General features: G+C 42.6%; 12 protein-coding genes, 1 long non-coding RNA gene and 1 pseudogene across 60 annotated transcripts in view; 5 read left to right on the forward strand and 9 right to left on the reverse strand.

Moving 5' to 3' along the window:
* The window catches only part of RAB33A (RAB33A, member RAS oncogene family), a 10,466-nt gene extending 1,652 nt beyond the window's left edge, over nucleotides 1-8,814 (forward strand). The window contains exon 2 of the mRNA XM_072626644.1: nucleotides 8,237-8,814. Coding sequence (XP_072482745.1) covers nucleotides 8,237-8,692 — 456 coding nt within the window. The 3' untranslated portion in view covers nucleotides 8,693-8,814. The remainder of the gene's footprint in view (nucleotides 1-8,236) is intronic.
* Nucleotides 8,815-25,796: 16,982 nt separating this feature from the next.
* On the reverse strand, nucleotides 25,797-29,900 carry LOC140516321 (transcriptional enhancer factor TEF-3-like; annotated as a pseudogene).
* On the forward strand, nucleotides 29,515-54,642 carry SLC25A14 (solute carrier family 25 member 14). 3 transcript variants are annotated; one of them, XM_072626984.1, is made up of 10 exons: nucleotides 29,515-29,865; nucleotides 37,881-37,971; nucleotides 41,518-41,665; nucleotides 45,306-45,400; nucleotides 46,442-46,527; nucleotides 47,732-47,827; nucleotides 49,212-49,336; nucleotides 50,056-50,191; nucleotides 52,314-52,394; nucleotides 54,164-54,642. In XM_072626984.1, the coding sequence occupies exons 2-10, from the start codon at nucleotides 37,908-37,910 to the stop codon at nucleotides 54,203-54,205; spliced, it is 873 nt and encodes a 290-aa protein (XP_072483085.1). In that variant the 5' UTR covers nucleotides 29,515-29,865; nucleotides 37,881-37,907; the 3' UTR covers nucleotides 54,206-54,642. The 3 variants fall into 3 exon arrangements, with proteins under 3 accessions (XP_072483085.1, XP_072483086.1, XP_072483084.1); XM_072626985.1 differs by lacking the exon at nucleotides 29,515-29,865 and adding an exon at nucleotides 35,709-35,897; XM_072626983.1 differs by lacking the exon at nucleotides 29,515-29,865 and having other exon boundaries at nucleotides 37,764-37,971.
* Nucleotides 54,643-67,223: 12,581 nt separating this feature from the next.
* GPR119 (G protein-coupled receptor 119) lies at nucleotides 67,224-69,257 on the reverse strand. The gene has a single exon (XM_072625837.1). It carries the CDS (start codon nucleotides 68,993-68,995, stop codon nucleotides 67,994-67,996), a length of 1,002 nt encoding a protein of 333 aa, XP_072481938.1. The 5' UTR covers nucleotides 68,996-69,257; the 3' UTR covers nucleotides 67,224-67,993.
* Nucleotides 69,258-93,377: 24,120 nt separating this feature from the next.
* RBMX2 (RNA binding motif protein X-linked 2) lies at nucleotides 93,378-117,534 on the forward strand. Of its 2 annotated transcripts, XM_072626236.1 has the most exons (7): nucleotides 93,390-93,489; nucleotides 93,705-93,820; nucleotides 98,598-98,649; nucleotides 106,207-106,336; nucleotides 109,065-109,193; nucleotides 111,902-112,079; nucleotides 115,671-117,534. In XM_072626236.1, the coding sequence occupies exons 1-7, from the start codon at nucleotides 93,485-93,487 to the stop codon at nucleotides 116,174-116,176; spliced, it is 1,116 nt and encodes a 371-aa protein (XP_072482337.1). In that variant the 5' UTR covers nucleotides 93,390-93,484; the 3' UTR covers nucleotides 116,177-117,534. The 2 variants fall into 2 exon arrangements, with proteins under 2 accessions (XP_072482338.1, XP_072482337.1); XM_072626237.1 differs by lacking the exon at nucleotides 109,065-109,193 and having other exon boundaries at nucleotides 93,378-93,489.
* Nucleotides 117,535-120,734: 3,200 nt separating this feature from the next.
* LOC140515485 (fibrous sheath-interacting protein 2-like) lies at nucleotides 120,735-220,781 on the reverse strand. Of its 8 annotated transcripts, XM_072626213.1 has the most exons (23): nucleotides 220,412-220,781; nucleotides 210,910-211,035; nucleotides 205,662-205,823; nucleotides 202,868-202,957; nucleotides 201,225-201,364; nucleotides 200,737-200,878; nucleotides 198,802-198,912; nucleotides 196,824-196,968; nucleotides 192,369-192,446; nucleotides 188,821-188,939; nucleotides 187,724-187,769; nucleotides 184,145-184,263; nucleotides 181,620-181,695; nucleotides 176,289-176,334; nucleotides 168,987-169,023; nucleotides 155,454-164,859; nucleotides 140,070-150,004; nucleotides 137,260-137,835; nucleotides 136,173-136,270; nucleotides 128,659-128,693; nucleotides 126,396-126,442; nucleotides 125,032-125,095; nucleotides 120,735-120,925 (listed from the first exon to the last, which is right to left on the reverse strand). In XM_072626213.1, exons 1-23 carry the CDS (start codon nucleotides 220,508-220,510, stop codon nucleotides 120,786-120,788), a joined length of 21,837 nt encoding a protein of 7,278 aa, XP_072482314.1. In that variant the 5' UTR covers nucleotides 220,511-220,781; the 3' UTR covers nucleotides 120,735-120,785. The 8 variants fall into 8 exon arrangements, with proteins under 8 accessions (XP_072482314.1, XP_072482315.1, XP_072482316.1 ...); XM_072626214.1 differs by lacking the exon at nucleotides 192,369-192,446; XM_072626215.1 differs by lacking the exon at nucleotides 205,662-205,823 and having other exon boundaries at nucleotides 220,412-220,779.
* On the forward strand, nucleotides 132,918-137,865 carry LOC140515492 (uncharacterized). Its single transcript, XR_011971054.1, has 2 exons — nucleotides 132,918-135,969; nucleotides 136,664-137,865. It is a non-coding gene; the product is annotated as an uncharacterized lncRNA (long non-coding RNA).
* LOC140515491 (uncharacterized) lies at nucleotides 168,637-666,057 on the forward strand. 11 transcript variants are annotated; one of them, XR_011971045.1, is made up of 26 exons: nucleotides 168,638-170,557; nucleotides 172,766-172,869; nucleotides 174,288-176,178; nucleotides 177,400-178,412; nucleotides 206,186-206,272; nucleotides 283,884-283,980; nucleotides 286,189-286,292; nucleotides 287,711-289,601; nucleotides 290,823-291,835; nucleotides 319,681-319,767; nucleotides 397,948-398,044; nucleotides 400,253-400,356; nucleotides 401,775-403,665; nucleotides 404,887-405,899; nucleotides 433,742-433,828; nucleotides 511,913-512,009; nucleotides 514,218-514,321; nucleotides 515,740-517,630; nucleotides 518,852-519,864; nucleotides 547,612-547,698; nucleotides 625,914-626,010; nucleotides 628,219-628,322; nucleotides 629,741-631,631; nucleotides 632,853-633,865; nucleotides 661,621-661,707; nucleotides 663,294-666,057. XR_011971045.1 is itself a non-coding variant. In XM_072626239.1 (2 exons), the coding sequence occupies exon 2, from the start codon at nucleotides 662,040-662,042 to the stop codon at nucleotides 663,060-663,062; it is 1,023 nt and encodes a 340-aa protein (XP_072482340.1). In that variant the 5' UTR covers nucleotides 628,243-628,322; nucleotides 661,621-662,039; the 3' UTR covers nucleotides 663,063-663,264. The 11 variants fall into 11 exon arrangements, 2 of the variants coding, with proteins under 2 accessions (XP_072482340.1, XP_072482339.1); XR_011971047.1 differs by lacking the exons at nucleotides 661,621-661,707; nucleotides 663,294-666,057 and adding an exon at nucleotides 634,705-647,474 and having other exon boundaries at nucleotides 168,637-170,557; XR_011971046.1 differs by lacking the exons at nucleotides 661,621-661,707; nucleotides 663,294-666,057 and adding an exon at nucleotides 654,874-655,519 and having other exon boundaries at nucleotides 170,435-170,557.
* On the reverse strand, nucleotides 233,934-334,874 carry LOC140515484 (fibrous sheath-interacting protein 2-like). Of its 7 annotated transcripts, XM_072626205.1 has the most exons (23): nucleotides 334,507-334,874; nucleotides 324,401-324,526; nucleotides 319,157-319,318; nucleotides 316,270-316,359; nucleotides 314,627-314,766; nucleotides 314,139-314,280; nucleotides 312,204-312,314; nucleotides 310,226-310,370; nucleotides 305,791-305,868; nucleotides 302,246-302,364; nucleotides 301,149-301,194; nucleotides 297,571-297,689; nucleotides 295,043-295,118; nucleotides 289,712-289,757; nucleotides 282,409-282,445; nucleotides 268,870-278,281; nucleotides 253,472-263,406; nucleotides 250,662-251,237; nucleotides 249,549-249,646; nucleotides 241,783-241,817; nucleotides 239,527-239,573; nucleotides 238,202-238,265; nucleotides 233,934-234,127 (listed from the first exon to the last, which is right to left on the reverse strand). In XM_072626205.1, exons 1-23 carry the CDS (start codon nucleotides 334,603-334,605, stop codon nucleotides 233,988-233,990), a joined length of 21,843 nt encoding a protein of 7,280 aa, XP_072482306.1. In that variant the 5' UTR covers nucleotides 334,606-334,874; the 3' UTR covers nucleotides 233,934-233,987. The 7 variants fall into 7 exon arrangements, with proteins under 7 accessions (XP_072482306.1, XP_072482307.1, XP_072482309.1 ...); XM_072626206.1 differs by lacking the exon at nucleotides 305,791-305,868; XM_072626208.1 differs by lacking the exon at nucleotides 319,157-319,318 and having other exon boundaries at nucleotides 334,507-334,695.
* Nucleotides 347,996-448,827, reverse strand: LOC140515482 (fibrous sheath-interacting protein 2-like). 7 transcript variants are annotated; one of them, XM_072626198.1, is made up of 23 exons: nucleotides 448,458-448,827; nucleotides 438,466-438,591; nucleotides 433,218-433,379; nucleotides 430,317-430,406; nucleotides 428,674-428,813; nucleotides 428,186-428,327; nucleotides 426,251-426,361; nucleotides 424,273-424,417; nucleotides 419,854-419,931; nucleotides 416,310-416,428; nucleotides 415,213-415,258; nucleotides 411,635-411,753; nucleotides 409,107-409,182; nucleotides 403,776-403,821; nucleotides 396,472-396,508; nucleotides 382,933-392,344; nucleotides 367,535-377,469; nucleotides 364,725-365,300; nucleotides 363,612-363,709; nucleotides 355,846-355,880; nucleotides 353,590-353,636; nucleotides 352,265-352,328; nucleotides 347,996-348,189 (listed from the first exon to the last, which is right to left on the reverse strand). In XM_072626198.1, exons 1-23 carry the CDS (start codon nucleotides 448,554-448,556, stop codon nucleotides 348,050-348,052), a joined length of 21,843 nt encoding a protein of 7,280 aa, XP_072482299.1. In that variant the 5' UTR covers nucleotides 448,557-448,827; the 3' UTR covers nucleotides 347,996-348,049. The 7 variants fall into 7 exon arrangements, with proteins under 7 accessions (XP_072482299.1, XP_072482300.1, XP_072482301.1 ...); XM_072626199.1 differs by lacking the exon at nucleotides 419,854-419,931; XM_072626200.1 differs by lacking the exon at nucleotides 433,218-433,379 and having other exon boundaries at nucleotides 448,458-448,825.
* LOC140515486 (fibrous sheath-interacting protein 2-like) lies at nucleotides 461,955-510,744 on the reverse strand. Its single transcript, XM_072626222.1, has 9 exons — nucleotides 510,437-510,744; nucleotides 496,904-506,309; nucleotides 481,518-491,452; nucleotides 478,732-479,307; nucleotides 477,619-477,716; nucleotides 469,851-469,885; nucleotides 467,585-467,631; nucleotides 466,222-466,285; nucleotides 461,955-462,148 (listed from the first exon to the last, which is right to left on the reverse strand). The coding sequence occupies exons 2-9, from the start codon at nucleotides 506,268-506,270 to the stop codon at nucleotides 462,009-462,011; spliced, it is 20,262 nt and encodes a 6,753-aa protein (XP_072482323.1). The 5' UTR covers nucleotides 506,271-506,309; nucleotides 510,437-510,744; the 3' UTR covers nucleotides 461,955-462,008.
* Nucleotides 517,627-562,808, reverse strand: LOC140515488 (fibrous sheath-interacting protein 2-like). Of its 2 annotated transcripts, XM_072626235.1 has the most exons (14): nucleotides 562,441-562,808; nucleotides 552,331-552,456; nucleotides 547,088-547,249; nucleotides 544,275-544,364; nucleotides 542,632-542,771; nucleotides 542,144-542,285; nucleotides 540,209-540,319; nucleotides 538,231-538,375; nucleotides 533,812-533,889; nucleotides 530,269-530,387; nucleotides 529,172-529,217; nucleotides 525,594-525,712; nucleotides 523,063-523,138; nucleotides 517,627-517,786 (listed from the first exon to the last, which is right to left on the reverse strand). In XM_072626235.1, exons 1-14 carry the CDS (start codon nucleotides 562,537-562,539, stop codon nucleotides 517,737-517,739), a joined length of 1,503 nt encoding a protein of 500 aa, XP_072482336.1. In that variant the 5' UTR covers nucleotides 562,540-562,808; the 3' UTR covers nucleotides 517,627-517,736. The 2 variants fall into 2 exon arrangements, with proteins under 2 accessions (XP_072482336.1, XP_072482335.1); XM_072626234.1 differs by lacking the exon at nucleotides 517,627-517,786 and having other exon boundaries at nucleotides 519,745-523,138.
* LOC140515481 (fibrous sheath-interacting protein 2-like) lies at nucleotides 575,938-676,513 on the reverse strand. Of its 6 annotated transcripts, XM_072626191.1 has the most exons (23): nucleotides 676,120-676,502; nucleotides 666,343-666,468; nucleotides 661,097-661,258; nucleotides 658,286-658,375; nucleotides 656,643-656,782; nucleotides 656,155-656,296; nucleotides 654,220-654,330; nucleotides 652,242-652,386; nucleotides 647,815-647,892; nucleotides 644,269-644,387; nucleotides 643,172-643,217; nucleotides 639,594-639,712; nucleotides 637,069-637,144; nucleotides 631,742-631,787; nucleotides 624,440-624,476; nucleotides 610,901-620,312; nucleotides 595,503-605,437; nucleotides 592,716-593,291; nucleotides 591,603-591,700; nucleotides 583,835-583,869; nucleotides 581,569-581,615; nucleotides 580,206-580,269; nucleotides 575,938-576,131 (listed from the first exon to the last, which is right to left on the reverse strand). In XM_072626191.1, the coding sequence occupies exons 1-23, from the start codon at nucleotides 676,216-676,218 to the stop codon at nucleotides 575,992-575,994; spliced, it is 21,843 nt and encodes a 7,280-aa protein (XP_072482292.1). In that variant the 5' UTR covers nucleotides 676,219-676,502; the 3' UTR covers nucleotides 575,938-575,991. The 6 variants fall into 6 exon arrangements, with proteins under 6 accessions (XP_072482292.1, XP_072482295.1, XP_072482294.1 ...); XM_072626194.1 differs by lacking the exon at nucleotides 661,097-661,258; XM_072626193.1 differs by lacking the exon at nucleotides 647,815-647,892.
* A 66,084-nt stretch (nucleotides 676,514-742,597) lies between these two features.
* Nucleotides 742,598-891,199, reverse strand: part of ENOX2 (ecto-NOX disulfide-thiol exchanger 2) — a 364,798-nt gene continuing 216,196 nt past the window's right edge. For 4 of the 10 annotated variants that reach the window (XM_072626223.1, XM_072626233.1, XM_072626231.1 and 1 more), the window contains 13 exons: nucleotides 878,059-878,205; nucleotides 811,738-811,872; nucleotides 802,734-802,889; nucleotides 791,935-792,141; nucleotides 789,408-789,641; nucleotides 785,614-785,826; nucleotides 783,188-783,294; nucleotides 770,738-770,852; nucleotides 760,439-760,620; nucleotides 758,625-758,732; nucleotides 755,949-756,054; nucleotides 748,383-748,468; nucleotides 742,598-744,220 (listed from right to left, as the gene is read on the reverse strand). In XM_072626223.1, coding sequence (XP_072482324.1) covers nucleotides 744,089-744,220; nucleotides 748,383-748,468; nucleotides 755,949-756,054; nucleotides 758,625-758,732; nucleotides 760,439-760,620; nucleotides 770,738-770,852; nucleotides 783,188-783,294; nucleotides 785,614-785,826; nucleotides 789,408-789,641; nucleotides 791,935-792,141; nucleotides 802,734-802,889; nucleotides 811,738-811,872; nucleotides 878,059-878,205 — 1,928 coding nt within the window. In that variant the 3' untranslated portion in view covers nucleotides 742,598-744,088. Of the gene's footprint in view, nucleotides 744,221-748,382; nucleotides 748,469-755,948; nucleotides 756,055-758,624; nucleotides 758,733-760,438; nucleotides 760,621-770,737; nucleotides 770,853-783,187; nucleotides 783,295-785,613; nucleotides 785,827-789,407; nucleotides 789,642-791,934; nucleotides 792,142-802,733; nucleotides 802,890-811,737; nucleotides 811,873-878,058; nucleotides 878,206-885,848; nucleotides 891,193-891,199 lie in introns of those variants that run through there. The other 6 variants (XM_072626224.1, XM_072626232.1, XM_072626230.1 and 3 more) reach the window with 4 other exon arrangements.

Genomic DNA, 891,199 nt, shown 5'->3' on the forward strand with positions numbered 1-891,199 from the left:
TGCCTCTTGGGGAACTGCAGGGGGCCCTCTAAAAGGCCAATACCGATGAGTGAAGGTGGCAGAGAACAGACCAGCTACAGTACTCTGAGGTTTGGAAAAGAGATTCCCTTGGTCATCCCTCCCCCTACCCCCCCTACTCTCCTTCTACCTTGGAGCTTCTCAAGGAGTAAGTGCCAAAACCACCCAACTAGGTGGTAACTGCCAAAGGCTTCCCCCTTTCTGAGAGAGATACTACTGGCTGCTTCTCAGGCCATGCTGATGTAGTCCTAGAAGAAAGACCAGATGCAGGGGTGGGGAATCTTTGGCCTCCAGGCCACATGTGGCCCCCTAGGTCCTCAAGTGCAGCTCTTTGACTGAATCAAAGTATAAGACCAGAGTATATGGCCCTGTTTACTATAGCTGGAGTCTCAATATTAAGAAATCATAGGAATGCTGAGGATCCAGGTCCAGGGCATCGTAGAAGAGATGAACCCAGCTCTGAGGATCATGGCCAGTGTGGCTAGAGGCCAGGGAACTCACAGAACAGAGGATGGAGGTGGAGGGGCACAGGAGAACTAGATGAGGACATCTGGGACCTCAGGAGAGAAGTTCAGAACATCATGGGAGAGCTAGTGAGAAATCTAGGATATCATGAGAAAACTGGGTAAGGGTGCTGCACATGCTAGTTTCCACTGTGGCCCAGAGCAGGTTGTATGGCCTCTCTTCTGCTGTTTTCCAGAATAACATGTACGTCATCCCTTTGGAGGGATCTGGGCTGATTTGAGGAGACATGGCCCTTCTCTGGGCTTTAAGGTTTGCAAAGCACCTTTATCAACAACACCCCTGGGAGATTATCCTCTCATTGCTGCTAAGGAACCTGAAGCAGGAAGTGAGGCAAGTGTCCAGGGTTACACAAACCACTTTTCTTTTTTTGTTTAATTGATGCTCTTTAAAAAAATAAAACCAGCCCCCTAAATGTCACTTCCCATGACACTCCTCCCCCCATGTACAAACAAGGACAGGCAGGTTGGCCATGTTTGACAATGTACACCTCATCCTGCACCTGTAGCCCTCCACCTCTCCAACAGAGATTAGAGCCCAGAGATGTCTGCTGAAGTCAAGATTGGCCACAGTGTTGGTCAGAGTTCTGATGTCTTTCAGCACTGCTTTCCTTTGTAGCAGCGTGGTTATTGTAGAAATTGTTTTCTTAGGCTTCCCCACCCCCTTAGTTCTGCTGGTGTTTCTCTTGGAGTGGGTGGAGCCCTACCCCTGACTGACAGCCATGGGGGTGGGGGGCTGCAGAACCAAGAAGAAGGTCCCTCCCCCTTCCAGAGCTTGGACCCGGCATCTGTGTGCCCTTGGCAAAGTTTGAAAATTATGCATACACTATCCCCTCCACATTTGAAAATGATGCTCTCTGAGTGTTACTGTTCCCTGGAGGGTTTGAAAAACACACATGATTTATTAAAAAATAAATCCCAGTGGACCATAGAGAGCAGGATTTTCCAGGCATTTCCAGAAAACCACGTGAAGAAGTATCTTTTGTCTTTAACTCTGTCTCTGTGTGGTGTAGCCTCTCTGCCTCTGCCGACCCCTGCCTGTTCCAGTGTTTTCAGCCAGGAGAAACCTGGATAAAATGACTCCTGTCCTGGCTCTTATTAACCAGATGATCTTGGGCCAATCCCATCCCTTCTCTGGACCTCAATTTCCTCTTCTATAAAACTGAGGAAGCCATACGCTAGAAAGGTCCTTAACCTGAGGGTCCTGAACTTTTTTTAAAGTATATTAATCACTGTATTTCAACAAAATTGATTTCCTTTGTAATCCTCTGTATTTTATTTTATGCATTTAAAAACATGATTGTGAGAAGGGGACCATGGGCTTCCACAGCTGCTGCCCAGAGGGAGAGTGAAGAAGCCTTGGCCTAGTTAGTCATCTTGAAAGAAACCTGACCCAGGAATCCCTGGGACAGTCTGAAAGAGGGGGCTATTAAGGAGGAGGAGGGGTCTCAAAAGGGCCAGGGGTGGGGGGGAGAGGGGTGCATGCTCTCGGGATAGTTGCTAGGCAACCAGAAGCCCCATTGTCTCCCCTCCATCAAGCTAATGTCCGTCTTTTTTAGTGCCTCATGTCAGGCTCCCCTTTCCCCTCTTTCCTGCAGCTCCAGCCACCTGGCTGGGGCCTTGTCTCCCAGATCTTGGGGACTTGGAGGAGGAGTGCGCCTGTTGCTCACTCCTAAGAGAGAATGCCTCCAGAAGCTGGGAGCTGAGAGCTCATCTATTCTCCCGTGACTGCCTGAGGTCTTTAGAATAGTCCAGGAGAAGGGTGTTAAGGACTTTCAATTCTTTGGGTAGCCAGAGTTGAAAAGGGAGTGTGAAGGGAGGCTAGTGCAGTGGGAAGAAGCAATGGGCCTGGGTCTGAATGTCGGATCGCCTCTGTTTGGCAGGTAAGACACTTCCTTTCACCAAGTCTCAGTTTTCTCATGTAAAATGAAGAATTTGATGCTTCCAACCCAGAATTCTACCTCTGATGTGGGTACCTAGACAAAGACTGGGGGAGCACAGGGATGTCCTTCTTTGAGTGTAATCATGGGATTTAGAGTTGGGGAGAGCTCTCCACCTTTACAGATGAGCAAACTAAGGCCCAGAATACTCAAATGACTTGCTCACATCACCCAGCTAATAATAAATCTCAAGTGCCCCAAATACTTTCATTTCCAATAATAACCCATTGTGGGTCAGCCATCCATGGGTTTTGTAGCATTCAGCCAGTAAGACTTCTCGGGGCAACCAACCAGTTCCATCAGTTTTTCCATTGAGAAATAGGGCTGCTCCTGAAATTCTTAAAAAACAACATCATTAGTATTTTAAGAAGGTGGGCCCAGCCCTAACATTTTCCCAGCCGCATCCTTAGACATACTCTGGCCAGGTTTACAGATGGAATTCCAAGGCCATCACAGCAGTTCTTTGAAGGTTCTGGGGAGTTTTGAGGAACTTGGTAGGCATTATACCTTGTTTCATAGATTCCTGATTCCTCCCCCCCCCCATTTGCCCTTTACAATAAATAATACAAACACTTCATTCTCTCCACAGTACAAGTAGTCCCCAGCTTATCCATGTTCCAGAAAATATTATCGCAAATCAGTTTTTTGGAATTTGGAACCATTTTTAAATGAAAACATTGTAATGGGACTGATTTGATTATCATCAGGTCAGCCCCCAGCTATCTACTTAGTCCACAATGTAGCTGAAATGGAGGACTCATTGTACTGTACTCAGGGTATGGAAAGATAAAGAAGGAGGAGGAGGAAGAGGAAGAAGACACAGTTCCCATTTCTGTGCTAATGCTCAAGTTTAGCCCTGGGCAAAATTTGGTACTAGGTGACGTTAGCATTTGGCTACTTTCCTTTTCTCCCTCCCCTTTCTAAGGCCGAATTGAACCTCCCAGTAACCTCATGCTGCCCACTGGAGTACCCTCCCACCCAGGCCTGCCTTAGTTCTCATGCCTCTATTAGTGGAAAGTGAACTGGATTTGGCTTTCGAAGGTTTAGGTTTGACTTTCCCAGCTGGGTAACCCTGGATAAGTCTCTTCTTTCCAAGGCTTTAGTTTCCTTTGAAGGAGAAGCCAATACTGCCCATACTCCTGGTCTAGATCTTCTAGGGTTCTTGGAGCAATTGTCTCCCTCCCCCCCCCCCAACCCCCAATTAAAACTGCTGTTATCTGAGGGAAAACAGATCTCAGCAGAGTTTAGGAGGAAATGGGCCTGATTTATACTTAGGTAAGTATGACTGATAGTCCTATAATCCTCCAGAAATTATCTGTATTTTTGAAAGAAAAGACTTAACCCCAGTGAATCTAATACATTTCACATTTCCTACAGCCTGGACAAAGTGAAGAATGAAGACAAACAATTGCCAGCAGCAGCAGGAAGAGAGAGAGATTTGGGGGCTGATGATGGTCACTTTGATTCAACAAACATCTACTAAATGTCTGATTTTGTGGCAGGCCCTGTGCTAGACGCTGTGGATGTGAAGATACAAAAAGCAAAACAGTCCCTAGCTCTAGAGTTGGAAGGGACCTTAGAAGTCACCTAGTCCACCGAACTCATTTTACATATGGGGAAGCTGAGGACCAGAGAGGTTCTGTGCCTTGCCCCAAGTTGTACAGGTAGTGACAGAGCTAGGATTCAAACCCAGGACCTTTGACTTAGAATCTAGCACACTTTACACTGCCCCTCCCCTCTCATGTAACATTAGGCCTTCTAGTTGATGTGTATGTGTCTTCATCCCTTGCTAGACTGTGAGGACAAGGACTGGATCTTCACCTAAATTTGTGTAGTCCTCAGCGCCCAGCACAGGGTTCTAATAAGTGTTTGTTGAAAAGTGATGGAAAGAAAGGGGCATTTTATCCTGCCTGGAAGTTAGCTTCTGAGAACTGAACCAAGCCCCCGTAGGATACCACGATATTATCTGAAGGCTCCCCCCCAAGGGAGAAATCCACAAAGCAAAAGTCTCCTGTTGGTTTTTTCCAAGAAGAGAAGGGAAGCCCAGCCTTCAGGGGGGACCGGTCCAGTTGGCTCAGGAAAAGCTTTCTAATCCTGGGTAAAGGGAGAGCCAGGAGCCCTGGAGCTGCCCTCCTCAAATGTTGGAAGTGTGTGTGTGTGTGTGTGTGTGTGTGTGTGTGTGTGTGTGTGTGTGTGTGTGTGTGTGTGTGTGTGTGTGTGTGTCTCTCTGTGTCTGTGTGTGTGGGTGTGTGTCTGTGTGTGATTGTGATTGTGACTTTGGTAGCAGCTGTGTGAAAGGTTTACTGGGAAGGGGAGAGACCGGATGATACTGTTTCATATGGCTTTCAATCACATGATCAGTGCTCAGCACACAGTTGGCACTCAATGCTTGTTCCCTCCCACTTTCAAATGTGGAGAGAAATGTAATACTCTTTTATGCCCTTGGCTGCTTGCCTCCTGGTCAGGTGCATTTGTATATATGTCTGCTTTATAGAGCAGGATGTTACAAGAAACTGGGGGTCAGGTCAGGGTCTAAGTTGGAATTCTGGACTTACAAACAACAACAACTTACATATCAGTAACACGTTGAACCTGGAAAGCAGTTTCCGTGCCACAACCCTGTGAGGTAGGTAGTACAAATAGTGTTATATTCATTTTTCAGATGAGGAAACTGAGGCATAGAGAGGTAAGATCACTTGGCATCCAGTCCAATGGACATTATCCATTTTACAAAGCAAGAAACTGAGGCCCAAAAGGGACATTGCTTGGTCTTTAATCATGGCTAGTCAGTATAAGAAGTGAGACCAGAACTCAGGTCTGGTGAATCCTAAGCTAGGCTCTCTGTTTACCACCCCAAGAGGGGTCCAGCCATTTTGGAAATAGGAAAGGAGGCTTCCAGAAAGGGGGGGGGGGTGGCACCCTCTTGTCTTGACATAATTAGAGTATCACAATGAGGAAGCCAAATACTTCTCCCACTCTCTTTCCACACCACCCCCCTTATCATTCTTGCCAGATATTTTTAGAGCCTTGGTGTTAATGCATCTGTTTTATGTCTTCAGGCTTTTGGGAATTCAGCTTCCTGGAGTATAAAAAGTAACAGGGCCACAGATTTCTACTTGAGAATTGTACCTGCTAACTTCCTCCTGCTCCCTAGCCTGATTTGGGCTTTCCTTGGCCTTTCCCACTTTGGAGGGGGTGAATGGGGTTTAAGCAAATCAACTACAGAGGCTGAATGACCTCACCTGGGGAATATCTGCACTGGACTCAGTGCCATTAACCACTTGTTTGCTAAGCACCCATTGGGTGCTGGGTGCTAGGTGATCTCTAAAGGTCACAGAATATTCAAGCAGAAGCCTTCAAGGATGCTAGAGAGGAAAAGTGTTTCTGCACCAGATATGAGATCATACTTGGATCATAGGGTTGACTCAGAGGTAGAGAGGCCCCTAATCCAAACCCTGTATTTTACAGATGGAGAGACTCCAGTCCAGAGAAGAAAGGTGACTTTTCTTAGGTTCTACAGGAAGTAAATAGCAAAGCCAGGGTCCAAAGGCAGGTCTTCTGATTCTGAATCTTAAATTCTTTCCACTCCATTACCTATTTAGCAGGGAAGCTGGGAATTTAACAATCCTTTTGGAAAGTAAATGATCATCACCTAATTTAGGTGCTTACTAAATACTGATTTTCATATGGCAGATTTGCTTTAAGTGGATAACATTTATATATTCCCAGCAACACATCATCTATGTGTATAAATGTCAAAAAGCATTTATTTAAACACTTAATATGTGCCAGGTGAACTTAAGCCCATTTAGTGGAATGATTTCTAGATCCTGGGTAGGGCCACTGGTTAGTCAGTTTCCTGGAGTTTTTTTCCTCTCTTGTTTTCCCCTCCTTTGAGCCCACACTATTTTCTGGCTCATGCTTGCTTGTCTAGTGCACATTCAGAGGAATTCGGTTGATCCACACTTCCTTCACCACCACTCCCAAGGGCACTTTTAGACAAATATACTCTTATTTATTCATCCTTTTACATAAGGGGGTTCTTCCTTTTGGCCCCAGGAGGGAGGGACCTAATTTTCAGAGATCATTGCTACGGAATAAAATCCTTCTGAGGCTATATCCACTCAATCACAATTTCTTCGTAGAGTAGAGCTCAGATTAACCAGTGCTCTCAATGTACCTGTCCCAAAGTTCTCAGTTTTTAAGAGAAAAAGGCAAAAGGAAAAAACAAACTTAAGTCAGAAAGTCAAGAAAAAGAAAAAAAATATTTCTGAGGGGTATCTTAAGAACTTAGGGTCCATCTGTCCAACTAATTGGTATTTATCCCAATCATAGGCTTCTAGGAAGTAGAAATGGCAGAGCAGAAAGGAACAAAGATCATTGAGTCCAGCCTTCTCATTTTATAAAAGAAGAAACTGAGGCCCAGACAGGGGAAGGGACTTGGTTCCTGCCCTCCTGGAGCTCACACTCTAGAGTAAATACCCATGTACCTTCAGTTATTTCCTGCATCTTGTTTTTCCCTTATCTACTTTAAGGTGATTTTAAAGTAAAATAGAGGGAAACTTTGGTGAACTGATCTCCCCAGGGAATAGGTGGCATGTGGGAAGAAGGGAGGGAATTCTAGGGTATCATTTTCTAGTTAACGAACAGTAAGTTGACAATCATTTTTTGAAAATAAATTTATTGATATCTTGTTTTCACATCACCTAAATTTGTCCCCTTCCATAGAATCTTATAACAAATAATTTTTAAAAAGAATCCAGCAAAACCAATCAATACTTTTTTTTTAAAACTCTGCCATTCTATGTACCCTCCACCCTACAAAGGAAGGAGGGAGGTGTCTCCTCATACCTCTTCTTTGGAGCCTAGCTTGTTTATTCAACAAACATTTATTAAGTGATTACTGTGTATTAGGCACTTTGCCAAGTATTGGGGATACAAAGAAAAGCAAAAAATAACCCTCCCCCAAGGAGCTTACATTCTAATGGAGGAGACAATATAGAAACTGGTAGATAGAACTATGGAGGGCATTCTGAGAGGGGAAGCCAATATCAACTGGGGGTTGGGGGCAGGCTTCCTAGAATAGATGGGATTTGAGCTGAGTCTTGAAGGAAGAGTTCCCTGCCAACTGATGAGAATCTTGTTGCTAATGTCAAAATCTACTTCCCCGTCTTAGTAAGTAGAGGCAGTATAGGGAAGTAGAAAGAATCCTGGATTTGGAGTCAGGCACTAGGTTTGAATCCTGGCTCCTGCCACTTACTAGCTTTGTGACACTGGGCAGGTCACCTAACCACTCTCTCTGGGCAGAGGATTAGAGAGGCAGAGATGAATCATTTCAAAGGAAGAAATGACATGGGGGGGGGGAGATATTCTGTCATATGAGCATGTACAGTTAGATTTATTAAACTGGGGGAGAGGGAGAGACAGGAATCAATAGAAACATCTAGGGGAATTAAGCTTTACTTAGCCATTAAATGAACCTAAAGCACTTTCACAGAGCTTTTAAAAAGTGGAGAATTATTTTATTGATTTCATTTAACTTGGTAAAACTGCTTTTAAGTGAATTTTGTCAAGTCCCAAATTAAGCTTTCGTCTATACTTTGGCAAACCACTTCTGATCTGAAAGCAGGTCACTTTCTGCAAGGTGTCAGTAACTGTCTAGCTTCTTCTCTCTTCTCGATGTCCACTGGCTGTGGCCTCTCTTCTGTCTGTGTCTTCCCCCTTCTGAGTCGAGATCCCGATTCTCCTATCTTGCAGGTGCAGGTCTGGGATACTGCAGGCCAAGAACGGTTCCGCAAGAGCATGGTAGAACATTACTACCGAAATGTGCACGCTGTGGTCTTTGTCTATGATGTCACCAAAATGACTTCCTTTATCAACCTGAAGATGTGGATCCAGGAATGCAATGGGCACTCTGTCTCCCCACTTGTTCCCAGGGTGCTTGTGGGCAACAAGTGTGACTTGAGGGGACAGATCCAGGTGCCCTCCAGCCTGGCTTTGAAATTTGCCGATGCTCACAACATGCTCTTGTTTGAAACATCAGCCAAGGACCCCAAAGAGAGCCAAAATGTGGAGTCGATTTTCATGTCCTTGGCCTGCCGTTTGAAGGCTCAGAAATCACTGCTGTACCGAGATCTGGAGAAGCAGCCAGGAAAGGTGCAGAAACTGGAGTTCCCACAGGATCCAAATAACAAAACTTCCTGTCCCTGTTGAAGCCAAATGGTTTCAGATGAGCTATTGTTATAATTTCTCCTCTTTTCCTGTGACTCCACCAAAATGATGAACACAGCTTGTTTCTGTACAAGTTGATATTAAAATATGATTTGTATAGATTATCACTTGGATTCCTTTTTTTTTCTTTTTGGTGGGCAATTGGGCTTTCTAGATTCAGGAATAACATTACATGATAAGAATAACGCTCTTTCTCATAATGCTTTGATTTTGACAGAGCATTTTCCTCGAAATGATTATGTGAGGCAGAGAGTGATAAGAACAAAGGGGGAGCAACTAGGAATTGTTTTCACTAGGATTGGGATATGGCAATGATGGGATGGAAGGGAGCTCACTTGAGGTGGTCCCAGCATGGTAAAGAAGTAGTTCTCAGAATGGGTTGCTGTTTCTCTGCCACTGAATTGTATTTTTCCATGCCAGGAAGATAGGGGAATGATATAAGGACTAGGGTCCAGGAGGGAGTCCAAGTGCCTTTCCTTATCACTTAGAGTAGAACCAGGTGAGGTGGAGCTGCTGGGGGAAAGGGAAGGGAGGGAGGAAATCTTGGGATGATGCAGTCTGTACCCTCAAAATTCCAGAGCCAAGGAGTAAAGCTATTGCTGTCCTGTCTTAGTTATGATTCTGATAAGAGGTCATATCTTTGTGGCACTTCACAGACATACTCTCATTTGTCCTCACAATCAATCTCCCTTTAAATAGTAAACTCTTTGACATCACAGACTACCATTCTTCAACTCACTTCCCCAGGATCCTGAAGATAGTAGATCTTTAATCAATGTTTGTTGAATGAATGAGGTAGGTATGTTATGAATGAGGTAGGAAGTTTTAAGAAGAGAAAACCTGCTCAAATTAACATAGCTAGTGAATTGTGGATTTGGGGTTTGAATCCAGTAGTTCTAGCTCCAAATCGTCTTTCTGTTAGACAAAATTTGTCTTATCTCACAGTTTTAAGTAGGGCCTCCTCTCATTAGATTGATTTTAGATTAGCCCATGCCTCAATTACCCAAGCATGTCTTTGTAAGACAATATGGCAAATATTTTGTTCACCAGAGTGTGTTTTTATGGGTAGAAGTAGAAATAGAATTTTGCTTCCTCATTGCGGCAGGAAGGAGACGCTATGACCTCCACAAAGTGGGCCAAAGAAATCCCCATGATTCTACTGGGCAGAACTTCCAAAAACTTGGGCAGAACTTCCAAAAACTTAGCCTCAACCTCAGGTAAAGCACGCTTGAAAAAGTCCCAAGAAATTTGGAAGAGATCTTGATCACACTAATCACAAAAATTAGAACTGGAAGGAAGCCTAAAGATCATCCTGTATAGCTTCCTCATTGTACAGAACTTGGACAGAAGAAGGGAGTCATGGTGTTACCTATCAATACTTCCTACTTCTAGAAGTTACCCTTGGCCATTATCTAAGTAGAAAGTGGCCTAGGAGCCTTGTATCTTCCCCTATGCCTCCCAAAGGAGCACCTGGGAGAACTGATTACTTTATATTCACCATGCAACTACTTCCTCCTCATGTAAAATTCAAGTGTGGATTACTTTAAAGGGTACTGAGATCTGCTCCCCATTCTTCTAGCTAGTATCTTAGGACAATGAATCTTTTCTGTATTGTCTGAGTTGGATCCCTCTTCCTCTAAGTCACAGATGCAGGTACTAGAAGCATTTGTAGATCTCTCCCCATCTCTCTCTCTTTTGGAGATCTTTGTAAAAACACTTTGGGGTTCATTTGAATGGTTTGGAGCCAAACAGGAATATGGTATAGAAGAAAGAGAAAGACAAACAGAAAGGATGTTTGAGTTCATGCCCTTAACCACTCCTCTACTTCATCAACACTCAGAGGGAAATAATGACTAAGCAGGTTGAACACTGCTTACACATTTGAGGAGGGAAGAGATAAATGGAACAAAAGCACCCTAACCCACCAAGAAGGGAAAACCAGTAACTTTGGTTGTGTAGAGGAGGTTTCCACAATTGGTTGGTTGTCCTTTGTGCTTGAAGAGGACCAAAATGACATCATTATGGTAAGGTGAAGGTAAAGTGTGTCTAATTGTGGCTTAAAAGACCAGTACAAGCTCAGTAGGCTCTACCACAGATTGGGCACAAATGGTCTATATGAACATTTGAAGTGGAAATGTCTTTAAATTTGCACATCTCACATTTTATTTGAGCTGCTGCAATTCTGCTTTGCTCATAGAGCACATGTGGTCACACCATGCTAGGTGGTCCTGGGCTGGTGTCTCCCACGTCTCCCAATCAATTCCAAAGTTCTTTCATTTAAAAATTTTCTGGAGAGGCAGAGTCAAGATGGCAGAGTAACAGCTGGGACTTTCTAGTGTGCTCCTGCCAAGCCCAGACAAATACCTGTAAAAAATGACTCTAAACAAATTGTGGAACTGCAGAATCCATAGAATGACAAAGTGAAGCAAACTGCCCAAGACAGTCTGGAAGGTTGCAGGGAAGTGTCTATTATGCCACGCTGGGAGCAGAGCTCAGTCCAGTGTGGACCATGTGTGCACAGAGGGGACCTGAGCAGGACTTCGGGGGACTGAATCTCTCACACCTGTGGTGGTTTCCGGACTTCATGACCCCAAAACACTGAGGATAAATTGGAAGGTCAGTGGGAAAATCCTGTGGGACCAGTGCAGGAGAGTAGAGTGGTTTGGCCCCAGCCCCAGGGCAGCAGAGGGGGAAGGAGTGGAAGAGCCTGCAGCAGCCATACCATCAGCAGGGGCAGCTGCAGCCATGTTTCTGGAGCTGTAGGCCCACAGATTGAGGGGGGGGGGGAATCGAGTGACTGATAGTACACCCCCCACTCCCACTGGAAGCAGAGAACAATCTTGACAAAGAGCTTAAAAGTCAAGTAAATGGCTGGGGAAATGAACAAAAACAAGAAAAAGAATCAGACTGTAGAATCTTACTCTGGTGACAAGGAAGACCAAAGCATGCAAACAGAAGAAAACAAAGTCAAAGCTCCTCCATCCAAAGCCTCCAATAAAAATATGAATTGGTCTCAGGCCATGGAAGAGCTCAAAAAGGATTTTGAAAATCAAGTAAGAGAAGTAGAGCAAAAATTGGGAAGAGAAATGAGAGTGATGCAAGAAAATCATGAGACACGAGTCAACTGCTTGCTAAAGGAGACCCAAAAATGCTGAAGAAAATAGCACTTTAAAAAATAGACTAACCCAAATGACAAAAGAGATCCAAAAAGACAAAGAATGAGGAGAAGAAAAACAGAACTGACCAAATGAAAGAGGAGGTCCAAAAGCTCACTGAAGAAAATAATTCCTTAAAGATTAGAATTGAACAGATGGAAGCTAATGACTTTATGAAAAGTCAAGAAATTATAAAACAAAACCAAAGGGATGAAAAAATAGCAGACAGTGTGAAAGATCTCATTGGAAAAATAACTGACTGGGAAAATAGATCCAGGAGAGACAATTTAAAAATAATGCAACTACCTGAAAGCCATGATCAAAAAAGAGCTTAGACATCATCTTTCATGAAATTATTGAGGAAAACTGCCCTGGTATTCTAGAAACAGAGGGTAAAATAAATATTGAAAGAATCCACTGATCACCTCCTGAAAGAGATCCCAAAAGGAAAATTCCTAGGAATATTGTAGACAAATTTCAGAGTTCCCAGGTCAAGGGGAAAATATTGCAAGCAGCCAGAAAGAAACAATTCAAATATTATGGAAATACAGTCAGGATAACACAAGATCTGGCAGCTTCCACATTAAGGGATCAAAGGGCTTGGAATATGATATTCCAGAAGTCAAAGGAGCTAGGATTGAAACCAACAATCACCTACCCAGCAAAACTGATTGTAATACTTCAGGGGGGAAAATGGTCATTCAATGAAATAGAGGACTTTCAAACATTCTTGATGAAAAGACTAGAGCTGAATAGAAAATTTGACTTTCAAACACAAGAATCAAGAGAAACATGAAAAGGTAAGCAGGAAAGAGAAATCATAAGGGTCTTACTAAAGTTGAACTGTTTACATTCATACATGGAAAGATAATATTTGTAACTCTTGAGACTTTTCTCAATATTTGAGTAGTTGGAGGGATTGTATACATATATATAGATAGAGGGCACAGGGTGAGTTGAATGGAAGGGATGATATCTAAAAAAATAAAATTAAGAGATGAGAGAGGAATATATTGGGAGGAGAAAGGGAGAAATGGAATGGGGCAAATTATCTCTCATAAAAGAGGCAAGAAAAAGCTTTTTCAATGGAGGGGGAAAGGAGGGAGGTGAGAGGGAAAAAGTGAAGCTTACTCTCACCAAGTTTAGCTTAAGGAGGGAATAACATGCCCACTCAATTTGGTATGAAAATCTATCTTACACTACAGGAAACTAGAGGAGAAGGGGATAAATGAGGTGATGGGGAGATGATAGAAGGGAGGGCAAATGGGAGGAGGGGGTAATTAGAAGTTAGACACTTTAGGGGAAGGACAAGATCAAAAGAGAGAATAGAATAAATGGGGGCAGGATAGGATGGAGGGAAATATAGTCTTTCCCAACATGACTTTTATGGAAGTCTTTTGCATAACTATACATGTGTAACCTATATTTAATTGCTTGCCTTCTCAGTGGGGATGGGTGAGGAGGGAGGAAGGGAGAGAAGTTGGAACTCAAAGTTTTAAAAACGAATGTTAAAAATTGTTTTTACATGCAGCTGGGAAATAAGAAATACAGGTAATAGGGTATAGAAATCTATCTTGCCCTACATGAAAATAGAGGAGATGGGGATAAGGGAAGGGGGAGGTGTGCTATAAGGGAGGGCAGATTGAGAGAAAGGGTAATCAGAATGCATGGTGTCTTGGGGTGGGAGGAGGGGAGAGATGGGGAGAAAATTTGGAACTCAAAATCTTGTGGAAATGAATGTTGAAAACTAAAAATAAATAAATACATTTTAAAAAATTTTCCTTTCCCATCCTTCTATCTTTTTCTCTCATGAAGAGCTGGCTCCCCCTGGTAATACATCCTCTTTGGAAAACCTTTCCAATACCAGTTGCACTTTCACTCATTCCCCCAACTTACTAGTTGAGGTAAGGGAGTTGGATTTCTTTTCTTCTTTAAAATACTGTTTGCTACATGAGATGGCTTTCTGGGAGAGGGAGGGATATTTAAGATGATTATGGTGATGTGAGAAATAGAAAATATCAATAAAAACTTATTTTTTAAAAAGAGAACTTGTAAGGAAACATTGGATTTGCACTAGCAAGTGAGGAGGAAGGGGAGGTAGAAGAGGAAGGAATTTTAGGAGCAGAGAACAATGTAACCAAAGACATAGTGATCAGAATAAGCCGGATGATGGACAGGCTAATGGGTCATGTGAGGGCACAATGGGAGATAAAGTTGAAACAGTGTGCTGGAACAAGATAATGAATGCCTTGAATGCCAGGCTGAAGAGTTTCAACTTGTTCTGTTAGACAATGGTGAACCAGTCATTATAAGTTCTTCGGGAGGTATTTCTTAGTATATGTGGCTATGATTTTTCAGGTTCTAATCAGGTTCTAATGTCCAGAAATAGTAAAAGAAAGAGTTATGATCCTTGTCACTCTCATTATATAAAGGATCCAGGTCTTCTTTGGGGCATATTCTTATTCTCTTGGCTCAATCCCTCTCAGGAAAACCAGCAAAACATATGCATGATACCCTTTGGTATACTGAGACCAACTCCCCACTTGCATTTGTAAGAATAAAATTCATAATGATAGCAAATAGGCTTTTATTAATAGAAGGAAAACAAAACATAAATCCTAGAATGAGTAGCCCTGCAACCTTCTAGGCTGTCTTGGGCTGGAGATTTGCTTCACTACATCATTCTATGGATTCTGCTGCTCCAGAATTTGTTTAGAGCCATTTTTTATAGGTATTTGGCTGGGCTTGGGGGCAGCACTTTAGAAAGTGTGTACTGTTACTCCACCATCTTGGCTCTGCCTCAAAGGATTTGTAAACTCAAGTAAGCGAGGTAGAGGAAAAAATGGGAAAAGAAAAGAGAGTAATGTAAGAAAATCATGAAACAACTTAATAGCTTGGTAAAGGAAGCACAAAAAATACTGAAAAACCGGGGGGCGGAGCCAAGATGGCGAAGTAGAAAGACGCACATACACATAGCTCTGAACCCACAAACCACAGAACGGCAGAGGGGACTAACTCAGGGCGAATTCTGCACCCAGAGACCACAGAATATTGGAGCGAGGGAGATTTCTGTTCCAGAGAGACCTGCAAACCTCTCGCGGGGGGACCTTCGCGCCGGGGACTGGGCGCTGGGGCGGGAAGAGGAGAGCAGCCCTGCCTCGGCAGCAACACCGTGGGAAAGAGATCCAGTGGCCACGCGGGTCCCCCCACCCACAGAGGGACCTGCAAACCTCTCGCAAAAGGTCCGTTGCGCTGCAGACACGGTGCCCAGCCCGGACCTGTGGCGGCGACGGCGGCTGCGGCTCCGAGAGACAAAGTTCTGAGAGGGATCCGGAGGCGGGATCTTCAGCAGCTGCACGGGCCCCCCACCAACAGGTGACTGACGGGGGTAGGTGAGAGAGTCTCTTTGGCGGGTTGAGAGGGGAGCGAGGTGCCCCCATAGCTCGGGCCCCCCCGGGAGGTGGGGGCTGAGAGGCGGCTGCGGACGGGGGCTCCCCAAACGAGCGGGAGCCTGGATCCATTGTGGAAGGTCTGTGCATAAACCCCCTGAGGGAATTGAGCCAGAGAGGCGGCCCTGCCCCTGATCTCAGCACCTGAGCCTAATTTAACACTGAATAACAGCCCTGCTCCCGCCAAAAATCCTAAGGCGGGAAGCAGCATTTGAATCTCAGTCCCCAAACGCTGGCTGGGAGGACCAGGAGGAGAGGTGGGTGTGAGGAGAACATTCAGAGGTCAGGCCACTAGGGGGAGACAATGCCAAGAAAAGGGAAAAGAAATAAAACTATTGAAGGGTACTTTATTGGAGAAAAATCACTTCCTCCCTTCCTTTCTGATGGGGAGGAACAAGGCTTGCCATCAGGCAAAGACACAGAAATCGAGGACTCTGTGCCCCAGCCCACCCAGTGGGCTTGGGCCATGGAAGAGCTCAAGAGGAATTTTGAAAATCAAGTTAGAGAGGTGGAGGAAAGACTGGGAAGGGAAATGAGAGGGATAAGGGAGAAGCATGAAAAACAGATCAGCTCCCTGCTAAAGGAGAACCAAAAAAATCTTGAAGAAATTGGCACCTTGAGAACTAGCCTAACTCAGCTGGCAAGGGAGGTGCAAGGGGCCAATGAGGAGAAGAATGCTTTCAAAAGCAGAATCAACCAAATGGAAAAGGAGATTCAAAAGCTTACTGAAGAAAATAGATCTCTCAAATCTGGAATGGTACAGATGGAAGCTTTGGACTTTTTGAGAAAGACAGATATCTCAGAACATACCGCGCAGATTCGAAAAATGGAAGATAATGTGAAATATCTTATTGGAAAAACAACTGACCTGGAAAATAGAATCAGGAGAGACAATGTAAAAATTCTGGGACTGCCTGAAAACCATGATCAAAAGAAGAGCCTAGACATCATCCTCCACGAAATTATCAAGGAAAACTGCCCTGAGATTCTAGAACCAGAAGGCAAAATAAATATTCAAGGAATCCGCAGAACACCGCATGAAAGAGATCCAAAAAGAGAAACTCCTAGGAGCATTGTGGCCAAATTCCAGAATTCCCAGGTGAAGGAGAAAATATTGCAAGCAGCTAGAAAGAAACAATTCAAGTATTGTGGAAATACAATCAGGATAGTACAAGATCTGGCACCTTCTACATTGAGGGATAGAAGGGAATGGAATAGGATATTCCAGAAGTCAAAGGAACTAGGACTGAAGCCAAGAATCACCTACCCAGCAAAACTGAGTATAATACTTCAGGAGAAAAAATGGTCTTTCAATGAAATAGAAGACTTTCAAATTTTCCTGATGAAAAGACCAGAGCTGGAAAGAAAATTTGACTTTCTAACACAAGAATGAAGAGAACCATGAAAAGGCGAACAGCAAAGAGAAATCATAAGGGACTTACTAAAGTTGAACTGTTTACATTCCTACATGGAAAGACAATATTTATAACTCTTGAAACATTTCAGTATCTGAGCACTGGGTGGGAGTACACACACACACACACACACATGCACACACGCACACATACATAGAGACAGAGTGAATTGAAGAGGATGGGATCATATACTAAAAAAAAAAAATGAAATCAAGCAGTGAGAGAGAAATATTGGGAGGAGAAAGGGAGAAGTTATATGGGGCAAATTATCTCTCATAAAAGAGGCAAGCAAAAGACTTATTAGTGGTTGGATAAAGAGGCGAGGCAAGAGAAAAACATGAGATCTACTCTCATCACATTCCACTAAAGGAAAGAATATAATGCACACTCATTCTGATAGGAAAACCTATCTCATAATACAGGAGAGTGGGGGACAGGGGCACAAGCAGGAAGGGGAGGAGGATAGAGGGGAGGGCATGGGGAGGAGAATGCAATACGAGGTCGACACTCATGGGGAGGGAAAGGACCATAAGAAAATAGAAGTAATGGGGGACAGGACAGGATGGAGGGAAATATAGTTAGTCTTATACAACACAACTAGTATGGAAATCATTTGCAAAACTAAACAGATATGGCCTATATTGAACTGCCTGTCTTCCAAGGGGAAGGGGTAGAGAGGAAGGGAGCTAAAGAAGTTGGAACTCAAAGTGTTAGGACCAAATGTAATGTTCTTACCACTGGGTAACAAGAAACACAGGTTAAGGGGTCAAGAAAGCTATCCGGCCCTACAGGACAAAAGAGAAGACGGAGACAAGGGCAGGGAGGGAGGATAGAGGAGAGAGCAGATAGGTCACAGGGGCAATTAGAAAACTTGGGTCTGGGGGGGGGAGGGGGAAAAAAGGGGAGAAAATTTGTAACCCAAAATTAAAAGTTTAATAAAAAAAAATACTGAAAAACCATAAAATTTTAAAAAACAGAGTAGGTCTCTTTTATATGAAATAATTAGCCCCATTCTACTTTCCCATTTCCCCTTCCCCCAGTACATCCCTCTTTCTCATCCCTTAGTTTTATTTTTTTGGATATCATCCCATCATAGTCAATTCACACCCATACATTTGTTTATGTATACCCCTTCTAACTGCTCTAATATTGCTAAAGATTTTAGGAGTTACAAGGATCTGGAAGTGGCGTGGAGAGTGTGTTCACTTACTTCTCCTCCTGGTCTAATGTGTCAGGGAACATGGGAGAAGTTGCCTGCAATAATGGAGGGTAGTCAGGGAGATAGTGTCTTCTGATGTATGTGTATGGGAGAGGGATGCCAGGTCATCATGAGTGCCAGAGGATGGAAGGCATATAGGAAGAAAGGGTCTAGTTTGTTCACAATAGAATAGGAGCATCTGAGGGAGGGCATAATGGAAGGGGAGGCATGGCTGAGGGGTTGGGAGAGCAAAAGTGGACTGACACTTGGGAGGGTGAGGAATGGTAGCAGGGGAATTGTTTTTTTAATTTTTTGCTTAGGCAGCCAGCTATAGCTCTATATTCCCAGGAGTGGGTGAGGAGGAAGTGTCCCATTGCATTCTTCTCCCATTGATTTCTATGATGCTCAGAGGTGTCCTTCCTCCCCTAGCCCTCTTCAAATGTCACTCAGTCATCCCTCTGAAATCTCTTTCCTTAGTTTCTGTTGACCCTCATTCTGCTTTCATTACTGAGCATCAGGGTGGCCTCTGCCCCTGTCTCTGGACAAAAATTAAGCTTCTTGCCCATACTTTTATGTTTGGGTCTAGGTCCGGCTGTGCTTTTTGGCAGAGTAGCCATAATTCTTCCTCATTTTCTCCTCCTCCCCTTGTTAATCTAAGCCAGATAACCAGTCCTCAGTGCTCACAATGTAGCCACACCTCTGAATAATCAAGGTTTAGGGAAGGAACAGAATAGCTCTCTTGGCTTCCCTTAAGCTACCAGGTGCATTATTACACGTTATGTCCTTGGACCCAAACCATTTCTGGTCCAGATTGCTCCAGCCCTCAGTTAGTTTAACTCCTGGGTTTCCATAACAATCCAGGATGTATATGATCAGCAAAGAACTTGGGCTGTTCATGTTGTGAGAGGAAGAAATTAAAGAGAATTATTCTGGTATCCAGAGAATGTTTGGTTTAAATACACACATACAGATATATGTGTGTGTGTGTTTGTGCATGTGTATATATTGTATATAGCACACACATACGTATATATATATATGTATATATATATATAAATTTTAACTATCATTGATGAGCAATGAGATTCAAATATATAAAACAAGAGCTTGAGAAAAGAAAAGGCAGTGTGGTATAATGGATAAAGTCAGTTAGATGTGGGTTCAAATCCTGCTTCTGATACTTACTACCTATGTAATCATGGGTAAGTCACTTCTTCTCTGGGCCTCAGTTTCCCTATATATAAAATGAATAGGTTGGACTATATGGCCTGTGAGGTTCCTTCTTATGAATTTTTGATCTGCCACTTACCAGCTCTATGAACCTAGGATGGAAATCTCTGATCCTCCCTAAGATATCTCATTTCTCTTAGCCTCAGGAAACTCCTCTGGATTTATTTGCCAAGTCATAGGCCAGTTGGGATCTGCATTGGTGGAAGGATTTTCCACATGAAAGATTTTCCTACCCTGACAGAATCGTAGCTCTTTCTAGCATCTTCATGTATAAGAGAATAAGAAAAAGGAGCAGATAAGATGAAGTCAAGACCAAGAGATTGTATTCAGGTCTCTAAACTTGTTGCCCACTCATCAGCATGGTACTGTGGAGTCAGAGAGCCCCACTTCAAGTCCTGTTGCCTCCTCTTCTTACTTGTAAGAGTTTGGGCAAGTGACCAGACTTCTGTGAGACCCAGTTCCCTCTGCAAGTGGCCTTTGAAGTCCCTCCCACCTTCAAGTCTATGATTCTATGAACCTCATCCCCAAACATACACAGATATTCATTCTCCTTTGTCACCATCTTTCCTGTATCTGTAACATGGTTTTGTTGCCATTGTTTTGTTGTAGTTAGTATGTGTATGTTGTTTTTCTGCCTCTGCTTTCCTTACTCTACACTACATCATGTCTTCAATATTTCTTTGAGTTGTCCAAATTTATATTGTCTTGTAGTTGGTCGATGAGTGTTTGTTAAGCATCTTCTCTGTGCCAGGCATTGTGCTATGTGTTTGGGATACATAGGAAGACAAAAACAGTTCCGGTCCTTCAGAAGCTCCCAGTCAATGGGGCAGACAACATGCAAACAATTATGTCCAAATGAGATAGAGATAGAGGATAAATAGGAGGTAATTAACAGAAAGAAAGCACTGGCATTAAGGGAGATGGGAAAAAGTTTCCTGCAGAAGATGGAATTTTAGCTGAGGCTTAAAGCAAGTCAGGGTAGCCAGGAGGAGTAGCAGGCACAAATGCATGGAGATGGGGGATGGAGTGTTCAAAGAACTGCAACTAGGCCAATGTAGCTAATTCAGACTGTATTTGTTGTTCACTTGTTTCAGTCATGTCTAACTCTTAGTGACCCCGTTTGAGGTTTTCTTGGCAAAGATACTGGCAAGTGGTTTGCCATTCATTCCTTCTCCAGTTCATTTTACAGATGAGGAAACTGAGGCAAACAGGGCAAAGTGACTTGCACAGGGTCACACAGCTAGTAAGTGTCTGAGGCCAGATTTGAACTCAGGCAGATGAGTCTTCCCAATTCCCTGTCTAGTGCTCTATCTACTGTGCCACCAGATAGAGTGTATGAAGGAAAGAGAGTAAAGAAGCCGAGAAAGGTAGAAAGGAGTCAGGTTATTAAGAGCTTTGAATGCCAAACAGTGGATTTTATATTTGATCTAGGAGATAATAGGGAACCACTGTAGTTTATCGAATAGGGAGGTGACATGATCAGACCTGTGATTTAGGATGATCATTTTGGCAGCTTAGTGGAAGATAGATTGCAGTGAAGGAGAGAAAGCCATTGTAATAGTGAGGAGTGCTTGTACTAGGGTAGGAGCGGTGTTAGAGGAGAGAAGGAGGTTTGGAAGGCAGGATTAACTGGGCTTGGCAACAGATTGGATATGAGGTGTAAAAGTGACAAGATGAGGATGGCACCTAAATTATGTGCTAAAATTGTATCTTGTTCTGGTCCCCCTGACCTCCCCGCCTTCTAGTCATTATAATAAGTTAATAAGTAGCAATAGCAGCAAATGAGATTGCAAAGGGGAATCTAGAAGTCAGGTACAAACTGTCCCAAAGATCAAAGGGACATAATTTACAGATCGTATCATATGTTAACCAAAAATCACATCCTGGTAATATGTGCTGAATTAGGGGAAGCCATCTATCAGGAGTTTTCAGTCCTATGGGAGCTATCTATCTATCTGTCTGTCTATCTATCTATTATCTACTATATATCCTGCCTTTCTATCTGTCTGTCTATCTATCCATCCATCTATCTATCTATCTATCTATCTATCTATCTATCTATCTATCTATCTATCTATCTATCTATCTATCTATCTATCTATTTATCTATCTAATCTAGCATCTATCCTGTCTGTCTGTCTATCCATCCATCCATCAGTCTTTCTGTTTTTCAACAAGTTTTAGACAGTAAGACAAGCAAAACATCAAATGATACTGATAACTCTAAGATGATGTGAACATGTTAACTTTAAAGTTTTACCAACAATGTTGAGATGATTCGGATATGTTAATGAACTAGCCCTAAGGAGGTACAGATAAGAGTTAGTCTGTTCCTCCCAAAACCCCTATAAAAATGAGACTTCAAACTCCCTCCCTGAGCCCTCTTCTCTCTCTGGAGGGTCCATTCTGTCAAGTGCTCCTAACTCCAATTCATGATTACTTGAGTGATTCATTTGTACCTCTCCTCCTCTTCATCCTCTTTCCACACTGTCCTCCTTCACCATCCCATCTCCTGTTCCCACCCATTCTGCCTCTGTACCTCCTATCACTGTTTGTCTCTGGACTTTCCGTGCTGTTTGCCCTTGTACTCTCTGTGCCTTATTAAAGTCTGATTGCAGTCTTGCTTCTGGCTGACATTGTGGTCTTTCCTGGCAAGTACCCAAAGAATTGTTTGTGCCTGCCCAATTTCATAATTTCATAAATCAATTACAAATTCAGATTGTGAGCCTTGGTGACTGGGAAGATGGTGGTGCCCTGGAAAAAACAATAACACTCTATAATGTGCAGTCATTCACCAAACAGTGGGTACCTAGCTATTTCCCAAGTTTTTGCTATTATAAGTTGTGCTGCCAAGAGTATTATTGTACAGATACATCCTTTTACCTCTCTCAATGATTTTCTTGGTGATACAGTCCTAGGACCAATGGATTGAAGGGTATATACATCTTTGTAATTCTTATTGAATGATTATTCCATATTGTTTCCCAAAAAGCTTGGATCAATTCAAAACTCCATCAGCATCATGATAGTGTGTCTATCTTTACCATAGTCTTGGAGGGAAATATTTTTTCATCTTTCATTTTACCATTATCAATGTGACAAGGATTAGGTATGATCTCAGAATTGTTTCAATTTGCATTTCTCTGATTTTCTATCAAACAACAAGCTCCTGCTGTGTGCTAGACATTGTTTTGGGTATTAAGATACAGATTCAAAGAATGAAACAATCTGTACTTCAAGGAACTTATATTCTAATGGGAGAGACAAGTACATATATGACAATAGATAGAACAAATATACAGAGAGTAAATGCAAGGTAGTTTGAGAAGGATAAAGGAGAGCACTAGCTAATAAGGCAGGCTTCATTTAGAAGATGGGGCTTGGACTTTATGTTGAAGAAAGAGAAGGATTCTTTGAAGTCTAGGTGAAGAGGAAATGCATTCCAGGTATAGCTAATAGCCAGGGTAAAGGTTGGTGATGGGAGATGGAGTTCTCTGTGTACGGAACAGAGAAAATTCTAATTTAGCTTGGTTGCAGAGTTTAGGAGCAGGAGTAATGTAAACGATAGGCCAGTTTTGAAGGTTTTAAAAGCTAAACAGAAGAGTTTAGATCTTATAAGAGGCAACAGGGAGCTACTTGAAGTTGCTAACTAGGAGAATGAAGTAGTCAGATCAGAAATGATATAGTTATTAGATTTTTTTTGTTGAAATTCTTTCTTTTTTGGTATTGATATCTTTTAAAAAAATATTTATTTATTTTAAGTTTTCAACATTCATTTTCACAGAATTTTCTGTTCCAAATTTTCTCCCCATCTCTCCCCTCCCCCACCCCAAATGCCTTGCATTCTGATTGCCCCTTCCATCAATGTGCCCACCCTTCTAACACCCCTCCCTTTCCTTATCCCTATCTTCTCTCTTGTCCTATAGGGTAAGATAATTCTATACCCCTTTACTTGTATTTCTTATTTCCCAGTTGCATGCAAAAACAATTCTCAACATTTGTTCCTAAAACTTTGAGTTCCAACTTCTCTCCTTTCCTCCCTCCCCACCCATCCTCACTGAGAAGGCAAGCAATTCAATATAGTCTATATATGTGTAGTTTTGCCAATGACTTCCATAACAGTCGTATTGTGTAAGACTAACTATATTTCCCTCCATCCTATCCTGCCCCCCATTGCTTCTATTCTCTCTTTTGACCTTGTCCCTCCCCAAGAGTGTTTACTTCTAATTGCTCCCTCCTCCCATTGCCCTTCCTTCCATCATCTCCTCCACCCTGCTTATCCCCTTCTCCCCTACTTTCCTGTAGAGTAAGATAGGTTTTCATACCAAATTGGGTGTGCATGTTGTTCCTTCCTTGAGCCAAATGTGATGAGAGTAAGCTTCACTTTTTCACTCTCATCTTCCCCCTTTTCCCCTTCATTGGAAAAGCTTTTTCTTGTCTCTTCTATGAGAGATAATTTGCCCCATTACATATACATTTCTCCCTTTCTCCTCCCAACCTACTCTTGTCTCACTCCTTAATTTTATTTTTTTTAGATATGATCCCTTTCTATTCAACTCACCCTGTGCTCTCTGTCTCTCTGTCTCTCTGTCTCTCTCTCTCTGTCTATATATACGTATGTATGTGTGTGTGTATAATTCCTCCAACTCCCCAGAGACTGACAAAAGTTTCAACAGTTACAAATATTATCTTTCCATGTAGGTATGTAAACAGTTCAGCTTTAGTAAGCCCTTTGTGATTTCTCTTTCCTGTTTCCATGCTTCTCTTGATTCTTGTGTTTGGAAGTCATATTTTCTTTTCAGCTCTGGTCTTTTCATCAAGAATGCTTGAAAGTCCTCTATTTCATTGAATGACCATTTTTTCCCCTGATGTAGTATACTCAGTTTTGCTGGGTAGGTGATTCTTGGTTTTAATATTAGTTCCTTTGATTTCTGAAATATCACATTCCAGGCCTTTCGATCCCTTAGTGAAGAAGCTGCTAGATCTTGTATTATCCTAATTGTATTTCCACAACACTTGAATTGTTTCTTTCTAGCTGCTTGCAATATTTTCTCCTTGACCTGGGAACTCTGAAATTTGGCTACAATATTCCGAGGAGTTTCTCTTTTTGGATCTCTTTCAGGAGGTGATTAGTGTATTTTTTCAATATTTATTTTGCCTTCTGGTTCTAGAACATCAGGGCAGTTTTTCTTGATAATTTCATGAAAGATGATGTCTAGGCTCTTTTTTTTGATCATGGCTTTCAGGTAGTTGCATTATTTTTAAATTGTCTCCCCTGAATCTATTTTCCAGGTCAGTTGTTTTTCCAAGGAGATATTTCACATTGTCTGCTATTTTTTTCATTCCTTTGGTCCTCCTCCCAGTGCTGTACTGCCAAGGCTGGGCTGGGTTCCGCTCTGTGTCCTGGTGCAACAGACCTTTCCCATCAGCCTTCCAGGTTACCCTGGGCTGGAAATCTCCCCCACTCCATCGTTCTGTGGCTTCTGTTGCTCTAGAATTTGTTGAGAGTCTTTCTTTACAGGTTTTTTAATGGGCTGTGGGGGAAGAGCTTGAATATGTGAGTCTTTCTACTCTGCCATCTTGGCTCCGCCCCCCAGTTATTAGATATTTTGAAAATTTTTGTGTGTTTGGTGACAATTTTTTCTTCTGAGAAGCATCTGCTTATATCATCTGTCTTCTTATGTAGGAAAGTCTTTTACACAAAGTCTTACACATTTGTGTCAGTTTCTCATAAATTTTTGGATGTCCAACTTCTCAAAGTTATTCAATGCAAAGGTTTTCCTCTCTAATTTATTTTTTTTTGTGATGTGTGATGCTGGCCTTCTTCTATTTTTGATCCAACTGCTATCCAGTTTTCCCAATAATTTTTGTTGAATAATGAATACTTTCTCAGTGTTTTGTGATCCTGTATTTATCAAGACTAGACTATTATATGCATGTGGTTTTGGCTTGTTAAAAGGATCTCCTGTAATACCTTTCTGACCAGTTGTCTAACGCTCTTTCCGTCTCTGGGCTGAGAGTTCCTGAAGCTACTGCTGCTGAATGCACTCCTGGATGGCCCTTAGCCCAGTGTCATAGACCTTTCCTGCTGACTTTCTAAGTTGTCTTAAGCTGGAAAAACATGTTACTCTAATCTTTTGTTGACTCTGCCACTCTGAGATGTGATTTGAGGTGTTACTTTAAAGCTGTTTGGAGGAGAATATTGAGAAAAGTCATCTGGGTTGCTGCTTCTATTCTACCATCTTGGTTCTGCCCTCAAGCTTCCCTTTTAAAAAATACACATCATAGTTTGGGTTTATTTGGGGTTGGGGCATTATGCTTTTTTTCCTGGGAGAGAAAGTTCTCCATTTTAAACTGCAGGCATGGCCCAAATCTCCCTACTTTCCTCGTCCATACAGTCTGGTTCTTTGTTCCCATCCCCAAATCTCTTCTTTTTTTTTAACCCCTGGTAGATATGATGTGAGTCCCATGTTCATTCTTGGATACATTAATCACATATGCCATACACAGTAAGGTTTCTGGAGTGTCTCTGTTGGTTACCACCTAGTGAAGTTCTCCAGTCCACTATTCATTATGGATTTCTTTGGTGAGGTCTTTAGCTTATAGATGAAATTGATCATATCTTCTCAGAAAGGGGATCTAGGAATAATGGACACTCTCAGAGCAGGCATACTCTCTGTTTTCTCTACTACCTATTTGTTTACTGCTTTGAAGTAGAGAGTCAACAAAAGTGGGGCTGGATTAATCAATGTGAACAAAGAGGTGCTTGTATGTGTTTGGGTCTTTCTGCTGCTCAAAGAAAGCAGAAAACTACAATGTCCAGAGCTTGGAGCTGGCCACACTTTGGCTCTGTCATGGAAGGGTTTATAGAGACAAACTGGGCCCAGAAAGAGATTCAAACTCTGGCAGAGGGAGAAAAGGCAGAACAGCCTAGGCTTGTTGCAAGTTTTCACATTGTGTGAAGCTCTGGCTTGGCCTGACATAGTTCCTTGACAAAACCCTGAGATGCTGGGTAGGACAGTTCTGGGTAAAGAGCATTTTATTGTGGAAAATTGATCTGAGCAGATGACCTGAGAGCCATAATCTGCAGGGCTTTGTCTTTGTTTCTCATCTACCTGCTCTTTTAACTTGGTTTGGATCTCCTGGGTTTTGCAATGGGCCAGCACCTGGATGTGGCTAGATATCTGCTTCCTGACTTGCATTTTTTCCATTCTGGAGCTTAGTGGAATGAGCAATCAACTGATCCTGGTTATATATCTTGTCCTCATTGGATAAGATGATCTTGAGCCTACAACAGTGTGAGTAGATATTAAGGGCCTCTTGGAAGCCTTTGTTCAATATCAGGGGTCCACCTGTCTGCTCCATCATTGTCAAAGGGTTTGTCCAAATTTTTATTACCCTCAGGAAGATGGGAGAGCTCCACTTATTGGAAGTAATTGTGCCAGCTAGGCCTTTCAAAAGTCTGCCCAGAGGACTTTCAGATCTATTTCAGCACTGGGGGGAGAGGGAAGGGAGTGGTGAATTAAGTTGATTCTGGGGACATTCTCAGATGCACCAAGTCTGTTCCAGCTCTCCAGAAAGGCTGTAGAGAATAGACAAGGGAAATCACATTGAGATGCCAGAAATGCTGGATCTCCACTTTTGATGCAATGCTCTGTGCTGCAGGGAGTCTTGGGCTTGGGAAAAGTAGGCTGGGGGCAGTAAAGCCTGTCTCCTAAGAGTATAGTGATGAGGAGACTGGATTTTCAGAATATAGCTCACAATTTGCCATGCACATGGGCCCCAGTTTGGCGGTGGGAGAAAAATGCGGGAGGCTGGAAGGGAGAGAGGAAAGAATTTCCCCATGACCAAACTGACATGAAAACACAAGAGTCCTATTCTTAGAGGGGTAAGTCAATTGGAAAAGAGGAAGGGAAACTGGGAAATGAAAGAAGAAGAAAAGAGGGTTCAAGGAATAGAAATGGAAAGAAGAAAGGGGAAAGAGAAGAAAGAAGGAAAGTATAAAATAAGGAAAAGGAAAATACAGAGTGAAGTAGAGAAAGGAAAGAAAAAATGTAAAGAAAGGGTAAAGAAGGGAAAGAGGAGAAAAAGGGGAAGATGGCATCAGGAAGGGAAAGAGAGAAAAAGAGAAAAGATCAAGAAAGGAAGAGTGGAAAGGAGGATAAAAGGGAAAAGAGGAGAAGAAAAAGGAAGAAAAGAGAAAAAAGAAGAAGAAAAAAAAGAAGTGAAGGGTGAGGAATAAGAAGAGGAAAAGAGTTAGAAGGAGCTAAGGAGGGTGAAGAACCAAAGGAGAGGCAAAAGAGAGGGGAGAAGGAGGGAGAAACAGGGAGGAGGAAGAGGGTGAAAGGAAGTTCATTCTCGTTTCTTTTTCATAATTTCCCCTGATAGTCTTGACCTTTTGTACTTCCATATTAATATTATTGCAATTTAATACAATATATTGATTTTTTTTTCTGACCTGAGGAAAACAGTTGACTGCTTTAATTTATTAAAAAAAAACTATTTTGGGTTAATTTTGAGTTCTAAACAGTGTCCCTCCCTTCCCACCCCACATTAGGGAAGGCCATCATTTGACACGGATAAACACACACACATATGTGTATATATATTTATATATACATATATATGTAAAACTATATATGCATACTTCTGTTTATCAGTTGTTTCTGTGGAGGTGGATAGCATTTTCCTTCATGGGTCCTTTGTAGTTGATTTGAATATTTATAATACTCAGAATAACTTAGTTGTTCAGTTATTCTTTGAACAATATTGTTGTTACTGTATACAGCATTTTCTTGGTTGTGCTCATTTCACCCTTCATTATTTCATACAAGTCTTTCTATGTTTTTCTAAAATCAACCTGCTCATCATTTCTTACAGCACAGTTGTATTCCATCACAATCATAGACCACAACTTGTTTAGCAATTCCCCAACTGATGGGCATCCCTTGAATTTCCAGTTCTTTGCCAAAAAGTATGCTGGTAGCTATCTGATGATAGTTTCTAGAGATGGAAGGGACCATAGAGATTGTCTAGTTCAACCTCTCTGTTTTTTTAAATGATGCAAGTCAGGTTCAGACTGGATCTTGTCACCATGCTATAGTGTTTCTGTTACATTATTGGTTTTGTTGGCATATAATTGTATATATTATTTTCCAACTATTTCCTTTGTTCCTTTATTATTCATTGTGATTTTCCCTTTCCCATTTCTGATTTTAGTAATTTTGTTTTCTTTTCTCTCCTTTTTGATTGTTTGCTAATGGTTTATTCATTTTATTGCTCATTTGGAAAAAAGGTGCATAGAAATGAAAAGATGGAGAGAAGGGGCCACTGGAACTATTTGTGGGCTCCTCGTTTATTTATCCGCTGAACTAAGCCAATGTTCTCAGTGATGAAGGAGATACAAAGATAAAATCATGGTTTCTTTTCCTCAAGAAACTCACAATCTAATAAGGGTGGAAGAAGACCTACAGATAACCCTAATTTTTTAAAAGGGTACATAATTGCACTAGAGAAGAACAAATAAATTCTTAGGACAGTTCTGAGGAAGGTGAGACAGGGAATTATTAATTGTGCCCAGAGACTGCAGGGCCATCATTTGTTCTCATACTGTTTTTGAAAAAATGGGGCTTAAGGATGAATCTGGGTCTCTTTTAATGTCTTTTCCTCTTTACCCCTCAACTTTTCAATCCCCTAATCCCTTGTGTCTACCTAGAAAGGAAATTCCCAGAGAACAAAACTTGGAATGTGAGGTGGGGGGTTTGTGTGTATAACGGTACCTACTAAGATAACAGGAGTTGCCAGGACATTTTGCAAATGAGGAAACTGAAGCTAAGTGAGGTGAGATGACAGAATTACAGGATAAACAGATCTAGAGTTGGGAAAAGGACCTGACATGCCGTCCAGTCCAGTCTCCTCATTTTACAGAGGAGGAAGCTGAGGCCCAGAGAGGGTAAATGACATATCCAAGGGTAACCGAGAGGTGGTAGTAGTAGGCAGGATTTGAACTCAAGTCTTTGGATGCTACTTCTCAGTTCCCACAATATCCAGGGCTGTTGTATCACCTGGGCTAAATACTCTCCCCCTTTTGGGCCCCAGTTTTCTCCTTTGCAAAATAGGGATGACCATGTTTGTCCCCTGTCTTCAAGTGGTTGTGACGAATCGGTAAACCTCCGAGGAAGCCAGAAATAGGAATGAGTTTTATGAATTCATTCTGCTTGGAACCAGTCCACTGAGGCTTCCCTGGCAGGTGCACAAGCTTCACCTGGGTTCTTTCCCGCACCCCTCCCTCAAATGCCCCTTTCCTTTTCTGACCCCCTTCCCTGCCGACTCGAGGTCAGTAATCCCCGGGGGCGGCAGACACACAGGGACGTGACGTCAAATAACGTAACATGATTTGACGTGACGTTGCCCCCTTCCTCGCGGAATGAACCCCTCCCTCCGTAGAAGCCAGCCTCTGTCCCGCCTTTCCTTGCTCGGCTTCGGCTCACGGGATTTCGGGTGAACCAGTCACTGATTAGGGGGGGGACCCCCCCCCTCCAAACTTCCCCCCCTCGGGTCACTGTTGCCTTGGCAACAGCTTGGCCACTTCCGTCGGGTGCTCCACTCCGCTTCCGGGTCGGCGTTGCGGTGTCTTCGCCCGTAAGAATCTACCGTGCAGTCTCCCGCCTCGTCTCCGGTCCCGTCGTGGACTGATGAACCCGAGCCGGTGAGTGGCCGTCCCCTGCGGGCCCGTCCGTGCATCCGTCCGCCCTGGGCTCGGTCCGACTTCTGCTCCCACCTGCCCGTCACTCCCCAGGGCCTGGCGGCCAACGGGGCGCCTCCCCTCGTCTTCCCTCCCGGTCCCTCCCCCTCCCTGCCGGCCTCTCGGGCCCTAGCACGTGTTCACGGAGCTGGCCAGCACGGCTGCTCCTGCTGCCCGAACTGGGGGTTAGCGTCCTTTCTCCCCAGGCCCAGCTCACGTGCCAGCCTTCGCTGACACGGGGCCGAGAACTGAGCGAGCGAGCAGGCGCCTGCCTAGTGGGGAGGCGGCTGGGAAGAGCTCGCATTTCACCTCCTCCTTCCTTGAGACCACCCTTCGAGGAAGGCCGTGCAGGGATTATTCTTCCAGTTTGGTAGGGGAAACTGAGAGGAAGTGAAAGTGCCCAAGGTCACATAAAGCTAGTCCACGGTATAGCCACGACTAGAACTCAGGTCTTTTGCCTTCTACTTCAGTGCTCTTCACTGGCGTGATATGAGGGGTGCTGTTCAAAGCTTTCCCCAGCCCCCAAATCTCGATTTACTCTGTTACCAATATTAAAATCCCCACATTAGCCATTCTTTTGGATTAATGCATTCAGCAATCCCATTACTATGAACATGTTACCCAAAGGGGTAATATATTCTAAGAAACACTTCTTTAAGATGATTCTGCTCTTCTCCAACAGAACCCTCCTTTGTAGCAAAGAAAGAGGGGAAGGAAACAAGCATTTTTAAAGCTCATACTGTGTGCCAAGCCCTTAATAAATATTTCATTTGATCCTCACAATAACCTTGTGAAGGAGGTGCTATTAGGATACCCATTTTACAGTTGGGAATACAAGACTGGGACAAGGTAAGTGACTTGCCCAGGGTCACAGAGATTGTGTCTGAGGCTGGATTTGAACTCAGGTCTTGCTGACTTCAGGCCCAGTACTCTATCCACTATGCCACCTACCTTCCTAATGCAGTTAAGATGATACTCACCTCCTGATGGAGAGATAATGGATTCAGATTGCAGATTGAGATCTAATTTTTTTTTTGGACATGGCCAATGTGGGAGTTTGCTCAACCAAATATGTCTGTAACAAGGGTTTTATTTTTCTTACTTTCTCAGTTGAGGGAGGGTGAGAGATAGAAGGCAGATTTCTGTTAATTTAATAAAAAAAAATTCAGTTAAGCAAAACAATTTAATTAACATTGGCTGTATCTAATAATAGTTTCTGTAGGGCCCACTATATTCCAGGCACTGTGCTAAACACTTTAGAATCATCTCATTTGATCCTCATAACAATTGTGGGAGGTGCTATTATTATCCTCATTTTACAGTTAAGAAAATTGAGACACACTGGTTAAAGTGACTTGCCCAAGATCACACAGGAACTAGTAAGTACCTGAGGTCAAATTCCACTGCATCACCTAGTTGCCAGCATATGCCTCATACTGTTCCAACAGCCCATTTCCTCTCTCTCAGGAAGGCATGGTTCACCTCTAAAATCATGAGAGGTCATTGCATTGATCAGAGTTCTCACATCTTTTGATGTTGTCCTTCATGTTATTGTGGTCATTGTGTAAATTGTTCTCCTGGATCAGATTACCACTCTGTATCATTTTCATAAAAGTTGTGCCAAATTTCCATGAATTTTTCATATTTGTCACTTTTTACAGCACAGAGATCCTCTACAGTCACACATTGTTTAGCCATTCACCAATTAACAGGCATCCATTTTGCTCTCAGTTCTTAGCTACCGCTGAAAGTCCTACAATGCTTATTGGGAGGAAACCTTTCTTCTCTTTGATCCCCTTGGAGTATATTCCTCATAGTAATAAGCTTATTCTTTTTGACAATACTTTATCAGGTTAGGTAACAATTGAAATGTGACCATAAGTACCCTTTTCTGTTAGTGGCACCCTTGCCACTAGGATTATAGATTTTTCATCCTAGGATTATAGATTTCAAGGTGGCAGGAACCTTGGAAATCTTCTAATCCATTCACTTCACTTTACTTAGAAACTCAGGCCTAGGGAAGTTGTGACTTGCCCAAGGTCACATAGGTGACCACAGGTCACACAGGAGGCAGAACCAGAACCTCCATGGTTAGGTATTAGGTCCTGAAGTAGAGGAAGGATATTGATAAGAATGGTTTTCTAACAAATTTTCTTAAGCACGTGCTTAAGGCCATGGTTTTGGCCACTGTTAACTACAGGTAGCCTGAAAGTCATAGTACAATTTTAAGCTTTAATAACTTTTAAGAAACCTTGTATTTATAGCATATACATACATATATATGTGTATATATATGTGTGTTTTTCAAGGATATTCCTCCATCACTGTCCCTTGATAAACTCTTCAAAAAGAATAAAGATAGATATTACTTTGGCTTGAGTTTAGATTTTCATTTGCGTGAAAGACAAAGGCAATTTAATTTGGTTAGCCAAGTTTTGCCTGCTGTTCAGTCCAGACTTACCATCTTCCTCCATCCACTGTTACCATTAGCATGCTCCCAATCTGGGAGACTTTTTGAGCCTGATGCTTTAGGAGCCTTAGTAACCTTCAGGCTTAGGCCTTCAGGGTTAGGCCTTCACAATTCTGAATTTCTTAAGGAGTTCAAAGATTAGGCTATATAGGATCTGGGATCTTCTATTCTACAAGGTTAGTCAACCCAAGGGGAAGTCTTGAGGACGAAATCATAATAGCCAAAAAGATACTCCATTGAGGAAGAATGTAGGGAGTTGTCTGAAAGAGACCAGTATAGATATGGGGAAAATATTTTGACTTACTTGGATAAATAGAAGATGAATACAAAAGGATAGAATTCTTCCAAAAGAGTACTGTCAGGAATGCCACAGCTCAGGAGTGGTCCAGTCAGTGGGATAAGCACTGAATTTAGTCAGGATCTCCATTGGATTCCTGTTGTTGTCACCTGGATAACCTTTCTCTCCGTGTCAGTTTCTTTGCCTATAAAATGAAAGGGTTGGAATACATTATCTCTAAAGTTCTTTTCAACTCCAAATCTATGGACACAGGTCTTCTGACCCCAAATCTATCTTTTCCCATGAACATATTACTTCCTTTCCTGCACTCTAGAAATATTCCCAGGACTCCCCCATCCTTAGAAAATCTTCACTTGATTCTGACATCTCCTCAAGCTATCTTGCCACATATCTTCTCTCTTTGACAGCCAGATTTCTAGGAAAGATGATATATGCCAGGGAACCTGTGACCTCGAGGCCACATGTGGCCCTCTAGGTCCTCAAGTGTGGCCCTTTGACTGAATCCAAACTTCACAGAACAAGTGAGGGCCATATGTGGCCTTGAGGCCGCAGATTCCCCACCCCTGAGTCTATGTTCTTCACATCCCACTTTCTTTGAAATCCTTCACAGTGTCTTCCAACCCCACTATTTGCTAATTCTCTTCAAGGTTAACAATGTCTCTCTTACCTGCTGAATTTAAAGGTCTTCTCAGTCTTCATGTTTCCTTCCCATACTCTCCCCAGTGGTACTATCCTCTCTTGACCTGGGCTTGGGTGGCACCACTTTCTCTTGGTTGTCTTCCTACCTGTCTTATTGTTCCTTCACAGTCTCCTTTGCTTGATCATCATTTATCTTTTGTTCACTAAGTGTATGTATTCCCCAATGTTCTCTTTTGGGCCCGATTCTTGTTTCTCTACATTTTCTTTTCTTGGTTTCATCAGTTCCCGTGAGATCAATGAACATTTCTATGCAGGTGAATCCCACATTTACATATCTAGCTTTTATTTCTCTTCTGAACCCCAGTCTTGTGTCAATAATTGCCTGTCAGACATTTCCACCTAGATATTCTATCAGTACCTCAAACTCAGCATGTCCAGAACACAACTCATCCCCCTTTAAACTTGCCTTCCTTTCACACTATTCTCTAGAAGGTACCAATATCCTTGTCACTCAGGTCTTGAATCTTGGAATCATCCTTGACTCTTCCTTCTTTCTCACCTCTTTCCTCCCCCATATCCATTTGTTTGCCAGGTCATATCAATTCTACCTCCACAGCATTTCCTACATTAGTATCCTGTCTGTTCCCATAATCACTACTCAAATTCAGATTCTCATTGCATCTTGCCTGGATTACTGCTTCTTAATTGGTATCTTTGCTTCTAGCCTTTCCCCTTTCTAATCCACCCTCCTCAAAGCTGCCAAATTATTATTCCTAAAACAGACCTGACTGTGTTATTCCCCTGCTCAGAAATTTTTAGTGGCTTCCTCTTGCCTCTGGGATAAAATATATCCTCCTCTGCTTTATACTTAAAAGCCTTTTGCAATCTGGCTCCCACCTACCTTTCCAAACCTATTTTCTGTACTTTCTTTTGTTCTTTGTAAATGTGTTGTTGATGGTCTTTTTCAGAAACAAAAAAAAATGCTGCCTGATGATTCGTCTTGCCTTATGACAGTTGAGCAAAACACATCAATTAATTAGTCATGTCTAAAGATGTATACCTCATTCGGGACTCATTGTTCCCCATCTCTCAACTAAGAGGTGAGAGGCTTGCTTTACTGGAAGTTTTCTGAAGTCCTGATTGGTCTTTGCATTGGTCACTGTGCTGACATCTTTTGTTGTTCTTTCTTCATTTTATTACACATTATTGTAGTCATTGTGTAAGTGCTTCTCCTGATCCATTGTACTTCACTTCTCAGCCAAACTGGCCTACTAGCTATTCCCCAAACAATTCCATAGCCTGGGCTGTACTTGATGCCTGAAATATACTTCCTCCTTGCTACCATCTTTTAAAGTCCCTATCTTCCTTCAAGGCTCAGCTTAAGTGCTACCTCCTAACCATTCCTCTCCATATGTAGTGACTCTTTCCCTCATTAAATTATCTTTTATTTACTTGGTTGTGTACATGTTATATTCCCCCAAATAGGAGACAACACCCCCTCAGCTGAGTCATTGTAGGGAGTGTACAAGGTCTTTTCTTGCTCCCACAATGTGTAGATCACAGAACATTAGGGCAAGATAAGACTCACCTGCTAAAGAAATGAAGACATAGGAAGGCCATGTTGACAGATAATATGTAGCAGAGCTGGGCACTCTGCCTCCCACTGCAGTATTTGTTCTTCTGTATTAGGCTGTTCTATCTGGTACTATTATTTGTATTACAAAACATTACTAATGGCATTTTCATCAGTGTGGGAATGTAGATGAAGAGATTATCATGTACAGAAACCTCCTTGCCCTTCCTGTTGCTACTGTGTCTTTTAGACTTAGCTTTTACAGCATCCTTGTACCCCAAAGGCTGATCTGCACCAAGTAGACCCATAGCTGTGCTGCATATTTTTTTAAAAGAAGCCTTCATACTAGTATAATGTAGGCCTCTTTCTTGGTCTTTAGCCAGTTGTCACCTGCCTGTGAGGAAGATTTCTCTGCCTTGCTTGGTTGCAGACAGTTCTCTGTGTAAAAACCCAGTCTCTCTCTGGAGAGACTAGGAAATGTAGGGATCAGCTCCAGATTTGAAGTCATTGGGGAGTGTCAGTGTTTAAGAAAGCATCAACCGTTTTTATGAGATAGTTTTTAAAAATGAAAGATCCCTTCTTTCCTCCCCCAAAAAGAAAGAAAATTGAAACAGAAAGAATGAGCAAAGGACAAAGGAAGCAACAGAGAATCAAATGTAGAATATCAAAAGGGAGGAGTCGTGAATAAAGTAAAGAAATAGGAGAAACAGACCAAAAAAGAGAAGAGAATGTCCTGGGGTGTGTTAGTACAGATAAAAGAAAAAGGACATCTCTTATGTTACAAACCAAAGAGAACATAACATTATTTTTCCTCCCTGTTTTTGCTCATTCCTCCTGGAAAAGAATGGTGGGAGGAGGATGTGAAAAGATAATAGTTTCATCCCACAATTGGAGGGTAGAAATAAGAAGGACCAGGCAGAAGGACTGTAATCCCATAGCTCAGAGCCTGCTGGAGAGGGTAGACAACGGGAAGGAAGGACCTCTTTTATTCCTTGAAAGCCCTTCACAACTGTGGTGTAAGTTAATGCTTTCAACCTGAATGCAGTTGATGGAATAACCAGAATGGTGCTTGTCAGTTACTACAGCTGTAGGGTTTAGCTTTTAAGTCTGTCATATTACAGTCAAGTTTAGGTTAGACATCTATGTGTCTGCAGCAGGTGAGAAAGGAGGAGGGTACTGCTAATGAAGCCAGAGAGGTTGGGGAGGGGGGATCAGTGAGGAAAGTTGGGCTTTATCAAAATGAAATTATTTATTGAAAACTTCATATTGACTCTCAACATGAATAACTAAATGTGTTTATATACTATTAGATTAATTTGAATGCATAAAATAAGTCTGCAGACACTTTTTCTAATATGGATATAATATAGATGCTTTTCTACTTTTTCTTGTTTTAAATTTGCATTATATTTCATAAAGGTATTTCTAGATTTCTTTATTTTTCTCAAAAATGTATTATAGCATTCTGTAGTATTAATGTGCTGTAATTTATTTAACCATGACCCAATTCTTTGATGTTTGGATTATTTCTGGCTTTTTTTGCAATTACATAAAATGCTACTATGAAAATCATGAGTCTTTGAATAGAGTTGTTTTTTTCTCCCCAAAATACCTTCAGGATGTCTTTCCAGCATTACCATATATTTAAACTACAAGTTTGCTTTCTCCTCGAAATTCTACAGATGTTTAATACTACCAGCACCGGATGCAGGTACCTGCTTCTCTCCAATGTTCTCCTGGCTCCTTCCCAGCATTATTTTGTTGCTTAATTATTTTTTCCAACTTAATTGGTGTGAGATGGTATCTCAAAGTTGGTTTAATTTGCTTTTCATTATTAGTGAAGTCGAGCATTTTTTCAAGTGGTTGTTACCAATTTATGATTCCTCTTTAAAATTGTCTCTTTATAGATTTTGATCATGGACTGGGAGTTACCTTTGTGAATTTTTAACAGTTCCTAATGTATTTTAGATGTTGTTTTCTTTGACGTGTTTGCTGTAATTTTTTAAAATAATCTGTTTTTTTCTCTTATTTAATTTTTTTTGGTGTGAAGGACTTTTAAGACATTTTAACAGCCAAACACATTTACCTTGTTCTTAATTTCTTCTGTTGTTGAATAGAAAAAAATCACCTTCCTGACACAATTGGGAAAAATACATAATTGAACTTTTTCTAATATCCTTTTTATGTTTGTCTCTCCAGCTGGAATTCACGGAGGCATATGGTAGAAGATAAGGGTTGGGGCTTAGTTTTTAATGGCAGAGATCTTCTCTTTTCTTCTTGGATGCTTGCAGATGAAGACTATCCAAGACTATCCAGTGGTTGAGATGCTGCCTGGTGACCCATTTCATGTCATTTCTGGTTTATTTTTTTTCCAATTACATGTAGCATTCATTTTAAAAAAGTTTTTGAGTTCCAAATTCTCTCCTTCCTTTCCTCCCCTCCTGCCTTCTGAGATGGTAAGCCATTTGATACAGGTTATACATGTGTAATCATGCGAACATATTTGCATATTAGTCATGTTGTGAAAGAAGACACAACAAAAAAAATACATTAAAAATAAAGAAGGTGAAAAATAGTATGCTTTGATCTCCATTCAGACTTCATCAGTTCTTTTTCTGGATATGGATTTCATCATGAGTTCTTTGGGATGGTCTTGGATCATTGTATTGCGAGAATAGTTAAATTATTCACAATGGATCATTGTACAATATTGCTATTATTGTATACAATGTTCTCCTGGGTCCACTCACTTTGCTTTGCATCAGTTCGTGTAAGTCCAGATTTTTCTGAAGTCATTTTGCTTGTCATTTCTTATACATTACTGGTTTATTTTGGTGCTAGTTTTACCTGGACCTGTTTCATTGAGTAGTTCTGAAAAATTTTGATGAGCAAATGTTTAACTTGGTTTTTTTCATATACCACTGTTATTTCTCAGTGTACTATCTGCTCTCTCTCCTGTCCCCCCTCTCCTTTGCCTTCTTATGTTTGTTTCTTTACAGCAACCAGAGACCACTCTAGGTCATGAGATGTCTGGGCTGAATTGGAAACCCTTTGTCTATGGCGGCCTTGCTTCTATTGTCGCAGAGTTTGGTAAGGATCTTGTGAAAGTTTTGGAATCTGTTTTCCTGGTAGCAATTGGTTGGTTCTAAGCTTTTGTTGTAAACTTAGGCCAAAGGAAACACCTATAGTAGCTCATTTGTATCAGAAATGGTTGCCTTAAAACATGTTCTTTAATATTTCCAGGATTGTTTCAGTGTGAACATTCCTTCTATCCAAGCAGATTCTAACACCTTTCTAACCTTAAACATATTTTTCAAAAGTAGCTGAGGTCAAAAAAATATATCCCCCTTCAGCCAACTTGTCGATGAGCCTCGATGAACTTTGGTGGGTTGGTCTCAGATGTTTAACTGACTGTATAGACCTTCTCCACCTTTGGCTGCAAAGTACATATCAATCTGATTTTGCTATTGATCATCTGGTGATGAACATATGTAGAGTCATCTTTTGGGTTGTTGAAAAAGAGTGTTTTATATGGCCATTGAGTTATCTTGACAAAACTCTGTCAGTCTCTGCCCTGCTTCATTTTGTACACCCAGATCAAATTTGCCTGTTACACCAATTATATTTTGATTTCCTGTCTTAGCATTCCAAGTCCCTATGATGAGTGTGACATCTTATTTTGGTGTCATTTTTAGAAGATGATGTAAGTCTTCATAGAACTGATCAACTTTGGCCTCTTTGGAATCAGTGGTTGGAAGTATAGACTTGTATTACTGTGATGTTGAATAGTTTGCCTTAGATTTGAACAGAGATTATGTGGTCATTTTTGAAATTATACCTCAGTACTGCTTTTCTCCCTCTTTTACTGATTATGAAGGCTACTTCATTTCTTCTTCTTTCTACTACCGCAAATACTATGATTAAAGGTCATCCTCAGGCTTTGTATAAGTAAACTTTGAGGGAGAAAAGTGTGACAGATCATGACAGTAGATAGTCTTCTTAGGCACCCATAGGAATGGGAGGTAAATAAAGTAACAGTAACACATCATCAACACCACCATCGCAATCCCTCATCTATTGGTGCTTTTTGTCATATAAATATACTTTAGTTGGTGTTCATACCAATAGAGAGGTAGCAAGGGGTGATGGAGATTTGACTTCAGAGCCAGGGAAACCTTCAAAATAAGGTTCAAGTTCTGCCTCAGACACATCCCAGCTGTTTGTGCGCAACACCCTGGGCAAGTCACAACCTCTCTGTGCCCCAGACAACTCTCTATAACTCTCAGTTACAGATCTAAATTGGTAGAGGGAGTCTTTTCAACTGGAGTTCCTGCATGGATAAAATCCTGGGCTCTTGTGAGAGGTATGAGGGCAAGTGCTATTATCTCCACTTGACTGAGGAAGAAAGGAGGCCTAGAGAGATAAGGTCACATATCAACTAAATATCAGAGAGGAGACTTAAAATCCTGAGCTTCTTATTCAAAATCTCAGTCTCTTTCCAGTATACCATGTTGCCTCTCTTAAGCCGTACGTTAATAGAACTTATGCTTAGTTGTAGGCAGATGAAGCTCTGAAAAACCAGATTTAATGGAGCCGTTTCTGATATTTGAGCTTTCTGGCAATAAATTGGAATAGTCATCCAGACAAAGTGATAGAAATGAAAATGGAGAGCTGGATAAGATAGATTCTGTGGGATTCCATATAAATTCGATTAGGTTTTAGGTTTCTAGATTGAGTAGAGTGGTGCATTTTCTCATCTCTTCTCTTGTGCTTCTTATCATATAGTGTTTTGGGTTTTGGGTTTTTTGTTTTGGTACTTGGACCACCAAAGACCATCATCTTGGGAACTTAGAATTGTTGAAATAATACTTGCTTCAAGTTAACCCATTTAATTTACAATAACCCCTTCTGTGATTTTACAACAATGAAAGAGGGATGTAACTAACCACTATTTGCCAAGTCCAGTGGAGCCAAACAGAGCTTTCTTTCAGCCTTTTCAACTTTGTCCCCTACTGCCTCATGTTCTATAGTCTAGCCAAACTGGACCACTTGATGTTATGCCAACATAGCCATGCTTTTTTACCTTGACGTGGAAATGATTTCTTATCCTTGCAATGCCTCTCTCCCTTATTGACATCCTACCCACCCTTCAGGAAACAGATCAAATGCTACCTTTTTAGCTCTTTCTTTCTTGATTTGGTGATGTGTCCCTCCTTTTTTCTCTCCCCACCTCCCAAGCTGGAAATGATTTCTCTCGAATTTGATCCCTTAAAGCCTTAATCTCCTTTCATACATTTCTATTCTAATTTGTGTTAATTATTTTCTTTTTTTCTGTATTAGATTATAAACTCTTTTATGGACTTTGTCTTGCTTATTATCTTTGTAGCTTCCCTTAGAATTTTCAAAACAATCTAAAAGGAAATAATCTCTAAGGTCCACTCTAGCTCTAAATTCTGTGGAATAGATAGATTATATTGGTATCTTTTTTTTGGTTTTTGGATCACTAACAACTTCCCTGTGTCTTTTCCTTTCCCCCTCCTGGAGGAATAAGAGAAAAAAAATTTAGTAAAACAATCATCATATTAAAAAACCCCTGAGATTATATGCATTGCTCTATATCCTGGGGACCTCCATTTCTGCAAAGGAGCAGGAGTTGGTAATTGACTTGTTCTTAACTGAAAAGCTGGTCGAACTGTTCATCTGAGAATAGTGGAAAGTAATTGCCTGGCAATCTATACTTCTTCTATAAGTTTGCAATAATGCAAAAAGTTTGAGTTTAACCAAACAGATAATTTCCAGACCTCTCTTTGTATTCAATCTGTACTTATTTGTGGGACTTTTGGAGCATTTTGTGGTACAAAAACTCAGTCCTAATAGCATACTATGAAAACTCATCCAGAAAGCATTTTGGTTGTTGATTAAATTTCATAGAATTAGCAATGAATTAAAAACTTGCCATAAGATATCTTGCTATAACATGAGTTCAGTAGTATTAATACTAGAAGTCATCTGGCAATATGGTAATTTGTGATTATAATAATGTAATAGCTTACATTCCAATAAAGTACTTCGCATATATTATCTCATGAAAGTACTTTTCACTTTAACACAAAAAAGTGTGGTCCTCTGACAGCTTTCTATTGCAATTGTTGTTGTGTTCATCCTTTGTTGCCGAAGAAGACCACGCCATCAGAGAAATGATGACATGACTTGCACTTGACTTAGTTGTGAGTAAGGGAGGGCTGTGCAAGGTCACCAGCCTCACTTCTCCTCCAGAGCCATCTGAATCCAGTGACCAGATATTCATCAGGATGACTGGAGATAACCCAATTGCAGTATAGAATCATAGAACCATAGGGCTGGAAGGAAAAGACCATCTTGTCTAACTCTTGCATTTTATAGATGGAGAAGCTGAGGCCCTGAGAAGAGCAGTCATTTGCCCAAGGTCACACAGCTCATTAGCATTTGAGTGACAACTACAATCTACTGATTCCTAGTTCACTTTTGTACTATTGGTTATGAGAATTATTTCTAATCTTTTTTTTTAATTGTCATATATTTAGACTCAATTCTTGTGTTCAGATCTGCCCTTGGTACTCTTTGTAAGTATCTCTGAATGGCTGTTTTCCTCCTCAGGAACCTTTCCAGTGGATCTTACCAAAACACGCCTTCAGGTTCAAGGCCAAACCATCGATGCTCGCTTTAAAGAGATAAAATATAAAGGAATGTTCCATGCCTTATTCCGGATCTATAAAGAAGAAGGTATTCTAGCCCTGTATTCTGGGTAAGACTATGTTTCTCCTTCTTATGATAGGTAGAATTTTCAAAGAAGCCACAGAATTCTAAATATGTGGTTTTGTATTCTTCATATTAACCAATATGTCATGCAGTTCATACTTTATCTATTTGCCAAGCCTTGAGTCTGGTATTCTATGCTATGTTGTCTAGAACTGATATATTTTCAAATAGATGATGTGACATCCTAGAACTGGATTTTTCACGTCATCATAAAGGTTAGTTATAGCCATCATAAGTAGTCATAATTAACCATCCATCAGGGTATGTGATTCTGGAATATTTACTTCCTTCCTTCCTGGATTGAAAGATTTGGAATTCCCCTTTAAAGAAAGAGTATTCTAGCTGTTGACCTATGAAATGGAAAGCACAAAAAGTGAGAATGATGTGGAAAGAGTGTTGAATTGGGAGGCAAAAACCTGGCTCTGTCACTTACTGCCTCCTTCACCTTGAGCAAATCACCCTCTGGGACTTGGTACCCTCCTCTGTAAAAATGAGGACATTGCACTAGGTGATCTCTAAGGTCTCTTCCAGCTCTGGTATTCTGATGCATTGGATAATTTGAAGGTAGGCTTCCAGAAAGTCTGATTATCTGAGACCTCTCCTAAAGTATTTATACTATGGTATTGTATATTTGAGCTGTCTGTATTTCTGTTTTATTCCTTCTTTAAAATGAGTTCCATGATGGCAGGAACTAAGTTTTATCCATAAACTTTGTATCTTTCCTATTGGTAGTATGGTGCTTTCCATATAGTAGGTGCCTAATTACTGTCTATTGTATTGAATGGAATGGAAAATAACCTTATCAATCTTAGTCAAACTTTATTTGGACAGAAAAAATCAAATATAATGCATTCTGAAGAACTGGTAATGAATGATTCACCAGTGACCCATGTCATCTTGTTCCTTATGACCAACATGGACAATCAAAACATTTCTTACTTTTGTCAGCTTCTGCAGTCTAATTCCACAAACACTGTTTCATTGCCTCGTCTATAGACTGTGCTTAGTACTAGGAGACAAAGACCCAAACCAAAGATCCACCATCCCTAGAGAGCCTCCACTTTGCTGAGAGGCTACATCAGGTACATCGATAAATGAAAAGAACCTAGGTGAAGGAGGGAGCAGCTATGTTTACTCTTTCTTGAGGGGTAGGCTATAGGGGCATCAAGAAAGGCTTCATGTAGGGGCCTAGGAGCTGTGCTGAGCCAGGAAGGAGATAGAGATTCTGAGAGGAGCAGCTGAGGAAGGAGTACATTCAAGGCATGGGGGATGGCTTACATGAATTCACAGAGGAAGGACATTGATTGTCAAGGGTGAAGAAGAGCTAATAAGCCAATTTGTTTAGAAATTAAAGTACATGATGGGGAAATAAGTAAGGTTAAAGAGGTAAGTTGGGACCAGATGAAGGCCAGACTTAAATTTCATGCTGAGGAGTTTTTTGTTTTGTTTTTTTAGAAACAATGGGGAACCACTGATAGCTTTTGAACAGAGGAATAACTTGATCAAACCTGTGTCTTTGGAAGAGTATTTTGGCAGTTTCATGGAGGATGGATTGGAGAGGAGAGAAACTGGAAGCCATGATCCTAATTAGGAGCTTGAACTAGCACATTGGCTGTGGGAGGGAAAAGGAGGGTCAAATGTGAGCAGTATCATGGTGGTTCATAGTGTGAGACTTGGCAACTGGTGGTAGAGTAGGGAGGAGGGTAGGGTAGGGAGAGGAAAAAGGCAATGATGACGCTGAGGTTAAGAATCAAGGGGACTCTGAAGTCCCCAAGATCATGGTGTCCTTGGCAGAAAGAGGGGGCCACATTTTGTGTGTTAGGTGTGCTGATGGAGCATCAGCCTAGACCTGTCTATCAGCCCCTGGTAATGGAGGAATTGGATTTTAGGTGAAAGATTCAGGATGGATTTGGGAGTTATCTACTTAGAGATAATCTCATGGGAGCTGCTGAGGTTACCAAGGGAGAGAGTGTAGCCAGAGAAGGGAGACCAGGGAAGGGAGAGCATTGGGGGACACATACACTTAGGGGATAGGAGATAGATAAAAGAACTAAGAGGGAAGACTAAAGGAGAGTAGTCAGATAGGTCGGCAGATAGTGTCATAGGAGCCAAGAGAAAGGGGAGTATTTAGAATAAGATAATCAGCAGTGTTAGAAATCATAGGGAAGTCAGAGAAGATGAGGCCTGAAAAAATAACTGTTAGATTTAGTAGTTATGAGATAGTTGATAACTCTTGAGAGCCACTTTGAGCAGCGAGGTCAGAAGCTAAATTTCCAGGGGTTGAGAATCGGTCTTGGTAGCAAATAGCGGCAGCAAATACAGATAATTCTTTCTAAGTTTGGCAGTTCAAGCGAGGAAAGGCACAGGGTGATAGCTAGAGGGGGTGAGTGAGTCAAGTGAAGCTTTAAGAATAGAGAAGACCTGTATATGTTTGTGGCCAGTGGAGAACTGAGCTACAGTTCTCCTTTTGAAGAAATCTTCAGAGACAGATAAGTTGAAATTCCCTGGGTTCCTGAGCAGACTTTTAAAGGGGTAGGATCTTTTATAGGGGTGGGAAACTTGTAGCCTCGAGGCCACATGTGACCCTCTAGGTCCTCAAGTGTGGTCCTTTGAATCCAAACTTCACAGAGCAAATCCCCTTAATAAAAGGATTTGTTCTGTAAAACTTGGATTCAGTCAAAAGGTCGCACCTGAGGACCTAGAATGCCACATGTGGCCTCGAGGCCAAAGGTTCTCCACCCCTCTTTTAAGAACTTAGGTCTAGAACAAAGGTTCTTAACCTTCTTTGTGTCATGGACCCCTTTGAGAGTCTGCCTGGTTAAGCTCTTCTTAGAATGCATACAATAAAATACATAGAATTACAAAGGAATCCAGTTAGACTGGGAAAAACAGTTATCAGAGTATTAAAAAACCATTCACAGACCCCAGGTTAAGAGCCCCTGCTCTAATATCTCTTGAAGGTTTATTCTCTACTGTTTATGAAGGAGAATTTTTAAAAGTCATTCTAATTCTTTTACATCCACATCACTGCTTTTCAAAAGCCCTCTTGGTATCCCCATTACATACTAAATGAAAAATGAGCTCTTTAGACTGGCATTCAAAATTTGACCCAGCTTTCCAGCCTTATCCTGCTCTTCTCCATCACATACTCAATGCTAAACAAGACTTCTTGCTGTCCCCTGAGTATGTCCCATGCTCCCCAGCTCTTTGCCTCTGATCCTGTTCCCTCTGCCTGGAATACCCTCCTTCCTCACTTCTATTGACATCTTAGCTATCCCTGACTACAATACTACCTTCCCAACCAAATCTTTATCGATTTCCCCTCCCAGCTGGCAGTGATTTCTCCATCCTCTGATTTCATAGTGCTTTAGATTCCAATTTTATAGTGATTTTCTAATTTGTGTTATATTTATTTGAACACACCTCTTCTGTTCCCACTAGATTGTAAGCTTCTCTAGGGCAAGGGCCATGTCTGTCTGTCCCCCAGCAGCAGGCACAGGGCTGTTCATATGTACTTGATAAGTGTAGATTGAATGAAGTACCTGAGATCTAAAGAAAAGCTGTGTGATGTTAGACAGCTCATTTGCAAAATGCTTACCCTTGGCCCTGCCTCTTCTCTTTTACAGAATTGCTCCTGCTTTACTAAGACAAGCATCCTATGGCACCATCAAGATTGGCATCTATCAAAGCTTGAAGCGTTTGTTTGTAGATCGTTTAGAAGGTCAGTGTGGGTAGTTTGCTTGGAGGTGTTATTTGAACGGGTTATTGGAGCCCCGCCCCCATTCCCAAGAGCTGATGGCAGGCCACAGCATGATAGATGATAGCTCAACTTGTGTGCTTGGAGGGGAAGTGTTCTCACTTAGGCCTACTGTCCCTGGGGAGCTGACTTCTGCACACTGTGGCATCACCCTTCAGGTTCACCCTTGCTGGAGGGCCTGTGGTAGAATCCTGTTGCTCAGCAAATGAATAAGATGATCTCCTCCGAGGAGGCCAGTTGCCTCTTTTGTTCTCTCCTCTGTTGTAGAATGATTTCAGGAGATTCTTTTTCTCAGTTTAGAAGTCCTCCAGACCTGCCCCTTCTGCCTTCCCAGTCTTCTTACATCTTTATTACCTCATCACATACTCTTTGATCCCGTGGCAGTGGCCTCTTGACTGATCCATGAACAAGACACTCTGTGTCTCAGCTCTAGATATTATCTCTGGCTGTCCGCCACACTTGACATGTTTCCCCTCCCTGAATTCCTTTAAGTACTAACTAAAATCCCACCTTCTATGGGAAGCCTCTCCCAGCCCCTCTTAATTCTTTCTTAGTTATTTCCTACTTACCCTGGATTTGACTTGTTTACACATTTTTTGTTTGTTATCTCCCCCATCAGAATGTGAGTTCCTTGAGGTAGGGACTGTCTTTTGCCTCTTTTTGTGTGCTCAGTGCTTAGTGCAGTGCCAGGCATATTGAAGGCGCTTAATAAATGTTTAGTGGTTAACTGATTGATAATTCCCTACCTCTGCGAAGAACAGGAGGGAAGTACATTTTTTCATTTCTTCTTTGGGGTCAAGCTTGTGACTTTGAAGAACTTAAAGATTCTTGGACCTAATATGGCATCTTCAGTCTCTGGATTTCTTTGGCAAAAGATCAGCAGTTCTACTTTAAAGCAATCTCTGCTGATCCCATGGCTTTCTTTTGCCACTGTGCCAGCATTATGTTCTGGGATTCTGGTATAAACTCACAGTGAGTGATCTTCCATCTTCCTTTTCTTTCCAGATGAAACCCTTCTAATTAACATGATCTGTGGGGTGGTGTCTGGAGTGATATCATCCACTATAGCCAACCCTACAGATGTGTTAAAGGTAAGTGCATGGCATCTTGGGCTGATTGGAACATGTGGTTTTATGCTTGAATTGGGGCCTGGTGAAAACCCGAGGTAGTTGGCCCCATTGGGGAAGGAAGAAGTCTTCCTTCAGGTTTGTCAAGTCCAACAAGCAGCAGAGTGTAACTCTGGACAAGTCACTTCCCCTCCTCTTTGCCCCAGGAGTCTCTCAAAAACTTGAAGTTGCAGAGTAGGTACCAGCCTTCCTTGGTGGATGGAGTTTCCACACCCTGGAGTTCCCTATACCAGTGACATCATTGTCTACCCCTCTCCCCACTCCCTGATTAATATTTAGGTAGACTTCCTACCATTGATGGGAAATTGAAATAGATAAATAACTTGAACTTATGGGAAGGTGAAATGGAATTTCCTTCTTGAAACCTTTCCTGGCCTCTCTCCTGCTTCTCCCCACCCCCAAGTTGAAAATGATGTTTCTTCCTTTGTACTTTGTGGGCCAAAATGTATTTTTTTAGTTCCTGGAGTTCTCGGGCCCATGAGCATATATTATTCCTGAGCACCATCTCTGGGTCTGTGAATACTCTGTCTGGATCCAGATTCACCCCTACTTTCTTGTTCTGGGAGCATCTCAACTGCAGCTGTCAATATGGTTTCCACTGAGGAGAGCTGCCTGGGGGCAAATTGGAGGCCCTCCTCCAGCCGATTGGGTCTTGGAACTCTTAAAAAAATAGTGGAAAAAAAAATAGTGATAACAATTTGAGCATAATTGAGTTCCTTTGTAAATACTGTGGAATGTATTTTATACATTAAAAATCATTCTTCTGAGAAGGGGGCCACAGGCATCCTCTGACTGCCAGTGGAATCCAGGATGCAGCCCTCTGGGTATCACCAGAGCACCTCAGTCCCTCTCTGTCACTTTTGAGCAGTACATCTCCTTTTGGAGATTTAAGTGTGTTCTTTTCATTTCCTCACTGAACTCTCTAACCCCAGGTCCCTCAGAATTATTTTCCTCCTCCAGTAATGGCAAAATTTGCTTGTAAGGAATACGAGGCAGGAAAATCCAACCTTCCTCACCCTTTCCTCCTGCCCCTTCATGAAATCTGATGTGTTCATTTCATCACAGTGGTTACTGATTTTCATTCAAGACCCATTTTATTTTCTTAACCACAGCGTTCCTTTTAATCTGTCTCTGATCAGAGTGAGACATTTGCCTTTTCTTGTCTTAGATTCGGATGCAAGCTCAAGGAAGCTTGTTCCAAGGGGGCATGATTGGCAGCTTCATCGATATATACCAGCAAGAAGGCACTAGGGGCCTGTGGAGGGTGAGCACTGGTCTTCTGGGCCTTATTCTATGTCAATGGCAGTGGAAATTGATTTTTAGAAATAGATCCTACTGTTGCTAAGCAGTTATAATTTCTTGAGCGATTCAAGAAATTCAGTAATAAGCCCCTTACCTTTACAGTGTCAAATTGTTTATGAAAGGACAACACTTTGCAAGTAGTCTTAAGGTTAATTTTTATTGGAAGTTTATTACATCTAGTTTCACTCATAGACTTAAAGAACTCTTGAACAAGAGTTCATAGAGATGGTCTAGTTTAGGAGTGGGGAATCTGTGGCCTCAAGACCACATGTGGCCCTCTAGGTTCTCAAGTGTGGCCCTCTAGGTTCTCGAGTGTGGCCCTTTGACTGAATTTAAACTTCACAGAACAAATCCCCTTTTTAATAAAAAGATTTGTTCTGTAAAATTTGGATTCAGTCAAAAGGCTGCCTGACCTCAAGGCTGCAGGTTCCCTACCCCTGGTCTAGTTTAACCTTCTTATCTGACAGAGAAGGAAACAGGCCCAGAGAGAGGAAGTGACTTACCTAAGGTCATATGGTAGGTCTGACTTATGGTACAGTGGGCTGCCTCTCTCATTTAATTTTGATCCATTATACTAGTATATGACTATGGATTTAGTTCTTTGATCACTCTTTTCCATGCTATTGAAAAACAGTTTATGGCCAAGAACTAGGGGACCCTTGTAAATAAATACAAATAAGACTCATGTTCACAAGCCTGCTGTGCAGAGAGAGAGAGAGAGAGAGAAAGAGAGAGAGAGAGAGAGAGAGAGAAAGTGGAAATCCTTTGGAAATCCTTCTACAAAGTTTTACATTAAAAAATGGCCTTGTCACTTAATGACAGCCAGTGACTGGCCTGGCTCGCCTGACTGGAGCATCAAAAGAAACCCCACAAAGCAAGAGTGAGACAAAGAGCAGAGGAGTAGTGGGAGGTATGAAATTCGGAGGTGCTTAAGCTCCTGCCCTGCCATTAGTTGGGGGCCCAGGGAGACTGTGGTGGTGCTGGCCCCAGGAGGGAAGCCTGGCTCTCTGGCAGAGCTCCAGGGCGGGGCTTGACTACCCATCTACTTTCTTCCTCCTTCCTTTGCTGCCTTTCTAGCATGCATCCTTCCTGACCTTCCTAGGCTTGGATGGAAAGAACCTCAGGATGAGCTTTTTTCCTTGTTGGCTAGTCTTGCTGCATATATGTTGTTTTGCTTTGTTCTAGCAGAAGACTGAAGTCAGAATTCAGATATCCTAGTGTTAGAGCCCTCATTCTGGGAGAGCCATTTCTGGCTTTTCAGATGGGGTTGTTTTGGCCCTTCTCAGCTCTGCTTCATCCCAGTAGCTGTGCTTTCCTCTGTGTTCACTGATGCTTGTGTTTGGCAGGGTGTGGTCCCAACTGCTCAGCGTGCTGCTATCGTTGTGGGAGTGGAGCTGCCGGTCTATGATATTACCAAAAAGCACTTAATAATGTCAGGGCTGCTGGGAGACACAATCTTTACCCACTTTGTGTAAGTATACCACATGTCTCCTACTCTTTGTACTCTGGATCTCAAATGCATCTGAGGCTTCATTCATTGCATTCCTGCCACAAAATCAGTTATTGGCGCTTGTGGCCAACATTGAGGTAGACCTTTGTCTCTCCCATTACCCAGGCCTTCTGAGAAATGTTCCCCTCGGGGATTCCAGAGAGTGTGGGCAGCAAACCAGGTGCCTAGAGGCTTGACACCTGTTTGCACAGAGCCCCCTAGTGAAGCCCCACAGCTGGAAACTGCTTTGGCCTAACTCATTTAAAAAGTAAACTTTGCTTGGCAGGAGTCAGGAAGAAGCTGAAATTCAGTAGACTACATGGTTCAGAATCATAGATCCTGGCTGAGCACTGGGGAGTTTTTCCTTCTCTCTTGGATTTTCTTGCCTATTCCTGTAATCATATAGGCTTCTATCCAAGTGCATTGTGCTTCTGAAGCTATGTTTTGAATAGCCTTGATAACTAATGGATGGTGTGTGACCCCCTTGCTCAAGTAGCTTATCTCACCTCGTAACCTGCCTTCCCAAGCAGCAGGCTCAGTCTGTGTTCATAACTTACAAGGGCCCATCTTTATGCCTCCTTAAATAGGTAGAAAGGAGAAAGCATCCTATTCTTCCCAAATAGTTGGCCTTTTTAGGAGTAGGGAGCCATGCGGTAGGCTGGGGCCTACTGAGCTCTTCTCTGAATGGTTTGTGTCTTCAGTTCCAGCTTTTCCTGTGGCTTGGCTGGAGCTCTTGCTTCTAACCCAGTTGATGTGGTGCGCACCCGCATGATGAACCAGCGGGCCATTGTGGGCAATGTGGAACTGTACAAGGGCACTTTGGATGGCCTGCTGAAGGTACGGAGCATTCCGATGGGACAACAGAGCTTCTAAATGCCATCTTAAAAGACAAATTCCGAAGACCTTATTTAGCTTACTGAAATACTGCTTCCCAGCCTTATAGTTTTGCCAGGGGTGAGGTGTGATTGGGTTAGAAAGTAGCTATGATTGTTAGCACAACCCCTGAAGACAAAGTCAGCTTGAAGGATGTGTTTGTTTCTCTGTTGCTATCTGACCCTGGGTTTGAGAAAGGTCTACCTCCCTTATCTGTTTGGGTGGTGAGAGCTCCAGAGCCTGGTTTGGTTTATTTCTTGCTTTGGGAAATCTTGCTTTGACTAATCTATTTAGAGAAGGTGGGAGAGTATGTGTATGTGTGTGTGTGGGGGGGAGAAGTTCTCTGAAATTTGGCACCTCTTTCCACATTACTTTACTCTCTTCTCTCCATCCTTATTTTTTTGTTAACTTTGTTTTCTTTCTGGTTTTATCTTAGTGAGTCTTAAAATATGTAGGGACACCAACCTTGGGACAAGTTCTGAAGCATAAATGTCTTTAGATAACAATCTCCCCCAAGTATATTAAAAACAAAAAGATCTGACATGCAAAAATGTCACTACATACTTTTAAGGAACACATATAATAAATAAATTCAGGGATGCTTTTGTATATACAAAGTTGAAATTTATTTTCCTAACACATTACCCCTGGGTCTCACTTTTTTTTTAACTCTAAACTTCCCTTTCCACCAATATATGCTGCCAGCCTGGGCAACAGTTGCCTACCAGCAAAGAGGTATTGGTCACTGACATTTAACAGCTGTCACATCATAGCTCTCCTTCTTGAACTTCTTGAGATCTTGGACCCACCTTCTCTGTTCCTCTGGCACTGGCTTCTGGCTGCCCAGGCCTACCCTGACCCAGTTTTATCTCTCGCTAGAAGGGAATGCTGCAGACGTACTCACCCATCAACCCACTCGGACCCTCCCAGAGGTTTATTAGGTATTCATTTCTAAGGACCTGACAAAACCATCAGCTGTTTCTAAAATCATTATTTTCTCTTCCCTCGTAATGAAAAACAAAGGGAAATGTGCAGAGTAAATTTGCTTTGAATCATCACTGTTCCCCCTAACATGTCTTCAGTAAAGTCAATTTTCAGTTACCAGCATGGTTTTTGAAATTACAAAAGGTTTTAAAATGTGTCCTTTTTTTGCTGTACTTCCAGAATTTATAATGTGCTCAACAGATAGTAAACTTAAAAGATATACCCAGCAGGTCTCTGTGAATTTGATGCCTTGTATCTGAAGTAAGGCCAGACCCTGTTCATTTGTGGTGTTCATTACCTGTTGAGTACCATGGACTGACTTGTAGAATGCAAGAAAATATATAAGGCTTCCTTGCCCTGAGCCATGAATGTTCTTGCCTTTATTCTGTCTCAGACAAGGGCATCAAGGTTATTTTGGGAGCAATGGTGGTAGTGGGCTTCCAGGAAGTTGACGCTTGATCAATCAGTTGGTCTGTCCCATCGTTCTTGGTGCCTTTTACTTCTGTCTGCTTAATTCACCTGGGTTTCATTTGGGCTGCCTTTCATCCTTTCCTGGCACCATTCTCAAAAGAATGACCTGGGTGCTATAACTGTCACCTGGTAAACAAGTTCTCAATGCTTTGGGTAAGGGAGTGTACACAGCACTCAGAGACTATCTTTCTCTAGGCAGTTCCCAAATAGCCACTAGGTGGAGCTCATTCCAGCTGTGTTCCCAGAAATTACTTCCCAAAGTTACTTCCTGCATCAAGTTTCATCTGCATGGGCTCAGAGAATTGGTTGGGAAGGGTATTTTTTTCCAGTGCTTCCAGTGTCTTTTGAAGAATAGAGTGGGACATATTTAATATACACATGAACATGCAGGGTCATCCTTAAAAAAAATCCAACTATTAATAAGTTTTAGGTAAAAAGTCAGAAATGATCATTGTTCAGGACAGACTGTTCAGAGAGGCTGTTTATAAGCAGGTCATTCTATAGCAATACTGAGGATGTAAGCTACTTTGGGTAGGTAACCAGAATCCCTGTGGAGAGTAGGGTGGAATTGTCTGAAATGAAGGCCCAGGCAAAATAAATACACTCTGCTTTTTGTTTTCTGTCTCCTCAGACTTGGAAGAGTGAAGGCTTCTTTGCCCTCTATAAGGGATTTTGGCCAAACTGGCTCCGCCTGGGCCCTTGGAACATTATTGTATCCTTTGGAACTTGAGAAGGGAAGCAGGTGCTAGAAACTACCAGGTAATTCAGACAGAGGGCAGAAATTCATGATTGTTGGGAGATTTGGGTGATAAGAAACTCAGGGGCACAAATGGTAGTAGAAATGAATGAAAGATTAAAACAAAGCTCCGGTCCTGAGTGGGACATAGTCAGATATTGAAACAGTTTATCAGATGAGACTGGGCTTGGAAGCCACAGACCTCTCTCTCTCTCTCTCTCTCTCTGGAGGCTGAGGCAAACCAAAGGGTTTGGAATAGATGGGTAAAAGGTGGTTGGTTTGGATTTGTTTCTATTTTTTAAAATTTATTTGTTTTCAGTTTTCTACAATCACTTCCATAAATCTTAGATTTTTTCCCTCTCCCTCCCTCCCCAAGATGGCATGCAATCATATATGGGTTCTGCACATACATTCATTCTTATTATACACATTTTCTTATTAGTCATGTTGCATAGAAGAATTAAAATGAATGGGAGAAACCATGAGGAAAAACCCAAACAAAACACAAGAGAAAATATTCTGCTTCATTCTGCATTCCAGTTCCATATTCTTTCTCTGGATGTGGTTGGCATTTTGCCTCAAGAGTCCTTTGGGAATATTCCAGGTCCTTGCATTGCTGTGAAGGGCTAAGTCTACCAGAAAAATTCCTTGCACACTGTGGTTGTTACTGTGTACAGTGATCTCCTGGTTCTGCTCCTTTCCCTCAGCATCAGTTCATATAAGTCCTTCCAGACCTCTCTCTAAAGGCTTCCTGTTTGTCATTTCTTATAGCACAATAGTATTCCATTACATTCATATGGTTTGTTTCTATTTTAAAAACTATTCTTGACTTGTACATGACAATGACATGGCTCCTGAGCCACAGGGTTTCAAAAAAGCTTTTGGGGAAGTGCCCAGAGGATGTAGCACACTGGGGTGGTTTTGATCTTATCCTTCTCCCCAATACAAAGTAGGACCAAAATACCTGGGGATGAAGGGGACCTCAGGAAGATGCCCCATGGAGTAGGTATCTAGAGCAGAGTAGCATCAGCATGGAGGACTGTCTATGATAATCAACATTTAAAGAGCATTGGATGTGCTCATGGGAAGGTTACCAGATTGCACATTCTCTGCTTGTTTGGAGCCTAGCTCTAATTGCGGGGGGGTAGGGGGAAGGTGGGGGGAATCTTTTTCTTCTCACAACTCCTATACCACATAGTCTAACACTCTCACATGCACATTTTGGATGTATTTTGTTTTGACACAGTAGACATTTCCCAACTGACGCTCCCTGCCCCCCAAGCTGAGTACATTTCCCCCAGACAGTCCAGCTAACCCTATGAGAGTGTGATTGCCAAACCATTTCTCCTGCATTTATGTTCATCTCTGCCATTGCATGTAGCTAAATATTATTTTTTCCAGCAAAGTTTTAAACTCACTAAAGGCAACAGCTATGGCTTATATTCACAGTATCCATAGTTTTTGAATCAAAAACCAGGACACTGGTCCAACAATGAATATTCCTTCTGTGAAGACTTGTTAAGTGTCCTTTTTTATAAAAAAAAAATCTAGCCTCTGTAGTCACCATATCTGTCCTCCCTTTGTGCCTAGCCAGGCACATGGTTGGGCAATGGGTATATTTTCAAGGCCCTTTTGAATGAGTGTAGCTTAGAATAGTGGTCACTGAGTACCCTAGGGCTAAGGGGACTTGTTTGACTGTGATAGAGTGACCCAATCTTGTGTCTCTTCCATGACTCGGTCTTCAGTTTTTTATTACCTATGAGCAGCTAAAGAGGCTTACCTTCTAAAGGCAAGTGATGCTGTTCATAGTAGCTCAGATGTGTGTCAGCCCAGCGCTGCCAACCCCACCACCATTTTCTCCTGCTCCCTGTGTCTTGGCGCACTTTTGACAAGAACCTTTGTATCTGCTGAGCACCTGGTTCCCGAGAGCATCCTGGATGAAGAGGACCTAGATGGTGCAAAGGATTTGGAGTTGTGTTATGTGTTTGTGTTTTCATGTGGTTGGCTTTTCCATGAAGTGAAGTATCAAAAGTGAGACTCTCTGGCCCCAGACGGGTATCTTCTGTGAAGATGGATGCTAACAAAATTGACCTTCCTCCTGAGTTGGGTCCAAATGCAGTTAGGGAGCCCCTGCCATGGGGCAGAGCAGAAGGCAGAGGCCAGGGCAGTTCCTGCTGTTGTCGTTTTCAGACCTTGTTTCTCATTAAAGTATTTATTGACAGGATTGCTTTGGTCTTGTCATTATTTCTTCTTTGGCCCTCGAATAGCACATACCCAAGAAAGGAGGGAGGTGCCAGTGGGGAAGGGAGGGCAGGAGGAGAGGAAGCTCTTCCTAATTCTCTTAAAATAGTCATGTTTAAGGTTAGACCTTGAATATTGTGCTTTCTAGGTACCTTTCACTGATGACAAAATTCTCAGTTTGTATGGAAGTTGTAGTATTTCCTATTACTAGGTGGAAGGATTTGTTTGCAGGGATCACCACTGTGATCAATCAGTGGCCCACAAGTCATTTGACCTCCATTCACTGGAAGATGGGGTTAATCCCTGCCCTATCTGCCTTCCAAAGGGATCCTGAGGTTCCCATGAGAGTAGATGGCAAAACATTTTCTGAACTGTAAAGAACACAATTGTATCTTGTGGTTCTTGTAGTTCTCCCTTCAAATCCTGGCTTCCTTCCTGCCTTAATGCAGAGGCAGGGAGTTGAGGGGGTGGGAGAAAGAAAAGAGATTGGAGTTAGAGTCAGGAGACTCCTGACATCTCACTTGAGCTATCTGTCCTGATTTATTATCTCCTCAAATGGGGTCTTCTGAGTTCGTCCATGGCAATTCTGGCTCTGCTATTGGCTCCCCACTATCACCTTTGCCCTTCTTTGGGCCTCATTTTCCTTGAACTTGGCATTCTCCAAGGGCCCTTTTAGTCCTAGCCCTCAGCCCTTGGTCCCTGCCTTTTGATCCTATTTTCCTCATCCCCTGGGTGATTTAGTGGTAGTAGTGTCCTTTCTCTTCCATCTAGTAATCACTCACAAATTACTCATTAAACAAATGCAGAAGACTTAGGAAGTAAAAGCACATTGTGAACTGATATATAAAGACTAGTAATAGTTAACTTTTATACCTGTACTGTACACACAGTGTGTAAGGTCCATTCCTAAACATCTATGTCATGCATGTTTTATAATTAGAAAACACTTTCCTCTGTGGTGTTTCATTTGATGCTCACAACAGCCTCCAAGGGAGCCATTGTGTACATATGAGGAGATGGCAGCCTTAGAGAGGTGAAGTGATCTGTCCAGAGGCCCACAGCTAGTGAGTTGTCAGGGTTTCTACTCAAATTCAAGTCTTGTGGACCGCCCCCTCTGAAGACCATTACTGTCTCCATTGTATCACACTTCTCCCTACACAAGTACACAGCACTGGTTCAGTGGTGTGGGGATTTTCAGAGTTGTCCAATCTGCAAGAAAAACCACTGAGACAGAGCTTGGAGCGAATGACACTTTATCAAAGAATCCATGGTCTCCTCTACTGAAGTGGGCCTCAGATCTTCCTCATGATCTAAGGTGATCTGTGTCTTGGTGTGGACACTTGATATAAATGTGAGAGATAAGGCTTGACTAGAACTGGATTTATTGTAAGAAATGGAAACATGACCCAATATTGGGATGGGAAATCCCAATTTTGGGATCAACCAGGTTACCTAGCCCTGGAAACAGCCTCCAGGACCTCTGCATGGTCATCCAAACCGAACATGCTGAAAACCTCTTTCCTCCTGAACTTGTTTATCCTTCTGACTTTACCATTTCTGCGTGGCCATTTACCAGTTCTTCTATTTTCATAACTTTGAGATTATCTTTGATTTTTTTTCCTTCTCCTTTATCTTTGGTATTTCACATTCAGCCTCTCCTCTATTTCTACTGCCACCACCTTGGTAGGGGCTCTCATAACCATCCACCTAGACTGTTGTTATCGCCTCCTATTAGGTCTTCCCACCTCCATTGTCTATGCCTTCTAATTGATTTGCCAGAAAAATCTCTTACTTATTAATGCATAGATCTGACCATATCACTCCTGCTCAAAAATCTTCACTAGCGCCATATTGTCACTAGTGATCCACATGATAGGGACATGATCTGTGACTTCATTGATCTAGGGAGCTCCTGGATGAAGATACTTCCCTCTCTCAATTCTGAGTGACATCATCTCTGCAACAGTCTTAGAGTATCCCCAGGGCATTGAGAGATTAGCCTGCCTGTCTAGGCTCAAATAGGACACGTCAGAAGGATGACTTAAGCTCGGATCTTACTAACTACAGGCCTAGCTTTCTATCCACTAGGCCATACTGCTTACCTACTGAACAAAGTAAGACCTTCTGAAATCCTGGCTTTCCAGTCTTATCTTCCTTCCATCATTCTTTTCTCCTGAGCTCTATGGGCCTCCCTGCACCCCTCCCCCCTCCCCCTGCCTCCCATGCTGCATTTCTCCACTTCTTGTCTTTGCTGTTGCCATTCCCCATGCCTGGAAACCTCTTCTCCTTTTTGCCTGCTGAATTTCTACTCGTCATTTAAAAAAAAATATTCTATTTTCCCCCCAATTACATGTCTACTTATCTTGTAAAGCCCAATTAAAATGTCACCTTCTCAGACTAGCTCCCTTGATGGATAACTTTCTTACCAGAGACCTCACATAGCACATTGCACCTCCATAATGCATTTATCATGTGATATCTTATGGTAGAATTTTCAATGTCTCTGGGGCTCAGTCACTTTATTTTTAACATGAAAGGGGTGGACTAGATTCCTTCTAAAGTCCCTTTCAGTTCAAAATCCATATATGTGTTTGTATCTTAGCCCCTATGAGTTTTCTGAAACCTATATGAATTTGAACTATGTGGCCTTGGGCAAGTCCCTTCCCCTCTCTGGGTCTCAGTTTCCTCCACTGTAATATGAGGAGTTGCACTAGATGGCCTCTGAGGTCCTTTTCATCCATATATCTTTGAGCCTCTGACACAGATTGGTGAAGGCTGCTCCCTTGTCTTTGCTAAACTTTGTATTTCTTGCAGTATACAGTGGAAGCACACAATATTTGAAAAAAATACTTGACTGCATTTCAGCAAGGAGAAGGAGCTTGCCTGAGTTCCTGTGTGTAGTAAGTAGGAGAGCCTGGATTCAAACTTGTGTGATATCTTGGACATGTACCCTCTCTGGACCTCCACTACTGTGTGCTGTAAGCCTGTCTATAGATTTTTTAAAAAGAAACAGGAACAATTTCATGCATGTAAGGCAGAAATTAAAGACACCTAGCAGCTGCTTGGGACATTTCCAAGACTCCTAATGAGAGGGCTCTTCTAGCCTGATGGCTGATCTTGGTCCCAACAGCTTGTAAATCCCTGGAACATATGGCCAGATAGTAGCATGTTAAACTCATGTGCAGTTTACACTGTGGCATTCGATCCATTAGGTGAAGTGAGTTTTTCCCCTTCAGCAAGGAGGTGAGACTGTGGTTTCCTGACTAGCTGACAGCTAGACCTGCTGTCAGGCTCTCTGCAAAGGTACTTTCAGATAGCCTGGGCTGTCTTACGAATGGTGAAGGTTCCCCAGCCAAAGGAGCTTAGCAGGGAGACTGTGGAAATGAACATTGGACCTGAAGTCAGAAGACCTGGGCTCAAATCCTGACTCTGGACAAGTCTGGACAAGGCTTTTCTGTGCCTCAACTTCCCCATTGTAAAATGAACTAGACTGTCTCCAAGGTCTCTGCCATTTCTGATTCTCTGGCTGATTAAGCACAACTTTGGTAACTAGGGGGCCTAGAGTTAAGACCTGCTACTGTAGGAAACTATAAGAGAATATTTAGGTCTGGAGGGAAATCTTATGGACCCCTCTTCAGAATCATGGTTTTAAATGCTGAAGACACATTAGATTACAAAGAAAACCAGAGGTGAGTGAAAATAAAGATTTTTTCCTCATACAAGTTCAGAGATACCCTGGAATATTACCCCCCACGCCCAGGTTAAGAACCCTCTAACCCCTTCCTTGTATAGATAAGGTCGCGAAGAGGAAAGGAATTTGCTCAAGGTCACAAAGCTAGTAAATAGAGAAGAAAAACTTGAATCCAGGTCTTCTGGCTCCAAATTAATATTCTTTTAATTTCAATCTAGTGCCATGACCCTAAGTGCAGCTTTTTCTCTCTGGGCTTATTTCCCAATTTGGGCCTTAGTTTTGACCTTGTAAAATGAGGGCATTGAACCAGAATGCAGTGAAGCACACTGGAAGGAAGGAAGAAAACTAGCATTTATTAAGGACCTACTATGTGCCAGGCTCTGTGCTAATAAGCATTTTACAAATATGATTCCATTCGATCCTCACAACAACCCTGGGAGACAGGTGCCATTATGATCCCCATTTTACAGTTGAGGAAACTGAGGGAGACAGGGGTGAAGTGACTTGCCCAAGTTCCTGCAGCTAGTGAGTATCTGAGGGTAGATATGAACTCTAGGCTCCACACTGTTCCACTCTTAAACAATATTTTTTTTTTAAAAAGCAGGGGTCTGTGGTTTAGATCTGTTAGTGAGCAGGGAGCTGCAAAGTGATTGATGTTGCCAGGATGACTCCATAGGAGATGAAGGTAGTTCATCTGAGCCCTTGACCCCTAGAACCCAGAACAGAAAGGCAAGGCTTCTTTTCCTCTGCAGATGAAACTGTGGCTCCCCTCACCAGCACACACACACACGCACACACACACATGCTCATATGCACATGCATATGCACATGCATACACATGCATGTATGTACACACATACACAGACTCCCTCCACATCCATGTATGGTGGTCTTGGGATGAACCTTGTTGCTCTTGACCTATTCTTGGAGGGGAGAGAACAACAGATGATTGATTGGAGCTTTTCTGTCATCTTTCAGAAGCACAGGCCAGGGTACAGTATCCTTGGCTTGGCTTGACAACTGCCATCATTCTCTTGTTCTCTCCAGCAGCTGTGGCCTTGGCCCAGTTCCCCATTTGGATGGGCTGCTAATGTTCTGACCATTCTGTGATAAAAGTCTTTTCCTTTGGTTAAAAAATCGAACCCTCCAACTTTCTAGTTGATGGCTACCGTCAGGTGTAAGCCAGGATAGAAGCTTATAAATAGTTGCAAGAATTAAGGAGGAGGGACAGCTAGGTGGCACAGTGGGTAGAGCACTGATTCTGGAGTCAGGAGGATCTGATTTCAAATCTAGCCTCAGACACTTGATACTTACTAGCTGTGTGACCCTGGGCAAGTCGCTTAACCCTGATGGCCTTGTGGGGGCAGGGGGGAATCATGGAGGAACAGTAAGATTTAACATAGTTCTAGCAGGTGCATTGCTGACAGTAGCCCCCATTATCTACCTTCCATAGAGCTCTCTCGTCTAGTAAATCTCAAAGACTGAGTGAGATACAGGCTAAAATCAAAGTTATGTCATTTACCATATACATATTTGCTGTGATGGGTGAAAGCATCCAGTTCCCAAGAGCGTACCCTATGGTAAGTATAGGCATTATGGTATCTCTCAGCTGAAGTTTGCCAGTTATAGGTAGAGAGCATGCTGGACACCACTCTGGGCTCCTAAGAGTCTACAAATTCATTCATTTTGTTGACTCATTCCATAAAGCTATTAGTGGAAACCCTGGCACTCAGAGGATCACCAAACCAGTGTACAAACACAGATTGATGTGCAGGCTTATGTATGTTCTCAGGAGAAGCCAGAGCCTTAGGAAGGGTTACAATTTCCATCCTGTTGTTGGTGGATCTTGTCATGCTGCTAGGAAAAGGCACAGTACCCTCCAACTGCATCATTATTGCTATTGTTTAATTGTTTCAGTTGAGTCTGACTCTTCATGACTCCATTTGGGGTTTTCTTGGCAAAGATACTGCAGTGGTTGGCCATTTCCTTCTCTAATCATTACCACTAAGACATATTAATTTGTAAACTTACTGTTTAATAAAAGACATTTAGGACAGTGAAAAAAAATGTGCCTCTATGCACTGGCCCTCATGTTCATTTCTCACCTCTGCCTTGTGTTTAGGATGAGAGTGTGATGGGCATGACCTTAAAGTGTCATTCCTATTTTACTGGATTCTAGACTAAGCAGGAAGCTTGCCTCCACTTCTGTCCATACATCAGACCATCCCCTGTTGGTGCTGTCAGTGTTGATAATTCCCTCACTTGGAAACCAGTAGTACTGAACTATTGTAAAATCCTAGGACCTGCAACTAGAAGGGACTTTAGAGATTATCTGACTCAGTCCCTTCATTTTACTGAGGGTGAAACTAAGGCCCAGGTATTTGTCCCAGTATTTGGGCAGTTAGGTGGTGTAGTGGCCTGGAGTCAGGAAGACTCATTTTCCTGAGTTCAAATCCAGCCTCAGACACTTACTAGCTATGTGACCCTGGGCAAGTCACTTGACCCCGTTAGCCACAGTTTCCTCATCTGTAAAATGAGCTGGAGAAGGAAATGGAAAACTGTTCCACTATCTTTGCCAACAAGACCCCAAACGGGGTCAGAGCAAGTCAGACAGGACTGAAGCAACTAAGCAACAAAAAAATTTATCTCACTCTGGTTCATACCTTTTAAGCTCTTAAAAGTTTCAAGAAGTTTCACTCCTGAGGAAGCAACCTAAATCTTGTATCCCCCAGATACTTAGAAATAGCAACTTCATCATTCTACTGAAACTGTTCTCTCCAATGGTACCAGTGATCTCCCAACTGCCGAATTCAATGGCCTTATCTCCGTCCTCATCCCTCTTGACCTTTCTGCAGTCTTTGACAGTCTCTCCTGATTGTCCCACCTCTCCTGTTGTCCTTTCTAGTCACCTTTGCTGTATCCTCATCCAGGTCATGCACACTAATTGTGTGTGTCCCATGAGGCTCTGTCCTGGGCCCTTTTCTCCCTCTGTACTACTTGGTAATCTCATTATTTCCCATGGATATAATTGTCATTTCCATGCTGATGATTTTCCAGCCTTAGTCTTTCTGTTGACCTCTAGTCTTCCATCTCCAACTGCCTTTTGGACATCTCAGTCTGGGTGTATTGTATGCATCTTAAACCCAACATGTCCATAACTGAGCCAACTATCTTTTCCCCTAAACCCTACCTTCTTCCAAACTTTCCTAATATTGGGAAGGGCACCAACCATCTTCCCAGTCCCCCAGGCTCACAACTCAAGTGTCATTCTTGGCTCTTCACTGTCTCGCTCCTCATCTTCATCTATTGGCTCCCCTGGCTTCCTTCAAGTCACAACTAAAATTTCATCTTCTAACTCCTCTTAAATCTGGCACCTTCCCTATTTTAATTATTTCCTATTTATCTTGTATATAGTTTGTTTGTACATATTTGTTTGCTTGTCTTCCCCATTAGATTTTGAATTCCTTAAGGGCAGGGACTGTTTTTTGCCTCTTTTTGGATCCTCAACATTTAGCACAGTGTTTTGTACATAGTAGGCATGTAATAAGTGTTTATTAACGGACTACCTGATTTATCATAAGAAGGCTTGTTGTTTTTGCTGTTCAGTCATTTTTCAGTCACATCTGACTCTTCATGACCCCATGTGGAGTTTTCTGGGCAAAGACACTGCAGCAGTTTGCCATTTCCTTCTCCAGCTCATTTGACAGATGAGGAAACTGAGGCAAACAGGGTGAAGGGACTTGCCCAGGGTTACACAGCTAGTAAGTGTCTGAGGCCATATTTGAACTCAGGAAGAAGACTCTTCCTGACTTCAGACCCAGTGTTCTATCTATTGTAGTGCCACCTAGCTGCCCCAAGAAGGCTAATATTTTGCCGTTATTTGACTAGCCCACAGAATCTTACAGTTGGATGGGATCTCAGAAGGCCTTCCTTCTAGTTTAAACTAGACCCAGCTAGACCAATCCTCTCTAAACCATATTGAAAGCTACATATCTATCTTTTCCTTGAATAAACAATTATTAATATAAACAAATATTTGGTAAATATATTAAATGTTAAATATAAAGCAAATATAAAAATACATAAATATATAAATAACTAGTGAGGGGGGAAGGAGCCCATTGCCCACTGAGGTAGCCCATTCTTCTTTTAGCCAACTCCTTAGGGAGTTTTCCCTTTTTTGTCAAGCCTCTGTGCCTCTTCTCCAACCCTCTGACTTTCTCATGCTCTTCCTTGTTCTGTCCTCTGACACTAAGCAGAACCAGTCCCTTCTTTTACATAGCAGCCATTCAAATACTTGAAGACAGCTATTGTGTTTTCCTTAAGGCTTCTCCAGGCTAAACATTATCAGTTCCTTTAACTCAGGTCTGCACAACATACTGCCTGCGGGCCACTTGGGGCCACCAAAGGATTTTAGGAGATTGGCGAAAAAATGCAGAGGATGTAACAAGTGCTTAACCCACCTTCCACTAGTCACTATTGTGCTCATCATGTAGTTTGGTGGGTGGGTTGCCACTGCACACTCTCCACTGTTTGTCATGTTATCCAAGGCAACCAACCATCATCAGTCTGTCTCTCGTCTGAGAGGAGCCAGAGTCCTTCTTTTCACTGTTTTCGGTTGTTACTAAATGTAAACGGTAAGAAAACCTGGAAAACGTATTAAAACTTGTACCACTGAGCAAAGTAATTTTTTTAACATTAATGTAATTTCATGATAAAAATTTTAAGTAATTAGTGTAATTAATTGATATTAATTGAAATTTCCCTTTTAAAAAAAAATATGGTTTATTTGCACAATAGTTTAAGCATTAATTATACCTTTACTTGGAAAGGGAGTCACTAAAAACTTATCTGTGGCCCAAAGAAGTTCAGCCTGTTTTAATTTTGGCCTCTACCTACTGCCAAGTTGTGCAGGGCTACTTACCTGATCTTCATGATGTGACTTGAAAACCTTTGGCTGTTGTGGGTACCTTCACCTGAATTTTTTGCAGCTTCTCAGTGTCTTTACTAAAATATGGTGATAAGTCTTTAATTTCGTCCTCTACTTTTATTATCTGATCAAAATAGAGGAGAGTGGAACAATCATCTTCCTCATTTTGGACACTTACTTCTCTCCATTCAGCTTGGGATCATACTTACCCTTTGGGCTACCATAACATACAGTTGATTCATATTGAGTTTGTTGCACTAAAGTCCCTAGTCCTTTTTCAGACCAAGGTTTTTTTCTGGCTAGCCATGCCTATCTTCATCTTGTACTTGGGAGGTGGATTTTTGGAAGCCTATGCCTTTATCTCTTTTCAATTATATCTTACCAGATTTGGCCCAGGGTTCTAGCCTGTTGAGATCTTTTTGGACCATCATGGAAAGTATTAGCTGTCTACCTCTTTCACTTTTCCTATCTACACATTTGAAGAGCATGTTCAGGAGACTGAAGATTGATATTCCTTCAAAGTTGCTTCCTTCTTGTTTTTGAGGCGATGTGAATTGTGGAAAGAGTTCTGGTTTGGGAGTCTGTAGACCATTCTAGCCCTGGTAATTCTACTTATCAGCTTTGTAACCTTGGACATGTAACTTCACTTTATCCTTTTGGGACTCAGCTCCTCTGGAAAATGAGCATAGTAATCCTGGCTTGACCTGCTTCCTAGACAGGATGCTAGGATAACCTTGTAAACAGGAATGCGTTTTGTTACCATAAGGCATTTAAATTGTTACTAAACCTCATCCTGTTATTTGTTGGTGATAACTTATATAAACTTCATTGTTTAATAATAATAGTTAGCATCAATAGAATATTTTAAGGTTTACAAAGTACTGATCATATGTTATTTCATTTGATCCTTGAAATAACTCTGTGAGGTAGGTACTATTATTATTTCCATTTCACCGAGGAAGAGATTAAGGCTGAGAATGGTTGGGCAGGATTCAAACTCAGACCTTGGCTCCAAGACTAGCAATCTATCCATCATGACCCCTAGCTACCTTTTTAGATACAGAAGAGGCAGCAGAGTGTAGTGGATAGAGCAGGGGTGGGGAACCTGTAGCCTCCAGGCCACATGTGGCCCTCCAGGTCCTCTGGTGCGGCCTTTTGACTGAGTCCAAGTTTTATAGAACAAATCCTTTTATTAAGGGATTTGTTCTGTGAAGTTAGGATTCTGTCAAAGAGCCACACTTGAGGACCTGGAGGGCCACATGGGACCTAGAGGCCAAAGGTTCCCCACCCCTGAGATAGAGTATTAGACTTGGTATTAGGAAAAGACAGGTTTAGATCCCACCTCAGACACTTCTGAGTTGTGTGACCTTGGACAAGACCATTAACCTCTCGGGGTCTCACTTCCCTTTTCTATAAAAAGAGGGGTGCCTATGTCAGAGGGTTATGGGATATGAAATGCCATGAAAACCTTGTGGGGCTCTGTAAATGTCAGCTATTATTGTTATTATTAATATTGTTATTACTGTAGCAGACTCATGTTGACCTACAAGGTCATAGACTATTTTTAAAGGCATTTTGAATTGACTTCTTTTTTTGAAGTGTGACTTCTTCATAAATTCTTTTGATGACTGCACATTGAGTGCCTGATAAAAATCTAAATGTTCACCCTTCAGTGCCTTCCCTTCATCTGGGAAAGAGTCTTTGTCAAAGAAAGGCATTAGATCTCTCTGGCATAATCTGTACCTCTGTTCTTAGTGCTTTATTAAACACAATGTTCCTAATGATGGTGTCTTCAGGCCAGGTGTACAATAATAGCCTCACCCTGAACCCCCACCTCCAATGTAGTTTTCCAGCCACCCTTTGTGTTCCAAGGGCCACTTGTTTTTAACATCCAGAGCATGGGGGGCATGGAGATCCAGGCTTTCAAGTAGAATTTTCCAGTTTGTCCTGATGGCCCCTAATATTTAAATTTATAGGACCACAGAATTTAGAGCTGAAAGAGGGTCTTAGAGATGGTCAAGTCTGCCCCTCCCCACCCCCTGATTTTATAGATGTTCATGAAACTGAAGCCCAGAGAGAGGAAGTCATTTGCCCAAGGTCACATTTGAATCCAGGTCTCCTGATTACAAAGCCTATGCCCTTTCCACTGCAGCGCTCCCTCAATTTGGGCACCTGATTGTTTTATTCTGGAAGATGTAAAGCAGGGAAGTTGTGGGGTATTATTTGATCTCCCCAGCTACCATAAACACCGTTCTGTAGATATCTTCTGGCAGGCCCAGCATGTACTTTTATGGCTGCCAAACACACTGCTTTTCCCCTGTGATGGTCAAAGATGGTTGTTTACCAGTTGTGGGAATGCATAGGGTATGGTGTAGTGCCTTTCTTCAAGAAAATCTCAAGGATTTTCTTCTTCTAAAAGTTGTTGTATTAAGGAAAACACACAGTTCTAGAAGGTTCTGTCAAAGGGAATTATTTGATCCATTTTGGGTCAGTAAGGCACAAAGTCTCTGGGGAAGGAGAGTTTGACATTTTGGTTTGTTTGTTTATTTTTAGCAGTAGGAATATAACTGAAAACAAGTGGGTCATCCTGGGAGGGCCAGAATGAAAGGGGTCTGATCAAAGTCTTGGAGAACCAGGAAACAGAGCGTGAGCCTCCAGGGCAGGTTATAGGTCTGGTTTGGGGGGTAATTAAATCCTGATTAAGAGCAGAATGAGAGACAAGGAGGCATATGTATGTATGTGCCTACGTGCACACACAGGTACATGTGTTCTTGTAATGTCATAGAATTATAGGAATCATCCAGATGCATATCTGATCTTTGAGATTTAAAGCTTTGAGAATATCTAGATCAACTCTCCATTTGAAAAATGAGGAAACCGAGACCTTGATCTCGGAGTTAGTAAGTAGCAGAGCTGGCATTTATCTGGGTGGTGAGCTTCTTTTGAGATGTGGTTGTCACTTCAGCCCAGAGCCCTCTGGTACCTTGCTGATTTAGTCCTCAGATCAGGTGTGGTGTGCCCTTATCAAAGGAGATTTGACTCCAAAGCCTGATTCAACAAAAAGGGATTACTCTTCACTGTGGTAAAATGCCTCTAAAGCTTGCTTTCTCTTGCCCTCTGTCTTGCTTGTTTGCTCAGCTGCCTTGCTGGGAGACAGCTCAGTGTAAGGACTTGGGGTGTATTGGTTTGGATCCCACTAGAGGAGAATTCTACAGTGAAATATAAACTCCTGCTGGTGATTGCTGACTCTGACAATTCCATCCTTTAGGAATTTGTTATAGGAGAAGACTGGGGTGGGGGTGGGGGGCAGAGAGTGAGAGGTCTATCTTAAAGATTTTGGGCTAGGGGGTGAGTTGAATTCATGGGTCACCCCTGCTTTAGTCCTTCCCTACCCCAACCCCCATAGATCCACATTTCCTCACTGACTAGTCTTTGAATCTCCTCCAGGCTGTTTGTGTACCTGTGCAAAATGATTAGCTTTGGGGCTGATGGAAGGGCGTTCTAGGGTCAGGCAGTGGGACAGGGGTGGGGAGTCAAATTTTACCCTTCTTGCATTTCTGTATACCAGAGAAACTCAGGTTTAATGTAAAATTCTCAAGTGCCAAGTGTTTTTGTATTTCCAGGCAGCAGGGTACCTCCCACCCTCACTCTATTCTCCAGAGGGTACCTCAAGTCAGCAGAAGTGGTTGGAGGAGATGTGCCTTGGAAGTGCCAGAGGAGCCCGATCTAGCTTCAGAGGGAGGCAACTGCTGGAGAAGAGGCTGGGGTGAACACAGATGTCAGGCTCTGGGGAGGCCCAGTTAGGTGGTACCATGTGGTTCTAAGGTGTAGATTGCAGTGGTGATGCTATTGTGGTGAAGCCCCTTAACCTCCCCTCTCCTTTCTCTTCCCCCAAACTTCCAGTACCCTGGGCTTTGAGTCTTAAGGCTCCTAGAGGCATCACTGCATTGAAGGCAACAAGCATTTATTGAGGATCCACCAGCTACATATCACTGACGTGGGTCAGCAGCAGGCAGAAAACATTTCAGGGACTCACTCCTTAGTCACAGAAGAAAAAGGGGAAAAGGGAAAAATGCTTTGGGGAAGGATACCACGAGGTTGGCCACAGTGTTTGGGAGAAAACTGGGGATAGGTTGCTGGTACAAATACTCTTATACAAATACAAAATACACAATATGAAATTCTCAACTGACAAGATAAACCCAGGGTGATCCTTGTTCTATGCAAGGATCCTTTAAAGAAAAATTTGATTTGCACCCAACTTTCCAGGGGCACAGAGTGAATAGCCAGTCTCCCTAGACAGGAGAAACTGGCTCATCCCAACTGATGGCTTAGGGGACAGGGGGCTCTTTTCCAAGTGGGGGGGATTTGGAGGGGCAGAGGTCAGGGACCCTGCCTCAGGGAGACTGAAGATACTGACATTGGGGTTTATTCTTGAGGCTCGAATGGAATCCAGGGAAGAAGGGAAGGGAGTGTTTTACAGAATCAAAGGAGGTTAGACCTGGAGAGGGACCTTAGGACATACAGGAAATCATAGAATGTCAAATGTAGAAGGAACCCAAGAAACCATCTGCCATGTTCTCATTTTGCTAAGGTGTAGCAAGGGGAGGGGGGGGAAGAGGACCTGCTTGAGGGCATATAATGGGGAAGTAGCAGAGCCTGAACTTGCCCTCAGGGATACATGCAAGCTTCTCTGCCCTTACCGTCTCAGCCCTATAGGTTGGCATGGGAGATGGTGATGATATGGCAGGAACTTTCCCTGGGTTCCCCTGGGCCAGGATCCTGGGGGAAGATGAAAAAGAAGAGCACAACGAATTTCTTTTTCGTTCCCATGGCCATCTGGTAGAGCTGTGTCCTCACGTCCTTCTGCCAGTAGGCATAGATGAGGGGGTTGAGCAGAGAGTTGCCCACACCAAGCAGCCACAGGTACCTCTCGAGCACTTGGTAGAGCTGGCATTCCTGACAGGCAGCCTGCACGATTCCGGTGATGAGGAATGGGGCCCATGACAGAGTGAAGCTCCCAATGAGTATTGCCACAGTTCGGAGGGCCTTGAGGTCCCCAATAGCCCTGGGAGAAGAACAGTGGCCTCCTGGGGCTCCTGCATGCTCCATCTTGCGGATCTGCTTGCTGTGCAGGGAGGCGATCTTGAACATGTCACAGTAGAAGAAGACAAAGAGCAGCAGGGCTGGGAAGAAACCCCCACAAGACAGAGTCAGGATAAAATAGGGGTGGAACACGGCAAAGAAGCTGCAGGGGCCTTGGTATGTGGCCTGCTGGAAGAAGGGCAACCACAGTGGGAGGAAGCCAATGATGTAGGACACCAACCACAGGCCAGCCACACAGGTCCCAGCCAGTGGCCCATTCATGATCCGAAAGTAGCGGAAGGGCTTCTTAATGGCCAGGTACCTGTCAAAGGCAATCAGCATGACGGTGAGGACAGAGGCAGCCGAGGAAGAGGTGACAAAGGCCATGCGGAGGCTACACAGGGTCCTCTGTGTCGAATGGGATGGATTGGAGAGCTGGTCGTCGATGAGGCCGGAGATGGCTACGCCAATGAGGGTGTCAGCCACGGCCAGGTTCAAGGTGAAGCAAAGGCTTATGCTGTCAGTCTTCTGGATCAGCAGGAACACTGCCACCGCCACTAGTGCATTCATTATGATGATGAGGCAAGCCAGGGTAGCAAGAATCACCCCAAAAGAAAAGGTGGAATCCATGGCTTCTGGTCACGAAGGTGGGCTCACTCTCTGGTCTGTTGTCTTAGGATGCAGCGAGGGAAGGCCCCATGCCCTTGTGAGCCAACAGATTAGGAGAACTCCTCAGAGCCACAGAGCTGCAGGGCTGGCCACCGCGTCCTGCTCTCTGCTACTCATTAAAGATCTCACTGAGTTTTTCTTTTTCTACAGGGCTGTGCGAGTCAGCTGGGTCACTGGCAGTTTCAGTCCTCGGACTCCCGCCTCCCCCGCTCTCTGAGGGCAACAATCCCAGTGCAGACTGGTCCTCCTCCCCCTACTCCCGCCCCCCACCTGGGCAAGTCCCTCCCCCTCCCATAACCAAGTTACTAGACAACTCTGAAGTACCTGGCACACACTGTCTCACTCCAACTCCCTCTCATCATTGCTGCTTCAAGGGATGGGGCCGTTTGTCAAGTCTTGTGTCTGTTTGAAGATACGATTGACTAATCAGGCTCATCCCTCCTCCAGAACACAAACGAAATTTCCACTTCTTTTCTTCCCAAACCTCAAGTATTAACAAAATAATTCTTCTTGGTTGCTATTATTAGCACCTTTCATCTAGCAATCAGGCGAGATGATCAGAAACAGCTGTATGGAGAAAAAGCTGTAGGCACATATGAGCTGCTTTCAGGGTCCAAGGTAATTTTCACAAGTACAAAAGTTCAGTGGGGAGCTTAGGTGACTTAAGTCACCCAGGAGAAAAGGACTAGATTCAAATCCTAGTTTCACCATTTCTTAGCTTTGTTGCTCACACCCAGTGGGTTTGAAACTCTCACTTTCCCTCCTTTCTCCAGCCTCATTTTCCTAATCTGTATTCGGGGTGGGGGATGGGGAATGATCCTTGAACGACACACAAAACAGGATTATTGTGAGCAGCAAATGAGATCCTAGCTATGCAATGTGTTCTAATAGGACATGATAGTACTATGGATGGACTTATGGTCACACTGCATGGCTGTTCCCATTGTTACTCTCTGTACTGGTACCACGGCTTTTAATCCTATGTGATTCTTGTCCATTTCTTTTAGTAATTCCTCCGAGGATGATCTTCTCAGTGCACTGGAAGCCTTTCTTTGGCTATTTTGTGGCTACCAGAGCAGTATTTGGGCTAGTCACCTCTTATTCCTCCTTCTCACTACATGACAAGCCCATCTCCTCATTTGGTCACCCATATGCCTGTGTCCACTGAGATCTTTTATACCGTATACTATTAAGTGCTCTAGAAATACAGGCTTTGCTACCTACTAGCTGTATGACCTTGGTCAAGTCACTTTAGTTCTCTTAGTCATAATCTCCTCCTTTGTAAAACCAAGGGTTTGGACTAGATTGTCCCTAAAGTTCCTAATAGCTTTGGCCATTTATGCCCTATATTGGAAAGTCCCTCTCAGCTCTGAATTTTGCCTGTAAGGCAGGCAGTAGTGTCAAACTGAAGTAGAAATGGAGACCATTAAATGATACATAAGGATTTCTGAATGCCTCATATTGGCTCCTATAGAAAACCACACATTTATATATTCATTTGTTTTTGTTAACACAGCAACACATTAAAATTAGATAGGAACTACTACATTTTAATCTGGTTCCGCCACACTCAAGAGCATTGTGGCCAATGGGCTATGTGTTTGATGCCTCTGCTTTAAGGAATGGTGGGGATGACCATGAAGATGATGATGATGATGCTTTTACTTAGCATCTATCTTCCTGTTTCCCTTTTTCTTATGTTGTGGAACTTGGGCTCATTCTCTCCCCCCAAGCCTCTCTCTAACCATCTGTGAAGAAATGTTGCTATACCAGATCTGCTAGGTCTGTGAATTAAGACAGAAGAGAGAAAGTGGATTCTTTTCTAATGCTTAGACCAGGAAGCTTTTCAGAGATGGAAGCTTAGCTAATCAGCATCACTGAGAAAAGTGAAATGGGTTTGGAGAAAAACACATGCTAATCATAATTTCCATTTCTCTAATGCTCTGTGGTTACAAAGCACTTTACAACCACAGTCATGTGAGGATCCATTTCATATTTGCCCCATTTTACAAATAAGAAAACTGAGGCCCAGAGGGGAGGTGTGACTTGCTCAAGGCTGCACAGCTCAACATGTGGATTTCATGCTATTTTAAAGTCACAGACCCATTTGCACAGATCCATTAGAATTAACCTTTCACCTGCTACTCTCTTTCTTCTTAGATACCAAGAAGGGAGGCAGAGGAAGAGCTGTTAGAAGCTTGTTTGCACAGTCTGAGGGGAAGCACAAACAGGATAGGGGATTAAGTGAGGAAGTAGAGAGTCAGGGGCAGAGACATTTTCTGGTCTGTTTGGACAGTCTGTTGACGTACGGCAAAATAGCAAGAAGGTTCTTTCATCTGTCTACGTTTCAGAGTGGCAATTTTGAGAAGAACTCATATTCTTTCAGGTGACTGTTAGCCACTCTGGATTGGTAGGATTACACTCAGTCTGATTTCACACTTATGGTATGAGACAACTGCAACATAGTGGACAGAACTTGGGCAAGTCACTTCTTGCCTTGGAGTCTCCATTTTCTTGTCTGTAAAATGGGAATATACTTGCACTATCTTAGAGGGCTATTAAGGGGAAAGTGACCTGAAATGTGCTCCTCCCTCCTCAATTCATTGAATCCTTTCCCTTCTTCAAGTTCCATCTCTGGTGCTACCCCCCTCCATGAAGCCTTCTCTCATAATGCTTTGCTCCCAAGGTCCCTCAAAGAGCCAGAGAGGCTGGACCACTGTCACCTTTGATGGGCTTGTATCTGCGAATAAACCCGTTAAGATATAGGACAACACAAGGCAGGATCTAGAGTAAAGTGTGTGGTTTGGAAACTAGGACATACAGGTACCTGTTTTTGGAGCTCAGATTGCGCCTTAGTCTATAAGAGAGAAGAAGATGAGAACTATCCAGGTATAGGAAGGACTGCCATGTTGTAGATGTGAATTACAGTAGAAGAAGCACTGGTTTGGAATCAGAAGGTCTGGGTTTGAGTCCTGGTTTTGCCAGTTCGTAGCTCTATGACCTTAGAGGCAAAATCATCAAATCCCAGTTGGAAAGGGTTCAGAGGTATTTGGTCCAACCTGTGTCTGAAAAGGAATGACTTCTTCCGTCCTTCTAGTGAGGACCCCACTGTATCCCAAGGCACATCATACCACTTTGGGGCAGCTTTAGCTGCTGGAAAATTTTTCTTTGCATTAAGCTGAAATCTGACTGCCACAAACCTTTCATCTACTGCTTTTGGCTCTGCTCTCTGGAGCATATGAAGGAAATGCTATGAGATGTATGGGCAGACAGATTAGAGTCAGGGTGCAAAGAACTTTGAATGCCAGGAGTAGGAGATTGTACTTTATCTAGAGCAGGGTGGGGAACCTGCTAAGTCCTCAAGTGTAGCCCACGTGGCCTCGAGGTCACAGGTTTCCCACCCCTGCCCTAGAGCTTCCATTCAATTTCACAAAATCATAGAACTTAGAGCTAGAAAATAGAATGTCCAAGCTGGAAGGGACTTTGGTAACTACTCTTTTTATTTTATTTTATTTTATTTTATTTATTTTTGATGAAGTTTAAAAATTTCTTTTCTTCTGAATTTAAACACGAAAAAGGGAGCATTTCCATGTATGTAGCAGAACATAAAAAGAAGATGATCTATGGAAACCCCTTTTATGATTGATTGATTGTAACCATGAATCCCCATTTCATATTGCTTACTTAAAAAAAAAAACTGTACCTAACAAGTATCACCTTTAAAACTACCGGGCTTATCTTGCTTCCTTCCGAAATTCCTTCTTCTTTCTTTTGTGCATTTTGAAAAAAATGTTTCAATAGGTCTTTTTTTCTTTGGCATCTATATTGTTAACCTTTCTGTCCCTCACTCCTCCACCCCAACCAAGAGAAAGAAAGAAGAACAAAAAACTCCTTGTAACAAATAAGCATGATTAAACAAAGATGAATCCACAAAATGTCCATGTCCCAAACCATCTATCTCTGTGGATGCCTTGTACCCATCCCCTCTTGGTTGGCAGGGGGGTCATGTGTATCATTATAGGTCCATGATTCCCTTCTTCAGGATCAGGAATTTTGTTTTGCTTGCAGCTTTCACTTCTCTGATATTACTGTCTTTTTAAATGCCCTTCTCCCTATCCCCACTTGTTTCCTTATTGAGTTTGATCTATTTCTATACCAAATTGTGTGTCTCTGGGAATATATTCAACCCTCCTTTGTACATTTCAGACAAAAGTGAGGTTCATCTGTTGCCTGTTCCCTCCATCCTTTTTTTCATGTTTCTATGCTGTTCTCATGAACCCCAGTTATGAAAAATAGCAGATTCCATCCCATTCTTCTTTCTTCCATCATTAGTGTATGCCTTTTTTCTTCCTTCTTTCTCTCTTCCCTCTTCAAATACTCAGAACAGAATCAATCCACCCCCAGAACCTCTGTCTTTAAGTCTCTAAAGATTCTCTCCCTATTAGAATGCTATCAGTAAATCATCATGCAAATCCTTCCAATTGTTCAAATAAATTTACCTTTCTAGGTTTCTCTTAACTTTTGTGTTTCCATTTCAAAGTTCCTACTCTGCTGTAGTCTTTTCATAAAAAATACTTGAAAGTGCTCTATTCCATTAAAGATCTACCTTTCCCTCAAACCTGACTTCATCCATCTCTGGTCACATTGGTGCTAGCCTTGCTACAAGGTCCTCCTTTTCTATTTTCCCTGGACTTCTGGATGATTGTTAATAGTTATGGAGTGGAAGAAATAACTTCCTATATAATTTCTCGTTGGATTTATTGACCATCATTTGATCTGATGTGAATTTCACAGCTTTTTTGGAATAAATGTGAGAGAATTTGCCTCTAGTTCATGCAGCCATCTTGACCCAAAGTCCTAACTCCTCCATTTTAGAGTGGAGAACACAGACCTAGAGAATGGAAGGGAATTGTACAAGACCACTAAGCTAGCCTACCTTAATAACCCATATTAGTAACCCTAGTCCTCTGCCTCCAAGTTCAGTTCTCTTTCCAAACCTTCCTCTCCAGCTGACTCTGCTTCCCTATTTCCTCAGGCTTTTCTTTCCCTTTACCGAAACAATAGGGGAATTTGACAATGTCTCTATTTTACAGAGCTTCCTATTGTTAGTGTGGGTTGTGGAAGGAAGGGAGCAGACCTAGGGGCTCTTTCATGACCTCCTAAGGTCCTTTGAAACAATTCAAGAATAGGACAGTCTATAATCGAGTGTGCCCAGTACTGGGGTGGTGGCAGGGGAGAAGATACAAAATAAACAGAAGTTAGTATGATCTTGGTGGGAGGACATCTGAGCTCAAATCTCAGCTCTGCTACTTCCTACCTGTGTGACCATGGGTAGTCAGTTTCCTCAGCTGTAAAATGAGAGGGGTGGATGAGATGACCTTTAAAGTCCTTTCTAGCTCCAAATCTATGAATTGACGGTTTCAACTGTGTGTGTAATCTGATTGGACAAAGCTATTTCCTCTTCTGGCAACCCTATTCACTCTCCACTTTCATTCTTTGGAACATACTTCTTTTGGTAGTAACCTTTTGGGCATCTCCTAAAATCCATATGACCCTAGACAAATCAGGATACTGCTTTGGCCTTGGCCTTGACTTTGACAAAAGCATGAATGGATACATAATCAGTTCAGAAGATTCTTAATCTTTAGAGCAAAGCTTCTGTGCCTTTCCCCCCCAAAAGTTTTATTGTGTCTTTTGTTTTTGACACAATAGTCATTTCCCTTAACTTCCCCTGGCCCCCACTGACTTCTTTCTCCTAAGGAAGAAAAACGCTGAAACCAAGCTGAGGGATAGCAGGCAATGTATACAGCCTGTATACTCTCCCTCTCTACTAAGTGGAGGAAGATATGTTTCCTTATGGATCATCTTGTACTAAGATCAGTCATTAGAACCAGTCAGGAGTTCCACCACCCTGGGAGAGGGGTGGCCCCAGGGGAGATTGTGGTCATTTCCATTATTGGCTCACTCTGCTCCTTTCTGTCCCTACTTCTAAGGAGCTGAACCTAACCTGTGATCCCGCTCCATATTCTCCCTTCCACCCAAGGAACACAGTGAAACTTTCCATACAGATACCATCTTTGCTCTTGAGCAAACAGCTGTGTCAAGCTAGAATTCAATCTAGCTACATCTTTGCCTCTGATCCCTTATTAGCATTAGACCCACATCACTCACCCTGATTCTGCAACCAAGGGCTAAGAGGAGGTTGATAAATAGAGTCCACTTTGAATTTTCTGGGTATGCAACAACAGTTACCAGGCTTTTTGCCTAATTAAGTAGAGTAAGTGTTCAAATTCCAAATGAACTCAAGTGCTGACATCTTGTTTACTTTTATATCCCTAGGCTTACAGGAGTTCAGCATCTTTTTAATCCTATTGCTTCACTCACTCACTTAATCAGCAAGCATTTATCAAGCCCTACTATGTGCCCCAGAGAGGCTGCTTGTTGGAGAGTGTAGAGAGAGCTGGGAAGATCTGACACATTCTCACTGTGTGACCCTTGGTAAATTATCTAACCTTTCAGTTCCCTAGGCAAGGTCTTAAGACTGTAAGTTGTAGAGAAGGTGTCCATCTTCATTGGTAGAGGGAAATTTGGTAGAGGTCTCTCTACCAATGAAACCACAGTCCTGTCCCTATCTCTCTCAATGTGCCAGGTGTCGTAGTACCACTGAGTCAACTAAGTCCCAGACTGGGCATGTATATTGTATCAGGCAGCCTGGCCTCTGGGAAGAAGCAGCACGGTGCCCTGGAAAGAGCCCTAGACTTGGAGGCACCAGGTTTACTTACTAGCCATGGGGTTGTGGATATGTCACTTAACACTGTAGAGACTCATATTTCTGTAGGGTTTTTGCTGTTCTTGTTGTTGAGTTGTTTCAGTCACAACTCTTTGTAATCCTATTTGGGGTTTTCTTCACAGAGATACTGGAGGGGCTTGCCATTTCCTTCTCCAGCTCATTTGACAGTTAAGGAAACTGAGATAAACAGGGTGAAGTGACTTGCCCAGGGTCATACAGCTAGTAAGTGTCTGAGACCAGATTTGAACTCAGGAACAGGGGTCTTCCTGATTCCAGGCCTGGCAAAGCCCTCTCTTCAAAAGTCCTTGGTTTTATCTGTATAATAAAAGTGGGAACAGAGGGTGGCCTCTAAGTTTTCTCGCAACTATAAGTCCTTTGAATCTATGAATCCTAGAAGGTAGTTAGGACAAGTATTATCTCCACTTTGCAGGGGAGGAAACTGAGACTCAGAGAGGGAAAGTAGCTTGTCAACAGTCATACATACAGCTTAAGAGGTTAGCAGAGCCTGGATCCATACCCTATCATGTCACTTCTTTCGGAGCCTTACTTTCATCCTTTGTGGGGCAGCTAGGTGGTGTAGTGGATACAGCACCAGTGCAGGAGTCAGGAGGACCTGAGTTCAAATGTCACCTCAGACACTTGACACTCACTAGCTGTGTGACCTTGGGCAAGTCACTTAACCCTAATTGCTTCATCCTGGGTCATCTCCAGTCATCCTGATGAATATCTAGTCACTGGATTCAGATGACTCTGGAGGAAAAGTGAGGCTGGTGACCTGCACAGCCCTCCCTCACTCAAAACGGTCAAGCGCAAGTCATGTCATTATTTCTCTGATGGCATGGTCTTCTTTGGCAATGAAGGACGAACACACACACTTCATCCTTTGCAAAATGGGAAGATCATCCTCATGCTACCTACCTCATCTGATCACTGTGAGGTTCTGATGAGATTTTACAGACTCTGCAACATGATGTGTGTATATGAAGGGCTTTAAAAATGTCATTTGTTACTCTGTGGCTTTGAGACCTACTGTGGCTGAAAATGCTGTCACCTTGAGGCTGACCAGCTGATGAGTCTCTTCAGCTCAGCTGGATTAGTGATCAAACAACAGACACACTGTACCTTGGCACAAGTTGCAGAGCTTATGTATCACTGATATAGCTTTTGAGAACACAGGGTCCCCTTCATGTCACAATGAGGTATTAGAATAGGGTGATAGAAACTAACTTGTCTTATAGCAGGACAGTGGAAACAGTGTCTAATTTGGAGTGGGAAGAAAGCTCTGGGTTTAAGCCTGCTTACTACCTGGATGACCTTGGGTAAGTCCCTTTCTATCCCTGGGCCTCACTTTCCTCCTCTGTAAAATGATGGGAATGGACTAGATGGCTTCTGAGGGCCTTTCTGCCTCTAGATCTAGGAGCCTATGGGTGACCTTGGACAAGTCCCTTCCCACTTCTTGGCCTCAGTTTCACTCTTTGTTAAATGAGGGAGTTGGATTAGATGGCCTCTGATGGCCCTTCTAACTCTAGTTTGAGGATCCCTCTGGTGCACTCTATATCTCAGCAAGCCCTTCTACAACATTATTGACAAGTGGTCATTCAGCATCTATTTTGCATCTTGTCCTACTTGTAGGTAGCTCTGATTGTTAGCAAGTTTGACCTTATAGCAAACCCAAATTGCTTTTGCCACTCTCACCCACTGGCTTCCTAGCTCTGCCCTCCAGAGCCCCCTCCCCAGGCAGCCTCTCAGATCCTTGAAGAGAACTCTACTGTTCCTCCTATTTCACACTGAATTTCTCTCCAGGGGCCCTCCATCAGCCTCCTTTCCCACATTCTAGTTTCCACCTCCCCCCATTCTAGTTGCTCTCTTTTGGTGTTCTTCAGCTCATTTACGGCCTCCCAGAGCTCCAGAGGTGGCCAGACCAGAATGGGGAGAGTAGGACTAGGTCTCCTTGGCATCTATATACCCACATGTAGCCCAGGGTAATGTTCAGTTGTTCTGGCTGCCATGTTACACTGCTGATTCATGTTGTGTGTGCAGTTTGCTGAAATCCCCAGATCTCTTTTTAAAAACAAAAACCAAAACTGTTCCACACTTATGGAAAGTTATTTTCAGACACATTTTGTTTTTTATACCATTCATTTCTCTATATCCCGCCCCCCCCCCACATATATACACACATTCCCTTGTAAGGAAGAAAAACTAAGAAACTTCATCCCTTTTCATATGCAGCATTCTTGAGAGGAACAGAAGTTAATGTGTTTCATCATGTGTTCTCTAAGACCAAGTTTGGCAGTTGCAATTAATATTCTTAATTCAGCCATCTTCTAGTGTTGTTTTCATGTACATTATTGTAGTCATTTTGCATATTGTTTTCCTGGTCTACTCATTTAACTCTGTATCAGTTCATACATGTTTTCCCATGTTTCTCTGAAATATTCATCCTCCCTTATAGAACCCAGATACCTTCCCCCTTCCTCTGTCTCTTTTTCTTTCTTTCCTTTCTCTCTCCCTTCCTATTTTTTCTATTTAATTTTTTGATTACATATAAAATTTTTTTTAACATGTTTTTAAAAATTTTGAGTTTCAAATTATCTTCCTCCCTCCTTCCCTTTACTGCTCATTGAGAAAGCAAGCAATTTGATATAGGTTATACATGTGCAGTCATGCAAAACATATTTCCATATTAGTCATGTTGTGAAAGAAAACACAAGACCTGCCCCGCCCAACCCCCCCCAAAAACCCAAACAAACAAACGAGAAAACTAAAGTTTAAGAAGTGTGCTTCAATCTGCATCCAGATTCCATCAGTTCTTTCTCTGGATAGCATTTTTCAACATGAGTCCTTTGGAATTGTTTTAGATCATTGTATTGCTAAGTCATTCACAGTTGATCATTGTACAATATTGCTGTTATTATGTACGATGTTCTGATTCTTCTCACTTCATTTTGCATCAGTTCATCTAAATCTTTCCAGCTTTTTCTGAAAGCATCCTGCTTGTCATTAAGAAATGTCATTAAGAAATAGCACAATAGTTAGTATTCCACCACAATCATAAACCACAATTTGTTCAGCCATTCCCCAATTAATGGGGAATTTCTACCACAAAAAGAGCTGCTATAAGTATTTTTTGTACGTAAAGATCCATTCCCCTTTTTAAAAATCTCTTTGGGATACAGATCTAGTAGTGGTACTGCTGAGCCAAAGGGTATGCACAGATTTATAGCCCTTTGGGCATAGTTCCAAATTGCTCTCCAAAATGGTTGGATTAGTTCACAACTCCATCAATAATACTTTACTGTCCCAATTTTCTCATATCTCCCCCCAGCATTTGTCATTTTCCTTTTCTATCATATTAGCCAAACTGATAGGTGTGAAGTGGTACCTAATTTGTACTTCTCCAATAAATAGTGATTTAGGGCATTTTTTCATATGACTATAGATAGTTTGATTTCTTCTTTTGAAAATTGCCGTTCATATCCTTTGACCATTTATCAATCGGGGAATGACTTTTTTCTTATAAATTTGATTCAATTCTCTATATATTTGAGAAATAAGGCCTTTATCAGAGAAGTGTGCTGTAAAATTCCCCTATACCTAATTTTCTGCTTTCCTTTTAATCTCGGCTACATTGGTTTTGTGTATTTAAAACCTTTTACATTTAATGTAATGAAAATTATCCATTTTGTATCCTGTAATGAGCTCTCTTTTGTTTGGCCACAAATTCTTCTCTTATCCATAGATCTGACAGGTAAACTATTCCATGCTCCCTTAGTTTGCTTATGATATCACCCTTTATGTCTAAATTATGTACCCATTTTGACCTTATTTTGATATACGATGTAAGATATATTAAGAAATATATAAGAAAATTTTCTGCCAGACTTGTTTCCAGTTTTCCCAGCAGTTTTTGTCAAACAGTAAGTTCTTGTCCCCAAAATGAGTATCTTTGAATTTATCAAATACTAGATTACTATGATCATTTGCTGCTATTATATATCTAATCTATTCCACTGAGCCATCATTCTATTTCTTAGTCAGTACCAGATTGTTTTGATGATTGCCATTTTGTAATACAATTTGGTATCTGGTATGGCTAAGCTACCTTCCTTTGCATCTTTTTTTCACTGATACTCTCAGTATTCTTAGACTTTTGTTCCAGATGAATTTTGTTATTATTTTTTCCAGCTCTATAAAATAATTTTTGGTAGTTTGATTGGTATGGCATTGAATGAGTGAATTAAGTTAGGTAGAATTATCATTTTTCTTATGTTGACTCAGTCTTACCCATGAGTGTGTAATTTTTTTCCCAGCTGTTTAGATCTGACTTTATTTGTATGAAAAGTATTTTGTAATTTTGTTCATATAGTTCCTGGTTTGTCTTGGCAGGTTTACTCCCAAGTATTTTATATTGTCTACAATTATTTTAAATAGAACATCTCTTTCTATCTCTTGCTGTTGGACTTTGTTGGTAACATGTTGATGATTTATGTGGATTTATTTTACATTCTGCAACTTTGCTAAAGTTGTTAATTAGTTCAACTACTTTTTTAGTTGATTCTCTAGAATTGTGCAAACAATACCATCTACAAAAAGTGATAGTTTTATTTCTTCTTTGCCTATTTGAATTCCTTCAACTTCTTTTTCTCTTATTGTTATAACTAGCATTTCTAGTACAATATTGAATAACAGTGGTGATAATGGGCATCCTTGCTACTATTGTTTTTTTTAAATTATATTTTATCAGTGCCTTTTGTTTTCACATAATTTTCACACATAATTGCCACAGTCCCAACATAGCACTGAAATTTCCCTTGCAACCAAGAAAAACAGTTCAACAAAAACAATTGATAAGGTAGCCTCCATCTGACAGTGTAGAGCCCCAGTCTCTGTGCCAAGAGGAAGGAAGTCTTTTTCATTATCTTTTCTCTGGGAATGTCTAAGGTTTTGCTTTAGTGTTCTTTTTATTTACATTCTTACTGGCATTATGTATACCATTTGCCTGCTTCTGCTTATTTCATATACATCAGTTCATTAAAGTCTTTCCATGTTTCTCTGAAATCCTCGTATTCATCATTTTTACTGCCCCACGATATTCTATTACATTCCCACATGAGAGGTAGTGAATCATAGTGGATAGTGAGCCCACCAGGAAGATCTGCGTTCAAGTCCTGCCTTGATACATCCTGGTTGTGTGGTCTTAGGTAAGTCACTTCACCTCTCAGTGCCCTAGGCAACTATCTCAGACTAGAAGTTCTAGAGGAATTGCTGATCTGCATTTGTTGGGGGGAGTTTCCTCACTTGGGAGTTCTCTCTATCAATTAAATCATGGATCCAGTTCCAGGCCCTCTCCCTTCATTCAGGTACCACAGTATGTTCAGCCTTTTCCCAAACAATAGGGACCTATTTCTTTTACAATACTATTTGTTATGAATATTTTTGTATATTTAAAACCTTTCTTTCTGCTTTTGACTTCCTAGGAGGCATATGTTTCAAGTTGAAATTGCTGGGTCAAAGGGTATTCCCTCAGATCTCTTTCACATCAATTATTGTCCAGGTACCCTTCTTTCCACTCATTATGCCATCTCCTTAGTTCAGGTCCTCATCACCTTTCACCCACTGTGATAGCCTCTCCCAATTGGTCTTTTAGTTCCAGTCTCTCCCCTTTCTAATAGACAATATTCCATTCCATACTGTGGCCCAAAGTATTGTTGTTCAGTCATGTCCAACTCTTTGTGATTTTGTTGAATTGAATTCATGTGTGTGAATTGAATTTATTTGATTTTTGATTGGTTGACTTGAATCTGTTCTGTCTTTCCATGAAAGCAAGGACTTCTTCCTTAAGAAATTTTTGTTGTTAATGACCATGGTAATTTACTGTTTGATAAACCCCAAAACTCCAGCTTCTGGGATAAGTACTCACTATTTGACAAAAACTGCTGGGAAAACTGGAAAAATAGTATGGCAGAAACTATGCATAGACCAACATCTCACACTGTATACCAAGATAAGGTCAAAATAGGTACGTGATTTAGGCATGAATGGTGATATCATAAGCAAATTAGGAGAGTTACCTACCACATCTATGGAGAAGGGAAGAATTTATGACCAAACAAGAGACAGAGAACATTATGAAATGCAAAACATATAATTTTGACGACATTAAATTAAAAAGGCTTTGCACAAACAAAACAAATGCAGCCAAGATTAAAAGGAAAACAGAAAATCGGGAAACAATTTTTACACTCAGTGTCTCTTATAAAGGCCTCATTTCTAAAATATATAGAGAATTGGGTCAAATTTATAAGAATACAAATCATCCCCCAATTGATAAATGGTCAAAGGATATGAACAGATAGTTTTCAGATGAAGAAATTAAAGCTATCTATAGTCATATAAAAATGCTCTAAATCACTATTGATTAGAAAAATGCAAATTAAAACAACTCTGAGGTACCATATCACACCTATCAGATTAGCTAATAGTGCAAAAAAGAAAAATGAGAAATATTGGAGAAGACATGGGAAAATTGAGACACTAATGCATTGCTGGCGGAATTGTGAACTAATCCAAGCATTATGGAGAACAATTTGGAACTCTGCCCAAAGGGCTATAAAACTGTGCATATCTTTTGATCCAACACCACTAGGTCTGTATCCCAAAGAGATTATAAAAAAGGGAAAAGCACCCACATGTACAAAAAATAGTTATAGCAGCTCTTTTTGTGGTGGCAAAGAATTGGAAATCGAAGGGATGCCCATCACTTGAGGAATGGCTGAATAAGTTGTAGCATATGAATGTAATCAATACTATTGTGCTATAAGAAATGATGAGAAGATGAATTTCAAAAAAACCTGGACTTACATGAACTGATGCTGAATGAAGTGAGCAGAGCCAGGAGAACATTACACACAGTAACAGTGTGCAATGACTGACTGATAGACTTAGCTCTTTTTAGCAATACAATGATCCGAGACAATTCCAAAAGACTTCTAATGGAAAATGCTATCCACACCCAGTGAAAGAACTATGGAGTTTGAATGCAGATCAAGGCATACTGTTTTCACAGCTTTTTGTTTTTTTCTTTCTCATGGTTTTTCCCTTTTGTTCTGATTCTTCCTTCACAAGATGGCTAATGGAGAAATATGTTTAACATGATTATACATATATAACCTACATCAAATTTCTTGTCATCCTGGGGAGGTGGGAAGGGAGAGCAGGAGGGAAAAAATTTGCAACTGAAAATCTTATAAAAATGAATGTTGAAATCTATCTTTACATGTAATTAGGAAAAAAACAAAATACTATTAAATGGGGGAACAATTTTTGTTGAATTGAATTAAATTGAATTATTTTGTGTTTCCCTACAATTGTTGCTAGTACAGGGCTTTGCATACAGTGGAAGTTCAGGAAATGTTATCTGAGATTAACAAGAAATTTATATTCAGCATGTTTATTGGTTCCCAACCCTATACAGACCATTCTTTCCATGGGCCATCAGAGTTCTCAGTCACAAATTCTCTCCAAAAACTTCTCCATGGAGAATCTTTCTGGCTTTTCTTTCTCCTTTAGGCATTTTTAACTCTTAGAAAATTGCAGCCTAACCCACCGAATGGACACCAACAAGTTTTTACATTATCCTCATTCCAAATTGTTTCTCTCTCCGTCCCCTCCCTAAATTAATAGCTTATATTTTTATATAACACTTTTCCCCACAAAAACCTTGCGAGATGAATATTCTAAGTATTAGCCTCACCTGACAGATGACTTGCTCATGGTCACACTATTATTACATCTTGGAACTGCACCATAAACTTGCCTTGAAATTTAGCCCTTTTTCTTCTATACCACATTGACTCTTCCATGTCAGCTAAGGCTGTCTCTCTCTTTCCTTTTGAATTAATTCTTCCTTCTCCATAAATCTGATGATTAAATGTTCGGCAAGGTTATGTGCAGCCCTGAACCTCAGAACTCTATACCTCTTGGGAAGTAACCACCTCAAATTTCACAGCCATTTGGAGAAGCCCACTGAATAAAGCTCTGGGATATTTTTACCACTCTGCATGGCTACTTCTGCCCTGACAACTAAGCAACCTGAGATCTCTAGAGACAGATAAACCACATGCAATCTGTCCCTGTTTAGCTTTCCCTGCAGAGATAAATCTAGGAAGTTAATAAGTAGCTGGGGGGAGGGGGGAAAGGGAAAGTATTGGGATAGATGGACAGAGAATGAATGGAAGAGCACACAAAGTTCCTATTGATCATCAGTCTTGAGCTTCTCCAGGGCAGATAGTGTGAATACTTAGTCAGCTGGGGCAATATCTTTTCATCAGAAAAAAGAGGTTTCTAATGAATCTAACTGCATGTGACTCTGCTGTGCCAGATCTCTGCAAAACAAATATATAGATGTAATCTCCCCTCTTTGAAGGCTTTTATTCTATTAAACACCTCTTCTTGTTAGATACTCTCTCTCCTCTCTGAATTTTCTTGATTCTGCTTTGTTGTGGTTTTCTTCTAACTTGTCAGATGAATTGTTCTTGAACTCTTCTGTAGAACTGTCATTCATGTCCCATCTTACAGCTTTGTCCTAGTCTTCTCTTCTTTCTATTTCTGGCAATCTCAGGAGTTCCCATGAGTTCAACTCTTATATTATATTCAACTCTTATATTTCAACATAGAAATGTAGATGACTCTGAAGCCTATAGATAGCCCTCATCTCTCTCGAAAGTTCTCATCTTATTCTTCAACTACCTGTTTGACATTTCCACATAGATGTCTTATAGGCACCTCAAGCTCAGCATGTCTAAAAATATGTCTATTTCTCCCAAAATACACCTTTTGTCTTAACTTCCCTGTTTCTGTTGAGTGCATCACCATTCTTCTAGTTACCCATGTTGGCAGTCTCAGAATCACTCATACTTGACTTTTCCCTCTCCCTTAATCACTGCATACTACCAACTGGGTTGTATGGAGTGTTCAAGGAGGGCTAGCACCTCTGGTGTGAGGGCTTTCTCAGGTTGTTCATACACCTTCGGTATCCATCTGCCACCCAACTCTTGCCTCTGGCTCCAAGAAGCTCTAGCACTTGCAGCAGTAAGACCCCAGTAAACCATATAGGCAGATGAGGTAAACCAGGTTGAGGGTAACCTACAAGCCTCAAGCTAGTCATTGAGTTAGGAGGATGTCAGTCCCAAATATGTGAAGATGTTATTCTGTCCCAAATATGTGAAGATGTTATTCCTGGTGAAATGGGTGGATGAGAACAATTTGTTCCAATGGACATGAAGGTAGCTGAAGCAGGTGCTATGGAGTGCTTAGTGTTTGGTCAAACATCAAGGATGCCAAGGTCATCCACTGTATCTTAGGTCATCACTAGTCATCGTGACTTTTGTCTTGCCACTGGACTTTAATTGCTCTGGGAGAGAGAGTGTGAGGCTAATGACTGTGTAACTCTGCTTCACTTCAATCCAATTCATAAGCAAGTCAAGACATTACCTTATGATATCACTGGCCCTCTTCGGAAACAAAGGATGAACAATAACAACAATACTATCAATTGCCAAGTCTTATTGATATCCATTCTCGTCTTTCCACTCATAGTACAACCTCCATCCCTCACTGCATCCTGGGCCATCTCCAGTCATCCTGATCTATATCTGGTCACTGGACCCAGATGGCTCAGAAGAAGAAAGTGAGATGGATGACCTTGCATAGCCCTCCCTCATCCATATCAAAGTCATCTGCAAGTCATGTCATCATCTTGATGTCATGGTCCTTTTTGAGAATGAAAGACAAACACAACGACAACCTCCATAGTTGAGGCCCTCAAGCCTTCTTTCACCTGCACTAATTCAATAGACCTAATTGGGCTTTCTGAATTTTGTCTGACTTCTCTCCGATTCTTCCTTTGTAAAACTGCAAAATTGGAAATCCTTAAGCACAGGCTTGATCATGTCACCCTCTTGCTTAAGAAACCTCAGTGGCTCCCCATCACCTCTAGGGTAAAATACTAACTCCTCTGTTTGGCATTTAAAGTCCTTCACATTCTAGCTCTAACCTGTCTTTTCAGGCTGACTCTGCATTACTCCAACTTAATGTCCCAGCAAAACTGGCTTATTTAATGTTCCTTGTAAATGACACTCACTCTTCTGCCTCAATGCTTTTTCACAGACTGTCCCTGCCTTTTGGAACCTGTAGTTCTTTTCAAGGCTCAGATCAAAGTGCTACCTCCTTCAAGATGTCTTTTCTGATTTCCCTACCTTGGCCCAATCACTTTGAATTAATTTTTAGATCATGTGTTTACTTACTTGCAAACCTGCAAGGCACAGAGGGCACAGACTATCTTGTTTTTGTATTTGAATCTCCAGAGCCTATCACAGTACCTAGTCCTAGGACATAGAGGTGCTTGATAAATGCTTTTCAATTAATCGGACACCTTGAGTTTGATAGGACAGCCGGCTATGCAGGGAGAGATGTTCAACCAGTGTTTGGAAATGATGTGTTTTGAGGAGACAAGTGGTTATAGGTTTGTGTATGTTAGGAAGATTAATGGGTAATGTGTTGATGATTGGAGATGAGAGAAATTTGAGAAAGATAAGCAGCTCACTTTTGGACATGTTGAATTTCAGATGTTGGTAGAATATACAGGTGGAGATGTCTAGCAGGCAATTGGTGATGTTGAACTGAAGCTCTTGAGAGGTTGGGCCTGGAGACTTAGGTCTGGGAGCCATTTTCATAGAGTATAGATGATCTTGGCAATGCTTTGGGAGAGTTATAATCCATAATCTCCCACAGAGAGTACAGAGAGGTAAGAGATGAAGGCTCAGCATAGAACTTTGGGAAAACACTCATGTAGGAGTGAGGAATAAGACAGATCCAGTGAGGGAGACAGATGAATGATTAGAACAGAATTAGGTGGCTGGTTGTCATGTAAGTCAAGGTCAAGGAGGATTAGAACTGAGAAAAGCCACTTCATTCTTTAATTGGGAAGTCATTGGCAACCTGTGAGAGTAGCTTCAGTAGAGAGGTTAAATTGGAAGCCAGAATGCAGGGAGTGGTAAGGAAAATAATGAAGGCAATAGATTATCTTTCTAGTTCAATTCAATGAGCATCTATTAAGAACCTGTGTGCAAGGTACTGAACTGTGGGCTGGGAATATAAAGTCAGAAATAAGTATGTCTCTTTCCTAAGAAGCTAACATCCTGCTTGGTGATACAAACAAGTAACATGAGAATCTGAAGGAAAAAAAGGAGGGATCTCTAACACCAGGGGGAACCAAGAAAGACTTCTCCTAGAAGATTACATGAGAGCTGAACTTTAAAGGAAGCTAAGGATTCTACAAAATTCTAGATATCAAGATTTTGGGCATTTTTGCAAGGATAAATGGAGGCCGTGTGATGTGTTAGAAAAAGCACTGTACTAGGTGGGCCTTAGGGGACCTGGGTTCTAATCCTGATTTTGCTTGCCGCTAACTTGCAAGTCCCTTCCCCTCTCTGGGCCTCAGTTACCTCCTCACTACGATGAGTGGGTGGGACTCCAGACATTCTCTGGCCAGTTTATTTTAGGAAGGGAACAATTGAGTATGTTTGTAGGCAGAGGAGATGCAGCCAGTCGGAAGGGCAGAAGAGAAAGGGAGAGGGGGAGGGAAGGAGGGGGACAGAGAGAATGAGAATGAGGGTGAATGAGAATAAAGGTACAAGTTGAGTCATTAAAAATGTGAATTTCTAATGTTACAGATTTGGAAATGTGAAGGGATATTTTTATCTTCAGCTCAGTAAATAAACAAGCATTTATTATGTGCCTACTATGTGCCAGGCACAGTGCTAGGTTCTGGGGATACAGACAAAAGTATTTGTCTTCTTGAACTTAAAGAGCTTATATTCTTTTAAAAAGTAGATTTTTATTATTATCTTTTAACTTTACATCACTTGGGTCTCTTCCTGCATTCTTTCCCCACCCTTTCTCAGAGGACCATCCCATGTAAACAAAGAATTTTTTTAAAAAATAAAAAGACTAAGAGAAAGAAAAATCAACAAAACTGATCAACACACAAAAATAATGTTCTGTTCAGTGTTCCATACTCACAGATCCCTCCCTCTGTATAGGAATGTGTCGACATGCTTTTTCATATCTCATCTTTGGGGCCTAGTGTGCTCTTTGTAATTTGAAAATGTTCAGTTGCTATTTTTTTGTGGTGTGGTGGGTGTTTTCTCAGGTTACATTGTTACTGTCATTATAGATACTGTTTTTTCTGACTTGGTTTATTTAATTTCTCATCAGTGTGTATTTTTTCATATTTCTTTGTATTCATTATGTTTGTGATTTCTTACAACTCAGTAATATTCCATTAAATTCATGCCATTCCCTAATCTATGGGCATCTATTTTGTTTCTACGTCTTTGGTACAACCAAAAAAAGTGCTGTTATAAATATTTTGGCATATAGAATCTTCCTTCCTTTCTTCCTCCCTTTCCTCCTTCCTTCCCTTCTTTCTTCCTTCCTTCCTTCCCTCCCTCCCTCCCCTCCCTCCCTCTCTCTTTCTTTCACTATGATTTCCTTTGGGTGCAGAATCTTTGAACCAAAGGGTGCATACATTTTGGTCACCTTATTTTGCAATCCCAAGTATCTTTCCAGAATAATTGTACTGGTTTAGAGTTCCACTAATAAGGTATAAATGTGCCCGTCTTTCCATAATCTCTCCATCATCGACCATTTCCCTCTTTCGTCACCTTTGCTAATTTGCTGAGTGTAAAGTGAACCCTTCAGATTGATTTGTATTACTCTTATTATTTGTGACTGAGAGCATTGTTTCATATGTTTGTTCATAGTTTCTAATTCTTCTTGTGAAGATTGCTCATATCCTTTGACCCCTTCTATATTAGGGATTGATTGTAGTCTTATATATCCTTTTAGATGTCTGGATATATTAGATGTCAAACATTGAGCAGAGATATTTGATGCATAAATTTTTTTCCTAGTCTAAGACTTCCCTTCTATGTTCTAATCTTGTTTGTGCAAAAGCTTTTCAATTTTATGGGAAAGGGTCAGGCATCAGTTAGAGAATTACTTCTACTCTACTTAAAGATGGGATCCATTTATCAGATGAGAACACACTTCATTGTTACTACACATGAACAAGGCCTGGGCATCTCCCTAAGTCTGATAGTATTGGTCATGGTCCTATATAAGACCAGTAGCTAGTTCAAAACCTAACAAGGATTACTGGAGATGGGGAGGGCAGAGGGCAGGAGGATCCTCTCCCTAGAGCTCTCTTGTTTTCACCTTGTTTAAATCTCCTGAATTCTGAACTTCTTTTAACATTTTTTATAAGCCTCCTAGAATGACCAAGTATGTCATCCAATTAGAACAACTTCCTCTTGCACCTAGGAAAGCATCCAGGCCTTGCTTACTCTAAGTGAGCAAATGAGATGATTTCTCAACTGATAAATATAGCAGGCCATAGCATCTTATTATTTACTTTAAGTGAGGCAGGATTATTGTCTAGGTTGATCCACGGCCTTATGTATGTCAAGTCAGTATATGTTGTTTGTTCTCAGAGAGGACCAATGACATCAGGAGGATGATGTCTTAACTTGCAAGTGAACCGGATTTAAGTGAGTCAGGGCTGTGTAAAGTCACCAGCCTCACTATCCTCCTCCAGAGTCCAGTGGCAAGACATAAGTCAGGACAACTGGCAATGGCCTAGGATGCAGTGGGAGACCTTGGTCTTTTTAAGCTAAAGTCTTTCCCAGGTCTCAGTATGTCTGAGGCAATACCCATTCAGTAGTTAAAAGGTGAGATAAGAGTTGAGGTAAAAGATGTTCTACTTTGTCTTCACAAAACAATCCCAGACAAAGGAACTATGTTTTTTACAAAATGTGATAAGTGATAAGCAAGAAAAGGAGATTTAGGTATACTCATACCTTGCCAATAGTCACAAACAAGTAAGGAAGTAGGATTTGAACTCAGCTCACTATGTTTCCAAATTCAGCATACCTTTCGTCAAATACCAAAGTAGCAATGTTAGGAATTTTATACCATAATTAGGTAACATCATCTTTGGTGATGATGGTGGTGATAGTATGAATAAAAATCAGTTACATTATACTTTATTGCTTAAAATTTGACTAACAAACTTACTAGTCTCTTTGGAATTAGATGGTGATTATTTTTATTAGGGCTGCTAGGTGGCGAAGTGGATAGAGTGCTGGGCGTGGAATCAGGAAGACTCATCTTTCTGTGTTCAGATCTGGCCTCTAGCTATGTGATCCTGGGCAAGTAACTTAAGCCTGTTTGCCTTAGTTTCCTCATCTATAAAATAAGATGGAAAAGGAAATGGCAAATCACTCTAGTATGAATCGCTGCCAAGAAAACCGCAAAAGGGAGTCACAAAAAGTCAGACACAATTGAAAAATGACTAAACAACAAAAAAATTATTGTCATAGTTAAAAACAACAACAGTGATAATAAAATAATAGATTACGTTGATATGTTGTGGTTTATAAAATGCTTTTTTCACAACCAATGGTAAAAACTTTCTTTCACATACTGAGAAACTGAGACTGTGTGTGTTGGAGCCCTGGTAGGACTTGAACTCAGACCTTATGATTCTAAGTCACAAGATCATGGGATTTTAGCATTAGAAAAGTACTTACATCATTTAATTCAGCTCCCTCACTTTAAAGATGAAGAAGACAAGGTCCAGAGAGTTTAAATGACTTTGCTCAATTCACAAAGGCAGGAAATGTCAGATATGGAATCGGAACCCTGGTTTTCAGATTCCAAATCCAGTATACCAGACTGCTTCTCTATGTAAATAGTGATAGCATGCTTTGTGACTTAAATGTTTCTTTTACTGTTAAAAAATTTGATTTGGAGGAAAATTTTGGAAGAGTCACAGTTTCTTTATGGTTGCTAATGGCCCTAGGGGGTCCTTGCGCATAAGGGGTCCCTGGGTCTGTTTTCACAAAGACGGTGGTTTAGACCTGGGAGAGTTCAAACCATTCCGACTTTTCTTGCTTTCTCTGGCTAGTTATGCCATGTTGCCTGCCCCACCCTCTATCTCAGGGAAAATCTAAATAAAATTTAGGCATGACTTATTTTTAGGGTCTCCTCAAAAGGAGGACCCTAAATAGGACCTCAAATAGGGTCCCTCTAGAAAAATTACTCCGTACCAGACCAAACAATATTCAAGAAATATAAAGAAAATCTTCTGTAATTACCTTTATCCAGCCCAAGACAACAAGCCAGAAACTAGAAAGGGGTCCACTGGAAAAACCGGCATGAGGGCAGGCAAATGACAAAAATGGCCAATGAAGATCAGAGACATTAACTCTTCCATCACTGTGCCTGGAAACAGGAGGCTCCCAAAACACCACTATTCACAGAAGACCAACTCACTGGGCAAGTCAGTCCATAAACATTTCTTAAATGCCTACTATATACCAGGCACTATGCTAAGCCCTGTGGATACAAAGAAAGGCTACAGACAATCCCTCTTTTGAAGGAGCTCACAGTCCAGTAGGGGAGACAACATACAAACAACCATGTATGAACAAGCTATATACAGGATAAATTGTAAATAATCATCAGATGGAAGGCACTTGACTTAAGGGGCATTAGAAAGGCTTCCTGTAGAAGGTAGGATTTTCACTGGGACTTGAAGCCAGGAAAGCCAGGAGGTAGAGATGAGGGGGGAGAGCATTGCAGGCATAGGGGACAGCCAGTGAAAATGTCTGGATGGAGGAGATATTGATTTTATCTTTTGTAATTACCTCTATCCCTTGTTTGATTAAGAATTCATTCCATACCCATAGCTGTGAAAGGCTTTTGATCTGCTTCTTTTCTAGTTGTTTCATGCTATAATTTTTAATATTTATGTCATATATCCATTTTGAATATATTTTGGAATATGGTATATGATGGGGATTATTATTTTTGCCCATGTAGATTATGTATATTCCTGTGGATCTGTTTAGATGTGGCTCATAGGGAAGAAAGAACAGACGTATCTAGCCTCTTCCCCCTCCACCTTCTGCTTGGGTATCTTTAATTCCTTCCAGGAAGTAGGGGGCTGAGGCCATAGGCCAGCCACTCTGCTCTCCTCTGGGAGTGGGAGTACTGGGCTAGAATTACATCTATCTGCTCTCTTAAATATTGTTAATCTAGGGGAAGCAATTTTTAGGTTTAAGCTAAACTTCTAAATGCTGTTCCTTAATGGGGAAGAAGGGTTTCAAGCTTTATATTCAAGGGCTTGACTCCCTTCCCACCAGATGATAGTTCTAAATTGAACACACAGCAAATAGCAAGTAAACCAATTTGTGTAAGAAGATAGCAAAACAGAAATTAGAGAAAGTATTTATAGGAAAAATATAGCCGACAATAGAGATTAAATGAGTTCTCCTTTTGGGAGTGAGATAATTCAGTTCAACCAGGAGAGGGAGTCCCAGATCTCATTCAAGGGTAAGTTCCCCAAATTCTGTAGAGTAGCAAGCCTGGATAGGAACATGACAGGGATGGCCATCTTATCTATATACCACTTCCTCCCAGTCTTCCTTTCTCTTTCCCTGAAAAAAGGTTGAAATTGTTTCTTCTCTGTCAAAGCTGGAAGCCAGAAGTCCTTTGAGCCAAGGGATTACAGGTATAAAATACTGGTCTAAGCCTAATTTCTGCCAAATGGTTTTCCAGCTGTCATAGTTCTTACCAAATAGGGAGGTTTTTTTTCCTAGAGAATTTACGTTTATAGGTTAGTTAGTAGCTTGCATTCTAACAGGGTAGACAATATGTATATTCAAGGTGACGGGAATGAGGGAGACAAGGGGGATCAGAAAAGGCTTCATGTAGAAGATGACTGAGTGGTGCTCAGGGACAGGAAGGGAGGAAAAAGGAAAGGAATTGAGGGCATGGTCACATAACAACTGCCTTGGGAAAGTACTTTGTATCCATTATCTACTTTGAGTATTTCAATAGCCTTGGGAGGCAGGTACTACTATCGCACTATTTTACTGATGGGGAAACAGGTTCAGGAAGGTTTTATCACGGACTCACACAGTGAGTGTCAACTTGAACCCATGTCTTCCATGCTCCAGGTACACGTCCAGCTCCCTAGGGCACGTTGCCTGGGAGAGGCTTGGGGCTCAGGGGATGCCAGGGCTGCAGAGCAGCCTTTGGTACCACTTCTGACTTGTGTTTTACCTTCTTAAATTTGATACCAGTCAGTTTCTCATTCATCAATAATCATCAGTTTAGGGCCATTCATATTCCAATTCTTTTATTTCACAGATGAGGAGACTGAGGTCCAAGGAAGGGAATGTATTTGCCCAAAAGTCACAAAGGTAATCAGTGGAAGAATCGGGATTGGAACCCAGGTCCTCGAACTCCAAAGCCAGAGCTTATTTCTTTCTTCTCTCCCTCCCTTCTTTCCTTTTTCTTTCCTCCCTTCTCTCTTTCCTTCCACAGCTGCACCGCAGCCCCGAGACCCTCTAGCTGCGGTCGACCGCGTTTTCAACATTCCATTAGACCTCACGCGAGAGGTGGTACAGGCCACGCCCCTCCTCATTGCTTAACCTTCCATGGCGCATGCGTAGACTTGGCTTCCTTGTTTGCGCAGGCGCCGTGCCCTAGGCAACCCGGAAAGACGACGTTTGGATAGTATCTCAAAGATGAAGTACGAAACCTATAGTTTTATGGGATTAGTGTCCCTAAGGGAGACGGAGGGGGGGAGGCGGGCGGGGTTGGGGCTGGTTAACTACCCCGTGCCGGGAGAGCGAACCAGGGCGTGTGTGGCGGGGTGGAGAAGGGCTAAGGTCTTGGTGCTGGCGTTGGGCAGCGCGCCGTTCCGGCCTTCCCCTCATCTCCGCCCTCCTCTTCTCGCCTCCGTAGTGCCCTGACGAAGGTGAAGCTAATCACTGAGCTCAACGAGCGCGAGGTGGAGCTCGGGGTGGCCGAGAAGGTATCCTGGCACGCCGAGTACAAGGACAGCGCTTGGATCTTTCTGGGTGAGGCCTCTGCGTTCCCTTCTCCTTCCCTCCTACCCAAGCTCTGAGCCTCCTCCCCCGCTTCCTCCACCCCCCCCACCCCCCATCCTCGGGTAGACGCCTATCTGTAGGGCCACCCTCCAATTTTATTAAACATTTATTGAGTTAATGTTTAAATAAATGTTTAATAAGAGCCTACTATGTGCCAGGCAATGTACTCTTCCAACCCCCTCTCAGGGCAGTAGCCTTGACTGGCCCTCGTGCCATTGGGACCTCAGTACGCCCCACTCTAGATAGATGCGTTATCTTCTACAAGTAATGTCAAGCTCAGCATTTTCTTTTACGGAAAAGGAAGGTATAGTAGGTAGGGTAAAGCGCAAGTTCTACTATGACTCCGACCACAAGCTCTATTAACCTTGGGGACTTTATCTCCACCTCCCTGCGCCTCAGGTAGCTTTCTAAGATTTATGTTTTAAGTTAAATATGGTGAAAGTCTAACCATATCACCCCCGTACCCAAGTTTCAGTGGCTCCTTTTTTTTTTTTTTCATTTTTTTTTTATTTAGCTTTTAACATTCATTTTCACAAAATTTTGGGTTACAAATTTTCTCCCCTTTTCTCCCCTCCCCCCCCAAACGTATGACCAATCTGCTCTCTCTTCTATCCTCCCTCTCTGCCCTTGTCTCTGTCTTCTCTTTTGTCCTGTAGGGCCAGATAGCTTTCTATACCCCTTTACCTGTATTTCTTATTTCCTAGTGGTAAGAACATTACAGTTGATCCTAACACTTTGAGTTCCAACTTCTTTAGCTCCCTCCCTCTCCACCCCTTCCCTTTGGAAGGCAAGCAATTCAATATAGGCTAAATCTGTGTAGTTTTGCAAATGACTTCCATAATAGTTGTGTTGTATAGGACTAACTATATTTCCCTCCATCCTATCCTGTCCCCCTTTACTTCTATTCTCTTTTGATCCTATCCCTCCCCATGAGTGTTGACCTCAAATTGCACTCTCCTCCCCATGCCCTCCCTTCTATCATCCCCCCCCACTCTGCTTATCCCCTTATCCTCCACTTTCCTGTATTGTAAGATAGGTTTTCATACCAAAATGAGTAGGCATTTTATTCTTTCCTTTAGTGGAATGTGATGAGAGTAGACTTCATGTTTTTCTCTCACCTCCCCTCTTTATCCCTCCACTAATGAGTCTTTTGCTTGCCTCTTTTATGAGAGATAATTTGCCCCATTCAATTCTCCCTTTCTCCTCCCAATATCTTTCTCTCTCACTGCTTGATTTCATTTTTTTTTAAGATATGATCCCATCCTCTTCAATTCACTCTGTGCACTCTGTCTCTATGTGTGTGTGCGTATGTGCATGTGTGTGTGTGTAATCCCACCCAGTACCCAGATATTGAAATGTTTCAAGAGTTACAAATATTGTCTTTCCATGTAGGAATGCAAACAGTTCAACTTTAGTAAGTCCCTTATGACTTCTCTTTGCTGTTCACCTTTTCATGGTTCTCTTCATTCTTGTGTTTGGAAGTCAAATTTTCTTTTCAGCTCTGGTCTTTTCATCAAGAATGCTTGAAAATCCTCTATTTCATTGAAAGACCAATTTTTCCCCTGAAGTATTATACTCAGTTTTGCTGGGTAGGTGATTCTTGGTTTTAGTCCTAGTTCCTTTGACTTCTGGAATATCCTATTCCATGCCCTTCGATCCCTTAATGTAGAAGCTGCTAGATCTTGTGTTATCCTGATTGTATTTCCACAATACTAGCTGCTTGCAATATTTTCTCTTTCACCTGGGAGTTCTGGAATTTGGCCACAATGTTCCTAGGAGTTTCTCTTTTTGGATCTCTTTCATGCGGTGTTCTGTGGATTCCTTGAATATTTATTTTGCCCTCTGGTTCTAGAATCTCAGGGCAGTTTTCATTGATAATTTCATGAAAGATGATGTCTAGGCTCTTCTTTTGATCATGGCTTTCAGGTAGTCCCATAATTTTTAAATTGTCTCTCCTGGATCTATTTTCAAGGTCAGTTGTTTTTCCAATGAGATATTTCACATTATCTTCCATTTTTCCATTCCTCTGGCTTTGTTCTGTGATTTCTTGCTTTCTCGCAAAGTCCTTAGCCTCCATCTGTGCCATTCTAATTTTGAAAGAACTATTTTCTTCAGTGAGCTTTTGAATCTCCTTTTCCATTTGGCTAATTCTGCTTTTGAAAGCATTCTTCTCCTCATTGGCTTTTTGAACCTCTTTTGCCAATTGAGTTAGGCTAGTTTTCAAAGTGTTATTTTCTTCAACATTTTTTTGGGTCTCCTTTAGCAGGGAGCTGATTTGCTGTTCATGCTTTGACTTCATGTCTCTCATTTCTCTTCCCAGCTTTTCCTCCACCTCCCTAACTTGATTTTCAAAATTCTTTTTAAGCTCTTCCATGGCCTGAGCCCATTGAGTGGGCTGGGACACAGAAGCCTTGATTTTTGTGTCTTTGCCTGATGGTAAGCATTGTTCTTCCTCATCAGAAAGGAAGGGAGGAAATGCCTGTTCACCAAGAAAGTAACCTTCTATAGTCTTATTTCTTTTCCCTTTTCTGGGCATTTTCCCAGCCAGTGACTTGACCTCTGAATATTTCCCTCACACCCACCTCACCTCCTGATCCTCCCAGCCAGTGTTTGGGGTCTGAGATTCAAAATCCAGTGGCTCCTTTTTACTTCCAGGGTCCAATATAACTTCCACTGTCTGACTTTCAAAACCTTTTCTAACTTGGCCCCCCTCTTACATTTCCAGTCTTATACTTTACTCACCCCGATATTCTGTGCAATCTAATGACTTTTCTTTCTTCCTCTCCCTCTTTTCTTCCCTTTCCTTGTGTCCACATAGGGAATCATACCCTTTACCTTTGGGTGCTCTGCCCAAAGGAATATACATTTTGATCACCAAACCTTGCAAGATATCTTAGGATTTGCAGGTTAGATTTCTTTCTTTTCTCTTTTCCACGTATCTATTCTATCATTAAAAAAAAATGGGACAATTAACTCTTTTGCCCCCATGTAGTTTCATTTACGATTTCTTGAAATACAGCGTTGGAAACCTAGGCTTTGAAAAGGCCTATTGGAATTCAAATAGAGTCACTTGACCATGCCTTAAACCCAAATCACTCTGGCTCTCACCGATTGGCCCACAGTAGGTCCCAGCCCAAGCCTCACTTGGTTATTGTTTAGTTTCTGATGGCTCCAGTGACTATAAATAGCTGTTGTTTTCTGTTTTGGCCAGAACCCTGAGGGTCTCCATCTCCCAGATGGATTTTTTTTTCACTAGGTAAAAGAGGTCATTTTGGGCCTCATTTCTTACCTAACCTTAATTACTGAATGGACATTGCCTCAGATAAGCTGAGACCTGAGAAAGACCATAGCTTAAAAAGGCCAAGGCCTCTCACCGCAGTCAGGGCCATCTCCATTCATTCTGATCTGTATCTTGCCACTGGCCCCTGATGGCTTGGGAGGAGAGAGTGAGATTTGGTGATTTTGCACAGCCTTGCCTTACTTAAATCCAATTCAGACATCATTCTCGTGGTCATACAGCAATGACAATCTAGTGACGCTGACCTTGCTTTTCTTCACACAAGACACTCCATCTCCCAACATTTCCACTGACTATCCCCTGTAGCTGGAATTCTTGCCTTCCTCATCTCCACTTCCTAGCTTCTCTGGCCTCTTTCAACTTGCAGCTAAAATTTCACCTTCTATAAGAAGTCTTTCCCAATCGCCATGAATGCTTCTGCAGTTTTACCAGTATGCCACTTGTTTGTATATGGTTATTTGCTTGTTGTCTTCCCATTAGATAGTGAACTCCTTGAGAGCAGGGACCATCTTTGGCCTTTCTTTATATGCCTCATGCTTACACATAGTAGGCATTTAATAAGTGCTTATAGACTGACTTCAGTCTTCTGACTCCAAACCTACCATACATAACTGTTCTTTTACCTTTTATACCTTCTGTCAGTTATCAGTTTAATTTGTGTATTCAGAAGCAAAAAATTCATTTTTTAAGAAGCTTTCATAATGTTGCCTAAGAGTTCCCTAAGGACTTGTCAGATGTGTGTGTGTGTGTGTGTGTGTGTGTGTGTGTGTGTGTGTGAAGTTTTTCTATAGGGGCTGGTGCCATGAACAAAAATAAAATAATTACAAATAATAGAGTAGAGAGGCAATGTGGTATAGTACATAGTGCTGGGTTTGGAGTCAAAAAGATCTAGTCCTACATTTGGTATTTAGTAGCTGTTTGATCCTGAGCAGATCACATCACTTCCATGTATCTCAGTCAACTTTCTAGGACTTAGCTACCAAGTCATTTGTTGCTATGATCTGCATTGTTGGAAGAAGCTCCTGTACTGGAAATTCCCTATGCTAACAAAATCATAGATCCTTTGGATATTTATATATAGTATAATGAAAAGAACACTGAGTTTGAAATTAGAAGACTTGAATTCAAATCCCAGATCTGTCACTTAATAACTCTGTGACACTAAGCAAGTCAGTTTTACCTTCTGTCTCTCAATTTCCTCATTCATAATATCAGCATCATAGGATTTGTTTTGCTGACTGCTGAGGGTTGTTGTGGAGAAAATACTTTGTGATCTGGAAAGTGCTATATAAATTAGAATGAACAGTTAATATACTCTAGACATGACTTAAAAATCTATAGGTATATGTACAATGAATCCAGGATAGGCATATTCATAACAGTGAATATACATTCATCTTACTGGAGTGCTGAGTGGTGACTAATGATCCCTGTTATCTTTTTTCCTAGGAGGCCTCCCATATGAATTGACTGAAGGCGATATCATCTGTGTGTTTTCTCAGTAAGTTACATTCCAATTGATTTCTGTATTTTGGATCTCCAGAGCTCTGGGAGGAATGGGTTGTGGGGGATGCCCTGGGGTTGAGCTCTATTTCAATTCCAGACACATCCTATCCTGCCACTACTTTCCTGTAGTGATCTTTTGCATTTATAGAATGCTGCCTCCTTCACATTGTCTGCTACCTGGATCCTGAATCTCCATGGCATTGGAAGAAGGGAGAGGGGACTAGGATGTGGGGTTAGGTTTTGTTGCAAGCCTGTGTGTTGGGTCCTTGGGTTGGTTAATACAGTCTTGCTGCTAGTAGTTTGTGTGTGTGTAGGCAATTTAGTCTTCAAGAGTTGCCTGGGGCACTGGGTGGCCAAATGACTTGGATATATGTGAGGTCACAGCCATATGTGTATGGTGAACTCATGGCATCCTGAGCCTCAAGTCAGCTCCATGTTCTCTCTGCCAGTCTGTTCCACAAAGACTTAGCCATACTCTGTTAGCTTGAGTTTGAATTAGAGTCCGAGCTGGAAGGGTCCTTGTCTGGTCCCTGCTTGATGAATGCATCACAGGTGCATGCAAAGTCATGACTTAGACCTTTAGGGCTTTGGAATTTTTTAGTTTGTATGTTCACTCTTCATACTTGCTACAGTTCCCCTTCTCCTTACTGATATAATTCACTAGCTCTTGGAGGTTTACAGAGTCTCAAGGGTGCTCCATGTGTCATTGTTGTCCCTGGTTTACAGTGGCCTGTCTTTGAATTACTCTCACTCAGCTCCCCTCTTCCCCCAGCAGTCAGGTTGATGAGGACTTGTATACTCAGAATGACTTCAAATAGACAGCAGATACATCATCTGCCCTTGGGCCCTTCTCAAAGTCTTTCTAGAAACTGTGTTCTGCCAGGATAGCCTTCAAGAAACCCATTTAGCACAGTGAAGTATCAGAGGGGGTCTTCCTTGGAAGTAAAGACAGCTCACTTCATAATATTCATAAATCAATAAATGTTTATTAAGTGCCTACAAGATGCCAGGCACTGTGCTAAGTGCTAGGGATGTGAAAAGAGGCAAAATACAGTTTTGACTTTTAACAGCTTACACAGTAAAGGGAGAGACAATGTACAAATATGTACAAACAGGGTAAACAGGAAATGATTAACAGAGGGAAGACACTAGAATTAAGAGGAATTGGGAAATGCTTCTTGTAAAAAATGACATTTTAGTTGGGACTTAAAGGAAGCCAGGGAAGTCACTGGGCAAGGGAGAGCATTCCAGGCCTGGGGGAGAGCCAGAAAGAATGTTTGGAGCAGAGAGATGGAGCATCTTGGACATGGAATATCCAGGAAGCTAGTGTAATGAGATCAAGGAGTACCTGGGGAGCGAGGTGTAAAGAGATTGGAAAGGTAGGAAGGGGCTAGGTTCTGAGGAGCTTTGAATGCCAAACCAAGCATTTTGTATTTGATCCTGGAGCCACTGGAATTTCTTGAGTTAGGGGAGTGATATGGTTGGATTTGTACTTTAGGAGAATCACTTTGGCAGCTGAAATATACAGAAATATACTGTGATTCAGACTGCTCCCGTTGCTTCAGGTTTTACTATATCCGTTAATTATTAGATATTTTATTGACATTCTTTTCCATTGCTGTCACTTACCCATTCACCCCTAGTATAACCCACCCTTGAAACACAGTACTGCTAAGCAAAGTAAATGAGCACATTGGCCATGTCTGCCAAAGGTTATATGCCTTATTGTATTCATCTTAGAATAGCTTACCTTCTGTCTGAGTTGGTATGAACAAGATCCATTTATTTGAATGTTGGACTATTTCCTGGGTAGGGATGAGAGCTGGAACTTGAAAGGTCCTCAGACACCATCCCTTCCAGTATCCTCATTTTGTAGTTGATGAAGCTGATGTCCAGGGCATGTAAGGGACCTCTGCAAGATCACACAGGCAGTAAGCATCAGATGTGGCATTTGAACACAGGTTTTCTGACCCTAGAGCCAGTGCTCTGGGTGTTGGCATTGCTAATGAGCAAGCCCGTTCTCTTCCTCCGTGGACCACAGGCCCTCATTGGGGAGAATGATCAAGTGAGTTAGCCAGCATCCTGGGCCAAGAGCCCTAGGTTTGAGTCTGGGCTTTTCATAGTGGTAACCTTGGGCAAGTACCTTCACTTCTCTGGCTCTTATCTGTAAAATGGGGATACTCTCAAACTGCCTCCTTCACCCTGGGACTATGAGGAAAGCACTTGGTAAACTCTCAAGAGTTAGTGAAATTCCAATCACTGCAGCAGCAGTAATTTGAGAAGCCCCATGGGCAAGTGTTTTTTTTTTTTAATTTAACTTTTAACATTTATTTTCACAACATTTTGGGTTACAAATTTTCTCCCCTTTTATCCCCTCCCCCCCCAAACCCAAGCATTCTAATTGCCCCTGTGACCAATCTGCTCTCTCTTCTATCCTCCCTCTCTGCCCTTGTCTCCGTCTTCTCTTTTGTCCTGTAGGGCCAGATAGCTTTCCTGACCCCTTAACCTGTATTTCTTATTTCCCAGTGGTAAGAACATTACATTTGATCCTAACACTTTGAGTTCCAACTTCTTTAGCTCCCTCCCTCCCCACCCCTTCCCTTTGGAAGGCAAGCAATTCAATATAGGCCAAATCTGTGTAGTTTTGCAAAAGATTTCCATACTAGTTGTGTTGTATAGGACTAATTATATTTCCCTCCATCCTATCCTGACCCCCATTACTTCTATTCTCTTATGATCCTTTCCCTCCCCATGAGTGTCGACCTCGGATTGCATTCTCCTCCCCATGCCCTCCCCTCCATCCTCCCCCCCACCCTGCTTGTGCCCCTGTCCCCAACTCTCCTGTATTATGAGATAGGTTTTCCTATCAAAATGAGTGTGCATTTTATTCTTTCCTTTAGTGGAATGTGATGAGAGTAGACCTCATGTTTTTCTCTTGCCTCCCCTCTTTATCCCTCCACTAATAAGTCTTTTGCTTGCCTCTTTTATGAGAGATAATTTGCCCCATTCAACTTCTCCCTTTCTCCTCCCAATATTTCTCTCTCACTGCTTGATTTCATTTTTTTTTTAAGATATGATCCCATCCTCTTCAATTCACTCTGTGCACTCTGTCTCTATGTGTGTGTGCGTGTGTGCATGTGTGTGTGTGTAATCCCACCCAGTACCCAGATATTGAAATGTTTCAAGAGTTACAAATATTGTCTTTCCATGTAGGAATGCAAACAGTTCAACTTTAGTAAGTCCCTTATGACTTCTCTTTGCTGTTCACCTTTTCATGGTTCTCTTCATTCCTGTGTTAGAAAGTCAAATTTTCTTTTCAGCTCTGGTCTTTTCATCAAGAAAATTTGAAAGTCTTCTATTTCATTGAAAGACCATTTTTTTCTCCTGAAGTATTATACTCAGTTTTGCTGGGTAGGTGATTCTTGGTTTTAGTCCTAGTTCCTTTGACTTCTGGAATATCCTATTCCATTCCCTTCGATCCCTTAATGTAGAGGGAGCTAGATCTTGTGTTATCCTGATTGTATTTCCACAATACTTGAATTGTTTCTTTCTAGCTGCTTGCAATATTTTCTCTTTCACCTGGGAGTTCTGGAATTTGGCCACAATGTTCCTAGGAGTTTCTCTTTTTGGATCTCTTTCATGCGGTGTTCTGTGGATTCCTTGAATATTTATTTTGCCCTCTGGTTCTAGAATCTCAGGGCAGTTTTCCTTGATAATTTCATGGAAGATGATGTCTAGGCTCTTCTCTTGATCATGGTTTTCAGGTAGTCCCAGAATTTTTACATTGTCTCTCCTGATTCTATTTTCCAGGTCAGTTGCTTTTCCAATAAGATATTTCACATTATCTTCCATTTTTCGAATCTTCACGCTATGTTCTGTGATATCTGTCTTTCTCATAAAGTCCTTAGCGTCCATCTGTACCATTCCAGTTTTGAAAGATCTATTTTCTTCAGTGAGCTTTTGAATCTCCTTTTCCATTTGGCTAATTCTGCTTTTGAAAGCATTCTTCTCCTCATTGGCCTTTTGAACCTCTTTTGCCAGTTGAGTTAGGCTAGTTTTCAAGGTGTTAATTTCTTCAACATTTTTTTGGTTCTCCTTTAGCAGGGAGCTGATCTGCTTTTTATGCTTCTCTTTCATCCCTCTCATTTCTCTTCCCAGTTTTTCCTCCACCTCTCCAACTTGACTTTCAAAATTCTTTTTGAGTTCTTCCATGGCCTGAGCCCATTGGGTGGGCTGGGACACAGAATCCTTGATTTCTGTGTCTTTGCCTGATGGTAAGCATTGTTCTTCCTCATCAGAAAGGAAGGGAGGAGGTGTCTTTTCTCCGAGAAAGTACCCTTCAATAGTTTTATTTCTTTTCCCTTTTCTGGGCATTCTCCCCAGCCAGTGGCTTGACCTCTGAATATTCTCCTCACACCCACCTCGCCTCCTGGTCTTCCCAGCCAGCGTTTGGGGACTGAGATTCAAATGCTGCTTCCTGCCTTAGGGCTTTTGGCGGGGGCAGGGCTGCTATTCAGTGTGAGAATTAAGTTCAGATGGTCAGGTCGGGGCAGGGCTGCCTCTCAGGCCCAGTTCCCTCAGGGGGTTTATGCACAGACCTTCCACAATGGATCCAGGCTCCTGCCCGCTTGGGGAGCCCCTGTCTGCAGCCGCCTCTCAGCTTCTATCTGGGGGGGGGGGGCCGAGCCATGGGGGCACCCCACTCTCCTCTCGACCCGCCAAAGAGACTCTCTCACCCACCCTTGTCACCTGTGTGGGGGGGGCCTGTGCTGCCACTGGAAATCCCGTCCCTAAAGCCTGCTTGGATCTGTACCTCTTGGAGCCGCTGCCGCCGCAGGTCCAGGCTGGGCTCCGCGTCTGCAGCGTGATGGACCTTTTGCGAGAGGTTTGCAGGTCCCTGTGTGGGTGGAGGGACCCTTGTGGCCGCAGGATATCTCGTCCCCGTAGCCCGCTCGGATCTTTTCCTCACGGTGTCGTGGCCACTGCAGGGCTGCACTCAGCTTCCAGTCCCGGCGCCCAGTCCGCAGGCGAAGGACCCCCCGCGAGAGGTTTGCAGGTCTCTCCGGAACAGAAATCTCCCTCGCTCCAATATTCCGTGGCGTCTGGGTGCAGAATTCACCGTGGGTTGGTCCCCTCTAGCCGTTCTGTGGGTTGTGGGTTCGGAGCTATGTGTATGTGCGTCTTTCTACTCCGCCATCTTGGCTCCGCCCCCAGGTGTTTTTCTTAGTCTCTGAGCTTTAGGAATTCACAGTGCAGGAAGGACTTCCCACTTCAGCCTCTTGGGAGCATCTCTCCCATCCATACTGTTGAGTGGTAATCACAAGATTGTGTATGTGGTGAAAGTTTCTGTCCAATGCACGCACAGATTGATTGCTTAAAAAGAGATAAGCTTCGGTTTTCTAGGAAATTCACTTACGTGAAGTACTTCACTTCCTTAGGATGGTGGAGAAATGAGGTATTACTCTGTGTGTATTTTTGCATCTGTCTATATGAGTTTTTACATACATGAATAAATACAATATTGACCTTTAAAGAGGGTGATATTTCTTTACTTGGGACCACCATGACAAAGGAGTTCTATAGTATTAAAGTTTTTTTTTTCCTCCAGGCCTTTCTAGTGATCCAATTCTTAAAAAGGCCCAGTTACAGAACTGTAGCTAGAGGGCTAGCCTTGTAGTCAGGAAGCTGTAGGTTCTAGTCCTGCCTCTGACACAGACCTGTGTCACATTACCCTATGTGCTTTAGGCTCAGTCTTCTGGGCATTTGCTAAATAAATTGGTAAATTACAGAGAAGGTGTGGAGAAAGTTCCCTCACTAGGAAATAGCAACATTGAGGAAATCACACATCTGCTCCCCTTCCCCCTCCCATCCTCTGCCAATAAAAGAGCCAGGGGATGGCACCAGAGGATGACTAGGGTAGCCATTCAAGGAGTGCTAGAGTGAGATGGTGGGGTCAAATCTCATCTGTTCTGCTTGCTGCCTCCATGATCTGGAGCATGTTGCTCAAAGCCTCTGGGACCTACCTGGCTTTCTTCATCTGGAAAATAAGTGAGCTGGGCTACTAGATGGCCTCGAAGAGTCCCTTCTAACTCAAGATTGGCTAGTCCGTGATTGCTTTAGTTATCATTATTGCCATGGTGATCAACATGCATTTATTTCTTCTTACTTAAATGTTTCCAGGATCCATGATTTCCTTGGTGGGTTTGGTCCCTTCACTGACATGTCCAGTAGACATCTTAAACTCATTATGTCTGAAACAGAATTTATTATCTTTCCCCCAACCCCTCCTCTCTTCCTGTTGAGAACATCGTCATTCTCCCAGCCCCCTCAGCTCACAACTTAGTAATCATTTTCAACTCCTTACTACTCTTACCCCTTCCCCCCATATTCAAGCTGTTTCCAAGGCCTGTCAACATCTCTCAGATGTGCCCCCTTCTCTCCTCTGACGCTGCCACCACTCTAGTTCAAGCTCTCATGACCTTATGCTTGGACGATTGCAATACTACTAGGGGGTTCGTCTGCCTCGAGTCTCTCTCCACTTCAATCCATCTTCCATTCGGTCACTAAAGTGATTTTCCTAAAGCACAGGTCAGATCATGTGATTACCCCCCTCTCTCCCATTCAGTAAACTCCAGTAATTCCTTGTTACCTCCAGGAACAAATAAAATGCTCGGTCTGGCATACAAAGCCCTTCATAACTTAGCCTCCTCCTACCTTTCCAGTCTTCTTCCACCTTACTCCCCAACATGCATTCTTCAGTCCAGTGACTCTAGCTTCTTAGCTGGCCAACAAACAAGACACTATTTCTTGACTCTGGGCATTTTCTCTGTCTGTCCCCCATACCTGAAATGTGCCCCTTGCCCAACTCTGCCTCCTGACTTCTCTGGCTTTGTTTAAGTCCCAACCAAAGTGCAATCATTTACAGAAGCCTTTCCGAACCTCTCTTAATTCTGGGGCCTTTCCCCTGTTAATTATTTCCCATTTATCCTGTATCGAACTTGCTTTGTACGTATTTGTTTTTGTCTGTTGTTTCCATGGTACCATCTAGCCATCTCATCCTCAGCAATTCCCTTTTCCTTTTGCCTTCAGTCTTACACACCTTACCTCACCCTAAGTGAATACCTGAATAGACCTGAGGCTAAAGAGGCCAAGGTCTCCTATTGCATCCTGGGCCATCTCCACTCATCCTGATGAATATCTGGTCACTGAATCCACATGGCTCAGGGGGAGAAAGTGAGGCTGGTGACCTTGCACAGCGCTCCCTCACACAAAACAAAGTCAAGTGCAAGTCATGTCATCATTTCTCTGATATCATGGTCTTCTTTGACAACAAAGGACAAAACACAAGGCAAGCTGTTTAAGAGCAGAGACTGTTTTTTGCCTCTTTTGGTAGCACAATGCCTGGCACCTAGTAGTTACTTAATAAATATTTATTGATTGACACAGATCTCAGAGAGACATTCATCTTGTGTTACTCTGTGTGGACAAATGCTTTTCCTAGTGGCCTAACCTCTGAAGCTAACCCATTTTTTAATCTTTTTAAAATCAATAGATATGGTGAAATTGTTAACATCAATCTCGTACGAGATAAGAAGACTGGAAAATCTAAAGGATTCTGTTTTCTTTGCTATGAGGATCAGAGAAGCACAATTTTGGCCGTTGACAATTTTAATGGGATCAAGGTGAGTGGTTTGGCTTCATTTTGCTTCTTCCCATAGGTTCTAAAGATACTTGCTTATTGAACACAGCCCTTACCAGTCAATGCCTTAACTAGAGCATGATGTTGAGGAGATGCTGTGCTGAGGGGAGTGGGAGAAGATAGGCTGAAGCCAGCCTCTGCAGGCCCTGAGTCCTGCCACCTTTCTGGCCCTTGGATGTAGAGGCATACAAATTCAGAGTGTGAGGAGACCTTAGAGCTTAGCTAATAATAATGCCACCTCCATTTTGTTAGCTCTGCAAAGTTTACAGAATGCTTTCTGCACAACAGGGTAGGTAGATGGGTATCTTCATCTCATTTATTGGTGAGGAAATAGGCCCAGAAGGTGGGAAGTAGCCTTGCCCAAGGTTACATGGCCAGTAAGTGTTAGAGCCAGAATGTGAATTTAGGTGTGTCCTGAGACCAGCTCCAGCACTCTGTGCTGCATATGTTCAACCCCCTGATTTTACAGATGAAAAAACTGAGGCTTGAGAGGGCTTGAGGGACTTATTGCTTCTTCCCTGGCTGTCTTCCACATACTTTCTCTTCTCAAGCCGTCTCCTCCCCATCATCCCCTTCCAACTCCAACTTGCTCCCTCCCTGATATGTCTGGTGTGTTGGGCAAAGAAGGGGTTGGCAAACACACAGCATGGTGAAGGAGGAGTGGCTCTGGCCTGGGAGTCAGGAGGCCCTGATTCTCATCTCCTCTTAGAAATGTACTGGCTCTGTGGCTTCAGGCAAATTACTTCCTGGAGGTGAACCCCAGTTTTTTTCCTATGGAAAATACAGGTAGCGATGGTTGCGTTCCCCGCCTTACAAGGGCATTGTGAGGAAATCATTTTATCAGTCCTCATGGTAAACATGTTTTAAACTAGGAGTTCAACAACAAAATCATTTAAATTAAGCACCCATAGTATACAAGAGGCAGCTGACAGTACAGTGTCATTAGAGCACTGCGCCTGGAGTCAGAGAATTCAGTTCAAACCCAGCCTCAGACACTTACCAGTTGTACAAACTTGGGCAAGTCACTTAACCACTGCCACAGTTTCCTTATCTGTAAAATGGGGCTCATAATAGCACCTACTTCCCAGGGTAAATGTTGTGAGGATCAAATGAGTTAAGATTTGTAAACCTTAGAGTGCTCTACAAATATCAGCTTTATTGTCATATAATATTGTTAATTATGTGTTATATACATATTATATAATATTGTTACATTATTAAACCTCAAAGTGCTGGAGACATGGGAGCTATGACTATTCTTATGAAACTTTGTCTTTGGATTTTCTCCGGGCTTCTTTGTGGTATATGCAAAATTTGCATCTGCATGCAATTTGCATATTCCTTCATAGGATTCTAGATTTAGAGCTGGAAGGGGTCTTGAAGATCATCTACTACAAACCCCTCACTTTTCAGATGAGGAAACTGAGGCCCAGAGAGGTGAAGTGACTCAAGCCCAAGCCTGTACAGGAAGTAAGTGGTGTAGCTGGGATTTGAACCCAAGTATTCTTGACTTTAAATTGAGCCAAACCACCCGTTCTGAACTTCCTTTTGTTGAGGGCACATCATGTTTCCCTTCATCCGAGTTTTGCAACCTGGGAGTCATTCTCGACTCCTCACTCTTCTTCACCCCATATATCCAACTTATGGCTCAGTGTTTTCTGATCTATGTCAGCAGCACCCCTGGCATTTGTTTCCTCTCTGTTCTCATGGTCCCCACCTGAGTTTGGGCTCTTGTCACCTTTTGCTTGGATTACTATTACCTTGGATTCCTAATTGGTGTCTCTTTCTTGTTTTATCTGTCCTCTCCTTGGCTGTCACAGCTATAGGTGTGACTATGTCACTCCCTACCTCAGTAAACCTCAGTGGCTGTCTCCTACCTCTAGGGTCAAATATATGCTCTCTTTGACATTTAAAGCCCTTCCTCGTATGGCTCCCTAACCCTACCTTTTCAGTCATATTAGATGTTACTTCTCTTCATTTACCCTTGAGTCTTCTTGCCATTCCTCACCCATGGCATTCTCTTGCCTTCTTCCTCATCTTTGTTTCTTAAAATCCCTGGTTTCCTATAAAACTCAACTCAAACACCTACTTTGAAACACCCTCCCACCCGTTTGGGTGCTTGTGTCCTTCCTGCCTAAATAACTTCGTATTTATTGCGTATCTACTTATGTGTATTCATGTTGTCTCCACCTATAGAATGGCAGCTCTTTGTGTGCAGGGCCTGGTTCATTTTTGAAAGTCTTCAAAGTAAAAATTTTTTAAATGACCAGTTCAACAATAAATTTAATTAAGCACCTGTAATGCACAAGTATCTGTGCCAAGGTGTGGGGGCACAAAGATGAGAAGCAATGTAGTTATTGTTCTCAGACAGCTTGTTCTATGGTGGTATGGTGGGTTTACAAAACATTCAAAGCCCAGTTTGCTGGAGGTGCGGAGGCTGTGAACTGGGGAGAATGAAAGAAGCTGGGAATGTGGGTTTGAGCCACATCAATAACAGAAACCCTTAACTGCTGGCTCATCATAATGGCCGACATTTATATAAGGTTTTAAAGTTTGCAGAACACTTTATAGACTTGAACTCATTAGAGCCTTGTAAGAAGACCCTGGCAGATATTCTTATACCAGTTTTACCAATGACTTGACCTCACTTGCACAGCTGGAAACTGTTAGAGGTAATATTTAAACCCATGTCTTTTCTTTTTGAATCCTAGTCCCATACTCTATCCACTTCTAGAAGATACTGCAATTTCTCTGAGCCAGTGGGACAACATAGACCTGTTTGTGCCTTGGCTTACTTTGACAGCTATGAGAATGATGGATTGAAGAAGGAGAGGCTGGAGGTCAGGCACCCAGTTAGGAGGCTGTTATAGTACTTGAGACAAGAGGTGAGGGGGGTTGTATAATAGGGTGGTGAAAGTGAGTGTGAGCAATAAAGAAGATTGGATTGATTCATTTCAATAAGCCTACTATGTGCAAGGCTAGGTGTTGGATGCTGGGAATTTTGGAGTTTGAATGGCAGCTTGGTGGTTGGGGTTGAGGGAGAAGGGCAAGTCAAAGGTGATTCTGAGGGTTAAGCCTGGGTGACTAAGAGGATAATACTGTTAATGAACAGAGGGCAGTTGAAGCCAAGAAGTAGGTTTAGTGGTGGGCTTGGCATTGAATTTCATTTTGGATATGGTAAGCTTGAGATTCTGGTAGAAATCTCAGTGGAGCCGTTTGCTTAGCACTGTGAGTGGGCATGGAGCTTAGTGAAGAGATGGGGGCTGCTTATATAGACTTGGAAGTCATGGAGACAGGGGCAGTAATAGGACTCTTCAGAGAGGAAGAGATCACTGAGAGACAGAGAGTCAGAGCCAGAGAGGCCTTACTTAGGACAGAGCTTTGGGGGACACCCACACCAGGAGGGAGACAGAGTGCTGAACCAGTGGAGACAGGAGAAGAACGAGTGTCATGAAAGCCAAAGGGAGTAGAGTGCCCAAGAGGAGGGCTTGGGCAAGAGTGCAGAATGCTACAGAAAAGTCACAAATGGTGACAGCAACCACATTTAGAATTAAGAGGTCATTAGTGACCCATGAGTCCTATCTCCCTGGGAGCAACTGAGATAATGTATGGAAAACATGTTGTAAACCTTTAAGTGCTATAGAAATGAATTATTAATATGGTGAGCTCAGAAGCCAGATGACAAGCAGTTAAGTTGGGAATGGATGGTAAGAAAGTAGAAGCAGTAAGTTTAGTTTTTTTTTTTTTGGTAGGAATATAGTAGTAAAAAGGATGGTATTTTGAGGAGGAGGAAGGGATAAGGAAAATAGTTTTTTTGGGATTTTTTTGAGGATATTGGAGACCTGAGCATGTTTGTAGGAAATGAGCCAGTAGAATACTCTTGAAGTTATCAGTTCTTGATTTTTCTCTGCTCTATTGCTGCTCATCCACTCATTCTGGGCCTCACTTTCCTCTACAGAATGGGGGGTGGTAGGAGTGGATTAAATGAACTTTTTCCAAAGTTTCTTGCAGCTCTAGGTCATTCTAGATTCCTAGTCTTTTCTACTAGAAGGGCACAGAGCACATCAGAGAAAAACCCAGCCAGCAGGAAGACAAGAGTGTTTATGAGTGGCCTCTGGGCCCTCCTTATGCATAGTTATCCTCTAGCAGGAGTTCTTAACCTCTTTTGTGTACTGGACCCCTCTGGCACTCCAGTGAAGCCCATGGATCCCTTCTCAGAACATAAATGCATAAAAGAAAATATGTAGAATTACAAGGGAATCCAGTTACACTGAAATAAAAATGTGATATTTTCCCCCTTATTCAAGTTCATAGACCTCTTGAAATCTCTCTAGCCTCCTTGGGGATCCTTGGGGATCCTTGGAGCCAGGTTAAGGACCCCTGGCTTGTAATAAGGCTTGCCTTGTTATCATGATGGGCATGGTTCTTGCTGTAACAAGATCTTTGAATACAGGAAAGTCGTGACATTGGCAGAAACTGTAGGGGACAAGTGTGTGTGGGGGAGCATTGTGATAGGAGAGGTTTTAAAAACTTGGAAATTAAGCCAGGAGCCTCAAAGATCAGGCCAAACTCTGGGGGTGCTAGTGACCACAGGGATACAGGCAGATGTGCAAGGGACCTGTTGTCTGTGTTAGGGCTGGAGCCTCTTTTCCTTTTGTTGTCCATTAAAGCAGTAGGTTAATTGAGCATTTGGAAGACTGGCCCAAGAGTCAGAGCAGGATGGTAGTATAGGAAAAGGGAGGGTCAGGTTTTCCTCTGGTTTTCATTCTAACATTCTAACATTTCTTATCTCACATCTGTCTCCTTTGAAGACCACACTTGAGCCAGATTGGGCTACTTGGTCTCTTGTACCTCCTCTCCATGCTTTCCCACTTCTGGGCTTTTGAACTGTTTGCTGTGTTTGGAATGCCTGCTGAATCTTGGATTGCCAGCACCAAGTAGAGCATTCTGCATGTAGTAGGTGCTCATGGGATTGGATTGGGTTAGATTAAATTCCTACCCATCCTTTAGAGCCTAGATCAGGCGATGCCTCTGCTTTCTGACTGGCAGCTGATTTCCCCAAGACCTCACTCAGCACTTAGTTTGTACCTCCCTAATGTACTTACTACGTAATGTTCTATTTTAGAGGTATTAGTGTTTGTGTGTGATCTCTCTACTAGACTGTAATCTGCATGGCAATGATGTCTGTTTTATCTAAGCATAACTCTTCAGAGCAGTTCCTGTATTTCATCAGTGTTTACTAAATGTTTGGTCTGTGTTTACAAAATGTTTGGTCAGTGTTTACTAAATGTTTGAATCCTAAAAGCCAGCTGTCACCTGGCCTGGTCTCTGCACTTAGTTTTAGTGGAAGATCTCTTCCTTGCTGGTTGAGGTTAAAGGCTGAAGTATAGTTCATTACTTGTGTGTCTAAATCCTTGTTATTTTCCCTGGTACCATTTATTGCCTTATCAGTTGACCCCAACAGTGGATGTGGTCAGAGGGCTTTTTGGTAGTTGTTTGAGTATCATGCGTTAACTGATAATTGATAATACCAATACTCTTGCTCTAGATAAGAGGAAGAACTATCCGAGTGGATCATGTGGCTAATTATAGGCCCCCCAAGGATTCCAGGAATCTGGATGATGTGACCAGAACACTCCGGGAGAAGGGCTGTGGGGTTAAAACCCCACCTTGTGGTTCATCTGAATCCTGTGAAGATGAGATACCTTTGAAAAAGCACAAAAAAGGTGAAGTTTGTGATGTGAAAACATATCCCTTTGATTGTTGGTTGCTTTGCTAGTTAATTTTGATCACATATGCTGCCCTGATGACTTCAGGGTTACCAAATGTTTTCAGGGGGAAGGAGTCACTGAGTCTTTGGTATTTTCTGCAGTACCTGGCATTACCTGGTCTGTGGGAACTCTCCATTTGGAGGTGGTAGAGACTCCATGGGCAGAAAATAGCAGAGTTGGTATTCAAACTCAGCTCCTCTGACTCCAAATCCAGTGCTTTTGGACCTCAGATCACTTCACTTGCCTTAGTCTCAGTTTCCTTATTTGTGTAAAATGGGCATAATAACAGCTTCTACTTCACAGGATTGTTTGTGAGGATTTAAAGACATTTAAAGCACTATCTAAATGCACTATCTAACTACGTTGTTGTTATCTTTGTACGGAGATAAAGAGTCTGGTCCCTGGGGAATTCCTCAATGAGGAAACTCCCTCTGCTAATGCCAGTTTGCAACTTCTAACCTTAGAGAGTTGCCTGAGGCACTGAGGAGTGAAGTAACTTGTCCAGGGCCACACAACCATTCCTTTCTATCCTACACATGGCTGCCAAAGGAATTTTCCTTAAGTGCAGATCTGGCCGTGGTCCTACTCAGTCAACTTCAGTGGATTCTTGCCTTTAGAATCAAATAGAAACTGCTCTGTTTGACTTTGAAAGTTGGGCTTTTCAGCTTCAGTGGCCGTTACTGTCCCTCCTGCGTTCTCTGAGCCAGGCCTGCCAGCCTTCTTTCTAGTCCTCATGCCTTCCAGTCTGTCTTTGCCTATTCTGGGAATGCATTCTGTCTTCACTTTTACTTTAAGATGCAGCTTTAGACACCATCTCCTGCACAAGCCTTTGCTGATTTCCCCAGATGCTAGGACCCTCCCTCTCAAGCTGCCTTGTGCTCTGTTACTTTGGATTCATTTGTAATTATTGACTGTATTTATACTGTATGTATTCCACATGTTCCTTTTGTTTTCCCCATTAAAATGTCACCCTTTTGTGAGTTCTGTTTAATTCTTTGTACTTTTGTCTCTAGGACCTCACTTGGTGCCTGGCACATAGTATATACTTGCTGATTGTATTATCAACTTAATATTCGATGTCAGTATAACTCCACTTAATAATTCCATTTCAGTTTTAATGCATTAAATGTTATGACTTCTCAGTCATTCTCTCAGAATTCTTGTCCATTTATCCTCATCCACTTTTCCTTATGTAAAATTAGAGTTATCGTTTACTCTGCACTTCTGCCTCATCATTTTTCACTTTGTATTTTTTCATAAAGATCTTTCTAGATTTTGCATCCTCATTTATTAGTCTTCGTTGTATTGGTGCATTCTATTGCAATGATAATGTCTTGTGGTTTATTTAATTCATCTCCTATTGTGGGACACTTAGTTTGCTTCTAGTTTTTTGTAATTACATATGTTGCTGTGAAAATCTTGGAACACATAGCTCCTTTTTTTTTTGTCTTTAATTGTACTTTCAGAGTATCTTTGCAACAATGGAATTGTTGTGACAAAGGATATGGTTGTTTTTCTAGTTTTCACGGTGTACTTCTAGGAGTTCTCCAAAATGTTTTTGATTCTACTACATCAGCAAAATAGTGTACAGACAGTTCTTGTTTTATGTGAATTTGCCTGCTGTGGGGACCACATGAGGGAGGGGACTGGCACATGGCTCAAGGACACATGAAGGCTGGGGACAGAGAAGCAAGAGCAGGAGGATGAATACTTGGGAATCAGGACCAGTCATGTGGGAGCCTGACACAGACAGAAGATAGGTGACATGTGAGGGTAATGGGACAGGTACCTGAGGGACAGGGACATGGTATCTGAGTGTGGGGCAGAGAGAAGACAGACACACTGAGGTAGAACACACAGGTGGATTGGAGTGGGGCAAAGGTCTGATGGCATGGGGTGCTGAGCAGAGAGAGGGAAAGAGAGAACACTGCACAGTACTGGAAAGTTATGCAAATTTCTTTCAAAAATCTTAATGTAAAGTTGTATTTGCATAATGTGAATTTACAAAAAGCAACAGCTGTTTGTATGTTTCTCTCCATAATCTCTTCAGCATTGTGTTTCGTTGCTTTTATTTTTCCAAATTGGAATTTGAATATTTGGAATTTTAAGTATTTTGAATATTCTTGATTATTTGTAAGGTGGGACTTTTTTTCATGTAAGTTTTTACTGATGTCTTATGTTTCTTACATCATCATAGTTATTCTCAATATTTCTCCCTCCCCCTCCCAGAGAGCCATCCCATATAACAAATAGTAATTTTTTGAAGAAAAAAAATCAGAACTGATCAGTACATTGAAAAAGCATGTAGATGCTTCCACCTTGATGAAGGAATGGATTGAAGCTGTCTCCTCACACCTCTTTGATACTTGCTTGATCTTTATAATTTTGTTGTATTAACTTTTGATTTTCTGATGTGATTCTTTCCATTCACATTGTTGTAGGTACTGTATGTGTTGTTTTCTTGCATCTGTTTACTTCAGTCTGCATCATTTCATGTAAATCTTTCCATGCTTCTCTGTGTTCATCACATGCATAATTTCTTATAGCATGGTACTATTCCATTGCATTCACGTGTCACGGTTTCCTTAACCATTCCCCAATCAATGGGCATCTATTTTGTTTCCAGTTCTTAACTATCGCAAAGAGTACCACTATAAATATTTTGTAGTATATGAGTATTTTCTTCTCATATCAGTAGCTCCCTTGTAGCATAAACTCCAGTAATGGAGTCTGGTTCAAAGGGTGGGGACATCTTAGCCATTTTATTTGCATAATTCTAAATTGCTTTCCAAAGTAGTTGTGCCATTTCATAGCTTAGATGTGTAACACTTTTTTCAAGTGACTATTAACTTCCCTATTTTAACCATTGTGGACCAAGTATAGATACTACTGTGATTTTTTCAAAAGACATGCACATGTATATTTGTACATATGTATGTGTGTATGTGTGTATATGTATATATTTTTTGATATCAAGATTTATATGTTGTATTTACCATAGTTTCCCAATCTTTTTTTATCCAATTTTTTTGTTGTTGTTGTAAGAATTTTTATTTTAACGTGATTAAACATCCATCTTGTCTCTAATGATTCTTTCTATTTGTCAAATAGGAGAAAATTCATCTCATTGCATTTTCTTTTGTAGTTTAAAAAATAGTTCATTATTGTCAATTCTTCATCATTCACTGAGGTGTGTGATGTGAGATTTTGGTCTGAATTCATTTCTCATCAGTGTTCCCAAGTAAGTTTGTTAAGTAATTCATCCTTTCCCTGAGTTTTATTTTCTAGAGGTTTATCAGACTAATGTTTTGTATATATTTAGTTTGTCTATCATTTTAACATAAATAAGATTAGAAATATTAATTTTCCTACCCCTGGAGCTCCTTGAAGATATTTAGTTTAATGAGGCTATTTATTTGCTACTTGGTGTTGGTGCCAGGACACTTCAGAATATTCTTGTTCATGAGCTGTGATATCTGTGTTTGCTATGTATGGAGAGAAGATAGAACAACTGCCTCTTCATCATTGATATAATTATTCTTTCAGACAAAAAAGAGAAAAAAAGGAAGAAAAAAGACAAAGATGTTAGAATGAGTATGGAAAAGCAGGAAATGGCTGCATCATCCTCCATAGCATCCCGACCCAAGACCAGAAAGGAAGAGGAAAGTGTTGGGTTTGAGAAGTCTGCCACTGTAAGTCTTGAGAAGGGTTCCTGTCCAGAGCGGCGAGAAGGCCACAAGTACTTAAGTGGCTCACCTGTGCTCCCACGAGGTCAGCATGGGAAAGCAGAGACCTCAAGGAAGGATTCAAAGAAGGATAAGCTGTGGCATAAGAAATCCTCAAGCAGCTCCAGCAGGAAGGATAGAAGAAGGAAGGAAAAGAGCAAGCATCGGGACAGAAGCCGAAGCTCTGAAAAGCGCTCTCACCACCGTGATGAGTATTCTGAAAGCAGGTCTAGGAAGAGGCACAAACACAAGGCCCGAAGCTTCGAGAAAGACTGCCATTCCAGGGATCAGAAAGCGTCTTACTCAAGTCGACACAGGTCCAGTTGAATGTGTGGCTTGTTACGATTTTGCTCAACCTAGAAATGAAGATTCATTAAAAAAAAAAAATCTCACCTTAGCTAAGCTGTTATTGTTTCTGTAAATAAAATCTCTGCTCCTAAAGTCCCTTTCTTTCTTGAGTATTGTAATCAGAAGACTATAGATCTTCCAAATCTAAGTCAACTATAGGAGTTCTTAACCCAGGGATCATGAACTTAAAAACAAATACTTTAATAGCTGTAGTTCAATATAATTGTTTCCCTTAGCAGTCCTATGTATTTTATGCATTTCAAAATATTATTCTGAGAAGGGGGTCATCTGTAGCCTTTTTTTTTACACTGCCAAAAGAGTGCAGGACACACAAAAAAGGTTTAGAACATGGTGGTGATGTGGAAAGAGCCAGGCAGCCCAAATTTAAGTTTTAGTTCTTTTACTTACTAGCTGCATGACACTGATCAGTCATTACCCTTCTCAGATCTTTGGTTTCCTCCTTCAAGTAAGAGAATTGGACTATCTAAGCTCCATTTTCACTTGGACTTTCTGTTTCTCTCCTGTTTGGCAAGGTTCGGGAATTCTATAAAAGCTAAAACTTTGCGGATAGGAGTGACTGGCCATAGACCTCTCCTGACCTAATCTGTCCTACATGGGGATCTGGATGTGACCCATAACAATATGTCATGAAAGTCCAGATAGAACCTTAACCTCTGGAAGATAGGGACAGGAAGAAGGACTGGACCTGGGATTCTGTTCCTAAAGGGAACTCCTGACCTGGGAAACTTACTTTACGCATGCAGGTCAGCATCTTCTCTTCAGTTTAATCTTCAGAAGCTGCCTGGGATGAAGTGACTTGTCTAGATTCACAGGGCCAGAATGGCTCAGAGGCTGGACTTGAACTCAGGGCCTGCCCCTTTTGAGGCCTACTTTCTTACCTACTATTACATGCTGCCTCTACTCTGTAATTCATTTGAAATGGTTAAATATTATGTATATTATTATAACAATTGTTCTCTTCAGATCTGGCTTGTATCAAAATAGAATGTGGCCTATAATCGTTACTTTTCAATGTCTACCTATATAATTTGTTTCTTTCAATATTTTCTCATTTTAGGGTTGCAGCCTCTATTCCAGCGTTATGGTAGTAAAGGTGTCCTGAGTTGTAGGATCGTAGGCTCTGGAACTGGAAGGAACATCAGAAACCATCAAGTTGAACCCCCCTTGCTGTGTCCCGCACAGCAGAGTTTGAACAGGGGTCACCTGTAAGGGGGCAAGAGCGCGTGCTCGGATCTGGGGCCAAGTATATAGGCTTGAATTATATTTTAGAGGAGTTGTACAATATTGTGATACATTAAAATTACAAGGTAAGGACAGCTGTTCTTGTATAGTTTCTACCTCTTTTCCAAGCCAGAATATAGCCTCTTTTAGACTTACCTTATTCGTCATGATAGGTGGCATCCAGGCTGTCTTGGGTCAAGTGAAATCGTGACCCAGGAGATCTGTGTTTTCTTTACCATTAACATGCCATAACATAGTACATATCCACAAAATATTAAGATATGGAAAAAGCCACATTATTCAAGATAGTGTTTCGGGTTAAGGGTCTCATAAAGTATGCTAAGTCAGCCCCATCTGGCCTTGTTGACATAAGAATAGGTATTCTCTAAGTTTATTTCAGAGAACAAAGAAACTGTTAGGTCCAAGCTCTTCTGATTAATTCAAGTTCTGGCCCTTATTAACGTTCAGAAATGATATTAAATATCATCATTTCCTCATTTTGGTCAAAGCTAAGCCTAAGGCTTCACTGTAGACCAAGAAAGGTATGGAAAAACCTCTAATTAACCAGTTCTGGGTATGCAAGAGGCTCAGGTAGGTAGGGAGGGAGCTGTTCTTCATGTGGGCCTGGTCCAGACTCTTGGGAAAGCTGTCCACATCTGATGTCTTTTTCAGGCCCTTTGGAAATTGGAGGGTAAGGTCTCTTATGGGCTCAGATGTCCACTCAGGAGCAAGGGCAATGGATGTGACATATGGATCCCAGAGTCTATACAGAAAGACCTGGCAGGGGCTCCCAGAAGACGTGATTTGATAATTGAGAGGAAACAGTACAACATAGCTAAAGGTACATAGAAACAGTTCAGTTTCCCAGCCACGCAGGGCTAGGTTCAAACAACACAATAAGGTTTTTCTCAAAATTCACAAAATTGCATAATTACATTAAATCAGGTACAGATTAAACTTAGATGGGTCACAATAGACTAGTTTTGAGAAGGGAGATTTACACGTCACCAAGATGAACAAGAAAACTTAAACATGAACCATACAGATCAATGCTAACTAACCAATTACCAATGTTAACTAACATTAAGTTCCAATTACCAATTACCAATGTTAACTAACATTAAGTTCCTGGTATCCCAGTAATCCATTATTAATATCCGTTTAAACATCACTTTTTGAATCACAGATGTCTCATGTAGTTATCTGATACCTAGATATCCTTTCTTTGACAACAGCTTTTATTCTTGGGACAGTTCAAAAAGGAAATTCTGCTTCTCTGGTTCAGATCTAGAAATTCCAGATAATTCTGGCAATGTAAATTAGTAAAATTTCTTAAAATTGGTTCTCCCCTTTTTTGGAAACTTCATAGAATTTCAGTTTGTATATCATTTACTGTTCTGTCCTTATCTAAATCCTGTACCTGGTATAAGAATCTTTTAAAATGTGAGGGTCTAACCATAAAATGAACTCATCTGCCCTTTAAAATTACTAGACGGGTACTTTAACAAAGAAGAAGTAATTTCACTTGCTTTTATCACTATCTTATACAATTCTTGTGCAAAAATCCAAATTTGAGATCTTATTATGAAAAACATAATAAATTCTAGAAGCCAGTCATACACATCTGTATATAATTCTTAGAGGAATCAGTCTGATCCTGTTGCTTTTCCTCAAAATTTGCTGTTCTATTTAATTAGACATGTATCACCTTACATGTTTGTGTTATTACTTGATCTAATCATTTCCTCCTTTGGAGGATGTTATCCCTATATTATATTTATTTATTTGACTGAATATAGGTTAAAGTGGTAAGCTTTATAGAGAATAGAGAAGTGAAGTTTACCAAGAGCAGATAAGCTGGTATCCCAGTGGTGATGATTCTTGTAGGCAGACCTTAGTGAATGTTCGCCACAGGCCTGATCCATCCACCTCTCTCTTCTTCCATAGCTGCAGAATTTACTAAGGCTGAGGTGGTTTGCAGGTGCTGGGACAGGGTGGGCAGAATGAATAGGACCTAGGTGACATTTCCAAGCTTTACCTAGAAAGGTGGGCTGCAAGGTTGCCCAAGGGCACAGGACTGTTAGAGTCACTGCCAGTCTGTGAATTGCTGTCCCTACACTTCTACGTTCTCCTCTCTATAATTAGATCTGGGATGAGAGTGGTTAACATGTACTCTTGTAGGTGTTAAAAATCCCGGATCTGAGATACTCTTCTTAAATCTGAGAGGGAGTGGGGAATGCTAAGTGATCAGGATTGAGAGGGGGTGTTTTAGCAAGGTGAGTTCCTGGAGCTACCCATAATCTTAGGATGTTTTTTCCCAGTAATTTCAAATGTTAGGTCCAGGCTTTCCTTAATTCAAGCTCTGGCCCTTATTAAAGTCCAAAAATGATATTAAATATTATCAGTAACTATTGTGAAAAGTGGGGGCTTACCTGTAATTCTTTTACTAAATTTATTAACTTCTCTATTGCACAAAGGCCCAACTTGAGTTCTTCATGAAGCTCTTCTAGTCCACATTGACCTGTCTTTGTCTGATTTCCTATAGCACCTAGCATTTAATGATTTCTTTTTGGTTTACTCTTGAGCTGTAAGTTCGTTAGCTTGAGAAATTCTTTGGGTATGGATTCTCTCCACCTTTGCAGATGGGCAACTCATCTTAGTTGCCTGAGGATACAGCCAGTACGTGTCAGGTAGGATTTGAACTCATCTTGACAGTGTCTTGGCTTTTTTCTGTGCTAATATACTGTCTCATATTGTTCTCTAATTTTACAATGTTAGAGCAGGAAGGGACTTTAGATCCCTCTTTTTACAGATGAGGCAGTTTTGAGGTCCAGAGAGAACAAAACGACAAGGTCACTCAACTAGTGAGTAGAGCCAGAACTGAAGCCTAGGGGCTTGTCCTCTTTCCATTTCCATTCCAGGTTAGTTTTGTCCCCTCAATAGTCTCTAGTATAAGCTTTGGGTGGGGCGGGTGGGGGAGGGCTTCTGCTTTTTTGTAAATTGTGTACTCGAGCTAGTGTTGTGCATCTTTGTATACAGCTAGACATGTCAACAAATTGTTTTTAAATACAAAGCTCTTTGTCATGACCTATCCTTGTATTACCTTACCCTTAGGGAATTCTGAAATGCTTAGGACAGAAAGCTCCCCTCCTTCAAGAGTGTACTTTTCTCAGAACCCTTTGAGAGGAGTTAGCTCCTTTTACAGATAAGGAAACAAAGGCTCCCTCCCCCTTAAACAGTGCAAGCAGGCTTCTGCTTCTATAGTTTATCATTCCATTCCTTGGACACACCCTGATTGTTTTTAAATATATTTAATTTTCTTTGACATTAAGTATGTAGAATATTTTCAAGGCTTGTCCTCCTGGTTAGGTGGTATTGATGCAATGTCAGTAGCAGTGCTTGATCGAGAAAACAACCTTGACAGAGCTGAAGACATCTTTTCAAGCACTTTGGAAGATTGTCTGGAGACTTGAGCCCTAGGAGTTCCTGTAGACAGACATCATGGGAAGTGTAAAGAGCTAGGTTAGAGCTGTTGGACTCTTTTTAACTCCTCTATGAGCAAGGTGAGGCCTTGGGCTTATGTGGATGGAAGGCTTCTCCTACTCTTAGCCCCCTCCTCTCTTACTTTGTCATCTCTTTTCTCTAGGGCTTCATGTTTTACAAAGCATGTTCAGAGGTTTTCTTAGGTGAGCTTTAAGATAAGCCTTGTAGGAGGTAGTTTAAGGATTAGCATTCCACAATCTTTTGTCAGTTTACTTCTGTGGTCTTATTTTCCATGTGTCCCTTCATACATTCTAATACCAGGCCAAACTCTAGAGTCCTACTCTCATGACTTGCCTTCTCTCACCCCTCAGACTCCAAGTGTCCAAAAAGGACATCTCTACCCAAACCTGCTCTTTGGTTCAGCTTCCCACCTTGTGTTAGTCACGTAGGCTTGAAACCAGGGAGTCATGCTAGATTATCCCCTCGTCCCCAACAATTCAGTTGCCATGTTACCTTCACAATATTTGTCCCATCCATCCCTTCCTCTTCATTCCCACTACCACAAACCCAGTCTAGGTCCTTCTATAACTGCTCTTTTTGACCCCAGTGTTCTCACTCCAATCCAGCCTTCACACAGTGGCCCAAGTAATCTGTCTAAACTGTAGGTCTGGCCATGTTACTCCTCTGTTCAACAACTTGTGGGAAGCAAGAAAGTTGTTTTCCACAGTCCTAGGTGATAAGGGTTGTGACCTAGCATGGACAGGTTAGAGGTCAGAGACTAATGAGCAGGCTCAAGGAGCTGTATGAGGAAAAGCCTATCAGAGAAGAGAACATAGAATCACATGGCCAGGGTATGGTATCCCAGGAGATCCAAAGTTAGGAAAACAGTATAAGAAGCCCCATCTTTCTCCATGTTGTAGTCATCCTGTAACCTTACTGGGGAAGCTTTGAGGCTACACATCCATTCAGGGGGAATGGATTAATAAAAGCTTTCCTGATTTCACAAGTATTGTCCTTTGTTTAAGGTGAGCATGTTTCTCACTGTTGGGGGCTTATTAGATGAACTTGTTTGCTTCATCTGGTATGATTACAGATTCCTGAACTTGGTATTCCAGTTTTATTTTGTGCATCTCCCCTTCACAAAGTTTCCTCTGTTTTTCTCAAACTGTACTAATTAAACTCTTCCCCAGTTTGGATATGCCACCTCTTGCCTCCATATATTCTTGTAGACCTAGGATACACTCCTGCCTCATCACCTACAGGTCTCAATTCCTTCATGGTCCCATTTTGAACAAATTATCTTTCCTCCCAAACTTCCCCTCTTCTGGACTACCCTATTTCTGGTGCAAGTCCCAGTTCACAGGTTTCTCAGGTTTATGGCCTTTGTATGATCCTTAGCTTCTCACTCTCTCACCCCACCCCATATCTGTATATTTATGCCATCTCTCCGTTGGCCCTCATCACCTCTCACCTAGAGTATTGCAACAGCCTCCATGTTGGTCTCCCTGCCTCATATCTCTCCTCACTTAAGTCCAAGCCCAGATCTAACCGTGTGACTTTTTTACTCAGCCAATTTCAGGGGGTCCCTGTTGCCTCTGGGAGAAAATATAAACTCCTCTGCCTAGCTTTCTGGCCAAACTGTTGTCCTCTTTGTTCCTCACCTCCATGCCTGGAATGCACCTTGTCCTTTCCACCGCACTCAAGTTCCTTTCTGCCATTTAGATGCAGCTCAGGCACCATCTTGTGCATGACGCCTTTCCTAATCTGTCTCTCCATCCCCACCCCCTTCTTGTCTTTAACTGCTTTACTTATTTGTATTTTCTGTACATTGATGCTGGGTATACTTAGTTATCTTCTTATTTGCCTGTGAGGTTGGAAGCTCCTTGGGAATAAGGATTGTTGTTGTCTTTGCCAGATTGATGAAACCGATGAGTTTTTCTCCCTTTTCCCAGCACCCTTTGCTTAGAAATCTACTTTGTCACACTCTTATCACACACACTGTACACCTATGGCTCCCTCCACCCAAGGCAAGGGCCAAAGGACCACCATTCTTCCCCTCTAGGCTGCCCGAGCTTCCTGCCTCTGTTTTTCTGTGTATACTGCCTGGGGATCAGAATGCCTCTGTGCCTTTGTTAGAGCTGGGCTTTCTTCTGCCTCTTAGAGCAAGTGCATTAAAGACCCAACTTCCCAGTTGCAACAAGGATGCCTCCCATCAGGCTAGCGGCTCCTGATATCTCAAATGGGAAGGGATTTGAGACAGGGATTAGGTAGTAGAGGCAGTCTTCAAACCCAGCTCCTCAGGCTGCAAGTCCGGTGCTCTATTCCTCTACACCAGTATTGTGATATAGCTTCACAGAGACACTGGTTCTTGAGAAGGTCCTCAATAGGTAGGATCCCAATAGCTCAGAACAATAATTGTGTTTCCCTTGACCAATGAGTGATCTGAGTTAGCAGTACTCATGCAGGCTTCCAAGAGCCTGCTAAAGCTGAGTGAGTAGGCCTGGTACCCAGATGCCTTTTTGCTATGTGCCAGGATGCCATCCCTCCCCCTGGCCTGAGCCCTATCTGCTCTGAGCAGTGGGGTATGATGAGAAGTAGAGGATTTGGAGCCAAAGGGAGTTGGAATAAAGCCTGGCTCTGTCTGCTGTTGACCATCATGGTATTTTTGGCTAAGTTTTCCTCTCTGGGTCTTGATGGCCTCTCTAAGATGAGGGGGTCTACACTACTTTAAGGTCTCTTATCTTTAATCCTTTAAGCCCATGTGAAAATGCAAGGTTATAAGAGCATCTGTTTTTCTAAACTTGATTCTACTAAAAATTAAGTTGACTTTCAAAACAAAACCATCATGAAAAATGAAATAGTGGGGCTATTCCAACAACTCTAATCTCCCTTCCCCACTACACGTAAGTATTCTCTCTCCTCTCTCCCTTTCCACTCCCCTCCATCCTCTCTCCTCTCTTAAGCCAAAGCCTTTCCTCTCACTTACAAATGGCCATCATCAGTCATTATGGTGTGGTGGCAGTGGAGATGGTCACAGATCCCAGAGGGAGGCCTTTTTTAGGTCACAACAAAGACTGTGCCTCTGACTTGTCCACAGTCAACCAGCTGGTAAATATCAAAGGTGAAATTTGAACCCGGGTTTTCCTAAGTACAGGGCTAGCACTATCTACTGTACCACACTGCCCTTCTAAGAGGCAAATGACAGAGGAGAGTAGACAACATGAGAGAGATTTATTACATGGAAGCATACATATATTTGTATATATGTATATATACACATACATACATCTGAAGGGGAATGAATGAAAACATGAAAGAAAGAAGAGACAAGCACTGTGTCTCACGTCAAAATCTTCAGTGCCCGAGTTGTATCTAGTTTCTTTGAATAGACTGTAATACCGACGGTATCTGGTAAAATCAGTCTAATTTCTGGGCAGTGGGCCTGCTTTATTGGTCTGAGATGTCTTGGGCATCTTAATTGTACTAGATGGTAGGTGATTTATAATGTAGTTACAGCAATACTGGCTTAGAACAAAACTTACTCAAGAATTCGTTTGACAATTTTAACCTCTCTCCAGGCAGTGTGGTACAGTTGATAAGAGAGCCTTGGACACAAAACCTCAACCCTGGCTACACAGCTAATCTTCTGTAATATCAAGTAAAACCATTCAAAGAAGAAGTGGCATCCAGTGCCCTGGATTTTGAGACTGATGACCTGGGTTCCAATCTCATCTTTGCTAAGTATTAGCTGTGTGACCTTGGGTAAGTCACTTCTCTTTTCTGGGCTTCAGTTTCTTCTTCTGTAAAATGAGGAATTTAAACTAGATGAGCTCAAAGGTTTAAATCCCATGATACATTTTGGAATAGGAGAAGGAAAGCCCTGTCTGAATTAGTAAAAAACCTAAATCACAGAGAGACTGTGGCAGTTTAGTTATGTGGTGGGACACACAATGACAAAATGGAAGGCTTCTGCCAGTTTGGGGACCACTTGCTATTTCTGCTTCTTGGGCCTGGTGGCAGAAATGAGGGAAGAGAAATGATCACAAATCTTCAATTCACAGGGACCAAAGTGGGAACTTAAGCTAATATTTGAAGAACATGTTACATACTTCTTGTGCCCTCCTTGGAGGCCTGATTGGAGGTTGATGTAGTGCCTTCGTAGATGGTGATAAACTGCACCAAGATAAGAGAGAAAAAGAAAACATCAATATCCTCTCTAGTACAGGATGGTAAAGTCCTATGACCTCTAGCATGGGTCTTCTGTAGAAACCAGGGAAGGGCTCAGGAGTTGCTGAGGTCACAGCAACCACTGCTCTTGTGACCCAATGTCATCAGTGCCTTAAGACCTCCAGAAGTTTGCAGTACAACCCACACCCCAACATGCACAGCAGAAAAGAAACCAGGCCACCCAGTAACCAGACTGCTAGTGCCAGACTGCTTGTGCCATGGTTGTACAAATCGTTCTCTTCAGTTTTCCTATTCAATACCCTTGCTTTAGCGTGTTCATGAGGCCAGTTAAAGCACCCAGTGCTCTCCCCTCTCAGGAAAGGAACTACTATCATTGACTCCTTCCTACAAATGAGAGGAAGGTATTGCTTCTCCCAAAGGAATTTCCATTTATACTGTATTTATAGTTGGGGAATAAAAGGTTTTATCCTCTTAAGAAAGGAGTATCAAGCATCACATACATCATCCTTTCCCGAGAGGGGCACTGAATAGGAAAACTGACAATTTGTAGAACAGTGTAAGGACAGACTACTTTGGAAGCTTTAATAACTTGGAGTAGAGCAGTGAAAGAGCAACCATGATTCCAGAGGACTTATGGTGAAGCAGGCTGCCCACCTCCTGACAGAAAGTCTCATCCTGCACCCTGGGTCCATCCTGACAGAGTGGGGATGGACCCAGGGTGCAGGATGAGACTTTTTGGACATGACCACTATGGGGAATTTGTTTTGCTTGACTTGGCAAATCTGTCACAAGAGTTTTGTTTTTCCTTTTTTTTTCCAGTGAGGGGAGGGAGAGAAAATAAAACCTTGTCAGTTGAAAAAAAATTAAATGTTTTGAATACCAAAATTAAAGGAAGCTGGCAAGGGCAGTCCTTGTGGCAAAAGTAATCAGGTCACATTGGCACGCACAAGAGGAAAGAAGCAAGGCCCATTATATCTGGGGGCCAAATTCCAATGTCAGCAATGACTACCATCAGGTTTTTTCCCTTAGTTTGTTTCTTCAACTATATAACTGGAATCTTAAGACTTGCCCAGTGCTGCTGTGAGGACCGTGGCTGGAGAAACGGGAGTTCTTATTATGGGGCTGGCTCTCCTTTGGAATTCATGGACTTTTAGGCCATGGGGAAGCCAGAAAGGGCCAGAGGACCTCCAAGTCATCTTGGATGTGGTCACTTCAGGCCAACTCTGCTGTTTTGTTGGGGTCTCAGCTCACCCTCCACTCTTAGGTGTAACTTTGAAATACATACCTGAAGGCTACTTGTTTCATCTAGGGTCTTGGCCTCTTCCAGATACACTGTGAGTAAAACACAGAGTTGTGAAAGTCTAAGATCTCTGTCTGAAAAATGATCATTTCTAAAGGAGGTCAGATTTCTATCACACTTGTTCTCCATAACTCACCCAATATACCATAACCAGAATTAGTGGGTGTTTAAGTCAGTTAAATTGGAATCTTTCCAGAGTAAACTGAAACCTAAGGAGGTGTGGTCCTTGATAGTGTTGGGGGCTGGCTCTGGCTCCCTTGGGAGAGTATAAAAAGATGGAGCATGGTATAGCATTAAAGTCCAATAGATTAGATGCAGGGCTGGCCCTGCCAGGAATTCTGCAGGACCTTGGGCAGTTATTTCCCTTCTCTGGTCCACCTGTAAAATGGACGGGGTAGGATTGGCCTTTGCTTTAACTCTAGGATGCAGGGAACACATATGTGATACTTCATGTTCTCCTCAGATTGCAGGCTGTTATTTATGGTGAAGGGTTGGCAGTGAGACATGGAGATGGACAGTCTTCCTTGGGCACTGGTGGCTCAACTTTTGCAAGTAGTTTAAATGGGTCACAAGACTGGAAAGTGTCCGGCTAAACTCAAGTACTGTGGCTTGAACCTTACATCCCCCTCAGGGGTTTTCATTCTACTCCTAAGCTTATACTAGTACACTCATTTGCTCTCTACTTCCTCCCTCCCCCACCCTCCTTTTTCTCCCTCTCTCCCTCCCCTCTCCCACATATAGAACAAACTTCTCAGAAATTTAAACTAGGAAAATGTGACAGTATTTTAAAGTTATACATTCTTTTACAAGAATTGGATATCAAAGATAAACCTGAACCTCCTCTTTTGTCCCAGGTGTGGGATAGGGAAATCCATGAGAGCCTACCTAACCTGTGACTGCCACTGAGAAACCCTGTACCCCCAGATTCTAGATTCACTCCTGTGCTTTAGGGTTTTCTAAGTGCTTTGCTCACAACATGTTTTATCATATCCACTTTTGTAGATGAGGAAACTGAAGCACTGAAATCTGGGTTATCAGTTACAGTCTGACTGTATAGGGTAGAGTTATTGAGAAGAAGAGAGGTCAGTTGTCTTGCTTTATCTCCTGCCTCCTCAATTACTGATTTTTGGCTACTCTAGCTGCTTCACACTGCAAATACTTTTCCTTGGCCTATACCCACGTCTTTCCTTCTCCCTTGCCTCCAAGTCCACACCACCTGTCTTGGCCAAACTATGTGTGACAAACTCTTCTGCCTTGAATGTTTGATTCTCTGCTTTTTCAATGGATCTGTGCTCTTATCAACAGATGTGTTCCCTCCATTGATGCAGATCTTAATTTAGCCTCACCTTCACAACCTGGGCCATTTTTGTCCACGTCCTCCCATAGCTCATCCCCAGAGACCTTCCTAACTCTAGGGTTTTTTACATTTTGGGGGGGAACCAATACAACCCTCAAGCCAACATTGATACTTCCAGTATTTCCATTCAAGAATTGGAATAGGCAAGTATTTGCCATGAGAGCATAGTTGTTTTAAAGTCAGACTATGGCATCATTTAGCATATCTTAATAATGATTCAGACAGACAAGCCATTGCTGCGTTGACTGTGAGTTGCATGTGTAAGTTATTCACTTCTGGAAAGGCAAACAAACTGGTGGCCTAATCCTGAGGATTTCCACTCTGGCAGCCTTAAGAAGTAAGTAGAGTAGAAGGTTCAAAAGCTCCCCTACTAGACTTGGCTCCAACACTTCCTTCCTACCTGAGTGACCTTGGACAAGTCCCTTCCCTTATCTGGGGCTTTGTTTCCTCATCTCCAAGATGGGAATCATGAATATGCCACCTTCCTTTTAAGGTGCTTGGTTATAGACATTCTAGTGCTATATAAATATGAGTTCCTACAAGTATTCCTCTACTGAAGTCTTCCCTTGCTGCCTTAGCATGAAAATGATACTAGACTTTTGGGCCTAGTAACAACTTCTGACCTCCAAGGCCTACCCTAGGTAGGGTATGAGAAACTTTCTCCTTAGAAACTTGACCTTGGAGTAATAAATGTTTTCAGTCATAACAAATCATGAAGACAGTATACTAAGGCATGGAGGGAGGATTAATAAGGATGAAATCATGTATATTTTAAAATATTTTATGTATATTATTAGTATTATTTAATAACTTCAAATTTAAAAGGTATCAAAGCAGTGACCAGTGTTTCTTAAATAAGCTCTAATGCAAATTAAAAATAAGTAATCAAACCGTCAGTTGATTTCTTGCCTGATCCTTTACTGTCACTGTTGGAAAAAAAAGAGAATGTTTCATTTTTTGTTTAGTCAGTAAAGGAAGAAATTACATGTTAATTAAAAGAGCAACTTGTCAAGTATTGATATAGTCAGATAATGACAAAAATGATCCCTTCTAGGTTCCAAGTCAAGCAGAATGTTGTAGAACCAAAATACAGTGATACCTGAATTGACCTTGGTTTAGATTTATCTGCATCCTCTCTCACCTCTGTTGCTGCCAATTCCAGACTCTTATTACTAGTCCTAACTGCTAACTATTGGGGTGGCTTAGCATTTAGCACTGTGGGAAAATTTGGGGTGGGGCTCACCTGGGGTACAGCACCAAGTGAAAGGGAGAAAGTAAACCTCATGGGCTGCATTCCTGTATCAAATGGAGGGTGGGACCTGGCAAGGGAGGAGCTGGTGAGTGAAGCATGCTTGCTCTCTCCCTCCTAGAAAGTGCTGGAGGTGCTCTTAGGGCTTGCTACTGAATGAAATCAGATTAAGTGAAGACCCCTCAGACATGAATTACCTAAGAATGCCCACCCTTCCTGCCAAAACTTAAACAACTAAGTACCCTCCTTAGGCAAATAAAATGCTCCGAGATGGAGGCAAACCACCAAAGTTATGGTCACATCACATTAGCATTCTTCCCTTAAGTTCCATATTTGGTAACAAAAACCCTCATTGGTGAACAACGATCCTTTCTGTGTTCTTTGTCTCTGGGGTAGATTCCCGTGCTTAGACTATATGTGTGGATTCCCAGCCAATGGGAAGAGAGGCTACAGGGCTTCTGTTTTAGGACCATACATTGCTGTACTCTACTCCACTCAGGTGCACTCCCTTGCTGTCCCCACCCATGGTCTCGAGGGAAGTGCCCCTTCTCATGAGATTGTAATAAATTCCTTTTTGCATTCTACCTTGAGAAGCCTCTGAGTTTAATTTGAGTAAGGGTCACTGTATCCCACACACTAATGCTATCCCTGACAGGAAGGAATGATTTGGAAGCTGGGGCATAACAGGAAAGGAAACCACAGTGGGGAGAAAGATTTTAGATAGCCAAGGTGTACCACAATGGCCATGGTTGCCTGGTGCTTGAGGGGACAGAGTATGAAATTTTGTCTACTTTATAGCATTGTTGAGGACATAAAAATTTGATCAGAGCATCTACAGTTTGAAGGAGCTTTTGAGATCATCTAGTTCTCTCCCTCCATTTTACACAAGGAGGAAAAAAACCCAGAGAGTGAAGCAAAGTTGTCCAGTGCCACCCAGTAAATAGCAGAGGCATGAATCAAATCCAATTCCTTTCTCTCCAAGGTCTGTGGTTTTCCCACTAAACAATTCTTCTTTTGACTTAGTTTCTTACTTAAATACTAGTATAATTGAAAGTTTCTGCCTTTTCAACAGATGGTATTTAAAAGCCCAGGTCCCTAGTAACCTCCAGAAGAATAGAGGCAGAAATATCAAAAAATGTCTGAAAGGTGAGGGAGAAGAGGTAGGAAGAAAGGATAATCAAAGATTCTGAAAAGATAATAACCCTGGGGCAGAGCCAAGATGGTGGAGTAGAAAGATGCACATATGCTAGTTTCTTCTTCCACAGCCCATAAAATAGCTGCAAAGAAAGACTCTCAATAAATTCTAGAGCAGCAGAAGCCACAGAAAGATGGAGTGGAGGAGATTTCTCTTCCAGGGTGACCTGAAAGGCTGATGGGAAAGGTCTGTCGCAGTGGATGGCGGAGTGCAGCCCCGCCTTGGCCTTGTGGTGCTGGGAAGAGCAGGACTGGAGCAGGCCTCCGGGGGTGGAATCCCCAGAAGCCACAGCAGCAGTTTGCAGATCCCTCAACCCACAGGTGCCAAAGGCAGCTTCAAAGGTCAGTGAGAGAGCTTTTTCACCTCTGGAACATGGGATCAGGGTCCTCCCCTAGCCCTGGCCCCAGGTTGCAGTGGCTATGGTGGCCAGGCAGGCAGCAGTCAGCATCCATTCTTGGATAAAGCCCCTGGGTGAATTGAGCAGCTGATCTGAACCTCAGCCCTGACTGGGAGCTCTACCCCTCCCCCCCTCTGCCCAAAGCCCCTGGAGGAACTGAGCAACTTATCTGAAGTTGTGAGCCTGGCCAGGGAGTAAATTCCTCTCCCTTGATTGTGCCACCTTGGAGGAACTGAGATCTTACAGGTCTCCAGAGTATACCCTAATCTTGACAAAAGACCCTAAAGTCAAGTAACTGGTTGGGAAAATGCCCAAGAAAAGGGAAACATAATAAGACTATAGAAGGTTACTTTTTTGGTGAACAGGTATTCTCTCTCATACTTTCAGATGAGGAAGAACAATGTTTACCATCGGGGAAGACATAAAAGTCAAGGATTCTGTATCCAAAACTTCCAAAATAAATATGCAATGGTCCCAGGCCATGGAAGAGCTCAAAAAGGATGTTGAAAATCAAGTAAGACAGGTGGAAGAAAAATTGGGAAGAGAAATGAGAGCAATGCAAGAAAATCATGAAAAGTGAGTCAACAGCTTTCTAAAGGAGACTTAAAAAATGCTGAAGAAAATAACACCTTTAAAAATAGGCTAACTCAATTGGCAAAAGAAGTCCTAAAAGCCAATGAAGAGAAAAATGTTTTAAAAAGCAGAATTAGCCAAATGGAAAAGGAGGCTCAAAAGCTCACTGAAGAAAATAGTTCTTTAAAAATTAGAATAGAACAGATTGGAAGCTAATGATTTTATGAGAATCCAAGAAATTACAAAACAGAACCAAAAGAGTGAAAAAACAGAAGATGATGTGAGGTATTTCATTGGAAAGGCAGCTGACCTGGAGGATGGATCCAGGAGGGACAGTTTAGGAACTGTGGGACTACCTGAAGGCCATGATCAGGGAGGGAGCTTGGACATCATCTTTCATGAGGTTATCAGGGAAGATTGTCCTGATGTTCTGGAAGCAGAGGGCAAAAGGAATGTTGAGGGAATCTGCTGATCACTTCTCGAAGGACATCCAAGGAGAGAGACTCCTAGGAATGTTGTAGCCAAATTCCTGAGTTTCCAGGTCAAGGAGAGAATGTTACAAGCAGCTAGAGAGAAGTGGTTCGAGTGCTGTGGAAATACAATCAGGATGGCACAGAATCTAGCAGCTTCTACACTGAAGGATCGAGGGGCATGGAATGTGATATTCCAGAAGTCAAAGGAACCAGGACTAAAACCAAGAATCACCTACCCAGAAAAACTGAGTATAATATTTCAGGAGAAAAAAATGGTCATTCAATGAAATAGAGGACTTTCAGGCATTCTTGATGAAAAGACCAGAGCTGAAAAGAAAATTTGACTTCCAAACACAAGAATCAAGAAAAGCATGAAAAGGTGAACAGTAAAGAGAAATCACAAGGGACTTACTAAAATTGAACTGTTTACATTCCTACATGGAAAGATAATATTTGTAACTCTTGAAACTTTTCTCAGTATCTGGGTAGTTGGAGGGATTATATACAATATAGATAGAGGGCACAGAGTGAATTGAATAGGAAAGGATGATATCTAAAAATATAAAATTAAGGGGAGAGAGAGGAATATATTGGGAGGAGAAAGGGAGAAATGGAATGGGGCAAATTATCTCTCATAAAAGAGGGAAAAAAATCTTTTCCAATGGAGGGAAAAGGGGGGAGATGAGAGGGAAAAAGTGAAACTTACTCTCATCACATTCGGCTCAAGGAAGGAATAACATGCACACTCAATTTGGTATGAATATCTATCTTACACTACAGGAAAGTAGGGGAGAATGGGATAAGCAGGGTGGGGGGGAAGATGGAAGGGAGGGCAAATGGGAGAAGGGAGCAATTGGAAGTAAACACTCTTGTGGAGGGACAACAAGGTCAAAAGAGAGAATAGAAGAAATGGGGGGCAGGATAGGATGGAGGGAAATATAGTTAGTCTTATACAACATGACTATTAAAGAAGTCTTTAGCAAAACTATGCATTTATAACCTATATTGAATTACTTGCCTTCTCAGTGGGGATGGGTAGGGAGGGAGGAAGGAAGAGAAGTTGGAACTCAAAGTTTTAGGAACAAATATTGAGAATTATTTTTGTGTACAACTGGGAAATAAGAAATACAGGTAATGGGGTATAGAAATTTATCTTGCCCTACAGGACAAGAGAGAAGATGGGGATAAGGGAAGGGAGGGTTGTTAGAAGGGAGGGCACATTGATGGAAGGGGCAATCAGAATGCATAGCATTTTGGGGGGGAGGGGAGAGATGGGGAGAAAATTTGGAACTCAAAATTTTGTGGAAATGAATGTTGAAAACAAATTAATTAATTAAAAAAATTTAAAAAAAGATAATAGCCTCTCAGAAAGGGAAAAGGAATGGTTAAGGAAATGAGCAAGCAGGAAAATAACACTGGAAACATGATGAATGTATTTTCTGCATTGAAAAAATTCAAAGAAAAGATACCAGAAGAAAAAAGGACTAGTACCAACAGTGATCCAAAAAATGAATCCAGAAGTTTCACAAGACTCATCAGATTTAATAATAAAACACTTAAAGGAAAATAAGGAAGTGGTGAGACCTGCCATTAGGCATTCACCCCCTCCTTCCCCTCCCCCCTCCCCCAAAAAGGAACAAGATAGAATGATAAGAAAATTAATGTTGAGAGTGCTGTGGAAAACTGAGAGAAAAATCAGGAGTTAATGAGAAATCGAATTGTTCTATTGAAAGACCAAAAGGCTGCAAAATGTGATGGAAAGTCACCTGCAGGGAGGCTTCAGGATGTAAAGAGTAAAGAAGATGGAACAATGCAACAGGCTGTGGAGAGGTGAACCATCACGCATTCTCAAGAATGTGAAGAAAGGAAGAGTCTGGACACCATATTTCAGGAAATCATTTCTCACCTGGCTGCCCTACTATGCCTCTTCGTGGAGTACTTTCCCTGGCTCCCCTCTGCACCTTGCTTTTTGGCTTATTTTGTGTGTTGCCTTCCTCCATTAGACTGTAAGCCCCTTGAAGGGATTGTCTTTTTTTTTTAATCCCTTGTGCTTAGTGCAGTGTCTGGCACATAGTACACACTTAATAAATGTTTCACTGACTACTGGCAGTCTGAAATAATACAAGAAAAAATTTCCAGAATTATGGGAAGATCAAAGGACAGGCTATGAAATAGGCAATGCAACAGACACCAACAGGAAAGAATGCCAGATTCAACTCACCCAAACACAATGATGTCAAACACTAAAGATACCCTGACAAGGAGATTTTACAAGTAGATAAGATGGAAAACATTGCTTATCAAAGAACACCAATTATTCATCTAATATTAAAAAATTACTGGCAAAAGTAAGCCACAGTGAGGCCTTTGATATGTAAATCAACCAAGAACTTCTCCTGGTAAAGGAGGCCAGGCTTAGCTAGGACCTTTGATATGCAAATCAATTATGAACTTCTGCCTGGACTGGCTAAAAATGGGGTTTAGATTTAAACATTTCACAGGGTGAGCAAAACACAAAGGGTAGGGAGTGGTGTGATCCATAGTTGTCTCTGGGTAGAAGGGGACAAACTTGGGAAAGGCACTAGAATGATAGATAGTAAAATTGAATATTCTTCCACTTTCATCAGTATTGAGGCAACAGTGGCTTTGACTCTGAACCAATAGCAAGGTAGCAGCCAGGTTGTCCGAACTGACAATTAAAGGCCACAAACAGGCTGAGGGTGGGGAGGGAGAAAGAGTAGATGAAACGTATATATAGGTATATGAGAAAGTGTGTATGGGTAGATGGATAGATACATTCACATATACATGTGGAAATATGCATATATACATACCTGTATGTTAACGTATGTATACATATATAAAACACATATATTACAACAGAATTCCCAACAAGAGCAAAGTAAAAGACAAGGAGGAATGAGAAGATAGAATTCTTTTATTGCAGGTGTTACAAAAAATGGATAATTGAAGGAGAAGGAAGAACAGATAATCCCAAAGTAGCACTTCCATTTAGGAAAGGAGGGAAAGAAAGGGGGAAGATTGAAACCACTGAAAAACTTTGAGAGGAAAGAGTAGGAATTTAGGATCCATCTTTGGTGATGAATGTATGTTCTCCCATGCATATGTGTAAGACAGGTTTGGACTAATTCTAGTGAATGAAGGTAGAATACATTCCTTAATGATAAAAACGTAATTTAGCAGAGTATGACAGAACCATATTTAACTATAAATAGATTGACTTCTATTATTAAACAGAATAGGGTTATCGAACTGATTAAAAAAAAATCCAAGACAACCATATGTAGCATTAAACACCCAAAGGCAGATTTAAAATGAAAAATTGGAATAAGATTTACACTGCTTCAGGTAAATCCTGTCTTTGACACATACGAGCAATGTGACCCTGGAAGAGTGGTCCCTAATCTCTCAGGGCCCCCAAACAACCCTCTGAAATTATAAATGGTAGAGCAGTTGCTCCTTTACATTTCCCTAGCTGCCATTAGCCCTTCAGCATTGGTTGGAGAAGTCACAGGTCTGGCCCAGAAAATCAGAACCTGTAGCCATGATAGTCAGGCAAGGCTGAATTCAAATTACAAAGTATTTATGAGATGGGGACGACATCATGCTTAAATGCACCATTCATAAGGAAAGTATACCAATATTATTTGCCTAACAGCACAGCAACTATATTTTAAAAGAAGGGAACTGATAAATAGGAAAGGAACTATAGACATCAATGGAATCTTGGAAAAATTAGTTTGTTGCATTTAGATAAATTAATTCACTTCTTCAAACCTTCATGGAACATTTTCAAAAAGCAGTCCACATTTGGATATTAAAAAACTTATAAATTGAGAAAACAAATTCTGCTACCTTTATAGAAACCCAATTAAAAACAGGAAACTACTAAAATGTAATCAAAATAGAGAGTCCTAGATGGAAGAGTGATAGGTACAATGGTCGAATTATAGAAAGTAAAAGTTTCTGAATTGTAACGAAAGCAGTCTTCCCATGCTCAAAGAGGCCCAGCTCAAAGGCCTTCAATGATTCCCTCTAGCCTCTAGAATAAAATACAAAGCCTGCCATTTAAAGACTTTTATAATCTAGCTTCAACATATTTACAAGTCTCATTTCATATTTCTTTCACATAGAAAGGTATAAAGTGATGCCAACTGGACAACCAAAGAACATACACAGTGACTACAACTACGTAATTAGAGATGATAACGGCAACAAATTCATATGAGAGAAATGACATTCAAAAGGGATCACGGAAACAAGATGCTTTGATCACTACAGGGCTAAAGGCAAGGTGAGCTTAATAAAGGCCAAAGAATAGAAGGTGAGGGACATGAGGATGATCATTTACAATCTCTTCTGGGAGTTTCCTTATGCTTGCTCTTCTAATATCTTTTTCTTATGCTGTTGTTTACATATCGGAAGACTTGGGCTTATCACAGGAAGTCAAAATAAACTTATTGCTAAAAAGCCCCCCAAAAAACAACCAAACCATACCCTTCGGAAAGCATCTCTTGGTTGTATGAGCATGAGCTCATAGTTCTGTGTATCAGATAACGTGGAGGCTCCGAAACAATGTTTCTCAACTCTTCTTGCTGAAAAAAGTAGAAGAAAAACATCAAAGCACAGGTTTAAGCAAGGGGAATAAAAATCTATCATAGAAATGCCCTTAACTGCCCACATAACTCTAGCACTTCTGAGCACATCTAATGTTATTGGGTCATGTGAGAGGGTGGGGGGGGACAGCGTAGAAAAGGTAAAAGCATGAGCCATCAAAATAAACCCTGTATGAGGAGGGCAAGAAAATGAAGAAAAAGAATAATCTGGGGCATCAGATTGGGGGTGGGTCCCATTCCTGTCCAGAAAACTCTCAGAACTCTACAGCATCCAGAGTGGAGACCAAATGTGTTGAGAGGCCCTCCTGGAGATGATTTCTTTTACACTTGACTCAGGGCAACCTCATTTTCTATTTTTCTAATGCTTCTTAGGATCATCACAGGACTACAGTTTTAGAGGAGGAAATGGAGGCCCAGAGAAGTGAAGTCTGCAAGACAGGATTTAAACCCAGGTCTTCCTAACTCCAAGTCTGGTGCTCTATTCACTACATCCTCCTGCCTTTTCTCAAGACCATCAGTGTTGCTTCATCTTTTATGCATCTACAGCTTACTTCACCACTTCAAGGATATAGGATTCAGTTGGGGGTAAGGGGCTTCTTTGGCAGACATAAATTTCAATCTCTGGGAGATGCTTTGGCTAAAACTTCATCCCTCTGTGGCCAACCTGACTCTGAGTCTGTAGGAATTATCTGGGCACTCCCTATCTGTCACTGGACTTACACTTCCATGTCCCAATGAAGCATCAGAGGAGGATTTACTGAAGGAACTATTTACAGTATGATAATATAATTGGCACTGTGGTGACACTGTGAAATCACTGAATTTCAGACATGGAAGGAACCCTGGAGATCATAAATCAGGGGAAGACTGACCAGCAACATATTCACTTTTTCTGCCATTCTCCACAATCAAAGAACTGACCAATATTATAAGAGAACCAAAGTAACATAGTCACATTTGTCACTTACGGAGGAAGGTGACTTTTCTTCCAAGTCAAAAGACTTGATCTTTGTCAGGGATGCTACCTGGGTAAGCACTTTGCTTTCTGCAACAGCTATTGGCACTTGTGGGATTTCTGGCACTTCTGGCTCATCTGGTTCTTCTGGCTCATCTGATATTTCTAGCACTTCTTGGGCTCTTGGTTCCTTGATTTGACTTAGAGAGGTTTGAATACTTTCTGATGTGCTAGTAGGAATAGTTTGACAACACTTGCTTATGGAGAATAGTTTCTTCAGGCTACTGGAGCTCAGTGAAACCTTGGGTAAACTGACTTTACTTTCTTGCACTGGCTCCTCTTCCTCATCCTTTATAGTCATATGCATTAGATCAAGAGCACACTCTTCCTTTAAAACAACTTCTCGCAAACCATATTCATCCTCGTCAGAGATTAAGCCATCATCCCTTCTGTTCTCTGTCTCTTCTTCATCAATATCGTGGGCAACCAGACGAATAATAAGGTCCTTTTTGCTCCGGACATCTTTTAAGAGTTCCACCTTGGTGATATCAGGCTTTCTTATATTCTGAAATGAGTTCCTGCAAACAGCCTGAAAATAAAGAGATTATGAGTATTTCAAGTAACTGTCTCAGGGTATTTTTTTCCCTCAGGCTTTTATTGCAATATAGTGATTTGCACATGATTTCTAGTTTTAGTAAAATGATGTACTATCAAATCATGTTTACTAGTACACTGTAGTTTTCTAAGAAACATGAAATGTATAAAGAATGTTTGGTGTTCCTACACTCTTCTCATATTTGTGATCATGCTGATTTATGACAATTTGTTTGATACACAGAAAAAAAGGGACTAACATGAATTCTGGCTTTTTCTCCTAATTTCTATTGCTTGAGCTTTATCTTTTCCATAACCAAGATATGCACTATGCATAAGAGTTTAGAGGCACCTTAGAGATTACCAAGTTCAAGTTTTGCACTTCTAAATCTTATTAGCTTGAGGTGAACTTCTAGCGTGGATATTCCTATCACCAGTGCAGATCTGGCAAGATTTACTGTCAGACAATTCTGCAGAACCTATGATGAATAATGCCATCCAGCGCCAGAGAAAAAACGGATGGAGTCTGAATGTAGTTCAGAGCATACTGGTTTCCTACTTTCTTTTTCTTTTCTTTTTTCGGGGGGAGGGGGTGTCTGTGTTTTCTTTCACAACATGACCAATGTGGAAATATGTTTTGCCTGACTGCACATGTATAACCTTTATCAGATTGCTTGCCTTTTCACTGAGGGGGGGAGGGAGTGAGAGTGGGAAAGAATTTGGAACTCAAAATTGTAAAAAATGGAGGTTATACATTGTTTTTACATGTAATTGGGAAAAATAAATATTAAAACCAAAAAAGAAAAAAAAAACAGATTTACTGTCAGAGAATAACCTGAAGCACTTATGGGGTAAGATTATTGACCACAGTCACATAGTACCTTCAGGGGTAGGCTATGAATTGAAGTCTTCCTTATTGTCTCTCTACTACTTCATGCTATCATCTCCCCTCTCATTTTACAAGGGAGGAAACTGAGGCCCAGAAAGTTTAAGCAATTTATAATTGCACAGGTACTAAGTGGTAGAGCTGGGATTCTAATTCAGGCTAACCCCAAAATCATCAGCTATACCCACTGTGTTTCCTGAAGTGTATATACTTTGTTCCTTGAAGTTTTTCCATCACCTACCCTGGCAGTCTTATGATTTCACAAACCAACCCACAGATAGTTCAAAATGCAGATATTTTCCTGAAGGAGGACAAATCTTTTAATAAGGTTCCTCTTCTCCCTGCCCCACCTGGCACTATGGACATTATGGTTTTAAATTGCTTTAATACATTATTGTATTTGATCCTCATAACAACCTGTGAGTTAAGTACTGTTGGTATTCTCTCCCATTTTATAGATGAAGAAACTCACATTCAGAGAGGTTAACTGGCTTGCCCAGGATCACACAGTGTTTGAAATAGGACTTGAACTCAGTTTTTTTCTGACACCAAGCCATTTTTCTGACTCTCACCGTTATTTTATAAACCAAAGTGCCATCATAGCTTCTGCAGAAATTAAGACATAGTCAAATCTCAGTTACCTGTGACATTCAGAAAATCCACAATGGTAGAGAATGGCCAAATTATTTCTATTTCACTTTGAATGTGTTTCTGTATTTGTATTTGGACATTCATGCTTCAGTCATTCTGGGAACTTGCACCACTTCCAAAGAGATAGTGTTCAAATTCTCTAGCTCGCCCAGCTCCCTCCTATTTTTCCCCTTTTCTATGTGAGGGATGGTCCATCTATACTTTTCTGGGAATGTGATCATTGATATTCATAAAAAGGAGTCTGAAACAGAGAGGTGTGACTAGTGTAAGTAGGATAGGCACATCTTGGGGGTGGGAGACCCAATGAGGTACTCATTTTAATCTGACTTTTTAGAAATGCCAGAAAATTCCATCCTCCATGATGTATAGGGATTTTTAAAAATGTGTGTGACCAGTTAAGTCATATGGATTGGTGTGTGGACTTGGAAGTCTCTGGTAGAAAACAGTATTTTCATTCTTTGAAAACTGGAAGGCTACACTGTACATGGTTTAATGCTAAAGTAATAAGGTCGAGCCTCATGACAGGTTTCTGGAAGCCAAGTTTGTTACTTCAGCATCACACTTAGCTGTAGCAATTTTGGGTTAAGCAGATATTATCTGACCATGCCAAGATACATAGTTGACTGTAATTTACAGACAAAAGCAGTGCCTGCTCATTAATTTTTTGGGGGGGCCATTGCTTTTTTGCTTACCTCAAAGGGCTTTGCATCCAACCGTCCTGTTTTATCTAAGGAGATTCGTCTTTCCTTTTTTCTTGATTCTCTGTCCACTATTTCCGAGGAGTAGCTCTTCCCACTTATTGAAGCTCTTCTTAGCTCTGCTAGACTGTGTCCAGTTCTTGACAAACACTGCTTCTTCAGTTTCTCTAGTGGTTGAGTTTTGAGTGAAAGCACTGCCAAGTGTTGAGAAACAATGTCTGGATCTATTCTCATTGGCTTATTTCCAAGGTGAGGGACAATTTTAACTTGCAGGTCATCCCCCTCAATATCATCTTCTTTAAAGAGCACAGAGCCCATTTTTGTGGCATGCTCACTGGCTTTTTCAACAATTCGGTCAACATCCAGATCACTGATGACATCAGTGGATGAACTATGGGAGCTAACAGATTCTGGGGGATGATGAGAAATCTCACTAATTATGAGGCTAGCTACTTTTTGGGGGAAAAATCTGTTCATACCTTTTATATCATGAAAGAATTCCTCTTGGGTTCCAGATTGTCGCAAAACGTTATTATAAACAGAATCAACAACCTGAGAAATCATTTCAATATTTTCTGGGTTCAAAAAGTACACTTCAGGGTCAGAAGCCACTAGACTAATGTTACTTTTGGAAATTTCAGCAGCCACTGATTTTGTCAGTTGAGATGCAATTTTATTCAGTTCAGGTTTGGATAAGCTTTTTGCCTCTTTGGTTACAACACAGGGCAACTTGACTATTTTTGCTAGGAATAATGCCAGTGTTTCCTCCAAAAAGGAGGCATCCAGTACTGGAGTTTTGGGGGCTGAAGGTTTCTCCTGTGACTTAATGTCATCAAGAATTTTAAGGACTTTTTCCATAATTTTGACAGCTTCCAGTGCCAGTTGCGGACCTGATGCCTCTTCCTCACAAGGGAATTTTTCCTCATGGGAGATTCTTTTTTCACTAGTGATTCTTTCCTCCTGAGCGAATTTTTCCTCAGAAGGGAATCTTTCCTCACGAGAAAAGATTCTTTCTTTTGGAGGGAATCTTTCCTCATAAGCAATTCTTTCCTCATGAGAGAATTTTTCCCTACAAGGGACTCTTTCCTCACGGGAAAATTTTTCCTCACGAGGGATTCTTTCCTCAGAAGCAGATTTTTCCTCACGAGCAAGTTTTTTCTCCCAAGACAATTTTTCCTCATGGGGGATTTTTTCTTCCCAAGAGAATTTTTCTTCACGGGGGATTCTTTCTTTCCAAGAAAATTTTTCTTCACGGGGGATTCTTTCTTCCCAAGAAAATTTTTCTTCACGTGGGATTCTTTCTTCCCAAGAAAATTTTTCTTCACGGGGGATTCTTTCCCCCAGAGAGCGTTTTTCCTCCTGAGGGGTTCTTTCCATATGAGGCCGAAATTCAGGTTTGGAAATTTCCTTGACCATTAAGAAGGCTATTATATCAGCTAGAACATTGCTCTTTCCTATTAGATCTTTATACACAGAAGTGTGAGAGCCAGAGTGTTTTAAAACGCTGTCATAGACATTATCGACTACTTTTTCAATAGCCTGGTTATCTTCTTTAGGCAATGTGGGAGGTTCATTGGGCTGCTGTACAATTTTAATTGAACTTTTTGATATAAACTCTTTCAGTGATGTTATTATTTTGTTGGTAATTTTTTCCAATTCAGCCTCCAAAGCCTTGGTTCTTTCCCTCTCTATCATAGGGAACACAGACAAAAGTCGGGATAAAAACTGTACTGCAATTTCTTCTAGGATATTCAAAGATAATTTTTGATCAGAGGTTTGTTTGGTTGGAAGACCTGCTGAGCTCTGGGAGATATCTTTAAGAATACTTTCAACAACATTGTCAACCTCAGCACATTGATGGGGTGTTAACTCTCCAGAAAAGTATGTCTGCAGCTGATTTCCAGCAACCTCTCTTATAACTAGGTCAGCTATGCTTTCAGAAAGCATTCTGCATCCGCTTGTTGCACAGTTCTGTATAACCTCTTGAGAGCCAAACTGTGGCAAAAGATTACTATAAACAGACTGTACCACTACCTGAATTACTTCATCATCGTTGGGGTGTAAGCACTCAACATACTGTATTACCATATCTTCGTCTTTTGTTATCTCTGTCATAACCCTGCTGACTAATTTCATTTGAATGAAGTTCATTTCAGTAAAAAGACTGTCACCTACTTCTGAATCTAGATTTTTTTCTGATCCTGATGGAAAAATTTTGGCTAGAAGAGATGAAATCATTTCTTCCAAAAATCCGTGAGGCAGCATGATGGTATATGGTGAGGAAGTTTGACATTCTCTGGTGTGTTTTTTGGCCACTTGTTGTACTTTTGTAACAACATCCTTAGATTCCAGAGGTATGCACACTTCAGTGGGCAATTCATCCTGTAGTAGTAGGCTGAGCTGATGCTGAAAGATTTCTTCTATTACAGCACCAGCTAATCTTTTGGCTAACTTATCACTATCATTGATGTCTTTGCAAATTGAGTCTTGAGATCTGTATTCGTGTAGAACATTACAGAGAGAGGAGTGCACAACCTTATTGACCAATATTTTATCCACTGGTGGCATATCAATGTAATGTTGTATATCTGTACATGATCCCCTATCAACCAAGGTTTTGGGGGGCACAGGTGGCATTTTAGGCGGTGAGGGTGTTCTCTGGAGAGTTGGTGCTTCCTGTGTAACAGAACTGTGCTTGTCTGGTACTTTCTCCTCAATCAGTACTTTAGGTTCCTGGGGCAAAGGTTGCTTTTCTTCAGTGGGCCTAAACACCCTAATTCGGGCGTCAGAAAACTCTTTTAACAAGGAATCAATCAGTTTCATTGCTGTTTCATAGAGCTCAGTCTGATTTGCATCATCCTGAATTTTTTTACACTCTTCACAAGTTTCTGGTGAAGAAGAAAAGACCAGTTTGTTTACAATCTCAGTGACAACATCTTCTAAAAATCTTGCTGAAAAAATACCCGATCTCATTTCAGGTGAATAGCATGATATTTTGGCATCAGCAGGAGGGTGTTTCTTCACCTCTTTGCCTTTGTCAGGAACACCCTTGTGAACCAGGTGCAATGAAGCCCCTGATGAAGGTTGGCCAAGATTCTCAGCATGTGCTTTTTGGGTAGGAATAACATTTGTATAACGGGTATCATCTAGAGATGTCTGAGTAGATATATCTAAAACATTACTATAAATATTCTCAATCACATTTTCATAATACACTATTGGTTCATCTTCAATATCTGTTTGAACACAGATCTCTCTCTTGCTTTTAAAGGTTGATTTTATATTTGGACTTTTCTCCGTAGTGACTGCAGGAGTGAGACTAAACGCCCCTTCTTCATCATCTGTCCCAACTGAAATGTCTTTTTTCTTTTCTTCAAACTTCTTACTACTTGATAATTTCAAAACTGGTTCTGGTGTTTTTTTACTTTTTACTGGAGAAATGCGTCGTATTGGTTCTTCTTCATTGCTTTCAGCAGCCAATTGGTGTTCTTTCTTTATACTACTCTTCTTAGGTGTTCTCTTAAAATCTGGTTCCGGGATCCCCTTACTGCTTTTCATAACTGCAAAGACTTTTATTGACTCTTCCTCGCACTCATGTGCCTCATCTTTGGCTGAAAACTCATCACTCTTTTGATCTGATGTTTTCCAAGCATGGTCCTGGTGACTTTTTATATTATTTTTAATACTGGTGGCTACAGAAGTGAATTTTATTGAATCCTTGTCTTCATCTTTTCTGGTTGGGCTCTCACTTGTCTTTTTCTCACTTTCCCTTTTGTCAGTTAGATCCCAATCTGCAGATTCCAGGGCACACATTTTAGTTTTCATAGTACTAGCTAGAGAAATGAACATTGAATCCTGGTTATCGTTTGTAGGTATAGTCTCAACCTTTTCTTCACTCTTCTTTTCACCTATTGTGCCCAGATCTGTTTCATCTTTTATATTTCTAGTTAGATTTACAACCGCAAGGGAATCTTTCAGTGAAGAATCTTTGATAGGAGCACCTCTTATGTCTTTATCAAATGAGATCTTTTGTGGCAGATATTGGACTCTTTGGGTGATGTTATCTGGTTCTAGAAATGAAAAGAATGGGGAAAACCAGTCTCCAGAAAAAAGTGGCTTAACCTTGAAACCTGAGATTGCATTCTTTGCTAAGTTGGTTATCATTTCAATACAAATATTGCTCTCTTCCTCATCATGATGAGTACCCTCAGATCTGTATTTTTTAACAACCTCTTCATACACAGAGTCAGACACTTTATTAATAGTTTCTTTATCTACTGGTGGAAAAGAAAACAATTCTTCAGCATTGGGGAGAACCTTAATATCACTTTTTCGAAATTCACCTATTAGAGAATTTACTAATTTGATAGCCATGCTCACAAGGCTGGTCTCTGTCATACTTTCACCTTCATCGTGCTCAGGAGTTTTTGGGACAGGGTACAATTTCCTAACAAGATCAAAAATAACATCTTCTAAAAATGTTGCTGAGTAGAGGGAAGGCTGGGGTGTGCATGGTGGTTCTTTTTCTTGCTCAGGAACATCAACAACAGACTCTTTATCAGAAGTTCCACCAGAATCAGAGTCATCCTCGTGTAAGAATGGCTGGAGATGATGATCTACAATTTCCTTCATAATGAAGCCAGCTATTTTGGTGAGGAATGTGCCTCCCTTCTCACTCTCCTCTTTCTGGACTTCAGCTTGCACTTCAGCTTGGAATTCAGCTTTCTTCAAAATATTTTTGCAAATTGAGTCAACTATGCTTTCAATAGTTTCCAGATTCATATGTGAGGCATTCTCCTCTGCAGCGGTCAGTCTAATTTCATGTTCAGAAATTTCAGCTATAATAGCATCAGTCAGTCTTGAAGCTGCTGACATAAATTCATCATCTGGTGGTGCCTCTTGTTCTTTAATTTGAACGCTGGCTTCAGATGAAGGAAAAATATGACCTAAAAGTTTGGAAACCATATCTTCCAAAAGAGAGCGAGGTAACACAGTAATGAAAGATGACAAATAATGGCTTTCTTTACCAATAACATTTAGTACACTTCGAATAATGTTCTCAGCTCTAAGTGAAGAACAGGCAGACAAAGATAATGTTCCAGAAATTAATCCCTGTAATTGATAATCATAAATTTCTCCCAAAAGTAAATTATATATTTTGCTTCCAAAATTTTTAGTGTCATGTTCTATGTCTGTGTAAACGAGATCCAGAGATTTATAATCACTTGTTATTTTTTCATAAATTAAGTTGACTATCTTACTAACCATTTCTTTATACCCTTCAGAAAAACACAGATTTTCATCAAAATTTTCAGCAACAAAAATTTGAGATGCTGCAAACTCAAGCACAATTGATCGGACTAATTTTGTAACAATGTTAGCAACTTTGGCTTTAGACTTTGGATCCTCAGATGAGATGAAATTACGTGAAAATGCATAAAGGAGTTTGCATAAAAGCTCAGAAATTACTTCCTCCAAAAATATAGCTGAGTTAACAATGAGAGACAATTCTTTTGGGTCAATTTCTACACCTTTGTAAGTCTGTTTCCTAGTTAAGTCAGTTGTAGATTGAGATAGGATTTGCTCTTGAGATAAAAATGACTGAAGGTGATGGTTAAAAATTTCTTTGATTATGAAACTTGCTATTTTGGAAACAGGTATATTATTTATGTCTTTTTTATCTTTTGTAAGAGACTGGTAGAGATTTGAATGTGAAATGTCAGCATAAATGGATTCCACCATATTCTCAATATCTGTTTCTGAAATCATACTTTCTTTTTCATTTCCATGCTTTGTAATCCAGATAGCATGTTTGGAAATGATGGCCATGATTTCATTGATTAATTTCACAACAGCTTTACTGAAATCAGGCTTTGAAGTAACTGAGTCTTCCACTCTGGAGTCTGAGGACATCTGTGATAAAAGCTGGGTGACTATCTTTTCCAGATGAGTATGTGATAACATAGTTGTATATATTGTCGAAGTCTGTCTCTGAGGTTTTGGTTTGTTAATTTCACACTGAACTTTCTTAAGCAAAACATTAGCATTGAGATTTGACAGAGCTTTGAATGGTAGCCTTGCGACTAAATCTGGTTGGAGTTGAAAATCAAAGATTTCTGCCAGAATGATTTTGGTTATCCTTTCGGCCAAAGTCTTTGTATCATTGAAAAAATCTTTATCAAGTGTTAGGTCTAAATCGTATTCTTGCAAAACTTTGTTGTAAGCTGTGTCAATTATCTTAATGATGACATCCCTATCTACTTGTGGCAAACCTAATTCCTCTTCAGCATTTTCTAGAATGCTTACTTCTGCTTTTTCAAACTCGTCTGATACTGAATTTATGAGTCTAACAGCTGTCTCCTCCAGTTTACTTTCAGGTTCTCTTATTATTCTGGCAAATGCAACACCCACTACCCTGTAAAAGATTTTGGATAAAACTCCGGAGACTACTTCTTCCAAAAACGTTGAGGAATAAACACCAGCATAAAACTGTAACTGCCTTCGCCCACCAGCGTGGTACATTGGGGGTGGAGGAAATCTCTTTCCGGACACAAATGGCTGAAGGTGTTGCTGACAAATATTTCTAATGATAAAACCAGCTACTCGATCAATGAAAGCATTGTTACTGCTCATTATTTCTTGTTCCATTGCTTCTTGTGAGCCAGAGTTTTGCAAGATGTTTTTGAAAACAGAGTCAACAAGATTTTGGACATCATCTTCTGAATAAATATATTGTGGTTCTTCTGTATCTTTGGAAAGTCGAATTTCGTGTTTTGAAATTTTCTTCCGGATATCGCTGATTAGCTTTGAAGCAACTTCATTGAAATTAACTCCAGATGTATCTTTTAGATCTTCTTGATATGGAACCACCCCAGAAGTTGAAGGAAAGATTCGAGATAGGAGCACTGTTATCATGTCTTCTAAGAAAGTATAAGGCAGTAAGGTATTATATGGAGTCAGGCTCTGGCTTTGTTTGCTAGTTTTGCTGATTCCACTTAGGACTTCTTGCACAATGTTCTCTGCTGTCAAAGAAGAATAGGAAGAAGCAGAGAGCTCTCCAGAGAAAAGGGGATGAAGAAGATAATCAGAAATTGCTGCTACAATTAAACTGGTAAGATTTTCAACAAAAATGTCCGTCCTCATTAGTTCTTCTTGCTCACCTGTAGGATCTAGTCCATGCTGTTTCAGGACACTACAGTAGACAGAGTCTACCAATTCATCCACAATATCGATATTCAGAGGCGGGAAAGGCTGTGCCTCATCATGACGTACCACTCGGACTTTGGCTCGGTCAAAGTGAGCATTTATGGAATCTACAATTTTGTGTGTCACATTGTTTAGTTCTGCCCCAGTTTTCACTTTGGGGCTGAAGATCTTTGATAAGAGTCTAGCGACAATTTCTTCCACAAATTCAGCAGGGTAAACCCCCATGCTTAGAGAGGACGCTGTACGGGGTCTTTGCAGCCCTGTCACTTCATTGAGAACATTCTTAACCATGGTGGACACTTCATCAGTGGCAGCTGTTGATTGAGAGGCACTATCCCCAAACAAAAAGGGCTGAAGGTGACTTTCAGTAATCTCTTGAATAATAAAACTGGCTATTCTGTCAACAATGATGGGACTTCGACTTGTTATACTTTTCTGTATTGATGAGTGACCACCTGAGATTTGCAAAATATTATTGTAAACTGAGTCAACCATTGTTTGTAGATTTCTCTCTGAATATAAATATTGATGATCATATTTGGTGAGCCAAATTTTGTGTTTAGAAATGGCTGACATAACTTTGTTTATTATGCAGGCAGACATTTCATTAAAGTCTGAACTCATTAAATATTTCTTTTCCATAGACCAAACATCACTAGATGATGGAGGGATGATCTGTGATAACAGCTTTCTAATGACATCCTCTAAAAATGAATGAGGCAACATGGTAGTATATCCTGCTGAAGGCTGAACTTGGGAACTGAACTCCCTCAGGTTTTCTTGAAGTTTCTGAAGGACATTTTCAACTTTTAGGGGGTAGTATGACTCAGGAGTGAGTCTTTCCACAAAACATGATGGCAGTTGGTAGTCTAAAATCTCATCCAGCACAGCATTGGTTGTCCGCTCAGCTAATAAGTTGAGGTCATCAGCTGCATCATTCTCATTTACATAAGTCATTTTTGATTCGTATTCCTGCAAAACTTCATTATAAACGGAGTCAACAATTTTGGTCACAGCTTCTTTCTGTACAGGTGGAAAACACAACCTTTCTTCAGCATTCCGGAGCACAGTGACTTGAGCTTTATTAAATGCATTCACCACGGAATTGATAATTAATGTATTCATCTCATTGAGCTGCTCCTCTGTGACATTTTCATCTCGGTCATACAATGAAGTATAAATAGAAGAAAACAGGTCAGAAATAATGTCCTCCAAAAATGTGGCTGAGTAAACACCTGTACTGAGTGGGTCTGATTGCAGCATTCTGGGAACTGTTTTAATTTTTAGATCTTTCCTCCTCAGTTTTTTCATAGAGGAAGCAGAAAACTGCTTAAAGGGTGGTCTGATTTTGGAGCCAATTATTCGGAGATGATTGAGGGTCTCTGATGTGAGTTTGTCCCTGGGCCGCATGTGGTCTTTTGCTGATTGTACTCCTTGGGCATTGGACAGTTTTTCCCTTGCACTGTATTTTAAAAGTTTATTGGCATATGGAGGTTTTGGGGGGGCTGCCTGTATGCTGTTTGACAGCTTTTCCATCAGAGATTTTACCAAGCCATGGGAAATTACACTGAGCATTGATTCTGAGGAAAGCAACTCATGCTCACTTTCAGCCAGCTGTTCCAACACAAATTCTGATACATAGTCCTCTGCTTGAAATGGCTCAGTTTGCACTGGGCTCACTTTTCCTTCTCCATAACCAAATTCTTCCTCCTTGACACTTTGGATTACATTAAAAAGCTGCCGTTCTGCAGCAGACAATTCCTCAGAAACAGGGCTGCCTGTCAGCATGTCTGTGGTTGTACATTTTTCCAAAAGTGTCCTTATAAGTTTCTCACATACAACATTGAGGAGGAATACGGATTTGGGAGATAAGCCCAGGTTACTAGGCTGCTTCTCTGGAGAGTCAAAAAAATGTCTTGTTGATGCTTTGACAGAGTCCAAAGCCCCACTTTGGCATTCATCTGGCAAAAATAAATCTAAGACAATATTAAAAATTTTATTCACCATTTCTTTAGATTCATGACTTTTTAGGCTCCCTAGTAGACTGTCTAATTTAGATGCCACAGAATTGTTTTTATTTTTCTGGACAAGTTGATCTGTTCTATGAGTAAGTGATGGGTCCCAGCTTCGTTGGCTTACGTCTCTTTCTATGGGTCTAGTTTTTTGGCAAATAGGAATACTCTGACTTTGAAATCTGGGAGTTGGTTTCCCTTTAGTATTACACTGATTATTAATTCCTATTTCTTTTGTCAGCACATGAATCACTCCTGATAGGAGATCTTGAAAGAGATCATCAATGTCTATGGTAGCCATATCTGGAGAATAAATGTATTTTGTTTCCAGGGAAACAGCATGCTCAGTAACATCTGCCTTTAAAATGTTACTATTAGACAGGATTTGAATAATAATTTCAAAAATGCTGAAAGCAATGTCGCCAATAAGAATTGATCTACTCTTGGATCCTTGGGCTCCCAACATCTCAGAATTAATTGAAATGAATTTCTCAGATGCTGAAATTTTATTTCCAGCGTATTTCAGTTTTGCTCTGCCATCTTCAGTACCATCTGAAACACTTGAAATTATATGGAAAATAACAGCATCAGTGAGATGTTCACAAAACTCATTTAAAGATGATTCAGTTTGCTCACTTCTCAGAGGCCTCTTTGGATCTAGTTTTTTTCTTGATAGCAAAGAAGCAACAGGTACCTTTTCATCACAGGAACCTTAAAACAGAAAGCATTGTGATTTTTAGCATGTAGTGAGGAAATTGTATAACATCCAAAATATTTTTTCAAACATATGAACATTTTACTATGTATTATTTTTTTTTAAACCCAAATGTTAGCAAAAGAGATGAATGGGTTTTCTCCCACTTTCCATTTTCCTTCCTACCTCTTTCTTCCTCCTCTATTATTGTAACTTTTTATCTTTTAGCTGTCACCATTCTTAGAATGAAAAGGGAAGGAGAAAAATAAATACGGTAGGGGTGGAAAGGGAAAAGAAAGTTATGGACATATATTAGGGACATAATATGTGCAAGTAGAAGCCATACAAACAAGGAAAAGGGGGTGGGGAGAGCAGCTGGCACTTGAAATAGGAGGGAAAGAGGAGAAGAGAGAATTAGAGGGAAGGTAGATTAAGGGATAAGGGCAGTTAGGTGGTACAATGGGTAGAATACTGGGCCTGGAGTCAGGAAGACCTGAGTTCAAATCTAGCCTCAGACATGTACTAGTTGTGTGACCCTGGACAAGTCACTTAACCCTGTTTGCCTCAGGTTCCCCATCTGTAAAATGAGCAGGAGAAAGAAATGGCAAACCACTCCAGTATCTTTGCACAAGAAAACTCCCAATCAGAATGCATGGTATTTTGGGGTGGAGGGAGGGGAGAGATGGGGAGAAAATCTTGTGGAAATGAATGTTGAAAACTAAAAATAAATAAATTTTAAAAAAAAGAAAGAAAAAAGAAAACCCCCAAAAGGGGTCATGAAGAATCAGACATGATGAAAATGAGTAAACAACAAAAGTTGAAGAGATGAGATCATTCCTAAGCAAAACAAACTTTAAATATGAATGTACAAAAATGTTCATAGCTCTTTTTGAAGTGGCAAAGAATTGGAAACTGAAGAGTACCCATCCATTGGGGAATAGCTGAACAACTTACAGTATAAAATTTGATGCGATAACATTGTGTTGTAAAGAATAATGTACGGGACGGTTTCAGAGAAACCTTGGAAGACTTGTAAGTCTGATGCAAAGTGAAATAAGCAGACCCAGGAGAACAGTTTAAGCAATAACAGCAATAGTGTAAGTGCAAACAACTTTAAAACAAGTAGGAACTTATGAATGTAATGATCAACCATGACTTCAGAGAACTTGGATAAAACATGCCACTCACTTTCCTTTAGGGAAGCTAAAGATTCAGAATGCAAAATGAGACAATTTTTCATTTTAGACATGGTTAATGTAGAAATTTGTTTTTGCGTATTTGTTAACAGTTTTTTTCTTTCTTTTTAAATGGGGGGGTGTGTGGATGGGAGAGACAGAAGGTAGATTTTTGTTGTGGGAATTTTTTTTTAAAGAAGACAAGATAAAAATAAATTTGAGGACCTTGAGATGGACCAGAGTAATGGGAAGAAAGTGAGAAGAATCTGTGGGAAAAGATTAGAATCAATTTACTCTAAGCAAAACTAATCTCAAGGCTTAATTGTGAACTTAAAAGAGGTAGAAAAAGGGTGGGTAGAATCAGTGTAAAAGAATTAAATGGCAGAAAACAAAAACCTACCAATAACAAACTTAAATGTAAGTGGTTTAAGCTTCATAGTAAAAATGAAAGAAAATGAAACTCGACAATTTGCTGCATATAAGAAACACATTAAAAGGCAGAGTAAAATTGAAGGACTAAAACAAAAAAGGAGCAGTTTTTTGGAAAAAATACAACAAGTAGCACAGTATATAAGTACCTAAAGGAAAAGCTGACTGAATGGCAACAAAAAAGTAACATGACTGTCAGATAGTGTTCCTCTTTCAGAGCTGGATATTAGTTATCAGGAAGGAAAACAAAAAGAAAACAGCTGAACAGACTTGTTAGAAAAGAGATTTGAAAGACTTTTGTTGTCCTTTGAATGGGAATATTAAATAATATGCTATTTCACATCATCATTTAGTATGCTTACAACTGATTATATACAAGGAAATTATAAATCAATATGAAAAGGTAGAAATAGAAATACATTCTTTATAGATCACAACAATAAAATAGTAATTGATATGGGGTATAAGCAAAAGATAAGGTCTAAGTGGAGATTAAGTACCAACATTCTGAATCATAAGTAGGTTATAACATCACATGAACAAGAAATAACCACTGAAAAAGATTCCAACAATGAGACAACACATAAAATTTTTTTTTGGATGCAGCTAAAGCAGTCCTCAAAAGAAAAATTATATCATTAATCACATACAACCCATCAACAAGCAGTTATTCAAAATTTCTATGTGCCAAACCTTGTGCTAAGTGCTGGGGATACAGAGAAAAAGGAAAAATAGTCTCTTCCCTCAAAGATCTTACATTCTAATGAAGGTGAAAATATAATAGATAAATTGGTATACAGGAGATAAATGTAGAACACATGAAAGGTAGTCTTAGAGGGAAAGCATGGCTAGAGGGACCAGGAGAGTCCTCCTGGAGGAGGTGGCACTTGAGCTGAGTCTTAAAGGAGGCAGGGATTCTAAGAGGTGGTGATAAGGAGGGAAAGCATTCCAGGCAAGGGGAACAGCCAGTACAAAAGGTACAGGGCCAGGAGGTGGAGGAATAGCAAATGGGCCAGTAAGGATAGACTATAGTGGACGTGGAGAGTGTAATATACAAGAACATTGGAACAGGGTTCTACTGGACTAGATTGTAAAGAGTTTTAAATGCCAAACAAAAGATTTTGTATTTGGTCCTAGAGGGGGCCAACAGAGTTTGTTGAGTAGGGGAGTGTTATGTCTGACCTGTGCTTTAGGAAAATAACTTTGGCAACTGTGTGGAAGATAGAGTGGGGAGAGACTTGAGGCAGGAAGACCAACCAGTAGGCTATTGCACTATTTCTGGTGAGAGGTCATTAGGGTGGTGTCTGTGTGAATGGAGTGAAAGGGATGCATGTGACAGAAAAAAATCTTCAAAACACAACAAATATAGGTATGGAAGGGCCATTTAAAAATATGGCCAAAAGCATATATCTCAAACCATGGACTAGTTACTTGCAATGAAGAAGCACTTCCAGCTTTCTTAATAAATACAGGTTTGTCAAGTCAAGGTTGCCCTGTCTCCTTATTGGTTTTGGCGTTGTTCTAGAAATGCTAGCTACGGTAATGTGACAAGAGGGAGAAAATAAAAGTATAAATGTCAGCAAAGTGGAGGCAAAATTAGTCTTATTTGCAGATGACACATCTACTTAGAAAATCCCAGAGAATCAGGGGAAAAACTAATCAAAATGATTAACAGCCTCAGTGAAGTAGGTTACAAAATCTGTAAAAATCATTAGCATTTCTACATGGTACTAACAAAAATTGGGAGAATAAGCTAGGAAAAATCCATTGAAAATATCTACAAAATGCATACGCTAGCCGAGTGCTTGCTTACGAAGATATTTAGGATTCATGTAAATACAACTATAAAACACTTGTTAAAGAAATAAAGGAAGATAAATGGAGAGACATTAGATTTTCATGTTTGCATACTATGATAAAAATATGACAATTTAAAAACGACACTACTTGAATTATTTTACAGATTTAGCACTAAACTAACCAAATTACTGATTTTATCATAGACAAAGTGACAGTAAAATTCATTGGAAGAAAAAGTCTAGAATCTCAAGGGAAGTAATGAAGAAAAATGGGCATAGGTCACCAAATCTCAACCTCTTAAACTCAAGCAGTAATCATCAAAATTAGTTTGTATTGGTTAAAAACAGAAAAATACACAGCAGGTTGGACAAAATAAGCAACACCAATCCAGGCCATTACAATAAGTATCTCCTGGGCACCAATTACATGCAAAGGCATTGTGCTAGATAATGGGAATACAAAGACAAAATGCAAAATAATCTCTGGACACGAGGAATTTATGGCTAGTGGAGAGTGGAAAGGAGAACACAACTTTTAAACAAATACGTATACATAGTAATCTGAGGAGTAAGGAGGGAATACTAATAATAAGGGAATCGAGAAAAGCTTCCAGTAAGAGGTGGCATATGATCTGAACCCTAAAGCAAGGTAGAAATTGATTCTAAGAGATGGAGGTGATAAGGGACGGTAGAGAGCCTACGTAAGAGTCTAGAGATGAGAAATGAAGTTCTGAGTTTGGGAAATAGCAGGCACGTCTATTAGGCTAGATTGTAGACTGTGAAAGGGAGGTAACATTAAGCTTCAAAAGATACCCTAGATCCATCCACTTCCATGTTCGTGAATCCTGATCATAATCCTTTATCATTCCATCTTTCCTGTGCCTCAGAGTCCCTAATCTTGTTTTGTCCTCATCATGACATCCAATCCCTCCACCCTTTAGTTCTTTCCCAGGCTATTACCCCTACACTGGCTACATTCTCCTCCCTTTCCTACCCTAACCCATCAGTGGACCAATTCAACTCTACGCTATTCTCTACTTTGAATCTCCTATGGCTAATCACGCCTCACCAAACCCTAAGCCCAAACCCAAATTCTTTTTACCATCTATCTCCTTCATTGATATTTATGTGCTGCTAAATGGAGCTGGAAGAAATCATGAAACTATGCTGATTACACAAAATTCATATTATCTAATTATATCTATTATTTGCTACAAATTTATGTTATCTAATTTCAAGTAGGCCCTTACTACAGCAAGGCAGTCCTTTTTCTCCCCAGTTCACCATTTTACTTTCCATAGTAGCTGTTCTAAAACTTCTCATTTCTCCTCAAGTCTCCCAGTGGTACCCCTTCCCTACCATCTCAGCTGAGGACCTCACCTTATACTTAAGTGAAAAATTAGGCCATTCATTGAGAGCTCTAGCTTTTCTCCTCTTTATTTCACATCACTTAGCCATAATTCCCTCTATCTCCTTCATTCCAGTCTTGGATGTAGAGATGGCAGTTCACTTTGACAAGACTAACTGCTCTACAAAGACCCTTGATCTCATTCCCTCACATCTTTTCCAACAGATTGCCTCTGCTCTCACATTCCCACTGTCCATTACCAGCTGTACTGGCCTTACTTGCTGTTCCTCACACATAACATTCCTTCTTCAGTTTCTGTATCTTTGAGGTATCCTTCTCATGCCTGGAATATTCTTCTAATCTAGGGAGGAATACACCTACATTTTTTAGTTTCCCTGTCTTCCTTTGAGACTCAGCTAAAATCCCACTTTTTACAAGAGGCCTTTCCCAGTCCTACCAGCTGCTTGTACCTTCCTCTCTTAAGATTATCTTCCCTCTCCTCTATACCTAGTTATACATGTATGTACCTGGCTAATTACATATTAAAATGTGACCTCCTTGGGGGCAGGAGTTGCTTTTGCCTTTGGGGGGGGGGGGTATCTCCAGCATTTAGCACAATGCCTAGGACATACTAAGTACTTAAATAAGTAATTTTAAAAAAATTGATGGTTAACTATTTTTTTCCTAATGTGGTCATGATTCTTTAGTCACTTACTTTGGAGATTCTTGAAATGTGTGACCACAGACGTGGTGATATGTCTTGCTATCTGGTTGATTTCAGATGGACCTAGTTCATAATCAGCAAAAGTAATGACTTCAAATGTTTTCAAAGTTTCTATTTTATCTGCCCTTGGAAATGTTTTGTTTTCCCACTTTTCAAGTAAAGTATAATCTTTAATTCCATGAGATATTGCCTTTCCAAGGCCTTTTAATACTTTTTCTTTGGCAGATTGGAGTCTTTTTTCCCATGTTCTAAGCAGATTACTTCTCTCGTCCTGATATACAGATTGTGAGGAAAGAGTGGATAACGATTGTGACTTTGATAAGAAAAATGGTTTGATTGTCTCTACGTTGCTCCCCATTTCACGTGCCTGAGTCCCCAGGCCAGAACAAGCCAGAACAGTATTGACAATATTTTCAGCAGCAAGACATATTTTTAGTGGACTAACAGTTGTATGTCTCAATATCTTTGACTCAATATCTGGTTTTAGTTGCTCACAGTGAAATGTTCTTGGTTCCTCCTCATTCTCTACCTGGCCCACAAATGGCATAATTTCTTTCAATACCACATTATCAGGTTCACTGTTTTTCTTGAACAATTTTTGTAAGACACTCCCTTCTGGAAGAGAACTCTTTTGTTGCATGGGATCTTGTTCAAAATAGTTAAAATCGCATCTTCTTGAGGGTTTATTTTGCCCTTCTCTTCTACTTGAACTTGGTCCTGGTTCCGATTCAGGTGTGCCCACTGTGCTTGAAGTTCTAGAAGTGTCTCCTGCAGAGTATCTGGCATATGAGGTAAGATTAGATGAATTCCTATTATATTTTCCTAGTTCTTCCTCTGAAAAAATCACCATACCAGGCACTTGAAAAGGTGGAATGCTTTCCCGAATAGTGACTTCTTTTAACTTGCTATTGGACATTTTCATGCTAGCTGCCACTTCAACTCGGTGAACAGTATAAGTATTTTCAGCTCCTCTAACTGGGCTTTCCTTAGGTATATTTTCAAGCACAGAATCACTGAAATGAACACACTGATCTATTAAGTTACTAATGATTTCACTTGCTATCATGTTTTCTTCTAAGATGTTAATTGGAGATTGGTCCACTTGGTTGATTTCTTTGTCTAGCTTGCACTTAATTATACTTAGCATGTCATTAACAGTTTTAATTGCATAAGCACGCAGTTGTGAATGGAACGAATGAACCTGGAAAAGTGTTTTCTGTATGTTTTCCTTTGTGATAATACTACTTAACTTTGATTCATCAGGAATATCATTCAATGGTTGTAATTTTGGCAATATTCTCCTATTAAGTGGTCTCTGTTGGGCAGGATAAAAATTTTCAATAGGTATTTTCAAAATTTCAGAAAATTCATATTTAGAGATATGTTTAAATTGCAAATCTACAAATGCTTCCAAGGTATGTAACACATTCTCAACAATCTCTCTAGCAATTCTGCTATTAGAACTCAGAGAGGTCTGATCCTTCAGTTTTGTACTGTAGAAAGGTACATTGCTTAAGAGCTGTCCAGTTGGGGAAAAATATTTAGTCCTAGAATTAATCTGCTCTTTTTTTCTTGCTAGAATTTCCTTGTTATCAGAAATTGGCATCTCAGTCAAAAAACATAACTGTAATTTTTCAAACAGAATTTCAACAATTTCTCTGCCAAACAAATTAATTTGTGCGTTGGCATCATCAACACTAGCAGGTGTTCTTTTAAAATTATTACAGAAAATGCTTTCACAAGCCTCAATAGGGGGCATCTTCAGGAGGGAAACGGAACATTCTAACTCTTTCACTTTTATTAAGATTTCACTCAACACATTTTCGGCAACCATTAGTAGCTTATATTTTCCATTTTCCATGTCATTTGAATCTGTTTGCCATCTATCAAACATTTTCTTAAAAATACCTTCTTTAGGAAAAATTTGTTCTAGCTGTGAAGAAACATTCTCTAAGAAAACACAGGCTTGAGGTTTGGAAAAAGACTCTGTACCTATCTTCCTTTCTGGAAATTTGACATCTTCCAAGTGTGCAGGTTTAATCTGATAAGTGGAGTTATTTGAATCAGAGGAATACAATCCTTGCAAAACTGTATTAACCAGTTCACTTGCTGCTGTGATTTGGTCAGAATTTGGTAAACTTCCTATGTTGATCATCATTTTACTGCATTTCACCTGTTGGAATTCATTTACAATGGTTCCTAGGATGTTACTCACTATATCTTTAGCATAGTTTTTTAGTTCACATATAGGCAACTTTGCTTGCATAGGGGAGGTTTTGGCATCTCCTGTCGATAAGACATGTGAAAGGCTAAGGAAAGACTTGGAACGACTTCCTCTCAATGCCATTTTTTCTGCTATGGGTATTCTGGCCTTCCCTTTTCCCTTAGAATTGCCAGATATTGCCTGGGATTTTGCCTTACATTTATGCACTGAGCTGAGTTTCAAGCTTGTTTTAAAACTGCTCCTAAGACCTGTCTTGGGGCTGGCTTTAGCCACATGTTGCCCGGAAGATGGGACACCATCACATGGGATATCAGAGGGAGAGTACTCCGCTAGGTTCAAGGAAGCAAAAGATATGATCTTATTAAGAACCATTTGCACCAGATCTTCGCCCACTCTCAATGGAGAGCAGTGCAATAAAGTGTCTTCCAACAACATATTTTTAATACTTGAATGACGATAAGTTTGAGGCATTAAGGCCTGAGAAGGTCTCCTTTTTTCTGACAGTTTAGACACACTGAAACATGGTGTTTCTGCCACCAATATATTTTTACTGCCAGTTGCAGCCACTTCTCTCTCTGTTTCACCATTCTCATATATGGATGTGGCGATAATAGAGTACATTTTGCCAAGTACACTATCAACTATGTCATTTGCAACAATACTAATATTGGACTGAAAAGATTTTTTGGGAGCCCCATTTGGTGTCTTCATTTTTGATTCAGATGTAAGGTGAGAGAGTTCATTAAAAGGAGGTAAATGGCTAATGGTTTCCGTTATTCGTTGATTCACCTTATTTAAAACATCTTCAACCGTGCTGAATACTGGGGCAGTTTCTTCCTGTCTGGACTCACCATTCCTCATAAATATTTCTTCCAAAACTGTTCTCTGACTTTCACTTTCAGAACTCAGTGAGCTTTGTTTCAGGGGATGTTTTGAAAGAAGAGATATTTCAGTGCTTTTATCCTGTCTTTCTTCCAATAGCATTTCATTTTGCATAGCTACTTGTAACTTTGAGAAAGACGACCCTTCTTTTGAAGATCTTTTATCACCAAACATCTTTAATAGGTTGTTTACAATTTCACTCGCTATGATATTTTCTCGAAATAAAGCATTATTTGAATAAGAATACATCTTTTGCATCTCTATGTCTAAATCATGTTTTATAATTTTTAATACAGTACTAGCAATTATGTCAGCATACTCCCTAAGATTGGTTTGTGACAGCTGACTTGTAGATATAGTATTTTCTTTGTAACTAGCTAATGAAGTATCTCTGATATTCTGGCCAAGAAAAGCTTTGGTTGTAGGTAATTTCAAGGTCTTCATATTTGACTGGACTTGGCCTGGTGCAAGAAAGTGACCTTCATCCTGTAGATGACTAGAAAGTTCAGTGACAACAAAGGATTTTTCTTTAGTCTGTGAATCATTGCTGATTAAGGAATCTACTCGTTCTGTGGCAAAAGATTCTAATCTATTCAGAATGTTTTTAGTAATATAGTCACATGGATCAAAAAGAGATTCACTGGCATCGTCTGCCTTTGCCACTGGCATTTGCTCATCATCATCATGAGGAGATTTCACCCTTACAACCTTGGTCTTTTTCTTTCCTACATCAGAAAGACCACTTCCTATTTTTTCTTCTGTTATATCCCTAAGAGTGGGAGGCTCACCTTCTGTTTTTGGAATTGCATCACAAAGGGACTTCAGTGGTAAATGTGCCGAAATGGGCTCCTTTATATTTCTGCCAACTATAACAGCAGAACTGAGGTTCTGAAGCACTATGTTCACCATATCACTAGCAATCATGATAACATCTGATTTAGGAATTGAAAATTTGGGGCTACTGTCATTTGTATATTCAATTGCCATCTCAGGGCTTGCTGTTAGATGTTTAGCATCCACATTATCTTGATGAAGAGTGATTGGGGAAAGTGGGACATGATTCAGATCCAATTTTCTTTCACAAATGTCACTTAAAATATTTTCAACAATACCTTGTATTTGAAATTGAAGTTCTTTTCGATATTCTGTTTTATTAAATAGTTTTTCTACAATGCCTTCTTGAAGATCTGAACTATTATCTTTCTCCAGTTTGTTTTTATCAGATTTGCCTTTGGTAGATACAATATCTAAAACAGTATTAACAACCTGACTTGCAATATTTTCAGACATGACAATGTTATGAGTTACCACGTGACTTTCTGATCCTTTGTCTAGCTCTTGTTTGATTCCTTGCAATATTTTCCTGGCCACTTCTGTTGCATATTTATTTAGTTTAGAAACAGACAGTTGACATGCTGAGGTCATATTTTCTGGTCTGCTACGATCCACTGAAGGATAGGAAATTTCCTCAGTGGGAGAATGGACTTCTTTTGTAGGTAATAACTCTTTGCTTAATGAAGTAGGTTGTTGAGGTGTAGGTAAAGCCCTTGAGATGGTAAGGCTAACTGGAGGATAAAAGAGGGATTTGACTTTAGAAGTAGCAAAAGATTCCAAATTGCTTATGACTGTTTGTACAATATCTTCAACTACTTTGACCTTAGTCAGTCTCTCAACATTGGAGGAGGAATGTAGCTGATGTGATTCTCTATTCAGTGCTGTCGGATACACAGATGTCTTTCTTTGATTACTTTGTTCATGAAAAGGAGCATTGGCTGAAAATGTGATGGTTTTATACCTACTTTTGTTTGCATTTCTTTCTGCCCTGGCGGCAGAGTAAAGCTTTTGAAATACAGTCTTAACAATGTCATCTGCAACAATAGTTACATCTGCTTCAGACACCAAAGTGCCCATAGTTTTATCCATGAATTGAATGAATGTTTTAGTGACAGGTTGCTCTGCAGAGTGAGAAATACCACACAAAGGGGAATGGGAGAAAGGAAGTACATTGAGTTGGTTAACTAAAGCATTCTGGAAAATTTCATTTAAAACATTTCGTATGATTGGCATTACGGGTGACTTGTGTGGTTCTTTCAGTTCCACCTCAATCTTTTTAAAGGTTTTTTCTAAAATGCGTTGTTTAACAGTATCCTTCTTATCCTCATCACCTGATGGCTCTCCCTGTTCCTCTGCTTGTTCAGAGTCTTCCAAAAATGCATCTGATTCAGCACCTCCAGGAAGAAAATTGCCATAGACTGGCTTATATCGGTAATATTCAATATCTCTCTCTTCAGACTCAGGTTGTTGAAATATTCCTGGAGATACAGCATCTAAAATTAAATTGACCAGATTTTTGATCACCACTTTTTCTTGAGTTGGATTACTTACTTTTGTCTCAGAATCCAATGGGTTTCCATTTAGTTCTACCTGAATAGCCTTCAAAATGGCACTTGATACCTTTTTGGCATTTATCTGTAGAGTGGATTGCAGATGATCATCATGAGTTTCCACTTTGGTTGATGTACTGGCTTGTGGTGACAATTCGCCATGGTTTTCACTACTACCTCTAGAACACAAATTTAAATTGGCAAAGCCCTCTAATTTATTAAAAACAGTTTGAAGAATGTCTGAAGCCACCATTTTTAGATTAGTTCTGTGGAATCCTGGAACACTCGCTCTCTGAGAAGGATCAGCATCTTTCATCTTATGGCTAGACTCCTCATTACTGTCTTCCTGGATACTATCAGGTACCATATAAGACATTACATCTGTGCACTTCGCCACTTCCTCCACCACTACAGTAGGATATAGGCTGTCCTCATCTAGATCATCTGAGATTTTCCTACTTTCAGAATTGGGGGGTTTGTGATCCATCTCAGAACATAATTTTTCAAGGATGTCTTCAAGAATGACATTAGAAACTACTTGAATATTAGAATGCAATGCTGGAGTTGCTCTCAAACTCTCATCGGCACATTCTTCATGAACAGATAAATGACTCAAACTAGGGAGCAGAGGTTCTCCCATCATTTTGTTCAACATTTCAAATAATGTATTACCAATTCTTTCTAACACTTGAGATCTGGCTGCCTCGTTGACATTCTTCCCACTAAATACACTATGTAGAACACAAGGGATAACTGGACATTTTTGAGATTGAAAAGGAACCTTCACTTGAACATTAGAGGATTGACAGGAAATTGGCTTTTTATATTGCCCACTTGTTGATCTTCTTTGTACATCAATATAATCAGTTTCAACAAAAGTACCAGGCATTGACATGTGTGATGGGAAGACAGGATCGTTTTTATCAGTACTTCTACCAGATAACATCTCACAAATGCATGTTACCAATGAACTTGCCATAACTTCATCATTGAGATTTGATACAACAGATTCCAGTTCTTTATCAGAAAGAGGAAAATCATCTTCCTCTACAAAGGTTATTGGGGGCTTAGGCTCCCTGGCATTTTTTTTCTTCTTATAGACTTCCAATTGACTGCGAATAGCACCTAAAACAATATTCACAACTTTGGTTGTATAAGCACTAAGTTGTGATCGAAGTTTTGAGGGTGAAGACAGTTTTGAGCGTGAAGGGGCAAGTGTTTGGTCTTTGCTTGAAGGTCTCCGGAAAATTGAAGTTGTTTCATAGCACCGTGGCCTAAAGCACTTTTGCAATTTTGGAAAAACAAATAATTTCAGCTTTTTAAAGATTGTGCGGATGATCTCGTCACTAACATTATCAGCTTCGGGTGCCTCTTCACTTGCTGGAGATTCAAGCCAGGGAGGTTGTGCTTGCTCTATATTGAACAGAGATTTCATCTTCTTTTCACTCTCAAACCATATTTTCAATGGCTCTTTGGGCACCAATGGGGCAAGCTGATGAATTTGATATATATCTTTGATCTCAGGGGGAGTATCTGGAGCATCTATGGAGGACCGATAAAGTAAGGTAGTACTGGAATCTTTTTTAGCATCTGAAATTTGACATGATGAAGCTGTATGAAGTATTTTTAACACTGCATCTGTCATGTCATTAGCCACTACATTGATTTCTGATGTTGAGAACATCTCATTCCTAACTTGGTCCATCCATTCTTCAGGGGACAATCCATGAGGCATTTCAGAGTCAAAAGATGAAGTTTCATTAACATCTGTAAAGCTCATCTGACTAGGGGTCATGGTTATCATTTCTCTGAGCATGTCAGTTAAAATGTCTGTAACAATATTCTCTGATGCTTTCTTTATTTGATATTTTTCATCCTGGCTAAAACCTAACATTTGTTTTTTTGGCTTTACTTCTTCTGAAAGCTTGTCTTCACTTGAAGAAGTTTGTAATTCAGATGGCACTCCCCACTCATGAAATGCTCCTCTGCTATGGGAAGCAGGCTTTGTTGGTGATTTGACTTTTCTTTTGCGTCTAAGACCAGTCACTTCCCTCTTAAACTGTTCTTTCATATCCTGTTCTCGCAATAGTGCTTTCTGATCTTTGAAAGATGATGAAAGGACACTTTCCACCATTTTGTCTATTTCTTCATTATCATCTTCTGAATAAAAGACCATGCCAGGAACATTAACAGGTGGAAGTGGTTTTCCAAACCTAGGACAAACCTTTGTTGTGCCTGTGAGCCTGTATTCTTCCTTAAGAAGACTAGGGCTTTTCAGTCTGGGATGTTTACTTTGACAAATATCTACTTGCACTTCTTTTTCTACTTCCTCTTCTTCTTCCTCTTCTTCTTCTTCTTCTTCTTCTTCTTCTTCTTCCTCATTCATTTCAGTGAAGATATCATCAAGTAGCTGCAAGACTATTACGGTTTCCTCAGATGCAATTAGTCTTTCATTGTCAAGTTCAGTTTGTATATAACCCAGTATGGTGCCGATTGCTTCTTCAACATAACCAACCACAGAAGACTGTGAAAAAATGTTTGACACTAAGTTATGGATTTCTTCTTTTACGATTACGCAAGCAACATCAGATTCAGTACTATGAACAGGCAAAGGCCTAGGCCTAGGCCTAGGCCTAGGCATAGGCATGGGCACAGGCATGGGCATGGGCATAGGCATGGGCTTGGGCATAGGTGTAGCCATAGGTGTAGGTGTAGGCGTAGGCGTAGGTGTTGGCGTAGGCATAGACATGGGCATGGGCATAGGAAAGGGCATAGGCATGGTCACTGTGCTAGTACTGACTTGGGTAGATGCTTCATTATAGTTTTTGGGTGATTTTTCAACATGTTGTTTCTCAACAGTAACTTCTGTTGCTTTTGTTTCTTTTTTCTGAGACAAATCACTTTTCTTGGAAGCTGCAAATGTCATCAACTTTTCTAAAATAACATGCACCATGTCCTCTGCAATGTCGCACATTGGTTCCAGAGAACCAGAGACCATTGCTTGATCTGCTTTGCTAACAAAATGTTCCTTACTGGGAGATAAACCTGGCTTGAAGGTGACTGACAGGTCTTCTTGTGAAAAGATTTCAATGCATTTTTTTTCAACTGCAGACTGCAGCTTATCAAGCATATTTTCAACTATATCTGCCGCTGCTGAGCCGACATCCACTGTGGAGAGCACACTCTCCTTGCCAGTTTCAAGATGGTCAACAAAAACTTCAGCAGTAACGGCAGAGAGAGAGGGAATGGCTTGAGCTAAATCAGATAGTATTTCTTGAAAAATGTTTTCCAAAATCAGTTCCGTTTCTTCTTTTAGGTGACATTTAAAATTAACAAAAACATTTTTTAACTCCTTCATCTCAGTCATAGGTTTTTCTTTTTCTTCTGGGGAATCAGCAGGTAATTCTTCTGTTTCTGTAGTAGCATCCTTCTTCTCACTTGCTTCAACTGGAGATAAAAGTTGACTGTCAGACTTACAGATCTTTGTCTTGGGGGCATCATAGCTCATTCCCATCTGGTTATAATTAAACTGAGTTACAGTTTGTGCCTTACTGTTATATGTTCCTTTCAAGATGGTGGTTTCAATTTGGGTAGGTCTTGATATTTTTGTTACCACAGGCTGCCCTTCTGGCACGGTAGGCAATTGTACTGTCTTTGAGGTGACATCTGTATAACTGATCTTTTTAGCTGCGGCTGCAGAATAAGCTCTATATGCAAACTCGTCACTGCAAGTACTACAGAAACTTGAGCTACCCGAAGAGAGAACCGAATCATCAGATAACGGGTATATATTTGTACGCAACCTTTCTTCATACATTGTGATGGCTGGATACAAAATACTGGTCACTGTAGCTACAACCCAGGTCATTACATTTTGAAGTATGGTATTTAATTCTTCAGCAGATATCTGCAAAGAAAGCAGATAGGGATGGACAGAGAATTAAAACATTCATGGGCTTCATGTGTACAAAGTGACTTACCTTGCACACTCCTCATCACACAAGGTACGCTAGAGGAAGCTAGAATAAATTCACAGTTTAGAAAAGGATTCAGTGTGAAGAGAATCATGGGAGAGGAACTCTGGAGCCTGGACTTAAGTTAGCTCTACTTCCATTTTCTAAAATGAATCTCTCTTATATAATCTATGATTTCTATTCAGTGGCATAGTGGAAAGACTACTGAACTTGAGAGTCTGATAACCTGGGTCTGAGTTCTGGCTCTGCCTTCTACTAGTTGGGTAACTTCACTGAACCTTAGTTTCCTTATTTTCAAGATGGGGATGATAATACTTGAGCCATCCACTTTGCAGGGTTGTTGTAGGGCTCAAAATAAATGACATGCAAAAACACTTTGTAAACTTAGAGGTGCCATATAAATATGATCATTAGCTAAAATGTCTCCACCAAAGTCTTCCTTCTTGGTTCAGAGGTAACCCTGGGTCCTCCAAGACCATAACAGCAGATAGGGCCTACTGAGCTGGAAGGTTTCAAGTACTGGCTAGCGATGGACTGCATGGCTGCTGCCCATGGACCAGGCTGACCAAGTTCAGAGACCCTCATCACCAAGAGATCAACTACTCAATGATATATTTGGGCTACAAGCAACTCAGGAAACCATCTACTGAAGTGTGAGAAAGCTGTAAAGTGTATGAGTGAAGGGAGTACTCAAACAGGTGAAATTACTGAACACTATTATTAGCCAAGTAAACATAATGTTTACCGAATCATACTTTTGCATTATAATGTTGTTGGTGGCACAGCAGATAAAGCATTAGACCTGGAGTCAGGAAGACCTGAGTTCAAGTATGGCCTCACTTATTCATTAGTATGGTCATGGGCAAATCATTTGACCTCTATCTGCCTCAGTGTGGTCATTTTTAAGATGAGAATAATAGCAGCACCTATCAGATCTGTTGTGAGGAAAAATGAGATAATATTTGTTGTGTTTTGTAAACCTTAAAATGCTATATAAATGCTAACTATTATTAGAACTGTTATTATACATGGTGTCCCAAAAGTCTTAGTGCAGTTTTAAACTTTTAAATCTTAAAGCTTAAAACTCTACTACAACCTTTGGGATACTGTGTATAAGAAGAAATAAAGCTCTTCCATCTCCAGACCTATAAGAAATCTGAGTTTTTTCACTCTTCTGGGTAAAAGACTTGATTTTTTTTTTGACTCAGTCATTTTAAAGGCAAAAGAATAGGGTTTCTAATGAATTTGGTTTCTCTGCTGTGGTTTAACAAAAAGGGCTTGGCAAGAAAGCAGGGCAAAGAAGCCTGGGCAATGCCTCTTAAAGCTACAATCCAAACTTCCCTTGAAAGTATGAATAAGGAGGACATTTCTTTTCAACTTATATATTCTAGCATATTGAGGAGGCTTCCTGCCATCATGGAGAGGTCCCATGTGGTCAGGTGACTTGTAGTTAAGAGCCTGTCTGGCTGAGGTAAGACAGGAGGGCCTAGATGTGTGACTCTGTGGCCTCTGCAGTCAGGTGCCTGGCATCCTTCTGCTTGCCTGTACCAAGTCGTTCAGCACACATCCACTCATATGTATCTGTATATGTAGAATTATATATATTTGCTTAAATACACATGTACTTATACATGTATACCCTATACGTCCACATCTGTATCTAGATCTCTAGTCCTATGCACCTGTAGATGGATCTGAACAAGCCTGGATGCCTCTGGGTCAAACAACAGATCAAAAAGGCAGCCTAAGTTTTCCAAATAAAAGGTAGTTCGTGAGAATAGAAAATTAGGTTGGTAGAAGTTGGGGACTAGGACCCTTCCTGGTCCTCTTCTGTTCATTTAGTCTGGGCTGCAGTTGGGAGAACATGCTTGCTCAGTGGCCAGGGGGACTCAGCTCACTGTGGCCCAGCTATAGAAGTGGGGGCAGAATAAAAATAAAATATAGACTGCTTGATTATTAAGGCAAAGAAAGTTCCAGTCTGGATTTGGGTAGTTGAACAGGGGCACCTAGAACCAAGGAATTCCAAGAGAAAATAAATTTCTCAGCTGGATGACACCAAATTCTTTCTCTGCTCTACAGACCTATACTCACCTACCTGCATATATTTTTGATTTTCATAAGTCCTGATGCTGAAAAGCCCATTTTGGGGGAGTGTTTTTAAGGCTCCCAAATCTTCCAGGCATTTTGTAGTTATTTGGAATGCAACTTTCCTTTCTATTATTTCCTCCCGGATTTTGTTATTACATAGAAATATCGTTGGGTTTTGCAGGCTTATTTTGTAGCTGGCAACTTTGCTGAAGCTATTAATTGCCTCAACCAGTTTCTTTACTGATTTCCTAGGATTTTTAAGTATCATGTCATCATCAAAGAGGAATCATTTTGTCTCCTCTTCGCCTAACATTAAGCCTTTGATTTCCTTCTTTTACCTTATTGCTTTTGCTAGCATTCCTGGTCAAATAACAGTGGGGAGAGTGGGTGCCTGAGAGAGTCTTGTTGTACATGGCTTACTTTGACTATGGATGATAGCAGAGAGATAAACTTCAGGAAAGAATCTAAAGCCCATGCATGGAGTTCACCTCCCCAGGCCCCAATTTCTTCACCTGTAAAGTGTGGATAACAGTATTTATGATATAGACTTCACAGGGTGTTTTTAAAGACCAAATGAGCTAATGGATGGAAGCATCATGTAAATCTTAAATTGGCACATAGCAGTTATTATTAGTAGCCTACAATAGGGTCATGTGATTTGGCTCTGAACCAAAAGCTCCCAGGATATTTTATCATCTGCTGTGCTGCTGGATGTTATTGTGTATGGAAGAACTGTGTGGGCCAATGTACTTGTCTTGTATGACTATACTCTAAAAGGAACATTCCTAGAGGTAAATCTGCAAAGTGCATGGAGAAAGCCAGATGGTTATAGGAATCTCCCCTTACCAGACCTGGGGAATTAAAGATAATCTTGTTTTCTAAATTCCAGAGGCAACAGAGGGCAGACCTACACTGAGGTTCTCAGACTGGCTATACAGAAAGCAATATGAAACAGACATATTCCTAAAAAGTTGTGGGTGAAGTGAAATTTGAAAAATAAGAATTCTCTTTTCCCACTGACTGCCATTATGAAATATGATGGCTTTGTATTTCCTTAAAGATAAAAACTAAGCTTTTGGCACCAGCATCTGTCATTGTGTAAGGATGTCTTGTGTGTTTATATCAGGTGTGTGTGGGTGGGGCGTGGGATGGGTCTGTAAAGATGTCAGAATGGATGCTGCTCCCTTGTCTCTCTTTCTCTTTCCTGACTCAGGATTTAGGGCTCATAACATGAGGCTACTTGGCATTTCCTGATCCCAGTCCCAACTTCAAGCAACAATAGCTTACATTTATAGAGAGTGTTAAAGTTTACAAAATTATTTCCTCCCAACAGTGTTGGGTGATGGGTAATAGAAGTATCATGATTCCTAAATTTCAGACTGAGGCTTCAAGAGTCTAGGTTAACAGCCTACCTAGTGACATAACACAGACATGGCGGAGATGGGCCTGGAACCCAGATCTTGTGGCTCCAAATCTAACATTATCTTTCCACTATTAGATGTTGCCTTTTCTGGACAATCTTGCCCATATCCCTCTGAAACTTGAGATCGGAGTAGACCCAGGCATTGTGGCCTATTTGTCAGGGAATTCTCCAGGATAGGCTGAGCATCAGATACCAAGGAGCTGTTATAGTCTGCAAAGATGTTAGCTTCCTGGCATGAGGTCAGGGTGTGCTTTGGACATCTGATGGCTGTCAGGTCCCTTAAACCTTCCTAGAGTCCCCATGGCTTCTCTTAAGAAGTGGCATATCTCTTTCCTAACATGATATTGGTCCTCTGCAAACAAACTTCATCTCTTTCCAGCAGCAAGAGTTGTTCTGAACAGAGGGAGAGAAACTTGAGTAACATCTGGATAGAGGGGAGACTAAATGACTGTCATGAATGAGGTGATCTGCTGCTTCACTTTTTACAGTATAACCCAACAGAAAATCAAATTGCCACCTTGTTTTCTCCAAACATTTTTTCATACATACCTTTTCTTGTAGCCTGTTTTGCAGGAGCTGATGTTGCCTGAAAAGCAAAGGATCATTGTTGAGTTTTTTGCTTCAGTGACCAAAAAGCTAGACATCTTCCTTCCAAAGTCCTCATTATTGAATCTAAGGCTTGTCTTTATATTTGGGAGAGTGTTAGATGTTCACAAAGAAGAGAAAAAACTTCTTTCTCAAGGTCCCTCTTGCCCTGTCAAGTAGATTTGGGTCTCTGTGGTAGACAATTGCTGTTCAGGCCACTGTGTAGGCGATATGGGGAATCCAGCCACTCTGCCAATGCCATACCCTGAACCCTGCCCCCCCCCCCCAACTAGGTCTGGCTCCTCCTAACGAAGAACACACAGAAATGGTTTGCCATAGGGATGAGATATTCCCTTAAATTCCACGGGGCTCTGATGGGGTGCTTGGTTGCAGGTACTTGGGCCCCAATTCTAAAATCACATTTCTCCCTAGCCTCAAAATACTATCTCAGGCAGTTTCTCCCCAGCCCAAGGATACAGGCTGCCCTAGCAACAGCTGTTATCTCCCTTCCTGCTGTAGTAGCCAGATGCACCTATAGAACTCATTAGTTTGAACCAGTTGTGTACTGGCTTAACAGGCTGTGCACTAGGTCATAACATAGGACATTTACTACTCACTGACCAATCATGTATCCTAGGCTTGGACATACCTATACTCCCTTACATTTATCTTGTCTAACAAGACATTGATGAGAACAACCTGGTTTTTCTGAGCCAGCCCTGACCCCTGGTTGACTTAGAGACATTTCAGACCTAAAACCACACCTCCCTTGGGCTATTTCCTGATGAATTCTGGGTAAAATATCTGTGCAGTAGATACCAAAAGTGCATGTTCCTTTAAGAATTGACCACTCCTTAACTACTCCCTAATCCCACCCCAAAACACCCAGGTAGCATATTTGGCACAAGTGATACTATAGAATATCCTATATAAACTTTCCCTGTACCCTTTAAGGTTGCAGGTTCCCTAAGAACTCTTAGCCATTGAAAAGTGTAATAAATCTTTACCTTGACTTCAACAATGCTTGAGTCCGTGAATTCTTCTGCAGATGACCTGCCCCCGGTACCCTGGTCTTTGTGGGGGTCTCAAACCCCCCCTTCCAGCCCTCATCAGTTCCACCATAGCATTTGATGAATGCAACAACTTTTACCTTGTATTTGAGTGATATCCTGTTTCACATCTGGAAAAGTCTACCTGCTTGCTCTCCCTTGTCCCAACTCTTGAAATTCATTCATCCCACTCCCAACTCAAAAAGTTTCTAACCTTTCCTCCAATTAGAAATCTCATTTCTTATATCCTGTTAATTGTTTTCTTTTAATGCCTAAAAATCTCTCTCTCCCTGTATTCAGGGTCCCGGTTTGTTATGTCATTGGCATGCATTGTTTTAATAAACTGATATGCTCTTAAGCTCAAACTTTTGTTTCCTCATTTATTTCAGATTTCACCATGACAGTTTTTGGTGAAGCCAGCCAAACTGAGAAAGAACTCCAACCCCCAGGATTGCATATTCATTTTTATGGAAGACTGCCCTGGAGGTAGGACCCCCCTCTCGATTTCAATTCTTTTGAGCCAAGGTAAAGTTTACCCCCACACTGCTGCGGAAGACATATTCTGTTTAAGGGGACAATGAGTTTTGGTAATAGTAAAATACCAAAGGATTCCTCCTTGGAGAAATTTCTTTTGTCATGAAACCAGGGGACGAGCTCATTGTTAAATTGACACCCCCACCTTAGAGAAATTCTCATTGACCTCGAAACAAGTATAGATTCCCATACAAGAGTGAAAGAGGCAGCTAAAAGATAGAGCTCTCATATTATGCTAAAATATATAAAATCCAAATGGGTCCCAAAATTTACACGACAGGATCTTTAATCACTGCAAATTTTGGAAAATTGTGCACACTGTTTTCTGTCTTATCATTTTGTCTGTTTTTATGTCTTTGTAAAATGCTCAGAAAATAATCTTTGTTGTGTGTCATGTTTGGTGTTTGTAGATTCTGCTACCTTGAAAACATTTCTTAGGGGAAAATGCAGCCAGCCAGGAAAACTGCTGAAAAGTTGCAGCCAAAGAGTTTAGTATACTGGGAAAGATGAATAAAGTTTCATTCACTCATTCAGCAGTTTCCCCAAACTTCTGTAATCTGATGCTAACCTCTGTCCCAGTAATCAGGACTTAACTCCTACTTTAGGTTTTCAACAAAAGATTAGGTTACAAAGGAAAAAAGACCTTCAATATTCTTTCTCTGTTATTTCAGCCCTGGTCACCATGGAGTTACAGAGATAAAATCAAAGAAAAGATAACTTTTTCCTAGTTTGTAGGAATTTGTGGCATTATATATGAATGAAGACTGCAAATTATAGTAACTGCTAAAAATATCTTAGTAGATGTTGGAAGTTTGGAGATTAAGGAGATTGGAAATTAATCATTAAGGAATTTGGAGATTAATCATTTTAAGATTTCAGGGGAGAACTACTGGGATTTAGGGTAATTCCAAGAACTCATTCGTTTCTCTTTATCCAATCGGATAAGTCACTTAGCAGATGCCAAACACATCTTAGTGAGTTTTGGGGTATCACTCTGTAGAATTTGTTTTAAGGAAAAATAAGAATTATGTAAAAATTTTAGGAGTAAACAGCACTTAGATTCCTTTTTCTCTGACGATGATAAATGAAGGAAGGCAGCTAGCCAGTTTGAAAGTAATCCCAGAGGGAAGAAAATAATTGGTATGAAGTTCACATTTTAAATTTATCTACAACTTAATAGGCATGTCTTATGAACCTTTTCTTGACCATGTTTAAATTAGGGAGCAACTTAAAAATGAGAAAAATTTAATTAAGAAATGGAAAGGGTGATTTAAACTGAAGAGGGATCTGTGTGAAGCGACCACTCACTCCTCTTCCACCATTGCCTGGACCTAGACCTTGGATTCATGGTGATGGGAAATAGGGAAAGTGACCATGAATTGGAAATATCTTTCGGGAACACTAAAGTAGAACTTTCAAAGCATTACACAACAGAACTGTTTAGGTAAACTAGAAGCAAAATCACCAAAGAAAATTAGAAAAAAACCATTAGGTTTCTCTCAGGAACCTAAAAGGGTAACACTACTGCAATTAATTAGGACTGTGCAAAATTTTGTGCTGAATTGCACAATAAAATAAAGATTAGTTATTTAAATAATTTGGGATATGGTTAGGAAATATAGCACTCTGCTCCTCAAAGATTATTCTGGGGGTATATTCACCAGTCTTTGGAATCTCATGAGCTCCAAAGCAAGGGGATGGGAATACAAGGCTGCCACTTGGAATAGTTTAGGATTAAAACTGAAAAGCCTCAGGGAGAGGGAGGATGAGGCCAGGTTACGAACATGAAAGGAACTGATTTGACTCTTTGGGTGATTTTTGAAAGAAAATAAATTAAAAGTTTATGGAAAGATCAAAGTGCTACCATGAACCTTTGTAAATGAGCTGTTAACTCTGAGCTCTAAATTTGAAAGCACAAGTGACTAATAGCCCTGGGAAATTGAGATTTTGATATTGTGGTTGTAAATCCAGATTTCATTTGGTTGAAATTTATCCTGTAACTAAATTATGGTGTGGTGAAATGTGATCTCATATTAATTGTGGCATTAAATGCAAAAAAAAATGCTGGAAAAATGCAAGGAAGCCTGAGTTACATTCCTGTCTCAGAAATTTATTAGCTGTGTGATCTTAAGAAAGTTATTTTATCTCTGTTTATCTCAGTTTGCTGACCCATAAAGAGGAACATAATGGAACCCAGCTCCCACCGTTGTTATAAGGATCAAATGATATGATTGTGAAATACTCAATTTGGTGCCTGGCTTATGGTAAGTACTATATAAAGTTGACTATTTCATTGGATGTAATTGTTCCATACTTGATAACTTTATACCAGGTTTTTGATGTGATTAATACGAATTGCCAAAGGTAATAAGGTCAATGATTTTCTGTGCAAGATATTTTAGGAAATACATTTGGTTGAATCGATGCCTTCTGACTGGTAAAAATTTTTGTTTCATGTTTTAAATACATGATATTATGTCAGAAATGCTGCTAGACAAATACCTCCTCTTTTAATCTGGATGCCCTTAAATTACAAACTGAGCTATTAATATAATGTGATAAAAACAGATATATGAGAACTGTTAAATGCTTAATGGGTCACATTTTGTTTTAAAACAGAGAATCATAATTGACTGTTTGGGAAAAAGTTGCACAGACTCTTTAAGATATTCTTATCTGTGAGGTCCCTTGAGACTTTGTATTCAGGAAAGAGTCATAAGATCTTATCAGCCCTACTGACTGAATGTTGCAAAATCGAAATGACTAAAGTCTGAGAACCTAGAACTGAGAAAATAGGATCCCCTCTCCCACTCTTTGTCAAAGTGGAGAATTCACAAGTTTACTATAGGACAAAATGAGTTTTCATTGTTAGCTATCACTTATAAAAATTATGAAATGTACAGTGCGGTTTAAAGCTGTGACTTCAATACATTATGTCAACTATCATGTATTTGCTGTGTATCTGAAACTCCAGAATGTGGTTAGTTTTAATTTATCAGTAATGGATAATTGAAAAGTAATGACATGTAAGTGTTAGGGAAACATGAGAAAACTAATAATATTCAAGCCTGTTAGAAGTGAGCCCATCTAACAAGCCCCAGCAGTGAGAAACATGCTCACCTTAAACAAAGAACAATCCCTGTTGTGAAATCAGGAAAGCTTTTATTCATTTTTACGTCCATTCCCCCTGAATGGACGGGTAGCCTCCCCAGGAAGGTTACAGGATGACTACAACACATTTAGAAAAAGGGGGCTTCTTATATTATTTTTTGAACTTTGGCTCTCCCTCTATACTGTCCCCTGGCCATGTGACTTTACGTTCTCCTCTCTAATAGGCCCTTCATTAGTTTCTGACCTCCAATCTGTCCATGCTAGGTCCCAACCCTTCTCACCTAGGAATGTGGCCAACAGAACTTTCTTGTTTACCACACAGCCTATACTCTGATTAGTATAATTTTGTAATTTGAGGTAAAAACTCTTGGGGATATAATTTGATTACAGGGATGGCTGAAGTGCCCATTAAATCAACAGTTCAGCAGTAAAGCAGAAAATGGCATGTAGTGCAGTCCATTGCAGGTAGATGTCTGTCCCTGGGAAAAGCTGAGGGGGGTGACCTTGGTATGGTTTAAGGTAATATCCTCCTGACTCCGTTTCTCCATTGTGCTATTTCTTTTCTGAACAGAAAATTTTACTACCTGGCTAATTCTGAACGTATGGTACCCTGTGAAAAATATGGACATATGGATTGCCTGTCAGATATGACTTGTGCCTAGAATCAAACAAAACGAAGGGAGTTTTTCCTCTGTTATGGTAGACGTCAAGTCATTCTGTGCCCTTGAAAGGATGAGTCTTGACATTGTTGCAAAAACTTGGGAGTCTCCTTTTCCTTTCGTAGCAAATTTCCAAAAATCAGGTCAGGCGAGCAGTGGAGGTTTTGTAAGTACAATACTAAATCCATTAATTAATAGATTAATACTGGAATATTTTTGAGCTACTACAATAAAATGCAGGTATGAAAAATCTTATAATTTTCATCTATATTTTTGGCCAAATTATAATATAGTGATGATATCCTCCCAAGACAAATTAGACAAAATAATAAAACAAGGATGTAATAATATATAAGTTTTCTAATTAAATGGAATAGTAAAATTTGAGGAACAGGAATAGACTTTTCTTTAAGAACTACATACACATGCATATGATTGACTTCTAAATGTTTCTAATTGGAAATTCAGGCTTTATGTTTTAGTAGTAAGTTCTCAAAACTGGATTGAGGATTTAATATATAAAGTTGTATTGATAATTGTAAAGTGAAATAATTTTCCCATTTGAAAGTATGTCTAATAATTTTAAAAGACAGAAGGTTCTGACCTTCATGATTGTTTTTAGATTCTTATATCAAGGAGGGGATTGAGGTAAAGATAAAAACAGCAAGGGGTATATAGAAATTCTCTAAAGTCTCAGGTGAATTATGGGTTCTAACTTGATGTTCTTATAGCTCTGTTGTTAGTAGGATCAACTCTATAAGGCTTGAACTGGTTTTCACCAAATGAACTAGTTACTGGAAAACAAAATTTAGGAGTTGTACTAAGTTTTATTAAGTCTTGTTATTGGCAGATTTTAGCAGAATTATTTAGGAATTTCTGTAAATGACTTGAAACCGAAGAAGCATAGCCCCTTCAGAGCTGTCCTGAGACAGCTATTGGTCTATTCCCAAATGCCCAAGATATGTCCAGGGACTAGAGGACTACATGGGGCATCTGGGACTGAATACAACATGTGATGATTAAATGGACATTGGGAGTGAGGTTACTAGGTTACAAGGAGACTTGATGTTATTTGAAACTGATGATCACCATTGTATTGCTTTGGCTTTTCTTTGTTTCATTGTGTTTATGTTTGTTGAGTTTTCTTGGTTACTTTGGTGACATGTAAATCTCCCCTCTCAAAATTAGTCCATTTAGCGTACCTGTACAGGCTATTTAACAAGATTTGTATATCATCGTAATTGTTCTTAAATTCTGTGTTAGCTGTTGTACTAAACTATGTAAGAAGATGCTTCCCAGTGGTCTTTTCTTGGTATATAATGTTGATGGTAAGCATGAGCACATTAAAAATCTTATAAATTTGGCTTATAAATAAGTGATCTGTTGGGGGAGTGGACTAGCCTCCTCAGCAATGAATCAAAGAGGGAAATTAAAAGAATGATGGGACTTGTGTAAACCAAAGTGACTTCATCTTGTAAAACTGACTTCATTTTGAGACCTAAATAACATTTTCCTGTAAATTCCACCTGCTTGCTAATCATGGGATTGAGTGACATTCTGTTTCACATCTGGAAATATCTGCCTGCTTACTCTCCCCTGTCTCAACTCTTGAAACTCATTTATCCCCCTCTCAACTCAGAAAGCCCTTAATTTTTCCTCCACTTAGAAATCAGATTACTTAATCTTGTATCCTGATTTATATCCTGTTAATTGTTTTCTTTTAATGTATAAAAAATATCTCCCCCTGCATTCAGGGTCCAGTGCCAAGCTGAAGAATCCTGGTCCCGATTTGCTACGCAACTGGTATGCCTTGCTTAAGAAATCAATATGCTCAGAAGTTCAAACCTTTGTCTTCTCAGTTATTTCAGATTTTACCCATAACAAAAGTCACACTAATTTTGTTCTTTACTTACGTATTTGAGAGAACATGAGAAAGGAAGGCTCTTTGGGATGGTTGCCCTAAAAAAAAGATTCATTATTTACTTGTAACATTCAGAGAGAGAAAAAGAGAGAGAGAGACAGGGAATAAGTATTTCTTGGTCCCAGGCCATTTGAAAATATAAGAGCAACTCCAAAAGTGGGTATTTATACTTCTTCTGGGAGGCAATGTGAATGTGTTAATTATTAATTCATCTACTTGCTCAAAGTTTGGGTAGTTCTCCATGTGTTTCCTTTCTGTCTTCCCACTCAAATATTGTCTAGCTTAATTATAAGTTCCCAGAAGGCAGGAAGTGGCTTCTGTCAATTTGCTTAGGATATTAGTTTGCAAAACTCTACAGGTAGACAGGGGCTGAATAAATAGTTTGGGATAATGGTGGTGATAATATAAGCCTCTACAAAGAACATGTATGCAGCCATACAGTGATGATGGGTACAACATTCTGTCCATACTTATGATATTCCTGCTGAAATACAATAAAAAATAGAATTCTATTAGAAGGATCTATTTTAAGGGCTCTTATCCCTTTTTTGTTTCATGGATCCCTTGGGCAGACTGGTGAAGCCTGTGGACCCCTTCTCAGAGTGTTTAACATAAAATACATAGGAGTCCAAAGGAAACCAATTATATGGAAATACAATTATCAAAATATTTTTTAAAGCAAGCTCACAAATCCCTGGTTAAGAAACTCTAGTCTACTTTAAGTTAGCTCATGCTTAGAGAGTTATTCCCCTTTGAGCTTGGTATTTATAGAATCAGAGATTGAGGTCTAGGAGAGACATCAGAGGCCATTGAGTCTACTTCCACCTCCACTTTTCCCACAAGGAAATTGAGGCACAAAGAGTGACTTGCGTAAGGGCCCAAAATTAGTAATGTCTGAGGATGAATTTAAGCCTAGGGCCTATGACTCCAAGTCCAGTGTCCCTGTGCTGCCCCCTTTTTGAGTTAATTCAAAGTGGAAGGCACGTTCAGAGTAAAGGCTAACTGGTAACTCTTTTATTTCTCTCAGTACTTCAGGGAGCTATGATTTCCTTGGTGATGGTGCTCCCTGTTCTGACACAGATTGCCATTTGCTTCCAACCTAGGTAGACCATCTTTATGAATTGCTGTGGCCCAAAGAATTCATCATCTGATAGACAACCACCCTGCAATGAGCCTTGTCAAATTCAGTTCAGCTTGTGCCTGGATGCCAGACCAGGGGTCCATACTGGAAGTCTTTCCAGCTTGGGAGGATTGGCCAGCTCAGCTTCCCTCCATTGTCTCAATCTTCCAGAATCCAGGGCTCAGCTTTCAATTCTCTGTGAGGTGTCTGAGGTATGATTTGAAGAAAGCTGGTTCTTTTTCAACCAAGATAAATGACTAAGAAAAACTCACTGATTCTAAGAGTCTGTGCAAAGAGAGACTTTCTTCAATCCTTTGTGCTGCATTGGGATTTGCAGGCTTGTTGAGAATGCACTTATGCTCCATTTGGGAGGAAAGGGAAACTGGAAATGTGGAAATGTACAAGGGTACTGAAGAGTGAGCCTGATGGAATGGCTGTTTAAAAACCTGCTTCTTCAGGTCAGATGAAAATATGTTTGCACATAGGACTATCTGAACTCCATGACCAAAAAAGCCTCAAGGGCCTAGACATTACATTTCAAGAAGCCTTAAAAGGAAACTGTCCATATCTCTTAGAATCAGAGGGCAAAATGCAAATAGAAGGAATCTGCTTGTCATATCCAGAAAGAAACCTCAAAATGAAAACTTCCAGGAACATTATGGTCAAAATGCAGAGCATTCAGTTCAAGGAAAAAACACTGTAAGCATCCAGAAAGAAAGAATTCATGTACCAAGGAGTCATGGTCAGGATCACATAGGATTTAGTAGCCCACCACTGTAAAGGAGCAGAGACTTGGATCTGGGATATCACATCCCAGAAGGCAAAGGATATGGGCTTATAGCCAAGAATAACAAGCAACAAAATTGAGTGTAATGCTACAGGGGAAAATACGGACCTTTAATGAAATAGAGGACTTACAAACATTCACGATGAAGAGATCAGAGCTGTGGAGAAACTCTGAAATTCAAACACAGAAGTGAAGAGAAACATAAAAAGGTAAGCATCTTTTTCCACCTTGCAGCACTCCTCTGAATTTCCCCATCAAGCCCCAGTAGTGTCTGCCTCCTGCAAGATCACATACCTCCTCAGTATGCTCTAATTAAAGGGCAGAGGGCTCCTCCTGGAACCTCCATTCAAGGAGGGGGCCTCATGCTGCCCATCTCTTCATTTCCTAGGAGGCTACTCTTGGGGGTATGCAATACCCAAACACACTTGTTCCAGTCTAACTGTATTTGCTTCTTTGGATTTTATTGTTTTATTCTCTATCAGTCTCTTACCCAAGTTACAAACTTGAAGGGCTTTCTTTGCTTTGGCTAAATGGTACCTTGAAAGAATGTCACATGTGTTTCTTCTGGCGTCCCATCATCATACTATATTGCTCTACTGGTCTCTGTAAGCATGTTGCCATGTAACTGCAGGCCTTGAAGTTTTTAGACTCTACATAATTCTAAAAGCTGTACCCCTGATACTTCTAGCAGTCTGTCTCTTTTTCCCTGCTTCAGATGCCTGCTGGTGCTTTGGTTATACTTCTGACCCATATATCCCATGTGTTTTTTCTCCAGGAGACATGGTTCCTTTCCTGATAAAGTCCAGTTTTAGTCCTGGGATTCCACTGTGATATCACATTATATGCTTTGGGTATAGAAGTCTGGTGGCATCTGTAGCTGCTCCTGGTACTAGATAGGTCTTTCTCATAAAGTTAATCCAGATAATCTATCTCTAGATACTCCCTGATGAACAGTCTTATTTTGGTGTAGAATCTTCTCTTCTTTGAGAGGTCACATAACAATTTCCTGGGGATTTATTTTTATAATTGAATTTTATTTTATTTTCAGTTCCAAATTCTCTCCCTCCTCCATCCATTGAAAAGACAAGAAAAACAAAAGAAAAAAGAAGAAGAAGAAAATGTCTCTCTCTATACTCTGAGTCCATCAGTTCTCTGACTGTAAATAGCATATTTCATCCTAAGCTCTTTGGAACTTTGTTTGGTCACTGTGCTGATCAGAGTTCCTAAGTCTTTCACAGTTTACTATCATTACAATATTGCTATACTGTGTAGATTGTTCTCCTGGTTTTGCTTACTTCACTTTGCATCTGTTCGTACAAGTCTTCACAGGGTCTTCTAAAACCTTCCCCTTCATCATTTCTTGTCACACAGTAGTACTGTCACATTCACGCACCACACCTCATTTGGCAATTCTCCAATTGACGGGCATTGCTTCAGTTTCCCATGTGCCACCACAGAAAAGAGCAGCTATAAATATTTTATGGGTAGCTACATGGCACAGTGAGTAGAGTGCTGGGTCTGTATTCAGGAAGGCTCAAGAAGACCCGAGTTCAACTCTGACCTCAGGTACTTACTAGCTGTATGAACTGAGGCAAGTCACTTAACCTCTGCCTGCCTCAGTTTCCACATCTGTAAAATGAGCCAGAAAAAGAAATGGCAAACTCCTCCAGTATCTTTGTCAAGACAGCCTCAAATGGAGTCACAAATAGTCATACCTAATTACAATGACATGACAAAAATAAACATTTTTCTTTCTTCTTTTTTTGATCTCTTTGGGGCTCAGTGGAATCACTGGGTCAAAGGATATACACAGTTGAATAGCTTTTGGGGAATTTTAGAAAAATCTACATCCTCAGAGAATTTAGAAAAACCAGTGTAGCTTCTTCATATAAGTTAGTAATTACTTTAAGTGTCCCCAAAGTTTCAACAGCATCTTGCAAAATGTTCTCTGTATCCCTGCCTCTATCCCTAGGTGTCCTCTGTATAGCTTTAGCTACACTGCTCCATGCCAGTCCTCTAGCAATGCAATATCCACATCATCCCTACCAGCCTCCATCTGAAAGCTTTCCATGGCCTTTACTTTTCAATGGCTTTGTCTTTTAGCCCCTGCATATCTCTAGTGCTCTCTAACATTATAATCTCATTTTAAGCCTAGGACCATGGCCTTTAAGGTCCTTTGGTGACTTATGGACATTTATTCTAGACAAGAAGTAAGCAGTACAATTACAATTAGCCCTTCATTTAGGAAAATTCCTAACATTTTGGCTGATTTGGCTCTCTGCCTTAATTTACCTCTATCTCTAGTTAACATCTGGCCTCTATGTGGGTAGGGCAAAGTTCAGGTAACCAGAAACATTTGGGTAAAGAACCAGCAGGTTATATTGTGATTCAGTGTTTATAGACAGACAGGAACCATTAGGGGAAACTGAGGAAAAAAAGCAGACCTTTGTCTTGAAACTTCCCTTAGCTTTGAGTAGAGGGTACCACTTGCCTCTTATGCTCCGTCATGCCTTTCTTGATATCTTCCTTGTTTGCTGCAGCTCAGTCCTATCTCATCATTCTTCATTTGCTACTTGCTCCAGCTCCTCCAGTTCTTTCTGGCTGAGCTCTAACTGACTCCACTCCTCAGAATTTCCATTTAGATCTGAGATATGGAGCCCCATTTTGAAAAAGAATAAGGTCGGGGATATCTTTGCTGTGCTGAGCTATCACTCTAAGCAGATCACAGTCAGAATGTTGTATTCAGTTCTGGATGATATATTTAGGAAGCACATTACAGTACAGTCTGTCCATTACAATACAAACTTAATATTTTGACTTGAAGCCCCATCACTTAAGGTAACCAGATTCTGAACTTCGAGCCTTCTAGGATTTAGCCCTGAGACTCTAAATGGAAGCTAATTCAGCTTCTGCAATGCCATAGGGCATTTGCTTTTTTTTGGAGGGGGTTGTCTATAATTTGGTATACTCACCATCCTCTGAATGTGCCATCCACAACCCCTCCTCATCTTTGCTTACTCCGTTCCCATCACCTGCATTACCTTTAGTCATCTTCTCTGCTCTTTCTTTGAAGGTCTCACCGCATCTTCAAATCCCACCCTCCTCTGGGAAGCCCTCTCAGGAAAGGCTGGAACAATAACAGCTCACAGTGCTGGGGGCTTTATAGTTTACAAAGTACTTTGCACATGATATTCCATCTGATCTACTTGTTTGTAGTTGTTGATTATCATAATATGTCCAGCCTGCCTCCCTAACTCTAATATTAATGATAATAACAATAACTAGGTATGGTGCTTTACAAAGATTCTCTCATTTGATCTACTAGACTCTAACCCCTGGAGCGGTTTGCTTTGGCAGCCCTTGTTTCTGTGGTACCTGGCACGCTAGGCACCCAGTGAGTGACAATAACAATTTACCTAAGTCAAAGGCACAGCTTGCTCTCCTGTTCGTTGGTCTCTCATACAGGTTTGGGGGGAGCTCTCTCTGCTGTACCTAGCACGTGCAAAAAAAAAAAGAGAGAAAAAGGCTCTTAAAATGTGAACATCTTGCTTAAGCTTGGTTTGTTTTGTCATTTTTCACAATGAAGAGAAACAGAAATTGAAAGGATTCAAGATCTTATTTTGAAAGTAAACAAAATTTCTCTTGTCATAAGAAATGTACAAGCAGAATTTATTAGAAGGAAACAAAAATTCTTCATAGTATTCATAGTGCCCCCAGTGTAACTAAGTAAAGTCAGCCCAGAGGAACAGAAAGTTTTCTCCATGCAGGCAAATTTGGGGAAAGATTTGAAGGGGCAAAGTAGATGCTCAGAGCCATATCTGGCTTTTTGGTCAATGTTCTTTGGGGCGTAAGCTCTGTTTAGGGAGTAGAGCTGTCTGGTTTACTGTTGTTCATTCATTTCAGTTGAGTCTGATTCCGTGTGACCCCATTTGGGGTTTTCTTGGCAAAGATACTGGAGTGGTTTGCCATTGCCTTCTCCAGCTTATTTTACAGCTGAGGAAACTGAGGCAAACTGGGGTAAGTGACTTGCCCAGGGTCACATAGCTAGTAAGAGTCTGAGGTTGGGTTTGAACTCAGGATGATGAGTCTCCTCACTGCAGTGTTACTGTATACAGACATTCCAATCCTGTAGGCCCCAAGGAAGTCCATGACTTCATTTTGGTCTCTAGGCTCAACGACTGACCACCACCACCACCACCACCACCACCACCACCACCACCATCATCATCATCATCATCATCATCATTATCATCACTAGCATAATAGTGTACAGTGTTTTAAGGTTTGCAAAGAGCTTTACAAAGATTTTCTCACAAACCTGGGAAGGAGGACTCTCTTCATTCCCACTTTACTAATGAGGAAACTGAGGCAAAAACAAGTAAAGTGTCTTTCCCAGAGTCACTCAGCAAATAAGGGTCTGAGGCTGGATTTGAACTCAGGTCTTCCTGACTTCAAGCCCTGCACTTTATCCACCATCTAGCTGCCTTCAGGAACAAATCTGGGGCCTATGGATTTTCCTTATTGGCTTTCTTATAGGATAGGAAAAAACAGGCAGAAGCTCTAGTGTGAGAGCCCTTTAATAAAAAGGGTTCTGTACTCTGCTCATAGTAGTTACTTAGTCCACTTTTGTTCAATATAGAATGAAGTGAGTTAACAGGACACTTGGTTTTCTTTTTCCTTGGCCAAAGTGTATCTTCCAGCTTGTTCCCCATATTGTTCCTCAGGGGACTTGCCTTTTGCTTTCTCATGGGAGAAGTAGGTCATTGAGGACAGAGTGCTAGACTAGAGGGTCTGTATTCAGATCTTGCCTTTGAATCAGCTAGGTGGTGCAAGGCAAGTCACTTCATTGTGTCCTCCATAAAATGAGAAGTTAAATAACTTATCCAAGGTCATAAAGTGAGTTAGTGACTGATCTGGAACTAGATATCACTTATTTCCATAGCAAGTGATAGGGCTAACGGTAATTTTTCCCCTTAATGGTATAGAATTTCTTTCAAATAATGTGGATCACATAGCTCAGAAGATTAGAGTTCATAGGGGGCCTAAGTTGTTTTTCAAAGGCTGTAAAGATCTGTAAATGCCATGGGAAGGAAAGGTCCTCTCTGGTCTCTTGGGAATTACTTGCCAATGGTCACCAGGGGATGAGGTGATACAGTACAAAGGGCCCGGCACAGTCATCTACTATTAGAAAAAGAATTCAAAAGCAATTTCTCTGTTTGATAACTATTAAGTATCTCTCCTTGGTTTGAGTCAGGTAAGGTAAGGGAGGATGTGGGCACCTGGAATTTTCAATCTGTGACCTCATTTAATACTTCATTGCCTTGAATGGAGCCTTTACAAACCAAATCTGTGATTTTGTTGGTGGGAGTATCCTCTCTACCAACACAGATTGTAGCCCTTATATACCCAAATAGATAGCTTTCATGAGTTGCTGTGGCTGAAAAAAAAATAATACTCCAGTGAACAAGCTTCAGAAAAGGAGCCTCTCTCCCTTAACTAAGCTGGTCTTTGGAGGACAGATATACCAATTTGTTGCTGGCCTCAACCTTGAAGCCTTTCTCACCTGTCATAGCTTGGATTCTCCTGAAACAGTCTTTGAGAACCCACCATCCCTCCTGTGCCACAATGGAAGCTTGGGAGAACTCCAGTGAACCACTGATAACCTAAGGCTCATCTAATATATTTTTTAAAAAAACTTGCACCATTTTTTGCAAGCCTGCAAACTTTCCATTGATCCCGTGTAACACACTCAACTTTGATGGCAATGAGCAATGACTTTCAGGATTAACACTCTGAGATGACTATAAATTTCAAAGTATCTTCCTATGGCCTGACTGCACTTAGGGAATAGGTTGAGCTGTTTGGCTCAATAATGAATCAAGTAGAGGGCAGCCTATATTAATGCCATGTCAATTTTATACAAAAACCAATAACTTCTTACCTTGGGTGGTCTGTTGAGTTCTGGGGCAAAAGTAATATTATAATTACATATGTCTTCTTTTGGAGGATCTGGTGCTACAGATGGTGAAGGTTTGATATTCTTAGTGGGTGAATTTTGACCTGGAAGAAATGAAAATTGTTGATTTAGCATTCTCAAGAGGACAAATACCTCTAAATAGGAATGGTTTGTTAGAGTTGGAATGGATGCTTATTACACAAGTGGGACCTTATGAGGAAGCAGCCACTGAAAGTCCTTTACAAATATCTGCCCAATGGCTATCACAGGGCCTGGTGTTCCAAGAGTCCCCGCTGAAAGTGGCAACTACTCACAGAGATAGGAAACATTAAGGTGTTATCAGTCATTCACAAGACGAAATAGCTAAAAAATCTTGAGAGGGATGAAAACTATTTGGGTATACATTATTAATATCAATAACCTGGGAATATAATATATTAAAAGAATATCCCTCTTGGGAAGGAATACTAAAAAAAATCTTATAAAGATGGGAAATAACAAAGAAAACACTGAAATCAGCCACAAGCATTTCTATAGCACTTTAAGACTTGCAAAATGCTTAACACATATCTCTTGTGGTCATGATGACTCTGGAGAGGGAGGGGCAGATGCTATTATTTCCATTTTCCTTTGAGGAAACGAGAGAGGAGAGAGATTAAGTGACTTGTCCATGCCTAAGGTCATACAGCTAGTTAAGTGTGTGAGGTAGCATTTGAATCCAGGTCTTCCTGACTCCTAAGTCCAAAACTCTGTCCACTGCATCACTTAGTGACCCTGGGCAGAATGAATGTAGCAGAGGAAAAGACAGAAGATAATGCAGTCAAAGTAGAAGAAGGAACACAGAAAACAACTGAAGTGGAAAAATTGAATTTGGGTGTAATGCAAGAAAATGTTGGGATTTGAGGGCTGATCTCCCTGAATCACAAAGTTGGAAGGGACGTGAGCAGCTCCTAGTCGAACAAGCACCCCCAAGGAATGGCATAGATCTAGAGTAGGGAGAGGACCATTGAAAATTTGAAGGTCCAAAAACAGCTGTGAGGTGCTTCCCAAAGAAGACCAAGGAACTGAATGCTCTGAGCACAAAGCAGCTGCTTGTCCTCCAAGAAAGGAGCAAGTAATGCACAGGGCCTGGCACAGGGAAGAAGCCCTCCCAGATGGAGGAGGTTGGGGACTGCCTGCACAACACTACTGACATGGGGCGTCTGATACATGGTAACAGCAGAGAGGTCTGATGTTTTCTCATGTAAGGCATGACAGAGAACCTTCCAAGATTGGTCCATAATGCATTGTTGGTTCCTAGGCTCCCAGATCTAGAGCAGAAAGGGACTTTGAAGGTTTTCTAACCAGTGGTGTCAAACTCAAATAGAAATGGATCCCTGTGGGTCGCATATTGACCTAGAAATTCTATCATAAATTAACATGATCTATGTTGTATTGGATTTTTATTTATCTTTTTATACATTTCCCAATTATATTTTAATCTGGTTTTGGCTGCACTTGGGAGTTTGGCTAGCCAGGAGTTTGACATCCCGGTTCTAGTTCAATGCTCTTATTTTATAGATGAGGAAACTGAGGCCCAGGGATGAGAGATGACTTGGTCAAGATCACATAGACTCCCTAATATCCATTTCTGATGATTCTCATGGACACAAAAAAGACACTAAAAATTAGAAAGTCTTTGGCAATAAACTGAATACCTTTGGCAAAGAATTGGAAACTGCAGGGACTGAGGGGAACTGAGCCCCCATCAGCTGGGGAATGGCTAAACAAGTTGTGATGTATGATTATAATAGAATACTACCGTGCTGTAAGAAATGATGAGGCAGGTTGATTTTAGAAAAACATGGAAAGACTTTCACGAAATAATGCATAGCAAAGTGAGCATAACCAAGAGAACACTGTATACGGTAACAGCAATATTGTTCAAAGAATAACTGGGAATAACAACTAAATTATTCTGAATATTACAAATACTCAAATCAAGTATAAAGGATGTATGAAGATGCTATCCACCTCCAGATAAAGAACTGATAAACAGAAGCATTCATAGTATGGTTTTACATATATATGTATATATACGCAACATATGATGTGTGTGTGTATAAATCTGTGATAAATGGCGGCCTTCCTCAGTGTAGTGTGAGGAGGGAAGGAAGGAGACAGCTTGGAACTTTAAAAATAACCAAAAAAATTAAATTAAAAAGCTGAAAACCCTAGGGACTATAGGCATAGTGGTTCCAGAGTCAGGAGACTTGGATTTTAGTCTGCGTCTGCTCTGTATGACCTTGGGCAAGTCATTCACCAGCTCTTTTTGAGCCTCAGCTTACCTGTTCATAAAACAAAGGTACTAACCTAAATGGTCGCCAAGGCCCTTTCTGATCCTAGGATTTTACAATTCCACAGTGCTTAAGTACAGGGATATTATATTAAAGCGATTAATCCACTTGGGTTGCAGCAACTGTAGATTTATGCCTCCTGGTGAACTGGCTAGGAGCTTGCAGAGGCCCTGGATCTTAAGAGTGCATGCACATTCTCACGCACCATATTTCCAAAATTTGCATGGGAAATACTTGGCTTCTTTAAAGGTCTGGCCCAGGGGTGGGAAATCTGCAGCCTCGAGGCCACATGTGGCCCTCTAGATCCTGAAGTGTGGCCCTTTGACTGAATCCAAACTTCACGGAACAAATCCCCTTAATAAGAGGATTTGTTCTGTAAAACTTGGACCCACGCAAAAGGCTGCACCCAAGGACCTAGAAGGCCACATGTGACCTCGAGGCCAAAGTTTCCCCACCCCTGGCCTGGCCCTTTAGATCCAGGAGTGCAGGGATTAGGGCCAACTCTAGGAAATATCTGAAAGTTTGTCTTGAGTGTTAGCAGCCTTCCGATTCTGTGGCCCTCCCATCCCTTCAAGTTCCTAATATCCTCAGAGCTCCTTCTCCCAATTTCCATTAAAACTTGCTGTCATGAAAAGTATATGGCATTCATTTATATTTGCTTATAAATGGCTGACAACAGCTCAAAATGTTGCCTCCCCCTATGTGTTTTTAATATGGATCAAAGCTAAAGATACTATGACAGTATTAGACAAAAGGTACTGAAGTTTTGATTGGGGCAGGGGGCCTTCACAGTCTATTGGAACTCATGGTTTATTGAGATGCCTACTATGCCTGGGTATAATGTCAATCCTGCTTTATACTTTGTAAATTCCATAAGAGTATGAGCTTACAGCTGAGAAATTTTATACACACACACACACACACACACACACATAGATGTAACATATATATTACATATGAAAATAATATATTATATACATATATAATAAGAATAGCTCTGGAGAGTGGAAAGTACAATGGACTCAAGAGTCAGAAGACCTGGGTGTGAGTCCCAGAAGCATGACTTCTTGGCCAAATTTTTTTCTTTTATAAGACAAGGCCTATTAGCTTTACCCTACTCTCCTCACAGCTACTACAAAATGCTAACCAAATGGGGATTATTATTGTCATTAATTTAAATAATAGGACAGTTGATAAGCCCAGATTTGAGAGGGTAGGTCTGTCTTACCTCCAGTTTCTATTCCACTCAGCTTTTTAGTCACATCTCCATCAGGCTGTATGAAAGAGCAAGATGATTTATTAGTAATTCAAATCCTGATAAAGACTTTTGCCTTTCATAGGCCAATCAACTAGACGCAGAATTTCTGCTAAGTACCATAGCTTTGGTTTAGGGGCTACCCTAGGTGGGAACTCAATCCCTTCCTGGTCTTTTCAGCTATACTTCAAGTTCCCCAGGGGGTTGGACTAGGCAGCCTCTAAGGTCCCTGCCAGCTCTACCTCCTGTGACATCCCAACAGCTCACAGGGCTGTTGGGGAAAAGTGTGATTTGTAAAACCATAAAACATTTCTGAGTTTGCCACTTATTAGCTATGTGACTTTATCTCAGTTTCCTTATCTGTAAAATGGGGATAAAAATAGTATACCCTCTAAGCCTCTAAATTTCAGAGCAGTTACTGATCTGAACTAATAGAAAGAGGTCCCTCCCACATGGGAGCTCCCTATACACTAATTAAGTCATAAGATGTAGAATATAATATTATATATATATATTATATACACACATATACATATATACATATATATGTATATTACTGTAGGGCTCTACATAGACACGTCAGTATCTCTATATAGCTCATTAGCTATCTCACAGGTTGGTTCCAACATTTATTTAATGCAACAAGCATTTATTAAGCACCAGTTCGTAAGCATTGCAAAGTGGGATAGAAGGGTAGAGAAAACAAAACAAAATTGTCCCTATTCCCATTTAAGGGGCAGTGAACAGGGGACAGGAGAGACAATACAACACCAACAAAGACAACTGTGCACAATAATACATGATAATTTGAAGACAGAGTATTAGCAACTGGGGAGGCATTAGGAAAAGAAAGGAAGTTCAGGGTTCTGGGAGATAGAACCAAGGAAAGGGGAGCTTGGTGGGGTTGAGTTGGAGAGGCAGGCTGGAGGCAGATTGTAGGGGCCTTGAATACCAAAATCAGGAGCTGATAATAATAGCTGGAAAATAGTAAGGGGTCTTTGAAAAGCAAAATGACATGATGAGAGCAATGTCTTAGTGACCAACATATATTAACCTGACAAAGTTCTTACCCTGACGTCAGTAACATCATCCTTATTAATGTCAGCCTGTGAATTCACGGACGTGGCTGACTTCTTGTTCCCAGTCTTTGTACTGCTATGAGAAGGTTGAACAGAGACTGTTGCAAGCTCTGAAGATACCAAAAAGAAATCCCATAAAATTTTAACAATTAGAATATGGAGAGAAAGCCAAGCAGGAAGTCAATCCTATTATTTTTCTAGCTGTCTGAAAGACCTTTATAAGCATCCATCAGATTGACCAGAGGAGCAGAGGTTACAAGGAGTACCAATGGAAGGAATTCCTGCCCACATGACATCATCAACTCAGAGCATTTTTTTTTTTTTGCAACTTCTCCACTATCTGCTGTTTGGGTCATGATGTACAGACTGAACATATTCTAGCAATGTCATTGTATTGTTAAAAGGCATGATGTTGGGATGTTTGAAATAAGACCATAATATAGGAGATAGGGAGAGGGATGGATTTGGGATTTCACTGGTCTAGGGAATTCCCTCTATTAATACAAGTTGGCATCTTCGAGTCTTAGAGAGTTGCTTAGAGCAGCACTTCTTAAATTGTGGGTTGTGACCCCACATGGGGTTACACCCACAGTATAAGAAGTGCTGAAGGGGTTGTGAGTGACCTAGAGCACTGAGAGATTGCCACCCAGACCATGTGACAAGCATGGCTTACATTGAGGTCTTCTTGGCTATAAGAACTGGCTATTTACGTGCCATACTACTTCTCACATTGACTCCAACTAACATGTGAAGATGGGAAAGTAACCATTCCTTTATATTCAGGAGGATTTGAAGTCTGATTATAAAAATTGGTTCAATTGTGGTCTAAGAGAGATTTGATAAAAACAGGCTACTACCAAAAGGCAAAATACTCAAATGTGTTCTGTTTCTGTTATTTAGTCTAAGAATAAAAGGAATGAGGGAGAAGATCAGGTTGGCTATTTCCCTCTATGATCAGGTTCCTTCCCAAATTCTTCCCTGGGTATGGTACAGTGTCCTCATGTGTCCACTGAGAGTACACTTTGGTTATGTGACTCTCCTGGGCTCAAGGTGCTAGAAACACTAGCAGACACATAAAGCTTTGATGTTTACAATTTATTTTATGTATCTTATCTCACTGGATTGTCATAATAACCCTGTGAAACAGGATCATTCAGTGCTAGGTTTGGAGGGGGTTTTAGAGATCTGGAGTCTAACCCCCTCATTTGACAGAGGAGGAAACTGAAGGCCAGAGGAGGTGTGGGATTTGCCCAAGATCACACAGGTAACAAGTGGCAGAGGCAAGCCCTGAACTCAGGTCTTCTGGTTCTCAATCCACTATTCTTTCTTGTAGGCCATGATTCTTTCATCTTCCATTTTACAGAAAAGGTAACTGAGCAAGGTAGCTCAAGAAGTATCTTATTTTTCCAGAAGAAGAAACTTGGGCCCAGTGAGGGAGAACAACTTGGCCAAGATGACTGAGCTGAGATTTGGTCCTGGGTCTCTGACTCTTTGCTCGGTGCTCTGCTCTATATTGATCTGTCTTAAGACAGGCTCAGAACTCAGCAGCTATGTTTTGGTGATGAGAGCTGAAAGGAGAAGAGCCAAGGGAAAGGAGAGTTCAACAAGAGGAGAAAGTAGGTGGTGATAAGGTGACTTTTGTATGGGATCTTTTCTCCCAGCCCCAATCTGAGAACAGAGAATGGTGAGGTGGGAAAGGATGACAGCTAAGGAGAGAACACAGAAATGGTGCATTTCTTTCAGAACCATTTACGATGATAAACTCAAAGACTTTAGACCTACAAGAGACCTTAGAGATCATTTGGTCTACTTGCCTTCTCCCACCCCGAAAGTTTAACAGATAAGAAAACTGTGGTCAAGAGACTAAGTGATTTGTCTAAAGTCCCATGTCTGGTAAATGGTAGCCAGGATTTGAAGCCATGCCCTCTGACTAAATCCAGCAACCTTTCCATCACACAGTTTTCCACTACATCATTTATAGGGAGCCTAACCCAGATGGAGTAAGAAAGTAATTGTAGCAGTACAGGGAGCAAAAGGACAATTCTGGATAGAAAGTACTAGAGAGTCAAAATAAAATTCTGTCTTGATTATGGAGTTTGTCAACAGGAATTACCACTTAGTGTGCTAGAGAAAGCATGGTGTTGGTAGAGAACCTGGGCTCTGCTTCCTACCAGGGATAGATACTGCCTGGCTGTGTGACTTTGGGCAAATCACTGCCCCTCCCTGGGCTCAGTGTCTGCCTCTGTAAAATGAGGGAGTTGGATTAGATGATTTCCAGTGTCCCTTCCATCTCTAACATCATTTGATTTGGGGATCTGAGGAGAGGAAAAGAAGGGAATGATGTTAAACTAAAACACAGGCAAGAAAATCTGGCTGACTAGAGCACAGAGAATAGAAGGAAATAAACTGGATGGCCTGGGTCAGCTAGAATGGCAGAGAGGGCCAATCAAAAGTAAGATGTCCTTTTTCTCCTAATTGAGCATTTAAAAGTCCATTGGGTTTGGAGTCATGCTAGACCTTGGTTAAGATTTTGGCTTGAATGTTTATTTCCCCTCTATGTCCTTGGACAGATCCAAAGGTTTCACTTCCCTCTTCTGTAACATGAGGGGGGAGGCCTAGATGAAAGGCTTCTAAGGTCTTCTCCAGATCTAACATTCTATGATTCTAATGAAACCACTTGCAAAAAGGACCACTTTGGGAGACAGTGTTTTGTTGATTCTGTAAATATGGTAGGATTCTACGTGTACTTCCCTTTACGTCTGTGAATCATTCAGTGAAAACATCCACATGAAATCCTCATGAAGTCAGTGAGGATATAAAATTCATTTCAAAACATGGATGAAAGATTTTTACCCACCTAGGAAAGTAATCTCTTTACAATTTAATTGAGGATTTTCTTTTAATCATTTGGCAAGTTACATATCTTTTTCATAAATGCAAACAAAACCTTTCCCTCAAAAGTAGGAAAGGAAGGATAGCTGAGGCATTAAAAAGGGGCATTCATTTGGGGAACAGGCTTGGAATCCCAACTCAGGTACTTTATTAACTGTGTGACCTTGAGCAAATCACTGTCCCTTTGAGCCATGGTATCATCATTTGTGAAATGGACATGATATTTGCACTACCTGCCTCTTGGGGAAGGCAGCTGGAAAAATTCAGTGAGATAAGTGGTGGATATGAAACCACTTTGTAAACTCTAAAGCACTGTATGCAATGGAATACTGTACTAGTTTTATGTATTATATATATATATATTTTATAATATATATCATCATATGTCAGTGTCTATAACCATTATGTAGTGTATATTATAGTGTATGTGTGTTTATCCTCCATGTATACTAGACATGTTAGGTCCCAAACTTTGAATACATAGCAGGAAGCAGTCAGGAGGGGTGTAACTGAGGTGGAGGCCTGGCCCTCACAGGCTCTATAGTGGCCACCAGAGAATACCAGGGAAAACAGGATTTATGTCCTCAGCTTTTGCTCAAACTATTTCACAATCATTTTAGTATTTCTTTTTCAAGATATTTCATTACTTTTAAATCCTCGAGACGTTTTCTGTTCAGATGTTTTGGTGTTTTCATTCTTTTTCTTTTTCTTCTTTGGTGAAGTATCTTGTAGAAAGATAATGAGAAAAGTTCTTTTACAATGGTGAAGGCCAAATAATCTATTCTCTAGTCTCCTTTTATACCCAAGTGAACACTGATTATATCTACCTGCCCTGGCAGGGGGTAGGATGGGGAAGGAGGGAGAAGGAGAAAGAGGTTTGGAGGTGGAGAGAGAGAAAAACAGTGCCAGAGCCAGATAGCAAATGAGAGAGAAGGAAAAGAGCCAGAGAGAGAAGGAGAGAGCATGAGACAAAGAGAGAAAGAGAGAGAGAGAGAGAGAGAGAGAGAGAGAGAGAGAGAGAGAGAGAGAGAGAGAGAGAGAGAGAGAGAGAGAGAGAGAGAGAGCATGAGAAAGATAATGGGGAAGAGAGACTGAAAGAGAGAGAACAAGAGAAACACAGATCATGAGAGACAGAATGAGATAGAGAATGAAAGAATGAGACATGAGAGGCAGGAAATGAAAGAATGAGAGAGGTAAAGAGTCTGAGGCAGAAAGATTGAAAGAGAACAAAAGAGAGAATTAGAGACAGAATGAGAAAGAATGCAAGAGAGACAGAAGGAGAAACACTTGGTGAGAGAGAGTGAGAGAACAAAAGAAAAACAGAGTGTGAGACTGTGAGAGACAAAGTAAAAGAGAGAATGGGGGAGAGAGGGAATGAGAGATAGAGAAGGAGGGAGAGATGGGAAGTTTGAGAAACAGAGAGGAAAAGATAGAGTAATAGAGAGAGAGAACAAGGGAGCAAGACAAAGAATGAGAGACAGGATGAGGGAGAGTCAGAGACAGAAAATCAGAGAGGAAAGTGGGAAAGAGAGAAGAGACAGAATGAGAAAGAAAATGAGAGAGAATAAGAGACAGAACAAACAGAAGAGAGAAAGAATAAGAGAGGAGAGAAAGAGAATGAGAGACAGAACAAGGGAGAGAGATGGAAACACAGAAAAGGGACATAATGAGAGCAACAGAGAATTAGAAAGTAGACGTAGAATGAGAGAGAGGAGAGAGAATGAGAATACAGGAGTGAACAAGAAAGAAAAGGAGAGGGGGTGGAGCCAAGGTGGCAGAGTAGAAAGACAATCTGCTCTAGCTCTCCTCTCATAACCCATAAAATACCTGTAAAAAATGACTCTAAACAAATTCTAGGGCAGCAGAAACCACAAAATGACAGAGTGAAACAGGTTTCCAGCCCAAGAGAGCCTGGAAGGCCGACAGAAAAGGTCTATCACACCAGGCTCAGAGCAGAGCACAGCCCAGCCTTGGCCACGGAGCCCAGCACAGACAGGACTGGAGCAGGTTTCAGGGTGTGGAATTCCAGGCAGTAGCTGTGGTTCCCAGATTTCTCAACCAAAAAATGCCAAAGACAACTTCAAAGATCAGTGAGAAAGCTGTTTTACCTGGGTGAGAGGGGAGCAAGGTCGGGCCATGGCCCCAGGGCAGTAGCAGCCACTGATGCACAGCATCCACTTTTGGAGCCCTCAGCCTAAAAACCCTGTGGGAATCAAGCCACTGATCTGGGTCTCAGCCCTGAGTGGTGGTCTTGGAGTGAGGAGGAGCACTGGCACCGGTGTGGCAGAGCTGGCAGAGACTCTGGAGAGGGAATCCTACTCTCAGATCCTGGACAGAAAAGAGTACTTGTGGTTGCTCCCAGACCAGATCACAGGCCAGGAGAGGAGTAAACTCCTCTCCCTTGATTGTGCCACCTTGGAGGAACTGAGAACTTACAGGTCCCTAGAGTATGCCCTCCACTTGACAAAGGACTCAAAAGTCAAGTAACTGGCTGGGAAAATGCCCAAAGAAGGAAAAAAAAGACTATATATAGAAGGTTACTTTCTTGGTGAACAGGTATTTTCTTCCATCTTTTTCGATGAGGAAGAACAAAGCATACCATCAGAGGAAGACCTAAAAGTCAAGGCTTCTACATCCAAAACCTCCAAAATAAATATGCAGTGGTCTCAGGCCATGGAAGAGCTCAAAAAGGATTTTGAAAATCCAGTAATAGATGTAGCAGGAAAATTGGGAAGAAAAATGAGAGTCATGCAAGAAAATCATGAAAAGTGAGTCAACAGCTTGCTAAAGGAGACTCAAAAAAATGCTGAAGAAAATAATACCTTTAAAAACAGACTAACCCAAATGGCAAGAGGTCCAAAAAGCCAATGAGGAGAAGAATGCTGTAAATAGCAGAATGGGCCAAATGAAAACGGAGGTTCAAAAGCTCACTGAAGAAAATAGTCCTTTAAAAATTAGAATGGAGCAGATGGAAGCTAATGACTTTGTTAGAAACTAAGAAATTATAAAACAAAACCAAAAGAATGAAGAAAAAAAAGAAGACAATGTGAAATATGTCAATGGAAAAGCAACTGACCTGGAAAATTGATCCAGGAGAGATAATTTAAAAATTATTGGTCTACCTGAAAACCACAATCCAAAAAAGTGCCCTTCCAAGAAATTATCAAGGAAAACTCCCCTGATATTCTAGACCCAGAGGGTAAAATAGAAATACAAAGAATTCACTGATCACCTCCTGAAAGAGATCCCAAAAGGAAAACTCCTAGGAATACTGTAGCCAAATTCCAGAGTTCCCAGGTCAAGGAGAGAATGTTGCAAGCAGCTCGAGAGAAGTGGTTCAAGTGTTGTGGAAATACAATCAGGATAACACAGGATTTAGCAGCTTCTACACTAAGGGATCGAAGGAATATGATATTCCAGAGGTGAAAGGAGAAAGGATTAAAACCGAGAATCATCTACCTAGCAAAACTGAGTATAATACTTCAGGGGAAAAAAATGGAATTTCAGTGAAATAGAGGACTTCCAAGCATTCTTGTTGAAAAGACCAGAGCTGAATAGAAAATTTGACTTTCAAATACCAGAATCAAGAGAAACATGAAAAGGTAAACAGGAAAGAGAAGCCTTAAGGAACTTATTAAAGTTGAACTGTTTACATTCCTACCTGGAAAGATGTTATTTGTAACTCATGAGACCTTTTTCAGTATTAGGATAGAGGGAATATATACAAATATCTATATATATGTAGTGTATATATATATGAATATACATATATGTAGGTGTGTATGGGTATGTATGTGTATATATGTGTAGGAATGTATATGTACATGTGTGTATGTGTATATGTGCACGTGTGCATGTGTGTGTGTGTGTATGTATGTATATCTATATTGACAGAGGGCACAGGGTGAGCTGAATATGAAGGGAGGATACCTAAAAAAATAAAATTTACTGTTGAAAGGAATGTACTAGGAGTAAGAGAAAGGGAGAGGTAGAATGTAGCAGATCATCTTACATACAAGAGGGAAGAAAGGGCTTCTACAATGGATGGGAAGGGCAGGGGAGATGAAAGGAAATTGAGCCTTACTCTCATGGGATTTGGCTTATGGAGGGAATAACACACACTCCATTGGATAAGGAAATCTATTTTACCCTACAGGAAGGCAAGGGGGAAGGGCATAAGAGAGGGAAGATAGTAGAAGGGACAGGGAATTGGGGAATTGGGGAAAAAGATAATCAGAAGCAAACACTATTGTGAGAGGATAGGTCAAGGGAGAGAATGGAATAAATGAAGGGCAGGATAGGACGGAGGGAAATGTGGTTAGTCTTTTACAACATAACTATTATGAAAGTGCTTTGCATTGTTACACATGTGTGACCTATATTGAATTGCTTGTTTTCTCAATGAGAGTGGGTGAGGAGGGAGGGAAGAAATATGGAACTCAAAGCTTTAAGAAGCAATGTTAAAAATGGTTTTAGCATGCAACTGGAAATTAAGCTATACAGGCAATGGTGTATAGAAATCTATTTTGCCCTCCAGGAAAATAGAGGGGAAGGGGGATGGAAGAAGGGTGGGTAATAAAAGGGAGGACAGGCTGGAAGAAGGGGTGGAAGGGATGTCCTGGGGTTGAGGGTAGGGAAAGATGGGGAGAAAATTTTGAATTCAAATTCTTGTGGAAGTGAATGTTAAGAACTGAAAAAATAAATTATATATTAAAAGGGAAAAAAAAGAAAGAAAAGGAGAATAAGAGAAAAGTGAGAGAGAACTAGAAAAAGGAGAGAGAGAGAATACAAGAGAGATACAGGAAGCAAAAGAGATGGAGTGAGAGGAGGATGTTTGGAGAGGGAAAGAGGGAGGAAGAGAGAGAAGGGGAGAAAAACGGAGAAGAAAGGGGAAAAGCAAGGGAGAGAGAAAAGAAAGGAGGAAAGAGGGGAGAGAAAGAGAAAGAAAGATGAAACGAGGGAGAAAGAAGGGATGGAGATCAAGTGAGGGACAGAGCAATCAAGAGACAGTGAGAGCAAGAGAGACCCCAAAGCGAGACTGAGCCTCAGAGCCTGGAACAGATCCAGAGGAATAAACTGATCAGTGGCTTGCACCCAGCTACCTTGTCTTCTAATCTCATCGCTTTCAAACAATGTCTCTTCTGTTTTATATTCCGATGGTATTTTCTCTGTTTCTTCTTTTTTAAAGCCATTCCCTTGCATTTTCTGCAAGTGATACGCCATTTTTTTCTCAAGAAGTGCTTGTTTCTAAAACGTTTAAGAAAATACATTTTTAGCGTCAACTTTCCATTTTCTAATGCAAAATTCCTTTTGTCAAAAAGTGGTATTTGTTCACTATGCTTTTGCTCCCAAATTTCCTAAGCTCCACCTAGGGCAAGGCTGAGAGCAGCATGCTGGCTATGTAGGGAAGCACCGCACCTTTTGCTTCAACAAGGATAAAATATAAGTAGCAGTCAGATGGACTTAAGTAACTGGACCAAGGCCATCCAGGTCTTTGGAATTTGAGACCTGGGATTTGAACTCAGGTCCTTTAATCCAAACCCAGTGCTCTTTCCTAGTGGAAAAGCCATGCTCTCTTGTTGTCTGCCCTGGTCCATCATGTAAAGCATCCATTGAAAGTTATGCTAAGACGAGGCCCCTGTGATCTAAGCAAAGTTTAGGGCCAAGTCATACTTGTAGGGTCCCACCAGAATGGAGCACATTCTGTAGGGCTGCTCTGGGACACAGACTGGGAAGAGATTGCCTTTGGGAGGTGGCAATGGCAAGACGAGCATGTCAAGTTGTCTTCCCCTTTTCTTTCCTCCTTTGCTCTGAAAATGATTTAAACCAGGGGTTCTTAAGCCAGGTCTGTAAGCTTTTGTTTTTCCAATGACTTTCAATAACTTTATTTCAACAAAATCAGTCTCCTTTGTACCCTTGCACGTTCTCCTTTATGCATTTATAAACATGATTCCAAAAAGGGCCTATAGGTTTCATTAGGCTGCCAAAGGAAACCACAACATCACAAAGGTTAAAAGTCCCCAATTTAAACAAATGCCAACTGCTGCTTGTAGCTGTCACCCTCCTCTGTTTTTTCTTTTTCTTTGTATCCTCAGTTCTTAGCCCAGCGTTTGAAATATTTTATAGCAGCATACTACTAATTGCTGTTTGTCCTTCATTCTGGAAGAGGACCAATGACATTGGCAGGGTGACGTCTTGACTTGCAAGCAAATTGGATTTAAGTGAGGCAGGGCTGTGTAAAGTCTTCAGCCTCACTTTCTCCTGCAGGGTCATCTGAGTCCAGAGGACAGACACAGGTCAGAACTGGAGATGACTCCCTACTACTAATCAAGGTTTATTGAATGCCATCTATTGACTCAGAAGTCATATATTACTTGCAGGCAACATAGCATAACGCAAAGAATCCTGGATTTGGACTCAGGAGCCCCAAGTTTAAATCTTGGCTCTGATGGTTAGTAACTGATCATATGATCTGGTTGCTTCCCTTCAAGAGGCCTCAGTTTTATATCTGTAAAATGGGGATTATAATGTTTTTACTACCAACTTCACAGGGTTGTTAGGTGTCAAGTACTTTGAAAACCTTAGAGTACTCCAAAAATGAGAATTATTATTTAGGTGAGAATTTATGGACAAAGAAAGAGTATCTGAAATTTTAGCCTAATATTAGTACCAAAGGAAACATTTGGGAGGAAAATACTGAGAACATTTCTCTCTAAAACCTCTGGGCCTAAGAAAAGCAGCTGTGTTATTTTCTCTCTAGACTTTTCAGATTTTGGTGATTGTACACATAATTCATTTACATATGGGAAAGTCAAAAGCGATCCTCTTACAATGGGTATTGATGTGGGGGCGTGGGGAAGAGAGGGAGATGGAGAGAGACAGTAGTCAGAATGAGACAACCAGACAGAGAGCGAGTGCTAGTGCGTCTCACCCATATGGTTGTAAACTTTGGCAACTGCCTGTCTTTGGGGATAACAGACCCTAGTCAAGTCCATACGATCAAAGGATGTGATGGCTTGTGACAAAGAACAGAGTATTCTCTGTAGTGAGTCACAGTTATAGGCAACATCCCCTCTGTACCTTCCTGTCACTCTCCTCTCGACTTCTCCTGCGTTGTTCCTCGACCCGAGCTTCTCTTTTAACTTCTTCTCCAATTCTGGTCAAAAGTAACATCTCCTTTGCTTTCCATTCCTAGAGAGTAGGGTTTATTGTATACAACATGGCCTTTTAGTTTTCACTACAACTGTGTTTTTGCAATATGATACCCACTTGCCCACCCCACCCTCCACTGGACAAAGTAGCAGGCATTCACAGACTGGACCTAAAGGATATCAGTGAGGGCAGAGCAGCTCACCCAGTGAATGTGAAAGAGAGACTGTCTCCCACACTTCTGCGCACTGGCAACCTTCCAATGGCCCAGCTGTGGATGGATGCATTTGAAGGGGCTTAGGGCCAAAGCAGCTCTTTCATCACTGGCAGCTCAGGCTGTCAACAGTACAAAGTTCAGGCCCAAGTAAGGCTGAATCATGAAACCTAATAAGGGGCTGGAGGGAACGGTTTTGCTCTTCCTCATCCAAGAGAGCCTGTGGTCAATGTTCTTTCAATGAGTTGCACAATGCTTTGCACCTACTAAGTGCTTCTTGAGTGCTTTTGTGTTCATTCATTTCATATGTACACTTTAGGAGAAGGGAGGAAAAGTTTCACTTAAAAAAATAACATTGCTCTGCGTTTCAGGGGAGTTGGGAAGATGAGCAGAGCAGAACGACCGTTCTAACCTCAGAAAGCCCCCCGAGGTACATCCATAAAGTACAGACTTGTGCTCAGCCTGAGCTCATTCCTGGACTCCAGTCTTCTCACATGGTAATAAAAGGGCGAAGAGGGAAGAGACAGATGGAGCAATCATGAAGGAACTCCAAAGAGGAGGTCATGAAGCTAAGGGTGCTTGAAAATTCATTCAATCCTGACATTTAATAAATGCCTTCAACGTGCAATAGATTGTGTTAGGCACAGAGGGGAGATACACGGGCAAAGGCGGCATCGTCTCTGCCCTGTAGTCTAGGAGGGAGATAATCCATGTACAAGAATACAAAATTGAAGGTTACAGGAGGTGATCAGAAGGAAAACAATGGCAAGTATCTTCACTTGTATCTGGTCCTATTCCCAGCATCTCTTGCATCTGCCCCATCTCTCTAGGTGCGCTGCCTTTGCCACGGGTGCCTTCAATATCATTTGCTTGGATTAGTGCTTAGTCTCTCTTCCCCCCTTCCAAACCATCCTCCATATTCTTATGCATCCATCTGGCTGTCATTCTGCTTCAAACCCTTCTGGGACTCCTTATGTGCCTGCCAGGCAAAGTTTCAACTTCCAATCCCATCCATCAAGACTCCTCCCCCCACCTTGGCCGTCATCTGGTACCACCCTTTCCTTTTCAGTCTTATCTCACTTGGGACTCCAGACAAAGTGTCCTCTTCACCTTCCCAAGAGCAGGCCTTGTGTTCCCCTGCCTCCAGGCCTGCTCACATTGTCCATTCTAGATGGAGTGCCTTTCCTTGACTGGTTAGCCTTTAAGCCTAACTCCACTGTCGTTTCCTCTGCAAAGTCATTAGTGAGTGATCTTTCCCCTCAGATCTCACATTTATCATGTATTTATATTGTAGTTATCTGTCTCATTCTCCTACTAGATTATAAGCTCCGTAGAGATGGGACAGATTTGACAGGATCATACAGGAACAGGAATATCATAGGATGAGGGCATCTCAGATTCTGTCTAGTCTCTCTCTTTCATTTTACAGGGGAACAAACTGAGGCCCAGGGAGGGGAAATGATTTGCCCAAGTCACACAGGTGGTGAGTAGCAGAAGTATGACTGTATCTAGGTCCTCTGCCTCCAAGAGCCAGTGCTCTTTCCACTGTGACCCACTGCCTTCTTACTTCCTCTTTTCACTCCCTAGGACCTATCACAGTACTCTTATGTGCAGCGTTTGTTGCCTGCCCCATTTTCAGTGTCTCTTCTCACCTCTTCGATCTTCCTCCGAAGACTTAGTTTTCTTCTTGTCTGCTCCCTCTGTCTTTTCTCTTCCTCATTCATCCGGATGAGATGTCGTTCCTCAGCAGAGCGCTCAAGCTTCTCCAGTTCCTTGCTGATCATATCTAAATATCTTTGGGCACAAATACAAATGAGCAAGTAAAGGTCAGCTGGGCACCTAACAGGGCAGCATTTCAGAGTCAACAGTGCTAGCCCTAACCATCTTGTTAATTGACTTCTCTTCCCTAAATGAACAGAAATGTACAAGTAACTCTTACACGGTCCTCTTTCTTGTCCTTTTTTTATATATTCTCATGTTTGAATTTATTGATGATTAATTTCACAATAAAATTTTTTTAAAGAAATGAATATAGAGCAGGTTTCATGACTTTGCTAATACCTTACCAAAACCTGTTTGGCTTTTGTTGTTGATGCTGTCCACAGCATGGATCTGAAACACAAGCCAAGGGGAGGCCTACCTGTGCCTTATTAAGCGCTCTTGGTCCTGAACAGACCGTGTGCCGTCTTGTAAGAGCCATTCTCTGAACTGTGCGGCATCTCTGCTGTCTGGGATTTGATTGTGTTCCTGGAGTCTGGTGACTTGTTTTTCAAGCATTTTCTAAAAGGAAATTGAATGATGGGTTAAGAATTTCATGTGTAACATTTATATGTGCCATTTGGGTTGGAGAGAGAAAACTGTACCCCATCTATGGTTAAGAAGTCAATCATACTACATTCTGACTCAAATGACCCAAAAGGATGTACTGTCGGGACACCAAAGCCAAATGTCTCTATCCAAGCAGGTGGCAGAGAAAGACAGGAGAAAGGATAAAAGATTAGGACATTCCCCCACTCTGGGGACACTGCTGTTTATGACCAGCTTCCACACTATGGGGCAGCCCCTTTCATTTTCACCCAGCTTCATTGACCCTAGAAAGGTGACAAGGTGTATGTATGTATGTGTGTATGTGTATGTATGTATATGTGTATATAATATACACATACATGCATACACAGATGCATACACACATATACAAATACAAACAGAAACACATGTACACATACATATATACACAAATACACATATGTACACAAATATACGTATACATACAATATAACAACTAGTCTGGTATGGCTGGAAAGCTAGAAAGGGAGGGCAGTACCAGACCACAGAGGGCTCTCAAGAAGACCTTTAGCGGGGAGCAAGCATGGAACTGCTGAAGGGTTTGAAGCAGAGGAGTGCCATGGTCAGATCTCAGCAAAAAAAGCCATCTTGAAGTAGTGTGAAGGATGGTTCAAAGTGGGGATGGAGTGAAGATGGGAAAACCTGTCAGGAGGCTATTGCAGTGGTACATGTAGGTGCCAATACGGGTTAATACCAGGGTGGTAGCAGTGGAACTAAAATAAAAGATAGATGTGAGAGGTTAACAAAAGGAAAAAGTCAAAAGTTACCCTAAGTTTTCAAATCTAGGAGACTGTGTTAATTGTAGAACAAAGATGAAAGGAAAAGCAGGTTGTAAGAGAAACAAAATCCAAACTCCACGTGGAAGGTGGCAGAATTAGTTGGTGTTTGTCTAACTCAGAGCTTCTTAACCTTTTCCTGGGATCCCTTTGCCAGTCAGCCTGGTAAAAGCTATGGACCCCCTCATAGAATTGCATTTTTTTAAATTCATAAAATACATAGGAGTACAAAGGAGCCAATTTTATTGAAAAATGGTTAGGTAACTGTCTTCAACTGTACTGGAATCCAGTTACAGAATGTGGGGATTTCTAGGAGGAGAGACAAGAAGGCACCTGGAGAGAAAGTTCTGGGACTAAAAAAAGTCAGGGCTGGAGAGACTGGGGAGTGTGCTACAGAGAGGTGATACCTGAAGCCATAAGGGAGAGAGTGTGTGGAGAGAAAAGAGTCAAAGAAAGAGCCTTGGGGAAAACAATGATAACATCACAAAGAGATTGGGCAGAGGAGCAGAGAAGGGATTCCTTGACTACAACCAGGAGAATGAGATACAGAAGTAAACTTCAGCAGCTGAGGCAGATAACTCAAATCCTTTTTCCCCCCAAACTCTCCCAAGTGGAATTTCTTAAAGACACGAGAGAAAATTAATTTAGATCTTTTACTTACTTGTTCTCTTATATAGTTTCTTTCAAAGTCTAATTTGAGGCTTGTTAGATACTGTCGGTATTTATTGAACTCTCTCAAAGTGCATATAACCTAAAGAAGAAAATACAGAAATTGAAAGGTATTATTTCTATAATAGACACTTCCCCCCAAATATAACAGTAACACACTTCAGGGTCAATGGTGAAGGTAACAGTTTTAGACAGCTGTCTATATTGACAAGCAATTCCTATCCCCACAATAGATGAGTGAATGCCCTTAGCTAATAAGGAACATCTGGTGATGATAACAACCACCACAAACACACACACACACACACACACACACACACACACACACTCTCTCTCTCTCTCTCTCTCTCTCTCTCTCTTTCTCTCTCTCTCTCTCTCTCTCTCTCGATGAGTAGATTTGTAAAAATGAAACAAAATACCAATGAGAAACTAAACTCAATGCAAATATACTCTACCAGGTTACATTCTGTTCTGGGAACCTTTTCCTTCTAGATTTTTAAAAGAATCCAGAGACGATTCCTCTGAATAGTGCCAATAATGCTCACATCTATAATCGTGGGAAAGCCCTGCAGTGCAGTTGAAAGAAGATATCCTTGGAGTAACTCATCATTTTGAAATGGACCAAAGAGATCATCTAATCCAACTTCCACCTGAGTGGAAGTCAGAGAACTGGAAGGAGACCTGTGCGCTGCAATAAGAAAAGTAGAAAAGAAACCTGCCGCTAATTAGATCGAATTAGATCAGATCTTGCTTGTAATTGAATTCCTGCTTGAGACCTTCACCAGAAAGCTGCCCAGAGCAGTTTCTGTTTGCTCACCAATCTCAGATGCTGATCAAAGGCACCTGGAGGAGATACGGCATTATTCTATTGGAAGAAAAGGCAAAAAGAAAGCAAGCTTTGTTCAGTGGCTGAGCCTCTAACAGCAAAAAGGCATGTCCTGTTGGCAGTAGGTGAGCCATAAAGGACTGAGGACCCAGCTTCAAATCCTGTGGGCAGCAAGGAGAACTGGGAAGTATTCTGTGGAGAGCATGCTATGGTTGTATTTCTGCTAGTAGCAAATAACAGCTGGTCTCTGTCCTAGAACAGATGAACAGACTTAAGGAATAAAGCTCTACACTTTAGGTTTGCAGAGAATGAAATCTCTTTTGAAAAGGGAGGGATAGCCTCAAGGAGGAATTGGAGAAAAATACGTGAAAGAGGCAGTAGGAAATCCCAACCTGAGTGAGGAAGGTGGTGGAAAAATGTGATCCAGAGAAAGAAATAAAGAAGGATCTTTGAATGTTTGGAGCTAAGTAAATAGGGATGGGATTCTTTCCATGGAAGAGAAGACTGGCCCCTGGCTCCTACATGGCCAGGAGGAAGCCACTTCCTGAGTTCTAAGGTTTAATGATGCTCCTCAGGGGCCACGAGGAGAGAGGCATCCAGTAGTGGTCAGAAGGAGCAACAAATGATGCTTGATGCTGCATCTGGCCTTCTGTTGAGAAGTACTGAGGTGCCTACCTGTTGAGCTGACAGGAATCCTAGGCATGGATCCTGGATGGAACAGGGTTGTCTGGAGAGCTGTCCAAAGTAACTGCTCCCTGTCATCCCTGGTGAGTCTCTGTGGACTGATGGAAGAGTCACCAGGAAGACTATGAAAGACTGGCCAAGAAACTGGATCTTGGGGACCCAGCTGGACTTTTCATCATTGCTATTGACTGAAAGTAGGGATTTCAGAAGAGAAAGGTGGATCTGGGGAGTGAACATCCCACTAAGAAGATGTCAGAGAACAGGGTGTGAATTTTTAGGCCACAATTTAAAATATACCTTACTTAGAAGGAACAAAACGGATAAAAGCAGCGGGCAAGTCATAATGCATATGAAAGAGCTCTATCCAGGTGAAGAACACGAGGAGGAAAGCATGGTAGAACACATTTGGTTTGGGCTCAGTGAAGGGAAAAACAAGTGATGTGTTGTTGTGGTTGTAGCATAAATAAAGGTCATTTAGATCAAAATGGGGAGGGGGTGTTGGTTAGAAGAAAACCCTTGGGAAACCTGGCCCAGAAAGAGTGATTGAAGGGAGGTTTCCAAGCACAGACTGTAAAACCTCTGGTCGGTAATGCTGTAGAAGAATTTTTTGTCAGGTACAAGCTGGACTAGATGGCCTACGAGATCCCATGTGACTTTGAATTCACTGAATTTAGTTCAACAAAATATTGAATAAAATCAAATTGAATCTAACCGCCCCTCAGAATCATGAATCATCTAGCCTCAGCCTGAGTACCTCTGGTGAGGAGAATGAAATGCCTCACAAAGCAGCCCAGTCTGTTTATTCTAGAATGGTTTGAGTTGTTGAGAAAGTGTTTTTTTTTTAAATCAAGCTAACCTCTGTCTTTGGCACTTCTATTGCACTGCTTGGTCTCAATAAAGCTCTCAGGGGCCAAGAAGAATAAGTCTAATTACTCTTTTTGGTAATAGCCCTTCAAATATTTGAAGATGGTGAGTTTTTCCTTTGGTGCTATCTCCCTCCATTACGTGTACTCTTTTCTAGCTTTAAATTGACTGAGATTACAGAAAGACTAATGCCCAAAGAGAAAAGGTAATGTATGAAGTAATCTCAGAGACAATAGGTCAGGATTTGTCTGGTTTCTCTTGACCCAAACATTGGGGCGGGGAGGGGTAATATGTGTAGTCACTCACTAGGTACTTACTACCCAACTGAATAACAGATGAGTGAGCCCTGAGCATCAAGTGTCAACCATGTCAATAAAACATTTATGTGACTAAAAAAAAAGTGACAACCCACTTTGTTATTGCTGGTGATGTGGCCTCCTTTCCTTAATTTCTTCAAGATATCTTTACGCTTGTAGTAGCCACTTAAATGAGGGTCATGTAGGTTTTTGTATCTGGTTTCTAGTAGCCGACCATAAGGATCATTTAGGTTAAAACCATAAGAGGGCTGAAAAAGCTGGAAACAGAGTTAAAAATATTAGTGACAGAAGATTGGTAAAATGGCACTTTGAATTAACAGCATTACTGAAATGACATGCACTGAGAATAAAACATGCAACTGAAAGAACTCGGATCAATGCAGTGAACCAATCATAACTGATGGTAATGCCCATCTTCCACCTCTCAGAAGTGGTGGACTGCAAGTGCAGAAAAAGGCATTCATTTCTGACATCACCATTGTGATTTGTTCTGCATGACTACTTATTTGTTTACAAAGAAGGGATCTACTGGGGGTAAGGGAGAGACAGTGATATTAAAAAAGAAAGAAATGGTTTGAGTAAGAACCCTCTGCTTCTTTTCCCTTCTTTCTCCCCACAGAGCTTCTTTCTCCCGTGTAATCACCATCACCATACACTGAGCACTGACCAAAGAGGGAAATGAGAGAAGGGAGAGAGAACAGGACAGGTAGGTAGCTGTTGCCCTCTTCTTTCCCGTCCTCCACTCTGCCTCACCACTGTGGGAAATGATGAAGGGATACCATTGCTACACCTTCATAATCTGAAAATGAACAAGAACCTAGAGTCCACTGTGGTTCAAGAATACAGCGTCCATGAAAACAGAAAGAATAAAAGCCAAATGCCATTGTTAGGAATCAGAGAGTTACCCTGGAATCTCATCCAGAGCAGGAACCTTCATCCCTTCCTTCAGACCTGCTGCCAGGACATGGGCCAAAGAGTTCACACCAGTACGCAGTGGCCTTCCATGTACTGAAGGACCACTTGTCAACAGTATTTTACATGAATAAAATGCGTGCTGCTTTCTTTTTCTCTCTCTCTCTCCTTCTCTGTCTCTCTCTCCTCTTTTCTGTCTCTTTTCTGCTCTGTTTCTCTGTCTCTCTCCTTCTGTTTCACTCCTCTGTTTCTCTCTCCTTTGTCTCTGTCTCCTCTCTCTCTGTCTCTCTCCCCTTCTATCTCTCACCATATCTGTCTCTGTCTTTTCTCTCCTCTCCTCTTTCCTTCTATGTCTCTTTCCCTTTTCTCTGTCTCCATGTTTGTCTGCTCTCCTTATCTCTCCTCTCTCCTTCCCTCTCTTTCTCTGTCTCCTTCTCTGTTTCTGTCTCTTCTTCCCTCTCTCTGTCTCTTCATCACTGTCTCCTCTGTCTCTCTCTGGTCTCTCCCCTTGTCTCTCTCTGCCTCTCTTTTTCTCTATCCTCTGTCTCTGCCTTTCTTTCCTTTTCTTTCTCCTGTCTCTCCTTCTCTGTCTCCTCCTCTCTGTCCTCTGTCTCCTTCTCTCTCTCATCACTCACCTTTTCTGTCTCTTATATCTGTGTCTCTCATTCTCTCTTTTTCTATCTGTCTCTCTCCTCTGTCTCTCCCTCTCTTTTCCTCTCCTCTCTTTCTCCTGTATCTCCTCTTTCTCCTTCCATCTCTCCTTCTCTCTCTCACATTCTCTGCCTCTCCCTCTCTCTCTTTCCTGCTCTCTGCCTCTCCTCCTGTCTCTCTCCTTCTTTGACTCTGCCTCTCTCCTTCTGTCTCTTCCCTCTCTCCTTCTCTGTCTTTCCATGTCTGTTTGTCTCTTCCTCTCTCTCTCCTCTCTTTCTCCTTCTCTGTCTGTCTCTCCTCTGCCTCTTTCTCTCTTCTTCTCTATCTCTTTCCTTTTCTCTCCCTATCTCTGTCTCCTCTCTCTGTCTCCTTGTCTCTATCTTCTTCTCTATCTCTCTCCTTCTGTCTCTCTTTGTCTCTCTCTCGGTCTCTCTGTGTCTCTATCTCTGTCTCTCTCTCTCACGCACATACCCCTCTAAGGATCAAATCTTCAAGTGAATGCTACCCACATCTGCAGTAAGAACCACAATGTAAATGCCACCATCATTCTGTTCACTTGCTAGGAAAGCTGTGATTCATTTTCTGGCCCCACTTGTAAATCAGCCTATTACCAAATGATGTGGGGTTTTTTCACTAGCAGGATGGTGGTGGCGGTGGGTCACAGAGGGTCCTTGGTGGGGGAAAGACAGAAGGAATGAGGTTTCAGGCTCTTCTCCCTTGCTTGCCCAGCAGCAGCAGCAGCAGCAGCAGCAGTCAGACTGTGGAAGATACAGTAAAGGGGCAGTCCTTGCCTGCCTATCCCACTTTCTGGACACCCTGAAGCTTAGGACCCAGCGATGGCAAGTGCAGAAGCAGCTACCCAGTATCCAAGATAAAAGGAAGGGGGTGGGATAAAATTGAAATTTTTTTAAGCACTTGGCTTTGGTTTTAGATTTCCTTAGTTGGGTTTTTAGTCCCCTGGTCGGCAACAGCCCCCAATTCACTACCAAACTTTCAGTGAAAATAAAAGAGGGGACATAATTGAGGACTATAGTCCAATTCACAAGTAAGAACTGATATAAATTGCAAGTCACTCTGGGAAGGATAACAATAATAAATGCAGCAATTTGCTGACAGATCTCTCCTTTACTTAGTTCAAAACACTGGTTGTGACAAGGCTATATTTTGTCTTAAGACTAATGACAGACATATTTAGTGAACTAATGTCCTGTCAATATGGTGCAGCTATTGCCAGATCCATCAGATTAGGATCACAGGCTATATGGCAGTTGTCAACTGAAATAATTTGTTTCCTTGAACTGAGTGAGGTCTCCTTACTTTATTACTGTCATTATTGCCTGACACTCCTGGCTTTCAATTCTAATAACTCACATTTCTTTTTTTTTTAATTTTATTTTAGACTCCAACACCAGAACACAAATACAGAATACAGAAAGATCCAAAAATATATTATAAGCTTAAATATAACTCACATTTCTAAAGCACTTTAAAGTTTACAAAGCACTTTTCCCACAGTAATCCTGTACAACAGGTACTGCATTATTATCTTCTTGTATTATACTGTAATATCATTCCATTACTGTATTACTCTTACTGCATTACTATCATTTTACAGATGTAGGTAATGAGACTCAGGATAACTGGCTTACTCAGGGTTATATAGAAAATATCTGAACTGGAATTTGAACCCAGGTCTTTGGACATCAAGTTTAGTACACTTTCCCATTAGCCAAGCTACTTCTTAAATCCTCGTCAGCCACATGCTAGTTTGAGGCAACTGAGGACTCTTCATGTTTTGTTCAATTGTAAGTTTCATTGTAATAGATCTTAAATCGAGACCTCTTGTCATGCTGCCATTTTCCTACCATCATGAACAGCCAATGTCGGATCCTTTTTTGTTCCCTGACAGTAATTATGAAGATCAAATGAGATAATATACGCATAAAGTGTTCTATCTGCTAAATACCCTGGGAAGACCCTAGGCAAATCATGATCTAAATGTAAATTAAGGGCCACAGTGTAGGCCAGTGGGAAGAACTTTGGCTGAACATCAGAGTCCTTTGTTCCTAATTTGAGTTCTTTCACTATGACCTCAGGACTCATTAAGAGCCAGAAAGCATAGTGGAAAGAATGTTGGATTTGGGGGTCAAATGTAGGTTCAGGTCCTAGTTCAGATGCCTACTAACTGTGATACCAAGAAAGTTACCTCATTCCCTGAGCCTGAAAAACTGAGATAATAATCCTTGAACTCTTTACCTTACAAGTTTATTGGGGAAAAAGTGCTTTGTAAACTCTAAAATGCTAGAGAAACGATGGTTACTATTTAGTCCAATCCCTTCCTTTTATAGGCAAGGAAATTGAGGCTCAGAGAAGTTAAATGATTTGTCTGAGGTCACAGAGTTAGCAAGTAGGAAGTCTGGACAGAAAAACTAGTATTTCTCTGATAAATAATAGCTAACAAAGATGCAAGGGCTCACAAAGCACTAGATGAACATTCTCTTGGTTGATCCTTACACCATTCCTATGAAGCAGATGCTGGGGGGGGGGGGCAGTACCCTTTAGTCCTCAGTGACTAAAGTGAGCAGCTTGCAACTGTCTACTGACAGGCAGCCTTTGCAGTTAGGAAGCTGGGAAAGGCTGCTCTTGACTAAGTGGTTCTGTTGATGCAGATGGAGGCTGGTTGCCTGGAGACCATCAGAACTTTGAGGCTGAGTTCTGGGCACTGGGCAGTTAACCTCATAGAAAGGATATGGGTGCTGAGCATTAGGTGGGATGGGAGAGCTCTGCTCGGTCACGTGACCACAACTTGTGGATTAAGAGTCTTTTTTTGACTGGGAGGAAGGTGGTCTTGCTCACTTTATTACAGTCATCATTGCCTGACGCTCTTGACTTTCAATTCTAATAACTCATATTTCTTTTTTTAAATTTTATTTTAGACTCCAACACCAGAACACAAATACAGAATATAGAAAAGAACCAAAAATGTATTATAAACTTAAATATAACTCACATTTCTAAAGCACTTTAAAGTTTACAAAGCACTTTCCCCACAGTAATTGCACTATTACCTTATTGCATTATATCGTCATATTATTCTTTTCTACTCTAACTTTAGGATGGGCCTGAGGAAGATAAGATCAGGGTGTCGGGATGCCCTGGGGCTGAGAGGTGAAGGACAGAGGTTTTGTATGAACATTCTAAGTCTGCCTAGGGTATTTAGCAGTGTTAGATAGTTGTGTGCCTGCCTACTTGCTCTGTTTATTAAGGGTTACAAAGTGCTTTATCTCATTTGAATCTCAGGACATTCCTGAGGAGGAATGCTATCACTCCCTCTGTTTTACAGACAGAGAAACTGAAGTTCAGAGAGTAACTTGTCCAAGGTCACAAAATTATTAAGTATTTGAGGTAGGACTCAAATTCTGGTCTTTCTTACCTGAAAGAAGAAAAGATTTTCTCGTAATACCTAAATTAAATAATCAGATCTGAAGAAATAAAGCATCAATTGTATCTGATTCTTTGAATTACATGAGTTTACCGGAGGCTTTACTGGAAATAGAGTTTAAGTAGTTTTCCTAAAATTCCAAAGAAACCAAGGAGGGTTGACAACCTACACTTCCTATCCCATGGTTTGATATTTCCCCCAACTACCACACCTGATTTTACTTTACGGCTCATGCTAGGTGGCACAGTCAGTAAGCGGGGATCTCATGACTGGCACATCATCTCTGGACTGGGTTTGGGAAAGTGCCTGTTTGCCATTATTTATAGAAATGATTTTACCTTTTCATTTAAATTTGTCGTGTAGAATAAAGTATTACTTCCTGGGATCAGAGGCAGCTTGACGCCAAGAGGCAGATCCAGCAGTTGAGCAGCTCCTACTCCTTGAAACTGCATTTTGTGGGGGACCTGTCAGAAAAGAATAGTCTTAGTGGATGGTTTGTAGAAGAAATGAAACATTTGGCACTTCAGTGAGCTCCCAGTTCTGAATGCATCATGGTATCAGGGGGCATACGTACAATCAAGTCTTAGGAAGCGAGCAGAAAGGGCATCGAGTACAACCTCCATTCCGTGTAGGAATCCCTTTTACTGTGTGTAGGGGGGGGAGTACAGCCTGTGCTCGTTAGAGGACATCCAGGCCAACCTCCCACCAAGAACAGCAACACCTCATATAGCATTAGTGGGGTGGGAGGGATCATCTGGCTTTCATTTGGTTACTCTCTGGACCTGTCCCCTGGTGAGGGGCTTCCCTTCACAGCATCCTTGATGGGTATATGTCATCCCCACCATTTCTCCAACACCAGGAGGTTCACTACTTATGGGAGGCAGCCCATTCTAACTGCTCATCTTAAGTTTTCAAAAGAGAGTATCAGATGCAGCTGGCCTGGCTGGGGCAAGGGGAGCAGCCTCTCAAACCAAGGCCCTGGAAGTGCTCATGGTATGAGCAGGGGAGTCCTAGCCTCAGACTGCAGCTACATCTTCTGTCCCTTCTACACTCATTACAGGCCTCTACAGTCAAACAGTACTAGAATGCTGCCAAATAACTAGAAATGGTCGTTTTAACTTAGTTATATTAGCAGGAGATTGGGTGCTAAGGGAGGTGTCATTTTCTCTGGTCTACTTCAATATATTTCGGTAGGGTCTGATTACTGCCTAGGATGAAAAATCTCCTAACTACACTTCTGGTCACATCCCTAATTGAACATGTTCAGTCTTGTTCTGTGGGCCATACTGGCCATGGGGTTTTCTTGGAGTGGTTCACCATTTCCTTCTCCAGTGGATTAAGACAAGCAGGTTAAGTGATTTTCCCCAGATCACACAGCTAATAAGTGTCTGAGGGTGGATCTGCACTCAGGTTTTCCTGACTTCACTGAGCCACCTAGCTGCCTCCTGTAGAACATGACACTTTTCTATAAAGGGAAGGGGCAATGAGACATATAGCTCACACAAAGAATTATAATCTAAGATTGAAAGACTGAGGCTTTGCTGGTTTTCCCTTTGGTGGCTATAATTTTATTTCCCCTTTCTTTGTGGGTGTGAACATGTTAGTCCATCTGTCAGCATCCCCCACTCAAGTGGGACTGCCTGGGCAGGCTGGGCCAGGCTACTTGTGGACAGTCCAACTTGTTCAGAAGTTTGGGCTTACAATGAGTTGGAATCTGACTCTGCCACTTTTACCCATTTTCCCCAGTTCTGTCCTCTAGGGTCAAGTTGGCAGCCCTGCAGACATCTGAGGATAGGAATCATTTGTTCCACTTAAAACTGTTTCCTTTCTCTAGGCTAAACACCCCCAGCTCCTTCAACCTAGCTTTGTCTGCCAGGGTTTCCAGCCTAGTTTAAGCTATACTTATAGGATGGGTATCCTCTACCAGATTCCTGAAAATCTCCAGTAATGTGGGGACCTACTATTTCATTTTTAGACAGTTCTGATTGTGCGCTACATGCCTCTTTCACAGTAGGGGTTCCACATTATGGGAATGTAGGAATTAGAACTGGAAAGGATCTCACAGATCACCTAGTTTATACCCTTCATTTTATAGATGAAGAGACAATTTAGAGGTATGGGGAGAGACTGAGGGCAGACCTTGGACCAATGGGCAGAAGATATCAACTCAGTGTATGGGAAAATTCCTTAACTATGAGAGCGGTCCAATACTGGGCCGCACGGGGAGGGGAGGTCCTCTGGCCGAGGCAGAATGACAACTTGGACTGCTTGAGAGAGAATTCTTGCTCACTTATGGATTGGGCTAAATGGGCCATGAAGAGCCTTCCAGTTCTAAGATACTTGGTCTCAAAATAATGAAGTGACTTGGGAGCTTAGTAGGACTTAGAACTTGAAAGTACCTCAGAGAGACAAATTGAGGCCTAAGTCCCTGCAGAGATCAACAGTCCCAGAGAGGTTAAAAGGGACATCAGAAGCAATCAAGTTCAATCCCCTGATTTTACAGGTAAAGAAACTGAGTCCCAGGGAGGGAAAATAACCCACCCATGATTACACAGCTACTAACTGGGCAGATCTGAACTCAGGACCTCTGACTCCAACTCCAAATCTCTATAGATGCTGTAGCACCACCAGAATGGGGGGGAGGGGGTGATCCTGACCTTCCCTCAGTCTCCTCACCTCTTCCCTTCAGGCCATTCCTGCCACTCCTTTTTACTGGCCCACTCACACCACTAAAATGGCTATGGAGCCCAGGGGACCACGAGTGGGGCCCAAGGCAGTTCAGAGTGAGGTTAGACAGTGGCTAAGGCCCTGAGCATATGGCTCCCTGGGTTTGGGTAAGCCTTTGGACCAGGGCTGGGGACTTTCAGGATTTGGGTGGGAGCCTTCCAGGTTAGGAGGGGTGCTTTGGAGGTTTGGGGGCAAGGCCTTCAAGGTTTGGGGACCCCTCATGCTTTGGGGCAGGACCTTAAAGCTTGAGGCAAGGTCCTGGGGCCCAAGGCAGGACCTTAGAGATTTGGGGTGGGGCCGTGGAGTTTGGGACAGGGCCTGGAGGAGGGCCCTTGGGATTGGGGGAATCCCTGGGGCTTTAGGGCATGGTCCTAGGGCCACAGGTGTGACTCCAGGTGTTTTGAATAGTGCCTTCAAGGTTTGGGGAGCAGGGTACTTGGAGTTTGGGGGGGCATAGGTTTTGGGGAAGATCTTCAGCATTTGGGGGTGGACTCTCATATTGGAGACCTCAGTTTGGGCTTTGGGGCAGAGCTTCAAGGTTTGGGGCAGATCTTCAGGGTTTGGGGGTGGCCCCTCAGACTGAGCTTTGAGGCAGAGCTTTGAGTTGTGGGGAGGGCCCATGAGGTTTTGGGGCAGCCCCTCAGTTTTGGGGGACCTCAGTTTGGGCTATGGGGCATAGCTTTGAGTTTTGGAGAGGGCCTGCGCAGTTTGGGAGGGCCTGTGGGACTTGGGGGCAGCCCCTCAAGTTTAGGGGCCTCAGGTTGGGCTTTGGGGCAGAGTTTTGAGATTTTGAGTGGGCCCATGAGGTTTGGGGGAAGCCCCTCAGGTTGGGGGGGATCTCAGTTTGGGCTTTGGGCAGAGCTTTGAGGTTTGGGGAGAACCCATGGGGTTTGGGGGCAGCCCCTCAGGTTGGGGAGCTCTCAGGTTGAGCTTTGGGGTAGAGCCTCGAGGTCTGGAGAGGGCCTGTGGAGTTTGGGGGGTACCCACTCTGGTTGGGGGGCCTCATGTTGGGCTTTGGGGCAGAGCTTTGAGATTTGGGGTGGGCTTGTGGAGTTTGGGGGAAGCCCTTCTGGTTCGGGGGGGCCTCAGGTTGGGCTTTGGGGCAGAGCTTTGAGTTTTGAGGAGAGCCCATGGAGTTTGGCGGTGGTCCCTCAGATTAGGGGGACCTCAGATTGGGCATTGGGACAGAGGTTTGAGGAGGGCCTGTGGGGTATGAGGGTGGCCCCTCAGGTTGGGGAAGTCTCAGGTTGGGCTTTGGGGCAGAACTTTGAGGGTTGGGGAAGGCCCATGGTGTTTGGGGGGCCTCTCTGGTTGAGGGGGTCTCAGGTTGGACTCTGGGGTAGAACTTTGAAGCTTGAGGAGGGCCTGTGGGGTTTGGGGGCAGCCCCTCAGGTTAGAGGGGATCTCATTTTGGGCTTTGGGCAGAGCTTTGAGTTTTGTGAGAACCCATGGGGTTTGGGGGTGGCCCCTCAGGTTGAGCTTTGGGGCAGATCTCTGGGGTTTGGGGAGGGCCTGTGGAGTTTGGGGGCAGCCCCTCAGGTTCAGGGGCCTCTGGCTAGGTTTTGGGGTGGAGCCTCAAGGTTTGGAGAGAGCCCATGAGGTTTGGGGGACACCCCTCAGAGTGGGCTTGGGGCAGAGTTTTGAGATTTAGAGCGGGCCTGTGGTGTTTGGGAGCAGCCCCTCTGGTTGGGGGGGGGGGGCCTCAGGTTGGACTTTGGGATAGAACTTTGAGGTTTGGGGAGGGCCTATGGGATATGGGGGTGGCCCCACCAGTTTGGGGGAGCCTCAGGTTGGACTTTGGGGAAGAGCCTCGAGATTTGGGGCAGACTTTTGGGATCTGGGGGTGACCCCTCAGGTTGGGGGACCTTAGGTTGAGCTTTGGGGCAGAGCTTTGAGTTTGGGGGAGGGCCTGTGAGATTTGAGGGTGGCCTCTCTGGTTGGGTTTGAGGAGGGGCCTGGAGGGTTGGGGAGGGCCCACGGGGTTGGGGGCAGCCCTTCAGGTTGGGGGGACCTCAGATTGGGGATTGGGGCAGAGATTTGAGTTTTGGGGAGGGCTCATGGAGTTTGAGGGTGGCCATTCAAGTTGGAGGCCTCAGGTTGAGCTTTGGGGCAGAGCTTTGAGGTTTCAATAGGGCCTGTGGGTTTTGGGGGCAGCCGCTCTAGTTGCGGGGGCCTCAGGCTGGGCTTTGGGGCAGAGCCTTGAGGTTTGGGGAGGGTCTGTAGGGTTTGGGGGCAGTCCCCTCAGGTTGGGCTTTGGGCCAGATCTTTGAGGTTTGAGGAGGGCCCATGGAGTTTGGGGGCAGCCCCTCAGGTTGAGCTTTGGGGCAGAACTTTGAGATTTGGGGTGGGCCTGTGGTGTATGGGGGTGGCCCCTCAGGTTCTGGAGGGCCTCAGTTTGGACTCTGGGGAAGAGCCTCGCAATTTGGGGCAGACCTTTGAGGGTTGGGGGTGGCCCCTAAGGTTGGGCTTTGGGACAGAGCCTCAAAGTTTGGGGAAGGCCTGTGGAGTTTGAGGGTAGCCCCTCTGTTTGGGGGACTCAGGCTGAGCTTTGAGGCAGACCTTTGAGGTTTGGGGTGGGCATATGGAGTTTGGGGAAGCCTCTCTGGGGGTATCTCAGGTTGGGCCTTGGGGCACAGCTTTGAGGTTAGGGGTGGGCCTGTGGAATTTGGGGGCAGCCCTTCATTTTGGGGGTTCAGTTTTGGCTTTGGGGAAGAGCCTTGAGATTTCAGGAGGGCCTGTGGAATTTGGGGGTGGCTCCACAGGTCGAGGAACTCAAGTTGGGCTTTGCAGCAGAGACTTAAGATTTGGGGGGTGTGGCATTTGGGGGAGGCCACTCAGGTTGGGGGACCTCTGGTTGGGCTTTGGGGCAGAGCCTCAAGGTTTGGGGAGGACCTATGGGCTTTGGGGGCAGCCTCTATGGTTTAGTGGGCCTCAGGTTGGGCTTTAGGGCACAGCTTCGTGGTTTGAGGAGGGCCCATGGGGTTTGTGGAGGGCCTGTGAGGTTTGAGGGCAGTCTCTCAGGTTGAGGGGGCCTCAGCTTGGGGTTTAGGGCAGAGATTTGAGATTTGGGGTAGGCCTGTGGAGTTTGGGGGCAGCCCCTCTGGTTGGAGTGGCCTCAGGTTGGGTTTTGGGGTGGAGCCTCATGGTTTGGTGAGGGTCCATGGGGTTTGGGGGAAGTCCCTCAGGTTGGGGGCGGTTCTGAGTTAGGGCTTTGGGCAGAGCTTTCAGGTTTGGGGAGGGCCTCTAGGGTTTGGGGGCAGCCCCTCAGGTTGGAGGGATCTCAGTTGGGCTTTGGGGCAGAGTTTTGCGTTTTGAGGAGGGCCTGTGGGTTTTCGGGGGGGCCCCTCAGTTTGGGCACTTGAGCAGCGCTTTCAGGTTTAGGGAGGGCCTATGGGGTATATGGGTGGCCCCTCTGGTTAGGGGGGGTCTCAGGTTGGGCTTTGGGGCAGAGTCTTGAGATTTAGGGCAGACCTCTGTGGTTTGAGGGCCTCAGGTTGGGCTTTGAGATGCAGCCTCAAGGTTTGGGGAGGGTCCATGGGGTTTCAGGGAAGCCCCTCACATTGGAGGGATCTCAGGTTGGGCTTTGGGACAGAGCTTAGATGTTTGGGGAGGGTCTGTGGGGTATGGGAGTGGCCCCACCAGTTGGGGGGCCTCAGGTTTGGCTTTGTAGCAGAGCTTTCAGGTTTAGGGAGTATATTTGGGGTTTGGAGGCAGGGCGTGAGGTTGGGCTTCGAGGTCTGGGGAGGTCCCGTGGGGTTTGGGAGCAGCCCTTCAGGTTGGGGGAGTCTCAGGTTGGGCTTTGGGGCAGAACCTTGATCTTAGGGGAGGGTTTGTATGGTTTGAGGGCAGACCATTAGGTTGGGGGGGCATCAGGTTGGACTTTGTGGCAGAGCTTTGAGTTTTGTGGAGGGCCTGTGGGGTTTCAGAGTGGCCTCTCAGGTTGGGCTTAGAGGAGGGGCCTCAAGGTTTGTGGAGGGCCTGTGAGATTTGGGGGCAGCCCATCAGGTTGGGCTTTAGGGCAGAGCTTTGAGATTTGGGGTGGGCCTGTGCAGTTGGGCGCAGCACCTCTGGTTGGAGGGGCCTCAGGCTGGGCTTTGGGGTAGAGCCTCAAGGTTTGGAGAGGGCCCATGGGGTCTGGGGGAAGCCCCTCAGGTTTGGGGTAGTGTCAGATTGGGCTTTGGGCAGAGCTTTGAAGTTTGGGGAGGGCCTATAGGGTTTGGCGGCAGCCCCTCAGGTTGAGGGGACCTCTGATTGAGCATTAGGGCAGAGCTTTGAGGTTGGGGGAGGGCCTGTGGGGTATGGGGGTGGCCTCTCAGGTTGGGGGGGATTTTAGGTTATACTTTGTGGCAGAGTTTTGAGGTTTGGGGATCGCCCATGGTGTTTGGGGGCAGCCCTTCATTTTGGGGGGCTCAGGTTGGGCTTTGGGGAAGAGCCTCAAGATTTCAGGAGGGTCTGTGGGGTTTGGGGGCAGCCCCACGGTTTGGGGACCTCAAGTTGGGCTTTGCAGCAGAGCCTTAAGATTTGGGGGGGAGTTGGGTTTATGGGTGGCCTCTCAGGTTGGGGGACCTCCAGTTGGGCTTTGGGGCAGACCTTCAAGGTTTGGGGGGAACCATGCGTTTTGGGGGCAGCCTCTAGGGTTGGGTGGGCCTCAGGCTGGGCTCTGAGTCAGAGCTTTGACATTTGGGGCAGATCTTCAGGGGTCTGGGGGGTGGCCCCTCAGGTTGAGGGGCCTTAGGTTGGGCTTTGGGCAGAGCTTTGAAGTTTGCATAGGGCCTATACGGTTTAGGGGCAGTCCCTCAGGTTAGGGGGACCTCTGGTTGGGCATTAGGGCAGAGCTTTGAGTTTGGGGAAGGGACTGTGGGGTATGAGGGTGGTTGCTCAGGTTGGGGGAGTCTTAGGTTGCGCTTTGTGGCAGAGCTTTGAGGTTTGGGGACAGCCCTTCAGGTTGTGGGGTCTCAGGTTGGGCTCTGGGGCAGAGCCTTGATGTTAGGGGAGGGTTCATATGATTTGAGGGCAGCCCCTTAGGTTGGGGGAGCATCAGTTTGGGCTTTGGGGCAGAGCTTTTAGGTTTGGGGAGAGCCTGTAAGGTCTAGGGGCAGCCCCTCAGGTTGGGGGGGCCTCAGGTTGGACTTTGTGGCAGAGCTTTGAGTTTTGGGAAGGGTCTGTGGGGTTTGGGGAGGGCCTGTAGGGTTTGGGGGCAGCTCTCAGGTTGGGGGGGCCTCAGGTTGGACTTTGTGGCAGAGCTTTGAGTTTTGTGGAGGGCCTGTGGGGTTTGAGGGTGGCCCCTCAGGTTAGAGGGGATCTCATTTTGGGCTTTGGGCAGAGCTTCGAGGTTTGGGGAGAACCCATGGGGTTTGGGGGCAGCCCCTCAAGTTGGGGGGCCTCAGGTTGGACTTTGGGGTAGAACTTTGAGGTATGGGCAGGGCCTGTGGGGTATGGGGGTGGCCCTACTGGTTGGGGGGGTGTCATGTTGGCCTTTGTGGCAGTTTTGAGTTTTGTGGAGGGCCTGTGGTTTGAGGGTGGCCTCTCAGGTTGGGCTTTGAGGAGGGGCCTGGAGGTTTGGGGAGGGCTAGTGGGGTTTGGGGGCAGCCCCTCTGGTTGGAGGGAACTCAGGTTGGGCTTTGGGGTGGAGCCTCAAGGTTTGGAGAGGGCCCATGGGGTCTGGGGGAAGCCTCTCAGGTTTGGAGTGGTCTCAGGTTGGGCTTTGGGCAGAGCTTTGAGGTTTGGGGAGGGCCTATGGGCTTTGGGTGTGGCTCCTCAGGCTAGGGGGACATGGGGTTGGTATTTGGGGCAGTGCTTTCAGGTTTGGGGAGGGCCTGTGGGGCATAGGGGTGGCCTCGTGGGGTTGGGGGAGGGTCTCAATATGGGCTTTGGGGCAGTGTTGAGATTTATGGCAGACTTTCAGGGTTTAGCGGTGGCTTCTCAGGTTGGGGGGGCCTCAGGTTGGGCTTTGGGTGGAGCCTCAAGGATTGGGGAGGGTCTGTGCTGTTTGGGGGCAGTCCCTCAGGTTGGAGGGACCTCAGGTTGGGCTTTGGGGCAGAGATTTGAGTTTTGGGGAGGCCCTGTGAAGTTTGGGGGCTGTCCCTCAAGTTTGGGGTACTCAAGTTGAGCTTTGGGGCAGATCTTTGAGGTTTGGGGAAGGCCTGTGGGGTTTGGGAGCAGCCCCTCTGGTTGGGGGGACCTCAGATTTGGCTTTGGGACAGAGATTTCAGATTTGGGTTGGGCCTGTGGAGTTTGGGGGCAGCCCCTCTGGTTGGGGGGGCCTTAGATTTGGCTTTGAGGTGGAACCTCAAGTTTTGGAGAGGGCCTGTGGGGTTTCCAGGAGTCCCCTCTTGTTGGAGGGGTCTCAAGTTGGGCTTTGGGCAGATCTTTGAGGTTTGGGGAGGGCCAGTAGGGTTTGGGGGCAGCCCCTCAGGTTGGGGGGACCTCAGGTTGGGTTTTGGGGCAGAGTTTAGATGTTTGGTAAGGGCCTGTGGGGTATGGGAGTGGCCCTCCTGGTTGGGGGGGGCATCCGGTTGGGCTTTGGGGCAGAGATTTGAGTTTTGGTGGAGGCCCTTGGAGTTTGGGGGCTGCCCCTCAAGTTGGGGGTCCTCAGGTTGAGCTTTGGGGCAGAGCTTTGAGGTTTGGGGAAGACTTGTGGGGTTTGGGGGCAGCCCCTCCAGTTGGGGGAACCTCGGGTTGGGCCTTGGGGCAGAGGTTTGAGGTTTCTGGAGGGCCTGTGGGGTATGGAGGTGGCTCCTTAACTTGGGGGCCCTCAGGTTGGGCTTTCGGGCGGAGCCTCGAGCTGTGGGCGGGGCACCCCAGGGGGCGGCTCAGGTTGGGCTTGGGGGCGGAGCCTCGAGCTGTGGGCGGGGCACCCCAGGGGGCGGCTCAGGTTGGGCTTGGGGGCGGAGCCTCGAGCTGTGGGCGGGGCACCCCAGGGGGCGGCTCGGGTTGGGCTTGGGGGCGGAGCCTCGAGCTGTGGGCGGGGCACCCCAGGGGGCGGCTCAGGTTGGGCTTGGGGGCGGAGCCTCGAGCTGTGGGCGGGGCACCCCAGGGGGCGGCTCAGGTTGGGCTTGGGGGCGGAGCCTCGAGCTGTGGGCGGGCCCCGCGGGTTCTGGGGCGGGCGCTCACCTGGCCGCACGGCTGGCTGTCCCCCGCCAGGTGGCTGGCGGCAGTCTTGGTGGCGGCGGCATCCGCAGCCTTCTTGCAGGCGCCCAGGTAGAACTCCATGGCTCCCTAGGGCGGGATCTGGGGCGGGCGCAGTGTCCCCGCCTCCGTGGCCGCCTTTTCCGCCACTCTCCGGACCTCGGCCGCCCCCTGGTGCTCCTTCCCTGGCGCCCAGGTCGCTCCGTCTCCTCGCCGCTCCCTCCCCTCCCTGAGACCGGACTTCAAAGCCGGCTCGCTGCCTTGACAACCGTTCTTAATCCGGACGAGAGTTCCAGACACACACGTTGCCTGGCAGCGAGGAAGCAGCCCCTCCCCTCAAGCTCAATGGGGAGAGTCCGCGTACGTACGTACGTGGGTACGTGGGGGGGAGGGGCGGGGAAGGCTGAGGCCAGATGAGGAGGAAGGCGGGGGGGGCGGGGAAAAAAACGAAGGGTTGGGACTGGTGGGTGTCAGGAATTGGGAGGGGTTCCCTTAGGGGGCCAGTGCAAAAACTCATGTGCTTGTTCTAAGCAAGACCCCCCTTCTGAACAATACAAAGCCAAAGTCATCCAGCGCCTGGACCAGTTGCCCTTGTTTCCCAAGGGGTCAGAAGGTTTGGATGGGGAACCCCCCCCAGACGAACCCCTGCTGGTCTCCCGGATCCCAAGCGTCCTCCCTCAGACCAGAAGGAAGAAAGGGCCCTGGGAGGCTGCCAGAGGTTCACGGGCTCTTCGCTCTAGGGCTGCGAGGCAGAGGCTGCCCTCCGGCCCAGCCCCCTCATTCTGCAGAAACAGAGGTGAAGGGGCGGTGCAGGAGAGTTTGGTGTGTTCTTTACAACCGTGGGCCTTAGGCTTTGGGCACTTGGGTGTCTCTCAAGGAACTTCATCCGGCCCAGCTGTTTTTAGTTACTTCTTTTGTGTTGATAAGCATTGGTTTCTGAAATAGTTCTAACTTCCAAGTGAGTGTCTGATACTGTCCTCCGAAGCCATCATCCTTTTTAAGAATGTCATTTATTCTTAGCTCTTTGACCCTGAGCAAGTGAGTCACTTCAACCTGTGTGCCTCCGTTTCCTCCTCTGTCAAATGAGCTGGAGAAGGAAATGGCAAACCAGCAGCTCTGAAAAAAACCCCAAATGCTGCCAAGAACCGTAGGACACAACTGTAAAACACCAGCACCAACAACTCATTTTCAGAAAAATGCATTTCTGGGTATCCCAAAGCACCAGAAATCCTTACCATGGAGAGGTTGTTGTCCTGTCCGATCCTACTGGTCACTCCAGGGAATCAACGTAGTGTAGAAGTGAGCCTGGGATCTCAAAGGGATGCTAGTAGAGCCCAAGATCTTCTAGGCCTGAGTGGGGTACACATATACTCTTTTGAGGGGAGGTTTCGGGTTTCTTTCAAAGTAAAAGGATAATTATTGGAACCTCCAAAGAGAGAGAGGATTAGGAAATAATACTTGTAAACCGCCCCCCCCCCCCCAGGGGTGTGTGGGATTCTTGATGAGCCATTAGAAGGCAATTAGAGAGATCTGAGACCAACTAGAGGTCATAGGACATGTCATGGGGACTCAGCAGGGGGTGGATCCAGAAACTCGTAGAGGGAGATGTTCAAGCCTTGGGGAGTCAGGAGGGGGAAATTTTAGATTCCTGAATAGAACAAGGACATGGAGATTGTAGTTGTTCGTTGGGGAGAGACTTGTGGGGAACGGCTATGAGATTCTTGGGGAGTTCATAGAGGACAAGGCGAGGATATAGCGGTTCTAGGTGCTCAGTAGAAGGGCAGATGCAGAGACTCCTTGGGGAGAGACTGTGGAGTTCTTGGGGAATCAAGAGGGAGGAGTTACAGAGACCCTTATAGAGGGGTAAATATAGGGGCCTGCAGGTACTCAGTAGGGAGGTTGAAGCAGACTCCTGGGAGAGGTTTTGGGGTATCTTGGGGAGTCAGAAGGGGAGAAATACAGAGACCCTTGAACAGGAAGAAGATATGGGAATCATAGGTGCTCAATAGGAGGTGGATGCAGAGACTCCTTGGGGAAAAGTTGTGAGGTTCTTGGGAGTCAGGAGTGGAGAGTTAGAGACCCATAAGCATGGGGAAAATATGGGGGCAGGCCATAGGGGCTCATTAGAAAGGTAAATAAAGAGACTCCTGGAGGGGGGATTGTTTTGAGGGTATTGAGGAGTCAGGAAAGGAAAGTTAAAGAGATGCCTGAGTAGGGAGAATATCTAAGGGTCCCAGGTGCTCAGCGCAGGTAGATACAGAGACTCTTTGGTTACAGGTTATAAGTTTGTTGGGGAGCAGGAGTGTGCGGTTATAGAGACTCCTGAACAGGGCAAGAATATAGGAGGAAGTCATTGTGGCTCAGCAGAGGATAAAGACTCATGGGTAGAAGAAAGAGTTGTAGAATCCTTACGATGCCAAGAGGGGGAGGCCATTGTGACCACTGAACACTGGGAGGATATGGGGGGGGGGGCGTCACAGGTGCTCAGCAGAGGCTGGGTACAGAGTCTGTTAGGGGAACGTTTTTGAGGATCTTGGGAAGTTACAGAGACTCCTGAACAGGGTGATGATATGATATGTGTGTGGCGGGGGGGGGGGGGGGGGGGGGGGCGGTGTGGGGAGGCGGGAAGTACACCTCAGCAGGGGGTATACACAGTCACTTCTTTGGTGGAAAGTTGTAGGATTATTGGGGGGTCATGGGGGGGAGTTAGAGTCCCTTGTACAGGGAGAAGAGAGGTGATTCCTAGAAGCCCAGTAGGGAAGTCCCCACTTTGAGAGTAGGAGGGCGTAGTTATAGAGACCCTTGAACAAGGAGAGGACATGGGGATCCCAGTTGCTCTGCACAGGGTAGATATGGGGAAGGTTGTTGGATTCTTGAACTGATAGGATGTGGAAGACACACAGACCCCTGAATGGTGGGAGAACATAGGGGCAGGTCATTGGGATTCATTTAGGGGTAGATACACATATTAAAGGGGAAGTCTGTAGGATTCTTGGGGAGTCAGGAGGGGGAAGACACAGAGACCTGTGAACAGGGGCAGGATATTGGGGGTGTTAGGTGCTCCGCAAGGAGTAGATGAAGTGACTCTTTGGGGTGAGATTTTGAGCCTCTTTGAGAATCAAGAGAGAGGAGTTGATGAGACTCCTGAAGAGGAAAATGCTATGGTGGTGGTGGGGCTCAGGGTATATACAGTTACTCCTCTGGAGGAGGTTGTGGGGTTACTGGGGAGTCTTGAAGGCAGAATTACAGAGAGTTACAGGGGAATAGGGAGAAGATATGGGGCTCCTATTTGCTCAGCAGGGGGTAGTTACAGAGACCATATAACTATGCATACCCTTTGACACAATTATGCTGCTACAAGGTCTGTACCCCAGAGAGATCAAAGAAAAAAAGGAAAAGGAACCATATGTATGAGAATATTTATAGCAGCTCTTTTTTGTGGTGGCAAAGAGTTGGATGCTGAGGGGATGCCGATCAGTTGGGGAATGACTGAACAAGTTGTGGTATATGATTGTTGGGGAATACTATTGTGTGATAAAAAATGATGGGGGGGGTTGGTTTCAGAAAATCCTGGGAAGACTTACATGAACTAATACAAAGTGAACAGAACCAGGAGAACATTGTGCCCAGTCACAGCAATGTTATAATGATAATGAACTGTGAGCCTTAGCTACTTTGATCAAGACAATGATCCTCCACAGCTCCAGAGGACTCATAATGCAAAATGCTGTCGATCTCCAGAGAGAGAACTGATGGACTCAGTGCAGACTGAAGTATACTTTGTTCACCTTCTTTATTTTTATTCCCTACTCTCCCACCCCAGCCCTTCAACACAGGTACTGTGGAAGTATGTGTACATGACTTCACATGTATAATGGGTAACGCATTTCCTGCCTTCTCAATGGGTGGGGCGGGGTGGAGGAAGGGAATTTGGGACTTAAAACTTAAAAAAGTTAACCTAAAAAAGGAGAGAGGAGTTACAGAACCCCCTTAACAAAGGATTCAGGAGGTCATAAGGGCTCTGTAGTAGGGTCAGTTGATAGACTCTTATAGGTAGGTTGCTGAGTGTCTTGGTAAGGAGGGGGAAGTTATGTAGAACTCCGAACAAGGAGAGGATGTGATGGGTCTTAGATACTCAGCAGTGTATAGAGTGATGTGTGTGTATAGGAAGTTTCATGATTCTTTTGGAGTCCAAAGGGGAAAGCCACCAAAACTTGTGAACATGGGGAGGATACTGGGGTCATAGGTACTCAGCAGAGTAGATGCAGGCTCTTTGGGGAGAGGTTATGAGGCTCTTGGTAATTCAAGAGGGGAGGGTTACAAAGATCCATGAAAAGGAGAGATCACATGGGAGTCAGCAGGGGTTAGATACAGACTGCTTGATGGAGATTGTGGGGGTTTTGGTTAGTCACAGGGGGAGTTACAGTGACCCCTGTATATGTCCATAAGGTGTTAGCAAGGGGTACATATAGAGACTCATGGAGGGAGGTTTTTGAGGGCCTTAGGGAGTCATGAGAGGGGAGTTCCAAAGACCTCTGTGCAAGGAGAGCATCTAGGATAGTCTGACTATTCAACAAGAAATAGATACAGACTTGAGAGGGAAGGCTATGGGATTCTTGGGGAGCCAGAGACTCCTGAGAGTAGTTGTTTAGAGTTTGAGAGGTCAGGAGGGTAGACTTACAGAGACCTCTGAATCCTGGGAGATCTTAGGGTACCAACAGGGGAGACACAGAGACTAGGCAGGGGGATGGAAGACATGGGAGTCATAGGGGCTTAAGGAGGGGGTCATTACAAAGTCTCCAGGAGGCAGGTTTTTGAGAGTCTTGGGGAGTCAGGAGGTCAGACTTACAGAGACTCCTGAAGAGGTAGATAATATACGAGATGCTTAGCAGGGGGTAGATACAGAGAGTGCTTGAGGAGAAGTTGTGAGAGTTATTGGGGAGTCACAGGGATTAGAGAGACCCCTGAATGTCATAAGAATATGGGGGGGTGTAGGCATTCAACAGGCATGAGATATGGAGACTCCTTTGGCGGGGGGCTGTGGGTACTTTGGAATTCTGGAGGGAGGCATTGCAAGGAGCGTTGTAACAGAGGAGAAGATTGCCACCGGTGCCCAGCAGGGGGCAGATGCAGAGCCTCCTTGTGGGGGATGTTTGGGGTTCTTAAGGGAGGACTGACAGACTTCTTCCCAAGGGTAGAATTTGGGGGGGTCATAGCAACTCCTCAGTGGGGTCAGTAGGCAGACTGTAGGTAGCTTGTTGGGTACCTTGGTGAGTGAAGAGAAGAAAGTTCCAGAGACCCCCTCAACAAGGAGAGGATACAGGACAGTATCCTATGTGCTCAGCAGGGGGACTAACGTGGGTTGGATGTTGGGGTTAGCATGGGGGCAGGTAAAGAGCTTCCTTGCTGGAAGTTCTGGGGAGACCCCGACGGGGAGAAGATATGGGCTTTGCAGGTGCTCAAAGGTACAGAGACTCTTTGGGGAGAGATTGTGGGGCTCTTGTGTAGACAGGAAGGGAATGTTACAGAGAACCACGAAAAGGAAGAGTAGACGGGGTCATAGTTGCTCAGCAGAGGGGCAGATACCTAGTCTCCTGGGAAGAGGGTTTTGGTAGTAGTCTTGGGACCTCAGGAGGAATGAGTTACAGAGATCTCAAAACAGGGAGAGGATTATGGGGTCATAGGTGCTTAAGAGATGCCTTGGAGAAAGTTGGAGGGTTCTTAGGGAGTCAGGGAAGAATGATAGAGACCCAAAACAGAGAAGACGTGAGGGTGATAGTCGCTCAGCAGGGGGTAGCTACAGAGACGACTTGAGGAGAACTTGTTGGCTTCTTGAGGAGATTCCTGATCAAGGAGAGGCAATGGTGGCAGGTCAGGGGCTCCTCAGGGAGGTGGATACAGAAACTCCTTGAGGGGGAGGCTTGAGAGCATCTTGGTGAGTCAAGCAGCTGGGGAGACAGAGAGAATCCTGGGCCAGGGGCAATTGTGAGGGTCTTAAAATGATAGCGAGGATTAGATACAGACTGTTGCAGGGGAGGGATGTGGGGACACCTTGGAAAAGCAGTGAGGAGGTAGACCTCTGGACACAGGATTCTTAGGGCAAGGAGAGACCTGAGATACCTAGGTATGGGAGCTTGTGAGAGTCCTGGGGAGGCAAACAGAGACCCACTGGGGGAGGTTATGGGTATTTCAAGGAGTCAGTGTATAGAAGACAATGGAGCCCTGCTTGGGGAAAGGCTGTGTGTGTTCTGGGAAGTCAGCAGGGGAGAGAAACAAGAGACTGAGGGAGGGACTGTGGGGGTCTTGGCAAGTAAATAGTGGGGGAGCTAAAGAGAGCTCTGAGCAGGGAACTTTGGGAGTCAGCAGAGGGAAGCCCCTGCACAAGGTTGCAGTGTAGGGGCTGTAGGAAGTAGGCACAGATTGTGAGGGAAATTGTGAGTCTTAGGGAGTCAGTCTGACGGACTCCTTTGTCAGGGGAAAGTTGTGAAGGTACTGGGGAGTTGGAAAAGAGATAAAGACATGACTGGAGGAGAGTCTTGGGGAGTCAACAGACACACTGGGGAGGGGTTTGTGCCAGGCGCTGTGCTAAGCACTTTACAAATATTAGCTGATTTGATTCTTACAACAACCCTGACAGATAGGTGCTATTATTATCTTCATTTCCTTGCAGATGAGTAAACTGAGGCAGACAGAGGTTAAATAACTTGCTCAGGATCACACAACTAGTAAGGGTCTGAGGCAGGATTTGAACTCAGGTCTTCTTATCTCCAGGTCCAGTGTTCTATCTACTACTCCATCTAGCTTCAGAAGGGGAGCAGAAGGGAGACAGAGACCTCTGGGCTGGGTGGGGTTGTAGGGTTCTTGGAGAATTAAGAGGGGGTAGGTTCCCCAGGTGCAGAGGTTGTGGGGTTCTGGAGAGATAGTAGGGGGTAGATACTGAGACACCTGGGCAAGACCAAGTGAGGAGAGAGATGTAGAGACCTCTGTTTCAGGAGGTTGTGGGACATCAACAGAGGGGAGACAAGAGACCTTTGAACAAGAGGAGGATGAAAGGAGCCATAGGAGCTCTGCATAGGGTAGACCCAGAGAATCTTGGGGGGGAGATTGTGGGGTCTGGGGAGTCAGCCTGAGGGAGACCCAGAGACCTGGCACAGAGGGATGCTATAGAGGTTCTATGCAGTCAGTGGGGGTAGACACAGAAACCCTGGGAGAGAGCCTTTGGGGGTCTTGGGGAGTCATCAGGAGGAGACAGACCACCCAGAGCAGAGGCTGTGGGGTGTTTGAGGAATCAGCAGGGAGTGGATTCAGAGATCTCTTTGGGAAGGCTATGGGGATCTTGGGGAGTTAGCAGGGAGAGACAGAGAACCCAGGGTACTGGGGATTCAGAGAGGGAGAGACACCAAGAACCTTGTGGAGGATGATGTGAGGGACTTGGAGAGTCATTGAGGGGAGACACAAAGACTCATAGTGGGGGGATGTTGGGGTTTGGAGGAGTCAACATGGGTAAGAGACTGAGACCCCTGGACAGCAGAGGATTTACATGGTAGATAGGGAGACTTGTGCAAGGGAGACTGGAGGTGGGATCTTGGGAAGTCAGCAGAGGGAGATCCAACAAACCTTAAGGACAAGAAGGTGGTTGGGGTCTTGGGGAACCAGTGTGGGGAGTCAACAGAGACTCCTGAGGGGGAGGGTGGGAGGATATAGGGGAGTCAGAAGGGGGAGACAGAGTCCCTTGGGAGGGGAGCCTGTAGGGTTGAGTAAAAGGGAGACACAGAGACCCCTGGAGGATGGTGCTGGAGGGGCTCAATAGAGACCCTTAGGAAGCGGGAGGCTATGAGATCTTGGGATATCAGCAGGGCAGAGACAAGGAGATAGATGAATAGAGAGATAGCTGCATAGATGGATAGATAGGTAGATAAATAGATGGATAGATAGATAGAGAGTTAATTAGATATATAGATAGATGGAAAGATGGATGACAGATCGATAGAGAGATAGATAAGTAGACAGATGGATAGATAGATCATAGATAGATATACAGACATATAGGTACATAGATCAATTGATAGGTAGGTAGGTAGGTAGGTAGGTAGGTTAGGTAGTTAAGTTCATAACTAGTTACATAGATTCCTAGATAGATAAATAGTTAGATAGCAAGAGAGAAAGATGATAGATAGATAGAGAGAGAGATAGATAGAAAGATAGATAAATACACGGATGGATAGATAGATAGACGGACAGACAGATAGACAGACAGGCAGAGAGACAGATAGATAGATACATAGATAGATACTTAGATAGGTACATAGACAGATAGATACATAGATAGAAAGAAAGATAGAGAGAGAGATAGATAGACAGATAGATAGATAGAAAGATAGATAAATAGAAGGACATAACATTACATCAGGGAAGCAAGCAGGGAGGCAGGCAGACAGGAATGAAGGAGGCAGGCATACAGGCAGGAAGGAAGCCAGGGAGATAGACAGAGACAGACAAACTGAGAAATATACACATAGAGTGATAGAAGGACAGACAGACAGACAGGTACATAGATAGATAGATAGATAGATAGATAGATAGATAGATAGATAGATAGATAGATAGATAGATAGATAGATAGACAGATGATAGATAGATAGATGGATGGAGAGATGGATAGATCGATGGATAGATAGATAGATAGATGGATGGATAGATGGATGGATAGATGGATAGATCGATGGATAGATAGATAGATAGATGGATAGATGGATGGATGGATGGATGGATGGATGGATGGATGGATGGATGGATGGATGGATAGATGGATGGATGGATGGATAGATGGATGGATGGATGGATGGATGGATGGATGGATAGATAGATAGATAGATAGAAAGATAGATAGGTAAATAGATGGATAGATCGATTGACAGATAGATATTTTGAAAGATAGATTCATAGAAGCTAGATAGATAGATAGACAGATAGAGAGATAGATAGATAGATCGATAGATAGATAGAGAGTTAGATAGTTACATAGGTATATAGGTAGATAGATACATAGATGATAGATAGATACATAGATACATAGATAGATAGATAGAAAGAGAGATGATAGATAGATAGATAGGTAAATAGATGGATAGATAGATTGACAGATAGATATTTTGAAAGATAGATTCATAGAAGCTAGATAGTTAGATAGACAGGTAGACAGATAGACAGATAGAATAGATAGATAGATAGATAGATAGATAGATAGATAGATAGATAGATAGATAGATAGATAGATAGGTAGGTAGGTAGGTAGATAGGTAGGTGGATAGGTAGGTAGGTATGTAGGTAGGTAAGTAGGTAGGTAGGTAGGTTGGTAGGTAAGTAGATAGATACATAGATAGACGGATAGATACATAGATAGATGGAGAGAGAGAGAGAGAGAAAGAGAGAGGGATAAATGATAGGTAGATAGGTAGGTAGACAGATAGATACATAGATAGATTGAGAGAGAAAGAGAGAGAGAGAGAGAGAGAGAGATAGCTTGAATTATATTTTAGAGGAGTTTTACAATATTGTGATACATTAAAATCACAAGTTAAGGACAGCTGTTCTTGTATAGTTTCTACCTCTTTTCCAAGCCAGAATATAGCCTCTTTTAGACTTACCTTATTCTTCATGGTAGGTGGCATCCAGGCTGTCTTGGGTCAAGTGAAATCGTGACCCAGGAGATCTGTGTTTTCTTTACCATTAACATGCCATAACATAGTACATGTCCACAAAATATTAAGATATGGAAAAAGCCACATTATTCAAGATAGTGTTTCGGGTTAAGGGTCTCATAAAGTATGCTAAGTCAGCCCCATCTGGCCTTGTTGACAGAAGAACAGGTATTCTCTAAGTCTATTTCAGAGAACAAAGAAACTGTTAGGTCCAAGCTCTTCTAATTAATTCAAGTTCTGGCCCTTATTAACGTTCAAAAATGATATTAAATATCATCATTTCCTCACTTTGGTCAAAGCTAAGCCTAAGGCTTCGCCTGTAGACTAAGAAAGGTATGGAAAAACCTCTAATTAATCAGTTCTGGGTATGCAAGAGGCTCAGGTAGGGAGGGAGGGAGCTGTTCTTCATGTGGGCCTGGTCCAGACTCTTGGGAAAGCTGTCCACATCTGATGTCTTTTTCAGGCCCTTTCAAAATTGGAGGGTAAGGTCTCTTATGGGCTCAGATGTCCACTCAGGAGCAAGGGCAATGGATGTGACAGATGGATCCCAGAGTCTACAGAAAGACGTGGCAGGGGCTCCCACAAGACATGTGACTTGATAATTAAGAGGAAACAGTACAACACAGCTAAAGGCACATAGAAACAGTTCAGTTTCCCAGCCACGCAGGTCTAGGTTCAAACAACGCAATAAGGTTTTTCTCAAAATTCACAAAATTGCATAATTACATTAAATCAGGTACAGCTTAAACTTAGATGGGTCACAATAGACTAGTTTTGAGAATGGAGATTTACATGTCACCAAGAGGAACAAAAAAACTTAAACATGAACCATACAAATCAATGCTAACTAACCAATTATCAATGTTAACTAACATTAAGTTCCTGGTATCCCAGTAATCCATTATTAATATCCATTTAAACATCACTTTCTGAATCACAGATGTCTCATGTAGTTATCTGATACCTAGATAGCCTTTCTTTGACAACAGCTTTTATTCTTGGGACAGTTCAAAAAGGAAATTCTGCTTCTCTGGTTCAGATCTAGAAATTCCAGATAATTCTGGCAATGTAAATTAGTAAAATTTCTTAAAATTGGTTCTCCCCTTTTTTGGAAACTTGATAGAATTTCAGTTTGCATATCATTTACTGTTCTGTCCTTATCTAAATCCTGTACCTGGTATAAGAATCTTTTAAAATGTGAGGGTCTAACCATAAAATGAACTCATCTGCCCTTTAAAATTACTAGACAGGTACTTTAACAAAGAAGAAATAATTTCACTTGCTTTTATCACTATCTTACACAATTCTTATGCAAAAATCCAAATTTGAGATCTTATTATGAAAAACATAATAAATTCTAGAAGCCAGTCATACACATCTGTATATAATTCTTAGAGGAATCAGTCTGATCCTGTTGCTTTTCCTCAAAATTTGCTGTTCTATTTAATTAGACATGTATCACCTTACATGTTTGTGTTATTACTTGATCTAATCATTTCCTCCTTTGGAGGATGTTATCCCTATATTATATTTATTTATTTATTTGACTGAATATAGGTTAAAGTGGTAAGCTATTCATTCCTGCATCTCATTGTAGTAACTCAGAGATGTTCCAATTTCCACTTGTTATTTAACAGACTTAGTATTGTACTTACAGAACTTGATTATAGACATTTGCCCTAAGAGAAAAAGAGGGACAATGTCATATATCTTAACAGAGGAAAGAACTTTCTTAGCTCTGTTTGATTCCAAGAATAAGGCATTAACTGACAGCCAATCATGTGGTTGGTAGGTGGGGGGAGGGGGGGAGGACTTAGGAGTAATCAAGTGAGGGATTGAAAGGAAATTGCACATTTGGGAAATAGTTAGCAAGATCCTACCCAGGCTATGTCCAAGGTTGTCTTCAAAACCTTTCTAGGCATCCACTATTCTCAGCCTGCAGCACATGTCAATTGGCTTTATGATAACTTAGACAACTATTCCTGTAAGCAGAGCTTCAGACAATAGTAAATTTCAGTCCCAGTCTTAAATAGCAAATAGAACACAATTTTTAACCCTTGCTTAGGCCGTAGAATGACTACAAATTCAGATCAGAAGAGCAAGATCTCTTCAGCTTTACAGCCTAATTTAACAGTAAATTATTTTGAAAATTAGTAGGCCTTCTAAAAATCACACAAGAAAAAAAATAAAATAAAAATCACACAAGAGTTTTCAAAACATTTCTTCTAAAACTATTTCCCTTCTTTAAAAACAGTTTAAAATTCATTCTGATGTTCACTAAACTTTTGTGAAAAAAATTAGTTGGAAACTTTTAAATGATAGGTAACTTTCTTCCTCCTTAAAGGAGAAATAAACCTTTAAAATTGTAATTCATTAAAACTGAGTTGTTATAAAAATGTCCTTAAGTAACAGGAATTCCCAAAGTATTATAACAAACTGAATTCTTAGTTATTGCAGAATTCCTAGATATCACAAAATGCTTTAGTAAAAATGGTGTTGTAATGGAATTCACATTAGTAAGAAACTGATCACAGAAAAACACTACTGCTTTTAAAATCTTTTTAAAGAATGGAACATCTTAAGGTGGGTCTCAAGTAGTTTACATAAATTTCTTCACATGCTGTCCCTACACTTCTACGTTCTCCTCTCTATAATTAGATCTGGGATGAGAGGGGTTAACATGTACTCTTGTAGGTGTTAAAAATCCCCGATCTGAGATACTCTTCTTAACTCTGAGAGGGAATGGGAAATGCTAAGTGATCAGGATTGAGAGGGAGTGTTTTAGCAAGGTGAGTTCCTGGAGCTACCCATAATCTTAGGATGTTTTTTCCCAGTAATTTCAAATGTTAGGTCCAGGCTTTCCTTAATTCAAGCTCTGGCCCTTATTAAAGTCCAAAAATGATATTAAATATTATCAGTAACTATTGTGAAAAGTGGGGGCTTACCTGTAATTCTTTTACTAAATTTATTAACTTCTCTATTGCACAAAGGCCCAACTTGAGTTCTTCATGAAGCTCTTCTAGTCCACATTGACCTGTCTTTGTCTGATTTCCTATAGCACCTAGCATTTAATGATTTCTTTTTGGTTTACTCTTGAGCTGTAAGTTCTTTAGCTTGAGAAATTCTTTGGGTATGGATTCTCTCCACCTTTGCAGATGGGCAACTCATCTTAGTTGCCTGAAGTTACAGCCAGTACGTGTCAGGTAGGATTTGAACTCATCTTGACAGTGTCTTGGCTTTTTTCTGTGCTAATATACTGTCTCATATTGTTCTCTAATTTTACAATGTTAGAGCAGGAAGGGACTTTAGATCCCTCTTTTTACAGATGAGGCAGTTTTGAGGTCCAGAGAGAAAAAAACAACAAGGTCACTCAACTAGTGAGTAGAGCCAGAACTGAAGCCTAGGGGCCTGTCCTCTTTCCATTATACCCCATTTCCTGTGTGTTAGGTTAGTTTTGTCTCCCCAATAGTCTCTAGTATCAGCTCTATGGGGGGGGCTTCTGCTTTTTTGTAAATCGTGTACTCGAGCTAGTGTTGTGCATCTTTGTATACAGCTAGACATGTCAACAAATTGTTTTTAAATACAAAGCTCTTTGTCATGACCTATCCTTGTATTACCTTACCCTTAGGGAATTCTGAAATGCTTAGGACAGAAAGCTCCCCTCCTTCAAGAGTGTACTTTTCTCAGAACCCTTTGAGAGGAGTTAGCTCCTTTTACAGATAAGGAAACAAAGGCTCCCTCCCCCTTAAACAGTGCAAGCAGGCTTCTGCTTCTATAATTTATCAATCCATTCCTTGGACACACCCTGATTGTTTTTAAATATATTTAACTTTCTTTGACATTAAGTATGTACAGCATTTTCAAGGCTTGTCCTCCTGGTTAGGTGGTATTGATGCAACGTCAGTAGCAGTGCTTGATCGAGAAAACAACCTTGACAGAGCTGAAGACACCTTCTCAAGCATTTTGGAAGATTGTCTGGAGACTTGAGCCCTAGGAGTTCCTGTAGACAGACATCATGGGAAGTGTAAAGAGCTAGGTTAGAGCTGTTGGACTCTTTTTAACTCCTCTATGAGCAAGGTGAGGCCTTGGGCTTATGTGGATGGAAGGCTTCTCCTACTCTTAGCCCCCTCCTCTCTTACTTTGTCATCTCTTTTCTCTAGGGCTTCATGTTTTACAAAGCATGTTCAGAGGTTTTCTTAGGTGAGCTTTAAGATAAGCCTTGTAGGAGGTAGTTTAAGGATTAGCATTCCACAATCTTTTGTCAGTTTACTTCCGTGGTCTTATTTTCCAAATGTCCCTTCATACATTCTAATACCAGGCCAAACTCTAGAGTCCTACTCTCATGACTTGCCTTCTCTCACCCCTCAGACTCCAAGTGTCCAAAAAGGACATCTCTACCCAAACCTATTCTTTGGTTCAGCTTCCCACCTTGTGTTAGTCACGTAGGCTTGAAACCAGGGAGTCATGCTGGATTACCCCCTCATTCCCCAACAATTCAGTTGCCATGTTACCTTCACAATATTTGTCCCATCCATCCCTTCCTCTCCATTCCCACCTTCTAACTGCTCTTTTTGACCCTAGTCTTCTCACTCCAATTCAGCCTTCACACAGTGGCCCAAGTAATCTGTCTAAACGGTAGGTCTGGCCATGTTACTCCTCTGTTCAACAACTTGTGGGAAGCAAGAAAGCTGTTTTCCACAGTCCTAGGTGATAAGGGTTGTGACCTAGCATGGACAGGTTAAAGGTCAGAGACTAATGAGCAGGCTCAAGGAGCTGTATGAGGAAAAGCCTATCAGACAAGAGAACATGGAATCACATGGCCAGGGTATGGTATCCGAGGAGATCCAAAGTTAGGAAAACAGTATAAGAAGCCCCATGTTTCTCTGTGTTGTAGTCATCCTGTAACCTTACTGGGGAAGCTATAAGGCTACACATCCATTCAGGGGGAATGGATTAATAAAAGCTTTCCTGATTTCACAAGTATTGTCCTTTGTTTAAGGTGAGCATGTTTCTCACTGTTGGGGGCTTATTAGATGAACTTGTTTGCTTCATCTGGGATGAAATACAGATTCCTGAACTTGGTATTCCAGTTTTATTTTGTGCATCTCCCCTTCACAAAGTTTCCTCTGTTTTTCTCAAACTGTACTAATTAAACTCTTCCCCAGTTTGGATATGCCACCTCTTGCCTCCATATATTCTTGTAGACCTAGGATAAACTCCTGCCTCATCACCTACAAGTCTCTATTCCTTCATGTCCCATTTTGAAAAAATTCTCTTTCCTCCCAAACTTCCCCTCTTCTGGACTACCCTATTTCTGGTGCAAGTCCCAGTTCACAGGTGTCTCAGGTTTATGGCCTTGGTATGATCCTTAGCTTCTCACTCTCTCACCCCACCCCATATCTGTATATTTATGCCATCTCTCCGTTGGCCCTCATCACCTCTCACCTAGAGTATTGCAACAGCCTCCATGTTGGTCTCCCTGCCTCATATCTCTCCTCACTTCAGTCCAAGCCCAGATCTAACCGTGTGACTTTTTTACTCAGCCAATTTCAGGGGGCTCCCTGCTGCCTCTGGGAGAAAATATAAACTCCTCTGCCTAGCTTTCTGGCCAAACTGTTGTCCTCTTTGTTCCTCACCTCCATGCCTGGAATGCACCTTGTCCTTTCCACCGCACTCAAGTTCCTTTCTGCCATTTAGATGCAGCTCAGGCACCATCTTGTGCATGACGCCTTTCCTAATCTGTCTCTCCATCCCCACCCCCTTCTTGTCTTTAACTGCTTTACTTATTTGTATTTTCTGTACATTGATGCTGGGTATACTTAGTTATCTTCTTATTTGCCTGTGAGGTTGGAAGCTCCTTGGGAATAAGGATTGTTGTTGTCTTTGCCAGATTGATGAAACCGATGAGTTTTTCTCCCTTTTCCCAGCACCCTTTGCTTAGAAATCTACTTTGTCACACTCTTATCACACACACTGTACACCTATGGCTCCCTCCACCCAAGGCAAGGGCCAAAGGACCACCATTCTTCCCCTCTAGGCTGCCCGAGCTTCCTGCCTCTGTTTTTCTGTGTATACTACCTGGGGATCAGAATGCCTCTGTGCCTTTGTTGGAGCTGGGCTTTCTTCTGCCTCTTAGAGCAAGTGCATTAAAGACCCAACTTCCCAGTTGCAACAAGGATGCCTCCCATCAGGCTGGCAGCTCCTGATATCTCAAATGGGAAGGGATTTGAGATACGGATTAAGTAGTAGAGCCAGTCTTCAAACCCAGCTCCTCAGGCTGTAAATCTGGTGCTCTATTCTTCTACACCAGTATTGTGTTATAGCTTCGCAGAGACACTGGTTCTTGAGAAAGTCCTTAATAGGTAGGATCCCAATAGCTCAGGACAATAATTGTGTTTCCCTTGACCAATGAGTGATCTGAGTCAGCAGTACTCATGCAGGCTTCCAAGAGCCTGCTAAAGCTGAGTGAGTAGGCCTGGTACCCAAATGCCTTTTTGCTACATGCCAGGATGCCATCCCTCCCCCTGGCCTGAGTCCTATCTACTCTGAGCAGTGGGGTATGATGAGAAGTAGAGGATTTGGAGCCAAAGGGAGTCAGAATAAAGCCTGCCTCTGTCTGCTGTTGACCATCATGGTATTCTTGGCTACGTTTTCCTCTCTGGGTCTTGATGGCCTCTCTAAAATGAGGGGGTCTAGACTACTTTTAGGTCTCTTATCTTTAATCCTTTAAGCCCATGTGAAAATGCAAGGTTAGAAGAGCATCTGTTTTTCTAAACTTTCTAAATTAAGTTGACTTTCAAAACAAAACTACCATGAAAAATGAAATAGTGGGGCTATCCCAACAACTCTAATCTCCCTTCCCCACTACACATAAGTATTCTCTCTCCTCTCTCCCTTTCCGCTCTCCTCCATCCTCTCTCCTCTCTTAAGCCAAGGCCTTTCCTCTCACTTACAAATGGCCATCATCAGTCATCATGGTGTGGTGGCAGTGGAGATGGTCACAGAGCCCAGAGGGAGGCCTTTTTTAGGTCACAACAAAGACTGTGCCTCTGACTTGCCCACAGTCAACCAGCTGGTAAATATCAAAGGTGAAATTTGAACCCGGGTTTTCCTAACTACAGGGCTAGCACTATCTACTGTACCACACTGCCCTTCTAAGAGGCAAATGACAGAGGAGAGTAGACAATATGAGAGAGATTTATTACATGGAAGCATACATATATTCGTATATATGTATATTACACATACATACATCTGAAGGGGAATGAATGAAAACATGAAAAAAAGAAGAGACAAGCACTGTGTCTCACGTCAAAGTCTTCAGTGCCCGAGTTGTATCTAGTTTCTTTGAATAGACTGTAATACCGACGGTATCTGGTAAAATCAGTCTAATTTCTGGGCAGTGGGCCTGCTTTATTGGTCTGAGATGTCTTGGGCATCTTAATTGCACTAGATGGTAGGTGATTTATAATGTAGTTACAGCAATACTGGCTTAGAACAAAACTTACTCAAGAATTCATTTGACAATTTTAACCTCTCTCCAGGCAGTGTGGTACAGTTGATAAGAGAGCCTTGGACACAAAACCTCAACCCTGGCTACACAGCTAATCTTCTGTAATATCAAGTAAAACCATTCAAAGAAGAAGTGGCATCCAGTGCCCTGGATTTTGAGACTGATGACTTGGGTTCCAATCTCATCTTTGCTAAGTATTAGCTGTGTGACCTTGGGTAAGTCACTTCTCTTTTCTGGGCTTCAGTTTCTTCTTCTGTAAAATGAGGAATTTAAACTAGATGAGCTCAAAGGTTTAAATCCCATGATACATTTTGGAATAGGAGAAGGAAAGCCCTGTCTGAATTAGTAAAAAGCCTAAATCACAGAGAGACCGTGGCAGTTTAGTTATGTGGTGGGACACACAATGACAAAATGGAAGGCTTCTGCCAGTTTGGGGACCACTTGCTATTTCTGCTTCTTGGGCCTGGGGGCAGAAATGAGGGAAGGAAATGATCACAAATCTTCAATTCACAGGGACCAAAGTGGGAACTTAAGCTAATATTTGAAGAACATGTTACATACTTGGTGTGCCCTCCTTGGAGGCCTGATTGGAGGTTGATGTAGTGCCTTCGTAGATGGTGATAAACTGCACCAAGATAAGAGAGAAAAAGAAAACATCAATATCCTCTCTAGTACAGGATGGTAAAGTCCTATGACCTCTAGCATGGGTCTTCTGTAGAAACCAGGGAAGGGCTCAGGAGTTGCTGAGGTCACAGCAACCACTGCTCTTGTGACCCAATGTCATCAGTGCCTTAAGACCTCCAGAAGTTTGCAGTACAACCCACACCCCAACATGCACAGCAGAAAAGAAACCAGGCCACCCAGTAACCAGACTGCTAGTGCCAGACTGCTTGTGCCATGGTTGTACAAATCGTTCTCTTCAGTTTTCCTATTCAATACCCTTGCTTTAGCGTGTTCATGAGGCCAGTTAAAGCACCCAGTGCTCTCCCCTCTCAGGAAAGGAACTACTATCATTGACTCCTTCCTACAAATGAGAGGAAGGTATTGCTTCTCCCAAAGGAATTTCCATTTATACTGTATTTATAGTTGGGGAATAAAAGGTTTTATCCTCTTAAGAAAGGAGTATCAAGCATCACATACATCATCCTTTCCCGAGAGGGGCACTGAATAGGAAAACTGACGATTTGTAGAACAGTGTAAGGACAGACTACTTTGGAAGCTTTAATAACTTGGAGCAGGACAGTGAAAGAGCAACCATGATTCCAGAGGACTCATGGTGAAGCAGGCTGCCCACCTCCTGACAGTGGGGATGGACCCAGGGTGCAGGATGAGACTTTTTGGACATGACCACTTTGGGGAATTTGTTTTGCTTGACTTGGCAAATCTATCACAAGAGTTTTGTTTTTCCTTTTTTTTTCCAGTGAGGAGAGGGAGAGAAAATAAAACCTTGTCAGTTGAAAAAAATTAAATGTTTTGAATACCAAAATTAAAGGAAGCTGGCAAGGGCAGTCCTTGTGACAAAAGTAATCAGGTCACATTGGCACACACAAGAGGAAAGAAGCAAGGCCCATTATATCTGGGGGCCAAATTCCAATGTCAGCAATGACTACCATCAGGTTTTTTCCCTTAGTTTGTTTCTTCAACTATAAAACTGGAATCTTAAGACTTGCCCAGTGCTGCTGTGAGGACCGTGGCTGGAGAAACGGGAGCTCTTATTAAGGGGCTGGCTCTCCTTTGGAATTCGTGGACTTTTAGACCATGGGGAAGCCAGGAAGGGCCAGAGGACCTCCAAGTCATCTTGGATGTGGTCACTTCAGGCCAACTCTGCTGTTTTGTTGGGGTCTCAGCTCACCCTCCACTCTTAGGTGTAACTTTGAAATACATACCTGAAGGCTACTTGTTTCATCTAGGGTCTTGGCCTCTTCCAGATACACTGTGAGTAAAACACAGAGTTGTGAAAGTCTAAGATCTCTGTCTGAAAAATGATCATTTCTAAAGGAGGTCAGATTTCTATCACACTTGTTCTCCATAACTCACCCAATATCCCACAACCAAAATTAGTGGGTGTTTAAGTCAGTTAAATTGGAATCTTTCCAGAGTAAACTGAAGCCTAAGGAGGTGTGGTCCTTGATAGTGTTGGGGGTTGGCTCTGGCTCCCTTGGGAGAGATTATAAAAAGATGGAGCATGGTATAGCATTAAAGTCCAATAGATTAGATGCAGGGCTGGCCCTGCCAGGAATTCTGCAGGACCTTGGGCAGTTACTTCCCTTCTCTGGTCCATGTGTAAAATGGACGGGGTAGGGTTGGCCTTTGCTTTAATTCTAGGATGCAGGGAACACATATGTGATACTTCATGTTCTCCTTAGACTGCAGGCTGTTATTTCTGGTGAAGGGTTGGCAGTGAGACATGGAGATGGACAGTCTTCCTTGAGGACTGGTGGCTCAACTTTTGCAAGTAGTTTAAATGGGTCACAAGACTGGAAAGTGTCGGGCTAAACTCAAGTACTGAGGCTTGAACCTTACATCCCCCTCAGGGGTTTTCATTCTACTCCTAAGCTTATACTAGTACACTCATTTGCTCTCTCCTTCCTCCCTCCCCCGCCCTCCTTTTTCTCTCTCTCTCCCTCCCCTCTCCCACATATAGAACAAACTTCTCAGAAATTTAAACTAGGAAACTGTGACAGTATTTTAAAGTTATACATTCTTTTACAAGAATTGGATATCAAAGATAAATCTGAACCTCCTCTTTTGTCCCAGGTGTGGGATAGGGAAATCCATGAGAGCCTACCTAACCTGTGGCTGCCACTGAGAAACCCTATACCCCCAGAATCTAGATTCACTCCTATGCTTTAGGGTTTTCTAAGTGCTTTGCTCACAACATATTTTATCATATCCACATTTGTAGATGAGGAAACTGAAGCACTGAAATCTGGGTTATCAGTTACAGTCTGACTGTATAGGGTAGAGTCATTGAGAGGAAGAGAGGTCAGTTGTCTTGCTTTATCTCCTGCCTCCTCAATTACTGATTTTTGGCTACTCTAGCTGCTTCACACTGCAAATACTTTTCCTTGGCCTATACCCACGTCCTTCCTTCTCCCTTGCCTCCAAGTCCACACCACCTGTCTTGGCCAAACTATGTGTGACAAACTCTTCTGCCTTGAATGTTTGATTCTCTGCTTTTTCAATGGATCTGTGGTCTTATCAACAGATGTGTTCCCTCCATTGATGCAGATCTTAATTTAGCCTCACCTTCACAACCTGGGCCATTTTTGTCCACGTCCTCCCATAGCTCATCCCCAGAGACCTTCCTAACTCTAGGGTTTTTTACATTTTGGGGGGGAACCAATACAATCCTCAAGCCAACATTGATACTTCCAGTATTTCCATTCAAGAATTGGAATAGGCAAGTATTTGCCATGAGAGCATAGTTGTCTTAAAGTCAGACTATGGCATCATTTAGCATATCTTAATAATGATTCAGACAGACAAGCCATTACTGTGTTGACTGTGAGTTGCATGTGTAAGTTATTCACTTCTGGAAAGGCAAACAAACTGGTGGCCTAATCCTGAGGATTTCCACTCTGGCAGCCTTAAGAAGTAAGTAGAGTAGAAGGTTCAAAAGCTCCCCTACTAGACTTGGCTCCAACACTTCCTTCCTACCTGAGTGACCTTGGACAAGTCCCTTCCCTTATCTGGGGCTTTGTTTCCTCATCTCCAAGATGGAAATCATGAATATACCACCTTCCTTTTAAGGTGCTTGGTTATAGACATTCTAGTGCTATATAAATATGAGTTCCTACAAGTATTCCTCTACTGAAGTCTTCCCTTGCTGCCTTAGCATGAAAATGATACTAGGCTTTTGGGCCTAGTAACAACTTCTGACCTCCAAGGCCTACCCTATGAGAAACTTTCTCATTAGAAACTTGACTTTGGAGTAATAAATGTTTTCAGTCATAAGAAATCATGAAGACAGTATACTAAGGCATGGAGGGAGGATTAATAAGGATGAAATCATGTATATTTTAAAATATTTTATGTATATTATTAGTATTATTTAATAACCTCAAATTTAAAAGGTATCAAAGCAGTGACCAGTGTTTCTTAAATAAGCTCTAATGCAAATTAAAAATAAGTAATCAAACCGTCAGTTGATTTCTTGCCTGATCCTTTGCTGTCACTGTTGGAAAAAAAAGAGAATGTTTCATTTTTTGTTTAGTCAGTAAAGGAAGAAATTACATGTTAATTAAAAGAACAACTTGTCAAGTATTGATATAGTCAGATAATGACAAAAATGATCCCTTCTAGGTTCCAAGTCAAGCAGAATGTTGTAGAACCAAAATACAGTGATACCTGAATTGACCTTGGTTTAGATTTATCTGCATCCTCTCTCACCTCTGTTGCTGCCAATTCCAGACTCTTATTACTAGTCCTAACTGCTAACCATTGGGGTGGCTTAGCATTTAGCACTTTGGGAAAATTTGGGGTGGGGCTCACCTGGGGTACAGCACCAAGTGGAAGGGAGAAAGTAAACCTCAGGTCATGGGCTGCATTCCTGTATCAAATGGAGGGTGGGACCTGGCAGGGGAGGAGCTGGTGAGTGAAGCATGCTCGCTCTCTCCCTCCTAGAAAGTGCTGGAGGTGCTCTTAGGGCTTGCTACTGAATGAAATCAGATTAAGTGAAGACCCCTCAGACATGAATTCCCCAAGAATACCCACCCTTCCTGCCAAAACTTAAACAACTGCCACAATGGCAGAAGGACATATGTCCATGACAGTATACAACCCAGGTCCTACTGGTTTCAAGCCCACCTTCTATCCACTATGCCATGTTGACTTTCCATGGGGGACGTATGGATAAATAGCCATGACAGAAATGATTGCTAATGATCTGGAGAGATCCAGAGTTGCCCTCTTTTTCTAAAGTATTGATTTTAAAAGTTCAGTCTTTTGAAGGACATCACTGATAGTAAGATTGGACTTTCTTGGTCATTTGCCTCCTTAGGTAAATAAAATGCTCCGAGATGGAGGTGAACCACCAAAGTTATGGTCACACCACATCAGCATTCTTCCCTTAAGTTCCATATTTGGTAACAAAAACCCTCATTGGTGAGCAATGATCCTTTCTGTGTTCTTTGTCTCTGGGGTAGATTCCCGTGCTTAGGCTATATGTGTGGATTCCCAGCCAATGGGAAGAGAGGCTACAGGGTTTCTGTTTTAGGACCATACATTGCTGTACTCTACTCCACTCAGGTGCACTCCCTTGCTGTCCCCACCCATGGTCTCGAGGGAAGCACCCCTTCTCATGAAATTGTAATAAATTCCTTTTTGCCTTCTACCTTGAGAAGCCTCTGAGTTTAATTTGAGTAAGGGTCACTCTATCCCACACACTAATGCTATCCCTGACAGGAAGAAAAGATTTGGAAGCTGGGGCATAACTGGAAAGGAAACCACAGTGGGGAGAAAGATTTTAGATAGCCAAGGTGTACCACAATGTCCATGGTTGCCTGGTGCTTGAGGGGACAAAGTATGGAATTTTGTCTGCTTTATAGCATAGTTGACGACATAAAAATTTGATCAGAGCATCTAAAGTTTGAAGGAGCTTTTGAGATCATCTAGTTCTCTCCCTCCATTTTACACAAGGAGGAAAAAAACCCAGAGAGTGAAGCAAAATTGTCCAGTGCCACTCAATAAATAGCAGAGGCATGAATCAAATCCAATTCCTTTCTCTCCAAAGTCTGTGGTTATCCCACTAAACAATTCTTCTTTTCACTTAGTTTCCTACTTAAATACTAGTATAATTGAAAGTTTCTACCTTTTCAAAAGATGGTATTAGAAAGCCCAGGACCCTAGTACCCTCCAGAAGGATAGAGGCAGAAATATCAAAAAATGTCTAAAAGGTGAGGGAGAAGAGGTAGGAAGAAAGGATAATCAAAGCTTCTGAAAAGATAATAATGCTGGGGCAGAGCCAAGATGGTGGAGTAGAAAGATGCACATATGCTAGGTTCTTCCCCCACAGCCCATAAAATAGCTGCAAAGAAAGACTCTCAATAAATTCTAGAGCAGCAGAAGCCACAGAAAGATGGAGTGGAGGAGATTTCTGGTCCAGGGTGACCTGAAAGGCTAACAGACAAGGTCTATCACAGTGAACGGCATAGTGCAGCCCCACCTTGGCCTTGTGGTGCTGGGAAGAGCAGGACTGGAGCAGGCCTCCGGGGTTGGAATCCCCAGAAGCCGCAGCAGCAGTTTGCAGATCTCTCAACCCGCAGGTGCCACAGACAGCTTCAAAGGTCAGTGAGAGAGCTTTTTCACCTCTGTAACAAGGGACCAGGGTCCTCCCCTAGCCCCGGCCCCAGGCTGCAGTGGCTATGGTGGCCAGGCAGGCAGCAGTCAGCATCCATTGGTGGATAAAGCCCCTGGGTGAATTGAGCAGCTGATCTGAACCTCAGCCCTGAGTGGGGGCTCTGCCCCTCCCCACCCCCTGCCCAAAGCCCCTGAAGGAACTGAGCAACTTATCTGAAGCTGTGAGCCTGGTCAGAGAGTAAACTCCTCTTCCTTGATTGTGCCACCTTGGAGGAACTGAGATCTTACAGGTCCCCAGAGTATACCCTAATCTTGACAAAAGACCCTAAAGTCAAGTAACTGGTTGGAAAAATGCCCAAGAAAAAGGAAAAATAATAAGACTATAGAAGGTTACTTTCTTGGTGAACAGGTATTCTCTCCCATCCTTTCGGATGAGGAAGAATAATGTTTACCATCAGGGGAAGACATAAAGGTCAAGGCTTCTGCATCCAAAACCTCCAAAATAAATATGCAATGGTCCCAGGCCATGGAAGAGCTCAAAAAAGGATTCTGAAAATCAAGTAAGACAGGTAAAGGAAAAACTGGGAAGAGAAATGAGAACAATGCAAGAAAATCATGAAAAGTGAGTCAACCACTTTCTAAAGGAGACTCAAAAAATGCTGAAGAAAATAACACCTTTAAAAATAGGCTAACTCAATTGGCAAAAGAAGTCCTAAAAGCCAATGAGGAGAAGAATGTTTTAAAAAGTAGAATTAGCCAATGGAAAAGGAGGCTCAAAAGCTCACTGAAGAAAATAGTTCTTTAAAAATTAGAATGGAACAGATTGGAAGCTAATGATTTTATGAGAAGCCAAGAAATTACAAAACAGAGCCAAAAGAGTGAAAAAACAGAAGATGATGTGAGATCTTTCATTGGAAAGGCAGCTGACCTTGAAGATGGATCCAGGAGGGACAGTTTAGGAACTGTGGGACTACCTGAAGGCCATGATCGGGGAGGGAGCTTGGACATCATCTTTCATGAGGTTATCAGGGAAGATTGTCCTGATGTTCTGGAAGCAGAGGGCAAAAGGAATGTTGAGGGAGTCTGCTGATCACCTCTCGAAGGACATCCAAAGAGAGAGACTCCTAGGAATGTTGTAGCCAAATTCCAGAGTTTCCAGGTCAAAGAGAGAATGTTGCAAGCAGCTAGAGAGAAGTGGTTCGAGTGCTGTGGAAATACAATCAGGATGGCACAGAATCTAGCAGCTTCTACACTGAAGGATCGAGGGGCATGGAATGTGATATTCCAGAAGTCAAAGGAACCAGGACTAAAACCAAGAATCACCTACCCAGAAAAACTGAGTATAATACTTCAGGAGAAAAAAATGGTCATTCAATGAAATAGAGGACTTTCAGGCATTCTTGATGAAAAGACCAGAGCTGAAAAGAAAATTTGACTTCCAAACACAAGAATCAAGAAAAGCATGAAAAGGTGAACAGTAAAGAGAAATCACAAGGGACTTACTAAAATTGAACTGTTTACATTCCTACATGGAAAGATAATATTTGTAACTCTTGAAACTTTTCTCAGTATCTGGGTAGTTGGAGGGATTATATACAATATAGATAGAGGGCACAGAGTGAATTGAATAGGAAAGGATGATATCTAAAAATATAAAATTAAGGGGAGAGAGAGGAATATATTGGGAGGAGAAAGGGAGAAATGGAATGGGGCAAATTATCTCTCATAAAAGAGGGAAAAAAATCTTTTCCAATGGAGGGAAAAGGGGGGAGATGAGAGGGAAAAAGTGAAACTTACTCTCATCACATTCGGCTCAAGGAAGGAATAACATGCACACTCAATTTGGTATGAATATCTATCTTACACTACAGGAAAGTAGGGGAGAATGGGATAAGCAGGGTGGGGGGGAAGATGGAAGGGAGGGCAAATGGGAGAAGGGAGCAATTGGAAGTAAACACTCTTGTGGAGGGACAACAAGGTCAAAAGAGAGAATAGAAGAAATGGGGGGCAGGATAGGATGGAGGGAAATATAGTTAGTCTTATACAACATGACTATTAAAGAAGTCTTTAGCAAAACTATGCATTTATAACCTATATTGAATTACTTGCCTTCTCAGTGGGGATGGGTAGGGAGGGAGGAAGGAAGAGAAGTTGGAACTCAAAGTTTTAGGAACAAATATTGAGAATTATTTTTGTGTACAACTGGGAAATAAGAAATACAGGTAATGGGGTATAGAAATTTATCTTGCCCTACAGGACAAGAGAGAAGATGGGGATAAGGGAAGGGAGGGTTGTTAGAAGGGAGGGCACATTGATGGAAGGGGCAATCAGAATGCATAGCATTTTGGGGGGGAGGGGAGAGATGGGGAGAAAATTTGGAACTCAAAATTTTGTGGAAATGAATGTTGAAAACAAATTAATTAATTAAAAAAATTTAAAAAAAGATAATAGCCTCTCAGAAAGGGAAAAGGAATGGTTAAGGAAATGAGCAAGCAGGAAAATAACACTGGAAACATGATGAATGTATTTTCTGCATTGAAAAAATTCAAAGAAAAGATACCAGAAGAAAAAAGGACTAGTACCAACAGTGATCCAAAAAATGAATCCAGAAGTTTCACAAGACTCATCAGATTTAATAATAAAACACTTAAAGGAAAATAAGGAAGTGGTGAGACCTGCCATTAGGCATTCACCCCCTCCTTACCCTTCCCCCCCCCCAAAAAGGAACAAGATAGAATGATAAGAAAATTAATGTTGAGAGTGCTGTGGAAAACTGAGAGAAAAATCAGGAGTTAATGAGAAATCGAATTGTTCTATTGAAAGACCAAAAGGCTGCAAAATGTGATGGAAAGTCACCTGCAGGGAGGCTTCAGGATGTAAAGAGTAAAGAAGATGGAACAATGCAACAGGCTGTGGAGAGGTGAACCATCACGCATTCTCAAGAATGTGAAGAAAGGAAGAGTCTGGACACCATATTTCAGGAAATCATTTCTCACCTGGCTGCCCTACTATGCCTCTTCGTGGAGTACTTTCCCTGGCTCCCCTCTGCACCTTGCTTTTTGGCTTATTTTGTGTGTTGCCTTCCTCCATTAGACTGTAAGCCCCTTGAAGGGATTGTCTTTTTTTTTTAATCCCTTGTGCTTAGTGCAGTGTCTGGCACATAGTACACACTTAATAAATGTTTCACTGACTACTGGCAGTCTGAAATAATACAAGAAAAAATTTCCAGAATTATGGGAAGATCAAAGGACAGGCTATAAAATAGGCAATGCAACAGACACCAACAGGAAAGAATGCCAGATTCAACTCACCCAAACACAATGATGTCAAACACTAAAGATACCCTGACAAGGAGATTTTACAAGTAGATAAGATGGAAAACATTGCTTATCAAAGAACACCAATTATTCATCTAATATTAAAAAATTACTGGCAAAAGTAAGCCACAGTGAGGCCTTTGATATGTAAATCAACCAAGAACTTCTCCTGGTAAAGGAGGCCAGGCTTAGCTAGGACCTTTGATATGCAAATCAATTATGAACTTCTGCCTGGACTGGCTAAAAATGGGGTTTAGATTTAAACATTTCACAGGGTGAGCAAAACACAAAGGGTAGGGAGTGGTGTGATCCATAGTTGTCTCTGGGTAGAAGGGGACAAACTTGGGAAAGGCACTAGAATGATAGATAGTAAAATTGAATATTCTTCCACTTTCATCAGTATTGAGGCAACAGTGGCTTTGACTCTGAACCAATAGCAAGGTAGCAGCCAGGTTGTCCGAACTGACAATTAAAGGCCACAAACAGGCTGAGGGTGGGGAGGGAGAAAGAGTAGATGAAACGTATATATAGGTATATGAGAAAGTGTGTATGGGTAGATGGATAGATACATTCACATATACATGTGGAAATATGCATATATACATACCTGTATGTTAACGTATGTATACATATATAAAACACATATATTACAACAGAATTCCCAACAAGAGCAAAGTAAAAGACAAGGAGGAATGAGAAGATAGAATTCTTTTATTGCAGGTGTTACAAAAAATGGATAATTGAGGGAGAAGGAAGAACAGATAATCCCAAAGTAGCACTTCCATTTAGGAAAGGAGGGAAAGAAAGGGGGAAGATTGAAACCACTGAAAAACTTTGAGAGGAAAGAGTAGGAATTTAGGATCCATCTTTGGTGATGAATGTATGTTCTCCCATGCATATGTGTAAGACAGGTTTGGACTAATTCTAGTGAATGAAGGTAGAATACATTCCTTAATGATAAAAACGTAATTTAGCAGAGTATGACAGAACCATATTTAACTATAAATAGATTGACTTCTATTATTAAACAGAATAGGGTTATCGAACTGATTAAAAAAAAATCCAAGACAACCATATGTAGCATTAAACACCCAAAGGCAGATTTAAAATGAAAAATTGGAATAAGATTTACACTGCTTCAGGTAAATCCTGTCTTTGACACATACGAGCAGTGTGACCCTGGAAGAGTGGTCCCTAATCTCTCAGGGCCCCCAAACAACCCTCTGAAATTATAAATGGTAGAGCAGTTGCTCCTTTACATTTCCCTAGCTGCCATTAGCCCTTCAGCATTGGTTGGAGAAGTCACAGGTCTGGCCCAGAAAATCAGAACCTGTAGCCATGATAGTCAGGCAAGGCTGAATTCAAATTACAAAGTATTTATGAGATGGGGACGACATCATGCTTAAATGCACCATTCATAAGGAAAGTATACCAATATTATTTGCCTAACAGCACAGCAACTATATTTTAAAAGAAGGGAACTGATAAATAGGAAAGGAACTATAGACATCAATGGAATCTTGGAAAAATTAGTTTGTTGCATTTAGATAAATTAATTCACTTCTTCAAACCTTCATGGAACATTTTCAAAAAGCAGTCCACATTTGGATATTAAAAAACTTATAAATTGAGAAAACAAATTCTGCTACCTTTATAGAAACCCAATTAAAAACAGGAAACTACTAAAATGTAATCAAAATAGAGAGTCCTAGATGGAAGAGTGATAGGTACAATGGTCGAATTATAGAAAGTAAAAGTTTCTGAATTGTAACGAAAGCAGTCTTCCCATGCTCAAAGAGGCCCAGCTCAAAGGCCTTCAATGATTCCCTCTAGCCTCTAGAATAAAATACAAAGCCTGCCATTTAAAGACTTTTATAATCTAGCTTCAACATATTTACAAGTCTCATTTCATATTTCTTTCACATAGAAAGGTATAAAGTGATGCCAACTGGACAACCAAAGAACATACACAGTGACTACAACTACGTAATTAGAGATGATAACGGCAACAAATTCATATGAGAGAAATGACATTCAAAAGGGATCACGGAAACAAGATGCTTTGATCACTACAGGGCTAAAGGCAAGGTGAGCTTAATAAAGGCCAAAGAATAGAAGGTGAGGGACATGAGGATGATCATTTACAATCTCTTCTGGGAGTTTCCTTATGCTTGCTCTTCTAATATCTTTTTCTTATGCTGTTGTTTACATATCGGAAGACTTGGGCTTATCACAGGAAGTCAAAATAAACTTATTGCTAAAAAGCCCCCCCAAAAACAACCAAACCATACCCTTCGGAAAGCATCTCTTGGTTGTATGAGCATGAGCTCATAGTTCTGTGTATCAGATAACGTGGAGGCTCCGAAACAATGTTTCTCAACTCTTCTTGCTGAAAAAAGTAGAAGAAAAACATCAAAGCACAGGTTTAAGCAAGGGGAATAAAAATCTATCATAGAAATGCCCTTAACTGCCCACATAACTCTAGCACTTCTGAGCACATCTAATGTTATTGGGTCATGTGAGAGGGTGGGGGGGGACAGCGTAGAAAAGGTAAAAGCATGAGCCATCAAAATAAACCCTGTATGAGGAGGGCAAGAAAATGAAGAAAAAGAATAATCTGGGGCATCAGATTGGGGGTGGGGCCCTCCTGGCTTGGTTTTGCTATCATGCCATTCCTGTCCAGAAAACTCTCAGAACTCTACAGCATCCAGAGTGGAGACCAAATGTGTTGAGAGGCCCTCCTGGAGATGATTTTTTTTACACTTGACTCAGGGCAACCTCATTTTCTATTTTTCTAATGCTTCTTAGGATCATCACAGGACTACAGTTTTAGAGGAGGAAATGGAGGCCCAGAGAAGTGAAGTCTGCAAGACAGGATTTAAACCCAGGTCTTCCTAACTCCAAGTCTGGTGCTCTATTCACTACATCCTCCTGCCTTTTCTCAAGACCATCAGTGTTGCTTCATCTTTTATGCATCTACAGCTTACTTCACCACTTCAAGGATATAGGATTCAGTTGGGGGTAAGGGGCTTCTTTGGCAGACATAAATTTCAATCTCTGGGAGATGCTTTGGCTAAAACTTCATCCCTCTGTGGCCAACCTGACTCTGAGTCTGTAGGAATTATCTGGGCACTCCCTATCTGTCACTGGACTTACACTTCCATGTCCCAATGAGGCATCAGAGGAGGATTTAGTGAAGGAACTATTTACAGTATGATAATATAATTGGCACTGTGGTGACACTGTGAAATCACTGAATTTCAGACATGGAAGGAACCCTGGAGATCATAAATCAGGGGAAGACTGACCAGCAACATATTCACTTTTTCTGCCATTCTCCACAATCAAAGAACTGACCAATATTATAAGAGAACCAAAGTAACATAGTCACATTTGTCACTTACGGAGGAAGGTGACTTTTCTTCCAAGTCAAAAGACTTGATCTTTGTCAGGGATGCTACCTGGGTAAGCACTTTGCTTTCTGCAACAGCTATTGGCACTTGTGGGATTTCTGGCACTTCTGGCTCATCTGGTTCTTCTGGCTCATCTGATATTTCTAGCACTTCTTGGGCTCTTGGTTCCTTGATTTGACTTAGAGAGGTTTGAATACTTTCTGATGTGCTAGTAGGAATAGTTTGACAACACTTGCTTATGGAGAATAGTTTCTTCAGGCTACTGGAGCTCAGTGAAACCTTGGGTAAACTGACTTTACTTTCTTGCACTGGCTCCTCTTCCTCATCCTTTATAGTCATATGCATTAGATCAAGAGCACACTCTTCCTTTAAAACAACTTCTCGCAAACCATATTCATCCTCGTCAGAGGTTAAGCCATCATCCCTTCTGTTCTCTGTCTCTTCTTCATCAATATCGTGGGCAACCAGACGAATAATAAGGTCCTTTTTGCTCCGGACATCTTTTAAGAGTTCCACCTTGGTGATATCAGGCTTTCTTATATTCTGAAATGAGTTCCTGCAAACAGCCTGAAAATAAAGAGATTATGAGTATTTCAAGTAACTGTCTCAGGGTATTTTTTTCCCTCAGGCTTTTATTGCAATATAGTGATTTGCACATGATTTCTAGTTTTAGTAAAATGATGTACTATCAAATCATGTTTACTAGTACACTGTAGTTTTCTAAGAAACATGAAATGTATAAAGAATGTTTGGTGTTCCTACACTCTTCTCATATTTGTGATCATGCTGATTTATGACAATTTGTTTGATACACAGAAAAAAAGGGACTAACATGAATTCTGGCTTTTTCTCCTAATTTCTATTGCTTGAGCTTTATCTTTTCCATAACCAAGATATGCACTATGCATAAGAGTTTAGAGGCACCTTAGAGATTACCAAGTTCAAGTTTTGCACTTCTAAATCTTATTAGCTTGAGGTGAACTTCTAGCGTGGATATTCCTATCACCAGTGCAGATCTGGCAAGATTTACTGTCAGACAATTCTGCAGAACCTATGATGAAAAATGCCATCCAGCGCCAGAGAAAAAACGGATGGAGTCTGAATGCAGTTCAGAGCATACTGGTTTCCTACTTTCTTTTTCTTTTCTTTTTTCGGGGGGAGGGGGTGTCTGTGTTTTCTTTCACAACATGACCAATGTGGAAATATGTTTTGCCTGACTGCACATGTATAACCTTTATCAGATTGCTTGCCTTTTCACTGAGGGGGGGAGGGAGTGAGAGTGGGAAAGAATTTGGAACTCAAAATTGTAAAAAATGGAGGTTATACATTGTTTTTACATGTAATTGGGAAAAATAAATATTAAAACCAAAAAAGAAAAAAAAAACAGATTTACTGTCAGAGAATAACCTGAAGCACTTATGGGGTAAGATTATTGACCACAGTCACATAGTACCTTCAGGGGTAGGCTATGAATTGAAGTCTTCCTTATTGTCTCTCTACTACTTCATGCTATCATCTCCCCTCTCATTTTACAAGGGAGGAAACTGAGGCCCAGAAAGTTTAAGCAATTTATAATTGCACAGGTACTAAGTGGTAGAGCTGGGATTCTAATTCAGGCTAACCCCAAAATCATCAGCTATACCCACTGTGTTTCCTGAAGTGTATATACTTTGTTCCTTGAAGTTTTTCCATCACCTACCCTGGCAGTCTTATGATTTCACAAACCAACCCACAGATAGTTCAAAATGCAGATATTTTCCTGAAGGAGGACAAATCTTTTAATAAGGTTCCTCTTCTCCCTGCCCCACCTGGCACTATGGACATTATGGTTTTAAATTGCTTTAATACATTATTGTATTTGATCCTCATAACAACCTGTGAGTTAAGTACTGTTGGTATTCTCTCCCATTTTATAGATGAAGAAACTCACATTCAGAGAGGTTAACTGGCTTGCCCAGGATCACACAGTGTTTGAAATAGGACTTGAACTCAGTTTTTTTCTGACACCAAGCCATTTTTCTGACTCTCACCGTTATTTTATAAACCAAAGTGCCATCATAGCTTCTGCAGAAATTAAGACATAGTCAAATCTCAGTTACCTGTGACATTCAGAAAATCCACAATGGTAGAGAATGGCCAAATTATTTCTATTTCACTTTGAATGTGTTTCTGTATTTGTATTTGGACATTCATGCTTCAGTCATTCTGGGAACTTGCACCACTTCCAAAGAGATAGTGTTCAAATTCTCTAGCTCGCCCAGCTCCCTCCTATTTTTCCCCTTTTCTATGTGAGGGATGGTCCATCTATACTTTTCTGGGAATGTGATCATTGATATTCATAAAAAGGAGTCTGAAACAGAGAGGTGTGACTAGTGTAAGTAGGATAGGCACATCTTGGGGGTGGGAGACCCAATGAGGTACTCATTTTAATCTGACTTTTTAGAAATGCCAGAAAATTCCATCCTCCATGATGTATAGGGATTTTTAAAAATGTGTGTGACCAGTTAAGTCATATGGATTGGTGTGTGGACTTGGAAGTCTCTGGTAGAAAACAGTATTTTCATTCTTTGAAAACTGGAAGGCTACACTGTACATGGTTTAATGCTAAAGTAATAAGGTCGAGCCTCATGACAGGTTTCTGGAAGCCAAGTTTGTTACTTCAGCATCACACTTAGCTGTAGCAATTTTGGGTTAAGCAGATATTATCTGACCATGCCAAGATACATAGTTGACTGTAATTTACAGACAAAAGCAATGCCTGCTCATTAATTTTTTGGGGGGGCCATTGCTTTTTTGCTTACCTCAAAGGGCTTTGCATCCAACCGTCCTGTTTTATCTAAGGAGATTCGTCTTTCCTTTTTTCTTGATTCTCTGTCCACTATTTCCGAGGAGTAGCTCTTCCCACTTATTGAAGCTCTTCTTAGCTCTGCTAGACTGTGTCCAGTTCTTGACAAACACTGCTTCTTCAGTTTCTCTAGTGGTTGAGTTTTGAGTGAAAGCACTGCCAAGTGTTGAGAAACAATGTCTGGATCTATTCTCATTGGCTTATTTCCAAGGTGAGGGACAATTTTAACTTGCAGGTCATCCCCCTCAATGTCATCTTCTTTAAAGAGCACAGAGCCCATTTTTGTGGCATGCTCACTGGCTTTTTCAACAATTCGGTCAACATCCAGATCACTGATGACATCAGTGGATGAACTATGGGAGCTAACAGATTCTGGGGGATGATGAGAAATCTCACTAATTATGAGGCTAGCTACTTTTTGGGGGAAAAATCTGTTCATACCTTTTATATCATGAAAGAATTCCTCTTGGGTTCCAGATTGTCGCAAAACGTTATTATAAACAGAATCAACAACCTGAGAAATCATTTCAATATTTTCTGGGTTCAAAAAGTACACTTCAGGGTCAGAAGCCACTAGACTAATGTTACTTTTGGAAATTTCAGCAGCCACTGATTTTGTCAGTTGAGATGCAATTTTATTCAGTTCAGGTTTGGATAAGCTTTTTGCCTCTTTGGTTACAACACAGGGCAACTTGACTATTTTTGCTAGGAATAATGCCAGTGTTTCCTCCAAAAAGGAGGCATCCAGTACTGGAGTTTTGGGGGCTGAAGGTTTCTCCTGTGACTTAATGTCATCAAGAATTTTAAGGACTTTTTCCATAATTTTGACAGCTTCCAGTGCCAGTTGCGGACCTGATGCCTCTTCCTCACAAGGGAATTTTTCCTCATGGGAGATTCTTTTTTCACTAGTGATTCTTTCCTCCTGAGCGAATTTTTCCTCAGAAGGGAATCTTTCCTCACGAGAAAAGATTCTTTCTTTTGGAGGGAATCTTTCCTCATAAGCAATTCTTTCCTCATGAGAGAATTTTTCCCTACAAGGGACTCTTTCCTCACGGGAAAATTTTTCCTCACGAGGGATTCTTTCCTCAGAAGCAGATTTTTCCTCACGAGCAAGTTTTTTCTCCCAAGACAATTTTTCCTCATGGGGGATTTTTTCTTCCCAAGAGAATTTTTCTTCACGGGGGATTCTTTCTTTCCAAGAAAATTTTTCTTCACGGGGGATTCTTTCTTCCCAAGAAAATTTTTCTTCACGTGGGATTCTTTCTTCCCAAGAAAATTTTTCTTCACGGGGGATTCTTTCCCCCAGAGAGCGTTTTTCCTCCTGAGGGGTTCTTTCCATATGAGGCCGAAATTCAGGTTTGGAAATTTCCTTGACCATTAAGAAGGCTATTATATCAGCTAGAACATTGCTCTTTCCTATTAGATCTTTATACACAGAAGTGTGAGAGCCAGAGTGTTTTAAAACGCTGTCATAGACATTATCGACTACTTTTTCAATAGCCTGGTTATCTTCTTTAGGCAATGTGGGAGGTTCATTGGGCTGCTGTACAATTTTAATTGAACTTTTTGATATAAACTCTTTCAGTGATGTTATTATTTTGTTGGTAATTTTTTCCAATTCAGCCTCCAAAGCCTTGGTTCTTTCCCTCTCTATCATAGGGAACACAGACAAAAGTCGGGATAAAAACTGTACTGCAATTTCTTCTAGGATATTCAAAGATAATTTTTGATCAGAGGTTTGTTTGGTTGGAAGACCTGCTGAGCTCTGGGAGATATCTTTAAGAATACTTTCAACAACATTGTCAACCTCAGCACATTGATGGGGTGTTAACTCTCCAGAAAAGTATGTCTGCAGCTGATTTCCAGCAACCTCTCTTATAACTAGGTCAGCTATGCTTTCAGAAAGCATTCTGCATCCGCTTGTTGCACAGTTCTGTATAACCTCTTGAGAGCCAAACTGTGGCAAAAGATTACTATAAACAGACTGTACCACTACCTGAATTACTTCATCATCGTTGGGGTGTAAGCACTCAACATACTGTATTACCATATCTTCGTCTTTTGTTATCTCTGTCATAACCCTGCTGACTAATTTCATTTGAATGAAGTTCATTTCAGTAAAAAGACTGTCACCTACTTCTGAATCTAGATTTTTTTCTGATCCTGATGGAAAAATTTTGGCTAGAAGAGATGAAATCATTTCTTCCAAAAATTCGTGAGGCAGCATGATGGTATATGGTGAGGAAGTTTGACATTCTCTGGTGTGTTTTTTGGCCACTTGTTGTACTTTTGTAACAACATCCTTAGATTCCAGAGGTATGCACACTTCAGTGGGCAATTCATCCTGTAGTAGTAGGCTGAGCTGATGCTGAAAGATTTCTTCTATTACAGCACCAGCTAATCTTTTGGCTAACTTATCACTATCATTGATGTCTTTGCAAATTGAGTCTTGAGATCTGTATTCGTGTAGAACATTACAGAGAGAGGAGTGCACAACCTTATTGACCAATATTTTATCCACTGGTGGCATATCAATGTAATGTTGTATATCTGTACATGATCCCCTATCAACCAAGGTTTTGGGGGGCACAGGTGGCATTTTAGGCGGTGAGGGTGTTCTCTGGAGAGTTGGTGCTTCCTGTGTAACAGAACTGTGCTTGTCTGGTACTTTCTCCTCAATCAGTACTTTAGGTTCCTGGGGCAAAGGTTGCTTTTCTTCAGTGGGCCTAAACACCCTAATTCGGGCGTCAGAAAACTCTTTTAACAAGGAATCAATCAGTTTCATTGCTGTTTCATAGAGCTCAGTCTGATTTGCATCATCCTGAATTTTTTTACACTCTTCACAAGTTTCTGGTGAAGAAGAAAAGACCAGTTTGTTTACAATCTCAGTGACAACATCTTCTAAAAATCTTGCTGAAAAAATACCCGATCTCATTTCAGGTGAATAGCATGATATTTTGGCATCAGCAGGAGGGTGTTTCTTCACCTCTTTGCCTTTGTCAGGAACACCCTTGTGAACCAGGTGCAATGAAGCCCCTGATGAAGGTTGGCCAAGATTCTCAGCATGTGCTTTTTGGGTAGGAATAACATTTGTATAACGGGTATCATCTAGAGATGTCTGAGTAGATATATCTAAAACATTACTATAAATATTCTCAATCACATTTTCATAATACACTATTGGTTCATCTTCAATATCTGTTTGAACACAGATCTCTCTCTTGCTTTTAAAGGTTGATTTTATATTTGGACTTTTCTCCGTAGTGACTGCAGGAGTGAGACTAAACGCCCCTTCTTCATCATCTGTCCCAACTGAAATGTCTTTTTTCTTTTCTTCAAACTTCTTACTACTTGATAATTTCAAAACTGGTTCTGGTGTTTTTTTACTTTTTACTGGAGAAATGCGTCGTATTGGTTCTTCTTCATTGCTTTCAGCAGCCAATTGGTGTTCTTTCTTTATACTACTCTTCTTAGGTGTTCTCTTAAAATCTGGTTCCGGGATCCCCTTACTGCTTTTCATAACTGCAAAGACTTTTATTGACTCTTCCTCGTACTCATGTGCCTCATCTTTGGCTGAAAACTCATCACTCTTTTGATCTGATGTTTTCCAAGCATGGTCCTGGTGACTTTTTATATTATTTTTAATACTGGTGGCTACAGAAGTGAATTTTATTGAATCCTTGTCTTCATCTTTTCTGGTTGGGCTCTCACTTGTCTTTTTCTCACTTTCCCTTTTGTCAGTTAGATCCCAATCTGCAGATTCCAGGGCACACATTTTAGTTTTCATAGTACTAGCTAGAGAAATGAACATTGAATCCTGGTTATTGTTTGTAGGTATAGTCTCAACCTTTTCTTCACTCTTCTTTTCACCTATTGTGCCCAGATCTGTTTCATCTTTTATATTTCTAGTTAGATTTACAACTGCAAGGGAATCTTTCAGTGAAGAATCTTTGATAGGAGCACCTCTTATGTCTTTATCAAATGAGATCTTTTGTGGCAGATATTGGACTCTTTGGGTGATGTTATCTGGTTCTAGAAATGAAAAGAATGGGGAAAACCAGTCTCCAGAAAAAAGTGGCTTAACCTTGAAACCTGAGATTGCATTCTTTGCTAAGTTGGTTATCATTTCAATACAAATATTGCTCTCTTCCTCATCATGATGAGTACCCTCAGATCTGTATTTTTTAACAACCTCTTCATACACAGAGTCAGACACTTTATTAATAGTTTCTTTATCTACTGGTGGAAAAGAAAACAATTCTTCAGCATTGGGGAGAACCTTAATATCACTTTTTCGAAATTCACCTATTAGAGAATTTACTAATTTGATAGCCATGCTCACAAGGCTGGTCTCTGTCATACTTTCACCTTCATCGTGCTCAGGAGTTTTTGGGACAGGGTACAATTTCCTAACAAGATCAAAAATAACATCTTCTAAAAATGTTGCTGAGTAGAGGGAAGGCTGGGGTGTGCATGGTGGTTCTTTTTCTTGCTCAGGAACATCAACAACAGACTCTTTATCAGAAGTTCCACCAGAATCAGAGTCATCCTCGTGTAAGAATGGCTGGAGATGATGATCTACAATTTCCTTCATAATGAAGCCAGCTATTTTGGTGAGGAATGTGCCTCCCTTCTCACTCTCCTCTTTCTGGACTTCAGCTTGCACTTCAGCTTGGAATTCAGCTTTCTTCAAAATATTTTTGCAAATTGAGTCAACTATGCTTTCAATAGTTTCCAGATTCATATGTGAGGCATTCTCCTCTGCAGCGGTCAGTCTAATTTCATGTTCAGAAATTTCAGCTATAATAGCATCAGTCAGTCTTGAAGCTGCTGACATAAATTCATCATCTGGTGGTGCCTCTTGTTCTTTAATTTGAACGCTGGCTTCAGATGAAGGAAAAATATGAACTAGAAGTTTGGAAACCATATCTTCCAAAAGAGAGCGAGGTAACACAGTAATGAAAGATGGCAAATAATGGCTTTCTTTACCAATAACATTTAGTACACTTCGAATAATGTTCTCAGCTCTAAGTGAAGAACAGGCAGACAAAGATAATGTTCCAGAAATTAATCCCTGTAATTGATAATCATAAATTTCTCCCAAAAGTAAATTATATATTTTGCTTCCAAAATTTTTAGTGTCATGTTCTATGTCTGTGTAAACGAGATCCAGAGATTTATAATCACTTGTTATTTTTTCATAAATTAAGTTGACTATCTTACTAACCATTTCTTTATACCCTTCAGAAAAACACAGATTTTCATCAAAATTTTCAGCAACAAAAATTTGAGATGCTGCAAACTCAAGCACAATTGATCGGACTAATTTTGTAACAATGTTAGCAACTTTGGCTTTAGACTTTGGATCCTCAGATGAGATGAAATTACGTGAAAATGCATAAAGGAGTTTGCATAAAAGCTCAGAAATTACTTCCTCCAAAAATATAGCTGAGTTAACAATGAGAGACAATTCTTTTGGGTCAATTTCTACACCTTTGTAAGTCTGTTTCCTAGTTAAGTCAGTTGTAGATTGAGATAGGATTTGCTCTTGAGATAAAAATGACTGAAGGTGATGGTTAAAAATTTCTTTGATTATGAAACTTGCTATTTTGGAAACAGGTATATTATTTATGTCTTTTTTATCTTTTGTAAGAGACTGGTAGAGATTTGAATGTGAAATGTCAGCATAAATGGATTCCACCATATTCTCAATATCTGTTTCTGAAATCATACTTTCTTTTTCATTTCCATGCTTTGTAATCCAGATAGCATGTTTGGAAATGATGGCCATGATTTCATTGATTAATTTCACAACAGCTTTACTGAAATCAGGCTTTGAAGTAACTGAGTCTTCCACTCTGGAGTCTGAGGACATCTGTGATAAAAGCTGGGTGACTATCTTTTCCAGATGAGTATGTGATAACATAGTTGTATATATTGTCGAAGTCTGTCTCTGAGGTTTTGGTTTGTTAATTTCACACTGAACTTTCTTAAGCAAAACATTAGCATTGAGATTTGACAGAGCTTTGAATGGTAGCCTTGCGACTAAATCTGGTTGGAGTTGAAAATCAAAGATTTCTGCCAGAATGATTTTGGTTATCCTTTCGGCCAAAGTCTTTGTATCATTGAAAAAATCTTTATCAAGTGTTAGGTCTAAATCGTATTCTTGCAAAACTTTGTTGTAAGCTGTGTCAATTATCTTAATGATGACATCCCTATCTACTTGTGGCAAACCTAATTCCTCTTCAGCATTTTCTAGAATGCTTACTTCTGCTTTTTCAAACTCGTCTGATACTGAATTTATGAGTCTAACAGCTGTCTCCTCCAGTTTACTTTCAGGTTCTCTTATTATTCTGGCAAATGCAACACCCACTACCCTGTAAAAGATTTTGGATAAAACTCCGGAGACTACTTCTTCCAAAAACGTTGAGGAATAAACACCAGCATAAAACTGTAACTGCCTTCGCCCACCAGCGTGGTACATTGGGGGTGGAGGAAATCTCTTTCCGGACACAAATGGCTGAAGGTGTTGCTGACAAATATTTCTAATGATAAAACCAGCTACTCGATCAATGAAAGCATTGTTACTGCTCATTATTTCTTGTTCCATTGCTTCTTGTGAGCCAGAGTTTTGCAAGATGTTTTTGAAAACAGAGTCAACAAGATTTTGGACATCATCTTCTGAATAAATATATTGTGGTTCTTCTGTATCTTTGGAAAGTCGAATTTCGTGTTTTGAAATTTTCTTCCGGATATCGCTGATTAGCTTTGAAGCAACTTCATTGAAATTAACTCCAGATGTATCTTTTAGATCTTCTTGATATGGAACCACCCCAGAAGTTGAAGGAAAGATTCGAGATAGGAGCACTGTTATCATGTCTTCTAAGAAAGTATAAGGCAGTAAGGTATTATATGGAGTCAGGCTCTGGCTTTGTTTGCTAGTTTTGCTGATTCCACTTAGGACTTCTTGCACAATGTTCTCTGCTGTCAAAGAAGAATAGGAAGAAGCAGAGAGCTCTCCAGAGAAAAGGGGATGAAGAAGATAATCAGAAATTGCTGCTACAATTAAACTGGTAAGATTTTCAACAAAAATGTCCGTCCTCATTAGTTCTTCTTGCTCACCTGTAGGATCTAGTCCATGCTGTTTCAGGACACTACAGTAGACAGAGTCTACCAATTCATCCACAATATCGATATTCAGAGGCGGGAAAGGCTGTGCCTCATCATGACGTACCACTCGGACTTTGGCTCGGTCAAAGTGAGCATTTATGGAATCTACAATTTTGTGTGTCACATTGTTTAGTTCTGCCCCAGTTTTCACTTTGGGGCTGAAGATCTTTGATAAGAGTCTAGCGACAATTTCTTCCACAAATTCAGCAGGGTAAACCCCCATGCTTAGAGAGGACGCTGTACGGGGTCTTTGCAGCCCTGTCACTTCATTGAGAACATTCTTAACCATGGTGGACACTTCATCAGTGGCAGCTGTTGATTGAGAGGCACTATCCCCAAACAAAAAGGGCTGAAGGTGACTTTCAGTAATCTCTTGAATAATAAAACTGGCTATTCTGTCAACAATGATGGGACTTCGACTTGTTATACTTTTCTGTATTGATGAGTGACCACCTGAGATTTGCAAAATATTATTGTAAACTGAGTCAACCATTGTTTGTAGATTTCTCTCTGAATATAAATATTGATGATCATATTTGGTGAGCCAAATTTTGTGTTTAGAAATGGCTGACATAACTTTGTTTATTATGCAGGCAGACATTTCATTAAAGTCTGAACTCATTAAATATTTCTTTTCCATAGACCAAACATCACTAGATGATGGAGGGATGATCTGTGATAACAGCTTTCTAATGACATCCTCTAAAAATGAATGAGGCAACATGGTAGTATATCCTGCTGAAGGCTGAACTTGGGAACTGAACTCCCTCAGGTTTTCTTGAAGTTTCTGAAGGACATTTTCAACTTTTAGGGGGTAGTATGACTCAGGAGTGAGTCTTTCCACAAAACATGATGGCAGTTGGTAGTCTAAAATCTCATCCAGCACAGCATTGGTTGTCCGCTCAGCTAATAAGTTGAGGTCATCAGCTGCATCATTCTCATTTACATAAGTCATTTTTGATTCGTATTCCTGCAAAACTTCATTATAAACGGAGTCAACAATTTTGGTCACAGCTTCTTTCTGTACAGGTGGAAAACACAACCTTTCTTCAGCATTCCGGAGCACAGTGACTTGAGCTTTATTAAATGCATTCACCACGGAATTGATAATTAATGTATTCATCTCATTGAGCTGCTCCTCTGTGACATTTTCATCTCGGTCATACAATGAAGTATAAATAGAAGAAAACAGGTCAGAAATAATGTCCTCCAAAAATGTGGCTGAGTAAACACCTGTACTGAGTGGGTCTGATTGCAGCATTCTGGGAACTGTTTTAATTTTTAGATCTTTCCTCCTCAGTTTTTTCATAGAGGAAGCAGAAAACTGCTTAAAGGGTGGTCTGATTTTGGAGCCAATTATTCGGAGATGATTGAGGGTCTCTGATGTGAGTTTGTCCCTGGGCCGCATGTGGTCTTTTGCTGATTGTACTCCTTGGGCATTGGACAGTTTTTCCCTTGCACTGTATTTTAAAAGTTTATTGGCATATGGAGGTTTTGGGGGGGCTGCCTGTATGCTGTTTGACAGCTTTTCCATCAGAGATTTTACCAAGCCATGGGAAATTACACTGAGCATTGATTCTGAGGAAAGCAACTCATGCTCACTTTCAGCCAGCTGTTCCAACACAAATTCTGATACATAGTCCTCTGCTTGAAATGGCTCAGTTTGCACTGGGCTCACTTTTCCTTCTCCATAACCAAATTCTTCCTCCTTGACACTTTGGATTACATTAAAAAGCTGCCGTTCTGCAGCAGACAATTCCTCAGAAACAGGGCTGCCTGTCAGCATGTCTGTGGTTGTACATTTTTCCAAAAGTGTCCTTATAAGTTTCTCACATACAACATTGAGGAGGAATACGGATTTGGGAGATAAGCCCAGGTTACTAGGCTGCTTCTCTGGAGAGTCAAAAAAATGTCTTGTTGATGCTTTGACAGAGTCCAAAGCCCCACTTTGGCATTCATCTGGCAAAAATAAATCTAAGACAATATTAAAAATTTTATTCACCATTTCTTTAGATTCATGACTTTTTAGGCTCCCTAGTAGACTGTCTAATTTAGATGCCACAGAATTGTTTTTATTTTTCTGGACAAGTTGATCTGTTCTATGAGTAAGTGATGGGTCCCAGCTTCGTTGGCTTACGTCTCTTTCTATGGGTCTAGTTTTTTGGCAAATAGGAATACTCTGACTTTGAAATCTGGGAGTTGGTTTCCCTTTAGTATTACACTGATTATTAATTCCTATTTCTTTTGTCAGCACATGAATCACTCCTGATAGGAGATCTTGAAAGAGATCATCAATGTCTATGGTAGCCATATCTGGAGAATAAATGTATTTTGTTTCCAGGGAAACAGCATGCTCAGTAACATCTGCCTTTAAAATGTTACTATTAGACAGGATTTGAATAATAATTTCAAAAATGCTGAAAGCAATGTCGCCAATAAGAATTGATCTACTCTTGGATCCTTGGGCTCCCAACATCTCAGAATTAATTGAAATGAATTTCTCAGATGCTGAAATTTTATTTCCAGCGTATTTCAGTTTTGCTCTGCCATCTTCAGTACCATCTGAAACACTTGAAATTATATGGAAAATAACAGCATCAGTGAGATGTTCACAAAACTCATTTAAAGATGATTCAGTTTGCTCACTTCTCAGAGGCCTCTTTGGATCTAGTTTTTTTCTTGATAGCAAAGAAGCAACAGGTACCTTTTCATCACAGGAACCTTAAAACAGAAAGCATTGTGATTTTTAGCATGTAGTGAGGAAATTGTATAACATCCAAAATATTTTTTCAAACATATGAACATTTTACTATGTATTATTTTTTTTTTAAACCCAAATGTTAGCAAAAGAGATGAATGGGTTTTCTCCCACTTTCCATTTTCCTTCCTACCTCTTTCTTCCTCCTCTATTATTGTAACTTTTTATCTTTTAGCTGTCACCATTCTTAGAATGAAAAGGGAAGGAGAAAAATAAATACAGTAGGGGTGGAAAGGGAAAAGAAAGTTATGGACATATATTAGGGACATAATATGTGCAAGTAGAAGCCATACAAACAAGGAAAAGGGGGTGGGGAGAGCAGCTGGCACTTGAAATAGGAGGGAAAGAGGAGAAGAGAGAATTAGAGGGAAGGTAGATTAAGGGATAAGGGCAGTTAGGTGGTACAATGGGTAGAATACTGGGCCTGGAGTCAGGAAAACCTGAGTTCAAATCTAGCCTCAGACATGTACTAGTTGTGTGACCCTGGACAAGTCACTTAACCCTGTTTGCCTCAGGTTCCCCATCTGTAAAATGAGCAGGAGAAAGAAATGGCAAACCACTCCAGTATCTTTGCACAAGAAAACTCCCAATCAGAATGCATGGTATTTTGGGGTGGAGGGAGGGGAGAGATGGGGAGAAAATCTTGTGGAAATGAATGTTGAAAACTAAAAATAAATAAATTTTAAAAAAAAGAAAGAAAAAAGAAAACCCCCAAAAGGGGTCATGAAGAATCAGACATGATGAAAATGAGTAAACAACAAAAGTTGAAGAGATGAGATCATTCCTAAGCAAAACAAACTTTAAATATGAATGTACAAAAATGTTCATAGCTCTTTTTGAAGTGGCAAAGAATTGGAAACTGAAGAGTACCCATCCATTGGGGAATAGCTGAACAACTTACAGTATTAAATTTGATGCGATAACATTGTGTTGTAAAGAATAATGTACAGGACGGTTTCAGAGAAACCTTGGAAGACTTGTAAGTCTGATGCAAAGTGAAATAAGCAGACCCAGGAGAACAGTTTAAGCAATAACAGCAATAGTGTAAGTGCAAACAACTTTAAAACAAGTAGGAACTTATGAATGTAATGATCAACCATGACTTCAGAGAACTTGGATAAAACATGCCACTCACTTTCCTTTAGGGAAGCTAAAGATTCAGAATGCAAAATGAGACAATTTTTCATTTTAGACATGGTTAATGTAGAAATTTGTTTTTGCGTATTTGTTAACAGTTTTTTTCTTTCTTTTTAAATGGGGGGGTGTGTGGATGGGAGAGACAGAAGGTAGATTTTTGTTGTGGGAATTTTTTTTTAAAGAAGACAAGATAAAAATAAATTTGAGGACCTTGAGATGGACCAGAGTAATGGGAAGAAAGTGAGAAGAATCTGTGGGAAAAGATTAGAATCAATTTACTCTAAGCAAAACTAATCTCAAGGCTTAATTGTGAACTTAAAAGAGGTAGAAAAAGGGTGGGTAGAATCAGTGTAAAAGAATTAAATGGCAGAAAACAAAAACCTACCAATAACAAACTTAAATGTAAGTGGTTTAAGCTTCATAGTAAAAATGAAAGAAAATGAAACTCGACAATTTGCTGCATATAAGAAACACATTAAAAGGCAGAGTAAAATTGAAGGACTAAAACAAAAAAGGAGCAGTTTTTTGGAAAAAATACAACAAGTAGCACAGTATATAAGTACCTAAAGGAAAAGCTGACTGAATGGCAACAAAAAAGTAACATGACTGTCAGATAGTGTTCCTCTTTCAGAGCTGGATATTAGTTATCAGGAAGGAAAACAAAAAGAAAACAGCTGAACAGACTTGTTAGAAAAGAGATTTGAAAGACTTTTGTTGTCCTTTGAATGGGAATATTAAATAATATGCTATTTCACATCATCATTTAGTATGCTTACAACTGATTATATACAAGGAAATTATAAATCAATATGAAAAGGTAGAAATAGAAATACATTCTTTATAGATCACAACAATAAAATAGTAATTGATATGGGGTATAAGCAAAAGATAAGGTCTAAGTGGAGATTAAGTACCAACATTCTGAATCATAAGTAGGTTATAACATCACATGAACAAGAAATAACCACTGAAAAGGATTCCAACAATGAGACAACACATAAAATTTTTTTTTGGATGCAGCTAAAGCAGTCCTCAAAAGAAAAATTATATCATTAATCACATACAACCCATCAACAAGCAGTTATTCAAAATTTCTATGTGCCAAACCTTGTGCTAAGTGCTGGGGATACAGAGAAAAAGGAAAAATAGTCTCTTCCCTCAAAGATCTTACATTCTAATGAAGGTGAAAATATAATAGATAAATTGGTATACAGGAGATAAATGTAGAACACATGAAAGGTAGTCTTAGAGGGAAAGCATGGCTAGAGGGACCAGGAGAGTCCTCCTGGAGGAGGTGGCACTTGAGCTGAGTCTTAAAGGAGGCAGGGATTCTAAGAGGTGGTGATAAGGAGGGAAAGCATTCCAGGCAAGGGGAACAGCCAGTACAAAAGGTACAGGGCCAGGAGGTGGAGGAATAGCAAATGGGCCAGTAAGGATAGACTATAGTGGACGTGGAGAGTGTAATATACAAGAACATTGGAACAGGGTTCTACTGGACTAGATTGTAAAGAGTTTTAAATGCCAAACAAAAGATTTTGTATTTGGTCCTAGAGGGGGCCAACAGAGTTTGTTGAGTAGGGGAGTGTTATGTCTGACCTGTGCTTTAGGAAAATAACTTTGGCAACTGTGTGGAAGATAGAGTGGGGAGAGACTTGAGGCAGGAAGACCAACCAGTAGGCTATTGCACTATTTCTGGTGAGAGGTCATTAGGGTGGTGTCTGTGTGAATGGAGTGAAAGGGATGCATGTGACAGAAAAAAAATCTTCAAAACACAACAAATATAGGTATGGAAGGGCCATTTAAAAATATGGCCAAAAGCATATATCTCAAACCATGGACTAGTTACTTGCAATGAAGAAGCACTTCCAGCTTTCTTAATAAATACAGGTTTGTCAAGTCAAGGTTGCCCTGTCTCCTTATTGGTTTTGGCGTTGTTCTAGAAATGCTAGCTACGGTAATGTGACAAGAGGGAGAAAATAAAAGTATAAATGTCAGCAAAGTGGAGGCAAAATTAGTCTTATTTGCAGATGACACATCTACTTAGAAAATCCCAGAGAATCAGGGGAAAAACTAATCAAAATGATTAACAGCCTCAGTGAAGTAGGTTACAAAATCTGTAAAAATCATTAGCATTTCTACATGGTACTAACAAAAATTGGGAGAATAAGCTAGGAAAAATCCATTGAAAATATCTACAAAATGCATACGCTAGCCGAGTGCTTGCTTACGAAGATATTTAGGATTCATGTAAATACAACTATAAAACACTTGTTAAAGAAATAAAGGAAGATAAATGGAGAGACATTAGATTTTCATGTTTGCATACTATGATAAAAATATGACAATTTAAAAACGACACTACTTGAATTATTTTACAGATTTAGCACTAAACTAACCAAATTACTGATTTTATCATAGACAAAGTGACAGTAAAATTCATTGGAAGAAAAAGTCTAGAATCTCAAGGGAAGTAATGAAGAAAAATGGGCATAGGTCACCAAATCTCAACCTCTTAAACTCAAGCAGTAATCATCAAAATTAGTTTGTATTGGTTAAAAACAGAAAAATACACAGCAGGTTGGACAAAATAAGCAACACCAATCCAGGCCATTACAATAAGTATCTCCTGGGCACCAATTACATGCAAAGGCATTGTGCTAGATAATGGGAATACAAAGACAAAATGCAAAATAATCTCTGGACACGAGGAATTTATGGCTAGTGGAGAGTGGAAAGGAGAACACAACTTTTAAACAAATACGTATACATAGTAATCTGAGGAGTAAGGAGGGAATACTAATAATAAGGGAATCGAGAAAAGCTTCCAGTAAGAGGTGGCATATGATCTGAACCCTAAAGCAAGGTAGAAATTGATTCTAAGAGATGGAGGTGATAAGGGACGGTAGAGAGCCTACGTAAGAGTCTAGAGATGAGAAATGAAGTTCTGAGTTTGGGAAATAGCAGGCACGTCTATTAGGCTAGATTGTAGACTGTGAAAGGGAGGTAACATTAAGCTTCAAAAGATACCCTAGATCCATCGCCACAAGTGTTCCACTTCCATGTTCGTGAATCCTGATCATAATCCTTTATCATTCCATCTTTCCTGTGCCTCAGAGTCCCTAATCTTGTTTCGTCCTCATCATGACATCCAATCCGTCCACCCTTTAGTTCTTTCCCAGGCTATTACCCCTACACTGGCTACATTCTCCTCCCTTTCCTACCCTAACCCATCAGTGGACCAATTCAACTCTACGCTATTCTCTACTTTGAATCTCCTATGGCTAATCACGCCTCACCAAACCCTAAGCCCAAACCCAAATTCTTTTTACCATCTATCTCCTTCATTGATATTTATGTGCTGCTAAATGGAGCTGGAAGAAATCATGAAACTATGCTGATTACACAAAATTCATATTATCTAATTATATCTATTATTTGCTACAAATTTATGTTATCTAATTTCAAGTAGGCCCTTACTACAGCAAGGCAGTCCTTTTTCTCCCCAGTTCACCATTTTACTTTCCATAGTAGCTGTTCTAAAACTTCTCATTTCTCCTCAAGTCTCCCAGTGGTACCCCTTCCCTACCATCTCAGCTGAGGACCTCACCTTATACTTAAGTGAAAAATTAGGCCATTCATTGAGAGCTCTAGCTTTTCTCCTCTTTATTTCACATCACTTAGCCATAATTCCCTCTATCTCCTTCATTCCAGTCTTGGATGTAGAGATGGCAGTTCACTTTGACAAGACTAACTGCTCTACAAAGACCCTTGATCTCATTCCCTCACATCTTTTCCAACAGATTGCCTCTGCTCTCACATTCCCACTGTCCATTACCAGCTGTACTGGCCTTACTTGCTGTTCCTCACACATAACATTCCTTCTTCAGTTTCTGTATCTTTGAGGTATCCTTCTCATGCCTGGAATATTCTTCTAATCTAGGGAGGAATACACCTACATTTTTTAGTTTCCCTGTCTTCCTTTGAGACTCAGCTAAAATCCCACTTTTTACAAGAGGCCTTTCCCAGTCCTACCAGCTGCTAGTACCTTCCTCTCTTAAGATTATCTTCCCTCTCCTCTATACCTAGTTATACATGTATGTACCTGGCTAATTACATATTAAAATGTGACCTCCTTGGGGGCAGGAGTTGCTTTTGCCTTTGGGGGGGGGGGTATCTCCAGCATTTAGCACAATGCCTAGGACATACTAAGTACTTAAATAAGTAATTTTAAAAAAATTGATGGTTAACTATTTTTTTCCTAATGTGGTCATGATTCTTTAGTCACTTACTTTGGAGATTCTTGAAATGTGTGACCACAGACGTGGTGATATGTCTTGCTATCTGGTTGATTTCAGATGGACCTAGTTCATAATCAGCAAAAGTAATGACTTCAAATGTTTTCAAAGTTTCTATTTTATCTGCCCTTGGAAATGTTTTGTTTTCCCACTTTTCAAGTAAAGTATAATCTTTAATTCCATGAGATATTGCCTTTCCAAGGCCTTTTAATACTTTTTCTTTGGCAGATTGGAGTCTTTTTTCCCATGTTCTAAGCAGATTACTTCTCTCGTCCTGATATACAGATTGTGAGGAAAGAGTGGATAACGATTGTGACTTTGATAAGAAAAATGGTTTGATTGTCTCTACGTTGCTCCCCATTTCACGTGCCTGAGTCCCCAGGCCAGAACAAGCCAGAACAGTATTGACAATATTTTCAGCAGCAAGACATATTTTTAGTGGACTAACAGTTGTATGTCTCAATATCTTTGACTCAATATCTGGTTTTAGTTGCTCACAGTGAAATGTTCTTGGTTCCTCCTCATTCTCTACCTGGCCCACAAATGGCATAATTTCTTTCAATACCACATTATCAGGTTCACTGTTTTTCTTGAACAATTTTTGTAAGACACTCCCTTCTGGAAGAGAACTCTTTTGTTGCATGGGATCTTGTTCAAAATAGTTAAAATCGCATCTTCTTGAGGGTTTATTTTGCCCTTCTCTTCTACTTGAACTTGGTCCTGGTTCCGATTCAGGTGTGCCCACTGTGCTTGAAGTTCTAGAAGTGTCTCCTGCAGAGTATCTGGCATATGAGGTAAGATTAGATGAATTCCTATTATATTTTCCTAGTTCTTCCTCTGAAAAAATCACCATACCAGGCACTTGAAAAGGTGGAATGCTTTCCCGAATAGTGACTTCTTTTAACTTGCTATTGGACATTTTCATGCTAGCTGCCACTTCAACTCGGTGAACAGTATAAGTATTTTCAGCTCCTCTAACTGGGCTTTCCTTAGGTATATTTTCAAGCACAGAATCACTGAAATGAACACACTGATCTATTAAGTTACTAATGATTTCACTTGCTATCATGTTTTCTTCTAAGATGTTAATTGGAGATTGGTCCACTTGGTTGATTTCTTTGTCTAGCTTGCACTTAATTATACTTAGCATGTCATTAACAGTTTTAATTGCATAAGCACGCAGTTGTGAATGGAACGAATGAACCTGGAAAAGTGTTTTCTGTATGTTTTCCTTTGTGATAATACTACTTAACTTTGATTCATCAGGAATATCATTCAATGGTTGTAATTTTGGCAATATTCTCCTATTAAGTGGTCTCTGTTGGGCAGGATAAAAATTTTCAATAGGTATTTTCAAAATTTCAGAAAATTCATATTTAGAGATATGTTTAAATTGCAAATCTACAAATGCTTCCAAGGTATGTAACACATTCTCAACAATCTCTCTAGCAATTCTGCTATTAGAACTCAGAGAGGTCTGATCCTTCAGTTTTGTACTGTAGAAAGGTACATTGCTTAAGAGCTGTCCAGTTGGGGAAAAATATTTAGTCCTAGAATTAATCTGCTCTTTTTTTCTTGCTAGAATTTCCTTGTTATCAGAAATTGGCATCTCAGTCAAAAAACATAACTGTAATTTTTCAAACAGAATTTCAACAATTTCTCTGCCAAACAAATTAATTTGTGCGTTGGCATCATCAACACTAGCAGGTGTTCTTTTAAAATTATTACAGAAAATGCTTTCACAAGCCTCAATAGGGGGCATCTTCAGGAGGGAAACGGAACATTCTAACTCTTTCACTTTTATTAAGATTTCACTCAACACATTTTCGGCAACCATTAGTAGCTTATATTTTCCATTTTCCATGTCATTTGAATCTGTTTGCCATCTATCAAACATTTTCTTAAAAATACCTTCTTTAGGAAAAATTTGTTCTAGCTGTGAAGAAACATTCTCTAAGAAAACACAGGCTTGAGGTTTGGAAAAAGACTCTGTACCTATCTTCCTTTCTGGAAATTTGACATCTTCCAAGTGTGCAGGTTTAATCTGATAAGTGGAGTTATTTGAATCAGAGGAATACAATCCTTGCAAAACTGTATTAACCAGTTCACTTGCTGCTGTGATTTGGTCAGAATTTGGTAAACTTCCTATGTTGATCATCATTTTACTGCATTTCACCTGTTGGAATTCATTTACAATGGTTCCTAGGATGTTACTCACTATATCTTTAGCATAGTTTTTTAGTTCACATATAGGCAACTTTGCTTGCATGGGGGAGGTTTTGGCATCTCCTGTCGATAAGACATGTGAAAGGCTAAGGAAAGACTTGGAACGACTTCCTCTCAATGCTATTTTTTCTTCTATGGGTATTCTGGCCTTCCCTTTTCCCTTAGAATTGCCAGATATTGCCTGGGATTTTGCCTTACATTTATGCACTGAGCTGAGTTTCAAGCTTGTTTTAAAACTGCTCCTAAGACCTGTCTTGGGGCTGGCTTTAGCCACATGTTGCCCGGAAGATGGGACACCATCACATGGGATATCAGAGGGAGAGTACTCCGCTAGGTTCAAGGAAGCAAAAGATATGATCTTATTAAGAACCATTTGCACCAGATCTTCGCCCACTCTCAATGGAGAGCAGTGCAATAAAGTGTCTTCCAACAACATATTTTTAATACTTGAATGACGATAAGTTTGAGGCATTAAGGCCTGAGAAGGTCTCCTTTTTTCTGACAGTTTAGACACACTGAAACATGGTGTTTCTGCCACCAATATATTTTTACTGCCAGTTGCAGCCACTTCTCTCTCTGTTTCACCATTCTCATATATGGATGTGGCGATAATAGAGTACATTTTGCCAAGTACACTATCAACTATGTCATTTGCAACAATACTAATATTGGACTGAAAAGATTTTTTGGGAGCCCCATTTGGTGTCTTCATTTTTGATTCAGATGTAAGGTGAGAGAGTTCATTAAAAGGAGGTAAATGGCTAATGGTTTCCGTTATTCGTTGATTCACCTTATTTAAAACATCTTCAACCGTGCTGAATACTGGGGCAGTTTCTTCCTGTCTGGACTCACCATTCCTCATAAATATTTCTTCCAAAACTGTTCTCTGACTTTCACTTTCAGAACTCAGTGAGCTTTGTTTCAGGGGATGTTTTGAAAGAAGAGATATTTCAGTGCTTTTATCCTGTCTTTCTTCCAATAGCATTTCATTTTGCATAGCTACTTGTAACTTTGAGAAAGACGACCCTTCTTTTGAAGATCTTTTATCACCAAACATCTTTAATAGGTTGTTTACAATTTCACTCGCTATGATATTTTCTCGAAATAAAGCATTATTTGAATAAGAATACATCTTTTGCATCTCTATGTCTAAATCATGTTTTATAATTTTTAATACAGTACTAGCAATTATGTCAGCATACTCCCTAAGATTGGTTTGTGACAGCTGACTTGTAGATATAGTATTTTCTTTGTAACTAGCTAATGAAGTATCTCTGATATTCTGGCCAAGAAAAGCTTTGGTTGTAGGTAATTTCAAGGTCTTCATATTTGACTGGACTTGGCCTGGTGCAAGAAAGTGACCTTCATCCTGTAGATGACTAGAAAGTTCAGTGACAACAAAGGATTTTTCTTTAGTCTGTGAATCATTGCTGATTAAGGAATCTACTCGTTCTGTGGCAAAAGATTCTAATCTATTCAGAATGTTTTTAGTAATATAGTCACATGGATCAAAAAGAGATTCACTGGCATCGTCTGCCTTTGCCACTGGCATTTGCTCATCATCATCATGAGGAGATTTCACCCTTACAACCTTGGTCTTTTTCTTTCCTACATCAGAAAGACCACTTCCTATTTTTTCTTCTGTTATATCCCTAAGAGTGGGAGGCTCACCTTCTGTTTTTGGAATTGCATCACAAAGGGACTTCAGTGGTAAATGTGCCGAAATGGGCTCCTTTATATTTCTGCCAACTATAACAGCAGAACTGAGGTTCTGAAGCACTATGTTCACCATATCACTAGCAATCATGATAACATCTGATTTAGGAATTGAAAATTTGGGGCTGCTGTCATTTGTATATTCAATTGCCATCTCAGGGCTTGCTGTTAGATGTTTAGCATCCACATTATCTTGATGAAGAGTGATTGGGGAAAGTGGGACATGATTCAGATCCAATTTTCTTTCACAAATGTCACTTAAAATATTTTCAACAATACCTTGTATTTGAAATTGAAGTTCTTTTCGATATTCTGTTTTATTAAATAGTTTTTCTACAATGCCTTCTTGAAGATCTGAACTATTATCTTTCTCCAGTTTGTTTTTATCAGATTTGCCTTTGGTAGATACAATATCTAAAACAGTATTAACAACCTGACTTGCAATATTTTCAGACATGACAATGTTATGAGTTACCACGTGACTTTCTGATCCTTTGTCTAGCTCTTGTTTGATTCCTTGCAATATTTTCCTGGCCACTTCTGTTGCATATTTATTTAGTTTAGAAACAGACAGTTGACATGCTGAGGTCATATTTTCTGGTCTGCTACGATCCACTGAAGGATAGGAAATTTCCTCAGTGGGAGAATGGACTTCTTTTGTAGGTAATAACTCTTTGCTTAATGAAGTAGGTTGTTGAGGTGTAGGTAAAGCCCTTGAGATGGTAAGGCTAACTGGAGGATAAAAGAGGGATTTGACTTTAGAAGTAGCAAAAGATTCCAAATTGCTTATGACTGTTTGTACAATATCTTCAACTACTTTGACCTTAGTCAGTCTCTCAACATTGGAGGAGGAATGTAGCTGATGTGATTCTCTATTCAGTGCTGTCGGATACACAGATGTCTTTCTTTGATTACTTTGTTCATGAAAAGGAGCATTGGCTGAAAATGTGATGGTTTTATACCTACTTTTGTTTGCATTTCTTTCTGCCCTGGCGGCAGAGTAAAGCTTTTGAAATACAGTCTTAACAATGTCATCTGCAACAATAGTTACATCTGCTTCAGACACCAAAGTGCCCATAGTTTTATCCATGAATTGAATGAATGTTTTAGTGACAGGTTGCTCTGCAGAGTGAGAAATACCACACAAAGGGGAATGGGAGAAAGGAAGTACATTGAGTTGGTTAACTAAAGCATTCTGGAAAATTTCATTTAAAACATTTCGTATGATTGGCATTACGGGTGACTTGTGTGGTTCTTTCAGTTCCACCTCAATCTTTTTAAAGGTTTTTTCTAAAATGCGTTGTTTAACAGTATCCTTCTTATCCTCATCACCTGATGGCTCTCCCTGTTCCTCTGCTTGTTCAGAGTCTTCCAAAAATGCATCTGATTCAGCACCTCCAGGAAGAAAATTGCCATAGACTGGCTTATATCGGTAATATTCAATATCTCTCTCTTCAGACTCAGGTTGTTGAAATATTCCTGGAGACACAGCATCTAAAATTAAATTGACCAGATTTTTGATCACCACTTTTTCTTGAGTTGGATTACTTACTTTTGTCTCAGAATCCAATGGGTTTCCATTTAGTTCTACCTGAATAGCCTTCAAAATGGCACTTGATACCTTTTTGGCATTTATCTGTAGAGTGGATTGCAGATGATCATCATGAGTTTCCACTTTGGTTGATGTACTGGCTTGTGGTGACAATTCGCCATGGTTTTCACTACTACCTCTAGAACACAAATTTAAATTGGCAAAGCCCTCTAATTTATTAAAAACAGTTTGAAGAATGTCTGAAGCCACCATTTTTAGATTAGTTCTGTGGAATCCTGGAACACTCGCTCTCTGAGAAGGATCAGCATCTTTCATCTTATGGCTAGACTCCTCATTACTGTCTTCCTGGATACTATCAGGTACCATATAAGACATTACATCTGTGCACTTCGCCACTTCCTCCACCACTACAGTAGGATATAGGCTGTCCTCATCTAGATCATCTGAGATTTTCCTACTTTCAGAATTGGGGGGTTTGTGATCCATCTCAGAACATAATTTTTCAAGGATGTCTTCAAGAATGACATTAGAAACTACTTGAATATTAGAATGCAATGCTGGAGTTGCTCTCAAACTCTCATCGGCACATTCTTCATGAACAGATAAATGACTCAAACTAGGGAGCAGAGGTTCTCCCATCATTTTGTTCAACATTTCAAATAATGTATTACCAATTCTTTCTAACACTTGAGATCTGGCTGCCTCGTTGACATTCTTCCCACTAAATACACTATGTAGAACACAAGGGATAACTGGACATTTTTGAGATTGAAAAGGAACCTTCACTTGAACATTAGAGGACTGACAGGAAATTGGCTTTTTATATTGCCCACTTGTTGATCTTCTTTGTACATCAATATAATCAGTTTCAACAAAAGTACCAGGCATTGACATGTGTGATGGGAAGACAGGATCGTTTTTATCAGTACTTCTACCAGATAACATCTCACAAATGCATGTTACCAATGAACTTGCCATAACTTCATCATTGAGATTTGATACAACAGATTCCAGTTCTTTATCAGAAAGAGGAAAATCATCTTCCTCTACAAAGGTTATTGAGGGCTTAGGCTCCCTGGCATTTTTTTTCTTCTTATAGACTTCCAATTGACTGCGAATAGCACCTAAAACAATATTCACAACTTTGGTTGTATAAGCACTAAGTTGTGATCGAAGTTTTGAGGGTGAAGACAGTTTTGAGCGTGAAGGGGCAAGTGTTTGGTCTTTGCTTGAAGGTCTCCGGAAAATTGAAGTTGTTTCATAGCACCGTGGCCTAAAGCACTTTTGCAATTTTGGAAAAACAAATAATTTCAGCTTTTTAAAGATTGTGCGGATGATCTCGTCACTAACATTATCAGCTTCGGGTGCCTCTTCACTTGCTGGAGATTCAAGCCAGGGAGGTTGTGCTTGCTCTATATTGAACAGAGATTTCATCTTCTTTTCACTCTCAAACCATATTTTCAATGGCTCTTTGGGCACCAATGGGGCAAGCTGATGAATTTGATATATATCTTTGATCTCAGGGGGAGTATCTGGAGCATCTATGGAGGACCGATAAAGTAAGGTAGTACTGGAATCTTTTTTAGCATCTGAAATTTGACATGATGAAGCTGTATGAAGTATTTTTAACACTGCATCTGTCATGTCATTAGCCACTACATTGATTTCTGATGTTGAGAACATCTCATTCCTAACTTGGTCCATCCATTCTTCAGGGGACAATCCATGAGGCATTTCAGAGTCAAAAGATGAAGTTTCATTAACATCTGTAAAGCTCATCTGACTAGGGGTCATGGTTATCATTTCTCTGAGCATGTCAGTTAAAATGTCTGTAACAATATTCTCTGATGCTTTCTTTATTTGATATTTTTCATCCTGGCTAAAACCTAACATTTGTTTTTTTGGCTTTACTTCTTCTGAAAGCTTGTCTTCACTTGAAGAAGTTTGTAATTCAGATGGCACTCCCCACTCATGAAATGCTCCTCTGCTATGGGAAGCAGGCTTTGTTGGTGATTTGACTTTTCTCTTGCGTCTAAGACCAGTCACTTCCCTCTTAAACTGTTCTTTCATAGCCTGTTCTCGCAATAGTGCTTTCTGATCTTTGAAAGATGATGAAAGGACACTTTCCACCATTTTGTCTATTTCTTCATTATCATCTTCTGAATAAAAGACCATGCCAGGAACATTAACAGGTGGAAGTGGTTTTCCAAACCTAGGACAAACCTTTGTTGTGCCTGTGAGCCTGTATTCTTCCTTAAGAAGACTAGGGCTTTTCAGTCTGGGATGTTTACTTTGACAAATATCTACTTGCACTTCTTTTTCTACTTCCTCTTCTTCTTCCTCTTCTTCTTCTTCTTCTTCTTCTTCTTCTTCTTCTTCTTCCTCATTCATTTCAGTGAAGATATCATCAAGTAGCTGCAAGACTATTACGGTTTCCTCAGATGCAATTAGTCTTTCATTGTCAAGTTCAGTTTGTATATAACCCAGTATGGTGCCGATTGCTTCTTCAACATAACCAACCACAGAAGACTGTGAAAAAATGTTTGACACTAAGTTATGGATTTCTTCTTTTACGATTACGCAAGCAACATCAGATTCAGTACTATGAACAGGCACAGGCCTAGGCCTAGGCCTAGGCCTAGGCATAGGCATGGGCACAGGCATGGGCATGGGCATAGGCATGGGCTTGGGCATAGGTGTAGCCATAGGTGTAGGTGTAGGCGTAGGCGTAGGTGTTGGCGTAGGCATAGACATGGGCATGGGCATAGGAAAGGGCATAGGCATGGTCACTGTGCTAGTACTGACTTGGGTAGATGCTTCATTATAGTTTTTGGGTGATTTTTCAACATGTTGTTTCTCAACAGTAACTTCTGTTGCTTTTGTTTCTTTTTTCTGAGACAAATCACTTTTCTTGGAAGCTGCAAATGTCATCAACTTTTCTAAAATAACATGCACCATGTCCTCTGCAATGTCGCACATTGGTTCCAGAGAACCAGAGACCATTGCTTGATCTGCTTTGCTAACAAAATGTTCCTTACTGGGAGATAAACCTGGCTTGAAGGTGACTGACAGGTCTTCTTGTGAAAAGATTTCAATGCATTTTTTTTCAACTGCAGACTGCAGCTTATCAAGCATATTTTCAACTATATCTGCCGCTGCTGAGCCGACATCCACTGTGGAGAGCACACTCTCCTTGCCAGTTTCAAGATGGTCAACAAAAACTTCAGCAGTAACGGCAGAGAGAGAGGGAATGGCTTGAGCTAAATCAGATAGTATTTCTTGAAAAATGTTTTCCAAAATCAGTTCCGTTTCTTCTTTTAGGTGACATTTAAAATTAACAAAAACATTTTTTAACTCCTTCATCTCAGTCATAGGTTTTTCTTTTTCTTCTGGGGAATCAGCAGGTAATTCTTCTGTTTCTGTAGTAGCATCCTTCTTCTCACTTGCTTCAACTGGAGATAAAAGTTGACTGTCAGACTTACAGATCTTTGTCTTGGGGGCATCATAGCTCATTCCCATCTGGTTATAATTAAACTGAGTTACAGTTTGTGCCTTACTGTTATATGTTCCTTTCAAGATGGTGGTTTCAATTTGGGTAGGTCTTGATATTTTTGTTACCACAGGCTGCCCTTCTGGCACGGTAGGCAATTGTACTGTCTTTGAGGTGACATCTGTATAACTGATCTTTTTAGCTGCGGCTGCAGAATAAGCTCTATATGCAAACTCGTCACTGCAAGTACTACAGAAACTTGAGCTACCCGAAGAGAGAACCGAATCATCAGATAACGGGTATATATTTGTACGCAACCTTTCTTCATACATTGTGATGGCTGGATACAAAATACTGGTCACTGTAGCTACAACCCAGGTCATTACATTTTGAAGTATGGTATTTAATTCTTCAGCAGATATCTGCAAAGAAAGCAGATAGGGATGGACAGAGAATTAAAACATTCATGGGCTTCATGTGTACAAAGTGACTTACCTTGCACACTCCTCATCACACAAGGTACGCTAGAGGAAGCTAGAATAAATTCACAGTTTAGAAAAGGATTCAGTGTGAAGAGAATCATGGGAGAGGAACTCTGGAGCCTGGACTTAAGTTAGCTCTACTTCCATTTTCTAAAATGAATCTCTCTTATATAATCTATGATTTCTATTCAGTGGCATAGTGGAAAGACTACTGAACTTGAGAGTCTGATAACCTGGGTCTGAGTTCTGGCTCTGCCTTCTACTAGTTGGGTAACTTCACTGAACCTTAGTTTCCTTATTTTCAAGATGGGGATGATAATACTTGAGCCATCCACTTTGCAGGGTTGTTGTAGGGCTCAAAATAAATGACATGCAAAAACACTTTGTAAACTTAGAGGTGCCATATAAATATGATCATTAGCTAAAATGTCTCCACCAAAGTCTTCCTTCTTGGTTCAGAGGTAACCCTGGGTCCTCCAAGACCATAACAGCAGATAGGGCCTACTGAGCTGGAAGGTTTCAAGTACTGGCTAGCGATGGACTGCATGGCTGCTGCCCATGGACCAGGCTGACCAAGTTCAGAGACCCTCATCACCAAGAGATCAACTACTCAATGATATATTTGGGCTACAAGCAACTCAGGAAACCATCTACTGAAGTGTGAGAAAGCTGTAAAGTGTATGAGTGAAGGGAGTACTCAAACAGGTGAAATTACTGAACACTATTATTAGCCAAGTAAACATAATGTTTACCGAATCATACTTTTGCATTATAATGTTGTTGGTGACACAGCAGATAAAGCATTAGACCTGGAGTCAGGAAGACCTGAGTTCAAGTATGGCCTCACTTATTCATTAGTATGGTCATGGGCAAATCATTTGACCTCTATCTGCCTCAGTGTGGTCATTTTTAAGATGAGAATAATAGCAGCACCTATCAGATCTGTTGTGAGGAAAAATGAGATAATATTTGTTGTGTTTTGTAAACCTTAAAATGCTATATAAATGCTAACTATTATTAGAACTGTTATTATACATGGTGTCCCAAAAGTCTTAGTGCAGTTTTAAACTTTTAAATCTTAAAGCTTAAAACTCTACTACAACCTTTGGGATACTGTGTATAAGAAGAAATAAAGCTCTTCCATCTCCAGACCTATAAGAAATCTGAGTTTTTTCACTCTTCTGGGTAAAAGACTTGATTTTTTTTTTGACTCAGTCATTTTAAAGGCAAAAGAATAGGGTTTCTAATGAATTTGGTTTCTCTGCTGTGGTTTAACAAAAAGGGCTTGGCAAGAAAGCAGGGCAAAGAAGCCTGGGCAATGCCTCTTAAAGCTACAATCCAAACTTCCCTTGAAAGTATGAATAAGGAGGACATTTCTTTTCAACTTATATATTCTAGCATATTGAGGAGGCTTCCTGCCATCATGGAGAGGTCCCATGTGGTCAGGTGACTTGTAGTTAAGAGCCTGTCTGGCTGAGGTAAGACAGGAGGGCCTAGATGTGTGACTCTGTGGCCTCTGCAGTCAGGTGCCTGGCATCCTTCTGCTTGCCTGTACCAAGTCGTTCAGCATACATCCACTCATATGTATCTGTATATGTAGAATTATATATATTTGCTTAAATACACATGTACTTATACATGTATACCCTATACGTCCACATCTGTATCTAGATCTCTAGTCCTATGCACCTGTAGATGGATCTGAACAAGCCTGGATGCCTCTGGGTCAAACAACAGATCAAAAAGGCAGCCTAAGTTTTCCAAATAAAAGGTAGTTCGTGAGAATAGAAAATTAGGTTGGTAGAAGTTGGGGACTAGGACCCTTCCTGGTCCTCTTCTGTTCATTTAGTCTGGGCTGCAGTTGGGAGAACATGCTTGCTCAGTGGCCAGGGGGACTCAGCTCACTGTGGCCCAGCTATAGAAGTGGGGGCAGAATAAAAATAAAATATAGACTGCTTGATTATTAAGGCAAAGAAAGTTCCAGTCTGGATTTGGGTAGTTGAACAGGGGCACCTAGAACCAAGGAATTCCAAGAGAAAATAAATTTCTCAGCTGGATGACACCAAATTCTTTCTCTGCTCTACAGACCTATACTCACCTACCTGCATATATTTTTGATTTTCATAAGTCCTGATGCTGAAAAGCCCATTTTGGGGGAGTGTTTTTAAGGCTCCCAAATCTTCCAGGCATTTTGTAGTTATTTGGAATGCAACTTTCCTTTCTATTATTTCCTCCCGGATTTTGTTATTACATAGAAATATCGTTGGGTTTTGCAGGCTTATTTTGTAGCTGGCAACTTTGCTGAAGCTATTAATTGCCTCAACCAGTTTCTTTACTGATTTCCTAGGATTTTTAAGTATCATGTCATCATCAAAGAGGAATCATTTTGTCTCCTCTTCGCCTAACATTAAGCCTTTGATTTCCTTCTTTTACCTTATTGCTTTTGCTAGCATTCCTGGTCAAATAACAGTGGGGAGAGTGGGTGCCTGAGAGAGTCTTGTTGTACATGGCTTACTTTGACTATGGATGATAGCAGAGAGATAAACTTCAGGAAAGAATCTAAAGCCCATGCATGGAGTTCACCTCCCCAGGCCCCAATTTCTTCACCTGTAAAGTGTGGATAACAGTATTTATGATATAGACTTCACAGGGTGTTTTTAAAGACCAAATGAGCTAATGGATGGAAGCATCATGTAAATCTTAAATTGGCACATAGCAGTTATTATTAGTAGCCTACAATAGGGTCATGTGATTTGGCTCTGAACCAAAAGCTCCCAGGATATTTTATCATCTGCTGTGCTGCTGGATGTTATTGTGTATGGAAGAACTGTGTGGGCCAATGTACTTGTCTTGTATGACTATACTCTAAAAGGAACATTCCTAGAGGTAAATCTGCAAAGTGCATGGAGAAAGCCAGATGGTTATAGGAATCTCCCCTTACCAGACCTGGGGAATTAAAGATAATCTTGTTTTCTAAATTCCAGAGGCAACAGAGGGCAGACCTACACTGAGGTTCTCAGACTGGCTATACAGAAAGCAATATGAAACAGACATATTCCTAAAAAGTTGTGGGTGAAGTGAAATTTGAAAAATAAGAATTCTCTTTTCCCACTGACTGCCATTATGAAATATGATGGCTTTGTATTTCCTTAAAGATAAAAACTAAGCTTTTGGCACCAGCATCTGTCATTGTGTAAGGATGTCTTGTGTGTTTATATCAGGTGTGTGTGGGTGGGGCGTGGGATGGGTCTGTAAAGATGTCAGAATGGATGCTGCTCCCTTGTCTCTCTTTCTCTTTCCTGACTCAGGATTTAGGGCTCATAACATGAGGCTACTTGGCATTTCCTGATCCCAGTCCCAACTTCAAGCAACAATAGCTTACATTTATAGAGAGTGTTAAAGTTTACAAAATTATTTCCTCCCAACAGTGTTGGGTGATGGGTAATAGAAGTATCATGATTCCTAAATTTCAGACTGAGGCTTCAAGAGTCTAGGTTAACAGCCTACCTAGTGACATAACACAGACATGGCGGAGATGGGCCTGGAACCCAGATCTTGTGGCTCCAAATCTAACATTATCTTTCCACTATTAGATGTTGCCTTTTCTGGACAATCTTGCCCATATCCCTCTGAAACTTGAGATCGGAGTAGACCCAGGCATTGTGGCCTATTTGTCAGGGAATTCTCCAGGATAGGCTGAGCATCGGATACCAAGGAGCTGTTATAGTCTGCAAAGATGTTAGCTTCCTGGCATGAGGTCAGGGTGTGCTTTGGACATCTGATGGCTGTCAGGTCCCTTAAACCTTCCTAGAGTCCCCATGGCTTCTCTTAAGAAGTGGCATATCTCTTTCCTAACATGATATTGGTCCTCTGCAAACAAACTTCATCTCTTTCCAGCAGCAAGAGTTGTTCTGAACAGAGGGAGAGAAACTTGAGTAACATCTGGATAGAGGGGAGACTAAATGACTGTCATGAATGAGGTGATCTGCTGCTTCACTTTTTACAGTATAACCCAACAGAAAATCAAATTGCCACCTTGTTTTCTCCAAACATTTTTTCATACATACCTTTTCTTGTAGCCTGTTTTGCAGGAGCTGATGTTGCCTGAAAAGCAAAGGATCATTGTTGAGTTTTTTGCTTCAGTGACCAAAAAGCTAGACATCTTCCTTCCAAAGTCCTCATTATTGAATCTAAGGCTTGTCTTTATATTTGGGAGAGTGTTAGATGTTCACAAAGAAGAGAAAAAACTTCTTTCTCAAGGTCCCTCTTGCCCTGTCAAGTAGATTTGGGTCTCTGTGGTAGACAATTGCTGTTCAGGCCACTGTGTAGGCAATATGGGGAATCCAGCCACTCTGCCAATGCCATACCCTGAACCCTGCCCCCCCCCCCCCAACTAGGTCTGGCTCCTCCTAACGAAGAACACACAGAAATGGTTTGCCATAGGGATGAGATATTCCCTTAAATTCCACGGGGCTCTGATGGGGTGCTTGGTTGCAGGTACTTGGGCCCCAATTCTAAAATCACATTTCTCCCTAGCCTCAAAATACTATCTCAGGCAGTTTCTCCCCAGCCCAAGGATACAGGCTGCCCTAGCAACAGCTGTTATCTCCCTTCCTGCTGTAGTAGCCAGATGCACCTATAGAACTCATTAGTTTGAACCAGTTGTGTACTGGCTTAACAGGCTGTGCACTAGGTCATAACATAGGACATTTACTACTCACTGACCAATCATGTATCCTAGGCTTGGACATACCTATACTCCCTTACATTTATCTTGTCTAACAAGACATTGATGAGAACAACCTGGTTTTTCTGAGCCAGCCCTGACCCCTGGTTGACTTAGAGACATTTCAGACCTAAAACCACACCTCCCTTGGGCTATTTCCTGATGAATTCTGGGTAAAATATCTGTGCAGTAGATACCAAAAGTGCATGTTCCTTTAAGAATTGACCACTCCTTAACTACTCCCTAATCCCACCCCAAAACACCCAGGTAGCATATTTGGCACAAGTGATACTATAGAATATCCTATATAAACTTTCCCTGTACCCTTTAAGGTTGCAGGTTCCCTAAGAACTCTTAGCCATTGAAAAGTGTAATAAATCTTTACCTTGACTTCAACAATGCTTGAGTCCGTGAATTCTTCTGCAGATGACCTGCCCCCGGTACCCTGGTCTTTGTGGGGGTCTCAAACCCCCCCTTCCAGCCCTCATCAGTTCCACCATAGCATTTGATGAATGCAACAACTTTTACCTTGTATTTGAGTGATATCCTGTTTCACATCTGGAAAAGTCTACCTGCTTGCTCTCCCTTGTCCCAACTCTTGAAATTCATTCATCCCACTCCCAACTCAAAAAGTTTCTAACCTTTCCTCCAATTAGAAATCTCATTTCTTATATCCTGTTAATTGTTTTCTTTTAATGCCTAAAAATCTCTCTCTCCCTGTATTCAGGGTCCCGGTTTGTTATGTCATTGGCATGCATTGTTTTAATAAACTGATATGCTCTTAAGCTCAAACTTTTGTTTCCTCATTTATTTCAGATTTCACCATGACAGTTTTTGGTGAAGCCAGCCAAACTGAGAAAGAACTCCAACCCCCAGGATTGCATATTCATTTTTATGGAAGACTGCCCTGGAGGTAGGACCCCCCTCTCGATTTCAATTCTTTTGAGCCAAGGTAAAGTTTACCCCCACACTGCTGCGGAAGACATATTCTGTTTAAGGGGACAATGAGTTTTGGTAATAGTAAAATACCAAAGGATTCCTCCTTGGAGAAATTTCTTTTGTCATGAAACCAGGGGACGAGCTCATTGTTAAATTGACACCCCCACCTTAGAGAAATTCTCATTGACCTCGAAACAAGTATAGATTCCCATACAAGAGTGAAAGAGGCAGCTAAAAGATAGAGCTCTCATATTATGCTAAAATATATAAAATCCAAATGGGTCCCAAAATTTACACGACAGGATCTTTAATCACTGCAAATTTTGGAAAATTGTGCACACTGTTTTCTGTCTTATCATTTTGTCTGTTTTTATGTCTTTGTAAAATGCTCAGAAAATAATCTTTGTTGTGTGTCATGTTTGGTGTTTGTAGATTCTGCTACCTTGAAAACATTTCTTAGGGGAAAATGCAGCCAGCCAGGAAAACTGCTGAAAAGTTGCAGCCAAAGAGTTTAGTATACTGGGAAAGATGAATAAAGTTTCATTCACTCATTCAGCAGTTTCCCCAAACTTCTGTAATCTGATGCTAACCTCTGTCCCAGTAATCAGGACTTAACTCCTACTTTAGGTTTTCAACAAAAGATTAGGTTACAAAGGAAAAAAGACCTTCAATATTCTTTCTCTGTTATTTCAGCCCTGGTCACCATGGAGTTACAGAGATAAAATCAAAGAAAAGATAACTTTTTCCTAGTTTGTAGGAATTTGTGGCATTATATATGAATGAAGACTGCAAATTATAGTAACTGCTAAAAATATCTTAGTAGATGTTGGAAGTTTGGAGATTAAGGAGATTGGAAATTAATCATTAAGGAATTTGGAGATTAATCATTTTAAGATTTCAGGGGAGAACTACTGGGATTTAGGGTAATTCCAAGAACTCATTCGTTTCTCTTTATCCAATCGGATAAGTCACTTAGCAGATGCCAAACACATCTTAGTGAGTTTTGGGGTATCACTCTGTAGAATTTGTTTTAAGGAAAAATAAGAATTATGTAAAAATTTTAGGAGTAAACAGCACTTAGATTCCTTTTTCTCTGACGATGATAAATGAAGGAAGGCAGCTAGCCAGTTTGAAAGTAATCCCAGAGGGAAGAAAATAATTGGTATGAAGTTCACATTTTAAATTTATCTACAACTTAATAGGCATGTCTTATGAACCTTTTCTTGACCATGTTTAAATTAGGGAGCAACTTAAAAATGAGAAAAATTTAATTAAGAAATGGAAAGGGTGATTTAAACTGAAGAGGGATCTGTGTGAAGCGACCACTCACTCCTCTTCCACCATTGCCTGGACCTAGACCTTGGATTCATGGTGATGGGAAATAGGGAAAGTGACCATGAATTGGAAATATCTTTCGGGAACACTAAAGTAGAACTTTCAAAGCATTACACAACAGAACTGTTTAGGTAAACTAGAAGCAAAATCACCAAAGAAAATTAGAAAAAAACCATTAGGTTTCTCTCAGGAACCTAAAAGGGTAACACTACTGCAATTAATTAGGACTGTGCAAAATTTTGTGCTGAATTGCACAATAAAATAAAGATTAGTTATTTAAATAATTTGGGATATGGTTAGGAAATATAGCACTCTGCTCCTCAAAGATTATTCTGGGGGTATATTCACCAGTCTTTGGAATCTCATGAGCTCCAAAGCAAGGGGATGGGAATACAAGGCTGCCACTTGGAATAGTTTAGGATTAAAACTGAAAAGCCTCAGGGAGAGGGAGGATGAGGCCAGGTTACGAACATGAAAGGAACTGATTTGACTCTTTGGGTGATTTTTGAAAGAAAATAAATTAAAAGTTTATGGAAAGATCAAAGTGCTACCATGAACCTTTGTAAATGAGCTGTTAACTCTGAGCTCTAAATTTGAAAGCACAAGTGACTAATAGCCCTGGGAAATTGAGATTTTGATATTGTGGTTGTAAATCCAGATTTCATTTGGTTGAAATTTATCCTGTAACTAAATTATGGTGTGGTGAAATGTGATCTCATATTAATTGTGGCATTAAATGCAAAAAAAAATGCTGGAAAAATGCAAGGAAGCCTGAGTTACATTCCTGTCTCAGAAATTTATTAGCTGTGTGATCTTAAGAAAGTTATTTTATCTCTGTTTATCTCAGTTTGCTGACCCATAAAGAGGAACATAATGGAACCCAGCTCCCACCGTTGTTATAAGGATCAAATGATATGATTGTGAAATACTCAATTTGGTGCCTGGCTTATGGTAAGTACTATATAAAGTTGACTATTTCATTGGATGTAATTGTTCCATACTTGATAACTTTATACCAGGTTTTTGATGTGATTAATACGAATTGCCAAAGGTAATAAGGTCAATGATTTTCTGTGCAAGATATTTTAGGAAATACATTTGGTTGAATCGATGCCTTCTGACTGGTAAAAATTTTTGTTTCATGTTTTAAATACATGATATTATGTCAGAAATGCTGCTAGACAAATACCTCCTCTTTTAATCTGGATGCCCTTAAATTACAAACTGAGCTATTAATATAATGTGATAAAAACAGATATATGAGAACTGTTAAATGCTTAATGGGTCACATTTTGTTTTAAAACAGAGAATCATAATTGACTGTTTGGGAAAAAGTTGCACAGACTCTTTAAGATATTCTTATCTGTGAGGTCCCTTGAGACTTTGTATTCAGGAAAGAGTCATAAGATCTTATCAGCCCTACTGACTGAATGTTGCAAAATCGAAATGACTAAAGTCTGAGAACCTAGAACTGAGAAAATAGGATCCCCTCTCCCACTCTTTGTCAAAGTGGAGAATTCACAAGTTTACTATAGGACAAAATGAGTTTTCATTGTTAGCTATCACTTATAAAAATTATGAAATGTACAGTGCGGTTTAAAGCTGTGACTTCAATACATTATGTCAACTATCATGTATTTGCTGTGTATCTGAAACTCCAGAATGTGGTTAGTTTTAATTTATCAGTAATGGATAATTGAAAAGTAATGACATGTAAGTGTTAGGGAAACATGAGAAAACTAATAATATTCAAGCCTGTTAGAAGTGAGCCCATCTAACAAGCCCCAGCAGTGAGAAACATGCTCACCTTAAACAAAGAACAATCCCTGTTGTGAAATCAGGAAAGCTTTTATTCATTTTTACGTCCATTCCCCCTGAATGGACGGGTAGCCTCCCCAGGAAGGTTACAGGATGACTACAACACATTTAGAAAAAGGGGGCTTCTTATATTATTTTTTGAACTTTGGCTCTCCCTCTATACTGTCCCCTGGCCATGTGACTTTACGTTCTCCTCTCTAATAGGCCCTTCATTAGTTTCTGACCTCCAATCTGTCCATGCTAGGTCCCAACCCTTCTCACCTAGGAATGTGGCCAACAGAACTTTCTTGTTTACCACACAGCCTATACTCTGATTAGTATAATTTTGTAATTTGAGGTAAAAACTCTTGGGGATATAATTTGATTACAGGGATGGCTGAAGTGCCCATTAAATCAACAGTTCAGCAGTAAAGCAGAAAATGGCATGTAGTGCAGTCCATTGCAGGTAGATGTCTGTCCCTGGGAAAAGCTGAGGGGGGTGACCTTGGTATGGTTTAAGGTAATATCCTCCTGACTCCGTTTCTCCATTGTGCTATTTCTTTTCTGAACAGAAAATTTTACTACCTGGCTAATTCTGAACGTATGGTACCCTGTGAAAAATATGGACATATGGATTGCCTGTCAGATATGACTTGTGCCTAGAATCAAACAAAACGAAGGGAGTTTTTCCTCTGTTATGGTAGACGTCAAGTCATTCTGTGCCCTTGAAAGGATGAGTCTTGACATTGTTGCAAAAACTTGGGAGTCTCCTTTTCCTTTCGTAGCAAATTTCCAAAAATCAGGTCAGGCGAGCAGTGGAGGTTTTGTAAGTACAATACTAAATCCATTAATTAATAGATTAATACTGGAATATTTTTGAGCTACTACAATAAAATGCAGGTATGAAAAATCTTATAATTTTCATCTATATTTTTGGCCAAATTATAATATAGTGATGATATCCTCCCAAGACAAATTAGACAAAATAATAAAACAAGGATGTAATAATATATAAGTTTTCTAATTAAATGGAATAGTAAAATTTGAGGAACAGGAATAGACTTTTCTTTAAGAACTACATACACATGCATATGATTGACTTCTAAATGTTTCTAATTGGAAATTCAGGCTTTATGTTTTAGTAGTAAGTTCTCAAAACTGGATTGAGGATTTAATATATAAAGTTGTATTGATAATTGTAAAGTGAAATAATTTTCCCATTTGAAAGTATGTCTAATAATTTTAAAAGACAGAAGGTTCTGACCTTCATGATTGTTTTTAGATTCTTATATCAAGGAGGGGATTGAGGTAAAGATAAAAACAGCAAGGGGTATATAGAAATTCTCTAAAGTCTCAGGTGAATTATGGGTTCTAACTTGATGTTCTTATAGCTCTGTTGTTAGTAGGATCAACTCTATAAGGCTTGAACTGGTTTTCACCAAATGAACTAGTTACTGGAAAACAAAATTTAGGAGTTGTACTAAGTTTTATTAAGTCTTGTTATTGGCAGATTTTAGCAGAATTATTTAGGAATTTCTGTAAATGACTTGAAACCGAAGAAGCATAGCCCCTTCAGAGCTGTCCTGAGACAGCTATTGGTCTATTCCCAAATGCCCAAGATATGTCCAGGGACTAGAGGACTACATGGGGCATCTGGGACTGAATACAACATGTGATGATTAAATGGACATTGGGAGTGAGGTTACTAGGTTACAAGGAGACTTGATGTTATTTGAAACTGATGATCACCATTGTATTGCTTTGGCTTTTCTTTGTTTCATTGTGTTTATGTTTGTTGAGTTTTCTTGGTTACTTTGGTGACATGTAAATCTCCCCTCTCAAAATTAGTCCATTTAGCGTACCTGTACAGGCTATTTAACAAGATTTGTATATCATCGTAATTGTTCTTAAATTCTGTGTTAGCTGTTGTACTAAACTATGTAAGAAGATGCTTCCCAGTGGTCTTTTCTTGGTATATAATGTTGATGGTAAGCATGAGCACATTAAAAATCTTATAAATTTGGCTTATAAATAAGTGATCTGTTGGGGGAGTGGACTAGCCTCCTCAGCAATGAATCAAAGAGGGAAATTAAAAGAATGATGGGACTTGTGTAAACCAAAGTGACTTCATCTTGTAAAACTGACTTCATTTTGAGACCTAAATAACATTTTCCTGTAAATTCCACCTGCTTGCTAATCATGGGATTGAGTGACATTCTGTTTCACATCTGGAAATATCTGCCTGCTTACTCTCCCCTGTCTCAACTCTTGAAACTCATTTATCCCCCTCTCAACTCAGAAAGCCCTTAATTTTTCCTCCACTTAGAAATCAGATTACTTAATCTTGTATCCTGATTTATATCCTGTTAATTGTTTTCTTTTAATGTATAAAAAATATCTCCCCCTGCATTCAGGGTCCAGTGCCAAGCTGAAGAATCCTGGTCCCGATTTGCTACGCAACTGGTATGCCTTGCTTAAGAAATCAATATGCTCAGAAGTTCAAACCTTTGTCTTCTCAGTTATTTCAGATTTTACCCATAACAAAAGTCACACTAATTTTGTTCTTTACTTACGTATTTGAGAGAACATGAGAAAGGAAGGCTCTTTGGGATGGTTGCCCTAAAAAAAAGATTCATTATTTTCTTGTAACATTCAGAGAGAGAAAAAGAGAGAGAGAGACAGGGAATAAATATTTCTTGGTCCCAGGCCATTTGAAAATATAAGAGCAACTCCAAAAGTGGGTATTTATACTTCTTCTGGGAGGCAATGTGAATGTGTTAATTATTAATTCATCTACTTGCTCAAAGTTTGGGTAGTTCTCCATGTGTTTCCTTTCTGTCTTCCCACTCAAATATTGTCTAGCTTAATTATAAGTTCCCAGAAGGCAGGAAGTGGCTTCTGTCAATTTGCTTAGGATATTAGTTTGCAAAACTCTACAGGTAGACAGGGGCTGAATAAATAGTTTGGGATAATGGTGGTGATAATATAAGCCTCTACAAAGAACATGTATGCAGCCATACAGTGATGATGGGTACAACATTCTGTCCATACTTACGATATTCCTGCTGAAATACAATAAAAAATAGAATTCTATTAGAAGGATCTATTTTAAGGGCTCTTATCCCTTTTTTGTTTCATGGATCCCTTGGGCAGACTGGTGAAGCCTGTGGACCCCTTCTCAGAGTGTTTAACATAAAATACATAGGAGTCCAAAGGAAACCAATTATATGGAAATACAATTATCAAAATATTTTTTAAAGCAAGCTCACAAATCCCTGGTTAAGAAACTCTAGTCTACTTTAAGTTAGCTCATGCTTAGAGAGTTATTCCCCTTTGAGCTTGGTATTTATAGAATCAGAGATTGAGGTCTAGGAGAGACATCAGAGGCCATTGAGTCTACTTCCACCTCCACTTTTCCCACAAGGAAATTGAGGCACAAAGAGTGACTTGCGTAAGGGCCCAAAATTAGTAATGTCTGAGGATGAATTTAAGCCTAGGGCCTATGACTCCAAGTCCAGTGTCCCTGTGCTGCCCCCTTTTTGAGTTAATTCAAAGTGGAAGGCACGTTCAGAGTAAAGGCTAACTGGTAACTCTTTTATTTCTCTCAGTACTTCAGGGAGCTATGATTTCCTTGGTGATGGTGCTCCCTGTTCTGACACAGATTGCCATTTGCTTCCAACCTAGGTAGACCATCTTTATGAATTGCTGTGGCCCAAAGAATTCATCATCTGATAGACAACCACCCTGCAATGAGCCTTGTCAAATTCAGTTCAGCTTGTGCCTGGATGCCAGACCAGGGGTCCATACTGGAAGTCTTTCCAGCTTGGGAGGATTGGCCAGCTCAGCTTCCCTCCATTGTCTCAATCTTCCAGAATCCAGGGCTCAGCTTTCAATTCTCTGTGAGGTGTCTGAGGTATGATTTGAAGAAAGCTGGTTCTTTTTCAACCAAGATAAATGACTAAGAAAAACTCACTGATTCTAAGAGTCTGTGCAAAGAGAGACTTTCTTCAATCCTTTGTGCTGCATTGGGATTTGCAGGCTTGTTGAGAATGCACTTATGCTCCATTTGGGAGGAAAGGGAAACTGGAAATGTGGAAATGTACAAGGGTACTGAAGAGTGAGCCTGATGGAATGGCTGTTTAAAAACCTGCTTCTTCAGGTCAGATGAAAATATGTTTGCACATAGGACTATCTGAACTCCATGACCAAAAAAGCCTCAAGGGCCTAGACATTACATTTCAAGAAGCCTTAAAAGGAAACTGTCCATATCTCTTAGAATCAGAGGGCAAAATGCAAATAGAAGGAATCTGCTTGTCATATCCAGAAAGAAACCTCAAAATGAAAACTTCCAGGAACATTATGGTCAAAATGCAGAGCATTCAGTTCAAGGAAAAAACACTGTAAGCATCCAGAAAGAAAGAATTCATGTACCAAGGAGTCATGGTCAGGATCACATAGGATTTAGTAGCCCACCACTGTAAAGGAGCAGAGACTTGGATCTGGGATATCACATCCCAGAAGGCAAAGGATATGGGCTTATAGCCAAGAATAACAAGCAACAAAATTGAGTGTAATGCTACAGGGGAAAATACGGACCTTTAATGAAATAGAGGACTTACAAACATTCACGATGAAGAGATCAGAGCTGTGGAGAAACTCTGAAATTCAAACACAGAAGTGAAGAGAAACATAAAAAGGTAAGCATCTTTTTCCACCTTGCAGCACTCCTCTGAATTTCCCCATCAAGCCCCAGTAGTGTCTGCCTCCTGCAAGATCACATACCTCCTCAGTATGCTCTAATTAAAGGGCAGAGGGCTCCTCCTGGAACCTCCATTCAAGGAGGGGGCCTCATGCTGCCCATCTCTTCATTTCCTAGGAGGCTACTCTTGGGGGTATGCAATACCCAAACACACTTGTTCCAGTCTAACTGTATTTGCTTCTTTGGATTTTATTGTTTTATTCTCTATCAGTCTCTTACCCAAGTTACAAACTTGAAGGGCTTTCTTTGCTTTGGCTAAATGGTACCTTGAAAGAATGTCACATGTGTTTCTTCTGGCGTCCCATCATCATACTATATTGCTCTACTGGTCTCTGTAAGCATGTTGCCATGTAACTGCAGGCCTTGAAGTTTTTAGACTCTACATAATTCTAAAAGCTGTACCCCTGATACTTCTAGCAGTCTGTCTCTTTTTCCCTGCTTCAGATGCCTGCTGGTGCTTTGGTTATACTTCTGACCCATATATCCCATGTGTTTTTTCTCCAGGAGACATGGTTCCTTTCCTGATAAAGTCCAGTTTTAGTCCTGGGATTCCACTGTGATATCACATTATATGCTTTGGGTATAGAAGTCTGGTGGCATCTGTAGCTGCTCCTGGTACTAGATAGGTCTTTCTCATAAAGTTAATCCAGATAATCTATCTCTAGATACTCCCTGATGAACAGTCTTATTTTGGTGTAGAATCTTCTCTTCTTTGAGAGGTCACATAACAATTTCCTGGGGATTTATTTTTATAATTGAATTTTATTTTATTTTCAGTTCCAAATTCTCTCCCTCCTCCATCCATTGAAAAGACAAGAAAAACAAAAGAAAAAAGAAGAAGAAGAAAATGTCTCTCTCTATACTCTGAGTCCATCAGTTCTCTGACTGTAAATAGCATATTTCATCCTAAGCTCTTTGGAACTTTGTTTGGTCACTGTGCTGATCAGAGTTCCTAAGTCTTTCACAGTTTACTATCATTACAATATTGCTATACTGTGTAGATTGTTCTCCTGGTTTTGCTTACTTCACTTTGCATCTGTTCGTACAAGTCTTCACAGGGTCTTCTAAAACCTTCCCCTTCATCATTTCTTGTCACACAGTAGTACTGTCACATTCACGCACCACACCTCATTTGGCAATTCTCCAATTGACGGGCATTGCTTCAGTTTCCCATGTGCCACCACAGAAAAGAGCAGCTATAAATATTTTATGGGTAGCTACATGGCACAGTGAGTAGAGTGCTGGGTCTGTATTCAGGAAGGCTCAAGAAGACCCGAGTTCAACTCTGACCTCAGGTACTTACTAGCTGTATGAACTGAGGCAAGTCACTTAACCTCTGCCTGCCTCAGTTTCCACATCTGTAAAATGAGCCAGAAAAAGAAATGGCAAACTCCTCCAGTATCTTTGTCAAGACAGCCTCAAATGGAGTCACAAATAGTCATACCTAATTACAATGACATGACAAAAATAAACATTTTTCTTTCTTCTTTTTTTGATCTCTTTGGGGCTCAGTGGAATCACTGGGTCAAAGGATATACACAGTTGAATAGCTTTTGGGGAATTTTAGAAAAATCTACATCCTCAGAGAATTTAGAAAAACCAGTGTAGCTTCTTCATATAAGTTAGTAATTACTTTAAGTGTCCCCAAAGTTTCAACAGCATCTTGCAAAATGTTCTCTGTATCCCTGCCTCTATCCCTAGGTGTCCTCTGTATAGCTTTAGCTACACTGCTCCATGCCAGTCCTCTAGCAATGCAATATCCACATCATCCCTACCAGCCTCCATCTGAAAGCTTTCCATGGCCTTTACTTTTCAATGGCTTTGTCTTTTAGCCCCTGCATATCTCTAGTGCTCTCTAACATTATAATCTCATTTTAAGCCTAGGACCATGGCCTTTAAGGTCCTTTGGTGACTTATGGACATTTATTCTAGACAAGAAGTAAGCAGTACAATTACAATTAGCCCTTCATTTAGGAAAATTCCTAACATTTTGGCTGATTTGGCTCTCTGCCTTAATTTACCTCTATCTCTAGTTAACATCTGGCCTCTATGTGGGTAGGGCAAAGTTCAGGTAACCAGAAACATTTGGGTAAAGAACCAGCAGGTTATATTGTGATTCAGTGTTTATAGACAGACAGGAACCATTAGGGGAAACTGAGGAAAAAAAGCAGACCTTTGTCTTGAAACTTCCCTTAGCTTTGAGTAGAGGGTACCACTTGCCTCTTATGCTCTGTCATGCCTTTCTTGATATCTTCCTTGTTTGCTGCAGCTCAGTCCTATCTCATCATTCTTCATTTGCTACTTGCTCCAGCTCCTCCAGTTCTTTCTGGCTGAGCTCTAACTGACTCCACTCCTCAGAATTTCCATTTAGATCTGAGATATGGAGCCCCATTTTGAAAAAGAATAAGGTCGGGGATATCTTTGCTGTGCTGAGCTATCACTCTAAGCAGATCACAGTCAGAATGTTGTATTCAGTTCTGGATGATATATTTAGGAAGCACATTACAGTACAGTCTGTCCATTACAATACAAACTTAATATTTTGACTTGAAGCCCCATCACTTAAGGTAACCAGATTCTGAACTTCGAGCCTTCTAGGATTTAGCCCTGAGACTCTAAATGGAAGCTAATTCAGCTTCTGCAATGCCATAGGGCATTTGCTTTTTTTTGGAGGGGGTTGTCTATAATTTGGTATACTCACCATCCTCTGAATGTGCCATCCACAACCCCTCCTCATCTTTGCTTACTCCGTTCCCATCACCTGCATTACCTTTAGTCATCTTCTCTGCTCTTTCTTTGAAGGTCTCACCGCATCTTCAAATCCCACCCTCCTCTGGGAAGCCCTCTCAGGAAAGGCTGGAACAATAACAGCTCACAGTGCTGGGGGCTTTATAGTTTACAAAGTACTTTGCACATGATATTCCATCTGATCTACTTGTTTGTAGTTGTTGATTATCATAATATGTCCAGCCTGCCTCCCTAACTCTAATATTAATGATAATAACAATAACTAGGTATGGTGCTTTACAAAGATTCTCTCATTTGATCTACTAGACTCTAACCCCTGGAGCGGTTTGCTTTGGCAGCCCTTGTTTCTGTGGTACCTGGCACGCTAGGCACCCAGTGAGTGACAATAACAATTTACCTAAGTCAAAGGCACAGCTTGCTCTCCTGTTCGTTGGTCTCTCATACAGGTTTGGGGGGAGCTCTCTCTGCTGTACCTAGCACGTGCAAAAAAAAAAAGAGAGAAAAAGGCTCTTAAAATGTGAACATCTTGCTTAAGCTTGGTTTGTTTTGTCATTTTTCACAATGAAGAGAAACAGAAATTGAAAGGATTCAAGATCTTATTTTGAAAGTAAACAAAATTTCTCTTGTCATAAGAAATGTACAAGCAGAATTTATTAGAAGGAAACAAAAATTCTTCGTAGTATTCATAGTGCCCCCAGTGTAACTAAGTAAAGTCAGCCCAGAGGAACAGAAAGTTTTCTCCATGCAGGCAAATTTGGGGAAGGATTTGAAGGGGCAAAGTAGATGCTCAGAGCCATATCTGGCTTTTTGGTCAATGTTCTTTGGGGCGTAAGCTCTGTTTAGGGAGTAGAGCTGTCTGGTTTACTGTTGTTCATTCATTTCAGTTGAGTCTGATTCCGTGTGACCCCATTTGGGGTTTTCTTGGCAAAGATACTGGAGTGGTTTGCCATTGCCTTCTCCAGCTTATTTTACAGCTGAGGAAACTGAGGCAAACTGGGGTAAGTGACTTGCCCAGGGTCACATAGCTAGTAAGAGTCTGAGGTTGGGTTTGAACTCAGGATGATGAGTCTCCTCACTGCAGTGTTACTGTATACAGACATTCCAATCCTGTAGGCCCCAAGGAAGTCCATGACTTCATTTTGGTCTCTAGGCTCAACGACTGACCACCACCACCACCACCACCACCACCACCACCACCACCACCATCATCATCATCATCATCATCATCATTATCATCACTAGCATAATAGTGTACAGTGTTTTAAGGTTTGCAAAGAGCTTTACAAAGATTTTCTCACAAACCTGGGAAGGAGGACTCTCTTCATTCCCACTTTACTAATGAGGAAACTGAGGCAAAAACAAGTAAAGTGTCTTTCCCAGAGTCACTCAGCAAATAAGGGTCTGAGGCTGGATTTGAACTCAGGTCTTCCTGACTTCAAGCCCTGCACTTTATCCACCATCTAGCTGCCTTCAGGAACAAATCTGGGGCCTATGGATTTTCCTTATTGGCTTTCTTATAGGATAGGAAAAAACAGGCAGAAGCTCTAGTGTGAGAGCCCTTTAATAAAAAGGGTTCTGTACTCTGCTCATAGTAGTTACTTAGTCCACTTTTGTTCAATATAGAATGAAGTGAGTTAACAGGACACTTGGTTTTCTTTTTCCTTGGCCAAAGTGTATCTTCCAGCTTGTTCCCCATATTGTTCCTCAGGGGACTTGCCTTTTGCTTTCTCATGGGAGAAGTAGGTCATTGAGGACAGAGTGCTAGACTAGAGGGTCTGTATTCAGATCTTGCCTTTGAATCAGCTAGGTGGTGCAAGGCAAGTCACTTCATTGTGTCCTCCATAAAATGAGAAGTTAAATAACTTATCCAAGGTCATAAAGTGAGTTAGTGACTGATCTGGAACTAGATATCACTTATTTCCATAGCAAGTGATAGGGCTAACGGTAATTTTTCCCCTTAATGGTATAGAATTTCTTTCAAATAATGTGGATCACATAGCTCAGAAGATTAGAGTTCATAGGGGGCCTAAGTTGTTTTTCAAAGGCTGTAAAGATCTGTAAATGCCATGGGAAGGAAAGGTCCTCTCTGGTCTCTTGGGAATTACTTGCCAATGGTCACCAGGGGATGAGGTGATACAGTACAAAGGGCCCGGCACAGTCATCTACTATTAGAAAAAGAATTCAAAAGCAATTTCTCTGTTTGATAACTATTAAGTATCTCTCCTTGGTTTGAGTCAGGTAAGGTAAGGGAGGATGTGGGCACCTGGAATTTTCAATCTGTGACCTCATTTAATACTTCATTGCCTTGAATGGAGCCTTTACAAACCAAATCTGTGATTTTGTTGGTGGGAGTATCCTCTCTACCAACACAGATTGTAGCCCTTATATACCCAAATAGATAGCTTTCATGAGTTGCTGTGGCTGAAAAAAAAATAATACTCCAGTGAACAAGCTTCAGAAAAGGAGCCTCTCTCCCTTAACTAAGCTGGTCTTTGGAGGACAGATATACCAATTTGTTGCTGGCCTCAACCTTGAAGCCTTTCTCACCTGTCATAGCTTGGATTCTCCTGAAACAGTCTTTGAGAACCCACCATCCCTCCTGTGCCACAATGGAAGCTTGGGAGAACTCCAGTGAACCACTGATAACCTAAGGCTCATCTAATATATTTTTTAAAAAAACTTGCACCATTTTTTGCAAGCCTGCAAACTTTCCATTGATCCCGTGTAACACACTCAACTTTGATGGCAATGAGCAATGACTTTCAGGATTAACACTCTGAGATGACTATAAATTTCAAAGTATCTTCCTATGGCCTGACTGCACTTAGGGAATAGGTTGAGCTGTTTGGCTCAATAATGAATCAAGTAGAGGGCAGCCTATATTAATGCCATGTCAATTTTATACAAAAAACAATAACTTCTTACCTTGGGTGGTCTGTTGAGTTCTGGGGCAAAAGTAATATTATAATTACATATGTTTTCTTTTGGAGGATCTGGTGCTACAGATGGTGAAGGTTTGATATTCTTAGTGGGTGAATTTTGACCTGGAAGAAATGAAAATTGTTGATTTAGCATTCTCAAGAGGACAAATACCTCTAAATAGGAATGGTTTGTTAGAGTTGGAATGGATGCTTATTACACAAGTGGGACCTTATGAGGAAGCAGCCACTGAAAGTCCTTTACAAATATCTGCCCAATGGCTATCACAGGGCCTGGTGTTCCAAGAGTCCCCGCTGAAAGTGGCAACTACTCACAGAGATAGGAAACATTAAGGTGTTATCAGTCATTCACAAGACGAGATAGCTAAAAAATCTTGAGAGGGATGAAAACTATTTGGGTATACATTATTAATATCAATAACCTGGGAATATAATATATTAAAAGAATATCCCTCTTGGGAAGGAATACTAAAAAAAATCTTATAAAGATGGGAAATAACAAAGAAAACACTGAAATCAGCCACAAGCATTTCTATAGCACTTTAAGACTTGCAAAATGCTTAACACATATCTCTTGTGGTCATGATGACTCTGGAGAGGGAGGGGCAGATGCTATTATTTCCATTTTCCTTTGAGGAAATGAGAGAGGAGAGAGATTAAGTGACTTGTCCATGCCTAAGGTCATACAGCTAGTTAAGTGTGTGAGGTAGCATTTGAATCCAGGTCTTCCTGACTCCTAAGTCCAAAACTCTGTCCACTGCATCACTTAGTGACCCTGGGCAGAATGAATGTAGCAGAGGAAAAGACAGAAGATAATGCAGTCAAAGTAGAAGAAGGAACACAGAAAACAACTGAAGTGGAAAAATTGAATTTGGGTGTAATGCAAGAAAATGTTGGGATTTGAGGGCTGATCTCCCTGAATCACAAAGTTGGAAGGGACGTGAGCAGCTCCTAGTCGAACAAGCACCCCCAAGGAATGGCATAGATCTAGAGTAGGGAGAGGACCATTGAAAATTTGAAGGTCCAAAAACAGCTGTGAGGTGCTTCCCAAAGAAGACCAAGGAACTGAATGCTCTGAGCACAAAGCAGCTGCTTGTCCTCCAAGAAAGGAGCAAGTAATGCACAGGGCCTGGCACAGGGAAGAAGCCCTCCCAGATGGAGGAGGTTGGGGACTGCCTGCACAACACTACTGACATGGGGCATCTGATACATGGTAACAGCAGAGAGGTCTGATGTTTTCTCATGTAAGGCATGACAGAGAACCTTCCAAGATTGGTCCATAATGCATTGTTGGTTCCTAGGCTCCCAGATCTAGAGCAGAAAGGGACTTTGAAGGTTTTCTAACCGGTGGTGTCAAACTCAAATAGAAATGGATCCCTGTGGGTCGCATATTGACCTAGAAATTCTATCATAAATTAACATGATCTATGTTGTATTGGATTTTTATTTATCTTTTTATACATTTCCCAATTATATTTTAATCTGGTTTTGGCTGCACTTGGGAGTTTGGCTAGCCAGGAGTTTGACATCCCGGTTCTAGTTCAATGCTCTTATTTTATAGATGAGGAAACTGAAGCCCAGGGATGAGAGATGACTTGGTCAAGATCACATAGACTCCCTATATCCATTTCTGATGATTCTCATGGACACAAAAAAGACACTAAAAATTAGAAAGTCTTTGGCAATAAACTGAATACCTTTGGCAAAGAATTGGAAACTGCAGGGACTGAGGGGAACTGAGCCCCCATCAGCTGGGGAATGGCTAAACAAGTTGTGATGTATGATTATAATAGAATACTACCGTGCTGTAAGAAATGATGAGGCAGGTTGATTTTAGAAAAACATGGAAAGACTTTCACGAAATAATGCATAGCAAAGTGAGCATAACCAAGAGAACACTGTATACGGTAACAGCAATATTGTTCAAAGAATAACTGGGAATAACAACTAAATTATTCTGAATATTACAAATACTCAAATCAAGTATAAAGGATGTATGAAGATGCTATCCACCTCCAGATAAAGAACTGATAAACAGAAGCATTCATAGTATGGTTTTACATATATATGTATATATACGCAACATATGATGTGTGTGTGTATAAATCTGTGATAAATGGCGGCCTTCCTCAGTGTAGTGTGAGGAGGGAAGGAAGGAGACAGCTTGGAACTTTAAAAATAACCAAAAAAATTAAATTAAAAAGCTGAAAACCCTAGGGACTATAGGCATAGTGGTTCCAGAGTCAGGAGACTTGGATTTTAGTCTGCGTCTGCTCTGTATGACCTTGGGCAAGTCATTCACCAGCTCTTTTTGAGCCTCAGCTTACCTGTTCATAAAACAAAGGTACTAACCTAAATGGTCGCCAAGGCCCTTTCTGATCCTAAGATTTTACAATTCCACAGTGCTTAAGTACAGGGATATTATATCAAAGGGATTAATCCACTTGGGTTGCAGCAACTGTAGATTTATGCCTCCTGGTGAACTGGCTAGGAGCTTGCAGAGGCCCTGGATCTTAAGAGTGCATGCACATTCTCACGCACCATATTTCCAAAATTTGCATGGGAAATACTTGGCTTCTTTAAAGGTCTGGCCCAGGGGTGGGAAATCTGCAGCCTCGAGGCCACATGTGGCCCTCTAGATCCTGAAGTGTGGCCCTTTGACTGAATCCAAACTTCACGGAACAAATCCCCTTAATAAGAGGATTTGTTCTGTAAAACTTGGACCCACGCAAAAGGCTGCACCCAAGGACCTAGAAGGCCACATGTGACCTCGAGGCCAAAGTTTCCCCACCCCTGGCCTGGCCCTTTAGATCCAGGAGTGCAGGGATTAGGGCCAACTCTAGGAAATATCTGAAAGTTTGTCTTGAGTGTTAGCAGCCTTCCGATTCTGTGGCCCTCCCATCCCTTCAAGTTCCTAATATCCTCAGAGCTCCTTCTCCCAATTTCCATTAAAACTTGCTGTCATGAAAAGTATATGGCATTCATTTATATTTGCTTATAAATGGCTGACAACAGCTCAAAATGTTGCCTCCCCCTATGTGTTTTTAATATGGATCAAAGCTAAAGATACTATGACAGTATTAGACAAAAGGTACTGAAGTTTTGATTGGGGCAGGGGGCCTTCACAGTCTATTGGAACTCATGGTTTATTGAGATGCCTACTATGCCTGGGTATAATGTCAATCCTGCTTTATACTTTGTAAATTCCATAAGAGTATGAGCTTACAGCTGAGAAATTTTATACACACACACACACACACACACACACATAGATGTAACATATATATTACATATGAAAATAATATATTATATACATATATAATAAGAATAGCTCTGGAGAGTGGAAAGTACAATGGACTCAAGAGTCAGAAGACCTGGGTGTGAGTCCCAGAAGCATGACTTCTTGGCCAAATTTTTTTCTTTTATAAGACAAGGCCTATTAGCTTTACCCTACTCTCCTCACAGCTACTACAAAATGCTAACCAAATGGGGATTATTATTGTCATTAATTTAAATAATAGGACAGTTGATAAGCCCAGATTTGAGAGGGTAGGTCTGTCTTACCTCCAGTTTCTATTCCACTCAGCTTTTTAGTCACATCTCCATCAGGCTGTATGAAAGAGCAAGATGATTTATTAGTAATTCAAATCCTGATAAAGACTTTTGCCTTTCATAGGCCAATCAACTAGACGCAGAATTTCTGCTAAGTACCATAGCTTTGGTTTAGGGGCTACCCTAGGTGGGAACTCAATCCCTTCCTGGTCTTTTCAGCTATACTTCAAGTTCCCCAGGGGGTTGGACTAGGCAGCCTCTAAGGTCCCTGCCAGCTCTACCTCCTGTGACATCCCAACAGCTCACAGGGCTGTTGGGGAAAAGTGTGATTTGTAAAACCATAAAACATTTCTGAGTTTGCCACTTATTAGCTATGTGACTTTATCTCAGTTTCCTTATCTGTAAAATGGGGATAAAAATAGTATACCCTCTAAGCCTCTAAATTTCAGAGCAGTTACTGATCTGAACTAATAGAAAGAGGTCCCTCCCACATGGGAGCTCCCTATACACTAATTAAGTCATAAGATGTAGAATATAATATTATATATATATATTACATACACACATATACATATATACATATATATGTATATTACTGTAGGGCTCTACATAGACACGTCAGTATCTCTATATAGCTCATTAGCTATCTCACAGGTTGGTTCCAACATTTATTTAATGCAACAAGCATTTATTAAGCACCAGTTCGTAAGCATTGCAAAGTGGGATAGAAGGGTAGAGAAAACAAAACAAAATTGTCCCTATTCCCATTTAAGGGGCAGTGAACAGGGGACAGGAGAGACAATACAACACCAACAAAGACAACTGTGCACAATAATACATGATAATTTGAAGACAGAGTATTAGCAACTGGGGAGGCATTAGGAAAAGAAAGGAAGTTCAGGGTTCTGGGAGATAGAACCAAGGAAAGGGGAGCTTGGTGGGGTTGAGTTGGAGAGGCAGGCTGGAGGCAGATTGTAGGGGCCTTGAATACCAAAATCAGGAGCTGATAATAATAGCTGGAAAATAGTAAGGGGTCTTTGAAAAGCAAAATGACATGATGGGAGCAATGTCTTAGTGACCAACATATATTAACCTGACAAAGTTCTTACCCTGACGTCAGTAACATCATCCTTATTAATGTCAGCCTGTGAATTCACAGACGTGGCTGACTTCTTGTTCCCAGTCTTTGTACTGCTATGAGAAGGTTGAACAGAGACTGTTGCAAGCTCTGAAGATACCAAAAAGAAATCCCACAAAATTTTAACAATTAGAATATGGAGAGAAAGCCAAGCAGGAAGTCAATCCTATTATTTTTCTAGCTGTCTGAAAGACCTTTATAAGCATCCATCAGATTGACCAGAGGAGCAGAGGTTACAAGGAGTACCAATGGAAGGAATTCCTGCCCACATGACATCATCAACTCAGAGCATTTTTTTTTTTTGCAACTTCTCCACTATCTGCTGTTTGGGTCATGATGTACAGACTGAACATATTCTAGCAATGTCATTGTATTGTTAAAAGGCATGATGTTGGGATGTTTGAAATAAGACCATAATATAGGAGATAGGGAGAGGGATGGATTTGGGATTTCACTGGTCTAGGGAATTCCCTCTATTAATACAAGTTGGCATCTTCGAGTCTTAGAGAGTTGCTTAGAGCAGCACTTCTTAAATTGTGGGTTGTGACCCCACATGGGGTTACACCCACAGTATAAGAAGTGCTGAAGGGGTTGTGAGTGGCCTAGAGCACTGAGAGATTGCCACCCAGACCATGTGACAAGCATGGCTTACATTGAGGTCTTCTTGGCTATAAGAACTGGCTATTTACGTGCCATACTACTTCTCACATTGACTCCAACTAACATGTGAAGATGGGAAAGTAACCATTCCTTTACATTCAGGAGGATTTGAAGTCTGATTATAGAAATTGGTTCAATTGTGGTCTAAGAGAGATTTGATAAAAACAGGCTACTACCAAAAGGCAAAATACTCAAATGTGTTCTGTTTCTGTTATTTAGTCTAAGAATAAAAGGAATGAGGGAGAAGATCAGGTTGGCTATTTCCCTCTATGATCAGGTTCCTTCCCAAATTCTTCCCTGGGTATGGTACAGTGTCCTCATGTGTCCACTGAGAGTACACTTTGGTTATGTGACTCTCCTGGGCTCAAGGTGCTAGAAACACTAGCAGACACATAAAGCTTTGATGTTTACAATTTATTTTATGTATCTTATCTCACTGGATTGTCATAATAACCCTGTGAAACAGGATCATTCAGTGCTAGGTTTGGAGGGGGTTTTAGAGATCTGGAGTCTAACCCCCTCATTTGACAGAGGAGGAAACTGAAGGCCAGAGGAGGTGTGGGATTTGCCCAAGATCACACAGGTAACAAGTGGCAGAGGCAAGCCCTGAACTCAAGTCTTCTGGTTCTCAATCCACTATTCTTTCTTGTAGGCCATGATTCTTTCATCTTCCATTTTACAGAAAAGGTAACTGAGCAAGGTAGCTCAAGAAGTATCTTATTTTTCCAGAAGAAGAAACTTGGGCCCAGTGAGGGAGAACAACTTGGCCAAGATGACTGAGCTGAGATTTGGTCCTGGGTCTCTGACTCTTTGCTCGGTGCTCTGCTCTACATTGATCTGTCTTAAGACAGGCTCAGAACTCAGCAGCTATGTTTTGGTGATGAGAGCTGAAAGCAGAAGAGCCAAGGGAAAGGAGAGTTCAACAAGAGGAGAAAGTAGGTGGTGATAAGGTGACTTTTGTATGGGATCTTTTCTCCCAGCCCCAATCTGAGAACAGAGAATGGTGAGGTGGGAAAGGATGACAGCTAAGGAGAGAACACAGAAATGGTGCATTTCTTTCAGAACCATTTACGATGATAAACTCAAAGACTTTAGACCTACAAGAGACCTTAGAGATCATTTGGTCTACTTGCCTTCTCCCACCCCGAAAGTTTAACAGATAAGAAAACTGTGGTCAAGAGACTAAGTGATTTGTCTAAAGTCCCATGTCTGGTAAATGGTAGCCAGGATTTGAAGCCATGCCCTCTGACTAAATCCAGCAACCTTTCCATCACACAGTTTTCCACTACATCATTTATAGGGAGCCTAACCCAGATGGAGTAAGAAAGTAATTGTAGCAGTACAGGGAGCAAAAGGACAATTCTGGATAGAAAGTACTAGAGAGTCAAAATAAAATTCTGTCTTGATTATGGAGTTTGTCAACAGGAATTACCACTTAGTGTGCTAGAGAAAGCATGGTGTTGGTAGAGAACCTGGGCTCTGCTTCCTACCAGGGATAGATACTGCCTGGCTGTGTGACTTTGGGCAAATCACTGCCCCTCCCTGGGCTCAGTGTCTGCCTCTGTAAAATGAGGGAGTTGGATTAGATGATTTCCAGTGTCCCTTCCATCTCTAACATCATTTGATTTGGGGATCTGAGGAGAGGAAAAGAAGGGAATGATGTTAAACTAAAACACAGGCAAGAAAATCTGGCTGACTAGAGCACAGAGAATAGAAGGAAATAAACTGGATGGCCTGGGTCAGCTAGAATGGCAGAGAGGGCCAATCAAAAGTAAGATGTCCTTTTTCTCCTAATTGAGCATTTAAAAGTCCATTGGGTTTGGAGTCATGCTAGACCTTGGTTAAGATTTTGGCTTGAATGTTTATTTCCCCTCTATGTCCTTGGACAGATCCAAAGGTTTCACTTCCCTCTTCTGTAACATGAGGGGGGAGGCCTAGATGAAAGGCTTCTAAGGTCTTCTCCAGATCTAACATTCTATGATTCTAATGAAACCACTTGCAAAAAGGACCACTTTGGGAGACAGTGTTTTGTTGATTCTGTAAATATGGTAGGATTCTACGTGTACTTCCCTTTACGTCTGTGAATCATTCAGTGAAAACATCCACATGAAATCCTCATGAAGTCAGTGAGGATATAAAATTCATTTCAAAACATGGATGAAAGATTTTTACCCACCTAGGAAAGTAATCTCTTTACAATTTAATTGAGGATTTTCTTTTAATCATTTGGCAAGTTACATATCTTTTTCATAAATGCAAACAAAACCTTTCCCTCAAAAGTAGGAAAGGAAGGATAGCTGAGGCATTAAAAAGGGGCATTCATTTGGGGAACAGGCTTGGAATCCCAACTCAGGTACTTTATTAACTGTGTGACCTTGAGCAAATCACTGTCCCTTTGAGCCATGGTATCATCATTTGTGAAATGGACATGATATTTGCACTACCTGCCTCTTGGGGAAGGCAGCTGGAAAAATTCAGTGAGATAAGTGGTGGATATGAAACCACTTTGTAAACTCTAAAGCACTGTATGCAATGGAATACTGTACTAGTTTTATGTATTATATATATATATTTTATAATATATATCATTATATGTCAGTGTCTATAACCATTATGCAGTGTATATTATAGTGTATGTGTGTTTATCCTCCATGTATACTAGACATGTTAGGTCCCAAACTTTAAATACATAGCAGGAAGCAGTCAGGAGGGGTGTAACTGAGGTGGAGGCCTGGCCCTCACAGGCTCTATAGTGGCCACCAGAGAATACCAGGGAAAACAGGATTTATGTCCTCAGCTTTTGCTCAAACTATTTCACAATCATTTTAGTATTTCTTTTTCAAGATATTTCATTACTTTTAAATCTTCGAGACGTTTTCTGTTCAGATGTTTTGGTGTTTTCATTCTTTTTCTTTTTCTTCTTTGGTGAAGCATCTTGTAGAAAGATAATGAGAAAAGTTCTTTTACAATGGTGAAGGCCAAATAATCTATTCTCTAGTCTCCTTTTATACCCAAGTGAACACTGATTATATCTACCTGCCCTGGCAGGGGGTAGGATGGGGAAGGAGGGGGAAGGAGAAAGAGGTTTGGAGGTGGAGAGAGAGAAAAACAGTGCCAGAGCCAGATAGCGAATGAGAGAGAAGGAAAAGAGCCAGAGAGAGAAGGAGAGAGCATGAGACAAAGAGAGAAAGAGAGAGAGAGAGAGAGAGAGAGAGAGAGAGAGAGAGAGAGAGAGAGAGAGAGAGAGAGAGAGCATGAGGAAGATAATGGGGAAGAGAGACTGAAAGAGAGAGAACAAGAGAAACACAGATCATGAGAGACAGAATGAGATAGAGAATGAAAGAATGAGACATGAGAGGCAGGAAATGAAAGAATGAGAGAGGTAAAGAGTCTGAGGCAGAAAGACTGAAAGAGAACAAAAGAGAGAATTAGAGACAGAATGAGAAAGAATGCAAGAGAGACAGAAGGAGAAACACTTGGTGTGAGAGAGTGAGAGAACAAAAGAAAAACAGAGTGTGAGACTGTGAGAGACAAAGTAAAAGAGAGAATGGGGGAGAGAGGGAATGAGAGATAGAGAAGGAGGGAGAGATGGGAAGTTTGAGAAACAGAGAGGAAAAGATAGAGTAATAGAGAGAGAGAACAAGGGAGCAAGACAAAGAATGAGAGACAGGATGAGGGAGAGTCAGAGACAGAAAATCAGAGAGGAAAGTGGGAAAGAGAGAAGAGACAGAATGAGAAAGAAAATGAGAGAGAATAAGAGACAGAACAAACAGAAGAGAGAAAGAATAAGAGAGGAGAGAAAGAGAATGAGAGACAGAACAAGGGAGAGAGATGGAAACACAGAAAAGGGACATAATGAGAGCAACAGAGAATTAGAAAGTAGACGTAGAATGAGAGAGAGGAGAGAGAATGAGAATACAGGAGTGAACAAGAAAGAAAAGGAGAGGGGGTGGAGCCAAGGTGGCAGAGTAGAAAGACAATCTGCTCTAGCTCTCCTCTCATAACCCATAAAATACCTGTAAAAAATGACTCTAAACAAATTCTAGGGCAGCAGAAACCACAAAATGACAGAGTGAAACAGGTTTCCAGCCCAAGAGAGCCTGGAAGGCCGACAGAAAAGGTCTATCACACCAGGCTCAGAGCAGAGCACAGCCCAGCCTTGGCCACGGAGCCCAGCACAGACAGGACTGGAGCAGGTTTCAGGGTGTGGAATTCCAGGCAGTAGCTGTGGTTCCCAGATTTCTCAACCAAAAAATGCCAAAGACAACTTCAAAGATCAGTGAGAAAGCTGTTTTACCTGGGTGAGAGGGGAGCAAGGTCGGGCCATGGCCCCAGGGCAGTAGCAGCCACTGATGCACAGCATCCACTTTTGGAGCCCTCAGCCTAAAAACCCTGTGGGAATCAAGCCACTGATCTGGGTCTCAGCCCTGAGTGGTGGTCTTGGAGTGAGGAGGAGCACTGGCACCGGTGTGGCAGAGCTGGCAGAGACTCTGGAGAGGGAATCCTACTCTCAGATCCTGGACAGAAAAGAGTACTTGTGGTTGCTCCCAGACCAGATCACAGGCCAGGAGAGGAGTAAACTCCTCTCCCTTGATTGTGCCACCTTGGAGGAACTGAGAACTTACAGGTCCCTAGAGTATGCCCTCCACTTGACAAAGGACTCAAAAGTCAAGTAACTGGCTGGGAAAATGCCCAAAGAAGGAAAAAAAAGACTATATATAGAAGGTTACTTTCTTGGTGAACAGGTATTTTCTTCCATCTTTTTCGATGAGGAAGAACAAAGCATACCATCAGAGGAAGACCTAAAAGTCAAGGCTTCTACATCCAAAACCTCCAAAATAAATATGCAGTGGTCTCAGGCCATGGAAGAGCTCAAAAAGGATTTTGAAAATCCAGTAATAGATGTAGCAGGAAAATTGGGAAGAAAAATGAGAGTCATGCAAGAAAATCATGAAAAGTGAGTCAACAGCTTGCTAAAGGAGACTCAAAAAAATGCTGAAGAAAATAATACCTTTAAAAACAGACTAACCCAAATGGCAAGAGGTCCAAAAAGCCAATGAGGAGAAGAATGCTGTAAATAGCAGAATGGGCCAAATGAAAACGGAGGTTCAAAAGCTCACTGAAGAAAATAGTCCTTTAAAAATTAGAATGGAGCAGATGGAAGCTAATGACTTTGTTAGAAACTAAGAAATTATAAAACAAAACCAAAAGAATGAAGAAAAAAAAGAAGACAATGTGAAATATGTCAATGGAAAAGCAACTGACCTGGAAAATTGATCCAGGAGAGATAATTTAAAAATTATTGGTCTACCTGAAAACCACAATCCAAAAAAGTGCCCTTCCAAGAAATTATCAAGGAAAACTCCCCTGATATTCTAGACCCAGAGGGTAAAATAGAAATACAAAGAATTCACTGATCACCTCCTGAAAGAGATCCCAAAAGGAAAACTCCTAGGAATACTGTAGCCAAATTCCAGAGTTCCCAGGTCAAGGAGAGAATGTTGCAAGCAGCTCGAGAGAAGTGGTTCAAGTGTTGTGGAAATACAATCAGGATAACACAGGATTTAGCAGCTTCTACACTAAGGGATCGAAGGAATATGATATTCCAGAGGTGAAAGGAGAAAGGATTAAAACCGAGAATCATGTACCTAGCAAAACTGAGTATAATACTTCAGGGGAAAAAAATGGAATTTCAGTGAAATAGAGGACTTCCAAGCATTCTTGTTGAAAAGACCAGAGCTGAATAGAAAATTTGACTTTCAAATACCAGAATCAAGAGAAACATGAAAAGGTAAACAGGAAAGAGAAGCCTTAAGGAACTTATTACAGTTGAACTGTTTACATTCCTACCTGGAAAGATGTTATTTGTAACTCATGAGACCTTTTTCAGTATTAGGATAGAGGGAATATATATAAATATATATATATATGTAGTGTATATATATATGAATATACATATATGTAGGTGTGTATGGGTATGTATGTGTATATATGTGTAGGAATGTATATGTACATGTGTGTATGTGTATATGTGCACGTGTGCATGTGTGTGTGTGTGTATGTATGTATATCTATATTGACAGAGGGCACAGGGTGAGCTGAATATGAAGGGAGGATACCTAAAAAAATAAAATTTACTGTTGAAAGGAATGTACTAGGAGTAAGAGAAAGGGAGAGGTAGAATGTAGCAGATCATCTTACATACAAGAGGGAAGAAAGGGCTTCTACAATGGATGGGAAGGGCAGGGGAGATGAAAGGAAATTGAGCCTTACTCTCATGGGATTTGGCTTATGGAGGGAATAACACACACTCCATTGGATAAGGAAATCTATTTTACCCTACAGGAAGGCAAGGGGGAAGGGCATAAGAGAGGGAAGATAGTAGAAGGGACAGGGAATTGGGGAATTGGGGAAAAAGATAATCAGAAGCAAACACTATTGTGAGAGGATAGGTCAAGGGAGAGAATGGAATAAATGAAGGGCAGGATAGGACGGAGGGAAATGTGGTTAGTCTTTTACAACATAACTATTATGAAAGTGCTTTGCATTGTTACACATGTGTGACCTATATTGAATTGCTTGTTTTCTCAATGAGAGTGGGTGAGGAGGGAGGGAAGAAATATGGAACTCAAAGCTTTAAGAAGCAATGTTAAAAATGGTTTTAGCATGCAACTGGAAATTAAGCTATACAGGCAATGGTGTATAGAAATCTATTTTGCCCTCCAGGAAAATAGAGGGGAAGGGGGATGGAAGAAGGGTGGGTAATAAAAGGGAGGACAGGCTGGAAGAAGGGGTGGAAGGGATGTCCTGGGGTTGAGGGTAGGGAAAGATGGGGAGAAAATTTTGAATTCAAATTCTTGTGGAAGTGAATGTTAAGAACTGAAAAAATAAATTATATATTAAAAGGGAAAAAAAAGAAAGAAAAGGAGAATAAGAGAAAAGTGAGAGAGAACTAGAAAAAGGAGAGAGAGAGAATACAAGAGAGATACAGGAAGCAAAAGAGATGGAGTGAGAGGAGGATGTTTGGAGAGGGAAAGAGGGAGGAAGAGAGAGAAGGGGAGAAAAACGGAGAAGAAAGGGGAAAAGCAAGGGAGAGAGAAAAGAAAGGAGGAAAGAGGGGAGAGAAAGAGAAAGAAAGATGAAACGAGGGAGAAAGAAGGGATGGAGATCAAGTGAGGGACAGAGCAATCAAGAGACAGTGAGAGCAAGAGAGACCCCAAAGCGAGACTGAGCCTCAGAGCCTGGAACAGATCCAGAGGAATAAACTGATCAGTGGCTTGCACCCAGCTACCTTGTCTTCTAATCTCATCGCTTTCAAACAATGTCTCTTCTGTTTTATATTCCGATGGTATTTTCTCTGTTTCTTCTTTTTTAAAGCCATTCCCTTGCATTTTCTGCAAGTGATACGCCATTTTTTTCTCAAGAAGTGCTTGTTTCTAAAACGTTTAAGAAAATACATTTTTAGCGTCAACTTTCCATTTTCTAATGCAAAATTCCTTTTGTCAAAAAGTGGTATTTGTTCACTATGCTTTTGCTCCCAAATTTCCTAAGCTCCACCTAGGGCAAGGCTGAGAGCAGCATGCTGGCTATGTAGGGAAGCACCGCACCTTTTGCTTCAACAAGGATAAAATATAAGTAGCAGTCAGATGGACTTAAGTAACTGGACCAAGGCCATCCAGGTCTTTGGAATTTGAGACCTGGGATTTGAACTCAGGTCCTTTAATCCAAACCCAGTGCTCTTTCCTAGTGGAAAAGCCATGCTCTCTTGTTGTCTGCCCTGGTCCATCATGTAAAGCATCCATTGAAAGTTATGCTAAGACGAGGCCCCTGTGATCTAAGCAAAGTTTAGGGCCAAGTCATACTTGTAGGGTCCCACCAGAATGGAGCACATTCTGTAGGGCTGCTCTGGGACACAGACTGGGAAGAGATTGCCTTTGGGAGGTGGCAATGGCAAGACGAGCATGTCAAGTTGTCTTCCCCTTTTCCTTCCTCCTTTGCTCTGAAAATGATTTAAACCAGGGATTCTTAAGCCAGGTCTGTAAGCTTTTGTTTTTCCAATGACTTTCAATAACTTTATTTCAACAAAATCAGTCTCCTTTGTACCCTTGCACGTTCTCCTTTATGCATTTATAAACATGATTCCAAAAAGGGCCTATAGGTTTCATTAGGCTGCCAAAGGAAACCACAACATCACAAAGGTTAAAAGTCCCCAATTTAAACAAATGCCAACTGCTGCTTGTAGCTGTCACCCTCCTCTGTTTTTTCTTTTTCTTTGTATCCTCAGTTCTTAGCCCAGCGTTTGAAATATTTTATAGCAGCATACTACTAATTGCTGTTTGTCCTTCATTCTGGAAGAGGACCAATGACATTGGCAGGGTGACGTCTTGACTTGCAAGCAAATTGGATTTAAGTGAGGCAGGGCTGTGTAAAGTCTTCAGCCTCACTTTCTCCTGCAGGGTCATCTGAGTCCAGAGGACAGACACAGGTCAGAACTGGAGATGACTCCCTACTACTAATCAAGGTTTATTGAATGCCATCTATTGACTCAGAAGTCATATATTACTTGCAGGCAACATAGCATAACGCAAAGAATCCTGGATTTGGACTCAGGAGCCCCAAGTTTAAATCTTGGCTCTGATGGTTAGTAACTGATCATATGATCTGGTTGCTTCCCTTCAAGAGGCCTCAGTTTTATATCTGTAAAATGGGGATTATAATGTTTTTACTACCAACTTCACAGGGTTGTTAGGTGTCAAGTACTTTGAAAACCTTAGAGTACTCCAAAAATGAGAATTATTATTTAGGTGAGAATTTATGGACAAAGAAAGAGTATCTGAAATTTTAGCCTAATATTAGTACCAAAGGAAACATTTGGGAGGAAAATACTGAGAACATTTCTCTCTAAAACCTCTGGGCCTAAGAAAAGCAGCTGTGTTATTTTCTCTCTAGACTTTTCAGATTTTGGTGATTGTACACATAATTCATTTACATATGGGAAAGTCAAAAGCGATCCTCTTACAATGGGTATTGATGTGGGGGCGTGGGGAAGAGAGGGAGATGGAGAGAGACAGTAGTCAGAATGAGACAACCAGACAGAGAGCGAGTGCTAGTGCGTCTCACCCATATGGTTGTAAACTTTGGCAACTGCCTGTCTTTGGGGATAACAGACCCTAGTCAAGTCCATACGATCAAAGGATGTGATGGCTTGTGACAAAGAACAGAGTATTCTCTGTAGTGAGTCACAGTTATAGGCAACATCCCCTCTGTACCTTCCTGTCACTCTCCTCTCGACTTCTCCTGCGTTGTTCCTCGACCCGAGCTTCTCTTTTAACTTCTTCTCCAATTCTGGTCAAAAGTAACATCTCCTTTGCTTTCCATTCCTAGAGAGTAGGGTTTATTGTATACAACATGGCCTTTTAGTTTTCACTACAACTGTGTTTTTGCAATATGATACCCACTTGCCCACCCCACCCTCCACTGGACAAAGTAGCAGGCATTCACAGACTGGACCTAAAGGATATCAGTGAGGGCAGAGCAGCTCACCCAGTGAATGTGAAAGAGAGACTGTCTCCCACACTTCTGCGCACTGGCAACCTTCCAATGGCCCAGCTGTGGATGGATGCATTTGAAGGGGCTTAGGGCCAAAGCAGCTCTTTCATCACTGGCAGCTCAGGCTGTCAACAGTACAAAGTTCAGGCCCAAGTAAGGCTGAATCATGAAACCTAATAAGGGGCTGGAGGGAACGGTTTTGCTCTTCCTCATCCAAGAGAGCCTGTGGTCAATGTTCTTTCAATGAGTTGCACAATGCTTTGCACCTACTAAGTGCTTCTTGAGTGCTTTTGTGTTCATTCATTTCATATGTACACTTTAGGAGAAGGGAGGAAAAGTTTCACTTAAAAAAATAACATTGCTCTGCGTTTCAGGGGAGTTGGGAAGATGAGCAGAGCAGAACGACCGTTCTAACCTCAGAAAGCCCCCCGAGGTACATCCATAAAGTACAGACTTGTGCTCAGCCTGAGCTCATTCCTGGACTCCAGTCTTCTCACATGGTAATAAAAGGGCGAAGAGGGAAGAGACAGATGGAGCAATCATGAAGGAACTCCAAAGAGGAGGTCATGAAGCTAAGGGTGCTTGAAAATTCATTCAATCCTGACATTTAATAAATGCCTTCAACGTGCAATAGATTGTGTTAGGCACAGAGGGGAGATACACGGGCAAAGGCGGCATCGTCTCTGCCCTGTAGTCTAGGAGGGAGATAATCCATGTACAAGAATACAAAATTGAAGGTTACAGGAGGTGATCAGAAGGAAAACAATGGCAAGTATCTTCACTTGTATCTGGTCCTATTCCCAGCATCTCTTGCATCTGCCCCATCTCTCTAGGTGCGCTGCCTTTGCCACGGGTGCCTTCAATATCATTTGCTTGGATTAGTGCTTAGTCTCTCTTCCCCCCTTCCAAACCATCCTCCATATTCTTATGCATCCATCTGGCTGTCATTCTGCTTCAAACCCTTCTGGGACTCCTTATGTGCCTGCCAGGCAAAGTTTCAACTTCCAATCCCATCCATCAAGACTCCTCCCCCCACCTTGGCCGTCATCTGGTACCACCCTTTCCTTTTCAGTCTTATCTCACTTGGGACTCCAGACAAAGTGTCCTCTTCACCTTCCCAAGAGCAGGCCTTGTGTTCCCCTGCCTCCAGGCCTGCTCACATTGTCCATTCTAGATGGAGTGCCTTTCCTTGACTGGTTAGCCTTTAAGCCTAACTCCACTGTCGTTTCCTCTGCAAAGTCATTAGTGAGTGATCTTTCCCCTCAGATCTCACATTTATCATGTATTTATATTGTAGTTATCTGTCTCATTCTCCTACTAGATTATAAGCTCCGTAGAGATGGGACAGATTTGACAGGATCATACAGGAACAGGAATATCATAGGATGAGGGCATCTCAGATTCTGTCTAGTCTCTCTCTTTCATTTTACAGGGGAACAAACTGAGGCCCAGGGAGGGGAAATGATTTGCCCAAGTCACACAGGTGGTGAGTAGCAGAAGTATGACTGTATCTAGGTCCTCTGCCTCCAAGAGCCAGTGCTCTTTCCACTGTGACCCACTGCCTTCTTACTTCCTCTTTTCACTCCCTAGGACCTATCACAGTACTCTTATGTGCAGCGTTTGTTGCCTGCCCCATTTTCAGTGTCTCTTCTCACCTCTTCGATCTTCCTCCGAAGACTTAGTTTTCTTCTTGTCTGCTCCCTCTGTCTTTTCTCTTCCTCATTCATCCGGATGAGATGTCGTTCCTCAGCAGAGCGCTCAAGCTTCTCCAGTTCCTTGCTGATCATATCTAAATATCTTTGGGCACAAATACAAATGAGCAAGTAAAGGTCAGCTGGGCACCTAACAGGGCAGCATTTCAGAGTCAACAGTGCTAGCCCTAACCATCTTGTTAATTGACTTCTCTTCCCTAAATGAACAGAAATGTACAAGTAACTCTTACACGGTCCTCTTTCTTGTCCTTTTTTTATATATTCTCATGTTTGAATTTATTGATGATTAATTTCACAATAAAATTTTTTTAAAGAAATGAATATAGAGCAGGTTTCATGACTTTGCTAATACCTTACCAAAACCTGTTTGGCTTTTGTTGTTGATGCTGTCCACAGCATGGATCTGAAACACAAGCCAAGGGGAGGCCTACCTGTGCCTTATTAAGCGCTCTTGGTCCTGAACAGACCGTGTGCCGTCTTGTAAGAGCCATTCTCTGAACTGTGCGGCATCTCTGCTGTCTGGGATTTGATTGTGTTCCTGGAGTCTGGTGACTTGTTTTTCAAGCATTTTCTAAAAGGAAATTGAATGATGGGTTAAGAATTTCATGTGTAACATTTATATGTGCCATTTGGGTTGGAGAGAGAAAACTGTACCCCATCTATGGTTAAGAAGTCAATCATACTACATTCTGACTCAAATGACCCAAAAGGATGTACTGTCGGGACACCAAAGCCAAATGTCTCTATCCAAGCAGGTGGCAGAGAAAGACAGGAGAAAGGATAAAAGATTAGGACATTCCCCCACTCTGGGGACACTGCTGTTTATGACCAGCTTCCACACTATGGGGCAGCCCCTTTCATTTTCACCCAGCTTCATTGACCCTAGAAAGGTGACAAGGTGTATGTATGTATGTGTGTATGTGTATGTATGTATATGTGTATATAATATACACATACATGCATACACAGATGCATACACACATATACAAATACAAACAGAAACACATGTACACATACATATATACACAAATACACATATGTACACAAATATACGTATACATACAATATAACAACTAGTCTGGTATGGCTGGAAAGCTAGAAAGGGAGGGCAGTACCAGACCACAGAGGGCTCTCAAGAAGACCTTTAGCGGGGAGCAAGCATGGAACTGCTGAAGGGTTTGAAGCAGAGGAGTGCCATGGTCAGATCTCAGCAAAAAAAGCCATCTTGAAGTAGTGTGAAGGATGGTTCAAAGTGGGGATGGAGTGAAGATGGGAAAACCTGTCAGGAGGCTATTGCAGTGGTACATGTAGGTGCCAATACGGGTTAATACCAGGGTGGTAGCAGTGGAACTAAAATAAAAGATAGATGTGAGAGGTTAACAAAAGGAAAAAGTCAAAAGTTACCCTAAGTTTTCAAATCTAGGAGACTGTGTTAATTGTAGAACAAAGATGAAAGGAAAAGCAGGTTGTAAGAGAAACAAAATCCAAACTCCACGTGGAAGGTGGCAGAATTAGTTGGTGTTTGTCTAACTCAGAGCTTCTTAACCTTTTCCTGGGATCCCTTTGCCAGTCAGCCTGGTAAAAGCTATGGACCCCCTCATAGAATTGCATTTTTTTAAATTCATAAAATACATAGGAGTACAAAGGAGCCAATTTTATTGAAAAATGGTTAGGTAACTGTCTTCAACTGTACTGGAATCCAGTTACAGAATGTGGGGATTTCTAGGAGGAGAGACAAGAAGGCACCTGGAGAGAAAGTTCTGGGACTAAAAAAAGTCAGGGCTGGAGAGACTGGGGAGTGTGCTACAGAGAGGTGATACCTGAAGCCATAAGGGAGAGAGTGTGTGGAGAGAAAAGAGTCAAAGAAAGAGCCTTGGGGAAAACAATGATAACATCACAAAGAGATTGGGCAGAGGAGCAGAGAAGGGATTCCTTGACTACAACCAGGAGAATGAGATACAGAAGTAAACTTCAGCAGCTGAGGCAGATAACTCAAATCCTTTTTCCCCCCAAACTCTCCCAAGTGGAATTTCTTAAAGACACGAGAGAAAATTAATTTAGATCTTTTACTTACTTGTTCTCTTATATAGTTTCTTTCAAAGTCTAATTTGAGGCTTGTTAGATACTGTCGGTATTTATTGAACTCTCTCAAAGTGCATATAACCTAAAGAAGAAAATACAGAAATTGAAAGGTATTATTTCTATAATAGACACTTCCCCCCAAATATAACAGTAACACACTTCAGGGTCAGTGGTGAAGGTAACAGTTTTAGACAGCTGTCTATATTGACAAGCAATTCCTATCCCCACAATAGATGAGTGAATGCCCTTAGCTAATAAGGAACATCTGGTGATGATAACAACCACCACACACACACACACACACACACACACACACACACACACACACACACACACACACACACACACACCCACACCCACACCCACACCCACACCCACACCCACACCCACACCCACACACACACACACACACACACACACTCTCTCTCTCTCTCTCTCTCTCTCTCTCTTTCTCTCTCTCTCTCTCTCTCTCGATGAGTAGATTTGTAAAAATGAAACAAAATACCAATGAGAAACTAAACTCAATGCAAATATACTCTACCAGGTTACATTCTGTTCTGGGAACCTTTTCCTTCTAGATTTTTAAAAGAATCCAGAGACGATTCCTCTGAATAGTGCCAATAATGCTCACATCTATAATCGTGGGAAAGCCCTGCAGTGCAGTTGAAAGAAGATATCCTTGGAGTAACTCATCATTTTGAAATGGACCAAAGAGATCATCTAATCCAACTTCCACCTGAGTGGAAGTCAGAGAACTGGAAGGAGACCTGTGCGCTGCAATAAGAAAAGTAGAAAAGAAACCTGCCGCTAATTAGATCGAATTAGATCAGATCTTGCTTGTAATTGAATTCCTGCTTGAGACCTTCACCAGAAAGCTGCCCAGAGCAGTTTCTGTTTGCTCACCAATCTCAGATGCTGATCAAAGGCACCTGGAGGAGATACGGCATTATTCTATTGGAAGAAAAGGCAAAAAGAAAGCAAGCTTTGTTCAGTGGCTGAGCCTCTAACAGCAAAAAGGCATGTCCTGTTGGCAGTAGGTGAGCCATAAAGGACTGAGGACCCAGCTTCAAATCCTGTGGGCAGCAAGAAGAACTGGGAAGTATTCTGTGGAGAGCATGCTATGGTTGTATTTCTGCTAGTAGCAAATAACAGCTGGTCTCTGTCCTAGAACAGATGAACAGACTTAAGGAATAAAGCTCTACACTTTAGGTTTGCAGAGAATGAAATCTCTTTTGAAAAGGGAGGGATAGCCTCAAGGAGGAATTGGAGAAAAATACGTGAAAGAGGCAGTAGGAAATCCCAACCTGAGTGAGGAAGGTGGTGGAAAAATGTGATCCAGAGAAAGAAATAAAGAAGGATCTTTGAATGTTTGGAGCTAAGTAAATAGGGATGGGATTCTTTCCATGGAAGAGAAGACTGGCCCCTGGCTCCTACATGGCCAGGAGGAAGCCACTTCCTGAGTTCTAAGGTTTAATGATGCTCCTCAGGGGCCACGAGGAGAGAGGCATCCAGTAGTGGTCAGAAGGAGCAACAAATGATGCTTGATGCTGCATCTGGCCTTCTGTTGAGAAGTACTGAGGTGCCTACCTGTTGAGCTGACAGGAATCCTAGGCATGGATCCTGGATGGAACAGGGTTGTCTGGAGAGCTGTCCAAAGTAACTGCTCCCTGTCATCCCTGGTGAGTCTCTGTGGACTGATGGAAGAGTCACCAGGAAGACTATGAAAGACTGGCCAAGAAACTGGATCTTGGGGACCCAGCTGGACTTTTCATCATTGCTATTGACTGAAAGTAGGGATTTCAGAAGAGAAAGGTGGATCTGGGGAGTGAACATCCCACTAAGAAGATGTCAGAGAACAGGGTGTGAATTTTTAGGCCACAATTTAAAATATACCTTACTTAGAAGGAACAAAACGGATAAAAGCAGCGGGCAAGTCATAATGCATATGAAAGAGCTCTATCCAGGTGAAGAACACGAGGAGGAAAGCATGGTAGAACACATTTGGTTTGGGCTCAGTGAAGGGAAAAACAAGTGATGTGTTGTTGTGGTTGTAGCATAAATAAAGGTCATTTAGATCAAAATGGGGAGGGGGTGTTGGTTAGAAGAAAACCCTTGGGAAACCTGGCCCAGAAAGAGTGATTGAAGGGAGGTTTCCAAGCACAGACTGTAAAACCTCTGGTCGGTAATGCTGTAGAAGAATTTTTTGTCAGGTACAAGCTGGACTAGATGGCCTACGAGATCCCATGTGACTTTGAATTCACTGAATTTAGTTCAACAAAATATTGAATAAAATCAAATTGAATCTAACCGCCCCTCAGAATCATGAATCATCTAGCCTCAGCCTGAGTACCTCTGGTGAGGAGAATGAAATGCCTCACAAAGCAGCCCAGTCTGTTTATTCTAGAATGGTTTGAGTTGTTGAGAAAGTGTTTTTTTTTTAAATCAAGCTAACCTCTGTCTTTGGCACTTCTATTGCACTGCTTGGTCTCAATAAAGCTCTCAGGGGCCAAGAAGAATAAGTCTAATTACTCTTTTTGGTAATAGCCCTTCAAATATTTGAAGATGGTGAGTTTTTCCTTTGGTGCTATCTCCCTCCATTACGTGTACTCTTTTCTAGCTTTAAATTGACTGAGATTACAGAAAGACTAATGCCCAAAGAGAAAGGGTAATGTAAGAAACATGAAGTAATCTCAGAGACAATAGGTCAGGATTTGTCTGGTTTCTCTTGACCCAAACATTGGGGCGGGGAGGGGTAATATGTGTAGTCACTCACTAGGTACTTACTACCCAACTGAATAACAGATGAGTGAGCCCTGAGCATCAAGTGTCAACCATGTCAATAAAACATTTATGTGACTAAAAAAAAAGTGACAACCCACTTTGTTATTGCTGGTGATGTGGCCTCCTTTCCTTAATTTCTTCAAGATATCTTTACGCTTGTAGTAGCCACTTAAATGAGGGTCATGTAGGTTTTTGTATCTGGTTTCTAGTAGCCGACCATAAGGATCATTTAGGTTAAAACCATAAGAGGGCTGAAAAAGCTGGAAACAGAGTTAAAAATATTAGTGACAGAAGATTGGTAAAATGGCACTTTGAATTAACAGCATTACTGAAATGACATGCACTGAGAATAAAACATGCAACTGAAAGAACTCGGATCAATGCAGTGAACCAATCATAACTGATGGTAATGCCCATCTTCCACCTCTCAGAAGTGGTGGACTGCAAGTGCAGAAAAAGGCATTCATTTCTGACATCACCATTGTGATTTGTTCTGCATGACTACTTATTTGTTTACAAAGAAGGGATCTACTGGGGGTAAGGGAGAGACAGTGATATTAAAAAAGAAAGAAATGGTTTGAGTAAGAACCCTCTGCTTCTTTTCCCTTCTTTCTCCCCACAGAGCTTCTTTCTCCCGTGTAATCACCATCACCATACACTGAGCACTGACCAAAGAGGGAAATGAGAGAAGGGAGAGAGAACAGGACAGGTAGGTAGCTGTTGCCCTCTTCTTTCCCGTCCTCCACTCTGCCTCACCACTGTGGGAAATGATGAAGGGATACCATTGCTACACCTTCATAATCTGAAAATGAACAAGAACCTAGAGTCCACTGTGGTTCAAGAATACAGCGTCCATGAAAACAGAAAGAATAAAAGCCAAATGCCATTGTTAGGAATCAGAGAGTTACCCTGGAATCTCATCCAGAGCAGGAACCTTCATCCCTTCCTTCAGACCTGCTGCCAGGACATGGGCCAAAGAGTTCACACCAGTACGCAGTGGCCTTCCATGTACTGAAGGACCACTTGTCAACAGTATTTTACATGAATAAAATGCGTGCTGCTTTCTTTTTCTCTCTCTCTCTCCTTCTCTGTCTCTCTCTCCTCTTTTCTGTCTCTTTTCTGCTCTGTTTCTCTGTCTCTCTCCTTCTGTTTCACTCCTCTGTTTCTCTCTCCTTTGTCTCTGTCTCCTCTCTCTCTGTCTCTCTCCCCTTCTATCTCTCACCATATCTGTCTCTGTCTTTTCTCTCCTCTCCTCTTTCCTTCTATGTCTCTTTCCCTTTTCTCTGTCTCCATGTTTGTCTGCTCTCCTTATCTCTCCTCTCTCCTTCCCTCTCTTTCTCTGTCTCCTTCTCTGTTTCTGTCTCTTCTTCCCTCTCTCTGTCTCTTCATCACTGTCTCCTCTGTCTCTCTCTGGTCTCTCCCCTTGTCTCTCTCTGCCTCTCTTTTTCTCTATCCTCTGTCTCTGCCTTTCTTTCCTTTTCTTTCTCCTGTCTCTCCTTCTCTGTCTCCTCCTCTCTGTCCTCTGTCTCCTTCTCTCTCTCATCACTCACCTTTTCTGTCTCTTATATCTGTGTCTCTCATTCTCTCTTTTTCTATCTGTCTCTCTCCTCTGTCTCTCCCTCTCTTTTCCTCTCCTCTCTTTCTCCTGTATCTCCTCTTTCTCCTTCCATCTCTCCTTCTCTCTCTCACATTCTCTGCCTCTCCCTCTCTCTCTTTCCTGCTCTCTGCCTCTCCTCCTGTCTCTCTCCTTCTTTGACTCTGCCTCTCTCCTTCTGTCTCTTCCCTCTCTCCTTCTCTGTCTTTCCATGTCTGTTTGTCTCTTCCTCTCTCTCTCCTCTCTTTCTCCTTCTCTGTCTGTCTCTCCTCTGCCTCTTTCTCTCTTCTTCTCTATCTCTTTCCTTTTCTCTCCCTATCTCTGTCTCCTCTCTCTGTCTCCTTGTCTCTATCTTCTTCTCTATCTCTCTCCTTCTGTCTCTCTTTGTCTCTCTCTCGGTCTCTCTGTGTCTCTATCTCTGTCTCTCTCTCTCACGCACATACCCCTCTAAGGATCAAATCTTCAAGTGAATGCTACCCACATCTGCAGTAAGAACCACAATGTAAATGCCACCATCATTCTGTTCACTTGCTAGGAAAGCTGTGATTCATTTTCTGGCCCCACTTGTAAATCAGCCTATTACCAAATGATGTGGGGTTTTTTCACTAGCAGGATGGTGGTGGCGGTGGGTCACAGAGGGTCCTTGGTGGGGGAAAGACAGAAGGAATGAGGTTTCAGGCTCTTCTCCCTTGCTTGCCCAGCAGCAGCAGCAGCAGCAGCAGCAGTCAGACTGTGGAAGATACAGTAAAGGGGCAGTCCTTGCCTGCCTATCCCACTTTCTGGACACCCTGAAGCTTAGGACCCAGCGATGGCAAGTGCAGAAGCAGCTACCCAGTATCCAAGATAAAAGGAAGGGGGTGGGATAAAATTGAAATTTTTTTAAGCACTTGGCTTTGGTTTTAGATTTCCTTAGTTGGGTTTTTAGTCCCCTGGTCGGCAACAGCCCCCAATTCACTACCAAACTTTCAGTGAAAATAAAAGAGGGGACATAATTGAGGACTATAGTCCAATTCACAAGTAAGAACTGATATAAATTGCAAGTCACTCTGGGAAGGATAACAATAATAAATGCAGCAATTTGCTGACAGATCTCTCCTTTACTTAGTTCAAAACACTGGTTGTGACAAGGCTATATTTTGTCTTAAGACTAATGACAGACATATTTAGTGAACTAATGTCCTGTCAATATGGTGCAGCTATTGCCAGATCCATCAGATTAGGATCACAGGCTATATGGCAGTTGTCAACTGAAATAATTTGTTTCCTTGAACTGAGTGAGGTCTCCTTACTTTATTACTGTCATTATTGCCTGACACTCCTGGCTTTCAATTCTAATAACTCACATTTCTTTTTTTTTTAATTTTATTTTAGACTCCAACACCAGAACACAAATACAGAATACAGAAAGATCCAAAAATATATTATAAGCTTAAATATAACTCACATTTCTAAAGCACTTTAAAGTTTACAAAGCACTTTTCCCACAGTAATCCTGTACAACAGGTACTGCATTATTATCTTCTTGTATTATACTGTAATATCATTCCATTACTGTATTACTCTTACTGCATTACTATCATTTTACAGATGTAGGTAATGAGACTCAGGATAACTGGCTTACTCAGGGTTATATAGAAAATATCTGAACTGGAATTTGAACCCAGGTCTTTGGACATCAAGTTTAGTACACTTTCCCATTAGCCAAGCTACTTCTTAAATCCTCGTCAGCCACATGCTAGTTTGAGGCAACTGAGGACTCTTCATGTTTTGTTCAATTGTAAGTTTCATTGTAATAGATCTTAAATCGAGACCTCTTGTCATGCTGCCATTTTCCTACCATCATGAACAGCCAATGTCGGATCCTTTTTTGTTCCCTGACAGTAATTATGAAGATCAAATGAGATAATATACGCATAAAGTGTTCTATCTGCTAAATACCCTGGGAAGACCCTAGGCAAATCATGATCTAAATGTAAATTAAGGGCCACAGTGTAGGCCAGTGGGAAGAACTTTGGCTGAACATCAGAGTCCTTTGTTCCTAATTTGAGTTCTTTCACTATGACCTCAGGACTCATTAAGAGCCAGAAAGCATAGTGGAAAGAATGTTGGATTTGGGGGTCAAATGTAGGTTCAGGTCCTAGTTCAGATGCCTACTAACTGTGATACCAAGAAAGTTACCTCATTCCCTGAGCCTGAAAAACTGAGATAATAATCCTTGAACTCTTTACCTTACAAGTTTATTGGGGAAAAAGTGCTTTGTAAACTCTAAAATGCTAGAGAAACGATGGTTACTATTTAGTCCAATCCCTTCCTTTTATAGGCAAGGAAATTGAGGCTCAGAGAAGTTAAATGATTTGTCTGAGGTCACAGAGTTAGCAAGTAGGAAGTCTGGACAGAAAAACTAGTATTTCTCTGATGAATAATAGCTAACAAAGATGCAAGGGCTCACAAAGCACTAGATGAACATTCTCTTGGTTGATCCTTACACCATTCCTATGAAGCAGATGCTGGGGGGGGGCAGTACCCTTTAGTCCTCAGTGACTAAAGTGAGCAGCTTGCAACTGTCTACTGACAGGCAGCCTTTGCAGTTAGGAAGCTGGGAAAGGCTGCTCTTGACTAAGTGGTTCTGTTGATGCAGATGGAGGCTGGTTGCCTGGAGACCATCAGAACTTTGAGGCTGAGTTCTGGGCACTGGGCAGTTAACCTCATAGAAAGGATATGGGTGCTGAGCATTAGGTGGGATGGGAGAGCCTGCTCGGTCACGTGACCACAACTTGTGGATTAAGAGTCTTTTTTTGACTGGGAGGAAGGTGGTCTTGCTCACTTTATTACAGTCATCATTGCCTGACGCTCTTGACTTTCAATTCTAATAACTCATATTTCTTTTTTTAAATTTTATTTTAGACTCCAACACCAGAACACAAATACAGAATATAGAAAAGAACCAAAAATGTATTATAAACTTAAATATAACTCACATTTCTAAAGCACTTTAAAGTTTACAAAGCACTTTCCCCACAGTAATTGCACTATTACCTTATTGCATTATATCGTCATATTATTCTTTTCTACTCTAACTTTAGGATGGGCCTGAGGAAGATAAGATCAGGGTGTCGGGATGCCCTGGGGCTGAGAGGTGAAGGACAGAGGTTTTGTATGAACATTCTAAGTCTGCCTAGGGTATTTAGCAGTGTTAGATAGTTGTGTGCCTGCCTACTTGCTCTGTTTATTAAGGGTTACAAAGTGCTTTATCTCATTTGAATCTCAGGACATTCCTGAGGAGGAATGCTATCACTCCCTCTGTTTTACAGACAGAGAAACTGAAGTTCAGAGAGTAACTTGTCCAAGGTCACAAAATTATTAAGTATTTGAGGTAGGACTCAAATTCTGGTCTTTCTTACCTGAAAGAAGAAAAGATTTTCTCGTAATACCTAAATTAAATAATCAGATCTGAAGAAATAAAGCATCAATTGTATCTGATTCTTTGAATTACATGAGTTTACCGGAGGCTTTACTGGAAATAGAGTTTAAGTAGTTTTCCTAAAATTCCAAAGAAACCAAGGAGGGTTGAGAACCTACACTTCCTATCCCATGGTTTGATATTCCCCCCAACTACCACACCTGATTTTACTTTACGGCTCGTGCTAGGTGGCACAGTCAGTAAGCGGGGATCTCATGACTGGCACATCATCTCTGGACTGGGTTTGGGAAAGTGCCTGTTTACCATTATTTATAGAAATGATTTTACCTTTTCATTTAAATTTGTCGTGTAGAATAAAGTATTACTTCCTGGGATCAGAGGCAGCTTGACGCCAAGAGGCAGATCCAGCAGTTGAGCAGCTCCTACTCCTTGAAACTGCATTTTGTGGGGGACCTGTCGGAAAAGAATAGTCTTAGTGGATGGTTTGTAGAAGAAATGAAACATTTGGCACTTCAGTGAGCTCCCAGTTCTGAATGCATCATGGTATCAGGGGGCATACGTACAATCAAGTCTTAGGAAGCGAGCAGAAAGGGCATCGAGTACAACCTCCATTCCGTGTAGGAATCCCTTTTACTGTGTGTAGGGGGGGGAGTACAGCCTGTGCTCGTTAGAGGACATCCAGGCCAACCTCCCACCAAGAACAGCAACACCTCATATAGCATTAGTGGGGTGGGAGGGATCATCTGGCTTTCATTTGGTTACTCTCTGGACCTGTCCCCTGGTGAGGGGCTTCCCTTCACAGCATCCTTGATGGGTATATGTCATCCCCACCATTTCTCCAACACCAGGAGGTTCACTACTTATGGGAGGCAGCCCATTCTAACTGCTCATCTTAAGTTTTCAAAAGAGAGTATCAGATGCAGCTGGCCTGGCTGGGGCAAGGGGAGCAGCCTCTCAAACCAAGGCCCTGGAAGTGCTCATGGTATGAGCAGGGGAGTCCTAGCCTCAGACTGCAGCTACATCTTCTGTCCCTTCTACACTCATTACAGGCCTCTACAGTCAAACAGTACTAGAATGCTGCCAAATAACTAGAAATGGTCGTTTTAACTTAGTTATATTAGCAGGAGATTGGGTGCTAAGGGAGGTGTCATTTTCTCTGGTCTACTTCAATATATTTCGGTAGGGTCTGATTACTGCCTAGGATGAAAAATCTCCTAACTACACTTCTGGTCACATCCCTAATTGAACATGTTCAGTCTTGTTCTGTGGGCCATACTGGCCATGGGGTTTTCTTGGAGTGGTTCACCATTTCCTTCTCCAGTGGATTAAGACAAGCAGGTTAAGTGATTTTCCCCAGATCACACGGCTAATAAGTGTCTGAGGGTGGATCTGCACTCAGGTTTTCCTGACTTCACTGAGCCACCTAGCTGCCTCCTGTAGAACATGACACTTTTCTATAAAGGGAAGGGGCAATGAGACATATAGCTCACACAAAGAATTATAATCTAAGATTGAAAGACTGAGGCTTTGCTGGTTTTCCCTTTGGTGGCTATAATTTTATTTCCCCTTTCTTTGTGGGTGTGAACATGTTAGTCCATCTGTCAGCATCCCCCACTCAAGTGGGACTGCCTGGGCAGGCTGGGCCAGGCTACTTGTGGACAGTCCAACTTGTTCAGAAGTTTGGGCTTACAATGAGTTGGAATCTGACTCTGCCACTTTTACCCATTTTCCCCAGTTCTGTCCTCTAGGGTCAAGTTGGCAGCCCTGCAGACATCTGAGGACAGGAATCATTTGTTCCACTTAAAACTGTTTCCTTTCTCTAGGCTAAACACCCCCAGCTCCTTCAACCTAGCTTTGTCTGCCAGGGTTTCCAGCCTAGTTTAAGCTATACTTATAGGATGGGTATCCTCTACCAGATTCCTGAAAATCTCCAGTAATGTGGGGACCTACTATTTCATTTTTAGACAGTTCTGATTGTGCGCTACATGCCTCTTTCACAGTAGGGGTTCCACATTATGGGAATGTAGGAATTAGAACTGGAAAGGATCTCACAGATCACCTAGTTTATACCCTTCATTTTATAGATGAAGAGACAATTTAGAGGTATGGGGAGAGACTGAGGGCAGACCTTGGACCAATGGGCAGAAGATATCAACTCAGTGTATGGGAAAATTCCTTAACTATGAGAGCGGTCCAATACTGGGCCGCACGGGGAGGGGAGGTCCTCTGGCCGAGGCAGAATGACAACTTGGACTGCTTGAGAGAGAATTCTTGCTCACTTATGGATTGGGCTAAATGGGCCATGAAGAGCCTTCCAGTTCTAAGATACTTGGTCTCAAAATAATGAAGTGACTTGGGAGCTTAGTAGGACTTAGAACTTGAAAGTACCTCAGAGAGACAAATTGAGGCCTAAGTCCCTGCAGAGATCAACAGTCCCAGAGAGGTTAAAAGGGACATCAGAAGCAATCAAGTTCAATCCCCTGATTTTACAGGTAAAGAAACTGAGTCCCAGGGAGGGAAAATAACCCACCCATGATTACACAGCTACTAACTGGGCAGATCTGAACTCAGGACCTCTGACTCCAACTCCAAATCTCTATAGATGCTGTAGCACCACCAGAATGGGGGGGAGGGGGTGATCCTGACCTTCCCTCAGTCTCCTCACCTCTTCCCTTCAGGCCATTCCTGCCACTCCTTTTTACTGGCCCACTCACACCACTAAAATGGCTATGGAGCCCAGGGGACCACGAGTGGGGCCCAAGGCAGTTCAGAGTGAGGTTAGACAGTGGCTAAGGCCCTGAGCATATGGCTCCCTGGGTTTGGGTAAGCCTTTGGACCAGGGCTGGGGACTTTCAGGATTTGGGTGGGAGCCTTCCAGGTTAGGAGGGGTGCTTTGGAGGTTTGGGGGCAAGGCCTTCAAGGTTTGGGGACCCCTCATGCTTTGGGGCAGGACCTTAAAGCTTGAGGCAAGGTCCTGGGGCCCAAGGCAGGACCTTAGAGATTTGGGGTGGGGCCGTGGAGTTTGGGACAGGGCCTGGAGGAGGGCCCTTGGGATTGGGGGAATCCCTGGGGCTTTAGGGCATGGTCCTAGGGCCACAGGTGTGACTCCAGGTGTTTTGAATAGTGCCTTCAAGGTTTGGGGAGCAGGGTACTTGGAGTTTGGGGGGGTATAGGTTTTGGGGAAGATCTTCAGCATTTGGGGGTGGACTCTCATATTGGAGACCTCAGTTTGGGCTTTGGGGCAGAGCTTCAAGGTTTGGGGCAGATCTTCAGGGTTTGGGGGTGGCCCCTCAGACTGAGCTTTGAGGCAGAGCTTTGAGTTGTGGGGAGGGCCCATGAGGTTTTGGGGCAGCCCCTCAGTTTTGGGGGACCTCAGTTTGGGCTATGGGGCATAGCTTTGAGTTTTGGAGAGGGCCTGCGCAGTTTGGGAGGGCCTGTGGGACTTGGGGGCAGCCCCTCAAGTTTAGGGGCCTCAGGTTGGGCTTTGGGGCAGAGTTTTGAGATTTTGAGTGGGCCCATGAGGTTTGGGGGAAGCCCCTCAGGTTGGGGGGGATCTCAGTTTGGGCTTTGGGCAGAGCTTTGAGGTTTGGGGAGAACCCATGGGGTTTGGGGGCAGCCCCTCAGGTTGGGGGGGATCTCAGTTTGGGCTTTGGGCAGAGCTTTGAGGTTTGGGGAGAACCCATGGGGTTTGGGGGCAGCCCCTCAGGTTGGGGGGGATCTCAGTTTGGGCTTTGAGGCAGAGCTTTGAGTTTTGGGAAGGGTCTGTGGGGTTTGGGGAGGGCCTGTAGGGCTTGGGGGCAGCTCCTCAGGTTGGAGGGACCTCAGTTGGGCTTTGGGGCAGAGTTTTGCGTTTTGAGGAGGGCCTGTGGGTTTTCGGGGGGGCCCCTCAGTTTGGGCACTTGGGCAGCGCTTTCAGGTTTAGGGAGGGCCTATGGGGTATATGGGTGGCCCCTCTGGTTAGGGGGGGGTCTCAGGTTGGGCTTTGGGGCAGAGTCTTGAGATTTAGGGCAGACCTCTGTGGTTTGAGGGCCTCAGGTTGGGCTTTGGGATGCAGCCTCAAGGTTTGGGGAGGGTCCATGGGGTTTCAGGGAAGCCCCTCACATTGGAGGGATCTCAGGTTGGGCTTTGGGACAGAGCTTAGATGTTTGGGGAGGGTCTGTGGGGTATGGGAGTGGCCCCACCAGTTGGGGGGCCTCAGGTTTGGCTTTGTAGCAGAGCTTTCAGGTTTAGGGAGTATATTTGGGGTTTGGAGGCAGGGCGTGAGGTTGGGCTTCGAGGTCTGGGGAGGTCCCGTGGGGTTTGGGAGCAGCCCTTCAGGTTGGGGGAGTCTCAGGTTGGGCTTTGGGGCAGAACCTTGATGTTAGGGGAGGGTTCGTATGGTTTGAGGGCAGACCCTTAGGTTGGGGGGGCATCAGGTTGGACTTTGTGGCAGAGCTTTGAGTTTTGTGGAAGGACTGTGGGGTTTCAGAGTGGCCTCTCAGGTTGGGCTTAGAGGAGGGGCCTCAAGGTTTGTGGAGGGCCTGTGAGATTTGGGGGCAGCCCATCAGGTTGGGCTTTAGGGCAGAGCTTTGAGATTTGGGGTGGGCCTGTGCAGTTGGGGGCAGCACCTCTGGTTGGAGGGGCCTCAGGCTGGGCTTTGGGGTGGAGCCTCAAGGTTTGGAGAGGGCCCATGGGGTCTGGGGGAAGCCCCTCAGGTTTGGGGTAGTGTCAGATTGGGCTTTGGGCAGAGCTTTGAAGTTTGGGGAGGGCCTATAGGGTTTGGCGGCAGCCCCTCAGGTTGAGGGGACCTCTGATTGAGCATTAGGGCAGAGCTTTGAGGTTGGGGGAGGGCCTGTGGGGTATGGGGGTGGCCTCTCAGGTTGGGGGGGATTTTAGGTTATACTTTGTGGCAGAGTTTTGAGGTTTGGGGATGGCCCATGGTGTTTGGGGGCAGCCCTTCATTTTGGGGGGCTCAGGTTGGGCTTTGGTGAAGAGCCTCAAGATTTCAGGAGGGTCTGTGGGGTTTGGGGGCAGCCCCACGGTTTGGGGACCTCAAGTTGGGCTTTGCAGCAGAGCCTTAAGATTTGGGGGGGAGTTGGGTTTATGGGTGGCCTCTCAGGTTGGGGGACCTCCAGTTGGGCTTTGGGGCAGACCTTCAAGGTTTGGGGGGAACCATGCATTTTGGGGGCAGCCTCTAGGGTTGGGTGGGCCTCAGGCTGGGCTTTGAGTCAGAGCTTTGACATTTGGGGCAGATCTTCAGGGGTCTGGGGGTGGCCCCTCAGGTTGAGGGGCCTCAGGTTGGGCTTTGGGCAGAGCTTTGAAGTTTGCATAGAGCCTATACGGTTTAGGGGCAGTCCCTCAGGTTAGGGGGACCTCTGGTTGGGCATTAGGGCAGAGCTTTGAGTTTGGGGAAGGGACTGTGGGGTATGAGGGTGGTTGCTCAGGTTGGGGGAGTCTTAGGTTGCGCTTTGTGGCAGAGCTTTGAGGTTTGGGGACAGCCCTTCAGGTTGTGGGGTCTCAGGTTGGGCTCTGGGGCAGAGCCTTGATGTTAGGGGAGGGTTCATATGATTTGAGGGCAGCCCCTTAGGTTGGGGGAGCATCAGTTTGGGCTTTGGGGCAGAGCTTTTAGGTTTGGGGAGAGCCTGTACGGTCTAGGGGCAGCCCCTCAGGTTGGGGGGGCCTCAGGTTGGACTTTGTGGCAGAGCTTTGAGTTTTGGGGAGGGCCTGCGGGGTTTGTGAGTAGCCCCTCAGGTTGGGCTTTGAGGCAGAGCTTTGAGTTTTGCGAAGGGTCTGTGGGGTTTGGGGAGGGCCTGTAGGATTTGGGGGCAGCTCTCAGGTTGGGGGGGCCTCAGGTTGGACTTTGTGGCAGAGCTTTGAGTTTTGTGGAGGGCCTGTGGGGTTTGAGGGTGGCCTCTCAGGTTGGGCTTTGAGGAGGGGCCTCGAGATTTGGGGAGGGCCTGTGGGGTTTGGGGGCAGCCCCTCAGGTTAGAGGGGATCTCATTTTGGGCTTTGGGCAGAGCTTTGAGGTTTGGGGAGATCCCACGGGGTTTGGGGGCAGCCCCTCAGGTTGGAGAGCTCTCAGTTTGAGCTTTGGGGTAGAGCCTTGAGGTTTGGAGAGGGCCTGTGGGGTTTCGGGGAAGTCTCTCACATTGGAGGGGTCTCAGGTTGGGCTTTGTAGCAGGGCTTTGAGGTTTAGGGAGTATCTTTGGGGTTTTGAGGGAGGGCCTGAAGTTGGGCTTTGACATTTGGGGAGGTCCCATGGGGTTTGGGGGAAGCCCTTCAGGTGGGGGGGGGTCTCAGGTTGGGCTTTGAGGTAGAGTCTTGATGTTTGAGGAGGATTCGTGTGCTTTGAGTCCAGCCCCTTAGGTTGGGAGGGGGCTAAGTGTGGGGTTTGGGGCAGAGTTTTGTTTTGGTTAGGACCTGTGGGGTTTGGGTACGGCCCCTAAGATTGGGGAGACCTCAGGGTGGGCATTGGGGCAGAGCTTAGGTGATTGAGGAGGTCAGTAGGGTTTGGGGGCAGCCCCTCAAGTTGGGGGGCCTCAGGTTGGACTTTGGGGTAGAACTTTGAGGTATGGGCAGGGCCTGTGGGGTATGGGGGTGGCCCTACTGGTTGGGGGGGTGTCATGTTGGCCTTTGTGGCAGTTTTGAGTTTTGTGGAGGGCTTGTGGTTTGAGGGTGGCCTCTCAGGTTGGGCTTTGAGGAGGGGCCTGGAGGTTTGGGGAGGGCTAGTGGGGTTTGGGGGCAGCCCTTCAGGTTGGGGGGATCTCAGTTTGGGCTTTGGGGCAGAGCTTTGAGTTTTGATTAGGGCCTGTGGAGTTTGGGGGCAGCCCAACTGGTCTGGAATATCAAGTTGGGCTTTGGGGCACAGCCTTGAGATTTGGGGGGGTTTCTGGGTGGGCCTTCAAGGTGGGGGAACCTCTGGTTGGGCTTTGGGACAGAGCTTCGACATTTGGGGCAGACCTTCAGGGGAATGGGGGGGGTGGCCCCTGAGGTTCGGGGACCTGAGGTTGGGCTCTGGGGCAGAACTTTGAGGTCTGAGGAGGGCCCTTGAGCTTTGGGTGTGGCTCCTCAGGTTGGGGGGACATCAGGTTGGGCTTTGGGGCAGAGCTTTGAGGTTTGGGGAGGGTCCATGGTTTGGGGGCAGCCCTTCAGGTTGGGCTTTGGGGCAGATCCTTGAAGTTTGGGGAAGGTCTGTCAGGTTTGGGGGCAGCTCCTCAGGTTGGGCTTTGGGGCAGAACTTCGACATTTGGGGCAGACCTTCAGGGGTCTTGGGGTGGCCCCTCAGGTTGGGGGACATCAGGTTGGGCTTTGGGGCAGAACTTTGAGGTCTGGGGAGAAACCCATGGGGTTTGGGTTTTTAAGGCAGAGCCCCTCAGGCTGGGTTTTAAGGCAGAGCTTTGAGATTTGGGGCAGATCTTCAGGGATTTGGGGGTGGCCCCTCAGGTTGGGGGACATCAGGTTGGGCTTTGGGGCAGAACTTTGAGGTCTGGGGAGAAACCCATGGGGTTTGGGTTTTTAAGGCAGAGCCCCTCAGGCTGCGTTTTAAGGCAGAGCTTCGAGGTGTGGGGCAGACTTTCCGGGTTTGGAGGTGGCCCCTGACGTTGAGCTTTGTGGCAGAACTTTGAGGTTTCTGGAGGGCCTGTGGGGTATAGGGCTGCCCCTCAGGTTGGGCTTTGATCTGGAGCCTTGAGGTTTGGGGAGGGCCCATGCAGTGTTGAGGCGGTCCCTCAGGTTGGGCTTTGGGGCAGAGCTTTGAGTTTAGCGGAGAGTCTATGGGGTTTGGGGGAAGCCCCTCTGGTTGGGGGGGGGGGTCTCAGGTTGGGCTTTGGGGTGGAGCCTCGAGGTTTGCAGAGGGCCCATGGGTTTTGGGGGAAGCCTCTGTGGGTGGGTGGGCCTCAGGTTGGGCTTTGGGGCAGAGCTTTGAGTTTTGGGGAGGGCTCATGGAGTTTGGGGGCGGTCTCTCACATTGGAGGGAACTCAGATTGGGCATTGGGGCACAGGTTTGAAGGTTGGGGAAGGTCCATGGTATTTGGGGGGCCTCTCTGGTTGAGGGGGCCTCAGGTTGGACTTTGGGGTAGAACTTTGAGGTTTGAGGAGGGTCTGCGGGGTTTGGGGGCAGTTCCTCAGGTTGGGCTTTGGGGCAGAGCTTTGAGATTTGGGGTGGGCCTATGGAGTTTGGGGGCAGCTCCTCTGGTTGTGGAGGGCCTCAGCTTGGACTTTGGGGAAGAGCCTTGAGATCTGGGGCAGACCTTTGAGGGTTGGGGGTGGCCCCTAAGGTTGGGGGGCCTCAGGTTGGGCTTTGGGGCAGAGCCTCGAGGTTTGGGGAAGGCCTGTGGAGGTTGGGGGCAGTCCCTCAGATTGGGGGGAACTCAGATTGGGCATTGGGGCAGAGGTTTGAAGAGGGCCTGTGGGGTATGAGGGTGGCCCCTCAGGTTGGGGAAGCCTCAGGTTGGGCTTTGGGGCAGAATTTTGAGGGTTGGGGAAGGCCCATGGTGTTTCGGGGGGCTTCTCTGGTTGAGGGGGCCTCAGGTTGGACTTTGGGGTAGAACTTTGAGGCTTGAGGAGGGCCTGTGGGGTTTGGGGGTACCTGCTCTAGTTGGGGGGGGCCTCAGGCTGGGCTTTGGGGCAGAGCCTTGAGGTTTGGGGAGGGCCTGTGGGGTTTGGGGGTAGCCCATCAATTTGGGGGGATCTCAGGTTGAGCTTTGGGGCAGAGCTTTGAGATTTGGGGTGGGCCTGTGGAGGTTGGGGGCAGACCCTCTGGTTGGGGGGGCCTCAGGGTGGGCTATGGGGCAGAGCTTTGAGGCTTGGGGAGGGCTTGTGGTGTTTTGGGGTGGCCCCACAGGTTGGGCTTTGGGGCAGATCTTTGAGGTTTGGGGAGGGCCCTTGGAGTTTGGGGGTAGCCCCTCAGGTTGAGGGACCCCAGGTTGAGATTTGGAGCAGAGCTTTGAGATTTGGGATGGGCCTGTGGAGTTTGGGGGCAGCCCCTCTGGTTGGAGGGAACTCAGGTTGGGCTTTGGGGTGGAGCCTCAAGGTTTGGAGAGGGCCCATGGGGTCTGGGGGAAGCCTCTCAGGTTTGGAGTGGTCTCAGGTTGGGCTTTGGGGCAGTGTTGAGATTTATGGCAGACTTTCAGGGTTTAGCGGTGGCTTCTCAGGTTGGGGGGGCCTCAGGTTGGGCTTTGGGTGGAGCCTCAAGGATTGGGGAGGGTCTGTGCTGTTTGGGGGCAGTCCCTCAGGTTGGAGGGACCTCAGGTTGGGCTTTGGGGCAGAGATTTGAGTTTTGGGGAGGCCCTGTGAAGTTTGGGGGCTGTCCCTCAAGTTTGGGGTACTCAAGTTGAGCTTTGGGGCAGATCTTTGAGGTTTGGGGAAGGCCTGTGGGGTTTGGGAGCAGCCCCTCTGGTTGGGGGGACCTCAGATTTGGCTTTGGGACAGAGATTTCAGATTTGGGTTGGGCCTGTGGAGTTTGGGGGCAGCCCCTCTGGTTGGGGGGGGCCTTAGATTTGGCTTTGAGGTGGAACCTCAAGTTTTGGAGAGGGCCTGTGGGGTTTCCAGGAGTCCCCTCTTGTTGGAGGGGTCTCAAGTTGGGCTTTGGGCAGATCTTAGGTTTGGGGAGGGCCAGTAGGGTTTGGGGGCAGCCCCTCAGGTTGGGGGGACCTCAGGTTGGGTTTTGGGGCAGAGTTTAGATGTTTGGTAAGGGCCTGTGGGGTATGGGAGTGGCCCTCCTGGTTGGGGGGGGCATCCGGTTGGGCTTTGGGGCAGAGATTTGAGTTTTGGTGGAGGCCCTTGGAGTTTGGGGGCTGCCCCTCAAGTTGGGGGTCCTCAGGTTGAGCTTTGGGGCAGAGCTTTGAGGTTTGGGGAAGACTTGTGGGGTTTGGGGGCAGCCCCTCCAGTTGGGGGAACCTCGGGTTGGGCCTTGGGGCAGAGGTTTGAGGTTTCTGGAGGGCCTGTGGGGTATGGAGGTGGCTCCTTAACTTGGGGGCCCTCAGGTTGGGCTTTCGGGCGGAGCCTCGAGCTGTGGGCGGGGCACCCCAGGGGGCGGCTCAGGTTGGGCTTGGGGGCGGAGCCTCGAGCTGTGGGCGGGGCACCCCAGGGGGCGGCTCAGGTTGGGCTTGGGGGCGGAGCCTCGAGCTGTGGGCGGGGCACCCCAGGGGGCGGCTCGGGTTGGGCTTGGGGGCGGAGCCTCGAGCTGTGGGCGGGGCACCCCAGGGGGCGGCTCAGGTTGGGCTTGGGGGCGGAGCCTCGAGCTGTGGGCGGGGCACCCCAGGGGGCGGCTCGGGTTGGGCTTGGGGGCGGAGCCTCGAGCTGTGGGCGGGGCACCCCAGGGGGCGGCTCAGGTTGGGCTTGGGGGCGGAGCCTCGAGCTGTGGGCGGGGCACGCCAGGGGGCGGCTCAGGTTGGGCTTGGGGGCGGAGCCTCGAGCTGTGGGCGGGCCCCGCGGGTTCTGGGGCGGGCGCTCACCTGGCCGCACGGCTGGCTGTCCCCCGCCAGGTGGCTGGCGGCAGTCTTGGTGGCGGCGGCATCCGCAGCCTTCTTGCAGGCGCCCAGGTAGAACTCCATGGCTCCCTAGGGCGGGATCTGGGGCGGACGCAGTGTCCCCGCCTCCGTGGCCGCCTTTTCCGCCACTCTCCGGACCTCGGCCGCCCCCTGGTGCTCCTTCCCTGGCGCCCAGGTCGCTCCGTCTCCTCGCCGCTCCCTCCCCTCCCTGAGACCGGACTTCAAAGCCGGCTCGCTGCCTTGACAACCGTTCTTAATCCGGACGAGAGTTCCAGACACACACGTTGCCTGGCAGCGAGGAAGCAGCCCCTCCCCTCAAGCTCAATGGGGAGAGTCCGCGTACGTACGTACGTGGGTACGTGGGGGGGAGGGGCGGGGAAGGCTGAGGCCAGATGAGGAGGAAGGCGGGGGGGGCGGGGAAAAAAACGAAGGGTTGGGACTGGTGGGTGTCAGGAATTGGGAGGGGTTCCCTTAGGGGGCCAGTGCAAAAACTCATGTGCTTGTTCTAAGCAAGACCCCCCTTCTGAACAATACAAAGCCAAAGTCATCCAGCGCCTGGACCAGTTGCCCTTGTTTCCCAAGGGGTCAGAAGGTTTGGATGGGGAACCCCCCCCAGACGAACCCCTGCTGGTCTCCCGGATCCCAAGCGTCCTCCCTCAGACCAGAAGGAAGAAAGGGCCCTGGGAGGCTGCCAGAGGTTCACGGGCTCTTCGCTCTAGGGCTGCGAGGCAGAGGCTGCCCTCCGGCCCAGCCCCCTCATTCTGCAGAAACAGAGGTGAAGGGGCGGTGCAGGAGAGTTTGGTGTGTTCTTTACAACCGTGGGCCTTAGGCTTTGGGCACTTGGGTGTCTCTCAAGGAACTTCATCCGGCCCAGCTGTTTTTAGTTACTTCTTTTGTGTTGATAAGCATTGGTTTCTGAAATAGTTCTAACTTCCAAGTGAGTGTCTGATACTGTCCTCCGAAGCCATCATCCTTTTTAAGAATGTCATTTATTCTTAGCTCTTTGACCCTGAGCAAGTGAGTCACTTCAACCTGTGTGCCTCCGTTTCCTCCTCTGTCAAATGAGCTGGAGAAGGAAATGGCAAACCAGCAGCTCTGAAAAAAACCCCAAATGCTGCCAAGAACCGTAGGACACAACTGTAAAACACCAGCACCAACAACTCATTTTCAGAAAAATGCATTTCTGGGTATCCCAAAGCACCAGAAATCCTTACCATGGAGAGGTTGTTGTCCTGTCCGATCCTACTGGTCACTCCAGGGAATCAACGTAGTGTAGAAGTGAGCCTGGGATCTCAAAGGGATGCTAGTAGAGCCCAAGATCTTCTAGGCCTGAGTGGGGTACACATATACTCTTTTGAGGGGAGGTTTCGGGTTTCTTTCAAAGTAAAAGGATAATTATTGGAACCTCCAAAGAGAGAGAGGATTAGGAAATAATACTTGTACACCGCCCCCCCCCCCCAGGGGTGTGTGGGATTCTTGATGAGCCATTAGAAGGCAATTAGAGAGATCTGAGACCAACTAGAGGTCATAGGACATGTCATGGGGACTCAGCAGGGGGTGGATCCAGAAACTCGTAGAGGGAGATGTTCAAGCCTTGGGGAGTCAGGAGGGGGAAATTTTAGATTCCTGAATAGAACAAGGACATGGAGATTGTAGTTGTTCGTTGGGGAGAGACTTGTGGGGAACGGCTATGAGATTCTTGGGGAGTTCATAGAGGACAAGGCGAGGATATAGCGGTTCTAGGTGCTCAGTAGAAGGGCAGATGCAGAGACTCCTTGGGGAGAGACTGTGGAGTTCTTGGGGAATCAAGAGGGAGGAGTTACAGAGACCCTTATAGAGGGGTAAATATAGGGGCCTGCAGGTACTCAGTAGGGAGGTTGAAGCAGACTCCTGGGAGAGGTTTTGGGGTATCTTGGGGAGTCAGAAGGGGAGAAATACAGAGACCCTTGAACAGGAAGAAGATATGGGAATCATAGGTGCTCAATAGGAGGTGGATGCAGAGACTCCTTGGGGAAAAGTTGTGAGGTTCTTGGGAGTCAGGAGTGGAGAGTTAGAGACCCATAAGCATGGGGAAAATATGGGGGCAGGCCATAGGGGCTCATTAGAAAGGTAAATAAAGAGACTCCTGGAGGGGGGATTGTTTTGAGGGTATTGAGGAGTCAGGAAAGGAAAGTTAAAGAGATGCCTGAGTAGGGAGAATATCTAAGGGTCCCAGGTGCTCAGCGCAGGTAGATACAGAGACTCTTTGGTTACAGGTTATAAGTTTGTTGGGGAGCAGGAGTGTGCGGTTATAGAGACTCCTGAACAGGGCAAGAATATAGGAGGAAGTCATTGTGGCTCAGCAGAGGATAAAGACTCATGGGTAGAAGAAAGAGTTGTAGAATCCTTACGATGCCAAGAGGGGGAGGCCATTGTGACCACTGAACACTGGGAGGATATGGGGGGGGGGGGCGTCACAGGTGCTCAGCAGAGGCTGGGTACAGAGTCTGTTAGGGGAACGTTTTTGAGGATCTTGGGAAGTTACAGAGACTCCTGAACAGGGTGATAATATGATATGTGTGTGGCAGGGGGGGGGGGGGCGGTGTGGGGAGGCGGGAAGTACACCTCGGCAGGGGGTATACACAGCCACTTCTTTGGTGGAAAGTTGTAGGATCATTGGGGGGTCATGGGGGGGAGTTAGAGTCCCTTGTACAGGGAGAAGAGAGGTGATTCCTAGAAGCCCAGTAGGGAAGTCCCCACTTTGAGAGTAGGAGGGCGTAGTTATAGAGACCCTTGAACAAGGAGAGGACATGGGGATCCCAGTTGCTCTGCACAGGGTAGATATGGGGAAGGTTGTTGGATTCTTGAACTGATAGGATGTGGAAGACACACAGACCCCTGAATGGTGGGAGAACATAGGGGCAGGTCATTGGGATTCATTTAGGGGTAGATACACATATTAAAGGGGAAGTCTGTAGGATTCTTGGGGAGTCAGGAGGGGGAAGACACAGAGACCTGTGAACAGGGGCAGGATATTGGGGGTGTTAGGTGCTCCGCAAGGAGTAGATGAAGTGACTCTTTGGGGTGAGATTTTGAGCCTCTTTGAGAATCAAGAGAGAGGAGTTGATGAGACTCCTGAAGAGGAAAATGCTATGGTGGTGGTGGGGCTCAGGGTATATACAGTTACTCCTCTGGAGGAGGTTGTGGGGTTACTGGGGAGTCTTGAAGGCAGAATTACAGAGAGTTACAGGGGAACAGGGAGAAGATATGGGGCTCCTATTTGCTCAGCAGGGGGTAGTTACAGAGACCATATAACTATGCATACCCTTTGACACAATTATGCTGCTACAAGGTCTGTACCCCAGAGAGATCAAAGAAAAAAAGGAAAAGGAACCATATGTATGAGAATATTTATAGCAGCTCTTTTTTGTGGTGGCAAAGAGTTGGATGCTGAGGGGATGCCGATCAGTTGGGGAATGACTGAACAAGTTGTGGTATATGATTGTTGGGGAATACTATTGTGTGATAAAAAATGATGGGGGGGGGGTTGGTTTCAGAAAATCCTGGGAAGACTTACATGAACCTGATACAAAGTGAACAGAACCAGGAGAACATTGTGCCCAGTCACAGCAATGTTATAAGGATAATGAACTGTGAGCCTTAGCTACTTTGATCAAGACAATGATCCTCCACAGCTCCAGAGGACTCATAATGCAAAATGCTGTCGATCTCCAGAGAGAGAACTGATGGACTCAGTGCAGACTGAAGTATACTTTGTTCACCTTCTTTATTTTTATTCCCTACTCTCCCACCCCAGCCCTTCAACATAGGTAATGTGGAAGTCTGTGTACATGACTTCACATGTATAATGGGTAACGCATTTCTTGCCTTCTCAATGGGTGGGGCGGGGCGGAGGAAGGGAATTTGGGACTTAAAACTTAAAAAATTTAACCTAAAAAAGGAGAGAGGAGTTACAGAACCCCCTTAACAAAGGATTCAGGAGGTCATAAGGGCTCTGTAGTAGGGTCAGATGATAGACTCTTATAGGTAGGTTGCTGAGTGTCTTGGTAAGGAGGGGGAAGTTATGTAGAACTCCGAACAAGGAGAGGATGTGATGGGTCTTAGATACTCAGCAGTGTATAGAGTGATGTGTGTGTATAGGAAGTTTCATGATTCTTTTGGAGTCCAAAGGGGAAAGCCACCAAAACTTGTGAACATGGGGAGGATACTGGGGTCACAGGTACTCAGCAGAGTAGATGCAGGCTCTTTGGGGAGAGGTTATGAGGCTCTTGGTAATTGAAGAGGGGAGGGTTACAAAGATCCATGAAAAGGAGAGATCACATGGGAGTCAGCAGGGGTTAGATACAGACTGCTTGATGGAGATTGTGGGGGTTTTGGTTAGTCACAGGGGGAGTTACAGTGACCCCTGTATATGTCCATAGGGTGTTAGCAAGGGGTACATACAGAGACTCATGGAGGGAGGTTTTTGAGGGCCTTGGGGAGTCAGGAGAGGGGAGTTCCAAAGACCTCTGTGCAAGGAGAGCATCTAGGATAGTCTGACTATTCAACAAGAAATAGATACAGACTTGAGAGGGAAGGCTATGGGATTCTTGGGGAGCCAGAGACTCCTGAGAGTAATTGTTTAGAGTTTGAGAGGTCAGGAGGGTAGACTTACAGAGACCTCTGAATCCTGGGAGATCTTAGGGTACCAACAGGGGAGACACAGAGACTAGGCAGGGGGATGGAAGACATGGGAGTCATAGGGGCTTAAGGAGGGGGTCATTACAAAGTCTCCAGGAGGCAGGTTTTTGAGAGTCTTGGGGAGTCAGGAGGTCAGACTTACAGAGACTCCTGAAGAGGGAGATAATATACGAGATGCTTAGCAGGGGGTAGATACAGAGAGTTCTTGAGGAGAAGTTGTGAGAGTTATTGGGGAGTCACAGGGACTAGAGAGACCCCTGAATGTCATAAGAATATGGGGGGGTGTAGGCATTCAACAGGCATCAGATATGGAGACTCCTTTGGCGGGGGGCTGTGGGTACTTTGGAATTCTGGAGGGAGGCATTGCAAGGAGCGTTGTAACAGAGGAGAAGATTGCCACCGGTGCCCAGCAGGGGGCAGATGCAGAGCCTCCTTGTGGGGGATGTTTGGGGTTCTTAAGGGAGGACTGACAGACTTCTTCCCAAGGGGAGAATTTGGGGGGGTCATAGCAACTCCTCAGTGGGGTCAGTAGGCAGACTGTAGGTAGCTTGTTGGGTACCTTGGTGAGTGAAGAAAAGAAAGTTCCAGAGACCCCCTCAACAAGGAGAGGTTACAGGACAGTATCCTATGTGCTCAGCAGGGGGACTAACGTGGGTTGGATGTTGGGGTTAGCATGGGGGCAGGTAAAGAGCTTCCTTGCTGGAAGTTCTGGGGAGACCCCGACGGGGAGAAGATATGGGCTTTGCAGGTGCTCAAAGGTACAGAGACTCTTTGGGGAGAGATTGTGGGGCTCTTGTGTAGACAGGAAGGGAATGTTACAGAGAACCACGAAAAGGAAGAGTAGATGGGGTCATAGTTGCTCAGCAGAGGGGCAGATACCTAGTCTCCTGGGAAGAGGGTTTTGGTAGTAGTCTTGGGACCTCAGGAGGAATGAGTTACAGAGATCTCAAAACAGGGAGAGGATTATGGGGTCATAGGTGCTTAAGAGATGCCTTGGAGAAAGTTGGAGGGTTCTTAGGGAGTCAGGGAAGAATGATAGAGACCCAAAACAGAGAGGATGTGAGGGTGATAGTCGCTCAGCAGGGGGTAGCTACAGAGACGACTTGAGGAGAACTTGTTGGCTTCTTGAGGAGATTCCTGATCAAGGAGAGGCAATGGTGGCAGGTCAGGGGCTCCTCAGGGAGGTGGATACAGAGACTCCTTGAGGGGGAGGCTTGAGAGCATCTTGGTGAGTCAAGCAGCTGGGGAGACAGAGAGAATCCTGGGCCAGGGGCAATTGTGAGGGTCTTAAAATGATAGCGAGGATTAGATACAGACTGTTGCAGGGGAGGGATGTGGGGACATCTTGGAAAAGCAGTGAGGAGGTAGACCTCTGGACACAGGATTCTTAGGGCAAGGAGAGACCTGAGATACCTAGGTATGGGAGCTTGTGAGAGTCCTGGGGAGGCAAACAGAGACCCACTGGGGGAGGTTATGGGTATTTCAAGGAGTCAGTGTATAGAAGACAATGGAGCCCTGCTTGGGGAAAGGCTGTGTGTGTTCTGGGAAGTCAGCAGGGGAGAGAAACAAGAGACTGAGGGAGGGACTGTGGGGGTCTTGGCAAGTAAATAGTGGGGGAGCTAAAGAGAGCTCTGAGCAGGGGACTTTGGGAGTCAGCAGAGGGAAGCCCCTGCACAAGGTTGCAGTGTAGGGGCTGTAGGAGGTAGGTACAGATTGTGAGGGAAATTGTGAGTCTTAGGGAGTCAGTCTGACGGACTCCTTTGTCAGGGGAAAGTTGTGAAGGTACTGGGGAGTTGGAAAAGAGATAAAGACATGACTGGAGGAGAGTCTTGGGGAGTCAACAGACACACTGGGGAGGGGCTTGTGCCAGGCGCTGTGCTAAGCACTTTACAAATATTAGCTGATTTGATTCTTACAACAACCCTGACAGATAGGTGCTATTATTATTTTCATTTCCTTGCAGATGAGTAAACTGAGGCAGACAGAGGTTAAATAACTTGCTCAGGATCACACAACTAGTAAGGGTCTGAGGCAGGATTTGAATTCATGTGTTCTTATCTCCAGGTCCAGTGTTCTATCTACTACTCCATCTAGCTTCATAAGGAGAGCAGAAGGGAGACAGAGACCTCTGGGCTGGGTGGGGTTGTAGGGTTCTTGGAGAATTAAGAGGGGGTAGGTTCCCCAGGTGCAGAGGTTGTGGGGTTCTGGAGAGATAGTAGGGGGTAGATACTGAGACACCTGGGCAAGACCAAGTGAGGAGAGAGATGTAGAGACCTCTGTTTCAAGAGGTTGTGGGACATCAACAGAGGGGAGACAAGAAACCTTTGAACAAGAGGAGGATGAAAGGAGCCATAGGAGCTCTGCATAGGGTAGACCCAGAGAATCTTGGCGGGGAGATTGTGGGGTCTGGGGAGTCAGCCTGAGGGAGACCCAGAGACCTGGCACAGAGGGATGCTATAGAGGTTCTATGAAGTCAGTGGGGGTAGACACAGAAACCCTGGGAGAGAGCCTTTGGGGGTCTTGGGGAGTCATCAGGAGGAGACAGACCACCCAGAGCAGAGGCTGTGGGGTGTTTGAGGAATCAGCAGGGAGTGGATTCAGAGATCTCTTTGGGAAGGCTATGGGGATCTTGGGGAGTTAGCAGGGAGAGACAGAGAACCCAGGGTACTGGGGATTCAGAGAGGGAGAGACACCAAGAACCTTGTGGAGGATGATGTGAGGGACTTGGAGAGTCATTGAGGGGAGACACAAAGACTCATAGTGGGGAGATGTTGGGGTTTGGAGGAGTCAACATGGGTAAGAGACTGAGACCCCTGGACAGCAGAGGATTTACATGGTAGATAGGGAGACTTGTGCAAGGGAGACTGGAGGTGGGATCTTGGGAAGTCAGCAGAGGGAGATCCAACAAACCTTAAGGACAAGAAGGTGGTTGGGGTCTTGGGGAACCAGTGTGGGGAGTCAACAGAGACTCCTGAGGGGGAGGGTGGGAGGATATAGGGGAGTCAGAAGGGGGAGACAGAGTCCCTTGGGAGGGGAGCCTGTAGGGTTGAGTAAAAGGGAGACACAGAGACCCCTGGAGGATGGTGCTGGAGGGGCTCAATAGAGACCCTTAGGAAGCGGGAGGCTATGAGATCTTGGGATATCAGCAGGGCAGAGACAAGGAGATAGATGAATAGAGAGATAGCTGCATAGATGGATAGATAGGTAGATAAATAGATGGATAGATAGATAGAGAGTTAATTAGATATATAGATAGATGGAAAGATGGATGACAGATCGATAGAGAGATAAGTAGACAGATAGATAGACAGATCATAGATAGATATACAGACATATAGGTACATAGATCAATTGATAGGTAGGTAGGTAGGTAGGTTAGGTAGTTAAGTTCATAACTAGTTACATAGATTCCTAGATAGATAAATAGTTAGATAGCAAGAGAGAAAGATGATAGATAGATAGAGAGAGAGAGAGATATAAAGATAGATAAATAGACAGATGGATAGATAGATAGACGGACAGACAGATAGACAGACAGGCAGAGAGACAGATAGATAGATACATAGATACTTAGATAGGTACATAGATAGATAGATACATAGATAGAAAGAAAGATAGAGAGAGAGATAGATAGGCAGATAGATAGATAGAAAGATAGATAAATAGAAGGACATAACATTACATCAGGGAAGCAAGCAGGGAGGCAGGCAGACAGGAATGAAGGAGGCAGGCATACAAGCAGGTAGGAAGCCAGGCAGATAGACAGAGACAGACAAACTGAGAAATATACACATAGAGTGATAGAAGGACAGACAGACAGACAGGTACATAAATAGATAGATAGATAGATAGATAGATAGATAGATAGATAGATAGATACACAGATGATAGATAGATAGATGGATGGATAGATAGATGGATAGATCGATCGATAGATAGATAGATAGATGGATGGATAGATGGATGGATAGATGGATAGATCGATGGATAGATAGATAGATAGATAGACAGATAGATAGATGGATGGATGGATGGATGGATAGATGGATAGATGGATAGAAGGGTGGATAGATGGATAGATGGATGGATGGATGGATGCATGGATAGATAGATAGATAGATAGATAGATAGATAGATAGATAGATAGATAGATAGATAGAAAGATAGATAGGTAAATAGACGGATAGATAGATTGACAGATAGATATTTTGAAAGATAGATTCTTAGAAGCTAGATAGACAGATAGAGATAGATAGATAGATAGATTGATAGATAGATAGAGAGTTAGATAGTTACACAGGTATATAGGTAGATAGATACATAGATGATAGATAGATACATAAATACATAGATACATAGATAGATAGATAGATGATAGATAGATAGGTAAATAGATGGATAGATAGATTGACAGATAGATATTTTGAAAGATAGATTCATAGAAGCTAGATAGTTAGATAGATAGATAGATAGATAGAATAGATAGATAGATAGATAGATAGATAGATAGATAGATAGATAGATAGGTAGGTAGGTAGGTAGGTAGGTAGGTAGGTAGATAGGTAGGTGGATAGGTAGGTATGTAGGTAGGTAGGTAAGTAGGTAGGTAGGTTGGTAGGTAAGTAGATAGATACATAGATAGACGGATAGATACATAGATAGATGGAGAGAGAGAGAGAGAGAGAGAAAGAGAGAGGGATAAATGATAGGTAGATAGGTAGGTAGACAGATAGATACATAGATAGATAGATTGAGAGAGAAAGAGAGAGAGAGAAAGAGAGAGAGATAGCTTGAATTATATTTTAGAGGAGTTTTACAATATTGTGATACATTAAAATCACAAGTTAAGGACAGCTGTTCTTGTATAGTTTCTACCTCTTTTCCAAGCCAGAATATAGCCTCTTTTAGACTTACCTTATTCTTCATGGTAGGTGGCATCCAGGCTGTCTTGGGTCAAGTGAAATCGTGACCCAGGAGATCTGTGTTTTCTTTACCATTAACATGCCATAACATAGTACATGTCCACAAAATATTAAGATATGGAAAAAGCCACATTATTCAAGATAGTGTTTCGGGTTAAGGGTCTCATAAAGTATGCTAAGTCAGCCCCATCTGGCCTTGTTGACAGAAGAACAGGTATTCTCTAAGTCTATTTCAGAGAACAAAGAAACTGTTAGGTCCAAGCTCTTCTAATTAATTCAAGTTCTGGCCCTTATTAACGTTCAAAAATGATATTAAATATCATCATTTCCTCACTTTGGTCAAAGCTAAGCCTAAGGCTTCGCCTGTAGACTAAGAAAGGTATGGAAAAACCTCTAATTAATCAGTTCTGGGTATGCAAGAGGCTCAGGTAGGGAGGGAGGGAGCTGTTCTTCATGTGGGCCTGGTCCAGACTCTTGGGAAAGCTGTCCACATCTGATGTCTTTTTCAGGCCCTTTCAAAATTGGAGGGTAAGGTCTCTTATGGGCTCAGATGTCCACTCAGGAGCAAGGGCAATGGATGTGACAGATGGATCCCAGAGTCTACAGAAAGACGTGGCAGGGGCTCCCACAAGACATGTGACTTGATAATTAAGAGGAAACAGTACAACACAGCTAAAGGCACATAGAAACAGTTCAGTTTCCCAGCCACGCAGGTCTAGGTTCAAACAACGCAATAAGGTTTTTCTCAAAATTCACAAAATTGCATAATTACATTAAATCAGGTACAGCTTAAACTTAGATGGGTCACAATAGACTAGTTTTGAGAATGGAGATTTACATGTCACCAAGAGGAACAAAAAAACTTAAACATGAACCATACAAATCAATGCTAACTAACCAATTATCAATGTTAACTAACATTAAGTTCCTGGTATCCCAGTAATCCATTATTAATATCCATTTAAACATCACTTTCTGAATCACAGATGTCTCATGTAGTTATCTGATACCTAGATAGCCTTTCTTTGACAACAGCTTTTATTCTTGGGACAGTTCAAAAAGGAAATTCTGCTTCTCTGGTTCAGATCTAGAAATTCCAGATAATTCTGGCAATGTAAATTAGTAAAATTTCTTAAAATTGGTTCTCCCCTTTTTTGGAAACTTGATAGAATTTCAGTTTGCATATCATTTACTGTTCTGTCCTTATCTAAATCCTGTACCTGGTATAAGAATCTTTTAAAATGTGAGGGTCTAACCATAAAATGAACTCATCTGCCCTTTAAAATTACTAGACAGGTACTTTAACAAAGAAGAAATAATTTCACTTGCTTTTATCACTATCTTACACAATTCTTATGCAAAAATCCAAATTTGAGATCTTATTATGAAAAACATAATAAATTCTAGAAGCCAGTCATACACATCTGTATATAATTCTTAGAGGAATCAGTCTGATCCTGTTGCTTTTCCTCAAAATTTGCTGTTCTATTTAATTAGACATGTATCACCTTACATGTTTGTGTTATTACTTGATCTAATCATTTCCTCCTTTGGAGGATGTTATCCCTATATTATATTTATTTATTTATTTGACTGAATATAGGTTAAAGTGGTAAGCTATTCATTCCTGCATCTCATTGTAGTAACTCAGAGATGTTCCAATTTCCACTTGTTATTTAACAGACTTAGTATTGTACTTACAGAACTTGATTATAGACATTTGCCCTAAGAGAAAAAGAGGGACAATGTCATATATCTTAACAGAGGAAAGAACTTTCTTAGCTCTGTTTGATTCCAAGAATAAGGCATTAACTGACAGCCAATCATGTGGTTGGTAGGTGGGGGGGGGGGGGAGGACTTAGGAGTAATCAAGTGAGGGATTGAAAGGAAATTGCACATTTGGGAAATAGTTAGCAAGATCCTACCCAGGCTATGTCCAAGGTTGTCTTCAAAACCTTTCTAGGCATCCACTATTCTCAGCCTGCAGCACATGTCAATTGGCTTTATGATAACTTAGACAACTATTCCTGTAAGCAGAGCTTCAGACAATAGTAAATTTCAGTCCCAGTCTTAAATAGCAAATAGAACACAATTTTTAACCCTTGCTTAGGCCGTAGAATGACTACAAATTCAGATCAGAAGAGCAAGATCTCTTCAGCTTTACAGCCTAATTTAACAGTAAATTATTTTGAAAATTAGTAGGCCTTCTAAAAATCACACAAGAAAAAAAATAAAATAAAAATCACACAAGAGTTTTCAAAACATTTCTTCTAAAACTATTTCCCTTCTTTAAAAACAGTTTAAAATTCATTCTGATGTTCACTAAACTTTTGTGAAAAAAATTAGTTGGAAACTTTTAAATGATAGGTAACTTTCTTCCTCCTTAAAGGAGAAATAAACCTTTAAAATTGTAATTCATTAAAACTGAGTTGTTATAAAAATGTCCTTAAGTAACAGGAATTCCCAAAGTATTATAACAAACTGAATTCTTAGTTATTGCAGAATTCCTAGATATCACAAAATGCTTTAGTAAAAATGGTGTTGTAATGGAATTCACATTAGTAAGAAACTGATCACAGAAAAACACTACTGCTTTTAAAATCTTTTTAAAGAATGGAACATCTTAAGGTGGGTCTCAAGTAGTTTACATAAATTTCTTCACATGCTGTCCCTACACTTCTACGTTCTCCTCTCTATAATTAGATCTGGGATGAGAGGGGTTAACATGTACTCTTGTAGGTGTTAAAAATCCCCGATCTGAGATACTCTTCTTAACTCTGAGAGGGAATGGGAAATGCTAAGTGATCAGGATTGAGAGGGAGTGTTTTAGCAAGGTGAGTTCCTGGAGCTACCCATAATCTTAGGATGTTTTTTCCCAGTAATTTCAAATGTTAGGTCCAGGCTTTCCTTAATTCAAGCTCTGGCCCTTATTAAAGTCCAAAAATGATATTAAATATTATCAGTAACTATTGTGAAAAGTGGGGGCTTACCTGTAATTCTTTTACTAAATTTATTAACTTCTCTATTGCACAAAGGCCCAACTTGAGTTCTTCATGAAGCTCTTCTAGTCCACATTGACCTGTCTTTGTCTGATTTCCTATAGCACCTAGCATTTAATGATTTCTTTTTGGTTTACTCTTGAGCTGTAAGTTCTTTAGCTTGAGAAATTCTTTGGGTATGGATTCTCTCCACCTTTGCAGATGGGCAACTCATCTTAGTTGCCTGAAGTTACAGCCAGTACGTGTCAGGTAGGATTTGAACTCATCTTGACAGTGTCTTGGCTTTTTTCTGTGCTAATATACTGTCTCATATTGTTCTCTAATTTTACAATGTTAGAGCAGGAAGGGACTTTAGATCCCTCTTTTTACAGATGAGGCAGTTTTGAGGTCCAGAGAGAAAAAAACAACAAGGTCACTCAACTAGTGAGTAGAGCCAGAACTGAAGCCTAGGGGCCTGTCCTCTTTCCATTATACCCCATTTCCTGTGTGTTAGGTTAGTTTTGTCTCCCCAATAGTCTCTAGTATCAGCTCTATGGGGGGGGCTTCTGCTTTTTTGTAAATCGTGTACTCGAGCTAGTGTTGTGCATCTTTGTATACAGCTAGACATGTCAACAAATTGTTTTTAAATACAAAGCTCTTTGTCATGACCTATCCTTGTATTACCTTACCCTTAGGGAATTCTGAAATGCTTAGGACAGAAAGCTCCCCTCCTTCAAGAGTGTACTTTTCTCAGAACCCTTTGAGAGGAGTTAGCTCCTTTTACAGATAAGGAAACAAAGGCTCCCTCCCCCTTAAACAGTGCAAGCAGGCTTCTGCTTCTATAATTTATCAATCCATTCCTTGGACACACCCTGATTGTTTTTAAATATATTTAACTTTCTTTGACATTAAGTATGTACAGCATTTTCAAGGCTTGTCCTCCTGGTTAGGTGGTATTGATGCAACGTCAGTAGCAGTGCTTGATCGAGAAAACAACCTTGACAGAGCTGAAGACACCTTCTCAAGCATTTTGGAAGATTGTCTGGAGACTTGAGCCCTAGGAGTTCCTGTAGACAGACATCATGGGAAGTGTAAAGAGCTAGGTTAGAGCTGTTGGACTCTTTTTAACTCCTCTATGAGCAAGGTGAGGCCTTGGGCTTATGTGGATGGAAGGCTTCTCCTACTCTTAGCCCCCTCCTCTCTTACTTTGTCATCTCTTTTCTCTAGGGCTTCATGTTTTACAAAGCATGTTCAGAGGTTTTCTTAGGTGAGCTTTAAGATAAGCCTTGTAGGAGGTAGTTTAAGGATTAGCATTCCACAATCTTTTGTCAGTTTACTTCCGTGGTCTTATTTTCCAAATGTCCCTTCATACATTCTAATACCAGGCCAAACTCTAGAGTCCTACTCTCATGACTTGCCTTCTCTCACCCCTCAGACTCCAAGTGTCCAAAAAGGACATCTCTACCCAAACCTACTCTTTGGTTCAGCTTCCCACCTTGTGTTAGTCACGTAGGCTTGAAACCAGGGAGTCATGCTGGATTACCCCCTCATTCCCCAACAATTCAGTTGCCATGTTACCTTCACAATATTTGTCCCATCCATCCCTTCCTCTCCATTCCCACCTTCTAACTGCTCTTTTTGACCCTAGTCTTCTCACTCCAATTCAGCCTTCACACAGTGGCCCAAGTAATCTGTCTAAACGGTAGGTCTGGCCATGTTACTCCTCTGTTCAACAACTTGTGGGAAGCAAGAAAGCTGTTTTCCACAGTCCTAGGTGATAAGGGTTGTGACCTAGCATGGACAGGTTAAAGGTCAGAGACTAATGAGCAGGCTCAAGGAGCTGTATGAGGAAAAGCCTATCAGACAAGAGAACATGGAATCACATGGCCAGGGTATGGTATCCGAGGAGATCCAAAGTTAGGAAAACAGTATAAGAAGCCCCATGTTTCTCTGTGTTGTAGTCATCCTGTAACCTTACTGGGGAAGCTATAAGGCTACACATCCATTCAGGGGGAATGGATTAATAAAAGCTTTCCTGATTTCACAAGTATTGTCCTTTGTTTAAGGTGAGCATGTTTCTCACTGTTGGGGGCTTATTAGATGAACTTGTTTGCTTCATCTGGGATGAAATACAGATTCCTGAACTTGGTATTCCAGTTTTATTTTGTGCATCTCCCCTTCACAAAGTTTCCTCTGTTTTTCTCAAACTGTACTAATTAAACTCTTCCCCAGTTTGGATATGCCACCTCTTGCCTCCATATATTCTTGTAGACCTAGGATAAACTCCTGCCTCATCACCTACAAGTCTCTATTCCTTCATGTCCCATTTTGAAAAAATTCTCTTTCCTCCCAAACTTCCCCTCTTCTGGACTACCCTATTTCTGGTGCAAGTCCCAGTTCACAGGTGTCTCAGGTTTATGGCCTTGGTATGATCCTTAGCTTCTCACTCTCTCACCCCACCCCATATCTGTATATTTATGCCATCTCTCCGTTGGCCCTCATCACCTCTCACCTAGAGTATTGCAACAGCCTCCATGTTGGTCTCCCTGCCTCATATCTCTCCTCACTTCAGTCCAAGCCCAGATCTAACCGTGTGACTTTTTTACTCAGCCAATTTCAGGGGGCTCCCTGCTGCCTCTGGGAGAAAATATAAACTCCTCTGCCTAGCTTTCTGGCCAAACTGTTGTCCTCTTTGTTCCTCACCTCCATGCCTGGAATGCACCTTGTCCTTTCCACCGCACTCAAGTTCCTTTCTGCCATTTAGATGCAGCTCAGGCACCATCTTGTGCATGACGCCTTTCCTAATCTGTCTCTCCATCCCCACCCCCTTCTTGTCTTTAACTGCTTTACTTATTTGTATTTTCTGTACATTGATGCTGGGTATACTTAGTTATCTTCTTATTTGCCTGTGAGGTTGGAAGCTCCTTGGGAATAAGGATTGTTGTTGTCTTTGCCAGATTGATGAAACCGATGAGTTTTTCTCCCTTTTCCCAGCACCCTTTGCTTAGAAATCTACTTTGTCACACTCTTATCACACACACTGTACACCTATGGCTCCCTCCACCCAAGGCAAGGGCCAAAGGACCACCATTCTTCCCCTCTAGGCTGCCCGAGCTTCCTGCCTCTGTTTTTCTGTGTATACTACCTGGGGATCAGAATGCCTCTGTGCCTTTGTTGGAGCTGGGCTTTCTTCTGCCTCTTAGAGCAAGTGCATTAAAGACCCAACTTCCCAGTTGCAACAAGGATGCCTCCCATCAGGCTGGCAGCTCCTGATATCTCAAATGGGAAGGGATTTGAGATACGGATTAAGTAGTAGAGCCAGTCTTCAAACCCAGCTCCTCAGGCTGTAAATCTGGTGCTCTATTCTTCTACACCAGTATTGTGTTATAGCTTCGCAGAGACACTGGTTCTTGAGAAAGTCCTTAATAGGTAGGATCCCAATAGCTCAGGACAATAATTGTGTTTCCCTTGACCAATGAGTGATCTGAGTCAGCAGTACTCATGCAGGCTTCCAAGAGCCTGCTAAAGCTGAGTGAGTAGGCCTGGTACCCAAATGCCTTTTTGCTACATGCCAGGATGCCATCCCTCCCCCTGGCCTGAGTCCTATCTACTCTGAGCAGTGGGGTATGATGAGAAGTAGAGGATTTGGAGCCAAAGGGAGTCAGAATAAAGCCTGCCTCTGTCTGCTGTTGACCATCATGGTATTCTTGGCTACGTTTTCCTCTCTGGGTCTTGATGGCCTCTCTAAAATGAGGGGGTCTAGACTACTTTTAGGTCTCTTATCTTTAATCCTTTAAGCCCATGTGAAAATGCAAGGTTAGAAGAGCATCTGTTTTTCTAAACTTTCTAAATTAAGTTGACTTTCAAAACAAAACTACCATGAAAAATGAAATAGTGGGGCTATCCCAACAACTCTAATCTCCCTTCCCCACTACACATAAGTATTCTCTCTCCTCTCTCCCTTTCCGCTCTCCTCCATCCTCTCTCCTCTCTTAAGCCAAGGCCTTTCCTCTCACTTACAAATGGCCATCATCAGTCATCATGGTGTGGTGGCAGTGGAGATGGTCACAGAGCCCAGAGGGAGGCCTTTTTTAGGTCACAACAAAGACTGTGCCTCTGACTTGCCCACAGTCAACCAGCTGGTAAATATCAAAGGTGAAATTTGAACCCGGGTTTTCCTAACTACAGGGCTAGCACTATCTACTGTACCACACTGCCCTTCTAAGAGGCAAATGACAGAGGAGAGTAGACAACATGAGAGAGATTTATTACATGGAAGCATACATATATTCGTATATATGTATATATACACATACATACATCTGAAGGGGAATGAATGAAAACATGAAAAAAAGAAGAGACAAGCACTGTGTCTCACGTCAAAGTCTTCAGTGCCCGAGTTGTATCTAGTTTCTTTGAATAGACTGTAATACCGACTGTATCTGGTAAAATCAGTCTAATTTCTGGGCAGTGGGCCTGCTTTATTGGTCTGAGATGTCTTGGGCATCTTAATTGCACTAGATGGTAGGTGATTTATAATGTAGTTACAGCAATACTGGCTTAGAACAAAACTTACTCAAGAATTCATTTGACAATTTTAACCTCTCTCCAGGCAGTGTGGTACAGTTGATAAGAGAGCCTTGGACACAAAACCTCAACCCTGGCTACACAGCTAATCTTCTGTAATATCAAGTAAAACCATTCAAAGAAGAAGTGGCATCCAGTGCCCTGGATTTTGAGACTGATGACTTGGGTTCCAATCTCATCTTTGCTAAGTATTAGCTGTGTGACCTTGGGTAAGTCACTTCTCTTTTCTGGGCTTCAGTTTCTTCTTCTGTAAAATGAGGAATTTAAACTAGATGAGCTCAAAGGTTTAAATCCCATGATACATTTTGGAATAGGAGAAGGAAAGCCCTGTCTGAATTAGTAAAAAGCCTAAATCACAGAGAGACCGTGGCAGTTTAGTTATGTGGTGGGACACACAATGACAAAATGGAAGGCTTCTGCCAGTTTGGGGACCACTTGCTATTTCTGCTTCTTGGGCCTGGGGGCAGAAATGAGGGAAGGAAATGATCACAAATCTTCAATTCACAGGGACCAAAGTGGGAACTTAAGCTAATATTTGAAGAACATGTTACATACTTGGTGTGCCCTCCTTGGAGGCCTGATTGGAGGTTGATGTAGTGCCTTCGTAGATGGTGATAAACTGCACCAAGATAAGAGAGAAAAAGAAAACATCAATATCCTCTCTAGTACAGGATGGTAAAGTCCTATGACCTCTAGCATGGGTCTTCTGTAGAAACCAGGGAAGGGCTCAGGAGTTGCTGAGGTCACAGCAACCACTGCTCTTGTGACCCAATGTCATCAGTGCCTTAAGACCTCCAGAAGTTTGCAGTACAACCCACACCCCAACATGCACAGCAGAAAAGAAACCAGGCCACCCAGTAACCAGACTGCTAGTGCCAGACTGCTTGTGCCATGGTTGTACAAATCGTTCTCTTCAGTTTTCCTATTCAATACCCTTGCTTTAGCGTGTTCATGAGGCCAGTTAAAGCACCCAGTGCTCTCCCCTCTCAGGAAAGGAACTACTATCATTGACTCCTTCCTACAAATGAGAGGAAGGTATTGCTTCTCCCAAAGGAATTTCCATTTATACTGTATTTATAGTTGGGGAATAAAAGGTTTTATCCTCTTAAGAAAGGAGTATCAAGCATCACATACATCATCCTTTCCCGAGAGGGGCACTGAATAGGAAAACTGACGATTTGTAGAACAGTGTAAGGACAGACTACTTTGGAAGCTTTAATAACTTGGAGCAGGACAGTGAAAGAGCAACCATGATTCCAGAGGACTCATGGTGAAGCAGGCTGCCCACCTCCTGACAGTGGGGATGGACCCAGGGTGCAGGATGAGACTTTTTGGACATGACCACTTTGGGGAATTTGTTTTGCTTGACTTGGCAAATCTATCACAAGAGTTTTGTTTTTCCTTTTTTTTTCCAGTGAGGAGAGGGAGAGAAAATAAAACCTTGTCAGTTGAAAAAAATTAAATGTTTTGAATACCAAAATTAAAGGAAGCTGGCAAGGGCAGTCCTTGTGACAAAAGTAATCAGGTCACATTGGCACACACAAGAGGAAAGAAGCAAGGCCCATTATATCTGGGGGCCAAATTCCAATGTCAGCAATGACTACCATCAGGTTTTTTCCCTTAGTTTGTTTCTTCAACTATAAAACTGGAATCTTAAGACTTGCCCAGTGCTGCTGTGAGGACCGTGGCTGGAGAAACGGGAGCTCTTATTAAGGGGCTGGCTCTCCTTTGGAATTCGTGGACTTTTAGACCATGGGGAAGCCAGGAAGGGCCAGAGGACCTCCAAGTCATCTTGGATGTGGTCACTTCAGGCCAACTCTGCTGTTTTGTTGGGGTCTCAGCTCACCCTCCACTCTTAGGTGTAACTTTGAAATACATACCTGAAGGCTACTTGTTTCATCTAGGGTCTTGGCCTCTTCCAGATACACTGTGAGTAAAACACAGAGTTGTGAAAGTCTAAGATCTCTGTCTGAAAAATGATCATTTCTAAAGGAGGTCAGATTTCTATCACACTTGTTCTCCATAACTCACCCAATATCCCACAACCAAAATTAGTGGGTGTTTAAGTCAGTTAAATTGGAATCTTTCCAGAGTAAACTGAAGCCTAAGGAGGTGTGGTCCTTGATAGTGTTGGGGGTTGGCTCTGGCTCCCTTGGGAGAGATTATAAAAAGATGGAGCATGGTATAGCATTAAAGTCCAATAGATTAGATGCAGGGCTGGCCCTGCCAGGAATTCTGCAGGACCTTGGGCAGTTACTTCCCTTCTCTGGTCCATGTGTAAAATGGACGGGGTAGGGTTGGCCTTTGCTTTAATTCTAGGATGCAGGGAACACATATGTGATACTTCATGTTCTCCTTAGACTGCAGGCTGTTATTTCTGGTGAAGGGTTGGCAGTGAGACATGGAGATGGACAGTCTTCCTTGAGGACTGGTGGCTCAACTTTTGCAAGTAGTTTAAATGGGTCACAAGACTGGAAAGTGTCGGGCTAAACTCAAGTACTGAGGCTTGAACCTTACATCCCCCTCAGGGGTTTTCATTCTACTCCTAAGCTTATACTAGTACACTCATTTGCTCTCTCCTTCCTCCCTCCCCCGCCCTCCTTTTTCTCTCTCTCTCCCTCCCCTCTCCCACATATAGAACAAACTTCTCAGAAATTTAAACTAGGAAACTGTGACAGTATTTTAAAGTTATACATTCTTTTACAAGAATTGGATATCAAAGATAAATCTGAACCTCCTCTTTTGTCCCAGGTGTGGGATAGGGAAATCCATGAGAGCCTACCTAACCTGTGGCTGCCACTGAGAAACCCTATACCCCCAGAATCTAGATTCACTCCTATGCTTTAGGGTTTTCTAAGTGCTTTGCTCACAACATATTTTATCATATCCACATTTGTAGATGAGGAAACTGAAGCACTGAAATCTGGGTTATCAGTTACAGTCTGACTGTATAGGGTAGAGTCATTGAGAGGAAGAGAGGTCAGTTGTCTTGCTTTATCTCCTGCCTCCTCAATTACTGATTTTTGGCTACTCTAGCTGCTTCACACTGCAAATACTTTTCCTTGGCCTATACCCACGTCCTTCCTTCTCCCTTGCCTCCAAGTCCACACCACCTGTCTTGGCCAAACTATGTGTGACAAACTCTTCTGCCTTGAATGTTTGATTCTCTGCTTTTTCAATGGATCTGTGGTCTTATCAACAGATGTGTTCCCTCCATTGATGCAGATCTTAATTTAGCCTCACCTTCACAACCTGGGCCATTTTTGTCCACGTCCTCCCATAGCTCATCCCCAGAGACCTTCCTAACTCTAGGGTTTTTTACATTTTGGGGGGGAACCAATACAATCCTCAAGCCAACATTGATACTTCCAGTATTTCCATTCAAGAATTGGAATAGGCAAGTATTTGCCATGAGAGCATAGTTGTCTTAAAGTCAGACTATGGCATCATTTAGCATATCTTAATAATGATTCAGACAGACAAGCCATTACTGTGTTGACTGTGAGTTGCATGTGTAAGTTATTCACTTCTGGAAAGGCAAACAAACTGGTGGCCTAATCCTGAGGATTTCCACTCTGGCAGCCTTAAGAAGTAAGTAGAGTAGAAGGTTCAAAAGCTCCCCTACTAGACTTGGCTCCAACACTTCCTTCCTACCTGAGTGACCTTGGACAAGTCCCTTCCCTTATCTGGGGCTTTGTTTCCTCATCTCCAAGATGGAAATCATGAATATACCACCTTCCTTTTAAGGTGCTTGGTTATAGACATTCTAGTGCTATATAAATATGAGTTCCTACAAGTATTCCTCTACTGAAGTCTTCCCTTGCTGCCTTAGCATGAAAATGATACTAGGCTTTTGGGCCTAGTAACAACTTCTGACCTCCAAGGCCTACCCTATGAGAAACTTTCTCATTAGAAACTTGACTTTGGAGTAATAAATGTTTTCAGTCATAAGAAATCATGAAGACAGTATACTAAGGCATGGAGGGAGGATTAATAAGGATGAAATCATGTATATTTTAAAATATTTTATGTATATTATTAGTATTATTTAATAACCTCAAATTTAAAAGGTATCAAAGCAGTGACCAGTGTTTCTTAAATAAGCTCTAATGCAAATTAAAAATAAGTAATCAAACCGTCAGTTGATTTCTTGCCTGATCCTTTGCTGTCACTGTTGGAAAAAAAAGAGAATGTTTCATTTTTTGTTTAGTCAGTAAAGGAAGAAATTACATGTTAATTAAAAGAACAACTTGTCAAGTATTGATATAGTCAGATAATGACAAAAATGATCCCTTCTAGGTTCCAAGTCAAGCAGAATGTTGTAGAACCAAAATACAGTGATACCTGAATTGACCTTGGTTTAGATTTATCTGCATCCTCTCTCACCTCTGTTGCTGCCAATTCCAGACTCTTATTACTAGTCCTAACTGCTAACCATTGGGGTGGCTTAGCATTTAGCACTTTGGGAAAATTTGGGGTGGGGCTCACCTGGGGTACAGCACCAAGTGGAAGGGAGAAAGTAAACCTCAGGTCATGGGCTGCATTCCTGTATCAAATGGAGGGTGGGACCTGGCAGGGGAGGAGCTGGTGAGTGAAGCATGCTCGCTCTCTCCCTCCTAGAAAGTGCTGGAGGTGCTCTTAGGGCTTGCTACTGAATGAAATCAGATTAAGTGAAGACCCCTCAGACATGAATTCCCCAAGAATACCCACCCTTCCTGCCAAAACTTAAACAACTGCCACAATGGCAGAAGGACATATGTCCATGACAGTATACAACCCAGGTCCTACTGGTTTCAAGCCCACCTTCTATCCACTATGCCATGTTGACTTTCCATGGGGGACGTATGGATAAATAGCCATGACAGAAATGATTGCTAATGATCTGGAGAGATCCAGAGTTGCCCTCTTTTTCTAAAGTATTGATTTTAAAAGTTCAGTCTTTTGAAGGACATCACTGATAGTAAGATTGGACTTTCTTGGTCATTTGCCTCCTTAGGTAAATAAAATGCTCCGAGATGGAGGTGAACCACCAAAGTTATGGTCACACCACATCAGCATTCTTCCCTTAAGTTCCATATTTGGTAACAAAAACCCTCATTGGTGAGCAATGATCCTTTCTGTGTTCTTTGTCTCTGGGGTAGATTCCCGTGCTTAGGCTATATGTGTGGATTCCCAGCCAATGGGAAGAGAGGCTACAGGGTTTCTGTTTTAGGACCATACATTGCTGTACTCTACTCCACTCAGGTGCACTCCCTTGCTGTCCCCACCCATGGTCTCGAGGGAAGCACCCCTTCTCATGAAATTGTAATAAATTCCTTTTTGCCTTCTACCTTGAGAAGCCTCTGAGTTTAATTTGAGTAAGGGTCACTCTATCCCACACACTAATGCTATCCCTGACAGGAAGAAAAGATTTGGAAGCTGGGGCATAACTGGAAAGGAAACCACAGTGGGGAGAAAGATTTTAGATAGCCAAGGTGTACCACAATGTCCATGGTTGCCTGGTGCTTGAGGGGACAAAGTATGGAATTTTGTCTGCTTTATAGCATAGTTGACGACATAAAAATTTGATCAGAGCATCTAAAGTTTGAAGGAGCTTTTGAGATCATCTAGTTCTCTCCCTCCATTTTACACAAGGAGGAAAAAAACCCAGAGAGTGAAGCAAAATTGTCCAGTGCCACTCAATAAATAGCAGAGGCATGAATCAAATCCAATTCCTTTCTCTCCAAAGTCTGTGGTTATCCCACTAAACAATTCTTCTTTTCACTTAGTTTCCTACTTAAATACTAGTATAATTGAAAGTTTCTACCTTTTCAAAAGATGGTATTAGAAAGCCCAGGACCCTAGTACCCTCCAGAAGGATAGAGGCAGAAATATCAAAAAATGTCTAAAAGGTGAGGGAGAAGAGGTAGGAAGAAAGGATAATCAAAGCTTCTGAAAAGATAATAATGCTGGGGCAGAGCCAAGATGGTGGAGTAGAAAGATGCACATATGCTAGGTTCTTCCCCCACAGCCCATAAAATAGCTGCAAAGAAAGACTCTCAATAAATTCTAGAGCAGCAGAAGCCACAGAAAGATGGAGTGGAGGAGATTTCTGGTCCAGGGTGACCTGAAAGGCTAACAGACAAGGTCTATCACAGTGAACGGCATAGTGCAGCCCCACCTTGGCCTTGTGGTGCTGGGAAGAGCAGGACTGGAGCAGGCCTCCGGGGTTGGAATCCCCAGAAGCCGCAGCAGCAGTTTGCAGATCTCTCAACCCGCAGGTGCCACAGACAGCTTCAAAGGTCAGTGAGAGAGCTTTTTCACCTCTGTAACAAGGGACCAGGGTCCTCCCCTAGCCCCGGCCCCAGGCTGCAGTGGCTATGGTGGCCAGGCAGGCAGCAGTCAGCATCCATTGGTGGATAAAGCCCCTGGGTGAATTGAGCAGCTGATCTGAACCTCAGCCCTGAGTGGGGGCTCTGCCCCTCCCCACCCCCTGCCCAAAGCCCCTGAAGGAACTGAGCAACTTATCTGAAGCTGTGAGCCTGGTCAGAGAGTAAACTCCTCTTCCTTGATTGTGCCACCTTGGAGGAACTGAGATCTTACAGGTCCCCAGAGTATACCCTAATCTTGACAAAAGACCCTAAAGTCAAGTAACTGGTTGGAAAAATGCCCAAGAAAAAGGAAAAATAATAAGACTATAGAAGGTTACTTTCTTGGTGAACAGGTATTCTCTCCCATCCTTTCGGATGAGGAAGAATAATGTTTACCATCAGGGGAAGACATAAAGGTCAAGGCTTCTGCATCCAAAACCTCCAAAATAAATATGCAATGGTCCCAGGCCATGGAAGAGCTCAAAAAAGGATTCTGAAAATCAAGTAAGACAGGTAAAGGAAAAACTGGGAAGAGAAATGAGAACAATGCAAGAAAATCATGAAAAGTGAGTCAACCACTTTCTAAAGGAGACTCAAAAAATGCTGAAGAAAATAACACCTTTAAAAATAGGCTAACTCAATTGGCAAAAGAAGTCCTAAAAGCCAATGAGGAGAAGAATGTTTTAAAAAGTAGAATTAGCCAATGGAAAAGGAGGCTCAAAAGCTCACTGAAGAAAATAGTTCTTTAAAAATTAGAATGGAACAGATTGGAAGCTAATGATTTTATGAGAAGCCAAGAAATTACAAAACAGAGCCAAAAGAGTGAAAAAACAGAAGATGATGTGAGATCTTTCATTGGAAAGGCAGCTGACCTTGAAGATGGATCCAGGAGGGACAGTTTAGGAACTGTGGGACTACCTGAAGGCCATGATCGGGGAGGGAGCTTGGACATCATCTTTCATGAGGTTATCAGGGAAGATTGTCCTGATGTTCTGGAAGCAGAGGGCAAAAGGAATGTTGAGGGAGTCTGCTGATCACCTCTCGAAGGACATCCAAAGAGAGAGACTCCTAGGAATGTTGTAGCCAAATTCCAGAGTTTCCAGGTCAAAGAGAGAATGTTGCAAGCAGCTAGAGAGAAGTGGTTCGAGTGCTGTGGAAATACAATCAGGATGGCACAGAATCTAGCAGCTTCTACACTGAAGGATCGAGGGGCATGGAATGTGATATTCCAGAAGTCAAAGGAACCAGGACTAAAACCAAGAATCACCTACCCAGAAAAACTGAGTATAATACTTCAGGAGAAAAAAATGGTCATTCAATGAAATAGAGGACTTTCAGGCATTCTTGATGAAAAGACCAGAGCTGAAAAGAAAATTTGACTTCCAAACACAAGAATCAAGAAAAGCATGAAAAGGTGAACAGTAAAGAGAAATCACAAGGGACTTACTAAAATTGAACTGTTTACATTCCTACATGGAAAGATAATATTTGTAACTCTTGAAACTTTTCTCAGTATCTGGGTAGTTGGAGGGATTATATACAATATAGATAGAGGGCACAGAGTGAATTGAATAGGAAAGGATGATATCTAAAAATATAAAATTAAGGGGAGAGAGAGGAATATATTGGGAGGAGAAAGGGAGAAATGGAATGGGGCAAATTATCTCTCATAAAAGAGGGAAAAAAATCTTTTCCAATGGAGGGAAAAGGGGGGAGATGAGAGGGAAAAAGTGAAACTTACTCTCATCACATTCGGCTCAAGGAAGGAATAACATGCACACTCAATTTGGTATGAATATCTATCTTACACTACAGGAAAGTAGGGGAGAATGGGATAAGCAGGGTGGGGGGGAAGATGGAAGGGAGGGCAAATGGGAGAAGGGAGCAATTGGAAGTAAACACTCTTGTGGAGGGACAACAAGGTCAAAAGAGAGAATAGAAGAAATGGGGGGCAGGATAGGATGGAGGGAAATATAGTTAGTCTTATACAACATGACTATTAAAGAAGTCTTTAGCAAAACTATGCATTTATAACCTATATTGAATTACTTGCCTTCTCAGTGGGGATGGGTAGGGAGGGAGGAAGGAAGAGAAGTTGGAACTCAAAGTTTTAGGAACAAATATTGAGAATTATTTTTGTGTACAACTGGGAAATAAGAAATACAGGTAATGGGGTATAGAAATTTATCTTGCCCTACAGGACAAGAGAGAAGATGGGGATAAGGGAAGGGAGGGTTGTTAGAAGGGAGGGCACATTGATGGAAGGGGCAATCAGAATGCATAGCATTTTGGGGGGGAGGGGAGAGATGGGGAGAAAATTTGGAACTCAAAATTTTGTGGAAATGAATGTTGAAAACAAATTAATTAATTAAAAAAATTTAAAAAAAGATAATAGCCTCTCAGAAAGGGAAAAGGAATGGTTAAGGAAATGAGCAAGCAGGAAAATAACACTGGAAACATGATGAATGTATTTTCTGCATTGAAAAAATTCAAAGAAAAGATACCAGAAGAAAAAAGGACTAGTACCAACAGTGATCCAAAAAATGAATCCAGAAGTTTCACAAGACTCATCAGATTTAATAATAAAACACTTAAAGGAAAATAAGGAAGTGGTGAGACCTGCCATTAGGCATTCACCCCCTCCTTACCCTTCCCCCCCCCCAAAAAGGAACAAGATAGAATGATAAGAAAATTAATGTTGAGAGTGCTGTGGAAAACTGAGAGAAAAATCAGGAGTTAATGAGAAATCGAATTGTTCTATTGAAAGACCAAAAGGCTGCAAAATGTGATGGAAAGTCACCTGCAGGGAGGCTTCAGGATGTAAAGAGTAAAGAAGATGGAACAATGCAACAGGCTGTGGAGAGGTGAACCATCACGCATTCTCAAGAATGTGAAGAAAGGAAGAGTCTGGACACCATATTTCAGGAAATCATTTCTCACCTGGCTGCCCTACTATGCCTCTTCGTGGAGTACTTTCCCTGGCTCCCCTCTGCACCTTGCTTTTTGGCTTATTTTGTGTGTTGCCTTCCTCCATTAGACTGTAAGCCCCTTGAAGGGATTGTCTTTTTTTTTTAATCCCTTGTGCTTAGTGCAGTGTCTGGCACATAGTACACACTTAATAAATGTTTCACTGACTACTGGCAGTCTGAAATAATACAAGAAAAAATTTCCAGAATTATGGGAAGATCAAAGGACAGGCTATAAAATAGGCAATGCAACAGACACCAACAGGAAAGAATGCCAGATTCAACTCACCCAAACACAATGATGTCAAACACTAAAGATACCCTGACAAGGAGATTTTACAAGTAGATAAGATGGAAAACATTGCTTATCAAAGAACACCAATTATTCATCTAATATTAAAAAATTACTGGCAAAAGTAAGCCACAGTGAGGCCTTTGATATGTAAATCAACCAAGAACTTCTCCTGGTAAAGGAGGCCAGGCTTAGCTAGGACCTTTGATATGCAAATCAATTATGAACTTCTGCCTGGACTGGCTAAAAATGGGGTTTAGATTTAAACATTTCACAGGGTGAGCAAAACACAAAGGGTAGGGAGTGGTGTGATCCATAGTTGTCTCTGGGTAGAAGGGGACAAACTTGGGAAAGGCACTAGAATGATAGATAGTAAAATTGAATATTCTTCCACTTTCATCAGTATTGAGGCAACAGTGGCTTTGACTCTGAACCAATAGCAAGGTAGCAGCCAGGTTGTCCGAACTGACAATTAAAGGCCACAAACAGGCTGAGGGTGGGGAGGGAGAAAGAGTAGATGAAACGTATATATAGGTATATGAGAAAGTGTGTATGGGTAGATGGATAGATACATTCACATATACATGTGGAAATATGCATATATACATACCTGTATGTTAACGTATGTATACATATATAAAACACATATATTACAACAGAATTCCCAACAAGAGCAAAGTAAAAGACAAGGAGGAATGAGAAGATAGAATTCTTTTATTGCAGGTGTTACAAAAAATGGATAATTGAGGGAGAAGGAAGAACAGATAATCCCAAAGTAGCACTTCCATTTAGGAAAGGAGGGAAAGAAAGGGGGAAGATTGAAACCACTGAAAAACTTTGAGAGGAAAGAGTAGGAATTTAGGATCCATCTTTGGTGATGAATGTATGTTCTCCCATGCATATGTGTAAGACAGGTTTGGACTAATTCTAGTGAATGAAGGTAGAATACATTCCTTAATGATAAAAACGTAATTTAGCAGAGTATGACAGAACCATATTTAACTATAAATAGATTGACTTCTATTATTAAACAGAATAGGGTTATCGAACTGATTAAAAAAAAATCCAAGACAACCATATGTAGCATTAAACACCCAAAGGCAGATTTAAAATGAAAAATTGGAATAAGATTTACACTGCTTCAGGTAAATCCTGTCTTTGACACATACGAGCAGTGTGACCCTGGAAGAGTGGTCCCTAATCTCTCAGGGCCCCCAAACAACCCTCTGAAATTATAAATGGTAGAGCAGTTGCTCCTTTACATTTCCCTAGCTGCCATTAGCCCTTCAGCATTGGTTGGAGAAGTCACAGGTCTGGCCCAGAAAATCAGAACCTGTAGCCATGATAGTCAGGCAAGGCTGAATTCAAATTACAAAGTATTTATGAGATGGGGACGACATCATGCTTAAATGCACCATTCATAAGGAAAGTATACCAATATTATTTGCCTAACAGCACAGCAACTATATTTTAAAAGAAGGGAACTGATAAATAGGAAAGGAACTATAGACATCAATGGAATCTTGGAAAAATTAGTTTGTTGCATTTAGATAAATTAATTCACTTCTTCAAACCTTCATGGAACATTTTCAAAAAGCAGTCCACATTTGGATATTAAAAAACTTATAAATTGAGAAAACAAATTCTGCTACCTTTATAGAAACCCAATTAAAAACAGGAAACTACTAAAATGTAATCAAAATAGAGAGTCCTAGATGGAAGAGTGATAGGTACAATGGTCGAATTACAGAAAGTAAAAGTTTCTGAATTGTAACGAAAGCAGTCTTCCCATGCTCAAAGAGGCCCAGCTCAAAGGCCTTCAATGATTCCCTCTAGCCTCTAGAATAAAATACAAAGCCTGCCATTTAAAGACTTTTATAATCTAGCTTCAACATATTTACAAGTCTCATTTCATATTTCTTTCACATAGAAAGGTATAAAGTGATGCCAACTGGACAACCAAAGAACATACACAGTGACTACAACTACGTAATTAGAGATGATAACGGCAACAAATTCATATGAGAGAAATGACATTCAAAAGGGATCACGGAAACAAGATGCTTTGATCACTACAGGGCTAAAGGCAAGGTGAGCTTAATAAAGGCCAAAGAATAGAAGGTGAGGGACATGAGGATGATCATTTACAATCTCTTCTGGGAGTTTCCTTATGCTTGCTCTTCTAATATCTTTTTCTTATGCTGTTGTTTACATATCGGAAGACTTGGGCTTATCACAGGAAGTCAAAATAAACTTATTGCTAAAAAGCCCCCCAAAAAACAACCAAACCATACCCTTCGGAAAGCATCTCTTGGTTGTATGAGCATGAGCTCATAGTTCTGTGTATCAGATAACGTGGAGGCTCCGAAACAATGTTTCTCAACTCTTCTTGCTGAAAAAAGTAGAAGAAAAACATCAAAGCACAGGTTTAAGCAAGGGGAATAAAAATCTATCATAGAAATGCCCTTAACTGCCCACATAACTCTAGCACTTCTGAGCACATCTAATGTTATTGGGTCATGTGAGAGGGTGGGGGGGGACAGCGTAGAAAAGGTAAAAGCATGAGCCATCAAAATAAACCCTGTATGAGGAGGGCAAGAAAATGAAGAAAAAGAATAATCTGGGGCATCAGATTGGGGGTGGGGCCCTCCTGGCTTGGTTTTGCTATCATGCCATTCCTGTCCAGAAAACTCTCAGAACTCTACAGCATCCAGAGTGGAGACCAAATGTGTTGAGAGGCCCTCCTGGAGATGATTTTTTTTACACTTGACTCAGGGCAACCTCATTTTCTATTTTTCTAATGCTTCTTAGGATCATCACAGGACTACAGTTTTAGAGGAGGAAATGGAGGCCCAGAGAAGTGAAGTCTGCAAGACAGGATTTAAACCCAGGTCTTCCTAACTCCAAGTCTGGTGCTCTATTCACTACATCCTCCTGCCTTTTCTCAAGACCATCAGTGTTGCTTCATCTTTTATGCATCTACAGCTTACTTCACCACTTCAAGGATATAGGATTCAGTTGGGGGTAAGGGGCTTCTTTGGCAGACATAAATTTCAATCTCTGGGAGATGCTTTGGCTAAAACTTCATCCCTCTGTGGCCAACCTGACTCTGAGTCTGTAGGAATTATCTGGGCACTCCCTATCTGTCACTGGACTTACACTTCCATGTCCCAATGAGGCATCAGAGGAGGATTTAGTGAAGGAACTATTTACAGTATGATAATATAATTGGCACTGTGGTGACACTGTGAAATCACTGAATTTCAGACATGGAAGGAACCCTGGAGATCATAAATCAGGGGAAGACTGACCAGCAACATATTCACTTTTTCTGCCATTCTCCACAATCAAAGAACTGACCAATATTATAAGAGAACCAAAGTAACATAGTCACATTTGTCACTTACGGAGGAAGGTGACTTTTCTTCCAAGTCAAAAGACTTGATCTTTGTCAGGGATGCTACCTGGGTAAGCACTTTGCTTTCTGCAACAGCTATTGGCACTTGTGGGATTTCTGGCACTTCTGGCTCATCTGGTTCTTCTGGCTCATCTGATATTTCTAGCACTTCTTGGGCTCTTGGTTCCTTGATTTGACTTAGAGAGGTTTGAATACTTTCTGATGTGCTAGTAGGAATAGTTTGACAACACTTGCTTATGGAGAATAGTTTCTTCAGGCTACTGGAGCTCAGTGAAACCTTGGGTAAACTGACTTTACTTTCTTGCACTGGCTCCTCTTCCTCATCCTTTATAGTCATATGCATTAGATCAAGAGCACACTCTTCCTTTAAAACAACTTCTCGCAAACCATATTCATCCTCGTCAGAGGTTAAGCCATCATCCCTTCTGTTCTCTGTCTCTTCTTCATCAATATCGTGGGCAACCAGACGAATAATAAGGTCCTTTTTGCTCCGGACATCTTTTAAGAGTTCCACCTTGGTGATATCAGGCTTTCTTATATTCTGAAATGAGTTCCTGCAAACAGCCTGAAAATAAAGAGATTATGAGTATTTCAAGTAACTGTCTCAGGGTATTTTTTTCCCTCAGGCTTTTATTGCAATATAGTGATTTGCACATGATTTCTAGTTTTAGTAAAATGATGTACTATCAAATCATGTTTACTAGTACACTGTAGTTTTCTAAGAAACATGAAATGTATAAAGAATGTTTGGTGTTCCTACACTCTTCTCATATTTGTGATCATGCTGATTTATGACAATTTGTTTGATACACAGAAAAAAAGGGACTAACATGAATTCTGGCTTTTTCTCCTAATTTCTATTGCTTGAGCTTTATCTTTTCCATAACCAAGATATGCACTATGCATAAGAGTTTAGAGGCACCTTAGAGATTACCAAGTTCAAGTTTTGCACTTCTAAATCTTATTAGCTTGAGGTGAACTTCTAGCGTGGATATTCCTATCACCAGTGCAGATCTGGCAAGATTTACTGTCAGACAATTCTGCAGAACCTATGATGAAAAATGCCATCCAGCGCCAGAGAAAAAACGGATGGAGTCTGAATGCAGTTCAGAGCATACTGGTTTCCTACTTTCTTTTTCTTTTCTTTTTTCGGGGGGAGGGGGTGTCTGTGTTTTCTTTCACAACATGACCAATGTGGAAATATGTTTTGCCTGACTGCACATGTATAACCTTTATCAGATTGCTTGCCTTTTCACTGAGGGGGGGAGGGAGTGAGAGTGGGAAAGAATTTGGAACTCAAAATTGTAAAAAATGGAGGTTATACATTGTTTTTACATGTAATTGGGAAAAATAAATATTAAAACCAAAAAAGAAAAAAAAAACAGATTTACTGTCAGAGAATAACCTGAAGCACTTATGGGGTAAGATTATTGACCACAGTCACATAGTACCTTCAGGGGTAGGCTATGAATTGAAGTCTTCCTTATTGTCTCTCTACTACTTCATGCTATCATCTCCCCTCTCATTTTACAAGGGAGGAAACTGAGGCCCAGAAAGTTTAAGCAATTTATAATTGCACAGGTACTAAGTGGTAGAGCTGGGATTCTAATTCAGGCTAACCCCAAAATCATCAGCTATACCCACTGTGTTTCCTGAAGTGTATATACTTTGTTCCTTGAAGTTTTTCCATCACCTACCCTGGCAGTCTTATGATTTCACAAACCAACCCACAGATAGTTCAAAATGCAGATATTTTCCTGAAGGAGGACAAATCTTTTAATAAGGTTCCTCTTCTCCCTGCCCCACCTGGCACTATGGACATTATGGTTTTAAATTGCTTTAATACATTATTGTATTTGATCCTCATAACAACCTGTGAGTTAAGTACTGTTGGTATTCTCTCCCATTTTATAGATGAAGAAACTCACATTCAGAGAGGTTAACTGGCTTGCCCAGGATCACACAGTGTTTGAAATAGGACTTGAACTCAGTTTTTTTCTGACACCAAGCCATTTTTCTGACTCTCACCGTTATTTTATAAACCAAAGTGCCATCATAGCTTCTGCAGAAATTAAGACATAGTCAAATCTCAGTTACCTGTGACATTCAGAAAATCCACAATGGTAGAGAATGGCCAAATTATTTCTATTTCACTTTGAATGTGTTTCTGTATTTGTATTTGGACATTCATGCTTCAGTCATTCTGGGAACTTGCACCACTTCCAAAGAGATAGTGTTCAAATTCTCTAGCTCGCCCAGCTCCCTCCTATTTTTCCCCTTTTCTATGTGAGGGATGGTCCATCTATACTTTTCTGGGAATGTGATCATTGATATTCATAAAAAGGAGTCTGAAACAGAGAGGTGTGACTAGTGTAAGTAGGATAGGCACATCTTGGGGGTGGGAGACCCAATGAGGTACTCATTTTAATCTGACTTTTTAGAAATGCCAGAAAATTCCATCCTCCATGATGTATAGGGATTTTTAAAAATGTGTGTGACCAGTTAAGTCATATGGATTGGTGTGTGGACTTGGAAGTCTCTGGTAGAAAACAGTATTTTCATTCTTTGAAAACTGGAAGGCTACACTGTACATGGTTTAATGCTAAAGTAATAAGGTCGAGCCTCATGACAGGTTTCTGGAAGCCAAGTTTGTTACTTCAGCATCACACTTAGCTGTAGCAATTTTGGGTTAAGCAGATATTATCTGACCATGCCAAGATACATAGTTGACTGTAATTTACAGACAAAAGCAATGCCTGCTCATTAATTTTTTGGGGGGGCCATTGCTTTTTTGCTTACCTCAAAGGGCTTTGCATCCAACCGTCCTGTTTTATCTAAGGAGATTCGTCTTTCCTTTTTTCTTGATTCTCTGTCCACTATTTCCGAGGAGTAGCTCTTCCCACTTATTGAAGCTCTTCTTAGCTCTGCTAGACTGTGTCCAGTTCTTGACAAACACTGCTTCTTCAGTTTCTCTAGTGGTTGAGTTTTGAGTGAAAGCACTGCCAAGTGTTGAGAAACAATGTCTGGATCTATTCTCATTGGCTTATTTCCAAGGTGAGGGACAATTTTAACTTGCAGGTCATCCCCCTCAATGTCATCTTCTTTAAAGAGCACAGAGCCCATTTTTGTGGCATGCTCACTGGCTTTTTCAACAATTCGGTCAACATCCAGATCACTGATGACATCAGTGGATGAACTATGGGAGCTAACAGATTCTGGGGGATGATGAGAAATCTCACTAATTATGAGGCTAGCTACTTTTTGGGGGAAAAATCTGTTCATACCTTTTATATCATGAAAGAATTCCTCTTGGGTTCCAGATTGTCGCAAAACGTTATTATAAACAGAATCAACAACCTGAGAAATCATTTCAATATTTTCTGGGTTCAAAAAGTACACTTCAGGGTCAGAAGCCACTAGACTAATGTTACTTTTGGAAATTTCAGCAGCCACTGATTTTGTCAGTTGAGATGCAATTTTATTCAGTTCAGGTTTGGATAAGCTTTTTGCCTCTTTGGTTACAACACAGGGCAACTTGACTATTTTTGCTAGGAATAATGCCAGTGTTTCCTCCAAAAAGGAGGCATCCAGTACTGGAGTTTTGGGGGCTGAAGGTTTCTCCTGTGACTTAATGTCATCAAGAATTTTAAGGACTTTTTCCATAATTTTGACAGCTTCCAGTGCCAGTTGCGGACCTGATGCCTCTTCCTCACAAGGGAATTTTTCCTCATGGGAGATTCTTTTTTCACTAGTGATTCTTTCCTCCTGAGCGAATTTTTCCTCAGAAGGGAATCTTTCCTCACGAGAAAAGATTCTTTCTTTTGGAGGGAATCTTTCCTCATAAGCAATTCTTTCCTCATGAGAGAATTTTTCCCTACAAGGGACTCTTTCCTCACGGGAAAATTTTTCCTCACGAGGGATTCTTTCCTCAGAAGCAGATTTTTCCTCACGAGCAAGTTTTTTCTCCCAAGACAATTTTTCCTCATGGGGGATTTTTTCTTCCCAAGAGAATTTTTCTTCACGGGGGATTCTTTCTTTCCAAGAAAATTTTTCTTCACGGGGGATTCTTTCTTCCCAAGAAAATTTTTCTTCACGTGGGATTCTTTCTTCCCAAGAAAATTTTTCTTCACGGGGGATTCTTTCCCCCAGAGAGCGTTTTTCCTCCTGAGGGGTTCTTTCCATATGAGGCCGAAATTCAGGTTTGGAAATTTCCTTGACCATTAAGAAGGCTATTATATCAGCTAGAACATTGCTCTTTCCTATTAGATCTTTATACACAGAAGTGTGAGAGCCAGAGTGTTTTAAAACGCTGTCATAGACATTATCGACTACTTTTTCAATAGCCTGGTTATCTTCTTTAGGCAATGTGGGAGGTTCATTGGGCTGCTGTACAATTTTAATTGAACTTTTTGATATAAACTCTTTCAGTGATGTTATTATTTTGTTGGTAATTTTTTCCAATTCAGCCTCCAAAGCCTTGGTTCTTTCCCTCTCTATCATAGGGAACACAGACAAAAGTCGGGATAAAAACTGTACTGCAATTTCTTCTAGGATATTCAAAGATAATTTTTGATCAGAGGTTTGTTTGGTTGGAAGACCTGCTGAGCTCTGGGAGATATCTTTAAGAATACTTTCAACAACATTGTCAACCTCAGCACATTGATGGGGTGTTAACTCTCCAGAAAAGTATGTCTGCAGCTGATTTCCAGCAACCTCTCTTATAACTAGGTCAGCTATGCTTTCAGAAAGCATTCTGCATCCGCTTGTTGCACAGTTCTGTATAACCTCTTGAGAGCCAAACTGTGGCAAAAGATTACTATAAACAGACTGTACCACTACCTGAATTACTTCATCATCGTTGGGGTGTAAGCACTCAACATACTGTATTACCATATCTTCGTCTTTTGTTATCTCTGTCATAACCCTGCTGACTAATTTCATTTGAATGAAGTTCATTTCAGTAAAAAGACTGTCACCTACTTCTGAATCTAGATTTTTTTCTGATCCTGATGGAAAAATTTTGGCTAGAAGAGATGAAATCATTTCTTCCAAAAATTCGTGAGGCAGCATGATGGTATATGGTGAGGAAGTTTGACATTCTCTGGTGTGTTTTTTGGCCACTTGTTGTACTTTTGTAACAACATCCTTAGATTCCAGAGGTATGCACACTTCAGTGGGCAATTCATCCTGTAGTAGTAGGCTGAGCTGATGCTGAAAGATTTCTTCTATTACAGCACCAGCTAATCTTTTGGCTAACTTATCACTATCATTGATGTCTTTGCAAATTGAGTCTTGAGATCTGTATTCGTGTAGAACATTACAGAGAGAGGAGTGCACAACCTTATTGACCAATATTTTATCCACTGGTGGCATATCAATGTAATGTTGTATATCTGTACATGATCCCCTATCAACCAAGGTTTTGGGGGGCACAGGTGGCATTTTAGGCGGTGAGGGTGTTCTCTGGAGAGTTGGTGCTTCCTGTGTAACAGAACTGTGCTTGTCTGGTACTTTCTCCTCAATCAGTACTTTAGGTTCCTGGGGCAAAGGTTGCTTTTCTTCAGTGGGCCTAAACACCCTAATTCGGGCGTCAGAAAACTCTTTTAACAAGGAATCAATCAGTTTCATTGCTGTTTCATAGAGCTCAGTCTGATTTGCATCATCCTGAATTTTTTTACACTCTTCACAAGTTTCTGGTGAAGAAGAAAAGACCAGTTTGTTTACAATCTCAGTGACAACATCTTCTAAAAATCTTGCTGAAAAAATACCCGATCTCATTTCAGGTGAATAGCATGATATTTTGGCATCAGCAGGAGGGTGTTTCTTCACCTCTTTGCCTTTGTCAGGAACACCCTTGTGAACCAGGTGCAATGAAGCCCCTGATGAAGGTTGGCCAAGATTCTCAGCATGTGCTTTTTGGGTAGGAATAACATTTGTATAACGGGTATCATCTAGAGATGTCTGAGTAGATATATCTAAAACATTACTATAAATATTCTCAATCACATTTTCATAATACACTATTGGTTCATCTTCAATATCTGTTTGAACACAGATCTCTCTCTTGCTTTTAAAGGTTGATTTTATATTTGGACTTTTCTCCGTAGTGACTGCAGGAGTGAGACTAAACGCCCCTTCTTCATCATCTGTCCCAACTGAAATGTCTTTTTTCTTTTCTTCAAACTTCTTACTACTTGATAATTTCAAAACTGGTTCTGGTGTTTTTTTACTTTTTACTGGAGAAATGCGTCGTATTGGTTCTTCTTCATTGCTTTCAGCAGCCAATTGGTGTTCTTTCTTTATACTACTCTTCTTAGGTGTTCTCTTAAAATCTGGTTCCGGGATCCCCTTACTGCTTTTCATAACTGCAAAGACTTTTATTGACTCTTCCTCGTACTCATGTGCCTCATCTTTGGCTGAAAACTCATCACTCTTTTGATCTGATGTTTTCCAAGCATGGTCCTGGTGACTTTTTATATTATTTTTAATACTGGTGGCTACAGAAGTGAATTTTATTGAATCCTTGTCTTCATCTTTTCTGGTTGGGCTCTCACTTGTCTTTTTCTCACTTTCCCTTTTGTCAGTTAGATCCCAATCTGCAGATTCCAGGGCACACATTTTAGTTTTCATAGTACTAGCTAGAGAAATGAACATTGAATCCTGGTTATCGTTTGTAGGTATAGTCTCAACCTTTTCTTCACTCTTCTTTTCACCTATTGTGCCCAGATCTGTTTCATCTTTTATATTTCTAGTTAGATTTACAACTGCAAGGGAATCTTTCAGTGAAGAATCTTTGATAGGAGCACCTCTTATGTCTTTATCAAATGAGATCTTTTGTGGCAGATATTGGACTCTTTGGGTGATGTTATCTGGTTCTAGAAATGAAAAGAATGGGGAAAACCAGTCTCCAGAAAAAAGTGGCTTAACCTTGAAACCTGAGATTGCATTCTTTGCTAAGTTGGTTATCATTTCAATACAAATATTGCTCTCTTCCTCATCATGATGAGTACCCTCAGATCTGTATTTTTTAACAACCTCTTCATACACAGAGTCAGACACTTTATTAATAGTTTCTTTATCTACTGGTGGAAAAGAAAACAATTCTTCAGCATTGGGGAGAACCTTAATATCACTTTTTCGAAATTCACCTATTAGAGAATTTACTAATTTGATAGCCATGCTCACAAGGCTGGTCTCTGTCATACTTTCACCTTCATCGTGCTCAGGAGTTTTTGGGACAGGGTACAATTTCCTAACAAGATCAAAAATAACATCTTCTAAAAATGTTGCTGAGTAGAGGGAAGGCTGGGGTGTGCATGGTGGTTCTTTTTCTTGCTCAGGAACATCAACAACAGACTCTTTATCAGAAGTTCCACCAGAATCAGAGTCATCCTCGTGTAAGAATGGCTGGAGATGATGATCTACAATTTCCTTCATAATGAAGCCAGCTATTTTGGTGAGGAATGTGCCTCCCTTCTCACTCTCCTCTTTCTGGACTTCAGCTTGCACTTCAGCTTGGAATTCAGCTTTCTTCAAAATATTTTTGCAAATTGAGTCAACTATGCTTTCAATAGTTTCCAGATTCATATGTGAGGCATTCTCCTCTGCAGCGGTCAGTCTAATTTCATGTTCAGAAATTTCAGCTATAATAGCATCAGTCAGTCTTGAAGCTGCTGACATAAATTCATCATCTGGTGGTGCCTCTTGTTCTTTAATTTGAACGCTGGCTTCAGATGAAGGAAAAATATGAACTAGAAGTTTGGAAACCATATCTTCCAAAAGAGAGCGAGGTAACACAGTAATGAAAGATGGCAAATAATGGCTTTCTTTACCAATAACATTTAGTACACTTCGAATAATGTTCTCAGCTCTAAGTGAAGAACAGGCAGACAAAGATAATGTTCCAGAAATTAATCCCTGTAATTGATAATCATAAATTTCTCCCAAAAGTAAATTATATATTTTGCTTCCAAAATTTTTAGTGTCATGTTCTATGTCTGTGTAAACGAGATCCAGAGATTTATAATCACTTGTTATTTTTTCATAAATTAAGTTGACTATCTTACTAACCATTTCTTTATACCCTTCAGAAAAACACAGATTTTCATCAAAATTTTCAGCAACAAAAATTTGAGATGCTGCAAACTCAAGCACAATTGATCGGACTAATTTTGTAACAATGTTAGCAACTTTGGCTTTAGACTTTGGATCCTCAGATGAGATGAAATTACGTGAAAATGCATAAAGGAGTTTGCATAAAAGCTCAGAAATTACTTCCTCCAAAAATATAGCTGAGTTAACAATGAGAGACAATTCTTTTGGGTCAATTTCTACACCTTTGTAAGTCTGTTTCCTAGTTAAGTCAGTTGTAGATTGAGATAGGATTTGCTCTTGAGATAAAAATGACTGAAGGTGATGGTTAAAAATTTCTTTGATTATGAAACTTGCTATTTTGGAAACAGGTATATTATTTATGTCTTTTTTATCTTTTGTAAGAGACTGGTAGAGATTTGAATGTGAAATGTCAGCATAAATGGATTCCACCATATTCTCAATATCTGTTTCTGAAATCATACTTTCTTTTTCATTTCCATGCTTTGTAATCCAGATAGCATGTTTGGAAATGATGGCCATGATTTCATTGATTAATTTCACAACAGCTTTACTGAAATCAGGCTTTGAAGTAACTGAGTCTTCCACTCTGGAGTCTGAGGACATCTGTGATAAAAGCTGGGTGACTATCTTTTCCAGATGAGTATGTGATAACATAGTTGTATATATTGTCGAAGTCTGTCTCTGAGGTTTTGGTTTGTTAATTTCACACTGAACTTTCTTAAGCAAAACATTAGCATTGAGATTTGACAGAGCTTTGAATGGTAGCCTTGCGACTAAATCTGGTTGGAGTTGAAAATCAAAGATTTCTGCCAGAATGATTTTGGTTATCCTTTCGGCCAAAGTCTTTGTATCATTGAAAAAATCTTTATCAAGTGTTAGGTCTAAATCGTATTCTTGCAAAACTTTGTTGTAAGCTGTGTCAATTATCTTAATGATGACATCCCTATCTACTTGTGGCAAACCTAATTCCTCTTCAGCATTTTCTAGAATGCTTACTTCTGCTTTTTCAAACTCGTCTGATACTGAATTTATGAGTCTAACAGCTGTCTCCTCCAGTTTACTTTCAGGTTCTCTTATTATTCTGGCAAATGCAACACCCACTACCCTGTAAAAGATTTTGGATAAAACTCCGGAGACTACTTCTTCCAAAAACGTTGAGGAATAAACACCAGCATAAAACTGTAACTGCCTTCGCCCACCAGCGTGGTACATTGGGGGTGGAGGAAATCTCTTTCCGGACACAAATGGCTGAAGGTGTTGCTGACAAATATTTCTAATGATAAAACCAGCTACTCGATCAATGAAAGCATTGTTACTGCTCATTATTTCTTGTTCCATTGCTTCTTGTGAGCCAGAGTTTTGCAAGATGTTTTTGAAAACAGAGTCAACAAGATTTTGGACATCATCTTCTGAATAAATATATTGTGGTTCTTCTGTATCTTTGGAAAGTTGAATTTCGTGTTTTGAAATTTTCTTCCGGATATCGCTGATTAGCTTTGAAGCAACTTCATTGAAATTAACTCCAGATGTATCTTTTAGATCTTCTTGATATGGAACCACCCCAGAAGTTGAAGGAAAGATTCGAGATAGGAGCACTGTTATCATGTCTTCTAAGAAAGTATAAGGCAGTAAGGTATTATATGGAGTCAGGCTCTGGCTTTGTTTGCTAGTTTTGCTGATTCCACTTAGGACTTCTTGCACAATGTTCTCTGCTGTCAAAGAAGAATAGGAAGAAGCAGAGAGCTCTCCAGAGAAAAGGGGATGAAGAAGATAATCAGAAATTGCTGCTACAATTAAACTGGTAAGATTTTCAACAAAAATGTCCGTCCTCATTAGTTCTTCTTGCTCACCTGTAGGATCTAGTCCATGCTGTTTCAGGACACTACAGTAGACAGAGTCTACCAATTCATCCACAATATCGATATTCAGAGGCGGGAAAGGCTGTGCCTCATCATGACGTACCACTCGGACTTTGGCTCGGTCAAAGTGAGCATTTATGGAATCTACAATTTTGTGTGTCACATTGTTTAGTTCTGCCCCAGTTTTCACTTTGGGGCTGAAGATCTTTGATAAGAGTCTAGCGACAATTTCTTCCACAAATTCAGCAGGGTAAACCCCCATGCTTAGAGAGGACGCTGTACGGGGTCTTTGCAGCCCTGTCACTTCATTGAGAACATTCTTAACCATGGTGGACACTTCATCAGTGGCAGCTGTTGATTGAGAGGCACTATCCCCAAACAAAAAGGGCTGAAGGTGACTTTCAGTAATCTCTTGAATAATAAAACTGGCTATTCTGTCAACAATGATGGGACTTCGACTTGTTATACTTTTCTGTATTGATGAGTGACCACCTGAGATTTGCAAAATATTATTGTAAACTGAGTCAACCATTGTTTGTAGATTTCTCTCTGAATATAAATATTGATGATCATATTTGGTGAGCCAAATTTTGTGTTTAGAAATGGCTGACATAACTTTGTTTATTATGCAGGCAGACATTTCATTAAAGTCTGAACTCATTAAATATTTCTTTTCCATAGACCAAACATCACTAGATGATGGAGGGATGATCTGTGATAACAGCTTTCTAATGACATCCTCTAAAAATGAATGAGGCAACATGGTAGTATATCCTGCTGAAGGCTGAACTTGGGAACTGAACTCCCTCAGGTTTTCTTGAAGTTTCTGAAGGACATTTTCAACTTTTAGGGGGTAGTATGACTCAGGAGTGAGTCTTTCCACAAAACATGATGGCAGTTGGTAGTCTAAAATCTCATCCAGCACAGCATTGGTTGTCCGCTCAGCTAATAAGTTGAGGTCATCAGCTGCATCATTCTCATTTACATAAGTCATTTTTGATTCGTATTCCTGCAAAACTTCATTATAAACGGAGTCAACAATTTTGGTCACAGCTTCTTTCTGTACAGGTGGAAAACACAACCTTTCTTCAGCATTCCGGAGCACAGTGACTTGAGCTTTATTAAATGCATTCACCACGGAATTGATAATTAATGTATTCATCTCATTGAGCTGCTCCTCTGTGACATTTTCATCTCGGTCATACAATGAAGTATAAATAGAAGAAAACAGGTCAGAAATAATGTCCTCCAAAAATGTGGCTGAGTAAACACCTGTACTGAGTGGGTCTGATTGCAGCATTCTGGGAACTGTTTTAATTTTTAGATCTTTCCTCCTCAGTTTTTTCATAGAGGAAGCAGAAAACTGCTTAAAGGGTGGTCTGATTTTGGAGCCAATTATTCGGAGATGATTGAGGGTCTCTGATGTGAGTTTGTCCCTGGGCCGCATGTGGTCTTTTGCTGATTGTACTCCTTGGGCATTGGACAGTTTTTCCCTTGCACTGTATTTTAAAAGTTTATTGGCATATGGAGGTTTTGGGGGGGCTGCCTGTATGCTGTTTGACAGCTTTTCCATCAGAGATTTTACCAAGCCATGGGAAATTACACTGAGCATTGATTCTGAGGAAAGCAACTCATGCTCACTTTCAGCCAGCTGTTCCAACACAAATTCTGATACATAGTCCTCTGCTTGAAATGGCTCAGTTTGCACTGGGCTCACTTTTCCTTCTCCATAACCAAATTCTTCCTCCTTGACACTTTGGATTACATTAAAAAGCTGCCGTTCTGCAGCAGACAATTCCTCAGAAACAGGGCTGCCTGTCAGCATGTCTGTGGTTGTACATTTTTCCAAAAGTGTCCTTATAAGTTTCTCACATACAACATTGAGGAGGAATACGGATTTGGGAGATAAGCCCAGGTTACTAGGCTGCTTCTCTGGAGAGTCAAAAAAATGTCTTGTTGATGCTTTGACAGAGTCCAAAGCCCCACTTTGGCATTCATCTGGCAAAAATAAATCTAAGACAATATTAAAAATTTTATTCACCATTTCTTTAGATTCATGACTTTTTAGGCTCCCTAGTAGACTGTCTAATTTAGATGCCACAGAATTGTTTTTATTTTTCTGGACAAGTTGATCTGTTCTATGAGTAAGTGATGGGTCCCAGCTTCGTTGGCTTACGTCTCTTTCTATGGGTCTAGTTTTTTGGCAAATAGGAATACTCTGACTTTGAAATCTGGGAGTTGGTTTCCCTTTAGTATTACACTGATTATTAATTCCTATTTCTTTTGTCAGCACATGAATCACTCCTGATAGGAGATCTTGAAAGAGATCATCAATGTCTATGGTAGCCATATCTGGAGAATAAATGTATTTTGTTTCCAGGGAAACAGCATGCTCAGTAACATCTGCCTTTAAAATGTTACTATTAGACAGGATTTGAATAATAATTTCAAAAATGCTGAAAGCAATGTCGCCAATAAGAATTGATCTACTCTTGGATCCTTGGGCTCCCAACATCTCAGAATTAATTGAAATGAATTTCTCAGATGCTGAAATTTTATTTCCAGCGTATTTCAGTTTTGCTCTGCCATCTTCAGTACCATCTGAAACACTTGAAATTATATGGAAAATAACAGCATCAGTGAGATGTTCACAAAACTCATTTAAAGATGATTCAGTTTGCTCACTTCTCAGAGGCCTCTTTGGATCTAGTTTTTTTCTTGATAGCAAAGAAGCAACAGGTACCTTTTCATCACAGGAACCTTAAAACAGAAAGCATTGTGATTTTTAGCATGTAGTGAGGAAATTGTATAACATCCAAAATATTTTTTCAAACATATGAACATTTTACTATGTATTATTTTTTTTTTAAACCCAAATGTTAGCAAAAGAGATGAATGGGTTTTCTCCCACTTTCCATTTTCCTTCCTACCTCTTTCTTCCTCCTCTATTATTGTAACTTTTTATCTTTTAGCTGTCACCATTCTTAGAATGAAAAGGGAAGGAGAAAAATAAATACAGTAGGGGTGGAAAGGGAAAAGAAAGTTATGGACATATATTAGGGACATAATATGTGCAAGTAGAAGCCATACAAACAAGGAAAAGGGGGTGGGGAGAGCAGCTGGCACTTGAAATAGGAGGGAAAGAGGAGAAGAGAGAATTAGAGGGAAGGTAGATTAAGGGATAAGGGCAGTTAGGTGGTACAATGGGTAGAATACTGGGCCTGGAGTCAGGAAGACCTGAGTTCAAATCTAGCCTCAGACATGTACTAGTTGTGTGACCCTGGACAAGTCACTTAACCCTGTTTGCCTCAGGTTCCCCATCTGTAAAATGAGCAGGAGAAAGAAATGGCAAACCACTCCAGTATCTTTGCACAAGAAAACTCCCAATCAGAATGCATGGTATTTTGGGGTGGAGGGAGGGGAGAGATGGGGAGAAAATCTTGTGGAAATGAATGTTGAAAACTAAAAATAAATAAATTTTAAAAAAAAGAAAGAAAAAAGAAAACCCCCAAAAGGGGTCATGAAGAATCAGACATGATGAAAATGAGTAAACAACAAAAGTTGAAGAGATGAGATCATTCCTAAGCAAAACAAACTTTAAATATGAATGTACAAAAATGTTCATAGCTCTTTTTGAAGTGGCAAAGAATTGGAAACTGAAGAGTACCCATCCATTGGGGAATAGCTGAACAACTTACAGTATTAAATTTGATGCGATAACATTGTGTTGTAAAGAATAATGTACAGGACGGTTTCAGAGAAACCTTGGAAGACTTGTAAGTCTGATGCAAAGTGAAATAAGCAGACCCAGGAGAACAGTTTAAGCAATAACAGCAATAGTGTAAGTGCAAACAACTTTAAAACAAGTAGGAACTTATGAATGTAATGATCAACCATGACTTCAGAGAACTTGGATAAAACATGCCACTCACTTTCCTTTAGGGAAGCTAAAGATTCAGAATGCAAAATGAGACAATTTTTCATTTTAGACATGGTTAATGTAGAAATTTGTTTTTGCGTATTTGTTAACAGTTTTTTTCTTTCTTTTTAAATGGGGGGGTGTGTGGATGGGAGAGACAGAAGGTAGATTTTTGTTGTGGGAATTTTTTTTTAAAGAAGACAAGATAAAAATAAATTTGAGGACCTTGAGATGGACCAGAGTAATGGGAAGAAAGTGAGAAGAATCTGTGGGAAAAGATTAGAATCAATTTACTCTAAGCAAAACTAATCTCAAGGCTTAATTGTGAACTTAAAAGAGGTAGAAAAAGGGTGGGTAGAATCAGTGTAAAAGAATTAAATGGCAGAAAACAAAAACCTACCAATAACAAACTTAAATGTAAGTGGTTTAAGCTTCATAGTAAAAATGAAAGAAAATGAAACTCGACAATTTGCTGCATATAAGAAACACATTAAAAGGCAGAGTAAAATTGAAGGACTAAAACAAAAAAGGAGCAGTTTTTTGGAAAAAATACAACAAGTAGCACAGTATATAAGTACCTAAAGGAAAAGCTGACTGAATGGCAACAAAAAAGTAACATGACTGTCAGATAGTGTTCCTCTTTCAGAGCTGGATATTAGTTATCAGGAAGGAAAACAAAAAGAAAACAGCTGAACAGACTTGTTAGAAAAGAGATTTGAAAGACTTTTGTTGTCCTTTGAATGGGAATATTAAATAATATGCTATTTCACATCATCATTTAGTATGCTTACAACTGATTATATACAAGGAAATTATAAATCAATATGAAAAGGTAGAAATAGAAATACATTCTTTATAGATCACAACAATAAAATAGTAATTGATATGGGGTATAAGCAAAAGATAAGGTCTAAGTGGAGATTAAGTACCAACATTCTGAATCATAAGTAGGTTATAACATCACATGAACAAGAAATAACCACTGAAAAGGATTCCAACAATGAGACAACACATAAAATTTTTTTTTGGATGCAGCTAAAGCAGTCCTCAAAAGAAAAATTATATCATTAATCACATACAACCCATCAACAAGCAGTTATTCAAAATTTCTATGTGCCAAACCTTGTGCTAAGTGCTGGGGATACAGAGAAAAAGGAAAAATAGTCTCTTCCCTCAAAGATCTTACATTCTAATGAAGGTGAAAATATAATAGATAAATTGGTATACAGGAGATAAATGTAGAACACATGAAAGGTAGTCTTAGAGGGAAAGCATGGCTAGAGGGACCAGGAGAGTCCTCCTGGAGGAGGTGGCACTTGAGCTGAGTCTTAAAGGAGGCAGGGATTCTAAGAGGTGGTGATAAGGAGGGAAAGCATTCCAGGCAAGGGGAACAGCCAGTACAAAAGGTACAGGGCCAGGAGGTGGAGGAATAGCAAATGGGCCAGTAAGGATAGACTATAGTGGACGTGGAGAGTGTAATATACAAGAACATTGGAACAGGGTTCTACTGGACTAGATTGTAAAGAGTTTTAAATGCCAAACAAAAGATTTTGTATTTGGTCCTAGAGGGGGCCAACAGAGTTTGTTGAGTAGGGGAGTGTTATGTCTGACCTGTGCTTTAGGAAAATAACTTTGGCAACTGTGTGGAAGATAGAGTGGGGAGAGACTTGAGGCAGGAAGACCAACCAGTAGGCTATTGCACTATTTCTGGTGAGAGGTCATTAGGGTGGTGTCTGTGTGAATGGAGTGAAAGGGATGCATGTGACAGAAAAAAAATCTTCAAAACACAACAAATATAGGTATGGAAGGGCCATTTAAAAATATGGCCAAAAGCATATATCTCAAACCATGGACTAGTTACTTGCAATGAAGAAGCACTTCCAGCTTTCTTAATAAATACAGGTTTGTCAAGTCAAGGTTGCCCTGTCTCCTTATTGGTTTTGGCGTTGTTCTAGAAATGCTAGCTACGGTAATGTGACAAGAGGGAGAAAATAAAAGTATAAATGTCAGCAAAGTGGAGGCAAAATTAGTCTTATTTGCAGATGACACATCTACTTAGAAAATCCCAGAGAATCAGGGGAAAAACTAATCAAAATGATTAACAGCCTCAGTGAAGTAGGTTACAAAATCTGTAAAAATCATTAGCATTTCTACATGGTACTAACAAAAATTGGGAGAATAAGCTAGGAAAAATCCATTGAAAATATCTACAAAATGCATACGCTAGCCGAGTGCTTGCTTACGAAGATATTTAGGATTCATGTAAATACAACTATAAAACACTTGTTAAAGAAATAAAGGAAGATAAATGGAGAGACATTAGATTTTCATGTTTGCATACTATGATAAAAATATGACAATTTAAAAACGACACTACTTGAATTATTTTACAGATTTAGCACTAAACTAACCAAATTACTGATTTTATCATAGACAAAGTGACAGTAAAATTCATTGGAAGAAAAAGTCTAGAATCTCAAGGGAAGTAATGAAGAAAAATGGGCATAGGTCACCAAATCTCAACCTCTTAAACTCAAGCAGTAATCATCAAAATTAGTTTGTATTGGTTAAAAACAGAAAAATACACAGCAGGTTGGACAAAATAAGCAACACCAATCCAGGCCATTACAATAAGTATCTCCTGGGCACCAATTACATGCAAAGGCATTGTGCTAGATAATGGGAATACAAAGACAAAATGCAAAATAATCTCTGGACACGAGGAATTTATGGCTAGTGGAGAGTGGAAAGGAGAACACAACTTTTAAACAAATACGTATACATAGTAATCTGAGGAGTAAGGAGGGAATACTAATAATAAGGGAATCGAGAAAAGCTTCCAGTAAGAGGTGGCATATGATCTGAACCCTAAAGCAAGGTAGAAATTGATTCTAAGAGATGGAGGTGATAAGGGACGGTAGAGAGCCTACGTAAGAGTCTAGAGATGAGAAATGAAGTTCTGAGTTTGGGAAATAGCAGGCACGTCTATTAGGCTAGATTGTAGACTGTGAAAGGGAGGTAACATTAAGCTTCAAAAGATACCCTAGATCCATCGCCACAAGTGTTCCACTTCCATGTTCGTGAATCCTGATCATAATCCTTTATCATTCCATCTTTCCTGTGCCTCAGAGTCCCTAATCTTGTTTCGTCCTCATCATGACATCCAATCCGTCCACCCTTTAGTTCTTTCCCAGGCTATTACCCCTACACTGGCTACATTCTCCTCCCTTTCCTACCCTAACCCATCAGTGGACCAATTCAACTCTACGCTATTCTCTACTTTGAATCTCCTATGGCTAATCACGCCTCACCAAACCCTAAGCCCAAACCCAAATTCTTTTTACCATCTATCTCCTTCATTGATATTTATGTGCTGCTAAATGGAGCTGGAAGAAATCATGAAACTATGCTGATTACACAAAATTCATATTATCTAATTATATCTATTATTTGCTACAAATTTATGTTATCTAATTTCAAGTAGGCCCTTACTACAGCAAGGCAGTCCTTTTTCTCCCCAGTTCACCATTTTACTTTCCATAGTAGCTGTTCTAAAACTTCTCATTTCTCCTCAAGTCTCCCAGTGGTACCCCTTCCCTACCATCTCAGCTGAGGACCTCACCTTATACTTAAGTGAAAAATTAGGCCATTCATTGAGAGCTCTAGCTTTTCTCCTCTTTATTTCACATCACTTAGCCATAATTCCCTCTATCTCCTTCATTCCAGTCTTGGATGTAGAGATGGCAGTTCACTTTGACAAGACTAACTGCTCTACAAAGACCCTTGATCTCATTCCCTCACATCTTTTCCAACAGATTGCCTCTGCTCTCACATTCCCACTGTCCATTACCAGCTGTACTGGCCTTACTTGCTGTTCCTCACACATAACATTCCTTCTTCAGTTTCTGTATCTTTGAGGTATCCTTCTCATGCCTGGAATATTCTTCTAATCTAGGGAGGAATACACCTACATTTTTTAGTTTCCCTGTCTTCCTTTGAGACTCAGCTAAAATCCCACTTTTTACAAGAGGCCTTTCCCAGTCCTACCAGCTGCTAGTACCTTCCTCTCTTAAGATTATCTTCCCTCTCCTCTATACCTAGTTATACATGTATGTACCTGGCTAATTACATATTAAAATGTGACCTCCTTGGGGGCAGGAGTTGCTTTTGCCTTTGGGGGGGGGGGTATCTCCAGCATTTAGCACAATGCCTAGGACATACTAAGTACTTAAATAAGTAATTTTAAAAAAATTGATGGTTAACTATTTTTTTCCTAATGTGGTCATGATTCTTTAGTCACTTACTTTGGAGATTCTTGAAATGTGTGACCACAGACGTGGTGATATGTCTTGCTATCTGGTTGATTTCAGATGGACCTAGTTCATAATCAGCAAAAGTAATGACTTCAAATGTTTTCAAAGTTTCTATTTTATCTGCCCTTGGAAATGTTTTGTTTTCCCACTTTTCAAGTAAAGTATAATCTTTAATTCCATGAGATATTGCCTTTCCAAGGCCTTTTAATACTTTTTCTTTGGCAGATTGGAGTCTTTTTTCCCATGTTCTAAGCAGATTACTTCTCTCGTCCTGATATACAGATTGTGAGGAAAGAGTGGATAACGATTGTGACTTTGATAAGAAAAATGGTTTGATTGTCTCTACGTTGCTCCCCATTTCACGTGCCTGAGTCCCCAGGCCAGAACAAGCCAGAACAGTATTGACAATATTTTCAGCAGCAAGACATATTTTTAGTGGACTAACAGTTGTATGTCTCAATATCTTTGACTCAATATCTGGTTTTAGTTGCTCACAGTGAAATGTTCTTGGTTCCTCCTCATTCTCTACCTGGCCCACAAATGGCATAATTTCTTTCAATACCACATTATCAGGTTCACTGTTTTTCTTGAACAATTTTTGTAAGACACTCCCTTCTGGAAGAGAACTCTTTTGTTGCATGGGATCTTGTTCAAAATAGTTAAAATCGCATCTTCTTGAGGGTTTATTTTGCCCTTCTCTTCTACTTGAACTTGGTCCTGGTTCCGATTCAGGTGTGCCCACTGTGCTTGAAGTTCTAGAAGTGTCTCCTGCAGAGTATCTGGCATATGAGGTAAGATTAGATGAATTCCTATTATATTTTCCTAGTTCTTCCTCTGAAAAAATCACCATACCAGGCACTTGAAAAGGTGGAATGCTTTCCCGAATAGTGACTTCTTTTAACTTGCTATTGGACATTTTCATGCTAGCTGCCACTTCAACTCGGTGAACAGTATAAGTATTTTCAGCTCCTCTAACTGGGCTTTCCTTAGGTATATTTTCAAGCACAGAATCACTGAAATGAACACACTGATCTATTAAGTTACTAATGATTTCACTTGCTATCATGTTTTCTTCTAAGATGTTAATTGGAGATTGGTCCACTTGGTTGATTTCTTTGTCTAGCTTGCACTTAATTATACTTAGCATGTCATTAACAGTTTTAATTGCATAAGCACGCAGTTGTGAATGGAACGAATGAACCTGGAAAAGTGTTTTCTGTATGTTTTCCTTTGTGATAATACTACTTAACTTTGATTCATCAGGAATATCATTCAATGGTTGTAATTTTGGCAATATTCTCCTATTAAGTGGTCTCTGTTGGGCAGGATAAAAATTTTCAATAGGTATTTTCAAAATTTCAGAAAATTCATATTTAGAGATATGTTTAAATTGCAAATCTACAAATGCTTCCAAGGTATGTAACACATTCTCAACAATCTCTCTAGCAATTCTGCTATTAGAACTCAGAGAGGTCTGATCCTTCAGTTTTGTACTGTAGAAAGGTACATTGCTTAAGAGCTGTCCAGTTGGGGAAAAATATTTAGTCCTAGAATTAATCTGCTCTTTTTTTCTTGCTAGAATTTCCTTGTTATCAGAAATTGGCATCTCAGTCAAAAAACATAACTGTAATTTTTCAAACAGAATTTCAACAATTTCTCTGCCAAACAAATTAATTTGTGCGTTGGCATCATCAACACTAGCAGGTGTTCTTTTAAAATTATTACAGAAAATGCTTTCACAAGCCTCAATAGGGGGCATCTTCAGGAGGGAAACGGAACATTCTAACTCTTTCACTTTTATTAAGATTTCACTCAACACATTTTCGGCAACCATTAGTAGCTTATATTTTCCATTTTCCATGTCATTTGAATCTGTTTGCCATCTATCAAACATTTTCTTAAAAATACCTTCTTTAGGAAAAATTTGTTCTAGCTGTGAAGAAACATTCTCTAAGAAAACACAGGCTTGAGGTTTGGAAAAAGACTCTGTACCTATCTTCCTTTCTGGAAATTTGACATCTTCCAAGTGTGCAGGTTTAATCTGATAAGTGGAGTTATTTGAATCAGAGGAATACAATCCTTGCAAAACTGTATTAACCAGTTCACTTGCTGCTGTGATTTGGTCAGAATTTGGTAAACTTCCTATGTTGATCATCATTTTACTGCATTTCACCTGTTGGAATTCATTTACAATGGTTCCTAGGATGTTACTCACTATATCTTTAGCATAGTTTTTTAGTTCACATATAGGCAACTTTGCTTGCATGGGGGAGGTTTTGGCATCTCCTGTCGATAAGACATGTGAAAGGCTAAGGAAAGACTTGGAACGACTTCCTCTCAATGCTATTTTTTCTTCTATGGGTATTCTGGCCTTCCCTTTTCCCTTAGAATTGCCAGATATTGCCTGGGATTTTGCCTTACATTTATGCACTGAGCTGAGTTTCAAGCTTGTTTTAAAACTGCTCCTAAGACCTGTCTTGGGGCTGGCTTTAGCCACATGTTGCCCGGAAGATGGGACACCATCACATGGGATATCAGAGGGAGAGTACTCCGCTAGGTTCAAGGAAGCAAAAGATATGATCTTATTAAGAACCATTTGCACCAGATCTTCGCCCACTCTCAATGGAGAGCAGTGCAATAAAGTGTCTTCCAACAACATATTTTTAATACTTGAATGACGATAAGTTTGAGGCATTAAGGCCTGAGAAGGTCTCCTTTTTTCTGACAGTTTAGACACACTGAAACATGGTGTTTCTGCCACCAATATATTTTTACTGCCAGTTGCAGCCACTTCTCTCTCTGTTTCACCATTCTCATATATGGATGTGGCGATAATAGAGTACATTTTGCCAAGTACACTATCAACTATGTCATTTGCAACAATACTAATATTGGACTGAAAAGATTTTTTGGGAGCCCCATTTGGTGTCTTCATTTTTGATTCAGATGTAAGGTGAGAGAGTTCATTAAAAGGAGGTAAATGGCTAATGGTTTCCGTTATTCGTTGATTCACCTTATTTAAAACATCTTCAACCGTGCTGAATACTGGGGCAGTTTCTTCCTGTCTGGACTCACCATTCCTCATAAATATTTCTTCCAAAACTGTTCTCTGACTTTCACTTTCAGAACTCAGTGAGCTTTGTTTCAGGGGATGTTTTGAAAGAAGAGATATTTCAGTGCTTTTATCCTGTCTTTCTTCCAATAGCATTTCATTTTGCATAGCTACTTGTAACTTTGAGAAAGACGACCCTTCTTTTGAAGATCTTTTATCACCAAACATCTTTAATAGGTTGTTTACAATTTCACTCGCTATGATATTTTCTCGAAATAAAGCATTATTTGAATAAGAATACATCTTTTGCATCTCTATGTCTAAATCATGTTTTATAATTTTTAATACAGTACTAGCAATTATGTCAGCATACTCCCTAAGATTGGTTTGTGACAGCTGACTTGTAGATATAGTATTTTCTTTGTAACTAGCTAATGAAGTATCTCTGATATTCTGGCCAAGAAAAGCTTTGGTTGTAGGTAATTTCAAGGTCTTCATATTTGACTGGACTTGGCCTGGTGCAAGAAAGTGACCTTCATCCTGTAGATGACTAGAAAGTTCAGTGACAACAAAGGATTTTTCTTTAGTCTGTGAATCATTGCTGATTAAGGAATCTACTCGTTCTGTGGCAAAAGATTCTAATCTATTCAGAATGTTTTTAGTAATATAGTCACATGGATCAAAAAGAGATTCACTGGCATCGTCTGCCTTTGCCACTGGCATTTGCTCATCATCATCATGAGGAGATTTCACCCTTACAACCTTGGTCTTTTTCTTTCCTACATCAGAAAGACCACTTCCTATTTTTTCTTCTGTTATATCCCTAAGAGTGGGAGGCTCACCTTCTGTTTTTGGAATTGCATCACAAAGGGACTTCAGTGGTAAATGTGCCGAAATGGGCTCCTTTATATTTCTGCCAACTATAACAGCAGAACTGAGGTTCTGAAGCACTATGTTCACCATATCACTAGCAATCATGATAACATCTGATTTAGGAATTGAAAATTTGGGGCTGCTGTCATTTGTATATTCAATTGCCATCTCAGGGCTTGCTGTTAGATGTTTAGCATCCACATTATCTTGATGAAGAGTGATTGGGGAAAGTGGGACATGATTCAGATCCAATTTTCTTTCACAAATGTCACTTAAAATATTTTCAACAATACCTTGTATTTGAAATTGAAGTTCTTTTCGATATTCTGTTTTATTAAATAGTTTTTCTACAATGCCTTCTTGAAGATCTGAACTATTATCTTTCTCCAGTTTGTTTTTATCAGATTTGCCTTTGGTAGATACAATATCTAAAACAGTATTAACAACCTGACTTGCAATATTTTCAGACATGACAATGTTATGAGTTACCACGTGACTTTCTGATCCTTTGTCTAGCTCTTGTTTGATTCCTTGCAATATTTTCCTGGCCACTTCTGTTGCATATTTATTTAGTTTAGAAACAGACAGTTGACATGCTGAGGTCATATTTTCTGGTCTGCTACGATCCACTGAAGGATAGGAAATTTCCTCAGTGGGAGAATGGACTTCTTTTGTAGGTAATAACTCTTTGCTTAATGAAGTAGGTTGTTGAGGTGTAGGTAAAGCCCTTGAGATGGTAAGGCTAACTGGAGGATAAAAGAGGGATTTGACTTTAGAAGTAGCAAAAGATTCCAAATTGCTTATGACTGTTTGTACAATATCTTCAACTACTTTGACCTTAGTCAGTCTCTCAACATTGGAGGAGGAATGTAGCTGATGTGATTCTCTATTCAGTGCTGTCGGATACACAGATGTCTTTCTTTGATTACTTTGTTCATGAAAAGGAGCATTGGCTGAAAATGTGATGGTTTTATACCTACTTTTGTTTGCATTTCTTTCTGCCCTGGCGGCAGAGTAAAGCTTTTGAAATACAGTCTTAACAATGTCATCTGCAACAATAGTTACATCTGCTTCAGACACCAAAGTGCCCATAGTTTTATCCATGAATTGAATGAATGTTTTAGTGACAGGTTGCTCTGCAGAGTGAGAAATACCACACAAAGGGGAATGGGAGAAAGGAAGTACATTGAGTTGGTTAACTAAAGCATTCTGGAAAATTTCATTTAAAACATTTCGTATGATTGGCATTACGGGTGACTTGTGTGGTTCTTTCAGTTCCACCTCAATCTTTTTAAAGGTTTTTTCTAAAATGCGTTGTTTAACAGTATCCTTCTTATCCTCATCACCTGATGGCTCTCCCTGTTCCTCTGCTTGTTCAGAGTCTTCCAAAAATGCATCTGATTCAGCACCTCCAGGAAGAAAATTGCCATAGACTGGCTTATATCGGTAATATTCAATATCTCTCTCTTCAGACTCAGGTTGTTGAAATATTCCTGGAGACACAGCATCTAAAATTAAATTGACCAGATTTTTGATCACCACTTTTTCTTGAGTTGGATTACTTACTTTTGTCTCAGAATCCAATGGGTTTCCATTTAGTTCTACCTGAATAGCCTTCAAAATGGCACTTGATACCTTTTTGGCATTTATCTGTAGAGTGGATTGCAGATGATCATCATGAGTTTCCACTTTGGTTGATGTACTGGCTTGTGGTGACAATTCGCCATGGTTTTCACTACTACCTCTAGAACACAAATTTAAATTGGCAAAGCCCTCTAATTTATTAAAAACAGTTTGAAGAATGTCTGAAGCCACCATTTTTAGATTAGTTCTGTGGAATCCTGGAACACTCGCTCTCTGAGAAGGATCAGCATCTTTCATCTTATGGCTAGACTCCTCATTACTGTCTTCCTGGATACTATCAGGTACCATATAAGACATTACATCTGTGCACTTCGCCACTTCCTCCACCACTACAGTAGGATATAGGCTGTCCTCATCTAGATCATCTGAGATTTTCCTACTTTCAGAATTGGGGGGTTTGTGATCCATCTCAGAACATAATTTTTCAAGGATGTCTTCAAGAATGACATTAGAAACTACTTGAATATTAGAATGCAATGCTGGAGTTGCTCTCAAACTCTCATCGGCACATTCTTCATGAACAGATAAATGACTCAAACTAGGGAGCAGAGGTTCTCCCATCATTTTGTTCAACATTTCAAATAATGTATTACCAATTCTTTCTAACACTTGAGATCTGGCTGCCTCGTTGACATTCTTCCCACTAAATACACTATGTAGAACACAAGGGATAACTGGACATTTTTGAGATTGAAAAGGAACCTTCACTTGAACATTAGAGGACTGACAGGAAATTGGCTTTTTATATTGCCCACTTGTTGATCTTCTTTGTACATCAATATAATCAGTTTCAACAAAAGTACCAGGCATTGACATGTGTGATGGGAAGACAGGATCGTTTTTATCAGTACTTCTACCAGATAACATCTCACAAATGCATGTTACCAATGAACTTGCCATAACTTCATCATTGAGATTTGATACAACAGATTCCAGTTCTTTATCAGAAAGAGGAAAATCATCTTCCTCTACAAAGGTTATTGAGGGCTTAGGCTCCCTGGCATTTTTTTTCTTCTTATAGACTTCCAATTGACTGCGAATAGCACCTAAAACAATATTCACAACTTTGGTTGTATAAGCACTAAGTTGTGATCGAAGTTTTGAGGGTGAAGACAGTTTTGAGCGTGAAGGGGCAAGTGTTTGGTCTTTGCTTGAAGGTCTCCGGAAAATTGAAGTTGTTTCATAGCACCGTGGCCTAAAGCACTTTTGCAATTTTGGAAAAACAAATAATTTCAGCTTTTTAAAGATTGTGCGGATGATCTCGTCACTAACATTATCAGCTTCGGGTGCCTCTTCACTTGCTGGAGATTCAAGCCAGGGAGGTTGTGCTTGCTCTATATTGAACAGAGATTTCATCTTCTTTTCACTCTCAAACCATATTTTCAATGGCTCTTTGGGCACCAATGGGGCAAGCTGATGAATTTGATATATATCTTTGATCTCAGGGGGAGTATCTGGAGCATCTATGGAGGACCGATAAAGTAAGGTAGTACTGGAATCTTTTTTAGCATCTGAAATTTGACATGATGAAGCTGTATGAAGTATTTTTAACACTGCATCTGTCATGTCATTAGCCACTACATTGATTTCTGATGTTGAGAACATCTCATTCCTAACTTGGTCCATCCATTCTTCAGGGGACAATCCATGAGGCATTTCAGAGTCAAAAGATGAAGTTTCATTAACATCTGTAAAGCTCATCTGACTAGGGGTCATGGTTATCATTTCTCTGAGCATGTCAGTTAAAATGTCTGTAACAATATTCTCTGATGCTTTCTTTATTTGATATTTTTCATCCTGGCTAAAACCTAACATTTGTTTTTTTGGCTTTACTTCTTCTGAAAGCTTGTCTTCACTTGAAGAAGTTTGTAATTCAGATGGCACTCCCCACTCATGAAATGCTCCTCTGCTATGGGAAGCAGGCTTTGTTGGTGATTTGACTTTTCTCTTGCGTCTAAGACCAGTCACTTCCCTCTTAAACTGTTCTTTCATAGCCTGTTCTCGCAATAGTGCTTTCTGATCTTTGAAAGATGATGAAAGGACACTTTCCACCATTTTGTCTATTTCTTCATTATCATCTTCTGAATAAAAGACCATGCCAGGAACATTAACAGGTGGAAGTGGTTTTCCAAACCTAGGACAAACCTTTGTTGTGCCTGTGAGCCTGTATTCTTCCTTAAGAAGACTAGGGCTTTTCAGTCTGGGATGTTTACTTTGACAAATATCTACTTGCACTTCTTTTTCTACTTCCTCTTCTTCTTCCTCTTCTTCTTCTTCTTCTTCTTCTTCTTCTTCTTCTTCTTCCTCATTCATTTCAGTGAAGATATCATCAAGTAGCTGCAAGACTATTACGGTTTCCTCAGATGCAATTAGTCTTTCATTGTCAAGTTCAGTTTGTATATAACCCAGTATGGTGCCGATTGCTTCTTCAACATAACCAACCACAGAAGACTGTGAAAAAATGTTTGACACTAAGTTATGGATTTCTTCTTTTACGATTACGCAAGCAACATCAGATTCAGTACTATGAACAGGCACAGGCCTAGGCCTAGGCCTAGGCCTAGGCATAGGCATGGGCACAGGCATGGGCATGGGCATAGGCATGGGCTTGGGCATAGGTGTAGCCATAGGTGTAGGTGTAGGCGTAGGCGTAGGTGTTGGCGTAGGCATAGACATGGGCATGGGCATAGGAAAGGGCATAGGCATGGTCACTGTGCTAGTACTGACTTGGGTAGATGCTTCATTATAGTTTTTGGGTGATTTTTCAACATGTTGTTTCTCAACAGTAACTTCTGTTGCTTTTGTTTCTTTTTTCTGAGACAAATCACTTTTCTTGGAAGCTGCAAATGTCATCAACTTTTCTAAAATAACATGCACCATGTCCTCTGCAATGTCGCACATTGGTTCCAGAGAACCAGAGACCATTGCTTGATCTGCTTTGCTAACAAAATGTTCCTTACTGGGAGATAAACCTGGCTTGAAGGTGACTGACAGGTCTTCTTGTGAAAAGATTTCAATGCATTTTTTTTCAACTGCAGACTGCAGCTTATCAAGCATATTTTCAACTATATCTGCCGCTGCTGAGCCGACATCCACTGTGGAGAGCACACTCTCCTTGCCAGTTTCAAGATGGTCAACAAAAACTTCAGCAGTAACGGCAGAGAGAGAGGGAATGGCTTGAGCTAAATCAGATAGTATTTCTTGAAAAATGTTTTCCAAAATCAGTTCCGTTTCTTCTTTTAGGTGACATTTAAAATTAACAAAAACATTTTTTAACTCCTTCATCTCAGTCATAGGTTTTTCTTTTTCTTCTGGGGAATCAGCAGGTAATTCTTCTGTTTCTGTAGTAGCATCCTTCTTCTCACTTGCTTCAACTGGAGATAAAAGTTGACTGTCAGACTTACAGATCTTTGTCTTGGGGGCATCATAGCTCATTCCCATCTGGTTATAATTAAACTGAGTTACAGTTTGTGCCTTACTGTTATATGTTCCTTTCAAGATGGTGGTTTCAATTTGGGTAGGTCTTGATATTTTTGTTACCACAGGCTGCCCTTCTGGCACGGTAGGCAATTGTACTGTCTTTGAGGTGACATCTGTATAACTGATCTTTTTAGCTGCGGCTGCAGAATAAGCTCTATATGCAAACTCGTCACTGCAAGTACTACAGAAACTTGAGCTACCCGAAGAGAGAACCGAATCATCAGATAACGGGTATATATTTGTACGCAACCTTTCTTCATACATTGTGATGGCTGGATACAAAATACTGGTCACTGTAGCTACAACCCAGGTCATTACATTTTGAAGTATGGTATTTAATTCTTCAGCAGATATCTGCAAAGAAAGCAGATAGGGATGGACAGAGAATTAAAACATTCATGGGCTTCATGTGTACAAAGTGACTTACCTTGCACACTCCTCATCACACAAGGTACGCTAGAGGAAGCTAGAATAAATTCACAGTTTAGAAAAGGATTCAGTGTGAAGAGAATCATGGGAGAGGAACTCTGGAGCCTGGACTTAAGTTAGCTCTACTTCCATTTTCTAAAATGAATCTCTCTTATATAATCTATGATTTCTATTCAGTGGCATAGTGGAAAGACTACTGAACTTGAGAGTCTGATAACCTGGGTCTGAGTTCTGGCTCTGCCTTCTACTAGTTGGGTAACTTCACTGAACCTTAGTTTCCTTATTTTCAAGATGGGGATGATAATACTTGAGCCATCCACTTTGCAGGGTTGTTGTAGGGCTCAAAATAAATGACATGCAAAAACACTTTGTAAACTTAGAGGTGCCATATAAATATGATCATTAGCTAAAATGTCTCCACCAAAGTCTTCCTTCTTGGTTCAGAGGTAACCCTGGGTCCTCCAAGACCATAACAGCAGATAGGGCCTACTGAGCTGGAAGGTTTCAAGTACTGGCTAGCGATGGACTGCATGGCTGCTGCCCATGGACCAGGCTGACCAAGTTCAGAGACCCTCATCACCAAGAGATCAACTACTCAATGATATATTTGGGCTACAAGCAACTCAGGAAACCATCTACTGAAGTGTGAGAAAGCTGTAAAGTGTATGAGTGAAGGGAGTACTCAAACAGGTGAAATTACTGAACACTATTATTAGCCAAGTAAACATAATGTTTACCGAATCATACTTTTGCATTATAATGTTGTTGGTGGCACAGCAGATAAAGCATTAGACCTGGAGTCAGGAAGACCTGAGTTCAAGTATGGCCTCACTTATTCATTAGTATGGTCATGGACAAATCATTTGACCTCTATCTGCCTCAGTGTGGTCATTTTTAAGATGAGAATAATAGCAGCACCTATCAGATCTGTTGTGAGGAAAAATGAGATAATATTTGTTGTGTTTTGTAAACCTTAAAATGCTATATAAATGCTAACTATTATTAGAACTGTTATTATACATGGTGTCCCAAAAGTCTTAGTGCAGTTTTAAACTTTTAAATCTTAAAGCTTAAAACTCTACTACAACCTTTGGGATACTGTGTATAAGAAGAAATAAAGCTCTTCCATCTCCAGACCTATAAGAAATCTGAGTTTTTTCACTCTTCTGGGTAAAAGACTTGATTTTTTTTTTGACTCAGTCATTTTAAAGGCAAAAGAATAGGGTTTCTAATGAATTTGGTTTCTCTGCTGTGGTTTAACAAAAAGGGCTTGGCAAGAAAGCAGGGCAAAGAAGCCTGGGCAATGCCTCTTAAAGCTACAATCCAAACTTCCCTTGAAAGTATGAATAAGGAGGACATTTCTTTTCAACTTATATATTCTAGCATATTGAGGAGGCTTCCTGCCATCATGGAGAGGTCCCATGTGGTCAGGTGACTTGTAGTTAAGAGCCTGTCTGGCTGAGGTAAGACAGGAGGGCCTAGATGTGTGACTCTGTGGCCTCTGCAGTCAGGTGCCTGGCATCCTTCTGCTTGCCTGTACCAAGTCGTTCAGCACACATCCACTCATATGTATCTGTATATGTAGAATTATATATATTTGCTTAAATACACATGTACTTATACATGTATACCCTATACGTCCACATCTGTATCTAGATCTCTAGTCCTATGCACCTGTAGATGGATCTGAACAAGCCTGGATGCCTCTGGGTCAAACAACAGATCAAAAAGGCAGCCTAAGTTTTCCAAATAAAAGGTAGTTCGTGAGAATAGAAAATTAGGTTGGTAGAAGTTGGGGACTAGGACCCTTCCTGGTCCTCTTCTGTTCATTTAGTCTGGGCTGCAGTTGGGAGAACATGCTTGCTCAGTGGCCAGGGGGACTCAGCTCACTGTGGCCCAGCTATAGAAGTGGGGGCAGAATAAAAATAAAATATAGACTGCTTGATTATTAAGGCAAAGAAAGTTCCAGTCTGGATTTGGGTAGTTGAACAGGGGCACCTAGAACCAAGGAATTCCAAGAGAAAATAAATTTCTCAGCTGGATGACACCAAATTCTTTCTCTGCTCTACAGACCTATACTCACCTACCTGCATATATTTTTGATTTTCATAAGTCCTGATGCTGAAAAGCCCATTTTGGGGGAGTGTTTTTAAGGCTCCCAAATCTTCCAGGCATTTTGTAGTTATTTGGAATGCAACTTTCCTTTCTATTATTTCCTCCCGGATTTTGTTATTACATAGAAATATCGTTGGGTTTTGCAGGCTTATTTTGTAGCTGGCAACTTTGCTGAAGCTATTAATTGCCTCAACCAGTTTCTTTACTGATTTCCTAGGATTTTTAAGTATCATGTCATCATCAAAGAGGAATCATTTTGTCTCCTCTTCGCCTAACATTAAGCCTTTGATTTCCTTCTTTTACCTTATTGCTTTTGCTAGCATTCCTGGTCAAATAACAGTGGGGAGAGTGGGTGCCTGAGAGAGTCTTGTTGTACATGGCTTACTTTGACTATGGATGATAGCAGAGAGATAAACTTCAGGAAAGAATCTAAAGCCCATGCATGGAGTTCACCTCCCCAGGCCCCAATTTCTTCACCTGTAAAGTGTGGATAACAGTATTTATGATATAGACTTCACAGGGTGTTTTTAAAGACCAAATGAGCTAATGGATGGAAGCATCATGTAAATCTTAAATTGGCACATAGCAGTTATTATTAGTAGCCTACAATAGGGTCATGTGATTTGGCTCTGAACCAAAAGCTCCCAGGATATTTTATCATCTGCTGTGCTGCTGGATGTTATTGTGTATGGAAGAACTGTGTGGGCCAATGTACTTGTCTTGTATGACTATACTCTAAAAGGAACATTCCTAGAGGTAAATCTGCAAAGTGCATGGAGAAAGCCAGATGGTTATAGGAATCTCCCCTTACCAGACCTGGGGAATTAAAGATAATCTTGTTTTCTAAATTCCAGAGGCAACAGAGGGCAGACCTACACTGAGGTTCTCAGACTGGCTATACAGAAAGCAATATGAAACAGACATATTCCTAAAAAGTTGTGGGTGAAGTGAAATTTGAAAAATAAGAATTCTCTTTTCCCACTGACTGCCATTATGAAATATGATGGCTTTGTATTTCCTTAAAGATAAAAACTAAGCTTTTGGCACCAGCATCTGTCATTGTGTAAGGATGTCTTGTGTGTTTATATCAGGTGTGTGTGGGTGGGGCGTGGGATGGGTCTGTAAAGATGTCAGAATGGATGCTGCTCCCTTGTCTCTCTTTCTCTTTCCTGACTCAGGATTTAGGGCTCATAACATGAGGCTACTTGGCATTTCCTGATCCCAGTCCCAACTTCAAGCAACAATAGCTTACATTTATAGAGAGTGTTAAAGTTTACAAAATTATTTCCTCCCAACAGTGTTGGGTGATGGGTAATAGAAGTATCATGATTCCTAAATTTCAGACTGAGGCTTCAAGAGTCTAGGTTAACAGCCTACCTAGTGACATAACACAGACATGGCGGAGATGGGCCTGGAACCCAGATCTTGTGGCTCCAAATCTAACATTATCTTTCCACTATTAGATGTTGCCTTTTCTGGACAATCTTGCCCATATCCCTCTGAAACTTGAGATCGGAGTAGACCCAGGCATTGTGGCCTATTTGTCAGGGAATTCTCCAGGATAGGCTGAGCATCGGATACCAAGGAGCTGTTATAGTCTGCAAAGATGTTAGCTTCCTGGCATGAGGTCAGGGTGTGCTTTGGACATCTGATGGCTGTCAGGTCCCTTAAACCTTCCTAGAGTCCCCATGGCTTCTCTTAAGAAGTGGCATATCTCTTTCCTAACATGATATTGGTCCTCTGCAAACAAACTTCATCTCTTTCCAGCAGCAAGAGTTGTTCTGAACAGAGGGAGAGAAACTTGAGTAACATCTGGATAGAGGGGAGACTAAATGACTGTCATGAATGAGGTGATCTGCTGCTTCACTTTTTACAGTATAACCCAACAGAAAATCAAATTGCCACCTTGTTTTCTCCAAACATTTTTTCATACATACCTTTTCTTGTAGCCTGTTTTGCAGGAGCTGATGTTGCCTGAAAAGCAAAGGATCATTGTTGAGTTTTTTGCTTCAGTGACCAAAAAGCTAGACATCTTCCTTCCAAAGTCCTCATTATTGAATCTAAGGCTTGTCTTTATATTTGGGAGAGTGTTAGATGTTCACAAAGAAGAGAAAAAACTTCTTTCTCAAGGTCCCTCTTGCCCTGTCAAGTAGATTTGGGTCTCTGTGGTAGACAATTGCTGTTCAGGCCACTGTGTAGGCGATATGGGGAATCCAGCCACTCTGCCAATGCCATACCCTGAACCCTGCCCCCCCCCCCCCCAACTAGGTCTGGCTCCTCCTAACGAAGAACACACAGAAATGGTTTGCCATAGGGATGAGATATTCCCTTAAATTCCACGGGGCTCTGATGGGGTGCTTGGTTGCAGGTACTTGGGCCCCAATTCTAAAATCACATTTCTCCCTAGCCTCAAAATACTATCTCAGGCAGTTTCTCCCCAGCCCAAGGATACAGGCTGCCCTAGCAACAGCTGTTATCTCCCTTCCTGCTGTAGTAGCCAGATGCACCTATAGAACTCATTAGTTTGAACCAGTTGTGTACTGGCTTAACAGGCTGTGCACTAGGTCATAACATAGGACATTTACTACTCACTGACCAATCATGTATCCTAGGCTTGGACATACCTATACTCCCTTACATTTATCTTGTCTAACAAGACATTGATGAGAACAACCTGGTTTTTCTGAGCCAGCCCTGACCCCTGGTTGACTTAGAGACATTTCAGACCTAAAACCACACCTCCCTTGGGCTATTTCCTGATGAATTCTGGGTAAAATATCTGTGCAGTAGATACCAAAAGTGCATGTTCCTTTAAGAATTGACCACTCCTTAACTACTCCCTAATCCCACCCCAAAACACCCAGGTAGCATATTTGGCACAAGTGATACTATAGAATATCCTATATAAACTTTCCCTGTACCCTTTAAGGTTGCAGGTTCCCTAAGAACTCTTAGCCATTGAAAAGTGTAATAAATCTTTACCTTGACTTCAACAATGCTTGAGTCCGTGAATTCTTCTGCAGATGACCTGCCCCCGGTACCCTGGTCTTTGTGGGGGTCTCAAACCCCCCCTTCCAGCCCTCATCAGTTCCACCATAGCATTTGATGAATGCAACAACTTTTACCTTGTATTTGAGTGATATCCTGTTTCACATCTGGAAAAGTCTACCTGCTTGCTCTCCCTTGTCCCAACTCTTGAAATTCATTCATCCCACTCCCAACTCAAAAAGTTTCTAACCTTTCCTCCAATTAGAAATCTCATTTCTTATATCCTGTTAATTGTTTTCTTTTAATGCCTAAAAATCTCTCTCTCCCTGTATTCAGGGTCCCGGTTTGTTATGTCATTGGCATGCATTGTTTTAATAAACTGATATGCTCTTAAGCTCAAACTTTTGTTTCCTCATTTATTTCAGATTTCACCATGACAGTTTTTGGTGAAGCCAGCCAAACTGAGAAAGAACTCCAACCCCCAGGATTGCATATTCATTTTTATGGAAGACTGCCCTGGAGGTAGGACCCCCCTCTCGATTTCAATTCTTTTGAGCCAAGGTAAAGTTTACCCCCACACTGCTGCGGAAGACATATTCTGTTTAAGGGGACAATGAGTTTTGGTAATAGTAAAATACCAAAGGATTCCTCCTTGGAGAAATTTCTTTTGTCATGAAACCAGGGGACGAGCTCATTGTTAAATTGACACCCCCACCTTAGAGAAATTCTCATTGACCTCGAAACAAGTATAGATTCCCATACAAGAGTGAAAGAGGCAGCTAAAAGATAGAGCTCTCATATTATGCTAAAATATATAAAATCCAAATGGGTCCCAAAATTTACACGACAGGATCTTTAATCACTGCAAATTTTGGAAAATTGTGCACACTGTTTTCTGTCTTATCATTTTGTCTGTTTTTATGTCTTTGTAAAATGCTCAGAAAATAATCTTTGTTGTGTGTCATGTTTGGTGTTTGTAGATTCTGCTACCTTGAAAACATTTCTTAGGGGAAAATGCAGCCAGCCAGGAAAACTGCTGAAAAGTTGCAGCCAAAGAGTTTAGTATACTGGGAAAGATGAATAAAGTTTCATTCACTCATTCAGCAGTTTCCCCAAACTTCTGTAATCTGATGCTAACCTCTGTCCCAGTAATCAGGACTTAACTCCTACTTTAGGTTTTCAACAAAAGATTAGGTTACAAAGGAAAAAAGACCTTCAATATTCTTTCTCTGTTATTTCAGCCCTGGTCACCATGGAGTTACAGAGATAAAATCAAAGAAAAGATAACTTTTTCCTAGTTTGTAGGAATTTGTGGCATTATATATGAATGAAGACTGCAAATTATAGTAACTGCTAAAAATATCTTAGTAGATGTTGGAAGTTTGGAGATTAAGGAGATTGGAAATTAATCATTAAGGAATTTGGAGATTAATCATTTTAAGATTTCAGGGGAGAACTACTGGGATTTAGGGTAATTCCAAGAACTCATTCGTTTCTCTTTATCCAATCGGATAAGTCACTTAGCAGATGCCAAACACATCTTAGTGAGTTTTGGGGTATCACTCTGTAGAATTTGTTTTAAGGAAAAATAAGAATTATGTAAAAATTTTAGGAGTAAACAGCACTTAGATTCCTTTTTCTCTGACGATGATAAATGAAGGAAGGCAGCTAGCCAGTTTGAAAGTAATCCCAGAGGGAAGAAAATAATTGGTATGAAGTTCACATTTTAAATTTATCTACAACTTAATAGGCATGTCTTATGAACCTTTTCTTGACCATGTTTAAATTAGGGAGCAACTTAAAAATGAGAAAAATTTAATTAAGAAATGGAAAGGGTGATTTAAACTGAAGAGGGATCTGTGTGAAGCGACCACTCACTCCTCTTCCACCATTGCCTGGACCTAGACCTTGGATTCATGGTGATGGGAAATAGGGAAAGTGACCATGAATTGGAAATATCTTTCGGGAACACTAAAGTAGAACTTTCAAAGCATTACACAACAGAACTGTTTAGGTAAACTAGAAGCAAAATCACCAAAGAAAATTAGAAAAAAACCATTAGGTTTCTCTCAGGAACCTAAAAGGGTAACACTACTGCAATTAATTAGGACTGTGCAAAATTTTGTGCTGAATTGCACAATAAAATAAAGATTAGTTATTTAAATAATTTGGGATATGGTTAGGAAATATAGCACTCTGCTCCTCAAAGATTATTCTGGGGGTATATTCACCAGTCTTTGGAATCTCATGAGCTCCAAAGCAAGGGGATGGGAATACAAGGCTGCCACTTGGAATAGTTTAGGATTAAAACTGAAAAGCCTCAGGGAGAGGGAGGATGAGGCCAGGTTACGAACATGAAAGGAACTGATTTGACTCTTTGGGTGATTTTTGAAAGAAAATAAATTAAAAGTTTATGGAAAGATCAAAGTGCTACCATGAACCTTTGTAAATGAGCTGTTAACTCTGAGCTCTAAATTTGAAAGCACAAGTGACTAATAGCCCTGGGAAATTGAGATTTTGATATTGTGGTTGTAAATCCAGATTTCATTTGGTTGAAATTTATCCTGTAACTAAATTATGGTGTGGTGAAATGTGATCTCATATTAATTGTGGCATTAAATGCAAAAAAAAATGCTGGAAAAATGCAAGGAAGCCTGAGTTACATTCCTGTCTCAGAAATTTATTAGCTGTGTGATCTTAAGAAAGTTATTTTATCTCTGTTTATCTCAGTTTGCTGACCCATAAAGAGGAACATAATGGAACCCAGCTCCCACCGTTGTTATAAGGATCAAATGATATGATTGTGAAATACTCAATTTGGTGCCTGGCTTATGGTAAGTACTATATAAAGTTGACTATTTCATTGGATGTAATTGTTCCATACTTGATAACTTTATACCAGGTTTTTGATGTGATTAATACGAATTGCCAAAGGTAATAAGGTCAATGATTTTCTGTGCAAGATATTTTAGGAAATACATTTGGTTGAATCGATGCCTTCTGACTGGTAAAAATTTTTGTTTCATGTTTTAAATACATGATATTATGTCAGAAATGCTGCTAGACAAATACCTCCTCTTTTAATCTGGATGCCCTTAAATTACAAACTGAGCTATTAATATAATGTGATAAAAACAGATATATGAGAACTGTTAAATGCTTAATGGGTCACATTTTGTTTTAAAACAGAGAATCATAATTGACTGTTTGGGAAAAAGTTGCACAGACTCTTTAAGATATTCTTATCTGTGAGGTCCCTTGAGACTTTGTATTCAGGAAAGAGTCATAAGATCTTATCAGCCCTACTGACTGAATGTTGCAAAATCGAAATGACTAAAGTCTGAGAACCTAGAACTGAGAAAATAGGATCCCCTCTCCCACTCTTTGTCAAAGTGGAGAATTCACAAGTTTACTATAGGACAAAATGAGTTTTCATTGTTAGCTATCACTTATAAAAATTATGAAATGTACAGTGCGGTTTAAAGCTGTGACTTCAATACATTATGTCAACTATCATGTATTTGCTGTGTATCTGAAACTCCAGAATGTGGTTAGTTTTAATTTATCAGTAATGGATAATTGAAAAGTAATGACATGTAAGTGTTAGGGAAACATGAGAAAACTAATAATATTCAAGCCTGTTAGAAGTGAGCCCATCTAACAAGCCCCAGCAGTGAGAAACATGCTCACCTTAAACAAAGAACAATCCCTGTTGTGAAATCAGGAAAGCTTTTATTCATTTTTACGTCCATTCCCCCTGAATGGACGGGTAGCCTCCCCAGGAAGGTTACAGGATGACTACAACACATTTAGAAAAAGGGGGCTTCTTATATTATTTTTTGAACTTTGGCTCTCCCTCTATACTGTCCCCTGGCCATGTGACTTTACGTTCTCCTCTCTAATAGGCCCTTCATTAGTTTCTGACCTCCAATCTGTCCATGCTAGGTCCCAACCCTTCTCACCTAGGAATGTGGCCAACAGAACTTTCTTGTTTACCACACAGCCTATACTCTGATTAGTATAATTTTGTAATTTGAGGTAAAAACTCTTGGGGATATAATTTGATTACAGGGATGGCTGAAGTGCCCATTAAATCAACAGTTCAGCAGTAAAGCAGAAAATGGCATGTAGTGCAGTCCATTGCAGGTAGATGTCTGTCCCTGGGAAAAGCTGAGGGGGGTGACCTTGGTATGGTTTAAGGTAATATCCTCCTGACTCCGTTTCTCCATTGTGCTATTTCTTTTCTGAACAGAAAATTTTACTACCTGGCTAATTCTGAACGTATGGTACCCTGTGAAAAATATGGACATATGGATTGCCTGTCAGATATGACTTGTGCCTAGAATCAAACAAAACGAAGGGAGTTTTTCCTCTGTTATGGTAGACGTCAAGTCATTCTGTGCCCTTGAAAGGATGAGTCTTGACATTGTTGCAAAAACTTGGGAGTCTCCTTTTCCTTTCGTAGCAAATTTCCAAAAATCAGGTCAGGCGAGCAGTGGAGGTTTTGTAAGTACAATACTAAATCCATTAATTAATAGATTAATACTGGAATATTTTTGAGCTACTACAATAAAATGCAGGTATGAAAAATCTTATAATTTTCATCTATATTTTTGGCCAAATTATAATATAGTGATGATATCCTCCCAAGACAAATTAGACAAAATAATAAAACAAGGATGTAATAATATATAAGTTTTCTAATTAAATGGAATAGTAAAATTTGAGGAACAGGAATAGACTTTTCTTTAAGAACTACATACACATGCATATGATTGACTTCTAAATGTTTCTAATTGGAAATTCAGGCTTTATGTTTTAGTAGTAAGTTCTCAAAACTGGATTGAGGATTTAATATATAAAGTTGTATTGATAATTGTAAAGTGAAATAATTTTCCCATTTGAAAGTATGTCTAATAATTTTAAAAGACAGAAGGTTCTGACCTTCATGATTGTTTTTAGATTCTTATATCAAGGAGGGGATTGAGGTAAAGATAAAAACAGCAAGGGGTATATAGAAATTCTCTAAAGTCTCAGGTGAATTATGGGTTCTAACTTGATGTTCTTATAGCTCTGTTGTTAGTAGGATCAACTCTATAAGGCTTGAACTGGTTTTCACCAAATGAACTAGTTACTGGAAAACAAAATTTAGGAGTTGTACTAAGTTTTATTAAGTCTTGTTATTGGCAGATTTTAGCAGAATTATTTAGGAATTTCTGTAAATGACTTGAAACCGAAGAAGCATAGCCCCTTCAGAGCTGTCCTGAGACAGCTATTGGTCTATTCCCAAATGCCCAAGATATGTCCAGGGACTAGAGGACTACATGGGGCATCTGGGACTGAATACAACATGTGATGATTAAATGGACATTGGGAGTGAGGTTACTAGGTTACAAGGAGACTTGATGTTATTTGAAACTGATGATCACCATTGTATTGCTTTGGCTTTTCTTTGTTTCATTGTGTTTATGTTTGTTGAGTTTTCTTGGTTACTTTGGTGACATGTAAATCTCCCCTCTCAAAATTAGTCCATTTAGCGTACCTGTACAGGCTATTTAACAAGATTTGTATATCATCGTAATTGTTCTTAAATTCTGTGTTAGCTGTTGTACTAAACTATGTAAGAAGATGCTTCCCAGTGGTCTTTTCTTGGTATATAATGTTGATGGTAAGCATGAGCACATTAAAAATCTTATAAATTTGGCTTATAAATAAGTGATCTGTTGGGGGAGTGGACTAGCCTCCTCAGCAATGAATCAAAGAGGGAAATTAAAAGAATGATGGGACTTGTGTAAACCAAAGTGACTTCATCTTGTAAAACTGACTTCATTTTGAGACCTAAATAACATTTTCCTGTAAATTCCACCTGCTTGCTAATCATGGGATTGAGTGACATTCTGTTTCACATCTGGAAATATCTGCCTGCTTACTCTCCCCTGTCTCAACTCTTGAAACTCATTTATCCCCCTCTCAACTCAGAAAGCCCTTAATTTTTCCTCCACTTAGAAATCAGATTACTTAATCTTGTATCCTGATTTATATCCTGTTAATTGTTTTCTTTTAATGTATAAAAAATATCTCCCCCTGCATTCAGGGTCCAGTGCCAAGCTGAAGAATCCTGGTCCCGATTTGCTACGCAACTGGTATGCCTTGCTTAAGAAATCAATATGCTCAGAAGTTCAAACCTTTGTCTTCTCAGTTATTTCAGATTTTACCCATAACAAAAGTCACACTAATTTTGTTCTTTACTTACGTATTTGAGAGAACATGAGAAAGGAAGGCTCTTTGGGATGGTTGCCCTAAAAAAAAGATTCATTATTTTCTTGTAACATTCAGAGAGAGAAAAAGAGAGAGAGAGACAGGGAATAAATATTTCTTGGTCCCAGGCCATTTGAAAATATAAGAGCAACTCCAAAAGTGGGTATTTATACTTCTTCTGGGAGGCAATGTGAATGTGTTAATTATTAATTCATCTACTTGCTCAAAGTTTGGGTAGTTCTCCATGTGTTTCCTTTCTGTCTTCCCACTCAAATATTGTCTAGCTTAATTATAAGTTCCCAGAAGGCAGGAAGTGGCTTCTGTCAATTTGCTTAGGATATTAGTTTGCAAAACTCTACAGGTAGACAGGGGCTGAATAAATAGTTTGGGATAATGGTGGTGATAATATAAGCCTCTACAAAGAACATGTATGCAGCCATACAGTGATGATGGGTACAACATTCTGTCCATACTTACGATATTCCTGCTGAAATACAATAAAAAATAGAATTCTATTAGAAGGATCTATTTTAAGGGCTCTTATCCCTTTTTTGTTTCATGGATCCCTTGGGCAGACTGGTGAAGCCTGTGGACCCCTTCTCAGAGTGTTTAACATAAAATACATAGGAGTCCAAAGGAAACCAATTATATGGAAATACAATTATCAAAATATTTTTTAAAGCAAGCTCACAAATCCCTGGTTAAGAAACTCTAGTCTACTTTAAGTTAGCTCATGCTTAGAGAGTTATTCCCCTTTGAGCTTGGTATTTATAGAATCAGAGATTGAGGTCTAGGAGAGACATCAGAGGCCATTGAGTCTACTTCCACCTCCACTTTTCCCACAAGGAAATTGAGGCACAAAGAGTGACTTGCGTAAGGGCCCAAAATTAGTAATGTCTGAGGATGAATTTAAGCCTAGGGCCTATGACTCCAAGTCCAGTGTCCCTGTGCTGCCCCCTTTTTGAGTTAATTCAAAGTGGAAGGCACGTTCAGAGTAAAGGCTAACTGGTAACTCTTTTATTTCTCTCAGTACTTCAGGGAGCTATGATTTCCTTGGTGATGGTGCTCCCTGTTCTGACACAGATTGCCATTTGCTTCCAACCTAGGTAGACCATCTTTATGAATTGCTGTGGCCCAAAGAATTCATCATCTGATAGACAACCACCCTGCAATGAGCCTTGTCAAATTCAGTTCAGCTTGTGCCTGGATGCCAGACCAGGGGTCCATACTGGAAGTCTTTCCAGCTTGGGAGGATTGGCCAGCTCAGCTTCCCTCCATTGTCTCAATCTTCCAGAATCCAGGGCTCAGCTTTCAATTCTCTGTGAGGTGTCTGAGGTATGATTTGAAGAAAGCTGGTTCTTTTTCAACCAAGATAAATGACTAAGAAAAACTCACTGATTCTAAGAGTCTGTGCAAAGAGAGACTTTCTTCAATCCTTTGTGCTGCATTGGGATTTGCAGGCTTGTTGAGAATGCACTTATGCTCCATTTGGGAGGAAAGGGAAACTGGAAATGTGGAAATGTACAAGGGTACTGAAGAGTGAGCCTGATGGAATGGCTGTTTAAAAACCTGCTTCTTCAGGTCAGATGAAAATATGTTTGCACATAGGACTATCTGAACTCCATGACCAAAAAAGCCTCAAGGGCCTAGACATTACATTTCAAGAAGCCTTAAAAGGAAACTGTCCATATCTCTTAGAATCAGAGGGCAAAATGCAAATAGAAGGAATCTGCTTGTCATATCCAGAAAGAAACCTCAAAATGAAAACTTCCAGGAACATTATGGTCAAAATGCAGAGCATTCAGTTCAAGGAAAAAACACTGTAAGCATCCAGAAAGAAAGAATTCATGTACCAAGGAGTCATGGTCAGGATCACATAGGATTTAGTAGCCCACCACTGTAAAGGAGCAGAGACTTGGATCTGGGATATCACATCCCAGAAGGCAAAGGATATGGGCTTATAGCCAAGAATAACAAGCAACAAAATTGAGTGTAATGCTACAGGGGAAAATACGGACCTTTAATGAAATAGAGGACTTACAAACATTCACGATGAAGAGATCAGAGCTGTGGAGAAACTCTGAAATTCAAACACAGAAGTGAAGAGAAACATAAAAAGGTAAGCATCTTTTTCCACCTTGCAGCACTCCTCTGAATTTCCCCATCAAGCCCCAGTAGTGTCTGCCTCCTGCAAGATCACATACCTCCTCAGTATGCTCTAATTAAAGGGCAGAGGGCTCCTCCTGGAACCTCCATTCAAGGAGGGGGCCTCATGCTGCCCATCTCTTCATTTCCTAGGAGGCTACTCTTGGGGGTATGCAATACCCAAACACACTTGTTCCAGTCTAACTGTATTTGCTTCTTTGGATTTTATTGTTTTATTCTCTATCAGTCTCTTACCCAAGTTACAAACTTGAAGGGCTTTCTTTGCTTTGGCTAAATGGTACCTTGAAAGAATGTCACATGTGTTTCTTCTGGCGTCCCATCATCATACTATATTGCTCTACTGGTCTCTGTAAGCATGTTGCCATGTAACTGCAGGCCTTGAAGTTTTTAGACTCTACATAATTCTAAAAGCTGTACCCCTGATACTTCTAGCAGTCTGTCTCTTTTTCCCTGCTTCAGATGCCTGCTGGTGCTTTGGTTATACTTCTGACCCATATATCCCATGTGTTTTTTCTCCAGGAGACATGGTTCCTTTCCTGATAAAGTCCAGTTTTAGTCCTGGGATTCCACTGTGATATCACATTATATGCTTTGGGTATAGAAGTCTGGTGGCATCTGTAGCTGCTCCTGGTACTAGATAGGTCTTTCTCATAAAGTTAATCCAGATAATCTATCTCTAGATACTCCCTGATGAACAGTCTTATTTTGGTGTAGAATCTTCTCTTCTTTGAGAGGTCACATAACAATTTCCTGGGGATTTATTTTTATAATTGAATTTTATTTTATTTTCAGTTCCAAATTCTCTCCCTCCTCCATCCATTGAAAAGACAAGAAAAACAAAAGAAAAAAGAAGAAGAAGAAAATGTCTCTCTCTATACTCTGAGTCCATCAGTTCTCTGACTGTAAATAGCATATTTCATCCTAAGCTCTTTGGAACTTTGTTTGGTCACTGTGCTGATCAGAGTTCCTAAGTCTTTCACAGTTTACTATCATTACAATATTGCTATACTGTGTAGATTGTTCTCCTGGTTTTGCTTACTTCACTTTGCATCTGTTCGTACAAGTCTTCACAGGGTCTTCTAAAACCTTCCCCTTCATCATTTCTTGTCACACAGTAGTACTGTCACATTCACGCACCACACCTCATTTGGCAATTCTCCAATTGACGGGCATTGCTTCAGTTTCCCATGTGCCACCACAGAAAAGAGCAGCTATAAATATTTTATGGGTAGCTACATGGCACAGTGAGTAGAGTGCTGGGTCTGTATTCAGGAAGGCTCAAGAAGACCCGAGTTCAACTCTGACCTCAGGTACTTACTAGCTGTATGAACTGAGGCAAGTCACTTAACCTCTGCCTGCCTCAGTTTCCACATCTGTAAAATGAGCCAGAAAAAGAAATGGCAAACTCCTCCAGTATCTTTGTCAAGACAGCCTCAAATGGAGTCACAAATAGTCATACCTAATTACAATGACATGACAAAAATAAACATTTTTCTTTCTTCTTTTTTTGATCTCTTTGGGGCTCAGTGGAATCACTGGGTCAAAGGATATACACAGTTGAATAGCTTTTGGGGAATTTTAGAAAAATCTACATCCTCAGAGAATTTAGAAAAACCAGTGTAGCTTCTTCATATAAGTTAGTAATTACTTTAAGTGTCCCCAAAGTTTCAACAGCATCTTGCAAAATGTTCTCTGTATCCCTGCCTCTATCCCTAGGTGTCCTCTGTATAGCTTTAGCTACACTGCTCCATGCCAGTCCTCTAGCAATGCAATATCCACATCATCCCTACCAGCCTCCATCTGAAAGCTTTCCATGGCCTTTACTTTTCAATGGCTTTGTCTTTTAGCCCCTGCATATCTCTAGTGCTCTCTAACATTATAATCTCATTTTAAGCCTAGGACCATGGCCTTTAAGGTCCTTTGGTGACTTATGGACATTTATTCTAGACAAGAAGTAAGCAGTACAATTACAATTAGCCCTTCATTTAGGAAAATTCCTAACATTTTGGCTGATTTGGCTCTCTGCCTTAATTTACCTCTATCTCTAGTTAACATCTGGCCTCTATGTGGGTAGGGCAAAGTTCAGGTAACCAGAAACATTTGGGTAAAGAACCAGCAGGTTATATTGTGATTCAGTGTTTATAGACAGACAGGAACCATTAGGGGAAACTGAGGAAAAAAAGCAGACCTTTGTCTTGAAACTTCCCTTAGCTTTGAGTAGAGGGTACCACTTGCCTCTTATGCTCTGTCATGCCTTTCTTGATATCTTCCTTGTTTGCTGCAGCTCAGTCCTATCTCATCATTCTTCATTTGCTACTTGCTCCAGCTCCTCCAGTTCTTTCTGGCTGAGCTCTAACTGACTCCACTCCTCAGAATTTCCATTTAGATCTGAGATATGGAGCCCCATTTTGAAAAAGAATAAGGTCGGGGATATCTTTGCTGTGCTGAGCTATCACTCTAAGCAGATCACAGTCAGAATGTTGTATTCAGTTCTGGATGATATATTTAGGAAGCACATTACAGTACAGTCTGTCCATTACAATACAAACTTAATATTTTGACTTGAAGCCCCATCACTTAAGGTAACCAGATTCTGAACTTCGAGCCTTCTAGGATTTAGCCCTGAGACTCTAAATGGAAGCTAATTCAGCTTCTGCAATGCCATAGGGCATTTGCTTTTTTTTGGAGGGGGTTGTCTATAATTTGGTATACTCACCATCCTCTGAATGTGCCATCCACAACCCCTCCTCATCTTTGCTTACTCCGTTCCCATCACCTGCATTACCTTTAGTCATCTTCTCTGCTCTTTCTTTGAAGGTCTCACCGCATCTTCAAATCCCACCCTCCTCTGGGAAGCCCTCTCAGGAAAGGCTGGAACAATAACAGCTCACAGTGCTGGGGGCTTTATAGTTTACAAAGTACTTTGCACATGATATTCCATCTGATCTACTTGTTTGTAGTTGTTGATTATCATAATATGTCCAGCCTGCCTCCCTAACTCTAATATTAATGATAATAACAATAACTAGGTATGGTGCTTTACAAAGATTCTCTCATTTGATCTACTAGACTCTAACCCCTGGAGCGGTTTGCTTTGGCAGCCCTTGTTTCTGTGGTACCTGGCACGCTAGGCACCCAGTGAGTGACAATAACAATTTACCTAAGTCAAAGGCACAGCTTGCTCTCCTGTTCGTTGGTCTCTCATACAGGTTTGGGGGGAGCTCTCTCTGCTGTACCTAGCACGTGCAAAAAAAAAAAGAGAGAAAAAGGCTCTTAAAATGTGAACATCTTGCTTAAGCTTGGTTTGTTTTGTCATTTTTCACAATGAAGAGAAACAGAAATTGAAAGGATTCAAGATCTTATTTTGAAAGTAAACAAAATTTCTCTTGTCATAAGAAATGTACAAGCAGAATTTATTAGAAGGAAACAAAAATTCTTCGTAGTATTCATAGTGCCCCCAGTGTAACTAAGTAAAGTCAGCCCAGAGGAACAGAAAGTTTTCTCCATGCAGGCAAATTTGGGGAAGGATTTGAAGGGGCAAAGTAGATGCTCAGAGCCATATCTGGCTTTTTGGTCAATGTTCTTTGGGGCGTAAGCTCTGTTTAGGGAGTAGAGCTGTCTGGTTTACTGTTGTTCATTCATTTCAGTTGAGTCTGATTCCGTGTGACCCCATTTGGGGTTTTCTTGGCAAAGATACTGGAGTGGTTTGCCATTGCCTTCTCCAGCTTATTTTACAGCTGAGGAAACTGAGGCAAACTGGGGTAAGTGACTTGCCCAGGGTCACATAGCTAGTAAGAGTCTGAGGTTGGGTTTGAACTCAGGATGATGAGTCTCCTCACTGCAGTGTTACTGTATACAGACATTCCAATCCTGTAGGCCCCAAGGAAGTCCATGACTTCATTTTGGTCTCTAGGCTCAACGACTGACCACCACCACCACCACCACCACCACCACCACCACCACCACCATCATCATCATCATCATCATCATCATTATCATCACTAGCATAATAGTGTACAGTGTTTTAAGGTTTGCAAAGAGCTTTACAAAGATTTTCTCACAAACCTGGGAAGGAGGACTCTCTTCATTCCCACTTTACTAATGAGGAAACTGAGGCAAAAACAAGTAAAGTGTCTTTCCCAGAGTCACTCAGCAAATAAGGGTCTGAGGCTGGATTTGAACTCAGGTCTTCCTGACTTCAAGCCCTGCACTTTATCCACCATCTAGCTGCCTTCAGGAACAAATCTGGGGCCTATGGATTTTCCTTATTGGCTTTCTTATAGGATAGGAAAAAACAGGCAGAAGCTCTAGTGTGAGAGCCCTTTAATAAAAAGGGTTCTGTACTCTGCTCATAGTAGTTACTTAGTCCACTTTTGTTCAATATAGAATGAAGTGAGTTAACAGGACACTTGGTTTTCTTTTTCCTTGGCCAAAGTGTATCTTCCAGCTTGTTCCCCATATTGTTCCTCAGGGGACTTGCCTTTTGCTTTCTCATGGGAGAAGTAGGTCATTGAGGACAGAGTGCTAGACTAGAGGGTCTGTATTCAGATCTTGCCTTTGAATCAGCTAGGTGGTGCAAGGCAAGTCACTTCATTGTGTCCTCCATAAAATGAGAAGTTAAATAACTTATCCAAGGTCATAAAGTGAGTTAGTGACTGATCTGGAACTAGATATCACTTATTTCCATAGCAAGTGATAGGGCTAACGGTAATTTTTCCCCTTAATGGTATAGAATTTCTTTCAAATAATGTGGATCACATAGCTCAGAAGATTAGAGTTCATAGGGGGCCTAAGTTGTTTTTCAAAGGCTGTAAAGATCTGTAAATGCCATGGGAAGGAAAGGTCCTCTCTGGTCTCTTGGGAATTACTTGCCAATGGTCACCAGGGGATGAGGTGATACAGTACAAAGGGCCCGGCACAGTCATCTACTATTAGAAAAAGAATTCAAAAGCAATTTCTCTGTTTGATAACTATTAAGTATCTCTCCTTGGTTTGAGTCAGGTAAGGTAAGGGAGGATGTGGGCACCTGGAATTTTCAATCTGTGACCTCATTTAATACTTCATTGCCTTGAATGGAGCCTTTACAAACCAAATCTGTGATTTTGTTGGTGGGAGTATCCTCTCTACCAACACAGATTGTAGCCCTTATATACCCAAATAGATAGCTTTCATGAGTTGCTGTGGCTGAAAAAAAAATAATACTCCAGTGAACAAGCTTCAGAAAAGGAGCCTCTCTCCCTTAACTAAGCTGGTCTTTGGAGGACAGATATACCAATTTGTTGCTGGCCTCAACCTTGAAGCCTTTCTCACCTGTCATAGCTTGGATTCTCCTGAAACAGTCTTTGAGAACCCACCATCCCTCCTGTGCCACAATGGAAGCTTGGGAGAACTCCAGTGAACCACTGATAACCTAAGGCTCATCTAATATATTTTTTAAAAAAACTTGCACCATTTTTTGCAAGCCTGCAAACTTTCCATTGATCCCGTGTAACACACTCAACTTTGATGGCAATGAGCAATGACTTTCAGGATTAACACTCTGAGATGACTATAAATTTCAAAGTATCTTCCTATGGCCTGACTGCACTTAGGGAATAGGTTGAGCTGTTTGGCTCAATAATGAATCAAGTAGAGGGCAGCCTATATTAATGCCATGTCAATTTTATACAAAAAACAATAACTTCTTACCTTGGGTGGTCTGTTGAGTTCTGGGGCAAAAGTAATATTATAATTACATATGTTTTCTTTTGGAGGATCTGGTGCTACAGATGGTGAAGGTTTGATATTCTTAGTGGGTGAATTTTGACCTGGAAGAAATGAAAATTGTTGATTTAGCATTCTCAAGAGGACAAATACCTCTAAATAGGAATGGTTTGTTAGAGTTGGAATGGATGCTTATTACACAAGTGGGACCTTATGAGGAAGCAGCCACTGAAAGTCCTTTACAAATATCTGCCCAATGGCTATCACAGGGCCTGGTGTTCCAAGAGTCCCCGCTGAAAGTGGCAACTACTCACAGAGATAGGAAACATTAAGGTGTTATCAGTCATTCACAAGACGAGATAGCTAAAAAATCTTGAGAGGGATGAAAACTATTTGGGTATACATTATTAATATCAATAACCTGGGAATATAATATATTAAAAGAATATCCCTCTTGGGAAGGAATACTAAAAAAAATCTTATAAAGATGGGAAATAACAAAGAAAACACTGAAATCAGCCACAAGCATTTCTATAGCACTTTAAGACTTGCAAAATGCTTAACACATATCTCTTGTGGTCATGATGACTCTGGAGAGGGAGGGGCAGATGCTATTATTTCCATTTTCCTTTGAGGAAATGAGAGAGGAGAGAGATTAAGTGACTTGTCCATGCCTAAGGTCATACAGCTAGTTAAGTGTGTGAGGTAGCATTTGAATCCAGGTCTTCCTGACTCCTAAGTCCAAAACTCTGTCCACTGCATCACTTAGTGACCCTGGGCAGAATGAATGTAGCAGAGGAAAAGACAGAAGATAATGCAGTCAAAGTAGAAGAAGGAACACAGAAAACAACTGAAGTGGAAAAATTGAATTTGGGTGTAATGCAAGAAAATGTTGGGATTTGAGGGCTGATCTCCCTGAATCACAAAGTTGGAAGGGACGTGAGCAGCTCCTAGTCGAACAAGCACCCCCAAGGAATGGCATAGATCTAGAGTAGGGAGAGGACCATTGAAAATTTGAAGGTCCAAAAACAGCTGTGAGGTGCTTCCCAAAGAAGACCAAGGAACTGAATGCTCTGAGCACAAAGCAGCTGCTTGTCCTCCAAGAAAGGAGCAAGTAATGCACAGGGCCTGGCACAGGGAAGAAGCCCTCCCAGATGGAGGAGGTTGGGGACTGCCTGCACAACACTACTGACATGGGGCATCTGATACATGGTAACAGCAGAGAGGTCTGATGTTTTCTCATGTAAGGCATGACAGAGAACCTTCCAAGATTGGTCCATAATGCATTGTTGGTTCCTAGGCTCCCAGATCTAGAGCAGAAAGGGACTTTGAAGGTTTTCTAACCGGTGGTGTCAAACTCAAATAGAAATGGATCCCTGTGGGTCGCATATTGACCTAGAAATTCTATCATAAATTAACATGATCTATGTTGTATTGGATTTTTATTTATCTTTTTATACATTTCCCAATTATATTTTAATCTGGTTTTGGCTGCACTTGGGAGTTTGGCTAGCCAGGAGTTTGACATCCCGGTTCTAGTTCAATGCTCTTATTTTATAGATGAGGAAACTGAAGCCCAGGGATGAGAGATGACTTGGTCAAGATCACATAGACTCCCTATATCCATTTCTGATGATTCTCATGGACACAAAAAAGACACTAAAAATTAGAAAGTCTTTGGCAATAAACTGAATACCTTTGGCAAAGAATTGGAAACTGCAGGGACTGAGGGGAACTGAGCCCCCATCAGCTGGGGAATGGCTAAACAAGTTGTGATGTATGATTATAATAGAATACTACCGTGCTGTAAGAAATGATGAGGCAGGTTGATTTTAGAAAAACATGGAAAGACTTTCACGAAATAATGCATAGCAAAGTGAGCATAACCAAGAGAACACTGTATACGGTAACAGCAATATTGTTCAAAGAATAACTGGGAATAACAAGTAAATTATTCTGAATATTACAAATACTCAAATCAAGTATAAAGGATGTATGAAGATGCTATCCACCTCCAGATAAAGAACTGATAAACAGAAGCATTCATAGTATGGTTTTACATATATATGTATATATACGCAACATATGATGTGTGTGTGTATAAATCTGTGATAAATGGCGGCCTTCCTCAGTGTAGTGTGAGGAGGGAAGGAAGGAGACAGCTTGGAACTTTAAAAATAACCAAAAAAATTAAATTAAAAAGCTGAAAACCCTAGGGACTATAGGCATAGTGGTTCCAGAGTCAGGAGACTTGGATTTTAGTCTGCGTCTGCTCTGTATGACCTTGGGCAAGTCATTCACCAGCTCTTTTTGAGCCTCAGCTTACCTGTTCATAAAACAAAGGTACTAACCTAAATGGTCGCCAAGGCCCTTTCTGATCCTAAGATTTTACAATTCCACAGTGCTTAAGTACAGGGATATTATATCAAAGGGATTAATCCACTTGGGTTGCAGCAACTGTAGATTTATGCCTCCTGGTGAACTGGCTAGGAGCTTGCAGAGGCCCTGGATCTTAAGAGTGCATGCACATTCTCACGCACCATATTTCCAAAATTTGCATGGGAAATACTTGGCTTCTTTAAAGGTCTGGCCCAGGGGTGGGAAATCTGCAGCCTCGAGGCCACATGTGGCCCTCTAGATCCTGAAGTGTGGCCCTTTGACTGAATCCAAACTTCACGGAACAAATCCCCTTAATAAGAGGATTTGTTCTGTAAAACTTGGACCCACGCAAAAGGCTGCACCCAAGGACCTAGAAGGCCACATGTGACCTCGAGGCCAAAGTTTCCCCACCCCTGGCCTGGCCCTTTAGATCCAGGAGTGCAGGGATTAGGGCCAACTCTAGGAAATATCTGAAAGTTTGTCTTGAGTGTTAGCAGCCTTCCGATTCTGTGGCCCTCCCATCCCTTCAAGTTCCTAATATCCTCAGAGCTCCTTCTCCCAATTTCCATTAAAACTTGCTGTCATGAAAAGTATATGGCATTCATTTATATTTGCTTATAAATGGCTGACAACAGCTCAAAATGTTGCCTCCCCCTATGTGTTTTTAATATGGATCAAAGCTAAAGATACTATGACAGTATTAGACAAAAGGTACTGAAGTTTTGATTGGGGCAGGGGGCCTTCACAGTCTATTGGAACTCATGGTTTATTGAGATGCCTACTATGCCTGGGTATAATGTCAATCCTGCTTTATACTTTGTAAATTCCATAAGAGTATGAGCTTACAGCTGAGAAATTTTATACACACACACACACACACACACACACATAGATGTAACATATATATTACATATGAAAATAATATATTATATACATATATAATAAGAATAGCTCTGGAGAGTGGAAAGTACAATGGACTCAAGAGTCAGAAGACCTGGGTGTGAGTCCCAGAAGCATGACTTCTTGGCCAAATTTTTTTCTTTTATAAGACAAGGCCTATTAGCTTTACCCTACTCTCCTCACAGCTACTACAAAATGCTAACCAAATGGGGATTATTATTGTCATTAATTTAAATAATAGGACAGTTGATAAGCCCAGATTTGAGAGGGTAGGTCTGTCTTACCTCCAGTTTCTATTCCACTCAGCTTTTTAGTCACATCTCCATCAGGCTGTATGAAAGAGCAAGATGATTTATTAGTAATTCAAATCCTGATAAAGACTTTTGCCTTTCATAGGCCAATCAACTAGACGCAGAATTTCTGCTAAGTACCATAGCTTTGGTTTAGGGGCTACCCTAGGTGGGAACTCAATCCCTTCCTGGTCTTTTCAGCTATACTTCAAGTTCCCCAGGGGGTTGGACTAGGCAGCCTCTAAGGTCCCTGCCAGCTCTACCTCCTGTGACATCCCAACAGCTCACAGGGCTGTTGGGGAAAAGTGTGATTTGTAAAACCATAAAACATTTCTGAGTTTGCCACTTATTAGCTATGTGACTTTATCTCAGTTTCCTTATCTGTAAAATGGGGATAAAAATAGTATACCCTCTAAGCCTCTAAATTTCAGAGCAGTTACTGATCTGAACTAATAGAAAGAGGTCCCTCCCACATGGGAGCTCCCTATACACTAATTAAGTCATAAGATGTAGAATATAATATTATATATATATATTATATACACACATATACATATATACATATATATGTATATTACTGTAGGGCTCTACATAGACACGTCAGTATCTCTATATAGCTCATTAGCTATCTCACAGGTTGGTTCCAACATTTATTTAATGCAACAAGCATTTATTAAGCACCAGTTCGTAAGCATTGCAAAGTGGGATAGAAGGGTAGAGAAAACAAAACAAAATTGTCCCTATTCCCATTTAAGGGGCAGTGAACAGGGGACAGGAGAGACAATACAACACCAACAAAGACAACTGTGCACAATAATACATGATAATTTGAAGACAGAGTATTAGCAACTGGGGAGGCATTAGGAAAAGAAAGGAAGTTCAGGGTTCTGGGAGATAGAACCAAGGAAAGGGGAGCTTGGTGGGGTTGAGTTGGAGAGGCAGGCTGGAGGCAGATTGTAGGGGCCTTGAATACCAAAATCAGGAGCTGATAATAATAGCTGGAAAATAGTAAGGGGTCTTTGAAAAGCAAAATGACATGATGGGAGCAATGTCTTAGTGACCAACATATATTAACCTGACAAAGTTCTTACCCTGACGTCAGTAACATCATCCTTATTAATGTCAGCCTGTGAATTCACAGACGTGGCTGACTTCTTGTTCCCAGTCTTTGTACTGCTATGAGAAGGTTGAACAGAGACTGTTGCAAGCTCTGAAGATACCAAAAAGAAATCCCATAAAATTTTAACAATTAGAATATGGAGAGAAAGCCAAGCAGGAAGTCAATCCTATTATTTTTCTAGCTGTCTGAAAGACCTTTATAAGCATCCATCAGATTGACCAGAGGAGCAGAGGTTACAAGGAGTACCAATGGAAGGAATTCCTGCCCACATGACATCATCAACTTAGAGCATTTTTTTTTTTGCAACTTCTCCACTATCTGCTGTTTGGGTCATGATGTACAGACTGAACATATTCTAGCAATGTCATTGTATTGTTAAAAGGCATGATGTTGGGATGTTTGAAATAAGACCATAATATAGGAGATAGGGAGAGGGATGGATTTGGGATTTCACTGGTCTAGGGAATTCCCTCTATTAATACAAGTTGGCATCTTCGAGTCTTAGAGAGTTGCTTAGAGCAGCACTTCTTAAATTGTGGGTTGTGACCCCACATGGGGTTACACCCACAGTATAAGAAGTGCTGAAGGGGTTGTGAGTGGCCTAGAGCACTGAGAGATTGCCACCCAGACCATGTGACAAGCATGGCTTACATTGAGGTCTTCTTGGCTATAAGAACTGGCTATTTACGTGCCATACTACTTCTCACATTGACTCCAACTAACATGTGAAGATGGGAAAGTAACCATTCCTTTACATTCAGGAGGATTTGAAGTCTGATTATAGAAATTGGTTCAATTGTGGTCTAAGAGAGATTTGATAAAAACAGGCTACTACCAAAAGGCAAAATACTCAAATGTGTTCTGTTTCTGTTATTTAGTCTAAGAATAAAAGGAATGAGGGAGAAGATCAGGTTGGCTATTTCCCTCTATGATCAGGTTCCTTCCCAAATTCTTCCCTGGGTATGGTACAGTGTCCTCATGTGTCCACTGAGAGTACACTTTGGTTATGTGACTCTCCTGGGCTCAAGGTGCTAGAAACACTAGCAGACACATAAAGCTTTGATGTTTACAATTTATTTTATGTATCTTATCTCACTGGATTGTCATAATAACCCTGTGAAACAGGATCATTCAGTGCTAGGTTTGGAGGGGGTTTTAGAGATCTGGAGTCTAACCCCCTCATTTGACAGAGGAGGAAACTGAAGGCCAGAGGAGGTGTGGGATTTGCCCAAGATCACACAGGTAACAAGTGGCAGAGGCAAGCCCTGAACTCAAGTCTTCTGGTTCTCAATCCACTATTCTTTCTTGTAGGCCATGATTCTTTCATCTTCCATTTTACAGAAAAGGTAACTGAGCAAGGTAGCTCAAGAAGTATCTTATTTTTCCAGAAGAAGAAACTTGGGCCCAGTGAGGGAGAACAACTTGGCCAAGATGACTGAGCTGAGATTTGGTCCTGGGTCTCTGACTCTTTGCTCGGTGCTCTGCTCTACATTGATCTGTCTTAAGACAGGCTCAGAACTCAGCAGCTATGTTTTGGTGATGAGAGCTGAAAGCAGAAGAGCCAAGGGAAAGGAGAGTTCAACAAGAGGAGAAAGTAGGTGGTGATAAGGTGACTTTTGTATGGGATCTTTTCTCCCAGCCCCAATCTGAGAACAGAGAATGGTGAGGTGGGAAAGGATGACAGCTAAGGAGAGAACACAGAAATGGTGCATTTCTTTCAGAACCATTTACGATGATAAACTCAAAGACTTTAGACCTACAAGAGACCTTAGAGATCATTTGGTCTACTTGCCTTCTCCCACCCCGAAAGTTTAACAGATAAGAAAACTGTGGTCAAGAGACTAAGTGATTTGTCTAAAGTCCCATGTCTGGTAAATGGTAGCCAGGATTTGAAGCCATGCCCTCTGACTAAATCCAGCAACCTTTCCATCACACAGTTTTCCACTACATCATTTATAGGGAGCCTAACCCAGATGGAGTAAGAAAGTAATTGTAGCAGTACAGGGAGCAAAAGGACAATTCTGGATAGAAAGTACTAGAGAGTCAAAATAAAATTCTGTCTTGATTATGGAGTTTGTCAACAGGAATTACCACTTAGTGTGCTAGAGAAAGCATGGTGTTGGTAGAGAACCTGGGCTCTGCTTCCTACCAGGGATAGATACTGCCTGGCTGTGTGACTTTGGGCAAATCACTGCCCCTCCCTGGGCTCAGTGTCTGCCTCTGTAAAATGAGGGAGTTGGATTAGATGATTTCCAGTGTCCCTTCCATCTCTAACATCATTTGATTTGGGGATCTGAGGAGAGGAAAAGAAGGGAATGATGTTAAACTAAAACACAGGCAAGAAAATCTGGCTGACTAGAGCACAGAGAATAGAAGGAAATAAACTGGATGGCCTGGGTCAGCTAGAATGGCAGAGAGGGCCAATCAAAAGTAAGATGTCCTTTTTCTCCTAATTGAGCATTTAAAAGTCCATTGGGTTTGGAGTCATGCTAGACCTTGGTTAAGATTTTGGCTTGAATGTTTATTTCCCCTCTATGTCCTTGGACAGATCCAAAGGTTTCACTTCCCTCTTCTGTAACATGAGGGGGGAGGCCTAGATGAAAGGCTTCTAAGGTCTTCTCCAGATCTAACATTCTATGATTCTAATGAAACCACTTGCAAAAAGGACCACTTTGGGAGACAGTGTTTTGTTGATTCTGTAAATATGGTAGGATTCTACGTGTACTTCCCTTTACGTCTGTGAATCATTCAGTGAAAACATCCACATGAAATCCTCATGAAGTCAGTGAGGATATAAAATTCATTTCAAAACATGGATGAAAGATTTTTACCCACCTAGGAAAGTAATCTCTTTACAATTTAATTGAGGATTTTCTTTTAATCATTTGGCAAGTTACATATCTTTTTCATAAATGCAAACAAAACCTTTCCCTCAAAAGTAGGAAAGGAAGGATAGCTGAGGCATTAAAAAGGGGCATTCATTTGGGGAACAGGCTTGGAATCCCAACTCAGGTACTTTATTAACTGTGTGACCTTGAGCAAATCACTGTCCCTTTGAGCCATGGTATCATCATTTGTGAAATGGACATGATATTTGCACTACCTGCCTCTTGGGGAAGGCAGCTGGAAAAATTCAGTGAGATAAGTGGTGGATATGAAACCACTTTGTAAACTCTAAAGCACTGTATGCAATGGAATACTGTACTAGTTTTATGTATTATATATATATATTTTATAATATATATCATTATATGTCAGTGTCTATAACCATTATGCAGTGTATATTATAGTGTATGTGTGTTTATCCTCCATGTATACTAGACATGTTAGGTCCCAAACTTTAAATACATAGCAGGAAGCAGTCAGGAGGGGTGTAACTGAGGTGGAGGCCTGGCCCTCACAGGCTCTATAGTGGCCACCAGAGAATACCAGGGAAAACAGGATTTATGTCCTCAGCTTTTGCTCAAACTATTTCACAATCATTTTAGTATTTCTTTTTCAAGATATTTCATTACTTTTAAATCTTCGAGACGTTTTCTGTTCAGATGTTTTGGTGTTTTCATTCTTTTTCTTTTTCTTCTTTGGTGAAGCATCTTGTAGAAAGATAGTGAGAAAAGTTCTTTTACAATGGTGAAGGCCAAATAATCTATTCTCTAGTCTCCTTTTATACCCAAGTGAACACTGATTATATCTACCTGCCCTGGCAGGGGGTAGGATGGGGAAGGAGGGGGAAGGAGAAAGAGGTTTGGAGGTGGAGAGAGAGAAAAACAGTGCCAGAGCCAGATAGCGAATGAGAGAGAAGGAAAAGAGCCAGAGAGAGAAGGAGAGAGCATGAGACAAAGAGAGAAAGAGAGAGAAAGAGAGAGAGAGAGAGAGAGAGAGAGAGAGAGAGAGAGCATGAGGAAGATAATGGGGAAGAGAGACTGAAAGAGAGAGAACAAGAGAAACACAGATCATGAGAGACAGAATGAGATAGAGAATGAAAGAATGAGACATGAGAGGCAGGAAATGAAAGAATGAGAGAGGTAAAGAGTCTGAGGCAGAAAGACTGAAAGAGAACAAAAGAGAGAATTAGAGACAGAATGAGAAAGAATGCAAGAGAGACAGAAGGAGAAACACTTGGTGTGAGAGAGTGAGAGAACAAAAGAAAAACAGAGTGTGAGACTGTGAGAGACAAAGTAAAAGAGAGAATGGGGGAGAGAGGGAATGAGAGATAGAGAAGGAGGGAGAGATGGGAAGTTTGAGAAACAGAGAGGAAAAGATAGAGTAATAGAGAGAGAGAACAAGGGAGCAAGACAAAGAATGAGAGACAGGATGAGGGAGAGTCAGAGACAGAAAATCAGAGAGGAAAGTGGGAAAGAGAGAAGAGACAGAATGAGAAAGAAAATGAGAGAGAATAAGAGACAGAACAAACAGAAGAGAGAAAGAATAAGAGAGGAGAGAAAGAGAATGAGAGACAGAACAAGGGAGAGAGATGGAAACACAGAAAAGGGACATAATGAGAGCAACAGAGAATTAGAAAGTAGACGTAGAATGAGAGAGAGGAGAGAGAATGAGAATACAGGAGTGAACAAGAAAGAAAAGGAGAGGGGGTGGAGCCAAGGTGGCAGAGTAGAAAGACAATCTGCTCTAGCTCTCCTCTCATAACCCATAAAATACCTGTAAAAAATGACTCTAAACAAATTCTAGGGCAGCAGAAACCACAAAATGACAGAGTGAAACAGGTTTCCAGCCCAAGAGAGCCTGGAAGGCCGACAGAAAAGGTCTATCACACCAGGCTCAGAGCAGAGCACAGCCCAGCCTTGGCCACGGAGCCCAGCACAGACAGGACTGGAGCAGGTTTCAGGGTGTGGAATTCCAGGCAGTAGCTGTGGTTCCCAGATTTCTCAACCAAAAAATGCCAAAGACAACTTCAAAGATCAGTGAGAAAGCTGTTTTACCTGGGTGAGAGGGGAGCAAGGTCGGGCCATGGCCCCAGGGCAGTAGCAGCCACTGATGCACAGCATCCACTTTTGGAGCCCTCAGCCTAAAAACCCTGTGGGAATCAAGCCACTGATCTGGGTCTCAGCCCTGAGTGGTGGTCTTGGAGTGAGGAGGAGCACTGGCACCGGTGTGGCAGAGCTGGCAGAGACTCTGGAGAGGGAATCCTACTCTCAGATCCTGGACAGAAAAGAGTACTTGTGGTTGCTCCCAGACCAGATCACAGGCCAGGAGAGGAGTAAACTCCTCTCCCTTGATTGTGCCACCTTGGAGGAACTGAGAACTTACAGGTCCCTAGAGTATGCCCTCCACTTGACAAAGGACTCAAAAGTCAAGTAACTGGCTGGGAAAATGCCCAAAGAAGGAAAAAAAAGACTATATATAGAAGGTTACTTTCTTGGTGAACAGGTATTTTCTTCCATCTTTTTCGATGAGGAAGAACAAAGCATACCATCAGAGGAAGACCTAAAAGTCAAGGCTTCTACATCCAAAACCTCCAAAATAAATATGCAGTGGTCTCAGGCCATGGAAGAGCTCAAAAAGGATTTTGAAAATCCAGTAATAGATGTAGCAGGAAAATTGGGAAGAAAAATGAGAGTCATGCAAGAAAATCATGAAAAGTGAGTCAACAGCTTGCTAAAGGAGACTCAAAAAAATGCTGAAGAAAATAATACCTTTAAAAATAGACTAACCCAAATGGCAAGAGGTCCAAAAAGCCAATGAGGAGAAGAATGCTGTAAATAGCAGAATGGGCCAAATGAAAACGGAGGTTCAAAAGCTCACTGAAGAAAATAGTCCTTTAAAAATTAGAATGGAGCAGATGGAAGCTAATGACTTTGTTAGAAACTAAGAAATTATAAAACAAAACCAAAAGAATGAAGAAAAAAAAGAAGACAATGTGAAATATGTCAATGGAAAAGCAACTGACCTGGAAAATTGATCCAGGAGAGATAATTTAAAAATTATTGGTCTACCTGAAAACCACAATCCAAAAAAGTGCCCTTCCAAGAAATTATCAAGGAAAACTCCCCTGATATTCTAGACCCAGAGGGTAAAATAGAAATACAAAGAATTCACTGATCACCTCCTGAAAGAGATCCCAAAAGGAAAACTCCTAGGAATACTGTAGCCAAATTCCAGAGTTCCCAGGTCAAGGAGAGAATGTTGCAAGCAGCTCGAGAGAAGTGGTTCAAGTGTTGTGGAAATACAATCAGGATAACACAGGATTTAGCAGCTTCTACACTAAGGGATCGAAGGAATATGATATTCCAGAGGTGAAAGGAGAAAGGATTAAAACCGAGAATCATGTACCTAGCAAAACTGAGTATAATACTTCAGGGGAAAAAAATGGAATTTCAGTGAAATAGAGGACTTCCAAGCATTCTTGTTGAAAAGACCAGAGCTGAATAGAAAATTTGACTTTCAAATACCAGAATCAAGAGAAACATGAAAAGGTAAACAGGAAAGAGAAGCCTTAAGGAACTTATTACAGTTGAACTGTTTACATTCCTACCTGGAAAGATGTTATTTGTAACTCATGAGACCTTTTTCAGTATTAGGATAGAGGGAATATATATAAATATATATATATATGTAGTGTATATATATATGAATATACATATATGTAGGTGTGTATGGGTATGTATGTGTATATATGTGTAGGAATGTATATGTACATGTGTGTATGTGTATATGTGCACGTGTGCATGTGTGTGTGTGTGTATGTATGTATATCTATATTGACAGAGGGCACAGGGTGAGCTGAATATGAAGGGAGGATACCTAAAAAAATAAAATTTACTGTTGAAAGGAATGTACTAGGAGTAAGAGAAAGGGAGAGGTAGAATGTAGCAGATCATCTTACATACAAGAGGGAAGAAAGGGCTTCTACAATGGATGGGAAGGGCAGGGGAGATGAAAGGAAATTGAGCCTTACTCTCATGGGATTTGGCTTATGGAGGGAATAACACACACTCCATTGGATAAGGAAATCTATTTTACCCTACAGGAAGGCAAGGGGGAAGGGCATAAGAGAGGGAAGATAGTAGAAGGGACAGGGAATTGGGGAATTGGGGAAAAAGATAATCAGAAGCAAACACTATTGTGAGAGGATAGGTCAAGGGAGAGAATGGAATAAATGAAGGGCAGGATAGGACGGAGGGAAATGTGGTTAGTCTTTTACAACATAACTATTATGAAAGTGCTTTGCATTGTTACACATGTGTGACCTATATTGAATTGCTTGTTTTCTCAATGAGAGTGGGTGAGGAGGGAGGGAAGAAATATGGAACTCAAAGCTTTAAGAAGCAATGTTAAAAATGGTTTTAGCATGCAACTGGAAATTAAGCTATACAGGCAATGGTGTATAGAAATCTATTTTGCCCTCCAGGAAAATAGAGGGGAAGGGGGATGGAAGAAGGGTGGGTAATAAAAGGGAGGACAGGCTGGAAGAAGGGGTGGAAGGGATGTCCTGGGGTTGAGGGTAGGGAAAGATGGGGAGAAAATTTTGAATTCAAATTCTTGTGGAAGTGAATGTTAAGAACTGAAAAAATAAATTATATATTAAAAGGGAAAAAAAAGAAAGAAAAGGAGAATAAGAGAAAAGTGAGAGAGAACTAGAAAAAGGAGAGAGAGAGAATACAAGAGAGATACAGGAAGCAAAAGAGATGGAGTGAGAGGAGGATGTTTGGAGAGGGAAAGAGGGAGGAAGAGAGAGAAGGGGAGAAAAACGGAGAAGAAAGGGGAAAAGCAAGGGAGAGAGAAAAGAAAGGAGGAAAGAGGGGAGAGAAAGAGAAAGAAAGATGAAACGAGGGAGAAAGAAGGGATGGAGATCAAGTGAGGGACAGAGCAATCAAGAGACAGTGAGAGCAAGAGAGACCCCAAAGCGAGACTGAGCCTCAGAGCCTGGAACAGATCCAGAGGAATAAACTGATCAGTGGCTTGCACCCAGCTACCTTGTCTTCTAATCTCATCGCTTTCAAACAATGTCTCTTCTGTTTTATATTCCGATGGTATTTTCTCTGTTTCTTCTTTTTTAAAGCCATTCCCTTGCATTTTCTGCAAGTGATACGCCATTTTTTTCTCAAGAAGTGCTTGTTTCTAAAACGTTTAAGAAAATACATTTTTAGCGTCAACTTTCCATTTTCTAATGCAAAATTCCTTTTGTCAAAAAGTGGTATTTGTTCACTATGCTTTTGCTCCCAAATTTCCTAAGCTCCACCTAGGGCAAGGCTGAGAGCAGCATGCTGGCTATGTAGGGAAGCACCGCACCTTTTGCTTCAACAAGGATAAAATATAAGTAGCAGTCAGATGGACTTAAGTAACTGGACCAAGGCCATCCAGGTCTTTGGAATTTGAGACCTGGGATTTGAACTCAGGTCCTTTAATCCAAACCCAGTGCTCTTTCCTAGTGGAAAAGCCATGCTCTCTTGTTGTCTGCCCTGGTCCATCATGTAAAGCATCCATTGAAAGTTATGCTAAGACGAGGCCCCTGTGATCTAAGCAAAGTTTAGGGCCAAGTCATACTTGTAGGGTCCCACCAGAATGGAGCACATTCTGTAGGGCTGCTCTGGGACACAGACTGGGAAGAGATTGCCTTTGGGAGGTGGCAATGGCAAGACGAGCATGTCAAGTTGTCTTCCCCTTTTCCTTCCTCCTTTGCTCTGAAAATGATTTAAACCAGGGATTCTTAAGCCAGGTCTGTAAGCTTTTGTTTTTCCAATGACTTTCAATAACTTTATTTCAACAAAATCAGTCTCCTTTGTACCCTTGCACGTTCTCCTTTATGCATTTATAAACATGATTCCAAAAAGGGCCTATAGGTTTCATTAGGCTGCCAAAGGAAACCACAACATCACAAAGGTTAAAAGTCCCCAATTTAAACAAATGCCAACTGCTGCTTGTAGCTGTCACCCTCCTCTGTTTTTTCTTTTTCTTTGTATCCTCAGTTCTTAGCCCAGCGTTTGAAATATTTTATAGCAGCATACTACTAATTGCTGTTTGTCCTTCATTCTGGAAGAGGACCAATGACATTGGCAGGGTGACGTCTTGACTTGCAAGCAAATTGGATTTAAGTGAGGCAGGGCTGTGTAAAGTCTTCAGCCTCACTTTCTCCTGCAGGGTCATCTGAGTCCAGAGGACAGACACAGGTCAGAACTGGAGATGACTCCCTACTACTAATCAAGGTTTATTGAATGCCATCTATTGACTCAGAAGTCATATATTACTTGCAGGCAACATAGCATAACGCAAAGAATCCTGGATTTGGACTCAGGAGCCCCAAGTTTAAATCTTGGCTCTGATGGTTAGTAACTGATCATATGATCTGGTTGCTTCCCTTCAAGAGGCCTCAGTTTTATATCTGTAAAATGGGGATTATAATGTTTTTACTACCAACTTCACAGGGTTGTTAGGTGTCAAGTACTTTGAAAACCTTAGAGTACTCCAAAAATGAGAATTATTATTTAGGTGAGAATTTATGGACAAAGAAAGAGTATCTGAAATTTTAGCCTAATATTAGTACCAAAGGAAACATTTGGGAGGAAAATACTGAGAACATTTCTCTCTAAAACCTCTGGGCCTAAGAAAAGCAGCTGTGTTATTTTCTCTCTAGACTTTTCAGATTTTGGTGATTGTACACATAATTCATTTACATATGGGAAAGTCAAAAGCGATCCTCTTACAATGGGTATTGATGTGGGGGCGTGGGGAAGAGAGGGAGATGGAGAGAGACAGTAGTCAGAATGAGACAACCAGACAGAGAGCGAGTGCTAGTGCGTCTCACCCATATGGTTGTAAACTTTGGCAACTGCCTGTCTTTGGGGATAACAGACCCTAGTCAAGTCCATACGATCAAAGGATGTGATGGCTTGTGACAAAGAACAGAGTATTCTCTGTAGTGAGTCACAGTTATAGGCAACATCCCCTCTGTACCTTCCTGTCACTCTCCTCTCGACTTCTCCTGCGTTGTTCCTCGACCCGAGCTTCTCTTTTAACTTCTTCTCCAATTCTGGTCAAAAGTAACATCTCCTTTGCTTTCCATTCCTAGAGAGTAGGGTTTATTGTATACAACATGGCCTTTTAGTTTTCACTACAACTGTGTTTTTGCAATATGATACCCACTTGCCCACCCCACCCTCCACTGGACAAAGTAGCAGGCATTCACAGACTGGACCTAAAGGATATCAGTGAGGGCAGAGCAGCTCACCCAGTGAATGTGAAAGAGAGACTGTCTCCCACACTTCTGCGCACTGGCAACCTTCCAATGGCCCAGCTGTGGATGGATGCATTTGAAGGGGCTTAGGGCCAAAGCAGCTCTTTCATCACTGGCAGCTCAGGCTGTCAACAGTACAAAGTTCAGGCCCAAGTAAGGCTGAATCATGAAACCTAATAAGGGGCTGGAGGGAACGGTTTTGCTCTTCCTCATCCAAGAGAGCCTGTGGTCAATGTTCTTTCAATGAGTTGCACAATGCTTTGCACCTACTAAGTGCTTCTTGAGTGCTTTTGTGTTCATTCATTTCATATGTACACTTTAGGAGAAGGGAGGAAAAGTTTCACTTAAAAAAATAACATTGCTCTGCGTTTCAGGGGAGTTGGGAAGATGAGCAGAGCAGAACGACCGTTCTAACCTCAGAAAGCCCCCCGAGGTACATCCATAAAGTACAGACTTGTGCTCAGCCTGAGCTCATTCCTGGACTCCAGTCTTCTCACATGGTAATAAAAGGGCGAAGAGGGAAGAGACAGATGGAGCAATCATGAAGGAACTCCAAAGAGGAGGTCATGAAGCTAAGGGTGCTTGAAAATTCATTCAATCCTGACATTTAATAAATGCCTTCAACGTGCAATAGATTGTGTTAGGCACAGAGGGGAGATACACGGGCAAAGGCGGCATCGTCTCTGCCCTGTAGTCTAGGAGGGAGATAATCCATGTACAAGAATACAAAATTGAAGGTTACAGGAGGTGATCAGAAGGAAAACAATGGCAAGTATCTTCACTTGTATCTGGTCCTATTCCCAGCATCTCTTGCATCTGCCCCATCTCTCTAGGTGCGCTGCCTTTGCCACGGGTGCCTTCAATATCATTTGCTTGGATTAGTGCTTAGTCTCTCTTCCCCCCTTCCAAACCATCCTCCATATTCTTATGCATCCATCTGGCTGTCATTCTGCTTCAAACCCTTCTGGGACTCCTTATGTGCCTGCCAGGCAAAGTTTCAACTTCCAATCCCATCCATCAAGACTCCTCCCCCCACCTTGGCCGTCATCTGGTACCACCCTTTCCTTTTCAGTCTTATCTCACTTGGGACTCCAGACAAAGTGTCCTCTTCACCTTCCCAAGAGCAGGCCTTGTGTTCCCCTGCCTCCAGGCCTGCTCACATTGTCCATTCTAGATGGAGTGCCTTTCCTTGACTGGTTAGCCTTTAAGCCTAACTCCACTGTCGTTTCCTCTGCAAAGTCATTAGTGAGTGATCTTTCCCCTCAGATCTCACATTTATCATGTATTTATATTGTAGTTATCTGTCTCATTCTCCTACTAGATTATAAGCTCCGTAGAGATGGGACAGATTTGACAGGATCATACAGGAACAGGAATATCATAGGATGAGGGCATCTCAGATTCTGTCTAGTCTCTCTCTTTCATTTTACAGGGGAACAAACTGAGGCCCAGGGAGGGGAAATGATTTGCCCAAGTCACACAGGTGGTGAGTAGCAGAAGTATGACTGTATCTAGGTCCTCTGCCTCCAAGAGCCAGTGCTCTTTCCACTGTGACCCACTGCCTTCTTACTTCCTCTTTTCACTCCCTAGGACCTATCACAGTACTCTTATGTGCAGCGTTTGTTGCCTGCCCCATTTTCAGTGTCTCTTCTCACCTCTTCGATCTTCCTCCGAAGACTTAGTTTTCTTCTTGTCTGCTCCCTCTGTCTTTTCTCTTCCTCATTCATCCGGATGAGATGTCGTTCCTCAGCAGAGCGCTCAAGCTTCTCCAGTTCCTTGCTGATCATATCTAAATATCTTTGGGCACAAATACAAATGAGCAAGTAAAGGTCAGCTGGGCACCTAACAGGGCAGCATTTCAGAGTCAACAGTGCTAGCCCTAACCATCTTGTTAATTGACTTCTCTTCCCTAAATGAACAGAAATGTACAAGTAACTCTTACACGGTCCTCTTTCTTGTCCTTTTTTTATATATTCTCATGTTTGAATTTATTGATGATTAATTTCACAATAAAATTTTTTTAAAGAAATGAATATAGAGCAGGTTTCATGACTTTGCTAATACCTTACCAACACCTGTTTGGCTTTTGTTGTTGATGCTGTCCACAGCATGGATCTGAAACACAAGCCAAGGGGAGGCCTACCTGTGCCTTATTAAGCGCTCTTGGTCCTGAACAGACCGTGTGCCGTCTTGTAAGAGCCATTCTCTGAACTGTGCGGCATCTCTGCTGTCTGGGATTTGATTGTGTTCCTGGAGTCTGGTGACTTGTTTTTCAAGCATTTTCTAAAAGGAAATTGAATGATGGGTTAAGAATTTCATGTGTAACATTTATATGTGCCATTTGGGTTGGAGAGAGAAAACTGTACCCCATCTATGGTTAAGAAGTCAATCATACTACATTCTGACTCAAATGACCCAAAAGGATGTACTGTCGGGACACCAAAGCCAAATGTCTCTATCCAAGCAGGTGGCAGAGAAAGACAGGAGAAAGGATAAAAGATTAGGACATTCCCCCACTCTGGGGACACTGCTGTTTATGACCAGCTTCCACACTATGGGGCAGCCCCTTTCATTTTCACCCAGCTTCATTGACCCTAGAAAGGTGACAAGGTGTATGTATGTATGTGTGTATGTGTATGTATGTATATGTGTATATAATATACACATACATGCATACACAGATGCATACACACATATACAAATACAAACAGAAACACATGTACACATACATATATACACAAATACACATATGTACACAAATATACGTATACATACAATATAACAACTAGTCTGGTATGGCTGGAAAGCTAGAAAGGGAGGGCAGTACCAGACCACAGAGGGCTCTCAAGAAGACCTTTAGCGGGGAGCAAGCATGGAACTGCTGAAGGGTTTGAAGCAGAGGAGTGCCATGGTCAGATCTCAGCAAAAAAAGCCATCTTGAAGTAGTGTGAAGGATGGTTCAAAGTGGGGATGGAGTGAAGATGGGAAAACCTGTCAGGAGGCTATTGCAGTGGTACATGTAGGTGCCAATACGGGTTAATACCAGGGTGGTAGCAGTGGAACTAAAATAAAAGATAGATGTGAGAGGTTAACAAAAGGAAAAAGTCAAAAGTTACCCTAAGTTTTCAAATCTAGGAGACTGTGTTAATTGTAGAACAAAGATGAAAGGAAAAGCAGGTTGTAAGAGAAACAAAATCCAAACTCCACGTGGAAGGTGGCAGAATTAGTTGGTGTTTGTCTAACTCAGAGCTTCTTAACCTTTTCCTGGGATCCCTTTGCCAGTCAGCCTGGTAAAAGCTATGGACCCCCTCATAGAATTGCATTTTTTTAAATTCATAAAATACATAGGAGTACAAAGGAGCCAATTTTATTGAAAAATGGTTAGGTAACTGTCTTCAACTGTACTGGAATCCAGTTACAGAATGTGGGGATTTCTAGGAGGAGAGACAAGAAGGCACCTGGAGAGAAAGTTCTGGGACTAAAAAAAGTCAGGGCTGGAGAGACTGGGGAGTGTGCTACAGAGAGGTGATACCTGAAGCCATAAGGGAGAGAGTGTGTGGAGAGAAAAGAGTCAAAGAAAGAGCCTTGGGGAAAACAATGATAACATCACAAAGAGATTGGGCAGAGGAGCAGAGAAGGGATTCCTTGACTACAACCAGGAGAATGAGATACAGAAGTAAACTTCAGCAGCTGAGGCAGATAACTCAAATCCTTTTTCCCCCCAAACTCTCCCAAGTGGAATTTCTTAAAGACACGAGAGAAAATTAATTTAGATCTTTTACTTACTTGTTCTCTTATATAGTTTCTTTCAAAGTCTAATTTGAGGCTTGTTAGATACTGTCGGTATTTATTGAACTCTCTCAAAGTGCATATAACCTAAAGAAGAAAATACAGAAATTGAAAGGTATTATTTCTATAATAGACACTTCCCCCCAAATATAACAGTAACACACTTCAGGGTCAGTGGTGAAGGTAACAGTTTTAGACAGCTGTCTATATTGACAAGCAATTCCTATCCCCACAATAGATGAGTGAATGCCCTTAGCTAATAAGGAACATCTGGTGATGATAACAACCACCACACACACACACACACACACACACACACACACACACACACACACACACACACACACACCCACACCCACACCCACACCCACACCCACACCCACACACACACACACACACACACACACACACACACACACACACACACACACTCTCTCTCTCTCTCTCTCTCTCTCTCTCTCTCTCTTTCTCTCTCTCTCTCTCTCTCTCTCGATGAGTAGATTTGTAAAAATGAAACAAAATACCAATGAGAAACTAAACTCAATGCAAATATACTCTACCAGGTTACATTCTGTTCTGGGAACCTTTTCCTTCTAGATTTTTAAAAGAATCCAGAGACGATTCCTCTGAATAGTGCCAATAATGCTCACATCTATAATCGTGGGAAAGCCCTGCAGTGCAGTTGAAAGAAGATATCCTTGGAGTAACTCATCATTTTGAAATGGACCAAAGAGATCATCTAATCCAACTTCCACCTGAGTGGAAGTCAGAGAACTGGAAGGAGACCTGTGCGCTGCAATAAGAAAAGTAGAAAAGAAACCTGCCGCTAATTAGATCGAATTAGATCAGATCTTGCTTGTAATTGAATTCCTGCTTGAGACCTTCACCAGAAAGCTGCCCAGAGCAGTTTCTGTTTGCTCACCAATCTCAGATGCTGATCAAAGGCACCTGGAGGAGATACGGCATTATTCTATTGGAAGAAAAGGCAAAAAGAAAGCAAGCTTTGTTCAGTGGCTGAGCCTCTAACAGCAAAAAGGCATGTCCTGTTGGCAGTAGGTGAGCCATAAAGGACTGAGGACCCAGCTTCAAATCCTGTGGGCAGCAAGAAGAACTGGGAAGTATTCTGTGGAGAGCATGCTATGGTTGTATTTCTGCTAGTAGCAAATAACAGCTGGTCTCTGTCCTAGAACAGATGAACAGACTTAAGGAATAAAGCTCTACACTTTAGGTTTGCAGAGAATGAAATCTCTTTTGAAAAGGGAGGGATAGCCTCAAGGAGGAATTGGAGAAAAATACGTGAAAGAGGCAGTAGGAAATCCCAACCTGAGTGAGGAAGGTGGTGGAAAAATGTGATCCAGAGAAAGAAATAAAGAAGGATCTTTGAATGTTTGGAGCTAAGTAAATAGGGATGGGATTCTTTCCATGGAAGAGAAGACTGGCCCCTGGCTCCTACATGGCCAGGAGGAAGCCACTTCCTGAGTTCTAAGGTTTAATGATGCTCCTCAGGGGCCACGAGGAGAGAGGCATCCAGTAGTGGTCAGAAGGAGCAACAAATGATGCTTGATGCTGCATCTGGCCTTCTGTTGAGAAGTACTGAGGTGCCTACCTGTTGAGCTGACAGGAATCCTAGGCATGGATCCTGGATGGAACAGGGTTGTCTGGAGAGCTGTCCAAAGTAACTGCTCCCTGTCATCCCTGGTGAGTCTCTGTGGACTGATGGAAGAGTCACCAGGAAGACTATGAAAGACTGGCCAAGAAACTGGATCTTGGGGACCCAGCTGGACTTTTCATCATTGCTATTGACTGAAAGTAGGGATTTCAGAAGAGAAAGGTGGATCTGGGGAGTGAACATCCCACTAAGAAGATGTCAGAGAACAGGGTGTGAATTTTTAGGCCACAATTTAAAATATACCTTACTTAGAAGGAACAAAACGGATAAAAGCAGCGGGCAAGTCATAATGCATATGAAAGAGCTCTATCCAGGTGAAGAACACGAGGAGGAAAGCATGGTAGAACACATTTGGTTTGGGCTCAGTGAAGGGAAAAACAAGTGATGTGTTGTTGTGGTTGTAGCATAAATAAAGGTCATTTAGATCAAAATGGGGAGGGGGTGTTGGTTAGAAGAAAACCCTTGGGAAACCTGGCCCAGAAAGAGTGATTGAAGGGAGGTTTCCAAGCACAGACTGTAAAACCTCTGGTCGGTAATGCTGTAGAAGAATTTTTTGTCAGGTACAAGCTGGACTAGATGGCCTACGAGATCCCATGTGACTTTGAATTCACTGAATTTAGTTCAACAAAATATTGAATAAAATCAAATTGAATCTAACCGCCCCTCAGAATCATGAATCATCTAGCCTCAGCCTGAGTACCTCTGGTGAGGAGAATGAAATGCCTCACAAAGCAGCCCAGTCTGTTTATTCTAGAATGGTTTGAGTTGTTGAGAAAGTGTTTTTTTTTTAAATCAAGCTAACCTCTGTCTTTGGCACTTCTATTGCACTGCTTGGTCTCAATAAAGCTCTCAGGGGCCAAGAAGAATAAGTCTAATTACTCTTTTTGGTAATAGCCCTTCAAATATTTGAAGATGGTGAGTTTTTCCTTTGGTGCTATCTCCCTCCATTACGTGTACTCTTTTCTAGCTTTAAATTGACTGAGATTACAGAAAGACTAATGCCCAAAGAGAAAGGGTAATGTAAGAAACATGAAGTAATCTCAGAGACAATAGGTCAGGATTTGTCTGGTTTCTCTTGACCCAAACATTGGGGCGGGGAGGGGTAATATGTGTAGTCACTCACTAGGTACTTACTACCCAACTGAATAACAGATGAGTGAGCCCTGAGCATCAAGTGTCAACCATGTCAATAAAACATTTATGTGACTAAAAAAAAAGTGACAACCCACTTTGTTATTGCTGGTGATGTGGCCTCCTTTCCTTAATTTCTTCAAGATATCTTTACGCTTGTAGTAGCCACTTAAATGAGGGTCATGTAGGTTTTTGTATCTGGTTTCTAGTAGCCGACCATAAGGATCATTTAGGTTAAAACCATAAGAGGGCTGAAAAAGCTGGAAACAGAGTTAAAAATATTAGTGACAGAAGATTGGTAAAATGGCACTTTGAATTAACAGCATTACTGAAATGACATGCACTGAGAATAAAACATGCAACTGAAAGAACTCGGATCAATGCAGTGAACCAATCATAACTGATGGTAATGCCCATCTTCCACCTCTCAGAAGTGGTGGACTGCAAGTGCAGAAAAAGGCATTCATTTCTGACATCACCATTGTGATTTGTTCTGCATGACTACTTATTTGTTTACAAAGAAGGGATCTACTGGGGGTAAGGGAGAGACAGTGATATTAAAAAAGAAAGAAATGGTTTGAGTAAGAACCCTCTGCTTCTTTTCCCTTCTTTCTCCCCACAGAGCTTCTTTCTCCCGTGTAATCACCATCACCATACACTGAGCACTGACCAAAGAGGGAAATGAGAGAAGGGAGAGAGAACAGGACAGGTAGGTAGCTGTTGCCCTCTTCTTTCCCGTCCTCCACTCTGCCTCACCACTGTGGGAAATGATGAAGGGATACCATTGCTACACCTTCATAATCTGAAAATGAACAAGAACCTAGAGTCCACTGTGGTTCAAGAATACAGCGTCCATGAAAACAGAAAGAATAAAAGCCAAATGCCATTGTTAGGAATCAGAGAGTTACCCTGGAATCTCATCCAGAGCAGGAACCTTCATCCCTTCCTTCAGACCTGCTGCCAGGACATGGGCCAAAGAGTTCACACCAGTACGCAGTGGCCTTCCATGTACTGAAGGACCACTTGTCAACAGTATTTTACATGAATAAAATGCGTGCTGCTTTCTTTTTCTCTCTCTCTCTCCTTCTCTGTCTCTCTCTCCTCTTTTCTGTCTCTTTTCTGCTCTGTTTCTCTGTCTCTCTCCTTCTGTTTCACTCCTCTGTTTCTCTCTCCTTTGTCTCTGTCTCCTCTCTCTCTGTCTCTCTCCCCTTCTATCTCTCACCATATCTGTCTCTGTCTTTTCTCTCCTCTCCTCTTTCCTTCTATGTCTCTTTCCCTTTTCTCTGTCTCCATGTTTGTCTGCTCTCCTTATCTCTCCTCTCTCCTTCCCTCTCTTTCTCTGTCTCCTTCTCTGTTTCTGTCTCTTCTTCCCTCTCTCTGTCTCTTCATCACTGTCTCCTCTGTCTCTCTCTGGTCTCTCCCCTTGTCTCTCTCTGCCTCTCTTTTTCTCTATCCTCTGTCTCTGCCTTTCTTTCCTTTTCTTTCTCCTGTCTCTCCTTCTCTGTCTCCTCCTCTCTGTCCTCTGTCTCCTTCTCTCTCTCATCACTCACCTTTTCTGTCTCTTATATCTGTGTCTCTCATTCTCTCTTTTTCTATCTGTCTCTCTCCTCTGTCTCTCCCTCTCTTTTCCTCTCCTCTCTTTCTCCTGTATCTCCTCTTTCTCCTTCCATCTCTCCTTCTCTCTCTCACATTCTCTGCCTCTCCCTCTCTCTCTTTCCTGCTCTCTGCCTCTCCTCCTGTCTCTCTCCTTCTTTGACTCTGCCTCTCTCCTTCTGTCTCTTCCCTCTCTCCTTCTCTGTCTTTCCATGTCTGTTTGTCTCTTCCTCTCTCTCTCCTCTCTTTCTCCTTCTCTGTCTGTCTCTCCTCTGCCTCTTTCTCTCTTCTTCTCTATCTCTTTCCTTTTCTCTCCCTATCTCTGTCTCCTCTCTCTGTCTCCTTGTCTCTATCTTCTTCTCTATCTCTCTCCTTCTGTCTCTCTTTGTCTCTCTCTCGGTCTCTCTGTGTCTCTATCTCTGTCTCTCTCTCTCACGCACATACCCCTCTAAGGATCAAATCTTCAAGTGAATGCTACCCACATCTGCAGTAAGAACCACAATGTAAATGCCACCATCATTCTGTTCACTTGCTAGGAAAGCTGTGATTCATTTTCTGGCCCCACTTGTAAATCAGCCTATTACCAAATGATGTGGGGTTTTTTCACTAGCAGGATGGTGGTGGCGGTGGGTCACAGAGGGTCCTTGGTGGGGGAAAGACAGAAGGAATGAGGTTTCAGGCTCTTCTCCCTTGCTTGCCCAGCAGCAGCAGCAGCAGCAGCAGCAGTCAGACTGTGGAAGATACAGTAAAGGGGCAGTCCTTGCCTGCCTATCCCACTTTCTGGACACCCTGAAGCTTAGGACCCAGCGATGGCAAGTGCAGAAGCAGCTACCCAGTATCCAAGATAAAAGGAAGGGGGTGGGATAAAATTGAAATTTTTTTAAGCACTTGGCTTTGGTTTTAGATTTCCTTAGTTGGGTTTTTAGTCCCCTGGTCGGCAACAGCCCCCAATTCACTACCAAACTTTCAGTGAAAATAAAAGAGGGGACATAATTGAGGACTATAGTCCAATTCACAAGTAAGAACTGATATAAATTGCAAGTCACTCTGGGAAGGATAACAATAATAAATGCAGCAATTTGCTGACAGATCTCTCCTTTACTTAGTTCAAAACACTGGTTGTGACAAGGCTATATTTTGTCTTAAGACTAATGACAGACATATTTAGTGAACTAATGTCCTGTCAATATGGTGCAGCTATTGCCAGATCCATCAGATTAGGATCACAGGCTATATGGCAGTTGTCAACTGAAATAATTTGTTTCCTTGAACTGAGTGAGGTCTCCTTACTTTATTACTGTCATTATTGCCTGACACTCCTGGCTTTCAATTCTAATAACTCACATTTCTTTTTTTTTTAATTTTATTTTAGACTCCAACACCAGAACACAAATACAGAATACAGAAAGATCCAAAAATATATTATAAGCTTAAATATAACTCACATTTCTAAAGCACTTTAAAGTTTACAAAGCACTTTTCCCACAGTAATCCTGTACAACAGGTACTGCATTATTATCTTCTTGTATTATACTGTAATATCATTCCATTACTGTATTACTCTTACTGCATTACTATCATTTTACAGATGTAGGTAATGAGACTCAGGATAACTGGCTTACTCAGGGTTATATAGAAAATATCTGAACTGGAATTTGAACCCAGGTCTTTGGACATCAAGTTTAGTACACTTTCCCATTAGCCAAGCTACTTCTTAAATCCTCGTCAGCCACATGCTAGTTTGAGGCAACTGAGGACTCTTCATGTTTTGTTCAATTGTAAGTTTCATTGTAATAGATCTTAAATCGAGACCTCTTGTCATGCTGCCATTTTCCTACCATCATGAACAGCCAATGTCGGATCCTTTTTTGTTCCCTGACAGTAATTATGAAGATCAAATGAGATAATATACGCATAAAGTGTTCTATCTGCTAAATACCCTGGGAAGACCCTAGGCAAATCATGATCTAAATGTAAATTAAGGGCCACAGTGTAGGCCAGTGGGAAGAACTTTGGCTGAACATCAGAGTCCTTTGTTCCTAATTTGAGTTCTTTCACTATGACCTCAGGACTCATTAAGAGCCAGAAAGCATAGTGGAAAGAATGTTGGATTTGGGGGTCAAATGTAGGTTCAGGTCCTAGTTCAGATGCCTACTAACTGTGATACCAAGAAAGTTACCTCATTCCCTGAGCCTGAAAAACTGAGATAATAATCCTTGAACTCTTTACCTTACAAGTTTATTGGGGAAAAAGTGCTTTGTAAACTCTAAAATGCTAGAGAAACGATGGTTACTATTTAGTCCAATCCCTTCCTTTTATAGGCAAGGAAATTGAGGCTCAGAGAAGTTAAATGATTTGTCTGAGGTCACAGAGTTAGCAAGTAGGAAGTCTGGACAGAAAAACTAGTATTTCTCTGATAAATAATAGCTAACAAAGATGCAAGGGCTCACAAAGCACTAGATGAACATTCTCTTGGTTGATCCTTACACCATTCCTATGAAGCAGATGCTGGGGGGGGGGGGCAGTACCCTTTAGTCCTCAGTGACTAAAGTGAGCAGCTTGCAACTGTCTACTGACAGGCAGCCTTTGCAGTTAGGAAGCTGGGAAAGGCTGCTCTTGACTAAGTGGTTCTGTTGATGCAGATGGAGGCTGGTTGCCTGGAGACCATCAGAACTTTGAGGCTGAGTTCTGGGCACTGGGCAGTTAACCTCATAGAAAGGATATGGGTGCTGAGCATTAGGTGGGATGGGAGAGCTCTGCTCGGTCACGTGACCACAACTTGTGGATTAAGAGTCTTTTTTTGACTGGGAGGAAGGTGGTCTTGCTCACTTTATTACAGTCATCATTGCCTGACGCTCTTGACTTTCAATTCTAATAACTCATATTTCTTTTTTTAAATTTTATTTTAGACTCCAACACCAGAACACAAATACAGAATATAGAAAAGAACCAAAAATGTATTATAAACTTAAATATAACTCACATTTCTAAAGCACTTTAAAGTTTACAAAGCACTTTCCCCACAGTAATTGCACTATTACCTTATTGCATTATATCGTCATATTATTCTTTTCTACTCTAACTTTAGGATGGGCCTGAGGAAGATAAGATCAGGGTGTCGGGATGCCCTGGGGCTGAGAGGTGAAGGACAGAGGTTTTGTATGAACATTCTAAGTCTGCCTAGGGTATTTAGCAGTGTTAGATAGTTGTGTGCCTGCCTACTTGCTCTGTTTATTAAGGGTTACAAAGTGCTTTATCTCATTTGAATCTCAGGACATTCCTGAGGAGGAATGCTATCACTCCCTCTGTTTTACAGACAGAGAAACTGAAGTTCAGAGAGTAACTTGTCCAAGGTCACAAAATTATTAAGTATTTGAGGTAGGACTCAAATTCTGGTCTTTCTTACCTGAAAGAAGAAAAGATTTTCTCGTAATACCTAAATTAAATAATCAGATCTGAAGAAATAAAGCATCAATTGTATCTGATTCTTTGAATTACATGAGTTTACCGGAGGCTTTACTGGAAATAGAGTTTAAGTAGTTTTCCTAAAATTCCAAAGAAACCAAGGAGGGTTGAGAACCTACACTTCCTATCCCATGGTTTGATATTCCCCCCAACTACCACACCTGATTTTACTTTACGGCTCGTGCTAGGTGGCACAGTCAGTAAGCGGGGATCTCATGACTGGCACATCATCTCTGGACTGGGTTTGGGAAAGTGCCTGTTTACCATTATTTATAGAAATGATTTTACCTTTTCATTTAAATTTGTCGTGTAGAATAAAGTATTACTTCCTGGGATCAGAGGCAGCTTGACGCCAAGAGGCAGATCCAGCAGTTGAGCAGCTCCTACTCCTTGAAACTGCATTTTGTGGGGGACCTGTCGGAAAAGAATAGTCTTAGTGGATGGTTTGTAGAAGAAATGAAACATTTGGCACTTCAGTGAGCTCCCAGTTCTGAATGCATCATGGTATCAGGGGGCATACGTACAATCAAGTCTTAGGAAGCGAGCAGAAAGGGCATCGAGTACAACCTCCATTCCGTGTAGGAATCCCTTTTACTGTGTGTAGGGGGGGGAGTACAGCCTGTGCTCGTTAGAGGACATCCAGGCCAACCTCCCACCAAGAACAGCAACACCTCATATAGCATTAGTGGGGTGGGAGGGATCATCTGGCTTTCATTTGGTTACTCTCTGGACCTGTCCCCTGGTGAGGGGCTTCCCTTCACAGCATCCTTGATGGGTATATGTCATCCCCACCATTTCTCCAACACCAGGAGGTTCACTACTTATGGGAGGCAGCCCATTCTAACTGCTCATCTTAAGTTTTCAAAAGAGAGTATCAGATGCAGCTGGCCTGGCTGGGGCAAGGGGAGCAGCCTCTCAAACCAAGGCCCTGGAAGTGCTCATGGTATGAGCAGGGGAGTCCTAGCCTCAGACTGCAGCTACATCTTCTGTCCCTTCTACACTCATTACAGGCCTCTACAGTCAAACAGTACTAGAATGCTGCCAAATAACTAGAAATGGTCGTTTTAACTTAGTTATATTAGCAGGAGATTGGGTGCTAAGGGAGGTGTCATTTTCTCTGGTCTACTTCAATATATTTCGGTAGGGTCTGATTACTGCCTAGGATGAAAAATCTCCTAACTACACTTCTGGTCACATCCCTAATTGAACATGTTCAGTCTTGTTCTGTGGGCCATACTGGCCATGGGGTTTTCTTGGAGTGGTTCACCATTTCCTTCTCCAGTGGATTAAGACAAGCAGGTTAAGTGATTTTCCCCAGATCACACAGCTAATAAGTGTCTGAGGGTGGATCTGCACTCAGGTTTTCCTGACTTCACTGAGCCACCTAGCTGCCTCCTGTAGAACATGACACTTTTCTATAAAGGGAAGGGGCAATGAGACATATAGCTCACACAAAGAATTATAATCTAAGATTGAAAGACTGAGGCTTTGCTGGTTTTCCCTTTGGTGGCTATAATTTTATTTCCCCTTTCTTTGTGGGTGTGAACATGTTAGTCCATCTGTCAGCATCCCCCACTCAAGTGGGACTGCCTGGGCAGGCTGGGCCAGGCTACTTGTGGACAGTCCAACTTGTTCAGAAGTTTGGGCTTACAATGAGTTGGAATCTGACTCTGCCACTTTTACCCATTTTCCCCAGTTCTGTCCTCTAGGGTCAAGTTGGCAGCCCTGCAGACATCTGAGGACAGGAATCATTTGTTCCACTTAAAACTGTTTCCTTTCTCTAGGCTAAACACCCCCAGCTCCTTCAACCTAGCTTTGTCTGCCAGGGTTTCCAGCCTAGTTTAAGCTATACTTATAGGATGGGTATCCTCTACCAGATTCCTGAAAATCTCCAGTAATGTGGGGACCTACTATTTCATTTTTAGACAGTTCTGATTGTGCGCTACATGCCTCTTTCACAGTAGGGGTTCCACATTATGGGAATGTAGGAATTAGAACTGGAAAGGATCTCACAGATCACCTAGTTTATACCCTTCATTTTATAGATGAAGAGACAATTTAGAGGTATGGGGAGAGACTGAGGGCAGACCTTGGACCAATGGGCAGAAGATATCAACTCAGTGTATGGGAAAATTCCTTAACTATGAGAGCGGTCCAATACTGGGCCGCACGGGGAGGGGAGGTCCTCTGGCCGAGGCAGAATGACAACTTGGACTGCTTGAGAGAGAATTCTTGCTCACTTAATGGATTGGGCTAAATGGGCCATGAAGAGCCTTCCAGTTCTAAGATACTTGGTCTCAAAATAATGAAGTGACTTGGGAGCTTAGTAGGACTTAGAACTTGAAAGTACCTCAGAGAGACAAATTGAGGCCTAAGTCCCTGCAGAGATCAACAGTCCCAGAGAGGTTAAAAGGGACATCAGAAGCAATCAAGTTCAATCCCCTGATTTTACAGGTAAAGAAACTGAGTCCCAGGGAGGGAAAATAACCCACCCATGATTACACAGCTACTAACTGGGCAGATCTGAACTCAGGACCTCTGACTCCAACTCCAAATCTCTATAGATGCTGTAGCACCACCAGAATGGGGGGGAGGGGGTGATCCTGACCTTCCCTCAGTCTCCTCACCTCTTCCCTTCAGGCCATTCCTGCCACTCCTTTTTACTGGCCCACTCACACCACTAAAATGGCTATGGAGCCCAGGGGACCACGAGTGGGGCCCAAGGCAGTTCAGAGTGAGGTTAGACAGTGGCTAAGGCCCTGAGCATATGGCTCCCTGGGTTTGGGTAAGCCTTTGGACCAGGGCTGGGGACTTTCAGGATTTGGGTGGGAGCCTTCCAGGTTAGGAGGGGTGCTTTGGAGGTTTGGGGGCAAGGCCTTCAAGGTTTGGGGACCCCTCATGCTTTGGGGCAGGACCTTAAAGCTTGAGGCAAGGTCCTGGGGCCCAAGGCAGGACCTTAGAGATTTGGGGTGGGGCCGTGGAGTTTGGGACAGGGCCTGGAGGAGGGCCCTTGGGATTGGGGGAATCCCTGGGGCTTTAGGGCATGGTCCTAGGGCCACAGGTGTGACTCCAGGTGTTTTGAATAGTGCCTTCAAGGTTTGGGGAGCAGGGTACTTGGAGTTTGGGGGGGCATAGGTTTTGGGGAAGATCTTCAGCATTTGGGGGTGGACTCTCATATTGGAGACCTCAGTTTGGGCTTTGGGGCAGAGCTTCAAGGTTTGGGGCAGATCTTCAGGGTTTGGGGGTGGCCCCTCAGACTGAGCTTTGAGGCAGAGCTTTGAGTTGTGGGGAGGGCCCATGAGGTTTTGGGGCAGCCCCTCAGTTTTGGGGGACCTCAGTTTGGGCTATGGGGCATAGCTTTGAGTTTTGGAGAGGGCCTGCGCAGTTTGGGAGGGCCTGTGGGACTTGGGGGCAGCCCCTCAAGTTTAGGGGCCTCAGGTTGGGCTTTGGGGCAGAGTTTTGAGATTTTGAGTGGGCCCATGAGGTTTGGGGGAAGCCCCTCAGGTTGGGGGGGATCTCAGTTTGGGCTTTGGGCAGAGCTTTGAGGTTTGGGGAGAACCCATGGGGTTTGGGGGCAGCCCCTCAGGTTGGGGGGGATCTCAGTTTGGGCTTTGGGCAGAGCTTTGAGGTTTGGGGAGAACCCATGGGGTTTGGGGGCAGCCCCTCAGGTTGGGGGGGATCTCAGTTTGGGCTTTGAGGCAGAGCTTTGAGTTTTGGGAAGGGTCTGTGGGGTTTGGGGAGGGCCTGTAGGGCTTGGGGGCAGCTCCTCAGGTTGGAGGGACCTCAGTTGGGCTTTGGGGCAGAGTTTTGCGTTTTGAGGAGGGCCTGTGGGTTTTCGGGGGGGCCCCTCAGTTTGGGCACTTGGGCAGCGCTTTCAGGTTTAGGGAGGGCCTATGGGGTATATGGGTGGCCCCTCTGGTTAGGGGGGGGTCTCAGGTTGGGCTTTGGGGCAGAGTCTTGAGATTTAGGGCAGACCTCTGTGGTTTGAGGGCCTCAGGTTGGGCTTTGGGATGCAGCCTCAAGGTTTGGGGAGGGTCCATGGGGTTTCAGGGAAGCCCCTCACATTGGAGGGATCTCAGGTTGGGCTTTGGGACAGAGCTTAGATGTTTGGGGAGGGTCTGTGGGGTATGGGAGTGGCCCCACCAGTTGGGGGGCCTCAGGTTTGGCTTTGTAGCAGAGCTTTCAGGTTTAGGGAGTATATTTGGGGTTTGGAGGCAGGGCGTGAGGTTGGGCTTCGAGGTCTGGGGAGGTCCCGTGGGGTTTGGGAGCAGCCCTTCAGGTTGGGGGAGTCTCAGGTTGGGCTTTGGGGCAGAACCTTGATGTTAGGGGAGGGTTCGTATGGTTTGAGGGCAGACCCTTAGGTTGGGGGGGCATCAGGTTGGACTTTGTGGCAGAGCTTTGAGTTTTGTGGAAGGACTGTGGGGTTTCAGAGTGGCCTCTCAGGTTGGGCTTAGAGGAGGGGCCTCAAGGTTTGTGGAGGGCCTGTGAGATTTGGGGGCAGCCCATCAGGTTGGGCTTTAGGGCAGAGCTTTGAGATTTGGGGTGGGCCTGTGCAGTTGGGGGCAGCACCTCTGGTTGGAGGGGCCTCAGGCTGGGCTTTGGGGTGGAGCCTCAAGGTTTGGAGAGGGCCCATGGGGTCTGGGGGAAGCCCCTCAGGTTTGGGGTAGTGTCAGATTGGGCTTTGGGCAGAGCTTTGAAGTTTGGGGAGGGCCTATAGGGTTTGGCGGCAGCCCCTCAGGTTGAGGGGACCTCTGATTGAGCATTAGGGCAGAGCTTTGAGGTTGGGGGAGGGCCTGTGGGGTATGGGGGTGGCCTCTCAGGTTGGGGGGGATTTTAGGTTATACTTTGTGGCAGAGTTTTGAGGTTTGGGGATGGCCCATGGTGTTTGGGGGCAGCCCTTCATTTTGGGGGGCTCAGGTTGGGCTTTGGGGAAGAGCCTCAAGATTTCAGGAGGGTCTGTGGGGTTTGGGGGCAGCCCCACGGTTTGGGGACCTCAAGTTGGGCTTTGCAGCAGAGCCTTAAGATTTGGGGGGGAGTTGGGTTTATGGGTGGCCTCTCAGGTTGGGGGACCTCCAGTTGGGCTTTGGGGCAGACCTTCAAGGTTTGGGGGGAACCATGCATTTTGGGGGCAGCCTCTAGGGTTGGGTGGGCCTCAGGCTGGGCTTTGAGTCAGAGCTTTGACATTTGGGGCAGATCTTCAGGGGTCTGGGGGTGGCCCCTCAGGTTGAGGGGCCTCAGGTTGGGCTTTGGGCAGAGCTTTGAAGTTTGCATAGAGCCTATACGGTTTAGGGGCAGTCCCTCAGGTTAGGGGGACCTCTGGTTGGGCATTAGGGCAGAGCTTTGAGTTTGGGGAAGGGACTGTGGGGTATGAGGGTGGTTGCTCAGGTTGGGGGAGTCTTAGGTTGCGCTTTGTGGCAGAGCTTTGAGGTTTGGGGACAGCCCTTCAGGTTGTGGGGTCTCAGGTTGGGCTCTGGGGCAGAGCCTTGATGTTAGGGGAGGGTTCATATGATTTGAGGGCAGCCCCTTAGGTTGGGGGAGCATCAGTTTGGGCTTTGGGGCAGAGCTTTTAGGTTTGGGGAGAGCCTGTACGGTCTAGGGGCAGCCCCTCAGGTTGGGGGGGCCTCAGGTTGGACTTTGTGGCAGAGCTTTGAGTTTTGGGGAGGGCCTGCGGGGTTTGTGAGTAGCCCCTCAGGTTGGGCTTTGAGGCAGAGCTTTGAGTTTTGCGAAGGGTCTGTGGGGTTTGGGGAGGGCCTGTAGGATTTGGGGGCAGCTCTCAGGTTGGGGGGGCCTCAGGTTGGACTTTGTGGCAGAGCTTTGAGTTTTGTGGAGGGCCTGTGGGGTTTGAGGGTGGCCTCTCAGGTTGGGCTTTGAGGAGGGGCCTCGAGATTTGGGGAGGGCCTGTGGGGTTTGGGGGCAGCCCCTCAGGTTAGAGGGGATCTCATTTTGGGCTTTGGGCAGAGCTTTGAGGTTTGGGGAGAACCCACGGGGTTTGGGGGCAGCCCCTCAGGTTGGAGAGCTCTCAGTTTGAGCTTTGGGGTAGAGCCTTGAGGTTTGGAGAGGGCCTGTGGGGTTTCGGGGAAGTCTCTCACATTGGAGGGGTCTCAGGTTGGGCTTTGTAGCAGGGCTTTGAGGTTTAGGGAGTATCTTTGGGGTTTTGAGGGAGGGCCTGAAGTTGGGCTTTGACATTTGGGGAGGTCCCATGGGGTTTGGGGGAAGCCCTTCAGGTGGGGGGGGGTCTCAGGTTGGGCTTTGAGGTAGAGTCTTGATGTTTGAGGAGGATTCGTGTGCTTTGAGTCCAGCCCCTTAGGTTGGGAGGGGGCTAAGTGTGGGGTTTGGGGCAGAGTTTTGTTTTGGTTAGGACCTGTGGGGTTTGGGTACGGCCCCTAAGATTGGGGAGACCTCAGGGTGGGCATTGGGGCAGAGCTTAGGTGATTGAGGAGGTCAGTAGGGTTTGGGGGCAGCCCCTCAAGTTGGGGGGCCTCAGGTTGGACTTTGGGGTAGAACTTTGAGGTATGGGCAGGGCCTGTGGGGTATGGGGGTGGCCCTACTGGTTGGGGGGGTGTCATGTTGGCCTTTGTGGCAGTTTTGAGTTTTGTGGAGGGCTTGTGGTTTGAGGGTGGCCTCTCAGGTTGGGCTTTGAGGAGGGGCCTGGAGGTTTGGGGAGGGCTAGTGGGGTTTGGGGGCAGCCCTTCAGGTTGGGGGGATCTCAGTTTGGGCTTTGGGGCAGAGCTTTGAGTTTTGATTAGGGCCTGTGGAGTTTGGGGGCAGCCCAACTGGTCTGGAATATCAAGTTGGGCTTTGGGGCACAGCCTTGAGATTTGGGGGGGTTTCTGGGTGGGCCTTCAAGGTGGGGGAACCTCTGGTTGGGCTTTGGGACAGAGCTTCGACATTTGGGGCAGACCTTCAGGGGAATGGGGGGGGTGGCCCCTGAGGTTCGGGGACCTGAGGTTGGGCTCTGGGGCAGAACTTTGAGGTCTGAGGAGGGCCCTTGAGCTTTGGGTGTGGCTCCTCAGGTTGGGGGGACATCAGGTTGGGCTTTGGGGCAGAGCTTTGAGGTTTGGGGAGGGTCCATGGTTTGGGGGCAGCCCTTCAGGTTGGGCTTTGGGGCAGATCCTTGAAGTTTGGGGAAGGTCTGTCAGGTTTGGGGGCAGCTCCTCAGGTTGGGCTTTGGGGCAGAACTTCGACATTTGGGGCAGACCTTCAGGGGTCTTGGGGTGGCCCCTCAGGTTGGGGGACATCAGGTTGGGCTTTGGGGCAGAACTTTGAGGTCTGGGGAGAAACCCATGGGGTTTGGGTTTTTAAGGCAGAGCCCCTCAGGCTGGGTTTTAAGGCAGAGCTTTGAGATTTGGGGCAGATCTTCAGGGATTTGGGGGTGGCCCCTCAGGTTGGGGGACATCAGGTTGGGCTTTGGGGCAGAACTTTGAGGTCTGGGGAGAAACCCATGGGGTTTGGGTTTTTAAGGCAGAGCCCCTCAGGCTGCGTTTTAAGGCAGAGCTTCGAGGTGTGGGGCAGACTTTCCGGGTTTGGAGGTGGCCCCTGACGTTGAGCTTTGTGGCAGAACTTTGAGGTTTCTGGAGGGCCTGTGGGGTATAGGGCTGCCCCTCAGGTTGGGCTTTGATCTGGAGCCTTGAGGTTTGGGGAGGGCCCATGCAGTGTTGAGGCGGTCCCTCAGGTTGGGCTTTGGGGCAGAGCTTTGAGTTTAGCGGAGAGTCTATGGGGTTTGGGGGAAGCCCCTCTGGTTGGGGGGGGGGTCTCAGGTTGGGCTTTGGGGTGGAGCCTCGAGGTTTGCAGAGGGCCCATGGGTTTTGGGGGAAGCCTCTGTGGGTGGGTGGGCCTCAGGTTGGGCTTTGGGGCAGAGCTTTGAGTTTTGGGGAGGGCTCATGGAGTTTGGGGGCGGTCTCTCACATTGGAGGGAACTCAGATTGGGCATTGGGGCACAGGTTTGAAGGTTGGGGAAGGTCCATGGTATTTGGGGGGCCTCTCTGGTTGAGGGGGCCTCAGGTTGGACTTTGGGGTAGAACTTTGAGGTTTGAGGAGGGTCTGCGGGGTTTGGGGGCAGTTCCTCAGGTTGGGCTTTGGGGCAGAGCTTTGAGATTTGGGGTGGGCCTATGGAGTTTGGGGGCAGCTCCTCTGGTTGTGGAGGGCCTCAGCTTGGACTTTGGGGAAGAGCCTTGAGATCTGGGGCAGACCTTTGAGGGTTGGGGGTGGCCCCTAAGGTTGGGGGGCCTCAGGTTGGGCTTTGGGGCAGAGCCTCGAGGTTTGGGGAAGGCCTGTGGAGGTTGGGGGCAGTCCCTCAGATTGGGGGGAACTCAGATTGGGCATTGGGGCAGAGGTTTGAAGAGGGCCTGTGGGGTATGAGGGTGGCCCCTCAGGTTGGGGAAGCCTCAGGTTGGGCTTTGGGGCAGAATTTTGAGGGTTGGGGAAGGCCCATGGTGTTTCGGGGGGCTTCTCTGGTTGAGGGGGCCTCAGGTTGGACTTTGGGGTAGAACTTTGAGGCTTGAGGAGGGCCTGTGGGGTTTGGGGGTACCTGCTCTAGTTGGGGGGGGCCTCAGGCTGGGCTTTGGGGCAGAGCCTTGAGGTTTGGGGAGGGCCTGTGGGGTTTGGGGGTAGCCCATCAATTTGGGGGGATCTCAGGTTGAGCTTTGGGGCAGAGCTTTGAGATTTGGGGTGGGCCTGTGGAGGTTGGGGGCAGACCCTCTGGTTGGGGGGGCCTCAGGGTGGGCTATGGGGCAGAGCTTTGAGGCTTGGGGAGGGCTTGTGGTGTTTTGGGGTGGCCCCACAGGTTGGGCTTTGGGGCAGATCTTTGAGGTTTGGGGAGGGCCCTTGGAGTTTGGGGGTAGCCCCTCAGGTTGAGGGACCCCAGGTTGAGATTTGGAGCAGAGCTTTGAGATTTGGGATGGGCCTGTGGAGTTTGGGGGCAGCCCCTCTGGTTGGAGGGAACTCAGGTTGGGCTTTGGGGTGGAGCCTCAAGGTTTGGAGAGGGCCCATGGGGTCTGGGGGAAGCCTCTCAGGTTTGGAGTGGTCTCAGGTTGGGCTTTGGGGCAGTGTTGAGATTTATGGCAGACTTTCAGGGTTTAGCGGTGGCTTCTCAGGTTGGGGGGGCCTCAGGTTGGGCTTTGGGTGGAGCCTCAAGGATTGGGGAGGGTCTGTGCTGTTTGGGGGCAGTCCCTCAGGTTGGAGGGACCTCAGGTTGGGCTTTGGGGCAGAGATTTGAGTTTTGGGGAGGCCCTGTGAAGTTTGGGGGCTGTCCCTCAAGTTTGGGGTACTCAAGTTGAGCTTTGGGGCAGATCTTTGAGGTTTGGGGAAGGCCTGTGGGGTTTGGGAGCAGCCCCTCTGGTTGGGGGGACCTCAGATTTGGCTTTGGGACAGAGATTTCAGATTTGGGTTGGGCCTGTGGAGTTTGGGGGCAGCCCCTCTGGTTGGGGGGGCCTTAGATTTGGCTTTGAGGTGGAACCTCAAGTTTTGGAGAGGGCCTGTGGGGTTTCCAGGAGTCCCCTCTTGTTGGAGGGGGTCTCAAGTTGGGCTTTGGGCAGATCTTTGAGGTTTGGGGAGGGCCAGTAGGGTTTGGGGGCAGCCCCTCAGGTTGGGGGGACCTCAGGTTGGGTTTTGGGGCAGAGTTTAGATGTTTGGTAAGGGCCTGTGGGGTATGGGAGTGGCCCTCCTGGTTGGGGGGGGCATCCGGTTGGGCTTTGGGGCAGAGATTTGAGTTTTGGTGGAGGCCCTTGGAGTTTGGGGGCTGCCCCTCAAGTTGGGGGTCCTCAGGTTGAGCTTTGGGGCAGAGCTTTGAGGTTTGGGGAAGACTTGTGGGGTTTGGGGGCAGCCCCTCCAGTTGGGGGAACCTCGGGTTGGGCCTTGGGGCAGAGGTTTGAGGTTTCTGGAGGGCCTGTGGGGTATGGAGGTGGCTCCTTAACTTGGGGGCCCTCAGGTTGGGCTTTCGGGCGGAGCCTCGAGCTGTGGGCGGGGCACCCCAGGGGGCGGCTCAGGTTGGGCTTGGGGGCGGAGCCTCGAGCTGTGGGCGGGGCACCCCAGGGGGCGGCTCAGGTTGGGCTTGGGGGCGGAGCCTCGAGCTGTGGGCGGGGCACCCCAGGGGGCGGCTCGGGTTGGGCTTGGGGGCGGAGCCTCGAGCTGTGGGCGGGGCACCCCAGGGGGCGGCTCAGGTTGGGCTTGGGGGCGGAGCCTCGAGCTGTGGGCGGGGCACCCCAGGGGGCGGCTCAGGTTGGGCTTGGGGGCGGAGCCTCGAGCTGTGGGCGGGCCCCGCGGGTTCTGGGGCGGGCGCTCACCTGGCCGCACGGCTGGCTGTCCCCCGCCAGGTGGCTGGCGGCAGTCTTGGTGGCGGCGGCATCCGCAGCCTTCTTGCAGGCGCCCAGGTAGAACTCCATGGCTCCCTAGGGCGGGATCTGGGGCGGGCGCAGTGTCCCCGCCTCCGTGGCCGCCTTTTCCGCCACTCTCCGGACCTCGGCCGCCCCCTGGTGCTCCTTCCCTGGCGCCCAGGTCGCTCCGTCTCCTCGCCGCTCCCTCCCCTCCCTGAGACCGGACTTCAAAGCCGGCTCGCTGCCTTGACAACCGTTCTTAATCCGGACGAGAGTTCCAGACACACACGTTGCCTGGCAGCGAGGAAGCAGCCCCTCCCCTCAAGCTCAATGGGGAGAGTCCGCGTACGTACGTACGTGGGTACGTGGGGGGGAGGGGCGGGGAAGGCTGAGGCCAGATGAGGAGGAAGGCGGGGGGGGCGGGGAAAAAAACGAAGGGTTGGGACTGGTGGGTGTCAGGAATTGGGAGGGGTTCCCTTAGGGGGCCAGTGCAAAAACTCATGTGCTTGTTCTAAGCAAGACCCCCCTTCTGAACAATACAAAGCCAAAGTCATCCAGCGCCTGGACCAGTTGCCCTTGTTTCCCAAGGGGTCAGAAGGTTTGGATGGGGAACCCCCCCCAGACGAACCCCTGCTGGTCTCCCGGATCCCAAGCGTCCTCCCTCAGACCAGAAGGAAGAAAGGGCCCTGGGAGGCTGCCAGAGGTTCACGGGCTCTTCGCTCTAGGGCTGCGAGGCAGAGGCTGCCCTCCGGCCCAGCCCCCTCATTCTGCAGAAACAGAGGTGAAGGGGCGGTGCAGGAGAGTTTGGTGTGTTCTTTACAACCGTGGGCCTTAGGCTTTGGGCACTTGGGTGTCTCTCAAGGAACTTCATCCGGCCCAGCTGTTTTTAGTTACTTCTTTTGTGTTGATAAGCATTGGTTTCTGAAATAGTTCTAACTTCCAAGTGAGTGTCTGATACTGTCCTCCGAAGCCATCATCCTTTTTAAGAATGTCATTTATTCTTAGCTCTTTGACCCTGAGCAAGTGAGTCACTTCAACCTGTGTGCCTCCGTTTCCTCCTCTGTCAAATGAGCTGGAGAAGGAAATGGCAAACCAGCAGCTCTGAAAAAAACCCCAAATGCTGCCAAGAACCGTAGGACACAACTGTAAAACACCAGCACCAACAACTCATTTTCAGAAAAATGCATTTCTGGGTATCCCAAAGCACCAGAAATCCTTACCATGGAGAGGTTGTTGTCCTGTCCGATCCTACTGGTCACTCCAGGGAATCAACGTAGTGTAGAAGTGAGCCTGGGATCTCAAAGGGATGCTAGTAGAGCCCAAGATCTTCTAGGCCTGAGTGGGGTACACATATACTCTTTTGAGGGGAGGTTTCGGGTTTCTTTCAAAGTAAAAGGATAATTATTGGAACCTCCAAAGAGAGAGAGGATTAGGAAATAATACTTGTACACCGCCCCCCCCCCCCAGGGGTGTGTGGGATTCTTGATGAGCCATTAGAAGGCAATTAGAGAGATCTGAGACCAACTAGAGGTCATAGGACATGTCATGGGGACTCAGCAGGGGGTGGATCCAGAAACTCGTAGAGGGAGATGTTCAAGCCTTGGGGAGTCAGGAGGGGGAAATTTTAGATTCCTGAATAGAACAAGGACATGGAGATTGTAGTTGTTCGTTGGGGAGAGACTTGTGGGGAACGGCTATGAGATTCTTGGGGAGTTCATAGAGGACAAGGCGAGGATATAGCGGTTCTAGGTGCTCAGTAGAAGGGCAGATGCAGAGACTCCTTGGGGAGAGACTGTGGAGTTCTTGGGGAATCAAGAGGGAGGAGTTACAGAGACCCTTATAGAGGGGTAAATATAGGGGCCTGCAGGTACTCAGTAGGGAGGTTGAAGCAGACTCCTGGGAGAGGTTTTGGGGTATCTTGGGGAGTCAGAAGGGGAGAAATACAGAGACCCTTGAACAGGAAGAAGATATGGGAATCATAGGTGCTCAATAGGAGGTGGATGCAGAGACTCCTTGGGGAAAAGTTGTGAGGTTCTTGGGAGTCAGGAGTGGAGAGTTAGAGACCCATAAGCATGGGGAAAATATGGGGGCAGGCCATAGGGGCTCATTAGAAAGGTAAATAAAGAGACTCCTGGAGGGGGGATTGTTTTGAGGGTATTGAGGAGTCAGGAAAGGAAAGTTAAAGAGATGCCTGAGTAGGGAGAATATCTAAGGGTCCCAGGTGCTCAGCGCAGGTAGATACAGAGACTCTTTGGTTACAGGTTATAAGTTTGTTGGGGAGCAGGAGTGTGCGGTTATAGAGACTCCTGAACAGGGCAAGAATATAGGAGGAAGTCATTGTGGCTCAGCAGAGGATAAAGACTCATGGGTAGAAGAAAGAGTTGTAGAATCCTTACGATGCCAAGAGGGGGAGGCCATTGTGACCACTGAACACTGGGAGGATATGGGGGGGGGGGCGTCACAGGTGCTCAGCAGAGGCTGGGTACAGAGTCTGTTAGGGGAACGTTTTTGAGGATCTTGGGAAGTTACAGAGACTCCTGAACAGGGTGATAATATGATATGTGTGTGGCAGGGGGGGGGGGGGGGGGGCGGTGTGGGGAGGCGGGAAGTACACCTCGGCAGGGGGTATACACAGCCACTTCTTTGGTGGAAAGTTGTAGGATCATTGGGGGGTCATGGGGGGGAGTTAGAGTCCCTTGTACAGGGAGAAGAGAGGTGATTCCTAGAAGCCCAGTAGGGAAGTCCCCACTTTGAGAGTAGGAGGGCGTAGTTATAGAGACCCTTGAACAAGGAGAGGACATGGGGATCCCAGTTGCTCTGCACAGGGTAGATATGGGGAAGGTTGTTGGATTCTTGAACTGATAGGATGTGGAAGACACACAGACCCCTGAATGGTGGGAGAACATAGGGGCAGGTCATTGGGATTCATTTAGGGGTAGATACACATATTAAAGGGGAAGTCTGTAGGATTCTTGGGGAGTCAGGAGGGGGAAGACACAGAGACCTGTGAACAGGGGCAGGATATTGGGGGTGTTAGGTGCTCCGCAAGGAGTAGATGAAGTGACTCTTTGGGGTGAGATTTTGAGCCTCTTTGAGAATCAAGAGAGAGGAGTTGATGAGACTCCTGAAGAGGAAAATGCTATGGTGGTGGTGGGGCTCAGGGTATATACAGTTACTCCTCTGGAGGAGGTTGTGGGGTTACTGGGGAGTCTTGAAGGCAGAATTACAGAGAGTTACAGGGGAACAGGGAGAAGATATGGGGCTCCTATTTGCTCAGCAGGGGGTAGTTACAGAGACCATATAACTATGCATACCCTTTGACACAATTATGCTGCTACAAGGTCTGTACCCCAGAGAGATCAAAGAAAAAAAGGAAAAGGAACCATATGTATGAGAATATTTATAGCAGCTCTTTTTTGTGGTGGCAAAGAGTTGGATGCTGAGGGGATGCCGATCAGTTGGGGAATGACTGAACAAGTTGTGGTATATGATTGTTGGGGAATACTATTGTGTGATAAAAAATGATGGGGGGGGGGTTGGTTTCAGAAAATCCTGGGAAGACTTACATGAACCTGATACAAAGTGAACAGAACCAGGAGAACATTGTGCCCAGTCACAGCAATGTTATAAGGATAATGAACTGTGAGCCTTAGCTACTTTGATCAAGACAATGATCCTCCACAGCTCCAGAGGACTCATAATGCAAAATGCTGTCGATCTCCAGAGAGAGAACTGATGGACTCAGTGCAGACTGAAGTATACTTTGTTCACCTTCTTTATTTTTATTCCCTACTCTCCCACCCCAGCCCTTCAACATAGGTAATGTGGAAGTCTGTGTACATGACTTCACATGTATAATGGGTAACGCATTTCTTGCCTTCTCAATGGGTGGGGCGGGGCGGAGGAAGGGAATTTGGGACTTAAAACTTAAAAAATTTAACCTAAAAAAGGAGAGAGGAGTTACAGAACCCCCTTAACAAAGGATTCAGGAGGTCATAAGGGCTCTGTAGTAGGGTCAGATGATAGACTCTTATAGGTAGGTTGCTGAGTGTCTTGGTAAGGAGGGGGAAGTTATGTAGAACTCCGAACAAGGAGAGGATGTGATGGGTCTTAGATACTCAGCAGTGTATAGAGTGATGTGTGTGTATAGGAAGTTTCATGATTCTTTTGGAGTCCAGAGGGGAAAGCCACCAAAACTTGTGAACATGGGGAGGATACTGGGGTCACAGGTACTCAGCAGAGTAGATGCAGGCTCTTTGGGGAGAGGTTATGAGGCTCTTGGTAATTGAAGAGGGGAGGGTTACAAAGATCCATGAAAAGGAGAGATCACATGGGAGTCAGCAGGGGTTAGATACAGACTGCTTGATGGAGATTGTGGGGGTTTTGGTTAGTCACAGGGGGAGTTACAGTGACCCCTGTATATGTCCATAGGGTGTTAGCAAGGGGTACATACAGAGACTCATGGAGGGAGGTTTTTGAGGGCCTTGGGGAGTCAGGAGAGGGGAGTTCCAAAGACCTCTGTGCAAGGAGAGCATCTAGGATAGTCTGACTATTCAACAAGAAATAGATACAGACTTGAGAGGGAAGGCTATGGGATTCTTGGGGAGCCAGAGACTCCTGAGAGTAATTGTTTAGAGTTTGAGAGGTCAGGAGGGTAGACTTACAGAGACCTCTGAATCCTGGGAGATCTTAGGGTACCAACAGGGGAGACACAGAGACTAGGCAGGGGGATGGAAGACATGGGAGTCATAGGGGCTTAAGGAGGGGGTCATTACAAAGTCTCCAGGAGGCAGGTTTTTGAGAGTCTTGGGGAGTCAGGAGGTCAGACTTACAGAGACTCCTGAAGAGGGAGATAATATACGAGATGCTTAGCAGGGGGTAGATACAGAGAGTTCTTGAGGAGAAGTTGTGAGAGTTATTGGGGAGTCACAGGGACTAGAGAGACCCCTGAATGTCATAAGAATATGGGGGGGTGTAGGCATTCAACAGGCATCAGATATGGAGACTCCTTTGGCGGGGGGCTGTGGGTACTTTGGAATTCTGGAGGGAGGCATTGCAAGGAGCGTTGTAACAGAGGAGAAGATTGCCACCGGTGCCCAGCAGGGGGCAGATGCAGAGCCTCCTTGTGGGGGATGTTTGGGGTTCTTAAGGGAGGACTGACAGACTTCTTCCCAAGGGGAGAATTTGGGGGGGTCATAGCAACTCCTCAGTGGGGTCAGTAGGCAGACTGTAGGTAGCTTGTTGGGTACCTTGGTGAGTGAAGAAAAGAAAGTTCCAGAGACCCCCTCAACAAGGAGAGGTTACAGGACAGTATCCTATGTGCTCAGCAGGGGGACTAACGTGGGTTGGATGTTGGGGTTAGCATGGGGGCAGGTAAAGAGCTTCCTTGCTGGAAGTTCTGGGGAGACCCCGACGGGGAGAAGATATGGGCTTTGCAGGTGCTCAAAGGTACAGAGACTCTTTGGGGAGAGATTGTGGGGCTCTTGTGTAGACAGGAAGGGAATGTTACAGAGAACCACGAAAAGGAAGAGTAGATGGGGTCATAGTTGCTCAGCAGAGGGGCAGATACCTAGTCTCCTGGGAAGAGGGTTTTGGTAGTAGTCTTGGGACCTCAGGAGGAATGAGTTACAGAGATCTCAAAACAGGGAGAGGATTATGGGGTCATAGGTGCTTAAGAGATGCCTTGGAGAAAGTTGGAGGGTTCTTAGGGAGTCAGGGAAGAATGATAGAGACCCAAAACAGAGAGGATGTGAGGGTGATAGTCGCTCAGCAGGGGGTAGCTACAGAGACGACTTGAGGAGAACTTGTTGGCTTCTTGAGGAGATTCCTGATCAAGGAGAGGCAATGGTGGCAGGTCAGGGGCTCCTCAGGGAGGTGGATACAGAGACTCCTTGAGGGGGAGGCTTGAGAGCATCTTGGTGAGTCAAGCAGCTGGGGAGACAGAGAGAATCCTGGGCCAGGGGCAATTGTGAGGGTCTTAAAATGATAGCGAGGATTAGATACAGACTGTTGCAGGGGAGGGATGTGGGGACATCTTGGAAAAGCAGTGAGGAGGTAGACCTCTGGACACAGGATTCTTAGGGCAAGGAGAGACCTGAGATACCTAGGTATGGGAGCTTGTGAGAGTCCTGGGGAGGCAAACAGAGACCCACTGGGGGAGGTTATGGGTATTTCAAGGAGTCAGTGTATAGAAGACAATGGAGCCCTGCTTGGGGAAAGGCTGTGTGTGTTCTGGGAAGTCAGCAGGGGAGAGAAACAAGAGACTGAGGGAGGGACTGTGGGGGTCTTGGCAAGTAAATAGTGGGGGAGCTAAAGAGAGCTCTGAGCAGGGGACTTTGGGAGTCAGCAGAGGGAAGCCCCTGCACAAGGTTGCAGTGTAGGGGCTGTAGGAGGTAGGTACAGATTGTGAGGGAAATTGTGAGTCTTAGGGAGTCAGTCTGACGGACTCCTTTGTCAGGGGAAAGTTGTGAAGGTACTGGGGAGTTGGAAAAGAGATAAAGACATGACTGGAGGAGAGTCTTGGGGAGTCAACAGACACACTGGGGAGGGGCTTGTGCCAGGCGCTGTGCTAAGCACTTTACAAATATTAGCTGATTTGATTCTTACAACAACCCTGACAGATAGGTGCTATTATTATTTTCATTTCCTTGCAGATGAGTAAACTGAGGCAGACAGAGGTTAAATAACTTGCTCAGGATCACACAACTAGTAAGGGTCTGAGGCAGGATTTGAATTCATGTGTTCTTATCTCCAGGTCCAGTGTTCTATCTACTACTCCATCTAGCTTCATAAGGAGAGCAGAAGGGAGACAGAGACCTCTGGGCTGGGTGGGGTTGTAGGGTTCTTGGAGAATTAAGAGGGGGTAGGTTCCCCAGGTGCAGAGGTTGTGGGGTTCTGGAGAGATAGTAGGGGGTAGATACTGAGACACCTGGGCAAGACCAAGTGAGGAGAGAGATGTAGAGACCTCTGTTTCAAGAGGTTGTGGGACATCAACAGAGGGGAGACAAGAAACCTTTGAACAAGAGGAGGATGAAAGGAGCCATAGGAGCTCTGCATAGGGTAGACCCAGAGAATCTTGGCGGGGAGATTGTGGGGTCTGGGGAGTCAGCCTGAGGGAGACCCAGAGACCTGGCACAGAGGGATGCTATAGAGGTTCTATGAAGTCAGTGGGGGTAGACACAGAAACCCTGGGAGAGAGCCTTTGGGGGTCTTGGGGAGTCATCAGGAGGAGACAGACCACCCAGAGCAGAGGCTGTGGGGTGTTTGAGGAATCAGCAGGGAGTGGATTCAGAGATCTCTTTGGGAAGGCTATGGGGATCTTGGGGAGTTAGCAGGGAGAGACAGAGAACCCAGGGTACTGGGGATTCAGAGAGGGAGAGACACCAAGAACCTTGTGGAGGATGATGTGAGGGACTTGGAGAGTCATTGAGGGGAGACACAAAGACTCATAGTGGGGAGATGTTGGGGTTTGGAGGAGTCAACATGGGTAAGAGACTGAGACCCCTGGACAGCAGAGGATTTACATGGTAGATAGGGAGACTTGTGCAAGGGAGACTGGAGGTGGGATCTTGGGAAGTCAGCAGAGGGAGATCCAACAAACCTTAAGGACAAGAAGGTGGTTGGGGTCTTGGGGAACCAGTGTGGGGAGTCAACAGAGACTCCTGAGGGGGAGGGTGGGAGGATATAGGGGAGTCAGAAGGGGGAGACAGAGTCCCTTGGGAGGGGAGCCTGTAGGGTTGAGTAAAAGGGAGACACAGAGACCCCTGGAGGATGGTGCTGGAGGGGCTCAATAGAGACCCTTAGGAAGCGGGAGGCTATGAGATCTTGGGATATCAGCAGGGCAGAGACAAGGAGATAGATGAATAGAGAGATAGCTGCATAGATGGATAGATAGGTAGATAAATAGATGGATAGATAGATAGAGAGTTAATTAGATATATAGATAGATGGAAAGATGGATGACAGATCGATAGAGAGATAAGTAGACAGATAGATAGACAGATCATAGATAGATATACAGACATATAGGTACATAGATCAATTGATAGGTAGGTAGGTAGGTAGGTTAGGTAGTTAAGTTCATAACTAGTTACATAGATTCCTAGATAGATAAATAGTTAGATAGCAAGAGAGAAAGATGATAGATAGATAGAGAGAGAGAGAGATATAAAGATAGATAAATAGACAGATGGATAGATAGATAGACGGACAGACAGATAGACAGACAGGCAGAGAGACAGATAGATAGATACATAGATACTTAGATAGGTACATAGATAGATAGATACATAGATAGAAAGAAAGATAGAGAGAGAGATAGATAGGCAGATAGATAGATAGAAAGATAGATAAATAGAAGGACATAACATTACATCAGGGAAGCAAGCAGGGAGGCAGGCAGACAGGAATGAAGGAGGCAGGCATACAAGCAGGTAGGAAGCCAGGCAGATAGACAGAGACAGACAAACTGAGAAATATACACATAGAGTGATAGAAGGACAGACAGACAGACAGGTACATAAATAGATAGATAGATAGATAGATAGATAGATAGATAGATAGATAGATAGATAGATAGATAGATACACAGATGATAGATAGATAGATGGATGGATAGATAGATGGATAGATCGATCGATAGATAGATAGATAGATGGATGGATAGATGGATGGATAGATGGATAGATCGATGGATAGATAGATAGATAGATAGACAGATAGATAGATGGATGGATGGATGGATGGATAGATGGATAGATGGATAGAAGGGTGGATAGATGGATAGATGGATGGATGGATGGATGCATGGATAGATAGATAGATAGATAGATAGATAGATAGATAGATAGATAGATAGAAAGATAGATAGGTAAATAGACGGATAGATAGATTGACAGATAGATATTTTGAAAGATAGATTCTTAGAAGCTAGATAGACAGATAGAGATAGATAGATAGATAGATTGATAGATAGATAGAGAGTTAGATAGTTACACAGGTATATAGGTAGATAGATACATAGATGATAGATAGATACATAAATACATAGATACATAGATAGATAGATAGATGATAGATAGATAGGTAAATAGATGGATAGATAGATTGACAGATAGATATTTTGAAAGATAGATTCATAGAAGCTAGATAGTTAGATAGATAGATAGATAGATAGATAGATAGAATAGATAGATAGATAGATAGATAGATAGATAGATAGATAGGTAGGTAGGTAGGTAGGTAGGTAGGTAGATAGGTAGGTGGATAGGTAGGTATGTAGGTAGGTAGGTAAGTAGGTAGGTAGGTTGGTAGGTAAGTAGATAGATACATAGATAGACGGATAGATACATAGATAGATGGAGAGAGAGAGAGAGAGAGAGAAAGAGAGAGGGATAAATGATAGGTAGATAGGTAGGTAGACAGATAGATACATAGATAGATAGATTGAGAGAGAAAGAGAGAGAGAGAAAGAGAGAGAGATAGCTTGAATTATATTTTAGAGGAGTTTTACAATATTGTGATACATTAAAATCACAAGTTAAGGACAGCTGTTCTTGTATAGTTTCTACCTCTTTTCCAAGCCAGAATATAGCCTCTTTTAGACTTACCTTATTCTTCATGGTAGGTGGCATCCAGGCTGTCTTGGGTCAAGTGAAATCGTGACCCAGGAGATCTGTGTTTTCTTTACCATTAACATGCCATAACATAGTACATGTCCACAAAATATTAAGATATGGAAAAAGCCACATTATTCAAGATAGTGTTTCGGGTTAAGGGTCTCATAAAGTATGCTAAGTCAGCCCCATCTGGCCTTGTTGACAGAAGAACAGGTATTCTCTAAGTCTATTTCAGAGAACAAAGAAACTGTTAGGTCCAAGCTCTTCTAATTAATTCAAGTTCTGGCCCTTATTAACGTTCAAAAATGATATTAAATATCATCATTTCCTCACTTTGGTCAAAGCTAAGCCTAAGGCTTCGCCTGTAGACTAAGAAAGGTATGGAAAAACCTCTAATTAATCAGTTCTGGGTATGCAAGAGGCTCAGGTAGGGAGGGAGGGAGCTGTTCTTCATGTGGGCCTGGTCCAGACTCTTGGGAAAGCTGTCCACATCTGATGTCTTTTTCAGGCCCTTTCAAAATTGGAGGGTAAGGTCTCTTATGGGCTCAGATGTCCACTCAGGAGCAAGGGCAATGGATGTGACAGATGGATCCCAGAGTCTACAGAAAGACGTGGCAGGGGCTCCCACAAGACATGTGACTTGATAATTAAGAGGAAACAGTACAACACAGCTAAAGGCACATAGAAACAGTTCAGTTTCCCAGCCACGCAGGTCTAGGTTCAAACAACGCAATAAGGTTTTTCTCAAAATTCACAAAATTGCATAATTACATTAAATCAGGTACAGCTTAAACTTAGATGGGTCACAATAGACTAGTTTTGAGAATGGAGATTTACATGTCACCAAGAGGAACAAAAAAACTTAAACATGAACCATACAAATCAATGCTAACTAACCAATTATCAATGTTAACTAACATTAAGTTCCTGGTATCCCAGTAATCCATTATTAATATCCATTTAAACATCACTTTCTGAATCACAGATGTCTCATGTAGTTATCTGATACCTAGATAGCCTTTCTTTGACAACAGCTTTTATTCTTGGGACAGTTCAAAAAGGAAATTCTGCTTCTCTGGTTCAGATCTAGAAATTCCAGATAATTCTGGCAATGTAAATTAGTAAAATTTCTTAAAATTGGTTCTCCCCTTTTTTGGAAACTTGATAGAATTTCAGTTTGCATATCATTTACTGTTCTGTCCTTATCTAAATCCTGTACCTGGTATAAGAATCTTTTAAAATGTGAGGGTCTAACCATAAAATGAACTCATCTGCCCTTTAAAATTACTAGACAGGTACTTTAACAAAGAAGAAATAATTTCACTTGCTTTTATCACTATCTTACACAATTCTTATGCAAAAATCCAAATTTGAGATCTTATTATGAAAAACATAATAAATTCTAGAAGCCAGTCATACACATCTGTATATAATTCTTAGAGGAATCAGTCTGATCCTGTTGCTTTTCCTCAAAATTTGCTGTTCTATTTAATTAGACATGTATCACCTTACATGTTTGTGTTATTACTTGATCTAATCATTTCCTCCTTTGGAGGATGTTATCCCTATATTATATTTATTTATTTATTTGACTGAATATAGGTTAAAGTGGTAAGCTATTCATTCCTGCATCTCATTGTAGTAACTCAGAGATGTTCCAATTTCCACTTGTTATTTAACAGACTTAGTATTGTACTTACAGAACTTGATTATAGACATTTGCCCTAAGAGAAAAAGAGGGACAATGTCATATATCTTAACAGAGGAAAGAACTTTCTTAGCTCTGTTTGATTCCAAGAATAAGGCATTAACTGACAGCCAATCATGTGGTTGGTAGGTGGGGGGGGGGGGGAGGACTTAGGAGTAATCAAGTGAGGGATTGAAAGGAAATTGCACATTTGGGAAATAGTTAGCAAGATCCTACCCAGGCTATGTCCAAGGTTGTCTTCAAAACCTTTCTAGGCATCCACTATTCTCAGCCTGCAGCACATGTCAATTGGCTTTATGATAACTTAGACAACTATTCCTGTAAGCAGAGCTTCAGACAATAGTAAATTTCAGTCCCAGTCTTAAATAGCAAATAGAACACAATTTTTAACCCTTGCTTAGGCCGTAGAATGACTACAAATTCAGATCAGAAGAGCAAGATCTCTTCAGCTTTACAGCCTAATTTAACAGTAAATTATTTTGAAAATTAGTAGGCCTTCTAAAAATCACACAAGAAAAAAAATAAAATAAAAATCACACAAGAGTTTTCAAAACATTTCTTCTAAAACTATTTCCCTTCTTTAAAAACAGTTTAAAATTCATTCTGATGTTCACTAAACTTTTGTGAAAAAAATTAGTTGGAAACTTTTAAATGATAGGTAACTTTCTTCCTCCTTAAAGGAGAAATAAACCTTTAAAATTGTAATTCATTAAAACTGAGTTGTTATAAAAATGTCCTTAAGTAACAGGAATTCCCAAAGTATTATAACAAACTGAATTCTTAGTTATTGCAGAATTCCTAGATATCACAAAATGCTTTAGTAAAAATGGTGTTGTAATGGAATTCACATTAGTAAGAAACTGATCACAGAAAAACACTACTGCTTTTAAAATCTTTTTAAAGAATGGAACATCTTAAGGTGGGTCTCAAGTAGTTTACATAAATTTCTTCACATGCTGTCCCTACACTTCTACGTTCTCCTCTCTATAATTAGATCTGGGATGAGAGGGGTTAACATGTACTCTTGTAGGTGTTAAAAATCCCCGATCTGAGATACTCTTCTTAACTCTGAGAGGGAATGGGAAATGCTAAGTGATCAGGATTGAGAGGGAGTGTTTTAGCAAGGTGAGTTCCTGGAGCTACCCATAATCTTAGGATGTTTTTTCCCAGTAATTTCAAATGTTAGGTCCAGGCTTTCCTTAATTCAAGCTCTGGCCCTTATTAAAGTCCAAAAATGATATTAAATATTATCAGTAACTATTGTGAAAAGTGGGGGCTTACCTGTAATTCTTTTACTAAATTTATTAACTTCTCTATTGCACAAAGGCCCAACTTGAGTTCTTCATGAAGCTCTTCTAGTCCACATTGACCTGTCTTTGTCTGATTTCCTATAGCACCTAGCATTTAATGATTTCTTTTTGGTTTACTCTTGAGCTGTAAGTTCTTTAGCTTGAGAAATTCTTTGGGTATGGATTCTCTCCACCTTTGCAGATGGGCAACTCATCTTAGTTGCCTGAAGTTACAGCCAGTACGTGTCAGGTAGGATTTGAACTCATCTTGACAGTGTCTTGGCTTTTTTCTGTGCTAATATACTGTCTCATATTGTTCTCTAATTTTACAATGTTAGAGCAGGAAGGGACTTTAGATCCCTCTTTTTACAGATGAGGCAGTTTTGAGGTCCAGAGAGAAAAAAACAACAAGGTCACTCAACTAGTGAGTAGAGCCAGAACTGAAGCCTAGGGGCCTGTCCTCTTTCCATTATACCCCATTTCCTGTGTGTTAGGTTAGTTTTGTCTCCCCAATAGTCTCTAGTATCAGCTCTATGGGGGGGGCTTCTGCTTTTTTGTAAATCGTGTACTCGAGCTAGTGTTGTGCATCTTTGTATACAGCTAGACATGTCAACAAATTGTTTTTAAATACAAAGCTCTTTGTCATGACCTATCCTTGTATTACCTTACCCTTAGGGAATTCTGAAATGCTTAGGACAGAAAGCTCCCCTCCTTCAAGAGTGTACTTTTCTCAGAACCCTTTGAGAGGAGTTAGCTCCTTTTACAGATAAGGAAACAAAGGCTCCCTCCCCCTTAAACAGTGCAAGCAGGCTTCTGCTTCTATAATTTATCAATCCATTCCTTGGACACACCCTGATTGTTTTTAAATATATTTAACTTTCTTTGACATTAAGTATGTACAGCATTTTCAAGGCTTGTCCTCCTGGTTAGGTGGTATTGATGCAACGTCAGTAGCAGTGCTTGATCGAGAAAACAACCTTGACAGAGCTGAAGACACCTTCTCAAGCATTTTGGAAGATTGTCTGGAGACTTGAGCCCTAGGAGTTCCTGTAGACAGACATCATGGGAAGTGTAAAGAGCTAGGTTAGAGCTGTTGGACTCTTTTTAACTCCTCTATGAGCAAGGTGAGGCCTTGGGCTTATGTGGATGGAAGGCTTCTCCTACTCTTAGCCCCCTCCTCTCTTACTTTGTCATCTCTTTTCTCTAGGGCTTCATGTTTTACAAAGCATGTTCAGAGGTTTTCTTAGGTGAGCTTTAAGATAAGCCTTGTAGGAGGTAGTTTAAGGATTAGCATTCCACAATCTTTTGTCAGTTTACTTCCGTGGTCTTATTTTCCAAATGTCCCTTCATACATTCTAATACCAGGCCAAACTCTAGAGTCCTACTCTCATGACTTGCCTTCTCTCACCCCTCAGACTCCAAGTGTCCAAAAAGGACATCTCTACCCAAACCTACTCTTTGGTTCAGCTTCCCACCTTGTGTTAGTCACGTAGGCTTGAAACCAGGGAGTCATGCTGGATTACCCCCTCATTCCCCAACAATTCAGTTGCCATGTTACCTTCACAATATTTGTCCCATCCATCCCTTCCTCTCCATTCCCACCTTCTAACTGCTCTTTTTGACCCTAGTCTTCTCACTCCAATTCAGCCTTCACACAGTGGCCCAAGTAATCTGTCTAAACGGTAGGTCTGGCCATGTTACTCCTCTGTTCAACAACTTGTGGGAAGCAAGAAAGCTGTTTTCCACAGTCCTAGGTGATAAGGGTTGTGACCTAGCATGGACAGGTTAAAGGTCAGAGACTAATGAGCAGGCTCAAGGAGCTGTATGAGGAAAAGCCTATCAGACAAGAGAACATGGAATCACATGGCCAGGGTATGGTATCCGAGGAGATCCAAAGTTAGGAAAACAGTATAAGAAGCCCCATGTTTCTCTGTGTTGTAGTCATCCTGTAACCTTACTGGGGAAGCTATAAGGCTACACATCCATTCAGGGGGAATGGATTAATAAAAGCTTTCCTGATTTCACAAGTATTGTCCTTTGTTTAAGGTGAGCATGTTTCTCACTGTTGGGGGCTTATTAGATGAACTTGTTTGCTTCATCTGGGATGAAATACAGATTCCTGAACTTGGTATTCCAGTTTTATTTTGTGCATCTCCCCTTCACAAAGTTTCCTCTGTTTTTCTCAAACTGTACTAATTAAACTCTTCCCCAGTTTGGATATGCCACCTCTTGCCTCCATATATTCTTGTAGACCTAGGATAAACTCCTGCCTCATCACCTACAAGTCTCTATTCCTTCATGTCCCATTTTGAAAAAATTCTCTTTCCTCCCAAACTTCCCCTCTTCTGGACTACCCTATTTCTGGTGCAAGTCCCAGTTCACAGGTGTCTCAGGTTTATGGCCTTGGTATGATCCTTAGCTTCTCACTCTCTCACCCCACCCCATATCTGTATATTTATGCCATCTCTCCGTTGGCCCTCATCACCTCTCACCTAGAGTATTGCAACAGCCTCCATGTTGGTCTCCCTGCCTCATATCTCTCCTCACTTCAGTCCAAGCCCAGATCTAACCGTGTGACTTTTTTACTCAGCCAATTTCAGGGGGCTCCCTGCTGCCTCTGGGAGAAAATATAAACTCCTCTGCCTAGCTTTCTGGCCAAACTGTTGTCCTCTTTGTTCCTCACCTCCATGCCTGGAATGCACCTTGTCCTTTCCACTGCACTCAGTTCCTCTCTGCCATTTAGATGCAGCTCAGGCACCATCTTGTGCATGACGCCTTTCCTAATCTGTCTCTCCATCCCCACCCCCTTCTTGTCTTTAACTGCTTTACTTATTTGTATTTTCTGTACATTGATGCTGGGTATACTTAGTTATCTTCTTATTTGCCTGTGAGGTTGGAAGCTCCTTGGGAATAAGGATTGTTGTTGTCTTTGCCAGATTGATGAAACCGATGAGTTTTTCTCCCTTTTCCCAGCACCCTTTGCTTAGAAATCTACTTTGTCACACTCTTATCACACACACTGTACACCTATGGCTCCCTCCACCCAAGGCAAGGGCCAAAGGACCACCATTCTTCCCCTCTAGGCTGCCCGAGCTTCCTGCCTCTGTTTTTCTGTGTATACTACCTGGGGATCAGAATGCCTCTGTGCCTTTGTTGGAGCTGGGCTTTCTTCTGCCTCTTAGAGCAAGTGCATTAAAGACCCAACTTCCCAGTTGCAACAAGGATGCCTCCCATCAGGCTGGCAGCTCCTGATATCTCAAATGGGAAGGGATTTGAGATACGGATTAAGTAGTAGAGCCAGTCTTCAAACCCAGCTCCTCAGGCTGTAAATCTGGTGCTCTATTCTTCTACACCAGTATTGTGTTATAGCTTCGCAGAGACACTGGTTCTTGAGAAAGTCCTTAATAGGTAGGATCCCAATAGCTCAGGACAATAATTGTGTTTCCCTTGACCAATGAGTGATCTGAGTCAGCAGTACTCATGCAGGCTTCCAAGAGCCTGCTAAAGCTGAGTGAGTAGGCCTGGTACCCAAATGCCTTTTTGCTACATGCCAGGATGCCATCCCTCCCCCTGGCCTGAGTCCTATCTACTCTGAGCAGTGGGGTATGATGAGAAGTAGAGGATTTGGAGCCAAAGGGAGTCAGAATAAAGCCTGCCTCTGTCTGCTGTTGACCATCATGGTATTCTTGGCTACGTTTTCCTCTCTGGGTCTTGATGGCCTCTCTAAAATGAGGGGGTCTAGACTACTTTTAGGTCTCTTATCTTTAATCCTTTAAGCCCATGTGAAAATGCAAGGTTAGAAGAGCATCTGTTTTTCTAAACTTTCTAAATTAAGTTGACTTTCAAAACAAAACTACCATGAAAAATGAAATAGTGGGGCTATCCCAACAACTCTAATCTCCCTTCCCCACTACACATAAGTATTCTCTCTCCTCTCTCCCTTTCCGCTCTCCTCCATCCTCTCTCCTCTCTTAAGCCAAGGCCTTTCCTCTCACTTACAAATGGCCATCATCAGTCATCATGGTGTGGTGGCAGTGGAGATGGTCACAGAGCCCAGAGGGAGGCCTTTTTTAGGTCACAACAAAGACTGTGCCTCTGACTTGCCCACAGTCAACCAGCTGGTAAATATCAAAGGTGAAATTTGAACCCGGGTTTTCCTAACTACAGGGCTAGCACTATCTACTGTACCACACTGCCCTTCTAAGAGGCAAATGACAGAGGAGAGTAGACAACATGAGAGAGATTTATTACATGGAAGCATACATATATTCGTATATATGTATATTACACATACATACATCTGAAGGGGAATGAATGAAAACATGAAAAAAAGAAGAGACAAGCACTGTGTCTCACGTCAAAGTCTTCAGTGCCCGAGTTGTATCTAGTTTCTTTGAATAGACTGTAATACCGACTGTATCTGGTAAAATCAGTCTAATTTCTGGGCAGTGGGCCTGCTTTATTGGTCTGAGATGTCTTGGGCATCTTAATTGCACTAGATGGTAGGTGATTTATAATGTAGTTACAGCAATACTGGCTTAGAACAAAACTTACTCAAGAATTCATTTGACAATTTTAACCTCTCTCCAGGCAGTGTGGTACAGTTGATAAGAGAGCCTTGGACACAAAACCTCAACCCTGGCTACACAGCTAATCTTCTGTAATATCAAGTAAAACCATTCAAAGAAGAAGTGGCATCCAGTGCCCTGGATTTTGAGACTGATGACTTGGGTTCCAATCTCATCTTTGCTAAGTATTAGCTGTGTGACCTTGGGTAAGTCACTTCTCTTTTCTGGGCTTCAGTTTCTTCTTCTGTAAAATGAGGAATTTAAACTAGATGAGCTCAAAGGTTTAAATCCCATGATACATTTTGGAATAGGAGAAGGAAAGCCCTGTCTGAATTAGTAAAAAGCCTAAATCACAGAGAGACCATGGCAGTTTAGTTATGTGGTGGGACACACAATGACAAAATGGAAGGCTTCTGCCAGTTTGGGGACCACTTGCTATTTCTGCTTCTTGGGCCTGGGGGCAGAAATGAGGGAAGGAAATGATCACAAATCTTCAATTCACAGGGACCAAAGTGGGAACTTAAGCTAATATTTGAAGAACATGTTACATACTTGGTGTGCCCTCCTTGGAGGCCTGATTGGAGGTTGATGTAGTGCCTTCGTAGATGGTGATAAACTGCACCAAGATAAGAGAGAAAAAGAAAACATCAATATCCTCTCTAGTACAGGATGGTAAAGTCCTATGACCTCTAGCATGGGTCTTCTGTAGAAACCAGGGAAGGGCTCAGGAGTTGCTGAGGTCACAGCAACCACTGCTCTTGTGACCCAATGTCATCAGTGCCTTAAGACCTCCAGAAGTTTGCAGTACAACCCACACCCCAACATGCACAGCAGAAAAGAAACCAGGCCACCCAGTAACCAGACTGCTAGTGCCAGACTGCTTGTGCCATGGTTGTACAAATCGTTCTCTTCAGTTTTCCTATTCAATACCCTTGCTTTAGCGTGTTCATGAGGCCAGTTAAAGCACCCAGTGCTCTCCCCTCTCAGGAAAGGAACTACTGTCATTGACTCCTTCCTACAAATGAGAGGAAGGTATTGCTTCTCCCAAAGGAATTTCCATTTATACTGTATTTATAGTTGGGGAATAAAAGGTTTTATCCCCTTAAGAAAGGAGTATCAAGCATCACATACATCATCCTTTCCCGAGAGGGGCACTGAATAGGAAAACTGACGATTTGTGGAACAGTGTAAGGACAGACTACTTTGGAAGCTTTAATAACTTGGAGTAGAGCAGTGAAAGAGCAACCATGATTCCAGAGGACTTATGGTGAAGCAGGCTGCCCACCTCCTGACAGAAAGTCTCATCCTGCACCCTGGGTCCATCCTGACAGAGTGGGGATGGACCCAGGGTGCAGGATGAGACTTTTTGGACATGACCACTATGGGGAATTTGTTTTGCTTGACTTGGCAAATCTGTCACAAGAGTTTTGTTTTTCCTTTTTTTTTCCAGTGAGGGGAGGGAGAGAAAATAAAACCTTGTCAGTTGAAAAAAATTAAATGTTTTGAATACCAAAATTAAAGGAAGCTGGCAAGGGCAGTCCTTGTGACAAAAGTAATCAGGTCACATTGGCACACACAAGAGGAAAGAAGCAAGGCCCATTATATCTGGGGGCCAAATTCCAATGTCAGCAATGACTACCATCAGGTTTTTTCCCTTAGTTTGTTTCTTCAACTATAAAACTGGAATCTTAAGACTTGCCCAGTGCTGCTGTGAGGACCGTGGCTGGAGAAACGGGAGCTCTTATTAAGGGGCTGGCTCTCCTTTGGAATTCGTGGACTTTTAGGCCATGGGGAAGCCAGGAAGGGCCAGAGGACCTCCAAGTCATCTTGGATGTGGTCACTTCAAGCCAACTCTGCTGTTTTGTTGGGGTCTCAGCTCACCCTCCACTCTTAGGTGTAACTTTGAAATACATACCTGAAGGCTACTTGTTTCATCTAGGGTCTTGGCCTCTTCCAGATACACTGTGAGTAAAACACAGAGTTGTGAAAGTCTAAGATCTCTGTCTGAAAAATGATCATTTCTAAAGGAGGTCAGATTTCTATCACACTTGTTCTCCATAACTCACCCAATATCCCACAACCAAAATTAGTGGGTGTTTAAGTCAGTTAAATTGGAATCTTTCCAGAGTAAACTGAAGCCTAAGGAGGTGTGGTCCTTGATAGTGTTGGGGGCTGGCTCTGGCTCCCTTGGGAGAGATTATAAAAAGATGGAGCATGGTATAGCATTAAAGTCCAATAGATTAGATGCAGGGCTGGCCCTGCCAGGAATTCTGCAGGACCTTGGGCAGTTACTTCCCTTCTCTGGTCCATGTGTAAAATGGACGGGGTAGGGTTGGCCTTTGCTTTAATTCTAGGATGCAGGGAACACATATGTGATACTTCATGTTCTCCTTAGACTGCAGGCTGTTATTTCTGGTGAAGGGTTGGCAGTGAGACATGGAGATGGACAGTCTTCCTTGAGGACTGGTGGCTCAACTTTTGCAAGTAGTTTAAATGGGTCACAAGACTGGAAAGTGTCGGGCTAAACTCAAGTACTGAGGCTTGAACCTTACATCCCCCTCAGGGGTTTTCATTCTACTCCTAAGCTTATACTAAGTACACTCATTTGCTCTCTCCTTCCTCCCTCCCCCGCCCTCCTTTTTCTCCCTCTCTCCCTCCCCTCTCCCACATATAGAACAAACTTCTCAGAAATTTAAACTAGGAAACTGTGACAGTATTTTAAAGTTATACATTCTTTTACAAGAATTGGATATCAAAGATAAATCTGAACCTCCTCTTTTGTCCCAGGTGTGGGATAGGGAAATCCATGAGAGCCTACCTAACCTGTGGCTGCCACTGAGAAACCCTATACCCCCAGATTCTAGATTCACTCCTGTGCTTTAGGGTTTTCTAAGTGCTTTGCTCACAACATGTTTTATCATATCCACATTTGTAGATGAGGAAACTGAAGCACTGAAATCTGGGTTATCAGTTACAGTCTGACTGTATAGGGTAGAGTCATTGAGAAGAAGAGAGGTCAGTTGTCTTGCTTTATCTCCTGCCTCCTCAATTACTGATTTTTGGCTACTCTAGCTGCTTCACACTGCAAATACTTTTCCTTGGCCTATACCCACGTCCTTCCTTCTCCCTTGCCTCCAAGTCCACACCACCTGTCTTGGCCAAACTATGTGTGACAAACTCTTCTGCCTTGAATGTTTGATTCTCTGCTTTTTCAATGGATCTGTGGTCTTATCAACAGATGTGTTCCCTCCATTGATGCAGATCTTAAGTTAGCCTCACCTTCACAACCTGGACCATTTTTGTCCACGTCCTCCCATAGCTCATCCCCAGAGACCTTCCTAAGTCTAGGGTTTTTTACATTTTGGGGGAGAACCAATACAATCCTCAAGCCAACATTGATACTTTCAGTATTTCCATTCAAGAATTGGAATAGGCAAGTATTTGCCATGAGAGCATAGTTGTTTTAAAGTCAGACTATGGCATCATTTAGCATATCTTAATAATGATTCAGACAGACAAGCCATTGCTGCGTTGACTGTGAGTTGCATGTGTAAGTTATTCACTTCTGGAAAGGCAAACAAACTGGTGGCCTAATCCTGAGGATTTCCACTCTGGCAGCCTTAAGAAGTAAGTAGAGTAGAAGGTTCAAAAGCTCCCCTACTAGACTTGGCTCCAACACTTCCTTCCTACCTGAGTGACCTTGGACAAGTCCCTTCCCTTATCTGGGGCTTTGTTTCCTCATCTCCAAGATGGGAATCATGAATATGCCACCTTCCTTTTAAGGTGCTTGGTTATAGACATTCTAGTGCTATATAAATATGAGTTCCTACAAGTATTCCTCTACTGAAGTCTTCCCTTGCTGCCTTAGCATGAAAATGATACTAGGCTTTTGGGCCTAGTAACAACTTCTGACCTCCAAGGCCTACCCTAGGTAGGGAATGAGAAACTTTCTCATTAGAAACTTGACCTTGGAGTAATAAATGTTTTCAGTCATAAGAAATCATGAAGACAGTATACTAAGGCATGGAGGGAGGATTAATAAGGATGAAATCATGTATATTTTAAAATATTTTATGTATATTATTAGTATTATTTAATAACTTCAGATTTAAAAGGTATCAAAGCAGTGACCAGTGTTTCTTAAATAAGCTCTAATGCAAATTAAAAATAAGTAATCAAACCGTCAGTTGATTTCTTGCCTGATCCTTTGCTGTCACTGTTCGAAAAAAAAGAGAATGTTTCATTTTTTGTTTAGTCAGTAAAGGAAGAAATTACATGTTAATTAAAAGAACAACTTGTCAAGTATTGATATAGTCAGATAATGACAAAAATGATCCCTTCTAGGTTCCAAGTCAAGCAGAATGTTGTAGAACCAAAATACAGTGATACCTGAATTGACCTTGGTTTAGATTTATCTGCATCCTCTCTCACCTCTGTTGCTGCCAATTCCAGACTCTTATTACTAGTCCTAACTGCTAACCATTGGGGTGGCTTAGCATTTAGCACTTTGGGAAAATTTGGGGTGGGGCTCACCTGGGGTACAGCACCAAGTGGAAGGGAGAAAGTAAACCTCAGGTCATGGGCTGCATTCCTGTATCAAATGGAGGGTGGGACCTGGCAGGGGAGGAGCTGGTGAGTGAAGCATGCTCGCTCTCTCCCTCCTACAAAAGTGCTGGAGGTGCTCTTAGGGCTTGCTACTGAATGAAATCAGATTAAGTGAAGACCCCTCAGACATGAATTCCCCAAGAATACCCACCCTTCCTGCCAAAACTTAAACAACTGCCACAATGGCAGAAGGACATATGTCCATGACAGTATACAACCCAGGTCCTACTGGTTTCAAGCCCACCTTCTATCCACTATGCCATGTTGACTTTCCATGGGGGACGTATGGATAAATAGCCATGACAGAAATGATTGCTAATGATCTGGAGAGATCCAGAGTTGCCCTCTTTTTCTAAAGTATTGATTTTAAAAGTTCAGTCTTTTGAAGGACATCACTGATAGTAAGATTGGACTTTCTTGGTCATTTGCCTCCTTAGGTAAATAAAATGCTCCGAGATGGAGGCGAACCACCAAAGTTATGGTCACACCACATCAGCATTCTTCCCTTAAGTTCCATATTTGGTAACAAAAACCCTCATTGGTGAGCAATGATCCTTTCCGTGTTCTTTGTCTCTGGGGTAGTAGATTCCCGTGCTTAGACTATATGTGTGGATTCCCAGCCAATGGGAAGAGAAGCTACAGGGTTTCTGTTTTAGGACCATACATTGCTGTACTCTACTCCACTCAGGTGCACTCCCTTGCTCTCCCCACCCATGGTCTCGAGGGAAGCACCCCTTCTCATGAAATTGTAATAAATTCCTTTTTGCCTTCTACCTTGAGAAGCCTCTGAGTTTAATTTGAGTAAGGGTCACTCTATCCCACACACTAATGCTATCCCTGACAGGAAGGAAAGATTTGGAAGCTGGGGCATAACTGGAAAGGAAACCACAGTGGGGAGAAAGATTTTAGATAGCCAAGGTGTACCACAATGTCCATGGTTGCCTGGTGCTTGAGGGGACAGAGTATGGAATTTTGTCTGCTTTATAGCATAGTTGAGGACATAAAAATTTGATCAGAGCATCTAAAGTTTGAAGGAGCTTTTGAGATCATCTAGTTCTCTCCCTCCATTTTACACAAGGAGGAAAAAAACCCAGAGAGTGAAGCAAAATTGTCCAGTGCCACTCAATAAATAGCAGAGGCATGAATCAAATCCAATTCCTTTCTCTCCAAAGTCTGTGGTTATCCCACTAAACAATTCTTCTTTTCACTTAGTTTCCTACTTAAATACTAGTATAATTGAAAGTTTCTACCTTTTCAAAATATGGTATTAGAAAGCCCAGGTCCCTAGTACCCTCCAGAAGGATAGAGGCAGAAATATCAAAAAATGTCTAAAAGGTGAGGGAGAAGAGGTAGGAAGAAAGGATAATCAAAGCTTCTGAAAAGATAATAATGCTGGGGCAGAGCCAAGATGGTGGAGTAGAAAGATGCACATATGCTAGGTTCTTCCCCCACAGCCCATAAAATAGCTGCAAAGAAAGACTCTCAAATTCTAGAGCAGCAGAAGCCACAGAAAGATGGAGTGGAGGAGATTTCTGGTCCAGGGTGACCTGAAAGGCTAACAGACGAGGTCTATCACAGTGAACGGCATAGTGCAGCCCCACCTTGGCCTTGTGGTGCTGGGAAGAGCAGGACTGGAGCAGGCCTCCGGGGTTGGAATCCCCAGAAGCCGCAGCAGCAGTTTGCAGATCTCTCAACCCGCAGGTGCCAAAGACAGCTTCAAAGGTCAGTGAGAGAGCTTTTTCACCTCTGTAACAAGGGACCAGGGTCCTCCCCTAGCCCCGGCCCCAGGCTGCAGTGGCTATGGTGGCCAGGCAGGCAGCAGTCAGCATCCATTGGTGGATAAAGCCCCTGGGTGAATTGAGCAGCTGATCTGAACCTCAGCCCTGAGTGGGGGCTCTGCCCCTCCCCACCCCCTGCCCAAAGCCCCTGAAGGAACTGAGCAACTTATCTGAAGCTGTGAGCCTGGTCAGAGAGTAAACTCCTCTTCCTTGATTGTGCCACCTTGGAGGAACTGAGATCTTACAGGTCCCCAGAGTATACCCTAATCTTGACAAAAGACCCTAAAGTCAAGTAACTGGTTGGAAAAATGCCCAAGAAAAAGGAAAAATAATAAGACTATAGAAGGTTACTTTCTTGGTGAACAGGTATTCTCTCCCATCCTTTCGGATGAGGAAGAATAATGTTTACCATCAGGGGAAGACATAAAGGTCAAGGCTTCTGCATCCAAAACCTCCAAAATAAATATGCAATGGTCCCAGGCCATGGAAGAGCTCAAAAAAGGATTCTGAAAATCAAGTAAGACAGGTAAAGGAAAAACTGGGAAGAGAAATGAGAACAATGCAAGAAAATCATGAAAAGTGAGTCAACCACTTTCTAAAGGAGACTCAAAAAATGCTGAAGAAAATAACACCATTAAAAATAGGCTAACTCAATTGGCAAAAGAAGTCCTAAAAGCCAATGAGGAGAAGAATGTTTTAAAAAGTAGAATTAGCCAATGGAAAAGGAGGCTCAAAAGCTCACTGAAGAAAATAGTTCTTTAAAAATTAGAATGGAACAGATTGGAAGCTAATGATTTTATGAGAAGCCAAGAAATTACAAAACAGAGCCAAAAGAGTGAAAAAACAGAAGATGATGTGAGATCTTTCATTGGAAAGGCAGCTGACCTTGAAGATGGATCCAGGAGGGACAGTTTAGGAACTGTGGGACTACCTGAAGGCCATGATCGGGGAGGGAGCTTGGACATCATCTTTCATGAGGTTATCAGGGAAGATTGTCCTGATGTTCTGGAAGCAGAGGGCAAAAGGAATGTTGAGGGAGTCTGCTGATCACCTCTCGAAGGACATCCAAAGAGAGAGACTCCTAGGAATGTTGTAGCCAAATTCCAGAGTTTCCAGGTCAAGGAGAGAATGTTGCAAGCAGCTAGAGAGAAGTGGTTCGAGTGCTGTGGAAATACAATCAGGATGGCACAGAATCTAGCAGCTTCTACACTGAAGGATCGAGGGGCATGGAATGTGATATTCCAGAAGTCAAAGGAACCAGGACTAAAACCAAGAATCACCTACCCAGAAAAACTGAGTATAATACTTCAGGAGAAAAAAATGGTCATTCAATGAAATAGAGGACTTTCAGGCATTCTTGATGAAAAGACCAGAGCTGAAAAGAAAATTTGACTTCCAAACACAAGAATCAAGAAAAGCATGAAAAGGTGAACAGTAAAGAGAAATCACAAGGGACTTACTAAAATTGAACTGCTTACATTCCTACATGGAAAGATAATATTTGTAACTCTTGAAACTTTTCTCAGTATCTGGGTAGTTGGAGGGATTATATACAATATAGATAGAGGGCACAGAGTGAATTGAATAGGAAAGGATGATATCTAAAAATATAAAATTAAGGGGAGAGAGAGGAATATATTGGGAGGAGAAAGGGAGAAATGGAATGGGGCAAATTATCTCTCATAAAAGAGGGAAAAAAATCTTTTCCAATGGAGGGAAAAGGGGGGAGATGAGAGGGAAAAAGTGAAACTTACTCTCATCACATTCGGCTCAAGGAAGGAATAACATGCACACTCAATTTGGTATGAATATCTATCTTACACTACAGGAAAGTAGGGGAGAATGGGATAAGCAGGGTGGGGGGGAAGATGGAAGGGAGGGCAAATGGGAGAAGGGAGCAATTGGAAGTAAACACTCTTGTGGAGGGACAACAAGGTCAAAAGAGAGAATAGAAGAAATGGGGGGCAGGATAGGATGGAGGGAAATATAGTTAGTCTTACACAACATGACTATTAAAGAAGTCTTTAGCAAAACTATGCATTTATAACCTATATTGAATTGCTTGCCTTCTCAGTGGGGATGGGTAGGGAGGGAGGAAGGAAGAGAAGTTGGAACTCAAAGTTTTAGGAACAAATATTGAGAATTATTTTTGTGTACAACTGGGAAATAAGAAATACAGGTAATGGGGTATAGAAATTTATCTTGCCCTACAGGACAAGAGAGAAGATGGGGATAAGGGAAGGGAGGGTTGTTAGAAGGGAGGGCACATTGATGGAAGGGGCAATCAGAATGCATAGCATTTTGGGGGGGAGGGGAGAGATGGGGAGAAAATTTGGAACTCAAAATTTTGTGGAAATGAATGTTGAAAACAAATTAATTAATTAAAAAAATTTAAAAAAAGATAATAGCCTCTCAGAAAGGGAAAAGGAATGGTTAAGGAAATGAGCAAGCAGGAAAATAACACTGGAAACATGATGAATGTATTTTCTGCATTGAAAAAATTCAAAGAAAAGATACCAGAAGAAAAAAGGACTAGTACCAACAGTGATCCAAAAAATGAATCCAGAAGTTTCACAAGACTCATCAGATTTAATAATAAAACACTTAAAGGAAAATAAGGAAGTGGTGAGACCTGCCATTAGGCATTCACCCCCTCCTTACCCTTCCCCCCCCCCAAAAAGGAACAAGATAGAATGATAATGAAAATTAATGTTGAGAGTGCTGTGGAAAACTGAGAGAAAAATCAGGAGTTAATGAGAAATCGAATTGTTCTATTGAAAGACCAAAAGGCTGCAAAATGTGATGGAAAGTCACCTGCAGGGAGGCTTCAGGATGTAAAGAGTAAAGAAGATGGAACAATGCAACAGGCTGTGGAGAGGTGAACCATCACGCATTCTCAAGAATGTGAAGAAAGGAAGAGTCTGGACACCATATTTCAGGAAATCATTTCTCACCTGGCTGCCCTACTATGCCTCTTCGTGGAGTACTTTCCCTGGCTCCCCTCTGCACCTTGCTTTTTGGCTTATTTTGTGTGTTGCCTTCCTCCATTAGACTGTAAGCCCCTTGAAGGGATTGTCTTTTTTTTTTAATCCCTTGTGCTTAGTGCAGTGTCTGGCACATAGTACACACTTAATAAATGTTTCACTGACTACTGGCAGTCTGAAATAATACAAGAAAAAATTTCCAGAATTATGGGAAGATCAAAGGACAGGCTATAAAATAGGCAATGCAACAGACACCAACAGGAAAGAATGCCAGATTCAACTCACCCAAACACAATGATGTCAAACACTAAAGATACCCTGACAAGGAGATTTTACAAGTAGATAAGATGGAAAACATTGCTTATCAAAGAACACCAATTATTCATCTAATATTAAAAAATTACTGGCAAAAGTAAGCCACAGTGAGGCCTTTGATATGTAAATCAACCAAGAACTTCTCCTGGTAAAGGAGGCCAGGCTTAGCTAGGACCTTTGATATGCAAATCAATTATGAACTTCTGCCTGGACTGGCTAAAAATGGGGTTTAGATTTAAACATTTCACAGGGTGAGCAAAACACAAAGGGTAGGGAGTGGTGTGATCCATAGTTGTCTCTGGGTAGAAGGGGACAAACTTGGGAAAGGCACTAGAATGATAGATAGTAAAATTGAATATTCTTCCACTTTCATCAGTATTGAGGCAACAGTGGCTTTGACTCTGAACCAATAGCAAGGTAGCAGCCAGGTTGTCCGAACTGACAATTAAAGGCCACAAACAGGCTGAGGGTGGGGAGGGAGAAAGAGTAGATGAAACGTATATATAGGTATATGAGAAAGTGTGTATGGGTAGATGGATAGATACATTCACATATACATGTGGAAATATGCATATATACATACCTGTATGTTAACGTATGTATACATATATAAAACACATATATTACAACAGAATTCCCAACAAGAGCAAAGTAAAAGACAAGGAGGAATGAGAAGATAGAATTCTTTTATTGCAGGTGTTACAAAAAATGGATAATTGAGGGAGAAGGAAGAACAGATAATCCCAAAGTAGCACTTCCATTTAGGAAAGGAGGGAAAGAAAGGGGGAAGATTGAAACCACTGAAAAACTTTGAGAGGAAAGAGTAGGAATTTAGGATCCATCTTTGGTGATGAATGTATGTTCTCCCATGCATATGTGTAAGACAGGTTTGGACTAATTCTAGTGAATGAAGGTAGAATACATTCCTTAATGATAAAAACGTAATTTAGCAGAGTATGACAGAACCATATTTAACTATAAATAGATTGACTTCTATTATTAAACAGAATAGGGTTATCGAACTGATTAAAAAAAAATCCAAGACAACCATATGTAGCATTAAACACCCAAAGGCAGATTTAAAATGAAAAATTGGAATAAGATTTACACTGCTTCAGGTAAATCCTGTCTTTGACACATACGAGCAGTGTGACCCTGGAAGAGTGGTCCCTAATCTCTCAGGGCCCCCAAACAACCCTCTGAAATTATAAATGGTAGAGCAGTTGCTCCTTTACATTTCCCTAGCTGCCATTAGCCCTTCAGCATTGGTTGGAGAAGTCACAGGTCTGGCCCAGAAAATCAGAACCTGTAGCCATGATAGTCAGGCAAGGCTGAATTCAAATTACAAAGTATTTATGAGATGGGGACGACATCATGCTTAAATGCACCATTCATAAGGAAAGTATACCAATATTATTTGCCTAACAGCACAGCAACTATATTTTAAAAGAAGGGAACTGATAAATAGGAAAGGAACTATAGACATCAATGGAATCTTGGAAAAATTAGTTTGTTGCATTTAGATAAATTAATTCACTTCTTCAAACCTTCATGGAACATTTTCAAAAAGCAGTCCACATTTGGATATTAAAAAACTTATAAATTGAGAAAACAAATTCTGCTACCTTTATAGAAACCCAATTAAAAACAGGAAACTACTAAAATGTAATCAAAATAGAGAGTCCTAGATGGAAGAGTGATAGGTACAATGGTCGAATTACAGAAAGTAAAAGTTTCTGAATTGTAACGAAAGCAGTCTTCCCATGCTCAAAGAGGCCCAGCTCAAAGGCCTTCAATGATTCCCTCTAGCCTCTAGAATAAAATACAAAGCCTGCCATTTAAAGACTTTTATAATCTAGCTTCAACATATTTACAAGTCTCATTTCATATTTCTTTCACATAGAAAGGTATAAAGTGATGCCAACTGGACAACCAAAGAACATACACAGTGACTACAACTACGTAATTAGAGATGATAACGGCAACAAATTCATATGAGAGAAATGACATTCAAAAGGGATCACGGAAACAAGATGCTTTGATCACTACAGGGCTAAAGGCAAGGTGAGCTTAATAAAGGCCAAAGAATAGAAGGTGAGGGACATGAGGATGATCATTTACAATCTCTTCTGGGAGTTTCCTTATGCTTGCTCTTCTAATATCTTTTTCTTATGCTGTTGTTTACATATTGGAAGACTTGGGCTTATCACAGGAAGTCAAAATAAACTTATTGCTAAAAAGCCCCCCCAAAAACAACCAAACCATACCCTTCGGAAAGCATCTCTTGGTTGTATGAGCATGAGCTCATAGTTCTGTGTATCAGATAACGTGGAGGCTCCGAAACAATGTTTCTCAACTCTTCTTGCTGAAAAAAGTAGAAGAAAAACATCAAAGCACAGGTTTAAGCAAGGGGAATAAAAATCTATCATAGAAATGCCCTTAACTGCCCACATAACTCTAGCACTTCTGAGCACATCTAATGTTATTGGGTCATGTGAGAGGGTGGGGGGGGACAGCGTAGAAAAGGTAAAAGCATGAGCCATCAAAATAAACCCTGTATGAGGAGGGCAAGAAAATGAAGAAAAAGAATAATCTGGGGCATCAGATTGGGGGTGGGGCCCTCCTGGCTTGGTTTTGCTATCATGCCATTCCTGTCCAGAAAACTCTCAGAACTCTACAGCATCCAGAGTGGAGACCAAATGTGTTGAGAGGCCCTCCTGGAGATGATTTTTTTTACACTTGACTCAGGGCAACCTCATTTTCTATTTTTCTAATGCTTCTTAGGATCATCACAGGACTACAGTTTTAGAGGAGGAAATGGAGGCCCAGAGAAGTGAAGTCTGCAAGACAGAATTTAAACCCAGGTCTTCCTAACTCCAAGTCTGGTGCTCTATTCACTACATCCTCCTGCCTTTTCTCAAGACCATCAGTGTTGCTTCATCTTTTATGCATCTACAGCTTACTTCACCACTTCAAGGATATAGGATTCTGTTGGGGGTAAGGGGCTTCTTTGGCAGACATAAATTTCAATCTCTGGGAGATGCTTTGGCTAAAACTTCATCCCTCTGTGGCCAACCTGACTCTGAGTCTGTAGGAATTATCTGGGCACTCCCTATCTGTCACTGGACTTACACTTCCATGTCCCAATGAGGCATCAGAGGAGGATTTAGTGAAGGAACTATTTACAGTATGATAATATAATTGGCACTGTGGTGACACTGTGAAATCACTGAATTTCAGACATGGAAGGAACCCTGGAGATCATAAATCAGGGGAAGACTGACCAGCAACATATTCACTTTTTCTGCCATTCTCCACAATCAAAGAACTGACCAATATTATAAGAGAACCAAAGTAACATAGTCACATTTGTCACTTACGGAGGAAGGTGACTTTTCTTCCAAGTCAAAAGACTTGATCTTTGTCAGGGATGCTACCTGGGTAAGCACTTTGCTTTCTGCAACAGCTATTGGTACTTGTGGGATTTCTGGCACTTCTGGCTCATCTGGTTCTTCTGGCTCATCTGATATTTCTAGCACTTCTTGGGCTCTTGGTTCCTTGATTTGACTTAGAGAGGTTTGAATACTTTCTGATGTGCTAGTAGGAATAGTTTGACAACACTTGCTTATGGAGAATAGTTTCTTCAGGCTACTGGAGCTCAGTGAAACCTTGGGTAAACTGACTTTACTTTCTTGCACTGGCTCCTCTTCCTCATCCTTTATAGTCATATGCATTAGATCAAGAGCACACTCTTCCTTTAAAACAACTTCTCGCAAACCATATTCATCCTCGTCAGAGGTTAAGCCATCATCCTTTCTGTTCTCTGTCTCTTCTTCATCAATATCGTGGGCAACCAGACGAATAATAAGGTCCTTTTTGCTCCGGACATCTTTTAAGAGTTCCACCTTGGTGATATCAGGCTTTCTTATATTCTGAAATGAGTTCCTGCAAACAGCCTGAAAATAAAGAGATTATGAGTATTTCAAGTAACTGTCTCAGGGTATTTTTTTCCCTCAGGCTTTTATTGCAATATAGTGATTTGCACATGATTTCTAGTTTTAGTAAAATGATGTACTATCAAATCATGTTTACTAGTACACTGTAGTTTTCTAAGAAACATGAAATGTATAAAGAATGTTTGGTGTTCCTACACTCTTCTCATATTTGTGATCATGCTAATTTATGACAATTTGTTTGATACACAGAAAAAAGGGACTAACATGAATTCTGGCTTTTTCTCCTAATTTCTATTGCTTGAGCTTTATCTTTTCCATAACCAAGATATGCACTATGCATAAGAGTTTAGAGGCACCTTAGAGATTACCAAGTTCAAGTTTTGCACTTCTAAATCTTATTAGCTTGAGGTGAACTTCTAGCGTGGATATTCCTATCACCAGTGCAGATCTGGCAAGATTTACTGTCAGACAATTCTGCAGAACCTATGATGAAAAATGCCATCCAGCGCCAGAGAAAAAACGGATGGAGTCTGAATGCAGTTCAGAGCATACTGGTTTCCTACTTTCTTTTTCTTTTCTTTTTTCGGGGGGAGGGGGTGTCTGTGTTTTCTTTCACAACATGACCAATGTGGAAATATGTTTTGCCTGACTGCACATGTATAACCTTTATCAGATTGCTTGCCTTTTCACTGAGGGGGGGAGGGAGTGAGAGTGGGAAAGAATTTGGAACTCAAAATTGTAAAAAATGGAGGTTATACATTGTTTTTACATGTAATTGGGAAAAATAAATATTAAAACCAAAAAAGAAAAAAAAAACAGATTTACTGTCAGAGAATAACCTGAAGCACTTATGGGGTAAGATTATTGACCACAGTCACATAGTACCTTCAGGGGTAGGCTATGAATTGAAGTCTTCCTTATTGTCTCTCTACTACTTCATGCTATCATCTCCCCTCTCATTTTACAAGGGAGGAAACTGAGGCCCAGAAAGTTTAAGCAATTTATAATTGCACAGGTACTAAGTGGTAGAGCTGGGATTCTAATTCAGGCTAACCCCAAAATCATCAGCTATACCCACTGTGTTCCTTGAAGTTTTTCCATCACCTACCCTGGCAGTCTTATGATTTCACAAACCAACCCACAGATAGTTCAAAATGCAGATATTTTCCTGAAGGAGGACAAATCTTTTAATAAGGTTCCTCTTCTCCCTGCCCCACCTGGCACTATGGACATTATGGTTTTAAATTGCTTTAATACATTATTGTATTTGATCCTCATAACAACCTGTGAGTTAAGTACTGTTGGTATTCTCTCCCATTTTATAGATGAAGAAACTCACATTCAGAGAGGTTAACTGGCTTGCCCAGGATCACACAGTGTTTGAAATAGGACTTGAACTCAGTTTTTTTCTGACACCAAGCCATTTTTCTGACTCTCACCGTTATTTTATAAACCAAAGTGCCATCATAGCTTCTGCAGAAATTAAGACATAGTCAAATCTCAGTTACCTGTGACATTCAGAAAATCCATAATGGTAGAGAATGGCCAAATTATTTCTATTTCACTTTGAATGTGTTTCTGTATTTGTATTTGGACATTCATGCTTCAGTCATTCTGGGAACTTGCACCACTTCCAAAGAGATAGTGTTCAAATTCTCTAGCTCGCCCAGCTCCCTCCTATTTTTCCCCTTTTCTATGTGAGGGATGGTCCATCTATACTTTTCTGGGAATGTGATCATTGATATTCATAAAAAGGAGTCTGAAACAGAGAGGTGTGACTAGTGTAAGTAGGATAGGCACATCTTGGGGGTGGGAGACCCAATGAGGTACTCATTTTAATCTGACTTTTTAGAAATGCCAGAAAATTCCATCCTCCATGATGTATAGGGATTTTTAAAAATGTGTGTGACCAGTTAAGTCATATGGATTGGTGTGTGGACTTGGAAGTCTCTGGTAGAAAACAGTATTTTCATTCTTTGAAAACTGGAAGGCTACACTGTACATGGTTTAATGCTAAAGTAATAAGGTCGAGCCTCATGACAGGTTTCTGGAAGCCAAGTTTGTTACTTCAGCATCACACTTAGCTGTAGCAATTTTGGGTTAAGCAGATATTATCTGACCATGCCAAGATACATAGTTGACTGTAATTTACAGACAAAAGCAATGCCTGCTCATTAATTTTTTGGGGGGGCCATTGCTTTTTTGCTTACCTCAAAGGGCTTTGCATCCAACCGTCCTGTTTTATCTAAGGAGATTCGTCTTTCCTTTTTTCTTGATTCTCTGTCCACTATTTCCGAGGAGTAGCTCTTCCCACTTATTGAAGCTCTTCTTAGCTCTGCTAGACTGTGTCCAGTTCTTGACAAACACTGCTTCTTCAGTTTCTCTAGTGGTTGAGTTTTGAGTGAAAGCACTGCCAAGTGTTGAGAAACAATGTCTGGATCTATTCTCATTGGCTTATTTCCAAGGTGAGGGACAATTTTAACTTGCAGGTCATCCCCCTCAATGTCATCTTCTTTAAAGAGCACAGAGCCCATTTTTGTGGCATGCTCACTGGCTTTTTCAACAATTCGGTCAACATCCAGATCACTGATGACATCAGTGGATGAACTATGGGAGCTAACAGATTCTGGGGGATGATGAGAAATCTCACTAATTATGAGGCTAGCTACTTTTTGGGGGAAAAATCTGTTCATACCTTTTATATCATGAAAGAATTCCTCTTGGGTTCCAGATTGTCGCAAAACGTTATTATAAACAGAATCAACAACCTGAGAAATCATTTCAATATTTTCTGGGTTCAAAAAGTACACTTCAGGGTCAGAAGCCACTAGACTAATGTTACTTTTGGAAATTTCAGCAGCCACTGATTTTGTCAGTTGAGATGCAATTTTATTCAGTTCAGGTTTGGATAAGCTTTTTGCCTCTTTGGTTACAACACAGGGCAACTTGACTATTTTTGCTAGGAATAATGCCAGTGTTTCCTCCAAAAAGGAGGCATCCAGTACTGGAGTTTTGGGGGCTGAAGGTTTCTCCTGTGACTTAATGTCATCAAGAATTTTAAGGACTTTTTCCATAATTTTGACAGCTTCCAGTGCCAGTTGCGGACCTGATGCCTCTTCCTCACAAGGGAATTTTTCCTCATGGGAGATTCTTTTTTCACTAGTGATTCTTTCCTCCTGAGCGAATTTTTCCTCAGAAGGGAATCTTTCCTCACGAGAAAAGATTCTTTCTTTTGGAGGGAATCTTTCCTCATAAGCAATTCTTTCCTCATGAGAGAATTTTTCCCTACAAGGGACTCTTTCCTCACGGGAAAATTTTTCCTCACGAGGGATTCTTTCCTCAGAAGCAGATTTTTCCTCACGAGCAAGTTTTTTCTCCCAAGACAATTTTTCCTCATGGGGGATTTTTTCTTCCCAAGAGAATTTTTCTTCACGGGGGATTCTTTCTTTCCAAGAAAATTTTTCTTCACGGGGGATTCTTTCTTCCCAAGAAAATTTTTCTTCACGTGGGATTCTTTCTTCCCAAGAAAATTTTTCTTCACGGGGGATTCTTTCCCCCAGAGAGCGTTTTTCCTCCTGAGGGGTTCTTTCCATATGAGGCCGAAATTCAGGTTTGGAAATTTCCTTGACCATTAAGAAGGCTATTATATCAGCTAGAACATTGCTCTTTCCTATTAGATCTTTATACACAGAAGTGTGAGAGCCAGAGTGTTTTAAAACGCTGTCATAGACATTATCGACTACTTTTTCAATAGCCTGGTTATCTTCTTTAGGCAATGTGGGAGGTTCATTGGGCTGCTGTACAATTTTAATTGAACTTTTTGATATAAACTCTTTCAGTGATGTTATTATTTTGTTGGTAATTTTTTCCAATTCAGCCTCCAAAGCCTTGGTTCTTTCCCTCTCTATCATAGGGAACACAGACAAAAGTCGGGATAAAAACTGTACTGCAATTTCTTCTAGGATATTCAAAGATAATTTTTGATCAGAGGTTTGTTTGGTTGGAAGACCTGCTGAGCTCTGGGAGATATCTTTAAGAATACTTTCAACAACATTGTCAACCTCAGCACATTGATGGGGTGTTAACTCTCCAGAAAAGTATGTCTGCAGCTGATTTCCAGCAACCTCTCTTATAACTAGGTCAGCTATGCTTTCAGAAAGCATTCTGCATCCGCTTGTTGCACAGTTCTGTATAACCTCTTGAGAGCCAAACTGTGGCAAAAGATTACTATAAACAGACTGTACCACTACCTGAATTACTTCATCATCGTTGGGGTGTAAGCACTCAACATACTGTATTACCATATCTTCGTCTTTTGTTATCTCTGTCATAACCCTGCTGACTAATTTCATTTGAATGAAGTTCATTTCAGTAAAAAGACTGTCACCTACTTCTGAATCTAGATTTTTTTCTGATCCTGATGGAAAAATTTTGGCTAGAAGAGATGAAATCATTTCTTCCAAAAATCCGTGAGGCAGCATGATGGTATATGGTGAGGAAGTTTGACATTCTCTGGTGTGTTTTTTGGCCACTTGTTGTACTTTTGTAACAACATCCTTAGATTCCAGAGGTATGCACACTTCAGTGGGCAATTCATCCTGTAGTAGTAGGCTGAGCTGATGCTGAAAGATTTCTTCTATTACAGCACCAGCTAATCTTTTGGCTAACTTATCACTATCATTGATGTCTTTGCAAATTGAGTCTTGAGATCTGTATTCGTGTAGAACATTACAGAGAGAGGAGTGCACAACCTTATTGACCAATATTTTATCCACTGGTGGCATATCAATGTAATGTTGTATATCTGTACATGATCCCCTATCAACCAAGGTTTTGGGGGGCACAGGTGGCATTTTAGGCGGTGAGGGTGTTCTCTGGAGAGTTGGTGCTTCCTGTGTAACAGAACTGTGCTTGTCTGGTACTTTCTCCTCAATCAGTACTTTAGGTTCCTGGGGCAAAGGTTGCTTTTCTTCAGTGGGCCTAAACACCCTAATTCGGGCGTCAGAAAACTCTTTTAACAAGGAATCAATCAGTTTCATTGCTGTTTCATAGAGCTCAGTCTGATTTGCATCATCCTGAATTTTTTTACACTCTTCACAAGTTTCTGGTGAAGAAGAAAAGACCAGTTTGTTTACAATCTCAGTGACAACATCTTCTAAAAATCTTGCTGAAAAAATACCCGATCTCATTTCAGGTGAATAGCATGATATTTTGGCATCAGCAGGAGGGTGTTTCTTCACCTCTTTGCCTTTGTCAGGAACACCCTTGTGAACCAGGTGCAATGAAGCCCCTGATGAAGGTTGGCCAAGATTCTCAGCATGTGCTTTTTGGGTAGGAATAACATTTGTATAACGGGTATCATCTAGAGATGTCTGAGTAGATATATCTAAAACATTACTATAAATATTCTCAATCACATTTTCATAATACACTATTGGTTCATCTTCAATATCTGTTTGAACACAGATCTCTCTCTTGCTTTTAAAGGTTGATTTTATATTTGGACTTTTCTCCGTAGTGACTGCAGGAGTGAGACTAAACGCCCCTTCTTCATCATCTGTCCCAACTGAAATGCCTTTTTTCTTTTCTTCAAACTTCTTACTACTTGATAATTTCAAAACTGGTTCTGGTGTTTTTTTACTTTTTACTGGAGAAATGCGTCGTATTGGTTCTTCTTCATTGCTTTCAGCAGCCAATTGGTGTTCTTTCTTTATACTACTCTTCTTAGGTGTTCTCTTAAAATCTGGTTCCGGGATCCCCTTACTGCTTTTCATAACTGCAAAGACTTTTATTGACTCTTCCTCGTACTCATGTGCCTCATCTTTGGCTGAAAACTCATCACTCTTTTGATCTGATGTTTTCCAAGCATGGTCCTGGTGACTTTTTATATTATTTTTAATACTGGTGGCTACAGAAGTGAATTTTATTGAATCCTTGTCTTCATCTTTTCTGGTTGGGCTCTCACTTGTCTTTTTCTCACTTTCCCTTTTGTCAGTTAGATCCCAATCTGCAGATTCCAGGGCACACATTTTAGTTTTCATAGTACTAGCTAGAGAAATGAACATTGAATCCTGGTTATCGTTTGTAGGTATAGTCTCAACCTTTTCTTCACTCTTCTTTTCACCTATTGTGCCCAGATCTGTTTCATCTTTTATATTTCTAGTTAGATTTACAACTGCAAGGGAATCTTTCAGTGAAGAATCTTTGATAGGAGCACCTCTTATGTCTTTATCAAATGAGATCTTTTGTGGCAGATATTGGACTCTTTGGGTGATGTTATCTGGTTCTAGAAATGAAAAGAATGGGGAAAACCAGTCTCCAGAAAAAAGTGGCTTAACCTTGAAACCTGAGATTGCATTCTTTGCTAAGTTGGTTATCATTTCAATACAAATATTGCTCTCTTCCTCATCATGATGAGTACCCTCAGATCTGTATTTTTTAACAACCTCTTCATACACAGAGTCAGACACTTTATTAATAGTTTCTTTATCTACTGGTGGAAAAGAAAACAATTCTTCAGCATTGGGGAGAACCTTAATATCACTTTTTCGAAATTCACCTATTAGAGAATTTACTAATTTGATAGCCATGCTCACAAGGCTGGTCTCTGTCATACTTTCACCTTCATCGTGCTCAGGAGTTTTTGGGACAGGGTACAATTTCCTAACAAGATCAAAAATAACATCTTCTAAAAATGTTGCTGAGTAGAGGGAAGGCTGGGGTGTGCATGGTGGTTCTTTTTCTTGCTCAGGAACATCAACAACAGACTCTTTATCAGAAGTTCCACCAGAATCAGAGTCATCCTCGTGTAAGAATGGCTGGAGATGATGATCTACAATTTCCTTCATAATGAAGCCAGCTATTTTGGTGAGGAATGTGCCTCCCTTCTCACTCTCCTCTTTCTGGACTTCAGCTTGCACTTCAGCTTGGAATTCAGCTTTCTTCAAAATATTTTTGCAAATTGAGTCAACTATGCTTTCAATAGTTTCCAGATTCATATGTGAGGCATTCTCCTCTGCAGCGGTCAGTCTAATTTCATGTTCAGAAATTTCAGCTATAATAGCATCAGTCAGCCTTGAAGCTGCTGACATAAATTCATCATCTGGTGGTGCCTCTTGTTCTTTAATTTGAACGCTGGCTTCAGATGAAGGAAAAATATGACCTAGAAGTTTGGAAACCATATCTTCCAAAAGAGAGCGAGGTAACACAGTAATGAAAGATGGCAAATAATGGCTTTCTTTACCAATAACATTTAGTACACTTCGAATAATGTTCTCAGCTCTAAGTGAAGAACAGGCAGACAAAGATAATGTTCCAGAAATTAATCCCTGTAATTGATAATCATAAATTTCTCCCAAAAGTAAATTATATATTTTGCTTCCAAAATTTTTAGTGTCATGTTCTATGTCTGCGTAAACGAGATCCAGAGATTTATAATCACTTGTTATTTTTTCATAAATTAAGTTGACTATCTTACTAACCATTTCTTTATACCCTTCAGAAAAACACAGATTTTCATCAAAATTTTCAGCAACAAAAATTTGAGATGCTGCAAACTCAAGCACAATTGATCGGACTAATTTTGTAACAATGTTAGCAACTTTGGCTTTAGACTTTGGATCCTCAGATGAGATGAAATTACGTGAAAATGCATAAAGGAGTTTGCATAAAAGCTCAGAAATTACTTCCTCCAAAAATATAGCTGAGTTAACAATGAGAGACAATTCTTTTGGGTCAATTTCTACACCTTTGTAAGTCTGTTTCCTAGTTAAGTCAGTTGTAGATTGAGATAGGATTTGCTCTTGAGATAAAAATGACTGAAGGTGATGGTTAAAAATTTCTTTGATTATGAAACTTGCTATTTTGGAAACAGGTATATTATTTATGTCTTTTTTATCTTTTGTAAGAGACTGGTAGAGATTTGAATGTGAAATGTCAGCATAAATGGATTCCACCATATTCTCAATATCTGTTTCTGAAATCATACTTTCTTTTTCATTTCCATGCTTTGTAATCCAGATAGCATGTTTGGAAATGATGGCCATGATTTCATTGATTAATTTCACAACAGCTTTACTGAAATCAGGCTTTGAAGTAACTGAGTCTTCCACTCTGGAGTCTGAGGACATCTGTGATAAAAGCTGGGTGACTATCTTTTCCAGATGAGTATGTGATAACATAGTTGTATATATTGTCGAAGTCTGTCTCTGAGGTTTTGGTTTGTTAATTTCACACTGAACTTTCTTAAGCAAAACATTAGCATTGAGATTTGACAGAGCTTTGAATGGTAGCCTTGCGACTAAATCTGGTTGGAGTTGAAAATCAAAGATTTCTGCCAGAATGATTTTGGTTATCCTTTCGGCCAAAGTCTTTGTATCATTGAAAAAATCTTTATCAAGTGTTAGGTCTAAATCGTATTCTTGCAAAACTTTGTTGTAAGCTGTGTCAATTATCTTAATGATGACATCCCTATCTACTTGTGGCAAACCTAATTCCTCTTCAGCATTTTCTAGAATGCTTACTTCTGCTTTTTCAAACTCGTCTGATACTGAATTTATGAGTCTAACAGCTGTCTCCTCCAGTTTACTTTCAGGTTCTCTTATTATTCTGGCAAATGCAACACCCACTACCCTGTAAAAGATTTTGGATAAAACTCCGGAGACTACTTCTTCCAAAAACGTTGAGGAATAAACACCAGCATAAAACTGTAACTGCCTTCGCCCACCAGCGTGGTACATTGGGGGTGGAGGAAATCTCTTTCCGGACACAAATGGCTGAAGGTGTTGCTGACAAATATTTCTAATGATAAAACCAGCTACTCGATCAATGAAAGCATTGTTACTGCTCATTATTTCTTGTTCCATTGCTTCTTGTGAGCCAGAGTTTTGCAAGATGTTTTTGAAAACAGAGTCAACAAGATTTTGGACATCATCTTCTGAATAAATATATTGTGGTTCTTCTGTATCTTTGGAAAGTCGAATTTCGTGTTTTGAAATTTTCTTCCGGATATCGCTGATTAGCTTTGAAGCAACTTCATTGAAATTAACTCCAGATGTATCTTTTAGATCTTCTTGATATGGAACCACCCCAGAAGTTGAAGGAAAGATTCGAGATAGGAGCACTGTTATCATGTCTTCTAAGAAAGTATAAGGCAGTAAGGTATTATATGGAGTCAGGCTCTGGCTTTGTTTGCTAGTTTTGCTGATTCCACTTAGGACTTCTTGCACAATGTTCTCTGCTGTCAAAGAAGAATAGGAAGAAGCAGAGAGCTCTCCAGAGAAAAGGGGATGAAGAAGATAATCAGAAATTGCTGCTACAATTAAACTGGTAAGATTTTCAACAAAAATGTCCGTCCTCATTAGTTCTTCTTGCTCACCTGTAGGATCTAGTCCATGCTGTTTCAGGACACTACAGTAGACAGAGTCTACCAATTCATCCACAATATCGATATTCAGAGGCGGGAAAGGCTGTGCCTCATCATGACGTACCACTCGGACTTTGGCTCGGTCAAAGTGAGCATTTATGGAATCTACAATTTTGTGTGTCACATTGTTTAGTTCTGCCCCAGTTTTCACTTTGGGGCTGAAGATCTTTGATAAGAGTCTAGCGACAATTTCTTCCACAAATTCAGCAGGGTAAACCCCCATGCTTAGAGAGGACGCTGTACGGGGTCTTTGCAGCCCTGTCACTTCATTGAGAACATTCTTAACCATGGTGGACACTTCATCAGTGGCAGCTGTTGATTGAGAGGCACTATCCCCAAACAAAAAGGGCTGAAGGTGACTTTCAGTAATCTCTTGAATAATAAAACTGGCTATTCTGTCAACAATGATGGGACTTCGACTTGTTATACTTTTCTGTATTGATGAGTGACCACCTGAGATTTGCAAAATATTATTGTAAACTGAGTCAACCATTGTTTGTAGATTTCTCTCTGAATATAAATATTGATGATCATATTTGGTGAGCCAAATTTTGTGTTTAGAAATGGCTGACATAACTTTGTTTATTATGCAGGCAGACATTTCATTAAAGTCTGAACTCATTAAATATTTCTTTTCCATAGACCAAACATCACTAGATGATGGAGGGATGATCTGTGATAACAGCTTTCTAATGACATCCTCTAAAAATGAATGAGGCAACATGGTAGTATATCCTGCTGAAGGCTGAACTTGGGAACTGAACTCCCTCAGGTTTTCTTGAAGTTTCTGAAGGACATTTTCAACTTTTAGGGGGTAGTATGACTCAGGAGTGAGTCTTTCCACAAAACATGATGGCAGTTGGTAGTCTAAAATCTCATCCAGCACAGCATTGGTTGTCCGCTCAGCTAATAAGTTGAGGTCATCAGCTGCATCATTCTCATTTACATAAGTCATTTTTGATTCGTATTCCTGCAAAACTTCATTATAAACGGAGTCAACAATTTTGGTCACAGCTTCTTTCTGTACAGGTGGAAAACACAACCTTTCTTCAGCATTCCGGAGCACAGTGACTTGAGCTTTATTAAATGCATTCACCACGGAATTGATAATTAATGTATTCATCTCATTGAGCTGCTCCTCTGTGACATTTTCATCTCGGTCATACAATGAAGTATAAATAGAAGAAAACAGGTCAGAAATAATGTCCTCCAAAAATGTGGCTGAGTAAACACCTGTACTGAGTGGGTCTGATTGCAGCATTCTGGGAACTGTTTTAATTTTTAGATCTTTCCTCCTCAGTTTTTTCATAGAGGAAGCAGAAAACTGCTTAAAGGGTGGTCTGATTTTGGAGCCAATTATTCGGAGATGATTGAGGGTCTCTGATGTGAGTTTGTCCCTGGGCCGCATGTGGTCTTTTGCTGATTGTACTCCTTGGGCATTGGACAGTTTTTCCCTTGCACTGTATTTTAAAAGTTTATTGGCATATGGAGGTTTTGGGGGGGCTGCCTGTATGCTGTTTGACAGCTTTTCCATCAGAGATTTTACCAAGCCATGGGAAATTACACTGAGCATTGATTCTGAGGAAAGCAACTCATGCTCACTTTCAGCCAGCTGTTCCAACACAAATTCTGATACATAGTCCTCTGCTTGAAATGGCTCAGTTTGCACTGGGCTCACTTTTCCTTCTCCATAACCAAATTCTTCCTCCTTGACACTTTGGATTACATTAAAAAGCTGCCGTTCTGCAGCAGACAATTCCTCAGAAACAGGGCTGCCTGTCAGCATGTCTGTGGTTGTACATTTTTCCAAAAGTGTCCTTATAAGTTTCTCACATACAACATTGAGGAGGAATACGGATTTGGGAGATAAGCCCAGGTTACTAGGCTGCTTCTCTGGAGAGTCAAAAAAATGTCTTGTTGATGCTTTGACAGAGTCCAAAGCCCCACTTTGGCATTCATCTGGCAAAAATAAATCTAAGACAATATTAAAAATTTTATTCACCATTTCTTTAGATTCATGACTTTTTAGGCTCCCTAGTAGACTGTCTAATTTAGATGCCACAGAATTGTTTTTATTTTTCTGGACAAGTTGATCTGTTCTATGAGTAAGTGATGGGTCCCAGCTTCGTTGGCTTACGTCTCTTTCTATGGGTCTAGTTTTTTGGCAAATAGGAATACTCTGACTTTGAAATCTGGGAGTTGGTTTCCCTTTAGTATTACACTGATTATTGATTCCTATTTCTTTTGTCAGCACATGAATCACTCCTGATAGGAGATCTTGAAAGAGATCATCAATGTCTATGGTAGCCATATCTGGAGAATAAATGTATTTTGTTTCCAGGGAAACAGCATGCTCAGTAACATCTGCCTTTAAAATGTTACTATTAGACAGGATTTGAATAATAATTTCAAAAATGCTGAAAGCAATGTCGCCAATAAGAATTGATCTACTCTTGGATCCTTGGGCTCCCAACATCTCAGAATTAATTGAAATGAATTTCTCAGATGCTGAAATTTTATTTCCAGCGTATTTCAGTTTTGCTCTGCCATCTTCAGTACCATCTGAAACACTTGAAATTATATGGAAAATAACAGCATCAGTGAGATGTTCACAAAACTCATTTAAAGATGATTCAGTTTGCTCACTTGTCAGAGGCCTCTTTGGATCTAGTTTTTTTCTTGATAGCAAAGAAGCAACAGGTACCTTTTCATCACAGGAACCTTAAAACAGAAAGCATTGTGATTTTTAGCATGTAGTGAGGAAATTGTATAACATCCAAAATATTTTTTCAAACATATGAACATTTTACTATGTATTATTTTTTTTTTAAACCCAAATGTTAGCAAAAGAGATGAATGGGTTTTCTCCCACTTTCCATTTTCCTTCCTACCTCTTTCTTCCTCCTCTGTTATTGTAACTTTTTATCTTTTAGCTGTCACCATTCTTAGAATGAAAAGGGAAGGAGAAAAATAAATACAGTAGGGGTGGAAAGGGAAAAGAAAGTTATGGACATATATTAGGGACATAATATGTGCAAGTAGAAGCCATACAAACAAGGAAAAGGGGGTGGGGAGAGCAGCTGGCACTTGAAATAGGAGGGAAAGAGGAGAAGAGAGAATTAGAGGGAAGGTAGATTAAGGGATAAGGGCAGTTAGGTGGTACAATGGGTAGAATACTGGGCCTGGAGTCAGGAAGACCTGAGTTCAAATCTAGCCTCAGACATGTACTAGTTGTGTGACCCTGGACAAGTCACTTAACCCTGTTTGCCTCAGGTTCCCCATCTGTAAAATGAGCAGGAGAAAGAAATGGCAAACCACTCCAGTATCTTTGCACAAGAAAACTCCCAATCAGAATGCATGGTATTTTGGGGTGGAGGGAGGGGAGAGATGGGGAGAAAACCTTGTGGAAATGAATGTTGAAAACTAAAAATAAATAAATTTTTAAAAAAAGAAAGAAAAAAAGGAAACCCCCAAAAGGGGTCATGAAGAATCAGACATGATGAAAATGAGTAAACAACAAAAGTTGAAGAGATGAGATCATTCCTAAGCAAAACAAACTTTAAATATGAATGTACAAAAATGTTCATAGCTCTTTTTGAAGTGGCAAAGAATTGGAAACTGAAGAGTACCCATCCATTGGGGAATAGCTGAACAACTTACAGTATTAAATTTGATGCGATAACATTGTGTTGTAAAGAATAATGTACGGGACGGTTTCAGAGAAACCTTGGAAGACTTGTAAGTCTGATGCAAAGTGAAATAAGCAGACCCAGGAGAACAGTTTAAGCAATAACAGCAATAGTGTAAGTGCAAACAACTTTAAAACAAGTAGGAACTTATGAATGTAATGATCAACCATGACTTCAGAGAACTTGGATAAAACATGCCACTCACTTTCCTTTAGGGAAGCTAAAGATTCAGAATGCAAAATGAGACAATTTTTCATTTTAGACATGGTTAATGTAGAAATTTGTTTTTGCGTATTTGTTAACAGTTTTTTTCTTTCTTTTTAAATGGGGGGGTGTGTGGATGGGAGAGACAGAAGGTAGATTTTTGTTGTGGGAATTTTTTTTTAAAGAAGACAAGATAAAAATAAATTTGAGGACCTTGAGATGGACCAGAGTAATGGGAAGAAAGTGAGAAGAATCTGTGGGAAAAGATTAGAATCAATTTACTCTAAGCAAAACTAATCTCAAGGCTTAATTGTGAACTTAAAAGAGGTAGAAAAAGGGTGGGTAGAATCAGTGTAAAAGAATTAAATGGCAGAAAACAAAAACCTACCAATAACAAACTTAAATGTAAGTGGTTTAAGCTTCATAGTAAAAATGAAAGAAAATGAAACTCGACAATTTGCTGCATATAAGAAACACATTAAAAGGCAGAGTAAAATTGAAGGACTAAAACAAAAAAGGAGCAGTTTTTTGGAAAAAATACAACAAGTAGCACAGTATATAAGTACCTAAAGGAAAAGCTGACTGAATGGCAACAAAAAAGTAACATGACTGTCAGATAGTGTTCCTCTTTCAGAGCTGGATATTAGTTATCAGGAAGGAAAACAAAAAGAAAACAGCTGAACAGACTTGTTAGAAAAGAGATTTGAAAGACTTTTGTTGTCCTTTGAATGGGAATATTAAATAATATGCTATTTCACATCATCATTTAGTATGCTTACAACTGATTATATACAAGGAAATTATAAATCAATATGAAAAGGTAGAAATAGAAATACATTCTTTATAGATCACAACAATAAAATAGTAATTGATATGGGGTATAAGCAAAAGATAAGGTCTAAGTGGAGATTAAGTACCAACATTCTGAATCATAAGTAGGTTATAACATCACATGAACAAGAAATAACCACTGAAAAGGATTCCAACAATGAGACAACACATAAAATTTTTTTTTGGATGCAGCTAAAGCAGTCCTCAAAAGAAAAATTATATCATTAATCACATACAACCCATCAACAAGCAGTTATTCAAAATTTCTATGTGCCAAACCTTGTGCTAAGTGCTGGGGATACAGAGAAAAAGGAAAAATAGTCTCTTCCCTCAAAGATCTTACATTCTAATGAAGGTGAAAATATAATAGATAAATTGGTATACAGGAGATAAATGTAGAACACATGAAAGGTAGTCTTAGAGGGAAAGCATGGCTAGAGGGACCAGGAGAGTCCTCCTGGAGGAGGTGGCACTTGAGCTGAGTCTTAAAGGAGGCAGGGATTCTAAGAGGTGGTGATAAGGAGGGAAAGCATTCCAGGCAAGGGGAACAGCCAGTACAAAAGGTACAGGGCCAGGAGGTGGAGGAATAGCAAATGGGCCAGTAAGGATAGACTATAGTGGACGTGGAGAGTGTAATATACAAGAACATTGGAACAGGGTTCTACTGGACTAGATTGTAAAGAGTTTTAAATGCCAAACAAAAGATTTTGTATTTGGTCCTAGAGGGGGCCAACAGAGTTTGTTGAGTAGGGGAGTGTTATGTCTGACCTGTGCTTTAGGAAAATAACTTTGGCAACTGTGTGGAAGATAGAGTGGGGAGAGACTTGAGGCAGGAAGACCAACCAGTAGGCTATTGCACTATTTCTGGTGAGAGGTCATTAGGGTGGTGTCTGTGTGAATGGAGTGAAAGGGATGCATGTGACAGAAAAAAAATCTTCAAAACACAACAAATATAGGTATGGAAGGGCCATTTAAAAATATGGCCAAAAGCATATATCTCAAACCATGGACTAGTTACTTGCAATGAAGAAGCACTTCCAGCTTTCTTAATAAATACAGGTTTGTCAAGTCAAGGTTGCCCTGTCTCCTTATTGGTTTTGGCGTTGTTCTAGAAATGCTAGCTACGGTAATGTGACAAGAGGGAGAAAATAAAAGTATAAATGTCAGCAAAGTGGAGGCAAAATTAGTCTTATTTGCAGATGACACATCTACTTAGAAAATCCCAGAGAATCAGGGGAAAAACTAATCAAAATGATTAACAGCCTCAGTGAAGTAGGTTACAAAATCTGTAAAAATCATTAGCATTTCTACATGGTACTAACAAAAATTGGGAGAATAAGCTAGGAAAAATCCATTGAAAATATCTACAAAATGCATACGCTAGCCGAGTGCTTGCTTACGAAGATATTTAGGATTCATGTAAATACAACTATAAAACACTTGTTAAAGAAATAAAGGAAGATAAATGGAGAGACATTAGATTTTCATGTTTGCATACTATGATAAAAATATGACAATTTAAAAACGACACTACTTGAATTATTTTACAGATTTAGCACTAAACTAACCAAATTACTGATTTTATCATAGACAAAGTGACAGTAAAATTCATTGGAAGAAAAAGTCTAGAATCTCAAGGGAAGTAATGAAGAAAAATGGGCATAGGTCACCAAATCTCAACCTCTTAAACTCAAGCAGTAATCATCAAAATTAGTTTGTATTGGTTAAAAACAGAAAAATACACAGCAGGTTGGACAAAATAAGCAACACCAATCCAGGCCATTACAATAAGTATCTCCTGGGCACCAATTACATGCAAAGGCATTGTGCTAGATAATGGGAATACAAAGACAAAATGCAAAATAATCTCTGGACACGAGGAATTTATGGCTAGTGGAGAGTGGAAAGGAGAACACAACTTTTAAACAAATACGTATACATAGTAATCTGAGGAGTAAGGAGGGAATACTAATAATAAGGGAATCGAGAAAAGCTTCCAGTAAGAGGTGGCATATGATCTGAACCCTAAAGCAAGGTAGAAATTGATTCTAAGAGATGGAGGTGATAAGGGACGGTAGAGAGCCTACGTAAGAGTCTAGAGATGAGAAATGAAGTTCTGAGTTTGGGAAATAGCAGGCACGTCTATTAGGCTAGATTGTAGACTGTGAAAGGGAGGTAACATTAAGCTTCAAAAGATACCCTAGATCCATCCACTTCCATGTTCGTGAATCCTGATCATAATCCTTTATCATTCCATCTTTCCTGTGCCTCAGAGTCCCTAATCTTGTTTTGTCCTCATCATGACATCCAATCCCTCCACCCTTTAGTTCTTTCCCAGGCTATTACCCCTACACTGGCTACATTCTCCTCCCTTTCCTACCCTAACCCATCAGTGGACCAATTCAACTCTACGCTATTCTCTACTTTGAATCTCCTATGGCTAATCACGCCTCACCAAACCCTAAGCCCAAACCCAAATTCTTTTTACCATCTATCTCCTTCATTGATATTTATGTGCTGCTAAATGGAGCTGGAAGAAATCATGAAACTATGCTGATTACACAAAATTCATATTATCTAATTATATCTATTATTTGCTACAAATTTATGTTATCTAATTTCAAGTAGGCCCTTACTACAGCAAGGCAGTCCTTTTTCTCCCCAGTTCACCATTTTACTTTCCATAGTAGCTGTTCTAAAACTTCTCATTTCTCCTCAAGTCTCCCAGTGGTACCCCTTCCCTACCATCTCAGCTGAGGACCTCACCTTATACTTAAGTGAAAAATTAGGCCATTCATTGAGAGCTCTAGCTTTTCTCCTCTTTATTTCACATCACTTAGCCATAATTCCCTCTATCTCCTTCATTCCAGTCTTGGATGTAGAGATGGCAGTTCACTTTGACAAGACTAACTGCTCTACAAAGACCCTTGATCTCATTCCCTCACATCTTTTCCAACAGATTGCCTCTGCTCTCACATTCCCACTGTCCATTACCAGCTGTACTGGCCTTACTTGCTGTTCCTCACACATAACATTCCTTCTTCAGTTTCTGTATCTTTGAGGTATCCTTCTCATGCCTGGAATATTCTTCTAATCTAGGGAGGAATACACCTACATTTTTTAGTTTCCCTGTCTTCCTTTGAGACTCAGCTAAAATCCCACTTTTTACAAGAGGCCTTTCCCAGTCCTACCAGCTGCTAGTACCTTCCTCTCTTAAGATTATCTTCCCTCTCCTCTATACCTAGTTATACATGTATGTACCTGGCTAATTACATATTAAAATGTGACCTCCTTGGGGGCAGGAGTTGCTTTTGCCTTTGGGGGGGGGGGTATCTCCAGCATTTAGCACAATGCCTAGGACATACTAAGTACTTAAATAAGTAATTTTAAAAAAATTGATGGTTAACTATTTTTTTCCTAATGTGGTCATGATTCTTTAGTCACTTACTTTGGAGATTCTTGAAATGTGTGACCACAGACGTGGTGATATGTCTTGCTATCTGGTTGATTTCAGATGGACCTAGTTCATAATCAGCAAAAGTAATGACTTCAAATGTTTTCAAAGTTTCTATTTTATCTGCCCTTGGAAATGTTTTGTTTTCCCACTTTTCAAGTAAAGTATAATCTTTAATTCCATGAGATATTGCCTTTCCAAGGCCTTTTAATACTTTTTCTTTGGCAGATTGGAGTCTTTTTTCCCATGTTCTAAGCAGATTACTTCTCTCGTCCTGATATACAGATTGTGAGGAAAGAGTGGATAACGATTGTGACTTTGATAAGAAAAATGGTTTGATTGTCTCTACGTTGCTCCCCATTTCACGTGCCTGAGTCCCCAGGCCAGAACAAGCCAGAACAGTATTGACAATATTTTCAGCAGCAAGACATATTTTTAGTGGACTAACAGTTGTATGTCTCAATATCTTTGACTCAATATCTGGTTTTAGTTGCTCACAGTGAAATGTTCTTGGTTCCTCCTCATTCTCTACCTGGCCCACAAATGGCATAATTTCTTTCAATACCACATTATCAGGTTCACTGTTTTTCTTGAACAATTTTTGTAAGACACTCCCTTCTGGAAGAGAACTCTTTTGTTGCATGGGATCTTGTTCAAAATAGTTAAAATCGCATCTTCTTGAGGGTTTATTTTGCCCTTCTCTTCTACTTGAACTTGGTCCTGGTTCCGATTCAGGTGTGCCCACTGTGCTTGAAGTTCTAGAAGTGTCTCCTGCAGAGTATCTGGCATATGAGGTAAGATTAGATGAATTCCTATTATATTTTCCTAGTTCTTCCTCTGAAAAAATCACCATACCAGGCACTTGAAAAGGTGGAATGCTTTCCCGAATAGTGACTTCTTTTAACTTGCTATTGGACATTTTCATGCTAGCTGCCACTTCAACTCGGTGAACAGTATAAGTATTTTCAGCTCCTCTAACTGGGCTTTCCTTAGGTATATTTTCAAGCACAGAATCACTGAAATGAACACACTGATCTATTAAGTTACTAATGATTTCACTTGCCATCATGTTTTCTTCTAAGATGTTAATTGGAGATTGGTCCACTTGGTTGATTTCTTTGTCTAGCTTGCACTTAATTATACTTAGCATGTCATTAACAGTTTTAATTGCATAAGCACGCAGTTGTGAATGGAACGAATGAACCTGGAAAAGTGTTTTCTGTATGTTTTCCTTTGTGATAATACTACTTAACTTTGATTCATCAGGAATATCATTCAATGGTTGTAATTTTGGCAATATTCTCCTATTAAGTGGTCTCTGTTGGGCAGGATAAAAATTTTCAATAGGTATTTTCAAAATTTCAGAAAATTCATATTTAGAGATATGTTTAAATTGCAAATCTACAAATGCTTCCAAGGTATGTAACACATTCTCAACAATCTCTCTAGCAATTCTGCTATTAGAACTCAGAGAGGTCTGATCCTTCAGTTTTGTACTGTAGAAAGGTACATTGCTTAAGAGCTGTCCAGTTGGGGAAAAATATTTAGTCCTAGAATTAATCTGCTCTTTTTTTCTTGCTAGAATTTCCTTGTTATCAGAAATTGGCATCTCAGTCAAAAAACATAACTGTAATTTTTCAAACAGAATTTCAACAATTTCTCTGCCAAACAAATTAATTTGTGCGTTGGCATCATCAACACTAGCAGGTGTTCTTTTAAAATTATTACAGAAAATGCTTTCACAAGCCTCAATAGGGGGCATCTTCAGGAGGGAAACGGAACATTCTAACTCTTTCACTTTTATTAAGATTTCACTCAACACATTTTCGGCAACCATTAGTAGCTTATATTTTCCATTTTCCATGTCATTTGAATCTGTTTGCCATCTATCAAACATTTTCTTAAAAATACCTTCTTTAGGAAAAATTTGTTCTAGCTGTGAAGAAACATTCTCTAAGAAAACACAGGCTTGAGGTTTGGAAAAAGACTCTGTACCTATCTTCCTTTCTGGAAATTTGACATCTTCCAAGTGTGCAGGTTTAATCTGATAAGTGGAGTTATTTGAATCAGAGGAATACAATCCTTGCAAAACTGTATTAACCAGTTCACTTGCTGCTGTGATTTGGTCAGAATTTGGTAAACTTCCTATGTTGATCATCATTTTACTGCATTTCACCTGTTGGAATTCATTTACAATGGTTCCTAGGATGTTACTCACTATATCTTTAGCATAGTTTTTTAGTTCACATATAGGCAACTTTGCTTGCATGGGGGAGGTTTTGGCATCTCCTGTCGATAAGACATGTGAAAGGCTAAGGAAAGACTTGGAACGACTTCCTCTCAATGCCATTTTTTCTGCTATGGGTATTCTGGCCTTCCCTTTTCCCTTAGAATTGCCAGATATTGCCTGGGATTTTGCCTTACATTTATGCACTGAGCTGAGTTTCAAGCTTGTTTTAAAACTGCTCCTAAGACCTGTCTTGGGGCTGGCTTTAGCCACATGTTGCCCGGAAGATGGGACACCATCACATGGGATATCAGAGGGAGAGTACTCCGCTAGGTTCAAGGAAGCAAAAGATATGATCTTATTAAGAACCATTTGCACCAGATCTTCGCCCACTCTCAATGGAGAGCAGTGCAATAAAGTGTCTTCCAACAACATATTTTTAATACTTGAATGACGATAAGTTTGAGGCATTAAGGCCTGAGAAGGTCTCCTTTTTTCTGACAGTTTAGACACACTGAAACATGGTGTTTCTGCCACCAATATATTTTTACTGCCAGTTGCAGCCACTTCTCTCTCTGTTTCACCATTCTCATATATGGATGTGGCGATAATAGAGTACATTTTGCCAAGTACACTATCAACTATGTCATTTGCAACAATACTAATATTGGACTGAAAAGATTTTTTGGGAGCCCCATTTGGTGTCTTCATTTTTGATTCAGATGTAAGGTGAGAGAGTTCATTAAAAGGAGGTAAATGGCTAATGGTTTCCGTTATTCGTTGATTCACCTTATTTAAAACATCTTCAACCGTGCTGAATACTGGGGCAGTTTCTTCCTGTCTGGACTCACCATTCCTCATAAATATTTCTTCCAAAACTGTTCTCTGACTTTCACTTTCAGAACTCAGTGAGCTTTGTTTCAGGGGATGTTTTGAAAGAAGAGATATTTCAGTGCTTTTATCCTGTCTTTCTTCCAATAGCATTTCATTTTGCATAGCTACTTGTAACTTTGAGAAAGACGACCCTTCTTTTGAAGATCTTTTATCACCAAACATCTTTAATAGGTTGTTTACAATTTCACTCGCTATGATATTTTCTCGAAATAAAGCATTATTTGAATAAGAATACATCTTTTGCATCTCTATGTCTAAATCATGTTTTATAATTTTTAATACAGTACTAGCAATTATGTCAGCATACTCCCTAAGATTGGTTTGTGACAGCTGACTTGTAGATATAGTATTTTCTTTGTAACTAGCTAATGAAGTATCTCTGATATTCTGGCCAAGAAAAGCTTTGGTTGTAGGTAATTTCAAGGTCTTCATATTTGACTGGACTTGGCCTGGTGCAAGAAAGTGACCTTCATCCTGTAGATGACTAGAAAGTTCAGTGACAACAAAGGATTTTTCTTTAGTCTGTGAATCATTGCTGATTAAGGAATCTACTCGTTCTGTGGCAAAAGATTCTAATCTATTCAGAATGTTTTTAGTAATATAGTCACATGGATCAAAAAGAGATTCACTGGCATCGTCTGCCTTTGCCACTGGCATTTGCTCATCATCATCATGAGGAGATTTCACCCTTACAACCTTGGTCTTTTTCTTTCCTACATCAGAAAGACCACTTCCTATTTTTTCTTCTGTTATATCCCTAAGAGTGGGAGGCTCACCTTCTGTTTTTGGAATTGCATCACAAAGGGACTTCAGTGGTAAATGTGCCGAAATGGGCTCCTTTATATTTCTGCCAACTATAACAGCAGAACTGAGGTTCTGAAGCACTATGTTCACCATATCACTAGCAATCATGATAACATCTGATTTAGGAATTGAAAATTTGGGGCTACTGTCATTTGTATATTCAATTGCCATCTCAGGGCTTGCTGTTAGATGTTTAGCATCCACATTATCTTGATGAAGAGTGATTGGGGAAAGTGGGACATGATTCAGATCCAATTTTCTTTCACAAATGTCACTTAAAATATTTTCAACAATACCTTGTATTTGAAATTGAAGTTCTTTTCGATATTCTGTTTTATTAAATAGTTTTTCTACAATGCCTTCTTGAAGATCTGAACTATTATCTTTCTCCAGTTTGTTTTTATCAGATTTGCCTTTGGTAGATACAATATCTAAAACAGTATTAACAACCTGACTTGCAATATTTTCAGACATGACAATGTTATGAGTTACCACGTGACTTTCTGATCCTTTGTCTAGCTCTTGTTTGATTCCTTGCAATATTTTCCTGGCCACTTCTGTTGCATACTTATTTAGTTTAGAAACAGACAGTTGACATGCTGAGGTCATATTTTCTGGTCTGCTACGATCCACTGAAGGATAAGAAATTTCCTCAGTGGGAGAATGGACTTCTTTTGTAGGTAATAACTCTTTGCTTAATGAAGTAGGTTGTTGAGGTGTAGGTAAAGCCCTTGAGATGGTAAGGCTAACTGGAGGATAAAAGAGGGATTTGACTTTAGAAGTAGCAAAAGATTCCAAATTGCTTATGACTGTTTGTACAATATCTTCAACTACTTTGACCTTAGTCAGTCTCTCAACATTGGAGGAGGAATGTAGCTGATGTGATTCTCTATTCAGTGCTGTCGGATACACAGATGTCTTTCTTTGATTACTTTGTTCATGAAAAGGAGCATTGGCTGAAAATGTGATGGTTTTATACCTACTTTTGTTTGCATTTCTTTCTGCCCTGGCGGCAGAGTAAAGCTTTTGAAATACAGTCTTAACAATGTCATCTGCAACAATAGTTACATCTGCTTCAGACACCAAAGTGCCCATAGTTTTATCCATGAATTGAATGAATGTTTTAGTGACAGGTTGCTCTGCAGAGTGAGAAATACCACACAAAGGGGAATGGGAGAAAGGAAGTACATTGAGTTGGTTAACTAAAGCATTCTGGAAAATTTCATTTAAAACATTTCGTATGATTGGCATTACGGGTGACTTGTGTGGTTCTTTCAGTTCCACCTCAATCTTTTTAAAGGTTTTTTCTAAAATGCGTTGTTTAACAGTATCCTTCTTATCCTCATCACCTGATGGCTCTCCCTGTTCCTCTGCTTGTTCAGAGTCTTCCAAAAATGCATCTGATTCAGCACCTCCAGGAAGAAAATTGCCATAGACTGGCTTATATCGGTAATATTCAATATCTCTCTCTTCAGACTCAGGTTGTTGAAATATTCCTGGAGACACAGCATCTAAAATTAAATTGACCAGATTTTTGATCACCACTTTTTCTTGAGTTGGATTACTTACTTTTGTCTCAGAATCCAATGGGTTTCCATTTAGTTCTACCTGAATAGCCTTCAAAATGGCACTTGATACCTTTTTGGCATTTATCTGTAGAGTGGATTGCAGATGATCATCATGAGTTTCCACTTTGGTTGATGTACTGGCTTGTGGTGACAATTCACCATGGTTTTCACTACTACCTCTAGAACACAAATTTAAATTGGCAAAGCCCTCTAATTTATTAAAAACAGTTTGAAGAATGTCTGAAGCCACCATTTTTAGATTAGTTCTGTGGAATCCTGGAACACTCGCTCTCTGAGAAGGATCAGCATCTTTCATCTTATGGCTAGACTCCTCATTACTGTCTTCCTGGATACTATCAGGTACCATATAAGACATTACATCTGTGCACTTCGCCACTTCCTCCACCACTACAGTAGGATATAGGCTGTCCTCATCTAGATCATCTGAGATTTTCCTACTTTCAGAATTGGGGGGTTTGTGATCCATCTCAGAACATAATTTTTCAAGGATGTCTTCAAGAATGACATTAGAAACTACTTGAATATTAGAATGCAATGCTGGAGTTGCTCTCAAACTCTCATCGGCACATTCTTCATGAACAGATAAATGACTCAAACTAGGGAGCAGAGGTTCTCCCATCATTTTGTTCAACATTTCAAATAATGTATTACCAATTCTTTCTAACACTTGAGATCTGGCTGCCTCGTTGACATTCTTCCCACTAAATACACTATGTAGAACACAAGGGATAACTGGACATTTTTGAGATTGAAAAGGAACCTTCACTTGAACATTAGAGGATTGACAGGAAATTGGCTTTTTATATTGCCCACTTGTTGATCTTCTTTGTACATCAATATAATCAGTTTCAACAAAAGTACCAGGCATTGACATGTGTGATGGGAAGACAGGATCGTTTTTATCAGTACTTCTACCAGATAACATCTCACAAATGCATGTTACCAATGAACTTGCCATAACTTCATCATTGAGATTTGATACAACAGATTCCAGTTCTTTATCAGAAAGAGGAAAATCATCTTCCTCTACAAAGGTTATTGGGGGCTTAGGCTCCCTGGCATTTTTTTTCTTCTTATAGACTTCCAATTGACTGCGAATAGCACCTAAAACAATATTCACAACTTTGGTTGTATAAGCACTAAGTTGTGATCGAAGTTTTGAGGGTGAAGACAGTTTTGAGCGTGAAGGGGCAAGTGTTTGGTCTTTGCTTGAAGGTCTCCGGAAAATTGAAGTTGTTTCATAGCACCGTGGCCTAAAGCACTTTTGCAATTTTGGAAAAACAAATAATTTCAGCTTTTTAAAGATTGTGCGGATGATCTCGTCACTAACATTATCAGCTTCGGGTGCCTCTTCACTTGCTGGAGATTCAAGCCAGGGAGGTTGTGCTTGCTCTATATTGAACAGAGATTTCATCTTCTTTTCACTCTCAAACCATATTTTCAATGGCTCTTTGGGCACCAATGGGGCAAGCTGATGAATTTGATATATATCTTTGATCTCAGGGGGAGTATCTGGAGCATCTATGGAGGACCGATAAAGTAAGGTAGTACTGGAATCTTTTTTAGCATCTGAAATTTGACATGATGAAGCTGTATGAAGTATTTTTAACACTGCATCTGTCATGTCATTAGCCACTACATTGATTTCTGATGTTGAGAACATCTCATTCCTAACTTGGTCCATCCATTCTTCAGGGGACAATCCATGAGGCATTTCAGAGTCAAAAGATGAAGTTTCATTAACATCTGTAAAGCTCATCTGACTAGGGGTCATGGTTATCATTTCTCTGAGCATGTCAGTTAAAATGTCTGTAACAATATTCTCTGATGCTTTCTTTATTTGATATTTTTCATCCTGGCTAAAACCTAACATTTGTTTTTTTGGCTTTACTTCTTCTGAAAGCTTGTCTTCACTTGAAGAAGTTTGTAATTCAGATGGCACTCCCCACTCATGAAATGCTCCTCTGCTATGGGAAGCAGGCTTTGTTGGTGATTTGACTTTTCTTTTGCGTCTAAGACCAGTCACTTCCCTCTTAAACTGTTCTTTCATATCCTGTTCTCGCAATAGTGCTTTCTGATCTTTGAAAGATGATGAAAGGACACTTTCCACCATTTTGTCTATTTCTTCATTATCATCTTCTGAATAAAAGACCATGCCAGGAACATTAACAGGTGGAAGTGGTTTTCCAAACCTAGGACAAACCTTTGTTGTGCCTGTGAGCCTGTATTCTTCCTTAAGAAGACTAGGGCTTTTCAGTCTGGGATGTTTACTTTGACAAATATCTACTTGCACTTCTTTTTCTACTTCCTCTTCTTCTTCCTCTTCTTCTTCTTCTTCTTCTTCTTCTTCTTCTTCCTCATTCATTTCAGTGAAGATATCATCAAGTAGCTGCAAGACTATTACGGTTTCCTCAGATGCAATTAGTCTTTCATTGTCAAGTTCAGTTTGTATATAACCCAGTATGGTGCCGATTGCTTCTTCAACATAACCAACCACAGAAGACTGTGAAAAAATGTTTGACACTAAGTTATGGATTTCTTCTTTTACGATTACGCAAGCAACATCAGATTCAGTACTATGAACAGGCACAGGCCTAGGCCTAGGCCTAGGCCTAGGCATAGGCATGGGCACAGGCATGGGCATGGGCATAGGCATGGGCTTGGGCATAGGTGTAGCCATAGGTGTAGGTGTAGGCGTAGGCGTAGGTGTTGGCGTAGGCATAGACATGGGCATGGGCATAGGAAAGGGCATAGGCATGGTCACTGTGCTAGTACTGACTTGGGTAGATGCTTCATTATAGTTTTTGGGTGATTTTTCAACATGTTGTTTCTCAACAGTAACTTCTGTTGCTTTTGTTTCTTTTTTCTGAGACAAATCACTTTTCTTGGAAGCTGCAAATGTCATCAACTTTTCTAAAATAACATGCACCATGTCCTCTGCAATGTCGCACATTGGTTCCAGAGAACCAGAGACCATTGCTTGATCTGCTTTGCTAACAAAATGTTCCTTACTGGGAGATAAACCTGGCTTGAAGGTGACTGACAGGTCTTCTTGTGAAAAGATTTCAATGCATTTTTTTTCAACTGCAGACTGCAGCTTATCAAGCATATTTTCAACTATATCTGCCGCTGCTGAGCCGACATCCACTGTGGAGAGCACACTCTCCTTGCCAGTTTCAAGATGGTCAACAAAAACTTCAGCAGTAACGGCAGAGAGAGAGGGAATGGCTTGAGCTAAATCAGATAGTATTTCTTGAAAAATGTTTTCCAAAATCAGTTCCGTTTCTTCTTTTAGGTGACATTTAAAATTAACAAAAACATTTTTTAACTCCTTCATCTCAGTCATAGGTTTTTCTTTTTCTTCTGGGGAATCAGCAGGTAATTCTTCTGTTTCTGTAGTAGCATCCTTCTTCTCACTTGCTTCAACTGGAGATAAAAGTTGACTGTCAGACTTACAGATCTTTGTCTTGGGGGCATCATAGCTCATTCCCATCTGGTTATAATTAAACTGAGTTACAGTTTGTGCCTTACTGTTATATGTTCCTTTCAAGATGGTGGTTTCAATTTGGGTAGGTCTTGATATTTTTGTTACCACAGGCTGCCCTTCTGGCACGGTAGGCAATTGTACTGTCTTTGAGGTGACATCTGTATAACTGATCTTTTTAGCTGCGGCTGCAGAATAAGCTCTATATGCAAACTCGTCACTGCAAGTACTACAGAAACTTGAGCTACCCGAAGAGAGAACCGAATCATCAGATAACGGGTATATATTTGTACGCAACCTTTCTTCATACATTGTGATGGCTGGATACAAAATACTGGTCACTGTAGCTACAACCCAGGTCATTACATTTTGAAGTATGGTATTTAATTCTTCAGCAGATATCTGCAAAGAAAGCAGATAGGGATGGACAGAGAATTAAAACATTCATGGGCTTCATGTGTACAAAGTGACTTACCTTGCACACTCCTCATCACACAAGGTACGCTAGAGGAAGCTAGAATAAATTCACAGTTTAGAAAAGGATTCAGTGTGAAGAGAATCATGGGAGAGGAACTCTGGAGCCTGGACTTAAGTTAGCTCTACTTCCATTTTCTAAAATGAATCTCTCTTATATAATCTATGATTTCTATTCAGTGGCATAGTGGAAAGACTACTGAACTTGAGAGTCTGATAACCTGGGTCTGAGTTCTGGCTCTGCCTTCTACTAGTTGGGTAACTTCACTGAACCTTAGTTTCCTTATTTTCAAGATGGGGATGATAATACTTGAGCCATCCACTTTGCAGGGTTGTTGTAGGGCTCAAAATAAATGACATGCAAAAACACTTTGTAAACTTAGAGGTGCCATATAAATATGATCATTAGCTAAAATGTCTCCACCAAAGTCTTCCTTCTTGGTTCAGAGGTAACCCTGGGTCCTCCAAGACCATAACAGCAGATAGGGCCTACTGAGCTGGAAGGTTTCAAGTACTGGCTAGCGATGGACTGCATGGCTGCTGCCCATGGACCAGGCTGACCAAGTTCAGAGACCCTCATCACCAAGAGATCAACTACTCAATGATATATTTGGGCTACAAGCAACTCAGGAAACCATCTACTGAAGTGTGAGAAAGCTGTAAAGTGTATGAGTGAAGGGAGTACTCAAACAGGTGAAATTACTGAACACTATTATTAGCCAAGTAAACATAATGTTTACCGAATCATACTTTTGCATTATAATGTTGTTGGTGGCACAGCAGATAAAGCATTAGACCTGGAGTCAGGAAGACCTGAGTTCAAGTATGGCCTCACTTATTCATTAGTATGGTCATGGACAAATCATTTGACCTCTATCTGCCTCAGTGTGGTCATTTTTAAGATGAGAATAATAGCAGCACCTATCAGATCTGTTGTGAGGAAAAATGAGATAATATTTGTTGTGTTTTGTAAACCTTAAAATGCTATATAAATGCTAACTATTATTAGAACTGTTATTATACATGGTGTCCCAAAAGTCTTAGTGCAGTTTTAAACTTTTAAATCTTAAAGCTTAAAACTCTACTACAACCTTTGGGATACTGTGTATAAGAAGAAATAAAGCTCTTCCATCTCCAGACCTATAAGAAATCTGAGTTTTTTCACTCTTCTGGGTAAAAGACTTGATTTTTTTTTTGACTCAGTCATTTTAAAGGCAAAAGAATAGGGTTTCTAATGAATTTGGTTTCTCTGCTGTGGTTTAACAAAAAGGGCTTGGCAAGAAAGCAGGGCAAAGAAGCCTGGGCAATGCCTCTTAAAGCTACAATCCAAACTTCCCTTGAAAGTATGAATAAGGAGGACATTTCTTTTCAACTTATATATTCTAGCATATTGAGGAGGCTTCCTGCCATCATGGAGAGGTCCCATGTGGTCAGGTGACTTGTAGTTAAGAGCCTGTCTGGCTGAGGTAAGACAGGAGGGCCTAGATGTGTGACTCTGTGGCCTCTGCAGTCAGGTGCCTGGCATCCTTCTGCTTGCCTGTACCAAGTCGTTCAGCACACATCCACTCATATGTATCTGTATATGTAGAATTATATATATTTGCTTAAATACACATGTACTTATACATGTATACCCTATACGTCCACATCTGTATCTAGATCTCTAGTCCTATGCACCTGTAGATGGATCTGAACAAGCCTGGATGCCTCTGGGTCAAACAACAGATCAAAAAGGCAGCCTAAGTTTTCCAAATAAAAGGTAGTTCGTGAGAATAGAAAATTAGGTTGGTAGAAGTTGGGGACTAGGACCCTTCCTGGTCCTCTTCTGTTCATTTAGTCTGGGCTGCAGTTGGGAGAACATGCTTGCTCAGTGGCCAGGGGGACTCAGCTCACTGTGGCCCAGCTATAGAAGTGGGGGCAGAATAAAAATAAAATATAGACTGCTTGATTATTAAGGCAAAGAAAGTTCCAGTCTGGATTTGGGTAGTTGAACAGGGGCACCTAGAACCAAGGAATTCCAAGAGAAAATAAATTTCTCAGCTGGATGACACCAAATTCTTTCTCTGCTCTACAGACCTATACTCACCTACCTGCATATATTTTTGATTTTCATAAGTCCTGATGCTGAAAAGCCCATTTTGGGGGAGTGTTTTTAAGGCTCCCAAATCTTCCAGGCATTTTGTAGTTATTTGGAATGCAACTTTCCTTTCTATTATTTCCTCCCGGATTTTGTTATTACATAGAAATATCGTTGGGTTTTGCAGGCTTATTTTGTAGCTGGCAACTTTGCTGAAGCTATTAATTGCCTCAACCAGTTTCTTTACTGATTTCCTAGGATTTTTAAGTATCATGTCATCATCAAAGAGGAATCATTTTGTCTCCTCTTCGCCTAACATTAAGCCTTTGATTTCCTTCTTTTACCTTATTGCTTTTGCTAGCATTCCTGGTCAAATAACAGTGGGGAGAGTGGGTGCCTGAGAGAGTCTTGTTGTACATGGCTTACTTTGACTATGGATGATAGCAGAGAGATAAACTTCAGGAAAGAATCTAAAGCCCATGCATGGAGTTCACCTCCCCAGGCCCCAATTTCTTCACCTGTAAAGTGTGGATAACAGTATTTATGATATAGACTTCACAGGGTGTTTTTAAAGACCAAATGAGCTAATGGATGGAAGCATCATGTAAATCTTAAATTGGCACATAGCAGTTATTATTAGTAGCCTACAATAGGGTCATGTGATTTGGCTCTGAACCAAAAGCTCCCAGGATATTTTATCATCTGCTGTGCTGCTGGATGTTATTGTGTATGGAAGAACTGTGTGGGCCAATGTACTTGTCTTGTATGACTATACTCTAAAAGGAACATTCCTAGAGGTAAATCTGCAAAGTGCATGGAGAAAGCCAGATGGTTATAGGAATCTCCCCTTACCAGACCTGGGGAATTAAAGATAATCTTGTTTTCTAAATTCCAGAGGCAACAGAGGGCAGACCTACACTGAGGTTCTCAGACTGGCTATACAGAAAGCAATATGAAACAGACATATTCCTAAAAAGTTGTGGGTGAAGTGAAATTTGAAAAATAAGAATTCTCTTTTCCCACTGACTGCCATTATGAAATATGATGGCTTTGTATTTCCTTAAAGATAAAAACTAAGCTTTTGGCACCAGCATCTGTCATTGTGTAAGGATGTCTTGTGTGTTTATATCAGGTGTGTGTGGGTGGGGCGTGGGATGGGTCTGTAAAGATGTCAGAATGGATGCTGCTCCCTTGTCTCTCTTTCTCTTTCCTGACTCAGGATTTAGGGCTCATAACATGAGGCTACTTGGCATTTCCTGATCCCAGTCCCAACTTCAAGCAACAATAGCTTACATTTATAGAGAGTGTTAAAGTTTACAAAATTATTTCCTCCCAACAGTGTTGGGTGATGGGTAATAGAAGTATCATGATTCCTAAATTTCAGACTGAGGCTTCAAGAGTCTAGGTTAACAGCCTACCTAGTGACATAACACAGACATGGCGGAGATGGGCCTGGAACCCAGATCTTGTGGCTCCAAATCTAACATTATCTTTCCACTATTAGATGTTGCCTTTTCTGGACAATCTTGCCCATATCCCTCTGAAACTTGAGATCGGAGTAGACCCAGGCATTGTGGCCTATTTGTCAGGGAATTCTCCAGGATAGGCTGAGCATCGGATACCAAGGAGCTGTTATAGTCTGCAAAGATGTTAGCTTCCTGGCATGAGGTCAGGGTGTGCTTTGGACATCTGATGGCTGTCAGGTCCCTTAAACCTTCCTAGAGTCCCCATGGCTTCTCTTAAGAAGTGGCATATCTCTTTCCTAACATGATATTGGTCCTCTGCAAACAAACTTCATCTCTTTCCAGCAGCAAGAGTTGTTCTGAACAGAGGGAGAGAAACTTGAGTAACATCTGGATAGAGGGGAGACTAAATGACTGTCATGAATGAGGTGATCTGCTGCTTCACTTTTTACAGTATAACCCAACAGAAAATCAAATTGCCACCTTGTTTTCTCCAAACATTTTTTCATACATACCTTTTCTTGTAGCCTGTTTTGCAGGAGCTGATGTTGCCTGAAAAGCAAAGGATCATTGTTGAGTTTTTTGCTTCAGTGACCAAAAAGCTAGACATCTTCCTTCCAAAGTCCTCATTATTGAATCTAAGGCTTGTCTTTATATTTGGGAGAGTGTTAGATGTTCACAAAGAAGAGAAAAAACTTCTTTCTCAAGGTCCCTCTTGCCCTGTCAAGTAGATTTGGGTCTCTGTGGTAGACAATTGCTGTTCAGGCCACTGTGTAGGCGATATGGGGAATCCAGCCACTCTGCCAATGCCATACCCTGAACCCTGCCCCCCCCCCCCCCAACTAGGTCTGGCTCCTCCTAACGAAGAACACACAGAAATGGTTTGCCATAGGGATGAGATATTCCCTTAAATTCCACGGGGCTCTGATGGGGTGCTTGGTTGCAGGTACTTGGGCCCCAATTCTAAAATCACATTTCTCCCTAGCCTCAAAATACTATCTCAGGCAGTTTCTCCCCAGCCCAAGGATACAGGCTGCCCTAGCAACAGCTGTTATCTCCCTTCCTGCTGTAGTAGCCAGATGCACCTATAGAACTCATTAGTTTGAACCAGTTGTGTACTGGCTTAACAGGCTGTGCACTAGGTCATAACATAGGACATTTACTACTCACTGACCAATCATGTATCCTAGGCTTGGACATACCTATACTCCCTTACATTTATCTTGTCTAACAAGACATTGATGAGAACAACCTGGTTTTTCTGAGCCAGCCCTGACCCCTGGTTGACTTAGAGACATTTCAGACCTAAAACCACACCTCCCTTGGGCTATTTCCTGATGAATTCTGGGTAAAATATCTGTGCAGTAGATACCAAAAGTGCATGTTCCTTTAAGAATTGACCACTCCTTAACTACTCCCTAATCCCACCCCAAAACACCCAGGTAGCATATTTGGCACAAGTGATACTATAGAATATCCTATATAAACTTTCCCTGTACCCTTTAAGGTTGCAGGTTCCCTAAGAACTCTTAGCCATTGAAAAGTGTAATAAATCTTTACCTTGACTTCAACAATGCTTGAGTCCGTGAATTCTTCTGCAGATGACCTGCCCCCGGTACCCTGGTCTTTGTGGGGGTCTCAAACCCCCCCTTCCAGCCCTCATCAGTTCCACCATAGCATTTGATGAATGCAACAACTTTTACCTTGTATTTGAGTGATATCCTGTTTCACATCTGGAAAAGTCTACCTGCTTGCTCTCCCTTGTCCCAACTCTTGAAATTCATTCATCCCACTCCCAACTCAAAAAGTTTCTAACCTTTCCTCCAATTAGAAATCTCATTTCTTATATCCTGTTAATTGTTTTCTTTTAATGCCTAAAAATCTCTCTCTCCCTGTATTCAGGGTCCCGGTTTGTTATGTCATTGGCATGCATTGTTTTAATAAACTGATATGCTCTTAAGCTCAAACTTTTGTTTCCTCATTTATTTCAGATTTCACCATGACAGTTTTTGGTGAAGCCAGCCAAACTGAGAAAGAACTCCAACCCCCAGGATTGCATATTCATTTTTATGGAAGACTGCCCTGGAGGTAGGACCCCCCTCTCGATTTCAATTCTTTTGAGCCAAGGTAAAGTTTACCCCCACACTGCTGCGGAAGACATATTCTGTTTAAGGGGACAATGAGTTTTGGTAATAGTAAAATACCAAAGGATTCCTCCTTGGAGAAATTTCTTTTGTCATGAAACCAGGGGACGAGCTCATTGTTAAATTGACACCCCCACCTTAGAGAAATTCTCATTGACCTCGAAACAAGTATAGATTCCCATACAAGAGTGAAAGAGGCAGCTAAAAGATAGAGCTCTCATATTATGCTAAAATATATAAAATCCAAATGGGTCCCAAAATTTACACGACAGGATCTTTAATCACTGCAAATTTTGGAAAATTGTGCACACTGTTTTCTGTCTTATCATTTTGTCTGTTTTTATGTCTTTGTAAAATGCTCAGAAAATAATCTTTGTTGTGTGTCATGTTTGGTGTTTGTAGATTCTGCTACCTTGAAAACATTTCTTAGGGGAAAATGCAGCCAGCCAGGAAAACTGCTGAAAAGTTGCAGCCAAAGAGTTTAGTATACTGGGAAAGATGAATAAAGTTTCATTCACTCATTCAGCAGTTTCCCCAAACTTCTGTAATCTGATGCTAACCTCTGTCCCAGTAATCAGGACTTAACTCCTACTTTAGGTTTTCAACAAAAGATTAGGTTACAAAGGAAAAAAGACCTTCAATATTCTTTCTCTGTTATTTCAGCCCTGGTCACCATGGAGTTACAGAGATAAAATCAAAGAAAAGATAACTTTTTCCTAGTTTGTAGGAATTTGTGGCATTATATATGAATGAAGACTGCAAATTATAGTAACTGCTAAAAATATCTTAGTAGATGTTGGAAGTTTGGAGATTAAGGAGATTGGAAATTAATCATTAAGGAATTTGGAGATTAATCATTTTAAGATTTCAGGGGAGAACTACTGGGATTTAGGGTAATTCCAAGAACTCATTCGTTTCTCTTTATCCAATCGGATAAGTCACTTAGCAGATGCCAAACACATCTTAGTGAGTTTTGGGGTATCACTCTGTAGAATTTGTTTTAAGGAAAAATAAGAATTATGTAAAAATTTTAGGAGTAAACAGCACTTAGATTCCTTTTTCTCTGACGATGATAAATGAAGGAAGGCAGCTAGCCAGTTTGAAAGTAATCCCAGAGGGAAGAAAATAATTGGTATGAAGTTCACATTTTAAATTTATCTACAACTTAATAGGCATGTCTTATGAACCTTTTCTTGACCATGTTTAAATTAGGGAGCAACTTAAAAATGAGAAAAATTTAATTAAGAAATGGAAAGGGTGATTTAAACTGAAGAGGGATCTGTGTGAAGCGACCACTCACTCCTCTTCCACCATTGCCTGGACCTAGACCTTGGATTCATGGTGATGGGAAATAGGGAAAGTGACCATGAATTGGAAATATCTTTCGGGAACACTAAAGTAGAACTTTCAAAGCATTACACAACAGAACTGTTTAGGTAAACTAGAAGCAAAATCACCAAAGAAAATTAGAAAAAAACCATTAGGTTTCTCTCAGGAACCTAAAAGGGTAACACTACTGCAATTAATTAGGACTGTGCAAAATTTTGTGCTGAATTGCACAATAAAATAAAGATTAGTTATTTAAATAATTTGGGATATGGTTAGGAAATATAGCACTCTGCTCCTCAAAGATTATTCTGGGGGTATATTCACCAGTCTTTGGAATCTCATGAGCTCCAAAGCAAGGGGATGGGAATACAAGGCTGCCACTTGGAATAGTTTAGGATTAAAACTGAAAAGCCTCAGGGAGAGGGAGGATGAGGCCAGGTTACGAACATGAAAGGAACTGATTTGACTCTTTGGGTGATTTTTGAAAGAAAATAAATTAAAAGTTTATGGAAAGATCAAAGTGCTACCATGAACCTTTGTAAATGAGCTGTTAACTCTGAGCTCTAAATTTGAAAGCACAAGTGACTAATAGCCCTGGGAAATTGAGATTTTGATATTGTGGTTGTAAATCCAGATTTCATTTGGTTGAAATTTATCCTGTAACTAAATTATGGTGTGGTGAAATGTGATCTCATATTAATTGTGGCATTAAATGCAAAAAAAAATGCTGGAAAAATGCAAGGAAGCCTGAGTTACATTCCTGTCTCAGAAATTTATTAGCTGTGTGATCTTAAGAAAGTTATTTTATCTCTGTTTATCTCAGTTTGCTGACCCATAAAGAGGAACATAATGGAACCCAGCTCCCACCGTTGTTATAAGGATCAAATGATATGATTGTGAAATACTCAATTTGGTGCCTGGCTTATGGTAAGTACTATATAAAGTTGACTATTTCATTGGATGTAATTGTTCCATACTTGATAACTTTATACCAGGTTTTTGATGTGATTAATACGAATTGCCAAAGGTAATAAGGTCAATGATTTTCTGTGCAAGATATTTTAGGAAATACATTTGGTTGAATCGATGCCTTCTGACTGGTAAAAATTTTTGTTTCATGTTTTAAATACATGATATTATGTCAGAAATGCTGCTAGACAAATACCTCCTCTTTTAATCTGGATGCCCTTAAATTACAAACTGAGCTATTAATATAATGTGATAAAAACAGATATATGAGAACTGTTAAATGCTTAATGGGTCACATTTTGTTTTAAAACAGAGAATCATAATTGACTGTTTGGGAAAAAGTTGCACAGACTCTTTAAGATATTCTTATCTGTGAGGTCCCTTGAGACTTTGTATTCAGGAAAGAGTCATAAGATCTTATCAGCCCTACTGACTGAATGTTGCAAAATCGAAATGACTAAAGTCTGAGAACCTAGAACTGAGAAAATAGGATCCCCTCTCCCACTCTTTGTCAAAGTGGAGAATTCACAAGTTTACTATAGGACAAAATGAGTTTTCATTGTTAGCTATCACTTATAAAAATTATGAAATGTACAGTGCGGTTTAAAGCTGTGACTTCAATACATTATGTCAACTATCATGTATTTGCTGTGTATCTGAAACTCCAGAATGTGGTTAGTTTTAATTTATCAGTAATGGATAATTGAAAAGTAATGACATGTAAGTGTTAGGGAAACATGAGAAAACTAATAATATTCAAGCCTGTTAGAAGTGAGCCCATCTAACAAGCCCCAGCAGTGAGAAACATGCTCACCTTAAACAAAGAACAATCCCTGTTGTGAAATCAGGAAAGCTTTTATTCATTTTTACGTCCATTCCCCCTGAATGGACGGGTAGCCTCCCCAGGAAGGTTACAGGATGACTACAACACATTTAGAAAAAGGGGGCTTCTTATATTATTTTTTGAACTTTGGCTCTCCCTCTATACTGTCCCCTGGCCATGTGACTTTACGTTCTCCTCTCTAATAGGCCCTTCATTAGTTTCTGACCTCCAATCTGTCCATGCTAGGTCCCAACCCTTCTCACCTAGGAATGTGGCCAACAGAACTTTCTTGTTTACCACACAGCCTATACTCTGATTAGTATAATTTTGTAATTTGAGGTAAAAACTCTTGGGGATATAATTTGATTACAGGGATGGCTGAAGTGCCCATTAAATCAACAGTTCAGCAGTAAAGCAGAAAATGGCATGTAGTGCAGTCCATTGCAGGTAGATGTCTGTCCCTGGGAAAAGCTGAGGGGGGTGACCTTGGTATGGTTTAAGGTAATATCCTCCTGACTCCGTTTCTCCATTGTGCTATTTCTTTTCTGAACAGAAAATTTTACTACCTGGCTAATTCTGAACGTATGGTACCCTGTGAAAAATATGGACATATGGATTGCCTGTCAGATATGACTTGTGCCTAGAATCAAACAAAACGAAGGGAGTTTTTCCTCTGTTATGGTAGACGTCAAGTCATTCTGTGCCCTTGAAAGGATGAGTCTTGACATTGTTGCAAAAACTTGGGAGTCTCCTTTTCCTTTCGTAGCAAATTTCCAAAAATCAGGTCAGGCGAGCAGTGGAGGTTTTGTAAGTACAATACTAAATCCATTAATTAATAGATTAATACTGGAATATTTTTGAGCTACTACAATAAAATGCAGGTATGAAAAATCTTATAATTTTCATCTATATTTTTGGCCAAATTATAATATAGTGATGATATCCTCCCAAGACAAATTAGACAAAATAATAAAACAAGGATGTAATAATATATAAGTTTTCTAATTAAATGGAATAGTAAAATTTGAGGAACAGGAATAGACTTTTCTTTAAGAACTACATACACATGCATATGATTGACTTCTAAATGTTTCTAATTGGAAATTCAGGCTTTATGTTTTAGTAGTAAGTTCTCAAAACTGGATTGAGGATTTAATATATAAAGTTGTATTGATAATTGTAAAGTGAAATAATTTTCCCATTTGAAAGTATGTCTAATAATTTTAAAAGACAGAAGGTTCTGACCTTCATGATTGTTTTTAGATTCTTATATCAAGGAGGGGATTGAGGTAAAGATAAAAACAGCAAGGGGTATATAGAAATTCTCTAAAGTCTCAGGTGAATTATGGGTTCTAACTTGATGTTCTTATAGCTCTGTTGTTAGTAGGATCAACTCTATAAGGCTTGAACTGGTTTTCACCAAATGAACTAGTTACTGGAAAACAAAATTTAGGAGTTGTACTAAGTTTTATTAAGTCTTGTTATTGGCAGATTTTAGCAGAATTATTTAGGAATTTCTGTAAATGACTTGAAACCGAAGAAGCATAGCCCCTTCAGAGCTGTCCTGAGACAGCTATTGGTCTATTCCCAAATGCCCAAGATATGTCCAGGGACTAGAGGACTACATGGGGCATCTGGGACTGAATACAACATGTGATGATTAAATGGACATTGGGAGTGAGGTTACTAGGTTACAAGGAGACTTGATGTTATTTGAAACTGATGATCACCATTGTATTGCTTTGGCTTTTCTTTGTTTCATTGTGTTTATGTTTGTTGAGTTTTCTTGGTTACTTTGGTGACATGTAAATCTCCCCTCTCAAAATTAGTCCATTTAGCGTACCTGTACAGGCTATTTAACAAGATTTGTATATCATCGTAATTGTTCTTAAATTCTGTGTTAGCTGTTGTACTAAACTATGTAAGAAGATGCTTCCCAGTGGTCTTTTCTTGGTATATAATGTTGATGGTAAGCATGAGCACATTAAAAATCTTATAAATTTGGCTTATAAATAAGTGATCTGTTGGGGGAGTGGACTAGCCTCCTCAGCAATGAATCAAAGAGGGAAATTAAAAGAATGATGGGACTTGTGTAAACCAAAGTGACTTCATCTTGTAAAACTGACTTCATTTTGAGACCTAAATAACATTTTCCTGTAAATTCCACCTGCTTGCTAATCATGGGATTGAGTGACATTCTGTTTCACATCTGGAAATATCTGCCTGCTTACTCTCCCCTGTCTCAACTCTTGAAACTCATTTATCCCCCTCTCAACTCAGAAAGCCCTTAATTTTTCCTCCACTTAGAAATCAGATTACTTAATCTTGTATCCTGATTTATATCCTGTTAATTGTTTTCTTTTAATGTATAAAAAATATCTCCCCCTGCATTCAGGGTCCAGTGCCAAGCTGAAGAATCCTGGTCCCGATTTGCTACGCAACTGGTATGCCTTGCTTAAGAAATCAATATGCTCAGAAGTTCAAACCTTTGTCTTCTCAGTTATTTCAGATTTTACCCATAACAAAAGTCACACTAATTTTGTTCTTTACTTACGTATTTGAGAGAACATGAGAAAGGAAGGCTCTTTGGGATGGTTGCCCTAAAAAAAAGATTCATTATTTTCTTGTAACATTCAGAGAGAGAAAAAGAGAGAGAGAGACAGGGAATAAATATTTCTTGGTCCCAGGCCATTTGAAAATATAAGAGCAACTCCAAAAGTGGGTATTTATACTTCTTCTGGGAGGCAATGTGAATGTGTTAATTATTAATTCATCTACTTGCTCAAAGTTTGGGTAGTTCTCCATGTGTTTCCTTTCTGTCTTCCCACTCAAATATTGTCTAGCTTAATTATAAGTTCCCAGAAGGCAGGAAGTGGCTTCTGTCAATTTGCTTAGGATATTAGTTTGCAAAACTCTACAGGTAGACAGGGGCTGAATAAATAGTTTGGGATAATGGTGGTGATAATATAAGCCTCTACAAAGAACATGTATGCAGCCATACAGTGATGATGGGTACAACATTCTGTCCATACTTACGATATTCCTGCTGAAATACAATAAAAAATAGAATTCTATTAGAAGGATCTATTTTAAGGGCTCTTATCCCTTTTTTGTTTCATGGATCCCTTGGGCAGACTGGTGAAGCCTGTGGACCCCTTCTCAGAGTGTTTAACATAAAATACATAGGAGTCCAAAGGAAACCAATTATATGGAAATACAATTATCAAAATATTTTTTAAAGCAAGCTCACAAATCCCTGGTTAAGAAACTCTAGTCTACTTTAAGTTAGCTCATGCTTAGAGAGTTATTCCCCTTTGAGCTTGGTATTTATAGAATCAGAGATTGAGGTCTAGGAGAGACATCAGAGGCCATTGAGTCTACTTCCACCTCCACTTTTCCCACAAGGAAATTGAGGCACAAAGAGTGACTTGCGTAAGGGCCCAAAATTAGTAATGTCTGAGGATGAATTTAAGCCTAGGGCCTATGACTCCAAGTCCAGTGTCCCTGTGCTGCCCCCTTTTTGAGTTAATTCAAAGTGGAAGGCACGTTCAGAGTAAAGGCTAACTGGTAACTCTTTTATTTCTCTCAGTACTTCAGGGAGCTATGATTTCCTTGGTGATGGTGCTCCCTGTTCTGACACAGATTGCCATTTGCTTCCAACCTAGGTAGACCATCTTTATGAATTGCTGTGGCCCAAAGAATTCATCATCTGATAGACAACCACCCTGCAATGAGCCTTGTCAAATTCAGTTCAGCTTGTGCCTGGATGCCAGACCAGGGGTCCATACTGGAAGTCTTTCCAGCTTGGGAGGATTGGCCAGCTCAGCTTCCCTCCATTGTCTCAATCTTCCAGAATCCAGGGCTCAGCTTTCAATTCTCTGTGAGGTGTCTGAGGTATGATTTGAAGAAAGCTGGTTCTTTTTCAACCAAGATAAATGACTAAGAAAAACTCACTGATTCTAAGAGTCTGTGCAAAGAGAGACTTTCTTCAATCCTTTGTGCTGCATTGGGATTTGCAGGCTTGTTGAGAATGCACTTATGCTCCATTTGGGAGGAAAGGGAAACTGGAAATGTGGAAATGTACAAGGGTACTGAAGAGTGAGCCTGATGGAATGGCTGTTTAAAAACCTGCTTCTTCAGGTCAGATGAAAATATGTTTGCACATAGGACTATCTGAACTCCATGACCAAAAAAGCCTCAAGGGCCTAGACATTACATTTCAAGAAGCCTTAAAAGGAAACTGTCCATATCTCTTAGAATCAGAGGGCAAAATGCAAATAGAAGGAATCTGCTTGTCATATCCAGAAAGAAACCTCAAAATGAAAACTTCCAGGAACATTATGGTCAAAATGCAGAGCATTCAGTTCAAGGAAAAAACACTGTAAGCATCCAGAAAGAAAGAATTCATGTACCAAGGAGTCATGGTCAGGATCACATAGGATTTAGTAGCCCACCACTGTAAAGGAGCAGAGACTTGGATCTGGGATATCACATCCCAGAAGGCAAAGGATATGGGCTTATAGCCAAGAATAACAAGCAACAAAATTGAGTGTAATGCTACAGGGGAAAATACGGACCTTTAATGAAATAGAGGACTTACAAACATTCACGATGAAGAGATCAGAGCTGTGGAGAAACTCTGAAATTCAAACACAGAAGTGAAGAGAAACATAAAAAGGTAAGCATCTTTTTCCACCTTGCAGCACTCCTCTGAATTTCCCCATCAAGCCCCAGTAGTGTCTGCCTCCTGCAAGATCACATACCTCCTCAGTATGCTCTAATTAAAGGGCAGAGGGCTCCTCCTGGAACCTCCATTCAAGGAGGGGGCCTCATGCTGCCCATCTCTTCATTTCCTAGGAGGCTACTCTTGGGGGTATGCAATACCCAAACACACTTGTTCCAGTCTAACTGTATTTGCTTCTTTGGATTTTATTGTTTTATTCTCTATCAGTCTCTTACCCAAGTTACAAACTTGAAGGGCTTTCTTTGCTTTGGCTAAATGGTACCTTGAAAGAATGTCACATGTGTTTCTTCTGGCGTCCCATCATCATACTATATTGCTCTACTGGTCTCTGTAAGCATGTTGCCATGTAACTGCAGGCCTTGAAGTTTTTAGACTCTACATAATTCTAAAAGCTGTACCCCTGATACTTCTAGCAGTCTGTCTCTTTTTCCCTGCTTCAGATGCCTGCTGGTGCTTTGGTTATACTTCTGACCCATATATCCCATGTGTTTTTTCTCCAGGAGACATGGTTCCTTTCCTGATAAAGTCCAGTTTTAGTCCTGGGATTCCACTGTGATATCACATTATATGCTTTGGGTATAGAAGTCTGGTGGCATCTGTAGCTGCTCCTGGTACTAGATAGGTCTTTCTCATAAAGTTAATCCAGATAATCTATCTCTAGATACTCCCTGATGAACAGTCTTATTTTGGTGTAGAATCTTCTCTTCTTTGAGAGGTCACATAACAATTTCCTGGGGATTTATTTTTATAATTGAATTTTATTTTATTTTCAGTTCCAAATTCTCTCCCTCCTCCATCCATTGAAAAGACAAGAAAAACAAAAGAAAAAAGAAGAAGAAGAAAATGTCTCTCTCTATACTCTGAGTCCATCAGTTCTCTGACTGTAAATAGCATATTTCATCCTAAGTTCTTTGGAACTTTGTTTGGTCACTGTGCTGATCAGAGTTCCTAAGTCTTTCACAGTTTACTATCATTACAATATTGCTATACTGTGTAGATTGTTCTCCTGGTTTTGCTTACTTCACTTTGCATCTGTTCGTACAAGTCTTCACAGGGTCTTCTAAAACCTTCCCCTTCATCATTTCTTGTCACACAGTAGTACTGTCACATTCACGCACCACACCTCATTTGGCAATTCTCCAATTGACGGGCATTGCTTCAGTTTCCCATGTGCCACCACAGAAAAGAGCAGCTATAAATATTTTATGGGTAGCTACATGGCACAGTGAGTAGAGTGCTGGGTCTGTATTCAGGAAGGCTCAAGAAGACCCGAGTTCAACTCTGACCTCAGGTACTTACTAGCTGTATGAACTGAGGCAAGTCACTTAACCTCTGCCTGCCTCAGTTTCCACATCTGTAAAATGAGCCAGAAAAAGAAATGGCAAACTCCTCCAGTATCTTTGTCAAGACAGCCTCAAATGGAGTCACAAATAGTCATACCTAATTACAATGACATGACAAAAATAAACATTTTTCTTTCTTCTTTTTTTGATCTCTTTGGGGCTCAGTGGAATCACTGGGTCAAAGGATATACACAGTTGAATAGCTTTTGGGGAATTTTAGAAAAATCTACATCCTCAGAGAATTTAGAAAAACCAGTGTAGCTTCTTCATATAAGTTAGTAATTACTTTAAGTGTCCCCAAAGTTTCAACAGCATCTTGCAAAATGTTCTCTGTATCCCTGCCTCTATCCCTAGGTGTCCTCTGTATAGCTTTAGCTACACTGCTCCATGCCAGTCCTCTAGCAATGCAATATCCACATCATCCCTACCAGCCTCCATCTGAAAGCTTTCCATGGCCTTTACTTTTCAATGGCTTTGTCTTTTAGCCCCTGCATATCTCTAGTGCTCTCTAACATTATAATCTCATTTTAAGCCTAGGACCATGGCCTTTAAGGTCCTTTGGTGACTTATGGACATTTATTCTAGACAAGAAGTAAGCAGTACAATTACAATTAGCCCTTCATTTAGGAAAATTCCTAACATTTTGGCTGATTTGGCTCTCTGCCTTAATTTACCTCTATCTCTAGTTAACATCTGGCCTCTATGTGGGTAGGGCAAAGTTCAGGTAACCAGAAACATTTGGGTAAAGAACCAGCAGGTTATATTGTGATTCAGTGTTTATAGACAGACAGGAACCATTAGGGGAAACTGAGGAAAAAAAGCAGACCTTTGTCTTGAAACTTCCCTTAGCTTTGAGTAGAGGGTACCACTTGCCTCTTATGCTCTGTCATGCCTTTCTTGATATCTTCCTTGTTTGCTGCAGCTCAGTCCTATCTCATCATTCTTCATTTGCTACTTGCTCCAGCTCCTCCAGTTCTTTCTGGCTGAGCTCTAACTGACTCCACTCCTCAGAATTTCCATTTAGATCTGAGATATGGAGCCCCATTTTGAAAAAGAATAAGGTCGGGGATATCTTTGCTGTGCTGAGCTATCACTCTAAGCAGATCACAGTCAGAATGTTGTATTCAGTTCTGGATGATATATTTAGGAAGCACATTACAGTACAGTCTGTCCATTACAATACAAACTTAATATTTTGACTTGAAGCCAAGGTAACCAGATTCTGAACTTCGAGCCTTCTAGGATTTAGCCCTGAGACTCTAAATGGAAGCTAATTCAGCTTCTGCAATGCCATAGGGCATTTGCTTTTTTTTGGAGGGGGTTGTCTATAATTTGGTATACTCACCATCCTCTGAATGTGCCATCCACAACCCCTCCTCATCTTTGCTTACTCCGTTCCCATCACCTGCATTACCTTTAGTCATCTTCTCTGCTCTTTCTTTGAAGGTCTCACCGCATCTTCAAATCCCACCCTCCTCTGGGAAGCCCTCTCAGGAAAGGCTGGAACAATAACAGCTCACAGTGCTGGGGGCTTTATAGTTTACAAAGTACTTTGCACATGATATTCCATCTGATCTACTTGTTTGTAGTTGTTGATTATCATAATATGTCCAGCCTGCCTCCCTAACTCTAATATTAATGATAATAACAATAACTAGGTATGGTGCTTTACAAAGATTCTCTCATTTGATCTACTAGACTCTAACCCCTGGAGCGGTTTGCTTTGGCAGCCCTTGTTTCTGTGGTACCTGGCACGCTAGGCACCCAGTGAGTGACAATAACAATTTACCTAAGTCAAAGGCACAGCTTGCTCTCCTGTTCGTTGGTCTCTCATACAGGTTTGGGGGGAGCTCTCTCTGCTGTACCTAGCACGTGCAAAAAAAAAAAGAGAGAAAAAGGCTCTTAAAATGTGAACATCTTGCTTAAGCTTGGTTTGTTTTGTCATTTTTCACAATGAAGAGAAACAGAAATTGAAAGGATTCAAGATCTTATTTTGAAAGTAAACAAAATTTCTCTTGTCATAAGAAATGTACAAGCAGAATTTATTAGAAGGAAACAAAAATTCTTCATAGTATTCATAGTGCCCCCAGTGTAACTAAGTAAAGTCAGCCCAGAGGAACAGAAAGTTTTCTCCATGCAGGCAAATTTGGGGAAAGATTTGAAGGGGCAAAGTAGATGCTCAGAGCCATATCTGGCTTTTTGGTCAATGTTCTTTGGGGCGTAAGCTCTGTTTAGGGAGTAGAGCTGTCTGGTTTACTGTTGTTCATTCATTTCAGTTGAGTCTGATTCCGTGTGACCCCATTTGGGGTTTTCTTGGCAAAGATACTGGAGTGGTTTGCCATTGCCTTCTCCAGCTTATTTTACAGCTGAGGAAACTGAGGCAAACTGGGGTAAGTGACTTGCCCAGGGTCACATAGCTAGTAAGAGTCTGAGGTTGGGTTTGAACTCAGGATGATGAGTCTCCTCACTGCAGTGTTACTGTATACAGACATTCCAATCCTGTAGGCCCCAAGGAAGTCCATGACTTCATTTTGGTCTCTAGGCTCAACGACTGACCACCACCACCACCACCACCACCACCACCACCACCACCACCACCATCATCATCATCATCATCATCATCATTATCATCACTAGCATAATAGTGTACAGTGTTTTAAGGTTTGCAAAGAGCTTTACAAAGATTTTCTCACAAACCTGGGAAGGAGGACTCTCTTCATTCCCACTTTACTAATGAGGAAACTGAGGCAAAAACAAGTAAAGTGTCTTTCCCAGAGTCACTCAGCAAATAAGGGTCTGAGGCTGGATTTGAACTCAGGTCTTCCTGACTTCAAGCCCCGCACTTTATCCACCATCTAGCTGCCTTCAGGAACAAATCTGGGGCCTATGGATTTTCCTTATTGGCTTTCTTATAGGATAGGAAAAAACAGGCAGAAGCTCTAGTGTGAGAGCCCTTTAATAAAAAGGGTTCTGTACTCTGCTCATAGTAGTTACTTAGTCCACTTTTGTTCAATATAGAATGAAGTGAGTTAACAGGACACTTGGTTTTCTTTTTCCTTGGCCAAAGTGTATCTTCCAGCTTGTTCCCCATATTGTTCCTCAGGGGACTTGCCTTTTGCTTTCTCATGGGAGAAGTAGGTCATTGAGGACAGAGTGCTAGACTAGAGGGTCTGTATTCAGATCTTGCCTTTGAATCAGCTAGGTGGTGCAAGGCAAGTCACTTCATTGTGTCCTCCATAAAATGAGAAGTTAAATAACTTATCCAAGGTCATAAAGTGAGTTAGTGACTGATCTGGAACTAGATATCACTTATTTCCATAGCAAGTGATAGGGCTAACGGTAATTTTTCCCCTTAATGGTATAGAATTTCTTTCAAATAATGTGGATCACATAGCTCAGAAGATTAGAGTTCATAGGGGGCCTAAGTTGTTTTTCAAAGGCTGTAAAGATCTGTAAATGCCATGGGAAGGAAAGGTCCTCTCTGGTCTCTTGGGAATTACTTGCCAATGGTCACCAGGGGATGAGGTGATACAGTACAAAGGGCCCGGCACAGTCATCTACTATTAGAAAAAGAATTCAAAAGCAATTTCTCTGTTTGATAACTATTAAGTATCTCTCCTTGGTTTGAGTCAGGTAAGGTAAGGGAGGATGTGGGCACCTGGAATTTTCAATCTGTGACCTCATTTAATACTTCATTGCCTTGAATGGAGCCTTTACAAACCAAATCTGTGATTTTGTTGGTGGGAGTATCCTCTCTACCAACACAGATTGTAGCCCTTATATACCCAAATAGATAGCTTTCATGAGTTGCTGTGGCTGAAAAAAAAATAATACTCCAGTGAACAAGCTTCAGAAAAGGAGCCTCTCTCCCTTAACTAAGCTGGTCTTTGGAGGACAGATATACCAATTTGTTGCTGGCCTCAACCTTGAAGCCTTTCTCACCTGTCATAGCTTGGATTCTCCTGAAACAGTCTTTGAGAACCCACCATCCCTCCTGTGCCACAATGGAAGCTTGGGAGAACTCCAGTGAACCACTGATAACCTAAGGCTCATCTAATATATTTTTTAAAAAAACTTGCACCATTTTTTGCAAGCCTGCAAACTTTCCATTGATCCCGTGTAACACACTCAACTTTGATGGCAATGAGCAATGACTTTCAGGATTAACACTCTGAGATGACTATAAATTTCAAAGTATCTTCCTATGGCCTGACTGCACTTAGGGAATAGGTTGAGCTGTTTGGCTCAATAATGAATCAAGTAGAGGGCAGCCTATATTAATGCCATGTCAATTTTATACAAAAACCAATAACTTCTTACCTTGGGTGGTCTGTTGAGTTCTGGGGCAAAAGTAATATTATAATTACATATGTCTTCTTTTGGAGGATCTGGTGCTACAGATGGTGAAGGTTTGATATTCTTAGTGGGTGAATTTTGACCTGGAAGAAATGAAAATTGTTGATTTAGCATTCTCAAGAGGACAAATACCTCTAAATAGGAATGGTTTGTTAGAGTTGGAATGGATGCTTATTACACAAGTGGGACCTTATGAGGAAGCAGCCACTGAAAGTCCTTTACAAATATCTGCCCAATGGCTATCACAGGGCCTGGTGTTCCAAGAGTCCCCGCTGAAAGTGGCAACTACTCACAGAGATAGGAAACATTAAGGTGTTATCAGTCATTCACAAGACGAAATAGCTAAAAAATCTTGAGAGGGATGAAAACTATTTGGGTATACATTATTAATATCAATAACCTGGGAATATAATATATTAAAAGAATATCCCTCTTGGGAAGGAATACTAAAAAAAATCTTATAAAGATGGGAAATAACAAAGAAAACACTGAAATCAGCCACAAGCATTTCTATAGCACTTTAAGACTTGCAAAATGCTTAACACATATCTCTTGTGGTCATGATGACTCTGGAGAGGGAGGGGCAGATGCTATTATTTCCATTTTCCTTTGAGGAAACGAGAGAGGAGAGAGATTAAGTGACTTGTCCATGCCTAAGGTCATACAGCTAGTTAAGTGTGTGAGGTAGCATTTGAATCCAGGTCTTCCTGACTCCTAAGTCCAAAACTCTGTCCACTGCATCACTTAGTGACCCTGGGCAGAATGAATGTAGCAGAGGAAAAGACAGAAGATAATGCAGTCAAAGTAGAAGAAGGAACACAGAAAACAACTGAAGTGGAAAAATTGAATTTGGGTGTAATGCAAGAAAATGTTGGGATTTGAGGGCTGATCTCCCTGAATCACAAAGTTGGAAGGGACGTGAGCAGCTCCTAGTCGAACAAGCACCCCCAAGGAATGGCATAGATCTAGAGTAGGGAGAGGACCATTGAAAATTTGAAGGTCCAAAAACAGCTGTGAGGTGCTTCCCAAAGAAGACCAAGGAACTGAATGCTCTGAGCACAAAGCAGCTGCTTGTCCTCCAAGAAAGGAGCAAGTAATGCACAGGGCCTGGCACAGGGAAGAAGCCCTCCCAGATGGAGGAGGTTGGGGACTGCCTGCACAACACTACTGACATGGGGCGTCTGATACATGGTAACAGCAGAGAGGTCTGATGTTTTCTCATGTAAGGCATGACAGAGAACCTTCCAAGATTGGTCCATAATGCATTGTTGGTTCCTAGGCTCCCAGATCTAGAGCAGAAAGGGACTTTGAAGGTTTTCTAACCAGTGGTGTCAAACTCAAATAGAAATGGATCCCTGTGGGTCGCATATTGACCTAGAAATTCTATCATAAATTAACATGATCTATGTTGTATTGGATTTTTATTTATCTTTTTATACATTTCCCAATTATATTTTAATCTGGTTTTGGCTGCACTTGGGAGTTTGGCTAGCCAGGAGTTTGACATCCCGGTTCTAGTTCAATGCTCTTATTTTATAGATGAGGAAACTGAGGCCCAGGGATGAGAGATGACTTGGTCAAGATCACATAGACTCCCTATATCCATTTCTGATGATTCTCATGGACACAAAAAAGACACTAAAAATTAGAAAGTCTTTGGCAATAAACTGAATACCTTTGGCAAAGAATTGGAAACTGCAGGGACTGAGGGAAACTGAGCCCCCATCAGCTGGGGAATGGCTAAACAAGTTGTGATGTATGATTATAATAGAATACTACCGTGCTGTAAGAAATGATGAGGCAGGTTGATTTTAGAAAAACATGGAAAGACTTTCACGAAATAATGCATAGCAAAGTGAGCATAACCAAGAGAACACTGTATACGGTAACAGCAATATTGTTCAAAGAATAACTGGGAATAACAAGTAAATTATTCTGAATATTACAAATACTCAAATCAAGTATAAAGGATGTATGAAGATGCTATCCACCTCCAGATAAAGAACTGATAAACAGAAGCATTCATAGTATGGTTTTACATATATATGTATATATACGCAACATATGATGTGTGTGTGTATAAATCTGTGATAAATGGCGGCCTTCCTCAGTGTAGTGTGAGGAGGGAAGGAAGGAGACAGCTTGGAACTTTAAAAATAACCAAAAAAATTAAATTAAAAAGCTGAAAACCCTAGGGACTATAGGCATAGTGGTTCCAGAGTCAGGAGACTTGGATTTTAGTCTGCGTCTGCTCTGTATGACCTTGGGCAAGTCATTCACCAGCTCTTTTTGAGCCTCAGCTTACCTGTTCATAAAACAAAGGTACTAACCTAAATGGTCGCCAAGGCCCTTTCTGATCCTAGGATTTTACAATTCCACAGTGCTTAAGTACAGGGATATTATATCAAAGTGATTAATCCACTTGGGTTGCAGCAACTGTAGATTTATGCCTCCTGGTGAACTGGCTAGGAGCTTGCAGAGGCCCTGGATCTTAAGAGTGCATGCACATTCTCACGCACCATATTTCCAAAATTTGCATGGGAAATACTTGGCTTCTTTAAAGGTCTGGCCCAGGGGTGGGAAATCTGCAGCCTCGAGGCCACATGTGGCCCTCTAGATCCTGAAGTGTGGCCCTTTGACTGAATCCAAACTTCACGGAACAAATCCCCTTAATAAGAGGATTTGTTCTGTAAAACTTGGACCCACGCAAAAGGCTGCACCCAAGGACCTAGAAGGCCACATGTGACCTCGAGGCCAAAGTTTCCCCACCCCTGGCCTGGCCCTTTAGATCCAGGAGTGCAGGGATTAGGGCCAACTCTAGGAAATATCTGAAAGTTTGTCTTGAGTGTTAGCAGCCTTCCGATTCTGTGGCCCTCCCATCCCTTCAAGTTCCTAATATTCTCAGAGCTCCTTCTCCCAATTTCCATTAAAACTTGCTGTCATGAAAAGTATATGGCATTCATTTATATTTGCTTATAAATGGCTGACAACAGCTCAAAATGTTGCCTCCCCCTATGTGTTTTTAATATGGATCAAAGCTAAAGATACTATGACAGTATTAGACAAAAGGTACTGAAGTTTTGATTGGGGCAGGGGGCCTTCACAGTCTATTGGAACTCATGGTTTATTGAGATGCCTACTATGCCTGGGTATAATGTCAATCCTGCTTTATACTTTGTAAATTCCATAAGAGTATGAGCTTACAGCTGAGAAATTTTATACACACACACACACACACACACACACATAGATGTAACATATATATTACATATGAAAATAATATATTATATACATATATAATAAGAATAGCTCTGGAGAGTGGAAAGTACAATGGACTCAAGAGTCAGAAGACCTGGGTGTGAGTCCCAGAAGCATGACTTCTTGGCCAAATTTTTTTCTTTTATAAGACAAGGCCTATTAGCTTTACCCTACTCTCCTCACAGCTACTACAAAATGCTAACCAAATGGGGATTATTATTGTCATTAATTTAAATAATAGGACAGTTGATAAGCCCAGATTTGAGAGGGTAGGTCTGTCTTACCTCCAGTTTCTATTCCACTCAGCTTTTTAGTCACATCTCCATCAGGCTGTATGAAAGAGCAAGATGATTTATTAGTAATTCAAATCCTGATAAAGACTTTTGCCTTTCATAGGCCAATCAACTAGACGCAGAATTTCTGCTAAGTACCATAGCTTTGGTTTAGGGGCTACCCTAGGTGGGAACTCAATCCCTTCCTGGTCTTTTCAGCTATACTTCAAGTTCCCCAGGGGGTTGGACTAGGCAGCCTCTAAGGTCCCTGCCAGCTCTACCTCCTGTGACATCCCAACAGCTCACAGGGCTGTTGGGGAAAAGTGTGATTTGTAAAACCATAAAACATTTCTGAGTTTGCCACTTATTAGCTATGTGACTTTATCTCAGTTTCCTTATCTGTAAAATGGGGATAAAAATAGTATACCCTCTAAGCCTCTAAATTTCAGAGCAGTTACTGATCTGAACTAATAGAAAGAGGTCCCTCCCACATGGGAGCTCCCTATACACTAATTAAGTCATAAGATGTAGAATATAATATTATATATATATATTATATACACACATATACATATATACATATATATGTATATTACTGTAGGGCTCTACATAGACACGTCAGTATCTCTATATAGCTCATTAGCTATCTCACAGGTTGGTTCCAACATTTATTTAATGCAACAAGCATTTATTAAGCACCAGTTCGTAAGCATTGCAAAGTGGGATAGAAGGGTAGAGAAAACAAAACAAAATTGTCCCTATTCCCATTTAAGGGGCAGTGAACAGGGGACAGGAGAGACAATACAACACCAACAAAGACAACTGTGCACAATAATACATGATAATTTGAAGACAGAGTATTAGCAACTGGGGAGGCATTAGGAAAAGAAAGGAAGTTCAGGGTTCTGGGAGATAGAACCAAGGAAAGGGGAGCTTGGTGGGGTTGAGTTGGAGAGGCAGGCTGGAGGCAGATTGTAGGGGCCTTGAATACCAAAATCAGGAGCTGATAATAATAGCTGGAAAATAGTAAGGGGTCTTTGAAAAGCAAAATGACATGATGAGAGCAATGTCTTAGTGACCAACATATATTAACCTGACAAAGTTCTTACCCTGACGTCAGTAACATCATCCTTATTAATGTCAGCCTGTGAATTCACGGACGTGGCTGACTTCTTGTTCCCAGTCTTTGTACTGCTATGAGAAGGTTGAACAGAGACTGTTGCAAGCTCTGAAGATACCAAAAAGAAATCCCATAAAATTTTAACAATTAGAATATGGAGAGAAAGCCAAGCAGGAAGTCAATCCTATTATTTTTCTAGCTGTCTGAAAGACCTTTATAAGCATCCATCAGATTGACCAGAGGAGCAGAGGTTACAAGGAGTACCAATGGAAGGAATTCCTGCCCACATGACATCATCAACTCAGAGCATTTTTTTTTTTTTGCAACTTCTCCACTATCTGCTGTTTGGGTCATGATGTACAGACTGAACATATTCTAGCAATGTCATTGTATTGTTAAAAGGCATGATGTTGGGATGTTTGAAATAAGACCATAATATAGGAGATAGGGAGAGGGATGGATTTGGGATTTCACTGGTCTAGGGAATTCCCTCTATTAATACAAGTTGGCATCTTCGAGTCTTAGAGAGTTGCTTAGAGCAGCACTTCTTAAATTGTGGGTTGTGACCCCACATGGGGTTACACCCACAGTATAAGAAGTGCTGAAGGGGTTGTGAGTGACCTAGAGCACTGAGAGATTGCCACCCAGACCATGTGACAAGCATGGCTTACATTGAGGTCTTCTTGGCTATAAGAACTGGCTATTTACGTGCCATACTACTCACATTGACTCCAACTAACATGTGAAGATGGGAAAGTAACCATTCCTTTATATTCAGGAGGATTTGAAGTCTGATTATAGAAATTGGTTCAATTGTGGTCTAAGAGAGATTTGATAAAAACAGGCTACTACCAAAAGGCAAAATACTCAAATGTGTTCTGTTTCTGTTATTTAGTCTAAGAATAAAAGGAATGAGGGAGAAGATCAGGTTGGCTATTTCCCTCTATGATCAGGTTCCTTCCCAAATTCTTCCCTGGGTATGGTACAGTGTCCTCATGTGTCCACTGAGAGTACACTTTGGTTATGTGACTCTCCTGGGCTCAAGGTGCTAGAAACACTAGCAGACACATAAAGCTTTGATGTTTACAATTTATTTTATGTATCTTATCTCACTGGATTGTCATAATAACCCTGTGAAACAGGATCATTCAGTGCTAGGTTTGGAGGGGGTTTTAGAGATCTGGAGTCTAACCCCCTCATTTGACAGAGGAGGAAACTGAAGGCCAGAGGAGGTGTGGGATTTGCCCAAGATCACACAGGTAACAAGTGGCAGAGGCAAGCCCTGAACTCAAGTCTTCTGGTTCTCAATCCACTATTCTTTCTTGTAGGCCATGATTCTTTCATCTTCCATTTTACAGAAAAGGTAACTGAGCAAGGTAGCTCAAGAAGTATCTTATTTTTCCAGAAGAAGAAACTTGGGCCCAGTGAGGGAGAACAACTTGGCCAAGATGACTGAGCTGAGATTTGGTCCTGGGTCTCTGACTCTTTGCTCGGTGCTCTGCTCTACATTGATCTGTCTTAAGACAGGCTCAGAACTCAGCAGCTATGTTTTGGTGATGAGAGCTGAAAGCAGAAGAGCCAAGGGAAAGGAGAGTTCAACAAGAGGAGAAAGTAGGTGGTGATAAGGTGACTTTTGTATGGGATCTTTTCTCCCAGCCCCAATCTGAGAACAGAGAATGGTGAGGTGGGAAAGGATGACAGCTAAGGAGAGAACACAGAAATGGTGCATTTCTTTCAGAACCATTTACGATGATAAACTCAAAGACTTTAGACCTACAAGAGACCTTAGAGATCATTTGGTCTACTTGCCTTCTCCCACCCCGAAAGTTTAACAGATAAGAAAACTGTGGTCAAGAGACTAAGTGATTTGTCTAAAGTCCCATGTCTGGTAAATGGTAGCCAGGATTTGAAGCCATGCCCTCTGACTAAATCCAGCAACCTTTCCATCACACAGTTTTCCACTACATCATTTATAGGGAGCCTAACCCAGATGGAGTAAGAAAGTAATTGTAGCAGTACAGGGAGCAAAAGGACAATTCTGGATAGAAAGTACTAGAGAGTCAAAATAAAATTCTGTCTTGATTATGGAGTTTGTCAACAGGAATTACCACTTAGTGTGCTAGAGAAAGCATGGTGTTGGTAGAGAACCTGGGCTCTGCTTCCTACCAGGGATAGATACTGCCTGGCTGTGTGACTTTGGGCAAATCACTGCCCCTCCCTGGGCTCAGTGTCTGCCTCTGTAAAATGAGGGAGTTGGATTAGATGATTTCCAGTGTCCCTTCCATCTCTAACATCATTTGATTTGGGGATCTGAGGAGAGGAAAAGAAGGGAATGATGTTAAACTAAAACACAGGCAAGAAAATCTGGCTGACTAGAGCACAGAGAATAGAAGGAAATAAACTGGATGGCCTGGGTCAGCTAGAATGGCAGAGAGGGCCAATCAAAAGTAAGATGTCCTTTTTCTCCTAATTGAGCATTTAAAAGTCCATTGGGTTTGGAGTCATGCTAGACCTTGGTTAAGATTTTGGCTTGAATGTTTATTTCCCCTCTATGTCCTTGGACAGATCCAAAGGTTTCACTTCCCTCTTCTGTAACATGAGGGGGGAGGCCTAGATGAAAGGCTTCTAAGGTCTTCTCCAGATCTAACATTCTATGATTCTAATGAAACCACTTGCAAAAAGGACCACTTTGGGAGACAGTGTTTTGTTGATTCTGTAAATATGGTAGGATTCTACGTGTACTTCCCTTTACGTCTGTGAATCATTCAGTGAAAACATCCACATGAAATCCTCATGAAGTCAGTGAGGATATAAAATTCATTTCAAAACATGGATGAAAGATTTTTACCCACCTAGGAAAGTAATCTCTTTACAATTTAATTGAGGATTTTCTTTTAATCATTTGGCAAGTTACATATCTTTTTCATAAATGCAAACAAAACCTTTCCCTCAAAAGTAGGAAAGGAAGGATAGCTGAGGCATTAAAAAGGGGCATTCATTTGGGGAACAGGCTTGGAATCCCAACTCAGGTACTTTATTAACTGTGTGACCTTGAGCAAATCACTGTCCCTTTGAGCCATGGTATCATCATTTGTGAAATGGACATGATATTTGCACTACCTGCCTCTTGGGGAAGGCAGCTGGAAAAATTCAGTGAGATAAGTGGTGGATATGAAACCACTTTGTAAACTCTAAAGCACTGTATGCAATGGAATACTGTACTAGTTTTATGTATTATATATATATATTTTATAATATATATCATTATATGTCAGTGTCTATAACCATTATGCAGTGTATATTATAGTGTATGTGTGTTTATCCTCCATGTATACTAGACATGTTAGGTCCCAAACTTTAAATACATAGCAGGAAGCAGTCAGGAGGGGTGTAACTGAGGTGGAGGCCTGGCCCTCACAGGCTCTATAGTGGCCACCAGAGAATACCAGGGAAAACAGGATTTATGTCCTCAGCTTTTGCTCAAACTATTTCACAATCATTTTAGTATTTCTTTTTCAAGATATTTCATTACTTTTAAATCTTCGAGACGTTTTCTGTTCAGATGTTTTGGTGTTTTCATTCTTTTTCTTTTTCTTCTTTGGTGAAGCATCTTGTAGAAAGATAGTGAGAAAAGTTCTTTTACAATGGTGAAGGCCAAATAATCTATTCTCTAGTCTCCTTTTATACCCAAGTGAACACTGATTATATCTACCTGCCCTGGCAGGGGGTAGGATGGGGAAGGAGGGGGAAGGAGAAAGAGGTTTGGAGGTGGAGAGAGAGAAAAACAGTGCCAGAGCCAGATAGCGAATGAGAGAGAAGGAAAAGAGCCAGAGAGAGAAGGAGAGAGCATGAGACAAAGAGAGAAAGAGAGAGAGAGAGAGAGAGAGAGAGAGAGAGAGAGAGAGAGAGAGAGCATGAGAAAGATAATGGGGAAGAGAGACTGAAAGAGAGAGAACAAGAGAAACACAGATCATGAGAGACAGAATGAGATAGAGAATGAAAGAATGAGACATGAGAGGCAGGAAATGAAAGAATGAGAGAGGTAAAGAGTCTGAGGCAGAAAGACTGAAAGAGAACAAAAGAGAGAATTAGAGACAGAATGAGAAAGAATGCAAGAGAGACAGAAGGAGAAACACTTGGTGTGAGAGAGTGAGAGAACAAAAGAAAAACAGAGTGTGAGACTGTGAGAGACAAAGTAAAAGAGAGAATGGGGGAGAGAGGGAATGAGAGATAGAGAAGGAGGGAGAGATGGGAAGTTTGAGAAACAGAGAGGAAAAGATAGAGTAATAGAGAGAGAGAACAAGGGAGCAAGACAAAGAATGAGAGACAGGATGAGGGAGAGTCAGAGACAGAAAATCAGAGAGGAAAGTGGGAAAGAGAGAAGAGACAGAATGAGAAAGAAAATGAGAGAGAATAAGAGACAGAACAAACAGAAGAGAGAAAGAATAAGAGAGGAGAGAAAGAGAATGAGAGACAGAACAAGGGAGAGAGATGGAAACACAGAAAAGGGACATAATGAGAGCAACAGAGAATTAGAAAGTAGACGTAGAATGAGAGAGAGGAGAGAGAATGAGAATACAGGAGTGAACAAGAAAGAAAAGGAGAGGGGGTGGAGCCAAGGTGGCAGAGTAGAAAGACAATCTGCTCTAGCTCTCCTCTCATAACCCATAAAATACCTGTAAAAAATGACTCTAAACAAATTCTAGGGCAGCAGAAACCACAAAATGACAGAGTGAAACAGGTTTCCAGCCCAAGAGAGCCTGGAAGGCCGACAGAAAAGGTCTATCACACCAGGCTCAGAGCAGAGCACAGCCCAGCCTTGGCCACGGAGCCCAGCACAGACAGGACTGGAGCAGGTTTCAGGGTGTGGAATTCCAGGCAGTAGCTGTGGTTCCCAGATTTCTCAACCAAAAAATGCCAAAGACAACTTCAAAGATCAGTGAGAAAGCTGTTTTACCTGGGTGAGAGGGGAGCAAGGTCGGGCCATGGCCCCAGGGCAGTAGCAGCCACTGATGCACAGCATCCACTTTTGGAGCCCTCAGCCTAAAAACCCTGTGGGAATCAAGCCACTGATCTGGGTCTCAGCCCTGAGTGGTGGTCTTGGAGTGAGGAGGAGCACTGGCACCGGTGTGGCAGAGCTGGCAGAGACTCTGGAGAGGGAATCCTACTCTCAGATCCTGGACAGAAAAGAGTACTTGTGGTTGCTCCCAGACCAGATCACAGGCCAGGAGAGGAGTAAACTCCTCTCCCTTGATTGTGCCACCTTGGAGGAACTGAGAACTTACAGGTCCCTAGAGTATGCCCTCCACTTGACAAAGGACTCAAAAGTCAAGTAACTGGCTGGGAAAATGCCCAAAGAAGGAAAAAAAAGACTATATATAGAAGGTTACTTTCTTGGTGAACAGGTATTTTCTTCCATCTTTTTCGATGAGGAAGAACAAAGCATACCATCAGAGGAAGACCTAAAAGTCAAGGCTTCTACATCCAAAACCTCCAAAATAAATATGCAGTGGTCTCAGGCCATGGAAGAGCTCAAAAAGGATTTTGAAAATCCAGTAATAGATGTAGCAGGAAAATTGGGAAGAAAAATGAGAGTCATGCAAGAAAATCATGAAAAGTGAGTCAACAGCTTGCTAAAGGAGACTCAAAAAAATGCTGAAGAAAATAATACCTTTAAAAATAGACTAACCCAAATGGCAAGAGGTCCAAAAAGCCAATGAGGAGAAGAATGCTGTAAATAGCAGAATGGGCCAAATGAAAACGGAGGTTCAAAAGCTCACTGAAGAAAATAGTCCTTTAAAAATTAGAATGGAGCAGATGGAAGCTAATGACTTTGTTAGAAACTAAGAAATTATAAAACAAAACCAAAAGAATGAAGAAAAAAAAGAAGACAATGTGAAATATGTCAATGGAAAAGCAACTGACCTGGAAAATTGATCCAGGAGAGATAATTTAAAAATTATTGGTCTACCTGAAAACCACAATCCAAAAAAGTGCCCTTCCAAGAAATTATCAAGGAAAACTCCCCTGATATTCTAGACCCAGAGGGTAAAATAGAAATACAAAGAATTCACTGATCACCTCCTGAAAGAGATCCCAAAAGGAAAACTCCTAGGAATACTGTAGCCAAATTCCAGAGTTCCCAGGTCAAGGAGAGAATGTTGCAAGCAGCTCGAGAGAAGTGGTTCAAGTGTTGTGGAAATACAATCAGGATAACACAGGATTTAGCAGCTTCTACACTAAGGGATCGAAGGAATATGATATTCCAGAGGTGAAAGGAGAAAGGATTAAAACCGAGAATCATGTACCTAGCAAAACTGAGTATAATACTTCAGGGGAAAAAAATGGAATTTCAGTGAAATAGAGGACTTCCAAGCATTCTTGTTGAAAAGACCAGAGCTGAATAGAAAATTTGACTTTCAAATACCAGAATCAAGAGAAACATGAAAAGGTAAACAGGAAAGAGAAGCCTTAAGGAACTTATTACAGTTGAACTGTTTACATTCCTACCTGGAAAGATGTTATTTGTAACTCATGAGACCTTTTTCAGTATTAGGATAGAGGGAATATATATAAATATATATATATATGTAGTGTATATATATATGAATATACATATATGTAGGTGTGTATGGGTATGTATGTGTATATATGTGTAGGAATGTATATGTACATGTGTGTATGTGTATATGTGCACGTGTGCATGTGTGTGTGTGTGTATGTATGTATATCTATATTGACAGAGGGCACAGGGTGAGCTGAATATGAAGGGAGGATACCTAAAAAAATAAAATTTACTGTTGAAAGGAATGTACTAGGAGTAAGAGAAAGGGAGAGGTAGAATGTAGCAGATCATCTTACATACAAGAGGGAAGAAAGGGCTTCTACAATGGATGGGAAGGGCAGGGGAGATGAAAGGAAATTGAGCCTTACTCTCATGGGATTTGGCTTATGGAGGGAATAACACACACTCCATTGGATAAGGAAATCTATTTTACCCTACAGGAAGGCAAGGGGGAAGGGCATAAGAGAGGGAAGATAGTAGAAGGGACAGGGAATTGGGGAATTGGGGAAAAAGATAATCAGAAGCAAACACTATTGTGAGAGGATAGGTCAAGGGAGAGAATGGAATAAATGAAGGGCAGGATAGGACGGAGGGAAATGTGGTTAGTCTTTTACAACATAACTATTATGAAAGTGCTTTGCATTGTTACACATGTGTGACCTATATTGAATTGCTTGTTTTCTCAATGAGAGTGGGTGAGGAGGGAGGGAAGAAATATGGAACTCAAAGCTTTAAGAAGCAATGTTAAAAATGGTTTTAGCATGCAACTGGAAATTAAGCTATACAGGCAATGGTGTATAGAAATCTATTTTGCCCTCCAGGAAAATAGAGGGGAAGGGGGATGGAAGAAGGGTGGGTAATAAAAGGGAGGACAGGCTGGAAGAAGGGGTGGAAGGGATGTCGTGGGGTTGAGGGTAGGGAAAGATGGGGAGAAAATTTTGAATTCAAATTCTTGTGGAAGTGAATGTTAAGAACTGAAAAAATAAATTATATATTAAAAGGGAAAAAAAAGAAAGAAAAGGAGAATAAGAGAAAAGTGAGAGAGAACTAGAAAAAGGAGAGAGAGAGAATACAAGAGAGATACAGGAAGCAAAAGAGATGGAGTGAGAGGAGGATGTTTGGAGAGGGAAAGAGGGAGGAAGAGAGAGAAGGGGAGAAAAACGGAGAAGAAAGGGGAAAAGCAAGGGAGAGAGAAAAGAAAGGAGGAAAGAGGGGAGAGAAAGAGAAAGAAAGATGAAACGAGGGAGAAAGAAGGGATGGAGATCAAGTGAGGGACAGAGCAATCAAGAGACAGTGAGAGCAAGAGAGACCCCAAAGCGAGACTGAGCCTCAGAGCCTGGAACAGATCCAGAGGAATAAACTGATCAGTGGCTTGCACCCAGCTACCTTGTCTTCTAATCTCATCGCTTTCAAACAATGTCTCTTCTGTTTTATATTCCGATGGTATTTTCTCTGTTTCTTCTTTTTTAAAGCCATTCCCTTGCATTTTCTGCAAGTGATACGCCATTTTTTTCTCAAGAAGTGCTTGTTTCTAAAACGTTTAAGAAAATACATTTTTAGCGTCAACTTTCCATTTTCTAATGCAAAATTCCTTTTGTCAAAAAGTGGTATTTGTTCACTATGCTTTTGCTCCCAAATTTCCTAAGCTCCACCTAGGGCAAGGCTGAGAGCAGCATGCTGGCTATGTAGGGAAGCACCGCACCTTTTGCTTCAACAAGGATAAAATATAAGTAGCAGTCAGATGGACTTAAGTAACTGGACCAAGGCCATCCAGGTCTTTGGAATTTGAGACCTGGGATTTGAACTCAGGTCCTTTAATCCAAACCCAGTGCTCTTTCCTAGTGGAAAAGCCATGCTCTCTTGTTGTCTGCCCTGGTCCATCATGTAAAGCATCCATTGAAAGTTATGCTAAGACGAGGCCCCTGTGATCTAAGCAAAGTTTAGGGCCAAGTCATACTTGTAGGGTCCCACCAGAATGGAGCACATTCTGTAGGGCTGCTCTGGGACACAGACTGGGAAGAGATTGCCTTTGGGAGGTGGCAATGGCAAGACGAGCATGTCAAGTTGTCTTCCCCTTTTCCTTCCTCCTTTGCTCTGAAAATGATTTAAACCAGGGGTTCTTAAGCCAGGTCTGTAAGCTTTTGTTTTTCCAATGACTTTCAATAACTTTATTTCAACAAAATCAGTCTCCTTTGTACCCTTGCACGTTCTCCTTTATGCATTTATAAACATGATTCCAAAAAGGGCCTATAGGTTTCATTAGGCTGCCAAAGGAAACCACAACATCACAAAGGTTAAAAGTCCCCAATTTAAACAAATGCCAACTGCTGCTTGTAGCTGTCACCCTCCTCTGTTTTTTCTTTTTCTTTGTATCCTCAGTTCTTAGCCCAGCGTTTGAAATATTTTATAGCAGCATACTACTAATTGCTGTTTGTCCTTCATTCTGGAAGAGGACCAATGACATTGGCAGGGTGACGTCTTGACTTGCAAGCAAATTGGATTTAAGTGAGGCAGGGCTGTGTAAAGTCTTCAGCCTCACTTTCTCCTGCAGGGTCATCTGAGTCCAGAGGACAGACACAGGTCAGAACTGGAGATGACTCCCTACTACTAATCAAGGTTTATTGAATGCCATCTATTGACTCAGAAGTCATATATTACTTGCAGGCAACATAGCATAACGCAAAGAATCCTGGATTTGGACTCAGGAGCCCCAAGTTTAAATCTTGGCTCTGATGGTTAGTAACTGATCATATGATCTGGTTGCTTCCCTTCAAGAGGCCTCAGTTTTATATCTGTAAAATGGGGATTATAATGTTTTTACTACCAACTTCACAGGGTTGTTAGGTGTCAAGTACTTTGAAAACCTTAGAGTACTCCAAAAATGAGAATTATTATTTAGGTGAGAATTTATGGACAAAGAAAGAGTATCTGAAATTTTAGCCTAATATTAGTACCAAAGGAAACATTTGGGAGGAAAATACTGAGAACATTTCTCTCTAAAACCTCTGGGCCTAAGAAAAGCAGCTGTGTTATTTTCTCTCTAGACTTTTCAGATTTTGGTGATTGTACACATAATTCATTTACATATGGGAAAGTCAAAAGCGATCCTCTTACAATGGGTATTGATGTGGGGGCGTGGGGAAGAGAGGGAGATGGAGAGAGACAGTAGTCAGAATGAGACAACCAGACAGAGAGCGAGTGCTAGTGCGTCTCACCCATATGGTTGTAAACTTTGGCAACTGCCTGTCTTTGGGGATAACAGACCCTAGTCAAGTCCATACGATCAAAGGATGTGATGGCTTGTGACAAAGAACAGAGTATTCTCTGTAGTGAGTCACAGTTATAGGCAACATCCCCTCTGTACCTTCCTGTCACTCTCCTCTCGACTTCTCCTGCGTTGTTCCTCGACCCGAGCTTCTCTTTTAACTTCTTCTCCAATTCTGGTCAAAAGTAACATCTCCTTTGCTTTCCATTCCTAGAGAGTAGGGTTTATTGTATACAACATGGCCTTTTAGTTTTCACTACAACTGTGTTTTTGCAATATGATACCCACTTGCCCACCCCACCCTCCACTGGACAAAGTAGCAGGCATTCACAGACTGGACCTAAAGGATATCAGTGAGGGCAGAGCAGCTCACCCAGTGAATGTGAAAGAGAGACTGTCTCCCACACTTCTGCGCACTGGCAACCTTCCAATGGCCCAGCTGTGGATGGATGCATTTGAAGGGGCTTAGGGCCAAAGCAGCTCTTTCATCACTGGCAGCTCAGGCTGTCAACAGTACAAAGTTCAGGCCCAAGTAAGGCTGAATCATGAAACCTAATAAGGGGCTGGAGGGAACGGTTTTGCTCTTCCTCATCCAAGAGAGCCTGTGGTCAATGTTCTTTCAATGAGTTGCACAATGCTTTGCACCTACTAAGTGCTTCTTGAGTGCTTTTGTGTTCATTCATTTCATATGTACACTTTAGGAGAAGGGAGGAAAAGTTTCACTTAAAAAAATAACATTGCTCTGCGTTTCAGGGGAGTTGGGAAGATGAGCAGAGCAGAACGACCGTTCTAACCTCAGAAAGCCCCCCGAGGTACATCCATAAAGTACAGACTTGTGCTCAGCCTGAGCTCATTCCTGGACTCCAGTCTTCTCACATGGTAATAAAAGGGCGAAGAGGGAAGAGACAGATGGAGCAATCATGAAGGAACTCCAAAGAGGAGGTCATGAAGCTAAGGGTGCTTGAAAATTCATTCAATCCTGACATTTAATAAATGCCTTCAACGTGCAATAGATTGTGTTAGGCACAGAGGGGAGATACACGGGCAAAGGCGGCATCGTCTCTGCCCTGTAGTCTAGGAGGGAGATAATCCATGTACAAGAATACAAAATTGAAGGTTACAGGAGGTGATCAGAAGGAAAACAATGGCAAGTATCTTCACTTGTATCTGGTCCTATTCCCAGCATCTCTTGCATCTGCCCCATCTCTCTAGGTGCGCTGCCTTTGCCACGGGTGCCTTCAATATCATTTGCTTGGATTAGTGCTTAGTCTCTCTTCCCCCCTTCCAAACCATCCTCCATATTCTTATGCATCCATCTGGCTGTCATTCTGCTTCAAACCCTTCTGGGACTCCTTATGTGCCTGCCAGGCAAAGTTTCAACTTCCAATCCCATCCATCAAGACTCCTCCCCCCACCTTGGCCGTCATCTGGTACCACCCTTTCCTTTTCAGTCTTATCTCACTTGGGACTCCAGACAAAGTGTCCTCTTCACCTTCCCAAGAGCAGGCCTTGTGTTCCCCTGCCTCCAGGCCTGCTCACATTGTCCATTCTAGATGGAGTGCCTTTCCTTGACTGGTTAGCCTTTAAGCCTAACTCCACTGTCGTTTCCTCTGCAAAGTCATTAGTGAGTGATCTTTCCCCTCAGATCTCACATTTATCATGTATTTATATTGTAGTTATCTGTCTCATTCTCCTACTAGATTATAAGCTCCGTAGAGATGGGACAGATTTGACAGGATCATACAGGAACAGGAATATCATAGGATGAGGGCATCTCAGATTCTGTCTAGTCTCTCTCTTTCATTTTACAGGGGAACAAACTGAGGCCCAGGGAGGGGAAATGATTTGCCCAAGTCACACAGGTGGTGAGTAGCAGAAGTATGACTGTATCTAGGTCCTCTGCCTCCAAGAGCCAGTGCTCTTTCCACTGTGACCCACTGCCTTCTTACTTCCTCTTTTCACTCCCTAGGACCTATCACAGTACTCTTATGTGCAGCGTTTGTTGCCTGCCCCATTTTCAGTGTCTCTTCTCACCTCTTCGATCTTCCTCCGAAGACTTAGTTTTCTTCTTGTCTGCTCCCTCTGTCTTTTCTCTTCCTCATTCATCCGGATGAGATGTCGTTCCTCAGCAGAGCGCTCAAGCTTCTCCAGTTCCTTGCTGATCATATCTAAATATCTTTGGGCACAAATACAAATGAGCAAGTAAAGGTCAGCTGGGCACCTAACAGGGCAGCATTTCAGAGTCAACAGTGCTAGCCCTAACCATCTTGTTAATTGACTTCTCTTCCCTAAATGAACAGAAATGTACAAGTAACTCTTACACGGTCCTCTTTCTTGTCCTTTTTTTATATATTCTCATGTTTGAATTTATTGATGATTAATTTCACAATAAAATTTTTTTAAAGAAATGAATATAGAGCAGGTTTCATGACTTTGCTAATACCTTACCAACACCTGTTTGGCTTTTGTTGTTGATGCTGTCCACAGCATGGATCTGAAACACAAGCCAAGGGGAGGCCTACCTGTGCCTTATTAAGCGCTCTTGGTCCTGAACAGACCGTGTGCCGTCTTGTAAGAGCCATTCTCTGAACTGTGCGGCATCTCTGCTGTCTGGGATTTGATTGTGTTCCTGGAGTCTGGTGACTTGTTTTTCAAGCATTTTCTAAAAGGAAATTGAATGATGGGTTAAGAATTTCATGTGTAACATTTATATGTGCCATTTGGGTTGGAGAGAGAAAACTGTACCCCATCTATGGTTAAGAAGTCAATCATACTACATTCTGACTCAAATGACCCAAAAGGATGTACTGTCGGGACACCAAAGCCAAATGTCTCTATCCAAGCAGGTGGCAGAGAAAGACAGGAGAAAGGATAAAAGATTAGGACATTCCCCCACTCTGGGGACACTGCTGTTTATGACCAGCTTCCACACTATGGGGCAGCCCCTTTCATTTTCACCCAGCTTCATTGACCCTAGAAAGGTGACAAGGTGTATGTATGTATGTGTGTATGTGTATGTATGTATATGTGTATATAATATACACATACATGCATACACAGATGCATACACACATATACAAATACAAACAGAAACACATGTACACATACATATATACACAAATACACATATGTACACAAATATACGTATACATACAATATAACAACTAGTCTGGTATGGCTGGAAAGCTAGAAAGGGAGGGCAGTACCAGACCACAGAGGGCTCTCAAGAAGACCTTTAGCGGGGAGCAAGCATGGAACTGCTGAAGGGTTTGAAGCAGAGGAGTGCCATGGTCAGATCTCAGCAAAAAAAGCCATCTTGAAGTAGTGTGAAGGATGGTTCAAAGTGGGGATGGAGTGAAGATGGGAAAACCTGTCAGGAGGCTATTGCAGTGGTACATGTAGGTGCCAATACGGGTTAATACCAGGGTGGTAGCAGTGGAACTAAAATAAAAGATAGATGTGAGAGGTTAACAAAAGGAAAAAGTCAAAAGTTACCCTAAGTTTTCAAATCTAGGAGACTGTGTTAATTGTAGAACAAAGATGAAAGGAAAAGCAGGTTGTAAGAGAAACAAAATCCAAACTCCACGTGGAAGGTGGCAGAATTAGTTGGTGTTTGTCTAACTCAGAGCTTCTTAACCTTTTCCTGGGATCCCTTTGCCAGTCAGCCTGGTAAAAGCTATGGCCCCCCTCATAGAATTGCATTTTTTTAAATTCATAAAATACATAGGAGTACAAAGGAGCCAATTTTATTGAAAAATGGTTAGGTAACTGTCTTCAACTGTACTGGAATCCAGTTACAGAATGTGGGGATTTCTAGGAGGAGAGACAAGAAGGCACCTGGAGAGAAAGTTCTGGGACTAAAAAAAGTCAGGGCTGGAGAGACTGGGGAGTGTGCTACAGAGAGGTGATACCTGAAGCCATAAGGGAGAGAGTGTGTGGAGAGAAAAGAGTCAAAGAAAGAGCCTTGGGGAAAACAATGATAACATCACAAAGAGATTGGGCAGAGGAGCAGAGAAGGGATTCCTTGACTACAACCAGGAGAATGAGATACAGAAGTAAACTTCAGCAGCTGAGGCAGATAACTCAAATCCTTTTTCCCCCCAAACTCTCCCAAGTGGAATTTCTTAAAGACACGAGAGAAAATTAATTTAGATCTTTTACTTACTTGTTCTCTTATATAGTTTCTTTCAAAGTCTAATTTGAGGCTTGTTAGATACTGTCGGTATTTATTGAACTCTCTCAAAGTGCATATAACCTAAAGAAGAAAATACAGAAATTGAAAGGTATTATTTCTATAATAGACACTTCCCCCCAAATATAACAGTAACACACTTCAGGGTCAATGGTGAAGGTAACAGTTTTAGACAGCTGTCTATATTGACAAGCAATTCCTATCCCCACAATAGATGAGTGAATGCCCTTAGCTAATAAGGAACATCTGGTGATGATAACAACCACCACAAACACACACACACACACACACACACACACACACACACACACACACACACACACTCTCTCTCTCTCTCTCTCTCTCTCTCTCTCTCTCTTTCTCTCTCTCTCTCTCTCTCTCTCTCGATGAGTAGATTTGTAAAAATGAAACAAAATACCAATGAGAAACTAAACTCAATGCAAATATACTCTACCAGGTTACATTCTGTTCTGGGAACCTTTTCCTTCTAGATTTTTAAAAGAATCCAGAGACGATTCCTCTGAATAGTGCCAATAATGCTCACATCTATAATCGTGGGAAAGCCCTGCAGTGCAGTTGAAAGAAGATATCCTTGGAGTAACTCATCATTTTGAAATGGACCAAAGAGATCATCTAATCCAACTTCCACCTGAGTGGAAGTCAGAGAACTGGAAGGAGACCTGTGCGCTGCAATAAGAAAAGTAGAAAAGAAACCTGCCGCTAATTAGATCGAATTAGATCAGATCTTGCTTGTAATTGAATTCCTGCTTGAGACCTTCACCAGAAAGCTGCCCAGAGCAGTTTCTGTTTGCTCACCAATCTCAGATGCTGATCAAAGGCACCTGGAGGAGATACGGCATTATTCTATTGGAAGAAAAGGCAAAAAGAAAGCAAGCTTTGTTCAGTGGCTGAGCCTCTAACAGCAAAAAGGCATGTCCTGTTGGCAGTAGGTGAGCCATAAAGGACTGAGGACCCAGCTTCAAATCCTGTGGGCAGCAAGAAGAACTGGGAAGTATTCTGTGGAGAGCATGCTATGGTTGTATTTCTGCTAGTAGCAAATAACAGCTGGTCTCTGTCCTAGAACAGATGAACAGACTTAAGGAATAAAGCTCTACACTTTAGGTTTGCAGAGAATGAAATCTCTTTTGAAAAGGGAGGGATAGCCTCAAGGAGGAATTGGAGAAAAATACGTGAAAGAGGCAGTAGGAAATCCCAACCTGAGTGAGGAAGGTGGTGGAAAAATGTGATCCAGAGAAAGAAATAAAGAAGGATCTTTGAATGTTTGGAGCTAAGTAAATAGGGATGGGATTCTTTCCATGGAAGAGAAGACTGGCCCCTGGCTCCTACATGGCCAGGAGGAAGCCACTTCCTGAGTTCTAAGGTTTAATGATGCTCCTCAGGGGCCACGAGGAGAGAGGCATCCAGTAGTGGTCAGAAGGAGCAACAAATGATGCTTGATGCTGCATCTGGCCTTCTGTTGAGAAGTACTGAGGTGCCTACCTGTTGAGCTGACAGGAATCCTAGGCATGGATCCTGGATGGAACAGGGTTGTCTGGAGAGCTGTCCAAAGTAACTGCTCCCTGTCATCCCTGGTGAGTCTCTGTGGACTGATGGAAGAGTCACCAGGAAGACTATGAAAGACTGGCCAAGAAACTGGATCTTGGGGACCCAGCTGGACTTTTCATCATTGCTATTGACTGAAAGTAGGGATTTCAGAAGAGAAAGGTGGATCTGGGGAGTGAACATCCCACTAAGAAGATGTCAGAGAACAGGGTGTGAATTTTTAGGCCACAATTTAAAATATACCTTACTTAGAAGGAACAAAACGGATAAAAGCAGCGGGCAAGTCATAATGCATATGAAAGAGCTCTATCCAGGTGAAGAACACGAGGAGGAAAGCATGGTAGAACACATTTGGTTTGGGCTCAGTGAAGGGAAAAACAAGTGATGTGTTGTTGTGGTTGTAGCATAAATAAAGGTCATTTAGATCAAAATGGGGAGGGGGTGTTGGTTAGAAGAAAACCCTTGGGAAACCTGGCCCAGAAAGAGTGATTGAAGGGAGGTTTCCAAGCACAGACTGTAAAACCTCTGGTCGGTAATGCTGTAGAAGAATTTTTTGTCAGGTACAAGCTGGACTAGATGGCCTACGAGATCCCATGTGACTTTGAATTCACTGAATTTAGTTCAACAAAATATTGAATAAAATCAAATTGAATCTAACCGCCCCTCAGAATCATGAATCATCTAGCCTCAGCCTGAGTACCTCTGGTGAGGAGAATGAAATGCCTCACAAAGCAGCCCAGTCTGTTTATTCTAGAATGGTTTGAGTTGTTGAGAAAGTGTTTTTTTTTTTAAATCAAGCTAACCTCTGTCTTTGGCACTTCTATTGCACTGCTTGGTCTCAATAAAGCTCTCAGGGGCCAAGAAGAATAAGTCTAATTACTCTTTTTGGTAATAGCCCTTCAAATATTTGAAGATGGTGAGTTTTTCCTTTGGTGCTATCTCCCTCCATTACGTGTACTCTTTTCTAGCTTTAAATTGACTGAGATTACAGAAAGACTAATGCCCAAAGAGAAAAGGTAATGTATGAAGTAATCTCAGAGACAATAGGTCAGGATTTGTCTGGTTTCTCTTGACCCAAACATTGGGGCGGGGAGGGGTAATATGTGTAGTCACTCACTAGGTACTTACTACCCAACTGAATAACAGATGAGTGAGCCCTGAGCATCAAGTGTCAACCATGTCAATAAAACATTTATGTGACTAAAAAAAAAGTGACAACCCACTTTGTTATTGCTGGTGATGTGACCTCCTTTCCTTAATTTCTTCAAGATATCTTTACGCTTGTAGTAGCCACTTAAATGAGGGTCATGTAGGTTTTTGTATCTGGTTTCTAGTAGCCGACCATAAGGATCATTTAGGTTAAAACCATAAGAGGGCTGAAAAAGCTGGAAACAGAGTTAAAAATATTAGTGACAGAAGATTGGTAAAATGGCACTTTGAATTAACAGCATTACTGAAATGACATGCACTGAGAATAAAACATGCAACTGAAAGAACTCGGATCAATGCAGTGAACCAATCATAACTGATGGTAATGCCCATCTTCCACCTCTCAGAAGTGGTGGACTGCAAGTGCAGAAAAAGGCATTCATTTCTGACATCACCATTGTGATTTGTTCTGCATGACTACTTATTTGTTTACAAAGAAGGGATCTACTGGGGGTAAGGGAGAGACAGTGATATTAAAAAAGAAAGAAATGGTTTGAGTAAGAACCCTCTGCTTCTTTTCCCTTCTTTCTCCCCACAGAGCTTCTTTCTCCCGTGTAATCACCATCACCATACACTGAGCACTGACCAAAGAGGGAAATGAGAGAAGGGAGAGAGAACAGGACAGGTAGGTAGCTGTTGCCCTCTTCTTTCCCGTCCTCCACTCTGCCTCACCACTGTGGGAAATGATGAAGGGATACCATTGCTACACCTTCATAATCTGAAAATGAACAAGAACCTAGAGTCCACTGTGGTTCAAGAATACAGCGTCCATGAAAACAGAAAGAATAAAAGCCAAATGCCATTGTTAGGAATCAGAGAGTTACCCTGGAATCTCATCCAGAGCAGGAACCTTCATCCCTTCCTTCAGACCTGCTGCCAGGACATGGGCCAAAGAGTTCACACCAGTACGTAGTGGCCTTCCATGTACTGAAGGACCACTTGTCAACAGCATTTTACATGAATAAAATGCGTGCTGCTTTCTTTTTCTCTCTCTCTCTCCTTCTCTGTCTCTCTCTCCTCTTTTCTGTCTCTTTTCTGCTCTGTTTCTCTGTCTCTCTCCTTCTGTTTCACTCCTCTGTTTCTCTCTCCTTTGTCTCTGTCTCCTCTCTCTCTGTCTCTCTCCCCTTCTATCTCTCACCATATCTGTCTCTGTCTTTTCTCTCCTCTCCTCTTTCCTTCTATGTCTCTTTCCCTTTTCTCTGTCTCCATGTTTGTCTGCTCTCCTTATCTCTCCTCTCTCCTTCCCTCTCTTTCTCTGTCTCCTTCTCTGTTTCTGTCTCTTCTTCCCTCTCTCTGTCTCTTCATCACTGTCTCCTCTGTCTCTCTCTGGTCTCTCCCCTTGTCTCTCTCTGCCTCTCTTTTTCTCTATCCTCTGTCTCTGCCTTTCTTTCCTTTTCTTTCTCCTGTCTCTCCTTCTCTGTCTCCTCCTCTCTGTCCTCTGTCTCCTTCTCTCTCTCATCACTCACCTTTTCTGTCTCTTATATCTGTGTCTCTCATTCTCTCTTTTTCTATCTGTCTCTCTCCTCTGTCTCTCCCTCTCTTTTCCTCTCCTCTCTTTCTCCTGTATCTCCTCTTTCTCCTTCCATCTCTCCTTCTCTCTCTCACATTCTCTGCCTCTCCCTCTCTCTCTTTCCTGCTCTCTGCCTCTCCTCCTGTCTCTCTCCTTCTTTGACTCTGCCTCTCTCCTTCTGTCTCTTCCCTCTCTCCTTCTCTGTCTTTCCATGTCTGTTTGTCTCTTCCTCTCTCTCTCCTCTCTTTCTCCTTCTCTGTCTGTCTCTCCTCTGCCTCTTTCTCTCTTCTTCTCTATCTCTTTCCTTTTCTCTCCCTATCTCTGTCTCCTCTCTCTGTCTCCTTGTCTCTATCTTCTTCTCTATCTCTCTCCTTCTGTCTCTCTTTGTCTCTCTCTCGGTCTCTCTGTGTCTCTATCTCTGTCTCTCTCTCTCACGCACATACCCCTCTAAGGATCAAATCTTCAAGTGAATGCTACCCACATCTGCAGTAAGAACCACAATGTAAATGCCACCATCATTCTGTTCACTTGCTAGGAAAGCTGTGATTCATTTTCTGGCCCCACTTGTAAATCAGCCTATTACCAAATGATGTGGGGTTTTTTCACTAGCAGGATGGTGGTGGCGGTGGGTCACAGAGGGTCCTTGGTGGGGGAAAGACAGAAGGAATGAGGTTTCAGGCTCTTCTCCCTTGCTTGCCCAGCAGCAGCAGCAGCAGCAGCAGCAGTCAGACTGTGGAAGATACAGTAAAGGGGCAGTCCTTGCCTGCCTATCCCACTTTCTGGACACCCTGAAGCTTAGGACCCAGCGATGGCAAGTGCAGAAGCAGCTACCCAGTATCCAAGATAAAAGGAAGGGGGTGGGATAAAATTGAAATTTTTTTAAGCACTTGGCTTTGGTTTTAGATTTCCTTAGTTGGGTTTTTAGTCCCCTGGTCGGCAACAGCCCCCAATTCACTACCAAACTTTCAGTGAAAATAAAAGAGGGGACATAATTGAGGACTATAGTCCAATTCACAAGTAAGAACTGATATAAATTGCAAGTCACTCTGGGAAGGATAACAATAATAAATGCAGCAATTTGCTGACAGATCTCTCCTTTACTTAGTTCAAAACACTGGTTGTGACAAGGCTATATTTTGTCTTAAGACTAATGACAGACATATTTAGTGAACTAATGTCCTGTCAATATGGTGCAGCTATTGCCAGATCCATCAGATTAGGATCACAGGCTATATGGCAGTTGTCAACTGAAATAATTTGTTTCCTTGAACTGAGTGAGGTCTCCTTACTTTATTACTGTCATTATTGCCTGACACTCCTGGCTTTCAATTCTAATAACTCACATTTCTTTTTTTTTAATTTTATTTTAGACTCCAACACCAGAACACAAATACAGAATACAGAAAGATCCAAAAATATATTACAAGCTTAACTATAACTCACATTTCTAAAGCACTTTAAAGTTTACAAAGCACTTTTCCCACAGTAATCCTGTACAACAGGTACTGCATTATTATCTTCTTGTATTATACTGTAATATCATTCCATTATTGTATTACTCTTACTGCATTACTATCATTTTACAGATGTAGGTAATGAGACTCAGGATAACTGGCTTACTCAGGGTTATATAGAAAATATCTGAACTGGAATTTGAACCCAGGTCTTTGGACATCAAGTTTAGTACACTTTCCCATTAGCCAAGCTACTTCTTAAATCCTCGTCAGCCACATGCTAGTTTGAGGCAACTGAGGACTCTTCATGTTTTGTTCAATTGTAAGTTTCATTGTAATAGATCTTAAATCGAGACCTCTTGTCATGCTGCCATTTTCCTACCATCATGAACAGCCAATGTCGGATCCTTTTTTGTTCCCTGACAGTAATTATGAAGATCAAATGAGATAATATACGCATAAAGTGTTCTATCTGCTAAATACCCTGGGAAGACCCTAGGCAAATCATGATCTAAATGTAAATTAAGGGCCACAGTGTAGGCCAGTGGGAAGAACTTTGGCTGAACATCAGAGTCCTTTGTTCCTAATTTGAGTTCTTTCACTATGACCTCAGGACTCATTAAGAGCCAGAAAGCATAGTGGAAAGAATGTTGGATTTGGGGGTCAAATGTAGGTTCAGGTCCTAATTCAGATGCCTACTAACTGTGATACCAAGAAAGTTACCTCATTCCCTGAGCCTGAAAAACTGAGATAATAATCCTTGAACTCTTTACCTTACAAGTTTATTGGGGAAAAAGTGCTTCGTAAACTCTAAAATGCTAGAGAAACGATGGTTACTATTTAGTCCAATCCCTTCCTTTTATAGGCAAGGAAATTGAGGCTCAGAGAAGTTAAATGATTTGTCTGAGGTCACAGAGTTAGCAAGTAGGAAGTCTGGACAGAAAAACTAGTATTTCTCTGATGAATAATAGCTAACAAAGATGCAAGGGCTCACAAAGCACTAGATGAACATTCTCTTGGTTGATCCTTACACCATTCCTATGAAGCAGATGCTGGGGGGGGGCAGTACCCTTTAGTCCTCAGTGACTAAAGTGAGCAGCTTGCAACTGTCTACTGACAGGCAGCCTTTGCAGTTAGGAAGCTGGGAAAGGCTGCTCTTGACTAAGTGGTTCTGTTGATGCAGATGGAGGCTGGTTGCCTGGAGACCATCAGAACTTTGAGGCTGAGTTCTGGGCACTGGGCAGTTAACCTCATAGAAAGGATATGGGTGCTGAGCATTAGGTGGGATGGGAGAGCCTGCTCGGTCACGTGACCACAACTTGTGGATTAAGAGTCTTTTTTTGACTGGGAGGAAGGTGGTCTTGCTCACTTTATTACAGTCATCATTGCCTGACGCTCTTGACTTTCAATTCTAATAACTCATATTTCTTTTTTTAAATTTTATTTTAGACTCCAACACCAGAACACAAATACAGAATATAGAAAAGAACCAAAAATGTATTATAAACTTAAATATAACTCACATTTCTAAAGCACTTTAAAGTTTACAAAGCACTTTCCCCACAGTAATTGCACTATTACCTTATTGCATTATATCGTCATATTATTCTTTTCTACTCTAACTTTAGGATGGGCCTGAGGAAGATAAGATCAGGGTGTCGGGATGCCCTGGGGCTGAGAGGTGAAGGACAGAGGTTTTGTATGAACATTCTAAGTCTGCCTAGGGTATTTAGCAGTGTTAGATAGTTGTGTGCCTGCCTACTTGCTCTGTTTATTAAGGGTTACAAAGTGCTTTATCTCATTTGAATCTCCGGACATTCCTGAGGAGGAATGCTATCACTCCCTCTGTTTTACAGACAGAGAAACTGAAGTTCAGAGAGTAACTTGTCCAAGGTCACAAAATTATTAAGTATTTGAGGTAGGACTCAAATTCTGGTCTTTCTTACCTGAAAGAAGAAAAGATTTTCTCGTAATACCTAAATTAAATAATCAGATCTGAAGAAATAAAGCATCAATTGTATCTGATTCTTTGAATTACATGAGTTTACCGGAGGCTTTACTGGAAATAGAGTTTAAGTAGTTTTCCTAAAATTCCAAAGAAACCAAGGAGGGTTGAGAACCTACACTTCCTATCCCATGGTTTGATATTCCCCCCAACTACCACACCTGATTTTACTTTACGGCTCGTGCTAGGTGGCACAGTCAGTAAGCGGGGATCTCATGACTGGCACATCATCTCTGGACTGGGTTTGGGAAAGTGCCTGTTTACCATTATTTATAGAAATGATTTTACCTTTTCATTTAAATTTGTCGTGTAGAATAAAGTATTACTTCCTGGGATCAGAGGCAGCTTGACGCCAAGAGGCAGATCCAGCAGTTGAGCAGCTCCTACTCCTTGAAACTGCATTTTGTGGGGGACCTGTCGGAAAAGAATAGTCTTAGTGGATGGTTTGTAGAAGAAATGAAACATTTGGCACTTCAGTGAGCTCCCAGTTCTGAATGCATCATGGTATCAGGGGGCATACGTACAATCAAGTCTTAGGAAGCGAGCAGAAAGGGCATCGAGTACAACCTCCATTCCGTGTAGGAATCCCTTTTACTGTGTGTAGGGGGGGGAGTACAGCCTGTGCTCGTTAGAGGACATCCAGGCCAACCTCCCACCAAGAACAGCAACACCTCATATAGCATTAGTGGGGTGGGAGGGATCATCTGGCTTTCATTTGGTTACTCTCTGGACCTGTCCCCTGGTGAGGGGCTTCCCTTCACAGCATCCTTGATGGGTATATGTCATCCCCACCATTTCTCCAACACCAGGAGGTTCACTACTTATGGGAGGCAGCCCATTCTAACTGCTCATCTTAAGTTTTCAAAAGAGAGTATCAGATGCAGCTGGCCTGGCTGGGGCAAGGGGAGCAGCCTCTCAAACCAAGGCCCTGGAAGTGCTCATGGTATGAGCAGGGGAGTCCTAGCCTCAGACTGCAGCTACATCTTCTGTCCCTTCTACACTCATTACAGGCCTCTACAGTCAAACAGTACTAGAATGCTGCCAAATAACTAGAAATGGTCGTTTTAACTTAGTTATATTAGCAGGAGATTGGGTGCTAAGGGAGGTGTCATTTTCTCTGGTCTACTTCAATATATTTCGGTAGGGTCTGATTACTGCCTAGGATGAAAAATCTCCTAACTACACTTCTGGTCACATCCCTAATTGAACATGTTCAGTCTTGTTCTGTGGGCCATACTGGCCATGGGGTTTTCTTGGAGTGGTTCACCATTTCCTTCTCCAGTGGATTAAGACAAGCAGGTTAAGTGATTTTCCCCAGATCACACAGCTAATAAGTGTCTGAGGGTGGATCTGCACTCAGGTTTTCCTGACTTCACTGAGCCACCTAGCTGCCTCCTGTAGAACATGACACTTTTCTATAAAGGGAAGGGGCAATGAGACATATAGCTCACACAAAGAATTATAATCTAAGATTGAAAGACTGAGGCTTTGCTGGTTTTCCCTTTGGTGGCTATAATTTTATTTCCCCTTTCTTTGTGGGTGTGAACATGTTAGTCCATCTGTCAGCATCCCCCACTCAAGTGGGACTGCCTGGGCAGGCTGGGCCAGGCTACTTGTGGACAGTCCAACTTGTTCAGAAGTTTGGGCTTACAATGAGTTGGAATCTGACTCTGCCACTTTTACCCATTTTCCCCAGTTCTGTCCTCTAGGGTCAAGTTGGCAGCCCTGCAGACATCTGAGGACAGGAATCATTTGTTCCACTTAAAACTGTTTCCTTTCTCTAGGCTAAACACCCCCAGCTCCTTCAACCTAGCTTTGTCTGCCAGGGTTTCCAGCCTAGTTTAAGCTATACTTATAGGATGGGTATCCTCTACCAGATTCCTGAAAATCTCCAGTAATGTGGGGACCTACTATTTCATTTTTAGACAGTTCTGATTGTGCGCTACATGCCTCTTTCACAGTAGGGGTTCCACATTATGGGAATGTAGGAATTAGAACTGGAAAGGATCTCACAGATCACCTAGTTTATACCCTTCATTTTATAGATGAAGAGACAATTTAGAGGTATGGGGAGAGACTGAGGGCAGACCTTGGACCAATGGGCAGAAGATATCAACTCAGTGTATGGGAAAATTCCTTAACTATGAGAGCGGTCCAATACTGGGCCGCACGGGGAGGGGAGGTCCTCTGGCCGAGGCAGAATGACAACTTGGACTGCTTGAGAGAGAATTCTTGCTCACTTATGGATTGGGCTAAATGGGCCATGAAGAGCCTTCCAGTTCTAAGATACTTGGTCTCAAAATAATGAAGTGACTTGGGAGCTTAGTAGGACTTAGAACTTGAAAGTACCTCAGAGAGACAAATTGAGGCCTAAGTCCCTGCAGAGATCAACAGTCCCAGAGAGGTTAAAAGGGACATCAGAAGCAATCAAGTTCAATCCCCTGATTTTACAGGTAAAGAAACTGAGTCCCAGGGAGGGAAAATAACCCACCCATGATTACACAGCTACTAACTGGGCAGATCTGAACTCAGGACCTCTGACTCCAACTCCAAATCTCTATAGATGCTGTAGCACCACCAGAATGGGGGGGAGGGGGTGATCCTGACCTTCCCTCAGTCTCCTCACCTCTTCCCTTCAGGCCATTCCTGCCACTCCTTTTTACTGGCCCACTCACACCACTAAAATGGCTATGGAGCCCAGGGGACCACGAGTGGGGCCCAAGGCAGTTCAGAGTGAGGTTAGACAGTGGCTAAGGCCCTGAGCATATGGCTCCCTGGGTTTGGGTAAGCCTTTGGACCAGGGCTGGGGACTTTCAGGATTTGGGTGGGAGCCTTCCAGGTTAGGAGGGGTGCTTTGGAGGTTTGGGGGCAAGGCCTTCAAGGTTTGGGGACCCCTCATGCTTTGGGGCAGGACCTTAAAGCTTGAGGCAAGGTCCTGGGGCCCAAGGCAGGACCTTAGAGATTTGGGGTGGGGCCGTGGAGTTTGGGACAGGGCCTGGAGGAGGGCCCTTGGGATTGGGGGAATCCCTGGGGCTTTAGGGCATGGTCCTAGGGCCACAGGTGTGACTCCAGGTGTTTTGAATAGTGCCTTCAAGGTTTGGGGAGCAGGGTACTTGGAGTTTGGGGGGGCATAGGTTTTGGGGAAGATCTTCAGCATTTGGGGGTGGACTCTCATATTGGAGACCTCAGTTTGGGCTTTGGGGCAGAGCTTCAAGGTTTGGGGCAGATCTTCAGGGTTTGGGGGTGGCCCCTCAGACTGAGCTTTGAGGCAGAGCTTTGAGTTGTGGGGAGGGCCCATGAGGTTTTGGGGCAGCCCCTCAGTTTTGGGGGACCTCAGTTTGGGCTATGGGGCATAGCTTTGAGTTTTGGAGAGGGCCTGCGCAGTTTGGGAGGGCCTGTGGGACTTGGGGGCAGCCCCTCAAGTTTAGGGGCCTCAGGTTGGGCTTTGGGGCAGAGTTTTGAGATTTTGAGTGGGCCCATGAGGTTTGGGGGAAGCCCCTCAGGTTGGGGGGGATCTCAGTTTGGGCTTTGGGCAGAGCTTTGAGGTTTGGGGAGAACCCATGGGGTTTGGGGGCAGCCCCTCAGGTTGGGGGGGATCTCAGTTTGGGCTTTGGGCAGAGCTTTGAGGTTTGGGGAGAACCCATGGGGTTTGGGGGCAGCCCCTCAGGTTGGGGGGGATCTCAGTTTGGGCTTTGAGGCAGAGCTTTGAGTTTTGGGAAGGGTCTGTGGGGTTTGGGGAGGGCCTGTAGGGCTTGGGGGCAGCTCCTCAGGTTGGAGGGACCTCAGTTGGGCTTTGGGGCAGAGTTTTGCATTTTGAGGAGGGCCTGTGGGTTTTCGGGGGGGCCCCTCAGTTTGGGCACTTGGGCAGCGCTTTCAGGTTTAGGGAGGGCCTATGGGGTATATGGGTGGCCCCTCTGGTTAGGGGGGGGTCTCAGGTTGGGCTTTGGGGCAGAGTCTTGAGATTTAGGGCAGACCTCTGTGGTTTGAGGGCCTCAGGTTGGGCTTTGGGATGCAGCCTCAAGGTTTGGGGAGGGTCCATGGGGTTTCAGGGAAGCCCCTCACATTGGAGGGATCTCAGGTTGGGCTTTGGGACAGAGCTTAGATGTTTGGGGAGGGTCTGTGGGGTATGGGAGTGGCCCCACCAGTTGGGGGGCCTCAGGTTTGGCTTTGTAGCAGAGCTTTCAGGTTTAGGGAGTATATTTGGGGTTTGGAGGCAGGGCGTGAGGTTGGGCTTCGAGGTCTGGGGAGGTCCCGTGGGGTTTGGGAGCAGCCCTTCAGGTTGGGGGAGTCTCAGGTTGGGCTTTGGGGCAGAACCTTGATGTTAGGGGAGGGTTCGTATGGTTTGAGGGCAGACCCTTAGGTTGGGGGGGCATCAGGTTGGACTTTGTGGCAGAGCTTTGAGTTTTGTGGAAGGACTGTGGGGTTTCAGAGTGGCCTCTCAGGTTGGGCTTAGAGGAGGGGCCTCAAGGTTTGTGGAGGGCCTGTGAGATTTGGGGGCAGCCCATCAGGTTGGGCTTTAGGGCAGAGCTTTGAGATTTGGGGTGGGCCTGTGCAGTTGGGGGCAGCACCTCTGGTTGGAGGGGCCTCAGGCTGGGCTTTGGGGTGGAGCCTCAAGGTTTGGAGAGGGCCCATGGGGTCTGGGGGAAGCCCCTCAGGTTTGGGGTAGTGTCAGATTGGGCTTTGGGCAGAGCTTTGAAGTTTGGGGAGGGCCTATAGGGTTTGGCGGCAGCCCCTCAGGTTGAGGGGACCTCTGATTGAGCATTAGGGCAGAGCTTTGAGGTTGGGGGAGGGCCTGTGGGGTATGGGGGTGGCCTCTCAGGTTGGGGGGGATTTTAGGTTATACTTTGTGGCAGAGTTTTGAGGTTTGGGGATGGCCCATGGTGTTTGGGGGCAGCCCTTCATTTTGGGGGGCTCAGGTTGGGCTTTGGTGAAGAGCCTCAAGATTTCAGGAGGGTCTGTGGGGTTTGGGGGCAGCCCCACGGTTTGGGGACCTCAAGTTGGGCTTTGCAGCAGAGCCTTAAGATTTGGGGGGGAGTTGGGTTTATGGGTGGCCTCTCAGGTTGGGGGACCTCCAGTTGGGCTTTGGGGCAGACCTTCAAGGTTTGGGGGGAACCATGCATTTTGGGGGCAGCCTCTAGGGTTGGGTGGGCCTCAGGCTGGGCTTTGAGTCAGAGCTTTGACATTTGGGGCAGATCTTCAGGGGTCTGGGGGTGGCCCCTCAGGTTGAGGGGCCTCAGGTTGGGCTTTGGGCAGAGCTTTGAAGTTTGCATAGAGCCTATACGGTTTAGGGGCAGTCCCTCAGGTTAGGGGGACCTCTGGTTGGGCATTAGGGCAGAGCTTTGAGTTTGGGGAAGGGACTGTGGGGTATGAGGGTGGTTGCTCAGGTTGGGGGAGTCTTAGGTTGCGCTTTGTGGCAGAGCTTTGAGGTTTGGGGACAGCCCTTCAGGTTGTGGGGTCTCAGGTTGGGCTCTGGGGCAGAGCCTTGATGTTAGGGGAGGGTTCATATGATTTGAGGGCAGCCCCTTAGGTTGGGGGAGCATCAGTTTGGGCTTTGGGGCAGAGCTTTTAGGTTTGGGGAGAGCCTGTACGGTCTAGGGGCAGCCCCTCAGGTTGGGGGGGCCTCAGGTTGGACTTTGTGGCAGAGCTTTGAGTTTTGGGGAGGGCCTGCGGGGTTTGTGAGTAGCCCCTCAGGTTGGGCTTTGAGGCAGAGCTTTGAGTTTTGCGAAGGGTCTGTGGGGTTTGGGGAGGGCCTGTAGGATTTGGGGGCAGCTCTCAGGTTGGGGGGGCCTCAGGTTGGACTTTGTGGCAGAGCTTTGAGTTTTGTGGAGGGCCTGTGGGGTTTGAGGGTGGCCTCTCAGGTTGGGCTTTGAGGAGGGGCCTCGAGATTTGGGGAGGGCCTGTGGGGTTTGGGGGCAGCCCCTCAGGTTAGAGGGGATCTCATTTTGGGCTTTGGGCAGAGCTTTGAGGTTTGGGGAGATCCCACGGGGTTTGGGGGCAGCCCCTCAGGTTGGAGAGCTCTCAGTTTGAGCTTTGGGGTAGAGCCTTGAGGTTTGGAGAGGGCCTGTGGGGTTTCGGGGAAGTCTCTCACATTGGAGGGGTCTCAGGTTGGGCTTTGTAGCAGGGCTTTGAGGTTTAGGGAGTATCTTTGGGGTTTTGAGGGAGGGCCTGAAGTTGGGCTTTGACATTTGGGGAGGTCCCATGGGGTTTGGGGGAAGCCCTTCAGGTGGGGGGGGGTCTCAGGTTGGGCTTTGAGGTAGAGTCTTGATGTTTGAGGAGGATTCGTGTGCTTTGAGTCCAGCCCCTTAGGTTGGGAGGGGGCTAAGTGTGGGGTTTGGGGCAGAGTTTTGTTTTGGTTAGGACCTGTGGGGTTTGGGTACGGCCCCTAAGATTGGGGAGACCTCAGGGTGGGCATTGGGGCAGAGCTTAGGTGATTGAGGAGGTCAGTAGGGTTTGGGGGCAGCCCCTCAAGTTGGGGGGCCTCAGGTTGGACTTTGGGGTAGAACTTTGAGGTATGGGCAGGGCCTGTGGGGTATGGGGGTGGCCCTACTGGTTGGGGGGGTGTCATGTTGGCCTTTGTGGCAGTTTTGAGTTTTGTGGAGGGCTTGTGGTTTGAGGGTGGCCTCTCAGGTTGGGCTTTGAGGAGGGGCCTGGAGGTTTGGGGAGGGCTAGTGGGGTTTGGGGGCAGCCCTTCAGGTTGGGGGGATCTCAGTTTGGGCTTTGGGGCAGAGCTTTGAGTTTTGATTAGGGCCTGTGGAGTTTGGGGGCAGCCCAACTGGTCTGGAATATCAAGTTGGGCTTTGGGGCACAGCCTTGAGATTTGGGGGGGTTTCTGGGTGGGCCTTCAAGGTGGGGGAACCTCTGGTTGGGCTTTGGGACAGAGCTTCGACATTTGGGGCAGACCTTCAGGGGAATGGGGGGGGTGGCCCCTGAGGTTCGGGGACCTGAGGTTGGGCTCTGGGGCAGAACTTTGAGGTCTGAGGAGGGCCCTTGAGCTTTGGGTGTGGCTCCTCAGGTTGGGGGGACATCAGGTTGGGCTTTGGGGCAGAGCTTTGAGGTTTGGGGAGGGTCCATGGTTTGGGGGCAGCCCTTCAGGTTGGGCTTTGGGGCAGATCCTTGAAGTTTGGGGAAGGTCTGTCAGGTTTGGGGGCAGCTCCTCAGGTTGGGCTTTGGGGCAGAACTTCGACATTTGGGGCAGACCTTCAGGGGTCTTGGGGTGGCCCCTCAGGTTGGGGGACATCAGGTTGGGCTTTGGGGCAGAACTTTGAGGTCTGGGGAGAAACCCATGGGGTTTGGGTTTTTAAGGCAGAGCCCCTCAGGCTGGGTTTTAAGGCAGAGCTTTGAGATTTGGGGCAGATCTTCAGGGATTTGGGGGTGGCCCCTCAGGTTGGGGGACATCAGGTTGGGCTTTGGGGCAGAACTTTGAGGTCTGGGGAGAAACCCATGGGGTTTGGGTTTTTAAGGCAGAGCCCCTCAGGCTGCGTTTTAAGGCAGAGCTTCGAGGTGTGGGGCAGACTTTCCGGGTTTGGAGGTGGCCCCTGACGTTGAGCTTTGTGGCAGAACTTTGAGGTTTCTGGAGGGCCTGTGGGGTATAGGGCTGCCCCTCAGGTTGGGCTTTGATCTGGAGCCTTGAGGTTTGGGGAGGGCCCATGCAGTGTTGAGGCGGTCCCTCAGGTTGGGCTTTGGGGCAGAGCTTTGAGTTTAGCGGAGAGTCTATGGGGTTTGGGGGAAGCCCCTCTGGTTGGGGGGGGGGTCTCAGGTTGGGCTTTGGGGTGGAGCCTCGAGGTTTGCAGAGGGCCCATGGGTTTTGGGGGAAGCCTCTGTGGGTGGGTGGGCCTCAGGTTGGGCTTTGGGGCAGAGCTTTGAGTTTTGGGGAGGGCTCATGGAGTTTGGGGGCGGTCTCTCACATTGGAGGGAACTCAGATTGGGCATTGGGGCACAGGTTTGAAGGTTGGGGAAGGTCCATGGTATTTGGGGGGCCTCTCTGGTTGAGGGGGCCTCAGGTTGGACTTTGGGGTAGAACTTTGAGGTTTGAGGAGGGTCTGCGGGGTTTGGGGGCAGTTCCTCAGGTTGGGCTTTGGGGCAGAGCTTTGAGATTTGGGGTGGGCCTATGGAGTTTGGGGGCAGCTCCTCTGGTTGTGGAGGGCCTCAGCTTGGACTTTGGGGAAGAGCCTTGAGATCTGGGGCAGACCTTTGAGGGTTGGGGGTGGCCCCTAAGGTTGGGGGGCCTCAGGTTGGGCTTTGGGGCAGAGCCTCGAGGTTTGGGGAAGGCCTGTGGAGGTTGGGGGCAGTCCCTCAGATTGGGGGGAACTCAGATTGGGCATTGGGGCAGAGGTTTGAAGAGGGCCTGTGGGGTATGAGGGTGGCCCCTCAGGTTGGGGAAGCCTCAGGTTGGGCTTTGGGGCAGAATTTTGAGGGTTGGGGAAGGCCCATGGTGTTTCGGGGGGCTTCTCTGGTTGAGGGGGCCTCAGGTTGGACTTTGGGGTAGAACTTTGAGGCTTGAGGAGGGCCTGTGGGGTTTGGGGGTACCTGCTCTAGTTGGGGGGGGCCTCAGGCTGGGCTTTGGGGCAGAGCCTTGAGGTTTGGGGAGGGCCTGTGGGGTTTGGGGGTAGCCCATCAATTTGGGGGGATCTCAGGTTGAGCTTTGGGGCAGAGCTTTGAGATTTGGGGTGGGCCTGTGGAGGTTGGGGGCAGACCCTCTGGTTGGGGGGGCCTCAGGGTGGGCTATGGGGCAGAGCTTTGAGGCTTGGGGAGGGCTTGTGGTGTTTTGGGGTGGCCCCACAGGTTGGGCTTTGGGGCAGATCTTTGAGGTTTGGGGAGGGCCCTTGGAGTTTGGGGGTAGCCCCTCAGGTTGAGGGACCCCAGGTTGAGATTTGGAGCAGAGCTTTGAGATTTGGGATGGGCCTGTGGAGTTTGGGGGCAGCCCCTCTGGTTGGAGGGAACTCAGGTTGGGCTTTGGGGTGGAGCCTCAAGGTTTGGAGAGGGCCCATGGGGTCTGGGGGAAGCCTCTCAGGTTTGGAGTGGTCTCAGGTTGGGCTTTGGGGCAGTGTTGAGATTTATGGCAGACTTTCAGGGTTTAGCGGTGGCTTCTCAGGTTGGGGGGGCCTCAGGTTGGGCTTTGGGTGGAGCCTCAAGGATTGGGGAGGGTCTGTGCTGTTTGGGGGCAGTCCCTCAGGTTGGAGGGACCTCAGGTTGGGCTTTGGGGCAGAGATTTGAGTTTTGGGGAGGCCCTGTGAAGTTTGGGGGCTGTCCCTCAAGTTTGGGGTACTCAAGTTGAGCTTTGGGGCAGATCTTTGAGGTTTGGGGAAGGCCTGTGGGGTTTGGGAGCAGCCCCTCTGGTTGGGGGGACCTCAGATTTGGCTTTGGGACAGAGATTTCAGATTTGGGTTGGGCCTGTGGAGTTTGGGGGCAGCCCCTCTGGTTGGGGGGGCCTTAGATTTGGCTTTGAGGTGGAACCTCAAGTTTTGGAGAGGGCCTGTGGGGTTTCCAGGAGTCCCCTCTTGTTGGAGGGGTCTCAAGTTGGGCTTTGGGCAGATCTTAGGTTTGGGGAGGGCCAGTAGGGTTTGGGGGCAGCCCCTCAGGTTGGGGGGACCTCAGGTTGGGTTTTGGGGCAGAGTTTAGATGTTTGGTAAGGGCCTGTGGGGTATGGGAGTGGCCCTCCTGGTTGGGGGGGGCATCCGGTTGGGCTTTGGGGCAGAGATTTGAGTTTTGGTGGAGGCCCTTGGAGTTTGGGGGCTGCCCCTCAAGTTGGGGGTCCTCAGGTTGAGCTTTGGGGCAGAGCTTTGAGGTTTGGGGAAGACTTGTGGGGTTTGGGGGCAGCCCCTCCAGTTGGGGGGACCTCGGGTTGGGCCTTGGGGCAGAGGTTTGAGGTTTCTGGAGGGCCTGTGGGGTATGGAGGTGGCTCCTTAACTTGGGGGCCCTCAGGTTGGGCTTTCGGGCGGAGCCTCCAGATTTGGGGTGGGCCTTCTGGGTTTGGGGGGCCCCTCAGGTTGGGCTTGGGGGCGGAGCCTCGAGCTGTGGGCGGGGCACCCCAGGGGGCGGCTCGGGTTGGGCTTGGGGGCGGAGCCTCGAGCTGTGGGCGGGGCACCCCAGGGGGCGGCTCGGGTTGGGCTTGGGGGCGGAGCCTCGAGCTGTGGGCGGGGCACCCCAGGGGGCGGCTCAGGTTGGGCTTGGGGGCGGAGCCTCGAGCTGTGGGCGGGGCACCCCAGGGGGCGGCTCGGGTTGGGCTTGGGGGCGGAGCCTCGAGCTGTGGGCGGGGCACCCCAGGGGGCGGCTCAGGTTGGGCTTGGGGGCGGAGCCTCGAGCTGTGGGCGGGGCACCCCAGGGGGCGGCTCAGGTTGGGCTTGGGGGCGGAGCCTCGAGCTGTGGGCGGGCCCCGCGGGTTCTGGGGCGGGCGCTCACCTGGCCGCACGGCTGGCTGTCCCCCGCCAGGTGGCTGGCGGCAGTCTTGGTGGCGGCGGCATCCGCAGCCTTCTTGCAGGCGCCCAGGTAGAACTCCATGGCTCCCTAGGGCGGGATCTGGGGCGGGCGCAGTGTCCCCGCCTCCGTGGCCGCCTTTTCCGCCACTCTCCGGACCTCGGCCGCCCCCTGGTGCTCCTTCCCTGGCGCCCAGGTCGCTCCGTCTCCTCGCCGCTCCCTCCCCTCCCTGAGACCGGACTTCAAAGCCGGCTCGCTGCCTTGACAACCGTTCTTAATCCGGACGAGAGTTCCAGACACACACGTTGCCTGGCAGCGAGGAAGCAGCCCCTCCCCTCAAGCTCAATGGGGAGAGTCCGCGTACGTACGTACGTGGGTACGTGGGGGGGAGGGGCGGGGAAGGCTGAGGCCAGATGAGGAGGAAGGCGGGGGGGGCGGGGAAAAAAACGAAGGGTTGGGACTGGTGGGTGTCAGGAATTGGGAGGGGTTCCCTTAGGGGGCCAGTGCAAAAACTCATGTGCTTGTTCTAAGCAAGACCCCCCTTCTGAACAATACAAAGCCAAAGTCATCCAGCGCCTGGACCAGTTGCCCTTGTTTCCCAAGGGGTCAGAAGGTTTGGATGGGGAACCCCCCCCAGACGAACCCCTGCTGGTCTCCCGGATCCCAAGCGTCCTCCCTCAGACCAGAAGGAAGAAAGGGCCCTGGGAGGCTGCCAGAGGTTCACGGGCTCTTCGCTCTAGGGCTGCGAGGCAGAGGCTGCCCTCCGGCCCAGCCCCCTCATTCTGCAGAAACAGAGGTGAAGGGGCGGTGCAGGAGAGTTTGGTGTGTTCTTTACAACCGTGGGCCTTAGGCTTTGGGCACTTGGGTGTCTCTCAAGGAACTTCATCCGGCCCAGCTGTTTTTAGTTACTTCTTTTGTGTTGATAAGCATTGGTTTCTGAAATAGTTCTAACTTCCAAGTGAGTGTCTGATACTGTCCTCCGAAGCCATCATCCTTTTTAAGAATGTCATTTATTCTTAGCTCTTTGACCCTGAGCAAGTGAGTCACTTCAACCTGTGTGCCTCCGTTTCCTCCTCTGTCAAATGAGCTGGAGAAGGAAATGGCAAACCAGCAGCTCTGAAAAAAACCCCAAATGCTGCCAAGAACCGTAGGACACAACTGTAAAACACCAGCACCAACAACTCATTTTCAGAAAAATGCATTTCTGGGTATCCCAAAGCACCAGAAATCCTTACCATGGAGAGGTTGTTGTCCTGTCCGATCCTACTGGTCACTCCAGGGAATCAACGTAGTGTAGAAGTGAGCCTGGGATCTCAAAGGGATGCTAGTAGAGCCCAAGATCTTCTAGGCCTGAGTGGGGTACACATATACTCTTTTGAGGGGAGGTTTCGGGTTTCTTTCAAAGTAAAAGGATAATTATTGGAACCTCCAAAGAGAGAGAGGATTAGGAAATAATACTTGTACACCGCCCCCCCCCCCCAGGGGTGTGTGGGATTCTTGATGAGCCATTAGAAGGCAATTAGAGAGATCTGAGACCAACTAGAGGTCATAGGACATGTCATGGGGACTCAGCAGGGGGTGGATCCAGAAACTCGTAGAGGGAGATGTTCAAGCCTTGGGGAGTCAGGAGGGGGAAATTTTAGATTCCTGAATAGAACAAGGACATGGAGATTGTAGTTGTTCGTTGGGGAGAGACTTGTGGGGAACGGCTATGAGATTCTTGGGGAGTTCATAGAGGACAAGGCGAGGATATAGCGGTTCTAGGTGCTCAGTAGAAGGGCAGATGCAGAGACTCCTTGGGGAGAGACTGTGGAGTTCTTGGGGAATCAAGAGGGAGGAGTTACAGAGACCCTTATAGAGGGGTAAATATAGGGGCCTGCAGGTACTCAGTAGGGAGGTTGAAGCAGACTCCTGGGAGAGGTTTTGGGGTATCTTGGGGAGTCAGAAGGGGAGAAATACAGAGACCCTTGAACAGGAAGAAGATATGGGAATCATAGGTGCTCAATAGGAGGTGGATGCAGAGACTCCTTGGGGAAAAGTTGTGAGGTTCTTGGGAGTCAGGAGTGGAGAGTTAGAGACCCATAAGCATGGGGAAAATATGGGGGCAGGCCATAGGGGCTCATTAGAAAGGTAAATAAAGAGACTCCTGGAGGGGGGATTGTTTTGAGGGTATTGAGGAGTCAGGAAAGGAAAGTTAAAGAGATGCCTGAGTAGGGAGAATATCTAAGGGTCCCAGGTGCTCAGCGCAGGTAGATACAGAGACTCTTTGGTTACAGGTTATAAGTTTGTTGGGGAGCAGGAGTGTGCGGTTATAGAGACTCCTGAACAGGGCAAGAATATAGGAGGAAGTCATTGTGGCTCAGCAGAGGATAAAGACTCATGGGTAGAAGAAAGAGTTGTAGAATCCTTACGATGCCAAGAGGGGGAGGCCATTGTGACCACTGAACACTGGGAGGATATGGGGGGGGGGGCGTCACAGGTGCTCAGCAGAGGCTGGGTACAGAGTCTGTTAGGGGAACGTTTTTGAGGATCTTGGGAAGTTACAGAGACTCCTGAACAGGGTGATAATATGATATGTGTGTGGCAGGGGGGGGGGGGGGGGGGCGGTGTGGGGAGGCGGGAAGTACACCTCGGCAGGGGGTATACACAGCCACTTCTTTGGTGGAAAGTTGTAGGATCATTGGGGGGTCATGGGGGGGAGTTAGAGTCCCTTGTACAGGGAGAAGAGAGGTGATTCCTAGAAGCCCAGTAGGGAAGTCCCCACTTTGAGAGTAGGAGGGCGTAGTTATAGAGACCCTTGAACAAGGAGAGGACATGGGGATCCCAGTTGCTCTGCACAGGGTAGATATGGGGAAGGTTGTTGGATTCTTGAACTGATAGGATGTGGAAGACACACAGACCCCTGAATGGTGGGAGAACATAGGGGCAGGTCATTGGGATTCATTTAGGGGTAGATACACATATTAAAGGGGAAGTCTGTAGGATTCTTGGGGAGTCAGGAGGGGGAAGACACAGAGACCTGTGAACAGGGGCAGGATATTGGGGGTGTTAGGTGCTCCGCAAGGAGTAGATGAAGTGACTCTTTGGGGTGAGATTTTGAGCCTCTTTGAGAATCAAGAGAGAGGAGTTGATGAGACTCCTGAAGAGGAAAATGCTATGGTGGTGGTGGGGCTCAGGGTATATACAGTTACTCCTCTGGAGGAGGTTGTGGGGTTACTGGGGAGTCTTGAAGGCAGAATTACAGAGAGTTACAGGGGAACAGGGAGAAGATATGGGGCTCCTATTTGCTCAGCAGGGGGTAGTTACAGAGACCATATAACTATGCATACCCTTTGACACAATTATGCTGCTACAAGGTCTGTACCCCAGAGAGATCAAAGAAAAAAAGGAAAAGGAACCATATGTATGAGAATATTTATAGCAGCTCTTTTTTGTGGTGGCAAAGAGTTGGATGCTGAGGGGATGCCGATCAGTTGGGGAATGACTGAACAAGTTGTGGTATATGATTGTTGGGGAATACTATTGTGTGATAAAAAATGATGGGGGGGGGGTTGGTTTCAGAAAATCCTGGGAAGACTTACATGAACCTGATACAAAGTGAACAGAACCAGGAGAACATTGTGCCCAGTCACAGCAATGTTATAAGGATAATGAACTGTGAGCCTTAGCTACTTTGATCAAGACAATGATCCTCCACAGCTCCAGAGGACTCATAATGCAAAATGCTGTCGATCTCCAGAGAGAGAACTGATGGACTCAGTGCAGACTGAAGTATACTTTGTTCACCTTCTTTATTTTTATTCCCTACTCTCCCACCCCAGCCCTTCAACATAGGTAATGTGGAAGTCTGTGTACATGACTTCACATGTATAATGGGTAACGCATTTCTTGCCTTCTCAATGGGTGGGGCGGGGCGGAGGAAGGGAATTTGGGACTTAAAACTTAAAAAATTTAACCTAAAAAAGGAGAGAGGAGTTACAGAACCCCCTTAACAAAGGATTCAGGAGGTCATAAGGGCTCTGTAGTAGGGTCAGATGATAGACTCTTATAGGTAGGTTGCTGAGTGTCTTGGTAAGGAGGGGGAAGTTATGTAGAACTCCGAACAAGGAGAGGATGTGATGGGTCTTAGATACTCAGCAGTGTATAGAGTGATGTGTGTGTATAGGAAGTTTCATGATTCTTTTGGAGTCCAGAGGGGAAAGCCACCAAAACTTGTGAACATGGGGAGGATACTGGGGTCACAGGTACTCAGCAGAGTAGATGCAGGCTCTTTGGGGAGAGGTTATGAGGCTCTTGGTAATTGAAGAGGGGAGGGTTACAAAGATCCATGAAAAGGAGAGATCACATGGGAGTCAGCAGGGGTTAGATACAGACTGCTTGATGGAGATTGTGGGGGTTTTGGTTAGTCACAGGGGGAGTTACAGTGACCCCTGTATATGTCCATAGGGTGTTAGCAAGGGGTACATACAGAGACTCATGGAGGGAGGTTTTTGAGGGCCTTGGGGAGTCAGGAGAGGGGAGTTCCAAAGACCTCTGTGCAAGGAGAGCATCTAGGATAGTCTGACTATTCAACAAGAAATAGATACAGACTTGAGAGGGAAGGCTATGGGATTCTTGGGGAGCCAGAGACTCCTGAGAGTAATTGTTTAGAGTTTGAGAGGTCAGGAGGGTAGACTTACAGAGACCTCTGAATCCTGGGAGATCTTAGGGTACCAACAGGGGAGACACAGAGACTAGGCAGGGGGATGGAAGACATGGGAGTCATAGGGGCTTAAGGAGGGGGTCATTACAAAGTCTCCAGGAGGCAGGTTTTTGAGAGTCTTGGGGAGTCAGGAGGTCAGACTTACAGAGACTCCTGAAGAGGGAGATAATATACGAGATGCTTAGCAGGGGGTAGATACAGAGAGTTCTTGAGGAGAAGTTGTGAGAGTTATTGGGGAGTCACAGGGACTAGAGAGACCCCTGAATGTCATAAGAATATGGGGGGGTGTAGGCATTCAACAGGCATCAGATATGGAGACTCCTTTGGCGGGGGGCTGTGGGTACTTTGGAATTCTGGAGGGAGGCATTGCAAGGAGCGTTGTAACAGAGGAGAAGATTGCCACCGGTGCCCAGCAGGGGGCAGATGCAGAGCCTCCTTGTGGGGGATGTTTGGGGTTCTTAAGGGAGGACTGACAGACTTCTTCCCAAGGGGAGAATTTGGGGGGGTCATAGCAACTCCTCAGTGGGGTCAGTAGGCAGACTGTAGGTAGCTTGTTGGGTACCTTGGTGAGTGAAGAAAAGAAAGTTCCAGAGACCCCCTCAACAAGGAGAGGTTACAGGACAGTATCCTATGTGCTCAGCAGGGGGACTAACGTGGGTTGGATGTTGGGGTTAGCATGGGGGCAGGTAAAGAGCTTCCTTGCTGGAAGTTCTGGGGAGACCCCGACGGGGAGAAGATATGGGCTTTGCAGGTGCTCAAAGGTACAGAGACTCTTTGGGGAGAGATTGTGGGGCTCTTGTGTAGACAGGAAGGGAATGTTACAGAGAACCACGAAAAGGAAGAGTAGATGGGGTCATAGTTGCTCAGCAGAGGGGCAGATACCTAGTCTCCTGGGAAGAGGGTTTTGGTAGTAGTCTTGGGACCTCAGGAGGAATGAGTTACAGAGATCTCAAAACAGGGAGAGGATTATGGGGTCATAGGTGCTTAAGAGATGCCTTGGAGAAAGTTGGAGGGTTCTTAGGGAGTCAGGGAAGAATGATAGAGACCCAAAACAGAGAGGATGTGAGGGTGATAGTCGCTCAGCAGGGGGTAGCTACAGAGACGACTTGAGGAGAACTTGTTGGCTTCTTGAGGAGATTCCTGATCAAGGAGAGGCAATGGTGGCAGGTCAGGGGCTCCTCAGGGAGGTGGATACAGAGACTCCTTGAGGGGGAGGCTTGAGAGCATCTTGGTGAGTCAAGCAGCTGGGGAGACAGAGAGAATCCTGGGCCAGGGGCAATTGTGAGGGTCTTAAAATGATAGCGAGGATTAGATACAGACTGTTGCAGGGGAGGGATGTGGGGACATCTTGGAAAAGCAGTGAGGAGGTAGACCTCTGGACACAGGATTCTTAGGGCAAGGAGAGACCTGAGATACCTAGGTATGGGAGCTTGTGAGAGTCCTGGGGAGGCAAACAGAGACCCACTGGGGGAGGTTATGGGTATTTCAAGGAGTCAGTGTATAGAAGACAATGGAGCCCTGCTTGGGGAAAGGCTGTGTGTGTTCTGGGAAGTCAGCAGGGGAGAGAAACAAGAGACTGAGGGAGGGACTGTGGGGGTCTTGGCAAGTAAATAGTGGGGGAGCTAAAGAGAGCTCTGAGCAGGGGACTTTGGGAGTCAGCAGAGGGAAGCCCCTGCACAAGGTTGCAGTGTAGGGGCTGTAGGAGGTAGGTACAGATTGTGAGGGAAATTGTGAGTCTTAGGGAGTCAGTCTGACGGACTCCTTTGTCAGGGGAAAGTTGTGAAGGTACTGGGGAGTTGGAAAAGAGATAAAGACATGACTGGAGGAGAGTCTTGGGGAGTCAACAGACACACTGGGGAGGGGCTTGTGCCAGGCGCTGTGCTAAGCACTTTACAAATATTAGCTGATTTGATTCTTACAACAACCCTGACAGATAGGTGCTATTATTATTTTCATTTCCTTGCAGATGAGTAAACTGAGGCAGACAGAGGTTAAATAACTTGCTCAGGATCACACAACTAGTAAGGGTCTGAGGCAGGATTTGAATTCATGTGTTCTTATCTCCAGGTCCAGTGTTCTATCTACTACTCCATCTAGCTTCATAAGGAGAGCAGAAGGGAGACAGAGACCTCTGGGCTGGGTGGGGTTGTAGGGTTCTTGGAGAATTAAGAGGGGGTAGGTTCCCCAGGTGCAGAGGTTGTGGGGTTCTGGAGAGATAGTAGGGGGTAGATACTGAGACACCTGGGCAAGACCAAGTGAGGAGAGAGATGTAGAGACCTCTGTTTCAAGAGGTTGTGGGACATCAACAGAGGGGAGACAAGAAACCTTTGAACAAGAGGAGGATGAAAGGAGCCATAGGAGCTCTGCATAGGGTAGACCCAGAGAATCTTGGCGGGGAGATTGTGGGGTCTGGGGAGTCAGCCTGAGGGAGACCCAGAGACCTGGCACAGAGGGATGCTATAGAGGTTCTATGAAGTCAGTGGGGGTAGACACAGAAACCCTGGGAGAGAGCCTTTGGGGGTCTTGGGGAGTCATCAGGAGGAGACAGACCACCCAGAGCAGAGGCTGTGGGGTGTTTGAGGAATCAGCAGGGAGTGGATTCAGAGATCTCTTTGGGAAGGCTATGGGGATCTTGGGGAGTTAGCAGGGAGAGACAGAGAACCCAGGGTACTGGGGATTCAGAGAGGGAGAGACACCAAGAACCTTGTGGAGGATGATGTGAGGGACTTGGAGAGTCATTGAGGGGAGACACAAAGACTCATAGTGGGGAGATGTTGGGGTTTGGAGGAGTCAACATGGGTAAGAGACTGAGACCCCTGGACAGCAGAGGATTTACATGGTAGATAGGGAGACTTGTGCAAGGGAGACTGGAGGTGGGATCTTGGGAAGTCAGCAGAGGGAGATCCAACAAACCTTAAGGACAAGAAGGTGGTTGGGGTCTTGGGGAACCAGTGTGGGGAGTCAACAGAGACTCCTGAGGGGGAGGGTGGGAGGATATAGGGGAGTCAGAAGGGGGAGACAGAGTCCCTTGGGAGGGGAGCCTGTAGGGTTGAGTAAAAGGGAGACACAGAGACCCCTGGAGGATGGTGCTGGAGGGGCTCAATAGAGACCCTTAGGAAGCGGGAGGCTATGAGATCTTGGGATATCAGCAGGGCAGAGACAAGGAGATAGATGAATAGAGAGATAGCTGCATAGATGGATAGATAGGTAGATAAATAGATGGATAGATAGATAGAGAGTTAATTAGATATATAGATAGATGGAAAGATGGATGACAGATCGATAGAGAGATAAGTAGACAGATAGATAGACAGATCATAGATAGATATACAGACATATAGGTACATAGATCAATTGATAGGTAGGTAGGTAGGTAGGTTAGGTAGTTAAGTTCATAACTAGTTACATAGATTCCTAGATAGATAAATAGTTAGATAGCAAGAGAGAAAGATGATAGATAGATAGAGAGAGAGAGAGATATAAAGATAGATAAATAGACAGATGGATAGATAGATAGACGGACAGACAGATAGACAGACAGGCAGAGAGACAGATAGATAGATACATAGATACTTAGATAGGTACATAGATAGATAGATACATAGATAGAAAGAAAGATAGAGAGAGAGATAGATAGGCAGATAGATAGATAGAAAGATAGATAAATAGAAGGACATAACATTACATCAGGGAAGCAAGCAGGGAGGCAGGCAGACAGGAATGAAGGAGGCAGGCATACAAGCAGGTAGGAAGCCAGGCAGATAGACAGAGACAGACAAACTGAGAAATATACACATAGAGTGATAGAAGGACAGACAGACAGACAGGTACATAAATAGATAGATAGATAGATAGATAGATAGATAGATAGATAGATAGATAGATAGATAGATAGATACACAGATGATAGATAGATAGATGGATGGATAGATAGATGGATAGATCGATCGATAGATAGATAGATAGATGGATGGATAGATGGATGGATAGATGGATAGATCGATGGATAGATAGATAGATAGATAGACAGATAGATAGATGGATGGATGGATGGATGGATAGATGGATAGATGGATAGAAGGGTGGATAGATGGATAGATGGATGGATGGATGGATGCATGGATAGATAGATAGATAGATAGATAGATAGATAGATAGATAGATAGATAGAAAGATAGATAGGTAAATAGACGGATAGATAGATTGACAGATAGATATTTTGAAAGATAGATTCTTAGAAGCTAGATAGACAGATAGAGATAGATAGATAGATAGATTGATAGATAGATAGAGAGTTAGATAGTTACACAGGTATATAGGTAGATAGATACATAGATGATAGATAGATACATAAATACATAGATACATAGATAGATAGATAGATGATAGATAGATAGGTAAATAGATGGATAGATAGATTGACAGATAGATATTTTGAAAGATAGATTCATAGAAGCTAGATAGTTAGATAGATAGATAGATAGATAGATAGATAGAATAGATAGATAGATAGATAGATAGATAGATAGATAGATAGGTAGGTAGGTAGGTAGGTAGGTAGGTAGATAGGTAGGTGGATAGGTAGGTATGTAGGTAGGTAGGTAAGTAGGTAGGTAGGTTGGTAGGTAAGTAGATAGATACATAGATAGACGGATAGATACATAGATAGATGGAGAGAGAGAGAGAGAGAGAGAAAGAGAGAGGGATAAATGATAGGTAGATAGGTAGGTAGACAGATAGATACATAGATAGATAGATTGAGAGAGAAAGAGAGAGAGAGAAAGAGAGAGAGATAGCTTGAATTATATTTTAGAGGAGTTTTACAATATTGTGATACATTAAAATCACAAGTTAAGGACAGCTGTTCTTGTATAGTTTCTACCTCTTTTCCAAGCCAGAATATAGCCTCTTTTAGACTTACCTTATTCTTCATGGTAGGTGGCATCCAGGCTGTCTTGGGTCAAGTGAAATCGTGACCCAGGAGATCTGTGTTTTCTTTACCATTAACATGCCATAACATAGTACATGTCCACAAAATATTAAGATATGGAAAAAGCCACATTATTCAAGATAGTGTTTCGGGTTAAGGGTCTCATAAAGTATGCTAAGTCAGCCCCATCTGGCCTTGTTGACAGAAGAACAGGTATTCTCTAAGTCTATTTCAGAGAACAAAGAAACTGTTAGGTCCAAGCTCTTCTAATTAATTCAAGTTCTGGCCCTTATTAACGTTCAAAAATGATATTAAATATCATCATTTCCTCACTTTGGTCAAAGCTAAGCCTAAGGCTTCGCCTGTAGACTAAGAAAGGTATGGAAAAACCTCTAATTAATCAGTTCTGGGTATGCAAGAGGCTCAGGTAGGGAGGGAGGGAGCTGTTCTTCATGTGGGCCTGGTCCAGACTCTTGGGAAAGCTGTCCACATCTGATGTCTTTTTCAGGCCCTTTCAAAATTGGAGGGTAAGGTCTCTTATGGGCTCAGATGTCCACTCAGGAGCAAGGGCAATGGATGTGACAGATGGATCCCAGAGTCTACAGAAAGACGTGGCAGGGGCTCCCACAAGACATGTGACTTGATAATTAAGAGGAAACAGTACAACACAGCTAAAGGCACATAGAAACAGTTCAGTTTCCCAGCCACGCAGGTCTAGGTTCAAACAACGCAATAAGGTTTTTCTCAAAATTCACAAAATTGCATAATTACATTAAATCAGGTACAGCTTAAACTTAGATGGGTCACAATAGACTAGTTTTGAGAATGGAGATTTACATGTCACCAAGAGGAACAAAAAAACTTAAACATGAACCATACAAATCAATGCTAACTAACCAATTATCAATGTTAACTAACATTAAGTTCCTGGTATCCCAGTAATCCATTATTAATATCCATTTAAACATCACTTTCTGAATCACAGATGTCTCATGTAGTTATCTGATACCTAGATAGCCTTTCTTTGACAACAGCTTTTATTCTTGGGACAGTTCAAAAAGGAAATTCTGCTTCTCTGGTTCAGATCTAGAAATTCCAGATAATTCTGGCAATGTAAATTAGTAAAATTTCTTAAAATTGGTTCTCCCCTTTTTTGGAAACTTGATAGAATTTCAGTTTGCATATCATTTACTGTTCTGTCCTTATCTAAATCCTGTACCTGGTATAAGAATCTTTTAAAATGTGAGGGTCTAACCATAAAATGAACTCATCTGCCCTTTAAAATTACTAGACAGGTACTTTAACAAAGAAGAAATAATTTCACTTGCTTTTATCACTATCTTACACAATTCTTATGCAAAAATCCAAATTTGAGATCTTATTATGAAAAACATAATAAATTCTAGAAGCCAGTCATACACATCTGTATATAATTCTTAGAGGAATCAGTCTGATCCTGTTGCTTTTCCTCAAAATTTGCTGTTCTATTTAATTAGACATGTATCACCTTACATGTTTGTGTTATTACTTGATCTAATCATTTCCTCCTTTGGAGGATGTTATCCCTATATTATATTTATTTATTTATTTGACTGAATATAGGTTAAAGTGGTAAGCTATTCATTCCTGCATCTCATTGTAGTAACTCAGAGATGTTCCAATTTCCACTTGTTATTTAACAGACTTAGTATTGTACTTACAGAACTTGATTATAGACATTTGCCCTAAGAGAAAAAGAGGGACAATGTCATATATCTTAACAGAGGAAAGAACTTTCTTAGCTCTGTTTGATTCCAAGAATAAGGCATTAACTGACAGCCAATCATGTGGTTGGTAGGTGGGGGGGGGGGGGAGGACTTAGGAGTAATCAAGTGAGGGATTGAAAGGAAATTGCACATTTGGGAAATAGTTAGCAAGATCCTACCCAGGCTATGTCCAAGGTTGTCTTCAAAACCTTTCTAGGCATCCACTATTCTCAGCCTGCAGCACATGTCAATTGGCTTTATGATAACTTAGACAACTATTCCTGTAAGCAGAGCTTCAGACAATAGTAAATTTCAGTCCCAGTCTTAAATAGCAAATAGAACACAATTTTTAACCCTTGCTTAGGCCGTAGAATGACTACAAATTCAGATCAGAAGAGCAAGATCTCTTCAGCTTTACAGCCTAATTTAACAGTAAATTATTTTGAAAATTAGTAGGCCTTCTAAAAATCACACAAGAAAAAAAATAAAATAAAAATCACACAAGAGTTTTCAAAACATTTCTTCTAAAACTATTTCCCTTCTTTAAAAACAGTTTAAAATTCATTCTGATGTTCACTAAACTTTTGTGAAAAAAATTAGTTGGAAACTTTTAAATGATAGGTAACTTTCTTCCTCCTTAAAGGAGAAATAAACCTTTAAAATTGTAATTCATTAAAACTGAGTTGTTATAAAAATGTCCTTAAGTAACAGGAATTCCCAAAGTATTATAACAAACTGAATTCTTAGTTATTGCAGAATTCCTAGATATCACAAAATGCTTTAGTAAAAATGGTGTTGTAATGGAATTCACATTAGTAAGAAACTGATCACAGAAAAACACTACTGCTTTTAAAATCTTTTTAAAGAATGGAACATCTTAAGGTGGGTCTCAAGTAGTTTACATAAATTTCTTCACATGCTGTCCCTACACTTCTACGTTCTCCTCTCTATAATTAGATCTGGGATGAGAGGGGTTAACATGTACTCTTGTAGGTGTTAAAAATCCCCGATCTGAGATACTCTTCTTAACTCTGAGAGGGAATGGGAAATGCTAAGTGATCAGGATTGAGAGGGAGTGTTTTAGCAAGGTGAGTTCCTGGAGCTACTCATAATCTTAGGATGTTTTTTCCCAGTAATTTCAAATGTTAGGTCCAGGCTTTCCTTAATTCAAGCTCTGGCCCTTATTAAAGTCCAAAAATGATATTAAATATTATCAGTAACTATTGTGAAAAGTGGGGGCTTACCTGTAATTCTTTTACTAAATTTATTAACTTCTCTATTGCACAAAGGCCCAACTTGAGTTCTTCATGAAGCTCTTCTAGTCCACATTGACCTGTCTTTGTCTGATTTCCTATAGCACCTAGCATTTAATGATTTCTTTTTGGTTTACTCTTGAGCTGTAAGTTCTTTAGCTTGAGAAATTCTTTGGGTATGGATTCTCTCCACCTTTGCAGATGGGCAACTCATCTTAGTTGCCTGAAGTTACAGCCAGTACGTGTCAGGTAGGATTTGAACTCATCTTGACAGTGTCTTGGCTTTTTTCTGTGCTAATATACTGTCTCATATTGTTCTCTAATTTTACAATGTTAGAGCAGGAAGGGACTTTAGATCCCTCTTTTTACAGATGAGGCAGTTTTGAGGTCCAGAGAGAAAAAAACAACAAGGTCACTCAACTAGTGAGTAGAGCCAGAACTGAAGCCTAGGGGCCTGTCCTCTTTCCATTATACCCCATTTCCTGTGTGTTAGGTTAGTTTTGTCTCCCCAATAGTCTCTAGTATCAGCTCTATGGGGGGGGCTTCTGCTTTTTTGTAAATCGTGTACTCGAGCTAGTGTTGTGCATCTTTGTATACAGCTAGACATGTCAACAAATTGTTTTTAAATACAAAGCTCTTTGTCATGACCTATCCTTGTATTACCTTACCCTTAGGGAATTCTGAAATGCTTAGGACAGAAAGCTCCCCTCCTTCAAGAGTGTACTTTTCTCAGAACCCTTTGAGAGGAGTTAGCTCCTTTTACAGATAAGGAAACAAAGGCTCCCTCCCCCTTAAACAGTGCAAGCAGGCTTCTGCTTCTATAATTTATCAATCCATTCCTTGGACACACCCTGATTGTTTTTAAATATATTTAACTTTCTTTGACATTAAGTATGTACAGCATTTTCAAGGCTTGTCCTCCTGGTTAGGTGGTATTGATGCAACGTCAGTAGCAGTGCTTGATCGAGAAAACAACCTTGACAGAGCTGAAGACACCTTCTCAAGCATTTTGGAAGATTGTCTGGAGACTTGAGCCCTAGGAGTTCCTGTAGACAGACATCATGGGAAGTGTAAAGAGCTAGGTTAGAGCTGTTGGACTCTTTTTAACTCCTCTATGAGCAAGGTGAGGCCTTGGGCTTATGTGGATGGAAGGCTTCTCCTACTCTTAGCCCCCTCCTCTCTTACTTTGTCATCTCTTTTCTCTAGGGCTTCATGTTTTACAAAGCATGTTCAGAGGTTTTCTTAGGTGAGCTTTAAGATAAGCCTTGTAGGAGGTAGTTTAAGGATTAGCATTCCACAATCTTTTGTCAGTTTACTTCCGTGGTCTTATTTTCCAAATGTCCCTTCATACATTCTAATACCAGGCCAAACTCTAGAGTCCTACTCTCATGACTTGCCTTCTCTCACCCCTCAGACTCCAAGTGTCCAAAAAGGACATCTCTACCCAAACCTACTCTTTGGTTCAGCTTCCCACCTTGTGTTAGTCACGTAGGCTTGAAACCAGGGAGTCATGCTGGATTACCCCCTCATTCCCCAACAATTCAGTTGCCATGTTACCTTCACAATATTTGTCCCATCCATCCCTTCCTCTCCATTCCCACCTTCTAACTGCTCTTTTTGACCCTAGTCTTCTCACTCCAATTCAGCCTTCACACAGTGGCCCAAGTAATCTGTCTAAACGGTAGGTCTGGCCATGTTACTCCTCTGTTCAACAACTTGTGGGAAGCAAGAAAGCTGTTTTCCACAGTCCTAGGTGATAAGGGTTGTGACCTAGCATGGACAGGTTAAAGGTCAGAGACTAATGAGCAGGCTCAAGGAGCTGTATGAGGAAAAGCCTATCAGACAAGAGAACATGGAATCACATGGCCAGGGTATGGTATCCGAGGAGATCCAAAGTTAGGAAAACAGTATAAGAAGCCCCATGTTTCTCTGTGTTGTAGTCATCCTGTAACCTTACTGGGGAAGCTATAAGGCTACACATCCATTCAGGGGGAATGGATTAATAAAAGCTTTCCTGATTTCACAAGTATTGTCCTTTGTTTAAGGTGAGCATGTTTCTCACTGTTGGGGGCTTATTAGATGAACTTGTTTGCTTCATCTGGGATGAAATACAGATTCCTGAACTTGGTATTCCAGTTTTATTTTGTGCATCTCCCCTTCACAAAGTTTCCTCTGTTTTTCTCAAACTGTACTAATTAAACTCTTCCCCAGTTTGGATATGCCACCTCTTGCCTCCATATATTCTTGTAGACCTAGGATAAACTCCTGCCTCATCACCTACAAGTCTCTATTCCTTCATGTCCCATTTTGAAAAAATTCTCTTTCCTCCCAAACTTCCCCTCTTCTGGACTACCCTATTTCTGGTGCAAGTCCCAGTTCACAGGTGTCTCAGGTTTATGGCCTTGGTATGATCCTTAGCTTCTCACTCTCTCACCCCACCCCATATCTGTATATTTATGCCATCTCTCCGTTGGCCCTCATCACCTCTCACCTAGAGTATTGCAACAGCCTCCATGTTGGTCTCCCTGCCTCATATCTCTCCTCACTTCAGTCCAAGCCCAGATCTAACCGTGTGACTTTTTTACTCAGCCAATTTCAGGGGGCTCCCTGCTGCCTCTGGGAGAAAATATAAACTCCTCTGCCTAGCTTTCTGGCCAAACTGTTGTCCTCTTTGTTCCTCACCTCCATGCCTGGAATGCACCTTGTCCTTTCCACTGCACTCAGTTCCTCTCTGCCATTTAGATGCAGCTCAGGCACCATCTTGTGCATGACGCCTTTCCTAATCTGTCTCTCCATCCCCACCCCCTTCTTGTCTTTAACTGCTTTACTTATTTGTATTTTCTGTACATTGATGCTGGGTATACTTAGTTATCTTCTTATTTGCCTGTGAGGTTGGAAGCTCCTTGGGAATAAGGATTGTTGTTGTCTTTGCCAGATTGATGAAACCGATGAGTTTTTCTCCCTTTTCCCAGCACCCTTTGCTTAGAAATCTACTTTGTCACACTCTTATCACACACACTGTACACCTATGGCTCCCTCCACCCAAGGCAAGGGCCAAAGGACCACCATTCTTCCCCTCTAGGCTGCCCGAGCTTCCTGCCTCTGTTTTTCTGTGTATACTACCTGGGGATCAGAATGCCTCTGTGCCTTTGTTGGAGCTGGGCTTTCTTCTGCCTCTTAGAGCAAGTGCATTAAAGACCCAACTTCCCAGTTGCAACAAGGATGCCTCCCATCAGGCTGGCAGCTCCTGATATCTCAAATGGGAAGGGATTTGAGATACGGATTAAGTAGTAGAGCCAGTCTTCAAACCCAGCTCCTCAGGCTGTAAATCTGGTGCTCTATTCTTCTACACCAGTATTGTGTTATAGCTTCGCAGAGACACTGGTTCTTGAGAAAGTCCTTAATAGGTAGGATCCCAATAGCTCAGGACAATAATTGTGTTTCCCTTGACCAATGAGTGATCTGAGTCAGCAGTACTCATGCAGGCTTCCAAGAGCCTGCTAAAGCTGAGTGAGTAGGCCTGGTACCCAAATGCCTTTTTGCTACATGCCAGGATGCCATCCCTCCCCCTGGCCTGAGTCCTATCTACTCTGAGCAGTGGGGTATGATGAGAAGTAGAGGATTTGGAGCCAAAGGGAGTCAGAATAAAGCCTGCCTCTGTCTGCTGTTGACCATCATGGTATTCTTGGCTACGTTTTCCTCTCTGGGTCTTGATGGCCTCTCTAAAATGAGGGGGTCTAGACTACTTTTAGGTCTCTTATCTTTAATCCTTTAAGCCCATGTGAAAATGCAAGGTTAGAAGAGCATCTGTTTTTCTAAACTTTCTAAATTAAGTTGACTTTCAAAACAAAACTACCATGAAAAATGAAATAGTGGGGCTATCCCAACAACTCTAATCTCCCTTCCCCACTACACATAAGTATTCTCTCTCCTCTCTCCCTTTCCGCTCTCCTCCATCCTCTCTCCTCTCTTAAGCCAAGGCCTTTCCTCTCACTTACAAATGGCCATCATCAGTCATCATGGTGTGGTGGCAGTGGAGATGGTCACAGAGCCCAGAGGGAGGCCTTTTTTAGGTCACAACAAAGACTGTGCCTCTGACTTGCCCACAGTCAACCAGCTGGTAAATATCAAAGGTGAAATTTGAACCCGGGTTTTCCTAACTACAGGGCTAGCACTATCTACTGTACCACACTGCCCTTCTAAGAGGCAAATGACAGAGGAGAGTAGACAACATGAGAGAGATTTATTACATGGAAGCATACATATATTCGTATATATGTATATATACACATACATACATCTGAAGGGGAATGAATGAAAACATGAAAAAAAGAAGAGACAAGCACTGTGTCTCACGTCAAAGTCTTCAGTGCCCGAGTTGTATCTAGTTTCTTTGAATAGACTGTAATACCGACTGTATCTGGTAAAATCAGTCTAATTTCTGGGCAGTGGGCCTGCTTTATTGGTCTGAGATGTCTTGGGCATCTTAATTGCACTAGATGGTAGGTGATTTATAATGTAGTTACAGCAATACTGGCTTAGAACAAAACTTACTCAAGAATTCATTTGACAATTTTAACCTCTCTCCAGGCAGTGTGGTACAGTTGATAAGAGAGCCTTGGACACAAAACCTCAACCCTGGCTACACAGCTAATCTTCTGTAATATCAAGTAAAACCATTCAAAGAAGAAGTGGCATCCAGTGCCCTGGATTTTGAGACTGATGACTTGGGTTCCAATCTCATCTTTGCTAAGTATTAGCTGTGTGACCTTGGGTAAGTCACTTCTCTTTTCTGGGCTTCAGTTTCTTCTTCTGTAAAATGAGGAATTTAAACTAGATGAGCTCAAAGGTTTAAATCCCATGATACATTTTGGAATAGGAGAAGGAAAGCCCTGTCTGAATTAGTAAAAAGCCTAAATCACAGAGAGACCGTGGCAGTTTAGTTATGTGGTGGGACACACAATGACAAAATGGAAGGCTTCTGCCAGTTTGGGGACCACTTGCTATTTCTGCTTCTTGGGCCTGGGGGCAGAAATGAGGGAAGGAAATGATCACAAATCTTCAATTCACAGGGACCAAAGTGGGAACTTAAGCTAATATTTGAAGAACATGTTACATACTTGGTGTGCCCTCCTTGGAGGCCTGATTGGAGGTTGATGTAGTGCCTTCGTAGATGGTGATAAACTGCACCAAGATAAGAGAGAAAAAGAAAACATCAATATCCTCTCTAGTACAGGATGGTAAAGTCCTATGACCTCTAGCATGGGTCTTCTGTAGAAACCAGGGAAGGGCTCAGGAGTTGCTGAGGTCACAACAACCACTGCTCTTGTGACCCAATGTCATCAGTGCCTTAAGACCTCCAGAAGTTTGCAGTACAACCCACACCCCAACATGCACAGCAGAAAAGAAACCAGGCCACCCAGTAACCAGACTGCTAGTGCCAGACTGCTTGTGCCATGGTTGTACAAATCGTTCTCTTCAGTTTTCCTATTCAATACCCTTGCTTTAGCGTGTTCATGAGGCCAGTTAAAGCACCCAGTGCTCTCCCCTCTCAGGAAAGGAACTACTGTCATTGACTCCTTCCTACAAATGAGAGGAAGGTATTGCTTCTCCCAAAGGAATTTCCATTTATACTGTATTTATAGTTGGGGAATAAAAGGTTTTATCCCCTTAAGAAAGGAGTATCAAGCATCACATACATCATCCTTTCCCGAGAGGGGCACTGAATAGGAAAACTGACGATTTGTGGAACAGTGTAAGGACAGACTACTTTGGAAGCTTTAATAACTTGGAGTAGAGCAGTGAAAGAGCAACCATGATTCCAGAGGACTTATGGTGAAGCAGGCTGCCCACCTCCTGACAGAAAGTCTCATCCTGCACCCTGGGTCCATCCTGACAGAGTGGGGATGGACCCAGGGTGCAGGATGAGACTTTTTGGACATGACCACTATGGGGAATTTGTTTTGCTTGACTTGGCAAATCTGTCACAAGAGTTTTGTTTTTCCTTTTTTTTTCCAGTGAGGGGAGGGAGAGAAAATAAAACCTTGTCAGTTGAAAAAAATTAAATGTTTTGAATACCAAAATTAAAGGAAGCTGGCAAGGGCAGTCCTTGTGACAAAAGTAATCAGGTCACATTGGCACACACAAGAGGAAAGAAGCAAGGCCCATTATATCTGGGGGCCAAATTCCAATGTCAGCAATGACTACCATCAGGTTTTTTCCCTTAGTTTGTTTCTTCAACTATAAAACTGGAATCTTAAGACTTGCCCAGTGCTGCTGTGAGGACCGTGGCTGGAGAAACGGGAGCTCTTATTAAGGGGCTGGCTCTCCTTTGGAATTCGTGGACTTTTAGGCCATGGGGAAGCCAGGAAGGGCCAGAGGACCTCCAAGTCATCTTGGATGTGGTCACTTCAAGCCAACTCTGCTGTTTTGTTGGGGTCTCAGCTCACCCTCCACTCTTAGGTGTAACTTTGAAATACATACCTGAAGGCTACTTGTTTCATCTAGGGTCTTGGCCTCTTCCAGATACACTGTGAGTAAAACACAGAGTTGTGAAAGTCTAAGATCTCTGTCTGAAAAATGATCATTTCTAAAGGAGGTCAGATTTCTATCACACTTGTTCTCCATAACTCACCCAATATCCCACAACCAAAATTAGTGGGTGTTTAAGTCAGTTAAATTGGAATCTTTCCAGAGTAAACTGAAGCCTAAGGAGGTGTGGTCCTTGATAGTGTTGGGGGCTGGCTCTGGCTCCCTTGGGAGAGATTATAAAAAGATGGAGCATGGTATAGCATTAAAGTCCAATAGATTAGATGCAGGGCTGGCCCTGCCAGGAATTCTGCAGGACCTTGGGCAGTTACTTCCCTTCTCTGGTCCATGTGTAAAATGGACGGGGTAGGGTTGGCCTTTGCTTTAATTCTAGGATGCAGGGAACACATATGTGATACTTCATGTTCTCCTTAGACTGCAGGCTGTTATTTCTGGTGAAGGGTTGGCAGTGAGACATGGAGATGGACAGTCTTCCTTGAGGACTGGTGGCTCAACTTTTGCAAGTAGTTTAAATGGGTCACAAGACTGGAAAGTGTCGGGCTAAACTCAAGTACTGAGGCTTGAACCTTACATCCCCCTCAGGGGTTTTCATTCTACTCCTAAGCTTATACTAAGTACACTCATTTGCTCTCTCCTTCCTCCCTCCCCCGCCCTCCTTTTTCTCCCTCTCTCCCTCCCCTCTCCCACATATAGAACAAACTTCTCAGAAATTTAAACTAGGAAACTGTGACAGTATTTTAAAGTTATACATTCTTTTACAAGAATTGGATATCAAAGATAAATCTGAACCTCCTCTTTTGTCCCAGGTGTGGGATAGGGAAATCCATGAGAGCCTACCTAACCTGTGGCTGCCACTGAGAAACCCTATACCCCCAGATTCTAGATTCACTCCTGTGCTTTAGGGTTTTCTAAGTGCTTTGCTCACAACATGTTTTATCATATCCACATTTGTAGATGAGGAAACTGAAGCACTGAAATCTGGGTTATCAGTTACAGTCTGACTGTATAGGGTAGAGTCATTGAGAAGAAGAGAGGTCAGTTGTCTTGCTTTATCTCCTGCCTCCTCAATTACTGATTTTTGGCTACTCTAGCTGCTTCACACTGCAAATACTTTTCCTTGGCCTATACCCACGTCCTTCCTTCTCCCTTGCCTCCAAGTCCACACCACCTGTCTTGGCCAAACTATGTGTGACAAACTCTTCTGCCTTGAATGTTTGATTCTCTGCTTTTTCAATGGATCTGTGGTCTTATCAACAGATGTGTTCCCTCCATTGATGCAGATCTTAAGTTAGCCTCACCTTCACAACCTGGACCATTTTTGTCCACGTCCTCCCATAGCTCATCCCCAGAGACCTTCCTAACTCTAGGGTTTTTTACATTTTGGGGGGGAACCAATACAATCCTCAAGCCAACATTGATACTTTCAGTATTTCCATTCAAGAATTGGAATAGGCAAGTATTTGCCATGAGAGCATAGTTGTTTTAAAGTCAGACTATGGCATCATTTAGCATATCTTAATAATGATTCAGACAGACAAGCCATTGCTGCGTTGACTGTGAGTTGCATGTGTAAGTTATTCACTTCTGGAAAGGCAAACAAACTGGTGGCCTAATCCTGAGGATTTCCACTCTGGCAGCCTTAAGAAGTAAGTAGAGTAGAAGGTTCAAAAGCTCCCCTACTAGACTTGGCTCCAACACTTCCTTCCTACCTGAGTGACCTTGGACAAGTCCCTTCCCTTATCTGGGGCTTTGTTTCCTCATCTCCAAGATGGGAATCATGAATATACCACCTTCCTTTTAAGGTGCTTGGTTATAGACATTCTAGTGCTATATAAATATGAGTTCCTACAAGTATTCCTCTACTGAAGTCTTCCCTTGCTGCCTTAGCATGAAAATGATACTAGGCTTTTGGGCCTAGTAACAACTTCTGACCTCCAAGGCCTACCCTAGGTAGGGTATGAGAAACTTTCTCATTAGAAACTTGACCTTGGAGTAATAAATGTTTTCAGTCATAAGAAATCATGAAGACAGTATACTAAGGCATGGAGGGAGGATTAATAAGGATGAAATCATGTATATTTTAAAATATTTTATGTATATTATTAGTATTATTTAATAACTTCAGATTTAAAAGGTATCAAAGCAGTGACCAGTGTTTCTTAAATAAGCTCTAATGCAAATTAAAAATAAGTAATCAAACCGTCAGTTGATTTCTTGCCTGATCCTTTGCTGTCACTGTTGGAAAAAAAAGAGAATGTTTCATTTTTTGTTTAGTCAGTAAAGGAAGAAATTACATGTTAATTAAAAGAACAACTTGTCAAGTATTGATATAGTCAGATAATGACAAAAATGATCCCTTCTAGGTTCCAAGTCAAGCAGAATGTTGTAGAACCAAAATACAGTGATACCTGAATTGACCTTGGTTTAGATTTATCTGCATCCTCTCTCACCTCTGTTGCTGCCAATTCCAGACTCTTATTACTAGTCCTAACTGCTAACCATTGGGGTGGCTTAGCATTTAGCACTTTGGGAAAATTTGGGGTGGGGCTCACCTGGGGTACAGCACCAAGTGGAAGGGAGAAAGTAAACCTCAGGTCATGGGCTGCATTCCTGTATCAAATGGAGGGTGGGACCTGGCAGGGGAGGAGCTGGTGAGTGAAGCATGCTCGCTCTCTCCCTCCTACAAAAGTGCTGGAGGTGCTCTTAGGGCTTGCTACTGAATGAAATCAGATTAAGTGAAGACCCCTCAGACATGAATTCCCCAAGAATACCCACCCTTCCTGCCAAAACTTAAACAACTGCCACAATGGCAGAAGGACATATGTCCATGACAGTATACAACCCAGGTCCTACTGGTTTCAAGCCCACCTTCTATCCACTATGCCATGTTGACTTTCCATGGGGGACGTATGGATAAATAGCCATGACAGAAATGATCGCTAATGATCTGGAGAGATCCAGAGTTGCCCTCTTTTTCTAAAGTATTGATTTTAAAAGTTCAGTCTTTTGAAGGACATCACTGATAGTAAGATTGGACTTTCTTGGTCATTTGCCTCCTTAGGTAAATAAAATGCTCCGAGATGGAGGCGAACCACCAAAGTTATGGTCACACCACATCAGCATTCTTCCCTTAAGTTCCATATTTGGTAACAAAAACCCTCATTGGTGAGCAATGATCCTTTCTGTGTTCTTTGTCTCTGGGGTAGTAGATTCCCGTGCTTAGACTATATGTGTGGATTCCCAGCCAATGGGAAGAGAAGCTACAGGGTTTCTGTTTTAGGACCATACATTGCTGTACTCTGCTCCACTCAGGTGCACTCCCTTGCTGTCCCCACCCATGGTCTCGAGGGAAGCACCCCTTCTCATGAAATTGTAATAAATTCCTTTTTGCCTTCTACCTTGAGAAGCCTCTGAGTTTAATTTGAGTAAGGGTCACTCTATCCCACACACTAATGCTATCCCTGACAGGAAGGAAAGATTTGGAAGCTGGGGCATAACTGGAAAGGAAACCACAGTGGGGAGAAAGATTTTAGATAGCCAAGGTGTACCACAATGTCCATGGTTGCCTGGTGCTTGAGGGGACAGAGTATGGAATTTTGTCTGCTTTATAGCATAGTTGAGGACATAAAAATTTGATCAGAGCATCTAAAGTTTGAAGGAGCTTTTGAGATCATCTAGTTCTCTCCCTCCATTTTACACAAGGAGGAAAAAAACCCAGAGAGTGAAGCAAAATTGTCCAGTGCCACTCAATAAATAGCAGAGGCATGAATCAAATCCAATTCCTTTCTCTCCAAAGTCTGTGGTTATCCCACTAAACAATTCTTCTTTTCACTTAGTTTCCTACTTAAATACTAGTATAATTGAAAGTTTCTACCTTTTCAAAATATGGTATTAGAAAGCCCAGGTCCCTAGTACCCTCCAGAAGGATAGAGGCAGAAATATCAAAAAATGTCTAAAAGGTGAGGGAGAAGAGGTAGGAAGAAAGGATAATCAAAGCTTCTGAAAAGATAATAATGCTGGGGCAGAGCCAAGATGGTGGAGTAGAAAGATGCACATATGCTAGGTTCTTCCCCCACAGCCCATAAAATAGCTGCAAAGAAAGACTCTCAAATTCTAGAGCAGCAGAAGCCACAGAAAGATGGAGTGGAGGAGATTTCTGGTCCAGGGTGACCTGAAAGGCTAACAGACGAGGTCTATCACAGTGAACGGCATAGTGCAGCCCCACCTTGGCCTTGTGGTGCTGGGAAGAGCAGGACTGGAGCAGGCCTCCGGGGTTGGAATCCCCAGAAGCCGCAGCAGCAGTTTGCAGATCTCTCAACCCGCAGGTGCCAAAGACAGCTTCAAAGGTCAGTGAGAGAGCTTTTTCACCTCTGTAACAAGGGACCAGGGTCCTCCCCTAGCCCCGGCCCCAGGCTGCAGTGGCTATGGTGGCCAGGCAGGCAGCAGTCAGCATCCATTGGTGGATAAAGCCCCTGGGTGAATTGAGCAGCTGATCTGAACCTCAGCCCTGAGTGGGGGCTCTGCCCCTCCCCACCCCCTGCCCAAAGCCCCTGAAGGAACTGAGCAACTTATCTGAAGCTGTGAGCCTGGTCAGAGAGTAAACTCCTCTTCCTTGATTGTGCCACCTTGGAGGAACTGAGATCTTACAGGTCCCCAGAGTATACCCTAATCTTGACAAAAGACCCTAAAGTCAAGTAACTGGTTGGAAAAATGCCCAAGAAAAAGGAAAAATAATAAGACTATAGAAGGTTACTTTCTTGGTGAACAGGTATTCTCTCCCATCCTTTCGGATGAGGAAGAATAATGTTTACCATCAGGGGAAGACATAAAGGTCAAGGCTTCTGCATCCAAAACCTCCAAAATAAATATGCAATGGTCCCAGGCCATGGAAGAGCTCAAAAAAGGATTCTGAAAATCAAGTAAGACAGGTAAAGGAAAAACTGGGAAGAGAAATGAGAACAATGCAAGAAAATCATGAAAAGTGAGTCAACCACTTTCTAAAGGAGACTCAAAAAATGCTGAAGAAAATAACACCTTTAAAAATAGGCTAACTCAATTGGCAAAAGAAGTCCTAAAAGCCAATGAGGAGAAGAATGTTTTAAAAAGTAGAATTAGCCAATGGAAAAGGAGGCTCAAAAGCTCACTGAAGAAAATAGTTCTTTAAAAATTAGAATGGAACAGATTGGAAGCTAATGATTTTATGAGAAGCCAAGAAATTACAAAACAGAACCAAAAGAGTGAAAAAACAGAAGATGATGTGAGATCTTTCATTGGAAAGGCAGCTGACCTTGAAGATGGATCCAGGAGGGACAGTTTAGGAACTGTGGGACTACCTGAAGGCCATGATCGGGGAGGGAGCTTGGACATCATCTTTCATGAGGTTATCAGGGAAGATTGTCCTGATGTTCTGGAAGCAGAGGGCAAAAGGAATGTTGAGGGAGTCTGCTGATCACCTCTCGAAGGACATCCAAAGAGAGAGACTCCTAGGAATGTTGTAGCCAAATTCCAGAGTTTCCAGGTCAAGGAGAGAATGTTGCAAGCAGCTAGAGAGAAGTGGTTCGAGTGCTGTGGAAATACAATCAGGATGGCACAGAATCTAGCAGCTTCTACACTGAAGGATCGAGGGGCATGGAATGTGATATTCCAGAAGTCAAAGGAACCAGGACTAAAACCAAGAATCACCTACCCAGAAAAACTGAGTATAATACTTCAGGAGAAAAAAATGGTCATTCAATGAAATAGAGGACTTTCAGGCATTCTTGATGAAAAGACCAGAGCTGAAAAGAAAATTTGACTTCCAAACACAAGAATCAAGAAAAGCATGAAAAGGTGAACAGTAAAGAGAAATCACAAGGGACTTACTAAAATTGAACTGTTTACATTCCTACATGGAAAGATAATATTTGTAACTCTTGAAACTTTTCTCAGTATCTGGGTAGTTGGAGGGATTATATACAATATAGATAGAGGGCACAGAGTGAATTGAATAGGAAAGGATGATATCTAAAAATATAAAATTAAGGGGAGAGAGAGGAATATATTGGGAGGAGAAAGGGAGAAATGGAATGGGGCAAATTATCTCTCATAAAAGAGGGAAAAAAATCTTTTCCAATGGAGGGAAAAGGGGGGAGATGAGAGGGAAAAAGTGAAACTTACTCTCATCACATTCGGCTCAAGGAAGGAATAACATGCACACTCAATTTGGTATGAATATCTATCTTACACTACAGGAAAGTAGGGGAGAATGGGATAAGCAGGGTGGGGGGGAAGATGGAAGGGAGGGCAAATGGGAGAAGGGAGCAATTGGAAGTAAACACTCTTGTGGAGGGACAACAAGGTCAAAAGAGAGAATAGAAGAAATGGGGGGCAGGATAGGATGGAGGGAAATATAGTTAGTCTTACACAACATGACTATTAAAGAAGTCTTTAGCAAAACTATGCATTTATAACCTATATTGAATTGCTTGCCTTCTCAGTGGGGATGGGTAGGGAGGGAGGAAGGAAGAGAAGTTGGAACTCAAAGTTTTAGGAACAAATATTGAGAATTATTTTTGTGTACAACTGGGAAATAAGAAATACAGGTAATGGGGTATAGAAATTTATCTTGCCCTACAGGACAAGAGAGAAGATGGGGATAAGGGAAGGGAGGGTTGTTAGAAGGGAGGGCACATTGATGGAAGGGGCAATCAGAATGCATAGCATTTTGGGGGGGAGGGGAGAGATGGGGAGAAAATTTGGAACTCAAAATTTTGTGGAAATGAATGTTGAAAACAAATTAATTAATTAAAAAAATTTAAAAAAAGATAATAGCCTCTCAGAAAGGGAAAAGGAATGGTTAAGGAAATGAGCAAGCAGGAAAATAACACTGGAAACATGATGAATGTATTTTCTGCATTGAAAAAATTCAAAGAAAAGATACCAGAAGAAAAAAGGACTAGTACCAACAGTGATCCAAAAAATGAATCCAGAAGTTTCACAAGACTCATCAGATTTAATAATAAAACACTTAAAGGAAAATAAGGAAGTGGTGAGACCTGCCATTAGGCATTCACCCCCTCCTTACCCTTCCCCCCCCCCCAAAAGGAACAAGATAGAATGATAATGAAAATTAATGTTGAGAGTGCTGTGGAAAACTGAGAGAAAAATCAGGAGTTAATGAGAAATCGAATTGTTCTATTGAAAGACCAAAAGGCTGCAAAATGTGATGGAAAGTCACCTGCAGGGAGGCTTCAGGATGTAAAGAGTAAAGAAGATGGAACAATGCAACAGGCTGTGGAGAGGTGAACCATCACGCATTCTCAAGAATGTGAAGAAAGGAAGAGTCTGGACACCATATTTCAGGAAATCATTTCTCACCTGGCTGCCCTACTATGCCTCTTCGTGGAGTACTTTCCCTGGCTCCCCTCTGCACCTTGCTTTTTGGCTTATTTTGTGTGTTGCCTTCCTCCATTAGACTGTAAGCCCCTTGAAGGGATTGTCTTTTTTTTTTAATCCCTTGTGCTTAGTGCAGTGTCTGGCACATAGTACACACTTAATAAATGTTTCACTGACCACTGGCAGTCTGAAATAATACAAGAAAAAATTTCCAGAATTATGGGAAGATCAAAGGACAGGCTATAAAATAGGCAATGCAACAGACACCAACAGGAAAGAATGCCAGATTCAACTCACCCAAACACAATGATGTCAAACACTAAAGATACCCTGACAAGGAGATTTTACAAGTAGATAAGATGGAAAACATTGCTTATCAAAGAACACCAATTATTCATCTAATATTAAAAAATTACTGGCAAAAGTAAGCCACAGTGAGGCCTTTGATATGTAAATCAACCAAGAACTTCTCCTGGTAAAGGAGGCCAGGCTTAGCTAGGACCTTTGATATGCAAATCAATTATGAACTTCTGCCTGGACTGGCTAAAAATGGGGTTTAGATTTAAACATTTCACAGGGTGAGCAAAACACAAAGGGTAGGGAGTGGTGTGATCCATAGTTGTCTCTGGGTAGAAGGGGACAAACTTGGGAAAGGCACTAGAATGATAGATAGTAAAATTGAATATTCTTCCACTTTCATCAGTATTGAGGCAACAGTGGCTTTGACTCTGAACCAATAGCAAGGTAGCAGCCAGGTTGTCCGAACTGACAATTAAAGGCCACAAACAGGCTGAGGGTGGGGAGGGAGAAAGAGTAGATGAAACGTATATATAGGTATATGAGAAAGTGTGTATGGGTAGATGGATAGATACATTCACATATACATGTGGAAATATGCATATATACATACCTGTATGTTAACGTATGTATACATATATAAAACACATATATTACAACAGAATTCCCAACAAGAGCAAAGTAAAAGACAAGGAGGAATGAGAAGATAGAATTCTTTTATTGCAGGTGTTACAAAAAATGGATAATTGAGGGAGAAGGAAGAACAGATAATCCCAAAGTAGCACTTCCATTTAGGAAAGGAGGGAAAGAAAGGGGGAAGATTGAAACCACTGAAAAACTTTGAGAGGAAAGAGTAGGAATTTAGGATCCATCTTTGGTGATGAATGTATGTTCTCCCATGCATATGTGTAAGACAGGTTTGGACTAATTCTAGTGAATGAAGGTAGAATACATTCCTTAATGATAAAAACGTAATTTAGCAGAGTATGACAGAACCATATTTAACTATAAATAGATTGACTTCTATTATTAAACAGAATAGGGTTATCGAACTGATTAAAAAAAAATCCAAGACAACCATATGTAGCATTAAACACCCAAAGGCAGATTTAAAATGAAAAATTGGAATAAGATTTACACTGCTTCAGGTAAATCCTGTCTTTGACACATACGAGCAGTGTGACCCTGGAAGAGTGGTCCCTAATCTCTCAGGGCCCCCAAACAACCCTCTGAAATTATAAATGGTAGAGCAGTTGCTCCTTTACATTTCCCTAGCTGCCATTAGCCCTTCAGCATTGGTTGGAGAAGTCACAGGTCTGGCCCAGAAAATCAGAACCTGTAGCCATGATAGTCAGGCAAGGCTGAATTCAAATTACAAAGTATTTATGAGATGGGGACGACATCATGCTTAAATGCACCATTCATAAGGAAAGTATACCAATATTATTTGCCTAACAGCACAGCAACTATATTTTAAAAGAAGGGAACTGATAAATAGGAAAGGAACTATAGACATCAATGGAATCTTGGAAAAATTAGTTTGTTGCATTTAGATAAATTAATTCACTTCTTCAAACCTTCATGGAACATTTTCAAAAAGCAGTCCACATTTGGATATTAAAAAACTTATAAATTGAGAAAACAAATTCTGCTACCTTTATAGAAACCCAATTAAAAACAGGAAACTACTAAAATGTAATCAAAATAGAGAGTCCTAGATGGAAGAGTGATAGGTACAATGGTCGAATTATAGAAAGTAAAAGTTTCTGAATTGTAACGAAAGCAGTCTTCCCATGCTCAAAGAGGCCCAGCTCAAAGGCCTTCAATGATTCCCTCTAGCCTCTAGAATAAAATACAAAGCCTGCCATTTAAAGACTTTTATAATCTAGCTTCAACATATTTACAAGTCTCATTTCATATTTCTTTCACATAGAAAGGTATAAAGTGATGCCAACTGGACAACCAAAGAACATACACAGTGACTACAACTACATAATTAGAGATGATAACGGCAACAAATTCATATGAGAGAAATGACATTCAAAAGGGATCACGGAAACAAGATGCTTTGATCACTACAGGGCTAAAGGCAAGGTGAGCTTAATAAAGGCCAAAGAATAGAAGGTGAGGGACATGAGGATGATCATTTACAATCTCTTCTGGGAGTTTCCTTATGCTTGCTCTTCTAATATCTTTTTCTTATGCTGTTGTTTACATATTGGAAGACTTGGGCTTATCACAGGAAGTCAAAATAAACTTATTGCTAAAAAGCCCCCCAAAAAACAACCAAACCATACCCTTCGGAAAGCATCTCTTGGTTGTATGAGCATGAGCTCATAGTTCTGTGTATCAGATAACGTGGAGGCTCCGAAACAATGTTTCTCAACTCTTCTTGCTGAAAAAAGTAGAAGAAAAACATCAAAGCACAGGTTTAAGCAAGGGGAATAAAAATCTATCATAGAAATGCCCTTAACTGCCCACATAACTCTAGCACTTCTGAGCACATCTAATGTTATTGGGTCATGTGAGAGGGTGGGGGGGGACAGCGTAGAAAAGGTAAAAGCATGAGCCATCAAAATAAACCCTGTATGAGGAGGGCAAGAAAATGAAGAAAAAGAATAATCTGGGGCATCAGATTGGGGGTGGGGCCCTCCTGGCTTGGTTTTGCTATCATGCCATTCCTGTCCAGAAAACTCTCAGAACTCTACAGCATCCAGAGTGGAGACCAAATGTGTTGAGAGGCCCTCCTGGAGATGATTTTTTTTACACTTGACTCAGGGCAACCTCATTTTCTATTTTTCTAATGCTTCTTAGGATCATCACAGGACTACAGTTTTAGAGGAGGAAATGGAGGCCCAGAGAAGTGAAGTCTGCAAGACAGAATTTAAACCCAGGTCTTCCTAACTCCAAGTCTGGTGCTCTATTCACTACATCCTCCTGCCTTTTCTCAAGACCATCAGTGTTGCTTCATCTTTTATGCATCTACAGCTTACTTCACCACTTCAAGGATATAGGATTCTGTTGGGGGTAAGGGGCTTCTTTGGCAGACATAAATTTCAATCTCTGGGAGATGCTTTGGCTAAAACTTCATCCCTCTGTGGCCAACCTGACTCTGAGTCTGTAGGAATTATCTGGGCACTCCCTATCTGTCACTGGACTTACACTTCCATGTCCCAATGAGGCATCAGAGGAGGATTTAGTGAAGGAACTATTTACAGTATGATAATATAATTGGCACTGTGGTGACACTGTGAAATCACTGAATTTCAGACATGGAAGGAACCCTGGAGATCATAAATCAGGGGAAGACTGACCAGCAACATATTCACTTTTTCTGCCATTCTCCACAATCAAAGAACTGACCAATATTATAAGAGAACCAAAGTAACATAGTCACATTTGTCACTTACGGAGGAAGGTGACTTTTCTTCCAAGTCAAAAGACTTGATCTTTGTCAGGGATGCTACCTGGGTAAGCACTTTGCTTTCTGCAACAGCTATTGGCACTTGTGGGATTTCTGGCACTTCTGGCTCATCTGGTTCTTCTGGCTCATCTGATATTTCTAGTACTTCTTGGGCTCTTGGTTCCTTGATTTGACTTAGAGAGGTTTGAATACTTTCTGATGTGCTAGTAGGAATAGTTTGACAACACTTGCTTATGGAGAATAGTTTCTTCAGGCTACTGGAGCTCAGTGAAACCTTGGGTAAACTGACTTTACTTTCTTGCACTGGCTCCTCTTCCTCATCCTTTATAGTCATATGCATTAGATCAAGAGCACACTCTTCCTTTAAAACAACTTCTCGCAAACCATATTCATCCTCGTCAGAGGTTAAGCCATCATCCCTTCTGTTCTCTGTCTCTTCTTCATCAATATCGTGGGCAACCAGACGAATAATAAGGTCCTTTTTGCTCCGGACATCTTTTAAGAGTTCCACCTTGGTGATATCAGGCTTTCTTATATTCTGAAATGAGTTCCTGCAAACAGCCTGAAAATAAAGAGATTATGAGTATTTCAAGTAACTGTCTCAGGGTATTTTTTTCCCTCAGGCTTTTATTGCAATATAGTGATTTGCACATGATTTCTAGTTTTAGTAAAATGATGTACTATCAAATCATGTTTACTAGTACACTGTAGTTTTCTAAGAAACATGAAATGTATAAAGAATGTTTGGTGTTCCTACACTCTTCTCATATTTGTGATCATGCTGATTTATGACAATTTGTTTGATACACAGAAAAAAAGGGACTAACATGAATTCTGGCTTTTTCTCCTAATTTCTATTGCTTGAGCTTTATCTTTTCCATAACCAAGATATGCACTATGCATAAGAGTTTAGAGGCACCTTAGAGATTACCAAGTTCAAGTTTTGCACTTCTAAATCTTATTAGCTTGAGGTGAACTTCTAGCGTGGATATTCCTATCACCAGTGCAGATCTGGCAAGATTTACTGTCAGACAATTCTGCAGAACCTATGATGAAAAATGCCATCCAGCGCCAGAGAAAAAACGGATGGAGTCTGAATGCAGTTCAGAGCATACTGGTTTCCTACTTTCTTTTTCTTTTCTTTTTTCGGGGGGAGGGGGTGTCTGTGTTTTCTTTCACAACATGACCAATGTGGAAATATGTTTTGCCTGACTGCACATGTATAACCTTTATCAGATTGCTTGCCTTTTCACTGAGGGGGGGAGGGAGTGAGAGTGGGAAAGAATTTGGAACTCAAAATTGTAAAAAATGGAGGTTATACATTGTTTTTACATGTAATTGGGAAAAATAAATATTAAAACCAAAAAAGAAAAAAAAAACAGATTTACTGTCAGAGAATAACCTGAAGCACTTATGGGGTAAGATTATTGACCACAGTCACATAGTACCTTCAGGGGTAGGCTATGAATTGAAGTCTTCCTTATTGTCTCTCTACTACTTCATGCTATCATCTCCCCTCTCATTTTACAAGGGAGGAAACTGAGGCCCAGAAAGTTTAAGCAATTTATAATTGCACAGGTACTAAGTGGTAGAGCTGGGATTCTAATTCAGGCTAACCCCAAAATCATCAGCTATACCCACTGTGTTCCTTGAAGTTTTTCCATCACCTACCCTGGCAGTCTTATGATTTCACAAACCAACCCACAGATAGTTCAAAATGCAGATATTTTCCTGAAGGAGGACAAATCTTTTAATAAGGTTCCTCTTCTCCCTGCCCCACCTGGCACTATGGACATTATGGTTTTAAATTGCTTTAATACATTATTGTATTTGATCCTCATAACAACCTGTGAGTTAAGTACTGTTGGTATTCTCTCCCATTTTATAGATGAAGAAACTCACATTCAGAGAGGTTAACTGGCTTGCCCAGGATCACACAGTGTTTGAAATAGGACTTGAACTCAGTTTTTTTCTGACACCAAGCCATTTTTCTGACTCTCACCGTTATTTTATAAACCAAAGTGCCATCATAGCTTCTGCAGAAATTAAGACATAGTCAAATCTCAGTTACCTGTGACATTCAGAAAATCCACAATGGTAGAGAATGGCCAAATTATTTCTATTTCACTTTGAATGTGTTTCTGTATTTGTATTTGGACATTCATGCTTCAGTCATTCTGGGAACTTGCACCACTTCCAAAGAGATAGTGTTCAAATTCTCTAGCTCGCCCAGCTCCCTCCTATTTTTCCCCTTTTCTATGTGAGGGATGGTCCATCTATACTTTTCTGGGAATGTGATCATTGATATTCATAAAAAGGAGTCTGAAACAGAGAGGTGTGACTAGTGTAAGTAGGATAGGCACATCTTGGGGGTGGGAGACCCAATGAGGTACTCATTTTAATCTGACTTTTTAGAAATGCCAGAAAATTCCATCCTCCATGATGTATAGGGATTTTTAAAAATGTGTGTGACCAGTTAAGTCATATGGATTGGTGTGTGGACTTGGAAGTCTCTGGTAGAAAACAGTATTTTTATTCTTTGAAAACTGGAAGGCTACACTGTACATGGTTTAATGCTAAAGTAATAAGGTCGAGCCTCATGACAGGTTTCTGGAAGCCAAGTTTGTTACTTCAGCATCACACTTAGCTGTAGCAATTTTGGGTTAAGCAGATATTATCTGACCATGCCAAGATACATAGTTGACTGTAATTTACAGACAAAAGCAATGCCTGCTCATTAATTTTTTGGGGGGGCCATTGCTTTTTTGCTTACCTCAAAGGGCTTTGCATCCAACCGTCCTGTTTTATCTAAGGAGATTCGTCTTTCCTTTTTTCTTGATTCTCTGTCCACTATTTCCGAGGAGTAGCTCTTCCCACTTATTGAAGCTCTTCTTAGCTCTGCTAGACTGTGTCCAGTTCTTGACAAACACTGCTTCTTCAGTTTCTCTAGTGGTTGAGTTTTGAGTGAAAGCACTGCCAAGTGTTGAGAAACAATGTCTGGATCTATTCTCATTGGCTTATTTCCAAGGTGAGGGACAATTTTAACTTGCAGGTCATCCCCCTCAATGTCATCTTCTTTAAAGAGCACAGAGCCCATTTTTGTGGCATGCTCACTGGCTTTTTCAACAATTCGGTCAACATCCAGATCACTGATGACATCAGTGGATGAACTATGGGAGCTAACAGATTCTGGGGGATGATGAGAAATCTCACTAATTATGAGGCTAGCTACTTTTTGGGGGAAAAATCTGTTCATACCTTTTATATCATGAAAGAATTCCTCTTGGGTTCCAGATTGTCGCAAAACGTTATTATAAACAGAATCAACAACCTGAGAAATCATTTCAATATTTTCTGGGTTCAAAAAGTACACTTCAGGGTCAGAAGCCACTAGACTAATGTTACTTTTGGAAATTTCAGCAGCCACTGATTTTGTCAGTTGAGATGCAATTTTATTCAGTTCAGGTTTGGATAAGCTTTTTGCCTCTTTGGTTACAACACAGGGCAACTTGACTATTTTTGCTAGGAATAATGCCAGTGTTTCCTCCAAAAAGGAGGCATCCAGTACTGGAGTTTTGGGGGCTGAAGGTTTCTCCTGTGACTTAATGTCATCAAGAATTTTAAGGACTTTTTCCATAATTTTGACAGCTTCCAGTGCCAGTTGCGGACCTGATGCCTCTTCCTCACAAGGGAATTTTTCCTCATGGGAGATTCTTTTTTCACTAGTGATTCTTTCCTCCTGAGCGAATTTTTCCTCAGAAGGGAATCTTTCCTCACGAGAAAAGATTCTTTCTTTTGGAGGGAATCTTTCCTCATAAGCAATTCTTTCCTCATGAGAGAATTTTTCCCTACAAGGGACTCTTTCCTCACGGGAAAATTTTTCCTCACGAGGGATTCTTTCCTCAGAAGCAGATTTTTCCTCACGAGCAAGTTTTTTCTCCCAAGACAATTTTTCCTCATGGGGGATTTTTTCTTCCCAAGAGAATTTTTCTTCACGGGGGATTCTTTCTTTCCAAGAAAATTTTTCTTCACGGGGGATTCTTTCTTCCCAAGAAAATTTTTCTTCACGTGGGATTCTTTCTTCCCAAGAAAATTTTTCTTCACGGGGGATTCTTTCCCCCAGAGAGCGTTTTTCCTCCTGAGGGGTTCTTTCCATATGAGGCCGAAATTCAGGTTTGGAAATTTCCTTGACCATTAAGAAGGCTATTATATCAGCTAGAACATTGCTCTTTCCTATTAGATCTTTATACACAGAAGTGTGAGAGCCAGAGTGTTTTAAAACGCTGTCATAGACATTATCGACTACTTTTTCAATAGCCTGGTTATCTTCTTTAGGCAATGTGGGAGGTTCATTGGGCTGCTGTACAATTTTAATTGAACTTTTTGATATAAACTCTTTCAGTGATGTTATTATTTTGTTGGTAATTTTTTCCAATTCAGCCTCCAAAGCCTTGGTTCTTTCCCTCTCTATCATAGGGAACACAGACAAAAGTCGGGATAAAAACTGTACTGCAATTTCTTCTAGGATATTCAAAGATAATTTTTGATCAGAGGTTTGTTTGGTTGGAAGACCTGCTGAGCTCTGGGAGATATCTTTAAGAATACTTTCAACAACATTGTCAACCTCAGCACATTGATGGGGTGTTAACTCTCCAGAAAAGTATGTCTGCAGCTGATTTCCAGCAACCTCTCTTATAACTAGGTCAGCTATGCTTTCAGAAAGCATTCTGCATCCGCTTGTTGCACAGTTCTGTATAACCTCTTGAGAGCCAAACTGTGGCAAAAGATTACTATAAACAGACTGTACCACTACCTGAATTACTTCATCATCGTTGGGGTGTAAGCACTCAACATACTGTATTACCATATCTTCGTCTTTTGTTATCTCTGTCATAACCCTGCTGACTAATTTCATTTGAATGAAGTTCATTTCAGTAAAAAGACTGTCACCTACTTCTGAATCTAGATTTTTTTCTGATCCTGATGGAAAAATTTTGGCTAGAAGAGATGAAATCATTTCTTCCAAAAATCCGTGAGGCAGCATGATGGTATATGGTGAGGAAGTTTGACATTCTCTGGTGTGTTTTTTGGCCACTTGTTGTACTTTTGTAACAACATCCTTAGATTCCAGAGGTATGCACACTTCAGTGGGCAATTCATCCTGTAGTAGTAGGCTGAGCTGATGCTGAAAGATTTCTTCTATTACAGCACCAGCTAATCTTTTGGCTAACTTATCACTATCATTGATGTCTTTGCAAATTGAGTCTTGAGATCTGTATTCGTGTAGAACATTACAGAGAGAGGAGTGCACAACCTTATTGACCAATATTTTATCCACTGGTGGCATATCAATGTAATGTTGTATATCTGTACATGATCCCCTATCAACCAAGGTTTTGGGGGGCACAGGTGGCATTTTAGGCGGTGAGGGTGTTCTCTGGAGAGTTGGTGCTTCCTGTGTAACAGAACTGTGCTTGTCTGGTACTTTCTCCTCAATCAGTACTTTAGGTTCCTGGGGCAAAGGTTGCTTTTCTTCAGTGGGCCTAAACACCCTAATTCGGGCGTCAGAAAACTCTTTTAACAAGGAATCAATCAGTTTCATTGCTGTTTCATAGAGCTCAGTCTGATTTGCATCATCCTGAATTTTTTTACACTCTTCACAAGTTTCTGGTGAAGAAGAAAAGACCAGTTTGTTTACAATCTCAGTGACAACATCTTCTAAAAATCTTGCTGAAAAAATACCCGATCTCATTTCAGGTGAATAGCATGATATTTTGGCATCAGCAGGAGGGTGTTTCTTCACCTCTTTGCCTTTGTCAGGAACACCCTTGTGAACCAGGTGCAATGAAGCCCCTGATGAAGGTTGGCCAAGATTCTCAGCATGTGCTTTTTGGGTAGGAATAACATTTGTATAACGGGTATCATCTAGAGATGTCTGAGTAGATATATCTAAAACATTACTATAAATATTCTCAATCACATTTTCATAATACACTATTGGTTCATCTTCAATATCTGTTTGAACACAGATCTCTCTCTTGCTTTTAAAGGTTGATTTTATATTTGGACTTTTCTCCGTAGTGACTGCAGGAGTGAGACTAAACGCCCCTTCTTCATCATCTGTCCCAACTGAAATGTCTTTTTTCTTTTCTTCAAACTTCTTACTACTTGATAATTTCAAAACTGGTTCTGGTGTTTTTTTACTTTTTACTGGAGAAATGCGTCGTATTGGTTCTTCTTCATTGCTTTCAGCAGCCAATTGGTGTTCTTTCTTTATACTACTCTTCTTAGGTGTTCTCTTAAAATCTGGTTCCGGGATCCCCTTACTGCTTTTCATAACTGCAAAGACTTTTATTGACTCTTCCTCGTACTCATGTGCCTCATCTTTGGCTGAAAACTCATCACTCTTTTGATCTGATGTTTTCCAAGCATGGTCCTGGTGACTTTTTATATTATTTTTAATACTGGTGGCTACAGAAGTGAATTTTATTGAATCCTTGTCTTCATCTTTTCTGGTTGGGCTCTCACTTGTCTTTTTCTCACTTTCCCTTTTGTCAGTTAGATCCCAATCTGCAGATTCCAGGGCACACATTTTAGTTTTCATAGTACTAGCTAGAGAAATGAACATTGAATCCTGGTTATCGTTTGTAGGTATAGTCTCAACCTTTTCTTCACTCTTCTTTTCACCTATTGTGCCCAGATCTGTTTCATCTTTTATATTTCTAGTTAGATTTACAACCGCAAGGGAATCTTTCAGTGAAGAATCTTTGATAGGAGCACCTCTTATGTCTTTATCAAATGAGATCTTTTGTGGCAGATATTGGACTCTTTGGGTGATGTTATCTGGTTCTAGAAATGAAAAGAATGGGGAAAACCAGTCTCCAGAAAAAAGTGGCTTAACCTTGAAACCTGAGATTGCATTCTTTGCTAAGTTGGTTATCATTTCAATACAAATATTGCTCTCTTCCTCATCATGATGAGTACCCTCAGATCTGTATTTTTTAACAACCTCTTCATACACAGAGTCAGACACTTTATTAATAGTTTCTTTATCTACTGGTGGAAAAGAAAACAATTCTTCAGCATTGGGGAGAACCTTAATATCACTTTTTCGAAATTCACCTATTAGAGAATTTACTAATTTGATAGCCATGCTCACAAGGCTGGTCTCTGTCATACTTTCACCTTCATCGTGCTCAGGAGTTTTTGGGACAGGGTACAATTTCCTAACAAGATCAAAAATAACATCTTCTAAAAATGTTGCTGAGTAGAGGGAAGGCTGGGGTGTGCATGGTGGTTCTTTTTCTTGCTCAGGAACATCAACAACAGACTCTTTATCAGAAGTTCCACCAGAATCAGAGTCATCCTCGTGTAAGAATGGCTGGAGATGATGATCTACAATTTCCTTCATAATGAAGCCAGCTATTTTGGTGAGGAATGTGCCTCCCTTCTCACTCTCCTCTTTCTGGACTTCAGCTTGCACTTCAGCTTGGAATTCAGCTTTCTTCAAAATATTTTTGCAAATTGAGTCAACTATGCTTTCAATAGTTTCCAGATTCATATGTGAGGCATTCTCCTCTGCAGCGGTCAGTCTAATTTCATGTTCAGAAATTTCAGCTATAATAGCATCAGTCAGTCTTGAAGCTGCTGACATAAATTCATCATCTGGTGGTGCCTCTTGTTCTTTAATTTGAACGCTGGCTTCAGATGAAGGAAAAATATGAACTAGAAGTTTGGAAACCATATCTTCCAAAAGAGAGCGAGGTAACACAGTAATGAAAGATGGCAAATAATGGCTTTCTTTACCAATAACATTTAGTACACTTCGAATAATGTTCTCAGCTCTAAGTGAAGAACAGGCAGACAAAGATAATGTTCCAGAAATTAATCCCTGTAATTGATAATCATAAATTTCTCCCAAAAGTAAATTATATATTTTGCTTCCAAAATTTTTAGTGTCATGTTCTATGTCTGTGTAAACGAGATCCAGAGATTTATAATCACTTGTTATTTTTTCATAAATTAAGTTGACTATCTTACTAACCATTTCTTTATACCCTTCAGAAAAACACAGATTTTCATCAAAATTTTCAGCAACAAAAATTTGAGATGCTGCAAACTCAAGCACAATTGATCGGACTAATTTTGTAACAATGTTAGCAACTTTGGCTTTAGACTTTGGATCCTCAGATGAGATGAAATTACGTGAAAATGCATAAAGGAGTTTGCATAAAAGCTCAGAAATTACTTCCTCCAAAAATATAGCTGAGTTAACAATGAGAGACAATTCTTTTGGGTCAATTTCTACACCTTTGTAAGTCTGTTTCCTAGTTAAGTCAGTTGTAGATTGAGATAGGATTTGCTCTTGAGATAAAAATGACTGAAGGTGATGGTTAAAAATTTCTTTGATTATGAAACTTGCTATTTTGGAAACAGGTATATTATTTATGTCTTTTTTATCTTTTGTAAGAGACTGGTAGAGATTTGAATGTGAAATGTCAGCATAAATGGATTCCACCATATTCTCAATATCTGTTTCTGAAATCATACTTTCTTTTTCATTTCCATGCTTTGTAATCCAGATAGCATGTTTGGAAATGATGGCCATGATTTCATTGATTAATTTCACAACAGCTTTACTGAAATCAGGCTTTGAAGTAACTGAGTCTTCCACTCTGGAGTCTGAGGACATCTGTGATAAAAGCTGGGTGACTATCTTTTCCAGATGAGTATGTGATAACATAGTTGTATATATTGTCGAAGTCTGTCTCTGAGGTTTTGGTTTGTTAATTTCACACTGAACTTTCTTAAGCAAAACATTAGCATTGAGATTTGACAGAGCTTTGAATGGTAGCCTTGCGACTAAATCTGGTTGGAGTTGAAAATCAAAGATTTCTGCCAGAATGATTTTGGTTATCCTTTCGGCCAAAGTCTTTGTATCATTGAAAAAATCTTTATCAAGTGTTAGGTCTAAATCGTATTCTTGCAAAACTTTGTTGTAAGCTGTGTCAATTATCTTAATGATGACATCCCTATCTACTTGTGGCAAACCTAATTCCTCTTCAGCATTTTCTAGAATGCTTACTTCTGCTTTTTCAAACTCGTCTGATACTGAATTTATGAGTCTAACAGCTGTCTCCTCCAGTTTACTTTCAGGTTCTCTTATTATTCTGGCAAATGCAACACCCACTACCCTGTAAAAGATTTTGGATAAAACTCCGGAGACTACTTCTTCCAAAAACGTTGAGGAATAAACACCAGCATAAAACTGTAACTGCCTTCGCCCACCAGCGTGGTACATTGGGGGTGGAGGAAATCTCTTTCCGGACACAAATGGCTGAAGGTGTTGCTGACAAATATTTCTAATGATAAAACCAGCTACTCGATCAATGAAAGCATTGTTACTGCTCATTATTTCTTGTTCCATTGCTTCTTGTGAGCCAGAGTTTTGCAAGATGTTTTTGAAAACAGAGTCAACAAGATTTTGGACATCATCTTCTGAATAAATATATTGTGGTTCTTCTGTATCTTTGGAAAGTCGAATTTCGTGTTTTGAAATTTTCTTCCGGATATCGCTGATTAGCTTTGAAGCAACTTCATTGAAATTAACTCCAGATGTATCTTTTAGATCTTCTTGATATGGAACCACCCCAGAAGTTGAAGGAAAGATTCGAGATAGGAGCACTGTTATCATGTCTTCTAAGAAAGTATAAGGCAGTAAGGTATTATATGGAGTCAGGCTCTGGCTTTGTTTGCTAGTTTTGCTGATTCCACTTAGGACTTCTTGCACAATGTTCTCTGCTGTCAAAGAAGAATAGGAAGAAGCAGAGAGCTCTCCAGAGAAAAGGGGATGAAGAAGATAATCAGAAATTGCTGCTACAATTAAACTGGTAAGATTTTCAACAAAAATGTCCGTCCTCATTAGTTCTTCTTGCTCACCTGTAGGATCTAGTCCATGCTGTTTCAGGACACTACAGTAGACAGAGTCTACCAATTCATCCACAATATCGATATTCAGAGGCGGGAAAGGCTGTGCCTCATCATGACGTACCACTCGGACTTTGGCTCGGTCAAAGTGAGCATTTATGGAATCTACAATTTTGTGTGTCACATTGTTTAGTTCTGCCCCAGTTTTCACTTTGGGGCTGAAGATCTTTGATAAGAGTCTAGCGACAATTTCTTCCACAAATTCAGCAGGGTAAACCCCCATGCTTAGAGAGGACGCTGTACGGGGTCTTTGCAGCCCTGTCACTTCATTGAGAACATTCTTAACCATGGTGGACACTTCATCAGTGGCAGCTGTTGATTGAGAGGCACTATCCCCAAACAAAAAGGGCTGAAGGTGACTTTCAGTAATCTCTTGAATAATAAAACTGGCTATTCTGTCAACAATGATGGGACTTCGACTTGTTATACTTTTCTGTATTGATGAGTGACCACCTGAGATTTGCAAAATATTATTGTAAACTGAGTCAACCATTGTTTGTAGATTTCTCTCTGAATATAAATATTGATGATCATATTTGGTGAGCCAAATTTTGTGTTTAGAAATGGCTGACATAACTTTGTTTATTATGCAGGCAGACATTTCATTAAAGTCTGAACTCATTAAATATTTCTTTTCCATAGACCAAACATCACTAGATGATGGAGGGATGATCTGTGATAACAGCTTTCTAATGACATCCTCTAAAAATGAATGAGGCAACATGGTAGTATATCCTGCTGAAGGCTGAACTTGGGAACTGAACTCCCTCAGGTTTTCTTGAAGTTTCTGAAGGACATTTTCAACTTTTAGGGGGTAGTATGACTCAGGAGTGAGTCTTTCCACAAAACATGATGGCAGTTGGTAGTCTAAAATCTCATCCAGCACAGCATTGGTTGTCCGCTCAGCTAATAAGTTGAGGTCATCAGCTGCATCATTCTCATTTACATAAGTCATTTTTGATTCGTATTCCTGCAAAACTTCATTATAAACGGAGTCAACAATTTTGGTCACAGCTTCTTTCTGTACAGGTGGAAAACACAACCTTTCTTCAGCATTCCGGAGCACAGTGACTTGAGCTTTATTAAATGCATTCACCACGGAATTGATAATTAATGTATTCATCTCATTGAGCTGCTCCTCTGTGACATTTTCATCTCGGTCATACAATGAAGTATAAATAGAAGAAAACAGGTCAGAAATAATGTCCTCCAAAAATGTGGCTGAGTAAACACCTGTACTGAGTGGGTCTGATTGCAGCATTCTGGGAACTGTTTTAATTTTTAGATCTTTCCTCCTCAGTTTTTTCATAGAGGAAGCAGAAAACTGCTTAAAGGGTGGTCTGATTTTGGAGCCAATTATTCGGAGATGATTGAGGGTCTCTGATGTGAGTTTGTCCCTGGGCCGCATGTGGTCTTTTGCTGATTGTACTCCTTGGGCATTGGACAGTTTTTCCCTTGCACTGTATTTTAAAAGTTTATTGGCATATGGAGGTTTTGGGGGGGCTGCCTGTATGCTGTTTGACAGCTTTTCCATCAGAGATTTTACCAAGCCATGGGAAATTACACTGAGCATTGATTCTGAGGAAAGCAACTCATGCTCACTTTCAGCCAGCTGTTCCAACACAAATTCTGATACATAGTCCTCTGCTTGAAATGGCTCAGTTTGCACTGGGCTCACTTTTCCTTCTCCATAACCAAATTCTTCCTCCTTGACACTTTGGATTACATTAAAAAGCTGCCGTTCTGCAGCAGACAATTCCTCAGAAACAGGGCTGCCTGTCAGCATGTCTGTGGTTGTACATTTTTCCAAAAGTGTCCTTATAAGTTTCTCACATACAACATTGAGGAGGAATACGGATTTGGGAGATAAGCCCAGGTTACTAGGCTGCTTCTCTGGAGAGTCAAAAAAATGTCTTGTTGATGCTTTGACAGAGTCCAAAGCCCCACTTTGGCATTCATCTGGCAAAAATAAATCTAAGACAATATTAAAAATTTTATTCACCATTTCTTTAGATTCATGACTTTTTAGGCTCCCTAGTAGACTGTCTAATTTAGATGCCACAGAATTGTTTTTATTTTTCTGGACAAGTTGATCTGTTCTATGAGTAAGTGATGGGTCCCAGCTTCGTTGGCTTACGTCTCTTTCTATGGGTCTAGTTTTTTGGCAAATAGGAATACTCTGACTTTGAAATCTGGGAGTTGGTTTCCCTTTAGTATTACACTGATTATTAATTCCTATTTCTTTTGTCAGCACATGAATCACTCCTGATAGGAGATCTTGAAAGAGATCATCAATGTCTATGGTAGCCATATCTGGAGAATAAATGTATTTTGTTTCCAGGGAAACAGCATGCTCAGTAACATCTGCCTTTAAAATGTTACTATTAGACAGGATTTGAATAATAATTTCAAAAATGCTGAAAGCAATGTCGCCAATAAGAATTGATCTACTCTTGGATCCTTGGGCTCCCAACATCTCAGAATTAATTGAAATGAATTTCTCAGATGCTGAAATTTTATTTCCAGCGTATTTCAGTTTTGCTCTGCCATCTTCAGTACCATCTGAAACACTTGAAATTATATGGAAAATAACAGCATCAGTGAGATGTTCACAAAACTCATTTAAAGATGATTCAGTTTGCTCACTTCTCAGAGGCCTCTTTGGATCTAGTTTTTTTCTTGATAGCAAAGAAGCAACAGGTACCTTTTCATCACAGGAACCTTAAAACAGAAAGCATTGTGATTTTTAGCATGTAGTGAGGAAATTGTATAACATCCAAAATATTTTTTCAAACATATGAACATTTTACTATGTATTATTTTTTTTTTAAACCCAAATGTTAGCAAAAGAGATGAATGGGTTTTCTCCCACTTTCCATTTTCCTTCCTACCTCTTTCTTCCTCCTCTATTATTGTAACTTTTTATCTTTTAGCTGTCACCATTCTTAGAATGAAAAGGGAAGGAGAAAAATAAATACAGTAGGGGTGGAAAGGGAAAAGAAAGTTATGGACATATATTAGGGACATAATATGTGCAAGTAGAAGCCATACAAACAAGGAAAAGGGGGTGGGGAGAGCAGCTGGCACTTGAAATAGGAGGGAAAGAGGAGAAGAGAGAATTAGAGGGAAGGTAGATTAAGGGATAAGGGCAGTTAGGTGGTACAATGGGTAGAATACTGGGCCTGGAGTCAGGAAGACCTGAGTTCAAATCTAGCCTCAGACATGTACTAGTTGTGTGACCCTGGACAAGTCACTTAACCCTGTTTGCCTCAGGTTCCCCATCTGTAAAATGAGCAGGAGAAAGAAATGGCAAACCACTCCAGTATCTTTGCACAAGAAAACTCCCAATCAGAATGCATGGTATTTTGGGGTGGAGGGAGGGGAGAGATGGGGAGAAAATCTTGTGGAAATGAATGTTGAAAACTAAAGATAAATAAATTTTAAAAAAAAGAAAGAAAAAAAGGAAACCCCCAAAAGGGGTCATGAAGAATCAGACATGATGAAAATGAGTAAACAACAAAAGTTGAAGAGATGAGATCATTCCTAAGCAAAACAAACTTTAAATATGAATGTACAAAAATGTTCATAGCTCTTTTTGAAGTGGCAAAGAATTGGAAACTGAAGAGTACCCATCCATTGGGGAATAGCTGAACAACTTACAGTATAAAATTTGATGCGATAACATTGTGTTGTAAAGAATAATGTACGGGACGGTTTCAGAGAAACCTTGGAAGACTTGTAAGTCTGATGCAAAGTGAAATAAGCAGACCCAGGAGAACAGTTTAAGCAATAACAGCAATAGTGTAAGTGCAAACAACTTTAAAACAAGTAGGAACTTATGAATGTAATGATCAACCATGACTTCAGAGAACTTGGATAAAACATGCCACTCACTTTCCTTTAGGGAAGCTAAAGATTCAGAATGCAAAATGAGACAATTTTTCATTTTAGACATGGTTAATGTAGAAATTTGTTTTTGCGTATTTGTTAACAGTTTTTTTCTTTCTTTTTAAATGGGGGGGTGTGTGGATGGGAGAGACAGAAGGTAGATTTTTGTTGTGGGAATTTTTTTTTAAAGAAGACAAGATAAAAATAAATTTGAGGACCTTGAGATGGACCAGAGTAATGGGAAGAAAGTGAGAAGAATCTGTGGGAAAAGATTAGAATCAATTTACTCTAAGCAAAACTAATCTCAAGGCTTAATTGTGAACTTAAAAGAGGTAGAAAAAGGGTGGGTAGAATCAGTGTAAAAGAATTAAATGGCAGAAAACAAAAACCTACCAATAACAAACTTAAATGTAAGTGGTTTAAGCTTCATAGTAAAAATGAAAGAAAATGAAACTCGACAATTTGCTGCATATAAGAAACACATTAAAAGGCAGAGTAAAATTGAAGGACTAAAACAAAAAAGGAGCAGTTTTTTGGAAAAAATACAACAAGTAGCACAGTATATAAGTACCTAAAGGAAAAGCTGACTGAATGGCAACAAAAAAGTAACATGACTGTCAGATAGTGTTCCTCTTTCAGAGGTGGATATTAGTTATCAGGAAGGAAAACAAAAAGAAAACAGCTGAACAGACTTGTTAGAAAAGAGATTTGAAAGACTTTTGTTGTCCTTTGAATGGGAATATTAAATAATATGCTATTTCACATCATCATTTAGTATGCTTACAACTGATTATATACAAGGAAATTATAAATCAATATGAAAAGGTAGAAATAGAAATACATTCTTTATAGATCACAACAATAAAATAGTAATTGATATGGGGTATAAGCAAAAGATAAGGTCTAAGTGGAGATTAAGTACCAACATTCTGAATCATAAGTAGGTTATAACATCACATGAACAAGAAATAACCACTGAAAAGGATTCCAACAATGAGACAACACATAAAATTTTTTTTTGGATGCAGCTAAAGCAGTCCTCAAAAGAAAAATTATATCATTAATCACATACAACCCATCAACAAGCAGTTATTCAAAATTTCTATGTGCCAAACCTTGTGCTAAGTGCTGGGGATACAGAGAAAAAGGAAAAATAGTCTCTTCCCTCAAAGATCTTACATTCTAATGAAGGTGAAAATATAATAGATAAATTGGTATACAGGAGATAAATGTAGAACACATGAAAGGTAGTCTTAGAGGGAAAGCATGGCTAGAGGGACCAGGAGAGTCCTCCTGGAGGAGGTGGCACTTGAGCTGAGTCTTAAAGGAGGCAGGGATTCTAAGAGGTGGTGATAAGGAGGGAAAGCATTCCAGGCAAGGGGAACAGCCAGTACAAAAGGTACAGGGCCAGGAGGTGGAGGAATAGCAAATGGGCCAGTAAGGATAGACTATAGTGGACGTGGAGAGTGTAATATACAAGAACATTGGAACAGGGTTCTACTGGACTAGATTGTAAAGAGTTTTAAATGCCAAACAAAAGATTTTGTATTTGGTCCTAGAGGGGGCCAACAGAGTTTGTTGAGTAGGGGAGTGTTATGTCTGACCTGTGCTTTAGGAAAATAACTTTGGCAACTGTGTGGAAGATAGAGTGGGGAGAGACTTGAGGCAGGAAGACCAACCAGTAGGCTATTGCACTATTTCTGGTGAGAGGTCATTAGGGTGGTGTCTGTGTGAATGGAGTGAAAGGGATGCATGTGACAGAAAAAAATCTTCAAAACACAACAAATATAGGTATGGAAGGGCCATTTAAAAATATGGCCAAAAGCATATATCTCAAACCATGGACTAGTTACTTGCAATGAAGAAGCACTTCCAGCTTTCTTAATAAATACAGGTTTGTCAAGTCAAGGTTGCCCTTTCTCCTTATTGGTTTTGGCGTTGTTCTAGAAATGCTAGCTACGGTAATGTGACAAGAGGGAGAAAATAAAAGTATAAATGTCAGCAAAGTGGAGGCAAAATTAGTCTTATTTGCAGATGACACATCTACTTAGAAAATCCCAGAGAATCAGGGGAAAAACTAATCAAAATGATTAACAGCCTCAGTGAAGTAGGTTACAAAATCTGTAAAAATCATTAGCATTTCTACATGGTACTAACAAAAATTGGGAGAATAAGCTAGGAAAAATCCATTGAAAATATCTACAAAATGCATACGCTAGCCGAGTGCTTGCTTACGAAGATATTTAGGATTCATGTAAATACAACTATAAAACACTTGTTAAAGAAATAAAGGAAGATAAATGGAGAGACATTAGATTTTCATGTTTGCATACTATGATAAAAATATGACAATTTAAAAACGACACTACTTGAATTATTTTACAGATTTAGCACTAAACTAACCAAATTACTGATTTTATCATAGACAAAGTGACAGTAAAATTCATTGGAAGAAAAAGTCTAGAATCTCAAGGGAAGTAATGAAGAAAAATGGGCATAGGTCACCAAATCTCAACCTCTTAAACTCAAGCAGTAATCATCAAAATTAGTTTGTATTGGTTAAAAACAGAAAAATACACAGCAGGTTGGACAAAATAAGCAACACCAATCCAGGCCATTACAAGAAGTATCTCCTGGGCACCAATTACATGCAAAGGCATTGTGCTAGATAATGGGAATACAAAGACAAAATGCAAAATAATCTCTGGACACGAGGAATTTATGGCTAGTGGAGAGTGGAAAGGAGAACACAACTTTTAAACAAATACGTATACATAGTAATCTGAGGAGTAAGGAGGGAATACTAATAATAAGGGAATCGAGAAAAGCTTCCAGTAAGAGGTGGCATATGATCTGAACCCTAAAGCAAGGTAGAAATTGATTCTAAGAGATGGAGGTGATAAGGGACGGTAGAGAGCCTACGTAAGAGTCTAGAGATGAGAAATGAAGTTCTGAGTTTGGGAAATAGCAGGCACGTCTATTAGGCTAGATTGTAGACTGTGAAAGGGAGGTAACATTAAGCTTCAAAAGATACCCTAGATCCATCGCCACAAGTGTTCCACTTCCATGTTCGTGAATCCTGATCATAATCCTTTATCATTCCATCTTTCCTGTGCCTCAGAGTCCCTAATCTTGTTTCGTCCTCATCATGACATCCAATCCGTCCACCCTTTAGTTCTTTCCCAGGCTATTACCCCTACACTGGCTACATTCTCCTCCCTTTCCTACCCTAACCCATCAGTGGACCAATTCAACTCTACGCTATTCTCTACTTTGAATCTCCTATGGCTAATCACGCCTCACCAAACCCTAAGCCCAAACCCAAATTCTTTTTACCATCTATCTCCTTCATTGATATTTATGTGCTGCTAAATGGAGCTGGAAGAAATCATGAAACTATGCTGATTACACAAAATTCATATTATCTAATTATATCTATTATTTGCTACAAATTTATGTTATCTAATTTCAAGTAGGCCCTTACTACAGCAAGGCAGTCCTTTTTCTCCCCAGTTCACCATTTTACTTTCCATAGTAGCTGTTCTAAAACTTCTCATTTCTCCTCAAGTCTCCCAGTGGTACCCCTTCCCTACCATCTCAGCTGAGGACCTCACCTTATACTTAAGTGAAAAATTAGGCCATTCATTGAGAGCTCTAGCTTTTCTCCTCTTTATTTCACATCACTTAGCCATAATTCCCTCTATCTCCTTCATTCCAGTCTTGGATGTAGAGATGGCAGTTCACTTTGACAAGACTAACTGCTCTACAAAGACCCTTGATCTCATTCCCTCACATCTTTTCCAACAGATTGCCTCTGCTCTCACATTCCCACTGTCCATTACCAGCTGTACTGGCCTTACTTGCTGTTCCTCACACATAACATTCCTTCTTCAGTTTCTGTATCTTTGAGGTATCCTTCTCATGCCTGGAATATTCTTCTAATCTAGGGAGGAATACACCTACATTTTTTAGTTTCCCTGTCTTCCTTTGAGACTCAGCTAAAATCCCACTTTTTACAAGAGGCCTTTCCCAGTCCTACCAGCTGCTAGTACCTTCCTCTCTTAAGATTATCTTCCCTCTCCTCTATACCTAGTTATACATGTATGTACCTGGCTAATTACATATTAAAATGTGACCTCCTTGGGGGCAGGAGTTGCTTTTGCCTTTGGGGGGGGGGGTATCTCCAGCATTTAGCACAATGCCTAGGACATACTAAGTACTTAAATAAGTAATTTTAAAAAAATTGATGGTTAACTATTTTTTTCCTAATGTGGTCATGATTCTTTAGTCACTTACTTTGGAGATTCTTGAAATGTGTGACCACAGACGTGGTGATATGTCTTGCTATCTGGTTGATTTCAGATGGACCTAGTTCATAATCAGCAAAAGTAATGACTTCAAATGTTTTCAAAGTTTCTATTTTATCTGCCCTTGGAAATGTTTTGTTTTCCCACTTTTCAAGTAAAGTATAATCTTTAATTCCATGAGATATTGCCTTTCCAAGGCCTTTTAATACTTTTTCTTTGGCAGATTGGAGTCTTTTTTCCCATGTTCTAAGCAGATTACTTCTCTCGTCCTGATATACAGATTGTGAGGAAAGAGTGGATAACGATTGTGACTTTGATAAGAAAAATGGTTTGATTGTCTCTACGTTGCTCCCCATTTCACGTGCCTGAGTCCCCAGGCCAGAACAAGCCAGAACAGTATTGACAATATTTTCAGCAGCAAGACATATTTTTAGTGGACTAACAGTTGTATGTCTCAATATCTTTGACTCAATATCTGGTTTTAGTTGCTCACAGTGAAATGTTCTTGGTTCCTCCTCATTCTCTACCTGGCCCACAAATGGCATAATTTCTTTCAATACCACATTATCAGGTTCACTGTTTTTCTTGAACAATTTTTGTAAGACACTCCCTTCTGGAAGAGAACTCTTTTGTTGCATGGGATCTTGTTCAAAATAGTTAAAATCGCATCTTCTTGAGGGTTTATTTTGCCCTTCTCTTCTACTTGAACTTGGTCCTGGTTCCGATTCAGGTGTGCCCACTGTGCTTGAAGTTCTAGAAGTGTCTCCTGCAGAGTATCTGGCATATGAGGTAAGATTAGATGAATTCCTATTATATTTTCCTAGTTCTTCCTCTGAAAAAATCACCATACCAGGCACTTGAAAAGGTGGAATGCTTTCCCGAATAGTGACTTCTTTTAACTTGCTATTGGACATTTTCATGCTAGCTGCCACTTCAACTCGGTGAACAGTATAAGTATTTTCAGCTCCTCTAACTGGGCTTTCCTTAGGTATATTTTCAAGCACAGAATCACTGAAATGAACACACTGATCTATTAAGTTACTAATGATTTCACTTGCTATCATGTTTTCTTCTAAGATGTTAATTGGAGATTGGTCCACTTGGTTGATTTCTTTGTCTAGCTTGCACTTAATTATACTTAGCATGTCATTAACAGTTTTAATTGCATAAGCACGCAGTTGTGAATGGAACGAATGAACCTGGAAAAGTGTTTTCTGTATGTTTTCCTTTGTGATAATACTACTTAACTTTGATTCATCAGGAATATCATTCAATGGTTGTAATTTTGGCAATATTCTCCTATTAAGTGGTCTCTGTTGGGCAGGATAAAAATTTTCAATAGGTATTTTCAAAATTTCAGAAAATTCATATTTAGAGATATGTTTAAATTGCAAATCTACAAATGCTTCCAAGGTATGTAACACATTCTCAACAATCTCTCTAGCAATTCTGCTATTAGAACTCAGAGAGGTCTGATCCTTCAGTTTTGTACTGTAGAAAGGTACATTGCTTAAGAGCTGTCCAGTTGGGGAAAAATATTTAGTCCTAGAATTAATCTGCTCTTTTTTTCTTGCTAGAATTTCCTTGTTATCAGAAATTGGCATCTCAGTCAAAAAACATAACTGTAATTTTTCAAACAGAATTTCAACAATTTCTCTGCCAAACAAATTAATTTGTGCGTTGGCATCATCAACACTAGCAGGTGTTCTTTTAAAATTATTACAGAAAATGCTTTCACAAGCCTCAATAGGGGGCATCTTCAGGAGGGAAACGGAACATTCTAACTCTTTCACTTTTATTAAGATTTCACTCAACACATTTTCGGCAACCATTAGTAGCTTATATTTTCCATTTTCCATGTCATTTGAATCTGTTTGCCATCTATCAAACATTTTCTTAAAAATACCTTCTTTAGGAAAAATTTGTTCTAGCTGTGAAGAAACATTCTCTAAGAAAACACAGGCTTGAGGTTTGGAAAAAGACTCTGTACCTGTCTTCCTTTCTGGAAATTTGACATCTTCCAAGTGTGCAGGTTTAATCTGATAAGTGGAGTTATTTGAATCAGAGGAATACAATCCTTGCAAAACTGTATTAACCAGTTCACTTGCTGCTGTGATTTGGTCAGAATTTGGTAAACTTCCTATGTTGATCATCATTTTACTGCATTTCACCTGTTGGAATTCATTTACAATGGTTCCTAGGATGTTACTCACTATATCTTTAGCATAGTTTTTTAGTTCACATATAGGCAACTTTGCTTGCATGGGGGAGGTTTTGGCATCTCCTGTCGATAAGACATGTGAAAGGCTAAGGAAAGACTTGGAACGACTTCCTCTCAATGCTATTTTTTCTTCTATGGGTATTCTGGCCTTCCCTTTTCCCTTAGAATTGCCAGATATTGCCTGGGATTTTGCCTTACATTTATGCACTGAGCTGAGTTTCAAGCTTGTTTTAAAACTGCTCCTAAGACCTGTCTTGGGGCTGGCTTTAGCCACATGTTGCCCGGAAGATGGGACACCATCACATGGGATATCAGAGGGAGAGTACTCCGCTAGGTTCAAGGAAGCAAAAGATATGATCTTATTAAGAACCATTTGCACCAGATCTTCGCCCACTCTCAATGGAGAGCAGTGCAATAAAGTGTCTTCCAACAACATATTTTTAATACTTGAATGACGATAAGTTTGAGGCATTAAGGCCTGAGAAGGTCTCCTTTTTTCTGACAGTTTAGACACACTGAAACATGGTGTTTCTGCCACCAATATATTTTTACTGCCAGTTGCAGCCACTTCTCTCTCTGTTTCACCATTCTCATATATGGATGTGGCGATAATAGAGTACATTTTGCCAAGTACACTATCAACTATGTCATTTGCAACAATACTAATATTGGACTGAAAAGATTTTTTGGGAGCCCCATTTGGTGTCTTCATTTTTGATTCAGATGTAAGGTGAGAGAGTTCATTAAAAGGAGGTAAATGGCTAATGGTTTCCGTTATTCGTTGATTCACCTTATTTAAAACATCTTCAACCGTGCTGAATACTGGGGCAGTTTCTTCCTGTCTGGACTCACCATTCCTCATAAATATTTCTTCCAAAACTGTTCTCTGACTTTCACTTTCAGAACTCAGTGAGCTTTGTTTCAGGGGATGTTTTGAAAGAAGAGATATTTCAGTGCTTTTATCCTGTCTTTCTTCCAATAGCATTTCATTTTGCATAGCTACTTGTAACTTTGAGAAAGACGACCCTTCTTTTGAAGATCTTTTATCACCAAACATCTTTAATAGGTTGTTTACAATTTCACTCGCTATGATATTTTCTCGAAATAAAGCATTATTTGAATAAGAATACATCTTTTGCATCTCTATGTCTAAATCATGTTTTATAATTTTTAATACAGTACTAGCAATTATGTCAGCATACTCCCTAAGATTGGTTTGTGACAGCTGACTTGTAGATATAGTATTTTCTTTGTAACTAGCTAATGAAGTATCTCTGATATTCTGGCCAAGAAAAGCTTTGGTTGTAGGTAATTTCAAGGTCTTCATATTTGACTGGACTTGGCCTGGTGCAAGAAAGTGACCTTCATCCTGTAGATGACTAGAAAGTTCAGTGACAACAAAGGATTTTTCTTTAGTCTGTGAATCATTGCTGATTAAGGAATCTACTCGTTCTGTGGCAAAAGATTCTAATCTATTCAGAATGTTTTTAGTAATATAGTCACATGGATCAAAAAGAGATTCACTGGCATCGTCTGCCTTTGCCACTGGCATTTGCTCATCATCATCATGAGGAGATTTCACCCTTACAACCTTGGTCTTTTTCTTTCCTACATCAGAAAGACCACTTCCTATTTTTTCTTCTGTTATATCCCTAAGAGTGGGAGGCTCACCTTCTGTTTTTGGAATTGCATCACAAAGGGACTTCAGTGGTAAATGTGCCGAAATGGGCTCCTTTATATTTCTGCCAACTATAACAGCAGAACTGAGGTTCTGAAGCACTATGTTCACCATATCACTAGCAATCATGATAACATCTGATTTAGGAATTGAAAATTTGGGGCTGCTGTCATTTGTATATTCAATTGCCATCTCAGGGCTTGCTGTTAGATGTTTAGCATCCACATTATCTTGATGAAGAGTGATTGGGGAAAGTGGGACATGATTCAGATCCAATTTTCTTTCACAAATGTCACTTAAAATATTTTCAACAATACCTTGTATTTGAAATTGAAGTTCTTTTCGATATTCTGTTTTATTAAATAGTTTTTCTACAATGCCTTCTTGAAGATCTGAACTATTATCTTTCTCCAGTTTGTTTTTATCAGATTTGCCTTTGGTAGATACAATATCTAAAACAGTATTAACAACCTGACTTGCAATATTTTCAGACATGACAATGTTATGAGTTACCACGTGACTTTCTGATCCTTTGTCTAGCTCTTGTTTGATTCCTTGCAATATTTTCCTGGCCACTTCTGTTGCATATTTATTTAGTTTAGAAACAGACAGTTGACATGCTGAGGTCATATTTTCTGGTCTGCTACGATCCACTGAAGGATAGGAAATTTCCTCAGTGGGAGAATGGACTTCTTTTGTAGGTAATAACTCTTTGCTTAATGAAGTAGGTTGTTGAGGTGTAGGTAAAGCCCTTGAGATGGTAAGGCTAACTGGAGGATAAAAGAGGGATTTGACTTTAGAAGTAGCAAAAGATTCCAAATTGCTTATGACTGTTTGTACAATATCTTCAACTACTTTGACCTTAGTCAGTCTCTCAACATTGGAGGAGGAATGTAGCTGATGTGATTCTCTATTCAGTGCTGTCGGATACACAGATGTCTTTCTTTGATTACTTTGTTCATGAAAAGGAGCATTGGCTGAAAATGTGATGGTTTTATACCTACTTTTGTTTGCATTTCTTTCTGCCCTGGCGGCAGAGTAAAGCTTTTGAAATACAGTCTTAACAATGTCATCTGCAACAATAGTTACATCTGCTTCAGACACCAAAGTGCCCATAGTTTTATCCATGAATTGAATGAATGTTTTAGTGACAGGTTGCTCTGCAGAGTGAGAAATACCACACAAAGGGGAATGGGAGAAAGGAAGTACATTGAGTTGGTTAACTAAAGCATTCTGGAAAATTTCATTTAAAACATTTCGTATGATTGGCATTACGGGTGACTTGTGTGGTTCTTTCAGTTCCACCTCAATCTTTTTAAAGGTTTTTTCTAAAATGCGTTGTTTAACAGTATCCTTCTTATCCTCATCACCTGATGGCTCTCCCTGTTCCTCTGCTTGTTCAGAGTCTTCCAAAAATGCATCTGATTCAGCACCTCCAGGAAGAAAATTGCCATAGACTGGCTTATATCGGTAATATTCAATATCTCTCTCTTCAGACTCAGGTTGTTGAAATATTCCTGGAGACACAGCATCTAAAATTAAATTGACCAGATTTTTGATCACCACTTTTTCTTGAGTTGGATTACTTACTTTTGTCTCAGAATCCAATGGGTTTCCATTTAGTTCTACCTGAATAGCCTTCAAAATGGCACTTGATACCTTTTTGGCATTTATCTGTAGAGTGGATTGCAGATGATCATCATGAGTTTCCACTTTGGTTGATGTACTGGCTTGTGGTGACAATTCGCCATGGTTTTCACTACTACCTCTAGAACACAAATTTAAATTGGCAAAGCCCTCTAATTTATTAAAAACAGTTTGAAGAATGTCTGAAGCCACCATTTTTAGATTAGTTCTGTGGAATCCTGGAACACTCGCTCTCTGAGAAGGATCAGCATCTTTCATCTTATGGCTAGACTCCTCATTACTGTCTTCCTGGATACTATCAGGTACCATATAAGACATTACATCTGTGCACTTCGCCACTTCCTCCACCACTACAGTAGGATATAGGCTGTCCTCATCTAGATCATCTGAGATTTTCCTACTTTCAGAATTGGGGGGTTTGTGATCCATCTCAGAACATAATTTTTCAAGGATGTCTTCAAGAATGACATTAGAAACTACTTGAATATTAGAATGCAATGCTGGAGTTGCTCTCAAACTCTCATCGGCACATTCTTCATGAACAGATAAATGACTCAAACTAGGGAGCAGAGGTTCTCCCATCATTTTGTTCAACATTTCAAATAATGTATTACCAATTCTTTCTAACACTTGAGATCTGGCTGCCTCGTTGACATTCTTCCCACTAAATACACTATGTAGAACACAAGGGATAACTGGACATTTTTGAGATTGAAAAGGAACCTTCACTTGAACATTAGAGGACTGACAGGAAATTGGCTTTTTATATTGCCCACTTGTTGATCTTCTTTGTACATCAATATAATCAGTTTCAACAAAAGTACCAGGCATTGACATGTGTGATGGGAAGACAAGATCGTTTTTATCAGTACTTCTACCAGATAACATCTCACAAATGCATGTTACCAATGAACTTGCCATAACTTCATCATTGAGATTTGATACAACAGATTCCAGTTCTTTATCAGAAAGAGGAAAATCATCTTCCTCTACAAAGGTTATTGAGGGCTTAGGCTCCCTGGCATTTTTTTTCTTCTTATAGACTTCCAATTGACTGCGAATAGCACCTAAAACAATATTCACAACTTTGGTTGTATAAGCACTAAGTTGTGATCGAAGTTTTGAGGGTGAAGACAGTTTTGAGCGTGAAGGGGCAAGTGTTTGGTCTTTGCTTGAAGGTCTCCGGAAAATTGAAGTTGTTTCATAGCACCGTGGCCTAAAGCACTTTTGCAATTTTGGAAAAACAAATAATTTCAGCTTTTTAAAGATTGTGCGGATGATCTCGTCACTAACATTATCAGCTTCGGGTGCCTCTTCACTTGCTGGAGATTCAAGCCAGGGAGGTTGTGCTTGCTCTATATTGAACAGAGATTTCATCTTCTTTTCACTCTCAAACCATATTTTCAATGGCTCTTTGGGCACCAATGGGGCAAGCTGATGAATTTGATATATATCTTTGATCTCAGGGGGAGTATCTGGAGCATCTATGGAGGACCGATAAAGTAAGGTAGTACTGGAATCTTTTTTAGCATCTGAAATTTGACATGATGAAGCTGTATGAAGTATTTTTAACACTGCATCTGTCATGTCATTAGCCACTACATTGATTTCTGATGTTGAGAACATCTCATTCCTAACTTGGTCCATCCATTCTTCAGGGGACAATCCATGAGGCATTTCAGAGTCAAAAGATGAAGTTTCATTAACATCTGTAAAGCTCATCTGACTAGGGGTCATGGTTATCATTTCTCTGAGCATGTCAGTTAAAATGTCTGTAACAATATTCTCTGATGCTTTCTTTATTTGATATTTTTCATCCTGGCTAAAACCTAACATTTGTTTTTTTGGCTTTACTTCTTCTGAAAGCTTGTCTTCACTTGAAGAAGTTTGTAATTCAGATGGCACTCCCCACTCATGAAATGCTCCTCTGCTATGGGAAGCAGGCTTTGTTGGTGATTTGACTTTTCTCTTGCGTCTAAGACCAGTCACTTCCCTCTTAAACTGTTCTTTCATAGCCTGTTCTCGCAATAGTGCTTTCTGATCTTTGAAAGATGATGAAAGGACACTTTCCACCATTTTGTCTATTTCTTCATTATCATCTTCTGAATAAAAGACCATGCCAGGAACATTAACAGGTGGAAGTGGTTTTCCAAACCTAGGACAAACCTTTGTTGTGCCTGTGAGCCTGTATTCTTCCTTAAGAAGACTAGGGCTTTTCAGTCTGGGATGTTTACTTTGACAAATATCTACTTGCACTTCTTTTTCTACTTCCTCTTCTTCTTCCTCTTCTTCTTCTTCTTCTTCTTCTTCTTCTTCTTCTTCTTCCTCATTCATTTCAGTGAAGATATCATCAAGTAGCTGCAAGACTATTACGGTTTCCTCAGATGCAATTAGTCTTTCATTGTCAAGTTCAGTTTGTATATAACCCAGTATGGTGCCGATTGCTTCTTCAACATAACCAACCACAGAAGACTGTGAAAAAATGTTTGACACTAAGTTATGGATTTCTTCTTTTACGATTACGCAAGCAACATCAGATTCAGTACTATGAACAGGCACAGGCCTAGGCCTAGGCCTAGGCCTAGGCATAGGCATGGGCACAGGCATGGGCATGGGCATAGGCATGGGCTTGGGCATAGGTGTAGCCATAGGTGTAGGTGTAGGCGTAGGCGTAGGTGTTGGCGTAGGCATAGACATGGGCATGGGCATAGGAAAGGGCATAGGCATGGTCACTGTGCTAGTACTGACTTGGGTAGATGCTTCATTATAGTTTTTGGGTGATTTTTCAACATGTTGTTTCTCAACAGTAACTTCTGTTGCTTTTGTTTCTTTTTTCTGAGACAAATCACTTTTCTTGGAAGCTGCAAATGTCATCAACTTTTCTAAAATAACATGCACCATGTCCTCTGCAATGTCGCACATTGGTTCCAGAGAACCAGAGACCATTGCTTGATCTGCTTTGCTAACAAAATGTTCCTTACTGGGAGATAAACCTGGCTTGAAGGTGACTGACAGGTCTTCTTGTGAAAAGATTTCAATGCATTTTTTTTCAACTGCAGACTGCAGCTTATCAAGCATATTTTCAACTATATCTGCCGCTGCTGAGCCGACATCCACTGTGGAGAGCACACTCTCCTTGCCAGTTTCAAGATGGTCAACAAAAACTTCAGCAGTAACGGCAGAGAGAGAGGGAATGGCTTGAGCTAAATCAGATAGTATTTCTTGAAAAATGTTTTCCAAAATCAGTTCCGTTTCTTCTTTTAGGTGACATTTAAAATTAACAAAAACATTTTTTAACTCCTTCATCTCAGTCATAGGTTTTTCTTTTTCTTCTGGGGAATCAGCAGGTAATTCTTCTGTTTCTGTAGTAGCATCCTTCTTCTCACTTGCTTCAACTGGAGATAAAAGTTGACTGTCAGACTTACAGATCTTTGTCTTGGGGGCATCATAGCTCATTCCCATCTGGTTATAATTAAACTGAGTTACAGTTTGTGCCTTACTGTTATATGTTCCTTTCAAGATGGTGGTTTCAATTTGGGTAGGTCTTGATATTTTTGTTACCACAGGCTGCCCTTCTGGCACGGTAGGCAATTGTACTGTCTTTGAGGTGACATCTGTATAACTGATCTTTTTAGCTGAGGCTGCAGAATAAGCTCTATATGCAAACTCGTCACTGCAAGTACTACAGAAACTTGAGCTACCCGAAGAGAGAACCGAATCATCAGATAACGGGTATATATTTGTACGCAACCTTTCTTCATACATTGTGATGGCTGGATACAAAATACTGGTCACTGTAGCTACAACCCAGGTCATTACATTTTGAAGTATGGTATTTAATTCTTCAGCAGATATCTGCAAAGAAAGCAGATAGGGATGGACAGAGAATTAAAACATTCATGGGCTTCATGTGTACAAAGTGACTTACCTTGCACACTCCTCATCACACAAGGTACGCTAGAGGAAGCTAGAATAAATTCACAGTTTAGAAAAGGATTCAGTGTGAAGAGAATCATGGGAGAGGAACTCTGGAGCCTGGACTTAAGTTAGCTCTACTTCCATTTTCTAAAATGAATCTCTCTTATATAATCTATGATTTCTATTCAGTGGCATAGTGGAAAGACTACTGAACTTGAGAGTCTGATAACCTGGGTCTGAGTTCTGGCTCTGCCTTCTACTAGTTGGGTAACTTCACTGAACCTTAGTTTCCTTATTTTCAAGATGGGGATGATAATACTTGAGCCATCCACTTTGCAGGGTTGTTGTAGGGCTCAAAATAAATGACATGCAAAAACACTTTGTAAACTTAGAGGTGCCATATAAATATGATCATTAGCTAAAATGTCTCCACCAAAGTCTTCCTTCTTGGTTCAGAGGTAACCCTGGGTCCTCCAAGACCATAACAGCAGATAGGGCCTACTGAGCTGGAAGGTTTCAAGTACTGGCTAGCGATGGACTGCATGGCTGCTGCCCATGGACCAGGCTGACCAAGTTCAGAGACCCTCATCACCAAGAGATCAACTACTCAATGATATATTTGGGCTACAAGCAACTCAGGAAACCATCTACTGAAGTGTGAGAAAGCTGTAAAGTGTATGAGTGAAGGGAGTACTCAAACAGGTGAAATTACTGAACACTATTATTAGCCAAGTAAACATAATGTTTACCGAATCATACTTTTGCATTATAATGTTGTTGGTGACACAGCAGATAAAGCATTAGACCTGGAGTCAGGAAGACCTGAGTTCAAGTATGGCCTCACTTATTCATTAGTATGGTCATGGGCAAATCATTTGACCTCTATCTGCCTCAGTGTGGTCATTTTTAAGATGAGAATAATAGCAGCACCTATCAGATCTGTTGTGAGGAAAAATGAGATAATATTTGTTGTGTTTTGTAAACCTTAAAATGCTATATAAATGCTAACTATTATTAGAACTGTTATTATACATGGTGTCCCAAAAGTCTTAGTGCAGTTTTAAACTTTTAAATCTTAAAGCTTAAAACTCTACTACAACCTTTGGGATACTGTGTATAAGAAGAAATAAAGCTCTTCCATCTCCAGACCTATAAGAAATCTGAGTTTTTTCACTCTTCTGGGTAAAAGACTTGATTTTTTTTTTGACTCAGTCATTTTAAAGGCAAAAGAATAGGGTTTCTAATGAATTTGGTTTCTCTGCTGTGGTTTAACAAAAAGGGCTTGGCAAGAAAGCAGGGCAAAGAAGCCTGGGCAATGCCTCTTAAAGCTACAATCCAAACTTCCCTTGAAAGTATGAATAAGGAGGACATTTCTTTTCAACTTATATATTCTAGCATATTGAGGAGGCTTCCTGCCATCATGGAGAGGTCCCATGTGGTCAGGTGACTTGTAGTTAAGAGCCTGTCTGGCTGAGGTAAGACAGGAGGGCCTAGATGTGTGACTCTGTGGCCTCTGCAGTCAGGTGCCTGGCATCCTTCTGCTTGCCTGTACCAAGTCGTTCAGCACACATCCACTCATATGTATCTGTATATGTAGAATTATATATATTTGCTTAAATACACATGTACTTATACATGTATACCCTATACGTCCACATCTGTATCTAGATCTCTAGTCCTATGCACCTGTAGATGGATCTGAACAAGCCTGGATGCCTCTGGGTCAAACAACAGATCAAAAAGGCAGCCTAAGTTTTCCAAATAAAAGGTAGTTCGTGAGAATAGAAAATTAGGTTGGTAGAAGTTGGGGACTAGGACCCTTCCTGGTCCTCTTCTGTTCATTTAGTCTGGGCTGCAGTTGGGAGAACATGCTTGCTCAGTGGCCAGGGGGACTCAGCTCACTGTGGCCCAGCTATAGAAGTGGGGGCAGAATAAAAATAAAATATAGACTGCTTGATTATTAAGGCAAAGAAAGTTCCAGTCTGGATTTGGGTAGTTGAACAGGGGCACCTAGAACCAAGGAATTCCAAGAGAAAATAAATTTCTCAGCTGGATGACACCAAATTCTTTCTCTGCTCTACAGACCTATACTCACCTACCTGCATATATTTTTGATTTTCATAAGTCCTGATGCTGAAAAGCCCATTTTGGGGGAGTGTTTTTAAGGCTCCCAAATCTTCCAGGCATTTTGTAGTTATTTGGAATGCAACTTTCCTTTCTATTATTTCCTCCCGGATTTTGTTATTACATAGAAATATCGTTGGGTTTTGCAGGCTTATTTTGTAGCTGGCAACTTTGCTGAAGCTATTAATTGCCTCAACCAGTTTCTTTACTGATTTCCTAGGATTTTTAAGTATCATGTCATCATCAAAGAGGAATCATTTTGTCTCCTCTTCGCCTAACATTAAGCCTTTGATTTCCTTCTTTTACCTTATTGCTTTTGCTAGCATTCCTGGTCAAATAACAGTGGGGAGAGTGGGTGCCTGAGAGAGTCTTGTTGTACATGGCTTACTTTGACTATGGATGATAGCAGAGAGATAAACTTCAGGAAAGAATCTAAAGCCCATGCATGGAGTTCACCTCCCCAGGCCCCAATTTCTTCACCTGTAAAGTGTGGATAACAGTATTTATGATATAGACTTCACAGGGTGTTTTTAAAGACCAAATGAGCTAATGGATGGAAGCATCATGTAAATCTTAAATTGGCACATAGCAGTTATTATTAGTAGCCTACAATAGGGTCATGTGATTTGGCTCTGAACCAAAAGCTCCCAGGATATTTTATCATCTGCTGTGCTGCTGGATGTTATTGTGTATGGAAGAACTGTGTGGGCCAATGTACTTGTCTTGTATGACTATACTCTAAAAGGAACATTCCTAGAGGTAAATCTGCAAAGTGCATGGAGAAAGCCAGATGGTTATAGGAATCTCCCCTTACCAGACCTGGGGAATTAAAGATAATCTTGTTTTCTAAATTCCAGAGGCAACAGAGGGCAGACCTACACTGAGGTTCTCAGACTGGCTATACAGAAAGCAATATGAAACAGACATATTCCTAAAAAGTTGTGGGTGAAGTGAAATTTGAAAAATAAGAATTCTCTTTTCCCACTGACTGCCATTATGAAATATGATGGCTTTGTATTTCCTTAAAGATAAAAACTAAGCTTTTGGCACCAGCATCTGTCATTGTGTAAGGATGTCTTGTGTGTTTATATCAGGTGTGTGTGGGTGGGGCGTGGGATGGGTCTGTAAAGATGTCAGAATGGATGCTGCTCCCTTGTCTCTCTTTCTCTTTCCTGACTCAGGATTTAGGGCTCATAACATGAGGCTACTTGGCATTTCCTGATCCCAGTCCCAACTTCAAGCAACAATAGCTTACATTTATAGAGAGTGTTAAAGTTTACAAAATTATTTCCTCCCAACAGTGTTGGGTGATGGGTAATAGAAGTATCATGATTCCTAAATTTCAGACTGAGGCTTCAAGAGTCTAGGTTAACAGCCTACCTAGTGACATAACACAGACATGGCGGAGATGGGCCTGGAACCCAGATCTTGTGGCTCCAAATCTAACATTATCTTTCCACTATTAGATGTTGCCTTTTCTGGACAATCTTGCCCATATCCCTCTGAAACTTGAGATCGGAGTAGACCCAGGCATTGTGGCCTATTTGTCAGGGAATTCTCCAGGATAGGCTGAGCATCGGATACCAAGGAGCTGTTATAGTCTGCAAAGATGTTAGCTTCCTGGCATGAGGTCAGGGTGTGCTTTGGACATCTGATGGCTGTCAGGTCCCTTAAACCTTCCTAGAGTCCCCATGGCTTCTCTTAAGAAGTGGCATATCTCTTTCCTAACATGATATTGGTCCTCTGCAAACAAACTTCATCTCTTTCCAGCAGCAAGAGTTGTTCTGAACAGAGGGAGAGAAACTTGAGTAACATCTGGATAGAGGGGAGACTAAATGACTGTCATGAATGAGGTGATCTGCTGCTTCACTTTTTACAGTATAACCCAACAGAAAATCAAATTGCCACCTTGTTTTCTCCAAACATTTTTTCATACATACCTTTTCTTGTAGCCTGTTTTGCAGGAGCTGATGTTGCCTGAAAAGCAAAGGATCATTGTTGAGTTTTTTGCTTCAGTGACCAAAAAGCTAGACATCTTCCTTCCAAAGTCCTCATTATTGAATCTAAGGCTTGTCTTTATATTTGGGAGAGTGTTAGATGTTCACAAAGAAGAGAAAAAACTTCTTTCTCAAGGTCCCTCTTGCCCTGTCAAGTAGATTTGGGTCTCTGTGGTAGACAATTGCTGTTCAGGCCACTGTGTAGGCGATATGGGGAATCCAGCCACTCTGCCAATGCCATACCCTGAACCCTGCCCCCCCCCCCCAACTAGGTCTGGCTCCTCCTAACGAAGAACACACAGAAATGGTTTGCCATAGGGATGAGATGTTCCCTTAAATTCCACGGGGCTCTGATGGGGTGCTTGGTTGCAGGTACTTGGGCCCCAATTCTAAAATCACATTTCTCCCTAGCCTCAAAATACTATCTCAGGCAGTTTCTCCCCAGCCCAAGGATACAGGCTGCCCTAGCAACAGCTGTTATCTCCCTTCCTGCTGTAGTAGCCAGATGCACCTATAGAACTCATTAGTTTGAACCAGTTGTGTACTGGCTTAACAGGCTGTGCACTAGGTCATAACATAGGACATTTACTACTCACTGACCAATCATGTATCCTAGGCTTGGACATACCTATACTCCCTTACATTTATCTTGTCTAACAAGACATTGATGAGAACAACCTGGTTTTTCTGAGCCAGCCCTGACCCCTGGTTGACTTAGAGACATTTCAGACCTAAAACCACACCTCCCTTGGGCTATTTCCTGATGAATTCTGGGTAAAATATCTGTGCAGTAGATACCAAAAGTGCATGTTCCTTTAAGAATTGACCACTCCTTAACTACTCCCTAATCCCACCCCAAAACACCCAGGTAGCATATTTGGCACAAGTGATACTATAGAATATCCTATATAAACTTTCCCTGTACCCTTTAAGGTTGCAGGTTCCCTAAGAACTCTTAGCCATTGAAAAGTGTAATAAATCTTTACCTTGACTTCAACAATGCTTGAGTCCGTGAATTCTTCTGCAGATGACCTGCCCCCGGTACCCTGGTCTTTGTGGGGGTCTCAAACCCCCCCTTCCAGCCCTCATCAGTTCCACCATAGCATTTGATGAATGCAACAACTTTTACCTTGTATTTGAGTGATATCCTGTTTCACATCTGGAAAAGTCTACCTGCTTGCTCTCCCTTGTCCCAACTCTTGAAATTCATTCATCCCACTCCCAACTCAAAAAGTTTCTAACCTTTCCTCCAATTAGAAATCTCATTTCTTATATCCTGTTAATTGTTTTCTTTTAATGCCTAAAAATCTCTCTCTCCCTGTATTCAGGGTCCCGGTTTGTTATGTCATTGGCATGCATTGTTTTAATAAACTGATATGCTCTTAAGCTCAAACTTTTGTTTCCTCATTTATTTCAGATTTCACCATGACAGTTTTTGGTGAAGCCAGCCAAACTGAGAAAGAACTCCAACCCCCAGGATTGCATATTCATTTTTATGGAAGACTGCCCTGGAGGTAGGACCCCCCTCTCGATTTCAATTCTTTTGAGCCAAGGTAAAGTTTACCCCCACACTGCTGCGGAAGACATATTCTGTTTAAGGGGACAATGAGTTTTGGTAATAGTAAAATACCAAAGGATTCCTCCTTGGAGAAATTTCTTTTGTCATGAAACCAGGGGACGAGCTCATTGTTAAATTGACACCCCCACCTTAGAGAAATTCTCATTGACCTCGAAACAAGTATAGATTCCCATACAAGAGTGAAAGAGGCAGCTAAAAGATAGAGCTCTCATATTATGCTAAAATATATAAAATCCAAATGGGTCCCAAAATTTACACGACAGGATCTTTAATCACTGCAAATTTTGGAAAATTGTGCACACTGTTTTCTGTCTTATCATTTTGTCTGTTTTTATGTCTTTGTAAAATGCTCAGAAAATAATCTTTGTTGTGTGTCATGTTTGGTGTTTGTAGATTCTGCTACCTTGAAAACATTTCTTAGGGGAAAATGCAGCCAGCCAGGAAAACTGCTGAAAAGTTGCAGCCAAAGAGTTTAGTATACTGGGAAAGATGAATAAAGTTTCATTCACTCATTCAGCAGTTTCCCCAAACTTCTGTAATCTGATGCTAACCTCTGTCCCAGTAATCAGGACTTAACTCCTACTTTAGGTTTTCAACAAAAGATTAGGTTACAAAGGAAAAAAGACCTTCAATATTCTTTCTCTGTTATTTCAGCCCTGGTCACCATGGAGTTACAGAGATAAAATCAAAGAAAAGATAACTTTTTCCTAGTTTGTAGGAATTTGTGGCATTATATATGAATGAAGACTGCAAATTATAGTAACTGCTAAAAATATCTTAGTAGATGTTGGAAGTTTGGAGATTAAGGAGATTGGAAATTAATCATTAAGGAATTTGGAGATTAATCATTTTAAGATTTCAGGGGAGAACTACTGGGATTTAGGGTAATTCCAAGAACTCATTCGTTTCTCTTTATCCAATCGGATAAGTCACTTAGCAGATGCCAAACACATCTTAGTGAGTTTTGGGGTATCACTCTGTAGAATTTGTTTTAAGGAAAAATAAGAATTATGTAAAAATTTTAGGAGTAAACAGCACTTAGATTCCTTTTTCTCTGACGATGATAAATGAAGGAAGGCAGCTAGCCAGTTTGAAAGTAATCCCAGAGGGAAGAAAATAATTGGTATGAAGTTCACATTTTAAATTTATCTACAACTTAATAGGCATGTCTTATGAACCTTTTCTTGACCATGTTTAAATTAGGGAGCAACTTAAAAATGAGAAAAATTTAATTAAGAAATGGAAAGGGTGATTTAAACTGAAGAGGGATCTGTGTGAAGCGACCACTCACTCCTCTTCCACCATTGCCTGGACCTAGACCTTGGATTCATGGTGATGGGAAATAGGGAAAGTGACCATGAATTGGAAATATCTTTCGGGAACACTAAAGTAGAACTTTCAAAGCATTACACAACAGAACTGTTTAGGTAAACTAGAAGCAAAATCACCAAAGAAAATTAGAAAAAAACCATTAGGTTTCTCTCAGGAACCTAAAAGGGTAACACTACTGCAATTAATTAGGACTGTGCAAAATTTTGTGCTGAATTGCACAATAAAATAAAGATTAGTTATTTAAATAATTTGGGATATGGTTAGGAAATATAGCACTCTGCTCCTCAAAGATTATTCTGGGGGTATATTCACCAGTCTTTGGAATCTCATGAGCTCCAAAGCAAGGGGATGGGAATACAAGGCTGCCACTTGGAATAGTTTAGGATTAAAACTGAAAAGCCTCAGGGAGAGGGAGGATGAGGCCAGGTTACGAACATGAAAGGAACTGATTTGACTCTTTGGGTGATTTTTGAAAGAAAATAAATTAAAAGTTTATGGAAAGATCAAAGTGCTACCATGAACCTTTGTAAATGAGCTGTTAACTCTGAGCTCTAAATTTGAAAGCACAAGTGACTAATAGCCCTGGGAAATTGAGATTTTGATATTGTGGTTGTAAATCCAGATTTCATTTGGTTGAAATTTATCCTGTAACTAAATTATGGTGTGGTGAAATGTGATCTCATATTAATTGTGGCATTAAATGCAAAAAAAAATGCTGGAAAAATGCAAGGAAGCCTGAGTTACATTCCTGTCTCAGAAATTTATTAGCTGTGTGATCTTAAGAAAGTTATTTTATCTCTGTTTATCTCAGTTTGCTGACCCATAAAGAGGAACATAATGGAACCCAGCTCCCACCGTTGTTATAAGGATCAAATGATATGATTGTGAAATACTCAATTTGGTGCCTGGCTTATGGTAAGTACTATATAAAGTTGACTATTTCATTGGATGTAATTGTTCCATACTTGATAACTTTATACCAGGTTTTTGATGTGATTAATACGAATTGCCAAAGGTAATAAGGTCAATGATTTTCTGTGCAAGATATTTTAGGAAATACATTTGGTTGAATCGATGCCTTCTGACTGGTAAAAATTTTTGTTTCATGTTTTAAATACATGATATTATGTCAGAAATGCTGCTAGACAAATACCTCCTCTTTTAATCTGGATGCCCTTAAATTACAAACTGAGCTATTAATATAATGTGATAAAAACAGATATATGAGAACTGTTAAATGCTTAATGGGTCACATTTTGTTTTAAAACAGAGAATCATAATTGACTGTTTGGGAAAAAGTTGCACAGACTCTTTAAGATATTCTTATCTGTGAGGTCCCTTGAGACTTTGTATTCAGGAAAGAGTCATAAGATCTTATCAGCCCTACTGACTGAATGTTGCAAAATCGAAATGACTAAAGTCTGAGAACCTAGAACTGAGAAAATAGGATCCCCTCTCCCACTCTTTGTCAAAGTGGAGAATTCACAAGTTTACTATAGGACAAAATGAGTTTTCATTGTTAGCTATCACTTATAAAAATTATGAAATGTACAGTGCGGTTTAAAGCTGTGACTTCAATACATTATGTCAACTATCATGTATTTGCTGTGTATCTGAAACTCCAGAATGTGGTTAGTTTTAATTTATCAGTAATGGATAATTGAAAAGTAATGACATGTAAGTGTTAGGGAAACATGAGAAAACTAATAATATTCAAGCCTGTTAGAAGTGAGCCCATCTAACAAGCCCCAGCAGTGAGAAACATGCTCACCTTAAACAAAGAACAATCCCTGTTGTGAAATCAGGAAAGCTTTTATTCATTTTTACGTCCATTCCCCCTGAATGGACGGGTAGCCTCCCCAGGAAGGTTACAGGATGACTACAACACATTTAGAAAAAGGGGGCTTCTTATATTATTTTTTGAACTTTGGCTCTCCCTCTATACTGTCCCCTGGCCATGTGACTTTACGTTCTCCTCTCTAATAGGCCCTTCATTAGTTTCTGACCTCCAATCTGTCCATGCTAGGTCCCAACCCTTCTCACCTAGGAATGTGGCCAACAGAACTTTCTTGTTTACCACACAGCCTATACTCTGATTAGTATAATTTTGTAATTTGAGGTAAAAACTCTTGGGGATATAATTTGATTACAGGGATGGCTGAAGTGCCCATTAAATCAACAGTTCAGCAGTAAAGCAGAAAATGGCATGTAGTGCAGTCCATTGCAGGTAGATGTCTGTCCCTGGGAAAAGCTGAGGGGGGTGACCTTGGTATGGTTTAAGGTAATATCCTCCTGACTCCGTTTCTCCATTGTGCTATTTCTTTTCTGAACAGAAAATTTTACTACCTGGCTAATTCTGAACGTATGGTACCCTGTGAAAAATATGGACATATGGATTGCCTGTCAGATATGACTTGTGCCTAGAATCAAACAAAACGAAGGGAGTTTTTCCTCTGTTATGGTAGACGTCAAGTCATTCTGTGCCCTTGAAAGGATGAGTCTTGACATTGTTGCAAAAACTTGGGAGTCTCCTTTTCCTTTCGTAGCAAATTTCCAAAAATCAGGTCAGGCGAGCAGTGGAGGTTTTGTAAGTACAATACTAAATCCATTAATTAATAGATTAATACTGGAATATTTTTGAGCTACTACAATAAAATGCAGGTATGAAAAATCTTATAATTTTCATCTATATTTTTGGCCAAATTATAATATAGTGATGATATCCTCCCAAGACAAATTAGACAAAATAATAAAACAAGGATGTAATAATATATAAGTTTTCTAATTAAATGGAATAGTAAAATTTGAGGAACAGGAATAGACTTTTCTTTAAGAACTACATACACATGCATATGATTGACTTCTAAATGTTTCTAATTGGAAATTCAGGCTTTATGTTTTAGTAGTAAGTTCTCAAAACTGGATTGAGGATTTAATATATAAAGTTGTATTGATAATTGTAAAGTGAAATAATTTTCCCATTTGAAAGTATGTCTAATAATTTTAAAAGACAGAAGGTTCTGACCTTCATGATTGTTTTTAGATTCTTATATCAAGGAGGGGATTGAGGTAAAGATAAAAACAGCAAGGGGTATATAGAAATTCTCTAAAGTCTCAGGTGAATTATGGGTTCTAACTTGATGTTCTTATAGCTCTGTTGTTAGTAGGATCAACTCTATAAGGCTTGAACTGGTTTTCACCAAATGAACTAGTTACTGGAAAACAAAATTTAGGAGTTGTACTAAGTTTTATTAAGTCTTGTTATTGGCAGATTTTAGCAGAATTATTTAGGAATTTCTGTAAATGACTTGAAACCGAAGAAGCATAGCCCCTTCAGAGCTGTCCTGAGACAGCTATTGGTCTATTCCCAAATGCCCAAGATATGTCCAGGGACTAGAGGACTACATGGGGCATCTGGGACTGAATACAACATGTGATGATTAAATGGACATTGGGAGTGAGGTTACTAGGTTACAAGGAGACTTGATGTTATTTGAAACTGATGATCACCATTGTATTGCTTTGGCTTTTCTTTGTTTCATTGTGTTTATGTTTGTTGAGTTTTCTTGGTTACTTTGGTGACATGTAAATCTCCCCTCTCAAAATTAGTCCATTTAGCGTACCTGTACAAGCTATTTAACAAGATTTGTATATCATCGTAATTGTTCTTAAATTCTGTGTTAGCTGTTGTACTAAACTATGTAAGAAGATGCTTCCCAGTGGTCTTTTCTTGGTATATAATGTTGATGGTAAGCATGAGCACATTAAAAATCTTATAAATTTGGCTTATAAATAAGTGATCTGTTGGGGGAGTGGACTAGCCTCCTCAGCAATGAATCAAAGAGGGAAATTAAAAGAATGATGGGACTTGTGTAAACCAAAGTGACTTCATCTTGTAAAACTGACTTCATTTTGAGACCTAAATAACATTTTCCTGTAAATTCCACCTGCTTGCTAATCATGGGATTGAGTGACATTCTGTTTCACATCTGGAAATATCTGCCTGCTTACTCTCCCCTGTCTCAACTCTTGAAACTCATTTATCCCCCTCTCAACTCAGAAAGCCCTTAATTTTTCCTCCACTTAGAAATCAGATTACTTAATCTTGTATCCTGATTTATATCCTGTTAATTGTTTTCTTTTAATGTATAAAAAATATCTCCCCCTGCATTCAGGGTCCAGTGCCAAGCTGAAGAATCCTGGTCCCGATTTGCTACGCAACTGGTATGCCTTGCTTAAGAAATCAATATGCTCAGAAGTTCAAACCTTTGTCTTCTCAGTTATTTCAGATTTTACCCATAACAAAAGTCACACTAATTTTGTTCTTTACTTACGTATTTGAGAGAACATGAGAAAGGAAGGCTCTTTGGGATGGTTGCCCTAAAAAAAAGATTCATTATTTACTTGTAACATTCAGAGAGAGAAAAAGAGAGAGAGAGACAGGGAATAAATATTTCTTGGTCCCAGGCCATTTGAAAATATAAGAGCAACTCCCAAAGTGGGTATTTATACTTCTTCTGGGAGGCAATGTGAATGTGTTAATTATTAATTCATCTACTTGCTCAAAGTTTGGGTAGTTCTCCATGTGTTTCCTTTCTGTCTTCCCACTCAAATATTGTCTAGCTTAATTATAAGTTCCCAGAAGGCAGGAAGTGGCTTCTGTCAATTTGCTTAGGATATTAGTTTGCAAAACTCTACAGGTAGACAGGGGCTGAATAAATAGTTTGGGATAATGGTGGTGATAATATAAGCCTCTACAAAGAACATGTATGCAGCCATACAGTGATGATGGGTACAACATTCTGTCCATACTTACGATATTCCTGCTGAAATACAATAAAAAATAGAATTCTATTAGAAGGATCTATTTTAAGGGCTCTTATCCCTTTTTTGTTTCATGGATCCCTTGGGCAGGCTGGTGAAGCCTGTGGACCCCTTCTCAGAGTGTTTAACATAAAATACATAGGAGTCCAAAGGAAACCAATTATATGGAAATACAATTATCAAAATATTTTTTAAAGCAAGCTCACAAATCCCTGGTTAAGAAACTCTAGTCTACTTTAAGTTAGCTCATGCTTAGAGAGTTATTCCCCTTTGAGCTTGGTATTTATAGAATCAGAGATTGAGGTCTAGGAGAGACATCAGAGGCCATTGAGTCTACTTCCACCTCCACTTTTCCCACAAGGAAATTGAGGCACAAAGAGTGACTTGCGTAAGGGCCCAAAATTAGTAATGTCTGAGGATGAATTTAAGCCCAGGGCCTATGACTCCAAGTCCAGTGTCCCTGTGCTGCCCCCTTTTTGAGTTAATTCAAAGTGGAAGGCACGTTCAGAGTAAAGGCTAACTGGTAACTCTTTTATTTCTCTCAGTACTTCAGGGAGCTATGATTTCCTTGGTGATGGTGCTCCCTGTTCTGACACAGATTGCCATTTGCTTCCAACCTAGGTAGACCATCTTTATGAATTGCTGTGGCCCAAAGAATTCATCATCTGATAGACAACCACCCTGCAATGAGCCTTGTCAAATTCAGTTCAGCTTGTGCCTGGATGCCAGACCAGGGGTCCATACTGGAAGTCTTTCCAGCTTGGGAGGATTGGCCAGCTCAGCTTCCCTCCACTGTCTCAATCTTCCAGAATCCAGGGCTCAGCTTTCAATTCTCTGTGAGGTGTCTGAGGTATGATTTGAAGAAAGCTGGTTCTTTTTCAACCAAGATAAATGACTAAGAAAAACTCACTGATTCTAAGAGTCTGTGCAAAGAGAGACTTTCTTCAATCCTTTGTGCTGCATTGGGATTTGCAGGCTTGTTGAGAATGCACTTATGCTCCATTTGGGAGGAAAGGGAAACTGGAAATGTGGAAATGTACAAGGGTACTGAAGAGTGAGCCTGATGGAATGGCTGTTTAAAAACCTGCTTCTTCAGGTCAGATGAAAATATGTTTGCACATAGGACTATCTGAACTCCATGACCAAAAAAGCCTCAAGGGCCTAGACATTACATTTCAAGAAGCCTTAAAAGGAAACTGTCCATATCTCTTAGAATCAGAGGGCAAAATGCAAATAGAAGGAATCTGCTTGTCATATCCAGAAAGAAACCTCAAAATGAAAACTTCCAGGAACATTATGGTCAAAATGCAGAGCATTCAGTTCAAGGAAAAAACACTGTAAGCATCCAGAAAGAAAGAATTCATGTACCAAGGAGTCATGGTCAGGATCACATAGGATTTAGTAGCCCACCACTGTAAAGGAGCAGAGACTTGGATCTGGGATATCACATCCCAGAAGGCAAAGGATATGGGCTTATAGCCAAGAATAACAAGCAACAAAATTGAGTGTAATGCTACAGGGGAAAATACGGACCTTTAATGAAATAGAGGACTTACAAACATTCACGATGAAGAGATCAGAGCTGTGGAGAAACTCTGAAATTCAAACACAGAAGTGAAGAGAAACATAAAAAGGTAAGCATCTTTTTCCACCTTGCAGCACTCCTCTGAATTTCCCCATCAAGCCCCAGTAGTGTCTGCCTCCTGCAAGATCACATACCTCCTCAGTATGCTCTAATTAAAGGGCAGAGGGCTCCTCCTGGAACCTCCATTCAAGGAGGGGGCCTCATGCTGCCCATCTCTTCATTTCCTAGGAGGCTACTCTTGGGGGTATGCAATACCCAAACACACTTGTTCCAGTCTAACTGTATTTGCTTCTTTGGATTTTATTGTTTTATTCTCTATCAGTCTCTTACCCAAGTTACAAACTTGAAGGGCTTTCTTTGCTTTGGCTAAATGGTACCTTGAAAGAATGTCACATGTGTTTCTTCTGGCGTCCCATCATCATACTATATTGCTCTACTGGTCTCTGTAAGCATGTTGCCATGTAACTGCAGGCCTTGAAGTTTTTAGACTCTACATAATTCTAAAAGCTGTACCCCTGATACTTCTAGCAGTCTGTCTCTTTTTCCCTGCTTCAGATGCCTGCTGGTGCTTTGGTTATACTTCTGACCCATATATCCCATGTGTTTTTTCTCCAGGAGACATGGTTCCTTTCCTGATAAAGTCCAGTTTTAGTCCTGGGATTCCACTGTGATATCACATTATATGCTTTGGGTATAGAAGTCTGGTGGCATCTGTAGCTGTTCCTGGTACTAGATAGGTCTTTCTCATAAAGTTAATCCAGATAATCTATCTCTAGATACTCCCTGATGAACAGTCTTATTTTGGTGTAGAATCTTCTCTTCTTTGAGAGGTCACATAACAATTTCCTGGGGATTTATTTTTATAATTGAATTTTATTTTATTTTCAGTTCCAAATTCTCTCCCTCCTCCATCCATTGAAAAGACAAGAAAAACAAAAGAAAAAAGAAGAAGAAGAAAATGTCTCTCTCTATACTCTGAGTCCATCAGTTCTCTGACTGTAAATAGCATATTTCATCCTAAGTTCTTTGGAACTTTGTTTGGTCACTGTGCTGATCAGAGTTCCTAAGTCTTTCACAGTTTACTATCATTACAATATTGCTATACTGTGTAGATTGTTCTCCTGGTTTTGCTTACTTCACTTTGCATCTGTTCGTACAAGTCTTCACAGGGTCTTCTAAAACCTTCCCCTTCATCATTTCTTGTCACACAGTAGTACTGTCACATTCACGCACCACACCTCATTTGGCAATTCTCCAATTGACGGGCATTGCTTCAGTTTCCCATGTGCCACCACAGAAAAGAGCAGCTATAAATATTTTATGGGTAGCTACATGGCACAGTGAGTAGAGTGCTGGGTCTGTATTCAGGAAGGCTCAAGAAGACCCGAGTTCAACTCTGACCTCAGGTACTTACTAGCTGTATGAACTGAGGCAAGTCACTTAACCTCTGCCTGCCTCAGTTTCCACATCTGTAAAATGAGCCAGAAAAAGAAATGGCAAACTCCTCCAGTATCTTTGTCAAGACAGCCTCAAATGGAGTCACAAATAGTCATACCTAATTACAATGACATGACAAAAATAAACATTTTTCTTTCTTCTTTTTTTGATCTCTTTGGGGCTCAGTGGAATCACTGGGTCAAAGGATATACACAGTTGAATAGCTTTTGGGGAATTTTAGAAAAATCTACATCCTCAGAGAATTTAGAAAAACCAGTGTAGCTTCTTCATATAAGTTAGTAATTACTTTAAGTGTCCCCAAAGTTTCAACAGCATCTTGCAAAATGTTCTCTGTATCCCTGCCTCTATCCCTAGGTGTCCTCTGTATAGCTTTAGCTACACTGCTCCATGCCAGTCCTCTAGCAATGCAATATCCACATCATCCCTACCAGCCTCCATCTGAAAGCTTTCCATGGCCTTTACTTTTCAATGGCTTTGTCTTTTAGCCCCTGCATATCTCTAGTGCTCTCTAACATTATAATCTCATTTTAAGCCTAGGACCATGGCCTTTAAGGTCCTTTGGTGACTTATGGACATTTATTCTAGACAAGAAGTAAGCAGTACAATTACAATTAGCCCTTCATTTAGGAAAATTCCTAACATTTTGGCTGATTTGGCTCTCTGCCTTAATTTACCTCTATCTCTAGTTAACATCTGGCCTCTATGTGGGTAGGGCAAAGTTCAGGTAACCAGAAACATTTGGGTAAAGAACCAGCAGGTTATATTGTGATTCAGTGTTTATAGACAGACAGGAACCATTAGGGGAAACTGAGGAAAAAAAGCAGACCTTTGTCTTGAAACTTCCCTTAGCTTTGAGTAGAGGGTACCACTTGCCTCTTATGCTCCGTCATGCCTTTCTTGATATCTTCCTTGTTTGCTGCAGCTCAGTCCTATCTCATCATTCTTCATTTGCTACTTGCTCCAGCTCCTCCAGTTCTTTCTGGCTGAGCTCTAACTGACTCCACTCCTCAGAATTTCCATTTAGATCTGAGATATGGAGCCCCATTTTGAAAAAGAATAAGGTCGGGGATATCTTTGCTGTGCTGAGCTATCACTCTAAGCAGATCACAGTCAGAATGTTGTATTCAGTTCTGGATGATATATTTAGGAAGCACATTACAGTACAGTCTGTCCATTACAATACAAACTTAATATTTTGACTTGAAGCCCCATCACTTAAGGTAACCAGATTCTGAACTTCGAGCCTTCTAGGATTTAGCCCTGAGACTCTAAATGGAAGCTAATTCAGCTTCTGCAATGCCATAGGGCATTTGCTTTTTTTTGGAGGGGGTTGTCTATAATTTGGTATACTCACCATCCTCTGAATGTGCCATCCACAACCCCTCCTCATCTTTGCTTACTCCGTTCCCATCACCTGCATTACCTTTAGTCATCTTCTCTGCTCTTTCTTTGAAGGTCTCACCGCATCTTCAAATCCCACCCTCCTCTGGGAAGCCCTCTCAGGAAAGGCTGGAACAATAACAGCTCACAGTGCTGGGGGCTTTATAGTTTACAAAGTACTTTGCACATGATATTCCATCTGATCTACTTGTTTGTAGTTGTTGATTATCATAATATGTCCAGCCTGCCTCCCTAACTCTAATATTAATGATAATAACAATAGGTATGGTGCTTTACAAAGATTCTCTCATTTGATCTACTAGACTCTAACCCCTGGAGCGGTTTGCTTTGGCAGCCCTTGTTTCTGTGGTACCTGGCACGCTAGGCACCCAGTGAGTGACAATAACAATTTACCTAAGTCAAAGGCACAGCTTGCTCTCCTGTTCGTTGGTCTCTCATACAGGTTTGGGGGGAGCTCTCTCTGCTGTACCTAGCACGTGCAAAAAAAAAAAGAGAGAAAAAGGCTCTTAAAATGTGAACATCTTGCTTAAGCTTGGTTTGTTTTGTCATTTTTCACAATGAAGAGAAACAGAAATTGAAAGGATTCAAGATCTTATTTTGAAAGTAAACAAAATTTCTCTTGTCATAAGAAATGTACAAGCAGAATTTATTAGAAGGAAACAAAAATTCTTCATAGTATTCATAGTGCCCCCAGTGTAACTAAGTAAAGTCAGCCCAGAGGAACAGAAAGTTTTCTCCATGCAGGCAAATTTGGGGAAGGATTTGAAGGGGCAAAGTAGATGCTCAGAGCCATATCTGGCTTTTTGGTCAATGTTCTTTGGGGCGTAAGCTCTGTTTAGGGAGTAGAGCTGTCTGGTTTACTGTTGTTCATTCATTTCAGTTGAGTCTGATTCCGTGTGACCCCATTTGGGGTTTTCTTGGCAAAGATACTGGAGTGGTTTGCCATTGCCTTCTCCAGCTTATTTTACAGCTGAGGAAACTGAGGCAAACTGGGGTAAGTGACTTGCCCAGGGTCACATAGCTAGTAAGAGTCTGAGGTTGGGTTTGAACTCAGGATGATGAGTCTCCTCACTGCAGTGTTACTGTATACAGACATTCCAATCCTGTAGGCCCCAAGGAAGTCCATGACTTCATTTTGGTCTCTAGGCTCAACGACTGACCACCACCACCACCACCACCACCACCACCACCACCACCATCATCATCATCATCATCATCATCATTATCATCACTAGCATAATAGTGTACAGTGTTTTAAGGTTTGCAAAGAGCTTTACAAAGATTTTCTCACAAACCTGGGAAGGAGGACTCTCTTCATTCCCACTTTACTAATGAGGAAACTGAGGCAAAAACAAGTAAAGTGTCTTTCCCAGAGTCACTCAGCAAATAAGGGTCTGAGGCTGGATTTGAACTCAGGTCTTCCTGACTTCAAGCCCTGCACTTTATCCACCATCTAGCTGCCTTCAGGAACAAATCTGGGGCCTATGGATTTTCCTTATTGGCTTTCTTATAGGATAGGAAAAAACAGGCAGAAGCTCTAGTGTGAGAGCCCTTTAATAAAAAGGGTTCTGTACTCTGCTCATAGTAGTTACTTAGTCCACTTTTGTTCAATATAGAATGAAGTGAGTTAACAGGACACTTGGTTTTCTTTTTCCTTGGCCAAAGTGTATCTTCCAGCTTGTTCCCCATATTGTTCCTCAGGGGACTTGCCTTTTGCTTTCTCATGGGAGAAGTAGGTCATTGAGGACAGAGTGCTAGACTAGAGGGTCTGTATTCAGATCTTGCCTTTGAATCAGCTAGGTGGTGCAAGGCAAGTCACTTCATTGTGTCCTCCATAAAATGAGAAGTTAAATAACTTATCCAAGGTCATAAAGTGAGTTAGTGACTGATCTGGAACTAGATATCACTTATTTCCATAGCAAGTGATAGGGCTAACGGTAATTTTTCCCCTTAATGGTATAGAATTTCTTTCAAATAATGTGGATCACATAGCTCAGAAGATTAGAGTTCATAGGGGGCCTAAGTTGTTTTTCAAAGGCTGTAAAGATCTGTAAATGCCATGGGAAGGAAAGGTCCTCTCTGGTCTCTTGGGAATTACTTGCCAATGGTCACCAGGGGATGAGGTGATACAGTACAAAGGGCCCGGCACAGTCATCTACTATTAGAAAAAGAATTCAAAAGCAATTTCTCTGTTTGATAACTATTAAGTATCTCTCCTTGGTTTGAGTCAGGTAAGGTAAGGGAGGATGTGGGCACCTGGAATTTTCAATCTGTGACCTCATTTAATACTTCATTGCCTTGAATGGAGCCTTTACAAACCAAATCTGTGATTTTGTTGGTGGGAGTATCCTCTCTACCAACACAGATTGTAGCCCTTATATACCCAAATAGATAGCTTTCATGAGTTGCTGTGGCTGAAAAAAAAATAATACTCCAGTGAACAAGCTTCAGAAAAGGAGCCTCTCTCCCTTAACTAAGCTGGTCTTTGGAGGACAGATATACCAATTTGTTGCTGGCCTCAACCTTGAAGCCTTTCTCACCTGTCATAGCTTGGATTCTCCTGAAACAGTCTTTGAGAACCCACCATCCCTCCTGTGCCACAATGGAAGCTTGGGAGAACTCCAGTGAACCACTGATAACCTAAGGCTCATCTAATATATTTTTTAAAAAAACTTGCACCATTTTTTGCAAGCCTGCAAACTTTCCATTGATCCCGTGTAACACACTCAACTTTGATGGCAATGAGCAATGACTTTCAGGATTAACACTCTGAGATGACTATAAATTTCAAAGTATCTTCCTATGGCCTGACTGCACTTAGGGAATAGGTTGAGCTGTTTGGCTCAATAATGAATCAAGTAGAGGGCAGCCTATATTAATGCCATGTCAATTTTATACAAAAACCAATAACTTCTTACCTTGGGTGGTCTGTTGAGTTCTGGGGCAAAAGTAATATTATAATTACATATGTCTTCTTTTGGAGGATCTGGTGCTACAGATGGTGAAGGTTTGATATTCTTAGTGGGTGAATTTTGACCTGGAAGAAATGAAAATTGTTGATTTAGCATTCTCAAGAGGACAAATACCTCTAAATAGGAATGGTTTGTTAGAGTTGGAATGGATGCTTATTACACAAGTGGGACCTTATGAGGAAGCAGCCACTGAAAGTCCTTTACAAATATCTGCCCAATGGCTATCACAGGGCCTGGTGTTCCAAGAGTCCCCGCTGAAAGTGGCAACTACTCACAGAGATAGGAAACATTAAGGTGTTATCAGTCATTCACAAGACGAAATAGCTAAAAAATCTTGAGAGGGATGAAAACTATTTGGGTATACATTATTAATATCAATAACCTGGGAATATAATATATTAAAAGAATATCCCTCTTGGGAAGGAATACTAAAAAAAATCTTATAAAGATGGGAAATAACAAAGAAAACACTGAAATCAGCCACAAGCATTTCTATAGCACTTTAAGACTTGCAAAATGCTTAACACATATCTCTTGTGGTCATGATGACTCTGGAGAGGGAGGGGCAGATGCTATTATTTCCATTTTCCTTTGAGGAAACGAGAGAGGAGAGAGATTAAGTGACTTGTCCATGCCTAAGGTCATACAGCTAGTTAAGTGTGTGAGGTAGCATTTGAATCCAGGTCTTCCTGACTCCTAAGTCCAAAACTCTGTCCACTGCATCACTTAGTGACCCTGGGCAGAATGAATGTAGCAGAGGAAAAGACAGAAGATAATGCAGTCAAAGTAGAAGAAGGAACACAGAAAACAACTGAAGTGGAAAAATTGAATTTGGGTGTAATGCAAGAAAATGTTGGGATTTGAGGGCTGATCTCCCTGAATCACAAAGTTGGAAGGGACGTGAGCAGCTCCTAGTCGAACAAGCACCCCCAAGGAATGGCATAGATCTAGAGTAGGGAGAGGACCATTGAAAATTTGAAGGTCCAAAAACAGCTGTGAGGTGCTTCCCAAAGAAGACCAAGGAACTGAATGCTCTGAGCACAAAGCAGCTGCTTGTCCTCCAAGAAAGGAGCAAGTAATGCACAGGGCCTGGCACAGGGAAGAAGCCCTCCCAGATGGAGGAGGTTGGGGACTGCCTGCACAACACTACTGACATGGGGCGTCTGATACATGGTAACAGCAGAGAGGTCTGATGTTTTCTCATGTAAGGCATGACAGAGAACCTTCCAAGATTGGTCCATAATGCATTGTTGGTTCCTAGGCTCCCAGATCTAGAGCAGAAAGGGACTTTGAAGGTTTTCTAACCAGTGGTGTCAAACTCAAATAGAAATGGATCCCTGTGGGTCGCATATTGACCTAGAAATTCTATCATAAATTAACATGATCTATGTTGTATTGGATTTTTATTTATCTTTTTATACATTTCCCAATTATATTTTAATCTGGTTTTGGCTGCACTTGGGAGTTTGGCTAGCCAGGAGTTTGACATCCCGGTTCTAGTTCAATGCTCTTATTTTATAGATGAGGAAACTGAGGCCCAGGGATGAGAGATGACTTGGTCAAGATCACATAGACTCCCTATATCCATTTCTGATGATTCTCATGGACACAAAAAAGACACTAAAAATTAGAAAGTCTTTGGCAATAAACTGAATACCTTTGGCAAAGAATTGGAAACTGCAGGGACTGAGGGAAACTGAGCCCCCATCAGCTGGGGAATGGCTAAACAAGTTGTGATGTATGATTATAATAGAATACTACCGTGCTGTAAGAAATGATGAGGCAGGTTGATTTTAGAAAAACATGGAAAGACTTTCACGAAATAATGCATAGCAAAGTGAGCATAACCAAGAGAACACTGTATACGGTAACAGCAATATTGTTCAAAGAATAACTGGGAATAACAACTAAATTATTCTGAACATTACAAATACTCAAATCAAGTATAAAGGATGTATGAAGATGCTATCCACCTCCAGATAAAGAACTGATAAACAGAAGCATTCATAGTATGGTTTTACATATATATGTATATATACGCAACATATGATGTGTGTGTGTATAAATCTGTGATAAATGGCGGCCTTCCTCAGTGTAGTGTGAGGAGGGAAGGAAGGAGACAGCTTGGAACTTTAAAAATAACCAAAAAAATTAAATTAAAAAGCTGAAAACCCTAGGGACTATAGGCATAGTGGTTCCAGAGTCAGGAGACTTGGATTTTAGTCTGCGTCTGCTCTGTATGACCTTGGGCAAGTCATTCACCAGCTCTTTTTGAGCCTCAGCTTACCTGTTCATAAAACAAAGGTACTAACCTAAATGGTCGCCAAGGCCCTTTCTGATCCTAGGATTTTACAATTCCACAGTGCTTAAGTACAGGGATATTATATCAAAGTGATTAATCCACTTGGGTTGCAGCAACTGTAGATTTATGCCTCCTGGTGAACTGGCTAGGAGCTTGCAGAGGCCCTGGATCTTAAGAGTGCATGCACATTCTCACGCACCATATTTCCAAAATTTGCATGGGAAATACTTGGCTTCTTTAAAGGTCTGGCCCAGGGGTGGGAAATCTGCAGCCTCGAGGCCACATGTGGCCCTCTAGATCCTGAAGTGTGGCCCTTTGACTGAATCCAAACTTCACGGAACAAATCCCCTTAATAAGAGGATTTGTTCTGTAAAACTTGGACCCACGCAAAAGGCTGCACCCAAGGACCTAGAAGGCCACATGTGACCTCGAGGCCAAAGTTTCCCCACCCCTGGCCTGGCCCTTTAGATCCAGGAGTGCAGGGATTAGGGCCAACTCTAGGAAATATCTGAAAGTTTGTCTTGAGTGTTAGCAGCCTTCCGATTCTGTGGCCCTCCCATCCCTTCAAGTTCCTAATATCCTCAGAGCTCCTTCTCCCAATTTCCATTAAAACTTGCTGTCATGAAAAGTATATGGCATTCATTTATATTTGCTTATAAATGGCTGACAACAGCTCAAAATGTTGCCTCCCCCTATGTGTTTTTAATATGGATCAAAGCTAAAGATACTATGACAGTATTAGACAAAAGGTACTGAAGTTTTGATTGGGGCAGGGGGCCTTCACAGTCTATTGGAACTCATGGTTTATTGAGATGCCTACTATGCCTGGGTATAATGTCAATCCTGCTTTATACTTTGTAAATTCCATAAGAGTATGAGCTTACAGCTGAGAAATTTTATACACACACACACACACACACACACACATAGATGTAACATATATATTACATATGAAAATAATATATTATATACATATATAATAAGAATAGCTCTGGAGAGTGGAAAGTACAATGGACTCAAGAGTCAGAAGACCTGGGTGTGAGTCCCAGAAGCATGACTTCTTGGCCAAATTTTTTTCTTTTATAAGACAAGGCCTATTAGCTTTACCCTACTCTCCTCACAGCTACTACAAAATGCTAACCAAATGGGGATTATTATTGTCATTAATTTAAATAATAGGACAGTTGATAAGCCCAGATTTGAGAGGGTAGGTCTGTCTTACCTCCAGTTTCTATTCCACTCAGCTTTTTAGTCACATCTCCATCAGGCTGTATGAAAGAGCAAGATGATTTATTAGTAATTCAAATCCTGATAAAGACTTTTGCCTTTCATAGGCCAATCAACTAGACGCAGAATTTCTGCTAAGTACCATAGCTTTGGTTTAGGGGCTACCCTAGGTGGGAACTCAATCCCTTCCTGGTCTTTTCAGCTATACTTCAAGTTCCCCAGGGGGTTGGACTAGGCAGCCTCTAAGGTCCCTGCCAGCTCTACCTCCTGTGACATCCCAACAGCTCACAGGGCTGTTGGGGAAAAGTGTGATTTGTAAAACCATAAAACATTTCTGAGTTTGCCACTTATTAGCTATGTGACTTTATCTCAGTTTCCTTATCTGTAAAATGGGGATAAAAATAGTATACCCTCTAAGCCTCTAAATTTCAGAGCAGTTACTGATCTGAACTAATAGAAAGAGGTCCCTCCCACATGGGAGCTCCCTATACACTAATTAAGTCATAAGATGTAGAATATAATATTATATATATATATTATATACACACATATACATATATACATATATATGTATATTACTGTAGGGCTCTACATAGACACGTCAGTATCTCTATATAGCTCATTAGCTATCTCACAGGTTGGTTCCAACATTTATTTAATGCAACAAGCATTTATTAAGCACCAGTTCGTAAGCATTGCAAAGTGGGATAGAAGGGTAGAGAAAACAAAACAAAATTGTCCCTATTCCCATTTAAGGGGCAGTGAACAGGGGACAGGAGAGACAATACAACACCAACAAAGACAACTGTGCACAATAATACATGATAATTTGAAGACAGAGTATTAGCAACTGGGGAGGCATTAGGAAAAGAAAGGAAGTTCAGGGTTCTGGGAGATAGAACCAAGGAAAGGGGAGCTTGGTGGGGTTGAGTTGGAGAGGCAGGCTGGAGGCAGATTGTAGGGGCCTTGAATACCAAAATCAGGAGCTGATAATAATAGCTGGAAAATAGTAAGGGGTCTTTGAAAAGCAAAATGACATGATGAGAGCAATGTCTTAGTGACCAACATATATTAACCTGACAAAGTTCTTACCCTGACGTCAGTAACATCATCCTTATTAATGTCAGCCTGTGAATTCACGGACGTGGCTGACTTCTTGTTCCCAGTCTTTGTACTGCTATGAGAAGGTTGAACAGAGACTGTTGCAAGCTCTGAAGATACCAAAAAGAAATCCCATAAAATTTTAACAATTAGAATATGGAGAGAAAGCCAAGCAGGAAGTCAATCCTATTATTTTTCTAGCTGTCTGAAAGACCTTTATAAGCATCCATCAGATTGACCAGAGGAGCAGAGGTTACAAGGAGTACCAATGGAAGGAATTCCTGCCCACATGACATCATCAACTCAGAGCATTTTTTTTTTTTTGCAACTTCTCCACTATCTGCTGTTTGGGTCATGATGTACAGACTGAACATATTCTAGCAATGTCATTGTATTGTTAAAAGGCATGATGTTGGGATGTTTGAAATAAGACCATAATATAGGAGATAGGGAGAGGGATGGATTTGGGATTTCACTGGTCTAGGGAATTCCCTCTATTAATACAAGTTGGCATCTTCGAGTCTTAGAGAGTTGCTTAGAGCAGCACTTCTTAAATTGTGGGTTGTGACCCCACATGGGGTTACACCCACAGTATAAGAAGTGCTGAAGGGGTTGTGAGTGACCTAGAGCACTGAGAGATTGCCACCCAGACCATGTGACAAGCATGGCTTACATTGAGGTCTTCTTGGCTATAAGAACTGGCTATTTACGTGCCATACTACTTCTCACATTGACTCCAACTAACATGTGAAGATGGGAAAGTAACCATTCCTTTATATTCAGGAGGATTTGAAGTCTGATTATAGAAATTGGTTCAATTGTGGTCTAAGAGAGATTTGATAAAAACAGGCTACTACCAAAAGGCAAAATACTCAAATGTGTTCTGTTTCTGTTATTTAGTCTAAGAATAAAAGGAATGAGGGAGAAGATCAGGTTGGCTATTTCCCTCTATGATCAGGTTCCTTCCCAAATTCTTCCCTGGGTATGGTACAGTGTCCTCATGTGTCCACTGAGAGTACACTTTGGTTATGTGACTCTCCTGGGCTCAAGGTGCTAGAAACACTAGCAGACACATAAAGCTTTGATGTTTACAATTTATTTTATGTATCTTATCTCACTGGATTGTCATAATAACCCTGTGAAACAGGATCATTCAGTGCTAGGTTTGGAGGGGGTTTTAGAGATCTGGAGTCTAACCCCCTCATTTGACAGAGGAGGAAACTGAAGGCCAGAGGAGGTGTGGGATTTGCCCAAGATCACACAGGTAACAAGTGGCAGAGGCAAGCCCTGAACTCAAGTCTTCTGGTTCTCAATCCACTATTCTTTCTTGTAGGCCATGATTCTTTCATCTTCCATTTTACAGAAAAGGTAACTGAGCAAGGTAGCTCAAGAAGTATCTTATTTTTCCAGAAGAAGAAACTTGGGCCCAGTGAGGGAGAACAACTTGGCCAAGATGACTGAGCTGAGATTTGGTCCTGGGTCTCTGACTCTTTGCTCGGTGCTCTGCTCTACATTGATCTGTCTTAAGACAGGCTCAGAACTCAGCAGCTATGTTTTGGTGATGAGAGCTGAAAGCAGAAGAGCCAAGGGAAAGGAGAGTTCAACAAGAGGAGAAAGTAGGTGGTGATAAGGTGACTTTTGTATGGGATCTTTTCTCCCAGCCCCAATCTGAGAACAGAGAATGGTGAGGTGGGAAAGGATGACAGCTAAGGAGAGAACACAGAAATGGTGCATTTCTTTCAGAACCATTTACGATGATAAACTCAAAGACTTTAGACCTACAAGAGACCTTAGAGATCATTTGGTCTACTTGCCTTCTCCCACCCCGAAAGTTTAACAGATAAGAAAACTGTGGTCAAGAGACTAAGTGATTTGTCTAAAGTCCCATGTCTGGTAAATGGTAGCCAGGATTTGAAGCCATGCCCTCTGACTAAATCCAGCAACCTTTCCATCACACAGTTTTCCACTACATCATTTATAGGGAGCCTAACCCAGATGGAGTAAGAAAGTAATTGTAGCAGTACAGGGAGCAAAAGGACAATTCTGGATAGAAAGTACTAGAGAGTCAAAATAAAATTCTGTCTTGATTATGGAGTTTGTCAACAGGAATTACCACTTAGTGTGCTAGAGAAAGCATGGTGTTGGTAGAGAACCTGGGCTCTGCTTCCTACCAGGGATAGATACTGCCTGGCTGTGTGACTTTGGGCAAATCACTGCCCCTCCCTGGGCTCAGTGTCTGCCTCTGTAAAATGAGGGAGTTGGATTAGATGATTTCCAGTGTCCCTTCCATCTCTAACATCATTTGATTTGGGGATCTGAGGAGAGGAAAAGAAGGGAATGATGTTAAACTAAAACACAGGCAAGAAAATCTGGCTGACTAGAGCACAGAGAATAGAAGGAAATAAACTGGATGGCCTGGGTCAGCTAGAATGGCAGAGAGGGCCAATCAAAAGTAAGATGTCCTTTTTCTCCTAATTGAGCATTTAAAAGTCCATTGGGTTTGGAGTCATGCTAGACCTTGGTTAAGATTTTGGCTTGAATGTTTATTTCCCCTCTATGTCCTTGGACAGATCCAAAGGTTTCACTTCCCTCTTCTGTAACATGAGGGGGGAGGCCTAGATGAAAGGCTTCTAAGGTCTTCTCCAGATCTAACATTCTATGATTCTAATGAAACCACTTGCAAAAAGGACCACTTTGGGAGACAGTGTTTTGTTGATTCTGTAAATATGGTAGGATTCTACGTGTACTTCCCTTTACGTCTGTGAATCATTCAGTGAAAACATCCACATGAAATCCTCATGAAGTCAGTGAGGATATAAAATTCATTTCAAAACATGGATGAAAGATTTTTACCCACCTAGGAAAGTAATCTCTTTACAATTTAATTGAGGATTTTCTTTTAATCATTTGGCAAGTTACATATCTTTTTCATAAATGCAAACAAAACCTTTCCCTCAAAAGTAGGAAAGGAAGGATAGCTGAGGCATTAAAAAGGGGCATTCATTTGGGGAACAGGCTTGGAATCCCAACTCAGGTACTTTATTAACTGTGTGACCTTGAGCAAATCACTGTCCCTTTGAGCCATGGTATCATCATTTGTGAAATGGACATGATATTTGCACTACCTGCCTCTTGGGGAAGGCAGCTGGAAAAATTCAGTGAGATAAGTGGTGGATATGAAACCACTTTGTAAACTCTAAAGCACTGTATGCAATGGAATACTGTACTAGTTTTATGTATTATATATATATATTTTATAATATATATCATTATATGTCAGTGTCTATAACCATTATGCAGTGTATATTATAGTGTATGTGTGTTTATCCTCCATGTATACTAGACATGTTAGGTCCCAAACTTTAAATACATAGCAGGAAGCAGTCAGGAGGGGTGTAACTGAGGTGGAGGCCTGGCCCTCACAGGCTCTATAGTGGCCACCAGAGAATACCAGGGAAAACAGGATTTATGTCCTCAGCTTTTGCTCAAACTATTTCACAATCATTTTAGTATTTCTTTTTCAAGATATTTCATTACTTTTAAATCTTCGAGACGTTTTCTGTTCAGATGTTTTGGTGTTTTCATTCTTTTTCTTTTTCTTCTTTGGTGAAGCATCTTGTAGAAAGATAATGAGAAAAGTTCTTTTACAATGGTGAAGGCCAAATAATCTATTCTCTAGTCTCCTTTTATACCCAAGTGAACACTGATTATATCTACCTGCCCTGGCAGGGGGTAGGATGGGGAAGGAGGGGGAAGGAGAAAGAGGTTTGGAGGTGGAGAGAGAGAAAAACAGTGCCAGAGCCAGATAGCGAATGAGAGAGAAGGAAAAGAGCCAGAGAGAGAAGGAGAGAGCATGAGACAAAGAGAGAAAGAGAGAGAGAGAGAGAGAGAGAGAGAGAGAGAGAGAGAGAGAGAGAGAGAGAGAGCATGAGAAAGATAATGGGGAAGAGAGACTGAAAGAGAGAGAGCAAGAGAAACACAGATCATGAGAGACAGAATGAGATAGAGAATGAAAGAATGAGACATGAGAGGCAGGAAATGAAAGAATGAGAGAGGTAAAGAGTCTGAGGCAGAAAGACTGAAAGAGAACAAAAGAGAGAATTAGAGACAGAATGAGAAAGAATGCAAGAGAGACAGAAGGAGAAACACTTGGTGTGAGAGAGTGAGAGAACAAAAGAAAAACAGAGTGTGAGACTGTGAGAGACAAAGTAAAAGAGAGAATGGGGGAGAGAGGGAATGAGAGATAGAGAAGGAGGGAGAGATGGGAAGTTTGAGAAACAGAGAGGAAAAGATAGAGTAATAGAGAGAGAGAACAAGGGAGCAAGACAAAGAATGAGAGACAGGATGAGGGAGAGTCAGAGACAGAAAATCAGAGAGGAAAGTGGGAAAGAGAGAAGAGACAGAATGAGAAAGAAAATGAGAGAGAATAAGAGACAGAACAAACAGAAGAGAGAAAGAATAAGAGAGGAGAGAAAGAGAATGAGAGACAGAACAAGGGAGAGAGATGGAAACACAGAAAAGGGACATAATGAGAGCAACAGAGAATTAGAAAGTAGACGTAGAATGAGAGAGAGGAGAGAGAATGAGAATACAGGAGTGAACAAGAAAGAAAAGGAGAGGGGGTGGAGCCAAGGTGGCAGAGTAGAAAGACAATCTGCTCTAGCTCTCCTCTCATAACCCATAAAATACCTGTAAAAAATGACTCTAAACAAATTCTAGGGCAGCAGAAACCACAAAATGACAGAGTGAAACAGGTTTCCAGCCCAAGAGAGCCTGGAAGGCCGACAGAAAAGGTCTATCACACCAGGCTCAGAGCAGAGCACAGCCCAGCCTTGGCCACGGAGCCCAGCACAGACAGGACTGGAGCAGGTTTCAGGGTGTGGAATTCCAGGCAGTAGCTGTGGTTCCCAGATTTCTCAACCAAAAAATGCCAAAGACAACTTCAAAGATCAGTGAGAAAGCTGTTTTACCTGGGTGAGAGGGGAGCAAGGTCGGGCCATGGCCCCAGGGCAGTAGCAGCCACTGATGCACAGCATCCACTTTTGGAGCCCTCAGCCTAAAAACCCTGTGGGAATCAAGCCACTGATCTGGGTCTCAGCCCTGAGTGGTGGTCTTGGAGTGAGGAGGAGCACTGGCACCGGTGTGGCAGAGCTGGCAGAGACTCTGGAGAGGGAATCCTACTCTCAGATCCTGGACAGAAAAGAGTACTTGTGGTTGCTCCCAGACCAGATCACAGGCCAGGAGAGGAGTAAACTCCTCTCCCTTGATTGTGCCACCTTGGAGGAACTGAGAACTTACAGGTCCCTAGAGTATGCCCTCAACTTGACAAAGGACTCAAAAGTCAAGTAACTGGCTGGGAAAATGCCCAAAGAAGGAAAAAAAAGACTATATATAGAAGGTTACTTTCTTGGTGAACAGGTATTTTCTTCCATCTTTTTCGATGAGGAAGAACAAAGCATACCATCAGAGGAAGACCTAAAAGTCAAGGCTTCTACATCCAAAACCTCCAAAATAAATATGCAGTGGTCTCAGGCCATGGAAGAGCTCAAAAAGGATTTTGAAAATCCAGTAATAGATGTAGCAGGAAAATTGGGAAGAAAAATGAGAGTCATGCAAGAAAATCATGAAAAGTGAGTCAACAGCTTGCTAAAGGAGACTCAAAAAAATGCTGAAGAAAATAATACCTTTAAAAATAGACTAACCCAAATGGCAAGAGGTCCAAAAAGCCAATGAGGAGAAGAATGCTGTAAATAGCAGAATGGGCCAAATGAAAACGGAGGTTCAAAAGCTCACTGAAGAAAATAGTCCTTTAAAAATTAGAATGGAGCAGATGGAAGCTAATGACTTTGTTAGAAACTAAGAAATTATAAAACAAAACCAAAAGAATGAAGAAAAAAAAGAAGACAATGTGAAATATGTCAATGGAAAAGCAACTGACCTGGAAAATTGATCCAGGAGAGATAATTTAAAAATTATTGGTCTACCTGAAAACCACAATCCAAAAAAGTGCCCTTCCAAGAAATTATCAAGGAAAACTCCCCTGATATTCTAGACCCAGAGGGTAAAATAGAAATACAAAGAATTCACTGATCACCTCCTGAAAGAGATCCCAAAAGGAAAACTCCTAGGAATACTGTAGCCAAATTCCAGAGTTCCCAGGTCAAGGAGAGAATGTTGCAAGCAGCTCGAGAGAAGTGGTTCAAGTGTTGTGGAAATACAATCAGGATAACACAGGATTTAGCAGCTTCTACACTAAGGGATCGAAGGAATATGATATTCCAGAGGTGAAAGGAGAAAGGATTAAAACCGAGAATCATGTACCTAGCAAAACTGAGTATAATACTTCAGGGGAAAAAAATGGAATTTCAGTGAAATAGAGGACTTCCAAGCATTCTTGTTGAAAAGACCAGAGCTGAATAGAAAATTTGACTTTCAAATACCAGAATCAAGAGAAACATGAAAAGGTAAACAGGAAAGAGAAGCCTTAAGGAACTTATTAAAGTTGAACTGTTTACATTCCTACCTGGAAAGATGTTATTTGTAACTCATGAGACCTTTTTCAGTATTAGGATAGAGGGAATATATACAAATATATATATATATGTAGTGTATATATATATGAATATACATATATGTAGGTGTGTATGGGTATGTATGTGTATATATGTGTAGGAATGTATATGTACATGTGTGTATGTGTATATGTGCACGTGTGCATGTGTGTGTGTGTGTATGTATGTATATCTATATTGACAGAGGGCACAGGGTGAGCTGAATATGAAGGGAGGATACCTAAAAAAATAAAATTTACTGTTGAAAGGAATGTACTAGGAGTAAGAGAAAGGGAGAGGTAGAATGTAGCAGATCATCTTACATACAAGAGGGAAGAAAGGGCTTCTACAATGGATGGGAAGGGCAGGGGAGATGAAAGGAAATTGAGCCTTACTCTCATGGGATTTGGCTTATGGAGGGAATAACACACACTCCATTGGATAAGGAAATCTATTTTACCCTACAGGAAGGCAAGGGGGAAGGGCATAAGAGAGGGAAGATAGTAGAAGGGACAGGGAATTGGGGAATTGGGGAAAAAGATAATCAGAAGCAAACACTATTGTGAGAGGATAGGTCAAGGGAGAGAATGGAATAAATGAAGGGCAGGATAGGACGGAGGGAAATGTGGTTAGTCTTTTACAACATAACTATTATGAAAGTGCTTTGCATTGTTACACATGTGTGACCTATATTGAATTGCTTGTTTTCTCAATGAGAGTGGGTGAGGAGGGAGGGAAGAAATATGGAACTCAAAGCTTTAAGAAGCAATGTTAAAAATGGTTTTAGCATGCAACTGGAAATTAAGCTATACAGGCAATGGTGTATAGAAATCTATTTTGCCCTCCAGGAAAATAGAGGGGAAGGGGGATGGAAGAAGGGTGGGTAATAAAAGGGAGGACAGGCTGGAAGAAGGGGTGGAAGGGATGTCGTGGGGTTGAGGGTAGGGAAAGATGGGGAGAAAATTTTGAATTCAAATTCTTGTGGAAGTGAATGTTAAGAACTGAAAAAATAAATTATATATTAAAAGGGAAAAAAAAGAAAGAAAAGGAGAATAAGAGAAAAGTGAGAGAGAACTAGAAAAAGGAGAGAGAGAGAATACAAGAGAGATACAGGAAGCAAAAGAGATGGAGTGAGAGGAGGATGTTTGGAGAGGGAAAGAGGGAGGAAGAGAGAGAAGGGGAGAAAAACGGAGAAGAAAGGGGAAAAGCAAGGGAGAGAGAAAAGAAAGGAGGAAAGAGGGGAGAGAAAGAGAAAGAAAGATGAAACGAGGGAGAAAGAAGGGATGGAGATCAAGTGAGGGACAGAGCAATCAAGAGACAGTGAGAGCAAGAGAGACCCCAAAGCGAGACTGAGCCTCAGAGCCTGGAACAGATCCAGAGGAATAAACTGATCAGTGGCTTGCACCCAGCTACCTTGTCTTCTAATCTCATCGCTTTCAAACAATGTCTCTTCTGTTTTATATTCCGATGGTATTTTCTCTGTTTCTTCTTTTTTAAAGCCATTCCCTTGCATTTTCTGCAAGTGATACGCCATTTTTTTCTCAAGAAGTGCTTGTTTCTAAAACGTTTAAGAAAATACATTTTTAGCGTCAACTTTCCATTTTCTAATGCAAAATTCCTTTTGTCAAAAAGTGGTATTTGTTCACTATGCTTTTGCTCCCAAATTTCCTAAGCTCCACCTAGGGCAAGGCTGAGAGCAGCATGCTGGCTATGTAGGGAAGCACCGCACCTTTTGCTTCAACAAGGATAAAATATAAGTAGCAGTCAGATGGACTTAAGTAACTGGACCAAGGCCATCCAGGTCTTTGGAATTTGAGACCTGGGATTTGAACTCAGGTCCTTTAATCCAAACCCAGTGCTCTTTCCTAGTGGAAAAGCCATGCTCTCTTGTTGTCTGCCCTGGTCCATCATGTAAAGCATCCATTGAAAGTTATGCTAAGACGAGGCCCCTGTGATCTAAGCAAAGTTTAGGGCCAAGTCATACTTGTAGGGTCCCACCAGAATGGAGCACATTCTGTAGGGCTGCTCTGGGACACAGACTGGGAAGAGATTGCCTTTGGGAGGTGGCAATGGCAAGACGAGCATGTCAAGTTGTCTTCCCCTTTTCCTTCCTCCTTTGCTCTGAAAATGATTTAAACCAGGGGTTCTTAAGCCAGGTCTGTAAGCTTTTGTTTTTCCAATGACTTTCAATAACTTTATTTCAACAAAATCAGTCTCCTTTGTACCCTTGCACGTTCTCCTTTATGCATTTATAAACATGATTCCAAAAAGGGCCTATAGGTTTCATTAGGCTGCCAAAGGAAACCACAACATCACAAAGGTTAAAAGTCCCCAATTTAAACAAATGCCAACTGCTGCTTGTAGCTGTCACCCTCCTCTGTTTTTTCTTTTTCTTTGTATCCTCAGTTCTTAGCCCAGCGTTTGAAATATTTTATAGCAGCATACTACTAATTGCTGTTTGTCCTTCATTCTGGAAGAGGACCAATGACATTGGCAGGGTGACGTCTTGACTTGCAAGCAAATTGGATTTAAGTGAGGCAGGGCTGTGTAAAGTCTTCAGCCTCACTTTCTCCTGCAGGGTCATCTGAGTCCAGAGGACAGACACAGGTCAGAACTGGAGATGACTCCCTACTACTAATCAAGGTTTATTGAATGCCATCTATTGACTCAGAAGTCATATATTACTTGCAGGCAACATAGCATAACGCAAAGAATCCTGGATTTGGACTCAGGAGCCCCAAGTTTAAATCTTGGCTCTGATGGTTAGTAACTGATCATATGATCTGGTTGCTTCCCTTCAAGAGGCCTCAGTTTTATATCTGTAAAATGGGGATTATAATGTTTTTACTACCAACTTCACAGGGTTGTTAGGTGTCAAGTACTTTGAAAACCTTAGAGTACTCCAAAAATGAGAATTATTATTTAGGTGAGAATTTATGGACAAAGAAAGAGTATCTGAAATTTTAGCCTAATATTAGTACCAAAGGAAACATTTGGGAGGAAAATACTGAGAACATTTCTCTCTAAAACCTCTGGGCCTAAGAAAAGCAGCTGTGTTATTTTCTCTCTAGACTTTTCAGATTTTGGTGATTGTACACATAATTCATTTACATATGGGAAAGTCAAAAGCGATCCTCTTACAATGGGTATTGATGTGGGGGCGTGGGGAAGAGAGGGAGATGGAGAGAGACAGTAGTCAGAATGAGACAACCAGACAGAGAGCGAGTGCTAGTGCGTCTCACCCATATGGTTGTAAACTTTGGCAACTGCCTGTCTTTGGGGATAACAGACCCTAGTCAAGTCCATACGATCAAAGGATGTGATGGCTTGTGACAAAGAACAGAGTATTCTCTGTAGTGAGTCACAGTTATAGGCAATATCCCCTCTGTACCTTCCTGTCACTCTCCTCTCGACTTCTCCTGCGTTGTTCCTCGACCCGAGCTTCTCTTTTAACTTCTTCTCCAATTCTGGTCAAAAGTAACATCTCCTTTGCTTTCCATTCCTAGAGAGTAGGGTTTATTGTATACAACATGGCCTTTTAGTTTTCACTACAACTGTGTTTTTGCAATATGATACCCACTTGCCCACCCCACCCTCCACTGGACAAAGTAGCAGGCATTCACAGACTGGACCTAAAGGATATCAGTGAGGGCAGAGCAGCTCACCCAGTGAATGTGAAAGAGAGACTGTCTCCCACACTTCTGCGCACTGGCAACCTTCCAATGGCCCAGCTGTGGATGGATGCATTTGAAGGGGCTTAGGGCCAAAGCAGCTCTTTCATCACTGGCAGCTCAGGCTGTCAACAGTACAAAGTTCAGGCCCAAGTAAGGCTGAATCATGAAACCTAATAAGGGGCTGGAGGGAACGGTTTTGCTCTTCCTCATCCAAGAGAGCCTGTGGTCAATGTTCTTTCAATGAGTTGCACAATGCTTTGCACCTACTAAGTGCTTCTTGAGTGCTTTTGTGTTCATTCATTTCATATGTACACTTTAGGAGAAGGGAGGAAAAGTTTCACTTAAAAAAATAACATTGCTCTGCGTTTCAGGGGAGTTGGGAAGATGAGCAGAGCAGAACGACCGTTCTAACCTCAGAAAGCCCCCCGAGGTACATCCATAAAGTACAGACTTGTGCTCAGCCTGAGCTCATTCCTGGACTCCAGTCTTCTCACATGGTAATAAAAGGGCGAAGAGGGAAGAGACAGATGGAGCAATCATGAAGGAACTCCAAAGAGGAGGTCATGAAGCTAAGGGTGCTTGAAAATTCATTCAATCCTGACATTTAATAAATGCCTTCAACGTGCAATAGATTGTGTTAGGCACAGAGGGGAGATACACGGGCAAAGGCGGCATCGTCTCTGCCCTGTAGTCTAGGAGGGAGATAATCCATGTACAAGAATACAAAATTGAAGGTTACAGGAGGTGATCAGAAGGAAAACAATGGCAAGTATCTTCACTTGTATCTGGTCCTATTCCCAGCATCTCTTGCATCTGCCCCATCTCTCTAGGTGCGCTGCCTTTGCCACGGGTGCCTTCAATATCATTTGCTTGGATTAGTGCTTAGTCTCTCTTCCCCCCTTCCAAACCATCCTCCATATTCTTATGCATCCATCTGGCTGTCATTCTGCTTCAAACCCTTCTGGGACTCCTTATGTGCCTGCCAGGCAAAGTTTCAACTTCCAATCCCATCCATCAAGACTCCTCCCCCCACCTTGGCCGTCATCTGGTACCACCCTTTCCTTTTCAGTCTTATCTCACTTGGGACTCCAGACAAAGTGTCCTCTTCACCTTCCCAAGAGCAGGCCTTGTGTTCCCCTGCCTCCAGGCCTGCTCACATTGTCCATTCTAGATGGAGTGCCTTTCCTTGACTGGTTAGCCTTTAAGCCTAACTCCACTGTCGTTTCCTCTGCAAAGTCATTAGTGAGTGATCTTTCCCCTCAGATCTCACATTTATCATGTATTTATATTGTAGTTATCTGTCTCATTCTCCTACTAGATTATAAGCTCCGTAGAGATGGGACAGATTTGACAGGATCATACAGGAACAGGAATATCATAGGATGAGGGCATCTCAGATTCTGTCTAGTCTCTCTCTTTCATTTTACAGGGGAACAAACTGAGGCCCAGGGAGGGGAAATGATTTGCCCAAGTCACACAGGTGGTGAGTAGCAGAAGTATGACTGTATCTAGGTCCTCTGCCTCCAAGAGCCAGTGCTCTTTCCACTGTGACCCACTGCCTTCTTACTTCCTCTTTTCACTCCCTAGGACCTATCACAGTACTCTTATGTGCAGCGTTTGTTGCCTGCCCCATTTTCAGTGTCTCTTCTCACCTCTTCGATCTTCCTCCGAAGACTTAGTTTTCTTCTTGTCTGCTCCCTCTGTCTTTTCTCTTCCTCATTCATCCGGATGAGATGTCGTTCCTCAGCAGAGCGCTCAAGCTTCTCCAGTTCCTTGCTGATCATATCTAAATATCTTTGGGCACAAATACAAATGAGCAAGTAAAGGTCAGCTGGGCACCTAACAGGGCAGCATTTCAGAGTCAACAGTGCTAGCCCTAACCATCTTGTTAATTGACTTCTCTTCCCTAAATGAACAGAAATGTACAAGTAACTCTTACACGGTCCTCTTTCTTGTCCTTTTTTTATATATTCTCATGTTTGAATTTATTGATGATTAATTTCACAATAAAATTTTTTTAAAGAAATGAATATAGAGCAGGTTTCATGACTTTGCTAATACCTTACCAAAACCTGTTTGGCTTTTGTTGTTGATGCTGTCCACAGCATGGATCTGAAACACAAGCCAAGGGGAGGCCTACCTGTGCCTTATTAAGCGCTCTTGGTCCTGAACAGACCGTGTGCCGTCTTGTAAGAGCCATTCTCTGAACTGTGCGGCATCTCTGCTGTCTGGGATTTGATTGTGTTCCTGGAGTCTGGTGACTTGTTTTTCAAGCATTTTCTAAAAGGAAATTGAATGATGGGTTAAGAATTTCATGTGTAACATTTATATGTGCCATTTGGGTTGGAGAGAGAAAACTGTACCCCATCTATGGTTAAGAAGTCAATCATACTACATTCTGACTCAAATGACCCAAAAGGATGTACTGTCGGGACACCAAAGCCAAATGTCTCTATCCAAGCAGGTGGCAGAGAAAGACAGGAGAAAGGATAAAAGATTAGGACATTCCCCCACTCTGGGGACACTGCTGTTTATGACCAGCTTCCACACTATGGGGCAGCCCCTTTCATTTTCACCCAGCTTCATTGACCCTAGAAAGGTGACAAGGTGTATGTATGTATGTGTGTATGTGTATGTATGTATATGTGTATATAATATACACATACATGCATACACAGATGCATACACACATATACAAATACAAACAGAAACACATGTACACATACATATATACACAAATACACATATGTACACAAATATACGTATACATACAATATAACAACTAGTCTGGTATGGCTGGAAAGCTAGAAAGGGAGGGCAGTACCAGACCACAGAGGGCTCTCAAGAAGACCTTTAGCGGGGAGCAAGCATGGAACTGCTGAAGGGTTTGAAGCAGAGGAGTGCCATGGTCAGATCTCAGCAAAAAAAGCCATCTTGAAGTAGTGTGAAGGATGGTTCAAAGTGGGGATGGAGTGAAGATGGGAAAACCTGTCAGGAGGCTATTGCAGTGGTACATGTAGGTGCCAATACGGGTTAATACCAGGGTGGTAGCAGTGGAACTAAAATAAAAGATAGATGTGAGAGGTTAACAAAAGGAAAAAGTCAAAAGTTACCCTAAGTTTTCAAATCTAGGAGACTGTGTTAATTGTAGAACAAAGATGAAAGGAAAAGCAGGTTGTAAGAGAAACAAAATCCAAACTCCACGTGGAAGGTGGCAGAATTAGTTGGTGTTTGTCTAACTCAGAGCTTCTTAACCTTTTCCTGGGATCCCTTTGCCAGTCAGCCTGGTAAAAGCTATGGACCCCCTCATAGAATTGCATTTTTTTAAATTCATAAAATACATAGGAGTACAAAGGAGCCAATTTTATTGAAAAATGGTTAGGTAACTGTCTTCAACTGTACTGGAATCCAGTTACAGAATGTGGGGATTTCTAGGAGGAGAGACAAGAAGGCACCTGGAGAGAAAGTTCTGGGACTAAAAAAAGTCAGGGCTGGAGAGACTGGGGAGTGTGCTACAGAGAGGTGATACCTGAAGCCATAAGGGAGAGAGTGTGTGGAGAGAAAAGAGTCAAAGAAAGAGCCTTGGGGAAAACAATGATAACATCACAAAGAGATTGGGCAGAGGAGCAGAGAAGGGATTCCTTGACTACAACCAGGAGAATGAGATACAGAAGTAAACTTCAGCAGCTGAGGCAGATAACTCAAATCCTTTTTCCCCCCAAACTCTCCCAAGTGGAATTTCTTAAAGACACGAGAGAAAATTAATTTAGATCTTTTACTTACTTGTTCTCTTATATAGTTTCTTTCAAAGTCTAATTTGAGGCTTGTTAGATACTGTCGGTATTTATTGAACTCTCTCAAAGTGCATATAACCTAAAGAAGAAAATACAGAAATTGAAAGGTATTATTTCTATAATAGACACTTCCCCCCAAATATAACAGTAACACACTTCAGGGTCAATGGTGAAGGTAACAGTTTTAGACAGCTGTCTATATTGACAAGCAATTCCTATCCCCACAATAGATGAGTGAATGCCCTTAGCTAATAAGGAACATCTGGTGATGATAACAACCACCACACACACACACACACACACACACACACACACACACACACACACACACACACACACACACACTCTCTCTCTCTCTCTCTCTCTCTCTCTCTCTTTCTCTCTCTCTCTCTCTCTCTCGATGAGTAGATTTGTAAAAATGAAACAAAATACCAATGAGAAACTAAACTCAATGCAAATATACTCTACCAGGTTACATTCTGTTCTGGGAACCTTTTCCTTCTAGATTTTTAAAAGAATCCAGAGACGATTCCTCTGAATAGTGCCAATAATGCTCACATCTATAATCGTGGGAAAGCCCTGCAGTGCAGTTGAAAGAAGATATCCTTGGAGTAACTCATCATTTTGAAATGGACCAAAGAGATCATCTAATCCAACTTCCACCTGAGTGGAAGTCAGAGAACTGGAAGGAGACCTGTGCGCTGCAATAAGAAAAGTAGAAAAGAAACCTGCCGCTAATTAGATCGAATTAGATCAGATCTTGCTTGTAATTGAATTCCTGCTTGAGACCTTCACCAGAAAGCTGCCCAGAGCAGTTTCTGTTTGCTCACCAATCTCAGATGCTGATCAAAGGCACCTGGAGGAGATACGGCATTATTCTATTGGAAGAAAAGGCAAAAAGAAAGCAAGCTTTGTTCAGTGGCTGAGCCTCTAACAGCAAAAAGGCATGTCCTGTTGGCAGTAGGTGAGCCATAAAGGACTGAGGACCCAGCTTCAAATCCTGTGGGCAGCAAGGAGAACTGGGAAGTATTCTGTGGAGAGCATGCTATGGTTGTATTTCTGCTAGTAGCAAATAACAGCTGGTCTCTGTCCTAGAACAGATGAACAGACTTAAGGAATAAAGCTCTACACTTTAGGTTTGCAGAGAATGAAATCTCTTTTGAAAAGGGAGGGATAGCCTCAAGGAGGAATTGGAGAAAAATACGTGAAAGAGGCAGTAGGAAATCCCAACCTGAGTGAGGAAGGTGGTGGAAAAATGTGATCCAGAGAAAGAAATAAAGAAGGATCTTTGAATGTTTGGAGCTAAGTAAATAGGGATGGGATTCTTTCCATGGAAGAGAAGACTGGCCCCTGGCTCCTACATGGCCAGGAGGAAGCCACTTCCTGAGTTCTAAGGTTTAATGATGCTCCTCAGGGGCCACGAGGAGAGAGGCATCCAGTAGTGGTCAGAAGGAGCAACAAATGATGCTTGATGCTGCATCTGGCCTTCTGTTGAGAAGTACTGAGGTGCCTACCTGTTGAGCTGACAGGAATCCTAGGCATGGATCCTGGATGGAACAGGGTTGTCTGGAGAGCTGTCCAAAGTAACTGCTCCCTGTCATCCCTGGTGAGTCTCTGTGGACTGATGGAAGAGTCACCAGGAAGACTATGAAAGACTGGCCAAGAAACTGGATCTTGGGGACCCAGCTGGACTTTTCATCATTGCTATTGACTGAAAGTAGGGATTTCAGAAGAGAAAGGTGGATCTGGGGAGTGAACATCCCACTAAGAAGATGTCAGAGAACAGGGTGTGAATTTTTAGGCCACAATTTAAAATATACCTTACTTAGAAGGAACAAAACGGATAAAAGCAGCGGGCAAGTCATAATGCATATGAAAGAGCTCTATCCAGGTGAAGAACACGAGGAGGAAAGCATGGTAGAACACATTTGGTTTGGGCTCAGTGAAGGGAAAAACAAGTGATGTGTTGTTGTGGTTGTAGCATAAATAAAGGTCATTTAGATCAAAATGGGGAGGGGGTGTTGGTTAGAAGAAAACCCTTGGGAAACCTGGCCCAGAAAGAGTGATTGAAGGGAGGTTTCCAAGCACAGACTGTAAAACCTCTGGTCGGTAATGCTGTAGAAGAATTTTTTGTCAGGTACAAGCTGGACTAGATGGCCTACGAGATCCCATGTGACTTTGAATTCACTGAATTTAGTTCAACAAAATATTGAATAAAATCAAATTGAATCTAACCGCCCCTCAGAATCATGAATCATCTAGCCTCAGCCTGAGTACCTCTGGTGAGGAGAATGAAATGCCTCACAAAGCAGCCCAGTCTGTTTATTCTAGAATGGTTTGAGTTGTTGAGAAAGTGTTTTTTTTTTTAAATCAAGCTAACCTCTGTCTTTGGCACTTCTATTGCACTGCTTGGTCTCAATAAAGCTCTCAGGGGCCAAGAAGAATAAGTCTAATTACTCTTTTTGGTAATAGCCCTTCAAATATTTGAAGATGGTGAGTTTTTCCTTTGGTGCTATCTCCCTCCATTACGTGTACTCTTTTCTAGCTTTAAATTGACTGAGATTACAGAAAGACTAATGCCCAAAGAGAAAAGGTAATGTATGAAGTAATCTCAGAGACAATAGGTCAGGATTTGTCTGGTTTCTCTTGACCCAAACATTGGGGCGGGGAGGGGTAATATGTGTAGTCACTCACTAGGTACTTACTACCCAACTGAATAACAGATGAGTGAGCCCTGAGCATCAAGTGTCAACCATGTCAATAAAACATTTATGTGACTAAAAAAAAAGTGACAACCCACTTTGTTATTGCTGGTGATGTGACCTCCTTTCCTTAATTTCTTCAAGATATCTTTACGCTTGTAGTAGCCACTTAAATGAGGGTCATGTAGGTTTTTGTATCTGGTTTCTAGTAGCCGACCATAAGGATCATTTAGGTTAAAACCATAAGAGGGCTGAAAAAGCTGGAAACAGAGTTAAAAATATTAGTGACAGAAGATTGGTAAAATGGCACTTTGAATTAACAGCATTACTGAAATGACATGCACTGAGAATAAAACATGCAACTGAAAGAACTCGGATCAATGCAGTGAACCAATCATAACTGATGGTAATGCCCATCTTCCACCTCTCAGAAGTGGTGGACTGCAAGTGCAGAAAAAGGCATTCATTTCTGACATCACCATTGTGATTTGTTCTGCATGACTACTTATTTGTTTACAAAGAAGGGATCTACTGGGGGTAAGGGAGAGACAGTGATATTAAAAAAGAAAGAAATGGTTTGAGTAAGAACCCTCTGCTTCTTTTCCCTTCTTTCTCCCCACAGAGCTTCTTTCTCCCGTGTAATCACCATCACCATACACTGAGCACTGACCAAAGAGGGAAATGAGAGAAGGGAGAGAGAACAGGACAGGTAGGTAGCTGTTGCCCTCTTCTTTCCCGTCCTCCACTCTGCCTCACCACTGTGGGAAATGATGAAGGGATACCATTGCTACACCTTCATAATCTGAAAATGAACAAGAACCTAGAGTCCACTGTGGTTCAAGAATACAGCGTCCATGAAAACAGAAAGAATAAAAGCCAAATGCCATTGTTAGGAATCAGAGAGTTACCCTGGAATCTCATCCAGAGCAGGAACCTTCATCCCTTCCTTCAGACCTGCTGCCAGGACATGGGCCAAAGAGTTCACACCAGTACGTAGTGGCCTTCCATGTACTGAAGGACCACTTGTCAACAGCATTTTACATGAATAAAATGCGTGCTGCTTTCTTTTTCTCTCTCTCTCTCCTTCTCTGTCTCTCTCTCCTCTTTTCTGTCTCTTTTCTGCTCTGTTTCTCTGTCTCTCTCCTTCTGTTTCACTCCTCTGTTTCTCTCTCCTTTGTCTCTGTCTCCTCTCTCTCTGTCTCTCTCCCCTTCTATCTCTCACCATATCTGTCTCTGTCTTTTCTCTCCTCTCCTCTTTCCTTCTATGTCTCTTTCCCTTTTCTCTGTCTCCATGTTTGTCTGCTCTCCTTATCTCTCCTCTCTCCTTCCCTCTCTTTCTCTGTCTCCTTCTCTGTTTCTGTCTCTTCTTCCCTCTCTCTGTCTCTTCATCACTGTCTCCTCTGTCTCTCTCTGGTCTCTCCCCTTGTCTCTCTCTGCCTCTCTTTTTCTCTATCCTCTGTCTCTGCCTTTCTTTCCTTTTCTTTCTCCTGTCTCTCCTTCTCTGTCTCCTCCTCTCTGTCCTCTGTCTCCTTCTCTCTCTCATCACTCACCTTTTCTGTCTCTTATATCTGTGTCTCTCATTCTCTCTTTTTCTATCTGTCTCTCTCCTCTGTCTCTCCCTCTCTTTTCCTCTCCTCTCTTTCTCCTGTATCTCCTCTTTCTCCTTCCATCTCTCCTTCTCTCTCTCACATTCTCTGCCTCTCCCTCTCTCTCTTTCCTGCTCTCTGCCTCTCCTCCTGTCTCTCTCCTTCTTTGACTCTGCCTCTCTCCTTCTGTCTCTTCCCTCTCTCCTTCTCTGTCTTTCCATGTCTGTTTGTCTCTTCCTCTCTCTCTCCTCTCTCTCTCCTTCTCTGTCTGTCTCTCCTCTGCCTCTTTCTCTCTTCTTCTCTATCTCTTTCCTTTTCTCTCCCTATCTCTGTCTCCTCTCTCTGTCTCCTTGTCTCTATCTTCTTCTCTATCTCTCTCCTTCTGTCTCTCTTTGTCTCTCTCTCGGTCTCTCTGTGTCTCTATCTCTGTCTCTCTCTCTCACGCACACACCCCTCTAAGGATCAAATCTTCAAGTGAATGCTACCCACATCTGCAGTAAGAACCACAATGTAAATGCCACCATCATTCTGTTCACTTTCTAGGAAAGCTGTGATTCATTTTCTGGCCCCACTTGTAAATCAGCCTATTACCAAATGATGTGGGGTTTTTTCACTAGCAGGATGGTGGTGGCGGTGGGTCACAGAGGGTCCTTGGTGGGGGAAAGACAGAAGGAATGAGGTTTCAGGCTCTTCTCCCTTGCTTGCCCAGCAGCAGCAGCAGCAGCAGCAGCAGCAGCCAGACTGTGGAAGATACAGTAAAGGGGCAGTCCTTGCCTGCCTATCCCATTTTCTGGACACCCTGAAGCTTAGGACCCAGCGATGGCAAGTGCAGAAGCAGCTACCCAGTATCCAAGATAAAAGGAAGGGGGTGGGATAAAATTGAAATTTTTTTAAGCACTTGGCTTTGGTTTTAGATTTCCTTAGTTGGGTTTTTAGTTCACTGGTCGGCAACAGCCCCCAATTCACTACCAAACTTTCAGTGAAAATAAAAGAGGGGACATAATTGAGGACTATAGTCCAATTCACAAGTAAGAACTGATATAAATTGCAAGTCACTCTGGGAAGGATAACAATAATAAATGCAGCAATTTGCTGACAGATCTCTCCTTTACTTAGTTCAAAACACTGGTTGTGACAAGGCTATATTTTGTCTTAAGACTAATGACAGACATATTTAGTGAACTAATGTCCTGTCAATATGGTGCAGCTATTGCCAGATCCATCAGATTAGGATCACAGGCTATATGGCAGTTGTCAACTGAAATAATTTGTTTCCTTGAACTGAGTGAGGTCTCCTTACTTTATTACTGTCATTATTGCCTGACACTCCTGGCTTTCAATTCTAATAACTCACATTTCTTTTTTTTTAATTTTATTTTAGACTCCAACACCAGAACACAAATACAGAATACAGAAAGATCCAAAAATATATTACAAGCTTAACTATAACTCACATTTCTAAAGCACTTTAAAGTTTACAAAGCACTTTTCCCACAGTAATCCTGTACAACAGGTACTGCATTATTATCTTCTTGTATTATACTGTAATATCATTCCATTATTGTATTACTCTTACTGCATTACTATCATTTTACAGATGTAGGTAATGAGACTCAGGATAACTGGCTTACTCAGGGTTATATAGAAAATATCTGAACTGGAATTTGAACCCAGGTCTTTGGACATCAAGTTTAGTACACTTTCCCATTAGCCAAGCTACTTCTTAAATCCTCGTCAGCCACATGCTAGTTTGAGGCAACTGAGGACTCTTCATGTTTTGTTCAATTGTAAGTTTCATTGTAATAGATCTTAAATCGAGACCTCTTGTCATGCTGCCATTTTCCTACCATCATGAACAGCCAATGTTGGATCCTTTTTTGTTCCCTGACAGTAATTATGAAGATCAAATGAGATAATATACGCATAAAGTGTTCTATCTGCTAAATACCCTGGGAAGACCCTAGGCAAATCATGATCTAAATGTAAATTAAGGGCCACAGTGTAGGCCAGTGGGAAGAACTTTGGCTGAACATCAGAGTCCTTTGTTCCTAATTTGAGTTCTTTCACTATGACCTCAGGACTCATTAAGAGCCAGAAAGCATAGTGGAAAGAATGTTGGATTTGGGGGTCAAATGTAGGTTCAGGTCCTAATTCAGATGCCTACTAACTGTGATACCAAGAAAGTTACCTCATTCCCTGAGCCTGAAAAACTGAGATAATAATCCTTGAACTCTTTACCTTACAAGTTTATTGGGGAAAAAGTGCTTCGTAAACTCTAAAATGCTAGAGAAACGATGGTTACTATTTAGTCCAATCCCTTCCTTTTATAGGCAAGGAAATTGAGGCTCAGAGAAGTTAAATGATTTGTCTGAGGTCACAGAGTTAGCAAGTAGGAAGTCTGGACAGAAAAACTAGTATTTCTCTGATGAATAATAGCTAACAAAGATGCAAGGGCTCACAAAGCACTAGATGAACATTCTCTTGGTTGATCCTTACACCATTCCTATGAAGCAGATGCTGGGGGGGGGCAGTACCCTTTAGTCCTCAGTGACTAAAGTGAGCAGCTTGCAACTGTCTACTGACAGGCAGCCTTTGCAGTTAGGAAGCTGGGAAAGGCTGCTCTTGACTAAGTGGTTCTGTTGATGCAGATGGAGGCTGGTTGCCTGGAGACCATCAGAACTTTGAGGCTGAGTTCTGGGCACTGGGCAGTTAACCTCATAGAAAGGATATGGGTGCTGAGCATTAGGTGGGATGGGAGAGCCTGCTCGGTCACGTGACCACAACTTGTGGATTAAGAGTCTTTTTTTGACTGGGAGGAAGGTGGTCTTGCTCACTTTATTACAGTCATCATTGCCTGACGCTCTTGACTTTCAATTCTAATAACTCATATTTCTTTTTTTAAATTTTATTTTAGACTCCAACACCAGAACACAAATACAGAATATAGAAAAGAACCAAAAATGTATTATAAACTTAAATATAACTCACATTTCTAAAGCACTTTAAAGTTTACAAAGCACTTTCCCCACAGTAATTGCACTATTACCTTATTGCATTATATCGTCATATTATTCTTTTCTACTCTAACTTTAGGATGGGCCTGAGGAAGATAAGATCAGGGTGTCGGGATGCCCTGGGGCTGAGAGGTGAAGGACAGAGGTTTTGTATGAACATTCTAAGTCTGCCTAGGGTATTTAGCAGTGTTAGATAGTTGTGTGCCTGCCTACTTGCTCTGTTTATTAAGGGTTACAAAGTGCTTCATCTCATTTGAATCTCCGGACATTCCTGAGGAGGAATGCTATCACTCCCTCTGTTTTACAGACAGAGAAACTGAAGTTCAGAGAGTAACTTGTCCAAGGTCACAAAATTATTAAGTATTTGAGGTAGGACTCAAATTCTAGTCTTTCTTACCTGAAAGAAGAAAAGATTTTCTCGTAATACCTAAATTAAATAATCAGATCTGAAGAAATAAAGCATCAATTGTATCTGATTCTTTGAATTACATGAGTTTACCGGAGGCTTTACTGGAAATAGAGTTTAAGTAGTTTTCCTAAAATTCCAAAGAAACCAAGGAGGGTTGAGAACCTACACTTCCTATCCCATGGTTTGATATTCCCCCCAACTACCACACCTGATTTTACTTTACGGCTCGTGCTAGGTGGCACAGTCAGTAAGCGGGGATCTCATGACTGGCACATCATCTCTGGACTGGGTTTGGGAAAGTGCCTGTTTACCATTATTTATAGAAATGATTTTACCTTTTCATTTAAATTTGTCGTGTAGAATAAAGTATTACTTCCTGGGATCAGAGGCAGCTTGACGCCAAGAGGCAGATCCAGCAGTTGAGCAGCTCCTACTCCTTGAAACTGCATTTTGTGGGGGACCTGTCAGAAAAGAATAGTCTTAGTGGATGGTTTGTAGAAGAAATGAAACATTTGGCACTTCAGTGAGCTCCCAGTTCTGAATGCATCATGGTATCAGGGGGCATACGTACAATCAAGTCTTAGGAAGCGAGCAGAAAGGGCATCGAGTACAACCTCCATTCCGTGTAGGAATCCCTTTTACTGTGTGTAGGGGGGGGAGTACAGCCTGTGCTCGTTAGAGGACATCCAGGCCAACCTCCCACCAAGAACAGCAACACCTCATATAGCATTAGTGGGGTGGGAGGGATCATCTGGCTTTCATTTGGTTACTCTCTGGACCTGTCCCCTGGTGAGGGGCTTCCCTTCACAGCATCCTTGATGGGTATATGTCATCCCCACCATTTCTCCAACACCAGGAGGTTCACTACTTATGGGAGGCAGCCCATTCTAACTGCTCATCTTAAGTTTTCAAAAGAGAGTATCAGATGCAGCTGGCCTGGCTGGGGCAAGGGGAGCAGCCTCTCAAACCAAGGCCCTGGAAGTGCTCATGGTATGAGCAGGGGAGTCCTAGCCTCAGACTGCAGCTACATCTTCTGTCCCTTCTACACTCATTACAGGCCTCTACAGTCAAACAGTACTAGAATGCTGCCAAATAACTAGAAATGGTCGTTTTAACTTAGTTATATTAGCAGGAGATTGGGTGCTAAGGGAGGTGTCATTTTCTCTGGTCTACTTCAATATATTTCGGTAGGGTCTGATTACTGCCTAGGATGAAAAATCTCCTAACTACACTTCTGGTCACATCCCTAATTGAACATGTTCAGTCTTGTTCTGTGGGCCATACTGGCCATGGGGTTTTCTTGGAGTGGTTCACCATTTCCTTCTCCAGTGGATTAAGACAAGCAGGTTAAGTGATTTTCCCCAGATCACACAGCTAATAAGTGTCTGAGGGTGGATCTGCACTCAGGTTTTCCTGACTTCACTGAGCCACCTAGCTGCCTCCTGTAGAACATGACACTTTTCTATAAAGGGAAGGGGCAATGAGACATATAGCTCACACAAAGAATTATAATCTAAGATTGAAAGACTGAGGCTTTGCTGGTTTTCCCTTTGGTGGCTATAATTTTATTTCCCCTTTCTTTGTGGGTGTGAACATGTTAGTCCATCTGTCAGCATCCCCCACTCAAGTGGGACTGCCTGGGCAGGCTGGGCCAGGCTACTTGTGGACAGTCCAACTTGTTCAGAAGTTTGGGCTTACAATGAGTTGGAATCTGACTCTGCCACTTTTACCCATTTTCCCCAGTTCTGTCCTCTAGGGTCAAGTTGGCAGCCCTGCAGACATCTGAGGACAGGAATCATTTGTTCCACTTAAAACTGTTTCCTTTCTCTAGGCTAAACACCCCCAGCTCCTTCAACCTAGCTTTGTCTGCCAGGGTTTCCAGCCTAGTTTAAGCTATACTTATAGGATGGGTATCCTCTACCAGATTCCTGAAAATCTCCAGTAATGTGGGGACCTACTATTTCATTTTTAGACAGTTCTGATTGTGCGCTACATGCCTCTTTCACAGTAGGGGTTCCACATTATGGGAATGTAGGAATTAGAACTGGAAAGGATCTCACAGATCACCTAGTTTATACCCTTCATTTTATAGATGAAGAGACAATTTAGAGGTATGGGGAGAGACTGAGGGCAGACCTTGGACCAATGGGCAGAAGATATCAACTCAGTGTATGGGAAAATTCCTTAACTATGAGAGCGGTCCAATACTGGGCCGCATGGGGAGGGGAGGTCCTCTGGCCGAGGCAGAATGACAACTTGGACTGCTTGAGAGAGAATTCTTGCTCACTTATGGATTGGGCTAAATGGGCCATGAAGAGCCTTCCAGTTCTAAGATACTTGGTCTCAAAATAATGAAGTGACTTGGGAGCTTAGTAGGACTTAGAACTTGAAAGTACCTCAGAGAGACAAATTGAGGCCTAAGTCCCTGCAGAGATCAACAGTCCCAGAGAGGTTAAAAGGGACATCAGAAGCAATCAAGTTCAATCCCCTGATTTTACAGGTAAAGAAACTGAGTCCCAGGGAGGGAAAATAACCCACCCATGATTACACAGCTACTAACTGGGCAGATCTGAACTCAGGACCTCTGACTCCAACTCCAAATCTCTATAGATGCTGTAGCACCACCAGAATGGGGGGGAGGGGGTGATCCTGACCTTCCCTCAGTCTCCTCACCTCTTCCCTTCAGGCCATTCCTGCCACTCCTTTTTACTGGCCCACTCACACCACTAAAATGGCTATGGAGCCCAGGGGACCACGAGTGGGGCCCAAGGCAGTTCAGAGTGAGGTTAGACAGTGGCTAAGGCCCTGAGCATATGGCTCCCTGGGTTTGGGTAAGCCTTTGGACCAGGGCTGGGGACTTTCAGGATTTGGGTGGGAGCCTTCCAGGTTAGGAGGGGTGCTTTGGAGGTTTGGGGGCAAGGCCTTCAAGGTTTGGGGACCCCTCATGCTTTGGGGCAGGACCTTAAAGCTTGAGGCAAGGTCCTGGGGCCCAAGGCAGGACCTTAGAGATTTGGGGTGGGGCCGTGGAGTTTGGGACAGGGCCTGGAGGAGGGCCCTTGGGATTGGGGGAATCCCTGGGGCTTTAGGGCATGGTCCTAGGGCCACAGGTGTGACTCCAGGTGTTTTGAATAGTGCCTTCAAGGTTTGGGGAGCAGGGTACTTGGAGTTTGGGGGGGTATAGGTTTTGGGGAAGATCTTCAGCATTTGGGGGTGGACTCTCATATTGGAGACCTCAGTTTGGGCTTTGGGGCAGAGCTTCAAGGTTTGGGGCAGATCTTCAGGGTTTGGGGGTGGCCCCTCAGACTGAGCTTTGAGGCAGAGCTTTGAGTTGTGGGGAGGGCCCATGAGGTTTTGGGACAGCCCCTCAGTTTTGGGGGACCTCAGTTTGGGCTATGGGGCATAGCTTTGAGTTTTGGAGAGGGCCTGCGCAGTTTGGGAGGGCCTGTGGGACTTGGGGGCAGCCCCTCAAGTTTAGGGGACTCAGGTTGGGCTTTGGGGCAGAGTTTTGAGATTTTGAGTGGGCCCATGAGGTTTGGGGGAAGCCCCTCAGGTTGGGGGGGATCTCAGTTTGGGCTTTGGGCAGAGCTTTGAGGTTTGGGGAGAACCCATGGGGTTTGGGGGCAGCCCCTCAGGTTGGGGGGGGATCTCAGTTTGGGCTTTGGGCAGAGCTTTGAGGTTTGGGGAGAACCCATGGGGTTTGGGGGCAGCCCCTCAGGTTGGGGGGGATCTCAGTTTGGGCTTTGAGGCAGAGCTTTGAGTTTTGGGAAGGGTCTGTGGGGTTTGGGGAGGGCCTGTAGGGCTTGGGGGCAGCTCCTCAGGTTGGAGGGACCTCAGTTGGGCTTTGGGGCAGAGTTTTGCGTTTTGAGGAGGGCCTGTGGGTTTTCGGGGGGGCCCCTCAGTTTGGGCACTTGGGCAGCGCTTTCAGGTTTAGGGAGGGCCTATGGGGTATATGGGTGGCCCCTCTGGTTAGGGGGGGGTCTCAGGTTGGGCTTTGGGGCAGAGTCTTGAGATTTAGGGCAGACCTCTGTGGTTTGAGGGCCTCAGGTTGGGCTTTGGGATGCAGCCTCAAGGTTTGGGGAGGGTCCATGGGGTTTCAGGGAAGCCCCTCACATTGGAGGGATCTCAGGTTGGGCTTTGGGACAGAGCTTAGATGTTTGGGGAGGGCCTGTGGGGTATGGGGGTGGCCTCTCAGGTTGGGGGGGATTTTAGGTTATACTTTGTGGCAGAGTTTTGAGGTTTGGGGATGGCCCATGGTGTTTGGGGGCAGCCCTTCATTTTGGGGGGCTCAGGTTGGGCTTTGGGGAAGAGCCTCAAGATTTCAGGAGGGTCTGTGGGGTTTGGGGGCAGCCCCACGGTTTGGGGACCTCAAGTTGGGCTTTGCAGCAGAGCCTTAAGATTTGGGGGGGAGTTGGGTTTATGGGTGGCCTCTCAGGTTGGGGGACCTCCAGTTGGGCTTTGGGGCAGACCTTCAAGGTTTGGGGGGAACCATGCGTTTTGGGGGCAGCCTCTAGGGTTGGGTGGGCCTCAGGCTGGGCTTTGAGTCAGAGCTTTGACATTTGGGGCAGATCTTCAGGGGTCTGGGGGTGGCCCCTCAGGTTGAGGGGCCTCAGGTTGGGCTTTGGGCAGAGCTTTGAAGTTTGCATAGGGCCTATACGGTTTAGGGGCAGTCCCTCAGGTTAGGGGGACCTCTGGTTGGGCATTAGGGCAGAGCTTTGAGTTTGGGGAAGGGACTGTGGGGTATGAGGGTGGTTGCTCAGGTTGGGGGAGTCTTAGGTTGCGCTTTGTGGCAGAGCTTTGAGGTTTGGGGACAGCCCTTCAGGTTGTGGGGTCTCAGGTTGGGCTCTGGGGCAGAGCCTTGATGTTAGGGGAGGGTTCATATGATTTGAGGGCAGCCCCTTAGGTTGGGGGAGCATCAGTTTGGGCTTTGGGGCAGAGCTTTGAGGTTTGGGGAGAGCCTGTACGGTCTAGGGGCAGCCCCTCAGGTTGGGGGGGCCTCAGGTTGGACTTTGTGGCAGAGCTTTGAGTTTTGGGGAGGGCCTGTGGGGTTTGTGGGTAGCCCCTCAGGTTGGGCTTTGAGGCAGAGCTTTGAGTTTTGGGAAGGGTCTGTGGGGTTTGGGGAGGGCCTGTAGGCTTTGGGGGCAGCTCTCAGGTTGGGGGGGCCTCAGGTTGGACTTTGTGGCAGAGATTTGAGTTTTGTGGAGGGCCTGTGGGGTTTGAGGGTGGCCTCTCAGGTTGGGCTTTGAGGAGGGGCCTCGAGATTTGGGGAGGGCCTGTGGGGTTTGGGGGCAGCCCCTCAGGTTAGAGGGGATCTCATTTTGGGCTTTGGGCAGAGCTTTGAGGTTTGGGGAGAACCCATGGGGTTTGGGGGCAGCCCCTCAGGTTGGAGAGCTCTCAGTTTGAGCTTTGGGGTAGAGCCTTGAGGTTTGGAGAGGGCCTGTGGGGTTTCGGGGAAGTCTCTCACATTGGAGGGATCTCAGGTTGGGCTTTGTAGCAGGGCTTTGAGGTTTAGGGAGTATCTTTGGGGTTTTGAGGGAGGGCCTGAAGTTGGGCTTTGGCATTTGGGGAGGTCCCATGGGGTTTGGGGGAAGCGCTTCAGGTGGGGGGGGGGTCTCAGGTTGGGCTTTGAGGTAGAGTCTTGATGTTTGAGGAGGATTCGTGTGCTTTGAGTCCAGCCCCTTAGGTTGGGAGGGGGCTAAGTGTGGGGTTTGGGGCAGAGTTTTGTTTTGGTTAGGACCTGTGGGGTTTGGGTACGGCCCCTAAGATTGGGGAGACCTCAGGGTGGGCATTGGGGCAGAGCTTAGGTGATTGAGGAGGTCAGTAGGGTTTGGGGGCAGCCCCTCAAGTTGGGGGGCCTCCGGTTGGACTTTGGGGTAGAACTTTGAGGTATGGGCAGGGCCTGTGGGGTATGGGGGTGGCCCTACTGGTTGGGGGGGTGTCATGTTGGCCTTTGTGGCAGTTTTGAGTTTTGTGGAGGGCCTGTGGTTTGAGGGTGGCCTCTCAGGTTGGGCTTTGAGGAGGGGCCTGGAGGTTTGGGGAGGGCTAGTGGGGTTTGGGGGCAGCCCTTCAGGTTGGGGGGATCTCAGTTTGGGCTTTGGGGCAGAGCTTTGAGTTTTGATTAGGGCCTGTGGAGTTTGGGGGCAGCCCAACTGGTCTGGAATATCAAGTTGGGCTTTGGGGCACAGCCTTGAGATTTGGGGGGGTTTCTGGGTGGGCCTTCAAGGTGGGGGAACCTCTGGTTGGGCTTTGGGACAGAGCTTCGACATTTGGGGCAGACCTTCAGGGGAATGGGGGGGGTGGCCCCTGAGGTTCGGGGGACCTGAGGTTGGGCTCTGGGGCAGAACTTTGAGGTTTGAGGAGGGCCCTTGAGCTTTGGGTGTGGCTCCTCAGGTTGGGGGGACATCAGGTTGGGCTTTGGGGCAGAGCTTTGAGGTTTGGGGAAGGTCCATGGTTTGGGGGCAGCCCTTCAGGTTGGGCTTTGGGGCAGATCCTTGAAGTTTGGGGAAGGTCTGTCAGGTTTGGGGGCAGCTCCTCAGGTTGGGCTTTGGGGCAGAACTTCGACATTTGGGGCAGACCTTCAGGGGTCTTGGGGTGGCCCCTCAGGTTGGGGGACATCAGGTTGGGCTTTGGGGCAGAACTTTGAGGTCTGGGGAGAAACCCATGGGGTTTGGGTTTTTAAGGCAGAGCCCCTCAGGCTGGGTTTTAAGGCAGAGCTTTGAGATTTGGGGCAGATCTTCAGGGATTTGGGGGTGGCCCCTCAGGTTGGGGGACATCAGGTTGGGCTTTGGGGCAGAACTTTGAGGTCTGGGGAGAAACCCATGGGGTTTGGGTTTTTTAAGGCAGAGCCCCTCAGGCTGGGTTTTAAGGCAGAGCTTTGAGATTTGGGGCAGATCTTCAGGGATTTGGGGGTGGCCCCTCAGGTTGGGGGACATCAGGTTGGGCTTTGGGGCAGAACTTTGAGGTCTGGGGAGAAACCCATGGGGTTTGGGTTTTTAAGGCAGAGCCCCTCAGGCTGCGTTTTAAGGCAGAGCTTCGAGGTGTGGGGCAGACCTTCAGGGTTTGGAGGTGGCCCCTGACGTTGAGCTTTGTGGCAGAACTTTGAGGTTTCTGGAGGGCCTGTGGGGTATAGGGCTGCCCCTCAGGTGGGGGGGCTCAGGTTGGGCTTTGATCTGGAGCTTTGAGGTTTGGGGAGGGCCCATGCAGTGTTGAGGCGGTCCCTCAGGTTGGGCTTTGGGGCAGAGCTTTGAGTTTAGGGGAGAGTCTATGGGGTTTGGGGGAAACCCCTCTGGTTGGGGGGGGGTCTCAGGTTGGGCTTTGGGGTGGAGCCTCGAGGTTTGCAGAGGGCCCATGGGTTTTGGGGGAAGCCTCTGTGGGTGGGTGGGCCTCAGGTTGGGCTTTGGGGCAGAGCTTTGAGTTTTGGGGAGGGCTCATGGAGTTTGGGGGCGGTCTCTCAGATTGGAGGGAACTCAGATTGGGCATTGGGGCACAGGTTTGAAGGTTGGGGAAGGTCCATGGTATTTGGGGGGCCTCTCTGGTTGAGGGGGCCTCAGGTTGGACTTTGGGGTAGAACTTTGAGGTTTGAGGAGGGTCTGCGGGGTTTGGGGGCAGTTCCTCAGGTTGGGCTTTGGGGCAGAGCTTTGAGATTTGGGGTGGGCCTATGGAGTTTGGGGGCAGCTCCTCTGGTTGTGGAGGGCCTCAGCTTGGACTTTGGGGAAGAGCCTTGAGATCTGGGGCAGACCTTTGAGGGTTGGGGGTGGCCCCTAAGGTTGGGGGGCCTCAGGTTGGGCTTTGGGGCAGAGCCTCGAGGTTTGGGGAAGGCCTGTGGAGGTTGGGGGCAGTCCCTCAGATTGGGGGGAACTCAGATTGGGCATTGGGGCAGAGGTTTGAAGAGGGCCTGTGGGGTATGAGGGTGGCCCCTCAGGTTGGGGAAGCCTCAGGTTGGGCTTTGGGGCAGAGTTTTGACGGTTGGGGAAGGCTCATGGTGTTTGGGGGGGCTTCTCTGGTTGAGGGGGCCTCAGGTTGGACTTTGGGGTAGAACTTTGAGGCTTGAGGAGGGCCTGTGGGGTTTGGGGGCACCTGCTCTAGTTGGGGGGGCCTCAGGCTGGGCTTTGGGGCAGAGCCTTGAGGTTTGGGGAGGGCCTGTGGGGTTTGGGGGTAGCCCATCAATTTGGGGGGATCTCAGGTTGAGCTTTGGGGCAGAGCTTTGAGATTTGGGGTGGGCCTGTGGAGGTTGGGGGCAGACCCTCTGGTTGGGGGGGCCTCAGGGTGGGCTATGGGGCAGAGCTTTGAGGCTTGGGGAGGGCTTGTGGTGTTCTGGGGTGGCCCCTCAGGTTGGGCTTTGGGGCAGATCTTTGAGGTTTGGGGAGGGCCCTTGGAGTTTGGGGGTAGCCCCTCAGGTTGAGGGACCCCAGGTTGAGATTTGGAGCAGAGCTTTGAGATTTGGGATGGGCCTGTGGAGTTTGGGGGCAGCCCCTCTGGTTGGAGGGAACTCAGGTTGGGCTTTGGGGTGGAGCCTCAAGGTTTGGAGAGGGCCCATGGGGTCTGGGGGAAGCCTCTCAGGTTTGGAGTGGTCTCAGGTTGGGCTTTGGGCAGAGCTTTGAGGTTTGGGGAGGGCCTATGGGCTTTGGGTGTGGCTCCTCAGGCTAGGGGGACATCGGGTTGGTATTTGGGGCAGTGCTTTCAGGTTTGGGGAGGGCCTGTGGGGTACAGGGGTTGCCTCGTGGGGTTGGGGGGGGGTCTCAATTTGGGCTTTGGGGCAGTGTTGAGATTTATGGCAGACTTTCAGGGTTTAGCGGTGGCTTCTCAGGTTGGGGGGGCCTCAGGTTGGGCTTTGGGTGGAGCCTCAAGGATTGGGGAGGGTCTGTGCTGTTTGGGGGCAGTCCCTCAGGTTGGAGGGACCTCAGGTTGGGCTTTGGGGCAGAGATTTGAGTTTTGGGGAGGCCCTGTGAAGTTTGGGGGCTGTCCCTCAAGTTTGGGGTACTCAAGTTGAGCTTTGGGGCAGATCTTTGAGGTTTGGGGAAGGCCTGTGGGGTTTGGGAGCAGCCCCTCTGGTTGGGGGGACCTCAGATTTGGCTTTGGGACAGAGATTTCAGATTTGGGTTGGGCCTGTGGAGTTTGGGGGCAGCCCCTCTGGTTGGGGGGGCCTTAGATTTGGCTTTGAGGTGGAACCTCAAGTTTTGGAGAGGGCCTGTGGGGTTTCCAGGAGTCCCCTCTTGTTGGAGGGGTCTCAAGTTGGGCTTTGGGCAGATCTTAGGTTTGGGGAGGGCCAGTAGGGTTTGGGGGCAGCCCCTCAGGTTGGGGGGACCTCAGGTTGGGTTTTGGGGCAGAGTTTAGATGTTTGGTAAGGGCCTGTGGGGTATGGGAGTGGCCCTCCTGGTTGGGGGGGGGCATCCGGTTGGGCTTTGGGGCAGAGATTTGAGTTTTGGTGGAGGCCCTTGGAGTTTGGGGGCTGCCCCTCAAGTTGGGGGTCCTCAGGTTGAGCTTTGGGGCAGAGCTTTGAGGTTTGGGGAAGACTTGTGGGGTTTGGGGGCAGCCCCTCCAGTTGGGGGGACCTCGGGTTGGGCCTTGGGGCAGAGGTTTGAGGTTTCTGGAGGGCCTGTGGGGTATGGAGGTGGCTCCTTAACTTGGGGGCCCTCAGGTTGGGCTTTCGGGCGGAGCCTCCAGATTTGGGGTGGGCCTTCTGGGTTTGGGGGGGCCCCTCAGGTTGGGCTTGGGGGCGGAGCCTCGAGCTGTGGGCGGGGCACCCCAGGGGGCGGCTCGGGTTGGGCTTGGGGGCGGAGCCTCGAGCTGTGGGCGGGGCACCCCAGGGGGCGGCTCAGGTTGGGCTTGGGGGCGGAGCCTCGAGCTGTGGGCGGGGCACCCCAGGGGGCGGCTCAGGTTGGGCTTGGGGGCGGAGCCTCGAGCTGTGGGCGGGGCACCCCAGGGGGCGGCTCGGGTTGGGCTTGGGGGCGGAGCCTCGAGCTGTGGGCGGGGCACCCCAGGGGGCGGCTCAGGTTGGGCTTGGGGGCGGAGCCTCGAGCTGTGGGCGGGGCACCCCAGGGGGCGGCTCAGGTTGGGCTTGGGGGCGGAGCCTCGAGCTGTGGGCGGGCCCCGCGGGTTCTGGGGCGGGCGCTCACCTGGCCGCACGGCTGGCTGTCCCCCGCCAGGTGGCTGGCGGCAGTCTTGGTGGCGGCGGCATCCGCAGCCTTCTTGCAGGCGCCCAGGTAGAACTCCATGGCTCCCTAGGGCGGGATCTGGGGCGGGCGCAGTGTCCCCGCCTCCGTGGCCGCCTTTTCCGCCACTCTCCGGACCTCGGCCGCCCCCTGGTGCTCCTTCCCTGGCGCCCAGGTCGCTCCGTCTCCTCGCCGCTCCCTCCCCTCCCTGAGACCGGACTTCAAAGCCGGCTCGCTGCCTTGACAACCGTTCTTAATCCGGACGAGAGTTCCAGACACACACGTTGCCTGGCAGCGAGGAAGCAGCCCCTCCCCTCAAGCTCAATGGGGAGAGTCCGCGTACGTACGTACGTGGGTACGTGGGGGGGAGGGGCGGGGAAGGCTGAGGCCAGATGAGGAGGAAGGCGGGGGGGGCGGGGAAAAAAACGAAGGGTTGGGACTGGTGGGTGTCAGGAATTGGGAGGGGTTCCCTTAGGGGGCCAGTGCAAAAACTCATGTGCTTGTTCTAAGCAAGACCCCCCTTCTGAACAATACAAAGCCAAAGTCATCCAGCGCCTGGACCAGTTGCCCTTGTTTCCCAAGGGGTCAGAAGGTTTGGATGGGGAACCCCCCCCAGACGAACCCCTGCTGGTCTCCCGGATCCCAAGCGTCCTCCCTCAGACCAGAAGGAAGAAAGGGCCCTGGGAGGCTGCCAGAGGTTCACGGGCTCTTCGCTCTAGGGCTGCGAGGCAGAGGCTGCCCTCCGGCCCAGCCCCCTCATTCTGCAGAAACAGAGGTGAAGGGGCGGTGCAGGAGAGTTTGGTGTGTTCTTTACAACCGTGGGCCTTAGGCTTTGGGCACTTGGGTGTCTCTCAAGGAACTTCATCCGGCCCAGCTGTTTTTAGTTACTTCTTTTGTGTTGATAAGCATTGGTTTCTGAAATAGTTCTAACTTCCAAGTGAGTGTCTGATACTGTCCTCCGAAGCCATCATCCTTTTTAAGAATGTCATTTATTCTTAGCTCTTTGACCCTGAGCAAGTGAGTCACTTCAACCTGTGTGCCTCCGTTTCCTCCTCTGTCAAATGAGCTGGAGAAGGAAATGGCAAACCAGCAGCTCTGAAAAAAACCCCAAATGCTGCCAAGAACCGTAGGACACAACTGTAAAACACCAGCACCAACAACTCATTTTCAGAAAAATGCATTTCTGGGTATCCCAAAGCACCAGAAATCCTTACCATGGAGAGGTTGTTGTCCTGTCCGATCCTACTGGTCACTCCAGGGAATCAACGTAGTGTAGAAGTGAGCCTGGGATCTCAAAGGGATGCTAGTAGAGCCCAAGATCTTCTAGGCCTGAGTGGGGTACACATATACTCTTTTGAGGGGAGGTTTCGGGTTTCTTTCAAAGTAAAAGGATAATTATTGGAACCTCCAAAGAGAGAGAGGATTAGGAAATAATACTTGTACACCGCCCCCCCCCCCCCCAGGGGTGTGTGGGATTCTTGATGAGCCATTAGAAGGCAATTAGAGAGATCTGAGACCAACTAGAGGTCATAGGACATGTCATGGGGACTCAGCAGGGGGTGGATCCAGAAACTCGTAGAGGGAGATGTTCAAGCCTTGGGGAGTCAGGAGGGGGAAATTTTAGATTCCTGAATAGAACAAGGACATGGAGATTGTAGTTGTTCGTTGGGGAGAGACTTGTGGGGAACGGCTATGAGATTCTTGGGGAGTTCATAGAGGACAAGGCGAGGATATAGCGGTTCTAGGTGCTCAGTAGAAGGGCAGATGCAGAGACTCCTTGGGGAGAGACTGTGGAGTTCTTGGGGAATCAAGAGGGAGGAGTTACAGAGACCCTTATAGAGGGGTAAATATAGGGGCCTGCAGGTACTCAGTAGGGAGGTTGAAGCAGACTCCTGGGAGAGGTTTTGGGGTATCTTGGGGAGTCAGAAGGGGAGAAATACAGAGACCCTTGAACAGGAAGAAGATATGGGAATCATAGGTGCTCAATAGGAGGTGGATGCAGAGACTCCTTGGGGAAAAGTTGTGAGGTTCTTGGGAGTCAGGAGTGGAGAGTTAGAGACCCATAAGCATGGGGAAAATATGGGGGCAGGCCATAGGGGCTCATTAGAAAGGTAAATAAAGAGACTCCTGGAGGGGGGATTGTTTTGAGGGTATTGAGGAGTCAGGAAAGGAAAGTTAAAGAGATGCCTGAGTAGGGAGAATATCTAAGGGTCCCAGGTGCTCAGCGCAGGTAGATACAGAGACTCTTTGGTTACAGGTTATAAGTTTGTTGGGGAGCAGGAGTGTGCGGTTATAGAGACTCCTGAACAGGGCAAGAATATAGGAGGAAGTCATTGTGGCTCAGCAGAGGATAAAGACTCATGGGTAGAAGAAAGAGTTGTAGAATCCTTACGATGCCAAGAGGGGGAGGCCATTGTGACCACTGAACACTGGGAGGATATGGGGGGGGGGCGTCACAGGTGCTCAGCAGAGGCTGGGTACAGAGTCTGTTAGGGGAACGTTTTTGAGGATCTTGGGAAGTTACAGAGACTCCTGAACAGGGTGATAATATGATATGTGTGTGGCAGGGGGGGGGGGGGGGGGCGGTGTGGGGAGGCGGGAAGTACACCTCGGCAGGGGGTATACACAGCCACTTCTTTGGTGGAAAGTTGTAGGATCATTGGGGGGTCATGGGGGGGAGTTAGAGTCCCTTGTACAGGGAGAAGAGAGGTGATTCCTAGAAGCCCAGTAGGGAAGTCCCCACTTTGAGAGTAGGAGGGCATAGTTATAGAGACCCTTGAACAAGGAGAGGACATGGGGATCCCAGTTGCTCTGCACAGGGTAGATATGGGGAAGGTTGTTGGATTCTTGAACTGATAGGATGTGGAAGACACACAGACCCCTGAATGGTGGGAGAACATAGGGGCAGGTCATTGGGATTCATTTAGGGGTAGATACACATATTAAAGGGGAAGTCTGTAGGATTCTTGGGGAGTCAGGAGGGGGAAGACACAGAGACCTGTGAACAGGGGCAGGATATTGGGGGTGTTAGGTGCTCCGCAAGGAGTAGATGAAGTGACTCTTTGGGGTGAGATTTTGAGCCTCTTTGAGAATCAAGAGAGAGGAGTTGATGAGACTCCTGAAGAGGAAAATGCTATGGTGGTGGTGGGGCTCAGGGTATATACAGTTACTCCTCTGGAGGAGGTTGTGGGGTTACTGGGGAGTCTTGAAGGCAGAATTACAGAGAGTTACAGGGGAACAGGGAGAAGATATGGGGCTCCTATTTGCTCAGCAGGGGGTAGTTACAGAGACCATATAACTATGCATACCCTTTGACACAATTATGCTGCTACAAGGTCTGTACCCCAGAGAGATCAAAGAAAAAAAGGAAAAGGAACCATATGTATGAGAATATTTATAGCAGCTCTTTTTTGTGGTGGCAAAGAGTTGGATGCTGAGGGGATGCCGATCAGTTGGGGAATGACTGAACAAGTTGTGGTATATGATTGTTGGGGAATACTATTGTGTGATAAAAAATGATGGGGGGGGTTGGTTTCAGAAAATCCTGGGAAGACTTACATGAACCTGATACAAAGTGAACAGAACCAGGAGAACATTGTGCCCAGTCACAGCAATGTTATAAGGATAATGAACTGTGAGCCTTAGCTACTTTGATCAAGACAATGATCCTCCACAGCTCCAGAGGACTCATAATGCAAAATGCTGTCGATCTCCAGAGAGAGAACTGATGGACTCAGTGCAGACTGAAGTATACTTTTTTCACCTTCTTTATTTTTCTTCCCTACTCTCCCACCCCAGCCCTTCAACATAGGTAATGTGGAAGTCTGTGTACATGACTTCACATGTATAATGGGTAACGCATTTCTTGCCTTCTCAATGGGTGGGGCGGGGCGGAGGAAGGGAATTTGGGACTTAAAACTTAAAAAATTTAACCTAAAAAAGGAGAGAGGAGTTACAGAACCCCCTTAACAAAGGATTCAGGAGGTCATAAGGGCTCTGTAGTAGGGTCAGATGATAGACTCTTACAGGTAGGTTGCTGAGTGTCTTGGTAAGGAGGGGGAAGTTATGTAGAACTCCGAACAAGGAGAGGATGTGATGGGTCTTAGATACTCAGCAGTGTATAGAGTGATGTGTGTGTATAGGAAGTTTCATGATTCTTTTGGAGTCCAGAGGGGAAAGCCACCAAAACTTGTGAACATGGGGAGGATACTGGGGTCACAGGTACTCAGCAGAGTAGATGCAGGCTCTTTGGGGAGAGGTTATGAGGCTCTTGGTAATTGAAGAGGGGAGGGTTACAAAGATCCATGAAAAGGAGAGATCACATGGGAGTCAGCAGGGGTTAGATACAGACTGCTTGATGGAGATTGTGGGGGTTTTGGTTAGTCACAGGGGGAGTTACAGTGACCCCTGTATATGTCCATAGGGTGTTAGCAAGGGGTACATACAGAGACTCATGGAGGGAGGTTTTTGAGGGCCTTGGGGAGTCAGGAGAGGGGAGTTCCAAAGACCTCTGTGCAAGGAGAGCATCTAGGATAGTCTGACTATTCAACAAGAAATAGATACAGACTTGAGAGGGAAGGCTATGGGATTCTTGGGGAGCCAGAGACTCCTGAGAGTAGTTGTTTAGAGTTTGAGAGGTCAGGAGGGTAGACTTACAGAGACCTCTGAATCCTGGGAGATCTTAGGGTACCAACAGGGGAGACACAGAGACTAGGCAGGGGGATGGAAGACATGGGAGTCATAGGGGCTTAATGAGGGGGTCATTACAAAGTCTCCAGGAGGCAGGTTTTTGAGAGTCTTGGGGAGTCAGGAGGTCAGACTTACAGAGACTCCTGAAGAGGGAGATAATATACGAGATGCTTAGCAGGGGGTAGATACAGAGAGTGCTTGAGGAGAAGTTGTGAGAGTTATTGGGGAGTCACAGGGACTAGAGAGACCCCTGAATGTCATAAGAATATGGGGGGGTGTAGGCATTCAACAGGCATCAGATATGGAGACTCCTTTGGCGGGGGGCTGTGGGTACTTTGGAATTCTGGAGGGAGGCATTGCAAGGAGCGTTGTAACAGAGGAGAAGATTGCCACCGGTGCCCAGCAGGGGGCAGATGCAGAGCCTCCTTGTGGGGGATGTTTGGGGTTCTTAAGGGAGGACTGACAGACTCCTTCCCAAGGGGAGAATTTGGGGGGGTCATAGCAACTCCTCAGTGGGTTCGGTAGGCAGACTGTAGGTAGCTTGTTGGGTACCTTGGTGAGTGAAGAGAAGAAAGTTCCAGAGACCCCCTCAACAAGGAGAGGATACAGGACAGTATCCTATGTGCTCAGCAGGGGGACTAACGTGGGTTGGATGTTGGGGTTAGCATGGGGACAGGTAAAGAGCTTCCTTGCTGGAAGTTCTGGGGTTCTCGGTTAGTTGGGGAGAGTTACAGAGACCCCGACGGGGAGAAGATATGGGCTTTGCGGGTGGTCAGAGGTACAGAGACTCTTTGGGGAGAGATTGTGGGGCTCTTGTGTAGACAGGAAGGGAATGTTACAGAGAACCACGAAAAGGAAGAGTAGACGGGGTCATGGTTGCTCAGCAGAGGGGCAGATACCTAGTCTCCTGGGAAGAGGGTTTTGGTAGTAGTCTTGGGACCTCAGGAGGAATGAGTTACAGAGATCTCAAAACAGGGAGAGGATTATGGGGTCATAGGTGCTTAAGAGATGCATTTAAGAGATGCCCTGCAGGCAGAAGTGAGGAGCAAGAGAATTGCAGCTTCTGGGCCAGACGATAAAACATAAGCCTGGAGATCTATGGAGTAAAAAGGAAATGGAAGGTAGAGTTGATTAAGGACTGGGAGGGATGTACCACCATGGATGGCTATGAGGGAGTAGTGAGGGATGGTCTTCCAGCTTTCAGTTCACTGTTCTCATCAGTCTACTTTCTGCCTCCATCCCAAAGAGACCCTTGAACACCGGCCAGAGGGAGTGCTGGATGTGCTCAGAGGAGACAAGACCCCAGTGGTGGACTGAGAAACTCAGGGTTCCTAGAAGATCAACAAGGAGGAGATACAGAGAGGTCTACTGGGAGGGGCTGTGGGGTCTTGGGGAGTCATTAGGGGGTACACAGAATCTCAGGGGAGGCTGTTGAGGTCTAGGGAGGAGGTGGGCATACAGAGATACCCAGCCAGGGAGAGCCTGTGGCAGATCCACAGAGACCCAGAGAATCACAACAAAAGGAGGCTACAGGGATCTTAAAAGTCAGCAGAGGGAAGATCTCTGAGCAAAGGAAGGCTATAGGGAGGTATTGGGGAGTCATCAGAGAAGACACAGACACAGAGACTTCTTTTACAGTGTGGTAGACTCCCTGAAAAGGGAGAGGATGTGGGGGTTGTAGGTACTCAGCAAAGGGTAGATACAGAGACTCCTTGGGAAGGGGTTGTGAGGTTTCTGGGGAGTCAGGAGAGGGTAGTTACAGAGACCTGTGAACAAGAAGAGGATGGAACAAACAGATCATGGGGGCCCAGCAGGGAGGTGGAGGGGAGTAAGGAAGGGGAAGAAGTAGAGCCCCCTGAACAGAGGGAGGATGTGAGAGACCTAGGTGCTCAGCAGAGGGTAGAAACATATGCCTTGGGAGGAGATTGTAGGATTCTTGGGCAGTCAGAAGGGGCAATTTACACAACCCCCTAAACAGGGGGAAGATATGTAGAGGTCATAGGTGTTCAACAGAGTCATGGAGGTAAGAATTTGGGGGTCTTGCAAAATTAGGAAAGGGAAGTTACAGAGACCTCTGAACAGGAAGAGTATATGGGAGCATCACAGGGCTCAGCAGGAGGTAAGTGTGTGTGTGTGTGTGTGTGTGTGTGTGTGTGTGTATGTGTGTGTGAAATTTGAAATTTGAAGTTTGAAATTCTTGGGGTATCAGGAGGGGGGTACAGAAACTCCTTAACAGGGAAAATTTGGGGGATGATGGACTCATTAGTGGAGTAGTTACAGAGATACTTGGAGGTAGGTTGTTGGGTATCTTTATGACTTACAAGTGGGGAGTTACAGTGACAGAGAGGATTATGGGGCAGGTCAGCGGGGGAGGGCTCATAGGTGCTCAGCAGGGGGGCTGAAACAGAGACTTCTGAGGAAAAGGTTTTAGATGTTCTTTGGGCGATCAGGAGGGAAGAGTTACAGAGAGCCCTGAATAAGGAGAGCATATAGGGGTCCTGGGTGCCTAGCAGGGGTAGATATGGACACTTGGGGAGGGCTGTTTGAAGGGTTCTTGGGGAAGTCAGCGGGAGGAGGGCATTACAGGAACTCATGGAAAGGGAGAGCATGTGGGACCAGGGCAGAGGAGTTCAGCAAGGGGGTAGATATGGAAATTCAAGACTGTGAGATTCTTGGGGAGTCAGGAGGAGGAAGACACAGAGACTCCTTAACACAAACAGAGGATTTGGGGCAATACAAGGAGCTTTGCAGTGTGGTAGATACAGAGCCTCCTGGAGGTAGATCGTTGGGCATCTTGGTAAAGTCCAGAAGGGGGAGTTATAGAGAACTCTGAACAAGGAGAGGATGGTGGGGGTGGGGGAGTTGTTGGATTGTTGGGAGTCATTGGTGCTCAGCAGGATAGGGGGGAGTAGGTACAGAGACCTTGGGGAAGGTGGGGAGTTTCTTGGGCACTATGGAGGGGGAGTTAAGGTTACGGTCAACTCCCTGGACAGAAAATGAATTATGGGGGTGCCCCATAGCTCAGTGGGGTGTAAAGATCCATTTGGGGAGAAGTTTGGGATTCTTGTGGTGTCTGGAGTGGGGGTTACTGAGACCCCTTAACAAGAGTAGGATTTGGGTATCAAAGGTGTTGAGAAAGGATTAGATATAGAGATTCCTTGGTGGCAAGTTGTGAGTTTGTTAGGGAGCAATAGCGAGGTGTTAAAGAGACCCCCACAGGGCAAGGCGATGAGTGGCTAGAGCCAGCTGAACATGGGGTAAATACAAATATTCTTTGGTGGAAGTTTTGGGGGGGGGGGGTCTTAGAGATTCAGCAGGAAGATGATACAGAGAATCCTATACAGAAGAATGATATCACTCAGGGGTAGGAAACCTGGGGCCTGGAGGCCACATGTGGCTTTCTAGGTCCTCAGATATGGCCTTTTGACTGAGTCCAAGTTTGACAGAACAAAGCCTTTTATTAAGGGGATCTGTTCTGTGAAGCTTGGATTCAGTGAAACGGCTGACCTAGACCCCAGGTTCCCCACCCCTGAATGGAAGGCTCTAGGGGATCAGCAGGGGGTGATACAGAGACTCCTGTGGGGAGGTTGTTAGGGAGTTGAGGGGGAATTACAGAGACCCCTGAACAAGGAAATAGATATGGGGGACTGCAGATTTTCAGCAAGGGTTACATTCAGAAACTTCTTGGGGGAAGATTGTCGGGTTCCTGGAGGGACAAGGAACAAGGAGGCTAACCGGGGAAAGATATGGAAGGATCATGGGGGTTCAGCAGGGGATAGCCACAGATGCTCCTTTGCGGGGATGTAAGGGGGAGTTACAAGAACCCCAAAGGAGAGAGAATACAGACAACATTTATTTGAAGACTGTAGGGTCCTTGAGGAGTCAGGAGTGGCAAGTGAAGGAAAGGATATATGGGTGGTAGGAGCCTACCAGGTGATAAATACAGTGACTCCTTTCAGAGGGAGGAGTTGTGGAAGCCATCATGACCACTGAACCCTGGGAGGATATGGGATTCATAGACACTCAGCAAGTTGTAGATACCGAGACTCCTGGAGGGAAGGTTTTAGGGTCTGAGGCGGTCAGGTGGGGAGAGTTACAGAGAGCCCTGAACATAGAGAAAATATGGGGGTTATAGATGCTCAACAGGGGGAAGATATTGAGATTCTTTGGGGTTTTTGGTTTTTTGGGGGAGTGAGGAGTGGGAATTATAGAAACCCCAAGACACAGGGAGGATATGGGGGGGGTGTTAATCGGTGCTCAGCAGGGGGTAGAGACTTCTTGGGAGAGGTTATCGGGTTCTTAGAGAGTTAGAGGGGGTAGTTATGGTGACCCCTGAACCAGGGGATGATATACGAGATCATAGGGTCTCAGCAAGGGGGAGCTGCAGATTCCTAGGGTGAGGTTTTTGGTTGTCTTGAGGAGTCTGGAGACCCCTGAACAAGGAGAGGATAGCTGGGCAGTAGGTGGTAAATACTTATGGGTGACTTATGGGTGGGGGGAGGAGTTCTAGAATCCTTGGCATATAAAGGAGAAGCCATTGTGACCATTGATCACTGGGAGGATATGAGGTTCATAACTGCTCAAGAAGATATGAGGTTCACAGGGGTGGGTACAGACACTCCTTGAGAAGAGGTTGTGGGCTTCTTGGGGGGGTCATCAGGGGGACTCAGACCCTTGAAGAGGGAGAGGATACGGGGGGATCATTGGTTCCCAGCAGTGGAGCTTGTACAGAGATACCAGGGGAGAGGGTTTGGGGGGGTCTTGGGAAGTCAGGGGGATAGAGAGACACCTGAATATAGAGGAGACGTGGGAGTCCTAGGGCTCAGCAGGGGATATGTAGAGATACTCTTTTGGGGAGAAGTTGAGTTCTTGGAGAGTCACAAGATAGAAGTTACAGAGACCCCTGGACAGGAAAGATATATGGGGTCCTATGTGCTCAACGGTAGGGCTGAGACAGAAACTTCTGAGGGGAGAATTTTGGGGGCCTTGGCAAGTTGCTGAGCCCCCTGGACAGAGAGAGGATATGAGGTTACTAGGTACTCACTAGGGGGTAGAAAAAGAGAGACCTTGGGGAGAGGTTGTAAGGACCTGGCAGATTCAGGAAGGGTGTGTTACAGAGACCTATGAAAGGAAGAAGGATATGGGGAGGTCACAGGTGCTCAGCAGGGATGAGATTCAGAGACTTCATGGGATCAGTGGTAAGGTTCTTTGGCAGGTAGTTACCTCTGAACAAGGAGATTTTTATGGGGTAGTTGGTACTCAATGGGGGATGGAGATAGATGCATAAACTCGAAGAGGTAGGTTTTTGGATGGCATGACTCCCCAGTTAGGAGGGAGGAGTTGCAGAGACCCCTGAAGGAGAGGAGGATATCTGGGTAGCATGCTCTCAGTGATGTGAGAGAGTGGGCATTATAGACTCCTTGGGATGTGAAGAGGAGGAAGACACTGGGACCACTGAACACTGGGATGCTATGGGGTTCTTGATTGTTCAGTAGGGGGTGGGTACAAAGATGCCTTAGGGAGAGACTGGGGGGTTGTTGGAGAGTCAAGAGAGGCATGTTACCTGTTAATGAGACCCATGAAAAGGGAGGTGACATAGGGGGTCAGAGCTGCTCAGCAAGGGAGAAGATATGTGACCTCCTGGGCTGAGAATTTTGGAGATTTTGGGAATTCAAGAGGGAAAAGTTAGAGATCCCTGAACAGAAGGAAGTTATAGAGGTCATAGATGTTCAGCAGGGACTTGATACCAAAATTCCTTGGGGAGATTTTGGGGGCTCTTGGGGAGTCAGGAGGGGGAAGATAGAAGAATGATATGGTGGGGTCTTATGGGGGCTCATCAGAAGGTAGACACACAGACTTCTGCAGGGAGTTTTTTAGGGTTCTTGGGGAGGTCAAATGGGGAGATTTGCAAAGACCTGTGAACAAAGAGAAGGTATGAGTGTCGTAAGTACTCAGCAGGTGGTAGAAACTGAGACTCCTGGGGGATGTTGTGGTTTTTATAGGGAGTCAGGAAGGAAGAGTTATAGAGACCCCTGACTGGAGAATATAGGTGCTTTTGGGTGCTCAGGATGGGGTTGATACACAGACTTGTTGAGGGGAAGTTGTGGGGTTCTTGCAGAGTTAGGAGGGGTAATTAAGACAGGCCTATGAGAAGGGGAGAACATGGAGTTTGTATGTTCTCAACAGGTGGTAGGTATAGAGACTCTTTGGGGAAGTTGTAGGGTCCTTGGACCATCAGGGTGGAGACACAGCAATGCCTGAACAGGGGAACAATATGGGGTATCATGGGGTCTCAGAAGAGGGTAGTTACAGAGACTCGTGGGGGAAGTGATTTCCAGTCAGAAAGAGGGAGTTAACAGAGAACTCTGAATAGGAAGAGGATATGGTGGTCATAGGTGCTCAGCAGGGGGTAGAGACAGAGATTCCTTGGGGAGAGTTTGGGAGTTCTTGTATCTTTAGGAGGGATGAGTTATAGATACTCATGAAAAGGGGAAAGGACATAAAGGGGGTCAGCATTACTCCTCAGGGTCACTGATGCTTTGTCTCCTGGGGTGAGGTTTGGGGAGACCTTGGGAATTTGGGAGGAGGACTTACAGATACCCCTGAAATGAGAGGGGATATAGGGGTCATAAGTACTCAGTAGAGAGGTGATGCAAAACCTCCTTGATTGCATGTTGTAGGTTTTATAGCTGGAGTGGGAGGTTAGAGATACCTCTGAACAGGGTAAGAGTATAGGTGATAGTAGCGCCTCAGCAGGGTCCATATACCACTATGCCTTCGGGAGGCTTTCGGGGGCTCTAGAGAGGCAGGAGGAGGGAGATACAGAAACCCCTAAAACAGGGAATCACAGAGGGGGTTGTTAATAAGGGTTCAACATGGGGTAGAAAAAGAGACTCATTGGAGAAGGCTGTTAGATTTTTGGAGAGTCAGGAGAGGGAAGACATGTGAACAGGGGCAGGATATGAGGGTCTTAAGTGCTTAGCAGGGGGTAGATACGGAGACTGTTTTGGGGTGAGATTTTGGGCCTCTTCAGGAATCAGGAGGAGGATGTTAATGAGGCCCCTGAACTTGGGGAGACTTTTTGGAAGGAGATATTTGTGAGTTCTTAGGGTGCTAGGAGGCTGGAGTTATAGGGAGAGCATATGGAGCTTACAGTTGCTCAGCAGGGGTAGAGGTAGAGACTTATGGGGGAAGGTTATAGGATTCTTAGGGAATCAGGAGGGAGACAACATGGAGTTCTCAGAATAGAGTGAGGTGTCATGGGGGTAGATATTGCTCCTCTTTGGTGGGGAAGTTTGGAGTTCTTGTGGTATCAAAAGAAGGAAATTACAGGGACTTTTTTTTAACAAGGTGAGGGGAACAACAGGAGTTCTGTAATGCAGTCAATAGATTCCTGTAGGTGGGTTGTTGAATGTCTTATTGAGTGGAGAGGGGGAAGTTACAGAGAATTCTGAGAAAGGAGAGGATATGAGAGTCTTAGGTGCTCAACGGTGGATAAATAGAGGGTGTGTGTGTGTGTGTGTGTGTGTGTGTGTGTGTGTGTGTGTGTCTGTGTGTCTGTGTGTGTCTGCGTGTGTGTCTGTGTGTGTCTGTGTGTGTGTCTGTGTGTGTGTCTGTGTCTGTGTGTGTGTGTCTGTGTCTGTGTGTGTGTATCTGTGTGTGTGTCTGTGTGTGTCTGTGTATGTGTCTGTGTGTGTGTCTGTGTGTGTGTGTGTGTATTGGGAGGGGGAGCATTGTGGAATTCTCATGGAGTCCAAAGGAGGAAGCCACTGAAACCTGTGAAGATATTGGGATGGTAAATAGGAACTCCTTGGGAGAGACTGTGGGGTTCTTGGGAATCAGGAGAGGGGGGGTTACAGAGATCCATGAAAAGGGAGATAATATGAGAGTCAGCAAGGATCCCTTGAGGGAGGTTGTGGGGTTCTCGGTTAGTCATGGCGGAGTTACCATGGATCATGGAGTGACCATAGACAACATGAGGGAACCATAGAGACTCGGCAGGGGGTATGTATGGAGATTCCTGGGGGACAATTTTTCAGAGTCTTGGGGAGTTAAGGGAGGGGAGTTCCAAAGATCTCTGTACAGAGAGAAGATATGGGGTTGAGCAGAGACTTGTGCAGGAAGGCTGTGGGATTTCTAGGGAGCCAGGAGGGAGAAGATGCAGGGATTCCTGAGCAATAGAGGACATGAGGGTTGTAGGTGCTCAGTAGGGGGTAAATGCTGACATTCCATTGGATTCCCCAATTCTTAGAGAACTGGAGTGAAAGCTACAGAGAGCTTTGAATAGGGGAAAGATGTAAGGGGTCATAGGAGCTCGACAGGGTGATCATTGCAGAGGCTCCTGGGGGATGTTTTTGAGAGTCTTAGGGAATCAGGAGGGGAGACTTCCAGGGACCCCTGAAGAGAAAGATGATATAAGGGTCAGACTTACTCAGCAGGGGATAGATACAGCTCCTTGGGGAGAGATTGTAGGGTTTGGAGGAGTCAGAAAAGTGACTCCAGAGATTGCTGAACTGGGGAAGCGTATTGAGGAGTAAAGGTGGTCGGCAGAGGTCAGATACTGAGACTTCTTTGGGATTCATAGGGGGAGTTACAAAGACCCCAGAAGAGAGAGAGGATGTGGGAATGAGAATCATAGGTGCTGAGCACAGGCGGGTGGAAATAGAGAGGCTCCACTGCATGTGGTTGTAGGGTTCTTATGGATTGATGAGGGGCATTGTCGGAGGCCTGTGAGGCCCAGAGACCCTTCAACAGGAGAGGGTATGGGGGCAAGTCATAGGAACTCAGTGCAGGAGGGGATGTAGATACATACTGCTAGGGAAGTTTTTTGGGGTCTTAGGGAATCAGAAGGGGAAAGTTTTAGATAACCCTGAATAGGGAGAGGATATGGGGGGTCACAGTTGGTCAGCATGGACTAGAGACAGAGAGTCGTGGTGGAAGGCTATGTGATTCTTGGGGAGTCAGGAGCGGGATGATGCAAAATCCTCTGAACAGTGAGGGGATACGGCAGTCATTGTTCCTCAGACATTGTTGGGGGATTGTGGCGGTCTTGGGGAGTCAGGATGGGGAACACACAGTGAAGAAATGGGGTATCATAGAGGCTCATGTTAGTCCTCGGAGAGAAGTTGTGGGGGAGGCAGTACTGTATATACAAGAGACTCCTTGAAAGGAAGTTGTGGAATTTGGGGGGGAGTCAGGAGAGAGAAAAGACAGAGAGTCCTGAACAGGGGGAGGATCTGGGAATGACAGGGTTAAGTAGGGGGTAGACCCAGAGACACCTGGGGGATACATTTGCAGGTCTTGGGGGGTCAGAATGAGGGAGTTACAGAGAACCCTAATAGGAATAGGATATGGAGTAGAGAGAATCTTGTGGGGGAATCAGGAGTGGGACCACACAGTGTTTCCTGATGAGGGAGAGAATATGGGGGTTGTGGTTGTTCAGCAATGAGTAGATACAGAGACTCTTGGAGGGAGCTTGTGGTGTTCTTGGGGCATCAGGAGGGGGAGGACACAGCCCCCTGAAAGGATTGAGGATATGGGGGTATCATGGGGCTCAGCAAAGGGTAGATCTAACTTCTCCTTGGTCGGGAAGTTTGGGGTTCTTGAAGTATCAAGGAGAGGAGTTAGAGAGACCCCTTAAGTGGAGAATTTGGTAATCTCAGGGGCTGAGCAGTGGGTCAGTAGACTCGTGTAGGTAGGTTATTGGGTATCCTGGTGAGTAAGGAGGGGGGAGTTACAGAGACCCCTGAAGAGGAAGAGGATTTTTTTGGGGGGAGGTCATAGAGGCTCAGCAGGGGGTATATAGAGATATTTAGGGAGAGGTTGTGGGATTGCTTGGGAATTAAGAGGGATTTAGAGAGATCTTTGTATGGTGATCAAAGGCACTCTTGGCAAGAGGTAGATAGAGAGCCTCCTTGGGGGGAAATTGTAGGGTTCTTGGGAAGTGTGAGTGGGGCATTGCAGAGACCCAGAACAGGGGGAGTTTACAGGGGACTGAAAGTGCTCAGCAGGGAGTAGTTATTAGACTCCTTAGGGGGAATTTGTGGGATTCTTGAGTCAGCAAGGGAGAAAACACAGAGACCTCTTAACAGGGGTAGCATCTGGGGGGCATAGGTACTCAGCAGGGAGTAGATACAGATTTGGTGGTAAGTTTGAGGTTCTTGTGGTGTCAAAAAGAAAGAATTACAGAGACCTCTTAAGGAGAGGGTTTGGGAGTTCATAGGGCTTCCTCAGTGGGGTTAATAGACTGTAGGTAGGTTGTTGGTGTCTCGTTGAGTGAGGAGGGGAAGTTTGAGACCCCTGAACAAGGAGAGGATGTAGGAGGTGCTCTAGATATTCAGGTAGATACAGAGGTAGATACAGAGACTCTTTGGGGGGAGATTATGGGGTTCTTGGTGAGTCAGGAGTGGGGAATTACAGAGACCTATGAGAAAGAAGAGGTTCTGGGGGGTCAGAGGTGTTCAGCAGTGTATAAATACAGCAACATATGAGGGGATTTGTGGGATTCTTGGGGAGTCAAAAGGGGAAAGCCACTGTGACCCCCAATGGAGGATATGGGGGTTGTAGGCTTTCCGCAGGGGATAGATACGGAGAATCTTTGGGGGGAGTTGTGGGCTTCTCGGAGAATCAGAGGGGGAGTTTCAGTGGCCCATGAACAGGGGAATGACATGGGGGACCAAAGGGTTTCAGCAGGTAGACGCAGAGACTTCTGGGAGAGACTGTGGAGGCTTTGGAAAGTGAGGTGGGGAGGGTTACAGAAATCCTTGAACAAGGAGAGAACATGGGCATCATAAATCCTCAGCAGGGGTTATTTACAGATGCCTTTGGAGTGCTTGTGGGGCTCATGGAGAATCCAGGGGGTAGTTATAAGTGACCTTAGTGCTGGGCAAACATGGGGCTCATAGGGTCTTAGCAGGGGGTAGATGGAGACCCCTTGGGGGAGGGGTTTGGAAGTTTAGGGGAGTCAGGAAGGGAGGGTTACCGAACAGGGAGAAGGGGTTTGTAGGTGTTCAGCAAGGTGTAGAGAGAGATATTTGGAGAAAGTTTGTGGGGTTTTGGAGAGGCAGCAGAGAGCAATTAGAGAGAACGCTAAACAGGGAGAGGGTATGGGAGTAGGTCATAAGTGTTCAGAAGCGAGTAGATACAATTTCCTGGGGGGTGCATTTTAGAGTCTTACAGAGTGAGTAGTTAGAACTCTGAGCAGGGAGAGGAAATGGGGGTAGTTGTTTTTCAGCAGGGGGTAACTACAAAGAGGGGTTTCAGGGTTCTTTTGGAGTTAGAGTTTGGGGGACATCGGGGCTCAACAGGGGGGTCATCACAAAGTCTCCTGCAGGGAGGTGTTTGATAGTGTTGGGGAGTGAGGAAGGTTTTTACAGCTAGCCCTAAAGAGAGATGATGTGGGGGGGGGAGGTGGTCGTAGTTGCTCATCAGGGCGTGGATCCAGACATGCCTTGAGGAGAGGTTGGGGAGTCATGAGTGGGGTGTTATAGAGACCCTTGAATGGGGGAAGCCCATGGAGGGGCAGTCATTGGTGGTCAGCATGGGCTAGATACTGATACTCTTTTGGGGAGTGTTGGTTTCTTTGAAATCTCAGGTGGGGAGATTAAAATGAACTCAAACAGAGAGAGGCTATGGGAGGGCATAGATGCTCAGCAGAGGTGGGGGGGAGTTGTGGAAATCTTGGAGAGTTAAGAGATTGAAGCATCTGAGACCCCATGAGCACAAGGAGGATATGGTAGTCATGGGTGCTCAGTGTGGGGCAGTTGGGGGGGTATATACAGAGACTCCTTGGGAAGGTTGTGAGCCTCTTGGGGAGTCAGGAGTATGGTTACGGTTAACCCCATGAACAGAGTGAGACTATGTGGGTGTCATAGGGCTGAGCAAGGGGTAAATAAAGATCCATTTGGGGGAAGGTTTTGGGTTCTTGCAGTATCTGGAGGGGCGAGTTACAGAGATCCCTTAATAGTAGGAGGATCTGGGTGTCACGAGTTAGATACTGAGGTTCCTTGATTGTGGGTTTATTGAGGAGCAAGAGTGAGCTGTCATAGAGATCCCTGAACAGGACAAGGATATGAGGGGAGTCTTAGCTGCTGCAGAGCAGGGGGTAACTACAGATATTTTTGGTGTAGGTTTTTGAGGGGTCTTAGGGTATCAGGAAGCCGGGAGATAGACTCCTAACAGGGAGATGATATGGAGGTGTTAGGGGTTCAGCAGGGGGTAGATACAGAGACTCCTGGAGGGAGGTTATCAGAGGAGTCTGGAATAGGGATCAAAGAGGGGAATTACAGAGACCCCTGAACAAGGAGTAGATATGGGGATGGTAGATGGTCAGTAAGGTGTATATTGAGGTACATTTTGGGGGCAGGTTTTTAGGTTTCTTGGGTATCAAGAGGCAAATTCCAGAGAGGTCTAAGTGAGGAAAGTTATATGTGAGCCATAGGGGCCCAGCATGGGGTAGACATATACTCTGTTGAGGGGAGGTTTCGGGTTTCTTTCAAAGTAAAAGGATAATTATTGGAACCTCCAAAGAGAGAGAGGATTAGGAAATAATACTTGTACACCGCCCCCCCCCCCCAGGGGTGTGTGGGATTCTTGATGAGCCATTAGAAGGCAATTAGAGAGATCTGAGACCAACTAGAGGTCATAGGACATGTCATGGGGACTCAGCAGGGGGTGGATCCAGAAACTTGTAGAGGGAGATTTTCAAGCCTTGGGGAGTCAGGAGGGGGAAATTTTAGATTCCTGAATAGAACAAGGACATGGAGATTGTAGTTGTTCGTTGGGGAGAGACTTGTGGGGAACGGCTATGAGATTCTTGGGGAGTTCATAGAGGACAAGGCGAGGATATAGCGGTTCTAGGTGCTCAGTAGAAAGGCAGATGCAGAGACTCCTTGGGGAGAGACTGTGGAGTTCTTGGGGAATCAAGAGGGAGGAGTTACAGAGACCCTTATAGAGGGGTAAATATAGGGGCCTGCAGGTACTCAGTAGGGAGGTTGAAGCAGACTCCTGGGAGAGGTTTTGGGGTATCTTGGGGAGTCAGAAGGGGAGAAATACAGAGACCCTTGAACAGGAAGAAGATATGGGAATCATAGGTGCTCAATAGGAGGTGGATGCAGAGACTCCTTGGGGAAAAGTTGTGAGGTTCTTGGGAGTCAGGAGTGGAGAGTTAGAGACCCATAAGCATGGGGAAAATATGGGGGCAGGCCATAGGGGCTCATTAGAAAGGTAAATAAAGAGACTCCTGGAGGGGGGATTGTTTTGAGGGTATTGAGGAGTCAGGAAAGGAAAGTTAAAGAGATGCCTGAGTAGGGAGAATATCTAAGGGTCCCAGGTGCTCAGCGCAGGTAGATACAGAGACTCTTTGGTTACAGGTTATAAGTTTGTTGGGGAGCAGGAGTGTGCGGTTATAGAGACTCCTGAACAGGGCAAGAATATAGGAGGAAGTCATTGTGGCTCAGCAGAGGATAAAGACTCATGGGTAGAAGAAAGAGTTGTAGAATCCTTACGATGCCAAGAGGGGGAGGCCATTGTGACCACTGAACACTGGGAGGATATGGGGGGGGGGGGCGTCACAGGTGCTCAGCAGAGGCTGGGTACAGAGTCTGTTAGGGGAACGTTTTTGAGGATCTTGGGAAGTTACAGAGAGTCCTGAACAGGGTGATGATATGATATGTGTGTGGCGGGGGGGGGGGGGGGGGGGGGCGGTGTGGGGAGGCGGGAAGTACACCTCAGCAGGGGGTATACACAGTCACTTCTTTGGTGGAAAGTTGTAGGATTATTGGGGGGTCATGGGGGGGAGTTAGAGTCCCTTGTACAGGGAGAAGAGAGGTGATTCCTAGAAGCCCAGTAGGGAAGTCCCCACTTTGAGAGTAGGAGGGCATAGTTATAGAGACCCTTGAACAAGGAGAGGACATGGGGATCCCAGTTGCTCTGCACAGGGTAGATATGGGGAAGGTTGTTGGATTCTTGAACTGATAGGATGTGGAAGACACACAGACCCCTGAATGGTGGGAGAACATAGGGGCAGGTCATTGGGATTCATTTAGGGGTAGATACACATATTAAAGGGGAAGTCTGTAGGATTCTTGGGGAGTCAGGAGGGGGAAGACACAGAGACCTGTGAACAGGGGCAGGATATTGGGGGTGTTAGGTGCTCCGCAAGGAGTAGATGAAGTGACTCTTTGGGGTGAGATTTTGAGCCTCTTTGAGAATCAAGAGAGAGGAGTTGATGAGACTCCTGAACAGGAAAATGCTATGGTGGTGGTGGGGCTCAGGGTATATACAGTTACTCCTCTGGAGGAGGTTGTGGGGTTACTGGGGAGTCTTGAAGGCAGAATTACAGAGAGTTACAGGGGAATAGGGAGAAGATATGGGACTCCTATTTGCTCAGCAGGGGGTAGTTACAGAGACCATATAACTATGCATACCCTTTGACACAATTATGCTGCTACAAGGTCTATACCCCAGAGGGATCAAAGAAAAAAGGAAAAGGAACCATATGTATGAGAATATTTATAGCAGCTCTTTTTTTGTGGTGGCAAAGAGTTGGATGCTGAGGGGATGCCGATCAGTTGGGGAATGACTGAACAAGTTGTGGTATATGATTGTTGGGGAATACTATTGTGTTATAAAAAATGATGGGGGGGTTGGTTTCAGAAAATCCTGGGAAGACTTACATGAACTGATACAAAGTGAACAGAACCAGGAGAACATTGTGCCCAGTCACAGCAATGTTATAATGATAATGAACTGTGAGCCTTAGCTACTTTGATCAAGACAATGATCCTCCACAGCTCCAGAGGACTCATAATGCAAAATGCTGTCGATCTCCAGAGAGAGAACTGATGGACTCAGTGCAGACTGAAGTATACTTTTTTCACCTTCTTTATTTTTCTTCCCTACTCTCCCACCCCAGCCCTTCAACATAGGTAATGTGGAAGTCTGTGTACATGACTTCACATGTATAATGGGTAACGCATTTCTTGCCTTCTCAATGGGTGGGGCGGGGCGGAGGAAGGGAATTTGGGACTTAAAACTTAAAAAATTTAACCTAAAAAAGGAGAGAGGAGTTACAGAACCCCCTTAACAAAGGATTCAGGAGGTCATAAGGGCTCTGTAGTAGGGTCAGTTGATAGACTCTTATAGGTAGGTTGCTGAGTGTCTTGGTAAGGAGGGGGAAGTTATGTAGAACTCCGAACAAGGAGAGGATGTGATAGGTCTTAGATACTCAGCAGTGTATAGAGTGATGTGTGTGTATAGGAAGTTTCATGATTCTTTTGGAGTCCAGAGGGGAAAGCCACCAAAACTTGTGAACATGGGGAGGATACTGGGGTCACAGGTACTCAGCAGAGTAGATGCAGGCTCTTTGGGGAGAGGTTATGAGGCTCTTGGTAATTGAAGAGGGGAGGGTTACAAAGATCCATGAAAAGGAGAGATCACATGGGAGTCAGCAGGGGTTAGATACAGACTGCTTGATGGAGATTGTGGGGGTTTTGGTTAGTCACAGGGGGAGTTACAGTGACCCCTGTATATGTCCATAGGGTGTTAGCAAGGGGTACATACAGAGACTCATGGAGGGAGGTTTTTGAGGGCCTTGGGGAGTCAGGAGAGGGGAGTTCCAAAGACCTCTGTGCAAGGAGAGCATCTAGGATAGTCTGACTATTCAACAAGAAATAGATACAGACTTGAGAGGGAAGGCTATGGGATTCTTGGGGAGCCAGAGACTCCTGAGAGTAGTTGTTTAGAGTTTGAGAGGTCAGGAGGGTAGACTTACAGAGACCTCTGAATCCTGGGAGATCTTAGGGTACCAACAGGGGAGACACAGAGACTAGGCAGGGGGATGGAAGACATGGGAGTCATAGGGGCTTAATGAGGGGGTCATTACAAAGTCTCCAGGAGGCAGGTTTTTGAGAGTCTTGGGGAGTCAGGAGGTCAGACTTACAGAGACTCCTGAAGAGGGAGATAATATACGAGATGCTTAGCAGGGGGTAGATACAGAGAGTGCTTGAGGAGAAGTTGTGAGAGTTATTGGGGAGTCACAGGGACTAGAGAGACCCCTGAATGTCATAAGAATATGGGGGGGTGTAGGCATTCAACAGGCATCAGATATGGAGACTCCTTTGGCGGGGGGCTGTGGGTACTTTGGAATTCTGGAGGGAGGCATTGCAAGGAGCGTTGTAACAGAGGAGAAGATTGCCACCGGTGCCCAGCAGGGGGCAGATGCAGAGCCTCCTTGTGGGGGATGTTTGGGGTTCTTAAGGGAGGACTGACAGACTCCTTCCCAAGGGGAGAATTTGGGGGGGTCATAGCAACTCCTCAGTGGGTTCGGTAGGCAGACTGTAGGTAGCTTGTTGGGTACCTTGGTGAGTGAAGAGAAGAAAGTTCCAGAGACCCCCTCAACAAGGAGAGGATACAGGACAGTATCCTATGTGCTCAGCAGGGGGACTAACGTGGGTTGGATGTTGGGGTTAGCATGGGGACAGGTAAAGAGCTTCCTTGCTGGAAGTTCTGGGGTTCTCGGTTAGTTGGGGAGAGTTACAGAGACCCCGACGGGGAGAAGATATGGGCTTTGCGGGTGGTCAGAGGTACAGAGACTCTTTGGGGAGAGATTGTGGGGCTCTTGTGTAGACAGGAAGGGAATGTTACAGAGAACCACGAAAAGGAAGAGTAGACGGGGTCATGGTTGCTCAGCAGAGGGGCAGATACCTAGTCTCCTGGGAAGAGGGTTTTGGTAGTAGTCTTGGGACCTCAGGAGGAATGAGTTACAGAGATCTCAGAACAGGGAGAGGATTATGGGGTCATAGTTGCTTAAGAGATGCCTTGGAGAAAGTTGGAGGGTTCTTAGGGAGTCAGGGGAGAATTACAGAGACCCAAAACAGAGAGGATGTGAGGGTGATAGTCACTCAGCAGGGGGTAGCTACAGAGACGACTTGAGGAGAACTTGTTGGCTTCTTGAGGAGATTCCTGATCAAGGAGAGGCAATGGTGGCAGGTCAGGGGTTCATCAGGGAGGTGGATATAGAGACTCCTGAGGGGGGAGGCTTGAGAGCATCTTGGTGAGTCAAGCAGCTGGGGGGACAGAGAGAATCCTGGGCCAGGGGCAATTGTGAGGGCTTTAAAATGATAGCGAGGATTAGATACAGACTGTTGCAAGGAAGGGATGTGGGGACACCTTGGAAAATCAGTAAGGAAGTAGACCTCTGGACAGAGGATTCTTAGGGCAAGGAGAGACCTGAGATACCTAGTTATGGGAGCTTGTGAGGGTCTTGGGGAGGCAAACAGAGACCCCGTGGGGGAGGTTATGCATATTTCAAGGAGTCAGTGTATAGAAGACAATGGAGCCCTGCTTGGGGAAAGGCTGTGTGTGTTCTGGGAAGTCAGGAGGAGAGAGAAACAAGAGACTGAGGGAGGGACTGTGGGGATCTTGGCAAGTAAATAGTGGGGGAGCTAAAGAGATCTCTGAGCAGGGGACTTTGGGAGTCAGCAGAGGGAAGCCCCTGCACAATGTTGCAGTGTAGGGGCTATAGGGGGTAGGCACAGATTGTGAGGGAAATTGTGAGTCTTGGGGAGTCAGTCTGATGGACTCCTTTGTCATGGGAAAGTTGTGAAGGTACTGGGGAGTTGGAAAAGAGATAAAGACATGACTGGAGGAGAGTCTTGGGGAGTCAACAGACACACTGGGGAGGGGCTTGTGCCAGGCGCTGTGCTAAGCACTTTACAAATATTAGCTGATTTGATTCTTACAACAACCCTGACAGGTAGGTGCTGTTATTATCCTCATTTTCTTACAAATGAGTAAACTGAGGCAGACAGAGGTTAAATAACTTGCTCAGGATCACACAACTAGTAAGGGTCTGAGGCAGGATTTGAACTCAGGTCTTCTTATCTCCAGGTCCAGTGTTCTACCTACTACTCCATCTAGCTTCATAAGGAGAGCAGAAGGGAGACAGAGACCTCTGGGCTGGGTGGGGTTGTAGGGTTCTTGGAGAATTAAGAGTGGATAGGTTTCCCAGGTGCAGAGGTTGTGGGGTTCTGGAGAGATAGTAGGGGGTAGATACTGAGACACTTGGGCAAGGCCACGTGAGGAGAGAGATGTAGAGACCTCTGTTTCAAGAGGTTGTGGGAGATCAACAGAGGGGAGACAAGAGACCTTTGAACAAGAGGAGGATGAAAGGAACCATAGGAGCTCTGCATAGGGTAGACCCAGAGAATCTTGGGGGGGAGATTGTGGGGTCTGGGGAGTCAGCCTGAGGGAGACCCAGAGACCTGGCACAGACGGATGCTATAGAGGTTCTATTAAGTCAGTGGGGGTAGACACAGAAACCCTGGGAGACAGCCTTTGGGGGTCTTGGGGAGTCAGCGGAAGGAGACAGACCACCCAGAGCAGAGGCTGTGGGGGGTTTGAGGAATCAGCAGGGAGTGGATTCAGAGATCTCTTTGGGAAGGCTATGGGGATCTTGGGGAGTTAGCAGGGAGAGACAGAGAACCCAGGGTACTGGGGATTTAGAGAGGGAGAGACACCAAGAACCTTGTGGAGGATGATGTGAGGGACTTGGAGAGTCATTGAGGGGAGACACAAAGACTCATAGTGGGGGGATGTTGGGGTTTGGAGGAGTCAACATGGGTAAGACACTGAGACCCCTGGACAGCAGAGGATTTACATGGTAGATAGGGAGACTTGTACAAGCGAGGCTGGAGGTGGGATCTTGGGAAGTCAGCAGAGGGAGATCCAACAAACCTTAAGGACAAGAAGGTGGTTGGAGTCTTGGGGAACCAGTGTGGTGAGGCAACAGAGACTCCTGAGGGGGAGGGTGGGAGGATATAGGGGAGTCAGAAGGGGGAGACAGAGTCCCTTGGGAGGGGAGCCTGTAGGGTTGAGTAAAAGGGAGACACAGAGACCCCTGGAGGATGGTGCTGGAGGGGCTCAATAGAGACCCTTAGGAAGAGGGAGGCTATGAGATCTTGGGATATCAGCAGGGCAGAGACAAGGAGCCTCTGCGGGAGGCTGGAGGGGGTTTGGGAGAGTCAGCAGAGCAGAGACACAGGAATCTCTGGCAGGGGGGGATGTGAGCATCTTGATGAATCAGCAGGGCAGACACAGTGGTGGTCTTAAGTTGTTAACATGAAGAAACACATAGACCCCTGGTGTGGGAGAGGTTTGGGGCGGTCTTGGTGACTCAACATGAGGTAGTTACAGACCCCTTGTGTAGGGGGACTCTGGGAATCTTGGAGAGTCATTGACACAGAGACACAGAGATCTCTGACAGAAGAGGTGTGTTAGGGGGAGACTAGGAGAATGTAACAGAGTAAGCAGGTTGGGGTTGGGGAAGACACAGAGACCCTTGGGAATGGAGGCTGTGGGATTATGGGAGTGTCAGGAAGAGATAGAGACCTCCAGAGAGGAAGCAGTGCTGTTTTGAGGACTCAGCATTGGAGAGGATACACGAAGACCCTTGGACAGGCGGAGTCTGTGGTGGTGTTGGGTATCCACAGGGAGGAGACATAGACCGAGGACTGCTGTTTGGGTCTGGAATCAGTAGGCAGAGATAGAACACTGGGAATGGGGGCTTGAAATTCCCAAAAATTCCTCTAGGGGGAGACAGAGACCAGAGAGAATATAAGGGGCTCTTTGGTGGGAGATACCGCTGCCCCAGTAGGGACCAGCTGTATAATCTTGAGGTATCTGGGGGAAAGAGACATGAGATATCTGGGGAGAGGCTTTGGGGGAGCATGGGGGAGACACGGAGACCCTTGCCAAGGGAAGCCACCTTGAGGAGTTGGTAGGAAGTTACAGACCTGGAGGCCAGGGGCTTTGGGGAGTTACCAGGAGGGACATAACGAGACCCTTGTGGGGTGCAGGGGATCGTCAGGGGATGGACACAGAGATTTCTGGTGCGGGTGGGAGAAGATTGTCGGGGGGGGTGAGTTTTGTGGACTCAGCGGTGGGGAGACATAGCTGGAGATGGTAGGAGTCTTGGGAAATCAGCACAGGGGACATTGCGGGGAGACTATAGGAGATCAGTAGGGACCTATCAGCGGCGGGGGGGGGGGGGGGGGAGGGGGCGGGGGAGGAGGAAGGCAGGCAGAGAACTGGGGAATCTTGGGATATCAGCAGGAGAGAGAGAGCCTGGGGGGGGGGGGGGGGACAGGGAGGATGGCTTAAGGGGCAAGGGGAGGGTTCTATGGATATACGGATTCCTGTATCAATTCTCTGATATCTGCATCACAATTATTTCCTCTTACATTCATTATCTTGAATTCCAGGGATAAGAATATAGGAACCCATCACAAGTAAGACACATTTTCCCCAACTCTGTCTTCTGTAGGCCTCAGTTTCCTCTGTACTAGACAGAGGAGGCGGGCTAGTTGTTGTCTGAGGTCCCTCCCAGCTCTGATATGCTGGAGTTCTCGAAATTTCCACATTAGTCTGGAGCCTGTCTGCATCTTGCTTCCACACTCTCAGATGGCCACTGGGAGGCAGGATGGTTCCATCTTTGCTTCTCCTGCCCATCCCCCCTCCCTGCTTGGACCTATACAGCCTCTTATTATTTTCATAGAGCAAGTACTTGGGATTTATTTGAAGGGAGACAGAAAGGCAGGACTGGTGCCAGGGGGAAGATTCTCTCTATCTAGGGTCAATCAATCCTGCTGAAGGACAGGTTTCAGCTCACCATAAAGAAGACCTTCATGAAAATTAGGGCTGTCCAAAATTGAAAAAAGCTGCCTTGAGGAGGTAGTGAGCTCTCTATCACTGGAGGTGTTGAGATGGAGACTGTATAATCAGTTGTCTGAGAGACCCCAGGCAGAATTTCTGGTTGGTGCAAAGGTTTGAACTAGGGAGATCTCTGCTGCTGGGGGAGATCTCTTGCAGCTGTAAGGACCTATTATGATTTTGCAGGGGTGAGGGCAGGATCCTGGCTCTAGAGCTGGGGAGGACCTCAGAGAGCTTCTAATCCCATTCCCCCGCTTTTACAGTTGAGATAATTGTGACCCAAGTCACCCTCCAACTCCAGAGCCAGGGCCCTGTTTAGGAAGGGCAGCTCATTGGTTAATTGAAGGGGCTGCAGGTTCTGTGAAGTATGCCCAATACCTCCAGGCAGGCAGGAAGGCAGTAGAAATTTATTAAACGCTTCCTTACTAGGTGCCAGGCCTAGTGCTAAGTACTGGGACTACACATACAACCAAAAAGAAAGTCCATATCTACCCTACATTCTAATGAGGGAAAGGCAACAGGGAACTGAAGGGGGTGGAGCACAAAGGTGCCATTGTTGGAGCATGGAGGCAATGTCCTGAAAGTCCAAAGCAAAGATGGGAGGGGAATGAAGTACTGCTGGCCTGAGGCCATCCCAAGATGGTGGCCCCAGGAAAGGAACTCAGCAAAACTTTCTGGCTTGAGGAGGGGACTTACTTTGTTTTGGGTCTGAAGGTATACTGAGGCCTTAGACTGAAGGTACAGTGGTGAGGTTTAGTAAGCATACTCCCTTCTATTGTGACTTTACAGATGGTAGCATGCCTTGAGGTAAGTCGTTCATTAGTCCAATCGACATTTTTCATTGTTATAGAGTCCACAGTGTGCAGAGTACTGTCCTTCAGGCTAGAGGAGCTACAAAGTTTAGCTATGACCTGGGTTCGGTTCCCCATAGGGCTTACCATCTGGTAGGCTGATAGCCATGATGCTTAATGTTTCATGATAAAGGACGGACAATCACCAGAAAGAGGTGTTCCATGAGGTCTGAGGGGAAAGGTTGTTCCTGAGAGGCAGCAAGAACTGTATTTGCAGTCAGAGTGATTCGATTGAATTTATTAAGCTCTTACTATTTTCCAGATCCTATGCTTAGAGCTGAGAATAGGAATGCAAACAGAAAGCCAGACTTTACCCTCAAGGAGTTTATATTCTAAAACCCATAAAGGGGACCTGAAAAGGAGAGAGGACCAGAATCATAGTGCCAGGAGCTATACTGGATTAGAAGTATTGAGACAGGTACTTTGATATAGGCAGAGAACCTGGGTTCACATCCTGATTCGATTCCTACCTGTGTGGCCTTTCATTTTTAAAATGAAGGGGTTTGGGCTGCACCTGCCAGCTGCTTTACTGTGCTCTTTCAGCTGGAGGGTCATTGTGCTCTTAGTTTAGGATTAGAAGGGTCTCTGATTCAACTGCTTTAGGGACTCAACTCACAGGTTGTCACCACCCAACAGGAGATGGTAAAGGTACAGGCTCTCTTGTGAACAAGTCTTCTTGGTTCAGAGCTGTAGTCCCCAATGAGGGACCTCACCATAACTTGTGGAGCAACTCATCTATTGCCAATATTAGTACAGTTAACTGTGAGGGCTCTCCAGTGAGACAACTTGGAAGCCCTGCTGTTCCAAGACCACCTCTACACATATGCCTCACTGCCATTGTCCATTAAGTTTGTGCCCTCTCAGCCTTTCCCACACTCTCTGTGTCCTTATGGGAATATGTATCCCAGGCTTTGAGGGAAAATGCCTTGTAACAAATGTTCTTGCTATGCCTTTTGAGTGAATGTCTTTCCTAAGAGCTAACTGAATATAAAGGCTGATTTTTAATAGGAAGCATAGCAATGGGGGCTCTCATGAGATGAGTGTTAGAAATAGTGACTTGTAGTGTTATCCTAGAAGCCAAGGTAGTAATCTCCCTTCTGGGAACCCAATCTGCCAGTATAAATACAAGTTAAGAGAGTGAGTCCAGAGGGGGTGCTATAATCCCTATAATCTCTTCTAGTTTAAAATTCCATGATTTTATGCAGCAATGGTTCTTACTTCTAGCTTCTTCATTCAGCAAGCATTTATTAAGTGCCTATGGTGTGCCAGGCATCATGCTACGCACAGAGATACAAAGATAAAAACAAGAGAGTCCTTGTCCTCAAGGAGCTTACTGGGTTGATCTAATATGTGAACAACTTGTAGTACAAAGTGAGGAGTGACAGTACCAAAAAAGACATTGGAAAACATTCTTTAAGAATATCTGAGAACTGAGAGAGCCCTACCAGTTCCTCAGTGCTCTCACTGAAGCCTTCATCTCTTCTTGCTTAGGCTTTTATAAAAACCTCCCCAGTTGTCTGCCTCTCCTCTCTTCTATCTTTCCCATTCTGCTGCCTGTGAAATTTTTCTAAAATCCCTACTGTGGCTAACCATTGTCTACCAAATAAAGTCCAAATTCCTGGCCTTGGAAATCCAGCTCCAACCTACCCGTACTTTCCTCCATGTAGTCTGTGTTCTAGCTAAACTGGCCTATTCTCCATCCCCGCTTCTCAACCTGCCTCTTCTATCTCTATATCAGCGCTCATGCTGACCCCCATGTATGGAATCAACTTTCCCCTCTTCAGTCTCTGTTAAAATCCTTCCCTTTTCCTTTAGGTCCTGACTCAGATGTGACTTCCTTCAATGACCCCTTGCCTGACCTACCTATTATGTAGGTAAAAGTAACTTCTCCTTTCTCAAACTTAATTTCTTATAACACTTTATTCCCAAGCGAGGCTGATCCCATGCCATGAAAGCTATAAATTCTGTGAGGGCAGGGATTGCTGGTGTTTTTTCATCTTTGCCTGCCCAAATCTTAACATGTTTCTGAGGTTTTTTTAAGCTTTAGTCATGCTTTTTGTTTTCATATCATATTCCTTTCTCGTTATTTCCCTCTCCTCTTCCTAGTAAGTCTTCCCTTGTAGCAAGGGAAAAGTAAACAATTAAGCAAAGCCAACTGACACAGTGACTACACCTAACAGCATATGCAACATTCTATACCCATAGTTCACCACCTTCCCAACAAAAGAAGGGAACTACATTACTTCATCTTTCCTTTGAGGTCAGGATTAATCATCAGATTGATGTCTATTGAAATTAAGACCTTGTTGCCAACATAAGGGTATCAAAGGATTATAGGTGCTAACTTTAAGGGTCCTGCCATAGTGGTTCCTGAAGCTACTAAGGAGACAACTAGCTGGCAGTTCTAGGTTGGATCTCTCTTCTACAAAGAGAAAAAAGCTCCCATATTCCCATATGCCACCACTGATAGCTTCTCTCTGCTTTCGGGGCCAGTTGCTTAGAGGATAAACAGATGTCATGTATGTTGTAGACACAAGGGCAAAGTTGAATGCCATGGCAGCTGGCAAGGGGTATAAAAATGAGGACAATGATATCAGCATTTGTTTCCTATTCGTTGGTATTGAAAAGAATCACGTGACGCAATGCAGGCTATAGATATTCCAGGCAGGACTAATGACATGAAATTGAAATTCTAGAAGCTCTGAGTTGGAAGGAACTTCGAGTTTACCTAGCAGAATCTCTCCTTGTAACATGAATCCACTCCGCAATACACCCTAATCAATCCTCTTTTGAACATCTTTTGAGCTTTTCAAACTCTATTTTCAATGATTTGCAAACACAGCTAAGAAACAACTATATACCCTATAATTTTCTAAATCAAATTGCTTTCTAACTTGCATAAAAAGAAAACTACAGGAATCTTGTTTTCTCTTATTGTATTTTCCACCCAATGAATATGCTATGTTAACAAATTTCTGTTTGGTAAATTTCAGCTCTTCCACCTCTTTGCAGAACACAGAATTGACAGGGATCTTAGGAGAAGGAGGAGAGAGTCCCAAGGCTTCACGTAGGAGGTGGAGCCTGAGCTGTCTTGAAGGAAACTAAAGGTTCTAAAACGTGGAGCCGAGGAGAGAGTACATTCCAGGCATGGGATGCAGCCGATTTAAAGGCACAGACATGGGAGATGGGATGCTAAGCTTGAAGAATAGATCAGTTTGTCTGGAAGGTAGAATGGGTGAAGGAGAGTGATGTGAAATAAATCTGGAAAGGTAATTGGACTGCAGATGAAGTGTTTTCCAGATTTCCAGATGAAGGTGCAAGGTTTTAAATGGCAAACTGAGGAGTTTGTATATATCCTAAAGTCAATGGGAAACAACTGAGAGTGTTGAGCAGGGGAAAGCTATAGTCAGACCTGGACCTTAGGAAGGTTATTTTGGCAGCTCTGTAGAGGATGGAATGGAAGGGGGACGTCCAGAAGCAGAATGACTAATTAAGAGGCTATTACAGTAGACCAGGTGAAAAGTGATGAGAACTTAAACCAGAATAGTGACTGGCTTAAATGTGGGTGGAAAGAAGTGAATTAATGGTAGAGATGTTGTACAGGTGGAATCAATAAGACTTAGCAAAACTGACTGTGTGTAAGAGAAGAGTCAGGGGTGATGGGAAGGTGGGTGATTGGGAGGATGGTGCTGCCCTCAACAGAATTCAGAGGAGTTTGGAGGGGGCACAGATTGTGAGAGCAGGAGGAAAATGATTTCTGTTTGGGACATGCTGAGTTTGTGATGCCCATGAGACATCCAGGCAGAGATGGTTGTTAGGCCCAGTGGGAATGGAGTTCAGGTGAGACAACAAGGCTGGTTATAGAAACCTAGCAGTCATCTTCAGAGACATGATAATTGAAATCATGGGAGCCGATGAGATCACTGAGAGAGAATGTTTAGAGAGAGACCTTTAGGGGCCGCCTACACTTAGTATGAGAATGGGTGATGATTCAGTGACAAGTAGGTGGAAAAACCAGAGTAAAGTCATGGAAGCTGATGGGAGGACTCAGGGTTGTCAGTATGTCAAAACCTTCAGCAAGGGCCAGAAGATTGAGACCCAGGGAAATGCCATAGGCTTTATTAGATCAATTGCCCCTAATCACACAGCCAAGTAATCTGTCCTCCTTTTACACATACACCACACTCTGCCAATTCCACCAGAGCTGCTTCTCATAATACATTTCTGTTGAATGAATTTTATTTTGGACATGTTGAGTTTGAGATGCCCATGGAATGGCCAGATGGCCATTCAGCAGGCAGTAGCTGAGGTGGGTCTGGAATTCAATAGAGACACTAGAGCTAGATATAGAGATCTGGGGGGTCATCTGCATGGAGATGATAACCGACTCCATGGAAACTGATGAGATCATTAAACGAGACAGTACATTGAGAGAAGAGAAGAGCCTTTGGGGGCCGCCTACACTCACAAGGTAGAAGATGGATGATGATTCAGTGAAGGAGAAAAATGAGAGGGGAAACAAGAGACAGTAGAGACATGGAAGACATCAGGAAGAGATAAAATTCAGGAGGGGGGTTGAAAATTGTGTCAAAAGATGCAGAGATCAGAATGTAAATTTCAAAAAAATTCATGTGATATAGCAATGTGATTGCCTGTGATCACACAGCTAATACATATCAGAGTAAGGGCCTGAAATCTGGCCTACTGTTCTTTTGTTACATCACACTGGGCCTTTTTGGACATATCTCCTCTTTACCTATGACATAAACCCAGGGGTGTGCTGGAACCACCTCTAACCAAGAGGTTAAATGTCCAGTGTGAGCATCCAGACCTCAGAAATTATCAAACACTACAAATAAGGGCTTGATCTGTTGTTTTGTTGCTTGACTAGACTTAAGAAAGTGATGGAGAAAATATGAATAATGCCAGTTGAACTCTAGAGTGTGCTATGTGTTTTCAGAGAATCAGTTGTTAAAACATTTATTAGCACACTACTACATAAACTTCAGGGAAACAGACAGTTCTACAAAGAGGTTCCAGATAGAGTGGGACTGAACATGATTCTAGGTGAGGGTAGCCTCTCAGAACCAGTTTCCCCATTGACTAACAAATGATGCCAGGAATGCTCATAGTGATATGTAAAATCTCACTTATATGAGGCACTTTAGAATCCTAGAAATTTTAATGGAACAATAAGAGTTCCTCCGCTAAGGTCAACCAATCAACAAGCATTTATGAAGCACCTAGTGCACCAGGCACTAGCTATGAGGTATTGGGGTCAAAAGTGAAACAGTCCTTGTCTTCAGGGAGCTTACACTCTTGATGCTGCATCATGGCATGGAGGTGACTCTGGGCTCTCCAAGACTGGGATAGTGGAGCCCAAGATCTAATTGCCATTCTTGAAAGACCTCAAATACAGCCTGGGCATTGGCTGTGCTTTTGTTATCCCAGGACCAGTTCAATTAAATGTATAAGAGCTCCTCACCTGGCCAGTCACCAGGAATGAATCTTTCTACCAGGGCAGCTCCCAAAGACCATCTAATAACCAGAAGAGGCAGTGTGGAATAATGGATAGAGCACCAGATTTAGAATCAGTAAGACCTGGGTTCAAATCCCACTTCAGACCCTGACTGGCTATATGGCCCTTGGCAAATCATTTGACCACCCTGTGCCTTAGTTTCCTCATCGGTAAAATGAAAGGGGTTGGATTTGTTGGCCACTAAGGCCCCTTTCTGCTTTATATCTATGATCCTATAAACTGTAGAGGGACTGTAAGCTGTCTTGGTATTGATGAAGAAAGCAAAGTTTATAGACCCCAGCCAGGCATCATTTTTCAACCTTGGATGGTTTGCATTCCTCTTCTCACACAAAGCACGAATACATTTGACTGTCGTGGAAATCTACGCTACTAAAGATTGAAGTCATCAAAGCTTTTATGGAAAAGTTGATGCTCCTGCTTTCTCTAAAGGCCATAACTAGTCTTTCAAGGTCCCAGAAGACCTAGCTGACTGAGATAAGATGCCCCATCCCTTAATTCTCTGGCGAGAAAGGAGCTTCAGCAGCAATGGAAAGTCATAGCTTTCTGCTCTGTTGCACACAGTTCTTCAGTATCAGTCTTTGCTGGGTGTTACTCAGTGTGATTTCTCATCTTTGGGCACAGTAAGCCAAAGTCTGTGTTCTCCTTCCTACAGGCTACAGCGCTCTCATAAATACTTCTTCCAGAAACTAATTTAGCTGGTTCCACTTAAGTGAACTGGGAAATGGCCCAATAGACAAGCTGAAGTGGGCGGTACAAGTACATGTGCCAGTTATGCAAACTCACTGGATCCCAATGCATTGTATATCTGGGGGAAAACACGGACTCTGAGGGACATCACATACTTTCTCATCTCCTGATGTGTGAGGTTTCAAGAAATTGACTTGTTCTTGTGGGACTCTCTACCTTTTGGAACATTGGATTTAGCACTGGTCTAGCTCAATATTCTCACTTTACAGAGGAGTCTCAGAGAGGGAGAGTGACTTGCCTAGGACCACACACCTTTGCCTAGTAAGTGACTGAGTCAGGATTCAAACCCAAGTCATTGGATTCAAGTACTATGCTCTTTCTATCACACAATAATATCTCCTCTGATGTAATGGAAAAGCACTTGAAGAAGGTGGTGGATGGGATTAGAAGGCCCTGTCAACATGGAATCGAGTACATAATTTTACCCTGGGATTACCAGGGGTCAGGCTAAATCTCATGGTAGTTTACTATCACATCTACTCATTAGACATCATGAACATTTCTATAAAAAAACAAACCTGTGGAGAGTATTTGAAGGAAATCTATAAACAGAAAGGATGAAAAAGTATAATGTATTTGGGAAAAGATTTCAGTAGGAAGGCTAGAATCACCTAGTCAGTCCAGCCCCCTTGTTTCCCCGGAAGAGAAAGGTGAGACCCAGAGAGGGGGAATGGACTTGTTCAATGTCAGATAGGTAGGTAGAGGCAAAGCTGGGGACCCACATCTCCTATATTTTCACCCAGCATTCATTCCATGCTGCTATAATGATAGTAGCTGATTAATCTGACCTGATTATTTCTCTAAAGACAACGAGTTTATCTAGATACAGCCAGATAGAATGAATGAATGTTGGCATGAATGAATGAAAAGCGTTTATTAAACTCTTACTATGTTCCAAGAACTGGGTTCCAGGGATACAGATACAAAAGTCAGACAGTCTGTATCCTCAAGGAGCTTACCCCAAAGGTCCTGCTGCTAGTTATGGGCAAAGTTAGGGCTGGAATGAACTCAGGTATGGCGATTCATACCGTAGTGTGCCATACTCCATAGCCTCTTCCAATTAGGTCATTGATTGCAAATTACTTTACTTATCTTTCTCATTTTTATTTCTTTGCATGGTTCAATTTTGTATTTTTCATTGAACAAGCATTTATTAATCACTGACTGTGTGCAAGGAGTAGTTTTTAGAATCCTTGAACCTCAGAGTTAGAAGCAGCTATCCAACCCCTCCCTAAAAGGAAGCCCCACTACAGCAGATTGGACAATTTGTCATCTAGGCTCTGCTTGGAGACCTCCAAGGAGGAGGAGCCCAGCACCCTCCCAGGCTATCTACTCTGGAATAGCTCTTATTGCTACAAAGATTTTTCCCAATGTAAAGACTAAATTTGCCTCTTTGCAACTTCTGCCCATTGTTGCTGGTTCTATTCTCGGGGCCAAAGAGAATGCATTGAATCCCCTCTTCTACCTGACAAGTACTTAAGACAGTTATCATGTCCCTCCCAAGTCTGTTCTCCAGGCTAAGCATTCCCAGTTTCTTCAACTGATACTCATATGGAATTGATTAAAGACCCTTTGTCATCATGGTTGTCCTTTTCTGGACTCTCTTCAGCTGATTAATGCCTTTCCTAAATTATGGTCTCCAGAACTGGACACAATACTCCACATGAAACCTGACCAAGCAGGACAGTTATCTCCCTTGTCTTGGAAGCTGTGCCCATCTTTGATGTAGCCCAAGATCATAGCAGGTTTTTGGCTACCACATCATACATGTTTCCTAACTCCAGGCTTCTTTCTTTAAAATAAAGTTTTGTTGATGCTCCTTCCTTCCTTCCTTCCTTCCTTCCTTCCTTCCTTCCTTCCTTCCTTCCTTCCTTCCTTCCTTCCTTCCTTCCTTTAATTATTTATTTAATCATTCTCATTTTCCAATGAATTCCTCTTAATAGAACTGTTCCTTGTAACAGAGAAGTACATTCAAATAAAATAAATCAACATGTTGGTCATATATGGAAATGTATACCTTCCTCTACACCTGTAGTCTACCACCACAGAGAGGCAGGAGGTGTACTTCACTTCCAGTCTTCTAAAATCATGAGTTGTCATAGCATCAATCAAGGTTTCGAAGTTGTTCAGTGCTATTTCCTTTGTGGTCACCAAGTAAATCATTCCTCTTGTTCTGCTCACTTCATTTAGTGTCAGCTCATACAGATCTTCCCAGGTTGTTCTCAATTTCTCATCTTCTTCCCTTCTTTCCCATACCTTCTTTTTTGATCAGTTAAAGAATCTGCTAGTCTCATCACTCTTTGCCTATATGTACTGGGGAGGGGCCACGGAAGAAAATGAGATTCCTGTATTCCCTGCACCTGATGGCCCTTGGATCATTTGCTATCTTGCTAGCGGCAAGTGATCAGGCACACAGAGGTTGGCAGCTTTAGGTTATATTGTATTTATCTTCCTAGTCTGAATATTGGCCAGACCTTGCCAATGTGATCTCATTGAAAGGGTCCATATCTGTGTGTGTGTGTGTGTGCATACATAATCCATAAACTGAAAAATAATTACACATACAAAAAACTGATTGTGGAAATGTTTTTTAAAACCCTGCTTCCAATTTAAATAACAAATTTTATTCTTACCACGAGAGGCAGTGTATTAAAAAGGGGAAAAGTACAAGCTTTGGAGTTAGAAGAGCTGAGTTCAAATCTTGGCTCTGATGCTTACTTACTGTGTGATTCTGGAGAAGTCACTTACAATACTAGGATTTCGAGCTAGAAGGAACCTTAGAGACTATCTAATATTATCTTCCTTTGTTTTTCCAGATGAAGAAACTCTAGCCCAGAGGAAAAAGATGTGATTTACCTAAGATCACCCAGATAGTTAGCAGTAGACCTGGAGTTTGATCCCAGGTCCTCTTTCAAATTCAGTACTCTTCTTGCTACATCACAATATAGTCTCTTGACATCTTTGGTCCTCAGTTTCCTTCTCTGTAAAATGAAGGGGTTACTAGATCAGGGATTCTTTACCTGGAGACTGTGAACTTGATTTTGTCTTAATGTTTGGCTCACTATATTTCAATAGAATTGGTTTCTATTATAATCCTATGTATTTTATTTTATACATTTGAAAATATGATTCTGAAAAGGGGTCCCAAGGCTTTACCAGATTGTCTAAGGGATCTAGGACACAGAAAAAGTTAAAAATCCCTGGACTAGGTGACCTCCAAGACCCCTTCCAAGAGCTGAATTCTATGAACTATCTTTGCTGTCTTCATTATTTTTTTCCTTTCTTCCCTGCCTACAGTGCTAAGAGCACAATTATGGGTTGCACTTGGGTTTCATACAAGCTAGATTTTGAAAAAAAACATCCAATCCATATTTGGATCAATATAGTCTATTCTTGAGGGCTAAAATGGATACTTCTCAGATCAGTTTTGTACTTGTGAACTCCTGTGCTCTACTGAGACTGTGAAAGCTCATTTTTTTTGTTGCTATTGCTAGTTAACACATTTTGGCTGAGACTGAGAGGAGAATTTCATGAGAAGTAGCTTGGCTGGGAGCTGTATGTGGCTGATTATACCTGATTAGTATCTATGTTGAAATTTTAAGTTCAGACTATGTTCTTGGCATGGTCACAAGATGCTTTGGCCAACTATGTTAGTTTAGCAGGACTGTGCATCTTGGACTTAGCTGGGCTATTGTATTTGATCACTGTAACTGCTGAGGTCCCCAAATAGATTTTTCTTTTTGCCCCTCAGGCTAGCACCAGTAGCTTTTATATTATCACCTTGCCGATGTAGCTATCACACTAATCTTTCAGGGCAGTGATAGGACACAGGGTTGTGTTTTGCCCAGGACCAAGGCCAAGAAACTTATGTCAATAACTACTTCCTTACTCATGAGGCCATGGGTGCTAGTTCCTGATGTTTGCTAATACTCTAGGAAAATACCCAGACCAGACCAGGCCAGATGCTCTAGAGTTTGGATTTTGGACCCTAAAATTACATGCAGGGAGTCTTCTCATTTCACCATCTTGAAACCATTATCTCAATGTTGGGCTTTTGAAATTTGCAAGACAATCAATGCCACTATTAAGACAGACTTGAGCAGTTGTCTTTCAGTGACTAGAACTCCTTTTCTATGTGGTATTCTTCCATATTTATATGGAAGAGAGAGTGAGGCTGGACTTTGTGCAATTCTGCCTCACTTAAATCCAATTCATGTGCAAGTCAAGACATCATCCCATGATGTCATTGGTCCTCTTTGAAAATGAAGGACTAACAAGTATGGCTCTGTGATCACATTGGCAGGAGCACTTGATCAATGGTTATGGCTTCCTGCCTGTGTGGTTCTTGTCTTTCCATAAATCCCCTATAGAGGATGGGGGGCCATCTCCAGTCATCCTAATCTATATCTAGCCACTGGGCCCAGATGGCTCTGGAGCAGAAAGTAAGGCTGTTGACTTTTCCCAGTCCTCCCTCACTTAAATCCAATTCACTTGCATTTCATAGCATCACCTTCCTGATGTCATGGTCCTCTTTGAGGATAAAGGACAAACCACTACCACCACCACCACAACAACAACAATAAGAAGGATGAACCTGATGCAGTGCTCAGATTCTTTGACTGTTTCCTTGATACCAGTGGAGCATTTGGACCAACCATCCTTTGTCCTGACTGACCCACTTCCTTTTCTGGACTGACCTCTCCTTTTAATGCTTCTTGTGGACAAGCTATCCTTGACAATATGTTGCAGCCATGTTTCAATTGAAAGATTTTTTAAAATCCCCAATGGATCTCTTCATAGAATCATGGGACATAGAATGCTGGTGCAAGAAAGGATCTTGTAGACCATCTAGTCCAATCCTTATTTTACATAGGAGGAAATGCCAGGCCCTAGAGAGGAGAAGGGACTTGGCCACGGTCATATGGCAAGACAAGTTTGTGGTAGAGGTAGGAACTAAATCCAGGGGTTCTGATTCCTAGTGCAGGGCCCTTTTCATAAAAGATAGTAGAAGGGGCAGCTTGGTGGCACAGTGGAAAGAGCACTATCCCAGCCTCAGATACTTACTGTGTGACCCTGAGCAAGTCATTTAACCCTGATTGCCTCCCTCCCTATATGTGTGTGTGTGTGTGTGTGTGTGTGTGTGTGTGTGTGTGTGTGTGTGTGTGTGTAGTGGGAAGAGTGAAAAAAAGGCACCATTTGTATTAAGTAGACTAATGTACAAGGAGTGAAAGAAGGATGCCAGGCTCAAATGGACTATTTTATACCTTTTTGTAAAGAGGTTGTCACCTTTGTAGCATTTCTCATTGTCTGCAGTCCTTTATAAATCCTTCTCGCAAGTGCCCTGAAGATTTTATATATGAATAAACAGAGACGAATAATACTTCTTAAGGATGGTACCTGACCCCAAGGAACCATTCTTTTTTCTTTCTTTTGTTACAGGTAAGGCAGCCAATCTTTATCTTTTAGCTACAGAAACAGCGATGCAAATTCTTTAAACCATGATTTCACGAGGCTTATGTTCCTGTGATTATTTTTTTTAAGGAACTGAGATTCAATAACATCCCTCAATTACACTGGTACTTTGATCACTCTAGTATAGTCTTCAAGTGCAAGAAAAGTAGCATCAAACTTCTGATGTACCAAAAGAAGTAAAACTCCTGCATCTAAAATGAACTTATCTTTTTCTAATATTCATCTTAAATTGCTAAACTGTTCTTGTTACATAGCTAAAATACTAACATGCAAACATCACCTCCTTTTGCCCCGTTAATATTTACTACATTATCACTCAGCCTTTCTTTAAAAATTCAATGTATTAGGTTCACTGTATAGATTTAGTCAACCTTAAAAGACTATTGCATTTAGAAGTTCGTTATCTTGCTTAGACAGCGGATTGACTTCACATTTGGTAGCCCAGCTGTGTGTATGCTAATTTAAAGTCTTTACTTCTCAATATATTTTTCTATGTTTCATAAACCCTAAGTTATTACATAACCTGCTAATGAACGTGCACTTTTCATTTATAAGTTACTCTATATATTTTAAACGTCATTTAGGTGATTTATAAATGGCAGTTAATAACCAAAACAATAAGCACAAATTACTAGTTATGACTCTAAGAACAAAATTAAGTATGCATACTTATCTCAACTTCCTTTAAACATTTCTCTAAGTCATGTCTTACCATGGTAAACAAAATCTACTTCTAGAAAGAATTTGATTTAGATAAGTTCTGCATGGCTTCTGCTCATTTTATTTTTTTCTCTTAAAATGAATTAAATACCACTGTCTTATATACTCTGAATTGCAGACCAAAAGCTTTTACTCCCAGGTCCACAAACCAAATTCTAAATGCTACAGTTTCTGAACTGGGAGGAAGGCACCAGCAATGCAGCAGGATGCTGTAGATAGTGTTTTTTGAACATAGAATGAATGATTTGAAAGACAATTATTATTGCACAGTATATCTGTTATTATTCTATCATGAACTTCATTGGGAGAAATCAATCCACTGATATGGTTCAATTGTTAACTTGGGATTTTGAAATAAAAGGCAACAAATCATTAAATAATTACTTTTAAAAAGTTATTTTTAGTTACTATATAACAGTACTTGAGAAAAGAAAAACATGCAATACTTATAGTATCTTGCATATATAACCAAATGAAGTGTTGATAATTATAAAACTAAGAACCTGGTTAATTTTTACAGACTTATGCAGGAACAATTCTATTTTGCCCACTCAAGAGAACTTTATTATCTCAAACTTAATTCCTCTATCTCCCTGGGTATGTAGTATTAATGGAAGTCTGGTGCAAATATAATTATACAGTATTTAGACATTTTAATGTCTTATTTTTCTGGGTTTGATATTTTCCCAACTCTGCAAATGTTTAATTAAAGTATGCTTTAAGCACTAAGGTTAGTTAGTTACAATGTTCGCTTTTTACTATTCTGAAGCCAATTGCCCACTTTCACTTCTAGTGCAGTAGTAAGATAAATGATACTAGGAATAGTTTTATTCAAGAACATTTTGATCATTTCTTATGTTAAAGGCACTGGTATAATATTTCCATTCAGTTACAGAATAATAGCAATGGCAAAAAGATGGATGATACAGTTCATAGTTTGATTCTCCCATCTTATGGTACAGGTTCCATCAGAGGTGGTATCCCAAAAACATGAGCTGGCTGTGTGTAAACCAGATCCACTCTTCTGCATCACTGCACAAGTAACTATATATTTATACTTCTTCCTGAACTTTACCAAATGTGTTAAGGATTGTTCCATTATAGCTGCAGTCCATTGCTTGACATTATTCTGATTATAATCCACACTGCCCAATGTAGCATCTCATTCACAATATTGCATGTTTCATCAGCATTGAAGGCAGTCTCATCGTGGTATGGCCCTCATCCAAGGCAGTGGCCAGAACAATTCTTTTTGTCTCCAAGAACAAAAGATTTACTTCCATGTTGAAAGTAACCAGGGAAAAGAGAAATAGTCCAACAAGTATAAACCAAGAGAGAGAAGGGAAAGGGAAGAGGGAGCCAGAAGAAGTGTGACAGTAGACTCTTGGCCCTGTGTTTGATGGTTTTTGTTGAAAAGTTCCCTCCTGGGGGCTCAGTCTTAGAGATGGCCTATGGTCAGCCTTATAATGCAGCAGTCCCAGGGCCCTCTTCACATGCTCTACACTCTGGCCAAAGTGGTCATACTCTCTCATTTCCTAAGGCTCATAGAATTTGATGGTCTCTGTATCTTTCCCCAGATCGACCTCTATATTTAGAATGTCCTATAACATCTCTGCCAATTGAAATGGGATCTTGGAATCCAGGACTTGAAGCTAAATGAACTTTAAGGTTCGCCTAGTCCAAGGGTTCATAATCTAGCATCAATAGCAGGGGTCCATGGAGGAACTTCAGAGGGCCCATGAAGTGGTTTTTAAAATCATATTTTGATAACCATATTTCAATATAATTGATTTCTTTTGTAATCCTGTGCATTTTATTTCATGCTTAAAATTTTTTTTTTTGGAGAAAGGGCCTTCAGGCTTCACCAGACTGCCAGAGGGGCACAGAACATACAAAAAAAATTCAGAATTCCTGATGCCAATTTCCTCATTTTTTTTTTAATATAATAGGGATCTGAGATCTTGAAACATTCTTCAAGGCCTAGCTCAAACACCTCTTCCTTAGTATGAGCTTCCAGTTCCTCCAATATATCTCCTTATTTTATTTATTTTAATAGATTTTTATTGAAATCTTTTGCTTTACAGATAGTAGATTTCTCTCTATATCCCTCTTCCCAGTCCCAGAGAGACATCACTTATAACATAGATTTTTTCAAAAGAAAAGAAAAATGAGAAATCTCTATTTCTAACACTGTTTATGCCTCATTCTACCTAGTATTTGTTATGGACAGTGTGGCTCCCATTGATCTAAACTCTCTCCAGTCTTGGTTGCCTTGCACCTGGTTCCCCTCTCCCCTATCCTCCATGCCCCCACTCCCCACCCCAAGGCACTCTCATTTCCTCGGTGGCCTTGGGGATGAGGAGAAAGGTATATTGCCATTCAAGTATAAAATCTGTCCTCACTGTTCCCCACATTCTTATGAGCCCAGAGCTGCACACAGCTTCTGATCTCAAAGCACTAGCAAGGTGTTTCAGCCTCCATCTTGGAGGAATTCAAGCTCCTGTTGCCCTCCCACAGATTCAGGCTCTCACAAGTCACTGGATGGAAACTCGAGTTCTCCCCTGGACACGGATCATTGACAAGGTTCTCTACATAAGCATCCTCTCATATGCACGAACACACTGTTAGCATTCACCTGTGGCTCAGTCAATCCAACACCAAGCCAAGTGCTCTTCCCGGGCTCAGTTCTTCACATACTCCTTCTTCCACACCCAGGGGCTGGTGTTTATACCACCACACCAAACAGAACAATCGCCAGCATCAAGAGATATTCTTATAGCTTAGAGAATTGCCAGTTATTGGCAATTGCCATCCCTTTTTGTAGCGCTCCCCCCGGTCTTTCAAATTGGGGATCTCAGAGTCTAAATAGTATTCTAGCTATTTGCATAAATGTCTCATCTACACAAATTGTTAACTAGACTGCTATTTCCCTGAGGGCAAGGATATGTTTTATTTATCTTGGTATCATGCTCATGGGACCTCAGACAGAGCCTTACATACAGCAAGCACTCAATAAATGTTGAAGGAATGAAGGATGAGAGTCAACTCTGTCCTCATACAAAATTCTTGAATTTTGCTTTGTGAAATAAATTCTGGCAACAATATTCTCTTGTACTCTTAAGCCGGGTCCAATTCCCTGGCCTCAAGGGCATCATAAATTCTATTGCTTCTAACAATTCATCAAGCATCTAGTCGTGTTCTGAGCCTTCAGTCCTAGAATAACCCCAGCTTCTAAACTTTGGGATCCGTATAAGCTTTGGGACAAATTGCTTGCAGCAGAACTTGGGAGCTATTTACTGACTTCAGTTTTGCCCATCTTTTCTTAGTGATGGTTTTACTTTTGACTCTGTCAACATGGATTACCTCTGATGATGGATACCAGATTCTCCTTTAATGCCCCAAGATTGGACTAGAGCACAGCATCCTGGGAGAATATATTGTTGGATTGATATTGACCATAAAACAGAACCTAGGATTTTGAGATTTTGACTTCAGATTTTCATCAGTGCAAGTTTGGTTTAGTTCCTTTCTCCTTTCCTTTCCAATCCTTTCCTTTCCTTTCCTTTCCTTTCCTTTCCTTTCCTTTCCTTTCCTTTCCTTTCCTTTCCTTTCCTTTCCTTTCCTTTCCTTTCCTTTCCTTTCCTTTCCTTTCCTTTCCTTCCCTTCCCTTCCCTTCCCTTCCCTTCTCTTCCCTTCTTTTCCCTTCCCTTCCCTTCCTTCTCCTTTCCCCTTTTTCCTTTCCTCTCCTTTCCCCTTTTTCCTTTCCGCTCCTTTCCTCTCCTTTCTTTCCTTTTCTTTCCCTTTCCTTTCCCCTTTTTCCTTTCCTTTGCTTTGCTTTCCTTTCCTTTGCTTTACTTTCCTTTCCTTTGCTTTGTTTTCCTTTCCTTTCCTCTCCTCTCCTCTCCTCTCTTCTCCCCTCCTCTCCTTTCCCTATTTCCCATTCCTTCATTCCTATATCCCTCCTCCCCTATTTCCTCTTTTCCTCTATCTTTTTCTCCCTTTTTCTTTTCCTCCCCTCTCTTGCATTCTTTCCTTTCCTCCCTTTCCTCTTTACCTTCTTCCTCTTCTCTCCTTCTTCCATCTTTTTTCTTCTCTCCTCTCCTTTCCTCCCTTCCTTTCACTTTCCTTTCTACCTTTCTCTCTTCATTCTCTCCATTCTCCAGTGCTCTCCCAGGCCATCATCATCCTTCCTTCCCTCCCTTCCTCCCTCCCTCCCTCCCTCCCTTCCTTCCTTCCTTCCTTCCTTCCTTCCTTCCTTCCTTCCTTCCTTCCTTCCTTCCTTCCTTCCGTATCCACCAGGGCCATCAGGAGAAAGGAATTGTCAAGGGAAGACTTTAAGTAATAGTGATTGGTGACTCTGTACCGAATAACTCCTTAAAATCCAGTGCCTTTTATCTTTCCTGTTCAGAAGCAGCTATTTGTCGATCTGACAGAAACAATGGAGAGGTCTGCTGTCTTCCCAGGGAATGTATCCAAGATGTGACCAAGAGTCCCCTGAGCCTTTTCAAGGCTCAAGAACACTATTCACTAGTAGTGATTCAGGTAGGGACAAATGATACTGCCAGAAGGAACCTAAAAAGGCTAGGGATTATGAAGTCCTGGGCAAGAAATTGAAGATCTTAAGGGCAGAGGTAATATTTTCAGCATTGCTGCCAATTGAAGGGATGGGAGAAGAGCTTTCGAAGTGAAAAGCAGATTTGGGAAATGAATAACTATCTAAGAAGACAGGGTCTGAGAACATGGGATGGATTTCAAAACCATGGTTCAGAATAAAAGAATTATGGATTCTTGGCCACTTAGTAAGGGTAATAATATTTTCCTGTAATCTTGACAATTTGATTGAGAAGGCTTTAAACTTCTTGAGAGGGGAGAACAGGCAAGGGACGGTAAGCTGCCCACACATAACCACCAAGTCAGATTCCACAAAGTATAAAAATAACAATAGTAAAGACCAGCAACCAGGAGATAATTTTCAAAAAGAAAACCAGCCTTAGTTTCACTCTGGAACACTAATTATAATACTAATGAGTAGCAAAGTAATTATAATAAATTAAGTGATCTAGAAATCCTAAAGCAAGGAGGCATTTATAGGATGTATAGGACCCCTTCAGATTTATAAGATTCTAGATCCAGAGCACAAGTCCCTCATTTTACAGAAATGAAGTGACTTGCCCAGGGTCACACAGGTAGTAAGTGACAGAGTCAAGATTGAAACCCAGGTTCTCTGACTCCAAAGCCAGCACTTTCCTCACTGTACTGCACTGTTTTCTCAGTATCACTGGGATAGGATTCATGACTAGAAAGTGGCCCAGAAAGACATTACATTATTCAAAAAGAACAGGAAAGATAAAAGGCATTGGGTTTTAAGGAGTTATTCATGTGCGGAAGTCCAGGAGCCCAAAGGTTGAAGCAAGGTGGAGCACATTTAGATGAAGATGAATGAATGAAAAAGCAGAAGCAATATTTTCATGGAAGTATACTAGAGACCACCTAGAGAAAAAGAGGTTTTGGACAAGGCATTAGGGAAACAAATCACAGACCTGACACAGGGTCATGATGTAGTAGAGATAGGGGACTTTAATTATCTGGACATTTGCTGGCACTTTCTCTCTCTCTTTCTCTCTCTGTGTGTCTCTCTCTCTCTGTGTCTCTCTCTCTCTCTCTCTCTCTCTGTGTCTCTCTTTGTGTGTGTGTCTCTCTCTCCCCCCCCTCCCCCTCTGTCTCTCTGTCTCCCTCTCTCTGTGTCTCTCTCTGTCTCTGTCTCTCTCTCTCTCCCCCCCTCTTCCCCTTCTCTCTCCCCCCCCTCTGTGTCTCTCTGTGTCTCTCTCTGTCTCTCTGTCTCCCTCTCTCTCTCTCTGTGTGTCTCTCTCTGTCTCTGTCTCTCTCTCCTTCTCTCTCCCCCCCCTCTTTCTCTCTGTCTCTCTCTCTCTGTGTCTCTCTGTCTCTGTCTCTGTCTCTCTCTCTCTCTCTCTCTCTCTGCATGTATCAAAGGCAGAACAGTTGATAAATTCTTGACTTGCTTTAATGATATCATTCTTCAAAAGGTAGAGGAAATGACAAGTGAAACAGCTATTCTGGACCCAACTCTGATCAGCAAGGTGGAAGTTGTCGCTGAAGTGGAAATGATGGGAACTTGGGGACAAGTGATTACCCCATTAGCAAAGCTGTGATGGAGAAGGAAAAGCAAACTAAATGCCCTTTGATGTGTCCCTGTAGTTTGGGGGAGTAGAGTTCAAGAAATGTTACATAGGATCTATGAGCTTAAAATTCTACTGGGGAGAGAGAACAAATGCTTGTTAATTGAGAAAATAGAAAAACAAAGACAAATATCTCCCCTCCCCTTTTCCATAGAGTTAACCTGCTTATTAAAAAAAATCTCTAGGGGCAGTTGGGCCAAGATTAATGGGAAACTCACAAGAATCAGGTTTTGAAGATAACGGAAATCTAAAGAAGAAGGAGAGATAGCTGCCTAAGGACATAGTTGGGGGTGCACAGCAAACTCATTGTCTGACTATAGATTATGGAATCAAGGAGAGCTAATGGAAGATGGATTCAGAAACATCGCACAGTCTTCTAAGAATAGTGTTGGGAGGGGCAGAGCTTAGAATGAGTGAACAGTAGGGGCTTTTCAAGAAATCTTCATCGGGGCAAGAAGAAGGTCAAAGAAGGAACAGGACTCCTGTTAGGAGGGAGTGGGATGAGCGTAATGGATGATGGAGAGGAGGCAGAGATACTCCAGAGTTACTGGGGTTTTGTTTTCTCTCTTAAGGAGACTGATTTTGGGACTTGGAGGAAAAGAATAAAAATGATTCAGAGACTCAAAACTAACAAATAAGGAAAGCACCTAACTGCCTTCCATGAGTTCAAGTCACTCTCCTGAATGAACTATATCCCAGGGAACCGGAAGAAGGGGGAGCCACTGCCTCTGATCTTTGAGAGATCACAGAAAAAGCCAATTTCCTAATTTTCCAAAAAGGGAAGAGAGAGTAGTCTGTAAACTAGAAGCCAGTGAACTTGGCTTAGACTCCTGGCAAACTTGTAGAATATAACAGTAAAAAGGATGGTTTGTGCCCACTTAGAAGAGAAGTGGACATAATAAAGACAGCATGGCTTTATTGAGAATAGGCAGACCAGATTCATCTTTGTCTCTCTCTCTGTCTCTCTGTCTCTCTCTCTTTGACACAGTAGCTATCACTTTTCATATATAGCTAGCTGACATTTATGTATCGCTTTAAGGGTTGCAAAGGATTATATATATTATCGCATTTGGTCCTTACAATAACCCTGGGAAGCAGGTACTATTATTATCCCTGTTTTACAGATGAGGTTTCTGAGGCTGAAAGAGGTTAAGTGACTTCCCCAGGGGCACATTTGAACTCAAGTCTTCCTGATGGAAAGTCCATCACTCTCAGTCACTGTGCCACCTCAGGACATAGGATATTTGAGTTTCAGAAAGTTTGATAAATATTCTCCTGCCATGTTTACAGACAAGATGGCGAGCTGTCAGCTAAACAAAGGCATAGTAAGGTGGATTCAGGTCAAATGGAGGAGATAGGAACTTTAGAGAAGGTATATGGTTTACTTCTCTTATGGAGTTCAAATCCGGTATGGGCAGAAGACACAAACCCAGATCATTTCAATATCCTTTAATACAGATAAGTGCAGTGTATTGAGGCAGGACTTGAGTATACTGTGAAGTCTGAAGGGGAAAGTCATCACTGACCTTCAAAAACGTCCTGAATCCTGCAGAGGCATGCACGTTGTCTTCCACTGATGCAATATGGGCTTCCCCTAACCTTTTCTTGCCCGTGGCCAACTTGAGCAATCCCAAAGAGATCCCAAAGACATGAAGAGAATGTGCTTCATTTGGCAGCAAATGAAATAGAGAGCACTTTTCAAACAAGTCCGTTGGGTTTCTTGGTGCTCACTTTGTTTGTCTTTCCTAGCCAGTAATTGTAGATCCTAACAGTTTTCAGAATCATCAGGTTTTAGGATGGAGGTTCTGAAGATTGTGAGGTTTTGTTTAATCCCAGTTAGTTATCTGATAGGCAGCTAGATGGTGCTGCATTGGATAGAGCTCTGAGCCTGAAGTCAGCAAGACCTGAATTCAAATCCAGCCTCAGACACTTACTAACCGGCTGATCCTAGAGAACTCACTTAATCCTGTTTGCCTCAGTTTCCTCATCTGTAAAATGAGCTGGAGAAGGAAATAGCAAACCACTTCTTTTGCCAAGAAAACCCCAAATGGGGCCATGAAGAGTAGGACATGACTGAAAATTACTGAAAGCAAAGTCATCTGACATCCTTAAATCCATTGTGTTTTAAAAAAAATTTTATTTTTCAAAGTTTTTTTGGATGCCTTGTGCTTTAACATCACAGTTGTTTCTAGATATCCCCCCACCTAGCCCCCCACCCATCCACCCACCCACCACTGATCCTTCCCGTGAAATAAAGGAAAACAGTTAAACCAAGTCCACCAACAAGATCATTGATTGACTGGCCATGTCTCACAGGGCATGCAATATTCTATACTCATAGTGCCCCTCATTCTGAAGGAAAAAGGGAGATGCATTTCTTCAATGTTCTTGACTCTAGTTCCACATCAATGAATTTCCTTGGGGCTCTTATGTCTATGCTACAAACTAAGGAAATCTAGGCAAAAGGACCAGATCCTTGGGAGAGGATTATCAATTGAGAGCTAGAAAGGACCTTTGAGGCTACTGAGTCCTCATTCCGAAGATAAGGAAAACTGAGGTCCATATGGTTTATGGGACTTAACTGAGGTTACACAAGTAGCAAAGACTAGGAAGCAAAGTCATACAAGGTAGTACAGCATACTTTCCCTTTCACCATACTCCCTTGGGACTGGAACTGTGAATTCCTTTGTATAAGGGACTCCCAGGTGAGGAAAGTCCCTCTATCAGTCACCACCTTCTCAGCTGGGCCAGCACACATTGCAGCAGCGATGTTGTCTTTGAAATACTTTAAAAGTTGTTCACTTTTCTGAACCAAGCTATTTTTATATTGGGATGCTAAGGTTTCTGGTATAACATATGCCTCCCTTGGTTCCCTTCTGTTCGGCTTTGGTTTGTTTGTATCATGTTTAATCTTGTAAGCTGCCTTCAGTCCTTTTGGAAATAGGTGGGGTGGAAATCCTAAATCATAGGATCATCGAATCTTAGAGCTCAAACGGACTTTAGAGACCATAAATAAATATTGGGTTATGTCGGAGAAGCTGTACACATACATTAGTATGGTACATGCTGGCGCATACTTGAAGAGGAGGATTTTATCCCCAGACCAGTCTTAAATAGGCTTTCTTGCCCATTTATATTTCCTTTTCATTATCAGCTACACAAATACTCAAAGGATCTGAGATCTCAATGGAGTGGAGAATTAACAACAGCCCTATGAGGTAAGTAGGGGAATAGGGACCAGGACTGGATTTGTGATTTCACTGGTATAAGAAATAGCTAGGTGAGAAAATTCTCCCTAGCATCGAGCAAGTCAGCATCTCTGCAATTTAGAGTCTTTGAGAGCTGGCTGGGGGCATTGAAAGGTTCAATAACTTCCTCAGGGTAACACAGCCAGGACCCATCAGAAGTGGGACTTGAATCCACACTGTCTCTCATGGCACTCAAGTAAATTGTACAAGTATCATTAGCCCCATTTTACTGATGAGGAACCTTTCCCAAGGCCACCCAGCTTATGAGGCTTAGAACTTGGTCTTGGATCCCAAACTCCTGATAGCAAATTCAGAGTTCTTTCTAATACACCAGCCTCATTGGCTCCCTGTGAATATGATGTGGGGAGGAATGTTTGGGACAACTCTACTCCCAAAGCACACAGACTGAACTTTAGCCTGAACAGTCTGTCTGGTTTGTCTAGACCCTTTTGTTCCATTATGTATGGTTTAATTCCTCCTGTCCTTTTCATATCTGAAAGAAGTATTTTTCAAACTCAGAAATCCTTTCTTCTACTTGGCCAAAGAAAGGGCAGTGTGGCCTTGACATTTCAGGCTAAGCACCAGTTTGGGGTTCACTTTCTCCAAGACTCTTTTTATGTGTGAATTGAATGTATCAGGTGTTTCCTGGTCAATTCACAGTGAAAAATGTCAAAAGAGGTCAAAAGATGGGACCTTTATCTCTCTACCTCTCAGAAGCATTGTATAACCCACGGTGACATTTTTTGAGTCTGTTTCAGTCTTTCTTGCTGTCAATTTCTTCCTTTACAACTCAAGGGTTGTGGGACAGATATCTTACTTAAGGACTGGGACTTCTGATCAGGCCAGTGAGAGTGAACTATGAGACTTTCATAAGAGTTCTTTAGTTTATTTTTACTTTTCTAATTTGTAATTTTGTAATTTGTTCTTGTCGTTCAGTTGTTTTAGTCATGTCCAACTCTTCGTGACCCCTGTTGGGATTTTCTTTGCGAAGATACTGCAGTGGTTTACCATTTCCTTCTCTGGCTCATTTTACAGATGAAGAAACTGAGGCAGACAGGGTGAAATGACTTGCCCAGGGTTACACAGCTAGTAAGTATTGAGGCCAGATTTGGACTCAAGATGAGTCTTCCTGATTGTAAGCCCAATGCTTCACCCACTGTATCACATAGGTAATTAAAAGAATGGAAAAGTATTTGTTTTATAAGTTAGTTATATAAGTAATAGAGTTTATTCACCTATTCCCCAGTTATTTCTGATTTCTTGCTACTGCAAATAGTGCTCCTGGGTGTGTATATATATATATATATGCATACACACATATATACATATATGTATATGTATGTACATATACATATATATATACACACACACATATAAATACACATATTTCCCTACAGACAGGGATTTTGCTGTTGTTAATAACATTCCTGGGGTGTAAGCTCAAATGCCAGGTCAGAATTAAAGTGTAGGGCAGACAATAATTTTGTAATTTTTCTTGAAGAATTCTAACTTGTTTTCCAAAATGATCAGACTAACTCAACAACTCAGCGGAACAGCAACACTTCTCAAAGTGTGATCTGAGGATCCCTGGGGGTCCCCAAGAACTGTAAGAGTCTTTTTAGAGGTCCCGAGCAAGCAGCATTAACAACAACAAACTACCATCCCCACCACACAGCAGGGGGCTTGGAGTCAGAAAGACCTAAATTCAAATCTTGGCTCAGATACTTTGCTGTGTGACCCTGGGCAAGACATTTCTCTTAGCCTCAGTTTCCTCATCTATAAAATGGGGATAATAAGTCTCTTCCTCACAGGACTGTTGTGAAGACCAAGAGAGATGATGTATATAAAGCACTCTGTAAACCTTAAAGTGCTGTATAAATGGAAGCTGTTAGCATTATTATTACAGTTGTAGAATTCCTATGGGTTTGCAAAATGCTTTTCTCAGATGAGTCTTTGACATTAGTAGTGCACAGAGCATGATTGCTCCGATTTTATAAATGATAAAATTGAAGCTCAGAAAGGAGGAGAACAGAAATAGTAAATGTCAGAAATATTATTATTATGGTTAATGATAATATCACATACACACGCATGCACACACACATATACATACTTTAAGGTTTGCAGATATCTCATTTTATACTTATAACTGCTGTTTTTATCCTCATTTTACAGACAAGGAAACTGAGGCTCCTAGAGGTTAGATAACTCACCCAGGTTCACAATACTACTACTACTACTACTACTAGCTAGCTAGCATTTATATAGCACTTGTGATGTGCCAGGCACTGTGCTAAGCACTTTACAAATATTGTCTCATTTGAGCCTTACAACAACCCTAGGAGGTAGATGCTATTACTAACCCCATTTTACAGATGAGGAAACTGAGGCAAGTAGCAGTTAAGTGACTTTCCCACACAGCTCGTACAAGTGTCTGAGGCCAGATTTGAACTCAAGAATTCTTGACTCCAGGACCAAAGCTCTATTCCACTGGGCCAGCTAGCTGTGTCTGAAGTGGGATTTGAACCCAGGCCTCGTCTCTTATCCAGAGTATGTGATGGAGTGTGGATGTGAAATCATTCTAAGAACAATATACAAAGTTAATTGCTTATTTGAATAAGATTCGCCAAAGGGCTTCAGTCACTGCTGGAGCGCCCTTTTGTGGGAAGCACCATGATACAATGGGGTGAGGACTTGTAGTCACAATAGTAACTCCTAAGGCAAGCCAACACTCCAGTGCTTCGGATAGCAGTCTTCTAGAGACAGACATGGAATTCTTAGATGATTTCAGGGCCAGAGGTGATAGAAGAGGATCAAGCAAGTTATGGGGTTAGCACAGAATGTCTGGGAAGGGGATCACCTCCCTAATGACCCCAAGTTCAATTTTCTTCCAGAAGGAGGCCAAGCCCTTAGGGTAATAGCTTAAGACTGGATGTTGGTACAGGTCTCTGGGGTGAAAGAGGGACTTACCAGTTTGTTGATGTGTTGCCTTTGCAGCCCCAGGTTGTTTTCCTTTTAAGGGTCTGTATAGGTCCTGAAGACAGGTGGGGTTCACTAGAGAGGGAAGGGGAATGGGATCGACTCTATGTATTGTGAATTCTTTCTGTATTTTCTGTGGGATGAAACAAAGGTTGTTTTTTACCTGACAGTGTATGCATTGTTACCTTGAGTCCTTCATGGAATCTGATTACCCCTGTTAACTGTTTTTGGAGACCCAGATGCAAGCTGTGTTTAAGCTACATTCTGAGGCAATTCTGAGTGGGAGCCAAATGGGTCAGAGATTTTGGGGTGCTGCCCCAAGATTGAAGTCAATCTGTATAAGTTCAAAGTCATATCCAGGGACACAGGTTACAGCTGGAAGCACATGTGGGGACTTCTTTGAAAAGAATTATATTGAATTGGCTAGGAGCGCACATTATTGCTATCTATGCCAACAGTGCTGGTGTATAGAGTACTAGGGATACCTTAAGCAAACATATATTTATGTATGGTCATGTCTAAGAATTTATAACACAAGGGAGAAGAGAAATGATTGCTTTGTAATTGTTTAAGTACACTAATAGAGATGCATGTATTTGCCCATGCCTACATGTAGCACTCTCCTTTATGACTTATTGTTTTGTCCGTCACTTCTCATTTTTTCTAAAAGCATCTATAGTTAATTTCCATTTATCTAGCATCCCACGATCAGGTAACTGGAACATCTCAGCTTCTTTTTGGCCTTCTCCTTTTAATGAGAAAGAGACAAATGAAGTGCAGACAGGGTTTCATTTTCAAAGCCACCTCTAGGCTATTGTACACGGTCAGTACAGACCTAGCCAATCTTCCCACTGTGAACATTAGTCTGCATCTAAGGATTGATATTCGTGAGGCTGACTTACAGGCATTCCAATATCCTGAAGTGTCTTCTGAGTTCTCAAAGAAAGATCATATTCCTTAGTATCTTAGTATTAACTGTGCTTGAGTATTTCACTATGTTTGGAAATTGCCATCAGCCAGACAAGGGTTCATGGCTAGCAGCCTTGAACAGAAATAAGCAAAGTGAATGGTATTGGCCCCAGTATGAAACTGGGGGCTAAATGGAGAGGGGAAGTGAATAAACACCAAGGACATCAGACTGAGATTGGGAAGTTCAAATGAGCTGGAATATACAGGAATGACGGATAGGAAAAAGTCGCTGGGGCAAATCCAATGAGGGGGAGGTCAGATCAGGAGAGGGCCATCTGTGTTCTGGTGCCCTTTGCCCTTCCAGATGTCATTTGGACTAGTTTTCTCGATGAAGTCCATGCTATGGCCAAATTGCATGAGTTTCTGTCCCTGCAACCTTCCCTGTGCTTTCTTTCTTTTCTTTGAAAATAAATCAATAAGTATTTAATTGAGTACCTACTGTGTTCCTGGCACTATTCCAGTTGTTGGGAATGCAGGAACAAAAATGAATTAGTCTTTGCCCTGAAGAGACTTCTGTCCTGTTAGAGAACAACATACATTGCATATACAAATAATTTAATTTAATTAAAGCTGCTTATATTTGCATTCAAAGGAACTGAAACCTCATTTTCAGTTTTGATGTCTCTTAATTTTTTTTTTTTGCAGAGGGATATTTACTTTAAAGATATAGCAATACTAAAAGTAAAGGAATTTTCCACCAATACCTCAGGTCCGCTCTTCCCCCCCTCCCCCCCCCATTTAGGTATCTTGAGCTTGGTTTTCATGTTTGCCTCCTGAGAAAATGGCCTGGACAAGAGTAGCCAAGGTAACAAGAGTAGCCAAGACAGTCAGTGGGGTGTTACCAAGGGGCTTTATGTTTATGGTGGAAAATCATTCACTCGGAGATGAATGACCAAGGTCACTGGGGAATTTTCTTTCTTAGATCTTAGATGTGCCATGAACACAGTGTGAACTGGACCTGATCACAGATGAACTCTTCACATCACTGAGGTTTCCAAGCAGGTTAGCAGTTAAGTTTTGACTGTTCTTTTAGAAGTAGCAAAAGAAATAGTATTTGAACAATAAGTTGGCCAGCTCCCATGTGTTACAGTTCTGAGAATGACTCGTCCAGGGTCGTAGTGAATCAGAAGTACCTTACATTTTCCTCAAAGTAAAATGCCTTGGGACAAGGCCATAGAGACAATTAGACAATTTGGTTCCTGAATTCCCTTCTGGATCTAATGTTCTATGACCTGGGGTCCATGAACTTAAAAGTTTTTGTTGATAACTGTATTTCAATGTAATTTATTTCCTTTTAAATCACATGTATTTTATTTTGTGCTTTCAAAAACATCATTCTGAGAAGGAGTCTGTGTAGGCTTTCCCAAACTGCTCACAAAAAGTTTAAGACTCCCTGCTCTTTGACTGAAATGAAAGTGTAGACTTGACTACTGAGACATGTCAGCAGCTGGTGGGGTTAAGACTTCCTCTGGAAACAGAAATCTTGATGTTAACCATTGCTGATGAATTGAGCATCTTTAGAGATGAAAAGAATTTGAGAATTTTTGTACAAACGGTCCTCAGCTGCATTTTTTCACCCTCAGTGTCTCAAATGTGTTGTGTAGTTCTCCCCCCTCCCACTGTTAGTGCCTCCCCCCTCAGATTTCCTTCCATCTGCTCTGTATATATCTGGCATGTATCTAGTTATTTCCATGTCGTCTCTATGGGACTATAAGCTCCTTGAGGGAAGGGACTGCTTTTGCCTTTCTATGTATCCCCAGTGCTCTGTGCAGTTCCTGGCACATATATTTTAAGTGCTTAATAAATGCTTGATGATTGATTGGTGGAGATATTTGCTGGCAATTCAGAGTAACATAACATCCTCACTATAGAGAGCAGCACACTGGGACTCTGGAGTGCCAGGGTTCAAGTCTTCACTCTGCCTCTGACTCAGAGAATCACAGGATGTCAGCACTGGAAGGGACTCTTTAGGTCATCTGGCCTATTTCCCTGATAAGAGAACTGGAGTTTGGAAGGTGAAGTGAGATGGTGTATTGGACAGAGCACAGGATTTGGATTCAGCCTCTGGGTTTAGATCTCCCACCTGCTCCTTACTACTTCTGTGACAAGGACAGCCTCTTTCCCTACTTTGAGCCTCAGTTTGTTCATCTGTAACCACCTAAGGTGGTGGTACCAGTGGATCTCTCATAGCTCCAATAGTCTGTAAGTCTGTGTTGGTGAGGCCTCTCTGGTCAAGTTCACCAGAAGTGACAGTTTAATATTGTGCTGCCTCTTCTCTCAAGGGGAGGAAAGTATGTTTTCCTAATGTCATCAGCATCCCAGGCATGGCATTTTCCCCTTCTTAAAATTGCACCACTGTCCTTGGGTAGAGGCTAAGCTCCTCGAATCCCTCTCTGCTTCTGCTTCTCATCTAGCCCCCTAGAGAGTTTAGGAAAAGGCACGGAGGAAACATAGCAGGGCCACTGTGGGAAGCATATTTCTGTCTGGGCCAGAGTCTCAAGACTTTTAATGGGGCACTAAATGAGACTCCCAGGGGCATCTAGTAGTCCCAGGACATCAGCTCCAGATGTGAGCTACTGGCTTCCCAAGATACCTCACTGTATACCATTGTTCTTGCCTAACAAGTCAATAAAAGCAGGGGTGAGGCTATGAGCATCTTCAGAACAAGAAGTTCTCCTTGGTGAGTGTATTGCAGTCACGTCCTCCACCCTTTTCTCTTCTCCTCATAAATCCTGCATGGCTGACTAAGGGGACTGGAAAGCTGGGATATTTGGTGGCTCATGTTTCCATAGCGTCTGGCTTAGACGTGTCGCCTTGAATGCTCTCACAGAAAAGATGAAATGATGCTGTGCCCTCATCCAACCTCACTTCCCTCATCCTCCCCTGAAATAGGCAAAAAGGGAATGTTTGAATTGGCTTCCATTTAAAAATGTATCATTTTCCCTCCTTGATGAATAAGCATCTTTCATTTATGCTAACACTTCCTTAAATAATTGTGCATTCTTCTACCAGTGGTCTTGGAGTTGGAAGATCTAGCTGGGTTTACATTCTGGTTCTGACAATTCCTAACCATGTGAGCCAGGGCCTATAAAACAGGGGAAACAATACCAGCCCTGTTTCCTACTCAGGGCTATTGTCAAGAAATTGCTTTGGAGGCTGGAAAGTGCCATTAATGGAATAATGATGGCCGAAGTGATGAGGATAGAGATGATAGTGATGGAGGAGATGACAACTTCCTCTGGTTCCTGCACCCCACTAAGGAGTGAGGGACCTAGGCAGATGCTGAGCCTGGTGGACATTCAGGAGTTTAGGAGGTTAGGGAAGTGAAGAAGGTACATGTATAGCAATCAGTCAATCAATAAACATTAATTAAGTGCATGCTAGGGTGCCAGGCACTCTGCTAAGAGCCCAGGATACAAAGAGAGGCAAAAGACAATCCTTGTCCTCAAGGAGATTATAGTCTAATGGGGAGAGAGTAAGCAAACAAATACACACAAAGCAAACTTTGTATATAAATAAGAAATAATTAACAGAAAGTTAGCTGAATTGAGAGGGGCCGGGATAGGCTTCCTGTGGGAAGTGGGATTTCAGTGGGACTTAAAGGAAGCCAGGGAAGTCAGTAATCAGAGGGGAGGAGGAACAGCATGCTAGGCAGAAGGGGACAGCCAGAGAGAATGCCAGGAGCTGAGAGAAGGAGGGTGTGGTTTGTGGAACAGCCAGGAGGCCACCGTCACTGGATAGAAGAGTACATGTAACAAGTCAAAAGAGGAAGGTATCAAACGTTCAGCATCATCTACCCTCCAAAACTGGAGCCCTTAAGTCTGTCTTCTTGGGCACCAGACCTATGGCCTCTGGGGGAGTGTGGGCCTTCATTCCTCTTTGGTGGTCACGCTTGTAGTTCTTATATGGGGCACACAGGAGATTGCATCTGCCCCTCAGCATGAAGCTGTGAGATTGGTAGCAGAGCGTGGGGCCCTGGAATACTCCTGTCTTTTGGGGGAATCTGTGATTTCATTGATATATATACTCTCTCCACCTGTGTAGATCATAACCTCTCTATACCTCCCTTAACAGGGGGCTTCTGGGAGTCACTGTGGCCAAAAGCTTGTCAAACTGGTCACAAGTCTCTGAACTTTGCAAGGCTGGTGTCCAGATGACACAGTCCACTGCCAGGCCCACAAATGAAACCTTTCCTGCTTGAATTTCCATGGAAAGTCCTCAAGAGGCTAGGTTTACCTCCACACCATGAGGACATATGGGAGGAGGAGGATGGTAAGGACTTTGCAAGTAGTAGGCACTGCACGTTTGTTGAATCAAATGAGGCTTAGAGATGTTCAGTGACTTTCCCAAGGTCATACAGCAAGGTATTGTGGTACAGCAAGAACTGAACCAAAGTCTCTTGCCATCCAGTTCAGTGCTTTCTCTTACACTACGTTTTCTCTCTTCCAGCAATCTCATCTGACCTAGCTAGCTATGGATCTGCCCACAAGTTGTACCCTAAAGCATATGAGCATCAGTCTTGGATTTTACTGAAATCCAGATAGGTCCTAGATTGTATAGATTATATACTGTGTATCTATAGCCTTCCATTCAAGGCTGCCAAAGAAAGCCAAGGAAGTCCAATTGGGATTATTTTGGTTATTGAAACTTGAAAGTTGTCTCTTTCATTCAAGGCCTCAGGGCAGATACCCAATAAACATTTACCTTTGTTTTATAGATGGAGGTTTGTCAAAATAGAGTTGCAGGCAGAGTCTTCTTTTTCCCAGTGACAGGCCAACAGTTGCACAAAAGGGGTGACAGCTGCCTTCTTTCACTACTTGACTTAACTCTGGCAAGCTGGCCTAGGACCGCTGGTGGCCATGTGGCCTGTCACCTGGGAAGTTAAAGTTGCTATGAGCAGTTGTGGAAATGTGGGAGGGAAATGAATAACCCTTGCCACTCTCGTTCCCCAAAAAAGAAAAGATTGAGTGCTGAAGGGGTCTTCTAAGTCATCAATGGCCCAACAGTTGGCTTGACTGATGCATGATCAGGCCCCTGAGAGGACCTTTCTTTTGTACGCCATTGAGCACATCTACTCTATTATCAAATCAGTTATTCTTGGGGACTGAGTGGCACATTGGTCACACAGCTGTTGATGAATAATCAATGAAGTCTTGCTAAATGCCACCAGACAATGAGGTACAGGTGTCATTTAGCAGGCAGGCAGCCTGGCTGAGGGGAATGCTCCAACCTAGAGCTGGGAAATAAAACTTTCATTTCTTGGGCCACCAATAAAAAACCATGGAGCCATATACGATCAGAGCCATAGACTGTCAGAGCACAAAGGTGACACCTTTGAGACTCTCTAAGACAAGGGGTTCTTCACCATTTTATGTGCCCTGGACCTCTTTGGCAGTCTGATGATTCCTGTGTGCTCCTCAGAATCATGTTTTACAAAATCCTTCATCCTCAAAAGAAATGCCGTATTGCAGTTAGAGGTTAATGAAAATTAAGATGTCATTTTCCTCCCAAGTTCTAGATCCCTGAAATCTACCCACAGACTCCCTGCAAGGTATAGAACCCTGGGTTAAGAACCCTTGCTCTAGGCCAAAGTCACACAACCAGTTGGTAGCAGAGCCAGGATTACAGGCCATCCCCTTCTCCACCCCCTTCCCTGCTGGTCCATAACAAGTCCAGTACACATTTACATCATGATCTTGTCTATAGCCATACGAAATGAGGCATCAAACACAGGGAAGGGAGCAGAAGCAAACAATATCTATGATATCTACAACAACAGTTGCCACAAACCAATGAAAATCAAAGGCTACAAAAGGATGCAGAAAAAGTTGGGCCCCAAAGAAGAGCTAGGAGAAGCAACTCCCTTATTCTTTGGCAGAGGTGGTTCCGTGGGTGTGGAGTGTTGGCATAGGGCCAGTTTTTTGATCTGTTGATGGATTTTGTGATTTTTTTTCTTTTCTTTCTCTTTAATCTTTTTTTTCTTTGTTATAAGGGATGGCTCTCTAGGAGGGAAGCAGGGAGAGGTACTGGGGGAAATCTAGTTGATGTCAAACCAAAATATATCAACAAAATTTATTATTAAAAGAAGAAAGTAGGCAATGAAATAAATACAAAGGTGTACACTACTTTTACTCTCATAAATGCCCCCATTTCCACCTGTAATTTTCCTTCTAACATCAGGAGAGAAAGCGCATGCTTTGGCCCCACTCTCAGGGCCACCTGACTACATGTCCCATCAGGAAGCCAGAGAGCCCCAAGGGTTTTGTGGACATTCCTTTTCTCTGCCATGGGATAGACCCCCTCACTGGTGGCACCCCCCCATCTGTTACTAGTACCCCAGTTCCATTTAATCACTTCACATTATTTGATTTTTATGAAGCTAGGTGGTACAGTGAATAAAGTGTCAGCCTGGAGTCAGCAGGAACTTAATCAACCTGAGTTCAAATCAGACACTAGCTGTGTGACCCTGGACAAGTCCCTTAACCCTGTTTGCCTTAGTTTCCTCATCTGTAAAATGAACTGGAAAAGGAAATAGCAGACCTCTACAGCATCTTTGCCAAGAAAATCCCAAATGGGGTCACTGAAAGTTGCACATGACTGAAAAATGACTGAACAGCAGCATATACAGCAAGAATAAACGTACAAACATTTCCCACCAACAGCTCAGCAGCAAAATCTCTCCTATTTCAGAGGTATCAAACACAGAGCCCACAACATTCCCGAGAACAGCCCAACCCAGATTAAAATGTAGTTCTACCAGATTTTAATGTGTTGATATATTAATTTTAAAAAAATCTACTTAAACATGGTCCATCCAGTCAAGTCAGGCCACATAATCCTAGGCTCATTCCCACATCTCTGCCTTTGTGACAGTCCCATTGACTGGAATCTTCAAATATTACTCATTATTCAAAGCTCCTCCTCCATGTAGCCCTCCCTGATTACTCAACCTCTTTCCCCTTTGGACTCCTATCATGCTTGAAGTTGGTGCCCAACAGCTGTGTCCATGATACATAGCCACACATTCACTGTTATTTCATATGTATAACTCATGGCTCAGAATCAAAGTTCTGGGTTGATACAAACTGGATTTGATACTTGGAGCTTCTCATGACTCAATGTCTTTAGTTCATGCCTCCACTCAGTGTGGAGAACATCACTTGAGAACATCAGACACTTCCTGTCAAGGTCTCTATAGAAAATATAAAGGGGCTTCAGTTCCCTTGCAAGTACTCAGGCTAACACAATGGACTCTCACTTGACTCCATAAATGGGCACTCCTTAAGTAATCCAAACAAGCCTCCTTCCCTCTTCAGTGGACCTCACCTCCCCCAGGGACCTCTATCGTCACTCCCTCAGACTTATAATACTACCCTAAGATTGAGGCTTCTGTGAAAGGGGAAAACTCTTGGGATAAATATTCCACATAATCCACAGTATTAATGAAGGGTCAAAATTTGTTCTTCCACATCATGGCTCTATCTTACTGCTCCTTGGGCCCCTTTTCTCCAAAGGTTTGTGCAGTAATTCTTTGCCATTGCCACTTAGGGCCACATAGTTCTTTCTTCTCCTGGGCCCATATGGTTACCCCCATGACTGGTGAAGGGGGTGCCTTGCTTTTGGTCCTTACTGAAGTTTTGGTGCCTGGAAGACAGAAAACTGGGCTTGTCTACTTACTTATGGCCCTTGAGAAATCTGGGCCAGCCATCTCTCACCCAAATGATTGAAGCCTTGGAAGTGCTGTCACCTTGAAGGAGGAGCCATTATTATCCTAAGTGGGAGGACTGACTTTTTAAAAAAAAATGGTATGTCTGAAACAAAAATAGACACTAACTGCATGACCCTGGGCAAGTCACTTAAATCTCATTTGCCTCAGTTTCTTCGTCTGTAAAATGAGCTAGAGAAGGAAATGGCAAACCACTCCAGTATCTTTGCCAAGAAAACACAAGATGGGGTCACAAAGAGTCAGACATTACTGAAACAACTGATCAACAAAATACAATAATCATATCAATATATAATTAATAATATATTAATACATATTAATAATCATACACTTTGCCATTTACTATCTATTACCTTAGGCAAGTCACATCACTTTTTTTGGGCCTCAGTTTATTTATTTTTAAAATGGAAAGGGGCACACCAGAGATAGCATGATGCAGTGACAAGAGAACTTGATGGCTTTGGAGTCAGTGAAGTTGAATTTGAACCCTGGCTCTGTCATGTACTCCCTGTGTGAACTTGGGCAGGTCTTTGAGGGTTGGAAGAAATACTGAAAGATCCCGGCTCAAATTCCATCTTGGCTATGTGACCTTGGCTAAGTCCCTTCACCTCTCTAGGCCTCTGTTTCCTTATTTATAGAGTGAGGGAGTTGGAAGCAATGACCCAAAAACCCCTTCCAGATTTGGCTATGATCTTATGATCTAAAGGGATTGCTGGAATGGGGACAAAACAAAATGCTATGTGAGGTCAGAAGGGAAAAGGGGAGAACAGACTTCATGGAGGAGGTGGTATTGCAGTTGGGGGTTTTAAGGATAGCAGGAGGGAATGTGGCACAGTGGATAAGAGATGGACTCAGAGCCACGTAGACCTGGCTTCCAGTCCCACTTCTGACATATGCTGGTTGTGTAATCCCGTCTGGGCAAGTAACCTCGCAATACCCCAGGCAACACCGTTGCAGAGAAGGTAGAAATCTGCACTGGTAGAGGGAGTTTCCTCATTTGAGACTTCCTTGTAAAAATGAAGTCCCAGATCCATGCTCTCTCTGTCCTTTAAAAGATGGGTAGAATTTCAACAGAGATGGAGGAAAGAGATTCCAGGTATAGGCTAAGCTGTGAAAGAGTTGAAGTGCAGGGTGCGTTGAGGGTAGGGGAGGGAAGGACAGATGGTAGCCCAGTTTGACTGGAAGGCATAGTATGTACATTGGAGTAATATGAGATAAGGCTGGAAGGCTAGGCTGACACCAGATTGTAGAGAGCCTTGAATGCCAAGCAAGGGAATTTGAACATTTCTCAGGAAGCACTAAAGAAAGCTTCAAGGAGCCACTGAAAATTTATAAGCAGACATATTATCAGATCTTATGCCTACGGATGGATTGTCCTGGCAGAAACAGGAAGACAGAGAGAAGTAGAGAGTGGAAGGGGGGTGACCCAGCTGGTGGTAATGAAGACCCATATTAGGATGGTAACAGTGGGAAGAAACAGAAGGGACAGATGGGAGAGATATTTGGGGAGGTGAAATTGACAGGTTAGGGAAATGGAAAATTGAAAGAGAACCTTAAAGTTATCTACCCAGAAGAATGAGTAAATAGTGTCACCCCTAGTAGAAACAAGTAGAACAAAAGGAAGAGTCATCATCATACCGCCTGTGAACATTAGGGAGCTTGAGGTCTTAATGCAAAGAGGCAAATTCAGTCCCCTCCCCATCCCCTTCAGGTACCGATGAAACTAGCAGGGCTGGGACTCGTGTTCAGAATGTGACTTTGGAAGCAGACCAAAAGGAACATATAAGCTAAAAAGTGCAGTGGAAATGATGTTGGGTATTTAATAAGATATACTCATGTGAGGGAACCGAGGGACCCCAGGGCAGGGGAGCTGGGGGAACAGAGTGGTGAGAATCTGAGTGAATCAATGGAAGGGAGAGGCAGAAATGACATTATGGTGTGACCATAAATAACGGACAGAGTACCTGGAGAAGAGGAGGAATAAGATGTAGAATTTGGGAAACATCACAGATCTAATGCCCAGTCACCATGTAGGACTGATAAGGGACTTCAATTCTCAGAACATCTGCCAGAACTTTCTTTCTGCCAAAGGCAAAGCACCCGATACAGTTTAAAAAAAAAACCCCAAAACTTATCTGAATGATAATTTCACCCTTCAAAGGTGGAGGAAGCTCGTGGGAGTCCAAAATGCTATCCTAGACCTGATTCTGACCAGCAAGGAAGAACTAATTAGCTGCTCAAACAGAAATCAGGTGACTCTTAAGATGGACCATTCTATCTTAGAATTTGTAAGAGAGGAAAAAGAGTCTGGTGACTCCCCTAGTTTTTGGGTGGGTCGATTTTGAAGGGTTTAGAGCAGGTTCCCCTGGTTTAGAGAAAGAATGGGTAGGTTTAAAATAGGCATGGCTTAAAATTCCATAGGAGAAGTTGAGACTCTGACAATGAAATTGTGGCAACATAGAAAGATGGAACAAAATAGTTAACTGGAAGGTGAAACTGAACACAAGCAGAGTAAGAGACGGTGCTAAGACAGGCCCTGACTGAATTCAAGGCAGCAGTCCCAATGTATTCAAAAAACATCAGAAAGCAGTGGAAGAGAAAATAAAATCTCTAGAAATCTTAGTGTGAAACAGCTGAGCCCCAGCCTCCCAGGAGTATTCAGAGATGAAACTGGCGAGAGGAAAATAACTAGCTAAGTAATGGGACGTTTGTCATTGTTTCGATAACAGTCATCACCCATGGGAGGTGGTGACGCCACATCTGGATCCTAACACCCTGTAAGAAGCCAAATTCGGGGACAGTATCAGGATGAAACCAAATACACATAGAAGAGGAAAATTTGCGTTGGGGGCAACACAGTTGTGAAAGCATTGAGGTATCGATTTGTTAAAATAACTTCTAATACAAGTTTTATCGATGCCTTTTGCTTCTTTATATAACATGTTTATATAATAATAAACATAGCGGGCATTCGCGTAGTACTTTATGGTTTGCAAAGAAATACCTCGTTTGATTCTCACAACCCTGGAAGATGGGGGCTATGATTATCTCTGTTTTACAGTTGAGGAAACTGAGGCTAAGAGTGACTTGTCCAAGAAATCACACAGCTAGCTAGTACATCTCAGAAGCAGGATTTGAACTCAGGTCTTCCTGACTCACAGTCTACCACCTTCCTGCCATGTTTTCCTCTATTCTTCACCCTCCCCCAGCCCCTCCCTTGTAACAAAGGAAAACAGTTGAGCAAAAGCTGCTGACAAAGTGACCTCATCTGACAGTGTCTATCACATTTCTCACCTGTGGCCCTCTCCCTCTCTACTGACAGGCTGGAAGTGTGTTTCATTATCTGTTTTGTGGGTCTGAGACTGGTCATTACAATTAGAATTCAGCTGCTTTTTAGTGCTGTTTTCATTTACATGGTTGTAGTTGTGTGGATTATTCTCCTGGCTCTGTTTCCTTCTTTCTGAAAAGGTGTGGATGGCTTGCAGGAGGAAGGAAAACCCATAATGATGAAATCACAGATTAACTGAAACATTGGAGAAGTCAGGGAGCAGAAGGCTTAGCCTAGCTCTGCTTGGCTCTCAAAGGTAGAGCAATGAGTACAAGTTGATCTTATGAGAGGCAGATTTTAGTTCCACGGAGAGTAAACCATTCTAACAGTGAGGGCTGTCCTCAAGTGGAAGGGGCTGCCTGGAGGGGCCTTCAGAGGCCAGGCTGGGAGAGAATGTTATAGAGGCTTTCTTGTTCAAGTATGGCTGGACCAGATGGCTTCTGAGGTCCTTTACAGGAGATTTGGGGGTTCTCTTGTCTGCCACCTACAGAATATATATGTATATGTGTATAGACATGTGCAAATGTGTATATAGAAAAATATGTGTATGCATATGTGCACATATATATGTGTGTATACATATGCATACATATATAAACATACATGTACATACATACACACACATGTATGTACATATCTGAAAGATCTTTGACTAAAGGACCCAAAAGAGAAAGAACCAAGAAACGGTTGTTTCCCCAGGTGCCATGTCCCCAGGTGTTGAGGGAAAGGAAAATAGGACTGGGGTGGGGCAGCTCCGGCCCCCCAGGTAGCTGATTGCCTCTTCTTATTTCCCCTGGCCCTGATGGGGAACATTTCTCAGCTAAAGCAGCTGTGTTCTGCTCCAACAATCATTCACTGCTAAGAAGAACTGTTCAAAGTGCTCCCTTTTCTTGCCAGGCCTGTCACAAAAGCATCTTTTTTTTTTTTTTTAACATTTCTGTGGGTTTTAACAGTGTTAACAGGCAGAAATCTAGCACATTAAGTCATTCTCTAAGTATCTCAGCACAAACTCATTTGTCAAGTTCCAGCTCCAACAACAGGCTAACCTAGAATATAGCCTTTGATGAAAATGGGGAATACAGTTTTGTCTCAGTCCAGCAGAAGAGGCCTGACGGACCTTGATGACTCAGTCAGGAGCCCCAAATTCAGAGTTGGTTCTCCCATGGTGTAGAGATCTCTGGTGACTTCCATGTCTTCTCAAAACAGTGAAAAACTATACTGATTTATAGGAAGGAAGAAAAGGAAGGAAAGGAGGAAAGGAGGGAAAGAAGGGTGGAAGGAAGGAGGAAAAGAAAGAAGGAAGGAAAAGAGGAGAGGGAAGTAAAGGAAGGAAGAAGGGAGTAAAGGAGAGGAAGGAGGGAAAGAAGGAAAGAAGCAAGGAAGGAAGGAGGGAAGAAGGGAGGGAATATCAGACAATAAGCACTTTACAATTATCTTATTTATCTGCACAACACTATTGGGAGGAAGGTGTTATTATGATTTCCATTTTACAGTTGAGGAAACTTAGGCAGACAGAGGTAAAGTGACTTGCCCAGGGTCACATGGCTAGGATGTAAATGAGACTGGATTTGAACTCCTGTTTTCCTGACTCCAGGCAGCTGGCTTAGGCAGAAGTCAGGTTCAAAAATGGACTGCTGGCTCTTTGCAGAGAGTACTGTTGGGGTGCCATACTTTGCTTTGTAATCTCCGCAACAGTCTCCAAGCCCTTTCTCACTCTCAGCTTCCTGCCCAACTTTTCTCCTTCTTGGGCTTCCAGGTCAGAATTTTGGAGTGGCAGCTCTGCATTTCTGTCACTTATCTGGGTTCGGGAATTCTTCCTTATGTCAGGCTCAGGTCAGTCTCCTGGTGACTCTGCCTAGTCCGAGGCTCTCCCCACTCCAGTCCGTGTTCCTCAGCTGTCAAACTGCTCTTCCTAAAGGGTGGGTCTGACCACATCACCCCCTGTTCAGTCAACTCCAGTGACTTCCTGCTGCCTTCAGGATCAAATATAAAATCTTCTGGCATCCAAAGGCCTTCACATCCTGGCCCTTCTCATCCTTCTAGTTTTCTTACACTTCACTCCTCCCCACCTCCTCTGGCAACATCGGCCTTGTTCCTTTAACATGACACTCCCTGTCCCAACGCTGGCTGTCCCCATGCCTGCAATGCTCTCCTTTCTTACCTCTGTCTCTTAGTTTCCCTCTGTGATCACCTCCCGTTTAGCCTGGCTGTAGCTTGTTTGTACAGGGTTGTTTGCGTGCCATCTCCGTTATTAGACCGGAAGCTCCTTCTGTTGCCTTTTTTGTGTCTCCAGTGCTCACCATGGTGCCTGGCACATGGTAAGAGCCAAACAAATGCTTGTTCACTGTCGTCTGACTCCCCATGCCTTCTTTCTGGGAATCCTAGGGCTGTCCTTCAGGGGCCAAGAAGAACACAGCTTTTCAGATATTTGGAGGTAGCAAACCTCCCATAAAACTATCTCTAAATTTGTGCCCCCAAACATTACTAACCCCTGGTGGGGGCATTGGATGGTGGATCTGAAGCACAGTCATTTTCCAGAAAAGCCCACACGATTTGCGGTGTGGCCTTAGAGCTCTCTGAAGCTGCTTTTTCTGGCCTCACTCCAAGATCTGGGATTCACAGAATTCATGGACTCATGGGAAAAAGAATCTTTTTGCTGTGGTATAGTGGGGGAAGGGGTGGACTTGGGATCAGGAAGAACTGGGTTTGAATCCAGCTTCCAGACTCTGATTGTGAGCCTGATCCAGCAAGACTCCTAGGTTGAGAGCCTGAGGGACTGGGAGGATGTGGGTACTTGGGGTGGCATCCCAATATTGCCTTTGACAGTAATAGGGAAGTTTAGAAGTGGGGAGGGTTTGGGGAAAAGAAAGGAATTCAGATTAGAACATGTTGAATTTAAGACTTCAGAAACAGTGGGATGAGTAAGGTATGAGCAGGTATGAGTATATTTATATTAATCATTAAGTGGAAAGCATCTCTCCCCTTCCTGAAGGAGGCCAGAGATTGAGCCCAGTAGGACTCACTGGGAGTGAGCACTGGATCAAACAGAAGGTTGTGGCCTCTCTCTACCCTTCTCTAGAGGCAGGCTATTCATATTACTTATTTTGCCACTGCTTTAATAGCCCAGAAGGGCACCTGAGGGAGAAGCCTTACTTTCAGTGTCCAGAGTATCGGATAGTTAAGATCTACAACACACCCGACAGGCTAGAAATGGAATGTGGGACCCTCTATCTGTATGGCACCAATGAGTTCAGACATGACACCAAAAGATGGCATAAAAATTTTTTATTTTATTATTTGAAAAATACAACTGGAAACAGTACTGACATCTCGTTTACAAGGTATTCTCCTGAAATACTCCTCATGTTCTTTGCAGACACAAACACACTATTTTAAGCCAGTAATAAAGGGCGGGGATGCTTGATTTGAAAAAAAAAAAAGCACCACACAAGAGGCCAGACCAATTTGTCTCCGGATGTTTAGCCCCAACCTGTCTCCATTAAACAACTGAGCAGAACTTCTGAACCAGACCCTCAAATGTAAACTGCAGGAGGTCTTGGCAGCCTGGAGGGCCCTGTTTCAGGGGCATGAGCTGCCCCCTCAGTACTGAGTAAGCCCTGGTTCTTCTTTTGTGAAAGTACAATGAGCTAGTGATACTCAGAGCATCTCTTTGGAAACATTCAACAAGAAGTAAACAGAATATTTACAGCAGTGGGTGAGCTCTTGATTGGTACACTGATGGCAGGAGGAAAGGGCTTACTGATTCTGTGAAAGGCTGGAGCAGAGAGAATATGAAAATAAATCCCATTACTGGTGTAGTCGGTTTTTTGTCTAGTTTGTAGAAAATGAAATACGCCCACCTTTAGAAGCAAATTATTTACAAAATGATGCTGAAGACTCTGTAAACATGTCAGCCAGACGAGGCTGCTGTTGATGCCAATACATTGGACCTTTTTAAAAAAAATTTAGTTTTACTTGTAAATTCTGAAATAAGCTACCTTCTAAATAAGAAGAAAGAACCACTTTGGAAAATGCGTCAACTTCTGGCTCATGAATGTTCTGAAACAAAAAAACAAACAAAAAGCCCAGAGAAACTCATGAACCGTGATCTGTCTTCAAAAGATGGGCAAGGTTGAGCATCTCTCCCAAACACGTTTGTGTGTGTGTGTGTGTGTGTGTGTGTGTGTGTGTGTGTGTGTGTGTGTGTGTGTGCCCTTGCCGGTGCCTGAGTATAGGCTGGCCTGCCTCCTGCAACATTACTGAGGGTATCAGAAGTTCGACCAGTGGCTCCTTGGGATAGGAGAAATGTTTATAGGATAAGAGATTTTGGAAAAACACATTACATACAAATTGTCAAAACATTTCCAGTAACAGTGTGCTCAAAAAAAAGAAAATGTCAAGGCTTGACAACAGTAGTATAGATACAGTAGATGCCTAGGTGTAATTTTTTTGAGCATCTGAAAGTTTTCATTAAAAAAAAAGCCAACCAACCAACCAACTCACCAAAGGAGAGAAATGGTCACACTCAAGGTTGGAGCCTGTCTGTCAAGGGCCTTTAGCAGAAGGTGCTGTGCTATCTATAATCCACTCTTGTTACAATAGATTCCATAAGGGAATTTACAAGGCTAAAGCGAATTCTACCACAAAAAAACAAACAGAAACCAATGAAAACAACACATAGATCGATTTTTTTTTTATCAATTCCCAGGCTTAGGTAACTGTTTCCTTCTGGGATCTTGGGTAGTAAAAAGGAAGGAGATTAGGTCATCTTGAGACCATCAAAGCCACAGAATTTCCATCTTTTCTCCAGGCTGGCTCCAACTCCAGTCATCTCCTGCTTAAAGGTGCACTGCAGGCGGCTCATGAGAGTTTCCACTTCGCTGGTGCAAATCTATGGGCAAGAAAATAGCATCATGGGAGCCAGCTCTGCGCTCCTAGGTCAATAAAGTTCACTGCTACCATTACTGGCCTTTCAGGATCCCAGCCATCTCCAAATTGGAGAGGACCTCATGGACCATCCAGTTCAAACCTGAACAAAAACTCCCCCAATAATAGGCCCAATCAAAATGGAACCAGATTCCCAGAGTCCTCTGGTGATGGGAGGCCCATTCTACTTCTGACCAGTACCCATGACTGCAAAGATTTTCCTTACACTCAGAGTGCTCCAATTTCTGCACTCTGGTTCTAAGCCTTGTTAAAATGCCAATAGTACTTTAAGCCATTACTGGCCATTTACACCTGACATTGAATGGAAATCTGAAAAGAGATTTTAGTAGCAAAGAGAGAAGAGGAGATGGCAACCACGAATAAACTTGGCACTTGAGGAACTGAAAAGAGAGTGTCACTAAGTATAAAAAAAGGTACAAAGTGGGCAGGCTAGGGGCATTTCTGAGATGCTTTGCTCTTTGCAAATACAATTCCAGGATGGGGGAGGTACACAGGCAACACAGTGAGGCCTACTGATTTCTGCAAAGAAAACTAAACCAGAAACTACTTCCCCTGCCCCTGAAATATTGGCCCATATTGACTAGGCACTTCAAATACCAAGGAAGAAATGGAGAGATCAGAATTTCAAAAGGCTAATGCTGAAACGAAATCTCCCACCTCTTGGCCAAAGTGATTGACTACTGGTACAAAATAAAACATTCATTTTCAGAAATGCCCAACGAGTTGATTTTTTTTGTGCTTGAGTATAATTATTTGTTAAGAAGAGGGGTTTTTTGGAAGGTGAATTGGTGAGTAGTGATAGAGATGCAAAAAAGAAAAGAACTACCCAGAGGAGAATACAGAAGGAGGTTTGAAAAGGGGCAAGTCAGGCAGATTGGTTACTACCATGTTAAATTTCATATATGTGTAAACCACCCCCCTCCCCCCAACTATGTAACAAAAGTTTGTAGTTTTGTCTATCATCTTTTTTTGGAGGGGTTCTTTATTTGTATATTGAAATCCTCATGTTGATTGATGTTTTGTTAAGTTCATAATAAAAAAGAAAAACCTTTTTTTAAAAAGAAAGCAAAGGGAAAAAAAGAAATGAAGAGACCCTAACTCCACCTGGACCATATGGCGAATAGAGTGACAGAAATGGATCAAAGTGAAGATGACAGTAGGACTGACAGACTCTGTGGGACTCACTTCTGCCACTGCTATTTCTGGGTAGTGGCTAGCAGGGATCCACAAACCGCAGGAGCATCGACCACAAGGCCCCCTTTCCACTGAACTGAACTGAAAGAGGCTTCAACTGGGAGTCAGAAGATCTGCTGCTCATACCTGTATGACCTTGGGCAAGACATTTCACCCTCCTAGGCCTTAGTTTACCTATTTGTAAAGTAAGGGAGTTGTGCTAGATGACTTTCAGGGTCCCTTCCAGTTCTAAACCTATGATTCCTGTGAGTTATTGGAAAAAGTAACATTTCTCTTTGCTCTAGGTACATGGGTAGAAACTTTGAAGTCAGGAGGACCTAGGTTCAAATTATGCCTCTGACGTGTTTGCGCTGTGTGACCTGGACAAGTGTTACTCAACCAACCAATCAAGAAACACTAAGAACCTACTCTATGCAACTTAAGTCACTTCACTTCAGTGCTCTAAGCACCCCTTGAAGTTGCAGGGAAGATTCCAACTTACATTGGTGGAGGGACTTTCCTCAACTGAGAGTTCCCTAGCCCAATGAAGTCACAGGTTCATCCTCCCAATAGACACACAGGAATTTTGCCCAGATGATCGTTCTGGGCCAGAGAGGGAGAATCCTTAGATGTCATATGATTCTAGCCCTAGAGCTAGAGGCCACTGAGTCCAACTCCCTGGTCTTACAAAAGAGGACACTGAGGCTGGGAATGATGAAATGATTTACCCAAGGTTACATGGCTAGCAAGTGTCAGAAGCAGGATTTAAATCCAAGTTGCCTCCAATGGCCCTACCCCCTCTTTTGACAGGGATGGAAAGTGAGGCCTGGAGTGGGGGAAAAAGGCTTCTTAAGGCCCCAATGGTTACTAGTATCTAGGAGGTATAAAATTTGAACTCAAGTTTTCTGACTCCAAATCCAGGTCATTCCCCTCACTAAGACCCCTACATCATGTGTCTCTTAACCTAATCATGAGATGAGCACTGTTGATTATTTGGAGGCAGTCTGTCTAACCCATAGCCAGTGCTGGCCCTCGGTCACATGCTGATTGGCTATTTCATATTTAACCTGTGCCTCCACTGGCAGGGCAGTTATGGTTGCCATTTCACAGGGAAGGAAACTGAGGCTCCAAAAGAGGAAGTGTCAATGTGCTCATGCTTACATGGGTGTCAGGGCCAAGTCATGTGACTTGGAGGCTGCTTTTTTTTCCACCAGAGCTCACTACCTCTAATATTAATGGCATAGGAGAAGTTCTGCATTGCAGTTATGTATATGATCACAACTTTAGAGCTGGAAGAGAATTAAGAGGGCATGGAGCCCCTTTAGTTTACAATTGAGGAAATCGAGGAAGACAAAAGTTCAGTGACTTATCCAGGGTCACACAGCTAGCATGAACTTGAGTATTCCTGATTCCAAACCCAGTTCTCTGTATACTGAGCTCTATGGCTGTCATTCTTACTACAGCAAGAGAGGAAACCTGACTGGAGCTCCAAGAGTCAGGAGGGCAAGATAGCTGACTTGTGGGGCTACCAATGGCTCCTACTCTGAGCCTGCCCATAGGCAGCAGGAAAAACAAGGAATGAGCAGGCCTCGGAGAATGGGTTTGGGTTAGTTTATAATACTGCTGGAGCAGAGATTTATATGTTGACAGCAAAGAGAACAAGAGATCCAAGTGAAATCTCCTAGTCCCAGACAAGTGCGTCTCTGGGGAGTCTGGCTGATTATGGAGCTTTTCTTGTTTGTCTGGGGAACCTCAGGCAAGATGTATTGCTACAGGTATCTTGTGTCTTGGACTGTGCTGCAAACTACCTGACAACTTAGGCATGGAAAACACTAAAGGATTTGGGCAAAGATGACTATGGCACAAGGTCAGGGACAGTTGTATCCTTAACTCCACCTTCTGAGCCCTTCTCAGGCACACCTATGCCAGAGGTTGTAGGACCCTGACAATCTGGTGATTCTTGGAGCTAAACAAGAATTTGTTTCTTCTGCCTCCCACCTCACCCTACCTCCCAGGGAATAAAAAACAAAAAAAAGAAACAACATTTGTAACAAATATGCCTAGTCAAGCAAAACTGCTTCCCACATTGGCCATGTCCCCAAATGCATGCCTCCTTCTGCATCTTGAGCTGTCACCTCCCTGGCAGGAGGGGGAGACATTTTTGATCACTGGTTCTCTGGAATCACGGCTGGTCGTTGCACTGATTAGAGTTCACAAGGTTTGCAAATTTGTTTTTGCAACATTGTTATTGTCTAGATTGCTTTCCTGGTTCTGCGCATTTAGTGTTCCATAAATCCAAAGACTGCAGCTACTCCTGGGGTACGGACTTGATAGCTGATTAAAAGCTGCTGAGAAAATTGGAAAGCAGTCTGGCAGAAATTGTTTAATCGTTTCCCAGTTGTATCCAACTCTGTGACCCTATTTGGGGATTTCTTGGTAAAGATATTGGAGTGGTTTGTCATTTCCTTCTCCAGCTTATTTGCAGATGAGGAAACTGACCCAAACAGGGTGAAGTAACTTGCCCAGGGTCACCCATCTAGTAAGTATCTGAGGTTGAATTTGAACTCAGATTTTCTTGCCTCCAGGCCTGGTGCTCTATCCACTGCAGCACCACCTAGCTGCTCGATCTGGCAGAAATTAGGCTTAGATTAACACCTGACATAATATATGAGGTTAAGCAGTGACTGGCTACATGACATAGAGATAAAAGGTAACCTTATAACCTCATAAACAAATTACAGGAGCAAGGAAGAAATTACCTTTGGGATCTATGGAGAGCAGAGGTCATGACCAAATAAGAGATAGAGAGAATCACAGAAGATAAAACAGATCATTTCATTACATATAAAGGGCTTTTTCACTGACAGTATGTTTAGAAAGAATCTAACATAGCCTCCTCTCACCATCCAAGTTTCCTCCCCTCCCATAAATACCTTGGTATCAAGACGCTGTAGATAAGAGCAAATGTATTCAATGCTTGCTCCAAATGGGTGCACATGAAGAAATGTGGATATTATACCTAAAGAGAAAAAACCATAGGAGTTAACCTTGAAATACCTTCTACATTTCCAAGTTATAACTCAGCATTTTTGGAAGACATTTCCACACTGAGAGTTCCTATATCACAAGTCTAGACCAATCTCAATGATTCAAATAGAAAGTTGACATTTTTGGAGCCATCTCCCCACCACTCAGCATATTAAAAATGATATGAGTGCTAAGATTTTGTCATGAATTCATATTCAAAGCAATTTTCACAATTCATCTACATTCTTTAGAGTCTGGTCTCCATCCTTAAGGGCTTTGCATAATATCTTCTTTTGCAGTATTAAAGAACTAACCAAAGTGGGGTGACTGGGGCTTTGCCCTAGGGCAACAAAACTGAGAGACAACAAAAATGTAGGCTGGTGATTTCGAATGATTGTGTACATTTTGAAATCTGTGATATTTACATGTTGACAGCAATGTACTCCTTTAGGAGTATAGAAATAACTGAGCTCAACACCTAGTTACAAAGAATAATTGATGAAAATAAGAAACTACCAGATGGTATGCATTGCTAATAACACCCATCTGTGAGCTACTAATGTAACTAATTCCTCCTCCCACTTACAACTGAATTTGTCTTACATTATTTTTGTATCCTGACGTACAAAGTTGATTTCAGGGTATATCTGGTGTGACTTGCCCTAGGCACAGAAACAGCTAGTGATGGCTCTGTGGGGTATAAATTCCTTCTCCACCTGATTGGCTTATTAGTTCTTCTCTAGGGGAGATTGTGCAGGTACTACTTTGAGCATGAGCAAATGATTGTGTTCTCTGCCAACACCAACAGTGATGGGGAGTTCTGTGTTGAATGCACTCTATCTCTTCAAAGATTAGCATGCTTATAGCATGGCTCTGGGCCAACTTCAGGAGCATATTGTCCAGGTTATTTTAGCCTCTATGATGCCTGTTATAGTACTCTGACGACCCACCCCTCCAACATTGCATCAGTCAGATAACTGGCACAAGGAGCTCAATACCTGACTTTTTTCTTCCTTTCCTGAACATCTGGTAATTAATACATGCCATGAGATTGTCCTTGGATCAGCTGGGTCAGGAACTGAGTTCAGTCTAAGGGTTTTATCTAGTCCACAAAACGCATCCCTCCCCCAAACCAAACCAAGTTCTTTGTTTCATTCCTCTCAAACGTATTCACAATGAGCAATCGTGTTATTATAGTGTTTTTTGTTTTGTTTTTGTTTGTGTGTATGTGTATGTGTGTGTGTGTGTGTGTGTGTGTGTGTGTGTGTGTGTGTGAGAGAGAGAGAGAGAGAGAGATTCCTTGAACTTAACAATGATGCTTCCGGAGGGAAGACATCTTAACTAAATTTTGTCTCTGTCCCAATGCCCATCCTGGTGCTCTGAACATGGCACTTAATCATGATTTGATGAATTGAACTAAATAACAGCTTCCCAGTTCTCAATTTCCCAGCATACATCTCCATTCCTATGTTTGTTGTTCCTTTTTTTCTGTCATAGCAATAACTGCATCATTGAGAAGTGTATGGCTAGGAATTTACATGAGATATAGACTGATTTGGAAGTACTCAACATTTCAAGGCTTACACTCTTGATGCACTTGATGCACCTAGCAAATACTCAAGGTACTTAATGTGGCTGGACAAGTGGTATGGTAACCAGGAAGACTCTTCAAGTTCTGCTTCTGACCCTGACCAAGCTAGATCTGCAGCTATTTTCCTGGCTTTGAATCCCAGCTCTGTTGATTAGTATCTGACACATGGGACAAGACCATGGGACTGACTGTGGGCAAGTCATTTCAGCTCCCCTCTGTAGAAATACAGGGTTAAGCTAGCTCCTGCTCAAAATCTATGTGCCAGGCCTTTGGATATGACCCCAGGTTACAGAGCAAGTTCAATCTCTGAATTGGTAGAGGGGGTTTTCTCACCTGTAGAACTCTATGCCAATGAAATTTCAGGTCTAGTCCCTGTTCCCAAAGGAATTCCTCCAACTACTTCTCTTCCTCCTGCTCCTCCTCCTCCATTGGTTCTGTAGCCTTCACACTGGTGAGGCTCCACCCCTACAGCCTTTTCCTCCAACGGGTGAGTTCCTCCCTGAAACTGCCATCTGGGGAAGTATTCATGATGGCCACACTCCCTTCAAACCTGGCTCAGCCCTTCACTCTTTTGTCTGCATTTGTAACCCCAGCACTTAGCACAATGCCTGATGCCAAGTGTATGCTTGATAACTGCTCTCATAACAGGATTAACAGTGGCAGCATGGAAAGAGGACTGGCTCTGGAGTCAGAGGATCTCAGTTCAAACCCACTCACTAGTTGTATGATGTTAGCCAAGTCCTTGAGTATTCTCATCTGTAAAAGGAGGGAGGTTGGACTATGAGGCCTCCAAGAGCGCTTATAACTCAAATCTATGAGCCTGTGATTTTGTCAGACAGGCTATTCTGTGTTTTACATGATTATACATATGTAACCTATATCAATGATTATACATATATAATTGGATTGTTTACCATTGTAGGAAGAGAGGAGAAGGAGAAAAATTTGGAACTCAAAATTTTTTAAAAAAATGAATGTTAAAAATTGTCTTTATGTATAATTGGAAAAAATTAAAATACTATTTAGAAAAAAAAGAGAGGCTATTTCAAATGAGGAGTACTTCTAGTGGTCAGCAAGGGACCAAACAGGGAGAAGATGTTGCTCAGCCATGCGTGCCCAGCCTGAGGCCTAGCCAGCAAATAGCACCCACTTCTTTAATCAGCCTGAGACTGTCTTCTGTTTAAAAAAATCCCTTGCAGGAATCCTTTCCAGGATGACTCTTCACAGGTTTCTCTCTAAACCAGCTCTTCCTTCTGCCAATGGGCTGGAGAACTAGGAAACTGAAATAAGTTACTTCCTTCCTCAAAACTGTCGAGAATGACACTTGCAGCTATTTCTCTGAAGGTGTCTGAGCATCATCGGAGTGAAACATTCCTTAACCAAATGATGCAGGTACATCGAATGTAATGGAGAGGGGAGTGGGCTAGGAGTCAGGACCTCTGCGTATCAGCCCCCTCCCCCACTCTGGACTCTGAGCAGATGATCTTAGATTCCTTCCAGCTCACTGAGAATTCCTTTCTATGTTCCCTTACAACTACACAGCATCTCTGTGAGGTAGGTAGTGCAAGAGCTATTATCCCCATTTTATAGACAAGGGGAACTGAGGCTCAGAGACACTGTGACTGAACGCAAGTCTCATGATTCCACGTTCAGCCACCTTAAATTCTGAGGATCTAGACCTTGAAGGGTCCTCAGAGACCAACTGGTTCTTACATTTGGACAGAAGATATTGGAGCCCAGGTCCTGAGTACCTCAGTGTTTTTTCTACCACTAACATGGTAGACCACGCATCATTTCAAAGGTGTTCAGTAATTACTCTGTGTGGAGGACACTGGAAGTTCAATTCAATATTTAAATTCCTACTCCGTACAAAGCCCTGTGAAATAGTTCTTGCCTTTAAGGTACATACATACTATTGGGGGGGGGGGTGATATCATAAGATATAACATGGAGGTGATGGAACATGCATGGAGATAAGTGAATGCAAAGTTGTTTCAAGAAGGAGCACTAATAACTAAGGAGAGTAGTGGGGGGGGGGTGAGGAAAAGCTTCATATAGGAGACAGCAACTGAGTTGAGACTCTGAGGGAAGCTGATGGTCTTAGAGTTGGATGAGGGTAAAGTTCATGCCAAGCACGGACAACAGCCAAGGAAAAGGCAAAGGCAGGAGATGGAAAATGGCACTTAACTGTTGGAGAGGAGCTGGCAGGTCAATCTGGTTAGACACCAGGGTTTGAGAGGGGGCATGATATGCAGTAAGACTAGAATGAGTGGAGGAAGACAGATTGGGAAGGGCTTTCAACATCCACTTGTGTTTTATCCTAGAGATAACAGGGACAGTTTTGAGTAAAAGGATGACAAGGTCAGACTTGTGTCTTGGGAATATCAATTTGGCAGCTGTGGGGAAGATGGATTCAAAGAGGAAGAGAGACCAAGTAAGAGGACGTTGTTGCAATCCAGGTGAGAAGTGAAGAGGGCCTGAGCATAAGTGGAGAGAAATGTGTGTGAGACATGTTATGGAGGTAAAATCATCAAGACGTGGCAAATGGGAAGTAAGGGAGAAGGAAATGGCAAGGATGACTGAGGTTGCAGACTTGGGTGACCTGAAGGATGGTGGTGTTTTCCACAGAAATGAAGGGGAGATATAGAAAAAGTCCTATATTAGATAGGCCGAATTTCTGATGCTGGTGGGACATCCAAGCAGAGGTATCTAGAGGGCAGCTGGCAAAGGTAAGAAAGAGTCTTGGGAGATGTCTGTGCTTAGAGCATGGGAGCTAGATAATGATGAAAGCAGGATGAGGAGTGCTTAGATGGGCCCAAAAACCAAGGGAGGTGTGAAGAGGGGGGAGTTGACAGTTCCAAAAGATGAAATAATGTCAAAGTAAGATGAGGAATCAGAAAAGGTGATCCGTTTTAGCAGTTAACTTTGGGAAAAGCTGTCTCCAGTTAAGTAATGGGGCTGGAGGCCAGAAGATAGAAGGTACATGGAAGATCGGGAGGGGAAAAAAGGGAGACAATGAACATAGGCAACCCTTTGCTGGGTTAAAGGGAGAAGAGATATGGGCTAATAGTTTGAGGGGATGTCAGAACCAAGTAAAGGCTTTTCGTAATGGAGAAGTTATAATGTAGTAATGTGAGATGTGGCCATGTTTATATATGACAGGTAAGGAGCCCCTGCAGAAAGGAGGATTGAAGATGAGAGAAAAAGAGAAAATGCTGGAACCCCGACCCCCCCCACCCCAGCTCTGAGAGGAGGTGGGAAGGGTTGGGATCCAGAGCAAAAGCAGAGAAGTTTGGCAAGGTCAGGCACCTCTGTGGAGAGAATGGGGGGTGACAGAGTCAGATTTTGAAGTATGGAGGAGGGTAGAAATAGCTCATGAATGAAAAGTCTCTGCTCAGTAAAGTAGGGATTCAGGTCCTTTACTAAGAGGAAAGGAGGAGCTGGTGGTGTCATAGGGGGATTGAGGACAAAAAGTTTGGAACAGCGACCATGGAGAGTGCAACAGAGAGCTGCCACCTGAGGAGGAATGAAAGGATTTCTGTGAAGGGCAGTGAGGGAGGGCCCAGCCAAGATCTGAGAGTGCATTTGCAGGGAGTCACATCTGCGAGGTTATGGGGCTTTTTCCAACAGCTCATGAATGTGGACAGAGAAAGCAGATGTGGAGATGACCCAGGATCAGCGTCTGCCAAAGCATGCTTGGCAAAGGAACAAGAGGGCAAGGGCTTCAGGACTAGAGACTAGTGCACAGGTGAACTATCCTGGGGCAAAACTGTGAAATGAGGAAAGTGAGGCCAGAGGAACGGTGATGGACAGTAAAAACACATGAGGTCACATTATGGTCAAAGAACAGCTTTAGGAGGAGTGAGGCGAAAGGAGGAATGTAACAGCAGGGGGCCATGATCAAGGAGAGGAATCTTAGGGTTCTGGCTCACAGAGGCAGCACAGTCACAGGTGGCTGAGGTGGAGTGAAGATGTGGGCCAAGGGAGCCAACGTTGGCCAAATGGGACACTGACATGTATACTCAAGTCCCCAAATATGAGGGCAGGGGTCAAGGTATAGGTGGAAGACTGAACTCTTGGTCTTAGCTTCTGGGGGGCTGGAGGCTAACTGTGATAAGGACGTGGGCAGTCTAACTTAACTGGTTGGTGTGAACCTCCAAGAACAATGGGCAGCAGAGTGATGGTAGTGAAGGGAGGGTCTGCAAGTGGCAGTGGGGCAAAAAGAGCCAAGATTGCCACTCACTCCTCCAGGCTCAGTATGTTTGGGATGAGCATAAGAGAAAGCTCCCTGTGCGAGAGAATGAGATCTGAGACAGAACGTCTTCTGGAGAGACAACCAGGTTTTAATTAGCACAATGAAGTTTGTTACCAGTCAAGCAAGGTTCCAGAGGGTATGATGGAATGGGAAGTGGCCTATGGAGGGGTAGGGCTGAGGTGGAAGAAGATGAAGGTGTGGAGAAAGGTGGGGAGCAGGGGGAAAGGCTGGCTTTGAATCTCAAACAGAAGGGAGGTGGCAGGTCCCAGTCAGGAATGGATGAATGAAAGACTGATCAAGGACTCCACCCCAAAGGCTGAATGAACAGAGATCCAAGTGGGCCAGCAATGTCAGCTGACCTGGGGGCGTAGGCAGGGGATGTTGGCGGCAAGAATGGAGGCAAGTCTATCTTCCTGCCGTGCTGGCCCTAATGATGCTTAGCACAGTTCCTGGCACAGAGTAGGTGCTTAATTTAACCTTATTCCCTTCCCCCTGCCCCCTGTAGGAGTGGGAGTATTGGCACAAGGTGGTAAGAGCTCAGATCAATCCCTCCCATGGTTGAAAAGTATTTGGGGGGCTTAAATTTCCCTCTGTATTCTTGTGTCTTTTTCTTTTCTCTCCTACTGTGGCAATCTGTGTGTGCTGACAGCAGCCCTCAACATACCATTCATTCAACAAATACCCACATGAAGTGCCTACTGTGTGCTGAGAGGGGCCTGTGCTGGGCATAGCTGATAGTTTCTACTTTCATGAAGCTGAGAGTCTAGCTTATTTTTATGTACATACAAGCACATGGAGATGCTTGTATGTGCACACACATGAGTGAATTTATATATATAAAATATAAATATTTTATATAAATATGTAATATATAAAATTATCATAAATAGGTAATATATAAACATTCTATATGATAATAATGTACAGATGTGTGTTTATTTCTTTCTTTAAGTTCAGACCTGCCTGGAATTTCATCAGTGTGGGTAACTTCCTTAGTGAGGAAATTCTCTCTTCTAATGGTGGCAGGCTCCTGTTCTGTGGAAAGGTTAAGTGACTCACCCAGGGTCACACAGCCAGGAAGGGTCAGAGGTGGGAATACCCTGACTCTGAGGCCAAGTCTCTGTCCAATGTGCTACACTGCTTCTCAGTTTATAATATCACAATAAAAAATTTCCAGTAAACATAGAGAAGCTTTTGAAAGATTCATATTCCAGATAAATATTTTCCCTCTAGAAAGCACAGTGGGGCCAGTAATGTATTCCAAATGGTCCCTAGCTATATAAAGAGCACTACTTAAGCAGCATATGAAACATTCTGAGTTAAGAGATCATTAGAAAATACTGTCAAAGTCATTATTTATTCATTCAACATGATACTCATCAGCAGAAAAACGGCCACCAGATAGTGACTGTTTTGTTTTTTTTTTTTGACCATAGCAACTCATGAGGATCATGGGTGTGTGTGTGTGTGTGTGTGTGTGTGTGTGTGTGTGTGTGTGTGTGTGTGTGTGTGTGGTGTGTGTGTGCATGCATGCGTGTGTGTATGTGTGTATGTCTGTGTCTGTGTGTCTGTGTGTGTGGTCTTCCCTCCTGCTTGCTGTATATCAGCAGGTGCCACTGTTCTTACCCACTAACAGCACCTCTCTCTCTGATTTGACAGGGGTACTAGTTGCAGTTACTTCCACTGGTTCATTCTCCTGGTTGGACATGCCGATTCTGGAAACACTACGCTCCTGGAGAAAGGAATAAAGCCCTTCCTGGGTTAATTTCACGCATGTGGAAACAGTTGGTTTCAATGAACAGAACATCAGGCACATTCCAGGTGCAAGAATGGTGGATTTAGAGTCAGATGGGCCCCAGTTTCAAGTCCTGGTTCTGTCGTTGATTTGCTATGAGATCATGGACACTCCACTTAACCTAAGTCTCAGTTTCTCCATCTGTAAAATGTAATTAACAATGGCTCTAGTAGCTTTCTGGGCTTCCTGTGGATATGTACTTTATGCCAAGAGGTGCAGAGCAGGCTATGACATTTGGTCAGCCTTCTGATTGCTTGGGCAGAAGAACATTCTTTATCAGACTGGCATCAGTTGTAAAAGTTGGCATTTTGAAAATTACTCAATCTGGTTGGAGAAATTTGGGAGCAAATGTACTTGGTTATTACCAATTTACCAGAAGAGCCATGGAGCTTGCTCTCTTGACAGTAAAATGGCCAGAATCACCCCTGAATGAGATGAGTCCCTGCAGAGCAGCCCAAACCAAACCAAGCTCATGGCTTCACTTTTAAGTTACAATTGCTGGTGAGGGCTTAGCGATATGGAATTTGGTTTTCTAACCTACTTGAGTTCAATTGAGCTTTGGTCCACAAATCAGACCTCCTGTGGTAGGTCCACTGGTGGTAAACAGTTGGGACTCCTCAGTTTTGTGGAAAAGGAATGGAAAGAAACACACTGAGTCTTACATCTGCTTCATAATAAGCTGAAGCTCTCCTGTTCTTTTCATCTGTCATCTCTTCTTATATTCAATTAAAAAATGGGAAAAGCTTACATGTAGCCACAGTTTGGCAAGTTTTCTCTGTGTGATCTGACCTTGAAGGCTTTGCAAAGGCTCTGGTGACCATCATTGAGGATGTTCACGCCTAGAAGCCAATGGTCAGCATGAGGAGCCATAGGTTTGGCTGTACCATGCCCATGCTGCACCCCACTGAACACAGGAAGCGTGGAACTCTCTCTAGTAGCTTACAGACATTTCGGGAATTCCTACTGTAGTGGTAAAGTCTGGGAAGGACAGCAGCCTTGGCACTATTCAATTAAATATGTAATGAATGGATTTCTCTGGGACTGGACTCATTTCCTTAACAGCTTCAGGAAAGCTGGAGAGTGAGTTGGTGTTATGAAGTGGTAGAATTAAAAGCATCACAAATGACCCTGCAGAAGCAAACACTTTCAGTCATTTACTTAAATTCTACCGAGGTTGCCAACTCTTAATGGTACTCTGGAGGAAGTCATTGTGTGGCTAACTCAAGATGGAGCCTGAGCATGTGGCACTTTCCTGGGCTGAGCACAGAGATGAAGAGCAAAGCCTCATATGCAACTTGGGGACTGCTGATTTTGTGTGTGTGAGCCCATTTCCTTCTCCTCTTCTGTCTCTGAAAACAGCAGAGTAGAACTCCATTTCCACCACTGGGCCGCTCCAGAGGCTCGCCCCGGTTGAGTGCTGAAGAATAACAGCCGTTATTCTTATAGAACAAAGTGGTGATCATTAGCAGCCATGCCATGCCTCGATAGGTAGGCACCCAATGTGAGGCCAGGGAGCTTCAATCAATGTGCTGCTTGTTAGCTACTCTCAGGGGGTCTCAGCTTCTTCAGGCTCCCCATAGACAAATTCTACCTTTCCATTCCCATGCCTCTTATGTAAAGCTGAGGCCTCCCCCTCCAATTCCATGTTTGTTTCCAGTTTATGGGCTCCATCTACAATCTACACATTCGTTTCTCTCCATTTGGAAAAGGCTCAATGCGATGTCTTGTGTATCTGTACAAAGGGCTGCATGATGATTCAGAGATTTAATAAGCAGCCAGAAATGACTAATGTAAGTGCGACAAGATGGCTAAAAGACAGGGCCCCGTGCACACTGCTTCTCTGGAATACTCCCACTCTCCTGGTGAGATACACTGCTCATTCTCACTCTGCAGCCAGGCACCATCTACGTTAAAAGGATGTGTCACCAAAGAAACAAGGCAAGACCTAATTTGGCTGTTCAGTTTCCCTGTTAATAAGATGTGTAATTTCAAATGCCATCAGTTGTACAGATGTCCAAAGGCATTTTTTAGCTTTCCAAAAACCCCTGTCAATTATGAATGCAGACAGACTAATCCCAAGATTATGGGATTATTGGATTTAAAGCTGAATAGGATCTTGGAAATAATCTTGTTAAGGCATTAGAGAAATAGGAGTTCTGATTTAGTCCAAGCCCCTCAAACTTTACTGACAAAGGTGGGGGTGGGGGGAACAGACTTGCTCCAGGTAACACAGAACCAGGACTTGAACCTTGGGCCCTAGATTCCAAATCCACCACAACATGCTTCCTCTCTGACCAAATAACTGACTGACCAATTGACCGACCATGAGGAGCGAGGGACTGTAGGGATAGCTTCTGAATGGGCCTGAATCTGAGGGCATTCCTTTCTGACTGGTGAGATATGTGTCCACTTGACGGGCCCCCAACTTGACACTGGTACGTACAGTAACAAAAGAAAGGGCCTGTGGGGAGGGCCCCATCCTCTTTCCCTCATGGCCAAGGCTGTACCTGCTCCTGTAGATTATCCAGTAATTTTTCCAGTTGCATTTTTTCATCCTTGACTTCATCGAGCTCATTTTCCTTTCTCTTGTATTCATCTTGCAGTTTCAGAAGATGCTGAAGAAGGGACAGAGAAAAGGGGGTGAGGAGTTAGATCCCAAGTTCCCCAAAGTTTCCCTGGGGGGATGCTGGCTGAGCTTAGTTGTGTAATGTGACCTGTGCTGGGCCCTCCTTGGTCTATGGCAAACACAGTGATGAGAGGGTGGCAATGCTTGTGAAGTTGAGGTCATTTCCATGCCTTTCATCCCTTTCTTTCAGGTGGTTCACATTTAATAAGAACCACTCCCTCTCTCTAGAGGGCTAAAGTTTAAATCTCCCTCTTCCTCATAAGGACCCTGGGTAGCAAGGAGGGCAAATTTACCCCATTTCATGGGTGAAGAGGTACAAAGCTCCAGGAGAGTTTATAGAGCATTTTCTTTACCTACCTACCTTGGAAGGTCTGATAATTCCCATTTTCCAGATGAAGAACCCAGAAGCATAGATTCAGAGCTAGAAGAGCCCAGCCCTCTCATGTTATAAGAAGGGGAAATGAAGTTTCATGGAGGGGAAGAGACTCCCCTAGTAGTCATGAGCCATGTAGGCCATACCTCAGACCCAGGTCTTCTGTCTCTAACGGGGTTATCTTCATGTCTTACTTTACTCCTGAAACTTGACTTCTTCCCTGTCCTTGGGGCCACTTACCCTGTCAGTGCCTCAGAGGAGGTACCAACTTGCACTGGCAAAGCAAGTTTCCTCATATAGGTGTCTACAGTGATCAAACGAAAGGTGAAAGGTCTGGACAAAAAACCACCAGAACACTGAGTTTCTATCTCACTCCCTAACTGTGCCAGAAAAGAGTTTGTTCTCTCGACAATAACTTGTGGACAGGATCTGTGGTTCCATTGATATGGGGAACTCCTAGTGAACAGGGTCTCTCTACCACTGCAGAATGGTTCCTTTTTCACAATTTATACTCTTGGACAATAATCTTAATTGGAAGCTTAAACTTAAGAAGTCACTTAGTCCAGCCCTCTCATTTTACAGAAGATGAAACTAAAGCCCAGAGAAGGGAAGAGACTGGTCTAAGGTCATACAGCTAGTAAGTTTCAAAGGTAGGATTTGAACTCAGGTTCTCCTCTGACTCCAAATTCAGTGTTTTCTTTAAAACACAACTATCACCCCTGGGTGGTAAGGAGAGCAAGTACTATTATCTCCATCTTACAGATAAAAGTGATTTGCCCAAGACCAAAGGTGATAGAATTGAGATTCAAATTCAGGTCCCCTGACTCCAGGTCCAGGGCTCTGGATACTTCATCAAGCTATATCCCAACCTAGGGCCGTGAGGAGTTGTGGTGACTTGCCTAGGGGTCATGCTGCCTCAGTAAATGCTAAAGAAAGAACTTGAACCCAGGGCTTCCAGAATCTGAGGCTGACCCTCTATCCTCTCTGCCACTCTGTCTCTCATCAATAAGGATTATCCAGGTATTCACCTGGCTGCTTTCAGGCAGTGGTGTGGGATAGAAAGAGCACTTGTTGGGCTGGCAATCAGAGGTCTTGGGTTCTAGTTCTAGCTCTGATAATGGCACATCACTTCCCCTCTCTGGGCCTCAGTTTCCCAACTGGGAAAATGGGGTGACCAACTGCCATTCCTTGCTGCTGGTGAGCCAGACTACGATTTAGCACTGGAAGGGAGTTTCAGTGGCAGATGGGAAGGCCATCTGGGACCTCCCACCCAGGGAATAAGGGCCGCAGCCCAGGGCCAACGACCTTCCCTGCATGCTCACCTGTTGCATCCCTTGCAGAGCCTGCTGGAGGAGTTTCAGCTGCTGCTCCTTGTTGGCATCCTCATCCCGGACGATTTTACCTTGTTCCTGTCTGAGTAATTCCACTTCGTTCCGGTAGGCATCGAGCTGCCAACGCAGGCTGTCATTTTCTTCCTTCAGTGCCTCAGTCTGAGTAATTATGGCTAAAACACATGAGTGGTGAGTTCAAACAAGATTGCCAAGCTGGTCTGACTTTGCCGATTCCAGACCATGGAAACCTGACTCATCTAAGTGTGGCTGGGACTTAAAAACTCTCTTGATAAAACAACTAAGGTCAGAGATGACCATGAGAGCACACAGGCAGTGAATAGCTCTGGCTTCTCTGTGACCTGGTACAAGTAGTTTTTAACCTCTCTGAGCCTCAGTTTCCTCTTCTGTAAAACAGAGGCAATAATAATTTTACAAATATTTTAATAATATAATCTGTGCTAGGTTCTGGGGATATCAAGCCAAATAAACAAACAATCCTTGCATCAAGTAGCTTATAGTCTAATTAAACACTACCTCTCTCACAGGGTGGTTATGAACAAGGTGTTTTGCTAATTTTTAAGGTGATAGAGAAACAAAGGAGGCAACCATGTAGTTCAGCCTGGAGTCAGGAAGACCTGACTTCAAATCTAGCCTCAGTCACTTACTGCGTGACCCTGGGCAAGTCACTTAACCTTTGTTTGCTTTAATCCACTGGAGAAGAAAACAGCAAATCACTCCAGTATCTTTGCTAAGAATACCTCATGGACAGGATGGTTCATAGAGTCACAAAGAGCTGGACATGACTGAACAACACAAGAGAAATATAATATTATATCTAAAATATATGTAATACACACATGTGTATGTACATATACACACTTATACATCTATCTATCTGTTTCAACAGAGGGTACAGGGCTCTGGCAGAAAAAGCCCCACACTACAGCTGACACATTCTCATCAGAAACAGAATTTGGCATTTTCAAGCTAACATCAATATGCTGTATTTTGTATTACATGCTACCAGAGGATTTTTAAGGATGGTAGGGCCTTTAAGAGATTGCTGACTCCTCTCCATCTTACAGAGGAGGAAATGAAAGTGCAGAGAGGGGAAGGGACTTGGCCTCATGGTTACAAAGCTAAGACTTGAATGAGGACCTTCTAGTCCACACTTCACCATACCATGCTACCCAAAACCACTGGAAGAGAAGAGGATCGATGATCGTCAGAGAATGTTGGAGTCACAAAATGTTAAGGGACTACATAGATCATTAAATCCACCCCTTTCATTTTCTATAAGGGGAAGCTGAGGCTCAGAAAGCAGATGGGACTTGTCAAAGGTCACCTGGCTTTGTATCCCCAGCACTTAGGCTGGTGTCTGATACTTAATGAATGGACCTGAGTTAATGGAGGAGCTGGGACTTGACCCAGGTCCAGTCCTCTCTCCACTGTACTGTACTTCTTCCTTCACATTAGAATTCAGTCCTACACTGAGGATGCCTCATTTCTGTGCTATGTGTCCTGTTCACATTCCAGAAAGGAATAAAATTATAAATGTTTCCATTCATATGATGAATGGACAATAAAGGCAAGTGACTTGGCAATGCTGCATAATGCCTTTAATAGGCTAATCTTCAGATTGCGACTTCTCAAATGAATTTCTTTTTGCTTTCAGATATTGAAAAATTCACCTGTGCCCACAAATAGGGCTGTCATGCTAGGCTTCCCACCTACAGGCTGATCTCTTCCTACAGCTGGGTGAACATGAAAAGTTATTCTCTTTGGTAATAGCTATCAGCAGTGTGGTCCTGTATACCATTAGCTCAAAATATTGAGTTAGAGCCAGATTTGCTTTATTGGTAGACAGTGGGAATGGGGTGGGGGGGAGAGTGGAGCGAGGGGGAGGGGGTGTTGGGCACAGAGACAGGAGAACTACATTCAAATCTCATCTCTGTCACATTGCAATGTGACCTTAGGTGAATCTCTTTTCCTTCTTTGGGACTCAGTTTCCCTATGTGTAAAAAGAGAGGGTTTATCTAGATTATCTTTGAGGGTTTTTTTTCTAGCTTTCATGCTTAAAGAGTCAGAGAAAAATCTGTCTATGAAAGGGAAAATGATTTCACTTCCAAAGTATGACATAGGTAGTTCAGTGAATAGAGCACCAGCCCTGGAGTCAGGAGGACTTAAGTTAAAATCTGACCTTAGATACTTACTATCTGTGTGACCCTGGACAAGTCAGTTAACCCTGATTGCCTCCCCCCCAAAAAGTATGACATATTTTGGTCTTTGGGGAGGAATTTAGTATGAAGGGGAGGAAAAAGGGACAGGAATGGAGCTAAATCCTACGAATTCCTCCTGAAGAACACTGGACCATAGAAGACAAGGAGATTTTCATTACCTTCAGAAAGAAACCATTAGTGTTTACTTACTGTGTAAAGGACCCCATTCTTGGTACTAGGAACACAAAGAGAGCTTTGTCATAGGCCCTGACTTCAAGTTTATCCTGGAAAGAGCGGTGGCTCTGCAGTCAGAGGACCTAGTGTTCAAGTGTCTCCTCTGATTCTTACTTACTTATTGGGCAAGTCACTTAAACTCTCTGAGCTTTAGAGTTTTCATCTATAAAAAGAAGCTACCTGAGGGTAGGATCAGCACCATCTCTATACTGAGGGGAAAAGAACAACCCAAAAGGCTAAACTATGAAGGCACACCTAGAAAAATGAGCTGCTGCTGATTTCCTGCTTAGCCCATGTCCTGAGGGAAAGCTGAACAACGTTTCGTGATAGCAGGCCAGTAGGTTCATGAATTCAGATCACGTACTCAATTTCCCTTGGCCAGGACTGGCAATGACAAGGGCTGTTCATGATGAGTGAGTATAGAACAGGGCATCTAGGTGTTACAGAACACAGGACTCGGAGCCCAGTTCAAATCTTATCTTATTATCTCTGTGACCCTGAGCAAGTCATCTAAACTTGGGGATTCAGTTCCCCATCTGTAAAAGGAGGATCATAATAGCACCTACCTTACAGGGCTGTTGTGAGGATCATCAATGAATAAACATATGGAAAGTGCTTTGTAAACTTGGAAGTGCTAGAGAAATGCTAATTATAATGACACAATCTTTCAGTAACATTCATACAATTCCCCATCTCAGCTCTGCTGCTTTAGCCATATGATCTTCGGAAAGGCATTTCCCCTAGCTAGGTTTTGGTCAAATTAAAGGATTAGATTAGATGGTGTCTCTATGTTCTCAAGATTCTAGGCACAAAGAAGGCTAGCCTGTGACAGGCTAAGTCAACGGGATAGTGGGAGACTGGGGATTACAGGAAAGATGATGTCAGTATTGCTCTCTATAAATGGCCATACAATTAGCCCTTGTTAAAGTGCTTTTAAGTTCCCCATTTTAGTGATTTGTTTGTTTGTTTTTTCAAGTACAGAAGGCCTCTGGCAGGGTGCACATTCATTTTAATGTTTGGTTTCATTACTGACTTTAATTGTTGCTGTAATCGCATAGACTTTCTCACTGTGAACAAGAACTATTGCAAATCTTAGCTACATAGCTGTCTGAGTGAAATACATTCTTGTCTCTCCCAACTTCTGAGATGCCGCTCCTCAGGTAGCCTTCTGAGACAGAACAACTGTGTGGCCCAAACCAGGTGAAACAAAATAAAAGGACGGGGAAGTCTTTGGCTTGTCATTGTATGGAGAAAAGGAAATTGGCGACTTGGGAGAGAAGAAAGTATCAAGTTTATCTGCCAGTTCAGGACCAAGGACAGCAGCCAAACATGCTGTCAACCTAACAAAAGCTGGTTAGACCCTGTAGAGAGTAAGCTAACTATTTTTTTTTTGTGAGTCAGGTGGGGTGGTGATGGAGGTGGGCATGGCAGGCCTCTGGTAAGCTATAGTACTCAATACCAAATAGAAGCATTTAGGATAAAAGGATCCTCAGAGATCATCTAGTTTAATCTCCTTATTCTGGTAGACAGAAAAACTGGTGACAGTAAGTAGGAGAGCTAAGGGGGCCATCTCCAATCATTCTGATCTATATCTTCCTGATGTCATGGTCCTCTTCCAGAATGAAAGACAAACCACAACAAGGACAGCTAAAAGGTCCTCTGACTGACTCCATATCCAGTTCTCTTTCCTCTACACTATGCTGCCTTACATCCTTCCTCTCTTTCTCTTCTTGTATTCTAGGTTGGTAATTATGTTCATGTCCTACACATTGTGTAGATAAACATGTGAAAGAAGTACACCTTTTATTCATGATGGTTTATAAAATAATTTCTTCCTGATCAGCCAGGAAGGCTGGGAATGCAAACATCACTTCCACTTCACAAATAAGAGATCTTGAGGTTCAGACAGATGGAGTGGCTTGCCCAAGGTGACAGTAGTCATTGGCAGAGGTAGAACATGAGTTCAGATTTTCTGACTCTAAATCTATTATTCTTTCTGTGATATTATTTTGCCATTAAGGGTAAGATCTTGGGTGAGAGTGGGGAATTGCTAGAGGTTTATTCACCAATTAAAATAGGAAAATATTTTTCTTTCTGATAAAATGAGAAGAGGTTGCATCCCATGGGGGAAAAAGCATGACTGATGCCTGCAGTCAAATGGGAGCTGAGAATAAATTCTTTGGTTTAGAATTGCCTAAGCAAAAGAAAGCAAACTGCCATAAAGACTACTAAGGGGCCTCTGCCTACAACATGCATTTGCCACTCTCCTGTCATTTTAATGAGGATACTAAATCTTCCCTTTCAGTTTTAATATCAGTTTGGTCCTTTTCTGAACTCTGAGCTCTTTGTACATTGGCAGAACATTGGGAAGTTCAATATTACTCTTTAATATAATATAGCTATCAGTACGAGTACTACAGAGCACCGAGCAGGGGAGCCATTCATAATCTTCCATCATTAACTTTCAGCAGCTCCTTCTGACTATCTCCAAGGCAGACAGAAATGTTTGTTTTTGGTGGGGCTGATGTCTCTTAGAAGGAAAGATGGCAATCCATCAGGGCCATGTGAAAGTTCTAAGGCAGTTCCAGGCTTCTTGCTTGTCATGTTGACAAGCCAAACTCTGGGCAAGTGTTTCAACAGTAAAGGACAAAAACAGACATACCTCAGTTTCTTCTGCTGCAGCATAAAGCAAATACATTTTGAGAATAACCTTCAAAATATTAGTACCAAAAGGTAAACAAATTATCACAAGGCTATTGAAAGCAAGAGGTGTTAAGGTGGTAGGGAAAAAGGGCCAGATAGGAAGTCTAAGGCCCTGGGTACAAGTTCCTGTTTGAGTCCTTTCTAGCTACCGTGACACCAAGAGATGCCCTCTTGGGCTTCAGCTTCCTTATCCAGAAAATGGGGTGGCACACTGTGTGCCTGATAAGGTGGTTATGGGAAAAGGACCTTGGAAACCTTAAAGATGCCAGAGAATGTGAATTATAACAGCTCAGGAATCTGAGGCCCAGGGAAGGGAAGTGAGTTACCAAAGGCTACACACAGAATCCTAAATTTAGAAGTGGAAAGGTCCTCAGAGCCATCTAGTTCAACACTCTCAGTTTACAGATGAGTAAACTGAGGCCCAGGGAGGCTAAACTCCCAATTCCCATCTTTCACTTTCAGTGGATGGCCATGCTTCCTAGTTGATCGGGAAGATTAATACTACTGGGTGTATAAACTACCTCAGGAATCTCTGATACTTCACCTCAACATAACATGGTCACATCTTTTTTCTCATTCCTCTGTAGTTTTGAAAGAAAAAATTTCTCTCTACTTTACCTGGAACCTCATCCCTTTTCACCTACTCTAAGACTTCATTAACACAATTATCTCTTCCATCTCTCCCTTTGGGCTCCTTTCCTTTCATAGTTAAACACGTACAAGTCTCATTATTTTGTAAACAAAACAAAATAGCTTCCCCAGATCTGGTGACCCCTTTGAGTTACCATCGTTTCGTGTCCTTCTTGGGGCCAAACTCCTCCCATGTACCAATGCTTTCTACTGAACTTTGAGAATTTCCTAAAAGCTGGCTTCTTCTTGGCCTTCTTTTCTTTCCATGATCATTAAGGACTTTCTGGCCAAATTGAAAGGCCCACTCCCAGTTTCCAGACTCTAATTCTCCCTTCAGTATTTGATATTGTTGACCATACCCTATTTAAGACTCTTCCTTTATCTTTCCTCTTTCTCCTCTCACCCCTCGGATCACTCCCCTGTCTCCTTTCCTGGCTTTGCTTACTTCTGCTCGTCTGTAGCTACAGCTATGCCTGGAAGTCGTGTCTTCAGCTCTCTCTTTTTTCTTTCTCTACACTCATTACTCCAGAATAAGCTCACTGATCCTCAAGATTTTAACTCAAACTTCTCTGCTACTGACTCCCAAGCTGATCTCTTTAGCTCTGATTTTCTTGCTTAAGCACCAGTCCTGTATTTCCAGCTCCTTGTAAGTTATCCCTATAAATGTCCAGACATTTCCCTCAAAATAAAAATGCTGAAAACTCAGTGCACCATCTTCTGCCCTAATCTATCTCTCTTTCTTAACTTTTTTCTTCTAACATGGTTACCACCATTCTTCCAATCTACTGAGCTAGAAATTTTGGAGTCTTTTGTAGTCTTTCCTCTCTTTCCAAGTCCAAATCTGTAACCAAGTCTGTGTGGTTTTTTCCTTTGAGATAGCATTTGAACTTACCCCTTTTTCTTTTCTTTTCCTCTTTCTCTTCTCTTTCCTACTACTGCTACTACCCTACTCCAGAGACCTTCTTCATCTCACATTTGAATTGCTACTATAGCTTTAAAACTGGCCCTTTGTTTCCAGTCTCTTCTTGTCTTCCCAATTCTATCATGCATATGGATGCTAGACTAACCCTCCCAAAACAGTGCATGTGTTGTGCTGCGACCCTGTTCACAAGTCCACAGTAGCCCCCACTGCCTACCACATCAAGTCCAAAGTCCAGTGTCAGGCATTGAAGGCCCTCCATAATGTGGGCCTACATGCCCTGTTGAATCTCATCTCCCACTCCTTCGTAAAAGATACTCTCTGCTCCTTAGGTCACAATTCTTGCCATCCCCTGATGGGTGGTTCCAACCTCAATGCCTTTGCTTATGCTATTCTTTCCACCTGGAATACCGTCACCTCAATTCACGAGTCACTCTCTCAACTTCTTTGACTCTTCTAGCCCACACTGCTATTTTCCCCTTTAATTTCCTACTATACTTAGAGTTCAAACTATACATTCTGGCCTTTAATCATTCCTGAATTGTTTCACATGTATTGGCCTCATCTCTTAAATTAGACTTTGAGGTACAGGAGGGCAGTGGTCATATGCAGATTTGTACCTGCCACCCACAATCCCCCTCCCCCCTCCCCATCCCCTTAGTCCCACATCACACAGCAAGTGCTCAATATGAGCTCCCATTTCTATAGTACCTTAACATTTACAAAATCCTTTGCTTACGATCTTTCTGGGAGGGAGTATAAACATTACTGTTCTCACTTTACAGATGAGGAAACTGAGGTCAAGTCAGTCAGTTAACATGCACTTGTTAAGTGTTTTAACATGTGCCAAACATTGTACCAAGCACTGGGGATACAAAGAAAAAAAATTGTTCCTGCCTGCAAAGAGTTTATATTCTGTGGACACACCCATGGTCACATAGCTGAGCTGGGATTCAAAAAGTCAACTTCACAAATATAAGATGGGTAAGTCATGGCTAGGCATCACTTTGTCTGAAAAAAAATTTGAGGGATTTTAAGAGTATGAGTCAATGATATTATACATCATCCAAGGAAGTTAATATAGTGTTAGGCTATGTTAAGAGAACATTGGTGCCCAAGACTAGGGAGGTATATTGGACCCTGATTATCCCATCCTGAGTAGTAGATTTTGTTTTGGGTATCACATTTTGGGAAGGATGTTGACAAGCTGGAGAGCATCCAGAGTGGTAAAGGGCCTTGCGATCCTGCCATATGATTGGTTAGAAGAAGTGGGCATGTTTTACCTGAATAAGAGAAGACTTAGCAACTCATGTTGTTGGTAAGAGGTCTGTAAGTATCTGAAGGTCTGTCATGTGGAAGAGAGACTGGACTTACTTCCACTCAGCTCCAGGAGGCAGAACCAGGAGCAATGGGTGGGAGTTATGGAAAGGCCTAGCTGGGCTTGGGGCAAAGAAAAACTTCCCATCAGGGGAGTCAGGCTGGGTTTGCCCTCCCTGGAAGGTATTAAGCACAGTCTGGCTGCCCACTTATTAGAGAAGCTGGAGAAGAGATTCCTGCTCTGGGCTGGGGAGGCCCAGAGGGCTTCTAAGGGCCCTTCTAGTAGGGAGATTTTAGGGATGCCATGACCAAGTCCAGGGCTCTTTTTCATCCCCCTTGACTTGAAATAGATATTAGTTCATTGACTGAGCTGAGTCTCAAATGGAGAAAATGGGGCCATGTGCCAAAAGAGGTCATAAGAGGAGCACAGTCTCTGAAGTGCCTTCCAACTCTGAGAATCTGCAATTCTAAGAAGAATTTGGCTAGAGCTATTCGGGAACACAGGTCTAAGAAAGGAGGTCAGCAAATCACTGTTGAAGGAGAACAGCATGCCAGCTTGTGCTGATAGTCACTGGGTTCATGGAATTTCCATCACTGCCAAAATCAGAATGAGTTTTGCCCTGATACAATTTGCTTCGATGCATGGGCCCTCTTCAATCACAGAATCACAGAATATCAGTGTTGGAAGGGACCACAGGAGCCAGCAAGTCTAAGACACACCTGAACATGAATCACTAGGCTGTCTGTGTATGGGGCAGCCTTCTCTTCCACAGAGAATATACTTCACATCCCATATGGCACCTAGGGGTCAATGTAGAGCTTTAGGGGACTCATGTTCCAAGCTCCTGGACTCTGGAGCTGAATAGTGTGGAAATAAAAGAAACTCTGGGATCTCTGTCCTAAAATGTAAAATAACCCTTTTTTAGAACTGAGTTCTAAGTAACAGGCACTAACTCTGGCTCTAAATTAAAGCCCCCCTCTCACACCAACTTCAAGGTACACGAGATTTTGACAGTTGTGTACAAGGGAAGCAAGATAATAAAATTAGATATGATCCAGGGAAAGAGAAATACACAAAAGTCCTTGAATTAAAATGAATTGAAACCTTCTGGGAGAAAAGCTATTTGGTAAGCTCCATTAAGTCTATCACAGATAGCTTTATTTGACAAAGCAGCATCTCTGCGTGTGGAGCAGGAAAGAAAATAGCTCAAAGATGATCTGTCAGGGAGTTCCCAGTCTCTAAACAAATAAGGCCCAATGCAACTTTTAACTCCAGAAAGACAGAGAAGCAAAATACCATGCTCTACCCCATGGTAGAGTCCATTTAATTTGAATCCCACAGTCATCCCCCTCTTTCTTCTGTAACTTCTCAAACTTGGCAGCTGATCAAGTGGCAGCTCAAACACCGAGATACATTTATTTTCACAGTGACACTAGAAAGGCACTCTGTACATATTGCAGATACTGGGGCAGAGACCAGCCTTCACGTCAGAAATAATAGGCTCTAAGCTGTCACTGCCAAGCAGTTAAATGATTCTAATGGCTTCATGATTAAATCCCCTCTCTTCTGTTTATCTTGACTACATGCATTTGTAGTGATTATTTACCTGCTCAATGAAAGCTAACGATCCCGAAGATGACAAAGGGCTCTACTTAGGCAAAGTACACGCTACCTTGTCTATCAGGGCTTGGCAATACAACAAATGGAGTAGTGATGCAGCCTGAACAGCTGCTGCCTACAAAGAAGTCTAGGTAGCTTGCTCTCTTTCCTTTCTTAGGAATTTCTGGTTGTAAGACATTATTATTACATCAGTGACTGCATGGCTGCCAGTGCCAACAGAGAGAGGCATATATTCCACTTAATGTGTCCCTAACCAGCATTATTTCATGAAGTTCTTAATAACTTATCTCTGCCTAATGGTGTGGAACCCCACTGGGATGATGCTTCACTAAAAGTCTGTCAATATGATGGTCCCTAGTGAAACCATATGGCTGTGGAACATGGTGGAACAATGATACTGGAAGAATCACCCTCCGCAGGTTTTTGAATAATGATTAAACAATTCTGATTTGTGGACATATTCTCTTCATGATGTATTTGGCAACAAAATCTGGAAAATTTACCCCAGGTAAAGACTATGCCCCCAGATTCTTGGAAAATGCAGCTACTTCTCGATTATTCATCATATTAGGAAATGGGGACAAGCAGAACACACAGGAACTTTATCCAGAAAAACCTACCTGTGCTATAGAGAAAGGAACTCTTACCTGAGTCTTCCTGTTCCTTTGGATCACTAGCTTCTTCTATTTCCTCTTCAGACATCTCCATCTCTTCCTCTCTCCTGATTCCCATCAGCTCATCATTATGAATGTTTCGAATTTCCTAAGGTTCAAAGGGCACACTTTTAAGGTGCTAAAAGCCTGGAACATGTAAAGCAGGGGACAGAAAGTTGATGCCAAATACATAGCAGGAGTAGCCTTGATGTGTAATCTGATGGCCAAAACGATCTCCTAAGTCAGCAAATGGCTGGAATCAGGCCCAAAGGGCGAACCCGAAGCCAGCCAATTTGATTCAAGTTGCCTGCAAAGGGTTTCTACTAGAATTCAGGGTTCCAATCATATCCACAAGCCTCCTCACTTAGCCCCTCCCCTATTATCTCAGCCACAAGGCTGCACCTGTCCATGGAGCCCAAGAATTTCTGGGCTAGTATGCTGCTACTTTAAACCCTTTCAGCACAGATGCCTGGACTTTTGGACAAGTTATTGCAGGCTTAGAAGTTACAGGAGAAAATGAACTTTTTTAGGAGTATCAGTAATAGTAAGGCAACTAGGTGGCACTGCAGTGGATAGAGTGCTGGACCTGAAGTCAGAAGCTGTGTGACCCTGGGCAAGTCACTTCATCCCATTTACTTCAGTTTCATTTGTAAAGTGAGCTGGAGAAGGAAATGGCAAACTACTCCAGTATCTTTGCCAAGGAAATCCCAAATGGGGTTACAAAGAGTTGGACACAACTGAAATGACTGAGAAATTCACAGTTGAGAAATAATAAGGAACTTGGAGACAGATGCTGGAGTGCTAATGTGCTCCTGGGCCAGTAATGAAAACAGAACCACTTATTTGAGAAAAATGAACTCTATAAGAACTTGTCAAGAGAGGGATATGCTAGATCTTATTCATACCTACTGCAGAGGAAAATGACCAAGGACAGGCTCATTTCTAAGCATCCAGTCTATTTCAAGAGGCTGGATTTTCAGGATCATCTAAGATCTGTTAGTAGCAGGGTGATTATAGTGAGGTCTGATGGTGGCAAATGGGAGTATGCATCAAGAAAAATATGTGGCTGTCATAGCTGCCTAACTTATATCCTAGCTGCTGGGCATTATGTTGAAAAGGCCTGCTCAAAATCACAAAGATGCCACCACTCTTTTAAAGCAAAGCAATTCAATTCAATATCTATTTACTGGGGAAAGCAAGTTAGACTCTCCAGAGAACTGAGTCACAGGGTGAAGCATGTTCCTCAGGAAGCCTCCCTGGATAGGCAGATTACAGTGGAATGCTAAGACAAGCCCTGTGGGTAATCAGTATCCACAAAGCCTGCTCTTGGCTTCTAGCTGCCTAAGAGGGAATCATCTCCTTTTAGAAGGAGGAGAGGCAGCTTACCTGGAGGTCTTTCCCGTAGAACTGGACAATTCTTAGAAAAAGAAAAAACCAAAACCAAAACCAGTTCAACTCCAAACCTCAACAAACCCATCCTTATCTAGAAAAGCAACTCATTCCTATTTGGGGAATTTCACTTAACGCTTCCAAGTGTTTGCCAAATAGTATTACAGATTAGTTCTACTTGGCTGTTGAAGAAATGGGGACATAGAGTACTAAATGGCTGGCTCCCCTAGTCCTTCAGGAAATGGGGCAGAGCTCAGGCCCTGTCTTCTCACTAGGCCAGTCATTTTAATGACAAATAGGCTGTGGCTCTCACTCTTCATCTGTCTTCCTTAAATACCCAATACCAGGCCAAGACAATGGGCCATCAGTCAGAGGCCACCACAGGCTTCTTGCTAGAGGAAGAAGTTTGGAAATTCACAGAAGCTCATAAATCAAGTCCAAAGAGCCTTGTCCTGAGGGTCCACGTAAGTTCTTAATTCCTTAAGGAGCTTACCCAGAGTACATTGCAGGCCTTTAAATTCCCCAAAGGGTCAAAAGCTCTTTGCAGGGCTACTTCAAAGAACAGGTTTCAATAGTGGCTTCTGATTTGGTCCAAATGCCAGTTGTGACCTTGGCAAAGGTGGGAAGAGAACTCTGAGGAGTTTACCCAGAAACCCCTTCCTGACTCTTGGGGTCTGTGTTAGCCACCATTGGCCAATGCAGTCATTGGGCATAGGGTATGAATGAGAGCTCCTACTTCTACAGGATGAACCACCTTCCTCAAAACTGGCCTATGAAGGAGGGAAAGTAGCATTGTCCCCATTTTACAGATGAGGAAAAAGTGATACAGAGAAGGCAAAGGGCTTGCCCAAGGTCATAGAACTTTACCTGGATCACTGTTATACCAGAGCTATGTTTTCAGACTCCTAAGTCCACAGTCTTTTCCCTCTCTAAATGGCCAGTGGAGTCTCAAAAGCAGTATACTTCTATAATTGGAAGAATTGGTGATCTTCCAGATGTAGGAATGCCCTCCCGCAGTGCAAGGGCCTAGCCCATCCATGCAACTCTTGTCCATGCCCTCCTGTAAATCTTCCACACTGTTTCCATCCAACATGCTAGAAGACCTTCCTCTTGATGGTGGGGTCATACATTTAGAGCTAGAAGAAACCTTACAGGCTACTAAATTCAAAGCCCTCTATTTTACTGATGAGGAAACTGAGGCCCAGAGAGTTTAAGTGACGTGTGCAGGGTAACACAGTAAGTGTCTGGGACAAGATTTGAAGCAGGCCATGTCTTCTCTACTCTAAATTCAGTGCCTGTCCACAATGCTATATGCTACTTCTCATAAAAAGTAATGCTCTAAAGTGGCATCTTTCAGCCTAGATTGGCCTAGATATTGGAGCACATGGACTTATACGTCTTCCCTCAGTTATCTCTGGCTCTCACTGTATAACCAGCCCATTTTCTTTTTCATTCATGCATCTCTTTGCTGATGGCTCTTAGAGCTGCTTCTCCTGGACCATCCTTCACTGGTAATTTGCTGCTGCCTAGTTATGTCCACCATGGGCCCCTGGGTATTGTCCTTTGGGTGACCTGCAAGTGGAATTCTTTAGAGACACTGGTAATTTCATGATCTGAAGGTCTAGAATATCAGCAGAATACTGATATAAAATGAAAGGTCTTTGTTTCAGCTTGAAGCCCATCAAAAAACAGTGCATTTTCCAAATGCAATCCAGACCCTCTCCTCTTCCTATGCACATTGGAGATATGCTTTCCAGCAATATTCCTTTTCTCATTCGTGCCTGCAATTGGCTGGTTTCAGCCTCCTTGATCCAACCTCTGATATTTACTGGCCATGGGCCCAGAAACAAGTCAGTTCACCTCCCCAAGCCTCAGTTTCCTCACCTGAAAAATGGGGCCTCTAAGAGCTAAAGTGCTTGCCTCTCAAGGTTGTTTGTGAGGCTCAGAAGAGATCATGAACTTAGCAAAGCACTTTACAGAGCCGAAAGCACTCTATTTCCGTTGTTATTACTGTTGGTACTAAAAGCCTTTCCTGCTTCATAGGGCCTGCCATAGCAGACACTTTTTCTGGCGTAGGCCTTAAGATTCTTAGCATCCCCTGCCCCGTTTCCTGAGAACTGGTTTATCTTTTTCTTTGCTTCATGGGGTACCAAGGATAAAGGATTCAATGCCAAGTTGCTGGCCTCCTACTCAAAGCCTTTTAGGGTAGAAATAGTTTGAGCTCCCCAGGGGGGAGAGGAGGAAGAAGGCTGTAACTATTTCATTTAAAGCAATGTGCTCCTAGTGACACATGGCTTTGGAGGTTGTCTTGGTTTGAATGTCAAGTTCAATAACAATGAGCACAATTTGAGGCATGAAACTCTTTGATAAGGAATGGAACTGAGATATGAGGCAAAGGAAACTATTCTCCCTTTAGTATCTGGTCCCTGTCATTTTTCAAATGATCAAGTGATCTAGCACTTGAAGAGAAACCTTTTCCTTTGGCAGTGGGAAACTGAGGTCCAGATTAATATGAGGCAGAGTCAGGATTTGAATCTTTGTACCACTTGACATTAATGATTAATCATAAGAGAGGCAAATTGGATTATGCATAATAATTAGCCTAACTACAGCTGTACAAAAATCCATACACATCTGAATTTATCTTGCTTGTACTTTATGACAGAAAGGAGCAAGGTTACCAGAAATTCTAAGCTGCTAACCTTTTACTAAATATGTAACACAATCCCACGTACTGAGACTTTTCACATTTACAGGAAATTTGGCAATGCAACAAGGGGAAGGGGTCTGGCTGAAAGGACGAGGGGGAGGGACCAGGGAAAGACTTTCTAATCTACAGAAATTGGAACCCTGAGATGTCAGTATTAGGATAAGGCAAACCCCAAACTCTGGTTATAAATCACTGTCTGCTGTGGCCCGTGCTGGGGCAGGAAGGGCCATGCCGCCTATAGAACATGTTGATACAAATTGGGTTAGTAGGTTTCCCAATGGCGGGAAGCCAAGAGGTGGCACAAAATGCAAAGGTTTCCGACAATCGGGCTCTTGGAACAACTTTAATATCTGGCTGGAAAGAATCATCTGAAGTTTGGAAATGTCAGCCTATAAATCTAGATTTTTTTTAAGCAAATGGGATATTTCAATTTCAATTTCCACTCAACAAGTACTTATTAAGTGCCTATTATAGGCATGGTTCTGTGCTGGATGCTGGACATACAAAGGCAAAATTCAGACACAGTCCCTTCCCTCTAGGAGCTGAAATTCTACTGGGGACGGAAAGACCACCGACATCTGGGGAATACTGGGCAAGCAAGGCTTTCCCTTGGGGGTGGTGCCTCAGCTGAGCCTTAGAGGACTCTAACATGTCTAAGAACTTTGATGCATTCCAGGCAAAGGCAAGAGGGTGGGATATGGAATGCTGAGTCTGAGGTGATTTGGGCTGGAATGTAGAATGTGTCAATAAAGTCTGGAAAATGGGTTGGATCTAGACTATGAATGATTATTTTTTGCATTGTACTTAAAAAATTTATTGATCTTTTGTTTTCATGTCACCTACACTTCCCAAAATACTTCCCTTTCCTCAGAGAGTCATCCCTTATAACAAAAAAGAGAGTAAAAGCAAGTTTAGCTTAAGTAATCAACATATTGAAAAAAGTCTGACCTTATATGCAGTGTTCCATGCCCACAGTCCTCCAACTCTGCAAAGAAGGGTGGAGCAGAGGGTCTTGGGAAGGACTTTAAATGACAAACTGAAGACTCTATTTTATCTTAGAGGCAACTGGGGGCTACTGGGACTTCTGGAAGTATGCTGAGAATTATCAACTCCTTTTCTCTGGGGCCAATAGAGCGTTGGTTTGGTTGGCTTCAAGCTATAGTGTTAAGACTCAACAGACAATCAGAGAATCTCAGAGTTGTTAGGGGCCTCAGGGGTGATCTTCTAGCCTAGTCACTATGAAAATCACAGATCCATGATAAAATATCCCTGACAAGTTGGAGGCTTATCTCTCCTTACATGTTTCTAGTACTGGGGAGTTTACTATCTTCCCTTAAAGTACTTCTGGAAAGCTGTTGTTAGGGGTACTGGTCTCCTAGTAGCCGTTCCTGTTTTCTTATCTCAAGGAAAATTTAGCTTCTAAGCTCATTTCTGAATGGGAGAATATAGAGGCCTATCAAGTCAGGCAAACGGGTAAGTGTTAATGACTCGAGCACAAAGGGATATTTGCTTGTTTAGTTGGCTTTCAGGGGGAGCAAGTGTTGGATGCCAGCTTCCTGTAACATTTCTCTAGTGTCTCTAACCTAATCTTTTCAGGAAACTTCACACACATACTAAGGCAGTATAGAAAACAGACTGAGAGTCAAAGGCTTGTATTCTGGTGCATGATCTTGGGTAAGTCCCTTTCCTTTGGGCCTCAGTTTTCTCCTCTGTCACATGAGGATCTTGACATAGACACCCTCTGGCAACTAACCACCAAATCCTCCCAAAGCCACTGCCTCCAGCAGGCTGGTTCTCTTCTCTGTCAGGATGCTATCACACACAAAGAAAAAACCCCAGTCAGGAAGCAGGTATAGAAAACAGTATTCTCTCCTTCCTACCTGGGGTCATTTCTTCACATGCCTTTGGTGTGTGTCCATCAGTATCTTCCATACACTGCGCTGTGGCTAGGATGTTCTTCAAATCATGGCTCCCAGGCAGGCAGTGGCCATACCCCCATCTCCTTAGATCCCCCTTCCCCTGATGAGTTTTTGTACTCACTCAATGCTATGACTTTTGTTGGGGGCTGAGGACCCATAGGTGAAAAATGACATAGAACTTACCATCAGAGAACTTCAATACAGTGTGAGGGTGGAGGGACAATATGGTATCAGCACAGATTTATTAAGTATTTACTATGTACACAAGTAAACAGAATATAAGACAGAATGGATAGTTATTCTCTTTCTTATTTATTTGGAACTTATGTCCTTGTTGCCTCCCCCATTAGAAGGTAAGGTCTTTTGCCTCAATCTTTGTCCTTGTATATCCAGTACCCAGCTAGCACAGTGCCTGGCATATACAGTAGGATATGCTGAAGAAATGCCTGAAGATGGATTGATAAAGGAGGTCCAGGCAACAGGTGAGGAGAAACTGGAAGAGAAAGAGCTCACACTCACATGGAGGGGGAGGAGTCATCAGGGATGATTTTGTGTAAGAGGTGTGTGATCAGATGATTTCTGGCTCAAGTTTATTTCCTATTTACTTAAGATAAGCCAGTCACATAACTAGCTAGAGGCTGCTAAATCAAACTAAGACATCAGCGGCAGCTCTGGGGTTACCTGGTTAGTTCCTGCTGTGCCTGTCTACAAATTCCAGCTTGTTAAGTGGAGTTCCAGTGTTTACTAGCTAGTTTTCTGTTTTACCCTAATATAGATCTTCCCTTACTACCATCTGTTCTTTGATGTTCAAATCATTATTTTTCCTTGTTAGCTTTTTGATATTCTATTGTACCCATCCTCCATGAGTGACCCAAACCTATACAATATAGTCTAATCCTGATGCTTGGTCTCACACGTTTGTTTGTACATCTGAGCATAATAAAGCTGAAGCCATACTCTGCATTGTAGATTTGGTGACTGATAGTAGTACTTAATCCATGTCCTCCCCCCATAATTTTATCACAGGTGGTACCTAAGCTATCATAAAGGAAAGGGCTTTAAGATATGCCGATGGAGAGGGCAGCAAAAAGTTCATTCCAATCATAGAAGACAGTAGGAGCAAAGGCATGGAGAAGGGTGAGGGCAGGATGAGCATGGGGGCATGCAGAGTAGAACAGAGTACAGGAGACAGGATAGTAGTGTGATATATGGGGGAAGACAAGGACATCCATATACTGCATATAGAATTAAGTATAATACAATATAACGTAATGCACTGTAATGTGAGCCAATGCAAATATAGCAAGTAATTTCTGGGAGGGGAGGCACTAACATCTAGGGTAATTAGGAAAGGTCTTTCTTACAGGAGTTAAGAAATATTTATTGTATTGTATTTTATGGTTAGCCAGACTTCACCTGAAGACCTCCTTTGACAGAAAACTAGCTACTTCCCAAGGTAACCCAACGCATTTTGGCAGTTCTGTCAAGTGGTTTTTCATATTAGTCAAAATGCGTTTCTCTGCAACACCTACCCTCCCATTCCTGGTTTCCATCTCTTAAGGCCAAGCGTAACAAGTCTTAACCCTCTTTCACATGACAGCCCTATATAAGGGAAGGACAGAGTTCATGTCCTCCCTTCTCTAGGCTAAATAACTCCAGTTCCTTCAAATGATCCTGGTACTTCCTTCTCTTCAATTCTTGCCCCACTGAGGCATCTAACCTGTATGACTTGAAGTTCAGCAAAGCCAATTTGACATTTACCATTTCCTCTGGTCACAGAGGGTCATGTGGGGGCTTCCTTGTGCTATCCCATTAAAGAGGCAGAAAGGGACACCCAGGAAGCATGATTTTTCCCTCTGGTCAAGTTGGCTGTGATCTTTTAACTTCGTTACTTTGCAACGGAGGGCCCTGCTACCAAGCTGGGTGGTCCTGTGAAGTGCCTAGTTCAAGCCCTGGCTGAGTGTCCTGTAGAGAAATTATTTGGGGCTTTGTAGAAATCTCTAGTTGTGACTTCCGTGGCCTGTTGGCTTTGGAACTCTACACAGTAATAAAAAGCATTCTCATTCTTAGGGTTTGATGGATTATGGCAGGAGGGGAGGCTTTTTTCACAATTACATGATGATAGACTGAGGGCAAGTGTCATCCTCAGTGGGCATTATTAGAAGGCCAAGGATGGGGAGTGATTTGCTTATGGTCATGTATCTGGAAACCTGAACCCAAGGCTCCTAACTACAAATCCCATGTTCTTTCCATGGTACCTTGGGGACTACATCTAGCAATCTATGCAGCATTCTGTCCCTGGTCGTGTAGTCCTTCACTTCTATGACATGAATAGAGAGATATGGTTTATTGGCTGTCCTTGACGACTTTGGCTAGTTTTCCATTTATGTAGTGTTCAACTTCCTGTTAATTATCTTTTCATCTACACTACTGTATTCATGTGCAGATTCTTCTTTTCATTCTGCTTATTTTCTTCTCCATTAATCTTACCGTGTTTCTCTGAATTCCTCATATTTGCCATCTCTCACTGCACAATAAAACTATCACATTCACATACCACAGGTAGTTTTTTTTTAGTCATTTCTAATCTATGGACACTCTATTTCTAATTCTTCACTAGCATAAAGAGAACTGCTATGACCATTTTGGCACATACTGGATCTTTGTTTCTGTCTTTGACTTATCAGAGGTATATGCCCAAATAGTGGGTTCACTAAGTCAAAAAGTATGGACAGTTAGTTACTTTTCTTGCATAATTCTATTTTCCAGAATGGCTAGACCAATGGGCAGTTCTAATAACAGCATATTAGAATACCTATCTTGCCACAGTACCTCCAACACTGACCATTTCTAGTTTTTGGTCATCTTTGCCAATTTGTAGGGTATGAGGTGAAATTATATGAGCTGGCTCGTTTGCCTTTCTCTTACTATTAGAGATTTGGAGCATGTTTTCACATGACCATCTGTAGTTTGCAATTCTTCTTTTGGAAATTTCTTGTTGATTATCTCTTGGGAAATTACAAATTTATGCCATATCTGGATATCAGGCTGTTTTTTTTCAGCTGCAGCTCATATTTAATTGTAAAGTAGTTTAAACTAGAGCCCCATGGGCTAGAAATGCACTAGCCACCTCTTTTACCTCTACTAAAAGGAAGCCCTGTGCCAGAATGTTCTCCTAGAGCAGCTGACAGGAAGAAATGGCTTCGCTTTTTTAGAGTGGGAGGACACGTGTAGCTCATTCATGCTACTGGGAGAGGAGCCTGGGAACATGTAGGCAAATGCCTAATACTCCAACCTTGCATTTGCATAATGTACTTTTAAAAACCTTTCACGCATATTGTCTCTTTGGATTTTTTATAATAAGCACAAGATATAAAAGTGCAGGGACTAATCTCTCCACTTTGCAGACTGGGAAACTTTACAGGTCCCAGAAAGGCTGTATGATGTGGGTTGTAAGATCACAACACAACATGGTATAGAAGAAAGAGTGCTAGATGTAGAGTCAGGAGACCTGAGTCCAAGTTTGGGTTCAGACACTTACTGTGTTACTTTGGACAAATCCTTTCCATCTCTGAGCCTCAAAACTCTCCCCTTTAAAGGGGGCTAAGGATACTCATGCTGCTGATCTTGGAGGGTTGCTATGAGGAAAGAACTTTGCAACCCTCAAAGTATTAGAGAAGAGGGTGCTACCATCATCATTGAGATGGGAATGACCAGCAGATGACCATGGCAGGGTTGGCTCCCAAATCCTAGCCTCTTGACCTTTTGAGGAAATCCTGTGAATAAGTCAGGGAACACAGGAGAGGCATTCATCAAGTTCAAGCTAAAGGAGAGGCTGAGCTAGGGCAAGAATGCTAGGATGTGCTTCTACAAGCCTGAGAAATGTTAGAAACCCAGATCTAAGAATCAGAATCGAGTCACATGAGTAGAATTGTACCCTAGGTTGGAGGAAGGGAACCAGCTTTGGAGTGAATCTCTACAAGGACTTATCCATGTGGTTTGAGAGGTTCAAGTCTGACTAAAGTGTGCCTCATGGCTTCCATGGATCTGTGAGCTCTTCAGTGTGAGGCTCCAGGCTGCTGAACATCCATGTCTGGGTACCCATGAAGTACTTGCACTAGCTATCTGCTAGCTCTCTCTGTTGCTATGGGACTGGCCCACCTTCTTTTCTGAACCTGCATTTTCTGGTGACTTCTAGTTACTTCTTGTACTTAAGTTATTCTAAGCTTATTTATATCCACTGTGTCTCTATTGTCTCTTGGGGCACCCACAGCTCTACTGTTCAGAGAACATCATGTTCCATGATTTGTAACTATATAGCAGCATCACCAGAAGAATACTGCTGCTTATCAATACCAAGTTAAGGCTCAAAACAGGGAGATGTATGTTTGACCAAAGTGTTGGCCACTGTCATGAAGGATGTCCTGTGCAGTCTAAAGAGGAGAAGGATTTCCTGTGATCCTCCTGTGACTTACTATTCATGGGTAGCACTGTTGATTATATCAAACCCCAAAACACAACAGAACCTCCTTGATGAGATTCACAATCACTCAAGAGTTTAGCTTAATAATCTATACAGGACAAAACAAGTGGAAAAATGCCCCCATTGCCTAGACCATCATACAGTTCAATAGATACTCCATTGAGTTAGTCCATCAGTATATCCATCTTGAGCAGGTATTACAGATTAATGATGAGCTGGGCTCAGAATCGAATGAATAAAAGGAAGATAGGAGGCTGTATTGTTTTTTTTTTGTAAGTCAGGCAGAATCTTAAAGGATTACAAGCTGCTCCTTGATACTAATTCTCAGCTTTTTGTTTTTTGAACATATAATTCTTCCGAGTAAGAGATTGTCCAGAATAGCAGAGAGGGTAAAGATTTGGATGGATTGAGTGGAGAGAATTGGGCTCTTCAGCTCCAAAGGCTTGGATCCAAGGGTCAGCTCTGCTTTTACTAGCAGTCTGACCCTAGGCAAGTCCCCTCCCTTCTCTGTTTCCTCATCTGCCCAATGAGACTAACAATATCCTACCTACCACGTCCATCATGGGGTACTGAAATGTGACAAGATATGTGGATGTACTTGGTAAAGATAAAGTATTATACAAGTATTAGCTACTGACATCCATTTCTGTAAGATTGAGGTTAATATGTGTTTTTCCAGCAACCCTCTTGATGAAAACAAACCTTTCCACCTCTTCATTTTTCAACTCCAATTTCGATCACATACATCCCTGTCATATTCAGAGGGGTCATACGGAAAATATCACTCTGGCTTCAGTGTACACAAAGGTTATCTTTAATACAAAATTAGAGTAAGCGCAGCGGAAAGGGTCTCCCCAAAGGAGCATAGCCAGTTTGGTGCCCTGGGTAACTAGGCAGTGTCCACATGTAACTGCCAGGACCCTTGAATAAATAAATCATTAGACCTCCCATCTCTACAGCACTTTAAAATGGACAAAACATTCTCTTTGAAACCGCCCTGTGGGGTAAGTATCACCCCCATCTTACACAAGAGAAATCCCAGAATTATAGAGTTTCAGAGTTGGAAAGGACCTCAGCGTCATCTAGTCCAACTCATACCTAAAAAAGAATTCCCTCAACAACGTTGCTTAGCCCCTGCTTGAAGCCTTCCAGTGAGGGAGGGAGGCCCATTCCATTTTGGGACAGCTCATTATTAGGAAGTAGGGGTGTCTCTCTTAAATCAAGCTGAAATTGGCCTCTCGGCAACTTCCCTCCCCTCTCCCCCCGTTCCTAGTTCTGCCCTTTGAGGCCAAACAGAACAAATCCAATTTCTCTTCCACATCAGTCCTTCTAACGCTTGGGGACAGTGGAGTCTTCCTTTCTCTAGGCTAACCATTCCCCCATTTCTTTAACCTTTCCTCATCTTGCCTGGACTCGAGGCCATTCATCATCCTGGGTGCTCTTCTCTGGAGACTCTACCTTATCAATGTCTTTCCTAAATTAAGATGACCTGCCCAAGGCCACACAGCTTGTCAGTGGCAGAGACAGTACCTGAACCTAGATTTCCTGCTCCAAATCGAGTGATCTTTTCACTACATCACGTAAATATGATAGAGAACTGATCAAATTAAGCCCAGGGTATTCATTATCACTGGTATTAATGACAAGGTATTAATGATCACACAGGCCTCACTGGCTCAGAGAGGAGGAGACTTGGCACGATGCTGGCCCTGTTCCCACCACCAAGCTTTCTGTTCAGTGGAATGGACTCGACATAAGCCAAGTGTGTTTATGACCTTTTTAGTGTTGGAAGGTTGGAGCACGGGACAAGTCAAAACATGCATCTTATGGCATTTCCATAGGGCTTTGTGAGTATGGAGGCAGGCCACTATTTAACTCCCAGCTAACTTCCCAATCAATAGGTTGTTAAGGGATAGGAGGTAAAGAGAATAAAAGTTACCAACCTCAGCTTGTTTGCACCACACACTGATGTTCTTACGCTGGGCTTTGGTAAAATGGTCCCATGCTTTCTGTTTGGAGGCAGAATGGTAAACAGCCACTATCTGCTCAACTGTAGAGTGAGGCCAGAGGTTGCACGGAGCCGGAATATCATCCAGAGAGGGCAGCAGAGAGGAGCAAAGGAGAGAGAGAGAGAGAGAGAGAGGAGAATCAGGCAGATGGCTTGCTGAACCCGTTTGTTACACTCCCCTATTCTTGTGGGCTAGCCCATGGCCATGTTCAGCAAAGGAGGCCTCAGAAAAGGGGGCTAGGAGCACTGCCCCATCAGTAGCCAACTGGAAGTAAGGGAACTTGAGAAATGACTGTGGAATATGTTCTGATGAGATAGTGGTGTGACATTGGATGAGTCCCTTTCTGTCAAAGAGCTTCAGTTTCCTCATTTATAAAATGGGGAGAGTAACCCTCAAATTGCCTAATTCACAGGGGTACTGTGAGGAAAAATGTGCGGAAAACTTGAAAGCCAAGCCAAGTTGGTAAGATTCGTGACAACTTGAGGAGGAGGGAACACTAGAGCAGCAGAGGGTGATTGCAGAATGGGGGAGCTGGAAAGGCCATCTGCTTAGGGCTCATTGGCTTTCTCACTGAAACAGGCCTTAGAGCTCAATCTTAGGAGCTGGGATGGCACCATCACACTGCCTGACAAACAACTGGAGAACTGAAGTAAACTTCAGGAAAAGAAACTGAGGCCCAGGTGGGAAAAGGGACTTGCCCAAGGTGGCAAAGCCAGGAATGGAACCCAGGGCTTTTAGAGAAGTCATCTCTCTTGTTGTTGGCTTTTTTATCTTTGTCTCATCTAAAGTAGAAAGGTTACCTGTAGTGAGCCATGAGATGAGACGAGAAAGAGAGGAAGGGAGAGATGAGAAGAAAAGAGAAGAAGAGGAGAGAAGAGGGGGAGTGGAGAAGATGGAAGGGAGGAGAGAGGGGAGAGACAGAGAGACAGGAGGGAGGGAGAGAAAAATCAAAACAGAGAGACAGATTCCACGGGCCAATTGGTCACATTAGTCCTTCTAAGTACAGTTGGGTACTTCCTGTTTTTAAACACATTATACCCCAAACCCCAGCTCTCTCTCTTCACCAGCTCCCACCTTCCAAAACAGATGGATTTGATCCCAGGCCCCCCTCAACAAGCTGGTTGAAATGGTGAACTGGTTTGTCAGGAAGGAAACTTGCAGAAGTGCATCATGGGAATGCTTTGTGGGACTCATTAAAGGGTATCTGGGGAAATGGGGTCAACTTTTAGACTGCTCATTCGGAAGCACTGTAGTGTCCACAGAAAGTAAACCAGTGGCCATGGTGGGACAACCTAAAGGTCTCTGTTCCTCAACTTATCCTGATATTGTTTTGTTCTTTGTCTTTGCATGCCCAGTGCCAGGCACATGGCAGGCTTGTTGTCTGACTGACGGGTTGATCAAATGCTTTCTCTTACTGCTTCCTTCCTCTGTGGGCTTGGACACTTCTGGAGTCCATGCCCATATTTGTTACCAGACAACAGAAAATCCACAGCAAGTCAAATAACACCTGTCACAGGATGTGGACAGTACTCGGGCAAAGGGAAACTTGCATGCTTAAAAAACACCTCTCTAAGAGTCTCTGGGGGAATGGATCCCTCCCTGAAAAGCCCTGTTTCTCCTCCATTCAGAAACTGTTTAAAACATGTTTCATTCCTTCAAGGAGCCATGATTCTATTAGTATGAGGATTCCTTCCACTCAAGGAGCTGGCAACCCTGTGATGTTTTAGGAAATGGTCCCCAGGAGTTGTTGTGGCTGGACTTGACTTTAGAGCTGTGTTTCTCTGTAGAAATGGACAACTCATTTCCTCTCCAGTGGTGTCTCCCATGCTCCATAAGGGAGGCCAGAGGGAAGGAAGCTCAGGGTCAAAAGCAGAAGCATCCCACTCAATCAATCACTTTGTCCAAGGTCACTGTGTGGCCCACTAAAGGAGTCCCTGCAAGCCTATCAGAAGGTAATGACCTCAAAGGCTGATGCCCTCCCTTGCCCTTGGTGACCAAATTTGGAACTCACCTCCATGGAGGGCGGTGGTTGTCAACTGACCTCAAGCATAGATGAGAGTGCAAACAAATGGCACAGGGAGGGACCACCATAATGGTCTGAGGTAGATGTACCACAGAGACTCCATTCAGGAGATGATCTTGCTTTTACACTTGGGGAATTGACACCATTACTTGAGTAACTAACTTGAGTAACTAATTGATTCAATTGTCTTGCGCAACTAATGGAATGAGTCAGCTGGGAAGGAATTAAGTGAGCTGGCTCACGATCTCAGAACACATATATTGTTTCTGTGCCAACTCAAAAAGATGAGTGATAGAGTGCTGTTCCCTCCCCCGTCCTCCCCCAGAGCACAACTCACATTGGACAAGGATCCCAGCCAGGGCCTGCTTGAACTTCTCCTTGGCCTCCTCCATCCCCTTCTCATGAGCTGCCTTCTCGTTGACCAGGCGGCGGATATGGTTATTGGCCGACTGGATCATGGAATAGAAGTTGTTGGCGCTTCGCCGGTTCACCTCACCACGCTCTATCCAGGTCAGCAGTGTTTGCACTGCTTCAGAGAATGTGGAATCATCTGAGGAAAAGGGAGAATCCTTTGAGTCATCCCAGCTGGTCAGGTCCCAACCTGTCCATTTCCCCAACATGCTGGCTCCTCCAGGGGTTCTCTTAGCAGGGGTTCTCAAAAGCATGGTTGCCACCCCCCTTTCTTCCTTCTCATAGGAGTTTTACAAAAGTGCTGCTGGAGAGAGGGTCATTTCTTCTTTTTAAGGGGTAGGAATAGGGACTGGACCTAACTCCTGGATGAGAAAACTCTCTACTAGTGCAGGTTGGCAGCTTATAGTCTAGGTGCTAGTTGCTTTGAACACTGAAAGATCAGATGCCTTACATAGGGTCACATGGCCCTAGTGTGATTATATTCACAAGAAGGGACCTTGAATCAGGTCTTCCCAGCTTGAAGACAAGCTCTCTGGCCACTATGCCATATTTGCTTTCTTTTGACAAAATCTTTCCCAACACTGAAGTTTTACACATTTCCTAGTGTTGCTCTATTTGGGCAAAATTCATATGTGGGTTATCAGGGAATTTTTCCATCCTATAATCCTGTGACTTGATGTACATCAATATGGCCCAAGATCAATGACTTTCTCAGTGTGGACACTGTCCTTCCTCTAACTCCTGACATAGATTGCAACCCCTCTGAGTCTTGGCAGATGGTCTTAAACGAGCTACTATGGCTGAGAAAAGGGCCATCACCCAGTGGACAGGCCATCGTTCTGGTGAAGGGCCTGTCAATCATCATTCATTGATTAAGCTTCAGGCATTGGGCTCTGTGCTTGACCTTCATAGATTCAGATTCTAGCAATGATTCAAATATGAAAATGAAAACCTTTATTCTGATTTCACGTAGCTGTGGAGTGGATGCAGGCCTTAAAAAATGGGGCCCTATGGTACATAGGTTTTTCTTTACTTTTAAAATTCTGGAATTCTCTGCTTCTACTTGAAGGCCTCTAAGAAATAGCTAATATTTCTCTAATGCATTAAGGTTTCAGAAGTGCTTTCCTTAAGAAGGAGGTAGCCCAAGGACTACCATACCCATTTCATAGAGGAGGAAAGTGAGGCCCAGAGATGTCAAGGTGACTAACTAGTTAGGGGCAAGGCCTATACACTTTCCAATGATGCTGAGGAGGTCGTGTCTCTTTGGATACTGCAGTCAAGGTAGCCTGGTACCTACTGGGAGTCTCCATAGTCACCATACTCTGAAGAAAGGAGATAGCCATTCTTGGGGGCCAAAGAAACTCCTACTTCTAGCTGGTGTGAGGTCAGGCTGTGGAGGAAACAGAGAAGTCCTTTGGAAAGAGGGGTCTACTGGTCCTAGGCCACAGCAAAAATTTACTAAAGTGGGGAGGTATGAAACCAGCTACTCCTCCTCCCTGAGGGACACACTTGATATGGGGGAACGTTATCCCTTGGGGGAAATGAAGGACCTGAGCAAGAGTTGGAGCTACAGCTAGAAGGCCCCTGAGAAGTCATCTAACCCAACACCTTCACTTTACAGATGAAGACCCTAAGGTGCAGAGAAGGAAAGACACTTGGCCTCACTTACACAGATCATAAATGGCAGAGTTGAGATCTAAACTCCACATCCAGGGCTGCTCTTTCCACTGCATTACTGCTGTTCCTCAAGTTATAAGCTATAATCCATTGGGGATAAACCGAGCCCCAAGTCTCCAGCATGGGAAGGGCCTATCCCTTATGGGAGGACAAAGAACTTAGCTCATTTGTGCAAGAAAAGCATTCAAGGAACATTCATTTGTGGCCAACTGTGTGCAGAGCACAGTGGGCATCGTGTTGGAGGAGAAATAAAATTTAGAAAAGACAGGGTTCCTGTCCTATGGAGTTTATAATCAACTAGGGTAATAGAATGCATACAGATTTTTTGTTGCTCAATTGTTATCCAGTTGTGTCCAACTCTTTATGATCCATTTGGGGATTTCTTGGCAGAGATAGTGGAGTGGTTTGCCATTTTCTTCTCCAGCTCATTTGACAGTTAAGGAAACTGAGACAAACAGGGTGAAGTGACTTGCCCAGGGTCACACAGCTAGTAAGTATCTGAAGCCAGATTTGAACTCAGGAAGAAAAGTCTTCCTGACTTCAGGCCTGGTGCTCTATTCAATGCAATACCACCTAACTGCCCTGCATACACACATATATACATACACAAACATATATGTATATATGCACACACAGACACATATATAGTGCAGGATAAGTAGGCTGCTAGGTGGCACAGTGCATGGAGGACTGGGCCTAGAGTCAGGAAGACCTGAGTTCCCGATCTGGCCTCAGACACTTATCAGCTATACGACCCTGGGCAAATCACTTATTTCTGACTACCTCAGTTTCCTCATCTGTAAAATGGGGACAACAACAACACCTACCTCCCAGGGTTGTGAGCATCAAATGAGATACTACTGGTACATTGCCTGGCACACAGTAGAGGCTATATAAATGTTAGTTATATGTTTATCAGAGAGGGCATGAACAAAGGACTACCAGAGCTAAGTTGATTATAGATTATAGATCTGGAAAGGACCTTCAATATAACCTAGCCTAGGCCCATCATTTTGTAGATGAGGAAACTGGGGATAGAAGTGCTTAAGTGACTTGTCCAAGCTCACACACCTAGTAAGTAGCAGGCTTGAAGAGGAAGGTCATTTTCAACACTGGAAAGGATAGGGGTAGCTAGGTGGTGTAGTGGATGCAGCACAGGCCTTGGAGTCAGGAGGACCTGAGTTCAAATCTGGCCTCAGATACTTACTAGCTGTGTGACCTTGGGAAAGTTACTTAATCCTGATTGCTTCCAAAAACACAAACCACTGGAATGCAACAGGGAAGGCTTTCATAGTTGGGTTTTAAGGAACAGAGACCAGATCTGGGATGTCATTGGTATAGGGAACTCTCAGATCAGGAGGAAACTCTCATTACCAATACAGGTCAGCACCTTCTCCATAATCTCTAGTCCTCAAGGTCTCCCTAGAATGCTGAAAGTGACTTGCCAAGGGTCACACTGGCAGGCTGTGTCAGAGACAGGGCCTGAACCTGGGGCTACCTGGCTTCAAAGTCAGCTTTCTACCCATTATACCAGGCTATTCTGCCAGGGCAAACTTACTGTAAAGTAAGGGATGAAGACCTGAAGAGGCAAAGGGCAGGGGGAACCATTCTAGTAATCGGAAAAGAATGATGAGAGAGGACCCAAAATATGCTTGGAGGAAAGAAAGGGCTTTAAGACTTTAAAGTGCCCACAAACATCAGCCATTATTACCATATTCATCATTAATAACAGAGCAATTAATTCATTCTAATTAATCCATAACGTTCCTAACAAAGTGTTATCCAGTAGAGCTGGAGTATACAGGACATAGCAGACACTTAGAAAGACTGAAATAGAAAGGCAGGCTGGTTCCAGGTTGCAGAGAACCTTGAATGCCAGGCAGAGGAGCCTGAATGGAACTCAGGAAGAAATAGGGAGCCACTGCAGATGTGTGAGCCAAGGAGTGACACGATTTTGATGGGGAAAAGCAATGAGATTGGGTATCTTCAAGGTCATGTTCTTTGCTAAAATGGGAGATGGCCATGTGTAAAAAGAGGCTTTACCTTTCAGCTTCTCAGCCACAATGCTGCATTCGTGGTCTGAATAATGAACAACAGGAGGGGGAGATGGAGGCCGGAAGCGCTCTTCTTCCATGCGGCGGCGGTGGCGCTCCTCCCGGGCCAGCATGCGCTGCTTACACTCCCATTCATACAAGTCATCCCGGGCCTGGGCAAAATCCACGTGGAGGCGGCCGGTGTCCTTCTTGTCAGTGCTTGAGCCCAAGCGGATTCGATATCCTGATGGCCAGGATGGAGAGAAGGGGAGAGGGCAAAAGCAGTTTAGCATAGAACTGGTACCCACCTACAAGTATGTGCAGAACTGGGCAAGTTTTGGAGAATTACAGCAACCACAGCATCATCCCCATTTTGAAGATGAGAAAACTGAGCCTCAGAAGCTTGCTTCCAAGGTCACATGACTAACTGATGGCAGAGCTAGGATTCAAATCCAGGACTCCTGATTCATTTCACTATATTATGCAGCCGCCTTTTATTAACTCCCCTCCAGCCTGATGGCTAAGGTTCCTTCCACCTCTAAAAGACTGGGACTCTATGGGACACAGTGGGACTCTAGGCTGGATTAAAAACGGATCTTTGGTTTTTTGCAGGAAGGCTGTGATGGTCACAGAAGCTCCAAGCACAAAGGGCTCACAGTGACTGTACCTGAACAAGTATCCCTGGCACAACATTCCCAAGTGGGCATCAGGCCTATGCTTGGGACCCTCTGGGGGAGGCAGTTCCCATTCCACTTGCACACAGTTTTCATGGGAGGAAGTTTTTCCTTTTGCTTCTTGGTACCTTTGCTCCCCACTTCAGATGCTTGGGGGAAGCAGGAGTGTCCCCCCATCCCCCTGGAGTCTTCTCTTTGCAAGGCCAAACATCCCATCTCACGTCCTTTCAACAGATGCCATGATCTCAAAGCTTTTAATTCCTCCTTGTCATCCTCTTATACATGCTCCCGGCTTGAAATGTGACACCTCCTTCCAACAGAAAACTATATTCCAGATGTGTTCTGATCAGGACAGAGTACAGTGGCACCATCACCCTGGTGCCCTATTATCTGGGGGATGCTGACATCACCATCCAGGTAAGAGGGCTTTTTCCCTCCTTCGATTTTCCTAGAGCTCTTCTTTACTCCCCTCCCATTGTGCAGTATAGATCATATCCTGTCCACAACCCTGATTAGAGCAGAGGCAGTTGGTATAGCAGAAGCAGCAATGGAACCGGAATTTGAAAAAACATGGAATTGAATCCCATGTCTGATCCTGATCTGTGGTATCAGTCACATACCTAGCCACTTTGAGTCTTAGTTTTTTTTTCTGTAAAATGGGTACAATAATAGTCCTATACCTGGATATGCTAGAAAGATCATTGGGCCTGTGGTCAGAAGACTGCTTCCTATCCCAGCTCTGCCATTTACAAGCTTGGTGACTTTGAGTAAGTCATAAAATTGGGGTATAAGTGAGCTACTGCCTGCCACTCCCTTCCAGATACCTGTGGAAGAATCCTATATCGTGATATTTAATCTGAATAAATGCAAAGTTAAAAAACCGATGACAACAATATGCCTAGATGTAGGATGGTGGGGATGTCCAGGCAGATTGTGTGCAACAGATCTGGGAGCTTTAGTGAACTGTGAGCTCAACATGAGCAGTGGTGGGAGGTAGCAGCCCAAAGTCATTGACATCAGGATGTGCATTCAGAGCTAGGGAAACGACTCTGGTCATGGAGTACCAGATTCAGTCATGGAGGCCCCATTTTAGACTGGACAGCATCCAGAGGAGCCCAACTGGCTTCTCTGCAGCATTTCCTCAGTCTAACAGTGGCACTGATTTCTCTCACATTTTGTAGCTTACAAAGTACTCTCCTCCATTACAAATCCATGAGGCAGGCAGTACAAGTATTGTTTAACCCATTTAGTTTAGGGGGAAACTGAGACCTCAAAAAGGATCAGAGCATCCTAAAGATAGAAGGGACCTCAGAGGCCTAGATCTAGACGGTAGATAAATGACTTGCCCAAAGTCACCAAGCTTGTAAATGGCAGAGCTGGGATAGGAATTGGTTTTCTGGCCCCAGGTCCGATTATCTTCCTAGCATATCCAAGTGCAGGACTATTATTATACTCCTTTTACAGATGGGCATGCATCTGTATGTATTTATTTACAACCCCATCATTTTATGGCAGAAGAAACTGAGGCCAAGGGAGGGAAACGCACTCACCCCAAGTCACCCAGTTAGCAAGGGGCAGAGCTGGGATTGGAACTTGGATTCCAAATCCAGTGTCATTTCTACTATATCATGCGGCCTCTAATGTGAATCTCCAGATGTCAACAGAGGTTCGTGAGTGGGGATGGAGAACACAAAAGCAGAGGGAAGGGGGCTGGCCAGGTCAATAAACTGGAAAGAATCCCTGGAGAAGAGGTGGGAAAACTTCCCACAAACCATCCCTGCAGCAAACGGACAGATGACCCCCCACGGTGATCCCCCCCACTAGGTGATCAGTGACCACAATCATTAGGCTGCAGACACCTACCAGAGAGGTAGAGGGCTTTGTCCACCATGTACTCTTCAGCAAAGCGAATGTGGCAGAAATTTTTCTTGCTTTTTCGGATGGCAATGATTTCCCCACATGGTTCAAATACTTCCAAGATGATCTGCTCTGTTCCATTCTCTGGAAGACCTCCTACAAAGACTGTTTTGCATCCTGGGGGTCTTTCTCGGGTTGCAGGTGGTGGAAGATCTAAAAAGAATGAAAACAGTGGTTGGAATGAAAATGGATGCTCAAGACAGCCCCCCTCTACCAAGGGACCAAGAGGCTCACAAGGATTGGCCCCCCACTGGGACCCACAGTGTTAATTCACAGAATCTCTGAATCAAATGGAATCTCATTTCTTCCTACATCTGTGACTTTTGGCAAGTCACTTCACCTGGATTGCCTTGGTTTCTTTGCCTGTAAAATGAAAGTATCAGCCTAGGTAATCTCTAAAAGCCTTTCATTTGATAATCCCATGACCCTATGATCATCAAAAAGCTGCCAAGTATGAATTAGGAGACTAATTCTAGGCATTTATAGAGCACCTACTACCTACTTACCAGGCATTGTACCAATATTATCTCATTTGATCATCTCAACAACCCTGGGAAGTAGTTGCTGTTATTGTCCCTGTTTTACAGATGAGCGAACTGAGGCAAAAAGAGATTAGGTAACTTTCTCAGGGACACACATCTAGTAAGCATCAGAAGCTGGGTTTGAACTTAGGGGACTCTAAGTCCAGCGCTCTGTCCACTATGCCACCAGTTGCCAGACTGGAGGTTTGGTAGAGTCTAACAACGACACAGCAATAACAACTGGCATTTCTATAACACTTTACATCTATTGCCTCCTTTGAGGTCCACAACCCTCCTGCTTGTATCCCCAACACCTAGCATTGTGCCTGGCACATAGTAGGTACTTAAATACTTGTTGGTTGGCTGACTTAAGAAACTTCTTTTTGGTTATGTGTTGGCAGGCTTATGAGAATATCATCTGGTTCCAATCCTAAATCTGAACCACCAGACTGGACTGGGGTTGGGTTTGGCCAGAATAGGGTGGAAAATGGTTCTTAATTATCTCTGTCCCACAACCCTGCACACAGTAGGTGTTTAATAAATAGTTGTTGAATGAATGAGCTCACATAACACTTGGCCCCTTCCAAATGCACTGTATTATAATTGTTCATGTTGGGGTCTTACCCTGCTATAGAGCTGGGAGTTCCATGAAGGCAAACACACTCACCCCATTGGGTTTAACGTTGGTTTTGGTAGCTGGTTTACTGGAGCAAATTCCAGTCTGCTTGAGGGGTAAGATACAATCTGGAATATGCAAGGAGGAAAAGGGAGATCCAGACAAAGTTCTTAAATAAATACAGAGGGGAAGAGACATGGCTTTCAGGTAAGAGGATCAGTGAAGGCCTCAGAGAGGAGGTGGTACCTGAGTTACATCTTGAAGGAAGCCTTTGAAGAGCTTGGGACTGCCTGGAGCCTGGCATGTTGCCAGGAACACAGTAGGTGCTTAATCAATGGCTGTTAAAAAGAATGAATGAAGGAAACAAGCTTGTTGGGGAAAATTGCTTAACTCTGGTGAGAGAAGTTTGCTGAACTGAGTCACTCTGAATCTGCTTTGGGAGATAATTCTCCAGCTTCATAATGTACTTTCTACCCACTCAGGCAGTATTCAGGGGTTGTCAAGCCTGCAGATTCCCCTGCCACTGTTTATAGGTATCAAAGTGTTTCTAGTCAAAATTCTTGACTGTAGCTCATCAAGAAGAGGTGTGTGGGTTACTAGGTTTTCTGGATGTAGGTTTTAGATCTGCAAGGATTGATTCTGTGTAATTCAGTCTTTTCATTTAGCTCTTGCCAGGACTCAGCTACAGATTTTTAAAGAGCTTTGGTCTCAAATGAAAGAGCAATGAATTCCTGGGCCTTGCTGTAAATGAGGAAGCTCAGGGAGGTCAATATAAGTGCCACCCCAAGTCATGGGGTCAGAGGGAGGCCAGGTGAGAAAAGTGAATTGGAGGAAGGGGGAAGTGACTTCCCCACAGTCACATTGCAAGATTTGAAACCAAGACCTTCTTGATTTCATTGGAATCGAAATTGAAGCCTATTTCCATTACGCTGGCAATGAGGGTGAGGATAATAATAATGTCTAACATTTATACATAGCACTTTAAGCACTTTGCAAAGTGCCTTACAAACATTCTCTTATTTTATCCTTGTAATAATCCTGAGAGGTAGGTGCTATTATTATCCTCGTTTTACAGATGAGGAAACTGAGGCAGACAGCAGTGAAGTGGCTTGCTTAGGGTCACAAAGCCAGCTGGTATCTGAGGCCAGATCTGAAATCAGTCCAATGGTCACCTAGCTACTATGTTTATATCCCCACACTTGTATTTTCAAAATCAATTCATCAGACATTTAAACAACTCCTATGAAATGTGGAAACCTGGTAACCATGAGGCACACCAAGATGAAAATGCCAGACCCTGCCCCAAGGGAGCTCACAGTCTACTTGGAGGATAAGATACAAGCTGGAATATGTGAGGAGGAAAAGGGAGATCTGGACAAAGTCCTCTAATAAATCCAGAGAGGAAGAGAGATGGCTCTCAGGTGAGGAGATTGGGCAAGGCCTCAGAGAAGGGGTGGTACCTGAGTTGAGTCTTGAAGGAGAACAGTTTCAATAGGTAGAGATGAGGAGCAGGAAGATACATTAAGGTGAGTAATAATAGATGTTGCATTGTTTTTCCGTTGTATCCGGCTTTTGGTAACTCTATTTGTGGTTTCCTTGGCAAAAATACGAGTGGTTTGTCACTCGCTTCTCCAGCTCATTTTACAGAGGAGGAAGCTGAGGTCAACAGGGTTAAATGATTTGTCTAGAGTCCCATAGCTACGAAGTGTCTGAGGCTGAATCTGAACTCAGGTTTGAACTCATGGTTTAGGCTGGGTGCTCTATCTACTGTACCTCTAGCTGCCCCTGGCACAGTTATTGTTATTAATAGGATTCTAGATTTAGAGCTAGAATGGACCTCAGAAGTCAGGTCCAACCCCTCCACTTTACAGATGAGGAAACTGAGGCCCAGGGAAATCAAGCAGGTAGTAGCAGAGTTGATATTGAAACTGAATTGAGGCCAGACCAGACCGGGCCAGGCCGGGAAGGAATAGAAGTGATCTGGATAGGAATGACAGAATAGGAGAGTAGCACAGCTAGGTCCTGGTTAGTGCAAATGACGAATGGTGTGAAGTGGCAGCCTGCATTTGAATTTGCACTATTCGGAACTGTAGTTCTGTAAATTGCAGATGTAATTTACACCCAGGCCAATAGACGAGGATGATTGCAATTGCGGGGGGGGGGGGGGTGGGGGGGGGGTGGGGGGGGGTGTGTGTCAGTGAGTAAGGAGAGGGGCTGGCTAGCCAAAGGGAAAGGCCCTTGCTTGAGCAGTCAACACTCAGCCAATGACAGGGCAGGAAGAATGAACTGACCTCAAAATTCTAATCTGCCTGTTTGTGTCATGGAATGTTGGTATGACAGCATAAGGTTGCTATGGTAATATAGGCCCTCACAAAGCAGCCCCCCATAACTGTCTCCCCTAGACTCCCTTCGGAGGCACTACAGGCAGGGAAGTGAGTAAAAAGGGCAGCAGCATCGCCCTCACCTCATACCCTTCACAAGCAGCCTTAGAACCTCCAAGATGGTGTCAGCACAGCAACGGACAGGGAGAGGAGACGGCCCAGAGGTGCCCTGGCCCAACGAACATCCATGGGGACATTTCCAACGCTCCCCCCACAGTGGTGCTGATGGCACAGGTGATGCTGGAGGAAGATCGATGCCCATTCCAGTGGCCAATCCAAGGTGTTTCCGAGCCCCTCCTGAGGAAGCCCGAAGAGTTCCAGCCAGTGGAGATGACAGAACGCAAACAACTGGACATCGCAGGGGACCACTGCCCTTTCTAAACAGAAGACGCGGAGCATTTGCTGGTGGAGGAGATGGAAGACATAGAGGACTGCCCAACTTAATGGCCATGCCTAGGTGGCCTCAGGCCCTCATTAATGGCCTCCAGGGAGCATTAGGTGGTGGAGGGGATGATGGGACTAGATAAAGACGTTTACATTTATGAGCCTTCTTTCCTAGATATTTTCAGGTCTTCCTTAATAGAGTAATCTATTAAATTAAATTTAATATAGCACTCTTGGTTTCTAACAACAAAAACATTCTGCCCCAATCAGTTTTAATCAGCCTATCAAATTCCTCTGGGAATTTGGTAAGTTGATAAACATCTGTTAAGTGCCTACTATGTGCCAGGCACATAGTAAGTGCTGGGGATGTGAAAAGAGGCCAAAGACAGCTCTTGCCCTTGAGGAGTTCCCAACATAACAGAAGTAAGTAATCCCATATCCTTCCACTAATAGAAGATCACTTAAGAAGGGAATTAGAGGAGGGTGTGGGGAGGGAACCACGTGATTCTAGTGGAATAGGTCAAAGGGCCCTTGGGGATTATCTAGGCTAGAGATCCTTAACCTGAGGTGTGTGGCTAGATTTCAAGGTATCCCTGGATTTGGAACTTCCTTCAATTGGATAAATACTTCATTATAATTGCTAACCTTATTCCGCAAAGGGATTCACAGCACAAAAAAGATTAAGAACCCCTGATATTCAGCCCCCTCATTTTACAGAAAAGTAAACTGAGGCCCAGGGTAGGATATGATTCCCCTAGGGTGGGTCACATAGATAACACAGTAAGAACATCTCAGATGTAAATGCTGCCTTACTGGGAACTTTCAAGCGAGTTTTCCAAACTCCAGAATGATACCATCAGTCTATTTTGGATGATGGGATCCTGGTGGAATTTAGGTGGTGGGATGGTGGCAAGGAAGCTGGGTCACAAATACTAATGCCTACTTTTCCTTCCCTGAGGCAGATGATCCAACCTTGATTTCAGTCTCCACCTGCAGGAGGTAACCCCAAGCCCTTCACTGGGGAGTCACTAATATCCGATCTTTTAAGGATGGAGGGGAGGTGAACTTGACCCAGGAGACCAGAGTTACCCAATCTTCACTAAGGGGGGCAGTGTGTCACAGGAGACAGCACTGACAAAAATAAGAAAGAGGAGGACTGACTTTGAAGTCCAAGGGCCCGGGTCCAAATCTTATCTCTGCTGCTTACTACCTATGTGTCCTTAGGCAAGTCATTTCTCCTTCCTTGGCCTCAGTTTCCTTATCTGGAAAATGAGAGTAGTGGAGGAGATTGAGATGATTTTCTGCTTCTCCCAAAATAAAACCAAAAGTTGTCTGGGACTTCATCAAGTAGTGGGGCCAAGGGCTTGTGGGGCTCCAGGTACCACATGGGGGCTGGCAAAGGATCTCAGATAGCCCTCCTGAGGGCATGGGTAGTGGCCATCTCTGGTAATACAAAAAGAAGGAGAAGTAACTATCACAAGTTCTAGGCCTATCTTGGTAGCCCACTTCAGAAGATGAGTGGGGGTTATGAGTACTAGTGATAGAGATAAGGTCAGTCCCTGAGCTTTGGGAAGCCAGGGAGCCCTAGCTTTTAAAAGAGCTGCAGAGATCACTCAGAAGACTGGCTATGACTTATGTACTTGAGAAGTCTTTCAGATGATTTTATTAGCTAGATAGAAGGTCCCCTACATAATCAATGGGAAGCTAGATGTGGCTTAATGGAGTCTCCACTGACTGAGAGAAATTAGAAGGCTGGGAAATATTTATTGATGCTCCATCTATTTTCTCTTTAGTTGAGCCAGCTTGGTAGAGGAGGAAGAAGATGACCTTTCTCCATATGCTGGACATGACCCCTGGGGAGGGAGTGATGTCACAAAGCCCAGAATCTTAGAATTGTAGAGAATCTGGTCTGGCAGAGTCCTTAGTAGTCATTTAATTCCATTCAGTAAGCGTATATTAAGTGCACCTGGCATTGGTCTAAGTGCTGGGGACAGAAAAATGTAAGGATTCCTGAACTCAAGGAATTCCTGTTCTACTGAGGAAACCATTTAGTCCAAACCCCGCCCCCAATTTTATAGAGGGAGAAACTGAGGCCCAGAAAAGGAAAGTGAGAACTTGGAATTAGTCAGTATTAGACCCACAAGGGGCTTTAATGGTCATTTGGTTCAACCTCTTCACTTACAGAGGGGAAAACCAAGTATGGTAGGAGGGGAGGAAAAATAAATAAAATATTAAATTTTAAAAAAAGAGAACTGACTCTGAAGTCCAAGGGCCTGGGTCCATATCTTGCCTCTGCTGCTTACTACCTATGTGTCCTTAGGCAAGCCATTTCTCTTTCCTTGGCCTCAGTTTCCTTATCTGGAAAATGAAGGTAATGGACAAGATGTCGTTTGAGGTCTCTCCTAGCTCTAAATCTTAGGAACCTACCTCTGACAGCCAGCACAGTAAAGTGGATAGAGCACTGGATTTGAAGTCAAAAAGGTCTGGGTTAGAATCCTGCCTCACATATAACTTGCTGTGGGACCCTGGGCAAGTTACCCAACATCTCTGGGCCTCAGATCTGTCCTCTGTAAAATGACAGGATCAGACTGGATGACCCCGTGGGGTGGACAATGAAAATGTCATTATCCCTGTTTTACAGATGAGGAAAATGAGGCCCAGAGAGAGACTGTACAGCTATTAACCAGAAGAAAGTTTTCAGACCCATGTCTCCTGACTTTGAGTTCACATTTGTCTGAATGTCTGGAGTCTGTCCTTTCAGGCTCTGCCCCATGTGCTGCTGTGCTGACACTGAAAAGCTTTGCTCCCAACCACACTGAGTGCCAAGAGGAGGGATGTGCTGTAGGGGAAAGGGTCATGAGATCTTTGATCTAGAAATACAAGTGACCTCTGAGACCCTCACTTTACAGGGGAGGAAACTGAGGCCCAGGGAGGGGAAGGGACTTGCATACATGGCAAAGACAGGATTGGAAGCTGGGTCCTCAGACCCCTGAGCACCCCTGGGGAGCAGCCTGGTGAGTTGTGGACACATCCCCCACTTTTAGCATTTCCAGTATCCGTTCTCTGAGAAAATCAATAGCCCTGAACAGGGACAGCTGGACTAACTCCGAGAGGGAGCCCAGAGCCCAGATGCCATCCTGGGCTTCTGGCTGAGCCATGTGGGCCACATAAGATGGAGGCACCCCAAACGTCCTCCATCTTGCCGTGGTCATTCCCAGATCTCTTGTGCAGAAGGCTGCATGGAATGATGAAGACAGTGCTGGATTTGGGGGCAGAGGCCCTGGCTTCACTCCCCCCAGGCTCCTCTATTTAGTGCCAGTCAAAGAGCCTGGGTTTGAAACCTATCTCTCATGCTCACTACCTATGTCACCTGGAGCAAGACATACCTGCTCTCTGGGTCTCAACTTCCTCACTGGCCTAGGGGCCTCTGGGGCATCTTCTAGATGTACATGATTTACTTAGGGAGAATGTTTTCTGGGCCTCAGTCTCCCTAACAGTAAAATGAGATTGGACAAGAGGATCCCTAAGGTCTCTCACCTTGATTTTTGTTAATGTTAATCTCCCCCTTGACTGCAATTAGCCACTTTCTGCCTAGGGGGAGGGTCTCACCTTTAGACAAGGTGCTAGCATAATGGAGGAGGCATGGGATTTGGAAAACTCCTAGGTTCAAATCCCAGCTCTCCTACTTAGTAGCTCTGTGACTTTGGGTCTAGGAGCTCGTGAAGTTAAATGAGCTCCTAGATGAGGTCAGCACCTTGTTGAGAACCCAGAGTCCCCCTGACAGTGTGTGTTAGGGGCAGGGCTTGAACTCAGGCCTTCCTGGCTCTGGGGTCAGCTTCCTAGGCACTCTTCAGCAATCAGTATTCTAAAGTAGATGTCCCATAGGCATCCCCAACTCAACACGTCCCCTCTTCTCAACTTCCTGAGGACTGCCGAGGGTACCCCTGTCCTGCTCATCACCAGGGCTCCCCACCTTGGGGGTCATCCTTGACCTCTGACTCACTTACCCATGTAGTTTTTTCTACATTCATGACATCTCCACTGGGATGGACACCACATCTCTTCAGGTTCTTGAACTCACACTTCAACCCCTGCCACAGCCTCCCAGCTGACTCCCTGCCCCAACTCTCTGCCCCTTCCAATCTGCCCACTTAGTTGCCCAAGTGACTTTCCTGAAGTCCAGGTTGGCTCAGGTCACTTTCCTATTCAGTGACCTCCTATTACCTGCCCCCTTCCTACCTTTCCTGCCACACTGACCTATTTGCCTATTTGCTGGCAGGTACAATGGTTAGAGTACTGGGCCTGGAGTCAGGAAGACCTGAGTTCAAATCTGGCCTCAGACACTTGCTAGTCATGTGACCCTGGAAAAGTCACTTTACCACTATCTGCCTTAGTTTCCTCATCTGTAAAATGGTTATAATAATAACAGTACCTACCTCCCAGGGCTGTTGTGAGGATCAAATGAGATCAAATGTGTAAAATGCTTAGCTCAGTGCCTGGCACATAGTAGGAGCTATATAAATGCTTGTTGATTAACTGGCCTAAAGACTCCATGACTCTAGTAGGTAGGGACATGTTAAAAGGTAGCCACATAAAACCATCACAGCTTTGGAAGGGAAAAAGTATATACTGGGACTTCCAGGTCTAGATCTCTGGTCCTACTGCACGCCCATCAACTGATCCTCTTTGGCTTAGCAAAGGGCCCAAGTTATTCTGTCACCTTGCTCACTCCCAGCAGCCCTTCTGGCTGGGGCTCTTTGTGAGATGGCAGATGATAAGAGTTTTTGGAGGCTCCTGTTTGTTTTGCAAAGGCAGCTTCCAATGAACTATAGTCTCAACTTCTGAGACTGCTCTTCAGCTGATGACATACATTCCCAGGCAGCAAGTCAGCTTTGCCCCAAGGCCACTGCCCAAAGTGGCTCAGAGGGCAAAGTTTTCAGCCACTCTTTGGTCATTTAAAAAAAAGGACATTTTTAAGAATTTAAAAGAAATCCAAGCCCACAGCATGGCTAGAGTCAATAGGGACCACAGTTCAAATCCTACCTCAGACATACTAGTTGTATGATCCTGAGCAAGTCACTTAATCACCACGTGCCCCCTGGCAATTCCCTGAGACCCCCCCACCTTGGTTCAGTTTCTCCTGTGCCCATATGTGATCCTGGTCGTGGTCTCATCTGTGGAAGTGGGAATGACACTCACTGCTACCCTCAAGCCTACCTCACAGAAGGAAAAGTCAGCTGCTTGTCTCTTCTGCCCCTCATACTTACTTCCTTCCCAGACCCCATTCTTTGTGCTGACTGTCCCCCACCCCACACCAGGAGGTCACTGCTCCAATACAATCACAGACCAGGACCAAACAACTGAACAAACTCTGAAAGCAAATCAAAGATCGATCAGGAAGGATGAGTGCAATGGTACCGTAACCTCCCACGGAGTCAGAGTTAGCCATAAGCAAGTGGACATATATCACCAGAAAGGGCTCACTCTTGACAAGAGGCGTCAAATCCATCCCTCAGAACGCGAGTGACTGCACACAAGGAGGTGGACCAGTCACATAGTAAGTTTGAAAGACAACAGGCAAACTCAAACTATGTGCTTGGCACATAGTAGGCACTTGATGAAGGCTCATTATATTGACGTTAGCCCCCACTGGAGGGAAATGGCCATTTAGACATCATAACCAAACTCTGCCTTCTCCCCATGAAACCTTATTGCGATGCCACCTCCCTCTCCCTTCAGTCCTATGAATTAGCAGTTTAATCTCATATCATGTTTTTGTAGAACAAGTGATAGTGTTTGCCAGGAGATACCGGTCCACACATTGCCTAAATGCTTTTACCACTCATCTGCCACAGGAGACGGCTCAAGAATTGACTGATTCTTTTTACTGGTTTGTTAGACCTATGATTTTTTGATGTAGAGGATTTCTGGATGAGAAAACTCTATAAAAATACAGATCAGCACCATTCTGTGACTTAGAGACTGATCTGGGGACAGAGAAAGGTTAGGTGACTGGCCCAGGGTCACACAGACAGTATGAAGCACCAGGGGGTCTTGAACCCAAGTACTCCTGACTCTGAGACTGGCTTTCTAGCCATTGACCTATGTTGCCCTCCTAACCTTTGTCGACTGAATTTTAAGATGCTGGAGTCACATCCCACGATGTTCAAAGCAGACATGTATACTCTGATATTAACAAAATTGAAGATTGACTTGTTTATGGTGGCAGTACTTTCTTATGTGTACTGGGTAAATATAACAGATTGAGTGTGCCCAATCCCCACATGTGGGCTGGCCTTAGACCCCTGAGAGCAGGGACTGTCTTTTGTATGCGTTTGCTGCTTGTTGTCTCTTCTGTTAGATTGTCAGTCTTTTGTGTCTTTTTGAATTTCTGGCACTTAGCAAAATGCCAGGCACACAAAAGTGATTAATAAATGTTTACTGACTGACACAAGAAGGAGAGATTACACCTACTGGAATGTTGTACTGACCACTCTGTAGCAACTATTCCCCTCTATAGCCAAATAAATGGTTTTCCTTAAGTGCATGAAGACAACTTCATGTGTTAAAACCTAGAAAAGGTGATAAGCACCCCTACCCTGATTCTAAGATCTAGAAAGTTCGAAATAAGATTCTCTATTTATCATTCTGAGAGACCCACTTGCCCGCTGGAAGACTGTTTCACTTAACTTCCAGGTTGGGCAGTATCAAGTAAACTATGGCAGGCCTGGGTAAGCCTGTATATCTCATGAAGGCTTTGGATAAGGATTCCTTTTAGAAAAGTGAACCATTTCTTACGTATCTAGATACGTGAAAGGAGAAATTTTGTGGGAAGTGCCTTACTTGGATTTGGTGGGAAAAGAGTGCAGCTTTTGCAGTGTACGATCTCCTTTGCTACTGGTATATCAGAAGGAATTGGAGGAGGAACGATCCCCAAGCCTGGCATCATGGGTGTGATAGGTGGGATTCCTGTCATCATTCCAACACCAGGATCAAAATCTAAAAGGAAAGGGGGAGACAAAAAAGAACATGTGATGCTGCTGGCCCTTCCTCCGCAGGGGCCTTCAGGAGGTCCCCCTACTGTTCCCACTGATCTGTAGGGACAGGAAGGGAGTGCTGGGAGGTCACCTGTAACACTGGCATAGTGCTGAATGATTTAAGAGCACTTTCCACACGTACCACACAAACCGAGGCTCAAAGGGATTGCTAAGGTTACCCAGTCAGTCAGTCAGTTAGTAAGTGACAGAGCCAAGGTCTGACTTTCACACTCTTTCCACTGTATCACAGAAGCAGCATCCACAGGTCGGGGAGAGCCAGAGTCTCTGGCCTGATGTCTAGGCTGGACTGTCCCGATCCTTTCTGCCCCACTGAAACGTTCCTCTCATGCCTCAGGGTAACAAGGAGCTTATCCTCAGGCAATCTCACAGGTGATGCCAGCAAAGTCCTGGGGTAACAGGTCACCCCAGAATGGAAAGGCTTTGAGGATGGACCTGGTGGCAAACTGAGAGGCCTAGCCTCACTTGGCAGAGAGAAATTCATCACTAGGAAGCCACGCACCAGGTAATGATGTTTCTTGATCACAGCAACTCATGAAACCATCTATTAAGGCATCAAGGGACTGTCATCAGCTTCCGAGGAAGGAATACTCAACTAATGAGATGATGGAGATTGGGAAGCAATGAAGTGTTACTGCCTCACCAATGCTAGGAACTTGGGAACGTAAAGACACACAATACATATGCTAGATGACCCTCAGCGACTGAGAGCATGACAGGGCAGCCCCCAAACTCCCACAAGGCTCTGCTCTGGTCATGGATACTTCTGGTGTAGCCAGGATGAGGGTTATGGATCCCACCCCACTGAGATCACCTGAAAGACTTGGGAAGAATTAGCCTGTAAAAAAGAAGAGCAATAAGAGTGTGTGTGTGTGTGTGTGTGTGTGTGTGTATGTATGTATGTATGTATGTGTATGTATATATGTGTGTGTGTATATCTGTATGTGATGTGTGCTGTCTATATGGCAGCATGAGGGTATGTGTTGTATATTTTGTGTGTGGTGTGTCTATGTGTAGTGTTGTGGGAGGTCTGTATGGTGTTGTGTGGGGAGGAATGTATAAGTGTGGCATGTATGTATATAGTGTGTGTGCACAAGTGTATAGAAGTGTGGTTGGTGTACATGTGTATTGTGGTGTATATATAAGTGCAGTGAGTCTATACACACACATGTGGTATGTATATGTTTTATGTGTGTGGTGTGATGTATGTGTACGCATAGTCTTTGACATGTGTGTATACAAGTGTGATAGGTGTATATGTGTGGTGTATGTATATGTGGTTGTATGTTTCTATATGTATGTGAAAGGTGTGTGTCATATCTGCTGTGTTTGTACGTATGTGTGGTATGCATATATGGTGTGTGGAATGTGTATGTGTGCTGTGTGTATGTAGCACTATGGGGTATGTATAGCTGTGGTGGGTATTGTGGTCTGAGTATGGTGTGTGTTATTTGTTTGTATGTTTGTGGTATGTGAGTATGTGATATGTGTATATGTATACATATGTTTATGTATAGCATGTATATGGTGGGTATCATGTACATATATGTGGCATATACACGATATACATGTGTGATATGTGTATAGGTGTGTTGCACTGATATTTGTGGTGTGTATGTGTGGTATATATGTGTGGTAAGTGTATATGTGTGGTATGTTGTGGTATTTGTGTGGTGTGTGTTTGTAGAGTATATAAGTATTTGTGGTATGTATGTGCTGTATGCTGTGTGTACGTAAGTATGGTGTGTAAGGTGTGTCTATGTTTAGAGATATGTGTGGCATATGTTGTATGTTCATGTAGTGTCTATATGTGTGGTGTGTGGTAATGTTTTATGTATAATGCATGGTGAGTATGGTATGGGTATATGTGTGTTGTGCTTGTGTGTATGTGTGGTGAGTATAGTGTGGCATGTGAGTGAGTGATATGTGTATATGTGGTGCATATACAAGTATTACGTGTGGTGTGTATGTATATGGTATGTGTGATCTGTGCATGTATAGTGGGTATATGTGATGAGTGTATGAGTATGTGTATATGTGGCATGTGTGTGGTATGTGTATATGCAGTATATGTAATGTCTTGTGTGTTTGAGGGGGTCCAGCTTGGGGTACAAACAACAAATTATATCAGTTAGGAGGGGGGGCTTTATCCTTGATATGTTCAGGGCCTCCTGCATACTCTGGGTCCCATGTGTTTTAAACATATAGCAATTCAAGAAGAAAAGTTCAGGGTGTGAGGGTGTGAGGGTGCATATATGTGTAGTATGTATATATGTGGAGTAGTTTGTTTTATGTGTTTGTGTACATACATACACACACACATATATATGGTATGTATGTAGTCATGCTTGAATGTGTATGTTTATGTGTGGTGTACATGTAAGATCTGTACTGTGTTTGAAGGTGTGCCATGTGTGTTATGTGTGAGTATGTGTGATATATTTAAGTGTGGCATGTCTGGTGGCACTGAGGAGCTGCCGTCTGTATTGGTGGAAGGCCTAAAATGCCTCTTCTGTCTAAACTTGTGATCTTGTTTGTGTAGCTGACTCCTGGTCTAACAACTCCTGCCACTGAGGCAGACCAGCAACTTAGTTCCTGTGTAACTTACACTGGTATGGAGCTGCTGGGGGAGGGCCCTGAGAGGACACATTACTTGGTCAGGGTCTCCTGGCTACTCTATCTGAGAAGAGAACTTGAACTTAGGTTTTCCAGACTTCAAGACAGGTTCTCTATGCATTATATCATGCCATTTCTCTATCACAAAACAGTAAATACTTACTGCAGTAGTTTCATTTATTTGCTAACACCTCATATTCCGTGCTGGATTGTGAGTTCCTTGAAGGCAGGCACTGTGTCATATTTGGCTTTGACAGCCCTCAGATTTCTATGTGCTGTGTGTTTCCACAGCCCTTTCCACAGAACCACCCTTGAGGCATGATCAGAAGTGCCATCTGCAGGGGAGGGAAGGCCTCCATTGCTGCAAATGTGGATACTTGAAGGTTTGAAGGAAATAGAGCTGTAGAAAAGACCCTCTCTCCACCTCCCTTTTTGAATTCAAGATGCCAAGAGTTCTGTGAGACCCAATGTCCAGTGGACTTGAGGGCAAGTGGCAAGAGATAGCCCAGAGGCTCCATGACACCCCAACGGTTCTTTTAGCCACAGGAAGTGGAAGAAACCTGTCAGTCCTCCATTAGCCACAAGGATAGAAGGAAGTTTCCTTCAGCCACTAAAGCCAGGCCCAAGCAAGATTCATTGGAAGCTTTGGGAATCCTACAGTTAACCTGAAGCCTGAATAAAGAAAGATCATTCATTCGGTCATTTTTCTCCAATGTGGTGATGGAATCCCAGGGTCAATGGCTTCCTTTCTCCAGGCCCCTGGTCTAGACTGGGGAAGCTTCCAGAAGTTATGTTCCTTGCATCACGTGATGAAGGCCCCAGTGCTGACTTGGAGCCAGCCAACAGGCTCACGTCCTTGTCCTGAGGGGCCCTTTTTCACAGTGTCCCCACATGTGGATAAAGTCCTTTGCTTGGTGCCATTTACCTTCACTCCCCAAACATTCCTATGGAGCTAGTAAATAAATATGGTCACAGTTCCAAGTAATTCAAGGATTATCAAACACAGAGAGGTTTCTTTCTTGAGTCCTGTCTAGAAGACCTTGGAACTTAGTTAGGCAAGGTCAGGAGCTAGAAAAAGGCTGGGGAGAGATATGTGTATGTGCATGTGGGGAGCAATATGATAAAGATTTGAATGCATCTTCCCAAAGCTTTATCCTGCCATCATACCTCTCTGTCTTGAACAACCCTTACTGCAGCCTGGTTAGCAAAATAAAGGAGGCAAGGCAGCTAAATCAGGAGAGCAAGGAGGCAGTTGGGCCTGGGATGAGGACTGAGCCAAAGAGACTGAGGAGGACTGGTCAGATAGGCAGGAGAAGAACCCAGAGAAGGCTGTGTATCTAGGAGAAGGGGGTCCAGAGAAGCTGAGGAGGAAGATGGAGAAGAGGCCATCAGATGTGGCAATTCAAAGATCACTGGTAAAATGAACTGGCTGAGATGACCTCTATCATCCCTTATAGCTCTTAAGTGATGGTTCTTTAAGACTGCAGGGCTAGAGAGCAGTAGCCCAACTAGGAGATGGGCCCAGGCCCTCTGACTCCATATCGTGGGCTCTTTTCCCTTCCTGTCACTGTCTATAACTGAGCTCTTCCATTCACCCAGATCAAATCCTCTGTACTGACAGAAGAGCTGTCTGAATCCTATTCTCCCAGGGAAGTGACTCATGGTGGGCATTTCAGGCCTAGCAGGTGAGGAGAGCACTGTCTGGGCAGGCTGGGCAGGGAGAGCTTTGGGGAAAAGGGAAGGCATTTTTCCCTCCCACTCTGCCCCTTCTGTGGAGCCCCTTCAGGGCCTCTCTAGAGCCAGCTGGGCCAAGGCTGCTTCCTTCTCTGCCTTATTGAACAGTTGCTCTCTGCAGTCTACCCAAATGACCACATGATGGCCACCTGGCCACGGCAGGCCAAAGGCATGACGTGGCATCGTCTGAGTGCTCCTGAGACACGTCCAGCCCAGTGAGGTGGGTCTGTGCTCCCAGGGAAGCTGCTGAAATGCATACGTGGATTGTTCTCAAATAAGCATTTCCAAAGAGGATATGATTATATGTGCATAATTAAACCATTCTGTAGAAGATTAGGATTCAAAATTGGTTACATAATTCTGGAAAATTATTTTCATTCCTTCTGAACTGTTACAAAGCCCACTGGAACATGAAGGAAAATTATATTGAAATGCTGAGAAATTTTAACCCTATATAAAAACTCTGATAGACAGTGCTTTATCTATCTATGGCCCTGAAGATACTTTTCAGGTAAGGCCAGAACCAAGGATCACTAACCACAGCCCCAGAGATGGAACATGCAATCACACAAGGATAGAAGAATTGCATTCAATGTTGAAATTCTTCTAACAGGAGATCTGCTAAATGAAGCCCTTCTGTTCATGCAACAAACTCTAAGACTAAGGCTAAGCCTGGGCAGAAGCAGTAGGATGAGAGTTTTCTGGCTCCCCTCCCCCCAAACATCTACCTTGGTCCTGAAATCCTCTGGAAAGACCTCGACAACTTTTAGCTCATAGTCTATCAAGAGTATGGCAAGGATCAGGAGAAGAAAAGACCCAGGGGGCCCAGGAAAGCCAGCTACCAAATATTTTGAAGGGCTGTCAATATGGAAGAGGGATTAGATCTGTATTCTACTTGGGCCCAGTGGAAGTTGCAGAGACAGATGGAGGTTTGATGGCAGGAAGAATCTCCTAACAACAAAAGCCCAAGTCAAGTGGGCTGCCTTGGGAGGGAGTGGATTGCTCTTCACTGTCAGGTGTGGTGGAGGCTGATTCTTGTTTCAGTGTCGATTGGACTAGATGGCACCTCTGGGAGTCTGTGAAATGGGTCCCTGGCGAGTATTGCCAGAAATATCCAGGGATGACTTTCTCATGTATGCGGTTACTAGAAAGGAGTGTGGGAGGGACAATAACAAAATCACCCCATACATGAGAAAGTCATCCTGAAGTGACTTGTCCGAAGTCCCCTACCTAGGCAGATCCTCATGGAGGGCTTCTGATTCCCAGGCCAGAGTTCTTTCCCCAAGTTCATACTTGCTCCCCCATTGTCTCAGCTATTTCCCTGGATATTTCTGGCAAGGGAGAGAAAAGAGAAGGAGAAAGTGGAGAAAAGAGGTGAGAAGAGAAAGGAGAGAAAAGAAGAGAAAGGAGAGAAAAGAGAAAACAGGAGTAAAAGAGAAAAGAGGAAAGGACAGAAAGGAGAGAAAAGAGGAGAAACGAAAGAGGAGAGAAGAGACAGAAGTGAGAAGAGGAGAGGAGAGAGAAGAGAAAAGGAGAAGATAGGAAGACCTTATTCTGATATTAATAACAAGATAGGAGATAAGAGTGACGACAATGCTGTTGCTATTTCTCCCCTACCCCAAGCCCTTTCCCAGCAGCCCTGTGGTGGAGTTAGCACAAATGTTCTTAGCTTCACTTTGCAGAAAAAGGAGAGGGAGGCTGGGAGTGGTTGGTTACATGAGGTGCCCAAGGTCCCCCAGCATCCACATGTTGGAGCTGACTCCTTCTCTAGGGCCCAGTCCACTGTTCCACACTACAGATCCCTTCATCTCAGGGACATTTACACATGCACTTAGCTGATGGGGATTTAAAAAATGAGGCATTATCTAAGCGTGGGAGTCCACAAAATGAAGATATGAGCAGAATTGAACAGGGAGCTGTCAATCAGGCCACCGTCTGACTCATCCAAGTCCCCCTGGAGAGTACATTTCTTGGTTAGGTGTTCACTGTGATAAATATCAGAGGGATGCAGTTGACTTAGAAAAGCCACAGCATGGTGGCAGCAAAGAATTCTGAATTTAGACTCTCAACACCTGGGTTTGAAGCTTCATTCTCACAAGAGGACTTTGGGGAGGTCCCCTCTTTAGCTCTCAAATGAAGGGACCATCTTGGAGGATCTCTGTGGCCCTTTTTAGCTAGAGAGGCTAGAACTCTGTTCTCCAGTGCTTCAGAACTGACTGATTCTGGAGGGGTGGAAGATGGGGGTACAGGGATTCTGGATCCTCTCTATCAGTACTGCCTGGAGCTGGGACATGAGGGCAGGCCAAACGAGATGACCAGCCGGGGCTTGTCTACTGAGGCTTTGCAAATGGGGCCCTGGTAGGGGACTAACGCCTGATGAGACGTAGTAATACCAAGGGCACTAACTACACTGGGGTCTGGTCTCAGATCTGCTCTCAGGAACTCTTGGGCAAGGCTTAGCTTTTCTCATCTTCGCTTGGTTTCCATGGGCTACAGGCTCAATAGGAGTCCAAAGTAGGATATCAGCAGCTGAAAATGTTAATGTGACCTTAGGCTGTGACTCAGAATGGCATCTTGGTCTGGACACTGAAGAGAATGTTTGCATCATTGATCTCACAAAGCTGTCCAAGTATCACACTGTGATGGTGAGAAATAACATGGCAACCATTCAGTGATCTCCCAGTGTGGGAAGCTCCTCGCTAACACAGATCACTAACCCTCTCCAACTTTTGCTCCTGGAAAATTTTATGTTCCTCTGTAAATCTTCCACAGGGGACATACTAAGCCAAGTAACAATAGTGATACCAAAGCCAGGTTTTGAAAATGGCCAAGTTTCTCACCCAGTAATGCTACCCACAACAGAGGTCTACAGAGCTTATGGGGGCCTTGTGGATCCCTGGTTTGTGGAACATAAGAAATTGTCAGTGACTGGAGATGGAAATGAAACACCTCCTTTTTAGATTCTCCACCAAGCCCCATGTGGCCTTCAGGAGGTGAAAAGTTCCCTATTGAAGATGACAGCATTCATCTAACCTAGACCCCTTCATTTAAAGGGGCCTCATCCTTTAGCACCCTGAGATTCTAGAAAGGCCTAGTGATGTGGTGAGAGGCAGACAATGCTCCAATGCTGGGGTTCTAGGACTCTATACCTAGGCCACTGCCCAGAGCTGGACCAAGGCACTTGGGACCTCCAGGATTATAGACAGAGCCCACAGAAGGCTTTGGGTGGTCCTTATACCACATGTTATAATCAGCCAAATGCAAGTCATCATCATCACCTCTCCCCTGGGCTAAAGAAAGTAACAGCCTTTTAGCTGGTCTCTGTGCCTCAAGGCTCTCCCTGCTCAAATCTACCTCCCCATAGTTGCCTCTTTTCCTAAAGTACACATCTGACCTTGTCATCCTCTCCCGCTGGCCCACCCTGACTTCCCCACTCTGATCACCCACCTTTCCCACTCAACAACTTCCAATGGCTCCCTATTACCTCCAGAATCAAATATAACTTCTCTCTTGGAGCTTTATAGCTCATCACAACTTTCTGCATTTCCAGCCTCATAACATGTTGCTCCCCTCCCCTCACTTTATGAGTCAGTCAAACTAGCCTTCCTATTGTTTCCCCCAAAAAGGGCACTGTATCTCCCATCTCCATGCTTTTGCACTGACTGTGTCCCATGCATTCCAGGAATGCTCTTCCTCTTCACTTTCCCCTCCTTCTTAAAATCCCTGACTTCCTTCAAGGCTCTGCACCAACACCACTTACTACAAGAAACCTTGCATGCTCCCAGCTGCTAGACCCTTCCCTTCTACAGTTACCTTACTCTGTATGTACCTTGTATGTGCCTTTTTATTTACATGTTGTCTCTCACATTAACCTATAAGTTCCTTGAGGGCAAGGACTTTTTCCCCGTTCAGGACTTAGTACAGCATCTTGCCTGGTCAATATAACTTGACTTGTCCCTGCTCCAGAGAGTGGGATTTTCTGGCCTTACAAAGTGTGCAATTACAAGATGTCACATGAGAAAGGTCCCTGGTTGCTCTTTCCCGAGTGTTCAACCCCAGGCCTGCCCCTCCTTCCCTGTCAGGGCTCCCCCTGCTGCTTTCCACACTAACCAGAGGCTGGCCAAAATTGATATTATCTTATAGGAAAAGAAGGGATGTTGTCATCATTGTCACACTGAGGATGATGACAACAGTAGTGCTGACATGGGCTAACCCCAAGGCTGAAAGTGGGTAGAGGCTTGATGGCTGTTATCCCATTTGCGGGACTGTTCTCCCCATTTTACACATGAAGAAACTGAGGCTCAGTTGCATGGCTAGCAAAGTGGGACAGCAATCTAAGTGTCCCCAAGTGCTAGTCCCTACACTGTGCCCCACCCCATGTTCCATGGTGCTCAATACAGACAGGACTTTGGCAGGTGCTGGAGTGACAGAAGATGGTATACCTGGCAACATATGCTGTCCTGCCATTCCCAGCGATGCCATTCTGAAATGATTCAATGCTGTGGTCCATGCATTCTGGTCCGATATTGGTAGAGCCATGGGTGGAGATTCCACATTCAGACTTGAATTACCATCAGCTGCAAAGGAAACATAGGCAAGATAAGTCTACTGTACAAGAGACAATTATGGAAAATTGGAAGAGAAGAGGCTACTGATGAAATACAGTGGTGAGAGTGAGGGGAAACCAACAAGCCCCATGGGATGGTCAGAGCAAGTGCAGAGAGTCTCCATCACATTGAGAAGACTCCCTGGAGTGAGCTTGTGGGAGGATGTATAGGACAGTTAGAAAGGATGGGAAGGCCCAGCACTTCTAGTTATGTTCATGGATGATGTACCCAACACTGATGAGGTCACAGATCCCTTGGAGCATTCAGCCACATTACTGTGATAGTCATTCCCACTTCTCTGACACTTGAGTGTTCCCTCCCAACAACCCCATGAGGCAGAGAGTATGTCATTATCACATTTTACAAACCAGGTAACTGAGGCTCAAAGAGGTGCAAGGTCATCCAGTTAGCATGTTTCCCTCAGGCCATCCTTGTGAGGGAGGTACTTCATGCATGACTGCGCCTGTTTTATAGGAGTAGAGAGAACACACAAGAAGCTTGCTCACAGGCTCTCTCTGCTTTGAATCCAGGGCTTGACTCTAAATCTGGCTCCTTTTCTACTGTTCCACACCCCATGGCCACTATCCTGGGGCTTAAGACCAGCTCCAGCCACAGGAGAAAGGGTTTAGTGAGCCTGGGCAAAGGAGGAGTGCAGCATCAGGCTTGGACCAGAGAAGGCCTTCCATTAGGAAGTTTCAAAGCAAAGAGATTCTGAAGATTGGGTTTCAATGCAAGGCTTTACATATATGTGTAAAAGGGAGCCAAGATTGGGTGAGAGATTTCCTGTGTTTCTGATAAATCACAGAGTCTCTGAGTTGGAAAGGGCCTCTGTGACACCCTAGTCCAAGCCATCCCTGAAGATGACCCTGCGGCCCCCATGACATACCTGTCAAGTGACCTTACCTCTGCTTAAAGGCCTGGTGGGGAGGGGCCACTGCATGGGATTAGTACCACTGACTCACAAAGCCGATCACAGGATTTCTTAAAAAATATTTTTTACTGATTGCCTTTCTACATCACCTTCATTTCTAATAATAAAGAATAAAAAAGAGGGGAAAAGGCAATTCCCCAAAACTAACACATCAACCATGTTTGACAGAATATGCAATGTATTACACCCATAGACCCCCTTCTCCTGAAATGAAAAGAGGAAGGTACCTTTCTTCCTCTCTTCCTTAGGGCCAAACTTGGCCATATAATCACACAGTACTTTGCTTTTCCTTTCTTTGTGTTCTGTTCTTACCATTTACATTGTTGTAGTCATCTATACCGTTTTCCTGATTCTATTTACTCCACTTTGCCACAGTCCATCCACTCAAGCATCCATCCATCCATCCGTTTTCCTGTGCTTCTCTGAATTCTGCCGAGCCACCACAGCTTACAGATCAGCAATATTCTATTACATTCATGTGCTATAATTTATTGATCATACATAGGATTTTTAAAAAGTTGTGTTTTCCTTCTTCAGTGGAAAAAGAACAGGCTCTAAGAAGGGAAGGAACTAACTCAAGCTCATTCAGCCACTCCGTATTAAAGGACAGACTTTGGAGCAACGTCTCTTAGCTCCAAGTCCGACAAATGGACTGCAATGCCTAACCCTCCCAGAGGTGGGGATATGGAGTGGATGGATACATAAGCCTAGGAGGTAGACTACATATCTTCAAATCGACAAACATAATAAGCATTTACCATGAACCCATGATACTGGGCTAAGTTCTAATACTATAGAATGACTGGCCCATGAATGAATGAGCACTTCTGGACAGCCTTGCCACATGCTCACAACAGTACTGGTCTTAGGGTCTGGACACTTGAGTTCAAGTCCCAGCTCAGACATATACTAGCTTTGTGATCATGGACAAATCACTTAGTCTGTGACACCCTTAGTTTCTTCATGTATAAATTGGGATAATAAAGTATGTACTCTAAACATCCTGGTTGTTATGAATGCTTTGTAAAGTTTAAGGTACTCTAGTAAGTAAGGTACTCTAAGATGAAAAATAAATACGACCTTTCACCTATCTTTAAGTCTGGTCTATAATAATATGGCACCAACAGCATCCACTTGGAGTTTCCAAATCTTTGGCCAGTATTCTTTGGAGCACAGGATATATGGACCATCTAGTTTGACCCCTTTGTATTTTATAAAGGAGGGAAGTAAGACTCAGAGAGGAGGTCAAAGGTCACCTAAGCATAATGTAGCAGGAGAAGCAGAATCCTCTGTGATTCCTCTCCCTACATCATTAAAGGATGATAAGCTGCCAGGATTAGCCCCCTCCCCGGACACCAAATATAGTCAAGTTTCGCTGATTGGGACTAATTATTGGGCGTTGAGTGTGTTTGTGTGTGTATGTATACAGATACGTGTATGTGTATGTAATTACCAACTTTCATAAAACAGAAATAGAGCAGATCCAGTAACTCAAACTACTTGCTAACAACATGTTGCCAAGTCCTACCAGCATACTGTAATATTTAAATTGGAAAAGAGTTCAGAGATCATTGAGTCTGACCCCCCTCTGATAAATGGCACAGTCACAGGGCAGAATGTCAGAGGTGGAAGGGAGAATGTTTTGTTCAGCCTCTTCATTTCCCAGATAGGGAACCTCTGCACCACATGCAGAGGGCCCTGGGACATGGCCAAGACCACAGCAGGAGGTAGGGCCTGTGCTAGTGGTCATGGGCAATTCAATCCAAACTCTCAGATCTTCAATTAGAATTTCCACATCACTAAATTGCCATCCTTAGATCAGTATTATTTCTATTTATCGTTTTGAAAATATCTTTGTGGCTATCTTTTATTTTTCTGTGGCCTTGATTTTCCTTCCTCTCTGCTCTTGGAAGGCCATCCCTTATCACTATTTCTGATCACAATTAACAGGGAGAGGGGAACAGATTTGTGATTTCATTGGTATAGGGAACTCCCAGAGGAGGAAATTCCTTCCACTAATGCATATCAGAACCTTCTCTGCAACTTCTAGTCTTAAGAAATGAAGTGACTTGTGGGGAGTCACACAGTTATTTTCTGTCAGAGGAAGGACTCGCACCCAGGCCTTCCAGGTTCTAAGGTCAGCTTTCTGTTGATTACACCAAGCTGGCTATCTATTCACTGCAGAGATAGTATTTTAATGTTTGTAAGGCACTTTACACACATTATTTTACTTAAGCCTGACAACCACCTTGCAAGGGAGGGAGGTGTTTAAAGATATTTTTGCCATCATTTTACAGAAGAGGACACTGAAACTCGGAAAGGCTGAAGGAACAGTCTATGGTCACTCAGTGAGGAGTGTCAGAGGAAAGGTCTGAAGTTAGATCTTCCTGACCCCTGACTCCAGCACTCTATCCCTCCTTCCTTGTTTCCAAAGTCCAAAAGGCTTTCCACTAAAGGCCTTCTCCAGGACCTGGACAGGCATGCAAAGGATTCTGGGTACTTCAAAGGTGGGCCAGCTCAGAAAAGTCCCTTCAAGCTGGAAAGCCTTTGAGTAGCGGCCAAGGGAGGGCCTGTGCTCTTGTTCTCTGAGAATAAGCAGAGTTCAGAGTAGTTTATGACATTCTAGAAGACTAGTCACTACAGCAGCTTATGAAATAGCCAACTAAAGCTGGGATGGGAAGCGTCCACACCGGTGACCACATGGACCATTGATATCATGGGAGATGGTTCAAGTAAGAGGAGGTGAAAAGGAGCTGAGGAATAGCTCCCATATTTCTAGTGCTTAGAGACTTAAGAGTACTTTTCACATAAGAACCCTGTGAGGCCAGCAATGCAGGAATTCTTAGATTTGGAAGAGGAGGACATTTGCCCAAAGGTCAGACATACAAGGGGTACATGTTGGAACCAGGGCTTGAACTGATGTCTGCTACCTTCTTTATAGAGCCTACTTCCAGAGGCACTGCTCAGTTGGGTGGCCTTTGACTAGCTGACTTCCCTGACATGGCATCATTTGTCTGATCAGTAAAGTCAGAACACCATTCAATTTGATGAACTTTTAGGTGCCTCTGGGAGCAAAAGCCTTTCTATGTGTAGCTCATTCAACTTTGGGGTATGTCAAGAATTCTTCTACCTTCATTAACTATGTTGTCTTATCTAAACTTTGAGAAGCAGGATAGGGAAGTTTTACTTTTAAAGGAAAAACCCAGATGTTCCTTCTGGTGCAGCAACAATTAGGATTCCTAACCCTGATGAGCTAAACATCTGTTCGGAATTGTCACCTGGCAGTAGAAAAAGTAAGAACTTCAAAGGTGTATCTGGTCTGATACCCTTTCGGAATTAGCAAAGATCACTTGGCAGTGTTTCATCCAAGCAGGTGATGCCACAAGTGAGAGTGCACATGGGACTCATGCTGGGGCTCAGGTTGATGGGGACAGAGTGTAAGGCCTTCAGAGATACAGCCTTGGCTGTCTGAACAAGGTCTTGTTATCGTAGGCTTGCTCAATATCGGAAGGCTGCCTCCTGGCCATTGGTGGGGTATCAAGCAGAGCCATGGTCTATAAGGACCCATATGGAGGGGAAACATACATACACACAGTTTTTCTGGCCACCATTCCAAGGTTGGGCATACTGGGAAGGGGCATACCTACATCAGGGAAGATACCTGCCATCTGATAATGCAGCTATGCCCTTCCTGGGCTCACTCTTAGAAAGCCACTGAAACTGCCACTGAACTCAAAGACAGTGGCTGGCCTACTATGATCGTCAACAGACTTTGCTTCTCTTCCTTTCATCTGCCCCTCAATGCTCCTAATAATGGCAGCCCTGTGCTATTCCTTGTCATAGCTGACTGGGTCATGGTGATCATGCATGGAAGAGCCAAGTGAAGATCTGAGTCCTAGATCACCTCAGGGGGTCAGGTCCCCTTCAAAGACATATCTTTGGATTGTACCCTTGGCTCCTCAAGGATGTTCTTCCCAACAGTGCAGATCAGCCTGGATCACTGACCATAGGGTTCCACTAAGGAATCTTCCAGGTGGTACCTTTTCAGAAACTTTATGGATCATGTGTCCATCAACACCAACAGGACAGAGGATGGAAAACGCCTTTGAAGCACAGTATAGTAGGAAATACATTGGACCTAAGAGGCAGAAGGGCTTGGGCTCAAGTGCCTACTCCTCCATTTAGAGGCTGTAGGGAAGTCACTCTGAGCCTCAGTTTCTTTATCTGTAAGATGGGGATAATATCTGTACTACTTATCTCACAGAGGCATTGTGAACAAAGCACTTTAAAGCACAGGCTGTCCCAAAAGCCTTAGTGCAGCTTTAAGCTTTTATATACTTATCAGCTATTATTATTATTGATAAATATACTTAAATGGACCTTTGATCTCATTGATTTGGGAGCTCCCTTCAGAGTTACCTTAGAGAGTATGGGAAACTGCATCAAAATTAAGAGTCTGAGATCCAGGAGTTGAATCCCACTTCTTTTTCTTTGTTTTTGGAGGCAACTGGGGTCAAGTCCAGGGTCACCCAGCTAGTGTCTGAGGTGGAATTTAAATTCAGGTCCTCCTGACTCCAGAGCCAGTGCTCTACCCATTGCAGGGCTATCTAGCTGCCCTCTCCCACTTCTGCTTCCAACTCCTTAGGTATTAACCTCTCTCACCACAGGCAGCTAGCAGCAGAACTAGAATTTGAACCCAAATGTTCCAACTCCTCCTCCAAGACTCTTCTTTCCATTGTGCCTTTCCCCAACCCTTTCTGCTTTCCAGTGGTGATGGAGAAGGAGAGTCAGAACTGAGCTGGGCCTTGCCTGAGTCTATCTTCAGTCTCTTCAGATAGCAGTATTCTCATGGGTTTGATCACAAATGATCAGTGCTAAGCACTAAGTCTAGAACTGTGTACTTTGATCTGAATAAAGTTGATGAAATGGGTTCTTTGGATTGCTTTCATCTTACTGTTAAAATCCATCTTTTGTAATAGCCAACAGGTACTTCACCATTGTGACAAGTAAATCATTCCTGTAGGCTACACGCATGGGAATTTAGGATCATGTGGTTCAGACTGAAAAACCTGAAGAGGCCTGGAGCAGGCAGTCAATCAATGGGTGCTCTTCCCATGCCTCATCTGGGCATGGAGGTGACCCATGGCTCTCCAAGGCTGTGCCAGCCCTCAGCTCTCTTCTGACCTTCAGATCACCTGAATTTCCCAGAAGCGCATCAAACTCAATGGAAACAAAGCTGAGCTAATAGACTCATAACTTTAGAGCTGAAAGGGACTAGAGGTCATCTAGTACAACCCCCTCATTTTAGGGGAGGAAACTGAGGCTCAGGGAAGAGGAAATGACTTGCTTAAAGTCACATGGGCAGTTAAGTGGTAGAGCTGGGATTCACAGACCTAGGTCTTCTGATGCCCAACAGTGTGCTTTCCATTGCACTGAGCTGCTGTCTTTTAAGGCCAAGTAACCCTGTCCTTTTGCTGACATTACTTTCTCTCTGTGGCACAGACAGTCATTCTGCCTACTCCCTCTCTGTCACCTCTCATACCCTTCATTTTGTAGATGAGGAAACTGAGGGTCAGTGAGGAGAAGCAACTGGCCCTGTCAGTCACATTCTAAGTGGCCCAACTAGACCCTCTGACCTCATGTCTGGTGTTCTTACCACTGAACCACACTGCCTCACATTCTCTGTGTGACCATGGGCAAGTCCCCTCTTCTCTCAGAGACTTCAGTTTCCCCTTTTGTAAAATCAAAGTCTTGGACAAGAGCAGGGCTTCTTAGCTCTTTTGGGATTGTGGACCCCTTGGGCAGTCCAGTGAAGACCAGGGATCCCTTCTCAGAATCATATTTTTAAAGGCATAAAATAAGATACAGAGGGTTACAAAAGAAGCCAAAGAATGATCAGGTTTTAAAAAAACAAACAAAACAAGTTCCCAGACCCTAGGCTTGGAACCCCTGAACTAGATGGCCTCCATAGCAGCTGTTAGCTCTAATATTCTATGATTCTAAATCTCTGTTGAATGAATCAATGATCCCAAATAATTATAGGCTGTATGCCAAGCTGGGAGTTAGAGCACTAAATAAAATCCTTCTTCAGGCCAAAAGAACAGAATATACCTGGCTTGGGGTCTGTACTAAGCCTGATGTGCAAGATTTAATCTTTCCCCCATGAATTTATTTCTCACGGAGCACTGTAGGTGCTTTGCAGGTGTTGCTCTGAATCACTCTCCATTTTCCCTGAAAATTAATAATCCCTCATTGTTTTTGAACAATGCACTGAAATGCTGGGATTCTTTAGTCCCCCGAGCACACGCACACGCACACCTCACACGGCATGATGCCACCACCCCCGTGGCAAGCATCATCTGCAATGACGCCAAAGTTCCCATTGCAGTTGGGAACACTGACAGGTGGCATAAGATAAAAAAGCTCACAGAAAATTTAAGAAGGAAGAACTGCTGTATTTCCTGAAGCGGATTAGCCAGGCCATGTCAAAGATCAAGTCGAGACAATTAGGAATTTAAAGCACACAGAAAAGTGTCTACACTTTAATGGTGGACACAGAAAGAATGTACCTTTTAGCCTGACAACAAACACCTCAGATAAAACTAATTTATGCGAAAGGGAGAAAGCTAAGGAGTCACCCCCAGGCACCCTTCACCTTCTAAGTGAACTGTTCCAGTGGACAAGGCCACACCTGTCAGGGCCAGGTCAGGGGTGAGCCCCTTTAAGGATCAGGGCAAGCTACTCAAGGCTGTCAAAAAATGGCAATGGTTGCCAGTGGATGTCTTCTGCAAGTGACTCTGATCACCTTGGACCCTTGATTCCGGCTCACTTGGAGCCTGACATCAATCCCACTGCCCAGAATCTGATCTTTGGCTTGGTGATCTGTAGGACCTGTTCTCGCTTTTTTCCTGTTTCCATCCTCAGGGCCTGACTTTCCTGTACTAAGGTCTAGGTAGGCACTGATCCCTGTCCCTGCTTGCTGCACCCTAAGACATCATCTTTGCGAGCTAAGAGAACAGAAGGAGGGAGAGTTTACTCATGCAGATGGGGCCTTGGAGCACCCCTCAACTCCTAGGAGGCTGAGAGTCACTCATTCTCCTGTGTGCAGAGCTAGCTCTGATGGCAACTTCCTTGCTGCAAGGCAACACTGAAGTGAGAGGTAGTGGGAAGAGCCCTGAACTCAGCGTCAGAGGCTTTAGGTTCACATTTCAGGTCTGCGTCACCCTGGGTTAGTCATATCACCTTCTTCGGAAGCAGTCTCCTCATTTATAAAGTAAAAGGAGAAAGTTAGCTTGGGTGACCTGTACAGTCCTTCCTTCTTAAATCCCACAATTCCACTGCCATCTTCCTTGGTACAATTTAATTTGGGCTCTGCCACTTACTGCTTTGATGACCTTGGGCCATGGCTAGGGAACTAGATTTGGAGGTGGAGGACCTGGGTTCAAATTCTAGCAGTGTGACCTTCCCATCTCAGAGCCTTAGTTCTGACTGCTACAAAATGAAAGGTGGAACTAGGTCACCTCAAAGACCTTGTCTGACTCTTAAGTGTGTATGCACCTGTTCTTGGGATGCTCTGCTTTTCCTGTACAATACAATGACCTTTGCACCTCTGCTCCACTATCTCCCAAGTGATTCAGAGTTAACTGCATATGATTCAGCAACAGCAGAAAACAAAAGGCCTGCTTGCCCATCATTAGCCAGGGGAAGGATTTTATAGCATTTCATTTAATGGTCTTCCCAAGTATTTTAACACAGAAATAACTGGGTCCAAATGTCAAAAGAGCTTGGGTTGTTGACTTTCCTTCATTTAGTTTGGCTCCATTTTAAGTTCCATTTACTTCATATGCAAAGCTACAGCCTACTGGCTGCCTCACCTTAATCCTGGCTGTTTTTAAGGCTTATATTTGTTACTGTTAATGTCAATAATAACAGTAGTTTTTTTTTTAAAGCGACTTTGGTTGGTAATGAGCTCCAGAAGAAATCCTAAAGGGATTTCTACCACAGGTGTGGTTTATAAATGCTGCCCAGAGGTGAGTTTCCTGTAAATAATGCACTGGGGAGGGGGGCAAGTCAAACTGGGGGTATATGCTTATCCACTTATTTCCGAATGGAAGAAAAGCCTCCAGTCCTGACAGCTGGGGCTTACTATGTATCCAGGCTGCCTGGGAAGGAAGCAGCCGGTGACAACAATAAATATACAAACGCATACATTCATTACATTCCCTGTTGGGTCCAGCACCAAGAAAAGACATAAAGAAAACATGTCTTTGGATAACTACCCATCGATCCATGATTACAGCTCGAGCATTTAATGCCAGATTCCAAACCCACTTTGTAACTGTCCTTGCCTTTGACTGGAGACTATGAAACCAGAGATCAGAGATGCTGCATGGGAGGCCTAGATGTAGATTCATAGGATTTGCTGCTGAAAGGGACTTCAGAGATCACCTATTGCGACCCTCTAATTTTAAAGATAAGGAAATTGAAGCCCAATGAGAGAAATGAATTGCCAGAAGGTCATAAAGATAGACCATAGGATGCTAGATGTGGAAGGGCCCCCAGAGATCATCTTGACAGAGGAGGAGACTGAGGTCCAAAGAGGGGAAGGGACTCAAGCAAGGTAGCGACAGAGGCAGGATTCAAAGCATGATCTTTTGCTCTTTCTGAACCATTCCTCTTCCTTAGGAATAGCTATGGGATTTAGGCAGTGAGAGGCTGCATCACTTGCCTCTGGGGCAGAAAGTCACCACATGACTGGAGCGGAACATCTTCTAATCTTAATTATTTCTCACAGGACATATATAAATATCAATATATATGCAAGGCGGGCTGTTCACCTGCTGAATGTGTGTCAGAGGAACCTCCTGAGTGTCCTGCCTTTGACTGAGGCTTGATTAACATACTGATTTACATGTTGTTTCCATCTTGTTTTTCAAAGGGTACCTCCTTCAAGATCTTCCAGAATGAGAAGAAGTGGCCAAAAGACACGATTTGTGTTCGGAACATGATATATTCAAAACCTATGAATGTGCAAAAGATCCCCAAGAGATGCTCTAGAAACAGCTTGTGGTTATTTTGGTGGGCAGCAGTAGGCAGACAACACTCTCCTGACTGTTTATGATGTCAGGGTAGAATTTAAGGAGCCAGAGGGGAAAAAAAGAGGCTCATCTTTTGAAAATGGAAGCAGACTGCTTGTTTTCATTTCTTAAGGGGACTGCTGTCAGCAGCCCAAATATTCCCCAACGTAAAGCTCCCCTACCTGGGGACAAGAAATCAACATGGCCATCTGCTGCAAGAATGCTCCTGGGATCAGGATTTAAAGCTGGACAGGGTTTGACCAAGGGTCGCATAGGACTGCACATCTGGAGTTACTAACAGAACTACTTTAAAGGCTGCTGAGTCTAATGCCCTCATTTTAAATTGAGGCCCAGAAAGTGCAAATGACTTATCCACAGTCACAGTGACAGAGCCTGAATCTGATTCCACATCTACTGACTCCCAAACCATCACTCTTTCCATGCCAAGGAGGCATGGGCACCCAAACTTGGCCTCGAAGGATTGCAAACACTTCAACATCTGAAGGAAGCATTGTTGCCTGAGCTCAAATAGAATCCACCCTCCTTGCCTCACTCTGGACTTGTGGACACTGAAGCCTGGTCAGGTGAAATGATTTACCCACAATGCCACAATAAGTGACCGGACCACATATTGAGTGTCCAAGCCTTTTCTCAGCAGTGTGTTGGCATCGAAGTAGCGCTGGTCTTAAGAGTCAAAAGAGCAGGATCAGAGTCCTGGTTTTACAGGAGCTTAAAAAATGGTTATTTGCCACTGAATCTCCTGGCCTTCTCTCCCCCCCACCCCGGAAACAAAGAACAGTCAAGCAAAGCAAATCAGGGCACTTAATAATGTATGCCTCCTTGTGTGCTGATAGTCCATCACCCTCTCTCCCCAGAGGCCATAAGCATTCAGCCTCATTTTCCTTCTCTGTAATCCTATTACTCACTTTACCCGCCTTACAGGGTTGTTTTAAGGAAAATGCTTTTGGAAACCTGAAAGCACCATCTGAATGGGAGACGAATCCTAGCAGCAGCAGTCGTAATAGAAATAGCTACTAGTATTCAAAGGTTTTAAAAAGTGATTTACACATGTGATCCCATTTAATAAAATGGAGATCACAGAGAAGAGGCAGTCTGGAAACTGACCTTCTCAGTTCTACAGGAATAAATTGGTAGGGGGTTTTCCGGGAGGGAAAGCAGGCATCTGCAACTATGGTAACAGGCAAAAGGAGTTAACTCCCGCCCAAGGGGTTAATGGGAAAGAAAAAGGTTTTTTTCCCCCAGTGCATTAGAGGAAAGGAAAGAAATGGAAGGGGAGGGTGACTCATTAATAAACCAGGGTGACAGAATTCTTTCCTATTCTTAAATTGGACTCACAGAGGAAAGCAGCTTTTCCAAAGTAGCCCCCTCACTTGAGATACTATGTTTAAGGGGGGATGATCCCCCCAACAGCTCAAAAGCTATAACAGGCAGCCCAGAAGAAGAAAATGGACTAGTCAAAAGAGTAGGAAATCAGGAGAGATGAAAGCCAGAGGATAAAAAAGGATGCTCTGAATATGGAAATAATCATGATAATTATAGCTATTATTATTACTAATGACAATAATCTGGCAAATCACTGAAGCATGGTGTAGTGGACGGAGCACTCACTGATTGAGAGTCAGAGAACCTAGGTTTGAATAATAATTATTCTGTAACTTACTACCTGTGCAACCTTGGGAAGGTCACTTCTGTCTGAGACTCAGTTTCTCTACTGTAAAATGAAAGGATTTCATTTTAGGTGACCTTGAAGGTCCTTTATGGCTCTAAATAAGGGATTATTAACCTAGGTCCATGAAGATGTTTTTAAAAATATTTTGATAATTCTATTTCAGTATAATTAGTTTCCTCTATAATATCGTTTTACTTTATGCATTTAAAAACATTATCTTGGGAAGAGGTCCAGTTTCCCCCAACTGCCAGAGGGGTCCTCCAAAAAAACTAAAAACCCCAACTATAAATTTATCATCCTATTATCTTAAAGCACTTTTCCCTCTCTCGGTCTCAGTTTCCTCAGCTATAAAATGAAGGGTTTGTACTAAGTGATCTCGAATGTTCCTTCTGGCTCTAGATCTATGATTTTTATGAACCTATATCTCTGGGTCTCACTTTCCTCAGTTGTAAAATAGTGATTGGATGATCTTTAAGGTTCCCTTCTAGCTCTAAATCTTATGAGTCCATGTTAAGGAATCTGGATTAAAACTAAGAGACGCATAGGGAAGTAGAAGGAAGTAGAGCCTTAGACTCAGAACTTGAGAGTTGAGTGTTAGAATATGTCCAGGGCCAGGCAGGCTGCCCCATCTCCTTTGACCTTGGCTCCCTCATCTGTGACACTTGGAAGCTATTTGTGGTGTAGTGGAAGGAGCCTAGAATGTGTTTCAGAAGCCAAGGCTGAACCTGGGCTTGAGCTGTGCAGCTTCAGGCACATCCCTTTCCCACTCTGGGTCACTTCCTCTAGAAAGTGAGGAGGCAGATCTCCAAGGTCCCTTCTCGCCATAATGCTATAGACATATGAGCCAAAGCACCCTTAGCAAGCATTAGAGTTAACTGAGCACCAAAGAAAAGAAGGAGCCTCGGGAAGTAGTTGGCTAAATATGGGCCCCAGCAATCACTGAGAGGGGGTACAAAAGAAACACTACGGATACCATGTTTGACCCTGGGCAAATCACTTCCCTGGGGCTCAGTTTCCTCATTTGTAAAATGAAGGTGGCTAAGATGCTTGAACACTCTATTCTCTCTCTCTCTCTCTCTCTCTCTCTCTCTCTCTCTCTCTCTCTCTCTCTCTCTCTCTCTCTCTCTCTCCTCCCTCCCTCCCTTCCCTTTCTCTCCCTCCCTCCTCTCTCCACATCTTGTGCTCTCTCTTTCCCTCTTCCATCCTCCCTCCCTTTCTCCCTCCTTCCCTCTTTTTCTCTCTCCTTCCTCTCTCTCCCTGTCTCCCCCTAGTGCTCTTTCTCCCTCCCTCCTCCCTCTCTTCTACCTACCTACCTTCTTCTCTTTCTCCCTCCACCCATTCACACTGCTGTCATTTCCAAATGAATCCTTTGCCCTCCACCCTAAATAGGAACCTCTAAAGTATCTTCCAGCTCTAGGTCTCAGACTCTGGTGTGACCTTAGTGAATTTCTGGAGACATCTTCTGATGTAAATAAGGGGGTTAGACTACATCGCTCCTGGGGTCACTTTCATCTCTTGAGCTCTAAGCCTGTGATCTCAGAAGTGTTTGGGTCCTTAAAACATGCCTAGAGCTAGGTCCATGTTGACCATATCTTAGGGGAGTGAGCAGGGAGGCAGGGGTGAGGTAAAGGGGGGGGTAAAAGGGGATATGCCATGGTTCCCAGGCAGAAGTGGGACATTAAAGGAAGAACAAGATCAAGAGGCTTTGGAGCTAGGGCTTGGGACAGTAGAAAGAAGTCTAGTTTTCTGGAATTGGGAGACTTGGGTAGCTTCATGTTGAAGGGCAAAAGCACGAAATCCTGACCCCAAGGGCCAATAGATTTTGTTTTCCTCTACAAAACCAATTCTCTGGGATAAAAGGCTTGACTGGGGCCTTGGGGGAGGGCCAGGGGGAGAGGGGTTCTCCAAGAGGTCCCATGGAATGACAGGTTTCATAGACATGGCAATGCTATTGTCTGGGATGGCTGCCCCTTGCTAAGATCTGTCCAGTCCCAAAGACCTGTGAGAAGCCTGGGCCCAGAGGAGGTCAGGGCACTGTCTCTCCAGTCGTAGTTGGAGCCCTCTTCTGTAGCTCTAAGGGTCAGCTGCTAGCTCTTCACAGTGCCAAGTCCCACCATGAAAGCTACTTCTAAGCTGTGCCCAAGAAGATTATTAGATACATATATAAGCAGTGCGAACAGGGTTCACCAGAAGAAGGAAGTGGAAAAGAGAACCTGATGTATATCAAAGAGACAGATGAAAATCATAAAAGCAGCAGGAAGGTACCAGAAGGTGGTGGCTATTCTAGGAGCATGACTGTGGCTGCTCAGAAGGGTATGACCAGCAGTTCAGCTACTCCATGAGTACATGGCCACTTCTTAAATAAAGTCTTAGAAGCTCATTTGGTGGGAGGACAAGAACAGCTAGGTGGAAAAGAGAAGACACTTGCTTTGGGAGCTAGAGGGGATGAGTTTAATACTCATCACAACATGTGTAGGGTTACATGTGAAAATACTGCAGCTGCTATGCATTCCTGGGAGGGAGGGAAGGTCAAGGTACCCTGCCTTTTAGTTCCCAAAGTTACCTGGGCAGTGGACAGAATGCTGAGCCTGGAGTCAGGAAGACTTCAGTTCAAATATGGCCTCAGACACTTAGTAGTTGTGTGACCCTAGGCCTCACATTTTGCCTGTTTGACTGTTTCCTCACCTATAAAATAGGGATAATGATAGCATCTATTGAAGAGTGCCTGGCACATAGCAAATGCTATATAAATGTTAGTTACTTACTACTATTCCCAAAACATGGCTTTCAATTTGGCCGCTCCACCAAATGAATTGTACTGTCTCAAAGTTGGGGGAAACCTTGGAGGTGATCTAGCCCAATCCTTACCTGTATGGGGCTCCCTTCTATGACATTCCCACAAGTCAGAATCCAATCTCTACTTGGGCCTTGAAGTAAGGAAAGGATCTCAATAGGTGGCCATGTCAGGAGGGCATCCAACCGAGACATGGGAGATGGCCAAGTGTCAAGGGCAAGAGAGGCCAGGGAATGGCAAGTTTTCCAGCTCAACATAACAAGGGATGGTTGTAGAGGGGGAGAAGCCTGTAAAAGTGAGATGTTGTTTGGCTCATATGGGTATTGGTATTTGCCCACCAAGCTGAGGCAGCTGGACTTTATCCTGTGTCCAACAGGGGCCACTTAAGTAGAAGAGTGACTTGGTTCGAGACTCTGTTTAAAAAAAACTGCTGGCAACAGCACAAAGGATTTAGTGCAATTCGGTGAATATTTATTAAGGGCCTATAATGTGCACTACATCATGGAATCCCACAATTTCCAAGGAATCAAAATTGTGGGTCACCCAAAGGGCAATGCAGAGACACATGGTGAGGGACTAATGATGAATTATGCCAGAAAAGTGGTAGAAGAGATATCATCAAGGAGATGTATGACTGCAAAAGACGGCAGGTCAGTTATGTATCAAGAGTTAAGAATAACATGGGGGGGAGAGTCACATAATGCCAAGAGACCTAGAAAGCAGGTCTTTGGGAGGACGACTCATGGGAAGCCATAGACAAAAGTCACCCAGGATGATGGAAAGGAATTAAATTCTGCACCACTGGGGAAAGTACCCACATTGAGGAGGTCATAGAAATACAGATAAACATGTGAAGCACTAGACGGATTAGGGAGGCAGTTTGACTTTGGAGTCAGGAAGACCTGGGTTCAAATTCCCCCTCAGATACTTACTATGTGACCTGGGCAAGTCACTCCCCCTCTGCAAATCTCAGTTTCCTCCACAGTAAAATGAGGGAACTGGACCAGATGGCCTCTGAGGTCCCTTTCAGCACCAAATCAATGATACTATGAGATGAACAGCTAAAAGGTCTTCTCCCATTTTCCACCAGACCCCTTTCCTTTGAGGTGGCAGTCTATAAGGACTCCCAGCAGGATGAGCTTGATACCATGGGTTTGACCCAGACCTGAGGCCTCTTTGGCTCATACAAGAGAAGTCCTGGCTGAGAGCGGTTGTTGGTTCCCTAGCTAGGACGCCCACAGAGCTATGAAGCTGGGAGCTGCTCACCTGAAATGTTGGCAGTCCTCTTCTCTCTATGGTCTGTTCATGTGAGCCAATATTTCCTGAAGCACTTGTTATATGGCCAGCCATGTGCCAGGCGTTGGGAGTGCAAAGACAGAGAACAGGCTGTCTTTGCCCTCAGGGGTCTTATATTCAATTAGGTGGAAACAACATGTTTGTAGAGAAATATTTGTAAAATACATCCAGAGTAAATATAAAGTGGGTTTGGGGGGAGCACTAATAAGTATGTGTGTGGGGGGGATCAGGAAAGGCCCCAAGAGGCAAAGAATATCTAAGGCCTGAGGGCCTGACTAGGAGAAGGCACAGAGGTGGCAATGGAATTTCATAGAAGGGGAACAATTAGGGCCACTAGGGCTGGAACAGAGCTCACTTCACTCTTGACTTGATTGACTCTCTAGGCCTGTCTACCTCCTCCACACCAGCCTTCCCACACTGGGGAATCTAGCTGGAGCTCTGTCCCATTCTCTTGGCTTATGAGTCTCCAGCCCAAGCCACCATTTCAAACATGCTCACTTCAATCCCTGCTGCTTTGGCTCTCAAGATTTCTTCTCTATCTCTTTACTAGCAACCTTGTTCCCAGGCAGCCCCCCACACCATCCCAATGTGCTATCCTTCCCCATTAGAATCTAAGCTCTAGGGGGCAGGGACTGTCTTTTTGGCCAGTATTCATAGCCCCAGAGTTTCATATATAGTAAGTGCATAGTAAATGCTTTATCTAGCTAGCTAGCTATCATACAGTATACAAAAGGGTTGTAATGTGAGATCAGTTTGGAAAGATGGATGGAAGCCAGATTAAGAAAAACCTTAGATGCCAGAGAAGTTTTTATTTTAAACCAAAGGTAACAGAGAGCCCATGAAGTTCCTTGAGCAGAGGAGTGACATGGTCATACCTGTCCTTTGGGAACACTGGTCTTGTAGCTGTGTGAAGAATGGATTGGTAAGGTAAAAGACCATATGCAGGGACCCATTTTAAGAGGCTATTGCAGTAGCTTGAGGGAAAAATGATGAGAGCCTAGGAGTGGGAACAGAGTAGACATTTATATAAAAGATACTCTGTCATTAGAACATGGGCATGGTGACTGCTTGGATATAGAGGGGCTGGTAGGGTGAGAGTCAGGAGGCTAGGTTTACTCTGAGGCTGCCATCCCAAATAACTGGAAAAATGGTGGTGGCCTCTCTCAACTGAAATAGGGAAATTAGGAAAAGAAGACGACTTTGGGGGAAAAGAATGAGTTCTGATTTGGATATGTTGGGTTAGAGATATCTATAGGATATCAGGGTACCTTCAGGTAGTTGGTACTGCCTTAGAAGTCAGAAGAGACATGGCTATGGATAAGCCATTGGTCTAGAATGATCACCGACCCTATGGAAGTTGATGAGATCACCAAGAGGATATAGATGGAAAGAAGGCCCTAGGACAGACTGGAGTCCACTGGTGTGAAGAGGGCAGGACATGGTTGATGTGGTTGAGCAAGGAAACTGAGAAGGCATTGTCAGACAAGTGAGGAAGGGCAGAAGAGAAGGGCACCATGACAACCCAAGCAGACAGTGAGAAAAAGTTTTAGTGGTCTGACCATTGCTAATCTTATAATCTGATAGAGGGACTATTTCTGGGGGGTGGGGCAGGAAGTGGGATTGCAAAAGACTGAGTGTCAGATCATTTCTCAGTCTTCTGGGCAACTCTTTAAGACTTAAAGTTAAGCATAAATTGTGGATTTGCACAAGTAGAGAGAGTTTCCACACAGGTAATTCCTCCATTATGGGTACAGACTTCAACAAATAATAACTCATACTCCTAATAATGCTTCAATAACAAAATGCTTTCCTCACCACCATTTGACCCTGTTGGTAGTATGGATATCATCTTTCTCATTGACAGAAGAAGAAACTGAGGACCAGAGAATAGTGCTTTGCTTGTGCTAAGAGGGAAGCAGAACCAGGATCTGAATCCAGGGCAGTGACTTTGCTTTGTATGTGTTAATTGGGCTGTATTCTGCTGGAGGATTATCATAGGAACCTGACATTTGAAAAATCTGCTCTTTTAAAAAGATTTATGCTCATTTCGCTTTTCCTCTAATAGCTGGAGGTAGAATGAGCCTTTGATTTTAGCATGATTTAGGGGCCTGAGAGCCGGCTGCCACCCTCTCCCCGCTTAGGATGCAAGTATTACCAGTAGAGAAACAGTCCCATAGCCACTAAGGAAATCACTTCCTTGTCCAGAGGGGAAGCCTTCTGCCAAGAACCTGAGTGAGGCACTGAGTTCTGAGAGATCTCATTGACCATGACCCTCTAACCCCCCACCAGGCTGGGAGGCACCTCCCTTTGTCAGTCCTGTTTGGGCTGGAATGAGTGATTTGGCCAGTTATGAGAAGTCTGAGCACTGCCTGTGTGTATGTAGGCAGGTGGTGAGAGAGAAGATGCACAGCTGGGCTTCCTGATATTAAAGGGCTGACTTATGTATCTAGGTAAAAAGAATATGCTTATTAATGCAGAATAATGATGGTAATAACAATTCTTTGAGGACCTGCCATTTCAGTGATGTACATCACTATTTTCTCCAAGAAGGGATGTATCTGATAGGGCTGAAATACATTGGTGGTCACCCCTTTCTCCCTCCATTGGTTGTCCCATCACTTTTCATGTTAGAAAGGGTCTCAGGAATCATTCAGTCCAACAGACATCTGCACTAGAATTCCCTTGAGAGCATTCCCAACAAGCCTTCTCTGAAAATCTCCAGGATGGGACCTCCCAAGGGAACCCAAGGCAGCCCAGTCCTCCTTGGGACAAGCCAAAAGACTGAGACATTTTTTCTTAACTTGGAGTCTAAAGGTTCTTTACAACTTCTCCCCCTCCCCTCCAATCCTGATTCTGGTCTGAGGATCCCAGATGATCAGACCTAGTCCTCATCCATACAACTGCCCCTTAAATACTTGAAAAAAGCTATTATGTCCCCGGTCTTCTTCCCTGCCCCCCACCAAAGCCTCCTCTTCACCAGACAAAACATGAGCCTCTCCAGCAACCAATTTTCTCCCTTTATTACCTTTGTCACCCTTCTGTGAATTGACTCTACTTTATCAAAGTCCTTCTTACGACAAATACCCCAGAACCAATCCACCAACAGACATTTATTAAGCAACTACTGTATGCCAGGCACTAGATTAGGATCTGAGGACACAGTTCAGAGAACAAACTAGTTTCTCCTCTGTGTACAATGCTCCACATAGGCTACGACTAGAGGACAGTAGTCCTATCACTTCCCTACTCCTGAATGCTATGGCGCTCTAGCTCTCTTAATGCAGCCTAAGTTTAGATCACACCACTGGCATATGGGGAAGGTACAATCCACTAAAACTGCAGGTCCCCAGGCCACAGAAATGTGCTGGTAACATACTAGAAGCCTTTCCCACTACATAGGTCCTGCTAGAGTTGTGCTCTGCCAGATGGCATAGCATCTTCAAGAAATCTTGCCCCCCTCAGAAGATATAAGAAAATACACTTCCCTACTTTCATTGCAGAGGGGTATGTGTGTGTGTGTGTGTGTGCGTGTGTGTGTGTGTGTGTGTGTATAAAAGACTATGGATATGGAATACCATATACATACTAGATACGGTCAATACACACACATGTATATGAAGAGAGGAAGACAAAGACACACAGAGACTGAGAGAGAGAGGTGTGGTGGGGGAGTGCAGGGGCAGGGGACAGTATAAGACATGGTTGATGTCTTTTCATAGGATCAGAGATCTAGGGCAGGAGGTGCTGGTTTGTTTAGCTAAAGTGGTTAGGAGAGCAGGGAAAGGATATGTTTAGAGACATCTGATATCAATAAAAACTAGATAATTTCTTTTTAGAGAACTCAGTTTCCTTCATTGCACAATGAGGGATGAGAAGAGGACAGGTTTTGAGTTATTCCTTTTAACAGTTATAATAGATAGACTGAATTTCTACAATGCTGTAAGCTTTACAAAGTGCTTTTTTTCTTCTACAGGACCAAGAAGAAGGTAAAAAATGCCAGGATGATAATCCTCATTTTATGGAGAGGGAACTGGGACTTGGAATAGTGATTTGTCCAAGGTCACACACAGAAAGTAAATGTCAGGGGCTACGCCTGAAACCTAGATCTTCAGGCACTCAAACACACTGAGAGTAGAAATTGGACTTTCCTAAGGAATTTCCAGGAGTCAGACTCGAGGTCAGGATGTGCAGGAGAGGAACAGGAAGGGACAAGCTCATGAAATGACCTTTTGGAAACAGGTGTCCTGGAGAGTGGAAAAAGGAAAGAAAGAGACTAGACTAGGAGGGAGAAGACAAGACTTTCCTTCCCCTGTATTGGGGTAATGAGCTCTTTTTTCTCTACAGCTCAAAAAGCTGGAGAGAAATTGCTACGTAAAGTTAACTCCTGGGGGAAGGACAAGCTGGAGCAACCAAGATCCGAGCACTGGGTTAGGTATTGGTGAAAGTGGACAAAATGTTTGACAAGAAAGTGTTGACTTCTCATTTTTCAAAGAGAACTGTTCATATTTAGGGGACTGGGAAGGATATTAAAGAACAGTTCCACTTTCCATCTGGATAATGAATCATTCATTGCAGGGGAGAGGAATGTATGCTGTTGGCATAGGATTGCTTGAACAGACACAATATTCACTCTTGGTGGCCCTTTCTTTTCCCTGATCTGTCATTAAATTGTCCAATTAAAAGAACACTCTGGTCTTTGGGTCCTTCTATGTGCTTGTTGCCTATTTACCACCTGGGAATCCTCCAAGTTTTGATTAAGAATCAGAAAAAGGGCCCTAGAACATTGAGCAGATCCTCAATAGGGAATTTATGTAAAGATATAACTAAGAGTCATATAGGATAAGAAGGCATAGATGGTCTATGACCCGCTGAGGCAGGAAGAGCCACCACATAGACCAGAGGAGGATAGAAATAATGAGGTGAGAGAATTGAAAAAAAAGGCATTAGATTCAAGAAATATGTATTAAGCACCTACTATGTACATGATACTGTGCTCAGACCTGGAGAAGAAAGGTGGGAAAATGACATGGGTTGGGCCTGCCCTCAATGATTTTACACTCTACTGGACAAGGTGGGAAGAAATACACAAATAAATAGGAGACAGTTCTTAGCATAGACTGAGTGCCTAATGCTTTTGATTGATTAAGAGCAGAAAAGGAGGGGCTCTGACAAAGTGATCTAGGAATATTAGAGGAGAGTGAATATTTAGAGAAGGAAAATAAAAATAGAGGGAGGACCAGGGCAGGTTTCATGGAGGAGGCAGCATCTGAACTGGGTTTTGAAGGAAAAAGAATTCTGGCAGGTAGAGATGAAGATGCTATGTTCTAGGGGCAGGGGCCAGGTTGCATGAATGCACAAGACTGGTGAACAGTTTGTACTGTGGGAGCCCTGGAATGTTTCTGCTGAAGATACCATCATCTGTCTGACTGCTCAGGTGTGCAAACTCAGTCTTCCTCAACTTTTCCCTTACGTCCTCGCCCTCCCATCCAATCAGTTGTTGAGTCTTGTTGAGTTTTCCCATATCATATCTGGCTTCTCTCTCTCCACCTCTCTATTTCTAACTCTCTCTTGCCTGTCTCTGTCACCTCTCTTTCTGTCTCTGTCTCTCTCGCCTCTCTTTGTCTGCCTCTCTCATCTGTCTCTTTTTGCCTCTCTCTTTTTGTCTGTCTTTTGCCTATATATCTCTCTCTCTCTCCTCTTTCTGTCTCTGTCTCTCTCGCCTCTGTGTCTACGTATCTCTCTCTTTTGCCTCTCTCCTCACACAGTTGCCACCTTAGCTCAGGCCCTCTGTAACAGTCTCCTGGCTCTTTCAGTCTCTCCAGTCTATCCCATACACAACTAGCAAATTCATGTTCCTTTGTCACTCCACTATTCAAAACCAATTCTGTGATTCCCCCCACTCCCCCTAGGATAAAATGCAAACCTCGCTTCCTTTTGGAAGCTGGCTCCCTTCCATCTGCCTTTCCAGGCTTACTTGGAATTACCTCCTTGGAAGGCTCTCTGTCTTCCATCTCTCATCTCTACCCTAACACAGGTCGTGCCCCTCTGTGCTTGGGATACAAATGCTCTCCCCTTCTTGGAGTCCTCAGCTGCTCGTCAAACCTTCCTTGATCTCATCCCTCCTCCCTCCACCATTGCTAATACTCTTTCCTTCTTCATATTACATTACTTTAAAAAACTTATCTGTTTACATGTTGTATCCCTGCCCCTCAAGAAAAAAGAAGCTTCTTGAAGGCAGGCACTATTGTCTTTGTATCCCTGGAGTTTAGCACACAGGAGCCTTTTGACATATGTTGATTGAATTACAGATGAATATCTATAATTTATATTTGTAGAATGGAAAGCGAAGGAAGTTATGATCTGGTTGTTGGGGACACAGGGCACCTCCCAATGCAACATCTCTGGGAGGTGTTTGGAACTAGTAGGGGTGCTCACTGGGTCCTGTTGGGGTTGCCCACTGGAGATTCAACAGGGTACTAAAGGATTCCTACTATGCTGAGGCACATGGACCTGGTTATAAGAAGGGAGGCCAGTTTCTTGCCTCTTGGCAGTAGGCTGCCCTTTAGGCTTGCTGGGTCCACTTCATGATGACCTGGAGGCAAAGGGAGAAGGCAGTCACAATGCTGAGACTCTCTCCACGAGGTCAGTCCCTGCCCACCGATCTACCCTCCTCTCCTTGTTAAACTGCCTCTCTAGCACAGCCAGAAAACAATTCCTTCTCCAAGGCTGGCTTTCCATTTGTTTGTTTTTCTTAAACAGAGCCTTCCAGCTTAATTCTGGGCCATTATGTGTGCTGGAAGCCCTGCTTGGCTGTTACTCGTTAATATTTAATGGGACTTGAAGCTTTCCTATAAATCTATTGAAATGTACACGCTTTAAGTTCCTAAGTTGTTATTTCATGATCTCAGGTAGGCGTGATGATTCAACCTACCACTTAGAGAAGGCAACCTATTAGCACCATGGGCTCAGTTTCTACATGAGTACCCCAGAAACTTTCCACAGCTGATGTGCAATTGAATAAGCACACTGGAAAAGGAGGACTTAGGAGTTTTTTTGGAGAGAGATATGGGATTTGGGTTGTGAGTCTACTCATTAACTGATTCCATTTTCCTTCATCCTCCATCTCAAGTCCCAGTCCAAAGTGTAATCTCAAATGTTAGGGAAGGTAGCCATGGGCGAATGGGAAAAGCACTGAGTTGGGGTCAGATGACTGGGCTGTGTGATCTTGGGCAAGTGATTTGACCTCTCTGAGGCTGTTTCTTTATGTACAATATAGGGATAATACTTATATTCTGTACCTCCAAAGGGTTGTAATGAGGATCAAATGAGATCATGAACATAATATAAATATTATTTCATCTGTACAGGAAACACCTGGCGTGGAAAGTCTCTCCACCAACTATAGCTCATCTCTGACTCAGTCCTAGGGAGTTTCCTCAAACATAGCTAGCTAGGTTTTCATTTGCTCACAGTCATATAGAAGAGTACAACAGAAAGAGTGCTGGGTTTGGAGCCAGAGGACCTGGATTTGAATCCCAGCTCTGCCACTTAATAACCTGTATGACCGTGGCAAGTTACTGATCTTCTCTGGAATAAGTTTCTCATTTGCAAAATGAAGGGGGCTGGACTAATGGCCCCTAAGGTCCCTTCTAGCTCAAAATATTTGGTCTTATGGTTCTAAATGTTACAGGTAGGATTTGAATCTAGGTTATCCTGCCCCCAAGTCCACTCCCATGTACTACTTCTGTGGGTATGTGAAGGGTTACCCACATCAGATCCCGTGAGGGGAAGATCTCAGATCTCCTTAGGGATCAGCTCTCAGGTGCCTGTGCCAGCCACTCTGTTGACGTATCTTGGTCCTAGAGCTCCTGGAAGAAATAGAAGTCACTGGGAGCTTTAGAGTTGTCTTCAGAGAAAGCCCCCAAGAAGAATTCAACACACTCCTGGCCCCCAGACTATAGTAGTAAGCCATGGAGAACTGTGGCTAAGGCCACAGGAGAGAAATGGCTGAGGAGCATCAGAAGCTGGACCACAGAATGCATGAAGGGAAATAATGTGTACTAAAGCCTGAAAGGAAGGATGGGGTCAGACTGTGAAAGGCTTTAAATACCCAAGAGAGTTTCTCCTTTATACCAGAGGAAGCCACTAGGGTATATTGTGCAGGGAAGTGACAGTCAAACTTGTACTTTCATTTACAGAAAAGGAGACTGAGGCTCAGTTAGGGGAAGTGACTTGCCTAAGGTTACACTGTAAATTAGAGGGAGATTCAAGACGAGAACCCAGGTCATCTGATTCCAAATCCAGGGTTCTTTGTGGTGGACCACAAGTGAGAGCCTGGCTCCCAGAGGCAGCCATGAGTCTCCATAGCATTTGTGCTTTCTTTTAACCCTCTTTCACCTGACATTGCTCAGGATGCATACCTCCGTAGGAGTCAGGAACCTCAGTTTCCTCCTCTGTAAGAAGAGAGGATTGAATTAGCTGGCCTCTAGAAGCCTGTGTGTGACTGGGCATGTCACTTCTTCATGGGCCTCAGTTTCCTCTTCTGTAAACAAAGGGGGGTGAACCTCATTAGCAGTCCTATTTCTTACAATTTGTGTTCTTGAGATGTCCTTTTTGTAGACTATTTTCTACCTTCTCCTTTATCTTTGAAGCACGGAGGGATGATTTTCTTTTTATGGTTATTTGTTTATTTAAATACTCTTGGCCTTGGAATGCTTCCCAATTACATTTAGCACTCAGATTTCCCCATTCCCAAGTCTAACATTTAAAATTCTTTCAAATCAAAATCATCACTTTGGCTACCCAGAGAAAGTCACACAGGAATCAAATGTATTAGGCACTAATACATCTGGAGCCAGATGCTCTGGAACCTGGGTAAAGGAATACGTTGGAGCCAGACGTCCTGGCTCCTAATCTTTGGAGCCCTTACGTGCAGCACCCAAGACTTACAGGAGAAGCTCTCAGGGACTGGCAGTTGGCTTCTGAGATCATTCCAAAATGGAATGGACTGCCTTGAGAGGTAGTGGGCTCCCCTGGGACCACCTGTCACGGATGTTAGAGGGGGATCCCTGCATAGGTCAGGGTCGTACACCCTTTCCAGGGGTTTCTCTACCGTGGGACCAAATGACAAGGAGATTGCCTAAGTGTTCTGACATTTTTGCAGTGAGATGTAGGGGTTCTAGTAAGTAGGAAGGCTACTAGTATATATGTGGTTTGGTTCCAGTAGAGATTAGCTATTAGTTGGGGTGCACTAGGGGTGGGCAGAGAATTTGTTAATTAGCATGAACTGATAGTATGGAGAGGAACAGAGTTGATGTTTAGTGACTAAGAGCCATGGTTCTGGCCCTGGGTCTCTTTCCCTTGTATTGTTACAAGAGTGATGATGGAGGGTCTGTGTCAACTTGGGTCCATTCTACAAACAGTCACAGACTCATAGAAATGTCAGAACTAAAAGAACCTGAGAGACAATCTAGTCTAACCCCACTTTCCCTATTTTATATGGAAGCAAGGAACATGCAATTCAGTTGGACTATCCTAACTAGTCTGGCCCTGTTTAACCAGATTGTTCCCAGGTCTTTAGAACAAAGTGTTGCTGTCTGTCCTTGGTGGCACTGGGCATCCCTAAGGAAGGCAATGTAACACAGGACAGCAAAGAACAAAAATGAACAGAGTAGAGGGGTGTAATACAAGTACATGCCTCCCATTTGACAGGTGGGAAAACAGACACCAACACATACTAAACAACCTGACTTGAGCTCTGGCTAAGTTAGTGTTCAGTCTAACATGTGAAAGCACACGGCCTCCAAAGCCTCCAAACCATGCTGCCCCCCAGGACTCCCCCACAAGTCTGGCTAAATCATGGGGCATATGCAGTGAGACAGCTGTCCAACTTCTCTGGGCTAATGTGCAAACTGGCTATGACTTGCCAGGTGTCCAAATGAATAGGTCTGTGTTCATTTTCCATTGATTTCCCTTGTTATTTTGTACAGATTTGGCAGCTGATTTTTCCAAGTGAGGAATGGCTGCTAACCAACATGTCTACCTTACATGGTTCCTCTGTGATTTACCTGGAAGAGGCAGCCTGTCATCCTCACAGTCTAATTTCTTGGCAAATCATAGATAGCTGGGAATCAAAACTCTCCTTTGATGAGAAGGGAAGAAAAGAGTGTGCATGTGAAATGGCTCCTTGCACGTATGACCTTTTTAAATTCACTTTTTTGGTTCTGGAGAGCCAGTTGTTAAACACTTACCAGCACACTTAGACCTGCCTGCAATTATTTAAGAAATGTTTCTCAAGTACCTACTGGGTGCAAAGTTCTGTGCTAACCACTAACGAAATACAAAGCTGCTCCAAGCTTAGATGAGACACAGTTCCTCAAAAGTTTTCAATAAGGGTCACTCCAGGCCATGATGTCCCAATGAAGATGACTTTGGAGGAGTGTGAATAGGAGGGAGTAAAGCATTTGTTCAAGGACATAAGATGATTTTGGAGGTACTTTTGGTCCATGACACCCCATAGTGACATTCCCATTTTGTGGGTGCTTTTTAATGGACCATCAGGACTGTCTTCCCAAAGGGAGAATTTCCCAAAGATGATCCTGAGAGTAGTTTGAGAAATCCCCAGAATTGAAAATCACTGGCTTGAGCTACATGGGTGGAAATCCAAACAGTCCCGTATGAGCCAATGACAAGGATACGCCTGGATTCTCGAAATCTGCTACCACAGGCTGAACCTGGGCCCTATTTTCAAAAGAGGAGCTCAGGGACATCTCAGTAATTATAGACCAATGAGCTTCACCTTGGGATCAGTAAAACAGATGGATGTTCTAATTAAGGAGAAAGAACAGCAGAACCTTTGAGGGCGAGTCAAAACAGCTACGCTTCTAATAGGGGAAATGGCTGGGTTTACTCTGCTTAGTGACAACCCTAGGGGACCCACTTCAAGTTGGTTGCTTCTAAATAGAGGAAGCACAGTATGGTACAAAGAGCACTAGACTGGGAATGAAGAGATCTGGGTTCTCTGTCCCAGCTCTGCTAATTCGTTCTGTGACTGTAGGCAAGTTCCTCTCTCTCTGGGCTGAAGTATCCTCCTTTGGAAAATGAGAGGGCTGACCTGGAATGTCTCAGATATCTTCCAACTCTTGTCAGTGTGTGGTTCTGCAGTGTACTCCCACCTGCTTTGGTATGTCTTGGACCTCCAAGGGTATGCTTCAACCAGCTGGAGTGGTTAAATTTGCAGAGTGAGCCATTTACAGCTTGGAAACTGAGAATCAGTAACCAGGAAATCAGCAACCTACACTATCAGGGCTTGACTGGTTTTGTTCACTGTCTACAGCAGAGGTATCACTGTGGCCTGCAACATTCCTGATTGCTTCCTGAACCAGATTAAAATGTAGTGTGGGAATATGTAACAAAATAAATAAAAACACACAGATAATATTAATATGTGATTTTCCAAGTCAAAATGTGACCCACAGGGATCCTCATGCATGCTTTAATTTCTATTGGAGTTTGACACCACTAGTGTAGACTTAAGAAAGTGATGGAACCAGATATTAAATATTTCCCAGCACTTTATGGAGATAAAAGGAGGACCTCTGGACAATCATCCTCTTGTATGTTTTTGTCAATTAACTTAATGTGCCCTCTAGACAAACTGTAACTAAATACCACTTCTCTCCTTTCCCTTATTCAACTTTCTCAGTTTCCTCTCCAGTTCTCCTTTTTTCAAAAGGGCAAAAAGGCACATTCCAGTGAGCTTCGTACTGATCTCTAAGAAAATTGAAGAACACATCACTGAACATTTTGTGATAATTTCAAAGGAGCCACTACTAATTGGTTAGTGGGAGCCAAGTGAATCAACTAAGGGCAAGTCATGCCAAACTAATTTCATTTTCCTTTTGGGGCAAGATCATTATTAGATTGACTGGGAAAGTCAACAGATCAAGAAAATATTTGACAAAGTTTCTCATGAAATCTTTGTGGATAAGTACGGCTGAAAAAAATAGTAGAGCAGCATGGATTTGGAGCTGGTGCAACAACTCTACCAACTAAGTCAGTTGATGGATGCTAAGCAGGAGGTTGATCTCTACTGGCATGCCATGGACTTTGAACTTGACCTTGTCTCGTGAAATATTTTTAGTGATGACTTGTATGAAGAGCTAGATGGCATGCTTATCAAATCTGCAGGTGAGAAAAGGGTGAAAGATACATAATACCCTGAGTGACAGAATCAATATTGAAAATACCAGCACGCTAGAACATCAGCTGTCAAAGTGTGGTCTGGAGTCCCTAGGACCCTTTCAGGGGGTTGGAAAGGTCAAAGCTCTTTTCGTAATAATACTACACCATTTTAATGTCTAATTAGGAAATATCACTAGACAGAACCCACATAAACAAAAGATCGTGAGGGAAGAGGAGTTCAGGGAACCTGAGACCAATAAGGCTAACAAGATGAAATTTAAAATAACTGTAAAATTCTGCATTAGGTTAAAAAAAATTGGTGCCAAAGTACTGAACGGGGGAGACACGAATATACCGAATGGGGGAGTCTTAACAGTCGTTCATATGAAAAAAATCTGTTGGTTTTGCAGCCTAGGGGCAGCTAGGTGGAGCAGTGATAAAGCCTGGGCTTGGAATCAGGAAGACCTGAGTTCAAATCCTACCTCAAAAACTTTCTAGCTGTGTAATCTTAAGTCACTGGAGAAGGAACTGGCAAACTATTCTGGTATCTTTGCCATGAAAACATCATGGACAGCAGTCCACACAGTCACAAAGAGTAGGATATAACTGAAAATAACTAAACAACAAAAACCCAGTAGGAGCCCAAAAGTTTGGGTTTGGCAAACCAAACAACTCCTAGTAAGGGAGCACCCTCTCCCAATGCAGGGAGGCAACTGTTTTGCAACTTGGAGTCAGAGTTGCCTGGACTGAGAGCTACAGGGCTCTGTTCATATGTGCTAGGGGTGGGATTGAATCAAGAGTATCCTGACTCTGAGACTGCATCTCTGTATACTCCACCATAACCCTAACCCTAAATACACACTGAACCTGTTGTTGAGTCATGTCCAACTCTCTGTGACCCCATTTGAGATTTTCTTGGCAAGGATCCTGGAGCAGTTTGCCATTTCCTTCTCCAGCTCATTTTACAGATGAGGACACTGAGGCAAACAGGATGAAGTGACTTGCTCAGGGTAACACAGCTAGAAAGTGTCTTAGGCTGGATTTGAGCCCATGAAAATTAGTCTTGCTGACTCTAGGTCCAGCGCTCCATCCACTGCAGCGCCATCTAGCTGCCTTTCACTGAGCTTAGGCTGCATTAGAAGTCAAACACTGTCCAGGAGAGTCTACTTGGAGGAGAGAAAGCAGTATGACAACAGACTAGAAACCATATCAGCCAAGAATGGTTTATGAACTGTGGAGGTTTTGCTTTGGAGAAGAGAAGCTTTTGGAAGGACTTAATCACTGCCTTCAAATTATTTACTGAGAAGAAGACAGATTCTACGTGGCCCAAGAGGGCCAAGCTAAGACCAGAGGAAAGAAGGCAAGGAAGGCCAGCTTCAATAATGATTAATAATAGTGAGTTGACATTTCCATCATGCTTCAAGGTTTGTCAAACACTTTACATCTGTGATCTAATTTGATCCATGTGCTAAGTCTGTAAAGTAGGTGCTACAAGTATTGTTATCCAGCTCTCCTCTATGGATGAGGAAATGGAGGCCCAGAGAGGTTAAGTGACTTACCCATGGTCACATAACTTCGAGGCATCTGAGGTGGGGATTCAATTTAAGGAAGAACTTTTTGACAGTGACATTTTCCTCTCAGTGGAATGGGCTGCCTCGGGTGATAAGGAGAGCTTGGTGAGAAATACTTATGCAGAGAGACAGGAGACACTGGAGAAGTTTCCTGTACTGGCTCAGGGGCTGAACTGGATGACTGCTGAGGTGTCTTTTATTTCTCAGTCTAGGATTTTATGATTCTTTACTTCACCTCCTCACAACTTTATACCGAGAAATATTACAAGGTGACAGCTTCAAGTATAGCATTTTGAACTCATCAAAGGAATGGTGCTATATACATATGTATATATGAATAAATTCAGTTTGAAAATCACACACACCAAGTTTTAATAGAGAAATGGTCGGACCATCTGGATATGTGGAAGTTTCAAATAATTTGGAATCATAATGATACTCAATCTATTAATTAAACCCGTGCAACAGAGTGAGAAAGTGGCATATGCCACATTTATGATGAGCAGGGACTGAAATGTACATCAATTTTCACAGAAAGACAATGAGCACAATGGGAGAATGTTCATTTTCCAAGGGCTATTGATTTGGTGACTATATCACCAAATAATTCCTACCACCATGGCTCTGTAATGAACACAGGCAGAATGGATGAGGGTCGCCAATGGGAGGGCCCAAGATCACTGCCCTGAATCAGACACAGCTGGGAAGGCTCAACCTGTGCATCAGCTGGTCTTGGAATAAAATGAAATCTGTCTTTGGTGCACTCAGCCCTCCCCCGGTCAGTCTCCCATGTTCTTGTTCCCTAGTCATGACATAATGGAATTGGCAAATACTAGCCACCATGGGAGGGAGGCAGTGTTGGAAGACAGACAGGCCTGACTGGGAGACTCTGCTACTTACTAGCTGTGTGACCTTGGCCAAGTCACTCATTCTTTCAGAGTTTCCATTTCCTCCTCTGCAAAATGGGGAAATAATCTTATCTGTACCACTTCCTCCCTCATAAGATTTCCTCCTTAGTCAAGAGGGGGTGGTCTCTCAGATCCCTTCTGATTCTGACACACTTTGACTCTCAAAGAGAAAAGCTAGTTTGACCCCTGCTGGAGCCTCAGTGGTAAGTACTGAAATCTACCCCCCACCCCATCCCAAATCCTAGTCCCCACAGCAAGGTGTCCAACATGGTTTTCTTAGCTAAGAAGGTCAAAGTAAGAGCAGGAGAGCAGAGAGCTCAAGAAGTCAGTGAGAGGGCAAGGTCCTTCCCACCCTCCCACCTTCTTCCTGAGCTGTCACCTCCAACCAAAGGCAAGACCAGTGGCAATGAGGGAACATCCCCATACCCCAGCAGCTGGATTGGCCTGACTGCCCAATATGCTTCCACTTTCCTTCCAAGCAAAAGAATAGCTTTCCCAGATAGTTCCAGCCTCAACTTCCCTTCCTCTTGTCTAATTTGGCTTTGTCTTTTCTTGTACTTCCCTATTCTAGTCCTGGATTCTTTGGTGTCTTCAGCACGATCATGGTCAGCCTGCCTCAACCTGACTGTGTTCTCCCACTTCCCAGCACAATCTCAGCTCACTCCTTTTCTGTCTGACACACCTATCATCTGTATTGTGACTACACTCAAAGCAGTTGGGTTTGGGGTGGGGAAAGGGGGCAGCAGCAAGCAGTGTATTACAGAATTACAGAGAGGGGCTCAGGCTTCACAATCTTCCCCCTCTTCTCTCCCTGGGCCCAGTTCCCTTCCTTCCTCCCTCCCTCTCTCTCTCCTCTAGTCCCCAAGATTTATTGAACTAAAATGAGATCGACAGACAGGAGGGAATCCTATGGCAAAGAAGAACAATTGAGGGGTGGGATTTGAAAGATGAACCACAGGTGTTTGGGGACATGGTCATTTATTTCTATGCATCTTGCACAGGTCCAGCGACTGCATTCCATAAATCCCCTCTAGGGTGGGGTGCAGATTTACAATTGCGCTTTGTATTACACCTAACATAATAACATTTTGGTGAGACTGGACTAATTGAAGGTAAATTCCTAAAAATCCTACTTATTCAAGAAATGTGCTTTCAGATGGAAAACATCTCAAACCCCCATAGACATTGGAATCTCTTCTTTGGTTCAAGATACTTTTGATACCAAGGGGTTTCCACTTACTTTTCAGAGTTTAATCCCCCTGGTCAACTCTAATAACCTGCACAGATTAAAGAACCCTAAATGGCTCCTAGTTTCCAGAAGACTACTGATCTATAGCCAACTCCTCGAAGCAACTTTTGAGTTCTGCTCCTCAACTGACTGGGGGTGGAGGTCTAGCAGAGGTGGGGAACTGTTTCAAGAAATGAGGCCGCTCCAAGGGGCCTGATGCTAAAGTGCCTCAGACAGCTGGTCTTCTGCCCCTGAAGTGGGACTTTCAAGGAGTTTCTCTACTGAACAGATTCTTTGCAAACCACAATTAGGCTCAACGGGCAGACCAGTTTTTCTTCCAGGGATATGTAGAAGTGCTTCTGATAGATAATGAGGATTCTCAGAACCCTATGTCAGCCAGCATTACTCACTTTAACCAAGTCCCCAGCTTGGAAGGTGGGTTGTGATGTCCATAATTAGCATTCACAGCCCTGAGGCACATGTGCTCGTTCAACAGGTAGGCCTCCAGGTGATTTCCAAAGTCTGGTAGATGACCTGGAATCAGAAAACCCAACCTGGGTTCGAATCCCAACTCTGCTGCTCATGAGGTTATACTGCTTATTCCACGTGACCTCATTCAAGTTCCTTCCTCAAACTGGGCCTGTTTCTACTCCTTGTAATGAAGGGGACCTGAACTCTAAATCCTATGGCACTGTGAACCTAGCACAGGCTACATGGCCCACATTGAAGAGGGTGAGCAGGTTTATTGGTCACTACAGTAGGTAGAAGGTCCATTGCTTGACAATCAGTGGACATGGGAGCACTAGGCCCCTGTTCTTGGACCCTGTCTTATCTCTCTAGCCCTTGTTACAGGATGTCTGTCCCCTCTGCCTGGAAAACACCTTGTCCTCAATTGGTTCTACATTTATTAAGTACCAACTCAGTACTAAACATGGGGATAGAAAGACAAAATGCAGCAGGCTGTGCCCTGGAGGATTGAACCTTCTCTTCCTGCAGGACCTACTCAGGAGCCCCTCTCCTGAAATCCTCCTTAGAGTGTTTTCTCTGATTATACCCCTGCTATTCTGAACCAGATCACACTGATTTGTGTACATGTTGGATTATATGCCTATGAAATGGTAAGCTCCTTGAGGGTAAGGCCTATGCTCATCTCTGTATATAGTCAGTGCCCAGCATTGGACCTTGCTGAACAAATATGCTGTCAGATTGAACTGGACACTCATAATGAAGTCAGGAAGCCTGGGCTCACTAAGCCTAGCCTTGCTACTAACATGCTGTATGACTTGAGTACGTCACTTAGACCCTTGGTTTTTGCATCTATAAAATAGATGAGGGAAAGAGGAACTGGTTCCTTAATTCTATGAAGAATGGGGAACAAATATGGCCCATCTTAAATATGTATTGACATTTTCTCAGAGGATGGCCCCTAAATTTTGTCCTAATAGAAATCAGGGGGCTAAAGAAAGCTGGAAAGGACCTGAGAGACTAGTGAATCTAAACCTCTTCAATCTCCAGAGACCCCCAAAGGGTACCCAAGCCACCGAGCTAGGCTTCCTCTTTCCTCTGGCACGCAGATGGGTGGTATAATGAAGAGTGCTGACCTTGGAGTCAGAAAGTCCTGAATTCAAATCCTATCTCTGTCACTCCCCTAGCTGTGTGACCCTGGGAAAATCACTTAACCTCTCTTGATCTCAGTTTCATTTGAAAAATGAGGATAATAATAGCACATACTCCATAGGGCTGTAGTGAGGATCAGAGGAGATAACATGTGAAGCATTTTGCAAATCTTAAAGCATTATAGAAATGCTATCTATCAATATCTAACATTCAGTATCCAGTGCCAGAGAATTACTAAATATAGTAGGGGCAACCATGGGGAAACAGATGGGGCAAACTGCCAGGGCTGTAAGTCAACAGGCTGTAAAGCTCAGGCTCCCTAAGAAAAGGCAAAGCGGTGTGATCAAGCTGCTGCTGGCCCTTCAATGCACCATGCCAGTGTCCTCCTGACCTCTGAGAGAGGCTAACCCTGGAGGCATTCAGGACTTTACAGAAATATAAAATGGCCCATCTGGCTAAGTGCAGACGTTCTCAATGGATGAAACCTAGCTGGTTCAAGGGTTCCCTACCTGGTTTATGTCCTAGGTCCCTTGGGCAGTCAGTCTAGAGAAACTTATGGCCCCCTTCTCACAATCAGGTTTATAAATGCATCAAATAAAACCCAGAAGAGTCCAAAAGAAACCAACTATCTAATATCTAGATATTACAAAACAAGCTCTGAGCCCCCAGTTCAGAGCCCCCATTCTTGTCCAAAGCTCATTGGACAAGCACAGTGGGGGGGAGTGGAGGGGAAAGGGCCAAGAGACAGGCAAGAGCTGCATAACAGGAAAGGCATTTGATGTGGAGTCAGAGCGAGTGGGTACCTCTCCAGGGTCTGCTCCTCACTAACCTGGGGGGTCTTGGGCAAATCATTTTCCTTTTTTTCCTCTGCATCTGTGGCCTCTTTTGTACAAAGAACCAATTATAAAAGATAATTTCTCAGGTCCCTTCCAACTCAAACCCCTTAGCAGCTGCCACTTGCTAGTTTTGTGGCTGTGCCAGGTCACCAAGACTTGGAAAGTTATTTCTTCACCTGTACTTTCTTCACTAGATGGCATGATCTACATCTTGGGGTTATTGAGAGAAAAAATCGGAAAAGCGATGAGGAAAGTGAAGCCTAGAGACAAGGATATGCCTTGCCCAATGCCACATTCAGGCAGAGGCGGGACTTGATCCCAGGCCTGGTGACTATACATTCAGTGCCATTTTCCACTCAGCTGTGTTGGCTTTCCATGAAATTTGACATCTGACTGGGGCTTGTTTATTTGCCTTCATCTTTAAGCCAGATTGAATAATAAGACTACCTTTAGAGAAAGAGTGATTGAATGTGTGTGTGTGTGTGTGTATGTATACAGACACAGAGACAGAGAGAGATAGAGACACAGAGAGAGATCCAGGCAGAGGTAGCAAATATCAGATGCTAGTTGCAATTAAAGAAAAGCAGGCACTGCCTGCAAGGTTTTTAAGTTGATATGTCCACAGGCAGAAAACAAGTTGACTTTAGATTATTTTGATTTTTTAAAAAATGAATAATGCTAAACTCCTTGGAGCTGCAGCTGAATATTAAATGGGAACGTCTGAGACAAACTTGCCTGAGAGCTACATGAATCCCAAACTACAAAAACAAGAAACACAGTTGAAAATTGTAACAGAGAAAAGAGGTAAGTTTGCTTTATCAAAGATTTTCCTCCAGGGAGGAAGGAAGCATGATGGGAAATCAGCAAACAATGGGCCTTTGAAAGGCTTCATGTATTTGCCTTCCAAAAAATATATCCTTGACAAGGCCAGACACTGGCTCATACCTTATGGCTAGGAAGATGCTTCTGTGGAATACTAGAAAGAATGCTGACTTGAGAGTCAGCAGGTTAGAGGCTGAATCTTTATTCTGCACTAAATCACTGTGTGACCTTCCCACCTGTGGACCTCAGTTTCCTCCCTTGAATGATACAGGGATTGGCCTAGCTGATTGACAAAGATTCCAAAAGATGGGAATAGTTAGCGTTGGGTACTGTGGAAAGACAGGTACCCTAATACACTGTTGGTGGAGCTATATATTGCGTTCAACCATTCTGAAAAGCAATTAGGAATTATGCTAAAAAAGTGACTAATATGTCTTTGAGCCAGAGATCCCACTGTTAGGAATATAACTCAAGGAGGTTAACAGAAAGAAATATCCTATGTATCATAAAATAGTCACATAAATACTTTTGTGGTAGCAAAGAACTGGAAATAGAATAGGTACTCATTGATTTGGAAATGGCTATAAACATTGCAGCATATGAATGTGCTATAAGAAACACGAATATGATGAATCTAAAGAAGCATATGACTTATATGAACTGATACAAAGTAAAGTGAGCAAAATGAAGTGAACACTAAATACAACGAATACTACTGTGTAAATGTAAGGAACGATCACAAAAAAATTGAAACTGAACACCCCAGAATTATAATGGCCAAGTCTGGCCTCAAAGAGGATACAGGAGAAGGTACTTCCTAAGCAGAGGTGGGGAACTATGGGAATGGAACACACTGCATATGAGGTCAAAAAATTTTCAACATATTGGTTAGTTTTGTCAAACTGCTTTTTTATTCTTTATAATAGGGCATGTCTCTTTGGGGTGGGGGTGAGTATGAGGATAGACTGAGAAGTGTAAATGATATAAAAAAGATATATATCCATTTTTAAAATATTAAAAAAACCCTGCATAGATGTGAGATAAAGGGCAGAAGTGATTCTCTTACTCCCTGGATCTGTCAGGGCCCTGCTAGCTGGACAGAGTCTTGGGCCCTCCTGTCATAGAAATAAGGAATCCTGTTACCATTACTTCTCAAAGAGTGGCCTTGTCTATAGGCTACAGAAAAATTAAAGACTATAGAAGCACAATATCAAAATGGGAGACCCCCCCCCCAACCATGGGAGGTTTGATATTGTACACAAAGTGAAAAATATACAAGTCTGTGCAATGCAGAAGCAGACACCAACAGGCATGGTGGCAGGACTCTATTAAATTTATACATACTTTGAAAAGATGCACATAATAGAAATTCAATTTCATAAATATATACCTCTTTTTCTGTTTGTTCTAAATGGAAATACTCATTCTTGTTGATGCTTATCAAAATTCTGAAAAAGCAACCAACCAAATGAGTACTGGAGGATGGCAAGATACCACAGCAGCTGAAATGCGGCATCCAGGTGGAATGGGATCTTTGAGATAGATCATCTACTCTAACCGCTGCTTCCTCCATTGTACAAATGAGCAAACTGAGATCCAGAGAAGGGAAGTGACTTCCTCAAGGTCACCCAGCTAGTTAGAATTAAGTGGTAGAAATAGGTAAAAAAATTTAGGTTTTCTGCCTTTGATTCAATGTTCTTTCCATTGTACAACACTTACTTATATGATACATGGTAAATGGGCATAACAAAGCAGCTATGTGGTATAGTGGATAGAGTGCTGGGCTTGGAGTGAGGAACACCTGAGTTCAAATCCAGCCTCAGACACTTCCCAGTTGTGTGACCCTGTTTGCCTCAGTTTCCTCATCTGTAAAACGATCTGGAGAAGGAAATGGTAAACCACTCCAATATCTTTGCCAAGAAAACCCCAAATGGGGTCACAAAGAGCCAAGCACAACTGAAACAACTGAACAACAACAACAATGGGCATAAAGGGTAAAGATGAAGAGAGAAAGCTGAATTTCCCCAACTTCCTTTCACTCTAAGAGGAGGCACCGCACAGTGGATAGGGAGCTGGCCTGAGCCAGGAAGACTTGGGTTCAAGTCCTGCTTTTGCCCCATACTGGCTGTGTGGCTCTGGGTATGTCAACTAACTTCTTATTGCTCTAGGCAACTCTCAAAGACCTTAACTTTCCAAGAAAGTGCCAGCCTGGAATGATGGAGGGAACCGCACCAATGAAGTCACAGATCCAGTCTCTAACCCTTTGCTCCTATCCTTCTTTTATTCACTCATTTATGTATCTGTCAATAAGCATTTATTTAGTGTCTGCTATGTGCAATGAGAAGGACTGGGGGAGCTCCCAAGACAAATAAGAGTCTCTCCCTCAGTGACTTTATGATATCGAATGTCATGTGATAACAAATGTCCACAACTAAACAGAGCACAAGTTAAAAGATAAGTGCACCAAAGAATACAGAGCAGCTGAGAAAGACATCACTTATGGTTTGAGGGAGAGGGAAGGTTTCATGGTTAACGCTGGAGTTGGACCTAGAATGATGAGTAAAGATTCCCAAGACAGAGGGAGGATCGCAGGATTTCAAATTGGAAAAGATCTTAGAGGCCACTTATCCAACCCCCCTCATCTATAGAGGAGAAAAATGAGGCTCGGAGAGGTGTCCTGGGACTTGCCCATGGCAACAGATTCAGTGGCAGTGGAAGCTACTCCAGGTGTCAGTAAAAGCTTGGAAGTGGGAAAGCATATGGTGGATTTGGCTACAAGCATCACATGATAGCAGATCTTGGAGACCGTCCAGGCTAAGGATCCCAGAGGTCAGGTGGGCTATCTGATTTTATACAAGTAGTGAAACTCAAATTAGAGGCCTTCCGACTCCCAGTCCACGGTCATCTGTCCCATGCCATACCATCTTTATCATCTGTCCCAGGACCAGACCTGTTAACAGTCCAAGGTATTCTAATGCCAATATCATCGATGTTTTCTGGCTTGAAATCAGACATAATGAGGCAATAAAAAAAGCCCCACTCCCTCCCCCTCCCCCCCACCTCTCCAGATAAAAAACTTCAAAAGCCCAGGTTAGGTTTTTCAATCTTGCCCCAACTCACTCTATCTGATATTGCTTCTTGTTTTTTTTAAAAGCAATATAGAGGATGGGATAAGTGGCATCAATATTTATTAAAAGATTCCAGGCAAGCATATGCTTCTCAGAGAACAAGTATAGGCCTTATCTTGCCAGAAGTTTATGGCTTTTAGAAATACATCTATGCCTAACTGTCTATATGGCAAGACATATTTTTTAAGTGTAAGAAAAATGGATCAATCACAATTTTTTCTTCTTTCTTTTGTAAAAGAGTTCAAGCAGATATGCTTACAATAGGCCACAAAAATCTTTTAGTGGGACCAGGTCTTGAGTAAATTTATATAAGTGCAGAAATAGTGGAAGTAGCCTTGGATTTAGAGTCAGGAGACTCGAGTTTATCTTGAGCTCTAGCACTTACTTGAACCTCAGTTTCCTCTTATGAAACACGAGGGGATTGGACAAGATGATCCCTTACATTTCTTCCAGTTTGAAGATTCTAAGATTTTGTAAAAAGAAAAACTAAATTTTTCTAGAACCTAGGTGCTGTCTGTGGTACTGAAACAAGGACTGAACAAGGCAGTTGCCCTCTAGGGCATAAAAGCCCATATGTTAGAAACGCAATGATTACAATAAGAAAGAAAAAGGGTTGGGTAGTAGGGGGACTGACTGCCTCTAACGAGACCAATGCATGGGGAACTCAATGACTAACTAAGATATGTGTAGAAGATGGAAGCAAGGAAAACTGAGAGTGAATACAAAAAAAGCACCATGAGGAAGGAAGGAGGAAAGGAGAGAGGGACGGAGGGAGGGGAGGAGAGGAAAGGTTTTTTAAGCATCTACTATGTGCCAGGCACTATGCTAAGCACTTCACAAATTTATTATCTCTCATTTGATCCTCACAACAACCCTGGGAAGTGAGTACTATTATTATTTTCATTTTACAGTTGACGAATCTGAGACATATAGTAAGTGAATTGTCCAGATCCAAAGAGACAGTAAGTGTCTGAGGCTGGATTTAAACTCAGTGCTCCATTGTGCCCCCTAGCTTGCTAATAGCATCAGGAGAACTAAAGCTCAGACTAAGTATTAAGTGCTAAGACTAGTATTAAGTGCTAATTCCTAACAAAAAGGGATTTGGGGGGCAAGAGGAATATCAACGAAGAATTAAGACTGCTATTCTGGGTGGATGATACCAGAAAACTGAGAGAATATCTTCAACACTTACTTCTCTCCTGTTCCTCAATGAAAAATGATGGTTAGAACCAAAATGTTAACAAGGAGTTAATAAGATCATGGATTTAGAACAGGAAGGGCCCTTAGGATCATTTAGTCCAATCCCCTTATTTTTAACAATCAAAGAAATGACTTGCCTAAGGTCCCACAGCTAAGCAAGGACAGTGTTGGGCTGTGAATCAGATCCTGTGACTCCTAAGGCCAGCTTTCTTTTCATTATATTAAGTTATACCCTTAGATAAATGAGAAAATGGTGAGAAAGCACCTGGCTGCTTTTAATGAATCCAATTTACCAGACCAGGATGAACTACACCTCTAGTTACTGGGAAAAGAATAAAACAACCCAAACACTTGAAGATGGGATTACTGGGAAACTGTTAGTACTCCTGGGAAAGTTGTTACAGGGGCCTGCTAACCACGTTCCAACTTTGACAAAGGGAACAAGGGGCATTTTCCCATTGTAAACCAGTGAGCTTGATTTCAATGCCTAGCAAGATTCTAGAACACATTCTTGAAGAATGTGTGAGCACTAAGAAAGGGAAAATGTTATTGCTCTGAACCAGCATGGATTTATAAAGGACAAGTCATGCCAGACAAAGCTCATTTCCTTTCTGAAAGGGCTGCTAGACTGCAAGATTGGAAGAATGTCATCCATATAGTAGACCTGGATACTAGCAAGTCTTTTGACAACATCTTTCATATCCTTGTAGAAAAGATAGAAAGATGTGGACCGGATGATAGTATGTTAGACAAGTTTGGAATTGAACAGCTGGATCCAAAGAGAAGTGTCGGGCTAACATGGGAGGAGGGCTTTCGTGGAGTATTACAGAATTCTTTCCTTGGCCATATTCTTTTTGACATTTTTATCAATTATTTGGACAAAGGTATAAATGAGATGCTTATCAAATTTACAGAAGACACAAAGTCAAGATGGATGGTTAATATACTGAGTTACAGAACCAAGATCCAAAAGAATCTCAATGAGTGACAGGTCACATCTAAACAGATCAAATTGAATACTGATAAAATGTTAAGTCCAAGTCCAGAGAGCTTAATTACCAGCCTGCTCTCAGAGGGATGAATTTTTAAAGCAATGGCAAATTTCAAAGGGTAGCTTATCAAACTGCAAGAAGGGGTTGCAAGCTACATCAATGAAAGAGGTATCCACAACAATGAAATCGCAGATTCCTTCAGCATTAATCTATGCCTCAATTTTTAGAAAATCAACTGTACAAAAAAGTCAGATGGGGTAGGCTGGGTGCTTTCTGTGTAGCCCGAGTTAAGAGACACCTCATCCAGGGTCCATTTCTCTGGTTGATTTTATATAGGGCTTAGAGAACACCAGAAGTAACTCCTGATTGGGTTAAATTACTCAGAAGGGCAGACATCAGTGTGGGAAGTGTGGTGGGCAATTGAGAAGGAATAAAATGACTGCTATCCTGAAACAAGAGCCCAACTGAAATCAAATGAGTAGTAGACTCAGTGAGCATAGGTATCTGACTTCCTCCAGTGGTATTCAGAAGCACAAGAATAGGAGGGAAGAATATAGGTATTGGAACTAATCTAGACTTGAGGTCTGACAAGGTACGAGCCATTCTGGGACCAGTAGCTAAGTATAGTGGATAGTGAATAGCTCATTCATTCATAGACTTGAAACTAGGAAGAGGGGAAAGTGAGATTGGGGCAAAGAATTTGAAAAGAAACAGCAACTGCGGTGGAAGATGAAGAATAGATTTAGGAAGACTGAGGCAGAGGGAAAGATGGAATGACAAAGTCTGAGAGAATTTCAGAGTTCAGCATCATGGAGATAATGGTCAGATAGAAGGTATGACCATTCTCTGAAGATAAGGGTCATGAGAGTTGATGAAATCTGAGAACTAGGAGGCTTGGATGTGTGCAGACATCACAATGACAGGTCAGTGTGATGGGAGGAGAGGAAGCCTGATCTGCCTGGGGGAGGAATTCTGAATTCACCTCAGTGCTTTGTACTGGGGTTGAATGGGGACTTCGTAATTAGTGGGAGAAAGCATTAGCTTTCTCTTTCTCATTATCTTCCTAATGTGGCTGAGAACTGATAGAGAGAAGTGGATTGGCCCAAGGTTAGTCAGTAGATGTACTCTTTGAGTCCCAGGAATAGCTCTTCTGAAGACTATGGGGCTCTGGTTAATCCTTCTTAGTTTCCTGTTGCATTGCTGGATTAGTCACAATCAAGACTATATGCCACCACAGTCTAATATCAGGATAAGACTCAGAATAACACAAGTAACACTACTTGTTGGGGGATGCTGTAGAGCAATTCATTAGCTGGGCTGGGCTTCTCAAGTCTGGGTGGTTGTTATTTCCACAAAGAAACATAGGTTTAAATCTGATGAACTACAGCTCGATAATTTTCAAAGGGGCCATTCGTACTCCTCTGACTAGCTATTTGGAGCAAGAGATTCTATAGGAATTCTCCAAAATTATTTCACCTGAAGTGGGGTGCTCTCTGAGGCTGCATCTTTCACCCAGCTACTGAGCGAGAGAACCAATCAGATGCTTTGGGCCACCAGGGAGCTGTAACTTGATCACTGCAATTTCATTTGTACTGCTCCCAAGTGTGTGCTCACCATCCCGTCCCTCAGTTGTGTTCAACTAATCAAGCTTCTCAGTGGATTTGGATCCACTTTTGAGACAGGTAGTCTGGGCAAGGGGAGGCAGAAGCGGGGAGCTAAGTGAATTGATTGCCCAATATTTCACAGCAAATCGGAGGCAGGGCTGGGAAGAAAGTCTGATTTATCAGCGAGAGTGGCTAGTTTTGAATCAGATGAATTCTGAAGCACAAAGCACTGGGTATGTGTCCAAAGCAGCTGCTTCCAGGTGTCTTGGCATGAAGAATACCGCACTGCAGTAAATGAATTTTCACGTTTGGGGGCAGATGGCTACACAATTGGTCTTGAGATTTCCTGGGATAGACACACAAAAATTTCTATAAGTTCTTGCAAAAGCCTTCCAAATCAAATCTTAATTACCTAAAACTCTATCTTCTTCAACTTCAACTGACTTCTTCCTGGAATAAAGAACCATGGTTCCCTTTGGGTTTGCAATGAGTCAACGAATAGTGTACCGTAAAATCACTGTCACCATTGGCAATCAACACTACCTATCTCCAAAAGCCCAGCCCCACACCAACGCATAAGCCAAGTACGCTATGACTTAGCTGGACAGGTGCAAAAAAAAATCCTTCAGAAAAAGAAATGCACCATAGATCTAGCAAAAGAACTGGGTCACTGTGACCAGCAGCACTTAGGGGCCTGCAAGGTTGGCCTCTGCCCTCTGGTGGCAAGCTTTCATAGTCTTTGGCACCACAGCCAATTGGCACCCCACAAAACAGCCTCAGATCAACCAATTTACAGATAGGTAAGCATTGTGCTTTATCTGAATAAGTTTTCTCATCATCGGCTGCTTCCCCTTCCAGTGAGGAGACCCATTCTAAGCAGAGCCCCAGTATAAAGATACATTGGTGGTGGGAGGCAGGGAATGGGGAGAAGGAGGCAGGCATAAAACTATTATATACAGAGTAGGCAGTAGCAATCATCTCTATCAGAGTTAGGCAGGACAGGAGTAACTACAGTAATTTAAATGATGTCTCTAACCCCTTCTCCTCCTGGTGTCTCCTGCAGCTGTAAAACTTTCTGATGTTACCTGCTGAGTTATAGTGGAATAGTGGAAAGATTAGTGGACTCACAGTGAGAGGACCTGGGATGAAGTCCCAGTCTGTGTGATCTTAGAAAAGTCACTTAATCTCTATAGGCGTACATTTCCTTAGCTTCTAAAAGGAGGGGATTTGGCTAGAGGATCTCTAAAGCTGCTTCTAGCTCTCTAGATTTGGACTTTCAGTCTGAGTACTCCTCAAGTATGCCATGATCCATCCATTCATTCTCTAGCCCATACCATGCAAACCGCCACAAATCCAGCTCCAACTTCTATAGCACTTTAAGACTGGCAGAAGACTTCCATCACAAGAAGATGAAATGGATGGGATGAGTATTATTAGCTCCATTTTGTAGAGGAGGAAACAGGCTCAGAGAGGGGAAGCAACTTGTCCAAGGTTGCACAGCTAATTAGTTATAGAGACAGGTCTCCTGACTCCAAGTCCAATGTTCTTTCTACTCGACCCTGCTTTAAGAAGATGAGTTCCCCCCTGAGATCCTTTAGTGGGGGTGGAGGGGTTAGAGAGGGGATAGAGGACTGAATGAGGAGAAAAGACCAGAGTTGAAATTTGGCTTCTAGGCAAATACATAGTAATAGCTAAGAGACTCACAAAACCCAGGCAAGGAATAATTTCTTCTCTAACCACCCATTCATCATTGTGCTTCCTTAGCACAGAAGCCAAGGTCCGATTCCACAGTAGCGTCTGCTACTGTTAACGGAATGCCACATCACAAATGAAAGCAGCTAAGTCTGAATCTACAGAGGTTAAAGCTCTCTGGGTTCTGGTAACATCCTCAAAGTTAATAGCAGAGAGATGCACATTGCCTACCACATCTCCATGAAATGGCCTTAGTTGGATGAACTAAACAATAGATGGAAAAGTGCAGGATTACTGTATTGTGACCCTAGTCCTTCTCCTAGAAGGAAGTGACCTTGGACCAATTAACTCCTCTCTCCCCATCAGTTTCCAGTCACATTAGAAAGATAATGACAGACAGGAAGATAATACTCTCTCCCACTAACTACACAGGAGAGCTGAAAGAGCAGGGAACAGTGCATATTAAACACATCTGCATTGGCTTCTGGGTGGGCTCTGTGGTAGCTGATGGAGGAGGGAGGGCAGCAGAGGGGAAAGGAGAACAGGAAACGGGAGGGAGGTCATATCACAGGAGAACTGACAGTCTAACAGGGAGAAAACTACCAGAGGACTAGAAGAATGGAAAAAAAGAAGCAAAGATTTAGTGTTTGAGAGATGAGTGGGATTTTGGAGAGCATCTAGTCTAGGAGTGGGGAATCTGAGGCCTCAAGGACACATATGGCTCTCTAGGTCCTCAAGTGTGGCCCTTTGACCGAATCCAAACTGTGAGGTTTGGGCTGCACATGAGGACCTAGAGGGTCACATGTGGCCTCAAGGCTGTGGGTTTTCCCACCCCAATCTAGTCCAATACCTGTTCTCCTGTTGCCCGTGGGCTCAGGCTCACACAAGAAGCTAGGAGCACAACAAGGCTTGGGATCCAGAGGGACGACATCAAAGACAAAGAAGCATAGGTACTCAGGCCAGCTCATCTCTTTTATGAGATGGAAAGAAGGTACACACTTCCAAGTCTCTGCTGCTTTCCCAAGTACCTCCCCCATCATAACTTAAACCCCAATGTGGCCAGAAAATGAAAAGAGAAACAAGGTAAAAACCTACTCAGATATTAGTACTTTTTGAAAAATAGTCACGATCTTCAAAAACAATTGTACATGCAAAAGCAAACCTACCCACAGCATGCTGCTGGACAGTGTCTAATTAGCAAAGCCAATGTTTACTGAACTAACTTTTGAAGCCACAATACTAAACCCTGCCTGCTTCATAATTTTGGAAAGTATTTTACTTCCTTTTCTCTGTCTGGCCTACAACATGAAGCCAATTATTACCTGGGAACATTTCTCAGCAAAGGGCCATTCATCATTCCTGCAGGTCAGGGGCAAGTCACCCTCCTCTCTCCACCTCAACATAACGAAACTTCTTGTTGCCACGATCTCAATACCTTCTGCATAAAACTCTCCAAGCTTAATATCCAGAGTCTCCTCAATGCTGAGATTTACCAGCCTTTCAGAAAGAAGACAGGTCTTTTTGCATAAAGGTCGACATCAACTTCTCTTGCAAACACAACACAACCAAGACAGATGTTGAAAGAATTCTAAGAGATGCTCCCTAATTCTAAATAAATGAATGCAAAGTAGGGTTGATTTAGGATGGTGGGATTTTGGGGTGGAAGGGAATTTAGCGATGGTCTCTGATGACCTCGTCTGTCACAGGAGAAAACTAAGGAAGGAAGTGACTTCCCCAGGGTCACACAGGAGGAAAAGTGGGAGTCTTGGGAGTCCAACTTATAGCCTCTGACCATCAATTCAGCTTGCTTTCCACTAGCCCACGCTATGCCTTTCAAATACACACAGTCATTCCAACCAAAGATGTGAAAATAGAGGAAGTAGATGTGGCTAAGGTTCCTCTTTACATCAAGAGAATCATAAAGAAATAAGACTCCTTTGATGCAGTGATGGTGCCCCCTTCCCCCTCTGCCCCGTTCCTGCCTCAGTGGCCCCTGTCTGTTGTGAAAGGCCTTGTTATTAGTATTTGGGGTTCTCTTCTTTCTTGCTGGAAGCATTCAAGGGGCTGTCCCTAATGGCCCCTCTCCTCATCTTTAGCTGAGCTGTGGGTGAAGAAGCAGGCTCACTGAGTTCTTCTGAAAAGAGGCAAAGAGAATGCTGGGACTTGGCCATTGAGAGATGTTGTCATTGCTTTATAGCTAGATATTTGACATGGCTGCAAATCTGGCTTTGGATGAATAAGGGATTCTTGTGCTGCAAGCAAACCAATCTAAATGTCATCAACACTGAGTAAGTATCTACTGTGTACCACAGACTGTGCCAAGTGCTGGGGATAGAATTAATAAGAATACAGTCCCTGCCTTAATTTTCTCATCTGAAAAATGAGCTAGAGAAGGAAATGGCAAACAATGTTTGCCAAGAAAACCCCAAAAGGGTCACGAAGAAAACAACTGAACAACAACAAAAAGACCATCACCAAAAAAGCAAACCTTTGCTTTTCTAACTGGAGCTGAGTCATTTTAACAGCACTAATTTGTAGAAGTCTGAACTGGAGGCAATGACAAGAATGCTAGATTTGGAGTCAAAGGACCTGCCTTCACTTGATCACTTCTTGGCTGTATGACCTTATACAAGTCACTCCCCACTCTCTGAGCTTCAGTTTCTTCTCTCCAATAAGATGGTTGGATTAGTTAATAATAATAGTTCACATTTACAGAGCAAATGAGATAATATATGCAAAGTACTTTATAAAACAAAGTACTGGAGGAGCCAAGATGGTGGAGTGAGAGCAACTACTCACCTAAGCTCTAAGATAAACTCCTTCAGATACTTCTAAAAATAGAATCTGGCCAGATTTTGGAGGGACAGAATCGAATAGGAGACAGACTGTGGCAGATTCATAGCCCAGGACAGACTGGATGGTCAATGGGAAGGATCTGTTGTGCGAGGCTGGAGGAGTGCACAGTGCACAGGCTGTACCAGCCCATCCCTGCCATGACAGGGCTGAGCAGGAAGCCCCAGGCAATCTGAGGCAGCAGCTGCGCTGTGGAGTCTCGGGAATATCAGCCCAGGACGGAAGTCCAGTGGAACTAAGCTAGAGAGAGAGCCCAGAGCCCCAGGTAACCACAGTAGCTGCTCCTGAGATTATCAGCCCATAGATTAAATGTCTGTAAGTCACCTACTTGAACTTCCGAGAGACAAAATGGCAGAGTGATCAGTAAATGCTCTACCCCTCCCCTTGTTGACCTTGAAAGACTCATAAAATATTTCACCAGGAAAAATCCTGGAACAGTGGGATCAGCAGGAGGTGTAAAGAGTCTCTTAGATTGTGAGGCTAGGAAAATCACAAAGGGGGGTCCTTCTTGCTGTGGCTGAAGGGGACCACTGCAGGACTGGAACTGTCCCAGACAGCTCCACCTCAGCAAACCATGAGGAGATCCAAAGCCTCAGGGGGGTGGAGCCCACACCCACCAACACCAGGACTACAGGTGTGCCTCAGCACCCCAGGGGAATAGGGAAGACACTAGGGCAACTGGGATCACCACCAGCTGAGCTTGCCTATGCTCTACCTCAGCAGAGCAGATCTTCTATGGCCAGACCACTCCTCCCCCACACGTAACAAGCTAGCTCCAGGGTAAATCTGAGGAAACACAAAAGACTTCACCTAACGACTTCTTTCTTACATCAGCCAGCTCAGCACCAGGTAAAGCTGCAGTATTTTAGCGTCTAGCTGAAAGAACCAGAGGCCACAACACACAAAACCTCAAGTTTTAGGCACAAGAACTGTGGGACAGAGTCCCCTGTGCCCCAGATGCAGAGATCTACTTTAAAAGCCAGGAAAAGGGTGATCATCATGAGCAAGAAGCAAAGCAGAAAAGACCACAGAATCTTTATATGGGGACAAAGACCAAAGAGGCATTGCGACTGTACTCCCATTTGAAACTTCAGAAGGGAATCTGAACTGGCCAGAAAAACAAAGAGCATTCATGGAAAAGCTTAAGAAGAAATTTAAAAGCCAAATAAAAGAAGTAGAAGAAAAACTGGTCAATGATTTTAAAAATATGAAAAAATAATTCACTGAAGAGAACAGCTCCTTAAAAAGAAAAATAGGATAAATGGAAAAGGAAGTACAAAACCTAACTGGAGAAAATAACTCCTTAAAAGAAACAACTGGACAGATGGAAAAGGAGAAACAAAAGTTAACTGAAGAAAACAAATTTCATAAAAACTAGAATTGGACAAGTAGAAGCTAATGACTCTATGAGACATCAAGAATCAGTCAAACAGGATCTAAACAATGAAAAGAAAGAAGAAAATGTAAAATATCTAACTGGAAAAACAACTGACCTGAAAAATAGATCCAGGAGAGAAAAATCTAAGAATTATTGACCTACCAGAAAGCCATGATGAAAAAAAGAACCTGGACAATATCTTCCAAGAAATCATCAAAGAAAAGTGCCCAGAAGTCCTAGATCCAGAGGGCAAAATAACCATAGAAAGAATCCATCACTGACCTCCTGAAAGGGATCCCAAAGTAAAAACACCAAGGAATATCGTTGCCAAATTCCAGAACTATCAAGTGAAGGAGAAAATACTGCAGGCAGCCAGAAAGAAACAATTCGAATATCGAGGAGCTGCAGTCAAGATCACACAGGACCTTGCAGCTTCCATACTAAAAGACTGAAGGGATTGGAATATGACGTTGCATAAGGCAAAGGAGCTAGGCCTACAACCAAGGAGCAATTACCCAGCAAAATTCAGCATAACATTTCAGGCAAGGGGATGGACTTTCAATGGAATAAGGGATTTCCAGATCTTCCTGATGAAAAGCCCAGAGCTCAACAGAAAATTTGATCTTCAAACACAAGACTCAAGAGAGGCATAAAAATGCAAACAGAGGAAAAAACTTCTTATTCAATATGGGCAAACTATTTACATCCTTAAAATGGAAGATGATACTTGTTAATCTTGAGAATTGTATATTTATTATTATATATAAAAGGGATATACATAGATAGAGGGAACGGGTATAAAGTAAATGATGCTCTGATAAAAAGTGTGATTTAAGGGTGCGAAGGGATTGGAACAGGAGATGTACAAAGGAGGAGGCAAAAAAAGGCAAATTACATCACAGGAAAAGACACAAAAATATATTACAGTAGAGGGAAAGAGGTGAGGGAGATGAGCATTGTTTCAGATTTACTCTCATCTCATTTGGTTCAAGGAGTGAACAAAAAACTCAATTAAGTAACTAACCCTATAGGCAGTAGGAGGGGAAGGGGGAAAGAAAAGGGAGAGGAGACTAAAAGGGAGCGAAGAAGTAGTAAGGGAAAAGAGGAGTAAAAGAGAGGAAGGCTGAAAGAAGGAAGGGAAGACAGAGAGGTGGTGGTCAAAAACTGAAACTCTATTGTGGAGGTGAAGGGAGAAGGGAGAACTAAAAGCATAAATGGGGAGAAAGAGGATGGAAGGAAAGACAGAGACAGTAATCATAACTATGAATGTTAATGGGATGAACTCTCCCATAAAACGGAGGATAGTAGAATGGATTAAAAAGCACAATGCAACAATATGTTGTTTACAAGAAACACATTTGAAATGGGGAGATACACACAGTTAAGATTGTGTTTTTGTAAAGGTAAAAGGTTGGAGCACAATATATTGTGCTTCAGCTGATATAAAAAAGCACGGGTAGCAATTCTAATCTCAGACAAAGCAAAAGCAGAAATGGATCTAATCCAAAGAGATAAGGAAGGAAATTATATCCTGCTAAAAGGCACCATAGACAACAAAGCAATATCACTACTAAACATATATACTCCAAGTGGTATAACATCCAAATTCTTAGAGGAGAAATTAAGGGAGTTACATGAAGAAATAGACAGCAAAACTATACTAGTGGGGCACCTCAACCTTCCCCTCTCTGAACTTCATAAATCTAACCTCAAAATAAGCAAGAAAGAGGTTAAGGAGGTGAACAAAACTCTGGATATGGTGGAAACAATAGATCTCTGAAGAAAACTGAATGGGGATAGAAAGGAATATACCTTTTTCTCAGTGGTACATGGCACATACAAAAACTGATCACGAAGTAGGGCATAAAAACCTCACAATCCAGTGCAAAAAAGTAGAGATAGCCAAAGTATCCTTCTCAGATCATAATGCAATAAAATTTATATGTAATCAAAGGCTATAAAAGATATACTAAAATTAATTGGAAACTAAATAATCTAATCCTAAAGAAGGAGTGGGTTAAACAACAAATCATAGAAACAATCAACAACTTCATTCAAGAGAATGACAATAATGAGACAACCTACCAAATCTTATGGGATACTGCAAAAGCAGTTCTTAGGGGAAGTTTTATATCTTTGAGTGCCTACATGAATAAAATAGAGAAAGAGGAGATCAATGACTTGGGCACGCAGCTGAAAAAGCTACAGAAAGAACAAATTGAAAATCCCCAAGTAAATACCAAGTTAGAAATACTGAAAACCAAAGAAGAGATTAATAAAATTGAAATTAAGAAAACTATTGAACTAATAAATAAAACTGAGTTGGTTCTATGAAAAAACCAATAAAATTGATAAACCTTTGGTCAACTTGATTTAAAAAAGAAAGAAGAAAACCAAATTACCAATATCAAAAATGAAAGGGGTGAACTCACCTCCAATGAGGAGGAAATTAAAACAATAATTAGAAATTACTTTGCCCAACTGTATGCCCATAAATTTGACAACCTAAGTGAGATGGATGAATATTTAAAAAAACATAAATTGCTCAGATTAGCAGAAGAGGAAGTTGAATACTTAAACAACTCCATCTCAGAAAAAGAAATGGAACAAGCCATCAATAAACTCCCTAGGAAAAAAATCTCCAGGGCCAGATGGACTTAGTGAATTCTATCAAACATTTAAAGAACAGTTAATTCCAATACTATACAGATTATTTGGGAAAATTGGTGAAGGAGTCCTACCAAATTCTTTTTAGGATACAAATATGGTTCTGATACCTAAACCAGGAAGAGCCAAAACACAGAAAGAAAATTATTAGACCAATTTCTCTAAAGAATATAAATGCAAAAATTTTAAATAAGATATTAGCAAAAAGAATACAGCAACTTATCATGAGAATAATACATTATGATCAGATAGGATTTATACCAGGAATGCAGAGCTGGTTCAATATTAGGAAAACTATTGGCATTATTGATCATATCAACAATAAAGCTAACAGAAACCACATGATTATCTCAATAGATGCAGAAAAAGCTTTTAACAAAATAAAACACTCATTTCTACTGAAAACACTGGAGAACATAGGTCTAAATGGAACTTTCCATAAAATAATAAGCAATATCTACCTAAGACCATCAGCAAGTATTATATGCAATGGGGATAAGCTAGATGCATTCCCAGTAAGATCATGGGTGAAACAAGGATGCCCATCGTCACCACTGTTATTCAATATAGTACCAGAAATATTAGCTGTAGCAATAAGAGAAGAAAAGAAATTGAAGGAATTAGGATAGGCAAAGAAGAAACTAAATTATCATTCTTTGCAGATGATATAATGATATACTTAGAGAATCCTATAATCAAGTAAAAAACTACTTGAAATAATAAACAATTTTGGCAAAGTTGCAGGTTACAAAATAAACCCAGATAAATCATCTGCATTTCTATATATTACTAACAAAGTCCAACAGGAAGAGACAGAAAGAGAAATCCCATTTAAAGTTATGGTAGACACTATAAAATATCTGGGAGTGTACCTGCCACACTAAATCCAGGAACTTTATGAACACAATTACGAAACACTTTTTGCACAAATAAAGTCAGATTTAAGTAAGTAAAAATACATCAGTTGCTCGTGGGTAGGCTAAGCTAATATATAAAAATGACAATTCTACCTAAATTAATTTACTTATTCAATGTCATACCAATCAAACTATCATATAATTATTTTCTAGAGTTAGAAAAAATAATATCAAAATTCATCTGGAAGAACAAAAGGTCCAGATTATCAAAGGAGCTAACGAAAAGAATGCTAGGAAAGGTGGCCTAGCCTTACCAGATCTCAAATTGTATTATAAAGGAGTAATCATCAAAACCACTTGGTACTGGCTAAGAAACAAAGGGGTAGGTCAGTGGGGTAGGTCAGTGGAGTACGTTAGGTACTCAAGATATAGTAGTTAATGAATATAGCAATCTACTGTTTGATAAACCCAAGGACCCCAGCTTCTGGGATAAGAACTCACTGTTTTACAAAAATTTCTGGGAAAACTGGATAATAGTGTGGTGGAAACTGGGCATAGACCAATGCCTGACACCGTACACCAGAATAAAGTTCAAATGGGTGCATGACCTAGGTATAAAGATTGATACTATAAACAAAATTAGAGGAACAAGGAATAAGTGTATTTGTCATATTTATGAAGAATGGAGAAATTTTTGACCAAACACAAGAGAGAGAACATTATGAAGTGCAAAATGGATAATTTTAATTACGTTAAATTGAAAAGTTTTTGCACAAACAAACGCAATGCAACCAAGATTAGGAGGGAAGCAGAAAACTGGGAAAGAATTTTTGTAACTAGTGTCTGTGATAAAGGCCTCATTTCTAAAATATGTGGAGAATTGAGTCAAATGTACAAGAATCCAAGTCATTCCCCAACTGATAAATGGTCAAAAAATATGAACAGGCAGTTTTCAGAGGAAGAAATTGAAGCTATCTATAGTCATATGAAAAAATCCTCTAAATCACTATTGATTAGAGAGATGCCAATCACAACAACTCTGAGGTACCACATCATACCTATCAGATTGGCTAACATGACGAAACAGTTAGATGATAAATGTTGGAGAAGATGTGGGAGAGTTGGTACACTTGTTGGTGGAGCTGTGAGCTAATCCAACCATTCTGGAGGAATGTATCCCCACGAGATCATAAAAATGGGAAAGGGTTCCAAATGTACAAAAATATTGATTAACAGCTCTCTTTGTGGTGGTCAAGAACTGGAAATCAAGGGGATGTCCATCAATTGGGGAATGACTGAACAAATTGTGGTATATGAATGTAATGGAATACTATTGTGCTGTGTGTTTGTCCTTCATTGTCAAAGAAGACCATGCCATCAGAGAAATGATGACATGACTTGCACTTGACTTTGTTTTGAGTGAGGGAGGGTCGTGCAGGTCACCAGCCTCACTTCTCCTCCAGGCCCATCTGAATCCAGTGACCAGATATTCATCAGGATGACTGGAGATGACCCAGAATGAGGCAATTGGGGTTAAATGACTTGCCCAGGGTCACACTGCTAGTGGGTGTCAAGTGTCTGAGATGAAATTTGAACTCAGGTCCTCCAGACTCCTGTACTTGTGCTCTATCCACTGAACAACCTAGCTGCCCTACTATTGTGCTATAAGAAATGATGAACAGGAAGACTTCAGGGAGGCCTGGAAGGACTTATATGAACTGATGCTGAGTGAAAGGAGCAGAACCAGGAGAACTTTGTACACAGCAACAACCACAGTGTGTGAGGAATTTTCTGATAGACTTCTTCATCGCAATGTAAGGATCTAAAAAATTTCCAATGGACTTTTGAGGCAAAATGCCTTCCACATCCAGAGAAAGAAGTATGGAGTTGGATCACAGAATGAAGCAGACCATTTTCTTTTGTGTTATGTTTCGTTTTGTTTCATGGTTTCTTCCATTCATTTTAATTCTTCTATTCAACATGACTAAGGTGAAAATGTATTTAATAGGAATGCTTGTGTAGAACCCATATAAGATTGCATGCTGTCTCGGGGAGGGAGTGGAGAGGGAAGGGGGAAGGAGGGGGAGGGAGGGGAAAAATCTAAGATATATGGAAGTGATTGTAGAACACTGAAAACAAACAAAATAATTAAAATAAAAAAAACAGTACTATATCAGTGGGAGCTGCTATCATTATTATTATTATTATTTGCTTTAAAGTTTCCAAAGCAGTTTAAATAACCTCATTCATTCCTTGCAATGACACTGTGATGTCCCATTTTACAGAAGTAAAGCCCCAAGAGATTCCATGACTTGTCCAGGATCACACAGGCAGCTGGGTCAGAAGCAGGATTCCAGTGTCTGAGGCCTTTGTCCACTGTAGTGAGGTCCCTCCACCTCACTCTGAAGGCTATCAGCATATTTTGTCAAAACAGGATGAAAGAGGCTAGGCCTCAGACCTCCTTCAGTGGATAATGTCACATTTTCAAGTTGCAGAGGAGATTCTGATAAGCAGAGAAACCAATCAGTACATAAATTTCCTAGTTACATGAAGGCCAGAGTTGACACTATATTCACATTCCCAACAGGCCAAGAGAGATTCCCGCTGTTTTAAGATAAGCTTCCTCCCCTGCTCCCCCCTCGAAAAACATCATGGCCTGACTGGAATTGCTGTTTAGGTAGAAGGCCCAAAGAACACTGATTATGTCTCTGACCTCCATAGGCAGGCAGCAGGGAGTAAAAAGTCATTTACCAAACAGGGGCAGCTGGGCACCACATAGAGCACAGAGCAATGGGCTTGGAGTCAGGAAGACTTGAGTTTAAATAGGGTAGTAGATATTCAGATTCTAGCTGTGTCTAGTCACAACCTCTGCCTCAATTTCCCCATCGTAAAATGGAGATAAGAATATCATCTACTTCCCAGGGTTGTGCCTGGCACATAGCTTTAAGAAGTGCTTATTCCTTGCTTCCTAGTCCAATCGATCATAGGATCATAGATTTAGAACTGGAAAGAACATCAGAGGCCACTGGGTACAATTTTCCTATGTTACTGATGTTGAAACTGAGGCACAGAGAGGCTGAGGGACTTGCCCAGGGTCATCCAATTACTAAGTACCTGAGGCAGGATTTGAACCCAGGTCTTCCTGAGTCCAAGTCCAGTGCCTTATCCACTACATCATGCTGTCTCTTACACAACAGGCAGAAAATCCAGGCCCTAACTCTCTGCTGCCAGTGAATAGCATCGTGCCTTTGGACAAATCCTAGTAATCTCTCCTAAGCATCATGTACCTTCACTGGGAAGAAAGGGCAGATGGGCTATTCTTTCTCATTTCTGCATGTGGCCAGGCACATGGTGATCCAGGCTGGGGAATGAACTGCCATGTTCATTTCTGTAACAAGGGGGACTCTAGCCTCCTAACCAGTTTCCTGACTCCTCAGCATCTTTCACTCCTTTCTATTTGTAGACCACTTGGCCCATTTCTCATGTACCTGCCATGTTCTATTGCTACAAGGAAAGGGCTTTAGAAATCTCACTGGAGAGGCCTTGTAGCTAGAATTTGAGGATCAAGGTTCCAATCCTAACTCTGCCACTCATAATCTTGGTGGCCTTGGGCCAATAAATCACTTTCCTTCTAAGAGGCTTAAGTTTCCTCATCTATAAAATCAGGAGGTAGTTCTAGACAGTCTCTAGTACTACAGGAAGATGAGTCATCATCATAGTTCATTGGTGTGGCCAACAAAGCCCTTCCTTTCAACCATGTTTCTCTTAAGACCTTGGGGAATCCAATGAATGAGGATGCTGACAGAAAGAGTAAATTCAGAAGCAGTGGTGTGAAGAAAGTAAGTCTGGTTTTGGACATCTCTGGTGGGCCATCAGGGTAGAGAAGTCCTGGAGGCAGCTGGAGATATGAAGGCATAGCCATAGTAGAGACATAGGTCTCAAAAAAGGGTACCATCTTATGGAGGGAAAGATATCTACACAAATAAGTATGATGTGCAGGAGAGTAAATAAGAGTAGTGCAAAGAGATTGTGACAAAGTACTTAGGGGAATTGGGAGAGGGCAAAATCACTTTGAAATCTTGGGTTGGAGTGATGATTCCATTGCTGAAATAAGGGACTTGCCTCCTATCATCAGTAATGGAAAGACCAGAGAAGGCAGGGTGGGAATGAGGAATGGGAGAGAATGCCATTAAGATAAGAATATAGATTGCATGAAGCTATACAGCATGGGATAAGACCGGAAATGCAGTTTGGAGCCAGGCTGTGGAGGTTATGCCGGGATTGGGAATTGGGAGGTAATGAGGAGCCCCTGAAGGTTTTTGAATATGGGAGTGATGTGTTCAGACCTATACATTTGGAAGAATGTGAAGGGGAAGTAGGGAAACCAGTTAGGAGACCCTGATGATAGTCTAGGCAAAAACAGGTGGAAAAAACCTGCACTTGATCTAGGTTGCTTGTCTTGGGAGGGGAGAAGGTTGATACAAGTGATTTTGTGGCTGCCACACTGATGGGTCTCAAGGATTAATGAGAGCTAAGAGGTGAAGAGAGGAAAAGATGACTCCATAGTTTAAGTTAGAGTAAATGGGAAGAAGGTAGTGTCCTCAGAAGAAACAGAGAAGTTAATGGGGGTAGGGAGGGTTTTTCTGAGGGGCAGTAGGCAAAATAAGTTGTCTTCAATGTGCTGAGTAGTCTAAGGCAAAGACTCAAATAGAAAAAAGCCCTGCATATTGACTTTGAAAACTACAAATTAACACTATCTATGTTGTACTGAATTTTTATTCATTTTGTTAAACATTTCCCAATGACATTTTAATGCGGCTCAAACTCTAATTTTGCTGGCTGTGATTCTGATCCCTCTGATAAAAGGTGTTGAGGGACAGCCACATGGGAATATTCTGGAGGTAGGTGGATATGTCAAAGTGGTATTTGGGAGAGAAGTTGGGGTGCATGGAGATAGAGAACTGGAACAGCGAAATGGAAAGAGCACTAGATTTGGTAAGTGCCCCCAGGTTCAGATCCCAATTTGACCTCTCTGGGTCTCCAGTTCCTATTGGAGAATAAGTTACAAAGTGTGGGGGCTGGACTAGATGGCCTCTGAGGCCCCTTCCAGTTGGAGATTTACGTTTCTCCCTGTGTGACCTTTGGCCAAGTCACTTCCCCTTCCTTAGCCTCAGTTTCTTCATTTGTCAAATGTGTAGGTTAGACTTGATGACCTCCAAATCAATGATCCTATTTGGGAGTAATCTTTTCACAGCTACCTTACTATGGAAGGCTAGAAAATGGTCTCTGGGCAGATGAGCATGAACCATGGAAGAACCACTTTGAAAGCAAGCAATTGTTTGAGAGAAATAAAGAAATGCATCGATAAAAAAATCGAGCTCATCTGTCTCAGGGCACCATATCACAGAGCAGGCAGCAACCAATCACAAAGGGCAATAAAGTCCCTCAGCCTCTCAGTCAAGTTTCCACGCCAAAAAGACTCTGGAGGTGGCTCTGCTCCCCGCCCCACCCAGAGAGGAGCTGGAGCTGGCTGGAGCCCTGCTCACATCATCTGGGATGCATTAGTCAATGGTGCTCAGCCTCTGTGTGTCCTAGATCAGTGTAATTAGGGAAGGGAATAAGAAAGGCTAAATTGGAAAATTACTTGCCGGCAAAGACCCTGTGTTTACAGGAGCTGGTGTTGACATCAGAAGCTGAAAACAGTAAGTCACTCTAACTGGGGGCCTTTTAGACCTTATTGTGGGGTTTGGCACTCAAGGTAATAGCTGTCGTTTCATTCTGGGAGAGATGAATTGTTGCCTGGGTCTCTTCTCCTGATGCAATGAAAGCCCTTATAATTTCTCTCCCCAGGAACAAAAGACACTCATATCAAGGATTCTGCTCCCTGGCTCTGGGGGAAGGGAACTAGAGAAAAATGTCAGTTCCTTTGCCTGGTATTCAAGGCTCCAAACGAACTGCTCCCAGTCTACCTTTTGGTCTGGAGCTCCCATTACACCCACAAAGTACTCTGCTCTAAACCAACTGTACTCCTTTCTGCCCCTCAAACACACCCTATACTCTCTCACCTCCATATTTACCTGTGCCCTGTCTTGCTCTTCACCCACTAACTTCATGCCTACCCTTTCCAGTTCACCTCGATTGCTGCCCACCTCCTTTAGGAAGCTGCCCCTGGTCTCCTTTGTTGAAGGTGACATCATACTTTGTTGAAGACAGGGATCTCACTGTCATCTTCTGTCTCCCAATAGTCTGTATTTATTGGCTAATCCAATGCTCTGGATCTCTCTTAAGCATTTGGCATTATTGGTCGCCCCCTCCTCTCAGACACCCTCTTCTCCCTTGGATCGTGATCAAGGGCATCAACACTGACCCTATTATCTGCCCTGGTTATCTTACCAGCTCTCATGGGTTCAGCTATGGCCTCTATGTAAGCCACACTGAGATATAGCTCTATCTCTATATGCCCTGGGTCTATATGACTTATTATCTGTGTGATCATAGACAAGTCACTTCTCCCTCTGTGAAGTTCTGTTTCCTCAACTGTTTAAAATGAGGGAGTACATTAGCTGACCTCTATGGTCCCTCTGCAGTTCTAAAGCTTATGATCGAAAGAATCGAAGGAGACGGAGGTTGTATGAGAAGAGCCAACATGTCTGATGCTCTGATATATACAGATATTGAAAGTAGTAAATGTCCCTGGAGCCCCCATTATAATCCCATCTCTCACTCACTTCAGTTCTTAGCAGGAGACCCTTGAAAATCCCTGTCATCATGCACTTCAGAGTCACTAAAATGACTATCATTATGTCGCCCAGTGATATCCATCAAGACTGGTGCTTCTGCACCATGGAAGAGAAACTGAAACAGCATCTCCATTGTTTCCATTTCATTCACCTCCAAGTGCAGAATGCTACAGACCAGGTCCTGGCTGTGAGCAATCCCTCCATTCACCAAACACTTTATACCTCTTACATTGGGGAAAGATGCTGTTACAGAACAAGGTTGTTGTGTACCTACTACGTGAAAGGCCTCTTCCAATGTCTCACCACAGTGCAGAAGCTACATTGAGTTCTCGTAAGCTGGGTCAGCAGATAGACTTCAGCTGTGCAAAGGCCTTTCTAAAAGGTAGTGTCCAATGTTACAAAGTGATGTAAAAGCAATTAGTATTAAAACAATTGACTGAATTAATTACTGAGAATAAATCAAAGACTTCTTTAGTTTGGGGACAGGAATTTTAATCTAAGTTTCCTAGAGGCAGGTAACCTTGGGAAAATTTGGCATTGATGGAAAAGTTAAGGTTTTAATGGTAAATTTGGTTTTATGATTGTTATTTAATCAGGACCTAGAACATGTATAGAAAGGCATATAAGCCACTTAAGACTTGCCTCAAAAGATGTTCCTTAGCCAATGTGAAATTATAGTCATATTTGAAACCTGGTTATTGGAACTTACTATTTTAAGATGGGACTATTAACTGACTGTTCTTCGGAGTCTAACTCCAGGTATGGATGCAAGAAAGGTGGTCTGAGCCTCCAATCCAAAATTCATGATGCCAGTAAGCTGGTGAGATGGTGGTATGAATTGAAAAAGGTGATCTCACGGGAAGGGTGGGAGAGTGGCTGTTCAGCCTGGGCTGAGGTACGATTCTCCTGACTCAATTTCCCCACTGACGCCTGGCAGACTTTAAGCCTGATTGAATGCAAAGTTGACAATCTACTCCTACCTGGAATTGACATGAAGTTGGGGAGATATTGGTTCTCTGCAATGTCCCTACTCTTAGTGGCAATTTCCTGTAGTCAAAAGTTTTGTAAGCTTACTACCAGATCTACTAAATTATAGATTGTTGGTAGGGGAACATCCGAGGTTAAGTCTAAAATTAAGCTATTAGGCTTAGGACTTTAGACCAACAACAATAAGTTAGGGTCCTTTAATTCTTAGTAATACTGTGGAGACAATTAGGTCAAGGGCTTGTGAAGTTAGCATACATAAATATTATTTGTGTCTCAGCTGATTACTACTTTAAAAAAATTCTTTTGTGGACTATATTGTAAATGTTTTAAAAAGAAGTATCACCTGACCAAAAGTTGGAATTGTTTTATGTGATAGGAACTGTGTTAAAAATAAAAAACAAAATTAAAAAAAATAAAAGGTAGTGTGCAGAATGAAATACAATATCTCAGATGTGGTATGACTAGGACAGAGAACCAAGGGACTGTCATCTCTTTAGTTCTGGATATCAGGCCTCTCAACACAGCAGTTGGACATCCCATGAGCTCTTGCAGCAGCCATACCACACACTGAGCTGCAGGACTCCATTAAAACCACCAGCTCTTTTTCAGACAAAATGTTCTCTGACCACAACTCCTCCATCTTGTACTGGTAAAAGTAATAGTTTCAACTTAAGTATTCAATGGGACATTCTATACCTAATAAATATCACCTCATTAGATTAAGCCTTGACATTCTGTCATTCTTAGTCTCACTGGATTCTACTGCTAGTCTCCATATGCTCAAAAAGGGAGACTGATCTCAACTTCAGTTTGATTTATAAGACTCAATACCCCTCAATATGGTAGTCCAGTGGTGTCAAACTCAACTAGAAACAGGCCACTAAGCCATTGTATAGAAGGATCTCTATGGGCAGATTGACTTAGAAAACCACAGATTAACATTATTTAGATTCTACTGGATTTTTATTTATTTTGTTAAATATTTCCCAACTACATTTTAATCTGACTGCTAGAGTCACGCTTGGCAACTATACTATAGGGCACTGTCCTGGTGATTGGGAAGGTGCTAGTGAACCACTGGCACACTCCTCTCCTGATCCCTTCTCCTCTGTACCCCAACGATCCCTAAAGATTTTTGAAAAAGCTCAGCACATTTGCAGTCAACTCCAGAGAGGAAAGAAACCTAGGATGCTTTCATGGGGGGCAGGGAGGGGAGTTGCGCATCCTTTCAGTTCTCAAGATTTTATATTCTCTTCAAGAATCAATAATCAGATAAGAACATCACCAGCAATACAAAAATGGACTTGGACTATTAGGTTATTTCTATTTTAATTCAGATGGAAAGAACAATGTGCCTTTCTATCTTTTAGAGATGGAAAATCTCTACTGGTCAGCCCAGAATATCCCACTCCAAGGCACAAAGTGATGGTGTTATCTCTTTAGAAACACTTGATGTCTTTCATTTTTAGCCTTCCAAGTATTTCAGAAATGAGTTCCAGCCTGGAATGGTTCACACAAGCCACCGGGTCAGGAAGGAGTATCACAGGAAAAGTTTGTGGGTTTACTGGCTATTGCAATATACAGTCCAGGGGAGAGGAAATGAGGGTCTGAACTTGAGGCCCCAGTCTCAGGAAGGGAAGAAAGGGGCAGCTGGGAGACACACTGGGAAGCAAGCACTTGGAACTTAGGGATGGAATGTGATAGGGAGAGAGAAAGAGAAAGCAAAAAAGCACCACCCTAGGACCACTGGGCTTGGTGACTCAGGCTGTGACTCACCAGTTGTGGGGCCTCTGACAAGTTGTCCAAAACCAGAGACTATGGAAGCTGGGAAAGATCTTAGAGAAGAGTGGAACAGCAACAGTTGTTGAGAGCATTTCTATAGCACCTTAAGGTTTGCAAAGCACTTTATAAATATCTCATTTGACCTTCACAACAACACTAGAAAGGTGCTATTGTTGTCTCCATTTCACAGCTGAGGAAACTGAGACAGAGGTGAAGGGAGTTGCCCAGTGTCACCCAGCTAGTAGGTGTCTGAGGCGCAATCTGACTTCAGGTCTTCTTGACTCCAGGCCCAGTGCTCTAACCACTGCACTACCTAGCTGTCTCTTTAGAGTCTGGGCAAGAATTCGATACTGCTTTTCCCCATGTGAAATCTTCCCTCATTTTTTTTTCTCCTAGGACTAGTTGGAAAGAAAACCTACCCATTTCCATGGGCACAGGACTTTCCAGGAGAAACTAGGAGAGAAATGAATAAGTGAAACCTTATTCACTGGAGCCTCCTTTGGAGTGTGAGACCAATTGGGCTAGGCCAAGGTTTCTTTGTATTCTCAACAAAGAAACTGCAAATTAAAAAAGTGAATAGACTCTGGAGGGGCCTAAGTGAACCAGTAAGGGGCCTTATTTAACCCTCTTTAACAGAACTTTTAAAGGAAGTTAGCACATTCATCATCTGAATGCAAATTGATTTTGCTAATTACAAGTTAGTCAGCCCCTTAATTAAAACCCCTTACCTGCTTAGTAACTGGAGTCTCTCAATGTCTGTAACTAATCAAAGTTAACACTACTCCATAATGCAGGTTCTTCACCAATTCAGACTGCCTTTCCTGGCTCAGTCACTATTTGGAATTTCAGACATTTTACTATAACATAAACTACCCTTTTCCACTCAGCATTCTGGGGCCCTTCTCAACCCAGAGAACCAAGAAACAATAGTAAAAAATGGCTGTCAAAATGCTCAGTCACTATTAGTAGGAAGGGCCCTGAGGCCATCACTATGAGATTGTTTATACTAAACAAGTTCATTTTTCAGCTTCCAAGCTTGGAGAAAATGAGAAGGTTAGGTAGAGGGGTTGCTACAGGTGAACCCACTGCCAGTAGCAAGATAGGAGGAAGCAGGAAAATCAGTGAGACACCCAACTGAGAGCTCAGAAAAGGCCACCTACCAATGGTTGTTTCTTGTCCAGGAGAACTGCTGGATGCACCTTCCTGGGCACTGAGGACAAATGTGAGGATTTGCTGCACAGGGAGTACCATAATTTATTTCATAATGATGATGACCCCAACTCATCAAGAAAAGAGAAGCTATGCCTAATTGCGTTGAAGAAGGCTAGGAAGAAGCTAATATATTTTAGAAGAATTGACCTTCAAAATGAAAAAAAAAAGAGAGTGAGAGAAAATGTTTTGGTGCTTAAAGCCACAAAACCTCATCCATATGAAAAACCTGGTTATGCAGAATGACTCACTGTCCCCAAGGGTCCCAGGGAGGCACAATTTGACTTAAATTTGGTTTTCCAGGCTCCGAATTGAGCAGGGCTTTGATTTGGGACCCTAAGGATTACACAGAAACATCCATCTTCCTGAGATGCCCTACCACACCTCAATAGTGGCTCCCATTTCTCTCCCTCCCTCTGTTTCCCTCCTCCTACACATGATTTCCATCCTTGCCACCCCATCCATCTCTGTTCTTTAAGATCCCTGCTCTGGCCTCATTTTCCTGAACCCTTCAGTCTTAGTTCCCAAGATGACTAGTTCAAATATTCACTGTCCTTTACATATTGAGTCCCTTACCCCCTTGTCATATCACTATTCTTGCCTTTTGTTCAGTCATTTTTCAGTGCTGTCTGACTCTCCATGACCCCATTTGGGGTTTTCTTAGCAGAGATACTAGAATGGTTTGCCATTTCCTTCTCCAGTTCATCTTTAACAGATGAGGAAACTGAGGCAAATAGGTTAAAGTGATTTGCACAGGGTCACCCAGCTAGTAAGTGTCTGAGGCTAGATTTGAACTCAGAAAGATGGGTCTTCCTGACTCCTGCCCCAGCACTCTATCTACTGAGCCACCTAGCTGCCCAAATTCTTGTCTTGCCAGATCCCAATTCTGCTATCTCTATATTTCCATCATCTGACTTATCTACTCCTGACCATGTGACACAAGACCCTACTGGAAGAAGCCACACAACCGTGCTAATTTGAACCACAAAAAATATATACCTTCTTATCTTGGCTGGGTCTTTACTGCCACATGGCTATGCTTGTATTATTCTCTGACTGACTCTATCACAGTGGCTATTCCACTGTGATTCCACTAGGTTACTGCCCTTTCTCTTCTCAACCCTTTAAACAATTCCTATATTCCTTCCCAACAAGACCTTCTCGAGTTCCCTCTTCTTCTCTAAGTCTTAAAATTCTACTCCATCATCTTATATTCTCTCCTATCTTGTTTGCATTAGTCTCTGAAAAAGAGATGCCCCTTCTTGCCAAGGTTAACCTCTCTCTCTAGGGCCTATTCCTTCCTGCCTCTTCCAGATCTTGCCCCTTTCAAGCATATCCACATTTCTTTCCTTATTAAAAACTCTTCAAGTGACTCTACAGTTCTCCCATCATCCTCTGTCTCTTCACCCTTTTGAAGTCAGATCCTAGAAAGTCACTGATACTTGTCTCCTTCCTCACTTGCTCAATATTATTCCTCAACTCCTTGCCATCTAGACTTCCAACCCAACTAACTGGTCTGAAACAGCTTCCAGAGAAACTCTAAATCTCTTAACTCCTAAATCAAAAGGTCATTTTTCAGTCCTCATCCCGTATGACTTCCTCTGTAGTCTTTAACACTGCTGGCCATTCCTTCCTTCTGGGGCAATCTTTCTTCTGGACTTCTGGGATGCTGTTCACTTCGGGTTAAGCTGTTCCATCTCAGGCTCTCCCATCTCCTATGTCCTTAGCTCGAGGGTGCCCCAAGGCTCTACCCTGGGCGAAGACATCCTGTCCTGTTCTTGTCTTTCCCTGTCTCTCTTTCTTTATCCCCCACTGCCTTTTCTAAGATTTTATCTGTTCCCATGGGTCCAATTATCATCTGTACAAAGATGACTCTCAAATCTTACATCTGAGCCCTAGTCTCTCTCCCACACATCTGCCCCATATCACCATTCCCACACTGAAAGCTGTTTGCTGGACATTTATATCTGGATAGACCATCACTGTCTCAAACTTAATTAATATCATTGAAAAAGAGATTTGCTTTCTCTCCTCCTCAACTTAGTCTCTCCTCCAAATTCCCCTATTTCTGTTGGTCCTTTTAGATATCCACATTTGCAACATTGAGGTCATCCTTCCATCTTCCCCTCCTCTCTCTCACTCACTATAGTTAATCAATTTCTAAAAATTCTACTTCCATATCTCTCAAATCTGTTACCTTCTCTCCACTCCCACAGAAAAATGCTACTGAAGTGTGAGCGTGATTATATCCAAGGCATTTCATGCACTGAAAACAGCTAGCTTTCTCTGATTTGACAGCATTGAAATATAGAAAATTCCCACAAATAATTCTGGAAGGTTTCCAAATAGGGCAAAATGACGGTGACACCAAAAGATAGGACTTTCTTGGTAAGAACTAGGTTACTGCCCTATTTCCTTGCCTCATCACCCTTTGCCTAGACCACTGAAATAGTCGCCTAATTGCTCCCTCTGCTTCCACTCTCCCCTCCCCCAAGTTCATCCTCTACACAGATCTGACCATTCACTCCCCTGCTCAGAAAGCTGTACTGGCTCTGCACTATTTCCTAGGTGAAATACAAACTGCTTACCTTATACCTGAAGCTCTCTATAATCTGGTTCACCAACTCCCTTTCCATGTATTTCTTCTTCCTTCCCTCCATATACTATTGGATGTTCTCCAGACTGCCCCTCCCACTTTACCTATGCATCAGAGAATCCTGAGATTCCTTCAAGGCTTCACTCAAAAACTTCTTCCTCTGGAAAGACTTTGCTGACTTGGTGGCTGGCAGTACTGTCCCCTCCCTGAAATTTCCTCCTATTTATTTATTTGTGGATAAACTGTATTGTATCCTCCCCCCTCCCCCCCCCAAATCCCATGAGTTCCTTGAAAGTGGTGATTGTCTTGCTTTTTCTATGTATTCTTGCTCCTTAGCACAGCATCTTGCACATAGTAGGTACACAGTAAATGTTCATGCAACTGGGCATTTGCTGAATTGAATGAATGCAAAAAGGACACACAAAGTGACTCAGAGAAAAAGCACAGCTTGGAACAATGAATCCTAGAATGCTAGCTGTCCTCTGTACTAGTGCAAAGAATGCCAAATGGAGGACCAAAGGCTTGGGTTCTAGGCACCGTTCTGTTGTTCCCTGGCTGTGAGGATGGGGAGAGGTCACTACCCCTCCTGATGAGCTGTTGAGAGGCACAAATGAGGGAAAGGCTAGAAAAGCACCTGCCTCCATAAAGCGCAGCCAAAGCATGAGCACGATTCTATCTAAGGCATTTTATGAACTGAAAACTATGAACTAGCTTGCTCTGGTTTGACAGCAGTGAAAAAAACAATAGAAAACTCACAGGAATCACATTGGAAGATTTCAAAATAGAGTGACACCAAAAGACAGGACCTTCTTTGGGAGAACTTATTTAATAAGAATGAAGACTCTCCCAATTGTGTAGATAGAAAAGACAAGCATGTGCTGTATGGAGTGCTGCCATATTTTGAGCCAACGGCCCCCAGGTCAGTGGGACCTCTGTGAGAAGCTGGGCAAATCACTTCCCTGTTCTGGTCCTCAGTTTCCTCTACTGTAAAATGGAGGGCATGAACTAGGTGACCCACAAGACTCTTCTGAGACCTAGATCTGTGAGTCTATGATTCTTCATTTGGTTCTCTGGGCAGAACCATCCTAAGTGAAGCTGTCCCACTATCACAGGGAGTTTGATGGAATGGAAAGATGGGATCTCGAAACAGAAGCCCTGGGTTCTTCTCACAGCTCTGACACTGAGAACCTTAAAGGACCATCTAGTCCAATCTCCTCATTTTACAGACAAGAGCACTGAAGCTCAGGGAGATTAAGTGCCAAGGTCACCTTTCCAGGAAGTAGCAGAGCAGGGATTCAAATCTGGTGATGTGGAAGCCACTGTTCTTTCTACTACTCCAAGTTGCTCCATATCTGGGAAATGGGGACAGCAGGCCATCTTATCTGCCCTTTCTTTCTCCTGGGGCCACTGGCTGGACTGGATAAGATGCTCAGTGTGTGCAAACACTATGTGACTAGTTAGGGTTGGCATGACAAGACAGTGATGGCACACAAGGTGGCAAGCTTCTTCCTCACTCACCTGTGCTCCCACTTGTTCGCTTTCGTTTCTTGTTCTCCTCGTCTTCATTCTCAATCTGACCTTCTGACAGCAATGGACTGTCAGAAGGGTTGCAAAAGTGCAGTGGCTCGTGGCTGATGGATGGGTCAAAAGGCAGCTGGTTCAGTCCTAAAGAAGAGGGAAAAACAAAGTCCCGCTAGAGACGATGTCAAGAGTACCAGACTTGGACCCCCAGCAAAGGAGCTGGACCGGAAGTGGGGAGAGGAAGGGATTAACCCTGCGAAAGGGAAGCTCAGAGACTCTAAGATATGCTGACCTCTGAGACATGCCAAGGCTGGGGTAGGTCTCCTTTATTGGACAACACACAAGGAATCCTTGAGATTCTGTCTCCTTGATCCTTGGCCTTGGCCATCATCAGTTGCCTTCCAAAGGTAATGGGCCACAAGGCTAAGAACTCTGGCCTGGAAGTCCAGAAACCTAGACTTGAGGTCCAGCTCTAAAAGAATATGTCTTAAGAGGAGTGGAGACCAGGCCATGCAAGGAAGGATTGCTTGAAGGAACTGAGGATGTTTCACCTGAAGAGAAGACGGCATGGAGGGAAGGAAGGGGAAATACGTGGAGAAGGAGTTTGCAGCCAGATTGTGGAGGGCTTCAAGTATAAGGTAAGTAATCTGCATTTCACCCTAAAAATAATAGGGAACCACTCCCTATTATTAGGGAGCAGGGGAGTGAATGGTCAAACCTGTGTTGAAGATGAACTGGAAGGAAGGGAGAGTACAAGCAGAGGGAGAGATTAGGTGGCTATTTTGGGAGTCTGGGCAAGGGATGATGAGGCAAGGAAATTGGATGGTAGTGATGGTAGTGGAGAGAAGGTAACAGATTTGAGCAATAACGAAGCAGCAAGTGAGAGGGGCAGGGGAGCATGCTAGATGGTGTCAAGGATCTTGGGAAAGAAGGATTATCTTTGTTCTGAATGCCTCCAAAACACAGAACTGGGAGCAATAAATCAAAGTTACAAGGAAGTCTATTTAAGCTGGATATACGCAAGAACCTCTTAACATTGAAAGCTGTCCCTAAAGTGCCCAAACGGGTAATGAGCTCTCTATCACTGGAGGTCTTCCATTGGATGCTGGATGGCCATTTGGCAGCAGTGTTGGAGAAGGTATTTCTAATTCAGGTGTGCCTTAGCCTAGATGATTTCTGTGGTCCTTTCCAACTCAGAGATACTCCAATCCTTTGCCTCAGTGCGTTGGGCAAATCACTTCCCTTTTGTGGGTCTCCATTTACATATTTTTTATTATTATTAATTTGTTTTTAGTTTTCTATAATCATTTCCATAAGTTATAGACAGCTTTAATTTCTTCCTCTGAAACCTGCCTGTTCATATTCTTTGACCATTTGTCAATTGGGGAACGACTTGTATTCATGTACATTTGACTTGGTTCTCTATATATTTTAGAAATGAATTAAAAACCATAATCCAACAATATGTTGTTTACAAGAAACACATTTGAAATGGGCATACACACAGGGTAAAGGTAAAAGGTTGGAGCGGAATAATATGCTTTGGCTGATGTAAAAAAAGCAGGGGTAGCAATCCTAATCTCAGACAAAACAAAAGCAGAAATAAATATAATCAAAAGAGATAAGGAAGGAAACTATATCCTGCTAAAAGGCACCATTGGCAATGAAGTAATTTCATTACTAAACACATATGCTCCAAGCGGTATAGCATCCAAATTCTTAGAGGAGAAGTTAAGGGAGTTACAGGAAGAAATAGACAGCAAAACTATACTACTGGGGAACCTCAACCTTCTCCTCTCTGAACTTCATAAATCTAACCTCAAAATAAATAAGAAGTGAAGGAGGTGAACAAAACTCTGTATAAGGTAGATATGATAGATCTCTGGAGAAAATTGAATGGGGATAGAAAGGAATATACCTTTTTCTCAGTAGTACATGGCACTATACAAAAATTGACCATTTACTATGGCATAAAAACCTCACAATCCAGTGCAGAAAGGCAGAGATAGCCAAAGTATCCTTCTCAGATCATAATACAATAAAATTTATATGTAATCAAAGGCTATAAAAGATATACTAAAATTAATTGGAAACTAAATAATCTAATCCTAAAGAAGGAGTGGGTTAAACAACAAATCATAGAAACAATCAACAACTTCATTCAAGAGAATGACAATAATGAGACAACCTACCAAATCTTATGGGATACTGCAAAAGCAGTTCTTAGGGGAAGTTTTATATCTTTGAGTGCCTACATGAATAAAATAGAGAAAGAGGAGATCAATGACTTGGGCACGCAGCTGAAAAAGCTACAGAAAGAACAAATTGAAAATCCCCAAGTAAATACCAAGTTAGAAATACTGAAAACCAAAGAAGAGATTAATAAAATTGAAATTAAGAAAACTATTGAACTAATAAATAAAACTGAGTTGGTTCTATGAAAAAAACAATAAAATTGATAAACCTTTGGTCAACTTGATTTAAAAAAGAAAGAAGAAAACCAAATTACCAATATCAAAAATGAAAGGGGTGAACTCACTTCCAATGAGGAGGAAATTAAAACAATAATTAGAAATTACTTTGCCCAACTGTATGCCCATAAATTTGACAAACTAAGTGAGATGGATGAATATTTAAAAAAACATAAATTGCCCAGGTTAACAGAAGAGGAAGTTGAATATTTAAACAACCCCATCTCAGAAAAAGAAATGGAACAAGCCATCAATAAACTCCCTAGGAAAAAATCTCCAGGGCCAGATGGATTTACAAGTGAATTCTATCAAACATTTAAAGAACAGTTAATTCCAATACTATACAGATTATTTGGGAAAATTGGTGAAGGAGTCCTACCAAATTCTTTTTAGGATACAAATATGGTTCTGATATCTAAACCAGGAAGAGCCAAAACAGAGAAAGAAAATTACAGACCAATTTCTCTAATGAATATAGATGCAAAAATTTTAAATAAGATATTAGCAAAAAGAATACATCAACTTATCACAAGAATAATACATTATGATCAGATAGGATTTATACCAGGAATGCAGGGCTGGTTCAATATTAGAAAAATTATCTGCATTACTGACCATATCAACAATAAAACTAACAGAAACCATATGATTACCTCAATAAATGCAGAAAAAGCTTTTGACAAAATATAACACCCATTCCTATTGAAGACACTGAAGAGCATAAGAATCAGTGCAGCTTTCCATAAAATAATAAGCAATATCTACCTAAAACCATCAGCAAGCATTATATGAAATGGGGATGAGGTAGATTCATTTCCAATAAGATCACGGTTGAAACAAGGATGTCCATTGTCACTGCTGTTACTCAATATGTTACTAGAAATGCTAGCTATATCAATAAGAGAAGAAAAAGAAATTGAAGGAATTAGAATAGGCAAAGAAGAAGCTAAGTTATCACTCTTTGCAGATGATATGATGGTATACTTAGATAATCATTGAGAATCAAGTAAAAAAACTACTTGAAAGAATAAACAACTTTGGCAAAGTTGCAGGTTACAAAATAAACCCAGATAAATCATCTGCATTTCTATATATTACTAACAAAATTCAACAGCAAGACATAGAAAGAGAAGTCCCATATAAAGCTATGGTAGACACTAAAATATCTGGGAGGCTAGCTGCCAAAACAAACTTTATGAACACAATTACAAAACACTTTTCACACAAATAAAGTCAGATCTAAGTAAGTGGAAAAACATCAGTTGCTCATGGGTAGTCCAAGATAATATAATAAAAATGACAATTCTACCTAAATTAATTTACTTATTCAGGGCCATACCAATCAAACTACCAGAAAAAGTTATCTAGAGTTAGAAAAAATAATATCAAAATTGATCTAGAAGAGCAAAAGGTCCAGAATATCAAGGCAATTAATTAGAAGAATGCTAGAGAAGGTGGCCTAGCCCTACCACTCCTCGAATTGTATTATAAAGCAGCAATCATCAAAATCACTTGATGCTGGCTAAGAAATAGAGGGGTAGACCAGTGGAATAGGTTAGGTACTCAAGACAGAGCAGTCCATGAATATAGCATTCTACTGTTTGATAAACCCAAGGACCCCAGCTTCTGGGATAAGAACTCACTGTTTGACAAAAACTGCTGGGAAAACTTGATAGCATGTGGTGGAAAGTGGGCATAGACCAGTGCCTGACACCGTACACAAGAATAAAGTCCAAATGGGTACATGATCTAAGTAGAAAGACTGATAATAAACAAATTAGGGGAGCAAGAAATAGTGTATTTGTCAGATTTATGGAGAATGGAGAAATTTATAACCAAACAACAGATAGAGAACATTTTGAAGTGTAAAATGGATAACTTCGATTACATTAAATTGAAAAGTTTTTGAACAACCAAAAGCAATGCAACCAAGATTGGGTGGGAAGCAGAAAACTGGGAAAGAATGTTTGAAACTAGTCTCTGATAAAAGTTTACTTCTTCATTGAACGTGAATAGTAGCATGTGCACTCTACCTCATAAAAAGGTGTTCTCCAAAGAGGAATGGTAGCTAATTCAAGGGAACCTCATTCAGGAGCTGGGATGCTAGAAGCTTTGGATTAGTTTTGAGAAGTTTCATAATTCTAGGTCTTCAGACAGTACCAGAAGCATGAATCCTTTCATCTTTGGACGTCTCACATTCTCTGCATAAGTATCAGCTCTCTCTCTCTTTTTTTTTTAAACCAGGACTACATAAAATACACTATAGATGGATGCCTGATATCCCAGAAGTCCCACTTTCTTTTCTACCACCCCATCTCCCTCCCCTACCCCATTGGAAGTAGCACCTGGAATTTTAAGTTTTTCAATTAAAACTTCATAAAACATGAACTCAAAAGCTTTGCAACAGTCCAAAGACAATTCATCTCGTATAAGCCTTTTATCTACTAGTGTGCTAGAAAGGAAATCTTTTGACCCAATGTGGGTCATTTGTTAACCCACAATTGTCCTCATACTTTGCTCTCCTTCTTCATCCCTATTCTCTAATGACATGTGGGCCAAAAACGAACCTTAGGATTCAGGTTGCTAGAAGACAGTTGAGTTCTCGGAGGCCGAATATTGAGCTTCTAATAAAATTTCTTTGCAGTTTCCGTCTAATGAAAACATATCCCCATGCTGATCCTCTCTGTCCAGGGAATACAGACTATTTCTCCAGCCCTCAGATTCACCTTGGAACAAGCACCATGAAAAAAAGCCTTCCGGGATTTGTCAAATGCTTTCCCCTTACACCAAGTGAACAACCAAGTGAAAGGTGGAAACTGGTCACTGTCTGGTGGAAACCAACTGTTATTGCATCTTAAGCCTATCAAATTTAACTAACAAATATTTGCAAATGCCAGAGATGGTGGCAGATAGAGGAATCTCACAACAATGCTGGGAGGCAAAGAACCTAGGTATTATTTCCATTTTACAACTGAGGAAACTAAGGCTTATGGGACTTGCCCAATGCTCACAAAGTCACAAAAAGAGTCAGAGGAAGGATTAAACCCAGATATTCCTGAACTAACTCCAGCTTCCTGTTTCTGGTCCCATGCTACTTTTCATGAGGCCTGGAGAAACGTTACATGGCTTATTCATAGTCTCACAGCTAGTAAAGTGGCTAAGAGTATCTTCCTGACTCTGCACACCATCCCCCATATCACCTCCCTCAGATAAACCTGCTGCCTACTTTATTGAGGACATTTTTCTTTTCTCTTTTCTTTCTTTTGGAAGACAATCAGGGTTAAGTGACTTGCCTAGGGTCATACAGCTAGTAAATGTCTGAAGCCATATTTGAACCCAGGTCGTCCTGACTCCAGAGCCAGTGCTATATCCACTGCGCCACCTGCACGTCCACTCTGCATATTTCTCTCAAGCACTTTCCTCACCACAACTTTGTGAGAGAGCTAACGAAATCAAAAATGGAAGGGTTGTTGCACCCCACATTTGGACCCAGATTTCCTGAATCTAAGTCACTCTCTAAATGAAGAGGAGAACTACAATGAAAGGCCATTAGAAATTCAAGGAGGCTTAGGAAAGTCACTGTTGAAAACTGAAAAAAATTATATGAATTAAATAAAAATAAATACATGCTTTACAAAAAAGAGAAAAACAAATTCAAGGAGGAAGAGATCATTTATGGTTGACCATAGTACCTGGCACATAAAAAATGTTAGCTGACTGCTGTGTGTGTGTGTGTATATAATCCAGAAAAGCTTAATAGATAGAGTCATATATTCCATTAACTCTCTTTCCTAAATATATGTGAAAAGGCAAACTCTCTTCCTAACTGGCGGTCAGTGATGCTACCCAAAAACCAAAAACCAGAAATCAGAATCACAAAATATGCAAAATACAACATTTGTAGCGCCGAGGTAATCATCTCATCATAAAAGTTCTAACTTCTTGCATCAACACTTTGCACGAATGCAATCAGTGCATTTCTAGTATATGAGATTTAAAGACTAAGAACACATCCACAGCAATCCCGGAGAAGTTTTTTGCTCCATTAGGCTCACTGTGAGGGTGGGGACTTTTTAATTTTCATAATAAACCCAGCACCTCATACTGTGCTCGCTACAAAGAAAGAGAAGGAAAAGAATAAACACTGATAGAAAACGTAAAAAGTGCCAAGCAGTGGGCTAAGGGCTTTTCAAATTTCCTATTTCAGTCTCATAACCCTGAGACGCACGTACTACTATTGCCCCCATTTTTACATGAGGGATTTAAGGCACATTGAGGCTACGGGACTGGCCCAGGAACACAGTGTTGTAAAGTGTCCAAGGCTGGCCTTGGGCTCAGAGCTTCCTCACTCAAAAGCCCAGGTCTCTCTGCAGGCATTTCTCTGCTGCCTGTGGGTTGGCACCAAGAAAATGTTTGTTGAATGAAGGTGTAGGCATTGGGACCTACAGACATGACAATGAATGGCCACAAGCCACACACATCCTTGCCCCATCACTAGGAGAATGATCCCATCGCTCAAGTCAACAGACAAACATTTCCTCATCAGTCACTGTGGTAGGGCAGGCCTTGAGAATTCCAAGTCCACACAGGGCAACTTAAAATCACCCAACCACTCAAGCAACCAACGAACCCCAACAACCAACAATTCCTCTCTTCAAGGTTTGGATTCCTCACTGAAACTCTACTTGGAGGCGTCCCCTTCTTAGACTGATTCTAACCCCCTGGGCTATACCCAAGCAGCCCCATCCCCCACTTCTGTGGATCTGAAGTTACTTGTAAGGTTTCCTCAGTTGGAAAGGCACCCTCAAGTTTCCCTCCTATTTTTACTGGCTCTGAAGTGCCTAACTAATTGTTACATGATTTCCATCTAAACTCTGGGGGAGGCTACTCACCACACTTTCATTTTGCTACCACCTGCAAAACTGCACAAGTCCAAGCATTTTCCAAACTACCCTCACCCATCTCCACCAACACCAGGCAAACAGCTGCTCCCCCCTTCCCAGTACCCCACCCCACCAAGGAGGAAGTCTCCCTCCGTTCCCTTTGCCCTCCAGAATCTTCCACCCCTACAATCAGATCAATCTGGCTCCTTTCCCTCTGTCCTCCTTGACCGGTACGAGACGCAAATTCACAAAACGCACTCCTTCCACAGAGCTTTGGATCCGGGCAGCCAGTAGGGAAGCATGGTCCAGAGCATCAGAACTGGGGTCAGAAGACTGGGATTCCAGCCTCAGCTCTAAGATGCCCTGGCCTGGAGCCAGCTGCTTCTTTCACAGAGACACCAATGAAGTTCCAAGAGGAGTAGGGCAAACTTACCCATTTGGGGATAAGCTTTTGGGATGAGCAACAGATATATTTTCTCTTCACCCATTTCTTCCACTCTGCGTTCTTCCTAACTACAGGTAGTCAGGAGTAAGAGAATGCGCTGCAATGTACTCCAGAAGTAAGTACAGCAGTATGCCTTACAGACAACCTGCCTTGCGTGCTTCTCCCCTCTTTGGCGACCAGGATACAATAAAGCAAGTTCTGTAGATTTGGAATCTTGGAGACACTGAGAATTCTGGGTAACTGAACTTCCTAGCCAAGCACTAGCTACAGTATCTAATGTTAAGGAGGGAACCCTTGGAGGGCCAGCCTTTTTTGGCAGTCACAAGCCAAGGAAAAAAACAAACTCCCTAGGAAGAAACACAGCACCATTTCCTAAGCACCTACTATGTGCCAAGCAGTGGGCTAAGGGCTTTCCAAATTTCCTATTTCAGTCTCATAACCCTGAGACGCACGTACTACTATTGCCCCCATTTTTACATGAGGGATTTAAGGCACATTGAGGCTACGGGACTGGCCCAGGAACACAGTGTTGTAAAGTGTCCAAGGCTGGCCTTGGGCTCAGAGCTTCCTCACTCAAAAGCCCAGGTCTCTCTGCAGGCATTTCTCTGCTGCCTGTGGGTTGGCACCAAGAAAATGTTTGTTGAATGAAGGTGTAGGCATTGGGACCTACAGACATGACAATGAATGGCCACAAGCCACACACATCCTTGCCCCATCACTAGGAGAATGATCCCATCGCTCAAGTCAACAGACAAACATTTCCTCATCAGTCACTGTGGTAGGGCAGGCCTTGAGAATTCCAAGTCCACACAGGGCAACTTAAAATCACCCAACCACTCAAGCAACCAACGAACCCCAACAACCAACAATTCCTCTCTTCAAGGTTTGGATTCCTCACTGAAACTCTACTTGGAGGCGTCCCCTTCTTAGACTGATTCTAACCCCCTGGGCTATACCCAAGCAGCCCCATCCCCCACTTCTGTGGATCTGAAGTTACTTGTAAGGTTTCCTCAGTTGGAAAGGCACCCTCAAGTTTCCCTCCTATTTTTACTGGCTCTGAAGTGCCTAACTAATTGTTACATGATTTCCATCTAAACTCTGGGGGAGGCTACTCACCACACTTTCATTTTGCTACCACCTGCAAAACTGCGCAAGTCCAAGCATTTTCCAAACTACCCTCACCCATCTCCACCAACACCAGGCAAACAGCTGCTCCCCCCTTCCCAGTACCCCACCCCACCAAGGAGGAAGTCTCCCTCCGTTCCCTTTGCCCTCCAGAATCTTCCACCCCTACAATCAGATCAATCTGGCTCCTTTCCCTCTGTCCTCCTTGACCGGTACGAGACGCAAATTCACAAAACGCACTCCTTCCACAGAGCTTTGGATCCGGGCAGCCAGTAGGGAAGCATGGTCCAGAGCATCAGAACTGGGGTCAGAAGACTGGGATTCCAGCCTCAGCTCTAAGATGCCCTGGCCTGGAGCCAGCTGCTTCTTTCACAGAGACACCAATGAAGTTCCAAGAGGAGTAGGGCAAACTTACCCATTTGGGGATAAGCTTTTGGGATGAGCAACAGATATATTTTCTCTTCACCCATTTCTTCCACTCTGCGTTCTTCCTAACTACAGGTAGTCAGGAGTAAGAGAATGCGCTGCAATGTACTCCAGAAGTAAGTACAGCAGTATGCCTTACAGACAACCTGCCTTGCGTGCTTCTCCCCTCTTTGGCGACCAGGATACAATAAAGCAAGTTCTGTAGATGTGGAATCTTGGAGACACTGAGAATTCTGGGTAACTGAACTTCCTAGCCAAGCACTAGCTACAGTATCTAATGTTAAGGAGGGAACCCTTGGAGGGCCAGCCTTTTTTGGCAGTCACAAGCCAAGGAAAAAAACAAACTCCCTAGGAAGAAACACAGCACCATTTCCTAAGCACCTACTATGTGCCAAGCAGTGGGCTAAGGGCTTTCCAAATTTCCTATTTCAGTCTCATAACCCTGAGACGCACGTACTACTATTGCCCCCATTTTTACATGAGGGATTTAAGGCACATTGAGGCTACGGGACTGGCCCAGGAACACAGTGTTGTAAAGTGTCCAAGGCTGGCCTTGGGCTCAGAGCTTCCTCACTCAAAAGCCCAGGTCTCTCTGCAGGCATTTCTCTGCTGCCTGTGGGTTGGCACCAAGAAAATGTTTGTTGAATGAAGGTGTAGGCATTGGGACCTACAGACATGACAATGAATGGCCACAAGCCACACACATCCTTGCCCCATCACTAGGAGAATGATCCCATCGCTCAAGTCAACAGACAAACATTTCCTCATCAGTCACTGTGGTAGGGCAGGCCTTGAGAATTCCAAGTCCACACAGGGCAACTTAAAATCACCCAACCACTCAAGCAACCAACGAACCCCAACAACCAACAATTCCTCTCTTCAAGGTTTGGATTCCTCACTGAAACTCTACTTGGAGGCGTCCCCTTCTTAGACTGATTCTAACCCCCTGGGCTATACCCAAGCAGCCCCATCCCCCACTTCTGTGGATCTGAAGTTACTTGTAAGGTTTCCTCAGTTGGAAAGGCACCCTCAAGTTTCCCTCCTATTTTTACTGGCTCTGAAGTGCCTAACTAATTGTTACATGATTTCCATCTAAACTCTGGGGGAGGCTACTCACCACACTTTCATTTTGCTACCACCTGCAAAACTGCGCAAGTCCAAGCATTTTCCAAACTACCCTCACCCATCTCCACCAACACCAGGCAAACAGCTGCTCCCCCCTTCCCAGTACCCCACCCCACCAAGGAGGAAGTCTCCCTCCGTTCCCTTTGCCCTCCAGAATCTTCCACCCCTACAATCAGATCAATCTGGCTCCTTTCCCTCTGTCCTCCTTGACCGGTACGAGACGCAAATTCACAAAACGCACTCCTTCCACAGAGCTTTGGATCCGGGCAGCCAGTAGGGAAGCATGGTCCAGAGCATCAGAACTGGGGTCAGAAGACTGGGATTCCAGCCTCAGCTCTAAGATGCCCTGGCCTGGAGCCAGCTGCTTCTTTCACAGAGACACCAATGAAGTTCCAAGAGGAGTAGGGCAAACTTACCCATTTGGGGATAAGCTTTTGGGATGAGCAACAGATATATTTTCTCTTCACCCATTTCTTCCACTCTGCGTTCTTCCTAACTACAGGTAGTCAGGAGTAAGAGAATGCGCTGCAATGTACTCCAGAAGTAAGTACAGCAGTATGCCTTACAGACAACCTGCCTTGCGTGCTTCTCCCCTCTTTGGCGACCAGGATACAATAAAGCAAGTTCTGTAGATGTGGAATCTTGGAGACACTGAGAATTCTGGGTAACTGAACTTCCTAGCCAAGCACTAGCTACAGTATCTAATGTTAAGGAGGGAACCCTTGGAGGGCCAGCCTTTTTTGGCAGTCACAAGCCAAGGAAAAAAACAAACTCCCTAGGAAGAAACACAGCACCATTTCCTAAGCACCTACTATGTGCCAAGCAGTGGGCTAAGGGCTTTCCAAATTTCCTATTTCAGTCTCATAACCCTGAGACGCACGTACTACTATTGCCCCCATTTTTACATGAGGGATTTAAGGCACATTGAGGCTACGGGACTGGCCCAGGAACACAGTGTTGTAAAGTGTCCAAGGCTGGCCTTGGGCTCAGAGCTTCCTCACTCAAAAGCCCAGGTCTCTCTGCAGGCATTTCTCTGCTGCCTGTGGGTTGGCACCAAGAAAATGTTTGTTGAATGAAGGTGTAGGCATTGGGACCTACAGACATGACAATGAATGGCCACAAGCCACACACATCCTTGCCCCATCACTAGGAGAATGATCCCATCGCTCAAGTCAACAGACAAACATTTCCTCATCAGTCACTGTGGTAGGGCAGGCCTTGAGAATTCCAAGTCCACACAGGGCAACTTAAAATCACCCAACCACTCAAGCAACCAACGAACCCCAACAACCAACAATTCCTCTCTTCAAGGTTTGGATTCCTCACTGAAACTCTACTTGGAGGCGTCCCCTTCTTAGACTGATTCTAACCCCCTGGGCTATACCCAAGCAGCCCCATCCCCCACTTCTGTGGATCTGAAGTTACTTGTAAGGTTTCCTCAGTTGGAAAGGCACCCTCAAGTTTCCCTCCTATTTTTACTGGCTCTGAAGTGCCTAACTAATTGTTACATGATTTCCATCTAAACTCTGGGGGAGGCTACTCACCACACTTTCATTTTGCTACCACCTGCAAAACTGCGCAAGTCCAAGCATTTTCCAAACTACCCTCACCCATCTCCACCAACACCAGGCAAACAGCTGCTCCCCCCTTCCCAGTACCCCACCCCACCAAGGAGGAAGTCTCCCTCCGTTCCCTTTGCCCTCCAGAATCTTCCACCCCTACAATCAGATCAATCTGGCTCCTTTCCCTCTGTCCTCCTTGACCGGTACGAGACGCAAATTCACAAAACGCACTCCTTCCACAGAGCTTTGGATCCGGGCAGCCAGTAGGGAAGCATGGTCCAGAGCATCAGAACTGGGGTCAGAAGACTGGGATTCCAGCCTCAGCTCTAAGATGCCCTGGCCTGGAGCCAGCTGCTTCTTTCACAGAGACACCAATGAAGTTCCAAGAGGAGTAGGGCAAACTTACCCATTTGGGGATAAGCTTTTGGGATGAGCAACAGATATATTTTCTCTTCACCCATTTCTTCCACTCTGCGTTCTTCCTAACTACAGGTAGTCAGGAGTAAGAGAATGCGCTGCAATGTACTCCAGAAGTAAGTACAGCAGTATGCCTTACAGACAACCTGCCTTGCGTGCTTCTCCCCTCTTTGGCGACCAGGATACAATAAAGCAAGTTCTGTAGATGTGGAATCTTGGAGACACTGAGAATTCTGGGTAACTGAACTTCCTAGCCAAGCACTAGCTACAGTATCTAATGTTAAGGAGGGAACCCTTGGAGGGCCAGCCTTTTTTGGCAGTCACAAGCCAAGGAAAAAAACAAACTCCCTAGGAAGAAACACAGCACCATTTCCTAAGCACCTACTATGTGCCAAGCAGTGGGCTAAGGGCTTTCCAAATTTCCTATTTCAGTCTCATAACCCTGAGACGCACGTACTACTATTGCCCCCATTTTTACATGAGGGATTTAAGGCACATTGAGGCTACGGGACTGGCCCAGGAACACAGTGTTGTAAAGTGTCCAAGGCTGGCCTTGGGCTCAGAGCTTCCTCACTCAAAAGCCCAGGTCTCTCTGCAGGCATTTCTCTGCTGCCTGTGGGTTGGCACCAAGAAAATGTTTGTTGAATGAAGGTGTAGGCATTGGGACCTACAGACATGACAATG

The sequence above is a fragment of the Notamacropus eugenii genome, chromosome X (genome assembly GCF_028372415.1).
Source record: "Notamacropus eugenii isolate mMacEug1 chromosome X, mMacEug1.pri_v2, whole genome shotgun sequence".
NCBI lineage: Eukaryota > Metazoa > Chordata > Mammalia > Diprotodontia > Macropodidae > Notamacropus > Notamacropus eugenii.

Bases quoted from the DNA above. Each gene is read 5' to 3' on its own strand.
- LOC140515488 (XM_072626234.1), bottom strand. From the start codon at position 562,539: ATGGAGTTCTACCTGGGCGCCTGCAAGAAGGCTGCGGATGCCGCCGCC. The intron at 533,890-538,230 runs GTAGCTGGGTGC...TCTTTCTACAAG, and splicing joins CGATGAGATTAGAAGACAAG to ATGCTTCACCAAAGAAGAAA. The intron at 525,713-529,171 runs GTAAGACAGACC...CATTTCTTCCAG, and splicing joins GAGTGGAATAGAAACTGGAG to GTCAAAATTCACCCACTAAG.
- LOC140515484 (XM_072626205.1), bottom strand. From the start codon at position 334,605: ATGGAGTTCTACCTGGGCGCCTGCAAGAAGGCTGCGGATGCCGCCGCC. The intron at 301,195-302,245 runs GTAAGAACTTTG...TCTTTCATACAG, and splicing joins ATGATGTTACTGACGTCAGG to CCTGATGGAGATGTGACTAA. The intron at 295,119-297,570 runs GTAAGAAGTTAT...TGCACGTGCTAG, and splicing joins AACTCAACAGACCACCCAAG to GTACAGCAGAGAGAGCTCCC.
- LOC140515481 (XM_072626191.1), bottom strand. From the start codon at position 676,218: ATGGAGTTCTACCTGGGCGCCTGCAAGAAGGCTGCGGATGCCGCCGCC. The intron at 652,387-654,219 runs GTACAGAGGGGA...TAAACGTTTTAG, and splicing joins GAGAGGAGAGTGACAGGAAG to AAACAAGCACTTCTTGAGAA. The intron at 593,292-595,502 runs GTAAGCAAAAAA...CTTTATTTTCAG, and splicing joins TGGATGCAAAGCCCTTTGAG to GCTGTTTGCAGGAACTCATT.
- LOC140515482 (XM_072626198.1), bottom strand. From the start codon at position 448,556: ATGGAGTTCTACCTGGGCGCCTGCAAGAAGGCTGCGGATGCCGCCGCC. The intron at 426,362-428,185 runs GTGAGAAGAGAC...CCTACTCTCTAG, and splicing joins TTCGGAGGAAGATCGAAGAG to GAATGGAAAGCAAAGGAGAT. The intron at 396,509-403,775 runs GTAAGTAAAGAA...TTTGCTTTTCAG, and splicing joins TCTCATGTTCTCTCAAATAC to GCAACATCAGCTCCTGCAAA.
- LOC140515485 (XM_072626213.1), bottom strand. From the start codon at position 220,510: ATGGAGTTCTACCTGGGCGCCTGCAAGAAGGCTGCGGATGCCGCCGCC. The intron at 188,940-192,368 runs GTAATGAAATAT...TGGTATCTTCAG, and splicing joins AACGTCTCGAGGATTTAAAA to AGCTTGCAACAGTCTCTGTT. The intron at 184,264-187,723 runs GTAAGACAGACC...CATTTCTTCCAG, and splicing joins GAGTGGAATAGAAACTGGAG to GTCAAAATTCACCCACTAAG.
- GPR119 (XM_072625837.1), bottom strand. From the start codon at position 68,995: ATGGATTCCACCTTTTCTTTTGGGGTGATTCTTGCTACCCTGGCTTGC.
- SLC25A14 (XM_072626983.1), top strand. From the start codon at position 37,863: ATGTTTGTTTCTTTACAGCAACCAGAGACCACTCTAGGTCATGAGATG. The intron at 47,828-49,211 runs GTGAGCACTGGT...TGTGTTTGGCAG, and splicing joins GCACTAGGGGCCTGTGGAGG to GGTGTGGTCCCAACTGCTCA. The intron at 52,395-54,163 runs GTATCCTTTGGA...CTCGGTCTTCAG, and splicing joins TGGGCCCTTGGAACATTATT to TTTTTTATTACCTATGAGCA.
- LOC140515491 (XM_072626239.1), top strand. From the start codon at position 662,040: ATGAATAAAATGCGTGCTGCTTTCTTTTTCTCTCTCTCTCTCCTTCTC.
- LOC140515486 (XM_072626222.1), bottom strand. From the start codon at position 506,270: ATGACCTGGGTTGTAGCTACAGTGACCAGTATTTTGTATCCAGCCATC. The intron at 491,453-496,903 runs GTAAGTGACTAA...TTCTGTTTTAAG, and splicing joins ACATTTCAAGAATCTCCAAA to GTTCCTGTGATGAAAAGGTA. The intron at 462,149-466,221 runs GTATGTAACATG...GTCTGTCTACAG, and splicing joins CTCCAAGGAGGGCACACCAA to GAACTCCTAGGGCTCAAGTC.
- RBMX2 (XM_072626236.1), top strand. The intron at 93,821-98,597 runs GTGAGGCCTCTG...CTTTTTTCCTAG, and splicing joins CAGCGCTTGGATCTTTCTGG to GAGGCCTCCCATATGAATTG. The intron at 106,337-109,064 runs GTGAGTGGTTTG...TTTGAATCCTAG, and splicing joins ACAATTTTAATGGGATCAAG to TCCCATACTCTATCCACTTC.